Consider the following 914,762-nt stretch of genomic DNA (forward strand, 5'->3'; position numbering starts at 1 on the left):
CCCTAACAACAAGGAACCTGTATGCACAAATGCGAGAAAGGTGAAACTGCAGGTAAGCGCTCTCCGTGGGGGCACCGCAGGTTGGGCTTCCCCTACTATGCCAACTTTGAACACATGGCCGGTGCACCACTGTTAAGGGAGGGGGGGCAGATGAATTCAGGTTGCTTTTCTCGAGCAGACAGCAGTCGCTGGAAATAGCTACGGTTGATGTAATGAAGGCCGGCGAGCCAGCACCAGAGCTACTCGTGGGAGCTGGGGAAATCGACCTGACCTAGAGAAACCCTTGCATGGCTCCAAGGTGGTTTCAAATCATCCCTTGGCTAGCTGGAATGCGAACGAGGATGTGGAATGGAGGCATGCTCCAGGAAGAACCAATCACACAGTACGTTTTGGTGTCCCTGGAAGGTAACCAGCGCCACTACAGAGTTTGCAAAGGGTATTATCTTGTGGGTGCTGTGCGACTGTCTCCCTTCCCACTAGTTCAGGGTGTCTGGTGTTCCTTCCTTTTTGGTGCTCACCCATGGCAGATTAATAAAGGCCCGGAGGTCAGCACAAATATGTTGTTACTAATTGCAAAATGTTTGCAGGTGGAGTGGGAAGAAACAGGCCTGCTTTCTCCAATACTTTTTGACTAACGTATGTCTGGCTATAGGGGTATGATGTATTCTAACCAGTAAGGTTTATGGGAACCGCAAAGACGTAAAGTTTGAAGTGCAACCGTTTCTAACTACATGAACATTGTATTAGCCATATAAAAATGATCTCTGCTGTGTGCCAGTTGTCAGCTATTATAAACCAGTTCTGTTCCACTGTGCTTCTTGATTTGTGGTTGCCCATCTGTCATAAACAGCATTGATTCTTGCCTGGTGTTCACTCCTTTTTGGGCTACCAGTGGTAACTTATTTATTACAAGCCTTTGAGGACCCCTGATACATATTTGGAGGCCTCAGCGAGATCCTCAGTTCTCCCGGTCAACTGAGGGTGTTCCGGCCGCCCTCCCTCGGGGCGAAAGTGCGGCGACCGCAGACCTGATCTACGTGCATTACTAAAGAAGCCCTGCAGATGCTGAGTTCACAAAGGTCTGCCTTGTCCTGAAGGCGGCACCGCTCAGGGGGAGAAGTGAGCCCGCACGGGACGCTCAGTGCTGAGGAGACTTGAGGATCTCTAGGACGTGAGTTTAACTGTGCAAGAAAGCACTACATTGTGGTTGCATGCCCACAGAGGGGGGGGGGCGGACTGTATTTTATGATGTTAAGGGTGCATCCTCAAGGTGGGAGGCTGATCGGCCGTAGTAGTTGTAGATTTTAGCACGGGCCGCTGATAGGGAACGGACGTGAGTGTGGGCACACCTGCGTTAGATCAGGAGTTGCACGTAGTATCAGCGATTGTATAGTTGGGTCATTTTGGAGAGACAAGTGTCATTTTATTGTGTAGTTGTTTTTGAAGGAATAGCGAGGGACATGCGCATGGTAGTTAGTGCCGTTCGTATTGTTCTATGTTGTTAACCAAAAGTGGAAGGGTCATCATCGGCAGGTACCTCGTATATTATAGCACGCTTGGCATTTTAACAGTAGGTGTCAGCAAGAGGAGTGGAGGCAACACGACAACTACCTTTACTAACATAGGGAAAAGTGAGCCTGTGGAGAGGGCTGTTGCCTACTAACCTGGTGTGTGTGTGTGTGGTCGGGCCTGAGGAGAAGGCCTGTGTGACGGATGAGAGTGTGTGAGTGGGCCTGTGGGGAAGGCCAGAGCGAAAGCAGAGGGAGACAAGTAGCTAAGGGTGAGTGTTGTAGGGTGAAGGGTGCGAGAAGGGGAGGGGAAAAAAGGAAGGGGGGGCTGCCTAAGACAATTAGGACATAAAAGAAGAGCAGATGAAAGGGTAATAATGGCCTATCTAGATAGCTCTCTTGATCACATGTGTAATTGCCCCAATACCGCAATAAAATATAAAAATATAATTTTCAGCAGGTCAGTGTTTCCATGCATGGCCCGGGGAAACTAAAGGCGAGCAAATTAAGAGAGAGGGAGAGGGGACGAAGTAGGGGGACCGTCCAAGTTCTCCGCCCCTATCCGAAATTGCGACCCGCGGCACGGTATACAAACCTGTAGCAGGAGAGCCCAGAGGAGGAAAAAGAGACGATATAGAAAAAGAAGGATATGGACACATGGCAGGATGAGGCACACAAAAGGGGGGGGAGAAGAAATACTTAGTAGACATCAAGAAGAACAGGCGAGTACAGGTGGGTGCATTATTTAACAAAGCAGAGAGGGTAATAGAGGAGGAGATGCAGAGGAAAAAGAGAGGGAGAGGGGAAAAAGGGGGACTGGTTGTCGAGGAGGATAAAATTCAGACTGGACGACGAAGAGGAAGAAGGTAGAAGGAGGGGATGAGGGTAGTGCGGCCTCCGACAAGGAAGGAGTAGGGGGAGGTTGGATTGATGGAGGGGGCGATGAGTGGACACCCGAAAAGGATAGGAGAAGGAAGAGAAAGCAAAGAAACATCAGGATAGCGGCGAGTCTGGAAGGGACTAATCAACTTCCCTTCATAGTAGGAAGGGAAAGATAAGTTGGTCTGGCCCATGCCGCCAAAGAGGGAGGGGAGACAGGGCCCAGGACGAGGCAAATGCAGCTGTTACAAAAGGGGAAAGGGGATGCACATTACGTTCCATGGCAGACAATGGACCGGTACAATCTAATATGAAAGTCCTGGCTCACCGCAGCTCCGGTGTTTGATGGTTAAGTCGCTAATATTCAATTTGCAAGAAAGGGACCCCAGGGCGACCATCTGGGGGCCTCATAACCATGGTCAGGTCCTATTATCTTATATCTGTTGTTGCTAATACTGAGGCCAGTTTCGGCATTCTAGCCACTCATGTTCGGCTTAATCTGAGACAAAACCTGGACATCTTAATTATAAAAGTGTATTGGAACATAGGCATCAGTAATATCAACAAATGTATTGATCATATGGTATAATGTATAAATATCTGGTCTGAAAAATGGGCAAAGGGTTATATTCTCCTGTCTGGTGACCTAAACTCATCCGGTGCCATCCTTGATTCGGAGCATGTGATACCATCTAAAACAATAGCCAGAGAGCATAGTGGTTCTACCTGTTTAAACATTTCAGTGGGCTGGGCATCCTTATGTTAAATGGCTCTGTTAATGGTGGCATTCTGAGTAAGTGCACTTGATCCATTGGAGTATCCCATTCAATTCTTCATTACACTTTTATTAGCAGTGTGTGGGATATATTGACCCAACTCAGCTGTGCTTCCCCACATCACAAAGCTGCATTTCAGCATAAATAGAAAAATAGCTGCGCTGGATTCTGTGAGCTCCCGGGCCTCAAAACTGCGTTTTGCAGCAACAAAAAGATGGCTGCACCGTCTTGCCAAGCACACATTGGGCATGATGGAACAAGGGGACACACTGAGGGAGCATGCCAGTGTGTTCTGAAATATACAAATGGAATAAAGTGAAAAAGCAGCGTTGCTTTGCTGCCAGCCCACAATCCCCATTAAAAAGGAAACATTTTCACCTTTAAAATAATGCTGCTGACGCTATTTTCATCTGCTCTTCCTTAAACTACTATTATTAATAGGGCCCTGCCATGGCCAGTATATGCCATTGTGCTTGAGCAAAACCAAGCATGATTTCTAATTGACAGCCCTGTCAAACCAACTCTGTAAAAAAAACTAAATCAACAAAGAAACTTCACTTTTACTCGCACGGGAAAACGCGTTCATTTTCTTCTCGAAGTATCAAAGATCAGCAGTTCAAAGGAACTCCAGCTATCTGGGCCATGTCAATTTGAATGTATCTGTACTTCAAACCAAACTCTGGCATGCAACAAAATAACTATGGCTACAAAATAGTGTGGGAATCTGATGGAGATGCAAAACCGAATTTAAAAAGAAATGCCAGCTTGCACCACACGTTTAAAAATGGGCTTTGCAACCCAAACGAAAAAAATGGCAGTTTTAAAAAGTACAACTGGTGAATGAAAGCCTGCCATTACCTAGCAATATGAAGGGGTTTGTTGCTGGTGAAAATACACACATGGGCTATTTAATTACACAGGCTTGAGTTAATTCAGGACCAAATATAAGAAAATAAAGGTTTTAAACCACTTTAGCTGGATTTTGCAAGCTCTCAAAAACAGGTTATTCCAGTTGGCAGAGTTAAGGCTTCCCCCACAGAAAGGGAACCACCATAAACTCTCAGCAGATACTAACACCCCAGTGATAATTATTAGGTTGGACAGAATCTGGTCTGGCCTGGGCTGAACCCCCTGACAATGGAACTCCCAGGACAAGGAAGTGTGAAGTGGGGAAGGGGCAATACATCTTCAATCAAGCTGGGAAACCCCCACCTAGCTCTGGAGGAAATAACTGTTGATGGCAGCTGAAGAGAGAAAAAATTGGTCCAGTGACGGACAAAGGACTGCCATTTGTTTACAAAGATTATTAATTAATAATAATGTAAAGACTTTTATCTATGCAGCAAGACTTTGTAAAAATGTAAGAATATTGCAGTTTAAAGGTGATTTTATGGGATTTCATTTAATACATTGTAGAATTCACTGACACCTTGGGAACAGAAATGGCAAAAAATAGGGGATTATAAGAAAAGTATCCATGATCCCATTGTGAATTTTCATACTTACCTCCCTTATGATAATCCACACACATGTATAAAGTTATGGAATTTTAGGCCGGAACTTTCATATTCAAAATTACTAAAAAGTATTAACCGGACAAAACAATGTCTCACAGATTTCAGAATTGGAGTGGAATGTTCTGCATAAAATATGTAACCTGTTTATGTAAGTTGCTAAGAGACTTCAACTGTATAAATGTACCAATTGGGGTTAAAATGGGATTTTAGCCAAAGTAACTGTGGGAGGTTTTTGAACACTAGCACCCCTGACCAATCCAGTCGGTTAGAGGTGTGCTTAGTTAAGCCTGCCCAGCCATATACTTTGAAGATGTCACAATGCATTATAAATAAGAGTCCCTGACAAGACTCTAGACACACACTCTTCCTGATTTTCCTGCGCGGGGGTTCGTGTTACATTCATCCTGCTGAGTACAGATTCCAACTGCAAGGCCTAAGCATTGCTGACACTCCCAGCAAGGCCTAAATTCTAAAATCCCAAATAACCAAAGGGAGAAAGCTGTGGTAGTCTTTGGGAAGCATCCTGATACCACTAACTGCTGCCCACTAACTGCATCCAGTGGTACCTGTGCCATCCAGCGACCAGAATTACCATCCGGTGACCCAAACTAAAAACTAAAAGTGGACTGTAAGTATAATCCCTACCCCATAGAAATTCATAGTCTATCTTGTCTTGCATTTGTCCTTATCCCATACTCTAAACCATCTTATCCTTATCCTGATAACTTGTTAAAACTGTCAGAATTATCTGTGCAACCCTGTCCTTCATTCTAGTGCTAGCACCAGCCCTGTTTGCATTTCTGTCTGGTGTAACTTGTAAGCCCTTAGTTATATTTTGAGTAATCCAACTCACTTCCATATATTTTATTGTTGAGGTTGAGCACCGGGGTGGTAAGGTTGACCTTGCGAATCAACCTTGGTGCTTACTGTGTTCCTCTTCAACAATACAGTCTAGATAATTCATTTCAAGTGACATTTGCCTTTCTTTCAAAACAAAGTCTTCATTTTGACCGCTTTATTTTTCAAAAACGGAACCCCATTTCAACCTGAAAATCTCATTATAAACTGCAGCTACCCCCATTCTTTCACTTCTGTAATATCGCTGTGATGTACCTCTGTTCCCCAGACTAAAAACTGCATCACGATTTGCAATATTTCACCAGTTTTTTAAAGAAACCGTTTGAGTAAATTTCCATGGAAATTGAAAGGGAATGCAACTTTTACAAGTGTCATTTGGTTGAAATCCGTTTTGAACTTTCCACTCGTTGTTCGAACTGTATGTGCTTGGTAATCCATTGTTTGTGATTGTTAGTATCTCTGCATTGTTGCTTCAGTGAGGAATCATATTTGTTTCAAGGTTTTTAGCACACATTAATTATTTATTTGCCCATTTCCAAGTGTCATTTCATAACATTGCAAGGATTTTAAAATCCGGATTACCTGCTGCTTCTTTATATCCACTCAGAATTTATTATTTGTGGGTTGAGGGAACATTGCAGGGGGAAATCCTAACTTGGGTGCTATCTTTCCTAAATCAAAAAGTGCTCCTATTCCCTGGTGTTTTGTATATGTTCCACCAGAAGGTTAAACCAAGTGCATTGCTTACCTTCTCATTGTAATTATCACCCCATTGGTGATTGCTGCTCCATATTAAAAATGGTATGATTTCTTTTGAATTTTAAAATAAATAAGTAAATATTATATTTCACCAATCAGCCTGGTTCGTGGTCCATTGTGACCCAGGGTAAAAGGGGGTGTGATACGAGTTGTGTACCATCTCAAATTGAATCTGCATAAAATAAGGAGAAAAGCATCTCAGTTGTGCGCTACATACTAGGCCGAGGCCATTGTGTGTGTCGCCTGATTGAACTTCTTAACAAATTTGGGGGCTTATCCGGGATTGTGTTTGGTTGCCACTTGTGACAGTCTAACACAGCAGACTAACTTGCAGGGTAGTGATACTTTGTGTGGTTGGAATACTGGGTTACACTGTACAAGCACCCCCCAAAAACAAATACTCTAAGTACCAGGCCTGTGTCTAGAAAATGAAAGCTAAACCATCCCCAAAATAGACCGAAAGCAACAGAATACAGGTTACCCTTACATAAATAAATACATTAATAAAGAAAGAACATGTCCAAAATGACCACAGTAGAAATCAATATGACTAGGAAGCACCTTCTGCACGAGCTATTTGTCAAAGGTGAATGGCCAGAACAGGATGAAAAAGTCTGGCTACAAGAAATAACACACCAGGTCACCGCCATGAACCTGAATACGTGGCAGAGAGGTGGCCTATTACACCAAGCATTGAGTGAGCTATATATGACCCCAAATATTAAAGAGGAGCAAATCAAAATTGTTAGAATCGCAGCCTACATGTACCTCCACATGGGAGTGATGCAGGAAAAGCATGAAGAAAATATGACTCCTGCACAGAATCAATCTGAACTATTAAATAAAAGTCAGACTGATCTAAATTTAGCAGAACAAAAATTACAAAAGAGCCAAGAGTTGGAGGTAGAAGCTGGAAATTACATCATAAAATTAAAAGAGGACTTGGCTCTCCAACAGCAGAATAATGTAGACCTAGAGGCCGAACTAGAAGCAGTAAAAATAAAGTGTCAGGAAAAGGTTGACTCTCTGGAGAAGAGTCAACTGAATTTAAAACAACAAATAAAATATAACAGAGCCTGTTCAGAGCAAGTAATCGCTTTACAAAAACAGGTTGACAAATTGGAAGAGGAGAGTAAGGAATTAATAGATAGAGAGCTTCTCCTCCAGGCAAATTTTAGTCAAGAACGCCAAAACCTAAATACCATCAAGAAACAAAGGGATGACCTGGCTGAACAGAGGGGCACCCTAAATCAGGAGAAAGACGCCCTAAACCAAGAAGTAAGCAATTTTAAAAACAGAATTACAGGGAAGTGAGTTAGCCCTCCAGAAACTAAATGAACTCCAAACAGAGTATGGGAATCTACTGGAGCATGCCAGACGGATAGAAGGTGCTCTGGAAGGGAACACCCAAACCAAAGATGTACAATCTCAGGAGGTGAATCTCCTGCAACAGAAATTGTCTCATAATTCCCAAACCATACAGGAAGCGCAGAGAGACAATGAGGCCCTCTGTGAGGAGAAATAGGGGCTCTGCCAGCAGGTGGTAGCTCAAGAACGGGTCATAGAGGCCATAAAGCCTTTATAGCTGAGCAAAAGGCTAAGATCTTTGCTTATTATCAAGATGTAGGGGCTGAGAAGGAGAAACTAGCAAGGTTGGATAAAGAGGGTGCTAGATTTAATCCTAACTGGAGGGACCATGAACAGGCAGAGTGGGACAGGACAACCCCTGATCATAGTATAAGGACCTCTGTACTAAGGAACTCAAACCCATTTAACCCTTGGTACACTGCGGACTTCATGGCTGCCGGTTCACATGAGCAGGAAATCATGAGCCCATCAGAATTTAATAGTCCAAGCATGATGGAACTGACAGGTCAGCGCCCCCCAGAAATGGATGGACGGGAGTCCCTGTATAGATACCCAAACATTAAGGCTGATGTCTCTGACAATGAAGTCTCCTATGAGGGGAGAGTCAGAGAATTAGATCCACAGAAATACTACCTTCCAAGGGACCAGTTGATTCAATTTGATGAAAAAACAAATGAAATGAGGCCAAAAAAGAGCATCCTGAAGACCTTTACCCAAGTAGGGCAGTGGGGGGAATACTCTGCCAACCCTGGGAGCAGGGAGGGGTCCGAAGACTACTCCCCTGTGCACCACAGGAGTGAAGAAACTAGGCCCCACCATTCTGTGAGCCCCTCTCAAGCCCACATGAGGGGACCTCAAGTAGTAGCGCCTCTGAGTCTGAGGGCGAGTGGACTTGGGTGACTAAGCCAAAGAAGGCAAACAAACTCAAGAGAGTTATGACAAAAGACCCCATTAGGCAGTTTAAGGCCATTAGGAGTTTCATAACCCTATACCATAAAAACGCAAAATATTCTGTTTGGGAACACTTGGAACTCTATGAGCAGATGATGGATACTTTTTACCTTAAAGACAACCAGAACTGCATAGAGTTTGTTAAATGGACATTTTCCCCCGAGTACTCCAGCTTCTTTGCTGGACTGGAGGACCAGAACCATTCAAGATGGTCCACCTACAGGGCTGCCATCTTGAAAAACTTTTCTGTCCACAGAAACCCCCAAGAGGATCGCAACGCGGCATACAACCTGCAGTGCAGGGAAGATCAGGCCCTGCGAGAATTTGTGCAGGAGCTCAAACGAGTGTTTGCACAAACCACTAGGAGGGTGCGCACGGATAGCACAGAGTTCGTAACCACCTTCTTTCATGCACTCCCAAAGTATATTATGAGCCATCTGGTGAGGGACTTCTCTGGACTGGGTGTCATGACGCGCGCTCCATGGAAGCTATGGAGCCGGTGGAAGGGCTGATTCCTCCACCAGCGGTCTAGTCTTCCACGCACTGCTGTGCCGTCATGACGCACATAAATGGGCGTCTCACGCGGTACTCATGGCGTTGCAACCTTGCTTTTCCGGCCTGGTTCATACGCTTGGTCTCCTCTCAGACCCCCCCCGCACAGTGTATTCCTGCTTGCTTCCTCTTGTCAGCCCTCTGTGATATCCCTCTCTACTCTCTTCCCGCAATCCCTCTGAGTGCTACCTCCTCTCCTCTGTTTCTCCCGCTCCGTTGAGTTTCCTTTCCCGGTGGGGCTTACCTTTTCGTTTATATGCTCCATTCCCTCCGTTGTCTACTGCAGACCTCATCCTCACTTCCTCGGATACGGAATCATTCCAACAGCGCTCAGGATACGCACACTACCCCGATTCCTGCAGTGTCTTCTGGGAACTGTAGTCCTCGTATCAACTCCAACGGAACGCCTTCAGCCTCGACATCAGTAGTGCTATACATCAAAGCACACCAGGGTTTTTCAGTCACGCTTTTCCCTGGTTTTGGGGGCGGACTCCCGGAGGGCCCCTTCTGCCTTGCTGTCTACCAGTAGGCAGGGTGGCTTCCGGTGGAGCTCGTTCCACTCTCAACAGGAAAGGACGAGACCTCTGGAGGGAAAGAAGAGCCATTGACACAGACGGTTCCTCAGAAGAACTCAGCACAGGTGAGGAGGAGGGAACCAAGGAGGGTACTAGTCAAGCTACCAATACTCCATCGCATGACACTGGGTCATAGAGCAGGCGACCCACATTTATGAAGTCCAAAAACCTGAAGAAAATAAAAATCTGGCCAAAAACCCTAAGCCAGCCAACACCCCTGCTGCTGCTAAGGTGGCAGAGATGAAGTTTGTCCCAATTTTAGACCTAGAGATGGGGGAGCCTAAGAATGTACCCATACAAAATCAGCAAAATCAGAGACCCAGAAGGCCTTCAGGCCAGTCACATACAGGTGGCAGTCAGGGAGGTAATCCCACTAATGGGACCCCTAACTCCCCTGATTATATCAGTCCCTGATACAAGGGCAACCGACCAATCTTGGGGTATGTATAGACTCCCCGAGCCCAAGGGGGGGGCCCAATCAGGTAAGTACTTGTCATGATGCCTACCCCCAGGCATCCGGACCGAGCCCATCAGCCCCGGGAGCAGACATCTAGACATTTAGTAAAACCTCAGCAGCCCCGGCTAGGGGCTATCTGGGCTCAGTCCTGGCACCTTAGGTGCCAGGTTCATAGTAGAAATCAGTCCTGGCGCCAAAGGCGCCAGGCTCATAATCATTACTTACCTCAGGCAGACCATGCTGCAAATGACTCCAATCCAACATGAAGCCTGAAAGGGACTATTTTTCTACAGGGACTATTTTTTACTCGGGTGTGGTTCTAGGGACTTCTTACCTGGGACTACTTTTGAGGCTATTTAAACCATGGCCAACCAGCAACACATGCTTCAAGTTATTCTGCATCCAGCAGCTTAACGCTCACCGTGCCTGCAGCCTGCATCCAGTCTTCTGCCACTCCCGCCTCAAATCCAGAGCTCCTAAAACAAAGAGGAAAGAAAGGGACAAGGTTAGAAAACAAACTTATTTCTATTCCACACCTGATTCTGGATCCATCTCGTCTCCGGACCTGTAAAGAACATAATTTCTGCACGCACCACAACTCCAGCTGCAGTGCCGCGCCATACTCACCAGTCTTCACAGCATCCTTCGGGCCGGCGCTGCCTCCATCATTTCTTCGCCAAACTTCGGCACCTAGGAGACAAAAGAAAACCACAAGGTGAGCCGAGGGAACCAACAAATATAATTCTTACCACCATAGACTTAACCGATTTACCACTGGAGGCATCCTTTTGTGACTTACCATATTTTCACGTGCCGCATCTGTAAAGAGAGACAAAACAACATGTTTTTCACGTGCATCATTTACCGGACAGCGCCGGGTAATACAGACTCTTACCTGAGCGCCACCAGCTGCCACAAGAGCATCTTTTCATGAGCCAGCTGCAAGACCAGAAAGGAAGGGGGGAACAAGAGTGAACATCGGACATATTGAACTCTATGAACTTAATACTTACTGGTCCTCACCAGGAACCTCAGAGTCAATACTCTCCGGAACTCTCCCAAGCCTTCAAACCAGTGAAGTACCTGGAATCGACGCGCCCCTGCAAATCCACGCAGGATGGAGAGCTCATCTTTCAAGAATATAAGGTGAGATTGCTGTGAGGGCATTTCGGAGGTGATTAGTTGGGGAGGATTGTGGGGGTGCCATCACTTGAATCCACAATGGCTAAATCCATCTCTCCACTTGCAGGAGAATATTGCTACGGGTTAAGCAGACAAGATTAGGAGGGCAGATCCAGTCAGTCATCGCTGCACTACGCATCACGTGGGTGGAGACCGCAGCTGTCCGGGTCCGACCGACGCCCCTGTGGGAGCCAGGTGAGTGTAACAGTACTGCCCCAGAAAACTCCCCTCCTAACTTCCCCCAGGAGGTCAGTAATTCCACAAATGCTGGGTTAAGTTTCTTCCCCCGGTACTCACAAAACCCCAACCTGCAGGACAACCTTCCTTTCTTTTCCCGCTTTCAGGAAACCAGACAACCCAATCCGGGAAAGGGGAGGCCAAGGGTGGAGGGCTGCCAAAATTCACAATATTCTAAGGTACTACAGGAGAAGGGATAGTTACCCTTCCCGGGATCCACCTAGGTTGGAACAGAGACCCCCGTACCAGTCGGAACGGGTGTCCCAACTGGAGCGCCAGGCCCAGAACCTAACACAGGATCTGGGTCACATGTTGAGGGCTCAACAGAACCCTCAGATGAAGATGGCGGCTCAGAACCCCACAAACCAGGGTCTGGTACCCCGGAAAATTGACGGGGAGAGAACCCTGACAACTCACTGGTTCCAGCGGAGGAACCACGGGGTAAGGGAAGTGTAAAGCCCTAGAGGAAGCTTTCTTCCTTACTCGTGAGCCCCTGGACACCCAGGAACCCGAACAAAAATCTCTTGCCCCCGAAAATCTGCAACCCAGGGAACGGAGGGTGGGTAGTAGAAATAAAGACCTCAAAAAGTCCCATTTTGTGGAGGAATTGAGTGTCCTCCAATTTGTAGGGAGAGAATCCTTAGAGCATTCTGGCAAAAAGATCTTCTCCTTCAGGGATGGGGGAACTCCTCCCAAAGAAAAATGGGTCCCAAGAAATCTAAATGAAGACTGGGTGGATGTGGGAACTGATTCAGAATCGCCCATCTTTGAACCCCAGAATGAGCATCAAGCAAACCTAATATTAAAAGAGGATTCCCAAACTTCCCAAATCAATTCTGGTGACTGTCTCCAAAAAGGGGGGTGGGGAGCCAGCTCAGAATCAGAAAAGGAAGAGCCCGAAACTCCCCAAAAATCAGAATGTAAAATCTTTCTTTCAGATTACCAAACTCCAACACAGAATTATGCCCAAACTACCCCTGTGTCGGAGTCCAAATAAGGAAATTGACCACCCAGCTTGCCCAAAGTGCACATTACCTTTCCCGTTGGAGGCTAAAGAGGGTAGATTGTATGCCCCGGTCCAAGTGCAAGGGCAATGTACATTTTCGGCACTGGTGGACACTGGATCCCAAGCCACTCTTCTGTCAAAAAGTGTCTTTGAGCAGCTAACTTCAGGAAGGGGGGAGAGATACCAGATCGCTCTCACCCCTCTTCCTGGACAACTGCAGAACTTAGATGGGAATGAAATTTGTGTCGAGGGGACTGCGTATTTGGAAATAAAAATTGGGCGACACAAAATGAAACACCCGGTCATAGTCGTGACTCCAGAGGGCACACCCTGTCTCCTAGGGAATGACATCCTGCATAGGTTGTCCCCCCTGATAGACAGTGTGAACAAAGTCCTCTGGACTCAGACTAACAGGCCAATAAAATTGAAACAGAATGTCAACCATGTTAGTTTAAAAAGCACATTCCACATGGTTGAAAATAAACCTGATCATATTGAGTTTCATTTCCAGAGCAATCAAATACCTGATGTGACAGTAATTGCTGTAGGACAACAAACTGGTGATGGAAACTCCTCTCCATTCCTGAAAATCAACCTTCCTTCCAGTTTCAAGTGGCATTCTACACTGGAAGGAAATACTTTGACATTCTATACCAATTCACAATCTGAAAATCCCAATTCCATAGTCAAAAGTGATGAGAAACCAGCTCAAAGTTTAGCTAACATTCATAAAAATAGAGAACAGTTGTTCATCCCTATTCAGTTAAATGAGGGGAAGGAGGCTGTTCTCGCCCGAGTGGGTGTAAACAACAGTAAGAGCTTCATCAGCAAAGCCATGTTCCCAAAGCTCCCAAAAGATCCAGCCATTCCCACATTTAAATTGATCAATAAGTGGGAAATGGGTCTGGAAACTCCCAATTCCAAACATCTCCTGCCTAGCAGGTGTCTGCTCAAAATGTCTATAGGAACAAAAGCATAGTACATAATTGTTGGGTCGTGCGAGATGTCCCTGCTGCATTCTATTTAGGCAGTGACATTCTCAATCGTTTTGCCATTAACTTGGACCTGATAAATTACAAAGCCTGGTCCCGACTAGGGGGTAATCCCATGGACTTTGATGTTTCAGAAAAAGCATTTTGGTCAGCCCAATTGCTGCAGTATGCAGTTGAAGTTCAAATTGGAGAGGAGGTCACCATCCCAGGACGGACACGACTATTCCCACTTGAATTAATAATTAAAAGGACAGAAACTGAAAAATCCTGACGCATATGTCCACCTCAATGCCAATCTCCAACAGCAGGGGTTGGGGTTAAACCCAACACCATTAGTCAATGTAGAACACAACACCATTCCAATATTGATGGATAACAGCGACCCTAGGAGTATCACTCTGGGCGCAGGCACCATTATTGGAATGGCGGTTGATGACCGACCGACATTTTTCCATGGATCTAGGTAATGAACTGATAGGACCAATCCCCCATGACCTTTTTGACAATGATAGTGACAATGACTTACCACCAGACAGGATCTTCACCCGGCAAGGGGGGAATTCCCTGGTGTATTCTTCCTGCCCTACTGTGAGGAAGAGGTGACCTGTGACATTAGGCAGGATGAGGTGATCTTCCAGGTCCACAACAACAGCCTCTCCTACCTGAAACCCTCTGTCCAGGTCAATACTCTAGCCAGGGACCTCTCCACCCAGCTGGAGGAGGCCACTAAGCTAGCAAAACTGGAAGTCTTTCCAGGCTTCAGGCAAAGGTTGAAGAGCAGGTCAACCTAGCTGATGCCTGTGAGACTCCGGAGCAGAAGCAAAAGTTGAAACAGGATTTCTTAGATTTTCAAGATCTTGTTGCGGTGGACTTGTATGACTGTGGTCGCACTGAAATCCATGCAACAACAATTCCCACGGACCCTGCAATGACTCCAATGTTTGTGAAGCAATATCGCTTGCTTATCGCATCCATGGAGTCCCTCACGAAAATCATCAAAAACCTTGAGTCCCGTGGGATAATTCGTCCAGTCCACAGCACCTTTAATAATCTGGTGCCAGGGACTTTAAAACCAAATGGCCAGTGGGGACTCTGTGCTAACCTGAGGGAGCTGAATAAACGGGTCCACATGTCCCGATGGCCTCTCCCCTACATTGACCAGGGGCTGGCCCAGATCCAGGGGTCAAAGGTATACACTGCCATTGACCTGACCAATGGGTACTGGACCGTGCCTGTCAGTAGGGAGGGCCAATACAAGCTGGCCTTTACCTTTCGGGGGGCAGCAGTACACGTGGACCCGGACTCCCTTCGGATACATCAACTCCGGCAACAAATTCAACATCTTCCTACATAAGATCATGCCCGACTTGGGTGAAAGGGGTAACCTGGCCTATGTGGATGATGTCCTGATAAAAAGCTCAACTGTGGGGGAACACATAGCGGAAATACGTTATGTTCTCACACAATTGAGGGTTGCCAGAACAAAACTGTCCTTCCAAAAGGCACAGTGGTGCATGTCCCGTGTCAACTTCTTGGGGCATGAGATAACTCCTGAGGGTCTCTGTACCCAGGAAAAGAAAGTGGAAGCACTCCTAAAACTAAAAGACCCCACAACTCTGCGTGAGCTAAGAAGCTTCCTTGGACTGACTAATTATAGTTGGAAGTTCATTGAGGATTACACAGAGGTCACAATACCCCTGATCCATCTGTTGAAGGGGGGGGCCAAGTGGGAGTGGGGTCCAGAACAAGCCGAGGCAGTAAAGCAACTCAAAAGAAGCCTCTCACAAGCGCCTTGTTTAGCTTACCCTGTAAAAAACAAGGAGGTTTCTTGGAGATAGGGTTCTCGAATACATGCTTGACAGCAGTATTATATCAAAAGCATGACAAGGTCAATAAATTCATCTCCTATGCAAGCAAGACTTTATCCTCGGTGGAGTAAAAAATTCAACGATTGTGAGAAGGCACTCATGGCAACGGTGTGGGAATTGAAAAATTACCGCCCGTTTATCCAGGCGGAACACATCATAGTGGAGACTCCCCACCAGCCTTTGCAATACCTCCCAAGTGACAGAATCCGGGCCGGAAATGTGAGTAATTCCAGAATTACTTCCTGGATTCTGTCAATGCAAGGCTTTCCTGTGGAGGTCAGCTATGGCCAAAACAAGAAGAGTCGCCACGCGCAAGGTCTGGCTGACTTGCATGATTGTGCCAGAGAAAACTGTCTTGAGGATGAAAGTCTTAAAACCAAGGACAACATGGAGGCCTACCTGAAATCCCCACACAAAGTCTATGACGAACACAAGTGCGAGGGAATGCCCCCAGTTTATGTGGATGGGTGCTCCTACCATGTTTGCAACAACGGGGAAAAGGAACTGGTGGCGGGCGTTGGGAATGCCTCGGTGAAGGATGACCCGGAACCCTCTGCTGGGTACAAAATCGGTCCATGTAGTAGTCATGTGGCGGAGTTGATGGCAGTTCATCAAGCCATCCTCACTGCCGTCCAAACCAACTGCACGAACTGGTCATAATCACTGATTAAGATTATGTCCGGAACGGGTTCGTGGAGCACCTGGTAAATTGGAAAACCAGAGGCATGCTATGTGCTAACAATAAACTGCTTAAACATAGCAAGCTAATCCAAAATATTGATGATCTGGTCACCTCTAGTGGGATGACCATCTATTGGAAGAAGATCGAGGGTTATTCCAGAATAGAGGGACCAGACAAAACTGGAAATGACCTAGCTGATCAACTGGCCGAAACCGGAGCCATCCAGGGGGATCTTCTTGAGATAAAGTCCCTATTGGGGGAAATCCAGGTCACTGCTATCACTGGGTCCCAGACAAATGCTCACAATGAACTCTCAACTACCCAGTGGAGTAAGGAGACCCCAGATGCTGATTTAATCACGGCACAAAAAGGGGATCCAATCATTGGACTTTTATAAACACATTGAGGACCCTGAGAACTTTCCCTGAGAACTTTCCCCTGACGGATACCGATTACATTGGGAAAGAGGACCTCAGATTGTTGATGAAATGTCCAAAAATGTTGCGAATCCAAGACGGTTTGTTGGTAAGGAGATCCATATCTGGCTGTGACCAGTGGGTGGTATCTACCTCATTCCGAAGCCTGATGCTAAGTCACGCCCATGACGCAGCCACAGCTGGTCATCGGGGGTTTCACACTACTTTAGAAATCTTACGAAAGGTTGCATACTGGCTACACATGGGGTAGGACCTCGACCAATACTTGAAAGGGTGTTTTGTGTGTGCACAATTTCAGCCCTCATCACTCACACTCCAAGCTCCCATCCAGAAGAGGGGGATGACACTGCCTTGGTCAGATTTACAAGTAGACTTCATCGGGCCATGTTTACCAAATTGATGGAATGTCTCCTGGCCCGAAATTGCAAGGCAGAAACAGCAGCTATCCTGATGATCAATCACATCGTCTCATGTTTTCTGTAGCCCAAAGGATTGAGTCAGACTGAGTAAGTCACTTCACGAGTGAAGTGATGACAAAGATGTGGGAGATACTTGGGGTAAAAAGGAAACTTTACATTGTACTGTAGTCCTTTAGTGGTAGAGTTGAGGGGTACAATAAAACCATTTTGAGCATTCTAAAAATGTTTGTGGTAGATTCTGGGCCCAGTTGGGACATCCGATTACCACTTGTCCTGATGACCATCAGATCTACACCTTCTTCTGCAACTAAGATGTCTCCATTTGAGCTGATGACTGGACGAAGGATGGTGCTACCTCAGCATCTGCTCTATAGAACACAAGAGCAGACACTGATAAACGCCTCCACAACTCATGAGTATGTTGACAATCTAAGAAAACACCTTTGACATGCTTTTGCGTACACTCAGCGGAATCTGGAAAGATCTGCAGAGGGTATGAAGACTCAATATGATCCAAAAACAACCAAAAAGGAATACCAAGTAGGAGACAGGGTCTACTTGTACAATTTCCAAAGGAACCAGACCAAAGAGCGTACATTTTTAAAAGCTGGCAAGGACCTTTTGAAATTGTAGATAAAATCTCACCTGTCGCCTACAGAATCCGCATCCCCAAAGGCGAATTGAAAGAAGAAAAATGGGTCCATAATAATCAGTTAAAGAATTGTCACCCTAGGCACACTGCTGTCAACCCGATTGGAGGGCAGTTAGTGGGAAATTGTAGTAACCGGGTTGTGTGTTCTTTCATAGATTGGTACTGGTTGCGCCTTCACTACCAAAGAGGACCTCCCAGGGGACATGGAAAGGAGAAACCGAAGGGAACCTGGGGTTGTCGCTTAACACCATAAAGGAAGATCCAAGAGAAAGCTGTGGGTGTCGTTCCACGTTCCAACGAGAGGCAGCGAGAGGATCATGGCGTACCGTTCTCTGATGGAAGAAGGACTCATACCTGATGTATCCTGCGTTGTCCCATTAAGGAATCCCACTTTCCCGATTATCCCTCGACTTGGAATCTCAGAAGAGTCGGAGGAGGGGGGGGATATGTGGGATATATTGAGCCAACTCAGCTGTGCTTCCCCACATCACAAAGCTGCATTTCAGCAGAAATAGAAAAATTGCTCTGCTGGCTTCTGTGAGCCTCCATGGCCTCAAAACTGCGTTTTACAGCAACAAAAAGATGGCTGCACCATCTTGCCAAGCACACATTGGGCAGGATGGAACAAGGGGACACACTGAGGGAGTGTGCCAGTGTGTTCTGACATATACAAATGGAATAAAGTGAAAAAGCAGCATTGCTTTGCTGCCAGCCCAAAATCCCCATTAAAAAGGAAACTTTTTCACCTTTAAAATAATGCTGCTGACGCTATTTTCATCTGCTCTTCCTTAAACTACTGTTATTAATAAGGCACTGCCATGGCCAGTATATGCCAATGTGCTTGAGCAGAACCAAACATGATTTCTAATTGACAGGCCCTGTCAAACCAACTCTGTAAAAATAAAAATCAACAAAGGAACTTCACTTTTTACTCGCACAGGAAAACGCATTCATTTTCTTCACAAAGTATCAAAGATCAGCAGTTCAAAGGAACTCTAGCTATCTGGGCCATGTCAATTTCAATGCATCTGTGCTTCAAACCAAACCCTGGCATGCAACAAACTAACTATGGCTGCAAAATAGTGTGGGTATCTGATGGAGATGCAAAACCGAATTTAAAAAGAAATGCCAGCTTGCACCACACGTTTAAAAATGGGCTTGGCAAACCAAAGGAGAAAAATGCCAGTTTTAAAAAGTACAACTGGTGAATGCAAGCCTGCCATTACCTAACAATGTGAAGGGGGTTGTTGCTGGTGAAAATACACACATGGGCTATTGTATTCCACAGGCATGTTTTAATGCAGGACCAAATATAAGAAAATAAAGGTTTTAAACCACTTTGGCTGGATTTTGCAAGCTCTCAAATATAGGTTATTCCAGTTGGCAGAGCTAAGGCTTCCCCCACAGAAAGGTAAGGCTTCCCCACAGAAAGGGAACCACCATAAACTCTCAGCAGATACTAATGCCCTAGTGATAATTATTAGGTTGGACAGAATCTGGTCTGGGCTGAACCCCCTGACAATGGAGCACCCAGGACCAGGAAGTGTGAAGTGGGGAAGGGGCAATAAACCTTCAATCAAGCTGGGAAACACCCACCTAGCTCTGGAGCAAATGACAGTTGGTGGCAGCTGAAGAGAGAAGAAAATGGTCCAGTGATGGACAAAGGACTGCTATTTGTTTCCAAAGACAAATTGATTAATACAAATGTAGACTTTTATCTCTGTAGAAAGACTTTGTAAAAATATAAACATTTTGCAGTTTAAAAGTTATTTCATGGGCTTTCATTTAAGACATTATAGAATTCACTGACACCTGGGAACAGAAATGGCAATGAATAGGGAATAAAAGAAAAGTATCCATGATCCCATTGCAAATTTTCATACTTGCCTCCCTTATGATAATCCACACACATGTATAAAGTTATGGAATTTTAGGCCGAACCTTTCATACTCAAAATTACTAAAATGTGTTAACCCGGACAAAACAATGTCTCACAGATTTCAGAGTTGGAGTGGGATGTTCTACATAAAATATGTAACATGTTTATGTAAGTTGCTAAGAGACTTCAACTGTATAAATGTACCATTTGTGGCAAAATCAGATTTTAGCCAAAGTAACTGTGGGAGGTTTTTGAACATTGTAAAACTCACATCATAAATCTGGCATGTTATCCTGACATCCAACCAGTTAAGAGTGAGGCGGAGACTAGCACCCCCTGGCCAATCCAGTCAGTTAGAGGTGTGCTTAGTTAAGCCTGCCCAGCCATATACTTTGATGATGTCACTATGCATTATAAATAAGAGTACCTGAGAAGACTCTAGACACACACTCTTCCTGCTTTTCCTGCGCCGGCGTTCCTGTTACATTCTGTCATGCCTGTGCCACTGGCGCACACATTGGCAACCATCATGGACGATTTGGTACTCATTTATCTTCATAATACTATTTAAACAACCCCTATTCACACTGGTCCTTAATTTCCATTTGTACGACTTTGGTACTTTCTTATTTAATTCAGCTAACTACATGTACCATAATGCACCTTGCTACAGCTATCAATTCCTGGCTATTCCCATTCATCAGTATTGGAACCACAATCCCCAGAAGCCCTAGGGATCAGTGCTGCTTCCACCATCTCAGCACCAGAGAGGGAGGAGGCAGATTACCTTCAGGTGTGCTGCTCCAGGTGCTGCCAATTAGCCTGCCTCAGTACAGGGCAGGGCTGTATTTAAGCAGCTGCCTGCAGGAGCTCAGTCTCTTGCATCAAGAGTTCTCCCAGCCCCTTTTTGCCTTGAGCCTCGAGCTGTCTGCTGTTCCTGTTGCTGAATTATCCTGCTTCTGATCCAGTGCCTCGTTGCCCTGCTCCTCTGGACTCCCTGCCTTGCAGCCTGCTACACACCTTGCTGCCCTGCTCATCTGGGCTCCCTGCCTTGCAGCCTGCTACACTCCGCTGCCTTCAGCTCTGGGCTCCCTGCCTCGCTGCCCTGCTCCTCTGGGCTCACTCCTTGCTGCCCTGCTCCTCTGGGCTCCCTGCCTTGCAGACTGCTACACTCCGCTGCCTTCAGCCCTGCTCCTCTGGGCGCACTCCTTTCTGCCCCGCTCCTCTGGGCTCCCTGCCTTGCAGCATGCTACACTCCACTGCCTTCAGCCCTGGTCCTCTGGGCTCCGTGCCTCGCTGCCCTGCTCCTCTGGGCTCCCTGCCTCGCTGTCCTGCTCCTCTGGACTCCCTGCCTTGCAGCCTTCTACAGTCCTCCGCAGTCCACTACAGTTTGCCTGCACCTTGTGCCATCCGTTACTGCAGCCCCGCTTCCTTTTTTGCAGCCCCCGTTTCCTGGCTGCTGCCCCCTTGCTCTCTTCCTTGTTTACAACCCCCTGTTCTTGATCCCTGTCTTTCTCTTCCTTGAGTCCTCTGTCCTCCCTTTAGGTTAACCATTTAATTTATACTGTTTTTCCTTCTGCTAGTTTGCTCATTGACTTCCTTTTCCCTGGATATTTCTATTCTTGTCTTCTCTTGTGTCTTATGTAAATCCCTTTGTACAGAGCTTGACTGTTGGTTTCCGGCAGGCAACCTCTGCCCCTTCCCTTGTCGCGTTTTCAGTGTTACAGACACCAACTGCTGTTGTTCCCAGCCATGAGCTTACAGCGTGGGCCCCTGTAATAGCAATCTGTGCAGAAGGCTGGCGTTTCCTAAGGTCCGTGGAACACTCTTTCCCATCTCTGCATACACCCCAACAGGGAATCCAGTTTGTTTGTACCTTTGTATTTCTGCTACAGTTGCCTACTCTTCTTTCTTGTTGAGCTTCCCGCTGTGTGTGTGCTTATCTGTCACCTTACATCAGCACAGCCACCCAAAACATACCTGGGGGCCCTGTGCCACTCTTGACAGAGTGCCATGCCTGACACATTCATCCTGCTGTGTCCAGATTCCAACTACAAGGCCTAAGCATTGCTGACCCTGCCAGCAAGGCCTAAAGTCTAAAATCCAAAATAACCAAAGGGAGAAAGTTTTGGTAGTCTTTGGGAAGCATCCTGATATCACTAATTGCTGCCCACTAACTGCATCCAGTGGTGCCTGTGCCATCCAGCGACCAGAATTACCATCCGGTGACCCAACCTTGCCCAGCTGTCCTCTGCCAGGCGCTCTGCAGTGTGGTGACCAGAACCTGTTGACGGTCCAAAAATCCCAAACTAAAAGTGGACTGTTAGTATAATCTCTACCCCATAGAAATCCATAGTCTATCTTGTCTTGCATTTGTCCTTATCCCACACTCTAAGCCATCCTATCCTTATCCTGATAACTTGTTAAAACTGTCAGAATTATCCGTGCAACCCTGCCCTTCTTTCTAGTGCCAGCACCATCTCTCTTTGCATTTTTGTTTGGTGTAAACTGTAAACCCCTAGTTATATTTCGAGTAATCCAACTCACTTCCATATATTTTATTGTTGGGGTTGAGCACTGGGGTGGTAAGGTTGACCTTGCGAATCAACATTGGTGCTTACCGTGTTCCTCGTCAACAATATAGTTTAGATAATTCATTTCAAGTGACATTTGCCTTTCTTTCAAAACTAAAGTCTTCATTTTGACCGCTTTATTTTCTGAAAACTGAACCCCATTTCAACCTGAAAATGTTGTATTATTATTTGTATTTTATTGAATTTATATAGCCCTTTAATCCAAACTGCTTTACATAAGATCAAGACGAAATACAACAAGCACAAGATGGTAATTGAATCACAACTCGAAAACAGTATAAGGAACAATTTACATTATTGCTGAGGTGAGGTGGGAGTGGATGGGGACAGAGGAATAAGGGGGAGGGTAGATACAGTAGACATAAGATGGTAATTGGAACACAACTCGCAAACAGTATAAGGAACAATTTACATTATTGGTGAGGAGGGAGTTAAGAGGGACAAAGGAATAGGAGGGAGTGGGAGCTACAACAAATATAAGATGGCAATTAAATCACAGTGCAAGCAGTATAAGGAACAGTTTACATCATTGCTGAGGTGAGGAGGGAGTGTAGAGGGACAAAGGAATAAGAGGGAATGGGAGGGATGAGCAGAGATGTTAGCGGAAGTCAGAAGGAGGCAAGAGGGTGTGAGGAAGAAGAGAGGGAAGAATATGATTAAGTAAGAGCAGGAGGAAGGATAAAAGGGGAGCAGAGGGGAGGTGAGAATCTCATTCAAAACTGCAGCTAACCCCATTCTTTCACTTCTGTAATATTCCTGTGATGTACCTCTGTTCCCCAGACTAAAAACCGCATCACGATTTGCAATATTTCACCAATTTTTTAAAGAAACCGTTTGAGTAAATTTACACGGAAATTGAAAGGAAATGCAACTTTTACACGTGTCATTTGGTTACAAACCGTTTTGAACTTTCCACTCGTTTTTCGAACTGTATGCTCTTGGTAATCCATTGTTTGTGATTGTTAGTATCTTTGCATTGTTGCTTCCGTGAGGAATCGTATTTGTTTCAAGGTTTTTAACACACATTAATTATTTATTTGTCCATTTCCAAGTGTCATTTCATAACATTGCAAGGTTTAAAATCAGATTTTGATTCCGTTTCCTGCCTCTTATTCCAGATTACCTGCTGCTTCTTTATATCCACTCAGAATTGATTATTTGTGGGTTGAGGGAACATTGCAGCAGAAAATCCTAACTTGGCTGCTATCTTTCTTAAATAAAAAAGTGCTCCTATTCCCTGGTGTTTTGAATATGTTCCACTAGAAGGTTAAACCAAGTGCATTGCTTACCTTCTCGTTGTAATTATCACCCCATTGGTGATTGCTGTGCCATATTAAAAATGGTATGATTTCTTTTGAATTTTAAAATAAATAAATAAATATTGTATTTCAACAACCACCCTGGTTCATGGTCCATTGTGACCCGGGGTATTTGAAAAGGGGGTGTGATACGAGTTGTGTACCATCTCAAATTGAATCTGCATAAAATAAGGAGAAAAGCATCTCAGTTGTGCGCTACATACTAGGCCGAGACCAAGGTGTGCATCGCCTGATTGAAATCCTTAACAAGGGGCCTTTTTGAAAAATGCATATCTTTCCAGGTTGAATCATCTGAATGTAGTGATCATTGTATGCTGAGAGCTGAATTTACAACTGGTAATAGTCAGGTGGAACCCATCGTCAGTTCAGCGGGTAAACAGGTCACTTTGACCTCTTCCCAATGGCGGGGTGATGTTATTCCGGTTGACAACATTGGTAATTTTATCAATGATGTCATTATAACTAACTTTAATTTAGGTAAGAACGGCAGAGTTTTCCAACAATTAAAGTACTTGCATCGTTTTGATCCGGAGGTTGCCAGGAGGAAAAGAGAGAGGAATGTACTGATTAGCAAATTACTAGATCTAATGTGTTGTCCATTACTTCAAAATGCTTACAAATTAAGAAAAGTGAAGCACGTTTTTCGTAATTGGACAAAAGGGACTTGCGCACTGAAAAGCGAACATGATGTGGAATGCATGCTAGATTCCCTGTGTAACTGCAATTCACAGGGTTTCTGAAAACTCATAAATGACTACGAGAATCTACAGTGTGCTAGTCAGATTAATCCTTCATGCGGAGCCTTTGTGGGTTTCTCATTATTCCTCTCTCTTTGCTCCTCCTGTTGACAGTATTTCAACTAATATTGAATTGACCACAGTTAATAAGGGGTGGAGACCTTCAATCAATCAAACGTGAACTGGTCCTGGAAATTATAACCAAGATCAGTACTTCTCGGGCCCCTGGTCCAAATCATTTGTCAAACTTACTGTTCAGGAGGAACCCAAACACATTAGTTTAATTTTCCAAAATCATGGTCCACTGCGCACATCTATTTATTGATTTAATTTATTTTAATTCTTGGTAGAGCGCCAAATCGCCCGCAGACCTCACAGCGCACATAAAACAAAACTGGACAAACAACAAGAAGTGAGTAAGAAATCAATTTCAGAACTAGGGAGTGGTTTATAAAAAGGGACATGACTGCACCCGTATAACTATCGTTCGATAGAGATATTGGACGCAGATAGTAAGGTGTTCGCCGCCCTGCTACTGGAACATCTTGGGGGTTGACAGAAAACTGTGGGACGGATCAAGAAATGGCAAACCGGTTATCGAAAGCATCTTGGAACAACTCTCAATGGCTTCACATTGAAAAGCGTTATGAACCAAGGTGGATATGGAAAGTAAGACTCTATATATCTGGCAACAATTGACCTGTTGGCTGCCTGTGGACCAAGCTCAGGAAATGGGGAATCCCGTAGCGGTTGCTTAGATTAATCATTAGTTTGCACTTTTACTCAAATATTCAAGTCAGAGGCGTCAGGCAGGGTTGTGTTTACCAGCTGTATTTGCTTCTCCAAAATTTGGTAATTTAAAAAAAAAGAACATGGTTGGCCTACGACAATGATTTTTTGATTTTTGATTGTTCCCAAATTGGTCTTTAACGTTTGATCAACGCTTTTCTTGATTTCGTGAAAATTAATTCCCTTCAGTTGAACCCCCAAAAGACAAAGCTTATGAGATGCACAGCTCGCAGGAACGCACAAACATGTAAGTTAATAGCAGAACCCAGTTCACTTGAACAGGTAGAGTTTTGTGTATTTAGATTTTTCAATTTTTGTCAGTCTAGGGGCCCAATTCATAGAATTAAATTGCGGCGAAAAAGGGGCACTTGCACAGGGACGTCAATTCAGGTAAATGCCAGAGGTAACGGAATTGAAATCACACGACCCATGACCTCTGATGACATTACATGAGGTGATGTAATTTGGCCCCACCCAGAGGTGACATCACGGGAAGCAATGAAACATGACCTTTCAACCCTAGACAAAACAGGAAGTGGCATCACATAGCATTGTTTGTAAGTACAGTAAGAAAAATATGGTTCCGCTATCACTGGAAAGTGATATACATTTCATACAAGAATGGATCACCATAAGTAACGTTAATATCAGTGCATATAGGCCCATATTACCATCACTGTGAATGCAGGCAAACGTCCAGGGCCAAACTATAATGATGTGTTATTATATAGCACTCCTGCTTAAGCCTTCATATAGTACAAATGCACATACAATATCAACCAACTGTGTTGGTACTCATTTATCAATCTCAGTATGATGAAAGGCTGAGTTGACCTTGCTGGGAGTCGAACCTGCAACCTGCAGATAACACACACATTGCAGCAGCCAGCGCTCAACCCAGTGAGCTATCTTAACAGCTATAGCTAAAAGAAAACCGGCCACTCCAGAAACAAAGAGCCACATGCTGCTGGCCACAGCCCATAAGCCTCAATAAAAAAAATTTAAAAAATGACGCCCATGCTTGGAGTGTGAGAGGGGAAGCAGAAGGAAGCTTATGCCCTGTGCTCCTGTATTTCTATCTGCAACCGTAACTTAGAAGCTTTCCTTTTTACCACATACCTGCGTTGGACAGCTTCCTGCTCCTTGCCTCTATTACCTGGCCATGGTGCTTCAGTCTTTCTCACCCATGGAACCCAGAATAGGGTTTAATTTGTACCTGGGTTCAAAAAGGACCCCATAACCCGTGACACAACTGTCTCCAGTTTCTCATGTCTTAGTTTTACAGGGACAATGTGGGGATCTGTTGGGCTGCGTGTTTCATGCACAAATAATGAAATGGGTAGCTGCTGTCTGGCCGTGCGTAGCACTCTGTTTCACTGGAAACACGTACAAATCCATTGTTACGTGCCCTGAATTTCCGTGCAGCCGCCCCTTGCCCACATGACAGGGAGCCATACATGAGTGGCTGCTTACATTCTTTACTTACCCTAATCTCACGTGACTCTCAGAACACCCGATTATCCCATGTATTTCCGCTTGGTAAAGTGATTAAAGTCTTAGCTTGGGCATACAGTTCTTAATCACAGACTGTTCTGAGCGGCCTAGAAATGAAGCAGTCATGTTAGTTTAAGTAGAATAACTATGACACACCAGGACTCCCCTGAGAGGACGCTGAACTGTCCTGTGTGAACTTGAAAACAAACCCCAGCCATTTCAAAACCTAAGTGTGTGGAGCTGCGGATGGTCTCCGTGCTAGCAAGCTCACCTAGGGAAATTGCAGTTTGTCCAAGCTGACACCAATCCCGCTCCTGACCAGTGCACAGCTGTTGTGAATCGCGAATTCAATGCAAATCCCCACTTTGCTGTGCTTAAACAATCTCCCCTGCACACACCCGGGCTGGCGCTGCCGCTGGCTGCACTCAGAGCTCTGCCTGATCTCCGGATGAGCTCAGCTGGAGAAGGATGCAATCACAGACAGGCATTGTGACGCTGCGCCCGCTGCCTGTCTGCAGCTTGCACACTTTTTAAAAATAGTTTGTTGAAACAACAAACTGTTTTTAAAAAAAATCACAAGCTCGAGTCCAGGGTCGCAAAAATATTGCAGCGGTTGCTGGGGAGACGGCAGAGGTCGCAATTGCGACCTCTGGCGACCCCCAAATGACGTCCATGCACTTGTATGCAAAATGCGTGCAAGCGCCCGTTTGTCGATTCATGGAACACAATGCGCGGGGCTTACCCGAGACTTGCTTTGAATCCCCGCAGGTCCCTCACGTCAGTGCGACACCATGAACGCCTTGCGTGAGACTTCCAGCAAAGGTGCATACCGTCTTGCGCAGTCACCTAAAAAGGGGGTGGAACACGTGGAATGGTGAACAACAAGCGAAAATGTGGGCGCAACGTGGGAAGTACCGCAGTAAAATCCTTGCAACGCCCATACGTGCGCTAAGAACACATATTAATGGAATCGAACAGGGATCTCTGGTGCACGGAAAAAGATACGCATATCCGGAAACACGTCTTCCACGCGAAAGCAGGCGTAAACCTCACCACGCACGAAAAACAATTCATAAAAAGGGCGCACAAAAAACCAAAGCGCACATACAGCTACCATTAATGTACCATTTTTTGCAGCAGTGACCGTGGGAGAGTGCAGGAGGAGGAGTATAGCCAGGGCCCGCATTTGTTTACCCAGGACCAGCCTTTTTGGGATGCCTGATGACCAGGTCTATGGCAGGTATAGGTTTCCACATCATATTATATTAGACCTGGTAACAGAGTGGGAAGATGACCTCACATCACCCACCCTGTGATCCCAAGCACTGAGCCCCCTGGAAAAGGAGCTCAATGTACTGCAATATTTGGCCACTGGGTCATTTCAGCAGACAAATGCCATAGTTGGGGGCATTTCAAAGCCCACGCAGTCACGCTGCCTACACCAGGTGTTGGCAATCATGACTGCACGCCCCTCAGTCCGCAGGCACATATACATGCCCAGAACACCCGCAGAAAGGCAGGCCATGGTCCAGGACTTTTACGGGGTGGCGCACTTCCCTAAAGTGCTTGGTGCTATTGATTGCACCCATGTCGCCCTACGTCCACCCAGGGCCACAGAGCACATCTATCGCAAAAGCAAGCAACAGCATTCCATCAACGTGCAGTTTGTATGTGATGCCAATGGAATCATTACCTCTGTATATGCCAACTATCCAGGATCCACCCATGATAGTTTCATATTCAGAATGTCACCCCTACTCCGGTCCCTAGAAGCTGGGAGGCATGGCAACACATGGCTCATTGGTGAGTACAAATGGCCCTGCAAATGCATGCATGTCTCACACAGACAAACCCACACCACTGACAAACCATGTCACCTCCACAGGGGACGGTGCCTATCCTATGAGCACCTGCATGATGACGCCAATACGGAACCCCACCACACCACCCCAGGTAAAATACGACGCAGCCCATATTGCAACCAGGGCCATAGTGGAGCGCACATTCAGAGTGCTAAAGTCACGCTTCTGCTCCCTTGACCACTCTGGTGGTGAACTACTATATGCACCACCAGTAGTGTGCAGGATCATTGTGGCAGCATGTGTCCTGCACAACATTGCAACACAGCATGGCGTACCAGTGGACATGGTGGTGCACCCACATCCCCAACCACATGCACGGCGGCTGCCCATGGGAGGGGAAAGGGCACGTGGCGAGGCTGCCCGTTCCCAGCTTGTGACAACATTTTTCACCTAAAATCCAACCCCTGCGGAGTGCACACAGCGCTGGTACATTCCAGGTGACAATCGATAATGATGGCAAAGGGACAATCATCTGTCCCAAATTTACCACCCGGAGAATCTGTCCTTGGAAGTGCTACATTGTGTGCATCCCTTAGAACTTAAACTAACACAATCTGGTGTGCACAACAGGAACACATGGAAGATGGAGTATGCCACTAACACCATGGCAAAGTACACATCTAAATGCTGGTATGTCACCTAAACCCTCCCACACTTCATGTCACCTGATTGACACATCATGCCATGGCATGCAATGTCAAAAGAGACAAAGAAATGGCCAACACATAACACTACTGTCACAAGTTCAGAAATAACTCACTCTCACACAACAAAATAATAATGTACACAGGAAAATCAATTGGCCAGTACAACATACCAGAAACACAGGACCCAAGAGTGAATCTGACATCGACCAATCATAATTGCACATGCGCCTCAATGTGTCGTAACTTGCACATGGCACCCTTGTATTTTCGAGTAGCACTGCTAACCAAAGAGGGCATGGAAGCGCATACAGCAGGAAGGCTAACAAAAATGGAGATAGGCAAGCTAATACATGAAGATAGAACATGAACAAAGGATGGCTCTCAATGACCAAACAAAAAGGGATGCTAACGATGCACTCGACAAACAATCATGAATCCAACTAGGGGTGTATACACCGTTCGGACTTGAGACTGCCCACAGATATAATGGAAGCCCAATGCCACTGTGTAAGTTACTTTTACATGCTGCACTCCTTGAAAGCACATGGAAAGGGGAAGCAGGAGTGGCATTTCATTTTAAAATATTTTTATTGGCATTTATAGTTTACATATAATTGCACCCTAGTTGCCACTTTTAACTGCTGATGATTGTATTGCATTCACAACAATAAACAATACCATAACAACAACAAACTGTCTTCACATCTACAGGCACATTTGTGGTACAGATCGGATTATGCAGTGAGGCACACAGGTGTGTCATATGTCCTGGTCATGAGGGCGGGAGTACTGGTAGTCCCATGTCCACTCCGCCTTCTATGTCATGTCACAACTATTTCAAGCATACCACATTATATTCACAACGGTTTATCATCTGATGGGTGAAACATGTCCCAAATCAGTGTTTTCCATGCCTCATATGCAGGGCTTGCATCGCTCCCTGCCCTGGACACCCCGTCTCCCCACACTCTGGTTCCTGCCTCTGCCCAGTGTTCTAGTTCTTTTAGCCATCTGGTATATTGTGGGCCCGTCGGTGCTTTCCATGCTATTGAAATTGACCTTTTAGCTAATATGCATACCATGTCCATGAATTTAACATGTCTAAATTTGCTTATTCTCGGGTAGGCTCCTAACAATCATTCCATTGGTGTCCAGTTATACCTTACTATCCCAGCGTTTCTGCCAACTTGTTCTATTTTGGCCCAGAAGTGTTGTATCTTCGGGCACCGCCAAAACATGTGCAGCATCCCTGCTTCCTCTGAACCACACCAGGGGCATAATGGGTGTGTTTTGTTGCTAAAGCTAGCTATTCTACTTGTTGTCATGTACGTTCGGTACAAGATGTTCAACTGTATCAGCCTGAACCTGGCATTTCTAGACACCTCCCGAGGGTACATTAGTATGTTTTCCCATTCTCTTTCAGTTATGTCAATTCCCAGGTCTGCGTCCCACCTTTGCTTCAGTGTTTCACTTTTAGGGTTTGGTCTATTGAGCAGCTGGCCGTACAATCTTGACACCGGTCTCCAACCCTCCCCCAGACTGTGTATCAAAGTCAGCAGGGGGTCTGCCGATGGTTCCTCTGGCCAACTCTACCATTTCCCCTTTGCTACACTCCTGGTCCTCTGGCACCATAAGAACTGTCCGCTGTCCTTAAAAGCACCCTCTTCATACATGTCTCCCCAGGTTTAAATGCCATATCTTTCCCAGCGCCGTACGCTTGCTAGGTCCGGTCTGGCCTTACAAATATCAGCTGCAATCGGGGTTTCTGGTGAGTAAGGGTGTCCGCGGTCCAGTATCCTTTGAGCCCTTTTCCATACCTGCCTACCCAGTTCTACTATCATTAGTACTTTACCCAAGCACCCGAGTGGGACCCACAATATTTCTTTTAAATGCACTGGTGTCACTAGTTGTTTTATCAACCTCGTTTCCGTAGTGGTCTTGTCTGCAAAACACTTGGCCACAAAGCTGAGTTGTGCTGCAAGATATTATCTCTCCATGTCCGGTAACTGTACCCCTCATACTCGCTTATATCTTCAATCAACAATTCCTCCTCCAGCGCGTCGCTGTGTGCGTTAGCCAGTTTGTGGAGGCCTATTTCTTAAAGTGTCTAATTTTTCATTTTGGGATATTAAAGTGTCGTATAGTTGGGAATAGAATGTTTTAAAGACATTGTTGATTGACCCCCATGACCTTTGCATCTGGCCCATGTCATCTTTGATTACTGCAATCATGTCTCTCGGGTTTTCTTTCTTACACAACCACGATAACAATCTGCTAGGTTTGTTTCCTTCCGAGTGTGCTATAGTGGTTTTTGCTATATGGTAAAATTTCACTGGCCTACTCCACGTGTCCCGGCAACTCTCCCTGGCTGACGCTATTTCCCGTTCCGACTCCCTCATTTTCTGGGCCTAAGCTTCCATTTGCCTGATCTTCTTCTCCCACAATTACAGATCGCTTCGAAGTGTCTTTCTGATTCCCCTCGCGCTAGCAATAACTTCCCCTCTCACCACCACCTTCAGCTCTTCCCACACTGTGCTCCAGTCCTCACACTTCCCACATTATGTCCTGTGTATTCCACTAGCTTTCTCCGGAGTCCCTCTCTAAAGGCAGAGTCCGTCAGTGCCTCTGCTGGCATACGCCATTGTGGTATGGGCGTCCTGGGGGCGCACAGCTTCCATTCTATGATCAACGGTGAGTGGTCTGAAATCGATCTGCCCAGATAGTGTGCCGATTCTACCTGTGTGAGGGGGACCTTGTCTATTAGCAGGTAATCTATTCTGGTGTATAGCCCCTGATGTGACGAAAAGTAGGGAAACTTTGTCCTGTGGGTGCAGCTCCCTCCAGACATCTGCTAAATCTAGGTTCTCTATCACACCATTCAGTGTCATTGGGGCCGCCATTGCCCTCTTCGCCGGCGGTGTAGATCTATCCAGATCCTTGATACAGTTTAAGTCGCCCCCCCAAATAAAAACGCTATCACGGTAGGGGGCTATTTTGGCGCACAGTCTGTTCAGGTGTGCTGGGATCCCATGGTTAGGTTGATAGGAGTTACCTATGCAAATTTCTAATTGCTCAATGCGCCCTGTAATTATCAAGAATCTTCCATCCGCGTCCGCTTCCACCTTCGACAGGCACGGTATCATTTATCCAGGTGTACACTCCCCTTGCATACCTGGAGTATGTCGCTCCATATCCTTGCCCTCCCCAGCTTTCCTGTACAAGATGGGTCTCCTGCAACAGTGCAATTGAGATCTGTTTCCTCCTTAAGAAGGATTTAATTCTATTCCTGCGCATGTAGGTGACCATCCCTCTGACATTCCAAGTTAGTAACTTTATGTCTGCCGCCATTTCTGTGTGTTTTCATTTTCCTTCCCAGCCCACTCTGGCTTACATACCACCAAGTCTGTTATCACAGCCCTCCCCCACCCTCTACCTCTGCCCCATTTTTTGTCAGTTGTGCACTTCCCCATTTTACCTGTTTCTGTGAAGAACATGTAACTTTTCAAACAACAGTAAAACAAAATTAACCAACTGCACCCAGCAGTTGCTCCATCCAAGCAATGCTCAGGTGCTCCTGCGCCTACTTGGCCCATCCGAGTCGTTGTGCGCAGGTTGTGTAAAGGTCAGCAACAGGCTGACACCAGTCCTTTCGCAGGGTGCGTCCATTAGTTCAGGCCAAGTGGCCCAGCAGTGCTCCCATCCTAGTCAAGTTCTGCGTCTTGGCAGCGGTGTGTTCTGTTAGCTTCAAGGACAAACACCTCTCATGTCTCCGTTTATTCGTTGCAGTTGCCAGTTCCTTTATTTCTATATGCAAGAGCATAGACTACGTTACAGCCCCTTCTCCCTTATTCAAGTTATTGTGCTCCAGCCACATGGTGGCCGCCGCAGGGGTCTCCAGGAATACAGTTTGGCCCTTGTACAGCACCTTGAGCCAGGATGGGTACATCAGCATGTAATTGAGATTTAGTTGTCACAATTTGGCCTTGATCGGGACAAAGGAGTTTCTTGCCCTTTGCACTGCCGGTGTGTAGTCCGGGTATATGGCGATTTTGGCGTTATCACTTTTTATCTCTCCTCCTTCCCTCGAATACCATAGTATGATTTCTCGGTCATGGAAATTCAGGATCCTAGCTATCATCGGGCGGGGGTGTGATCTCGGTAGAGGTCTTTTCTGTAATGTTTTATGGGCCCTATCCACCACAAATCCCTGTGAGAGTCGGCCAGTGCCAATTTCTTGTTGCAGTAGCGTCTCTACAAAATGTGTGGGGTTAGGTCCTTCCATTCCCTCCGGAATTCCCAATAGGCGCACATTATTGCATCTAGCTCGCCCCTCTGCATCTTCTGCTCTCACCGCCAGTACAGTGTTTTTCTTTTCTAGCTCCTGTACCCTGGTCTGTAGGTCTTTCAGTATTTCCGCTGTTTCCATTTGCCCCATCTCAGTGACCTTCACCCACTCCGTCAGGTTGCGCATGTCTTGTCTCATTAGTTGCATGTCCTCTTTGACCTCCCCTATTTTAGTGTCTATAAATGAGCGCAGTGTTGCTATTGCTTCCAGCACCTGTTTGTCTTTGCCATTCTCATTTGGAGCTTCCTGTACGGGACATGACCCATTGCTAGTCTGTGCTTGTTCTCGTGGTTTGGCTGCGGCAAAGGAATCCATAATTGAGGTCTTGTTTTTCTCTTTTGCTGGGGACATTGCCTTCTGGTCCTCCTGAGGTGGTAGCTGTCTGCAGCCCAGTAGTATATCTGCCAGGGCACTGCACTGTTGTGCTTCTGTATGTGTCCCAGTCGTGTCTAGGTCCTCATATTTTCAGGTAAAATGCACCGGCACCCCCTATATTGCGTGCTCTTGTTCCAGAGCGAGTGCGGTTGCTTATTTGGCAGCTTTAGGTCTTTTTGCCACCCCTGTTGTGGCCCTTACTCTACTGGCCAGTTACGTTAAGGGGGTAAGGATTCCGTGTGCGCTGCAACTACCTCTGTGTCAGTTAGGTACTTGCTTCGGCAGGGCTCCCGTTCTCTGTCCGCTCAATGTTCCCACTCTGTCTCCACTTACTTTCACTTTGGGTGGCGCTCCTGCACGCTGCGGGTGATGCTCTTTTATGGTGGCTAGTGCGCTCACTTTTTGTCGGCTAGTGTAGTGTAAGTCACTGTGTGGGCTGACTTGCAGTGGTGCAGGCGCCTGTTGCAGTACTCGGCGCCTTGCGTTATCTTGGTGGTAATTTCCCCCAGTTGTGCCGCGTCTCTGTGCCCCCAGTGCCGTCTTTCTGTCCCCTTTTCTTTTAACCCAAGGTGGCTCAGTAATCAAGTCCTGCTAGCGTCTATGCAATTATCATGTACTTTAGGTCAGTGGGGAGAGGCCTCACTGCGGCCCGGTCACCATCTATCCTCAGGTTTTATTCTCTCTGGTGCGTTGGTTTCGTACTGCTGCTTGTCAGCAGCCCTTTGTTGCTGTCGGTCTGGACCGTGGCCCTTCCCCTGATGGTGCGCGGTCCGAGCACTTCCAGTCTCCACTTTTAACGCCTTCTCTGGTTCTCTTTTTTAGGGCTCTGCTGCAGCCCCCTGGGTGCTCGCACGTCCTCAGTGGTATTGCCCTCGTTCAGTGTCCCTTTAGGTGGTGTGACCTGCTCTTCCGTGCTCCCCCAGTGTCGCACTCTTAGTGTGCAGCGGATCCGGTTCGCTGCGGTAGTCTCAATCGTCGGTTTGGGGTCTCAGAAGCTCGGTCCTGTCCGGTTTCTCTTGTTTGCCGGGTTTCCTTGTCTTCTTCCAGTCAGGGTGGCTGTTGCAGTTTTCCGCTCATTGCTCCAGTAACCCTACCGTTTGGTGCCTTTTGTCTCCCACTTCCGTGGGCAGTTGACTCTGCTGCGTTCAGGCCGTTAACCTGAGAGGTGTGAGCCTCTTGCTCCATGGCGTTCTCAGCTCGGCGGTCTCAGCAGGGTTTAGCGCTGGACCCAGCCCCTCCTCTTCCTCACTCCCGAGCTCTGGCGCAGTCCGCCATCTTGCCTGCCACGGGGGATTTTTTTGCTGGCTTCAATCTTCCACACACAAGGTCCGATTTTCTCAGTTTTTCGTTGGCTGGTAGTGGACTCAGTTCCTCTGCACTTAGATACCAATTTCGGTTCCAGATCACCAGTTACCATTAGATTAAAGGATCGTATCTAGGATCTGGACGGGAGCTCTGCCCAGGCACCTCTCTACTCCATGATCTCAGGCCACGCCCCCGGCAAGAGTGGCATGTGTGTCTGAACCCAAGGCACAAACAAGGAGTGTACCAACACGAGATAAGCTTGCATGGGTCCAGCTGAAACCTACAGTGGATGCCCTCGGATGCCACACAGAGCAACACACTGTCATATAAATACACAATAGATAAAAGACAAGTAAAAAAAAAAATCACAAAATGTCCATGGTGGACTGGGGGGGGCGGTGGGCACCCAGGAGGGAGGAGGTCCAGGGTGCACGTCAACACCCACATGTGTGGATGTTGAGAAGAAAAAAAAAAACCTACATGGGTAAATGGGCCGCACGGCTAGCATGGATCTGGAGACTTGTCGCTGCTGTCACCACCCTCTGGTGTAGCATCAAAATGTGGTAGTGGTAAGGGAGGTTCACCACGCATAGCCCTGGCCTGGTCCTCCATGGCAGTGGCCATGCAGGACTGAGATGATTGTGTCTGCAACATGATGGCTCGGAGGTCCCCATGCAAAACCTCACGGGATGCATGGAGTTCCTCTGGGATGGTATGAGTCAACTGTTGCATCTGCTGTGCAGACTGTCTACTGCGGGCTGCCTCGAGTGCAGGCAGTGTAGTTCTGAGGGACCTATACTCTAACCTCAGGGCGTCCCTGTGGGCCAGACCCTCTGCAACCAAGGATGCCTGCAGAGCCCTCAGATCCGCCCGTCGGCTCCTTTGCTGGCCTCCATGTGCAGCCTGTGTGAGCGGCATGTGGACAGCCATGCCTGCAGCTGGTGCTCCACCTATCTCTCTGGGGGGCATCATGGAATTGGCCACCCTATCCATGCCCTGAGCCGCCAACATCTCATATGAAGCACCTTGTTGTTGTGCAACAGTATACATGGACTGCTCTCACACAGTATCGCCAACTGCTACACAGCCACCTCGTTGGCAGACCCCACGCCTGCTGGGCCAAGGGAACCTGGCCATGACGTGATGCCGCTGTCTGTGGCTGCAGGACTGCATCCCTCCCTTGATCAGCTGGCCCAGGACCAGGAGTCAATACTGTGAAGTGTGACCCTGCCACCGTAACCACCACAAACGGATGTACCAACACTGACTGGCCCTGTGAGGGGAAGGCCCCCCTTCAGACGTTTGGGATACAACAGCACCCACAGCATAGAGGAATCAAATTCTGGTTCACCACCAGAGCCATAGGGATCATCAGAGGCGGACTCATACTAAGTCAGGCCCGGGATGGACTATAGCACCAGTGGTTCATCATGGGCTGCCACACCTCGTTCTCCACTGGTGCTGGTTTGTGGATCAGTATCCTGTTCCTCCTCCACATCCTCCTCTGCATCCAGTGCCTCATCACCTGCACATGGACAGAAAAATACATGCAGACCCATGTAAATAGCATAGCCCACACACATAGGCATCACAATGTTGTCATGCAACACATTAACCTGCCATTTCACAAACTCCTGCACATACGCAGTGTCAATGGAACGAAAGGGTAGCATGAAAGCAGCCATGGACGTGTGTGGAAGGGCTCAACACCACATGTAGTGCATGGTGCATAGCACCTGCTTCACACACGAGCACCTGACTGGCATAGTTCGGTCACCAACATCACTGATGCAAATACACAGATGCCACATAGCATAGCCATGCCTGAACTGTCAAAATGCATGAGATGGAACTTGCTGACTACTGTCCCACAGCCATGTACAATGGATGTGACATGACATGACATGTAATTCACTTCACAAACTGAAAACACACGTGTCACAAGGTGCAACGATGCAAGGGTGGTGGAATAGAGTGAAGCCAGACACACCCATCCCATGAGGCCAGGTCACATTGACATCACGCAAGTGAATAGGCACCGTGAAGGGAAGACCTGGAGTTGGAAGTGGGGGTGGGCAGTGCAGTACATGGGAACAGCATCCAAATAAAATACAACTACATAATCAGTAATGAAAATGTGAAAATGCGGTGGGCTGGTGGCAGTGTAAGTGTAAGTGCAGACATTAGGTGTTAATTGCTGGTAGTGGTTTGCAGGGATACAGGAAACAGCCACCAAGTGCGGGGGATGGCATGGAGGCAGTGCATGGGTTCAACTGGTGGCTCAGATCAGAGTGTCGGCAGGTGACTAGTGCATTCTCTCAGACATCCAGGACTCCAGCAGGGGAGAGAAGGAGAGAAAGCAAAACACATGAGGAAGCATCAGAAGTGCCTCCAGACGGTTCCATGTCATTCCATCGCCCGTTTTTATTTCGCAGGATTTTTGCCACAGATTTTTTGCCGTGAAAAAAAACGGTGATGAAAGGACGTCGTACCCCTCCAGACGCGTAGAAGGTTCACCTCCAGTTCCATTGAGGTCAGGAGGCTGTACCAGAGGGAGGCCCCAGCCAAAGATAGACATTAAACACCAACTAATTGCTATGAGAAGTAACTGACCCTGAGGGAGTAGGAAAGGGATGGTTAAAGAGCATGAGAAGGAAGCGAATTTGGAAGATGGAGTTGAAGGAATTGCCTTCCCAGGACCCATAAGGCCTTGTGGACAATGCACAGGGTTTGGAAATGAACGGGAGATACAATACCTGGCCCCAAGGCAAAAGGACAATTCCCATAGTCCAGTTCTAGATCAGTTGCAGAGGGAAGAGAGTAGAAGCACATAAATCTTGGTAGAGGCCGTTGCAGTAGCCCCCCCATAGGAATGACCAGTCCTCTGGAGACAGTGAGCTGCTGGGGGAAGGAGAGGGAAGGAAGAATACCTCTGAGGAAGTTCAGCTGGCAGGGTGACCTCTCAGAGACATCAGAGATGTGAGGAGAGAAGGCGAGTGGGGAGTGGAAGATTATCACAGGCTATCCGCCATCGCAGGTTGGAGCAGGAAGAGGGCCAAGAGAGGCTGGACAGAGAGTGACATGGAAGGAGTGAGAAGGTGTGGTGATGAGGATTGACAAAGTGTGCAGCACATCGTTCGTATGCAGTCTGCAGGACAACAAGCATGTGTCAGTCCACCATGACATGGTTCACCCATGGCAGTCATGTAAATGCAGGCAGAACTGCCAGACAATCATTACACTTCATCCAAGCAACATACACATGTCCAGGACACACATGCATCGCCACTCATCGGACATTCCCTCATAAATTGGCAGGTCTCCCACGCCTTGGATCTGCTCCACATCAATCATATCACTAATGATCTCTTCATGTGGAGTGAGTTCATCGTTCTCTCGTGGTGACCCACCTCCAGTCACCAGAGTAGAGGCGTAGGCGGCACCCAGCTTATCTTTGGCTCAGCACCGGAGGTCATTCCAACGGTTCACTGCCTCAGCAGCTGCACCGTTGTCATTGCCCAAGGCGTTGATTCGATCGGTGATGCGCTGCCAGTGGGCCATACGCTGAGCAGGCATATGTGTGCTCCCTGCCCACACAAGCATGTCACATTCGTGTTGCCGCACGTAGTCCACGAGGATCTGGAGTTCCTCATCACTGAAGCGCCTCTTCCTCGATGTGTGGGTCTCCTGTGCCATGGCTTGGGTCTGAGCCTGTTCGCCTACTGCACGCTTTGCCTTCTTGCAAGGTTGTGCAAACCCTGAGTGGCTGGGATCACTTGGGTCAGTAGGGGCTGGAGCACTGGTGGACTGGGCTGTGGCATCACCCACTGATGCTGGGACAGTAGGTTGCCTTGCAAGCATCCGTACCTCGGTGCTGGTGCCAGGACCTTTCTCCGGATGTCTCTTGCCCTTAGACACAAGGACATCTGCCCCTGGGTCTCTGTGGCCCTGGGATGGGACCACTACAGGCCTGGCTGGGGGACCCTGAGCATAGGTGGTGGTTGCTGCAACTGCCCCTGCAGCTTCCTGACCCTGCCTGGTGTGGACAGCAGATGGCAATGCTGCTCCAGGACCCTGGGTGCTAGTGCCAGGACCCTTATCTGCATGTCTCTTGCCCTTAGAGACAAGGACATCTGCCCTTGGGTCTCTGTGGCCCTGTGCCGGGACCACTACAGTCCTCGCTGGGGAACCCTCAGCCTGGGTGGCGGTTGTTGCAGCTGCCCCTGCAGCTTCCTGACCCTGGCTGGTGTGGACAGCAGATGGCAATGCTGCTCCAGGACCCCGGGTCCTGGGGATGTTAGCATCAGCTGCATCTCCCTGACCCTGTTGGGTGGGTGCATAGCTCCCCCTGCATGGCCTCGGGCACCTCCGACACCTCTGCCACCCTTCCCACTTGTTGCCCTCCCACTCATGGCGCTGATGGAATGGTGCAATGGGAGGCGCAGCTATCAATTGTCCTGGGCAATTCAGTGAGAGGGCAGTGTACGTGATGTTAAACATACCAGTGTGCTCCTCCAAGGCTCAATGTAACCTCTGGGGGGAAAAAACGGGCAGCGTAAAAATGAAAAATATGTGCACGCAACCCCTCGGTAGCCCACGTGAAAAGAACAAACGTTGCACAATATGCTGTGGCACCAAGCAACACAAAAAATATGTTTGCAAGGACACATAAGCTACTGTGATGTTAAGAAAGGGGGTACGCGACACACAGGGGCACCCACAGTATGCAGAATGCGCACCCAACTCACTGTCAGCCTCAAAAGTACACACGCGCGTGTGCGGAGGCAAATCCCCCACCAAACTCAAAAGCTTGCACGGTCGCAGTAGTGAAGAGATTTGTGGAAACTAAGTCCACACGTCCGTCCCCTATAACTCGCATAAGCGCGTGATGTTCCCCTACGCACTACTTTATCCTGATCCTGAACGCCACGCCCAACATTCAGCACGTGTCATGTAACTTACGCGCATGGGCCCTTGCCTCTGATTTCACGCTAACGCGTACTTTCCGCACGTGCAGAGTCACTCTGCTTACGACTGCCCACGAGAGTAACAACAAAGACCTACGCTCCTGCCTACCAGCCAATTTACCTGCCTCCAAGTGCCCTGAGCTGCCTCCTACGAGCCATCTGCTGCTGCCTGCCCACTGTGTGTGCCTGCTGCCCACGTGCTCTGCAATTTTGGTGCCTGCTGTACAGCCATTGCCAGTGCTCCTGTTATCGGACCTGTGACCACCTCTGCTGATACAGAAGACTCCCGACGTGCCAGACACTCCTCCACAGCCCAGCCCAAGGATTGCCATGTCTGAACCAACATCATCAGAGGCAAGTGGCAACCCCCGGCAGCGAGGCAGAGGGCTGTCTGCTTCAGCGCAAGAGAAGTTGACATCCTAGTGGAGCAAGTCCTGGGGCATTATGATGCCCTCTTCCACGGACCAAGGCAATTCAGCAAGGAAGGACGGAAGATGATCTGGGCCGACAACGTGGGTCCCATCAATGCAGATGGGGTGGCACCTCGCGACTACCACCATGTCCACAAGCGTTGGGAGGACTTCAAAGCCAGGACCCACCACAAGGGGTTCGGTTGAGCACCGACAACATGCAGGTCCTGGAGCAGATCTACCCAGCGCTGCACGCCCAGCTCATGGATTTGCAGCTCTGTCTGGAGTCGACTGGTAAGTGTCCATGTGTTGGTGTCCTCCACAATGCATGTGCATGTTGATGTGTGGTTGGAGTGTGCACCTTGACCTTATGGCAGCTATGCCTCTTGTACGGATGTCTATGTGCATGTACCAGACAGTGCTGCATGTGTATCCATTCAAACATGTGTGACATCAACAGTGTTTCTGTTGCAATGTGTGAAGCGCTGCAGCATGTAATGACGTGCACATTGTTGCATAAATGTGTGTGGACGTGTGAGAGGTGTGACACATGCGTGCTGTCGGCAACATCATGGACATACATAATGTACATGTGCATGTGTCTGAGAAGTGAGTGTGTGACTGGCCAACATTTGAATGTGTCCTTGGCCCTCATTTCGAGGTTGGTGCTAAGGGAAAAGCGATGCCGGTAAAGGAATGCCGGCATCGATTACCGCTACGGCATATTCTGACCAACCAGACCACAATCAACAGCATCGCAAAGTACGATGTCGTTAATAACGGTGAGGTCGCGCGCACGCGACCCACCATGACAGCATTAGCGGCATGCCAAAAACCGGAGCAGATCACAAGTGAGGCGGACATGCAAATAACAGCCTCACGAAGGCGTAAAAAGTGCTTACCGGCACACCGTAAATGCCGGCATCGCCGACATGCCGTAAAAATGCCCTGAGCAGTGTTCCAAACTGCCACATTTGCACACAATCAGCACAGGTGGAGGCAATGGAGTCAGGCCCATTATAAAAGGAGCACACCCACACAACACACCCCCTCCCACACCAAGATGATTCCAATAGTAGTAGCATAACTGGAGCTGGAGTACCTGCTTGCATTGCCACAACATCAAGAACAACAACAACAACAGCCGCCACCACAGAGGAGAGGTAGGATGAGAAGGAGGGTGAGACAGGCCCAGCATGCCACACCAGTGCAGCCACTGTTGCCACACCGGCAGCCCCCAATCCCTGGCATCAGAGCCAGTCCTTTCAATCTACCCCTGAGCAGATCCACACCATGTACCGGCTGGACCGGGACACCATCACCACCATAGTGGACCTGATACACGACAACATAGTGAGCCTCATTGAAATACGCACTGCCATCCCCCCTCTACTGAAGGTAGTGTCTGTGCTCCACTTCTTTGCCACAGGCACCTACCGTCCTACCACACAAGTTTATGTTACTTTACATACACATTTTCTGCAAAGATTTCAACATTTAACATGCTTAGTATCAGTAGAGCTGTATGATTTAACTCACTGGTATCAATTGAGAGGGGAGCAAAAACACATGCAGAGGGAGTTTTAGCTTATTTATTTAGCCAAAATCAGAAGGGAGCAGATTTGATTCTGCATAGTATTTTTTTGTTTTTTTACAGGGCCTACATGTTATTTGGCAGACTCACCCGCGCATGCGCTGCTTCGCCATCCACACAGCACTTTCACTGATGCTGAGCGAGCTGTACCTCAATCACAGCCGCCGCGATGATGCGTTCACTATGCGCACTCCCACGAAAACCATAAATCCGGGAACTGCAATTCGTTTCGAGTTAACAATTTTATTGGGCATGCCGCACCGCTTCAAGCGGGGCACTTTCACAACCTGCTAAACATGCTTTTGTTTCCAGGCTCCTGGAGATATTTGATACAAAAGTTGGGTTTCATGCACTGGCAGGCATGCCAAATTGTGTAGGTGCCCTCGACTGCACCCACGTCAGTGCACACCATGTATCATCTTGTAGATGCAACCCACACCATTAGTCCATGGCACAGGACACATTGAGGGATTGAAAATGGGGTCAATGCATCCAGGGACATGTGCATGTGGGCAACGATTACCTGCAGGCATGTATGACTACTCCAGCTGTCCATCATGATTCGGCAAACATTTACCTTCATTCCCCTCTCATGCAGGTGATGGTGGCTATCCCTTGAAGCCGTGGCTCCTCACCCCTGTCCGAAACCCACAGAACGGGCACGAGGAGGACTACAATTGTGCCCATACCCGTACACGTGTGGTCATCTAGCAGACCTTTGGCCTGTTGAAGGCATGATTCCGCTGCCTCAGCCGGTCTGGTGGGGCACTCCTCTACAGGCATGAGAAGGTGGCCAAGATCACCATGCCATGTGTAATGCTGCACAATATGTGCATCCGTCGGAACGTGCCCCTGCCCCCTGACATGGAACTGCTACCACCTTCTGATGATGAAGGTGATGAGGAAGATGTGGCAGGACATCATCACGGTGGCGATGCTCAGGAGGGACGTGCTGTGCGCCAGTCAGTGATCGCACAATATTTCTGACACACATGTCAGCAGAGGGTGACATAATGTTTGGACATAGGGCACTGGGTGTTGGGGTACATGTACACTATGCACTGTGAATGATTACATGAAACATGCGCAATGATGAATGTCCACTCAGGTCTTCTTTTGCACACAACCGGTGTATTGAATGGAACAATATAAACTTAAGTGACAAAACCCTCCACCACCCTCACCCCTCCTCCCACTCCCCCCACACACCCTCATCCTCCTCCCCCCACAACTCCCACACACACCCTCCTCCGCCTCCCCCCACAACTCCCCCACACAAGTCCCATTGAGTCCACAAAGCCTACATGAGGCTGCCATTACATTCACTCGGCACTCCCAGAGCCAGGGGGTGGCATGTCCCGTTGCAGCAGTGCACAGACTGACCAGCGGAGCGGGCTGGTTTGGGTTGAACTGCTGGTGGATGGTGTGGCCTCCTGCTCAGGTTGTGGGGTGGGATGGCCTGTCTCCAAGGCATCAGCGATGCACCCTAGCACCTGCCGGAGGCCCGAGAACACCTTGCTGAGGCAGTTGGTGTTGTCTGTAAAGGACCGGCCCAGTGCTGACAACTCTGCACGCCACTCCTGTCTGGCCTGACGGTTGTCCTGTATGAATTCCCTGATGAGTGAAGTGAGCAGGTCAGCCTGCTGTGGTCCTGTGGCTGGACCTGTGGCTGTGCTGGGAATCTGGCTGGCATGCCCAGCCTGCTCATCCTCACCAACACTGAATGCTGGACTGATATGTCCCTGGGTTTATTCATGAGCAAACTGGTCTGGGGTGTTGGTGTGCATGGTATCGCTCGTAGATACCTGGGGGGATGCAGTTTGAGTTGGGGTGTGGACCACATCCATTGTGTCATCCTCGATGGTGCCCCAGATGTCATCCAGGCTGTCTTCCACTGTGAGGGTTGCCATGGCTGCCACCTCCCCAGCCACACTGGACTACTCCGAATGGGGTGTCTGACAGGTTTTTCCAGGCAGAACAGTGGGTGGGGGTGGTTTGCACTCCACGGGCCTTGGTGGTGCAGGTGCTATGTGTCCCTCCGGTGGCTTCCTTGCTGGGACACGGTGCCCCCTGGCTTGTCCCCTGGAGGTTGATTGATGGTTGCTGTCCTCCTGGGACCTCTTACTGGGTGTGGCCTGTGAAGAGGTGGTGTCCTGCTCTTCGCTGTCATGCTCACTGCCTGTGGGGGTGGAAGAGAGGGACAGCATGAGTGATGTTTGGATAGGCATCATGCATACATTGGGACAATTGATCATTCACACAATTGTGGGTAATAGGGATTTGTGTTGGGAAGGGCACGTCATTTTACACATGGGTGGTAAATGCAGCCATATGTCGATGTGACTCATGTTGGCCAGGAACAGTGCTGTCTGACATGCATACTGTTTTGGTCATGCACGCTGTGTTCGTCGTGGAATATCCTGCTTTGTGTGGTATGTGTCATGTACGATATTGCCTTGCACCAGGCATCAGCATGTGTCTATGATGCTTCGGCCTACTTTACGGGGAGTGTGTGGTGTGTGTGGCCGACTATGGCGTGACTCTTTGGACTGACATTGCCATTGACTTTCCTCAGATTTGGCATAGCAGTGTTTACACCTCCATTGTCAGATGTTGTGGCGCCACACTCCATCTCACCCACGCCTTCAATCGATTCAGGGCCAATCATGCTTGCACATTTGTCCTCCCACGGGATGAGCTTTATGGGTGAACTAGGTCCTCCACCAGTTTCCATGGCCTGGGTGCGATTTACCGATAGTATGTTGCGCACCCTTAGGCGCAGATCATCCCACCGCTTTCGGCAATCTTTCACCGTGCGGGGTGTGTTGCCCACTGCACTAACCTTCTGGGCAACAAGTGCCCAGATCTCTTTTTTGCGCAGCACTGCCTCTCGCCTCATGTTGCTGCTGAATACTGTGGCTGCATGCTCATGCAGAGTATCCACAAGCATCTGGAGCTCATCCTGGCTGAATCTTTCCTTTCATAGGTGGGCATATCCCTTCTTCAGAACTTTAGGCATTCTTGGGTAGTAGGATGTAGTTTTTAGACTATCTCCAGTGTCCCAGGGGTCCTGTGTGCTGAGGATGGCAATGGATTGCATTTTTAAATATGGCCGCCGTGCTCCTTCCCGTTACTGTGCGATTACGCTATTTCGGCTTCCGCTTATTTACGGTGACTGTAAATAGCGCTGTCCACTAATTACGGTCACCGCTAATGCCGCTTTGGACTATGTTGGTAGTGTTATCTACGATGCGCTTGATGCCGGTAAGGGCTTTTTGGGGCCCTTTTGCGGCATGGCGCTAGGTATCTTACCGGCATGGCGCAAAGCTTGTGAACGCGAAGTCGTAATAGTCCTTTATTAGCGGACTGCTGCCAGCACGGACACGCTATTTGCGCCATGCCGGTAAGGGACGATACTTACATCCAAGCTCGGAATGAGGGCCCTTGACTCTTGCTGCCAAATTGACATTGAGTGGACTCTGATGTGATAGCTCCGTGGCCTGCTTCATGACTGTCAGGTTATGTGTGCCATTTTGAGGCCCTGACAGTGCCTTGTCCAAGGATGTGATTGTTGTGAAGGACAGCCATGACTGTGCATGTGTGTTAATTGCACGTACCTGTGTGTTGTGAAGGGTGATGATGGTTGTGACCTTTGCCAGTGCAACTCACGTGCATTTGTTTTGTGCCAAACAGCCATATGTTCAGAACCCTGATGTTTGTGTTCTATGTCTCCTATCCACAGCGACGCTGAAAGAAGAGGGCGGAGAAGATGCTGTGGAGCAAGGCAGTGGGGATGCCTCCACCAGGCCCAGACACAAGGCCCAGTCATGCTCCCAGGTTATTACATCTTCGGGGAGTGAGGAGACTGGTGCCGCATCAGAGACATCGGCCGCAGCTGCTGAGGGGAGGTCCAAGAGGGCGAAGGTGGTCGTGGAACCCGCGACAGCGGGAGGGACAGGTGAGCTCACACAGGGGCAAGCCAGTGCGGAAGACGCTGGGGAGGCATCCAGGTTGGCGGGGGTGGAGGCGGAGGCCGCATCAGCACAGTCCATGGGGCCTGGCGGGGGTGATGAGGTGGGTGTGACTGTTGCAGTCCAGACTCAGGGGCATGAGGCAGTGCAGGTTGCTGTGGAGGTGCCTTTGCCTATTCCTGCCCCAGGGCCTGCACCTGCACCAGTGTGTACCTGCAGCCATGCCCCAGGACGACCCATCCGCAGATGGCAGAGGTTTCCACACAAACAGAAACACCAATACCTGCGGATATCGCCATTTGAGACAGGGTGGAACCGGTGCTACTCAGTATCGCGAGGCGTACAGGCACAATTTGTGATGATGTGCAGGTTTATGGTGGTGGGTTTGCACATCATCACAATGAGGTCTGGCGTCTCCTGAACTGGCTAGCTACATTCTGGTCTCGAATTGGGTGCGTGGGCTGGCCACTTCTGCGGCCCCCCTCCTCGTCTTCCTCCTCTGTGTGCCAGTCGTCCTCCCTGGCACCTTCTGGCCCAGATACCACCAGGGCCCCCTGTGTACCTGTCCCACCCCCGGCATCCCGTCTGTTGGAGATCACATCCCTGCCAGAGTTGGGAGTCGAAGTTGGATCATCCGAGGTGGTCATCACGCAGATCCAGCCGTCGACAGGAGCTGTGGCAATGGAGGGAGAGCAGGCATCAAGGAGCAGGGCACGTGCACGACAGCCTTGGGGGTTGTCATCATCCTGGAGGCTGTTCTTAAGGAGCAGGCACTGGGCTATTTGGCAGCAGCAGGCTCGGAGTAGGAGGCGACAGTACTTGGAGCATGACATCTCACGGATGCAGGTATCGGTCATCAGGCAGGAGGCAAATGTGGTCCTTACCCAAAGGATGTCTTCCATGTTGGAGCGTTTGGGGCAGCAGATCGGGGCAGAGTGGCAGCAGGCACGGGAGGCAAGACTCACCATGGCCAGGGTGGAGATTTCACTGCGTCGGCATAGAGGGCTGAGTTCCTCGAGGAGACTTGCAGGGAGTGGGAGAGGAGCATGTTGGATTCTCTGCAAGCCCTCAAGGTGAGAGCGGAGGCCCACCTAGGGGAATTGGATGCAGTGTTCGATGATACCCTGGCCGAGACATTGAGGGAGCATGGTGAGGAGAAAGACTAGCCTGCTGCCCTTGTAAATAGTTCTTTGGTAACAAGTTTCCTTTATTCTTTTTTTATGATTTGGAGTTTTTGGCCTACACTCCATTTTTTGTACATAGTTCTTTGTGTGTGATTTACCTTTTGTTTTTTTATGATTTGGAGTGCTATTTACTTTGCTCCATGTTTATTTGTACATAGTTTACTGGTGTTTTATATTTTTTGTGATCACATTGCCGGAATGTATTTATTAACTCATTTCAATTATTATTTTTGCAAGACTTTTGTGGACATGGACCTATTTTGAAACTTTTACTTTTTTAATGTACATAATTGGATTTTTAGTTTGGACATTTGAACATTTTCTTAATTTTCCAATGTACATATTTACATTTTTGTTTTGCAGTTTGTATGACATGAATACAACTGGTTAATATATTTTGATTTGATTAGTCACAGTAATGGCTTCTCTGATTTTTCCCCCAAAAATGTACTGATTTGTTTTTCTGTTTGGTGTCCCAGGTAAGGACGATTGTTGGTCATGTGTGTGCTTACTTGCATGCATGTCTCATGTTTGCTATCTATTTGCATGTTGCAGTTACACGTGCATGACCAGTGGATGTGTGTGAAGGGGGATTTTCGGTATGCACGGTGAAGTCTCATTTGCTATCACATGTGCACCATCGCTGTGTATTGGTCCTCACTGTGTTGTGGGGTGGTTGGGGTGGAGGGACTGATTGGAGTGTGAAATGTTCCCAATATTTTACCTGGAATTGCTTCTTGCAGTGTAATGCAAATGGCATGCTTTGACCTTCACCAGCATGCGGTTTGTGCTGTTTTCATTGAATGTGCTGTTGTTGGGCATCTTGCACTGGCAGTCACTTTTGACATTTCTCTGTTTTTACATTTTGGCAGACTAATGCAGCAGTCTGTGTGGGTAGCTCCCTTTCTGTAGTCATTCAGAACTTGAGTCACTCCTCTTTGCTTGTGCTTTTGGTACTCCTCTGACCTGCTCAACCTGCAATGGTCATGTGGCTGCCCTCTGAACTTGGGCAAAGGTCCCCTTGCACACCACCTGCACACCCGCACTGCCTCCCTGGCATCCACCACACTTGTACTGTTTTTATGTATGGCAACAGCCACCTACCTGCACTTTACACCTGCTGTCTGCACTCGGGCTTGGACTTGACACCAGCTGGGCTCAGTTTCTTTATTTTCTACATTGTAATATTTGTTATGGTGTCCTTCACAATTACTGTACCCCTCACCCAAACCCCTTTTCTCCTTCCTCACTTCCCATGCACTGGTGCCATCTCATTGTCACATGCCCTACCAGGTTAATTATCTCTGTCGTCACTGTGTTCATCATCCCCGGACTCTTTGCGGCTTCTTATATACTTGTGTATGTGACCATTGTGATTGACATGTTATTTGATAAGATGTCATGTCATGTCCTTCACACATGGAAGGAACAGTGATGATGTGATGTGTTTATTAGGTTATCTGTTCTGGTAATATCAGCTCATTGTGGCTCTGGCCGTGACACGCCTGGGCAGTGCTGCTCATGTGACACACATTGAGGGTGCTTAGGGTTCTGTCACTGCGTGACTATTTCGACATGGGGATTATTTACATTAGTTTGTCACATGGACTGCAAAGCCTGACTTTACCATTCACTTGTGTGATGTGTATGTTGGAAGATGGTTGCAGACTAAAATTGTGTTTGAGCAGCTGCCACACTGAAAGATGTGGTACAGGTGTATGCATTTGTTTCTGTTTGCAGGGTATTTTTTTAACAGGAGCTTCAGGGTGGTGTCACTACACGGCAGTCAAGGTGCTAGACACGCCATCGATGGAGTGTACATGTGTCACAATGTCACCATCCAGCATGCAGGTGATGTCCAGTCGGGAGGGGGCTGCCTGCAGGGTGGTGTTATGGGTAATGGGGGGTCCCATGTAGTGGGGGCTGCGTGCAGGCTCGGGTGATGGGGGCTGGGGTGTCCCATGTAGTGGGGGCTGCCTGTGGGCTGGGGTGATGGGGGCTGGGGTGTCACAGGTGTTGTGGGCTTCCTGCAGGCTGGGGTGATGGGGGTTGAGGGTCCCATGTAGTGGGGGCCGCCTGCGGGCTGGGGTGATGGTGGCTGAGGGTCCCATGTAGTGGGGGCTGCTTGCAGGCTAGGGTAATGGGGGCTGGGTTGTCACAGGTGTGGTGGGCTGCCCGCAGGATCGGGTTATGGAGGATGGGGTGTCACAGGCGTTGTGGGCTGCCTGCGGGCTGGGGTGATGGGGTCTGAGGGGTCCCATGTAGTGGGGGCTGCCTGCGGGCTGGGATGATGGGGGCTGAGGGGTCCCATGTAGTGGGGTCTGCCTGCAGGCTGGGGGGATGGGGCGGGGGTGTCCCAGGTGTTGTGGGCTGCCTGCAGGCTGGGGTGATGGGGGCTGGGGTGTCCCAGGTGTTGTGGGCTGCCTGCAGGCTGGGGTGATGGGGGCTGGGGTGTCACAGGTGTTGTGGGCTGCCTGCAGGCTGGGGTGATGGGGGTTGGGGTGTCTCAGGTGTTGTGGGCTACCTGCAGGCTGGGGTGATGGGGGCTAGGGTGTCACAGGTGTTGTGGGCTGCCTGCAGGCTCGGGTGATGGGGCTGGGGTGTCACAGGAGTTGTGGGCTGCCTGCAGGCTGGGGTGATGGGGGCTGGAGAGTCCCATGTAGTGGGGGCTGCCTGCGGGCTAGGGTGATGGGGGTCACAGGTGTTGTGGGCTGCCTGCAGGCTGGGTGATGGGGGCTGGGGTGTGGGTGTCCCGTCAGGAGGGTCTGCTTCCTTTGGATTTGTGCAGGTATCGCGTGTTGTTTTGGAGCGAATAGGGTGCGAATGGGGTATGCGGTGTGTTTCCACGTGATTTGTCTGGGGTGCAGACGGGGTATGCGCTGAGTTTTCATGTTCGCACGCCTGACAAATCATGTGCAAACTCAGCACGTACCCTTTCCGCACCCCAGACAATTTGCGTGGCAACTCAGCATGTACACCGTCCGTACCTCAGCCAAATTGCATGGAAACTCCACGCGTACCCCTTCCGCACCCCAGACAATTTGTGTGGCAACTCAGCACATACCCTGTCCCCACCCCAGCCAAAACGCGTGAAAACTCAGCGCGTACCCCATCCGCACCCCAGAAAATGTGTGGGGAAACTCAGTGTGCACCCCTTCCGCACCCCAGCCAAATTGCGTGAAAAGTCAGCACGTACTCCTTCTGCACCCCACACAAATCGCGTGGAAACTCAGCCTGTACCTTGTCCGCACCCCAGACAATTTGCGTGGAAGCTCAGTGAGTATGCCATCCGCACCCCAGCCAAATCACGTGAAAACTCAGTGCGTACTCTGTCCACACCCCAGACAAATCATGTAGAAACTCAGCACGTACCTCAGTGTGTAGTGAGGGCTGCCTGTGGGCTCGGGTGATGGGGGGTCACAGGTGTTGTGGGCTGCCTGTGGGCTCGGGTGATGGGGGTCACAAGTGTTGTGGGCTGCCTGCAGGCAGGGGTGATTGGGGCTGGGGTGTGGGTGTCACATCAGGAGGGGTCCGCTTCCTGTGGATTTGAGCGGGTATCGCGTGTTGTTTTGGAGCTAATAGGGTGCGGACGGGGTATGCACTGAGTATGCATGCGATTTGTCTGCAGTGCGGATGGGATAAGCGCAGAGTTTCCACACAATTTTTCTGAGATGCAGAAGGGGTATGCGCTGAGTTTTCACGTCCGCACCCCAGACAAATCACGTACAAACTCATTGCGTACCCCAGCCACACCCCAGCCAAATTGCGTGAAAACTCAGCGCGTACCCCGTCCGCACCCCAGACAAATTGCATGTAAACTCAGCGTGTACCCCGTCTGCACTCCAGCCAAATTGCGTGAAAACTCAGCACGTACTCCGTCCGCATCGCAGACAATTTGCGTGAAAACTCAGTGCATACCCTGTCTGCACCCCAGCCAAATCGCGTGAAATCTCAGCGCGTACCCCGTCCGCGCCGCAGCCAAATCGCATGGAAACTCAGCGCGTATCACATCTACACCCCAGACAATTCACGTGGAAACTCAGCGCGTAACCCATCCACACTCCAGCCAAATCACGTGAAAACTCAGAGCGTACAATGCCTGCACCCCAGACAAATTGTGTGGAAACTCAGCGCGTACCCCGTCTGCACCCCAGACAATTTGCCTGGAAACTCAGTGCGTACCCCGTCCGCACCCCAGCCAAATTGCCTGAAGACTCAGCACGTATCCCATCCGCACTGAGTTTTCACGCGATTTGGCTGGGGGGGCTGTATGCTGGTCCAGGGATGGCACTGGGGCTTGCGCCTTGTTTGGCATTTTACCTGCTTTTTACTGCGTGTGGTGGCGTGTTGGGAGCGTTACTGGCGCTGCTTGATGTTCCCTGCTCCACGACTAGTGATGCCTCTGAAAATCCATGAGTATGCATGCCGCGCAATTGCTTGCGCTTTTTCTGTGCTGGATTCTATGAATCGGGCTCTAAATGCCTTCTTAAAAATTGGTTTGAAGTATGCACAACTGCACTTTAAAAATCAGATGAGAAGAGTTGACACTAAATTTGCTAAATATTTTTTGTTTCCAATCCTGAGATTTTACCAAAATAAGATAATACCCAAGCTCTTGTAGGGGATAGAAATCCTGCCATTTTGGATTCTTGATTTCTTAACCATTATAGAAGCCAATATTTGGAGAAAGGCTTTAAAGCTCCCCCATTACGTTCCACTGGTAGTGATTCACTATGAACTGGGCGTCCAATCACAAAAATGCAGGGCCTGTGTGAAATGTTTAAGATAATGTATATGCACAAGGGGGTCTTATAATATCAACCATTGGTGTCCTGCGCTTGGGGTGGGTGTCGGCTGCCCAGTGGAGTAACAGAGAAATCCCCCTGCTCCGGTAGAATATGAAACGTGATCAGGGCTCCGAGAACCCTTCTCCACCTAAGAAGCAGCGCCAAAGATCAATAATACTCCACACACAGTGATTGTGAGAAATAAGAATGTATTCGATGTGCCCTTTTTGAGACACGTGTTTCGGCGACACACTCGACTTTTTCAATCAGGGCTAAAAGAGGTGACCATGAATATTAATCAAATTTCAAAATTACAATAGTGAGCAACATCAATTCACAAATTAAAATAACAAAATTATATGAAAAAATTGAGCAAACAGTCAAACAAAAATGCAGATTGATTGTGACATACATAGTATAACAGAGAAAGAGGGAGGGGCAAGGGAAGGATTGTTATGGGTGAGCAAATAAAATGGAGAAAGAGAGAAATAATACATTAGTTGGAGGCACATAGCAATTCTGAGCTTGCTACGTGATGCATTACATATCTTTGTATATATCACCTCATCAATGAGGGTAAAGTTTTACCTAATAGATGTGAGTGTTAGTCAAATTTACAATTTGTTGGTTGCCCCGATCATGGGTTAAATCCCACCTGTGGAAAGGATAAGTGCATTCGCTGATAGCATCCCAGGTAAGTTAAATATGTTGCTAGGTAGCGGTGCCATGGTTTCAGGGCCATCTTAAGCACTTTGGGGGCAGAGGGCACAGACACCTCTAGGCCCCCCTCCAACAGACCAAAGAAATGAAGGGATATAGAATATCTAGTGCGCCACATCCCATGCGACAATAACAACCCATAGCTTGATATGCTGCCTCGCAGAGATCAAAATAAGCATGGTAATCTCCCTTTCAGATACCTTACCCTCTTCATTCATGTTGTAACGGAGTGATAAACAAGTAGCATTTCAAGAGCAACATTAGCAGTCTAGGACGAGGGTACTTGTATTCAAGCATAGCTACAGCAAACATTTCATTAATAACAGCCACGTGGAAGGTATACCGGACATAGTATTTCTGCAGGAAATATATTTTATGACAAAGGTGCACATAATCCAAAATAGTCAAAAGGCTCAGATTAGCTCCTCAGAGACAGCAAAAGTGCTCAAGTATGGATACAGGCGACCAAAGGGAAGCAAGGATAAAACGGTGTCCAGTCATAATGTCGAATACAATAATGTCGAAAATATTTATTCGAAAATAAAAATGTCAAATTACAAAAATGTCGAATTTTTTTCGATTTTTTTTCGAATTAATGTTTAAGTAAATAATTAATTAATTATAGTTTATAAAACATAATTTTTTTAAATGGTTAAAGGTATATCCATGGTGGGTGGGGGGGATGGGGAGGAGGGGGGGGTTGGGGTAGGGGTTTGGGATGGGTTTTTTAATAATTAATTATTTAATTAATGTTTTATTAAATACTTTTTTTAAAAAATTAAAGGTATATCCATGGGGGATGTTGGGGGGGATGGGGAGGAGTGGAGGGTTGGGGTAGGGGTTTGGGATGGGGGGACCCCCCCAATAAAAAACGTTAGTATGTGTGACATTTTACATAGTTATTTTAACATTGGTTTTTCGATTTTTTTTCGACATTTTATTTTCGAATTAATGACTTTTTCTATTATATGTATGTGTTTTCGACATTTTTGAATTCGACATTTTTTTCGACATTTTTGTAATTCGACATTATTTTTTCGATATTATGACTATAAACCGGATAAAACTCCACATACCATAGCATAGAAAGTGAATGATGATTTAAAGATACCAGGAAGATGTCTGTATACAGACAGACTGGGATTAGAAGTGGGACATGGTTTCAAGCAGTGTTGCCATTCGAGAGCAAAGAAACAGGTGGATGTGGTGTGTAATATATCAATGCTCACGATCACATAACTTTTGCGCCTTTAAACACTTGTGTATAGACTTGTTATGAATGCCACATCATATCATTATAGAGGAAGCAACACTATATATAGCAAGTTAAACCGTGAGTGAGTCTTTTTTAACGATCATACCCCAAGAACGAAATCACTGTGAAGGGCTGACAATTTTGAAAGGTTTAGGGACTTGCAATTTTGACAAGTGAGGAAATAGAAGATTAAATAAGACACCCAGGATCACACATTGATTAAGAGGTGAAGCTGGGATTCGTACCCACTCTGCAATTTCTGCTCTTTATCAATTGTGTAGCATGGAGCATTTTATGTTATGCTTATGTGGAATTTACAGGGGTTCTGGAAGGAGAATGTGGAGGTGGAGTGAAAGGACTTGGAAGACGGTTGGAGAGACTGGAACAGCTCCCTTCAGAGACTTCTTCCTTATCCCCCTTTATTGTATATATTCAATTACCTAAATACATCAATACATTTCCTATAACATATTTATATATTTATACAATTTCTTCGTCCTATACATCATACTACAAATTTCTTTTCTAGTTATTACCCTGAACTAAAATAATGCCATTTTACAGAACTGACTTTGAAAATATGAAAATCACATAACCCAATATAAACATTTTAAAAAACAAAATGTTATAGAAACATTATGCAAAATGTTAATGATTCTAGCTTCATTGTCTCCATCATCAAGGATAGTATATAATTACCGGCATACTAATGGTTGTGATCTTAGAAGATCTCAGATCGGTTTCTCTTTTGTATTTTAAAGCTTTAAATACACCCCAAACACAGGCTTGGGCAATGGTATTTAAAAATGTGCAGAAAAACCTTTGGATTGTACAAAGAAACCATTTTGTTGTCAAATAAGCAGACCTTAGAATATGCTTATAAGAAGCCTGCAATATCTGGTCTGCTCTCTTCTGTCTAGAACTCCTTCCACTCTAATGGCCTACATGATAGGAAAGATCAGGTAATAGGCCAAACAATGCCACCAGTATGTGAGAGGGCATTACAGTACTGTCAGTGAAATAAGATTTCTCCAGTATCACCATTGTCTGCTGGCAAACCCATGATCCAAGCATGAATGCTTTTGTTCCACAGTCTGGAATTTGGATACATAAACACCTCTAACGCTGTATTGTCATCATTGGAGGTACCTACCTAGGTTTTACAACTCCCCATCTAAACAAACCAATTTCTAGACCTTCACCATACTGACGCTATGTTAGTTTCTATATCAACCGCTATCTGGTGCAGGTGCATTGGTGATGATAACACCTGTAGTGCTATAAAACAAAGTACATATACATGCAGGCTTAACAACTTCATGCATTCGAAATGCCGAGTCGGCCTTGCTGGAATTTGGTATTGTAATCTTGCATATGAAAGCATGTCTCTGCAATGAGTGCTTAACACACTCAGCTATTCTCTGAACCATCAGGCACTCAAATGTGTCAGTGTGTATTTCAACTTTGGATATTGCACATGATCAATATAATACCCACAGAAAGGTGAGAATGCTACAGGTGTTGTGCCACTTAAACTATGTACACCACAGTGAACATAGCATTACAGGATGAAAAGATCAGAACAAAATGTACGTGTCAACAACAGACAGAAAATATGTTTAGCCTTAGCAGCACACCATAGAAAATCCTGATGTGTAATACTTAATTTTGTTGACTTAGGGAAACTGACTTTTTTTTAATAAGGCTGCTTCTTGGGGCCCCCTGCAGGGTGGGGGCCGGGGCAAGTGCCCCTTTTGCCCTCCTATAAAGACGTCTCTGCATGGTTTGTCTGTGCGAATATGTATTAAGGGTTGCATACGCTTCACTTAAACTAATTGGTCAAAATAGTTAAAAAGTAATCCGTACGCCTTTAACAGAGCATTAGTTCATTGTGTTTAAAACGCAGGTAACTCAAAATACGTAATGTTGGGAATACTAAATCACAGGATGAACGTCTGTCCTACATCCCATGATTTACAATTGTCTGTGACTCATGTTTCTATAATAGATGTATATTCCATTTATATGTATGCGCTAAAGATTCCATGCAGTGCGTCCATATGCATTTTGTCCCCCCCGCTATCGTAAATATGTTTACAAGATTTGATTAAAGTACCGGCGTCACTTTTGCAGCGCTGTTTACAGTGCAGCGTGTGCCGTGTCTAATAATAAGGCTATGGTAAGTGTTCAAATGCTATGAGGGGCTTAGGGCTTACCGCGCAAGAGGTGAATCCGTTCTCAAGGATTTGTGTTGTGAAATGGTAAACATGGCAACCACAGTGCTTCTTTGCTGGACATTGCTGCCCATGTGAAGCAGAGCGCCATGTTTAGGAAACCGCAATATTATATTGCTGGTAAGTATATAAATTGATGCCCAATCCTGATTAATAGGTGGCATTAGTTAACAAGTGCAGAAGCCGGAGCATTTTATTTTGTAACACACGTATGCATCTGCATTTGCAGAGGTGTAATTGAGAGGGTGTTAGTAATATAAGCAGTCAAAGACTGCAAGAGCGGCAAAAACGTCATTTCCAGAAGTCTATTAGGGTCTAGCCTTGAATAGGCATTGATTGTGTGAAATATTTAGCTTTATATTATAAAATTCTATGTCCAGCAAAGTAGTATTTGTTTCAAGATTTTAAGACGATACAGGAACAGAAGGATCGATTTATTAATTAATTCTGCAACTTTTGCATTAATTTATCAGATGAACTTGGCCCTTTTTTTCCAACTATGTTTTTATTGGTTTTTGTACATGCAAGCTTAACGATACCTCTTCAAGGAAGCCTCTCACAGCAGGCATGCAAATAAAGGAAAAGCAAAAGAAGAGAGAAACAGAACAGGAAGTAAGGAAGACATGATAACCCAACAACAGGACGAGTCTCTGGGGGTTGGGGAACCGGGGGGAGCAAGGCCAATGGCAGAGCAGGGGGGCAGCTGATTGTCGTGGTGTAACAGGTCAAAGGGCGAGTCGTCACATTTATTCGGGTGCAGGACTCTGTCGAGGCACAGTCCTTCCAGGGTTCCGGGGTGGGGGAGGAGGCCAGGCATGGCCTGCGGCTACGTGCTAGTTGCGAGGGTTCGACCTGTCCTGCCCTCCTCGATATATGTTCTTCAGGCCTGATCCCCCGTCCAACGGAGTATTTCCGTGTGTAGTCCAGGAAGGGGGACCAGACCTGTTCGAACTTGGATGTATTGTCGAATCTTTATGGCTGTGATTTTTTCGGCCGCCACCGTTTCCCAGCATTTCGACCACCACATTTGTATAGCTGGGCCCTCAGGATTCTTCCAGAGCCTGGCGAGGGAGATCTTTGCGGCCGTCAGTAGCTGGGTACATAAGTCCGCTATGCGGCCTGTGAGCAGGAATTGGCCCTCGCCCTTAACTCCTAGGAGGACGATGCCTGGGTCCCAGGGGATTGTGAGGCCCGTCATCCCCTTGATTTGTTCTAGGACCGATTTCCAGAATAGAGTGGACTTCGGGCAGGACCAAAGCAGATGGAACAACATGCACAGGTCGGGGCAACCCCTCCAGCATTTCGGGGGTATGGCCAGGTCGAATTTGCGTACCATCTGTAACACACCTTTTAGGCGCCCTCTCTATTTGTCGTGCATTTTGAGCTCTTGTGGGCTCAGGACCAGATCTGGTTCCATTCCTCTGGCTCGATGGTTCTGCCAATGTCTTTTTCCCATTTGAGCACATCGGGTTCTTTTTTGGTCGGGTCTGTTCTGTCCAGCAATTTGTATAAAGTCGATATTTTTCCCTTGGGGGGGCTCGATGTAAGTGTTCGCACTAGGGTGGTTAGTTCTCTGCCGCCAAGTTTCTTGGCCGCTCCGCTGGATAGCCAGTGCCTGAGCTGGGCATATTGGAATCTCTCCGTCTCGGGGATCTGGAATTTGGCTTTACATGTCTCGAAGTTCAACGGATTCTCGCTCTGAAAGAAGTCTGCCATAGTCCTCAGTCCACCCTCCAGCCATCTGTCGAAGTTGTTCGGAACCATCCCAGGAGAGAAGTCCGGGTTGCCCCACATTGGGGTGAGCGGGCCCGTCGGGCTCCTGCATTTCCAGAGGTGAGTCGCTTTCTTTCCAGTTTAACACAGTATTCCACGTTGCCGGTAGTGGTTCCGAGCTCCGGGGCTTGCTGCGATCTTTCATGTGGGGCAGCGCATCGATCGGGGTGATACTCCAGTCCTCTTCCAGCCTCAGCCACCTGGCCCGGTTGGTAGTTGTTTTCCATGCAAAGGCGTGCGAGAGCTGGGCCGCAAGGCAATACCTGGCCACGTCTGGGACCCCCAGGCCACCCAGCGCAGGACCACATAGCATGATGTTTCTCGGAATTTGAGGTTTCTTACCCTCTCAGACATATTTCAGGATGTCTCTTTGCAGTTTTTGCAGGGCTTTCTTACGAAAAGTTGTAGGGAGAGCCAGGCAGAGGTAGAGTAGCCTCGGGAGAAGGTTCATTTTCAGCGCTGTGATGCGGCCGAACCAGGAGATTTCCTGCTTACGCCAACGTCCCAAGTCGTCTCTGAGTTCTCTAATCAGCTGGGGGAAGTTTGCTTTGTAGATGTTCTTGGACTTGCTTGGGATCTGCACCTCCAGGCAGCCTATCTGTGTTTTAGCCCACGGGATCGGAAATGAGGCTTGCAGCCACTCCTGGCTCTCCGGCACGTTGACGCCCATGGCTGTAGACTTTGCAATATTTATTGTGAACCCTGAGGCTTCTCTGAACTACTCCAACTCTTGCCATAGGGCCTGCATGGCACCCTCTGCCTGGGTGAGCGCGAGCAATATATCGTCCGCATAGAGGGCCGTTTTACAGGATTCTCCCTTGAATTCCAAAGCCTGGATTGCCAGGTTGCGCTGGATTCTACTGGCCAAAGGCTCCATGGAGAGCGTAAATATGAGCTGGGAGAAAGGGCACCCTTGCCTGGTGCCTCTGGTGATGTTGATTTTCCTTGTGCTGGCTCCATTCAGTCTGAGGTGGGTGGACAGGTGCTGGTAATTGGCGAGAGCCCATTTTATGAAATTCCCTCGAACCAAATCCATTGTGGCGAAGTGTTTCTCCTATGCAGCCCCAGTCCAACATGTCGAACGCTTTGTGTGCGTCCAGCGAGAGAACCACCAGGGAGGAGCCCATCCTATTCGCCGACTCAATGATGTCGATTGTTCTATGGATGTTGTCCTCCGTGTTTCGCCCCGGGATGAACCCCGTCTGATCAGGGTGGATGATGTCTGGGAGGATGGGGGCCAATCTGTTAGCCAAGATTTTGGCGAACAGCTCGGCGTTGTTATTCAGCAACGTGATGGGTTTGTATGACGCGCATTGTGCCCGGTCCTTGCCTGGCTTCAGAATGAAGACCGTGGAGGACTCCTCCATGGATGCCGTGGTGGCACCCGTGGTGGCATGCGTCGTCAGGAATGAATTAAACAGGTCAGCCAGCTGCGGCGCCAAGATGTGAGCAAACTTCTTATAAAATTTTGATGAGAACCTGTCTGGCCCAGGGGTAGGGTTTTTCAGGGCACGGATCGTGTCGGATACTTCTTCCGCCGTGATTGGTTGCTCCAGAGCTTCCAGCACCGGGTGTGGTGAGGGCTTCGGGGTGGCGGCCAGGAATCAAGACAGGGTCGGGGCGGCCGTCGGAGGCCCAGACAGGATATTTTCGTGGTGCTGCGTCATTAGGCCGAGTTTCTCTGCCTATATGTGGTGCAGGGTTCCGGCGTGGTCAGCCAGGCAATGGATGTAGTTCCTCGATTGCAATTTCTTCAGTTTTGTTGCTGTTGAGATTGTAAAATTGTTTGGTGTATGTCAGAGCTCTGGCCGCCCGGTCCGCCTGGTGTATCTCCAGCTCCGCCTTCGCTCTTTTGAGGTCTCGGCCGATGGCTTTGGCTGGGCGCCTTTTAAAACTGCTTTCCAACTCCACAACCTTCTTCTCCAGGTTGGTTTGGTGCAGCTGGTTTAGCCGACGGAATCTTGCTGTAGCATCCATGGACACTCCCCGGACCCCTGGCTTCATTGCGTCCCAGATGGTCGCCCTGGGAATTTCAGAGGTATAATTCTCCCTAAAGTAGTTTGTGAGCGTTTCCGCAAGTTCAGTGTTAATGGCTATATCCGACAAGATTTGATCTTGGAGTTTCCATGGTCATTGGAGATGCTTCAGGAGCCCCTGGGTTCGTAGGTTCAGAGTCACGGGCGCATGGTCTGAGATGGTGATATGCCCTATATGGATTCCTTCCACGCAGGGTGCCAGAGGGCTAGAGGCTAGCACCAGGTCAATTCTCAAATATCCTTTGTGGATATGTGAAAGAAATGTGTAGTCTCTCGCTCCTTGGTTGAGTAATCTCCATATATCTATGGTTTCTGTTTTCCTCAGGAAGTCGGCCATGGCTAGGGCGTTGATGTAATCCTCCTTAGACGGTGGAAGTGTTTTGTCCAGGTTTGGGTCCGGCGGAAGGTTGAAGTCACCCCCAATCAGCAATTGGCCCTTGGCGAAGGAGGCTATGACTGGCAGGAGCTTGCGGAAGAAAGGGCCTTGCTCCTTGTTGGGGCTGTAGATAGCAAGTAGAGTGATCAGCAGGTCAACCAGGAGGCCCCTGAGCAGCAGGTATCTGCCCTCTGGATCCTTTTTGGTTGTGACCTGAGTCAGGGGCAAGTTGCTGCTGATTAGGATGGCGACCCCCCTTTTCTTTTGCTTTGCTGTGGCAAAGAAGCGTCTCGGATAACTTTGGAGGTTTATGCGCTTCTTGTCTGGCTCTATGAGCAGTTTCTTGGAGGAAGACGACAACCGAGCCGGGCTAGTCTGTGATCCACAGGTTTCCGCTTTCTGGGGGCATTCAGGCCCAGGACGTTCTAGGTCGTTACGTTAAGGATCTTATCCGGGGTCCCCATCTGTAGCCCCTATGAGGTGGTGCTTTGGCGACTCCCCCTGCATTGTTTCCCCCTTGTCCCGTTTGCCCTTCTTCTGCGATAACCCCCCCCAATCACCTCCTCCCCCTTAAGCCCCTAACTAAGAGAACTTCCGGACCAGCCTTCAGCCAACGGGTCAGGCGACCGGTCCAATGCGCCAAGTCAAAGAGAGGCAACAGCACCTCATGTGTAACCAGTGAAACTGAAGAGGGTTGCGGCCTAGGATGGCCCAGGTTGTGCCAGCTTGCCAGGCTATCAGGGATCTGCTGATGACATAGGGGCACCCAGAAGTGCCAGGACGCCGAGGTAGTGAGCAACCCATACCAGGCGGGGCACCCGGGGGGCCGCGCCGTTGCTGTGTTTGTAGCCATCTTGGGTCCTTCGTGAGGCCTCCGCCTAGCATGAGAGTCGGAGTTGCCGGGGACCAAGGAGCAGTGCATTTCGGGACCTGGAGGGGTCGTCCTCCGGCTCAGCCATTGTTATTCTTCTTGTTTTTGGCAGGGGGGCCACGTGGTCTCCGTCGCCTCTTAACACGGGTCTATGACTTTAGGAGCTCCCGATGGTCCCCCTCTGGGTTCTGAATGGGCATGTAGACCTCGTCCGGCCCCTCTTCGGGGTTCATGAAGTTTGCTGCTTCTCTGGGAGTGAGGATGTGTCGGATTTTGCCTTCACAGGGAAGTGGGAAATCCCCAGCGATATGTGACCTTCCTCTCGCGGAGCCACTCAGTTAGTGGCTTCAAGGCTTTCCTCTTCACCAAGGTGACTGCGGCTAGGTCTTGGTATAGAGAGATTATGGCGTCCCGGAAGAGTATGAAGGGGGAACTTCTGGACTCACGCATAATCTCTTCTTTGATTTTGTAGAAGTGCACCCTTACTAAGACGTCCGCAGGGGACGCATGGCTTTGCCTGGCCCTACTTCTATGCACTCTGTCGAGTTCCAGGGGGGCCCCATCTGGAAGGGTTAGGATAAAGCGCAGGAGGTCATTAACATAGGCCCCTAGCTCCTCATCAGGGACTGTGGGGGGGATTCCTCGCAGGCGGATGTTGTTGCGCCTGGATCTGTTCTCTGCGTCCTCCTGTTTGAAGTTGAGGGCTTTGCACCTGGCCTCTAGCGCCGTGATTCTGTCCGCCCCCTCGCCGATTTCGAAGTTCTGCTCAAACAGGGTGGTTTCTATTTCTTCAGTTCTAGATTTGATTTCCCCCACCCGCTTGTCTGGGGTGGAGATCTTGCTTTTCAGTTCCTCTGTCCCATTTTGGTATTCTTTGGTGATTGCCGTGAGGAGGTCTTGGAGGTCCCCTTTTGTAACCCGTTGCGCTGTTTGGTCAGATCTGGGTTCCGTGTGTGCCCCTGAGCTGGGTTCTTCGGTGCGCTCTCCATGTTTCTATTTCTCCGTCATGGTCGCCGAGAATAGAGAGGTAATGTCTCCTTGTTTCGGGGGCCTGGGGTTCCTGGACATTCTGGATTGCAGGGTTGCTTGGCACCTGGGCAGGGGCCCCGGGCTAGGAGGCATTCAAGCTGTTCACAATGTGAGGGGCGCCGGACTGTGCAACCAAGAGGTGGGCACCCCAGCTTCTGCCCGCCTGGGTTGCAGCCGCCCCTGATCTTCCGCCCCAGGGGTGTAGGACGAGGGCTTAGAGTAGTGTTGGCGTCCCATGGTCCGATTGTGGTGGGTGGCCACTGTTATGGCCTAATAGGTGCAGAGTCCAAGGGCTTGACAGTGCCCTCTGAGTAGCAGGGGTCAGGGGGGGTGAAAAGGGCCTCCAGCCCTCTGGGACCGGCGCTCAGATGGGGGGGCCAAAGCCGCGTGTTCAGCTGGTGAAGAGGGCTCCCAATGTTCAGTGGGGCTATCAGGCCCTTGCCCCGAAGCCCGCAGTTGAGGCACTGTGATTGCAGACCTGCAGGTAAGGGGGGGGAGAAGTGACTACCCGGCCCCCACCCGACTCCTGGCGAGTGTCAACCAGTTAGAATGCGCTGGGGGAGCCAGCGTGTGTAGTAGGCCACCCAAAAGGCAACAGTCTATGGGCAGTGGGCTCCAGGGGCCTCAGTGTCCGGGGTAGCAGAGGGGCATGCCGTGCAGAGCTCAGGCCGCCGGAGAGTGTCACAAGCAAATGCAGCGGGTGCTGTCCTACCTCAGACTGCGGCTCCGATGAGATGTGGAGAGTAGGGCCAGGGGCGTCCCCCCGCCAGAGCAAGCCCTGCGGCAGGAGTCCAGGAGTGCCTCAGTGCTTCAGGCCAAGACCACGGGACAATGGGAGCCGCAGCCGAGGGACAGGGGCCGGACGTTGGTGCAGATGGGCCCATGGGGGGTCGCCTCTAACCCCCGAGTCATAGGCAGCGTCCCGCTTGCTGGCAGGTCTTCTGGTAGCAAATGGAGCAGGCAGGCCCCCCGCCGAATGTGGCAGCCGCTCCGGCAGATCCTGCTTGGCACTGCTCAAGTTGACGGGGGGGAACCCCCGTACACACCCCCAGCAGTCCGCCGCCAACGATATTGGAGCAGGTGCTTCATCCGCAGTTGCACATTGCACCCCGCGCTGGTCCAGGGCTGCAGGAGCGGCACTGGCGATCACCAAGAACAGAGGGAGCCCGCGCCAGATGAGGGGCTGGAGCGGCGAGGGTCCTTACAAGGCACAGACCCTGGTGCGGGCCATCAGGAGCACTCGGCCAGATGAAGGGGTGGCAGGAGTGACTGCGGTCGACCAGTAGCAAGCTCCCTGTAGAGCAGATTTAGGAGATCCTTCATCGGCACTGCGCCCTCCATCTTGGGTGCGAGGAGAGCGCTGTGGCTCCCACTCAGGCAGAGTCCGGCCAGATTCTCGAGATTCCGCCGGTTCCACGGGCTGCCAGCTGGCCATTGCATGCCGGAGCCCTTCTGAAGCCGAAGGCACCGTGCAGATTTGCTGTAGGTTCACTTTCACTGAGGCATATTAGCTTAGGCGCGTGGACACGGCCGAGAGCTCTTAGAGAGCCAGACCGACCATCATGGCGCCAAGCCACACCCCCGAACTTGGCCTTTCTAAAACTGATTTGATTTCTAATCTGTCACAAGTGAAGCGGCTACTGAAGAGACATAATTGGGTTGAAACTATTTCCAGTATGCACTCTTACAAATCCTTGAGTTATCTGTGTGGGGAACACAAGAATGTGGGGGTAATTGCTCTGTATCTAACCATTTACCCAGACAGGATCATTAGACAATGTTGTTTGCGCTTTAGACTGAATCTTCTCCCCACTCGGGTTCCCCACTCGGGTCCTCTTGGTTAAATATGGCCTTACGTCTTCAGAATCCATGTCATGTAGTTTTTGTAAATTGGAGACTGACACTGGAACTCTCAAACAATTGTTGATCACCTGTAGTGCGTTGAAGGGGAAAAGGTCAATTTACCTTAAGAAGTTCTCTAATCTGCTTGACTTGGGTGATTATGAATTAGTGTGGTGCTGATGCCTGGTGGGACAAACTATGTCCACGGATCTTGCTGTATCAGGGTTTTTGAATTAATTGCATTGAGAATAGCCTGTTTAGAAGATGTGAATGAATTAATTTGTTATATGTTGTCATTGCTGCTAGTTTCTATTTGGAAGTATATATTTTTTTTATTCTGTTTATCTTTAATCTGAATCTTTGTGCTACAAATTTTTGTATCATTTATGATTTTTTTTCTTCTTATCTGATCTTAAAATTGTTGTATAATGTGTGGTTTTAATTGTGATTGATGTATCATTTTTCTCCCCGTAATTTTTAAAGTTTATTTTATAACCATATGACAATAAATATTTTTTTTAAATAAAAATGTATCTGCGACCATAATAGGAGAAGAAGGGGACAAAATATGGGAGCAGGCAGGGTACAAGGGGTGAAATTGAGCACTAATGCACAGGATGGGGCTCTATTCAACAACTGTCGAGCGCATGTATGGGAGGTCCTGAGAAGCATGTATCCCGATAGCTACGACCTGGGGATAGTAATGGCACATAAGATAAGATAAAAGCCTGATGATGACCCTGCAGCCTATATAAAACAAGTGCAGGATCTCTGGATGCAGGAAATGCAAAGGTGCTGGGACGAGTGCATGCCCTTGTTTCACCCCATACTGGTCAAGGTGCTGCTGACGGACATCCAGGCATCGTTAGAAAAGATTGTGGAAATAGAAGCGAAGGGATGGCCAGAAATACAGGCAACGATAGCGCACTACTGTAAAAGGAAGCAGGAGAGTGAGAGGCAGGCAGAAGAAAATGCAAAACAAATTAGTACAAAATAAACTGGCACGATATACAATGCAAGGCACAATGCTGATGCCTGACACTGCCGCAGTGGCCCCTGCCTCACAGGGAGGTTTTCTCGTGGGGACTGCACTCAAGCAGGGGGTTATGTGCAGCTGCAGTATTTGCGAAGTAGGGAGCTCCACAGCAGGGGAATTACATGCAGGAAGGATTCTTTCTAATGGGGAGAGGTTACACTCAATGAGGAACAGGAGGAGGATAGAGGGGGGCAGTATATAGGGTCTTTGGGCCATGTTTATATGTGGGAACATGGCTCACTTTGCACGGACATGTCCTTTCGGGCAACAAGCTCAGGCACAGGCAATGCAAATGGTGCAGCGGCAGGGGTTTGTCACAGCACAGCCGCAGTGGCAGCAGGTGCAGCCACTCCCAACCCAGCTGCAACAGGGACAGGTGCCCCTACCACAGGGACCACAGCAGGACCAAGAGGGGCCTGGGGATGGCACCTCCAAATGTGACACAAACACCAGCACTGGCTGCAGGAAGTACAGTGGTGATAGGACAGAACGTGGTGCCCCACTACACCAGGGTCAGCGTTGTCAGGGGAAACCCTTTCCCTTGCCCACAGGGTAACCCGCAACAATAGGGGGGCCCGCAGAGAGCTCAAGTGTGTCCAGTCCTAGCAGTAACTGATGGCCCTGAATAGGAACCCGACATAGCAGTGAAAATAGGGCCAAGAAAGTTCTCATTCCTCATAGAGACAGGAGCAACCAAACCTGGTATAAAGGAAGGGTGATTCCCTTTATCAAGAAAGGTAATAGATACACAGGGCTTCTCTGGAGCAGTAGTGACAGTTCCAGTAACAAAAGACTTACACCTAACAACAGGGAAGCAGCACATTGTAGCGCCACAACGATACTCCAAGGACACTCCTATCAATATACTACGGAGAGACTTGCTCAGCAAACTGAATGCCACAATATCATTCACAGAGAAAGGGATGGTGTGCACAACGCCAGGCATTTAATACACATGAGCGGCCGCTGTCCTTTTGGCGGCACACGCTAAGAGCACACTACGAGGCCCACCCATGTATCATAGCATGTATTTATATGGGTTTGAGATACTACAGGGATGGGTCCCGGGAATCCGAAGGAAGGTGTTCCGATTACTATCAGAATTCTTGTTCAGGCCACAGTACCAGAGGGAAGACATAAAGGGCACCACACTAGTCCTACAGCTAGAAGAGGTAATGATACCCAAATACATGGTGATCCTATGCGGGATGGACAATGACAACATGGAGTGACGTATGGTGCTATGCATCGACCCGACACTGACAGTAACAGGAGTAATGGATGAACAACTGTTCTCCGATGGGGAAGAGGAGGAAGAGATGGTATTCCAGCTACATTTACCCTGCACAGTAAAAGTAGTAGAAAAGCTGGTGCTGATTCAGACACAACTGGTGAAAAAGGGAAGCAAACACACAGGTGAAGATCTCAAAAGGGTTGCAGAGAAACTATAGACCAAAGGGCCCCATGATGTAGGGGTACTAAAAGGAGTGGTGGCGGTGAAGATAAAGTTAACGGAAGGGGCTTTACTGCCCCAAGCAAAAAACAATACCCATTGTCCAAAGAAGCAGATGAAGGAATATACTCCACTTTCATGCACTATGGCAGCAGGGCATCATACAGACATCATCATCACCATGCAACACAGCAATATACCCAATAAAGAAATAAACTTGTGGGTCGTGGAGATTTATACAAGATTTACACCCTCTACGATGTAGTTGAAGCTCAGTTTCCCCTTCTACCGAACCCTGCTACAATACTGTGCAACATCCCAATAAAGGCAAAGTACTTCACAGTGATCGACTTGAAGATTGCCTTCTTCTCCTTTGCCTTCATCCAGATTCAAGGTATCTGGCAGCATTTACGAATCAGGGAACCCGATACGAACACACTAGGTTGCCCCAGGGGTACTGCGAATTACCAAGCATTTTCAACAGGGTGATCCAAATGGACCTGAGCAATTTACAAATGTCAAGCACAGTGATACAATATGTTGACGAGTTGTTAGTATGCAGCCAGACTGAGGAAGAGTGTAGGGTAGATTCGGTACATCTCTTGACATTGCTAACAGAGAAGGGGTACAAAGTGGAAAAGGCAAAATTGCAATACTGCCAGTAGGAGGTTGTGTACCTGGGACACATAATATCCATTGAAGGGCGCAGGATAACACACGAGAGGGTAGAGGCAATTCACTTCACTGCATGTCCATGCACAGTGAAGGAAATGTAGAAGTTCCTGGGGTAATGCAATTACTGCAAGGAATGGGTTTTTGACTACTCTACATTCACAAAACCCTTACTGCAGACCCTTAGGGACGTGCAGAAGGAGAGGAGGGAACGAAAATGGATACCAGAAATGAAAGAAAGCTTCACGGAACTAAAAAAAAGCATTGGCCCATGCACCAGTGTTGGCCACCCCTTACTACAAAGAGAAGTTTTACTTGTTTTCCCACTCAGATGGCTCAGTGATGATGGTGGTCCTCACTCAAAAGAAGCCACAGGGACATAAACCTACAGTGGTATTCTAGACCCATTGATGCATGGACACTTACCCTGTGATCAAGCACAGGAGGCTGCAGCATTTGCAATAGAGAAGTCAGCGACAATTACCATAGGTTGCCCCGTAGAACTGTAGATGGAGCATTCAATGTTCACCGTTTTGGAAAAATCAAAAAGCACATTAACAACACAAAGGGCATCAGGTATGAGGTAATACTGACAACCCAAGCGATTGAAGTACTGAGGTGCCGAGTGGTAAAACAAGCAATCTTTATAGCAGAACCCGCTGAAGAAGGGGACTACATACCTGACTGAGCAGCATACATGGACAGAATGGAAGGGAAAATACAGGTCAAAGAAGAAGAAATAGAAGGGGCGGACATGGTCTTTATTTACGGGTCATCGAGCATAGACCCTAATTCAGGAGGGAGACATACTGGAGTTGCAGTAGTCTGCTTCAAGAACAGAGAATATGTAATAGCATCCCACCAGAGGTCACCATTGCATTATTCAGCACAGGCAGCACAGTTAGTGGCCATGATCAGCTCATTAAACATGGTGGAAGGGCATGAAGCTAACATATTTTCGGATCCAGTGTACGTAACATCCACAATACATTCAGGATTGGCGCGGTGGGAGAGAAGGGGGTTCAGGGGAAGTGACGGGTCCCCAGTACAACATGCTGAGTTGCTCAGGCAACTAACTGAAGCACTGAAACTACCAGTGGGGGTGGCCATAATAAAATGTGTCGTTCATACAGGTGAGCAGGACCGAATATCTTTAGGGAATTAAATGGACGACAGAGCAGCCAAAGAAGCAGGCCTACTTACCATAGGGAAGTGTGAGACTGTACTCCGGGGTGAAAGGGAGAATGAAAATAATGGCAGCAGAGAGAGGAAAGGGTCAAGAGGAAGAAAGCAAGGACAGTTTCAACACAATACTGATTGTACAGAATATAGAGTTGCAAGGAGAGGCCCCGAAGGAGGAAAAAGATTTATGGATACAAAGAGGTTGTGCCCTTTCACCCACCTATTTGATATAGAGGCAAAACAGCACCGGGAAACTGGTGATGCCCAAATAATTGTTAGGTGTAGCATTAGAACAGCTGCACTTACACACCCCATGGCTAGGCTTCTCAATCACGTTCTTCTTGCAGCGAAGATCTGCCTAGCCCATAACTGAAAAGCTGCTGACAGGCCAGTGGTGGCAATGTGGTGGGGGGGGAGTTTGGGAGATGTTAGCTTCTGAGAAAATTTGTGCTTTGACTGAAAGGAGATACACCTCTTATGTCGCAACCTCACTTCCCTTCATCAATTATACGCAAGATGGGTATAACAGAGCACATAAGCCCCAGCTTTATAAATATCTAGGCTTACTTTAATTTAGGGGTGCAGACTTTTTTGTGTGTTTGTATTCACCTGGGACAGTCTATGACAATCCGAAGCCTACTATGTGCCAATTACTTACTCATACCTTTCTTGTGTCTGCTCACTCCTGTATATGTCAAATCATGCTGTCATCCTCTTGTCTCTTACAAAACCTACAAATAAAGGTGTTTTAAAAAAAGTAACAGCTGCACTTTCATGCCCATGTATCTAAAGAAAACATTGCAGCAGAAATAGAAGAAGGATGGTATGTTCCGAGTTCGCATGAGTGAGTGGCAGAATTCATGTGAAATTGTGTGGTGTGTCAGCAGTTTCTGTCTTGTCATACTTTGAAAACAATAAAGGGGACATTGCCGCGACTGGAAGGGCCCTTCCGGCACTTGCATATTGACTATGTTGATCTGCAAGATAGATGTGCCTCTTATAGGAACATGCTCGGTTCATCTGTCCATTTTCACGTTGGCTTGAGGTGGGGCCCTGGGCTAAAAAAATGACGCAAAGTCAGCAGCCAAGTTCTTAGTAAAGGAGGTGTTTTCAAGATGGGGGGTATGCGATGAAATAAGGTCGGATAATGGACAACATTTTGCCAACAACCTTTTTAGGGAAATAACACACCTCCTGGGAATAAAACACAGGCTATGCGCAGTGTACCGTCTGCAAGCAAATGAGATTGTTGAGATATTAAACGGCTTGCTTAAAGAACGCTTAGCAAAGCTAACCACATCATTGTTCCAACATTGGCTTTATTGTCACCCATTGGTGCTTTTTGGTCTTCGCAACTCACCTAGTGCGGATCACCACTTGACTCTGCATATAATTGTATCTGGTAGGAGGATGCATGCATCTATCCCTCCTGAACATCCAATTTCAGATGCCAATACCACAGCACAGGTTCTAGAAGAAGAGATAAAAAAAGTACCTAATTGAAATGACAGATGTCCTCAAATACATTTCCCGCCAGGTTCAACGTTCAACAAGTCGGCCGACCAATGTTGAAGAAGAGACACGTGCCCACAGGGAGGAGGAATTTCTGTCTGTAACATTGTATGGAAGTGGCAGGAACCTAGGTTTACTGACCCCAACGAAGTTGTATATGCGACTCCCACAACAGTGTAAGTGAAAGGAGGGAGGGCATGGACACATATTACTGACATCCGCAAGGTCAACAGCAGCACGGCAGAAGAAGAGAGAAGCGCCACTTGACGGGGAGTATAACCTAGTTATCATTGACTTTCTTTTCAGCTATTAGACTTTATAGAAAGCCCACAAATGAAGAAACAAAATGGGCAAGCGAGTAATCAGGGGAATGGGAAGAAACATAAGCTTGATATGAAAATATTAAACAAGGGAATGATCAATCTAGCGTACCTGTTAGAGTAGTTGGTAACCCAAGACGCAGAGTCAAGTGGGATAACATCATGACAACAGGTCTTAAGCCTTCAATCTACTCATCTGTCTTGCCCTCTATTGAAATATATGCCTACCCAAGGGTGGAGATGGTGAGATACTATCAGACTTTGTTGGATTACCCATTGAGCTCAACCCATGATTTTCTACGTTCCCCCTAAGCCGAAACCAGTGCTGAATTCCTCCTGGTTTGATTGCAATTGCAGACAGGCCAAGGAGGCACTGTTGTCATTTCTGAACACAAGAGGGATGGTACAAAAAAAAAAGAAGGTTTACATCACCTGAGGAATAGTTATAAGAGTGTCCTGAAACTTAAGAAGCCCAAATTCCTCAGGGGTAAATGGAATGATCTCAGAAGAGCTGGCATAGCTAGGGACAGCAGGGCATTTTGGTCATTGGTCTCGGAGCAGAAAAAATCAAATGACAGTGGCTCCATTGTATGATAATTGAGGAAGAATGGTTTCTCCAATTTGGTGGGTTGTATGACGGTGTGGCATCCCATGACAATCCCAGGGGTTTGGTACTGGAGGGTGGAGAGGCTGAGCTGATAGATAATGGGGGTCCATCTGTTAATATTACCATGTCTGCAGAAAGACGTGCCCTGCAGAGTTTGAAGAGTCAAAAGGCTCCTGGACCAGATAGGGTATTGATTGACTTCTGGAAAGATGAGCCAGACATTGGGTGTCGGTCCTAACTAAACTTTTCCAATCAGTGGCTAACCTTAACAGGGTTCTTGCCTCATGACACAGTGCAGAGATTATTCCTATTTATAAGAAGGAGGGCAGGATCAGCCGCCCAAGCAATTACACCATGGTATGAGTATAGTGGACCAATGTTTTCGTCTCCATATGATCACACAAAATGAATGTGTTTCAAAAAAGAGAGTATATGCAGTATTCATTGACCTCCAGACAGCATTTGATAGTGTCGCCAGGGATCTGGTCTGGCAGGTGTTGTTTAAGCAGGGGTTTCCATTTCATCTGGTAGCAGTGATTGCTCAATTATATTCTTGTAACACCGCTGTGGCACGATGGGGACCAGTGGGTGAGACCACGAGCCAATTCCCTGTCAACAGAGGTGTGCAGCAAGGCTGTGTCCTTGCCCTGCTCTTGTTTATTTTTTCTATCAATGAAATGATCATGGCCCTACTGGTCGATTGCCAGGGTGACCACCTGGATTCTCCTAAACTGGGTTTGGATTATAAACCAGCATTGCTTTTTGCAGATGACTCAGTTTTGTTGGCCCTCACCCCAATGGGTATTAAAAGAAGCCTGGAGTGTTTTATTTTTGAAGTGTGCTCAACTGAGCCTTGTGCTCAATAGGAGCAAAACAAAGGTCATGGTGTTTAGACCAAAGAAGTACGGGGCTACTACTTTGGAGTTGGAAGTTGATGGGACTATCCTGGAGCAGGTCACTGAATATGACTATCTGAGGGTGTGATTCTCTGATAATGGCACCTGGGCAGGCCAAATTAGCAAGTTGCAGTCTACCCTGGAGAAGAATAGTGGTGGCCTGAGGTTTTTTGTGTCGCACGGCGAGCAGGCTGTTTCACCAGCCCTTGACATCTACACAATCCAGCTTACCTCAGTTGTCTTATATGGAGCCGAGATATGGGGCTGTTCCAATTGTTCTTTGGGGGTGGCTGAACAAAAATGTCTTAAGAAGCTCCTTAGGCTACCCTTCAGTACTCCCAGTGCCCCACTAATGATGGAGTGTGGTTTGGTCCCGGTGGTCAGCCAAATAAAATGGAAGCCAGTCTTCTATTGGGTTATGCTATGGAGCTAACCGGACCTTGGCAAATATTGGCAAGCCCTTATTGATTTGTTGAGGTACTCGGGGGGGGGGGGGTGGTCGCTCTCTTCCTTGGCTGTGCCATGTAAAGAGAAATCTTGTTGTGGCAGGTCTGGAAGATCTGATGAATAGCCCTTCCCATTGTCTATTGGTTCAAAAAAGGATGTAAAGTGTTTGGTTAGATATAACATCCAGGAACACCTTGTTTGTAGGTGTCTAGAATTGAAATCTGGACAGGATTATCTCATCTCGAAACCTGTCCTGGAGAGAGAGGCCTATCTGGATCTTATCACACCAGCCTAGTCTCGTACCTTGTTTATCAAATTTAGATTGGGAACTTTACAGGTGGGAACATTCACATGTGGCTGAATGGGGGGCTCTCAAGTGTTATATCTAGCATGTGGTCTGGCCCCTGAATCAGTAATGCATTTTGTGTTATTTTGTGAATGCTATTGTGCCCTAAGGAAACTATACCTAATTCCATTGTTCAAGAGAGATTGCATTAGAAGCAGGCGTGAAGCAGTCCCGTTATGTCGTTCCACTGCTTCAACCAGTGATATTTATTTTGTTGTCAAATACATTCATCGCGCCTGGTTATGTAAGATGAGCCTGTCTAATGGTTGATTGTTTTCTTAAGTGTAGAGCTTTTTATGTCATCATATGAGTATTTAATTGAAGGTTGTTTTATATCCTATTGTGAATCATGTAGTGAATGGTGTATGCTGATGGTAAAAACTGCTAAATAAAGCTGTGTTTGATTGATTGATGGAAAATAATAGGGGTAGGACGATTTTGTCTCTTTGTCTTCTGTCTCCTCTCTTTCTGGTTTTTACTGCATAGGGGAAGTGGAGGTGTGTCTACTGATAGTGCAAGGAAGACACGCACCAAAAGAAGCACATTTAGTGTTGAAAAGTTATGTGATCCCATGGGGCTAGGGGAGACACAGCATCTGAGAATGTGTGGTACGACAAGATGGAAAAAGGCTGGGCGAGAGCGCACCAATGGCAGTTGTTATGTGTGCTTGCTAATCCCGCACATTGCAGGGACACTGAAACAATTCTTGCCACAAGAAGTAGCAGCAGAGGAGGGGGGATACCTGATGCATTTGTCTGTATGCAGAACTCGAGGCCCATTTCAGGGACACACAGTAAAAGTGCAATTGATAGACGAAGGGGAGGAGGAGTATGCAGATAATGATATACAGCTTGAAAGCATGGCCAGGGAAGAATCCACAAAACATGTAATACTGTACTATAATATAGAAGGGATGCAGGGGGGAAACAGTTGTCTACTACCCATAGGCAAATATATTGCAAAAACTCAACAGGACATGATATCCTGTGGTGCCAACCAGACCCCTGGTTCAAATAGGGGGTTTGGTGTTTCACGATGAAAAATGGGAAAGGGGGATAGTGCAGTGTTGCACAGAAGGGCTGGTGGGATATGAAGAAGGGGTGGTAAAGAAAATAGATAGTGAATGCCGGGGAATATGGAATGTCAAAGTACATGCTTTGACATGGATAGATGAAAAACACTGTCCAGTATATATTAAACCGCTCACACAGCATGCCTGTTTCAGAGCAACTGGGACAATCGCGCTGTGGTGAACACTGGCTGCAAGAGGACGATGAGCATCTCAGCGTTGCAGAACGGGACAGTGGCTGTGATGGACTTCTGGTGGGCCTACGGGTCTAGAGTTTATGCCCAGCTGCCTCCAGACAGGGGAGGGGCAGTGGCCAAAGTGGGTGGGAGCGGTTGAGAGCGCTGCTCCTCTACTTTTTTTTAATTCTTTGTGTTCCTATACTTTTATTTGAAAAAGAAAATGTTCCAGAATCATTTCGTTTTAAAATAAAAGTGTAGGAAGAAGTTTAAACTTGCACTTTCAGTGCACTGGACTGAACGTTCCCTTAAACAGCAGGCACATGTGTTTGGGGGTTTGTATTGTGTGTGGGAGGGGGCATAGCAATGAGGTTTGAGGAGACGGGTCTGCCACAAGATAGGAAGCAGCTGCTGCACAGCAATACCTGCCAACGATGCCACAGATGGGACACTTATAGAAGCTGTCGAGGAGATATGTACCCTACATGAAAAAATTGTCAAAGAAACACGATACCGTGCCGGACATTTGGCTGGACTCACTATTTGTCTGGGTGACAGAGTGGCTAGAGGCTATGTTCTAAATAACTGTCCCTGTGCTCATCGTGTTGCTTGTTGCCTTCTCTGTCAGAAAGTGGCTCATCAAACAATGCGATTGTCGCAAGAGAAAAGCGCAGTATATAATGTCTGCTAATAAAATGAATAATGATGAAAGCGGACAAGAGTGGCAGTGTCCTAGGGAGAATGGAGTGCATGTGGTTTTTGCAGCACCCCCCACCAAACGTAGAAGACTATGATGCTTTTTGGGTAGCATGCTCACTAGATGGATGGGATTGTTTAATAATTAGGGACACACTCAAAGGGTTAGAGGAAGAAGGAGGGGACATGGACAGGGTAACATGGCTATGGATGCCCAAGGAACAATGTAGGGAGATGATGGGAAAGAAGGTGTTGATCGGAAGATTGATTGAAGGGGGGAATGTATTGAATGTGCTGATTCAGCGCCAGACAGGGGGGCACACCTACCAATTGAGGGAATAAGGGGGATGGGCTGGGACACCTCCTGGGGGGGGGGGCAAGAGGTACTGTGGGAGCTGTAGCCAGCCCCCAGATCAGGCATGGAGAGGAACAAGCGGGACACTCTGTTTATGACACAACGAACCAGTTTACACAAATGCGAGAAAAGGTGAAACTGCAGATAAGTGCTCTCCATGGGGTGCCACAGGTTGGGCTTCCCCCTGTAGGCCCACTTTGAACACATAGCCCGTGTGGCACTGTTAAGGGAGGTGGGAAGCTGAATTCAGATTGCTGGTCTACAGTAGACCGCAGTCGCTGGGAGCAGCAGTGGGTGGTGTAATCAAGGCCGGTGAGCCAGCCCCATGGCTACTCATGGGAGCTGGGGAAATTGACCTGACCCAGAGAAACACTTGCATGGCTCAAAGGCGGTTTCAAATCACCCCTTGGCCAGCGGGCAGGGGAACGAGGATGTGGAATGGAGGTGCGCTCTAGGAATAACCAATCACACAGTAAGTTCTGGTGTCCCTGGAAGGTAACCAGCCCTCAGAGTGTGCACTACAGAGTTTGTGAAGGCCATTATCTTGCGGGTGATGTGTGAATGTCTCCCTTACCACTAGTTCAGGGTGTCTTGTGTTCCTTCCGTTTTGGTGCTTACCAATGGCAGATTAATAAAGGCACGGAGGTCAGCACAAATAGGTTATTACTAATTGCAAATTGTTTGCTGGTGGAGTGGGAAGCAATGTGGCGCCACACAGGGAAGCAATGAGCTTGGAGAGGGCAGGTCTACTTGCTCCAATCATGTTTGACTAATGCATGTCTAGCTATAGGGGTATGATGCATTCTAACAAGTAAGCTTTGTGGGAACCACGAAGACGTGAAGTTTGAAGAGCAACTGTTTCTAACTCCATGAACAATGTATTGCAGTATAAAACTGATGTCCCCTGTGTGCCAGTTTGTTAGCTCTCATCAACCAGTTCTGTTCCACTGTTCTGTTGGATTTGTGCTTGCCCAGCTTTAATATACAGCGTTACTTCTTGCCCGGAGTGCGCTCTTTTTTGGACTACCAGTGGTAAGTTATTTATTACAAGCCTTTGAGGACCCCCGATACAGGGGAATGCTATATAATGGGGTTGGTATTTTCACATCATGAAGCAATTAAATCTAGTCAAATGGGGGCATTCCTAGGTTCTGGCATTGAGTATGAATTTTCTTATCAAATTAGCGGCTATTGGACAGGTTTAAGCCTATAAGCCGCCTCTTCTCTGTGATTTGAAGGATGTTTTATGCACAATGGGGTCATTTTCATTGGTTGGTAATTGTCACTTTGTTTGCGGTTGATATTACAAGATTGAGGAAATCAGATGTCAGGTATTTAGTGTGCCGTTATCCGTTGGCAGTGGAGAGGCTGTTCTACACGGCCTCAGCTTTGGTTAAAGTTTACTTACCAACAACATTTCCTGTCCTCAATTTCTAAGTTCTGCATTGTTGAGCTTTGCCGGTGTTGAAGTATTTATACATCCTGCTGGCTCGGGTTGACCAAATTTGTTGGCATTTTCCCTTGTGCCTTTATCGTTGCCTTCCTGGACATGGGCACGCTATGTGGCTTGGGACTGCACATTGAAAATTTCTACGGGCCGGTAAAGATGGTTGGCAATGATTTTTCTACCCCGGTTGTGGTTTGAGGGGTCCATTCTCATCTAATATGCCAAGCTGGCAGTGATGGAGGTCGTAGCCCCCCGGGTTGTTCATTGGGTAAAATGCATTACGGGCTTGGGCTTTGGACGGTCCGGCAGCACATTGACATTTGGATTTTTTCAATTAACCCTGAACCAGCTCAGATAGCTAGTAGGCCAAACAGGCAGCTGGCGGGTCGGCAGGGCTGGTGGAATGGGATCCACCCCGCAGCTATGAATACGTCGCTGAAGAAGCAGACATGGAATTGGCAAAGTTCACGTGCACTGCCAGGCTACGCAGCTGCAGGCAAGGTTTGTTGAGACTCTCCTCCCCAAAGTTTTTCCACAGGGATGGTGTCCATCTCTCAGAAGAAGGTTTTGATGTGTTCATTCATGATTATCTTGGGTGGTTTTGCCCTAGCAATGGAGGGAGGCCTGTCAGATGGTATCCCAATCAGCCATGTGGTGCTGTGGACTGGGACCTACACAATGGATTATGAAAATGTTTGGACCAGGACCAAAATGTTGAACTAAGACGAACTATGAATTTGCTACCCGGGTTGTGCGGTCTACTCATGTCCAATAGGCCAAGCCGGCCTATACAGTGGGGTGGCACCTCGGGTGGACCATTGGGTGGATATGTAGCCCAGGCTTGGGCGTTGGACTGTCCGACTGGACATTGTATTCTTCAATTTACCCTGGGACAGCCCAGACATCTAGTAGGTCAAACCGGCAGCTGGCAGTTCGGCAGGGCTGCTAGGGTCAAGGTAAGCGATTATGGTTGATGTAAAAGGAACATCCTTGTCATAATCTGTGCGAATTGTTATAAATTGCGGCCCGTTTACCTCCAAAACTCGATGTATCTTTTGTATAGTAGAATGTGTTTTCATGAAAACATGGGCACATACGAGTGCACTCCTGTGGCGTGGCCCCTTTAAGGGCAAGCACGCGACGGAGTGACGTTCACTCCGTCGCGTGCCATATAAATAAAGGGGCGTCGCCCGGCGGCAGCAGAGCCACCGGGGATCCCACACGAACAGCATCGGTCTCCGTGTGTCTCTGTGTACACGGGGGTGGGGGACTCACGGGGGCGGCGGGATTGCCCGCTAACAATGGCGACGAGGTCGGATCCATCCCTGGGACAGGTGGCAACATTTTCGCATTGCGCAGATGATCGCGTGTGAGCGCATCCGTAAATGTTGGCCGCGGAGAGGGGAGAGACACGCGTGGCCGGCGGCCATTTTGACGACAAGGCCTCGGAAACTCGCGGCTTCATAACGAAGCATCCGTGAGAGATCCGGACCCAATTTTTGGAGATTCCAGTGGCGGACAGTCACTGCTTGCAACACGTGCTGGTGGAAATGCAAGTCATTTGCATTTTCACTGTTTTTCATCCGAGTTTAAGGGTGGAGCTACCTGGAGGCCTACTGGATGCACACTGGGGCCTACCCTGCTCAATTTTTGGATTCTTCCATCCTACACCGGCTGAAGTCTGGAACCTGGTAGTCCTACATTTGCCTGGAAAACCCTCGAACCTGGACATCATCTGAATCACCTGAGGGGCTGGAATCCTCATCAAGGTACTGGGTGTGTTTGGTGTCTAAGTTGCGGCCCCATCACGGGGTGCCTGTGCGCTATTCACCATGGATCAAGGTGCCGCGGCCGCCGGGGCCCAACAGCAGGCTGCTGCTCCAGCCCAACCCCTGCCTGCCCTTCCACCAAGACCATTGCAGAGACCTCCCGGTACCCTACAGCCAATGCCAGAGTTTGATGTCACGGGCACGCCATCAAGCCTAGGACAGAGGTGGAAGATGTGGATGGACAGGCTGGAAATGTACTTTAGGGCCACGATGGAGACAAGTGACGACAGTAAGTTGGCCACTCTCCTGTATTCTGCAGGCCCTGCTGTGCATGAGATCTTCTTGTCTTTGCAACCGGCGGATGGGTCTTTTAATGCCGCCAAAACTGCGCTCCACAATCACTTCCTGCCCATGGCCAATGTGGATTACGAACGTTTCCTAATGGGCAACACCAGACAGAAAGATGACGAGACTTTGGATGTGTTTTATGGGCGGCTGCGCAGGCTGGCGGCACCTTGTGCTTGGAATGACCCTGATGATATGATTCGCAACCACCTCATTCAGGGCTGTTCCTCTGGTAAGCTGAGGTGTCAAATCCTGCGTGAGCCTGGTATAACACTACCCCGCATCCTAGAACTGGGGAGGTGCCACGAGGTGTCGGAGCTGCGGGCATCAAGGATGGAAGCGGGTGTGCGCCCTGGTAGGGTGGAAGAGGTATTCGCAGTCGGAAGAGGTCGCGGATCAAGACGCCCCATGAATACTCAAGGTCCACGGCCCCAAGTGGCGCAGTCCTCGTGCCTAAAGTGTGGATATGACCTCCCGCACCCAGCAGACTGTCCAGCAGCGGGAGTGAAGTGTGGACGATGTGGGGGCACAGACCATTTTGCAAGAGTGTGCAGATCGACGGTCCCGAAAATGGTCCCCAGGGGACCTGTCCGGGCTGGCTCTTTCCGCCCCCAGAGAACATCCAACGTTGCCCAGGTGGACCAGGCCGACGATGGACCCCCTCAAGAAGGTGAGGAGGAAGAAGAAGATGAAGAGAATGTTTTCTTCGTGTCATGCATAAAAATGCTGAAATCGCATTCCAAGAGACAGCCCAGATGTGACGTGCTGGTCAATGGAGATTCAGTACCCATGTTGGTGGACACGGGGGCGTCCGTGAACGTGATGGCCAGGCAACACTATGATGCCATGCAGGCACCACCACCGCCGGCGGTACCGAGAGCGCGCATATTCACATTTGGAGGCAACCATCCAATCCCACTGGATGGCGTGTTTGCGGCTGACACTCAATATGGCAACTCAGGCATTCGGGCAAGGTTTTACGTCACGCCGGTGAGCACCAACACGCTCCTCTGCTGCGCAGCTGCTGAAGCTTTGGGGATTGTGACATTCGCATACAACGTGTATCTGGACGACATCCAGGAGCTCCTGGAGAAGCACACATCCCTTTTTGAAGGCATTGGACAGTTGGTGGGGGAACCAGTCCGCTTGCACATTGATGAGTCCATACAACCTGTGGCTCTGAAGCACCGGCGCATACCATTTCACCTCAGAGATCTGGTAGACCAGGAATTGGACAACCTTGTCCAGCTTGACATTATTGAGAAGGTGGAAGGCCCCACTCCTTGGGTCTCACCCATTGTCGTCGCACGAAAGCCCAAACAACCAGATGCAATAAGGATTTGTGTCGACATGCGCCTGCCCAACAAGGCGATCAAAAGAGAGAGACACCTAACCCCCACCATGGACGACATCATTGCAGAATTACAGGGGGCGAGGTTCTTCTCCAAGCTGGACTTGAGGGCAGGGTATCATCAGGTGGTTCTGCACACCCTGAGTCCCGATACATCACCACCTTCACCACCCATCGGGGCCTGTATCGGTATAAGAGGCTGAGTTTTGGGGTGTCCTCTGCAGCGGAAGTTTTTCAAAATATCATAAGAGGGGCATTAGCAGATCTGGATGGGGTCATCAACATCAGTGACGACATCTTAGTACACTCCAAATCTGAGGCAGAACACATGGCCCGCCTTGCAAAGACATTTGAGCGCCTTCGTCTTTTGGGACTTACCTTACACAAGGAGAAATGCGAATTCCTCAGGACAACAATTGAGTTCTTTGGGTTCGTGTTTAAGGCAGATGGGGTGTCACCCGACCCCCGGAAGGTGAAGGACATTAGAGAGGCCCGCCCACCTGAAAATGTCGCTGAGGTGAGGAGCTTTTTGGGCATGGTCACTTATTGTGGCCGCTTCATTAGGAATCTAGCGTCCCGCTCTGAGCCTCTAAGATCTTTAACAAAGAAAGACTCTGTGTGGCAGTGGGGGCCCCTCGAGCAGGCGGCATTTGATGACATCCGGGGTGCCCTAGCGGCAGAGGACACCATGGCGTTCTTTGACCCTAGCCTGCAGACGGAAATTATCGTGGACGCCAGTCCCTATGGTCTGGGGGCAGTCCTCACTCAAGTGGGGCGCGAGCAGGAAGTTCGGCCAATAGCCTATGCGAGCAAGGCACTCTCGGATACTGAACAACGCTACTCGCAAATCGAGAGGGAGGCCCTGGCAGTATTGTGGGGTTGCAGGCATTTTCGCCTATACATTTTAGGGCGTCCTGTGACTGTTATCACTGACCACAAACCACTGCTACCCATCATGGCGGGCTCCTCCTCCAGACCACCAGTAAGGATAGAGCGCTGGATGCTTGCCCTGCTTGAATACGGCGTGTCGCTGGTGTATCGGCCTGGGGTAAGCAACGCTGCAGACTATCTGTCACGTCACCCATGTGGGGATGCCTGGGCGTCTGTGTCCGCGGAGGAGGCTGATGAATACATTCGTCTCGTCGTTGAGTCTGCCACCCCCAACTCCGTGCAGGTGGAGGAGCTGGAGCTGGCATCGAAGGATGACGAGTGCTTCGCCATTCTAAGACTGGCCATGCAACAAGGTGCGTGGAAGACGGTGCTGGAAGCGCTTGACCGTCGAACATGCGAAGCCAGAGTGGCACTGGAACAGCTCTGGAAGGTGCGGGAAGAGCTTGCATTCTCGGAATCGGGACTCCTGCTGAGAGGCGACAGAATAGTGGTGCCACAGACGAAGATCCCACAGATAATCGCTCTCGCCCACCAGGGCCATCAAGGGGCGCCCAAAACAAAGGCTAGGCTTCGCCAGAAGGTGTGGTTCCCGGAGCTAGAGCGGAGGGTAGAAGAGTCTGTGGCCTCGTGTCTGTGGTGTCAGGCCGCATCCCCAGCCCAGCGGGATCCATCCATTGAGACAATGCCTAGGGGAACCAAGCCATGGGAAGTAGTGCATGCTGACTTCGGCTCTACATCTAGAGGGACGCACTTCCTGGTGATGGTCGACGAGTGGTCGCGATACCCGGAGGTGGAATTTGTAGAGTCGCTGGCGTTTGGTGACGTGGTGATCGCCGTGGAAAAGATCTTCGCCACCCATGGCCTTCCATCGGTTGTGTGCACTGACAATGGAGCACCGTATCAGGGTGAGAGTTTTGCTGAACTTTTAAAGAACTATGGCATTCAGCACAGGAAGGTCACACCCCTCTGGCCCCGGGCAAACGGGGAGGCCGAGCGCATGATGCGCACCCTTAACAAGGTGTTCCGGATCGCCCAAGGCAAGGGTGAATGTCTGCAGAGGGCCCTGTATGTGTTCCTACGGGGATACAGAACCACTCCCCATTCATCGACGGGGGTAGCACCGGCGGAGGCCCTCTTCCAGAGGTGCCCTCGGGATGTCGTACCTGAGGTAGGGGCCCGAGAGCCCGCCATCATTGACAATGAGCAGGTGGAGGAAGATCGGCTGGCAAGAACTCGGGCGGAGAACATGAGAAGAGGCCTGAGGCCGCCCGACATTGCCCCAGGGGATGAGGTATTAGTGAGGAACCGTCATCCGCAGGGCAAGCTCTCCCTCACATATGAGCCCGCCTCCCTGGATGTTGTAGCGGTGAAGGGGTCTATGGTGACTGCATCAGATGGGACATCGTCGGTGACCAGAAATGCCAGTTTCTTTAGGAGACTGGGTGAACCAGGAGCGAATCGAGGAGAGGCTGGCGAAGAACTACCCGACGAGAGTGGAGGAGATGTCCCCACCATGGACTTGCCTGTTCGCGGAAGAACCGACTCAAGTACTCCGGTAAGGGACAGTGGCAGGAGGTACCCCCTGAGAACAGGGCGTGGGAAACCTGCCCACCTGAGTGACTATGTGACGGACTGATCTGGGGTCATGGTGGCGATGGGTCGCCGGACCGTGTGAAGGCACCGCTGGGGGATCCAGGGTGGTTGCTAATAAATGGGGGATTCCTAATGTGCATGCTGCGAAGTAGTGATTAGTCAGTTTTGAGTGCTGTAGAAAGTAGAACAATTGTATCCTCCTTTGTGTTTGTTGTTATGGAAAAGGAGGAGTGTGGCGTGGCCCCTTTAAGGGCAAGCACGCGATGGAGTGACGTTCACTCCGTCGCGTGCCATATAAATAAAGGGGCGTCGCCCGGCGGCAGCAGAGCCACCGGGGAGCCCACACGAACAGCATCGGTCTCCGTGTGTCTCTGTGTACACGGGGGTGGGGGACTCACGGGGGCGGCGGGATTGCCCGCTAACAACTCCTATTCCAAGCTGATCCACATCTTTGAAGAGCATAGGCTGCCTCTGGCACAAGCAACAAATATAGAAAATAATGAGGTATTCTAATCACTTTCTGTTGTACCTTTATAACTGAAACACATATAAGCTTTTACTTCCCCTTGAACTTCTAATGGCCAGTATGCAATTTCCCCACAAAAAGTTTACATAGTGAAACACACTTACATTCAACAAATGTGTGCATTAATCCAAATGTGTAACCTTACATATTCTCTTGGATAGACACTGATAAATATCAAGCAGACAAATCCCTCCTTCCATAGCAACAGCTTCTGTGATTCCCCCTTTGAGGAGGACCACTTACACTCTGCTTAGAACCCCTCCTTGCAAAATCCCTGCCAGGTGATGGGGTGCCACCAAGTCATCAATAAATTTACAAACCTTTGATTCGGTTCTGTAGGATCTTGTCGCTTTAAGATCGAGCTCCGTCCCTTCATCGCCATCCGTCAAAGAGAATCGGCCAATCAACGACGACGCTAGCACTGGTTGCCGAAGACGCTGGACCAGTGGTAGCCGCTGGTGGGTGGGGCATATACTGGCACTATTGTTGACGGAGCGGCAGCATTAGAAAAGATAGCAGTGCGTCGCGCACCGCGCTAGTAGTAGTGTAAAGTGCAGCGCGAGCAGGGTACCTCTGCATTCCTGACGTCACCGAGCGAAGGCCCTAAGCTGCCAACCGGTTTCTTTCCGTAACGGACTGCTGTGTGCGCGAGTGACGTCTGTCACGGCACCCCGGTAAGCCCCAGCCGGGAAACGCCGCTCCTCCCTGTAGACTATGTCTCAACGTGTGAGGAAAAACGGCTCCCCCACACCTAGCACAGTGGGGGGGAGCGCAGCGGCAGGGGGGCGCTTGCAGCCCATGAGGGCCACGGTCCCTTTCCAGCTCCGACATCCCCCTCCACCACCGCAACTCCTCCACCCTGGGGGCAGCCCCACTCGAACGGCCCCCCCACGTAGCACCAGCCCATCAGCCACGCGACACCACCTGCCGCCACCACAACCCGTAGCTTCTACTCGTGGCAGCCCCACAGTGGGCACGCAAACTGCTTCTACCGTGCGAGGAGGTCCCAGTGGGGGCACGCGCATGAGCCCCCCTCGAGGACAGCAGCATCACCCGCCCCACCAGCAGCAGGCAGGACCGCTGTCCCCTAGCTCCTCCCCAATCCACCTGTGGCCTGTGGATCCTACTCCCACCCCGGTGGCTGCCCCCCCCTCAGGCAAGAATTGGAACCAGAGGCGTTCACCCGAGCACAGGAGCTCACCGGAAAGGAAGAGTCCCAGCTCCCCTGTCTGCAGAGGTATGTGTGCAAGGCAGTGGGGCCTTTGGGAGGTGGCTCTAAAACGTTCGCCATATGGTTGACTTGGGTAACTTGCATGTGTATAGAAATTCTTTATCACGTGGTCATTTTAAGTGCCATCTAATAGTAATAAAACTAGGTTTAGTGGATTGATACTTCAACCTGCGCGCTATTCACCAAGCATTGAGTTATTGTAAGTAACCAAAAGGCGAAAAGGTCCAGCAGCGGGTGTCCCACAAACTGAGAACCCTCCACAAAAGGTTCACAATGCAGTGAAAATATACTCGAAATTGTTGAAAGACTGTCTCCGCGCTTGGAACTAGTATTCGCAATATTAGTTCATAAACACCATTTATTGATCATGCAATTTCACAAAAAATTATAAAGTCCACGCATTAAGTCTGCAGTGGTATTATTTGTATTCTGGTTGTACAATAGTCCAAAGATATAGCCGATGCGTGTTTCGACCAATGTGGTCATTATCAAGGCCTCTGCGTATGCTTGCTCTGGCTTAAGTCTCATAGACCGTTTGGTCTAACATCAATTGGCAGAATGTTATCCTCTTGATCTTGCAATAACTCCCTGGGTTAATTCCCTGCGCCCTTATTGCAAGATCAAGAGGATAACATTCTGCCAATTGATGTTAGACCAAACGGTCTATGAGACTTAAGCCAGAGCAAGCATACGCAGAGGCCTTGATAATGACCACATTGGTCGAAACACGCATCGGCTATATCTTTGGACTATTGTACAACCAGAATACAAATAATACCACTGTGCAGCAAAACTTTATCTGAGCAATCCTTTGTGATATATTTGACTATTCCTATGTTTCCTGAGGATATAGTACGCAGTGCTGGAATACTATGGAATAGACGCATTACATTACCTCGGTTTAAGTTTACCTCCTTTTCATCTGCTACGATGTTTTGCAATTTTAGTTTCCACGTTCTCACTTGTGTCTCAGCTTTATTGCATGGCATTGGTTTTTTTTGCTAGGGACTTTTGTTTTTCTGCTTGTGCCCTTGTTGGTTTTGGGTTTAGCTTATTTTCCACTCTTGCTGGGCTTAATCTTGTATCTCTTGCTACAGCTGGATCCTTCTCGTGAGCAACAGAAGGAATCGGCTGCTGGGTAACCGGTTTTAACAGCTTAGCTGATTTTGTTTTGCAGCAAATACAAAGTTGAATGCTTCTTTCAATTCGACTACACCAGTAGCGGAGTTCTCTTTAACCACTTTCAAGTTCCCAGAAGGGACAAGAGAGCAGTCCTGGTCCTTGTCCAGCTCAACTGAGTAAGTTGAAAGGTTACATAGATCAATTGTTGAGATTAATGATGGAGAACCTTCTTTCGACTCCATCCGTGGACGTTTATTTGGATTTTTATGTTGTCTCTGTTCAATTTTTGTCCGTTAGTCCTACTATCGGATTTCGTTATTTTTTGTGGAGCTATTTTTTGTTCCTCCTTTTGAAAACAAACTCAATTTGTTTGGTGTGGGAAGATTTCTTATGAAGGCTTTTACTTTATTCTCTCTCTTTAGACCCCCGATGTCAGTTCCACATTTTTCTTTGTTTTCTTCGATTGTTGCCCAGAGTTTTTCGCAATTGGTTTGCTGACCTCAGTTTTTGCCGCGCCAGTAAATATCCCAAAAGTCGAGACTTGCTTTGGTGTAGCAGAATTTTTCAATCTATTTGATAGGCTTGTCTTAGGTGATTGTGGAACAGCTTTATCCTCTTTCTCAATTTCTCTGGGCTTGTGAATCACATGTTCAGCTTGTGTCTCTTGATTTGGACAGATTTTCCGTAACTGGTGGAGTAGATTCGCTCCACACTTGATTATTCGTCACACCACCCAAAATCGGTTTAGCAACAGTAAGCTCCTTTTGTAACTGTTGGTCGTGGTCCGCTTTGGAATTTTGAGATGTCATCCTGCTTGACTCTTGTGGATCAAGCGGCACATATTCGACTTCATTATGTTTTATGACACCTACAGGGAGCGTTTGTCAGCTGTGAGTTCGTTTTTTGCCTAGATCTCTTCATGTAATCCAGCAACACTTCCGTGATATTTGTTTTGTCGTCATGTTCTTCATAGCAAGGTCAATCAAGCGATTCTGCCACATTGCAGTTTATTCAGCTTCTCTATCCATCCGTAATGTCAGTTGCTCATTTAGACTTTCCATTTTCGTTATTTTTGCATTTAAATTGTTTAGTATGGCTCCTTGGTCTACTATTGTTTCGTGGAGAGTCTCATACAGCTTGACGAATGGAATCAACGCTAGCGAGGTCGCTGCTAAGACGTTCTGTATTTGGATTGAGGCTGCCGTAGAAAGACTCGATTTGGATGGACAGTCTTTCGTTGTCTCTTGGGTAATTTCTTTCAACGCTTTGCTTTTATCGCCGAAATCAGTGTTTCCATTTATCGCACTATCCATGTTCAAGTTCATTTTTTCACTCGTAGTTCTACCGTTCGGTGTTACAATTGAATTCAAACTTTTAACTTTAGGGACATTATGCTTTTGACGGGCTTGAGGTGTACTCGTCCGCATTTTCTGTCCACTTAGAAATATACTGGAAGGTCTTTCTGATGTCCGTTCAGTGAGCATCTCGTGCTCGTGCTTTATTTTCAGTTTGCAGTTCTTGATTTCTGGTGAGTTTATCCTTAATTGAAAATCAGCTTTTAGGCGCTCTCAGTCGTGCCTCGCGTTTCGTCAAATCAATTGCATATGGCTGTACATGTGTTCTCATTTGCTGCGGACTTACATCGGACATCTCTTCATCCGCATCTATAACGGTTTTGGATGTCTGAAGTCCAATTTGAATCACACATTGATCTTCACCTTTATTGTGATTACTTCCATCGATTTTCATGCGTTTTTTCCATTTCTTCTCATATGGTCATCTCTTCACGACTTAGATTACTTAATCGTTCTTTCTTACTTTTGTCTTTTTGACAACTTGAAACTACAGACTCTGGCAGAGTCAAGTTTTGGGTATTTTTGATGTGGGCATCACACTACTCCTTCCATTTTACTTTTTAACGATGGATGCCGTTCATTCACTTCAACTGTGCTTTCCGAGAGTGCAGCTGGAAACTTAAATTTGATATTATTATAATCACAACCCAAGTTGGGAACTGTCATTTCCATTGGTTCAGATTCAGTCACGTCGAACGGCGATTGGAACACTGCTGTATTTATTTCAATGATGTCATGTTTCCCTTAGTCATGTTTTCCTTAAGCCTTACAGTCAATGATTCGGACTCTCTCGTTTCGGTTAAGACAGTGAGTATCGAACACGACAAGGGGTAAACATCAGCTAGTTGTAACTTTGCTATTTCTGTTAAGTATATATATATCAGGTATACTGTTCTTTGCAAGTATGGCCAAACTTGGGATTTGTGACAGTTCCACTGTCTGTAGTGACGTTGGAGCCCAATCATATTCAACTAATACATCTTTTAAAGAGCTTAACCTCCGAAGTTGGGGTCAATGCTTTCACTGTTTTGTTCAGCCGACGATTCTGCAATGTTTTTTGCCGCGTCCTCTGGCTGGGACCAGAAACGTCCACCATCTTGACAGGCTGTCCCTCGCTGCCTGCTGTGGACTGATGTAGACTGAGAAACTTTGCTTGAAACTACGCGTGGCACTCCGCGCACGCAAGGAGTTTTTAAGGTGGAGCCTGACGGAAGACTTGTCAGAATTAAAGGGCCAAACTCAAGCAAAACCATTGTCGCTGCAGCCCCTCTCAGGGTAGGAATCAGGACTAATGCAGACTGAGAAACTCTGCGTGACTCTTTTCGGTGCCTACCACCATCAGTTCCATTTTCTCCTTGTTTAGGGCCAGGCCGTTCTTAGCCATCCATAATTGAATCAGGTGACATGTTATGTTAATGTTCCTGGTATCTGCCTCATAATTGCCATAACTGCCTGCCAATGGGATGATACACTTATCATCCGCATAGTTGGTAAATCCGACACCTTGCTTCTCCAAGAGATCAAAGAGGGGGACTGAGAAAATGTTATGAAGGGTGGGAGATAGATAAGCCCCCTGGGGCACCCCATAAAACAAAGGTGGTGGGAGTGCCTCTGTAGTATCACTGCATACTCTGCAACATCTGTTGTTCAAGAAGGATTCAATCCAATCTGCAGCCTGATCTGGAAAAGCGTCCACCTCCCTAAAGTCTAGTGACCAGGAGAGAGTGATGGACCAAATCAAAGGCTGCGGATAAACCCAGCACCATAAATGCAGCAGTTTTACCCTTATCCATAATTTGCAATGACCTTGATTTCAAATCGAGTAATGCAGTTTCGGTGCCATGTTCTTGTCTAAAACCGGATTGCCATTTATTTAGGATCGTGTGATTATTGAGATCTTCTGAAAGTTGTATATAAGCAGCACGATCTAAGATCTTGGGTGTTGGTAATCCAGGCGTTCTTGAGGATATCTGGTACCTGACTTTCTTTTGAGGGAGACGTTAACAGATTTACACAGTGCCTGAATCGGAGTAGGTGAGCAGGCTTTAATGGTAATTGCAGGGCAAGCGTCCCTTTTTAAGCGTGTAGGTTGGAGGTGGGTTATAATCACAGCCAATTCTTCAGAAAATGGTTTAAAAGTAAATGTGTGCTTATGCTCAACACGAAGGAGATAATTTACAGTGTTAATTCAGGTAGACAAGGATTTTTGTTCGTGTAAGTGGACTTTTTAAATCCTCTTCAACTTTCATAGCATGGCTTCATGTATCAAAGTGCACCATTCTGCGTCTTTGGTAAGAGGAAGTTGTTCTCGGTACAGGGATTTTCCAGTTCCTTGAGAATCTTAATTCTTTGGATTCATTTTGTGCTTTAGTGATAGTACTGTCATGCATAGCTTTTTTTAGCTGCTGTGACTGCCAGTTTTTTTTGGTGTTTTCCAGGCATTGAAGCACTTGCTTTTATGGCTTTTCAATGTTTGTAGATCAGGGGAAAACCAATTGGAGCGCTTATTATCAGGAATAGACCTGGTCAGGGGTGCTACAGTGTTCACTGCTCCCACATGGTGGATTGGAATACGCTAGCAATGTCATCAGCGGACTCCAGCTCATTGACCATCGATACCAGGGTTGATGTCCCTGTATTCATGGCTTCTGGTGTCTGTTTCTGAATATTCCTGGAAGTTACGGTGACTTTGTCGTCATGACTCACTGTAACAATCCTTTCACAAACTATGGTGAAATGAATGAGAGAGTGTTCTAACCAGGGCCATGGAGCTATACTGACATCAGATGTGCAAATATTATGTGTAGAGGTCGCCCGGTAGCTTGTGTGTGCTGCCCGGGGTTGGTGGGATCGAGCGGCGAGCGCTGACCCGGTGTGGGAGCCGGAGATCGGGGGCCGCAGCCCCGGAGCTGCTGGGAGGTGCATTGGTCCCTCAGTCAGCTGATGCATATGTTTTGGCGGCAGCCCCAAAGCGAGAGTGAAGCGCCCGGGTTGCGCCACGACACAATAAGAACAATGGGACAATATGAGTAGAATGCTTTGCACGGAAACTTAACAGCGTTCCGCATCGCATCACAATACCTCCTGGCACAATCAATGTCGTAAATGCTCTGGCCAGATGCATGAACATTACTAGCATCCTGGCACTGCCCTAACAACAGAGAAGAAGGGAGAGAGCAGACCGGCAGGCCACTGCAGGCTGCCCAGGACAGGTCGAGGAGGAGGCTGGATGAGCCTTTGAGGTGCTGGTGCCCCCGCGCCTGGGTGGCGCCGGTGACATTGTCACTAAGTGTGCGCCCCCCCCACCCCAAGGTGAAGTGGAGAGCGCTCTGGCCGGCTTGCATGCCCTGTGGGTGGTAGACTCAGGATGCAAATGGATGCTGCAGGGACCATGGGTATGGCCTGACACCCGAGACCGGGAACTTAAATTTCAGCAGTTACCCACTGGTGAACCGGGCACGAATTATAGGGCATCCCCTTGGATGCACAGCAGAGTCGAAGAGGGGATCCACACGGTTACGTGGGAGGGCACAATTCATTTCTGCGAGCAAGAGCTATGCTTGGGACACTCCTAGGGCGGCCCCCTTGAGCGCGGGCGACAACAGCAGGTTGCTCCCGCTGGAACTGCAGACCACGAGTGGTGCGACTGACCTACGACCTGTAGCTGCAGCGCCATGTCCAACAAACCTCCAAGACTGAAGGGCAAGCAGCCTACGCTGGACGAATACGCCAGGACGCCGCTTGGCCCGGAAGGAGCCAGGAGCACGAACAGGGCCCCCGCGGGGAGCATGGCCGTCATGGGCACGAACCAGGAGGTCCTTGCTGCGATTGCAGACCTGAAGGTGGCTTCGGAGACGAAGCTTGAACTGACTGTGACTGAACTGAAAACAGCGCTGGAGCTCAAGGGCGGGGCGGTGCAGGAGGAGGTGAATCTTCTCCGGCAGGATGTCAGTTCATTGGCGGAGCGCACTGAGAACCTTGAGAAAGAGGTGAGCCCGAACACGGCGGACTGTGCTTCACACAAGTCGGAACTACACGCCCTGGTGCAGCGTGTGGGCAATTTGGAGAATAGGGCGGAGGAGGCGGAAGGACGCGCCTGGATGAATAATATCCGCATTGTTGGCTTGCCAGAGGGAGCAGAGGGCCACAACCCCACGGAGTTTATTGAATCCATGTTGTTGCAGGAGATACCTGGAGGAGTTTTGTCCCAGGTGTTCGCGGTAGAAAGGGCGCATAGGGCTCTAACGAGGAAGCCGCCGCCGGGCAATCCACCTAGGCCAGTGATCGCCAAGATCCTTAACTACCGGAATCGAGAAAGGATCCTGGAACACTTACGTAAAGGTGGAACAATTCAAAGGGGGACGGCAAACAGGGCCTACCCGGATTACACCCTGATGGTGCAGCGGAGCCGAATGACCTTTGGGGCCGTCGAGAGAAGATTACGGGAAGCGGGCCATAAGTACATGTTGCTTTACCCGGCGAAGTTAAGTTTTCCACAAAAACAGAACTTTGTTTTTTGAAACTCTGGAGGATGCCATGGGATGGCTCGACACGCAAGGCTGCCCCCAGGAGTCGGACATCCAGATGGGAGAGGGCGAAGGAGGAGATAAGTAATGGGCAGTGGGGGCACTTAGGGGTGTCGCGGCTTAAGGCTATAGGACTTGATTATAGTAATTGTTGCGGCTTAGGGGCTGGTATGACTAGGTTGGAAAAGAACATGATCCGTGAGCACTGCGACCATTGCTTCATTAGGGAGCCTTGCAGAGCTAATCTTTATACCCCCATCTAGAGTTAGTTAGGTCACCAAATAGCGTGGTGACACCCTGCTGGGGTTTTGGCCTGGGGTTCCAGGGTAGGTCCAAACGCGGGAGAGCCTGAGATCCAGGGATTGAGCTGGGCATTTGTTGAGGTTGGGGTAGGGTGAGGAGGTTGGAGGGAATGGGTTGTGTGCAGTGGTTTGTTGCAGTTGGGGAGGGGGAGGCGGGAGGGAGAGGGGAAGGGGTGTTTGGAGTGTTTGTAGCTATAAGAAGTTTGAATTGGGGAACAAGCCTACATAGATTGAGACGGAAGTGGGATCTGCACTGCACCGGTGGGAGGGGGAAGGGGAACTCTAATGGGCCATGGGGGAATCTTAAAATAATTACTTGAAGGGGACTTGATAGTTATCTAAAAAGGAACAAGGTCTTGTTGTACCTGCGCAGGCAAAAGATAGACATTGCACTGTTGCAGGAGACTCACCTGACAGGAAAAGATGGAGATGGTTGTGAAGAAATGGAAAGGGGTTGTGGGGGGCTCAACATACTTAGTGGAGAATAAGGAGATGAGCATTGTAAATACATATGCTCCAATCGGTATACGGCAGCGTATTTCAGAACTCTGTGCACCAACCTTAGCATGTGTATGGGTAGTGCGGTGATCTGGGGTGGGGATTTTAACTGTGTATTAAACCCCAGGGTAGATAGATCAGATGGCAAGATTGATAGACCCGCCTCAGCGGCTAAAGCACTGCAGACACTGCTAGACGACTTTGGTCTGGCAGATGTGTGGAGAACGAAACACCCCCAAGAAAGGCAATACTCGCACTACTCCGCCCCGCAGCAGTTACATACGAGGCTGGACTATGTCTTTGCCATGTCGAAGGTAATAACAGAGATTACTCGGGCAGAATATAAAGCGAGGGCCCTCTCGGACCACTCGCCCCTGGTTCTCGGCTGACAATACTGCCCCCCGAGAGCAAGGATTTCGACATGGCGCCTCCGGGCAGAGGTGCTTAAGGATCCCGTTTTTAGGGATGATATAAGGGAGGAGATTACAAACTACTTTGAGATGAATACGGGTAGCGTTGACTCGGCGAGCACATTATGGGAAGCCTTCAAGGTAGTGATGCGAGGGGTAGCCATAGCAAAATTAAAAGGCCTGCAAGGTGTGATTGTGGCTGACCTACAAGGAGCAGAAAAGGAACTAGAAAAGGCATTAAAGGGAGGAGGCGAAGACATGGAGCTGATACTTAAACTGCGGCAGAAATGCGCGGAACAATGGGAAAGACTGTGCAACCTAAACTATAAAAAAATATATATAGAGACAGCATGTGGGAGGGGATAAAACAGGAAGGCTTTTGGCATGGTTATACAAGAGCGAAACTCCCAGACCCACGATCAGAACAATAATTAGAGAAGATGGTAGTGTAGTGGACACCCAAGGGGGAGTTAACCAGGAGTTTGCAGATTAATATACATTTCTATATGGGGATGAGGAGGGAAGTAGTCATGGGGAGATAACGGAAACACTAGAAGACATAGGACTGCCTATGATAAGTGTTGAGGAAAGAGAGGAGCTGGATGCACCGATTATTTTGGAAGAGTTAGAAGGGGTGAGGCAGCTGCCTACTAGTAAGACTCTGGGGGCGGACGGGTTCCCAAGTGAATTTTATAAAGTATATAAGGAGGAAGTGCTCCCCCCAATGTTAGAAATGTTAAATGAAGCGTTTGAGGTGGGACGGTTGCCGGAGTCACTTAGAGAAGCGATTATAATACCGCTTCCCAAACCCAACAAGCCTGGGCATAGCTGTGGCTCTTACAGACCTTTGTCGATGTTGAAAAAAGACAGCAAGATATTGACGGCTGTCTTGGCAAACAGATTGCGGAGAGTTATTGGCAAACTCATACACCCCGACCAGATGGGTTATGTCCCGAATAGAAATATAACTCATAACCATAGACGACTCCAACGGGTTGTCGAATGGGGAAGTAAGAACGAGGGCGAAATGGCGATTGTGTCCTTGGACGCGGTAAAGGCTTTCGATTCGGTCATGTGACCATGGCTGCTGGCAGCCCTAGCGGGCTACGGAATGGGGCCTGGATACATAAGGTGGGCGAAGATGCTATATAGTGAACCGCTGGCTAGAGTTAGAACAGGATCAGTGATATCCGAAAGATGGCAACTCAGTAGAGGCACCAGACAGGGGTGCCCATGGTCCCCAAAGCTCTATATACTAGCCCTGGAGCCCCTAGCAATATACCTTAGATACTATAGGTATCGAGGTGGGAGGGGAACGACACTTGATCTCCTTATATGCGGATGACTTGTTGCTGTACCTGAGGCACCCGGAGGAAAATCTCCAGTACATCCTGGAGGTGATGGAGAGATATGCAGGGCTGTCTGGGATAGCAGTGAATCCTCAAAAATCTAGTATTTTCCTGTTAGGCAGTTACAAGAGAACCCCTGTGGGACGGTTATCGATGTTACAAATGCCATGGTGGTTAGTACATTTCGGTACCTTGGGATAGGCGTGTACCATACGGTTGAAGAGGAACATGGGCACAATACCGAGATAGCCATTGTGAACATCGAGAAGTGTATGAAATTCTGGGTGAAGTTGCCCCTAGCAATTATGGGACAAGGGGCAATGCTGAAGATGGTGGTCCTACCTAGGCTCCTGCATTATTTTGGGAATATACCATACCCGATACCCAAGAAGTTTTTCACTAAACGGCATGTGTAGGGATTTCCTGTGGCATGGTACCCGGAATAGGGTGGCGCTATGGAAGCTGCAGAACTTTTATGAAAAAGGAGGAATAAAACTGCCTAATTATGAGGTTTATTATGTAGCGAGCCAGCTGCAATATATTGCCAAATGGCTCTCAGATGAAGTGACCCCCGAATCTAGGTTGTTTGGACATGATTGTGCCTTATTTTATTTAAGGGAGATGATCTGGCTGCCCAAGACAGAAATGGAAGCGCGCCCTAGGATGATGATGCTTGGGTGGAGGATGTCGCGCCGGGCATGCCGGATGATAGAGAACCCATTCCCATGCTCCCCGCAGGTACCACTAGCTACACTGGCAGGGGAAGATAAGCAGCTAAGGATGATAATTAGGAACCATTGGGAATCGGTGGGGTTGGTAACGATGGGAGATATCTGGCGAGAGGGTACTATTATAGATTTTGAAGTGCTTGGGGAGGAAACGGGTTTACACGCGGGCCAGTATATCGCATATCACAGAATGGTGCAAAGAATCAGGAAAACATGGCCCGAAACTGTACTGGAAGAAGAACCAGATGCTATCATAGATGCAATATATGATATAACGGAGGGGGGGGGCATTAGATCTCTAGACTATACGAGATGTCTAAGGTCGGGAAGGAATTAACACAATTAAGACGGAAGTAGGAGCCTCGATAGAGGATGGGATGTGGGAACGTGCCCTGAGGATACCACAAGAAGGTGTCGAGGAATGCGAGACTAAAACAGATACAACTGTATATTACGCACAGGGCATATATGACACCTCAGAAGATATCTAGGTTTGAAAATGCTGGACGACAGGCATGTCCCAAATGCGACGAAGAAAAGGCTGACATGGTACACATGTTTTGGTCATGCCCAGTAATTGAGCGTTTCTGAGGTGAAGTAGCACAGAAACTAGCGGAAAAGGGGGTCACGAGCATCATAGATGCAGCCTGGGCCTGCTTGCTGGGGGGGAGGGTTCCCCAGATCGCAGAAACTTAAGCATGTTAGTAAATTGAAGGATCTAGCAAATGGGATTGCCATGGGATGGAAGACATGTCACAAGCCACGGGTGGAGGTGTGGTGGAAAGAGTTGCAGAAATGGGCGGAGGCAGAAACCATGGTATGGCAAGAGACAAGGAATGTGGGGGGAGAGGAGGAGGCGGGAACCCTGATGGCATGGAAATCATTAATAGCGGAATTGTTTGGAACAACACAAGATCTGACAGAATCCACAGAAAGTGAGACCCCACCAAGTGAGGCAGATACAGAGTGTGTGGAATAAATCGGCTCGCAAGGGGGGGTGGGATGAGTGGAGCAGTGACCGGAATTAAGCGATAAACAATTGAACTGTTGATAAATGCACTGCGTGTTTGGTTTGAATGAATGAATAAAAAAAATTCCCCCCAAAAAAATATTGTGTAGCTACCCAGTCCAAGGTATTCTTTTTCATGTGTAGGAACCTTAATAATTTGGACAAAGCCCAGGCTTTCAAGAGAGGCTTCCAGAGTACTGGCTTGGAAATCATTAGTGTTGCCCATCCAAAGGTTCAATTTGCCAAGGACCACAGCCTTGGTATTGTGGTTTAAGAGTGGAGAGAAGAATATTACATACATTAGAAGTGAACTCGGGCTGTGGCACATGTGGTCGATAACGATGGCTAAATTCATTGCTTTCAGTGTCCATCCGCGGCTGTCCTGATTCACACCCCTCCAATATCTGGAGCATTTATCTTTCAGATATCCAGCCTGGATTTACAAATGCACGTAACCCTGCCTCCTCTCCCTTCCACTCTGTCTTGTCGTAACATATTGTAGCCTGATTGTGCCAGTGAGATGGTAGGGCCCGCTGCACTGTGCAGCCATGTTTCGGTCGGGGCGCAGATGTCTGTCATGATCAGCGATATATGATGCTACATCGGTAGACTGCTTCATTAACATGTCAGTATTGTCGTTACCTCGGTATTCTATATTCACATTAGGCAATTACCTCCCACCCCACCATTCAGCTACACGAACACAATGCAAATGTCAATTCCCTTCTTCCCATTTGCCGCAAATCTTTCTTGCCTTTTCAGGGCACCCGTGCTGTGTATATACGTCGTTGCATGGCCATACATCTGTCCACATCAGCAACCCATTGTGCGAATGTGGGGCGCTCAGATCCCCACCGCTAAGCAATATTGCGCTTGATCAGACCAGTCGTTGACTGAAAAAGTTTTTCATATTGACTAGTGAGTCCCTCCTCACTGATGCCCAAAAGTAGCATCCTGGGGTCCATTGGAACCTCCCTTCCAAACACTCCTGTCAATTTATCACAGCATTGTTGCCAGAAGCGCAGAATCTGAGGGCATTCCCATAGAATATGATTGAAAGTACCCTCCCCGACAGCGTAGGCAATTTGGACTCGTGGCTCGATTCCATCGATACAACACGACCTTGGGATAATGCACCCCATGTAAGATCTTAAACTGTATCACACGAAGTCTAGAGGTGTTTGTAATCTCACGTGGGTACATTAGTGCCATATCCAGTCCTCTGGTTCAATGGTTCCCACATCCGCCTCCCGTTTTGTTTGAAGGCGAGGCAGCTCCGGTGATTCAAAGTCATTTATAAGATTGTACAGTGTGGAAGTGACCTTGGTGGGTATGCTTTCCAAAAGAACGTTGGTCTCTAATGGCGTACATTGTGACTTGTCTGACAGTGAGGGAAGATGTCTATGCAATGCATGGGTAAGTTGTAGAAAGTGTTATTCTGTGTTTGGGAGTCCAGATCTGCGTCTCAGCTCCTCAGTGGGATGATGTTACCTTCAATGAGCATGTCGCCCACCACGATAACCTGGGCATCCACCCATTTCGACCAGATTGGTAGCTTATCCACTTTGGCCAGGTTACTATTTTTCCATAAGGGTTGTACTGAGTCACCTTTCTATCCCAGCCAATATGTTTGTGTGCCTCTCTCCGTGTTAATGCGGTGTGTATCGCCATCATCTTAGGGGGTGAGGGAGGGGCCTGCTGAGGGGTTGCTAAAGGTTCGTGAGTGGCGACATATATCCTGCAATCTCTGCTCGAATATGTGGTAGTTCCAGGTCTCCATGAAGCATGTCATTAATGACCATCATTTGACTTGCCCGGTCTTATGATTTTAAGGTGCGGTAGTCCTATGCCCCCTTCCCAGATTTAGCGTTGCAGTATGCGGAGAGCAATTCGTGGGTGGCCCCATCCCCACAGGAGATCCCTAAGAATACTATCAACCGTATGAAACTCCAAATCTGTGATTTGTAAAGAGGCATTTGCATGATGTACAGAAAGCGTGGTAGTGCCAACGTTTTGAAAAGGTCAGTGGGAGTAGTGACCAATGCCGACATCAGTAGAGAACCCCTCAATCGGGTGTAATTTGCGGGTGAGAGATTCTGAAAAGATCCACTGTAATTTGAATCCCTAAGTAACGGAAGTGGTCATGTTCAATGCGGTATGGACAGAATGATGTGTGTGTGGTCCGCTCCTTTGATTGGGAAGAAGACAGGCTTGCCCCAGTTGACTCGTAATCCACTAAATGCGCAATATTGCTCTGATATCCGTGTAACAATTGGGCAGGAGCGAGCCGGTTCACTTAGGTATATCAAAAGATTGTCTGTGTATAGGGAAACCTTATCCTCCCCACCTCCAGGCCACCAAAATCCCGCCCATGATAGTCTGGCAGAGCAGCAAAGCACGAGGCTCAATGGCGATTGCAAATAATAATGGGTTCATGGCACACCCCTGACGCGTCCCTCTGCCCAGCGAGAAAGTCTTGGAGAGCCATCAATTGACCATAGCTTCCGCCAGTGGGGCTTCATATAATAACCAAACCCAGCCCAGGAAGGTCTCCCCAAATCGAGACTCTCCCATATCACTGAATCAAAATCTTTCTCAAAATCAATAGTTAGCAATGCAAGAGGCTGTCGGAGGACAGGTGCCCGCTTTAGCAGCAGGTGCAGTCGACGAATGTTCGCCCCCTAGTTTTTTTTAACTTTTCAATGGGGGAAATCATTGGGACCCGGTGTCTTTCCAGAGTGCAGTTGGGCAATGGCCTCTGCAATGACATCTTTGTCTAGCTGCGTTTGCTGGGCCTCGGACAGACAGGGGAGTGTGTTAATCATCCAGTATAGCATTGTTTATCGGGAGGGTCGGGCTTCTATATAGTGTGGCGTAGTAATCTGTGAAAGCTTCAGCAATTTCGTGGTCTGTTTGAGCCATCTCGTTTTGTGGTGTCCTTATTGGCGACGGTGTCCTTCATCCTGCCTTTGAAGCCAGGCTAGTATCTTGCCTGCCTTCTCACCTGTTTTATAAATGCTTGTGCGCATTTCCCAGTGTGCGTGTTTGGCGTCATCTAGGGCAACATTCCGGAGGTGTTCCCTGGCCATTGGAGGGATCGATACTTTTCGGGCTACACAGTGAGTATGTATATTGCCTCCCAATCAGCGGTATATTTTCTTCTGGGCTATCCACAGTTGCGGCATTGATTTCAAAATATTTAGTAGTCTTATCCTGAATATGGTCTATGAACTACAGTAATAGTTGTCCGGAAAGCGAGGTAATAGTTGTTCAATCACAACGAAAAGGGTGAAGTTGGTCTATTTGTGCTTATCTCCATCATCAAGGGTGAGTGATCAGAGATACCCCGAGGGAGCAGGGTCACAGTAGTCACCCAGTGTGCCTCTTGTGTTGGGAGAAAAAAAATAGTCCAGCCTAGATGGGTAGGCATGGACCCCAGAGTGATATGAATAGCCGCAATCTTGTGGGTGAAGCTCTCGCCACACATCACGCAAGCCAAATGCAGAGGCGACGGCAGCTAGGTTTGTGGGTATGTTGAGGTTCCTTCCTCGTATGTGTACAATCTAATGTCACATCTATAACATAGTTGAAGTCGCCACCAAGGATCCACAAGTCGGGTTGATGGTTGGTGATTATACCCATGAAGTCATTGAGTAATTCTGCAGTGAGTGGTGCCGGGGCATATACTGACAGTATATCCATAGTTTCTCCCCACACATTGCCTTGTAGCATTACAAATCTACCTCTGGGGTCTCATTCCGCTGATGCCAGTGTAAAGGGAAGACGCTTGTGAAATAAGACCAAGGCTACCCTGGTGCCCATAGAGAAACCTGAATGCTTTCCTATAATTTGTCCTACGGAAGAGGGTACACTTTGTACCAGCCAAGTACGTCTCAGTAAGGGCGCAATGTCATGGGAGTGCCTATTAAGGAATTGGGTAACAAGATATCGTTTGATCCCTGAGCCCAGGCCATTAACATTCCGCGTGAGAAATCTAAGATTTATTATCCCCAGCCATTCCCAGCATGTAAACAGAGGGTATGCCTAATTGTCTGGTGGTGTCATCTTTGCGTGCACCGTGATTCTGGTAAGTGAATGTGTGACTGTTCCAGTCAAGCTAACATACAAACAAGAACGAGAAACCCCACCACCCCATACTCCACTTCCACCCTAAGCGTCTGCCGCCCGAAGATTTGCTGTTAGCTAAAGTAACACGCCATCAGCACTAAAACAAGAACATATTACGCCCCAAAAAATAACCTATGGCGTAATTTTATAGTAAACAGTTATATAGTGTTGATCAAACGTTGCGCTGAACTGCGCATCAGTTGTCAAAGCCACGGCAATGCCGTGGTCTGTTCATTGCAGAACACAAGGAACTGTCTGCTCATTCATCGGCCAGTATTGGGTTGCCAATGTCATTGCTGTCTTCATATACCTACGATTTGCCACACTTGGGTATTTTCTATGGGCGTAGCTAGGTCTGGTTCCTGCGAATCTGGTAGTTGCCCCAGTGGGGGTGGTGACTTGGTGCGGGACCAAGGTTTACTGCTGGTACAATTTCTTTTTTTAATTTATTTATTTTGGTCCCCGCCCTCCCTCCAGGTGGTGTTCGGCCCATCTCCATGTCTCGCGGGTGTCAGTGAAGTGCACTGTGGTGCATTTCTGATTGATCTTTAGCTGTGCCGGGAATAGTAGACCATATTTAACATTCATGGAGTATATGCGTTGCTTCAGCTGATCAAAGGATTGTCTGCACGCTGCACTTCTCCGGTGAAGTCCGGGGAGAAAGCGATCTGAGATCCATTGTATTTAATTGATCCTTTTGCACGGGTCATGTGAAGCAGTGACTCTCGATCCCTATAGTTCAACAATCTGGCAATGACAGTGCATGGTGGTGCACCCAGGGTAGGCCTTCCCAATGGCATGCCATGAGCTCTCTCGTTGGAAAAGAAGTTTGAAAAGGTTTTGGGTGCAAATATGTCCACCAACCATTCTTCAAGGAAGAGCTCCATACTAGGTCCCTCAACTTTCTCAGGGAGCCCCAGGATATGTTGCATCATGATCTGCCCCTCCATCAATGCGTTCTTCCATTGTCTTAAGCCGCGTCATCACTGTCGACATATGCTATTCCACATTTTTGAGCACGTCCTGAGCCTGAGATGTAGTGTTCGCCTCTCCCGTGCGGGAAGAAAGTTTCTGCAGATCGTGCCATAAAAACGACACATCCGCACTGACGCCGTCCATTTTCTTTTCCATGGAGGAGCGCAAGTTGGCTATAGCGGCCATCCTGTCCTTTAGGGAGAGGGTATCGCCCGTTAACAAAGTGTTACATTGTGTTGCCTGGTCAGCGGGAGCGCTGGCAACACTTGTCGCATATTGATCCATTTTGCTCTGGGTCGAGGTCTTTTTCAGTTTGTCTTTAACCATGGTGTGTGAATTGCCAGAAAAGAGTAACATCCAAGTTTACTTTGCAATGCAGATATGAGCACCCCAGCGGTAGCACCAACAGCTTGTTGTTAGTAGATCCTCAGACAGTGACCCCCAAAAGTCCTATGGTACAAGTCAAAGGAACAGCGATTCGGGACACTTCCTGTGTTCACAGGTGCTCTTAATAGCGGTCTGTGTGTTGGACACTGGTCATAAAACAGGTTAAAGCCGAGGCTCTGCTGCACAGTCAGGCTGAGGCAGACATGATGGTGGGCGCAGATATCTCGTAGGAGCTGCAGGGTCAGGATCATGCTCTTTCTTCAAGTAACAGGGTATCCCAGTGTTCAAGTGATGGATGCATGCGTTACAGATCATGCATTATAGTGGGGCCTGTTTCAGTTGTAATGTCGCGAGTCCCACACACCTCACCCCTGCTGGTCCCGCCTCCCCCACGGCGAGATGAAGTGCTCGGGTACAGGGAAATCCCACGTAGCAGCGCAGCCTAAGGTCTTAGCGGGTCTGTTCCGTTCCCGTCGGTGTGTCTGTTTCATCCGGCTGCAGTTCGGTGGCTGTGCGCAGACACCGGATCGGCGCCCCATGTTGTTACAGTACTCCGGCCGATTATGTAGGGCTCCTGGACCCCAGAGCTCACAGGCCCAATCCGCAAGCACAAGGTGGTGTACGCCACCCAATCCACAGAGGGCGCTCCTGAGTCCAGGCATCCGATTATCCGAGGCATCCCAAAGGGCGTTTGCAAAACGGCGGCCGACCGCTGGTTCTCAAAACGCGCACAGGAGCCCTGTGGTTTTAACCCGTTGGGTGTCCTTTCGCAGACCGCAGAGTTGTGCCTTAAATGTCAGGCAGAAAAGCAGGATATTGATCAGGATATCCGCAGCTCCCCCAGAGCTGCCAGCAGGAACGTCCCCACTTGTTCATCTCGGGACAGCACCTCCAAGCAGGACGACTTCTAAGGGATGACACTGGAGCTTTTTACTAGACTGGTACGAAACACCTTCCAGATTATCCATTGGGGGTTGTTACAGGCATACCTTTAGAGCCCCCTATTGAACACAATCTACCTCATCATTCAGGCATGGATGGCCACACACGGCCTCTGCCTCAATGATGAGAAGACCAAACTACTTCTCACTGGCTCCCAGGCCAAACTAAACTGGATATCAAATACAATTCATTTAACATAGATGGCATCAACATCCCGGTCTCCAAGGAAATAAAGACACTTGGATTCTATCTTGATTCATCCTTAACCTTGACCAAACAAGTGAATGCCACAGCCTCTGCCACAGTTTATACATGTAAACTAATAAACGCCTGCAGACCTTTTCTCTCAACAGCAAGCTGCTCCACGCTAGCCAGGGCGCTTATTTGATCCAAACTGGATTAATGCAACACACTCTACTTAGGAACCAACAAGTGAAACCTAAATCTACAAGTGCTGCAAAATAACACGCTCGGATAAGCCCTCAACATACCGAGATCCCACCACACATCTGAAACTAGACGTAATTCCCGCTGGCTATCAGCCAGGCACAGAATCTTGTTCAAAACTCTGACTCTCACTCAAAAATGCCTCACAATTCTGCACTTAAATACCTGACCTCAAAAATCAGGAGGCAGTAGCTTCCCTGTCCTAGCCTCAAAACTGTGGAACTCCCTACCTAATAGCTCTAAGAGCAGAACCGTTGTTTTCCCGATTCAGGACAAGTGTAAAAAATTGGCTGCCCACTCAAGAGACTCGCTAACTATCTATTACCATTTGCCTCTTATTTATCTGTTAATCTCCTACCTATTTAACTGTTTTTACAATGTATTTATGTATCTACCCCCATGCTTGTACATAACCGCTTTTTACTTTTTTCTTTGTGCGTTACTATAAGATGCAACTATAACCTTGTACAAATGTAACTTAAGCAATGCGCTCGGATACCTGAGGGTTAGGTGCATTTATATAAATATACAATATGAGGTCATGTTAGAGCCCGATAGGTATATCTTTAAGTTTTGCGAAGTTAAGCATATAAAACAGCAAAGATAGAGACTAGAACTTAACTGTTGATGCTCGGACCCTCCTCCCTTGCTTCCTGGTGCGCCACGGACCGGCACAGACCGGCAACGCAGATGCACCGGCGCTGACATGCCTGACCAATAAAAAAAAAATAGGAAAAAGAACTACAACAGTCAAGGGAATTTTAGTTCACTGTAGCAGGTCAGAGTTAGGAAGAATCGGGTAACGCTGCACCAAGTGCTAGCTATCCCGATAAGTAGAGCAGGGAGAACGCTAAAAGAATGTGATCTAAATAAATCAAACTTGGATGAGTTCAAATGAATTAAAATGCGATCACAGTAAAAAAATGCCTAATGTAGTTGGAACCCGCTGAAGGCAGTGCAACAAACGTATTAGTAACCCCTCTAGAAGTTATGGCTAATTCTAAAAACGTGCATGCAGGATAAAATTCATGCACACAATACTACTCGGTAAAAAAAAGAAATAAGCCATAGTTGTCTGCCGATGGGAAGTCTTTGATCCGCTCAAAAGCCTCCTGGCAACGGGTGTCCCAATTCCATTAGGTGTGGGATTTGGTCAGCTCTTTCAGGGGCTATGATACGGTAGCTAGGTTGGGTATACGCCTGCCACAGTATGTGGCTATGGCTAGGAAGCTGCACACCTTTAGGTGTAGTGGGTGGCGTCGCTCCTTTGTCAGTGACTTTGAGGGGATCAGCCGTCACTCCTTTGCTAATGAAAACGTATACAGAGAAAGTTTGCTCTTTTCTTCAGGAATTCACATTTTTTTCTTATGAATTGAGAGCCCACCGTTCTCTAGTCTGTCGAGGACCGTTTCCAATCTGCGTAGGTATTCTTCTCTGCTGTTGACATGTACATGGATGTCCTCGCTGACATTGAGTACCCCTGGGATTCCCTAGATAACCGCCTGGATTGCCTGCTGCAATACTTCTGCCGTGGAAGATATCCCGAAGCTCAGCCTTTTGTATCATTTTAAGCTAAGGTGTGTTGAAAATGTAATGTACCGTGAGTCTCAATGCAATTTGAACTTGTGGTTCCTGGCGTTGAGGTCAAGTTTGGAGAAGAATCGGGACCCGGACCCCGTGAGGTCTGCCACGATCTCGTCCAAGGTCGGGCCAATATGTCGTTCCCTGATTATGGCAGTGTTTGGTAAGCGCATGTCGATGCAGATGCGTACCTTTCTGGTTGCTTTGGTTTCTTTGTAACGACCATGGGGGAGACCCACGGTGTGGGTCCTGATACTGTCTCCATTATGTCTGCTTTCACAAGCTCTTGCAACTCCTTGGCAACCAGGTCCCGCATTTGAAACAGCGTCCGCCTGTGTCTCCCTGCTCTGGGATGCACTTTTGTATTGATAAGTAGCTTAACTAGCTTTCCTTTCAGGCAATCTGTGCCCTGGAGACGTCATTAGTCTAACATCACAGATTAATTTTATCAGCCCCAGGTCTCCTGCAGACTCCCAGCTGAGCAGGCACTCTATGCCCACGTCTGCAACATATACTTTCGATCTGACTACCTTATCTCCTACTCAGCGTCTTCCGGAACCTTCCCACCACTAGCAGTGGTGTTCTGCAGCCATATGTGTATACAAGGGTGTCCGTGTTTTTCAGGTCTCGCTGAGGTCGCATTTGCTTGAAAATCCCTACAGGCATGATGTTTACAGAGGCTCCTGTGTCGACTGTCATTACTGTGTCTTGTCCTTGCACGTGTAGGAGACATCTGGGCCTCCTCTTCTTCAGTGTCTTGTCCCCTTGTTCTAGGGCTGAGATGAGGTGAATCTTCTCTTTTCTCTTTGTGCGTCCCTTTTCAACTGCTACCGCTACTCAGGTCATGTTCCTCTCCAGACTAATAGTTGGAAGAGTTGTCCCCCAATCACGACAAGGCAACTGTCTGCTTGGTTCTTCTTCTTGGTGTATGTTCTGGGAGCTTGGGTCTGATTTTCGTGGGGGCGGACGCGATGACGGGTACATTTGTGCGTTGTGATCTCGGCGGCCGTATGCGCTGCACCTGGCTCCCTGGGCTGAGCAGTTTCTCTTCCTGTGGCGTGAAGCCCGCACCATCCGCATTCGTTGGGCCCTGGCGTGATTGGCTGCCACACTGGGGCTGTGTGACATTCGCTGTTCTCCCTGCTTATTGGGCGATTTGTGATCTGTGCAACTGTGGTCACCAGAGTGAGTTGGTTTCTGCGTGGTGGTTCCCATGTGGGCTTCCATGGCGTGCAAGGGTTTCTTCTGGCGTCCATATTCAAGTATCCTTGCTAGGGAGATGCCTTTCTCACTCGGGACTATTGGTTGAACTTCTCCGATTGCATGCCATTTATTATTTCGCATCGGATTTCTTTGTCGACGTCGAGATTGCAGGATAGGGCAAGCCGGCAGAGCCTGCTGTGATACGAATTGATGGTCTCATCATTGGTCTAGATTGTGGTGCATAAGTTGAAAGTTTCGTAGTCAGGGTTGCACTGTGGCATTAAATGCGCTGTGCGGACATCCTTTGCTGACTTGTATGCATGTGTGCCATCCCGTATGGCTAGGAAGTTGAAAATATGCAACACATCATCCCCCACATTCAATAGCAGGTGAGACCTAATTCTTCTTGGTGTTGTGACATCTTTGCAGTCCATTGCCATCTCAAACAGATTGTCCACCTGGGCCCCGCCGATGAGGGAACCGTATACAGGTCAAAGGGGCCCAGCACTGCAGTGGTGTCGCCCTATCCTCGTGCTTTCAAAGGTGGGAGGAGCGGTGCCGCCATTCGTGGAGTGCCTGGCCTGGGTGTAGATGTGCCATGCCTATCCTGGCACAGTCCTCCCCTCCCCCTCCCCCACCCTCTAGTGGGGGGGGGGTCTATCTCACCTGGAGAAACAGCTGCTGCCTGCAGGCTGCAGTGGATGCTGGGTAGGTGTTCCCACGTTCCATGCTTGCTGCCCTCAGGGGTGCTGGTGTCTGTCTTTTGTGCTTATTTGCTGTGCTTTAGGCCTGGAGGTGGCTGTATTGCAAGTTGCTGTGTGATGCAATGTTTATTTTAAGTTGCTGGCACCAGGTGAGTTTAAACAGCTGAGCGCAGTCCGTTTTGTACCCTTATCGCCAGTGTTATGATGTTTCTGAGCTCCTCGTGAGTGAGCGGAGCTCTGCGGTGTAATGGAAGGCCCCGGGAGGGCCGGCGGGAACAAAGGTGACACGACTTGCATTACTTTCAGTTGGCGACTGACCGGGACGTGTGCGGCTCTTTAGTCAGCCGCCACATCACGCGGTTATGTGACGCGTACATAACAATTACTGATCTGTGAAATTACCACTGTCACTAGTGTTCCGGTGAGAAACTTTCCACGTCCGCACTACAGTAGTTTGGCAGCTGTGTGGGAATCTAAAATGAAGTTCTAGGCTATCAGTGCCAGGATTAGACGAGGTACCCATTCTGCACTTGGATCCTTTTACTATCCAGTGAATGCTGGAGTCCAAAAGCAACCTTCCAGTGTTTGCAGTGTCATCTGACCTTGCTGAAATATTAATTGATTTGCACAAGTTGCCGATAGGCAAAACCATTTGACATGGCCCATTTGCCCAACCCTTTGGATGGGGGGTTGATGCTTCGAGCTGTTAAATCCTCTGCAACCTGATCCAACTGTTAGCACGTTGTTGTATGACAATTTGAATTGCTATTTTATTTTCACAGTTGCCCCTTTGGGATTATATTGGACTTTGATAGTCCATTTGATGTACTAATATGCCTCTATTGACTGGGGAATCATTTAAAGAATCTACTCTTCCTGGGAGCAATATCATGTTGGTGACATTACATGTCCTGTTTTATGGTAGAAAAATAATATATCACAGACTAACATAACTTTTTTGATGTAACTGTCACACTTAATAGACCTACTTTTGAGAAGAATGTAAGGGCAACTACAGCATCATTTTTACTACATGTGTGGCTTCGCTCGGTTCTCTAAAAATATGGTTCCTGCTCTCACGGCAAAAAACCAATTGTGCAGCACAAAAACTTTAGTTTGTTTAGGGATATAAAACCACAACTTTCAATGATAAAATTACACATGACATAGGTTGGGTGGTAGCGCGGGGTGGCTGTGCAGTGCCGATAGATTGGGTTAGTTAGGCACATGGTGGCAAGCATGGGTGCATGAAGTTGCGCTGGGTCGGTTGAAGGGTTGGAGTATTGGGTGCAAGCCCAAGGCTGTAGGCCGTAGGGCATGCAGTCAAGAGCCTAGGCCTTCAGCACACCCACTGCAGCAATGCATGTCTTTTTGTCTGATGCTTCAATGTTCTTCGGCAACAATGACATCATTGATTCCACAAATGCGGACCAATTCCACGACAATGGCATTTCTTTGTCCAATATTGGCAATGGTGTTTTGTTCCATCTACAGGATGCGCCAAGGAGCTTACTGTAAGAATGGGCAAAGTGCAGAAAAATTAAAATCTCTATGAAAACCAGTGTTTCCTTAAAAGCATCTAAAAAAAACAAAACCACAAAAGGCTCTTTTTAGAGCCACCACTACTTATGAAATCTGCTGTCATGGATTAAATATACTCCTCCACACCCGCACACAGCATGAAAAGTATGCGGAAACCTCGTTGCATCCGTAATTCCACGTGCCCCATCCGGCCCCTTTGCACAATGGCGTGCACGGAAATGGGTTTGTGGAAGCTAAGAGATTGTGCAGTAAGAACTCTGGGTGTGGTGTGAGCAAGACTGTGTTGGAAGCATAACGTTTGCAAAATAGTCACCAACGAAATATGGCACTGTATATAATCTTGCTAGCAGGTAATTGCAATAGCTACTGCAAAGGGTGGGCAGGGACTTGGACACGCATTGCGAATGAAAGCCGTCAACTGCATCTCGGTCCCAAAAAGCACTGTTTCTTTATTCTTGCCTGTGAACAAAGGGCCACTCTACAGGTTGCTATGACCTGTACAATACAACAGCGAATGTTTCTATCCAACGTCTGACGCACTAGTCCTAATCAGCTTGTGCAGTGGAGCTGCCTTATGTGTGAAAGTCTCACCATGGGTAATCTACTCTCGCACATATTGCTCTGCAGCATATTGTATGACATGTATTACACCACAAAACTGCTATTTGTATGTCTTCAAATATAGCAATCTGTGCATCGAAGCAAAAGTACCGTCATTTGATGGCACGCCATTAGTTGTATCTGTAGCATTCATAGAGATGAGTACATTTTGACACATAGGAACGCTTTTTATCAGGAGACGCGCAGTTTCATTAGGGAGAGCAACAAGACAGTTTTTTAGGCGGCTGCATGCGGCCACAGTACCTTTGCAACCGGCACTGATTATCTTTGCGATCGAAGATTTTGTTTAATTAGCTGTGCTTCCATGTAACTGTCTGCGAGTTAGCAAGCAGCCACAGCGTTCATATTTTCCAGACTCACTATGGATTGTCATATGTGCCGTGCGATCTTTTATGCACATGTGCAAACCGCAGTGAGCAACTTGCTACGTACCTTCGCGGTGCTAAGTGCAGGGACGGTGTGTGAGTTTCACAGGTCATGGAAGGGCAAGCAGCTCATCAATGAAGGCAATGGGCCATTTAACACGTCTACTGCACACTGGAGCATGCTGCTCCTTGCTCCCAATGGGCCTCAGGCAGCCAGGCGTGACTCAGTCCTAAATCGGTAGCTTTGCAACACGAAATCCGTAAGCGGCAGGACTGTTTCAAATGCCATAGCCTGTCGCATGAAGCGGTAGGGTTGGTGACAGGGGCGGCATTACCAGGAGACGGAGGATGACTTGCGCATACGTATAGCTGTGCAACCGACAGATGTCTGGTGCCACGAGTAATTAAAAGGGAATGAGAAGATGCGGACATGAGACCAGTCCTGCAGTTGTATGGGCACTTCCATTGTGATTGGACATACGCCGGGCAGGTGCACTCTCAGTAGGAAACTTCCATTTTTGCTTACCTGCAGGCATCTCGGGCAGCACTGTGCGCTACAGTCGCAATGCAATTGCAGCACCAAAGCAACAAATGCGCACACACTCACAAACAGTTTACATGTAAACGTTTAATTTGTAAGAAACATGGCCAGTATTAGGACAGGGTAGGAGTACTAGTAATTGTTGGCTGTGTATGTTGCTTTTTACAGCGTCTCATTGATTTTGTGTGGTGTGGCTACATGCTGGTGCGGAAGAGGTGCTACTTATGATGCATTCATTCATTGTAAAGTATGTCCTGTTACACACAAACATGTGTGAAGTGTACAAAGCAATACATATTAACTACATTACTTTTTACACTGTGCTGCTTGCCAATGCAGTTACTATCGTTACTGCTTAAGTGAAGAGAGACTTTGTCTTCCAGCCATTCTAGGGTGCTTGGCATTGTTGCGTTAAAAAAAAACAAATGCCATGGTTTACTATTGTAGTACACTGCAGAAATTCTGCAATCATAGGAGAGACTTCAGTGCAGTTACCACGTTGGAGTTACGTTATGCTCTCAATACCTTGCATTCCTTACTCTATTTGCTTCTTCGTTTCCATGTACAGCGGCAGTGTGGTAATATTGTTGGACGCATGTCACTTCGTGTACTGGTGCATTGCATTATGATGCATACTCTGCCTTTGGTCTGTTGTTTCATAGGTACAGAGTTTGCACACTTCACTCACTTCATTCTCCTTGCAATGTCCGTTCATGATGCTATTTGTACATGTTTATTCACTTTGGTGAATGGTAGCAGTGTGTAAGAACTCATCCTGTTTCCAGCAGTTTGAATGCTAGCCGCTATATGCGCACAGACATACAGTTTGTGGATATTGTGCTCATCGGTATGGAGACATCAATTTTGTATGCTGTATGGTACATCTACACACACTAATGGCTTCTTGGTAAAACCCTATTAAATTCAGTGAAAAAACTTTGTTAAAGGGACGGTCTGGTTAAGTTGCGCTACTAAAAACTATTACCTTCACATCTATACTGAAGGAACCTCCTAGATCCACTGCCCTAATAAAAAACTATCAAATAAACCAACAAAAAACATTGTTAAAGGGATGTTATGGTTAAGTTGCACTACTAAAAAACCTATGAAATTCAGTGGACATTATGGTTACAGGTAAAACCGAAAACCCCCAGAAATTCGCAAGTTATGTTAACGTACGCAACCATAACTTGCGCTACACCTGTGCACTGCAAGGACTAACACCCATGACCTCAAAGATGACTTCACAAATGTCATTGATGACACCACTGATGCCATCACATGTGCCTTTAGTTTGAATAACGAGCCTCCACAAGGGATTGTTAATATTATGTTGCCACAAAACTATCGGAGGACGTTGGGAGAACTATTTGAATATACACTCCATTGCTATAAACACCATTGCACTACAGACTTTGTTCCAATACAACAACCACCTCATGCAGAAACGTAGGCATTGTCTGCAACATGCATCTAGAGGTCCAATATTCACATTTTTGCATGTAATATAGTACAAGGCTGAATGTTTTATTTTCAGAGTTTCGCGTACTGTGCAACATGTAATAAGTACCTAATACCCCCTCCCATACTACATATTTGCACCACTACACACAAACCATAAAGAGCACACCACACACAAATATGCCCACATATCGGGAAAGTAAAGTAAGTAAAAAGCGGCTGTGTGACCAGAGTGTGTTCATAACCTAACAGATCATCTTCATGCATAGAAATGATTGCTGTGTTTCAGGCCTGCTTCTTCCCCTATGTACATGTATCACATGATGTGACTTGGCCTTAAGTGTGAGGACATATGTGAAGGGTAAGGTCTACAAATATATAGTACCTTTTTGAATGTTCACTTCCTGCCTGTCGGTGAATAAAACCACCTGCCCTACATATGTCAGTGAACAAAAAACGAGCGAGTCAGACATGTGATGGCATCAGTGATGTTTGTGATGTCATCTTTGAGGTCCTGGATGTTAGTCTTTGCAGTGCACAGGGGTAGCGCAAGCTATGGTTGCGTACCTTACCATAACTGGCGAATTTCTGGGGTTTTTCGGTTTTACCTGTAACCACAACGTCCCTGTAACCATGTTTTTCCATTGAATTTCATAGGTTTTTTTAGTAGTGCAACTGAATCAGAACGTCCCTTTTTAACGTTTCTGTTGGTTTTATCAAAGTATGTATGATGTACTGTTTTATGAGGCACTGACTGTATGGTGCACCTTTAAACTTACCTGTAATTTTTAAACTGGTATTCGTTTTTTATAAGATTAATAAATCCGCTTACTCACTTATTAAAAAAACTTCTACATTTGTTTCCTAGCTTTTTTTGTTATGGCTGTGTTGCTGTTAACTGCGTTTTTACTGCATTTGAATTCCCCACAACTATGTTAGCGTGGGTAACGTTCTTAGCCCACACGCATACTTAAGACTACAAGTCCCATTGGGATTGTAGGCGGCGTGGAGATAATTGCATGGGTCGGGCGCGTCTGGGCTAAGCAAGTCTGCGTAGGATGCGCTGGCGCAGACTCCTGTAGCCCCTAGGACTTACCACTGTGGAACGGATTAGAGCCTGGCTTGCTGTATCGTCGGTAAGCTTAGCAGTATGCAGGCAACATTTGTCGGTGGTAGGTTTATGCACCCCAGCACCTCAAGTGAGCAGGGATGTGAAACCTGCAGTGTCTGTGTTATAAATACGAACCTCACAAATCTTCAAGATCAGGGGGTGGCGTTAAACAAACCTCACACACAGTCTAGGGATGATTGCACTGGTAAAAAGCAAGACCCATATAAGGACAACACTGTTGAATACTAGATTAGATAAGCATGCACTGGGGGTATGTTATTATGTTGTGGATCAAGGTATTTGTTCTGTGCCTGACAAACCTGGCTCAGTGTGTCAAGTGGCACACATTTTTAATTGGCTACAGATTCTTTGGACAAAATAGAGAATATGGCAAAGGAGGCGGAGTTGGAATTCAAGTTAAAAATTAACTTCAATTCTTTAGATCATCAATCGTATGTAGTAGTTGCAAGAGAATTCTTAAGATCACACCTACACCTAACTGCCTGAACCTGGTTCTGGTTTATGGTCCACCACGAGTATCCTGACCTCCCTAAACAAACCCAATAGCGCTATATTCGTATTGGATGACTTTGATGACTTGAGAACTCTCAGGACCCTGATGCCACCGAATTGGAACAACTTCTTAAAAGTCATGACTTTACCATACATAGTGAAGACTCTACTCCTAGTCTAGGTAACTGATTATACTGGGTCATTACTAAAATCTCAACCTAAGTCCTTTATTGGTAGTTCCCTGCAGCTGGTCTGACCACTTCATGTCTTTTTTTTTAATTTCTCTCTTCTTCCCACTTATGAGATTAATAGGAAAATCACTTTAAAGAAAGTAACTTGCAGGAACTATAACAATATTTGTAGCAATGACCTGAAAAGCTTCTTGGACAAGATTATGATCAATACCTCACAGCATGACAGCCCACAGTTGCTGGCAGCGGAATAAAGGTCCTTTATTGACCTTAGATCAAGCAGCACCACTGAGAAAGAAAATTCTGAGAAAGGTCAAATGGTCAAACGTGGTTCACCCCAGCTCTGGGCAGCCGGAAGCAAGAAAAAAGAGCAGGAAAGAACTGGGTAAAGTAGCAGTCTGTGGAAAATAAAAATACTTGGAAAGCCATCGAGAAACGCTATCGTAAAGCAATCATTTTGGCAAAAAAAGGCTACTAAGATAATGAAATGGCCAATGCAAAAAATGATTGTAAAAAACGTTTTGAATATCTTGAGAGATCTCGAGAAGCCAAAGGCACTACTTGACACTTTTATTTTATTCCCCTCCTGCCCCCCCTGCAAACAAAGGTTTTTAAAGCCATTCGACAGCACAGGATATTGTAAATAACTTGAGCAAATTAACTAATGTGGGTACTCTAGAAACTACAATCCAACAGGAAAAACAAATGTTCTCATTTGAACCTGTCTCTCACGCTACTATGATAGCAACCCTGAAGAACATGAGACCTACCACTTGCTATGGTGAAATAATTCCATCTAAGATTATCCTGTATAATGGTGAAATGTGTACATTTTTTGACTCTTTGTAAATGCGTCTTTTGAGAGGAATTAAGTACCAGACATAAAAAAGAACACCCCTCCTCAAAAAGCCTGGCCTAAATTACAAATCATATACAAATTATAGACCTATAACGAATGTTCAGTTTCTTTTAAAGATTGTTTACAAGTTAGCCACTGTGCAGCTGCAGCAACATTTGGAAAAAACTAATATTTTACACATCAGGGTTTAGAGCATTCCACGATACAGAAAGTGCACTTTTCGATCTTCAAACTGAAATGCGTAAGATTGTGGATAAAAGTACGTCGGGCTGCTGATTTTATTGGATCTATTAGCAGCCTTCGAACTCTTGGACCACGAAAAAGCCTCTGTAAGACTGAGTAGTGTGAGCAATTGCTCGAAGGAAGTGATCTGTTGGCTCAGATCGTTCCTCAGTAAGCGAAGATCGAGGATTGTTTGGGGAGGTGTGACCTCTGGGTCTGAAATACTCGAGTGCAGAGTTCCGCTGGGGGCTTGTATCTCCACTGCCTTTTCAACATATTTTGCCATCCACTATGCGACTTCCTGGGTTCCCTTGTAGTCCATTTTACCAACTATGCGGACGACACTCTGCTCATTATAGAGCAGAGTGGTAACTATGAAAAAGACACAAGAAGAATCTCCACAGTTTATGGTGCAATACAGAGTTAGATGACACTTAATCGCATGTGTATGAATGGAAACAAAACCGAGCTCTTGATCTTTGGCTCCCTGCATGCTCGTGCCAAATGTCAGGCCCAATATGTTGGCTTTGATATTGAAAAGCACCATATCAAAATCGCTGGCAAAGTTAAAACCCTGGGGATCACCCTCGAGCCACCCATGAGTATGTCTCCCATATAAACAGTCGTAGGCAAGTCCCAATGTTACCTTTAACTGCTGAGATTGGTGAAGCCTTATGTTTCGGAAATCAACTACTCCATGTGATTACGCGCTATTATGCCTAGAATTGATTATTGTAGTGCCTTACTGGTTGGGACAAATAAGGGCTGTCAAGTGGTGCAAAATGATGCAGCTCGGATAGTGAAGAATATACCCTGGCACAAACCAAATTCGGCATACATAAGGGAACCTCATTGGCTCCCTGTGAAAGCCATAATTCGATACAAAGCCCTTATAATTGTTCACACATGTCTCTATGATCAAGCCCCTGAGTATATTAAAGAATGTATTTCCATGCAAATGTGTGCCAGAACAACTCGGTTTGCCGATACCATGAGGCTGATATGCCCCAAGAGTAAGCAGGTCAAGGGAAACGGCTGCTCATGCTCGAGTCGCCCAGGAATGGAATAAACTCGTCACCCTATGTACTATAAAGGATCACCTGAAATGTAGGAAACGACTGAAGACTTTTGTTTGAATGATAATTATGGTTGTTGCTCTTCTCTTTATGCGCCCTGATGCCTGCATGCTCTGGTGCTATAATAAATAAATTGCTGATTAATTTTGAGTAAACGTTTTGGAATTATTTTTCTCTATACTCCTTATTCTGTGGTTTCTGCTATTCATGGACAAGTTTGCACAAGGTCTTTATATTTGAGTATATATATTATTGAACCAGGTTAGATTGGAGTGCTTCTAAATCTTGGTGTCCCTATTCGTCTACTTTTGTCAGTCAATAAGCTGTGAAAACTGAGTATGTTAATGGAAACGACGTGTAAGAATTGTCATTTTAGAACTCTGCTCCGGTTCCCTCCTGTAGTGTGAATTGCTAGTCCATACCCCATTTTGGTAAGTTTTAGTATTCCAGACCGATCCTACCTTCATACTTTATCCTTTTAACGTATGTAATCTTTTATAACGCGCTTAATACCGGAGACCAGTCTCTTAAGGCTTGATTCGTAAAGCCAGTGACATGTTTCATTTAAGAAACTCCTCTGCAAATAATTCTTTAAATTGTCCAGTGTCTTGCAGAAGTTCTTAGTTCAAAAACATAAATTTCCTGGTCCGTGCCACCAAAATATGAAAATGTAATAATTGAACTTGTTTGTCAGATAATTTTAATATACAGTGATATCAGATGGAAAAGGACAAAGAGGCGCTATAACCAATTCATTTTTGTTCAAAGCTGCATGCTCATTCCTGGAACTCCATCTGTACCGTTCTAATTCACAAAGTACGTGTTTTTGAGCATGTAGACCAATTTTCAAGACTGAAATATCTTTATTCACACATTTTGTACTGAAAATAGACCATAAGAGTATCTTCTTGCAAAACAAAGTATATTTGATCTCTTGGTTCTCTTTGTGGAAAAAGACATATTTTCGTGCTTATCCTCAATTTTATATCCTCTATGTGCTCTGAAGGCACATCCCTGTACGCTCAGGCCAGAAAAAATACAACCCGCTAGGGGAAAAAGTCCAAGAGATTTCTTGCAAGGATAAGTTTTAATAGCACAAAAATAAGGATGCAAGTAAAGAACTCTGCTGCATGAGAACGTTCTGCTGAAATTTAGTACAAGCAGAAGGTTAGGCAACATATTGTCATCACATACAGTAAAAAACCACCTGGCTGGTTGGTGAGACCCTATACATGGGCCTGCTCCATAGCGGATGCCAGGCTGCGATTGGTCCCAGCCCCTCCATCCGTCTTCCATCACGTGGGATCAGCTGGGCTCATTTCTCCAGGGAATGAAGGTAGTCTTCCTCCATAAGTTACTGTTGCAAGACAATGCTGCTCTAGCATAATTGCCTGCACCTTGGAAACTCGAACTGGCACGGGGGCGGGGAGGATCACTATCCTGCTGACCCCCACATTCTTCGCTCAGTTCATATCGCACTCTCCTCACCCAAGGTGTCCACCCTCGCTTTGGACTATAATTTATTCCACTATGTATCTCGTATTACAAAATCTGTCTTTATGAAATAAGGTGAAATGGCTGTGTTCTTTCAGATCTTTTATGGCCACTTGGTTTATGAATGGTTGGTCTGAGATCTACTATCGCAGAATTTGGGGGTCTTGGACTGGGTCAGTTGTGGGTGTCATAACCCCTGATGGCTGAATGGGGGTTGGAGGTCTGCATTTGGCCTGGCTGTGATGAATGCACACAGTGAGGCGCACTCCTTTTCTGTATAACAAGTAATGGCAACAATTAAGGAACAAGGTGAAGTTTCTGTGGGAATTGGCAGCGTGGGTCCTTGTGCCATGAGCGCTTGGGCCTGTTTTTTCTTCATCTGGCCTGTGTTTACCGCACAGCCAGGCAGGACTGAATGTATCTACCATAACTACAAAAAATTGATCTTCTTTATATGCGTCTATACAGCTGTATTTCATTCAATATTGTATTCGTGCAGGGTTTCTTAGCACGGCCCTCTCCCCCCTGATACATCGCACGTTTATTTATGGGACTTGCCCTCACTCTAAAGTGTCTAGGGGGGGTGGGAAAGGTTAATTTCCTTCCCAACATCTCCACGTTCCCGTTGGCTTGTGGCTGATAACACCGAACACAACCTGCCCCGTACACCCAATAGGGGAAGTAATGCTGCAAAAAGCAAATTAAAGGCTCCTGTTGTCAGATTTCAGGACCTTGCATATTCCCCACCGTGGAAATACCTCCTGCACCAAGAATTTAGCCGCTGATTTTGCATCCGGGTATGCAGATGGTCCAGCCTCAAGCCATCGGGAAAATGAACAAACTACAAAGATAAGGTAACGAAAATTACTGCACCTGCTTATGTCCACGTAGTCGATACTCAGAAAGGCCTGGAGGGTTCTGATGAGTGTCTTTTTCAAAGTTCTCAACGTGTTTCCAACGCTGAACTGACGACACGTCATGCAATTAGCTACAAACTTACTTACTTGTTCCTGTAAGTTTGGGATGAACCAGTCTTCTTGGACGTCTGTCGCCATTTGTCTTCAAAGTGTGCGACTGATAATGCAGCGGCTCAAGAGCCATGGTCAGTAACTCTAGGGGCATAACTACTTTACCTGTAAGCTCCTGTCTCCACAATAAATGGGTGGGCGAGAGGGTGCACTTCCTTTTTGACCCACAGATCCTTCTTGTCCTTTGGCTCTTGCTCCTTCTCCGTAAGCTTAATTAAGGGAACTGCCCAGTGTTGAAGGGCGATGCTCGCAGAGCGTAGTGGAAGGTAGTGGAGTCACCATCACAACATTGCCAGGTCTAACGAGGCTCATGGGTATTACACAGTGCACCCCTCCCGCGTGAGTGAGCTTGCTGTGCTATGCTCTGCTTATGGGCTACCGGGTTACGAAGGCGACACAGGAGGCCACTGTACTGTTTGAATCATACAAACTGTCTGTTCATCCCCTGAACTTGCTTACCTGCTCTCTGTCCGAATGTGCGCCGCAAGAGGAAGCTCAAAGGGACTGATTTGGAATTCAGACAGTGAAAACATCTTTCTGCCGTAAGCCGTGATTCATGAGTAACATAGTTATTGGCTATTGAACATTGATTACTTGCCCTCTGGTACTTTTGGCAAAAACTACAGAGCAGACGGGCACATCAATGAGCATACGTAGACCATATTGAGGGCGAAGAGATGGACTAAGGCGTCCTCTCAAGCGGCCTATGGTTGCATGGGAACTGTATGTTGTTCTTGAAGTAAAACAAAAACATGGACCAATAGATAAAGATGACAGAGTACTCTTGTTTCAGTTTCAATAATTAATAGGGAATTATTTAATTTGTACATCGCACAATTTAATGTCTAAAAAAAGCTCATAGCCTTTAGACCATCATTCGTACTCCTTCTCACTCATTCATGCAAACCAATTCTCAAATATTTTTAAAAAGTGTTCTAATTGCACCATATCATAAAACACAATACACATATAAACTTAAACCCATTCTGATTAACAGGTGTGTCCCTTTGTATCTGTTACAGGATATTTAACAGTCGACGTGTGTTTCGGTTGATATTAGGTGGGACATCCTATCTCTTACCCTTCCATTTTGCCAACCTTCATCAGGACAGAGGTCAACTACCAGCTACATGTTGCCTCGTAGGAGGATGGGGTGAGCAATGTAATCTGAAAAACAATAGTAAACTAATTACTCTCTTCGTAACTCAATGTCATCTTATACAATTTACAGCTTCAATTAATGTGTAAAAAGTAACTTCTTGCATTGTTACCTGTATCATACTCCTGTCTCCTTTCACCTTCTCCTTTACCCTCCCCTTCTACCTTTTCTCAACAGGACCTCTGTGACTTTAATCCCTCTTTGGAACACTTGTTCTTCCTCTCTTCCCCCCACTCCCTGACTTCTCTTCCTTTCCGCCCAGTGATGCACTATCCGCTCTCTCCTCTTCTATCTCCTCCACTCTTGATTTACTCTACCCCCTCTCCTCTTTCCGTCCTACCCGTAAACACTCTCAACCTTGGCTCTCTCCTCAACTTCTCTCCATGCGTCATCTCCTTCGACATCTTGAGCGACTCTGGCTCAAATTTCCCTCTCCTTCCAACCAAACCTCATATTTCTCCTACCATTCTCTTTGACTCATGCCTTGCCTCTGCTAAACGTTCATACTACTCTAACCTTCTCCACACTCAAGCCCTTCACCCTCGCTGCATTTTCCAAACCCTCTCTCGTCTTCTCTCCCCACCCACTCCTGACCCTTCAGCCTCTTCTACCCTTTCTCCTTCTGACTTGGCAAAGTACTTCTCCTCCAAGATTCTGTCTCTTTGTCAAATAACGAACTGCTCTTCCTATTCCCCCTCAACGTGCATGTCTGACTTATCGCCTGTCTCCCATTCTGAAGTCTCCCTCCTCATGTCCAAAGCCAATCCTACGTCTGCCCCTTATGATCCTCTCCCCTCCCTTCTTATCTCCAAGATCTACCCTCTTCTTTTTCCCTAATTAACTTCCTTCGCCAACTCCTGCCTTTCCTCTGCCACCTTCCCCTCTGCATTTAAGCATGCCACCATCATCCCTATCCTCAAGAAACCTTCTGCTGAGCCCCTTCTTGCCTCTAACTTCCGTCCAATCTCTCTTCTCCCATTCCTCTCTAAACTACTTGAACGCCTTGCTTATTCCCAGCTCTCAGCCTTTGTCACTAATCTTTCTCTCCTACCACCCCTCTCAATCTGGTTTCAGACCCAAACACTCTCCCGAAACTGCCCTCACTTATATCCTTAACTCCCTTCCTTCCGCTCGATACACTAAGCAATCCTTTGTCATCTTCCTTGACCTATCTGCTGCTTTTGATACTGTTGATCACCCCCTACTTCTCAATGCTCCTTCTTCCTTTGGTTTTAAAGGCTCTGTTCTTAACTGGCTCTCCTCTTACCTCTCCTCCCGCTCATTCGCTGTCTCCTGGGGCGGCTGTTCCTCGCCTACCCTCCCTTTGGAATAGAGTGTTCCCCAAGGTTCGGTTCTTGGCCCTTTCCTATTCTCTCTCTACACCTCTCTCCTTGCCCCTGTGATTTCTTCATTCAGCATCTCTCACCATTTCTATGCTGATGATACCCAACTCTTCCTCTCTTTCTCTTCCTTCTCCCCTGATCTCTACCTTAAACTCTCTTCTGTCTCACTGGCATTAAAAACTGGATGTCATCCCGTTTTCTTTCACTCAGTACTGATAAGACTGAAGTCCTATTCTTTCCATCCAATACTCTTCCCCCTCCCTCTCCTCCACCTTTCATTCACTCCCCCCCCCTCTTCAATCTTCCTATCTCTGCCCATGCTCGCAATCTAGGCATTCACTTTGACTCTTCCCTCTCCTTTGCCCACCATATTTCTCTTACCTCTCGCGCCTGTCGCTACCACCTCTTCAATATTTGCAAGGTCCGCTCCTCTCTCACCTTCCACGCAACACAACTTCTAATCTCCTCCCTTATCTTCTCTCGCCTCTTCTACTGCTCCTCCCTACTCTTTGGACTACCTGCCTCTCATCTTGCTCCCCTCAAATCTATCTACCACTCAGCTATCCGTACCCTCTGTCTCCTTGCCCGGCATGACTCCATTTCCTCTTCGCTCTCCTCTCTTGGCTGGCTCCCCTTTCACTCCCAACTTAAATTTCATTTTCTCTGCTAGTCTTTAAATCTCTCCATGACCTGGCTCCCCCTTATCTCTCCTCTCTCATCTTTCTATAATCCCTCCCGCTCCCTTCCTTCAGCCAACCACTTCCTTCTCACCGTGCCTCCTCCTGTTTCCACTCCTTTCAGCTTCTAGCCCCCCTCCACTGGAACTCCTTACCTCTCTCGATCCGTTCCACACCTACCTTTTCCTCCCTTCGCACTTCCCTGAAATCTCTCCTTCTCAATTATCCGCCTTGAAACCTTCCCCACCTCTCATCCTCTCCTCCCTTCCCCTTTCCCCCTTATCCCCCCTCGCTTCACCCTTATATCCCTTCTGTTCCCCCCTACCCCTACTCTGCCCTCCCCTTCCCCCTCACTGATGAATTGCTCTGCTTACTGTTTTTATTGGTTTGATTCATTGTAAATTGCTTCTTTTGTTATATTGTTATATTGTTCTATGTATGCTTTGGATGAAAGCGCTATATAAACATAATAAATACAAATACCTCTGTTATCCAAGTGTTGGAGGCGAGTATAGATATAATAGGATTTAATTCTGTATGTGCTCTGTCTGGAGATGCCACAAATGATGGATATTCCTACAGAGCGGGAAACAAACAGTGGTGCTGGTGTGTTTAAAAAAATAAATAAATAAATAAATATAGAGTCAGTTAAACCCTGCGCGCATCAACAAATTGCAGTAGGAACGTTTTTTGTACACTCTTACATTCAAGAAGTCTTGAAGAAAACCGATGTTTGCGTTCAAACACAGCACCAATTTACGCCAAAGGCTGGTCCACACATACCGGGAAAAAGGAACTGAGCAAACAGTTCTTAATCATTGGGGACTGCCACCCATAATAGGTCACCACAAATGTGGGAACTATGTGGTATGCCCTATGACAGAAACAAAATATGTGTTTAACCACGGTCATGTCAAATGGGATCTCAAAAGCCACACAAACTGCCTGACAGAAAATGTAATGTACATCATCTCTTGCCCATGTAACCTGCTATATGTGGGCAAAACCAACAGCCAAATTAGACCGAGAATATGCAAACCTAGATCTTCATACAGAACAAGGTGGCGGACAAACCTCGCGTTGACCATTTTACCAAAAAAGATCACGGTCACAGAACTGAAATGGTTTGTATTACAAACCATTAAACCCAAAAGCCCAGGAGGTGATATGGCAACAGCACTCCATAAATTAGAACAACGTTGGATCTATTCTTTAGATACTGTGTGGCGTGGCTTGAACATTTCCGTGCAGTGGAATGCTTTAATTCGCAGATGAGCGGTGTGCAGTATTGGTTTTAGCATACCACACCCTGGAATCTACATCTCTCTGCCCTCTATAAAATACTGAGGAACCTGGCAACACAAGGAGAGGCGGTCCTCTCTCACTGACCATCCTTTTGCCGATCATGTATGAGCCTTCAATCATGAGTATCAGGCCATTACCATATGCCCCTGGAGTCACCAGATGCACCTGAGGTATTTGTTTGGAACATTTTTGCCACAAATAACTGGCACAGGATGGTCTTGCATACTCCATTCAAAAGAATTACATTTGCTACACTGGGAATGGTCATTTTAGATTACATCAGGTCGAATGTGATCAGTCCTCTTTCTATGACCATTAGTCCACCGATACACCAGGGGCTTTGATGAGGAGCCTTGTGCCTTCCGCCCTCACAGATCCGCGGGAGCCCTTCCTGCCGTGGACACGCTTCAAACAACTTGGAAGTTACTCCATTTCACTGAAGGTAAGCGTTATGCTATAGTAAAATAAGCTGTGGTTCACGTAATGCACCTTGAGCCGTGCTGCATGTCACTGCGTTTGTCCGCATTAACTTCAGAAAACGCAGATGCATCTTACATGCATGTTGGGGGTTTGCAATAAGAGCTAGCCACCGTCGGCAAAAATTCATTCTTCGTGCCCCGTTCCAACCATAACAAAACGCTAGCAATTTTAACATCATGACCAGCATTACTGCTATCACTTTAAGTAGCCAGTTCGCTACTAGAGCTGCCATTAAGGTTATGTAGAATCCTGCTGTGTACACGGACTGATTACAAAATTAGGAGTAGAGGGGGACAGCGCATGATGTGAAATGAGAGCCCTATATGAAAGCAATTATTAGGACAAACAAGAATTGCAAACAAAGGTGTTGTCTTTTCTGTTTCAGCGACTGCAACATTAATGCAGATTGGATATTAATATTATCTTCACGTTTTGGGGCTAGAATCATCCCTTAGACATACAGGATTCATTTCCAAAATCTACATCAGCGCCTGGTAAGACTCCCATGAGAACTTGCATTAATTGCTTTAGTATCTATAGGCAGATACCATTTTACACCATTATTGTTACTACTGAGAACTATAACAGATACCCTCTTTTTGAAGTAGGATCTCAATCAACACGATGTTGATCCTATACAGACATTCCCAGAAGATTTTCACTAGATGTCTGTAACGATTCATTCACCAAATAAGTGAGTACAAAACACTTTCCTACTGCTATTTGTTGATGTGGTCAGAGTTTAACTGGCTCTATATTTTTTACACACTAGGCCCCCTGTTTGTTTCCCGCTGTGTAGGAATATCCATCATTTGAGTCATCTCCAGATATAGCACATACAGAATTGATCCTATTATATCTATACTCTCCTCCAACACTTGTAAAACGGAGGTGAGTATGATGTAGGTAACAATGCAAGAGGTTACTGTGTACACATTAATTGAAGCTGTAAATTATATAAGATGACCTTGAGTTACGAAGAGAGTAATTTGTTTACTATTTTTTTAGATTACGTTGCTCACCCCATCCTCCTACGAGGCAACATATAGCTGGTAATTGACTTCTGTTGTGATGAAAGTTGGCAAAATGGAAGGAACTGTTTGTATGAATGAGTGAGAATGAGTATGAATGATGGGTCTAAAGGCTATGAGCTTCTTTTTTTAGACATTAAATTGTGTGATGTGTTGATAATTATTGAAACTGAAACAGGAGTACTGTCATCTTTATCTATTGGTCCATGTTTTTGCTTTATTGGTATACTCAACTGGAGCACCATAGACTTTTACCAGGTACCCTTTATTTTTTAAACTGTTATTCTTGAAGTGCAATATTTTATCAGAGGTATTTGCTCAGAATAAGATTGTTTTTTAGGGTTTGACATGGCTAAAAGAAAAGCGGAAACTTATATAATTTTTGAAGGTAGAGGTAATCTGCAGAAAGTGATGCAACCCATCACAGATGTGAATCTTCTAATTACCGAAATTGAAGGACTATTATCAGGTATTCAAGAATTCGAAGCACCACAAGTGAGAGAAACACTGTGAAAAACGGAGCCTCAGGGAAGCTAATTGAGCAAGCTCCAAGATCTAAGAAAATAAGCTCCAATTGCGCTGTAACCGCAACCAATTAGGATGATATAGAAGTTTATGAAACCCAGGTGCGGGCTGTAATTAGCTTATTTTAAACTTTGTTTATTGGCATTTTCATAGATAGTTTGGCATATATAACATGATTATTACAACATAAATTGACAATCGCATTTTATTCTATTGTGCATTTGATCAGGAGCCAATGAGCGATTAAACAACAAACAACGTTCCATACAAAGTTGGACTCGCTTATCAATCGGGCATGGGGTATTAATACAGGGTCTGTATTGAAGCAGCATCCTTAAGTCGCGTTACAGGAGGGGTTCCCATTAATATAGCGTTCCTGGGTCGATAATCTGGGGTATTTTACGTCTGTTGCATCAGTATCCTATTTTGATGCTGGTTTATTGTCTGATGGATGGAACATGGCCACCACCAGCGATTTCCAGGCTTCTTAGGCGATGGCAGAGCTATCGTCTTGTGTCAACATCGATCTGGCCCAGGCCTATGTCTCTGCCTCGCACCAAATTTCAAACTTGTGAAGCCAGCGTTTGTAGTGGGGACCTGCCAGCCATTTCCATAATTTTAGCAATCTGTTTTGCGAGTATACATGGTAGGGTCATGAATCTGGTGATGTGTTTATATTTACTTTGTCTGGCGTGTGCTCCCAACAGGCACTCCAGCTCACTGCAGGAGTATCTGACAACCCCTGCCGCCCTGCAGGCCTGTTCGATTTGGAACCAAAAGGCATGCTCTTTGGTGCAGTTCAGAACATGCGCATGAAATTCGCCTCGTCCTGATAGCAGCAGGACTGGGCCTCTCTGTTGAATTTAGCTACCCTGTTGGGGTCAAGTATGTATGGTGGAATACATTTAGCTGGAGTAGTTTGAATCTAGCATTTCGGGACACCTGTTTGGGGGAGCTAAGTGCCCGTTCCCATTCCGGGTTTGTGATGACCGAACCCAAGTCCGCCTCCTATTTCTGTTTCATTTTGGGGTCTCGAACACTAATTCCCTCAAATAAGAGATTGCGTAGTCTGGACACTGGTCTGCAGCCATCTTCTAACATGTACATTGGGGACTGTAGGCCTGTCTCCTCCGGTTCTTCAGGCCACCTCCCACATTTGCGTTTTGCTATTCCTCTCACCCTCAAGTACTGTAGGAATTGTCCCCTACGCAAACCTGACTGATCTGATAAATTCGCTGGTTCTCTAAACTGGCAATTTCTTTACATGTACCCTTATGTATAGCCCCGTGCCTGGCAGCTCCTAGGTTTGTTTCTTGTGCACACATCTGTGATTATCGGTACATTAAGTTAATATGGGTTATACAGTTTGAGTATTTTCATTGTCCTATACCAGATCCGCCTGCCCAGTCTGACCAACATTGGGGTTGTGTTGGCACAGTTCACTGGGAGCCAGAGGATTTCGCGAAGTCTGGCTGGGGTTACCAGCTGCTGCAGCAGCCGTGATTCAGATGTGCGAGGTTCTGCCAACCATTTTGTTACAAAACTCAGTTGGGCAGCTAGGTAATATAATTCCTAGTTAGACAGTTGTGCGTCGCCATCTTTGCAGGGTAATCCCAGTACACTGAGGGCCAGTCTGTGACGGCCAGAGTCACATATGAAGTCTCCAACTGTTGAGTCAAGATGGCAAAAGAAGGCTGCCCCAATGTAGTGATGACATTTGTAAAGCCGTAAAGAACTCTTGGCAGCACTATAATTTTAATGATGGCAATTCTGCCCATGGTTGACAGGGGTAGTCTGGACCAGAAGGACATAGACCTTCCAAGGCCTCCCAACACCCAGAGCGTATTGCAGTTGTGTGTTTCTATAGGTGTGTGTGCAATCTGAATACCTAGGTATCTGAATGACTTGGTCTCCCAGGGGAGTCGCAAGCCGGGCAAGGCAGCCAAGTCCACCTTACAGAGCTATGCCAATGGGAAGAGGCATACATTTTGTCTATTAAACAAGATCCTTGATAGTTCAGCAAATATGTCTAGCACCTCTAGGATGATGGGGAGGTTGTGGTGTGGTTCAGAGAGAGAGCAAGGCATAGTCTGCGTAGAGTGCTATTAGGTGCCTAGCACCACCTATAATTATGCCTGCTTCTAGGTATTCGACGTAGGAATGCTGCTACGGGTTGCATAGCCAGGATATGTAACATAGGCGAGAGCGGGCAACCATGGCAGGTTCCCCGTTGTATATTCCATACTTCGGAAATCTGTTTACCTGACTTCAGTCTAGTCACCAGGGAGGTGTATAGAAGTTTGACCCACCAGTGAATACTCGGCCCTGCCCAAAGTATTCCAGTGATGTGAGCAGCCATTCCCAGTAGACCGAGTCAAAGGCCTTTGTGGCATCTAGAGATGCCACTACATATTCTACCTTGCGGGTGTGCGTTCGATCAATGACATGCTGGAGTCTTCGAAGAGTCATGGTCATGCTGCGACCAGGCACAAACCCAGTCTGATCTACATGTATCAATGTTGTGATGACTTTACGTAAGCTTCTAGCTAGTACCGTTGTAAGTATTTTTTTTATTTCTCAAATTAGCTTTGCCAGGGGTCGGAATGAATTTCACCTGTCTGTTGGCTTCCCAGCTTTAGGGATGGGAACCACCAGAGTCTCTCTCATCCCTGCTGGGAGTCCGCCTGCATCGTAAGCCTCTGTGAACACTTTCATAAGAGCTGGAGCCAAGGTAGTGGCATAAGCCTTGTAAAATTCAGACGGGAGCCTATCTGTACCCAGGGTTTTACCAGTGGGTAGGGAGGCAATGGCTTCACCCAGTTCTTCAATAGTGATAAGCAAGTCCAGGGAGTCGTGTTGAGCGTCTGTGTTTCGGGAGGTGAATCTGGGAGAACACATTCACCAAGACTTCCTGGGGCACCGGGGTGTCGTGTCTGTACAGTTGTGCATGGAAGGAGGTAAAGGTTTTGTTGATCGCCCGTTGGATCTCCATGGAGCCCTGCATTCATCGTAAAGCAGTGTGGGTTTTAGTCTGGGGTGCTCCCGTTTGCATAGCCATGCCAATAGCCCCCCAGGTTTCTCATCTGTGTGCTTGGGTTGTCTGCATGGTGTGATCAGATTTAGCCAATCTCTGCCAGGCTTTGCAACACCTGAATCATGCTTTTCAGTTTCCCTTCTATGGGTAGCTGGCCAGGGTGTTGGATCTCTAATATTTTAATTTCTTCTTCTGTGGACTCCAGGGCCTCACGCAGTGCCTGTCTGATGCCCCCAGCTCCAGTTATGATTTCGCCTCTAGTCGCCATCTTCATGGCTTCCCGGATAGTGCCCCAAATATTTACGCTCCCAATGTTATTCTTGAGGAAGTTGAGCAGAAAGTCTAAAAGTGATTCCCTAAAAACTGCGTCAGGTAGTGCCCCAGTGGGTTGGCGCCACATGGGAATGGCACCATTCAATCACCAAGGGTAAGTGGTCCGATATTGTGTATCCCATGTACTATGCGTTTGTGGTCTCTGCAAGATGTGCTGCTCCCACAAAGAAGTTATCAATATGTGTGTGCAGTTTGTGAGGGTGGTGGGGGGAGTAGTAGGAGTAACCTCTGCTGTCTGGATGCATTTTCCTCCATGTGTGGACTAGGTCCAGATCTGTTAGTGTCTCGTTTAATGCAATAGTGGCTGGGGAGGGACTGTTAAGAGGATGACCTGTCTAGTGTAAGGTTCCTTACACAATTGAAGTCTCCACCCCACAGGACAAAACCATTGCTTCTTGCTATTATCAGCTTACTTAATGTGTGTCTGTGTGGCGGGATGTGGTTTAGAAAGTATGAGTTGATTATGCAGCTCTCCCTGTGCTCCAGGTTCCCTCTAATAATTAAATATCGCCCCCCCCCCCCGTGTCCCTCTCTGTTTCCAGTAATTGGAAGGGTAGTACACCATCCATGCAAGTGAGTACTCCTCTAGCGAACTTAGAATAGGTGGTCCTGTACCCCATTGGGTCAGTAGTGCTTCTTGTCCCTCGGGAAGTCGGTGTCTCCTGGAGTAGTACTACAGTTATTTTGTTCCGTTGTATGTAGGATTTAACCCTGTTTTTGCGAAGGTAGGAACCTAGTGCGCGCACTTTCCATGACCTTTTACTTATGGTATTCGACATTGCGTTGTGTCGGTCAATCCGAGTCTGTCAGTATTAATATTGTAGGCGTCACCGGTCAGAAATTTCCATGCCAGTTTTGTCAGCCTGATCTGGTCACACAGGAGTCGTTTCCTATGGAATGCAGTAAAAACAGAGCTTGAACAGGGCGCCCAACAGCTTCAGGATATTCTGATGTACCTACCTACAAGGCCTGGTCCGGCCATTGTGTACTGGGTATAGGATCCAGTCACGGCTGATAGTGGAGAACCGTGGTTACGGCAGTGGTCCTTTTTCTTTCATGGCTAAGCAAGTCTATTTAGCCACAGGCCGTGATAGTTCATTCTTGCAGGGGAAATTAGGGAAGTCTTGCAAGTTCGCGATGTCCACTCAGCCGCATGTAGAATTTAAGTTGTAGTACATTCTGGGGTCCGGGTCGCACAGTCCTTTTGTGCAACCAGGTTTGTGCTTTTTCAGTTATGGGTGCGGATCATTTCTGCTGGACAAATGCATGGTGGCAGCTTCAGGGCTTTCTATAAATTGTGTTTTGCCTTTTGTATAGGACTTTGAGTCTTGCGGGATACAAAAGCATATATTTGAACCCTAACTGTCTTAGCCTTGCTTTTATGGGGACGAACGAGGGATAGATGGGCCTTTTCAATAGAGAACAGATGTGAGCTTGCCTGGTTCGATCTCCTGAAGCAGCAGATTCTCAATGTAGGAAGTGGGTTCGGGCCTCTGTACCTTCTAGTGCGCCAAGCACCCGCACATTGTTCCTGCGGGACCTTCCCTCTGCATCTTCTGCCCGCATTTCCAGTGTGGTGTTTCGCCTCTCCAGCTCTTTGACTTTTCTTTCTAGGTCCTTAGTAGTCTGTTTCCTTCAGGAGCACTTCTGCAGAAGATGCGCTTTTGGCTAGTTGTCTGACATTTTGTCGGAGGAGCTGTACGTCTATTTTAACCTAGTCTATCTTTGTCTCCAAGGACGAACGCAGGGCTGCTATTACTGTGAGCACCTGGTTTTCTTGTGGGGGATGTAATTGGAGAGCTGTTCTCCATTGTTCATGCACATCAGGAAAGGGAAAAAACGAGACCTCTTGGCCCCATCTGAAGTGGAATTAAGTGGGGGGTGGAGGCGAATGTGTTTCTAGCTTTTGGGCCCGGAGTAGATTAACCCAGACTGCAGCATGCCCGTAGCTGATAAAAATAATGGTTTTGGGAGTACCACGCAACATGAAGGCGCACCCGTTATAGACCTGTTGCCTCGGACTGGAGAGAGTGATGTGGGTGAGGGCATGGGAGAGTTATTTGCTCTTAATAGAGCACCTCCTATCCCCCTCTCGAACAATTTTACTGTCTTGGCAGTTCAGACAGAACGGTCTGATGTGGTGATGATGATGATGATGATAATGAGGGGCCTGAGTAAAATAGTTAATAAGAAACCCAGGGCACGAAGCATAGAGGTCCATTACAGAAAGGTAAAGTTGGAAAAGTCAATCAAGATGGACTTGAACGAAATAGGGTACTGAATAAGACTAATTATTTGGATACTATTGTTTTTTCCCTCTGAACAAACACTTGTAGGATAGGAGTGCAAACCGATGCCTTGACACTAATCCAATTAGTTAAAGTAGACTAATGTAGCAAGGGTCTATGTGTGAATCATCCCAAATATTGCAAACACAGGGATCGTAATTGGTATTTGTTTGAACGGGAGCAAAAAGCAGCTCCTGGGTATCTCGCATAAGTTAGGCAGGAGCTACTGCTGGGGAACCAGGAGCTAAGTACATGGTGAAAAGCAAATCTAACTTTTTGCAAGAAGCAAACTTTTTGTCCGTTTTATATTACCTAATCTGCTCTAAATGACCCTTGGGTGTGTGCTTTTATTCTCCTTTTTTATATACATTCCGAAGCATACACAGTTAATATTGCATAGCTAGTTATGTATGGCACCATGTGACACGAGTCAAAAGCAGCCCCTGGTATCTTTTGGCTTGAAGCTAATCGGGCTCCCCTTTGCTATAACCAGGAGCTAAATGGCTCCCAGCTCCTGGCAATTTTGAACCAGTTCCATAGCGAAATGTAATATTCAGGATATGTTGGCTAAGATCCTGGAGGGGATAAGTAGCATTAACGAGGATGTCGAAGTTATGAGTGCCGCTAGGGGATATTTTGACTCGAGCGCCACAGCAAATTCAATTGAACACTTTTGGAGTGGTGAGTTTTTTTTCAAATTATATATTTTTTTCTCTCTTCAAATTGTATTATTTATTTAATCATTTATGTATTTATATTTTTTGGTGAGCACTGTGTGCTAATCTTGTGTCTGTTTAGTTTTTGTTTGGCTTCTGAGGCTGTTTTTGTGGTCTGGGCTGCATCCAAAGGGTGCAGTCTGTGGGGTGTAGTCCTTTGTGTCTGGCGTTTTCCTAGTCCCACCCTCCACCCTCCAAACAACCCTGATTGGTATTTTCACCTGGTCATAACTGACCTTCCCAGGGCAGCCCTCTGCCCGGCAGCCCCTGCGACTAAGGGCCCCAAGGCAAAGGGCGGCTCCAGAAAGTGTCTGCAGGTGTCAGCAGGGGAAGCCAGTCAAGCCATCAGTGAACAGACACCAACAAAACTGTAAGTGTGGCGGCATGGGTGGGGGGTGTAGAGCAATCGCTCTACTCCAGAAAGCCCCCGCCACTCTACCTTATCTTTCCTTAACGTAAACTGCCATAAACTCACACCATGCACACCTAGAGAAATTTGACCACCAAGCTACATCCATTCAAGGCTGGACTGTAAATGTTGTCCTGCATAACATACTTAACAATGTAACTTGTGCCACTCCCAGACACAATGATGAAGATTAACCAGCCTCACACTAAGACAGGTGCAACAATGTTACCAAGAGCCACACTTAGATGGAATTGTAGATGATAGCATGTACCTCATCTAGACAGAATTATGACTGGTAGCAAATGCTCACTTAGTTGGTACTTTAAATGATAGATAGAATTGCGAACAATGGCATGTGCCACACCTGAAAGGAATTGTGAATGATAGCATATCCCGCACTTAGATAGACTTGTGAATGACATCTAGAGTGTGTGCCTGCCCTAAGTGTCTGTGTTAGAGCTGAACTTGGAAGGTGTGCACTAATAGCGTCACTATCTTAGAATTAAACATAGAAATTGTGCCCTAGTGACATCACTGTGTTAAAGTTGAACTTGAAAAGTGTGCCCTATTAGCGTCACTGTGGTAGAGCTGAATCACAATGGTATTCCCAACATCATTGAGTATACCTAATAGTGTCAGTGTGTTAGAGCTAAATCTAAAAAGTGCGCCCTAACAGCGCCACGGTGTTAAAGTTGAACTTAGAAAGCGTACCCTAATTACCGTCACTGTCTCAATGTTAAATCTAGAATATATTCCCAACATCAATGTCTGTGCCCTAATGGCGTCATTATCTTAAAGTTGAATCTAGAAAGTGTGCCCTAGTAGCATCACTGTGTTAAAGTTGAACCTAGACGGTATTCCCAACATAGTGTGCGCCAATAGCGTCACTGTGTTAAAGTTCAACCTAGAAGCATCCCCTATTAGCCACTGTATTAGATTTGAATTAAGATAGTATCGCCAACAACATTGAATATACCCTAATAGCGTCACTGTGTTAAAAGTTAAATTTAGTAGGTAGATTGTGCCTGATTGCATACACTTCACTGATTACCACAATATCACACTACTACGCTTACTCTCTCCTATACACCACCATTCAACTAGAACACAGCAGTACTATGACACATTCGGTAAAGCTGTTCTCATACTAACATGACCCATCAAACCACCCATCATCCTAATAAAACACAGCTAGCTAGCACACACCGGCTAGCTTGGGCATCTCCTCGGGCCTAACGCAGCCATAACTCGGTCTGGTTGTCAACCCTCCAGACTGAACAAATTCAACTGATCTCCTCAGAACCACACCTAATGCTAAGAAGCAGCTATCCTGCAACAATCACACCGGCTGCACACATACCTGGTGCGCCCACGCACTTTACGACTCTCTCTCAACTGACTTAAACTGCGGATCCCGAGGACGTTCAACCAGCGCCTTGAGATCATACCAATGGTACATAAACCGCTATACAAATGCAAAATAACATAACAAGTGGGAAGGCAGCCATTGAATAAACTTCTGACCATCAAAATTCACATTATAGAGAACTGGGACAGTGGAAGAAAATCAAGGGGGCTGGCGGTCGTGACCCGTATGGGTGTTGGAGTGGCTTTTTGGGCACCCGCCTGGTTGCCTCCTAGAAAGGGATACCTGTCAAGGCCGACAAATACACCAAACTTTTTTTTTTTTTAAATATGTTTATTTTAAACAAGGCAGGAAACAAATACAGTTATACAGCACTGTGAGCTTCCGAACATTTGAACATATTATGAACACATTACCCCACCTTCCCCCCATCCCATTTGTCCATTTGGGTCTCCACCCCGGAAGCTGGCATTCTCCCTCTTCCCTCCCCTAGATCTCGCACCCCCCTCTCAGAGGTGTCTCCGCTGTCTAGAATCCGCTTAGCTTGTCGGGGCTTATATGGGAGAGCCGGGAATCTTTGGTCATAGTCAAGGAATGGCCTCCACACATTCTGGAAGTGATGGAGTGTTCCTGCCTTTGCCGCCGTCACCTTTTCTGCGATGAGGATATCCCATAATTTGATCCACCATAGGGGCAGGAGTGGTCCCTCCCTGGCTTTCCAGGAGCGGGCGATTGTTAACCTTCCTGCTAAGAGGCATTGGGACAGGAACCTGGCTTTGGGCCCAGACCTTGGGTATATTCCTGGGATTGGGGTGCCCAGCAGAATGGGTTCAGGCTCTAGAGGGAGTGTTGTTTGGGTAATATCTTTAATGAAGTGCAAGCATTGTTTCCAGAATTGTTGGACTAGTGGGCATGCCCACCACATGTGAAAGAAAGTCCCTGTGTGCCCACATTGTCTCCAGCATGCCGGGTCCAGGGAGCTGTTTATATGGTGGAGCCTCAGGGGGGAGTAGTAACAGCGCAACAGAATTTTGCATGCGCACTCTCTGTTGGTAATGCAGGCCGAGGAGGAGTGCGCCCGGGACCATATGTCTGTCCATGTCTGGTCCTCTATAGGATGACCTAGGTCCTCTTCCCATTGTGCCATGGTGCGGGTTCTAGATGTGAGGAAGTCCTCCTGGAAACGTTTATATAGGTCCGAGATCTTACCTCGGGCCGGTAGGTCCATCAGGGTTAGTTCCAGTGCTGTAGGCGGGCGGAGTGCTGCAAGGCGAGTCTGCGGGTGGGAGCACCAGTGGCGAAGCTGTATATAGGTAAACCTGTCGGTCTCGCGTAGGTGAAAGGTCTCTTTGCATTGTGTGAATGTGCGCGGTTCCCCTTCTTCATATAGTTGCTCCAATGATTCCAGGCCCCCTGCGATACAGTTCTTAAAGTTCCGGGGAGTCATACCCGGCGAAAATGTTGGATTGAGAAAAATTGGTGATGAGGGATTTAGGCCCCTGGGGACCCCTTTTTTCTTTAGTGCTTTATCCCATGCCTCCACGGTATATCTGGTGGCCAATAGCAGTTTGTCTGTCTGTCTGTCTGTCGCGTCGGAGGCGGGATGTGCGGGTGGACGCGCAAGGGGAGGGCCAGGCGAGATTGTTAGAGTTCCACCCATCTAGGGCGGTTAGAGGACATGCGCCAAGCCTGGGTGATTGCCAATTGTGCTGCTATCTGGTAACCTTGCAGGTCGGGTACCCCTAGACCGCCAAGCCTGGCGTTACCCAACATCGTTCTCAGGGGGATTATGGGCTTTTTCCCCCGCCAAATAAAGGGCAGCATATTCCTTTGGAGGTCTCGAAGAGCCGGAGGAGGGATAGGCACTGGGAGTGAGGAGCAATCAGAGGAATCTGGGAAGAAGGTTCATTTTACAGGCAGTGATGCAGCCTATTAACAAGATTTCCTGTACTTTCCAACGCCTCAGGTCATCTGCCAGTTCCTTAAAGAGAGGGGGGTGGGGGAGTTCAAGCGGTAGAACTCCCTTGGGTTTGCCGGGATTTGGACCCCGAAGTAGGGGATTGCTGTAGTTTTCCACTGAATGGGACAGAGTGGGGCCAGAGTCGCCCTCTCCGTTGGAGTCGGGCCTATCCCAAGAGCTGTAGATTTATCAAAGTTAATAGAGAAGCCAGTAACTCTCCCATAGTCCTTTATTTTGGCCAAGGCGTGTTTGAGAGAAAGAGAGGGCTGTGTGATAGTAAATAGAACATCGTCCGCGTATAGGGACACTTTATGTTGGGAGGGTGCCACCTGGAGCCCCTTAATAGAGTCATTTAGTCTGATTCTTTGGGCAAAGGGCTCCATGACCAAGGCAAATAAGAGTGGGGAGAGTGGGCATCCTTGCCTGGTTCCACTGGTTAGGGGAATAGGGGAGGAGAGGTTTCCATTAATTCTCAAGAGGGTCGTCGGAGATCTGTAGTTTGCCAGGGCCATGGTGCGGAACTCCAGTCTGAAGCCAAAGGCCTCCAGGTTGAGGGTCAGAAAGGTCCAGTCTACTTTGTCAAACGCCTTGGTGGCGTCGAGGGCTAGCAATGCCAAGCCTTGGCAATTCCGAGCAGCCAGGTCTACCAGATCCAGGGTTCTACGAATGTTGTCGCTTGTTGCTCTATTTCTAATAAATCTGGTCTGGTCTGGTCAGGATGGATTATATCAGGCAGGACGCGGGAAAGGCGCGTTTCCAGGACTTTCGAGTAGATGTTGGCATCCATGTTCAGTAGTGCAATGGGTCTGTAGGAAACCGGGTCCGCTGGGTCCCTCCCAGGCTTGGGCAAAAGGACCGTCATGGACTCCTGCATGGAGGGGGTTATGGCGCCTGTAGTTCGAAAAGAGTTAAAGAGGTGCACTAGGGGTGGTATTAGTTGATGCCGGAAGAGTTTGTAGAATCTAGTGGTGTATCCATCTGGTCCGGGGGCTCTGGATTTAAGGGTTTTTATGGCCTCTTCGACGACTTCTGCTGAGATTGGCGCGTCCAGAGAGTCTCGGGCTGAGAGCTTCAGCTGCGGGAGGGTGGCCTTCATCTTACTTGAATGAGATGTTCGGTTGCCAGTCGTAGTTTCTCCGGCTCAGAGTATTGAGTCGTGCCCCGGGGGTCACAGAGTCCGATGATGGTGTTGGTTTTCTTGATTTTGGCGAGTTTTGCTACCATTAATTTGTTCGCTTTATTATTTCTGACATAGTAAAATTGTTTGGTTTTTGCTAATAGATGTGCTGTGTGTTCGGCATAGTGTGCCTCGATCTTCATTCGCGCCGTCCGGAGCGCTTGCTGTGTCTTGGGGGACCAGCCTTTACCTTTATGCCTCGCCTCTACTTCTCGGAGGTTTTCCTCAAGGATCATACGGGTTTGTCTTCGGCTTCTGTGGTAAGCCACCCCGCGGGCTATTAGTTCCCCCCCGAATGACTGCCTTCATGGCGTCCCAGGTGCTGGCCAGGGAAGTGTCTTCACTGGGGTTTTCCTGGAAGAAGTTCGATATCGAGGTTGTTATAGCATCCCTGATCGACATGTCGTTCAGCATAGGGTTATGCAGTGACCATTTGCGACGGCCGGTGGGGGTTGGGGTCATAAGAGCGGATCTCTATGATTACCGGGGCCTGATCAGACAATATTCTTGATCCAATGGACACCTCATTCGTGAAGGCGAGTATCTGTGGGGATGTCAGCAAGAGGCCGATCCTGGAAAAGGTTCTATGAACAGAGGAGTAGAAGGTGAAGTCCCTTTCCGAGGGGTGCAGTACCCTCCATGAGTCGACCACCTCCATGGTCCTGAACAAAGGCAGCAGACCCCGGGCCACGGTGGTGTCCACAGAGGAGGCAGAGTGTGTCTTGTCCTTTGAAGGGTCAGGGACTCCATTGAAGTCTCCACCCATCATGATCTGACCCTCTGAGAAGGGGACCAGGGTGGAGGATAGGGTCTCGTAGAATGGGACTTGTCCGGTATTCGGTGCGTAGACCGAGATGAAAGTGTATAGCTGGTTCAGCAGGAGCCATTTCACTGCCACAAAACTTCCCTCTGGACAGAGTTTAGTTTCCAGAACCTGGGGATTTAGTCCCTTCCTAAAAAGGATAGCCGTGCCCCCTTTCTTGCTGCCCCCTGAAGCGATGAATTGCTTAGGAAATTGTTGGGTGTGCAGGCACCTGAAGTCCACTGGTAAGAGATGGGTCTCCTGGAGCATGGCCACTGCCGCCTCCTCGTCCTGGAGCTTCTGTAGGATAGATTTACGTTTAGGGGGTGAGTTCAGTCCCCTGACGTTGAGGGAGATGACTTTGAGGGTGCAATGGACCTGTGTAGGGATGTGAGGGGTTTCAGAGGAGTTCAGGTGGGGGGTATAGGTTGGATTAAGGTCAGCCATTGTCCGGAAGAAAGTAAGTGGTTGTTATCCTGCTCTTGGGTTTTTAGTCCCTGCCTCCAACAGGGAGACCGGGTGTTAACTGGCGGGGGGGGCGGCATTGTGAGGCCGGACGGCATTGTGAGGCCAGAGCCACCCCAGGCCAACAGGGCCAAGTAACAAAAAACAGCCAACGTGGCTGAAGCTTCCGGCCATATCATGGCTGGCATTCCAAGGAGCTATAGGTGTAACCTTCCTCAGAAGTGGGCAGGAGCCGTGGGGGGGTGAGGCCCGCTGCGGTGTATGTCTGAAGGTGATTTTGCAGGGTTGTGAAGCGCGGTCATTTCTTCCTCCGGTCTCTTGGGACCCTAGAACACATGTTTCGTTTTTCTTTCGGCGGGGGTGCCGGGTCTCCCTCGATGATATTTTCGGGGTACCCGGGAGGGTCGTCCCAGGTGAAGGTGGATGCATTATTTGTGTGGCGTCCTCTAGGTGGCTAATTCTTTGTAATGTGCCTTGATGGGTGAATTGTAGTGCTTTTGGAAAAAGCCACCTGTAGCGGATCTGTTGGTCCTGGAGGAAGAGAGCCAATGGTCGGAGGGCTCTTCTTTTTTGCAGCGTGAGTAGGGAGAGGTCCTGGAAAACTTGGAGTGGGGATCCTTGGAAGGATAGTTTGTCTCGGGTGCGAGAGATGGATGAGATGGCCTCTTTGGTGGTGAAGAAGTGGACCCTAGTAATAACGTCGGGGGGTGAGTGCGACTCCACTCCGTGGCGGGGGCAGAGCCTGTGGGTGCAGTCAAGCAGGAGTTGGGATTTGTCCAGATCTGGGAGAAGACACTGAAAGAAGTCACGATGTACTCAGACTTTCCGATCCGGAACTGCGGCAGGAACTCCTCGGTTTCGTAGGGTGTTGCTTCGAGCCCGATTCTCTAGGTGGTCCTGCTTGAATTCCAGGATTTCACATCTATTCTGTAATGCTGTGATGGAGTGTTGAATCCCGTCTATAGCCGTCGTATGGTCCTGGGCCCGGTCCTCTACTTCCCCCAGTCTTTGTTCTGCCTCAGTGACCCTCTGATAGGTGTGTTCCAACTTCGTCGAGAGCTCAGTCATGCAAGACCTAAATTCAGCTTTGATGTCGGCCATAAAGGCCAACAGATCGCTTCTGGTGGCGAGATGCTCCTTGCCCTCTTGGTCCGACTGTGGCTTGGGGGTGAGGGGGTCCTATTTTTTCCCCCCCTTTATCCGCCGCCAGCAGCATTGTGGCGATGTCTGTGTTTTTGATGAGTTTAGGTTGTTTAGTCATGCTGTTCGCTTTCCCCAAGCAGGGTGGAGGGGGATTGAAAGTCACTAGGTGGGCCGGGGTGCCCCTGAGATAATGCTGAATGTTCCTGGAAGCCAAGAGCCCACAGGCCGCGGTGAAATGTAGGGCGGTGAGAGCCTCACTGGTTGAGAAGAGGGCGTGTTGCGCACTGTGGGCGTATCAGGAGTTGGGGAGGGGGGGGACACTCCGCGTCCGGGTGCTGGAAAACCTGAGGGTCACCCCCGAGTCTCAGAGATGGTGGCCGTGGAGAGGGGGGGGCCCCCTCTTTCGGGGCCGCGGATGTTGTCGAGTGGGCCGTGGTGCCCCAGGAGTGGCGTTGGGTGTCTTCTTGGGCTGGGTGGGTCCAGGAGCACGGGAGAGGGTCGGATTGTGGCGCAGTGAGGGAGAGGAGAGAAGGCGGGCAGGTAATCCGGGGGCAGAGGAAGCAGCAAGCCGCCGGATGGGCCAGTTGCCCCAAGAGACGGCAAGGGGGGGGGGAGCAGCCGATCTTCCTCGGGCTGCCGACTGGGGTCCCTTCTGGCGTTGCCCCCCCCCCCCAAGTGCAGGCAAAGTGTGGATCCTGGTGGGGGTGAGAAGCCGCCAAATATGGGCCGGGCCAGGCCCAGGCGGGTGATCCGATCCTCAGTGGACCCAGAGGTAGAGGAGGCAGCAGACTGATGTTGGACGGGCCGGGGCACCGGCGAAGGGAGGGGAGCAGCCGGCCCTCACCGGGCAGCCAGCTGAGGTCGCCCCCCACGGTGCTGCCTCGGGCAGAGCTTGATTCCAGGTCAGGGGGGAGGAAAGTGTGCTCGGAGCCGGGCGCCTCCATCCACAGAGGGCCGGGTCTCCGGGCGGAGCGCGCTGCAGGCCGAAGCCGCCAGTCCCCTACTCCTCCACTCTGGTGGGGGGGCTGAGAGCGGGCCGGATTCCCCCCCTGCCGCTGAAGACGGGCCCACCGCCGCGGGTCCCCGAGAGCAGCTAGTCCTGCAGGGAGCGGGTGCATCAGTTGGGGGCTGCAGAGCCCTTGTAACGGAGACCAGAGGCGGGAGGGGGCCGGGCAGCGCGTCGCCAGCATATGCCCTTCGCAGCAGCTGGGCCGAAGGCGCTCCGCTCACCGTGCAGTGGGTGGGGGCAGCGCCCCTATAGCCCCCAGGGACGCCACCTGAAGATTGTAGGATTCTTCCCCGGTCCAGCTGGATGCGGCGCTCCGCGGGGGTGCTAGTTGGGCAGCGGGAACATCCGAACCCGCCCGTCCTCCGTGCCGTCTCTGCACCTCCCCCCCACCGCTGCGCGGTTCAGTCGCCATCTTGAGGTTGTTGGGGCCGGGAAATACAGACTCTCCCTCACCGATTGTCGGGTTCAGGGGGCACGCCAGCCATCCATCTCTGGCCCCCAGTGTGCCTGAAGATCTCCGACACCGATGGCTGCATCCGCCGCGTATCACAGGTTCATGAAGGCGCTTATATTTGCCACCGCAGCAGGCTCCCCACGGAGGCCGTTAAAAGAGCAGCCACATCGCTGGCGCTCTTGGCCACGCCCCCTACACCAAACTTTTGATTGGGGGAGGGTGCGCTTTCGTCCATTGATCTATGACCAGCCCCCGCAGAACTCCTGTATAATAAAGTGCATTCACCAGCGGTCGGCTACCCAGGCTATCTGGGTTATAGTAATAAACGAGGCACTTGTCCCTCACTTGCAGGCCTGAATTTATATCCTTTAAGTGGGGGAGAAGTGGTACTGGCCTTATCCCTGGAACTTCTGAAAATGTAGATAAAAACACAGGCTCTTCAGTCTTTTTAACCAATGTCCCCCACCTACCCTTGTGTGCCTTTTGAAGATGCAGTTGCCATAAAGAACAAGTGTTTACATTGGTTTAGGGTGACCAGGGGTTGTTTAGCGATTATTCGAAATAATATTCTCAAATGTCAAATGTGTCGGGGACTCTCACCTGAACTCTTACCAATGATCATATTACGATCCATTTAAGATCATGGGATCTGGTCGAAGGCATCTTGAGCATTGACCTTCGAACCCTACCCCTAGTGGTGTTAGGATTGTAATAAGATCACAACTATTCTTTGAATCTAACTTTAAGCAAAATCAGCAGTCCTGTCTGGGTTTGATACATGAAGGACTCGAGAGGAATGACAGGAGCATCAACAGATGAACAAAGTGGAGGGGAGTTGATTCTGGTTGATCTAGACCAAGTTGATTGACTGGAGTAAGGGAATGATGAAATGATTACCCCCAACTCCTCCCCACAGCAAAGTATTTCCTGGAATTGGAATATAGCCAGACTTGGCAGATTAACGCATGATTCAGATTGGTGTTGCTTTTTTAGAAGATCCAGGTATTGCTCTTCCAAGAAACATGGGCAATGGATCCGATTATGTTTCAGGGGTATGTAAATCACACAATCCCGGCTATGAAAGACGATAGGAGCTCTCCAGATATGGATTGAAGTCAATTTACATTAGAGAGTGATTAATATTTTTGTTTTTTTTTCAACTGTTTATTAACTTTTTCTTGAACATCATGGTTACATACGATCATGTATGTCAAATGCTTAAGCACAACATTTGCTGCCGACATTGACTTTATTACTAATACAATGACTGCTTTCTTTGTCATCCTGTTGACCGACTCCCACCCCATCCTTTGTTCTTCTCATGCCCCCTTCCCTCCCTTTCCTTTTGTCTGGGTGTGGTCTATCTGTCGTAGCGGGCTTAGTGTAAGATCTGCGTCCCTGTTCGGGTTAGAGGCGTTTGGGGTAATGTGTGTCGTAATGTCTGTGTAGGCCCCACTGTCATATGTAGGGTTCTACGAGTACCGGTCCCCTCTTGCTGGGTTGAGTCTCGACTGCCTTTTGAAGGCCGCCCGCTCGAGTCCCCATGTTTTGGAGAGGGCAGTGACCTATTTGGATTTGGATGGTGGCGCTGTTGCCTTCCAGTGAGTGGTTATCAATTTGCACGCTGCGAAGAGTATGAGGCTCATAAGTTTGCATGTTAGTGCATCAGTGTGCCATTCTTCTCCGTCTGCGCCTAAGATCATTGCGTTTGGGTTGAAGGTGATATCTGCCCTTTCTATTTCTTCTAATTGTCGGTATATTCTGTGCCAATAGGGGTTGAGTGTGGGGGAATGCCCAGATTAGGTGTCCCATTGTCCCTATGCCCTTGCATCCTCTCCAGCATTGGGGTCTGGGTTGTAGTCTCATTTTGTGCAGTTTGGGGTCTAGTAAAGTCTTTTGAAGGATTTTATATTGTGTATCTCTATCTCTAAGGCTGAGGGAGGACGGAGGGACTGCTGAAAAGTAGCTACGCATGTCTGCTGTACTGATTGGGGTCCCTAGATCTTTCGCCCATGCTGTAGCTAGCACCTGGAGTCTGCCTTTGCTATCTGGGAGGTGCAGTAGGAAGTTTGACTTTTTAGAGACCTCAGAGATGTGGGCGGAGACGGAAAAGGTGGAGTCAAAGATGACCCCGAGGTTCTTAGCCTCGCAGTTGGGGGTAGTAGGAGGGCCAAGGGAGGCCGGCCAGAGAGTGAGGGGAAAGGATGATGAAGGTGTGCCAATGAGGAGGATCTCTGTATTGCTGGCATTCGGACAAAGATCACTGGCGGGACACACCAATCTTGAATGGTAGTAAGGCAATCTGAGATGAGCGAGGAGAGGAGGTGGCTGAGGGCAGCCTGAAAATGAGTTGTCGTCAGCGTAGCACTGGAAATTTGAGCAGAAAATGGCAATGCAGTGGGCGAGAGTTGCCAGGTATTGGTTGAAAAGCCAGGGCGAGAGGTTAGACCCCTGGGGAACACCACAGGTAGAGAGGAAGATAGATGATAGGAAGGACCCAAGTTGGACCTGGGAGGGTCGATCAGAGAGGAAAGAGGTCACCCAGGCCAGAGCCTGATCAGCGATACCCAGGTTTTCACGGAGACGTTTGAGCAGGATGGTATGATTGACCGTGTCAAAGGCAGAAGAGAGATCGAGGAGGATGAGGACAGAGGGAATGTTAGTCAAGGTTGGAGAGCAGATCTTCACGGATGTTCAGGAGAGCAGTTTCCATGCTTCTGGCAGCTCTGAAGCCAGACTGGTGGTCATGGAGACAGCCAACAGAATTGGAATGAAGGTTAAGCTGAGAGATGGCCAACTTTTCCAGGAGTTTGCCCAGAAAGGGAGTAATGGAAATTGGGCGATCGTTAGATGGACAAGAAGGATCAGCTGTGGGTTTCTTGAGAAGAGGATGCACAAGGGAGTGCTTTGGAGGGGAGGGATCCTGAGGTAAAGGAGTGGTTGCAAAAATCGGCAAGGGCCAGAGCGAGGGTGTCCATGTGGTCCTTGATGATGGTTTTAGAGGAACAGGGATGACCCTGTTTTGATGAGGCTTTCATAGATCGGACTTGTCTAGCAACCTTGTCAGGGGAGAAAAGAGGAAAGGGCGAGAAGGATGGTTGGGGGGGGTGGCTAAAGGAGGGTCAGCAAGCACAGATGTGGAGGTGAGGGGAGAGGAGAGGTGGGGGTGGAGAGGGTGTGCAGGATGTCCTGGGTTTTTTAAATAAAGTGAGAGGCAAGGGCATTGCAAAGAGCCTAGGAGGCAACAGGAGGGGTAGAGACTGCAGCAGGGTTGGCCAGCTCCTTGCAGATTTTAAAGAGTTTGGCCGAGTTGTTAGATGCCGCAGAGACACGAGCTTGAATGTGGACTCTCTTCTTGGTGAGGACTGTCTCGGTATTGCCTTTGTAGCAGGTGACAGGCCAGTTTGTCAGAGGATGAACAGGAAGCCCTCCATTTCCTCTCAGCCGCCCTACACTTAAGTTTAAGTGTAGCTAGGTCAGAGTCATACCAGGAATGGCTTTGGACTTCAAATGGATCCTCATGACGGGTGCAAGAGCATCAAGAGTATCAGAAATTGAAGAGTAGAGTAGAGCAGAGACCGGGCTGTTTCAGGATGTGGGACAGCCAGTGGTGGAGGGGGGGAGAGAAAGTGGCGGCAAATGCCTCAACTGGCACACACTTCATGGGCCGGATGTCTGAGAAGGTAGGTGGCAGTGTTTGGGTAGGCTTGGCTTGAGGGAGGGCGGGGAGAGGAGAGGAGGGGCGAGGAGAGGAGGGAGTGATCGCTCCAGGAGAGAGGATTGGTTAGAGGGATGGAGAGGGGGAGTTCATAAAACTTAGCCCGAACTATGCATGCCTAAATGAATAGCTAGCCTATCAGTCATTTGAGGCTAAATTCTATTCCCAGTGTTTATTGTATCACACAGGTCATTATAGTTAACGGCAATCGATCAGTGACTTCCCTTCCTGTCCCTGCCTCGCTCACCACACAAAGGTGAGTGATTTGTGATGTTCACAACCATATGCCGGTTAAGCGGTTTGAAATTTAAAAAAATAACTTTTTTACACCTTTGGCCTCGTCCTAAGTGGCTTTTTATTTATTTCACTTTTAGAAAAGAAGAAAAGTATCACATGGTTTAAAGACTATAAAAGCCCGGTATACAACTAATTCCCCGTCCTGATGAAGGCCCGGCACCATTAAAGGAGAAGACCACGGATGGATGCGGTCTAACACAAGCCATAGGGGCCGAAACGCACCGTGTTGACACGTTAACTTTGCAGCTTCATCCACTGCCCACTAGCACCCCCAAGAGGAGATGAGGGAAAAAAAACCTCAAACATCAATTCTGAAAGGGTTCAGAAGTTTGAGTGACAAAGAAGGAATAACGTGATCTAAGTGACATTTTACCCAGCCTATGTTGTGATGCATTGTTCTTTTTTTTTTTTTTTTTTTTAAAGTGTATGCATACAGGTATATGTTCCTGACTCGGATGTTATGTTACACTTGTTGTGTATGTGAAGCGGTGTCTCAAAGAATGAGTCACCTTTTTAGATTTTGATGAGTAGGAACCTATTTAAGACATGTTAATAAAAATGTGTTTACCCTGCAGGCTCCTATGACTGACTCACATGTACTTAGTATATTTTGGTCAAAGTAGATGTGTTGTGCCCGCAAACTTTGCAGCTTTTCGGCTTTTGGTTTAAAGACTGATGTATGTTTTTGTGCACACATTGCAGAAGTAGGAGGCAGTTTGTGTTCCCCACCCCTCAGTAAAACCAAGGACGTCAAGGTCTAGTTCTTAAAGGATGTGGCAGATGTCAGAGGAGTGTTTGACAGCAGAGCGAGAGTTGAGAGTGGCAATATGAAGAAGATTGCCAGCCTTAAAGACCTTCCGGGGAGGGGTACAGATCAGAGGTACGCCCTGCGGAGGAGAAAGAGCCCTACGAGGGGCAGAGGAGGAGGAGGAGGAGGAGGAGGAGGAGAGAGGAAATTGATGAGGCAAGGGAAGCGCCTATCAAAGAGGAGGAGATTGGCCTGAGGGACTTGGACCATGCCCTTTAGGTAGACATTAATGATGACTTTAGAGGAGTCGAAAGAAGCCATGAGAACTTCCCAGCGAGTGCCACCATTAATGGGAGAGGAGGAGATAGGACAGAGATCATATGAGGAGTCCATAGATCTGCCGAAGGAACGACAAAGAGGATGTCGGTGAGGGTCTATCTGGAGGAAGCATTGGAATTGGAGTAGGTGTTGCCGATAGGAAGACCAGGGTTAGAAGCCAAAATATCTTTTTTGAAGTTCTTCCTACCAGACTTAGTGAGAAGGGAAGGATAGTCAATGGAGAAGCAGTTGGAAAAGATAGGAGAAGCAAAAAGCGCCATGGGGGTGGAAGTGAGAGGATGGAGAAACTGGGGGGGGGGCTAAGGCAGGTAGATGTGGGACAAAAGAGTGGTGAGGTCACTGGGCTGGCAAGTTACAGAGAAGCATCAGTATGAAAGCAAAATACAGAGAATGTCGCAATGGGCAGCAAGATTTGGCTTTTTAGCACAAAGCAAAAACAGCTAAATTTGACTTTTCAATCTTGAATTCAGATGTTAGCAAAGGGTTTTAGGAAGCACTGTGCATCAGGGTGACGTGGGAGTAACAAGCAGAAAGAACAGTGATAGTCAAAGGTGATAGGAGGGTGTCCATAAGGAGGGAACTAACCCATAGCTCTGGAGGAGGCAAAGTCAAGACAGTCCGGATTTCTTAGAGGAGTGAGGTGGCAGCCTCCATTGAAATGAGTGGCCGGCCCAGCATCCAGAAACATTGAAGTATCGGATACCTAGCACAAGGGCCATTGGTGTAATGTGTATCCTACCTTGCTGCTTGATTTTTAGCATTTAACAGTGGTAATACACTGAAATATTATAAAGTTCTAGCAGTTCATTTACTAGGCGCACAGTCTTGCCAATCGGCCATTGAATTCTCGCATGATTGCAGTGATTGTCCTTTCTTTCCCTTGTGTCCCCTTCTGCCTCTAGAGCCTCAGACCACTCTCAAACTGTGATCTTCTTGAACCTTGCATGTTGGCTAACATAATGGACTTCTATGTTCAGCTCTGCCCATAAAGTTCAATGTTGCCCTCCAAAATTGAAAACACACTGCCCTCTGAAACTCCTGGGAAGGTCACTGGAACCATGCCTGACCTTTGTATTGTACACGTTAATGTTCTCTATTGGCATGTACTCTTTGCGCTGGAGCGACAGATGCTGGACTTTGGTGAATATCGGTACCAGGATCAAGCAAACATGTCAAACACTCTGTTGTCCTCCCTTTCCGCGTAGGGATAACTGGCAGGTCTCTCTCGCTCCCTCGCTCTCTCACTCACTCTCCCCCCCACCCCCCCTTGCCAGGTTAATCTCTGACCTATTAACTCTTGCAGCCTTGCGACTTACCAGCTGCTGTTGCAAGGTTATAGGTACTCCTTTGGGCTATGAGCTGTCTTATTGTGTCAACTTTAACAATCTATTTTGAAGTTCCCACATATAAGTTAGTTTATTTTTTTTAAAGGAACGTTTTAAAGCTTCTAAAGGGTAGCAATAAAGCAGTTTAAGAAGGCTCTCCTCCAGTCTTGACATAGAATTAAAAAAAAACATTTATGACAGATGCACATACTTTTGATTAACCTTTTACTAGTTGGAATGTGCAGGCCTTACTGATTTGCCACATCATAATTGTACTCCTCTTATCACACTCTTTACAAGGCTCTGTCTATTAGTATATGCAACCCATTGAAACACTTGTGTATGGGTGCGATATAAATAAAATATCATTCCCCAGACCTGTGCACCCTGGCAAAGGGCTATGCAGCTGGACCACAAACCAGGGCATGACTCTCTGAAGGACTTACCTGTCTGGTGTGGATCAGACTGTCGCCTTCCCATGCATGAGCTTCATTATTCGGTGGAGCAGTCCATCTTCAGGATGTGGGGAACTTACCCTAAATCGATATGTACTGCAACTTGATTCAAGTCCAAAGGCACTATCTATGCTTTACGGCATTTCCAACTCTTCACCTTATCCACAAAGACAGCCATATTCATGGAACACACACTGTGGATTACTGATGAAAGTTTTCAAGTGGTCAAATGGAATCTGGTACTAGTTCTGCATCACTTGTTCTGTCACAATTATTCCTATGGACAAAATAAAGACTGCTTAGAAGCTATCGCTAAGACTTCAGAGAGAAAGATGCTATGACATTGGCACTGTTCATGGAGAATGAGTGTAACTTGCTTTCATGTTTACTGGACACTGTAACATTGTTTCCCACCCACCTGGCTGTTTCCGTATTCATTTGAAATCCTATAAACCCTGCCCCATGTTCAAAACAATTACTTATAATGAATTGTCCTCCCGCGTATTCCTCATCTTCTAATGTATATCTCCAGCTTTGCTGCTTCCGAGTTGTTTTTTTGACAGAGGGCACTCTGCAGAGTTGCTGCATCTATGTCCCTCAAGGGCCTCCATCGACCACCGACGTCATCAGCATAACTGGGGCATGCAGCGCCCGTTGGCTTCAGTTCCGTTTTTCAAAGCTTACGCTTTGAGTAATTACTGCACGCTTCAGTTTTTCGTGATAAAAAGGTCTTCATCTACTCCGACACCAAAGTCGAGTTTTAAAAAAATAGTCTATCACGGATCCTCACCGCTCTGCCTGTGGTGTCTGGGCTCCGGGCACCGTACCGACGACTGTGGGTCCTATCGGGCCATGACGGAGAAAGCTGTAAGGGAGCATAGAGGTGAACTGTCAGTGGGGAGGTTAGCGTCAAAGTCCAGTGAATCCAGAGATACTTCACGGCGTAAAAAGTTGAAGAGGTCCCGATCGAAGAGTTGATCGCAGCAATTCTTTTATTTACTTACTAAGCACCAAAAGCCTGCAGGCATCGGGGCGCAGCACACAGAGCCAGATAACAATAACCATATTCTTCCTCCAAGACAGCAAAGAAGAGACGCCATAGGTCTCCTTCAACCTCAAGTGATTCCTCCACGGAAGTAATCGGATGCCCGGCGAAGTCCGATTTCCCCAGCAAAGTGGGAAGCACTTCGTTTGGAGATGTTGCACATTTTTGAGAATGCGGCCTCGACCCCCTCGAAAGAAATTCACAAGACCCATGCCCCGGTTGCTCCGATGGACAAGAAAGGGATGTCGGAGGCTACAACTTTGAAGCCATGCTCAAAGCTGGTGTTACGTTGAGAGTTCTCGACCCAACGAGAAGTTGAGTGTCGACGAGTCGAGAGCAGAGTCCTATTTTGATTCCGACAAAAAATAACAGAGCATCGAAGAACTCGACCACTGTCGACACTGATTAAACCGGCACCTTTTTTAAAAAGTCTTCGGCTACTTTGACAAAGCCTTTCATCATGCAAGACAACGTTTATAGACCTGTCCCTAAGACTATTTTAAGTCTGTCTGCAATTTATGAGGAAGATCAACCCTCTGAGGGTTCCCCTCCTTTTTGGTCTGCAGTTTGGCACCCCCAAAGTTCTAGAAGAACTAATTTCTGAGAATCGAGAATGAGAGATTCAGCTAGTGGTTTGGATACCTCACCTGAACTGGAATTTGGCAGGCCTGACAACTTTGAGCACATGCCTTCATCCTACAGAAAGCTCATGAGTAAAGTCACTGGGTTTATGGGGTGGAGTAGGCCTTTTCCATCTTACGAATAAGATGACATGACCCGACATCTTGGACCAGGGTCTTCAGAAAGACCCTATTTTACCACTTCGCGGTTTCCATCAGCAGGTGAGGGTAACATGGCTGAGACCTTCCTCAGCCTTATTTCTGTGAATTCTGACTGATTTTGCGCTCTGTGCCGATTTCACTCCCTCCCACGCTTCCGTTTCCTCATTCCCTCCCGCCTCCCAGCCTGCCCACCTCCCCGTGATTGGTTGTACTGCTGGTCTTACTGACCCTTCCAGGGCAGCCCTCTGCCCGGAAGCCCCTGTGGCGAAGGGCCCCCAAGGCAAAGGGTGGCTCCCACAGAGGCGGCTCTAGCTAGTGTCTGCAGGTGTCAGCAGAGGAAGCCAGCGGCCAGCCGTCAACCAGCAGCTACTAAGTCAGGTAGGAGCCTTCACTCTACCCTGAAAACACTGCCACTCGGCAGTCTCTCAGACTTGGATGTAATTTCTCTGGTATTTTAAATTGCATTGTGTAAGTAGTGCTGCTTTGTGATTTTGCTGTCTTAGCATAGCATTAATCTAGCAAACTTGTCTACCATTATTTGATCTCCTGTCGTCTTGTCCAATTGCCTACTATTGTCTCGTCTCTCATCTGCTTGATTCACCCCCCCGTGTCCTTCCCTAGTGTTCTCCCCGCCCCTTCTTCTTCCCTCCCTACCTACTCTATGGTGCTCTATCTCTCCTATCTTTTCTAACTGCTTCTCTATCAACTATCCTACTCTCCTCACTAAATCTGGTGGGAAGAAGCTTAAAAAGGACATCCTGGGCTCCAAACCAGGCCTCCCTATCCTTGACACCTATTCCAGGCAAACCCTCGCCAGACATATGGACTCTTCATATGGTGTCTGTGCTTTCTCCTTTCTCTTCTCCCATTAATGGTGGCACCCAGTCGGAGGCCCTCCTGGCCCCCTTCCACTCTTCTAAGGTCATCATTAATGTTTACCTGAATGGTACCGTCTTGGTCCAAGGCACTCGGGCCAACCTTCTCCTCTTTGATAGACTCTTCCCACGCCTCATCAATTTCCTTTCCTCTCCTGCTGTCCTCCTCCCTCTTCCCCCCACGGCTTCCTTGCCTCCCCCTACTGTCTCTTCCTTGGCTACCTTTCCCCTGCTCCCTTTTCTGCCCCCTCTCGGGCTTTTATACCTCCGCAGAGCGTACATCTGATTTGTACCCCTCCCCGAAAGTCCTTCAAGGACGGCAACCATCTCCATAACGCCACTCTCTGCTGTCAAACACTCCTCAGACATCTGCCGCCTCCTGGAAGAACTTGACCGCGATGTTCTCGGTCTCACCGAGATATGGTTCACGGCCAGCTCTGTCATGAGCTTTGACGCACTCCTCCCTGATGGCTACAAGATACTCTGTGCGCCCAGATCAAACCGTTCCGGAAGGGGTGTAGCCCTGATCTTCCCTGAGTGGATCCCTGCCTCTGTCATTCCTACGCAGGCCTAGTCCTCTTTCGAATGCCACATCTGTAGGCTCTCGCTCTCTTTCCTGGCCATTCCCTTACCGTGGCTACCATCTAGTGGCCATCTGGTCAGATCTCCTCCTTCCTCTCCGAGTAGGCGGACCTCTCCTCTTCCCTCCTGGTCTTGACCAGTCAACTCCTCCTTCTTGGAGACTTTAACATCCACCTGGATGCTTCCTGTCCTTCCTCTGGACTCTTTCCCGACCTCTGCAACTCTCACTCTCTATCCTCCCCTCTGGCCTGACTCACTCTGCGGGGCATACTCTGGATGTTCTGATCTCTTCAGACCTTCCCCTTTCTATCCCTCTCACCACTCCTCTCTCCTGGAGTGATCACTTACTCCTTTCCTCCCAGCTCTCCCTCTCTACCCCTCAGGCCAAGCCACGTCCAGCACTGCCACCTACCTTCTCAGTCATCCGACCCATGAAGCATGGGTCAGTTGAGGCTTTCGCTGCCACTTTCTCACCCCACCCCCCCTTTCCCACTTTGGCTCACTCACACCCTGACAAAGCTCTTGCCATGCTCCACTCTGCTATATCTGATACTCTTGATGTTCTTGCCCCTGTTATGAGGAACCGCTTGAAGCCCAAAGCTAAGTGTAACCCCTGGTACAACTCAGACCTCGTCCCCCTCAAACACAAGTGCAGGGTGGCTGAGAGGAAATGGCATGCTTCCGGTACATCCTCTGACAAACTGACCTGCCGCCTGCTCCAAAGGCAATACCGACTCTGACCGCACCAAGAAGCGAGCTCACATCCAAGCCTGTGTCACTGCAGCAACTAATAACTCTGCTGAACTCTTTAAAATGTGCAAGGAACTGGCCAATCCTGCTGCAGTCTCTACCTCTCCTGTCCCCTCCCAGGCACTCTGCACGGCTCTGGCTTCTCCTCTCTAAAACTCAGGACATCCTGTCCTCTTTCTCTCCCCCCTCTTCTTCCTGCTCTTCCTCCGGCCCTTCCTCGGCCACCTCTCCTACCTCCTTCTTCCCCGTTCTCCCCAGACAAGTTTCTAGACCAGTCCAATCTGAGTCTTGTCAAAACAGATTCACCCCTGTTCCTCCGAAACATCACATTGACACCCTGGCTCCTGCTCTGGCTGACTTCTGCAACCACACCTTTGCCACTTGAGTCTTCCCTTTCCCCCTGAAGAACTCCCTTGTGCACCCTCTTAAGAAACCCTTGGCCGACCCGTCTTGCCCGACTAACTATCGCCCAATCGACATCACTTTATTCCTAGACAAACTCCTAGAAAAGCTGACCATCTCCCAGCTTAATCTTCATACTGAATATGTTGGTTGCCTCCATGACCATCAGTCTGGCTTCAGAGCTGCCAGAAGCACGGAAACTGCTCTCCTGAACATACGTGAAGACCTGTTCTCTAACCTTGATTCAAACACCCCCCTGTGTCCTCATCCTACTTGATCTCTCGTCTGCCTTTTGACACGGTCAACCATGCCATCCTGCTCAACAGTCTCCGTGATAACCTGGGTATCGCCGATCCGGCCCTGGTTTGGCTGACTTTTTCCTCTCCGATCGACCCTTCCAGGTCCAACTTGGGTTCTTCCTCTCATCTATCTATTTCTGTGGTGTTCTCCGGCAGTCTAACCTCTCTCCTTGGCTGTTCAAACCAATACCTGGCACTTCTTGCCCACCGCATAGGCGCTCTCTGCCACAACTTTCAGTGCTATGCGGATGACACTCAGCTCATTTTCAGGCTCCCTTCAGCCACCTATTTTCTTTCTCATCTGTCTGTCTGCTATCCAGGAATGGTGTGCCGTCAATGATCGCTGCCTTAATCCAGTAAGACTGAGATTCTCCTCATTGGCACACCTGCTCCCTCTCCTGTCGCTCTCTGGCCAGACTCTCTTGGCCCTCTTCCTGCTCCCAACTGGGAGGCTAAAATCCTCGGTCATCTTCGACTTCACACTCTCCTTCATCCTCACATCTCTGACGTCTCTAGTAAGTCACACATCCTCTACCAGCTGCACCTCCTCAGAGGTATTCTTCCTTTCCTCTGCTTCCCCCAGAAGATCACAGTCTCCAGAGCTCTGGTTCTCTCTATGCTGGATTACTGCAACAGCCTCTTTCTAAATCTGCCTTACTCTACTGTCCGCCCTCTGCAACTCATCCAAAACAGGGCTGCAACACTTGTCCTTGGCCTGAAGCCCAGGGATCGTATCTCTCAAGGAGTGAAATCCCTGCACTGGCTCCCAGTGGCTGCAAGGATTAAGATCAAAACCCTCTGCATTGCCCACAAAGCCTTCTGGGGTCTCAATACCTTCAACTCTCTCTTCCTTCTCGAGCTCTTCGCTCATCTACCTCCAACTCTCCCAGGGTCAGTCGCTTCTCCAAGCAATGAGTTGGTGGTAGATCTTTCTTCGGCTGGGGCCTCCCTCTGGAACAGCCTCCCTGCCTCTCTGAAAATTGAGGAGGACCATCTCTGGGTCCAGAAGCACCTCAAGACCTTCATCGTTGCTTCTGCTTTCTCTCCCTGCCTTCACGTGACACCTGATGTCTGCACTTAGCCTTGCACCTGCCACCAGCGGGCTGCACTTCTTATTTATTCTTTATCGTTTTTATTTTATTACTTTTATTCTATGTACGTCACTTCCCCCCCTCCTCTTCCCCCCTCCCCTGCACTTGTGCGATCTCAATGTCACCTGGCCTTGTAAGATCGTTGTCTGTCTTCCTCTGTTCCCCCTCCCTTGCCTCGCCTTGAAACACTTATGTATAGACGCGTTATAAATGCCACACCACATCATATCATTCCACATGGCCCTGCAGAGAAAAGTCACTGCTAATGGGGAGACACCGGAAGCTGGGCCTGAGGTTAATAGAAACTTTGCAAGGAAGTACAGACCTTCTGTTAGGGAGAATTCTCAGAAATTTGCTAATTCCGCTCTACCGTAAAGACCCCCAGCAACTTCTCTGGATTTTAGGACTTTTTATGTTTTACCTGGAGAGGGTGCGACTTTTTTTTTCTTTCTCCCACTCTCTCATGTATTTTAATGTGATTTTGAACACTGTTTCTTTTGGTTGTGTAGTCTGACAAACAAGGCATCATCTTTTACATTGTCACACAGCACCTTCAGTGTAGTGGCACAGGGAAGTCTTTCAGATTTCCCAAAGGTTTAAATACCTTCTCTTGAATAAACTACTGTTCCAAGAGCAGTAAAGTGAAATTGACTTTACTTACATTGGTAACTTTTTAGACCCAGCACACCCTATCTTACAATAGGGTGTTGGAGGGGTTACTTGGTATCCTTTGTCTAGCTTCTCATCTAACACTTTTGTTACCCTTTCCTCGATGAATGGCTGGTGGCAGTGGTTTACTTTTAAGTACCGTGGTGTGCTTTTACCACGCATTCGCAGCTGCAGTAAAGCACCCAAGGGTGCAATTTTTGTCAAAATGGCCCGGTCTTCTTTTTTCACCATTTCTTTGTGGAAAGGTCCTTCTTGAGATGTACTCTGTGCGCCAAACCAGGTTTGGTCCCTTTTGTCTTTGGCGGGATTCACAAGTGAAGCCCGCCTCTGGCTCCAGGGTGTCTGGCAGGGGCAGGAAGTTGTGGGAGGTGCCCAAAACTCCCTGTGCTTAGTCTCCTAGGAGACCGGAATGCACTCTTAGGTGATTGGCCGGCTGGCTGTCGGCAAGGACAGCCATCCTGCTGGGTGACTGACCAGCTAGGTTGGAATGAATGGGAGAAACCTGCATAAAAGGGGAGGCTTTTTGGCTTGGAAGCCACTCTACGAAGGAATCCGAAGAAGAACTTAGAAGAGACGCCTTCTGCAACTCCTGGACCGTTGGTTTGCCTGGTGAAGCCCTGCTGCTGTGCTGAAGCTCTGAATTCGTATTGACAGAGAAGCCCCGCAAGGACGACTTCTCCCCTTGAGTTGGTGGGACCAATCAACTCCAAAGTAAGCCACCTGGACATCCTCTCGGAGCCGGTTGAATTTCTACTGCAGTCGCTGCTGGAACTGAATAGCCAGGGAGAGGAACACCAGATCATGCACGTTGCTTTTAAGCTGGCCAAGAGCTCAAGGAAGATCCTCCGGACTCCCAGGAAGGACTGACCGAGCCTGAGCCACGTCAACAGAGTGCTGGAACCCAGATGAAAAAAGGGCCATCTAGACAGCCAGAATATTTGTATTTGTGTTGATATTTGCGGTAGACGCGAGGAGCTGAAACACACAAAGTGCCACTTTTTTGAAGATTGCCGATTGTGGTCCATGGCCGTCCCATTGCAGTGCAGTAGTCCCCAGAAGTCCACCCTCTTGAACACCTGGATCTGCAGAGCTGCACAGGAACAGAACCATCTGTTGCACTTTACTTCAACCTAAAGGTTCTGTACAGTCTGAGAACGTACCTCTTGTTGTGCCGCCTTGCTTGATCTCAGCTGAGACTTGTCTCGGTTGCTCTTGTAGAGTTGTTTGCATCTTCTACTACTCACAGGCCTAACAGCTTGTGACCCGACATTTGATTCTATTTTAACTACAAAGATTTCTAAAACATTGTGCAAGACTTTTACTTGCAAGAAGTGCTTCAGTTCACCTTGTCTTGTGCTAACTTAACATTGGCTGGCCTGACTCCCTGAATGACTCTTCTCTCCTCTGCTGATGTGTTTAGCCTTCCTCCCAGGAAAGGGTTAACTGACTTTGCATTTAAATTTTTTTTTTTTTTAAGTACTTACCTGGTTAAGAATAATTGTGTGAATACTTGTCTTATTATGAAACATCTTTTCTTTGGCACTTTATTCAAGTATATTTTAAACGCATGAGTGATATATAAATGTCCACAACACCCTAGCTATTCAAGTCACCTGAGGGTGTAAATAGTGTCTGAGTCATCCCAAATAAGTATTTGCTGATTTAGAAAACTAAGAGTGTGTATTTTTTAAGTGTATTTGTGTGTTGCTTTATATTGCTCCCTTCTGAAGAAAGCTTATTCAAACTGACAAATTAATAATTGTTTAGTCAAGGAACCTTGTGTGTAGAGTTTATTTGAATACTTGTCACTGTGAATCTCTTTAACTCCCCTAAAGCTCACATTGACCCCTCTTGAGACGAGCCTGGCTACTCTACCACACTACCAACCTGTGTAGTACAGACTTCTACCAAAGGTTGGGTTCCTATTTCCAGGAGGTCAGGGTTGTTGTAGTGCACCAAAGGGTACTGCATACAATCTTGCCTAACCCCTTCCGACGGTGGCCTAGAATGACCTGACCAAGCATCCCACCCCTGAAAGCTTGGTAGTTCAGGCAGCTATGTCAACCAGACAATCAATCGGCTTATCCTTCCTTCCCCCCTGACAGGGATGACAAGAGGGTAGATGCCTGGGCATGTAAAGTTTTCACTGCAGGCAGTATGGCCTTAAAATCTACTAATGTGACTTGCACTCCATCTAGATTCATGTTTACCATGTGGGACTGTGTTGCCATGGTGGCTGATCACATCCTGGAAGGCGAAGAGACAGCCTCCTGGCGATCATTAAAGATGGCAAAGATGCAATGGGTGAATGTCTCCAGTCAGGTTTGTATACTGCTGACCGTATCGGCAGATCCATGGCTGCTAGCACGGTATTACACATTTGCGTGGTTGAGGAAGTCGGGGTTTGCACCAGACGTGCAGGCTAGACTGCTCAACCTGCTCTTTGACGGCTCAAGGTTGTTTGGCAGCAAGGCGGATGAGAGTTTTGAGAAGCTGCAAACCTCGAAGGCTGCGGTTAAGTCACTTAGCGTCACCATTGGAGTACCTTGGCAACCCTATTCAGGCTCATCTTCATGGAGGGTTAAGTCCTTTCGTTTCTATTCCTTGCTAAATCAGCCCCAGAAGCATCAACCTTACCTTCAGCTGCTGCTGCAGCCGCCTCTAAGCCACTCTGAGGCCACGACCTACAAGACCCAGGTGGGAAGCAGAATTTCTCAGTATCTGAATGAATGGCGGGGCATTACTTCACATGCGTGGGCACTGGAAACGGTAGCCCAAGGTTACTGTCTTCCCTTTCAAAAAAAGGCCTTGGGAATCATCCACCTGGATACAACTTTGTCAAACCTACGGCTCTGCTCCTTGTGCAGGACATTTTTTAACCCTGCTAGAGAAAGGTGCAATGGAACATGTACCTGTAGCGGAAAGGAACAAGGGTTGGTATTCACCTTATTTTCTGATTCCAAAGGACGGAGGCTTGAGACCCATCTTGTACTTAAGAAACTTGAACAAGTTCCTCAGGAAGGACACGTTCAAGATGGTTACCCTTTCTCGGATCCTTCGGGCTCTTCAACTCCAGGACTGGTTGGTGTCATTCGACCTTCAGGCTGCTTACTTTCATGTGCCAATGCATCTCAAGCATAGGTTGGTGGTTCTTAATATCAGTTATGAGTGCTGCCATTCGGACAGTCCTGCGCCTGAGGGTTTTCACCAAATTGATGGCGATATTGGCAGTGAGTCTCGGGAAAGGGAGGGATTCACATCTATCCCTACCTGGACGATTGGCTGATCAGGGCTCGTTCACCCGAACAAGCCCAGGACCATCTCAGTATTACCCGCCACTCCCTCCACAGACTGGGCTTCTCCCTCAATTACTACAAGTTGTGTATGATGCCATCCCAAAAACACCAATTCATTAGAGCAATCCTGGATACTTCCTCTGGGAAACCTTGCCTCCTGAGGTGAGAGCTAAATACATTCTGCAGATGGTAACACAATTCCAGAATGCTCCACATTTCTTTTCGATTTTGGGTTTGCTCGGTCTCATGGCATTGTGCATTTTCCTGGTGCCAGAGGCCCACTTGAGAATGAGATCCCTTCAATGGGCTCTCTGGACACAGTGGTCCCAATTCTTGGGCAAGATGTCGGACCAACTGCAAGTTCTGTGCAGAGTTGCTCAGGACCTTCTATGGTGGGCTTGCAAAGACAACTTCCTTGAAGGAGAATCTTTTTGGCAACCATAGCCGGAGATAACGGTAGTGACAGACTCCTCACAGGGTTGGGAGTCCACACCAACGATCTGACAGTCAGCGGTCGTTGGTCTCCATCTGAGTCCAAACTACACATCAACCTATTGGCGCTGAGGGCGATCACCCTAGTCCTGAAGGCCTTCCTGCCCTCTGTACGGGGAAAGAATGTCCATATAATGACGGACAACACTGTGGCCATGTACTACATCAACAAGAGGTTGTGTAGGTTCACTACCACTGTGCAGAGAGGCAATGCAGCTCTGGTTCTCTGCAATTCAAGGAGTCTCTGTGTTGGCAGATCACATAGCCAGAGAGCTGAACACGGCGGCAGACGTTCTCAGCAGGCAGAGCAGTCTCCCATGAGTGGGAACTAGCTCGGGAATTCCTTCGAGATCTTCACCCTTTGGGGAACACCTCAAGTGGATCTGTTTGCGACCGGTGTCAACCGGAAGTGCAAACAGTCCTGCCCCAGGGAAATTCCTCCAAGAGGAGCTCTAGGAGAGGAGTTCGTAGTGGACTGGAAGTTTCCACTTCTGTACGCGTTTCCTCCAGTACCCGTCGTTCCTTATGTGATCAGGAGGTTGAGAAAGTTTGGAAATGCATGATCCTAATTGCCCCTAATTTGGCCAGGAGAAGGTGGTACCCGGACCTTCTGGACATGTCCATCTGCCCTCCAATACGTCTTCCACAAAGAGTATCTTCTCTCGCAAGAGGAAGGTCGAGTTATCCATTCCGAGATCAAGACTCTCTGCCATCATGCATGGTTTCTGAAAGGCTGATATACAAGGATTGGGACCTCCTGGATGACGTAATGGAGATTTTGCTTCGGCCAAAAGGCCAGCAACTAAATATTTGTACTGTTGGAGTAAGTTCAGCAACTGCTGCAAGGATAAGAATGTAGATCCATTTCAATGTGACGCACCCATGGTGCTCTTTTCTATTACACTTAGCCAGTCTGGGGATCCAGATTGGAACCATTAAGGGATACCTAGCAGTGATTTCCATTTTCAAGCGCTCCTCAGAAGAGGATTTGTTTTTAAAAATCCCGTTGATGTTTGAATGGACCTACTAATGTATATCCTCCAGTACCATTCAATGTACCTGTTTGGGACCTAAATCTTGTATTAAAGTTCTTGACATGTATCCCATTTGAGCCTTTACATTCATGCCCTTTAAGGTGCTTGACATTAAAGACTGTTTTGCTTATCGCCATAACATCAGCCTGCAGGGTAAGCGAATTGCAGGCTTTTTCTTGCAAGCCACCTCATACCACTTTCTATAAAGATAGTCCTTCTCGGGGTCAAACCTTCTTTTTTTGCCGAAAGTAGTCTCTGAATTCCATTTGTCACAGAAAATAACCTTGCCAACTTTCTATCCACCTCCTCATTCAGGTAAAGAGGAGAGACTGCACAGACCAGACACAAAAAGGGCTCTACGTTTTTATATTTCAAGAATGGATCAATTCCGCCAGGTTGATCAACTTTTTATCGGATATACTGGTCCAAAATTAGGCCTTGCAGTCAACAAACAATATCCACATTGATTATCCCGGCCATTGGCGAATGTTATAGATTAGCGGGGACGGACCCGCCGCAGGGCTTAAAGACTCATTCCACAAGGTGCATGGCAACCTCTGCGGCTCTTCAAAGGGCTGTCCCAATAAATATTTGCTCAGCTGCCACTAGGGCGACTATCCATACGTTTACTGTCTGGATTCCTCCTCCAGTCATGGAGGACTTTTTGCAAAAGCCGCCGTCCATTCGGTCCATGATTAAGTCTAAATTAATTGATACTCCCACCTCCAAATTGTTACTGCTTTAGGAGTCTATCATATAATGAGGAATAAGTGGGAGGTCACAATCCATTCGAAGAACAAGTTACTTACCCCTGGTAACGCTCTTTTGATTGGATGTTACTCCCACGTATTCCTAATCGCCCCTCTCAGCCTAACATGCCGTATTATTTCCGTGTTATTACACTCTACGCTTTCTGAGATCCTACGGTCTTGGTTATGCCTGGTAATTCCTCTGCGAAGGGGAAAAGAAAAACAGAACTGAAGCCAACAGGGTCGACGGAGGCACTCTAGGGACATTGATGCAGCAATTTTGCATACAGCGCCCTCTGTCAAAAAAAAAAATCCAAAGCAGCGAAGCTGGAGAGATATGTTATCATAAAACGAGGAATATGTCGAGGAACATCTAATCGAAAGAACGTTACAAGGGTTAAGTAACTTGTTCTTCTTCTAGACATGCCCTCTAGGCTGAGAGGATAAGGTGGATCTGTGAACCAATCTGTTTTTGCAGCGGATAGTCCAAAATCTCAAGAGATCTTTGTGGTGAGGCCTCTGCATGCGTGTAAGTGAGGAATGTCTTTGTAGTTTTATGTTGATCCGACTAGAGCCTTCAGAGCCTCAGTGTTTTTGTAACCTATGTGAACCGTTCACCTGGAAAATGGGCTTCCAAGATCTGATTGTTCTGCTGCATAGTTGCTTTTTTCTTGCGAGCATACTATCCTTAAACTATCTCCCCTTTTGATAGCTATTTATAAATCTAGGGTAATGGAAAAGGCCATGTCTGCGGTGTTCTAGATGTACATACGTCTGGATCTTGTTTCTAGAACTGCTAACTGTGCTATGGTTCCTATAAACCTTATTCAAACTCCAGTAAGGGCCCATTTATTTCTATTTTTGTTTTTTAACTTTTTGCTGCGCATTGCTAATGAGCATTTCTAGGGGACTAGAATTGCTACAATTATGATTTCTGCCTACATTGTCATAAGTTCCAGGAGTCTGGAAAAGGGTGGACCACATCAGTTAAGCATAGGTTACTTACTCTAGTGACTTGTACCAGCTGTCTTTGACCCCGTTCCTACAGACATCCCACCCAAAAGCACAAATTAAGTAAGCAAGCCAATGCATGCTTGAAAGAGGAATGCATATAGGCTTCCTTCTGCTCTTGCAGATGTGCTTCCAAATCTCTTTTGCCTTGCTGGAAACTGTTTCCAGTGCCAGTGGTAATGCCTTCCCAGCAATCTCTATGAAGGGACCATGGACTGACCGTACAGAGTCACAACAGTGGGTAGCCTAAACTCTTTCAGTTTTAAGATTTTATTAGGTTGCTTGTATGGTTATATTTTGTTGTAACCCAAACAATCAAATGTAACCACATCAATCCCGTCTTTACCCTTGTGAAACATTGTAGATGGTGCTTTTTAGAGGTTTCCTTTCATTCAGCTAGGTCTCCTACAAATGGGCCTTGTTCAGTGATCTTTTTTGTTTTGTTTAATTTCATACCATCTCGTTCATGACTTTTTTCAATTTAGTTTTCTCGGATAAACCATTTACTTTCAATAACTGAAGCCTATTTCTTCAAGAATATAGATTCCCTTGGTAGACTTGGGGACAGTCTCAACCCCGACAACCACATGCCCCGCCACCCGCCCCCTCACTCGCCTATCACCATGCATTGTTCAACAAGATAAATCTAGAAAACAGTACGCTCCCCCCTTCATCCAACCTAATGCCACCCTTACGTTGTTGTTAATCATAGCCTACTAAAATGAGAAATGCCCGCGCATTTTAGTCACCAAGTCACTTGCACCAAGATTTTGTTGTGTCAAGCTTCATTATAGAGAAATGCGTGATTTCAATGTTCTAGAAACCTTGCTTTTGATGCAAGAGTAGAACAGCAGGAGTGTGCTTTGACCTGATTTGAACGGAGTCCTTTTCTGTAGCAGCATGATACTCCCTGAATTTTATGTCCCAACCAGAAATGTGAAAATATATGGTGAATGTGTAAAGCGACCTGTGTAATATTGGAAAAATGAATGGTCACATAGCTATTGATCCACTCCAAACCCTTCAATGTTAACTTATGAAATTAGACACATTTGACACTGATTACTGCTTACCTTTTTAAAAAAACATTGCATCATGGTTTCTCTAAGTGTGATGTTTTCCATTCCTCTCCTTTTTCACTAGTTGAAAAATCTCGGCAGACTTCAAGTCCATCGAGTATTATTCGACGCACTTCCTCCTTGGATACACTTGCTGCACCTTATCTCTCAGGGCATTGGCCGCGTGACAATCATGGACAGGTTGCTCCTTGCATGAGAGATAACTCCACACAAGTAAGCGCGCTTTAATTTAGCTTAATTTACTGGAAACTGTATGTAAAATTGGCATGGACATTTTGATGTACAAAATAAATACAAGGTTCTTAAAGCAGAGATTCACATGACACTAAATGTTTTATCAAAATCTTTAGATGCATGATAAGTTGAAACTTGAAGAATCAACTTGCATGGAGTATATAAACATCTCAATGGTACCTCCAGGCACTTTCGCCTGTTGGAATAGCCTGCAATGCCAGGATAGAGAGTAGACCATTCCTTGGACAATGAGAAACCTTAAAGGAATGGTTCGCCCAAAAAATGTTATTGCAAAAAAAGATGGGCAACAATAAAAAAAATAAATAGATTGGCACTTTTTTTTTTTAAGTCCCTATATAAACTTTTGAGCAATTGAAGCTCAAAATTTACAAAAGCAAGCACATGGGGGCATCCATTTTGTGAAATGGATGCCCGCCTCTGCTCACTTTTGCTTTTGCGGCACTAATGAAGGAAAAGCCAACCAGCTGTAGCAAACAAAAGCTGCCACTGGGTGGCTTTTCCTTCATTGGTGTCGGGACTCGGAGGACGCAGACCGGAGACTACAGGCAGAAAAGCTGCAGCTGCATCTCGGTAAGTGCTATTTATTTTTAAAAAAATAAGCACTAGCTGTGGGTTTTTTTTCTAAGTTTTCCGGGCTGGAGGAGCCCGGAAAACTTAGAAATAAAACCGCAGCTTTAAAAACATTGTATTTATGTTTGCAGTAGCTTTTGAAGCTACCGCAAACATAAATACAATGTTATTGTGTTTGAAAACGCTGCAGTTTTTCTTTCTAAGTTTCTCAGGCCCCTCCGGCTCGGAGGAGCCTGAGAAACTTAGAAAGAAAAACCGCAGCGTTTTTGAAACACAACCGCATTGTGTTTATGCCTACCGTGGCTATCACTTTGGGTCCCCGAGGGGAGCACCGGAGACCCAAAGTGAAAGCCAAGGCAGGCAGAAACAACGCGGTTGTGTTTCCATGCCGCAGTGTTTCTGCCTAAAGCTGGTTTTCCCATTTGGGGCTCTCTGGCTCCCCGTGGAGCCCGAAAAGCCCCAAATGGGAAAGCAGCTTTAGGCAGAAACACAACGCGGTTGTTTTCTGAAATGCTAAATGCTGCAGTGTTTCTGCCTACAGCGGTTCCAAGTTTCTCAGGCTCCTCCGAGCCGAAGGAGCCTGAGAAACACACAAAGAAAAACCGCAGCGTTTTCAAGCACAATAACGTTGTATTTATGTTTGCGGTAGCTTCAAAAGCTACCGGAAACATAAATACAACGTTTTTAAAGCTCCGGTTTTATTTCTAAGTTTTCCGGGCTCCTCCAGCCCGGAAAACTTAGAAAAAAAAACGCAGCTAGTGCTTATTTAAAAAAAAAAAATAAATGGCACTTACCGAGATGCAGCTGCAGCTTTTCTGCCTGTAGTCTCCGATTTGCGTCCTCTGAGTCCTGGCACCAAAGAAGGAAAAGCCCCCCAGTGGTAGCTTTTATTTACTACAGCTGGCTGGCTTTTCCTTAATTAGTGCCGCAAAAGCGAGCACAGGCGGGCATCCATTTCATAAAATGGATGCCCCCATGTGCTTGCTTTTGTAAATTTTGAGCTTCAATTGCTCGAAATGTTACATTGGCACTTAGTGGCAATCTATTTTTTTTATTGCCCATCTTCTTTTGCAATAAAAATGTTTGGGCAAACCATTCCTTTCATTTTGTGTTTTGATTTAAAGAAATCCTTTCATGTTTAACACAATTCAGATTAATATAGTACAAAAGCAATTAATAGCAGCATATTGAAGATCACACTTAAACATATCGGCTTATATTACACAATTTACATATGATCTTATTCAGTCAACCTCATCTAAAAAATTGTCAGTATACAGAGTTGGATTTGATTAATAGTTAATTATTTCCAAATTTCCGATGTCTTCATATATTGGAAGGTCTTTTTTAAAATATATATATTTTTTTAATAAAGTTCCTTGTTCTTTGCTGAATGAGATGCAGGCAAAATATGCTAAGATGTTCCAGAGTTTCGACTACAGAGTCTTGGAGACCATATCTACAAAGGTTTAGTGTCTCCCTTAATGTAGATCATACACATTTTTTCGAATGGATTGTGTCCTGCCACGTATGCCTCATCTTTGATATCTTCCACCCACTGTCGGCTGCTTCAGAAACTTTTTTCTCAGCAGAGGACGCTGTGCGTCGCCGGCTCGTGCTACACAATGGCCTGTCTGCTCGTGAACATGTCAACGACTGTGTATGTATAGCACGCACTGAGGCCCTTTACTTCAACTTTTTTTTTTCGCTGAACATTTCACTTTGGAATTGTTCTTGGACTGTCATTCATTGTTTTTCAAAATGTCGTTTCCAAAGACGTGCTTTGAGATGGATGCCGAGTGTGGGCCGAAGATATCAATTACAGGACCACACCGCATTTGTCTCTAGTGCCTGGGAATTGAGCACTAAACAGAAGATGCAGATTCTGTTAGTCCATGACTGGAAAGGCGTTGAAGGAGAGGAAGGAGAAGCTCGCTGCGAGTAAGCCCCCTTCAAAGTACCCATCGACAACTAATCTGAAGAGAAGGCCTTCTGATGAGAAGCGCTCAAGGGGTGAGTCACCACTTCGAAAGCACCTTGAGAAGCACTATCGGTCTAGAAGTAGATTGCAACACTCTTGTCTTCGTCCTCCTGGAAGAAGGCCAAGAAGAGGAATAGACCGAGCTCTTCGTCCTCCAACTCCTCGCCCGATCGCAAGGTCGTTTGTCCAAGTAAGTCTGCTTTTAAAGCAGAGTGGGAGGATTTTTGCCTTCAAATGTCAAAGATCTATTTGAGAAGGTGGCTTCTGCCGCCCCTAAGAGAGAGCTGAAGAAGTGCTCTGAGCCTCGTAAGGCTGACTAGGTGTCTAAAAGGTTTTCTGCTTGCACGCCCTAGAGCCCGGGAACAAAACGGTTCATGACTCAAAGGCTTGAAACCTCGAGAAAAGAAGAAGCTGAGTCTTCATCCTTCGATTACCTCGACAAGTCTTGGGTCGGGTACTTTGGTGTCGCTCTTCGGAACCCTAAAAGGTTTACAAACCACAGACAAGAATTGACTTTAATGTCCCTGATTTTTGAGGAAGATGAGCACAAAACACCACCTTTTGGCCTGTAATTTGGGACACCCAAGTAGACTCATTGAGGGATGCAAGGGGCCTTGGCACTTCACCTGAGGTGGAGTTTGCCAATCCAGAGCTTTATGCTCTTGTGGATACCTCTTTCACGGTACTTACAAGTAGGGTAAAAGAATATCTAGGTTGGGGAGGCCTGCTGCAGTTTGACCAGGATGACCTAACTGATGCTTTGGATAAGGGTCCTCAGAAGAATCCCATTCTACCCTTTCAAACCCCTCAAAAGAAAAGGGTGATGGCCAATTGGGAGGCCCCAGATACTAACCCTGCAGTTAGTAAAGCTCTCACAAGGAAGTATAAGCATTCTTGTGTGGATTTGGACTTACTGTCTAAGCATCTGTCCCCTGAACGTTTGGTGGTACAGGCTGTCCCCTCATCTGAGGATGCTGCATACCAGACTATACCACCCGAGAGGGACGACCCCAAATTTGACACATTGTTTGCGTTTTCTGTCAGTAGCATGCTCGTTAAAATCCATTATTGCTACTTGCGCTCTGGCCAAGTTTCCTTACACGCTATGGTATGTCATAGCTATGCCTGTGTAACATATCCCAGAAGGAGGAGGCAAGGGATGGTTTCTTTAACATCAATAAGGATGGAAAGGAAGCCATGTGTTGAGTCGCTGCAGTCCGGGTTTGATTCAGTTGACCGTGTTAGCCAGGCGATGGCAGTCAGTACTATTTCGCGCAGGTTCGCTTGGCCAATTAAAGGAACCATAGAAGATTTCCTTGTGGTGGACGAGGTAGAGGTGAAAAAACCACCCAAGCAGCTACATACTCCTTACCATCAACTGCCGGCACAGCTAGCCCAAAGCCTCTTGGAGTCCTTGGTCTATAGGACCGCAGTGGAGGGTGGAGGGTGGGGGGTTGGGGGGGGCAGACTGTCTCAGCATTTGGAAGACTGGTGGGGTCATCACTTCCGATGCTTGGGTCTTGCTAACTGTAGCCCTTGGTTACTGCCTCCCCTTGTTGAGAAGGCCTCCCAGTTGTCCACCGCGGAGCCACTGCCTCATGGTTCCGGATCCGCTCCTTATGCTGGAGATTGCCATCCTGCTGGAGAAAGGTGCCATAGAGCTGGTGCCTGTGGCAGAGAGGCACCTGGGGTGGTACTCCCCATATTTCTTGGTCCCCAAGAAAGACAGAGGATTGAGCTCCATCTTGGACTTGAGATTGAACATGTGCCTCAGGAAGGACAAGTTCAAGATGGTCACTCTTTCTTAGATCCTTCAGACCCTCCAGCTTCAGGATTGGATGGTATCATTGGACCTTCAGGATGCTTACTTCCATGTGCATATCCATCACAAGCACACAAAGTACCTGAGGTTTGCCATTGGCAGTTCTCATTTTTCATTTCGGAGTCCTGCCATTCGGGCTCAACTCCGCCCTGAGGGTTTTCGCCAAGTTGATGGCAGTTGTGGCAGCTATTCTCGATGATTGGCTGATCTGGGCTCGTACTCCCGAACAGGGCCTGGAACATCTCGGCATCACATGCCATTCTTGCCATAAATTGAGCTGCCCCCTCAATTTCAAGGGGTGCCACAGGATACCTTCTCAGAAGCTTCAATTCACTAGTGAATCCGCGAGGACTCAGCCAGCCCTACAAGCAAGGTGCAATACAAATCTTCACCAGAGTGGACGAGGAGCCTCTGACTGTAACTAAAGAGACCTCAATTGACAGTATTGAATAAAGCGCTGAGAAGCCAAAGCCACTGACTTTGTTAGACACCACGACTTTGCAGCATTAGACAGGAAGCACACATGCCACCCCTGCATCTGGACACAAACACACACTCGAATACATGAACACAAGTGTGTACAGTTCATATAAATACTGTCATTGGTTTTACTATTTTGTCATTGGCTTAACGCAAAAACTTCAAGAAGCAAGAGATCCTGAATAAAGCTTGCAGATGCTTGCATGTAAATAACCCGATGGAGCTGCAGGAGCACTTATGGGACCTGACAGAGCCACGTGTGACTAACCTATGGAGAATATAGAATAGCATGCACATGTAGAAGCCACGTTATGGCGTGGGAAAATGTACAGCAAGGCCACAAGCCTCTCAGCAAGAGCTGAGGAGAATTCAGGCTGCAACAAGAGCAAATGTGTGAGATGGGACCCACTGCCAAGGCCACCAGATATAAACGACTTTACATTCCCAGAACGACTGTAACACCAGCTGCAATAAAAGCAAATCATTTCTCATAATTCAGAGCTGCAGAAGCTCCAAATCATGTTCTCCTAACATGTGACCCGGCCAACTCGGACAATGAATACAAACTAGAGCTGGAAAGAGTCTCTCTCATGCCGCCAGAAGCTTGCAACAAAGATGTTACAATGTGAGACAAGTGTTGAACGAGATGAACTAGCACTCTGTCTAAGTTGGTGAACACAAGTTATAATGCTGTCATTCTTATTACCATGAGAAGGTATACAAGAGCTGAAAACCATTGCGGATCCCAAGCCTGGGGAGATCAGCTCTAGCCAATCACAGTTCAGACTCCTAGGGGTGGATCGCAATGGGCAAGAACCAATGGTAAGACCCTCATACTGCCACATTGTTATAGATCGTGACTTGGGGATGGGAGAGCCAGTAGGCTCAATAGGTGACCCTTATGGTTATTAGGCTCCTGATGACCAATCCAGTAAGCCGATAGGTTTTCGGGCTCGGTGTGACATCACTTGGATGTAATTCCAGATCAAAACTGGCCTGCAAGCCAGGAGAAGTTGAGACATCGCTGGATTGTTTCTATCCTTGTACTGATCCCTGTTTGGTTTTGGCTGTAATAAACCACAGTTTGAACTTGCTGTTTGGCTGGGTCTACGTTCCTTTTGGAGGAAGATGTTTGGCCTTCCAAGAGTCTGCAAACTCCTAGTAGCCCTCAACCCTTCCTGGGAGTTTGTCCCCAACAAGTTGGTAGCCAAAGGATGGTTGGCTGGCACGAAGTCTACTCATTTGCCGCCGAACCCGAAAGGCTGCGGGACCATGGCATGTTTCAAGAGACAGGAAAACGTGTGCCCGTTTTAAAGGTCATCGGAAGCTCCTTTGGACATTATCCTGCCTGAAATCGTCGAGTTGTCCAGGCAGACCAGGAAAGGGAGGGCGAGCGCCTTGACTGGGAGCCGGCAGCCGAGCAGGGCCAACACAGCAAGGAACAGAAGTATTGAACCATACCGACAACATGTGTGAGGGAGGGTATTGAGTACTGTGGAGTATTGTTTTGTATTGCTGGGTATTGGTGAAGTATTTAGTATTATAGCATCGTTTGGCAGTATTGTAGTGAGTAGGGACAGGAGCGGAGATAGAAGTCCTTTTTCTGTGGTTAGGGCACATTCGGTCTTCAATGTTCTGGTGAATAACCTAAGACTAGGCTTGGATGACAAAAGTTGTGTAAGTAAGGTATTCCTGTGGGTTGGTCGTTTTTAGCTCGGGTCATAGATGATGGTATTCCCACGAGGGTTATCAAGGGAGCTATCCTAGATTGCAGAAGGTGAGTCGGCTGGTTACGTTTCCTGGAGAGATGTGTTTCACACATTCAGCGACGCAACGGGTGCATTTCGAATTCAAGAGAATATTGGTATACTCTGCCTGGAGAGCAGGAAGACAGCTGTGGGGTTTGTGTGGGTTTGGGAGTAACAGCTTATTATTGTGAGTGTGCGATATTCGAATTACCTATATTGTCTCGACAGTTTGATGTCACCCTTGGGTTTGCATATAGGATACAGAGTTTGAAACGGTGAGGAGATAGTATTTGGGATTGGCAGACCAGGTGAACCAGTGGCGGTGCGCAGAAAGCGAATGCGTAGCATTATGGTTGTGTGCCTGAGGAGGCGGCGATTGTGAAGGAGGGGCGGTGCACAGAAGTTGTGGAGCTGAAGGGGCTCGTAGAAACTGGAAAGTATTATCATTGCATTGTGACTTTTATCCCTGAATAGCGGATTATTGAAACCCTTGACTTGAGGTCAGGTAAGAGATATTGAAATGTATCAAGGTAACAATGGGGGTATTACTACCCTTCAGCATTTGTGAGACACTCCCGCCTTATAAGGAGAACATTTGTAAATGTAGCATAGAATGGTCCTAAAGTACAGAAGGTAAATTAACCAAACCATGGCCACCTTGTGGAAGTTTCTCCAAAGACATGCAGCAATCACTATTGACACACATACAGTGTGCTTACAAGCGGAAGATATTGACCAAACGCATGGCCATATTCGAGTTGTGGCGCATGTTTCAGGAGGGACCGGGGGATACCGTGAGGCCCCAGTGGATGCTAAGCCAGCAGGAGGTGAAGGACCAAGAGATCTATCCCTCTCCCCCTCCTCCTGCTTTTCCAAGTGTAGTATCTGATGACACAGACGATCAACAGGGAATGTATCCAATGAGGAAACTAAGCAGCAGAGGGGTACTCAAATCCAACATATTAGCAATTGCCATTTACTAAAGAGCATAAGCAGAAGGGCACAGGACAGCCAGTTAATGATGCTGGGGCGAGCACTGAGGCGCAGCTGTGAACAAAAGAGTTTGAGGGCATAAGCATGGATAGCAGCGCAGGTACTTTTAAAACTTCAAGGGAAGACCAATGGGGAGCCAGAAGGGGCGACTGTGGCATAAGACCTGAAAAGGGACAGCAACACGACCGACTGGGCGGAACTCATGGATATGGAGGATAGATGAGAGGAGGACAGGGAAGTGACGTTAGAGTGCGAGGACCGAAAAGGAGAGGGGAGAAGCTGGAGCGGGAAGACGGAGCAAAGAAGGGAGGGGAACATTTTAAAAGGGAACAAGAAGAAAGTATAGAAGGGGATCTCACGGAAAGGAAGAGCAGAAAGGGAGATGAGGGAGAAAAGGGAGAGAACTGGAGAAGGCAGAAATGCGGAGGGAGATGGCAGAGCAAGAAAAATGCAAGTTAGCAGAGGGGGAACCGAGGAAGTTGCACTTGGACAGAATGGCAAGAGAGCAAGCATGCAGGGAGGAAGACAAATGAGCAACAAGGGCAGTGAGAATGCAGGCAGCGTTGGATAGGGAAAAGAGTAGACGCTAGGACAAACAAGCTGAGCCAGTTAGCGCAAACTCACGAGGCAGGAGCGCGACAGAGGAAGGAGGAACAGGCCTAGGGACCTGGGTAGGAGCCAGCAAGTATGATCTAGTGGACATATATCTTAGCATGAAACAGAACACAGACTTGACATTGAGGAGAGTAAGTTTTGCTGATGATTTTTGTAGCAATGTGGACGCAGGATCTGACAATGACGACTAAAACAGTGGGGACGAGAAGGGGGGAGCAAAGCCGGTCACAGTCCATGGGGATAGACAGGTGGGTGTCATGGTAATGTAGGACCAACAGACGAGGAGGAGGTGACGGTTCAGTAGAGCAAGCGCAGCAGACGAATGACATGTGCACCACACACAACACATGTTAATAGACTAAGGGACCTCCCAGGACATAGGAGGCTTGTTTGAGTCGATGATTGTCTAGAGCTTATGACGATAACAGAAGAGTACCCACATTGGAACCAGCAGATGACATTGAGGATGAGAAAGGGCCTCGACAAATTAGACTGTACCGAAGATCACTGGAGGAGAGGGCGGCATATTCACAGATGCCTCTATTGGAGAGCGGAGGAACGACACCTCATTATGTGCCATGGAAGCACACAGACCAGGAAAATGTGTAGGTTAACATCATTGAGTGCAGGAGCAGGAAAATGGATTTATGAGATGGAGAAGATGACAGCTGGTCAGACTCGCAGCGGGTGACCTAAAAGGACGGCTAGTATCGATATTAGGGGACACAGCTGATGACTTATGGAAGAGGGCGCGATTCCCAGGGGTGACGACACAGAACGCAGAGCATGATGGTGCACCATCTACAAACTGCAGGGCAGGAGTATGGTAGGCATTACGAACACAATACCCAGACACGTCTGACATTGGGGCGATTACGTCACGCAAAATGAGGGAAGATTAAGGTTTTTCGAGGAAGGGGAGGATTACAGAGGGGGCGTGGGTTCGGGCCACAGATGCATCACAACCAAAGGGGGGTTTCCAGGAGGATTTCGGGGTTATGGACAGCAGATGCAGCAGAACCCAGGGGAATTTCATGTGTGGGGTTTTTAAGGACCAGGGTGGAAGCCACCACAGTGCTGGACCTGTGGGCAGCTGGGCACACTTCAAGAGCATGCTGATTTAGAGGTACACAACAGAATTTTGGAGAGCAGGGCCAGCAGCAATATCAGGGGGGGCAATATTATACACAATCAACAGCCACAAGGACAAATACGAAGCACATATCTGCAGATGCCACAAGCACAACCATCCGCACCCGCACAGGCACTGGTACAGATGCAGATACCATAGATGGCAGCACCAATACCACAGGATTTACAAGCAACACAGATTAGGGGGACACACAACCGCTAGCACAAATCCAGGATGACACACCAGCACATGTGGACACAGTGGTGACAGTACTAGTCCGACTGGGAGGAGTTACCATGGTGGGGGAACAACCCCTTTTACAGGAAACTGATTATCCATGTACCCCCAATAGGACAGCCCACAGATGAACTTGATGTGTCCTATCATGTAGATCACGGCCAACCCTGCAGAGGAACCTCGCATAGGGGTGGCGACAGGTGACAAAACGGTTTCCTTTCTTGTTGACCCTGGGGTGACTAGGTCACGTATTGGGGAAGGAACCGTTAAGTTGTCAGGCCATGCCATGAACACTCAAGGATTCTCTGGGGCTCAACGTGGTTATCAGTAAAATGAACATCTCACTATCGAGAGGAGATTACGACTTATCACTACCTTTACTTTACTCTAGACAGACACCTGTAAACCTACTGGGACAAGACATTCTGAGCAGACTAAACGGGACTATTTCAGTCACAGACAAAGGCATATTGTGCTCAACACCAGGCATGCACATGTTAAATGTAAGGCAGATCGTCCAAGCATAATGTAGATGCACGATGCAGAGGCGGTTGCCAGTGGACCCAGAGATGTTTCAATTTGGGACTGACATTGCCATTGCATGGATGCCAGGCATTGCAGGGAAGGTGTGGCAAGTTCCAAACTAATACCAAGGCCAGAGACACCATTGGACCAGCCAGAAGGTACAATAGTGTCCATAGAGATGGAGGCAGTGTTGGCAAGGGAGGATTGGATTGTATACATGCAACGGATGACACAGGGAGGGCATAGAGAGCAATAACTGCAGTTGCAGAAGGGTGCAGGCTGACTGTGACAGATGAACTATTTGGAGAAGCGAGACAGGAATTGGAGATGGTATTTGAAATGAGTGTAACATTTTGGTTACGGAGCCATTACAGAGGTACCACAGAGAATGGTGATGTCGCTGGAAGCGCAACCCTCATTCTGGGAGGAGGACCTGGCCAAGCTACCAGTCAGTCTATGGACCAAAAGTCCTTATGACGTGGTGTGCATAAAGAGCATAGGAGGGTTGAAGATTGAACTGAAACCAGGATTTTTGCCAAGATTAATACAAGTGTAAAACCGTATCCCCTAACCAAGGAGGCAGATGAGGGCATTTATGAGACCATTAGCGCCCTCATTGAAAGAGGCATTCTAGTACCTCTGAATCTCCATGCAATGCAGCAGTGCACCCAGTGTGCAAAGCCAATGGGTGGGGGCTGGGGGGAGGTGTCATGACGTTTTATTCAGAATTTAAAAACTCTTAACCATATTGTAGAAGCAAAATATCCTGTAGCAGCAACCCCAGTGACAATACGTTTGTGGCATTCCAGCGGAAGCCACCTGTTTCACGGTCCTGGATTTTAAAGAATGCATTCTTGTCAGCGCCACCACACCCAGACTCACAAGATCTAACCAGTTTTATTTACCGAAATCAGAAGTGGAAACATACTCATTTGCCACAGGGGTACTGCAAGTCACCATTTATCTTTAACAGAGTAATCCAGATGGATCTAAGCAACATACAGTACAGTTTTACAGTATGTAGATGATATTTTGATTTGCAATGAGACGGAAGACCAGTGCAGCGAGGTCTCGGTGCACATGCTGACAAGGGGTACAAGGTGGGCAAGGCCAAGCTACGGTACTGTCAGAAGGAGGTACTGTACATTGGACAGATATCTGAGGACAGCCAACACATTGCCCCAAAGAGAGCAGAGACAATAAAAACACCCCAGCCCACAACAGGGAGGGAAATGCAGCAGTTCTTGCGGGTTGTGCAATTACTGCAGAGCATGGGTCTTTGACTGCATCACATACACCAGGCCACTATTTGTGCCTCTTTCAGTGCACCCAAGGGGAACAAACACATTGACATAGACCACAGACATGACTGAGGCATTTGAGGAACTGAAGGAAGCAAGAAGTACAGCTCCAGCGTTGCAGACCCTAGACTACAAAATAGTTTTTCTTGTTTTCACACACTGACGGTGTAGTAATGAAGGCAGTGCTGACACAGAAGACGAGCATGGGCCATAAGCCCATTGCTTATTACAGCGGACAACTTGACCCAGTGATGAGAGGACATTATCCGTGCGAACAAACATTGGCAGTAGAAAAGTCAGCAGTGACAATGGGGGTGCACCACCACTCTTTACATGGAGCAAACCCCCTTTGTGATACTGCATAAGCCAAAGAGCACACTGACCAGACAGAGGGCATCAGGATATGAAGTGATATTATCGAATGTAGGACTGAAGATAGTAAGATGCAAGACTGTAAACCCAGCACTATTCTTGGAAGATGTTCTCAAAGCAGGGGACTATGCACATGACGGCACAAAGCATAGAGATGTTCATTCAGACACGCAAGATGGAGGAAGACTCACTTGAATGGGGAGACCTGCTGTACATATCGACAGTTGATCAAACTGATGGGATCAGACGTACTGGGACTGCAGTAGTAAGACTGAAACGGGACGAGACAAGCGAGGTGATTGACTGCACGGCTACCATCCCATTATTCAGCACAGGCAGCAGAACTAGTGGCTTTTATATTAGCACTAGAACACAACATAGACAAGTATGTGACCGTTTAGTCTGACTCTGCTTATGTAACATCAACAGTACACTCAGGACTGGCGCAATGGCTCAGGAGGGTTTTCAGAAGAGCAGATGGGACCCCGGTGCAGCATGCGCTATTATTGGGCAAATTGATCTAAGTGATTGCATATACAAAGCAGGTAGCACTAGTGAAGTGCCAGGCCCACACAAAAGGAGAAGAGCTTCTCAAGAGGCAATGAAGCAGCAGATTAGGAGTCGCAACATATTTTGGGCAGTTGTGGGAACTGGAGGAGATGCCAAAAGCTTGGGGAGGATTAAGGAACATGGTGATGAGGGAAGGCTACAATACATTGCCAGAGGCGCAGATTATGGAACTGCACCCTAGGAGGTGAAGGAGCTATGGCTAAAGAGAGGATGCTTCATGTCTCCCAACAGATACCTTATGGCGACAGAACAACAGAGGGAAAATGGTCATGCCACTGGCGTTGCTGAAGACCGCATTAGCACAATTACATTATCCAACACACACAGGGGCGGAGGTCATTGCTACACGCATTGGAGAAACATGGTTTTTCCCAAATTTGAATGAACATTAATTCGCTATTGTTTGACTTGCCAGCAGTTTACAGCAGGGCATGCTTTGAGAGTTATGAGAGGAGCCGTACCAAGACCTGTAGGCCCATTTCTGCTTCACTACGTGGACATGGTTAAAGTTTGCCAAGGTTACCGCTACATGATGGTGGTTGTCTGCCCCTTCTCTAGATGGATAGAGGCTGGGCCCTGGTACAACGTCCTTGGAGCGACTAAGTTTCTGGTCTGGGAAGTTTTCCCGAGATGGGGCATGTGAGGTCATGCGGTCTGACAACGGCCCTCACTTCGCCAATGAGCTGTTTCAAAACATCACAACCCTGCTAGGCATCCAGCACAAACTTGCCTGTGCGTACCACCCACAAGCAAATTGGGTGTGTGATTGCCTGAATAGAGTGCATTGCCAAAACTCAGCACTGTTTTCCATTGGCCTTGTTTGAATTGCGCGATAAGCCAGGGTCCGACCACAACGTAACGCCCTACGAGGTAGTAACAGGACGGCACATGCATCATCAGGGGATCCAGGGGGCCCAGAAGACAGCAACGAGACACCACAAGAAAATGAACTAAAGCAGTTGGTGAAAGTGGGAGACCTTGTCCTCCCACATAATTTTATCAGGTGCTGGAATGCCCTTCGATTCACAGGCCCTCGTGTGGATGAGTCTGTAGCAGAAAGAGCTGTTAAGTTAGTAGGGAAGTCTGTGTGGAACTGCCTTCAAGACATCAAGCCCTACAAAGCGGTGTCCTCACCTGGCAACAGAGATACAGTGACCGACAGGACCAACGTTCAGCACATTGATGAACTACAAGTGCGTGCGAACATTACTGAGTTACGGAGACAAGGCCATCCCATGGTTCGACGATCCCAAGCAGCAGAAGAGGCCACTGGAACACTAGCACAGATTGATGAACGAAACGCTGCTTTCCTTTTCGCACACATAGGTTGACCCAAATGTTGTAACAATTGTATATGGTGTTCTGATGTTACCTCGATCGCCCTGATAGTTTCTCTAACCAGTTTGTGCCCTGTATAAGGAGACCCAGAAGGTTCAGAGGACGATCCCCTGAAGTATATTTCCTTGTTTTTGTATAATATTTGGCCCAAGCAAACCCACAACTTGAACACAGCGAATTCCCAGTAGTGCCTACCTGAGAGACCCCTCTGTAAGAAAGGTCTGGGAGGAGGTCTTTGCCTTTGCTATTCGTGATCGCATTTAGTTCGCAGGGCTTGAGGGTACTGATGAATACTAACACGATAACGCCTTTCTGCGAAATTCAGGCTGGCAACTTTTGTCATCGGGCTGCAAGGATCAAGCAGCGTAAGTGGGTATGAAAGAAAACAAGAAATTGTGTATTAATTCCAAATGTCTTGATGGGATTTGTATTTTGGCAATTATACATCGTTGTTGGCACTACCCCTTTACCCTCTACTAACATTTCCCTGACCGAAGCAGGAGAGATGACAAGACACTGCTGATAAGGTACGGAGAGGTAAGCGCAGTGCTGACACAGACATGAAGGGAGTAGACATGTCTCACTGACAAAGCAAGAGTATCTAACAACATGTGGTATAAACATATGACCAAACTAGGTAAGGAAACCACCAGGTAGAGGTTTTATGTCTGCTCCTTAAACTCCTACGCAATGAGTGCCTCTAGAACGTTCATAGCAACTGAAATACCCTCAGCAAGAGCACAATGCCTGATGTATCTTGCGATGGTGCAACCCAAGGAAGATTCCAAGTGAGAACAGCAACATTGAGATGGATGTCCAAAGGGATCTTCCCATATGAAGACAATTACATAAAGACATTAGACATGATGAACAATTACTGGCAGCTAGATGAAGGGCTGCAGTACATGGCTGACGGACCAGAGAAAGGAGAGACAGACTATCAAACTGAAGGAATTGCCATGCCCCTGGACCAGAGTGAAGGAGATGGGAGGAGAGTCAGGAGGCTGGGAAGGGCCTCGGATATTAGTATATGGACGAGTATACACGAACGATGGCAGGATGGAGTGGTGGGCAGCAAGGCGCTGACACTAGCACAGTCGGCAGTGAACAAGGCACAGGAAGAAAATGACAAGTGCCTGAAAGAATGGGATGCGAGCGCAAAGTTGCTGACATGGGTGGCGAACGAAGCTGGACCAATAGCAACAATTTCCCCTGAAGACTCCAGCCTTGTACTATCAGAACAATGGTGATGTCGAAGTTGGCGCGAACATAGGATGCAAAACAATTGAACAGTTTACACCAATGAGAGCAGGAACGTCCGTGCTGATGGATCACTACTGGGTGTGTGGATCAAAGGCATGAGAGGCTGCCACCTGAGTGGGGAGGAGTACGCTGGTTGGTACACATCAACATGCCTTTGTTGCTGGTAGCCAGAAAGGATGTGAAGCTCGATGAGTTACCGAAGATGGATAACAATCGAAGGAAGAGATCAGTCGAGTAGACATCAACAGCCCAGGTATAGAAGGCAGAGAAGCAGGCTGCATTGAGCAGAGTGAAAAGATGGGGATGGGGATGGGGGGTAGGGGAGGGGGGGGGGAATTACTTCTCAGAAGCATCAGAAACGGCACTGGATGAGATCCCAGCAGAACACAGGCTGTTTAGCAGAACACAAATGTTCTTTGCATCAATAATACCAGGAATACAGATGTACACAAATGCTAAGTGGTTACAGATCACTCGTTGGGAGCTGTTGGTAACGATTAATTCTACAGCGAATGGGCTCAACGCCATAAAAGAAGAGCTCAGATCAATAAGGTTGGTGGTGCTCCAGCATAGATATTTTTTTTTTTAATTTGTTTTTATTTTCAAAACCAAACAAAACACCACACAATACAACTGTTTCAGACATAAAAACATTGTTAAACCATCACATTTTACAGTGTAAGTCCCCAACCGCCCCCCTCCCCGCCCTCAAACTAGAGCCGGCTCACTTGTGTCATCTGCAGGAGCATTATCGGGTAACGCAGTATCTATGCGCTCAGCATCAGAGTCCTCTGATTCGTTATTACCCTGGTGAGGGTTTGCCATAGAGGTCACCAATTGCCGCCAGGCAGCAGGGGCCCTACTTCCTCCTCACCCCCCCTAGTGACCGCTTCAAACCAAACTACCGATTCTGCTTCCGCCCATCTTAGGAGGTCCGCCCACCATAGCTCCACCCTGGGTCTGTGGGCAGCTTTCCAGCCCATAGCAATCCTGCGCTTGGCCAGGACATAAGCCAAATCCTGCATTTTGCCTATGTGCTTAAAGCCCCGGGGTCTGGGAAAAATCCCTAGCATGATGACCAAGCTGATCCCACATCCAACACCACTCCCCCACCAGCCAGTTTCGTTTTGACCTCATCCCAAAATCTGTGCACCTCTGGGCAAGCCCAGAACATGTGTAGCAGCCCCGCTTCCACCTCCCCACACCTGGGGCATTTCTGCGTAACCGATCCTCCAAACCTTGCAATTTTCCCGGGGGTCAGATACGCCCTATGGGTAACATACAGTTGAAGTTGTTGGAGTCTCGCGTTCCGGGACACCTTTTTATGGTACCTCTGGGCTCTCTCCCATTGCCCGTCTGTCATGGGTCCTCCTACCTCTTCCTCCCAGTCCTGTCTCAATTGGAGCAGCTCCTTCCTTGCCCTCAGGAGTTCGTATATCCTTGATATTTCGTGCCCGCCCTCTGAAACATCATACATAGTTTTCAGGGAGGCATCCGGGTCAGCTAGCACTGTCTCAGGCCATCTCTCTCTAACCCGTTTCATAAGCCTAGCGTAGGTTATATATTGGCCTCTATGCACCCTTGTCTCTTCTTGCAACCTCTGAAAGTCCAATGCCTCCCCTTCCTGCCATATGTCCCCGAGGGTTGCCAAGCCTACCGGTTCCCAGTATCTACGGACCGACTCAAATAGTTGAGTCGTTCCCGCACAGCGCCACCAGTGGGGCCTGCTGGGAGAGTGGCTCCGAACATCCCATCATTCTCCATGTTCTGCGCCAGACCTCCCAGCCCAGCCTCAATAGGCGCCCCCTTCCCACCAGTTTGTCTTTTTGCAACCACACCACTTCCCTCAAAGTATGGGGCTGAGTCTCCCCGCAAAAGCCTGGCTTCCGCCAAATCTTCAGCCGACAGCCACCTGGCCACATACAGCAGCTGCCCCGCCAGATAATAAAGTTCGAAATTTGGCAGGCCTATACCCCCCATATCGCATGGGTTCTGGAGTTTCCACAGGGCCACCCTGTTTCTGGAGTTACCTCTCACGAAACCCCTACACACACTATGAAGTCTCACAAATAGGCTCCTGGGAATCAAAAACGGGACATTCACAAAAAAATGCAAGAGTCTAGGCAGGACCACCATCTTGAGCAAGGCCGCTCTCCCCATCATAGTCAGGGGCAATCTAGACCAAAACACCATGCTGTTCTTGACCCCCTCTATTGCCTTCTCTGTATTATGTTTGTGCTCCGCCTCGATCTTGTGGTAAATATTTACTCCCAAATACCTAAATGTCTTAACCTGCCATGGTATTGGCAGGATAGGCAGCCTCTGCAACGGGACATTCCTATATCTGCCCAAGGGAAACAGACTAGACTTTCTAGGGTTCACCGATATGCCCGAGAGGGTGGCGTAGCTGTCCATCACCTCCATTACATACTGCAGGTTCTCTTCCGGATAACGAAGATAAAGGAGCATGTCATCCGCATACAGTGATACAGGTGTCTACCATTTACTGTGCTAATGCCCACCTCCCCATATTGTTGCCGCAGGTATATTGCCAACGGCTCTAGTGCTAGTATGTAAAACATGGGTGAGCAGGGGCACCCCTGTCTAGTCCCCCTGCTGAGTTGCCAAATATCTGGGACTATGGACGCCGTTTTGACTCTCGTCATCGGGGTGCTGTACAACAACTGGACCCACCTGATGTATACAGGTCCCATTCCGTATCCCCTCAGGGCCGCTTTCAGCCAAGGCCACCGTACCGTATCAAAGGCTTTAACCGCGTCTAACGACACGATAGCCAGCTCGCCCGTATCCTCCTCAGTTTGGTCAATAATGTGGTGTAGCCTCCTATGGTTATCAGTGATGTTCCTGCCTGGGACATAGCCCGTCTGGTCTGGGTGTATCAGCTTGCCGATCACCCTCTTCAGCCTATTAGCCAGCACTGCCGTAAGTATTTTGCTGTCCTGGTTGAGCGTGGACAAGGGTCTGTAGGACCCGCACTCCACGGCCGGCTTGCCTGGTTTCAGGAGTGGCATGATCACAGCCTCGCGAAGGGACAATGGAAGTTCCCCCTGCTCATAGGCCTCGTTGAACATGGCAAGCAGTGGCTGAAGCAGCTCCTGCTTGTATGTCTTGTAAAACTCACTAGGCAACCCATCCGACCCGGTCGCCTTGCACGTGGGCAGATTCTGAATCACCACCTCCAGCTCATCCGAGGTGACGGGGGCGTCTAACTCTGCGCGTTCTAGGTCGTCCAGGGTGGGCAGCTCTATGTCCTCTAGTGTCCAGTATGTCTTGACACACATTCTCCCCTGTGTCCTCATACAAATGTCTATAAAACCTGAGGAACTCCTTGTTTACCCCCTCTTGGGTGTTGCAGATGCGACCTCCCTCATCCCTAATCTCTCTGATCACTGAGCGGGGGGGGGGGTCTCACTCTTATACAGCCAGGCCAGCAATCTGCCCGGCTTGTCGCCCCCTGCGTGTAGCCTTGCCGTGTATTTCTTGTAATTAAGTCTACACAGCCTATCCCAGAGTGCACTGCAGGTTAACTGTAGATCCTTTATCTTGGTCCTATTATCACGGGCGGTATCCTCATGTCGTGTAAGGCCCTCCAGCTCACTTTCCGTTTCATGAAGTTCCCTTTCGATATCCCCCTGGAGCCCTTTAGATTTGGAAATGGCTACTCCACGCACCACCACCTCAAACGCTTCCCGCAACGTTCCCATAGAGCGTACGCTGCCTGTGTTTATATCAAAATATTCCTCGATGGCATCCCTCAGATCCTTCCGAAACCCCTCATCTTGCAGTGCCTCTGTCCTAAGTCTCCATGTCGGGATCCGCGATCTGGGGGGTTGGTGTCGCCACTCTACCACCAAAGGCGAGTGGTCAGATAATACCCGGGCCTTGTATTCCGCTCCTACCATTTCTCCCGCTATCTCAGCCGCTACAAACACATAATCTAACCTTGTGTACAAGTCATGTGGCGCTGCGTAATGCGAGTATTGTCTGTCCATAGGATGCAGCATTCTTCATACATCCTCTAGGCCTAGGTCTTCCAACAATGTCCCCAGCACTTTGTCCGCCGGCGCCATTTTCCCGGCCTTGTCAACTGACCTATCCATTTTGGGATTCAGGGTGCAATTAAAGTCCCCTCCCCACACCACCGCGCCCCCAGCTAGGGGGCCAAGTTTGCCGTAAAGGGACCTGAAATAAACCGCTGTGTCGTGGTTGGGGGCGAACAGATTTATGATACGCACTTCCCTGTTTTCCAGGAGCCCTGTTACCGCCACCATTCTGCCCTCCGGGTCTGCTGTTGAGCTAAGCACCTGAAACGGCACATGCGGCGCCACCCAAGTGATAACCCCTCTAGCGTACGCTGAGTACGTAGCCCCCACCACATTACCCCTCCATTTTCTCCTGACCACCTCCAGCTTCTCCCTAGTGAGATGAGTCTCCTGCAGCAGGGCTATGTCAATGCGCATCCTCTTTAAGTACAGCATCACTTTATTTCGTTTCAGATAGCTATTGAGGCCCTGTACATTCCAGGTCACAATTCGGAGATTACCCGATGCCATCTACTCGGTCTGTTCTCAACCCACCACTCCCTTTAATGCTCCCTTTCATGGTTCGTTTTCCGACCCTCCCCCCTTCCCTCATTCAACAATTCCCCCCCTCCCTGTTCCCCAACTCCACAGCACACAACCCAACCCCTCCCCCCACCCTACCCTACCCCACCCCAACAAATGCCCAGCCCCATCCCTGGATCTCAGGCCCACCCGCGTCCTGGTCCTGTCTCGTATCCGAGGACTAGGACCCCGCGGGGCGTCACCAATCGAACAGTGACCTAACTAAGTATACAACTATTGGGATCAAGGGGTGCCTCCCAGGAGCTCCCTATTATCTATTTTAGGAAAAGTGCGTCCAACGGGTCCAGCCGGCTGATACCACAACTCACTCCTCACAAGCATAATACAACTCTATATTCAAGTCCCAATGCCTTGGCTATGTCACTCCGGGTGCTGCAGCAACATGCTACTTATCTTCCGCAGCTTCGATCTGGACATCCGATTCCTGAGGTCGGCCCTGCATGTCCAGCCAGTCCATCGCCTCAGTCGGCGTCTCAAAGAAAAGGGATCTGTTCTTATAAAACACTTTCAACTTGGCTGGGTAGAGCAACATGTAGCGATGGCCTGCTTCTTTCAGCCTTCTTTTTACCGACCCAAAGTTCATTCTACTACGCTGTACAAGCAGCATATAGTCTGGGTACGCCGTGATCTTTGCTGATCCCCTCTCAATCGTTCCTCCCCTCCGGAAAAATTCGAGAATCTTCTCTCGATCCCGATAATTCAGGATCTTTGCGATCAGCTGCCGCGGGGGGGGTCCTGGGGCCAGTCTCCTTGTCAGGGCTCTGTGCGCTCTTTCAACCGCGATCCCCTGGGTCAGCACCCCGCCTGTTCATCTCCTGTAAAAGCAAGGTTTCCACGTATTCTGTGGGGTTTGACCCTTCCATTCCTTCCGGTAGACCCACTATACGGATGTTATTGCGCCTGGCGTGCCCCTCTGCTTGCTCAGCTCTGTCCTCCAGATTGCCCACCCGTTGCACGAGGGCATGGAGCTCCTTTGCATGCACGGCGCATGCCTCCGTAGTCAGGGCCATCTCCTTCTCCAAGGCCCCAGTGCGCTCCGCAATCGTCAGCACATCCTATCTCAGCAGGTTCACTTCCTCCTGGACCGCTCCGATCTTGAGGTCTAGGCCCTCCTGCAACTCTTTCATAGCCAGGCCCAACTTCGTCTCCCATGCCACTTTTAAATCCGCGATCGCTGCCAGCACCTCCTGGATCGTACCCGGTGTGTCTGCCGCTGGGGTCTCCTTACTTTTGCCCCCCTGCGCGCCCAGGGGCGACGTGGCATAGGTCTCCATCGTGGGCTGCTTGATCCTGGGTCTAACCACTTTGGAGGACAACCTGCTATGTCGACTGGGCGGAAGCCTGCCGTGCTTCCCTCCACACAAATGTCCGCGTGATCACGAACCACCCTCAGCAGTCCAGACGTGCGCCCGTCCCTCCGCTCGCACCCAGAGTGGGCTGTGTCCTCCCACGTACTCGTACACCCTCGGTGTCGTGGCGCCGATCTCTGCCATGCTCCCTCCGTGGCCAGTGCTCGGGTGCGCTCACCCCTCTCTGGCACTCTCTTTGTACCCCCTCTTCCGCAATCACGAGGCCCACCGGGGCACAAAACAGTCACAGATGTGGTGCTCCCGCACCCAGGCCCAGGGGGGCAGGGGGGGCCCCTATAAGCGTCAAGAGACCAGTCCCGAGTGGGTTATGTCCTCCCACATCCTTCGTCGTTGCTGTTTCTTATTGTCCTTATGCCCCGGCTCCTGTTGGGTAGTATCTCTGTCTGCACGCCCGAGGGCTTGTGGACCTGTGCTGGTGCTGTTGTGGATCCTGCAGTTCCCAGCAGTGATCTCAGTTTACTACTTTGCACGGTGTCCCAGCCCTCCGTGATTTCTGGTGGATATCCCACGTGTCACCTAGGGACTCGTTGCGCTGAAATGCCAAGCTTCGTGTGTCCCGCGGTACAGTATCCCCTGGGCCACCCCGCCGCTCCGTGTCGGATCACTCGCTTGTGGTCAAAAGTTTGTGTTAGCCCATATAGATGCTCAAAACAGCAGCGCTATGCAGGCAGGGAAGCCATACCTGCAGTGGCTTCGTGTGCCTCTGGGGCTTCCCCTTTGTCTGTTCCAGCGTTCATACAAGCGCGCCGGGTGCTCGCCGCAATGAGTCTCCAGCGAGAGACACTATGTATCTCGCTGTTCCACCGGTGTACACCTCTGGTGCCCCCACCGCAGCGACGTCGTCTCACTCGCACTGTACCCGCTCCCCCCTCCTCTCAGGTACGGGGGCTGTAGGTGCCTCTGTCTGTCTGTGGGCTTCTTGTTTGTGTCGCCGCCACCAACTCCAGGCGAACGCACTTCGGCTGTGTCCCTGCCGAAGCCCATGCACTCGCGTGGCTGAAATGAGACGGCTCCCCCGTCTGTGTCTCCGGCCCCCGCCTGCCCACCGGCCAGGGTCCCAAGGCCGCACAATTTGTCCTTGTGCTATGCCGCAGTCTCACATGGCCCAACGGAGCGCCTCGCAAAGTCTGCTCACCAGCCCCTCCTCAGCTGTCCCTCGCCGAACACGACACCGCTCTACTGGGCACACCGCTGCCCAAGATCTCCCCAAAGGGGGCCTGCGCTCTCATCCGCGCCGCCAGCCAGGAGCGTCTGTGTGTCACCGCGAAGCCATCAGGCGGCTGCTCGCGCCGCAGCGACGTGATCTTTATCACACTGCACCCGCTTCCTCCCCCTCTCAGGTGCGGGGGCTGCAGGTGCCTTTGTCCTTCTGTGGGCTACCTGTTTGTGTGTCGCCGCCACCAGCTCTAGGTGAGCTCACTTCTGATGTGCCACCGCCGCAGTCCGCACACTCCCGGGGCCGAAATGAGTCGGCGCTCCAGTCTGTGTCTCCAGCTACCGCCCGCACACCGGCCTCGCGGGGTCCCCCCCCTCCGGCCAGCTGTGCAAACAGAGCGCCTCGCGCTCTAGACCCCGTTGTCTGCGAGGCGCGCACTGCTCCGGCCGGCTCTGTCCTCCTCAGCCTCTCGGACCGTTTATGGCCCTTTGTTCATGAACGGCCATCTTGGATGTTGCCCTTTCGCAGCTCGGCCATCACCTCTTTTGGAGTCTAGCTCCTTCAATATGCAATCTTGCTGGTGGTCAGGACACTCCATGTGCCCCCCCGCTTTCATACTCCTTTTGATGCGCCGTGGACATGCGTGTCCGCCAAAAAACCATCACTTTTCTTCAGGATCAGTGTCGGATCTTCGGGAGCTCCCCCAAGGAATGTCCCCTCACGTAGCCATCTAGCCACGCCCCGCTCCAGCATAGATATGTTCTGGATCTCCTCACGGCTATGGAAGGAGGAGTTTGCGCAAAGAGTTCATTCATACCAGCTAATGACTAAGATAACAGAACTCTCTCAGATGCAGTTGCACAGTTGGCCCAGATGCATGCGAAAAATGGAGGATGAAGCGCAAGGAACAGTAAAGGACAAGAGCTGGCTAGCGTACATATGGTCATGGATGCCATCATGGCTGTCGGATGGACTGAAGGTGATAGCTCGTGCACTCGTGCTGGTAGCAGCATCAGTGTGTGGGATGCAGATCTGCATGGCAAGGTGCAAGAAGACCGCAGAAGAGGCTATTGGAATGCAGATCCTGATGGACGTAAACATTGGAGGAACAAAAGATGAGATTGCTGCAGAATGAGACAAGTTGAAATCAAAGATTGCGCAGTGTGAAATATTTCTAGTAGGGCCTATAAAGCTGGACAAGCCCCATGATCCAAAGTTCTATGAAGGATGTGGGTTTGGTGCAACCCCGATGGACTATCCTGTTACATGCACTGGTCATTTTGTTTCACCACTAAAACTACTATGGACACCTTGGAGGAATAACAAAGATATGGCAGCCCAGAGAAAAAGGACCATCATATAAGGATGTAGTTGACCAGTCGACCAGAGGGAGGGGGGGTGCTGAAGGGGGATGACCAAATTTGCCCTGTCCTATAAGGTACATGACGTGGAAGAAGGCCAGGAGATATCGTGAACGGCCATACTATTTCGCGCCAATTCCTACTGCTCCAATAATTATGTTGAGAGGTACCCACTCAGCCAGCCCTATAGACTAGGTGCCGTACAAATCTTCCCCAGAAGTTATTCTTCGTGAAGATGTCTACCTCGTCTTCCTCACCGCTTCCGGGCTTTAAGAAGTGCGGGGACTGTGGGTCCAAGATGTCGGTCACGGACTCGCACAACGCCTGCCTCTGATGCCTCGGGGAGGCCCATGACACGGATGACTGTGTCGACTGCCAGTCGCTCACATCGAAAGCCTTGCGGGAGCGCAAGAAGAGGTTATCGGTAGGTAAGGTGTCCAAGCCCCGGAAGTCGAGGTCTGCTAGGCTTTCGACGGACGACTCGAGGAGCGACTCTCCGCGTTGTGGTCGGAAGTCCAGTGGGACTCGGTCCCGGAGTCGGTCTCGCCACTACTCTGCCTCTTCGAGGCACTCCCCGAAGCGCCGTCATCGGTCGCCTTCCCCGTCCTCATCCGAGGACTCTGTCCGTCAGCGGGTCGCTTACCCCACCAAACATGCGACACCGTAGCAATGGTCTTCTTTTGGGAAGAAAATGTTGGCGATTCTCGAATCGCAGGGCACTGGTCCGTCCGCGCCTCCGAGTGGGGTCGGTCGTGATCAGCCAAGACACCGCTCACATGCCTTCGGGCTCAGGTGGTCCTCGCGATTCGCGGGAAAGGTCCCGCTCGGACAGGGGGAATCGTTCTCGGCATGCCCGGTCCAGGTCCCGGTCCTCGACGTGCTCGAGACCGCATGAACCTGTGAAGTCTTCGAGGAAGACATTGACGCCTGTGGCGCCGAGGTCGTCGACGGACTCTTTCGAGGCTCCGCCTCCGAGGAAGTCGTCGACGCCTTCGGCACCCAGGATGTCGAGGGACACGCTCGGGGCTCCTCCCTCGAGGCCTGTTTCGACGCCATCGATGCTGTCGGCGCCGCGTCTGTCGTTGACACCGATTCTCTCGCCCTCGACGCCTTTCGGGGCTGTGTCAACGGGGGTACCCCGTGGCTCGGGGGAACCACCTAGGAAGGCTCTGGGCAAGGTCAAGCATGGCTTTGGTTCCAGTTCTGTGCCTTCTTACCGCCATCTGGAATTCATTTCAGAGGTGGATGAGGGCTCTGATGATGGCATGGTGCCTGACATGGTGCCTGACGAGATTCTCTCAGGCCATAGCCAGTTTGAGGACCTGAGGCAGCCCCTGCATGATGCTAGTGGGCTGGACACCTCTCCGGAGGTGGAGTTTTGTAGGCCTGAGCCTGGCACTCATGCCGATTTTTCGTACTGGCAACTTATGTCGCTTGTCACTGAGTACTTAGGATGGTCTGCTCCCCCAGGGGAGTTTGTTCAGGATGACCTTACGGATATCCTCGACATTGGTCCACCAACTGACCCGGTACTGCCATTCCATATGGCTCTGCAAAGGATGGCAGCGGCTTGGACTGCTCCGGGGAGTCTCCCGGCAGTGAGCAAGTCTTTGCCGCGAAAATACCGCCCAGCCAGTAGTGACCCCTGCTACTTGTCCAAGCGCCCTACTCCGGAGAGTTTGGTGGCGCAGGCAGCTATGGCCCCGGCAAAGCAGGCGTCGTACCCTACCATCCCTCCTGATAGGGACGACAAGTGTTTTGACGGCTGGGCGAAGAAAGTGTTTTCTGCAGGGGGTATGGTGCTTCAGGCGGCTAACTCCATTTGTGCCTTGTCTCGTTTCACGCACACTCTGTGGAACTGTTTCCTTGGCGGCTGAACATATACCCAAAGGGGATGAACGTGATGGTTTCCTTGCCATGGTTCCGGATGGCTAGGATGCTATGTGTGAGGCCATTTAGTCGGGTTTGGACATGGCAGATTGCGTCAGCCGGTCCATGGCGGCGAGCACCGTGATACGCAGGTTTGCGTGGTTGCGGAAGTCGGGGGTTTGCTCCTGATGTGCAGGCCCGGCTCCTCAACATGCCCTTTGACGGGGAACATCTTTTTCACAGCAAGGCTGACGAGAGCCTTGAGAGGTTGCATACCTCTAAAGCTGTAGCAAAGTCGTTGGGTGCTGCAGTTCGTCAACCTCTGCCTTTTCTTCCTAGGGGACAGCAATGGAGGGGAGGTTCCTTTCGTTATTACTCATCCTTTGGTAAAGCGAGAGGAGCTGCCAGTCAAAGGGGCCACCGTAGGAGTGCCAGAGGTGGAAAACAAGGTACTCGAGGTGCCAAGGTCGCTCGGGCTGTTGCCTCTTTGAGCCTTAGGAGACGTGTTTGTGGTGGAGTGGTCATTCCCATTGCTGTACGAGTTTCCTTCAGTCCCCCTCATCGCGCAAGTACTGCGGAGGTTACGGAGGTTTGGTTCCCGGATGATCCTCATTGCTCCGGCGTGGGCCCGGAGGATGTGGTACCCGGACATTCTCGACTTGTCCATCTGCCCTCTGTCATCTTCCCTACCGAGACGATCTGCTCTCACGGGAGGGGGGTCAGGTTCTCCATCCAGAGGTCAGGTCCCTCAACCTTCATGCTTGGTTTCTGAAAGGTTGAGATATAAGGATTGGGGCCTCCCTGAAGACGTGATGGAGGTGTTGCTTTCGGCCAGAAGGCCCGCAACAAAGTCCTTGTACCATTGCCGTTGGAGGAAGTTCTGCGACTGGTGCAGAGTTAAGAATGTGGATCCTTTTGCATGTGAAATTCCCATGGTTCTGTCTTTTTTGCTTTCTTTGGCCCACAGGAGCCTTCAGGTTGGCACTATTAAAGGTTACCTGGCGGCGCTGTCCATATTTAATCGCTCGTCTGAAGAGTGTTCCAATTTTAAAATTCCTCAAATTTCTCAGTTTCTGAAAGGGTTCACTAATGTGTTCCCTCCGTCACCTTTCCTGGTGCCCGGTTGGGATTTGAACCTTGTTCTCAAGTTTCTGATGGGTGCTCCGTTTGAGCCTTTGCATTCATGCCCTTTGAGACTGTTATTTTAGTTGCGGTCACTTCCGCTCGCAGAGTGAGTTAGTTACAGGCACTTTCAGTTAAGCCACCCTTCACTGTGTTTCATAAGGACAGGGTTGTCCTTCGAGTTCGTCCTTCTTTTCTTCCGAAGGTGGTGTCGGAATTTCATTTAGGCCAGAAGGTGGTGGTTCCGGTATTTTATCCTCCTCCACATCCTTGTAAGGAAGAGGAGAGGCTCCATAGTCTTGATCCTAGGAGAGCGTTAAGCTTTTATATTTCACGCATGTCCCGGGTCAGAGTGGACAATCAGCTTTTTATTGGTTACGCTGGAAAGCGTTTGGGACAGGCTGTGACGAAACGGACTTTGTCTCACTGGATTATTTTGGCTATCTTTGAGTGTTACCGCTTGGAGGGTAAGGACCCACCGGTCGGCTTACGGACCCATTCTACCAGGGGTATGGCTGCCTCTACTGCCCTGCAGAGGGGTGTTCCTATTCGCAACATCTGTGTTGCAGCCACCTGGGCTTCGGTACATACTTTTGTACGTCACTATTCCCTCGATTCCATCCGGGGGCAGGATCTGGCCTTTGGCAAGGCGGTCATTTACTCTGCAATTTGATTGGGCATGCTAAATTTCTGTTCTCTAAATTCTTTTCCCACCTCCTTGCATTGGTACTGCTTTGGGAGCCTGTCATAGATATGGAATACGTCGGAGGACCCAATCACCTCGAAGAACAAGTTACTCTCTTACCTGGTAACGTTCTTTCGATGGGATGGTCCGATGACGTATTCCATATTGCTCCCTCTCTACCTTCCCCGCTACAGAATTTCTTATGCGATTGCAGCTTACGTTTCCGCAAGGCTTTGTGTGTCAGACTGGCAGAAGGCTGGTGGCACACGTTCTGGGAAAAAACTACAACTGAGGCTACGGGCGTCGTGCGTCCTACTTATAACCTCCAGTGACGTCGGCCTGTTGGAGGAGGTCCTCGAGGGCGGCGTATCGACGTCATTGACGCAGGACGCAGGCGCCGAAGATTTTCCGAAGCAGCACAGCTGTGATGATTATTGTCATAGATATGGAATACGTCGTCGGACCATCCCATCGAAAGAACGTTACCAGGTAAGAGAGTAACTTGTTCTTTGCTTTCGGCCAGAAGGCCAGCAACCAAAATCCTTGTACTGCTGCCATTGGAAGAAATTCTGTAGCTGGTGCAGAGAAAAGAATGTGGACCCTTTTCAGTGCAGTACACCTATGGTGTTGTCCCTTTTTTGTTACATTTGGCAAACCTGGGGCTGTAGACTGGGACCATTAAAGGATACTTGGTGGCGCTTTCAATCTTCAAGCGCATGTCTGAAGAGGTGTACTACTTCAAGATGCTGCTAGTCATACAATTTCTAAAGGTATTCACTAACGTGTTCCCTCCATCTGTTTCAGGTTCCGATTTGGGATCTTACTCTTGTTCCTTAATTAGTCATGTGCCCTCCTTTTTGAGCAACTCCATTCCTGTCCATTAAGATTACGGACCTTTAAAACCATACTTTTAGTTGCGTTAACATCAGCCAGCAGAGTGAGCAAACTTCAGGCCTTTTCTTATAAGCCTCCATATACTGCCTTCTTCAGGAACCAGGTAGTTCTTAAAGTCCAACCAACTTTTCTGCTGAAAATTGTATCAGACTTTCATTTATCCCAGAAATGCGTTACAATCTTTCTATCCGCCCCCACATCCTGGCAAGGATGAGCAAAGGCTAGATGGGCTTGATCCAAGACGAGCACTTAGCTTTTACATCTCTAGGATTGCTGACGTGCGTCAAGATGACTCACTTTTTGTTGTGCATACAGGTCACAATTTGGGACTTGCAGTCACAAAACAAACTTTGTCAAGATGAATTATATTCAGCATTACGGAATGCTACATATTGGCTGATAAAGATCCTCCACAAGGGGCATGGCAACGTCTTTTGCTTTACAAAGAGGGGTGCCGATACATATTTGTGTGGCAGCCACATGGTCTTCCATTCACACTTTTACAAAACATTACTGTCTGCATTCATCCTCTGGCCAGGAGAGAGGATTTGGGAAGGCAGTCTTGCACTCTGTCCATTATAAATCTTAAAAGCACATCTGAAATTCTCACTTCCTCCTCCAAATCTGACACTGCTTTGGGAAGTCTTTCAAAAGATGAGGAATACATTGACGGACACAATCCATTCGAAGGACAAGTTACTTACCCCTGGAAACTTTCTTTCGACTGGATGTTCCTCCAACGTATTCCTCAACACTCCTCCCAACCTACCCCGTAGTAGAATTTCCGTGCATTACACCTCACGCTCTTTCAAAGTCTTGTAAGGTCATGGGCATATTAATGCCGGTAATTCTGCAAGAAGAAAAAGGGCGTAAAAACAGAACTGAAGCTAACGGGTGCTGTGCGTGCTATATGTACCAGGGAGGACGTTGAAAACGGGACAGAGGCCCACAGGGGACATTAGTCGACCACATCGACGCACCATGCCCTTTGCCAAAATTATTTTTCCAAAACCGCTCAAGCTAGCAACAAATATATCAAAAGATGAAGAATACATGGGAGGAACATCCAGTTGAAAGAACGTTACCAGGGGTAAGTAACTTGTTTTTCTAGGGTGCGATGCAATGACTGTTTTTTCACCATATTCCGAGGGGGTTAGAGGAGGGATGGGTACAGGGTGCCTCGAGGGAATGGCGCCCACGTATGATATACTACAAATGTGCGTCGGATTACTTTCAATGGGTTTATGTTCCTATTTCAATGTATTTGGGGTTGCTCTATATTTTACTGTCACTCGATGGGGGTTTGGTAGCTAATTTCACAGGGTACTCCCCTAAAGGATCCTTGACAGACCCGCACAGGCCCTCCCTATTTAGACCTGGCCTGAAGGGAAACATGACTTGCCCTGAATGTGCAGGGCTTTCATACACCAGTAAAGGACAAGTTACTCCTTCATAGACTGTCCTCTTTGGACGTAGCTATCGTCTTCCTTCAGGAGACCCACCTGCAGCCGGCGGATGAAGCCAGTCTCAGTAACACATTGAACACCAGAGCTTACTTTGCTTCTAGTAGCTTCAAAAAACAGGGTGTCGCCATCATGATCCTTGGCACACCCCTCTAAGGATGTTGAAAGTGCTACGAGATACAGAAGGGAGGTACGATTTATAGCCCGTATTAGAGATTGTAAAGTCACACTAGCTTCAATCTGTGGCCCTAATGACAAACCAGATGACTTCCTTGCTCTACTTTCGGGAACCTTAGCTAACTTTGCCGAAGGAGAAATACTTCTGGTGTTTTTTCACCCTGGGGAAAGGGGATTATACTTTTTACTCAGCGGTTCACAAGGCTGATAAGTTTCTCATTTCTAACATCCTCATCCCAACAGTGGCGGAGATAGCTATTCTGACGAAGGCCCTCTCAGACCATGCCCCCCTTGGCTCACGCTGGATGTAGTCCCAGCCCCCTAGCCAAGCCCCCTTGGAGGTTAAATGACTATCTATTGGGAGACGTTGCCCTGAAAACCCATGTATTGGAAGCGATCACAAATTATTTCTGAGGCAATGACACTGGGGAGCTAGGGCTTTGAACAATATGGGCAGCTGGGAAAGCAGTGATCAGGACATAATTATTGATCAATGGACAACCTGGGGGAGGGCTCAAAAGCTTCACCTGACCCAACTAGGAGTAGTGCCGTAGAAGGAGAAAGAGCACACTCCCAAAGGGACTTTGCGCTCCCTTTGCAATCTCAGGGTTGCCAAACAGGCTCTGGAAGCACACTTAATGGGGAAAGAGGCTCAGTCTGTACTTCAAATGAAACAGAACTTCTATTCCAAGGGTAACCAGGCGAATAAGCTGCTAGCCGCTAAACTAAAGAGGACGGCCACCTGTAACTACATTGGGGGCATTAAATGACGCACGGGCGAGGCGGCTGATCAGATTCAGGGAAACTGCAGGTAATGGGGGCGTTCTTTCATAGGGTATCGGCCTCACACCAAGGGAATCGCAAACTCTTGGGGTCCCATCTCCCCCAGGTCCCTGAGGAATAGAAGGATTTTATTGAGGCTAATATAACCGCTCAGGAAATGGCCCAGGCGATTCGGTCCCTCAGTTATCTTAGGTAAAGCCCCAAGCCCGGAAGGGTTCACCAACAAATTCTATAAAACCGATGTCATGGTCTTGCAGTTAACCAAGCTATTCAATTCATTCTTAGATTTCGGTAAGGTGTCTGACTCAATGGCGGAATCCGCTACCACCCTGCTCTTGAAACCGGGGAAAGATCCAGAGGAACGTACTTCTATTGCCCTATAGCCCTCCTAAATACGGACGCAAAACTTATCAGTAAAATAATTGCATCCAGATTGGGTGAGGTCCAGACTGGCTTTATTAAAGGCAGAGGTGCTCACGATAATATTTGGTGGATGATCGATCTTAGTCTTGGCCCCCCAAACCCCTGGAGGCCTATCTCTCCTGTCTCTAGATGCACAGTATGTTTTGGGACTATCTTAAAGTACTCTTACCTGCTTATGGATATGAACTTTCAGATCCTGGCCACCAAGCTCAAATAAAGCATCCACTGGTCATCTGATTCCGCCCCCACATACGGAGGTACTGGACTGCCCCTTTCTCTTTAGTATTCACACTGGCAATGGAACCACTGGCACAACGGATACGCTGCCATCCCCGCATATTGGCGTTAACTTATCGAGGGATCGTACATAAGGTGGCGGTATACGCTGAGGATGTCCTGTGTTTTCTCCAGGATCCAGTATTCTCCCTGCTAGTGCTCATTGACCTACTAGACCAATTTGCCTCGGTGTCAGGGTTTTGCATTAATCAAGATAAATCTAGTTGGGGTGACTAGAACAGAATCTCCTGATGTCCTCCACACTATGAAAACCTCCTTCCTCTTTCGGTGGGCGGTTCGCGACATCACATATTTAGGAGTCTGCATTACATCCACCTACAGGTCCCTCCTGAGAGCTAACATCCCTGTGCTGTGGAAAGAGGCCAAGAACATGCTCCAGCTATGGGCGATGCAGGAAATGTCATGGTTGGGTCTTATCAGCGCAGCCAAAATAACCTTGCTCCCAAAGCTGCTCTACATTTTCCAGGCCCTGCCAATCCTCATTCCTGAGCGTGACCTGCTAGAGCTACAGAAGGCACCGCCAAACTCCTAGAATTCCTTGCAAAGTTATCCTTCTCTCCAGGGGGGGTTGGGATCCCTTCTATTTAAAGGTACTTTTGGGCAGTACTGATTGCCCCGATGCTAGATTGGGCATTGGCAGAGAGGACCTTGAAATGGAAGGATATAGAGCAGACAACTTGTTTATGGTCGGATCACCACTAAAAAATCTTCACCATCACAACCTCCCCGCTAAGTACCAAAACTAACATAGCACCTGCCATCCCCACTCTTAACAAGAAGGACATTACTAAGGAGAAACTGCTCCCTTTAATCACCCCCCTTCTTAACAAGATGTCATTATCCAACTCTGACCCCACAGTCCTTGTCGACACTTATAACCTTAATATCCTAAATGCCTTAAACACTATTGCACCATTAAAAATGCGCAAACCAAAACAATGTCCTCATCTGAACTCGTGGTTTACTCCTCGGCTCAGAGTTCTCCGCAAAGCAAAAAGAAACGCAGAGGAACATTGGAGAAGTATTCCATCCGACGCCAACATAAGCTCCCTGATCAATGCTTCAACAACCTATAAAGAAGCTATATTCCTCGCTAAAAAAGATGCTTACAATAATTGTATCTTGCTAGCTGAATCTAATACTAAAGATCTCTTTAAGATCCTTGGAGAACTTGAGTCACCTCTAGCTCAAGTAGACCAGTGCAACACAGGTTCCTCCTGGTGCACTAACATCCAGAAAGCTCTCCTCGATAAAGTCGCATCCCTACAAAAGAAAATCAATTAAAAGAAAATGCAGTATCACCCCAGATCCTGCACTCAACTCAGCATTTAACACATCCTGCCAATCCATTCACTTTCTCACCACTTTCCATAGGGGAAATTGAGCAGATCATTAAAAAGCTCAAATCTTCCAATTGTCAAGATGAATATTGCCCAGCATCGATCATTAAAGATGCGGCCCACAAACTTGCCCCCTTTATCACTACTTTCATAAACGCCTTCTTTAAATCGGGATTGTACCAGAACACTTCAAGGATGCCTGGGTTATCCCCTTAATTAAAAAACCTACCCTCAATCCTACTACAGACCTATTACCACAGTACCCTTCCTCCTAAAAAATTTTGGACAGGGTAGCCTACCTACAAATTCAGGCTTACCTTGAATCGAACAAACTTCTTGGCCTCCGGCAATCTGGCTTCTGTCCTAAACACGGAATAGAAACCGCCTTTATTGACCTTTAAAAGATAAAGGCAAATTGGACCTACTTCTATTGCTTGACCTGTCGGCAGCTTTTGATTTGGTCAACCACCAAATTCTATGCCAACATCTTAAAACTGCTGCCCACTTCTCAGACGAAGCCACTTCTTGGATCAGATTATTTTTAGCAAATAGAACTATGCGTGTCTTCTCACCGAGCGTGTCTGCCGAACCATCTCTAGTCCCATGTGGTGTCCCACAAGGCTCTTGTGTCTCTCCAACACTTTATAATATATTTACAAAGCCCTTTTTTGATATTCTCGACTATCTGCGTGTCATCTATACCAAGTATGCGGATGACATCTAGATACTTATCTCCATCACAGGCAACCATGTTACTGACTCCAAAGCACTTAATGATGTTTATTCGGTCATCCAGGCTTGGATGGGCACATCATGGATTGTGTTTAAATGATGAGGAAACCGAGTTACTTATCCTTGGTTCCCACACCAGACTCAGTAAATTGGATCCCACCTTCAAATCCTATCATTGACGGCAATACTATGAACGTCTCCAAGGATACAAAAACACTAGGTATTTATCTTGACTCTACCCTGTCACTCACAAGACAAACAAATGCAGTTTTATCTGCATCAGTTTACACCTGCAAGCTTATGACAGCATGCAGACCGTTTTTTTTTTCCTACACATTTGAGAGGTATCTGAGCCTAGATTCATCTCTTTAATGAGCAAAATTGCCATTTCCAGAAAAGAGAATGGCCCACGGACTATAATACTACCATATGCATGTCGCCTACATGATTCAGGCTCCATTTTTTAAAAACATTAGATAAGCAAACCAATAAATTGCTCTACTGGACTCTGAAACCATCCATCCTGCACTGCTGGTGCAGGTTTCTGAGTATTTTTTTATTTATTTTTTAAACTTTATTTAACCGTTAGCTTGGCATCACAACGAAGAACAACTTAACATTTAAGAGCGCTAAAGCATTTGTAACATGTTCAACACATCTCAAATCCATCAGCAGGACCCCATCACCCCGAAACTCGTGAGGGAGAGAAGCATCTGGTCAAACATGGGGTCCGCACGTATTGCCGCTAGTTGGCAGTGGGAGGGGAGAAAGGCGGCGTGTCCATATCTTCCCCAGACTCTACAGTCTTGGAGGAGACACATTGTCGGAAGGGACCCCAAATGTTTTCGTTCTAGATCTACTTGGTTGTGATAGAATCCAACACTCCTCAGCAGTGCAAGATGCCCACGTGAGAGCGCAGAGCCACTGTTCATGTGTGGGGGGGTATGGGCTGAAGCCATACCAGTAGGATACGAGTTGCCAGGAGGAGCCCCAGACTTGCTAATTTCTTGAGGCACCAGCTTAGTGGTGATAGCTCGTAAAAAAAAAAAAAAAAAAAAAAAAAAAAAAATTTTAAAACAGGTTAGCGGGGAAGGGGAAATGGTGCATTCCACCATGTCTGACACAGCCGTGCACACTGAGGCCCAAAACTGTACTATTTGAGGGCACAACCATATCATATGCATATAGTCAGCATTTGCAAAATTGCATCTAGGGCATTTATGCGGATGTTCATGTGACATACGGTGTAGCCTTATCGGTGTGTAATGGAACCTATGTAACCGTTTACATTGAAATAATTTGAAACGAGAGTTGATTGAAATTGTACGTGAGTGGGTACACATGTTGTCCCAGCGCTGGTCGGTCAGCTCCACGTCCAGGTCCCTGGCCCAGGACTCTGTTTAGTGAACAGGGGGAGGGATGCTTGTGCTTGGAATGCAGTGTATAATCTTACACCTCATGGACGCTGGGCCAATGATTTCAGACCGGATTGGATCATCCTGTGTGATGATTGGGAAGTCGGGTAGCCTAGCTTTCAATACCCTCCGGAGGCCGGCATACTGTAACCAACCAGCCTGTCTGCCCCGCACCTATCTAGGGAGCTCAGTCCATTCTGTAAAGGCGCCTTGCTCGAACACATCACAAATAGTTAAAAGACCTGCTGCTGTCCATCGGTCCACCATCTTGGAGTCTACCCGGGGGGAGTCGGGGAAGAAGTTCCAGCGGGGGAAGTCCCCATGAAAGGGGTGCATATTACCCGTTTGTTTCCATAGCCTGGTTAAGGCCTGGACAGTTGCTCCCACCAGATCCAGTGGTTCAAACCGAGCCGTGCTGTTGGGCAACACCAGTGCCCGGATATCGCACTCGTCCATGGGTAGACGCTCTAATTTAACATGCGGGGAGGATCTGTGGGAACAAACCAGAACGATGCATATTGGGCTTGGGCAGCTATCCAGTACCCCTCGAAATTGGGAGCACCAAGGCCTCCCTTAATCATTGGGGTCATTAAGGTCGTAAGTTTCAGGCAGACTGCACCAGAGTGCCAGAGAAAAGATTTAATGATTAGGGCAAGAGCTGTGAAAAAACCCCGACCACGCCAGATTGGGACGCTTAAGAATCTGTAAAGTAATTGGGGTAAGATCCCCATTTTGAGGACGGCAATCCTACCCGCTAGGGTTATTGGAAGGTTCGCCCACCCAACGCACTTCCGATCTAACTTGGCAGGATAAGTGCCATAGTTGCTCTCATATAAAGACAGGGTCACGTGTGACCACTACCCCTAGATATGTAAAGTCAGATTGGGCCCAGGCGAAGCCTTGCAGGGCTAAAGGGGGGGGGGGGGGTCGGTGGCATCGGTCAATGGAAACAGGATGGATTTACTACAGTTCACTCGGAGACCCGATAACTTGCCAAAACTAATAACATCTGCTAGTATTGGGGGTAGGTTAGTTTCGGGTTGCCGAATGAAAAGCAGGGCGTCGTCGGCATGTAGCGAGATTATCTCAGCGGTGCCAGAAAGCGCAGACCCCGGTGCTAATGTCGCTGACGTATGTTGTCAGCCAGTGGCACTATGACCAGGGCAAATATCAGTGGCGAGAAGGGGCATCCCTGTCTCTTACCCCTCTCTATCTGAAATTGTTGAGCAAAGATTGTTAGTGCACACCCTCGCCATTGGGGAGGAGTATAATAGTTTAACCCAAATTCTAAATTGGGGGCAGAAGTTGCACCTCTCGAGCACCTGCCACAGAAACCGCCACGAGACAGAATCAAATGCCTTCTGCATATCTAGTGATGCTGCAACAGCCTGGACGCCCGGGTCGATGCGGCTTAATATATTAAATACCTGGCGCAAGTTATGTGAGGTAGAGCGGCCCGGAATGAACCCAGATTGGTCTGGGTGTATGATGTAGTGCATGTACGGAGCTAGTCTAAGGGCCAGGGCCTTGGCATAAATCTTAGCGTCACAGTTGATAAGTGAAAGGGGTCGGTAGGAGCCGCACTTCGTAGTGGGTTTGCCCGGCTTAGGCGGCACCGTTATTGCCTCGTGAGTGTGGGTGGCAGGGTACCCACAAGACATGCCTCGTTCCAAAGGGCAAGTAACTGGGGAACCAGGCGAGACTTGTAATTTTTATAGAACTCGATGAGAAAGCTATCGGATCCCGGCACCTTCCCAGAGGCCAATGAGTCTATGGCATTAGATAGTTTGTCCACGGTGATCAGAACGTCAAGGGCCTCTCTGGTTTCTGCGGAGAGAAGTGAGAGTGGCAGACTGTCCAGGAATTCATGTCAGCATTAGTGTACAGCCTTTCATAAAAGGAACAGTATTCCTCATTGACCTCGCAAGTGGTCAAGGCTAGTGTGCCGTCTCCCATTTCTATCGCTGGAATATGTGACCTTCCCCTTTCAAGTTGGACCAGTGTAGCAAGGGCCCGACCAGGGCGCTCGCCCCCACCATATCTACGCGATGCCTATGGTTTATCAATTAATTTGCACTTTCTCTCAGCATGTGCCGAAATGTGCCCAGTTCACTATTTATGGCAGCCAGCGTATCTGGCATACTCCTACGTCCCGTCCCCTTTCCTCCATACTTATGAGACATTCCTCCATCCTGTGGGACGGGACCGCAGCACTTTGAAAAGCATCCCAAAATTTTGCAAACACTTCGTCCTTCCTCTCTTTTGGCACGCAACCCCGCCCATCTCGGCTCCGCCCCACGCATCGCCCATCAGTCCTTTTCTCCGCTCGTTCGGGACTGGACGCACTTGCATCCGCGGAAGATTTTCTTCCATTTTTTCCTCTCTGGCTCTCGCTAGCTATCATGTACTAGTCAGTCTGTCGTTCAAACTAGACTTTCCAGATTGTTCATCGTGTCACCGATGCTTTGCGAGGGCGGACCCCCATCCTCTTTGTCTCGAGTGTTTGGGTCCGGATCACTGTTGGGACTCCTGTTTTTACTGTGATTCCCTTTTGGTCCGGGCACTTCAACGTTGGTTGGAGTGGTGGGAGGAGGTGTTCCAACTGACTCCTCCTTCACATTTTCAGGCGTTTATCGACGAAAAGAAGAAACGCCCGGTGAGTGCTTTGCTTTTCAGAGCACCCCGGCCGGGAGACACCTTCCCGGGTTCTTCCTGAGCCGGGAGGAGCGTTGATCGCTCTATCACCAGGAATTGCCCGAGGTGCCTTCTGGCCAGAGTTTTCTCCGAGGGTCTCCGTAAGGGGCCTGTGGATCCCGGTGTACACTCTGAGGCCCCGTCTGTGGGGGCTGCTTGTAGACCCAGTTCTGAGTCGTGGGGTACCGGAGCGAGCTTGCTCTGAGGCCTCTTTATCGGCTTCCCTCAAAAATAAAACCGGGGTACGCCCCGAGGTCTTGGCTGGGCTTGGTGTTACCGAACGGATGTTCGAGGCCCGCGCTAACAAGGCTGTTACCGGACCTGGGTCCGAGGTCCCTCGTACAGAGGCTAAGGTTACCGACATTTCTGAGAGGCCTGGCATGCGTACCGACCCCATGAGGGAATATTTCAAAGGGCTTTTTAGGGAGATATGTCCACCCGCGTCTCCGGCTCCACTGTCCCCTGTGGACAAGGCAGTGCCTGACCCGGTCCAGCAGGATCCTGACCTGTCGGATGAGGTGCAGGGAGATCAGGACATCGAGGACCTGCCCCGCTCTATTAGAGCTTTTCATGACTGGGTACTGGACATGATGTGCATTTTAGATGTTCCGGTGCCCGAGGCACCTGCTCCGAGGGCGTGCTTTCTGAGGCGTTCACCCTGTCTCCTTTGGAGCGTACAGGCCTGTTATTGCAGAAGGACGTTCTGGCCGAGGTCCGTAGGGTCTGGGAAAAGCCACACTCTGGACTTTTCGTCAATAAGAAAATTACGCGCGATACAGGCTGCATTCTTCGGAAGAGGTGGCCCTGTCGTCTTGTCCGCCCTCCCCTTACCCCTCCTCCACAGTGGTGGCTGCGACTACTTTACAGTCCAGGCCTGCAGCATCCTCATCTATGACGGCTACTCAGGTTCTGGGGAAGGAGGACAAGCTCCTCTACTCCCTTGGGAGGAAGATTTTCGCTAACTCGGCCTTGCAGCTACGGCAGGCCAATTCCGAACTAGTGTTAGCGGGGGCGAATATGAGGATGTGGAAAGATCTGTCAGAGTTTGAGGAGTTCATTCCGGTGGAGAAGCTGGAAGACTTTAAGGCGGGATTATCCGATGCCAGGGTCTTGGCCAAGGATCTCCTGGAGGCTGCGGCTCACCACGTAGACACTTCCGCTCGGAGCCTTATGCTGGGGGTTGACTGCCACCAAATTTTCAAAGGAGCTGCAGGACAAGGTGTTGGACCTTCCTTTTGACGGTAAGGAGCTGTTCCACTCTACAATAGATGTGGAGCTGACCAAGACGAAGGACAGCACTCAGACAGCAAAGTCCTTGTCGGTCCTGGTTAAAGCTCCCTTTAAGACCCAGAGGCCGTTATCGCAAAGTCGGCCCTCCTCTGGTTTCAGGGGCTTCCTAGACTGGAAATCTTGTAGAGTGGATACCCCTTTGGGTAATAACCGCCGGAGGCAACAACGGACTCGGTTTTTCTCCCGCTCCTCAGCCTCCTCCTCAGGTTCAGGTGGCAATACCACTGAAAAGCCTACAAAATGAGGGATCTCCGCGCTCGCACGAGACCCCGGTGGGAGGACGCATTGTCTCATTGGGAGGCGTGGCAGACAATCACCGAAGACGGGTGGGTCTTGTCAGTCGCTCGGGCAGGCTTCCGCTTACCTTTACCCCCTACCCCACCCTTCAACCCTCCTTTCCAACAGTCGGGGTCGTCCTCCCTAAAAGCCGAGGTTTCCAAAACTGCTGTACCTCAGAGCTGTGGAAACCGTTCCCCTCTGGGAACAAGGGGAGGGCTTCTACTCCCGGCTGTTTACGGTGCCCAAACCCAACCAGGCTGGCCTGCGCACCGTCCTAGACCCTTTCAATCTTTTCCTACCCCAAGAGAAATTCAAGATGATCACGCCCGGCCAGATACAGTCCTCCTTGCAGATGGGCGATTGGCTCAGCGTGGTGAACCTTCAGGATGCCTACATGCATATTCTGATCTGGAATCCACACAGGAGATATGTTTCTCTGTGGGAGGGGAGCACTTCCAGTTTCGAGTGCTTCCTTTTAGCCTCAGCTCGGCGCTGCGTGTCTTTACAAAGATTACGTGGGTGATCGCGGCCTATCTTCGTCTGCAGGGTATCCATGTGTATCCGTATTTGGACGACTGGCTTTTACGCAGCCCTTGCCCGTTGAAAGCAGCATGCAATCTTCAGTCTCTCCTTCAGCTCCTGTTCCATCTTGGGCTGTCGGTGAACTGGCGGAAATCTTCCATGACGGTCTCACAGGACTTGATTTTTCCTGGGTTTTCGCTGGAACATGATCGACTGCAGTGTGTACCTGACCGCGGATCTGTTGGCCACGTATCAGATGTTTGCACAGTTGGAGAGCATGTCGGCCTCGTGGTTCCAGAGGCTTCTGGGCCTCATGGCCTCGTGCGTATTGGCTCTTCCTCTTGCTCGTCTCAAGATGAGGCGGACTCGGATGTCTCTTCGGAGTTCTTGGCGTCAGGCTGTGGATCTGGACTCCAAGCTGATAATGATTCCGGCTTCCATGAGAGTGGACCTGGAGTGGTGGTCGTCTCTCAGCAACCTGTCGGTGGGTGCGGGGTTGCAGGACCCAGCCCCTATTGTGACGGTCACGACAGACTCCTCCCTTCTAGGGTGGTGTGACGTTGGATCTTCTTCAGGTCTCGGATCTCTGGTCGCGTCAGGACGAGCTCCTCCACATAAACCATCTGGAGCTTCTGGCGATCTTCCTAGTGCTCAAGGCGTTCAGACCGATCATAACAAACAAGGTGGTCTGTATCCGCACGGACAATGTGGTACATCAACAAGCAAGGGGGAACCACGTATTTCCCCCACACCCCTTCGTGGACCTGTCCATCCAGATTTGCGAGTGGGCTGTTCTTCATGGTGCCTGGCTGCTTGCAGCCCCACAATGGCTCAGCTTGGCGGCATGGTGCCTGAGTTCAAGTCTTTAGAACACCTTAATTTGTCTGCGGATAACATGTGTATTATCCAGGCAGCCAGAAAACCCTCAACTAGGTCCCAGTACAGAAGCAAATGACTCTGGTTCTGTCATTGGTGTTTAAGCAGTTGGACCCAAGGGGGGCTACAATTGACACGGTACTGTCCTTTGTATTCTTCTTAGCAGAGTCGGGCGTCCACGTTCTGTCATGCAGAACTTAACTTTCAGCGGTTTCCGCTTACCTTTCTACGGACCAATGCTCTGCTCTTACTCTGTAACCCAGTGTTTAAGAGGCATTTTGCAGGCTTGACGCGCCTTTATCCTCCGATTCGTAGTCCGCACCCAACGTGGGATCTAAATGTGGTCCTGATGGCGCTGTGCCATAAACCTTTCGAACCGATGGCCACGGTGGACCTCAAGCACCTGTCATGGAAGGTGTCCTTTTTGGTCGGCGTTACTTCAGCAAGGCGGGTGAGTAAGCTCCAGGCTTTGTTGGTGGAGCATCCCTTCTTGGTCTTTCACAAGGATAGGGTGGTCCTACGGACAAATCCTGCTTTCCTGCCGAAGGTGGTGTCTGAGTTCCATATGAACCAGTCGATCTCCCTGCCAGACTTTTTTCCGAACCCTGCCTCAGAGGCAGAAAGGGTTCTGCATTGTCTCGATATCAGAAGGGCTCTAAGTTCTATCTGGACAGAATATCCGAGCTTAACATTTCACTCAACTGTTTGTGACCTTTGGTAACCCGCAAGGTAAGCAGGCGTCTAAGGCGACTATATTTCTCGGTGGATCGCCGCCTGCATTACGGAGTCTTACACCGTCTAAGGCCTGAAGCCTCCTAAAGGTATTCATGCACACCAGGTGCGGGGCAAGGCAGCCGCGGTTGCCTTTCAGAAATATGTCCCCTGGGAGACCATTGCAAAGGTGGCTACTTGGGCCTCCCCATCTGCTTTTTGTAAGCATTATTGTCTAGACAGGAGTTCAAGATCTGCTGCTCAGTTTGGTCAGGCTGTGCTGAAGAACGTGTTGCAGTAAGGTTTTTTTTTTCCATCCACCCATAGTTCCTGTAAGGAGTGCTTGGGAATCTCCCATAAGTGTGGAGGAAAGGGGACGGGAAGTAGGAGTATAACCAGGTTACTCACCGTAGTGACCACCTTACTCCTAGTCCATAGTCCCCTTTCCTCCATACGCCCGCCTGCCGTCCCCTCTAGTAAGGTTCCTCTGTTATTGCTAAGAGGTCTTGGACCTGGTGATAGAAAAGGACTGATGGGCGATGCGCGGGGTGCAGCCGAGATGGGCAGGGTTGCGGCTGCGTGCCGGGTCCCGCGCAAGAAAGAGAGGAAGGACAACATTTTTGCAAAATTTTTGGATGCTTTTACAAAGTGCTCCGGTCCCGTCCCACAGGACGGAGGAATGTCCCATAAGTATGGAGGAAAGGGCACTATGGACTAGTAGGAGTAAGGTGGTCACTACGGTGAGTAACCTGGTTAATTGTGTAACCGTGTACTGCGATTCTAATTCCGCAAGCCTGTCTTCACTTTTCGCTGTCTCTCCTAATAGCCCTGAGCACCCCCCCCGCCTCTCTGGAAATCGCCATTCCCCTAATGTACATTTTGAACGCTTCCCAAAGGGTAGACTGGGACGAAACAGAGCCAGTGTTTAGAGCAAAGAAATTGTCTATATCGGTCCCCAAATCGGCCTTCACATGCGACATCTAATGGGGAATATGGCTTGAATCTCCATGTACGGGTCGCGGGAGCATCCACGGCCCACCGCAGGGTGACCATGATGGGGGAGTGATCGGAGAATATCCTAGGAAGAATGGAGGTGTGATTGACAGTTGCTAGTAGAGTATACCTAAGGAACCATTTATCGATGCGGGAATGGGAGTCGCGCACCGATGAGTAAAAGGTAAACATACAAGCATCGGGGTGAAGTATATGCCATGGGTCGACCAGTTCGAAGTGGGCCTGTATATTCAAGATGGCCTTGGCTGCTTTGGTTAGTTGGCAGGGCTTGGAGCCAGATCTGTCGTACTGGACGTCGAGGATGGTATGGAGGTCAAATCACAGTTTCAGCCATCATCCCCCAACATGACAATTACCAGCAGAAAAGAACTGGGCCAGCATATTCCCCCTCTCATCCCAGGTCGTATATGCGCAGTCATCAATCCAAGGCCACCTTAGGTGTGAAATAGTCTGTAGTTCTCCATTGTTCGCCGAGCAATTTTCTTAGTTTAACTCCCCACATCCCTCCTCCAATCAGAGGTATGAAACCCATCCCAATACCAAACCAACACATAAACATAACCAGGGCTACTTTGACTGGGGGCCTTAGTACCGGCTGAGCCTGGGTGCGCTCGTGCTGGGGTTATGACTAGATCTTGTGGCATATAGGCACGGACAATGATTCATTAGAGATTAGAAGTGATCACAGAAATCGGGTGACCTCGTAACTGGGCAAGCAGAAAGGAGTGAAGACAAACCATGGCCAGGTCAATGTGAAATACAAGTGTAGTGGATAGATGTAGTGACGGGGCCCAGACGGGGCCCAGTGCGCATAGAAACAGCACCACAATGAAATATTCAAAAGGCCAAGGTCAGCCATGGAAATGTTCCTCTATGAATCTGGTGGCCTTGTCGGGGGTGGTGAAGAAGTAAGTCCGGTTCGCATGTTCCACCCTGAGCTTGGCTGGGTAAAGCATGGAGTAGTTCACCCCCAGCTCACGTGGCCGGTTCTTTACCGCCTGGAAGGGCTTGCGTTCCTGCTGAACCACGGCGGAGAAATCTGGGTAGAGATTAATCCTCAAAGATCCCAGGAGCAGTTCACCTTTGGCTCTGGCAGCCCGCAATAGTGTCCCTATCCCGGTAATTCAGAACCCTCGCGATAATTGGACGAGGGGGGGAGTCCCCGGCTTGGGTCTAGCAGTGAGCGCACAGTGGGCCCGCTCAATAGCAAAACGAGAGGAGAGTTTGGGGAAATCCAGTAGAGGAAGAAGGGTCTGCTCAACAAATTCTTCAGTTAGAACCTTCAATGTTGTCCTCAGGAACCCCAATTATGCGAATGTTATTGCGCCTGGAACGAGATTCGAGGTCATCATTTTTCTTACTGATCTCGAGGACCCTAGCAGCAAGTGTGTTAACCTCCACTCTAAGGGAAGTGGCATCATCCTCAGCTGCGCTGACTCTATTCTCGACCTCTGTAACGTGGCCGTCAGGCCTCTCAATATGTGCCTTGATGGAGCAGATCGTCCCACTCATGTCGTCTAGTTTGGAGTGGAGCGCGGTAAACCCCTCCCGCATGTACCCAACATTTTAGTCGATTCAGGATTAGCTGGAGCAGACGACGAAGGCGCCTCAGGTTCTGTCCCCGGCTCTGCCACCTTCTGGGAGGGTTTTGCAAACCTATTGATGGAGCTTTGCCTCTTCCGGGGCATGCTAAGCATGCGTATTACCACCAGGAGTGCCCCGACTGAGTTCCAGAGGAGAATCCATTAAGAGGCAGTAGTGGATGTGCCAGCTTGAGGCCCTGGACAATTGGTCTATGCAGGCAGGGGGAGAGAGCACAGGATTGTGAGAACCACTTATCAAAATGCACTAACAGGGTCCCAAGGGTGTACGTTGATGCTCCATTGAATGTCCAGTTTTATGGATTGGGAATTGTAGTCCCCCACGTCTGTACTATAGGTAAAATATGCACAGGGAATGTCGTTGGTACTTGGCCAAGGTGATCAGCGGATTATGTGTAGCTCAATAATCCAACCTTATGAGTACAGGAATACTGGCCTTCCCTGTCCAGTGTATTATTCCCTATACACCATTGAAAATACTTGGGACTCTTGTGGAAAACATGTGGATGTTGACCCAGTGGTTGTCCCTCTAGTATAGCATAGCTGGGAGAGGGAACCAAAGGCATAGTTGTAGTTGGATACGTGGCGCTGTCCTCGCCGCTAAACCCTGGAACACATTACCCTCTACATTTAGAGCCGAACCATCATTTCTGGCATTTAAGAATAAAGTGAAAGCCTGGCTCATCGAGCAGGACCATACTACATCTCTTCTCCAGCATGGGGTCTGGCATGGATTCACATGCTCATGAATATTCCCCGTCAGGCCGGGAATCCTCGGTATAGAAAAAAATCAGTATCCGTTTCGTTTCTGATCTATCTTTCTTAGTAGTAACCAATCACTGGTCTCTGGGTCATACTGCCCTCTCCCTAAACCCCGCCTCCGGCAGCCATCCTCCGATTTTTACCGCACGTTCAAGTGTTGGGAGTCCTCGTGCTGTAGCTCTCGAGCTTTTGCTGCGTTTTTGTGCTTTTTCAGGAGATTTTTCTCATTTTTCGGTTAAGTAGAGCCTCAAGCTCCACCGTTTCTACATCCGATCAACGGGGATCCGTTTCGGAGTTTTCTACACCCCTCAAGGGTGAAGATTTCATCGAGTTACGCTTTTGGAGGATTCCAGAAGTTCCGAGGCCTACCCCGACATGGCCCAGGAGAAAGGAAGCTCGACGCCCAGGAAGCTGTGCAGGACCTGCCCTGGATGCCAGCTTCAGAATGTTTTCAAGGAGGACGAGCATTCGTTATGCCTCTACTGTCTCCATGAGGACAAGACACACACGGAGAAGGACTGTGCGTTTTGTGGGAACATGTCGGAGCGGACCATGAAGGATCGCCACCTCCGTCTCGCCAACTGGCTGGAAGGGAAGAGCCCGTCGGGCGAGAAGAAGAAAAAGAAGTCTGAGCGGTCTTCTAAGTCCTGTGAGGGCACCCCGGCGACGGGGGCCCAACAAAAGGCTAAGCACCACGAGTCCGCGGGCACCGGGAGCGCCGAACGGTCGGGCTCCTTGGCTGCCAGGCAGGGCGCATCCTCCCCAGCGCCATCAACCACGAGCCAATGCTCTGGCTCGGGTAAGAGGAAGTCCGAGAACCCGGCGAAGCTTCTGGAGAGGCCCTGGTCGATCTCGAAGATTCCGGCAGAGGGGGGAGCGAGGCTCGGACCCTCATCCCAAGGTGAAGGCCCCAGGCGTCCAGAAGGTGGCGATGGCCTTAATTCACCCTGCTAAGACCTCGATTGAGGATGTCGCCGCGGCCCTGGCTCAGCCTGTGGAGGCTACACCAGTGGAGGCGCCCTCAGGACCCAGAGTCTCCCTGACACCGCGGAGGGAGTCGTCTTTCAGGCCCATTGAGATGACCCCCACGAAGTCCTCGTTGGAAAAGGTGGGGGAGGGGCTGGTGGCCATCGTGGATACGGACACGACCTCTGAAGAAGAGCTCATCGAAGTCGTGGAAGAGGCCCAGCCCATCGGGAGGGATCCCGACGAGGGCGACGACGAGAGCGACGGTGTCGCCGACAAGGCTCCCGTCGTTTCTGGCGCCGCAGGACACCTCGGCGGCCATTTTGTTAGCGATTCAGTCCTTATGCTCAGAGATAAGGACAAGGTTGCCCCTTCCCCCGAGGGAGGTACCTGAGCCAGACCCGACGGGGCAACCGGAGCCAGGACCTTTGGAGAGTCCACCGCATAAGAGGAGGAGGACACATCCTACGCCACCTCTCCCACCTCTGCGGCCTGCTCTGCCTTCTCCCCGGTCTACTACCCACGGGGATGATACAGGCACGGACACGGCTACGACAGGTACAGATGACGACGGAGGCGACGACGGGACGTGTCCCCCGTCGCCCCCTGCTCGGGCGTCCCCGCCCGACGAGATTGGATCCTTTCATGCCATGATTTCCAGGGCATCCGAGCTTTTTCAGCTCTGCCCAGAAGAAAGAAGGGTTCCTTTACCAACGGAGCGAGGCTAAAAGGAAGACGGTCCTCGCCGTACCGCTTCTTGATGACATCTGGGATGAGGGGCTCGCCCTCCTCAAGAACCCTGCCACGGCGCCGGCAAAGAGGGACCGGTACGAGAAGAAGTACTGGGTCCCCGACGCTGCCCCCTTGTGCCTTCGGGCACAACCTACCCCGGATTCGGTCGTCTCGGCGGTGGCAAAGAAGGCTGGGGGGGCATCGGCCTCGACATCAACTTCCCCGCCGGACGGCGAGGGCAGGAAATTGGACTCGATGGGACGACGGATCATCTCATCCGCAGCGACGACTATCAAGGCGGCCAACACCCTGGCTATCGTAGCCCGCGACGACAGGGAGTTGTGGTTCAAAATCGCCCCTCTGTTAGACTTCCTTCCGGACGCCAAAAGGGCTGAGGCCCTTGAAATCCTACAGGAGGGGGGAGATTGCTTCGGACCACGCCATCACGGTGGCAACGAACATCGCCGACACCGGTTTCCGTCAGTTGGGCAACGGCGTTTGCTTGAGACGACTAGGATGGCTCAAGGCCACGGATTTCCGCCAGGATGTACAAACCAAGGTTTTGGACATGCCCTTCGACGGGAACAACCTGTTTGGGAAGGCGGTTGATGAGTCCCTTCAGGCCATCGAGACAGACACAGAGACTGCCCGGGCACTGAGAGTGCTCCAACAACGACGGCCGTCCTTTCGGAGCTCCGGAGGCAGACGGGGTGCCTCCAAGGGATCCGGCAGTGGCTCCTCCACGTACTGCCAAGCGGCAAGATCTTCGTCCCAGGAAGCCTACAGGGGACGCGGCAAGTCAGGTGGTGCCCGTCGTCGACAGGGAGGTCAAGGAGGCAAGGCGGCCTCCAAACAAGATTGAACCGACCGTGGGGTCGGGCCCCTGCCGAAGCACCCCGGTGGGAGGCCGTCTGGCGAGGTTCGTCAGCCTGTGGGAGTCCATCTCCACCAACCGTTGGGTGCTGGATGCCCTGGCCCAAGGGCACGCCCTCGAGTTTCAGAAGAAGTGCCCTCGCGTTCCACCCGTGGCCAGGAAGGAAAATCACGTCCCTCAACTACTGTTGGAAGTAAGGGCGATGCTCAAGAAGGGTGCCATCGAGCTCGTCCCAAAGAGGCTTCGGGGCTCCGGAGTTTACTCAAGGTACTTCCTCGTAAAAAAGAAGACAGGAGGATGGCGCCCCATCCTGGACCTACGACGACTGAACAAGTACATCAAGGCACAGAAGATCCGTATGGTCACCTTCCAGCATATGCTGGGACAGCTGGAGGAGGGCGATTTCCTGTAGTCGTTGGACTTGGAGGATGCGTAGTTCCACATCCCCATTCTAAAAAGACACCGAAAGTTCCTCAGGTTCGTGGTCCAAGGGCGGCACTACCAGTTCAAGGCCCTCTCGTTCGGATTGAAGTCGGCACCCAGGGTGTTCACCAAGTGCCTTGCACCGGTGGCGGCTCGGCTGCGCCTACAGGGGATCCACGTCTACCCCTACCTGGACGACTGGCTCATCCGGGCAAGGACAAGGGAGCCCGCCGTGGAGCACGCTGCGAAGACCGTCCAGCTGCTCACGGACCTGGGATTCTCCATCAACCTTCCAAAATCCCACCTGGTTCCGTCGCAAGTCGCCCTGTTTCTGGGAGCCAAGCTTGACACAGTGGCACGGCTGGCCTCGCTGTCGGAGGAAAGGACCAGGACCATTCTGGCCAAGGTGCAGCATCTGCTGGCCACGGACATGGCCAGGGTAAGATCTATCAAATCCCTCCTCGGGAGGATGTCCTCCTGCATTTATCTGGTGCGCCTTTGCAGGCTTCGGATGCGACCCTGTCGACGGATGGATCCAGTCGACGGGCAGCTTCGAGGACAGGATCCCTCAATGAGACGTTCCGTCAGGCGATCCGGTGGTGGGGTACCCGCTCCCATCTGTCGGCGGGCACGGACTTTCAGACCCCAGCTCACCAGGTGACGTTGACGACGGACGCCTCCCTGGAAGGTTGGGGAGCACACTGCGGAGATCTTCACGCGAGAGGCCTTTGGCTCCCAGAGAAGTCTCTCCACATCAACATCTTGGAGCTCCGCGCGGTGTTCTGGGCCCTCAGGTCCTTTCTTCCGTCCCTCAAGGGCAAGGTGGTGAGGATCTTCACCGACAACACCACCACGATGTTCTACGTCCGGAAGCAGGGCGGAACAAGGTCCCCGGCCCTATCCAAGGAAGCCCAGGATCTGTGGTATTGGGCCGTCGCCCAAGGGATGTTTCTGGTGCCTCTTCATCTGGCAGGAATAAAAAACATGATCGCCGACTCACTCAGCAGGAGCTGCGCTCGTGCCACGAGTGGGAACTACGCCAGGATCAAGTGGATCGACTCTTCAGACGATGGGGCGAACCCCAAATCGATCTCTTCGCGACGGCGATGAATTCCAAGTGCCGGAGGTTCGCCAGCAGGTTCCCCCAGCCGAGGAGCATGGGCGATGCTTTCTCGTTCCCCTGGGACGGCCTATTTCTTTATGCGTTCCCTCCGCTGCTGCTGTTGCTGCTCCAGCTCATCAACCAGCTCAAGCGGTCCCGGTGCAGGATGATCCTCGTCGCACCGGCGTGGCCGAGACAGATCTGGTTCCCGGACCTTCTGGACTTGTCATCATCCCCACCAGTCAAGCTGCCGACGGATGCAGACGACCTCTCCAGAGAAGGAGGCGCCATTCTTCACCACAACCCGGAGTCGCTGAACTTGCAGGCCTGGCTCCTGCAGCACTAGAGTTTGGAGGGTACGACATCCCGGCCGACTGCAGAGAGGTTCTTGCAAAGGCCAGGGCGTCCTCAACTCTCAAGTGCTACGGACATAAATGGAAGAGGTTCTCTGTCTGGTGCCGTGCACAGAAGATTAACCCTCTGCGGATTACGGCCCCTCAAGTACTGCCGTACCTACTGTCGCTGGCCAAAGCTGGACTGGCTCACGCCTCCATCAAAATACATCTGGCTGCAATCTCCCGATATACCAGGACGAAGGGACGGGCGTCCTTGTGGTCTCATCGCCTGGTGAAAGAATTCATGAAGGGACTATTCCGATCATTCCCGCCGGGGAAGGCTCCTGCCCCGGCATGGGAGCTTAATGTGGTGCTGACCAAGCTCATGGGGGCCCCATTCGAGCCTATGCATTCGGCGCCTTTGAAGTTCCTGTCATGGAAGACAGCTTTCCTCGTGGCCATCACCTCCGCACGACGAGTGGGAGAGATCCAGGCCCTATCTTGCAAGCCTCCATACTTGACGTTTCATGACAGGAGGGTGGTGCTGAGGACACACCCATCCTTTATGCCCAAGGTGCCGTCGGACTTCCACCTCAACAAGCCCTTGGTGTTGCCAGTTTTCTTCCCGTCGCCGGCTGAGAGGACTTTGCACTCGCTGGATGTAGCTAGAGCGCTGAAGTTCTACGTGGACTGCACAAAGAGTTTTCGGATGACGTCACAGCTGTTTGTGAACTTTGGGACTGTGAATCAAGGGAAGGCTCTCTCGAAGACTTCCATTTCCAGATGGCTCTCCGGCTGCATCATGCACTGTCACCGGTTGGCAAACCGACAGCTGCCCGGCCGTCCGAGAGCCCATTCGACCAGAGCGATCGCTGCTACCACGGCGTTCCTGTCTGGTGTGCACCTGCTGGACATCTGCAGGGCTCCGACGTGGAGGTCGACGCACACCTTCACAAGATTCTACTGCGTCGATCGGGACGTCCAGCGTCGACCCGAGGAGTCCAAGGTCGGCCAAGCAGTGCTGCGCAACCTGTTCGCCTAAGGTGAGCCTGGTGAGGAGGTAAGAGTTGCTTAATGTTGAGTTGTTGTATTGCTTAATGTTGAGCCTGTTGCCACCTCCCGTGGTTGTGCATGTGTGTACTGCTATCTATTCTCTTATTCATGAGCATGTGAATCCATGCCAGACCCCATGCTGGAGAAGGAACAAGTTACTTACCTGTAGCTGTTGTTCTCCAGCATGGGTCTGGCATGGATTCACATGCGAACCCTCCCGCCTACCCCTCTGCGGCTCTTCACTTGGTCATGCTGCCACTTTACGTGCTACCAAATCTGAGGATGGCTGCCGGAGGCGGGGCTTAGGGAGAGGGCAGTCATTGGCTGGGGGCAGTATGACCCAGAGACCAGTGATTGGTTACTACTAAGAAAGACAGATCAGAAACGAAACTGATACTGATTTTTTTTCTATACCGAGGATTCCCGGCCTGACGGGGAATATTCATGAGCATGTGAATCCATGCTAGAACCATGCTAGAGAACAGCTACAGGTAAGTAACTTGTTCCTTATATAACCTGCTGGATCTCCACTATCTTCTCCTGTCCACTGCGTGCTAATACACCACCATATGCTATTAGCTGTGCCTTTTTTTTAATATGTCTCCAAGCTATGAAATACTGCCTCACTGTAAATAAGTGTAAATTTGATGTTCACTGTTGTTTACTGTTATATTTTTACATTATTTTAAATGTCTGCCTTTCTATGTACCTCACCTGTTACCCCTCCCTAAGAAATGTCCCCAGATGCCAATGGGCCAGGTGCACAATACAAATAAAATAAATACAAATACCCTTTCCACTGGCTCGCCTCTCCTTCCAACGGGGTCTCCTTCAAAGCACTTAGACCACCTTACGCAACTGGCTCAAGGCATGCATTTAACAAGGCTGTAAATCTGGGTTGGGGTCCCCTTTCTCCAGTACTTTACAATCCAGCGTTTTCTCCAGGTATGGGTAACAGTACATTTGCGCATTGGGATTCACAGGGGACCCTATGCCTGAGCGACCTATTAAAAAGATGGGGCCCTGCTTACCTTCATGGATTGCAAAGAGATGTTCAACTTAACTGAAGCAGAGTGCTTTAGCTATACACAGCTTTGGCACTGGGTGTCCAATAATCAAGTCAAACCGTCCGGAAGTCGTCCCCCTATGGGAATAGAACTGAAGTTTGCGGGAGGGCCAAGAATCATGAAAGCTGTCTGTTGTGGGTAGACAAAGTAATGCTTATTAGTTTATTTAAGCCCAAGGCAGTATTGAGCTCCAGCCAGGGAAACAGTTCACAACTGACTTTACATAGAATATAGAACAAACCTCTTAGTGATCAACATTCCACCAAAGATGATGCTCACTTGGAATGGTGCACTTGGCAACAGATGCACTGGTAACTAAGAACATTACTGAACAACTATATACATGTTAAGCACTCGCAAACAAACCAGACAAGCCTCTCTAACACCTCTCTTGCTTCTCACATTTTTTTAATATTAGATCCATTCGTCCTCGGCTATCAGGAGACCCCGGAAAGTGGCGTTCACGGCCTCCCACACCATCCCCATGTCAGTTTCCCCTTTGTCATTTGTTTCAAAATAGGCTATCATTTCCTTCCTTAGGAAATCCTTGAAGACCGGGTCCCTTAGGAGCGTATCATTGCAACGCCATCTGGAGGATCTCGGGGACATGGGTAGCAACCAGTTGGCCACCAGTAGCTCATGATCAGACCACGTTATTGCTTCCACCCTTGGGAGCTCAGCCATCCCTCCCCCTGATATCAGTAGCAGGTTGATCCTTGTGTACGTATGTGAGGGGGAGAAGAAAGTGTATCCCCCCGGACCTGGCCACGCTCTACGCCATACATCCACCCAGTAGTGTTCTCTTGGGAGAGTCTGAAGGGCTAGGTTGTCCTTGGTGCCTCCCATTGTCCCCGCACCCTTCGCTGACCACCAGTCCAATTGGGGGTCCATTATGAGGTTAAAATCTCCACCAAGTATCATGGCCCCCTCCGCCCATTCATTCATTACCCTGAAGATCTGGGTCCGAAAGCGTATCTGGCCTGAGTTGGGCGCGTATAGGGTGGCTAGAGTGATCTGTTCACCCTCGCAGGTGCCCTTAACACCCAAGAATCGCCCCCCCCCCCAAAAACCCCTCTTGGTCTCCACTTCCGTAAGGTGGAGAGCTTTGCTCAAGAGAATGCCCACCCCTTCCTTCTTGGTACTTCTGTGTGAGGCCCAAAAGTTGCTTCCAATTTCCTTTCCCTTTTATCATCGATTCATTCGCTCGTTTATAGTGGGTTTCTTGTAGAAAAAGGACCATTAACTGTTGCTTGCGAAACATGTTGCTGGTCAAAGATCTCTTGTTCTGGGAATTTAAGCCCTTAACATTCAGTGTGCCTATCCTTCCCTCAACCATTGTCATCACTAATCTCGTTCTCTGTATACACCTCTGTGTGTTTCGGCTTCAGAGCCCATTGTGGAGCATAGGGCCGTGGCTCAATCTGGCTGTTCCCATTCTCATCTCCCCCTCGCCCCAACCGATGTCTCCCCTTCCCCCCCATCCCCTTACCCTATCCCACCCCTAGCCCCTCCCTTGTTCCCTCCCTCTCTTCACTCTTTTCAAGGCATTCCTCTTCATCCCCCAATCTCAGTCTTCACGTTGTGATCCTTCCCGCTCTGGATTTGTCAGTGGGGCCCCAAACAAGATCTCCCCGGTCTCCCCCAATCCCTCCGCCCCCATTGTTAGAATTCCAATCGGGCCATAAGCCCTTAAACACCTTGATAACCATTTAGAATCAACAACTGGCACCTTAATCGTAGGAGCAAACCTGGCGCCAACGTGGTGCTCGCCCACAGTGCCTAGGGGCCCCCGCTCCCAGCTCCCTCGGAGCCCTCACAAGGGGCCATCAACTCAAAAACAATGCCCCAATTCTTGGCAGATAATTTCAGAGTCACTTTGTGTCCCTCGGAGGCCGAGGAGGGATGTCTAGTCTTTTGGAACTTGCGAGACCCTTTCTCCTTTGCTTTGCCTCTGAATGTGTCTGAGCCGCGGACGAGGTCCTGAGCCTCTCCATAACGGCCGCCTGAGGAGCCGGCCCGATCACTCGGCAGGTCCTCCATGACCCTCTGAATGTCTTCTTCAGACACAAGGTGGTGCTTCTCCCCCTTCCATTCGAAGGCCTGGTAGAAGGGGTGGCCCCAGCGATACCTGACCCTCTTCTCCTGTAGCCATCTGGTGAGATTGCCACACTTTTTTCTCATCAATAGGGTGAGGGCCGAGAGGTCCTGAAAAATGGCCACCTTAAAGTCCCCATATTGTATGCTCCCCAGACTCTTGGACCTCTCCAGGATCTTGGCCTTGTCCCTATAATAGTGTAGTTGTGCCAACACCGAGGGAGGGGCCTTGCCTCCAGCTCGGTGAACTCTGTCCAATTTGATCTCCTCCCCCCGCATCCGCACCCAAAATGATCCGAATAATGTCATGTACTTTGTCTTTTAGGCCAAGCGGGCTCTCGCCCTCGGATTCCGCCAGGCCAAAGATGCGCAAGTTATTTCTCCTCTCCCTGTTTTCCATGTCATCGATCTTGAATTGTAGTTCCTCCTCGCAACGTTGCACCCCCATGAACCTCGCCTCCATTTGGGTTTCCAGGAGTGCTGTGGAGAGTTAGTTGTTTTCGACTCCCTCCATGCGGTCTTCCAAGGTGGTAACTTTTGTTGTGAGATCTGCCAATTTAGCTTCCATATCCGTTCTTATCCCCTGGATTTCCTCTAGGATCATCTGGATGTTATTTTGGATGGCACCGAAATCTGGGGCTGGGGGGGGCGCAAGCCCCCGGAGGCCATCTCGCCCTTAGCAGTGCGGAATTGGTATTTGGAGAGGGCTTCCTTCTAGCTCATGTGAGTCGTGCCGAGGTCAGGTGAAGTTACTACCTTGTGTCTGACGTGTGGCGATCCCTTTCTGGGTCTGAAGTGGAAACAGACTGGAAGGCAGGACAGCCTCTGATCGTGGGGATTCACAGATTTGGGGGGCTCCGATCAAGGCGGGGGGGGCAATGCATCTTGGGGCGAGGCTGTCCTCAGTCCAAACAGAGCCCCTTTTGGGTCAACCCAGAGGGGTTTAATTTGATAGATACCAGGCTGTTGTTGGAGGGTGGAGGGGGTGCCTTCCCACCGAGCTTCCCATCCGCAGTATGACCCTGGTTGTGTTCCCCCTGCCAGCAGTAGTGAGGCCGCGCACCCGCAACGCCTCAGGCTGGGGGAACTTTGCTGGAGGTATGGGGTCCTGTTGTCAATGTTGCTGGGCACGTTCAGCTGCCCTGTGGCCAGTGAGGGGCGTGTGATGGAGGTCCCCCGGGGCTGAGGGCTCAGCCCAGGCATGACCTCAGCGGCCCCTTGAGCAGGTCTTCAGTTGTTTTGTTTCACATATGTCCTGGGTGTGCGCCTCTTCTCTTTGGCGGCAGCAGCCTACTTGTGATCTGATCAGCCCCCACATGTGGACTGTGGGGGCCACAGGTGTCCAGTCTCCTCCCGGGTTAGCTCCCCACCCCCTCCTCACCTTGTGTATGGCCCTCTGGTCGGCTCCTCTTAAGAGGAACCGTGTGGACACGCTCCCATGTCGGCCCAGGCAGCTGTATCCTTGTCCATGGGGGGGGGGGGTGAAGGGGGAACCGGTGGCCGGGGATGACCCCCGGGGGCTCCCCTCGGTGCGGGGGGGGGCAGTGGGGATGCCTCTCCTCTGGCGGCTCCCAGGTCCTCGTGGCTTCTCCTTGCGTGGCGAGAGGCTTCGTTGTCTCTGTTCCCTCGGAGCACGCCTGAGAAGGAGGAACGTCCTCTGGATCCGAGCGGCTCCGCCAAGCGCTGGGAGCCCCTCCTGTCTCTGGGAATTCTCCTCTGCCTGCACGTCCCAGACGCAGGCGTTCCGCGGCTCGACTGGTGCAGCTTGACACCGCCTCTCCAGTCCGGTGTGGGGGCTGGGCGGCCCTGCTGTTCCTCTCTGCCGTGTGGAGCGTGGCCCTGGGGGAGGGGTGCCCTGCCCTAAGTTCTCGGCAGCTTATCTAAGCCTGGGGGGCACCTCTGAACTTCGGATTGCTTCTTGTCATGGGTCCGTTGGTTCCTAAAACATTATCTCGCTGCCTTTGGCGAGATGGGACCCTTATTCCACTGTTTCTCCTCAGAATTCCTGGGGCTGTGTGGATCTTACGGCTCAGGCAGCCATCTTGCCTGCACCCCGGTGGCCTCCGAAGGAGTATTTTAAGGGTCCTTTCAAGGAGATCTACCCTGAACCTCCTGCTCCACCTTCCACCCCCGCGGTTCCAACAGCTCCTACGGTGGTACCACCTCTGCCTCTTGACCCGTCTGCAGCTCTTCCTCACCTACCTCCGCTATCTGCCATAGAGAAGACACCGGCAGAACGGGATAGCACTTTAAAACCTGTGATCGCCCAGCTGTCTGCTCCCCACTAGCTGGATGACCCTCGAGCAGATCAGGATAGCGATGAGCAGCCCCGCTCTGTCAGAGCATTCCATGACCGGGTCCTGCATATGATGGCCCTTCCAGTACGTGAGGCCCCTGCTCTGCAGGAGGGGGGGCTTTCGGGAGCGTTTACCATGTCACCACAAGCGCACAGGACGTTTTGGCCGAGGCCCGTAAGGTCCGGGATAAGCCCCACACCGGGCTACATATCAATAAGAGAATAGATGCCCATTACAGGCTCCACACCTCTGAGGAGATGGCCTTGGCGTCTTGTCCGCTCCCTTCTTCGACGGTGGTAGCTGGTAGCTGTGACCACGGTACAATCCAAGCCGGCCTCTGCGACCTCAACGGGTGCGGCTCAGATTCTGTCCAAGGAAGACTGGGCAAGAAAGTCTTTGCCAACTCAGCAGTCCAACTTCGTCAAGCAAATACCGAGCTCATCCTGGCTGCAGCTAATATGAGGCTGTGGAAGGAAATGGCCGATTTCCAGGAGTGTATTCCTGCGGATAGGCTAGACGACTTTAAAGCCGGTTTGTCGGACGCCGGGGTGTTGGCACAAAATCTTCTGGAAGCTGCGGCACACCATGTAGATGCCTCCACTTGAGGCCTTATGGTGGGAATTGACACCTCCCGCCAGGCATGACTCCATGCAACGAAGTTTTCAAAGGAGGTGCAAGACACAGTTCTGGATCTTCCCTTCGACGGCAAGGAATTGTTTAATTCTTCTACGCATGAGGAACTTACAAAGATGCGAGCACCCAAACTGCCAAATCTTAGCCGGTCCTGGCGAAAGTCCCCAGCTAAAACCCCTTATACACAGAGGTCAGGAGCTCAGTCTCGATCCTTCTCTGGTTTAATGGGGTTTCGGGACCACCGGGCGCGCAGAACGTAACCTCCGGTTGGCGTCACTTGTCAAAAACAACGTGGTCGGTTTTTCTCTAGCCCATCAGCCTCCTCTCCAGGGGCAGGTAGTCTCCCTGCCGACAAATCTGCAAAACGATATTTTGTGTTAGTCCCACGAGACTCCAGTGGGAGGACGAATCTCGTCTCATCTGGAGGCGTGGCAGACCATCACTGAAGACCGGTGGGTTTTGTCCATCGCTCGGGTGGGTTTTTGCTTGTCCCTACCCCACCCTCCAACCCTCCCAATAGATCGGGACACCCTCCCTCAGAGCAGAGGTTCAGAAGCTTCTAGACCTGTTCCCCTTGGGGAACAAGGTGAGGGCTTCTGCTCACGTCTGTTCACGTTGCCCAACCAGTCTGGCCTGCGCACCATCCTCTACCTTTCCCAGTTCAACCTTTCTCTTCCCTAAGAGAAATTCAAGATGATCATGGCCGGCCAAATAAAGTCCTCTCTTCAGAAGTACGACTGGCTCAGTGTAGTGGACCTTGAAGACGCGTATATATGCACATCCTGATATGGAGGCCGCATCAAAAACATCTGCGGTTCTCCCTGGGAGGGGAGCATTTCCAGTTCCGTGTGCTCCCATTTGGTCTCAGCTCAGCGCCGCATGTCTTTACGAAGATGTCGGTCATCGCAGCTTTCCTTCGGCTACAGGGTGTTCATGTATATCCGTATTTGGATGACTGGCTCCTAGGCAGCCCTTGTCCACTGATGGCTTCGAGCAATTTTCAGTCTCTCCTCCAGCTCCTGTTCCATCTTGGGCCGTCTGTGAACTGGTGGAAATCTTCCATTACGGTCTCCCAAGACCTGCTTTTCTTGGGTTTCCGTTGGAGCAAGGTCGACTCCAGGGTGTATTTGACGGCAGACTGGATTGTGGATCTATTCGCCACGTGTCCACTCTTCATTCAGTCGGAGCACATGACGGCTTTGTGGTTCCAGAGACTTCTGGACCCCATGGATTTGTGCGTACTTGCTCTTCCTCTTGCATGTCTCAAAATGAGGCTTACTCAGCTGGCTCTTCGGATCTCTTGGTATAAGGCTTTGGACTCGGATTCCAAGATGATCCCAGTTCCATCCTGCATGATGGCGGACCTTCTATGGTGGTCTTCAACCAGCAATCTGACAGTGGGAGCCTCCTTTCAGGAGCCCTGTCCACAAGTGAGTATTACCACAGACTCCTCCCTTCTGGGGTGGGGCATGACACTGGATCATCTCCAGTTTTTTCGCTGCAGGACAGGCAGTTTCATATGAATTATTTGGAACGCCTGGATGTTTTTCTGGCGCTGAAAGCTTCCATCCATCCGTCCGTCCGTCCGTCCGTCTGGACAACTCGGTGTCAATGTTATATATCAACAAGCAGAGTGGCACCAAATCACCACCTCTTGTGGGCCTTGCCATTCAGATTTGTAAATGGGCCATCCAGCACAGCATTTGGCTACTGGCGGTACACTTTCCGGGTCAATTCAATGTGACTGCAGATTCACTCCGCCGGCAAACAGCAGCCAGCTACGAGTGGGAACTGAACACGGAGGTCCTCTCCACCATCTTTCACCAGGGGGTGGGGGGGGGACTCCGGAAATAGACCTTTTTGCAAACTCTACAAACAGGAAACTTCCTCTTCATGCATCCAGAAACAGGAAACTTCCCCTTTATGCATCCAGGAATGGTCTCGGGGCCTCCTCCCTAGGGGACGCTCTCGAAATTCTGTGGCACAACATGAAGGCCTATGCCTTCCCGCCTCCTCTGTTTCATCGGTCACTTGGAAAGCTCAGGAATACATCGAATTGCACTCTCCTGTTCATAGCTCCTTGGTAGCCAGCCAGATTCTGGTTTCCGGACCTTCAGCATCTGTCGATTTATCCTCTGATCAGACTGCCGTTGATTCCCAACCTGCTTCACCAGTGCAATCAGCAGATGTGGCACCCCTCCTCACAATCATTCAGCTTGGCAGCCTAGTTCCTGAATTCAAATCCTTAGCGCGGATTAACCTGTCCGAGGACAATATAGGCATTATCCAAGCAGCCAGGAAACCCTCCTACGAGGTCTCGGTATAGGAGAAAGTGGCTCTGTTTTTGCCACTGGTGTTTAGCTACGCAGCTGGACCCCAGACATGCTACGATTTACACTGTTTCGTTCATATCTCATCTGGCAGATTTGGGCATTCATGTCTGGTCTTGTAGCACTTACTTGTCGGCTATTGCCACCTACCAGTCCACTAACCACTTTTCCTTTGATGAACCCAGTCATTAAAAGGCATTTCAAAGGTCTATTACATCTTTTCCCACCTGGTTGAAATCCTCATCCAAAATGGGCTTTAAATGTGGTCCTCACCGCCTTATGCCATAAACCATTTGAACCCATGGCTACGGCGGATCTAAAGTACCTTTCGTGGAAGGTTGCATTTCTGATTGTAGTGACTTCGGCAAGGCAACTAAGCGATCTTCAAAGTTTGTCTGTGGAACACCCATTCCTCACCTTCCATAAGGATAAGGTTGTGCTCCGTACTCGTCCTTCTTTCCTTACTAAAGTAGTGACTGATTTTCATTTGAATCAATCTATCTCATTACCTGTCTCTTTTCCTGACCCGGCCTCAGATGCAGAGAGAGTATTACACAATGTAGATGTCAGACAAGCTCTGAAGTTCTAGCTTGACAGAACAACTAAACTCTGGGGCTACTCGCAACTCTGTTACGTTCGGAGACCCGAAAGGTAAACCTGCTTCAAAAGCTACTATCTCCCGATGGATTGCTTCCTGTATCTCAGAGGCGTATTGTACGTGGCAAAGCGGCTGCTTTTGCCTTCCAAAAATACGTTCCCTGGGAAACCATTGCCAAAGCGGCTATGTGGGCTTCCCCATCAGCTTTTAGTAAGCATTACTGCTTTGACCTGAGCTCCAGGGCAGATGCGCAATTCGGCCAGGCTGTTCTTAAAAACCTTTTTCATCCACCCATATTACCTGTGAGGAGTTCTTTGAAATCTCCCACAAGTATGGAGCAAAGTGGACGGGACGTAGGAGTATAACAAATGTTACTCACTGTAGTGACTACCTTACTCCTAGTCCATAGTCCCCTTTCCTCCATACGTCCGACCGCTGTGCCCTCTAATAAGTATCCTCTATTATTGCTTAAATGGTCTCAAAACTGGCGAAAGAAAAGGACTGAAAAGCGATGCGCGGACAGGGCTCAGGAGGGTGGGGTTACGGCCACGTGCGGTGACCCGCGTAAAAGAGGACATTTTTCATTTTTATGCTTTTTTGACAAAAGTGCTCTGGTCCCGTCCCGAAGGACGGATTGTCCCACAAGTATGGAGGAAAGGAGACTATGGACTAGGACTGAGGTAGTCACTACAGTATAACTTTGTTATTCTCAACTAAAGAGTACCTACATTCCGCCTCTTTCAACGTCCTCGGCGCAAAAGCAACTGTGTGCATTCCTAAGCCATCCTCCTGCATCAATCCAGCACTCAACCCAAAATTGCTGACATCCACAAAAATCAACGTCCTCTTGCACTTTTCAAAAGTGTTCAGCACAGGTGCATTAGCCACAGCTTGTTTGAGATCTTCAAACTCTCTCATACAACTCTAATTCCAAGAAAATTACACCCTTTGCGAGTAAGCTTTCTCAAGTTTCTCGTTCTGTCTGGCAAACTTTTTATGAACTTCCCATAAAATTCCACTAACCCTAGGAATGACAATACATCACTCTTACATTTGGGCAACTCCATACGCCGTATGGCTTCAACTGCATCCTCTTTCGGCATTACACCTTCGCATGTAATTTCATGTCCTAGATACACAACTTTGTTAGCCTTGAATATACACTTCTCCATGGCAATTGTCAAACCCGCCTCTCTTAAAATTGTCATCACTCTTCTCAACCGTTCATCATGTTCACGCTCATTACTCCCACAAACGAACACGTTATCCTGATAGCACTCTGCTTTCACCACCCAACAATGTATGCATAATACTTTGAAAAATACTTGCTGCGGTCACCAACCCAAAAGGCATTCTTTTGCATCTAAACAAACCTATCGGAGTAATGAATGCTGTAAGATCCCTTGAGTTTTCATGTAATTCAAATTGCTGATATGCTGACTTGAGATCTAATATTGAAAACACACTGGCTCCAGACACCCCTGCCAACAAGTCATCAATTCTTCATAAAGGAAATTTGTCCGCAATCGCCATACTATGCAAGTGTCTTGTCAATGCATAACCTGATCAGCCCATTTGGCTTCCTCACAATGACAAAAGGACTGACCCATTCAGAGGCCTGTACTCTTTCAATGAAGCCGTCTTTCTCAATCTTCTTCAATTCATCCTCCACCTCCTTTCGCAGGATCAACGGTACTGTATGCAGTTTTGCTACTTTTAGTTCTGCCCCTTTTTTCAATCGAATTTTATGGCCCAATCCCTTTTAAACCACCAAGATTCTCCTTCAAAATTACCTACGATTTCTATTGGTACATCACCATACACATTGGCTTTTTCACCATCTTCCCATAAAGTACAACACTCAAATTTGTCTTTCCAAACCTGCACACTAATCTGGGTACAATCTGCACCACTGTCAATTGGCATGGATACAGGCACACCTTGAATTGTTATCACTGCATATGGTTTAGAGTTCTTGACTTTTCCCATTATGGCATGCACATAATTTACTATTTCTCTACCCACATTCATCGTCATTGCTTGCACTGACTTCTTGAGCCTGACCTTCCTCAAAGTTGAAATTCCTACAACATCAGGCGACATGACCCTTCCTGCCGCATTCACGACATACAATGTGAATCACTAAACGCTCTTTGTCAAATGCCAGGTGCGATCCACTCCCATACCTGTAGCATCTTCTTCCAGCTGCTCCTTTAAAATCCCTTGAAGGGACCCATTGCCGACCCATATTCCTGTTGCTGTTGGGATTGGCTTCATTGAAAGCTTCCCTTGTCCTATCAGGTTTCTCATTTCGTCTCATAAACCCACTTCTGGATTGCCTCTGTGACAACTTTGAGACCTTGTGGACCACCCCTTCTTCCATGTTGGTTTAGTGCTATGTTCACCACTCTTATCCAATTGAAGCACCTTAATGCACTTCTCTGTATGTTCCACAGACTTTGCTATTTCTATGGCTCTCTAATGTGGGGTTTCGTTCCCTCCACATTTCTTGCCTGATCTTGTCATTGTTACTTTTATCATAAACTGGTCTCTCAGATGCTCATCGTGACAATAGGTAAACCTGCATTTCACTGCCAAACCTCTTGGACGTTATAAACTCTTCTATACCTTCACCAGCTTTCTGCTCTATGGTGGCAAACTTCTATTTTTCAAGGATGTCATTCTCTTCTACTTGAAAATGCTTGTCAAGTTTGGCTAGTGTTTTCTTATATGGTCCTGCATCTCCCATATCAACTGGTTCAGGCAATTTCCTCAAAATGTCCTGCCCTGCAGGCCCTAAACAATTAAATAACTAGGCTTATTTCCTCTCATTCGAGTAATTCGCATTAAACATGGCTAGGGCATATTTTGTGAAGCCCTCCCTCCAATCTGACCAATGTACTCTGTGCTCACCTGGACTTGCCATGAAAAACACTGGTGCTGTAACATTTGCTATTTGATTTGTGCGACACAAACTTTCTCACAGAAATGCTTCACTTTGCATAAGTTGACCCTATGTGTGTGTGTGATTTGTTTCTTCAAATTGATAGCTTTGGGCTTACTACTTCATGCTAAATATGCAAAGCGTCGCAAGTCAATGCAACAGATACCAGATATCTATGGGAGGGGCGCGCATTATAAATAAACTTCAGATGCTTGTTAATCTGCTTAGAATCACATGCTGTGCATATGGTCCGACATCCAGTGGTAACCGTGGAGTATTGCATCTTGTCTTTTGGGGGACAGAAAGGGGACGTCGGCATAGGCGTGTCTGAAACACTATCCCTATCGTGACGTGTGTAGTATTCAAAATCCCTCACGCGCTAAGGTCCCTCAGATTGTTTTTTTCCGCCCAGATAACTGGTCGCCCTATAGCGGAGCTCTTCAAGAGACATTGTTTATCTTACCGAATTGTTGGTTATTCCCCGTTAAGTCACTTCGCCCATCAAGAACCTCTTTGACGAAGACTACGGGGGAATAGTCTACGGCTGTGGGTTCCGGTGCCTAAGATCCGGCGTTCGGACTTCCACGTGGTCGGACCTTCTGGCTGGCCTACACAGTAGGGAGAGTGGGCTCCACTGCTTTCCTTTTTTTTTTTTTTTTTTTTGATCAAAGATTTGATTGATTTTGAAACATAGAAAAGAACATAACATTGCATTCATCTCTCTGTATATCAGGGCGAGGAACAAAGTAGCATTAGTAAAATCAGCATTTTCAGGATGGAGTAAGGAAAAAGAGAAGCAGAAAAAACTAAAAACATCAAAGAAAAACCTTAATATCAGGGACTACCATCCATTGGGCCGTCAAACTTTGGCAAAACAAGGATTACTCGTGGCACAGTCTGTACATTTCTGGCTCGCTTCGTTCAGCGTCGTGCAGCCCTCCCCAGCCTCAGCACCTGCAGTGCCGTGCCTGGCTTCTAGCTGGCGTCTTCCCAGCGGCTCCATATTTTGTTCGCTTTTTGTGGACAGCCCCTCGCTGCATACACCTGGTGTTCCATCCCAGCGCAAATGTTAACATCCGTGACCCATTGGTCGAAGCCTGGCGTGCGTTCCGCGCCCCACAGTTGTGCTATGTTCCGCCTGAGCACGGCCATTGCAGTGGAACAGAGTAGTTTTTCATACCGGGAGAGATCGGTTTCACTGGAAATCCCCAGAAGGTGTATTGGGCATCTTTGTATTGTCTTGCCTATAACGCTGGACAGTTTGTCGCAGCATTTCCGCCAGAGTTGTTGAATGTTATTGCATTCCCGTAAGATATGGAAGAATGTACCCTCCTCGAGCTTGCTGCGTAGGCATCATGCGTCCGTCGTCTTACCCCATCGGAAAAGAGCCACTCTCAGTTAGTAGACGCAGTGCAGGATCTTCAATTGAACCAGTCTGAGTCTTGAAGAAATGGTTGCCTCGCGCGGGTACATCAGGGCCTCCACCCAGTCCTCTGGCTGGAGCAGTCCCACATCCCACTCGGTTTTCAGGCTGGTTAGTTCTGTTTGTCGCAAAGGATGTGGTGACCTTCCGTTCCACCCGGTCCAGTACTATATTGCGCTCAAGGGGGGAGCTTTCTGGTATGTCTCGTGTGTTCTGTCGATGGGTGCTTCACGCATGTTGCAGTTGCGTCTAGTGGTATCTTTCTGTGGCTGGGAGGGAGAATTCCTCGTGTAGTATTTCGAATGGTACCAGCTTGTCTTCCCGCAGCACAGCCCCAATGGTGGCGATTCCTCGCTGGACCCATTCGGGCCATCTAGGTAATTTTTGTATTTCAGGAAGATGGCAGTTGTTCCATAGGGGTTGGGCCATTGTCAGTTTCCCATCCCAGGTGTCGGTGTGCTTCATATTCTCACAATATGCGTTGCCATATCCGGTTTTGGTGTACGACTCGGGCTTCCGTAGAGGTGCTCTAGTGGTGTTGTCGTATTGTGGGGGTTAATCGCTTTGATGTGCGGAAGTGTCCCATCCCCGTGCAACATATCATTCACCACCGTCATCTGGCCGGCCCAGTAGTATGATTGCAGCCTGGGCCGCCCAATCCCCCCCTTCACATATGGACCTCTGGAGAGTGGAAAGAGCAATCCGTGGGTGTGCCCCTCCCCATAGCAGCTTTCGGAGGATGCAGTCGAGCTTATGAAATTCTTGATGCTGGATGTGTAGTGGGGCGTTTTGCAGGATGTACAAGAATTTGGGGAGAGCGATAATTTTGAATAGTGCAGCTCTACCCATCAGAGTCAATGGCAAAGAGATCCAATTGCGGGTATCTTCTGCAAATCTTGTTACAAGGGGGGCAAGGTTCAGGGATTTATATTCTGCGAGTTGCTGCGTGATACATATCCCAAGGTATTTGAACTGCTCCGTTTCGATCTGATAGGGGCCGTCCATTAGACTCGCTGCCGGTACACAGCCTATGGAGAATAGGATGGATTTGGCCCAGTTCACTCGTAGGCCACTGAATGCCCCATATCGCTCCAGCATGTTCGTGACTCTGGGGCATGAATTGGCTGGGTCCTTTAGATAGATGAGCAGGTCATCAGCATAAAGCGATACTCTGTCCTCCTAGGTTGCGGACCAGCGGAAGCCTTCCCAGGTTGGTGTTTTTCTCAGGAGAATTGCCAGGGGTTCAATTGCGATCGCAAAGATCAGGGCCGACAGTGGGCAGCCCTGCCTCATGCCTCTCCCCAGCCCGAAGGGATCCGATAGCCAGCCGTTGATCCTGGTTCTGGCAACTGGGCATTTGTATAGTAGGCGCACTCAGCTCATGAAGCTCCTGCCGAAACCCATACGGTGCATTATATCCCAGATAGCCTCCCATCTCACTGAGTCGAAGGCTTTTTCAAAGTCAATTGCTAGTAAGGCTAGGGGGCCTTGTATGCTGCCGGCTCTTTCCAGGCCTGAATATAGTCTGTAAAGGTTCATCCGTGTTGATCTCTGTGGCATGAAGCCACACTGGTCCGGGTGGATCAGAGAGGGGATGACCTGTTGAAGGCGATCCGCTAGTACTTTTCCCAGTATCTTTGTTTCACTGTTAAGTGAAATAGGCCTGAATGAACTGAAGCTTTCAGGGGGTTTGTCCGGTTTGGGTATCGCTATTATTGTTGCTTCTCGCAGGTCTGGTGGGAGAATGCCCTTTTCACGTGCATATTGGTACATCCGTAGCATGTGTGGGGCGATCACATTGGTCCCCACCTTCCGCCATAGCTCGATCAGGAATCCATTAGGACCTGGGAACTTGCCGGCTTGGAGACCGGATATGGCACTTAGGATCTCATCCTCCGTGATGTCCCTCTCCAGTAGCTCCCATTGCGCTGCATTTAAAGGAGGGATGTCTATTTCCTCCATGATCGTGGCGTCCATTTGGGTCCTGGGCTCCCAATAGAGCTCAGCGTAGTATTCCGCAAAGCCTTGTGTTATGTCCTGGTCCGTTCCACGGGTATTTGGCCCTCCTGTATCCAGCCGACAGACATGACTACGTCCTTGCTCCTTCCTTTCCAGCCATGCCAGCATCTTCCTGGCTTTGTCTCCCGTTTCATAGATTCTCGCTCGCATTGCAGTATGTGCATGCCTTGCATTGTCCATTGCTGTATTTTGGAGCTTCTTTTGTGCTCGAAGCAGTGTGCGATTTGTGTCCGGTGTGTCTTTGCTTATGTGCCTTTCCTCTGCCTGCTTCACTTGCTGTTCAGCTTCAAGTATCTTGCTAAGATGTTTTCTTTTTTTTTTTTTTGCAGTTGTCCATATTAGCTCGCCCCTTAGCACTGACTTGTAGGCCTCCCACAGTATCTCAGGGTTTGAAGCAGACTGTGTATTTAGCTCAAAGTATGTGTTAGTGCTCTCCTGGAGTTTATCCACTAGCTTGGGGTCGCCCAAGTAGTAGTTATTTAGTCGCCAGCTCGGTGGGGGGAGAGGCCTGGATGTTGTGATTTTTAATTCCAGGGGGGAGTGATCAGAGATGCCTCTAGGAAGCAGGTTTATTTCTTGTGCCCTGTGTAAATCAGAGGCTGGGATGAAAAAATAGTCCAGCCTAGATAGGGAGGCATGTACCCCTGAGTGGAAAGAATATTCCCTAGTGTCTGGGTGGAGTTCGCTCCATATGTCGCATAGGCCAAGTGCATTGGTGAATGTGGCGAGTCGGGTAGACGCGTTGGGATTCCTATTGCGTAAGTGCGAACGATCTAGGGTTACATTCATGACTTCGTTGAAATCTCCACCCAGTACCATAAGGTTAGAGGTATCGTTTGTGATCAGCGGGGAATGTCTAACTAGCGGGTCTAGTAGTGTTGGTGGTGCGTAGATGGCTATCAGTGCAATAGATTGGTCCCATAGCGTGCCTGTTGCATATACGTATCTGCCGCCGGTGTCCTGGGTCACAGTATTGAGTTGGAAAGGGAGATTTTTATGTATCAGGATCATGACTCCCCTTGAGCCCATCGTAAAACCTGAGTGGAGTATCAACTTATAGTTTGTGCGTTTGAACAGGGTGCATTCCGTGCCCGCAAGGTGGGTCTCGGTCAGAAGCACTATGTCTGATGCCTGTCTGTTTAGGAATTGCTGAACCAGGCGCCGCTTGACTGCATTGCCGAGGCCGTTGACGTTCCACGTCATGAGCCGGAGTGTTTTGGAAGCGTTAGTGGTATTGTTGTGTGATGCCATGTCTGCTTGTAGTAGTGGAGACGTGTGCTGCTATTGAAGACGCTGCGCGTCGCTCGAGCTTGTGCTCATGAGTTATGATCGTCCTGTCTGGCCCTGATGTGCTACGTGTCTGACTTGTCCCGTATTTGATTAAACTTAACAAACCCGTTACCCCCCACCCTATACTCCTCCCAACTAGAAGCATTGGTCGCCCGAACCTAAAAAAACACAGGTATCAACTGGACACCTTACATGCAATAAACTCAATGTATGTACGTGTGCTAGACCCTAGCGATATACGATCAGGGGTTAGCACCGCTAAAACTTCTCTCCGGGGGGCGGGAGGAAAGCCCTTCCCGATGTCCCTTCTCCTGCGCCAGCTAGTTGCATCGTTCCTGGTGGACTACTGCATGAGTTAGGGTCGAGTGTTGAAGATCAATGCTGCACTCTGTCACGGTAGGGCGTTTTCCTTTCCCGGCAAGGTTAATGATCTGTTCAATGTTCATTTTGTTCCGCTACTTGTTCCGGGGCGTCTTGTGCCCCGAGTTCCTGATCTCTGCTCGGGGAGGGTCGTCTTGGTCCGGGTCGGGGACTTCTCATCTGTCTCCTCGGTCTCGTAGTCCAATATCCCTCAATATAGGTCTCTGCCCATTTCCACGCCTCCTGTGGGTCAGAGAAGTGCACTGTAGTTCCCTTTATAGTAAATTTTTAGTTGTGCCGGGAAGAGCAGGCCGTACTTTACGTTCATCTGTGCCAGTTGTTTTTTAAGTGGTTCAAACAATTGTCGTGCCCGCTGTAATTCCCGGGTATAGTCGGGGGAATATTGCAATTCTCGAGCCGTTATGGGTTATTGTCCCTCGTGAGCGTCTCTATCACGGTAATTAAGTAGTTGGGCGATTATCGTTCGGGGCGGTGCACCTGGAGTTCTTTTGCCCGAGGGCATCTTGTGGGCTCTTTCGACAGAGAAATTTGGAGAAGGAGTGGGGTTCGTAAATGTCTTTCAGCCATTGTTCGAGGAATAATTCCATAGATTGCCCCTCCTCTCCCTCCGGCAGTCCGAGAATTCGCACATTGTTGCGGCGAGACCTCCCTTCTCCCTCGTCCACTCTTGATTCTAGTGTTTTGAGGTGGTTTAAAGCCTGTGATAGCTGCCTGTTGATCCCAGTGATGTTATCCTCTTCCTCAAAAATGCGTTGTTCCGCCTCTCCCGTTCTAGAAGTCAACTTCTGTAAATCGTGGTGCAAAAAGGTGACCTCTGCTGCTATACTATCCATTTTGATCTCCATTGAGGAGCGGGAGCTGGCAATAGCCGCCATCACATCTCGCAGCAAAAGAGGATCTTCCCCCGTAGGGGTGTTTGGCCGTGTTGGTTGTTCGGTTGGGGCTGGAGTGGTGGCGATTGCAAACTGGTCCATACTACTCTGGGTGGAGGTCTTCTTTTGTCTGTCCATGCCCATCTTTATGAAGGGTATGAGGCATAGGTTTATGGTTGGGCCGGTATGGAGTGCTTGTAGGCAAAGTCGGGCATGCCTGTAGTGTCGCTTTCGCCGGGTCTAGGCCGGTCACCGGTCAGGATCGGTAATGCTTCCCCTCTCTGGGGGGGGGGGGTGGGGGGTGCTCCTATGTTGCTGCGGGGCGGTGTACTGGTGTTGGCGCTGCGTAGATTTGTGCAAGTAGGTGCAGCGTGATGGCCTTCTGTTCGTATGAGGCCGTTGCGTGACCCCTAAGGCATCCCCAGCTGGAGGGTGAAGGCCCGATTACCCCTATATCCGCGGTATTAATGTTCAGTAGGACCCTTCGACAGGAGCCCACGCCACCCGCTTTCGTTCTCCCTCAGACAATATCCGTTGCACTCCACTTGGATTCCGGTGCCTCTATTTTCGCGTCTCCCCCCGGAGCTCGGACCTCAGGCACCACAGATATCACTCCAAGGTGTAACCCGGGAGATTGTTGGGGGGTGGGGGGGGCAAACTTAATTGGAGTGCGCCGCACCTTTCCTCAACCCGCTGGTATTGGATCTTCTCGCGCAGTCCTAAGAGCCCAGCTGCTGCTGGGGGGGCAGTGCTTGGTTGCGGCCGCTGCCCGAGAGATGGTATCTTGCCACGGGGTCCCGGTCCTTCTGTTTCTTTGCAGACGGGGGTGGCTCGCTGCTTTCCCCTTGCTCTCCGAGTCGGCTGCGGGGAGGCGGCGTGTCGTTACTGATACTGCTGGAAGGGTGGTTCACAATTGCAGTCTCTTCAGAGTCCCAGCCCGCGCAGTGCAGTCAGAAGGGGTTCGTCAGCTTCTCTCGTGTGCGTGGTTGCGGCCACCACTGGAGGAATGGCGTGCAGATCTGGTCGTCGTGGGGTCTCTCCCATTCACTGCGTGTGCGCGGACAGGGTTCACCTCTTTACAGTGTCAGTATGGTCCCGGCGGGGGATCGGGTGGTTTCCCCTCCGCCTCTGAGTCCCAAACGACTCACTTATTGCGGGCGGGAGTCCGCTTCGGGGGTGTGTTTAAAGTTCCAGCGGGTTTCAGATGGGTGGGCAGCTATCGGTCCGGCAGCGGCCGCCTCTTGTTCTTGTTTCGGGGGAGGCCGTTTGGGGTTATCTCCAGTGCTGCTTCTGGTCTCCGCCACTCCGATTGCTCCGAGGAGCCGGAAAAACACTGGCTTCAGGTTGTGGCGGCCTTTTGGGCGTCCAGATACCGGAGTTCAGCCCCCTTGCGTTCGTCTGATTTCTTCAGCCGTCCAGTCCAGTGCAAGGTCCACATTCGGCACGGTCGGACCCAGGGAGGCAGTGTGTCGTTTCAGATATTGCTGGAAGGATGATTCACCATTGTAGTCTCCTTCGGGTCCCGGCTCGCGTGGTGCAATCTGAAGGGGTTCGTCGGCCTCTCTCGTGCTGCGGCCACCACTGGAGGAGTGGCGTGCCGATCTGGCCGTCGCGGGGTCTCTCCTTATTCACTGCATGTGTGCGGACGGGGTTCACTTCTTTGGAATGTGGTTATGGTCCCAGCGGAGGATCGGGTGGCTTCCCTTCCGTCTCCGATTCCCCAACGACTCACTGTATTGCGGGCGGGAGTCCGCATCGGGGACGTCTTCAGAGTCCCGGCGGGTTTCAGATGGGTGGGCAGATATTGGTCCAGCAGCGGTCGCCTCTTGTGCTTGCTGTTGTACTTCAGGGGAGGCCGTTTGTGGCTTTCAGCAGTGGTGCCTCTGGTCTCCGCCACCCAGACTACCACGACAATCCGAGGAGTCGGAAAAGCGCTGGTTTCAGGTTGTGGCGGCCATTTTGGGCGTCCAGCTACCGGAGCTCCAGTCCGTGTCGTTCGTCTGATTTCTCGGTCGTCCAGCCAAGTGGAAAGTTCACATTCAGCCGGGTCGGGCCCTCCGTATTAATGATTCGCTCAAGCTATTTATGTGGGTCGTAGTCCACCAGGATCAGGATATTGCTTCAGGATTTCTCTGGCGCCTGCAGGAGCTCGGCGGGCTCACGTCCACATCGTTCGCGTGCAAGCCACGCCCCGCACTGCTTTCCTTTTTGGTCTGGTCACCCTTCCCTTCTGCTATGGAAAGGACTCAATTTAGATTCTGCCCTGTGTTAGGCAGAAACCTGTGCAGTTCCCTTATGGACAACTGCAAAAGGCTTAAGACTACAGGTGTTGGCAGTAAACCCAATTGGTAGCAGTCTGTACCACCTAGATTTACCTGGTAGCTGTGACTGAGCAGCCAGACTTCTCTCAAGAAGAGTTAGACAGTATATAGAGTATACAAGATAGGTACCAAAATACAGTAGCACAAGCAAACACTGACCAGAGCTTGGGTATAAAAGTATATAATTATTTAAAAAACACACCTTGTAATATACACTAACACTAATATGGCAAGCAAGTTCAAAACAGTCACTATTAATATATACACATCCCTGATCACTTATTGAACAAGTCTTAGTTAAAACACCACTTATTTTCAGACAGAGGTGAGCGCTTAGCCTAAGATGGCACTCCAATAAGTTAATCAAAAGGAGGGAAAAAGGCAGAATAAGGAACTTTCACAATACCAACACTTTAGGAGAACCAGAGCAAGTCAGAAAAGGCAGTCCCTACTGAGGAGCAAGAAAGTCATAGGCCAGGCCCACTCTGAAGAGAGCAAGGCGGAATGTGTCCAAGATCACAGTTGAATAGTACTTTTTAAAGAGTCCATGCAAAGAGTTCAAAAAGGGTTGGCTCATGTTAAGAAAAGTTAGTTAGTAGGTCCCAGGTCACCCCAGGATAGAAAGTCAAGGATTTACGGGACACCTTGAACAGTCTGTTGCAAGGGAGACCAGGCGGGACTCAGTACCTGAAATGGTGAGAAAGCTCCAGCGGGGGCAGTTGTTCCTGGCAGCGGGTGCGAGTCAGTGCTTCGTCCAGGGAAAGAGGAGATCTCGACGTGGAGGAAAGCTGGAGGTCGTTGCACTGCCAGGGAAGAAATCTGCCGCATTTCCCGGTCAAAAAGGTACTACCCTTTTATTCGCGGTAGTTGTGAAGCGTGGCTATCCGGCCGCCGGGGTGCTTGGCACGGGCGATTCGACCACGAGACGATCCAGGAAGGCGATTAAAGAGGGCGAACTGGTTATCCCCACCAGCTCAGAGGAAGAAGATTCTCCAGGATGAAGATCTTCTCTGTCGTTGGGAAGTGGGGAGACGGTTCAGCAGGGCTCCACCGGTGGTGTCGTCGTTGCAGGTCGGCTCAGCTTCTCCCTCTTCGGATTCTTTGGTCCTGTGGCGACTTCTGAAGTTCCAGTCCCCAAAGCCCTGCTTTTATGCATTAAAACCCCCATTCATCAGTCCTAGCTGTCACTCAAACATGCTAGGCGGCTCACCACTGGGCCAATCACACAACAGTGCGACTTTAGTTGCCGAGGCAACTCAGTCCAAGGTGCCTAAACCCCCCCCCCTCCCCTCCCTCCTCCCTCCCCCACATCCTGTAGACCCAGACAGAGTGGCACCACTTTTGGAGGCTTCCGTGGAGAAGCCCGCCAAAAAGTGGAACAAAGGGCTCGACTTGGGTTTGGAGTTGCAGAGGCGAACACAAACGCCATTTTAAAACCGAGTCCAGGCAAAAAGACCCAACCGGGGAATAAATATTAAATAAATAACCCGGCGGTATCTTTAACATTGCACCAAAAAGTGGTGCGTTTAAAATGAATGGGAAAATCCCATAGGAAATATTCTGGTGGAATATTTCGCGTGGTAACCACTGCCACCAGCCAGAAACTCGACGAGGGGGGACTGCACAGTGCCCCCTCGAAAAATAGACCCAGGGGAAATCTAATTACCCCTACCAGTACTTCCACAATATGATGGTTTGTACTGGTTCTGTTCACAATTTAAGACTAGTAACGTCAATGGTGACTTTACATGCCCTGGGAGACAGTAGTCAGTCCCAAGGTATGGAGTCTGTTTGGGGTTCACTATGACACCCCTGTGTTACTGCACTGAGCGTGCTGTGTAACACACTTACCAAAAACCACATGAAACCCTATGGAGTAAAAGACCCCATAGCCCATAAAACACATTACAAAGTCAAAGGATATCTCAAATCATGCCTAAGATTGGGAGAAAAAGAGTCTCACTCTTAGCAGGAGAAAAAAATAAACCCCATAAATCCAGCAAAGCTGCTGGGGGACTCACTAGGTTTGGGCAATTGGCCTTAACAGAGAATTCTCCCTAACACCCTATGTGTAGGGTCAGATATCCGTGGAAAGACGAGCACACGTCGTGTAACGCTTGTCTCCCCCTAGAGCCCGACGAAAAGCGGTGTTCAGCGTGTAAACTCCTTAACACCTAGATGTCCAACACCAAGTTGACTATCAAGAAGATGTCCAGATGGACACGTATAGAGACATCTATACAGAAAAAGAGGAGTCTTCTTTTCTGGACAACTATGGGGAAGATCAAGGAGCAACGGACAACTGGGAGGACACCCAGCAGGACGATCACAACTCTGATATCGTTTGCCTCGACTCTCCCCCCATCCACCCCGATTCGACAAGCTTCCCCGGTGGATGATCAAATGGCTTTCAACAGCATGTTGAAAAAAGCAGCGGAATTCTTTAAAATTGCCACGCTTGAAGCCTTGCCCGAACAAGATTTTGCGGAGGACATTATTAATGAAAAGCCTCCGGCAAGCCAGTCTATCCCTCTCTTGAGTTCTGTAAAGAGACGGCTGGCTCCTTCCTTACTCGCACCCGCTCAGACTAGGGCTGTGAACCCAAGGGTCGAAACTTTTCCGACCCTCCCCCACCGACACGCTTTATATCAAAGGACACGCAATCCCAGACTCGCTGGTGGTGACCAACACTCGCAAGAGAGCAGGGGTTCCCCTTGCCACGGGAGAGTCACCCCCTGGACAAGGAGTCCAAAAGGTTGTATGCCTTAGGCGAACTGGTTACGTCGGCGGCGGCCTATACCGTCCGGATTGCCAATAACACGACGTTACTAGCAAGCTACGTCGACGCCCAATAGAACCTACTCCAGGAAGGCCTTCAAGAGGTTCCGGAACCAACCAGAGCCAAGCTTCTCGCCATTGTCTCGGAGGGCAAACTTGCCAATCAGAATGTGGTAAAGAATACCCTGGACACCGCAGAGACGGCAGGCAAGTCTCTCGCGCAGGCTACTCTCCTAAAGAGGCACGCGTGGCTGCGCATGTCGGGCTTCAGGCCTGAGACCCAGGCATCCATTATCAACAAACCCATCGAAGAGGCCAACCTCTTCGGGAAGGTGGTAGACGATGCGTTCGAAACAGCCAAGAAGGAGCACAAGACTATTAAGTCGCTGCACCAGATTTCCCAGAAACCCTCCTCACAGAGGGGCAGTAATTCTCAGCGGTCCTGTCGAGGACAAGCCTGCGCCGCTCAAAACAACTTCGGCACGTGCAACTTCAACTCAAGTCAACCTGCTGCAAGCCCCACTTATTACCCCCAGAGGGGTCAGAAGCGCGGAAAGAATAGAGGCAGAGGCTCCAATTCCAGAGGAGCGTCAACTTCGGGTCAGAAATGACCACCAAGTCCAGGTCCCCTCCCATGTCTCCCTGGTCGGGGGGCAATTAACATCCTTCCTCAAGGCATGGGAGGGGATAACTTCAGACCAGTGGGTCTTAAAGACGGTCGCCCACGGTTACTGTGTGGAATTCGCCCCACCTCCACAGTTCAGACCGCCGAAACATCAACGCCTTTCACCAGAACATCTGCAGATCCTGGTCCAAGAGGTGTAAGCGCTGCTGGGAAAGGACGCCATAGAAGCCATCCCGATTCTTCAGGTAAACGAGGGCATCTATTCAGTGTACTTCCTTGTACCCAAAAAGGATCTCACCATGCAGCCCGTTCTAGACCTGCGCCCAGCAAAAAAGTTCATAAAGCCCCAGAAGTTTCGCATGATAACACTGCAAGAGGTGACCCTATTGCTAAAACAGGGGGACGTCATTGGATATGAAAGATGCATACTTTCATATTTCAATGCTGCCAGCACACAGAAAATTCCTAAAGTTCGTGACTCAGGACAAACGCTACCAGTTCAAGGTACTCCCCTTCGGCATAGCCTCGGCGCCAACGGTGTTTACCAAGGTCCTGGCAGTGGCACACCTGCGCAGACTTTCAGTTCCAGTTTACCCTTACCTCAACGATTGGCTCATCACGGGGTACTCGTTCGACGTTTGTTTTTTGAACACCCAAAAAACAGTAGACCTACTGTTCAGCCTGGGATTTTCTATCAACGAAAAGAAATCCAGCTTAGTCCCCAGCCAAGTAAAACAGTTCTTGGAGGCTCTAATTCATACGGAAGACGGTCTAGTCTTCCCTTCCAGCGAGAGGGTTCAGAATATGCTCTCTCAGGTTCCTCAGTATGTAGCAAGTCGAGAGGTGACAGTACACAAAGCTATGCGTTTGCTAGGAATGATGGCGTCCTGCATATACTTTGTTCCCCACGCGCGGCTGCGCATGCGTCCCATGCAAGAGTGGCTTTAACAGCCAGTGGTGTCAGGCCAGCGGACAATGGAAAGATCTGTTAGTTGTCTCTCCAGCCCTCGTTCTCTCTCTGCAGTGGTGGTCGAGGGAGAACCTCTTGAAGGGGAAAACCTTCACCACCTCTGCAGTGGAAGCCACTCTCATGACAGACGCATCTCTCACGGGGTGGGGGAGGGGTGGGCTCACCTGCTTCAACAGACGGTGCATGGAGTGTGGTCCCCTCAGGTAGCGTCCAACCATATAAACCTACTGAAGCTACTAGCAGTGTTCAAAGCATTGAAAGCCTTTCAGGAGCAACTGCAAGGGAAGACAGTGCTGGTCTTAACCGACAGCACAACAGCAATGTATTACCTGAACAAACAGGGGGGCACTCACTCTCCAGGGCTATCCAAGCTGTCCCAGAACATCTGGATATGGGCTCTCAAACACAAGATGTTCCTGATATCCCAACATGTTCCAGGGGAACTCAATCTTCTGGCAGACTTACCCACCAGAGATTTTCCTCTGCCAGAAGAGTACGAATGGCGACTGCACGAAGACATTGTATCCAACGTCTTCGCAGAATGGGGGTTTCCAGAGATCGACCTGTTCGCTTCTCAGGCGAACGCCCAATGCCAAGATTACGCCTCCAGGTACTCCCAGAACTGAGCCAAAGGGAACGACGGTCTCTGGATAACTTGGTCGGGGAAATTTGTCTAAGCTCCCCCCTCCCCCGACTCCCCTTCTGAACAAGATAGTACACAAGATGCATCAGGAACCAGTCACCATGATTCTGGTGGCTCCCATGTTTGCCCGCCAACCTTGGTTCACGCACCTGATGGAAATGTCCCTCTCCCCACCAGTCAAGCTGCCCTGCCTGTACAACATGTTGTCTCAGGACAGGGGGGAGACTCTGCTCCCATGCCCACAAACTCTGAATTTAGCAGCCTGGCTCCTGAGGTCATAGAGTTTGGACATCTGCAACTCCCTCAAAGATGCATGGACATACTGAGGGAGGCAAGAAAGCCTAACACACGTTATTGCTATGCCAGCAAATGGAAACATTTTGTCATCTGGTGCAGTTCCAAAGGCGTCCATCCCACCGATTGCTCGCCTTCTCACATTGTGTTATATCTAACCCATCTGTTGGACTCTGGGTTAGTCTTCAATTCCTTAAAGGTTCACCTAGCGGCGTTGTCAGCCTACACCACGTCACAGCAGAAGGGGTCGTGGTGGAAAATACCTGTGATTAAAGCCTTTATGGAAGGGGTTAAAATAATTTATCCCCCATCACTCACCCAGCCCCTGGGTGGGACCTAAATGTGGTTTTAACTAGGCTCGTGGGACCCCCTTTTGAGTCTATGCATAAAGCTAGACTGAAAGACCTGACCTACAAGACAGCCTTTCTGGTAGCTATCACTTCTATCAGAAGAGTTAGCGAACTACAGGCCCTCTCGGTTTTGGTCCCCTTTGTTACAGTCCACAAAGATAAGGTAGTTCTGCGCACACATCCCAGATTTGCGCTGAAATTTATTTCGAAGTTCCATGTGAACCAGTCAATCGAACTATCCACGTTCTTCCAGAGACCTACTAACATGGTCGAAAGAAGCCTTCACACACTAGATGTGCTCAGGGCAGTCATGTTGGCAGTCATGTTCTACATGGATTCAACTAAACCACTGAGGAAAACTAAACAATTCTTTGTTTCAGTGGCAGCTGGTAGAGAAGGGGACCCTGTCTCTAAATCAGCAATATCAAGGTGGATTGTGAAATGCATCACGCTATGTTACACTCTTGCAAAGAGAGAACTACCCTTCAAGCCTAGAGCACATTCTACTCGAGGCACTGGGGCATCCATAGCATTCATTGCAAATGTTCCCCTAGAGTACGTTTGCAAAGCGGCAACCTGGAGTTCTGTACACACCTTTACAAAACACTATTGCCTAGACACTCCTACTCCTACGTCCCGTCCCCTTTCCTCCATACTTGTGGGACATCTCTCCGTCCTGTGGGACGGGACCGGAGCACTTTGTAAAAAGCATCCACATTTTTCCAAAAATGTGTCCTTCCTCTCTTTCCTGCGCGGGGCACGGCACGCGGCCGTAACCCCGCCCACCTTGGCTCTGCCCCGCGCATCACCCCTCAGTCCTTTTCTCCGCTCGATCGGGGGCCCGACGCACTTGCATCCTCGGAAGATTTTCTTCCCTGTTTTCCTCTCTGGCTCTCGCTAGCGTTCGTCTTCTAGTCTGTCTGTCTTTTAAATTAGACTTTCCAGACTGTTCTTCGTGTCACCGTCGCTTCGCGAGGGCGGATCCCCATCCTCTTTGTTTAGAGTGTTTGGGTCCGGAACACCGTTGGGACTCCTGTTTTTACTGTGACTCTCTTTCGGTCTGGGCTCTTCAACGTCGGTTGGAACGGTGGGAGGAGGTGTTCCGACGCACTCCTCCATCTCATTTTCAGGCGTTCATCGACGAGAAGAAACAACGCCTGGTAAGTTCTTTAGTTTTCAGAGCACCCCAGCCGGGGGATACCTTACCGGGTTCCTCTCGAGCCCGGAGGGGCGTTTATCGCTCTGTCACCGGGGTTCACCCTGAGGTGCCTGTTGGGCCTAATAATTCTACCGGAGTTTTCTCCGAGCGTCTCCGTAAGGGGCCTGTGTACACCGGAGTAACTTCCGAGGCCTCTCCTGTGGGGCTGTGTGTAGACCCAGTTCTGCTGAGTCACAGGGTACCGGAGCTTGCTCTGAGGCCTCTCTTTCGGCTTCCCTTAAAAACAAGACCAGGGTGCGCCCCGAGGCCTTGGCTGGGCTTGTGTTTACCGAACGGATGTTCGAGGCCCGTGCCGATAAGTCTATTACCGGGCCTAGGCCCGAGGTCCCTCGTACAGAGGCTAAGGCTACCAGCAGTTCTGAGGGGCCAGGCAGGGCCCTGTCGGTGAAAGCGGTTTCTCACCGTTCTCGCTCTTGTGGTGATAACAGATCTGTTGAGGGGGCAAAGAAGCAAGGTTCTTCTTTTACCGGCAGTGCCGAGGTCCTTCCTTCAAAGGCTCAGTTGGCGATTGGTATGTCGCAGAAACATTCCAGGCCTCATAGTACCGGCTCTGCCGAGGTTCCTTATGTTAAGGCTAAAATTAAGACTCCTGATCCATCGACAGGGACCCCTGCCTCACCTCCTCACGTGCCGCAGTTCCCCCTCAGATGAAGACAAAATGGCGGCCGTTGCCACCACGACCACGGCGGCCATTTTAGGTACTACCCCTACAACTACGCCATCGGCCTCTGGTGTAGGGTTCGGTCCCTTGGGTGAAACTAAGGTCACTTGTGCATATCATTACCGGCCCATTTATGATTGGAACGCCCGGATGCCTCTTCCGCACAATGTTTCGTTGCCTGCAGGGGCGGCCCCTTTGATTTATGTGGCTACGTCGGCGGAGGGCCCGGCGTGGCACCCTTCTCCGTTACGTCCCTGGATTTGTCCACCTCATGAGAGGCCTCCTCGGGTTCCGAAGCAATCTCCTGAGGATGCTTTTTCGGTAAATTTCAATCGCTTATGCGCACCGACCCCTTGAGGGAGTATTTAAAAGGGCTTTTTAAGGAAATTTGTCCAGCAGCGCCTCCGGCTCCACCCGTTCCTCTGGTGGTTCTGCCGACGCATCCTTTGCCCGTGTTGCCTGCCCCTGCTCTTCCGCCTTTGCCATCGTTGTCCCCAGTGGACAAGGCAGTGCCTGACACGGTTCAGCAGGATCCTGACCTGTCAGATGACCCTCAAGGCGAGCAGAACAACAAGGACCTTCCCCGCTCTGTTAGAGCTTTTCATGACCGGGTACTGGACATGATGAATTTCTTAGATGTCCCGGTTCCCGAGGCACCTGCTCCACAGGAGGGCGTGCTTTCTGGGGCGTTCACCCTGTCTCCTTTGGAGCGTACCAGCCTTTTCCTGCAGCAGGATGTTTTGGCTGAGGTCCGAAGAGTCTGGGAGAAGCCACACTCAGGATTTTTTGTCAATAAAAAGATTGACGCGAGGTACAGGCTGCACTCTTCGGAGGAAGTGGCCTTGTCGTCTTGTCTGCCTCCCTCCACAGTGGTGGCTGCGGCCATGTTGCAGTCCAGACCTGCAGCATCCTCTTCCGCGACGGCTACTCGGGTCTTGGGAAAGGAGGACGAGCTCCTGGACTCCCTAGGGAGGAAAATCTTTGCCAATTCGGCCTTGCAGCTCAGGCAGGCCAATGCCGAATTGATTTTGGCGGGAGCGAACATGTGGAAAGGTCTGTCGGAGTTTGAGGGGCACATTCCGGTCGAGAAGTTTGAAGATTTCAGAGGTGGCCTTTCCGATGCCAGGGTCTTGGCCCAGGATCGCCTGGAGGCTGCGGCTCATCATGTAGAAACGTCGGCTCGGGGCATGATGCTCGGGGTTGATACCTCAAAGCTATCATCGTTGCATGCCACTAGTTTTCGAAGGAAGTGCAAGACAAAGTATTGGACCTTCCATTCGATGGTAAGGAGCTTTTTCATTCTTCTACTGATGTAGAGCTCACCAAAACCAAGGATAGCACTCAGACGGCTAAATCATTGTCTGTTCTGGTTATAGCTCCTTTCAAACCTCAGAGACCGTTATCGCAGAGTCGACCTTCTTCTGGTTTCAGGGGCTTCCTCGACCGCAAATCGCACAGAGTGTATACTCCTGTGGGGAATAACCGCCGTAGACAACAGCGTACGCGGTATTTCTCCCACTCCTCAGCCTCCTCATCAGGTTCAGGTGGCACCGCCACCGATAAACCTGCCAAATGAGGTTTTTCCGTGCTCGCACGAGACCCCGGTGGGAGGACGCATTGCGTCTCATTGGGAGGCGTGGCAGACCATCACAGAAGACAGATGGGTCTTGTCAGTTGCTCGGGCGGGCTTCCGCTTACCTTTACCCCCTACCCTACCCCTCAAACCTCCTTTTCAGCTGTCGGGCTCACCCTCCCTCAAGGCCGAGGTTCAGAAACTTCTGCTCCTCAGAGCTGTGGAACCCGTTCCCCTTGGGGAGCGATGGGAGGGTTTCTACTCCCGGCTGTTTACGGTGCCCAAACCCAACCAAAGCTGGCCTGCGCACCATCCTAGACCTTTCCCAGTTCAATCTTTCCTTACCCCAAGAGAAATTCAAGATGATCACGCCCGGCCAGATTCGCTCCTCGTTGCAGGCGGGCGATTGGCTCAGCGTGGTGGACCTTCAGGATGCGTACATGCATATCGTGATTTGGGCTCCACAAAGGAGGTACCTCCGTTTCTCTTTGGGAGAGGAGCACTTCCAGTTTCGGGTGCTTCCTTTTGGCCTCAGCTCGGCGCCGCGTGTCTTCACGAAGATTATGTAGGTGATTGCGGCCTATCTTCGTCTTCAGAGTATCCATGTCTATCCTTATTTGGACGATTGGCTTCTACGCAGCCCTTGTCCGCTGGCGGCAGCGGGCAACCTCCAGTCTCTCCTTCAGCTCCTGTTCCATCTTGGGCTGTCGGTGAACTGGCGGAAATCCTCCATGACGGTCTCTCAGGACCTGATTTTTCTGGGTTTTCGTTGGAACACGATCGACTGCAGAGATACCTGACCGGGGACAGAATGGCAGATCTGTTGGCCACGTGTCAGATGTTTGCGCAGTCGGAGAGTATGTCGGCCTGGTGGTTCCTGAGGCTTCTGGGCCTCATGGCCTCGTGTGTGCTGGCTCTTCCTCTTGCTCGTCTCAAAATGAGACGGACGCAGATGGCCCTTCGGAATTCATGGCATCAGGCAGTGGACCCAGACTCCATGCTGATGATGATTCCGGATTCCATGAGAGTGGACCTGGACTGGTGGTCATCTCTCAGCAATCTGTCTGGGGGCGTGGGGTTTCAGGACCCGGTCCCTATGGTGACGATCACGACAGACTCCTCCCTCCTAGGGTGGGGTGCGACGTTGGATCTCCTTCAGGTTTCGGACCTCTGGTCGCCTCAGGACAAGCTCCTGCACATAAACCATTTGGAGCTTCTGGCGATTTTCTTGGCGCTCAAGGCGTTCAGACCGGTCATTGTCAACAAAGTGGTCCGCATAAGAACGGACAATGTGGTGTCAATGTATTACATCAACAAGCAGGGGGAACGAAGTCTTCTCCCCCTCGTGGACCTGTCCATCCAGATTTGGCAGTGGGCCGTGCTTCATGGTGTCTGGCTGCTTGCAGTGCACTTCCTGGGCCAGCTGAATGCCACAGCAGATGCCCTCAGCCGGCAGACAGTGGTCAGCTACGAGTGGGAGTTGAAGGCAGAGGTCCTCTCAGGGATTTTCTCGCGCTGGGGCACTCCGCAAGTGGACCTCTTCACGACGGCGGCGAACAAGAAGCTTCCTCTGTATGCCTCCAGAGAGGGGCTGGGAGCCTCCTCTCTGGGGGATGCTCTAGAGATTCCATGGCACAACATGAGACCTTACGCCTTCCCGCCTCTGCCTCTAGTTCACCGGGCAATTTGGAAGTTGAAGAACTCGGTGAACTGTTCTCTTCTACTGATAGCCCTGTGGTGGCCGGCCAGGTTTTGGTTCTCAGAACTCCAACACCTGTCGGTTTATCCGCCGATCAGGTTACCGGTAACTCCCGATCTTCTCCACCAGGGGGAACAGCAGCTGTGGCACCCCTCCCCACAATCGCTCAGCTTGGCGGCTTGGTGCCTGAGTTGAGGTCTTTAGAGCATCTGAATTTGTCTGCGGATAACATGCGTATTATCCAGGCAGCCAGAAAACCCTCGACCAGATCTCAGTACAAGAGTAAATGGCTCAGGTTCTGTCATTGGTGTCTAGAGAAGAAATTGGATCCAAGGGGGGCCACGGTTGACAGTGTTGTCCTTCGTGCCCTCCCTAGCAGAGTCAGGGGTTCCTGTTCTGTCATGCAGGACTTACCTTTCAGCGGTCTCTGCTTATCTTTCTACGGATCAGTGTTCGTACTCTCTGGCTAACCCAGTGGTAAAGAGGCATTTCGCAGGTTTAACACGCCTTTACCCTCCAGTTCGTAATCTGCACCGGCCATGGGACCTGAATGTTGTCCTGATGGCGCTGTGCCATAAACCCTTTGAGCCGATGGCTACTGTGGACCTCAATTACTTGTCTTGGAAAGTGTCCTTTTGGTTGCCGTCACATCGGCAAGGAGAGCGAGTGAGCTCCAGGCATTGTCAGTGGAGCATCCTTTCTTGGTCTTTCACAAGGACAAGGTAGTCCTTCGAACTAATCCGGCTTTTCTGCCGAAGATAGTGACCGAATTCCATTTGAATCAATCGATCTCCCTAGCGGTCTTTTTTCCGAACCCCGCCTCTGAGGCGGAGAGGGTTCTACACTGTCTTGATGTCCGAAGAGCTCTTAAGTTCTACCTGGATAGGACTTCCGAGCTTAGAAGTTCTTCTCAACTTTTTGTGACTTTCGGCAACCCTTCAGGCAAACGGGCGTCTAAGGCAACTATTTCTAGGTGAATTGCCGCCTGTATCACGGAGTCTTTCACTGTCCAAAAGCTGAAACCTCCTAAAGGTATTCATGCACACCTGGCGCGGGGCAAGGCAGCTGTGGTTGCTTTCCAGAAATGTTCCCTGGGAGTCCATCGCTAGGGCAGCTACTTGGGCCTCCATCTGCTATCTGTAAGCATTACTGCCTCGATATGAGTTCTAGAGCTGATGCTTAGTTTGGTCAGGCTGTGCTGAAGAACCTTTTTCAGTAAGGGGTATTTCCATCCACCCGTAGTTCCTGTAAGGAGTGCTTGGGAATTTCCCACAAGTATGGAGGAAAGGGGACGGGACATAGGAGTATTACCAGGTTACTCACCGTAGTGACCCTTACTCCTAATCCATAGTCCCCTTTCCTCCATACGCCCGCCCGCCGTCCCCTCTAATAAGGTTCTCTAGCATGGGGTCTGGCATGGATTCACATGCTCATGAATATTCCCCATCGTCAGGCTGGGAATCCTCGGTAAAGAAAAATCAGGATCAGTTTCGTTTCTGATCTGTCTTTCGTAGTAGTAACCAATCACTGATCTCTGCGTCATACTGACCACAGCCAATGACTGCCATCTCCCTAAGCCCCGCCTCTGGCAGCCATCCTCAGATTTTTACCGCACGTTCAAGTGTTGGGATCCTCGTGCTATTGCTCTCGAGCTTTAGTGCTTTTTTCGTACTTTTTCTTAGGAAAATGTTCTCTTTCGAAGGGATTGTGTCCTCCGACGTATTCCTTAACTTAGATATCTCTTTCCAGCTTTACTAGCCTCGGAAATGTTTTCTCTTTAGAGGGCGCTGCGCGTCGACGTCCGCCGAGTCCATGTCCCTCGACAGCCGCCGTATCGACGTCATCCTGCCGATAAAGGCTGCGCACAGCGTCCGTTGCTCTGTACCGTTTTTCCGCGCTTACTCAGTGCCTCGGAATATCGTTGCTCTGTTTCGTAGAGAATTATTCCAGTTTCCACAAGTTATTTGATCCATACTCGATGGCTTCCTCGTCTGAACCGACGACTCCTCGGTCCGGCTTTAAAAAATGCCGAGACCGTGGGAAAAAGATGTCGCTGACTGACCCTCACAGGGTCTGTCTGTGGTGTTTGGGAGCTGAACACCATTGTTCGGAGTGCGAGGACTGTATGTCCATGACAGCTAAGGCCCTGAAGGAGCGTAGGGGGAAGCTGGAAAAAGGTAAGACTTCTAAAGCTGCTTCTTCCTCGACAAAGGCGAGACATTCGTCTCCTCGTCACCATTCACGCTCCAGGTTTCGAAGCGGGTCCCATCACTCCTTGAGATCGAAGCACTCGAAAAGGAGACGCCGAAGATCCCCTTCTTTGTCCTCCTCTTCCTCTGTTTCACCAAAGAGAATCCCTTGCCCCACGAAACATAGTTCCCAGGCTGAATGGGAGGAATTCCGAAAAAATATGATGAGCGTCTTCGAGAAAGCGGCCTCGACCCCCTCGAAGACTGCCGAGAGCGATGCTCTGGTCGAAAGACCCGAAGGTCCAAAACACAGCGAGTCGCAGCACCCGACGAAGGAAGCTTCTCGAGCGCGTCACGAACCCTCGAGTAAAGCAAAGACCTCGAATCCTTCCTCGAAGGTTCCGTCGACGCCGTCGACGCCGAGGTCGGTGTCTTCGACACGGTTGTCGAAGGGACCTTCGACACACGGGTCTGTCAACTCAACGCCATCTTCGACACCGGCGTCGACGCCAAGGAAATTCACGGTAGCGGCGCACCCAGTGGCTATTCCCAGGTCTTCGATGACGATGTCGTCGAGATTGTCGACATCCTCAAGCAGAATTCCGATTCTGTCGAGGACCTCGAGGCCTCCACCTTTGTTTTCGACGCCACGTTCGAAGCCTTCGGCGTCAACGACATTGACGTTTTCTAGGCCGATTACAAGAAGTTTGGCACCCTCTGCCTTGGAGATGGGTTTCACACCCTTTGTGAGTTCAGACCAATTGAGAACAATGTCCTCAATTATGGAAGAGGGAGAACTGTCTGACCAAGAAGAGACATTTGAGTTGCAGGGATCTGCAACCCCAGAAAAGGAGGAGTTATCCTCAGAGGAACGCAGATTAAAGGAACTCCACGATTCCTTACATGAGGCAAGTGGTTTAGACATTTCCCCAGAGGTAGAGTTCGCTAGGCCAGACCCGGGGGAGCATGCTGAAACCCCTTATAGAGCCTTAATGGCCAGGATCACAGAATTTATGGGGTGGTCAACACCTTCACAGGCTTTCCAACAGGATGATCTCACGGATATTCTTGATAAAGGTCCTCAGGAGGATCCTGTAGTACCTTTTCATAAAGCTCTTCAAAGGAAAATCATGACGAACTGGGAAACCCCCGACGTCGTCCCGGCAGTAAATAAAAAACTGTCTACTAAATACAGGCTATCTTCTGCAGACCCGGAGTTTTTGTCAAAACACCCATCCCCAGAAAGTCTGGTGGTACAGGCAGCATCTTCTACCGATGTCAAGACGGCTTATCCTACCGTCCCACATGACAGGGACGATAAAAAATATGATGCTATGGCAAAGAAAGTCTCTTTTCGGCATGTAGCATGGCGTTAAAATCTATTAATGCTACTTGCACCCTTGCTAGATTCAGCCATACACTTTGGGAGTGTGCTTCTACAGCGGCTGACTGCATCCCGGAGGGAGAAGAAAGGGAGGCGTTCCTAAATATCATAAAGGACGGTAAAGACGCTATGTGCGAATCCCTCCAGACGGGCATTGATTCGGCTGACAGTATCAGCAGAGCAATGGCAGCAAGTACAACAACCAGGAGATTTGCTTGGTTGAGAAAGTCTGGTTTTGCCCCAGATGCGCAAGCCAGGCTCTTGAACATGCCATTTGATGGCTCTTCTTTGTTTGGGAAAAAGGCGGATGACAGTTTAGAAAAACTGCAAACATCAAAGGCAGCAGCAAAATCCCTAGGCGCTGCAATCCGTCAGACTCCCTTTCGTCCCACAGGAACCTCTGCGAGAGGCGCTTCTACTCCGCATTCGGAAGAGGTAGAGGACGACCGGCTCAAAGGGGACAAAGAACTACCCGAGGTGGACGGGGTAGATATTCAAAAGCCGCAGCAACAGCAGGTGCCTCTTTACCATCGGCATCTGCATCAGCCGCCCCAAAACCACTCTGAGGACTTCCCTCACAAGACACCTGTAGGAGGCAGGTTAACTCAACATCTGGCGGAATGGCAGGCTATCACGTCAGATGCTTGGGCATTGGCGACAGTTGCACAAGGTTACTGCCTGCCTCTCCTACGCATACCTCAGTCATCCACCGGGGATCAGCTCTCAAAAAGCTCCAGATCCGCTCCTCTTGCAGGAAATTTTAGACCTGCTAGAGAAAGGTGCCATAGAACCGGTACCTGTAGAGGAGAGGAACAAGGGCTGGTACTCCCCTTACTTTCTCATACCAAAGAAAGACGAAGGACTGAGACCCATCTTGGACTTGCGAGAATTGAACAAATTCCTCAGGAAAGACAAATTCAAGATGGTAACTCTTTCTCAGATCCTTCAGGCCCTTCAGTTCCAGGACTGGTTGTTATCTCTGGACCTTCAGGACGCTTATTTCCATGTGCTAATCCATCTCAAACACATGAAATACCTGAGGTTCGCAATTGGCAACTCATTATCAATTTCGAGTGCTGCCATTTGGGCTGACCTCCGCCCCGAGGGTCTTCACCAAGTTAATGTCGGTAGTGGCTGCAAGTCTAAGGAGGGAAGGGATTCACGTCTACCCGTACCTGGACGATTGGTTGATCAGAGCTGTATCTTCGGAACAATCTCAGATCCAGCTAGATCATGTTTGCCACTCCCTTCACAGACTGGGCTTCTCCCTCAATTTAAAGAAGTCACAAATGACACCATCGCAGAGACTCCAGTTCATCGGAGCGATCCTGGACACTTCCCTGGGAAAAGCCTCGCCACCAGAGGTGAGGGCTCAAGATATTCTACAGATGGTCACCAAGTTTCAAAATGCCCAACGTCTCCCAGCCTTCGACTTTTTGAGGTTGCTAGGCCTCATGGCATCCTGCATTTTCCTAGTGCCAGAGGCTCGCCTGAGAATGAGATCTCTCCAGTGGGCACTGAGAACACAGTGGTCACAATTCTCAGGGAGAATGACAGATCTTCAGGTTCCCGACAGGGTGGCTCGAGACCTTCAGTGGTGGGCCTGTCAGGAGAACATTCTGAAAGGAGAGCAGTTTTGGCAACCCTAGCCGGAGATAACGGTAGTCGCGGATGCCTCACTCACGGGGTGGGGAGCCCACGCCAACGACTTGACCATCAGCGGTCGTTGGTCTCCATCGGAGTCCAGACTACATATCAACCTGTTAGAGCTGAGGGCCATCAGACTTGCGCTGAAGGCTTTTCTGCCATCTGTACAAGGAAAGAATGTCCTGATAATGACGGACAACACAGTGGCCATGCATTACCTCAACAAAAGAGGAGGCGTAGGATCACTACCTCTGTGCAGAGAGGCGATGCAGCTCTGGTTTTGGGCAATCCAAGAAGGAATCTCTCTATCGGCAGTTCACCTAGCCGGAGAGAAGAACTTGACAGCGGACGCTCTGAGCAGGCAGAGTACAGTCTCCCACAAGTGGGAACTAGCTCAGGAAGTCCTTCAAGAGATTTTCGCCCTTTGGGGAACCCCTCAGGTGGATCTGTTCGCCACCAGTGTCAACAGGAAGTGCGATCTGTTCTGTTCAAGGGAATTTCCCCCGAGAGGAGCTCTAGGAGACGCGTTCATAGTGGACTGGGAGTTTCCACTCCTGTACGCGTTTCCACCGGTCCCTGTCATTCCTCAAATGATCAGGAGGTTGAGAAGATTCCGGAAAACCATGATCCTAATTGCCCCGGATTGGGCCAGGAGAACGTGGTACCCGGACCTTCTAGACTTGTCCATCTGCCCTCCAATTCGACTTCCACTCAAGGAGAATCTGCTCTCACAGAAGGGAGGTCAGGTTCTCCATCCAAAACCCTCAACCTTCACGCTTGGATTCTGAAAGGCTGAGGTACAAGGATTGGGACCTCCCTGATGACGTTATGGAGGTGCTGCTTTCGGCAAGAAGGCCAGCAACAAAATCTTTATACCGCTGCCGTTGGAACAGATTTTGCAGCTGGTGTAGGGAAAAGAATATCGATCCCTTTTCATGTGGTACACCAATGGTTTTATCCTTCCTACTTTATTTAGCTAATTCAGGCCTTAAAGTTGGCACCATCAAGGGCTATCTCGCAGCGCTATCCATCTTTAAGCGCACTGCGGAAGAACCATCCTATTTCAAGTTACCCTTGGTAATACAGTTTCTCCAGCATGGGGTCTGGCATGGATTCACATGCTCATGAATATTCCCCGTCGTCAGGCTGGGAATCCTCGGTAAAGAAAAAACCAGTATCAGTTTCGTTTCTGATCTGTCTTTCGTAGTAATAACCAATCACTGGTCTCTGCGTCATACTGACCACAGCCAATGACTGCTCTCTACCTAAGCACCGCCTCTGGCAGCCATCTTCAGATTTTTACCGCACGTTCATGTGTTGGGATCCTCGTGCTATTGCTCTCGAGCGTTAGTGCTATTTTTTTCACGTTTTTTCTCAAACTTCTTGTTTTCGGTCAAAAGAGCCTCAAGCTCCACCGACTCTCCATCCGATCAACGGGGACCCGTGTCGGATTCGTCTGCGCCCCTCAAGGGTGAAGATTTCGTCGAGCTACGCTTTTGGAGGACTCCAGAAGTTTCTCAGGCCCGGACATGGCCCAGGAGAAAGGATGCTCGACGCCCGGAAAGCTGTTCAGGGTCTGTCCTGGATGCCAGCTGCAGTACGTCTTTAAGGAGGACGAACACTCCTTTTGTCTCTACTGCTTACATGAGGACAAGACGCACGTGGAGAAGGACTGTGCGTTTTGCGGCAACCGGTCGGAGCGGACCATGAAGGACCGCCATCAACGTCTCGCCAACTGGCTGGAAGGGAAGAGCCCGTCAGGCGAGAAGAAGAAGAAGAAATCCGAGCGGTCTTCTAAGACCTTTGAGGACGCCCCGGCGACGGGGGTCCAACACAAGGCAAAGCACCGCGAGTCCGCTGGCACCGGGAGCGCCGAACGGTCGGGCTCTACGGGCGCCAGGCAGGGCGCACCCTCCCCGGCACCATCAACCACGAGCCAACGCTCTGGGTCGGGTAAGAGGAAGGCTGAGCACCCGGCGAAGCTCCTGGAGAGGCCCCGGTCGAGCTCGAAGGCCCCATCGGAGGGGGAGCGAGGCAGTGTCCCCCCCCTCAAGGATAAGGCGGTGAGCGCACCTAAGGTGGTGAAGGCCTTAATCCATCCGGCCAAGCCCTCTATCGAAACTGTCGCGGCGGCCCTGGCTCAGCCTGTGGGGGCTACACCAGTGGTGGCGACCTCGGGGCTCAGAGTCTCCCTGCCACCTCGGAGGGAGTCCTCTTTTGTGCCCATCGATAGTGCCCCCGTGAAATCCCCCGTGGGGAAGAAAAAGGGGGGGCAGGGCGTCGTAGATTCGGCTTCAACCTCGGAGGAGGAGCTGGTCGAAGTCTTAAGCCACGGCCTCGGCGTGGAAGAAGACCGGCCCGTCGGGATGGATCCCGACGCAGGCGACGACGACATCGAGGGTACCGACGGGGCCCCTGATCGCCCGTCGGATTCCCCTCTGCCAGCGCCGCGGGACAGCTCGGCGGCCATTTTGTTGGCTATACAGTCCTTATGCTCAGAGATAAGGACGAGACTACCGTTGCCGACGGAACCTCTCCCGTCGGGGGACCCAGAACCGGGACCTTCTGGTGTTCCCCCTACCAAGAAAAGAAGGATCCACCCTCCGCCTCCTTTTCAGCCGTCGCGCCCCTTCCAGCCCTCCTCCCCGTCCACCCGAGGGGATGATACGGGGACTGACACGGCAGCGATGGGTACGGACAACGAGGTATACGACGAGGATGTACCGTCGTCGCCTCCCACCAGGGCTTCTCCGCCCGACGAGATTGGATCGTTCCACTCCATGATCACCAGGGCATCCGAGCTTTTCCAACTCTGCCCTGAGGAGAAGAAGAAGGAAGGTTTCCTTTATCAGCGGCGCGAGGCCAAGAGGAAGACGGTCCTCTCAGTGCCTCTATTGGACGACATTTGGGATGAGGGCCTCACCCTCCTCAAGAACCCTTCCACGACGCCAGCTAGAAGGGACCGGTACGAGAAGAAGTACCGGGTCCCGGACACGGCCCCCCTGTGCCTCCGGGCGCAGCCTACCCCGGACTCCGTCGTCTCCGCGGCGGCCAGGAAAAAAGCGGGGGGGGGGTGCGGCCTCCACATCGACTTCCCCACCGGACGGCGAGGGAAAGAAATTGGACGCTATGGGACGCAGAGTCATCTCGTCTGCGGCGACGACGATTAAAGCGGCCAACGCCTTGGCTATCGTGGCCTGCTACGACAGGGAGCTCTGGTACAAACTGGCTCCCCTACTGGACTTCTTGCCGGACGACAAGAGGGCAGAGGCCCTGGAGATCCTGCAGGAAGGTGAGGTGGCTTCGGACCACGCCATTACCGTTGCGACGGACATCGCCGACGCCGGGTTCCGCCAGTTGGGCAACGGCGTTTGCCTTAGGCGGCGTGGATGGCTCAAGGCTACGGACTTCCGTCAAGACGTTCAGACCAGAGTCCTGGACATGCCCTTCGATGGGAACAACCTGTTTGGGAAAACAGTGGACGATTCCCTTCAGGCCATTAAAGCGGACACCGAGACGGCCCGGGCCCTTGGAGTCCTGCAACAACGACGGACGCCCTTTCGGAGCAGCGGAGGCAAGGGCGCCTCCAAAAGTTCAGGCGGCGGTTTCTCCACCTACCGTCAAGCGGCCCGCTCGTCGGCTCAGGAGGCCTACAGAGGACGAGGCAAGTCTGGCGGACCCCGCCGTCGTCGCCAAGGAGGTCAAGGCGGCAAAGCCTCATCGAAGCAGGATTGAACCGACCGTGGGGTCGGGCCCCCACCGAAGCACCCCGGTGGGAGGCCGGCTGGCGAGATTCGTCAGTGTGTGGGAGTCCATCTCCACTGACCGTTGGGTGCTGGACGCCTTGGCCCGGGGCCACGCGCTCGAATTTCAAAGAAGGTGTCCGCGCGTCCCCCCCGTGGCCAGGAAAGAACTTCACGTCCCTCAACTTCTCCTGGAGGTAAAGGCGATGCTGAGGAAGGGCGCCATCGAACTCGTCCCAAAGAGACTTCGGGGCTCCGGAGTTTACTCGAGATACTTCCTCGTGAAGAAGAAGACGGGGGGATGGCGCCCCATCCTGGACCTGCGACGTCTGAACAAGTTCATCAAGGCGCAAAAGTTCCGGATGGTCACCCTCCAGCACGTCCTGGGTCAGCTGGAGGAAGGAGACTTCCTGTCGTCGTTGGATTTGGAGGATGCCTACTTCCATATTCCCATCCTAAAGGGGCACCGAAAATTCCTCAGGTTTGTGGTCCAAGGGCGTCACTACCAGTTCAAAGCCCTCCCCTTCGGACTACGGTCGGCCCCCAGGGTATTCACCAAGTGCCTTGCACCGGTGGCGGCGCAGCTGCGCCGCGAGGGGATCCACGTCTACCCCTACCTGGACGACTGGCTCATCCGAGCCAAGTCGAGGGAGCTCGCCCTGGATCACACGGCAAGGACCGTCCGACTTCTCACGGACCTGGGATTCTCCGTGAACTACGCCAAGTCTCACCTGGTACCCGCGCAAAACGCACTGTTTCTGGGAGCGAAGCTCGACACAGTGTCTCTTCTGGCCTCCCCGTCGGAGGAAAGGACCAGGTCCATCCTGGGCAAGGTACAGCGGATGTTGGTTTCCGACGCGGCCAAGGTAAGGGCCATCAAGTCCCTCCTCGGAATGATGTCTTCCTGCATCTACCTCATTCCCATGTGCAGGCTCCGGATGCGCCCGTTGCAGGAGTTCCTGGACGCGCTCTGGATCCAAACGACGGGCAGCTTCGAGGAGAGGATCACACTCGACGAGAGTTTCCGCCGAGCGGTCCGGTGGTGGGGCAACCGCACGCATCTGACGGCGGGCATGGACTTCCAGACCCCAGACCACCAGGAGACGGTGACCACCGATGCCTCCCTGGAAGGGTGGGGAGCGCACACCGAAAATCTGCACGCGAGAGGCCTTTGGCTCCCGACGGAGAAGTCCCTCCATATCAACGTCCTGGAGCTCCGTGCAGTGTTCTGGGCCCTCAGGTCCTTCCGTCCGTCCCTCAAGGGCAAGGTGGTGAGGATCTTCACCGACAACACCACCACCATGTTTTACATCAGGAAACAGGGCGGAACCAGGTCCCCAGCGCTGACCAAGGAGGCGCAGGACCTGTGGCATTGGGCCGTCGCCCAAAGGATGTTTCTGGTGCCGTTTCATCTGGCAGGGATAAAAAACACCATCGTCGACTCACTCAGCAGGGAGCTGCGCTCGTGCCACGAGTGGGAACTACGGCAGGATCTAGTGGATCGCCTCTTCCGACGGTGGGGCACACCCCAGATCGACCTGTTCGCGACGGCGACGAACTCCAAGTGCCGGAGGTTCGCCAGCAGGTTTCCCCAGGCGAGGAGCATGGGCGATGCCTTCTCGTTCCCCTGGGAGGGCCTGTTCCTCTACGCGTTCCCTCCTTCGCCACTGCTAATCCGGCTCGTCAACCAGCTCAAGAGGTCACGGTGCAGGATGATCCTCGTCGCACCTGCGTGGCCGAGGCAGATATGGTTCCCGGACCTTCTGGACTTGTCAGCGTCCCCGCCAAGCAAGCTGCCGGTGGACGCGGATCTTCTCTCCAGGGAAGGAGGCGCCATCCTCACCACGACCCGAAATCGCTGAACTTGCAGGCCTGGCTCCTGCAGCGCTAGAGTTTGGAGGATACGACATACCGGCCGACTGCAGAGAGGTTCTTGCAAAGGCCAGGGCGTCCTCGACTCTTAAATGCTACGGACACAAATGGAAGAGGTTCTCTGTCTGGTGCCACGCACAGAAGATTAACCCTCTACGGATTACGGCTCCCCAGGTACTGCCGTACCTGCTGACGCTGGCCAAAGCTGGACTGGCACACGCGTCCATCAAGATTCATCTTGCTGCGATCTCCCGATACACCAGAACCACGGGCCGGACGTCCTTGTGGTCTCATCGTCTGGTGAAAGAGTTCATGAAGGGACTGTTCAGATCGTTCCCGCCGGTGAAGGCTCCGGCCCCGGCGTGGGAGCTCAACGTGGTGCTGACCAAGCTCATGGGACCTCCGTTCGAGCCTCTGCACTCGGCCCCGTTGAAGTTTCTGTCGTGGAAAACAGCGTTTCTTGTGGCCATCACCTCCGCACGACGGGTGGGAGAGATCCAGGCCCTTTCATGCAAGGCCCCGTACTTGACTTTTCACGACACGAGGGTAGTGCTCAGGACGCACCCCTCCTTCATGCCCAAGGTACCGTCGGACTTCCATCTCAACGAACCCTTGGTGTTGCCTGTGTTCTTCCCGTCGCCTTCGTCGCCGACTGAGAGGACTTTGCACTCGCTGGATGTGGCTAGAGCGCTGAAGTTCTACGTGGACCGCACGAAGTGTTTTCGGAAGACGTCACAACTTTTTGTGAACTTTGGACCTGTCAATCAGGGGAAGGCTCTCTCGAAGGCTTCCATTTCCAGATGGCTCTCCGGCTGTATCATGTACTGTCATCGGTTGGCAAACCGACCGCTGCCTGGCCGTCCGAGAGCCCATTCCACCAGAGCGATCGCAGCTACCACGGCGTTCCTTTCTGGTGTGCCCCTGCTGGACATATGCAGGGCTGCTACGTGGAGGTCGACGCACACCTTCACGAAATTCTACTGCGTCGATCGGGATTCCAGGGAGGAGTCCAGGGTCGGCCAAGCAGTGCTGCGCAACCTGTTCGCCTGAGGTGAGCCTGGTGAGGAGGTAAGATGCTTAATGTTGAGTTTGATGTACTGCTTAATGTTGAGCCGTTGCCACCTCCCGTGGTTGTGCATGGGTGTACTGCTATGTATTCTTTATTCATGAGCATGTGAATCCATGCCAGACCCCATGCTGGAGAAGGAACAAGTTACTTACTTGTAACTGTTGTTCTCCAGCATGGGTCTGGCATGGATTCACATGCGAACCCTCCCGCCTACCCCTCTGCGGCTCTTCACTTGGTCATACTGCCACTTCACGTGCTTCCAAATCTGAAGATGGCTGCCAGAGGCGGTGCTTAGGTAGAGGGCAGTCATTGGCTGTGGTCAGTATGACGCAGAGACCAGTGATTGGTTATTACTACGAAAGACAGATCAGAAACGAAACTGATACTGGTTTTTTCTTTACCGAGGATTCCCAGCCTGACGACGGGGAATATTCATGAGCATGTGAATCCATGCCAGACCCATGCTGGAGAACAACAGTTACAGGTAAGTAACTTGTTCCTTCTAAAGGGGTTAACTAACGTTTATCCCCCAAGACCATTCCAGGTTCCCCTATGGGATTTAAATTTAGTCCTAACTTTCCCGATGGGCACACCTTTCGAACCACTCAACTCTTGTTAGTTAAGATTTCTTACCCTTAAGACTGTTTTATTAGTAGCACTTACATCTGCTAGAAGGGTGAGCGAGTTACAAGCTCTTTCTTGTAAGCCCCTCATACAATTTTTCACAAAGACAAAGTTGTTCTGCAAGTGAAGCCTAATTTCCTCCCAAAGGTGGTTTCTGAATTTCATATCACACAGAAGATTACCCTTCCATCTTTCTATCCTCCTCCCCATCCGGGGAAAGAGGAAGAGCGGTTACACAGGCTGGACCCAAGAAGGGCTTTAAGTTTTTACATTAGTAGACTGGCTAGGATAAAACAAGCATACCAGCTGTTTGTAGGCTACGCAGGTCACAAGCTGGGGCTACCGATAACTAAGCAGACCATTTCCAGATGGATCATTTTAGCCATTTTGGAATGTTATAGACTGGCAGGAAAAGAGCCCCCTCAAAATCTTAGGGCTCATTCGACCAGAGGTATCGCAGCTTCATCGGCCCTCAAAAGAGGAGTGCCGGTTAGAGACATATGTGCAGCTGCCACATGGTCGTCCGTCCATACCTTTACATGGTTTTACAACTTGGATTCCTCCTCCAGTCAGGAAACTAGGTTTGGAAGGGCAGTATTGCACTCTATTCATCAATAAGAGGAAGCATGAAGTCAGTACTCCCACCTCCAGTAACAGAATACTGCTATGGGAGCCTATCTAAGATGAGGAATACGTCGGAGGACACAATCCCTTCGAAGAACAAGTTACTTCTTACCTTGTAACGTTCTTTCGATGGGATGTTCCTCCGACGTATTCAATATCGACCCTCCCATCCATCCCTGCAGTGCTACTTCCCTTGTTGTTGCAGCTTACGCTCCTTCAGGGTGATTAGTCTAGTCCAGAAAGAATTATTGTGGGCTACAAAACGGAACTGAGCAACGGACTCTGTGCGCAGCCTTTATAGGCAGGATGACGTCGACGTCGATACGGCGGCTGTCGAGGGACATCGACTCGGGGGACGTCGACGCGCAGCGCCCTCTAGAGAGAAAACATTTCCGAGGCCAGCAAAGCTGGAAAGAGATATCTAAGATAAGGAATACGTCGGAGGAACATCCCATCGAAAGAACGTTCCAAGGTAAGAAGTAACTTGTTCTTTTCGGTCAAAAGAACCTCCAGCTCCACCGTTTCTTTATCCGATCAACGGGGACCCGTGTCGGATTCTTCTACGCCCCTCAAGGGTGAAGATTTCGTCGAGCCACGCTTTTGGAGGACTCCAGAAGTTTCTCAGGCCCATCTCGATCATGGCCCAGGAGAAGGGAAGCTCGACGCCCGGAAAGCTGTTGTCTGCCCTGGATGCCAGCTTCAGAATGTCTTTAAGGAGGACGAACACTCCCTTTGCCTCTACTGCCTGCATGAGGACAAGACGCACGTGGAGAAGGACTGTGCGTTTTGCGGCAATTTGTCAGAGCGGACCACGAAGGACCGCCATCTGCGTTTTGCCAACTGGCTGGAAGGGAAGAGCCCGTTAGGCGAGAAGAAGTAGTCCGTGCGGTCTTCTAAGACCTTTGAGGGCGCCCCGGCGACGGGGGGGTCCAACAGAAGGCCAAGCACTGCGAGTCCGCTGGCACCGGGAGCGCCGAACGGTCGGGCTCTACGGGCGCCAGGCAGGGCGCATCCTCCCCGGCGCCATCAACCACAAGCCAACGCTCTGGCTCGGGTAAGAGGAAGGCCGAGCACCCGGCGAAGCTCCTGGAGAGACCTCGGTCGAGCTCGAAGGCCCCATCGGAAGGGGAGCGAGGCGGTGACCCTCCCCCCAAGGACAAGGCGGTGAGCGCACCCAAGGTGGTGAAAGCCTTAATCCACCCGGCCAAGGCCTCTATCGAGACAGTCGCAGCGGCCCTGGCTCAGCCTGTGGAGGCTACACCAGTGGTGGCGACCTCGGGGCCCAGAGTCTCCCTGCCACCGCGGAGGGAGTCCTCTTTCATGCCCATCGACAGGACCCCCGTGAAACCTCCAACGGAGAAGAAAAAGGGGGGCAGGAGGTCGTTGTGGATTCGGCCTCAACCTCTGAGGAGGAGCTAATCGAAGTCTTAAGCCACGGCGTTGGCATGGAAGAAGACCAGCCCGTCGGGAGGGACCCCGACGTAGGAGACGACGAGAACGTCGAGGGTGCCGACGGGGCTCCTGACCGCCCGTCGGACTCCCCTCAACCAGTGCCGCAAGACAACTCGGCGGCCATTTTGTTGTCTATACAGTCCTTATGCTCTGAGATAAGGACGAGATTGCCGTTGCCACCAACGGAGGAACCTCTCCCGACGGGGGACCCGGAGCCAGGCCCTTCTGAAAGCCCCCCTCCTAAGAGAAGAAGGATTCATCCTCCACCTCCTTTTCAACCATCGCGCCCTGCTCAGCCCTCCTCCCTGTCCATGACCCGTGGGGATGATACAGGGACTGACACGGCCGAGACGGGCACAGACGACGAGGTTTATGACGAGGATCTCCCGTTGTCACCTCCTCCCCGGGCTTCCCCGCCTGACGAGATTGGATCGTTTCATGCCATGATCACCAGGGCATCCGAGCTTTTCCAGCTCTGCCCGGAAGAGAAGGAGGAAGGTTTCCTTTATCAACGGCGCGAGACCAAGAGGAAGACGGTCCTCGCTGTACCTCTACTGGACGATATCTGGGATGAGGGTCTCGCCCTCCTCAAGAACCCATCCACAACGCCTGTGAGAAGGGACCGGTACGAGAAGAAGTACTGGGTCCCGGATGCGGCCCCCTTGTGCCTTCGGGCACAGCCGACCCCTGACTCGGTCGTCTCCGCGGCGGCCAGGAAGAAAGCAGGGGGGGGGGGGCTCGGCCTCTACGACAACCTCCCCGCCGGACGGCGAGGGAAAGAAATTGAACACGATGGGACGCAGAGTCATCTCATCGGCAGCGACGAAGATTAAGGCTGCCAACGCCTTGGCTATCGTAGCCCGCTACGACGGAGTTGTGGTACAAAATCGCCCCCCTGCTGGACTTCTTACCAGACGACAAGAGGGCGATGGCCCTAGAGATCTTGCAGGAAGGAGAAGTGGCGTCGGACCAAGCCATTACGATAGCGACAGACATCGCTGACACTGGATTTCGCCAGTTGGGCAACGGCGTGTGCCTTAGACGGCGTGGATGGCTCAAGGCAACTGACTTCCGTCAGGACGTGCAGACCAGAGTCTTGGACATGCCGTTCGACGGGAACAACCTGTTTGGGAAAACAGTGGACGATTCCCTACAAGCCATCAAGACGGACACGGAGACGGCCCGGGCTCTTGGTGTTCTCCAGCAACGACGGCCGCCCTTTCGGAGCGGCGGAGGCAAGCAGGGTGCCTCCAAAGGTTCCGGTGGCAGATTTTCCACCTATCGTCAAGCGACCCGTTCGTCGTCGCAAGAAGCCTACAGGGGACGAGGCTAGTCGGGCGGACCCCGCCGTCGTCGCCAAGGAGGGCAAAGCCTTGTCGAAGCAGGACTTCGGTGGGGGTCGGGCCCCCACCGAAGCACCCCGGTGGGAGGCCGGCTGGCGAACTTCGTCAGCGTGTGGGAGTCCATCTCCACCGACCGTTGGGTGCTGGACGCCCTGGCCCAGGATCACGCGCTCGAGTTTCTAAAGAAGTGCCCGCGCGTCCCCCGTGGCCAGGAAGGAACATCACGTCCCTCCACTTCTCTTGGAGGTTAAGGCGATGCTCAAGAAAGGCGCCATCGAGCTCGTCCCAAAGAGGCTTCGGGGCTCCGGAGTTTACTCAAGATACTTCCTCGTGAAGAAGAAGACGGGAGGATGGCGTCCCATCCAGGACCTACGACGACTGAACAAATTCATCAAGGCACAGAAGTTCCGGATGGTCACCCTCCAGCACGTCCTGGGTCAACTGGAGGAGGGCGATTTCCTGTCGTCGTTGGATTTGGAGGATGCCTACTTCCATATCCCCATCCTAAAGAGACACAAAGTTTCTCAGATTCGTGGTCCAAGGGCGTCACTACCAGTTCAGAGCCCTTCCCTTCGGATTGAGGTCGGCACCCAGGGTGTTCACCAAGTGCCTCGCACCGGTGGCGGCGCGGCTGCGCCTGGAGCGGATCCACGTCTACCCCTACCTAGACGACTGGCTCATCCGAGCAAAGACAAAGGAGCTCGCCGCGGAGCACACGGCGAGGACCGTCCAACTACTCACGGACCTGGGATTCTCCATAAACTACTCCAAGTCCCACCTGGTGCCCGCTCAAGACGCACTGTTTCTGGGAGTGAAGCTCGACACAGTGGCGCGTCTGGCCTCTCCGTCGGAGGAAAGGACGAGGGCCATCTTGGGCAAGGTGCAGCGGATGCTGGTTGCGGACGCGGCCAGGGTACGGTCCATCAAGTCCCTCCTCGGAATGATGTCTTCTTGCATTTATCTCATCCGCCTGTGCAGGCTTCGGATGCGCCCGTTACAGGAGTTCCTGGACGCTCGCTGGATCCAGACGGGCAGCTTCGAGGACAGGATCACACTCGACGAGAGCTTCCGACGAGCGATCCGGTGGTGGGGCACCCGCGCGCATCTGGCGGTGGGCATGGACTTCCAGACCCCGGGCCACCAGAAGACAGTGACCACGGATGCCTCCCTGGAAGGGTGGGGAGCGCACACCGAAAAATCTGCACGCGAGGGGCCTTTGGCTGCCGACGGAGAAGTCCCTCCATATCAACGTCCTGGAACTCCGTGCAGTGATTTGGGCCCTCAGGTCCTTTCTTCCGTCCCTCAAGGGCAAGGTGGTGAGGATCTTCACCGACAACACCACCACCATGTTCTACATCAGGAAGCAGGGCGGTACCAGATCCCCAGCCCTATCCAAGGAGGCTCAGGATCTGTGGCATTGGGCCGTCGCCCAAAGGATGTTTCTGGTGCTGTTCCATCTGGCAGGGATAAAAAACACCATCGCCGACTCGCTCAGCAGAGAGCTGCGCTCGTGCCACGAGTGGGAACTACGACAGGATCTAGTGGACCGCCTCTTCCGACGGTGGGGCACACCCAAGATCGATCTGTTCGCGACGGCGACGAACTCCAAGTGCCGGAGGTTCGCCAGCAGGTTTCCCCAGCCGAGGAGCATGGGCGATGCTTTCTCGTTCCCCTGGGAGGGCATGTTCCTATATGCGTTCCCTCCATTGCCGCTGCTGATCCGGCTCATCAACCAGCTGAAGAGGTCACGGTGCAGGATGATCCTCGTCGCACCTGCGTGGCCGAGGCAGATATGGTTCCCAGACCTTCTGGACTTGTCAGCGTCCCCGTCAATCAAGCTGCCAGTGGACGCGTATCTTCTCTCCAGAGAAGGAGGCGCCATCCTCCATCACGTCCCGAAGTCGCTGAACTTGCAGGCCTGGCTCCTGCAGCGTTAGAGTTTGGAGGTTACGACATACCGGCCGACTGCAGAGAGGTTCTTGCAAAGGCCAGGGCGTCCTCAACTCTTAAAGGCTACGGACACAAATGGAAGAGGTTCTCTGTCTGGTGCCACGCACAGAAGATTAACCCTCTACGGATTATGGCTCCTCAAGTTCTGCCGTACCTACTGACGCTGGCCAAGGCTGGACTGGCGCACGCTTCCATCAAGATTCATCTTGCTGCGATCTCCCGATACACCAGAACCACGGGACGGACTTCTTTGTGGTCTCATCGTCTGGTGAAAGAATTCATGAAGGGACTGTTCAGATCGTTCCTGCCGGTGAAGGCGCCGGCCGTGGCGTGGGAGTTCAACGTGGTGCTGACCAAGCTCATGGGACCTCCGTGTGAGCCTCTGCACTCAGCTCCGTTGAAGTTCTTATCGTGGAAAACAGCGTTTCTTGTGGCCATCACCTCCGCACGACGGGTGGGTGAGATCCAGGCCCTTTCCTGCAAGCCCCCCATACTTGACTTTTCACGACACGAGGGTAGTGCTCAGGACGCACCCCTCCTTCATGCCCAAGGTGCCGTCGGACTTCCACCTCAACGAACCCTTGGTGTTGCCTGTTTTCTTCCCGTCGCCTTCGTCGCCGGCTGAAAGGACTTTGCACTCGCTGGATGTGGCTAGAGCGCTGAAGTTCTACGTGGACCGCACGAAGAGTTTTCGGAAGACGTCACAACTTTTTGTGAACTTTGGACCTGTCAATCAGGGGAAGGCTCTCTCGAAGGCTTCCATTTCCAGATGGCTCTCCGGCTGTATCATGTACTGTCATCGGTTGGCAAACCGACCGCTGCCTGGCCGTCCGAGAGCCCATTCCACCAGAGCGATCGCAGCTACCACGGCGTTCCTATCTGGTGTGCCCTTGCTGGACATCTGCAGGGCTGCTACGTGGAGGTCGACGCACACCTTCATGAAATTCTACTGCGTCGATCGGGATTCCAGGGAGGAGTCCAGGGTCGGCCAAGCAGTGCTGCGCAACCTGTTCGCCTAAGGTGAGCCTGGTGAGGAGGTAAGAATTGCTTAATGTTGAGTTTGGATGTAATGCTTAATGTTGAGCCTTTGCCACCTCCCGTGGTTGTGCATGTGTGTACTGCTATGTATTCTTTTATTCATGAGCATGTGAATCCATGCCAGACCCCATGCTGGAGAAGGAACAAGTTACTTACCTGTAACTGTTGTTCTCCAGCATGGGTCTGGCATGGATTCACATGCGAACCCTCCCGCCTACCCCTCTGCGGCTCTTCACTTGGTCATAATGCCACTTCACATGCTACCAAATCTGAGGATGGCTGCCAGAGGCGGGGCTTAGGGAGATGGCAGTCATTGGCTGTGCAAAAGCGGAAAGATGCAGGAAAACTCTATCCTCTGGACCAGAGTATTATCGTAAAACGAGAAACTGAAGAGATGTCCAGAGAGCAAAACACTATTTACAAAAGTATCAAATTATTTTATTTATCATGATACAAAAATTTAAACAAGTCAATTAATGGCATTCTACTTTGTAGAGCATCAATAAATCACGTAACACAACAGCATAGATGAACAAATAACTGTGACTAAAATACATCCATCTCAACAAACATTAATAGTGCAGCATCCAAACCATACATCATACATAGTGACATTCAACCAACCAACAATGGCTAAAAAGATAACTAAATTAATTAACATTATTTGCCAATTGGGAGTGGGACAAACATTCATCACATCCCATTTGAATATTTTAATGTTTACAAATATATTAGACAAACAGCAATAGAATTCATTAAAAACAATCTATCACAAGGGCGGATCTGTGAGGAGAAGTGTTGTGTAGATCACATCCCTAAAAGAATAAACTCAACCGGTTTCGACGTAGAGTGTGTAGTAAACAACGTCTTCATCAGGAGATACAAAGCGAGAAGCTGCAGAAAAAGAACATTACTACATAAATATGCGGCAGTGTCCCATCACATGAACTAAACTCAACAATAGATTGTATATAGCCACCATGTGCCACCTGTTACGAACCAATAAAATTAGACATTTGTGCTGGGGAAGTATATCTAAATGGGAACAACCCCAGAAGCAGGATTTTATTTAGAAAAGCCAGAGGCGAGGCACCGACCCTGAGAGTGTAAAAATTATAATTAAAATTAATAAGGTGCACCATAGGGGCCACAAAGGTCGAAACAACCCAGGCAGGAAAACACTAGACACCCCCCACATGCGGCATAAAAATATCATGGCTGAATAGATGTAATATGCTAGACTAAACAAACCTTATATAAGTAGCCATTAATATGCAAAATGCCAAGGATGGATCGTATGCTGGGATCGTATCGCCAATGGAGTTATGACTAGTGGAAAATGAAAAATTGATTGAAGCACACATAAGGTAAAAAAGTGACTACAACAACCAAAGAAATCAAATGCAAGCGGTCAATTGTTACCTGTAGTTAACATGACACTGCTCTCAGTAGCCCCCTTCAAGGATTATGGTACGGTGGCTTTCTGGAGGGTGATGCAACGAAGCAAATCGTGTCAGCAGATGTACGCCTAGTGTACTAACAAACAAAAAATATTAGCCTAAACCGCATATGACAAAAACAAACTAAAGATATCCCAATAAAGTCATATACAGTTAAAAAGTGGCTACTAATTAAAAAATTAGCTGGCTGCTGGCAGAAGTCTGACAGACAAACTGTATACACAGACTTAAGTACGTAAATGAGAAGTGTCTATGATACTGCAGGCTAAGTAAAGCACGAATCTTCATATACGAATGCAGCTGAATATGTATATTCATACAGACGACAAAACTTCGTCTCAGAACAAGGATAGTACAATACTAAAGCGGCAGTGTGAAGAGCTGCAGATCATATTCGTACTTACTTGAAGTTAACACCCGGATTGGCGTGGGCGGCTGGAGTTACTGAGCACAGCCTAGCCGTAAATCTCAATGGCCATGCTACATCGGCCGTGTGCAAGCAGCCGACTGAAGCCGTCACTGCTGTGGACGTAAGTCACGTGGAAGATCACGTATCCTCAGTGGGAACGTGTTGCGTGTGCGTAACGAACCCAAAACGCGCCCAATTTAAAAACTCTATACAAGAAGGAGCAGTGTGACTCATAGAGGTGACATGGAACTAGAATAGAAACTATGTACACCATACAATGTCTGTACAAGGAAATTATCTATCTGCTATTGAGCTCCCATGTTTCCATGGAGTTCAGGCCTTTGTGGAGGGTGCCTAAATTAAAAATCCACATTTGTTCTTTGTAGGCCAATTTGTTGGCAGTATGCACATGGCCACTTGCTGTGATTTTTTCGGTGCAAAACCATCTTAGTGAATCTGCATCATGCCCCATCTCGAAAAAATGGGAAACCAGGGGGGCAGTAAAACAACGCATCCTGATCTTGGAACGATGTTCATTGATGCGCACATGTACCTCCCTGGAAGTCTTGCCTATATAGAACAGATTACATGGGCACTGAATGGCATATACAACATTCTTGCTTTTACAAGTGGTGAATGTACGCAAGTCCCATCTTCTGCCAGCATTCTCAAAGTGTGTAATTTTTTGGGAAAATCTGCAGGCCATACAAGAGGTACAAGGGTAATGACCTACCACAGGTTGAAGGTTAACATCCCTAACCATGTTACCTTGTAATGGTAACCTGTTGGCTCTCGTGAGTTTCTGCGCCAGGCTCTTGCCCTTTTTAAAGGCAAAAAGAGGTTTATGCAAGTTGATCTCAGCAGAATTCAGAATTCTCCAATTTTTAAGGATGATCCCCTTAATAGACTCACTGAATTTGCAGAATGTAGAAACACAGACAATTTGTTCTCTCTCTTTGTTTTTGGGGCGTACACTAAGTAGGGCATCCCGGTTGGTATACCGCACTCTTTTTCTGGAATTTTCGATCAATTTTTTGGGGTAACCCCGAAGTAACAATCTGGCTTGTAGTACATCTGCATGTTTGCCAAAATTGGAAATATTAGTGCAATTACGTCGTAACCGTAAGAACATACCATACGGTAAATTCCGTAGTAGGCTTTTTGGGTGTTGGCTCTTGAATTGCAAAGTTGTATTGCGTTCTGTAGGTTTTCTATATAATTCTGTTTGTAAGCATCCTTCATCCACAAAAATGGATAAATCAAGGAACGCAATCCTAGAGGTGGAAAATTCAAAAGTGAATTTAAGATTGGGATCTACCTGATTCAGCCAAACCATAAATGTAATCAATGTAGCAGAGTCACCCTCCCACAGCATTAAGATGTCGTCTATGTAGCGACGATACAACTTAATATGTTTGACAAAGGGGTTGGTGACGCTAAGCACATGATTTTCTTCAAACAAAGACATAAAAATGATGGCCAAGTTAGGAGCAAAAGTGCAGCCCATCGCCGTGCCCTTAGTTTGCAAAAAGTAGGCATCCTTAAACTTAAAAAAACTATTGGACAACACTAGTTCAACACAATTAATAAGGAATTCAGTAGGGACAGCATGAGGTAAAGGCCGTCTGTCTAGCATCATATTTTTTTATCGTCCCTGTCCTGTGGGACGGTAGGGTAAGCAGTCTTGATGTCAGTAGAAGATGCTGCCTGTACCACCAGACTTTCTGGGGATGGGTGTTTTGACAAAAACTCCGGGTCTGCAGAAGATAGCCTGTATTTAGTAGACAGTTTTTTATTTACTGCCGGGACGACGTCTGGGGTTTCCCAGTTCGTCATGATTTTCCTTTGAAGAGCTTTATGAAAAGGTACTACAGGATCCTCCTGAGGACCTTTATCAAGAATATCCGTGAGGTCATCCTGTTGGAAAGCCTGTGAAGGTGTTGACCACCCCATAAATTCTGTGATCCTGGCCATTAAGGCTCTATAAGGGGTTTCAGCATGCTCCCCCGGGTCTGGCCTAGCGAACTCTACCTCTGGGGAAGTGTCTAAACCACTTGCCTCATGTAAGGAATCATGGAGTTCCTTTAATCTGCGTTCCTCTGAGGATAACTCCTTCTTTTCTGGGGTTGCAGATCCCTGCAACTCAAATGTCTCTTCTTGGTCAGACAGTTCTCCCTCTTCCATAATTGAGGACATTGTTCTCAATTGGTCTGAACTCACAAAGGGTGTGAAACCCATCTCCAAGGCAGAGGGTGCCAAACTTGTTGTAATCGGCCTAGAAAACGTCAATGTCGTCGACGCCGAAGGCTTCGAACGTGGCGTCGAAAACAAAGGTGGAGGCCTCGAGGTCCTCGACAGAATCGGAATTCTGCTTGAGGATGTCGACAATCTCGATGACATCGTCATCGAAGACCTGGGAATAGCCACTGGGTGCGCCGCTACCGTGAATTTCCTTGGCGTCGACGCCGGTGTTGAGGATGGCGTTGAGTCGACAGACCCGTGTGTCGAAGGTCCCTTCGACAACCGTGTCGAAGACACCGACCTCGGCGTCGACGGAACCCTCGACGGCGTCGACGGAACCTTCGAAGAAGGATTCGAGGTCTTTGCTTTACTCGAGGGTTCGTGACGCGCTCGAGAAGCTTCCTTCGTCGGGTGCTGCGACTCGCAGTGTTTTGGACCTTCGGGTCTTTCGACCAGAGCATCGCTCTCTGCAGTCTTCGAGGGGGTCAAGGCCGCTTTCTCGAAGACGCTCATATTTTTTCGGAATTCCTCCCATTCAGCCTGGGAACTATGTTTCGTGGGGCAAGGGATTCTCTTTGGTGAAACAGAGGAAGAGGAGGACGAAGAAGGGGATCTTCGGCGTCTCCTTTTCGAGTGATGGGACCCGCTTCGAAACCTGGAGCGCGAATGGTGACGAGGAGACGAATGTCTCGACTTTGTTGAGGAAGAAGAAGCTTTAGAAGTCTTACCTTTTTCCAGCTTCCCCCTACGCTCCTTCAGGGCCTTAGCTGTCATGGACATACAGTCCTCGCACTCCGAACAATGGTGTTCAGCTCCCAAACACCACAGACAGACCCTGTGAGGGTCAGTCAGCGACATCTTTTTCCCACAGTCTCGGCATTTTTTAAAGCCGGACCGAGGAGTCTTCGGTTCAGACGAGGAAGCCATCGAGTATGGATCAAATAACTTGTGGAAACTGGAATAATTCTCTACGAAACAGAGCAACGATATTCCGAGGCACTGAGTAAGCGCGGAAAAACGGTACAGAGCAACGGACGCTGCGCGCGGCCTTTATAGGCAGGATGACGTCGACGTCGATACGGCGGCTGTCGAGGGACATCGACTCGGCGGACGTCGACGCGCAGCGCCCTCTAGAGAGAAAACATTTCCGAGGCCAGTAAAGCTGGAAAGAGATATCTAAGTTAAGGAATACGTCGGAGGACACAATCCCTTCGAAAGAGAACATTTTCCTAAGAAAAAGCACTAAAAAAGCACTAAAGCTCGAGAGCAATAGCACGAGGATCCCAACACTTGAACGTGTGGTAAAAATCTGAGGATGGCTGCCAGAGGCGGGGCTTAGGGAGATGGCAGTCATTGGCTGTGGTCAGTGTGACGCAGAGATCAGTGATTGGTTACTACTACGAAAGACAGATCAGAAACGAAACTGATACTGATTTTTGTTTACTGAGGATTCCCAGCCTGACGGGGAATATTCATGAGCATGTGAATCCATGCCAGACCCATGCTGGAGAACAACAGTTACAGGTAAGTAACTTGTTCCTTCCTCTGTATTGGTAATGGGTCTCTGACCTGGCAAAGAAAAGGACTGAGGGGGGATGCGCGAGGCGGAGCCAAGTTGGGTGGGGTTACGGCCGCGTGCCGGGCCCCACGCAGGAAAGAGAGGAAGGACACATTTTGGAAAAATGTGGATGCTTTTTACAAAGTGCTCCGGTCCCGTCCCACAGGACGGAGAGATGTCCCACAAGTATGGAGGAAAGGGGACTATGGACTAGGAGTAAAGTGGTCATTACGATGAGTAACCTGGTAATTCTAGGTCAGATTCTCAGGTGGGACAAGCAGTACTAAGACATCTTTTTTCTACTGTCCCTTCTCACAACCCACCTCCAACTCCGGGTACTGCTCGCTAGTCTATGCACAGCATGTGATTCTAAGCAGATTAACAAGCATCAGAAGACATGCATTACTTACCGTAAAAGCATTTCTGATGATTGTATCTGCTTAGATTCACATGCGCCCTCCCTGCCTCCCCGCTCGGGGTGGAACTTCTTACTACTTTCTCTCCTCATGTACTCACTCTCTATAGCCTTGGGCTCCCTCCTGGTAGAAAAAATACAATCGGAGGGACCTCGGCGCGTGAGGGATTTTAGGTACTACGCACGTCACAATAGGATAGTGTTTCAGACACGCCTATGCCGACGTCCCTTCGGTCCCCCGAAAGACAAGATGCAATACTCCCCGGTTACCAATGGATGTCGGACCATATGCACAGCATGTGAATCTAAGCAGATACAATCATCAGAAATGCTTTTACGGTAAGTAATGCATATCATGTCCTACACGTTGTCTTGTCACCCTTTGTTAAATGTCAATAACCATGAGATGTACTTGCAATTTTTAAGATAAAGTTCATGGTCTGTAATTTTACCACTTGCCACATATATTGACAATCCGTGGTTGATGATCGCTGCTTTTGGATCCAAAAAAAAAACCATCCGGTAACACCAGTTAAATCCATGAAACGGACTGTATACGAGCAGTTGAAAATGCCGTGCTCCGTGGGTTACAAGCTACCATGGCAACATCAACACAAGATGGCCACCACGTATACTCACGTCGTTGGGTGCTTTTCTCTGACAGCGGTCAAGGAGCATCTGCTGTTTACCGTGTCGTCATGGTAACTGCTGCATTTGCGTGGTGCACGCACTCTTGCGTCACGTCGCACAGGGTCCTTTCTCTTCAGTAAGCTTAGCAGTTTTTGGTTGTTTACAGTGTTGTCACGGCAACCAAACACTCAAATCATCATCATCACAATCCCCATGGGAACAGCAGAGAGGAACTCTCTGCACTCTCCCTTCACCCCCTTTATTTGAGGGGTGTCCTTCTGCCTTCAGGGTTATCCTTCCTCGCCCCTTACCAGCAGTGCCTGTGTCCTCAGGGGCCTGTTTTGTTCCAGGAGTCGGGCACCAAAATCCACTCGCTGCCGCTGTGTGTTCCCGGCGACTGGATGTTACTGCTGATACAGAGGCTTCTGTCTTCGCTCGTTGCTGTCGCTGAATCTCAGGCAGATCAGAAGTCTCCGTTAATAAGGCGAAACGTTTCTCTCAAATTGTTCCAATCCACTCTCAGGCTGCTCAGAGCGCCGCTGGAGTCGTTACAAGAGCCAAGATTCTCGTCGTCAAATTGTTGTGGGTAGACAAAGTGATGCTCACACAGTTGATTACAAATGAAGGCTATTTTATTTAAGCCCAAGGCAGTAACGACCCCCAGCCAGGGAAATGGTTCACAACGGACTTTACATGGAATATAGAACAAACCTCCTAGTGATCCACATTCGACCAAAGATGATGCTCACTTGGAATGGTGCACTTGGCAACAGATGCACTGGTAACTAAGAACATTACTAAACAACTATATACATGTTAAGCACTCACAAACGAACCAGACAAGCCTCTCTAACGCTGTCCACCTGTTACTGCCTACTGGAGTGTGCCTCCTTAGCGGATAAGCATCCGTATATGGTGCACTTGTAGGTGGATCTTGGGGGTAGACATCCCAGTAGAATCCTGGCAAAAGATCTGGGCTTGCGCCCACAAGAGCTCCCGCTGCACCTCAGTCAAAGGGGCCATCAAATTGTTTTCGCTGGTATATGACCCCCAAAGATTACACACAATTTTTTTCGGACCTTTGTTGTCATGGCTGCAGCCAACTAGGAGACGTCGCGCACTTGTGACACTGCCCAGTTATGTTAACATATTGGCAACAGATCCGCTCAAGAATTAAAAGATCTCACGGGCAGCCTCCTCCCCATGTCCCCACTGACCCTACTTCTGGGGGATGTCCCTGAAGATGGCACTTTTTCTCGATGACTGCCCTCGAGCAAACTTAATATCACACTTAGGATAAACCGCCCCTGCTTTTGGAAAACTCCAGAAGGCCCTTGCATCGCCTAGTGGCAGTGTTCAAAATTGAGGGGAGCCGAGAGCTATTTAACTCCTGCTTGTAGCTTAAAACCAACAGTTACCAGAAGCTACGTTTAGCTCCCCAGGCCAACTGGTGCCTTACAAGCATGCACATGTGTAATTAACTTTGAACATGTGAGAATGCAAATAAAGAAGAATTGGGACTTGTCTAGAAGTCATCTAAACATAATGGACCATACAGAATGTCCAATAAGTTAAAGTATGCATCCTGTGTGATTTCAGTGCGCTGTGAACTAGTTTCTGGTTCCCCCAGCGGTAGCTCCTGCCTGCTGGATGATGCCCGACACCCAGTAGCTGGTTTTAGCTCCTGTTGATAAAATCTATTTTCGAACCCTGTTGTGGTGGTTGAAGTGTGGGAGATTATAGCGATGGAAATACTATCTGCCCTCATATCATACTGAATGATTAGTTTCCTCTGCACTTGGGCACCCTTCCTAGATTTCAGAGGGAGGAGAGGAGAGGGCACATGATAGCCCTGTTCTCATTCGTGTTTTTATATTATTTTCTTTCCTTTTCAGTTCCTTGGGGGACCTCAGTTGGGGGTAGTATGAAAATGACATTTTGATGTTCCAGTGTTATCGCTTGGTTAATTGTGAATGTTGAATTGCAACCTGTTCATCAGGATTTCAATAAAAAGATATTTTGGAGGAAAAAAAGCATCCTTGACATTGTTTGGGGCCTGCAGAGCCTATTGAAAGTACCACACTCCTAATTCAGCCCCTGACCATGACAAACGTACCACTACACCTCTGATGGGCAACTTGCTGCGAATTTATATTGAAACTCCAAACTTCTTTGAGGAATATGATGCACAAATTGCATAAGGAATTCCTACTAGTCTGCTCTCCCTGAAGACGATGTTTCTTGTAAACAGTTTTGTTTCCCTAATCTATTTAACAAAACCTATTACTTTGTAAATTCACACAAACATTCCTGCATATATACACAAATATGAATGGTTATTCTGTATAACTTGCTCAGGTACTTTACTATGCACTCCTCATCTTGTTTTGTTGAGTCAGAATAAAATACAACGCAGAATCGCATTGATGTGAAAAAATAATTATCGACACAAAAGGTTCCCTTCATTTATGAGACAAGTATGACTTGATAATCGTAGTTCGGAGAGAACACTATCACAAAACACCATTCAAGATAAAGCATTTAGAAATATGTGGAAACTAATCCAGTGGGCTATGCAATACCATCAGGAATTCACTTTGTTGGGATAAAATTATAAAATGAAATTCAAATGGCTGTAGTTTTTCTGGTTGTAAGAAAAGGGTTTATATTCAGAATACATGGACAGAGGAATTTAAAAGGGGGTTTTATTTTTCAGTTGTGAATAGATTAATCTGAACGTTTTAATTAGTAATCTTTAGTTTTGCATGAAGCTAGCATAGACGAAAACTGTATGAAATGGTTCCTAATGTCGAATTTTCATTGTCTTACCCTGCTATTTTGCATTCGTGGGAACATTTTCGATTTCATACCTTTTTAATTGATAAAAGATGTACTTGAGTGTATCTAGTGTTTTAAATCCTTTGCCAAATCTGTAAACATACTCCTTAACTGCGTTCTGGAACACACCCAGGAAATGTGTAATATTTTGTTATGGGAGATTCATATCCACACCACTTTTTCTCAGTTCTACTCTAAGAGATTTATATTCAAATACAATGGCCAGAAATTAACCTCAGTTTTTTATTTTTTCATTTTATGGTTTTTTTGTTTTGTTTTTCAAGACAGTTTTCTGAGTAGCAATCGGCCATATGTCTCAGGGCATCTTGTACTAAGCACTGTCCACTGTTGTGAATTCGGAAAGTGCAGGTCTTCCAGTTAATCTGGGTCTTCCATCCGCTTGAATCTAGGTAAATGTCTGAAGCTCTTCTTCTTTTTTTTTTTTTTTATTTTAATTTTATTTTTATGGCTCAATTGGGAAAGCCTTTCTGACTCCAGTGCTTTCTCCACATTTTGGCATAAGTTCCTTCAGCCCATTGGAAATGTCGCCAGACAATGGGGAAAAAAATGATCCAGCCCATTTCTCCTGCCATAGAATCACCACTTTTTATGCTAGTGACTACCATTTTGATTGGATACACTGTAATTGATTTATTTCATTATCAAAAGCCCTCCTCCCAACTTCCTTTGGCCATTGATTTTGTTTCATAAAGGGGGGGATGCGTCTGCTACAAACTAGCCCTCCTTAGGAGTTAGATCAGACACTGAGCATTAATGAGCTGAAGTGTTCATTTTTAATATAGTGGGCAAAATGATATTCGGATTAGTGAGGAATACTTTTTATTTGTCACTTAAAGGACCATGCGGTTAATATATGTGAATAATGCAAATGGTATGAATCTTTATACTTTGTATATGTATTGTATTCCTGTCCAGGCCCATTAAAGTACTATATTCGTTTCTTTAGTAGTGAGATCAATTTAAAGTCAGAAATTGCATTGGCAGTTTCTTTGTGCACATTTCAATGTGAATATCGGGTGTATATATGAACTTGTAAAATCTTGTCTTCACACATGAAAGGTGATCACTTTCGGTTACTTATCTGTTATTTGAAAAGATAATTTAGCTGCACAGGTAACTGAGTTATTCCATGCATTTGCTTGTTCTGTAATGCATTGAACAAGTATGAATGGTTTATTCTTAACATTTAATGCTAAAATGATAATGGATTTCCTGTGCACCTGTTCAGCAAAAACAATTATCTTGACCGTGCATTTTCATTTGTCAAATTAATGTTTACTTGGCGATTAACTTCAAAATAGAAGACTGACAAAAGATGAATTTTCAAAGCAAAATATTTGCATTTGTTGTATTTTCTAGTTAGGAGCCGAGATGCGTTTTTAAACAAAACCTGGTGTTTGATTAATCTCCTAAGCGTTGTAAATGTTGGGTTAATGGGTGGTGTGCCCAAATCATGTAGGTCTAAGTTCAGCTGAAGTTCACTGGTTTCAGCTCTGCAATACAAGTGAAGTCCTTATTTAAAACTGAACATATGGAGCATATTTCGAAATTAAACATTTGTATTTATAGCAGTGAAAGTAGGCACTGTATGTTCCCGATAACACAAAGCTATAATTCTGGTGTGATTTAAGATGAGTATTCTGTGTGTCATTTCCTTATAAAGCGCTGGAATCCATTTGCCAGTTTATTCAGCTTTCTTGCTCAATAATGTAAAACTTAAGGAAATATATCAGAATTATGTTAAATAAACTCTAAATTTGTTTGGGCAGGTATTTTAGTTTCTCCGTGTAGTGTTTGCAAGTTAACCATTGTCTGTCACTTTGTTGTATTCATTCTTTCCACTGACCCTGTAAGAAAATATATAAACCATGATGCAATCCTTGTGCATCTCAGTAAATGCCCTCACTCCTACCCACCATAACCCACATAAACGTGTCAAATCAGATTCTAAAATGTTTTCTTGCTCAGTTGGGGGATTAATGTTACTCTCCAATTTAAATGAGTGACTAAAGCACCCAGGAAATCCCCATTCACTTTAGCTAGTAGGACAGGTATAAACAATTTAAACTGATGCTTCTACAGTATAAAAATGCATTGTGAGAATATAAGGTAGGACACAAGCACAGGTCAACTAGTGGCTGCTAAAATGGAGAAAGAGCATCTCCTTGCCTGCATAATTATTTGTGGCTTGAAGAACCCCTAGTCCAGGTGTGAAAATGTCAAGTTGCAAGCTACTAGCAAGCCATACAAACCAACTTGTCGCTTTAATTCTACACAGACTCGGGAGGATAGCTCAGGGGAAACGTGCTCGCCTTTGAAGCAAGATGATGCACAGCAACGCAGGTTCAATCCCTGGGTCCGCGCTTCTAAACCTATGGGTATTAAGCACGTTAGAAATAACCAATTACATTTACATGAACACAGCGCACCATTTATTCTCGCCAGGGGTCGATTACCACCAGCTAATGGCTAGTGGCAATTGCATAGTTTGAGCCCGGCCCTACACAATCCAGCCCTTGGACTGGATCGTCTGAGCCACTACCATTCACCATATGTACCTCCGAACTCCAGGAAGTGTTCAATTCCCCTTTGGCTGCTATAGCAGAGGTATCGCAACTTTTTGGGCTGCATCCAGAACATGCTTCCCTAACCCGAGATCCTTTTTATGTAAAGTACAATCTGAATGGGTATAGCCACTGGTATCACAAATTCTGTTTGCTGCATTGTCCCTTCAGCTAAACCCTAGAACAAACCGCATTAACCATTTGATGTCACTGTCTTAATTTCTCTGAACTTACAGAGCACCTTTTTCTTGCTCAGAAAAGAGTAAAACTTTACAAGGATGACGTTTGGTAGAGGGGTTTGATCTGTTTTCTTGGGACCCACACAATGCATTCGGTCTCTGAATGTTGTTGGACTCAAACGCTTCTCAAACTCTTTAGCTTTTGAAATACGTTTCTTTGAAATATTCTGTATATGTCCTTTCCTCCGCCCCCCCAGTTAAGGCCCCACCCACCCATCAGTCTCCCTACCTAGATATTCTCTCTGGGGGCACATTTTTCAGCATCCTTACATATGCCCCAAAGGAATTTGTATTGGTGTTGGATTTAGACCGGTGAGGGACACTTCTACAGTATTGATCCTATCTCCCGAAGTTGTAACTTCTAAATTAATGTCTGGAATTGATGGAGAGGCCCTGTCGAACAAGAACTCTTTCTTGAAGTCCCCCTGGAACTTTATGAAACCATGATTCACAGAAAAGTATTTCTTAGGACCCTTATTGGGTGGCCTGCTTAACCGGTTGTATTTGTATTCATTCAATTATTTGAGCGCTTGACACCTAAGTGCTGAGCTCTGTGTGCAACAAACTCAGTAGATCTTAATCTCAGTGTTTGGTAAACCATGAAATTAGTTAGAAGTCGTACCTCCTGTCAAATGTTGGGCAGGCCAATACCTGGAATAGTGACATCTCCAGAGGACTATAGTGAAGTTTAATGCTCTTAAGCCTCTTAGCCTGTGTGTCCCCAGGACTGCTTTAGACCAGATGTAGCATAATGAATACGCCCACCAGACAGCACCCTTGTGGCTCCCATCAGCCCGATGTCTACCCCTCCAGCTGACTCAAGGAAGCTCACTCGTGCCCCTCATCAGCCAAATCCAAGGGAGTCTCTTACCAGTCTCTTACCATTCGGGAGCAAGAACCACCTGTTTTCCTCTTCGCCATGCATTGCACCTCAATGGAACCACCACAGACAGCCGTTGTCTGTGTCAGCCCATCTACATCCAGGGAAGCTGTAGTCAACCCAAACGGGCTTTTCGAAGGGATTGTGTCCTCCGACGTATTCCTCATCTTAGATATCTCCTTCCAGCTCTGCTGGCCTCGGAAAATTTTCTCTAGAGGGCGCTGCGCGTCGACGTCCTCCTCGAGTCGATGTCCCTCGACAGCCGCCGTATCGACGTCATCCTGCCTATAAAGGCAGCGCGCAGCGTCCGTTGCTCAGTTCCGTTTTTCCGCGCTTACTCAGTGCCTCGGAATACCGTTGCTCAGTTCTTGTCAGATTAATCCTATTTACCTCGAGTTATTGGATCCGTACTCGATGGCTTCCTCGTCGGAACCGACAACTCCTCGATCCGGCTTCAAAAAATGCCGAGATTGTGGAAAAAAGATGTCACTGACTGACCCTCACAGAGTTTGTCTGTGGTGTTTGGGAGCTGAACACCATTGTTCGGAGTGCGAGGACTGTATGTCCATGACAGCTAAGGCCCTGAAGGAGCATAGGGGGAAGCTGGAGAAAGGTAAGACTTTTAAAGCTTCTTCTTCGTCAACGAAGTCGAGACACTCGTCTCCTCGTCACCATTCGCGCTCCAGGTCTCGGAGTGGGTCCCATCACTCCTCGAAATCGAAGCACTCGAAGAGGAGACGTCGAAGATCCCCTTCTTCGTCTTCCTCTTCCTCTGTTTCGCCAAAAAGAATCCCTTGCCCCACGAAACATAGTTCCAGGGCTGAATGGGAGGAATTCCGCAAAAATATGATGAGCGTCTTCGAGAAAGTGGCCTCGACCCCCTCGAAGACTGCCGAGAGCGATGCTCTGGCCGAAAGACCCGAAGGTCAAAAACGCTGCGAGTCGCAGTACCCGGCGAAGGAAACCTCTCGAGCGCGTCTCGAAGCCTCGAGTAGGACTATGACCTCCAAACCTTCCTCGAAGGTTCCGTCGACGCCGAGGTCAGTGTCTTTGACGCCGTTGTCGAAGGGACCTTCGACACACGGGTCTGTCGACTCGACGCCAGCTTCGACACCGGCGTCGATGCCAAGAAAAGTCACGGTCACGACACACCCAGTGACTATCCCCAGGTCCTCGATGACGATGGCTTCGAGATTGTCGAGTAGAATCCCAATTCTGTCGAGGTCATCGAGGCCTCCGCCTTTGTTTTCGACGCCACGCTCGAAGCCTTCGACGTCGACGACATCGACGTTTTCGAGGCCGATAATGACAAGTTCGGCACCCTCTGCCTTGGAAATGGGATTTACTCCCTTTATGAGTTCAGAACAATTGAGAACTATGTCCTCAATTTTGGAAGAGGGTGAATTGTCTGAACAGGAAGACAGGAAGACACATTTGAGTTGCAGGGACCTGTAACCCCAATTAGAGAGGAATTTTCCTCTGAAGAACGCAGGTTAAAGGATCTTCATGATTCCTTACATGAGGCAAGTGGGTTAGACACTTCCCCTGAGGTGGAGTTTGCTAGGCCAGACCCGGGGGAGCATGCTGAAACCCCCTATAGAGCCTTAATGGCCAGGATCACAGAGTTTATGGGGTGGTCTGCACCAATCTTTCCAACAAGATGACCTCACGGATATTCTTGATAAAGGCCCACAGGAGGATCCTGTGGTGCCTTTCCATAAAGCTCTTCAGAGGAAGATTATGACAAACTGGGAAACCCCAGATGTCGTCCCGGCAGTAAATAAAAAACTGTCTACAAAATACAGGGTATCCTCTACAGACCCAGAGTTTTTGTCAAAACACCCATCCCCAGAAAGTCTGGTGGTACAGGCAGCATCTTCTACCGATGTCAAGACGGCTTATCCTACCGTCCCACAAGACAGGGACGATAAAAAATATGATGCTATGGCAAAGAAAGTTTTTTCGGCATGTAGCATGGCGTTAAAATCTGTGAATGCTACTTGCACCCTTGCTAGATTCAGCCATACACTTTGGGAGTGTGCTTGTACAGCGGCTGACTGCATCCCGGAGGGAGAAGAAAGGGAGGCGTTCCTGAATATCATACATGACGGTAAAGACGCTATGTGCGAATCCCTCCAGACGGGCATTGATTCGGCTGACAGTATCAGCAGAGCAATGGCGGCAAGTACAACAACCAGGAGATTTGCTTGGTTGAGAAAGTCTGGTTTTGCCCCAGATGTGCAAGCCAGGCTCTTGAACATGCCATTCGATGGCTCTTCTTTGTTTGGGAAAAAGGCGGATGATAGTTTAGAAAAACTGCAAACTTCAAAAGCAGCAGCAAAATCCCTAGGCGCTGCAATCCGTCAGACTCCTTTTCGTCCCACAGGAACCTCTGCGAGGGGCAAGTCCTTTTCGCTTCTACTCCTCATTCGGAAGAGGTAGAGGACATCCGGCTCAAAGGGGTCAAAGAAGAACTACCCGAGGTGGACGGGGTAGATATTCAAAGGCCGCAGCAACAGCAGGTGCCTCTTTACCATCTGCATCAGCCGCCCCAAAACCACTCTGAGGACTTCCCTCACAAGACACCTGTAGGAGGCAGGTTGACTCAACATCTGGCGGAATGGCAGGCTATCACGTCAGATGCTTGGGCATTGGAAACAGTTGCCCAAGGTTACTGCCTGCCTCTCCTACGCATACCTCAGTCATCCACCGGGGATCAGCTCTCAGAAAGCTCCAGATCCGCTCCTCTTGCAGGAAATTTTGGACCTGCTAGAGAAAGGTGCCATAGAACCGGTACCTGTAGCGGAGAGGAACAAGGGCTGGTACTCCCCTTACTTTCTCATTCCAAAGAAAGACGGAGGACTGAGACCCATCTTGGACTTGCGAGAATTGAACAAATTCCTCAGAAAAGACAAATTCAAGATGGTCACTCTTTCTCAGATCCTCCAGGCCCTTCAGTTCCAGGACTGGTATCTCTGGACCTTCAGGACGCTTATTTCCATGTGCCTATCCATCTCAAACACAGGAAATACCTGAGGTTCGCAATTGGCAACTCTCACTATCAATTTCGAGTGCTGCCATTTGGGCTGACCTCCGCCCCGAGGGTCTTCACCAAGTTAATGTCGGTAGTGGCGGCAAGTCTAAGGAGGGAAGGGATTCATGTCTACCCCTACCTGGACGATTGGTTGATCAGGGCTGTCTCTTCGGAACAAGCTCAGATCCAACTAAATCACGTGTGCCACTCCCTTCACAGACTGGGCTTCTCCCTCAATTTAAAGAAGTCACAAATGATACCATCGCAGAGACTCCAGTTCATAGGAGCGATCCTGGACACTTCCCTGGGAAAAGCCTCGCCACCAGAGGTGAGGGCTCAAGATATTCTACATATGATTACCAAGTTTCAAAATGCCCAACGTCTCCCAGCCTTCGACTTTTTGAGGTTGCTAGGCCTCATGGCATCCTGCATTTTCCTAGTGCCAGAGGCTCACCTGAGAATGAGATCCCTCCAGTGGGCACTGAGGACTCAGTGGTCACAATTCTCAGGGAGAATGACAGATCTTCTTCAGGTTCCCGACAGGGTGGCTCGAGACCTTCAGTGGTGGGCCTGTCAGGAGAACATTCTGAAAGGAGAACATTTTTGGCAACCCTGGCCGGAGATAACAGTAGTCACGGATGCCTCACTCACGGGGTGGGGAGCCCACGCCAACGACTTGACCATCAACGCTCGTTGGTCTCCATCGGAGTCCAGACTACATATCAACCTGTTAGAGCTGAGAGCCATCAGACTTGCGCTGAAGGCGTTCCTGCCAGCTGTACAAGGAAAAGACGTCCTGATAATGACGGACAACACAGTGGCCATGCATTACCTCAACAAAAGAGGAGGCGTAGGATCACTACCCCTGTGCAGAGAGGCGATGCAGCTCTGGTTTTGGGCAATCCAAGAAGGAATCTCTCTATCAGCAGTTCACCTAGCCGGAGAGAAGAACTTGACAGCGGACGCTCTGAGCAGGCAGAGCACAGTCTCCCACGAGTGGGAACTAGCTCAGGAAGTCCTTCAAGAGATCTTCGCCCTTTGGGGAACCCCTCAGGTGGATCTGTTCGCCACCAGCGTCAACAGGAAATGCGATCTGTTCTGCTCAAGGGAATTTCCCCCGAGAGGAGCTCTGGGAGACGCGTTCATAGTGGACTGGGAGTTTCCGCTTCTGTACGCATTCCCACCGGTCCCTGTCATTCCTCAAATGATCAGGAGGTTGAGAAGATTCCGGAGAACCATGATCCTAATTGCCCCGGATTGGGCCAGGAGAACGTGGTACCCGGACCTTCTAGACTTGTCCATCTGCCCTCCAATTCGACTTCCACTCGGAGAGAACCTACTCTCACAGAAGGGAGGTCAGGTTCTCCATCCAGACATCAAAACCCTCAACCTTCACGCTTGGCTTCTGAAAGGTTGAGGTACAAGGATTGGGACCTCCCTGATGATGATATGGAGGTGTTGCTTTCGGCAAGGAGGCCAGCAACAAAGTCTTTATACCGCTGCCGTTGGAACAGATTTTGCAGCTGGTGTAGAGAACAGAATATCGACCCTTTTTCATGTGGTACACCAATGGTTTTGTCCTTCCTTCTATATTTGGCGAATTCAGGCCTTCAAGTTGGCACCATTAAGGGCTATCTCGCAGCGCTATCCATCTTTAAGCGCACTGCGGAAGAACCATCCTATTTCAAATTACCCTTGGTAATAAAGTTTCTAAAGGGGTTAACCAATGTTTATCCCCCAAGACCATTCCAAGTTCCCCTATGGGATTTAAACTTAGTACTAACTTTCCTGATGGGCACACCTTTCGAACCACTCCATTCTTGTTCGTTAAGATTCCTTACCCTTAAAACTGTTTTATTAATAGCACTTACATCTGCTAGAAGGGTGAGCAAATTACAAGCTCTTTCTTGTAAACCCCCTCACACAATATTTCACAAAGACAAAGTTGTCCTGCAAGTGAAGCCTAATTTCCTCCCAAAGGTGGTTTCTGAATTCCATATCACTCAGAAGATTACCCTACCATCTTTCTATCCTCCTCCTCACCCGGGGAAAGAGGAAGAGAGGTTACACAGGCTAGACCCTAGAAGGGCTTTAAGTTTTTACATCAGTAGACTAACCAGGATAAGACAGGCAGACCAGCTGTTTGTAGGTTACGCAGGTCACAAGCTGGGGTTACCAATAACTAAGCAGACCATTTCCAGATGGATCATTCTAGCCATTCTGGAATGTTATAAACTGGCAGGGAAAGAGCCCCCTCAAAACCTTAGGGCTCATTCGACCAGAGGTATTGCAGCTTCATCGGCCCTCAAAAGAGGCGTGCCGGTAAAAGACATCTGTGCGGCCGCTACATGGTCGTCTGTCCATACCTTTACACGTTTTTACAATTTGGATTCCTCCTCCAGTTAAGAGACTAGGTTTGGAAGGGCTGTACTGCATTCTATTCATCAATAGAAGACAGCGTGAAGTCAGTACTCCCTCCTCCAATAATAGAATACTGCTATGGGAGCCTATCTAAGATGAGGAATACGTCGGAGGACACAATCCCTTCGAAGAACAAGTTACTTCTTACCTTGTAACGTTCTTTCGACGGGATGTTTCTCCGACGTATTCCTCATCGACCCTCCCATCCATCCCCGCAGTTCTACTTCCCGTGTTGTTGCAGTTTACGCTCCTTCAGGGTGATTAGTCTAGTCCAGAAATTATTGTGGGCTACAAAACGGAACTGAGCAACGGACGCTGCGCGCGGCCTTTATAGGCAGGATGACGTCGACGTCGATACGGCAGCTGTCGAGGGACATCGACTCGGAGGACGTCGACGCGCAGCGCCCTCTAGAGAAAAATTTTCCGAGGCCAGCAGAGCTGGAAGGAGATATCTAAGATGAGGAATACGTCGGAGGAACATCCCGTCGAAAGAACGTTACAAGGTAAGAAGTAACTTGTTCTTCTACCAGCAATCCACAAGCCACCAGACTTCAGCACGTCAATGGGGGAACGCTTAAGGCAGCTCCACCAGAAGTGCACAGCCTGCTTTAGCTCACCTATCTCTATCACTGTTAATACATTTTGTTACAGCACTGCCTGTTGTCTCTCTGTGGGTCCCATCTTCCACTGGTCTCTGCAACACTCACTTGTGCGGGGGTGGAGGGGTGGCTTGCGTCTCACAGTAAGCTTTCTGGGCTTCGTGCCCCATGCCAACGGGCTGGGAGCTCATCCTGTGCTAAAGTGTATTTTTCGTGTGATGGCTGCAGTAGAGCCTTGGCATCTCGTGCCATTTTGTCGTCACTCCAAGCCATGACCTGTCACTTTTGATGGTGGAAATGGTCCCAATTTTTCTTTGCCTTGGGTGCATTATTGGCTTTCTTTTTAATGTTTTCAAATTTGAATTATCTAACGTTTCATTGTAGACTTTTTCTGGGAGCTAATTTCAATCCTTTAGTTTGCTTGCTTTCAGCCAATGTTGTGGGCAGTTTGTTCTATACGTTTGCCTTTTCTGCTTCTATTATCGTGTGTTGTCTAAGTTTACAAGGTCTAATAATGGTTGCCTACGATAATTAAGGTGTTTGTACCTAAAGATGGTTGCCATGGATTCACGACTTCCTTCAAGTCCGTTCTTGTGTTTTACATCCCCCAGCCATGTGATTTCGCAAACTGAGAATAAAGGGGACTTAAGACAGACAGCCCATAGCTCGTTCTCGTCAATGCTGTCTATCTGTGATACTGCACTATTTACAGACATTCTTGCTAAACATGCTCAGTTGGTAGTGCTGCCTCAGTTAGTGAGATGCTCTCTGTGCCACTGTGGAGAGCTAGATGCTTCTCAACCTTTCGCATAACCCACCTCCAAATAAAGCAGAGATTCTCTGACCCGACCTCACACAGGATCGCTTGGCTCTTCTGATAAGCTTCACCAAGCTGGAAGTCAACTTGTGTATGTACCTTGATGCTGTTACTCTTCCCTATTAGCCATATCTTTCGCATGCCGTTTCCCAGGGCTAATTCGAAGGTTTAACTTGGCTGTCTGCATACAAATCGTGTTTCAGATCTTTTCAGTTTCTAGTTCTATCTGGATGTTTCGTACTTCATTTGACTTCAGGGACACAATTATGTAATTTTGTTTCATTCTGGATAATGTCAGGGGAGATAGTACACTACCTTGCCTTGTCCATGGTTCAACCCCTGTATTGCAGGGATACAAATTTCAAGTTGTATTAACTAGGCATAAAGGTGTTTTTTTTCATGAACCTATCAATTACTGTGAAATTCTCCAATATAGTAATCGTATACAGCTGTCTGCATGAAGAATCTACAAGATCCTCTTCTGTGAATAATGGGTGTGGCTTACACTACCAGTCCATTTCTCCCAAACGCTTAAGTTTGCAATGTCGACTCTATGGTCGGCTGCAGAGGAACAGCGCAGGCTTTTGTGCAGTGAAAGGTAGGCCTGCTGTGACAGTGGTCAAGGACAATTTTCAGTAGTTCCTCTGAGGCATGTGGAGTCTTTCAGCCAGCTGCATTGAAGTTTTTAATTTTATGATGTGAGCAGAGCGGAAGGTTGCCCAGTCCCCTGACCGATATGACCGCTACTTCCAGAGGACAAAAGGGACACATTCTGGAGAAAAGCCTTCAAAAAGGTTTCAGCAGAGCAACAGGTTATGACATCAGAAAATTAAATACTTCACTGCTGCAAAAGGGTCCCTTTATTCGGGAAATTTGATTATAATGTATGTGTACTACATTTATAGCTAGATAGTTTGCTATGATGTACAGTGATTACCCACTATAACTTTGCATGTGTTCCCTTTTTATATAAACGTTTTCAAGTGTTATTTCTCAGAATGTATATGAAAACCTTGCTATGGGTGGAGCCCAACTTGAGCAGCACCCGAAATAATTTGACTTTGGTGTTTGAGGTGGTTAAAATATTGATCACGTAATGCCCCTGTGATCTTTAAGGAAACCCCTACAAGTACCTGTTAAACGATATGCAGGCTTGTTGACATATTTGATAAAATTTTAATGAAGCTTAATTTTTTTTCTTTTTAAAATTTGTTTGTCTCTGAAGTTGATGTACAAACTTAATTTTCCTTTGCAGACCGAAGCTGCTTGGGCTGAAGAATACAACGAAAAGAAGAAAGGCTCTCATAAGCGTTCCTCATCTTGGGGTAGCAATGAGCAGCTTAAGGAGGTTAGAAGTCATATTTCATATTTTGAAACAATTGGTGTGGATTGAATGCAGCTTCCGTGTGAAACCTTTTGTAACATGCGAATCTGTTTTAGATTGATGTATTCTGCATAGCCGGCCATCTAGTCATTGGCACCCAAGTATTACATATTGTTTACTGCATTTTATGTGCAAAAGTGGGCAAGTAATGAGATTGATCTGAGAAGTGTACATGCTACCACAAATTTCTTCATAGTTTATACCTGCCTCAGGTTTTTATTCTCCATATGTTTGGGTCATGGAGTAAAGGAGCAGAGAAAGCAAATGAGTCTCTGACAAAGTGATAGTGTTTTCCTAATGTGCTGGCGTTTGGATAATATAGAGGAATGTTCATATTTTTTGTAATCTATATTTTCCTGTGTTCTTGCTCTGTTCCACATGGACCCAGATTTGTTGGCCCATCCTCTTATTTCTAAACACAGGTGCCTATAGACAAACGGTGCGTTACTCTGTGTCTTTCGTGGAATCACCAAGAAAGTATGCAACTCTGTCCTTCAAGTGTTACTTGGGTAAATGAGCTTCCTCAAACTATACCATACTTATATAATCATGACATTGTGTCTTTCAGGGATGAATAATCTGTGGGAGCAATGTATCCATTAGAAGGACAAGTGAATACATTTTTGTAATGTACTTTAAAAAAAAAAAACTTTTATTTGAAGGAGGATATGATGCATAAAAAGTCCAGCCGTGTCGGCAGCATCTATAAACAGCTAGGAAAACCAAAGGGACAAAAACATTGCCCTCGCAAAATGAAGCGCCCACCCCATTGGCACAAATCAAGGTTATAACACAGTGCATTATCCCACAGCAGGGAGTAGTTTTACAAAAGGGAGTGAACGTCAGAGGACTGGTACGTTTGACAATATTCATTAAATGTCAGCCACACATTCAGGTATTCAGTCAATTGGTTGCTCATATGGGCTGCCACTAAAATGTCCCACACCTTGATCCACCAGTGGGCAGGCAATGGTCCCTCAGCAGTCTTGCAACCGTGATTCTGACGGCAAGCAAAGGTTTTGGGGCCAGTTGTGTGGTGGACCCAGATGTAGGGTAAACCTCCTCCGAGCATCACAATAAGACAACCAAAGGGTCAGCTGGCAAGTGCACCCCCAAGATTTCCAGGATTAAATCCAAAATAGACCCCTAGTAGGAATGAATCGCTAGGCAATACCACACATAGAAGTAGCTTCCCCGGAGGCCGCACCCTCACCAGCAGGCCGGACCCAGGGCATTTTATGCAAAGTCAGTGGGAGCAAATACCCACGGCAACACAACTTATACATACTGCTTGTTAGAAGGATTTTTTTTTTAAAACTTCATTTAAACTTCCACAGGTACAGTTATCCACATCTCAATTACTATACAAATAGACTGAGCACGCTCTGCATTAATAGACTGCAGTACATTGTTACTCACGTTCGTTTTCCTCATGATCCGCTTTATCGGCTAGATATTGTGTTTACCTTCCACAGATGTTTTTGGGACGCATCGCAGGATGCATCGGTTCGATATACATTTCCTCATTGTCATTCGCCCAGAGCATGTCATTTTTCCCAATCACTTCCAGTGGGTGCGGTTTTGCATTTCCCTTTCAGTAATATTGTTCTTTTGGCCAGTAGCAACCCGAAGTTAAGTAATTTCCTCCATATCGGGTTCATCTTCTCCGTAACCCCCAATAGACCTATTCGGGGACCATTTTATCTAGTACAGGACATATGTCCGCCCAGTATCCCTGCAATTGCGTGCTCGACCAGAACATGTGAAGGGGATCAGCCTCCCCCACTCCCGCACCTGGGTCATGCACCATCTGTCATTGGGAAAATGCGTTTTACTTTGGCTGGCGTGTAACTTATTCTGTGTATGATTTTGAAATGTATTACTCCTACGTCCTGTCCCCTTTCCTCCATACTTATGGGGAATTCCTACGTCCTGTGGGACGGGACCGGAGCACTTTGTAAAAAGCATCACATTTTTCAAAAATGTGTCCTTCCTCTTTTTACGCGGGGTACCACACGCGGCTGTAACCCTGCCCGCCTTAGCTCCACCCACCACATCGCCCGTCAGTTCTTTTCTCCGCTCGTTCGGGACTGGACGCACTTGCATCTTCGGAATTTTTTTTCCATCCAGTGTCCTCTCCTGTTAAGCTGTCGCAAGTCCGTCTATGCCGTTTCAGTTAGATTTTCCAACTTGTTGTTCTTGTCAGTGACGCTTCGCTAGGGCGGATCCCCATCCTCTTTGTTAGAGGGCTTGGGTCTGGACCACCGGTGGGACTCGTGCTTTTACTGTGACTCCCTATCGGTGCGGGCGCTTCAACGTAGTTTGGAGCGGTGGGAGGAGGTGCTTCAGCGCGCTCCCCCATTTCATTTTCTGACCTTCATTGACGAAAAGAAGAAACACCCAGTGAGTTCTTTACTTTTTAGAGCACCCCGCCCGGGGGGACTCCTTCCCGGGGTCTTCCCAGTCCGGGAGGTGCGGCAAAAGCTCTATTACATAGGCTTGCCCTGAGGTGCCTTCTAGGCCTAAAAAGTGTACCAGAGTTTTCTCGGAGGGCCTCCGTAAGGGGCCTATTGACACCGGATTACTATCAGACACCCCTCCTGTGGGGGCTATTTGTGAGCCCAGTTCTACTGTGGCGGCGGGTACCGGAGCTTGCTTCGAGGTCTCCTTGGCTGGAGCTTCCCGTAAAAACACCGGGTTATGCCCTGAGGCCTCAGTTCAGGCTGTTGGTACCGAATGTTCGAGGCCCGTTGTGAAGAGGCTTTAGATACTGGGCTCGGATCCAAGGCCCCTCGTTTGGAGGCTAGGGTGACCAACAGTTCTGAGAGGCCTGTTAAGGTCTTTTCGGTGAGGTGTGTTCCTCATTGCTCCCGTTAAAGCGGCGACACCAGATCTGTTGAGGGGGCACGGAGTGAGGTCTTGGACCGGAATTCCTCCGTTACCGGCGGTGCCAAGGTCCTTCTGTTGAAGGCTTTTCTGGCTGATGGCATGTCTCAAAAACATTCTAGGCGACGCAGTACCGGCTCGGCCGAGGTTCCTTGTATTAAGGCTAAGATGAAGACCCCTGACCCACCTGTTGAGATCCCTGTCTCACTTCAACACGTGTCACAGTTCTCCTCAGGTGCTGACAGAATGACAGCTGCTCCCACCAAGACTATGGCGGCCATTTTGGATACCTCCCATACAACTACGCCATCGGCCCGAGGTGTGGGGAGTGGGTTTTCAGGTGAACATCGATTGCCTTGTGCACATCCTTTTCGTCCAGTTTTTGACTGAAACGCTCGGATGCCCCTACCGCACAATGTTGCTTCCTGCGTCATCGGCGCCCTTGATTTATGTTGACACCAGTGGGAAAGGGCCCTCTTGGCAACCCTCTCCCTTGCGTCCCTGGAATTACTCCGCTCATGAGAGGCCTCCTCCAGTCGCGCCTAAATCATCGGTGGAGGACGTCTTTTTTGGCAAGTTTCAAAGACTTATGCATTCCGACCCCATGAAGGAGTATTTTCGAGGCTTGTTTAGGGAGATATGCCCGCCTGCGCCGACGGTCCCAGCTGCGGCACCTGTGGTTCCGCCGGCACCACCTTTACAGGCTGGACCTCCCCCGACTCTTCCTCCCTTGCCTCCGTTGTCCCCAGTGGACAAGTCTATGGTGGTGCCTGATGCAACTCGGCCTGATCCGGATCTGTTGGACGACGCACAAGAGGATCAGGACAACGATGACCAGCCCCGCTCTGTAAGAGCCTTTCACGACCGGGTGCTGGACATGTCGTCTTCTGGATGTTCCAGTACCCGAGGCACCCGCTCCTCAGGAAGGGGTGCTTTCTGGGGCGTTCACCTTGTCACCTCTGGAGCATACCGGATTGTTCTTCCAGAAGGACTTTTTGGCTGAGGTCTGTAAGGTCTGGGAGAAACCAAACCCTGGACTGTTAGGCTTCATTCTTCGAAAGAGGTAGCCTTGGCGTCTTGTCCGCCCCCTTCCTCCACGGTGGTGGCTGCTGCCACGTTACAATCCAGACCAGCTTCAGCGTCTACCATGGCAGCCCAGGCTCTGGCCATAGAGGACAAGCTTCTTGACTCTTTGGGGAGGAAGGTCTTTGCTAATTCAGCCCTGCGAATGCGGAGCTTGTGTTAGCGGGGGCGAATATGAAAACGCAGAAAGGTCTATCAGAGTTTGAGAAATTCATCACGCGGGTAAACTAGACTATTTTAAAGCGGGCTTGTCAGCCAGGGTCCTGGCGCAGGATATGCTTGAGGCTGCAGCGCATCATGTTGACACCTCAGCTCGGGGCCTAATGCTTGGCGTGGACACCTCTCGTCAGGCCTGGGTTCATGCCACAAAGTCGACCAAATGCATTTTCCTCAGATTCAGGAGCCAACAAGCATTTTTTAAATCGGTGGGCCGGTGGGGAGCTTACAGACTTGTCCAAGTTGGGATTGGGTACCAAATCGAAATCGCTTCTAGGATCAGTTCCCCCTCGACAAAAGGATAATTTATTTATTGATCATTTTGTAAGGCGCTTTATACAACAGAATTGTTTCAAAGCGCCCGTCAGCCAGGCCAGGCCTCCATATAAGTGTTGTACAAGGACTTTTAAGCATTAAATTCTCGCAAATATGAGCACTTTTTATATTTCTGTGTGTATCATTTACGCACTCGAGGGCAGATGACTTGGCATAAACCTGAACTTCTGTTTATCTGCCAGGAGGAAATCGCAGGCCATAGAAAAGCAATCTGAAAACAAGAAATTTGCTTTCTTAGCTGTGTGCAGCAAACTTTTGAGAAAGACACAGCACACATTGAGATAACAAATGGTACCTTTTGCTGTTTTTTGTGTCAATGTTACGCTCGCCTGGTCTACACAGGGGTGCCGAACGGGACTGGCAGTTCTGCTGTTAGATGGCTCACGTGTCTTCTCTGTATCTGTGCCCCCACGATGGTGCGCCTAAAGGGTTAAATGAAGCGTTAGCCAACTGTGAGGCGGAAGACCCACATCCGCCTCCCGTGGTCTTCTGAAAGCCCCTCTGCTATGTCTCACGTTTGCTTTAAGGATGGCAGGTTCTCCGTACTGCAGCTGCATGCAGGGGCGCGTAGAGTTCTAGGATCCAGTTACTTCACTGATCCTGTTGAGTCTCAGACAATGTTGACTCAATGAGTAAGTCTTTACCATTAAAATGGTTAGCCCAAGAGTTCAAATTGTTCAGGTTTTCCCTTTGTGGTCTTTCCTTTGTAGGTTCTTGTTTTTCCAAGAAAAGGTAAGTTCGCACCAGCGTTCTGTGATACGTCTGTATATGCGCTATGGCTCTTCTGTGCAACCGACCTGCTGCTCTTATTTTGCAGGTGCTGTAGGACCAGCGTGACGAAGATCAGCGGATGGCTAGTAGGAGCGGCCTTCAGGTGAGTTTCGCTGAGTTAACTGTTTTTAAATGGTGTTTTTCCCAATTTGCGCTAACCTGATGTTTCTTCTTTTCGTCCGACAGGTGCGGTGACTCCGGCGTGGTGGGCGAACAATGGATCGGACGCGGGATGGAGGTTCGTTGGTTCGCCGGGAAGAGCTGATCTCGGGTAGGTACGAAGGAGGCGCTGGTTAGGGATGTGGATCCTTGGTCAGCACGGCTAACCTGATGCCTTTTCTTCCTTTGCAGGTTGCACGAGAAGGAACTGAACTGGCGTTGTAGCTGAAGGTAACAGACACGGTGAGCGTTACGCGGCAGGAGTCTTAAATAACGCAAAGCATGTTCTGTACTAAAGTCGTGGTTTATATAGCTTCAGAAAAGTAGTCCCCAGGTAAAGTAGTCCCAGCAACCACACCCAAGTAAATGGTTCCCTAGGCAAGTAGTCCCTTCAGCCTGCCTCAGATTGGCCCACACGTGCTTTACCTTGTTTGAAACTTGCCATGTTGGTAATGGCAGCAAGAGCCTGGTGCCAACGGTGCCAGGACCAAGTCCAGGAGGCCCCTGAGAGAGTCTTTGGGGCCTTCAAGGCCCTCCTGGAAGTCGAAGTCCTGGGCAGGTTGGTTTGCACCTGATGTGTGGGGAAATGGACCGTGACAGTCAAGGTGCTCATAGAGACAAATATGCATGCATTTTTATTTTCCTAGCGTGTGAGGATCTTGTCAGTAATAAAATGAAGAACTCGATAACAATTGGGATGCATCCTTTGTAACAGACCTTTTGTAGTGAATGCATGCTTGCATTGCACAAAAATATTTTTTTCGAATGGATTGTGTCCTTTCATGTATTCCTCATCTTAGATATAACCTTACCTTTTAGGTTTCGCCTCGGAAAATGTTTTCTCTTGTCCAGCAGAGGGCGCTCCACTCGAGGCCGCAGCGTCGATGTCCCTCGGTGGCATCCGTCGAGTATCGACGTCATCCCTCGTATAAAAGCCTCGAGCGCACCCGTTGGCCTCAGTTCTATTTTTCCGTTAGCTTCCTTCGGATCGAGTAAAACGGCGCTTCAGTATTTCGTGACAAAAAGCGATGTCTTCTTCTTCGAACCCTTCCACGCCGAAGACGGGCTTTAAAAAATGCCTAAGATGTGGAAAGAAAATGTCTTTGACGGATCCACATAAGAACTGTCTATGGTGCCTCGGCCCCGACCACCGAACGGAAGACTGTGGTTCATGCCAGTCGATGACCCACAAAGCCCTAAAAGAGCGTAGAGGTAAACTGGCGATGGGGGAGGGTGTTTCGAAGCCTACTTTAAAAAAGAAAGATTCGGACGAGTCTTCAAAATCTCATCGTAAAAGACATTCGAGAAGTAGATTGAGGAAATCTTCTTTGTCTTCGAAGAAGGCGAAGAAAAGACGGAATCGATCTCCCTCATCCTCTTCGACACCTTCGGAAGAGGTTATAACATGCCCATCCAAACATGACTCTCCTAGGAAATGGGGAGCCTTTCGAGTATCCATGTTAAAAAAATTTGAGAACGCGGCCCAGACCCCCTCAAAAATAGCTAAGGAAGACCATGCTCACGAAAAAGGTGACGGAGGAAGGTCCAAAACAAGAAAGGCTCATAAAAAGACGTCGAACGTCATCGAGAGATTCTTCTCGATCACCTCGTAAGACACATGCTTCGATGCATAAATTGAAGGCATAGGGAAACAAAATGGTGTCGAAAGATCATATGCCATCAAATTCGAGATCAACGCCGTCGAAGACTTCGAAGCTCATCGAGTCGACAACTCACTCAAAGGAAGCTACGTCAAGCTCGCGCTCGAAGACCGCAAAGGTTCCTTCGGTTTCCACGGCTTCTTCGACGATTACATCGAGATCGTCGAAAGTTCCTTCGATATCGAAGGAAGTGGTTAAGACTACGGCGCCATCGACGCTTTCGTCGACGCCCAAGCCTCTATTGAAGGAAAGACCTGTAATGCCTGAAAAGGTTTTTCAACCTGAGTCAACATGAGTTTTTCAGGACCATGTCATCCATATATGAGGGAGACTCAGAACAAGAGGAAGTGACCTCTGCTGATGTTAGATATGGTACAAGACCTGTCCCAGAGGAATTAATTGATCCTCAATCAAGAATTAAAGACTTGCAAGAATGTTTACAAACAGCAAGTGGCCTGGATACTTCTCCAGAGTTTGAATTTGACAAACGAGACCCATCGGAACAAGTGGATACGAGTTATAGAAGACTCATGGGCAGAGTTACAGAATTTATGGGGTGGGGTAGGAGTTCGTCAGTCACGATGATGAGATGACAGATATATTATCTGGAACACCCCAACAAGACCCCATTTACCCTTTCACATTGCATTACAAAGAAGGGTCAATTCTGCATGGGAACATCCTCAAGCCATAGGGGCTGTGAATAGAAAGTTTGTTGCAAAGTATAGACCTTGTACATCTGATCCGGAATACCTCAGTAAACATCCATCTCCGGAAAGCTTAGTAGTACAGGCAGCCACTTCCACAAAAAATGCTGCATACCCTTACCCTACAATCCTTCCAGATAGGGACGATAAAGTGGATGCATGGTCCAGGAAAATCTTTACATCGGGCAGTATGGCTTTGAAGTCTACCAATGTAACCTGTACTTTAGCAAGGTTCTCTTATACCCTGTGGGACTGTATGTCAGCGTCAGCTGAACACATCCCATAAGGCGAAGAGCGTGATGGCTTTCTAGCTATTATAAGGAATGGAAAGGAGGCTTCGGGAGAATGCCTTCAATCAGGACTGGACACAGCTGACAGCATCAGCAGGTCCATGGCGACTAGCACAGTGCTACGCAGATTTGCGTGGCTAAGAAAATCTGGGTTTGCTCCTGATGTGCAAACCAGGATTCTTAATATGCCCTTTGATGGCTCGAAGTTGTTCGGTAGCAAGGCAGATGAAAGTTTGGAGAAGCTACAGACCTCCAGAGCGGCAACAAAATCTCTAAGTGCCGCTATAAGACCACCTCAGCAACGCCCCTACATAGGCTCATCTTCCTGGAAGGGTCGTCCTTTTAGTTATTATTCCTCAATTGGAAGAGGAAGAGCGCAGGCCAATCAAAGAGGTCAAAAAATGTCCTCGGGGAAGAGGAAAAGGTGCTAGATCAGCCCCAGCAACAGCATCTGTACCATCAGCCGCTGCTGCAGCTGCCGCAAAACCACTCTGAGGTTTTGACCCACAAGACCCCGGTGGGAGGCGGGAAACAGTATCCCAAGGTTACTGCCTTCCTTTTCTAAAGAAACCTCAGAACCATCCTCCATAATACAACTCTGCCAAGCATCCGGATCCGCTCCTGTTGCAGGAAGTTTAAACCCTAGTACAGAAAGGTGCAATAGAACATGTACCTGTAGCGGAGAGGAACAAGGGTTGGTATTCCCCCATACTTCCTTATTCCAAAGAAAGACGGAGGACTGAGACCCATCTTGGACTTGAGAAACTTGAACAAGTTCCTAAGGAAGGACAAATTCAAGATGGTTACACTTTCTCATATTTTTTCAGGCTCTCCAACTCCAAGACTGGTTGGTATCATTGGACCTTCAGGATGCTTACTTTCATGTGCCAATACATCTCAAGCACAGAAAGTACCTGAGGTTCGCGATTGGCAATTCTCACTATCAGTTTTGAGTTCTGCCATTCGGGTTGACCTGCGCCCCAAGAGTTTTCACCAAGTTGATGGCGGTGATGACAGCGAGTCTCAGAAGAGGGGGGGATTCATGTCTACCCCTATCTGGACGATTGGATGATCAGAGCACGTTCTCCAGAACAAGGCCTGGATCACCTGTCCAAGACTTGTCACTTCCTTCACAAACTAGGTTTTTCTCTGAATTTAAAAAAGCCAAACATGATACCATCACAAAAACTCCAATTTATAGGATCAGTCCAGGATACCTGTTCGGGCAAAGCCTTGCTTCCTGAAGAGAGAGCTCACCACATTTTGCAGATGGTGACAAAATTTCAGAATGCCCAGCATCTTCCGGTTGCTAGGTCGGATGGCATCCTGCATTTTCCTGGTGCCAGAACCAGATTGAGAATGAGATCTCTTCAATGGGCTCTCAGAACTCAATGGTCCCAGTTCTCAGAGGAAATGTCAGATCTACTGCAAGTCCCAGCCCAAGTAGCACAGGATCTTCAATGGTGGGCTTGCAGACATCATATCCTCAGAGGAGAATCTTTTTGGCAACCATGGCCGGAGATAACAGTAGTGACGACGCCTCACTCACGGGGTGGGGAGCCCACATCAACGATCTGACAATCAGCGGACGTTGGTCTCCATGGGAGTCCAAACTACATATCAATCTTCTGGAGTTGAGGGCAATTAGACTAGCGCTGAAGGCCTTTCTGCCCTCTGTACGGGGAAAGAATGTTCTGATAATGACGGACAACACAGTGGCCATGTACTACCTCAACAAGAGAGGAGGAGTAGGGTTACTACCGTTGTGCAGAGAGGCGATGCAACTCTGGTTCTGGGCAATAAAAGAAGGGATCTCAAGTGTGAACTGTACTGCTCAAGGGAATTTCCCCCCCCCGAGAGGAGCTCTGGGGGACGCGTTCGTGGTGGAATGGGAGTTCCCACTACTGTACGTGTTTCCTCCAATCCCTGTGATCCCTCAAGTAATCAGGAGGTTGAGAAAGTTCAGGAATACCATAATCCTAATTGCTCCGGATTGGGCCAGGAGAATGTGGTACCCGGACCTTCTCGACATGTCCATCTGCCCTCCAATACGTCTTCCACGAAGGGAGGATCTTCTCTCGCGACAGGAAGCTCCTGTTCTCCATCCGGAAGTCAACACACTCAACCTTCATGCATGGCTTCTGAAAGGCTGAGATACAAGGATTGGGTCCTTCCGGATGACGTGATGGAGATTTTGCTTTCGGCCAGAAGGCCAGCAACTACGTCTCTGTATCGGTGTCGTTGGAACTATTTCAGTAGCTGGTGCAGAGAAAAGAATGTGGACCCTTTTCAGTGCAATATCCCCACAATTTTATCTTTTCTGTTACATCTGGCCAATCTGGGGCTTCAGGTTGGGACAATAAAGGGCTATTTAGCAGCGCTATCCATCTTTAAGCGCTCTTCTGAAGAATCGTACTTTAAAATACCTTTTGATAATTCAATTCCTAAAAAAAGGTTTAAATAATGTTTTTCCCCAATACCTTTCCAGGTTCCAGTGTGGGATCTAAATCTAGTTTTAAAATTTCTCACATATATTCCATTTGTGCCCTTGCGTTAAAAACAATTCTTCAAAGGGATTGTGTCCTCCGACGTATTCCTCATCTTAGATATCTCCTTCCAGCTCTGCTGGCCTCGGAAAATTTTTTCTCTAGAGGGCGCTGCGCGTCGACGTCCTCCGAGTCGATGTCCCTCGACAGCCGCCGTATCGACGTCATCCTGCCTATAAAGGCCGCGCGCAGCGTCCGTTGCTCAGTTCCGTTTTTCCACGCTTACTCAGTGCCTCGGAATACCGTTGCTCAGTTTTTGTCAGATTAAACCTATTTACCTCGAGTTATTCGATCCGTACTCGATGGCTTCCTCGTCGGAACCGACAACTCCTCGATCCGGCTTCAAAAAATGCCGAGACTGTGGAAAAAAGATGTCACTGACTGACCCTCACAGTTTGTCTGTGGTGTTTGGGAGCTGAACACCATTGTTCGGAGTGCGAGGACTGTATGTCCATGACGGCTAAGGCCCTGAAGGAGCGTAGGGGGAAGCTGGAGAAAGGTAAGACTTTTAAAGCTTCTTCTTTGTCGACGAAGTCGAGACATTCGTCTCCTCGTCACCATTCGCGCTCCAGGTCTCGGAGTGGGTCCCATCACTCCTCGAGATCGAAGCACTCGAAGAGGAGACGTCGAAGATCCCCTTCTCCGTCTTCCTCTTCCTCCTCTTCCTCGTCTTCCTCTTCCTCTGTTTCGCCAAAAAGAATCCCTTGCCCCACGAAACATAGTTCCCGGGCTGAATGGAAGGAATTCCGCAAAAATATGATGAGCGTCTTCGAGAAAGCGGCCTCGACCCCCTCGAAGACTGCCGAGAGCGATGCTCTGGTCGAAAGACCCGAAGGTCAAAAACGCCGCGAGTCGCAGTACCCGGCGAAGGAAACCTCTCAAGCGCGTCTTGAACCCTCGAGTAGGACTATGACCTCCAAACCTTCCTCGAAGGTTCCGTCGACGCCGAGGTCGAAGGGACCTTCGACGCCGTTGTCGAAGGGACCTTCGACACACGGGTCTGTCGACCCGACGCCAGCTTCGACACCGGCGTCGACGCCAAGAAAAGTCACGGTCACGACACACCCACTGACTATCCCCAGGTCCTCGATGACGATGGCTTCGAGATTGTCGAGTAGGATCCCAATTCTGTCGAGGCCTCCGCCTTTGTTTTCGACGCCACGCTCTAAGCCTTAGACGTCGGCGTCGACGTTTTCGAGGCCGATAATGACAAGTTCGGCACCCTCTGCCTTGGAAATGGGATTTACACCCTTTATGAGTTCAGAACAATTGAGAACTATGTCCTCAATTTTGGAAGAGGGTTAATTGTCTGAACAGGAAGACACATTTGAGTTGCAGGGACCTGTAACCCCAATTAGAGAGGAATTTTCCTCTGAAGAACGCAGGTTAAAGGATCTTCATGATTCCTTACATGAGGCAAGTGGGTTAGACACTTCCCCTGAGGTGGAGTTTGCTAGGCCAGACCCGGGGGAGCATGCTGAAACCCCCTATAGAGCCTTAATGGCCAGGATCACAGAGTTTATGGGGTGGTCTGCACCTTCACAATCTTTCCAACAAGATGACCTCACGGATATTCTTGATAAAGGCCCACAGGAGGATCCTGTGGTGCCTTTCCATAAAGCTCTTCAGAGGAAGATTATGACGAACTGGGAAACCCTAGATGTCGTCCCGGCAGTAAATAAAAAACTGTCTACAAAATACAGGGTATCCTCTACCGACCCGGAGTTTTTGTCAAAACACCCATCCCCAGAAAGTCTGGTGGTACAGGAAGCATCTTCTACCGATGTCAAGACGGCTTATCCTACCGTCCCACAGGACAGGGACGATAAAAAATATGATGCTATGGCAAAGAAAGTTTTTTCGGCATGTAGCATGGCGTTAAAATCTGTGAATGCTACTTGCACCCTTGCTCGATTCAGCCATACACTTTGGGAGTGTGCTTCTACAGCGGCTGACTGCATCCCGGAGGGAGAAGAAAGGGAGGCGTTCCTGAATATCATACAGGACGGTAAAGACGCTATGTGCAAATCCCTCCAGACAGGCATTGATTCGGCTGACAGTATCAGCAGAGCAATGGCGGCAAGTACAACAACCAGGAGATTTGCTTGGTTGAGAAAGTCTGGTTTTGCCCCAGATGTGCAAGCCAGGCTCTTGAACATGCCATTCGATGGCTCTTCTTTGTTTGGGAAAAAGGCGGATGACAGTTTAGAAAAACTGCAAACTTCAAAAGCAGCAGCAAAATCCCTAGGCGCTGCAATCCGTCAGACACCTTTTCGTCCCACAGGAACCTCTGCGAGAGGCAAGTCCTTTCGCTTCTACTCCGCATTCGGAAGAGGTAGAGGACGACCGGCTCAAAGGGGACAAAGAAGAACTAACCGAGGTGGACGGGGTAGATATTCAAAGGCCGCAGCAACAGCAGGTGCCTCTTTACCATCGGCGTCTGCATCAGCCGCCCCAAAACCACTCTGAGGACTTCCCTCACAGGACACCTGTAGGAGGCAGGTTGACTCAACATCTGGCGGAATGGCGGGCTATCACGTCAGATGCTTGGGCATTGGAAACAGTTGCCCAAGGTTACTGCCTGCCTCTCCTACGCATACCTCAGTCATCCACCGGGGATCAGCTCTCAGAAAGCTCCAGATCCGCTCCTCTTGCAGGAAATTTTGGACCTGCTAGAGAAAGGTGCCATAGAACCGGTACCTGTAGCGGAGAGGAACAAGGGCTGGTACTCCCCTTACTTTCTCATTCCAAAGAAAGACGAAGGACTGAGACCCATCTTGGACTTGCGAGAATTGAACAAATTCCTCAGAAAAGACAAATTCAAGATGGTCACTCTTTCTCAGATCCTCCAGGCCCTTCAGTTCCAGGACTGGTTGGTATCTCTGGACCTTCAGGACGCTTATTTCCATGTGCCTATCCATCTCAAACACAGGAAATACCTGAGGTTCGCAATTGGCAACTCTCACTATCAATTTCGAGTGCTGCCATTTGGGCTGACCTCCGCCCCGAGGGTCTTCACCAAGTTAATGTCGGTAGTGGCGGCAAGTCTAAGGAGGGAAGGGATTCATGTCTACCCCTACCTAGATGATTGGTTGATCAGGGCTGTCTCTTCGGAACAAGCTCAGATCCAGCTAAATCACGTGTGCCACTCCCTTCACAGAGTGGGCTTCTCCCTCAATTTAAAGAAGTCACAAATGATACCATTGCAGAGACTCCAGTTCATAGGAGCGATCCTGGACACTTCCCTGGGAAAAGCCTCGCCACCAGAGGTGAGGGCTCAAGATATTCTACAGATGGTTACCAAGTTCCAAGATGCCCAACGTCTCCCAGCCTTCGACTTTTTGAGGTTGCTAGGCTTCATGGCATCCTGCATTTTCCTAGTGCCAGAGGCTCGCCTGAGAATGAGATCCCTCCAGTGGGCACTGAGGACTCAGTGGTCACAATTCTCAGGGAGAATGACAGATCTTCTTCAGGTTCCCGACAGGGTGGCTCGAGACCTTCAGTGGTGGGCCTGTCAGGAGAACATTCTGAAAGGAGAACATTTTTGGCAACCATGGCCGGAGATAACAGTAGTCACGGATGCCTCACTCACGGGGTGGGGAGCCCACGCCAACGACTTGACCATCAGCGGTCGTTGGTCTCCATCGGAGTCCAGACTACATATCAACCTGTTAGAGCTGAGAGCCATCAGACTTGCGCTGAAGGCGTTCCTGCCAGCTGTACAAGGGAAAAACGTCCTGATAATGACGGACAACACAGTGGCCCTGTATTACCTCAACAAAAGAGGAGGCGTAGGATCACTACCCCTGTGCAGAGAGGCGATGCAGCTCTGGTTTTGGGCAATCCAAGAAGGAATCTCTCTATCGGCAGTTCACCTAGCCGGAGAGAAGAACTTGACAGCGGACGCTCTGAGCAGGCAGAGCACAGTCTCCCATGAGTGGGAACTAGCTCAGGAAGTCCTTCAAGAGATATTTGCCCTTTGGGGAACCCCTCAGGTGGATCTGTTCGCCACCAGCGTCAACAGGAAATGCGATCTGTTCTGCTCAAGGGAATTTCCCCCGAGAGGAGCTCTGGGAGACGCGTTCATAGTGGACTGGGAGTTTCCGCTTCTGTACGCATTCCCACCGGTCCCTGTCATTCCTCAAATGATCAGGAGGTTGAGAAGATTCCGGAGAACCATGATCCTAATTGCCCCGGATTGGGCCAGGAGAACGTGGTACCCGGACCTTCTAGACTTGTCCATCTGCCCTCCAATTCGACTTCCACTCAGAGAGAACCTACTCTCACAGAAGGGAGGTCAGGTTCTCCATCCAGACATCAAAACCCTCAACCTTCACGCTTGGCTTCTGAAAGGCTGAGGTACAAGGATTGGGACCTCCCTGATGATGTTATGGAGGTGTTGCTTTCGGCAAGGAGGCCAGCAACAAAGTCTTTATACCGCTGCCGTTGGAACAGATTTTGCAGCTGGTGTAGAGAACAGAATATCGACCCTTTTTCATGTGGTACACCAATGGTTTTGTCCTTCCTACTATATTTGGCAAATTGAGGCCTTCAAGTTGGCACCATTAAGGGCTATCTCGCAGCGCTATCCATCTTTAAGCGTACTGCGGAAGAACCATCCTATTTCAAATTACCCTTGGTAATACAGTTTCTAAAGGGGTTAACCAATGTTTATCCCCCAAGACCATTCCAAGTTCCCCTATGGGATTTAAACTTAGTACTAACTTTCCTGATGGGTACACCTTTCGAACCTCTCCATTCTTGTTCGTTAAGATTCCTTACCCTTAAAACTGTTTTATTAATAGCACCTACATCTGCTAGAAGGGTGAGCGAATTACAAGCTCTTTCTTGTAAACCCCCTCACACAATATTTCACAAAGACAAAGTTGTCCTGCAAGTGAAGCCTAATTTCCTCCCAAAGGTGGTTTCTGAATTCCATATCACTCAGATTACCCTACCATCTTTCTATCCTCCTCCTCACCCGGGGAAAGAGGAAGAGAGGTTACACAGGCTAGACCCTAGGAGGGCTTTAAGTTTTTACATCAGTAGACTAGCCAGGATAAGACAGGCAGACCAGCTGTTTGTAGGTTACGCAGGTCACAAGCTGGGGTTACCAATAACTAAGCAGACCATTTACAGATGGATCATTCTAGCCATTCTGGAATGTTATAAACTGGCGGGGAAAGAGCCCCCTCAAAACCTTAGGGCTCATTCGACCAGAGGTATTGCAGCTTCATCGGCCCTCAAAAGAGGCGTGCCGGTTAAAGACATCTGTGCGGCCGCTACATGGTCGTCTGTCCATACCTTTACACGTTTTTACAATTTGGATTCCTCCTCCAGTCAAGAGACTAGGTTTGGAAGGGCTGTACTGCATTCTATTCATCAATAGAAGACCGCGTGAAGTCAGTACTCCCTCCTCCGATAATAGAATACTGCTACGGGAGCCTATCTAAGATGAGGAATACGTCGGAGGACACAATCCCTTCGAAGAACAAGTTACTTCTTACCATGTAACGTTCTTTCGACGGGATGTTCCTCTGACGTATTCCTCATCGACCCTCCCATCCATCCCCGCAGTTCTACTTCCCTTGTTGTTGCAGCTTACGCTCCTTCAGGGTGATTGGTTTAGTCCAGAAAGTATTATTGTGGGCTACAAAACGTAACTGAGCAACGGACGCTGCGCGCGGCCTTTATAGGCAGGATGACGTCGACGTCGATACGGCGGCTGTCGAGGGACATAGACTCGGAGGACATCGACGCGCAGCGCCCTCTAGAGAGATTTCTTTCGAGGCCAGCAGAGCTGGAAGGAGATATCTAAGATGAGGAATACGTGGGAGGAACATCCCGTCGAAAGAACGTTACAAGGTAAGAAGTAACTTGTTCTTCTCTACGACATAGTGGTCTAGGGCTGATAAAAGTTTTTGTAAACCATTGGGAGTCTTTGAAATAAGAACGATATCATCAGCATAGAACAGTGCTTTAATTGGGACACCATTAATTTTCGGGGAATCTGATTGGATGGGTTCAAAGGCAAATTTGATATCTTGGATATAATAATTAAAAATGGCTGCCGCCAACAGACAGCCTTGTTTAAGGCCGCGTGTAGTCGGAATCGGGTGGGAAAGTAAGCCATTCAATATCAATCTAACCTGAACCGTGGTGGTAGAATGAAAATGATAAATAAGATCGGTAATGTAGGGGGGACATTTGTCATGAATAAGTTTAGACATAAGTTTAACTCTAGAAATTGAGTCAAATGCAGAGTGCAGGTCCACAAAAGCAAAGTAGACCTGCTGTTTTTGAATGTGACAGAGATTTGATGGAGTTTAGAAGGAACAAGTTAACTGCTGTGCCCATTCCGGCAACAAAACCTGTTTGGAACGGAGTGCGATGTAGATGGATTGAAGTCCATGCAGAAAATTTAAGCAACAAAAACTTTGCAAAAATCTTGCTCTGCGAGTCAAGGAGCACGATGGGTCGATAATTCTCGGGGAGCGAACGATCTCCTTTCTTGTAAATGGTCACGAGAATAGACGAGTGCCATGAAGATGGGAGTGTTCGAGTGATCAAAATGTTTTGAAATAAAAGGAAGAGAATTTGGGCCCAATGGTTTATGTTGGATTTAAGCATTAAATTGCTGATTCCATTGGGTCCTGCAGCTCTCGAATTTTTAGCCAATTTTATGTAATTAATAATGGTTTCCATCTCGCAGTTCAGGGACCATTGCGTGGTGGACTGCATTTGGTATTTGAAATTACTGAACTCCGGATCAGAATATAATTTGGAGAAATGTTGGACCCATTGCGCTTCTTGCACGCCATTGGCTTGTGCATCTAGTTGATGATTACAATGTTTATGCTTAAGTAATTTCCATATACTTGCAGAATTGTTTGTAGCTAGAGTGTTAAGCATAAGCTCACTATATTGTTGAAATAACAAGGCTCTATGTCCACGAACCTAGTTGGTATAGCGGGTTTTTGCCTGCCTTGCATGGTCAAACCGAGAGCTTAGTGACGAGGAGAGCAATAATTTCCGTTCCTGCCTAAAACTGGACCTTCTATGATGTAATTCATGATCAAAGGAGTGTAAATGAGTAATCGACCTCTGTTTAGAGATAAGAATGTTGTTCTGAAATTGTTGTAGAAGGTGTGTATATTCAATCTTGGAATTGGGCACCGTAGAAGGGGCAAGTGATTGTTTTAACATCCAAAACATACTACAGGACACCGAGAGGCGATTACCAGTGGAATTGATAACAAGTTGTTGAGAGGACCTTTTAGTATAAGAAGGCGCTAAAGCCAGGGGTCTTAGGAAATGTAGTGTCAAAAGCTTGTGGTCACTATACATCTGAGGAGTGATGTTTAGTGATGTGATATTATCAAACAAATTTGAATCCGCATATATGTAATAAATTGTACTGGTGCTTAAATCACGGCGCCAAGTAGTTGAGGGTGGAAGATCACCAGGCATAGACCCGTTGATCATCATAAAGTTATTGTGAGACATGAAGGTAGACCCAAGTCAAGACCTCCTGGGCAATAGATTCAGAAGTTGGATTAAAACAATCAAGATTAAGATCGCCAAGAAGAAAAGTGGCAGTAACATCAGATGCCTGAGAAACTATTTCCAACATATAGGAGAGTTCTGTAAGGAATAAATTCAAAGAGAGTTTTGCCGGATTCCGGTATATATTGAAGATGGCCATATTGCCTCCACAGCCAATTACTCGAACTAATTGTATATAGATGTCGAAGGCGCACCATGGAACTATTTCTAGGTCAGAAGATTGTCTAACTGCTACCAAGAGGCCCGACATTGGACGACCTTTCTCACCTCTTACAGCCGCAATAAGTGCAATTGCATAATTGTCCCAAACAGGAGGAGTTAGAAACCATGTTTCTTGAAAAGCCAGTATATCGTAAGAGTGAGTGAACACATCAATAGAATGTTGTAAGTGGACATGGCCTCTGGTGTTCCAACAACCTAATGAAATGGAACGATATTTCGAAGGATCTTGAGGTTATAAATTGTGACAGCCATTTTTGGTAGATTGATAAACTCGTGTGGTTTGAAGGGATTTACCTGAGTCACTAGCCGATAAATTTGTAGAGATGAACAGGGATTGTGATCGATCAGGGTCCTGAGAGATAAGAAATCCCATCTCAAACAATATCAGCTTAGCATTCCAAAGCAATTTCGCCACAGTAGCTGAAGGAATCCATAAACGGACAATGGTGAAGTCAGCATCTGCAATGAATTCCACCAGGTCAATATCGGGTGACGAGATGTGTTCCAAGGTGTCAACATCATTCAGCATGTTTAATACACACGGTCTATTGAGATCATACAGAGGATGAGAGCCACCACGACATTTCATGATCAATGAGTGGCCATTTGGTGCACGAGTATTGGAAACTTGAGATAGAGTTTTGGGAGGTATTTTACTGAAGTTCATATTTTCGGAAGACTGCAAGGTGACGGGGCGGGGAAGGGGGTGGTAGTTCAGCTTTGTTGATGCAGGGGTGGTGACAGACCAGGACTGGCGGGTAGGAAGGCTTCGTAATGAGTCCTGAGATTGATGTGGAACTGTTATTGAAGAACCAGGGCGTGGACCACTTTGGACATGAGTGATAGCCAGCGCATTATTATTGTAAGAACCAATACATGGAGCACCGTGGGTTTCAAGAAAAGCGTCCATTAAAGATTTAAACTGAGAGGTCATCAAATCAGAATTATGTAAAGAGTTTGCCGCACGGCATGTTGTTAGGAGCTTGATCTTGAACTGTGGTAGGGGGTAACGTGGGGACTGGAGGGGGAGGCGTTACACTTGTAGGCGCCATTCTGAAAGGATTGTTGGTTGAAATCAGGGGAACAGCATCAGTAGACTGAGTGGGAGCACAGGTGGGAAGAATAGCCTGGTTTTTCAGGGAAAGATATTCATCAATGGCATTTTTAATGAGAACAATTTTTGCAGTAGATGAATTATCAGGGCAAATTATGGGGCCGGAAGTGATCAAAGCAGGCGCAGAGATTGGAATGGAAGTGATAGAAGTAGCAGCCTTTGAACATGCAGGAGGCACCGAGTTTTCCAAAGCATTAATTAAATTATGTAGAGGAGAGTAATGAAAATTATTAAGAGGAGGTGGACTGCCACAAGGACATTTGACACGCTGGCTTGGGTTGATTGATAGATGGAACCTGTGGGAAACTTGCAGATGAAGGTTTAAAGAAAGAGGCAATGGAATTCTTCGGAAGCTTCGGGGCAAGCATGTTTTTAGATTTCTTGATAAGTGATTGCCTAAGCTACAATTTCTTTTTCTTTTGACGTTTGCCTTTTAAAGGCTCCTGAGCAATGTCAGGACAAGAAACAGGAGGGTGGCTGATAGAAGGAGTTGGTTGAATAGAATCAATCACCAACTCAGGAATCTCGTGAGGTAGGTTTCCTTGAGTCGAGGAGATGTTCTCCCAAGAAGAATCATTAACCACAATGGCTTCATTAACGGGATCGTCCTCAGTGGGGCGAATGATTTCTTCAAACGAGGGAACAGTGGGAAAGGGTCCCAACTGAGTAGAGACTGGATAAACAGGCGCTTGAGTTGGCACAGGATTTAGGGAGGTTATCCAATCATACATGGTGTCAATCTGCAGGGATTGAGTAGAAATTTTGTCGTCAAGGCGTTCAAACAGTTTGTAAAGACTTAACACTGTGGTATTTAATGCAGCAAGCGTGATTTCAAGCATAGTGGGTAAAGTGATAGACGCAGAAACCGGTGAAGATGGTTGAGGCAGCGCACGCGGAGTAGGAATCGCGTAAAGAGAAGCATCACTTGGAGCATTGCTGATGGATGAGATTTCATGTGGCTGGGCTAGATCATGGATACTAGTCACAGAAAAAGGGGAGTGGGGTAAATCAGCATAAGAGATGGTCTCCTTATTTATAGGGGTAAGACATTCATGAATGGTATCTAAAGTAGGAGCTATTGGCAGGACATGCATTTTGAAGCGATGGTTATCGGCAGCAATCAAAGTTGAATCAGAAACAAGTTGTGACATTGGGGCTATTGGAGACCCTGTCCATTGACGGGGACCAGCAGCATGGCACGGAGCATGCACCACGTGTTGGGAGGTGCCAAACGTCCCGTGCACTGGAGTTAAGGGTTAACAAAGGGATGTGCGAGTGTGGTTGCTTTCCGTGATAATTGAGCCATGGGTTGACAGAGGAAAGTTATCAGTGGGTCTCCGTTGTGATTGCAATGGAGGGGCAGATAGAGACGGCAACCTACGAAACGCACAGAAATTATTCATCACATAATTTGTCAAATTAACAGCAATTACAGAATCATCGGGCATGCCTACTTTGAGAGACTGAAGATGGGTGAACATAGTAAATTATGCAAAAAATTAGAAAAAAGAAAAGTAAAAAAGAAAAAAAAGTAATATATATAAAAAACAAACAAAATGGAGCACCCTCAACGCCCTCAACACCCGTGTACAGCCGTAGACAGCCCTTGCCAAACAGCGCTTCACAAAAAAGCACGGGTGTCCAGGATTAAATGGATTGTGGGAAAGGAGGGCGGGGCCAAGGGGCTCGAAGAAAAAAACAAAGTCCCTTCTTTATTTTCGTTTTCTTTTCCTTTGAAGTCACGGGGAGGAGGCAGTAGAAAGGCACAGCTAGCAGCAATCCTTGAGAGGGAAGCGAGTCCAGCCGTAGACAGCCCTTTCCAAACAGCGCTCCTTAGGGTGGAAATCTCCACACTTTCCGCTTGAAAACACCAAGTTTCCTCAGGCTGCGATGCGAGGAGTTGCTTCTTGTCCGCGTTCGGCAGAACTCTTTTCTTTCTAATGTGTTCTATTCATTTTCAAGTTTAGTTATGTTTTGTTTGCCTGTCGCATACATTGTACACTCTTGTGTAGGCAAATCACTTTTAAAATTTACTTTACACTCTTATATAAAGTAGTCCCGCCTCAAAACCTTGTCTGATGCACAGGTGATTTATGGAATGTCTAGTTTAAACATTCACCAACTTGAATTTGGAGCCAATGTTGTATATGGTGATATAAATGATTGGTGGCAACAGAGCTCAAGTTTGAGTGTTTGCGATTACACTAATCACAGGCTTCAAATCCTCTTTCAGATCTTCAAAACTACAGTTCAAACTCTGACGCTCCAATCTGTGCATACTTTGTGTCAAAATGAGCAAAATTGTGGTTAAATTTGTAACAGAAATTGACACTTAGCAAGGCATGAATGACACTGTAGGGGAAACCCAGAGAGGTATTTAAACTTATGTAGTGGTTCATGCAGTCTTACTTCAACTTCTAAGCACTGGGATTATGATTGTCTCAATTGATAATTTACAGACCTCTGAAGGAAGCAGGGCTAACTATCCAGCCAGCATTTGACCATGAGATTCTTTGCATGCCAAGGAAGCACAGGGAGTTGGTGCTCATCTGTTCCATTGGTGAGAGGGTGTGCTAATTCATCTATTAATTATGAGGGAAACCTGCTTTGCTGTCTGTGTGGACCGCTGTTAAAGGTGATTTCCATACAGTTACTTTTTTGCACGCGTCGCCTGGATGACCTGCATTTTACTTTTGCGAGGGAGAAAATTCATTTTTACTCTTGGAACTGAATTTACTCTAAAAGTTTACAAATAAGGAGTAAAGTGCTCCCACCACAAAATTGTATGTGGAGCACCGATTTCAGCCAGAAAGTCACCCAGAAATGCATCAAGAGTCTCGTTGGGTCTATAAAGTGAGATAACCGTGAACAGGTGCCCAAGTAGTAAGCCTTTTAACCCCTACAAAGTATCCCCTGGGATCAGATTGCACTTGAGGTCAACAAAAGGGACATCCCGATCAGAGGATCCCAGTCTCTCAAGCACCACCCCTCTCCCCCCCGCCCCCCTTGCCTTTTTTTGCCACTGGATGCTACAAAACGCTATGGGAAGTGCCTGCTCCGCAACATCCAAATGCCAGGAGCGCATAGGTGAGCCTTTTTGTAAGAGAGCAATAGAACAAGCACTATCAACCAACCTCTGCAGTTTTCCGGTCAGTAGGGGAGTTAAGCTCCTGTACTTGCAGGGTGAGCACTTTGAGGCACGCTCAGTACAGTCTTGGGACCAGGCATTGATGAAAGAAAAGCATTTGACTCTCAGCCGACCAGAACCAACGCCCACAAATAGTTTGAAAGCTCTGATTGGATCGCATCCAATATTTACCAAATCTTAAACAATACCCCATTATAGGACCCACCCCAACAAACTGGCAGTGAAAGGAACAGCCATGCAAAAGAAAAACTAGCTGTTTCCACCATGTCCAAGGGCCAAAGCCGGTCAACGCCGGGCTCCGCAAATGACCACAATACCAATTCTCCCCAAAAAATGCCAGTATCAGGTCAGTTCCTAAACGGAAGCATTGCGATCTTTGGATGCCAACATTTGAAGCATGGGATAGTCAACGAACCAGGTGGAAAACCTTGACATGACCATATGGACCTCCAGGTTTCTGACCCTTGCCAGCTCTGGACCACAGCTTCATCTGCAGCTTTGAGTGAATCGGTTTAGGCATGGTCAGCGAAGAGGGATGCTCTTGCATCAAAGGATAAGCGCCAACAGGCCAGCACCTCCTCAGCCTCCCGGGGATTTTTGATCATGCACCGTTTACCCTAGTATGTGTAGATCAGAGCCGTAGAGAACCCCCACCTGTAGCAGACACCCTCTTCTCTTAGGCAAATGGTAAGATGAACAAAGGGCCCTACGCTTTTTGAAGTGGGACCACAGGTAGGTCCTGGTACAATTGTAGTTTAGTTCCACAGGTCAGATCTGGTAAATGACGCTCAGCTTCCATCGTATCCTGTTTAATTGAAAAAAAGTGAATGATATCAGGAGGAGCATCCTCACCTTCTCCGCAGCCCTATGAAGGGAATGGGTATAATTGCGCTCTATTGGTACATCGGGCAGACCAAGAGAGCATATGAGATGCCTGACGTAATCCGGCAGATCGGTGTCCTCGTCAGAACCAGGGACCACTCTCAACCTGATGAGGGTCCTTCATGAGAGGTTCTGTGTGTTTTCTAGTTTGCTCTGAAGCACCTCGCACCTTAGTTCAGAGTCCAGGAGATGTTGGGATGTTTGTCCAGCATTGGATCTTTCATATATTCACCTGCTATGAACATTCGCCGTCGTCAATCTGGAAATCATTTTAACTTTTACATTTGTAAACAAAAGAGAAAATGGGTGTCTATTTTGTAGCCCATTTCCCTCCCTTTGGGTGCTTTTGGCCTCCACCAATGAAACGTCCAGTATGATGCTCCTCCCCTGCAGCCGCCTTTCAGATTCTACCCAGTACATTCTAGATTTGCTTGTATTCAGAGGCTTTTCTGTAGGGGATGGCTGGAGGGCGCATGTAAATTTATGAAGGAGCCAATGCTGGAGAAGGGGTTGGTTACCTGTAACTGCATTTCTCCAGCATTGGCAATCTGCGTTTCTGTGATTCTTGCAACAGCAGGAGTCATTTGTGTATTGCTGTTTGGGGCTGGTGACTTCGTCAGCAACAAATGTTGGACCCAGCCTTGAATACCCTTAGTTCTCTACTGGAACGGCTTGACATTCCCAGGAAGACACAGGGGGTAGGGTGGGACCTGGGTAATTCAAGGAAACCTCTGCAACACAATTGGGGAAGTTGAACCAGATGGATTAATACTGCTGTCTGATCTCAGTCAAACAGTAAGGTGTTGGGGGAGGGTGGGGGGGGAGGTCGGTATAGTATAGCTAGAGCGAGGAACATTCCCCATGCGAAGGTTCTTGTCATGAAAATACCCAGGATTGGACTTTATCACTCTTATCCAGATCAAAATCCACTCTTGGCCGGAAAGGTTTCTGCCAAGATCAGTCTCCGAGGCCTTCATAGTCTAGCATTGTTGGGTATTTGGATTGAAACATATGTATTCATTCTTTGGCAGAATCTGATTGGAGAATATATTTTACAAAATGTAATTTGTCTCCTGGCTGCCTCTGATAGGTCTATGCATTATCCAGTGTCTGATCGAATAGGATTGGAATCAAACTAGTTCTTTCAACTGATAGTTCTGTTTTCACCCATGGTTTTATTTCACAGTTTTTAAATACGTCGGATAAACGCCATCTTCTAATTTCCCTCCATGAAGAAAATGCACTAAGGGAAGATGCCAGAGTAAAGTCATGATTATCGTGGATTGGCGCAAGTGGTCAATGAAACGTGATGAGTAATAAGGGGGATTGACAGTCTATCCCATCTCAATAGTTGTCCTGGGTAATGGCGTTGACGTAGCGGGATCTAGGCCTTGATTCCTTAGCTTACAATTTCGCTCTGCATGCCTTGACCCTAGATGTAGGCTCTGCATAGATGGCAAAGCTCCATTGAATGACATTGTTGCAAAGACCTAATACCTGAAGTACTGACAGTAGAAATGTTCAGTTTACTCTGTTGAAGTGTTTCTCAGTATCTAGCATCAGAAGCCATGCCTGGTCTCCTGAACATCTTTTAGTTTTGTCAAAGGGATGTGGTGTTTTCTAATGTTGTCAAATGGTGGTTTTCTCATTATAAAACCAGTTTGGTGTGAGTGATTGTTTGGGCCCTAATGGTTCTCACCTTTTGGGCAAGGATCTTCACAAAGATTTTCTCATGTAAATTTAGCAGAGTGATTGGCATAAAGGACCGCATAATTCTAGTCTTTTCCTGGTTTAAGTATTACACTAATAGTTGCCTCTCTCATGGTCTATGAGCTCTTCCCTGAGGCAAGGAAAGAGTTAAATAATGCAGTAGGGCGCTTCAAGAGTTCTTTACTGAAGTCTGAGAACCTAGACTCATTTACAACAAGGCCGACTAGGCCCAGGCCTAGGGTGGCAGATTGCCAGAGGAACAGCATGTTTTTGCAGTTTTTTTTATTTACTGGTTGTATATTTTAAATATAAAGCCAACTTTGTTTCTCCAAGTCTGGCTGATCTAGAACACTGCAAGTAATTATGAGCTGTTAGCAGTTATTCCTCTTAGACAGCTAAAGGATTATGATGGCCAAAATTGTATATATGTTTGATATTTAGAAAGGCTTTATCGTCATGGTGAATTTTGTTTTATAACTCTCAGACATATATGATAGATATAAAGTTCTTTGATCATTCTTCCCAAAATGCTCTTTAATTTGCAAAACAGCCAAAACCTCATTGGTTTTATAGGTGCCACTTCACATTATCTTTGGAGTTCTTTCTAATCAATACAACATTCACTTTGTTAAGCAATCACTGTTATATTCAAATACTCAACACACATTTTTTTTAAATGGGAGCAAAAATGAGGGTTTTCCCTTCAGAAAAGTAAAGGCTAAAAATGATGCATCATTTTGCAGTATTAAACTGATGCCTATGCTCAAGTCAAGCACAGAATTCCCACAGGTGGCACTAAAATGATGTTCAGAAGTAAGCACTAATTTCCCTCCCTGACATATCAGAGGTCTGTGGGTGCCCAAAGGTGCAAGCATGAAATAGATCATAGAGAAGTTAAAATGCTGTGGTAAAGAGTAACCTGAATGTGCAAGTGCATACCAAAAGCCATAGAAGGATGAGAACAAAAATTGAGTGCCAAAGGTAGACACTGTTTCACAGCTGTAAAGGTGTCACGTAAAGATATCCATTCAGCCATTTTTTACAGAAGCTGCTTGGTGTTAAGCAGGCAAATGGAAACTGCTGGGTTTATCATGTCTTTGATGACATTGTGCTGCACGCTCAGAACTACTAGGAGAATCAACTGCAAAGCATGTCACACAATGCATAAGTGTGATGTTTATAAATGATCTTTACATTATATTTTAAATAAAATGTGAAATAGTACGTCAAATGACAGCAAGGAATCTATATCTATACCCACAAATCTCAATAAGTTCCTGTATTATACAGTTCTACTCTCGAGTTAACAAACATTTTAAATTACCTTAAATTCAAGCTGGCAAGACCTATCGCCTAAGCCACACCCCAAAAAGGTAAATTTATGCTGGAACGCCTGATCCATTGCTCAATTTTACTCTTGGAGTGTTTGGTATTTTGAAAATTGCACAAACTGCAATGTGAACAGTATGTACCACTTTATTTATCGAGCTTTGTGCAGCTATGAGGAATGCTGTTGGGTTTCACACATGAATATTCAGGGTAGCCCCTATCCTTTACTCCACTGTGAGATGCACAGCCAAGAATTCAAAGAACCTTCTTCAACTGTCTTTACTCTGAGCTATGCACAGGCAGAGTTTACAAACTTCACTTGCAATTTTGCCATATTTTAATGGTGTTCCAGTCCAAGGGATTGGAGGCCCATTGGCTTCAGCAGGTAACTTGCCTTATTTCCATGTTACCCTGCAAACACCTGAGCTCTAACCACGAGAAAGGGGGTTGAGTTCTTGGTATATAACATTATTATAAGATGTGCCTGTATCACTTGCATATATTTAAGATGTAAAGTTTACCATTTGACAAGACTAGAAGTAGAAATTGTTATGTTGCATAAATATTACAGACCAGTCTCGGTGCTTCTCATAGTGACAGCAGGCAATGTGTGAGAGAAACCAGATGTTGGCATTGAAACCAAAATTCCTCATTCCAACCTTCACTCACTCGTGTCCAGTTGACAGACAGCTTATGTTCTTATAGCTTCCTCTAAAAGATTGTTTCAAATGGATTGTGTCCTCCAACATAACATATTCCTCATCTTTGACATGTATTGTCCAGCTTCAGCTGCTTCGTAAAACTTTTTTGGCAGAGGGTGCTGTGCATCAATGGCATTAAGTCAATGTCCCTCGAAGGCCTACGTCGAGGGTGATTTCATCCGAGATCATATATGGCACGCGCAGCGCCTGTTGGCCTCAGTTCAATTTTTCCACGATGGCTTTTGCTTCGTCCAACAAGAATCAGCATGCCTAATAGTCTAACGACTTGTTTTTGGGAAATTCTTCGAAAAATCCTTCGAAATGTCTTCATCCTCAACACCTTCACGCCGAAAACGGGTTTAAATAAATGCCGGGACTGTGCGTCCAAGATGTCCCTTACCGACCCGCACTGTCTGCTTGTGGTGCCTTGGCGATTACCATGACATGGCCAATTGTTCAAAATGTCAATCCATGACAGGAAGGGCCTTGGAAGGGGAAACTCCAAGTAGGACGATTAACCAAATCTCCTAAGCCTCGTCCTGCTAATCCTTCGACCGACGAGTCTAGAGGAGACTCTCCTCAAAGGAAGAAGGCAAAGCGCTCTAGCTCTAGGAGTGGTGAGCACCACTCGTCGGCAAAAAAGTTGAAGAGGAAGCACTGGAGGTCTCCTTCGTCGACGTCTTCCGCTGACGATTCACCTGAGGGTCGCATGTCCCACCGAAAAAAATCTACTCCAGCAGAATGGGAAGTTTTCCGAAAGGAAAGAAACATTTTTCGAAAAAACAGGGTCATGCTCCTACCAAGCCTTCCAAGCAAGCCGGTAAGGATAGGTCTTGATCGAACGCCCATTGCTCCAGAGTGTCTGATTTGGGAAGAGTCCAGGATTAAAGATCTATATGACATACAGTCAGCGAGTGGAGTTGATACTTCACCCGAGCTAGAGTTCGGTAGACCTGAGCCTGGTGAACATGCCGACGCTCCATACAGACAACTCATGTCCAGAGTTGTAAAGTACCTAGGATGGAGCAGACCACCACTCCCTTATGAACAGGACTATTTAACCGATATTTTGGATAAAGGTCCCCAAACTGACCTGGTATTGCCTTTCCATATGGCTTTACAAAAAAGGGTGGCTGGAAATTGGGAAACTCCAGATACCAATCTGGCAGTTAATACAAATCTGACATGAAAATACCGCCCCTCCAGTAGTGACCCTGACTATCTGGCGAAGCACCCAACTCTTGAGTCTGGTGGTGCAGGTAGCTACAGCAACGTCGAAGCAGGCAGCATACCCTACATTCTCTCCTGATGGGGGTGACAAGTGTGTAAATGGATGTGCAAGAAAGGTATTTTCAGTGGGGTGCATGGCGCTGAATACTCCACCTGCGCTCTGGCAACATTTTCGTACACTCTGTGGGATTGCATATCTTTGGCGGCAGAGCATGTTCCTGAGGGGGAAGAAAGGGATGGCTTCTTAGCTATTATTGGACAGCAAAGAAGCTAGTTGTGAATCCCTTTATTCAGGGTTGGATATTGCGTATAGCGTCAGCAGATTCATGGCGACCAGCACTGTAAAACGCAGACATGCTTGGTTGAGGAAGTCTGGTTTTGCACCAGATGTGCAGTTGAGACTTCACAACATGCCTTTTGAAGGGTCTCAAGAAGTTGTAGACCTCTAAGGCGGCAGCCAAGTCTTTAGGTGCTGCTGTTGGGCAACCTCAGCATTTTTGTACTAGTGGACAACCTTTGAGGGCTAGATTTCTTTCGCTACTACTCCTCAGTTTGAAGGGCGAGAGGAATGGCCAGTCGGAGGCCAGAGAAAATTTCCTCGTGGTGGACGAGGTAGAGGTGCCAAGCCAGATCAAGCAGCAGCCTCTTTACCATCGGCCTCTGCAACAGCCGCCTCAAAACCACTTTGGGGTCTGGAATCACAGTTCACCAGTGGGGGGGACAAACTGTCTCAGCATTTAGAATGGCGAGCCATTACTTCGGATGCTTGGGCTCTGGAAACCGTAGCCCATGGTGACTGCCTTCCTTTTACCAGAAGTCCTCAAAACAATCCACCGGCGAACCATTCCTTGATAGTTCCGGACCCACTCCTTGTCCAGGAAGTTTTAACTTTGCTAGAGAAAGGTGCTATAGAACCAGTAACTGTAGCAGAGAGCAACAAGGGATGATACTCCCCATATTTTTTGATTCCCCAAAAAGGACAGAGGACTGAGACCCATCTTGGACATGAGATACTTGAACAAGTTCCTCAGGAAGGACAAATTCAAGATGGTCACTTTCTCAGATCCTCCAGGCCCTCCAACTTCAGGATTGGTTGGTGTCATTAGACCTTCAGAATGCTTATTTTCATGTGCCAATCCATCTCAAGTACAGAAAATACCTTGGTTTTGCAGTTGGCAGTTCTCGTTATCGGTTTCGCGTTCCGCCTTTCAGGCTAACCTCCGCACCAAGGGTTTTCACCAAACTGATGGAGGTAGTGGCAGCGAATCTCAGGAGAGGGGAGGAATTCGGTCTATTACCTGGACGATTGGCTGATCAGGGCGCAATCTGCCGTCAAGCCTTGGATCATTTCAAAGTCAACTGCCACTCCCTTCACATATTGGGCTTCTCCCTCAATTACAAGAAGTCCAATATGACACCTTACCAACAGCTCCAATACATTGGGGCTGTGTTACACACGTCCTCCCGGGGGAGGGGGGGGGTGGTGTGTAAGAGCTTGCCTCCCCTCAAGACATTCTTAGATGGTACCCACATTTCAGAATGCCCAGTATCTTCCGGCCTTCGATTTCTTGAGGTTGCTCGGCCTCATGGCATCCTGCATTTTTCTGGTGCCAGAAGCCCGCCTGAGAATGAGATTCCTTCATGGGCTCTAATAACACAATGGCCCCAATACTCTGGAGTGATGTCGGACCGACTTCAGATTCCAGCCAAGGTCTCACAGGATCTTCTGTGGTGGGCCTGCGAGGAAAATATTCTGAAGGGAGAACTCTTTTGGCAACCAAGGCTGGAGATTATAGTAGTGACGGACGCCTCACTAACGGGGTGGGGATCCCATGCCAACGATTTGAGTCAGCGGTCGTTGGTCTCCATCGGAGTCCAAACTACGTATCAATCTTTTGGAGCGGAGGACAATCCAGCTAGCTCTGAAGGCCTTCCTGCCCTCTGTATGGGGGAAGAATGTCCTGATAATGACGGACAACACAGTGGCTATGTACTACTTCAACAAGAAAGGAGGTGTATGGTCACTACCACTGTGCAGAGAGGCAATGCAGCTTTGGTACTGGGCAATTCAAGAAGGAATATCTCTATCGGTTGTTTACCTGGCCGTAGAGGAGAACACAGCGGCGGACACGCTGAGCAAACCGAGCAGTCTTGCACAAGTGGGAACTTGCTCATGAAGTCCTTCAAGAGATCTTAACCCTTTGGGGAACCACTCAAGTGGATCTGTTCGCAACCGAGATGAACCGGAAGTGCGAACTGTATTGCTCCAGAGAATTTCCCCCCAAGAGGAGCTCTAGGAGACGTGTTCGTGGTGGGCTGGCAGTTTACGCCTTTCCTCCAGTCGCCGTCCTTCCTCACGTGATCAGGAGGTTGAGAAAGTTCAGGAATCGCATGATCCTAGCTCCGCATTGGGCCAGGAGAACATGGTACCCGGACCTTCTAGACATGTCCATCTGTCCTCTGATATGTCTTCCCTAGAGAGAGGATCTTCTCTCACAAGAGGAGGGTTGGGTTCTCCATCCAGAGGTCAATATTCTGAACCTTCAGGCTTGGTTTCTGAAAGGTTGCAATATAAGGATTGGGACCTCCCTGATGAAGTTATGGAGGTGTTTTTGGCTAGAAGACCAGCAACAAAATGTTTGTGCCGTTGGAACAAGTTTTGCAACTGGTGCAAAGAAAAGAATGTGGATCCTTTCTTGTGTAGAACACCAGATGTTTTATCCTTCCTTCCTTCTATTTTTAGCCAATTTGGGGCTCCATGTTGGTACCATTAAAGGCTATTTGGAGGTGCTGTCCATTTTTGTAAGCGCTCGTCAGAGGAAAGTTCTTCTTTCAAAATCCCTCTAGTGACTCATTTTCTAAAAGGACTCGCTAATCTGTATCCTCCAGCTCCCTTCCTGGCTCCAGTTTGAGAATTTTAAAACCAAATTTAGGTCCCAATGTGTGCACCCTTTGAACCATTGCATACATACCCTCTAAGGTTGTCGACCTTTACAAATATTTTATTGGTTGCTCTCACATCAGCATTCAGAGTGAGCGAGTTGCAGGCACTGTCAGTAAAGCCACCCTTTAAAGTCTTCTAAAAGGACAAGGCTGTCTTGGAGGTCAAACCTTAATTTTACTCAAAATCATTCCATATTTTCATTTGAACCAGAAAATTGTCCTGCCTTCCTTCTACCCTCCACCTCACCCTGGTAAGGAGAAAGAAAGACTTCATAGGTTAGAGCCTAGAAGAGCATTATGCTGTTACATTTCAAGAACATCCAAAATTTGGTAAGTTGTTCATAAGGTATACACGACACAAACTAGGTCGGGCTGTTCCCAAACAGACTTTATTTAAGTGAATCATTTTGTCAATTTCTGAATGCTACAAACTTGCAGGTAAAGGCCCACCTGCAGGCTTGCAAGCTAATTCCCCTAGGGGCATGGCCACATCTACAGCCCTGCAAAGGGGAGTTCCTATTAGGAATATTTTGTGATGCTGCAACATGGTCAACAATACACACGTTCACTAAACATTATGCCCTGGATGATTCCCATTCTCATGATCTTGCTTTTGGTAAGGCAGTACTTTGCTCTGCCCTGGAAAATGTATAGTATGTAGAATTCTACTCCCTCCTCCAATTATAAACACTGCTTTGGGAGTCTGTCAAAGATGAGGAATACGTTGGAGGACACAGTCCATTCGAAGAACAAGTTACTTACCCCAGGTAACGTTCTTTCGACTGGATGTTCCTCCAGCGTATTCCTCTTTGCCCTCCCAACCTACCCCTCTGTAGAATTTCCTATGCTATTACAGCTTCCGCTCCACCAAGGTTGAGTACTGTCATGCCCGTATTTATTGGCATCTCTGCTGCATGAGGAGGAAAAACAGAACTGAGGCCAACGGGTGCTGCGCATGCTATATATGATTTCCGATGACGTCACTCTCGATCAAGGCCTTCGAGAGACATCAACTCGACGCCATCGATGTACAGCGCCCTCTGCCGAAAAGGTTTTCCGAAGCAGCTGAAGCTGGACATTACATGTCAAAGATGAGGAATAAGTTTGAGAAACATCCAGTCGAAAGAATGTTACCTGAGGTAAGTAACTTCTTCTTTTGGACCTAACTGAAAGTAGACCATTATAATTATATATTATAATTAATTAGCTGTAACAAGTACCTCTAGTGCACTCAGCTGTAGAGCAGACTGCATTCTCCAAATCTTCGGCAGCAGAGATCTGAAAACACTCTTTCAACTAACATAACGTAGAAGATGACAGTTTGAATTAATAGAGGGGCAATATGTTTCTAATCCCAGCAACCTTAACATTTCCTTATGTTATGGAGCCAAAATGAGGTTGAAGGGGCGTAGTTTGGACAACAGGGACACATTTTCCTGAAGGGGCAGAATTTGGTGCAGGCGCTGAGTCTGGCAGAGTTTGAGTAAAGTTGAGGGGGCACTTGCAATTATGTGGGCATAGTGCAGCAGAAGGCTTAAATATGCCACTGGCCTTAACAAGGACAAAGCGGTTCTGACGGTACGTCTGTTTTTTTTCTTTTTTCTTGCCAAATGTATTATTGGATTCTGTTTAGCTTAGAAGATTGTTGCCTGCTTTTTACCCACCTCATCCCTCTGAGGAGGAGAGATTGCATTGCTTAGACCAAATAGGGCCATAAGCTTCTATATCACTAAAATGTCCAAAATCGGGCAAGATAACCAGCTCTTTGTGGGCTATTCGGGTCACAAATCGGGACAAGCCGTTACCAAGCAAACCATTGCTTGATGGATAATTTTATGCATTTCTGAACGCTATATCCTGGCTGACAAAGATCTGTCTGATTTTAAGAGCGCATTCCACTTGAGTGGCTACTTCATAGGCTCTTCAAACAGGGGTGCCCGTACACTTGGTCGTCTTTGCACACTTTCAGCAAATACTATTGCCTGGATTCTGTCGGATCAGAAGGCAAGATTTGGCAAGGCTGTGCTTCACAGCATCAATCAGCAATACATCCTTTTTTCTCCCCTCCTTAAAGAGTCTATCAAAGATGAGCAATCCGTTGGAGGACACAATCCATTCAAAGAACATACTGCTTTCCCCTGGTTATATGCTTTTTCGACTCTTCTTCCCACATATTCCTCATTGCCCTCCCATCTTACCCCTCTATCCTCAGGAGATTGTCTGCGTTTAATACCTTCCTTTCGAATGGTTTGTGTCCTCCCACATATTTCTCATCTTTGATATACTTCGATGTGCTGCTTTTCCCCTAGCAGAGAGTGCCGTGCGTCGACCTTGTCCTTCGAGGGCCTCCGTCCTCCTAGAGTGATGTTGTACGTAGGTCTAAAAGGCTCGCACTGCTCTTCCTTCCCTACCCCCGTTGTCTCCTATAGAGAAGACACCGGTAGAACGGGATAGCACTTTAAAACCTGCGGCGGTACAGCTGTCTGCTCCTGATTTGCTGGATGACCCTCAAGCAGATCAGGATAGCGATGAGCAGCCCCGCTCTGTTAGAGCATTCCATTACCGAGTCCTGGATATGATGCCCTTCTCGACGTTCCAGTACCTGAGGCCCCACTCCGCAGGAAGGGGCGCTTTCAGGATCGTTCACCTTGTCACCACAAGAGCACACCAGCCTGTTCCTCCAGAATGACGCTTTGGCTGAGGCCCGCAAGGTCTGGGATAAGGCCAACACCGGGCTACATATCAATAAGAGAATTAACGCTCATTACAGGCTCCACACCTATGAGGAGATAGCCTTGGCGTCTTGTCCGCTCCCTTCCTCGACGGTGGTAGCTGCGTCCACGCTTCAGTCCAAGCCGGCCTCTGCGACCTCTATGGCTGCGGCTCAGTTTCTCTCCAAGGAACATAAGATTCTTGACTCCTTGGGCAAGAAAGTCTTTGCCAACTCAACACTGCAACTTCGCCAAGCAAATACCGAGCTGATCCTGGCAGCAGCTAATATGAAGCTGTGGAAGGAGTTAGCTGATTTCCAGGAGTGTATTCCTGCGGATAGGCTAGACTACTTCAAAGCCGGTTTGTCGGACGCCAGGGTGTTGGCACAAGATCTCCTGAAAGCTGCGGCACCATGTGGATACCTCAGCTCAAGGCCTGATGGTGGGAATTGACACCTTCCGCCAAGGCGTGGCTCCATGCGACAACGTTTTTGAAGCAGGTGCAAGATAAAGTTCTGGACCTTCCATTCGATGGCAAGGAGTTGTTTCATTCTTCTATGGATGACTAACTTACAAAGACCAAGGCGAGCACCCAAACCGCCAAATCTTTGTTGGTCCTGGCAAAGACCCATTTAAGGCCCCTTGTACACAGAGGTCAGGGTCTCTATCTCGATCCTTCTATGGCTTTAGGGGATTTCAGGATCGCTGTGCGCGCAGAACTTACCCTCTGGTTGGTGGCACCCGTCGAAAGCAACAACGTGGTCGGTTTTTCTCTCAGCCATCAGCCTCCTCTCCAGGGGCAGGTAGTCTCCCTGCCGACAAATCTGCAAAATATTTTTTGTCGGTCGCACGAGACAGTGGGAGGATGAATCTCGTCTCATCTGGAGGCATGGCAGATATCACTGAAGACCAGTGGGTTTTGTCCATCGCTCGGGTGGGCTTTCGCTTTGCCCCTCCCCCTGCCCTCCTTTCCAACAGACCAATAGACCGAGACACCCTCCCCCAAAGCCGAAGTTCAGAAGCTTTCAGACCTCAAGGCGGTGGAACCTGTTCCACTCGGGGAGCAAGGGGAGGGCTTCTACTCTAGTCTGTTCACACCATCCTCTACCTTTCCCGGTTCAACCTTTCTCTCCCCCAAGAGAAATTCAAGATCACACCCTGCCAAATAAAGTCCTCTCTTCAGAAGGGCGACTGGCTCAGTTTAGTGTACCTTCAGGACGCGTATATGCACATCATGATATGGAGGCCGCATCGAAAATATCTGCTGTTCTCTCTGGGAGGGGAGCACTTCCAGTTCCCGGTGCTCCCTTTTGGTTTCAGCTTGGCGCTGCATGTCTTTACGAAGATGTCGGTCATCACAGCTTTCCTTCGGCTACAGGGTGTTCATGTATATTCGTATTTGGACGACTGGCTCCTACGCAGCCCTTGTACACTGACTGCTTTGAACAATCTCCAGTCTCTCCTCCAGCTCCTGTTCAATCTTGGGCTGTCGGTGAACTGGCGGAAATCTTACATGATGGTCTCCCAAGACCTGATCTTTCTGGGTTTCTGTTGGAACACGATCGACTCCAGGGTGTATTTGACAGCAGACAGGATTGTCGATCTATTTGCCACGTGTCAGCTCTTCATCCAGTCGGAGCACATGATGGCTTGGTGGTTCCAGAGGCTTCTGGGCCTCATGGCCTCGTGCATACTTGCTCTTCCTCTTGCTCGTCTCAAAATGAGGCGTACACAGCTGGCTCTTGGAGCTCTTCGTGTCAGGCTTTGGACTCTGATTCCAAGATGATCCCAGTTCCATCCTGCATAATGTCGTACCTTCTATGGTGGTCTTCGACCAACAATCTGACAGTGGGGGCCTCCTTCCAGGAGCCCTGCCCACAAGTGATGATTGCCACAGACTCCTCCCTTCTGGGTTGGGGGCACGACGCTGGATCATCTCCAGGTTTTCGATCTATGGACGCCGCAGTTTCATATACATTATTTCGAATTCATGGCAGTATTTCTGGCACTGAAGGCTTTCCAACCATCCATCACAAACCAGGTGGTTCGCGTCCGCACGGACAACTTGGTGTAGATGTTTTATATCAACAAGCAGGGTGGTACCAAGTCACCACCTCTTGTGGACCTTGCCATTCAGGTTTGGGAATGGGCAATCCAGCACAGCATTTGGCTACTAGTGGTACACATTACGGGGCATTTCAATGTGACTGCAGACTCACTCAGTCGACTGACAGCGGCCAACTACAAGTGGGAACGGAACATGGCGGTCCTCTCCACCCTCTTTCGCCAATGGGGCCCTCCAGAAGTGGACCTCTTTGCGACTGCTACAAACAGGAAACTTCCTCTCTATGCATCCAGGAATGGCCTCGGGGCTTCCTCTTTAGGGGATGCTCTTGAGATCCTGTGGCACAACATGAAGGCTTATGCCTTCCCGCCTCTTCCTCTAATTCATCGGTCACTCTGCAAGCTCAGGAATACATCGAATTGCATTCTCCTGTTCATAGCTCCTTGGTGGCTAGCCAGATTCTGATTCTTCAGCATCTGTCGATTTGTCCTCTGAACAGACTGCTGTTGATTCCCAACCTGCTTCACCAGTGCGATCAGCAGATGTCGCACCTCTCCACGCAATCATTCAACTTAGCGGCCTGGTGCCTGAATTCAAATCCTTTAACCTGTCTGAGGACAATATACACCTTATCCAAGCGGCCAGGAAGCCCTCTACAAGGTCTCAGTACAGGAGCAAATGGCTCTGTGTCCGTCACTCGTGTTTAGCTAAGCAGCTTGACCCCAGACATGCTACAATTGATACTGTCCTTTCGTTCATTTCTCATCTGACATCTTCTGGCATTCATGTCTCTTCTTGTAGGACTTGTCGGCTATTGCCACCTACCTGGCCACTGACAGCTATTCCTTTTCTTTGATGAACCCAGTCATTAAAAGGCATTTTGCAGGTTTATTGCATCTTTTTCCACCTGTACGCAATCCTCATCCAAGGTGGGATTTAAATGTGGTTCTGACCGCCTTATGCCATAAACCATTTGAACCTATGGCTACGGCGCATCTAAAGTACCATTCATGGAAGGTTGCCTTTTTGATTGCAGTGACTTCGGCAAGGCGAGTAAGCGAGCTTCACGCTTTGTCCGTGGAACACCTGTTCCTTACCTTCCATAAGGAGAAGGTTTAACTCTGCACTCATCCTTTTTTCCTCCCTAAAGTAGTGACTGATTTTCATTTGAATCAATCTATCTCATTACCTGTCTTTTTTTCCCAACCCGGCCTCAGATGCCGAGAGAGTATTACACAATTTAGATGTCAGACGAGCTCTGAAGTTCTATCAGGGCAGAACTGAACTCAGGAGCTCCTCCCAACTCTTTGTTACGTATGGAGACCCGAAATGGAAACCTGCTTCAAAGGATATCTGCCGATGGATTTCCTCCTGTATTTCAGAAGCGTATACCATTCAGGGCCTTCAACCTCTGAAGGGCATTCATGCCCATCTTGTACATGGCAAAGCGGCTGCTGTTGCCTTCCAAAAATGTCACCTGGGAGATCATTGCCAAGGCAGCTACGTGGGCTTCCCCATCAGCTTTTTGACAGCTTACTGCTTCTACCTGAGCTGCAGGGCCGATGCTCAATTCGGTCAGGCTGTTCTAAAAACCTTTTTCAGCAAGGAGGTTCCATCCACCCGTATTAAACTGTGAGGAGTGCTTTGGAATCTCCCACAAGTATGGTGGAAAGGTGACAAGACGTAGGAGTATAACAAAGTTACGCACCGTAGTGACTACCTTGCTCCTAGCTCATAGTCACCTTTTCTCCATACACCCGCCGTCCCCTCTAATAAATATCCTCTATTGCTTAAATGGTCGCAGACCTGATGATAGAAAAAGACTGAAGTGCGATGCGCGGGGCAGAGCTCAGGAGGGCGGGGTTACAGCCGTGTGTGGTACCCCACGTAAAAAGAGGACACATTTAAAAAAAAAAAAAAAAAAAAAGAATTTATGCTTTTTAACAAGTGCTCAGACTAGGAGTAAGACAGTCACTACGGTGAGTAACTTTATCTGAAATATCACTTTATCATCTGACGGATCATCCCTAAACATATATTCGTCAGTGACATCAATCTCCCCCATGGCAATCGATGTTCTCCATGGCCTGCTTTAGTCGTCAAATCCTTCAAGCATGGCCAATTCCACTTGCACTATGGCTGCCTCTAGCTGTAAGGGAATAATCTGTCCCCCCTCGTTGTCCATAGGTATCTGTGGCCTGAACAAAAACTCATCAGGTATTCTCATAGTCTTTCCCACTAAGCTGGGCATCCATGTTAACAGAATGTGTACCCCATAAAGGAAAACTTCTGCCTCTAATGGCTTCCCTCGCAGAGCTATTTGTCCTGTAAATGCCATGATAAATTTGCCCACGTTTAAATAATGTATCTCTGGAGTGGAACATACTATACCTTCATCAAGTAAAGGAAATTGTCATATTTAACTTGGTCATTAAATCTCACCCGAGAATATTAACTGGTGTCTGCTGTGAATACAATAATGGAACACGCATGTCACACTCCTAAAGAGACGGGTAATTCATCAGTAAAAGGAACTCTACTTGTAGCTCCAGAGAAGCCTTGAGCATTCATGGCATTTCCCGATAACGGAAATATTCCCTCTCGTATACATGAGCGAGTTGACCCAGTATCTACTAAAAAAAATAATTTGCCTCCTATGGTAACATCAAACCTTGGTTCCTCTTGAGGATCTGGTGTCACTGATAGTACTGATCACATCAAGTGGCCCTGTGAGCTGTCCTATTGTGGATACATACTTATCCCCATCCCTGTAAATGGACTTCCTCCCACCATAGCGACACCTCCTACTCTAGGTGTCAATGACTGTCCCGTGTTTGCACTCTGCTGAATCTGCATGGGTGTGTGCTGTGACTGCCCTTGCAGCAGATTCAATGGTGCTTGCTGTGGTTGCAAAGCCTGTTGTATTTGCGGCGCTTGTGCTTGAAACACTGTCTGATCTTGGGGAAACCATCCCTATTTTGTGGGCTATATATATGCTGGAGGATAAGCTGTCCTCCCTTTTGAGAAATGCCCATTCTGTACATACCCTTGGCTTCCACATGTGCACGCAATGTGGCCTGCCATGCCACATGTCCATCATACAGGAGGGAGCCTTCTAATTCGCCCCCCCCCCTGCACATGTTTGTTCATTCTGCATATTCTTGAACCCGCCTTGGTTATTTTGAAAGCCACCCTGATTATTCTGAAAACCGCCTCTTCCTCTGAACCCCATTCCTTTGCCTTGCAGCGAAAACCCATTTCCTCCTTGATCTGGTTGGCGTTGATTATTTGTCTGTGACATACCCACTGCTTGCTGTGTTCCCAACCCTTCTCAGCTTGTCAATACTGCTCCTTCCATGGAGTATTTTGAAAAATTCTTCTGTACTAGCTTAGCCTCCAAGTTTCCTAGCATCTTCTTTCTTATTTTTCTCTTGCAGCAGCTTGCAATAATAAGCAATAGTCATCTGTTTCGAAGGGATTGTGTCCTCCAACGTATTCCTTATCTTGATAAATCATCACCAGCTTGCTGGCCTCGGAAAAAAAAATTCAGTAGAGGGCGCTGCGCGTCGATCCCCCTCGATCCGATGTCCCTCGACAGCCTCCATATCGGCGCTGACGTCATCATGCGTATAAATAGACTTGCGCAGCGTCCGTTGCTCAGTTCCGTTTTTCCGCGCTTCGTGGGCCTCGAATCGCGTTGCTCAGTTCGTTAGTCAGAGAATATATTGTTCATTATTCCTCAAGAATAAACCAACTCTTACTCGATGGCTTCCTCATCCGCACCGACGACTCCACGGTCCGGCTTCAAAAAATCGAGACTGTGGAAAGAAAATGTCATTGACAGATCCTCACAGGATCTGTTTGTGGTGCCTGGGATCGGAGCACCAATGTTCGGAGTGCGAGGACTGCATGCCCAATGACGGCGAAAGCCTTGAAGGAGCGTAAGGGAAAGCTTGAGAGAGGTAAGACAGTTAAAACTCCTTCGAAAGTTTCCTCGGCAGAGTCGAGACATTCGTCTCCTCGTCGACACAGGAAACATTCTCGGTCTAGGTCTCGAAGCAGTTCCCACCACTCTTCGAGATCCAAGCATTCAAATAAGAGACGTCGAAGATCCCCTTCCTCGTCTTCTGTTTCTCCGGAAAGAGTCACTTCCCCCACAAAACATAGCTCTCAGGCTGAGTGGGAGGAATTCCGTAAAAGGATGCTTAGTGTCTTCGAGAAAGCGGCCTGGACCCCCTCGAAGACAGCTGAGGGTGATACCCTGGGTGAAAGACCTGAAAAATCTAAACGCTGCGAGTAGTTGCACCCGGCAAAAGAAACTACTCGAACGTCACAAACCCTCGAGAAAAGGCACTGTGCCATCAACGCCAGCGTCTAAGGTCCCTTCGACACATAAATCTGTGTCATCGACGCCATTATCGAAGGGCTCATCGACGCATAGGTCGATCGAATCGACGCGGTCTTCGACGCCGAAAAAGAGCAAACCCACGGCCATCACTACCTCACAGCCAGTGGTCATACCCAGAGCCTCTAACATTTCGAGGTCATCAACAACCTCGAGTAGGATCCCGATCCTCTCGAGTTCTTCGAGGCCACTTCCAATCTTCTCGACGCCTTTTTCGGTGTTTTCGAAGTCTTTAATGTCTGCGTCGACGACGTCAACGTTTTCCCAACCGATTATGACAAATTTAGCCCCTTCTGCTCTGGAAATGGGATTTAAGCCATTTCCAAGGTCTGATCATTTCAGACCTTTGTCTTCAATCTATGAAGAAGGGGAGGATTCAGATCAATAAAAGACCCTTGGTGTTGCAGAGATCTGCAACACCAGAACCAGAGGAATTTAGTTCTGAGGAAAATAGGTTGAAGGACCTTAGAGAATCCTTACATGAGGCAAGTGGGTTAGATACTTCCCCAGAAATAGAATTTGCCAAACCAGACCCAGGGCAACATGCTGAGACCCCTTACAGAATTTTTATGGCAAGAATTATAGAATTCAAGGGTTGGTCTACACCTTCACCTGCATTCCAACAGGATGACCTTACAGACATCTTAGTCAAAGGCCCACAGGAGGATCCTGTGGTTCCATTTCACGCTGCATTACAAAGAAAAATATTGGCTAACTGGGAAACCCCTGAGGTTATCCCGGCGGTTAAAAAGAAGTTATAAGCCAAATATAGGGTATCTACTACTGACCCTGAATTTTTGTCTAAACATCCAACTCCAGAGAGTCTGGTTGTCCAAGCAGCAACTGCATCAGGCAGTAGACCGGCATACCCTACTGTTGCACAGGACAGGGAGGACAAAAGATACGACTCTATGGCTAAGAAAGTTTTTTCTGCATGTAGCATGGCGTTGAAATCTATTAACGCTACTTGTACGCTCGCAAGGTTCAGCCATACACTTTGGGAGTGTTCATCAGCGGCTGACTGCCTCCCAGAGGGAGAAGAAAGGGAAGCGTTTCTAAACATCAAGGATGGTAAAGACGCAATGTGAGAATCCCTTCAAACTGGCATTGATTCTGCTGACCGCATCAGTAGGGCCATGGTGGCAAGTACTACAACCCGCAAATTTGCGTGGTTGTGAAAGTCTGGGTTTGCTCCAGATGTACAAGCCAGACTTTTAAATATGCCCTTTGACGGCTCTTCTTTGTTTGGTAAGAAGGCGGATGACAGCCTAGAAAAGTAAGACATCCAAAGCAGCAGCAAAATCCCTGGCTGCTTCAATCCGCCAAACGCCATATCGCCCCTCAGGAACCTCATGGAGAGGTAAGTCCTTTCGCTTTTATTCCGCATTCGGAAAAGGCAGAGGACAGTCGGTTCAAAGAGGTCAAAAAAGATTCACCCGAGGTGGACGGGGTAAAAATACAAAAGCCGCAGCAGCAACCTCTTTACCCTCGGCACCTGCATCAGCCGCCTCTAAATCACTCTGAGGACTCTCCTCACAAGACACCAGTAGGGGGCAGGCTAACTCAACATCTGACAGGATGGCAGGCATTACGTCAGATGCTTGGGCATTGGAGACAGTTGCCCAAGGTTACTGCCTGCCTTTTCTACGCATTCCTCGGTCATTCACCGGGGAACAGCTCTCGGAAAGTTCCAGATCCGCTCCTCTTGCAGGAAATTGTAGACCTGCTGGAGAAAGGTGCCAAAGAACCGGTACCTGTAGCGGAGAGGAACAAGGGCTGGTACTCCCCCTACTTCCTAATACCGAAGAAGGACGGAGGACTGAGACCTATCTTGGACTTACGAGAATTGAACAAGTTCCTCAGGAAGGACAAGTTCAAGATGGTAACTCTCTCTCTCAGATCCTTCAGGCCCTCCAGCTCCAGGACTAGCTGGTATCTCTGTACCTTCAGGATGCTTATTTCCATGTGCCAATCCATCTCAAACACAGGAAATACCTGAGGTTCGCAATTGGCGGCTCTCATTACCAATCTCGAATTCTGCCATTTGGGCTGACCTCCGCCCCGAGGGTCTTCACCAAGCTAATGTCGGTAGTGGCTGCAAGTATAAGGAGGGAAGGGATTCACGTCTACCCCTACCTGGACGATTGGCTGATCAGAACTGTATCTCCAGAACAAGCTCAGATCCAGCTAGATTATGTCTGCCACTTCCTTCACAAACTGGGCTCCTCCCTCAATTTAAAGAAGTCACAGGTGATACCATCACAAAGACTCCAGTTCATTGGAGCTGTCCTGGACACTTCCCTGGGAAAAGCCTCGCCACCAGAGGTGAGGGCTCAAGATATTCTGCAGAGGGTCACCAAGTTTGAAAATGCCCAACGTCTCCCAGCCTTTGACTTTTTGAGGTTGCTAGGCCTCATGGCATCCTGCATCTCCCTTGTGCCAGAGGCTCGCCTGAGAATGAGATCTCTTCAGTGGGCACTGAGAACTTAGTGGTTGCAATTCTCAGGGAGAATGACAGACCTCCTTCAGGTTCCGAACAAGGTGGCTCGAGACCTTCAGTGGTGGGCCTGCCAGGAGAACGTCTTGAAAGGAGAACTGTTTTGGCAACCATGGCCAGAGATGACAGTAGTCACAGATGCCTCACTCACGAGTTGGGTAGCCCATACCAACGACTTGACCATCAGCGGTCGTTGGTCTCCATCGGAGTCCAGACTACATATCAATCTTTTAGAGCTGAGAGCAATTGGAGTAGCGCTGAAGGCTTTTCTGCCATCTGTACAGGGGAAAAATGTCCTGATAATGACGGACAACACAGTGGACATGCACTACCTCAACAAAAGAGGAGGCGTAGAGTCACTGCCTCTGTGCAGAGAGGCGATGCAGCTCTGGTTTTGAGCAATCCAAGAAGGAAGCTCTCTATCGGCAGTTCACTTAGCCGGAGAGAAAAACTTGACAGTGGACGCTCCGAGCAGGCAGCGTACAGTCTCCCACGAGTGGGAACTAGCTCAGGAAGTCCTTCAACAGATCTTCACCCTTTGGGGAACCCCTCAAGTGGATCTGTTCGCCACCAGCATCAACAGGAAGTGCGATCGGTTTTGTTCAAGGGAATTTCCCTGAGAGGAGCTCTAGGGGACGTGTTCGTAGTGGACTGGGAGTTTCCACTTCTATACGCGTTTCCTCCAGTCCCTGTCATTCCTCAAATGATCAGGAGGTTGAGAAGGTTCCGGAAAACCATGATCCTAATTGCCCCGGATTGGGCCAGGAGAACGTGGTACCCCGACCTTCTGGACATGTCCATCTGCCCTCCAATTCGTCTTCCACTCAAGGAGAATCTTCTCTCGCAGAAGGGAGGTCAGGTTCTCCATCCAGACATCAGAACCCTCAACCTTCACGCTTGTTATCTGAAAGGTTGAGATACAAAGATTGGGACATCCCAGATGACGTCATGGAGGTGTTGCTTTCGGCAAGAAGGCCAGCAACAAAGACTTTATACCGCTGCCGTTGGAACAAATTTTGCAGCTGGTGTAGAAAAAATAATTTTGACCCCTTTTCATGTGGCACACCAACAGTGTTATCTTTTCTACTCTATTTGGCAAATTCGGGCCTTCAGGTTGGCACTATCAAAGGCTATCTCGCAGCGCCATCGATCTTCAAGCGCACTGCAGAGGAAGCATTGTATTTCAAGTTACCCTTAGTAATACAATTTCAGAAGGGATTAACCAATGTCTATCCTCCAAGACCATTCCAAGTTCCCTTATGGGACTTAAATTTTGTCTTAAATTTCCTGATGGGTACTCCTTTTGAACCACTCCACTCTTGTTCACTAAGGTTTCTCACCCTTAAAACTGTCTTATTAGTGGCCTTGACATCTGCTAGGAGGGTGAGCGAATTACAGGCTCTATCTTGTAAACCCCCTCATACAATTTTTCATAAAGATAAAGTTGTCCTGCAAGTGAAGCCTAATTTTCTCCCAAAGGTGGTTTCTGAATTCCACATCACTCAGAAGATTACCTTGCCTTCATTTTATCCCCCTCCCCATCCGGGGAAAGAAGAAGAAAGGCTGCATAGGCTGGACCCAAGGCGGGCTTTGAGCTTTTAAATCAGCAGACTTGCTAGGATTAGGCAAACAGACAACTGTTCGTAGGTTACTCAGGGCACAAATTGGGATTACGGATAACAAAACAGACCATTTCCAGATGGATTATTTTAGCCATTCTGGAATGTTACAAACTGGCAGGGAAAGAGCCTCCTCAAAATCTTAGGGCTCATTCAACCAGGGGTATTGCAGTCTCTTCGGCCCTACAAAGAGGGGTACCGATTCGAGACATATGTGCGGCTGCCACATGGTCGTCTGCACATACCTTCACAAGATTTTACAACCTGGATTCCTCCTCTAGCCAAGAGACTAGATTTGGCAAAGCTGTGCTGCACTCTGTTCACTCTTGAAGGGAAACACGGCAATTTTACTCCCACCTCCAGTTACACACCACTGCTATGGAAGTCTATGAAGATGAGGAATACGTCGGAGGACACAATCCCTTCGAAGAACAATTTACTTCTTACCTGGTAACGTTCTTTCGATGGGATGTTCCTCCGACGTATTCCTTATCGCCCCTCCCATCCATCCCCTAAGTGAAACTTCCCTTGTGGTTGCAGCTTGCGCTCCTTCTGGGTCACTAACCAATTCATGTAAAACTGTTAACGTCAAAACGGAACTGAGCAACTGACGCTGCGCGAGTCTATTTATACGCATGATGACGTCAGCGCCGATACGGTGGCTGTTGAGGGACATCGGCTCGAGGGACATCGACGCGCAGCGCCCTCTACTGAAAAAAACATTTCTGAGGCCAGCAAGCTGGAGATGATCTATCAAGATAAGGTATACGTCGGAGGAACATCCCATCGAAATAACGTTACCAGGTAAGAAGTAACTTGTTCATCTCTGCCCATGGCTTTGCTTCCGTTCCCACTAGCTTCTGGAGCTGTCGCTGCACTTGCGTTCCCTGACATAAAATGTGTTGCAATACTGGCACTGATGTCCCCCAGGGCTCTTGGGTTTCCAAAGTCCACTGTTCCTGAATACTTTGAATGTAAGCAAGCGGATCTTCGTCATCTTTTGTCTTATGTGCCATAATTGCACCCATATCTGACGTATCAAGATACTGAACCCTAAGCGCTTTACAAATAGCCACCCTAAAATTATTAAATGGCGCTCCATCATGCGCTGTATTTTGTGCTGTGACACATGAGTAACCTGCTCTCGTCCAAGTGTCATCAGCCCTTTCCCCAAGAATGGCTGCTAGAAGACCCTTAATGTCCCCTATAGCTAGAGCATTTCCTCCTGTCCTTTTTTTTTTTTTTTCTAGCTCAATTCATTTTCCCGCACCCGCCGTTAAACTAGGGAGTTTTCTATCTAGTTCGTCTTGATCTTCCCCTTGCCTTACTTCCACAATACTCTTCCCATCAAGTTTGAGTAATATCTGTCTGCCCATCCATACGTTCTGTATGAGTGTAACCACGTCCGCTTTATCCTTCTCACCTTTCCATCTGTTGATCTCTCGTTCTATATCAAAGGATATGTTTGGTTGTTCGCTTTTCTCTTTGTCTTGGAAGACCTTAAAGATCACCTCCTTTTCTCGAGTCCTTTCTGGGCTCTCGTCACTGCTATAAGCAGGTGGTGCATGTATATGATTAGTATATCCTGTTGCTGCTTTTAGTTACCTTAATTGATACAATCCTTCATCTTTTGTACCATCGCCATTTCCTTTGGGCGTGGTTCGGGGGAGCAGAAGGCTCAACACCCTCCTCCCTTACACTGATTAAGCATCCAATGCTCAGGAGTCAGATCTTCCCGTTCCTCCTGTTACATTTTCCAAAGCTCTAAACTAGTAAACTAGCTAACCTCTTTTCCAATTTCCTGTGTACAGAGAGTGCAAGTATGTGGTCATGTGTTGCAAAAACACTTTTGACAGCGATTTTGTGGCCATGGCATAAACGTTTTCTGTGGTACCCTTAACCCTTTCCGCATTATACTGCTTGAGCATGGGTGCGTGTTTTGGCAGTTTCTTACTAATATGCCTCAGTGGAGTAAAACCCCCCATTATGATGAGTCTCAATTGACTGTCGATACTTACTGTTGATTCACACAAAATACGTTTTTGAAAAATAACAAATATGAGCGTGCACCAACAGTCACTGCTCAAAGCCTCTACTTCTCAATTTACTCTAATCTGCTTGTTCAGTCGGCGCCAACCATGACTAAAAAGATAAATATTCGTTGTTGATCTCACTGAACACAGCCTATCTGTGTCGCTCTTCGACACTACACTCTTCTAATACATAAAATGCATTAACGGACAAAATAGTCGACTTCACCATATCTCCTGAGCGCTCTTCGCTGCTTTCCTGTGGCCCTAGACTACCCAGATAGGCGTTTGAATCATTCCCTCTCATAGACATTGTCTGCGTGCTGCCTAAGTACCCACTTTGGCTTTTGGAATGACTCCTTCTAGACGCTCCTTGAGCGTAGGACTCTGGGCTTATATAGACGCTCCTCGTCTTGACGCTCCTCATACATTAACCAAATAACCCTCTGTTACCTTATACTTTTACCACAATCCCCATTCTTATGTTTTTTGCCAGTTCCCTCAATCTACTCGCCATTTGGCTTTCGGCTCCTGACACTCAGGATCGTCTCCTCCTGCAAATGGTCACGGGGGCCTTTGGTCCGCTCAGCACCTGTGGAAACAAGGAGGGATTTCGTGAGAGGGACTCGTCCCACGTGATCCAGGGTTCTTGCAAGAATTTTCTATATCGGCCGCTCTCCACAGGAAACCTCGCGATCCTCCAGCTAAATGGCAGAGGACGGGCAATGTTCTGAAATGTCTAACAGCCTACTAGTCGACTGATCTGAAACCATCCTCTGCTACCAAGTGAACCCGTGTTGGGCCCTTTAAGACGAGTTAACCGTATCTGAGATAAATGGGATGCAGACCGTACTCGTACATCAGACCGGCTCAGGAAGTTTGGCAAAATGTTGGCTGTTTTAATAACATTTGTTAAAACAGGGAGTACAAAAGGCATCAACGGACGCCGCACAGCTCGCTCAGTGAGTTCTCTCTCTCTATCTCTCTCTCTCTATATATATATATATATTTCTGATGTTTGTTAATCTGCTTAGAATCACATGCTGTGCATAGGTCCGACATCCAGTGGTCACTGCGGAGTATTGCATTTTGTTTTTCGTAGTCGAAAAGGGGACGTCGACAAGGCGTGTCTGTAACACTATCCCTATAGTGACGTGCGTTGTACCCACAATCCCTCACGCGTCGAGGTCCCTCAGATTGTTTTTTTCCGCCCAGCTTATGGTCGCCTTATGCGGAGCTCCTAGAGAGACATTGCAAAACAATTACTACGGACCTCGGTCCTTAATATATACTTATTGTAAAGATCCCTCCCCTCGACGTTAGCTGTGAAGCTGTTTCGAGGGGATTGGGTCCTCCGACGTATTCCATATCTATGACATGTAATCACCACAGCTGTGCTGCTTCGGAAACTTTTTCGGCGTCTGCGTCCTGCGTCGATGACGTCGATGCGCCGTCGTCGAGGACCTCCTCCGACGTCATCCGATGTGATAAGTAGGACGCACGACGCCCATAGCCTCAGTTCCGTTTTTTCCGCGAACGTGTTGCTTCGTGTTTCTCGGTTCTAAGCCTCGACTCTTTGGAGTTCTGTTCTTTCTGGTTCTTCGAACCTGTTCGTTTGTGAATTTCCTTCGGCGATGTCTTCCACTTCGTCTTCAACCCCGCGTCCGGGCTTTAAGAAGTGCGGGGAGTGTGGGTCCAAGATGTCGGTGACTGACTCGCACGACGCCTGCCTCTGGTGCCTCGGGGAGGCCCACGACACGGATGACTGTATCGACTGCCAGTCGCTCACGTCCGAAGCCTTACGCGAACGTAAGAAGAAGTTGTCGGTAGGTCGGGTGTCCAAGCCCCGGAAGTGGAAGTCGGCGGGGCTTTCGACGGATGATTCGAGGGGTGACTCTCCGCGTCATCGTCGGAAGTCTCGTCGGTCTTCTTCTAGGAGTGGGTCTCGCCACTCCTCAGCCTCTTCGAGGCGTTCTCGGAAGCGCCGTCACCGGTCGCCTTCCAGGTCCTCTTCCGAGGATTCTGCACGGCACGTCGGTTACCCCACCAGCCGTGCGACGCCGGAGGAATGGGCTTCCTTCGGGAAGAAAATGTTGGCGATTCTTGAGTCGCAGGGTACTCAGCCGTCCGCGCCCCCGAGTGGGGTCGGCCGTGTGAGGTCGAGAGACGCCGCTCGCAAGAGTGGTCGGCACGAGTCACGGGAGCGGTCCCGTTCGGACAAGGAGGCTCGTTCTCGCCGTACCCGTTCCAGGTCCCGGTCCTCGACGCGTTCGAGACCGTGTGCTCCTGTGAAGTCTTCGGGGAAGACATCGACGTCTGAGGCGTCGAGGGCGTCGACAGGCTTTCTCGAGGCTCCGGCTTCGAGGACGTCGTCGAGGCCGTCGACGATCAGGTTGTCGAGGGACACGCTCGGGGCTCCGGCCTCGAGGGCTGTGTCGACGCCGCCGATACTGGAGGCGCTGCATCTGACGTCGACGCCGATTTCCTCGACGCCGATCCTCTCGGCGCCGTTGCTGGTTTTCTCGGCGTCGGCGCCGATTCGCTCGACGCCATCGACGCCTTTCGTGTCGGAGGTGCCCCGTGTCACGGGTGTGCCCCCTAGGAAGGCTCTGGTTAAGAGCAAGCACTCTCGGGTGCCTTTTCGCCGCCTGGAATATATTTCGGAGGCGGATGAGGATTCTGATGGCCTGGTTCCTAGTCGGGTGCCAGATGAAATTGTCTCGGGCCATAGTCAGTTTGACGATTTGAGGCAGTCGCTGCATGATGCCAGTGGACTGGACACCTCTCCGGAGGTGGAATTTTGTAGGCCTGAGCCTGGCTCCCATGCCGATTCCTCGTACCGGCGCCTTATGGCTAGGGTGTCTGAGTATCTGGGATGGTCTGCTCCCCCAGGGGAGTTTGTGCAGGATGATCTGACGGACATCCTTGATGTTGGTCCCCCAACTGACCCGGTACTGCCGTTCCATATGGCTTTACAGAGAAGGGTGGCGGCGGCTTGGACTGCTCCGGAGAGTCTCCCGGCGGTGGGCAGATCCTTGTCGCGTAAATACCGTCCAGCCAGTAGCGACCCCTGCTACTTGACCAAGCACCCCACTCCGGAAAGTTTGGTGGTGCAGGCGGCCACGGCCCCGGCAAAGCAGGCGTCGTACCCTACCATCCCTCCTGATAGGTACGACAAACGTTTTGATGGCTGGGCGAAGTAAGTGTTTTCTTCTGGTGGTATGGCGCTTCAGGCGGCCAACTCCATTTGTGCCTTGTCACGTTTCACGCACACTCTGTGGAACTGTGTTGCGTTAGCGGCTGAACATATTCCCGAAGGGGATGAACGGGATGGTTTCCTTGCTATGGTCCAGGATGGTAAGGATGCCATGTGAGTCCGTTCAGTCGGGTCTGGACTTGGCTGAATGCGTCAGTAGGTCCATGGCGGCGAGCACCGTGATAGGCAGGTTTGCCTGGTTGCGGAAGTCGGGGTTTGCTCCTGATGTGCAGTCCCGGCTCCTCAACATGCCCTTTGATGGTGAACACCTTTTTGGCAGCAAGGCTGACGAGAGCCTTGAGAGGTTGCAGACCTCAAAAGCTGCAGCGAAGTCGTTGGGCGCTGCAGTTCGACAACCTCCGCCTTTTCGTCCTAGGGGACAGCAGTGGAGGGGTGGTTCCTTTCGCTATTACTCATCCTTCAGTAAAGCGAGAGGAGCTGGCAGTCAAAAAGGCCAACGCAGGGGTACCAGAGGTGGACGACAGGGTACCCGTGGTGCCAAGGCCGCTCGGGCAGTTGCCTCTTTGCCCTCAGGTAACGCCGCAGCCGCTCCCACTCAGTCGTGAGGCCATGTCCCATGGTTCGCCGGTTGGGGGAAGGCTGGCGCAGCATCTTGTAGAGTGGCAAGCCATTACTTCAGATGTGTGGGTTCTGGAGATCATAACCCACGGCTACTGTCTTCCTTTTCGGCACAGGCCTCGCGACAATCCACCGGGGAACCTCTCTTTGCAGAGTCCGGATCCGCTCCTTGCGCAGGAAATTCAAGCCCTGCTGGAGTAAGGCGCCATAGAACTGGTGCCTGTAGCGGAAAGGAACAAGGGATGGTATTCCCCTTATTTTTTGGTTTCGAAGAAAGACGGGGGATTGAGACCCATCATGGACTTGCGCGGTTTGAACAAACTCCTCAGGAAGGACAAGTTCAAGATGGTTACTCTCTCTAGTCCTCCAGGCCCTTCAGCTTCAGGACTGGTTGGTGTCACTCGACCTCAAGGATGCTTCCTTCCATGTGCCGATCCATCCCAAGCACAAGAAGTACCTGAGGTTCGCGGTTGGCGACTCGCACTTTCAGTTTCGGGTCCTGCCGTTCGGATTGACCTCCCCCCCGAGGGTTTTCACCAAGCTCATGGTGGTGGTGGCAGCGCATCTCAGGCAAGGGGGGATTCACGTCTACCCCTACCTGGACGATTGGTTGATCAGGGGGAGCTCTCCCGAGCAAGTCCTGGATCATCTATCGATCACCTGTCGCTCCCTTCACAGGCTGGGCTTCTCCCTCAATTTAAAGAAGTCCCATTTGACACCAACACAGCGGCTCCAGTACATCGGAGCAGTGCTCGACACTTCCCTGGGGCAGTGTTTTCCTCCCCAGGTGAGGGCTCTTCACATTCAGCAGATGGTGCACAAGTTTCAGCATGCCCAGACGCTCCCCGCGTTCGAGTTCTTGAGGTTGCTCGGCCTCATGGCATCCTGCATTCTTCTGGTGCCAGAGGCTCGCCTGCGGATGAGATCTTTGCAGTGGGCACTCGAGACGCAATGGTCGCAGTCCTCCGGCAGGATGTCGGACTCGATTCAGGTGCCGTCCTCGGTCGCCCGGGACCTTCTGTGGTGGGCCGTCGAAGGCAACTTGATGAAGGGGGCTCCATTTTGGCTTCCCTGGCCGGAGGTGACGATCGTGACGGATGCATCCCTCACGGGATGGGGAGCTCATGCCAACGGGCTGACAGTCAGCGGTCGTTGGTCTCCGTCGGAGTCCAGACTCCATATCAATCTGTTGGAGCTGAGGGCCGTCAGGCTAGCCCTGAAGGCTTTTCTGCCGACTGTGCGAGGAAAGAATGTCCTGATCCTGACGGACAACACAGTGGCCATGCACTACCTCAACAAAAAGGGGGGGGCAGGGTCACTTCCTCTGTGCAGAGAGACGATGCAGCTCGAGTTCTGGGCCATCCAGCAGGAAGTTTCGATCTCGGCAGTTCATCTGGCCGGAGCCGAAAACGTGACGGCGGACGCTCTGAGCAGGCAGAGCGCGATCTCTCACGAGTGGGAGTTGGCTCAGGAGATTCTCCTGGAGATCTTCGCCCTTTGGGGGACCCCTCAAGTGGATCTCTTCGCCTCCAGTGTCAACCGGAAGTGCGAAAGGTTTTGCTCGCGGGAATTTCCTCCAGAAGGAGCCTTAGGAGACGCGTTCGTGGTGGAGTGGTCATTCCCGCTGCTGTACGCGTTTCCTCCAGTCCCCGTCATCCCGCAAGTGCTGCGGAGGTTACGGAAGTTCGGTTCCCGGATGATCCTCATTGCCCCGGCGTGGGCTCTGAGGACGTGGTACCCGGACCTTCTCGACTTATCCATCTGCCCTCCACGTCGTCTTCCCTACCGAGACGATCTGCTCTCACGGGAGGGGGGTCAGGTTCTCCATCCAGAGGTCAGATCCCTCAACCTTCACGCTTGGCTTCTGAAAGGTTGAGGTATAAGGATTGGGACCTCCCTGAGGACGTGATGGAGGTGTTGCTTTCGGCCCGAAGGCCGGCAACAAAGTCTCTGTACCGTTGCCGTTGGCGTAAGTTCTGCGACTGGTGCAGAGTTCAGAATGTGGATCCTTTTGCATGTGACATCCCCATGGTTCTGTCCTTTTTACTTTCTTTGGCCCACAGGGGCTTGCAAGTGGGTACCGTTAAGGGTTACCTGGCGGCGCTGTCCATCTTTAAGCGCTCGTCTGAAGAGTGTTCTTACTTTAAAATCCCTTTGATTTCACAGTTCCTGAAAGGGCTCACTAATGTGTTCCCTCCGTCACCTTTCCTGGTGCCCGGTTGGGATTTAAACCTGGTTCTTAAGTTTCTTATGGGTGCTCCGTTTGAGCCTTTACATTCTTGCCCTTTGAGGCTGTTAACTCTGAAAACTGTGTTTTTAGTTGCGGTTACTTCCGCTCGCAGAGTGAGTTACAGGCACTTTCAGTTAAGCCTCCCTTCACTGTATTTCACAAGGACAGGGTTGTCCTTAGATTTCGTCCTTCTTTTCTTCCGAAGGTAGGCATCCTGGTAAGGAAGAGGAGAGGCTCCATAGGCTTGATCCTAGGAGAGCTTTAAGCTTTTATATTGCACGCATGTCCCGGGTCAGAGTGGATGATCAACTCTTTATTGGTTACGCTGGAAAGCGTTTGGGGCAAGCTGTGACGAAACAGACTTTGTCTCGCTGGATTATTTTGGCCATCTCGGAGTGCTACCGTTTGGCGGGTAAGGACCCACCGGCTGGCTTGCGGGCCCATTCTACCAGGGGTATGGCTGTGTCTACTGCCCTGCAGAGGGGTGTTCCTATTCGCAACATCTGTGATGCAGCCACCTGGGCTTCAGTACATACATTTGTACGTCACTATTCCCTTGATTCCGTCCGAGCACAGGATCTGGCCTTTGGCAAGGCGGTCCTTTGCTCTGCTATTTGATTGGCTATTCTACATTTTGATTCTAAATTCTTTCCCTCCTCCTTGCTTTGGTACTGCTTTGGGAGTCTGTCATAGATATGAATACGTCGGAGGACCCAATCCCCTTGAAGAACAAGTTACTTTCTTACCTGGTAACGTTCTTTCGATGGGATGGTCCGACGACGTATTCCATATCGCTCCCGCCCGGCCTTCCCCGCTGCAGAATTTCTTTTGCGATTGCAGCTTACGTTCCGCAAGGCTTTGTGTCTGACTGGCAGTTGACTTATGTCACACGTTCTGGGGGAAAAAACTACAACTGAGGCTATGGGCGTTGTGCGTCCTACTTATCACATCGGATGACGTCGGAGGAGGTCCTCGACGACGGCGCATCGACGTCATCGACGCAGGACGCAGACGCCGAAAAAGTTTCCGAAGCAGCACAGCTGTGGTGATTACATGTCATAGATATGGAATACGTCGTCGGACCATCCCATCGAAAGAACGTTACCAGGTAAGAAAGTAACTTGTTCTTCTCCGCCGTGCAAGTTTTCGACGGAGGGGAAGAGACGGAGGAGATCCCTCGGCGCTGCCGAACACGTGGCCAGGCCTCGCCGGCCAACATACAGTAGGGAGAGTGGGGGTTCGAACTTTTATCTTCTCGTCGAGAATGTCTTTCTTTCTCCCCTATCTTTCCCTTGGGGTTGTTATCGCCAGTTTTTATTGCCTCAGCTATGGAGAGGACACCTTTTAAGTTTTGCCCACGCTGTAGGGGCAAATACAAAGGACAAACACAAGCTCTGTAATCGTTGCTTGCCCCTCGATCATGAAGAGGACAGCTGCGCGGCCTGTAAGCTCTTGAAACCAAGAACACTTAAAGAACGGAAAGTTAAGAGGTGGGCGGACTACGCTATGTCGAAGTCAGTTTCCTCACCCGCTGCCGCTGTTACAGAAAGTGACGAGGAGGGTGATAACTCGACGTCCGTTACGGAAGTCATTAACCCCCAGAAGGAGCGCTCGCGCTCCTCGACGTTCGTCCCCGACGGGCTCGGCTCACGCCCTGCTTATGGGGATGAACACCTCGGCGACAAGGACGCACACAGACCCCATAGGCCTAAGCACACAACCCACGGCTCTTCTTCGTCGAGGACGAAGGATCCACCAGCGCCGAAGGGGACGCAGGGCACTCCGGCGTCGACCTCAGACCGCAAGGGTCTCAAGCCCCACCCGCAAACGCAGCCGCGACCAGCGATTGGGCTTTCATCTAACACGGGCGCTACCTCAAAAACATCCGACGTAACGCTCCATAGAGCGGCCGTCGAAAAACCAAGCGCAGCGCAGGCAACGCCGACTCCAGAACCCTCGACCGACTAACTCGTCGTCGAGAGTCTGGCGAGAATTGTTTCCGAGGATAAACGTAAGCGGACAACGAAACGGACGTCGAATACCGCACCCAAGGAAATAGAAACGCCGAAAAAGCACAAGAGTAGCCAGGATCTGCCCCATTCATCTAAAGGTACTTCTGAACTACCGGAGGGCTTTTCTGAGGGCGACGGAAACCTTTCGCCGACGTTGTGGGAGCGTTCGAAGCGTTTTGAAGGTGATAACACTGATTTCCCCCCTCTAGACTATTCAGGGGTTCCCCATGAGACCATGGAAAGACTCCATTCTTGTATGGAAAAGATGGAGAGGTTTTTGGGTAGCCAAAACCCACCCACACCCAAAAGACCAAGAGAATGGACCCAGGATGACCCTAGGGTCAAGATTCCTAGGCTGTTTCCCCCTTCTACAGATGCATATGACCTCACTGAAGAGGATCAATACCTCCAGGAAGATGAGGAGTGTTTAGGTGGAGAGGAAGAACATGAGGAGGAGAGGTTTGAGGAAGACCCTTACACTAGCGCAGGAGCTTTTGAGGAAGATACAGCTACCTCACAGCCCTGGCACTCCCCATCAGTGCAGCCTTGGCAATCCCCATCAGTGCACTCAGACCCTGATGTCTTTCACCCTTCTCCTCCCAAGGACTCACCTATTGGGAACACCTCCCCCATAGATGACCAGCCTTCACTTAATGCACTATTGCGCAAGGCAGCAGCGCATTTTGAAATAGACACAGGGGAGACTCTTCCGGACATAGACTTTGTAGAAAAAGTTATTAAAGAAAAAGCCCCGGTCAGTCAGTCCATTCCGCTCCTGGCTTCTATAAGGAGAAGAATAACTCCTTCCCTTTCCAATCCGGCCTTAGTCAGAGGGGTCAACCCTCGGATAGAAAAGCTCTTCAGCCCTTCGTCTTCTGACCCTTTGTACATCAGGGGACATTCTATTCCGGACTCTCTGGTAGTTACTAACGCAAGAAAGAGAGCGGGGATACCACTATCTACTAGTGAGGCACCACCTGACAAAGAGGGCAAGAAGCTCTATGCACTTGGGAAGAGAATCACGACCTCCGCCGCCTTCTCAACTAGGATTGCGAATAACAATTCCCTATTAGCTAGCTACGCAGATGCACAGTGGAGCAAGCTGCGCAGCGAAGCAGAGGACGCACCAGAACCCCTGCGTTCACGCCTGTTGGCTACTATATCAGAGGGAACTCTTGTAAACCAGGGCATTGTAAAGAACTCCTTGGATGCCGCAGAGACAGCTGGACGTTCCCTGGTTCAGGGAATACTTCTCAAACGCCATGTCTGGCTGCGCAATTCGGGATTTAAGCCAGAAACCCAGGCTTCCCTAATAAATAAGCCCATAGAGCAAACACATCTGTTTGGAAAATCAGTTGATGAGGCCCTAGAACATGCCAAGAAGGAGTTTGATACCATCAAGACTCTTGACCAAATTTCTAGGCCACCTAACAGACGCAGCTATGGCAATAGACGCTCCTTTCGTGGCCAACGCCAGCAGCAAAGCCAACAACAATTTTACTCTGCTACCAACTGGCCCTCTAACCAAAGCACCCAGTTCAGTCAAAGAGGCCGACGTCGCAAAGGAAGAGGGCGCGGCTCCAGTCCAAAAGGCCCCAATACCAACAAATGACCCAAAGATTCGGGTCCCCTCCCATGCATCACCGGTCGGGGGCCGGCTAACATCGTTCCTTTCAGCATGGGAGGGAATAACGTCAGACCGCTGGGTATTATCCACCATAGCCCACGGATACTGCATCGAATTCAACGGTTCCCCAAAATACAGACCCCCACGGAACCGGCGCATGACACCGGAACACCTCACTATTCTTCTTCAAGAAGTAGAAGAGCTACTGAAAAAAGAAGCTATAGAGGCTGTCCCCCTATCGCAGGTAACAGAAGGTATTTATTCAGTGTACTTCCTTGTACCCAAAAAGGATTTAACCATGCGCCCTGTATTAGATCTGCGTCCAGCGAACAATTTTGTCAAACCCCAAAAGTTTCGTATGGTAACATTGCAGTATGTAATCCCACTGTTATCACAGGGGGATTACATGACAACGCTAGACATGAAAGATGCATACTTTCATATTTTAATGTTGCCAGCGCACAGAAAATACCTCAGGTTCAAGATAGAGAACAAACACTACCAGTTCAGAGTACTACCCTTCGGGATAGCATCTGCACCAAGGGTATTCACGAAAGTACTGGCAGTGGCAGCGGCCCACCTGCGCAGATTATCCATCCCGGTTTACCCGTACCTCGACGACTGGCTCATAACAGGGGATTCTTACGAATCATGCTTCTCCAATACCCAAAGGACCGTAGACCTTTTGTCCCAACTGGGCTTCTCCATCAACGAAAAGAAGTCCAGCTTAGACCCCAGCCAAATCAAACGATTCCTAGGGGCTCTAATTCGAACAAAGGACGGCCTCGTCTTCCCCTCCAACGAGAGGGTCCAAAACATGCTGTTTCAGATCCCCCATTATGTGGCAGGTCGAGAGGTTACGGTACGCAAAGCAATGCGTTTGCTAGGGATGATGGCGTCATGTATTTATTTGGTACCTCACGCTCGCCTGCGCATGCGCCCAATGCAAGAGTGGCTCTACAGCCAGTGGTGTCAGGCCAGCGGACAATGGGACGATCTAGTGGTGGTCTCGCAGGCCTTGGTTCTCTCGCTACGGTGGTGGACAAAGGAAAACCTGTTATTAGGGAAAACTTTTGCCACACCCGCAGTGGAAGCCACTCTAACCACAGACGCATCCCTTACAGGATGGGGGGCTCACCTATCCCATCAGACTGCTCACGGAGTGTGGACTCCGAGCTTAGCATCCAAACATATAAACCTGCTGGAACTATTAGCAGTGTTCAAAGCACTGAAAGCCTTTCAGGAACACTTACAAGGAAAGACAGTGATGGTCCTCACAGACAGCACCACAGCCATGTACTATCTCAACCAGCAAGGGGGCACTCACTCTCCAGGACTGTCCAAGCTGTCCCAGAATATATGGAAGTGGGCTCTCAAACACAACATGTTCCTACTATCACAACATGTACCAGGGAAACTCAATCTGCTAGCAGACAAACTCAGCAGAGACTTCCCCCTACCCAAAGAGTACGAATGGCAATTGCAAGAAGACATCGCCTTAAACCTCTTCACGCAATGGGGTTTCCCGGAAATAGACCTGTTCGCAACCCTGGAGAACTCACAATGCCAAAGTTACGCCTCCAGGTACCCCCAGAACCAGTCCAAGGGGAACGGTCTGTTGATTCAATGGTCAGGGAAATTTGTTTACGCCTTTCCCCCGACTCCCCTCCTCAACAAGGTGGTGCACAAGATGCACCAAGAGCAGGTGACCATGATACTAGTGGCCCCAATGTGGGCCCGGCAGCCATGGTTCGCTCACTTGATGGAGATGTCCCTATCTCCCCCAATGAAACTTCCTTGCCCGTATAACATGCTGTCACAAGACAAGGGCAGGACACTGCATCCATGCCCTCAGACCATGAATTTAGCAGCCTGGCTCCTGAGATCATAGAATTTGGACATTTACATCTCCCTCAGATGTATGGACATCCTCAGGGAAGCCAGAAAACCTAATACTCGCCACTGCTATTCTAGCAAGTGGAAAAGATTTGTCATCTGGTGTAGAAGTAAGAACATCAACCCGGTTGACTGCTCTGCCACTAACATTATTCTGTACTTGACCCATTTACTGGATTCAGGTCTAGTGTTTAATTCCATTAAAGTCCACCTAGCGGCACTTTCTGCATACACCACTTCCCAACTTAAAGTGTCGTGGTGGAAGATACCAGTTATAAAGGCCTTCATGGAAGGGGTAAAGAGAATACACCCCCCAATAGCTAGCCCAGCTCCCGGATGGGACTTAAACGTGGTACTTTCTAGACTCATGGGCACTCCTTTCGAACCCATGCACAAGGCAACTCTTAAATACCTCACTCTTAAGACTGCTTTCCTAATAGCTATCACCTCCATTAGGAGAGTAAGTGAACTACAGGCTCTTTCTGTATTAGACCCCTTCGTATCAGTTCACAAGGATAAGGTGGTTCTTCGCACACCCAAGGTTTGCACCAAAATTCATCTCTAAATTTCATGTAAACCAATCTATAGAACTACCAACGTTCTTTCAAAACCCTTCCAACTTGGGAGAAAAAAGTCTGCATACACTAGATGTACGCAGAGCTGTCATGTTCTACATGGAAAGAACCAGATCACTGAGAGAGACTAATCAGTTCTTTGTCTCGGTGGCAGCAGGAAGAGAAGGAGATGCAGTCTCTAAGTCCACTATATCTAGATGGATTGTACAATTCATCACTCTCTGTTACACTCTTGCTAAGAGAGAACTACCCTTCAAGCCAAGAGCACATTCCACTCGAGGCACTGGGGCATCCATAGCATTCATTGCAAATGTTCCCCTTGAGTCCATCTGCAAAGCGGCTACCTGGAGTTCTGTGCACACCTTTACAAAACACTACTGTCTAGATGCACACTCAAGATCTGACTCCCAGGTGGGACAGGCAGTATTAAGACATCTTTTCTCTACTGTTCCTTCTCATAACCCACCGCCAACTCCGGGTACTGCTCGCTAGTCTATGCACAGCATGTGATTCTAAGCAGATTAACAAACATCAGAAGACAATGCATTACTTACCGTAAAAGCATTTCTGATGGTTGTATCTGCTTAGATTCACATGCGCCCACCCTTCCTCCCCGCTCGGATGGAAGGAACATAGACTTCCTTTTATATCTCTCTTTTCTGTACTCACTCACGCCTAGAAGGCTCCCTCAGGGCAGAAAAATACAAACAGAGGGACCTCGACGCGTGAGGGATTGTGGGTACAACGCACGTCACTATAGGGATAGTGTTACAGACACGCCTTGTCGACGTCCCCTTTTCGACTACGAAAAACAAAGTGCAATACTCTGCAGTGACCACTGGATGTCGGACCTATGCACAGCATGTGAATCTAAGCAGATACAACCATCAGAAATGCTTTTACGTAAGTAATGCATTGTCATATCTCTCTGTCTCTCTGTCTCTCTGTCTCTCTGTCTCTCTGTCTCTCTGTCTCTCTGTCTCTCTGTCTCTCTGTCTCTCTGTCTCTCTGTCTCTCTGTCTCTCTGTCTCTCTATCTCTATCTCTCTATCTCTCTCGCTTTCTCGCTTTCTCGCTCTCTCTCTCTATCGCTCTCTATCTCTCTATCGCTCTCTATCTCTCTATCGCTCTCTATCTCTCTATCGCTCTCTATCTCTCTATCGCTCTCTATCTCTCTATCGCTCTCTATCTCTCTTTCGCTCTAAAAAAAAACATAACTTTCATACTGAAACTTCATCATACTACGTGCCAAAGTAAGAAAACCTATTGGTCTACGGGGAACATCTAAGTATACTTTCTATATAGGGACGTGTTGTGATTGGGTCTGTAAGGTCAGGTGGACAACTAAGCCCTCCCTAATTGCAAGTCATCTGTTTTGGACTAATACACAATGTCCTATTGGCATCTCAAACTATAGGGCTCTTTTATACATGGCCCTCTATAATTGGTTGGCACACTTGTATCCTTCTGGAATATTCCACTCGCTAGCTGCACAGAAGCTTGTACCCCAAGTGCTGGGAGGTCGGCCTAGTCATGCTTCCCCACCCAATTAACCCAACATCCATCATCACTCCTGTGGTCTGCCATTCAATGACTTCTGTTTGAACTTGGCTTTGTGCAGGCTCTCTGCAACTGAGAATAAAAGTGAGTCAAGGTTTGGCCTCATCTTCTGGTCTCGGTGAGCTTCTTCGTTGCATTTTATTAAATGGCAAAAACTTGGTGCTTCTAGTGTTTTTCCATTACACCTCAAACAGACGCTCAGCTCACTTCTCACGTTATTGTATCCTTTCAAGTAATCAGATTCTCCGCGACCCGACTCTTGACGCTGGGCCAGGTAAGCCTTTCTGGGCTCTTCCTTTCGCTGTCAGCTATTCTATTCTGCTACCCCACACTTCCAACCCTTTTATTCACGGGGTCCAAGTTTACTTCAGTGCGTCGTGGAACATCCAGGTTCTATACATGTCTATACATATACATTGGCGCATCGCCTGCAATCTATTTACTACGTAGCCAGCCTTATGATTACTTTACTTGCGTTACTACAATTGTAAAATGGTTTGGCATTTTCTTCAGTGCTGCTCTGCACGTGCAATCTTCATTTCGCTCACAAAATGTTGCTTAATTCGCTACTTCGCCATCAGATTCTATAAGGTCTATTTTTTCTTCATTGGCATCTCTTCTAGGTGCGTAATTTCTCCTTCGTGTGACTTCACCTTTCTTCTCTTTCGTTTTCTTTCACAGTTCTTCTGGAATTTCCTTCAGAAGACCGTCATTTCTCTGCAGATACATATAGGGTTTTCTCAATGGATACCTTGTTTCAAGGGCTCTTCGCGTTATAGGTTCCATTACTGGCCTTGCGCATGTCGCAATTTCCGGTTGCCAACATATAGGCAGGATGGGGGTGGGACTTCCGATAGGAGTGATTGGCTTCTCCTCTACATATGTACTCTTTATTCATGAGCATGTGAATCCATGCCAGACCCCATGTAACTGTTGTTCTCCAGTATGGGTCTGGCATGGATTCACATGCGAACCCTCCTGCCCCTCTGAAGCTCTTCTTGGTCATACTGCCACTTTACGTGCTACCAAATCTGAAGATGGATGCCAGAGGGAGGGGCTTAGGGAGGGAGAGAGCAGTCATTGGCTGGAGGCAGTCTGACCCAGAGCTCAGCAATTGGTTTAGAGGAGACACAGTTTGTTAGTGAAAGTCAAACTGGTTTTTCTTTTACAGAGTATTCCCGCCTGACGACGGGGAATATTCATGAGCATGTGAATCCATGTCAGACCCATGCTGGAGAACAGTTACAGGTAAGTAACTTGTTTCTTCTCTTATCAAGTGTCATTCATTTATGCAACAATTCAGAACTGCCTTCTTAAATAAGGGGGACTCGAGTTCACTATAATTTTCTGGCGTTTGTGTTTAAACATGCTAGAGCACAGTAGCCAATGCACAGATATGTGAAGCACTATCAGCATGCATGATTTGTATTTAGTTATTGACCAGGACTGATCAAGAACCATCAATCACAGCCCTATTTGCGGGGTCGAGATGCACAGCTGTTCTTTCTGATCCCAAAAATAGGTTATCACGACACAAGGTTTTTACAATATCTGGATCAGATACACCCTTTATTAATGGCCGACCAGGCTTATAACCTAGGGTATGTCCAATCTCCTGTGAATGATGAGAGGTTGTGTGAACTAGCTCCCTGGAGCCACGTCCCTGAGAGAACCAATCACGGAGGAGCATGTCCTTCAGAGTTAAACTGCGCCAAACAGGCCGAAGATGTCTGGCGAGGGAGCAAGAATGCCAGTGCTGGTGTGTAGGACCCGCACCAGGAGGGTGCAGATAGGCGCAGCTGCAGCTAATGGCCATCTATGGCAGCCCCGAAAAGCTTGAACGAGTGGGAAGAGCCTCGTAAGGCTGAAGTAGAGCCCGGCTGAACTGTTGCATACTCAATGCTGCACAGACCAAACTGCAGGAACCAGTGAGAAGAGCCTGGAAAAGCTGACGTGGAGCTCAAGTGAAAAATCACACAGCGGCTCCACGACTAGAGGAGACAACCCGACTCGGGGCCCCCCCTCCTATGGAACACCGATATCTGGTGCGCATAGGCTCTGTTGGGGAGAATTCTCTCTTTAGGCTGAATATCCTAACCCAGTGAGTCCCCCAGCAGCTTTGCTGGAGTTCTGGAGTTTGTTTTTTTCTCCTGCCAAGAGTGAGACTCTTTTTCTCCCACTCTTGGACATGATTTACGGTATTCCTTTGACTGGTAATGTGTTTTATGGGCTATGGGGTCCTTTACTCCATAGGGTCTCATGTGTTTTTACTATGTGTGTTACACAGCACCCTCCGTGCATTAACACAGGGGTGTCATAGTGACACCCCACCATAGACTCCATACCCTGGGACTGACTACTGTCTCCCAGGGCATGTAAAGTCACCATTGGCTTTACTAGTCCCAAATTATTAACAGAAACCAGTACAAACCATCATATTGTGGACGTACTGGTTGGGGCAATTCGATTGCCCCGGGGTCTGTTAGTCGAGGGGGGGAAGTCTCTGTCCCCCCTGATCGAGTTTTGGCTGGTGGCAGTGGAAACTACTTTTTATATTCGACCGCAAATATTTCCCTATGGGATTTTCCCATTGTTCGAGGCTACCAACTTTAATTATTTAATTCTCATAGCCTCGAACCGCCGGTTTATTTAATTAATATTAATTCTCCGGTTGGTATTTTTTGCCAAGACTGGATTCTAAAATGGCGTTTGTGTTCTCTTCTGTGACTCCAACCCAAGTCGAGCCCTTTGTTCCACTTTTTGGCTGGCTTCTCCACAGAAGCCTCCAAAAGTGGTGCCACTCTGTCTGGGTACCACAGGGGGTGTGGGAGGGGTTTAGGCACCCTGGCCTGAGTTACCTTGGTAACTCAAGTCGCACTCTTGTGTGATTGGCCCAAGTGGTGAGCCGGCCGGCTCACCACTTAGCATGTTTGATTGACAGCTAGGCTGATTGAATGGGGGTATGCTGCATAAAAGCAGGGCTTTGGGCACTGGAACTTCAGAAGTCGCCACAGGACCTGAGAATCCGACGAGGGAGAAGCTGAGCCGACCTACCACGACGACACCACCGGTGGAGCCCTGCGGAATCGACTCAACACTTCCCGACGACAGAGGAGATCTCCCGGCTGGAGAGGCTTCTTCCCCTGACTGGTGGGCACAACCAGTTTACCTTTCTTTCTTCGCACCCCAGTTCGGTTTGTGGTCGAACTGCCCGTGCCAAGCACCCCGGCGGCCGGATAGCCACTCACCAGTGCAACGGACTCCTGTCTTCCTCCACGACGAGATCCTCTCTTCCCCCGGACGAAGCACCGACTTGCATCCGCTGCCAGGAACAACTGCCCCCGCTGGAGTGTTCTCAGTACTTTAAGGTATCGTGTCCGCCAGGCCTCCCTTTCTAAAGATTGCTACAAGGTAAGAATAACTCCTTAACCTTCTGGACTGGGCTGGCCGCCTTGACCCTCTAAATGGTCCCTTTCTTTGATCCAACTTCTTTTTGAACCATTACAAGACTTTTGTGCACTGCAACCGTGTGACCTTGGACACATTTCGTTTCGATCCTCTTAAAGCGGATCTGGCCTACTGACTCTGAATTCACGGTTTTACTTTGCCTTCCTCTCTTGTTATGTTCTTGTAAAAGTGTTGGGATCTGTTTCAATTTGTTCTCTGCTTTTCTCTCCCTTTTTAAAACGAACTATTAGAGTGCCATCTACGTTAAGCGCTCACCGCTGTCTGAAAATAAGTGGGGCTTTACTTAAGACTTGTCCAATATTCTTTTAAGGGAGTGTATATCCTTTAGTTACTGTGTTTCTGAATTGCTTACTATTAGTGCCTGTGTGTTTTTCTAGATGTGGTTTTAAATAATTATATCTCTTTTACACCAAGCCCTGGTCAGTGTTTACTTGTTCTATTGTGTGCTCTTGACCTATTGTGAATACTCTGTATACTGCCTAACTCTTCTTGAGGGAAGTCTGACTGCTCAACCACAGCTACCAAGTGAATCTGTGTGGTACAGACTGCTACCAAGTGGGTTTACTGCCAAACACCTGTAGTCTTAAATCTTTTGCAGTGGTCCCAGAGGGAACTGCACAGGTTTCTGCCTAGCAGACTCCAGAGGAAATGGAGGTGGGCAATGGAGTGAAAGGAGAGGCATACCACAGAGCAGTGGAGTGAGAATGGAAATGCCCTGGAGCACACAGACTAAACACCCAAGAGTGGTGTAAACGTGAGACCACCCCACAAATGGAGAGTTTAGAGTAAGAGCCCCAGCATGGAGAGCCTAGAGTGGTGAGAATGACATTTTGAAAGAATCCCAGAGGGGAGAAAGACTGAGAGACCTGGATTGAGACACCCAAACCTTTACTAAAAAGGACAGGGTTGGGTCAGAAGCCAGCAGACCTCCCTGCCTGTCTCTCCTCGTTTCTTCTTTTGCAGCTTTCTTTTGAGAAGGGAAAGAAGGCAAGTTAGAGCAGGCCTCCGGACATAGAACTTTATTATCCTGCCGAGCACCATTTTTAACTTTGTTGAATAGGCACTGAGGTGGTAGACGTTGGGAAAGATTATTTTGTAATTGACAACAATAAAACCTTTAAATGTCTTATTGTCAGTCCTAATTCTGACCTGCCACAGTGCAGGGACGGATGCTACACCTCACCTGTACCATTAAATCAGAGACATGACCCAGTAGTCATTACGAGATGACCTATTGTGCAGTAATGATAGAACTTCCCACCCCCACTTCCCATCTTCTCGCCGCACTTGCACGCTCTGAATACTCACAAGGCATAGTAGGTTTGTCTTTTTCTTCCACTGTATTCATTGTTTTCAATCCCATGTTCCCTCCCTGTTGTCCTGTGGGCGCTTTGAAACAGAATTGACTTGCTGTATAAGCATCTAACAAATGCGCAATAAATAAACTCCCTTTCCCCGAGGTGAATACACAGCAAACATCAATTACAGCCCCCATCTGCTATGCCCGCAACAATTTGTCCCAAATTAGTTGGTGACCTGCGTGTAACACTCTAACTGTACATCGAAAATTGTATTAATATCCCCACCCCAAACCATAGTCTATCGCAAAGCTAGCCGAAAGTGTGGATTATAGATATTGGGCCCATATACATTCACTATCGAGTATACCCTTGTTGATCATTCCATTCAGTGTGTAAAATTGCGCATCTCCCCTTAGGGATGACAAGTCGATGATTTACTTTGAAAATGCACAGACTTTTGTATCAAATTGAATACGCCTCTAGTTTGAGTCAAATGTCTGTAAGGAACCTTTGCGATCCCCATTTTCTAGCAAATACCTCATGCACTAACATAATACTATGTCTCCTGCAATAGCACAATCTTTGCTCTGTGTCTCTCGATTGCAAGAGTTCAAATGCTTTGATGGGATTGTTTAACCCCATAACATTCCAACCCATAACCGTTATCCAAGCTATATCAAACCCCTGATATTCCCCGGCCCTCTTTGATTATTTTACATGGTTGTTCAGAATCAAACATACTTTGCCACAAGTATTCAGTGATGTAATTAACTGGCAAAGTGTTTTGTGGGTAAAAAAAACCTTCCCTGGACCACACCCGACCCTCGCCATGTCCCCAATGTACGTGGTGTATTACCAGAACCTATTACATTACATTTGTTATGCACACTATTGGTCCTCAGACATAAAGGCGCAGACAGACAAGACACCTGAACAGCACACAAAAAAAGTAGGAGACCCAAGGGATTTTAACTGGGTCCCCCACAGGTACCAGAGCAGGAGATTACTTAAGGACTGGTATACTAGGAAACCGAGAGATGTAATTCCTGAATCCATTTGGCACTCAAATTATCACGATATCAGGAAAAAAGGAGGGGTTTTAGTTCTTTCTTAAAGACTTGGAGGGAATTAAGACTCCTTAGTCTGTCTGGCAGTGTATTCCACAGGAAAGGAGCCTTTACATTAAACGCTTCATTTCCAGCCTTTGCGTTCTTGCATCGAGGCTGCTCAATCAGATTTTGGTTTCCTGATCTGAGAGTTTGTAGATTACTTTTCTCTTGTATATGGTTTTGTAGATAAATGGGCATAACTTGTAGCCTGCATTTAAATGTAATAGCCAACACTCTAAAAGAGATCCGGGATTCAATGGGAAGCCAGTGAAGAGATCGCCTGACCTCTGTTACGTGGCTGTGCGTAGGAAGTCTGAACTACTTTGACCACCCAGTTCTGAGCAACCTGCAGCCTACGCAGTTCTAGTTGACTAATGCCTAGCAGTAGACTGCAGTAATAGTCAAGCTTTGCTCCGATTATTGCCCTGGCAATATTGTCTGCGCTTTCTTGAGAAATCATGGGCCTCAGATGAGCAAGTAGTTTAACATAGTATACTACCCCTGCCACTACAGTGGAGACATGAGCCTTCATACTCAGTCGGATCCAGAATTACCCCTATAATTTTTGTTTTAGGTAGAGGAGAGATGAAATCACCCCCCAGTTTGAATGAGCTATAGACTTGATTGAGATTATTAAGTGCCTTAGAACTGCCTACAATCAATAACTGTCTTGCTACGATTCAAGGCAAGGAAGTTATCCAGCATCCACCTTTCGATCAGTGCAAAGATTCTATTTACCTCCAACTCATCTGTCTCATGGTGTCCGGTTGATGAGATGACACATTGGGCATCATCTGCATAGTTTGAGAATACAACCCTCTCTTCTTCTAGCATGAAGAAGAAAGGGGCCATAAACAGATTGTAGAGGCAGGGCGACATACTTGCCCTTGAGGGACCCCATACAGCACCGATAGCGGAGTGGCTTCAGCAGAGGCAGAGCAGACTCTACTGCTTCTATGCTCCAGGAATGAAGCAACCCACTGGGCTGCTGAAACAGAGAGGTTAGCAACCTCCTGTAATATAGGAATAAGGATTGAATGTTCAATTAAATCAAAGGCTGCTGATTGATCTAATTAAATAATCGGGGACAAGCCACTTCTATCAATTCCTCCCAAGAGTTTAGTTTTGAGCTCCAAAAGAGCGGTTTCTGTCCCATATTTTTTTCTAAAACTTGACTGGTTGGGGTGGAGAATTGGATATAACTCCAGATGCTACGCCAACTGACCATAAACCACCCTATCCAGAATTTTAAGTAAGAAGGGAGTGTTGGAAATGGGGCAGAATCTCATCTGGAACATTGCTTTTCTTCAGGGAAGTGTTTATAAAGGTGCACACAGCATCAATAAGACGCGGGGGACACATCTTTATGATCATGGAAGAGCGGGCATCTCCTCTACACTATGAGGGTTTCATTTGCTTAATGATTTTTTTTTTTTTAGCTCGCTCACTGTTATGGGGTGGAAGTCGAACTGCGGGATTTGAGGGGTCGTGACTGAACCCTTTATTTGGATCTTTACTTAAAGGACTAGAAGAGTTCTTTTTTTCTAGCATTGTTGTCCGAATATTATGTAGCTTGTTATATAAGCCATCTTGTATTCATTGATGCCAGTTCTCATCATTTTTAACTTGGTAGTCTAATGGAGCGGGAGTGATCTCTTGTTCCTTTAGAATCTTGAATATTTCCCTTGTATTTGATTTAGCCGTATTGATGCAGTTATTTTGAAATTCTTTTTGCTTCAATGAATGATTTTTTTATACTCGCATACTAAGTTTTTATACCTTGCTAGACCTACAGGGTTACATTCCTTTTTCTTTGCAAAGAATGCTTTACTGACCTCCTTTTTCTTGGTTCTGAGCTCCTTCGAAAACCAAGCCTTGCTTTTATGTTCCGTGTTTTGTCTTTTTTAGCTTAAGCAGCGCCAGCTTATCTTATACAGGGTAAGTTATTTATCAAAATTGCAGCCATGTCCTGCGAAGACATTTCTGTTTGAAAATTAAGAAGTTTATTATTTAGCAGTGGGTCAATGTTATCAGCCTTAATACGTTTTACGGTTCCGTAGCCATAGTTTTGGTTGCTAACTCAAGGATTTTGTAGGAAAGGACACGTGCAATGTAAACTGCACAAATGAGTGATCAGCCAAGGACATGGACTGGCATCAACGTTGCTACAGTTTATAGACTACCAAGCCAATCCAGGGTGTGACCGGATTCATGGGTAGGAGTTGTCATAAATTGGGAGAAACCCAGGTTGTCTAATGCTTGTCTGAATTCTGTGGCACAGAGATCAGTATATACTCCCAACCAGTAATTAAGATCACTAAGGATTAAGAATCTAGATGCCGATTTCAAGTGAGGTAGTACGTGAGTAGAAAGCTCCTCTGCCAAATGTAGTTTTGAGGAAGGTGGACGATAAATTAGCAAGATGTTTATCGTGGACTCTGCATTCATTCCAAATTTCAAATGTATAGATTCTATGCCTTCCATTATGAATCCCGGCGTTTCCCAAACTGTGAGAGTCCTTCACAATTATTGCAACTCCTTCCCCTCTGCCCTCAGGTCTATCCTTCCGTAGCATTAAATAACCGCCTGGTATAGCTAGCTTAAGCGATGGGGAGGATGCACTGGTGCCCCAGGTCTCTGTCGGTGCACAAAGATCAAGATTATTTGCCACAATGTAGTTGGAGACCTCTGCGGAGTGTTTTACTAATGATCTTGTGTTTAGGAGCAAGCAACGTAACTCTGACACTGGATTAGTGACTTGAGTCGGGAGGTATGACATGCTGAAATATGTTCCCATTATCTGTTGGCTGTCCTGCTCCTGAGACCGGCAGCGAATTTGGGGTTGCTCTGGTATGAACACTATTCAGACTCAAACTGTTAGTGAGAAAGGCATTGGTATTCGGATTGTCAGAGACGAAGAATCACTAATTAACCTTTTATTCTGCTGGACATACTGACTTGCCTGTACAGAAACTTTGAGGGGTAGTAGTCAACACACTGACTTCGGTTTCTAGTGAGTTCTGTACATAATTACCCAACTTTTGCTGGGTCCTTAACCTGGATTCGAGGTGAAGGACCCTTGTCCTGTTGAGAGATTTTTCTTTTTCGGCCGTAATGGCTCGTAGAACATAGATTCCCATGGTAGCCTGACTGTACCGGATGCGTACTATATGCAGACTGGCCCCTACTTGTCCGGGCCAGCGCATTCCCGCTGGGTTTCTTCAGTAAATCCCTTCCGGACTACAATCCTGGTGGGCATTGTAGTTTGGTGCAGCTGTAGGCGTGTGTGCAGACGTCCAATCAGGAGTCTGTTTCAACTCACAGTGCTTCAGTTGCAATTTTACGTAATGGATTGCCTTGCTGCTACGGTTTTTTCCTACTGGCAAAAAAAGTGACAAAGAAGAAAGCAAATCTTATCTGTCTGACAATACAATACAGTTATTTAAGAGCACTTGGAGTTCTAAAATGCGGCGCGATTAAGATAATTCCAAAAAAAAAGAAATAAATGACAACCATAACAATCAGTAATACTCCTACGTCCCGTCCCCTTTCCTCCATACTTTTGGGATATTCCGTCCATCAGGACGAGACCAGAGCACTTTTGAAGCATCAAAACTAACTTGTCCTTTTATTTTTACACAGGGTCACCGCACGTTACTGTAGCCCCGCCTTCCTGAGCAGCGCCCCATGCATCACCCATCAGTCCTTTTCTCCATGTGGTCAGGGTCGGACGCACATGCATTGAAGGGACTTTTTCCTTTTTTGTTTTCTTGTCCTTCATCTTCCTGCTCTGGTTCCACAATTATCTTTCCTCTGTATATGCCAGGGAATCTGGGATTTGTGTCCTGTTGTTGGTGCAAACGTCATTTCGCGAGGGCAGATCTCCCATTCTCTGTCTGGAGTGCTTGGGCCCGGAACATCAGTGGGACTCTTGCTTCTACTGCGACTTACTCTGTCTGGGTACTCCAGCGTAGGCTTGTCAGGTGGGAGGAGGTGTTCCAACGGCTTCCTCCTCCACATTTACTGCAGTTCATCGATGATAAAAGGAAGCGTCCGTTAAGTTCTTTCCTTTTCATGGCACCCCGGCTAGGGGACTCCTTCCTGGGGTGTTCTGGTTCCGGGAGGCACCCAGTGTCTCTGGTATCGGGGTTTTCCCCAACGTGTCCCTAAAGTAATGTAACCTGGATTCCGGAGTTTGCTTCGAGGCCCCCCTGTCAAGGGCTGTCAGGACTGGATATTCATCAGAGGTTCCCCATCTGGGGGCTAAGGTTAAGCCCAACATTTATGAGGCTGTTTTCACCAGGGTTTCCAGGTCTGGAACCAAACTCACCGGGCCTAGTCTCAAGGTTTCCTGTACAGTGACCGAAGGTACTGGGGTTATCCCAGAGGATCACCAACTAGGGGCTATAATTAATACCAGCAAGATTGAGGGGCCTCCTCTGAGGGCTCTGGCTGTGGGGGGTGGCCCTAGGCCTTCCCACAAGCAATCTTTTGGTCGAACCGATACTGCTGAGGTGGCAAAGGAGGGCAAAAGCCCAATGTCTTCAAGGATCGACCCTGCCGAGGTTCCCTCACAGAGGGCCAATTCTTCTACAGATTCCAAAGGGGCTCAAAGGTGCTCTAGATATGCTAGTACCGGCTCTGCCGAGGTTCCCTGTCACAAGGTTAAAATTGAGGAAGGGGTTGTAAGCCCACAAAACTTCATACCCGTACTGGGCAATAGCTGAAAATAATATATCTATCATTGGGATGTAATGGGGATGAAGTATGTAGGCCCTAATGTTTTGAAAAAGGCTGAGTTCTAAGCCGAAACACGTGTCAACGTTTTAAGGGCACTTGTGTTGTTTTTGGCAAACAGTAAATAAGACTGTGAAAATCTAATACAGTTGTGGTACACTTGTCAGAAGACATACGTGCATGTCCACTCACCTCATGAACAGTGGTGGCAGCAGCTATGCTCCAGCCTAAGCCTTCCTCAACATCCACTACGGCTGCCTCTCCGGTCCTATCCAAAGAGGACAAACTTCTTGACGCCTTTGGGAGAAAAGGTATTTTCCAGTTCTGCTCTTCAGCTGCGCCAGGCGAATACCAAAGTCATCCTGGCAGTGGCAAATCTCAAGCTGTGGAAGGAGCTTCCTGAATTTCAGGAATGTATCCCTCACGACAGGCTGGAAGATTTTAAAGATGGCCTATCGGATGCCAGACTACTGGCTCAGGACGTGCTGGAGGCCGCGGCCCATCATGTAGACATTTCTGTTCGGGGCCTTATGGTTGGAGTAGACATCTCCCGCTAAGCGTCGTGGTTGCATGCTACAAAGTTCTCGAAGGAGGTTCAAGACCAAGTGCTTGATCTTCCCTTCGAAGGTAAAGAGCTGTTCCACTCCTCAACTTATGAGGAACTCAATAAAACAAAAGCGAGCATGCAAACGGCTAAATCTTTCTCAATCCTTGCCAAACCCCCAGCTAAAGCGGCCTATATGCAGAGCTCGGGGACCAAGACAAGGTCCTTCTCAGGCCTCAGCGGGTTGTAGGAGCACTGTGCACACCGGGCCGAAGGTTTCTCTGGTGGGCTTAGCAGTAAAGGCAAAGTGGACAGTTTTTCTCCCGGTCATCAGCCTCCTCCTCTGCAACATGAGGTCTTGCCCCTAATAAATAATCTAAATTATGTTTTCCATCGGTCACACGAAACACGGGTGGGAGGACGTATATCATTTCATCTGGGCATGTGGCAGACCATCACAGAAGATCAAATGGGACCACAAAGACTGGATTTTCCTCCGAGGTTCCCCCTCCGATGTTTAAGACCGAGCCCAGCGCTTGTAGGACTGCTTCAACCAGGGTGATTCCCGAGGTTTCTCAGTCTGGGACTAAACGTACTGAGCCTAGTCTTGAGGTTTCCTTTCAAGTGACTAAAAGTACTTGGGTAACACCCTGAGGATCCCCAGTCAGGGGCTTTTTCTAAGATCAGCAGGATCGAGGAGCTCCATTTAGGGGCTCTAGCTACCAGGTGTGACCCGTTTATTTACCACAAATAATCGTATGGACAGAACGGTCCTGCTGAGGGGGGCAAAGAAAGGGGGCAAAGGCCAAAGTCCTCAGGTCCCCTCACTGAGAGCTAATTCTTCAGCAGAAACCAAAAGGGCTGGAAAGCGCTCCAGTTCTGCTAGTACCGGCTCTGCTGAGGTTCCCTGTCAGAGGGCTAAAACCGATCCAAAAGCCCCTACAATCCCTGTAGACAATGGCCTCACAAAACCTGTGATGCAGATCACTTCAGGCAGTGATAAAATGGCGGTTCAACCCATGCGGTCTGAAGCAGCCATATTGACTAGCTCTTCTTCACCAATGTTCTCAACGGCTGGTACAGAGGGTCCTACCTTTGGGGTCAATACCAGACAGAATTGCAGATTTATCAACCACATGCTTTCTTTTCCTGGATTCCTCCCTCAGGTCAGCATGGTGGTTCCAGAGACTCTTGGGCCTGATGGCTTCATGTGTTTTAGCCCTACCTCTTTCACGACTGCAGATGAGACGCACACAGCTCGCTCTGCAAAGCAGCTGGTCCCAAGCTTTGGACCCAGACTGCAAAAGCATTCTGATGCCATCCTTCATGACGGCGGATCTTCAATGGTGGTTAACGTCCAGCAACCTTTAAGTGGGAACCTCCTTCCAGGAGCCCTTCCCACAGATTAAAGTTGCAACAGACTCCTCCCTCCTACAGTGGGGAGTGACATTGGTTCACCTCGAGATCTATGATCTGCAGATACCCATGGACATAATGTCTCGTATCAACTCCCAGAACTCCTGTCAGTTTTTCTGACATTTAAAGCTTTCCAGCCTTCTATCATCAACAGAGTGGTGCGATTTTGCACAGACAATTCTATAGCTTTGTTCTACGTCAACAAACTGTGGCGCACCAGGGCGCCTGTTGGATCTAGCTATCCAGATTTGGAATTGGGCAGTCCAACACAATGGCTGCGGCTGCTCCAACCAGGTTTATTCCCAAGGTTTCGCAGTCTGGGTCCAAATGTACAGAGCCTAGTCTCTAGTTTTCCTGTAAAGCTAAAGGTACTGGGGCTAATCCAGAGGATCCCCAAACGGGGGCTATAATCAAAACCAGCAGGACCGCAGGGCCCTCCTTTAGGGGCTCTGGCTTGTGGATGCAACCCTAAGCTTTCCCACAAACAATCTTGTGATTGTACCGGTACTGCTGAGGGGGCAGAGAAGGAGGGCAAGGGACCGAAGTCTTCATGCACTGTCCCTGCCGAGGTTCCTTCACTGAGGGCTATTTCTTCTGCAGAAACTAAAGGGGGCTGAAAAGCGCCCCAGGTCTGCTAGTACCGGCTCTGCCGAGGTTACCTGTCGGGGGGGGGGGGGGGTGGGGGGGGGGTAAAATGCATTACAAAGGCCCTACAATCCCTCTGATGACAATAGCCTCACTAAAACCTGTGACCCAGATCACTTCAGAAGGTGACAAAATGGCAGTCATAATGCAGGAGGCACATAAGCCTTCTACAAGAACGCAGTACAAAAGTAAATGGCTTTCTGTTGACTGTGTCTTGACTTTCATATTGGACCTTGCAGCCTCTGGCATCCACGTCTTATCGTGGAGAACCTATCGTCAGCCATTGCAGCTCATCTTTCTACAGATAATTGCTCTTTTTCTCTGACAAACCCAGTAATTAAGAGGCAGTTTGCAGGCTTTCTGCCGGTTATTCCTCATCATCCAAAATAAGATCAAAACATGGTCCTTACCGCTTTGTGTCACAAGCCATTTGAACCAGTGGCCACTACGGAGCTCACGTTTCGCTCCTAGAAGTGGCCACCTTGATTGCAGTAGTATGTGCAAGAAGAATAAGCGAGTTTCAAGCTCTGTCGAACACCCGTTCTTGACCTTTGACAAGGATAAGGTTGTGCGTCGCACTCATCCTGCTTTCCTTCCAAAAATGTCTGAGTTCCACATAAATCAGTTCATAGCCCTACCAGTTTTCTTTCCGAACCCGGTTTTGGATGCGTAAAGGGTTCTACATATTCAGGATGTCAGAGCTCTAAAGTTGTACCTTCACAAGAACAAGCAAACTTGGAAGCTCCTCATAACTCTGTTACTTTCAAGGACCCAAAGGGGAAACTGGCTTCAAAAGCATCTATATCAAGCTTGGTCGCTTCATGCATCTCAGAGGTTTATACAATTGAAGGCCTTCAGCCCCCAAGAGGCGTTCATGCATGTTTGGTCCGTGGCAAAGCAGCTGCTGTTGCCTTCCAGAAATGTTCCTTGGGAGTCAATAGCAAAGGCTTCTATGTGGGCTTCTCTCTCGGCTTTCTGCAGACACTATTGTCTTGACCGAGCTCATAGGCTGATGCCCAGTTCGGCCAGGCAGTGCTTAAGAACCTGTGCCAGTAAGGGACATTTTCATCTTCCCGTTTCTTTGGTCAGTGCTTGGAAATCTCCCGAAAGTATGGATGAAAGTGGACTGGACGTAAGAGTATAACAAAGTTACTCACTGTGGTGACTACCTTACTCCTAGTCCATAATTCCCTTTCCTCCATACGCCTGCCTGCTGTCCCCTCTAAAAAGTATCCTCTATTTTACGAATAGTCCTTAGATTTTGGCGATGGAAAAGGACTAAAGGGTGATGCTTCAAAAGTGCTCCAGTCTCGTCCCGATGGACAGAATGTCCCAAAAGTATGGAGGAAAGGGGACTATGGACTAAGGTAGTCACTATGGTGAGTACCTTTTGTTATTCAGTGTTATCACGGAGGTGATGACTTGAGCCTGCTCTTACATCTTACCATAGTGGGATTAAGAAAAACAGTAGTACAGCTACATTAAAACTCAAAGAGTAGCTTACAGTACATTTCTCCAGGACAGCAACAACATTACAGCACAGCTGGAGTTGAACTATCGTCTGGCACAGGAATGTTACTTTCAATAAATGTCCTACCTTTCTCCAGTATCGTGAAAACAAACGTTTTCTACTCAAACTCAAACAACTTCACCGGATACAGCATGGAATAGATAGTCTGATGTTCCCAGAGCAATTTCTTCACTCCTGGAAATGTCTTGCATTCATTCTGTACCAATTGGAGTAGAGCGTGCCAAGATTAGCGATTGTGGACTTTTGACCAAGGATGAGGATTTCGGTCTTGTCTCCATTGAGACATAGACCATTTGTGGCCATCCAGGCTTGGATGGTGGAGTAGATGTACTGTAATGTAGCAGCATCTTGGTGGTAAGACCCAGTAAGAGGAAGGAGCACCTGGGTATCATCAGCATAGTTTGTATTTGTGATCCCAAGTGCATCCAGCTTATCAAAGAGCGGTTTAGTGAAAATATTGTAAAGGGTAGGAGCCATACAGGAACCCTGTGGAACCCCACAGTGGATGATGGTGGGCTCTGCATTTGCTGTATTGGAGAACACTTTCATTGCTCTTCCTTGGAGAAAGGAGGTGATCCAAGTCGCGGCTTGCTTGGAGACGTGCGCAGCATGTATGAGGTGGTTAGTGAGGGTGTTGTGATCGACTAGGTTGAACGCTGCTGAGAGGTCTAAGAGGAGCAGGAGGGCAGGCTTACCGTTGTCTAGGATCTAGTTGATTTGGTTCTTCAGGTCTAATAAGGCGGTTTCAGTACTGTCATTTACGGAAGCCTGTCTCTTTCCTAAGATATAGTTATTCTCAAGGTAAAGCTGGATCTGCATGTGTGTGGCCTTGTCTAAGATTTTAAGTCGAAATGGAACCTTTGTGATGGGTCGGTAGTTGTTAGGTTGGGTGGTGTCTAACGTTTTTTAAGAGCGGGCGCACCCAAGCCTCTTTAAGGCTGTCGGGGACTTTGCATGTCTTGAAAGAGGCGTTGATGAAAGCCGCAAGGAGAGGAGCGAGAGGCTCTGCACAATCCTTAATGTTTGGGGGGGGGGGGCATATATCGCCTTTGCATTGTGAGGGTTTGAGATGTTTGAGGATGTGTAGGACATCTGTTTCTGTGATTTGTGAGAAATTAAATTTGGGAGAGTGACTGTTTTTAGAGGTATTCTCAGATTCTGTCTGATGGGTATGAAGAGCCTTGTAATGTTCTGCTATTTTATTTTGGAGGTCTCTTTTTTTTTTTTTTTTTTTTTTTTAAGCATAGCCGCGTGTTTGGTGTGCATGATTGGTGTGTTTGAGACTGAATGGCAGGACAACTTTGATGACTTTGTGGATCAACTCCGGTAAGTGGTCTTAGACTTCCATCTCTGAACAAAAGATCAATCTTCCACTTTTCAAGGCAGAGGAGCAATTTCATCAGCTTGTCCCGGTTCAGGTTTTCAAATACTATGTCGCTCGAACATTTGGGAAGATGATCAGCTCTTTGTGGATTATGCTGATGCCTGTGCTGATAGGGTTGTGACTAAAAAGACCCTGTCAAGGCAGATCATTCTTTGCATCTTAAATGCTATGCTTTGGCTGGGAAAGTTGGGCCTGAAGGTCTCCAGGCTTATTCTATCCGAGGTCTGGCTGTCATCTCTGCCCTAAAGAAGGGATTCCTGTTTTGGACACGTGTCAAACAGCTACGTGGACCTGTCTTCACATGTTTGCCAAACAATACTGCTTGGATTCCCTTTTGTGTCAGGATGCCCACTTTGTGAGCAATATTCCATATTTCTCCAGCATTGGATCTTTCATAGATTCACATGCTTGAATATTCCCTGTCAGACTGTGAATCCTCACTAATTTAATTATAAACTATATTAAAAAACTTTTCCCTTAAGGCAATGCTACACACTCGGCCCATAGGGCCTTTGTAGCCTCACTTGTGCAGTCCCTTTACCTCCTTTGGTCCTTTTAGACCCTAACTAATGAGGTGGCAGGGCTTATGCTCCACCCCAGTCAGCCCTCTTTAGAATTTTCACGGTCTTGCTGAACAAGGGAATCCTCTGAGCTTATTCACTAACATATAAAGCATGTTTTTTCTCTACCAAAGGTACTTGTTCCCTTCATTGGGACTGTGCCTTTACTACATTAGCGATCCTGAGCTCAGGCCACTTTGCTTTTCCTCCAAAACGTCGAGTGTTGGTCTGCCTTGCTTCCTTATGGCCGAGCAGAAATGCAATCTGCCAAGGAGAAGACCCCCCGTCCCCCATCCCCCCCCCCCCTTCAGCTCTTCAGGTATTGCAGCAAATGTGGCAAAAGGGTAGGGTGATCTTTATTAGAGTCCCTCACAATATTCTATGTATTGCCTCTACCCTCATAAAATCAGTCCAATTAAAATCTGTCTGATCTTCTCTAAAGAAGACTGGAGGACAGACATAGAACACTGCTACTACATCTAGAATGCAAGCAAATGTCTTCTGACAGTGAACCGTCAAAGACTGCACCTTCAACTTCACCAGGCAGACTGAGACGGAAACCCTGTTGACGGACAGCCAAAAACAGAAAAAGACCCTGTCAACCGGCCATCGCCCACGGCATCAGACATCAGCTTGGAGCCCCCTGTGTAGGTAATAGAGGATGCACAAGTTCCACTGGATGCGCAGATTCCACAGCTACGGTGCTTGAAAGGAACATCACAGCTGTCCCCTATAACAGAAACGGCAGAATTGCCAGATGTCCTACTACAGGAATTCTCAGAAGGGGAGGAGCTGCGAGCAGAGCCCACACTAGCAACCAGTGAGGGAGGACACAGCGGATACCTTTTGACCCGGCTCTGATGCAATCTATGGACAGACTAATGGAGGAGTTTCAGAGCAGACGGAGAGCAAGGCTGGCTGCTACTCAACCAACTCAGGAAGGGGGGGCAGACCCTTGCGAAACCAGTATCCGGCAGACCGCGATAGAAGCAGGTCCCAAGGGCCCGCATTATTCGCCACCTAGACGGCGATCAACATCTGTTAACAGTCCCCAGAGGCAGCAATCCCAGTACAGTGGGTCACCTAGACCTCAAAGAAGATATTCCCCCTCCCCACCACCGTCCTCACCCCAAAGGACCCGAGAACCCAGGGTGCCATCTACCACCATGGCTCCATGGCCTGACGACCCCATGGAAGATCTTTTCAGGGAACCTTCGGACACGGACACACATGGTGAGGAACCACAGGAGGGTGAACTGACACACGACCAGACCCTGAAGATTGGGAGTCAGTCATCAAAAAACACTAGAAATGGGACTCCCCAGGAGGACGGCTCTCGTTTCACTCTATTGCAAAATCGTAGATTTTCAAGTAGCTTCTGAAGAGGTTTCGTTACTATATGAGCATAGGGACAAGAGCTGCTAAACCATAACCACTATTCCAATACTAGATGTGCTTTGGAAAGCGGAGGAAAAGATTCTGGCCACCCCACGCCAGCCGCTGGTGGCAAGGCCAGAGAAGAAATATATATATATTTTTTTATTTGTTTATTTGTACATGGTTTATCATAAACCTTTACAAAATTATCACCAAACAAGACAAGAACATTAAAATCTTGGAGAGATTATACTCACAAAATGTAAACAGTTCATGATATAACATACACATAAAAAAGTGTGAACATTAAAATCGAGCAAAATAAAGAAACATCCTAACCCAATAATAGATTAACTTAGTTCACTAATTATTTTTAAAAAGGAAATAACACACATAATTAATCTAGGTGAATAACCATTTCTCATCTGATACCAAATGTATTTAGGGTCAGTACATAAAAATCAAAAAATTCTAAAGTATTCAGTACGTTGATTGATCAACGAAGGACATCTTACCATGATGTGTTCTAAGGTCTCCTCAGTTTCCAAAACCATACAAAATCTACACCATTTTTTATCATCCACAGGATTTCTTATATTTAGTATAAAATGTGTATGCAAAACATTCAACCTGAACCTCATAAAGCTATTTCTGAAAGTCCTTGACGGATATTTTATCAGATAGTGCTCTATGACCGGCGAAAATTTCCAAAAGGAATGAACGTGGTTATACAGTTTCGAAGAAAATACTTTACTTTTAGTCAGTGACCAGTCCATTCCATAGATAATCTGTTTGCATCTATTAGGCTTGTTAATAGCGGTACACTTGGCAATCCCTATCTCTTCCATCATCTTATCCATTTCATAGTTTAAAGAAATCATAAAAGGGCATGTTAAATCAAGTCCTGCTTCAACATAAAAGTTAGAAATCCCAAGTGCTTTGCATTTTCTCCACAGCCTCAGTCTCTTCACTGCCACCACCGCGTGGAGAGATTGCAGCCCCAGTTCATACCTCAATACTTCAATAGGGATACAGTTGGGCAGAAAGAATAACAGCCCCCTCCATATAATACCTTCCAATGATTTCAAAAAATCCGAAATGTCAAATGGACAGATCTCTAAACCATAAGTTATCCTGGGGACCACTTTTCTTAAATAAAATTCCCTTAAGGGAATCAAAGTGAAGCCTCCAAACTTCTTTTCAAGGATTCTCATCTGTCTAAGAGCAACTTCTGCTTTGGTCCCGAGTTGATTTTTAAATAATGTAACAGATTCAAAACCAATAAAGCAGTATCCCAAGTATTTCAAGGCTTTCTCAGACCTAATATGTTTACCCTCACAGAACCAGGTAAATGAGTCCTGCTTCTTGTTTGCACGTCCCATACGTATTATAATTGTCTTAGCCGGGTTGATTTTCAAATATAAGTTACTTACAAACAGTTCCCACCTTTGTATTATCCAGGAGTAAAAAAATCATCAGCCTAGGCCAGCCAAAAGATGGCCCTTCCATTCAATTTAGGAGACACCAGACCCCCCTTCTGAAAAGCAAGATGAGCACTGCTAACAGAGATTAAAAATCGTTGGGGCCAACATGCAGCCTTGACGTAGCCCATTAATGGTAGAAATCTGTGAAGAGAGATCACCCATTGAATTCATACGTATGACTAAACTAGTGTCCGTATATAACTCAATCATAATATCCAGAAGGTGATTTGGGATATTTAAGGATTTTAATTTGTACCACAAAGTAGGTCTATCAACTAGGTCGAATGCATTACTAAGATCCATCGATGCCACAAAAGTAGATTGCGAGCCCCCAATCAGGGTTTTGCTTTGCAGGCATCTAAGGACTAATCCACCACAGTCCATACCATAATTTTTTCTAAAACCCATTGGTTAATACTAAGGATCTGATTATCCTCCATCCATTTCTGTACATCAAGCAATACCAGAGATGCAAAGATTTTAGACTCTGAGTCTGCAATGGCTATGGGTCGATAATTACAGGGCATTAATGTGGAGCCCTTTTTAAATACGGGAATCACTACCGACACCCTCCAAGATTGTGGGATAGTTTTGGAAATGCACACGTCTTTAAATAGTATACATAATATTTTTGCCCATGCGAGGGGGTTAGACTTTAATACCTTGTTCGTGAGGTTATTAAGGCCAGGTGCTCCCGTATTTCTGGATTTAATTATCAGACTTATGATTAAATCTACCTCACAAGACAATGACCAGGAAGTGGAAGACTCGGCACAAGGTGAAGAGCATCGATGATTTAACTTATAAACCTTAGCAAAATGACCGGCCCAGGATGCTTCAGGAATGGGATTTACCATATCAACGATTTGAGTCGAGTCCACATTATTGATCAATTGCCAAACATTTTTAGATGAGGCCCCTCTCATGGCCCCCAACATCCTTTCACCGTCGCGTTGAGCCATGATACCTCTATGGCTTATCAGCCAATTTTTAAAGGATTGCTTTAGTTGTCTAATTCTATCCCCAATACCAGATTCTAACGAACACATTTTTTGCAATTTGCGGAGCTCTCTATTAAGCTCTCTTTTTCTCTCATAAACTTCCATGTCCATAGAGTGCTTATAATAAGTTGATTGGGCAACTCTACCAGACCTTTTTTCCGAGAGATGCTTAATTTTAGATCTTATTGTGTTATCAAACTCTTTCACTGAGAACATACACAGGCGTTGTTCCAACTTGGTTTTTTCATATTCCGCAATCATGTTTAAAGTAAATTTCGTAGTTAAGTTAAATGTCCAGTTTAATCTGCCCTTTGCAGTATTTACCACCAGTTCTTTGTTGTACCTCTTAGGGGTCTTCACAGTGATTTTAAATTTCAACTCTACCATCAACATACAATGGTCACTTGTGTTAGCAGTTTTCACTTTGAAATTTAACATGGTGAAACTTAATTTGGCAGTTAAGAATATATAGTCTATAATAGACCCGCTCCCCCTTGCGTACCAGGTATGGTAATTGTTTGAGATCAATTTAAGCCCCCACAGATTGGCAAAACGAAGCCATAAAAAACCTCTTAGCTTCGCGCTGCCACTACTGCAGGTAGCTATCTTAAGGTACAGCATTTCTCCTGATAGCTTGTCCACGCTACAATCGGCATTTAAGTCACCAGCTATGATAATTTCCCCATCTTTATTCTCCATGCACCACTTATCAATAAGTTTTCCCAAGTCAATTAGCTCAATTTCCAACTCGTGGTCAGAGTATTCGTTAGCATTCCAGTAAACATTTATTACCAATAGAGGAAAGCTCGGCTCAACATTTCCCACCATATAAGCAGCAATAAGGAACGATTGGCCTTGTTTCCACTTATTTAGCATTAACAATCCCGAGGATTCTTTGGTGGCCGTGAGCAAACCGCCTTTGGGTCTACCCCTCGGTCCTTTAGTAGCGCATAGATCTTCCACAACAAAGCCTTCCCAACCCATCCGCGCAGTTAACCATGTTTCCTGTAGTAATATTAAATCAAAAGACTGTAACTCGTTGATAAGATACTCGTTATTAAAAAGATTGAAATTACCGCGAGTATTCCAACATATCAACTTCAAATTGTGAGAGGTAACTATGCAGGTTTACCAAGTTCTTTTAGATTATTAGCATCTCTCAAGGACAAAGCCAGCCATCTCCAATCTTGTTTCTCTGACGTCTCTTCCGATCTGTGGAAAGGAGGAGGTATAACCTGCCCATTACTGTCCTGAGCTATTAACCCACCTCTCTCTGGTACGTTTATCAAATTAGATTGATCTTTGAAGGTGAAAAGGTCAAAGCCCATACGTTGAAGTGATTCAACCTCCTTCAATAACATCGATCTAACCAGGGGCGATGGAATTACCAATCTTACAAAATCAAGCCTTTCCTTGTGTATAAAATCCACAAGGTGGATATCGGCCGAGGTGATAAGTTTTAGTTCAGGTATTGCAGAAAATAAAGATAAAATGTACGGTCTGTTCAAAGGCTGATTTCTTTCATCTTTAAATACGGAGCACAAAATCAGACCTGGTAGATTCGGAAACGCTGGGGATCTGAGCTCATGTGCATATTTAGTATCGTACAAGACATTTTCATTACACTCCTTTACCTCACCCCCAACATAGGCTCGGTAAGCCAGTTCATTCATCTCATTGTCCAAAGTTACTTTATCTTCTTTGTGCCCCCTGACCAAACAATCTTTATTCCTTAGTTTTTTATTTTCTTCCAGCATCTCATTCACATTTCTCAATAATTCACCCATAAGACCATGTTCATTGCCCTTCAATTCCTTGCCAGGATCCATTGAATCGTAAGGCAAGGTTATATCGTTCGTGGCCTTAGCCTTGAAAGTGTCAGTACATACTCTTATTCCTGAATCCTTGGTACCGCAACTTTTGTCAATTAGATCCGTTATTCTCTCTTTTTCTTTCAGCCTTAGATTTTCATTCATCAATTCCTGCACATTTCTAAGAATATCCTCCACCTTAGCCTGAGATTCACTGGGTTTTGGGATATGTATAACATCTTTACCCTCCTGCAACATAACGCACTTGTCATTATCCCTCCGGGTATCTCTGCTTACCATAAAATTACTAAATGGAAAGGTATTTCCAGTAGGTGGGTCTTTATGGTATTAGACCCGTATTCACAGATTGTACAATAGGTCTTGTACGTGGCTTAACAGAGCACCCCACGTCTTTTAGAGGAACGTGCGTTTTTTCTTGCTCAATAACCATATCCTTTATGTCTTTAGTAAGAACCTCCTTTGTCACCTGAGGGATCAAAACCTGCACCGAATTCCCCCCAGATCCTTTGAATATCTTAAAGATACCATTCAGACCCTTTTCCAGTACGCTTGAATTCTCTACAGCAGAAACCCCCTTTCTTTTCTTTTTCATAACCTCATACATTCCATTCGTCCCATCCTCATATTCATTCAAAGGCTCTTGCATAGCCGGGGCAATCTCATTTACTACAGCAATAGATTCTGAATCAATTTTTTGAGATGCCACATAGATCACAGCATCCAAGGCATCCTCCTCAATCATATGTTTCATATCCAAATCCCTCATGAATTTTCTGGATGTTTTATTTTTTGAGTCTATTTTCTTGGATTTATTATTATTATTTTTTGGCTAATTTTTTTTTCGCTGCTCTGGTTTGCGGCCTGGGCATCCCCAAACCATCACCTGTACCATTACCTTCCGGCAGAACATCCGGCTTAAGGTCACTAGAGACCTGCAGATCTTTTTTTGATGTATTGGCCACAATCTCCGAAAATTTTGGGATTAGCTTTTTATCTTTGGTTGTTGGTTCAATAACCGTGCTTGGAGAGATCATTACTCATCCCAGCTCCATGCTTATCCAACTTAAATAAGATTTTCAAATCCGCCCCCCACACAGCCATATCCTCCCTAACAGTTGGCATTATTATATTGGATATGCCTTCAGGCAGTGCCTCAATACATTGAATAACAGGTATAAGTGAAGCCGATAAAGCATTCGTAAAATTATCAACTGATTTTACAATTGTGGCTAAAAAAGTATTCTGTTTTCGTAGCTCTGTCAAAATAGCCCGGTTGAAAATACCTAGCATCATTGACAGATCTTCACCTGGAGGGAAGTCATTTGGAACCCCCATATTAATGTCATAAATGGGGTCCGAAAGAAGATCCTCAGAAATAAACATGGCTGGCGTATTAGTAAGCTCTTCCAATTCAGCCACAATATCCCCCTGAGATCAGTTATTATGAGGGGCTTCATTTGCATCCTCTCCAAACATAGGTTGAGAAGGGTCCATATTATCGTCCACATTCCTTAATTCTGCTGAGCAATCCTGCGCACATTGGAGCAGTTCCTCTTCGTCACCACAAGGAGGCGGAAGAGGAAGCGCCGCCGCTCGTGCCAGGCTAGCTCTGTGTGTGCTGACAGCTGTGAAAAAATCCGCCCTATGGTCTTTGCGAAGAGCTGAAAGCTTATTTTTCCCCATAATGTGATATTACACTCCTATTAGGCCAGCCGTACAGATGAACACCACCCTGCTCCAGTAGCTAGTTTGAACACGGCTGCGAGGGCGGGGGGGCGTGGCTCCAGGTCGCACAGCTTCTTTTGAATAGTTATTCTCTGGTTCTCTGCATATGGCTCCCACAATGAGCCTAGATCCGGGTATAAGAACGTATTTCATCCAAGTGGTGCGTCGGCTTGGTCTGACATTTCGATTCCACAGGTATACGTGTGGGGAATCCCTTGATTCAACCACGATCTTCTAGCTTGTGTCTTGGCCGGCGAGATGTCACGTGTCATTAGGGTGTGCAATTCACATTCACGGTCTCACTCGCGCCTTATCCAGGTGTCTTTGTGTGTGCAGCTTCGATTTGATCAATGCCAGAAACTGGAATCCAAACTGTTGCGTTCCCTTCCGTGTAGCATCCGACGTTTGTCCTTTCCAAGTTCTGTGATAGAAGAAATATAAGGCTCCCAAATCAGCCTGGTTGTGCTTAAGACACCCTAAGCCAGACTTTGTGGTCTGTCACAGCAACAGAAAGGCTGCAGAATCCAGCTTCCCCTTTCACAGCTCCACCTGATAAGGAGGGAGGCAAACCTGGAAGCTATGAGAAGAAAGGTCTCGACAGCTTCACTAGCTTTAAGGGCTAGTAACGCCATGGCAATGATGTCCAGGTTGGACAGAGAACTTTGGCTTTGCCTGTCGCATCTAGAACATGGTTTAAGTGGATCAAATTATGATTACAAAAAGATTGAAGAACACCCAGGCATTGTTACACAAATAAGGGATAATCATGCACCAGCCAGGGTTAGAAGTTCTCAATCATTGAGTGTAGTTTGTCGGGTTCCTGGCTGCATTGAGAAAAACCCTAGTTTTGCAGGCAAGAGTAACGCAAAAGTGCTGATGTCGCATCAAAATTGTATTCTGGGAAAAAGGTAGTGTTAAAGTGTGCAATTGTACTCTTACGTCCCGTCCCCTTTCCTCCATACTGCATGGGTGTCCCTTCCTTCCTAGGGACGGGATACAGAAACTTTTTCACCAGAAAAAACCTTTTCCACCTTTTAAATTTAGAGGCGTGCAGGGGTGTGACCCTGGGAGCATGCGCTACCCTGACTCCGCCACCACACCTCAGTCCCCTTTTCCGCATTGACGGGAATGGGCCGATTTCACTAGCGCTCCTGAGTATGGCTTCAGCCATGTAATACCACGCGCTCTTCCCCGGATACTTTCTTCTGTCTTTTTGTCTTTCATCAATCGGGTACTCGGCCCTCTGGCGCCACGCTCTTCCCCAGCACATGTCGACTTCAGCAGGCTTCAGCAGGTGTCCAGCCTGCGAGGGGCTCTTCCTACATCAGATCCCCACGCTCTTTGCCTCCGCTGCCTTGGCCCCGACCACAAATGGGAATGTTGTATCACGCGTGACACACTCATCGCGTGCCTTGATGAATATTCTGGCTTGGTGGAGGGAGCTCTTTGAGAGGTCCCCTCCAGAGGTCCTGAAGGACATTGTCAAACATCGATCAAGGCCCAAGGTAGGGCTGATCTTTTTCAGCGCACCCCGCAAGGGCGACACCTTTCCAAGGAAACGCTTAAGCGGGAGGAACCTCTTAAGCAGAGGGGTCCGTAGACTCTCCCGAAGACAGTGCTGAGGGACCGGAAGGTTCTTTTACGCCCTTGTACCTGCATTGTGACAGAGGGAGGCGCCTACACGCAGCACTACCTGCGATTTCGAGGAGAGCGACACGCCTACCATGTCTCGGCCTGAGGTGCAGGGTAGGCCTCACGCTCCACCGTCAAGAGTCCTGGAGGAAGCTGGGCCCAACTTCGGCACGTGGCATGCAGCTCGACAAAATGGCCGAAACACCAAACATGGCTGCTCTTCCGATACCTCCCCGAGGAACGGCGCAGGTGGGTGAACAAGTTACAAGGTGGGATTGGGGTCAACTAGATAAGTGGCCTACAGTTTATCTATTGGTAGCGCAGGGCAGGTTCCCTCTGCAACCGAGACAGTATACACATCGGCTCCAGCAACCTCCCGCGATCCTGTCAATATCACCTGCCACCTCACTGGCATGTGGAGACAGGAAGTTCCTCACCCTCATGAAATCCCCTCAGATGGGGGTCATCCTCAGGGATTCGATCAAGGACATGCTCCCACCGGCCCCGCCACCCGCGCCCATAGTCATTCCCCCTATGGCTATCGCTGTAGGCCCCTGTGCAGCCACTGCTGCCCACGCCGGCTCCTTTGATTCGGCTCCCCTGCCTCCCACAGTTCAGGCGGTTCTGTACCAGCCTCCGGTCTCCACACCGCAGCCCTTTGCGCCCAGCACTCCTCCCACGCCGGACGATCAGGTGGACACAGACGAGGAAGACTACGCTGACACCACATTGGCCAAGGCCTTCCACCAACGACTTGCGGGTCTGGCTGAGTACCTAGACCTTCCTCACCCCGAAGTTGAATAACCAGAGGCGCAGGGGTGCTCGCGAAGGTCCTCACTCTACGCCCCTCGGCTAGAGCGGGATCCCGATGCAGAAGGACGTTGTCGCCTTGGCTCAACCCCCCACTCGGCCCAGCCGGTCAATCTACGCCTGGACGCCAAGTACAGGCAAATGTAGGGGGATACACTCTTGCTGTCGGCCCACCCTCAACCACACTCTTCAGTGATTGCTGCAGCGTCGCTCTACTCAAAGCCTCTGTCGTCCTCTGCCACCTCGTCGTCGGTGCTTCTAGGAGTAGAAGATCTTGGAGCGTACGGGAAGAAGCTTTATTCCAACGCTTCGCTGAATCTTAAGCCAACGCGGATGCCATGCTGGTAGCTGTTAACCAGAGGCTTTGGTTGGAAATAGCAGACTTCCTTCCAGAACTTCCGGTGCAATGCCAGTCACGCTTCAAGGCGGGACTGGCAGAAGCTAAAATAGTGGCACCAGACATCTAGGAGTCCACCGTGGCCCACATAGACACCTCTGGCTGGCCCAGAAGCATAAGCATCACCACGGACATGACAGCCTGGCTCCGGGCTACTAAATTCAATGCGGATGTCCAGGAACGCATATTGGACCTTCTGTTCGAGGGTGGCGACCTCTTTCACTCCACCACTGACAAGGAGCTAGATTTTAAAAAAGCAGTTTGCAAACTGCAAATGAAGGCCACGACCAAGGCGTACACCCAGTCACATCAACGCTCTGACAAGGGGCAGACGTTTGGAGGGTTCCGCAGCTTCCAAGAACAGAGGTCCAGGCAGCCTGTCCGTTCGCTCAGTCAACACCGGGGCAAACAACAAAAAGGGGGTGGGGGAGTAAGGGCTTTTTTCAGTCCCCCCTCCTCGGCAACAACCTCTGAGGGAAAGACTGCATGAAGTGCCCCTTCGGGTCCATGTGTCTCCCATGGGGGGGGGGGCAGCCTTGCCCTTCACGCACTGTTCTGGCATCAGTATTTTGTGGACCCCTGGATCCTCTCTGTAGTATCCACTGGGTACAGCCTACCGATCCCTTCCTCTCCTCCTCCCTCCCCTCCACTCCCACAGATTGGGACAGCAACTCTGTTGCAGAGATTCAGTAGCTCGTTGAGAGCCAGGCAGTGGAAGACGTCACAGCCTCCCAGAGACGATTGGGCTTTTATTCCAGGATTTTTGCCATACAAAAGAACCAAGCTGGCCTGAGAGTTGTTGGACTTGTCCACCCCCCACCTCTCCCTCCCTCTTCAGAAATTCAAGATGGTAACGCCAGCACTCATTGCAGAGACACTAGACAGGGGAGACTGGATATGCTCCCTGGATCTGAAGGATGCCTATCTACACACCACACCGCTCCTTCCTGCAATTCAGGATCATGGGCTGCCATTTCCAGTACAAGGTGCTACCCTTTGGCCTCGACTCAGCCCCCAGGGTATTTGCCAGACTCGTGAATGCGGTGGCAGCCCTCCTCGGGACCCAGGCCAACTTGGAAGCGGACAGACTCAGCAGACTGGGAGCGGACAATTATACAAATGCCAATTGAACGACCAGATACTGCAGGTGGTCTTCAACTTTATGTTTGGTTTTCCACACCTAAACAGGGTCCCAAAATAAAATGCCCTGATGAAGGCAGATGCATGCGAGAGCCACAAGACCGCCGAAACGTGAATAGCTGGGATATTTCTACTCAGAACCACGTTGGCAAAGAATTCTTTTACCGTACCAAGACCCACAGGTTGGGCAAAATTGAAGCCCATAGAAAATAAATTTAACCAAACCCTATGGACAAAGGATTAGTTTATTCATACCTATCCATATAGGGAATTAAGGGAATCTAACTAGTAAAGAACTCCCTAGATACTCGGGGGGGGGGGGGGGGGGGGGGTAACTACTTCATTTGAGTTTCCCCAAAGCTTGTTTGTTGTATGTGTTTCTTTCCTCTGTAATTTCCGTTGGATTGCACTTAGTAGCACACCTGTTGTAATTCTAACTCATGTTTGTCAAGTTGTCTTTATGCTTCAAAACAATTTACATATGTTTTCTTTTATATTTTCACACAATGCACCATGAAACTGAATGATGCATGTTATGTGTATTCATGTACTATACTTTGAAGAAATCAATATAAAGTTTTTTTTTAAAATGCACAAATGTTTTGGAGGAAATAATTTTTCCGAATGAGTATTTCTTCTATGATTTTGAATTGCTTAATGACTATAGGTCAACATATGACTGTTCTTTTCCCTCCAACTGGCTCAACTTCACTAAAAACAAGGACAAATGCCAGTATTAGTGAATTGAGACAATTTATAGCACTCTCGAAAAGAAATTGTCGTTTGTTTGCTCTCCTAGACTCATTTATAAGTAGACTGCACTAAGAGGGTAGGGTACACCTATGTTTTATGGTCTTCAACACATGGGACCACCCTCGGGTTGATCTGTTTGCCTCCTGGAACAACAGGAAGTGCCATCAGTTTGCGTCTTGGCAGGGGCAGGGCCCCGGCACCCTGGGTGACGCATTGCAGATTTGGACGGAAGGCATGACGGCCTATGCCTTTCCTACCACACCCCTGATCCACAGGGTAATCCGCAAGATAAAGGAAGCTTGTCACCTCAGCATCATTCTGAAAGCCCCATGGTGGCTGGCAAGACCGTGGTTCTCCGAGCTGCTCAACCTCACGGACAGACCACCCATTCACCTTCCGCTGGGTCCAGTCCATCTCTTGTCCCATTAGTGGGGCAGGGTCCTCCACCCCACACCTCAGAAGTTATCCCTTCCAGCATGGTCCCTGAGCAGGTCACCCTCTGGGAAACTGAGCCTTTCCCAGGCTAACTTCGCGATCATTCAGTGCGCCAGGAGCAAGGCTATCGGGAGCCAATACAGCAGTAAATGGACTAGGTTCTGTCATTGGGCAGACTCTAAGAAGACCAACCCCCCCCCTTTCGTGCATACTCGATGATATGCTCTCCTTCTCGGCACACCTTGTGCACTTGGGCATACAGGCAGACACCCGTCTCACCTATCTAGCAGGCATATGGGCTTACAGAAATTCGGAGGAGGAAGTCTTCTCTGCTTCCAACCCAATAGTCAAACATCTGGGGGGCTTGTCCAGGCTTTACCTGCCCATCAAGAGGCCACACCCTGTGTGGGACCTCAATGTGGTGTTGGGCACCTTGGCGCACAAGCCCTTTGAGCCAATGGCGTCCGCGGACATAAGCCTGGTCACCATTAAGACTGCTTTGTTGGTGGGCCTCGCCTCCGCTCGCAGGCTCTGGTGGCTTCAGATCCCTATACCACTCCACAGGGATAAGGTGGTCCTGCGGACTCGCCCGGCGGTCCTACCTAAGGTACCATCCGCTTTCCATCTTGAAATAGTCTTGCCTACTTTTTTTGCTGACCCCAAGGACGAGGCTCAGTCTTTCACTGTCTGGACGTCAGGCGCGCTCTGAAATGTTATCTGGTCGGACCAAGGGCTTCTGCAAGTCAGACACACTTTTTGTCACCTTCGGGGGCTCCAGACCCGGGTATCCGGCATCCAAGGCTTCTGTTTGGTGGATTGTTGTCGCCATTAAGGATGCCTATGATGGGCAGCACAAGCCACTGCCAGCTAACATGCACTCTCACGCTGTCAGAGCCAAGACCACGGCCATCGCCCTCCAGCAGCAGGTGCTGTGGCAGGTTATAAGCAGGGCAGCCACATGGGCCACCCCTTCGGCTTCCTGCAAGCATTACTGTTTGGACACCGGCTCTCGGTCAGACGCGGCCTTCGGACAGGCGGTTCTAAGGAACATGTTTGCTTAAGGAGGGTCCACTCTCCACCCTGGGGCTACATTCAGTTGTAATCGCCCATGCAGTATGGACGAAAGGGGACAGGACGTAAGAGTAATTACATGTTACTCACCGTAGTGACTAACGTCCCACCATCCCCCCCCTACTGGTGTCATTCGGCAATGTTAAATATTGTCGACGCGTCAAATGACTGAGGTGTGGTGCTGGTGGGCAGAGTCAGGGTAGCGCTTGCTACCAGGGCTGCACACCTACGCGCGCCTCTAAATTTAAAGGGAACGACGGTTTTTCTGGTGAAAAAGGTTTGGTCTCCCGTCCCCAGGAAGGGATGCCCATGCAGTAAGGAGGAAAGGGGACCAAGGACTAAGAATACGTTAGTCACTACGGTGAGTAAATTATCATTTTTAACTGATCTGTCACAATTCTGTACTATGGCAATGCAAGGTCCTCCTGAACATGATTCTGGTGACAATGCTTTATACAGTTCCTCCACGAATGGCCTGTCAAATTCTGATGATTTGGACCGTATTAAACTGTTATCCCGGAACATAGCAGGGGTAATATCTAAGCTAAGTGGCAACTCATTGCTGTCTTTCATAGGGTAATGTTCGATCTGTTGCTTTCCAGGAACATGATCTATTAACCTAGAATTGAAACCCAACTATGTTACTTTCTCTATTCCTGCACCCCAATCAGTTAAAGGTGGAATAAAGGAGATTCGATATGGATTGAATCAAGGATTACGTGTAAAAGGAATTCCATCTAAACTGATTATACGAATATTAAGTGTGTTGGTTTGTTTCTATGGTACACTGAGTATTTGGTATTACCCAAATTCTTTTACAATTGTTAGAATGAACAATTGACCGAATTTAAAGGGTCACAATTGACTTTTTCACAATTGACTATATATATATTTCTGAGGCTTGTGGAATCTGCTTAGATCACATGCTGTGCAGGCGTGCCAGTAATACTATCCCTAGTGTGACGTCCACTGTACCCAAGATCCCTCACGCGTCTAGGATCCTCAGATTGTATTTTTTCTGACATGAGGAAGCATGAGGAGTAGCGCGAGTACAGATAATCCAAGCAGATATAATTTCTGAGGCTTGTGGAATCTGCTTAGATCACATGCTGTGCATAGGCCGACATCTAGTGGAAGCTGCGGAGTATTACAGTTTGTTTTTCGAAACTCAAAATGGGCGTCGACACAGGGCGTGCCAGTAATACTATCCCTAGTGTGACGTCCACTGTACCCAAGATCCCTCACGCGTCTAGGATCCTCAGATTGTTTTTTTCCGCCATACTGGTCGGAAGCATCTTGCGGAGTCCCCTGGCCTTAGCCATACTTTTGCTAAAATTATAACATTATAATAATCTATTGACATCCTTCCCCACCCCAACGTCGAACTTCGACACTCGACGCCGGCTGGAGAAGAAATCGACCGTCGGCTGCTGCACGATGGATTTGGGCCTCGGAAGGCCGCTGGCCTCGGCCCGGCCCTGGTAGGCCGCTGGCCTCGGCCCGGGCCTGGTAGGCCGCTGGCCTCGGCCCTGCAAATAGGGAGAGTGGGGTCCCCGACCTCGGAAGGTCGTCCGGCAGGGCGGCTATGGGGAAGACCCCCGGCGACGCAAGCGCTTCACATACTACACACACTAAACACACTAAGTCCAACCGAGACTCTACGACGTCGAGTTCTCGGAAAGAGGCACAGACAGAACGGTCCGACTCTGTGTCCTCTGGGCGCTCTCGATCGAGATCGCCGCATGACGCAAGGCAATCATCCACTCTTGCCAAGAGTGCATCGCTCCCTAGGATAACAGAAGTTCGATCGTCGGAGGACGAAGACGACTTCCACCCCCAGGCCGCGCTCCAGGAGGCGGAGCCCGCAATTAAGACCAGCGAAGCCCCACGCTCGAAGGACAGGGACACCTCTCCCGATCCTCGACGCCAGGCGTCGAAGAACTCCGGAGCCTCCAAGGGACAGGGAAAACATTTTTCTACGCACGGGGAGGGGGGAAAACAGCAGAAGAAACTACCTGCACGTTCTTCCACACCTGTAAGACAATCCAACCCCCCTAAACAGACAGACAAGTCCAGGTCTGCTGATAGGTCCACAACCAGCAAGGTTACTGAGGATAAATCCCTTAGACTGCCTGAGAAAGTCATTCCCAGTTCCAAGAAATGGTCCAGTGAAGACATAGATAGTCATGTCAAGAATGTCTTCCTTGGCTGATTTTTATGATAAAAATCCTGAACATTTCCTCTCGTATGATCCACAAGGGGCCACACCCTCAGGCTCTACTGATCCTATCCCCCTAAGTAAGAAGGCCCGGTTTGAAACCCCGATGAGGTCTGAACTCTTCGAGGTACAACCTTACACAACACCATACTCTAGGTATCAAGGAGAGCCTTTCCTTGCTGGAGACCAAGAGTTTGATATGATGGAAGAGCAAACCGGGACGGGATACTATGGGGATGATGAGGACCAGGATGAAGAAGAGGATGACCCGGAAACATACAGAGTAGATTCACCGGTAGAGAACGAAGCCCCGGTTACCGCCTCCCCGGTCGATAACCAGCCCCTCCTAAATGAGGTTCTCGCTCGCGCAGCAGAACATTTTCACATTGACACCCACGGTGTACAGGAGGAAAGGGACTTCGCAGAAGAGTTGGTGGGAGAAAGGAGGCCGGTTGCCCAGACCATCCCTATCCTTAAATCCATCCAGCGGAGAATAGATCCGTCCCTGGTGAACCCAAACCTCACCAGAGCAGTCAATCCCAGGGTTGAAAAACCTTTCAGGGCAGCCCAGTCTGACCCTCTCTATATAAGAGGACATCTGAAGCCAGTCTCCCTAGTTGTTACCAACACTCGTAAGAGGGCTGGAACACCCTTGTCTTCGTCAGAAGCTCCTCCCGACAAGGAGAGCAAAAAACTATATGGTTTTGGCAGGAAGGTAGCCTCAACGTCCGCCTATCAAGCAAGGATTGCTAACTCCACCACCTTGTTGGCCTGCTACAACTGCCATCAGTGGGAAGAAGTCGCGGCTCTCATAGCCTCTGCTCCTGAACCGTTAAAGGGCCAATTAGCTCGGATTTCCGCAGAGGGTAGAGCCGTGTCTGGTTGCATTTTGAAAGCAACCTTCGACGCCGCGGACAACGCAGGCAGATTGATAGCACAAGGTACTGTTATCAAGAGACATGCGTGGTTACGGCAGTCTGGTTTTAAGACAGAAACTCAGGCATCATTGTTGGACAAACCGGTGGAAGCCGATCTGTTGTTTGGGAAGGCGGTCGAAGACGCACTGAAAAATGCCAAGGACGAATACGAGACACTCAAATCCCTTGGCCAGCTAACCAATAAACCCCCCAACCAGAGAGGGAATAGTAATTTTCGTCGCCCACGCGGCCAAAATTCCCAGAGAGGATCGAACTATTCCCAGGGGCAGGGTACACAGTGGAACAACCAACAGTCTACCCAGGGTTACGGCAGGGGTAACAAGAGAGGTCGTGGTAAAGGCAGAGGCAGCCCCAGCAAGGGAGGCGGCACGCCTCCACCAAAGCAGTGACGCTCAGTTCAGAGTCCCTTCTCACGCAACCCCAGTAGGGGGACGCATTTCAAACTTCACCCAGGCTTTGGAAGGGATCACATCAGACAGATGGGTGCTGTCAACAGTATCCTCAGGATACTGTATAGAACTACTACAGCGTCCCCGGAACCATCCTCCACGACAAAAAGTACACTCCCTAGAACATCAGAAGATTCTCCTCGAGGATATCGCCATTCTTCTACAAAAGGACGCGATAGAACTCGTCCCGGGACACCAGGTAAACAAGGGTATTTATTCAACTTACTTCCTTGTGCCAAAGAAAGACTTGACAATGTGCCCAGTATTGGACTTACGGCCTGCCAACAAGTATGTCAAGCCCCAAAAATTTCGTATGACCACGCTACAAGAAGTAATCCCCCTCCTAAAAAAGGGGATTACATGGCAACCTTGGATATGAAAGATGCTTATTTTCATATTTCCATGCTCTCAGCGCACAGAAAGTACTTGCGCCTTAAGGTGGACAGTCGCCACTACCAATTCAAGGTACTGCCCTTCGGGATAGCTTCAGCACCAAGGGTATTCACCAAGGTACTGGCGGTGGCGGCTGCACACCTAGGCAGGGAGGCAATCCCAGTGTACCCTTATCTGGACGACTGGCTCATAACGGGGGAAACCCCAGGAATTTGCAGGACAAACATTCAGAGGACTAGCGACCTCCTCCACGAATTAGGCTTCTCAATCAACGAGAAGAAGTCAAGCCTGGTGCCAAGCACCTCAAAACAATTCCTAGGAGCAATCCTAGATACACAGGAGGGGTTGACCTTTCCTTCAGAAGAAAGAATTCGGAATATACTACTGCAAATTCCGCATTATCAGTCCGGTCAACAAATAACGGTACGCAAGGCAATGCGGTTACTGGGCATGATGGCGTCATGCATTTACCTGGTCCCCCACGTGCGCCTGCGCATGCGTCCCATGCAGGAATGGTTGGCGAAACGGTGGTCTCAGGCAAGTGGTCAGTGGGACGATCTAGTGGTCGTTTCGCCAACACTGGTACAAAGCCTACACTGGTGGACAAGAGAGAATCTCGCAAAGGGAAAACCCTTTTACGATCCCGAAGTACAGGCAGTAGTTACTACAGATGCATGCCTGACGGGGTGGGGAGCTCACCATCTCCACCACACAGCTCAGGGTCTCTGGTCTCACTCAGTGGCCAAGAACCACATCAACCTGCTAGAGCTTCTGGCAGTATTCAGAGCGCTTCAGGCGTTCGAGCCCCATCTACTAAACCTGTCAGTGCAGATCCGGACGGACAGCACTACAGCCATGTTCTACCTGAACAAGCAAGGAGGGACTCGCTCGCCAAATCTGTCCAAGCTTGCCCAGAAAATCTGGATATGGGCACTCAGACGGAACATCTTCCTGTCATCGCAACATGTTCCAGGGGAGCTCAATTCCCTAGCGGATGCTCTGAGCAGAGACTCCCTCCCAGAGGAACACGAAGGGGTTCTTCACAGAGAGGTCGTAGAAGATCTCTTCTCTCAGTGGGGTTTCCCCACTATAGACTTATTCGCCACAAGCGAAAGCAAACAATGCCCAGGATTTGCATCCAGGTTCCCCCAACCAGACTCCCAGGGGAACGCCCTGTGGATGAACTGGTCAGGGATGTTTGCGTACGCTTTTCCACCAACTCCTCATCAGGAAAGTGGTGAACAAGATGAACAAGGAATCGATGACGCTCATCCTAGTTGCTCCTATGTGGGCGAGACAACCGTGGTTCCCACACCTACGCAGGATGGCGGTGTGTGAGCCCATCAAACTTCCAGCCTGGTACAACCTACTGTCCCAGCAACAAGGTCAAACAGTGCACCAGCAACCCAACTCAATGAACCTGGCAGCATGGCTCCTGAGGTCATAGAGTTTGGGCATTTCAATTTGCCACAGAGGTGTATGGACATCCTAAAGGAATCTAGGAAACCAAACACAAGGCACTGTTACTTTGACAAGTGGAAGAGGTTCGTTATCTGGTGCCAGAGTAGACATATCAACCCGGTTGATTGCACTCCTTCCAACATTGTTACATACATGCTCCACCTGCTAGATGCAGGATTGGTTTTTAACTCACTGAAAGTACACCTGGCAGCCCTCTCGGCTTACACCACTTCCCATAGCAAGGTGTCGTTGTGGAAAGTACCAGTAGTTAAAGCCTTCATGGAAGGAGTAAAGAGACTTCACCCTCCTATTTCAAACCCACCGCCAGGGTGGGACCTTAATGTGGTGCTAGCTAAGCTCATGGGCCCCCCTTTCAAACCCATGCATAAAAGCAGTCTCAAACACATGACTTATAAAACGGCCTTCTTAGTAGCCATTACTTCTATAAGAAGGGTCAGTGAAATTCAGGCTCTGTCAGTGCAGGATCCCTTCTTTACTATCCATAAAGACAAACTGGTTTTACGCACACACCCTAGGTTCTCACCTAAATTTATATCAAAATTCCATGTAAACCAGTCCATCGAGCTTCCGGCTTTCTTCCAGAACCCGCAAAGCTCGGCTGAGGTGAAACTACACACCCTAGATGTGCGTAGGGCGGTCCTCTACTATGTAAATAAAACCAGACCGCTAAGGAAAACAGATCAACTGTTTGTCTCCGTAGCTACAGGCAGAGAGGGGGATCGCGTCTCTAAAGGCGCCATCTCGAAGTGGATTATTAACTGTATCCAGCTGTGTTACTGACTCTCTGAAAAGACTCTGCCTTTTACGCCAAGGGCCCACTCTATTAGAGGCATTGGGGCCACTCTGGCTTTCATTGCAAATGTTCCCCTCAACACCATTTGCAAAGCAGCTACTTGGAGCTCTATTCACACTTTTACTCCTCAGCATTACTGCATTGACACCCATTCCAAGACAGATACACAAGTGGGACAAGCGGTTCTAAGACACTTATTTGCTCATGACCCTTCTCACATCCCACCTCCTTTTCTGGTACTGCTCGCTAATCTATGCACAGCATGTGATCTAAGCAGATTCCACAAGCCTCAGAAGGGATACATTACTCACCGTAATCGTATTTCTGATGCTTGTATCTGCTTGGATTCACATGCGACCCACCCTTCCTCCCCTCCGAGAGAAGGCGCATGATTGCTTGTAGTCTTACCTTTCTGTCCATCTGCTTGGATTATCTGTACTCACGCTACTCCTCATGCTTCCTCATGTCAGAAAAAATACAATCTGAGGATCCTAGACGCGTGAGGGATCTTGGGTACAGTGGACGTCACACTAGGGATAGTATTACTAGCACGCCCTGTGTCGACGCCCATTTTCGAGTTTTGAAAAACAAACTGTAATACTCCGCAGCTTCCACTAGATGTCGGCCTTTGCACAGCATGTGAATCTAAGCAGATACAAGCATCAGAAATACGATTACGGTGAGTAATGTATCCAATATATATATATCCCATATACATATATAGATATAGGTTGTGGGGGGTTTCCCCCCACATATGTTACAATTGACCTTCACAATTCGGTCAGTTGTGAAAAGGTCAATTGTAATTCGAGCAATTGTCAAACGAACAATTCGTATTCATCCGAGTATTTATCTGTTTACAGTAAAGAAATCAATCGCATTGCTGAATCCAAAACTGAGTAATTTGGCGGAATAACTCTATAAACTCCACCCCCCCTTAAAATAATGGAAGAAATGTTAAGGATATTAGCAAGGGATTTTAATGTGTCCTACAATGTGAAAACCTGTTAATCTGATTATCTAAAATATCTCAAATTCATGTTATGTGGGAAGTTCCATACCCAGTATTTATTTAGTTTTAAAAAAGCAAATCGGAAAGCAATAACAGTTTTTGATTCCATGTGGATAAGCAGAATTCTGCTAATTGAATAGCCATACACCCTTGGATTCCCCAGCAGTGCATACATATTGTGATTGATGCAACCCTTTAGAAATTGGTGAAGGAATTGGAAGTAGTCTGATGCCCTGAATGTGATTGAGCTATTATGTGGAACATTTATATCCCCAGTTAATTTTGGTTCATCAAACATTATTTCTGAACCTTTCACCGGGGCACAAATTTAAGTTTCAACTACTAGCAAGTCACAGAAAAGTCACTCACCACCTCAATTATATGCATACACACAGCAGACAATGTATTTCTCGTCCAGAGTCACAGATCACTAGCTAATGACTAGTGCAAGATTTTCAGCCTGCCTTTAAGAATATTCTAGAAGACTTGAGTTCACTGCAATAGTTTTCTGCAAATTGGTGCATTAGGAATTTATTTCTGGCAGGGCTACCCTCGATTGAAATAACATTTGACTCGACTGATCTAAGTAATTTAGTGAAGCTATATGAGGAGCTAATGGATAAAATAGTCCTTTATTTTACAATGCAGGGAGGCTGGAATGGATCTCGAAGCTATCCTCGCTCTGAGTGTAAAAGAACCAAGAGAAATGTTTTTAAGGCTATGAGAAAGTCCCAAAATTCTACAGGAAATGAAATCAGAAAACTCCAGTCCCAACACCAATAACTAGTGCTGAGGAAGGAGTTATGTTTGTAAAAAGTGGAAGTAGAGGCCACCAGGGGGGTACAGACAAGATTGCTGCACATCAACGCTCCATGCCCCTCCCGCAATGAGGCACCGAGCACCCCTAAATCCTTTAGCCGTGCCCCAGCACAACAGATTGAGACCCTCCTGCCCCTGCTGTGAGCAGGACCTGGCGTGGAGTAATCTGGACCCGTTTCAGCCCTGGTGTGTTGACATAGGGCAGGTCCACAAGGGGTGTGTGCCAGAGACTGCGCACAGCGGCTGGCGTATGAAGCACCGAAAAAAGGGCTGCAAGATCAAGGAGCCTGGGAGAGCTGCCAGAGTAAGGCAACTGGAGGCTGAGGTGCGTCAGTCCACTAGGGAACTTGGGCGCTCCCTCGACTCCACAATAGGATCGGGGACACAGACGCAACTCAGTCCAGCCCAGAGAGGGACGGCCCTGTGGCCATTAAGGTGAGCGGCAATCCATGGGAAAAGCAGTCCCTCCAATGGGCGGGGCGGCAGTCCAGTCCAAGACTGTAGGTCCAGGGAAGGTGGATGGGTCTCCAAGGCTGTTGGAGCAGTAGGCGCCCTAGCGATTACTGCAAGGTCCAGCGACTCGGTCCGTGAGGGTGCTGTGTCCCCGCTGGCAAGGTGTAGCGCCGAGAAGCAGCGCAAGACCTCTGCGCACAGTGTTAAGGGAGTAGTCCCCGAACAGGGAGGTCAGAGATGGAGGCCGACCAGTACAGTCACCCTCTTTCCCCCCACCAGAGGAACATCAAAAGGCTTATCAGCCAGAAAGGAGAGCAGCAAGGAGTTTGCCTCCCAGCAACACATATGTGAACATGTGGCTTCTTGCAGGGAGTGGGGGGGGGGGGCCCAGATCCCAAAGGTCCTCTAATCATAGTTTCACCACTTGGTGAGTTCGCACATGAAAAGATGATGCAGCCCCTTTGTTTGGATGGCAGACATCAGGATAACTAGAGATGAGGATACCTGGTTGCTCCACAAGCACCCTGACGAGGCACTCGCAAACCCATCCCGGGCCACACAGTTTAGAGAACCCCCCCCTACAATATTTTGAGGTGCTCCGGGCCACCGATCTGGGCCCATGTACAAAAGACTCACTGGTAGTAAGCAATAGAATGAAGGCCTGGAAGCAGACACCAAAAGCAGAGAATACAATTTCGAATGGATTGTGTCCTCCCACGTATTCCTCATCTTAGATATATCCTTACCTTTAGGTTTCGCTTCAGAAAAATGTTTCTCTCCAGCAGAGGGCGCTCCACTCGAGGCCGCGGCATCGATGTCCCTCGGTGGCATCCGTCGAACACCGACGTCATCCACTGTATAAGAGCCTCGAGCGCGCCCGTTGGCTTCAGTTCCGTTTTTCCGTTAGCTTCGCTTCGGATCGTGTTAAACAGTGCAGAGTAGATCGAGAAAGTAGTCTTCTTCAGCTTCTAAAAAGGCTAAGAAGAGACATCGATCTCGATCATCCTCTTCGACATCTTCGGAAGAGGTTATTACATGTCCATCTAAACATGACTCTCTGAGAAAATGGGAAGCTTTTTGAGTTTCCATGCTAAAAAAATTTGAGAACGCGGCCCAGACCCCCTCAAAAATAGCTAAACAAGACCATCCTCCTGCTCACAAGAAAAGTGACAGAGGGAGGTCCAAAACAAGGAAAGCCTAGAGACATCGAGAGTCATCGAGAGATTCTTCTCGATTACCTCATAAGACAGATCCTTCGGTGCATAAATCGAAGGCAGAGGGAAACAAAATGGTGTCGAAAGATCATACGCCTCGAAGATTTTGAAGGTCCTCGAGTCGACAACTCCCTCGAAGGAAGCTACATCAAGTTCACGCTCGAAAACAAGAAAGCTCCTTCGACGGGTTCCACGGCTCCCTCGACAATTACATCGAGGTTGTCGAAAGCTCCCTCGACGATGTCGATGGAGGTGATTAAAACTGCAGCGCCATCGACGCTTTTGTCGACGCCCAAACCTTTAATAAGGGAAATACCTGTACTGCCTGAAAAGGTTTTTCAACCTGAGAGTCGACATGATTTTTTCAGGACCTTGACATCCATCTATGAGGGGGAGATTCATCAGAAGAGGAGGAAGTCACCTCTGCTGGTGCTAAATTTGGCACAAGATCTGTCACAGCGGAGTTAATTAACCCTCAATCAAGAATTCAAGATCTGCAAGAATGTTTGCAAACAGCAAGTGGCATGGATACTTCTCCAGAGTATGAATTTGACAAACCAGACCCATCAGAACAGGTTGATATGTTTTATAGAAAACTCATGAGCAGAGTTACAGAATTTATGGGGTGGGGTAGGAGTTCACCAGTCTGTCAAGATGATGACATGACGGATATATTATCTGGAACACCCCAACAAGACCCCATTCTACCATTTCATATTGCCTTACAAATAAGGGTTATTTCTGCATGGTAATGTCCTGAAGCCATAGGGGCAGTAAATAGGTTTGTGGCAAAATATAGACCTTGCACATCTGATCTGGAATACCTCACCAAACACCCAACTCCGCAAAGTTTGGTAGTACAGGCAGCCACATCCACAAAGAATGCCGCATACCCTACAATCCCTCCAGATAGGGACGATAAAAAGGTGGATGCATGGTCTAGGAAAATCTTCACATCTGGCAGTATGGCTTTGAAGTCTACTAATGGTACGTGTACCTTAGCAAGGTTCATATTCCCTGTGGGACTGCATGTCAGCGGCAGCTGAACACATCCCGGAAGGTGAAGAACGTGATGGCTTTCTAGCTATTATAAGGGATGGAAAGGAGGCTTCGGAAGAATGCCTTCAATCAGGGTTGGACACAGCTGACAGTATCAGCAGGTCCATGGCGACTTTTCGCTATTATTCCTCAATTGGAAGAGGAAGAGGGCAGGCCAATCAGAGAGGTCAAAGAAAATTTCCTCGGGGGCGAGGAAAATGTGCTAGATCAGCCCCAGCAACGGCATCTGTACATTCAGCCACTGCTGCAGCTGCCACAAAACCACACTGAGGTTTTGACCCACAAGACCCTGTGGGAGGCAGGATCTCACAGCATCTAGAAGAATGGCGGGACATTACTTCAGATGCTTGGGCACTGGAAACAGTATCCCAAGGTTACTGCCTTCCTTTTCTAAAGAAACCTCAGAATCATCCCCCGCAATACAACTCTGCCAAACATCCGGATCCGCTCCTGTTGCAGGAAGTTTTATCCTTGCTACAGAAAGGTGCAATAGAACATGTACCTGTAGCGGAGAGGAACAAGGGTTGGTATTCCCCATACTTTCTTATTCCAAAGAAGGACGGAGGACTGAGACCCATCTTGGATTTGAGAAACTTGAACAAGTTCCTAAGGAAGGACAAATTCAAGATGGTCACACTTTCTCAGATCTTTCAGGCTCTCCAAATCCAGGATTGGTTGGTATCGTTAGACCTTCGGGATGCTTACTTTCATGTGCCAATCCATCTCAAGCACAGAAAGTACCCGAGGGTTGCGATTGGCAATTCTCACTATCAGTTTTGAGTTCTGCCATTCGGGTTAACCTCCGCCCCAAGGGTTTTCACCCAAGTTGATGGCGGTGGTGACAGCGAGTCTCAGGAGAGGGGGGGGAATCCATGTCTACCCCTATCTGGACGATTGGATGATCAGAGCACGTTCTCCAGAGCAAGCCCTGGATCATCTGTCCAAGACTTGTCACTTCCTTCACAAACTAGGTTTTTCTTTGAATTTAAAAAAAGTCAAACTTGATGCCATCACATAAACTCCAGTTTATAGGAGCAGTCCTTGATACCTGCTCGGGCAAAGCCTCGCCTCCCGAAGAGAGAGCTCACCACATTCTGCAGATGGTAACAAAATTCCAGAATGCCCAGCATCTTGTGGCCTTCGATTTTCTCAGGTTGCTCGGTCTGTTGGCATCCTGCATTTTTCTGGAGCCAGAAGCCAGATTGAGAATGAGATCTCGTCAATGGGCTCTCAGAACTCAATGGTCCCAATTCTCAGAGGAAATGTCAGATCTGCTGCAGGTCCCAGCCCAAGTAGCACAGGACCTATAATAGTGGGCTTGCAGACATCATATCCTCAGAGGAGAATCTTTTTGGCAGCCATGGCTGGAGATAACAGTAGTGACGGACGCCTCACTCACAGGTTGGGGAGCCCATATCAACGATCTGACAATCAGCGAACGTTGGTGTCCATCGGAGTCCAACCTACTCATCAATCTTTTGGAGTTGAGGGCAATCAGACTAGCGCCGAAGGCCTTCCCTCTGTAAGGGGAAAGAATGTTCTGATAATGACAGACAACACAGTGGCCATGTACTACCTCAACAAGAGAGGAGTGGGGTCACTACCGCTGTGCAGAGAGGCGATGTAACTCTGGTTCTGGGCAATACAAGAAGGGATCTCTCTATCGGCAATTCATCTAGCTGGAGAGAAAAACACAACAGCGGACGCTCTGAGCAGGCAGATCAGTCTCTCACGAGTGGGAGATAGCTCAGGAAGTCATTCAAGAGATCTTCGCCCTTTGCAGAACCCCTCAAGTGGATCTGTTTGCTACCGGGGCCAACCGGAAGTGCGAACTGTACTGCTCAAGGGGATTTCCCTCGAGAGGAGCTCTAGCAGACGCGTTCGTGTTGGAATGTGAGTTTCCACTTTGTTTCCTCCAATCCCTGTGATCCCTCAAGTAATCAGGAGGTTGAGAAAGTTTGGGAAAACCATGATCCTAATTGCCCCGGATTGGGCCAGGAGAACGTGGTACCCGCACCTTCTGGACATGTCCATTTGCCCTCCAATACGTCTTCCAAGAAGAGAGGATCTTCTCTCGCGACAGGAAGGTCATGTTCTCCATCCGGAGGTCAACACACTCAACCTTCACGCATGGCTCCTAAGAGGTTGAGATACAAGGATTCGGATCTTTCGGATGATGTGATGGAGATTTTGCTTTCGGCCAAAAGGCCAGCAACCAAATCTCTATCGGTGTCGTTGGAACAAGTTCAGTAACTGGTGCAGAGAAAAGAATGTAGACCCATTTCAATGTAAATCCCCACAATTTTATCTTTTCTGTTACATTTAGCCAATCTGGGGCTCCAGGTTGGGACGATAAAGGGATACTTGGCAGCGCTATCCATCTTTAAGCGCTCTTCTGAAGAAGAATCTTACTTTTAAAATACCCTTGATAATTCAATTCCTAAAAGGTTTAAATGTTTTTCCCCCAGTACCTTTCCAGGTTCCAGCGTGGGATCTAAATTTGGTTCTAAAATTTCTCACATGTATTCCATTTGAGCCTTTACATTCTTGTCCACTAAGGCTCCTTACTTTGAAAACAATACTTCTTGTAGCATTGACATCAGCCCGCAGGGTAAGTGAGTTGCAGGCACTTTCGAGCGGTCCTCCTCACACCATCATTTATAAGGACAAAGTAGTTCTTCGTTAAACCTTCTTTTTTGCCAAAAATTGTTTCGGATTTTCATCTGTCACCGAAAATAACTTTACCTACTTTTTACCCTCCTCCTCGTGCAAGCAAGGAAGAGGAGCGGCTTCATAGACTAGATCCCAGGAGAGCTCTTACTTTTTACATCTCAAGATTGGCAAAAATTTGTCAGTGTGATCAACTTTTTGTGAGATACATTGGACGCAAACTGGGCCTTCCGGTAACTAAACAAACATTATCCAGATGGATAATTTTAGACATAACAGAATGTTACAGATTGGCTGGAAAAGAACCACCTGATGGACTGAGAGCTCATTCAACCAGGGGCATGGCAACTTCAACAGCACTAAAGAGGGGTGTACCTGTACAAGATATTTGTGCAGCAGCCACATGGTCATCCATGCACACCTTTATAAAACATTATGCACTGGACTCGACTTCTTATCAAGAAGGTCTGTTTGCTAAATCTGTACTCCATTCTATACACGATTAAAAAAGATACTGTACTCCCACCTCCAATATAAAACTGCTTTGGGAGTCTATCTAAGATGAGGAATACGTGGGAGGACACGATCCATTCGAAGAACAAGTTACTTTCCAACTGTAACGTTCTTTCGATTGGATGTTCCTCCCACGTATTCCTCATTGACCCAACCAACCCCACAGTACAGTTTATGTGAATTACACTCTAAACTCTTTTAGGGCTTGTGTCAAAAGAGGCATGCCATTAACTAATTCAAATCCATGGACTATAATATACGAAAAAACAGAACTGAAGCCAACTGGCGCGCTCAAGGCTCTCCTACAGTGGATGACGTCGGTGTTTGACGGATGCCGCCGAGGGACATGCATGCCGCGGCCTCAAGTGGAGTGCACTCTGATGGAGAGAGAAAACATTTTCCGAGGTGAAACCTTAAGGTAAGGATATATCCAAGATGAGGAATACGTGGGAGGAACATCCAATCGAAAGAACTTTACAGTTGGTAAGTAACTTGTTGTTCTCACTCTAAGAGAAGGAGCAGGGTTGGGTGCCGGTCTAACTTAGGGTGTTCCCCGGTCGCTTCCTTATCCCCATAAATGAGTTGCAATAACTCCCTCAAGCAATTTCAAAACCCTAAAACTCTCCTGGTTCAATCCAGCGGTAGTGAAGAGTCCGCACTGCCAGAAATGGGATAACAGTTGTCCACCAAGTGCAACATTGCACTCCTAATTGGAGGAAATAAGGGGTATGAGGTCAGACATTGTGCTGCAACTGACAACATGGACAAAATAAATTGATTCACTTCGATGATCGATTGCAGGGTCAGTGGACATCTTAGAGACACAAATCAATGTGTCTTTTAGAATTGGAACACCTGGAAGGTAGCCATGAAATAAAAGCTGGATGACTTCGAAAACCACGAAAGGAGAATCATTTGTGCTTTTCTTGGGTTTCCAGAGAAATGGGAGCGGGGGAAATGTGGTAGACATCGGCAAGGCAGTACAGGAGGTGCTTTTGAATTTGCTTGGTGGGGAAACCCCGGCGCCTGTGACTATTCATAGGGCGCACAGAGCAGGGGGGCGAGGCCTGTGCTCGATACTTGTAAAATTTCACTACCACAGAGAAAAATCAAAGATGCTGTGAAAGGCAAGAAGGGAGGGTCCCATTCCTTTCAGCGACTCGAAGATCACTATATTCCAGGATTGGTCAAACCTCAACCTGGCGAGGAGAAGGCAATGCTGCCGCTAACGCAATGGCTGAGAGAGAAGGGGCTACGATACAGATGGCATTTTGCCTTTTTGTTTCCTTTGAATACGAAGGGATGAAATATGCCCTAAGCACGGAGGATGATATTCAAAGGATTTTGGAGGATTTGATGGGGAAGGAAAGGCCACAATCCTCTATCGAAGATTCATTGACCGGTTTTCTCTACACAAGAGATCAGTGGGGTCTGGTACAAAATCCTAAGATCCAGAAGGATGAGTACGCCCTCACCAAGGAAGAAACAACCATGAGCTGTATACTAAGCCATATGGCATGAGACCGCTTTATGTCTGAGATGATGGGGGGGGGGGGTGTGAGGGGACGACGACGACCGGGTGGCTTCATCCACGATTCTCAGTTGTCAAAACACTTTAAGAGGAATAGGAGAAGTTCTTCATTGTTTCGGAGGGGGTGCCTGAAATGAGGGAGTGGTGGTCAGTAAAGTAGATAGAGAGGAAGGGGGTCAGACGACAAGGGGAGGTAAGGGTAAAAGAAAGGACACCTAAGAGAAGTGGCACAGGGGAGGTATTGAAGGAGGGGGCTCAGATTACGAACGGAGCATTGGAATTTGTTGTTTAGGGGTGGGGGTCTGGTGGTTCAGCTCTACCACGGTAGGAAAGAGTGGAGAGCTGGACGCCCAAGGGGTTGGGGTCGGAAAGAGGTGCATCTTGAGAGGGTGGGGGGGGGGGTGAAATTGAAATGTTTGGCATCAACAGGAGATTTGTAAGGGAAATGCCAGGGGCCTTGGAAAGCGTTCTAGGGTTGCTGTGGACATTTTAGAGGGGTTTGGAGAAATTGCACAGTAGGAGAGGATAATATGGCTGATTACCAGCTGGGGTTCTCAATGTTTTACATGAATGTCAGGGGACTGAATACTTAAGCTAAACGATCTGACGGCTCCAGAATTCCTAAAAGGTCAAATAGACATGCATTTATTTATGTTTCATTTATTTTGACATTTGTAAAGCGCACCAGGCCCTGAGGCATCTGGACGTTGATTACGGTAGACATAGCTTAATGGTGAGGAGAGCATACCTCGTGGTTAAGGTAATTGGAGTACAGATGAATGATTGGCCACAAATTAACGTACCTGAGGAATTGTGCATTGAGACTAGAGTAGGTATTGCTTTGTCTTCAGGAAACACATTAGTGTAGGGGAAAGGAAACGAAGTTAGAGGGAAGGGCATAGACAAGGTTTATAGTGCCTCTGGACAGGGAAAAACAAAAGGAGTGGCTATAGTAGGAGTGTATACTGAGGGTTGATGAGAAGTTGGAGGACCCAGAGTGTGTTTTATTTTCATAAAGGGTAGCTATTAGGGGGGTGCAGGGTTATTGCTTTAACTCTAGACAGACCGCTTTTTGGAGTGCGGTAGCACAGCTTTTTGTGGAAGGTTCGCTATTTATTGGGGTAGACATTAATATGGTCCTGGACCAATTTTGACAGGAAAAGGATGAAACCAAGAAGAGTCACAGAAGTTTTGGTGCAATTAGTCTAGAGCTTTTGGTGCAAAATGCATGAGTCCCAAGGTGCAGAGGGGATCCTCTGTGTTCACTCTATTTGGCCATTGCATGACTCTTACTCGAGAATAGATACGGTTTTGGTGGATGTGAAAGCTAGGGAGAGAGAGACTGCTGTCCAGCTTGAACCTAGCCCGTGGTCTGACCATGACATGGTGGTGGTTAATATGGGTGGGGGCAGGAGAAGAGGGGCCGGTGGTCGTGTAACAACTTTATTCTCCAGGATATAGACAGGGAGGACTGTACTAGAATACATCATAGACTACTTTAAGATCAACAACAACTGAGAAAGCTCCAGCCCAATGATGTGGGATAGGTTCAAAGCAACGATTAGGGGGAGTTAATAAGAATTGGCTCCAAGCCAAAAAGAAACGCCGAAAGGCAGTAAGGGCATTGAGGAGTACAGTCGTGGCCCTTCAACCAGGTGGATCAGGGAAAAACTGTTAATCTGGCAATTTTCTGAAAGGGTTCATGAAATGGAGAGGAAGCTGTGCTTCCTCACTCAAAAATATGAGAAGGGCAAGCAAGCAGGCTAAATACCGCCCTGGAAATTGAGAGAGCAGAGGAAATCGAGATGGATCCCCTCCATGTGCACATTAGACACTTGGATAGTAATCAGGACACCAGGAGGCATTAGAAAGTGGTCCTCATTACATAGAGGGTCTTGCTGGAGCCAAAGTGTAGTGGGTGGTTATCTCCTGCTGACGGGTAGCTCCTGTGCAGGAAGAGTTCTGAATCGGACACCGGCCCCTCGGTGAGGGGCCCAGCAAGCCCTCATCCCTGCAGGTAACTCACAAACCTGTGCTCCGATCACTTTGCACCCCCAAATCGGTGGTGAGTTAGGGTCCAAGTCAGCCAGGCAAGTCCATCAGATCACTGTATCCTTTTTTAGCCGTAGCAGGCCTGGCAGCCTGCTCCTCTGACCCCCCCAACCATACACCCATCCATTATTAAGAGTGTATGGCTGCTGTGCGTCCCCGCTGCACAGCGCCAGCCATTCCCCAGCAGGAATCCATAAAATCGGGGTGCCGCTGTGTTGACGCAGCAGTGAGGTCCGCCAACCGCACAGAGCCGAGCCTAGCGTGGAACAATGAGGCTCATACGTAGTGGGCACGGCGCAGCAGTCCTTGCAATTTCCCAATCTCGCACAGCAGCAGTAGGTATGTATGTAGCTCCTCAGTCGACTCCTGTCTGGGAATCGACGTGGGCGAGTACAGCATACTCCCCGTAGTATTTCTCCCTGTCATGTGGTCACACAGTCAGCAGTACCAAAATCAAGAATCTGGGTATTACCAGCAGAGTCGCGATCCACAGCAATGAGGCTCACGTGCTTGCAAAATCAGCCCTCAGCAGGGGACCGGGGAAGCTGCTCAGCGTCCTGGGGCTTCCAGAGCAGGATCGGCGGGCGTTCACACACAAACCGCCAGGGAGCACTCAATGGCCGCCATTAAAGTTGCAGCAGCAACGTTCTGTGTATATCTGCCAATCGGAAGCACAGATTGAACCGGGAGTCAAGTGGGTCGTGCTAAGCACCTTTCGATGTTGTATGTTCAAAAGTCTGCCGTGGAACGTCGGTAGAACATATCTATATCGGGATCCGTCTTGGGAGCTCGTGTCAGAGGCTCATTAAGGCATTGCGATGAGCCATGCCCCCATTCCTCATCTTTGATATACTTGCGATATCCTGCTTGGAAACTTTATCCTGCTTGGAAACTTTTCACAGCAGAGGGTGTATGCGTCATCACCGCAGGCTTTGTGGCCCGCGACTGCCTCTGTCCGTCTATAGTATGACATCTGCATTCTTATAAATGGCACGCACAGCGCCTGTTGCCTTCACTCTGTTTTTCCACAAAGCTTGTTCGACGGTTCACTTGCCTCAGCGTTCAGTCTTTACAACGCACTTTGAAATTGTCGAATATGTCTTCTTCTAGCCCGAGAACGGGATTCAAAAGATGTATCAATTGTGGTTCTAAAATGTCTATATCCGATCCGCATCAAGTGTATTTTTGGTGCTTGGGACGGGCCACAAAGTCAATGACTGTGGCTCATGCCAATCGATGACGGTAAAGGCCTTAAAAGAGAGGAAGGGGAAACTCGTTCTGGGTAGGCCTTAACCCAAATCTGTTTCGACCACTGTCAAAGGTTAAATCGTCTGAAGAGACGAGCTTGAGAGAAGTTTCTCCTCACCAATCCAAGGGATGCAGCAAACGCACAAAGCATTCTAGATTGAGGTCTTGTCCCTCTTCGTCCTCCAAGAAATCCAGAAATATGACCTAGTTCTCGATAGTCCTCTTCGGATTTCTCGCCTGAGGGAAAACTGGTAAGCTTCCCAAGTAAAACAGCTTCTAAAGCAGAGTTGGAGGTATTCAGACTAAAAATGCTGTAGATTTTGAGGAGGCGGCAGCACCTACCCCTTCAAAGAAGTCGAAAGAGTCTTGCCCCATCATGCCAAAGGCCGACAGGGTGTCGACAAAAGCCACTGTTCGCGCCCCCAAGATCCTGGAGAGAAAGGCCTCTCGAGCGCCACTTGTGGTCTTGACTCCTCGAGACAAAAATCCATCCCTCCAGCCCGCCCCTCCGAAGTTGTCGATGTTGTCAAAACCTTCGACATCCTCTTCAAGCTCGTCAGCTTTTTTTTAAAAAAAATTGAATTGTATTATTTTCAAGAAAACATTGAAGATGAACAAAACAACTGTAGGGCACATACCCTGTTGTCTAGTGGTTCAAACTGTAGAACTTCAGTTTGTACTTATTGCTACCCCAACCAGCCCATCTCCCACTTGTCCGGGGAACTTCCAAACATAACCATGAATTTTTGGGTATAAAAACACTAAACATAAAAAACACATATGGATAGTGGTCAAGCACCAGTCTACTGAACTTCCTAATTGTGCTCGTTTACCTAATTCTGTCTCAACCAGGGCCGGGCTGGACTATCCTGGGCCTGTCCAAATCACCTCATCCCTCTCCAAATCTTTTGGAAAATTGCCCCATTCCCCTTCGAAGTTTGCACCACCTCCAGGAATTGCTGCTGTGATCTTTTCCATGAGTTAATGTCCCTTGCCGTGTCTGACCATTACTTCACCCTCGGGAGGTCCCTTCCCTTGCCGTGTGTGACCATTCCTTCACCCTCGGGAGGTCCCTTCCAATATCTAGCTCGACAAGCTTTTGCCGCTAATATAAGGAAGTGGACCATAGATGGTGGGGCGCGCCACTGTCCCTTGTGTTTAAATAGTCCAAAGAGTACCAGCATTAGTTCACACTCAGTCTCCCTCTCTCGCATCCTTGATCCACCTCAAGACCTCAGTCCAATACATCTGGACCCTCCGGCACCCCCACCACATATGCCAATAATGAGCCTTGGCCCCACAACCATCCAGCATTGAGGATTCACTGCAGGGAGCATCTTGGATAGCTTCATTACATCGTTTTGCCAACGATGTAGTAACTTGAGGCAGTGAAGTTTATTGACATATCAATGCTTTAAAGGCACGCCTACACCTTAGCTGCCAGAGGTGTTTGTCCAGCTCCATGCCTAAATCCGGTTCCTATCTATTCCTGAGACCCATCACTGCATTCTTAGCAGTCTCTAGCAAAGCGTCATTAAGCCGGGAAATGAGGCCCCTCCTCTCTGTGTGCCCGTCTAGTACCTTCTCGACGAGAGTGAGGTCCCTTTGGATCTTATCACTCCATTTGTCAGCAGTAAAAATTCCCTTCAGCCTGAGTTATAAACACTGGTAACCTTCCAATCTCCAACCCAGCTTCTAGCTCCTGCAGCCTTGTGAATTTCCCATGCGCCCACAGTTGTCCCACTCTAGAGAGTCCCGCCTCAAACCATGTCTGATACCTTCCTGGCTCAGGTATTTCGTCCCGCATGTGACTCATAGGGGAGGGCCATGAGGTGAACCCTTGCGCTCTAGGACCCTTCTTCAGGACTTCCAAGTAAACCCCCAAGATAGGGTGTTCTCTTTGGGAGTTGTCTACTGGGTACCCGTAGCCATTCCCCCGATTGTTGCTGGGCACAGGTGGCAATTCTCCAGGTATACCCACTGTTTCTCTGGAACTTACCCCCAGGTGGGGGACCATCACTCTGAGCTGGGCTGCTATATAGTACAATCTCAGATCAGCAAGCACCACCCCTCGGTCTTTCGGCAGTATCAATGTGTCATATCCGACCCTAGGTTTCTGGTTCTGCCAGAAGAACCACATCATTTGGGCTTTAGCTTCCCTCGGTAAGGTCTCTGGGGCCCTAACTGGCAACATCTGAAACAAATATAGGATCCTGGGAAGGAGGTTCATTTTAAGTCTTTGCGTCTCCCCATCCATGAGGTGACCCTTCCCCATCCTACCATTTCATTGAACAATGTATTAAAGAGCGGGCGATAGTTGGCCTCACCCAGGTCTTCTGGCCTAACGATGGTGACTCCCAGGTACCGTATGCTGTCAGCTTGGATTTCCAACCTCAAGGGCCTTTGGTCATCTCTTTCAAAAGATGAAAACCACTGACTTTTCCCTATTTACCTTGAAACCCGAAAAATACCCATATTCCTCTTATTTCTTTTTTTTTTAAACTATTTTTTTATTGAAGGTCATTACAGATTCAACACATTGCACATTGCATACATTGATACATATAATACACATGTTATTGGATATATATTTAATCGTTTACAGTTCCATTCTGTAGGAGTTTCCTCATCCGAGGCCATTTCACAAAGATACATCCTGAACGGGACCCATATGTCCTTTGGGCGGCAGCTCGGTGTAACAGTCATTGTGTACTGTTCCTCACATTCGTTTACATAGGCCAAATCACGAAGAAAGTGTTTGATTTTGGGTGCAAAAGTATTTGTCCAGCATTTCAATATGCATCTTTTGGCTACACACATGAGACAATAAATAATCTCCTGGTCTTTTCATTGTTTGCCTATGTCTCTGACTAGATATTTCTGCGGAGCCATGGTTGCTGGGATCTGTGCGATATATTCAAGTATTTCCGCTACTTCTTTCCAAAATGCAGCAATTGGGGGACATTCCCAGTACATGTGGTATGATCCTGCCTGACTTGTTTTACATTTCGGACATTCCTCCGAGTGGGCCGCAGAGAACTTAGCCATCTTCACGGGGGTGTAGTGTAGCCTATTTAGTATCTTGAACTGGACAAGTCGAAGGCCCGTGTTCATGGACACCGATTTTGTAAGCATACAGTATTTGTTCTATCTTTCATCCGGGATGCTCAAATTTAGGTCTTCCTCCCATTTGGCTTTGATATGATTCATAATGGGGGTGTGTTTGTACTAATGAGTATAGATGGAAATTCCCAACCCCGCACCCGATGTGGTAGCTTGTATGCATGGGTGTGATGGTGGTTCGTCTGGAAAGAGCGGCCAGTGTGCGTTAAATGCCGATTTCATCCTATGATATTCTAGCGTTTTCAGTGTGCCCCATCCTATTGCCTCCCCAAATTCTTCCCTTGTTACAAATTTCCCGTTCGGGTACATGTCTCGCCTTCGAATTTCTTTGTTCGGGTCCCAGTGTCTTTGTATTGTTTTGTCCAGTGTGGGCAGTATACCGGGGTATTTCCACAGTAGAACATCCGGGTCAAATGGAGTTTCTATTTTCAGTTTTTTATACAGGGTCGTCCATGCGCGCACTTTGTATTGGGGATAGAATATAATGGAGCGGAGGTCTATGGGATGTGCAGCAAACTTCTCAAGCCATATATGGGGTGAACAGTCTTCAAGGTCATACCAGTGTTTTGCAAATTGCGCTTGCGCCGCAAGGTAGTATAATTCGAAGTCTGGTGCCGCTAGCCCTCCAGTACAATAAGGTTCAGTGAGCTTTTCCCGTTTCATTCTGGGGGTTTTCCCGTCCCATAAAAAGGATACAGCCATTGTTCTTATTTTATCAAAGAAGGTCCTACCTGGCCAGATTGGTATATTGACAAACAGAGTAACTTGGGGAGGACCACGATTTTAAGGCTAGCAACCCGGCGATTCAAAGATATAGGAAGCTTGGCCCATATTTGAAACTTTACTTTCAGTGTCTGTATTATTAGTTCATAGTTCTCAGTATACAGTGTCTGTTTGTATCGTATGTGTCCGGTTGCCCATTTGAGGTTTTCAGTGGACCGTGGGCATGTGGTATGCAGTGTCAGCGGTAATATTTCCGATTTTCTATTATTTATTTTATAGCCCGAGTAGTCGGCGAATTTGTATTTCTCCAGCATGGGGTCTGGCATGGATTCACATGCTCATGAATATTCCCCGTCGTCAGGCTGGGAATCCTCGGTAAAGAAAACTCAGCATCAGTTTTGTTTCTGATCTGTCTTTCGTAGTAGTAACCAATCACTGATCTCTGTGTCATACTGACCACAGCCAATGACTGCCATCTCCCTAAGCCCCGCTTCTGGCAGCCATCTTCAGATTTTTACCGCACGTTCAAGTGTTGGGATCCTCGTGCTATTGCTCTTGAGCTTTAGTGCTTTTTTTCGCACTTTTTCTTTGGAAAATTTTCTTTTGGTCAAAAGAGCCTCAAGCTCCACCGTTTCTTTATCCGATCAACGGGGACCCGTGTCGGATTCTTCTACGCCCCTCAAGGGTGAAGATTTCATCGAGCCACGCTTTTGGAGGACTCCAGAAGTTTCTCAGGCCCATCTCGATCATGGCCCAGGAGAAGGGAAGCTCGACGCCCGGAAATCTGTTCAAGGTCTGCCCTGGATGCCAGCTTCAGAATGTCTTGAAGGAGGACAAACACTCCCTTTGCCTCTACTGCCTGCATGAGGACAAGACGCACGTGGAGAAGGACTGTGCGTTTTGCGGCAATATGTCAGAGCGGACATTAAGGACTGCCATCTGCGTCTCGCCAACTGGCTGGAAGGGAAGAGCCCGTCAGGCGAGAAGAAGAAGAAGTCCGAGCCGTCTTCTAAGACCTTTGAGGGCGCCCCGGCGACGGGGGTCCAACAGAAGGCCAAGCACCTCAAGTCCGCTGGCACCGGGAGCGCCGAACGGTCGGGCTCTACGGGCGCCAGGCAGGGCGCATCCTCCCTGGCGCCATCAACCACAAGCCAATGCTCTGGCTCGGGTAAGAGGAAGGCCGAGCACCTGGCGAAGCTCCTGGAGAGACCCCGGTCGAGCTTGAAGGCCCCATCGGAGGGGGAGCGAGGCGGTGACCCTCCCCCTGAGGAGAAGGCGGTGAGCGCACCTAAGGTGGTGAAAGCCTTAATCCACCCAGCCAAGGCCTCTATCGAGACAGTCGCGGTGGCCCTGGCTCAGCCTGTGGAGGCTACACCAGTGGTGGCGACCTCGGGGCCCAGATTCTCCCTGCCACCGCGGAGGGAGTCCTCTTTCATGCCCATCGACAGGACCCCTGTGAAACCTCCGACGGAGAAGAAAAAGGGGGGCAGGAGGTCGTCGTGGATTCGGCCTCAACCTCTGAGGAGGAGCTAATCGAAGTCTTAAGCCACGGCGTTGGCGTGGAAGAAGACCAGCCTGTCGGGAGGGACCCCGACGTAGGAGACGACGAGAACGTTGAGGGTGCCGACGGGGCTCCTGACCGCCCGTCGGACTCCCCTCAACCAGTGCCGCAAGACAACTCGGCGGCCATTTTGTTGGCTATACAGTCCTTATGCTCGGAGATGAGGACAAGATTGCCGTTACCACCAACGGAGGAACCTCTCCTGACGGGGGACCCGGAGCTAGGTCCTTCTGGAAGCCCCCCTCCTAAGAGAAGAAGGATTCATCCTCCACCTCCTTTTCAACCATCGCGCCCTGCTCAGCCCTCCTCCCCGTCCACGACCCGGGGGGATGATACGGGGACTGACACGGCCGCGATGGGCACAGACGACGAGGTTTACGACGAGGATCTCCTGTCACCTCCTCCCCGGGCTTCCCCGCCCGACGAGATTGGATCGTTTCATGCCATGATCGCCAGGGCATCCGAGCTTTTCCAGCTCTCCCCGGAAGAGAAGGAAGGTTTCCTTTATCAACGGCGCGAGACCAAGAGGAAGACGGTCCTCGCTGTACCTCTACTGGACGATATCTGGGATGAGGGTCTCGCCCTCCTCAAGGACCCATCCACAACGCCTGCGAGAAGGGACCGGTACGAGAAGAAGTACCGGGTCCCGGACGCGGCCCCCTTGTGCCTTCGGGCACAGCCGACCCCGGACTCGGTCGTCTCCGCGGCAGCCAGGAAGAAAGCGGGGGGGCCTTGGCCTCTACGTCAACCTCCCCGCCGGACAGCGAGGGAAAGAAATTGGACACGATGGGACGCAGAGTCATCTCATCGGCAGCGACGACGATTAAGGCTGCCAACGCCTTGGCTATCGTAGCCCGCTACGACAGGGAGTTGTGGTACAAAATCGCCCCCCTGCTGGACTTCTTACCAGACAAGAGGGCGGAGGCCCTAAAGATCTTGCAGGAAGGAGAAGTGGCGTCGGACCACGCCATTACGATAGCGATGGACATCGCTGACACTGGATTTCGCCAGTTGGGCAACGGCGTGTGCCTTAGATGGCGTGGATGGCTCAAGGCAACTGACTTCCGTCAGGACGTGCAGACCAGATTCTTGGACATGCCGTTCGACGGGAACAACCTGTTTGGGAAAACAGTGGACAATTCCCTACAAGCCATCAAGACGGACACGGAGACGGCCCGGGCTCTTGGTGTTCTCCAGCAACGACGGCCGCCCTTTCGGAGCGGCGGAGGCAAGCAGGGTGCCTCCAAAGGTTCCGGCGGCGGATTTTCCACCTATCGTCAAGCGGCCCGTTCGTCGTCGCAAGAAGCCTACAGGGGACGAGGCAAGTCGGGCAGACCCCGCCGTCGTCGCCAAGGAGGGCAAGGCGGCAAAGCCTTGTCGAAGCAGGACTGTACCGGCCATGGGGTCGGGCCCCCATCAAAGCGCCCCGATGGGAGGCCGGCTGGCGAACTTCGTCAGCGTGTGGGAGTCAATCTCCACCGACCGTTGGGTGCTGGACGCCCTGGCCCAGGGTCACGCGCTCGAGTTTCTAAAGAAGTGCCCGCGCGTCCCCCCCGTGGCCAAGAAGGAACATCACGTCCCTCAACTTCTCTTGGAGGTAAAGGCGATGCTCAAGAAAAAGGCGCCATCAAGCTTGTCCCAAAGAGGCTTCGGGGCTCCGGAGTTTACTCAAGATACTTCCTCGTGAAGAATACGGGAGGATGGCGTCCCATCCTGGACCTACGACGACTGAAAAAATTCATCAAAGCACAAATTCCGGATGGTCACCCTCCAGCACGTCCTGGGTCAACTGGAGGAGGGCGATTTCCTGTCGCCGTTGGATTTGGAGGATGCCTACTTCCATATCCCCATCCTAAAGGGACACAAAGTTTCTCAGATTCGTGTTCCAAGGGCGTCACTACCAGTTCAGAACCCTTCCCTTCGGATTCAGGTCGGCACCCAGGGTGTTCACCAAGTGCCTCGCACCGGTGGCGGCGCGGCTGCGCCTTGAGGGGATCCACGTCCACCCCTACCTGGACGACTGGTAAAGACCAAGCAAAGACAAAGGAGCTTGCCGCGGAGCACACAGCGAGGACCGTCCAACTACTCACAGACCTGGGATTCTCCATAAACTGCGCCAAGTCCACCTGGTGCCAGCTCAAGGCGCACTGTTTCTGGGAGCGAAGCTCGACACAGTGGCGCGTCTGGCCTCTCCGTCGAAGGAAAGGACGAGGGCCATCTTGGGCAAGGTGCAGCGGATGCTGGTTGCGGACGCGGCCAGGGTGAGGTCCATCAAGTCCCTCCTCGGAATGATGTCGTCTTGCATTTATCTCATCCACCTGTGCAGACTTCGGATGCGCCCGTTACAGGAGTTCCTGGAAGCTCGCTGGATCCAGACGACGGGCAGCTTCGAGGACAGGATCACACTCGACGAGAGCTTCCGACGAGCGATCCGGTGGTGGGGCACCCGCGCGCATCTGACGGTGGGCATGGACTTCCAGACCCCGGGCCACCAGAAGACAGTGACCACGGATGCCTCCCTGGAAGGGTGGGGAGTGCACACCGAAAATCTGCACGCGAGGGGCCTTTGGCTGCTGACGGAGAAGTCCCTCCATATCAACGTACTGGAACTCCGTGCAGTGTTTTGGGCCCTCAGGTCCTTTCTTCCGTCCCTCAAGGGCAAGGTGGTGAGGATCTTCACCGACAACACCACCACCATGTTCTACATCAGGAAGCAGGGCGGTACCAGATCCCCAGCCGTGTCCAAGGAGGCTCAGGATCTGTGGCATTGGGCCGTCGGCCAAGGGATGTTTCTGGTGCCGTTCCATCTGGCAGGGATAAAAAACACCATCGCCGACTCGCTCAGCAGAGAGCTGCGCTCGTGCCACGAGTGGGAACTACGACAGGATCTAGTGGACCGCCTCTTCCGACGGTGGGGCACACCCCAGATCGATCTGTTCGCAACGGCGACGAACTCCAAGTGCCGGAGGTTCGCCAGCAGGTTTCCCCAGCCGAGGAGCATGGGCGATGCTTTCTCGTTCCCATGGGAGGGCCTGTTCCTATATGCGTTCCCTCCATTGCCGCTGCTGATCCGGCTCATCGACCAGATCAGGAGGTCACGGTGCAGGATGATCCTCGTCGCACCTGCGTGGCCGAGGCAGATATGGTTCCCGGATCTTCTGGACTTGTCAGCGTCCCCGTCAATCAAGCTGCCAGTGGACACGGATCTTCTCTCCAGAGAAGGAGGCGCCATCCTCCTTCACGACCCGAAGTCGCTGAACTTGCAGGCCTGGCTCCTGCAGCGTTAGTTTGGAGGTTACGACATACCGGCCGACTGCAGAGAGGTTCTTGCAAAGGCCAGGGCGTCCTCAACTCGTAAAATGCTACGGACACAAATGGAAGAGGTTCTCTGTCTGGTGCCACGCACAGAAGATTAACCCTCTACGGATTACAGCTCCTCAAGCTCTGCCGTACCTACTGACGCTGGCCAAGGCTGGACTGGCGCACGCTTCCATCAAGATTCATCTTGCTGCGATCTCCCGATACACCAGAACCACGGGACGGACGTCTTTGTGGTCTCATCGTCTGCTGAAAGAATTCATGAAGGGACTGTTCAGATTGTTCCGGCCGGTGAAGGCCCCGGCGTGGGAGCTCAACGTGGTGCTGACCAAGCTCATGGGACCTCCGTTCGAGCCTCTGCACTCAGCTCTGTTGAAGTTCTTGTCGTGGAAAACGGCGTTTCTTGTGGCCATCGCCTCCGCACGACGGGTGGGTGAGATCCAGGCCCTTTCCTGCAAGCCCCCATACTTGACTTTTCACGACACGAGGGTAGTGCTCAGGACCCACCCCTCCTTCATGCCCAAGGTGCCGTCGGACTTCCACCTCAACAAACCCTTGGTGTTGCCTGTTTTCTTCCCGTCGCCTTCGTCGCCGGCTGAAAGGACTTTGCACTCGCTGGATGTGGCTAGAGCGCTGAAGTTCTACGTGGACCGCACAAAGAGTTTTCGGAAGACGTCACAACTTTTTGTGAACTTTGGACCTGTCAATCAGGGGAAGGCTCTCTCGAAGGCTTCCATTTCCAGATGGCTCTCCGGCTGTATCATGTACTGTCATCGGTTGGCAAACCGACCGCTGCCTGGACGTCCGAGAGCCCATTCCACCAGAGCAATCGCAGCTACCACGGCGTTCCTATCTGGTGTGCCCTTGCTGGACATCTGCAGGGCTGCTATGTGGAGGTTGACGCACACCTTCACGAAATTCTACTGCGTCGATTGGGATTCCAGGGTCGGCCAAGCAGTGCTGCGCAACCTGTTCGCCTAAGGTGAGCCTGGTGAGGAGGTAAGAATTGCTTAATGTTGAGTTTGGATGTAATGCTTAATGTTGAGCCTTTGCCACCTCCCGTGGTTGTGCATGTGTGTACTGCTATGTATTCTTTTATTCATGAGCATGTGAATCCATGCCAGACCCCATGCTGGAGAAGGAACAAGTTACTTACCTGTAACTGTTGTTCTCCAGCATGGATCTGGCATGGATTCACATAGAAACCCTCCCGCCTACTCCTCTGCGGCTCTTCACTTGGTCATACTGCCACTTCACGTGCTACCAAATCTGAAGATGGCTGCCAGAGGTGGGGCTTAGGGAGATGGCAGTCATTGGCTGTGGTCAGTATGACGCAGAGATCAGTGATTGGTTACTACTAAGAAAGACAGATCAGAAACGAAACTGATACTGATTTTTCTTTACCGAGGATTCCCAGCCTGACTGGGAATATTCAAGAGCATGAGCATGTGAATCCATGCCAGACCCATGCTGGAGAACAACAGTTACAGGTAAGTAACTTGTTCCATGTCTTGCATTAGGGGTGCCAGGTTGGTGTCCGGGTCCCGGAAGTATAGTAATGTATCATCCGCATATAGCGAAATTGATTGGGGCGGGCCTGACATTCTTATTCCTCCATCACCGTGTTTTAGTCCGACAATTATAGCCATAGGTTTGATTGTTAATGCAAATAGTATTGGTGAGAATGGGCAGCCCTGTCTGGTACCTCTCCCCAGTGTGAGTAGGTCAGAGATTGTGTTTGTGAGAACTCTTGCCCCAGTTTTTTGGTACGATAATATAACGTATCTGATGAAATTGGGGCCCATTCCAAACCTACCAAGTACACCCAGGACACTGAGTCGAATGCCTTCTCGGCGTCGAGGGATTTCGCCACAGCCTGCGTCTCTGGGTCTATCTGTGCCATTATTGCGAACAGTCTGCGTAAATTCAACGCAGTGGACCTTGTGGGAATGAATCCGTTCTGATCCTGATGAATCAGAGAGGGCATGTTCGGTAACAGCCTGTTTGCCAGGACTTTTGCGAAAACTTTGGCGTCAACATTTGAGTGATAGCGGTCTGTAAGATGACATGTCTTGTGGAGGGCGGCGAGGTTTCGGCAGCACTGTTATAATCGCTTCTCGCATTGACTCGGGAAGCTCATTCAATTCCAATGCCTCTTCCCATACTTTTAGCATAATTGGGACAATTTCTTTTCCAAATTCTTTGTATAATTCCACCCCCAGCCCATCGGATCCCGGGGCCGTTGCAGAATGTAATGCTTTTATGGCTTGTGAGTTGTTACTCAGTAATTGGGCTTTCAAGGGCTATTTTAGCTTCTAGTGGGAGGGCTGGGAAATCCAGGTTGTCTAGCTATGTTTGTGTTTCTGTTGCCATTTTTTTGTTGTTATTCGAATATAGTTTCTGGTAGAATTTCACAAATTCGTGATTTATAGCTCGGCCCCCGGTGACCACCCCTCCCTCTGTGTCTTGAATGTTTGTTATTGGGGTGTGTTGGCGGTGTGCTCTGATGTTGGCCAGGGCTCTACCAGTCTTGTTCCCTTCCCCGTATCTGCGTGCCCTGGTTGGGGCAACTATGTATTGCACGTCTCTCGCGGCCAGTTTGTCGAATTCTTTTAGGAGGAGATTTATTTCTGCTAGTGTGTCTGTGTTCCGGGTTTCACTTTAAGAATTTTCCAACTGACGGAGGTCTGCCTCCAATTTGGTTAATTCACGCCTTACAGATCTCAACAGTCCTGTAGATTTGGAGATCAGTGTCCCCCTTACCCAGACCTTAAAGGTTTCCCATATTATAGAGTATCTGTCTACTGTCCCCACATTGTTATTAAAGAATTCTTCCATTTCTGTATGTAATGCTTCTGTAACATTTGGATCTTTAAGTATATTCGTGGGCATTCTCCATCTCTTTTGTGGTTTTGGGACATTTCAAAATATTAGGTCTAGGGATACTGGGGAGTGATCTGACCTTGTTCCGGGGTTTATCTCGCAGTTTTCAAGCATACTCGGCATGTCTTCAGACACTAACCAGTAGTCGATTCGGGATTCCGAGTCGTGTACGCTCGAATAATATGTATATTCCTTTGTGCATGGATGTAGTGCCCTCCAGGCATCCCTCAGTGTCAATTGTGGCATGATCTGGTCTAATACAATGGATGCTTTGGCTTGCGTCCATCTGACCTTGGAGGACCTATCCAGATCTAAATCTATCACCAGGTTGAAGTCACCACCCCATACTATGCTGGAGGTGTTGAGTGTTGCCAGTAATTCCAGTCTATTGAGGTAAAAATCTGGGTTGTCTATATTTGGACCATATGTGTTAACTAATACAATTAATTGTTCTGCCATTTCTCCCCAAACTACTACATATCTTCCCAGGGGGTCGTTTTTATGTCCTTTAGTCTGGAATCCCAACGATGGATGCAGGACTGTTATGACTCCTCGCGCCTGGGTGGAGTATTCTGTGTGGTGTCTCTGCTTGCCCCATGTTGAAAGTATATTTCTGATGCTTGTTAATCTGCTTAGAATCACATGCTGTGCATATGGTCCGACATCCAGTGGTAACCGCAGAGTATTGCATCTTGTCTTTCGGGGGACCGAAAGGGGAAGTCGGCATAGGCATGTCTGAAACACTATCCCTATCGTGACGTGTGTAGTACCCAAAATCCCTCACGCGCCGAGGTCCCTCAGATTGTTTTTTTCCGCCCAGATAACTGGTCGCCCTATAGCGGAGCTCTTCAAGAGACATTGTTCCTTACCAAATTGTCGGTTTAATCCCCGTTAAGTCACTTCGCCGATCAAGAACCTCTTCGACGAAGACTACGGGGGACTCGTCTACAGCTGTGGGTTCCGGCGCCTAAGATCCGGCGTTCGGACTTCCATGTGGTCGGGCCTTCTGGCCGGCCTACACAGTAGGGAGAGTGGGCTCAGGGTTTGCCATACTGCTATGTCTTTCCTCTTTTCCACTGCTTTCCTTTTTGGTCTGGTCACCCTTCCCTTCTGCTATGGAAAGGACTCCATTTAGATTCTGCCCTGTTTGTAGGGTCAGATATCCGTGGAAACACGAGCACACGTCGTGTAATGCTTGCCTCTCCCTAGAGCACGAGGCGAAACAGTGTTCGGCGTGTAAACTCCTTAAACCCTTAAGGGGCACCGGTTGAAGCGGTGGGCCATGTATGGAATGTCACGCGTGGAGCCTTCTTACCCTGCCGCGACACCAGCCGAAAGTGACGGGGGTACATCGGATGACCAAACTTCCAACGCGGACGTTATAGACCTTGAGGCGGACTATTCTAGCGCCACGCCCGTCCCCGACCCTTCCAGGCTTGACTCCGGTCTTGCTACAGGGACCGCACCCGGTGACACGGACGTACAATTGCACCGCACAGAGCACACAACCCAAGCGCCCTCCTCGACGACTTCGTCGAAGAAGGCAAAAGCGCCATCGGATCGATCTGATCCGAAGCCTTCCCCGCATCCGCAGCAGCGCATGACGACTAGGCATAACGAACATAACAAGGGCGCTACTCCCCAAACTACACACGCCGAAGTTTCTGAACAAGAAACTTCGACGGGTTCCAAGGTTTCCAAGGCCCGTACAGCCCGAAAACTGCAAGTATGCCTCTACCCGAGAAGCCATCCGCTGGCCCTTCTGGAGCCACGGAAGACATTTTCACTGCCGACACATCATCGGAGGCGTTGTCTCCCGAAGATTTAGTGACTATCCGTAAGAGCATCAATAGGATTGCTACGGCGGTGGGCCTAGTACCGGTTCCGTCCACAGTTATGGGGCAATCCGCCGAAATGTTTTCCATGGATTTGGAAGACGATCCCAAAGACTCTTACGAAGAAAGCCAGGTACCCCTCTCAAGCACCCTGTGGAGATCCTCTCAACGCCTTAGGGCGGAGAACCCGGTTCCTACTCAGCTAGGTCCATGTGGGTCATCCAAGTGGACCACGGAGCAATTCGAGGGGTGTATGGGTCGGCTGGAGCAGTTTTTCAGGGCTTCTGATCAACCTCCGCCGAAAAAAGCTCGGGTAGACCCTAAACCTCAAACACAAGATGCCCAACACCTAGATGTCGAACACCATGTTGACTATCAAGAAGATGTCCAGATGGACACGTATAGAGACATCTATACAGAAGAAGAGCTTCTTTTCTGGACAACTATGGGGAAGATCAAGGGGCAACGGACAACTGGGAGGACACCCAGCAGGATGATCACAATTCTGATATCGTTTGCCTCGACTCTCCCCCATCCACCCCGATTCGACAAGTTTCCCCGGTGGATGATCAAATGGCTTTCAACAACATGTTGAAAAAAGCAGCGGAATTCTTTAAAATTGCCACGCTTGAAGCCTTTGCGAACAAGATTTCGCAGAGGACATTATTAATGAAAAGCCTCCGGCAAGCCAGTCTATCCCTCTCTTGAGCTCTGTAAAGAGATGGCTGGCCCCTTCCTTACTCACACCCGCTCAGACCAGGGCTGTGAACCCAAGGGTCGAAAAACGTTTCCGGCCCTCCCCCACCGATCCGCTTTATATCAAAGGACACGCAATCCCAGACTCGCTGGTGGTGACCAACACTCGCAAGAGAGCAGGGGTTCCCCTTGCCACGGGAGAGTCACCCCCGGACAAGGAGTCCAAAAGGTTGTATGCCTTAGGCAAACGGGTTACGTCGGCGGCGGCCTATACCGTCCGGATTGCCAATAACACAACGTTACTGGCAAGCTACGTCGACGCCCAATGGAACCTACTCCAGGAAGGCCTTCAGGAGGTTCCGGAACCATCCAGAGCCAAGCTTCTCGCCATTGTCTCGGAGGGCAAACTTGCCAATCAGAATGTTGTAAAGAATACCCTGGACACCGCAGAGACAGCAGGCAGGTCTCTCGCACAGGGTACTCTCCTAAAGAGACACGCGTGGCTGCGCACGTCGGGCTTCAGGCCTGAGACCCAGGCATCCATTATCAACAAACCCATCGAAGAGGCCAACCTCTTCGGGAAGGCGGTAGACGATGCGTTGGAGACAGCCAAGAAGGAGCACAAGACTATTAAGTTGCTGCACCAGATTTCCCAAAAACCCTCTTCAGAGGGGCAGTAATTCTTGGCAGTCCTTTCGAGGACAAGCCCGCGCCGCTCAAAACCATTTCGGCACGGGCAACTTCAACTCAATTCAACCTGCTGCAAGCCCCACTTACTACCCCCAGAGGGGTCAGAAGCGCGGAAAGAATAGAGGCAGAGGCTCCAGTTCCAGACGAGCGTCAACTTCGGGTCAGAAATGACCACCAAGTTCAGGTCCCCTCCCATATCTCCCCGGTCGGGGGGCGATTAACGTCTTTCCTCAAGGCATAGGAGGGGATAACTTCAGACCAGTGGGTCCTAAAGACGGTCGCCCACGGTTACTGCGTGGAATTCGCCCGACCTCCACAGTTCAGACTGCCGAAACATCGATGCCTTTCACAGGAACATCTGCAGATCCTGATCCAAGAGGTGGAAGCGCTGCTGGGAAAGGACGCCATAGAAACCGTCCCAATTCTTCAGGTAAACGAGGGGGGTATCTATTCAGTGGACTTCCTTGTACCCAAAAAGATCTCACCATGCGTCCTGTTCTAGACCTGCGCCCAGCGAACAAGTTCATAAAGCCCCAGATGTTTCGCATGGTAAAACTGCAAGAGGTGATCCCATTGCTAAAACAGGGGGACTTCATGACAACATTGGATATGAAAGATGCATACTTTCATATTTCAATGCTGCCAGCGCACAGAAAATTCCTAAGGTTCGTGATTCAGGACAAACACTACCAGTTCAAGGTACTCCCCTTCGGCATAGCCTCGGCGCCAAGGGTGTTTACCAAAGTCCTGGCAGTGGCAGCGGCACACCTGCACAGACTTTCAGTTCCAGTTTACCCTTACCTCGACGATTGGCTCATCACGGGGGACTCGTTCGACGTTTTTTTTTTTTTTCGAACACCCAAAAGACAGTAGACCTACTGTTCAGCCTGGGATTTTCTATCAACGAAAAGAAATCCAGCTTAGGCCCCAGCCAAGTAAAACAGTTCCTGGGGGCTCTAATTCGTACGGAAGATGGTCTAGTCTTTCTTCCAGCGAGAGGGTTCAGAACATGCTCTCTCAGGTTCCTCAGTATGTAGCAAGTCGAGAGGTGACGGTACGCAAAGCTATGCATTTGCTAGCGATGATAGCGTCATGCATATACTTGGTTCCCCACTTGCGGCTGCACATGCATCCCATGCAAGAGTGGCTCAACAGCCAGTGGTGTCAGGGCAGCGGACAATGGGAAGATCTGTTAGTTGTCTCGCCAGCTCTCGTTCTCTCTCTGCAGTGGTGGTCGAGGGAGAACCTCTTGAAGGGGAAAACCTTCACCACCCCTGCAGTGGAAGCCACTCTCACGACAGACGCATCTCTCACAGGGTGGGGGGCTCACCTGCTTCAACAGACAGCGCACAGTGTGGTCCCCTCAGGTAGTGTCCAACCATATAAACCTACTGGAGCTACTAGCAGTGTTCAAAGCCTTTCAGGAGCAACTGCAAGGGAAGACAGTGCTGGTCCTAACCGACAGCACAACAGAAATGTATTACCTGAACAAACAGGGGGTCACTCACTCTCCAGGGCTATCCAAGCTGTCCCAAAACATCTGGATATGGACTCTCAAACACAAGATGTTCCTGATATCCCAACATGTTCCAGGGGAACTCAATCTTCTGGCAGAGGTACTCGACAGAAATTTTCCTCTGCCAGAAGAGTACGAATGGCGACTGCACGAAGACTTTGTATCCAACGTCTTCGCAGAATGGGGGTTTCCAGAGATCGACCTGTTTGCTACGCAGGAGAACGCCCAATGCCAAGATTACGCCTCCAGGTACCCCCAGAACCGATCCAAGGGGAACGGTCTCTGGATTACTTGGTCGGGGAAATTTGTCTATGCTCCACCGCCAACCCCCCCCCCCCCCCCCCCCCCCCCCCGACTCCCCTTCTGAACGAGATAGTACACAAGAGGAACCAGTCACCATGATTCTGGTGGCTCCCATGTGGGCCCGCCAACCTTGGTTCGCGCACCTGATGGAAATGTCCCTCCCCCCCACCAGTCAAGCTGCCCTGCCTGTACAACTTGTTGGCTCAGGACAGGGGGGAGACTCTGCACCCATGCCCACAAACTCTGAATTTAGCAGCCTGGCTCCTGAGGTCGTAGAGTTTGGACATCTGCAACTCCCTCAAAGATGCATGGACATACTGAGGGAGGCAAGAAAGCCTAACGCACGTTATTGCTATGCCAGCAAATGGAAACGTTTTGTCATCTGGTGCAGTTCCAAAGGCGTCAATCACACCGATTGCTCGCCTTCATACATTATGTTATATCTAACCCATCTGTTGGACTCTGGGTTAGTCTTCAGTTCCTTAAAGGTTCACCTAGCGGCGTTGTCAGCCAACACCACGTCACAGCAGAAGGTGTTGTGGTGGAAAATACCTGTGATTAAAGCCTTTATGGAAGGGGTTAAAAGAATGTATCCCCCCCCATCACTCACCCAGCCCCTGGGTGGGATCTAAATGTGGTTTTAACCAGGCTCATGGGACCCCCTTTTGAGCCTGTTCATAAAGCTAGTCTGAAAGACCTGACGTACAAGACAGCCTTTCTAGTAGCTATCACTTCTATCAGAAGAGTTAGCGAACTACAGGCCCTCTCGGTTTTGGACCCCTTTGTTACAGTCCACAAAGATAAGGTAGTTCTGCGCACTCATCCCAGATTTGCGCTGAAATTTATTTCGAAGTTCCATGTGAACCAGTCAATTGAACTACCCACGTTCTTCCAGAGACCTACTAACATGGCCGAAAGAAGCCTTCACACACTAGTTGTGCGCAGGGCAGTCATGTTCTACATGGATGGAACTAAACCACTGAGGAAAACTAAACAATTCTTTGTTTCAATGGCAGCTGGGAGAGAAGGGGATCCTGTCTCTAAATCAGCAACATCAAGGTGGTTTGTCAAATGCATCACACTATGTTACTCTTGAAAAGAGAGAACTGCCCTTCAAGCCTAGAGCACATTCTACTCGAGGCACTGGGGTATCCATAGCATTCATTGCAAATATTCCCCTTGAGTCCATTTGCAAAGCGGCAACCTGGAGTTCTGTACACACCTTTACAAAACACTATTGCCTAGACACACATTCTAGGTCTGATTCTCAGGTGGGACAAGCAGTACTAAGACATCTTTTTACTACTGTTCCTTCTCACAACCCACCTCCAACTCCGGGTACTGCTTGCTAGTCTATGCACAGCATGTGATTCTAAGCAGATTAACAAGCATCAGAAGACATGCATTACTTACCGTAAAAGCATTTCTGATGATTATATCTGCTTAGATTCACATGCGCCCTCCCTACCTCCCCGCTCGGGGTGGAAGGAACATAGACTTCTTACTACTTTCTCTCTTCATGTACTCACTCACTATAGCCTTGAGCTCCCTCATGGCAGAAAAAAATTACAATCGGAGGGACCGCGGCGCGTGAGGGTTTTGGGTACCACACACGTCACGATAGGGATAGTGTTTCAGACATGCCTATGCCGACGTCCCCTTTCGGTCCCCCGAAAGACCAGATGCAATACTCCGCGGTTACCGCTGGATGTCGGACCATATGCACAGCATGTGAATCTAAGCAGATACAATCATCAGAAATGCTTTTACGATAAGTAATGCATGTCTTGCGTTGCTAGGACCCTGTGTATGTGTTTCTTGTAGCATAACTATATGGGGCGAGTGTCTGCTAATATATGTTCAGATTTTTCTGTTTTTTGAGGGATTGTTCAGGCCTCCAACGGTCCATGATAGTTTAATTTTCATCCCGCTGTCCCTGTTAGCGTTGCCAGTCATTGTATCTGTTAACCATTGCGTTATGGTGCAAGTATAGTTTAGTATGCATGGTGCAATTCTCTGTTAGACCAACTAAACAACTTTTACAACTCTTCAAGAGTTCAACCTGTAGTCAGTCTTCTTCCCCACCCCTCCCGCCAACCACCCCATCATCTGCCCCAACTTGATGATTGAACCTTACAAAATTTTGGAGATCTCCTGGGGTTGCCATGTTGTCGCTGTATGGCCACCAGTTCCAGTCTCACACCCCGGCGTCTTCATTCGCTTGTGGTGCACCTCTGCTTATTACTGTTTACTTCTGCTTCATCTTTGTAGATCTTTGTAGATGGTGTTCGCTTCGATTGATCCAGTATTTGGGTAGTGTCAGTTCGCCTCGAGGAGGTCTGCCATTTTGATCCGGGCCACGGCCTGCCGGGGGTAGAGGTATGTGAGCTTCTGTATAGGCTGTTTCAGTTGCCGGGTTCTCAAAGAAATGTGCTCTTCCCCCGTGCTGGATTCGCATTTTCGGAGGAAATATTAGTGCATATTGGATCTGTCGTGCTCTCAGCAGCCTTTTCACTGGTTCATAGGATCGCCGGTTGGCCTGGACTCCTGCCGAAAAGTCTGGGTTTATGTGAATTCGATTTTCTTCGTAATGGTGTGCCTTGCTCCCGGGCTTTCTTAAGGATCATCTCTGTCCCTATAATTGAGGAGGCGTACTACGATCGTATGGGGTGGTGCCCCGGGTTTCGGCGTTGGAGCAAGTGTACGGTGTGCTCTCTCAACTAGGAAGTGTTCGGAGAAAGTTTTGGGCCCAAAGAGGGTCCGCAGGAGGGCTTCAATTTGTTGTTCCATTTCCCCTTTACCGAATTTTTCAGATATACCAACCATCCTGATGTTTCGTCTAGAGCGGGATTCAAGATCTTCACACTTAGTTTGTATTTTAAGAAAGTCGTTTTTCAATTGTATTATGTCTCGATCATGGTTAGCAATAGTGTCTTCGTTGGTGCTTATTCTGCCTTCGGCTTCTGTGATTCTGGGACTTTCTTTGTCTACCCTTGCCTTTAATGATCCGATAGTTGAAACAATATCATCTAATTTCACGTTTATCGCAAGGAATCCGTTTTGGACAATCGTAGTTGGCCTGTCAACTCTATCTTCGCTTTCGGCTTCATTTCGGGTATTCGAGGTATCCGACGTTTCTGGTCCGGAGTCTGTCGTTTGGCTGTTAGTAAATGAGTCCATTGGCCCTTTCTTCCTGGCCCCTGCTCCTTTTGACATTTTGTCAGGCATTCGCGATATCCTTGTGTGTTTTTTCCCCTGTGCGTTGATCAGGAGTCTCAAGTGATTTTTAGCATATTCTCTGCCCCGTTGTCTTTATAACATGTGGTGTTCTGCACAGAGACCCAGGTTTCCGGTGCGAGGGGTTGATTTGCTTCTCAGAATTGTTTTATGGTGTTTTCAGAGTGCAACCTTCAGTTATGCAGGGGATTGTGCAGTGTGCCTTTTAGCCTGTCTTCTCCCGGTCGTAGCACTAGCTGTATTTCATTTTATTTGAGTATTATACTCCCCACCTTAGTCTGAATATCCACAATTTATGTGCTTGCTAGCTTTTTACTTACCCAAAGCAGCGTATGTTCTGTTTGTGCTGCGTTCAAGTTTGCGTGTTTTGCTAGGTGAAGGTCGTGATCTCTTGATGCTTATGGTGTAAGACAGCTTCAGTCCTAGCGTTCATCAAGTTTCATGTGCTTCGGGTTCCGTTTAGATTTTACTTTGCGCTGTTTGATTATTCTTGCCCCCAGAGGTAGGGTTTTTATATTTAGGGTTATTTACCCCCTTCACCTCACGTGTCTTCTTACAGGGGGGAAGCGGTATCTTTGTTACGCTTATTTGTGAGTGGGTTATGTTCTCCCACGTATTGCAGACTATGGGGTACAATTGTTGCCCCCCCAGTCGTGGGCAGCCGTGTCGCACTGCAGGAGTGTCTATCTTCACCCCTTTGTCTTATAATTCAAGCCCACTGTTAGTCCGTTTTCAGGGAGTGGTGGGGGGGTTAGGGACTCAAGGGGATCGCCCGCAGGTACCCCGCCGTACCAGATCTAGATTAGAGGTGGGCAGCTGTTTTGTTGCTGCGGGTTCGCTTGGTGCCCTTACCTCGCTGCGGCCGTTACGCTCCTTCCGCTGGAGATTTACGGATTCCTGGAGGAGGAGACGCAGATACGGTTCGGGCCTTCATAAATTTGTCAGCATGTCGGGCGCTATCCGAGCTGGTCGGGCGCTGTTTGAATTGTGGTGCCGGGAGTTTCCTCCGCCGCTCACCTTCTCTTCTCTGCATCAAACCTCTTTGTTTCCCCCTTTCGCCGCAGGATTGTTGCGCTGAATGGTGATGCCTGATCGGCTGCCTCCTCGTGCACGGGGTTGTGTCCAGCACTGCTAGCCCTCTTGTGTTAGGCCGCTAGAACTCTATGGTCTGTTGGCCAGAGTGTCTGCAGTCATTTCCTAGTTTCACGTGGTTCTGCGATGCGGCTCGCGTTACCTCCCGCCGCCGCTCGAGATTCGCTGTATCTCCTTTCCACGTCGCCCTTTCTCACCAGGATTTCTTCTGCCGATAGCAAGGATCTTCAGCCGCACTCTCTGCTTTTTTTTCCCGTTCCGCAGGGTGCTCCAGAGTAGGATATTTCAACTAGGATATCCGCCAGGACGGAGCTCTGACGCTAGGCGGCCATTTTTGTTGCGCGCAACAGCGCCCCCCATATTCCTCTTATTTCTAAGGCTGCTGGGACCGAGCTCAATGGGTTCACCAGGTACGTTATCCACATGAAGAGCAACTTTGAATTTGCGATCCCCCTCCTTAAGCCCCTCTACCTAAGGGGGGGGGGCCCTCCTGAGTCATTCCGCGAGGAGATCAATCGTAAGCGCAAACAGGAGTGGCGAAAGCAGGCAGCCCTGCCTCGTAGCCTTAATCAAGGAGATTGGCCTCAATAATCCCCCATTGACCACCACCCGAGCGACACTGGTTGTGTACAGGGCCTGTCTCCCTTTCCGAAATCTCCCAGCCCGTATTTCCATAATACCCCATAGAGAAAGCTCCATCGACCCGATCGAAAGCCTTCTCGGCATCCAGGGTGATCAGCTCTGGGTTGCCCTCCCCTTTCGCCGCCTCCATCAGATGCAGTGTTTTGCGCACTGTGTCCGCCCCCTGTCTTCCATGGATGTACCCCACCTCATCAGAGTGAACCAATTTTGGCATAAGCCCCTCCATAGTCTTACGTCCCGTCCCCTTTCCTCCATACTGCATGGTTGTCCCTTCAGAGGGACGGGAGACGGAACCTTTTTCACCAGAAAAAACCTTCTTCCACTTTAAATTTAGAGACGCGCTGGGGTGCGGCCCTGGAAGCATGCGCTGCTCTGCGCCACAACAGTTCTCTTTTCTGCATTGACAGGAACAGGCCAAATTCACCTGCGCTACTTGGTTTGGCTCTGGCCATGTAATTTCATGCGCGGATACTTCTGTGTTTTTTTTTCTTTATTTTTTCATACAGGTACTCAGTCCTCAGGCTTCATGCTCCTCCCCGGCACATGTCGACTTCCACAGGTTTCAGCAGGTGTCCAACCTGCGACGGGCTCCCCAACTTCAGACCCCCACGCCCTCTGCCTATGTTGGCTTGGCCCAGACCACGGTTGGCAAGCTTGTACAGCGTGCGACGCCCTGTCATCGAGGTCTCTGAAGAACAGGCTAGCTCTTCCAGAAATCTCCTCCAGAGGACCTGAAGGACTTTGTCAAACATCGTTCCAGGCCCAAGGTAGGGACTCGCCCGCGCGGCAGGGACCGCCCAGGTTCTACTACCAGCATGTGCACAGAGGCCTCCCCGGCTACAGGCCGAGGGATCCTCGGATCCTCCCAGTGACGGTGTTGAGGGACCGGAAGGTTCTTGTACCAGGTGTACACCCAAGGGGCTACACCCTTGTACCTGCAATATGTCCAAGGGGCCACACCCTAGCACCGGCAATATGTCAGAGGGGGCACCAAACGCAGCTCAACTGGCCCCCGGGCCGAGGGTGTTACGCCTACCAGGCCTCTGCCCGAGGAGCAGGGTAGGCCTCATGATCCACACTCGAGTCCTGGAGGAGGCTGGGCCCAGCAAGCTGAGTAACACGACGCAGGCACGTGGAAGGCAGCTCGACAAGATGGCTACCGTCCCAGACATCAGCACCCGTCCGCCACACCAGGAACGGGAATTCGAACGAAGAACGAGTGTCAAGGTAGGACTGGTGTCAACCAGATACATGGCCTACAGCCTATACTTCATTTCCGCAGGGCAGGTTCCCGCTTCGTCCATATGGGCAGGGTATGCAGCGCCTCCAGCAGCCGCCTGCTACTGAGTCTATATCCCCTACCACCTCTCCAGCCTGTGAGGACCAGTTCTTTGAGAGGTTCCTCGAAATCATGAAGTCCCCTCGGATGGGGTGATCGTAGGGAGAGGTGCTCCCGTCAATGCTTCCAGCACCTCGGGCTCCTCCGCCGGCGACCCCGGCACAGCCTTTGCCACCGGCTCCAGCCCCCCAACCGATTCCTCAGGTGGTTCCATCACAGCCTCCGGCTCTGGTCCCAGTACCCCAGCCTCCGGCTCTGGTCCCAGTACCCCAGCCTCCGGCTCCCGCCACTCCTCCGCCAGTGCAGGATCCTCCTGATCCCCAGGCGGACATGGACGATGAGGAGGACCCTGACACGCCATCGTCCGCCAAGGCCTTGCATGAACGTCTTGCAGGGCTGGCTGAGTACCTGGGCCTCCCTCAACCCGAGGTCAAGCAACCAGCAGAGGGGGTCCTTGCAGAAGTCCTCACGCGACACCCCTCTGCTAAAACTGGAATTCCACTGCAGACCAATGTAGTCGCCCTGGCCAAGAAGGGTTGGCTCAAGCCCCACTCCGTCCAGCCATTCAATCTACGCCTCAACGGCAAGTACAGACAGATGGAGGGGGGGAGGATACACTCTTGCTATCTGCCCATCCTCAGCCACACTCCTCAGTGATCGCTGCAGTATCACTATACTCCAAGCCTCAGTCGTCCTCGGCTGTCTCCTTTGCGGCGCTGCTAGGCAAGGAGAAGATCCTGGAGGCGTATGGGATGAAACTCTATTCCAACGCGTCCTTGCATCTTCGTCAGGCCAATGCCAATGCTATGCTGGCGGCTGCTAACCAGAGGTTGTGGCGGGAAATCCTGATTTCCTCCCAGAGCTTCCTACGCAGAGCCAATCATGTTTCAAGGCGGGACTGGCTGAGGCCAAGTTGGTGGCGCAGGACATCATGGAGTCCACCGTGGCCCACATTGACTCCTCTTGGCCGGGCCATCTGCATCGCCATGGATATGAGAACAGCCTGGCTCTGTGCAACTAAATTTAACTCGGACGTCCAGGAACCCATATTAGACGTGCCATTCAAGGGGAGTGACCTTTTCCACTCCACCACGGACGAGGAGCTGGACAAAAAGAAAAACAGCTCACAAACGGCCCAGTCTTTATCCATCCTGACAAAGACTGCGCCCAAATTATACACAGTCACAGCAGCGCTCCGAGAAAGGGCGTACAGAGGGTTCAGCGGCTTCAAAGAACGAAGGTCCATGCAGCCGGACCGCTCGCCGACTCCACATCGGCGCAAGCAACAAAAAGGGGGTGGTGTCTTAAGGGCTTTTTCCAGTACCCCCTCCTCCGCAACAGCCTCCGGGGGAAAGAAGGCATGACACGCCCCTCCGGGTCCATGTATCTCCAGTGGGGGGCAGGCTTGCTCTCCATGCACACTTCTGGCACCAGAATTTCGCGGGCCCCTGGATCCTTTGTAGTATCCACGGGGTACCACCTACCCATCCCAGCCTCTCCTCCCTCCTCCCCTCCACTCCCTCAATTTAGGACAGCGACTCTTCTGGTGGAGATCCGATCGCTCGTAGAGAGCCAGGACGTGGCGGAAGTCCCAGCCTCCCAGCGAGGCTTGGGCTCCTACTCCAGGTTTTTCGCCATTCAGAAAAAGAACCAGGCAGGCCTGCGAGTAGTGCTGTACCTTTCCACCCTCAACCTCCTTACCTCTACAAAGATGGTTACGCCAGCTTTTATAGCGGAGTCATTGTGCAGGGGAGACAGGATGTGCTCCCTGGATCTGAAGGACATGTATCTACAAGTCCTGATATGGCAGCCCCATCGTTCTTTCCTACGGTTCAGGATCATGGGCTACCATTTCCAATACATTGTCCTTCCTTTTGGCCTCAACTCGGCCCCCAGGGTCTTTACCAGACTCGTGAATACTGTGGCTGCCCTCCTCAGGGCCTCCACATCTACCCATACCTCGACGACTGGCTCATCAGGGCTACATCGCCAGAAGCATTTCATCACACTGCCCAGGCTCTTATGTACACACTATACGATCTGGGCTTCTCGCTCAATTTCAAGAAGTCGCAGCTGCAACCCACACAGACTCTTGACATTCTTGGGCCTCATTTGGGCATGTGCTCCGAGAAGGTATTTCCGTTGGAGGACGAGATCACAGCCATCAAGAGGGCCATTACTCACTTCCTCAGCCGAGAGGTAACCTCGGCCTGGTGGTACCAGCATCTCCTGGGTCTCTTGGCAGCGGTCCTATTAGCCGTCCCCCACATGAGGCTTAGGATGAGGAGGATACAGCTGCACTTCGCTGCATCATGGAACCAGGAGCGCGGCTCTATATCAGAGATGATAAACGTTCCTCCAGCTCTCCACCAGTACCTCACATGGTGGTCCATGGACTGCAACCTACGGACGGGCAAGCCCTTCCGGCCTCCCACCCCCTCAGGTCACCATCACCACTGACTCCTCTCTCGAGGGATGGGTAGCCACCCTGGACGATCTGAGTCCACGGCACCTGGTCCTGACACGAGCAGGAGTACCACATCAATTGGTTCGAGCTAAACGCCATCTGGCTAGCGCTCTGAGCATTCCTCCCACTCATCGGGGGCAAAGTTGTCCTCATCCAGACAACTCGACCAGCATGTACTATGTCAACAAGCAGGGAGGCACCAGATCCCCTCCACTGTACAGACTGGCAATCAGCATGTGGGACTGGGCCCTGGAAAACGACATCTACCTCACGGCAGACCACCTTCTGGGGGAATCCAACCTGGAGGCGGATGGGCTTGGCAGGTTGGGAGCGGACAACTAAGAGTGGCAGCTAAACAACCTTGTTACTCAGTAGATCTTCAGCAGATGGGGTCTTCCCCAGGTGGATCGCTTTGCCACCTGCCACAAGAAAAAGTGCCCTCAGTTTGTCTCCTGGCAGGGACAGGGCGTCGTATTTCGGATTCAGTGGAACGGCATGACAGCTTACACCTTCCTGCCCACTCCACTGATTCAGAGTGATTTGCAAGATCAAGGAGTCTCGCCAGCTCAACATCATTGGCCAGCCAGGCCATGGTTCTCGGAGCTGCTCAGCCTCTGAGATGCCATCGGATCACCTTCCAACAGGCCCTGCACAACTTCTGGCACAGCAGGGGGGGCAAGATCATCCGCCTCGCGCCACAGAAACTAGCCCTCACAGCGTGGTTCCTGAACCGGTGACGCTAAGGCACCTCAGCCTCTCCCAGGCTAATCTGGAGATCCTACAGGGCGCAAGGAGCAAGGCTACCAGGGCCCAGTATAAAAGTAAATGGACCAGGTTGAGCCACTGGGCAGCCTCCAAGGAAATCTACCCCCTGCTATCCTGGACCCCTGCCGCACTACCTCGCAGCCATCGGGGCGTACAAGAACTCGGAGGAGGGGGTCTTCTCCTCCTCTAATCCGATTGTCAAACATTTGACGGGGCTCGCAAGACTTTACCCGCCCATCAAGAGGCCACACCCCTTGTGGGATCTGAACATAGTCTTGGGCGCCCTGGCGTACAAACCATTCGAGCCAATGGCGTCCGCAGACATTAGGCTGGTCACTATTAAGTCGGCCTTACCAGTCGGCCTCACCTCGACTCTGTCAGCAAAAATCGAGGCGCTGGTCGCCTCCGACCCATATACTACCTTTCACAGGGAAAAGGTAGTCCTGCAAACACACCCAGCATTTCTGCCTAAGGTGCCTTCGGCTTTCCATTTAAACTAGGAAATCGTCCTACCTACGTTTTTTGCCGATCCTAAGGATGAGGCAAAGAGTTCTGCATTGCCTGGATGTCGGGCGTGCCCTGAAATTCTACCTGGACAGGCCCAAGGGCTTCTGCAGGTCAGACGCCCCATTTTGTCACTTTTTGAGGTGCAAGACAAGGCTATCAGGCCTCCATATCCCGCTGGATGGTCTCGGCCATCAAAGAAGCATACAAGGGTCAGCACTTCTCTTAGTGCTTAGTCCCCCATCCTGCCCCCCAATAATACTGGTGTCATTAGGCAATGTTAATGCGTTATCGACGAGTCTATGGGGACTGGGGTGTGGTGCCGGAGGGTGGAGTCAGGGCAGCTCATGCTCCTGGGGCCGCACCCCTGCGCGCCTCTACATTTAAAGGGGAAGAAGGTTTTTTCTGGTGAAAAAGGTTGTCTCCCGTCCCTAGGAAGGGACACCCATGCAGTATGGAGGAAAGGGGAGTAAGGACGAAGACTAAGTTTGTCACTACGGTGAGTAACTTATAATTTCTAGTAGCCAAGATCCTAGTGAAGATGTTTGAATCAACGTTCAGGAGGTAAATCGGGTGGTAACTTATACTAGAGATGACTGTAATTACCGCTCTACCAAATGAGGAGGGGGGGCTATCCCTGTCCAAGATGATGTTGAACAACTTAGCATGGTGTTGGGCCAAATTTACCAGAGAATAACTTATAAATTCCTGCCGTGTACCAGTCGTCCCCAGGGGCCTTACCCAGCTTCAAGCCGCTGATAGCTCTCAAAACCTCCTTCTGCGAGATCGGCCTTTCCAGAGTTGTAACCTCATTGTCCTGGACCGGGGGGGACACCTCTCTGATATGTATCCAGCTCCTCCTTCCCCACCTCCCTCTCCTTTCTATACAGTTGTCCATAGAATGTGGCAAATTCTTGGGAGATTTCACCTGTCATGGAACGTAACTGCCCTCCTGAATCTACAATCTGACACCCATCAGCTCTGTCCCTGCAATCTCTACGCCAGCAGGGCATTAGCCTTGTCCCCCTTCTCGTAATACCTCTGTTTGAGAAACTGTAGGTTGGTGATCACTTTCCCCACCTCCAGTTCCTCAATTCACACTGTTTCTCCCTCGCCAATCTCAATTTGGCTTTGTCCTTCTTATCACCCCCCGTTTCTCCGGCTTCCATCCCACGCATCTCCCCTCATAGCCTTTCAATCAGGAGGGCCCCAACCCTCTTCTTAGCTGCGCCCTCCCTTACCATGGGACCTCTCCAGGTGGCTTTACCAGCCTCCCAGACCATCCTCAAGTCCTCCTCCCCTATATCATTGAGGATAAAGTATTCCTCTATGGGCCCCCACATTGCTTCATTAAAAGCCACATCCTTTAGCAACATTGTTGCAGCGCTATGAGTCTCAGGCTGTGAGGCCGATCAGCACTAGCCCTACTTTTACCATGCCGTGGTCCAACCAACTTACAGGGATAATCTCCCTGGTAGCTACCCTCTGGACATATTGATAGTGCACAAACCAGTAATCAATCTGCGTCCTAGACCCATGGACAGGGGAGTGAAAGGTGTAAGCCCTTGTGGTTGGGTGCAATTCCCTCCATATATCCACCAATCCCTGATCAGTAATGTACCCAAGGAGGCTCCCTTCCGCTGGTGTATCCACAACTCCCACATGATCCGTGCCCTTGCTGTGGTCCCTGGATTGATTAGCCCACATATTGAAGTCCGCCCCCTAAGAGGAGTCTCGCCGCTCGGGTGAGTATCTCACTGATAACTGCTGCCAAAAATGCGGACTGTCCCGTGTTTGGACTGTATATTGTGGCAAGGGTCATCTGGGCTCCCTCTAGCATCACTGAGACCGCGAGTGCCCTTCCGTCTGCTCTCTTCCAGATCCGTGGGTACCCCTTCCGGATCCTCCGACTGAGGATGTGCTTCACCCACCGTCTCTCTTGATCTCTCTTCAACCCAGTCTGCTCTCAACCCTAGAGGGCCCCTCTTGACCTGTTTGCAAATCTGTCCGTGGCGGTTGGCTGGAGGCCTGGTCCTATTTCACTGCCAGTCTTGTATTTCTTGCCATGTCCTTTTCACTCACGATATCCCCCCTGAGTCCCTCTCTGGATCTCTCCTGAAACGTTGTAGGGAACTTATCCTTGTCCTTGACACCTCAGCCGTGGTGCCTGGCTCTGGTGGCTCTCCAGTGTGGCCGGGTGTGGCAAGACCACGTCTGTTCTGACTCATGCCCGTCCCCCTTCTCTTCTTGCACATGCTGCTTCTGACTAATTCGCAGTATGACCCAACGACTAGGGCCAGGTGCTCACCAGCAGTGGATACTTTCCTGGGGCCCTGAAGCAGCCTGTGATATGTCGTGGGGGCCCTTTGTGGGGGTGCGGGGGTCTGCAACTCACTGTTGCCCCAGCCTATGTTGATCAGGCCCTTGTTTGCTCAACCCCAGGCCCTGCACATTTCAGCTATTCACCATGTTCCGCAGGTGGGGGCAGTGCGTTGAGCCCCGTATCAGATGTCTGGTGAGCCCAAGGTGTCTCCAGGGCCTCCCCTGGTCTCGCCCCTCACTGAGCCGATCAACTGGTCTTGTGTGTCAGTTTGTCGGGCCTTGCCCCTGTGGTTGCTGGCCACGACAGATCCCCAGTAATATTGTTACACCTCTCTTGGCCCGGGGCCGGCCCTCTTCAATATATCAATATTGCACCCCTTCGGGCCCGGGGCCATCCCTATTCCCTATGCCAGACTCCGTAGCTGCCTGGCTATTGGTTATGCTGGTATTGCTGCGCTTCACAGATTGATACTGGGCCAGAGGCTCCTTGTGTCCCCCTCTCCCCAGCTGATCTACCAGTCTAAGTTTCTCCTTGGGAGAGTTGGGGAGAAAGGGGGGCTTGTCTCCACGCTGCCGTGGTACTGGTTCCTCCTCCCAGGACCAAGGCCCGCTCCTCATCTTTGATATGAATGTCTGCCCAAAATGTCCCCCGCCGTCACCGGCCCGATAGCGTGGTAGGAGGGGGGTGTATCCTCACGGTAAGATAACTGTGCGGCTCTGCTGTCCCAGAGACCATCCAGACCTCCATGGAGGGAAAATGTGGACACACCGGATCCGGGCCCCAGTTCCTGAAGCAGATCAAAGGCCTCCTCCCAAAGCCAGCTGGGGTTCTGTGCTACTCACCCAGCAGCCTCCACAGGCCCTGGAATACAGTTCTTATCAGGCGTCCTCTGCACCCTTTTGATGTTTCACCTTCAAAGGGCTCGGGGTTCCTCTTAACACCGTGAGCTACTCCCACTGCATCAGGTCTTGGCACCTTTGTAGTCCCATATGCTCTGTGACCATCCACTGCGGGGGCCCTTCCTGTGCCTCTGCTCTGGGCTCGCTCCCAGACACTCTGGGCCCTGAGCCAAGGGGGCAGGACCAGGGCGACAGCTGTGAAACGTGCTCCTCAAATGGGCCGGCTTTCGTTTCTTTTGTATGTGTCGGGCCTGCTTCACACCGGTGCAGGCTGCGTGTGCCTCCCTCCTGGGAGGCGCCTCAGTCCGACCCTCAGCTGGGTCCCACACCTGATTCTTGGCCAAACAGGTGGTCTTGACCCCTATGACCCCATGGAGGGAGGGGGTGTTTTGCTTTTTCTTGTTCACATGGGGAGACCTTGAACATGTGTTCCCCGGCCCCTTCCAAAAATCAGATATTGGACTCGGGTAGGCAAAGAATTACATAGAAAAAGCTGGTTACGATAATATAAATGGTTTGTTATAGGCCCTTTAGTCACTCATAACATACGTGAAGAAAGAAAAACAGTCAGTTATAAATAAACATAGAAAAAGAGCATCAGTGTTAGGATAGTTGCCGAAGACACCTTAATCTAGGCCACCATAACACTGCTTAGTCCCACAGTAGGCAGGCAAAGAAATCACTCGTGCTAACGGTATCTGGAGCGGAGCGTCCTCCCTCTCGGCAAGACTGCATCCCCCGGGGTCCAAATTGTAGCTGCTTTTCCAAGAGGAATACCTCTTCTCTGTATGGGGCTAATCCCTGCTGCCCCTCATAGGTTACCAGACTTTCTTCGGCCGAAAAGCAGACAAAAAGCATGAGGAGCAAAGAGTGGAACATTCAGAGTGGAAAAAACCCAGCTTCTCTCCTTGCCTTCATTCCCAGTACCCCTCATGATTGCACCTGCAGAACGCTCCGACTCCCTTTCTGGCGTGTCCTTCGGCGGACAATACTACAACTATTCTCCACAGTTAGTTTAATATGTGACCTTTCCTGTGCTGCAGAAATACATGTTTACTTGGTGAGCCCACAAAAACGTAGGCTTTCATTGCTGTAATGGAAGTGAATGTCCAAGATGGCCACGCATCGGTGCAATGTTTTCTTTGCTCATACTCACACATGCACTACAGGGGGCCATGCCAAGTGCTGTCAGCTATGTAAGGTGGGGTGGTTATCTCCAGTGCCTCAGCTGGCTCCACCTCAGCTCGAGGGGCTCCCACTCTTCCGCTGCCGTATCTGGAGCGGGCAGGCTGCTGCGATGCAAGTAAGGGGAAGATGTCCCTCAAATTGGATCCTTAGTGGGCTAGCTCATCCACACTGCCGTTCCCAACTTGCCACTGGTAGGGGGCTGCGCTTACATTCGCAGAAACTACGGTGCTCGGCGTAGCACCGTCAGTGCGCAGCCATCTTGGTCCATGCCTCCTGCTGGTCCCATATCGTCAAAGGCTTTTAAACCGCAGACTAAGCGATTAAGTCTCAATCTATGAGGAAGAGGAGGAAAGCCCTGTTTTGGGGTTAGGTCTGGATTAGGGCACTCCTGGAGTCCAGAAGAGCTAATATCTGTGGAATCTAGAATGAGGGACCTGGTAGACACACTTGGAGATGCTAGTGGACTTGACACTGCCCCTGAAGTGGGTTTTGGCACACCTGAGGGCACGGGGATGCATCATACAGATCAGTGGTGTCTGAAGTCCTAGATTATTTGGGCTGGGGTAGAGCTGCTTTTGAGTATAAGCAGGATGACTTTCCTGACATACTGGGTAAGGCACCGCCTAAGGATCCTGTACTCGCATTCCATACAGCAGTTAAGAATAAAATCCTGGAAAATTGGAGCAAACCAGACTCCACCCCTGCAGTGAATAAGGACTTTACTAAAAAAGATATATGCACTCCTCCATTGACCCGTAGTTTCTCTCTAAACACCCACGCTTGGCAGGCTTGGTTGTACAGACAGCCACCTCTGCTTCCAAGGGGGCGGCATACCCTACTATTCGGCTGGACAGAGACTATAAAAGGGTGGACAACCCGGGGGAAGAGTCTTCTCAGCTGGGAGCATGGCTCTTAAGTTGGTTAACACCACCTGTGCCTTAGCCAAGTTGACTTATACCTTGTGGGAGGTGGCTGCTATTGCGGTACAACCTGTCTCTGAGGGGGATTGGGGGGCGTTGAGTACAGGGAGGGCTTTCTGATCATACAAGATGGGAAAGATTCCATGTCAGTCATTCCAATCAGGCTTGGACACAGCGGGCTGTGCGAGTCGCTATGGATCCAGGGCAGAGGAAAGCCTAGAGAAGCTGCATTCCTCTAAGGCAGCTGCAAAATATCTGTTCTGCAATTCGACAGCCACAGCAGAGCCATTCTGCCTTTTTCCTCTGAAGGTTTGCGGATCCGCCATTTAGTTTTCATTCCTCTGTGGGAAGAACGAGAGGCATTTTTCTTATAGGCGACAAGGAGACCACCTCGTGGCTCCTGAGGACTTGGACGCAGATGTACTGCTAGACACTCCGCCACATTGCCATCCGAAACCTCAGTGGTACCAAAACCGCGTGGGAACCTTAAGTCACAAGACTGTGGTAGGGGGCAGGTTAACACAGCATCTGGAAGAGTGGCAAAGTATTACTTTGGATGCTTGGGCTCTGCAGACAGTTGCCCATGGGTACTTTTCTGAAAAAGCCTCCCAACTTTCCCTGAAGATCAGTCCTTGAAAGAACCAGATCCGCTCCTCTTAAAACGAGGTTCTAGACCTGTTGGAGAAAGGCGCAATCGAACCAGTACCTGCATCGTAAATAAATCCAGGCTGGTACACGAATTTCTGATTTTTCTTTTTTTACTTCTACAGAACGGTTAAAGAGAACACATGGATAGCATAGCTGCAAACAATGTTCTATCACTCTTGCACATTCATACTAGATGTCCCTATTGGAAGAACACCCTCTCCCTGTCTTTTTCTGAGATTTCTCCCTAGGCAACAAATGTCTCGCCTATCTAAAGGGGATTGTCAAAGAATTCACCCTCGCTAACCTTCATTCATACTCAGTTTTTCAAAACATAAAAATCAAGTTAAGGTCAAAAGGGAAGCGAACTATACAGTCATTCTGAGTTTATGTAGACTATTTTATTGACTCTATTAGAACAAGGTCAACAGTGATTAGTTCCAGCCCTGTAAACTGGTGAATAAATTAGGAAATTCCAGAAAAGGATATGTCACTGACACGACAAACACCAATAGTAGATATTGGGTCTCTGTATAGTTAGCTTCTCTTTTGACCTTAACCTGATTTTTGTTTTGAAAAACTGAGTATGAATGAAGGTTCGATAGGGTGAATTCTTTGACTATCCCTTTTAGATAGGCGAGACATCTAGTATGAATGTGCAAGTGTGATAGAACATTGTCTGCAGCTATGCTATCCATGTGTTCTCCGTAACCGTTCTGTAGTGGTAAAACGTTAACCTTTAACGATCGGAAAGTAAGCTATACTTTGAGTTTACAATATACTTAGTCCTAGGTGCGTTTCTCTTTCTGATCCAGAAAAAGAACGGAGGGTTGCAGTCCATCTTGGGCTTGAGATGCTTGAACAAGTTACTCAGGAAGGACAAGTTCAAGATGGCAACTCTTTTGTAGATCCTCCAGGCACGTCGGCTCCAGGATTGGAGGGTGTCGCTGGGTCTTCAGGATGCTTATTTCCATGTGCCAATATATCACAGGCACAGGAATTACCTGAGATTTGCCATTGGCAGTTCTCACCTATTTTGAGTACTGCTTTTCAGGCTGGCCTTTGCCTGAGGGGTTTTTACCAAGTAGATGGCAGTGGTGGCAGCAAATCTAAGGGGGTGGGGATTCACATCTACCCCTACTTGTACGATTGGCTGATCAGAGCAGGTACACCCGAACAGGCTCTGGAACATAGACAGCACCTGCTACTCTCTCCACAAACTGGGCATCTCCCTCAACTTCAAGAAGTCCCACACGACACCTTCCCAAAAGCTGCAATTTATTGGAGGGGTCTTGGACTCTTGCTCTGGGAAAGCTTTGCACCTGAGGTAAGGGCTCTTTACATTTTGCAGATGGTAAACCAATTTCAGAGTGCCCAACGTCTTCCAGCCTTTGATTTTCTCAGGTTGCTGGGTCTCATGGCATCCTGCATTTTTCTGGTGCCACAGGCCCGTCTGAGGATGAGATCCCTTCAGTGGCCCTGAGAACCCAATGTTCAGTTCTCCAGCAAAATGACGCATCTAGTTCAGATTCTGAGTAAGGTTGCACAGGATCTCCTGTGGTGGGCCCGCATGGAGAATGTGTTGCAAGGGGAAACTTGGCAACCATGGCCGAAGATTACGGTGGTTACGGACGCCTCCCTCTTAGGTTGGAGGGCGGGGGGACATAACAACGATACGATCAGCGGATGCTGGTCTCCGTTGGTGTCCAAACTGCACATCAACCTTTTGGAGCTGTGAGCGTTGAAATTAGCGCTGATGGCCTTTCTGCCTGCTGTACGGGGGAAGAGTATACTGTTGACGGACAACACAATGGGCATGCTGTGCACAGAGGCAATGCAGTTCCATTTTGGGCACTGCAAGAAGGGATCTCTTGCTCTCTTGCTCTCTCGCTCGCTCTCGCGCTCTCTCGCTCGCTCTCGCTCTCTTTCTCGCTCTCTCTTTCTCGCTCTCTCTTTCTCGCTCTCTCTTTCTCGCTCTCTCTTTCTCGCTCTCTTTCTCGCTCTCTCTTTCTCGCTCTCTTTCTCGCTCTCTCTTTCTCGCTCTTTCTCGCTCTTTCTCGCTCTTTCTCGCTCTTTCTCGCTCTTTCTCGCTCTCTCGCTCGCTCTCTCGCTCGCTCTCTCACTGCCGTTCACCTAGCCAGAGATGAGAACACGGCGGCAGATGCTCTGATCAGACAGGATACAGTCTCCCACGAGTGGGAGTTGGCCCGGGAGGTCCTTCAAGAGATCTTCGCCAACCCTAAAGTGCATCTGTTGGAATCCAGTGCAAGCCGGAAATGCAACCTTTTCTGCTCCAGGAAATTTCTTCAGAGAGGATCTTTGGGGGACGCGTTCGTAGTGGATTGGGATTTTCCGCTCATGTACATTTTTCCACCAGTGCCAAGCATTCCACATGGTCTCAGGAGGTTGAGCAAATTCAGGACGTCCATGATCCTGATTGCCCCGGATTGGACCTGGAATGTGTGGTACCCGGAACTTCTGGAAATGTAAATTGTCTCTCCAATTAGTCTTCACCAAAGAGAGGATCTGCTCTCGCAAGACAAGAGGGGAGGGGGGTTGCATTCGTCACCTAGAAATCCTGACCCTCAACCTTCAAGCCTGGTTTGAGAGGTTAAGGTACAAAGATTGGGACCTTCCGGAAGATGTCATGGAGGTGTTGCTTTCAGCCAGAAGGCCAGCAACAAAATCTCTATACTGCTGCTGTTGGAACAGATTTTGCAGCTGGTGTAGAGATGAAGGAATTGTCCCTTTTCACTTGTGACACGCCATTGGTGTTGTCTTTTCTTTTGCATCTAACCATCAGGGACTGCAAGTTTCTACGGCCAAGGGATATCTGGCTGCGCTGTCTATTTTTAAGCGCTCGTGGGAACAGGGTTCCTACTTCAAGGTCCCTATTGTCATTCAATTTTTGAAACGGTTGACTAATATCTTCCCGCCGACTTCCTTTACAATGCCAGTCTGGGATCTAAACCTATTCTTGAACTGCCTGATGGGTTTCCTATTGAACCTTTGCATTCTTGCCCTCTTAGAATACTTTCCTTAAACTGTTTTTGGCAGCCATTACCTCTGATCGCAGTGTTGGCGAGCTTCAAGCTTTGTCATCCAAGCCGCCATTTACAATCTTTTATAAAGACAAAGTAATTTTGAGGGTTTGCCCCTCGTTTCTACCTAAGGTGGTGTCAGAATTTGGTTAGGTAATGTTGGTAGGAAATAGAAGTAATCCCCTACTAGCAAAGCCTGAGTGCAGGTCAGGGTAGGGTTCATGCCCCAAGACACTGTTACTTCAGGATTCAATTCTGTGCAAGGGTGCCCTGCAATCCGTCTGTGTTAGAAGGCTCTAAGCTAGTGCATGGCATGGCTTGCACTTGACCTTGGCTGGTGCATATTGCTACCTGTATGATAGTTTTGCAAATCACCAGTAGCGCTTCTACCCCTTGATGTTACTTCTCCTCCCGCACCACTTGACTACTCCTCCACCCACTACTCCTTTCCTTCTCCCACTATTACTTTCCTCCTCCCTTTGTATTGGCTGATTTCTATCCTCCTCCATCTAAAGAGGATAAAGACTTCACAGATTAGACCTTGGAGAGCCTATTCATATAAAAAAGTAACACACTCGTTGAGATGGGATGACCAACTTTTTGTTGGCTATTCGGGCCATAGGATGGAGCAGGTGGTCACAAAACAAACGCTTCTCGCTGGATAATCCTGTTAATGAAGTCCCCAAAGGTCTATGAGCACATTCCACTAGAGGAGTAGCTACTTTTGCCCTTCAGAGGGGGATGCCGGTGCAAGATATTTGATATGCTGCCACCTGGGCTTCGTTGCATACCTTCACAAGGCCTGAGGGCCTTATTGCTTGGATTCCCTATGTGGCCAGGAAACCAGATTGGGAAAAGGCTGTGTTACTTAGTGTGAATCTAAAATAAATGCTCCATTCACACCTCCTGCAGATGCTATGGGAGTCTATCAAAGATGAGGAATACGTGGGAGGACACACTCCATTAGAAGAACAAACTACTTAAACCTGGTAAAGTTATTTTGACTGGATGTGCATCCCACGTATTGCTCACTGGCCCTCCCACTCTACCTCTCTATCAGGATAGAATTTTCGTGATGTACACCATCCTCTTAAAGCTGTGAGGAATTGCACCATCTGCACAGTGGGTGTGCACTTGCCTGGGCTTTTTTTTAAATGTTTAAATGCAATGATGGTAGTCCAACCTCTGGAAAATGTGTGGGGCTATTCCACACACATTTTCATATGCTCACACCAAACCCATGTACTTGTGTTTTCTGGGTGGACACTTGTTACAGGCACAGTCTGCCCTGTCATATTTAGTTGGGATTTTACAGCATGAGTACATGATGCATCTCCAGAAGGGGGCAAGGGACAAACCTTTCCCCTGCAATGGCCAGCCTGATTAACAGCAGCTCCATGGATCCGCCCAGCTCTTTTGTTGGGCCCTACAGGTGGTGTACTTCAAACAGGCCCACATGGGGCCTGGCTGCAGAGGTTAAAACTGGAGACTGAAAACCCCATCTACCTTTCATATGCAACTCAACCTGAAGCCAGTTCCCGCCCTCCCTATCATTGACAGTAAACTGTCATGTCTGGGACTCCGTGTTTACAGTACCCACAGGGGTACCCCATTCATAAGGTACGAGAATGTAGTTTGCAGGAGCCAGAGTGTTTGATCTTGCTGCAGCTTTAAAGGAGACCTGCCGCTTTAATCAGGAACCACGCTTAAACCAATCACTGTGGCCCATTTGGCTTTAAAAGAGGACTGGCCCCTCATTTGGCAGATCTGAAGGCTTCACCTGATGCAGAAAGAACTCTTCATTGGACCCTGGCAGAAGGTACAGTCCGCCTTACATCTAATGCCAGTGAAGGAAGGCCAGGACCTCCAAAGGGAAGTGAGATCCCTCCCCTGAACATCTGCCAGGGAATAGAGGGCGATACCAAATCCATAGGACCCTCCAGCAGCTTCAGAACCGGTACACAGCAAGCACACAGCGTTCCCTGCTAGGCTCTACAGCAAGCTTCCTAGGTGGGAAGTGCCAGAAGGTTGTTGAACCCCAAAACTAATCACAAGACCGCTCTGTGCAACACAATCCTCAGCATTGAGACATCCGCCTTAAAGGATGACACAAGCCCAGTGAAGACACTAGAAAGCTCCTCGAGCTGCAACTGATTGCAACTCTGAATGTTATGCTACAGTCGCTTAACCCTTTAAGTGCCATGGGTATTTCCACACAGTGCCAGGGCCTTTTTTGGTGATTTTGGTATGTGGTCATTCAATGCCTTGTAAGTTTTTTGTTACAAGAGTTATCTCGGCCAAATTTGGATCTTTTTTTCCCACATGTAAGCGGTCATAATGCCACCCAGGAATCCTAGGTTGCTGTAGGGGGGGGTGAGAGAAAATAAGCAAAAAGGGCACACATTTTGTGTTTTTTCAAAAAATGCCAATAAAATGATGTACAAAGAAGCCTGTGATTTCTTTCCTTGTAAGATCTAGGAACAAATGGTTTGCTGTGCTGAATTCCCCAATTTCCTGGCTTTCAAGAACCGGTTGTGTGGAAACGAAAAAAATGTATTTTGATGTGGTTATCAACTGTTTTGTGAGAGGTAGGCGATTTTGCCCATTTTTGCCAATTGGACATGCATGGACGGAATGGAAGAAAAGGATAGGAAAGCCGAATTGGAGGACAGAAAGGTATATATTTCTAGAACTAGCCAAAATTCCAAGTTTGGGAAGGGGTGATTTGCATAGGTCAGGCAACAAATGAGTAGGGGAAAATGCCATAGATTGGGGGAAAGCGGGAAAACGACCGAAAAAAAGGTGTGTGTTGGACATGGTTGGCTTGGTACGGCAGTGGATTCTATAAATTTTGAGAAAAGCAATGCTCCGCTATATTCCCCTGAATCTTGCAGTTAGGAAAACACACATTTTTTGTAGTGTTGTACAAAACAAGCAATACCACAAGCCAAACACTGAGCCATGGTTATGCTCACGGCCTGAGCAGACGCACTTACCATGTATAAATCGGGAAAACCAATGTGGTGAGGAACGGCAAGCAGACATTTTTTGAAAGAGCGTTTTCATCGGGACGCGGGAAGGTAGGCCATGTGGTGTTGGCGGTGTGTTTCAGTGGGTGGCCAGAGCGAAATGTCTGAGAATTGTCTTCATTTCCAGCCAATTTCAGAGACATTTCCCGGTGTCCACTCACCGAAACACGTCGCCAACAACAGATGTCATACCTTCTCGCGTTCCCACAGGTGTCCCGATGAAAACTGTACCTCACATGTGTGGGTGCACCTACCGGGGCGCAAAAGGAAAAGGGTAACCCGCTGGTAACCCCAAGCCTTTCGGCACAGCCCATTTTGTTCATGTGGGCAATTTACAGATTTGGGCCTAGGGTGTCGAAGCCAGCAAGGAAAACGGGGAACCCCGTGCATTTAGCACAAGAGGACCCATCTCCGCTGCATTGCCAGCCCCTGTCACCTGCAGAGTCCCTCAAGGCTCTTGCGTCTCTCCTACACTCTATAATATTTTTACCAAACATCTGTTTGACCTTTTCAATGACTTGGGTGTCACCTACACTAACTACGCAGACGACACCCACATCCACATCCTTATACGACAGACTCAAAATCCCTAAACAAAATCTACCAAACCATCCAGGCCTGGCTGGCCCAACATGGCCTGTGCTTAAACGATGAAAAAACAGAACCATACCGCAAAGGCTCACAAAACTGTCTAAAACTATGCTACTCTTTCAAATCATTCACTATCGATGGCATCGCCATCAAGGTCTCCAAGGAAGTAAAAACCTTGGGCATTTGTCTTGACTCTGCTTTAACCAGACAAGTCAACGCCACAGCGGCAGCCTACACCTCAAAGTTGATTAATGCCTGTAGACCCTTCCTGTCCTTCGACAGTTGTATTACGCTGGCTAGAGCTCTTATATTATCTAGATTAGACTACTGCAACAACCTTTATGCAGGCACCAACAGCCGTAGTATTAAAATGCAAGTGATTCAAAACAATGCGGTAAGAACAGCCCTTAACATCCTTCTCATCATGCTAATGTGTCTATATTTAGGGAAGGCCCACTGGTTACCGGTCCAAGATCGATCCTTATTCAAAACCCTCGCCTTGACGCACAAATGTCTGTCCAATTCAGCCCCCCCAAGCAACACATTTTCCAAAATCCAATCCAACAGACCTACATGCTCAACTTACTCCCATTTGCTCATCATCCCTAGATTCAAACTACAGAAAGCAGGGGGCAGTAGCTTCCCAGTGGTAGCTACCAAACACTGGAACGCTCTGCCTTCGTCATTAAGATTGGAATCCTCATTTGAGTCCTTCCGTAAAAGCTTGAAAACGTGGCATTTTCACTCAACAATTGTTAAAGTAAGTCTCTATCATTGTAATGCTAACTTTATGCATGACTTTGAACAGAAAACTACAACCTTATTGCCCATATTGTAAGTGCTTTTTTGCCTAACTGTCGAACCAGCGCCTAGATGTCTCCAGTGCGATTTACACGTGTCAAAATTAATAAATGGCACCATCTTTAGGGTCAGTTTATACTTTAGCCTGGTTTCTTGAGTATTTATCCAGTCCTGATCCATTATCATCTTTACCTTATCAGGAGTTTCCAATAGGGTTTCTCTTAAGTCTAGGCTTAGAAATATTTCTGCACATTTGGTCTTCCAGATGTCTAACAGCCAATCCCTATTACCATTTCCCTTGTTACTCAATATCTTAATGGGACGAGGCGATTCCAGTTCCACACACTTCTTAAATAATGCCAGACTTTTCCAGCCAATAATTGAGCCCACAGACTGCAGCCCCAGCTCATATCTAAATAAAGCAATTGGTAAGAATTGCGGGAGATGCAGAAGCAGTTTGCAGTAATAATACTCCAATAATAGTGTTGGCAAATTCAATGCAGTCTCTGCTCCATAAATTTGTATTTGTATTTTTTGGAATGTTATGTCATTCACACATTCCAGCATCCCATCATCCACAAACCACCAACATTTGTGAGCCCTTTTATTCCCGCCTATCGGTAGTAACATAAGCTTGGTTTTAGGATTGACATGTAGACCATTCTCCTTCCGATATGCTACTAGCCGGTTCAGTCTTCGCAGAAGCCCCATCGGTGCCTCGTCCCTTATTACCAGGTCGTCCGCATACATCATCTAAGGGACCTTTTGACCATAAATTTTCGGTGGAAAAGCTTGCACTCCAACTTGACAATCCGACATTTCTGAGATGTATAAATTGGAGTATTTGGGCCAGTGGGCAGCCCTGCTTCAGGCCGCTTTATGTATTTTCCTGGACAACACACCATTAATAGTCTTACCTGGATTTCCATTTGAGTATAGTGCTTTAATCGCCTCTAATAAGGTGGGTGGACATGCCCAAGCACTCATTTTGTCCCATAACCTCTCTACTTATAATATCGAAGGCCTGTTCCAGATCGATAGACAATATATAGCTTAGCTTTAGTTTTCAAGTCCCTTAATTTCAAAGTGTTTAGTATTAAGAGAGGTGCTCACCCCTTTGACAAAAGCAGTTTGTCTGAGATCTAATTGGCGAACATCACATGCCCAACGATTTAGATGCCGCAGCAGGATCGAGGCAAAGATTACCCAAGAGGGCGATAGGTCTGTAATTGCCAGGGTTTTCCTGATCGCCCTTCTTGAATATTGGGATGATTAATGTGGATTTCCAAGACGCTCGGACATTTCTTTCCTCCAAGATCTGATTGAACAGTAGGAAGCAGAAATCAGCCCAAGCTTCCACATTTTGTCCAATCAGGTAATTGCTCAAACCATCCTGTCCCATTGCACATGAGGGTTTCAAACTCTTTATTACATAGAGAATAGATTCTTTTTTAAATATTTGTTTTTTATTCTTGTGTTTAATCATTAAGATTTTTACAAGTACAGTAAAAGGAGAAACAAAAGTCTTTAGTACTAAGGACACCACTTATTCGATGCTGAAACAGTCTTTGAAAAAAGAAGCAAGACAAAAGGAAGAAAGCAAAAAAGAAAGAAGGGTCATAATGCCGGTTTTTCTGAGGATGACGTTTGTTGTTTAGTCTTTTTGAGTGCCAGATCCAGTAGTTTAGCAGTAGCCATGGTCCATCTGGCATTTTCGCCAGCCATTAGGCAGCTCTAGCAAACTTCCTCTTCCGTGATGATAGAGTCTGACAAAAGTGGTGCCAAGTATGCTGCTCTCTCCTTGCTCATTTGAGGACATGTCATGAGTAAGTGTCCTACAGTTTCAGGTTGCTCAGGAGTATTACATATTTGACACTGATTCGAGATCGCCGATAGTCTGATGGCCATGATCTCCTGCGTCTGAAGCAAGTTCAAACTTTATCAAATTCCATGGACTACTTCTCTCTCGAGGTCTTAGTCCTTCCTTACGCCACAACCTCTTCTGTCGCCGCCAGCAGTTGAGAGAAATTGTCACCCAATTTTCCTCTCTAACCGCTTGCCCAGTAGTAGCTTTTTGATATTCATTATTGCTATTTAGTAGTGACCTTAAATCACATGTATTCCTTTTTGCTTATGACCTTCAGCATTAATTCTGCATATGTCTGGAGGTGAAGGGCTTTAGTAGCCAAATGGAATTTTTGGTATTGCCGTTTCCTTTTTTTTTTTTAAGGCAATTTTATCTCCTATTAGTCAATTTATTCGCCTTAGGTCTCCTCCTATATCTTTTTCTTTTTCTACCCTCAACCAGATCTTTATTGAAGTAATGTAGCCTCTTTATTCCCTCCCTATGGTAGGAAATATACTGAGTTTGAAACACCAAGCAGCTTGTATACTCCACTCCTCCTTGATTTACTATTAGGGACTGATTATATTTAGAGACAATAGTAGGAACTTCACATGGTGGGATTCATAAGCGATTACCCCCGTGATTTGCTTGAATTTAGTTTCCCAATTACCTTTGACCCACTGTCGGGATCACATTCCAATTTAGCCTCAGCAAATGATGGCCACTCTACCATCGGTATCACAGTCCGCGTCTTCAGTAGATTGACCATCTGTCTGATACAAAATGTAATCTAGATGGCACTGCTGATTACCTGTAGCCCATGTATATTGAGCCAGAGTGTGTACTTTTATCTGGCCAATCGGCATACACATTTCTCTTTCAACTCATTCCCCCATGGGGCTGCTTTCTTAGTCATTCTCTCTAACGGTACTAGAGTACCATCCCCCTTAATACATTTTATGGCCACAGATTATAATTAATGGATCTTTTACCTCGACATAGACTTCATCAATTAGAGCTATGCCAGTGTTCAGTCTTCTTCCCCAATTCCCACCAGGTTCCAATAGAGGTTAAACCCTATAACAGACACCACCTCCTTAAACAAGGGCCCTTGCAAGCTTAATATGACCCTCTGTATAAAGGGATTCTGGTTCTTTACGCTCTGAAACCCTGCCCCAATTTTACCTTTTTTTTTAATCCTTAACCGTCACATTACAGCACACCTCAAAACCATTACACACAGGCTTCTTGCGTATAACCAGGTTCCCTACAAACAGCAAATCTCACTTTTATTTTAGTAGTGATTCATCATTAAACAAGTGTAGGAATCCTTTTGTGTTCCACGACCCCATACATAGCGGTCGTACTGGTTGACCCTTTTGCTGTTATTTCCCTGTATTATTTGCCAACAAACTCGCTAGCCAAGACCAGTCTTGGCTCAGTTTACTTTGGTGCATTCTTTCGGCGTCAGTCCTTACTCTTCTTGGATCTTCGCATCTACAGTCAAAAGTAACCACGGAAGAAAGGGGTTTTTCCAATATATTTTCTTTCTCTACCCCTTTCGTTCTCCCCAGGAATTTCGATTCTTCAGTCGAATTAGACCCTTGGACCTACTTTTTTTTTAGTCTGACGTTGAACCGTCCTTTCCGCTTACAGATTTACAACATGGGGAGGCAGTAATCTCAAAAACTAAGGATAAAAGATCCTGCATTGCTTCCCAAAGGAATACTTTTACCAAGCCCGGAGATAAATGAGAATTACCCAATCCATACGGGTTTCATTTACTAATTGTACTATTTTAAGTTTTGGTGCGCAATGAAGTCGTTTCAGGATATTGCCTCTGTTTAAAATTAAGCCATCTTTAGCAGGGAGGATCCTTTCAACTGTGACTGAAATTCTTGGGCTTGGAGAGGACTGATTTGAACCAGCGGTTTGTCATTGAATCATCGTCTCCTTTATTTGCTATTCTTGCTTGATCACAGGATCTTCCCTCCGAGGACTTCTCATCAACGCCATTCTCCTGGCTTCCAAAGTCTGGAATTGGTTCTGAGGACAGGAGGATCTGGCCCAACCCTAGAGAGACTTGCGGGCGGCAAACTTTCCACAACCATCGATATACTGATGACCTCCTGCCTTTCATCTTCCCAGTTGTACGTTGCGTTCTCAGCCTCGCCCGTGTCTTGCATAATTTCTGAATATGTTGATGGATTCTCCAAGGGGATCTCCTCGAGTTCAGTTATTTCCCCCACAGCCTCATTACCTTTTACCCTTACATTGAAGGATATTTCTTTTCCTTTATTTGTAGTGTTTCCCTCATTAAATGACTTAAGCAGATTGGACTTCAGGGCCTCTGTAGTTAGATTCCTAAGAAACGCTCTCGATCCGTTTGATTTACACTTTTTCGTCGATAAAAAATTGTTGGACTTTTCCATTTGATTTTTTTTCCCTTTTTAAAATGTGGATCTTGCTTGCTGGACTTTTCAGATATCGAAAATGGTCTGGTTTCGATAGTGTCCTTTGGATTGATCGCGCCCATCGGCATGGCACCCCCCCTGTTTAGTAGGTGCTACCCGAGCCCTCTCAGAATCAGTTTTAGGTGGGGCTGTTTATTTATTTTGACACTCGTAGAGCGCAACAAGCCCTTAGGCATCTGGTCGCTGGTTTTCGCAGAAAGGTACGTACATACAGGTAACATGTAGGTTAGCAATTATGGTCAGATATCTTGCTGCTGGTTTTGACAGAAAGGCAGGAAAGTACATACATAAATGTGTAGTAGGGTATAGGTTAACCACTTTTGTTCACATTTGGTACCTGGGTGAGCAGAGTTGGGGAGAGTAGATGTTTGACACTATTGCAGTGGAGAATTACTTTAGCCGCTCTTGTTTGAAGAGCCAGGTTTTCAGACTTTTCCGGACGGGCCAAAAGGACGATTCAGATATTAATGAAGATGGTAGAGCATTGCAGTTTTTGGCCGCTACAACTGGGGAGCTCCTGACCCCTGCTTTCTGTAATTTAAATCTAGGTATGGCGAGTAGATGCAGATGGAATGAATGAGTGAGTCTGTTGGATTGTTTTTTTTGGGAATGTGTTGGATAAGTACTTAGGCGCTGAGTTGGATAGACATTGGTGTGTAAGGAAGAGGGTTTTGAACAGGATTTGATCGTGGACTGTTAGCCAGTGGGCATTCCATCTAGTCATAGTGATGTGTACATTCTTTGGGATGTTAAGGGCTGCTCTTCGAGCATTATTTTGAATCACCTGAGTTTCTTAATATTACTGCTGTTAGTACCTGAATTAAGGGCATTGCAGTAATCTAATCTGGATAAGATAAGAGCTCTAGCCAGAGTAATGTAGCGGTCTGCTGACAGGACAGGTCTACAGGCATTAATGAGCTTTGAGATGTGAGCTGCTGCCGATGCTGTGGCGTTGACTGGTCTAGTTAATGTGAGGGCCGGCATCAAGGTAGATGCCCAGTGTTTTTACTTCCTTGGATACTTTGATACTACTTCCTGCATACGAGCAGGTGAATGTTTGTTCCCCGAATTCGCATGTTTGCCAATTATTGTAAATTAAGCCTCCTAGGCCCCTCATGGGCCTGCATCTCCCCGTGCTTCTCACTTCCTGAATCAGCTCCACCTCCCATCTGAGACATAACTGACCTGTCAGTGCAGCCCCCGTGGCTAAGGACCTGAGGCAAAGGGCTGCTCCAACAGAGGCGTCTCCATGTGTCTGCAGGTGTTGGGAGGGGAAGCCAGTGACCAGCCACCAACCTGCAGTCAACCATCAAGGCAAGTGTAACCAAGGTCACTCCCACCTCATAAAACACCCAATATAATGAAATGTTAGCCTACGTCATTCCTTACTGAGCATTTCAGACCGACCTGTGTTAATAGGTATACACACCTAACTCCAGAACCTTACCCCCCCCCTTCTCCACTCCTAGATAGTGCACCCTTAACATTACTGTACTGCTCTCTCTGTCAAAATGTACTATGTTATACTCTGCCTCTTAAGACTGTCAAATCTAGATATTGTGCCCAAGAGATATTGTGTTGCATACCACCCTCTTAGCCTATCTCAAATCTAAACAGTGCACTGAAAAGTTTACCGAGTTGTATTCTACCTCTTAAGACTGGCACATCTAGATGGCGACCCCGTCTCCCAAGTATCCACCTCACACCCATCCAGATCCCGAGAACCCCCCCGGTCCACCCTACCGTCCTCACTCAGTCCCCACGGTTCGCCACCCACACTTTTGCACCCACCTTCTCAAGCCCCCCCACCATTCCCTCCCTGAGCACATCCGTAGAAATCCCCCCGCCCACCTCACTTCAGCGTAACGCCACACACCCAATCTCCTACCTGCACCCACATCCAACTCTAAAATCAGAGCTGCACTCTGGCACACCAACCACCTCCCTCCTCAGAAGCCCATTCCCCCACCCCTTCCCACTCAAACCCATTGCCCCCCACCCTCCCTCTGACTGATTTTGAGTACTCCCTAATAAACCCCGCCATGACACCCCACCCCCTATCAAATGCCCAAGCCAGAGGAGCCCGCTGGCGCTCCAAACAGCTCAAACCCTCAACACCTTCCACCCCTTCATGTCACCCTCCGGTAATCATTCCTCCCTTCCTTTTGCCCCATCATACCTCAGAGTCCCTCTCCCCTAACCCATCTCAGAACTGCCCAGCCTCCCGCCCCCATGCCCCTCCTTAACCCCACCTTGACACAGCCAACAACCCCCCCAACCATGTCCCTTGCCCTCTCTAAAAGTAGCAAGTCTCGCCCTCGCTAGAACAGTAGCTTCATCACCCTCTGCCCCCCCACCCTCTCACACCCCTACTGCACAGAAACCCTTAAAGTAGAAAACGAGCCTGGTCCCCTCCATAACTCACCACTTCTCCACCCAGCTTCCAAATCTCTCCCTCCTCATCCCCATTACACTCCCCCCACCCCACACCCCCCTGCCCTCGCCCTGCTTCCACCCACTCTCTCTCTCGACTTCTCTCGCTGCACACCGGACCCCCTAATCCTTCGAGACTCACTCAACATTCCACCCCTAAGCCCCTCCTTGCCCACTGACCATCTGTCCACTCGCCCGCCCCTCAACTCTACCCACACCCCTCACATATCCTCCTCTGCCCGCCTACTCTTCCTAGCCTCCACTGACTTGCCCCCACCCCTCGTCACCCAGACCCCGCTGGCACCCTACCTCCCCACTATCCCTCCTCTCCCTGCCTCATTGACCTGGAGCGCCCCACCCCACTATCCCCCACGCACCTCCTACTTACACCCTGATAACCTCCATGACCACACCACACTCCGAAGTCAAGTGCATGCTTTTTAATGCACGCTCTGTAGCGGAAAACACACATCTTCGACCTCCTCTCCTCTGACAAACCTGACCTAGTCTTTATCACTGAAACATTGTTCTCCGACGACTTTGCCCCTGTTGCACATGAGGTATCCCCCCCCCCCCCTTAGCCGCCACCCTCCCCCACAGCTACTCACTCATCCCGCTCAACAAACCCTTAAGAGGAGGCGGTGTGGCAGTCCTCTTCAAATCTCACTTCCCAGTCTCACTCGTTGATTCTCAGACATGCTTTCCATCATGCAAATCCCTTCTTGTTAAACTCTCACTACCTCCGACTTTCTCCCACAGCATCCTAATCCTTTACAGACCTCCTGGTTATGGCGGAACTTTCTCGACCAACCTCTGAATCTGTAGCCACCATTCAAGTAAATCGCCCCTCCCTTACTCTCCAATACCCAGGCTTCCTCCTGCCCCCCCTTCTCTGCAAATGCTGGAACAAAGTAAAGAACATTCCTGACCTGGCCGAAGCTCTTCTTCTTAGACACCCTACAACACCCCCCCCCCCCCCCCAACCGATCCTTAACCATCTACTCCTTCGACTCATGGCTCAATGAATCACTAATTCCTCTCACCCCCTCGCGCCCGTCTTCCTCAAACAGTGGCTACATTTCCCAAATGGTTTATTCCCGAACTGAGGAATACCAAAAAAACTAAATCTCAAACGCAAATGTCGAGCATAAAAAAAAGTCTCAGCAGATCCACTTTCACCTTGCATCACCGCAACTACTAAGTGCAAATCCGGAAAGTCAAAAAAGCCTACTACAACAATCGGATTCTCAACTGTGGAAACTGCAGCAAAGAACTCCACAGAATTATATCTGAATTTGTCAAACCCACTTGCACCTCTTCCCAATTTGCCCCTTCACAATCGCTCTGCGCTCTCTCCCTCCACTGCTACACCACTGCTCTTGACAGGACTGCTCTTAACAACAAACTGTCTCCAATCCAACAACCCTCCCACCATCCCCCTTGGCCACCCGCCGCCCCAACCCCTACTTACCCACCTTGACTCCTTCAGACAATCGCCAGAGAAGAATTTCTGATGTTTGTTAATCTGCTTAGAATCAAATGCTGTGCATAGTCCGACATCCAGTGGTCACTGCAGAGTATTGCATTTTGTTTTTCGTAGTCGAAAAAGGGACGTTGACAAGGCGTGTCTGTAACACTATCCCTATAGTGACGTGCAGTGTACCCACAATCCCTCACGCGTCGAGGTCCCTCAGATTGTTTTTTTCCGCCCAGATATTGGTCGCCTTAATGCGGAGCTCGTTCGAGAGAAATTGCAAAACATTTATTTGACCCTTTGGTCGTTATTTCTTATATATTACATCAGATCCCCCCTTCGACAGCGAATCTGTTTCACCGCCGATTAAGAACTTCGACGGCGGTGACTTAGACAGAGGTGATCCATCGGTGCTGCCGAACACGTGGCCCGGCCTAAAACAGTAGGGAGAGTGGTGGTCGTGGGATATTTCTGTTTCTTCTAAGAATGCCTTCCTCTTTCACACCCCCTTTCCTTCGAGGTCGCTATCACTCTTAATTGTATCCTCGGCTATGGAGAGGACTCCTTTTAGATTTTGCCCGCGCTGTAAGGGCAAATTCACATGGAAGGATAAGCACAAGCGGTGTAACTGTTGCTTACCCCTCGACCACGATGAGGACGGCTGTGGGGCCTGTAAACTTCTTCGCCCAAAGACTTTAAAGGACCGCAGGGTCAAGAGGTGGGCAGCCTATGCTATGTCTAGAGCCGATTACTCACCCGCCGCCGAGTGTGACGACGGTGATAATGCGACCTCCGTTTCGGAGGTTGTAGACCTCTCTAAGGAGCGTACCCGCTCCTCAGCGTGTGTCCCCGGCCCCGACAATTTCGGCTCACGCCCTACTTATGGGATGAACACCCCGGCGACACTGACGAACACAGAAAACATAAACATAAGCACACAACCCATGGCACTTCTTCGTCAAAGACGAAGAAAGCCCTGGCACCAACGGAGACACCGGGCCTACCGGTGTCCTCCACCGAACGTAAGGGTCCCAAGCCCTCCCCGCCACCGCAGATGCGACTAGCGACTGGGCTACCAACAGACAAGGGCGCTACCACCAAAACGCCAGGCGATGCGCCTCGTAAGAGTGCGACTGTCGCCGAAAGAGACTCGGCACTGCCCAACACGACGCCAGACAAACCCTTGACGGAGAAATTAATCGTCGAAAGCTTGGCTCATATAGTTTCCACTGACGGCCAAAGACGGGCGGTGAGTGATACGCTGAACCCCGCTCCCAAGGCCAGAGAGACGCCGAGAATGCCGGAAGGGATGCAGGGACCGCTCCTGCCATCGAAGGAAGGCCCTAGCCTACGAGAAGGTTTCTCAGAAGGCGAAGGGAGTTTATCCTCGACGTTATGGGACAGATCTAGATGGCTACAGGTGGAGGAGCTTCCCTTTACGCCTCCAGACCGTTCTGGGTTACCACATTGGACTTTTGAGAGATTCAAATCATGTATGGACAAGCTGGATAGATTTATGTCCACTCCTGAGCGTAAAACACTCAAGAGGCCAAGAGAGTTACTTCATGAGTTCCCCAGGGCTAAATATCCTAGATTATTTAACCCCCTTCAAGAGGAGGCTAATACTTATGACCTCACTGAAGAAGACTCTCACTTTCAAGAGGATGAGGAGTTCTTAGATAGGTTTTGAGGAAAACCCTGACATGGGTGGGGGGGGGTTTCGAAGAAGACCCAGATGAAGGTGTCTCACAGCCTTGGCAGTCCCCAACAGCGTCTACAGACCCTGAGATCCTGAACCTTTCCCCTCCTCAAACCACACCGGTCAGGAACCCGTCACCTATAGATGACCAACCCACTTTCAACGTTCTACTACGGAAAGCAGCAGCGCACTTTGAAATTGAGACTGGGGAAATTACTCCCGATATTGATTTTGTAGAAAAAATCATTCAGGAAAAACCTTCCACTAGCCATACCATTCCCCTCCTCGCCTCAGTTAAGAGACAAATCATCCCATCGCTGTCTACACCTGCGTTGATTAGAAGGGTGAACCCAAGAATTGAAAAACTGTTTACTCCCTCTCCATCGGACCCATTATACATTAAGGGTTACTCAATACCAGATTCCTTGGTAGTACCTACCACAAGGAAAAGGGCAGGGGTTCCGCTATCAACTAGCGCAACACCCCCGGACAAGGAAGGAAAGAAACTCTACGCCCTGGGTAAGAGAATTACAACCTCGGCAGCTTTTTCCACTAGAATTGCCAATAATAATACCTTACTGGCAAGTTATGCTGATGCCCAATGGGGGAAGTTACGCCAAGACCTCGAAGTCCCTGAGCCCTTACGAACTCGCTTGTTAACCACTGTAATGGAACAAACTCTGGTTAACTAGAGCATCATTAAAAACGCACTTGATGATGCAGAAACGGCTGGCCGTTCTTTAGTCCAGGGGATACTTCTGAAGCGTCATGTCTGGCTCCGGAACTCCCGTTTTTTAAGCCAGAGACCCAGGCGTCACTCATAAACCAACCAATCGAGGATTCTAACCTCTTTGGGAAAGTGGTGGACGACGCACTGGAGACCGCTAAGAAGGATTTCGACACCCTAAAGACTTTAGACCAGATCTCAAGGCCTCTAGATAAGCGAGGATTCGGCAACAAACGCTTTTTTCATGGCCAACGTCAACAGCAGTAGTACACTGCAGGAAACTGGTCCTCTACTCAGGGAACCAGTGGCCAATACACTCGGAGGACAACGCCGTGGCAAGGGTAGAGGTCAGGGCCCCACTCCCAGAGGTTCCCGGGCTACCAACACCAAATGACCCGAAGGTTCGGGGTCCCCTCCCATGCATCGCCGGTCGGGGGCCGGTTAACATCTTTCCTACCAGCATGGGAGGGAATAACATCAGACCGCTGGGTATTGTCAACTATAGCCCACAGTTACTGCATAGAATTCATTCGGTCCCCCAGAGGCCATGTAGTGCCATCCATGCCTAGATAGTTGGTACATTTCGTTTAGTGATTTTGAGTCTGAGTCCTATGTGCCTGAGATGGGTTTAGGATTTGGGTGTCTGCATAGTTGGTGTAGGTGATGCCCAGGTCATCGAAGGTTGAATAGTGGTTTAGTGAATATATTATAGAGTGTAGGGGAGACGCTGGAGCCTTGAGGAACTCTGCAGATAACAGGGGCTGGCAGTGCTGCTGCAGGAGTTCAGAAGATCCTCCTAGTTCTGTTGGATAGCAAGGACTGTATCCAGTGTATGCCTTTGGTTGAGAATTGAGCCTCCGTGGAGAGGTGTTTGCAGAGTTTGTTGTGGTTGACTAAGTCAAAGGCAGCTGATAGGTCTAGTAGGAGCAGGAGTGCTAAATTGCCTTTATCTTTAATCTCGTCCATTTGTATTTTTAGATCCAGGAGGGCTGATTCGGTGCTGTGCCCTGGACGGTAGCCTAGTGGCGAAGGCCTAGGAGGTTGTTGGGTTCTAGATGGTTTTGGATTTGCAGATAGGCTGCTCTGTCCAGCATTTTAAGAAGGAAGGGTACTGTTATAAGGCAGTCGTTTGTAGGGATGTTAGTGTCTTTGAGGTTGGTTGGGTCAGTGCTATCTTTAAAGGAGGCATTGATTAGGGTAGTGATGAACGGAGTACGTCCGGCTGCACAGTCTTTGAGCGAGACTTGATGCCTGGAAGGCTTGAGGCAATTTCCAAGACTTCTGATGTTGAGACAGGGGCGAATTCAAATTGTCTTGGTGTTCTGGGGTATATATGTAAACCAGAGGCCGAGGAAGAGGAAAATCTTCGGGCCAAAGAGGCCGAAAAAAACAAGGAGGGGAAGGCGTAGCATCTACATCAAACGCAGACAAATCGGAGCGACTAATACGCTCTGGAGCAAAGAAATAACTCACATGACCATGAATTTATCGGACATGTCTATCATCAATTTGTCCACCCACCCCCTTTCCGCTGAGGAAACTACTGTACTGCAAATGGGCCTCAACTTTTGCCCCTTGTCAAGATATGACTATGCTGAAACTCGAATAGACTTCGATAAATACATGCGCAAAGTAAGATTGAAAAAATTCTTCGCCATGTATCCACCCAAATCTAATCTCCAGGGAGGAACCGACGTTTCAATACAAGATACGTTTACCTTGAGGGATTTGGAGCACCTAGAAACGGAAGGGGACAGAGCCACCGACATTTGGGACCAAGAATCTGCTTCAATGTATGTTGATACTGCTTGGCCGGGGAAGACTCGACTCAAAGCTAAATCTCTCTTTAACCCTGTATTTAATCCAGGAGGACATGTTGAGGCTTTTCAAGACCTGGTTGTCCATGACTTAAAAAAAAATCAGAAATAAATGGGTGCCTCTTAAAAAGAATCTTACTCCATCACAACAATGCACCATTGATCGATTGAGTGCCATGACAGAGTTTATTATCAAGCCAACAGATAAAGGCATGAACATAGTCCTCATGAATCATGGTGATTATATTAGAGGCCCATAGACAACTGTTGAATAAGGACTGCTATGCTAAATTAACTGAAGATCCATCTGAAACCATGAGCGGTAAATTAGACCATCTTTTACAGACATGGAAAGAGAAAGACCTGTTGGATGAGGACATTTGTTCTTATTTACATCCCAAGTTCCTGGTTATTCCGACTATTTATTTTCTACCAAAAGTACATAAGAGTCTCACCAGACCTCCGGGTAGACCTATAGTCGCACTATGCAGAGCTTTGCTAGAAAATACCTTGATTTATAGACTGGTGTCTTTTGGTACTACTCTGCCCTCGTATCTCAGGGACACCAAGGACTTTCTTAGCCGCATAGAAGGAATACCATGGGAATCTACCGATCTACTAACGACACTTGTAGTCTCTCTCTACACGTCTATCAGACAAACGGATGGTCTCAAAGCTTGTGAATATCTTTTGCATATCAGATCCCTGAATTACCTTCAACATTCACAAATGATACTTGAAATGATTTCACTTTGTCTTGCTAATAACTGTTTTCTCTTTAACAAGCAGTTCTTCATGCAATTACAAGGTACTGCCATGTGCTCTACATTTGCCCCTCCTATGCTAATTTGTTGATGGGCTGGTGGGAGAAATTTGTGGTATGGCATCCTAGAAATAGTCCACACATCTAAGATTGCCCTTTGGCTGAGATACATTGATGATTTGTTTATTTGGGAAGGAACTAGTGCAGAATGGCTGGACTTTGTCACAGTTCTTAACATCAGTGATCTTAATTTACAATTCACTGAGAGCCACAGCAAGACTGCTATCACATACTTGGATATTCTTGTTACTGTGGCTCAAGGTGAATTGATAACCAGCCTGTACAGAAAACCTACAAGTTCCAATATCCCACTCCATGCCAAGAGCAACCACCCCACAGCCCTGAAATGGAGTTTCTGATGCTTGTTAATCTGCTTAGAATCACATGCTGTGCATATGGTCAGAGGTCCAGTGGTAGCCGCAGAGTATTGCATCTTGTCTTTCGGGGGACCGAAAGGGGACGTCAGTATAGGCGTGTCTGAAACACAATCCCTATCGTGACGTGTGTAGTATCCAAAATCCCTCACGCGCCGAGGTCCCTCAGATTGTTTTTTTTGCCCAGATAACTGGCCGCCCTATAGCGGAGCTCTTCATGAGACATTGTTTATCTTACCGAATTTTCGGTTATTCCCCGTTAAGTCACTTCGCCCATCAAGAACATCTTCGACGAAGACTACGCGGGAATCGTCTATGGCTGTGGGTTCCGGCGCCTAAGATCCGGCGTTCGAACTTCCACGTGGTCGGGCCTTCTGGCCGGCCTACACAGTAGGGAGTGTGGGCTCGGGGTTTGCCATACTGTAATGGTCTTTTTGGTCTGGTCACCCTTCCCTTCTGCTATGGAAAGGACTCCATTTAGATTCTGCCCTGTGTGTAGGGTCAGATATCCGTGGAAAGACGAGCACATGTTGTGTAACGCTTGTCTCTCCCTAGAGCACGACGAAAAGCGGTGTTCGGCGTGTAAACTCCTTAAACCCTTAAGGAGCACCGGTTGAAGAGGTGGGCTGTGTACGGAATGTCACACGTGGAGCCTCCCTCCCCTGCTGCGACACCAGCCGAAAGTGACGGGGGTACATCGGATGACCAAACGTCCAACGCGGACGTTATAGACCTTGAGGCGGACTATTCTAGGGCTGCCACTCCCGTCCCTGACCCTTCCAGGCTCGACTCCGGTCTTGCTACAGGGACCACACCCGGTGACAGGGGTGTACAATCGCACTGCAAAAAGCACACAACCCAAGCGCCCTCCTCTGCGACTTCGTCGAAGAAGGCGAAAGCGCCAACGGGTCCGCCGGAAACTTCGGCGGCGCCCACGGTTCGGTCTGATCCGAAGCCTTTCCCGCATCCGCAGCAGCGCATGATGACTGGGCATAACAAACATAACAAGGGCGCTACTCCCCAAACTACAAGCGCCGAAGTATCAGAACAAGAAACAACAGATTCCAAGGTTTCAAAGGCCCGTACAGGCCCGAAAACTACGAGTAGGCCTCTACCCGAGAAGCCATCCGCTGGCCCTTCTGGAGCTGCGGAAGACAATTTCACTGCCGACACATCATCGGAGACGTTGTCTCCCGAAGATTCGGTGACTATCCGTAAGAGCATCAATAGGATTGCTACGGCGGTGGGCCTAGTACCGGTTCCGCCCACAGTTTTTTTTAAAAACGTTTTTATTAAATTTTACAAACAAACAATAAAAACCAAACAAATAGTGCATGTTCCAACAGATTCATTACACTTTCCTTAATTCCTAACCACTACTCCCTCTAACCCACCCCCCTTGCGAGTCTATTGCGTTAAACCTTCAGTTTCCGCATCCTATGGTTCATCTCCTCCACAGGCTCAGCCGGGTCGGCTAATGACCCAAACAGTTCGGCTATCAGTGATTTCCAGGCCATCGGGGACACATTCGATTTCGCCCCTCCCCCCCCCCCCATTGCTACACGCTTCTTGCCATGCCCTGGTTTCAGGCTTCTGCCCATTTTTGCAAGTCTTTCCGCCACACCTGTATCTTCGGCGCATGGCATGACTTCCATCCCATGGCAATCCTTCTTTTTGTAAGCACATAAGCCAGGTCCCTCAGCTTGGTTACATGCCTGAGCTTCTGTGGTCTGGGGAACCCCCCCAGCAGACAGGCCCACACCGTATCCACTACTATCTTGACCCCTCTTTCTGCTAGTTTCTCTTTCACTCCCCTCCAGAACCTCTCTATGATCGGGCATGACCAAAACATATGCACCATGCCCGCGTTCTCTTCGTCACACTTGGGGCATGCTTGCCGTCCTGCATTTTCAAACCTCGATATCCTCCAAGGCGTCATATAAGCTCTGTGTGTTATGTACACCTGTATCTGTTTCAGCCTCGCGTTTCTGGACACCTTCTTATGATACCCTTGCACCCGTTCCCACATCCCATCTCCCATTGGGGCCCCGCCCTCCATTTCCCGGTTCCACCTACAGTTATGGGCCAATCCGCCGAAAAGTTTTCCACTGATTGGGAAGACGATCCCGAAGACTCTTATGAAGAAAGTCAGGTACCTCTCTCAAGCACCCTGAGGAGATCCTCTCAACGCCTTAGGACGGAGAACACGTTTCCTACTCAGCTTGGTCCATCCAAGTGGACCACGGAGCAATTCGAGGGGTGTATGGATCGGCTGGAGCAGTTTTTCAGGGCTTCTGATCAACCTCCGCCGAAAAAAGCTCGGGTAGACCCTAACCTTCAAACACAAGATGTCCAACACCTAGATGTCCAACACCAAGTTGACTATCAAGAAGATGTCCAGATGGGCACGTATAGAGACATCTATACAGAAGAAGAGTCTTCTTCTTTCCTGGACAACTATGGGGAAGATCAAGGAGCAACGGACAACTGGGAGGACACCCAGCAGGACGATCACAACTCTGATATCGTTTGCCTCGACTCTCCCCCATCCACCCCGATTCGACAAGTTTCCCCGGTGGATGATCAAATGGCTTTCAACAACATGTTGAAAAAAGCAGCAGAATTCTTTAAAATTGCCACGCTTGAAGCCTTGCCGAACAAGATTTCGCGGAGGACATTATTAATGAAAAGCCTCCGGCAAGCCAGTCTATCCCTCTCTTGAGCTCTGTAAAGAGACAGCTGGCCCCTTCCTTACTCACACCCGCTAAGACTAGGGCTGTCGACCCAAGGGTCGAAAAACGTTTCCGACCCTCCCCCACCGACTCGCTTTATATCAAAGGACACGCAATCCCAGACTCGCTGGTGGTGACCAACACTCGCAAGAGAGCAGGGGTTCCCCTTGCCACGGGAGAGTCACCCCGGACAAGGAGTCCAAAAGGTTGTATGCCTTAGGCAAACGGGTTACGTCGGCGGCGGCCTATACCGTCCGGTTTGCCAATAACACGACGTTACTAGCAAGCTACGTCGACGCCCAATGGAACCTACTCCAGGATGGCCTTCAAGAGGTTCCGGAACCATCCAGAGCCAAGCTTCTCGCCATTGTCTCGGAGGGCATATTTGCCAATCAGAATGTGGTAAAGAATACCCTGGACACCGCAGAGACAGCAGGCAGGTCTCTCGCACAGGGTACTCTCCTAAAGAGGCACGCGTGGCTGCGCACGTCGGGCTTCAGGCCTAAGTCCCAGGCATCCATTATCAACAAACCCATCGAAGAGGCCAACCTCTTTGTGAAGGCAGTAGACGATGCATTGGAGACAGCCAAGAAGGAGCACGAGACTATTAGGTCGCTGCACCAAATTTCCCAGAAACCCTCTTCAGAGAGGGGCAGTAATTCTTGGCGGTCCTTTCGAGGACAAGCCCGCGTCGCTCAAAACAACTTCGGCACGGGCAACTTCAACTCAAGTCCACCTGCTGCAAGCCCCACCTACTACCCCCAGAGTGGTCAGAAGTGTGGAAAGAATAGAGGCAGAGGCTCCAATTCCAGAGGAGCGTCAACTTCGGGTCAGAAATTACCACCAAGTCCAGGTCCCCTCCCATGTCTCCCCGGTTGGGGGGCGATTAACATCCTTCCTCAAGGCATGATAGGGGATAACTTCAGACCAGTGGGTCTTAAAGACTGTCGCCCACGGTTACTGCGTGGAATTCGCCCGACCTCCACAGTTCAGACCGCCGAAACATCGACGCCTTTCACCGGAACATCTGCAGATCCTGATCCAAGAGGTGGAAGCGCTGCTGGGAAAGGACGCCATAGAAGCCGTCCCGATTCTTCAGGTAAACAAGGGTATCTATTCAGTGTACTTCCTTGTACCCAAAAAGGATCTCCCCATGCGTCCTGTTCTAGACCTACGCCCAGCGAACAAGTTCATAAAGCCCCAGAAGTTTTGCATGGTAACACTGCAAGAGGTGATCCCATTGCTAAAACAGGGGGACTTCATGACAACATTGGATATGAAAGATGCATACTTTCATATTTCAATGCTGCCAGCGCACAGAAAATTCCTAAGGTTCGTGATTCAGGACAAACACTACCAGTTCAAGGTACTCCCCTTCGGCATAGCCTCGGTGCCAAGCCAAGGGTGTTTACCAAGGTCCTGGCAGTGGCAGCGGCACACCTGCACAGACTTTCAGTTCCAGTGTACCCTTACCTCGACGATTGGCTCATCACGGGGGACTTGTTCGACGTTTGTTTTTCGAACACCCAAAAGACAGTAGACCTACTGTTCAGCCTGGTTTTTCTATCAACGAAAAGAAATCCAGCTTAGGCCCCAGCCAAGTAAAACGGTTCCTGGGGGCTCTAATTCGTTCGGAAGACGGTCTAGTCTTCCCTTCCAGCGAGAGGGTTCAGAACATGCTCTCTCAGGTTCCTCAGTATGTAGCCAGTCGAGAGGTGACGATACGCAAAGATATGCGTTTGCTAGGAATGATGGCGTCACGCGCGGCTTCGCATGCGTCCCATGCAAGAGTGGCTCAACAGCCAGTGGTGTCAGGCCAGCGGACAATGGGAAGATCTGTTAGTTGTCTCGCAGCCCTCGTTCTCTCTGCAGTGGTGGTCGAGGGTGAACCTCTTGAAGGGGAAAACCTTCACCACCCCTGCAGTGGAAGCCACTCTCACGACAGACGCATCTCTCACGGGGTGGGGGGCTCACCTGCTTCAACAGACAGCGCACGTAGTGTGGTCCCCTCAGGTAGCGTCCAACCATATAAACCTACTGGAGCTACTAGCAGTGTTCAAAGCATTGAAAGCCTTTCAGGAGCAACTGCAAGGGAAGACAGTGCTGGTCTTAACCAAATTTATCCCCCCCCATCACTCACCCAGCACCTGGGTGGGACCTAAATGTGGTTTTAACTAGGCTCATGGGACCCCCTTTTGAGCCTATGCATAAAGCTAGTCTGAAAGACCTGACCTTCAAGACAGCCTTTCTGGTAGCTATCACTTCTATCAGAAGAGTTAGAGAACAACAGGCCCTCTCGGTTTTGGACCCCTTTGTTACAGTCCACAAAGATAACGTAGTTCTGCGCACACATCCCAGATTTGCGCTGAAATTTATTTTGACGTTCCATGTGAACCAGTCAATTGAACTACCCACGTTCTTCCAGAGACCTACTAACATGGCCGAAAGAAGCCTTCACACACTAGATGTGCGCAGGGCAGTAATGTCCTACATGGATAGACCTAAACCACTGAGGAAAACTAAACAATTCTTTGTTTCAGTGGCAGCTGGTAGAGAAGGGGACCCTGTCTCTGAATCAGCAATATCAAGGTGGATTGTCAAATGCATCACACTGTTACACTCTTGTAAAGGGAGAACTGCCCTTCAAGCCTAGAGCACATTCTATTCTAGGCACTGGGGCATCCATAGCATTCATTGCAAATGTTCCCCTAGAGTCCATTTGCAAAGCGGCAACCTGGAGTTCTGTACACACCTTTTACAAAACACTATTGCCTAGACACTCATTCTAGGTCTGATTCTCAGGTGGGACAAGCAGTACTAAGACATCTTTTTTCTACTGTTCCTTCTCACAACCCACCTCCAACTCCGGATACTGCTCGCTAGTCTATGCACAGCATGTGATTCTAAGCAGATTAACGAGCATCAGAAGACATGCATTACTTGCAGTAAAAGTATTTCTGATGATTGCATTTGCTTAGATTCACATGTGCCCTCCCTGCCTCCCCGCTCGGGTGGAAGGAACATAGACCTCTTACTACTTTCTCTCTTCATGTACTCCCTCACAATAGCCTTGGGCTCCCTCATGGCAGAAAAAATACAATCGGAGGGACCTCGGCGCGTGAGGGATTTTGGGTACTACACACGTCACGATAGGGATAGTGTTTCAGACACGCCTATGCCAACGTCCCCTTTCGGTCCCCCGAGAGACGAGATGCAATACTCCGCGGTTACCACTGGATGTCGGACCATATGCACAGCATGTGAATCTAAGCAGATACAATCATCAGAAATGCTTTTACGGTAAGTAATGCATGTCATCCCTTATGGGGACTTCATTCGCATACGAAGAAACTGTTCCAAGATTGAAGCCTACGACTGCGAATGTGCCCTCATGGCGAATAAATTCAAGCAACGTGGATACCCCAAGAAAGTATTGGAGAGAGTTTTTCAGTAAGCCAGAGACACAGATCGCTCTCTACTACTGGTAGGAGACACTTCGGATCACATTACCACAGATACTAGCGAGACACAGCTCATTTTGACCTATGGAGAAGGAGCTCACAATATTCGACAAGTCATGCAACGACATTGGCATACCCTTAAATCAGATGAACATTTAAATACTATTTTGGGAGATCGCATTAATATTACTTTTCGCAGATCCACCTCATTTAAGGATACATTAGTTCCAAGTTTTATGAGGCCGATTGATAATGCCTTGACTAATGGTTGGTTGAATACCAAACCATTGGGCTTCTATAAGTGTTCTAAATGTAAAGACTGTACTTATGCTTTAAAAAAGACATGTTACACACATCCTATTTTGGGCAACAATATTAAGATCTCGTCCAGAATAACTTGTGACACCGATTATGTGGTTTGTTTTGAATTGTCCTTGCAGTAGTAAATCAAACAAGGGCAAAAAAATATATCCCTAATATTCACTATCTCTACCTTTAGGGGGTATCACCATATATTTAAACGGAGATAGGACACAACATTAATAAAGTGTAGGTGTAATACTGAGACCCTACCCGTATTCCTAAATAGAACACGCGTACTTATATCTTGAAAGAATAGATAAAGTACAACAAAGTACAAAATATGCGAATTTATTTATACATCACAATTTGAACAATTCGAACAATTAGAAAAATAGACCCATATTTCAGCACAACAACTGATCATAAAAATACACTTCAATTGCTGAAATTGATCATAAAACATTTATACCACATACGCAAACACAATCTTAGCAGCAAATCACAATATCATAAAACAAATGTGCTCTTAACATTGTATATAATCCCGACATGTAACATGTTTCAGTTCTTATTGCCATACAATGGCTGAACTCTCTTCAGGGGAAAACGGACACTTTTTTCTTGTAGTATTAAAATTCTTTCAATGTTGTGCAGTAGGGGTCCTAAGCACATCCACCAACAGATGTGGTATACACCAGCTGCAAGATATAAGGGACACAAAGAACTTAAGGACTCAGTATTCACAAAACGTTAACTCAACACCATTCACCATCTCTATCAAAAACGAGGTAACAAGGCCCCGAAAGTGAAAGAAGAGGGTAAGAAAAATAGTCACTATGACCACATTAACTAAGGGACTAAACAATCACCCTCGGCGTGAAACCAAATTCAGTCTTCGAAAAAAGGACTACCAATAGTCACTATCCAGGCGGCACAATATTATATTAGTTTGCCAAACCACTATAAATGTGGTCAAATTAGTATGGGAGGTGAGAAAATCACCAAAGGTAAGTAGAGTACACCATCACCCGAAGTGTACGAGAAAGCGAGTACAAATGTGAAACAACTGATTGGCGAAATACCAGACAGACCAGGGTAGCAAGCCACAATTAAATATTACCTGGCAATGTAAAATCTCTGCTAAAATCCATGTGGTATGTGGGCAGTACGAAGGGTAAATTGAGACTGAGAATGCTTCAACATATCAGAGCCATAAGAAATGTAGATTCCAACTATCCGATGGCTCTGCATTTTCAGACTAAACATGGCAGCAAACTGCAGGGCTTTTCCTTCTTTGGTATTAGGACAGTGCCCAAATCACCCAGAGGTGGCAATCGGGAGCTATTTTTCAGACAATTGGAAACCAAGTCCATTTTGGACCTTGAGACCAAAAAACCAAGGGGTCACAACCTTGATGAAGAGCTGTATACGTTTCTAGGTACCTAATAATAGTATATATTTTTTGAATTTTTCTTTATATTTTTGGTACCTTTTTCCGTTCTTTGATGACCCTTCAAGTGTCCGACATAATATTAACGTGGCCCCAGCCACCCTGTACATTTCATTCTTTTGACATATATCACAGGTTGTTTTCTTATGAGATTGTGAAGCTTAACTTGTTTATAATTGTTTTTAGCATGATTACTAGGAGGGTTTTTTTAAAAAAGTTTTTAAAAAATATTTATCATTATGAGTATTTTTACACAGAATGGTTTTTGGATTCCTTATGTTTTGTTTACTCTGCCCCCCCAACCCCCACCCCCACACCTCGTCTCGCTTTTTTTGTCGGTGGTTGATATTTCTCACCTTTTAGATGCAGGTTTTGACCTTCAGCTATGGTATATTTTTATCTGTGTCCATTGAGTCTAATTTATCTATTGACATGATTAAGTCAATGAATATCATTTTTTGATATACAGCAGAAGGCACTTTATCGTAGCAGTTTTGCGATTAAGATTGGCATTTTTAATTGTTAACATGCACTTAGCACCTTATTCCTGACAAATGTGTCTATTCTCCAGCTCTCCATGTATGCACGTTTTTATGCTCTGTATTTTACCACAGAGATGGGAATATTTTTTAACATTTTGATACTATGATATTTTACTATTTTGTGATTTTATTTTTTTTTGTTCTCTGGTGGTTAACTGAATGGTTTAACGATATACTAAACATTCTATTTTGGAGTACATTAGTGCATGCATGGACGTAGAGCACTATGCACATCATAACTGTTGAGAGGGCAACCCCCCCCCATTTTCTTAGCTGCTAAGCACTATGCACTTTATACTGCTATCATACTGTATTACCTTGTCTGCCATGTCCATCTTGCATATCAGCATTTAGATTAATATGATGGTGCATCTATGTATTTATGGGATATGAGGTGACTATTTGCCATGTTTTCACAACGGTTAGTAAATTGTACGTATGATATCTACATTGCAGGACTGAGTCGAGGAAATGGCTTTTTAATAGCGGTTGTGCAGTCCTTTGCACAGACGGGATACTTATATGCTTGGTTTTTTCTGGCTAGGCTTCTATTTAAATATTTTATTTTTTATTCTTTAGAGGCCAAAGGAAGCCAGCATTGCCAGCATGCATATTCAAATTTGGAGGCTTCTAATTGGCTGATGCAATGTTTAGTCATTAATACTTATGGACATAGTATTTAATTATGTCGCTGCCATAGATATACAATATTTTTGTCATACACTGCTGTATTTACAGCGCGGTGCGTTCATTTCTATTTTTTCCTCCTCCTGCCAATTTTCCTGCTTTTTTTGCTTTTTCCTCCTCAGTTTTTGTAATTGTAATGTCCGTGCACCTGTTCAAATATTTTGAATTACACAGTACTTTGATAATGTTTAATGACTGTGAAGTGTACTTGACTTTGTTTGTACACTTGATATTGAGGTGTTTTACACTGTTGCAACATGGCTGCCAGAGATCCACTAAACATTACCTTCTTGTGGATGGGGACATTCTATGTATTTGTACCATAGAGTATGTTAAGCATTTTTAAGGAGTCCTTCTGTTGTTACTCCCTACTTACGTGAACAAGCAGTCAGAATACTGCGAAACGCGTCTGCCATCCAGCTTTTCCCTTTTGTTGCACTTCTACAATAAAGATATTTTTGTGCTGCCTGGACCTGCTGTCATGCCTTTTCCTTGCTGAGACTGGATGTCCATTTCCCAGCTGCTCTCAGGAGTGCAACCCATCGGATTTGCCCTGTTCCAAAAAAATAAAATCTATATAGCGATTTTGTCAAGGAGAGCTTTTTATATCTCTGTGCACCAAGCAGTGTCTTTAACACCCGATTCTTGCGGTGGCACTGGCGATTCAATTTCTGCAAGAATGGTGAAGAGCTCCTTAGTGCCGGATTTGGCGTTGGCAAATCTCTCATTACAAGTGGCACTTTTAGTTTGAATGATGGCCTGTTTATGACTTTTCGAGGCAGCTGTAAAGACTTCCTTGTTGGATTCTGAAGGGTATTTTTTCCAGTTGGTCTTAGCAGTTCTTAATTCTCTGCATAGGTTTGGGGTGTACCAGGAATTTAGGTGGGCAAGAGGTGTAGCGTTGCGCATGCTCAGTCGCGCAACTTTGTCGATGGCCGCTAAGAGGGTTTGATTATTTACCTCTACCATAGTGGAGGGGTCGTTGTCGGAATTAACAAGGTATTCAGTGATAGGGTGCATCAGGGGTAGTCATTTTGTTGCTGTGGTATTGCGTGTGTTTCTAGATAAGGCAGCTGGTGCTTGGGGGTATCTGCAGAGAAGTTCTTCGGGGTTGGTGAAGAAGATGAAGTGATGGTCAGACCAAGGACATGGAGTATTGGAGAGGATGTTGGTTTTGCAGTTAAGGTCTGCCAGCCAGTCAAGGGTTCAACCTTTCATATGCGTGGGGGGGTAATAATAGTGTGAGAAGCCTAACGCTCCAATGGTATTAGCGAGGGCAAGGGCATTGTCGGTAGGGTCTTTGAATCCTAGATTTAAATCTCCCAACAGTATGATTTGTCAAGATGGCTTGGTGTTCGCTTAAAGAAGTTCTGCAACTTCTTCCTTGGAGGAGAACACTGGACCTGGGGGGGTCTGTATATAAGGTGGAGGGTCATGGTGGCTGACGAGGTTAATTATATTTTGATAGATAATTCACCAGAATGACATTTTTGGTTGGGGATTTCCCTTATGAAGAGTTGGTTCGTGGCAATGAATGCCACTTCTCCTCCTTTGGAACCTGTCTATCATTCCTGAAAATAGCGTAACTTTCTGGGATGGTAAGGGAGAGCGCAGGGCCGGCTGCTGCATGGAGCCATGTTTCGGTGATGTGAGAAAAAAGGGGGTTGTGGGAATCTTGTGTAATTGGGACTACGTATCAAATTGTATAGGTAGTCTTAGACACTTTGAAAATGCTTTGTCACAATAAATAAAGAGCACTCGTGATCACGCAACTCGGTAGACTGGAGGCTTAAGGCATCCCAAGATCACTAACCAGTGGTACCATATACAAAATTACTACAGGCCACACACACCTTACTTATCTGGCCATTAGGAAACACAAACCCTGCCTCGATAAAGACCCTTGAAGAGGCGAAACGCCAGTCGGCACCTCTAGCAGTATTAAAGACCCTATTACAAAAACTTAGACCATGAGTGCTCTTTATTTATTGTGACAAAGCATTTTCAAAGTGTCTTAAGACTACCTATACAATTTGATACGTAGACCCAATTACACAAGATTCCCACAGACCCCTTTTTATCTTGCATATCTTAATTGGGGCTTCTGAGCACTTTCCCATGGGAACCTTACAACAGGCAGCTCAATGTATCCTCTTTAATTGGGCCTGTTCAGCGCAGTATTCCTATGTTCCTTGTGCTCTCGCCACCTCTTTGATGTTTCGGTGATGGCTAGAAAGTCCAGATTGTTAGTAGTGGTAAGGTCTGCAATATCTAGAGCATGTGCCAAGAGTGCCCTTGCATTAATGAGTACACCCTTGAGCGTGGTTACTTCCAAGTTGGTGTTGTCTATAGGGGCTGGGTTGACCTCAGTGCATGGTAGGTGCGTCGGAGATGGTGGGATTGATGTGCTCAATACTGAGGTTGGTGCTAGGGTGTTAGGTTTCGGTACAGAGGTGGTATTGGCGTTGGATGTTTGGAGTCTCGGGGAGGAGGTGTTTGGGTTGTTGGTGGCATCGGATGAGTCTTGTGTCGATCAGATTGCATCTAGTAGCAGTTAAATCAGGGGTGGAGACCTTGGAGTTGCAGTGGGTGACTGAGGGAGATGATGAGATCTTGTGGTTGTGTGGGAGGTGGCTCTTGGGTTGAGGTGTGCATTCCTCCAGGTGATGAATGGTATTGTAGTTTGTGGACGCTGGAGGCCAGTAGGTATGCTCGACATTAGCCTGATATTACGAGTGATCAGTGGGCAAGGTTGATTAAGGCTAGGTGAGTATTTAAATGTGGCTTCAGGGGCCAGGGTTGGCAAGGGCGAGAAGTGAGCTTAGCTTCCAAGTCCAATTGAGGTGCCACAGGGTTCGGTTGGCGTGCATGGCGCAGGAAACGTGTAGGTCTGGATAGTGAGAGTCTGGGAGGGTGATCGACATTTTTAAGGTAAATGTGTATTTGAGTGGCATGCTGAGGCTGGAAGGTGAGGTGGCTAGTTAGCTTCTGGATGCCCATGTCTAAGTAGGGCTGGGAGGTCGTGCGTCTGGGCCTCGTGATGTGGTGGTCTATTAAGGCAGTAGCCTCTAAGGCTGCTGGGTGTGTCTTTTGGGCATAGTGGTGGATTGCAGTCTGTAGCAAAAGTTTAGAAAGCAAATTTAGCTATGGTTGGCACACACCTAGGAGTAAGTTTGATGGAGCCATCTAACTCCGTTAATTAAAAAATTAATTTGACAAGTTAATTAGACAATTCTAGATGCAACCTCGGTATACTGTTAAAAGCATTTACTCAGCTAATACTGGTAATCATGTATATCGGGGATCTCACTTCCCATGTTCGGGTCCTTTTTAAAATCTTCACTTGCTGTCTCTTCCCCTCTTTATAGAGCTTTTTCTTGAAATGCTCTCTACGATTTCATAGCTTCCAGAAAGGACGACATCAAAGTTGTTTTTATCGGCCTCCTCTCCTCAGGCCAAATCATAAAGCATTGCTTGCCATTGGGCAGTTCTGCGTCTGTCCAGTCATGATTGAATAACTCCTGAGAGAGCCTCTAAACTCGTCATTTTTGTGAGGATGGTTGTCACCAGGGCTCCTTGGTAGTCTCATTTAGGGTTTCATACAGTTTGGTGAACGGGTTCAAAATTATAGCCAATGCAGCCATCACAGATTTTGGGATTTGGATTAGAGGGAGTAAGGGAGTTTGGGCATTGTTAATCGATCCATTGCTTATTGATGAAAAGTCTCTTCTTACAGATGCAGAGGTGGATATAGACACTTGCTTTGGAGCTGAAGCGATCCTCCTCTCTTCTGCCCTCAGTGAATCTCCCTTCCATCATTACATGGGCTGGTGGGGTTTAAGGGGGTTGACTTCCTCCCTCACCCTGGGGTAGTTGCCAAGTCTTGAAATCCGTTATTTCTCCACTGGTTTAGTATTGAAATCGCCTCCCAAGTTTTCTGTTGGTGCCTTTTGGGGTGAGCATTTAATAGAGAATGAGTCGCTTAAATTTCGTTGCCAGGCCATTGTTGATTTAATGTCCTCCATCTCTTTGTAATCTAGCAGCCAGGGAAGTGTGTGGTTCAGGGTATCCCAATCTGTCAATACTTACTGGGGGTCTGTTTCCATTTACACTAGAGTCACTCCCACTTAGACACTCATACTCAGTCTGGTGACTCCGGGCGTGCAAATATTTCTTGAAGACACTTTTCCTCGACCTCTGTCACTGTTTGGTATCCATCCAGGTATTCTGAGTACATAGTTTTCCCCTTGCATCTTGCCCCTCATTGGTATCAGGTCATGTGGGTGGCTCCTTAATGTTATTATCGTGAGGGTGGCGGGGGGTATCAACCGTCATTGGCCTCTTGCGTCTGTTTCCCCCCCTCAACGTGAGTTCCCTCCTGCTCTACGGCATTTGGGTCACTCAACTCACTTCTCCAATTTCCAGCACTGAGTCATCTTTAAATGGGACTTTCGTATAAGAAGTTCCCCGTTTAGACTCTTGTCTGGGCGTTGAATGCCTTTGTTCAGGCTAAGTGCTACTTCATCTCTGATTTTTAGTTGTCGGCGGGTGCAGGGACCATTTGCAATTTTCAAGTGGGTCGTGTTCATGTATTATCATGGGAAACCGTGTAGGAAAGAGGGTCACAATGACTGTGGCAGTACCCGGCCAGTACCAGTCCTCTATCAATTTTAAGAAAGAGAGGGGACGGTCAGCGTTATTCGGAGGGTAGCAGTTTACGCCAAAACAGCATCTAAGCAACTAAAGTCACTCAGGGCCCCCACCTCTGTCCTCGTTAGGCGCAGTCTTACCTCTCCGAACCCTTGGTACGCCCAGACCTCAAACCTCCATCTCAGTCTTCATCTTCTGTCCTTCAGACTGCAGACACCACTGCATCACACTCCCTGCCGGGCTGTGGATTTTGTACCCGTCTCCGCCCTCTGAATTCACTGGGACCAAGGACAGACTCTCCTGCAAAGACAGCAGCACAGCCTCGACCAGTGCTTCAGAACCGCCAACCAGCAGTGAGACGATTCCTGACCCTGAGCCGCTTTGTAGGCCAGCCTGTAGCAGTCTTGCCGCATGCCACCTGATACCCACAGCTGACTCCTGTAATGAACTCTGGCATAGAAGCCTGCAAAGCACACTGAAGTTGACTCGACCCTCTTGAGCAGCAAGAACACCTACAACACAAGGTACATTGTGGTTTTGGCCTCCTGGTCCTCTCCCTCTCTGTAGGCCCCTAGAGACAGTTTATGACCCATTGCTCCCTTTGTAGTGAAGCCAAGTATCCTTGAACTGTTGCAATTATTTACTATACTGACTACCCTTCTGTCAGTATCCAGAGTGGATCCTTTTCCTCCTTTGAAACAAACTGTCCTCTGCATTCCTTTACAGGGTGGGGTGTATTGCGTTGTGTTGCTAGGACTGTCTGTTGTGGTGATAATAATAAAGTAGATATTTGTATGCAACCTTGTCTGGGCAGTCCCTTTCATCATTGGGTAACAATTGTATTTTCGCCGTATTGCAACAAACCAACGATCTTTCTGAGATAAGCCTGCTATTCCGCCCACGTTACCAAAATTGGAAAAGGATTTTTAAAATGTGCTTGTTATTCCAATCTGTTCGGATCCCTTCTGGTGTACTTAAGGTGTGGGGCTGATTTATGGTTTATAAACAGTCATCCCTGGACCACTGGTGCCCCGGAAGTTGATTAGTCACAAATGCTCACGCCTTTCTCATCTTTGAGACTGCTCTGGTGGTGAGAGCAAAAACATGAACTGAGGCATTTATACTGGTACCACCGTCATACTCCTGACAGATTGAGGCTGTTGAGGGACACTAAGCCAGCCACTAACGCACAGCGCTCTCTGCTGTGAAATGTTTCCAAGCTACAAACAGGATATCGGAGTATATCAAAGATGAGGAATACTTGGGAAGAACTTCTAGTCCAAAGAACATTGACAGAGGTAAGTAACTTGTTCTTCTTGAGCATATGCCGCCATGGAAGTCTCCCAGAGCAGGAGAGGCTTGTATGTGTCCCAGCAAGGGACTGGGGCATTCTGCGGGTCTTAGGTGCTGTTGCCCGACATGCTGAGTGTGCGTTCCACGAATACAGGGGATTATCAGATGGGTTAGTGAAGCTTCATGTTGTGGTTGTGATGAAAGAGCTGGAAGCCAAGTGTTTACTATGAAGGAATGCCTACAGAATACCAGGGTATACAAAGCTTAGATTAGCGTGAGGATGGAAGTTGTTTGGGGATGCAAGTTGTTTGGATCATTGTGGAGAAAGCATGAGTAACCAATACATTTTACAGTGCTCTGTGACCTATGCGTTTTGTGACATTGTCCTCTCAGCAAGTTCAAGGGCAAAGTCAGGTTCAAGTAACTTTATTCTTTTTACTTTATTTCTTAGTATGGGGAAGAAGGTGTGGTGATATGGATTGATGCATGCGTGCATGGAGTTGCATGACAGTGTGAATGACAGGGATTTGAGAATCAAACGTGCAAGTGGCAAAGCAGCGCCATTAGGACTGTTCAGTGGTTTTTTCTGAAGCTATTTTACTTCTCTCCGATGCAGCTTTTTTTCATTGTTTTACAGTCTTCACATAATACTTGTGAATTATTCAACATTCCTTTGGAATGGTAATCTATGGAATATTCCAACATAAGGGAGCCATTGTTGTACATCAGACAATCATTCTACTCCGCAAACTATCAGTTAATTTATCTGTACTAATCTCCTTCTCTGTTGTAACTGCAAGACCCATTACCCCTGACAATGCTTTCATCAAAACTGAAATATTTTTTTCCAATTTGAGTATGCTTTCCCCCCACCCCCCAGATTGCAAAATTGCGGCAACAACTGCAGCGAAGTAAACATAGCAGCAGACATCATCGGGATAAAGACAGACAGTCTCCTTTCCATGGTAACCATGCCGCCATTAACCAATGCCAGGTAAGAACTTGACTGCTTCTCTTTGGGGGAATGAAAAATGTTTCCATGGTAATGTAAATTTACTCATTAACGTAGAATTTTCACCACCAATGGGGGATGGTGGGGGCATTGTTTTAAGGTTTTGGTTTGCTGGTTTTCTGTAAGTGTTTATGCCCTTTTTTTTGTAGCCGCTGTATGGTTTTTCATTTGAAGCTTCTTCGGACTATGTGAAGATTAATTCCTCATTGTTACATCTCGGCCATTTGAATTCATGGCTAAAGCGAATGCCATCCAATATTCCCACAATCGAGGGCAGAACTGCAGTTATGTTGTGCTGTTGCATCAAAATTGATGAAACATCTTTTTAGTACAGTTTATCACCTGGTGGGTCCAGTTTTCTTTAGGGAAAATTACTATAAAGTACATTTAAGAAAAGTATATTTCCCAAAGAATATTGGTTTTCCCTACCTATAAAACATTATGAACAGCATATTAAGTTAGGGTTTAGAGCTTGAGAGGGATTTCCTGGCCATTGCCAGAGTCCAGCACAGCTCCTCCTTTTTCTGATTGAGCTGGTTTGAACATGTATCTGAGCGCATTCCACGGATTGTTCTCCTTTTAAACTGTAGATAAAAATACCCCTATCCACTGATCAGACTATGATGGCATATAGTCAGTATAAAAGCAGACTTTCACCATGATGTGGTCCACGAGGCAGATGAGCAATTTAAAATGTTGAAAGATCACATGTGCTGTATGAACACCTATATGTACAGACTTTGCCTCACAAAGTAATAAAGAGCAGCTTAAAATAATAAACCCTTATTTACACAGAAGAATGATTTGTACTTGGCCACCACACAATACTCTACTTTGCTGTCATTTTGGAAATGGCCAGCAAGCCTTATTTCACTTTTGGAAGTCCCTCCATGTGACTGGGAAGTATGGGTGAAATTGGAAGCCCAAAGCCTTTCACAAGTGTAGGAAAGAGCAGGCAAGCACCTTTTGGGACAATGTCAGTAACCTGACCTTGTCACAAGGGGATAGGAACCCCTTTCAGCCTTGGGTGGGAAGCCTCTCAGAGTAGAAGCCAGAGACAGTCCTACCCCAAATGAGTAAGCTTGCAGTCGAGATTCCTGTCCCCTCTCCAGGTGGCTGTTTATGCATGGGCAGTACCCACTTGCATCATCGCATTTCTCTTGGTATCCATGCTGGGCATGTTTTTACGAAGCTAAGCGCTGCAGAAATTTGCAGTGACCAGCAAAGCCAGCACAACCCATCAACTCCACATGCCTATCTACATCTTGGATGTGGACAGACGAACGGAGAGACAGATCTTATATGGCCACCTGATATGCTTCTCCCTGCTGTCCAGCACACAACAGCGAAGCCGCTTGGGTCACCTTAGACCACCAGGGACTTGCATTAGAGCAACCACCACCAAACGAGACCGTACTTGCGTTGGGAAGCTCCTTCAACACAAACCTGGACACGGGGTTCCGCTGGTCGACATTATTCCACGTGGAGAAAAGGAGAGGTGTAAAACCCGCTGTTTATAATACCTCCCTGTTGGGAAAGATGGGGCCAGATTATAAAGGGCCACCAGTCCAATGGCAGAAGTTAGGGTGGGGGGGTGAAGAAATAAAAAGGGCAACAAGAAATAGGAAGTTGTGGGTTGTTCACTTGAGGTCCAGTGAGGGGGTGGCATTACAAGAGACAAGGAAGAGGAAGGACAGTGGATTGAAATGTGGAGGCGATTTAGAGGTATTTGTTTGGTGAGTATGGTACTGGGTTGTGAGTGTGCTAAGTGAGTTTAAGTGTTGAAGGTAGTGTCGAGAGTAAATGGTAAGTGTTTGGAAGGGTGAAAGAGGGTGACTCAGTAGAAGGTCGGCTAGACTATTAGTGTTGAGTAGATGAGCAGTAACATCCAATGGTGGAGGCAGGTGGTAAAAGGAGATAAATCGGAGGGATAGAGGAAAACGCAGGAAGTAGAAGTGAAAGAGGGTGGAGTTGGAAGTAGGAGAGTAGAGAGGGGAGATTAGCCAATGGCAATATGGGGAGGAACATCAGAGTGTGAGAGGAAGACAGTGTGGCACAGTGTCTGAAGGCACATCCCAGATTCTCGGTTAGTTACTAACAAACTGATAGTGTAGGTTAGTCTAGGAAGTCCCTGAGGGAGTCTATAATGAGAAGGAAATTGCCTTTAGATTATCCCAACTAGATAGTCTAGAAAATACAGGCAGGGTTAATTCTGTATATTCTATACCGGGGACTGGGTATGCCTGGGTTAGGTGGAAAACACTATTTCAATACTGGAGGTAGGGCTGGCACTAGCTCCCTGCTAAACAATTCAATAAAACCCCTTGAACCATCTCTGGGCACTGTAAGTATTCTTTGAGCCATTTGGGACACTTACCAGTGGGAAGATGTGCAGCAAAGTAGAAAGGGTACATTCTGTGGCAAGGGAAAGTTGACTGCCATTTTGAAGCAACTCTGGAAACCTGTATCATTGCAAACACCTTGCTCAACTCAAACTGCACCAGGCTATCTCTGCAGGTAAGAAAGCCAGAGCATGCTGCCTCTGGAAACCTCAACTGTTGCAGACGCCATCTATAGGACTACTTTCCAATCAGTCAAGAGTTTGGTGAAACATAAAAATGCTTGTATGAAAATGTCAAAAGGCTGGTGAAGTCCATGATTGCAAAGAAACTCTAGAGAACTAACAGTGAAGAAGTCTGAGGGTTTGATGGAACACTGTTGTGTGATCCTCCGGTTGTGACGCAAAGACTGCAAAGCCAAGACTGCACACAATCTGAAATCGAGAAGCTGCCTCTTTTATAAAGTTAATGTTAAACATACTATTCTTAACAAAAGTGGCCTTTACATCCTTGATGATTTGCCACGAGATGAAATACTCTGCGGTTACCACTGGATGTCGGACCACATGCACAGAATGTCAATCTAAACAGATACAATCATCAGAAATGCTATTACAGTGAGTAATGCATCTCATACATACACATAGGTTTTCCTTCCTCCTACAGTTGTTTGTTTTGTCAGTCAAAATAGATTCCATTAAATCTCACACTAGAGAATCTTTTGTGGGAAACAACCTAACGTAGAAGACACTCAAAATAGGGTATATACGAGCTAATAGGGAGCTGCCCCAGCTTCAAAATGTTAACACACAAGAAAATGGGCAGAGACCCTTTGTTTCAATTATGTGCAAATAACCTAACACCAATACATTCACCAATAGATGTACATGTTTTATTAAAAAATGTGCATAATAATCATTGCGTTCTTTTGCATACCCAAGTCTACACTAAATAAATGCAACCTCTCTTAGCCTAATTCACAGAAGCATTTTATAACTGCAAAACCCTGTTGGAAAACGCTCTGTGAATTAGGCCCTGAATCTCAACAAAGGAGCTAGATCTGTTCAATCCTTCTTAATTTCCACACACTCTTTAGAAATCAGTTTCACGCAAAGACAACTCTGATTGGGATTGATAGCCATAAGATAATGCCTGCCCATTTGTTCTGGAGTTTTACTTGACGATGGGAAAATATATTTAATCCTCAGAGGTCTAAAAGAGACAGAATAAGTGCTGGATACAGTCTTCAATAGTTTAGAAAAATGTGCACATTTGTTGCACCATACTTCAATTTACTTATAAATGTACTCAGAAGTGGAATCCCTTTGCAAATGTTCAGCAGTAGTGGCCTTGTTTCGTAGTCCTTTCACAGATTAGTACAGTTCTTGGCCCATACATGCCTTTTTCTAAAGGTACTTGGTTGTTAAGCCCGAATTAGGCTCCACCACCAATTTGCATGCCATAAACCATTATAAGCCATTCTAAATGGCAGACAATCTCTCTGATCCATTTGTATGCTTAGCCAAAAATCTCGATGTGAGCAATATTTGGCAAATTCTGTATATATGTAAACCATGGAAGATTTGAGCCAGGTTGGGAGAATACATCCAACAAGCTTCCCTGTGGGATTTTAAGCAATTTTCATGCCCATAGCATGTGCCAAAAAACAATGACTTTAATATGGCTTCATGGGAAACTCCCGAACCGCTAATTCAAGCATAAGGGATGGATTTAGGGTAGTCAAGGGGAGTTTAAAAATGTTTCCAATATTTTAATTTCGAAGGGATTGTGTCCTCCGACGTATTCCTTATCTTTGATAATTCGTCTTCAGCTTGCTGGCCTCGGAAATTTTTTCTCTGTAAAGGGCACTGCGCTTCGCCGTCCGCCGAGTTGGTGTCCCTCGACAGCCACCGTATCGGCGCCGACGTCACCATGCCCATAAATAGCCACGCGTGGCGTCCGTTGCTCAGTTCCGTTTTTCCACGCTTCGTGGTGCCTCGGAACATCGTTGCTCAATTCAGTCAGATAAACCTCTTATATTTCCTCGATAAAACCAACTCATACTCGATGGCTTCCTCATCCGAACCGATGACTCCGCGGTCCTGCTTCAAAAAATGTCGAGACTGCGGAAGGAATGTCGCTAACGGATCCTCACAGGATCTGTTTGTGGTGCTTGGGAGCCGAGCACCATTGTTCGGAGTGTGAGGACTGCATGTCCATGACGGCGAAAGCCTTGAAGGAGCGCAAGGGGAAGCTCGAGAAAGGGAAGCCAGTCAAACCCTCCTCGAAAGTTTCTTCGGCCGTGTCGAGGCATTAGTCTCCTCGCCGTCAAACATTCCCACTCTAGGTCTCGAAGTAGCTCCCACCACTCGTCGAGATCTAGACACTCAAAAAAGAGACGTCGAAGATCCCCTTCCTCGTCATCTTCGGTTTCCCCAGAAAGGGTCTCCTGTCCCACAAAACACAGCTCTCAGGCTGAGTGGGAGGAATTCAGGAAGAAAATGCTAAACGTCTTCGAGAAAGCGGCCTCGACCCCCCTCGAAGACAGCTGAGGGTGATACCCTGGGTGAAAAGCCCAAAAAATCGAAACACCGCGAGTCGTTGCACCCGGCGAAAGAGTCCACCCGAGAGCACCACGGGCCATCGGGTAGGAAGGCAGCATCTTCGGCGCCGTCGTCGAAAGTCCCTGCAACTCATGGATCGGCGCCATCGACGCCGTTATCGAAGGGTTCTTCGACGCATCGGTCCATCGAATCGACGCCATTGTCGACGCCGATAAAAGAAAACCACGGCTACTTCACAGCCAACGGTTATACCCAGAGCCTCAGCACGATGCTCAGAGCGTCGCCAACATCCTCGAGTAGGATCCCGATCCTCTCGAGTTCCTCGAGGCCTCTTCCAGTTTTCTCGCCGCCTTCAAAGCCTTTTACATCGGCGTCGACAGACTTTTTCTCGACCAATAATGACAAGTTTGTCTCCTTCTGCTTTAGAAATGGGTTTTACACCATTTCCGAGGTCAGAGTACCCCAGATTATCTTCAATCTATGAAGAAGGGGAGGATTCTGATCAAGAAAGACCCTTCGGGCTGCAGAGGACCACACCACCTGTGTCAGAGTATTTTACCTCTGAAGAAAGAAGGTTGAAAGACCTACAGGAATCATTACATGAGGCAAGTGGGCTGGACACTTCCCCAGAAGTGGAATTTGTCAAACCAGACCCAGGGGAACATGCCGAAACCCCCTATAGAACCCTGATGGCAAGAATTATTGAGTTCATGGGTTGGTCTGCGCCTTCCTGTTTTTCACCAGGATGACCTTAGAGACATACTAGATAAAGGTCCACAGGTGGATCATGTGGTCCCTTTCCATACAGCTTTACAAAGGAAGATTTCATCAAATTGTAAACTCCTGAGGTTATCCCTGCAGTCAATAAAAAAATTGTCAGCCAAGTATAGGGTAGCTGCGGCTGACCCTGAATATTTATCAAAACACCCGACTCCAGAGAGCCTGGTGGTTCAAGCGGCAACTTCATCAAGCAGCAGATCCGCTTATCCTACTGTCCCAAAGGATAGAGATGACAAAAGGTACGATTCTATGGCAAAAAGTCTTTTCGGCTTGTAGTATGGCATTGAAGTCCATCAACGCCACTTGTACGCTCGCCAGGTTCAGTCACACACTGTGGGAGTGTGCTTCATAAGCGGCTGACTGCATACCGGAAGGAGATGAAAGGGAAGCCTTCCTTAACATCATTAAAGATGGCAAAGATGCCATGTGCAAATCTCTTCAAACTGGCATCGATTCCGCTGACACTATCAGCAGGGCCATGGCGGCAAGTACTACAATCCGCAGGCATGCGTGGTTACGAAAGTCTGGCTTTGCTCCAGATGTACAGGCCAGACTTTTGAATATGCCCTTTCACGGCTCTTCTTTATTCGGTGAAAAGGCTAATGACAGTCTGGAAAAGTTGCAAACATCTAAAGCAGCAGCAAAATCTTTAGGAGCTGCAATCCGCCAAACTCCTTTTCGCCCCTCAGGAACCTCTGGGAGAGGAAAGTCCTTTCGCTGCTATTCCGCATTCGGGAAAGGCAGAGGACAGCCGGCTCAAAGAGGCCAAAGGAGATCCACCCAAGGTGGACGGGTCAAAGTACTAAGGCCGCAGCAGGTGCCTCTTTACCCTCAGCATCTGCATCAACCACCCCCAAACCACTCTGAGGTCTTTCCACACAAAACACCTTTAGGGGGCAGGTTAACTCACCATCTGACGGAATGGCAGGCTATTACGTCAGATGCTTGGGCATTGGAGACAGTTGCCCAAGGTTACTGCCTACCCTTTCTGCGCATCCCTCAGAGTCATCCACCGGGGCACAGCTCTCTAAAAGTTCCAGATCCGCTCCTCTTGCAGGAAATTGTAGACCTGCTAGAGAAAGGTGCCATGGAACCGGTACCTGTAGCGGAGAGGAACAAGGGCTGGTACTCCCCCCTACTTTCTCATACCGAAGAAGGACGGAGGACTGAGACCCATCTTGGACTTACGAGAATTGAACAAGTTCCTCAGGAAGGACAAGTTAAAGATGGTAACCCTCTCTCAGATCCTTAAGGCCCTCCAGATCCAGGACTGGCTGGTATCTCTGGACCTCCAGGATGCTTATTTCCATGTGCCAATCCATCTCAAACACAGGAGATACCTGAGGTTCGCAATTGGCGGCTCTCATTATCAATTTCGAGTTCTGCCATTTGGGCTGACCTCCGCCTGAGGGTCTTCACCAAGCTAGTGTCAGTAGTGGCTGCAAGTCTAAGGAGGGAAGGGATCCACGTCTACCCCTACCTGGACGATTGGCTGAGCAGAGCTGTATCTTCGGAACAAGCTCAGATCCAGCTAGATTATGTCTGCCACTTCCTTCACAAACTGGGCTTCTCCCTCAATTTAAAGAAGTCACAGATGATACCATCATGGAGACTCCAGTTTATCGGAGCGGTCCTGGACACTTACCTGGGAAAAGCCTCACCACCAGAGGTGAGAGCTCAAGATATTCTGCAGATGGTCAACAAGTTTCAAAATGCCCAACATCTCCCAGCCTTCAACTTTTTGAGATTGCTAGGCCTCATGGCATCCTGCATCTTCCTTGTGCCAGAGGCTCGCCTGAGAATGAGTTCTCTCCAGTGGGCACTAAGAACCCAGTGGTCGCAATACTCCGGAAGAATGACAGATCTCCTCCGGATTCCAGACAAGGTAGCCCACGATCTTCAATGGTGGGCCTATCCAGAGAACCTCTTGAAAGGAGAACTGTTTTGGCAACCATGGCCGGAGATGACCGTAGCCAGACTCCTCACTCACGGCGTGGGGAGCCCATGCCAACAACTTGACCATCAGCGGTCGTTGGTCTCCATCGGAGTCCAGACTACACATCAACCTATTAGAGGTGAGAGCGATCAGACTAGCACTGAAAGCTTTCCTGCCATCAGTACAGGGGAGAAATGTACTGATAATGACGGACAGCACGGTGGCCATGCACTACCTCAACAAAAGAGGAGGTGTAGGGTCACTGCCACTGTGCAGAGAGGCAATGCAGCTCTGGTTTTGGGCAATTCAGGAAGGAATCTCTCTATCGGCAGGCCGCCTAGCTGGAGAAAAGAACTTGACAGCGGACGCTCTGAGCAGGCAGAGCAGTCTCCCACGAGTGGGAGCTAGCTCAGGAAGTCCTTCAAGAGATCTTCCCCCTTTGGGGAACCCCTCAGGTGGATCTGTTCGCCACCAGCACCAACAGGAAGTGCGATCTGTTCTGTTCAAGGGAATTTCCCCCGAGAGGAACTCTAGGGGACACGTTCGTAGTGGACTGGGAGTTTCACTCCTTTACGCGTTTCCACCAGTCCCTGTTATTCTTCAAATGATCAGGTTGAGAAGATTCCCGAAAACCATGATCCTAATTGCCCCAGACTGGGCCAGGAGAACGTGATACCCGGACCTTCTGCATATGTCCATCTGCCCTCCAATCCGTCTTTGACTCAAAGAGAATCTTCTCTCGCAGAAGGGAGGTCAGGTTCTCCATCCAGACATAAGAACCCTCAACCTTCACGCTTGGCTTCTGAAAGGTTGAGGTACAAGGATTGGGACCTCCCTGATGTCATGGAGGTGTTGCTTTCGGCCAGAAGGCCAGCAACAAAGTCTTTATACCGCTGCCTTTGGAACAAATTTTGCAGCTGGTGTATAGAGGACAATATCAACCCTTTTTCATGTGGTACACCGACGGTGTTATCGTTTCTACTCTACTTGGCAAACTCAGGCCTTCAAGTTGGCACTGTAAAAGGCTATCTCGCGGCGCTATCCATCTTCAAGCGCACTGCGAAGGAACCATCGGATTTCAAACTACCCTTAGTAATACAATTTCTCAAGGGATTAACTAATGTTTATCCTCCAAGACCATTCCAAGTTCCCTTATGGGACTTAAATTTAGTCTTAAATTTCCTAATGGGTACTCCCTTCGAACCACTCCACTCTTGTTCGCTGAGATTTCTCACTCTTAAAACTGTCCTATTAGTAGCACTAACATCTGCTAGGAGGGTAAGCGAATTACATTCTCTATCTTGTAACCCCCCTCCATACAATTTTCCATAAGGACAAAGTTGTCCTACCAGTGAAGCCTAATGTCCTCCCAAAGGTTGTTTCTGAATTTCACTTCACTCAGAAAATTACTTTACCTTCGTTCTACCCTCCTCCCCATCCAGGGAAAGAGGAAGAAAGGCTACATAGGCCGGACCCAAGGCGAGCTCTAAGCTTTTACATCAACAGACTGGCTAGGAGTAGGCAAGCAGACCAGCTGTTTGTAGGCTACTCGGGTCACAAGTTGGGCCTACCCATAACAAAACAGACCATTTCCAGGTGGATTATTTTGGCCATTCTGGAATGTTACAAACTGGCAGGGAAAGAGCCACCCCAGAATCTTAGGGCTCATTCAACCAGGGGTATCGCAGCCTCTTCGGCCCTCCAAAGAGGGGTACCGGTCCGAGACATATGTGCGGCTGCCACATGGTCGTCCGCACATACATTCACAAGATTTTACAACCTGGATTCCTCCACTAGTCAAGAGACCAGATTTGGCCTACTGTATTACATTCGGTTCATTCCTAAAAGGGAAACATGACATTATTACTCCCACCTCCAATTACATGCCACTGCTATGGGAGTCTATCAAAGATACGGAATACGTCGGAGCACACAATCCCTTCGAAGAACAAGTTACTTCTTACCTGGTAACGTTCTTTCGATGGGATGTTCCTCCGACTTATTCCTCATCACCCCTCCCCGCAGTAATACTTCCCTTCTGGTTGCAGTTTACGCTCTTTCAAGGTCAATAACCAATTCAGGCATGACTTATCTTATGCTACAAAACGGAACTGAGCAACGGACGCCGCGCGTGGCTATTTATGGGCATGGTGACGTCGGCACCGATACGGTGGCTGTCAGGACACCAACTCGGCAGACGTCGACGCGCAGCGCCCTCTACAGAGAAAAAAATTCCGAGGCCAGCAAGCTAGAGACAAATTATCAAAGATGAGGAATACATTGGAGGAACATCCCATCGAAAGAACGTTACCAGGTAAGAAGTAACTTGTTCTTCTCTTCGATCCGTGGATTGAATTTACCAAACCCCCTAAATCGGTGCACCATAAAGTGCTGCAGAATGAGTATTTGCTTGATAGATTTCAAAGGTTTGGCAGCTTTCCACATAACATTTAGAAAGCATGTTGACTGGACTTCCATAAATGGAGAGGGTTAACTCACTTTTTGTTTTCAGCTTGTTCCATAAACCTTTCATGTATATGTACCCCAAGGTTATCCTAGTGATCCACTCTTTCCAGCATTGAGTCCCTCAAATATAGGTTAATGTTATGCGGTTTCCTTTTTTGACAATACTAGATACTTCATTTTTAGAAATATCAATTTCGAAACCCATCCTGTTACTATGAATAAAAAAAAGTTCTGTCTTTTTGAAGCTCGTTCAGGGTTTTGCTGATGAGTACCGCATCATCTGCGATGACCACTATCAATAGACTGCCCTCCGAAACGTGGTGCATCCATATTTCTGAGACTAACTATGTTGGCCAGCTTGTTGATGTACATAGAGAACAAGTGGTGCCAATACACAGCCCTGTCACCCCTCCTCCCCCCTTGTAACAGGAAAAGTAGATCTACATTCTCTTCCAATCCTCACTAAGGCATAATTGTCCTTGGACAGGTTGGCTATGGCACTGACCAAATTAGTCTGCACTCCTAGAGATTATAAATAATTTCATAATTCCCTTCTCGTACTGCATCAGAGACAGTCCGAAGATTGACATGTCAAGTAAAGGGGGTATCCCCTTAATAAGGCACATTTATGTTGAGGTAGTCATCCGATACACCTGACCAATTGTTCTTATGCCAAGTCTAAAACCTGCCGGTAAGTGGGACCGCACTTGGTTGTCCGTAACCCAACTTTAATGGCGCTGAACTACATTTTTTCCATATACCTTGTCACTGAGTCAATGAATGAAATTGGTCTATAATTAGAGGGGTAATTTCAAGCCTCTTTTTGTGTATGGGGTATCATCTCTGTACCTTTCCAGGTTTGAGGAATTCGATCTTGATTCAATAGCCCATAAAGTAGTTTATGTAAAAAAAGTATCCAAATAGTCTAAGTTTGAAATGGTTAGACAGACTCGGGGAGCTTTGTTCGCCTGCTTGAAAAATTAAGCCTTTTCTACTTCACATACTGTGATATATGAAGGTGGAATAACATTTGAGATGTCCTCTGTTGCTTCACTCAACCTTGCTGTCTAAGAGAGATTGTTTTTTGTACACTTGGAAAAATAGGTTGCCTGCATCTCTCATAATGTGAGTTTCATAATTCACCAGATCCTGTGTGGTGACATTGGCCACAATATGCCAAGTTTCACCTGCCTTTTTTTTATTTTTTTTATTGTATTTGGTGCGAGCACCGTCACAAAATTACAGTAAAACGTAAGATCTTACAATTGCAATACACTTGCTTACATAATCATCTAGAATTTTTTTTTAAAACCTAGTCTAATACAAGACAATCTTGCAATTGTCAAAGAATTAACAAAATGGAATTGTTACAATCATTTGAATGATTTTGTTTCTCTCAACCCATCGATATTTGCATGTTGGTAATTCATTTCATCTCTCAATGTGATTACACTGTTCAAATAATCATGGGCAGTTCATAATTTAAATAAACCTGGTTGTATGAACAAATGGAAGACAATTCATCATTTGAACAATCAATGAAATAATTAAGAGACAATATCATGGTTATAAAGAAGGTGCTATATTATTGTTAAGGAAAAGATGTATATTTTCACCCCCTAACCGCTTCTATATCGATGTAATCTACCATGTACGAGATTTGTTTCTAGAATCTTTAAGAAACGTACTAAAGCTTAAAATTAAAGATTTGCTTTTGCCCCACATACATGTTACTCTGAATAATTCAAGAGTGAGGTGAATTGCCTTTTACATATTGTCTCAGAATCGACTCTCTGGTAATAGCAAAGAAGCCACAATACAAGACTAGATGCTTCAAAGTTTCTGATTCGTGGCCAGTGCTAAAGAATCTACAATAGCCATTGTTGCTTATGTTGGTGCTATTTTTCCAATATTTTGTACGTTCTTTAGTGAGGAGTAGGTTAAGTCTAAACCGCATATACATTCTCCTTGCTTGATTGCACGGAAACATCATAAGATATGCTAGATGGGGTTTCTGTGGATGCCTAAATTTGGCATATTCCGTGCATGATTTGTAGCAACCAATCTGGTCTGATGTATTTGCCCAAATGGATTGAAATAGCTTATTCTTTACTATCCCGGAACGTATTAGATCTTCAGGAGTCATGGCAATCTTGTCAAGTACAGCCCGCATATGTATATTGTATGATGTTAGGGATGCTGGTCTCTCATTAGATAGATTCCCTGCTAAGTCCTCATATAGCGATTTTGGGGTGGGTACAAGCATTTTTGGGAAATTGCTAATCCTTCGCCATTGTAACTTAGAAGCCAAAGAAAACAACCCAAGTTCATGAATGATTATAACATTGGGGATACTTTCAGGAAGACCCAACAGTTTTCCAAATGATGCCTTGAATTTTATTGAGATCACCACCTATGGGAAGCAAGCAGAGATCAAGCCCATATAAAATGATTGCCTCTACTTTAAGAAGGTCGAAGTCAATGAATGACGCAATTGAGAATTTGTAAAACTTGTGCAAGAATATCCTCATCTGCTCTATTAGCGGAATAATTTTGATAGTTATGGAATTGTGCCACTTTTTGATTGAATTAAGTTTTGGTCAAATTATAACCCAAATAAGTTGTTCCCAATGTACAGTGGGTTGCCTTCTAGGCTTCATTGAAATCTTGTCACCTTTTTTTAATTGGAACACACTAAAATGTTTGATTTGGACGAGTTCATGACAATATTGTGTTGATAACAAAATAAGGAGAAATAGTGGAATTTGTTCTGTAAACCAAATGGAGTATGGTCAAATAAAATAACATCATCAGCAAAGGCAAGCAAGTTGATTAGCAGCGCTCCTAACTTTACTTGGAAGGGGTCAGAGTTGGACCACAGTGCATCTATATCTGCAAGATAAAGATTAAACAGCATGGCTGCAAGATTGTATCCTTGCTTTACGCCGATCTCTGTTGAGATGCGATCTGTGAGTAGCCCAGTCTTGTCAATCCTAACTCTATAATTAGTTTGGTTGTCGGTAAGTGCAATCATTGCAATGATGTGAGCAGGAATATCAAACCCTTGGATTTTTTTCCACAGAATGCCTCTGATAACACAATCAAAAGCAGATGAGGGATCGAATAATGCAATACAAATAGGACCATTTTTTGACTGATGTGAAGAAGCCAAGATGTGAGATAGAATAGTTACATTTAGCTGAGTCCCCATGGATTTCCTAAAGCCAGTTTGAAAACGTGCTGGTGTATGATGGGTGGAAGTGAAGGAAGTTGGGTCTTTTAGCACTAGAGAAGCAAAGACCTTTGCTGCGATATCGATCATTGCTATAGGACGAAGGTTAGCAGGGATTTCTATCGAGCTCTTTTTATGTAGGTGTATTGCTCGCCCAGAGTGCATGGACAGTCATTAATCACCAGCGCAATTGCAGAGCCAATATTTTGAACACAGGAAGAAGACGCAATGATTTACAACCACACGCACGCTTAGAAAATAATGAGCACTTATACGGCTATTTATTCAAAGCTTGGAAGCAACAAGTGATAACACAGAAATAAATCACAGAAAAGAACGAGAATTCAAAAGAAAATACATCCCCGTGGGTGTAACTGAATCCCTCATCTCGCCAGGAGCGGCTGGAAGACCCCGGTAACAGCCAGGCCGAGAGCACAACAGCCCACAGGTATGCCGGACAAAGCGTCCCCCCCCCCCTTCCGACTGAGGTCTATGTACTTTCTCGTCTGACCGTTGAGGGGTTCTGCATATATGCACTCCTCAAAAAGGGGTGGTCATTTCTCGAACCTTCTGGCAATGCACTTGCGCATTGATGGGTAACCGTTGGTTGCCAGCTCGGTCAACCGACAACCTCAAGGAGCAAAGCGCTTCCCTCTCCTAAGAACAAACGCCACGGAAAACAGTCCCATAACTCATAACAAGACATAACAAAACCAGCTATCCCAGCAGAATGTCCTTGACTGCATACCAGGTTTGGAAAGCAGGTTTTCTTCAGCAAAGTAAATTCAGCTCTCAGCAAAGTAAGTACAGCTTTTCACGGAGGCATGGAGTAAATATCCATTATGGCTCTGAGTGCCCCCAGAATAGACTGCGCACCAGCGCCATGTTTTAGCTCAAGCATAACAGTAGGGGAATGAGTATGGATGTCAACCATGATTTTGGAATCACCATTGTGAGAAAGATGGAATCAAAGCGACGCTTCAAAACAGCAGCCCAGAATTGAGGGTCGTCTTTCAAGACACAGGGCGGCGGGCCATCTGGACCAGCTGCCTTTGAGTACTTCAGCTTGTTAAGGGCCCAAATCACGTCTTCTACTTCCCACGTACAGTTTGGAAGCATAGGTGTCACTAAAGCTTTGGCATTGAAGCAATGGAATCTTCGTGGGAGACGATATTTACTTTGGTAATCTGTCCAGGTATTACCAGACATAGCTGCCTGAAAGTTTGTGCTTCGCTTGCCCATAGGGCTCCTTAGGAAGGCCCAAATCGCTCGTTTTTCTCTTACATAAGAGATTAATCCTGTTTTGATTATTTTTCAGGTGCTGTTCAGTTTTAATAGCTTTCACCACAGATTTGTACTTTGAGATGATTGCTTTCTTTAAACCTATATAATCTGGATTATTCCCTTTTTTTAATATGCGTCTAAGTGCCGTGTTTTTAGACAGTTTCAAGATGTTAATTGCAGGGCTGAAAGTATTTGAGTGTTGGGAAGGATTCCCAGTGTTCTCAAACAAAGCTAAACTACTAAAATGGTTATGGATCATCTGCACATTCCATGCATCAGCAGACATACTCCCCACAAAATGAGCTTGACTCATCGACTATCCAAACATCACAATTGACAAGATAGGACAATTGTCTACACAGGGAGGGCTTCCATCGTATGGACAACATGTATCTATCAATTTCCAGTAGTCCCAAAGATGAGATCACAGGATATGATGGAATTGAGATGTCAGTGATACACTTTAAGATGTGGTGATCACTTGTGTTCGGTTTAAGTAGTGTGAGGTAGGAAGATTTCCCAGCTAAGTCATGCGAGATAGCGATTTAATCAATGCATGAACTAGCGTTACCGCAATGCCATGTTTATGAAGCCTATCTTGGTTCTCAAGCTCTAAATAAATGTTCCACTCAGCAAAAAAAGTGTCCATAGACTCCCTCTTTCATAGAAGATGTTGATATGATTGTGTTAACTATCTGGAGTTGTAATGGGATGTGATTGCAGTGTTGAGTTGAAATCCCCTCCGATTATAAGTTTGTTTTTCAGATTCTTAATAAAGGCTTCTGTCAACACTGCGTTTAGGTTAGATGTCATCACATCAAGGGGCATTGTGCTTGGGTTCCAATATAGAGATATGACTAATATGATGCAAGTGGGTTTAGCTTCGATTGTAAGTTCAATAACCAATAACTCTGGCGAAGCGTAGATTTGTTGCAAGATGAATTTGAAGTAATTTTTTATCAGAATTGCCAGGCCGCCAGATGGGCACCCAACAGTTCCTCTTGAGGCTTGTTGCGAAGAAGAGGTATAGCCATCTATGTGGATATCATCCTTCGACATTGAAGAATAATAGATGGTTTTTCTGCCTCAGCTATTAAACCATGCAAATACATTTCTAAATCCACAGCAATTCCATGAGTATATTGATGTGTACTTTTATGATTTTTCTACTTGTACATTTGAATGGGCTAGAGTTTTGATGAGCGGTTCTAGCCAAGCTAACCCATTTAGGATTTGAGAAAACGAATCAAGTTGTTCCTTCATTTTGTTATTCATGACATGTAACTGTTCAGATTAAATGATTTCAGTTGTTACAATGGCCACAGGCGGTTGATATTCAATGTAACTAGTGGCTTCATCCATGGAGCAGAAGGCAAAGATATTAAAGCCTATAGAGACCAGGTCTGATTGATGGTCCCAGAGTAACTTTGCTATATGATTGCAGTTTGCAAAGCATGCGATTGTTATGGCAGCTTGGAAGTTTTATCCATTCAACATCTGAGATCAAATTGCGCAATGCTGGAATTTGGAATGTTTTTATCAGCGCCGATCGATTTAAGCTTGCTTTCCCTTTACTGGATGGGTTTACTCCCCATCCCATTATTAGTCGCATGTCAGCTGCACCTCCTCGAAGGCAGTCGGAGTAACCCCTAAATCACTGGTAGCATGGATAGAGCGCTCAACACACCTGCTTACTTGGTCTAGTGTTTTCGCTATAGGGGAAATTGATAATTGATCCTGACCAGATTCTGATTTTATGCCGGGTACGGGTTGAGAGTTTGTGGGCCTGTGACCACTTATAGTAGCTTCTATATTAGAGGCATTGAGATGCTTACCTTTTTTGCTTAAAGAGGAAGTTGTTGATGGTGAAGTATTGTTGTTAATAATAACTTGGTTTGATTGAAGTGGCCCAGAGGACTCTTTATTTGCAGTTAAACTATAGAACTGTGAGAGGTGTGTTTGAGTCAGAGGGGCACTTGTCTCTGCACTTTGTTGCATCAAGGCATGTTTTTAAGTTTTCACCATTTGCTGGCTCTTGTGCTGGGTCTGTACGAACAGAAATGGAGAGTGCATCTGCACAAAACTCTTGGCTATGGTGGTTTGGTCTAACTTGGCGACATATTCCTACTGGTTTATCCTTATATTGGAAAGTAACTGTATTTGTGTGTAGACGGTCGCGTCTCACCGGGTATTAGGGTTTTTCCAAGAAAAAACCCCAAAAGGAGTGTAGGTAGGGTTAGGTAATATTGGGCGCAGTCTCCTTCCGGGTTACCTAACCCTACCTGCATCTGCACAAAGGTGGTATTTTTGTTTCATTATTTTTTAGACCCAAATGTAGCCAACTTTCAGCATTAAGTTGGTTCAGATCTAGAATAGCGTCATCATGTGAGCAGGCCAATTTTTTTTAATGGCTGAGTTATGCCCTTTGATTTTAGTAGATGCCATATTTTTTGACTTGGGTTGGGCAGCTGTTGAACATGTCGAATATACATTAGACGATTTGGCTAAGAGGTGCCTTTTTTGTGCCCTTAAAGTTTTTTCAGTTGGAGCTGTGGGCCTATCCAGAGTATCTGATACCCTTTCGGTGGGTGTAATCTTTACATTTGGCTCACAACCCCCATTAAAAAGGTCCAAAGGTACCATGGTTGCGTTGAAAAGTATGTTTTCTATTACCAAAATTCTACGATGTTGCAGTTTGGCAACTGCCATATAGTCAGGTTGTAGGGCAGCGCCAGCATTGGAATACCCAGGCTTTTGTTGCTGTACTATGTGTGCAAATGATAAAATAGGAACATCTAGAGGTTTGATGTATGCATTAGTTTGAGTGTGTTGCGATTGGGTAATTTTGGGCAAGGATTGGGGGTCATTTTGAATGCACTCAACTCCCTTAAAGGATTGCCTTGCCCAAAGTGAATGGCAAGTTTCTTGGGCTAACATGAAACCCTCTATTTTGCTTAATTTAATAAGGATGTCAGATGTAGACATTTTGAGGGTATCGATGGCCATGTGAGTGTGTTCGTGCCCTCTATCCAGTAGGTTGAGAATCCGTGTGAGCACAGAAAAACTTTGTAATTCCTGCTCATTTAAATCAATGAGGGATTCCTCAAGCAGATATAGTGGAATTGACGAGTTGGGTTGCCGTGTGCCTTCTATCGGGAAGTTTGGGTGTTTCAAGTCAAGTGATAGTACCAGAGAATGAGGATATGCCGGCTCTGTGATATTGGGTACAGCATCAGAGGGTGGTGAACTGGTGTTTGCTTGTACGCGCCCTTTGATGGTTACCAAACCTTCATGAGAATTGGTGCATTGGAGGTGTCATGTGAAAGTGTACCTGTTCACGAATTCTCAAAGTGCTAACATCTGGAGTGGAAGGACCTTTTGAAAAGTCACACCCGCCTATGCAGCTCAGCCATAACGGCGGGTGCTACTAAGGAAGTGTCCGTTGATGGAATACAGTTCTCCTCACTAGAGACTCCCAATAAGGAGTTGTCTTTAATCGGTATATTTGGGAGCATTTTTGTGGGCGGCATGCCTGAAGCGGGAGTCACAGAAGCAGTTTGATTCTTTCAACTTGAAGCAGCTCTTTTTGTGAGTGCAGGATAAATGGACGAGGAGTAACATCACTAGTGGCTCCTGTGTCTAGTGGGAAGATAGTTGTGATGTCAGCCCCGCTAGAAATGGCACCAACATGCCTATCATTCACTTCTGCTACAGTCTTTTTAGTTTCCTTGGAAGATATGGCAAGTGGAATGTTAGGCACAGGGAGTGGTTTAAGCACTACATCTTGCAGGCGTTTCCCGTTCCTTAAGCTCTTATCCATTATACAATGGTAGCGTATCACGTGACCATCAAAGCTCTATATATGCTTATGATTACAAATTGCAATAATTATAACTCAGTTTGGCTTCTAGGCTAATAGATACTTATGCTCAGAGTTAAATTAAGGATTTCCCACCTTTATGCTCAAGAGACAAGCTACAAACAGTGATTGCAACCGCGAGCACTATAGGCAGCAGGTCTCGCGCACCTCACGCCGCCCACCTGAACAGCCAAACAGGCACTTGGGTCCACCTGGGGTGTGCGAGACTATGGACAAATGTAGGCTTGCTGGGTAGGGGAAGGGCGCGGCCAGCAGTGAAACCGAGGAGCTGCAAATAGAAGAGAGAAGGTCTACGTGAGACACAATGTCCATGCACAAAGTCCACGTATCTTTAGATGAGTGAAGAAAAAGATAATTACTGGAAGTTGCTTTCAACAGAAGTTTGCCGCGTTTCTACATCGCACTGACTACTTGCAGACAGCGTTACAAAAGAGTGCAGGACGCACAGCAAAAAGCAGCCAAACAGCCAGTTGGGTCCACTTGGGCTGCCTTTGTTTACATGCGCACTTAAAATGTCCTTTTTATTTATTAACTGCTTTTTTCTTGGCTGTCAAGAGCTTATACTCCTTTCTCAACTCCCTTATCTTGAGGTTCTCTTTCAGATTCATTCTTCAGGACATTAATACGTGTGCTTTGCAAGATCTGTACTCTTGATCAAACCAGTTGTCCAATTTCCTCTTTACTTATAGCTTTGTGCCTAGTGGTATAGAATGGATTTAAGGTTTCACTGATTTATTCCCAGATGTTTCTGGCAAAGTTTTAGCACTGCTTCTAAAAGAAACTCCTGTTTGGGGAGAATTGCTGCACACACAATGTTTGCAAGCCTATTTGTAATATTTGTCTTAACCAAAGTGAAAGGGTGATTTGAACTGCATCGTGATCACCATGCTTTAGATTGAACCCTAAAATTACTCAGCAGTTTCCGGTTCTCTGTCTAAATATAATCCACTCTATATATGCAAGGCTGTCCTAGGATTCGCTGGCGTATCATCTGGAAAACGATCCTTGCAAGCCCTGTATCCTCTAGAGTACTCTGGATTAAGATGAGTACATGTTTGTTTTGAGGTATACTTGGCTTGCAAAGCGCTTCCTGAATATGCCAATTACATCAACATCATCCTACACAAATGTACATTTCGAGGGGATTGGGTCCTCCGACGTATTCCATATCTATGACAGTAATCACTACAGCTGTGCTTCTTCGGAAAATCTTTCGGCTCCTGCGTCGATGACGTCGATACGCCGCCCTCGAGGACCTCTTTCGACGGCCGACGTCACTGGATGTTATAAGTAGGACGCACAACGCCCGTAGCCTCAGTTGTAGTTTTTTCCCCCCAGAATGTGTGGCACCAGTCTTCTGCCAGTCTGACCACACAAAGCCTTGCGGAAACGTAAGCTGCAATTGCATAAGAAATTCTGTAGCGGGGAAGGCAGGGAGGGAGCGATATGGAATACGTTGTCGGACCATTCCATCGAAAGAATGTTACCAGGTAAGCGAGTAACTTGTTCTTCTCCATGTACTTTAGCTGACAATTAAAATCTCCAGCCAAAATAAAGGGCAACTGCTTATTAAGTATGCTAATTGTTGTCTTCTAGGATATCGAAGAATTCAACTAAGGCAATGATTGCTTTCTTTTTGGGTCTCAGATATTAGCAATGAAAAGTACATTGACAAGCAAAAAGCCTACTTTATCATCTGTACATGTGAGTTGTTTGTAACAAATGATAAAAAGGAGCTCTTGATGTTCTGTGCAACCCACGTGATCAGACCGCTACTTTGTTTTACCAGAGTCCCTTTCTCAGCCTGATCACACAAGTTCATGTATCCCTGTTTGTTTAGTGAACAGGTCTCTTGGAATCAGACGATTTGGAATGGCCAATGAACATCTGCCAGTCGAGATCCAGTTTTACTAGGGAGTCTCACAATGTTCCAAGATGAGTATACCCATACCTTTTAGTATTGGGATATTTACATGGGTACCAGCCAGACCCAAATTTGTACCCGAGCCTCCTTGGTCCGAGTGAGAAGGGGCTAGGTATCATATTTGGGGTGGGCTTGCATTGGGCTTAACACACTGGTTGTGTTTTTGCCATTAATATCAACTAAACATGTATGATCTGGGGAGCAAGCCGTTTGTCTTCCACTACCGGTTGCACACTCATAGTGGAAAATTAAGTCTGGGATATTGGAACTATTTGGCTAATTTATTATTCGCCAAAGTGGGTTAAACTGTGTCCAGCACTAGTTTGTTACTCAATATCCAAGAAATCCTGCAATTTCTTCCCTGATTGATTTGTATCCTCTCACAATCCTGAGCCAATGAATATGCTTGTTGATCAGCAAGTCCTATTTTCCCTCTAGTTAGCAGAACTCCTGTCATGTATACTCTATTATTAGTTAATTGGCGAATAACCAGCGCACTCCTACATCCCGTCACCTTTCCTCCATGGTGTATGGGTGTAGCTCGCTAGGGACGGGAGACAGAACCGTTTTCACCAGAAAAAATCTTCTTCCCCTTTAAATTTAGAGGGGCGCAGCCCTGGGAGCATGCGCTCCCCTGACTCCGCCCACCGGCGCCACTCCTCAGTCCTCTTTTCTGCATCGACGGGAGATGACCGCTTTTACCAGTGCTCCTGGGTTTGGCTTCTGCCTTGTAATGCCATGCGCTCTTCCCTGGATACTGTCTTTTGTCTTCAATCGGGTACTCTTTCCTCTGGCGCCATGCTCCTCCCTGGCACATGTTGACGTCTTTGGGCTACAGCAGGTGTCTAGCCTGCAAAGGGCTGTTCCCTACGTCTGACCCCCATGCTCTTTGCCTCTGCTTCCTTGACCCTGATCACGGCTGGGAGGGCTGTACCGCGTGTGACGAGCTTACACTCCGTGCTCTGAAGAACAGGTTAGCTTGGTGGAGGGAGCTCTTGAACGATCGCCTCCAGAGGACTTGAAGGACTTCATCAAGCACAAGTCGAGGCCCAAGGTAGGGCCACTTTTTTCATCCGCACCCCGCAAGGGCGACTCCTTCCCAAGGAAATGGATGAGCGGTAGGGACTGTTCAGGTTCCAACATCAGCACGGGTACCGAGGCTGCTTCAGCTACCGGGCTCCAGGCCGATGGGTCGCTAGATCCTGCTGAGGGGCCGCAGGTTTTTTTTACCAGGTGTCCACCCTAGGGGCTACATCCTACTACCAGACAAATGTCTGAGGGGGGCGCCTGTACACAGCACTACTGGCGACACAGCCAAGGGCACAACGCCTACCAGGCCCTGTCCTGAGGTGCAGGGTAGTCCTCAAGCTCCAGCGCCAAGAGTCCTGGAGGAGGCCGGGCCTAGCGCGTCAAGCACCATGGGGCAGGTACGTGGCATGCAGTCCAACAAAATGGCCGCTGCAACAGACAAAATGGCAGCTCATCCGATACTGCCCCCTTTTGAGGAGCAGGTGGTAGAGTGAGTTTTGAGCTCTGACTGGTCTTTGCGAGGTACGTGCCCTACAGCATATCCTTCAGTGTTGAAGGGCCGATACACCCCGCAGGCAGCAAGGCCGCCCAGACCTCACCAACCTCAGGGCCCTACTCCACCGAACGCCCCACCATCCTTTGAGGACACATGTTTTGAGAAATTCCTCATGCTTATGAGATCACCTCAGATGGGAACCATCCTTCGTGATGTGATCAGGGACATGCTACCTCCTGTCACTCCACTTGTGCCCATAGTCATTCCTCTTATAGCTCCAGTGCCTCAGGCACCTGCAGCCTCAGCTCCCCGCGCCGGCTCCCATGGTTCCGGCTCCTCTGCCTCCGCAGCAGCCTCCGGCACCAGTCTCCACATCTCAGCCTGCGGCACCCAGTACTCCTCCACCTGTTCCAGCCCAGCAGAACACCCTGGTAGACAACGATGAGGAGGACCCCGACACTCCGTCTTCAGCCAAGGCATGCCATTAACGGCTGGCAGGTCTGGCCAAATACTTGGGGCTTCCACAAACAGAGGTGGAACAACCAGAGATGGGGATCCTGGCCAAGGTCTTCACTCTACGCCCCACGGCTAAAACGGGGATTCCGATGCAGAAGGACGTTGTCTCCTTGGCCAAAAAGGGATGGCTTAAACCTCATTCTCCACAGCCCACCAATCGGCGCCTCGACCCCAAGTACAGGCAATTGGAGGGGGATACACTCTTGCTGTCGGCACACCCTCAACCACACGCTTCAGTGATTGCTGCAACCTCCCTCTACCCTAAGCCGCAGTATTCCTCGGCCACCTCGTCCCCGGCTCTGCTAGGCAAAGAGAAGATCTCGGAGGCATATGGAAAGAAGGTATATTTGTCAGTCTAATGCGGATGCCATGCTCGCAGCCGTTAACCAAAGGATTTGGCTGGAAATAGTCGAACTTCCGGTACGCAGTCAGGCACGCTTCAAGATCGGGCTGGCACAAGCAAAGATAGTCGCTCAAGACATCATGGAGTCCACAGTGGCGCATATAGACTCCTCCGGCAATGCCATCTGCATTGCCACGGACACGAGAAGGACCGCCTGGCTGCGGGCTACCAGATTGAACCCGGATGTCCAAGAGCGCATATTGGACCTTTCATTCCACTACTGATGAGGAACTTGATAAGAACAGTACCCTGAAATCCTTATCTATCCTCACAAAGTCCACTCCCAAGACGTTACAGCCAGACGCACCAGCGTTCTGACAAGGGGCGGGCTTTCGATGGGTTTCGGGACTTCCAAGAACGAAGGTCCAGGCAGCCCGGACCGATCTCCAAGCCAGCACCAACACAAACAGCACAAGGCGGGGAATAAGGGCTTCTTTCAGTCCCCCTCCTCAACCTCGGAGAGAAAAATGATTGACATTCCCCTCCGGGTCCATGTGTTTCTGGTGGGGTCAGGACAGGCTTGCCCTTCACGCACAGTATTGCTGCGCAGACCCCTGGATCATAACCGTAGTGTACACGTGCTACCGCCTAGCCTACCGGTCCTCCCTCCCTCCCCTCTCTCCTCCACAGATAGGGACAGCAACTCTATTGGTGGAAATTTGTGCACTTCTAGAGAGTCAGGCAGTGGAAGAAGGCCCAGCCACCCAGCGGGCATGGGCTTCTACTCCGGAATTTTCACTGTATACAAGAAGAACCAGGCTGGCCTGAAAGTTGTGTTGGACATGTCCACCTTTCCCCTCCTGCTTCAAAAGTTCAAGATGGTTACCCAGCGCTTATAGCCGAAACACTGTGCAAGGGAGATTGGATGTGCTCCCTGGATCTGAAGGACGCATAACTACATGTCTCGATTTGGCAGCCTCCTCGGTCCTTCCTGAGGTTCAGGATCATGGGCTTTCATTTCCAATACAAGGTTCTACCATTTTGGCCTCAATTCAGTCAGACCTCAGGGTATTTACCAGACTTATGAATGCAATGGCAGCCCTTCTCCGGACCCGGAGGCACCATGTCTATCCATACCTAGACTGGCTTGTCAAGTCAATCCCCAGAGGCGGTCCATCACACCTCCTCCGCCCTCATGAATACGCTGCACAAATTGGGATTCTCCATCAATCTCAAGTCACAGCTAGAGCCGATGCAGAGTATAGGGTTCCTGGACTCCTCTGGGACAAAAGCTCAGAGTTTTTCCCTCGGAGGACAAGATCACAGCCATCAAGAGGGCCACAAGTCATTTTCTCAGCAGATCGGTGACCACGACATGGTGGTACCACCACCTCCTGGATATCATGGCGCCATGTCAGCATTCCTCCCTTTCTCCACCAGGACCTTGTATGGTGGAGCACGGACTGCAACTTGAGGATCGGCAGACCCTTCCGTCAACCAGCACTGCGGGTTACCATCACCACAGAGTGACTTGGAGGGCTGGGGAGCTACCCTGGACAACCACAGCGTCCACGGAGTTTGATCTCTTCAGGAACAGGATACCCATATCAATTGGCTAGAACTGAAGGCCATCTGGCTGGCTCTTAAAGCCTTCCTGCCGCTCATCAGCGGCAAGACGATCCTCATTCAAACGGATAACTCCATCAGCATGTATTATATCAACAAGCAGGGTGGCGCCAGGTCTCCTCCTCTATGCACCCTGGCGGTCAGCATTTGGGAATGAGCTACATACACTTGACGGCGATCCACCTCCTGGGGAGTCAAACCTAGAGGCGGACAGGCTCAGCAGGTTGGGTGCAGACAATTAAGAATGACAATTGAATAATCTGGTCCTTCAGGGGATCTTCAACAGATGGGGTAATACCCAGGTGGATCTCTTCGCCACCTCGATAGGAAGTGTCCTCAGTTCGCATCCTGGCAGTTTTGATAGCTCCTTGGTGGCCTGCGAGGCCATGTTTCTCGGAGCTGCTCAGCCTGTCGGACCAGCCTCTGATGCACCTTCCACTGGGCCCAGATCCTCTGCTATTGCAGCAGGGGGGCACGGTCATCCACTCTGCCCCACAGAAGTTAGCCCCTTGCAGCGTGGTGCCTGAACAGGTCACATTAAAGCATCTGCGGCTGTTGCAGGCTAACCTAGACATCTTACAGGGTGCTAGGAGCGATGCTACTAGGAGCAAGTTCAAAATAAAGTGGACTAGGTTTTGCCACTGGGCAGAGTCTTAAGGTCGATCCTCTTACTTGCAAGTTGGACTTTGTGCTATCTTTCTCTGCTCACCTCGTATACTTGGTGCAAATGGACACATCTGGCGGCCATCGGAGCCTACCGGAACTCGGAGGAGGACGTTTTCTCTTCCTCCAACCCGGTGGTTAAGACATTTGGTGGGCCTCACCAGGCTCTACCCGCCGATCAAGAAGCCAAACCCCTTGTGGGATCTCAACATGCTGTTGGGCGCCTTCGCGCATAAACTGTTTGAGCCAATGGTGTCTGTGGACATCAGGCTGGTCACCCTTAAGACAGCCTTCTTGGTGGGTCTTATGTCTGCAGGCCGGGTAAGTGAAATCCAAGCTCTGGTGGCTTTGGAGCCTTACACTGCCTTTTCATAGGGAAAGGGTGGTCCTTGGACCGCATCCTACGTTCTTGCCTTAAGTAGTCTATTCATTCAACCTAAATGAGGAGATAGTGCTACCTACTTTCTTTGCGGACCCCAAGGACGATGCTCACAGGGTCCTGCACTCTCTAGATGTTAGGCATGCTCTTAAATTCTACCTGGACAGAAACAAGAGCTTCCGCAAATCTGAGGCTTTTTGTCACCTTTGGGGGAGGGGAGGAAGGGTTAAGGAGGGGTCAAAGCCAGGTTATCAGGCTTTCTATGGCCTCCATAGCAAGGTGGATGGTTTTGGCCATTAAGGAGGCCTATGAGGGGCAGCACAAACCGCTTCTGGCAAATATGCATGCCCACGCTATCAGAGCCAAGGCCACGGCAGTTGCGTTACAGAGGCACGTTCTGTGGTGGGTCATCAGCAGGGCGGCCACGTGGGCCATTCCTTCGGCCTTCTGCGAGCACTACTGTTGGGATGCCGGCTCCAGGACAGATGCAGCATTTGCAGAGGCAGTGTTAAGGAACTGGTTTTCTTAAGGAGGGGTTAGCTCTCCACCCTGGGACTACATTCAGTTGTAATCACCCATACAGTATGGAAGAAGGGGGACAGGACGTAGGAGTAATTAGAAGTTACTCAATTTAGTGACTAACATACTCCTAGTCCACAGTCCCCTTTCCTCCATATACGTCCCCCCACAATAAAACTGGCGTCATTAGGCAATGGTAATATTGTCAACGCATCAATGGGAGACTGAGTGTCGCTGGTGGGCGGAGTCGGGGAAGCGCATGCTCCCACGGCCGCGCCCATGCGCGCCTCTAAATTCACTGGGGAAGATTTTCTTTTCTGGTAAACGGTTCTGTCTCCTGTCCCTAGCGAGGGATGCCCATACAGTATGGAGGAAAGGGGACTATGGACTAGGAGTAAGTTGGTCACTACAGTGAGTAACTTTTATTTAGCGAGAAGGCATCAAGCCGTACTGCCAAGCTTACTTTTGGAGCTGGTTGCTGAGCACTAATGCGCTTAACATTCCTCTTAGTAGAGCATTTTGAGAGAAGTTATTACATGTGGGGATAGTTCAGATACTAGATATATTTATTTTAGTTGACTTTCAGTGCATTCATCATTGCCCTGCTGTCTTTCAAGGTTGCATTCTGGAATTTCATGACTGAGGCTTGGCAGCACAAATTGTTGCAGATGTTGCCCATGGGTGACATGAGCCCTGATGATATCTTTGGGGAGAGAATGTATTCTGATTTACTGTGATCGCAGTGTCCCTATATTTGTCACACTAGAACCAGGATCTCAACTGTCTAGACAAGCAGCTTGCTAAACTACCTTATATGGCACTCTTTGAGAAATGATCGCTTGCAACAATTTGCACACCAGTCTTAGCCGTTGTTATTCTGTTTTCATAATCTTGATACATTCCAGGTGTCAGCAGTTGTCTAATTGTGCCTTTTTCACTTGCGGGCAGAATATCTATAGGCTGTTCAGGTTCTGCTGCCAGTTGTGAGAACCTATTTTGTAAGGCAACACAGTATTTATTTATTTATAATATTTTTGTAACGGCTAAACCCAGGGGTATCAGTGTTTGTACCGAAAGGGGCAAGTTACGTAAACAAGGAAATAGTCTGGTGCGGCTGCCCTGATAGAGCAAATGGTTACAGGTAAAAGGTGAGCGACATTCATATGTATTGAAAAGGTGCAAGAAAAGTAAATTGGCAGGTTTTCAACTACTTCTTGAAAGTAATATAGGAACGTTTGTCTCCGATATCAAAAGTTGGTGGGTGAGGGGTCGAGGGATGGTTTAAGGAGTGGATTGATTCAGGCGGATTTGATGTCTGGGACAGTGCAAGACCTGAAGGAGGCATTCACAAACTCTGATTGGTGCCATCGTGGGCGCACATAGCTTGACAAGGTGTGGTGGGCAGGAATCACCCTTGCAGTTTGAGGGTTTTCGGGCTGTAAGAGGATTCAATTCAACACTACAGCTAAGTCAACGCCTAGTCTATAATACTGAATGAAAACCCTTATTGATATATCTTTATGTCCAGTTCATGCGTTCTGGATGACTACCCCTATATAACACCCCTCTCTTGGAATCCCCCTGACCCAAGAAGTAGTTCTGTTTTGCAAGTTTAAAAGGTTTATTTGATAATTTAAAATATATATATCACACTTTCTAATAAATTAATAATTGAATAGCACACTTAATCTGATATGATAAAGATCAACAACGGAGAATCTGTCACTAGCACACTTCTTATAATCACTAATGAGTTGACATGAAATGGATAAGGTAGCACACTGGTAAATAGGAACAAAAGTATAATGTGGTAGAGAATGCTTTATGAAAGCTCAGGTGGATGCAATATTCAATGAATGCAGTACAGAAAATACTCAATATGATTTCAACCAAACAATGTAATCACTTTTCTCTGGCAATCCCCTCCCCCCCTTGATGCAAGGCAAGGAAATGGAAGGAAAACGCACAGTTCTCAGAAATGCAATCAATGTAAATCAGTTCACCCCAGCAAGCTTACACTACAGAAAACAGATAGGAGTTTTGAAAACACAGGCAAAATGCTTTGATATGTGCTAGCAATGGATGAGAAATATGCTGGAAATGCTTTTAATTCCCTTTCAGAGGTTCAGGGTGAGTGGTATCTAGTTAATATTAGTCCAGGTTCACACTAGCAATGATGCAGGGATAGTTAGCAGGTTAAACGAATTTCTGGCAAATGGAAGGCAAGCAGCAGCTGATTTTACATGTGGAGAAATTTGCAAATCGCTGTAAAATTCGCGGATGCGCCGAGCGCTATTACAGAGGAACCACAAGGGCTATCTCTATCGTTTTGGGATCCTAGGAAAGCCTAGGATCTCATCTTCCAAATGAAAGTTACTGCAAGTCTCTAGCACAAACGGTTGCGGAGATATGAGCGATTAAATAAAGGTCGTTTTTCAGATTTGAAATTTTAAAGTTCAAAAAGACACGTGCAGCTTGCAACTAGAAAATGACAGTGACAGCGTTGCAAATGACAGGTGACAGTTAGGAGACAGTTCTACTTAGATTAAAATAGGATTGAATTATATTATTTTAACTAGGAGATTGGTTCTGCACAGTTTTCTAGGTACTCACACTATATTCTTGAGTGAAATGGGCCTCGTCACGGATCTGGTCAGGGTTTTAAACTGGACTCTGGTCTGGTCTGGTCTGGCCTCTGCACTTCAGTGATCTGGGTCAGCTCTCTCTGCTGGTCTGGGTCTCTCTGGGTACAGCACTGCTTTCTCTCTGGATATTTCTGTCACCGGGTTCTTGCAAAAGTTCTTGGCAAAATTCAGACGGCTCGCCCGGCTGTCTGAAGAGTTCAGTTGCAAAAATATTTTGAGGCCTGCTGACAAATACTCTTGCTGGCAGTGGCCTTTCTGGTTAAGGTTCTGAAGTCTCTGTTTATCTTGGAGTCTAAGTGTTGGCTCTTTGAAGATTGATGGAGGTAGGTATGGATTTTTCCGGCAGAGCGTCCCGCTGCAGATGGAATTGAAGGTCCCTATCTGTCCTGTCTGTCTGCTTTTATGTGTTTAGAATGTGGGTGTGTTCTAGCATCACTGACCCTACCTCTCTCTCAGCTTCTAATTGGTCAAACTTCCATTTATCATTTGATTGGGGGAGCTAGGTTGTGTCAGAGTGATGTCATTTTACAGCCTGCAGAAAGTCCACTCCTCCTGTCAACTTACACACAAATCTAGATTTGAAACAAATACATATTTGCAGAGGTACATATTGTTTTAAAATCATATGCACCCATCATGCATTACAGGAGGTATACCCTGTTCAAACTCTGCTCTTCCTGGGAGCTTGCATTCAGAAATGGCAATATTTTGCACTTTTTAACTGGTTTGCAATTCCGGACATTGACCCAACTTTACATACATGTGCGCAGGGAGTATGGACATTAACTGATGAAGTTTCAGATTTTTGACATGCATACATTTAGAGTAATATCCACTTTTCCGCTGACACCCCCCTGAACATGCCACCGGGTCGAAAAACCTCTTAAAATGTGGGCAGAAAAATCACAAGAATTATGGTATCATTTATAAAATTTTCACATGTCCGCTCTATGAGTTATTCATCTTTTTAAAGTTATGTTCTGGCTCCAAAGGGGTGTGGTTTCCTCCCAGCACAAGGTAGAAATACTGGTTTATCCAGTTCTGCCAAGCCAGCTTGCTCTCACAGGCAGTGCTCCTCCCCTTTCCTCAGGAGGAAGCCACTTTTTACGACCATTTACGACTCCTGCCAATAAAACCTTTGCCTGAGCCAGGACAGGGCTTTGTTCACTTTCCTGCAGAGCACAGGTAATTCAATTATCAGATAGATGGCATATCCTTAGTGTGAGCAGCAAAAAGGCAGATGGGCCTGGGAACACAGCTGTGACTCAAGTTTCACTCCTGATGGGGGTAGTTGCCAGGCAGAATTGGAATCTCTTTAAGCCAGTTTCAGATAAAATGTCACTTTTTGTTCCCCAGTTCCTGCATTCAAATAAAACTAAACATTTTTACATATGCAGCTAGAATGCTGATTCTAAGTGCAAAACTATGACATTTCAACAGTTACAAAGGCATGTGACACCAAACATAGGTCACTCATTTAATCTAAACATTTTCGATTTTTAGTGTCTTTAAATCCAGTGAAACTTAAACTGCTGACTCCATAGCAGTTTTGTTATAAGCACTGTTTTGGGCTCTTCATTTCCCAGATTTTGTAAGCACACAAAACCTCATTCTGCCAAATGTCTGCTGGTGTTCAGTGAATATTTTGCACATGTTGCAATGTTTAAAATAGACACTTTGGCTTGCCTTCAGAGGAACACAGGGTGGTTTTAAAACGCCGGCTTTTGGATAGTGGTGAGTACTGGTACTGCACCCATTTTTGGGATTTAAGAATGAATTCCCCACAATTCTAGGTTGCATTTGGCAATCAGCATTGCCATTCCCCATGGTTTCAGACTACTGTGCGGGTAGTCCAATGGTGGTTTTAGGCAGTGTCCTTCTGTGCCCATAACATCGGCAAAAATGGGTGGCAGCCTATTCTTCATGCACTTCCCTGGGCATTTTCTGGGAAGCTGTGGCCATCATGATGTTTTCATGTCAGTACTGCACAGTTTTGAGGTAGGGCTCGGATGCATGGGTAAATACATCCCACAAGCCCCCCTCTTGCGATGGCCATTCGGTTTCACTGATGGGACTCGCAAGATCTGGGATGTTTCCTCATCTTCTTCCAATAGATGGCACAGTTCAGCATCTTCTTCTCCATCCGGTACTGATCGATCGGTTCTCCTCGCCAGTCCTGATGGGGGTATTGGGCGGTCCACTGGGCCCATTGGATCTTCGCTCCCGGTCTCCGGATCATCCTCCTTGGCCAGTCTCAAGGTCTTCTTTCTCCTAGGACGACAAAGGAAGAGCGGCAATACCTACTCATAGACGTTTTTCCACCACTGTTGAGATGGTGGGACAGCATATGCATTTCATCATGACGAAACATTACATTCTTATTTTGAAAAAAAAAACAGTATAACTAAGACAGTTTCATGCAAATCACAATATTTTAGAGACTAGATGTGGTATGTTTTATGATTGGAACAGAATTAGTCTGATACAGTACCCGCTAGGATTCCAGAGGATTCCTCCAGTTGTTGCAGAGTGTGCCTGGGATGGCAACATTTCAACTGGTTTATGTGGACCCACTTGTCTTCCCCCTCTGCCGAACCGCCTTTGGGGATGCGGATCTTGTAGGCCACAGGGGAGATCTTATCGACGATCTCAAAGGGTCCCTTCCATGTAGGCAAAAATTTGCGCTGCTTGGCCTGGTTCCTTTGGAAGTTGTATAGATAGACCCGGTCTCCCACCTGATATTCCTTCCTGGAAGTTTTCAGGTCATAATGGGTCTTCATGCTATCAGCTGATCATTCTAGATTCCGCTGAGCATAAGCAAAAGCATGTTGGAGGTGTTTCCTTAAATTCTCTACATACTCATGAGTAGTGGAGGCATTTATCAGTGTCTGCTCTTGGGTCCTATAGAGCAAATGCTGAGGAAGCACCATCTTGCGCCCAGTCATCAACTCAAATGGTGACATTTTGGTTGCAGATGAAGGGGTAGATCTGATGGCCATTAGGACCAGAGGTAATCGGATATCCCAACTTGGCCCAGAATCTGCCACAAACTTCTTTAATATGCTCACAATTGTCCGGTTATATCTCTCTACTGCCCCAGAAGAAGCTGGCCGATAAGCAATATGCAGCTTTCTCTTGACCCCCAGTATCTCCCACATCTTTGTCATTACTTCACTGGTGAAGTGGCTACCTCTGTCTGACTCAATCCTTTGAGGTAGACCAAAACGGGAAAAGATGTGGTTAATCATCAAGGCAGCTGCAGTTTCTGCCTTGCAATTTGGGGCTGGGAGACATTCCACCCACTTGGTAAACAAGCATGTCAGTCAACATGTACTTATTCCCCCTAGCCGAGCGAATCACAGGGCCTACAAAGTTGATTTGTAAATCTGACCATGGCAGTGTCATTCCCCTCTTTTGGAGAGGCGCGCGGTGCGTGAGGGATGATGGCTGAAATTGTGCACACACAAGACACCCCTTCAAGTATTGGTCGAGGTCCTGCCCCATGTGTGGCCAGTATGCAACCTCTCTTAAGATTTCCAATGTTGTGTGAAACCCCCTATGACCGGCAGTGGCCGCATCATGGGCGTGACTTAACATCAGGCTTCGGAATGAGGTAGGAACCACCCACTGATCGTGGCCAGCTTTGGATTTCCTTACCAGCAAACCGTCTTGGATTCGGAACATTTTTGGACATTTCATCAACACTCTTAGGTCCTCTTTCCCGATGTAATCGGTATCCGTCAGGGGAAAGTTCTCAGGGTCCTCAAGGTGCTGGTAAAATTTACCAATTATTGGATCCCCCTTCTGAGCAGTAATCAAATCAGCATCAGGGGTCTCCTTACTCCATTGTGCAATTGAAAGGTCGTTGTGAGCATTTGTCTGGGACCTAGTGATAGCAGTGACCTGGATTTCCCCCAACAGGGACTCAATCTCAATTAGATCCCCTTGGATGGCCCCGGTTTTGGCCAGCTGATCAGCTAAGTCATTTCCAGTTTTGTCTGGTCCCTCTACTTTGGAATGACCCTTGATCTTTTTCCAGTAGATGGTCATCCTATTCGATGTGACCAGATCATCAATGTTTTGGATCAACTTCCCATGTTTCAAGGGTTTGTTGTTAGCACATAACATGCCTCTGGTTTTCCAATTAACCAGGTGCTCCACGAACCCGTTCCGTACATAATCCGAATCTGTGATTATGACCAGTTCGTGGAGTTGATGCTGGACAGCAGTGAGGATGGCCTGATGCACAGCCATCAATTCTGCCACCTGACTACTTCGGGGACCAATTTTGTATCCAGCGGAGGGTTCTGGGGACTCATTCACCCATGCATTCCCTACGCCGGCCACCAGTTCTTTCTCCCCGTTGTTGTCAACATGGTAAGAGCATCCATCCACATAGACAGTGGGCATTCCCTCACACTTGTCCTCTTCAAAGACTTTGTGTGGGGAATTAAGGTATGCCTCCATGTTGTCCTTGATTTTCAGACTTTCGTCCTCGAGACAGTTTTCTCTGGCACAATCATGCAAGTCAGCCAGACCTTGCGCGAGGGGACTCTTCTTGTTTTGGCCATATCTGACCTCCACAGGAAAGCCTTGAATTGACAGAATCCAGGAAGTAATTCGGGAATTACTCACATTTCCGGCCCGGATTCTGTCACTTTGGAGATATTGCAGAGGCTGGTGTGGAGTCTCCACTATGATGTGTTCCCCCTGGATAAACGGGCGGTAATTCTTCAATGCCCACACCGTTGCCAGGAGTGCCTTCTCACAATCGTTGAATTTTTCCTCCACAGAGGATAAAGTTTTGCTCGCATAGGAGATTACTTTATTGACCTTGTCATGCTTTTGATATAATACTGCCGTCAAGCACGTATTAGAGAACCCTGTCTCCAGGAAGAACTCCTTGTTTCTGACAGGGTAAGCTAGGCAAGGCGCTTGTGAGAGGCTTCTTTTGAGTTGTTTTACCGCCTCGGCTTGTTCTGGACCCCATTCCCACTTGACCCCCCCCTTCAGGAGATGAATCAGGGGTCTGGTGATCTCTGCGTAGCCCTCAATGAACTTTCTGCTGTAATTAGTCAGTCCAAGGAGGCTCCTTAGTTCCCGCAGAGTTGTGGGGTCTTTCAGTTTCTGAAGTGCTTCCACTTTCTTTTCCTGGGGACAGAGACCCTGAGGAGTAATCTCATGCCCCAAGAAATTAACACGGGTTCTACACTACTGTGCTTTCTGAAAGGAAAGTTTTGCTCCGGCAGCCCTCAACTGTGTCAGAACATAACGGATCTCCGCTATGTGTTCCTCCACAGATGAACTTTTGATGAGGACATCTACATAAGCCAGGTTACCCCTTGCACCCAAGTCAGGCATGGCCTTGTGTAGAAAAATGTTGAATTCATTGCCGGAGTTGAGGTATCCGAAGGGAGTCCGGGTCCAGGTGTACTGCTGGCCCCCAAAGGTAAAAGCCAGCTTGTATTGGTCCTCCCTACTGACAGGCACAGTCCAGTATCCATTGGTCAGGTCTATTGCAGTGAATACCTGTGACCCCTGGATCTGGGCCAGCCCTTGGTCAATGTAGGGCAGAGGCCATCGGGAAGTATGGACCCGTTTGTTGAGCTCCCTGAGGTCGGCACAGAGTCTCCACTGGCCGTTTGGCTTCAATATTCCCAGCACCGGATTATTGAAGGTGCTGTGGACTGGACGGATTATTCCCCGGGACTCAAGGTTCTTAATTATTTCAGTAAGGGACTCCATTGATGCGAGAGGCAAGCGATATTGCTTCACAAACACAGGAGTCATGCCAGGGTCCGTGGGGATTGTTGTTGTGTGGATGTCAGTGCGACCACAGTCATATGAGTCTACCGCAAAGAGATCTTGGAAATCCAAGAAAACTTGTTTCAACTTTTGCTTTTGTTCCAGAGTCACACAGGCATCAGCTAGGTTGACTCTCTCTTCCACCATCTGCCTGAAGCCTGGAAAGACTTCTGGTCTGGCTATTTCCGCGGCCTCCTCCAGCTGGGTGGAGAAGTCCCTGGTCAGAGTGCTGATTTGGACCGGAGGCTTCAGGTGGGAAAGGCAGCCCTCATGTACCTGGAAAATCACCTCATCCCTCCTGAAGTCACACGTCACATCTTCCTTACCATAGGGGCAGGAAGTGTACACCAGGAAGTTCCCCCCATGCCGGGTGAAAATCCTGTCTGGTGTTGTATTGTCCTCACTGTCACTGTCAACACAGTCCTTGGGGATTGGTCCTAACAGTTCATTTACAAGATCAATGGAGAAATGTCGGTCATCAACCGCCATTCCAATAATGGTGCCTGCGGCTAGAGTAATACTCTTTAAGTCGCTGTTATCCACCTCTATTAGAATGGTGTCATGTTCTATGTTGACTAATGGAGTTGGGTTTACCCCCAACCCTTGCTGTTGGAGAGAAGCGTTTAGATGTATGTAAGCATCAGGGTTTTGCAAATATTGTCCTCTTTTAACTTTCACTTCCAGGGAGAATTGTCGGGTCCTTTCTGGGATGGTGACTTCCTCTTTAACCTGAATTTCAACTGCATAAGGTAGCAATTGAGCTGACCTAAATGCTTTTTCTGGATCATCAAAGCTCATGGGATTATCCGCTAATCGGGACCAAGCTTTGAAGTTTATTAGGTCCAAACTAATGGCAAAGCGATTGAGAATGTCACTGCCTAAGTAAAAGGCGGCAGTGACGTCTCGCACGACCCAACAATTATGGACTATGCTCTTGTTGCCAATGGAGATTTTGAGCATACACCTGCTTGGCAGGAGATGTTTTGAATTGGGCGCTTCCAGGTCCACTTCCCATTTGTCTATCTGTTTGAAGGTGGGAATGGCTGGATCTTTTGGAAGTTGGCGAAACATGGCTTCGCTGATGAAGCTCTTACCGTTGTTCACACACACTCGAGCGAGAACAGAGTCCTTCCCATCATTTAACTGAACAGGGATGAACAACTGCTCTCCAATTTGCTGAATATCAGCCAGGCTCTGAGCTGATTTCACATCTTTCTGGACTATAGGAGTGGGAGTTTCAGATTGTGGATTGGTATAGAATTTCAAAGTGTTTCCTTCCAGCGTGGAATACCACTTTAGACTGGAAGGAAGGTTGATTTTCAGAAATAGAGAGGACCCCCCATCACCAGTCTGTTGTCCTACTGCTATGACTGTCACGTCTGGAATTTGGTTGTTCTGGAGGTGAAATTCTACTTGGTCAGATTTTTGTTCAACCATGTGGCATGTGCCGTTTAAACTAACATGGTTGACACTCTGTCTTAAATTTATCGGTCGGCTAGTCTGGGTCCAGAGGACCTTGTTTACGCAATCTATTAGGGGTGACAACCTTCTCAGGAGGTCATTCCCTAGTAAACAAGGGGTGCCCTCTGGGGTCACAACTATGACCGGGTGTTTCAACTTATGTCGCCCAATTTTAATGTCCAAATCTGCCGTCCCCTCGACGGGAATTTCCTTCCCGTCAAATTTCTGTAGTTGTCCAGGAAGAGAGGTGAGAGGAATTTGGTAATTCTCTCCCCTTCCTGCATTCAGTTCGTCAAAGGCCCTTCTGGACAGAAGGGTAGCTTGAGATCCCGTGTCCACCAGTGCCGAGATTGTACCCTGCCCCTGTACTTGTACCGGGGCATAATATCTTCCCTCCTTCTCCTCAAGGGGGCACAGATAATGCACATTTTTGGACAACTGGTGGGCTAACTTTCTGGTTTTGGACATCGATAGCGAAGAGATTTGGGCAGAATTCTGTGGAGAGCCTTGGGAATCTGAAAGAAAAAGTTGGCAACTGGAGATCAGAGCCATTGTGGGTTCCCCTGGCTCCGGTTCTGGGCCGCCCCCCCCTTTTTGGAGGCAGTCACCAGGATGGGTTTGAACCAGGGGATTTTCTTGCTGTTGGTTCTGGGATGAGATGGTGGGCGGCGGTAGCTCAGTCTCCACATCTCCCCAGTCTGGATTTGCATTCCTAGGGACCCATTTTTCTTTGGGAGGAGTTCCCCCCTCTGAAGGAGAAGATCCTTTTCTCAGGATCCTCTGAGGATCCCTCTCCCTCAAATTGGAAGATCTGTACCTCCTCCTCAAACTGAGTCTGTTTGGGTCTTTTGTTTCTCCTACCCCCCCTCTGCTCCTTAGGAGGCAGACTTTCAGGGGCAAGAGATTTCGTTTCCGGTTCCTGGGTTTCCAGGGGCTGTTTACAAGTGAGGAAGGAAGCTTCCTCCAAGGCTTTACACCCCCCTTCCCCTTGTGCCTCCTCCCTGGGAACCGGTGAGTTATCGGGGTGCTGCCCCCGTCATTGTTCTGGAGCACCAGGTCCAGAGTTGGGTGCGTTCTGCGCCGGCATGCTGATCTGAGGGTTCTGCTGCGCCCTCAGTATATGACCCATATCCCGCGCCATGTTTTGAACCTGGCGCTCTAACTGGGAAACCCGCTCAGGCTGATACGGGGCCCTGTTTTCTCCCCTGGGCTGATCCCGGGAAGGGTAGCTATCCCTCCTCTGGTAATACCCCGGGTTGGGAAGATTTGGGTACCCCTCCACCCTTGGCCTCCCCTCTCCCGGATTCAGTGGTCTGGGCTCAGGGAATTGGGGAAAGAAGGATGGATGGTTTTGGGGCTGAAAGTTGGGTGGATACCTGGGGAAAAAGTTCTGCCCAGGATTTGGAGAGTTTCTGCCCTCCGGTGGGAAATTAGGAGGGAAGTTCCCTGGGTTAGGTGCTTGGCTGGATCCCCCCCCTTGGGCTGGAGGAGTCCACACATAACCCAGGATGGGTCTGTTTCCCTTGTAACGGGGACTTACATAATCAGGAGAGCGAGGGACCCCATTTGTGGGGCTGCCTCCCTGGCTCCCTGTCTGTAACTGGCCCGAGGACCTTCTGGGCCTAGCATTATTAGGTGCAGGTAGGTTTTTAGGCCCCCCCATCTCCAAATCTAAAACGGGGGTGACCTTTACCTCTGCCACCTTGGCAGCAGCAGGGGTGGTGTTGGCTTTGGGGTTTTTCTGGGCATTACTTTTGCTATCTATCGGTTTCTGCACCTCATAGATCCGGGTAGCCTGTTCAATGACCCAATCTAAGGATCTTTTCTCGTGAAAATCCCTCACGAGCTGGGTCATGATGTATTTGGGCAAGGCATGGAAAAACGTATTTATGAACTCTCTACTATCTGTGCGCACCCTTCTTGTGGTCTGTGCAAAAGCACGCTTTAACTCCTGCACAAATTCTTGTGGGGCCTGATCCTCCCCACATTGCAAATTGTAGGCTGCCTTGCGAGCCTCTTGAGGATTTCTGTGAACAGAAAAATGTTTCAAGATGGCCGCCTTATAGGTGGACCATCTTAAATGATTTTGGTCCTCCAGCCCCGCAAAGAAACTGGAGTATTCCGGGGAGAAGGTCCACTTTACATATTGAATACAGCTTTGGCTGTCCTTCAAATGGAAAGTCTCCATCATTTGTTCAAACAACTCTAAGTGCTCCCAAACAGAATACTTAGCGTTCTTATGGTAAGGCGTGATGACGCTCCTGATCGCCTTAATCTGCTTTAAGGGGTCCTTAAGCAAGGCCCTTTTTGCCTTATTGGCCTTTTTGGTTCGGGTAACCCTTGTCCATTCATCCTCGGACTCAGAGGCACTGCTCCCAGAGGTTCCCGTCTGTTCTTCCAGGTTTTCCCGGATTCTGCGAGCCTGGGAATGGCTGGCAGAATGTGGGGACCTGGTCTCCTGTGTCCTGCGCAGTTCAGAGGAGTCTTCAGATTCCTCCTTGCTGCCAGGATTTGATGGGTACCCCCTCCACTGACCTAACTGGGCAGAGGTTTTCAGGATGCCCTTAATGGGCATACTCTCCTGGGGTTCCCCACTGAACTGTACTGTACTTGGGTGCCCATACCCGGATGCCCACCCCATCATTCCTGAGTGGTACTGGCCTATGAGCCCCATGCTTCTGGTTGGATAGTAATCTGCCATCCCTGTGGCCCTGTGCTCGTGTGCGCCAGGGGACATGGGGGTGGCAGAGTCCAGGGACTGAGAGGTATGAGGGCCTCTGGTACTAGGGCTCCTGAGGTTATGCTCCGGAGTTTCCATTTCCCAGCGAACCTCATCTCTATCCGCCCCTGCTCCCTGTTGCAATGCAAGAGCCTGCATTTGTGCCTTCAGTTCCTCTGTTAAGGCCTTACTCGACTCTATCAGTTTCTCCTGCATCGCTACCTGTTGCTGGAGCCTATCATTGTGTTGACAGAGGGCCTCATTCTCCCTCTGTGCTTCCTGGTTGGTCCTGGAGAACTGGGCCAGTCTTTGCTGCAGGAGGTTTACCTCCTGGGCAATGTCCCTATTGGCCTGCTCCTTTCTTGCTAGAGCATCTTCCACCCTTCTGGTGTGCTCTACCAAGTTCTGGTTTTCTTTTTGGAGATCACCCAGCCCCTGGAGGGCCAGGTGATTTTCTTCAATTTCCTTTTTTAAGTGGCAGACTTCCTGGCCTATGGCGTCTCTTTCCTGACTAAGAGCCTGCATTTGTGCCGCCAGGTCGTCCCTTTGCCGTTGAAGGGCACCAGCTTTTTGGCGCTCCTCATCAAACTCTGCCTGGGTATCCAGGTCTTTCAAGATCAGCTTGTTGCTCTCAACCTTCACTCTATTTAGATGACTTTGCAGGGTGGCTACCTGCTCCGTGCATGCCCTGTTAAAGTCTAATTGTTGCTCCAGCTTTTTCTGGCTCTGCAGTAAGAAGTCCAAACTGTCTTGGTGCTCCTTCTGCAGGGCCAGAAATCTAGTATCCTGTTCTACCTTTTCCTGTTGCAGCACATCCATATCCTTCTTTATTTTAATGATGTGCTGCCTACTATCATCTTCTGACTCCTGGCTCCTCTGCAGCCTCTGCTCAGAAGAGACCAGGTCAGATTGGGCCTTCTCTAACACCATCTGTTGCCTATTTGCCAGATTTTGGCTTTCAGCACATCTATCCTGCATGTCTCCCATATATAGGTACAGGTATGCTGCTATCCTGGCAATCTTATTGTGTTCCTCTTTGGCTTTAGGAGCCATATATAGTTCACTCAGGGCCACATGTAATGGACCCTGATCTCTCCATAAGTCTGACCCTGTTTCAGTGACCTGTCGCGTGATGGCCTGCAACCAGGCATCCTGGCCCTGCTCAACCCATTCACCTCTCACAAATAGTTTATGTAAGAAGTGCTCTCTGGCTATTTTCATATCTACCAAGGTCGTCATTCTAGAGATTGGTCTCTGTCCTGACTTACAGAAGTTAGTGTTTTATTTTTGCAGAACAGAACTTTTCTTGGAGTGTCCCTTTTGAGGAATGCTTCACAGCGTAATGCAGCGTGGTGATCCGACCGGATGTATGTATCCCGTCAGTTAGCACACTGTATTAAGCTGCACAAGTGGTATTCTAACCCAAACGTCCGGCTCGAGCCCCCAATTTGTAAGAGGATTCAATTCAACACTACAGCTAAGTCAACGCCTAGTCTATAATACTGAATGAAAACCCTTATTGATATATCTTTATGTCCAGTTCATGCGTTCTGGATGACTACCCCTATATAACACCCCTCTCTTGGAATCCCCCTGACCCCACTGAGCCAAGAAGTAGTTCTGTTTTGCAAGTTTAAAAGGTTTATTTGATAATTTAAAATATATATATCACACTTTCTAATAAATTAATAATTGAATAGCACACTTAATCTGATATGATAAAGATCAACAACGGAGAATCTGTCACTAGCACACTTCTTATAATCACTAATGAGTTGACATGAAATGGATAAGGTAGCACACTGGTAAATAGGAACAAAAGTATAATGTGGTAGAGAATGCTTTATGAAAGCTCAGGTGGATGCAATATTCAATGAATGCAGTACAGAAAATACTCAATATGATTTCAACCAAACAATGTAATCACTTTTCTCTGGCAATCCCCTCCCCCCTTGATGCAAGGCAAGGAAATGGAAGGAAAACACACAGTTCTCAGAAATGCAATCAATGTAAATCAGTTCACCCCAGCAAGCTTACACTACAGAAAACAGATAGGAGTTTTGAAAACACAGGCAAAATGCTTTGATATGTGCTAGCAATGGATGAGAAATATGCTGGAAATGCTTTTAATTCCCTTTCAGAGGTTCAGGGTGAGTGGTATCTAGTTAATATTAGTCCAGGTTCACACTAGCAATGATGCAGGGATAGTTAGCAGGTTAAACGAATTTCTGGCAAATGGAAGGCAAGCAGCAGCTGATTTTACATGTGGAGAAATTTGCAAATCGCGGTAAAATTCGCGGATGCGCCGAGCGCTATTACATAGGAACCACAAGGGCTATCTCTATCGTTTTGGGGTCCTAGGAAAGCCTAGGATCTCATCTTCCAAATGAAAGTTACTGCAAGTCTCTAGCACAAACGGTTGCGGAGATATGAGCGATTAAATAAAGGTCGTTTTTCAGATTTGAAATTTTAAAGTTCAAAAAGACACGTGCAGCTTGCAACTAGAAAATGACAAGTGACAGCTTTGCAAATGACAGGTGACAGTTAGGAGACAGTTCTACTTAGATTAAAATAGGATTGAATTATATTATTTTAACTAGGAGATTGGTTCTGCACAGTTTTCTAGGTACTCACACTATATTCTTGAGTGAAATGGGCCTCGTCACGGATCTGGTCAGGGTTTTAAACTGGACTCTGGTCTGGTCTGGCCTCTGCACTTCACAGTGATCTGGGTCAGCTCTCTCTGCTGGTCTGGGTCTCTCTGGGTACAGCACTGCTTTCTCTCTGGATATTTCTGTCACCGGGTTCTTGCAAAAGTTCTTGGCAAAATTCAGACGGCTCGCCCGGCTGTCTGAAGAGTTCAGTTGCAAAAATATTTTGAGGCCTGCTGACAAATACTCTTGCTGGCAGTGGCCTTTCTGGTTAAGGTTCTGAAGTCTCTGTTTATCTTGGAGTCTAAGTGTTGGCTCTTTGAAGATTGATGGAGGTAAGTATGGATTTTTCCGGCAGAGCGTCCCGCTGCAGATGGAATTGAAGGTCCCTATCTGTCCTGTCTGTCTGCTTTTATGTGTTTAGAATGTGGGTGTGTTCTAGCATCACTGACCCTACCTCTCTCTCAGCTTCTAATTGGTCAAACTTCCATTTATCATTTGATTGGGGGAGCTAGGTTGTGTCAGAGTGATGTCATTTTACAGCCTGCAGAAAGTCCACTCCTCCTGTCAACTTACACACAAATCTAGATTTGAAACAAATACATATTTGCAGAGGTACATATTGTTTTAAAATCATATGCAGCCATCATGCATTACAGGAGGTATACCCTGTTCAAACTCTGCTCTTCCTGGGAGCTTGCATTCAGAAATGGCAATATTTTGCACTTTTTAACTGGTTTGCAATTCCGGACATTGACCCAACTTTACATACATGTGCGCAGGGAGTATGGACATTAACTGATGAAGTTTCAGATTTTTGACATGCATACATTTAGAGTAATATCCACTTTTCCGCTGACACCCCCCTGAACATGCCACCGGGTCGAAAAACCTCTTAAAATGTGGGCAGAAAAATCACAAGAATTATGGTATCATTTATAAAATTTTCACATGTCCGCTCTGAGTTATTCATCTTTTTAAAGTTATGTTCTGGCTCCAAAGGGGTGTGGTTTCCTCCCAGCACAAGGTAGAAATACTGGTTTATCCAGTTCTGCCAAGCCAGCTTGCTCTCACAGGCAGTGCTCCTCCCCTTTCCTCAGGAGGAAGCCACTTTTTACGACCATTTACGACTCCTGCCAATAAAACCTTTGCCTGAGCCAGGACAGGGCTTTGTTCACTTTCCTGCAGAGCACAGGTAATTCAATTATCAGATAGATGGCATATCCTTAGTGTGAGCAGCAAAAAGGCAGATGGGCCTGGGAACACAGCTGGGACTCAAGTTTCACTCCTGATGGGGGTAGTTGCCAGGCAGAATTGGAATCTCTTTAAGCCAGTTTCAGATAAAATGTCACTTTTTGTTCCCCAGTTCCTGCATTCAAATAAAACTAAACATTTTTACATATGCAGCTAGAATGCTGATTCTAAGTGCAAAACTATGACATTTCAACAGTTACAAAGGCATGTGACACCAAACATAGGTCACTCATTTAATCTAAACATTTTCGATTTTAGTGTCTTTAAATCCAGTGCAACTTAAACTGCTGACTCCATAGCAGTTTTGTTATAAGCACTGTTTTGGGCTCTTCATTTCCCAGATTTTGTAAGCACACAAAACCTCATTCTGCCAAATGTCTGCTGGTGTTCAGTGAATATTTTGCACATGTTGCAATGTTTAAAATAGACACTTTGGCTTGCCTTCAGAGGAACACAGGGTGGTTTTAAAACGCCGGCTTTTGGATAGTGGTGAGTACTGGTACTGCACCCATTTTTGGGATTTAAGAATGAATTCCCCACAATTCTAGGTTGCATTTGGCAATCAGCATTGCCATTCCCAATGGTTTCAGACTACTGTGCGGGTAGTCCAATGGTGGTTTTAGGCAGTGTCCTTCTGTGCCCATAACATCGGCAAAAATGGGTGGCAGCCTATTCTTCATGCACTTCCCTGGGCATTTTCTGGGAAGCTGTGGCCATCATGATGTTTTCATGTCAGTACTGCACAGTTTTGAGGTAGGGCTCGGATGCATGGGTAAATACATCCCACAGGGCTAGGATGCTCTCAAGGACAAACTCTTTGGAGACTTGTTAGAACGAAAAAGCAGTTGTCAGTGAGGCTAGGGTGAGAAGTTAGTGATGGGGAGGCGGGAGTTTGGCAGGCGAGTTGGATTTTTGTGCAGAAATGGTGGAGAGGGCGTCCTGAATGGTGGAACACCATTCTTTATCAGCCCTAGTGTTAGGGCTGACAGGGTTTTCCAACTTGCAGAAGATGGAGAGCAGTTCTTTAGAATTTGAACTGGCATTGGCAATTCTGGTGTTGTAGGAGTTGGCCTTAAGGGAGAAGGCAACTATCAATAGACCTTGGCGGCTTTTACAAGCTTAGCATGGTTAACTAAGGATGGGTTTTTATGGTGTATGTGCTCAAGGGATCCCTCGTTTCAACGTAGAGAGAGAGAGAGGAGTTCATCAGATAACCAAATGCTGGTTGGTTTATGTAGTTTGGGAGTTTTGAGTTTGAATGGAGCATGTTGGTCCATAGTGAAGAGAAGGCACTGGTGATAGTCGTTAGCTAGGGATTCTGGACAGTTGCTGGATGGACGTGTGGTTGAGAGGTTGGACCTAAGCATCTTGTGCGTCAATTTGCGAGTGTTTCGGACCAAGATCTGAGCGGGTGCGGGGACTCTAGCATCTGGCCAGGATAATGAATTTGATTACTTAAGTGGTCAGACCTTGTCACGGGTGGTGGAGATTTCAAGGGTGACGTTGGATAGAATCCAATCTAGGATGCGTCCTTTACTGTAATTGGGTCTTCTGACTAACTGTGTGAAGTTCATGTCAGGGTTAGGGCGAGCTAGGAAGCTTTGATGTTATCGCAGATTATGATCACCTAATTTTGGTGGAGGGCTTGACTAATGAAGTGATCAAGAGGAGGGATATCTTCCAGATGACTTTAAGAGTTAGGCCGACGGTAAAGGATGAGGAGATAGTAGGTGGTTTGTGAGTTAATGCATAGTTTCCGGAGAAGGGATTGGTATCCTGAAATTTGGGGGTGGGGAGTCCATCCTGGAGAGGAAGGCCGATTTGGCAATAAGCGCAACACCACCTGCTTAGGCACTGCTGCGATCAGTCTAAAGATGGATCAGTTGGGTGGAATGGCTATTGACAGTAGTGGCCCTGAGGTATTGTGCAGCCATGATTCTGTAGTGGCCACTATGTTAAGGTCAAGTATACAGTCCGCGCTTGCAGTCTCCGAACTCAAATCAACAATGCAGAGATAAAATGTTTCGGGTAAATTTACATTCTGTTCCTCAATGGCCTCAGTGGTCAGATAATTTGACAACACAATGTGTTTGAAGACCAAACTGATGTTCAGAAGTGGATTGATCATGATTCTCCGTTTGAACCAAAAGTGCTTTTCCACCCAGTTGCTTGGAACCATGGGGAATTGTGATCAGTTGTGGAGTTAGCATGCCCTCGGATGTCTTACATGGCTTCCCATTGTGTTCTAGCTACTTGTTTTTATATTGGGTCACTTCTTTTTGTGATCCATCTGGTTCCTATTTTACAGTGCACACAGCATAATTGCCTGTATTAAATAAGTGAGGGTGTACACAGTCAAACAAATTTCAATTGGGATTGATTGTAAGCACTCGCCTTTGTTTCAGAAACCCCTTGCCCCCTTCAAGTTCTTACTGTCTGGGATGACCGACTTAGAATGTTGATTACTGGTACCCCTTTATTGCTTAACCCCTTAGATGTCTGTTCATTATTCTCATCAGATTATCAAGAGAGCTTTCTATTTCAATAATTGTGGCATTTCCTTTCAGGATTGGAGCAGTAATTGTAGGCAATCTTTTTGCTGCCATTTAAGGTGAACGTTTGGAGATGTCTTTCTTCTTTTTCCCCCATTACTAAAATCGGGCAGGGCTTAAGCAAAAGGAAAATATGTTTAGCACGACCAGAGCCCCACAGATCTTATATTCAAATGTAAATAAACATAGCCAGCACCTACAAGAATCTAGCTCTGCTGGCAAGGGCAATCCAGTAAGCCATTCCTGCAGTATGCGCAAACACGTCTAACTACCGGCGCGCTTGTTGTCCATGTGGGCTTCGCAGAGAGGGCGCTGGCTTCTCCGGTCTGCAGGGGTTAAGGAGTGTGTGGCCTACTGTGAAGGCGCACCAACTCTGGCTCTTTCCTCTGCTGGCACCCTTTGCTTTTTCATGCGTTATTTTAATTTAGCCAAACTGCCCGTTTCACCATTTGGAGTATTTGAGCTAGGTTGCACACTGCTGATCATTGTCAAGCAGTTTCTATTTTGACCAACCTTTTTCTTATTCATAATGTGTTTTGACAAGCCTCTCAGTATCACCTTTGCACGGTTCAAAATGTAACATTTTATGGCACAGCACTAACCAGGATCTAAACCATTTGTGTATGGAGGACTTTCAGCAAATTGGGCACTGAAATGGCTGCAAAGTTTTAATGCAGGTGCTTTTGTTCTGCCTAATGAAATAAAAAATGTTAGTGTTTAAAAGCTAGTTCCGCTTCATCTGTATCACCTTATCCAAACGTTTCCAAATGTGGAACACTTGTGTGATCTTGAGCAAGTGAGCAATCCAATGGTGCCCGATTAATCGTAAAATGGAAGATGCACTTCATGCCTGAATTGTTATGTTATGTAAGCTTTTAAAGCGCACGGTCACCAGAGGTATCTTGGCGCTAGGAAAGAGAGAGGGAGGAATACCAATTATAGGCCGATGTAAGGTTAGAATAGCAGGGTCTTCAAAGATTTTCTGAAAGCTAAATGGTTAGGTATAGCCCTAATCATAGGTGGCAGGTTGTTCCACGTTTGAGCCGCAGCCACCGAATAAGCCTGACCTCCAATCCGTTCACGACAGTATGAGGGAGCTACTAGCAGATCATCTGCTAGTAGTTTGCGCTCTTCATCAGCTGAAGAGCGCAACGGGCGGGAGGGGCAGTAATGGACGAACTTAGACTGAAGATATTCTGCCCCAGTCCATGAATTAACACCCTTTGCCATGTTTTCCCTACATTGGCAGCATTTGGAAGTCATTTCTTGTCATTTTAAGTTACTCATTTTCTTATTTGAGTTACAAAGTGGTTAGTCCCCACAAGCTAAGCTTCCGCCTACTGCACAGTGAATGTAGCACATCAGATTCTCAAGTTTATTTTTTCATAAACTGAAGTTTGGGTTAACACACGGACTTCCACCTGAAGAACTTCATATTCCTAAATCCAAAAAAGATGCTTTCTTAGACTGTCAATACAGTTAACATTTGTAATTCTGTGAGTTCTAAAAAAATATCCTAAGAGGTTGTGCACCCAACAAAACATTACTTTTGAAGGTCCTGCTTACCTAACGTGTGTGATGCTGGAAATGCCTTATGGAGGGACAGGGCCTCTTAGTCCTTGACCTACCACTCTGTGCGTTTTCTTCCACGGAGGTCCAGCCTGGACCTCTGGCAGGGCAGCTCTTCATGTTTTCCTTTTGGTGAACAAAATCCATGGGACTCCCTTATGGCACCCATGGGTTGGGGTAAACACTTGTACCCCTGATGTATGGTTTTGGGCACCTGTGTTGCCCACAGAGCAAGGTATGGGCAGGATGCAGCTACATGCTGACTTGGCAGTGGCTCAGTATCTCCTCAATCTTTGTGACACCCAAGCCCTGCCATAGAAATCAATGGATTCGTGCAGGAATACAAGATGGCCCCTGTGGCCTCTTGGTTTCTATTGCCTTTTTTACTTGGTTTCCCAAAGTCCTGGGAAACTCTGACTCTGTCCCTTCCTCTTGACTGACTGTTGGGTGGAGATACCATATATGGCTCTGAAGCCTTCCCAGAGGCTGTGTTGTGGGTACACCCCAGCGGTGGGACCTGTATGAATGGAGTCTGAAGTGAACTCACATTCTGTGTTGTGGATGTCAGGTTTCTGTGTCTGACGCAATGAATGAGGTAGCCCTTGCAAACTGACATGAATGCAGTGTATTGTGCTGAAAGGCTGGGTACTTAACCCAATCAACATTCTTTGTTATGGGTGTCTGGGTGGAGTCAATGGCCTGATTGCCTGCCTGCATGAATGCCCTTCTGTGTGATTGGTTGACTGAGCCTGGCTCAGCATGAGTGGATAGGAACCAATGTGTATAACAAGGGGACCTCTGGCTCACCAATTTGTTCAGAAGCTGAAGTCGAAGCGGTTCTTGAAGTCTGCTGCTGCATTTTCTTTGTGTAATCCAAAAGCTTCTGTGTTCTTCCAAGGACTGATCCAGAAAGGTCCTGTGAAGGAGACCTCTCCGCCAGCTACGAGGGACCATCGTGCAAACTGCTACTTTTTCATCACAAGTACCCGAAAGCCAGTCCTGTGTGCCTGCCATCTGGAGAAGGGGTCTTCATGAGCCCTGATGAGGAGTACCCGGACATCTCGAGTCGAAGAAGTCCATTGGTGTCGCACAGGGTCCGGAGGTGTGTTTCGTGACCGCTGGAAGGCATTGCGGTCTACCGCCCAGAAGAGGGGGGTACCCTGGCATAGTGCTGCAGGACACTCGTAGCTGCGAAAGTTCCAAACTGCGTAAGAACACTTCAAGGGACACCCTTCACATCATCAATGACCACTTTTTCCCACCGGAGAGAGTCCAGAGTCGCTGAATGCAGAGGAAGGTCCGTTGGTGGGTCTTCTGCCACCAGAAGCTAACGAAGACTTCCCAAGGGTGCTGACTTGTTGAAGGTCCGAGGTCCACTCCAGTGGGCAAGTCCAGGTCACCAGAAGCCATCCTGAGGTCCGTGCTGCAGAACCGAAAGTCTGAAAACCACGATATTCCGAAACACAACACCAAAAGTAACCTATGACCTATGCACCTGTGGCTGCTAGGAGTAAACGAAGGATCCCAAGGGGTCTTACACTCAGAAAGCATTCTGCCACTGTTCAGAAATAACCTGCCTTTCTTCCCTATTCTATGCTGATGCACGTCCCAGGAGGAGTTGTATGCCTTTACAACTGTCTGCAGTTAGTGAATCTATTACTGAATTTATGTAATGTGTGGTACCACATAGTGTATATATTTGCCATTCTTTGAATAAGTATTTCCAAGTACAAAGTTATTATTTAAATGTAGATGTATTCCTGAAGCTTAAACAAAGAAGCTGTGTCATCACCTAACTTAGTTTGTGGACATTCCTTTGTGGGTGCTTGGGGACTCGTACTTCAGAACCATCCTGCATCACCTCCTGAAAGCTTAGGCCTGGCTGCTTGTCCATTGCTCCCAAATTGAGAGCATTGGCTGGGGTGTTCTGTGCCTTTACTCTACCATATAGAGGCTACCATATAGAGGGCAGAAGTACAGATAGCCCCTCCAGTCTTTACAGCGTGTATCATTCACCAATCTCTGTACTGGATGGGAACGTTGCGTGTCTTGCGAATGGTGAGAAAAATCCAGAAATGTCAAGCTCCGACTTTGGGTGTGTTTTTGATTAGGTTTGGAAAAACAGATTTCCAAACCTTTCTATAATGACGCCTACTTCTGAAAAATAAAACAGTCTGATGCCTTTACCTGACAAATGGATCAGTTGATGGCTTTTTCATAATCATCTGGCCCAACTACTCAATCCTGTCTAAGAACAGCAATATTTGTTTCCCTTTCACCCTGTTCTTACTCCTCCCCTTGGCATTTGGGATATGACTGAAATTCCCAGGCCGGCCCTGAAACAGTTCTAAATTTAATGGGTTTGGCATGCCACATTTCTAGCATGCAGTCCTTTCCCTTACAAATGGGGATCTAGATCTGTTCCAAAAGCCCATAGCAGCACAGCCTGCTGGTATAGGTTATGGTTGCTGGTACGGTACAGTTGGTGTTTTGAAAGAGCAGCAGCAAATACTAATGATGTGAGCGATGGGGGAAAAACGGTCCCCCCAGCAAGTGCTGCTTGCTTGAACATTGTGAGATGTGTGGTCCTATTTTACTGCGTTCAAAAGCTCACTTCTATGTGACTGATTATGCCTAAGAATTTGATTGTGCACACAGCGATCGCTGCTACACTATTTAATTTTATTTTTTATTATAAACTGACCTTCATCCAAGATGTTTGTAGATGAACATGCATTATTTTTACAGTTGAAGTAATTTTTTTCATGGAATGTCATGCTAGCTAGCAATGTTTTTCTTATTGTAATGTAACTTGGCACTTCATCCTGTTTTAACAAAATACTACCTACACCCATATGTGTAAGCAAAAGCACTGCATCTTTTTTATTTTTATTCATACGGTTTACACTTAAACTTCTCGAAATACAGATCAACACACCTAAACTACATCACTTTTAATTGTTACATCAGTACAATTAGAACAATCCATACTCTTAGTTATTCTGAACCTGTACCCCTAATTCTACATCCACATCCTACTATACACTCACAAAATTTCATTTAAAAATGCTAAAACCGCAATTGACAGTGACGTCTGCTGAGACCCCAATATTCTGAGCCAGAATCGGTATGAAATTAGACTGGAATCATGATATACAAATGTCCTCCACCTGTGCATTCGCTACGCCTCCAAAGCTTCGCAGTTCATCACTAAATGCTTAAAGGTCTCTATCTCTTTTACAAAATCGACTGTCTCTTTTGGCCCTTTGGGGTTTTATTTCTTGCTCCTACAAATCCAATTTTAATCTCCTAAAATCCTCTCTAAAGCTTCTCGATGGATGTTGGATTAAATAATTCGATACCTCGTTGTACGCTTTTACTTCCAGCACGATATAATACGTGATGATTCATCAACATTTCTCGTATTTACAATCCAATCATGTTAATTTAATTTCTTTTTCACTTTCATAGGATTGTTCATCAATTTCTCTACTGTATACTCCTGTTGCTTTAATTTATTATCACAAGCCTTAACCCACTGATTTGGCACCATACATGATTTGTTAACCATCTGTTAGTTTACCTTAACAAAAAACTGTTGGGGAGAGAGGTCATTATTTTGTTATTAGCAACTTTCTCCATCAATTATAGCCTTCATTAAAATTAACCGTAGTTCATATCGAATTATGCCTTTGGGTACCCCACTAATTCTCTAAACCCTACAAGATCCTCAAGCTTATCCCATTGTATCCTACGGGAGACGTTTCTGCACCATGCTATATTCTTGGTACAATTTTCAATTTATAAAATCTCAACATTGATCTAATCGAAAACCTATCAAACCTCTTATCCGTTGTTCGCATTTGCATCACAGAGGCTTTTGCCATTGATTGCATTAGATTGTACAATACTTTAGCCTCCAATTTAGCGGTTCTAGTAATTCCCAAATATTTGAATCGCTCAACAACCTCAATTATTTTGCCATCTAAATACCAGGAGCAACTTAACGTTTTCTTTTTACCTTTTAACTGCGCCTGAATTTTCATAATCAAGATTTCAGTTATTTCCACATTCATTTTTAAATCTAGATCTTTTAAATAATGGCCAAAGTATTTAAAGACCTTTGTAATCCAATGGGTGTTTGGTTACATAGCACAGTCTATTCCCCATTTTCTCTGATTAATCTCCACTGCAGCCTCTCCTCTCTGGTCAGGTCCCCGATATGTTTTATAATAGATCTATCTAGAATCGTCAGGCAATGATCCTGTGTCCTAATACGTAGCCTGGCACACTTATCAGATAACATACTAGAAACAAATCTATAATCCAGGGTAGAACTAGGAGTGGAGTTATGCCAAGTGAAATGGAGCAGACAGTCCCCCTCAACACGGCCATTCATAATGCACTCATTCCTAGCTTCTGTTTCTTGACAATTGCAGTCACCCTAAGCTCTAACTTATGAAGCCGAATTAGAAAGCAATGCATTTTTTGTTTATTTCAAATCTAAACATTCACTATTAAAAGCCCCCCATAAGGCTCATTTGGCCTCACTGGCAGTAAACCACTTATCCAGGATGTCCGACAGCATTCCTATAAACGATCCAACCAAAACTTTCTTTGGGTTTAAATAAATATTTATCAATAAGCAATGATGATCTTCCTTTAAACTCTTTTCTGTCCAGCTCAATTTAATTGCCCAGATATCAGGTCGTTCTCGTTCCCATTCTTCCGCTTTCAAGCCAATATTATTTCTGACAACACAAAGACCACCAAAAGGTCTTCTCCAGGAGCCCTTGTTGCAACTTTACATAAAACACCAAAAACATCTATAATGGGTACATCCATCAACCAGGTCTCTTGCAGACAAATAACCGCACAGTTACCCTCAAGGAGTGCTTAAACAAGTTAGTCATCAGATGTGTAAACTCCTAGTTTTCCAAGATGTGAAGGTTAAGCAGTGCTCTACATTATCTCAATTACTCCCTTCCCAGATCTGCTTCTTTGCAGGGTAATTTGGTTCTGAGCCCAATCCACAATTTGTCATACCGCCCCCTGTCCCCTTTTGCAAGGCATCGACTGTACGTCCCACATTATTTTCTAATGGACCTCTTATTTGCAATTGGCCCGCATTTAGTTGGGAAACCACCACTACAACTCTCTACATCTTGAGGCTGATCTTGCAACTTTATCGCAGAGTGGTGAAAAAATATCAAATCCCAATGACAAAATGCTGCTGCTTCTTACATAACCACATTTCGGACAAGATTGGAGATAAAGTATAGCCACACCAAATCAATAGTTATAAAAAAACAAATTCCACCTGGGAAATATCGCTGACGTAAAAACACGCAGACTGGTTACCTCATACAGCAGTGACAAAACCGTTGGTGTGTTTAACGATACAGTAGTTTTCTTCAAACATGGCAGCAGAACTAGCTCTTTCCCCCTGCTCCATCTTACCCTCTTTCTCCCTTTGCTCAGTTAACCTTTGAGCCACGTTCACATCTTGGTGGAAGATACCATTGGCTATACTCTCTTCTTACTCCTACTGACTCTTTACTTATAACCGTAGAATTACCATATTTGTTGACTTCCTTTACCTGTTATCGGCCTCATCCAACAAATGTACTACTAACGGTCCCACCAGCTCTGATCTGTCCCCCTCTCCTTGAGCCTTCTAACCCTGCATTTATCTCCCTTTTCAGTTTGACCTACAATTCTTAACCCCTCCAATTCTTTCCTCCTGACCTTTTTGCTAATTTGTGTCTTTACTGCAAAGTTACAAAAAAATGAGCAGGACTATCACCTAGGTGGCCTCCAAACAACTCTTCACATCCTGTCCAACTCAAACGTCCACCCACTCAGCCCCCTCTCCCACGTCTGTCATTGACACCTCAGAACACTTGTTCTGGGAATAAATCTAGTCCTCAGCAGGATGTTCAGATTTTAATTCGAGTGTCTAAACTGATTTGGCAATCGCCCGAGTCAAATGTTGGTTTAAGAAAGTGGGTAATAGCATTTTTCCCCTCCATTGGTGTAACCCTCTTCTTTCCACCTTTTCCTCGCTTCTTACGCAGCGCTAGAACATCCAGTACTTCCATAGTGGAAGCCACTTCCACCGGCCTTTGGTCAACAACTTTTAACACCACTCCTTCATTTGTACGAGAGACCGAGCCTCAGCCGCCTTAATGTGCGATCCTTTATTACTTGATTTTGTGTATGTTTTAAAAAAAAAACTTTTTCTGTGCCTGCGAAGTCTTCGGCACTCTTTCATTCAAACAACTTTTTCTCGTATCGGCACTTAAATTGATGGCTTCAACCAGGTACAGTTTCCCTCCCCAGTCCTGCTTTCTGTCAAGACTGCCTTAGCGTGTGTATTCTGCTAAATTCTCTTATTCGACCATGCAAATATAAAGCCTACCAAGACATTTTGCTCGCCCATTATCTCAGTCATTGAGGTTTGTTGAACTTTAAAATCATCATATAGTTTCACAAGTGATGTTCAGGGTTCATAATTGCTGGGAGCTAGTTAGCTCCTCTAGCCCAGGGGAGCCAGGTTCGCTTGATTGCAATTGCTACCAGGAGCTACTTCTAGCTCTTGAGGCAAACTGATGCCATACTAACTAGCCTATGCGGCATTAACATTTTGTATCTGGAAACTCCTCACTCATCTGCTGGGTCCAGTACCCCCTCCTCTGATAAACTCACCAAATGATGGTTTCCAATGGTCTACATCTAGTTGGGTTCTAATGCACTAGACATTTAGGTCGGTGATCAAGAGGTTACCTGCTTCCATTTTTATTTTTAGGTCTGTTAGGACTTGCGCTAAATGGCTTAAGAGGGGTTTTAAGGATGAATTAGTTGGATTCCAATAGATGCTAATCACCCATAGCAACTTGTGGGTCCCTAAATGTAGTTTTTATTGCTACGATGCCCGGGAAGTCCTTACTCACTATTTCAGACTCAGAAAATGTGACATTCCTTCGTGCAATGAACAGACCTCCAGCTGGCCTAACTTTACCTTGGTGTGAGGTTAGTTCTCTTATTGTAAACCCATTTAATTTTAGAGCTGTTTTGGCCAGGTTTCCTGAAATACAATTAGATTGTATTTGTCAAATTTCATTTCTAATTTCCTTCTTTCTAAAGGAGCTTGAGCCCCTCGTATTCCAGCTTAACCATTTTAAATCTCTTGAGGCTAGAGTGCCATCTCCGCTAGTACTAGTTTCTGGAAGACTTGAGACTTGAGAAATTATGTTCGGGGACATAAACCAAGGATTTGGATTCCTAGTTTGCTTAGATGGTGAAATAAGCATCATATTTATCACAACCCAAAGAGACTGCATAAGGTTGACAACATCTGAACTTTCTGTAGATTGAGAGCCCTGTCCAGTGCCAAGTTGTTATCCAGATGCGCTTTGAGTCTCATCCCCTTCTCTAAAGTCATTGTGGGCTTGAAGGACTTTCATGAAGCACCAAGCAACCAATGAAAGCCCAAATGGCAAGTTTACTTATTCCTAATAATATCCATTTCAGAAAAACTAAAATAGTCTATGCGTACCATGAATCTGAATACTGAATCCTGCGTCGCAAAGATGGTTACGGACCAACCAATCCTTTTTGATAAGGTTGTCTCTCAGCAGGTGTATGCCTTCAATCTTGACATTTCAGTAGATCACCCATTCTTTCAGCTGCCTGAGATTAATCGACGGCCTGACTTTTTGCTTCCTTTTCATTAAGAACAGGTTGCCGTATCGCCCCTTGGTACCTTGATAGAACCATCTCCCCTTTATACACCAGGACCTCCATTTATGCAAGAGTTATCGGTGGCTGAAGTGCTACTTGATACAGTCGCTATGAATTCCAATCTGTAACCCCTCATTATCTGACATACCCAAAAAAAATTTGATGCGGCATCCCAAATCTCAAAACTGTCGTCCTATATCTGGTAGTCACTTGGGCGGACCCACTTTTATTGCTATATTGCTATATGGCTGCTTGGGAGGTCTTCTCCAGCCTCTGCCTCTCGTCTTCTGCCTTGCTTTCGTAAAGAGTTTGTCTGTATTGCAAACCCCCTTTTCTTCCCTGCGGACAGTCTGTCCAAGCAGTAGCAGCTGGATGAGCGACCGCTACCCCTTCCAGCATTGCCAAAACTGTTGGAGGAAAGCCCCCCCACCCCCTTAAAGGAATGGCACTTGTTCAGAATGAGTCATCCGCACACCCACTCTGTACCTCATAGTGATGTATAATATGGAGCATCACTTACATTTTGGTGCACTTATCACTGCCATCTACCCTGGTTTTCCAGGGCCATCCCGTGGTAATGTAAAGTAAGATGTGGGCGATTTTAAGTTTGAATGCTTTGGTGGCATCAACAGGTTAATACACCCGCCTGATTCTGATGCCAGTGCAAAATGTAATCTCGGTGCATTTACGCAATTCCGTGTCACAATGGAAATCCGGAAGGCTTTTGTCTTCAATACCGTCTTGTTGGTTATAGTGTCAAACTGTTTCCTTTCTGTATCTTGCTGTGGCGATCAAGTAGCACGACGGATGCAGTCTGGCAAAGTGATACCACAAAAAGGACTCGATTGGAAAGTTTGTCATTGTAATCTGGGTTTGGACTGGCAAATACCTGAAGGTGCTAGGGGGGGGTTCAACTAGAACTAAAAAGGATTGCTAGAATAAAGTGCAGGGTAGTAGGGTAACAAATCGTCTGAAGGAAAATGTATGCTCCTGCACACCTTAACTGTAAGTGATGGCCTGTCTAACTTGACATTCCAAGTCCTTTACTGGATACCCTGTACAAAAGTACTCCAAATGGTTGCAAAAGAGAAGTCTCAAAACCTACTCTTAAAAGTCCATCAGCCCCTTAGCCTGACTCTAAGTGACATCAAAAAAAGTTCTACAATTCTTGAAAAAGTAAAATCTTGAACTCCTTCCCTAGCCATTGCAGAATAGTAGATATGTTCTGGTTTCCTTGTCTTGTTCTCTAAAACTTTGTTTTGGTACCACTACCAAGTTGGGCCTGGCCTGGTTAACACTGGGATGTGGTCTGCTTCTATTATCTGGATGTGGAAGGGCGACTTGGCAGAATTAAATGATTTCCTTAACTTGAATTCGATATGTCAGCATTTTAATTTCAAGATGGAGATTGGTGCCACCAAGTTGCACATTCTATAGTTTGAAATGCTATATCTACCAATATATTCTGGAAAACCGATGTCGACAACACTTTACACTACCTTAGTCCTCATCCTTGACATCTCAAACATAACGACTGAGAGGGGTCGGAGTACGGAAACTGTGTTGATTTTTGCTAATATGCTTTTATTTAAATAATAAAAGGGGTTGCAAAAAGGCCTTACTAGCTCAATCTCTGAGGGTTTTCCTAGCCTCAACAAAACTAATGAGACCTCGGTATTTCAAATCAAAGGTCACCGTCCTGTGTCCAAAAACCTATTCTGGCCCTCACACACTGTCCTACAAGACTATCAGGAAAAATAAAATGTACTTGGCTGCTTTCCTGCAGCCTCCCTCCTTCTGATTATCCCAGGTTTTAATTTGAAAGTCCTGCAACTCAAAGTAATGCAAAATGTTCCCAAAATAAAGTTACAAGTAAGTTCCCCTCACTTGTTGGAGCACCCCCTTTTTTGGGAGGTGACATTCTTACTTGTCAAGTGGATTTTCAATGCCAGGAGGGTCAATCTGCACCCCCTGGTCTTTCCTCAGATTTATGGAGAATACCTTTTTTAATCTTTTGTACTCTACTGCCAATGACTAGGTACCTCTTGCTTTACTAACTAGGAGTTATCCAATTTAGCACATTCACTGGGACGAGAAAGAGCAGGGAACTATAATTATTACTCTATGGTGTTTTTTTCACACCAATTATTCTTTCCTAAGTACTGGACTCTCAAATTCAATATCCAGAATTTTACTTTCCTTCCATTGGCCACTTAAATCTGGGTCCACTGTATTTAGTACTGCGGGAGTGGATGTGAAATGAGCTTATGTTATGCTTTGAATCCGGTTTCCCTTCCCAGATCGTACCTTTCAATTCAGCGCCGCAGCCAGTGTCTGTTCTTAGCTGTCTGCTGTGGTGATGCAGTCTTTTGGGACACTGCTAACTGAGTGGTTCTTCAGTTCACTCAGCCGTTCATCTTTTGACATTATCTCCCGGGGAAGTCGCTGGTTATCTGCAGCATGGTGCTGCCAGCGACGGAAAACCCCAGCACTCTGGGTTCCCTTCCTCTCTTGACGGACGCGATGGAAACGCGTCCACCATTCCTGTGCATCCCGTTGTCCTCGTGGGGTGGGTCTGCTTCTCGTTTGGGCACTGCAGGCTCTCTACTCCCAAACGTCTGCTTTCTCCCCTCCTGCAGGAACGCTGGTCGCCCTGTTAAGGGGCCCTGCTGGCGTACATGTGCTCACTGTCCATCTGTGAGAAACCTGAAGGTGTCTCACTTGCTAATCCCCGGAGATCTGTCATCCAGGTGACCAGGACCCGCTCATCACTATTGGATCCAGTTCCTGGAGGTGGACCAGCGAGGGAAGATCACCTGGATAGGGGGTCATGGGAGAGTGAAAGTGGGAAACCAGGTGAGACGCGGTATCCCCCTTCTGATAACTTTTACCCAACATACCAAATAGGATGTTCAAATACTCTACCCCCTCGCCCCCAATCACCCTTTCTGACGTGAACACTTTTGAATATCACGAAGGATGACTGACTTAACACCCGAGCCATTTACCTGACATGTCTCAACACAAGGGTCAGGCAATTGACCAGAACTACACACATCTGATGGCCCTTTCCCTTCCCCACAGGGATAAAAGGTGGAGCACAATACAAGCAAGGCAGACCGCACGGCGATAGAGCTAACTCAGCACTGCAGTTCAAGAGTAGAAAGACGGCGCAAACCGAGAGGGTGACAAGGAGAGAATCGACCTTGCCCTTTCCGACCCAATGCCAGTGAAACCTCCACAGAAGGAATCGTCGGACCGCGAACAATAGCCAGCGTGCGTTGCAGAAGATGTCAACGGTACAGAGTGCTCTCCTCTGCTGATAATCTTGCCGGGGAGAGACGTTAATCTCTGTGGTCCCATCTTGACTTCAGAGAGAAAAGCCAAGCGGTTCATCACAGCCGGTGAGTTGAGGGGAGAGACGATAAGAAACCGAACTGTGTTGAACAAAAGTAGCAAACGGCTAATTGAACTGTGAAAGAGTACAATGAACTGTTGATATCAGAAGGGGGAAAACAAGCAAACGGGTAGTTGGGCACCACGTGGGTGCTCCCTCAGGAAACTCTGGGCGATTATCCGATTGTTGAAACTACAGTTGCCAGAAGGCCTTGGGAAAGGCAAGAAAGGGGCCAAAGTGGTCATCCTTTGTGTAGTCAAGTCTTTGACCGACAGATGATTGTGAAGCTGAGCAAAGTGAATCACGTATCGTAAGAACTGATTGAGAAAATGAGCGATTTTACAACGTTGGTAATGGTGAACCTGAAGGAGGGATGCCGATAAACGGGGGCAAAGTCTAAAGTCCCGATATACAGAGTGTTGACAAGAGTGAACCCGGCTGTCATGGTCATAAAGTCGGGGGCGCAGGCATTGCATGCACAGGAGACCTGGGTGGACACTGTCCTGGCGCCTTTGGCGCCGGGCTCATGAAGAAAAGTAGACAGGAACATCCATTTAACAGCAAAAAGCTTTTATGGACATAGCACTTCAGATGCAGTAACCTTGAACATTCCATCCATTAAGCAGCCCCAAGTGTATTCTTTGGTGTGGCTGCTAATGGATTGCCTTCGCACGTGCTCACACTCTAGGAGTGGCAGGGTGTGGCTGATAAGCCGGCCCTAATGGGCGTGCCCATGATCTCAGCTATATAAGCTTCCCCGATCCTCAAGACCGACGCTTTGCGTTATTCTGCACTTGCAAGCAGCGTAACGCTCACCGTCGCCTGAAGTCAGACTTACCTTTGAAGATCCTGCTTCCTGCCGGCATACTTAACAACCTGTACATCTCTTCGGCGAACCAAGTGTTCATCTTTACACTTTCCGGAACGCCAAAATCTTCATCTTGGCACCGCAGTACGCCATGCTCCATCGTCGACAGCAGCACCTGCAAGGAAAAACAGAAGACCACGTTAGACATCGAAAAAAGTCAGTTTAAGGTTGCGCTTCGCCATACTTTGCGCCTTTCCTTAAACCATCACTTACCTGCTGTCGAACATTGCGTTAGCATCCATCTTCCATCTGGCCGCGTCTCACAGCTGAGGTCGCGTTTCCATCTAAGGGAAGAAAACAGAAGAGACATTATTGTGGGCATAAATGGGAGCAACATATAAGACATTAAACGGAACAAACAGCGTCACAATAGCTCAAGAAAGACTTACCAATCGTAAGGAGAAGCATAGTTGCAGCTGGACTGGACTAATCCTTATTAGGGATCCGTGAAGGAACTAGATCCCATTCAACACGTCCCTGCCAGAAGTAGTAGGACGGAGAGCTTATCTTCCATAATTCACAGGTGAGCTTTATGGGCAGGCGTATGCTCACAGAAACTGTACTTTGGGGTGAAGGGTTCGAGAGGTACAACAATCGCAGATTGGCGCACTCACACTCTTGTCTCCACGCAGGAGCAATATCACCACGTAGCATGCTCACAGCTTTTATACTGACTGAGAGGCCTGAAGGGGGTGATTCAAGTTCAGGCAGGGCTGCAACCATGCCTCAACACCTCCGCAGACACCAGGTGAGCGTAACACCGGCAGAGGGATGTCCACAGTAAACTGTTTAAAAGGACATTAAGATTTGTGAATGTCAGATGAAATTGTTGAGAGGCCGCAGTGAACCCAGCTGAAGGTGGCTAAATGGTGAGTAGGGTCTGAGCCAAGGGGGAGAGGTTCCCAGGGGTGGAAAATCCCCACCAAGCCATAATAAACCTGACGGTGGGAGGCTGACGTTTGAGAGCGGTTGAGCCGGAAGAGGGGGATCCAGGGGATCCCAGGGCGAGTAAGCATCACCCAAAGTGCAACCAGAAAATAACTTTGGTTGAACTTTTTTTTTTGGTACGCTCATCAGGCCCTCGCAAAGGAGAAAACTTAGCTACCGGAAGAGGGGGATCAGGGGTGAAAGGTCATCACCCACCGTGTATACGGCTAAGAACCTTTGTTTATTATTTTGAAACCCATCAGGTCCTCGGAGGCTAGAGACTTTGTGTAGAAAAGAGACTTAACCACTGAAGGCCCTGTTTGCTGAGAGTGATACTGTTGGCTAGTGCTGGGAAAGCTCGAGCGTGTGCTGTGCTCCAGAATCCTACCTTGTCCCGTGCTTAAAACGTGGGGAAGTGAGACCCTGACTACCGCATCATGACTTATTTGTGAACGCTTCCTTCTTTCTTATGAACATTATCCCACACTTCTTTTTGTATTTAGCGTAAGGATTGGCAATAGTTTTTTTAGTATAGGCCCTTTTATTTGACAAGACTCCACTCGGATGCCTTATTATTGTTGGTCGAAGCTTGCTACCAGATTAGATTTAGGTTATGCATTTTTCCAACCTACCTATACAGTTTAATAAACACCCTTGAAATGTGATCACTTGTCTGACTTTACTGTTGCCACCATTTGTTCCTTACAACTCCTTACAACTTCCACAGTGAGGCTGTGTTCCTCCTGTATTCGGCGGCTTGGTCTGCCTTCCCGGTTCTGCTTAATCTGCAATAATTAGTCATCTTCGGCTTACTTCTGTTCTCAGACTATCTTGGACCACTTCTACAGTGACTACAATAACTTCACACGTCTCTCCAGTTGTCAACTCCCGGACCACTGCTACTTCCACTGCCACCACAACCACCTGTGTTCTGTTTTCTGTGGGCTTTTATTTTCATGGCAGTTTGCCTGGTTCTGCAACCACTAGATCATTGCCAGCAGTTCTGGGCCTCCTTCAGTGGTGAGAGCAGAATATCTTCCGGGACGATGTAATCTGACGCTTCAGATGTTTCTTATAGCCAATTTTTAAGATTAAGGAGGATAATTTCTGATGAGACCCCTTTTGAGAAGGAAAGTGATAAACTAACCGAGAGATACCTACAGATAGGTTAATCGATTGAGGTGGTCAATGTGACACGGAGTAAGGCCAGTCAACAGCCATGAGAGAGTATTCTAAGACTAGAGATACTTGTGTTTATACTCCGTCAGAGCCATCATCTCACTAGTCTCTTAAAGAACTGGAGGTTGATTCAGTTAGATACACAGCTGACCAAACCTTTCCCAAAACCGAGGATTGCATATAAAAGTGGTAGAATGATCTGTGATCAACTTGTCAAGGCAGAGTAGCTAGTGTTAACCAGACAACCGGTTCTACATAAACACAAACATGGCACATTCACCTGCTTGAGCTGCAGTAACTGCAATAACATCACTAAAGGGACATGATATGAGAAGTAATTTATAACGCACCTGCACACAAGTGTTTCGAAGTGTGACAAGACAAGGGAGGGAAGACAGAAGGAGGACAAGACAAACAATCTTACTAGGCCTTGTCAATCAGATTGTGCAAGTATGAGAAGTGTGGGGGGGGGGGTAGAGGGTGGAGGGTGTGCCAGGGAGAGGGAAGGAGAAACAGTGCAGCATTGCTCTAAGTGCAGACAGGGCAGCGCAGCTCTGGGGAAGTGCAAGGAGGCACGGAATGTATAACTTACGGTTACAGTCCCCAAGTGTGTGGTAGGCCCAGAGGCAGTGCAGGGGTGACTGATCAGGAAAGAGCTTGGTACCCAGGGAGGCTGAGGGTAGCCAACAACCAGTCGGTGCAGCAGACAGGTGGTCACAGAGGTCACCAGGGGAGGGAGAGAGAAAGCAGAGGGGAAGATTAATGTTTTGAGTTGTTCCAGAACTTCAGGTGGTCCGGGAGACCATTCCAGAGGGAGGAACCTGCAGAGCAGAGAAATGTACCCCCCGCTCACTGCCTGGAGTAGCGTTTGACCCTTAGAGTTGGAGGTAGCTGAGCGAAGGGCTCGAGGGAAGGTATTTTGGAAGAGAGCGTTGGCTGTAGTTTAGGCCCCGGTCCCAGAAAGCCTTGTGGACAATGCAAAGGGTCTTTAAGTGGATCCTTGCAACCACCAGGAGCCAGTGGAGAGATTTTGGGACTGGAGAGATATAGTGCCCTGGGCTTGTGGCCAAGGATAAGTCTGGCAGTCCTGTTCTTGATTAGTTGCATAGGGCCGAGAGTAGAGGTAGGCAGATTGCGTAAGAGGCTGTTGCAGCAGTCCAGTCTAGACGGAACCAGGGCTCTGGAGACAGTGAGTTTCTGGGGGAAGGTGAGAAAGGGAAATGTACATTTGAGGAAGTCCAGTTGGTAGTGGGTCTTCTTGGCAGTGTCTGAGATGTAAAGAGAGTGGAGTCGAAGATGATGCCAATGTTTTTCGCCTCCAAGGAAGGCGAAGGAGGGGCCAAGGAGGGCGGCCAGAGTGAGAGGGAAAGCTGGAGCAGGGGTCCCAATGAGAAGGATCTGTGTCTTACTGGCATTAAGGCAGAGATCGTTGGTGGCACACCAATCCTGAATCGCGGATAGACTATCAAGAATGAGAGAGAGGAGAGAAGGCGGAGAGGAGCCTAAAACAGAGCAGTGTCATCGGCAGAACACTGGAACTTTGAGGAGAAGGTAGAGGTCAGGTGGGCCAAAGGGGCCAAGTAGAGGTTGAAAAACCAGGGTGAGAGGATGGAGCCCTGGGCAACGCCACAGGTGGAGAGGTGGCGGAGAGAAAGGACCCATTTGGACCTGGAGTGGTGGTTCAAGAGGAAGGAGGTCAACCATTCCAGGGCCTGATACGTGATGCCCAGTTTCTCAGTCCATTTCTTTCGGATGGCGTGGTTGAAAGTGTCAAAAGTAGAGGAAAGATCAAGGTAAATGAGGACCGAAGGCAAGCTGGAGTCGAGGTTGGAGAGCAGATCATCACAGGTGTTCAGGAGAGCAGTTTACGTGCCTCGTGGAGCTCTGAAGCCAGACTGATGGTCATGGAGACAACCAACAGATTCAGTGTGGAGAGTAAGCTGGGAGATGGACAGCTTTTCCAGGAGTTTGCCCAGAAAAGTGGTGATCGAGCTCGAGCTCGGGCGTTAGTTTGCTGGACAGTTAGGATCGGCAGAGGTCTTCTTGAGAAGGGAGTGCTTGAAGAGAGAGGGAAAAGTTCCAGTGGCGAAAGAGTGATTACAGAAATCAGTCGAGGCTGGAGCAAGGGTGTCAATCTGGTTCTGGAGGAGCACCTGTTTGGATGACACTTTCATAGATCGGACTTGTCTAGAAACCTCTTCAGGTGTTTTTGGAGAGAAAGAGGAGAAAGGAGGAGGAGAGGGAGAGTTGGCCAAAAGGGGTCAGGGGGAGAGGGAGACATGTGAGACACCCATGGTCGGGTGCCAAAATCAAGTTAACAAACTATGCCAACTGACACAAGCTCAGTAATCTATGGCTGTGTGGAGTCTTCTATGTGTGTCAAACCACTAGGAAGGTGTAAGCGCGATGGAATGAACATAAGAGCAATATTCAAACAGGAAATCACCTGTGGGAAAGCAATGTATTGAACATAGACACACGATTGCCAGTTACATTGCATTCTCCTCGAGGTGGTAGCTCAACCCCCAGAGCAGTGGTTAACCTGGTTAAAAAAAGGTCAGTATGAATTGGTTTGGATTGACAGACTAGACTTCCTCTACCCAACAGGGATGAATGAGGAATTTTACCCGGGGGCATACCTTTTGAATATCATCTATTTGTGAATTTTGATGGGTTAGATAGGACATCCACATGTCATATATTAGGGCTATTTGTGTTAGATCAGCTATGGGGGACCTTGCCCTAACTACCCTTGCTTGTACTGGGAACCTTTTTGATAAACTGAGAAGTAACGTCTGAGTGAATCTGCCATATATCTGAGTGGAGTGGTGTCCACGATACACCATGTTTAAATCTACTATGTCAATTTTAGGAAGTGTCTTGATCTGCAAAGTGAAGTTTGCATAAGGTCCAATACTGCCATTTAGTGATGCCATTTTGGACACAAAACTGTAAACGTGGTGAATGAGTCCTCTTTGAACTGGACTTGGAGTACTTCGATCTTCGTGGCCTCCCTTAATGCTTTACTATTGCTTCATTGTGTCTTATGGATGAATATCTCTTATGAATTCCCATTTGATAACCTGTGTGGTCCCCTTAGGCATTTTGTTGAATTCAGTTTATGTTCAACTCTCTACAGCCGGTCCAAGAAAAGTGTCCATATTCAAGCCTGCATCTCTGCGGCATCTAACACGGCCAATCTTTTCAAAGTCTGCAGGGAATTGGCAAGCCCCTCTGCAGTCTCATCTTCCACTGTGCCCAACCAAGGCCTCCGCTTGGCATTGGCAGCACGTTTCTCCAGCATTGGATCTTTCATGGATTCACATGCTGTGAATATTCCCAGTCAGGCTGGGAAAACCCGGTAACTTTAATATAGTAGTTTTCCTATGGAAAAACGTTGATGCCTTGAGTGTCCCATCAACGTCGTTATGGGTACTTTGGGCAGCACCAATGGGACGTCGAGCTTCCCCTCAGATTTCAACAGTCTTCCAAACCCTTGGGATTACCTTGCATTCTCTCCTGAGAGCATTCTTCTTTTTGTGAGAACTTTTCTTCACTTTAGCTTTCGCTGTTTCCAAGTATTTCGACGAAGGAAAAGCGTTTTTCCAGACCCGTTATGGAATCCTCGGGTCCGAAGAAATCTTTGTTCAGGCCGTGTGAGACCTGCGGCCTCAAGAATGTAGATGAGGGAGACCGGCATTCACAGAGCCTTTATTTGTACCCTAATCATTCGGCCGAAGATTGAGATATCTGTAAAGGGTTCTCTCAAAAAACCCTCAAGGACAAGAATAGCCGCCTAATTTGTAGGCTAAATGAGGGAGCCTATCCGGCGTCAGAGGTCGGCTCTTCACGTGGTGGCAGGGCTACCAGTCCCTCAGACAAGAGGTCACCATCGCGCCAAAGCCCAATATCAGAGGAACCGCTAACAAAGAAACAAGACGGGTGAGCCTAGGTCATCTTCCAGTCAGAATAAGGCAGAGCTTTCATTGCCCCTGGAAAGGCCTGTGGTGTGGGGTCATAGGTTCCCCCTTCTCAAGATGCTTCCACATCACATTGAGAATGACCAAGGGAGAAGGGCTCACACTCGCACAAATCAGTGTACTTGACCCGAAAATGAAAGTCCTCATCGGTGAAGCAGTCTTTGTCCACTGACAGTAAACATCACTCATCGGCGTCCCATAGGTCCTCATCTAGCCATGAGTCTATGAAACATCACATAAAATCCAAGTCGTCATCCAAACCGTTGCCTTCTCCATCGGCGATGTTACCGGTGACAAAGACCGTATCGACGGCAGTATTGCCTCAATCAAAGTCTTGACTCCCGTTGATGACTGCATCAACGATGACCAATTCATAAACGACGACCCTGTCGACTACTGTCCCTTCGGCCACTCTGTCGACGATCACCTCGTCCACGACGAAGAAAATATCCCCGGTGACACGTACATCCACTACTGGGCCGGTCCAGCCTGAATTGGAAACGGAAGTTCTGTCTCCCAAGGGCAGATCAAAGCAGACGACTGCGCCTATGGAACAACCTTTTTTTTTAGAAAGGTCCCCGACCATACTACCAGAGGAGATCCTACAGCATGAAATTGCATCTGATTTTGAGGCACCTCCTTAAGACGATCAGGTGGTTTTTGAGTCGGATCTAGAAGGCGGTTCAGAACTGCCTTTTCCAGATCCCTCTGTCTTGGGCCTTCAGCAGACAACTCAAACACCATCCTTACCGTCCACATCAAAGGACATGGGGGTTGTCCCACAATATCCTCTCATAAATCCCCATTCATTGCTGTCTATACAAGTACTCTCCAATCTGCGATCTCTCCTAGGACAACTAGATGCTAGACTTCCAATGCATTAGGCTCCATCAGTCCCACCGTTGGAAAGTCTGCAGATTACTCCTCACCAGAGGGATACTTCTGATTCCTTACAAGACCAGGGTGCTCGCCCCAGAAGGCAATCACTGGCTAGACCTCCTCCCCTAGAGCATTTAGTCTTCGACGCAGGGAGCAGGAAGAGAGAGAGCTGGTTGACTCGGACCAGGACCTTGCCCCACGGGACACCCTTTCCACCGTCTCCTATTCTCCAAGGAGATGGGCACTTGGGATACATACCCAGACCAGCATGCGCCGGGTAGTCCGGCCCAACCATCCCCTTCCAGCTGACATAGGCACATTCCATTCCATGATGGCTAAGGCCTGGTGCGAGAGGGGGAGGAGGCATTGGACCATAGCATAAACATTGCTGTAGAACTAGCCGAGACTACCTTCAAACAAATAACAGGGTGGTTCTCAGGCGCCAAGCTTGGCTTTGCTGCTCGGATTTCCACCAAGAAGTACAGGATAAAGTGGTGGGCATGCCTTGTGAGGGTGAGAATCTTTTCGGTGAAAAGATCGACTAAGCTTTGAAGGCCTTGAACATGGATTCGGAAACGGCAAGGTCCCTTACAGCTCTGCAAGGCAGAAGATCCTATCGCCCCTTTTGTTCTTTTCGTGGAGTCTCAGGAAACACAAGATTTTCAGGTTCTCGAGACAACAAGGGATACAACAGATCCACTTACTATTCCCAAGGCCAGAGGCGTGCTTTTCAAACCGCCCAACGCAACAAGGACTACCAGGGTCAAAGAAAACTGGGATCTTCCTCTTCACAAAGAGGCTGTCAAAGCAAAGCACAACAATGACTGCCACAGGGACAGGCAAATAGGAGGGAAGGTGGCGTTCCACCTCAGCGAGTGGCGTTCAGTATCCACAGACAGATGGGTGCTAGATGTTATCCAATATGGCCACTTGTTGGAGTTCAAACGTCCACAATTTCCCATTCCTCCAGTAAAAATGTCTCAATCTCACCTACACATCTTACGTTGAGGTTTGTCTCATGTAAAAAAAAAATTAAAAAAGGGGCCATCAAGAGGGTTCCCCCACCCCCTCAGCAAGAGGAAAGGGCACCTAATCCAGGTTTTTTGTCGTCAAAAAACCAAACTGAAAGTGGCACCCGATTCTAGACCTGCGGGTGCTGAACAAAAACATAAGAAAGCAAAAATTCAGGATGCTAACGTTGCAAGACGTTCTAAGAACAGTGCAGGCCAAAGTATTTTTGCGTCTCTAGATCTCAAGGATGCTTATTTTCACATACCAATTCACCCAAAGCACCGAAAATTCCTCAGGTTCATAGTGGGCAACAGCCATTTCCAGTTTCGGGTTCTCCCCTTTGGCTTAAAATCAGCTCCCAGAACTTTCACCAAGTGTCTGGCCCCCGTAGCAGCTTTCCTCTGGAGAAGGGGCCACCACATTTACCTGTATTTGGACGATTGGTTGGTCCGGGAACAACTTATCAACAGATGTTGGAGTCTTTCAACAGCACAATGCTCCTGTTAGAACATCAAGGCTTCACCATCAAATACAGCAAGTCCTGCTGGACTCACTCAAAGAGTTTGGTCTTCCTGGGGACACAATTCCGGACAACCCACAATCAAGTGAAACCCCTGGAAGAGAGAATAGAGGAGCTCTTGGCACTAGCATGCTTTTTTACGGTCTGCTCTTATAGGCCTCTTCTCAGTAGCATGTCCTCTTGCATCTCTCTCATTCCAAACTGTCGCCTTTACATGCACCCAGCACAAGAATTCCTCTCATCCAGATGGTCCCAGTTCCAGAGCTCCTGGTCAGAGTAGTCCTCTCACGGTCCCTGGCAGATGCCCTACAGTGGTGGACTCACCCCTTCAACATCAAACAGGGCATGCCCCTTGTAGAACTGGACTTCGTTTACACTATCCTGACCGACGCCTCACAAATGGGATGGGGTGCTCATCTGGATCAGTTCCAAGTCAAAGGCCTGTGGACCCGCGGAGACCTCACTAGATATCAACGTCTTAGTGTTGAGGGCTGTACACTGGGCTCTCAAATACTTTCTTCCCCTCAAGGGCTGGATGAAGCAGGTTCTCACTGACAACACGACTACAATGTTCTACCTGCGCAAGCAAGGAGAGGGACACACAAATATCCTATCCCAGAAAGCTCAAACCATCTGGCACTGTGCCATTCAGCAAATAATTCTGATTCTTGCTTCCCACCTATCAGGGATTCTGAACACACTCTCAGCAGGGACTCCGCCCAGACACACGAGTGGCAGCTGAACCGCTCCCAGGTGGCAAAGATCTTTGCAAAGTGGGGTCTCACCCCCACCCCCCCAGACCTTTTCGCCAGCCCCAAAAACAAACCATGGCAGCAGTTTGCCCGCAGGATCCTTCATCCAAACTCCAGGGGGGATGGGGGGGATGAGACACGCATTATCTTTTCCTTGGTCCTGGATGTTTGCCTATGCGTCCCCCCTTCCTCTTTTCCTCTAATAAGGAAAACGGTACAAATGATTCGCAAAGTTCCCTGCAAAATCATCCTAGTGGCCCGTTCTGGCCAAGGCAGACCTGGTTCTCCGACCTGCTTCACCTGGCAGTGGACGATGAGTTTCATCTAGGATCCAAGCTGGATCTCCTATCTCAGAACAAGGGAATGGTGTGGCATCACAACCCAGGCTCCCTCCACTTGTCTGCATGACTCCTGACCAATCAGAGTTCGGAAACCTAAATATACCTCAGGACTGTCCGCATTTTGGCAGCAGCAAGAGCTCAATCTACCAGCGTATCATATAGTCGCAAATGGAAAAGGTTTTGCGCTTGGTGTGCGCAGCAACCTAACCTACAGCCATTAAATGTGATACCTCAACAACTCCTTCCTTACCTTTCTGTTAGCGAAAGAGGGTCTGGCAATATCTTCTATCAAGGTTCACCTATGGGCGATATCAAGATTCACATGAAAGAGAAAATCTAACTCGCTTTACAGCGACCGATCCTGAAGGTCCTTTTCAGAACCTTTCCCCCAAGGAAAAAGTTTATGCCCGTTTGGAGTCTAAACCTAGTTTTAACAGTGCTCATGAAACCGCCTTTCGAGCCTATGTCAACAATGGACATCACATTTCTCACTTGGAAAGTAATCTTTCTGGTGGCTATTAAGTCCTCCAGACGAGTATCAGAACTGCGGGCTTTGGTCATCGATCCATCTTATCTGCGCTTCATGAGGGACAAGGTGGTTCGCTCTACGAAACCACATTTCATTCCAAAGATTCCATCAGATTTTCATAAAAACACTACAATCCCTCTTCCAACCTTTTTTCCTAATGCTTTCTACTCTGGCTGAAAGGGCTCTACATTCTCTGGACCTTAAGTGAGCTTTAAAGTACTTCTTAACTGCAAAAGATCGTTCAGAAAAATTACCACTCTACGTTCTTCCACGGAGCCCACCTTCAAATCCTTTATCATTCATGCTCTTTGTGGCTTTCGGGCCTTCCAATAAAGGTAGAGCAATTTCAAAGCAAGGTATCTCAAGCTGGGTGGCGGCTACTATATCTTTCTGCCACGCAAAAGCCAACAGACCACTACAAGCCGCCCCTAGAGCTCATTCCACAAGGTGCACTGCGGCCTCAGCAGCTCTATTGCCAGGCAGCAACATGGGCAGTGCCCCACACGTTCACCAGGCACTAATGTCTGCATCAACAACCTGCTGAACATGTACAAATGGGACGGGCAGGCCTCCAACGCCTGTTCCAGTAAGGTAAGCCCCGCAGCTTGCAGGGTTTTTTCTGCTCCTGTTAAAAGTATATGCCTTTTCTGGTCATATTACTGAAGGCTTGCACCCTGTTTGCCTGATATGCACCTCCAAGCATTTATACTGTTACAAAGTCTATTCACAGCATGTGAATCCATGAAAGATCCAATGCTGGAGAAGGCAGTAGTTTCTTACCTGTAACTCCATTTCTCCAGCATTGGTATCTTTCATGGATTCACATGCCCCTCCAGCCTTCCCCCCTCAGGCAAACATCCTTCTTGGGACTTCCTCCTTTTGGAGAGGTTTAAATCTGAGGGGGAGCTGCAGAGCTATACACTCAACATCCCATTTGTGCTGCCCAAAGACGTCGATGGCACACTCAAGGTGTCAATGTTTTTCCATAGGAAAACTACTATATTAAAGTGCAACATGAAAGAGACTCCAGGACTCAGTGCCATCAAGATGTGTGTATGTTTAATTTTGATGGAAAATCACACATTTAGTAAAAGCCCTTGAACGTAACACGCTTTTTCAGCTCTCCGAGCCTTTTTCAAATCAGGGCTATTCAATAAACAAAAGCAAACCACCATAAGTGTATTACATTGTTTAGCATAATTATGTGTAAATTCAAACATAAACATGGTATTAACATAAAACCAGTTTGGTAATTAGTCATGTTGCACGGGCATTATTCCATCATGCCGCAATAAGAATATGCAGATTAATATGAAAACAATTTGAAAAGAAGACAGAAAACGAAGGATTGGTGAAAGGGAGGATTCAAGGGTATAAGAAAACACACATCATATATGCACATTATTTCAAGAATGCAAACGAGAAGAGAAAGGACAAAAGAGAAAAAAACGAAAAAATAATTAGTTTGATTAATGATATTAGATTAATATTAATATAGTCACCAGCATATTATTGAATACAATATCACACAGGTATGCTTACCCGTGTTTGCAAGAAACCAATCCATAGGACTCTTGTCACTATGGTAATAACGCAGTATAATCCCCAAAAAGGAGTCTGAAATCGTTGATATGAGACGACAATGTTTTTATATTGGTCAACATATTAGCTGAAAACTCATTGGTGAAAGTATAAAGTATATCTCTCCAATTTTGGCAACGTATCGTCTCTCAGTAGGATCACTCACGATATTCTGTAAATATCCGTGGAGACGGGTGTGAAGGGCATAAGAATGATTTTAGTTTACAATACTGTGAGATGTTGTAGCGAAACTGTGATCCTCATCACGCGTAGGTTAACTTTTATAAACGTTCGTGCACTGTAATAAACATCCCTCGTTATGCATATCTATTCGGACCATACTGTTACGGTGTCATATCTAAACCCAGATCCTTATCGTACGTAAATTAGCTTTTTTTGCTATTTTTTAGAAGGCGTTCGTGCACTGTACTAAACCTCACTCGCTATGTAAAAACCAACTGACCAAAAAGTCTCTTCTGCTTACCTGATTCCAGATAGCAAATAATCACACACGTCGGCAAGAAACACAGTTCCGTCTGCAGGCGCCATTTTTTTAACTGGATTTTGCACGGTGACCATAGCAACGTAACGTCGCCATGGTCCTCAGCATTTAACGGCACGATGTAAGAACGTACATGGGCTTTTACTAAATGGGTGATTTTCCATCAAAATTAAGCATACACACATCTTGATGGCGCTGAGTCCTGGAGTCTCTTTCATGTTGCACTGTTTATGGTGACGGTTAGGCTTGATTACCTTCCGGATACAGTGACCTGCAACATCCTTTTTGTTATTTCGATGGCCATAAGGGTATGGCCTCTTATTACTAACCAAAACCGACATTAATTCAAGGGATCGTAAGGCGTCGCCTGCCAGAGCAACGTACACAAAAGGCAACCTTTTCCAGTTACTATATTAAAGTTACCAGGGTTTTCCCAGCCTGACGACAGGGAATATTCACAGCATGTGAATCCATGAATGATGCCAACGCTGGAGAAATGGAGTTAACAAGAAATGGAGTTACAGGTAAGAAACTACTCCCTTCACCAACAAAACCTTGGACATACTTTCCTCACACTCCTTCACCCACACGTGCACCAACATCCTCTGAGCCCTCTTCGGCCTCTCTCACTCTTCCCCCTCTCCCTTTTTCTGCCTTTTCCCCTGTCACACCTGAGTGGGTCATTAGGCAATTCGGTCTATGAAAGCCTCCTCCAAACTGGTAGCTCCATGCCCATCCAAAACTATCAAGGACAACATTGACCGTCTAGCTCCAGCCTTGGTGCACCTCTGCAACCTCTTTCGCCTCTGGAGTTTTCCCCTCTTCTGTCAACCCTTCTATGCGGGCAAACTATTGCCCTATTTCTATCACACCTTTCCTGGGTAAACTACAGGAGAAGTTGGCTATCTTTCAGCTTACTCCCCACACTGAATCTGTTGGTTGTCTCCATGATCATCAATCTGGCTTCCGAGCATCCAGTGGCATGGAAGCTGCTCTCCTGAACACCTCTGAAGACCTGCTCTCAAATCTTGAGACTAACTCTCCCTCTGTCCTCATTCTCCTTGACCTCTCCTCTGCATTCGACATGGTGAGCCATAACACCCTGATCAATCGTCTGTGATACCCTGGACATCACTGATCCGGCCCTGGTGTGGCTTACCTCCTTTCTCTCTGACTTTCCAGCCCAAGTGAAACTAGGGCCCTTTCTTGACGCTATAATTCTCTATTTGCGGGGTCCCTCAGGGATTTAACCTATCCCCCTGGTTCTTAAATATCTACATGGCCGCCTTGGCCCACTTGATCTCTTCCTTCACTTCCAACTTTGTGTTATGCGGATTACACTCGGCTCTCCTTCAAGCTGCCTTCAGCTTCTTCCTCCTCACTCATTCATGACTATCTGTCCACAATTCAGTCCTGGTGTGCAGCTTACGACCGCTGCCTTAATGCCACTAAGACAGAGATTGTTCTTGTTGGGACCCCTGCTCTCGTTTTCCCACCCTCACTCTGGCCGGCCTCCCTTGGCCCTGCATCCTCACCCACCAGTGAGGCAAAAAACGTGGGGGTTATCTTCGATTCCACTCTGTCCTTCTCACACATCTGATATATCCCAAAAACCTCACTACCAACTTCAACTCCTCTGAGGTATCTTACCGTCTCTCACTTTCCTCCAGAGCTCTGGTTCTCTCTAGACTTAACTACTGTAACAGTCTTTCTCAATCGCCATACCTCTACACTCAGACCTTTGCAACTCATCCAGAAAAGAGCTGCAAGACTTATCCTTGGCATCCAGCCCAGGGACTGTATCTTTCCGGCACTGAAATCATTCCACTGGCTCCCTGTGGCTGCACAAGTACAAAATACTCTGCATTGTTAACAAGGCTTTCTGGGGCCACAGTACTTGCAACATAGTTTTTTTTGTATCTGTTCCTTGTCTCTGCTCCCACCCCCTGACCCCCCTGGATTGTGCACCTGAAACACTTATGTTAGTGGCACTTCATAAAGGCACATTAACCTACTCCTATCCCCTCCATCCTAACCGCTGGTCACGCACTTTCATTAGGCTCAGTTGTTATGCTTGTAACCCTGCTCCTCCCACCCGCCATGCCACCACCCCACCCCCCAACTACCTGATAACACACTTGAATTGGAAGGAATTTCATCAGACCTTATTATTGTATATCATTCTAAAATTTCAAAGGCGCTATGGATTAGTATCCCATGTTCTCGTCCGATCTTGGAGTACTTTGAAGCACTTGTTTTGTGTATGTGTATAAGCGCTTTATAAATAAACAATACAAGACATATAGTTCTTAACTTGTACATTTGATACAATTCTCCTGTTGCTCTGGATTACTTTCATTTTTATTTTTCAGTATCTCGAAGTGAATTATATTAGTAAATGGAAGTACGCTCTTGTATACATTGAATCGGGCTTATGACGTCATCGCGCTTCTAGGTAACTACTTCCCTTCGCGCACTCTATTTAAGGTGGGCATCTCGTTTGTCAGTAAGTAACTCGAGGCGGTTCTCTAGAACGAACGTTTGTTGTTGGCAAGAGTTGCACACATGTTCGTTTTTTTTTTTTTATTACATTGGATATACCTTGCAGAAGGTATTGTTGATCGCCACACTTGTGGATGATGAATTGCCTAAAGTGGTTTTGTATGTATTTCTATGAGAAGCATATGGTGAATCCCTGTACGAATTTGCATTTTGATGAGCGGACTCAGTCTATGGACGTATGAGAGTCCAGCGTTGTCAATACATTATTTCTTTGCACCTGTCCTTGATACATGAGATAAGGCCTTGAGCCTTTTCCTGAGTGGTTGAACAGCTTGATTATATTGATAAATTTGATATATTGTTTGGTATTCCGATTAGTATTCCTTTACTATTTTTGACTGTTGGGCTTGGCAAGACCTACCAATCTCTTGAAGCACTGAGGAAGTCATTAATATCCGGGCCAATATTCTTGGAATTTTTGTTGTAAGCCATCCAGGTGAATGAATAACCATATACTACGGGAGATGGTTGTCTAATTCTAAAATATTACGTTACTCACATTTAACATTAAATATATTATTGTCTATTTACTTTGTAGATTACTACGTTAATGATCTGAGGAAGAATTCAGACAGTTGCTTCTGATGAAAGGTTCTACCCAAAATGTGTTGAGCTGAATTTATTTAGTTAACTTTGTATTAAATATTCTTTATGACTTGACTGTGTTCTAAATATTTGCTTATGTTACTTATCTGCTGAGAGATTGACTGTTCTACAGTACATTGGTGTGCAGGAGACACAAGTGTCCTCAACTTCAGGACACTTGTTGATTCTACTGGGATAAAATGCCCATCTCGCTCTTAAACCTACACTTCCTGGGGTTTCTGTTGGAGAGCCTCTTCTTCCAGCTCGTCAAATGGGATTGAGGTTACCTTTTCAGTGAGCAGGTTTGGGATTGCTGGACCATAGCCACTCCTGGCTTGCTGATTCCCAACCACAGGCTGCTCGGTTGATTGGTTTTCGTTCCTTGCTGGAGCCTAGTCACTGGTTGAGTGCTTCCCCTGACACTCCAGTTCCACACTGGACTGGTTCTATCAGTCTCTCTCGCTCTCTCTCTCTCTCGTGGAGCGCCTTTTTTTAGTTCCCCAACCTTGTCTGGTTGTATTTCTCTTGGTCAGGGTCTATGGGGAGCACCTCTCCTAGCTCTGAAGTTTCCCACACTGAATTGTTTTTATCAATTACTCATTAGGCCTGGGGTCGCTGACCACTTCTCCTTGCTCTCCAGTTCCCCACTCTGGCCTCTTCTGCATCCTCATGGCCCAATTGCGGTGTCGTCTATCAGGGGTGCAATATGGGGGGGGGGGCCTGTTTCGACCATACCTCCACCTATTCCATGGCCTCTGTGCAACGTTCTGCTCCAGTTAATTATTCAGTTCATGTCCAGGTCCCAGTTGTCCTTCCTTCTGCCTACTTTGGCTGTTGGTCTGTTCAAGAAAGTTAACTCCTAGTTGGTGGTTTCAGTTTCGTGGTTTAGGATTCCTTCGTAATTGGTCTATTCCCCTATTGAACCCTTATTGGACGATGTATGGCTGCTATCTTGGAAGCATACAATAATGGTCCTGCGGTACTGCAGCATGTAGTTTGCTGCTCCAGCTAGGCTTCCCAGCTTACCCTCAAGTGCAGCATCTAGGCTGGAGGGATAAATGCTGTGGGACCCATGCATGTTTGAGCAGTCCCATGTAAGTCTTTCCTTTTTGTGATATTCACAGACCGGGTCTCCTGGGACCTGTTGTCCCCTGGCTTTAAGCTTCTCTGAACACTGCAATGAGACTGCACAGGCTTTTCTTAGCTGGCTGGTAGACTGAGCTGGTGGATGACTGAGTAGAGGATGTAAAAAGGACGTTGTTGTCCCCTGTAGGAAAGATTCTACTTAAGAGGCATGATTCCTGCCAAAGCTTTTGATGTGTAGGGTATGAAATTGGAACTGTGGGTCCCTTGCACTGAACTAAATGAGGGTCGTTGAGCCAATCTATAGAGGGTTTGTGGGGGAACCAGCTCCAGGGAGTCCCTCTCCTGCCACCCTCTGGTGGGTATTTTGGGTAGTAGCCGTTCTGCCCCTGTTCCCTGGAGCTCAGAACCCACATGATACAGGATGTGGAAGTCGAACTACTAGTTACATTGGTGAAACTACAACTTCTCCAGCATGGGGTCTGACATGCATTCAGGTGCTGATGAATACTTCCTGTTGTCAGACAGGGAATCCTCGGTAAAAGAAAAAACAGTTTGACTTTCACTTAGAAACTGTGTTTCTCCTCTAAACAAATCACTGAGCTCTCGGTCGTACTGCCCCAGCCAATGACTGCCCTCTCCCTAAACCCTTCCTTTGGCAGCCATCTTCAAGTTTCATCGAAGGTTCCAGAAGGCCATCGGGCCTACTCCGCACTCCGGACCCCTGAAACCAGACAGTCAGGAAAGGGAAGAGAAGAATATACCTACCCAATGGACTACCGACAGTAAATAGATATAAAGGAGCTGGTGAATGATAGTATAACACCACTATCAAACTAGGGGATAATGCTTGCCCAACCGGGGGTACTAATCTCAATAAATTTTGTTAGAAACCAGCCACGGTATTGCCCCAGAAACTAGACAGTAAACCAAGAGAAAAAATATACCCACCCAGTATGACAACCTTATACATAAACACAACTACAAGGATTATGAGACATACAACCCACTAACCAAAACCTCACATTTCTGCTTACTTAACACAAAAACCCACACAACCACCTCACAGAAAACCGCACCTACTTCACCACAACAACAATCAACACATAGATCACCACAACAGCACGCAAGGACTTGCTTCGATCCTATATGCACACCCAAGCTCAGCACACAGTGAAAACCAAACTGAAGCTGCCAACAGTGCACCACCTCTCGCCTCCCTATGTCCTCTTCACCCACTAACCCACACCCCCCACCTTTGTTTACAGATCCGCCTGAGCCCCTGGAGACCAACTCTGTTGGTGATGGTGCGCTATATAAATACCTTAACATTTAATATGTCGCAGGAGAAGGAGGGAAGCACCCTTTTCGAAGCTCTGCTGCAGACTGCGGAATGTGTTTGTACAGGACAAACCACTCCAGTGCCTCTGTCACCATCCGGATAACAGGGAAGCGGATTGTGAAATCTGCCTCGGGTTCTCCGAACAAACCGTGAAGGATTGCCACAGTAGGCTGGCGGCGTGGCTCAGCGCCAGGGCCTCTGCTCCGTGCGGCAAGCAGGGACATGCCTCACCCAGGACTGGTAGGTCCAAAGAGTGGGCTTTGAAGTCCTTTGAGGGTGCGCCATCTGTGTGGGCCGAAGATGAAGCCAAGCACTGCAAGTCTGTTTCCTTCGGGGTCGCTGCCCAAGCGGGACCCGTGATGGGCAGGGCTTGCTCATCCTCGTCCTCATCATCCTCCTCACCATCGACCTCTAGCACCAGCGATAGCTCCAGCTCCTTGAACAGGAAATTGGCTAACTCTGCAAAGATGCAGGAAAATCAAGAGAAGACAAAGTCGCAAGAGAAGGTGACTGGCCTACCATAGAAGGCTAAGGTGAAGTAGTAGTCTATGATCAAGCTGGTGGCAGCCGCACTCTCGACGGCCAAGGGGGCTGACCCATCGAGGTAGCCCCGGCAGTGGCCAGAGTATCCCTGCCCCTGAGACAGGAGGCTTCGGCCAAGTTGGTAGGACACCGGAGAAGATGCCATTCCTAAGCCTGAACCAGACTCCTTGGGGTGCAAAAAAGAGGGTGGGTGGGGGAGGAGTCTTCAACTATATTCCAGGGCATGGCTATTTCTTCCTCGGACAAGGAGGACCAGGCGTCCGTGTACACGCTCCAGGAGGACGTGGGGTGACAACGCAGACAGCGGAAATCCTGTTTGGGACGGTGGCGTACTTGCCGACGGCACGGGGCCCAGTAAGCCTACCGCCCCAACCCCTCAGAGGTATGCATCGCTGGACATCCTTTCGACACTGCACACCCTGGTGTTGGAAAATCAGAAAAGGATGTTGACGACACCGCCTGTTCTGGCCCCTGTGGCATCCGACCAACTTCCTGCGAAAAAGAGGAAGCGGCACCCTAGACCACTGCATCAACACCACCACCCCGCACCCCTAACCCCCCCCCCCAACCCCACCTTTGAGATACAGGGACGGACGGCTACGGACACGGACAACATGAACTTGGCGGGTGGTTTGCCACAGCCAAGGGTTTTTTTTTCCCCCCTGGACGAGGTGGGGTTGTTCCATGCCATGGTCACCAGAGCGTTGGAACTCTTCCAGTTAACACCAGAAGAGACCAGGAAGGAAGGTTTCGTATATCACCGACGCTAGGCCAAGAGTAAGACCATTTTGGCGGTGCCTCTCCTGGACGATGTTTGGGAGGAAGGCCTGGTTTTGATGAGATCCGGCCATGGCCCGGCTAAGAGGGATTGGCTGGAGAAAAATCTACTGGGTGCCAGAGTCCACACCCAAGTGCCTACGTTCACAGCCTTCCCCGGACTCCGTGGTCTTGGCGGCAGCAAGAAAGAAGTTGTCTAAATCCTCATCTTCGTCCTCCATCCCTCCGGATAGCGAGGGGAAGAAGTTGGATGCCATGGGAAGAAATGTAATCTACTCAGCGGCGTCAACAGTCATGGCGTCCAATGCCCTTGCAATCCTGGCCACGTACAACAGGGAGCTGTGGTATAAAATGGCCCCACTACTGGACTTCCTAACAGACGACAAGCGCGTTGAGGCACTTTACATCCTCCAGGAGGGAGAGGTGGCATCGGACCATGCCATCACTTTGGCCCTGGAGGTCGCAGACATGTGGTTCCAGCAGATGGGGAACGGTGTCTGCCTCCGTCGTTGTGGCTGGCTGAAAGCCACCAACTTCCATCAGGAGGTCCAGGCGAGGGTACTGGATATGCCCTTAGATGGGGACAACCTCTTTGTAAAGACCGTTGAGTCTTTGCAGGCCATGAAGACGGACACTGAGACGGGCCGTGCCTTGGGCACCCTTTAACACCGCCTGTCCTTTCGTGCCTCCGGTGGGACGTTTGGCAGATCGTCGAAGGATTTCGGCAGATGGTCCTCTTCGTACCGTCAACTTTCCCGGTCCACGAACCAGGAGGTCTACAGAGGCCGTTACGAGGCTTTTGGTGGAGGTGGCTGACTGTCGTCACTCCGAAGGTGGCACGCAGGCCCCGAAGCAAGATTGAACCGGCCAGGCTGGCTGACTGGCTTCGTCAGGGAGTGGAAGGTCTCCACCGACCGATGGGTGCAGGACGCTCTTGTTCATGGACACACTCTACACTTCCAGCAGAAGTGTCTGCGGATACCTCCGGTGGCCCGGAAGGAGCAGCACATCCCTTGGCTCCTGCAAGAAGTACAGGCCATGTCAAGAAAAGGGGCGTTGGAGCTGGTTCCAAAGCGACTCCAGAGCTCCGGAGTCTACTCTAGATACTTCTTGGTAAAGAAGACTGGGGGCTGCAGGCCCATTTTAGACCTGCAGCATCTCAACAAATTCCTTAAGTCCCAAAAATTCAGGATGGTCATGTTGCAGCACGTGCTCAGCCAACTGGAGGAAGGAGACTTCTTGAAGTCGCTGGATCTGGAGAACGCGTACTTCCATGTCCCCATTCATAAGAAGCATCGGAAATTCCTGCGCTTTGTGGTACAGGGAAGGCACTATCAATTCAAGGCCCTTTCCTTTGGGCTGAAGTCGACGACCAGGGTGTTTACGAAGTTCCTGGCGCCCGTGGCTGCCCATCTGCGTCTACAGGGCATACATGTGTACCCGTACCTAGACGACTGGCTCATCCAGGACATGTCAAGGGAAGTGGCCATCGAACACACCTAGAGGACCGTCCGGCTTCTGACAGATCTGTGGTTTTCTGTCAACTATCCAAAGTCCTGCTTGATACCATCGCAGAACTCGCTGTTCCTAGGGGCCAGGCTCAACTGAGTCTCCTGCCTGGAGGCTCCCTCAGAATAAAGGATAGCAGCCCTGCTGGGCAAGGTGCAACGGCTGTTGGCACTGGAGACAGCCACAGTGCAGACCAAGTTGCTGCATAATGTCATGCATCTACATGATCAGACTCTGCAGGTTGCAGATGCGACCCCTGTAGGAGTTCCTGGACGCTCGTTGGATCCAGGTGTCCGGAAGCTTTGCAGACAGGATTGCCTTCGTGTTCCATCGAGCGATAAGGTGGTGCGTTGTGCGCTTCATTATCTTCGGGGGCACAAGATTTCAGAGCCCCCCCATACCAGGAGATGGTCAACATGGACGCTTCTCTGGAGGTCTGGGGAGCCCACATCGGACGTATCCACACCAGAGGCCTGTGGCTGCCGGAGGGGAGAGATCTCTACATCAATATCCTGGAGCTGCAGGCAGTGTTCTGGGCCCTCAAGTTGTTCCTTCCATCTTTCAAGGACAAAGTGGTGAGGGTCTTCACGGACAACCCCATCACAATGTTCTATATCATGAAGCAGGGGGGTACAAGATCCCCAGCGCTCTCCAGAGAGGCTCAGGACTTGTGGTACTGGGCCGTCGCCCAAGAGATGTTCCTCTTCCCTTTTCACCTGGCGGGAGTCAAGAACATCATTGCCGACACCCTCGGTAGGGAACTGCACTCCTGCCACGATTGGGAGCTTTGACAGGATCAAGTGGACCGACTCTTCTGCAAGTAGGGCAGACCCCAGATCGATCTGTTTATGATGGCAACAAACTTTAAATGCAAGAGGTTCGCCAGCAGCCGAGGGGCAAGGAGGATGCGTTTTACTTCCTGTGGGAAGGTCTGTTCCTATACGCGTTCCCTCCATTACCTCCCCTGCTGCAAGTCTTCAGTCATCTCAAACGGTGCAGATGCAGGATGATCATCGTCGCCCTGGTGTGGTCGTGGTAGATTTGGTACCCGGACCTACTAAGCCTGTCAACTTCCCCTCCTGCCAGTGGTCGCGGATCTGCTCACTAGAGAAAGCGGCACAATCCTACATCACGACCCAGGATCGCTGAACCTGAAGGCTTGGCTCCTGCATCCGAGTTCGGATGGTACGAGTTGCCGGCGGACTCCAGGGAGGTCCTTGCCAGGGCCGTGTTCACTCAAATGCTATGGACACAAGTGGAAGTGTTTCACTATGTGGTGCCGGGCGCAGAAGATCAATCCTTGGGGGTCACGGCGCCGCAGATTTTTCAGTACTTATTGTCCTTGGCCAAGGCGGGGCTGGCATACTCCTCTATCAAGGTGCATCTAGGGGCTATCTCCCGCTACACCAGGTCCCCAGGACGGTCTTCTCTTTTGCTCCACTCTCTCATTAAGAAGTTCCTCAAAGGACTGTTTCGGTCGTTCCCGCCGTTGAAGGCGCCTGCCCCAGCGTGGGAACTCAACGTGGTACTGACGAGGCTCATGGGGGGGGGGGTCCCCTTCCAGCCTATGCATCGTGCCCCTCTCGTTCCCAGCATGGAAAATGGCTTTCTTCGTGTCCATCAAATCTGCCGGCAGGGTGGGTGAGGTCCAGGCCCTATCCTGCAAACAGCCGTATGACTTTTCACAACTCGAGGGTGGTGCTGCGCACGCAGGTTCAGTTGGAATTCCACCTCAAACCTTTGGTGTTGCGTGTGTTCTTCCTGAAACCTTTGTTGCCGGCTGAAAGCACTTTGCACTCGCTGGATGTGGCTCGTGCTTATGTGGCACTCAAGAAGAGTTTCCGGAAGAAGTTTCAACTATTCATGAACTTTGGTCCTGTGAACCATGGGAAGGATTTGTCCAAGGCTTCCATCTCAAGGTGGCTCTCCGGCTGCATCACGCACTGTAATCGGTTGGTGAACCGACTGCTGTCCGGCCATCCGAGGGCCCACTCCACCAGAGCGATGGCTGCGATGACAGCGTTGCTGTCTGGTGTGCCCCTGCTGGACATCTGCAGGGCTGCTACGTAGATCCATGCACACCTTTATAAGATTGTACTGTGTGGACAGTTATTCCAGGGTGAGTTCAAAATCTGCCAAGCAGTGCTCGATTGAGGTGAGTCTGTTCCAGCTTTGCCACATCCCTTGGTTTTGTAATGCTATGTATTCGTTATTCATGAGCATGTGAATCCATGCCAGACCCCATGCTGGAGAAGGAACAAGTTACTTACCTATAACTATTGTTCTCCAGCATGGATTCACATGTGAACCCTCCCTTCCTCCGCTTTTGCGGCTCTTCTTGGTCATACTGCCACTTTGCGTGTTTACCAAATCTGAAGATGGCTGCCAGAGGAGGGGCTTAGGGAGAGGAATGTCATTGTATGGGGACAGTATGACCCAGAGGACAGCGATTGGTTTAAAGGAGAATTAGAGTTTGTAAGTGAAAGAGAAACCTTTTCCTTTTACAGAGTATTCCCGGCCTGACTATTACGGAGCATGTGAATCCATGCCAGACCCATACTGGAGAACAATAGTTACAGGTAAGTAACTTGTTCCGTCTCTTTTGCTATGGAGTGGTCATTTCCTCAAAACCAATTTGTGTAAGCTTATGCAGTGAGAGTGCTGGCTGTGTAGCGCAAGGTCCTGGGCTGCAGTGAGTGTCATGGGAACTGCTGCCAAAACTAAAGCTAAAGGGGAAAATAACTGTTTGCTATTGTGGGGCAAACCACGAGAAGTTATAAAACAGTGGGAAGGAATGATCTAACCTATGGAATTCCTAAGGGGGCATTTGGAAAAACTCTGGTACGTAGAGGGAGGAGAGTGGACTGCCGAACAGCAGTCCAGGCACAACTGCTAGGTCACACCCCTTCTGCACAAGACCAGCATCCCCAGACATTTGTTGGCCTCATAGGGCGTTATCAGTGAAGCGTAGCTTGGATCTCTAGGCCCAGCAGGCTTGGGACTGTACAACTCTGGGTAACTTTGACAAAATATAAGGTGATATGGCTGGAAGGTTCAGAGTTAATCTTAACCTCTGCGGCAGAGACCACAAGCATCCCCAGACGTGCAAAAGGGATGTGACCCATCAGTTCGGACTGCCACTTTTGGGGTGGGACCAAGCCTGATTTGCACATGCTCTTTCCACTTTTTGTAATGGCTTGGCAGGCTGAAGAACGATGCCGGGCGTTAATATTAATTCTATACCTTCCATCCAGCACCTCTTTTGTGTTCCTTTAGTCACCTCGAGTGGGACAGGTATGGCCCGACATGTGTCCCATCCCTACTGGTCTTAGAGACCCTCGCTGATGGCACCCAATCAGGCCAAAACATGTTTGGGGATTCTTGCGATCTCATGCAGAAGGGATGTGACCTAGCATTTCAGGCTTGACTGCCCCTTTTGGTGTGGGACCAAGCGTGATTTGCATATGGTCTTTCCCCTTTCTGTAATGGCTCGGCAAGCTGAACGGTGGTCTGGAAGGTAGCTTAAACATATGCCAGAAGTTAAGATTAATTCTAAACCTCCCAGCCATCACCTCTTTTTACCGAGACGATTGCTATTAAGAATAGTTTTGCTCTTATTGCATACTTTCTATATGTAATATGGTTGTATACTAATTGACCTTTTCACAATTGACCTCGGGAGAATTGACCTCTGGAGAATGTACCTAATTTAGAAGGTCAATTAGGACATATATGTGGGGGAAAGGGTTATAGGTTAAAGGGTCGAATGGTCAAAGGATCGACTCAAAAGTACCGAAAACAAAAGGATCGACATTTTATTTTTTATTTTTTTTACATTTTTTTTGTGGGGGGGATGAGTCCCCCCCAACCCCTGTTTTTTGGTAAAAACCATTTTTTTTACCTATACAAAAACCAAAGAAAATATATATCATTTAAAAAAAATGTGATCCTTTTGTTTTCGGCCCTATTGTGTCGATCCTTTTGCATTCGATCCTTTTTCATTCGATGCTTTAACTGGACAGCGGGGGAAAACCCCCCGCAACCCCTCACCCAATCCAAAACCCCCCGCATTCCCCCACCCAATCCGCTTATATCATTTATAATCCAAAACCAACCCAATACATATATAAAATAACTCCAATAATATAAAGGTCAATTGTGCAGAAGGTCAATTAGGACCACTATAATTGGGTCGATTGTGCAAAATGTAAATTGTAAAAGGTCAATTTGGGTAATACCATGTAAGCTGAAGTGTGTGACCCAGAAGCCCTTCCAACTTCCTGTCTCTAATTGTAACCACTGGCCGCCATCTTGAAATGGAGTAACCCTCCATAGTTTCCTTTTTAAATTGCCAGTATTTTCTAGTTCCTAGTCTCATTTTCTGATAGAGCCTCCAGGTTTTCGATATTGGTGGTTCAGACAGTTATAGTTGAAAGCTGTGGGAGATGCTGATTGCTCCAACAGCATACTGGTCTGTATAACAATCTGGATTTGACCCAAAGATACTCCCATGTTAATCCTGAATGTTCAAGCATTTAGTTTGCTGATGAAGCATAGGTCCATTCAAAAACATTAGAGGGACCTTGTGCCACAATTACCTTCCTCCAGGAGATCAGGACACTCCTCTTTGTCCCCAAAAGAAGTGAAGATTTCTGAAGAGCACATTTCATCTTTTTTACCTCCAGTAGGAGTTCAAGAGGAAAGTGGCAACCCTATTTGCTTGGTTTAGGAAACTTCTTTTGGGGAAGGTCAGACTCTGTGGTAGAGCGGGAGGGGAGGGTAGGGTAGGAACTGTATCACTTAGAGCCCTCTTTCTTCTCAGTATCCCTGCTGCTATTCGTCTAGTTCTCCAGCATGGGGTCTTACTTGGTTATACATGCTCATGAATAGTCCCTGTGGTCAGTCTGGGAATCCTCTGTCAAATTGAAGCAGTTTTGCTTTAAAGATGAAACTGCTCGTCACTTCTATAGCCTATTGCTGTCACTTTGGGTCATATTGCCCCAACCAATGACACTCATCCTTCTGAGTTCTATGTCTGGTGGTCATCTTCAGATTTTTGCTGCACGTTTCCTGTTGGGAGTCCTTGTGTTTCGCTCCTCAAAATACTGATTGTTTTCTGCGTGAAATCGTCTCAATTTTTTCTCCTTCTGTCATGCTCTGACTAACGGCAGCTGTGACCCGTTTACCAGAGGAGAGTCTTCCGTAGTCAGATCTCTGGAATGTGGCCGGCAGCAGCCCCAGGCTTAGGCCTTCTTAACCACATGGTGGACGCCACCAATAAAAGCCTATTCAAGTCCTGTGAACATGGCAGCCTGAAAATGTCTTCATCGAATATCGGCATCTCAAGTGCATCTACTGCCTACATCCTGACCACAGTGCTGACAGATGTTCCATATGCTAGGCCTTGCCCTCCAAGACTCTGAAGGACCCCCCATAGGAGTTTAGTGGCATGGATTGAGGAAGGAAAGGCCCGTGACTCAGCCTCTGTATACAGTCATGCCTCTTTCCAGGCCCAAAGAGCACGCGCCCTCTGACAAAAAGCAGTTCCTGGGGAAAGAAGCAAAAAAAGGTTGTCGTCTTACGCTCCGACTTTGACGAGCTCTGTGCCTGTCGAGCCCAGATCTGAGAAACACTGGTAGTCATCGCCCTCACCGTCGGTGGGCAGTTTGCTGTCAAGCGGCCATGCAAGGAAGTTGCTGACGCCAGCAGTGAAGCATAAAACCTCTTTGTCAGAGAACCTATCACCGGACCTGTCAATGACTTTGTCGTCATCATGGACCCCGTCGACCTAATCTGCTAAATCCATTACCCCATCGACAACTTCGTCTACTACAGTCACCATCTCCATGAAGATGATTGCCACCCCCAGTGTGGCCTTGCTTCCTAGGCCTCCGTCGGCGATTCAGACATCGGTCCCGTCGACAGCGGCACCATTACCTGCTCCACAGGCCCCAATAACAGCATCCTTTCCCATCGGCTCTCATTTGGAGAGAGAGAGCTATGCCTCCATCTCTTAGACCCACCAAGGCAGCGCCACTCTTCACCTTCTCTCCTTTGGGGCCTCCCAGGGGGTCATCTCCAGTTCCAGCAGTTTACTCCAGTCCTTCTGAGGAAGACCTGTCTGAGGGTTTTTACTCCAACCAGGAGGAAGGATAGTGGGAGCCTGATTCCATTTTGGCAGTGCCTACGCAAAGTGCTTAACCATCTCACCTGCCATCTGTCTCAAATCCCTTTACTTCAGAGAGCAGCAGGGGCTCCTGCAGTGCCAAGGGACATGTCGATGGACATTTTGATGACACTGCATACGCTGGTGTCTTAAATCCAGTAGTATCTACCAGCTGCAATCATACCTGTTCCATCAAACAGCCCTCCAAGGCCCGGCTAGCGCCATCTCATTCAACTTCGGCTACCCCAGGTAGTTACCGGTTGCACCTCCTCCTGGGTTGGAAGAGGCAGCGCAGATGATACTGATACTGTCATAACACAGGGCACGGATGAGTTCGACTACATTCCCGCAGATGGGGGAGCCTCCTGATATTGAGGTGCCCTCCTGGGATTCTCCGCCAGACTAGATCGGTTTGTTCCATTACATGATCTCATGGATGGGAAAGCTGTTTAACCTCTTCCCTGAGGCAAAGAAAATGGAAAGTTTCTTTTTTGAATGCCGGGAGTCCTCCAAGACTACTATTGTGTCAGTTCCCCTTTTATTTGGGAGAATGTTGTGTTGGTCATGAGAACCCCAGGCATGGACCTGGCGAAAAGGGATAGTTTGGAGAACAAATACTGGGTCCCAAACACAGCCCACGAAGGACCTCAGATCTCAACTATCACTGGACTCGGTGGTATCTGCTGTTTTAGGAAGAGGTCCTTTAACCCCTCTTCTATGGTTCCTCCTGATCAGGAGGGTAAGAAGCTGGATATGACTGGGAATCGTTTCATCATGACGGCAGCGTCTACCATCAAGGCCGCAAAGTTACGACAGAGCTTTGGTATAAGTTGGGACATATCCTCTACTTCCTACCGGAAGACCAGAAGATCTTCAGTAGAAGAGGCTGTCCTTTTGCTCCTATAAAGGGAAGGTTTTAAGGTCATCCAAAGGGTTCACATCGCCCTATTGCCAGCCCCCCGTTCAACTGCACAGGAGGCATATAGGGGACGTTCCCAGGCCTACAGAAGTGGCAACCAGCGTCGTCGCACTGCAGCGTTAAGAATGCAGACCCCATAGCAAGCCTGACCCAGCCCAGGCCTGCACCCTCACTTCCACACCCCAGTCGGAGGCCGGTTATCGCAATTTGCTGACCAGTGGCGCAACATCTCTACAGACAAATGGGGGCTTCATATCCTACAACAGGGCCACTCCATGGAATTCCAGGACAAATGCCCTTCCATTTCTTGCATCCATAGACCAGAACAGCACGTAGCGCAGTTGCTAAAGAAGGTCCAAGCCATGCTAAACGGAGGGGCAATAGATCCGGGCCCTCAGCACCTCCAGGGATCCGGAGTGTACTGCAGATACTTTCTTGTGCGAAAAGTCAGGAGGATGGAGACCCATTCTAGGCTTGTGACACCTTAACAAATACCTCGTCTTTGAAACTCAGGATGGTCTCGTTGTAGTATGTGCTCAAGAAGGAAGGAGATTTGCTTGCAACCCTCGACTTAGAGGATGCTTACTTACACATCCCCATTCATCACAAACACCGGCTGGTCCTGGGTTTCGTCGTTCAGGGAAGACATTTCCATTTCAGAGCCCTTCCATTCGGCCTGAAGTTGGCCTGACTCTGCTCACCAAGTGTTTTGTCTGGTGGCAGCTCACCTGCATCGCAGGGGAATCGAAGTCTATCCTTATCAAGCTGATTGGCTGATCAGATCCCGCTCTCTCACACTAGCTATCCAGCACACCACATACCATAACTTCTCTGGGATTCTCGATAAATGGTCAGAAATCCTGGTAACCTCTCTGAACAAGATATTCCAGGGAATCCTGCTTCAACACAGTCGTGAGTAGCGGCTCCTTCGGAAGAGAGAGTGAAGGCCATCTTGGGAAAGGTCCAGCGGCAATCGGCAGCTTCTGTTGCAACAGTTCAGTTCAAGTCCCTGCTTGGGATGATGTCCTTCTGTATCCATGTGGGTCTCATTTTCAGGCTACAGAGGAGACCTTAAAGAGCTCAACTAAGTCACTGGCACATGGAACGACAAGATCGTCCTCAATCGGGCATTCCGTCAGGCCCTTCAATGGTGGTCAATTCGCCTGCATCTCTCACGGGGTGCTCCCTTTCAAATCCCTGCATATCAGACAGTCGCGACCGACGCCTCTCTAGTGGATTGGGGACCCCGGAAAGGACATTCATACGCCAGAGGCGTCGGGCTCCCGGAAGCAAAGGATTTGCATACCAACGTCCTAGAACTGCGGGTGGTTTTCTGGGCTAGGGCTATCAAGTCGTTTCAGCCTCCGCTCCAGGGGAAGGTGTAGCGGGTTTACAAAGACAACACCACCACCATGTTTTACATCAGGAAGCAGGGTGTGGACGCGCTCCCCGTTTTCTCTCGTAAGGCGCAGAACCTATGGCAGTTGGCCATTGCTCAATGGCTGTTTCTTGTCCCATTCCACCTGGCAGGCGTTCAAAACCCCATTGTGGACTCTCTCATCAGGCAGCTGCGGTCCTGCCAAGAATGAGAACTCCACAATCACCAGTGTCTCGTCTCCAAGTATGGTCTCCCTCAAATCGGCCTCTTTGCGACAGCGACCATTGTCAGGTGTCGGATGTTTGGCAGCAGGTTTTCACGGCAAAGGAGTCTTGGGGGATGTCTGCTCATTCCCTTGGGGAGGGCCTCTTCCTCTATGCATTCCCACCAAGCCCTCTGTTTTCTACGAGTGAGCAACACACTCAGACGCTGCCACTGCAAGATGATCCTCGTTGCACCGGCGTGGCCCAGGCAGATCTGGTACTCGGACCATCTCCATTTGTTGGTGGCCCAAGCCATCAAACTGTCTCCCCTTCCAGACCTACTTTGAGAGACGGAGGGTCATTCCTGCACCACGACCCAGTCCAAGACTTCCATCTCCAGATTGCTCTCTGACTGTATTGCACATTGCCATCGTCTGGCCAACAGACCGCTATTAGGCCGGCAGAGAGCTGATTTCACCAGAACCATCGCAGCAACAGCATTCCTCTCAGAGCTGCTAATTGGTGGTTTACTCATACCTTCACTAGATTCTACTGTGTCGACAGGGATTCCACGGAAGAGTCCAGAGTCGGCCAAGCGGTGCTTTGCAACCTGTCTGCATGAGGTGAGTCTGTTCGAGGAGTAAATTGTCTTGTTTCTGTGAGCCTTGCCACCTTCTGTGATTTTGTATTATATGTACTGCTGTGTAATATTCATGAGCATGTGAATCCATGTAAGACCCCCATGCTGGAGAAGGAATTACTTAACTGGAGCTCCTGTTCTCCAGCATGGGTCTTACATGGAGTCGCATGCAAATGCTCTCTTATTTCCCTCTCTGGCTGTTGGTTCCTATTGCCACTCCACGTGCGCGACTAATTCTGAAGATGGCCACCAGGGGGTGGAGTTTAGGAGGATGAGTGTTATTGGTTGGGGCAGTATGAACCAAAGTCACAGCAATAGGTTATAGATGCAACAAGCAGTTTTAGCTTTAATTTTACTGAGGATTCCCAGCCTGACAGGGAATATTCATGAGCATCTGAATCCATGCAAGACCCATGCTGCAGAACAGGAGTTACAGGTCAGTTACTCATTCCTTAAAAACTGTTCTCCATGGGAACACCGATTTTCCACCTGTGTCGTATGCCTATTGCTACTTGTGGCTTGAGTCTTGCTCCCCCTGGCCCCGTGGGACCATAGAACTTCATGCCCGAATGGAGCAGATCCAAGCATGTGAAAACGAGTTTAAAAGTTTTGAATGTGTTTCAAATGTGTGTGTACGTACACATACCTGATTAAGGAAATCTGTGCATGTATGTTTTGCCAGTGTACTCAAGGGCATGAAAGCTTGCGTTTAACAGAGAACCTGAGATAATAGTACTCATGCAGTTTGCTCAAGGGCAGAGATACCTAACCTGCTCTGCAGTTTTCTTTTTCTGAGGTCTGTGATGCCAGCCCTACTTTTCTAGTTTAGAAAAGGTTCATACATGCACCTTATCGGAAACAAAACTGCACAGGTGAGTAATTCTTTTTCCAAATTCTTCATGGTGTACTCTAAATCCAGAAATGGAACAAGAACTAAAAATTGAAGAGACCCTAAATTACATCTATTCTCTTATCCAACTTTTTAAAAAACATTTTAGGCTCCTATCCAAAAGAGCGTTCTTATTCCTGTGACAATTCCGATCAACAAGGCATCAGGATCTCGTTTCCGAAACAGTGTAGAAGGTCTGAATCAGGAGATTGAAATCATAATTAAAGAGACGGGAGACAAGGAAGAACAGTTGATGGTGAGTACCATAAACTCAACTTGTGTATACATTTTGGTTTGAATGTCTTATTGGTTCAGAAAATTGAGCCCTTCAATTAGAAGATTAAATTGATTATGAAATGTTGATCTATGGGAGTTTTGGACGACAGTGCTCACCTGGTGCTGTACTAGACCTAGACATTCCTGCCCCAGACGTGTCACAGGGCTTTTACAGGTGATGACGTATTTGGGTAAAATCAAAAGAATCTCACCATGCTGGTTTTGTTCATGAGGGATATTAAATTTCCAGAAATGGAACATCAAAGGTTTCATAATTCGCTTCCTCGTTGGGGGAGGGAGGGGGGGTTTTGGTTGTAGAGAGGAGCGCTAGCCAATCAGAAATCTTGGTACAAGGACTGTGTTCTTTGGTATAAACCTGCATTTTGAACCACCTTAGTGCAGCTCTGCGAGAAACCCTGTGCCCCTTATCACCTGCATATCTCACACGTAGGTGCTATGATCTCTTGAGATAAAAAAAACGACTATGCGCGCGATTGCTTAAGCCGCTACACTTCGTTGATGACTTCTGAATCCTCAACAGAGAAAAGGGACACAAGTGCAGCTTCAGGAACTGCTGTGCAAGGTCCGTTTCATTTTTTCTTTACAATCTAAGGAGACCATAGCACCCAGGTGCTAATGGCGTTATTTTCCTCGGTTGTGCAGTGGTGGGATGTTACCAGTAGGAGCTGCCATCCGCCTCAGATAATTTCTCGATATTTAAAAGATTTTAAATGTGTTCACGGTCTGTTTTTCATTTTCTAAGGGCAGTAGACCTTGCACACTTGCTCATTCTAAAAGTAGCTGGATCCCAGCGGGTCCTATTCAGTTCCTTTTTCGAATCTACCTGTAAAGGTCCTGAGAGTTTTCAAGCTATGGTCCTGCAGCTTAGAGATTCCCTTTTTCCCTTGAAGGGGAAGAGGGAGGTGTAGCTCCAACATAGCGTTTTCTTTTTTGGACACCTTTTCACATTAAAAAAAAAACTTCTACAGTGGGTGCAGAGGCCTTGCTCTCATGTTAATGGGGGCCTTGTGATAATTCAAGCAATGTAAGCATGATTGGAAGACAGCCTGAGAAGACTAGTGCTCATGCCTGTTATACTTGGATTTGTCTATGACGCATTTGATGCTTTTTTTTGGGAAAGATTCCATAAAACAGTACAAAATAGAGATTAAAACAATTGCCACAGCAGTTCAAGCCATGATAGATTAATATCATTCAGTTGTTGGCACCTAAATAATAGGTAAAGCACATTGGGCATCATTTGGAATTGGATGATATGATGAAACAGTATTGATTCCCTACCCAAAACCATCGAATCCTGGCCTGGGACCCTACTTATGTGTCCCTGGGAAAGAAGACACTTCATGATGCCGACCCTGGCGGGTGGTGTTCCGCTGGAGGATCACATAGGGCAAGGTCAAAAGGTCAGCAGAAAGAGGAAACCCCCTGTTTAACTTCCCCCGAAACCCAATCTCTTAATACAAAGTGGAAAAGGTTATAAAAAACGACCTTGTTGAAAGGGACTTCAAGTCCCATATTTCCCTCATTACTGGGAAGAGGAAGAGGTATGCAGAGGAACACTGCTGTAGGAGCGGTCAGCTAATAAGTGAAGATGACCTAAAAAGCCCCCCAACCCCACGTGCAGGCGTTGGAGCAGCAGGAGAGGAGAAAGCAGAGCTGGCCGTGTATGTAGCTGAAGGGGAAAGCTACAGGCGTGAAAAGGCGCCGGGACCAGGGAGAAGCCAGCAGCAGTGACTGGTCCTGAGAGGGTCTTTGCCTCAAGCTGTCCCTGTTGCAGATGTACTGCAGCAGAAAGCAGAAGCAAGGGAAGTGTGCCCTCACTAGAGGTTCCAGGTGTCTGGCACCTGAACCTCCCCAGAGGAGCACAGGATCCAGGTACGAGTGGTGTGAGTGGAGGAGGGCCAGAAGAAGCTGTTCGTCCAACTGCAGGATTCCACAACACCCGAAGACCTGTGAACACCATGACGAGCAGGAACGAGCGACTTACCCGGTGAGTACACTGTGTGCAAGTGACTCCAGAGCGCTCCGCCGTCTGCTTCTTCACAGCAGGCAGATTCAGTTGCGTGCGACTGAAGGGTCGTATTTACAATTCTGAATTTCGAACTGTTCAAAGACACCGAAAGGTAAATTTGTTGAAGCAGGAGTACAACAAGCGTGTGAGTTGGTGGAAGGCCCAAAAACCCTTTGGGGAAGCGTTCTTAAAACAAAAAACCTACCAGCAATACCCAAGCCAACAGTGTAGAAGTGTTTAACCCTTTAAGTGCCATGGGTTTCCATTCCCCCCTACCCCCCTCCAGTGCCACAGCCTTTTTTGGTGAATTCGGTATGTTGCCATTTAATGCCTTGTAACTTTTTTGTTACATGAGATATCTTGGCCGAATTTGGCCCCTTTTCTTTTCCCCACATGTAGGCGGTCGTAGCGCCACCCAGGAATCCTAGGTTGCTGTAGGGGGGTGAGAGAAAATAACCAAAAAGGGGGACATTTTTTATTTATTTTTTCTCAAAAAAATGCCAATAAAATGATGCACAAAGAAGCCTGTGGTTTTTTCCTTGTAAGAGCTAGGAACAAATGGTTTGCTGTGCAGAATTCCCCAATTTCCTGGCTTTCAAGAACAGGTTGAGTGGAAACAAAAAAAATATATTTTTAAGTGGTTATCAACCGTTTTGAGAGGTAGGCGATGTTGGCCATTTTTGCCAATTGCACATGTGTGGACGGAATGGAAGAAAAGGGTAGGAAAGCCGAATTGGAGACAGAAAGGCATACATTTCTGAAAAGTAGACAAAATTGCAAGTTTAGGAAGGGGTGACTTGCGCAGGTCAGGCAGCAACTAGGTAGGGGAAAATTCCATATTTTGGGGAAAAAGAGGGAAAATGACCGAAAAAAAGGTATGTGGTGGACATGGTTGGCTTGGTATGGCAATGGCTTCTTGAATTTTGAGAAAAACAATGCTCCGCTACATTACCCCGACTCTTGCAGTTAGGAAATCACACATTTTTTGTAGTGTTTCACAAAACGAGCTATACCACAAGCCAAAAACTGAGCCATGGTACACAGGAGTTTTATGCTTACAGCCTTAACAGACGTACTTAGCATATGTAAATCAGGAAAACCAATGTGTTGAGGAACGTCAAGCATACATTTATTGAAAGAGCACAGGCAGACCTTTTCAAGGGTAGGTGACTTGTGCAGGTTACAAAAGTGTATGGTGCCTAAAGCAGCGACCAAATGTAGGGCGCATTTGGGAAATTAAAGGGTTGTGTGAAAAAGGGCACCAGCAAATGGGTCAAAACGTTATGAAAACCACGCAAACACAACAAATGTCATATCTTCCTGCATTCCCACACATGTCCCGATGAAAGCGGTACCTTGCATGTGTGGGTGCACCTACCTGGGCGCCAAGGGGAAAGCCTAAAACACGGCTAACCCCAAGTCTTGTATGGACAATTACCAACTGTATTCCAATTTAGGTGAAAACAACCAAAGTCTAGACTCTTCCCCGGTGTTAAACACATAGAAAAAGACTGTCCTGAAGAAAGCGACCCAATAAACATGAGCCGCTGAAACCGGTAGACAGTAATTGCTACATAAGATAGATATCAAATTAACTTTCTATATATGAGCAATTTTTTACCATCCTCCACTCGCTAGACCAATAGGAAGATCAAAAAGAAGGCGAAGTGGAGAATGTTGTAATTGTTGTCTTTTTAATGTTGGTCTAAACACAGGCTCAGTGATCCCAACCTGACCTGGTGATATTCCTTGTTTTAAAAATCACAGTGGATGAGTTGTGACTAACAATCCTTGGATACATAAACTTGTATACAACCCAAGGTGGTTGTTGTTCCCCATCACAATAACACTGTTTTTAGACCTGGTATTTGTCTCTCCCCATGCAAACACATAGGGGGAGAGAGTGGTTTTAGGGCACATTTGCTGCAAGGCTGAATGGTGCATTATATTTAGAAGCTAGTTTCTCTTCTTATTCCATCCCCTGTTTTTGTAGGCGGTCCAGCAGCGCTACACAGGGACAAAATAGCCGACTAGGAAGGGACATTCAGAATTCCACTCTATCCTTTTCTGTCCTCCCACACAGCCTTGCCCCTGTGGTGTTAAAACCCACAGTACTTGGGGGCGCTGTTGAGCAGCCGTCAAGATGGCTGCCTAGCTTGTTAGCTCCGTGTATTGCCGCTGCATATCTGACGACATCTGCGGTCTGCTTCTTCCTTACGCCTGGATTCCTGATCCCCTGTGCCCTCCACAACTACGGATACGTGCCACTGCAATCTGGGCTCGGATCGGACCCCCGGAGCCAGAGTTCGGCGTGTGCAACGCCATCGGGGCTGCGGTGGCGCGCGACCGGCCGCCGCGACATTCTCCTTGGCCTGGCTGTCTCGCTGCTGCTGCCCGCCCAATCGCCCAGGCCCTGTGGGGTGTCCGCCTCGCACTGCCTGCGACCCGCACCGTGAGCGCCGCGGGTCGGGCGGCGCCCCCGCTGGCCTGTGCTGCGGCCTGGGTTGGGCCCCCACTGCTCTGCTCCGGCCTGCCCGCGCCATATCCGAGACGCCTCGCTGGGCCGCGCACGGACCCTCCGGCGGGTGCGCCCGGTGCGGCCCTCAGCACCATACTTGGACCTACCTCGCTCGACTGTGAGCCCGCCGGAGAACTGCAGATTCATCCCTTCGCTGACAGGGCCCCAGGTGAGGCGCTGCTCCGTCTGCTGTGCGCAGCATTCGACATTATCCTTGCGCCCAACCGCCATCTGCCACCCACGGCTGGAGCCTTTTGTCCGTGCTACGCACCCCGTGGAGCGCCCATACCCGCCGTCGCTGCCCTGCACCCCGGCCGGCCTCCGTTTGCACGAGACTACATGTGCCCCCTCCTAGTGGGCCTCGATCCACGCCCGGACATTGGACATAGAGTCTGCCTTCTGCCTGCGCTACACTGCCTGTCGACCACCCATATCTGTTCTGGTGCGGCCCTGGCTGGGCCCTGCAATTCCACTGAACATTGCTTCTACTGTCCCTCTTGCTGCGCCTACTCGGATGCCCACCATCAGAGCGTCATAGCGGCTGCTCCGCACCATTCCGATGCCGCGGACCCTGCCGCCTCCACCTACGTTCCATATGTGCAATTGTGGCCTGGCGCCCTGCCTCACTGATCCGTGCTTCCCCGACTGCGGAGCTTGCGGCGCGCCTCCTTAACACGCTCGCACTGGTCCCCACTCTGAGCACTCGACGCCCTAAAATCATCTGCCACGATGTCCAACAGATCCAGGAACACTAATAAAGCCGGGGCCATGGACAAATTCGCCAAGCCCGCCCCGCGGTCCGACTCGGCCCACACGTCGGACGACCAGGTGTCCGATGTGCTCCCTGCTGAGGCACCCACCCCGGACCTCACCTCAATCAAGGAATCCATGGCTAGAAACTTTGCAGCTTTCCACGAAAAGCTCGATGACATCAATGCCAACATGGCATCGCTCAGAGCCAAATTGGACCAGCAGAGGTCGAGAATCATGGAGACGGAGAACAGAATTGGAACCAACGAAGACAACATAGCCACGCTCCAGGGCACCGTGTCTACCCTGGTTGCGGACATGAAGGCGGTCAAGGCCAAGTGTGATGACCTTGAATCTAGGTCGCGCAGAAATAATATACGCATCATTGGTGTCCCGGAGAATGCGCTGAAGGGCAGGCTGGAACCAGCGGTCAAATCTTTTGAAGGAACTACTGGGCGATCCGGACATGTCACCCTTCTTCACCATTGAAAGGGCGCACCAGGCGCTCTCGCCGCGGCCCAAGCCTGGAGACTTCCCGAGGCCCATCATTGCGAAAGTTTTGAGCTTCAAGGACCGCGACCTAATTCTCCGCCTCGCTCGGGAAAAGGGCGAGCTAAGTATGGACTCGCAAGTGATCAGAATTTTTCCCGACTTTTCAACTGGTGTCCAGCAGGAGCGCCGCCAGTTCCTTGGAGTGAAGAAACTCCTCAGAGAAAGAAATGTTCCCTATGCCATACTTTTCCCGGCACGCTTGAAGTTCACGTTCAACAAGTTATATTTCTTCACTGTGCCGTCTGAAGCAGTAAAATTCATTGAGGCACATGTTCCCCTGCAACCTCCTGTCGATGACTCTATGAACAATGACTGAACTCCATGTTGATCTGTGCTATTTTTTCGCAATGACCATATTCTGTTTGTTTCATACCACTATTTGCTCGCATTTATGGCTGGTTGCGTTCTGTATCCCCCGCGGGTACAATGCCCCCTTATGCAATTTTTGCCTTGTTCTCACTCCTGCCATGGACCAAATGCTTTTCGCTCTGCTTACTTGATTGTATTCACTCTGGCTGCCTCATGAACCTGTCTATGGTCACACCTGGTTGCCGGGCTGCTGAACCGCTATGTTCCTTCTATCGACCCCCGTACTTGATTGAGGAAAACGGAGACATTTACAATATGACCGCAAACACTGTTTGCTTTGTAACGGAACCAGCTGGTTCCCAGCGTGCTACTACGCGGCAATAGCGCACCCCACTGCGATTGCACTGCTTTTGGTTATGCCCTTGTTGCGGGCCAGCCCCGGTTGGGCTTCTTGGCGGACTGGGCCATGTTGGGGTCGGCCCAGCTCTGCATTGTTGAGGGTGGGTTCTGTTTACACTGCTAAGTTTGGGTTGGTGGTGAGGGTGGAGGGTGGGTATGGGACGTTACACAAAATAGGCAATCGAGGTCCCTCGGCACGCACGAAGGTAAACCACGTGTGCACTCCCGTCTTTGACCTTGGGAACACACACCATTGCTGGACCTGGGATGTTCACTGACATGTGTACTGTGAGTTCATATATCTGCTATTGAAATGTCCGCCGTCATAATGTCTTGGAACGTCCGCGAATTGAGCAATCACACCAAGGCTCGTAAGATCATGGCCTTTGCAAGCAGGCATGGCTGCAAGGTACTACTCCTACAGGAGACACACTCCAACGCCCATATCCCGGGCACCATGGCCCCGTCATGGGGCCCCGCTAGATACTTCACCTCTTATTCCTCCCAATCCAGGGGTGTCCTCACGATGGTACATAAATCGATCAAATTCATACTACATAAGAGCTACATAGACCCTGAGGGTCGCTACGTCATACTTCACTGCACCCTGGTGAACAAAGAATACTTACTTGTCAATACATATTGCCCCAATGTCGACTCTCCTGAGTTCTTTGATGTGGTGACCAATATACTATTGGGCTATGTAGGGATCCAGATTATATGGGGGGGGGGAGACATGAACCTCATTCTGGACACTGTCCTGGACAGAACTGGCACGGCCCCCCGTGCCTTGTCCAGTGCGGCACGTAGACTTCACGGCCACATGCGGACACTTAACATATGCGACGTTTGGAGGGCATTACACCCCCAGGGCCGGGAGTACTCTTATTATTCGTCTGTACATGACAGTTCGTCCAGAATAGACCTGTTCTTCCTGTCCAGTGAAACCATGGGCAGGGTGGAGGGGTCCCAGATCCTCCCCCGTACTCTATCGGACCACGCTCCAGTGACTCTCTCGGTGAAGCTAAGCATGCCCGTCCCAACATTTAGCACCTGGCGGTTCAAATCCGAGGCCCTCAGGGACATTGTGTTCAAAGCCGAAATTCTGGCTGACATCGAATCCTTCTTTGAGCGCAACTCTCTCCAGGGCACTTCGGCGGCGATCCGGTGGGATGCCTTTAAGGTGTACATTAGGGGAATGTCCATCTCACGGGAGGCTGGGTTATTGAAAACAATTTGCGCGGCCCTCAGCCGCTCCGAAGCCAAATTGAAGCAACTGGAGCAACAATGCTCCACAGGGGCTGACCCCACCATACTGTCCCAAATTAGCGAGGAATTGCAAGCATTTAACTCACTCGACACCCGTGAAATCCAGTACTTCAGCCGACCACTGGCCGCCAGGAAATACGGTGAGGGGCATAGGCCGGGAAAGACACTGGCAGCGTTGGTGAGGGGGGAGTTCGGCCGAACTCAGATCACCTCCATCAAGGACCACTTCGACAATGCACAATGGGCGGATCAACAGATTTTGGAGGTATTCACCGAGTTCTATAGGTCCCTGTATTCCCAACCTGCCGAACACACTGAACAACACATACGAGAGTTGCTTGCCCAGATTCCCACTACTGAAATATCCCCTGCCACCCGCGACCAGTTGGATTCCCCGATCATTCTTGACGAGATAGTGACGGCCATCTCAAATCTGCCCAAGGGCAAGGCGCCGGGGCCTGACGGCCTCACTGCCGAGTTCTATCGAGAGCACGTGGCCATACTGGCCCCCAGACTACTCGAGGTCTGGGACGAAGCACTCTGGTCTCCATCCTTCCTCCTTCCATGCGAAACGTTTTCTGCCTATCATGCCACACTTAGTCCACGAGGATCAGGCAGGCTTTGTCCCCGGCAGGTCCACCTCCCATAACATCGGGAGACTGTTCAATGTTTTGTCCCGTATAGATCAGGATGCCCAGGCTGTGGCGGTAACCCTAGATGCCCAGAAGGCCTTTGACATGGTCTCGTGGAGCTACACGTGGTTGGTGCTGGAGACAATGGGCGTTGGCCCAAACATGATCTGGTTCATTAAACTGCTATACGCCTCCCCTGTAGCACATGTAAGGGCCAACTCTCTGACATTTGACCCTTTCACGCTGTTTCGGGGCACCCGACAGGGTTGCCCCTTCTCCCCGATTCTTTTTGCACTCGCAATAGAGCCAATGGCGGACTATGTGCGTGCACGCCACGCCCGCAAGGGAATAAGGCTGAAAGATGACCCCGAAATAATTTCCTTATACGTGGATGACGTGCTATTGTACATCAGAGAGCCCACAACCCACTTGCATCCCATACTAAGGGATATCACGCGCATCGGCACGTACTCTGGTTTCACGATCAATTATTCAAGGTCTGAGATCTTCCGCTTACCAAATCTACCCACCGACCCACTACTGAGTACCCCCTCCTCTGGTCCCCGGATGGCATCAGATACATAGGTGTGCAGATATCCTGAACTAAACCTACCCTACTGACCGACAATTATGGGACCGTAGCACAGTCGGCTGAGGCCAAAATGTTGAGGTGGCGCTCTCTCCCATTGTCCATGGCGGGTCGACTCTCTCATTAAAATGATTCTGCTTCCTAAGTTCCTTTACACTTTCGGTAACGTTCCTATATGGCCTGGGAAGGGATACCTCACCAAACTACACACACTATGCGCGCAGTTCCTATGGCATTCCGGCGCAGTGCGCAAGAAGTGGTCGGACATGGCGCTCCCATATAAGCAGGGGGGGTCTCACGGCTCCAAACCTGGTTCTCTACTGGACCGTGGCCCAGGCCCAGCATGCCACCCACTGGTACCCCGGCTCTCCGACACGGCCGCATGTCAAATTGGAGCGGCTTGCGGCTATCGACACCAACATGATGTCCCTCATATTACATCGTCGCTACACACCTGACTCTCCTATTGACCCTGTTGGTACGACCATTGGGGCCTGGAAGCGTCTGCTGGATCCAGCCTCCGAGTCCTCCCCTTATTACAAATGGCTCCCGGTGTGGGATTTTCCCGGCCTAGAACCCACACGTGACATTGCGTTAGCCCAACACTGGGGGGCCCTGGGATATCAGGCACTGGCCGACTTTTACCCCGAAGGTAGATTTATAGACCCCCAAACATGGAAACAGGGCCACACCAGATCCGCCTTAGAGACTCTCCAATACTATAGACTATGGGCAGCGTTTCGCTCTACATGGCCCTCATTCCCGGATGAGCCTCCAGATAATCCGGCAATTGCTTACATTGTCAACTTCGGCGTCGTCTCCTCACTATACAAGATCCTGCAGTAGAATGCCTCTACCCCAGTTCTCCGAGCGCGGGACGATTGGGCGGGCAAACTGGGTCTGGAGATATCCGATGCTGCCTGGGGCGAAATGTGCCTACACACCAAAAAGGTCTCCCTCAACTTTCGCTTCCGCGCCATGCAGTACAAACTACTCAACAGGCTTTACTACACCCCACGTGGGACCACAAGGTTCATCCGCACCGCGGCTACCCTGTGCCCCCGGTGTGGTGCGGAGGAAGCTGACCATTTGCATATGTTTTGGGCCTGTAGGGAGCTGCTGGGGTTTTGGGATAGCATACTGAAAACGCTTTCCGCAATAACTGACACCGTGGTTGACCCTGACCCACTGGCGGTTTTGTTCGGGGCCTGGAAAACCGATGGCTCCGGACGTCTGGCCAAATTTCTGAATATAAGTTGCATGATCGCCAAAAAGTGTATACTCCAGAGTTGGAAATGCTCTTCTCCCCCGTCCTATCACAAGTGGCTCTGCTTACTCACCTGGGCACGGAATTGCGAGGAAGATTATTTAACTACGCTCCCCGCCCAATCTCGCCCCAGGAATATTTGGAGCGAATTTAACACCTACCTTAACCTCAGCAAGGACACCCCCGTGTCCGGTATGTCCCCTGCCCCATCGGGCTCTGACCCCACTGATCGAAGCCCCACTGTTGCTCCTCCTCAGGTATTGCCATGTTGTATATGCTGAGATTGCTGTATCGTAATTGTTGTACTGCTCTACGATGTAACTGCTGTATAAGTTTGTTGCCTCTTGTGTGTGCCTTTGTACCTCTGCCGCCAAAAATAAAAAAAACCACAGTACTTCCCTCTGTGACAACTAAGTGTGCCATCAACCACAGTGGTATTATTCCAATGAACTAGTTGATTACCTGACTTTGGAAAATAGACTAGACTTTGGTTGTTTTCACCTAAATTGGAATACAGTTGGTAATTGTCCAAACCTTTCGTGTTAAAAAATTGATTTAATAAGGGCATTCCCTGTTAACTTTACCCTTTGCCCCCATATATTTTGTAATAACCCCAAGTCTTTTCCGACAGCTGAATTTCACGATTTTTTCAGAAGGGCCACCATACAGAGATGGGCTTAGGGTGTCCAAGCCACCAAGGAAAACAGGAAACCCCATGCATTTCTGAAAAGAGGACACCTGTGGGAATCCAGAGGTCTGATTTGCGCATATCGGCCTAGAATTTTACCCAAAAACCCCAATTTCTACATATTTCACTCGGCTCACCCACCGAAACACGCCGCCAACAACACATGGCCTACGTTCCCGCGTTCCCACACGTGTCCCGACGAAAACGGTACCTCACATGTGTGGGTGCACCTGCAGGGGCGCAAAGGGACGAAGCCGAAAACACGGGTAACCCCAACTCTTTTTTTTCGCACAGCAGGATTTTGACTCATGTGCACACCATACAGATTTGGGCCTAGGGTATCCAAGCCACCAAGGAAAACTGGGAACCCCATGCATTTCTGAAAAGAGGACACCCGTGGGAATGCACAGAGGTCTGACTTGCACGAAGCGGCCCAAATTTTATTACCCAAAACAACCAACAAAGTGAACACTGTTTTTTCCCCACCAAATTTCACTTTGTCGGGGAGTGTGGCTAATAAAAGCTGGGGCAATTTGCGCAAGGCAGACCTCTGTGGATTCCCACGGGTGTCCTCTTTTCGTAAGTGCATGGGGTTCCCTGCTTCTCCAGCATGGGGTCTGGCATGGATTCACATGCTCATGAATATTCCCCGTCGTCAGGCTGGGAATCCTCGGTAAAGAAAAAACCAGTATCAGTTTCGTTTCTGATCTGTCTTTCGCAGTAATAACCAATCACTGGTCTCTGCGTCATACTGACCACAGCCAATGACTGCCCTCTACCTAAGCACCGCCTCTGGCAGCCATCTTCAGATTTTTACTGCACGTTCATGTGTTGGGATCCTCGTGCTATTGCTCTCGAGCGTTAGTGCTATTTTTTCGCGCTTTTTACAAAAAACTTCGATTCTTTCGGTCAAAAGAGCCTCAAGCTCCACCGATCCTACATCCGATCAACGGGGACCCGTGTCGGATTCATCTGTGCCCCTCAAGGGTGAAGATTTCGTCGAGCTACACTTCGGAGGACTCCAGAAGCTTCTCAGGCCCTGTCTCGGAGATGGCCCAGGAGAAGGGAAGCTCGACGCCCGGAAAGCTGTTCAGGGTCTGCCCTGGATGCCAGCTGCAGAACGTCTTCAAGGAGGACGAACACTCTTTCTGCCTTTACTGCCTTCATGAGGACAAGACGCACGTGGAGAAGGACTGTGCGTTTTGCGGCAACATGTCGGAACGGACCATGAAGGACCGCCATCAACGTCTCGCCAACTGGCTGGAGGGTAAGAGCCCGTCTGGCGAGAAGAAGAAGAAATCCGAGCGGTCTTCTAAGACCTTTGAGGGCGCCCCGGCGACGGGGGCCCAACATAAGGCCAAGCACCGCGAGTCCGCTGGCACCGGGAGCGCCGAACGGTCGGGCTCTACGGGCGCCAGGCAGGGCGCACCCTCCCCGGCACCATCAACCACGAGCCAACGCTCTGGGTCGGGTAAGAGGAAGGCCGAGCACCCGGCGAAGCTCCTGGAGAGGCCCCGGTCGAGCTCTAAGGCAGAGGAGGAGCGTGGCAGTGCCCCCTCCCTCAAGGATAAGGCGGTGAGCGCACCTAAGGTGATGAAGGCCTTGATCCATCCGACCAAGCCCTCTATCGAAACGGTCGCGGCGGCCCTGGCTCAGCCTGTGGTGGCTGCACCAGTGGTGGCGACCTCAGGGCCCAGAATCTCCCTGCCTCCTCGGAGGGAGTCTTCCTTTGTGCCCATCGATAGGACCCCCGTGAAACCCTCCGTGGGGAAGAAGGGGGGGCAGGGCGTCGTCGTAGAGTCGGCCTCAACCTCAGAAGAGGAGCTGATCGAGGTCATAAGCCACGGCCTAGGCGTGGAAGAAGGCCAGCCCGTCGGAATGGACCCCGACGCAGGTGACGACGACGACATCGTCGAGGATACCGACGGGGCCCCTGCTCGCCCGTCGGATTCCCCTCTGCCAGCGCCGCAAGACAACTCGGCGGCCATTTTGTTGGCCATACAGTCCTTATGCTCCGAGATAAGGACGAGGCTACCGTTACCGACGGAGGAACCTCTCCCGTCGGGGGATCCAGAACCGGGACCTTCTGGTGTTCCCCCTACCAAGAAAAGAAGGATCCATCCACCACCTCCTTTTCAACCGTCGCGCCCCTTCCAGCCCTCCTCCCCGTCCACCCGAGGGGATGATACAGGGACTGACACGGCAGCGACGGGTACGGACGACGAGGCATACGACGAGGATTTTCCGTCGTCGCCTCCCACCAGGGCCTCTCCGCCCGACGAGATCGGATCTTTCCACTCCATGATCTCCAGGGCTTCCGAGCTTTTCCAACTCTTCCCTGAGGAGAAGAAAAAGGAAGGCTTCCTTTATCAGCGGCGCGAGGCCAAGAGGAAGACGGTCCTCGCAGTGCCTCTGTTGGACGACATTTGGGATGAGGGCCTTTCCCTCCTCAAGAACCCTTCCACGACGCCAGCTAGAAGAGACCGGTACGAGAAAAAGTACCGGGTCCCGGACACGGCCCCCCTATGCCTCCGGGCGCAGCCTACCCCGGACTCCGTCGTCTCCGCGGCAGCCAGGAAGAAAGCGGGGGGGGGTGCGGCCTCCACATCGACTTCCCCGCCGGACGGCGAGGGAAAGAAATTGGATACTATGGGGCGTAGAGTCATCTCGTCGGCAGCGACGACGATTAAAGCGGCCAACGCCTTGGCTATCGTGGCCCGCTACGACAGGGAGCTCTGGTACAAGATGGCTCCCCTGCTGGATTGTCTGCCGGACGACAAGAGGGCGGAGGCCCTTGAGATCCTGCAGGAAGGTGAGGTGGCCTCGGACCACGCCATCACCGTGGCGACGGACATCGCCGACACTGGATTCCGCCAGCTGGGCAACGGTGTTTGCCTTCGACGTCGTGGATGGCTCAAAGCTACGGACTTCCGGCAGGACGTCCAGACCAGAGTCCTGGACATGCCCTTCGACGGGAACAACCTGTTTGGGAAGACAGTGGACGATTCCCTTCAGGCCATCAAGGCGGATACTGAGACGGCCCGGGCCCTTGGAGTCCTGCAACGACGGACGCCCTTTCGGAGCGGGGGAGGCAAGGGCGCCTCCAAAGGTTCCGGCGGCGGTTTCGCTTCCTACCGTCAAGCGGCCCGCTCGTCGTCGCAAGAGGCCTACAGAGGACGAGGCAAGTCTAGCGGACCCCGCCGTCGTCGCCAAGGAGGTCAAGGCGGCAAGGCCGCGTCCAAGCAGGATTGAACCGGCCGTGGGGTCGGGCCCCCACCGAAGCACCCCGGTGGGAGGCCGGCTGGCGGGCTTCGTCAGCGTGTGGGAGTCCATCTCCACCGACCGTTGGGTGCTGGACGCCCTGGCCCGGGGCCACGCGCTCGAGTTTCAAAGAAGGAGCCCGCGCGTCCCCCCCGTGGCCAGGAAAGAACTTCACGTCCCTCAACTTCTCCTGGAGGTAAAGGCGATGCTCAGAAAGGGCGCCATCGAACTCGTCCCAAAGAGGCTTCGGGGCTCCGGAGTCTACTCGAGATACTTCCTCGTGAAGAAGAAGACGGGAGGATGGCGCCCCATCCTGGACCTGCGACGTCTGAACAAGTTCATCAAGGCGCAGAAGTTCCGGATGGTCACCCTCCAGCACGTCCTGGGTCAGCTGGAGGAAGGAGACTTCCTATCGTCGTTGGATTTGGAGGATGCCTACTTCCACATTCCCATCCTAAAGGGGCACCGCAAATTCCTCAGATTCGTGGTCCAAGGGCGTCATTACCAGTTCAAAGCCCTTCCCTTCGGACTACGGTCGGCACCCAGGGTATTCACCAAGTGCCTTGCACCGGTGGCGGCGCAGCTGCGCCGCGAGGGGATCCACGTCTACCCCTACCTGGACGACTGGCTCATCCGCGCCAAGACGAGGGAGCTCGCCGTGGTCCACACGGCAAGGACCGTCCAACTCCTCACGGACCTGGGATTCTCCGTGAACTACGCCAAATCCCACCTGGTGCCCGCGCAAGTCGCACTGTTTCTGGGAGCGAGGCTCGACACAGTGTCCCTTCTGGCCTCCCCGTCGGAGGAGAGGACCAGGACCATCTTGGGCAAGGTGCAACGGATGTTGGTGGCCGAAGCGGCCAAAGTGAGGTCCATCAAGTCCCTCCTCGGGATGATGTCTTCCTGCATCTACCTCATTCCCATGTGCAGGCTCCGGATGCGCCCGTTGCAAGAATTCCTGGATGCGCGCTGGATCCAGACGACGGGCAGCTTCGAGGAAAGGATCAAGCTCGACGAGAGTTTCCGACGAGCGATACGGTGGTGGGGCACCCGCGCGCATCTGACGGCGGGCATGGACTTCCAGACCCCAGCCCACCAGGAGACTGTGACCACGGATGCCTCCCTGGAAGGGTGGGGAGCGCACACCGAAAATCTGCACGCAAGGGGACTCTGGCTCCCGACGGAGAAGTCCCTACATATCAACGTCCTGGAGCTCCGTGCAGTGTTTTGGGCCCTCAGGTCCTTCCTTCCGTCCCTCAAGGGCAAGGTGGTGAGGATCTTCACCGACAACACCACCACCATGTTTTACATCAGGAAACAGGGCGGAACCAGGTCCCCAGCGCTGTCCAAGGAGGCACAGGACCTGTGGCATTGGGCCGTCGCCCAAGGGATTTTTCTGGTGCCGTTTCATCTGGCAGGGATAAAAAACACCATCGCCGACTCACTCAGCAGGGAGCTGCGCTCGTGCCACGAGTGGGAACTACGGCAGGATCTGGTGGATCGCCTCTTCCGACGGTGGGGCACACCCCAGATCGACCTGTTCGCGACGGCGACGAACACCAAGTGCCGGAGGTTCGCCAGCAGGTTTCCCCAGACGAGGAGCATGGGCGATGCTTTCTCGTTCCCCTGGGAGGGCCTGTTCCTCTACGCGTTCCCTCCCTTGCCTCTGCTAATCCGGCTCGTCAACCAGCTCAAGAGGTCACGGTGCAGGATGATCCTCGTCGCACCTGCGTGGCCGAGGCAGATATGGTTCCCGGACCTTCTGGACTTGTCAGCGTCCCCGCCGATCAAGCTGCCGGCGGACGCGGATCTACTCTCCAGGGAAGGAGGCGCCATCCTCCACCACGACCCGAAGTCGCTGAACTTGCAGGCCTGGCTCCTGCAGCACTAGAGTTTGGAGGATACGACATACCGGCCGAATACAGAGAGGTTCTTGCAAAGGCCAGGGCGTCCTCGACTCTTAAATGCTACGGACACAAATGGAAGAGGTTCTCTGTCTGGTGCCACGCACAGAAGATTAACCCTCTACGGATTACGGCTCCCCAAGTACTGCCGTACCTGCTGACGCTGGCCAAAGCTGGTCTGGCACATGCGTCCATCAAGATTCATCTTGCTGCGATCTCCCGATACACCAGAACCACGGGCCGGACGTCCTTGTGGTCTCATCGTCTGGTGAAAGAGTTCATGAAGGGACTGTTCAGATCGCTCCCGCCGGTGAAGGCTCCGGCCCCGGCGTGGGAGCTCAACGTGGTGCTGACCAAGCTATTGGGACCTCCGTTCGAGCCTCTGCACTCGGCCCCGTTGAAGTTTCTATCGTGGAAAACAGCTTTTCTTGTGGCCATCACCTCCGCACGACGAGTGGGAGAGATCCAGGCCCTTTCCTGCAAGGCCCCGTACTTGACTTTCCACGACACGAGGGTAGTGCTCAGGACGCACCCCTCCTTCATGCCCAAGGTACCGTCGGACTTCCATCTCAACGAACCCTTGGTGTTACCTGTGTTCTTCCCGTCGCCTTCGTCGCCGGCTGAGAGGACTTTGCACTCGCTGGATGTAGCTAGAGCGCTGAAGTTCTACGTGGACCGCACGAAGGGTTTTCGGAAGACGTCACAACTCTTTGTGAACTTTGGACCTGTCAATCAGGGGAAGGCTCTCTCGAAGGCTTCCATCTCCAGATGGCTCTCCGGCTGTATCATGTGCTGTCACCGGTTGGCAAACCGACCGCTGCCTGGCCGTCCGAGAGCCCATTCCACCAGAGCGATCGCAGCTACCACGGCGTTCCTATCTGGTGTGCCCCTGCTGGACATATGCAGGGCTGCTACGTGGAGGTCGACGCACACCTTCACGAAATTCTACTGCGTCGACCGGGATTCCAGGGAGGAGTCCAGGGTCGGCCAAGCAGTGCTGCGCAACCTGTTCGCCTGAGGTGAGCCTGGTGAGGAGGTAAGATGCTTAATGTTGAGTTGATGTGATGCTTAATGTTGAGCCTTTGCCACCTCCCGTGGTTGTGCATGTGTGTACTGCTATGTATTCTTTATTCATGAGCATGTGAATCCATGCCAGACCCCATGCTGGAGAAGGAACAAGTTACTTACCTGTAACTGTTGTTCTCCAGCATGGGTCTGGCATGGATTCACATGCGAACCCTCCCGCCTACCCCTCTGCGGCTCTTCACTTGGTCATACTGCCACTTCACGTGCTTCCAAATCTGAAGATGGCTGCCAGAGGCGGTGCTTAGGTAGAGGGCAGTCATTGGCTGTGGTCAGTATGACGCAGAGACCAGTGATTGGTTATTACTGCGAAAGACAGATCAGAAACGAAACTGATACTGGTTTTTTCTTTACCGAGGATTCCCAGCCTGACGACGGGGAATATTCATGAGCATGTGAATCCATGCCAGACCCATGCTGGAGAACAACAGTTACAGGTAAGTAACTTGTTCCTTTCCTTGGCGGCTTGGACACCCTAGGCCCAGTGCGCATGCGCAGAATTCCTGAAATTATGCTGTGCCGAAAGACTTGGGGTTAGCCGTGTTGTAGGCTTTCCCCTTTGCGTCCAGGTAGGCGCACCCACGAGTGAGGTACAGTTTTCGTCGGGACACCTGTCGGAACGCGGGACGGTAGGCCAAGCGGCATCGTGCGTGCCTTGGAAGCAAGAGAACACGAAGCAACACAGATTCAATCCCCGTGTCCGCGCTTAGAAACCTCTAGGTGTTTAAGCGTGTTATAAATACGCAACTAAGACAAAAACAATTATACGCAACTAGGAAGCAAACAATTCCTGTAACAGTGCCTCTATGCCCGCGAGCTGTGTGAGCGCTTTCAAAATGTAAAATAAAGGTGTTGTTGGCGAATTTTGATGGGTGGGCAGATGGAAATGTGGGGAAATTGTGTTTTTTTTTTTTCACCCCAAATTTGGACTTGGCCGGGAGTTATGGGTGATGAATTCTGGGCCGATTTTTGCAAGTCAGACCTCTGTGGATTCCCATGGGTGTCCTCTTTTCAGAAATGCATGGGGTTCCCAGTTTTCCTTGGTGGCTTGGACATCCTAGGCCCATCTATATGGTGTGCGCTTCAGAAAAAATCCTGAAATTCAGCTGTCGGAAAAGACTTGGGGTTAGCCGTGTTTTAGGCTTTCCCCTTGGCGCCCAGGTAGGTGCACCCACACATGTGAGGTACCGTTTTCATCAGGACACCTGTGGCAACGCTGGACAGTAGGCCATGTGTTGTTGGCGGCGTGTTTTGGTGGGTGTCCAGAGCAAAATGTCTGAGAATTCTTTATTTCCAGCCAATTTCAGAAACATTTCCTTCTGGCCACTCAACCAAACGCGTTGCCAACAACAGATGTCATACCTTCCCGCGTTCCCACAGGTGTCCCCGACGAAAACAGTACGTTACATGTGTGGGTGCACCCACCAGGGTGCAAAGGGACTAAGCCGAAAACACGGGTAACCCCAACTCTTTTCGCACAGCAGGATTTTGACTCATGTGCACACCATACAGATTTGGGCCTAGGCTGTCGAAGCTAGTAAGGAAAACGGGGAATCCCATGCATTTCCCAAAAGAGGACACCCGTGGGAATCCAGAGATCTGACTTGCGCAAATCTCCCCAGAATGTATTACCCACAAGCTCTGCCAAAGACCCACATAGGAGAAGGGTGCCCAAGGCCAGGGACATTACCGCAGACTTTGCTGGAGCTCTGGCTGGCCTGCGTTACAGCTTCTCCCCACCAGGGAGTCCCGGCAGTGTGCCAATACCTCCCCGAAGGAAAAAGCTGTAATGCAGCCCAGCCACAAGTCCAGGACAGGTGGAGGTGATGTCCCCGGCCTGGGCATCCATGTACCATGTGGGTTTACCGTCCCCTAAGCACAGCAGCAGCTTCAGGGAGCCCCGGCAGGATCCCCATTCCTCCCTGGAGGTGACATCTGTAACGTAGCACAGCCATAGATGCAGCCTTGGCTTGCAGACGGACAACCCGCATGGGAGACATCCGCTCCCAGGGAAAAACCAATGTTCTGCTGGCATGGGGGGCAATTTGTGGCCTCCCCCTGCAATTGTGTCCCAGCCCACCAAAATATCTGCCCATACAGCCCATTCCCACCCACACCACCATCAATCCAGGCCCAGTTTCACTCACCCCACTGACAGTGGGCCCTAACCATAGAATAATAAAAAAAACAGTACTCCCATAACGTTGCAGCTGCTCGTGTAGAAAAAGCTGTAAACTTTTTCTACACTCACCCCACTGACAGTGGGCCCTAACCATAGAATAATAAAAAAACAGTACTCCCATAACGTTGCAGCTGCTTGTGTAGAGAAAGCTGTAAACGAAACAAAGTTACCTACGGTCACCCCAGCAAAAACAAATCTACTCATACTTTCCAATCATGCCCCCCTCACCCCCCCCACCCCACGTTGCAAGCCATCCCTGGTGGTCTACTGAACCACACCCCTCCCCTCCCAATTAAAACACATTTGCCCCTTCCTAGAGGTGCCCCCCCACACTCCATTTGTGGTGTGGGGAGAGGCGCACCCCAAAACTTCAGACAGGCCCCCCCAATGGATGGGGCAGTAGGGTTTGGGCACCCTGGGGGCAGATTGGCACACCAATGTGCCCATATGCGCCAAGGCAAGTTTGGTAAACGAAGAAAGAAATTCAAAATGGCAGACTACACTTTGGGGGGGGTGGGCACCATGGGGGCAGATTGGCACACCAATGTGCCCATCTGCACCAAGGCAAGTTTGGTAAACGAAGAAAGAAATTCAAAATGGCAGACTGCACTTTGGGGGGGGTCTGAGGCGCACCCTAAACCACTGGGGAATTTTGTAATGTGAAGGGGGTACACCTCTCCACCCACCCACCCCCAATGGAAGGGCGGCGCATCTCATGTAGCCCTCCTAGGAGCAGATGTCTGCCTCAAGGGAGGGTTGCACGACATGGCCCCCATGCCATTTTGGGTGGGGGCGGGCAGAGCGCCACCACCCCTTCTCATTACAAAACTCCCCAGCACTTTGGGGTGCCCCACTGCCCCCCTATAATGCTGTCTAGCATTTCCACTTTTTTGCTTAGTTTACCCAACTCCCCTTGGCGCAGATGGGCACAAGTGTGCCATTCTGCCCCCACGGTGCCCAAAACCTACTGCCCCACCCATTGGGGGGGCCTGTCGGACATTTTGTGGTGGCCCTCTCCCCCCTCACCCCAAATGGGTGGGGGGGGCACCACATGCAGGCCTCCCTGGGCCTCCTACAAACGGCTGCGTGAGGTACACCCCCCCCCCTTCATTTGGGGTGGGGGGAGAAGGACACCAATAAATGTGGGACAGGCGCCCCAGTGGGTGGGACAGTAAGGTTTGGGCACCCTGGGGGCAGATTGCCACACTAATGTGCCCATCTGCACCAAGGGAAGTTTGGTAAACGAAGAAAAACATTGAAAATGATACACTACACTTTAGGGGGGGCTGAGGGGAACCCTAAACCTCCAGGGAATTTTCCAATGTAAAGGGGGGGTGGCCCTCTTCTCCCCCCCCATTCCCCGCCTCCCCACACCAAATGAAAGGGGGGCCATCTCAATCAGCCCTCCATGGGGGCGGATAAGAGGGGAGCATTTTATGCAGCCCTCCCTGGGTCAGATGCCCCTTCCTAGGTGCAGATAACTGCCCCCAGGGAAGGGTGCATACCATGGCCCCCAGTCCCTTTTGGGTGGGGGGGATGGACACCCCCTTTCCATAGAAAAAAATCCCTTGTGGTCTATTGGAGGGGGGGCACTCCCCCAACACCATCCATTGATTTTTCCCTTGTTTTTTTCTCCCTAAGGCCCAGTCCCTAGGGCAGATGGGCACCCATCTGCCCCAGGGATCCCTAAACTGCAGGCCCCATCCTTTGGGGGGGCCTGCACCCTTATTCCTGGTGGCCCTCTTCCCCCCCTCCCTCCAATTGGATTGGGGTGCCACCTCATGTACTCCTGCCAGTGGGCAGAAATCTGCCCCCAGGGAGGGCTGCAAGGGGTGGCCCCCCCTTTCCACTTGGTGTGTGGGTGGGGGAGGGCCACCACCCTTTCGTGTGCCAGAAATATCCCTGGTGATTAGAGCAACCCACCCCCCATCCCCGTTGCATTTTTATTTTTTGTATTTCTTTTTTTAATGTGCCCCCTTCCCTGGGGGCAGATGATCAGTCATCTGCCCTCAGGGTTATCCATATGTGCCCCCATGCTTTGAGGGGCAGGGGGGGAGAGAGGGCTGCTTACTGTAAGCAGCCCTCACCTCCCCCCGCTTATAAAACAGATCCCTGGTGGTCTAGTGGCCATTGCTAGCCACTGGTCGAGCGCTCGGCGCCCCTTCCGAAGCCAGCAATGCTGTCATACAAGGTGTCGTTGGAAAGTGGAGATTCTCCCCTTTCCAACGACAACATCCAAACAAAAATCCATGGTGGCTAGGGACCCAACCCCCTCCCGCCTTCCCATTGCGTTTTTTTTTTTTTATATGCCCCCATCCTTGGGGGCAGATGGTCACCCATCTGCCCCCAGGCGTCTTCATACATGTTGCCCCATGCTTTGGGGCCTCGGTGGGGGGGTGGGGAGGGCCGCTTACCAAGCAGACCCCCCCCCCCCCTCACCCTTCTTTCAAAATACATTCCTGGTGTCTAGTGGCATTTCTAGCCACGGATCGAGCGCTCTGCGCCCGGTCCGTGACCAGCAATGCTGTCACAAAAGGTGTCATTGGAAAGGGGAGAATCAGGCTTGAAATACAGCAGGAGATCAAGGCAGAGCAAGGTGGAGACTCACCTTGTGTTTTCACTGCGGCAGCCGAAAATGCTTTCACTTTAATGTCGGCATGCATTACACATGCCGACATGAAAATGAAGGTAATCCAGCCCCCGGGCAGTGAGGGACCTCCCCCTCACATAGCCCGGGGGTTGGATTACTGTTTTGAGCGATCCCTGCTTAGCAGGGATCGCTCAAAACAAAGTGCCAAAAAGGACGAGCTATCTCGTCCTTGGCAACCTGGAGGTAATGTCAAGGATGAGATACCTCGTCCTTGGCACTTAAAGGGTTAAAACCTCAACAATACAATACATGTTTAAGGCGAGAGGGGAACATTGGGGAACCTAAGAACTGTAAGACTTGTTACTCATATGTTGTGAAGTGCAAATCACCCATTGACCTAAACACATCTTGTCAAAGCCAAGACAGAAGCAGTGTGATACCATATCCTGGTCACTATTTGGTTGTTGGTGAAAAGGGGAAAGAAACGTGGCACACAGGCTGCCCTTCTGGAGAAGACTATCCAGAGGGAGAGGAGGCTAGGTGCCAAGGAGTTATAACGAGCACTAATATGCACTAATGATTCCTTGTTTTCCCCAAATTGATTAATGCCACAGAAACCTTATGAAATGGTTGTTCTAAATTGGCAGTTACCACTGAAGCACACTTGTTATTTTGTGACGCATTGAGTGGGCAGGCGAGTATACCCGATTAACAAGTTGCAGAAGTAGAAGGCCTGGTACAGGAGGCAACCAGGTAATAGTAGATTGAGTGCTGAACTGTGGTTCTGACCAAGACAACTCATTTAACTTGCTGTGGAGAAGACACTGTTGCTTTTGAATCTAAGCTGTGGCAGTTCATCTTGATCAAGACAATTACTGTAGTTTAAACCTGTTCTTACTCTTGGAGTTGCAACACAGTATTTCTTTTGTAATCAAAGGCGTGGCAAGTCATCCTGACAGACAATTGTTGGTGTTTAAATCCGTTCTTACGCCAGGAGTAGTTGCAATATACTGAGTCTGTTGAAATCAAAGTTGTAGCATATCGTCTTGATAAAGACAGTTGTTGGTCACTTGGAAAAGACGAAAACGTAAAACAGGTTATTACTTCAGGAGAAGTTAGAACATTATTTCGAGGGGATTGGGTCCTCCGACGTATTCCATATCTATGACATGTAATCACCACAGCTGTGCTGCTTACATGTCATAGATATGGAATACGTCGTCGGACCATCCCATCGAAAGAACGTTACCAGGTAAGAAAGTAACTTGTTCTTCTTTTAGTACATTGTGGCTACAACAGAACTTTTGTTATCAAGATCTAAATTCTCAAGAACTGTTGGAACTTCGTAGCTAACCAGGATTTCCTGATTTCTTTTTCAACTGTGGAGCAAAACATTGTTCATACCTGAGGAAGGGCCATTCACCCAGGTTATGAGAAGAGACAGTGGCCATATTGTAAATGTGTGGTTATATGCTATATATACTTGTTGAATTGAACTGCCATGCATTTCCTTATTGCTTTATTGAATGAATCTTATGGGGGACAGAGATCCTTTTGTTAGTGTTTCCTTTAGTTTATTTTAGACAGGGAAATCCTAGTCAGGGGAGGGATAGTGAGGAGTTTAGCCATTTATTAAATGAAACGGTTGCATGAAGTTGAAAACGCTTTACAAGTATAAAGAATCATCTCTGGTGGTACAGTAAGCCAAGTAAAATATTTTTCGATGGACAGAAAAGTTTAAGACCTCTTGTATTGTATGGTAAGTGGTTTCGCATGTGCTTGGTCCAGTAAGTCCCCTAAAACCTAATCCCAGCAAGTGGTGTCACGCAATTAGTACTAGTATCATCAGTTGACTCAGCGCTGTTCTATAGGTGCCCATCCCTATAGTATGTCTGGACCATAATTTCAACACTTAATACATTAAAGTTTGATAGCAATATTTGGGGTTCTCTGTGGTAAGGAAAGACATTTGTTTTCACTAATAACCAGATTTTCAGCGCTCAGATGATACCACAATTTTGCTCCATATAAAGCAGCGGATTGTGCCTGGGCTGAATACACTTTTTAGAGCTGGTTCAAGACTTTACCTTCAAATTCTTGGGAAAAATTGAGTGTAGCTCCTGAGCATTGCTTTCTTGTTGGGTCGGATTTGGCTAACTGGTTGCTTCATATTCTTTTGTTATTGAAGCACACCCCCAGGTAATCAAAGTGTGGCACTTGCTCTAATAATACATCATTTAATATTGGTAGATGGGGGCGTTTTCCTATTGTAGGTCATAACCTTGTTTTAGTTTATTCATTGTATAGATTGAGTTTAAAAAAAAATTATTCAGAGCTTTCCTTAAGCCAAAAGGCGAAGTAGTAAGGAGAACTGCATCGTCAGCAAAAAGGATTCTTAACTTTTCATTGTTATTGGAATTTAGCAGTGTTACAGCGATGTTAATGAAAATGGAGATTAATAAAGGGGCCATAACGCAACCTTGGCACACACCTTTAGATACAGGAAAGGAACTAGTTTGTCCCGCTGGGTCCCATTTTACAGTTGCCACATTCTCCATTTATAAGGACTTGATGGCATATAGCAGTTCAAGGATAATACCCAGGCTTGCTAGAGTTGTTCACAATAGATCACTCTTAACATTTTCGAATGCCGCTCGGTCTATGAACAATAAGTAGAGAAACATGTTTTTTCGTGATGTATGTTTGATTGACCAAAGCTAATCTAAAGGATTGTTCTATGGTTTCCATCCCTTTTTCGAAAGCCTGTCTGCGCATGGGACAGTTTTCTGTAGCCCACTGTCTAAGCCTATTTTCTATGATTTTTGCATATAATTTGCCATAAGCAGTCGAGGGGACGATAATTGGCTAGGCCATTTTGGTCTCCATTTTAAAAAATTGGTATAATCTCTGTTCTCCTCCAGGCTCTGGGAGGATTTGCCTTAACTGCAATGGTATTGAAGATGGGCGTCAATATTAGAATACAAATTGTTTGAATAAATCAATCAGGAATACAACCGACGGGGCGCTTTGACCGAACTTTGCGAATTTAAGGCCAATTCAACTTCCAATGAAAATGCTGGGAGGTTAGTTTGGTGTTCTACAGATGAACCAGGGGTGTCTGTTAGGCACTGAAGTGGTACTATAAACGTTTTAGTAGTGTCCATAGCAGACATTTACGGGAAGAAACTATGTTGGGCGCAGACAAACATTAGCATTCCTGTATGTGACTATTTTCCAGAAAGCTAAAGTTATGTTCGTTAACCGCCTTTCTAAGGTCATTCCATTCCTGATGAGAAATGGCTTCTTTATTTTTCCTTATGCTTCGATATTTGGCTCTTAGAATGTGAATTTCTCCAGCATGGGGTCTGGCATGGATTCACATGCTCATGAATATTCCCCGTCGTCAGGCCGGGAATCCTCGGTAAAGAAAAAATCAGTATCAGTTTCGTTTCTGATCTGTCTTTCTCAGTAGTAACCAATCGCTGGTCTCTGGGTCATACTGCCTCCAGCCAATGACTGCCCTCTCCCTAAGCCCCGCCTCTGGCAGCCATCCTCCGATTTTTACCGCACGCTCAAGTGTTGGGAGTCCTCGTGTTTAGCTCTCGAGCTTTTGCTGTGTTTTCGTGCTTTTTTTAGAGATTCTCATTTTTCGGTCAAATAGAGCCTCAAGCTCCACCGTCTCTACATTCGATTAACGGGGATCCGTTTCAGATTTTTCTACGCCCCTCAAGGGTGAAGATTTTGTCGAGTTGCGCTTCTTGGAGGAGTCCAGGAGTTTCTGCAGCCTACCCGGTCATGGCCCAGGAGAAAGGAAGATCGACGCCCGGAAAGCTGTTCAGGGTTTGCCCTGGATGCCAGCTGCAGAATGTGTTCAAGGAGGACGACCACTCGAAATGTCTCTACTGCCTTCATGAGGACAAAACGCACGTGGAGAAGGACTGTGCGTTTTGCAGGAACATGTCGGAACGGACCTGCAAGGACCGACACCTTCGTCTCTCCAACTGGATAGAAGGAAAGAGCCGGGAAGAGGAAGGCCGAGAACCCGGCGAAGCTTCTGGAGAGGCCCCGGTCGAGCTTGAAGGATCCAGCGGAGGGGGAGCGAGGCGGTGACCCTCCCCCCAAGGTGAAGGCCACAGGCCCACAGAAGGTGGTAAAGGCCTTGATTCACCCGGCCAAGGCCTCTATCGAAGAAGTCGTGGCGGCCCTGGCGCAGCATGTGGAGGCGACACCAGTGGAGGCGACCTCGGGGCCCAGAGTCTCCCTGCCTCCGCGGAGGGAAGCCTCTTTCAGACCCGTGAAGACCCCGGCGGAAAAAGAGGGGGGGGGTGTTCAGTGGCCATTGTGGACACGGACACAGCCTCTGAGGAGGAACTGGTTGAAGTCTTAGAGGGCCTCGACGAGGGCGTCGAAGAGGCCCGGTCCCACGGGAGGGATCCCGACGAAGAGGACGTGGAGAGCGATGGCGGTACCGGCGAGGGTCCTAGTCGCCCGTCGCTTCTGGAGCCGAAGGACAACTCGGCAGCCATTTTGTTGGCAATACAATCCTTATGTTCTGAGATGGACGAGATTGCCTCTACCACTGACAGAGGAGCCGAGCCGGAACCAGGCCCGACGGAGGAGCCAGAGCCAGGCCCGTCGGGAAGTCCCCCAAACAAGAGAAGACTGACCCATCCAGCCCTGCCTTTTCAGCCCTCGCGGCCTACTCAACCTTTGCCCACGTCCCCAGTCCCTGGGGATGACACAGGAACGGACACGGCCACGATGGGTACCAACGACGATGGGACGGAGCTCCCATCGCCTCCAGCCCGGGACTCCCCACCCGACGAGATTGGATATTTCCATGCAATGATCGCTAGGGCATCCAAGCTTTTTCGGCTCTGCCCCGAAGAGAAGAAGGAAGGTTTCCTTTACCAACGGCGCGAGGCCAAGAGGAAGACCGTCCTCGCCGTGCCTCTGCTGGATGACATCTGGGACAAGGGTCTCGCCCTTCTCAAGAACCCGTCTATGACGCCTGCCAAGAGGGATCGGTACGAGAAGAAGTAACGGGTCCCCGACGCGGCCCCTTTGTGCCTTAGGGCACAACCGACCCCTGACTCGGTCGTCTCAGAGGCCGCCAAGAATAAAGCGGGGGGGGGGGGGGTCATCGGCCTCGACGTCCACTTCCCCGCCGGGCGGCGAAGGGAAGAAGCTGGACGCAATGGGACGACGAGTTATCCCGTCGGCGGTAAAAACGATTAAGGCGGCCAACGCCCTCGCGATCGTGGCCCGCTACGACAGGGAGTTATGGTACAGGATGCCCCCTCTGTTGGACTTCCTACCGGACGACGAGAGGTCCGAGGCCCTGGAGATCTTGCAAGAAGGTAAGGTGACGTTTGACCACGCCATAACGGTGGCAACGGACATTGCCAACACCGGTTTCCGCCAGCTAGGCAACAGCGTTTGCCTTAGACGAGGGTGGCTCAAGGCGAGGGATTTCCGCCAAGACGTACAAGCCAAGGTTTTGGACATGCCGTTCGATGGGAACAACCTGTTTGGGAAAAGAGTGGACGAGTCCCTCCAAGCCATCAAGGCAGACAGCTAAGGCCCTAGGCGTTCTCCGTCAACGAAGGTCGTCCTTTCGGAGCTCCGGAGGCAAGCAGGGTGCCTCCAAGGGATTCGGCGGTGGCTCTTCCACGTACCGCCAAGCGGCCCGCTCCTCGTCGCAAGAAGCCTATAGAGGACGAGACAAGTCGGGTGGACCCCGCCGTCATCGCCAGGGAGGCCAAGGCGTCCTCCAAGCAAGATTGAACCGACCGAGGCGTCGGGCCCCCACCGAAGCACCCTGGTGGGAGGCCGGCTGGCGAAGTTCGTCAGCGTGCGGGAGTCCATCTCCACCGACTGTTGGGTGCTGGATGCCCTGGCCCAGGGGCACACCCTCGAATTTCTAAAAAAGTGCCTCTGCATACCACCCGTGGTCAGGAAGGAAAATCACGTTGCTCAACTGATGTTGGAGGTAAGGGCGATGTTCAAGAAAGGTGCCATCGAGCTCGTCCCGAAGAGGCTCCGGAGTATACTCAAGGTACTTCCTTGTGAAAAAGAAGACCGGTGGATGGCGACCCATCCTGGTCCTGCGACGACTGAACAAGTACATTGAGGCACAGAAGTTCCGGATGGTCACCCTCCAGCATGTGCTGGGACAGCTGGAGGAGGGCGATTTCCTGTCGTCGTTGGATTTGGAGGATGCATACTTTCACATCCCCATTTTAAAAGGACACCGAAAGTTCCTCAGGTTTGTGGTCCAAGGGCAGCACTACCAGTTCAAGGCCCTCCCGTTCGGACTGAAGTCGGCACCCAGGGTTCTCACCAAGTGCCTCGCTCCAGTGGTGGCGCGGCTGCGCCTGCAGGGGATCCACGTCTACCCCTACCTGGACGATTGACTCATCCGCGCAAGGACAAGGGAGCTCACCGTGGAACATACAGCGAAGACCATCCAGCTACTCACGGACCTGGGGATCTCCATCAACTTCCCCAAGTCGCACCTGGTCCCCTCGCAAGTCGCACTGTTTCTGGGAGCCAAGCTCGACACAGTGGCGCGTCTGGCCTCACCGTCGGAGGCGAGGACAAAGGCCATCCTAGGCAAGGTGCAGCGTCTGCTGGCCACAGACGTGGCCAAGGTGAGGTCCATCAAGTCCCTCCTCGGGATTATGTCCTCTTGCATATATCTTGTGCGCCTGGGCAGGCTTCGGATGCGCCCTCTATAGGAGTTCGACGCCCTCTGGATACAAGCAACGGACAGCTTCGAAGACGGGATCCCTCTCAACGAGACCTTCCGTCGAGCGATCTGGTGGTGGGGCACCCGCGCTCATCTGGCGGCAGGAACAGACTTTCAGACCCCCGCCCACCAGGTGACGGTGACGACGGATGCCTCCCTGGAGGTGTGGGGAGCGCATACCGGAGATCTTCACGCGAGAGGCCTTTGGCTCCCGGAGGAGAAGCCACTCCACATCAACATACTGGAGCTCCGGGCAGTGTTCTCTGCCCTCGGGTCCTTTCTCCCGTCCCTGAAGGGCAAGGTAGTGAGCATCTTCACCGACAACATCACCACGATGTTTTACATCCGGAAGCAGAGCGGAACCAGATCCCCAGCCCTATCCAAGGAAGTCCATAATCTGTGCCATTGGGCCGTTGCTCAAGGGATGTTTCTGGTGCCGTTTCATCTGGCAGGGATAAAAAACACCATCGCCGACTCACTCAGCAGAGAGCTGCGCTCGTGCCACGAGTGGGAACTACGCCTGGATCAAGTGGACTGACTCATTCAGCGATGGGGCAAACCCCAGATCGACCTGTTCTTGACGGTGACGAACTCCAAGGGCCAGAGGTTCGCCAGCAGGTTTCCCCAACCGAGGAGCATGGGCGATGCTTTCTGGTTCCCCTGGGACGGCCTGTTCCTATATGCGTTCCCTCCGTTGCCGTTCCGACTCATCAACCGGCTCAAGAGGTCTCGGTGCAGAATGATCCTCGTCGCACCGGCGTGGCCGAGACGGATCTGGTTCCCGGACCTTCTGGACTTGTCAGCGCCCCCACCAGTCAAGCTGTCGACGGACGCAGATCTTCTCTCCAGAGAAGGAGGCGCAATTCTTCATCACGACCCATAGTCGCTGAACTTGCAGGCCTGGCTCCTGCAGCACTAGAGTTTGGAGGATACGATATCCCGGCCGACTGCAGAGAGGTTCTTGCGAAGGCCAGGGCGTCCTCAACTCTCAAGTGCTACGGACATAAGTGGAAGAGGTTCTCTATCTGGTGCCGGGCACAGAAGATTAACCCTCTGCGGATTACGGCCCCTCAAGTATTGCCGTACCTACTGTCGCTAGCCAAAGCTAGACTATCTTATGCTTCAATCAAGATACACCTGGCAGCGATTTCCCGATACACCAGGATTACAGGGCTATCATCCCTGTGGTCTCATCGCCTGGTTAAGGAATTTATGAAGGGACTGTTTCGATCATTCCCGCCGGTGAAGGCGCCAGCCCTGGCGTGGGAACTCAACGTGGTGCTGACCAGGCTCATGGGTCTGCCATTCGACCCATTGCATTCGGCCCCGTTGAAGTTTGTCGTGGAAAACAGCGTTCCTGGTGGCCATCACTTCCGCACGACGCGTGGGAGAGATCCAGGCACTATCCTGCAAGCCTCCATACCTGACTTTTCACGATACAAGGGTAGTGCTGAGGACGCACCCCTCCTTCATGCCCAAGGTGCCGTCGGACTTCCATCTCAATGAGCCCTTGGTGTTACCAGTCTTTTTACCGTTGCCTTCGTTGCCGGCTGAGAGGACTTTGCACTCGCTGGATGTAGCTAGAGCGCTGAACTTCTACGTGGACTGAACAAAGAGTTTTCGGAGGACATCGCAGCTGTTTGTGAACTTTGGACCTGTGAACCAAGGGAAGGCTCTCTCGAAGGCTTCCATTTCCAGATGGCTCTCCGGCTGCATCATGCACTGTCATCGGTTGGCAAACCGACCGTTGCTCGGCCGTCCGAGAGCCCATTCGACCAGAGCAGTCACTGCTACCACAGCGTTGTCTGGTGTGCCCCTGCTGGACATCTGCAGGGCTGCTACGTGGAGGTCGACGCACACCTTCATGAGATTCTACTGCGTCGACCGGGATTTCGGGGAGGAGTCCAGGGTCGGCCAAGCAGTGCTGCCCGACCTGTTCGCTAAAGGTGAGCCTGGTGAGGAGGTAAGAAATGCTTAATGTTGAGTTTTGATGTAATGCTCAATGTTGAGCTTTTGCCACCTCCCGTGGTTGTGCATGTGTGTACTGCTATGTATTCTTATATTCATGAGCATGTGAATCCATGCCAGACCCATGCTGGAGAAGGAACAAGTTACTTACCTGTAACTGTTGTTCTCCAGCATGGGTCTGGCATGGATTCACATGCGAACCCTCCCTGCTACCCCTCTGCGGCTCTTCACTTGGTCATACTGCCACTTTACGTGCTACCAAATCTGAGGATGGCTGCCAGAGGCGGGGCTTAGGGAGAGGGCAGTCATTGGCTGTGGGCAGTATGACCCAGAGACCAGTGATTTGGTTACTACTGAGAAAGACAGATCAGAAACGAAACTGATACTGATTTTTTTCTTTACAGAGGATTCCTGGCCTGACGACGGGTAATATTCATGAGCATGTGAATCCATGCCAGACCCATGCTGGAGAACAACAGTTACAGGTAAGTCACTTGTTCCTTGCCACTCTTTAGTTTTAAAGAGGCAAGGATTTCTGACTTTGCTTTCCTGCAGTTCTTGTAATACCAAGACAAGAGTTTAATTCTGATTAGATTCCAGGTTAGATCAAGGGTGGGTTATGGCTGGATTAATGGGACACATTTGCCACCTGCCACTGCAAGTACATTGCTCCTCTATTTTACATTTTGGAATGCTGAGTTGTTGGAATTCCCTGCCACCTGAAGAGGCACTATCCAGCGAGTAGTGTCAAGTCTGCAAGACTAAGCCATGGTGAACTTAATTAATCTTGTATTTATTCAAGTACAATATGGGTGGTACAGGCCAGGCAGGAAAGTAACTTGAAAGGTACCACACTTCGCATTCTTAGTTTGCATTCCCTCCCCGATTTGGTAGAGGATATCCATTGAGTGAGATTGTTTTTGTGTCTCGGACAGTCATTGTGTGCAGCCAACTCCACTATTCTTCTAGAAAGGTGCGCTGTTTCAGTTTAGTCTGAATACACACTATTCTGCACTTGATCTGAGGCGCTGCTGAATCATTCATTTTTGAATGACCGGCCATATCCAACCGAGCTAATCAAAAACGTTGGGTTACGTTTTTTACCTAGCATCTGTAGAAGGAGCTAATGGAGTTTCCAGGGATTCTTGGGTCAGCCTTTCCGAACCCAAAAACCTCTGCTGCCTCCCTAATCGGTACCTATGCTGCTGAGCAAATTGCAAGATCAAAAATGAAGAAAAGACCATACTTTAGTGTTAGACTCAAGATCACCTATTCCGACAGAGTACATTGTACTCCAAGGTACCGTTTCAAATCCAGCACTTCAAACACCATAAATATATTCAATACCAGCAAATAACTTTGAGGTGTTAAGGTGTAGGGCCGGTGGTTAATCTACTGCTGGATATTTCTCAAAGACTCAATCCCGACAACTAATTACTGTTGCACCCTCCAACCACACTCCAACAATCCCAACACATGAGATGCTACGTGGAGAAAAGCTAGCTAAACTGTGAAGAAATTGCATCCGACAAAAAGGGAGAATGGAAAAGATGGAGGGGGCTGAAGCCCTTGAAAACGATCAGCTGACATCACAGAGCTGAAATTGGAGTAAAGACTTAAGGCTCTAAAACAGAAAGACTAGCAGCTTCACCCCAAGATGACTGACTTGGAAGACCTATAGCCACTTAGCAACCTTTGCCTTTGGAGTGCGCCGGATAGCAACGGTAAGACAGTCATTGAGTTGGAAAGGTAGGTCATGGACACTTTGAGGAGCCTATTCAAAGGAGATGACGAGGGGATGGTTGGTGCTGTTAGACTGCTTGCACAAAGCGGGAGCCCCCTCTGCCCCCTTCCGGTGGACCCAGATCAGTAATGGCCAAATGTCACTACCACAGAGACCAGATGAAAATACTTGCCCTAGCTCGGACGAAAAGGCAAGTGGTGCTTGATGGGTCGAAGACCGATATATTTCAACACTTCCCTGCTGACACCCTGTTGAGAAGGAAAGACTGCAAGCGTCTTACAACGTGGCTAAATGAGAGGCATATGCTACAGGTGGGGGCTTCCCCTTTGCTATCTCTTAGAGTATAATGATCTTCCTGTAAATTGGTCCATGTCGAAGAAATCCCCCATTTGTTGCAGGCAGTCCAGGACCCGCCTGATGCTGCAGAGGTGAAGCAGGAAAGGTTTCTGGATTCTTTTTTGGGGAGGAGCACCTGGAAAAAGTTGCCTGTCATGCGAAGGTTTAGGAAGGTCACCTCTCTGCACGAGAAGAGGCCCACATGACATTTACCAGGTGGTCCGGGTATGGTTAATTTTTATTTCTAAGCTGTGCATGTGCAGGATGGTAGACCATTGTACACCTTGTGTTTAATCAAAAAATATCTCTTTGAGAAGTCTTTTAAGGGTGGTGCCCGGGCATGGAATTGGCTTGGGGCTTATCCAGGAAGAGGGGGCAACCCTTGCAACCTGGAAAAGGAGATAGTCATCTCCAATGTTGTTGGCTTATTCCATGTTCGCAAAGGTTATGTTTGTTCATTTGTTTGGGGGTGGTTCAAGGTGACACTCTGGGCGAATACTGAACTCTATGCTGTGCAAACAAGGGAGGAGATGGATTTCCCTCTTAGATACCAATGGCCTATGCTTTTGTTGCAAGATTGTCAGGTACCAAGTTCAGATCTCTAACATTCACTGTTGCCACTCTTATGGATCTGTTAAAGCTCTGAACTCCCCTACTTGGAGGTTGCTGTTGGGGATACAATTTAGTAGGAACAGCCTTTCTTTCATGTTTGTGCAGGAAATACATTATAGGAAAGTGGAACAGGAAAGAATTTTTGGAAGAAGAGCGGAAAAGAGTTACTGATCCTCCGCTAACACAAATACATCTGGCGTTGGGATTATCCTGATTTCTGACATGGGGATGGAAAGCGTTTGCAGTCTTTTTTACCTGAAGGAAGATTTTTGATGATCAAGGGAAAGTGGGAAGGGAAATTGGTGGCCTTACACGCACCAAATCCCAAACACCTAAAATGTATTCAGAAGGCCTTTGAAACTGTGGACGGGTGGGCCGACGGAAATCCATATAATTGGTGGGGTTTTTAACCTGATCAGGGACCCTATTGATGGAATGCTTGGTGGGGGTGTGGAATTTGGGCATCCGGTTAGAACTGGGAATGGGAGAATGTTTAGACCACTTCAGGCAGAGTGATGCATGGATAAAGAAGAACCCACATATTAAAGGAGAGGTTATACCTTCTACTTGAAACCTCACAAAACTCTTGCCAGAATCAGTTACTTGCTCATGACTCCTCCTGTGTTGATATTACAGCCTGTTTTGACCAGGATATGGTGTCCATGAATCTCCAGGTGGGCCATCAGGCAGTACCTGGTTCGAGCTAGCAGTGTAATGATACACGGTTGAAAGATAACATTGCAGTTTTTTTCTAAGGGGGTAGTGAAAGTGGGCGTGACCATTTTTTCCGACTAACTGCAATCGTTCAGTCTCTTTGGACATGGCGTGGGACGCGGCGAAGGCCACGATCAGAGAACTACTTGTAGCCGAAGGGGGTTGTGATCGAAAAGTGAGAGGTTATCACTTGAAGAGAAATTAAAACAAATAGAAAGGAAGCATGTCTGAAAAATCGGTTCTGATGCTTGCTAATCTACTTAGAATCACATGCTGTGCATATGGTCCGACATCCAGTGGTAACCGCAAAGTATTGCATCTTGTCTTTCGGGGACTGAAAGGGGACGTCGGCATAGGCGTGTCTAACACTATCCCTATTGTGACGTGTAGTGTACCCAAAATCCCTCACACGTCGAGGTCCCTCAGATTGTTTTTTTCCCGGCCAGATACTGGTCGCCCTGTAGCAGAGCTCTTCATAAAAGACATTGTGTATCTTTATTCCGACTTTGTCTGTTATTTCCTCTTAAGTCACTTTGGCGATTCAAACAACCTCGACAGACTACGGTAAGTTTCGACGGCGATGCATTTCGGCACCTAAGATCTGGTGACTGAGGCATCCAGGGAGAGTGGGGTCGGGGGGACCATATCTTTCGTTAGGTCTTTCCTCTTTCCCCCTCTTTGCCCTCTTAGTCTGGTCATCTTTGTTTATACCTTTTGCTATGGAAAGGACACCATTTAGGTTCTGCCCTAAGTGTAGGGTCCGGTACCCGTGGAAAGACAAGCGTAGAACATGTAATTCTTGTCTCCCCTTAGATCACGATGAGCAGCAGTGTGCGGCTTGTAAGCTCCTTCGGCCTAAGACCCTTAAGGAGTGCCGTGTAATAGCGGTGGGCTGCATACGGTATGTCGCGGGCTGAACCCTCTTCCCCCACCGCCACACCCGTCGAAAGTGACTGGGGCACCTCCAATGACCAAACATCTGTATCGTATGTCATAGACCTTGAGGCGGACACTTGTAGGTCTGCCACGCCTTTCCCCGACCCCTCAAGGCCTGACGCAAGTCTCTCTTCGGGGACAACATCCGGCGACAGGGGCGTACAGAAACACTGAAACACTAAGCACACAACCCCACCACCGATTTCGATGGTTCCTCTTATCGGGTAGATCTGCAGCCTTCCCCCCTATCCGCAGCAGGGTCTTGCGACTGGCCACTCCAAAAACAAGGGCGCTACCACTAAGTCTGGTTTAAACGCCGAAGAACGGTCATTCGGTGCTCCGGCGGCCCCTATGGGCCCAGTAGGCCCGGTCATTCGGTGCTCCGGCGGCCCCTATGGGCCGAGTAGGCCCAAAATCTACTACTAGGCCTCTAACGCCGCAGGAGGTGGTAAATCTACCGATGGACGATAACTCACGCCGATTTGGCATAAATTGAGGAAAGTATCACGAGAATTACTTTGGCGGTTGGGCTGGTACCTTCACTGTCGAAACGCATGGAGCGTGCCTCAGAGAAATCTAAAGACACGCCATGATGTCCCGATACTCGCGAAACCTACGAGGACAGTCGGGAGCCTCTGTCCAACCCCTTGGAGACAAATTTCAATGCCAAAGAGTGGAAAACTTTTTTCCACCGCTGGGCCCTTCTGGTTCCTCTTGGTGGACAAGGGAGACATTTGAAGGGTGCATGGATCGTCTTGAAAGGATTGTCTGGCTTTCTGAGCCTCCTTCTCTTGAGATCTTGTGAAGACCCTCGATCAGCTTCACATTTCCAGGAAAATCTTGACTCTCAACCCTCCGCATCTGTCCACCATGAAGATGTGGTCCAGATGGACACTTACCAGGACATCTACAGTGAAGAATACGACCCTTCCTTCCTGCAGGATTACCCTGAGGACCAGGCGGATGCCATGGACAACTGGGAGGAAACCCAGCAAGTGGAATCGGAGCCATGGGTGCTTCCCCACGCAAGATCAGGACACTGATGTTCTATGTCTGGACTCTCCTCCAACCGGTAGATGATCAAATGGCCTGCAATGCCATTTTAAGGAAAGCATCGGAGCACTTTCAGATCACTACTCAGGAGGCGGTACCCAAACAAGAATTTGTGGAGGACATTCTCAAGGAGAAACCCCCCTCAAGCCAAGCCATTCCCCTCCTAAACTCTTGTTAAGATTATTTGCCCCCTCCCTGGTCACGCCAACTTGGGCAGCGAACCCAAGAGTGGAAAAAACTATTTTGGCCAGCTCCTTCGCACCCTCAATATTTTAAAGGGCACGCCACCCCGACTCCTTAGTCACTACCACCCGGAAACGGCAGGGGTACCCTTTGCGACGGGTGAGGCACCTCCGGATAAGGAATCCAAAAGGTTGTATGCCCTAGGTAAGCATGTTACCTCGACAGCTGCATACACGACACGCATAGCGAATAACACCACGCTGCTTGGCAGTTATGCAGACGCATAATGGAACCTTGTACAAGGTGGTCTCCAGCAAGTTCCTGAACCCGCTAGGTCCAGGCTTCTCAACATCGTGGCCGAGGGCAGGCAGGTAAATCCGAACATAATCAAAAACACTCTGGACACTGCTGAAACAGCAGGCAGGTCTCTGGCCCAGGGCGCACTACTCAAGCGGCCCGCTTGGCTTCGCAAATCTGGTTTCAAGCCTGAAACAGACGGCTCTTATCAAATGCATAGAAGAGACCAATCTCTTCGGGAAAGCGGTCGACGATGCCCTGGAGACGGCCAAGGAAGAGCATGAGACTCTTAAGTCTTTGCAACAAATGACTCCGAAACCCTCCCCCCAAAGGGGAGGCGGTTCTCGTTGGTCCTTTCGAGGGCAGTCCCGTGCAGGTCAGGACTATAACACGGGAAACTAGAACTCTGGACAAACATCAGGAAGCCCTTCCAACTACCCACATAGGGAGATAGTGACGCGGCAAAGGCAGAGGCCCAAATCCCAAAGGAGCCGCAGCCTCTGGTCAGAAATGAGCAACAGATCCAGGTCCCCTCCCATGTCACCCGGTCGGGGGGCGTTTAGCATCTTTCCTCATTGCATGGGAAGGGATAACTTCAGACCAGTGGGTTATAAAGACGGTCGCCCACGGGTACTGCGTGGAATTCTAGACCTGCGCCAAGCGAACAAATGTATAAAACCCCTAAAGTTTTGTATGGCAACGCTACAGCAGGTGATCCCACTGTTGAAACGGGAGGACCACATGGCAACATTGGACCTGAAAGATGCATACTTTCATATTTCAATGTTGCCAGCGCACAGGAATTATCTAAGGTTCATGATAGATGACAGGCATTACCAATTCAAGGTGCTCCCCTTCGGCATCGCCTCAGCGCCAAGGGTGTTTACGAAGGTCCTGGCAGCACATCTGCGCAGACTATCCATCCCGGTTTACCCTTACTTCGACGACTGGCTCTTAACAGGGGACTCTTATGACGCATGCTTTGTGAACACCCAGAAGACTGTAGACCTTCTGTTCAGTCTGGGATTCTCGATCAACGAGAAGAAATCCAGTCTAGTCCCCAGTCAAGTAAAACAATTTCTGGGGGCTTTAATCCGGATGAAGGACGGCCTCGTCTTCCCCTCCAACGAGAGGGTTCAGAACATGCCTTTTCCGATCCCTCCATTTGTAGCCAGTCGAGAGGTGACGGTACGCAAGGCAGTGCACTTGGGTATGATCGCGTCATGTATATACTTGGTTCTCCACGCGCGGCTGTGCATGCGTCCCATGCAAGAGTGGCTCAACAGCCAGTGGTGTCAGGCCACCGGACAATGGGAAGATCTGGTAGTTGTCTCGCCAGCCCTCGTTCTCTTTCTGCAGTGCTGGTCGAGGGGAAACCCTTCACCACCTCTGCAGTGGAAGCCCCTCTCACGACAGACGCATCCCTCACGGGGTGGGGGGGGGGCTCACCTGCTCCAGCAGACAGCGCAGGGAGTGTAGTCCCCACAAGTAGCAGCCAACCATATAAATCTGCTAGAGCTATTAGCGGTGTTGAAAGCACTGAAAGCCTTTCAGACGCAATTACAAGGGAAATCGGTGCTGGTTCTGACAGATAGCACCACAGCCATGTATTACCTGAACAAACAAGGGGGCACACACTCTCCAGGGCTATCCAAGCTGTCCCAAAACATTTGGATGTGTGCTCTTAAACACAAGATGTTTCGAAGGGATTGTGTCCTCCGACGTATTCCTTATCTTTGATAGATCATCTCCCAGCTTGCTGGCCTCGGAAACTTTTTTCAGTAGAGGGCGCTGCACGTCGACGTGCCTCGAGCCGATGTCCCTCGACGGCCTCCGTATCGGCGCCGATGTCACCACACGTATAAATAGACTCGCGCAGTGTCCGTTGTTCAGTTCCTTTTTTCCGCGCTTCGTATGGCCTCGGAATATCGTTGCTCAGTTCTTCAGTCAAATATATCGATATATTCCTCGTGAATACCGACTCGTACTCGATGGCTTCCTCACCCAAACAGACGACTCCACGGTCCGGCTTCAAAAAATTTTGAGACTGTGGAAAGAAAATGTTGACGGATCCTCACAGGATCTGTTTGTGGTGCCTGGGAATCGAGCACCATTGTTCGGAGTGCGAGGACTGCATGTCCATGACGGCGAAAGCCTTGAAGGAGCGTAAGGGGAAGCTCGAGAGAGGTAAGGCAGTTGAAACTTCTTCGAAAGTTTCCTCGGCGGAGTCGAGACATTCGTCTCCTCGCCATCATAAAAGACATTCTCTTTCTAGGTCTCGAAGCAGTTCCCATCGCTCTTCGAGATCTAAGCATTCAAAAAAGAGACGTTGAAGATCCCCTCCTTCGTCTTCCGTTTCCCCAAAAAGGGTCTCCTGCCCCACAAAACATAGCTCTCAGGCTGAGTGGGAGGAATTCAGAAAAAAGATGCTAAGTGTCTTCGAGAAAGCGGCCTTGACCCCCTCGAAGACTGCTGAGGGTGATACCCTGTGTGAAAGAACCGAAAAATCAAAAAGCAGCGAGTCGCAATACCCGGCGAAAGAAGCCACTCGAGAGCGTCACGAACCCTCGAGTAAAGGCAAAGTTGCGTCGTCAACGCCGTTATCGAAGGGTTCTTCGACGCACAGGTCAGTCGAGTCGACGCCGTCTTCCATGTCGACGCAGAGAAAGGATAAACCCACGGCCACCTCACAGCCAGTGGCCCTACTCAGAGCCTCGAGCACGAGAATGTCGTCAACAACCTCGAGTAGAATCCCGATACTCTCGAGTTCATCGAGGCCTCTACCACCTTTCTCGACGCCTTTTTCGATGGCTTTGAAGCCTTTAACGTCTGCGTCGTCGACGTTTTCTCAGCCAATCATGACAAATTTGGCTCCTTCTGCTCTGGAAATGGGATTTATACCATTTTCAAGACCTGACCACTCCAGGGTCTTATCTTCAATTTATGAAGAAGGGGAGGATTCAGATCAGGAAAGACCTTTTGAGTTGCAGGGATCTGCTACTCCTGTACCAGAGGAATTTACCTCTGAGGAAGGTAGGTTGAAAGACCTCCATGAAACCCTACAGGAAGCAAGTGGGTTGGCCACTTCCCCAGAAGTGGAATTTTCCACACCAGACCCAGGGGAACATGCTGAAACCCTTTCTAGAACCTTGATGGCAAGGATAATAGAGTTTATGGGATGGTCCACACCCTCAACTGCTTTTCAGCAAGACGACCTCACAGACATCTTGGTCAAAGGTCCACAGGTGGATCCTGTGGTGCCATTTCATGCGGCATTACAAAGGAGAATATTGACAAACTGGGAAACACCTAAGGTAATCCCAGCAGTTAACAAGAAACTATCAGCTAAATATCGGGTGTCTTCTGCTGACCCTGAATATCCAAACGCCCAACTCTGGAGAGTCTGGTTGTTCAGGCAGCTACTTCAGCAGGTAGTAAATCGGCAAACCCTACTGTTCCACAGGACAGGGATGATGAGAGATATGACTCTATGGCCAAAAAAGTCTTTTTAGCATGGCATTGAAATCCCTCAATGCTACTTGTACGCTCTCAAGGTTCAGCCACACACTTTGGGAGTGTGCTTCATCAGCGGCTGATTGCCTCCTTGAGGGAGAAGAAAGGGAAGCGTTTCTCAACATCATTAAGGATGGTAAGGACGCAATGTGCGAATCCCTTCAGACTGGCATCGATTCTGCTGACAGTATCAGCAGGGCCATGGCGGCAAGTACAACAACCAAAAGATTTGCTTGGTTGCGAAAGTCTGGTTTTACTCCAGATGTGCAAAGCAGACTCTTGAATATGCCCTTTGACGGCTCTTCTTTGTTTGGTAAGAAGGCGGATAACAGTTTAGAAAAAACTACAAACATCAAAGGCAGCAGCAAAATCCTTAGGAGCTGCAATCCGTCGGGCACCATATCGCCCCTCAGGAACCTCTTGGAGAGGTAAGTCCTTTTGCTTCTATTCCGCATTCGGAAAGGGCAGAGGACAGCCGGTTCAAAGGGGTCAGAAGAAATGCACCAGAGGTGGACGGGGTAAAAACACAAAAGCCGCAGCAGGTGCCTCTTTACCCTCTTCATCTGCATCAGCCGCCTCCAAACCGCTCTGAGGACTCTCTTCACAAAACACCAGTAGGGGGCAGGTTAACTCAACATTGACAGAATGGCAGGCTATTAGGTCAGATGCTTGGGCATTGGAGACACTTGCCCAAGGTTACTGCCTGCCTTTTCTATGCATCCCTCAGTCATCCACCTGGGAACAGCTCTGAGAGTTCCAAATCTGCTCTTCTTGCAGGAAATTGTAGACCTGCTAGAGAAAGGTGCCATAGAACCGGTACCTGTAGCGGAGAGGAACAAGGGCTGGTACTCCCCCCTACTTTCTCATACCGAAGAAAGACGGAGGACTGAGACCTATCTTGGACTTGCGAGAATTGAACGAGTTCCTCAGGAAGGACAAGTTCAAGATGGTAACTCTCTCGCAGATCCTTCAGGCCCTCCAGCTTCAGGACTGGCTGGTATCTCTGGACCACCAGGATGCTTATTTCCATGTGCCAATCCATCTCAAACACAGGAAATACCTGAGGTTCGCAATTGGCGGCTCTCATTATCAATTTTGAGTTCTGCCATTTGGGCTGACCTCCGCCCGAGGGTCTTCACCAAGCTAATGTCGGTAGTGGCTGCAAGTCTAAGGAGGGAAGGGATCCACGTCTACCCCTACCTGGACGATTGGCTGATCGGAGCTGTATCTTCGGAACAAGCTCAGATCCAGCTACATTATGTGTGCCACTTCCTTCACAAACTGGGCTTCTCCCTCAATTTAAAGAAGTCACAGATGATACCCTCACAGAGACTCCAGTTCATTGGAGCGGTCCTGGACACTTCCCTGGGAAAAGCCTTGCCACCAGAGGTGAGGGCTCAAGATATTCTGCAGATGGTCACCAAGTTTCAAAATGGCCAACGTCTCCCAGCCTTCGACTTTTTGAGGTTGCTAGGCCTCATGGCATCCTGCATCTTCCTTGTGCCAGAGGCTCGCCTGAGAGTGGGATCTCTTCAGTGGGCACTGAGGACTCAGTGGTCACAATTCTCAGGGAGAATGACAGACCTCCTTCAGATTCCAGACAAGGTGGCTCGAGACCTTCAGTGGTGGGCCTGCCAGAAAAACATCTTGAAGGGGGGAACTGTTTTGGCAACCATGGCCGGAGATCACAGATGCCTCACCCATGGGGTGGGGAGCCCATACCAACGACTTGACCATCAGCGGTCGTTGGTCTCCATCGGAGTCCAGACTACATATCAACCTGTTAGAGCTGAGAGCAATCAGACTAGCGCTGAAGACTTTTCTGCCATCTGTACAGGGGAAAAATGTCCTGATAATGACGGGCAACACAGTGGCCATGCACTACCTCAACAAAAAGAGGCGTAGGATCACTACCACTGTGCAGAGAGGCAATGCAGCTCTGGTTTTGGGCAATTCAAGAAGCAATCTCTCTATCGGCAGTCCATCTAGCTGGAGAGAAGAACCTGACGACGGACGCTCTGAGCAGGCATGGCCACGAGTGGGAACTAGCTCAGGAAGTCCTTCAGGAGATCTTCGCCCTTTGGCGAACCCCTCAAGTGGATCTGTTTGCCACCAGTACCAACAGAGTGCGATTTGTTTTGTTCAAGGGAATTTCCCCCGAGAGGAGCTCTAGGGGACGCGTTCTTAGTTGGCTGGGAGTTTCCACTCCTGTACGCGTTTCCACTAGTCCCTGTCATTTCTCAAATGATCAAGAGGTTGAGAAGATTCCGGAGAACCTTGATCCTAATTGCCCCAGACTGGGCCAGGAGAACGTGGTACCCAGACCTTCTGGACATGTCCATCTGCCCTCCAATTTGTCTTCCACTCAAGGAGAATCTTCTCTCACAGAAGGGAGGTCAGGTTCTCCATCCAGACATCAGAACCCTCAACCTTCACGCCTGGCTTCTGAAAGGTTGAGATACAAGGATTGGGACCTCCCTGATGATGTCATGGAAGTGTTGCTTTCGGCCAGAAGGCCAGCAACAAAGCCTTTATACCGCTGCCATTGAACAAGTTTTGCAGCTGGTGTAGAGAAGAGAATATTGACCCCTTTTCATGTGGTACACCAACGGTGTTATCCTTTCTACTCTACTTGGCAAATTCAGGCCTTCAAGTTGGCACTATCAAAGGCTATCTCGCAGCGCTATCGATCTTCAAGCGCAGCGCGGAGGAACCTTCGTATTCGAAATTACCCTTAGTAATACAATTTCTAAAGGGATTAACTAATGTCTACCCTCCAAAACCGTTCCAGGTTCCTTTATGGGACTTAAATTTAGTCTCATTTCCTGATGGGTACTGCTTTCGAACCACTCCACTCTTGTTCGCTAAGATTTTTCACCCTTAAATCTTATTAGTGGCTTTAATATCTGCTAGAAGGGTGAGCGAATTACAAGCTCTATCTTGTAAACCCCCTCATACAATTTTTCACACAGACAAGGTTGTCCTACAGTTGAAGCCTAATTTCCTCCCAAAGGTGGTTTCTGAATTCCACATCACTCAGAGAATTACTTTGCCTTCATTCTATCCGCCTCCCCATCCGGGGAAAGAGGAAGAAAGGCTACATAGGCTGGACCCAAGGCGAGCTTCAAGCTTTTACATCAGCAAACTTGCTAGGATTAGGCAAGCAGACCAACTGTTCGTGGGTTACTCAGGACACAAGTTGGGACTACCGATAACAAAACAAACCATTTCCAGATGGATTATTTTGGCCATCCTGGAATGTTACAAACTGGCAGGGAAAGAGCCTCCTCAAAATCTTAGGGCTCATTCAACCAGGGGTATCGCAGCCTCCTCGGCCCTCCAAAGAGGGGTTCCGGTTCGAGACATATGTGCGGCTGCCACATGGTCGTCCGCACATACCTTCACAAGATTTTACAACCTACATTCCTCCTCTAGTCAAGAGACTAGGTTTGGCAAAGCCGTATTACATTCGGTTTATTCCTAAAGGAAACATGGCGTTTTCTCCAGCATGGGGTCTGGCATGGATTCACATGCTCATGAATATTCCCCGTCGTCAGGCTGGGAATCCTTGGTAAAGAAAAAATCAGTATCAGTTTAGTTTCTGATCTGTCTTTCCTAGTAGTAACCAATCACTGATCTCTGCGTCATACTGACCACAGCCAATGACTGCCCTCTACATAAGCCCCACCTCTGGCAGCCATCTTCAGATTTTTACCGCACGTTCAAGTGTCGGGAGTCCTCATGCTTAGCTCTCGAGCTTTTACTGTGTGTTTCGTGCTTTTTCAGGTGAATTTTCACATTTTTTCAGTTAATCGAGCCTCAAGCTCCACCGTTTCTACTCCCATTAACGGCTACCCGTTGCGGGATTTTCCTACGCCCCTCAAGGGTGAAGATTTCGTCGAATCAACTTCTTGGAGGATTCCAGAAGATTTGCGGCCTACTTCGAGATGGCCCAGGATGCGAGTTCGTCGCCCGGACCCAAGCTGTTTCGCAGCTGCCCTGGATGCGGGCTGCAGAATGTGTTTAAGGAAGATGAACATTTGCAATGCCTCTACTGTCTTAATGGGGACAAGACTCATGTACAGAAGGACTGCCAGTTCTGCAAGAACTTGTCGGAGCGGACCATGAGGGACCGTCGATCCCGTCTCGCAAGCTGGTTGGAGAAGGGCTCGACGGGTGAGAAGAAGAAAGGGTCCGAGCGGGCTTCTAAGTCCTGTGCGGGTGCCCCGGCGACGGGGGCCCAACACCAGGCCAAGCGCCGCGAGTCCGCTGGCTCCGGGAGTGCCGAAAGGTCGGACTCTTCGGTCGCCAGGCAGGGCGCACCTTCCCCGGCACCGTCGACCACGAGCCAACGCTCCGGTTCGGGGAAGAGAAAGTCCGAGACTCCGGGTAAGCTTCGGGAGAAGCCCTGTCCGATCTCGGAAGAGGGGGAGCGAGGCGTCGCCCCTCCCCCGAAGGCGAAGGCCCGGGACGCACCTAAGGTGGTGAAGGCCCCTACCCAGCAGGCGAAGGCCTCTATCGAGGCTATCGCGGCGACTCTTGCCAAGCCGGCAGAGACGCCGGCAGAGACACCGCCAGCGGAGACTGCCTCCGGGACTAGAGTTTCCCTGCCGCCAAGGAGGGAATCCTCTTTTCAGCCCATCGTCGTGGCTGCCATGATGGAAGAAGCGAGGGTGGGCACGGTGCCCTCCTCGAGCTGGGAGTCAGCCTCGGAGGAGGAACTGACCGAGGCCGTGAGGAACCTCGAAGTCCAATTCGAGAAGGTTCGATCCCGTCAGGAAGATCCTCGGGAGATAACCGAGGAAGACGACGATGGTGAGGAAGAGCGGCCTTCCCTTCCGGCGCAGCCGGATCCTAGGCCTCAGGATGGCTCGGCAGCCATTTTGTCTGCCATCCAGTCCTTATGCTCTGAGATAAGGACGAGATTCCCACGGCCCAGGCCGGAGGACCCGCAACCTGGCCCGTCGGGAAGTCCTCAGAACAAACGACGGAGGACCCAACCCTCTCCTCCGCTCGCCCCCGTAAGGCCTACAGGTCCCTCCTCATCCTCCCGATGACAGTGCGTTGGGCTCGACGACGGGTTCTGAGGGCGACGACGACGGAGCGGGTCTCCCGTCTCCCGGGCCTCGCCGCCCGACGAGATTGGCTCATTCCACGCCATGATCGCCAGGGCGTCCGAATTGTTCCAGCTCTGCCCGGAGGAGCCGAAAAAAGGAAATTTTCCTCTATCGGCGCCGGGAGGCCAAGAGGAAGACGGTCATCGCGGTGCCCCTAATCGATGACATCTGGGAGGAGGGCCTGTCGGTTCTCAAAAACCCCTCCACGGCACCAGCCAAACGGGACCGGTACGAGAAGAAGTACCGGGTCCCCGAAACCGCTCCCCTGTGCCTCCGGGCCCAGCCAACGCCAGACTCGGTCGTCTCGGCGGCGGCAAAGAAGAAAGTGGCGGGGTCAGGAGCCTCGACGTCGAATTCCCCGCCTGACGGCGAGGGAAAGAAGTTGGACGCCATGGGGCGGCGGCTCATTTTGTCGGCGGCGACGACGATCAAGCGGCCAACGCCCTGGCGATCGTGGACCGTTACGACGGGGAGCTCTGGTTTAAGCTGCCCCCCATATTGGACTTCCTGCCGGACGACAAGAGGTCCAAGGCCCTGGAAATAATACTGCAGGAGGGCGAGGTGGCGTCGGACCACGCCATAACTGTGGCAACCGATATTGCCGATACCGGGTTCCGCCAGCTGGGCAACGGTGTTTGCCTACGACGACGGGGTTGGCTCCGGGCGACCGACTTCCGTCGGGACCTCCAGACCAGAGTGTTGGACATGCTGTTCGACAGCAGCAACTTGTTCGGGAAGGCGGTGGACGAGTCCCTCCAAGCCATAAAAACGGAGACGGCCCACGCCCTAGGAGCCCTTCAGCAACGACGGCCCTTTCGGAGCTCTGGAGGCAGACAGGGTGCCTCCAAGGGATCCAGCAGTGGCTCGTCGTCCTACCGCCAGGCGGCACGCTCCTCATCTCAGGAGGCCTACACGGGTCGCGGCAAGCAGGAAGCGCCTCGCCGCCGTCGGCAAGGTTGCCAGGGCGGCAAGGCCACCACCTCCAAACAAGACTGAACCGGCCGTGGTCTCGGGCCCCCACCGAAGCACCCCGGTGGGAGGCCGGCTGACGAATTTCGTCGGCGTGTGGAAGTCCATCTCCACCGACCGTTGGGTGCTGGATACCCTGGCAAGAGGACACTCTATCGAATTCCTGAAGAAGTGCCCTTACATTCCACCTGTGGCCAGGAAGGAAAATCACGTCCCGCAACTGCTGTTGGAAGTACGGGCGATGCTCAGGAAAGGCGCCATCGAGCTTGTCCCGAAGAGGCTCCGGGGTGTACTCAAGGTACTTCCTCGTCAGGAAGAAGACGGGCGGCTGGCGCCCCATCCTGGACCTTCGTCGTTTGAACAAATACATCAGATCACAAAAGTTCAGGATGGTCACCCTCCAGCACGTACTGGGACAGCTGGAGGAAGGCGAATTTCTATCGTCGTTGGACCTGGAGGATGCATACTTCCACGTTCCCATCCTCAAAAGTCACCGAAAGTTCCTCAGGTTCATCGTCCAGGGACGCCACTACCAATTCAGAGCACTGCCGTTAGGATTGAAGTCGGCCCCCAGGGTCTTTACCAAGTGCCTAGCACCAGTGGCGGCGCGGCTGCGCCTACAGGGGATTCACGTCTACCCCTACCTGGACGACTGGCTCATCCGTTCAAGGACGAGGGAACTCGCCCTCGAACACACTGCGAGGACCGTCCAGCTACTCACAAATTTGGGAGCGAAGCTCGATACAGTGAGGCGCCTGGCGGCCCCGTCGGAAGAACGGACGAAGACCATTCTAGGCAAAGTGCAGCGCCTGCTAGCCACGGACGTGGCCAGGGTGAGGTCCATCAAGTCCCTCCTGGGGATGATGTCCTCTTGCATCTACCTGGTGCGCCTCTGCAGACTACGGATGCGCCCTCTTCAAGAATTTCTCGACGCCCGTTGGATACAGGCGACGGGCACCTTCGAAGACAGGGTCCCCCTCAACGGGGTGTTCCGGCGGGCGATTCAGGTGTGGGGCGTTCGAGCGCACCTCACGGCGGGCAAGGACTTTCAGACGCCGGCGTACCAGGAGACGCTGACGACGGACGCCTCCCTGGAAGGGTGGGGCGCCCACACCGGAGATCTCCACGCAAGAGGCCTCTGGCTCCCGGAGGAGAGGCTCCTGCACATCAACGTCCTGGAACTCCGAGCCGTGTTCTGGGCTCTCAAATCGTTCCTCCCGTCGCTCAAGGGCAAGGTGGTGCGGATCTTCACGGACAACACCACGACAATGTTTTACATACGGAAGCAGGGAGGCACCAGATCCCCAGCCCTATCCAAGGAGGCACAGGATCTGTGGCACTGGGCGGTCGCCCAGGGGATGTTCCTGGTTCCCTTCCACCTAGCAGGAGAAAGCAACACCATCGCCGACTCGCTCCGCAGGGAGCTGCGCGCATGTCACGAGTGGGAACTGCGCCAGGATCAGGTGGATCAACTTTTCCGACGATGGGGCAAACCCCAAATCGACCTGTTCGCAACAGCGACGAACTCGAAGTGCAAGAGGTTCGCCAGCAGGTTTCCCCAGCCAAGAAGCATTGCCGATGCGTTCTCGTTCCCCTGGGATGGCCCATACCTGTATGCGTTCCCTCCGTTGCCGTTGCTGCTTCGACTCATCAGCCAGCTCAAGAGGTCCCGGTGCAGGATGATCCTCGTCGCACCGGCATGGCCGAGGCAGATCTGGTTCCCGGACCTTCTGGACTTGTCAACGTCCCCTCCCATCAAGCTGTCGGCGGACGCGGACCTTCTCTCCAGAGAAGGAGGCGCCATCTTCCACCACGATCCGGCGTCGCTGAACCTGCATGCTTGGCTCCTGCAGCGCTAGAGTATGGAGGCTACGATATACCGGCTGATTGCAGAGAGGTTCTTGCAAAGGCCAGGGCGTCCTCGACTCTCAAATGCTACGGTCATAAGTGGAAGAGGTTCTCTATCTGGTGCCGAGCACAGAAGATCAACCCCCTACGGATTACGGCCCCTCAAGTGCTGCCGTACCTGCTATCGCTGGCAAAGGCTGGGCTAGCCCATGCCTCCATTAAGATGTATCTGGCGGCGATCTCCAGATATACCAGAACCACAGGACGGACGTCCCTGTGGTCCCATCAACTGGTAAAAGAGTTTATGAAAGGACTGTTCCGGTCGTTCCCGCCGGTAAAGGCCCCGGCGTGGGAACTTAACGTGGTGCTGACCAGGCTCATGGGGCCCCCATTCGAGCCGATGCACTCCGCACCTATGAAGTTTGTGTCGTGGAAGACTGCGTTCCTGGTGGCCATTACCTCTGCATGACGAGTGGGAGAGATCCAGGCCCTATCCTGCAAAGCACCGTACTTGACTTTCCATGCCTCGAGGGTGGTGCTTAGGACGCACCCCTCCTTTATGCCCAAGGTGCCGTCGGACTTCCATCTTAACGAGCCCTTGGTGTTACCTGTTTTCTTCCCGTCTCCTTCGTCGCCGGCCGAGAGGACTTTGCACTCGCTGGATGTGGCTAGAGCGCTGAAGTTCTGCGTGGACCGCACAAAGAGTTTCCGGAGGACATCACAGCTGTTCGTGAAATTTGGACCTGTGAATCAAGGGAAGGCTCTCTCGAAGTCTTCTATTTCCAGATGGCTCTCCGGCTGCATCATGCACTGTCACCGGTTGGCTAACCGACCGCTGCCAGGCCGTCCGAGAGCCCATTCGACCAGAGCGATCGCTGCTACTACGGCGTTCTTATCTGGTGTGCCCCTGCTGGACATCTGCAGGGCTGCTACGTGGAGGTCGACGCACACCTTCACGAGATTCCACTGCGTCGATCGGGATTACAGGGAGGAGTCCAGGGTCGGCCAAGCAGTGCTGCGCAACCTGTTCGCTTAAGGTGAGCCTGGTGAGGAGGTAAGAGATGCTTAATGTTGAGTTTTTTGTATTGCTTAATGTTGAGCCTTTTACCACCCCCCGTGGTTGTGCATGTGTGTACTGCTATTTAATCTTATATTCATGAGCATGTGAATCCATGCCAGACCCCATGCTGGAGAAGGAACAAGTTACTTACCTGTAACTGTTGTTCTCCAGCATGGGTCTGGCATGGATTCACATTCGAACCCTCCCGCCTACCACTCTGCGGCTCTTCACTTGGTCATACTGCCACTTCGCGTGCTACCAAATCTGAAGATGGCTGCCAGAGGCGGGGCTTAGGTAGAGGGCAGTCATTGGCTGTGGTCAGTATGACGCAGAGATCAGTGATTGGTTACTACTAGGAAAGACAGATCAGAAACAAAACTGATACTGATTTCTTCTTTACCGAGGATTCCCAGCCTGACGACGGGGAATATTCATGAGCATGTGAATCCATGCCAGACCCATGCTGGAGAACAACAGTTACAGGCAAGTAACTTGTTCCTTACTCCCACCTCCAATTGCACACCACTGCTATGGGAGTCTATCAAAGATGAGGAATACGTCGGAGGACACAATCCCTTCGAAGAACAAGTTACTTCTTACCTTGTAACATTCTTTCGATGGGATGTTCCTCCGACGTATTCCTCATCGCCCCTCCCATACATCCCCCACAGTAATACTTCCCTTGTGGTTGCAGCTTACGCTCCTTCAAGGTCAATAACCAATTCATGTAAAACAACTGTTAACGTCAAAACGGAACTGAGCAACGGACGCTGCGTGAGTCTATTTATACGAGTGGTGACGTCAGCGTCGATACGGAGGCCGTCGAGGGACATCGGCTCGAGGGACTTGGCGCAGCGCCCTCTACTGGAAAAAAAAAATTCAGAGGCCAGCAAGCTGGGAGTTCTATCAAAGATAAGCAATACGTCAGAGGAACATCCCATCGAAAGAACGTTACAAGGTAAGAAGTAACTTGGTTCTTCTGGTGTCCCAACACGTTCCAGGGGAACTCAATCTTCTGGCAGATGTGCTCAGCAGAGATTTACCACTGCCCGTAGAATACGAATGGCGTCTGCACAAAGAGATTGTTTCAGTCTTTGCAGAATGGGGCTTCCCAGAGATCGACCTGTTCAAATCTCAGGCGAACGCCCAATGCCAAGACTACACCTCCAGGTACCCCCAGAACCGCTCCAAGGGGAACAGACTCTGGATAACATGGTCAGGGACATTTGTCTATGCTCCCCCACCAGGAACCAGTCACTGTGATTCTGGTGGCCCCCATGTGGGTCCGCCAACCCTGGTTCGCTCATCTAATGGAAATGTCCCTCTCCCCACCAGTAAAACTACCCTGCCCGTACAACATTTTGTCTCAGGACAGGGGGGGGGAGACCCTACACCCATGCCCACAAACTCTGCACTAAGCAGCCTGGGTCCTGAGATTCTAGTTTGGTCACCTACAGCTCCCTCAGATGCATGGACATTCTCAGGGAAGCTAGGAAACCTAACACCCGCTATTGCTATTCTAGCAAATGGAAACGGTTTGTCATCTGGTGTAATACCAAGGGCGTCAATCCCATCAATTGCTCACCCACACACATTGTGCTGTACCTAACCCATTTGTTAGATTCAGGACTGGCCTTTAATTCCCTAAAGGTTCATCTTGCCGCTCTCTCAGCCTACACCACATCACAACAGAAAGTGTAATGGTGGAAAATACGGGTGATTAAAGCTTTTATGGAAGGGGTTAAGAGGGTTCATCCCCCCCCATTTCGAATGGATTGTGTCCTCCCACTTATTCCTCATCTTAGATATAGCCTTACCTTCAGCTTTGCTGCTTTGGAAATTTTTTCTCTCTCCACCAGAGGGCGCTCCACTCGAGGCGTCGATGTCCCTCGGAGGCATCAGTAGAGCACAGACGCCATCCGTTGTATAAATGCCTCGAGCACGCCTGTTGGCTTCAGTTCCATTTTTCCGTTAGCTTCGCTCCGGATCGAGATAAAACGGCGCTTCAGTTATAACAAATTATGTCATCTTCTACGAACCTTTCCACCCCGAAAACTGGTTTTAAGAAATGCCAAAGGTGTGGGAGAAAAATTTCGCTGACCGACCCTCATCGAAATTGCCTCTGGTGCCTCGGTTCCGACCATCGAATTGATGACTGCGGTTCCTGTCAGTCAATGACCCATAAGGCCTTAAAAGAAAGAAGAGGTAAACTGGAGGTGGGGGAGGAATCCTCGAAGATTTCTTCGAGAGGGAAGAAAGACTCAGCTTAGTCTTCGACAAAATTGCATAAAAAATCCAGGTCGAGGAGTAGATCGAGAAAGTCCTTCTTCGTCCAAAAAGCAAAAAAAAGACGACACTGGTCTCCCTCTTCCTCTACTACATCTGAGGAAGTTATTACATGTCCAACAAAGCATGACTCCCCTAAAAAGTGGGAAGCGTTTAAAGCATTGATGATAAAAATGTTTGAGAATGCGGCCTAGATCCCCTCAGAAATGTCTGATGAAGACCATGCCCCTATGCACAAAAAAAGTGACATAGGAAGGTCTAAAACGAGGTAATCCGACAATAAATTGTCGAGGGTGTCTTCCAGGGAATCTTCCCAAACACCTAAAAAGAAAAGCCTTCCAGTGCATAAACAGGAGGCAGACCTTAAAAGGACGTTCGATGCGTCATCGAAGTCCTCAACTAAAACATGTCCGAAGCCACCATCGAAGGCTGTCGAGCATAAGGGGTCGACGACCCAACCGAAAAAAAGTTACGTCGAGTACACAATCGACGGTATTGAAGACTCCTTCGATGGTCTCGACAACTCCTTCGACATTCATAGTTCCTTCGAAGTCATCGAAGAATACCTCGACAACATCGAGGGTAATAGCTACAACATCAACGCCATTGATGCTTCTGTCGACGTCGACACCCGTTACAATGGTGAAGTCAACACCAATGTTAAAACCTATACCTGAAAAGGTTTCACCCAGAAAGACATTTTTTCCAAACCATGTCATCTATATATGGAGGAATGTTGTCAGCAAATGAGGAGGAGGAGGAAGAAGATGAGCAAGAGGTTTCATCTGCACGGGTAAAATATGGTACAAGACAAGTCCCTGAGGAATTAATTAATCCTCTGTCTAAAATGCAAGACCTCTGAGTGTTTACAATCTGCAAATGGACTAGATAAATCCCCAGAATACAAGTTTAAAAAAACTGACCCAGCAGAACATGGTGATTAAGGTTATAGAAAATTAATGAATAGAGTTACAGAATTTATGGGATGGGGTAGAAACTCACCTGTATACCAGGATGATGACATGACTGACATCCTATCAGGAGGAACTCAGCCAGACCCCATACTTCCTTTTCATATTGCCTTACAAACGAGAGTTAATACTGCTTGGGGAAGACCTGAAACTATTCCAGCAGTAAATAAAAAATAAGTTTTAAAATATAGACCCTGTAATTCTGACCCAGAATACTTAAGTAAGCACCCATCTCCAGAAAGTCTGGTAGTTCAAGCAGCTACATCAACTAGAAACGCTGCATACCCTACAATTCCCCCTGATAGGGATGATAAAAAAGATTGATGCATCGTCTAAAGATATTTACATCAGGGAGCATGGCTCTAAAATCCACAAATGTATCTTGCAATCGGGCGAGATTTACATATACCCGGTGGGACTGCATGTCAGGAGCAGCTCAACACATCCCAGAAGGAGAGGAACGTGATGGGTTCCTATCCATAGTAAAGGATGGCAAGGAGGATTCGGGGGAATGCCTTCAAGCAGGTTTGGACACAGCTGACAGTGTCAGTAGGTCCATGGCATCTAGCGCAGTGCTATGCAGATTTGCATGGCTAAGAAAGTCAGGTTTTGCACTGGATGTAAAATCTAGACTTCTTAATATGCCATTTGACGGCTCGAGGTTGTTTGGCAGCAAAGCAGATGAAAGTTTAGAAAAGCTGCAGACCTCCAAGGCAGCGGCAAAATCACTCAGTGCCGCTAGAGGGCAACCTCAACAACGCCCCTACATAGGCTCATCTTCCTGGAGGGTTCATCCCTTTCGTTTTTACTCCTCATTTGGGAGAGGAAGGGGACAGGCCAGTCAAAGAGGACAAAAGATTTCCTCTGGGGCGAGGAAGAGGGTCTAGATCTGCCCCAGCAGCGGCATCTGTCCATTCAGCCGCCGCTGCAGCTGCCGCAGAACCACTGAGGTTTTGATCCACAAGACCCCAGTGGGAGGCAGAATCTCAGAGCATCTGCAGGAATGGTGGGGCATTACCTCAGATGCTTGGGCTCTGGAAACAGTATCCCAAGGTTACTGCCTTCCTTTTCAAAAGAAACCTCAGAATCACCCACCGAGATACAACTCTACCAAAAATCCAGACCCGCTCCTGTTGCAGGAAGTTTTAACCCTGCTACAGAAAGGTGCAATAGAACATGTACCTGTAGTGGAAAGGAACAAGGGTTGGTGTTCCCCATATTTCCTCATACCAAAGAAAGACGGAGGATTGAGACCCATCTTGGACTTGAGAGACTTGAACAAGTTCCTCAGGAAGGACAGGTTCAAGATGGTTACTCTTTCTCAGATCCTTCAGGCTCTCCAACTTCAAGACTGGTTGGTATCAATGGACCTTCAGGATGCTTACTTTCATGTGCAAATCCATCTCAAACACATAAAGTACCTGAGGTTTGTGATTGGCAATTCTCATTATCAGTTTCGAGTTCTGCCTCCGCCCCAAGAGTTTTCACCAAGTTGATGGCGGTAGTGGCAGCGAGTCTCGGAAGAGGGGGATTCACGTCTACCCCTATTTGGACGATTGGATGATCAGGGCACGTTCTCCAGAACAAGCCCAGGATCATCTATCCAAGACTTGCTACTTCCTTCACAAACTAAGGTTTTCTCTGAATTTAAAAAAGTCAAACATGATACCATCACAGAAGCTCCAGTTTATAGGAGCAGTCTTGGATACTTGCTCGGGCAAAGCCTCGCCTCCCGAAGAGAGAGCTCACCACATTCTGCAGATGGTAATAAAATTCCAGAATGCCCAGTGTCTACCGGCCTTCGATTTTCTCAGGTTGCTCAGCCTCATGGCATCCTGCATTTTTCTGGTGCCAGAAGCCAGATTGAGAATGAGATCCCTTCAATGGGCCCTCAGGACTCAATGGTCCCAATTTTCAGGGGAAATGACAGATCTTTTACAAGTTCCAACCTGGGTAGTACAGGGTCTACAATGGTGGGCTTGCAAGGGACATATCCTCAAGGGAGAATCTTTTTGGCAACCATGGCCGGAGATAATAGTAGTAACGGACGCCTCACTCACGAGGTGGGGAGCTCACACCAACGAGTTGACAATCAGCGGTTGTTGGTCTCCATCGGAGTCCAGACTACACATCAACCTATTAGAGCTGAGGGCTAGCACTGAAGGCCTTCCTGCCCTCTGTACGGGGAAAGAATGTCCTGATAATGATGGCCAGCACAGTGGCCATGTACTACCTCAACAAGAGGAGTAGGGTCAATACCACTGTGCAGAGAGGCAATGCAGCTCTGGTTCTGGGCAATACAAGAAGGGGTCTCTGTCTGCCATTCACCTAGCAGGAGAGCAAAACACAGCGGCAGATGCTCTGAGCAGGCAGAACAGTCTCCCACGAGTGGTAACTAGCTCAGGAAGTCTTTCAAGTGATCTTCACCCTTTGGGGAATCCCTCAAGTGGATCTGTTCGCGACCATTGTCAACAGGAAGTGCGAACTGTACTGCTCAAGGGAATTTCCCCTGAGAGGAGCTCTAGGAGACGCATTCGTAGTGGAGTGGGAGTTTCCTCTTCTGTATGCGTTCCCTCCAGTTCCTGTGATCCCTCAGGTAATCAGGAGGTTGAGAAAGTTCAGGAAAACCATGATCCTAATTGCTCCGGATTGGGCCAGGAGAATGTGGTACCCAGACTTTCTTGACATGTCCATATGCCCTCCAATACTTCTCCCAAAAGAGAAGATCTTCTCTCGCAAGAGGTACGCAACTTTCTCCATCCAGAGGTCAACATACTCGCACGCATGGCTTCTGAGAGGTTGAGATACAAGGATTGGGACCTTCCGGAGGATGATATGGAGGTTTTGCTTTCGGCCAGATGCCAACAACTAAATCCCTGTACCGGTGTCGTTGGAACAAGTTCAGTAACTGGTGCAGGGATAAGAATGTGGACCTTTTACATTGTAATATTCCAACAGTATTATCTTTTCTGTTACATTTGGCTAATCTGGGGCTCCAGGTTAGTACGATAAAAGGATACTTAGCAGCGCTATCTTACTCCTACGTCCCGCCCCCTTTCCTCCATACTTATCGGACATCTCTCCGTCCTGTGGGACAGGACCGTAGAATTTTGTAAAAAGCATCCAAAAAATGTTTTCCAAAAATGTCCTTCCTCTCTTTCTTGCGCGTGGCCCGGCACGCGGCCGTAACCCCGCCCACCTTGGCTCCGCCACACGCATCGCCCATCAGTCCTTTTCTCCGCTCGTTTGGGACTGGACGCACTTGCATCCTCGAAAGATTTTCTTCCCTTTTTTCCTCTCTGGCTCTCGCTAGCGATCGTGTACTAGTCTTTTGTTCAAACTAGACTTTCCAGATTGTTCATCCTGTCACCGACGCTTCGCGAGGGCGGATCCCCATCCTCTTTGTTTAGAGTGTTTGGGTCCGAATCACCGTTGGGACTCCTGTTTTTACTGCGACTCCCTTTCGGTCCGGGCACTTGAACGTGGGTTGGAGCGTTGGGAGGTGGTGTTCCGACAAACTCCTCCTTCGCATTTTCAGGCGTTCATCGACGAAAAGAAAAACTGGCCGGTAAGTTCTTTACTTTTCATAGCACCCCGGCCGGGGGATACCTTTCCAGGTTCTTCTCGGGCCGAGAGGAGAGTTGATCGCTCTGCCACCGGGGATCGCCCAGTGCAGGGCCTATTGATTGTACCGGAGTTTTCTCCGAGGGTCTCCGTAAGGGGCCTGTGGATACCGGAGCACTCTCCAATGTCCCTCCTGTGGGGGCTGTTTGTAGACGCAGTTCTGAGTCGTGGGATACCGGAGCTCGCTCCGAGGCCTCTGTCGGCTTCCCTCAAAAATAACACCGGGGTGCGCCCGAGGCCTTGGTGGGGCTTGCTGTCACCAGCCTCTTGACTATATTTGCGAGGTAGATGAAGGGTCTAATGAAGGTCTGGTTCCTGAGGAGTTTCCTGATGACCTGTTATCTGGTCATAGCCAGTTAGAAGACCCGCGTCACTTTGCACGACGCCAGTGGTCTGGACACTTCCCCGGAGGTTGTTTGGCAGGCCTGAGCCGGGTACGCATGCTGAATCCTCGCACTGGCGCCTCATATCGAGGGTGACGGAGTACTTGGGGTGGTCTGCGCCACCAGGGGATTTTCTGCAGGGTGCCCTGACGGACATCTTGGACCATGGTCCACCAACTGACCCGGTACTGCCATTCCATATGGCCTTGCAAAGAAGGGTGGCAGCGGCTTGGACTGCTCTGGAGAGTCTCCCGGCAGTGGGCAAATCTTTGCCGAAAAAATACCATCCTGTCAGTAGCGACCCCAGCTACTTGACTACTGTTAGGCAGAAACCTGTGCAGTTCCGTGCAGTTCCCTTAGGGACCACTGCAAAAGATTTATGACTACAGGTGTTTGGCAGTAAACCCACTTGGTAGCAGTCTGTACCACACAGATTCACTTGGTAGCTGTGGCTGAGCAGTCAGACTTCCCTCAAGAAGAGTTGGGCAGTATGCAGAATATACACAATAGGTACAGGGACACAGTAGTACAAACAAACACTGACCAGAGCTTTGGTGTAAAAGTATATAATTATTTATTTAAAAACACACTTGTAATTTACACTAGCAAAAACGAGGTGAGTAAATTCAGCACACAGTCACTATCATATATATACAACCCTATTCACTTATTAGACAAGTCTTAGTGAGAAACACCACTTATTTTCAGACAGAGGTGAGCGCTTAACATAAGATGACACTCTAATAAGTTGTAAAGAAAGGGAGGAAAAAGGCAGGGTTAAGGAAGCGCACAAGTTTCAATACTTTAACAAAAAACCACAGTAAGGCAGGATAGGCAGAGTTCTACTGGAGAGCAAGGAAGTCAATTGCAAGGCCCACTCTTGGAGAGAGCAAACAGAAGGGGTCCAGGTTCACACAGTGGGGTTATGCCCAAAGAGTCTTGTAGATAGTTCGCACAAAAAGGATGAAATTCAAGTCAGGAAAAGTTAGCTAGTTTGTCCCAGGCTAGCCCAGGTTAGAAAGTCGAGGCTTTACTGTCACCCCGAACGATCTGTCGCAAGGGAAGCCAGGCGGGACACAGTACCTTAAATGTGAAGGAAGCTCCAGCGGGGGCAGTTGTTCCTGGCAGCAGGTGCAAGTCGGTGTTTCGTCCAGAGGAAGAGGAGGTCTCGCCGTGGAGGAAAGATGAAGGTCGTTGCACTGCCAGGGAAGAAACCAGCCGCGGAGTTCTTCGGTTAAAAGGTACTACCCTTCTCTTCGTGGTAGTAGTAAACCGTGGTATTCCGGTTGCCGGGGTGCTTGGCACGGGCAAGGCGGCCACGAGATGCTCCAGGAAGGTGAAAAGAAGGCGAAACTGGTTATCCCCACCAGTCAAACGAAGAAGACTCTCCGGACTGGAGATCTCCTCTGTCGTCGGGAAAAGTGGTGAGACGGTTCAGCAGGGCTCCACCGGTGGTGTCATCGTTGCAGGTCGGCTCAGCTTCTCCCTCCTCGGATTCTTAGGTCCTGAGGGCGACTTCGGAAGTTCCAGTCCCCAAGGCCCTGCTTTTATGCAGCACACCCCCATTCACTCAGCCTAGCTGTCAATCAAACCTGCTAATTGGTGAGCAGGCCGGCTCACCACTTGGGCCAATCACACAAGAGTGCGACTTGAGTTACCAAGGTAACTCAGTCCAGGGTGCCTAAACCCCCTCCCACACCCCCTGTGGTACCCAGACAGAGTGGCACCACTTTTGGAGGCTTCCTTGGTGAAGCCCGCCAAAAAGTGGAACAAAGGGCTCGACTTGGGTTGGAGTCACAGAAGAGAACACCAACGGCATTTTAGAATAGAGTTCTGGCAAAAAATACCAACCGGTGAATTAATATTAAATAAATAAACCGGCGATATGTTCCAGGCTATAAGAATTAAATAATTAAAGTTGGTAGCCTCGAACAATGGGAAAATCCCATAGAGATATATTCGCGGTCGAATATAAAAAGTAGTATCCACTGCCACCAGCCAAAACTCGATCAGGGGGGACGGAGACGTGCCCCCTCGAACAACAGACCCCGGAGCAATCTAATTGCCCCGACCAGTACGTCCACAATATGATGGTTTATACTGGTTTCTGTTAATAATTTGGGACTAGCAAAGCCAATGGTGACTTTACATGCCCTGGGAGACAGTAGTCAGTCCCAGGGTATGGCGTCTATGTTGGGGGGGGTCACTACGACACCCCTGGGTTACGGCACGGAGGGTGCTGTGTAACCCACATAAAAAAAACACATGAGGCCCTATGGAGTAAAAGACCCCATAGCCCATAGAACACATGGAAAGTTAAAGGAACACCTCAAATCATGTCTAAGAGTGGGAGCAAAAGCATCTCACTCTTAGCAGGAGAGAAAAAAATAAACCCAAAAATCCAGCAAAGTTGCTGGTGGACTCACTAGGTTTGGGAAATTAGCCTTGCAGAGAATTCTCCCTTACAACTACGCACCCCCACTCCGGAGAGTTTGGTGGTGCAGGCGGCTACGGCCCGGCAAAAACGGGCGTCGTACCCTATCATCCCTCCTGATTGGGATGACAAGCGTTTTGATGGCTGAGCGAAGAAAGTATTTTCTTCATGGGGTATGGCTTTACAGGCAGCCAACTCTGTGTGCCTTAGCACGTTTCACTCATCTGTGGAATTGTCTCTTTGGCGGCTGAACATATTCCCGAAGGGGAGGAACGGGATGGCTTTCTTGCTCTTGTTCAGGATGGCAAGGATGCCATGTGTGAATCCGTTCAGTCGGGTCTAGACATGGCTGATTGTGTTAGCCAGTCCATGGCCGCGAGAACCGTAATGCGCAGATTTGCGTGGTTGCAGAAGTCGGGGTTTGATCCTGATGTGCAGGCCTGGCTTCTCAACATGCTCTTTGATGGTGAACATCTTTTGGCAGCAAGGCTGACGAGAGCCTTGCGAGGTTGCAGACCTCCAAAGCTGCATCGAAGTCGTTGAGCGCTGCAGTTGGACAACCTCCGCCTTTTCGTCCTAGGGGACAGCAATGGAGGGGAAGTTCCTTTCGATACTACTCTTCCTTTGGTAGAATGAGAGGGGCTGCAAGTCAAAGGGGCCACCGTAGGAGTGCCAGAGGTGGAAAACAAGGTACTCGAGGTGCCAAGGCCGCTCGGGCAGTTGCCTCTTTACCATCAGGCAATGCCGCAGCCGCTTCAGCTCAGTCATGAGGCCTTGTCCCATGGTTCGCCGGTTGGGGGAAGGCTGGTGAAGCATCTTTTAGAATGGCGTGCCATTACTTCAGATGTGTGTTTTGGAGATCGTCCGGATCCGCTCCTTGCGCAGGAAATCAAATCCCTGCTGGAGAAAGGCGCCATAGAACTGGTGCCTGTAGCGGAGAGGAACAAGGGATGGTATTCCCCTTATTTTTTTATTTCGAAGAAAGACTGGGGATTGAGACCCATCATGGACTTGCGTGGTTTGAACAAGCTCCTCAGGAAGGACAAGTTCAAGATGGTTACTCTCTGGCAAGGATGCTTACTTTCATGTGCCGATCCATTCCAAGCACAAGGAGTACCTGAGGTTCGCGGTTGGCGACTTGCACTTTCAGTTTCAGGTCCTGCCGTTCGGATTGACCTCCGCACCGAGGGTTTTCACCAAGCTCATGGTGGTGGTGGCAGCGTATCACAGGAAAGGGGGGATTCACATCTACCCCTACCTGGACGATTGGTTGATCAGGGCGCACTCTCCGGAGCTAGTCCTGGATCATCTCAGTCACCTGCCACTCCCTTCACAGGCTGGGCTTCTCCCTCAACTTAATGAAGTCCCACTTGACGCCAACCCAGCGGCTCCAGTACATCAGAGCAGTGCTCGACACATCCCTGGGGCAGTGTTGCCCTCCCAAGGTGAGGGCTCATCACATTCTGCAGATGGTGCACAAGTTTCAACATGCCCAGAGTCTCCCGGCGTTCGAGTTCTTGAGGTTGCTCGGCCTCATGGCATCCTGCATTCTTTTGGTGCCAGAGGCTCATCTGCGGATGATATCTCTGCAGTGGGCTCTCAGGATGCAGTGGTCACAGTCCTCTGGCAGGATGTCGGACCCCGTTCAGGTGCTGCCCTCGGTCACCCAGGACATTCTGTGGTGGGCCGTCGAAGGCAATCTGATGAAGGGGGCTCCATTTTGGCTACCCTGGCCGGAGGTGACTATGGTGACGGGCGCATCCCTCTCGGGATGGTGAGCTCATGCCAACGAGTTGACGGTTATTGGTCTCTGGCGGAGTCCAGACTCTATCAATCTGTTGGAGCTGAGGGCTGTCAGGCTTGCCATGAAGGCTTTTCTGCCGACTGTGCGAGGGAAGAATGTCTTGATTCTGGCAGACAACACAGTGGCCATGCACTACCTCAACAAAAAGGGGCAGGGGCAGGGTCACTTCCTCTGTGCAGGGAGGCGATGCAGCTCTGGTTCTGGAACATCCAGCAGGAAACTTCGATCTCGGCAGTTCGCCGTCTCGTTTTCGTCTACGCCCAGGTGGACGCTCTGAGCAGGCAGAGTGCGATCTCTCACGAGTGGGAGCTGGCTCAGGAGATTCTCTTGGAGATCTTCGCCCTTTGGGGGACCCCACAAGTGGATCTCTTTGCCTCCATTGTCAACCGGAAGTGCGAAAGATTCTGCTCACGGGAATTTCCTCCAAGAGGAGCCTTAGGGGACGCGTTCGTAGTTGAGTGGTCTTTCCCACTGCTCTACGCGTTTCCTCCAGTCCCCGTCATTCCGCAAGTGCTGCAGAGGTTATGGAGTTTCTTTTCCCATATGATCCTCATTGCTCCGGCATGGGCCAGGAGAGCGTGGTACCCGGACCTTCTCGACATGTCCATCTGCCCTCCACGCCGTCTTCCCTACCGAGACGATCTGCTCTCACCGGAGGGGGGTCGGTTTCTCCATCCAGAGGTCAAGTCTCTCAACCTTCATGCTTGGTTTCTGAAAGGTTGAGGTACAAGGATTGGGGCCTCCCTGATGACGTGATGGCGGTGTTGCTTTTCGGCCAGAAGGCCTGCAACAAAGTCCCTGTACCGTTGGAGAAAGTTCTGCGACTGGTGCAGGGTAAAGAATGTGGATCCTTTTTCATGTGCCATTCCTGTGGTTCTGTCTTTTTTTGCTTTCGTTACCCCATAAAGGCCTGCAAGTGGGTACCATTAAGGGTTACCTGGCGGCACTGTCCATATTTAAGCGCTTGTCTGAGGAGTGTTCTTATTTTAAGATTCCTTTTGATTTCTCAGTTTCTGAAAGGGCTAACTAATGTGTTCCCACCGTCACTATTCCAGGTGCCCGGTTGGGATTTGAACTTAGTTTTGAAATTCCTAATGGGAACTCGGTTTGAGCCTTTACATTCTTGTCTTTTTGAGACTGCTGACCTTTAAAACTGTATTTTTGGTTGCGTTTACTTCCGCTTGCAGAGTGATTGAGTTGCAGGCACTATCCGCAAGCCACCTTTCACGGTGTTACATAAGGACAGGGTTGTCCTTAGGGTCCGTCCTTCTTTTCTTCCGAAGTTTGTGTCTGACTTTCATTTGAGCCAGAAGCTCATTCTTCTGGCGTTCTATCCTCTTCTGCATCCTGGTAAGGAAGAGGAGAGGCTCCATAGGTTGGATCCTAGGAGAGCTTTAAGTTTCTACATCTCGCGCATGTCCCGGGTCAGAGTGGACAATCAGCTCTTTTTTGGATACGCTGGAAGGCGTTTGGGTCAAGCTGTTACTAAGCAGACCTTGTCCAGATGGATTAGCTTAACAATCTCTGAATGCTACCGTCTGGCGGGTAAGGACCCTCCGGTAGGTTTACGGGCCCATTCTACTAGGGGTGTGGCTGCCTCTACTGCTCTGCAGAGGGGTGTTCTCATTCGTAACATTTGTGAAGCAGCTACATGGGCCTCTGTCCATACTTTTGTAAAACGCTACTCCCTGGATTCTATCCATGGGCAAGATTTGGCCTTTGGCAAGGCGGTCCTCTATTCTGCAATTTAATTGGGCATTCTAAAATTCTAAATTCTTTTCCCGCCTCCATACCTTGGTACTGCTTTGGGAGTCTGTCATAGATGTGAAATATGTCAGAGGACACAATCCCTTCGAAGAACAAGTTACTTTCTTATCTGGTAATGTGTTTTTTCGATGGGATGTTCATCCGACGTATTCCACATTACACCCTCCCAGCCTGCCGCTCTACAGAATTTCTTGGGCAATTGCAGCTTACGATTCCGCAAGGCTTTCTGTAGTCATACTGGCAGAAGATTGGTGCCACACGTTCTGGGAAAGAACTACAACTGAGGCTACGGGTGTCATGCATCCTACTTCTAACATCCGGTGATGAGGGCTCGACTGAGGCCCTCGAGGGACAGCGCATCGATGTCATCGACACAGGACGCAAACGCCGAAAATTTTCCAAAGCAACACAGCTGTGGTGATTACCTGTCATAGATGTGGAATACTTTGGAGGAGCATCCCATCGGAAGAACGTTGCCAGGTAAGAAAGTAACTTGTTCTTCTTTCAAACATCCTCTACCCACTCCATGATTTATATCACACATTTTTGGATGTTTTTGAAATTGAATATTCAAATGGTTTGTTTTGATTCCTGTTATTGTGAATACATAAATACAGCCTTGAAGACCACCGTGGTGGTCGAAACACGTGTTGGCTGAGCACAAAAGAATAAAATGCTCATGATTTATTTGCATTGATGAACTGACTTAATTCTGTTATCAGTGGATTTTCTAACTTTTTTTTGGGGGGGGGGGTCGGTCAAGAGCGCGAGTTCCCATTCCATTTAACCTTGGTCTAACACTTTTGTGAGCTTTGTGGGAAGTTTGTGAGATTTGGGTTACTTGCTGCCACCCGAGACTTATACATTAGTTTATCATTATCAGAGTGGTAAATAGCGCATACTGTTTGTATTGATCCCACACCTTTAATCCTTATGCCATCCATATTATCTACCGGCCTCAGGCCCTTTTCTTGACTTTCAGGAAAAACCTACTCCATCTACTAGGTGAGAATTTAAAAACCACCACCACAACCATCCTAGGTGACCTTGGCCTTGATGATTCTAAAGACAAACCAACCAAGACTCTCGCCAAAGCACTTCAGTACCTGGGATTCCTGCAACAAATCACTAACCCCACTCACTCTAAAGGACGTATTCTAGATCGTGTAGTGGACCACAATTGCGCAGCTGACATCCGCTCCAACACCCCATGCCCTTGGACAGACCACCACCACCTCATTCATGTCTCCATCCCCACCGCCACCAAAACAGTTAAACCTAACTCATTCACTGCCAGCATTAGCTAGAAGTGCACGCAACCGAACTAAAGACAAGATCTTGCTGTTCCTTGAAGTTCCTCCCTCAAGCCTCCATTCTCCAAAGACCCCCTTGCTCTGGTAGAATTATATAATCTCACAATAAAAAAAGCAGTCGATTCTATTGCCCCTCTAGAAAGAAAGAAAACCAAAGGTAAGAAACACGCAAACTCTTGGTAAACAGGAATCCAGGAACTACGCACCCTACAGTGTACTGCACCTACCAGGTGTCAATTAATCGACAGAACTCCACCCTAGATGCCTACAAAAAACTTGCCACCCAATACAAAAAAGCCATCACTCTAGCTAAATCCACATCCTATAACTCCAGAATTGTGAATGCCAAAATCGGAATCCAAAGAAAGGTTTGCTATATTCAAGGAACTGGCTTTGCTCAGCCCCAGCACCCAAGACCTCATGAAAGTCGAATCCTGGTGCTCGAGCATCCAAACAGCTATGCTCAGCAAAATAGATTTCCTATAGAGCAAAATAAATTCTCACTATAATGCCCTGCCTAATTCCGACCTGCCCGTCTCGCCAACCAAAAACTCACACATTAGATGCTCAGAGATATGTCGGAAACAGAAGTATTAGCCCTCCTTCAACACATAAAACCTTACAATTGCAAGGGTGATATCTGCCCGGCCAACCTCATCAAAGACTGTGCAGACGCCCTAGCGCCATTCCTGACAGCATTCATAAATGTCTCATTCGCATCTGGCATTGTCCCACCATGACTGAAAGAGGCTTGAGTTTGCCCACTCTTGAAAAAAACATCCTTGGACTCGGCCTCACCCAACAACTATAGACCCATCACCACTGTACCATTCCTGCAAAAAATTCTAGATAAAGCTGCATACAGTCATATCCAAAAATTCCTGAAAAATAACAGCATCCTTGGAAAGAGGCAATCAGGTTCCCGCCCAGGTCAAGGGACAGAATCTGCCCTACTATATCTAAAGAACCAATTAGGGGAAATAATGGACAAAGGCAAGCCAGCGCTGCTCCTCCTCCTCGACGTGTCTGCAGCGTTTGATCTTGTCGACCATAAGACGCTCTGCAGGCAACTCATGAACTCAGCCCAATTCATTCCTGAAGCCACCTCCTGCATCACCTCCTTCCTTGAAGGGGAGCCATGAGGGTGTTCTCAGATCAGGCCTCCGCAGCACCAACCACCATCCACTGCTGAGTCCCACAAAGCTCCTGCACATCACCTACACTGTACAATATTTTCACCCTACTCCTCTTCAACAAGTTGGACAATCTCGGCATAGCGTACACAAACTATGCCGAGGACACTGCGGTCCTCCTTCCACTAAATGGCGCATACGAAAAAGATGCAGAAACACTGTGCAAAACTTATGCCACCATCCAAGCATGGATGGCAGCAAATGGACTGTGCGTCAATGGGGGTAAAACCGAAATCCTCCTGGTAGGCCCCAAGGAAATGCTTAAGCTTGAGAAACCATACAGTACCTTCAATATAGGCAACACCCAAATCACTGTCTCACCAGCAGTCAAAACCTTGGGAGAATACATTGACTCCACTCTCTCCATGACGCGCCAAGTTAGCGCCATTGCCTCCTCGGCTGCATTCACGACCAATCTTATCAGTGCAATCAAACCCTACCTATCCGGGCAGTACTGCCTCTCCATAGCCAGAGCCACCATTGGGGCTAAACTGGACTACTGCGGACTACAAATCATTCAAAATAATGCGCTCAGGACAGCTCTGAGGATTCCCAAAAGGGAGCACATCTCACATGCAAAGCGTGATGCCCATTGGCTCCCGGTCAAAGAATGCATACTGTTCAAGACCCTAGCCATAACCCGCAAGTGCCTTGCACTCAGTCCCCTCCTATCTCTCAGAAAAAGTAGTTTGAACCACCTCCTCCAGACCGAAGTGATCACATCACTCCACACAGCTTAACGTCCATACCTTCAAAAGGGCCAAAGCTGGAGGCATCAGCTTCCTATTCCTAGCCCCTAAACATTGGAATGCCCGCCATACAACCCTAATGAATGAGGCCTCCCACCTATCCTTCCGCAAATCACTCAAAACTAAGCTCTTTAATTAGCTCACTCCACTACAAGAGGAGTTATCCCTGAACCGTTGAGACTGTAACCTTGCCCACAATGTCAATGTAACCATCAACTGTCTTGTGAAAGGTTTACTTTCATCGAGAACCACAGACGGGCGTTCCGGTTATTTTTCATCTAAGCCTCGCTGTAACAGTGCCACGATGCCCCAGGGCCACTTTGAGTGCTTTATAAATGTAAAAAATACAAATAAAACACGGAGTCAAGAACAAGAGTGCTTCAAAAGACACTGGACTAAAGCAGTAGAGCCGAGCAAAACTCTTTGTGCACAGAGAACAGTGCTCCCATCTCGCACACCTTTGTTGCGGGGGTTGACTGGTCTACTGTTTGAGAAATTTCCCAATTAGCGTTTTCTACCAAGAGGCCAACATGGGTTGGGAAATGTGGGCAACATCTGCAATGCATGACTTGCAACTGACTCATCCCTATAAGGTGGAGTCTGCCTTTTAGGGGGCTCCACCCTATGGGGATATCCTTCCCTCCTATCAATCTTACCTACATAATATAGCTCTGCAGCTGTGTCCCATACAAGGAGTTTTCACACCTATCTCTCCATACTCCCTCTAGCAGACTGGCATACCGGGTGACTGGAGAGATTTCCTAACATCACAGTCCTCTGAACGTGGTCTTATGTGGGTGCATGACACTCTTCATGTCATAGAACTACCTCAGCCGTTCTGGTCCCTCCTACCTATTGAGAATTATTCAAGTTTTTCTATTCAAATTTCCCAAAGGACCAAACCGTGTTTATCACTCATCCTTACGACTGCTGCTCTCCAATGCACAAACATATGCACCTTAGTCTGATGTTTCTAATCTGGAGTGCTGTTGGACAATGTTTTATACCATTCTCTTTTGCATTTGCACTCCACATTTGTCTGAGTTTTTGCATTGCATTCAGTTGAGAAGGCAAAATATTCAGCTAGGACTGAATAGGTTTTTCTCAGCCATAATTTGGCCAAATACTTAAAGCCATTGTCATTGTTCAGTATGTCGTCGTTACATACCGCTATATGCCCCATGCATTCTGATAAATATTGTCCTGTAATGAATAAAAACAGTCTTCCTCGTACAAATATGTTTGAACAAAAATTTGATGCTACGATTGTCTAGTTTTTAAATCACAAGATGCAGGTTCTGAAACCTTTTATTTGTCGAACTGAAAATACTATGCAGAATTTGCAGTGTGAAATGATTAGTAAAAGATGGCCACCGTACAGATGATTCTCAACATGAAGGAAGAAAAGAACCAAAAAATACTTTTGTGTTCAAATATCACTCTCACGTATGGTATGGTGGATATGCAATGAAAACATTTGGGCTTTCTCAGCATTGGAATTTAGTGTTATTTTTTTCAGTCATCAAATGGTCAATGTTCTTTTTACTGAAAGAGTGAGGGGAGTTGAAACAATGTCTTGCTTTTGCCTGTCTCACTGACCACACACTGGAGAGGTGAAAGTGGACCGATCAGTGGTAATTTGCAATTAACGTTGATGTTTGGGTTCTTCTCTCTACGGTCTCAAAATATAAACATGGAAGGAGGGCATGTATTTGAGGAATGAGATGTTCTTGTTTAGAATCATGTGAAAGATATGGGCATATAGAAAATCCTTGTAATTCAAAACATTAGTCTACAAAAATGCTTTATTTTTGTAAATGAAGAACTGATTGAAAACATTGATATTTTCCACAGCCACAAGATATTCCTGATGGACACCGTGCTCCTCCTCCAATGGTGCACCGCAGCAACAGCACTCGTAACATCAACACTCAGACACCTGGTGGAGGAGACAAGGGCAGTAACAACAGTAGTCGGTCTCAGTCAATTTCTCCAACCTCATTCCTCATCATCACAAATGAAGGGAGGGAGGAGAGCCCATGTTCTGCTGATGATTTTCTAACTGATTCTACAGACAAAGGTACCAAAGCAAATATTAAATGTGCTTGCACTGTGACAACGCACAATCTAATAGAATTGGTTCTGCTTTATTTGTCATTTGAAGTTTGATAAAATACAGCTTTAATTTAGCATAGGCGAAATCTAGAGCCACATGTAGGGCTTTTGTTCTGGTGTATTAGCCATCTATATGTACACACATTTGGTGTGCTGATGCTTTGCCTGAACCCCAGTGCTACTTCTTGCTGAATATGCATTTCTATGACATGCTTGTGCAGGTTGCTAACAGATTTTTTATCATGGCAGAGCTTTATTTGGGGGGCATCTTTCAGAATTATTTGTCTGACACAAGGCACCTTCGTCTCGGGTTACTGTTTTGGCTGTGTTCTGTTACTGGTGCGTTTGCTGTGCTTCATTTGTGTAGGAGAGGTGCTTAGTGTTCTAGACCCAAGTCTCAAATAAAAGTACTAGAAATCATGTTTTGATATGAAGAGGTAGGTCGCCTGGGCATTAAGAATCGTGACTTTCATGATCCTGAATGAGTGGGAAGTGGGATGCCAGGCTGAGACAAATGTGTAAAATAATGTAGTGTGCTCAAGGGCTGGCACCTTGCTCTATGTCTGTAGCTGTTGCTATAGGTGGGGACCCCTACCAAACCGCAGTCTAGTAGCCTACATGCTGATTTGGAATTGATGGTCTCCTCCAAGTCAGATGTGATGCCAATGATTGTGTGGTTGGTCCTAATGGCCAGGTAAGCTTACCCTCGGTTTCCCACTATGATGTTCTGTCTTCCGCATCAGTCCATGAGTATGGGCAGGCCTTTTAGGCAGTGCATAATGTCACCCAGCAGTGGCTAGCTCATCTACTAGAGATAAGTGACTTCATGGAGTGCAGGACGTGGCTTAGCCGATCAGATTCCACACACTGATGACCCCCTACCTGTGATGGGATTTTTTTTTTTTTTTTTATTTGATTAAGTTCTGACACGGCATACAAGAACAATATAACAGTGTCATGTATTGGAACATTGTATTAGAAAGGCATGGTAAACAACATTCATAATTACTCCCGAAGTACAGATCCATATTCCAAAATCTATTTGTCCCTCTCCCTCCCACCTCCCCCAGTACAGTGAATTGCACTTCGGATCTTCATTCACAGATTACTACATATATTCAGCTTTGTGGGCACACTCCAGATTAATGTGCAGCGGTCAAGAGAAGCTCAAGGACTCTCTCGAATACCATCCCGCATTTGACAGTCATGTTCAATGTCCTTCCCGATAGTACCCATACAGCTCCGTTTAGATCTGTCTTGATGGTTTGCTATCGAGTTCTGCACTAATTTTTGGTCTAGGGAGCTGGAACATACTTATCAGTGAAGTCTTTCCATAAGGATCCATATTGTGAGGATCTCCCATGTAAACCCGCGGTGATAATTTCCATCACACAAATGTTAGTAGCCACATTCTCCCACTCCTTCTTGCTCGGGGTCACAGCTGCCTTCGATTTAATAACTATACATGCTTGCGCGGCTAGTAGTAAGGGGCGATCAGCTCCATCTTCCTCACATACATATCCTCAATCCCAAACAATACTAGCAGAGGCTTTCGCTCCCGTTGAATCCCCTCTATATCCTTGATCCACCCAAGGACTTCATCCCAAAAGACTCTCACTATGGGGCATCCCCACCACATGTGCCAATAAGTAGCGCTATGACCACACTGATGCCAACATAGGGGACTCATCGTTTGGAACATTTTGGACAGTCTGTGGGGGTCATATTGCCACCTGTGGAGAGGTTTGGTAGCATGCAACTTATACTGGGAAGCTATCGATACCCTTGAGGTCCCCATACATATCTTAGACCATAGTTCAGGGGTAATTTCCATACTCTAATCAGTCTCCCACCTCTCTCTGAGTTTGGCTGTGGACCCCTTTCCTGCATCTATCTGAGTTCTATAGATGGCCGAAATTAAACCTTTGGTATCAGTGAATGTATCAAGGAGCCTTTCAAAGGGAGTAAGCTCCCTTTCTATCTTTTCTTTCCATGGTCCCCTCATTAGCGTACCCTTGAGTTGGAGAAAGTGGAAAACCGGCAGTTTCCCTATTCCAAGCGCACTTTCGATGTCAGTTATTGTGATAAAGCTCCCTCCCTTCCAGAGTTGACTCACCCTCTCCAAGCCTGCTTCGAACCACGTTTGGAACCTCACATGGTCTGAGATTTCTTCCCTGATTCCCGGTGCCCAGGTGTGGCTCAAGGGGGGTGGCCTTGTCGTAATGACTTGCATATCTGGACTTTTCCTTCAAATTTCCCAGATTGTGCTCATAATCGGGTGCTGCCGTATCCTACGTGTGAGTTTGTCCTTCGGGACCCAGAGCCACTCCACGAGGGTGGCGGGGGAGAAATAGAGGTTATCAAGGTAAAGCCATTGTAAGTGTGTCTGATTCCTCGGGTGTGGTATCAATATTCTGAGTTGTGCCATTCCATAATACTTCTCGAGATCCGTTAAACCCACTCTCCCCTTTTCTTTGGGCAGCGTCAGTACATCATATGCAATTGTCGGTTTTTTTTTTTCTTTGCCACAGGCTGTCAGGCTTCGCCCCTGGAAATTATGACAAGCCTGGAAACATTAGGTATACCTAGGGAAGAACCGGCGGTGCATACTAGCCTTCCACCAATATGGCCGCCGTAGGTATATCTCAGTGCCGCGCCCCTTCTGCAACGCATTGTATCCGTCCATTGACTTGCCAACGCTGCTGTGTCTCGCGCAGTTTCTCCTTCTCCCATAGCTTTGTTGCTCTGTGTTTATCTACCTGAATTTCCACTTGGCTTCCGTTTCGGTATCGACTTGGTCTTCAGTCGGTACACCTTTCCTCTGTGCCTACTTCTATTCAAAGGTCTCTCGTTATTTACTTTATTCAACTCAGTTTCCTTGGCGGACTATTACCGCTACTTTCTACTATCCTCTCTCACCCTTCTGTCTCTACTGACTTCCGCACGCTAGCACCTCACCCTCTCTCTGCCTTTTGCTTGGGTATCCTGCCGCTCTGCTACCTATGGACTCTCCGCCTTTCCTAATTGGATTACACTGTCCTTTTCTCAGCTAACTATTACTGCTGCTTTCTGCTTGCCTTCCTTTCCCTTTTCTGTCCCTCTAGAATTCCACGCACTAGCACCTGTCTCTCTGCCTTTATTATCGCTTTCTTGCCGCTCTGCTTACTTAAAGAACTCAAATCATTCCTTACCTGATTACACGTACCTGTTCTCAGTGGTCTTCCACTGTGTTCTGCTTACTCTCGCTCTCCTTTCTGTACCTTTAGCTTTCCGCGCTCTCGCATTTCACCCTGTTTCTATCTAGAGTGCTGCAAGTCCTGCTTCTTTACCCACGGCGTGGGCAGCCTGGTCCTCTGACAGTTACGTTCAAGCTCGCCTATTTGGAAGGACAGGCTGTGCATCGGTCCTATTCTCTTCTGCCATTCCGCTGATTGTGATACTCTGAAGCAGTACCTGGTGGCGGCGGATTCCTGCCTGGGGTCACTGGGAAGCATCCACTTATCTGACTCAGGGCTACAACTCCCAATATTCAGTGGGCTTCTCACCCCACTTCCTATTGCCTTCTGTGGAAGCCGTTGCCCTCTTACCACACAAGAACTTTATCATCCATAACGATTCCAGAACTTTACGCGAGTCCTACTACCAGGGTTTTTTGTTGCCAACAGGCTTTTTCCCTGGTCTGGGATTTGGCTCCTCGGAGTCCTCCGAGGACAGGTATCAGTTTCTGGCCTCTGAGGGAGCCAGACCTTAATTGCACGACAAAAAGGACAGGAGATGTAAGGACAGGAAGGATTCCGACACCAGAAACCGCGCCAGAAAAGGACTTTCGAACGCAAGGACAGTACATCTGAAGACCCAGGTGAGGAGAAGGTTCGGGAGGGTAGGCAACTGTCTGACACAGGAATTGTAAAACAGCTTTTTTCACTTCCCTGAAAAATGATTTTGGCATCTTGATCGGGAGCATCTGAAAAGGGTATAGGACTCGGAGACACACCATCTTAATTGCATTCACCCTCCCCATCCAAGAGACTGTAAGATTCTGCCATTTATTTAGATCATTCTGGAATTTCTCAAGCAGTTGGGGGAAATTGGCTTCATAAAGGGCATCTAGGTGTCTTACCAGGTTAATCCCCCAAGTAACGCAAAGTGGAACCCCCAATGGTGAGTCCCAAGTCGGCATACCTCTCCCTGTCACTCTGTGGTTTCATGTAGGGGGAACAGGATGGACTTGCTCTTATTAATTTTAAATCCAGAGAGATATCCATAGCGTTCTATCAGTTGGATCACCCTGGGGATAGATGTTAGCAGGTTTGTGATATGTAGCAGTAAGTCATCGGCATACAGCGCTGTCTTAAATTCGTTCCCCTGCACTAAGAGCCCTTCAACCAACTGATCGGCTCTGTTTTCCTGTGCTAGTGGTTCAAGCAACAAGGCAAACAATATGGCCGACAGAGGACAACCCTGTCTAGTCCCCCTACCCAGAGTGAACCATCTTGAATAGTAGAGTTGACCGACAGAGGCTTTGGGGAAAGTGTAGATCGCTTTAACTCCTCTCCTAAAGACAGCTTCCAGGAATCCCCACTCGACCCTGTTGAATGCCTTTTCTGCATCATCTCCTACCATTGCCTTGGATTCATGTATCAGGTGCAAGGTCTTGCGCATGGTATCGGACCCTTGCCTTCCCAAGATAAATCCTACCTGGTCCGGGTGTATGAGCCGAGGCATATATGTCTCTAACCACGCTGCCAAAATTCTCGCGTAGACCTTAGCATCTATATTGAGCAAGGATATTGGGCGGTACGATCTGCAGTGTTTGGGGTCCCTTCCTTCGGAATAACCGAGATCAGGGACTCTGAAAAGGAGTTGGGTGGTACACCTGTCTCCAAGATATCATTAAACTGCACTAACAAGGGGAGGAGGGGGGAGAGGAAGGTCTTATAAAAGCCGACAGTGTAGCTGTCATTTCCGGGTGCTTTTCCCAGTGGTAACCTTTTCACTGTAGCCTCAACTTCCTCCGCCGTGATTGGGGCGTCCGTCTCTACGCCTGTTAATCCCGGCATCTCTATTTCAGCCAAGTATTTATCTATAGCTAGCTTATTTTGTTTCCTTTCGGATTCATGTGTCTATGGATGCCACCCATCTTTCTTCCCTTTGCCCACGTAGCCTGGCTGCTATTAAAGCGTCTGCCATTATGCCCTCTCACATAATGTTTTTGTTTGACTAGTTGAAGTTTCCTAATAACGCCTCCTCAAGAAGGCGAAGTTGGTCTCTTTTCTGCCGGGCCAAAGCAATCTTCGCCACCCTTCCCTCGGTGGCAGTCCGGACCGCCCAATCGAAGTGTTATTTCCGCCCTCAGTTTGTTTTCTGTCAGTGTCCTCTCCCTTTTCTTATTGGCACCCTCACTAATCAATATCCCCCTCCTGTTTATCCTTACTAGTGTCTGCCCAGAGATTGAAATCGCCTCCCATTATCACATGACCTTAGGCCTCGAGCATTATTTTCGATATTGTACGCAGTACGAACTCAACCTGTCTCACATTTGGAGCATAGAGCATCGCCAACGTGATCTTTAGAACCCTCATGGTACCCACCAGCATTAGGGCTCTTCTTTCAACATCCCTCCACTCCTTTGAAATCTTGAATTCCATTCCTTTCTTAACCAAAATCCCCACACCCGCTTTCTTCAGTGGACGGGACCCCCCAATATTCCAACCCCAGCCTGGGCTGTATCACCCTACGTTCTTCACTTCGGGCATACTTGGTCTCCTGCAGGAAGAGCACGTCTATCCCAGACCTTCTGAATTCCTTCTGCACCATAGACCTTTTCATAGGGGAGTTTAGCCCCTTGACATTAAGAGTGCAGGTTCTCGTGAGAGCACCCCCTGACACGTTACAGCCTGCAGCCATCATCTATCCGGAGTTTGTCGCGTTATGCATGCAACCACAGCAAAACTGAATTTCTTCCAAGACCATAAAGATCGTACCTCTCCTGTTTGCACAACACTGTATCCCTACTCCCCTAAACCCACCCACCCCTCCCTGAACCCGGAACGGCGTCCGAGCCAGCCGTCCCCCATTCCCAGTTGGTGGCATCCGACCAAGATCAGTTGGAAACACTAATCCGGCATCGGACCACCAGTGGAGACAGTTGCCTCATGGCGCCCTCTCTCAAAACCTTCTCAAACGTTTGAGCCCCCATTCCACCCCCCCCTATCCCAAATCAAAATATAAGTTCTTTAAGAAAATCTGAAAACTCCTCTCTCACTAAGGTCACCCGCGGGGATGCACCCATCCTTCAACAGCAAGGAGCATCCGAGCAGATAAGGGTCTATTCCGTGCTCGGGTCGGGCGGGATACAGGTCACAAGTGATCTATCGGGCCTTCCATGGTCGCGCCGCACACTCCTAGTATCACCGTCATGGGGATGTGTCCACTTCACGGCAGTACTGACGGGGGAAGGGGGGGCGAAGTCTCGTCTTCGCAGAACCCCCTGCCAGGTTTTGTTCCCTGAGGGTCAAGACCACAAGCGTCGTGGGCGGCCTGAAAGTGGCAGCAAGCTTTAGATGATTCATTTAGGCATTTGATAGATTAATTTATCCTCTTCAGGTGTGACATTGCCTCGTCTAAATTTTCTCGATCCCTTGACCCTTCTCCTCCTAGGTCCTTGAAGCTGCCATTGTCTACCACTTTGTCCTGCTTCATCTTGGTCTCTACCTTCGTCACACGTCTCCAAAAGTTCTGAAATACACATGCAGATCTTTTTCGGATCTCGGCCGCACTTTCTTCCTGTCATGGTCGAAAGAGGGAACCCCACCTGTATTGAGTCCCACAGTCCTTGAGCCAGTTCGTGAGGGGACTGCACATACACCTCAAGGCCAGGGTCAGGGATGATGGGTCTTGAAAGATGGTAATTCGTGCTCCACTGAAGATAATTGATCCACTGGCCTTGGCCTTTTCCAGAATTCTGGCCTTATCTTGGTACCTATAGAATCAAGCAAGAACCGACCTTGGTCCACCTGTTGGGACACCAGCCCTGTGAATCCTCTGTTTTTGGTTTGTATATTTCCTCGTCTGCAACCAATAGCTTGATTATGTCATGAATAGTTTTCCTAAGGTCCCTCTCTGTTTCGCCTTGATCTTCCGGAATGCACAAGAAGCGCAGATTATTTGGCCTCTCGCGATTTTCCAAATAGTCCATTTTGATGCAAAACTCTTCCTCCCTCTGCTCTATTTCAGCTATTCGAAGGTCCATTTGAGTTCCAAGGGTGTCTATTGAGGCTTGGTTTGTCTCAACACCTTTAAGTCTCTCCTCGTTCTTATCCATCCGCTGTGTGATTTGTTTATTTTTCCGATTTTTCCACCTATGTTGGCCCCCATGTTCTTTATTTCGCTCAAGAGAGAAGCAATGTCTCCTTTGGTGCCTGCTGATTCCGCCCCAGAGGTCTCCATGATCCGGGTATTGGTGCTCTCCACAAGAGGCGGGGTCGGAGAGTAGGCACATTTGGCTAGTTTGAGTTTAGTGTCCATGTACCCAGGGGTGGCTTTTCTCCCCACCTTCCTAGGTAGACAGCTGAGCTGTGGGGGGATGGGGAGAGTGAGTTCCACTACGGCTTGTCTGTCGAGGGAGGGCAAACGCCCTGTTTCTGGGGATCCCAACTCTTCAGGAGGGGAGAGGGTCCGTCCTCTCCACATGTGGATGGCCGATGTGAACGCAGTGGGGTCTTGGATATGATCAGTGTCGGCAGGTGCAAGTGCCTGCCAGATGCTGGTATCTTGCAGTGTCTGCGGTGGGCCACTTGATCTGCGTTTGTCAAGGGTCACTCCGTGGCAATTTCCACGCTGAGAGAGGATGATCCCCCCCCCCCCCCCCCCCCAGGGGTCCGATTTTCTAATTGGTATGCTTTGTCGGCTTCTCTTTGCCCATCCTGACTAAAATAGGGGACCTTTTGCTTTCCATTTGTTATATTTTGAAAGTTCAGAAGGCCTGAGTCGGGTCGTTCCAGAATAATTACAGGAGCATATTTCAATATAGTACAGCAGTGGGGGGTATTTTGGAATATCAACCATCAATGTCCTGCGCTAGATAAGCAGAGGTGGCAGCTGAACAGTGGAGTGACGAAGTGATAGACCCCCTACTCCGGTAAGTATAAGTAAGTATATAGGGCTCAGGAGGAACCCTGCTCCACTTTAGATCAAGCGCCATACAATAAAGAAAGTACAAGAGATTGTCAGATTTTCATGAAGTATATTTTAAAAGACAGTTGCCCTATGACACGTGTTTCGGCGAATCACTCGCCTTTTTCAATCAGGGCTAATTGGTGAGAGATAAAGTTCACTTATTCAAGTAGGTTGGTAAATTTGGTAAATTTCATGGGATCAATCCCTCCTCACAAGAGGTGGTCTCCTTCACAAGCGTCGGCGTCTGGAAGCGATATATTTCAATATGCATTGTTCTATCATCACAACATTTGTTTTATCCGGTTCGTTCCGTTTCTCACTGCTCGGACCTGAAATGTAAACTTCATTCAATGCAATTTAGGCATTTCCATGTTCGAGGATTCAGCACTCCTTATGAGGTCTTTTCCCTGGGGGGTCCACTTCATTTGATTCAATTGACCCGAGGCCAGGTAGTCAGTGTGACGGGTCCTGATGTGGGCCAGGAGAGGGTCTAGGTTTGTTGTCTCTGGCCTCCTTTCTTTGCCAGGTGTTCAGATGCCCTTCAGGATAGACCCAGAAGCAGGGGATGGGTCAAGTTGCATGTGACAAACTCATGGAGTGGCCCCTGGTTGATTCCACCTTTGCTGAGTCACATGCCTCTGCAGCCTAAATGATCATCAATGGGCGGCTGAGTATCCAACGGGCAGTGGTCCCTGGGACCTAACTCGATTCGTTGCCAGCCTTTCACAGGTGTTTGAGGAGTGTCTTCTGTGCTGGAGGAGGCACACGCCCTGATGCCGGGGGCCCAACTCTCTGTATCAGCAATCGGCACAGGTGACCTCAGAATGGTTGCAGGAGTGTTGTGTAGTTTGAGGTGTCTGTGCGGACCAGAGACCAAATGACAGTGTGCAGGTCCCTCTTGTTTCGCTTTACACAACCCTACCCGGTTAGCAGTGGCGGGTTACTATCATGCTTCTCTCCAAAGTAACTGCTCACTGCATGTCCCAACCTGCTGGGCAGCGAAGGGGCCCTTCTTTGTTACATGGGGTGGGGTTTTATGACTCCATGAGGCGTAAGGGTCTTTGGGACCAGACCTCCGTTGTAGTGTTCTCCCTTATCGTCTGCGCTCAGTAGGGTCCAAGTATGAAGGCCCCTCTCCCCCCTTCACGTGGCCTGTTTCAATGTAGTATCCCTCAAGGGCACCACTCCCATCGCTCGTTAGCGGGAGCTGGATGGGAGCACATAGGAGGGAGTGTGGTGAAGGGTTTAAAGGTCCTCATAGGCAGCAACAACGCGTCTCGCCCAGCCGTGTTACTCTTCACCTGCATGTGAGTCCGTAATATCACGGGGCTCAGCAGGGGAAGAGATCCGTGATTCAGACAATCTCTGACTCACCTGTGCGTTCGCGGTGCAACGCAGTCCTGGTGTCGCAAGGTTTCGGACGGTGGGCAAGATCACCAGCAATTGGGGGCAGGGGGGTGTTAGCAGCACCCTTCCCGAAGTCCCTCCGGCCCGCAGGAGTGTGGTCGAGATCGCTCACTGCTCTCCTTCCTGCTGGATGGGGGCCGGCGTTGTGGGACCTCCGCGGGGTGCCTCCATGGTTAACAATCCTGCTCTACGTTTACTTCGATGGGGCCCAATGCCTTTGCCGTCTCTGGATGTTATAGCTGTGCCGCAATGCGCTTCATGTTCCCTGGAGTCAGATCCAGTTTCACTTTCTCCATAGGCGGCCTCTTCCAGCCGGAGCGGGGGAGTCACCTTTCACCATCGAGTTGCTGGGTGAAATCTTCACCAATTAGGATTGGACTTTCGCCCTCCTGGAGGGGGGCACCTTTCGCCCTCCTGGAGGGGGGTACCTTCCCCCCTCATTGCCAAGTTTTCGCAGGAGTTGTGGGGGGCCTACAAGCGGGGGCTCAGGTCGCTTGAGGGGCCCGTAGGCTCTGGAGCTCACACGGTAGATCAGCTCATCTGTGCGCCCCATGGTGGCCAGGGATTTTCGTATTTAAGGCCATTGAGAGGTGTACCCACTGACTCTTAGGTCAGTTACTTCACCTGCACCTCCTCCACTGTCCCCGGTCATTAAGGTGGCACCAAACCTATTGTTTCCCCTGCCAGACAGTTATTGTCCCATTTCGTTATTGGATTGTTCTTTAAAAGAAACCTTCTGAAGTTCTGTGAGCTAGACTAATCATTTTGATTCCATCAAGGATATTGGTCACATTGCATGAGAATAGCTCTGCAGTAGTAAATTATAGCTCTGCTTGTATGGTAAATTAATAGTTTCCAATCACTTCTGAAGTCGTACAAGGTTGTGTTTTTGCCAATTGTTTATTTGATTTATGGAACATGGAAGTGAATGTACTAATAGATGAAATCGGAATGGCTAGTTCCGTATATACAAATGAGTGGCATCCAATCCCAATTCCCTGCAACAATTGATTTGTATTTGACTATATATTTACTTCCCTGGCACTTCTGCCCTTCCCTCTTCCCCGCACTTAAGATCGATATTTTGTCCTCCCTTTGTTCCCCCTCCTTGCCTTCTCGCACCTAGAAACACTTTTGTACAGGCACGTTATAAATGCTACATCATATATCGTATACTTGGGCTCAATTAATACCATGTCAGCAACCATGATATTTAGTACTAAGTCCTATTTCTTCATGCTATTTTGTTACAGAAAATGCTCTTTGATGCCGATGGTGTCTAAATTTGATTATTTGGATGCGAGAATTGATCCAGGCTTATCAAATGTTGAACATATGACCAAAGCGCGCTGCTGATTGAGTCAATGAATTGTAGGCGTTTTCCCATTTTACTCAGATTTCAAATGTCAACTAGTCAATTAGGTGCTCCAAGTCTGTAGGCAAAGGTTAAAAGTGTAGCTTTATATGGAGCTGGAATATGGGGTTTTAACAAACTGTGATCGATTTTATAAAGTATACAAAATGGTTTCTGTAGAAAACTATTGGTGCTCCCTCAGTCTCTCCTATTTCTTCCTGGCACCGTGAGTTGAGGACTTGGTTTGTTTATCAATTAGATTTGTGCTGAACATGTTAAATTGTTTTTAAAAGCTGTTAGTTCTTATGCTAATTGCACAGCACAAAATGATCTGTGCCTTCTACTGAAGCATTTAATATACCTTGGCTCCCTTTGTGTAAAGAAAGAGATAAGACAGATGGTGATTTAGTCAGTTTCTTGAGCCGAAGCCTTGGGTGATTTGACAGATGGGGGTATAAAATAATCAATTTGCCTTTATCACCATATTCTTTGACAAATTAGTGTCATGACTTCATAGCTAGCCCATGCCTTCAACTTCATCTGAGACGCATTACATTAAAGACTATTTTTATACCATCAGAATTCATCTTAATTGTTTATGGCTTAACTCTTTTATAGCTGGTTAGACTTCAAAGAACATAACTTTTTAACCTTTTGTCTATTCTGCCAGCACAGTGTGCATTTTCTTGTTTTGCTTCCTAAATCTAAAATATTGAGGAGACCTTTATTATAATTCTTGAAAGTTTGACGTTTAGTCAATGTTGTCCAGCCTGGCTATTTCTGTATCTCTAGGACAATGACTGTAAGAAATAAGTTTGTCTGTTGGATCAGATATATTAGTTTAGATGCATCTGTTAAGGTATTTTTAATAACTTTGTAGTGAAGGTTTCTGCTTGTGCAGATTTTTCTGTATAGTTTCTAATGTAAATATGTGCTGTACTTAAAATGCTAGCTGATTTGTTTATATCAATGAGTTACTGTTTTATGAAATTCTATAAAACTGTAATGCTTTTATTTCCAATACTGCCAAAATAAAGCTTTGAGGATGATAATGCCCTCATAAATGCATACAAGTTTTCAGTATAAAGACCAAGCAAGACCCATAGGTCTTGTAATATCCTAATTGTTCTGTTAGTTTGCATACTTACCACACACTTCTCTTCCTACAGAGAATGGGAACAATTCTCCTCTACCCAAATATGCCACCTCACCAAAACCCAACAACAGTTACATGTTCAAACGCGAACCTCCTGAGGGATGTGAGAAGGTTAAAGTCTTTGAGGAAAGCTCGTAAGTATTACTTCCATTTTGTCAAACTAGAACTAAAACCTGAAAGTCTGAATGTTGGCTTTGTTGCAGTCTGGTAATTTCAAATTACCAAAGTATTTTCTTGGTTGCTGTATCCTTTTGTTCCGAGTTTGTGTTTGAACCAAAAATGTTAATGAAGAACCTTGTGGATCAAAGTAGCCAAATATGTATGTTCCGAAGAACTGTGCATTCTGTTTTCTGACACACAGATGTCTGAGGAGGTCAAAACATTTTCTTCTAGATACGGTTGTGGATTACCCCACGTACAGTACAGAAATGCACTGGTGGCAGAGACCAATGTGCATAATGTAAAGAGGGCTACATGGTTTGACTTCCTTCAATTTAGTCTTTCTTCCATTGGATGTATACATTTCTGAAAACCTCCTGAAGGAAGTCTGCTCTGGGTCTAAATAAATGTGAAAAGCAAAGACCATCGGGCCACTGTTCTGTTAGAGGTGAATGCAACCAGGAGTTGAGGCAATCGCATAATTTGAGCCAAATGCACTTAACAGGTTTGAGAGCTGCTTGGCTATGATTTTACCACTTTACATGAGGACAATGTGTAGTACAATGCGGATTGGCCGACTTCTCTTTTTGATGCACACGAGCAAGTGGTAAGCAAAGAAATTCTTCTGTCCGCTGACTTTGAGGCCAAGACCTGACTCGGACCACTTTTTGTGTAGTGGTGTAACATCTGTGAGGGATACCATGGGTTACTATGGCAACAGTCGAAACCAAGTGGCTTTCGCTGTGTCCTAGTACTTCAGCATGGCCTAGAAGGAATGCGTTTCATGCTTCTGGTGGATTCTTAGCAGTATGAGAATCGAATTTTTGCTTTGGCTCACAAGTACAACCTACTGCTGCAAACTGGTTTGCAGTAGAGTTTGAGGTGGCATGGAAATAGCATATCAAGGATATACCTCCCTTTGGTGTGCCTTTGAATTTAACACCTATATGCCATCCCTGTCCAGAGGTGGCTTTTGGGCTTCATACTATGCCATCCCTGTCCAGAGGTGGCTTTTGGGCTTCATACTATAAATGGGAGGAGAAGCTGGTTTAGGTTAGTGAGGAGAGAGGGGAAAATGCAAGCTAGCTTTTCTGTTGTGCTAATGCATGCAGACCTGTAGTACCCACAGTGCTGTGAGTCTGTTTTTAGGTGTCCTGTGCTGAAAGTGGGTTCATATCTTTTGCAGTGGAGAGTGTGCAGTGACTGGTCCTTTGAGAGTGAGGGAAAAATATGGAGCATGCTGCAGTAGACCGCCGGTGGGAGTAGTTCCCGAGAGGAGTAGGGATTCCAGAGACGGCAGAGTTCTGATGGGGCTCCTAGGAACAACTCTTGTGCGCTACAAAGGCCAAGGCCTGATATCTAGGAGCCATTAATAGCATTGAGCATTGGAGAGGAAAACACAGTAGGAGACTATGCGTATGGGCACCAGAGGGAAAAGTCACAATGGGACTCCAGTGCGAGAGACAGGAGCAAAGGTATAGTGGTACACCTGGAAGCAAAATCCAGCAGGGGGATATCTGTGTGGGGCACCTGGGAGCAGTTTAGTGTATGGTAGAAAGTGCAGTGCTGAGAATTAAACTTTTTATGGATCGTGTCCTCCCACGTATTCCTCATCTTTAAGATATTTGTATCCTGCTTTGCGGCTTCAGAAAAAAAAAATTGTCTGGAGAGGGCACCATGCATCGACTCGTGGCCCTCGACGGCTTCCATCCCGCTCTACTGGTGTCGACGGAACGGCCGAGAAGTATCACACGTGGAGCCCGTTACCTCTTTTCTGATTTTCCACATATCTTTCAAAAACATTTTTGTTATTGGTTCATAACCTTTCACATACAGATGTTAACATTTAATATATAAAAAATGACCATAATTGAATAATTTACTTTTCATCACGATTTAAAACAAGACAAAATGAAACACTTTCTTTGCACCAATAAATAGGTTTTAAAAAAAAATGTCCCCCAATTTCACTTCAGTTAGTTTTAAAACTGTAGCCACTTAAACAATCCACACAGCAATCTTCTAGTTTCAATAATTTCAAAAAGCCACCACCACGATCACATCCGAAGTTGTCACCACATAAACTTCTCCTCCCGAGGGGGGGGGGGGGGGGATTGGCCCCCAGGGGGCACAGATGTGCTAGCTTCTCTGTGCTGCTCTGTCGGTCTGGAATATTAAGGGGTTTGAGCCCCGTATATGCCCCAACCCGGACAAACTGAGGACCCCATTTGGTTCCACAACACCTGTAGCACACTTGTGTGTGGTTTCACACCAGCAACCCCCGTAATGCCAAAGTTATACCAGACAGCCTGCCAACCCGGAGATGCCAGCTTCTCAGAGCCGTTCCCCAGCTCAATTTGGAAACCATGAAGGACCGCAGCGGGCCGAGAAAGGCGGCGAGTGTCCAGCCCTCACCCCCTCCTGACGAGGCCCTTTGGAGGTCCCCTGGTCTCGGCCCTTGGGAGCCCATATGCCTGAAGACACCCACCCTGCCTGAGATCCTTGAGCGGTGGACTGGGTGGGGGGTGGGGGTTAAGACACCTGGGGGAGTGGCCTACGGGGTGCACTCTGCACAACGCCGGAGGGCTGCGGAAGGGAACCCAGGACCCCCAGCCATAAGTAAGATGAACGCTTTGGGACCCTCCCCCACCCAGGTCAAGGAAAGGACAGTCTGGAACTGACCCGCAATGAGGGTGGCCTGTGGAGACGTCCTGGGAGAACCCGCCTGCCACAGACAAGCCCACCAACTCTGGCAAGTCACCAGAACTGGGCCTGGACAGGGCATAGATTTCCACTGAGTTGGGACCACACACCGTGGCCCCCTACAGGCGGAAGAGAGGACGTGATCCCACCGTGGGGAGAAGGAGGGAGCAACACTGTGGACCACAGAAGGAAGCGGGCCTGGGGGAAAAGAAATGCAAGCAGTACTTGACCACTGAGACTGAGAGGAAGCAAGGATTGGGCTGTCCATCTCCATCCCTTTACTTGCAGCTGACCCTGGGAAAAGACCCCCATCACCCCACCAGAAGCCTCCAACAGTGGCGACCAGCCAGTGAGCACACCCTGAGGCAACGGGTGGGTGAAGTAGTCCAAGGGTACGACAGCCAAGACACAGTAGCAAGCCCACCCGTCGCACAAACCTACAACGCCATGTCAGGCCGCAATAAACCTCTATCAGCCCATGTGGACCCAAACACCGCCACCACCAGAACCCCTCCCCCCTAGGGATTGCCTCCCACTAAACATCTGGCCGTCCTGGATGAGCTGGTGGGAGGCACTATAGGAATTTCGCTATCGGGTCGGCCCGGCACAACCAGTAGACACGACCACCCAGGAGATGGCGGACTAGGCAGACAACACTGTCTACGAAAGACATTGTAGCGTTGATGCAAAAAATTGGGGAAATGCGGGCCGATATAGGGCATCCACTGGATAAGATGGACCAGCGAGTGGACAAACATAGACCAGAGAGTGGACAAGATGGAATCCAAGGTTTGCAATTAATCCTCAGTGGATATACTGGAAGCACAGATTGACACCAGACTGTCAGCCCTTGAGAGGAGGGATGAGGAGACAGCCCTCAAAACAGACAAATTCGAGAACAGGGAGCAGAGGAACAACCTCAGGTTTTTCAGTCTTCCAGAGGTGGAGGGAGACGCACAGACATCTGCCGAGCCATCAAAGAAATAGTGTGATTGCTATTCGGTGATGCAGCAATGAATGAACCCCTCCATAGACAGAGCACACAGGGCCGGTGGTAGAACTGGAGTACCGCGCTCTCTCCTTGTTCGGTTCCATTACTACACAGAAAGTGAAGATTTTAGAGGAAGCAGGACTTCCTCCATCACATACAAGAATGCAATGATCTCAATCTTCCAGGACCTCTCCTCATTCACCCTGGCCAGAAAGCCGATGTGTGCCCTGGTGACACAATGGCTAAGAGAGAAGGGGGGGGGGGTTGTGTATACCGGTTGTGTCAAAATTAAGGGGGAGCTGCAGAGGGGGAGGATATCTCCCTGCTTTGTGGTTGCCCGGGTGTGTAGACTGAGGGGAATGATCCTTCTGCCAAAGGGGGAAGATGATTTGCGTGAAGGGGGTGAGGAGGTTGATAACTTGCCAAAGTGACAGTGGTGTGGGGGGCTCAACATATGGAGCACTTCTGAGGATTGGCCCTTGGTGACCGGGCGACGTGGTGGTTCGTGCAGGTACCGGAAACTGGTAAGGAAACTGACTAGAAGTCAGGGGAGGTGGTGGGGGGGAACCAACGGGGGGAGTTGTGGAAGGGAGTTAGAGGAGAAGGGGGGGGGGTGGTGGGTGGGGCCTGGGCTCTAGCTGGAAATGGGGGAGGAGGGGTAGGGTGGGAGGATATTGGGAATGGGAGATAGGGTTGAGTTAGGTGGTCCAGAGGTGTTTGGGTTTGTAGTTTTGGTGGTTTTATGCTTTTGGCTAAGTTCATATTCTGGTCCGCAAGCAGTAGTGGACATACCAAGGATCGAGGGTGGAAGTCTCAACGTGTATACAAATGGATTTGGTTTCCTAAGTCCTAAGGGCTAGCGCATTGCCAGCCCTATTGGTGGGCTCTCTAAACGCTAGAGGAGTCAACTCTCCGACGAAAAGATAGCTCCTGGACAAAAAGATAGGTCCTGGTCCAAGAATTCTCCCGAGCTAAGATTGACCTGCTCTTGCTCCAGGAAACGCATTGGGTGAGGGGAAGCAACCAGTACTCGGCTGGGGTAGGATAGGGGAAGTCCACTGGGCCTTGTTCACATCAAAAAAGAAAGGGTGGCCATTATCATGTCAAACAGTCTGGGTTTCGAGATGGAAGCTACCCTGAGGGATCCAGAAGGCCACTCTGTTTGTTAAAGGAGGTATTAGGTGGAACCCATTGACAGAGTGTTCTACTGCCCAAACAAAGGCAAATAACCTTTTGGGAAAAAGTTAGGGACAAGCTGCAAATCTTTGTAGGGGGAGACTTTAATATGGTTTTGGACCCGTCTAAAGACAGGAAAAGAAACGGCACACAGAGACAACCTCAGCTAGACGAGTTTACCACTTGGAACTTCCATAAAGTTAACTGGGATTTGGGGTTGGTGGACTCTCTGCCACCCCCACCCCAACCCCTGCTTCAGGGGACCTCCTCACACCCCTTCACATTCTACTTACAGTCCCACAAATCCTTCTCAAGCATAGACTACATCTTGGTAGACGGCTCCCATGTTTAGTCATGTTGGGTACTCCCGGGTGGACCCAGTACCATGGTCAGATCACGACCTAGTGTGCATAACGATTAGAGACGGCTGGGGGCATCCACGTCCAAGAAGGTGGAAATGTAACAATTCTCTTCTGAAAGATGGGGAGATTGCCTGTGCATTGCTCGCAGACAGAGTATTTCAGGCAAAAAAATTATGGGCGGGTGTGATAGAGAACCTGTAGCAGCAGACAGGTTATCGGGAAATGATAAAGAACAAAACGGTACAAAGGGGCAGACCTCACACATCACAGCAGGCGGAATGATTGCTACAGTAACGACACGGACTACAACTCCCAGAATGCCTCAACATATGCATTCTTTAAATAAAAGCCAACAACGGGGAAAAGAAAATAGGGAAAGAAGGCGAGAATCCACATTTCCTTATATGAATAGACTCTCCCAATTAAGGGTGAAAACTAACGCTGATTCCGCGTGTATGAAGCAGGAAGGAGGGGAATTAGCATCGGCTGTACTGCGCCCAGACGCAGCACCTGTGATTAATTGCTGGGGAGGAGGAGGAGGGGCACACGGGTTCAAAGCTGCACTAAACGCCTCAACGTGTGTCTCATTTTGCAGGAGTGGAAGGCGACGGCCGGCGTGGATTCCGAGTGGGAAGCGACCAGCTCACAACATCGGTGGGCTTATTAGAGGAAGAAGGGAACTCCGCAGGACGAACCCTTATCGAGACAGCAGGCAACACTGTGTGCGGAGCGGAGCACAGTCACCACGAGAAGGACTGTTCACAAGGTGATAAAATACTGGAGTTTTTGAGTTTTTCCTTTCACTTCAAGGACGACAAGAATACTGGAGGAACTTTACATGCCGGATCGCAATCAAAGGTTAGATCTCTCTCTACCGCGGGTGCTCAGACGAGCGTGTGAAGGAAACCGCTCAGCACGGCACGAACGAACAGAGGACTTTAACCCGTGAGGTCACGGTATAAACTGAAAGGGGGGGAAAAGTGGAAATAGTTGAATGGCCGTGACGAACTGCCGGTTTAAACATACCGATCCATTTTATTCCTTCATGGTATGATAGTTTTCTTGAAGGTAAACCTGAACCGATGATTACGGTCACATTCTGAAAAAGTAATTTTGAGAAGCCTGGTTGGCACTTTAATTTCGAATTGAGACTTTTTGCATAACCTCTTTTTGCAACTTGAAGTACTAAAATAAATAAATATCATTTGTAAAAATCCTCGGGTGTCTCCGGCTCACTACTTAACAGCGGGGGGGTGGGTCCACATGCCTTGTGGGACGCATTCAAAGCCACAATCCGCCAAGTCATCATTCGGATAGTATCCCAAAAGAAAAGGGTAGGGGGAGGGGGGGGCAGGAAGACCTCCTTAGGGGGGAAATCACAGAGCTGCAACAGGGACGGGTCCCGGGAGGTTTCATCTCCCTGGACCAGACGAAATCACTGGCGACTTAAAAAGCTCAGCTAAAAGACCTTCTGCTGAGCAAGACCGAGAAGAAACTGCAGTTTCTTAAACAAAAATATTACGATAAGGTCAACAAGGCGGATACGATTCTAGCCTGGAAATTGGGGGAAACCCAGAAAAGTAAGATGGTTAGGGCTGTGAAAACTGACAAGGGGACCACACACTATAATACCACTAGCATAGGGCCGACTTTTAGACAATATTACAAACTGCTATATAAGTCAGAATATGACGGTGACGAATCGCACATAGTTGAATTCTTGGCACAACTACCCATTCCAGGCCTACCTAGGGAAACCACCTTTGGGTTGGACGCTCCAATAACTGGCGAAGAGGTTGTCCAGGCGATCAAATCAATGAAAGAAGGCACGACACCAGGCAAAGATGGGTTATCTGTTAAATTCTTTAAGGCCCCCGTACCTGACGAGAGTCTTCAATGCAGTTCTGAAGGGGAGGGACAAGGGGGGGGGGGGGTTTGCCAGAGTCAATGATGGGGCGGGGGGGGGTGCCATCACAGTGGAGATCCCAAAAGAGGGTAAGGACCCGACTCGGTGCTCGTCCTACCAACCAAACTCCCTACTCAACGCAGATGTAATAATTCTGGCGAAGGTGCCATCCCTGGTCCACGGTGACCCAAGTCTGCTTCATCAGAGGGCACCAGGGCTCGGACAATATTCAGAAGACACTCAATCGAATGCATTATGCTCGGGAGGTCGACCTCGATGCATGCCTCCTCTCACTAGACTTAGAGAAAGGGAATCGGCTGAAATGACCGAATCCATTTTACCTACCCCGCCAAAAGACCTAAACTACATACCACCAAAAGTTCGAACCTTTTGTGGTATGTATATTTTTGTGGGGTAGGTTAAAAAAAAAAAAACAAAGGCTGCAGGGTTGTCCCCCTGCAACACTCTGCTCTCCATACTATACAGTTTTTTTATTTGAGATCTATATAGCGCAAATCCACTGACCCCAAGGCTTAAGGGGGCTGACAAATACAGAAACAAATAAAACGTCCAAAAGAGAGGGTCACAGAAGATAGCAAATAGTGCCAGAAGACATGATCTCAGACCAAAAAGGATGTTAGTTGAATAGATAAGTTTTAAGTCCTTTTCTGAACACTCTGTTTTGAACTTTCAGTTCGGAGTTTCAATGGAAGGTTGTTCCAGGCAATGGGGGCCGCAGAGTAAAAGGATCCAACCTTGGTCTGAGATAATCTGCAATTTGGAACGGTTAGCTGAAAGAGATCATTGCATCTGAGGCTGCAGTTGCTGGTTTTAGGCCTAAGTTCGTCATTAAGGTAGGTAGGACCAGAATTTTTCGGACAGTTGAAGGAAATAGACAAGAGGCGAAAGAGAATATGTTCCTTAATAGTAAACCAATGAAGCTCCCTTCTTGACAGGGAGATATGGTCTGATCTCTTTTTATCCATAACGACCCTGACAGCGTTATTCTGCACTACCTGCAATCTATTCACATCACATTTTGGGAGACCGATCAGGAGACTACTACAGTAGTCTATCCTAGAGCTAATCAGTGCTCGGGCCAGCGTGTCTCTACTAGTTTGAGAGAGAAAGGGTCGTGCATGAGAAAGTAGTTTGATATAATACGAAGATGAGGACACCAAATTACTGACCTGCGCTTTCATGTTCAAATTACATTCCAAATAAATCGCCAGCGTGTCTCTTGATTTTATGGCACAGTTATCAATCAAAAACTGGGAGTATAAGTCTTCCAGTTTGTGAATTTTTGGCTCAATGCCCACAAGCATGAGTTGTCTTGTTGGTGTTGAGGGCCAATCCATTAGCACACATCCAGCTTTGGATGAGCGAATATATCCAGTTGATTTTAGTTTCATCAACCGAGAAGACACCCTTGATAGGAATGATACAATGGGTATCGTCAGCGTAGTTGGTGAACTCTGTCGTTACTGTCCATAAAGTCAAGGAAGGGAACCGTAAAGATGTTATTAAGAATTGGTGAAAGACAGGCTCCCTGCAGGACTCCGTGTCCGATCCATGGGGTTAGCTTCTGCAATGTTGCTGCTCACTCGCCATTGGCGCTCTTCCAGAAGAGGCGACCCATGCGGCCGCCAGAGCCGAAAAGCCCGCCACCTCCTTCAACCTGGAGACCAAAACTGAGTGGTCTACCAGGTCGAAGGCAGCAGAGAGATCCAGCAGCATCAGCATGCTGTGGCTGCCTTGATCCATATGGTAAAGGAGCCTAGAATTTAAATCCAGCAGGGAGGACTCAGTGACGTGTTTTTCCCGGAAACCAGATTCTCTTATTTAAGATGTCAGTAGCTCTCAGATAGGTTAGTAGTTGAGTATACGCAACTCTATCGAGAATTTTAAGCAAAAATGGTGAGTTGGAGTTAGAACTGTAACGCTCACCTGACTCCCACGGGGGCGCTGGCCTGGTTCGCGCTGCTGTGACCTTGTCTAAGGTGATGCGCAGGGTTCAGAAGACGGACTGGACCGGGCCCCAGATCTGACTTGTCTGACTCGCAGAAGTATCCTTCTTAGGGTCTGGAAGGACGAGCTCTCCATCCTGCTTCTGATGCAGGGGCGCGTTGGTATCCAGTTACGTCACTGGATTTTCGAATGGGTGAGAACCAAACTTGCTTGGCTTCCAGGTAAGTTTTTCTATAAGTGGTTCCCCTTGTGTCCATGCATTAATGTTCTAATGCTAGTGTCTTTTTCCCCATAGGGGCCAGGGTACGGAATGCCGGGGAACAGGCACCGACCCGAGGTGAGCGGTGAAATCCTTGTGGAAATCAGGTAAGTCTTTAATGAGTGTTTTGGTAATGTCTTTTCATTCACTCATTAACGCTGATGTCTCTTTCCCCTTAGGGTCCGAAAATGCCTGGATGCGGCGCGGACCCGAAATGAAAAGGGAATGACCCAACAGGTAAGTCTTGACATGGAGTTTTAGCTTCCCTTTTCCCTTCTTTCTCTCACCTTTGTTCTTGTCTTTTTCTCCCTAGGCGCGGGGGCGCGACTGCGAATCCGGATGGTCGCTGCTGAACATGGAGGCGCCCTGTAAAGGTGAGTACAATGCGGCGCTGCAGCGATCGATGCGATGTGCTTTTAAAAAGAAATGTCTTCCTTTTCAGGATTGTCAGCGAAATGTCTCTGGGATGCAGATTTAGCAGGTGAGGCCTTTTCCTTCTTCTGTTCTCTTGTTCCCTTCCTTTGCAGGTGATTCAGGATGCTGGCAGGTGTGGCAGAAGTCAAGATGCAGGAGCAGACACGGTGAGCGTCCAGCTGCTAGATGCAGAACAACGCGAAGCACGTGTGGCTTATCGGGTGTGGTTTAAATAGCCTTGGAAGAAGTTCCTAGAATGTGTCCTTCCTCCAATCAGGTATGTATCCTTCCCCGACCACAACCGGGTGGTAAATGAGTCCCACAGGTAAAGTAGTTCCTTTCAGGCCTCAAGGAGGCCGGGGTTCTGCAGCATGGTCTGCATCAGGTAAGTGCACCCAAACACTTTCATAATGAGCCTGGCGCCTATGGCGCCAGGACTGACGTTTTCTATGAGCCTGGGGCCATAGGCGCCAGGACGCTGTCCAAAGGGCCCCTATAAGGGGTTGCTGGGACCTTCCCCGGGGACTTGATGTCCGCTTTCGGGGACGCAGGGCCTGAGCCGGCTCCCCGGGGGCGGGCATCGTGACAAGAACGATAGTTCAGTGGATCGTCGGACGAGAGATCTGTTTTTTTAATAGTGGAGTTACCCAGGAATGTTTTATGCAGGTAGGAACAACACTGTCCCTAAAGGATGCATTGACAAACTTGCAGAGAGTAGGAATAAGTGAAGAGGCGCAGGCTTTTATTGTAAGTTCCGGGCATACGTCACCCTTACAGTTAGATGGTTTAAGATTTTGAATTATCACTGTAAGGTCGTCCTCTGAGATGGGCTTAAATGAGAACAGTTCTTCATTATTCCAACATTTAACGGGAGTGGCCGAGTCTTTGAAGCCCCTAAGCGATAGTATGGCTCTGGCTTCGACAATGCTTCTGTTAATTCTGGTAAGTTTAGCATCCATAGCCTCCTGTATTTGGTTACACCATTTGGTGTCTTTAACAATGGGATCCTGTATAGTATTCATGGTTGTTTCCAACTCTTTAAACACTTTAAACAGCCCCTTAGGTTTAGACTGAGCTTTGGCTATCCTGTCATCAAGATAAGCTCTTTTGGTAGCAATCACCGCTTTTTTTATAGGCCCTAACATGACCATTATATGAATGTCCGCTTCTGAGAGCGATTTTTTTTTTCTCCAAATATAAAGAGCTTTAGTTTTGGTTCTTTTTAGTTGCAAGTCATGAGTAAACCAAGATTTGGTTTCCCTATTAATATTTTTTTTGTTTGTGATGGGAGCTAGGGTGTTTATTGCCTCTCGAAGAGTATCTTGATAAGCAATAGTGATATTTTCAATCGAGGAGTCATCTTTAATCATACTATTCAAGGTGGTAAACTAGGGGTCAAGAGCCTCAGGTGTCCTTTTTTTCAGATTTCTACTGCACATACTAGCGACGGGTGTCCTATTGTGGATAACTTTGTCTGATAGTAACTCAAAGTGGATGAAAAAGTGGTCCGACTAAGGGCATGGGCCCACTTTCAGGTTAGCTGGAGTGATGTTGAGACAGCTCAGCCAGTCAAGAGTGTCCCTTCACATGGGTCGGCATGTCAATTATTTGAGAAAAACCTAAATTTGACAGTGCTCTGTCTACTTGATTGGCTTGTGGGTCAGCCTTATCCCCGAACCAGTAGTTTAAGTCTCCTAATAGGACATTGGATAACGGTTTTAAGAAGGTTAACAGTACTTCAGATAGCTGATTACTAAAATCTTTCATGAGATCAGGAGGCCGATATATAAGAATAATAAGTGTGTTTTCAGCATGCATGCTGATTTTGGCATGCAATATGTCACACGTAGCTATATTACATACATCGACTTTCCATACTTTGAGATTTTCTTTAAAAATCATGGCAACTACCCCCCCCCCCGACCCCCCAGTCCGTTCCAACCTATCCTGAAACAGGATATTATATCCTTTCAGTATAGCCAGGGCTAGGGTGGGGCCAGAGGCAGGGTGGTTCCAAGTCTCTGTAATGGCACATATGTCTGTTATTAGAGGATATATAAGAAGCGACATCTATCGCGTTTTTCAACAGAGAACGAGTGTTCAGAAGTAGGCATTTCAAAGTTTTTTTGCATGTAACATTTTCATCTGCGGGTGACGACAAAACTTGTTGAGTATGATATTTATTCAGCACAGTATTGGTTTGTACAATTTTGCTAGATGGAAAGATCACTTCAGGCACCAAACCATTAGTGGCGGAAATATCAGCATCTATCCTCGAGTATATGATAGCAGCCTCCTGTTGCAGAACAGAGTCAGGTCTAGGCTTTGTGGGTGATAGACCAGTTTGTAAATGGTTAGCTTTGGCTTTGAGGTTAGCAACAGACATCTGAGACAGGAGGTCAACGGACCGTCGTTTCGAGTCTAGTCTCTCTTTTTCAATAAGAGTTAATACATCAATAATGCCCATCCCGTTTACCTTAGTACCTGAGAGGTCAGCGAAGTAGCAGAGCGACCCCGCGGCCCCGGAGCGTCACGGACGGGCACAGACCGGCTTCACGCTTTCGCGCCGGCGCGTTCTCGCCGGGATTGACAAAAAATAAGCGGAGCGAAACTACAATAAAGCTGGGTAATGTAGTTCAAGATTACCCCAGAAAGCATGCAGAAACACAAAGTTTCTGAATCAAGTCGCTTCCAAGTATTATAACAGACCTAGTAAGGAGTTTGTGTTGCTATAAAGAGCACAGAAGTAAATAGCACAGCAGAAGTGACACACAATTCGTAAAACAGGAATATTTGACAGTATAGTGAGCTGGGTTGCGGGGGACACCCTCGCGGCTGCCCTACAAAAAAATCGAAGAGAAGGACCCTGCAGTTCAGGTTCCCGATCACAGATGTGAAAGGGAACCAGTGTCGCAGGGACAGTGCTTCGAGGTGAAAGGTAAGTAGGGGGATGTGGGCAGGGGCTAGGTTTTGGGGTTGTTTTACAACAGATTATGTATATCGTACATTTCTCATGTAGTCATTTCTGTCGCGGCCCTTTCCGCCACGGTAACACAACCCCAAGCCGGAGAAAGCCATTGGTAGAGTGGAGTGGAAATACATGGCTATCCTCCTAGAAAAAATGGGAATAGGGAGTGAACATCCAGAAATGAGTTGGGGCACTATACGCCTGGATCCAGGTTAATGGGGGACTATCAGCACCTTTTCAGCTAACCAGAGGCACAAGACAGGGGTGCCCCTTAACCCCTTTACTGTATGCGCTCACGATGAAGCCCTTGGCGATAGCAATAAGAAAACACCAGGGAGTAAAGGGTATTCAAAGAGAAAAACTTTCCCTATTCGCCGATGACCTACTGGAATACCTGGTGGATGCTCCCTCCCCGCACTATTTGCTCTCATTGAAACTTTCAGGGCCGCCTTAGGCTGCAAATTACCAAATCCAAATTCGTAAGAATGCCGATCCGCGCCACAGGCCCGGGCCTAGACCATAGGAATCGTATGCTAGTGGTATGAGGAGAACAATCAGGAATTTCATACCCAAGTGTCCGACTCACCAGAAACTTGTCGACACTCTGGTTAGTCAAATTTGAACCTCTTCTGGCGGCCATAAAACCGACCTGAACCGTTGGAGTGCCCAAATACTTTCTTGGTATGGGTGAATGACAGCACTACAAATTAACATTCTCCTGCGCCTCCTGTACCTATTAACGGCCCTACCCACGGAGATCCAGGAAGCCTATTTTAGGGACCTCCAATATACCATGCAGAGGTTTGTCAGGCAGAGTAAGACCCTGAGTATTAAAAGATCCACCCTCTCCCTCCAATGGGAAGAGGGGGGCTTTGGCTTTCAGGGCCTTGCTCTTTTCTGCAAAGCTACCCAACTACGAGTGATCCTAGAACATATATGGGACGACCTGGGGGCATATTGGATGTACCTAGAAGGCATGGACACCCACACGGCCAAATTAAGTGACTTACTCTGGGCGCCCTATAGGGAGATACCAAATAGGCTGAGGGACAATCCTTGTCTGCTGGTCCTATGGTCTCTGTGGAGGGAGGGGTGAAGCACTGAGAGTCTGTCCTCCTGGCCCTCTCCGATGACCTGTGTGGGGCCCGGTTATCGGGTTGGGAAGCAAAGGATTTCGCAACACGGAAGCATGGTTTGAGAGGGCTCTATGGAGGGTGGGGACAGCTGTTTTAAGGATGAGGCATTTCTGGACTATGGAGTGGTAGCAGAAGTGCTCAATAGGGATAAGATCTCCATATTCAAATACCTAAGACTGAGGGGGATCCTCAACAACCATAGTTGGGGGAACAAACTGAAACGCCCACTCAACATTTGAAAAAGCACAGGACACCTCGGAGACTAGGAGGGGAATAGTGTCTAGACTCTAAGGTGCTGATCAGTCGACAAGGATAGACAACCCTTGAAATAAAATACTGGGACGAGTTAGAGGTTCTCTGAAGAAGTCTGGGGGAAGATGTATAAAATGTATAGGAATCTCTTCACGGCAGCCATGGAAAGGAACTTCAAGGTCCTGCAAGGGTGTAATAGGGACCCCCTGAGAATATCCCAAATGTTTGCTGGGTCTTCCCCACTATGTCCTAGGGGATGTGATTTAATAGGTTCTCGAGCACACATGTGGCGGCATTGACCGCGACTTCAATCATACTGGCGGGACCTACTGGGTTGGATGTCTTGAAGTTATAGACAAGGTCCTTCCACTAGACCCTCTCCAGATGCTAGTGGTGCTCCCCCGTCCCCCCAACACGAACAAGTCCGACATCAATAGATACCCGAGAATGTGGGAAGCGATGTTCAGGGCGGCAGGGTCGCTTTGGCACAGAAATGGAAGAGCGGGTCTCTCCCTGATGGAAACAATGGGCTTCAGAAACTGAGATATGTATCTGATGGACAAACTGACGGCAATGGTGAATGATCAGATAGGCTTATTTATGGTGCGATGGAGCCCTGTAACAAACAAGTGGGGATGGGACGTGCATTTGTGGGTTTCATGGAGGTCATTGCCACGTGTAATTGGCGGGGAAGGGTGAGATGGGCGATAGTTGGTAAAAACCAGAGAAGCCACTGTGGAGGGAATGGGGGGGCTGGTAGGGCTCGAAATCAGTGGGCCTCCAGCACAAGAGAAGATGGGGTAGCGTGGACGATTAACCACCGGAAGGGCACATTGACTCAAGCCTAGTTCCACTGCGAACCCTGTTCAAGACTTACGTCACCATTGTTGGAGAGGAGACACGGGGCCTAGAAGAGACCCTGCACAAAACCATCGGTTTTTGTTGTTGGGGGACAGCGTGGGCTGTAAGAGGGCTTTGAACTCTAAGGCCCAATAATGCTTTGTTGTGATATGTACAATTTGGTTCCTTCAATAACCTTCAAGTTTTAAAAAAAATCTCCCAAGAAATCTGAATCGATGAATTATAGCAAATGGAAGAAGTGTCAAATATCTAAGCCTGTTTAAATGATGTATCGAAAACTCCAAGACCAGATGCTTCAAAGTTTCAATCACATTTGGTGTCCTACTGTATCTACAGAAAACATTATCTAATTCAATTCTTTTATATTTCAACAGAATATCTTTAGTTGATTTTAAGTTCTATCTGAATCCAAGAAATTCACACTGTGCCAGGCGGTTTGAGTACATAACTAAAAACTGAGCAGGCACTCCTTACTTTTTGTGTGCTTCAAAAAGATGCCTCATTGAGGAATAATTATGCAATTCTTCAAAGGTCTTAATCCAATCCCACTTTTCAAAAGGCATGTTGTAGAGTCCGGTCTGTTCAAAAGCTCCCCTCTATTACATCCAATATCACCCAGAAACATAGCTCACATAGTACTAAGAGTTTGTAAATGTCACCATTCCGGCATGTTGTCCAATGTTTAGAATTTCATACAAATCTCTAAATGTATTATGGGTAGCATTCAAGATCTTCCCAAAACAATTAAAACGGTTACAAATCCCTCTACTGCTTAAAGATCGTATACCGAATTCATATCGTATGGCAGATACTGGAAAAGATTTGGTATTTTAAAAACTCTCCTCCAAATCAAGGCCTCGCGACAGGACAGGTGGTTTATTGTCCAAAGATCAAACGGCTCAATTCCATATATTAATTGCAGCACTATTTTGCCTTCATATTTCAAGGCTGGGAGAGTAGAAAGCATACCAAATTTCCCATCAATTTTACAAATTTGGTTCGGCCAATCCAATATCCTTCACAAGCAAGCAATGCTTCACATCCGCTTTATTTGGCTTGTTGAAAATGGAAAAACCCAAATATACAAAGTGGATCAGTCACTAGTTTCTCCTTCCCAATCCACCAAGCAGAACTATTAATATTTCTTTTCATAGTATAGTGAATCACCTGGTTTTTGTTTTGTATTCAGACAGCTGTTCATCCCAGCATAACACACAACCATCAATACATTTTTGCAGTCCTATTGGCGTCAAATCAAACACCTGTGTAGGAGAGCCATGTTACGCTTTGGTTAGTAAATTTAGGAGATGCAAATGCCACCTTATCTTGCGTCCCTCCAATGTCAGAAACGTCAAGGATGAAAAGGCAGGGTGCAAGAGTGCACCTCTTCCTTCTGTAGACGTGGGTATTTTCCGGGAGAGCTCTTCTTGGTAGTCTAATCTAACCCTAATGGCTGAGTGAGATTGTATCGCGATAATTAGTTGCAGCAAGACCATCGGAATGCCCCAATTGACAAGCTTACACCAGAGGAGATTTCTGTTAACTTAATCAAAAGCCTGTGTAAGGTCAATTGTTACTACCTAGAGGTACTCAGACTTTCTTTCTCCAGGCCAAATTTGAGCGGATCTTGGTACAAAACCATTCAAATGAGTACTTATGTTTTTGTCTAAATCCTGTCTGCCAATTTTGAAGCCTACCAACCTCAACGGACCACGTAACAATATGATGTAACAGCAAGGCTGCAAAGACCTTGCTATCGGTGTCAAGTATTGAGATCAGCCTATAATTCTTGGGGTCATTACAATCACCCTTTTTAAATACTGGTATTGCATGGTATTGCATAAGCTGTTTTCCACGTACCAGGGTCATCTTTAAAAACAATTTTCGCTAACCTGTTCAAGCCTGGTGCTTGGGAACTGTTAATTCCCCCGTATTATGTTGTGAGTACTTTGTTGTTCAAAGTCCAAACTCCAGTCCCCTGTATCTATCCCAGCAATTATGTTATCAGTTGTTCGGCCAAGATTGTTCACTTGCTGGGTTCACTTGCATATTGGCTTGGCTAGATCCTTCATTCATTATGCAGCGAAAGGAAGCGCTATGACGATTACGCAAGAGTTCTAACATGACCTCCACATCGTTCTGTAGCAGCTTACCTCGATGCAATCGGAGCCACTTACGGTAGGTGTGTTTTACTTTTTTTTTAACCTTTCGTCCCAGAAACCTTATCCACACCATAATGGCCTTTGATCACCCTAATTTTAGCACTCAATTGTTCATGCTGCATTACGCTCTAATCAAATTGGTATGTATGCCATAAAGGCTGCAGCCTTGACTTTGGCAAAGTCAACTCCTGTTGCTCAACAACAAATTGTTCAAAGTTATTCAAATTAAATGTCAAATTTTCATTCCAGTGAAGTTGAGACTATAATTTCAATAGTTCTCTTATTAAAGCAGGTGGCATTTCCCGGATTGCTGCCTTGGTTAAGTGTCAACCCAGTAACTACCGAGTCATCTTTTTGGAATCGAGGAAAATCCACTTTTTACTGGCGGCAACTGGAAAATAAAAAATAATTCGCAAACATGTAATCAAAAATAGACCACTTCGACCCTCTGGACCGCATATGTTTGCTGGGTATGTCCCCCCTAAATTTCTCCATTAAATTGCGGTAACCCCCTAACTTTAAGACAGTTTTGCTGCTATCTTTCATGCCGTCTTTTCTTGAGTGAATTCCCACAATCGGGTTCCCCTCCTATTGTCTGTATATCTACACCAGTGGAATTTAGTCCACCCCCTGAAATGATTTAATCCCCCACTGTTACTGAGAGCCATTCGGAAACCTATGTAAATACCTAGTAAAAAATGTGCTGGTGCCAGTAGATGTTTAGGAGGACCATCCTTTGCATCACTCGGTGAACAAGAATAGAGGCATGTACTGCAAGGATTCCCTTACCAACCTGTTGTTGGTGATTAATAACAATTCCTTCTGATGTTTTCATGAGTCAAAAGTCCACCCGAAGGACACCCTTGTTCCCCCTTCTCTGCTGACTGAAATATCATGGAATAGTCATCAAAAACAGGAAAGCGCACAAATCAGGTCTCCTGCAAAAAATGTATACCATACCTCTTCAATACTCTGCCCAATGCCTGATTGGTTAATAGGTTTGAATTTCCACAAGTATTCCAAGACTGCACCACAAGACATGTCTTAAGGGACTATTGGGCAGATAGTCATTCATTATTCAAAGCTCTAGCTAACCATGTCCAATCCACATAATCATGGCCTTAAAGAGAACCTGGCCTTGCCCACTGAACTTCTCGTTCATTACTACAGTCTCGTTGAACTGAAATGACAATATCCTCTGGTGCTGTACCCAAAAAGGGCTTTTGCGCCTACTGAGACCACGGCCAATTCATCTGTTCTAAATGGCACATGTCATACCCAAGCTGTCGTAGTGGAGCAAATTCCTTGATAATAAGGTCATACACTATTTTTGAGCCAATCTCCACAATTGTGACATCAGTTCTTTCAGAATGTATAAAATAAGCTCTATCCAAGTCCTTTGTGTATGTGGCCCTCAAAGTAGGTATTTCCACTAAGAGGTATAAGATGCAAGACTTCTTCATGACCATGCACCTATTCTCTGGGAGAAAACATTCTGCACAGAGCTTCCAGCACTTAGATTTGGTGAATGCATTGATAACACGTTTATTCAATTCAACTGCAACCTCATTGCTTAGGTGAGATGAGCCTCTGGGTACTCTACCATCTGTTGCCAGAAGGTCAGGCCCAATGCACCCTTCAAAATGCTGGAAGCCCGTCCGCCCCCCTGTTTAAGACGAGGCCTTTTTCCACAACGTCCTCACCTCCCTCTCCAACTGGGAGATGTCTGGTTTCACGTTGCCATCAACCAAAGGGACAAACCCCTCTTGCTGCACTCTATTGCACAACTGACTTTGATTCTTTACCAGCCCATAAGTATGAGTGCAGGCTTCAGATGGACACCCATTAGGTAGGATAGGCATTTACCATACTTGAACCCAAGGAAACCATACCCAGGTCCCGACTACCACCCAAGCAGGTTTTTCACACATTCACATCCAGAGGGATAAGCAACATATTACTATTAGTGTTTGGTATCCCATAGGTGACTGAATCTGAAATATTACACTCAGTCTGCTTATTCATATTTGAGTCAGTTTAAACAGCAGAGTCCACCTGCAAAGGGCCCGTCTTAAACCAGGGTGATTAATTTCTTCAATGCCTTCGGATTCCGATTCATCCAACTACTCCGCTGCATTTGACTTGGAAACTTTGGACACAGAACCTGTCATTCTCCGCATGCTGTGTTCACCCCCAATTAGTAGTAAGGAATTTAAAAAACTTCCTAGAGCTACCATTGTTCCCTTTGGTAATCTGCTTGTTTTTGATTTTCTTCATCTGTTCCCCTTTGATTTAGCCTGACATTTTTTAGGGACATTAGACTGTTCTTTCACCAATATCTCATTGGCTTTGACCACCACATTGGAAGACACATTCTCCTTAGCTGAAACATGGGCTTTAGCGCTACCAGTGGCCTCTGCCTGTTGATGGGCAATAATACAAAATATATAATCAACATCTTTTTAATGAAAGTTCCTATGTAACATTTTACACAAATAATGTTTAAACCCATTTAAAATCGAGCACTAGGGTCGTCCATTTTGTGAAATGGACGAGCCTCCTGTGCTTGAGTCAATCTCTGCCCTTGCAGCACTAATGAAACAAAACCCACCTGCTGGTAGCTTTTATTACAGCGGTAACTTTTGCTTCATTAGTGAGACGCTGAGAGCAGAGAAGTGCTTTTATAAATGAAACTTTGTTGTATTTATGATTGCCGTGGTTAGAAAACCGTGGAAATCATAAATACAACATTGTTGTAGTTATAATTGCAGTGGCTTTAGCTTTGTCTCCCAGGCTCCCCTGGCTTGGAGGAGCCTGGGAGAGTCAAAACGAAAGACGCTGCAGTCATAAATACAACGCGTTTGTATTTATAATTGCAGTGGTTTTCTTTCTAAGTTTCCCAGGCTCATCTGGCCCGGGGGAGCCTGGGAAACTTAGAAAGAAAACAACGGCAATCATAAATACAAGGCGGTTGTATTTCTGATTGCGGTGGTTTGAATATAAAAAGTAAAAAAATAAGCACTTAACAGGCCTTCCTGCCTGCATTCTCTGCTCTCCGTGTCTCACTAATGAAGCAAAGGCTGCCACTGTAATAAAAGCTACCAGCAGGTGGCTTTTGTTTTAATAGTGCTGTAAGGGCAGAGATTAACTCAAGTACAGGAGGCTCGTCCATTTCACAAAATGGACGCCTCCTAGTGCTTTATTTTAAATGGGTTTAAACATTATTTGTGTAAAACTTTAACAAGGAACTTTCATTAAAAAGATGTTTATTATATATTTTGTAGTATTGCTCATCTTTTAAGCCCATACGTCTTTTGAGCGCACTAATCCTTTAACATCCACCACCTTTTAATTCTCTGTATCTAATGCGAGTACCTTTGCACTCCCAGTAGCCACATTATGTTGATCAGAAGCCGTGTGGTTCAGCTTAAACAAAATCGTATCCAATAATGACAAATGCGTCTTAGTATCACTTTGCAGAGTTTCAAACAGAGCCAATAAATAACAGCGTATTTGGTTAATTTCCTGAAGTATAGGGTCACGAGAGGTTACTGAAATACAATCTATATTCATTTGCATCAACTAAAGTCTCTTGTGCTGCACAGGTGCAGGGGTGGAAGAATAAGACTTAACAAATGATTCAGAGTTCGTATCCATTGCTTCTGAAAAAATGGGTGGAGTATTCAGAGAAAAATCCTCCATACTACTATAATTTCCTTGCACGTCAGACACTGCTAACAATTCCAAGTTTGAAAAAGGAAGAGCAAGGGAGAGCTGTGTATTGAGTCTAAATTCACTCCCTTCATCCCAGAGGGACCCAGCTGTGGATTTCCTGATTCTCTCCCTTTTGGAATTGAGGTAAAATATAAAGCTATTGATTTTATTAGGGGCATTGTATCACTATGCACTCCCACCTCTGTATTGCTAGTTGCATCAACAATAGACACTCTGATTCACAGAGAGTTTGCCCGTGGGATTGTCACATTATGAAACGCTTCTGTGAATCAGGCCCTTAGTCTGCAGCAGTTTGTGTTCTCTTTTGCCCATTCCTCAGATGAATGGGGTAAGGGCATTCCCATGCCTAGACTCAATGCTGTAGATGCCCCCTGCCACCTTTGCCCCACTTAAATCTTTTTATCTTTTACATTTGTAGAAGTGCCCAAAACCCATGGTCATCTAGGTTGTGGTTGCAGGAAAGGCGACGTTCATCAAGAATGCATGGTGGGGGAAAAAGTTAAAGAGCCAGGTCTTCAGGTGTTTTCTGAAGGCTAAGTAGGATGGTTCTGAGTGTAAGGAGGAAGTGTGTACCAGAGTGTGGAGTCTGTGACTGGGAAGCTGGGTCCTCCAGCTTTGGTGTGATTGAATCTGGGGACGGTGGGCTGTGGCTGTTGGTCCTGGTCGAGCTGGAGGAGCACATTTTCGTAAGCCTATGGGATCGGTACAATGGAGCAGTGTCTGTGAGGCAGCGATTAGCAACAATGAGGGACTTTCAATGTAATCCTCTCTATCGGGTAGCCAGTGGGCTTTATTTCCTGCTTTAGAGACATGATCATGTTTACCTAGGGTAAAGGCTGCACGGAGTGCATTGTTTTGTATGGTTTGGAGTTTGAGGTTCCTTTTGGAGGTTCCACAGAAGAGAGCATTGCAGTAATCAAGTGTTGACCCTATAATGGCTCGTGCAGTGGTGAGGTGGTTGTCCACAGAGAGGATGGGCTTACTGGCATTGAGTATGGTGGCATGGGCAGCGAGGGGGCGATAGTTGACCTGGTGCAACATGCTGAGGGAGATATTGGGATAGACGCCCAGTGTTTTTTTACAGAGGGGGCAGAAGGGGGTTATGTGGCCATCAATGGGGAATGATTGGTAGGCGGAGTCCAGTTTCAAGAGGTGAGAGGTTTCCTACTAGAAGGATATCTGTCTTGTTGATGAGGCAGAGGAGCTGGGAAGCCATCAATGCCTGAATGCTAGCATAGACTGTATTCAAGTTCGTACCGTCTTGGAGGTAATTCCCAGATAGAGGGATGAGAATCTGGGTGTCATCCGTATAGTTGGTGTATGAGATGGCCTAGTTGAGTCCAGCTGGTCGAAGAGGTGTTCTGTAGACATAGGGGAGACGCAGGACCCTTGGGGTACTCCACAGAAGATGTGGGATTGTCATGATCTCCAGCGCAAGAGGCCACTCCCCTCATTTTGGCAATCCTGTCAGGCCAGTCAGGGCTTTGGATCAGGTTCCCCGCTCCTTTAGCATTGACAGGGTTTGGGTATGCAGAATGGTTGGCTGGCGCAGGCAACAGTGCAGTACATATGATGGGCTATCCCAAGATGGCCGCCGCCAAATCGGGCCAGTTCATAGCACACAAGTTGGCCCCCAAGTAACAAGTAATGATGAAACCATCCATGGTGGCCTAGTATTCAAGGGTGCAGCCCAGGGCTATAAAACCACGCCCTGGGCTGCACCCCGTACTTAGTGTTTTTCCTGCCCCAGCGCGAGCAGTGTAACGCTTCCATCTGGTTCCTGCTTGGCTCGTCTCTGCCTTGGGAACGCCCAACGAAGCTTCAGCCTGCAGATACTTACCGGCTTGATCCGCTCTGTTGATCGTCTCCGCCAGAGACTTCGTTCTGCAACAGCTGGCCAGCTGCATTCACTCCACCCCAAAAAGGAAAAGTCGGACACATTGATTAGAACGTGGGTCAGCCTCGTGTCCTGCCCCCCGTTTCAAGACCGCTTACCATCTCCGTCTCCCATTGCAGTTCCCGACCTGATTAGCTAGCCGGCCGCATTTCGTATGCGCACGCCTGCAAGATAGACAAAGTAGGATATTAACACAATATCACGCTGCATACAGACTTTGCTACGCAGCATGTTAAAGCAACAATCGCTTTCATACTTTTAACGAGACTGCAAAAAAACTCAGCTAAGAACCTGCGTCTTGCAGCACTCTACCATCCATTCACCTGGGGATTGTACTTACCTGCTGCATTGCTACTCACCAGAAGCCTTGTGTGTCAGAGCTGGTCTGGACCACAGCAGCCCAGTGAAGTAACTGGATCCGGTGAAGGAGCTTCAAGCAGAGATGGTGAGCCTGTGGCTTTGCCAGCCAGCAGCCTTGGGGTGGAAGGTTAGGGGAGTGGTTGGGAGAAGAGACAAGAGCCAACTCCATACTGAGTGTATTCATTTATCGCCCTTAGGTCCCAGTAATCTGGTTGCCAGCACAGTCCTGTCCATCCACATCACAGGGTGAACATCAATCTGAAAACAGTTCCGCCTGCACCGTGTGCCGGGCCAAAGTGCCAGTCGGCGAACTCAGTGGGGACGGAGTGTTTTGGGCCTCTCGTCACGCATGCTCATGGGAAGTTGCATACTCGCAGCCAGCCATCGCAGAAGGGCGCCCCCGCGACGACACCTGAAGGTAAGCGTTACAGGGATCTGGGGCGTGGGGGGTGTGACATAGGCTTCACCTGAGAAGACTCTAGAGATACGGTCGGCCAGAAAGGAGGCGACCCAACTAGTGGCTCCAGGGGAGAAGTTAGCAGAAGTAGTGGCAAGAGGGTAGGTTGGTCGACAAGGTCGAAGGCAGCAGATGGGTCTAGGAGCAGAAGGATGGTAAGGTTACCAGAGTCTCTGCTGTCATCTGATTCTTGAGGTCCTGAAGGGCTGTTTCAGTACCGTATCCTGATCGGAAGCCGGATTGTTGGGTGCTGAGGATGTGGTATTGATCTAGATATTGTTGAATTTGAACATGGGGAACTCGGTCAATGATATTGAGGAGGAATGGGACGGTGGTGATGGGCTGGTAACTGGAGGGATTTGAGGGGTCAAGAGAAAGTTTCTTGATAACTGGAGTGGTCCAGGCTTCTTTAAGAACAGCAGGGACAGGAGGTCTTATTGATGGTGGTCATGAGGCAGTAGGGTGTCTGCACACTCCTTAACGAGGGGTGCTGGACAGATATTGCCTTTGCAGCGAGAGGGTTTTTTTCTGTTGTGGGGAGGAATTCAAAGGGTGGGATGGGAAGTTGGGCTGTGGAGTAGTTTGCGTAGGAGGGTTGAGAAGTGGCGCTGATGCTGTCTTGTTTAGATTTGATTGTTTTGTAGAAGGGCGATTTTGCCTGTGAGGGCATCTTGTATTTGTCTGCACCAAGCGTTGTTTCTGACAAAGTTGTCATGAGGGGTTGCAGTTGTTTCCAGTTCCTGTAGGATGATAGAGTTCACAGGCATTTGAGCTGGCAGCAGCGATTCTTTCATTGTAGACAGTGGCTCTGGCTGCCTGAATGACTAGCTTGTATTCTCTGGCAATGGCATAGAAGCGAGTTTTGTTGCAAGTAGAAGGGGATTTGCACCATTTGGCTTCGATAGCCCGCCCCCTTAAATCCTAATTAATGTTCTTGGGAGGCTGCACATTCCCTCCCAGAATTATAAATAAGCACAACCCTCAGGATGATATATTCACAGCACAACATCTCCTGAACAGCGTACCTGCGATAAGTGCAACCTGATAACGCTGGGTGACCAAAGCAGCAATCCCTGCATCCTTGGTCGTAGTCTGTGCTTACTGCGTGCTTTTGCGCCAGCTGTATATTATATACGTTCCTCCTTCTGATGATATTTAAAGGGAGAGCTTCTTCTGCTGAAATCCAAGACTGCAATAACAAACGCTGTCTCCATCAACTAAGCTCTGCAGTAGTCTCTGCTTACTGCTGTGCTTTCCGCACATCAAAACTTTTCTAGCACTTCCGCTATTTATCTATTGCGTTTTTCTTCGATAGTGTCTACCACAAAATGTGCGTTTAAGAGGTGCTCATATTGTGGATCAAAGATGTCCATCACAGATCCACACCTAGCATGCCTCTGGTGATTTGGTGTGAGCCACAAGGTTGACAACTGGCTTGTGCCAGTCTGACGGTAAGGCGTTTAAGGAGAGGAAGGGGAAATTTCCCTCTCCCAAATCTCCTTCCATTACCCCATCAAAGGCGAGGTAGTCTGGTGCTCGAGGGAAGTTTCACCTCCTGTGGAAAGAAGGTGCAGCGCGTGTGATCAAGCTCCCGACACACACAGTCTTCACACAAGAAATCTAAGAAGTGACGCCATTTATCCCGGTCGTCTTTGGACTCCTCACCCGATAAGAAACGGCTATGTTTCCTGGGTAAATCTGCTACTAAGGCCGAGTTGGAAGAGTTTTGCCTCAAAATGTTGGATGCGTTCACAAAGGCTGCACAGTCAGCCACTGTTGGTGAACCAAAAAAGGCTTCAGGCTCAATGGTGCCTCATGAGGCCAACAGTGTCGACAATTACTGCTGCTTGTGTGCAGAAGAGCCTGGGTAGTAGGGACTTGAAGCTTCCTCGAAGCGTTGAGACTCAAACTAGAGTCAAGTCGAAGCGATCATCTTCCTTCGCAGCTCCGTCTAAAGAATAATCGTCGAAGCCATCAAAGTCCTTGATGGATCAGTATAAGGTTTATAAGCCCATGTCAAAAAGACTTTTTTACATTGATGAGCTCAGTGAGGAGGAAGAAGAAGCAGAGCAGGAGAGAAGTCCTTCGTTAGGACTGGAGTATGGCATCCTGAATGCTCCACCGGATCTGATTTCTAAGGAGTTGAGACCTGAAGGATGCTAGTGGTCTGGACCCGTCTGCAGAGGTAGGTTGCCATGCTGGATGTGACAGGGCATGCTGATGCATCATACAGGTCAGTCATGGCCAAAGTAACAGAATATTCAGGATCGAGAAGGTCTACTGTTGAGTATGAAAAGGATGACTTGACTCATATCCTTGACAAGTGTCCTCCAAACGATCCAATTCTAACCTTTCACACACAACTGAGGAACCAGAGTAGTAGAAAATTGGGGAATAAACGGATACTAATACGGCAGTAAACAAGGACTTAACGGAGAAATACAAACTTTCTGTAGTTGATGCAGTTTTTTTGTTGAGGCATCCAACTCCAGAGAGTCTGGTAGTTCAGGCAGCCACTTCATCTTCAAAGGCTATTGCCTATACCGCAATCTCTCCAGATAGGCACAACAAAAGCTTTGATGCCCAAGGAACATTTTCGTTGGGCTGCATGGCACTGAAGGCTGCTAATGCTATTTGTGTCCTGGCAACATTCTTATACTTTCTGGGAGGTTGTGGCAATGGCGGCAGAACACATTCCCGCGGGTGAGGAAAGAGAAGGGTTCCTCAACATTATTCAAGATGGTAAAGATGCCATCTGTCAGTCTTTACAGTCTGGCTTAGACACAGCTGATTGTGTTAGTCTTGCCATGGTGACAAGTGCTGTTAGGAGAAGAGTTGGCAGGTTGCGCAAATCCAGTGTTACCCCGGACGTGCAAGCAAGCCTATTAGATTTGCCATTCGACGGCTCACAGCTTTTCGGATCAAAAGCAGATGAGAGCTTGGAAAAACTGCAGACTTCTAAAGCGGCTGTGAAATTGTTGGGAGTTATGATTTGCTAGCCACAGCAGACTCATTTTGCCTCTGAGTTGGAGCGGCAGGTCCTTTTGCTTCTACTGTTCAGTTGGTGTGGGAGAGGACAATTCCCTGAGGGGACAGAGGAGACTACCTCATGGTTCACAAGGACATGGGGGTAGAGCTTCCCAAACAATCTGTGCATCTTTGCCATCCACAACACCACCAAAACCTCCCTGAGGGCTTAGTCCACAGGACTGTGGTGCGAGGCAGATTAGCACACCATTTGGAAGAATGGTGAAGCATTACTTCTGATGCTTGGGCCCTGCAAACGGTTAATGCCTTCGATTTTTTTTTTTGAAGAGGCTTCCAAATGTCCTGCCAAGCAGCCATTCCTTGAAGAATCCAGATCCGCTCCTCTTACAGGAGGTTATTACCCTGTTGGAGAAAGGTACACTACAGTTCATACCTGCAGCGGGGAAGAATCAAGGATGGTATTCCCCATACTTTTTGATTTCCAAGAAGGACAGCAGACTGCGTCCCATCTTGGACTTGAGACGCTTGAACAAGTTCCTCAGGAAGGACAAGTTCAAGATGGTCACTTTCGCAGCTCTTTAAGTCCTTCAGCACCAGGATTGGATGGTGTCACTCGACCTTCAGGAAGCTTACTTCCATGTGCCCAAACAATACTACAAAAAGTTTCTGTGGCATACAATTTAACTTAGACCTGTATACAATTTAACTTAGACCTGTATTTTTTACTTCCTTGTGCCTATACATCCCAAGCACAGAAAGTACCTGAGGTTCGCCATTGACAGTTCTCATTTTCAATTTCGGGCTTGTTTCTGCTCAGAGGATCTTCAAGTTGATGGTGGTAGTGGCATCAAGTCCCTCAGATCCCAATGGTCCCTCTTCTCTGGCAGGACAGACAATCAGGTCCCAAGCAAGGTCACACAGAATCTCCTGTGGTGGGCCTGTGAGGTGTGATGAAAGGGGAACCTTTTTTGGCAACCTTGGCAGAAGATCAAAGTAATTACAGATGCTTCCCTCACAGGTTGGGGAGCTCATGCAAACGATCTGACAATCGGTGGCCGTTGGTCTTCATCGGAGTCCAGACTACACATCAAACTTTTAGAGTTGAGGGCAATCATAGATAGTCTTTCTGTCCTCTGTGCGGGGGAAGAAGATCCCGATAATGACAGACAACACAGTGGCCGTGCATTACCTCAACAAGAGAGGTGGTGTAGGGTCACTACCACTGCCTGTGCAGAGGCAATGCAGCTCTGGTTTTGGGCACTGCAAGAATGAATTTCTCTACCAACTGTTCACCCAGAGGAGAACAAGGAAGCAGACGCTCTGAGCAGGCAGAGCACATCTCTCACGAGTGGGAGTTGATTCAGGAAGTCCTTAAAGAGATCTTCGCCCTTTGGGGAAGACCTCAAGTGGATCTGTTCATGCCCAGTATCAACAGGAAGTCAAACCTGTTCTGCTCCTGGAAATTTCCTCAGACATGAGCTTTGGGGGATGCGTTTGTGGTAGATTATGAATTTCCACTCTTGTGCACTTTCCCTCCAGTCCCCAGCATTACTCATGTCATCAGGAGGTTGAGGAATTTTGGGAAATTCCTGATTGCTCCGGTTTGGGCCAGGACAACGTGGTACCCAGAACTTCTGGACATGTCCATCTGTCATCTAATCAGTCTTCCTCAAAGAGCAGATTTGCTCACTCGGGGTGGGGGGGGGTTGCATTCTCCAGCCAGAAATCAGAACTCTGAACCTTCATGCCTGGATTCTGAGAGGATTAGGTACAAGGTTTGGGACCTCATGGAGGACGTAATGGAGGTTTTGCTTTCGGCCAGGAGGCCAGCAACTAAAGTTCTATGCCGCTGCTGTTGGAACATGTTTTGCAGCTGATGTAGGGACAGGAATATTTACCCTTTTATTTGTGACACACCACGAGTGTCGTCTTTCTTGTTTAATATAGCCCATCAAAGGCTGCAGATTTCCACTGCAAAGGGCTATCTAGCAGCGCTTTCCATTTTCAACCGCTTGCCTGAACAAGGGTCTTATTTCGAACTTCCTAGGATCATCTAGTTCCTGAAGGGACTGACTAACTTCTTCCAATCTGTTTCTTTTATTGTTCTGGTTTGGGCCATTAATCTTGTGCTAAACGTCTTCACGGGAGCTTCTTTTGAGCCTCTTCATTTGTGTCCACTGAGGATGCTGACTTTGAAGACTCTGACAGTGATCACCTCGACTCGTAGGGTGAGCGAGCTTCAAGCCTCGTCTTCCAAGCCACGGTTTACTACCTTCTATAAGGATAAAGTTGTTTTGAGGATTAGACCTTCATTTCTGCCTAAGGTGATGTCAGAGTTTCATCTGGCACAAAAGATTGTTTTACCATCTTTTTATCCACCTCTGCATCATTCCAAGGATGAAGAAGCTTCATAGTTTAGACCCAAAAAGAGCACTGAGTTTTTACATTGGCAGGCTTGCTAAAGTTAGGCATGATGATCAACTCTTTGTGGGTCATACAGGTCACAGACTGGGACAGGCTGTTACTAAAAAGACCTTGTCTTGATGGATGGTCTTGTGCATTACCGAGTGTTACACTGTGGCTGGCAAAGAAGTCCCTGGTGGTCTGAGAGCTTATTCCACTAGAGGAGTAGCTTCTTCGGGTTTACAAAGAGGGGTGCCGGTGCAGGACATTTGCAGTGCTGCAACCTAGTCTTTGCTGCGCACCTACCTTGATTTTGTGTCGGGTCAGGAGGCTAAATTTGGCAAAGCTGTTCTTCGCAGCATAAATCAGAAGCAGTGTCACTTTTTCCCACTTCCAGCTGCATACTGCTATGGGAGTCTATCAAAAAAGAGGAATATGCGGGAGGACACAATCCATTGGAAGATCAAATTACTTACCCCTGGTAATGTTCTTTCTACTGGATGTTCCTCCCATGTATTCCTCATCACCCTGCCAACCTGCCCCTCTTTCCTGGGTTAATTTCTGTTTTGTCTCGCTTTTAATGTCTTGTTTCGTCACCTTTGAGACTGATGTGCAAATGAAAGGGAGTAAAAAGATGAACTGAGGTAACGGGCAACGTGCGTTCTTCCTATACTTGCCGATGTTGCAGCCAAGAGCGGGATGGCAGCCATCGAGGGCCACGAATTGGCGCACAATGCCCTCTTCTGAAGCAAATAATTTCCAAAGCAGCAAATCAGAAATCGAATATATCAAAGTTGAGGAATAGGTGGGAGGAACATTCAGTAGAAGGAACATTAACAGGGTTAAGTAATTTGTTCTTCTATAGTATCCAAGAACATATTCAAAATCTATGTTCGATATCCCATGGTATCGTCACAATTAAAACCAAGGGCACATATAGGGTTCTATAACCTTGTTAAAGGATACACATCTATGTTGGATGTCCCATAATGGTCATCCAACATGTTTCTCTTTCTCAACACGTCTTGTCTATGTTTTAACACCATTTTAACACCCTTCTTTAGGAGCAATGGGTTCTATCTTCCTCACAATATCTAATAAAAAACAGACTTTCTCCATCATGGGGTCTGGCATGGATTCACATGCTCATGAATATTCCCCGTCGTCAGGCCGGGAATCCTCGGTAAAAGAAAAAACAGTTTCACTTTTGTTTATAAACTGTCTTTCTCCTATAAACCAATCACTGAGCTCTGGGTCACACTGCCCACAGCCAATGACTGCCCTCTCCCTAAGCCCCTCCTCTGACAGCCATCTTCAGATTTTTACCGCACGTTCAGTGTTGGGAGTCCTCGTGTTTCGCACTCTTAGCTTTTGTCGTTTTCTGCCCTTTTTGGTTAGGAAAACCCTATTTTTGTTCAATCGAGCCTGTGTGGGCTCCATCGTTTCTTCATCTGAATCATCGCCCCTTAACGGCGGATTCGTCAAGTGTTTCTTCTTGGAAGTTTCCAGAAGGCCATCAGGCATACACCGTGCCAAATCATGTCGAAGGAGAATGACAGGGCTTCCCTTTTCAAGCTCTGCACCAGCTGCGGTTTATGGAATGTTTTCAATAGCCGACAAACATTCCCAGTGCCTTTGTCTTCACCCTATGCACAAGGAATTGGATTGCGAGATCTGTTGTGGCTTCTCGAAGCACACTATGAAGGATCGGCAGGTCAGACTGGCTACGTGGCTCAAAGCCAAGACCCCCACCCTGTGTGGTTCACAGGGACATGCCTCCTCCGGATCCAGCCAGCCAGAGCGGGTTTCTATGTCCTTTGAGGATGCTCCATCCGTGGGGGTCCAAGACAAGGCCAGGCACTGCAAGTCCGGTTCCGTTGGTGGTCGCTGCGCAAGCGGGGTCCTGCGTCAGCCAGGGCACGTTCATCTCCGGCACCCTCAATCTCCATCCTTTGCTCCAGCTCTTTGCCGAAGAGTAAGTTGGCTGACCCAGGGAAGCTACTGGAGAAACCGGAGCAGGCCAAGCAACAGGAAAAGGTTGCCGGCCTGCCCATCAAGACCCAGATGATGGACTAAGTCGTTCGCATCTATCGAACTGTTGGCGGCAGCCCTTTCCAAGGTACCCCTACGGCAGCCAGGGTGGCTCTTCCTCCCAGGTGGGAGGCTTCGGCCAAGCCAGTGGAAAAGAACCTGGTAAAGAGGATACCATCTGAAACAAGGGTTCCGCCCACACCATCATGGAGGACGTTGGAGACGACAGTAATGTCAAGGAGGTACTCACTGTACGCAGCAACATTGTCTGGAAGGACGACCTAGGCGCTGGGCCCAGCGACCCTACTCCCCAGGCACCTCCCAGAGATCGGTTTCATGATATTCTCTCGACCCTCCGCATGCTGCCGTCGGAGATTCAGAAGAGGATGCCGGCAGCACCGCCACCCGCTACGTCCGTGACTACCCCGTTGACACCAGGGCCACCACTGCCAAAGAAGAGAAAGCACCTTCCGCTCCAACTGGCGATGTCACCCCCACCCCCTGGGATACAGGGACGGACACAGCGACGACTGACGCCGAGGACGACAGTGGCCTCTCTCTACCGCCAAGGGCTCCTCTCCCAGACAAAGTGGGCTCCTTCCACTCAATGAATGCCCGCACTTCGGAGCTCTTTCAGCTCACACCGGAGGAAAAGCAGGGCTTCCTGTATCAACACCAGTAGGCGAAGAGGAAGACCATCTTAGTGGTGCCCATCCTGTACGACGTCTGGGACGATGGGCTGGCACTGCTGAAGAACCCTGCCTCAGCTCCGGCAAAAAGGTACCGGCTTGAAAAGAACTACTGGGTCCTGGAGTCTGCACCCAAGTGTTTGCAGTCACAGCTGTCACTGTACTCTGGTCTCAGCTGCTGCGAGGAAGAAGTCGTCCAACCCGTCATCTTCGGCCTCCGTTCCATCTGGCTGTAAGGGGAAGAAGTTGTGACACCGTGGGTAGGAAGGTCATCTTCTCTGCAGCGACGACGGTCAAGGCGGCCAACACTTTGGCTTGCCTGGCCAGGTACGACTGGGAGCTTTGATACAAGATGACTCTTATCCTGGATTTCCTCCCCGAGGAGGCGATGGAGATCCTTCAGGAAGGCGAGATGGTGTTGGACCATGCCATCACAGTAGCCCTAGACATTGCGGACACGGGGTTCCGCCAGATGAGCAACCTGGATTGCCTCCATCGTCGCAGCTGGTTGAAGGCCACCAACGTTAGGCACAAGGTCCAGGCGAGGGTCCTGGACATGCTGTTCGACTGAGACCATCTCTTCGGAAAGGCAGTCGATGAATCTCTTTTGGCCATCAATACCGACAGACGGCCTATGTCCTGGGCACGTTGTTATAGCGCTGTTCGTCCTTTCAATCCTCAGGAGGGAAATCGGGCAGGTCTTTGAAGAATTTCGGCGGAAGATCATCATTTTACCGCCAACCCTCCCGTTCCACAACCCAGGAAGCCTACAGGGGTCGTTCCAAGGCCTTCGGAGTTGGCTGCTGTCTTCGTCAAGGCTCTCAGGCCGGCGCACCAGCCTGCAAGCATGACTGAATGGTCCAAGACATTGGACCTGCCGCCTGTTGGGAGGCCGGCTGGAGAACTTCGTCAGCGTTTGGGAAAACATCTCCACGGACACACTTTAGTGTTTCAGCGAATTCCACCACTGTCCCGGCAGGAACACCACATCCCTCAGTTGCTGCTGGAGGTTCGGGCCATATTAAAAAAAGGGGCGATAAAGCTAGTTACGAAGCAACTCTGGGGCTCTGGAGTTTACTCAAGATACTTTCTAGTAATAAAGAAGGCGGTGGGGTTGGAGGCCCATTCTCGATCTGCGACGACGCAACAAGTACATGAAGTCCCAGAAATTCAGGATGGTCACACTGCAGCACGTGCTCGGCCAGCTGGAGGAGGGAGACTGTCGTTGGTTCTAGAGGACGCGTACTTCCACGTCACCATTCACGAAAAACATAGCAAGTTGCTACGCTTTGTCGTGCAGGGGAAGCCCTACCAGTTCAAGGCTCTCCCCTTTGGACTGTAGTCGGCTCCCAAAGTCTTTACAAAGTGCCTGGCTCTGGTGGCGGCCCATCTGCGACTACAGGGGATTCACATGTGCCTTTACTTCGACGACTGGCTCATCCAGGCCAAGTCGAGAGACATCTCCGTCGATCACACCGAGGACTGTATGGCTGCTGATGGATCTGGGGTTCCCAGTGAACTATGCAAAGTCCTGTTTGACTCCATCGCAGGACTCGCAGTTACTGGGATCCAGGCTCAACACAGAATCCTGTCTGGCAGCCCCGTTGGCAGAGAGGACAGCGGCCATCTTGGGCAAGGTGCAACGGCTGTTAGCACTGAAGATCGCCACAGTGAGGACCATCAAGTCGCTGCTTGGCATGATGTTGTATATCTACCTGATCCGGCTCTGCAGGCTGCGGATGCAACTGCTCCAGCAATTCCTAGATGCCTGTTGGATCCAGGTGTCGGGAAGATTCAAGAACAGGATTGTGCCTGACGAGGCGTTCCGTTGAGCGATAAGGTGGTGGTGCGTTCACTCCAATATCTCGTGGTGGGCACAGACTTCCAGAGGCCCCCGTACCAGCAAATGGTCTTGACTGACACATCTCTGGAGGGCTGGGGAGCCCACACTGCACGTCTCCATGCCAGAGACCTGTATCTGCCGGAGGAGAAGACGCGACACATCAACGTCCTGGAACTGCAGGCAGGGTTTTGGGCCCTCAAGTCATTTATTCCGTCCCTCAAGGGCAAAGTGGTGAGGGTCTTCACGGAAAATACCACCACGATGTTTTAAATCCGGAAGCAGGGGGCACCAGATCCCCGGTGCTCTCCAGAGGCGCAGGAAATGTGGCACGGGCCATCGCCCAGGGGATGTTTCTCATTCCTTTTCACCTGGCGGGAAGCAAAAACACTGTCACCGACTCCCTGAGCAGGAAGCTGTGCTCTTGTCACGAGGGGGAGCTTCGGCACGATCAAGTGGACAACCTCTTCCTCAACTGGGGCAGTCCCCAGATCGATCTGTTTGCGACGGCGACGAACACCAAGTGCCGGAGGTTTGCCAGTATGTTCCCCAAGCCAGGGAAAATAGGGGGAGGCATTCTGCTTCCCTTGGGAAGGCCTGTCCCTGTACGCGTTGCCACTACTAAGAGTCATCAGTCAACTCAGACGATGCCAGTGATCCTCGTCGCTCCAGCGTGGCAGAGGCAAATCTGGTACCTGTAGCTTCTCAGCATGTCAGCGTCCCCTCCAGTCAAACTACCAGTGGTCGCGGATCTTCTTGCCAGGGAAGGAGGTGCAATCCTGTACCACGAACCAGGATCGCTGAAACTGAAGACCTGGCTCCTGCAGCATTGGAGTTCTGTGGTTGCAAGCTGCCTGCGGACTGCAGGGAGGCCAAGGCCAGGGCATCATCGACTCAGAAGTGTTACGGACAGAAATGGAACTGTTTTGCGACTTGGTGCCGGTCGCAGAAGATTAACCCTCTGAGGGTCATGGCCCCTCAAGTCCTGCCATACTGGTCTTTGGCTTAGTCGGGGCTGGCGCACGCCTCCAAGGGGCATCTGGTGGCTATCTCCCGCTACAGCAGGTCTCCGGGACGGTCTTCTCTTTGGTCACACCGTCTTATGAAGCAATTCATTAAAGGACTGTTCCGATCGTTCCCGCCAGTGAAGGCGCCTAACCCGGTGTGGGAACATAACGTGGTGCTGACTAGGCTCATGGGGGCCCCATTCAAGCCGATGCATCAAGCTCTGCTCAAATTCCTGACTGTATTCCTCATGGCCATCACCTCTGCCAGGAGAGTAGGTGAGTTCCAGGCCCTGTCCTGTAAGCAGCCTTATTTGACTTTCCACGAGACTAGGGTGGTGCTGCGGATGCACCCCTCCTTCATGCCTAAGGTTCTGTCTGAATTTCAGCTCAACTAACCCTTGGTGTTAACTGTGTTTTTTCCGACTCCTTTGTCGCTGGCTGAAAGGACTTTGCACTCGCTGGATGTTGCTCGACCGCTGAAGTTTTGTGGCCCGCACAAAGAGTTTCCGGAAGACTTCTCACCTTTTTGTGAACTTTGGTCCTGTGAACCATGGTAAGGCCATGTCTAAGGCTTTCATCTCCAGGTGGCTCTCTGGCTGCATCACTCATTGTCACCGGATGGCAGAACGATCGCTTTGACGACGGCGTTCCTCTCTGGTGTGCCCCTGCTGGAGATATGCAGGGCTGCTGCGTGGAGGTCTACACACACCTTCACAAAATTCTACTGCGTGGACAGGAATTCCAGAGAGGAGTCCAGAGTTGGCCAGGCAGTGCTGCGCAACCTGTTCGCTTGATGGTGAGCCTGGTGAGGAGGTTAGAGTAATTGCTTCTGTTGAGCCTTGCCACCTCCCCTGGTTGTGTATGTACTGCTATGTGTTATTTATTCATGATCATGTCAATTTATGCCAAACCCCATGCTGGAGAAGGAACAAGTTACTTAGCTGTAACTGTTGTTCGCCAGCATGGGTCTGGCATGGATTCCCATGCAAAACCTCCCTCCTGCCCCTCCCGCGGCTCTTCTTGGTCATACTGCCACTTTATGTGCTACCAAATCTGAAGATGACTGCCAGAGGAGGGGCTTAGGGAGAAGGCAGTCATTGGCTGTGGGCAGTGTGACCCAGAGCTCAGTTATTGGTGTATAGGAGACCGTTTATAAGCAAAAGTAAAACAGTTTTTTCTTTTACTGAGGATTCCCGGCCGGACTCTGGAATATTCATGAGCATGTGAATCCATGCCAGACCCATGCTGGAGAACAATTACAGGTAAGTAACTTGTTCAGTCTTTTACATGTAGAATACCTAATCAGGGTGCAATAATTCAAGTTGTAAGTTACTAGCCAGCCATAAAGTTACGCAACACCTCAATTCTATACATACACACAGCACACCATTTCTTACTCGCCAAGAGTCAAATATCTGTAGCCAGTGGCTAGTGCAGAGTGCAAATGTTGCGTCCTGACCTAATATTAGTCAAATAATAGAAAAAAAACATAAAACCACTAACCTCCTAGGCAGGAGAACACTTATTAAGGAGTAACCTTCTCATGTGCTGTCATCTCATGTATCAGAATATGTATATTGAGGAGATCTTAGACTCACAAAGTACCTAAACCATTAACAATATTTTGTTAACCATCTCTACTTGATGAAAAGCAATCTGACGTAATTTAATAGTTTTAAAAAAAATGATCTATTGCATGTTGCTAACCAGAGTTAATCCTTGGAATACTGCACCATCTGCTGCCACATTTCCCAGTTCTCACTGAAATTTGTCAAAACAGCAGGTAACAAATGTGGTGGCCTATGTGGACATCACTCTCTGGTGCTATTGGCCTTGAAACAACTAGCATGTGTTGGTTTGTTGCGAGCCAAACCGATCTGCCATCTTTAAAAAGAGATTCTTTGAACAGGCTTCCTAGTCCCTTATACTTAGTCATGATGTTAACCTAACTAAAGCCCACTTAGTCAAAATAATTATCAATACTCAAGTCTGTGGTGAAGACTCTGGCCGTATGATGTTACAAAATGTCCATAAAGGGGGTTGTCGAATCGTAATGATGACTTCACACGGTGGTAGACAACTAGCTAAATATCTGGATCCAAAAAGCATCGACTCCCCCAAAGGGAAATCTATGAAGTAAGTGATCTAGCAAAAATTCAATAGAATGTTTCAACAATTAAGGGAATGTATAAAAAGCTGGGAAAACAAATTATCTATACATTTCCAATTTTGATACAGGACATTTAAACATGTTGCCAAATACTTTTAACCCATCATATGAAACACACTGCTAAAGATACGTGCACCTCTTGCGGAGGGTGGAGGCCCTCGCGCCGCCTCTGACGTGCCCCGGGCGGGAAGAACACGGGGACCAGAGCCTCCAGGGCGGCTGGTGGGGGCTGTTGCCCTCCACCGCTCGGAATCGGTACCCAGTATTGACGAAGAGCACACAGTAAGGCGCCGCCCCCGAAGGACCCTCGCCCCGGGCTCCAAACTCCTGAGGGAAGCCCTCCTATGATACCAGAGGTACCACCGAGCAGAGCCTGCCACAAAATTCAAATTCCCTGTGGTGCTAGCGGGGGACAACCCCACGCCCCACCAGGCAGAAGCAAGCCGAGCAGCGCACACAGGCCGGAGCACCCCTTGCCTGCCATCCCTCCCCCGACAGCATCCTCTGGGGGGAGGGAACCCGAAAAGGACCCGGTTTGCCCAAGTATAGGCCCCCCGCCCAACTGACCGGACCATGCATCGACACAGCACCCCAATGTCGGAAGGAGGCGAAGGGGATTTTTGGGGATGAACAGCTCTACATATCTGTCTCCACGGGGCCCGGCCCTTCCGCCCCACCCCCTCCCCCCCCACCTCCCAAGGCTGAGGGGGCCCAAAATTCACTCTGACTACTCCCAGGCCAAGAAGCATCCCAAAATGCCCTCCAACAACGGCGGAGGACCGGTGAGCATAACACTGCCACCCGGAGCCCAGGAACCAGCAAGGAACACCTCCACTAGCTCGCTCCTCCGCCGGCCCACAGTAAAACGGGCCGCGGACTAGCAGCCCCATCTCCCCACGCGCCACCCCTGCTGGGGATCATCAGGAGAGATCTCCACTCGAAGGAGGCCAGCGGAGAGGAGGAGGCCTCCCCTCCCAGCATCAAGCACCCAGCAGAGGGGGCGGGGGGAGACCCCTCCACAAGAGGTACATGCACGCAGCTTTGAGGCCCCTTGCCGGACACCCCTACTAGAAGCAACACCAGAAAAGAGACAATCCCACCACACAAGCAACGGAAGGAAGCAGCCACCTGGGACATCAAGTAAGTGCGCAGGGGAGCCCCGGGCGGCGATCAGGGAGGTCCTAGACGGCATTGACAGGGGGAACGCCACATAAATCTACAGGGCCCCTCCGACTCCTCACGCACACAGATCCAACCCTTCAGCTGCACATAAGGCCTTATACATCTTTCACAGGCCTAACCTAAACACCCTGCGGCCACAGACCTCGGGGCTGAGACTAGTTGTCGACCCCAGGAGGTGCCTCTTTCACATGTCAGGCCCTCATCTGGTTCCAGCTACCCGCGGCGGGCCCTCTTCGAGCGCACCGGAAAGGGCCCCCGCAACTAAGTATACCCCACACCCCCATCAGGAACTAGGCGCCTGCCACCTTGCAGACGGACGAACGCAGGAGGGGGCACTTATGGGCGTCAACAGGGGGGCCCTTCTACACATGGGACCCTCGCAACCGAGGAGAAAACCAACACCGGGGGCCTGAGCTCGGACAGCAGATGGCCCCCCTGTCCCCCCGGGAGCACAACGGGAAAACCATGCACGAATTTCACCACAGGACAGAGCAGGAACAGGAATAAAAATACCCTAGTGCCCTCCAAAGTGGCGAAGAAAGCCCCGGCGGGAACCCTGGCACAGATCTGGGCCAGAGATACGGACACTGGGGTCCCAAAATATCAACAACTAGGGGGGTGGATGGGGGCACAGACAAGAGCCAGAATGATCAGGAAAGGCCGGTGACCCACGCCTCACTCAAGGGCCTGTTAGGAGAGATAGTAAAGAAGATCACCAGCGTGGGGCAAAAACAAATGGACACCCTGAGGGAAGATCTGGCTGAAGGAATACAAGAAATTCGTAGGGACATCAGCAAGATCGAGGAAAGGGTGCACACCAGTGAGAGGACCATCCAAGAGCTAACAGAGGAAGCACGGAAAGCACACACCCTCTTAGAGACCTTGGTAGTAGCCACCAACAACCTCGGACTGAGGGCCGAGGACCTGGAAGACCGGTCCAGAAGATCCAATATACAGATCAAATCCCTACCGGAGACCATCCAAGACCAAGAGCTGACCCAAGCCATGAAATCTGTCTTCGGGGACTTGCTGGGTGCAGAACTGACTACGAATATCCGATTTGATAGACTTCACAGGGTGGGACCGAAACGCCAGGAATCGGGGGCAAGACCAAGAGACTTATTGGTGGCATTCCACAACTACACCCTGAAAGAACAAATATTAGAAAAGGACAGGAAGTCGAATCAAATAATTTACAATGGTGCAGAAATGTATCTATACCAGACCACCAACAGAAGATGCTGCATGGCCCAGATACTATCTCACCTGCGTGACCAACAAGTGCGTGACTGCACCCATTTGCGTTGAATTTCACTTGGCAGGGGAAACACCACAAAATAACCACATGCGAGCAAGCTGCAGCTATACTACGGATCGAAGAAGAGACTCACCCGCCACGCACCGTGCCATCTCCCAGGGTGCTGCCCGGAGAACTTGGCAGTGGTCGACGGGTGAACCCAGGAAAAACAAGAAAGGGGGACTACTACAGCCCTCCACCCCCCAGGGGACCTCTGCCACCCAACGCTGATCCTGACAAACCCAGATAAACAGAGGAACCGAATGAATGATCCAATACCGAGGGCACGACTTCGGCAACCACAGCATCCCTGGGGAGGGCGTTCAGTTAGATAAGTTATGTGCTAGAGTGACAGAGTGGATATGATCCCACACAGTTGCGGGAGGGAGGGGGGGGGAACAGCGTCTTGGAATGGGATGGAGAGTTGGGACAGGCTGGGCATATACTAGGGTCCAGCTCTTGTAACTGCAATGCGAGGGGGCCAAGCGCCAACTGGACCCACCCAGCAAAGGGAGAGGGGTGAAGAAGGGTGGGGGGAAACAGAGCAGCAAGGGGGAGGAGGTCCCAGCTAGAAGCTATGGCTGGCCCGACAAGAAAATGGGGGTGACCAGAGGAAGCGAACCCGGGGGATCTAGAGTCACAGGCCCAAATAGCAATCACCCAAGATACCAAATATGGCTCGAATAGACCTCTTAAGGACACCATCCCAAAACAGTAACGACCAAAATACCTTCCACCAGGCTCGAGACGATTCTCCCCAAACTTCTCCAGGCGGATCAATCCGGTTTTGTCAAAGTAAGACAGATGGGAGACAATATAAGAAGAATAGCTCACCTAATTGAAAAAGTCCAGAAAAGAGGAATTCCTGCATTCCTCCTAGCTGTCGATGCAGAGAAAGCCTTTGACCCGGTGGAATGGGGGCGCCTCTTGCAACCATGGTCAAGATGGGCTTCGGACTGCCTTTTTGGGGAGAATCAGAGCGAACCATCAGCACCCCCTCCTCCGCCTAGCGATAAATGGGCACATCTCTGACTCGGTAGAAGTGGAAAGGGGCACAAAGCAGGGATGTCCGCTCTCCCCCATCCTGTATACCCTGCATTTGGAACCCTTCCTTGCAACTATAAGGGATAATGATACCATAGTGGGAATACCCTTCGGAGGGACCACACACAAAATCGCTGCCTTCACGGATGATTTGATTCTGACAATGACCTGACCGGAGGTATCTTTGGGTGTAGTGCAAAGGGAGCTCGAACGCTTCAGTACCGTAGCAGGGCTGAAAGCAAATCTAAATATGAAATTCTTAACCTCACTCTCACTCCCGCTCTAGCACAGATGTTTAAACTCCTTCCAATTCAAATAGGAAGACAATTCCATAACATACCTAGAGGTAAAGTTGACCAGATCGGTAGAAGATGTATACCAGACCAACTACTCCCCCCCCAACCCCCCCCCGCTGTCCCTCCACCCCCAATCCTAGAGAAACTCAAATCAAAATTGATTGATAAGACTGGGGCCCAGAGGCCATATCCGGGCTAGGCCGTATAAATGTGCTGAAAATGGTAGTCCTACCACAAACCCTCTACTACTTAATTTCCCTCCCGATACACATTTCACCCTGATTCTTCAAAAACCTACACAAAGTAATAGATCATTTCATCTGGAAAAACAAACCACCGAGAGTGGCAGCAAAAGTACTGAGATGCCCTGTAGTGAAGGGAGGTTTGGGTGCACGAGACTCTAGGGCATACTACATTGCTGCCCAAACAAGGGTCATTAGGGACTGGCAACAGGACAATAGAGGGAAAATATGGCGACCCATGAATAGGGCAGTGGTGGGCGCCCCACTGGAGGAAATGGTCTGGAAGCCAAGACCGGACAGGTCAGCGCAAATGTATGCTATCTTAATTGTGGGATCAGTGGGCAAGCATGGGACGCCGCAGTGAAAAGAGCTGGCATTACTTCCTTCCCCTCGCCCTTTACACCACTCGTTGGCAACCCTCAGTTCACCCCCGGCCCAAAACGTTGGCATTTCACGCGTGGCAACAAGGGGCCTGCCACAGAGTCATGGTCATGTTAGTCAGGAACCAGATTAAAACCTTTTGAAGAATGCAAAGCAGACTTTGGCCTGGGGGAAAATTAAAGATTTGCATATGCCCAACTGAGACACTGGCTGGCACACCCACAAATGAAGCACGCAGGGTCCCGGGAGTTAGTGCGTTTGAGAAATACTTGCACACCAATACAGAAGAGAAGAAAATGGTAGCGAACATTTACAAGATCATCAAAGAAGGGAGACTCCCCCGACCAGACCGTATATGGGGAAATGGGAAGCTAACAGATGAACTACAATAGACGCAACTGAGTGGGCAAAACTGTGGGGGCAAATTCCAAAGCTGACCAGATCACTCCAAATTAGGGAGATCTGGATGATACTAATCGTGCAGTGGCACTTAAGCCTGGTCAGGCTCCATAAAATATACCTGGATATGACCCTGAGAGAGAGTGAGTGAGTGAGACCTAAACCAGGCCCTGGGGCAGATCAGGACTAAAGAAGATCGGAAGCTATACGTCATTATGACGACGGCGGCAGCACTGGTCCTAGCCCGCAAGTGGAAATCTACACAAGCCCCCATGGACCACAAATGGATTGCAAAACTATGGTCGCTCCTTGCCATGGGAATGGCTAACATACTCCCTACAGGGGGAATCAAGCTAAGTTCAACACAGAATGGGCTACATTGCTGAGATACCTCAAAAATGGAGCCTGGAGCCCAAGAGCTATGGCCCTCTTGGGAATCATTGCTAACCCGGAAGAAGTGGACCCGTAAAAGACACAGAAACCTCGCCCCCCACGAATCAACAATGCGGGGACAGCCACTCATCGAACTGGCCTAGGCCATCGGCCGGATCCTGCACAAGCTGCTCTGGACCACAGGGGAAAGAGAGGGGGGGGGGGGCTGGGGGTTATTCTTGTAAAATTTTAAAACTGATAATAAAAACTGATTGGAGAATAAAAAGCTCAGTTTTAAGCCGCCAACTACATGCAAGATGTCACAAACACCTTTATAAGACATTTATATTCTCCTGTTTGAGAATGCACACATCTGTGTAAATATCAAAATGTAAATAAAAAATGTTATATATATATTTATTTAAAAACTTTGTTGAGGGGACGTTATGGTTAAGTTGCCCTACCAAAAACCTGTGCAGTTCACTAAAAAAATAATTTCACCCTCCCCTTTATGGTTCCAATTAAAACCGAAAAACCCCTGAAATTCGACAGTTATGGTAACCTAACAAACCTGCCACCGCCCCCGTGCACTGCTAACCCTAACACCCAGACCATGAACGATGTCATCTCGTGTCACTGATGACATCACATGTTTAGTCCCTTTGTTCTCCAGCATGGGGTCTGGCATGGATTCACATGCTCATGAATATTCCCCGTCGTCAGGCTGGGAATCCTCGGTAAAGAAAAAACCAGTATCAGTTTCGTTTCTGATCTGTCTTTCGTAGTAATAACCAATCACTGGTCTCTGCGTCATACTGACCACAGCCAATGACTGCCCTCTACCTAAGCACCGCCTCTGGCAGCCATCTTCAGATTTTTACCGCACGTTCATGTGTTGGGATCCTCGTGCTATTGCTCTCGAGCGTTAGTGCTATTTTTTCGCGCTTTTTCACAAAAACTTCGATTCTTTCGGTCAAAAGAGCCTCAAGCTCCACCGATCCTACATCCGATCAACGGGGACCCGTGTCGGATTCATCTGTGCCCCTCAAGGGTGAAGATTTCGTCGAGCTACACTTCGGAGGACTCCAGAAGCTTCTCAGGCCCGGTCTCGGAGATGGCCCAGGAGAAGGGAAGCTCGACGCCCGGAAAGCTGTTCAGGGCCTGCCCTGGATGCCAGCTGCAGAACGTCTTCAAGGAGGACGAACACTCTTTCTGCCTTTACTGCCTTCATGGGGACAAGACGCACGTGGAGAAGGACTGTGCGTTTTGCGGCAACATGTCGGAACGGACCATGAAGGACCGCCATCAACGTCTCGCCAGCTGGCTGGAGGGTAAGAGCCCGTCTGGCGAGAAGAAGAAGAAATCTGAGCGGTCTTCTAAGACCTTTGAGGGCGCCCCGGCGACGGGGGCCCAACATAAGGCCAAGCACCGCGAGTCCGCTGGCACCGGGAGCGCCGAACGGTCGGGCTCTACGGGCGCCAGGCAGGGCGCACCCTCCCCGGCACCATCAACCACGAGCCAACGCTCTGGGTCGGGTAAGAGGAAGGCCGAGCACCCGGCGAAGCTCCTGGAGAGACCCCGGTCGAGCTCTAAGGCAGAGGAGGAGCGTGGCAGTGCCCCCTCCCTCAAGGATAAGGCGGTGAGCGCACCTAAGGTGGTGAAGGCCTTGATCCATTCGACCAAGCCCTCTATCGAAACGGTCGCGGCGGCCCTGGCCCAGCCTGTGGAGGCTGCACCAGTGGTGGCGGCCTCGGGGCCCAGAATCTCCCTGCCTCCTCGGAGGGAGTCTTCTTTCGTGCCCATCGATAGGACCCCCGTGAAACCCTCCGTGGGGAAGAAGGGGGGGCAGGGCGTCGTCGTAGATTCGGCCTCAACCTCAGAAGAGGAACTGATCGAGGTCTTAAGCCACGGCCTAGGCGTGGAACAAGACCAGCCCGTCGGAATGGGCCCCGACGCAGGTGACGACGACGACATCGTCGAGGATACCGAAGGGGCCCCTGCTCGCCCGTCGGATTCCCCTCTGCCAGCGCCGCAAGACAACTCAGCGGCCATTTTGTTGGGTATACAGTCCTTATGCTCCGAGATAAGGACGAGACTACCGTTACCGACGGAGGAACCTCTCCCGTCGGGGGATCCAGAACCGGGACCTTCTGGTGTTCCCCCTACCAAGAAAAGAAGGATCCATCCACCGCCTCCTTTTCAACCGTCGCGCCCCGTCCAGCCCTCCTCCCCGTCCACCCGAGGGGATGATACGGGGACTGACACGGCAGCGACGGGTACGGACGACGAGGCATACGACGAGGATTTTCCGTCGTCGCCTCCCACCAGGGCTTCTCCGCCCGACGAGATTGGATCGTTCCACTCAATGATCGCCAGGGCATCCGAGCTTTTCCAACTCTGCCCTGAGGAGAAGAAAAAGGAAGGCTTCCTTTACCAACGGCGCGAGACCAAGAGGAAGACGGTCCTCGCAGTGCCTCTGTTGGACGACATTTGGGATGAGGGCCTTTCCCTCCTCAAGAACCCTTCCACGACGCCAGCGAAAAGAGACCGGTACGAGAAAAAGTACCGGGTCCCGGACTCGGCCCCCCTATGCCTCCGGGCGCAGCCTACCCCGGACTCCGTCGTCTCCGCGGCAGCCAGGAAGAAAGCGGGGGGGGGGTGCGGCCTCCGCGTCGACTTCCCCGCCGGACGGCGAGGGAAAGAAATTGGATGCCATGGGACGCAGAGTCATCTCGTCGGCGGCGACGACGATTAAAGCGGCCAACGCCTTGGCTATCGTGGCCCGCTACGACAGGGAACTCTGGTACAAGATAGCTCCCCTGCTGGATTTTCTGCCGGACGACAAGAGGGCGGAGGCCCTTGAGATCCTGCAGGAAGGTGAGGTGGCCTCGGACCACGCCATCACCGTGGCGACGGACATCGCCGACACTGGGTTCCGCCAGATGGGCAACGGCGTTTGCCTTCGACGTCGCGGATGGCTCAAGGCTACGGACTTTCGGCAGGACGTCCAGACCAGGGTCCTGGACATGCCCTTCGACGGGAACAACCTGTTTGGGAAGACAGTGGACGATTCCCTTCAGGCCATCAAGGCGGATACTGAGACGGCCCGGGCCCTTGGAGTACTGCAGCAACGGCGGACGCCCTTTCGGAGCGGCGGAGGCAAGGGCGCCTCCAAAGGTTCCGGCGGCGGTTTCGCTTCCTACCGTCAAGCGGCCCGCTCGTCGTCGCAAGAGGCCTACAGAGGACGAGGCAAGTCTGGCGGCCCCCGCCGTCGTCGCCAAGGAGGCCAAGGCGGCAAGGCCGCGTCCAAGCAGGATTGAACCGGCCGTGGGGTCGGGCCCCCACCGAAGCACCCCGGTGGGAGGCCGGCTGGCGGGCTTCGTCAGCGTGTGGGAGTCCATCTCCACCGACCTTTGGGTGCTGGACGCCCTGGCCCGGGGCCACGCGCTCGAGTTTCAAAGAAGGTGCCCGCGCGTCCCCCCCGTGGCCAGGAAAGAACTTCACGTCCCTCAACTTCTCCTGGAGGTAAAGGCGATGCTCAGAAAGGGCGCCATCGAACTCGTCCCAAAGAGGCTTCGGGGCTCCGGAGTCTACTCGCGTTACTTCCTCGTGAAGAAGAAGACGGGAGGATGGCGCCCCATCCTGGACCTGCGACGCCTGAACAAGTTCATCAAGGCGCAGAAGTTCCGGATGGTCACCCTCCAGCACGTCCTGGGTCAGCTGGAGGAAGGAGACTTCCTATCGTCGTTGGATTTGGAGGATGCCTACTTCCACATTCCCATCCTAAAGGGGCACCGAAAATTCCTCAGATTCGTGGTCCAAGGGCGTCATTACCAGTTCAAAGCCCTTCCCTTCGGACTGCGGTCGGCACCCAGGGTTTTCACCAAGTGCCTCGCACCGGTGGCGGCGCAGCTGCGCCGCGAGGGGATTCACGTCTACCCCTACCTGGACGACTGGCTCATCCGCGCCAAGACGAGGGAGCTCGCCGTGGTCCACACGGCAAGGACCGTCCAACTCCTCACGGACCTGGGATTCTCCGTGAACTACGCCAAATCCCACCTGGTGCCCGCGCAAGTCGCACTGTTTCTGGGAGCGAGGCTCGACACAGTGTCCCTTCTGGCCTCCCCGTCGGAGGAGAGGACCAGGACCATCTTGGGCAAGGTGCAACGGATGTTGGTGGCCGACGCGGCCAAGGTGAGGTCCATCAAGTCCCTCCTCGGGATGATGTCTTCCTGCATCTACCTCATTCCCATGTGCAGGCTCCGGATGCGCCCGTTGCAAGAGTTCCTGGATGCGCGCTGGATCCAGACGACGGGCAGCTTCGAGGAAAGGATCAAGCTCGACGAGAGTTTCCGACGAGCGATACGGTGGTGGGGCACCCGCGCGCATCTGACGGCGGGCATGGACTTCCAGACCCCAGCCCACCAGGTGACTGTGACCACGGATGCCTCCCTAGAAGGGTGGGGAGCGCACACCGAAAATCTGCACGCAAGGGGACTCTGGCTCCCGACGGAGAAGTCCCTGCATATCAACGTCCTGGAGCTCCGTGCAGTGTTTTGGGCCCTCAGGTCCTTCCTTCCGTCCCTCAAGGGCAAGGTGGTGAGGATCTTCACCGACAACACCACCACCATGTTTTACATCAGGAAACAGGGCGGAACCAGGTCCCCAGCGCTGTCCAAGGAGGCGCAGGACCTGTGGCATTGGGCCGTCGCCCAAGGGATTCTTCTGGTGCCGTTTCATCTGGCAGGGATAAAAAACACCATCGCCGACTCACTCAGCAGGGAGCTGCGCTCGTGCCACGAGTGGGAACTACGGCAGGATCTGGTGGATCGCCTCTTCCGACGGTGGGGCACACCCCAGATCGACCTGTTCGCGACGGCGACGAACACCAAGTGCCGGAGGTTCGCCAGCAGGTTTCCCCAGACGAGGAGCATGGGCGATGCTTTCTCGTTCCCCTGGGAGGGCCTGTTCCTCTACGCGTTCCCTCCCTTGCCTCTGCTAATCCGGCTCGTCAACCAGCTCAAGAGGTCACGGTGCAGGATGATCCTCGTCGCACCTGCGTGGCCGAGGCAGATATGGTTCCCGGACCTTCTGGACTTGTCGGCGTCCCCGCCAATCAAGCTGCCGGCGGACGCGGATCTACTCTCCAGGGAAGGAGGCGCCATCCTCCACCACGACCCGAAGTCGCTGAACTTGCAGGCCTGGCTCCTGCAGCGCTAGAGTTTGGAGGATACGACATACCGGCCGATTGCAGAGAGGTTCTTGCAAAGGCCAGGGCGTCCTCGACTCTTAAATGCTACGGACACAAATGGAAGAGGTTCTCTGTCTGGTGCTACGCACAGAAGATTAACCCTCTACGGATTACGGCTCCCCAAGTGCTGCCGTACCTGCTGACGCTGGCCAAAGCTGGTCTGGCACACGCGTCCATCAAGATTCATCTTGCTGCGATCTCCCGATACACGAGAACCACGGGCCGGACGTCCTTGTGGTCTCATCGTCTGGTGAAAGAGTTCATGAAGGGACTGTTCAGATCGTTCCCGCCGGTGAAGGCTCCGGCCCCGGCGTGGGAGCTCAACGTGGTGCTGACCAAACTCATGGGACCTCCGTTCGAGCCTCTGCACTCGGCCCCGTTGAAGTTTCTATCGTGGAAAACAGCTTTTCTCGTGGCCATCACCTCCGCACGACGAGTGGGAGAGATCCAGGCCCTTTCCTGCAAGGCCCCGTACTTGACTTTCCACGACACGAGGGTAGTGCTCAGGACGCACCCCTCCTTCATGCCCAAGGTACCGTCGGACTTTCATCTCAACGAACCCTTGGTGTTACCTGTGTTCTTCCCGTCGCCTTCGTCGCCGGCTGAGAGGACTTTGCACTCGCTGGATGTAGCTAGAGCGCTGAAGTTCTACGTGGACCGCACGAAAGGTTTTCGGAAGACGTCACAACTCTTTGTGAACTTTGGACCTGTCAATCAGGGGAAGGCTCTCTCGAAGGCTTCCATCTCCAGATGGCTCTCCGGCTGTATCATGTACTGTCACCGGTTGGCAAACCGACCGCTGCCTGGCCGTCCGAGAGCCCATTCCACCAGAGCGATCGCAGCTACCACGGCGTTCCTATCTGGTGTGCCCCTGCTGGACATATGCAGGGCTGCTACGTGGAGGTCGACGCACACCTTCACGAAATTCTACTGCGTCGACCGGGATTCCAGGGAGGAGTCCAGGGTCGGCCAAGCAGTGCTGCGCAACCTGTTCGCCTGAGGTGAGCCTGGTGAGGAGGTAAGATGCTTAATGTTGAGTTGATGTGATGCTTAATGTTGAGCCTTTGCCACCTCCCGTGGTTGTGCATGTGTGTACTGCTATATATTCTTTATTCATGAGCATGTGAATCCATGCCAGACCCCATGCTGGAGAAGGAACAAGTTACTTACCTGTAACTGTTGTTCTCCAGCATGGGTCTGGCATGGATTCACATGCGAACCCTCCCGCCTACCCCTCTGCGGCTCTTCACTTGGTCATACTGCCACTTCACGTGCTTCCAAATCTGAAGATGGCTGCCAGAGGCGGTGCTTAGGTAGAGGGCAGTCATTGGCTGTGGTCAGTATGACGCAGAGACCAGTGATTGGTTATTACTACGAAAGACAGATCAGAAACGAAACTGATACTGGTTTTTTCTTTACCGAGGATTCCCAGCCTGACGACGGGGAATATTCATGAGCATGTGAATCCATGCCAGACCCATGCTGGAGAACAACAGTTACAGGTAAGTAACTTGTTCCTTTTCGTTCCCTACTATTAAATATATACACACCAATCCCTAGCTCCGCTCATTCTCATTTGCATGCGTCTTCACCCCTGAAACCACATTGGTGATATGCGCTGGCTGTAAAGTACCGCCATGTTCGCGGACATGTATAGGATCAGAGCATGACGAGGGTACATTAAAGTGTTATTCCCCTTTTTCCCCTTAAGGTTGGCTCTGAAAAGAGCCATTTTTTATTATTTTTGGCCAGATAACGTACAGACATCTGTTATTTTATTTCTTTTTTTGTATTTTTTGTCATTGCTTTACTCCTACAACCATTACAGAACCTTCTCTAAAGCAAGCCTTACGTTCCAAAAGAACACCGCATTTCCCAAAGAAGATAGCGCAACACCATCTGCTTCAAAATAATCTGCATTGCTTGAAGCAATGTTATCGTGGCTGCAGAAAAACATACCAGCTCTTAACATGAATGCACGCATGCCGCGATTGATGATACGCCTCCCAATAGTTTGATCTGGACAGAAAACAGAATTGTTGTCCCATTTTACTCTAGGGAGTAAAGCAGAATAAATTACTTTCGTTGTTGGGAAGATGGTCATGAGTGCTTCAACCAACTGTGTCAAATCTGCCAACAAAGTATGTGAACTCACATATCCCAAATGGGAAGCACCGTGGTGCAAAATGACCACATGACAAGTGGTCATATTATGCATGTCTCTGCAAACTTGCAGAATTGCTGAAGCATTGGCATCAGTGTCGGCGCTCCACACCACCTCCACTCCTCTCACATCGAAATGGTGTGCCACATGCCTACTCTCAGCATAGTGTTCTAAGCCATGCACAAAAATGTCTCCAAGCACCAAAACCCTGACCCTCTCCACCTCTGCCATCTTCAGTGTACGCACCGTCTTTCGACACAAGAGTAATGTGAACATCTGATTGGCTGGTGCCTACAGTCCCCTTTCCATGCAGGATTTGCTGTAGAAACCCGTATGTGACACACCCTACAGGCGGACAAGCGTTGTGTATGTGCGGCACGTAACTCTTAACCAGTCCTTCTACCCTTTCCACATCGGTAGCAAATCAAGTCCCTCATTGGACACAACTAAGCAGTCCCACAACCATCCACCAATCACATTGAACATTGCTAATTCTAACTCCGTCATCAACATTGCACACTTCAAAATTACTGTAGATGATTCTGAATGGAAGTCGCATATCATTGCAAAGCACCTACTTCCGCATAACCTATACACACGTTGCAAGCATGCCTAATTAGGGCAGAACTAAATTTTGTATGTGAAAATGTCAGTTGGGTACTGTGTACGGCCTACAATAATGCATCTTGCAATGTAATCGTATGAGAAAAGTAAGCGCTCTCGATTACTGTGGTGACTTTTCCCTCTGAGGGTCTCCCGATTTCTCGGCATCGTGGTTTTAATTTGCAAGTAGAACATTTTTCCCCATCTACTACTGTGCCCTATCGCTTAAAAACCTCTTTCCTATACATAGAACACCGTGTAAAAAACAAGGCATTTCCATAAACTTAAAATTGTTAGCAAATGGCTCACAAATCCCTGTGTTTGGAACTCAAATAAGATGCGTAATCCTTAGGTTAGATTTCGAAAATAAGTTGCTGTTACAAGTTTATGGCATTTTCGTTTGTTAATAATGGTTCTCGAGCCCACTTTGTACTCTCATCTGAATCACATTCTAGTAGTATACAAATAGTAAAGTAGCCTTACCAAATAATTGCAAGAGTCCAATGCACATTGACACACCATGACAAAGAGCTTCCCCATCAGACTCATGCACACAGCAAACATACATTGGACAACAGACCAAAGTATACCTTTTTTTTTTCAACAGACACCAAAGAATGCCTACCAAAAAGCAACTCCGTAGAAAGGAACGCAAAAGTAGAGCAAATAAAAGTGCCCAATGTAAGCATCCACCTGTTGTACAGTTTGTAGAGAATGTTGGAACAAACCAGCTAATGCAGTTGGGTAGCAAAACAAGGGAAGTCTCAACTACCAAAACTTTACCTCCTCCATCAAAATGTGTCACAAAACACACAAATGTTGTCAAAAAAACGACTACAAGTACAGCTAACAATGCTCCTATAATCCTGATAGTGTAACAAGAACGCATAGTAAAAAAAAGTATTTTATCAAAAATGTTTCGCCACAGAGTCCTTCAGAATCCACTAAGAAGAGGACCGAAATCATCTTCGCCCCTTAAAACCTACCGTGGAAAGTTAATCCTACAAGCTCTCGTGGACAGTGCAATCCTTCTCAAAAGGAAGTTGTTTATATTAGTGTTAAATAGAATGAAAACACTAACAAAACTAAGTACTAAACTACAAAAGAAACTCAGTAATAAATGGAATGTGAACAAAAATAATTTCTTACATGTTTGTGGTGGTGAATGGAGTCACACAACAACCACAGAACCATATTTTAATGAAGATGTTCCTCAATATGTAAAAGGTAAAGACAAAAGTAAAATGAAAGTGCTGAAAAATGTGGATATTTGTCCAGTGCGGAAATACACAGGACTAAAGACATTCATTAGCCTGCATTTCTGGGCCTATTTGCAAAAGCACCTTCCATGATATCAAAAGGATAGCAATACATCATTCCAATGTAAGAAATCTAGTGTATAAAATATACTATGCAAAAAGTCCAGCTTCAGAATTGGGCAATTTAAATACCACTCTTCTGCATGGCACACCCAAATACTTACAAGAAGAAATTGATCATATTCAGTGAAAGTATTTTGGAAGTGAGAGCCACTTACAAAATGCAACAGTTTTAGGACATAGTAGCAACAATTCTGCACATAGCAACCTTCTATTACACACATACAGAAATTAAATAACAAAATTTAAAAGGTCATCGGCTGAAGTACCAAACCGTGTGTGTGTTGCCGCAGAACGTTTTACAAAAGGAACACAAAAATGTGGACATAGCACACAAAATAGAAGACAATGAAGATTCTAAATGGTTTGAACTAGCTCTCTACCTTTTAGCAGAAAACAAATGTGAACTAACTGAACGCCTAATATGTTGCAGTTACTGTACTACAAAATTAGACAACAACCACACTCCATCACGTGCTATTACAAATAATTTGGAATTGTTTCCATTACCAAAAATCCTGCAACAGCTCAATTTGTATGAGAGCATAATAATTCAAACAGTTCACCCATTTCAAGCAATTATACACCTTCATCCAAAAACAGCAAAATTACCTTCCTCTGAATTGGTGAAAGGCATTTGTGGCAAAGTAGTTTATTTTCCATTAGATCTAACGAAAATGTACACACTGTAGGAGTGGAACGTTCAATAGAGCATTGTTTAATAGTCTTGGTAAATCGAGTACCAACAACGTACAAAAAATCTGGCAACAATTTGTGGACTTACACAAAGTTAGACAAGCATTGCAGTATCTAAAAGACAACTATGAGTACTACAATGAAATAAATATTGATGAAAGCTTAAGGGAAACAACTGAAATAATTCAAGAGCCATCAGAAACTGGACAATTCAAACTTATGGATCCTGCTACAGAATCCACTCTTTTGGACCATTACACAATTCATCCATTGCATTCCAATGAAAGCATAGATGATGCAATGGAAACTTACCAAATGCGACAAACCAAAGGGTCACCAATGAGTATATGGGAAAAAAGTATAGAAGCACGTGCTTTTCCACTCCTCTTTCCTACTGGCAAAGGTGGAAGATACGATGATTGGGGCATCAGAATGCCATTCATTACGAATGTATTCGCAAGATCCCAGATTTAGACAAAATGTGGAATACATATTCCACCTACTCCTATGAAAGTGAATTAGCAAAACTATGTTACGGAGTTGCACACATTCTTAAATCTGGTACCCACTTTCAAAATATGTCAGCTACGCAGTGAATACAAAAAGTACAGGAAAAAGATGAGGTTTTACAATCAAGTATAACAAATTTGTTTGCAAACATGCGTGGTACAAAGGAATACTGGTTCCGACGGCATGGAGACGTGCGTTGTATGATCAGAAACCTTGGACCAATAATTTGGTTTGTTACGCTAAGTTGTGCTGAATATGCATGGGAAGATTTACATGAGTTCCTACGCATAGCAAACAGCAACAAAAACAACATAGATATATTAACACCTGGAGAACTTTGCTCTCTAGATCCAGTTAATGTGTCAAGATATTTCCATCATTGTTTCATTGCCATGCTACACTTTATTTGCAATAAAACTGTTTCTCCCCTTGGAGAAGTACAACACTTCTTTTGGAGAAAATAATATCAAGCGAGAGGAGCACCACATATTCACATGCTGTTATGGATCAAAGGTGCACCAAAAATTGGTCACGACAGGGACAGCACTGTTTTGCAGTTTATCCAAAAATATGTCACTTGTGAAATCCCTTCTCAACAGACACATAGTGAGCTGCAGGGGTAGATTTTGCAATTTCAAAGACACAAATGTGGCAAATATTGTCGCCGCAAATACAAAAACAAAGGTAAATACTACACCAAATGCTGCTTTGGCTTCCCTAGACCAGTTACAGAAACGTGTGAAGTAAACAACTTCATGTCTTCAGTTCGACATAGTGTTAAAGGTAAATCACCGAAGAAAACGTATTACATGAAAAGAAGGGAAGAATCAAAATATATCCATGATTACAATGCAATCATTGCACATTGAAAGACGGAAACCTGAGACTCGGCTCTCGGTTCATAACCCCTACGACACTCACCAAAAAACACTCCCCTCTTCCCGCGCACAATCTAGCTAACGCCGCCCAAATCTTGAACATCACCCAAACAGCCCCCCTGAGCACATCCAAACAGCCGCTGATCAAGGGCACCCTCATCAATGCCCGCTCCCTGGTCGCCCATGCTCTAGATATCGCAGACTTCATCTCTGCTAACAACCTGCACTTCCTGGCTATCACTGAAACCTGGCTGTACCAAGCAGCAGGCCCAGCGCTTTCCCTCGCCATCCCAGAAGGCTACTCAATACTGAGGAAAGACTGGGACATAGGCAAAGGAGGAGTAGCAGCCTTCATCGCCAAAACATCCATTGGCCTCAGATTAACCCCACCGCCTAGCTTCCGGTCTGCAGAACTTCTGTCAGCCAAGCTTCAACTCTCAGCTACTCAAACCGTACTATTACACCTCCTCTACAGACCCCCAGGCCCCATCACCACATTCGAGGAAGAGATATGTGACCTCCTGACCACCAACACCAAAACAGGATCGCAAATCATCCTCCTTGGCGACCTCGGCCTCGGTGACCCAAACGATGCCAATGCACTCTCCCTGGAAAGCACCATCTCCCAACTAGGGTTCAAGCTCAGAATCACAGACCCCACCCACAACAAAGGCAGGACCCTGGACTGGCTAGCGGATCTCAACTGCTCTACGACCATCACAAAAAACGAGCAAACTGCATGGTCTGACCACCACGCCATCTCCTTCTCCATCCAAGGGAAACCACAACCAAACACTCCTACCCCCATCATCCCTCAAGCCCTCAGCAGAAATAACCACAACATTACCTTACAAAACCTCAGCCCACTCTTAGACAACATCCTTACCCCCACAAACTATGTCAACCTAGATGCGGAGAAACTTGCTGACCTATACAACAAAACACTTGAATCAGCAGTTGACACCATCGCCCCACTCAAACTCACCAAAGCCAAACCGGCAGCCCACATGAACAAATGGTTCACACCAGAGCTAAAAATCCTCAAACTCCAAACGAGCCGCAGAAGCCACCTGGAGAAAAACGCCCAACCCCTCCAACAAAACACAATTCTCAATAGCAGCCAGCACCTACAAAACTGCCATCCTCAAGGCCAAAAAAGAGACATATGACTACAGAATTGAGAGCGCCAAATCCAAAACAAAAGAGCTTTTCAATATCCTCAGAGAACTCGTATCCCCCCCCACTCTGGCAGAAACCTGCGTGAAAGATGCAGACTGGTGTGAGAGGATTCAAAAAGCACTAGCAGACAAAATCACCATGTTACAATCCAAAATCGAACAGAAAAAGCTTAACCTAACCAAAAAAACAAACCATCTACCGTCCACTACTCCCAAAACACCTACCTGCCCCCCCTTCTCCTTCTCACCAGTATCCACTAAAGAAGTAGAAAGCATCATTAAGGGCTTCAAACCCTCTAGATGCCAAGGGGACTCATGCCCAGCTCCCATCATCCAGGAAGGCGCCAACATGCTGGCCCCCTTTATAACAGCCCTTAACGCATCCTTCAAATCAAGCTCAGTGCCTAGCACCCTCAAGGAGGCCTGGGTCATGCCACTGCTAAAAAAACCTAATCTAGACCCCAATAACCCAACCAACTACAGGCCAATCGCCACCGTTCCCTACATCCTAAAGATCTTAGAGTGGCCTACCTGCAAATACAGAAGCACCTGGAAGACAACAACCTCCTGGGTCTCAGACAATCTGGTTTCAGGCCAAGGCACGGAACAGACTCAGCCCTACTGGACCTAAAAATCCAGATGGACGAGGCAAAGGACAAGAGTAATCTAGCCATTCTCTTGTTACTAGATCTATCAGCAGCCTTCGACCTCGTCGACCATCGGATCCTCACGGAACATCTGATGACGTCGGCGGCCTTCTCTAATCAGGCGACGGCCTGGATCCAGTCCTTCCTAACCAACCGAACCACCCGGGTCTTCTCCCCGGGGGCCTCAGCACTCCCTGTCCCCATCACATGCGGCGTCCCTCAAGGCTCGTGCGTCTCGCCGACCCTATACAATATCTTCACGAAGCTATTGTTTGACCGCCTAGACAACCTGGGTGTCACATACACAAACTATGCTGACACCCAGGTTCTCATCACCCTATCAGGGTGCTATGACGAGGACTCCACCAGAATCAACAATCTATACTTGGAGATCCAAGCCTGGATGGCAGAGCACGGGCTATGCCTCAACGATGAGAAAACTGAGCTTCTTGTCGGCTCCCAACCACGGCTAAACAAACTAGACCCCCGTTACGCGTCCATCAACATAGACGGTAACCAAATCACAGTTGCCAAAGAAATTAAAACCCTTGGGGTTTATCGAGACTCCACTCTCTCGCTCAAAAGACAGGTAAATGCCACAGCCTCATCCACAGCTTACACAAATAAGCTTATCAACGCCTGCAAACCCTTCCTTTCTGCCTCCAGCTGCATTACGCTAGCCAGAGCACTAGTGCTCTCAAAAATTGACTACTGCAATACACTCTTTCTCGGCACGTCAGAACGCAACCTGAACAAACTACAGGTGCTTCAAAATAATGCCCTCAGAGCCGCCCTCAGTATCCCACGACACGCCCACATCTCCAGCATCAGGCAAGATGCTCACTGGCTTCCGGTACGAGACAGAATCGCCCTCAGATCCCTCGTCATTGTCCATAAATGCTGCTCCAATGATGCCCCCAAATACCTGGCAGACAAGTTCCACAACTACACCTCAACTAGACCAACCAGAACGCCATACTCGCACTGCCTCTCCGTTCCCAAATTTGCCCTATCTCCCGGTCCTAGCTGCCAAACTATGGAACGCTATGCCGCTAACCCTCAGAACAGAACCCTCCTTTTGGACTTTTAGAGCCAAAACTAAAACTTGGCTTTCCAACAGAAACTCTGCCTAATGTACTTCCTCTCCGCATGTCCCGGTCGACCAGCCTGTAACCTGGTCTTCCATAACCTGGTCTCCCACACTTATTGCTGTTATTTCACAGTCTTGTATTATTGTATATTCCTGACATGTTGTAATTGCATCGAAGTCTCCGGCGCCCAGTTACCCCAGGGTCCGGCGCGCGGTATAAATAAAGAAACTAAACTAAACTCTTATGGAATGCAACCATAGATGTGCAGTACATTGCAGACAATTCAACTGATGTTGTACGATATGTTACAGCCTACTTAACAAAAGCAGAAAAACCAGAGCTTCAAAACCTCTGGGATGACCTAGCATCAGACAAAACATTATCAAAGAAATTGTACAGCCTAGGCATAAAAATGCTCTCTCATAGAGAATGTGGTACCTATGAAGCAGCAGATCGTTTAACCGGTACTGCTTTGTATGGAAAATCAGACAACCTAGTATGGCTCAGTCTTGGTCCTGCAAAATCTAGAAAAAGAGTGCTAAAATCTTATGAGGACATAGAAACAATTGCCAGAAATTATCCCAACAGCCAAGGCATTCTAAAAAACAATTTACTGGACACATACTACCCGAACAGGAGTAGCACTCTGGAAAGCATCTGTCTATACCACACAGCTCAAAACTTTGCATACAAAAATAATGTAAAACCCGATGAAAGCAAACGTAGATATAGAGTGACCGATTGTGAAGGTGGCTTAATAAAACTTACCATACTAAGCTTAATTAATCATTTAAATTGTCATTAAAAATTCCTCAACAGAAAGAACTATATTACATGTCTCTGTTACAACTTTTCAAACCATGGAGAAAAGAGGAAGACATACTAGATAACTATGTAGATGCTTTCAAAGCAAATGAAAGCGTCATCACCGATGTGAACTTTACGCAGTACAAAACAATGTTACACAATGAGCAGCAACAGGAAGAACTCTACTTCAGGCCCAACTAGATAAGGACTCTTCCGACAGTAGTCAACCTTCTGTAACAGGAAGTCAAGAACCACTAGGACAACCACTAATAGAAAATGAGGCTGAAGTAGCTATGGCAGAAGTAGAAAACACCATGTATCAGTATCAAAAAAATACAGAAGACTTAACTGTACAACAAGCAAAAACTCAACAAAGATCAGTGCACCATTTTTTAAGACGTAACAAAACAAATTGTACATGGTTACAACATGAAAATAATGTACCTGCAAAAATTACAAACCTATACTGCTGTACGTCAGTGGTGAAGCTGGATCAGGGAAAACATTCTTAATCAAAATCATCAGCAAGTTCCCTCAACAATTGACAAACAACAAACTGTCAGCTGTTGTAACGGCCCACTCAGGTTTAGCTGCCTACAACATAGGCGGTGTCACTTTACACCGATTACTATTGCTTGCTTCCAGTAGAGCATCAAAATAAATCGGACTACTCCAAACTTTCTGCAGAAGCTGCAAGGAATTACGCAGAGTATTGAAAGAAATGAAAATGCTACTAATAGATGAAGTGAGCATGGTCTCCAACCTAATGTTGGCTTTGATTCATCTCAGATTGCAAGAAGTACTTAAAAGTAACAACAAAGAACTCTTTGCAGGGAAACACATTATCGTTTTCGGAGATCTTCTACAATTGACACCAGTGAAAGGTGAACCAATTTTTAAAACCTTCGGCCACAAACTCTGCCGGAAAACTGTTGGTAGCATAGGTAATGTTAACCTTTGGTAACATTTCCAATATAGAGAATTAACTGAGAACATGCGGCAATCTGCAGATCTCACTTATGCCAACATCTTAAAGTATTAGAGTTGGTGTATTATCGCAAGAAGCACAAGTTGTATTGAAAAACTGGCACATACATGAACTTTATGGCGATAATGCATGTGCAACTGATGTTATGGAACAAATCGCGCACGAAAATGTCAATTGTATGGCCTTAATGCCAACTCTTGCAAGCTTTTTTCAAATTCAATGAAACAATGTTAAATAAAGAAATGCAACCAATACTGGAAATTAGCGCCACAGACAAACTAGACGTACATGGTATGACAGTACCCATGTGTGAGCAAGCCACAACAAGACTAAATAGTTTAGAAAATTCAATCTCCAACACAGCTGGGTTGGAAAAAATATTGAAATTATCCTTAAATTGTAGAGTAATGCTTAAACGTAACCTTGGCGTAGAGCAAGGGCTAGTTAATGGAGCACTGGGCACAGTTGTTGGCTTTCAATCATTCCCATTAAGTTTTGAAAAGGATAGGGCGCTCAATTGCTCGATTCCTTCTCTTCAAAGACATGTATGTACGTAGAGAGCAATTTTCTCTAACTCTTGCATATGCAATTACCATTCATAAATCCCAAGGTCTTACCCTAGGCAAAGCATTGATAGATATAGGAAACGGTCTTTAAGGAAGGCATGAGCTACGTAGCATTATCACGCTTACGTAGACTTGACGGTCTATTGCTAATGAACTTTGATGCATGTAAAGTCAAAGCTGATATTCCTTGCATTCTAGAATACAATAGATTGCGTTCACTGTACACCCCTCATCTGAAACAATACCCTGTTCGAGATAAAGTAAAACGTGGTAAAAGAAAACTAAATGAAACAGAAATGCAACAGAATCCAACAGCAAATTCCAGAAAGAAAAGAAGGTAACGTTTCATCAATTACCGCAAACATAGAAGAACCTATTAGGGAATGTAAACCAGGAACGTCGGCAAAGAAGCAACAGAAATTCCGAAAAATGCACTCCGATACAGAACTTGCTGGACCATTCAAATTCGCAAGTGAGTGGGGTAAGTTGCTATGCAAATGTAGCAATGAATATTCTATTTCAATTGCCACCAATTGTTAACAATATTTACCTGCACAGTAGAGACCAATTGTGTTTGCAAATGTTAGTGCTGCATAGAAATGCAACAAGCAATCCTGACATACAGTGTTCATGGAGTAAGGGAACAATTGGACCACTGTGCTGGAATGGTGAGATTCACTATGAACTCACAAGATCCACAAGAATTTCTAATGTACATACTATTAGTATTGGAAAACAAAAGCATACCTGTAAATGAAATCTTCCAGATTTCGTACATGTGGAAACATACATGCACTCTCTGTAGCAAAGTGATACAGGAAGAAATCCCAAATGAGAGATTTGTGTATGTTTCCATACCAAATTGTGAGAGCATTCCATTTTAGCATAGTACAAAATGCAAACCATGGCAGATTATGTACTATTTGCAATTCAGACAATCGCTCCACCTTACTGATACGATCACATAGTGCCTACATTATACTTATGCTTCTACGTTATAATGCAGATGGCACCGAAAACAACTGCAAACTGACTGGATTCACACACGGTCAAGTGTCACTTGGAAAGAAAACCTTTACAACAGTAGGTATAATCTACCATGCAGGAGCTACAACCAATGCAGGTCACTACACTGCATACATTAAAAAGAATTGTGGATGCTTCGAATGAAATGATAGCACCGTTACTCTAAAGCAGAGATTGCAAGCTAATCTTACAAATGCGTATTTAATGTTCTTAAAACCAAAATGTACGAAATAATATGTACTTCAAGTTTAAAAAAAAATATATATGCGAAAAACTATGAACAGTTAGAATACGCCAACAGGTATCTAACTACCCAGGAGGATGTAAGAATGACACAAATAAATGAATATCACAGATCGTTGGGAACAAATGCACAGGTAGAATACGCCTACAGGTATCTAACTGTTAAAACTCGGCAGGAAGGCAACAAACATAACATTAATGTGAAAGATGAAGGAAACGGGATATAACAACGACACAAATGAATGAATATCACAAAGCTGTATGAACAAATGCACAGTTAGAATATGCCTACAGGTATCTAACTGTTGGTAAAAATCGGCAGGAAGGCAACAAACAGATCATTAATCAGAAAGATGAAGGAAACGCTCAAAGGAAACAAGGAAGTAGTTGGTACGATAGTAAATTAAGGGTTTTTTTAATCCGACAAGGATTTTTTTCCCCAGACCCAAGGATTAGAGAAGCAAACACAGAAACTGAGCGCAATGCACAGTACACTGGTTTGTAAACAAAATATGAGGGTAAAAAAAAAGTCAACTCTCTATTGAGCAATGTAGTACATTTTCAAAAAATGCAAAGACTAACATACCCATTTCTTTTATCACAGAAATGGAAAAAGGGATACCTCTGCAAGTACGATAAGCAATTAAAAATTGTATGTGGATTCTGAACAAAGTAAGGAGTAAGTATACTGGCAGTCATTTTCTACACATGCGAATCTACACGTCTAATCTATGGTACTAATATGCTGCAGTGCCTGTAGGCTGGCCCTTGCATCTTCGGTGTGTAACCTACCACCTACTCCTTACGACCAAGGTACAAGGAGTATAGTTCCTAGCCACAACCATCGCTGCATATCAAAACCATGGTCCTTGTAAATTAGTTACTTTGAAATTTTGTTTTCAAACCATCGTCTACAGCCATGCGGGCAAGGCACTAGGGTGACCACACAACTAGCGCATTACACCACACCCCTATTGTAACTCCACTGCTCATGACTTCAGTCTTGGGTGCATGGCCTTTGGGCATGCAGTCAAGACTCTGGGTCCTGGCCAGAAACACCACAGCAAATCGGAACCATTGTGCCTTGTCATGTTGCTATGTACAAACTTGGTTTTGGGATCATGGCCTTTGGCCATGCTCCCCAAATGCTGCACCCTCCCCACAATCATCTTAATGATGTTGCATAGTACAAGAGTACCAATAGCTGTGATATGGTACAGTAGTTTGTAGCCACACGCTACAGAGGTGCGTTTGAGGCCATAGCATTGTGAATGTATGGGTATACAGCATTTAAAATGCATAGTTACTTACAACTGCAGTGCTTATTACTTTATTCAAATACTCTGCATCCTGGCCACTACTACCACACCATATGACATCCATTGTGGCATATAAGCACACTATGGACAAATGTACTTTTGGGGGCATGGCCTGCAGCCATGCACCCATTTTTATTTATTTATTTCTTACACGCCCAGACCCTCGGGTGTCACGGCGTGGTTATAAAACAGCTTAGCAATTAGTAAAAATCAACATTACATTAGTTACATTACATGATAAAATTTTCAAATATTCACAACAATATACAATGGACCGGGATCCTGTCTTTAGGTGCTAATATTGGTTGAATAACCAGGTTTTTAACAGTTTCTCATAGACCATGAAGGAGGGTTCTTTTTTTTATATTAATGGATAGGGTGTTCCAGTGTTTGGGGGCTAGAGTGGTGAAGCTGCTACCCCTGGCTCTGGTGGTTTTGAATCAAGGGGGGGTCCAGGAGGAGTTTGTCATTAGATCTAAGTGATCTCTTGTCAACTTTGGGTTGTAGAGTATTGTTGAGATAGGTCCTTTTTTGGTAAGGCATTTGTATGTGATGCATAATGTTTTGAAGATAATTCTGGCTTTGATGGGGAGCCAGTGGGCGTCTTTCCTAGTCTTGGAGATATGGTCTGGTTTTTTTTTTTTTTTAAATGCCTAGAGCTGCCCTCAGAACTTTATTTTGCAAGAGTTGCATTTTGGCTAGATTAGTGTTAGAGGTGCCTAATAGTAATAAATTACAATAGTCCAATTTCGATAGGACCAGTGCTCTAGCTAGGGTGAGGCAGTTTGCTGGGGTCAGAAATTGTCGGCTGAGTGCAATTCATTTGGAAGTGTAAGCCGTGGAAGAGGCGAGCGCGTTGATCTGTTTAGTCATAGTCGGGTCTAGCATCAATGTACACGCCCAGTGTTTTGACTTGCTTCAACACTGGCGTATTGGTGCCATCGATGTTGATGGTTGAGTATTCTGGGTGCAGGGTTGCTATTTTGGCTGGAGATCCTACGATGAGGACTTCTGTCTTCTCATCGTTAAGACATAGGCTGTTTAGCGCCATCCAGTTTTGTATGATGACGTACATTTTATTGATTGTTACGGTGTCCTGGTCATAGTTGCCTGTAAGAGGTATAAGGATCTGAGTGTCATGCGCAAAATTTGTGTATATGACACCCATATCATCAAGTGCTGAAAACAAGAGTTTAGTATATGTGTTATACAGCGTGGGAGAGAGGCAAGAGCCTTGGGGCACTCCTAAGGGGACTGGGATGGGGTTGGCTGCTTCTTTGCCTTTGGACACTCTGGAGGTGCGTTCGGTTAAGAAGGATTTCACCGAAGCAGTGGCTTCACTAGAGAAGTTAAACTCGCGCGCAAGTGAGTTGCAGTGTTTGTCATGGTCCACCAGGTCGAACGCGGCTGAGAGATCCAACAGCAGAAGAATGCAGAGTTTCCCAGAATCTCTGATGGCATCCATCTGGATTTTGAGGTCCAAGAGAGCTGTTTCAGTGCTGTGGTTAGGCCTGAAACCTGATTGTCTGGTACCGAGGAGCTGGTTAGATTCCAGGTGGGTTTGAATTTGGTTGTAGGCTAGTTTGTCGATGATTTTGAGTAAGAATGGAACTGTGGTTATGGGGTGATAATTAGTTGGAATGGTGGGGTCTAGATTGTTTTTTTTAGAAGCGGGGTAACCCAGGCTTCTTTAATGCAGGTCGAAACTGTGTTGGAGTTAAATGAGGCATTGACAAATTTAGTGATGATGGGGGTCAGGGTAGAGGCACAGGCTTTGACTAGTTTGGCTGGGACGGTGTCTCCTTTGCAGTTGGACGCTTTTAGTTTGGAAATTGTGTCAATTACGAGATCTTGGGTGTGAATTGCAAGGGGGGGGTTAGAGTTGTCACTGGAGAGGGTACAGGGATTAGGGGTGGGGGGGTTTTTGATTGCTAGGAGTAGTCTTTTAGAGTTGATTTTATTTTGCAGCACAGCAATTTTGGAGGCAAGAGCATCTTGTATGGTGGTACACCATTCTTTGCTTGCGTTGGTGGGTGTGTCGGTCGGAAGTGGATTTTCAAGTTCTCTAAGGATGGAGAAGAGCTCTTTGGAGTCTGATGCTGCATTGCTAATGTGAGCATTGTAGGTGTTTGCTTTATGGGTGATGATAGCTGTTTTGTAGAGGGTATTGGCGTCTTTGAATGCTTTGACTTAGTCAGGGGAGGGATGTTTATTATGGGTATGCTCGAGAGCGTTTTTTCCTTCTAAGGGCGATTAGTTCCTCGTTGAACCAGAAGTTAGATTTTTTTATTGATACGTCTTAGTTCGGTGGTGACTGGTGCTTTGGTGTCAATCGCTGTGGAGAGGCATTTGTGGTAGTACTCAGCGATGGTGGTAGGATCGTTGCTGAGGATTGAGTGGGTATCTAGCATTTTGTTCAGGGTGGGGGTCAAGGTTCTCCGCTGTGAGCTTTTTAGGATTTCTACTTTCAATGGTGTCCATGGTTTTGTTCTTGGGTGTGCAGGGGTCGTCACTAGTGATAGTGAATTCTATTCAATAGTGGTCTGTCCAGTTAAGTGGGGTAATCGGGTCTATAGTGATGTTGGTATTGAGGGTGAGGATCCAGTCAAGGGTTCTGCGCTTGGTATGGGTGGGGACATTGACGTGTTGGCAGAAGTTCATGTCATTCAGTGCCAAGAGAAGGGAGGTTGCTTTGGTGTCTTGGTTATCATTAAAACCGAGATTCAAATCGCCAATGATATATTTCGTTTTGGGTTTACGGAAGGGTGCCAGTATTAGTGGGATGTCTGTTTCTGGGTGGCTGTTTGTGCTAGGGGATCTATAGATGACCACTATGTTAACTGTGGTGTTTTCATTCAAATTGAGTTTAGCGAGCAGTAATTCGTATCCTGCGACTATTTCAATGGAGCTTGATCTTAATTTGATGGTGTTTTTTATGATGATGGCAACACCGCCTCCTGGAGGGGTGGTTCTATCAGATCTGAGAATGGTGTAGTCTGGTGGGATGGCCAATGCAAGCAGAGGACCTGAAGCTTGATGTAGCCAGGTTTCTGTGATTACTAACAGATCTAGGTCAAGTTCGATGATGAGGTCATGAATTTCAATCGCATGGGCTCCTAGGGAACGGGCGTTGATGAGTGCATTTTTTAGACTAGTGGGAGGGTTGGGATCTTTAGTGGGTGCATTTTTAGTTGGTGGAATACTGGGCTCCATGTGTTTTCTTGTAGTTTTAGTTGCTATAGGCTGGGTTGGTTTGTTATTTATTCTGGGGGCCGCGGGTTTGGGTGATCTAGGTGGCTGGGTCCTGGTAGTGAGGTTGTGGTGTGGTAACTTGGTGCGTGCTCTTAATCAGGATATTCTCTCATATCCTAAAATGGGGTGTGTTTTACAGTTGCCTGAGAGATTGGGGAGTGCGCGTAGATCATTAAGGATGGTTGGGATCGAGTGGTGTTCCTTATTGGTTGCGCAGGGGTCCTTGGGACTGAGAACGGAGGAGGATGGGAAGGGAGGTGTGGTAGGGAGGAAGGGGGTAGGACAAGGGATAGGATGGTATCATAGCTAAGAATATGGCAGTGGGGTGAGGCGAGGCTAGGCTCACTTTGTCTACACAAATTAGGCTAGATACAGTAGTCAATAGTAAAGTACCAGTGGGCTAGAGTCAATTGTCCTAGGAGGGGCGCAGTTTAGGCTAAATACCATTATCATACATTAGACAATATTAGGCTAAAAGCAATAATCCTAGGTGGGATACAATCTAGGCTAAATACCATTATTGCACATGAGACAACATTAGGCTAAGAGCAGTAATCCTAGGTGGGACACAAACTAAGCTAAATACCAATATCGCACATGAGATAACATTAGGCTAAAAGCAGTAGTAGTTTTAGGATAAAGGGAGCCGATACGTGTATATGCTAGCCTTATGCTAGTAGTCTAATGCATACAGGGTCTATGCCAGTGATCCCCAACGTGTAGCTCGCGAGCAACATGTTGCTCTCCTGGCCCTAAAATGTTGCTCGCCCGTTGCTCTGGGTCATTGTGTGAAGGCTAAGAAGAAGGACATTCAGATATGAGACAACAATGGCAGTGTACCCTGAGCCAGAACTGTGCAGGAAGGCTAGCCAATCAGCCTAATCTATTTGACAGGCAAGACATACTGTTAGGTATTGACGCTTTAGCTGTGGAAGCAACAGTAGAGTGGTCTGAGTGGTGGGGCAGGCCAGGTGGGTGCAGGGAGCAAGGGGGGTGGTTACAGTAATCTCTTGGGGCTTCAGATGAGACAGTCCCCAGTGATTGAAGAGAACCTAAAGCACAGAAACTAAGCTGGCCTGGCCACCCATGTGAATACCCATGGTACTGCTCTGTAATCAGAAGTAAAAAGGACTCCCCACTGAATCCACCCTTATTCAGGCAATCCCTGTTTTAGCACTCTAAAATGTCTATGCCACTTGAAACTCTGGTCCACTATGAGGTGCATCGCTGGCTGGATCAAGAATACAATCTACGAAGATAATGTTGCCGCCAACTGAGCCTTCCCCCGCTGCACTCAGGTAGACCGCAAAGGGGTTAGTCATCGAATAGTACGAAAAGAAGTAGGAAAATAAGTGACTTGAATGCCCAACTGTCAAGGAAGTTCCAATAAGATTCTTTTGTACATGTATGATTTGCGTTTGTTGCCAAAATGTAATTTATTTGTCCAAAATGTTCCACAATAATTGCATATTCTTTGTGAAGACATTTTCATCTTCTGATTCTTCTTTCTAGTACGAAGTGCATTAATGGGAAAAATAATTGAACCAAATGCCTGTGTTTGTGTTCTGGTGACAATTGCCAGTTTATGTGCCTTTATACAGCTGGTGCCCACATATTGGGCAAATAAGTGGCATGCATGCTCAAACTTTCCTTCTTAAACAATTTGCTTATGCCAGTTTCTTTACATGTGAAGTTTGTGTATGCGGGCCCTATGCGTCATAATTGGCACAAATGTTACATACTACTTGTATTGCAGTGCCTGGTGGGAACATTCACATTGTCTGATGCTTTGCTTATCTGGCATTTGACTAATGGATTTCTAAGGGGAATGAGCTCCAAATTGTGCACACTTAATTAGTGTAGCTACCAATTGCAATTCACTTATGTTACTGAAAATAATTTCTTAGTGACATAGAAATTATTTTTACTTTAGTATAGTGTTTCTTGCTAGATTCTTCCTGCTTCTAAATTCTTTAAGAACGGATATTACCCAATGTAATGTAATGAATTAATCAACCTCGAGCAATGAATGGCTAAATTGACCCTGCCACAGGTATGAACGTGCGAAGTGCAGGCTGACCCCATGTCATGGGAGTGCACTTAACAAGTGAGGTATACAACCATAAACATATAATGTGTATAATATAAAGGAAGAATGCCACCCCTTCTGTAAAGTGGTCTTCAAAAGTTCCAGTTTGTGTACAATGTTACTGGCCCACTAGCATGTCTAAGAATGCACCACTTACAACTATATTTCCCAGGGGATTGCTTGGGGAAAGAGTACCCAAATCCATCGGAAATAGTTTTTTTTTAAATTCCTAATCACTTGTCTTCAATGTAACAGACCTTGAGTGCTTTAAAAAGCACTATTTTCTGCTAGATTTCTTAGGTGGATAACCCTCCCCTCACACAAAGCCTGGTTGAAATGATCTTTAAATTCTACCATATTCTGTCTAGTTTTACTCATCCTGTTCTCCTAAAAATGCCCAATTTGCCCCTAAAGATCCTGACAATCGCTTTGGAGGGATAGATGGGGCAGCACCAAAATAAGCCTTTATATTTAGCAGTAAATGCTACTGTTAAAACGTGCTTAAAAAACATTTACCATTAAATCGCTTGAACTCCAAGCACTCAAATATTTTCATACATCCTGCAATGTTTTTGAATAATTTTGCTGGCCCAGTGCCTAGAAATGCACTGTTTGCCACTTAATTTACTAAAGATTGTATTTCTATACCAATTTAATGTCAAATGATGTTATGATTTGTTCCAATCATTTTACCACTGAATGCTGATAAATTGCATCAAAGTGCTGAAGTTGCTCACCATTTCATCTGACGCTCAAATGTTGCTCATTGCTAACAAAAGGTTGGGGACCCCTGAAATAAGGCCTTCGGCCGACGGCTATGCATCCAAGACTCTAGACCCTGGCCACAGCCACTGTAGCATGTGACACCCATGGCGACGTACTACTGAATATAATAGCCATCGGGAAAAGTAATGCAATTACGGCATGTTGTCAATTTCAATGTTGGCTACCACTACGCGTGTGCGTTCAACAGTTACAAGTTTCCTATCCACTGCATGGACTGAAGTGCTAGCGTTATTACACCCCTCATTTTCTGTGTGTACAAGCTGGCCATGGGAAGTATATCATGTAGACCGACCCCCAGAACAAATGCATTGCTCACCCATGTCTTACTGTCTGAACCTTTCCCAACGGTCTGTGACACAGCAAAAGAGTTTTATAAATAGAGCATATGTACGCTGGTTGTTGCTCTGCTTTCGGCGGATCCAAGATGTTGGGCGCATCCAAACAATCTGACGCAGAACACGTCTCGCAGCAGCCAATGGGCAGAGACGTCGCGTGTCCGCGGTCATGACGCCAGCCCCTTAGCCAATCGGTATCTTGTCCGTGGACCGAACAGGGAAGTGTGACCGTGAAGAGGACATAGATATCACACATTTTTTTCAGATCTACTTTTTGATAATTTTAAAGAAAAGTACTGCACGGAAGGTCACCAAATTTACAAAAGCACACTTTCTGGACCAAGCCCCTGTACCTGCCGCAGATTTAGTGATAAGTTTTTCCCCCATTTTGTCTATGGGGGAAAAAAAAGACGTTTTGGCACCCCCCCTATAACTTTTGCCCCCCTGGACCAAACATCTCCAAATTTAAAAAAAAAAAATTGGAGTGGCCCATATACTTTTTTATGCAAAGTTTGGTGAGGATTCGTCCAGGGGGAGCAAAGTTATAAGCCGCCCAAAAAGTGCTCTTCCTATGGAGCAGCAACTTAACCATAACTACACGGCCACTACCATGACATATGGTATATATATATATATATATTGACCATACATTAAATGTATACTCCGACCAGCGTAAATTCCCCCTCGTAAAAGTCCCAGGTATTATAGCATGACATTTACAGAATCACAAGTAGCTAACTCTTTCAGGAAAATGGTGTTGCCAGTGTATGGATGTTTTGTTTTTGCCTAATGCTATTAGAATGTTGCCAACAATGGCTTGGAAATGTTCCTCTTTTAGAAGACTGTCCAATAAAAGCATTCCGGTCAGTTTTAACTGATAAATTGCGCAAGGATCTCTTTTTTGTATGCAGACATCGGAGGGTTAGGTAAAAGTCTTCTACGAATATATAACAATCTCCAACTTTACCTAATCATTTTCTTCATTTTCAAACAGTGTTTCGAGAGAGTTGACAAGACTGGTTCAGTTTTTGAAATTCTTACTTTGCATGAGTTTTTGTTGCTGGACCTGTAAAACCTTTTCAAGGGACTTTTGTAAACAATTCTCATAACCTCTGGCTAGAGTTGTATTCTTAAAGATGTCATTTTGAACTTCCATATCTTGGGGTCTGACGCAATTAATTTCATGCAAAGAAAATGACTGTAAGGAACGCCCTCAATCATGCAGTCTAGATGAAAGCTTTTGGCATGTAGAAGGTTGTTCTTAACAGTAACTTTAACATGAAGTGATGTTCTAATCTTTTTCTCATTCACTATAACTTGAACATCATGAGTTAATAGCAGTTTATCTATAATTCTTTGCAAATTTAATATTGTATGAAGCTCATTCAAATGTGTAAAGTAAATGCATTTAACATATGATAAAGGTATCGATATATTTTTTTATATAGTTTCAGGCATTTGTCCCAGATTCTAACAAAATGTACTGTTTCAAGCCAAAACATAAATTGGGTATGCTGGTGCCATTGCAGCACCCATCGATGTTTGACAGTTGTTAATATTCATACTTACATCCTGTCCCTTTTCCTCCATCCTTTATGGGTGTAACTCGCTAGGGACAGAAACTGAACGTTTTTCACCAGAAAAAATGGTCTTTTCCTTTAAATTTAGTTGCGCGTGGAGGTGCTGCCCTGGGAGCATGCACTCCCTTGACCTGTCCCACTGGCACCACACCTCATTCCTCTATTCCACGTCAACTGGAGTGGCCCGTCTTCACCAGCACTACGACACGCAATTCCACACATTTTATTCCTATTTTCATAATTTTTGTAGTCTTACTAACTTCTAATTCTTACAGGACACCGTCCACAGATGCCCCGCCCGTCCCTGGCACATGTCGGCCCCAGCGGGCTTCAGCAGGTGCCCGTTTTGCAACGGATCGCATGCCCTCTGCCTCAGGTGCCTTGGCGAGGACCATGGATGCGACAGCTGCTCAGCGTGCAACGCGCTCACTCCCCAGTCCCTGAAGAATCAGTTAGGGCGGTGGAGGGAGCTGTTTGCCAGGTCTCCACCAGACTATATAAAGGAGTATGTGAAAAGGAAAACCAAGAAGGCAAGTATATTATTTTCTAAAACACCCTGCAAGGGCGACTCCTTCCCAGGGAAGCCCACCAGCGGGAGGGGCCAATTGGGCTCTTTTGCAGGCGATGAGGGTACTGAGGCTCAGGTAGCTACCGGCCTAACGGCTGAGGGATCTAAAGATCCTCCTGGTCCCGTCATCAAGGAGCCAAACGGCTTAAACACTGGGACACGTCCCGAGGGGCACTGCTCTATTACCAGGCCTAGGCCCGAGGGGACACCTCTACATAGTGCAGACAACACTACCGGCTCCATGGTCGAGGGCCATCAGCCCACGAGGCCTGGGCCGAGCCTATGCATCCAAGCAAGCAGGCCAAACCCAGGCCCAGTACAGCCATGGGAGGACGTGGGGCAGGGTCTGACAAAATGGTGGGCCACATGGAAAAAATAGCACCCAGACTAGATGCGTGCCAATCCAGCGAATCCCAAAGGTGGGAAACCACTGCCAGGGCGGAATGGTCTCAAGTATCCACGCCACAGGTCACATGGTGCACCACCTATCCGACCACAGCAGGACAAAAGCTGTACACAGGGGCTTCTTACACATACGATGGGAGCAGTCAACTATACGCGACTCGTCTACACAGGTGCCGGTGCAGGAACGTGCTCCAGTATACCTCTGCCGAAGTACATGGAGACCCTGGCTAGAAAGGAATGGACCAAGCCACACTCCACACAACCAGTCAACTAAAAGCTGTATGCGAAGTATAGGCAAGTGACTTGCTACTCTTGTCGATGCTCCCTCAGCCTCTTATTGGTCATAGCGGACGCCGTCCATGTACGGCAAACACCAGGCATCCTCGACCAAAACTTCAACATCGGCACTGTTGGACAAGGAGGAGGTGGTGATCCTAGAAGCCTACGCCAAACATGTCTTCTGTAACACTAGCCTTCACCTCAGGCAGGCCAAGGTAATTTTGGCCGGAGCAAATCAAAGGCTATGGCGGAAAATCACACACTTCCTCCCGGATCTGCCACCCCACAAGCAAGGCTCATTAAGGCTGGCTTGAAGGCCAAAATAGTGGCACAAGACCTCAAGGAAGCCACTGTTGCACACATCGATGGGGCAGGTAGATCCATATGTGTGGCAATGGACTTGAGACGAACGGCCTGGCTTTCAATCCAGATGTCCAGGAAAGAATTCTTGCTCTTCCATTTGCAGGGGGTGACTTGTTTCACTCCACCACAGACGAGGAGCTGGACTGCGAAGTTACTGGCCATTCTTACGAAGCCAGCAGCCAAAATCTTTGAACAGGGGCAGCCTCGAACAGATAGGGGTCGAAGGTTTGGCGGCCTCCAGGGTTTCCAGGACCGCAGAACCAAGCAACCAGACCGATCTCCCAGTCAGCGGCAACAACATAAATCATCACATAAAGGGTTCTTCCAGTGGCCCCCCACAAGCCGCAGCCTCTGAGCCAAAGCAACAATGGCCTGGTTGTGTCAGATCCACAGCACCCTGGTGGACTCTGTGGACCCGTGGTAGTATTGGTTGTCTCTCAGGGCTTCCGTCTGCCCATTTCCCCCCCAACCCCCTCTGTCCTCCCCTTACCCCCAAATTGGCACACCATCAGTCCTACCGGATATACGCTCACTTATTGCAAGCGAGACAGTGGAGGAAGTCACAATCCTGCAACAAGAGTTGGGATTTTATTCCTGCATCTTTGCTATTCAAAAGAAGAACCAGGCAGGCCTGCAAGTGGTCTTGGATCGATCCTTCTTAAACATGTACCTGGCCTTGCAGAAGTTAAAAATGGTTACGCAAGCTCTGATAGTGGAGTAGATGTGTGGGGGAGACTGGGCAAGCTCCTGGGATCTGAAAGACGCTTACTTAAAAGTCCCGATTTGGCTGCATCATCGTTCCTCAGATTTTGGATCATGGGACTGCATTTTCAATACACAGTATTACCGTTTGGCCTCATCTCTGCACCACGGGTCTTCATGAGGCTCATGAATGTGGTAGCGGCACTGCTCAGAGCAGACGGCCACCATGTATATCCATACCTCAACGACTAGCTAGTCAGAGTGCAGTCACCGGAGCAGTTCAGGAGCACAACCTGCAAACTAACGAGTCTGCAATACGACCTGGGCTTCTCAATCCACTTCCAGAAGTCACAACTTCAGCCTACACAAACCCTAGTGTTACGATTCTTGTGGGACACGCAGAGACAGAGGCTATTCCCCACAAGGAAAAGAGTAGCAGCAATCAAGGCAGCAGCAGGATACTTCCTCAACAGAACGGTAACCACGGCATGGTGGTATTGGCACCCGTAGGGCATAATGGCCGCATGTCTCCTGGCGGTTCCTCCCACCAGGCTCAAAATAACGATGCTGCAGCTGGATTTTTGCCGCCTCATGGAGCCAAGAAACCGGGGCTCAATCGGCAGCAGTTACCATGCCGGCTCACCTCCACCAGGTTCAGTGGAGGCAGGAAACCAACCTCATTGCAGGCAGACCGTTCAGGCAGTCCAAGCAGAATATAAGACTACAACAGGCTCCTCCCTCCAGGGGTGGGGAGCCACTCTGGGCAATCATGTGGTCCATGGTCGTTGGTCCAAAGAGGAACAGCAGAATCATATCAACTGGTTGGAGATGATGGCCACCTGGCTAGCGTTCGAGGCTTTCCTTCCTATGGTTAAGGGCAGTCTGGTCTGTTTTCAGACAGACAACTCCACTTCCACAAACGGGGGGGCACCAGGTCTTCACCCTGTGCAGACTTGCAATCAACATGTGGGAGTAGGCTATCACGCAGAACATATGGACCTCGGCAGTCCATCTCCCCGGTAAATCCAACCCAGAGGCAGACACTCAGCAGGCTGGGTTCCTTCAATTACGAGTGGCAGTTGTGCAAGATGGTCCTTCTGGACATTTTCAGCCGGTGGAGTCACCCTCACATAGACCTGTTTGCGATGGAGCACTATCAATTTGTGTCCTAGGGCGGCCAGGGGACAAGGCTCAATGGGGGGGACGCACTGCAGATACAGTGAGACTGGATGGGGACTTGAGCATTCCCTCTGACCATGCTCCTCCACAGGATCCTTTGCAAAATCAGAGAGAAACTCTCCAACTGTGACTGATCCTAATAGCACTGCAGTGGCCGGCTCGTACCTCCTGCAAATGTCTGATTAGCCTCTGGTTCCCTTCCCCGTCAGGATGGAACCTGTCCTGATGCAGCAGCAAGGAATGGTGTTTAACCCCTTCACAGAAACGTTAGCCCTAGCAGCCTGGTCCCTGAGCGGACAACGATACGACACCTTAATCTGTTTCAATAGAATCAGGAAATCATGCAAGGTGCTAGAAGCCGTGCTACGCGCAGGCAATACACAAGCAAATGACCAGTTTCTGCTTCTGGGCCAGGGATGCAGGATTGGATCCCCCTTCATGCATTCTAGATCAGATGTCATTCTCACCGCACTTAGCTAGGTCGGGGGTCCAGATAGATGCATGTCGGACCTACCTGGCAGCCATCGGCGCCTACAGAAACTGACAGGCATTCATTCTCTACTTCCAACCCACTGGTGAAAAGATATCTGGTGGAGCTCACCAGGAGGTACCCACCTGTCAGGCGCCCGCACCCAGTATGGGACCTCAATATAGTCACGCGCACATAAGCCTTTCGAGCCCATGGCGGTCATAGATATCAAATTAGTGACAATAAAGACAGCGCTCCCACTGGGCCTCACTTCGGCACGCAGAATTAGCGAGATCCATGCTATAGTGGCTACAGAGCCATACACAGCATTTCATCGAGACAAAGTAGTGCTTCGGACTCAACCTACCTTTCTCCCAAAGGTAGTCTCCTCATTCCACCGCAACTAGGCGATTGTGCTTCCCACTTTCTTTTCTAACCCCACAGACGAGACGGAAAAAGTCCTTCACTGTCTTGACATCAGGAGAGCAGAGAAATTCTGTCTGGATAGGACAAAGGTGTTTGTCACCTTTGGCAGGGCGAAACCAGGCGGGCAGACGTCCAAGCCTTCAATAGCTAGATGGCTGGTCTCGGCCATTCAAGAAGCATATAAGGTGCAGCGTAAGGAGTGTCCAAAAAACCTACACGCTCACTCTCTGGGCCAAGGCAACAGCGGTAGATTACCAGAGACTTCTACCATGGCAAGCAATTAGCAGGGCGGCCACATGGGCCACCCCATCAGCCTTCTGCAAGCATTACTGCTTGGATTCTGCAAGCATTACTGCTTGGATGCCAGTGCGCCGGCTGACACCGATTTTGGTCAGGCTGTGCTGCGAAATCTCTTCGACTAAACTTAACACACCTCCTCAGGGCTTCAATCTGTGGTAATTGCCCATAAAGGATGGACGAAAGGGGACGGGAGGTAGGAGTAATTACAAGTTACTCACCGGAGTGACTAACGTACTCCTAGTCCATAGTCCTCTTTACTCCATATGTCCCACCGTCCTTCCCCACACCCTATAAATAGAGTCCATAGGCAGTTTAATACAGCCACGCATCAAAGGAGACTGAGGTGTGGCACCGGTGGGTGGGGTTAAGGGGGCGCATGCCCCCGTGCGCAACTAAATTTAAAGGAAGACGTTTATTTTCTGGTGAAAAGGGTTTGCCCCGCTCGCGCTCTTCGCCTCTGCACTCTCTCTCGCTCTTCGCCCCCGCACACTCTCTCGCTCTTCGCCCCCGCACACTCTCTCGCTCTTGGCCCACCCTCTCGCTCTTCGCCCACTCTCGCTCTTCGCCCCCCGCCCACTCTCTCGCTTTTCACCCCCCCCGCGCGCACTCTCGCTTTTCACACCCCCGCGCGCACTCTCTCGCTCTTCGCCGCCCCGCGCACACTCTCTCGCTCTTCGCCGCCCCGCGCACTCTCTCTTTGCCCCCCGCGCACTCTTTCTTTGCCCCCCCGCGCACTCTCTCTCGCTCTTCGCCGCCCCGTGCACTCTCTCGCTCTTCGCCGCCCCGCGCGCACTCTCGTTCTTCGCCGCCCCGCGCGCACTCTCTCGCTCTTCGCTGCCCCGCGCGCACTCTCTCTCGCTCTTCGCCCCCCCGCGCACTCTCGCTCTTCGCCCCCCCGCGCACTCTCTCGCTCTTCACCCCCCCCGCGCACTCTCTCGCTCTTCACCCCCCGCGCACTCTCTCGCTCTTCGCCCCCCTGCGCACTCTCTCTCGCTCTTCGCCCCCCTGCGCACTCTCTCTCGCTCTTCGCCCCCCTGCGCACTCTCTCTCGCTCTTCGCCCCCCCCGCGCACGCTCTCTCGCTCTTCGCCCCCCCCGCGCACTCTCTCTCGCTCTTCGCCCCCCCGCGCACTCTCTCTCGCTCTTCGCCCCCCCCGCGCACTCTCTCTCGCTCTTCGCCCCCCCGCGCACTCTCTCGCTCTTCGCCCCCCCGCGCACTCTCTCTCGCTCTTCGCCCCCCCGTGCACTCTCTCTCGCTCTTTTTTCCCCCCCGTGCACTCTCTCACGCTCTTTGCCCCCCGTGCACTCTCTCGCTCTTTGCCCCCCCGTGCACTCTCTCGCTCTTTGCCCCCCCGCGCACTCTCTCTCGCTCTTTGCTCCCCCGCGCACTCTCTCTCGCTCTTTGCTCCCCCGCGCACTCTCTCTCGCTCTTTGCTCCCCCGCGCACTCTCTCTCGCTCTTTGCTCCCCCGCGCACTCTCTCTCGCTCTTTGCTCCCCCGCGCACTCTCTCTCGCTCTTTGCTCCCCCGCGCACTCTCTCGCTCTTTGCTCCCCCGCGCACTCTCTCTCCCTCTTTGCTCCCCCGCGCACTCTCTCTCCCTCTTTGCTCCCCCGCGCACTCTCTCTCCCTCTTTGCTCCCCCGCGCACTCTCTCTCCCTCTTTGCTCCCCCGCGCACTCTCTCCCCCTCTTTGCTCCCCCGCGCACTCTCTCGCCCTCTTTGCTCCCCCGCGCACTCTCTCGCCCTCTTTGCTCCCCCGCGCACTCTCTCTCGCCCTCTTTGCTCCCCCGCGCACTCTCTCTCGCCCTCTTTGCTCCCCCGCGCACTCTCTCTCGCCCTCTTTGCTCCCCCGCGCACTCTCTCTCGCCCTCTTTGCTCCCCCGCGCACTCTCTCTCGCCCTCTTTGCTCCCCCGCGCACTCTCTCTCGCCCTCTTTGCTCCCCCGCGCACTCTCTCGCTCTTCGCCCCCCCCGCGCACTCTCTCTCGCTCTTCGCCCCCCCCGCACTCTCTCTCGCTCTTCGCCCCCCCCGCACTCTCTCTCGCTCTTTGCCCCCCCGCGCACTCTCTCGCTCTTTGCCCCCCCCGCGCACTCTCTCTCGCTCTTTGCCCCCCCGCGCACTCTCTCTCGCTCTTTGCTCCCCCGCGCACTCTCTCTCGCTCTTTGCTCCCCCGCGCACTCTCTCTCGCTCTTTGCTCCCCCGCGCACTCTCTCTCGCTCTTTGCTCCCCCGCGCACTCTCTCTCGCTCTTTGCTCCCCCGCGCACTCTCTCGCTCTTTGCTCCCCCGCGCACTCTCTCTCGCTCTTTGCTCCCCCGCGCACTCTCTCTCGCTCTTTGCTCCCCCGCGCACTCTCTCTCGCTCTTTGCTCCCCCGCGCACTCTCTCTCGCTCTTTGCTCCCCCGCGCACTCTCTCTCGCTCTTTGCTCCCCCGCGCACTCTCTCTCGCTCTTTGCTCCCCCGCGCACTCTCTCTCGCTCTTTGCTCCCCCGCGCACTCTCTCTCGCTCTTTGCTCCCCCGCGCACTCTCTCACGCTCTTTGCCCCCGTGCACTCTCTCGCTCTTTGCCCCCCCGCGCACTCTCTCGCGCTCTTTGCCCCCCCGCGCACTCTCTCGCGCTCTTTGCTCCCCCGCGCACTCTCTCTCGCTCTTTGCTCCCCCGCGCACTCTCTCGCTCTTTGCTCCCCCGCGCACTCTCTCTCGCTCTTTGCTCCCCCGCGCACTCTCTCTCGCTCTTTGCTCCCCCGCGCACTCTCTCTCGCTCTTTGCTCCCCGCGCACTCTCTCTCGCTCTTTGCTCCCCCGCGCACTCTCTCTCGCTCTTTGCTCCCCCGCGCACTCTCTCTCGCTCTTTGCTCCCCCGCGCACTCTCTCTCGCCCTCTTTGCTCCCCCGCGCACTCTCTCTCGCCCTCTTTGCTCCCCCGCGCACTCTCTCTCGCCCTCTTTGCTCCCCCGCGCACTCTCTCTCGCCCTCTTTGCTCCCCCGCGCACTCTCTCTCGCCCTCTTTGCTCCCCCGCGCACTCTCTCTCGCCCTCTTTGCTCCCCCGCGCACTCTCTCTCGCCCTCTTTGCTCCCCCGCGCACTCTCTCTCGCCCTCTTTGCTCCCCCGCGCACTCTCTCTCGCCCTCTTTGCTCCCCCGCGCACTCTCTCTCGCCCTCTTTGCTCCCCCGCGCACTCTCTCTCGCCCTCTTTGCTCCCCCGCGCACTCTCTCTCGCCCTCTTTGCTCCCCCGCGCACTCTCTCTCGCCCTCTTTGCTCCCCCGCGCACTCTCTCTCGCCCTCTTTGCTCCCCCGCGCACTCTCTCTCGCCCTCTTTGCTCCCCCGCGCACTCTCTCTCGCCCTCTTTGCTCCCCCGCGCACTCTCTCTCGCCCTCTTTGCTCCCCCGCGCACTCTCTCTCGCCCTCTTTGCTCCCCCGCGCACTCTCTCTCGCCCTCTTTGCTCCCCCGCGCACTCTCTCTCGCCCTTTTTGCTCCCCCGCGCACTCTCTCTCGCCCTTTTTGCTCCCCCGCGCACTCTCTCTCGCCCTTTTTGCTCCCCCGCGCACTCTCTCTCGCCCTTTTTGCTCCCCCGCGCACTCTCTCTCGCCCTTTTTGCTCCCCCGCGCACTCTCTCTCGCCCTTTTTGCTCCCCCGCGCACTCTCTCTCGCGCTCTTTGCTCCCCCGCGCACTCTCTCTCGCGCTCTTTGCTCCCCCGCGCGCGCTCTCGCGCTCTTTGCTCCCCCGCGCGCTCTCTCGCGCTCTTTGCTCCCCCGCGCGCTCTCTCGCGCTCTTTGCTCCCCCGCGCTCTCTCTCGCCCTCTTTGCTCCCCCGCGCTCTCTCTCGCCCTCTTTGCTCCCCCGCGCGCTCTCTCGCGCTCTTTGCTCCCCCGCGCGCGCTCTTTGCTCCCCCGCGCGCTCTCTCGCGCTCTTTGCTCCCCCGCGCGCTCTCTCGCGCTCTTTGCTCCCCCGCGCGCTCTCTCGCGCTCTTTGCTCCCCCGCGCGCTCTCTCGCGCTCTTTGCTCCCCCGCGCACTCTCTCGCGCTCTTTGCTCCCCCGCGCACTCTCTCGCGCTCTTTGCTCCCCCGCGCACTCTCTCGCTCTTCGCCCCCGCTCTTTCTCGCTCTTCGCCCCGTCAGGGCAAAAACTGCATTTGTCAGGTGGTGTTCTGACTATCTGGGCAGTGGCAAGAATCCCTGGTTTTTTCTACCAGAGGTCTCCCTGTTGTCTCCAAAAGGCCCAAACCCCTCTACCATATCACCCACAGGCCAAAGGTGAACCACCACAACCACTCGCCTCCTCACCTAGTTTTTCAATGTCTCCATAACTTCAGTGTTATAATGATGCCGAAACCTGGTTGTGGGTTCTTATGCTAAAGGAGATGAGGAGCTGGCAAAATAAAAGGTGGCATGTGGACTAGTCCATGAAGCTGAATGCACCTTCTCACTTAAAGGGGGGTGCTGCTTTTAGGTGAAGAGAAGCATGCAGTCAGTGAAAGAAAGGATATCGTGGGTTGGGGGTGAATAACATGTTAATCCCACAACACTGCAAACTTTGCATTTTCTGCTGCCCCTTCCAAGGTACAGATATTTGAAAAACCTCATTGGAAAGCTTTTGCACAGAGATGATTCTGCCAAGACAAAAAGCACTTTGATATATGTTCCATCTCAAATAAAAGCAAGATTTGTTAGCCCAGAGACCGGTAATGTGAAGGTTGCCTTGTTGATTATAGCTGCAGATATGGCAGCAGGGTCTCAGGTGGAGCAGAATTAATTGAAAGAGGGTTCCCCAATGCTCTTGTTTTTTTCTTTTGTTTATCTATTGGTGTCCATTCCAGTGCTGCTCTACACTCTTCTTTGTTATCCATTTGAGTCCCAGAATTGAAGGGGGCTGCTCTATATTTTGAATTTTTGTGTACACTTTGCTACAACTCTCCTTGCTGTCCCAGGAGCTGGAGATGACAGATGAGCTGTAGTTCCATTACTTGTGTGCTCTGAATGTGGTCGACATAATGGCTTTTTTTTCCATTGGTTACTGGTGAGGGCTGAATCTTGTTTGTGATGCATTGAGCATGCTATTTGTTGGTAAATTTTACTTTTACGGATTATCAGTCTGGAATGGACGTTTCGAGAGAGGCAAAATGTTGCATTAAACAAGGTGTTTTCCTCTGGCTGGTATCTGACATAAAAACTATCCTGCGCCTTCGACAGTGCTTTTAATAAACACCTAGTGACTACTTCCAATCGCTTCTTTCTGTATTATGTTTCCAAGACTGGCTTTCAATTACTTGCTGAGGCAGGAGGTGTTTAAAAATACATTTTTTGTTTAGACCACTTGGGACATGGTGTATACGTTTCTCTGAAACTTTCACTTGAGCAAAGGGATAGATGAAAAATGAAACCAGGAAAACTAGAATCCAAAGAGGTACCCTCATCACAGGCATTCTAGCACTTACCTGAATGCAGGGGTATACTTGCAAAGCCATGCATTTCAGTACAATAAAGTGAGAGCAGCCAAGAGCAACTGCACAAGCCAGAGGATTTGTGCATAGGAGCCACACCTCAGGCTACCACAATTCTTGTGGCGTAAGGCATCTACCCTAGAGAAAGAAAGAACAGTGACTTGGGGTAGGGGGGAGAGAGAGCGCGGCAGGCAAACTGTCACAACAAGCCGCCTCACTGGGTGACAAATGTGATAAAAACATACTTGATTCAGAACATTGTCTTTAATCGTTAACCTGATAAAAGGTATGTAAGTTTACATTCCAATGACTTGTAAGACACTTTCTCTGTAAACAGCTGCCACCCATGCACACCTCCACAGTTATCCCCATGGAAATTAATGTATAGCAGGTGCCCTCACCAGACATGTCAAAAACACACCATTTTTTAACGCTTTATATCTTTTGAACCGTAACACGGATTTGCACATTTCTTGTTTTTAGAATTTCATGCTGATTCGTCCTACGTTGCGGAGGTAAATAGAGAAAGCAGTTTCACATTTTCTAAGGATGATATGGTTCACTTTAACTACAGGGCGACCCCCACCCCCTTTCTCACCCTTGTCATAGTCCTTCATTACCTCTGCAACACTCCTCCTCATCAGTCTCTCATTACTTGTGCATCTTCATCGCAGTGCCCCATTAACAGTGCATTCCTCATCCTAGTCAGTCCCTCATTACTACCCCATCCCTCATCTTTCTCAGTCTTTCATTGCTACTTCATCCCTCATTCGCATCAGTCTATCATTAATACTGCATCTCTCATCCTCATGTCAGTCCTCCTTACCACCACATAGATATTGTCATATGGCCTCCCAGCGAGAAAGCTCCTGTAGCTGTTGGCACAGGCTATCCCATGATATGATCTGATAAGGTATTTGTGGCACGCCTGAACACAAGTGTTTCTAGGCGCCACAACGGAGGGGGAGACAAAACAAACAATCCTCCTAGGTTTTGTGACATTGGGGTCGTGCAACTGCGACAACGAGAAGGGGAGGTACAGTGGAAAGGTAGGGGTGGAGTGCGATGAAGGCAGCATGGCTCAGAGTAAGTGCAGCCAGGGCAGTGTGGCTCTGGATAAGTGCAAAGGAGGAGGCAGACTGCAGGGGTTACAGTCCCTAAGTGCGCTCTAAGCCAGGAGGCAGTGCACGGAAGACTGGTTATGGGGGAGCCTGGTACCAAGCAACTTGTCAGTGCCGCGGACAGGTAAGTTAGCAAGGAAACAAGAGAGAAATGGCAGAGGAGAAAAGGATGGTCTTGAGCCACTTCTGGAAATTCAGGTGGTCAGCTCAAGTTTGAGAGGGGCAGGCAGGCCATTCCAGAGGGAAGCACCTGCAGAGGAGAGCGCTCTACCCCCCACTCTGCTTGGAGAAGCGGCTGACCCTCCGAGCTGGAGGTAGCTGAGCAAACTGCTCTAGAAGGAAGGTATTTAGGCAGAGAGAGTTGGGTATAGTGAGGGCACTGGACCCTGAAAGCCTTGTGAACGATGCAGAGGGTCTTGAACTTGATTGTTGCTTCCACCGAGAGCCAGTGGCGAGATTTCAGGGCAGTAGAGAGGCAGTCCCTAGGCTTGAGACCAAGGATAAGTCTTGCAGTCCTTTTCTGGATTAGTTGCAGGGGGTGAAAAGTAGAGTTAGGAAGATTGAGAAAGAGGCTGTTGCAGTAGTCCAGCCTGGATAGCACCAGGGTTCTGGAGACTGGGCTTCTGGGGGAAAGGTGAGTAAAGGTACAATACCTCTGAGGAGGTGCAGCTGGAAGTGGGCCATCTTGGCAAGGTCCGTGATGTGAGGAGAGAGTGGAGTCGAAGATGACACCAATGTTATTTTACCTCACAGGACGGTGAGAAAAGAGGGCCCAAGGAGGGTGGCCGGGGTGAGAGAGGGAAAACAGGGATCCCAATGAGGAGGTTCTCAGTTTTACTAGCATTAAGGCAGAGATCGTTGGAGGTGCACCAATCCTGAATCTCTGATGGACAGTCCGGAATGAGCGAGAACGGAGAGGCGGCTGAATCGAGTCTGAATGAGAGCACAGTGTCCTCCGCATAACACAAAGTTAGAAGAGAAGGTGGATATCAGTTGGGTCAAAGTGGCCAGATGGACATTGAAGATCCAGGGTGAGAGGATAGAGCCCTGGATGACACCAGAGAGACAGACAGACAGACTTTCATAGATGGGACTGACTTGTCTGGAAACATCATCCGGTGTTGTCGGAGAGGAGGAGGAGGAGAAAGGCAGAGGAGAGGGAGAGGCAGCCAAAGTGGTCCTGGGATAGAGGGAGGGAGAGTGGAGGAGGAAAGCGTGGACAGGATGTCCTGAGTTTTAGTGGTGAAGTAAGACGCCAAGGCCGTACAGAGTGCCTGGGAGGGAACCAGAGAGGTGGAAACTGCAGTAAGATTTGCCAGCTCCTTGCTGATTTGAAAGATTTCAGCCGTGTTTGAGGACGCATAGACAATGGCTTGGATATGGACCCTCTTCTTGGAGAAGACCGTCTGTATTGCCTTTGGAGCAAGCGCCAGGCCAGTTTATCAGCGGATGCACCTGAAGCCCTCCACTTCCTCTCAGTCATACTTGCTTTTCAGGGCCGCAAAGTCCATCATAACAAGAGTTGCACTTGGAGGTAGGCTTCAGATGGATTCTCATGACATGGGCAAGGATGTCCAAGGTGTTGGAGATGAAAGGATGCAGGTTAAGAGAGGGCTGCGTCAGGGTGGGAGTCCTCCGCAGGGGTAGGTGGAGCTGAGAAAGTTGCAGCGAAGGTAACAACTGACCCTTGCTTCATAGGCTGAATGACAGAGAAGGAGGGTGGCAGTACTGGGGAGGGCCTTGCCTGTGGGAAAAGAAGTTTCAGGTGGGAGGAGAGCAGAAAATGGTCAGTCCAAGAGAGAGGAGTAGTAAGAGGGTTAGACAGCAGGCGGGATATCTGAGGAGGTGAGCCTATCCAAGGTGTGTCTGGCAAAGTGTCAGACCAGATGGTAGAATGGAGTGGGAAAGAGTCACAAAGGTTGCGGAAGAGCCCGGAGGAGGGATTAGAAGCATCCAGGTGGACGTCGAGGTCTCCAAGGAGAAGTTGAGGTAGAGGCAAGGAGAAGTTGAGAGGTAGAAGCAAGAAGAGTAGAAATCAGCCCATTCTGAGAGGAAGAGGGTGATCTGTCCAGGTGGCCTGTAGATGGTGGTCAGAGTCAGAGAGAGGCCAGGAGAGATCTAGAGCCTGAAGACCAGGCATTCAAACGAGGAGTAGGCCTGCTTAGGAATGACAGATGTAGGGACCCACTCAGGGCAGATCAGGGCCACTCCACATCTGGACCGGTTGGTTCTGGGTTCAGAGAGGATCTTGTAGCCCTCAGGGAGGAGTGTGTCAAAACTCGTGACAGAGCTGGCCATGAACCAAGTCTCGGTGAGTGTGAGGACATCCAGGTCAAGATCATCGGGGAAGCGGCAGATGTCAGAGGAGTGTTTGACAGCAGAGCGAACGTTGGGAGTAGCGACGTGGAGCAGGTTGCCACTTTTGAAACACTTCCAGGGTGAGGTACACACAATGTAAGCAGCAGATGGGCCGAGAGTGGGCAGAGGCAGTAGACCGAGGCGGCATAGGGACAAGAGAGGGGGGGGGGTGCCAAAACAGAGGAGGGGGAAAGTGGCAGAGGAACCAGAGGGGTGGTAGGAGTAGCAGGAGAAGGGAGGAAGTTAAGACGCAGGAGACACCCATCAAGAAGGAGGAGATTGGGCTGAAGGCCCTGGACCATGACTGTACCCTTTAGATGGACAAGACATTGATGATGGTTTTAGAGGATTGGAAGTAGTTCAAGAGGGCCTCACACCGGGTACCACCATTAATGGTAGAGGAGAAAGAGGGAACAGACAATTTGGGGTTCATAGGTCCTGAGAGGGAACGACAGAGGATGTCATTGAGGGTCTGTCTGGAGGAAGCGCTGGTGTAGGTATCCCAAATAGGAAGGCTTGGGTTGGAGATCCGGATATCCATATTGTACCTTTTTCTTCCAGACTTGGTGAGAGGGATAGGATAGGAGTTGGAGTAGCAGTTTAAGAAGATGGAAGAGATTGAGAGCACCATAGAGGGTGTGAGGGGAGATTGAGTGAGGGAGGAGCAGCACTACCCAGAGCCACGCACCACAGGAAGCACCAGAGAGAGAGAGAGAGAGAGAGAGAGAGAGAGAGGGAGAGAGAGAGAGAGAGAGAGAGAGATCACACAAAGTGGTGCACAGGAGGTACAAGCAGGTAAAACACCACCGGGGAATGCAGGACCCACGAGGACAGGGGGGGGGACAACTGACTGCGGGAGCACCCAGATTCAACCCTCCCAGGAGAGGGAGAGGCCTAGTTTTAAACACAGCAGCAGTGCAGAATGCAACTTTCCTAGGGTGTTGTGAGGGGTAGCTAAACAGTACAATTAACTGAGACGCTTGTGGGATGTGGGATGTGCGGTAAGAGAAAATGGGAATAATTTGAAGAGATGGTCTGTTTAGTGGGGTGCAGTGATTGCTGTTGCCCCTAACCGCACCGCACCTACCTGGTTTAACGCAGTACGTTGACGGCTGCAGGCTTCATGCTTCCCCGGCTGAAAACGGCAGACACCATCTGGAGTGACTTCTAAGGAGCTGTCCTTCTCCCCGGGTCCTTCACCACAGAGGGCCGTAATGGGCAGTGGGGCTGCTGTAGAAGTAAGTTAAATGGGACAGTGTGCCCAATCCAGGGTCGTGGGAGGGGAGGCAGGGACAGGAAACACAGGAGCAGGCAGGCTGCGAAGCATCGGGTGAAGACTGTGCCAACACAGGAAATATGTTTTTAAACGGAGCAGGAGCTCCTGGAGTCAAGAACACCTTTCATTATGATTTCCAATGGTCCTCCTACAGCATAGGATAAAATCGGTCCTTTTCAGTTACATACTTGTGCGCTCTCATTCTCTCCCCGCCATGGAATGCTATCAGAGTATTGCTCCTGGTGAGGGAGATACATTTGTCATTTTGCCTTTTTTTGTGTCCAACTTTTCTTCCAGCACAGAGCCTACTCTTGGCGCCAACACCTGTCGCTTCACTAGCACCTGGTCCCTCGAGGACTCCTCATAAGGGACACTACAACAATTTCTGGTCTGAGCCTCCACAACATCCAGGAACTTTAACACATCTCAAGGCCATCACACATCCATAACCTAGCTAATAATGAAACCCTACAACACATTGCACTCCTAACTGACGAGATCATTTATTGTGCCCATTATAAAGAGCTCATGATCCTTTTCATGACCGTTTGTTTAAACTCCTACTACGGTACGTGCATTGCAGCTAATGCTACCACTCAATCCTTGTTATCTTGCCCTCTCCTAGTCACTTTTTGTCTTCTGCTCTGACTTTTCCCACTGTTGCTGGGTGGGGTTACAGTTCATTTGCATAGAAAAGATTTCGGTGCTCACTAAGTTGGTGAGGTGCACAGTATGAAAGCTAAATAACAGAACATGGGATGTAATCTTGGTCATATACAAAAATTCTCTGCTATTGTGCATTTCGAAGAAAGTACATGGGCAGAGGACATGGAAAGGGATTGAATATTTCAGGTTGGGTGAGAAGGGGACCAACATAATACAGTGCATATGCCGTTTTACCTTGTTGGGCATCCTACATGTAAGAGAATAAAAAAAAATCTCCCAATTCTTCCCTGGGAAGAATGTATTTGACAAGGTAAGTGGCCTTCTATAACATTGGCAGCGCAGTGCTTGCTCTGGGAGGTTAGTTGGATAAAGGAAAGGGCAGATGTAGAAACCTGTGATGTTGATGACTTGTGTTACCAGTATGGAAACTGTGTTCCATTGGCTAGGGGATATGCTGGGGTGGGTTAGCATAAAGGTGACCCCATGGTTGTGAAAGCAGCAGTGGGTGTGGTGAGGGTGTTGATTGCCAATGGCCAGGGCAGAAGACCAGACATAGTGGGTCACAAACCACTTCAATATCATTCTACTGCCCACTAACCAACCACATAGTTCATCCTGCAACTCCTCCAACAAAACACAGGTTGCACAATTGACCATAGACCTCCCGAAGGCAAATGCACTTCATTTCCCTAACCCCACACTAATCACAATCCTTAAACACCACTCTTACAGACACCCACACAAAAATGTATGTTGGGAACCTGGAGCATACATCACACTTCTCCAGACGGCTCACAACGCATCTAAAACTTGCACCCCCGAGAGAGCCCATCTTTTTCAAATCTACACTTTTACATTGTAACTGGTCAACCTTTCCCTCCCTGCCCTGTACTACTTGTGACTGGCAGCAATAGGGGGGAAACTGAATATTGGTTGTGCTGCAACAGTCATTCTAGTATCAAGTACCGACAGAGGGCCAGTGCCACAATAATGCAGCTCTAGGCGACAACCTCTGGGGCCGCTAACAATAGCATGATGGGAGACACCTCTTTGTCCCTAAAATCATTAATTCTTCCTCATTGTAAGAGGTTTTTCTTCATATAGTATGAGCTTTATCACTTGTAAGGACTCCAATTGTAGGTATGTCACAGTAAGATTACTTTGGAGTGCAAAGCCTGCAATAATATTGTCTGCAAGAGTTTACTTGCATAATACACAAATTGTATAGTAAAGCAGCCTGACAATGTAAATCCTTAAAGAAAGATGTTAAGCCAAATGAATATCATTTTACATTCCACATGCTGAATGGAAAGGTAGAAGTACCCGCATGCAAACTAATGCAAGCCTGAAAAATCTTCCATTTTACACTATTCTACTTTCAGCACTTGTAGATGCATACTAAAAGAAGATGTGTAATAAGGACACTTGGATTTAGAGATTTTATCACAAACTTTCAACTCATTATGAATGATGTTAAGAATATTTGACCATCATAAAAAGAAACCTTCTTTGCATGTGACACAAGTAGACCTGGATACAAACTAACCATTAAAAGGGTTCTTATTGGGTTACTAGTGGATACCGATTTGTTAGGAAGCTGGCGCTATATCTTGTATTTCAGCTCGAAATGTACCATCATCGTGCCAATTGTCTAAATATCCACGCATATGAAAGGTGCTGCTGATAATAGAAGAATTCTTTCATAAATCACTGCTCGTTAAGGTGCTGGGTGCAGAGCTACAGGCGCTGCTCGTCATCCGGGTTGTGATGGATTTGATGGATCTTGCTTGAAAGTGAGTAAGCCCAATCAAAGCTGTATGTTTGGACAACTGCTCATGGACAGTCAGTTATTGTACACTGCACTTCTGAGCCAAGCTGATGCTAAATTTGCCTTGGAAATGGAGAAAGAGTGCTTCCAGGATGTTTAATAAAGGTACACACATTAAGAAAAAAACAGCAATGATAAATAACTAGTAGCATGGCAAACCTATGTACTCATACGTCCTGTCCCCTTTCCTCCATCCTTGTAGGTGTTTCCCCCCCCCCTCAACCCCCTAACATGGGGACGGTACGAGAACCTTGGGCAGCCAAAAATTGAGCTTCCCCTTTAAATTTCGTATAGGGCGTGGCCTCGGGCATGGCAACGCCCCGCCCTGCAGCACCTTGGATCCCTTATCCGTACGGACGGTGTCGGAGCTGGCTTTTTTAGCTTTCCACTTGTTCCCCGTTTAGTTTTTTCAATCTTATTTAACTTCGCTTCAATGCCCCCCCCCCCCCCCCCCCCCACATTTCTGCTGCTGGAGGATTCACAAGGTGTGCCTCATGACTGCTTGTTCCCGGCCTCTGACCCCTAAGCACTCTGTCTTGTGTTTGGGGCCCCACCACTGCTGGGGACGCATGTTCGGCTTGCAGTGCTCTCGGTAACCGGGCAATGAAGGATTGGTTGCCGCAGTGGAGGGATATCTTCAACACATCTCCACCCCACCTTAATGACTTGCTCTACAGGACCTCTATTCTAGACGAGGTAGGCCCTATGTTTAGCATGGCGACTCATTCCCCGGGGTTCCCACGGATAGGGGTTCCTCAGAATCTGGTTCTGAAAGGCCTGGGGCGATGATGCCCAGGATGAGAAACCCTCTGCATCTGTTAAGACCTTTCATGACTGACCAAAACCCCTGCCCCCCCCACCCCCCCCCCCCCGTCTGGTCTGGTATCCTTTTCCAGTTGGATGTCCTGCCAGTATATGATTATGGCATTTATAATGCACCTTTACACAAGTGTTTCAAGGCGTGACGACCCAAGGGAGGGGAACAGAGGGAAGACAGACCACGATCCTACTAGGCCAGGTGTCATTCAGATCGCGCAAGTGCATGGGGATGGGGAAGTGCGGGGGGGAGGTGGAGAGGACGATGTGGTACATGGGGAAAATAGAATAAATAAAAATTGGTAAAAGTAAGGCCAGCAGGTGGCAAGTGCAGGGGTAAGTTTAGGCATCGGGTGTCAAGTGCTGGTAGTGGGACTGTAGGGTACAGAAAACAGTCCCCAAGTGCGGAGGTTGCCAGGAAGGCAGTGCAGGTGTGTTGTCTGGCGGGGCAGGGGACCTGGTCACGGAGTTCAGAGGGTGGCCAGGTAACCACTGCATTTTCAGCCAGGAAGTCAGCAGGGCAGAGGAGGAGAAAAAGCAGAAGCTAAGAGAAAGGTTTTGAGGTGCTTCCATAACCGGAGATGATTCTCCTCAATTTTCAGGGAGGCTGTTCAAGAGGGAGGCCCCAGCTGAAGGAGATTTCCCACCAACTCGTTGCTTGTAGAAGCGACTGACCCTGAGGGAGTTGGAGGCAGATGAGCCAAGAGCACGAGAAGGGAGATATTTAGGAAGAGAGTTGAAGGTATTGAGGCCCGAGGCCCAGAAGGCCTTGTGGACGATGTAGAGGGTTTTGTACGTAATCCTCGCAGCCCCTGGGAGCCAGTGCAGAGATTTCAGTCCTGGAGAGATACGATCCCTGGGCTTGAGGCCAAGGACAAGTCTCGCAGTCCTGTTCAGGATGAGTTGCAGAGGGAGGAGAGTAGAAGCAGGAAGATTTAGAAAGAGACTGTTGCAATAGTCCAGCCTAGAGAGAAGCAGAGCTCTGGACTCGGTGAGCTTCTGGGGGAAGCAGAGGAAGGGGAGAATACCTCTGAGGAGGTGCAGCTGGTAGTGTGACTTCTTAGAGACGCAGGAGATGTGAGGAGAGAAGGAGAGTGTGGAGTCTAAGATGACCTCAAGGTTTTTGCCTCACAGGTGGGAGTAGGAAGAGGGCCAAGAGAGGCCGGCTAGAGAGTGACACGAAAGGTCAGTGGCACAAAAGGTCGGGAGAAGCCCAGAGCCAACGCCCAGATGAACAAGAAGCTGCACAGCAGGTTCAGGCTGACTGATGGGGAGCCAGTCCTCCTGGCCTCCCACCCGCAGCCTCATTCTTGATTGGTGGCTCTGTCCTCATTCCAAACCATTGTTAGTCTTCCTCCATGGTAGCCGCCTCCAGTTGTCTTTCCAGGTCCTCTAGTCTTTGGGAAAGCGCTGCTATTCCATCTCAGGACTGTATCTGTGGCAAACCAATGCAGAAGCCCTCTTGGCTGCGGCTAACCAGAAGCTGTGGCAGGAACTTGGGCACTTTCTGCCTGACCTCCCTTCGGACAAGCAAGCCTCCTTCAAGACCAGTCTGGCAGACCCCCGGGCCATTGCGCAGGACCTCATGGAGTCTTCGGTCTCCCACATCGATCTACACAACCAGCAGAGTGCAGTGCCTTGGTGTCGAGATGAGAAGGACGACGTGGATGCCCGCCACTAAGTTTTCTGGCAGAACCTGGCATGCAGGAGCTATGCCTGGATCTGCCCTTCGAGGGCCTGGACCTTTTTGATTCGTCAACCAATGCCGAGTTGACAAAGAACAAAACCTCCACTCAAACCCTCCAAGTCCTTTGCTGTCCTGACAAAACCGGGACAGAAATCCTTCCCTCAGTCCCAGGGCAGGACTAAGTTCAAATCATGCGCTTTCTCCGGCTTCAAGGGGTTTCAGGACTGCAGTACACGGAGGCCTAATGGGTTACCCAGCAACAACCGGAGCAAGCAGCAGAGGACTTTGCACAGGTTTTCTGGCACCAATAAGCAGTGGTGTCAAGGTCAGGGAACACTGCTAATCTGTTGGGGGGTGGGGGGGGGTAGGGAGACGTTTGGCTCTTCTCTAGGACACCTGGAAGCGTCTTTTGAATAATCCGTGGATCCTATCCGTAGTATCCACAGGCTTCAATCTTCCTCCGCCTTTCCCTCTACAATCCTCTGCTCCTCTATATCAGATCGGGGTCCCCAGGTTTTTTACGGGAGGTACTTTTGCTCTTGGAGATGCCAGCGATAGAACCAGTAACTCTTTCAGACAGGGGCCATACGGGTACTATTCCAGGACTTTTGCAGTACCCTAGAACAACCAGGCTGGCCTGAGGGTTATCCTAGACCTGCCATTTCTAAATCTCTTTACCGCTGGAACGCTGCAAGATGATTACTCTCGCGAACATAGCTGAGTCTCTGTGTGCAGGGGCCTGGATGTGTTCTCTAGATCTCAATGATGTGTACCTGCATGTACCCATCTACCAACTACATCTAACGTTTCTAGGGTTCACGATTGTTGTACCACTTTGAGTACAAGGTGCTGCCCTTTGGACTGAACTCAGCCCCTCGTGTCTTCACGAAGTTGATGAACGCTGTGGCAGGCCTTCTCTGCTTGGCGGGCCATCCACTGTACCCTTATTTGGACGACTGGCTGGTGAGGGCAGGGTCAACCGATGGGTGATGCACTCCTGCTAGTGCTAGGCGGATAGCCTTCATCAGCTGGGGTTCTCCCTCCAGAGGAAGTCAGTTGTGCCCATCTCAGGAACTGGTCTTCCTAGGGGTGAATTGGAACACTACTGTTCAGCGGGTGTGCTCTACACAGTGGTGGGGCACTTTCTGGCCAACTCGACCACCTCAGCATGGTGGTTCCAGCACATTCTGGGCCTGATTCCCTCCGTGTGCTCACTGTACAGAACGCTCGCCTCAAGATGAGCCGCCTCCAGCCCCACCTGGTGGCCAATTGGGATCAGGAGATGGGGGTCTATCGGACAGGATCCCAACACCACCGCTCCTTCTGCTGATCTTCACTTGTGGATGATGGATTGCAATGCTTCAGTGGGAGCCCTCTTCACCCGACCAGAGCCACCCTGGTGGTGATGGACTTCTCTCTTTCGGACTGGGAAGCTACTCTGGAAGGCTATGTGATTCAGGACGGAAGCCCTCCTGCATATCCATTTGCTCAAGCTCAGGGCGGTGGGCCTGGTCCTCTAGGCGTTTTTGACCCTCATCAGGGGCATGCCTGTTCTGGTCAGTACTGACAATTCTACAATGTTTTACCTGAACAAGCATGGTGGCACCCGTCCCCCTCCTCTGCATGGAGGCGGTATTGATCTGGGAATGGGCCCTCACGCAGGTAGTTCGGATTGCAGCAGTCCACCTCCTGGGGGACAGCAATGCAGAAGCGGACAAGCTGAGCCGCTTGGGGTTCAACACCTACGAGTGGGAGTTACACACTGACTCATTGTTACCCTGTTCCAGCTCCCTCCTTTTGTTCTCGGTCTATCCACCCACTCCGGGTCCTCTTCCTATCTTTGAGGCTAAGAACCTTGGGGTAATCTTCGACTCCACCCTCTGTTTCTCTCCTCACATCGCCTTCACTGCTGCACCTCCTCATCGGTATGCTTCCTTTCCTCTGCTCCCGCCAGCAGCTCACTGTCTCCAGACCTCTGGTCCTCTCAATGCTGTACTACTGCAACAGCCTATTTCTAAATCTTCCTGCCTCTACTATGCTTCCTCTATAAATTATCCAGAACTACAACACTTGTCCTTGACCTCAAGCCCGGGGATCATTTCCCTCCAGCTCTGAAATCTCTTCATTGGCTCCCAGTGGCGGCAAGGATCAAGTTCAAGACCCTCAGCATTGTCCACAAGGCTTGGGCCTGGGACCGCACTACCTCCAACTCTCGCTCTTCCTAAGTATCTCCCATCTTGAGCTCTCTGCTCATCCACCTCCAGCTGAGGGTCAGTCGCTCTTCCAAGCAGAGAGTTGGGGGGCAGATTGTCATGACCACTGCCTCCAAGGTGTCAGACCTAGCCCAACATCCTTGGAAGCAGGGTTATGACCCTTATTCCAGGCACAAGCCGGCCCCCGTAGGGGCCTTTTGGACCTTGTCCTGGCGCCAGCGGCGCCAGGCTCATGCTCATAAAGGGACCCAGTCCCGGCTCTGGAAGCGCCGGGCTCATATAAAAAGGATTGGTGCTTGGGTGGACTTACCTCCTGCAGACCATGCTGCTTTCCTACCTGCAGGATGAACTCTTCATCCAATCCTGCTGGGACTACTTTAACTGCTGGGTGGGGCCAGCACCACTCCCAAGAATTACATACTGGAACTCTTTTCTTACCTCTGAAAGCTGTGGAAGAAGACGCCTAAGCACTACTGAAGGCTATTTAAACCACACCCGATTGGTTTCACGTGCTTCGCGTTATTCTGCAATAGCAGCAGGACGCTCACCGTGTCGGCTCCAGCTGATCATCTTCTTCTGCACCTGAAAACAGGAAAATCTTCAACTTACCTTCCGGAATCCAGCTCCAGCCTTCCGCGACATCTGAAAAGGAAAACGAGAACATTAGAGTAGCACGAGAAAGTACCAGAGCTGCTCTTGCCACCTTCCGGCGCCTTCCAAGGCCTCGTGCCGCGATTCTTCGTTCTCCAGCCATCTGCAACTACAAAAAATACAGGTTAGCGATAACTCTGTGATATCTGCTTACCTGTGCCACGGTCTCCGCGAGCTCCGTTCAGCGCCATTTGTCCGCACCTGTAAAATACAAGAAGGACATTATTAGAGCTCAGGACTCCATTTCTACTCACGTGCCTTAAGTGGTGATACCTGTCCATCCTCCGGCACGATCCTTCGGCATCAGTCTTCATCGCCGATTGCACCGCGACCTGAAAGAAAGGGGAAAAAGACTTTTAAAAGTGCATTTAACTTCAGATGAACTTTTTACTTGCCTGCAAAAACTCCGGACTTCTCCACTTACCGGATCAGCATACCGGACCTGCAAAGAGGCAAGATTCTGAAAGGACAATAAAAAGACTCGTATAAGGCACTCACCGTTCGTGCAGCTAACGACGGTCTTGCCTTCTGGACTCTACCTCCGCAATAAAAGGCTGAACTATCGTCCAGTGAAGTAACTGGCTACAGCGCCCCTGCACAGACGCAGGATGGAGAGCGCCGCTTTTACCTACCTAAGGTGAGCACGTGCAGCCTAGGAGAGTTGTAGGAGTGTCAGGAAGGGGAAAGGGCCGAAACCCCGTCAGGCAGACGTTAACCCCTGTTTCTTCTCTGCCCGCAGACATCTCACTCTCCAGATTAAGATCACAGTAAGGAGGGGGCCCTTCCAGGGTGGTGCCAGAGACCTGCGAGTGACTTTGGAAGGTTCGGAGAACACCCAGACCAGACCCGCGCCTCCGAGGGATTCAGGTGAGCGTTACACAGATCTTTCTTCGGCTGGGGTCTCCCTCTAGAACAGCCTCCCTGCCTCTCTCAAACATTGAGCAGAACGGAAGCAACAAAAGACCTTCCTCTTTGCTTCTGCTTTCTCTCTTCCACTCCCCTGCTAATTAACAGTCTGTCCCACGCACTGGTCACCTGGCCACCCTCTTAACTCTGTCCCAGGTCCCTTCCTGTCCAGCTGAACGCGCAATGCCTCTTGGCTCCCCCAGCACTTGTGGTCTGTATGTGTAACCCTACCTAAATTCCCCCTCTCTGCACTTATGGGCCACCCACTGGCTGCACTTTTGATTACCTGCACTCACCCTTGCACTGCTCCCCTTCCCATTCCCTGAGATTGCACGGTCTGAATGACACATGGCCTAGTTCGATCGCTGTTTTGTCCTCTTTCCCCCTCCTTGTCTTGTCATGCCTAGAAACACTTGTGTACAGGTACGTTGTAATTTATGACATGGCATTTATAACATGCCCCCAGTTTGCTTCATGGGCATGACGGGGGGGGGGGGGGGCGGTGGAGGTCTCTGGGAGACGCCTTCCAGATCTGTTGGCACGGCCGCAGGTAGTGTGTTCCCACCCACCCCTCTGCTACGACGCAGGTTCCGGGCTTCGGTGTGCTGCAGCCTCATTCTGATTGCCACCCACTAGCATTCGGGAACATGGTTTTTGGATCTGCCGCAGTTGTGCTCCCAGGGTCCTGTCCACCTTACGATCTCCAGCAGGGGCTTCCTGGCAGGGCAGGGCAGGGTAGTAGAACATCCAGATCTGGCTAAACTGGCCCTGGAGGCCTGGTACCTGACCAGCTGAGGCTTCAGCATGCTCAATTTTTGGCTGACAACTGGGACATCATTCAGCAGGCCAGGAGTCCTCGACTCGTCCAAGTATAAGAGCAAATGGACTAGGTTCTGCCATTGGACTTGTGACAAGGGTCTGGACACTGTCACCTGTCCTCTGGATGATCTACTGGCTTTTGCAGCACACCTGGCTTTGGAGTCCTGGTGAATACTTGCTGCTCTTACTTTGCAGTCATTGGAGTTTAGAAAAATTCTCCTGAGCATGTGTTGTCGGTGGCCAACCTGGTGGTTGTCTAGGCTTTTTCCTTCAGTGCATAAGCCGCACCCAGTCTGGTATCTCAATGTGGTTCTTGCATCATTGCATCAAAACCTTTCGAGCCGATGGCCTCTGTGGACATCCGCTTGGTGACATTAAAAACTGTTCTACTGGTGGCATTCCACTCTGCATGCAGGGTTAGTGAGCGGCAGATGTTGTCTTCGTGAGAGCTCTTCACCACATTTCACGACAAGGTGGTCATCTTGCGCACCCACCCAAACTTCTTATCCACGGTGGTCTTTCCATTTCATCTGAATCGTGAGATCTACCTGCTAGTGTTTTTCCCAAACCTGCAGTCGGAGGCAGAGAGGGCCCTACATTCCTTAGACCTCTAGGTGGTCCACCAGTTTTCTCTCTCAGACAAATTCCTTCAGGAAGTCACGAGCACTGTTTGTGACTTTTGGGGGCTCCTCCTCCGGCACTCAGGCTTCCATCTACTGTTGGATGGTTCAGGCCATTTCGGAGGCATACACAGCAATTGTCAAATCTGCTCCGAAGGGGATTCATGCCATGCGGTCAGAGCTAAGGCTACGGCTGTTGCGTTCCAGAGACATGCTTCTTGGACGTCATCAGCAAGACGGTTACTTGGGCCACCCCGTCAGCCTTTTGTAAGCACTACTCGCTGGACACTAGCTCCAGGCACGATGCAGAGTTTGGTCAGGTGGTTCTAAAGAAGCTTTTTGCTTCGTCCTAGTAATGAGGCAGGTCATTGCAGTTCCACCCCATTTTGTTCATTGCAATCACCCACAACACTGGAAAAAAGGAATTCAAGTTACTCACCGTAGTGACCAGAGTACTCGTTCCCTTGCCTCCGTACATCCCACCCGCCTTCCCCCACTATACGCCAACGGCTAATATGTACTAAGAGTAGCCAGGTATCTAAGTGTTTGATGTGTTCAATACAAAATTTAAAGGGGGGAAGCTCAATTTTTCACTACCAAAGGTTCCCGTACCCTCCCCATGTTGGGGGGGGGGGGGGGACGCCAGCAAGGATGGAGAAAAGGGGACTATGGACTGAGTACTCTAGTTATTATGGTGAGTAACTTTAATTTTTACATTAAATGTCCTCTGTCCCATGCCACAGTCGGATTACTCTTTGCATTAAGGGGCAAGAACAGGAGCTGCTCTGTCATATTTTCCCTGTTAAAAGGCTTAACATCATTTATTTGAATTTGATCAGCATTTACAGCCTGTTGGTGTATAGGGCCACTTTGATCCTCGCACACTTAAAAATGCTTTTTTTTAGTTGCTTCAGAAAGTTTGAGGCTAACCTGTAACAACCATCCATACCTTGCCTGAGAAATGAATGCTTAAGATTGAATGTTGGAAGACTTCTGACTCCAAGCGGTCGATGACAAAATGCCTGCTTTAATTGACATTTTATCTAACAATGTCGAGAGACTTCATCCCCAATTAAAACCCTACCAACAGCTAATAAAATATAGTTTCATACCATTAGCATAGCCCTAAACAAGAAATGTGTGATACAACCGAATTCTGGCTATGAAAGATTAGCTTTTAACCAATGCAATCTGAGCCTGAAACCATTGATTATTCATCAGGCTCCAAAATAATGTGACCCACTGTTTATTTGTAAATTTCTCAGATGAGCTAAGCAACATTGCATTATTGAAGGATGCGCTTCCTTCACGTTCCAGAGATCCCTGCCCCGTGACAAAATTGACTTGGCAAACATATATGAAAGTGTTGAATGAAAGCAGCTGCTATAGAAGCACCAACAAAACTAGATACTGTAGCAACATTCCAAACAGACGCACCAGGAGCACCACATGCACCTATGACAAGTCATAACATAGATTATGCTATAGATGTGTGCTTCAATTTCCTCACTAAGGGAAATGCCCAGAAACAGGCCAAAAATGCAACAAGTGTAGACGAAATTCTGATGCTTGTGAATCTGTTTAGAATCACATGCTGTGCATATAGTCTGACATCTAGTGGTAATGGCCGAGTATTGCATCTCGTCTTTCGAGGATCGAAGGGGGACGTCGACATGGGCGTGCCTTTAACACTATCCCTAACGTGACATGTAGTGTATCCAAAATCCCTCATGCGTCGAGGTCCCTCAGATTGTTTTTTTCCGCCCAGCTAGATGGTCGTCTTATGCAGAGCTCGTTAAATTGCTTAATAATATCTTTGACCACGACCTCTGATCCTTTTTTATATATTCGTCCCCTTCGACTATCTACCTACTACCACCGAAGACCGTGGAAGTCAACTTCAGACTTCGACGGCTGGTGCTCCGGTCGACGCTGTTGACCACGTGGCCTTGGCCCTCAGGCCAGACCTGCACAGTAGGGAGAGTGGCGACCGGGGCTCTTTCTTTTCAAGAATGTATTTCTTTCTCCCCTCTCTTCTCTTCTCGTTTTGCTGTCGCTATAAACCTGAGATATGGACAGAACACCTTTTTTTAAAAATGTTCCCTTCTTGTCTGGAAGGACACACACCAGAGGTGCAATAAGTGTATCCCTTGAGATCACCACAAGGCCTCCTGTAGGTCTTGGCAGCTCTTGCGTCCAAAGATAATTAAAGAACGGCGAGTTAAACAGTGGCCGCCATGATGCAGGCCGAGGGTAGCTCCCCTGCTGCAACAGGCGCACAGTGACAAGGAGTTGAGCGACAGCCGTGGCTCTGATACGGATGCCATCGACCCATCAGCGGAGCAGCCGCGTTCCGCTCTGTTCTGGCCCCGGCAGGCAAGCTGCCCACCGGTTCTGCTATGGGGAGTCTACACCCCAGCGACAGAAGACACACACTACTCACAAAGGTAAACCCCTGACCGCCTGACGGACACGTCGGGACGGTCAAAGACTCCAACAGTTATGCCAATTTCTTCAGCGGTACCTGCCGATCCACAGGGTCAGCAGCCCTCCCTGCAACCGCGTAAGCAGCATCGTCAGGGCAATCCACTGACAAGGGCGTCGGCACCAAGATTCATAAGGGAGTCGATCCGTCTCGTAAGAGCGCGCCGACGCAGAAAGTTCCGCCAATGTCAAACTATGGCAAAGCCGCTGGAATAGCTGAAACCCCTCCCAGACACGCCGAACATCCGTGAGCGCCTTGCGAAGATTGTTTCAGAGGCTAGTAGGCCCAAGGACAGGTCGAAAGACCCGTCCACACGCCGAGAGAGGCAGGAAGACTATTCTGAAGGCCCTCAGCCCCTGGTTAATACCCTCTCTGATAAATCCCGACAGTCTAAACACTCAGATCCCCAGGAGGAGCCCTACCCTCCAAACCCCTCTGGCTCATCCTTATGGATCAGAGATCGGTTTGAGGGCTGTATGAATAGGCTTTCAAAATTCGTTGATTTCTCAGAAAATGTTACCACTCCTAAAAGGCACAGTGATGAAGACCTATACCCTACTGTTTCTAAATTTCAGATGACCTCCTGCCCCCTTCATGAGGAGGTGTTTGACCTAACGGAACCAGAAGAGGTTCCTCAGGACCCGCATTTACAAGATGATGATCCCTTTGAGGACCCTACTGACCAGGCCCCAGATTGGGGGGGATGAACAGCCAGTGGATAAACCACCATGGCTGTCACCAACGAATACCCTGACCCAGGCACATTATGCCTGGAACCTTCCGCATCTCCTCCCATTAGACGGGCATCTCGCATAGATGACCAGATGGCATTTAATGCCATTCTGAAGAAGGCTGCAGAACATTTTCAGATTGCCACGCAAGAAGCAGTGCAAGACACTGACTTTGTGGAGGATATTCTGAAGGAGAAACCACCTGCAAGCTAGGCTATACCTTTATTGAACTCCATTATCGGTATATCACCCTTTCTTTGCTGACGCCATCGCAAGCAATGGCTGTGGACCCACGAGTCGAGAAGCTTTTTCGCTCTCACCTACAGACACTCCACATTCGGGGACATGCACTCCAGATTCCCTAGTGGTAACTACAACTAGGAAAAGAGACGGAGTACCCTTGTCCATGGGTGAGGCACCGCGGACAAGGATTGTAAGAGGTTGTATGCCCTGGGGAAGCGTGTCACTACTGCGGCAGCCTATTCCACCAGAATTGCCATTAATACTATGTTGTTGGCCAGCTACAGTGACGTTCAGTGTAATCTGCTCCAGGAAGGCCTGCAAGAGGTCCCTGAACCAACACGGTCATACCTGCTAGCGGTTGTGTCACAGGTGAATCATAATTCCGAATAGATTGTGTCCTCCAACGTATGACTTATCTTTGATAATCATGTCCAGCTTCGGAAAACTTTTTCGGCAGAGGACACATGGCATCGAGTCGATGTCCCTCAAAGGCCTCCGTCGATGGTGACGTAATCGGGTGATATACATTGCATGCACGGTGCCTGTTGGCCTCGGTTCCATTTTTCCACAAGCGTGTTTGCTTCTGTGACTCTGCGAGCCTTGCTAGTTATTTTGACTACGCAGTTTCAAAAAATCCTCGTTAAGATGTCTTCGCCCTCCACTCTGATTCCTCGCACCGGTTTTAAGTGTAAGGAGTGTGACTCGAAAATGTCGATCACGGATCCACATCGTTCTTGCCTGTGGTGCTTTGGGGGGCGTGGGGGCGGGCCATGACAGCGATTCCTGCTCAAAATGTCAGGCTATGACAGGAAAAGCCCTGCAAGAACTAAAAGGGGAAGTTACAGGTAGGAAAGTTGTCCAATCCTCGTAAGACCAAACCCGATCGTTCCTCAACCGCCAAGTCGAGAGATTGTTCTCCTCGACGCAAGAGTGATGAAAAACGATAGAGGTCTGTAGTGGTTCACGCCAATCTTCGTCCTTCGACGAAGTGATCGACAAGGAGGCACCATCGGTCGCCTTCCTCTTCATCCTAGTCAGGCCAAACCCCTGAGAGTAAAGTGCCCCACCAAGTCGACACCCGCAGAGTGGGAAGCATTCCGTTTAGAAATGCTCAAAGTATTTGAAAAGCAGGGTAAGCCTCTGTCCGCGCCTTCTATTGAAGCCGGCAGAGATCCTACTCGACACTTGCGCGCCCTCGAGGCCGGGTGTTCGAAAGGATACTCGAGTGCCCTCGAGGACTCCAAAGAGTAAAAATCACTCGACGTGACAAGCGTTCGAGATCGTCGAAGCCTGTAGAAACCACAAAGCCAAAATCTTTAAAGGGGTCCATCGATTCGTTGACATTATCCAAGCAATCGGCGCCATTTACATTGATGCCACAGTCGACGCCGAGTCCATCAATGCTGAAAGTACCCGTCATTTCAGCTCAGCCTCCAGGTCATGAGGCAACTCATAAGAAGGCTAATTCAAAACCTTCTTCAAAGCCTACAACACCTGTGAGTGCTCCTGAGAAATCTTTCACTCATTTGCCAAGGAAGGAGTATTTCGAATCCCTTTATTTCATCTTTGAAGAGGAAGAAAGGTCAGATGGGGAGGATGCCCCTTTTGGGCTTCAACGTGCCGGAGTGCCTCATATCGGAAGAGAGAAAAATGGAGGATCTTTTGATACTCTACAATGCCAGTGGCATTGATACCTCTCCTGAATTGGAGTTTGGTAGGCCAGAACCTGGAGAGCACGCCGACCTAATGTCTAGGGTGGTGAAATACCTAGGTTGGGCAAGACCTCTGGTACAATTTGGTCAAGATGACCCAGCGGATATTTTGGAACAAGGTCCACCCACAGACCCGATTCTACCTTTACATGTGGCTCTACAAAATAGGGTTTCCAGAAATTGGGAGACACCGGACACCAATCCTGCGGTTGACAAATCTCTCACAAGAAAATAACGCCCTTCCAGTATCGACCCGGATACCTGACCAAGCACCCCACTCCGGAGAGTCCGGTGGTCCAGTCGGCCACGGCTACATCGAATAAGGCAGCGTCCCCTACCATCCCTCTTGATAGGGACGACAAGTGTGTGGATGGATGGGCGCATAAGGTATTTTCAGCTGGAAGTATGGCCCTGAAGTCAGCCAACTCCATGTGGCTTAGCTAAATTGAAGTACACTCTATGGGAGTGCATATCCAAGTCCGCGCCGTAATGCACAGATTTGCCTGGTTGCAGAAGTCAGGTTTTGCACCGGATGTGCAAGCTAGTCTTCTCAACATGCCATTTGACGGTCTCACCTTTTTGACAGCAAGACTGACCAGAGCCTTGAGAGGTTGCAGACCTCAAAGGCGTCTGCGAAATCTTTAGGGGCTGCTGTTACACAACCTCAGCCTTTTCATCCGACGGGACAGCCATGGAGGGGGTGATCATATCGCTACTACTCCTCATTTGGAAAGGCGAGAGGAATGGCCAGTTAGAGGCCAACGAAAATTCCCTCGTGGTGGATGAGGTAAAGGTGCAAAGCCAGCTCCAGCTACCTTGCCATCAGCAACTGCTCCAAAACCACTTTGAGAGCTTGCGTCACGAGTCACCGGTGGGAGGCAGACTGTCTCAGCATCTCGAAGAATGGCGAGCCATTACTTCAGATGCTTGGGCTTTGGAGACAATAGCCCAAGGTCACTGCCTCCCATTCATAACGCAGCCTCACACCAATCCACCAGGGAAACACTCTGAGGATTCCAGATCCGCTCCTTGTGCAGGAAATATCAACCCTGCTAGAGAAAGGTGCTATAGAACCGGTACCTGTAGCTGAGAGGAACAAGGGTTGGTATTCCCCTTACTTTTTGATCTGCAAGAAAGACTGAGGAATGAGACCCATCTTGGGTTTGAGATACTTGAACAAGTTCCTCAGGAAGGGACACATTCAAGATGGTCACAATTTCTCAGATCCTTCAGGCCCTCCAGTTACAGGATTGGTTGGTGTTGTTGGACCTTCAGGATGCTTATTTACATGTGCCAATCCATCTCAAGCCCAGTAAATGAGAAACTACCGGAGGTTTGCTATTGGTGGCTTGCACTATCAGTTTTGAGTCCTGCCATTCAGGGTTGACCTCTGCCCTGAGGGTCTTCACCAAACTAATGGCAGTAGTGGCAGCGAATCTCATGAGAGGGGGGGATTAATGTCTACCCTTATCTGGACGATTGGCTGATCAGGGCACGTTCTCCCGAACAAGGCCTAGATCATCTGTCACCTGCCAGTCCCTTTACAGACTGGGCTTGTCCCTCAATTTCAAGAAGTCACAAAAGACACCTTCCCCGCAGCTACAATACATCAGAGCTGTACTAGACACATCCTTGGGAAAGAGCTCGCCACCCAAGGCGAGGGCTCAAGACATTCTTCAGATGGTTACCAAATTTCAAACTGCCCAGAAACTTCCGGCCTTTGATTTCTGAGGTTGCTCGGCCTGATGGCATCCTGCATTTTTCTGGTGCCAGAGGCCGCCTGAGAATGAGATCCCTTCAATGGGTTTAAGAACACAATGGTCCCAATTTGCAGGGGTGTGTATGTGATGCATCGCACAAATGACAGGTGCAGGTAGTAGAATGGAATGATGTCATCTAGATTGTTATGGGACATGAGTGTTCCAAGAGCTACAGTTGGGAACACAGGATGGGAGAACCTAACTGAAAGGATGTTGCCTATTTAGCTCCCTGCCTTTCCTAACCAACTAGCCCCTGTAACTTATAAATAAACGTATTCCTTTTATACACTCAAGTCTCCAGTGCCTTACCTGATTCCTGATGACTTCTTACCATCCTCATACACTACAAGTAGTAACGGACACCTCACTCACAGGGTGGGGAGCCCATGCCAACGGTCTGACAGTCAGCAGTCGTTTGTCTCCATCGGAGTCCAAACATCACATCAACCTTTTGGAGCTGAGGGCAATCGGAATATCGCTGAAAGCCTTCCTGCCCTCTGTATGGGGAAAGAATGTCCTGCTAATGACGGACAACACAGTGGCCATGCCTTACCTCAACAAGAGGCGGCGTAGGGTCACTACCACCGTTCAGAGGCAATGCAACTCTGGTACTGGGCAATTCGAAAAGGAATCTCCCTCGGGAGGAGAACACGACGGCAGATGCTTAGAGCAGGCAGAGCAGTCTCCCACAAGTGGGAACTAGCTCAGGAAGTCCCTCAACAGATCTTTGCCCTTTGGGGAACCCCTCAAGGAGACACGTTTGCGACTGGAATCAACCGGACGTGCGAAAGGTACTGTTCAAGGGAATTTCCTCCAAGAGGAGCTCTAGGAGGCAGGTTCGTGGTGGATTGTGAGTTCCCACTGCTATACGTGTTTCCACTGATCCCAGTCATTCCTCAAGTAATCGGGAGGTTGAGACAGTTCGGAAGCTGCATGATCTTAATTCCCCGAGTTTGGGCCAGGAGAAAGTGGTAGTACCCTGACTTTCTGGATATGTCCATCTGTCCCCCGATGCATCTTCCACAAAGAGAACCTTCTCTTGCGAAGGGAGGGACAGGTTCTCCATCCAGAGGTCAACACACTCAACCTTCATGCGTGGTTTCTGAAAGGTTGAGATACAAGGATTGGGAGCTCCCGGATGACGTGATGGAGATGTGGTTTTCGGCAAGAAGGCCAGCAACAAAATCTCTGTACCGTTGCCGCTGGAATACATTTTGCGACTGGTGCATGCAAAAGAATGTTGTTCCTTTTCTATGTTCAACTCCGGATGTGTTATCTTTTCTCCTATCATTGGCACACAAGGTCTTAATATTGGGACCATTAAAGCTTACCTAGCAGCGCTTTCCATATTCAAGAGCTCTTCAGAAGAATGCTCCTACTTCAAAATTCCCTTGATAGTTCAATTTCTAAAAGGGCTCACAAACGTGTTCCTGCCTTCTACTTTTCAGGTTCCAGTTTGGGACCTTAACCTGGTTCTCACATTTCTAATGTGTGCCCCATTTGAACCTTTACACACACATCCATTGAGGTTATTAAACTTTAAAACCATATTGTTGGTTGCACTAACTTCTGCATGTCGAGTGTGCGAGTTGCAGGCACTCTCTTCCAGGCCACCCTATACCGTATTCCACAAGGACAGGGTTGTGTTGAGGGTAAAACACTCCTTCCTGCTTAGTTATATTGGATTTCCATTTAAATCAAAAAATTGTTCTGCCGGCTTTTTATCCCCTGCCGCATCCCAGTTAGAGAGGAGGCGAGGCTCCATAGATTGGACCCTAGAAGAACTCTAAGCTTTTATATTTCTAGGTTCTCCAAATTGAGTGTGTACAACAAACTCTTTATTAGATACACTGGACGAAAATTAGGACAAGCTGTTTCTAAACCGACTTTGTCAAGGTGGATCCTCCTTGGTATTTCAGAATGTAAAAGATTGGCGGGCAAGGACCCACCAGAGGGTTTGTGGACTCATTCTACCAGGGACATAGCCTCTTCCTCAGCCCTGCAAAGGGGAGTACCCATTAATGTGTGATACTGCAACATGATCATCGTTGCATACGTTCACCAAGCATTATTGCTTGGATGCTTCTCACGCTCAGGATGTCGCTTTTGGTAAAGCAGTGCTTTATTCTGCCTTTATAAAAATAAATGGTCAATTCTAAGTTTGCCACCCTCCTACAATCCTACATACTGCTTTGGGAGTCTATCAAAGATGAGGAATACGTTGGAGGACACAATCCATTCGAAGAACAAGTTACTTACCAACTGGTAACTTTCTACTGGATGTTCCTCCAAGGTATTCCTCATCGCCCTTCCATCCTACCCCTCTGTAGAATTTCCTATGCTGTTACAGCTTTCGTTGTCGCAAGGCTGATTACTGCCTGCCTGTGATAACAGCCAACACGAAGAGGGAGGGGCTGGGGGCAACAGAACGGGAGGCCAACGGGCGCTGTGTGTGCTACTTATATCACCCGATGAGGTCACCCTCGACAGAGGCCTTCGAGGGACATCGCCTAGACTCCATCGACGCAGAGCACCATCTGCTGAAAACGTTTTCCGAAGCTGGACATGATAATCAAAGATGAGGAATACGTTGGAGGAACATCCAGCCGAAAAAACATTTGGTAAATAACTTGTTCATTCTTAAGAGCACCATAGATGCTGCAGATACAGCAGAGAGAATTCTGGCCCAAGATAGCCTCCTGAAGAGGCATGCATGGTTAAATTCGAGGTTCAAACCAGAGACTCAAGCGTCCCTCATCAACAAACCGGTGGAGGAATCCAACCTGTTGGGTAAAGCTGTAGATGAGGCGCTAGAGACTTCAAGAAGAGACTATGAAATATTTAAACCAAATAACTCAAGACATTTTCAGCAGCGAGGTGGGAGCTCTTGCCGCTCCTTTCGCGGACAATCTTACCCACGTTCCCCACACAAGTATGGAACAGATAACATAGGGTCCTCAGGACAGGGGTCAGCTGCCTCAAACCTGTATCAGCCTAGAGGACAGCGCTGTGGCAAGGGAAGGGGTTGAAGTACCACCTGTAGAGGCCCCCTGCCTCCAATCAGAAATGACTTGCAGATCTGGTACCCCTCCCATGCCTCCCCGGTCAGGGGACGGATAACATCACTCTTCCACGAATGGGAGGGAATTACCACAGACCAGTGGGTGCTCAAGACCGTCACCCATGGTTACTGTATTGAGTTCAGCCGACCACCTCGATACCAACCACCAGACGTTTGTCATCTGAATATCTGAAGACCCTACTGCAAGTGGTCGAGATCCTGCAGGAATAGGGCGCCATCGAAGTCATCCCCGTTCTACAGGTAAACAAGGGTATTTATTCAGTGTACTTCCTTGTACCCAAAAAAGGATCTCGCCATGCGCCCTGTGCTAGACTTGCGTCCAGCTAACAAATTTGTCAAACCACAAACATTTCGAATGATAACGCTTTAAGAGGTAATCCCTCTGCTAACACGGGGATTACATGGCAGCATTGGACATGAAAGATGCATACTTTCACATTTCAATGTTGCCAGCGCACAGAAAATACCGAAGGTTCATAAGAGGATAAGCACAATCCGTTCAAGGTCCTTCCCTTCGGCATTGCCTCAGCCCCAGTGGTATTTACGAAGGTGCTGGCAGTAGCGACAGCTCACCTGCGCAGGCAATCCGTACCAGTTTATCCTTACCTCGACGACTGTCTCATTAAAGGGGATTTGTACGGAACATGCCTTTCAAACACCCAGAAGACTATAGATCTACTCTTCAGTCTGGGATGCTCAATAAACGAGAAGAAGTCCAGCCTAGACCCCAGCCAAGTCAAACAATTTCTGGGGGCTCGGATTCAGACAGAAACCAGCCTCGGTCCCCTCCAACAAGAGAGTTCAAAACTTGCTGTTTCAGATCCCTCACTGTGTAGCCAGTCGAGAGGTGACTGTATGCAAAGCCATGCGACTGTTAGGAATGATGGCCTCTATTTATCTAGTCCCAAACACACGTTTGCGCATGCGCCCTTTGCAATTGCAAGAGTGACTCAACAGCCAATGGTGTCTGGCCAGCGGACAATGGGACGATCTAGCGGTTCTCTCAGCAGCCCTTGTTCTCGCTCTCTGCAGTGGTGGTCGAGGGAGAACCTCTTGAAGGGGAAAACCGTCACCACGCCCGCAGTAGAAGCTACTCTCAATACGGACGCATCTCTCACAGGTCGGGGGGCCCTCACCTCCTTCAGCAGACGGCGCATCAGTGTTTGGTCAGCAGTAGCATCCAACCACATAAACCGGTTGGAGCCGTTAGCAGTGTTCAAAGCGCTGAAGGCCTTTCAGTTACAGGGGAAGACAGTACTAGTCCTCATGGACAGTACCACGGCCATGAATTACCTGAACAAGCAAAGGGGGGAACTTTCTCCAGGGTTATCCAAACTGTCCCAGAACATATGGAAGTGGGCTCTCTTCCTGTCTCAACACGTTCCAGAGGAACTCAATCTTGTGGCGGACGTGCTCAGCAGAGACTGCCCGCTACCCACAGAGTACGAATGGCAACTACACGAAGACATCATCTCCAATGTTTTCACCGGATGGGGTTTCCCAGAGATCGACTTGTTCGCAACTATGGAGAACTCACAATGCCCAGATCACGCCTCCAGGTACCCTCCGAACCGATCCAAGGGGAACAGTCTATGGATAGCCTGGTCAGGGAAATTTGTTTACGCTTCCCTCCCTTCCCCCCTGCCCCCCCCCCCCCCCCCGACTCCCCTACTCAACAAGATAGTGTACAAGATGCACCAGGAACCAGTCACCATGATATTGGTGGCCCCGGTGTGGGCCCGACAACCCTGGTTCTCCCTTCTGATGAAGATGTCAATCTCCCCTCCCATGAAACTACCTTGCCCATATAACATGCTATCACAGGACAAGGGGGAAACACTTCATCCATGCACACAAACTCTCAATTTAGGGGCCTGGCTCCTGAGGTCAGAGTCCGGGCACCTCCAAGTTCCTCAGATGCATGGACATACTTGGAGAAGCAAGAAAGCCTAACACCAGACATTGCTACCCCAACACATGGAAACGCTTCGTCATCTGGTGCAATTCCAAGAGCATCAATTCCATATACTCCTACGTCCTGTCCCCTTTCCTCCATACTTATGGGAGATTCCTCCGTCCTGTGGGACGGGACCGGAGCACTTTGTAAAAAGCATCACATTTTTAAAAATGTGTCCTTCCTCTCTTTTTATGCGGGGTACCGCATGCGGCCATAACCCCGCCCTCATCTCCGCCCAGCACATCACTCATCAGTCCTTTTCTCCGCTCGTTCGGGACTGGACGCACTTGCATCTGCGGAAGACTTTTTCCTTTGTGTCATCCTCTCCTGCTCCGGCTTAGCGGTCGCGAGTCAGTCTATGCTGTGTCGGTTAATTTTCCTACTTGTTGTTCTTGTCAGCGACACTTCGCTAGAGCAGATCCCCATCCTCTTTATTTAGAGTGCTTGGGTCTGGACCACCGGTGGGACTCATGCTTTTACTGCGACTCCCTTTCGGTCCGGGCGCTTCAATGTCGTTTGGAGCGGTGGGAGGTGTTCCAGCGCGCTCCCCATTGCATTTTCTTACCTTCATCGAAGAAAAGAAGAAACGCCCGGTGGGTTCTTTACTTTTTAGAGCACCCCGGCCGGGGGACTCCTTCCGTCAAAAGCTCTATTACCGGGGCTTGCCCTGAGGTGCCTTCTAGGCCTAAAAAGTGTACCAGAGTTTTCTCCGAGGGCCTCCGTAAGGGGCCTTTTGACACCAGATTACTATCAGAGGCCCCTCCTGTGGGGGCTATTTGTGAGACAAGCTCTACTTTGGCGGCGGGTAACGGAGCTTGCTTCGAGGTCTCCTTGGCTGGAGCTTCCCGTAAAAACACTGGGGTACGACCTGAGGCCTCAGTTGAGGCTGTTAGTGCTGAACAAAAGTTTGAGGCCCGTGGGGGGGCTTTAGATACCGGGCTCGGGTCTGAGGCCCCTCGTTGGTGGCTAGGGGTTACCAACAGTTCTGAGAGGCCTGTTAAGGTCTTGTCGGTGAGGTGTGTTCCTCATCGCTCCTGTTCAAGCGGTGACACCAGATCTGTTGAGGGGGCACAGAGTGAGGTCTAGGACCGTAATTCCTCTGTTACCGGGGCTGCCGGGGTCCTTCCGTTGAAGGCTTCTCTGGCTGATAGTATGCCTCAAAAAACATTCTAGGCCTCGCAGTACCGGTTCAGCCGAGGTTCCTTGTATCAAGGCTAAGATGAAGACCCCTGACCCACCTGTGGAGACCTCTGTCTCACTTCAACACGTGTCGCACTTTTCCTCAGGTGCTGACAAAATGGCGGCCGCTCCTGCCAAGACTATGGCAGCCATTTTGGATACCTCCCTTACAACTACGCCATCAACCCTAGGTGTGGGGAGTGGGTTTTCAGGTGAACATCTATTTCCTTGTGCACATCCTTTTCGTCCAGTTTGACTGGAACACTTGGATGCCCCTACCGCACAGTGTCTTGCTTCCTGTGGGATCAGCGCCCTTGATTTATGTGGACTCCAGTGGAGAAGGGCCCTCTTGGCAACCCTCTCCCTTGCATCCCTGGAATTACTCCGCTCATGAGAGGCCTCCTCCAGTCGCGCTTAAATCGGTGGAGGGTGTTTTTTTCCACAAGTTTCAAAGACTTAAGCATTCCAACCCCATGAAGGAGTATTTTCGAGGCTTATGCCCGCCTGCACCGACGGGCCCAGCTGCGGCACCTGTGGTACCGCCGGCGCTGCCTTTACCGGCTGGGCCTCCCCCGACTCTTCCTCCCTTGCCTCTGTTGTCCCCAAAGGGCAAGTCTATAGTGGTGCCTGATGCAACTCAGCCTGATCCGGATCTGTTGGACGCTCCAGAGTATGAGGACAGCGATGACCAGCCCTGCTCTGTTAGAGCCTTTCACGACCAGGTGCTGGACATGTGTGTTGGATTTTCCAGTACCCGAGGAACCCGCTCCGCAGGAGGGCCTGCTTTCAGGGGCGTTCATCTTGTCTCCTTCGGAGCGTACCGGCTTGTTCTTTCAGAAGGACGTTTTGGTCGAGGTTCGTAAAGTTTGGGAAAAACCACACTCTGGACTGTTTGTCAATAAGAAGATTGACGCACGTTATAGGCTCCATTCTTCGGAAGAGGTGGCTTTAGCTTCGTGTCCGCTCCCCTCCTCCACGGTAGTGGCTGCTGCCACTTTACAATCCAGACCTGCTGCATCGTCTTCCGCAACGGCTACACAGGTTCTGGCCAAAGAGGACCAGCTTCTTGACTCCATGGGAAGGAGGATTTTCGCTAATTCAGCCCTGCAGTTGCATCAAGCGAATGCAGAACTGGTGTTGGCGGGGGCGAATGTGGAAAGGTGTGTCAGAATTTGAGAAATGTATTCCCGCTGAAAAGCTAGAGGATTTCAGAGCAGGATTGTCAGATGCTAGGGTCCTGGCGCAGGACATGTTGGACGCCGTGGCGCATCATGTCGACACCTCGGCCCGGGGCCTCATGCTTGGCATGGACACCTCCTCGTCAGGCTTGGCTGCCCGCCACCAAGTTCTCTAAGGAGGTGCAGGATAGGGTTTTGGACCTGCCCTTTGATGGCAAGGAGCTTTTTCATTCCACAACAGACTTGAACTGACCAAAACTAAGGATAGCACTCAGACCGCCATGTCTGTCGTTCCTGGTGAAACCGCCTTTCAGGGTACAGAGAATGTCCTCGCAGCCTTGCCCTTCGTCTGGTTTCAGGGGTTTTCTGGACCGAAAGTCCCGTAGGGTTGATACCCCATTGGGAAATTCCTGCCGAAGGTAACAACAGAGACGGTTTTTCTCCCGTTCCTCAGCCTCCTCTTCAGGTTCAGGTGGTGCAGCCACCAAAAAACCAGCTAAATGAAGTTTCTCTGCGCTTGCACGAGACCCCGGTGGGAGGACACATTGCGCCTCATTGTGAGGCATGGCAGACAATCACCAAGGACCGGTGGGACTTGTCAGTCGCTCGGCCGGGCTTCCGCTTACCCCGGCTTCCGCTTACCCCTACCCCACCCATCAATCCTCCCTTCCAGCAGTCTGGGTCCCACTCCCTCAGAGCCAAGATTCAGAAGTTACTGGATCTCAGGGCGGTGGAACCAGTTCCCCTAGGGGAGCGAGGGGAGGGCTTCTATTCCTGGCTGTTTACGGTGCCCAAACCCAAACAGGCTGGCCTGTGCACTATCCTAGACCTTTCCCAGTTCAATCTCTCTCTACCCCAAGAGAAAGTCAAGATGATCACGCCCTGCCAAATAAAGTCCTCTTTGCAGAAGGGCAATTGGCTCAGCGTGGTGGACCTCCAGGATGCATATATGCATATCCTGATCTGGAATCTACATCGGAGGTACCTACGGTTTTCCGTGGGGGAGGAGCACTTCCAGTTCCGAGTGCTCCTTTTTGGCCGCCGCTCGGCACAGTGTGTCTTTACAAAGACTATGTTGGTTATCGCAGCTTATATTCGTCTTCAGTGTTTCCACGTGTATCCGTATTTGGACGATTGGCTGCTGCGCAGTCCTTGTCCTTTTGAAAGCGTTGAGCAACCTTCAGTCTTTCCTCCAGCTCCTGTTCCACCTGGGGCTGTCTGTGAACTGGTGGAAATCCTCCATGATGGTCTCTCAGGACCCGATTTTCCTGGATTTTTGTTGGAAAATGATCGCCTGCAGAGTATACCTGACCAGGGACAGAATAGCGGATCTGGTGGCCACGTGTCAGGTCTTTGCGCAGTCGGGGAGCATGTCGGCCTGGTGGTTCCAGAGGCTTCTGGGCCTCATGACCTCGTGTGTATTGGCTCCTCCTCTTGCTCGGCTCAAGATGAGGCAGACGCAGATGGCTCTTCGGAGCTCTTGGGTCAAGCTGTGGATCTGAACTCAAAAATGATATCTATTCCAGCTTTCATGAGAGCGGATCTTTTGTGGTGGTAGTCTCTCGGCAATCTATCGGTGGGCGTGGCTTTTCAGGATCCCGCTCCGCTGGTGACAATCACGACACTCTTCCCTTCTGGGGTGGGGTGCGACGTTGGACCTTCTTCAAGTTTCTGATCGCTGGTCGCCCCAAGACAAGCTCCTTCATATAAATCACCTGGAGCTCCTGGCGCTGCGTTCAGGCCGGTCATTGTCAACCCAAGTGGTCAGTGTCTGCACGGACAATGTGGTGTCCATGTTTTACATCAACAAGCGGTGGGGGGTACCAAGTCCCCTCCTCTTGTGGATCTTGCCATTCAGATTTGGGAATGGGCGGTACAGCATGGAATCTGGCTGGTGGCAGTACACATCCCGGGCCAGCTGAATGTTACTGCAGATGCCCTCAGCCGACGAACGATGGTCAGCTACGAGTGGGAATTGAAAGTGGAGGTCCTCTTACAAATCTTCCAGTGTTGGAGCACTCCAGAAGTGGATCTCTTTGCAACGTCAGCCAACAGAAAACTTCCTCTGTATGCCTCCAGAAACGGACTGGGAGCCTCCTCTGTGGGGGATGCTCTCGAGATTCCCTAGCACAATATGAGGGCCTATGCTTTTCTGCCTCTGATTCATCGGACGATTTGCAAACTGAGGAACACGGTGAACTGTTCTCTTCTGCTCATAGCTCCATGGTGGCCGGCCAGGTTCTGGTTTTCAGAGCGTCAACATCTGTCAGTGCGTGCACCGATCAGGCTTCCGTTGGTTCCCGAACTGCTTCACCAGAGAGATCGGCGGCCGTGGCACATCTCCCCACAATTGTTCAGCTTGGCAGCATGGTGCCCGAGTTCAGATCTTTAGAGCATCTCAACCTGTCTGCTGATAACATGCGCATTATTCAGGCAGCCAGGAAGCCCTCGACGAGATCTCGATACAGGAGCAAATGGCTTTGGTTCTGCCACTGGTGCTTAGCCAGACAGCTGGACCCCAGAGGGGCTACGATTGGTGCTGTCCTGTCTCATCTAGCAGAGTCGGCATCCATGTCTTGACATGCAGGACTTATCTTTCGGCTGTTGCCGCATACCTATCCACGGATCAGTGCTCTTTTTCACTGTCCAACCCAGTGGTTAAAAGGCATTTTGCATGTCTCGTGCGTCTTTACCCTCCTGTTTGCAAACCGCATCCGACGTGGGATCCGAACGTGTTCCTTACAGCCTTGTGCCAATAAGGAGCCAACGGCTACTGTAGAGCTTCAGCACCTTTAGTGGAAAGTGTCCTTCTTGGTCGCTGTGACTTCGGCAAGACGTGTGAGTGAGCTCCAGGTCTTAGCGGTGTCCCTGTCTGATTTTTCATAAGGATAAAGTTGTCCTGAGGACGACTCCTTCTTTCCTTCCAAAAGTAGTCTGATTTTCATCTGAATCAGTCAATCTCCTTGCCTGTCTTTCCAAACCCAGCCTCAGAGGCTGAGAAGTTTTTGCATTGCCTGGACGTTAGAAGAGCTCTTAAGTTCTATCTGGACAGAACATCTGAATTTTGGATTTCTTCTCAACTCTTGGTGACCTTCGGTAATCCGCAGGGTAAACAGGCCTCCAAGGCGACTATTTCCAGATGGATTGCTGCCTGCATTACGGAGTCTTACGCGGTTCAAGTTCTTCAACCTCCAAAAGGGGTTCATGCACATCTGGTACGGAGCAAGGCAGCTGCTGTTGCCTTTCAAAAGTATGTCCCCTGGGAGACCATCGCGAAAGCGGCTATCTGGTCCTCTCCATTGGCTTTTTGTAAACACTACTGTTTGGATCTGAGCTCGAGGTCTGATGCTCAGTTTGGCCAGGCTGTGCTTAAAAACCTCTTTCAGTAAGGAGTTTTCCATCCACCCGTAATTTTTTTGAGGAGTGCTTGGGAATCTCCCATAAGTATGGAGGAAAGGGGACGGGACATAGGAGTATAATAAGGTTACTCCCTTACTCCTAGTCCATAGTCCCCTTTCCTCCATACGCCCGCCCGCCGTCCCCTCTAATAAGGTTCCTCTGTTATTGCGTAAAGGCGATAGAAAAGGACTGATGGGCGATGCGCTGGGCGGAGCTAAGGAGGGCGGGGTTACGGCCGCGTGCAGTACCCCGCGTAAAAAGAGGAAGGACACATTTTTGAAAAATGTGATGCTTTTTACAAAGTGCTCTGGTCCCGTCCCACAGGACGGAGGAATGTCCCATAAGTATGGAGGAAAGGGGACTATGGACTATGGACTAGGGGTAAAGTGGTCACTACGGTGAGTAACCTTATTAGACTGCTCTCCTACTCATATTGTACTAAACCTGACTCCCCTACTAGACTCGGGTCTTGTTTTTAATTCCCTGGAGATCCACTTAGCTGCACTTTCAGCATATTCCACGTCCCAGCGAAAGGTGTTGTGGTGGGAGATCCCAGTAATTAAAGCTTTCATGGAAGGGGTTAAAAGAATTCATCCCCCTATTTCAAACCCAGCTCCCGATTGGGACCTAAATGTGATTTTAACTAGTCTTATGGGCTCTCCCTTTGAACCTGTGCATAAGGCTAGCCTCAAAGCACTCACTCACAAGACTGCCTTCTTAGTGGCAGTCACTTCAATAAGGAGAGTTGGTGAATGAACTACGGGCCCTTTCAATTCTAGACCCTCTTGTCTCACCCATGGTTTGCTCATGGTTTGCCATGGTTTGCTCCCAAATTAATTTCAAAGTTCCTTGTGAACCAATCAATAGAACTACCCACAATTCTTCCAGAGCCCCACTAACGTGGCAGAAAGAAACCTACACACACTTGATGTGCGCAGGGCAGTCGTGTACTATCTGGAAAGAACTAAACCACTAAGGAAAACAAAGCAGTTTTTCGTTTCAGTGGCAGCTGGTAGAGAAGGAGACCCTGTCTCTAAATCGGCTGTCTCAAGGTGGATTGTCAGTTGCATCACACTCTGCTACACTCTTGCCAATAGAGATCTGCCCTTAAAGCCTAGAGCACACTACTCTGGGCACTGGGGCTTCCATAGCTTTCATTGCAAATGTTCCCCTCAAATCCATTTGCAAAGCGGCAACCTGGAGTTCTGTACACACCTTTACAAAACACTATTGCCTAGACGCTCACTCTAGGTCTGATTCTGACGTGGGACGAGCAGTACTAAGACATCTTTTCACTACTGTTCCTTCTCACATCCAACCTCCAACTCTGGTACTGCTCGCTTGTCTATGCACAGCATGTGATTCTAAGCAGATTCACAAGCATCAGAAGACATGCATTACTTACCGTAAAAGCATTTCTGATGATTGTATCTGTTCAGATTCACATGCGTCACCCCTACTCAACGCTCAGATGGAAGGAACATAGACATCTTACTGCTTCTTCTCTCTCTGTGTACTCACGATAGTCATAAGGCTCCCTCACGGCAGAAAAAATACAATTGGAGGGACCTCGACGTGTGAGGGATTTTGGGTACACTACACTTCATGTTAGTGATACAGGCATGCCCATGTCAACGTCTTCTTTTGATCCTCAAAAGACGAGATGCAATACTCTGCGATTACCACTAGATGTCGTACTATATGCACAGCACGTGAATCTAAGCAGATACAATCATCAGAAATGCTATTACGGTGAGTAATGCATGTCCTACAATATCCATTTGGCGTGCCAGGAAGGAAAACTCTTCCCAAAGCAATGGCGGTTGTAATACACACCACAAAGACTAAGCATAATGATGCATTCCCTGGAAGACATGCACGATAATCATGCTCAAGAGCAAGATAAGAGTTAAACAGCCTATGCAGATTAATAGGCTTACCTAATGGATGACACACTGGATAACTGAAACCAGCCAAAAGTAACTTGAGGCACTCGTGCACAAGTATTCATAATCGTCACTGTTGCCACTGTAAACATAATCAGTGAGCAAGATTTTCAATCAAGAAGTTGTCATTTAACACCATCCACTGCACATGTTTATCAGTGGCAGTGGAGGGGGCAAGACACCCACTACCATCCCATAGGTCAATTCAAATTCTCACTAACACTCTCGGAGGAATCCACCAGCACTATCATCCATGTGCTGAAGAGCCCCAGCCTAGGATGCTGCCTACTTTTTTTTGCACAGAAAGAAAACTGGGCCTAATCAATCTAAAATTTCGGGAGATGTTGCATGCTCTCCTAAGACGAGCAAACGCACGAATGCGCGAACATTAGTACTCATCTCCAAAGAAATACTCAAGTCAATGTTCCCAAAACTATTCCATGGACTAGGGAAACTCAAAGGCACACTAGTGACAACAAAACCGGACGCACTCTAACACCCGCAGTGAAGAGGTTTCCACTTTCAACAGTCTGACGAACTTAACGACTTACTACAAGCTGACATTGAAAAATCTGAAGGGGTAACCCCTTGGGTGTACCCACTAACAGTGGTCCCTAAAGATGGGGGGACACATCAGACTTTGCATCGACATGTGGATTTCAAATGTTGCCATCCAAAGAGAATGACATCTTGGACCAAAAATCAAATGCTTGATTGTGCGCTTACATATAGCAATGAAATTCTCCAAATTAGATTAGAAACCTGAACCCGCCAAGATGCACACAATACAGACACGACCTCCACCCCAACAAATGGCAGACATTCAAACCTTCTTAGGAATGGAAGGCTATTGTGCATGCTTCAATCCAAACTGTGCCACTAAGACTGGGCTCTTCTGCAAACCTTTGAAGAAGGATCTCCGTTTCCACTGGACAACCTAGTGTCAACAGGTTTTTTGAAAACCTCAGATCTCCACCTTAAAATGCCACCTTGCCTACTTCAACCCATCCTGATGCACTGAGATTCCAGTCAATGCTATCCCTGTAGGAATTGGAGCCATGCTGGCACTATACAAAGAAGGCACAATGGCGCCAAAACACATAGTTGCCTATGTCAGCAGGGACCTATCCATGATAGAAGCTGTGTTTTCACAACCTAACAAGGTAAGTTAAGCTGCAGCCTGGCATGTAAACCATACTACCATTTTGCAATTGGAAAGTTTCACCGTGGTAACTGACCATCAAGAATTACTTGCACTATTTGGTAACCCCAGGACGAAGATGCCTCCCTGCATTGAGGGGTGGATGGGGCATATGACCGCAAGACTACGTCATACATTGACAAGCCAAAGACCATGCAGAAAACTACAGAATGAAGTAGAAGACTGTCGGTATGTAATTTCGGGGTCCTCCCCCATGCAATATCAAGAGGGGTTTTCATAGCGTTATTCAGAGGAAACGCAACATTGGAATCTTCCATTCTCATTACCAAGAACACATGGATAGAAAACAAAACTATCCAACTGAGAAAACCAAGATGAACACCAACAAAACTGGATTGAATGGAATTCACAAACACTGAGCCTAGCAGACTCAAGTGTCTTCTGAGGCTAGTCTTCTCCAAAATCCTGAGAAAAGACCTTGTACACATGCCACATAAGGGACAATGTGGCATATTTATTTTATTTTTTATTTGGCATACAGTGGTTAAGCATAACAAAGAAAAACTGTTTGCCAAAGTTCAAGTTGATTAACTTAAAGTAAAAAAGAAAGGGAGAGATTCATCATTCAGTAGTTAAATAATTCGATTTCATCAATTGTCGTTTTTTTTGGCCATGTCATGAAAAATAGCAATTCTTTTGAAAAATGTTGTCACAAAGTGTGACAAAGCTACGGTCAGCAGAGTTCGCTCGCCCTCCAACAACCGTGGCCACCAATCTTCTTCAGATCTACTTGAGTACTCATTGATATGATCGCCTAGAAATCTTGATCTTAGTACCGTGTTGCAGTACAGAAAATAATCAAATGCTTTTTTGATTCTACCGAGTTTGCTCCTTTACAAAATCTACATAAGATTTGTTTTCTGTGTGAGGTCTTAATATTTCTCGCGTAGGAAGGAGGTTTAAGCATAGTCTCATAAATTGGTCTCTATGGTACCAATTTGGAAAGAGCCTTATATACTTTGGAGGACAGTTCAATTTCCTTGATTCCATCAGGGATCACCCATAAAGTTTGTATTCCTGTCTCTCATCCTGCGTGGTAATCCAATCTTTCGTGTACAGTTTCTTTTTTTACTTTGTCTGGATTCTCCAGCAGGACTTTGTCATTTAGTCCCAGTGTGGCATGTTGAATACAAAGACAAGTAAGAAACCAAGCATGGTTTCCATACATGGACAGCCTGGTAGAAGAGATCATCAAATACCTCAAAACCAGTACAAGCCGCACAACTACCGAAAGCTGTATGGCATAAAGTAGCCCTAGACGTTTATGGACCTTTATCAGATGGGTCATAAATACTGCCAGATTTCCAATCATTAAAACAGTCAATTCTACGTCATTCACTGAAATAGTGGGAGAAATATATGAAGTCTTCAGCAAATGGGGAATCCTACACCCTGTATAGACTGACAATGAACCTATTGGGAAATCTATACAGAAGGAAAGGACACAAAGAAAAGTGTCATATTTAAAAATAAACGTGATGCTGCGCCCAGCATTTGAAAAGGATACATGCGAGGAAGTATTGAGGTGTTGGCCCATTTGCAACAAGAATATGTCTCAGTAAATGAAAAGGCAACATGTGCATATTTCCAGTTACCGCAGAGTATCCAGCAACCTCTTGTTAAGTGGAGAGTAGTCCATTTTGTTTTCTTAAAACGCAGCATGTTATAGGAGATTAAAAATCGAATTTGGGCCTACTTTATTTCTGATTATTTACAGGACTGTGCATTAGAAAATGAAACCTACTGAAAATGTAAAATGACAGGAGTTTGATTGCAAAGAAAATGTTATAGTGCTCTGTTTAAAGTTACAATTACAGTGGGAAATGGGCCACAGAAAGAAATGCTGCATGGTAAATAAAACAGCAAGTTTGGCTTAGAAAGTCAAATGGAAATTGAAAATTCCTCCTCCAACATCTTAAAGGGCTAGGGTATAGACTTTCCAATAGAAGAGAAACTCTGGCCTAGAAGCTGCACTATAATATGTTGGCACCCCCTGCCTTCACCAAAGCCCATATGTTCTTTGTTCTGGTAACAGATCTTGGAAAGAAAACAAATGCTACTCATTAATAAACCCCATCTGTCATTGGGCCTACAAATATAAAGAATATTTTTTGAGAAGCGGGCCTGACATCTATCCAAGATACCATGGGATGGAAAGTGGGTTTAGAAGTTACTCCCATTCGACTGCCCTCTTCAATAATATGCCCAATGAGGTATGAAGGTGGTGGTTTAGTGGATGTCACTTTGGAACATTATCCAATCACATAAGTGACCAACTAGGTTAGAGAAATTATAACTTCTAAAAGGAGGGGATTTCTAATCTATCAAAGTCCAAACACACAGATTCTGGGGAGCACTCACACTGATTCGGAGGGACTGACAGACTGGTGGCAAGGAGGAGAGAAAGGAGATCGGAATAGATTGCATTTCTTCTGACCCATTGTGGATTTCTAGAAGACAACTGTACAAGAGGCCCACCTTGAGTTAAAACTCCTGGCCTTTTTCAGTGAAAAAGGAAGGATGACAGGCCCAATGCAGACAGAGAACCAGGCTTTGAAGGAAAGCTGATGACCCCTTTGCTGAACAATGCCTCCGCCTCCCCCCCCCCCCCCGGGTCCTAGAAGGGGAGAATGTAACCAGTCATTAATAGAGTGCCCACTTGTCTGGGAGACAGTCAAGAATGTCGAGGGGGGGTATACTCTAAAAGGGAATTAATTAAATCATAGCCCTTTTAATTTGTGAAACTACTTTATTTGTGTTTTATGGAATTTATAAATCACCTTTCGCCAAATGTTGATACGGATTAAATCAAAAACTGTACAATCAAGATGAATAACACAATTCCAGGTCAAAAATCAGTGAAAACGGAGGAGTAAAACGATCATACAGTTATTTGAAAGAAGAGATAGAAGATGCATTTTGAGGTTTATCTGAAAGATAAAGAGATGAAGCACATGAGGGTTTAGGAACAGCCAGAAGAAACTGGTTCTGAGAGCGGACCGTCCAAGAAGGGGAATAGAGCAAAATAAGTGAAGAAAGATAGAGGAGCAAGACCATGGATACACTTGAAGAAAATAGAGGGAAAGTGAAAAAAGAAGCGAGACTCAAAGGGAAGAAGTTATATAGAGTGAAGAAGACCTAATCGAGGAGAGAGAAAAGAAGACAGATGGAAGAATTGTAGATGGAGCGAAGAGGGAGAAGATGAGAAGCAGGAAGACCAACAAGAAGAGATGAGCAATAGTGAAGGCGTGAAAAGACGAGATAGGAAGCTTAGTAGAATGAAAGGAAAGATGGGCTTGAGCCCGACGAATATTAAAAAGGGTGTAGTGACCGGATCGAGCAATAGCAGAAATATGAAGAGAAAAGGAGAGGAATCGAGATTATGCCCAAATTGCGGGCCGAGGGAGAAAAAGGCAAAGAGCAAGGGGGAATGAAGGAGGAGGAGGAAGAGTAGGTGGAATCATAGTAGCAGGGAAGAAGAGGACCTCTGTTTTTGAGAGTACGATGAAGGAAGTGGGATGACATCGACTTCTGGACAGTGGGGGTTGGTATGAACTGACTTTACATCCTGACAAATTAGTACATATTTCTGCAGAATTCTGGAATTCTAGATTTGATAAAATGGGTCAAATGGTGTGTGTATTGGGAGATTCCCTACACCTCTGTGTAATGTATTGGGAGTTCTGACTCGTACTCTGTGCACAATGCGCAAGCACAGGGTGGAAAATTTGAATATCTCACCTTGTACATACCTTGGGAAATAATGTCATTGAAATTATTCTCTTGTTACAGCAGAGTTCTGTTACTAGTGATGAACCACTCAAGACAAAGCGCAAATGGTTATTACTGCTGCCCATTGTTCCACCTTTAAGTTGCCTATTGAAAATGATAAAAGTACACTTTTACACATTAATACATTAGAAACTTCATTGAAGCGAATCTAGCAAACATACAAGTTAAACATGCTTTTTTCTGTTTGCAAGCAATTTTACATGCCGGAATGTCAAGTAGTCTGTCTTTACATTGGGTTTTCTAGAATGTTTGACACTGAAATGCCTTTTGAGAGGGGTGTTTTTTATTTTCAATACATGAGTAGTAAAGAGATTTAGATAGGCAGGGATGTTCTGATTTAATTTGTTTTCAATCAAACAAAAGCTTTATCCTGAACCCTCGTACAAGTCAACACATGGTGGATGTGTGCTCCGGGTTAACCAAATGTAAATATGGTGATGAATGTAGACTTTTTAAAGCGTATACAAGTTAATACAGCTTTGACAATTCAGTTAACTAGTACTGATCATTCTTAATTGTAGTAACCACTGACATTGCGATTTCATCGATGTACAGTGTTTATATTATATAACTATTTCTGCGCACACCTGTGTATTTTTGTTCCCAAAAGTTATGAGGCTGTAGCAAATCGATACTGTTGACTGGCAAATTCCAGGCTCATGAAAACAATTTCGTTAAAAATTGTGCACACCCGATTTTGAGGGTGGATGGAAAATTCCATGAACTACAGAAATGATTTTAGATGATTTGCCCAACACCTAAGAACTACTAGTGTTGCCACACACAGGCTAGTGGTATGGTAGGCAAATTCATGCATAGTATCAAGAGAAACCATACAGAGCAGCTGTTGAAAGTCAACACAATAAAATGTATGCCTAATGCTAGTCTCTACCAAAATGCTCTTCATGGTTCACCAGAAGTGACTTCTGTGAACTTTGATTTATCCCCCAATAGCCGGATTGCTTAACATGGTGATAATCCTACAGGGCAACAGACCTTGCCCTGATCACCACTGCAAAGGCCAACTACTACCAAAACACTGTATCCAGGGCCAACAATGAAAGCAGAGCCCTCTTCAAAGCCATCAAACACTGCAACCCTCTGCCCAACCCACCTACTGCACTCCATTGAAAACCCACTGCACCGCCAGCATCTCTTTATTCAGCAAGAGAAGTATGATCCACCAGCACATAGACTCCAGTGCCACAAATTGCATCGCACTACATGGCCCACCTCGCGAAACCACCACTACCTGGACAACTTTCAAGACACTCTCTGCCCCCCCAACCCAGTAGCATCCTGCAAGACCACATCATACGTGAACGACAATCTCCCTGCCTCCCTACTCCATACCCTTCCAACTGAAGCACTCTTCCCTTATCTAATAATGAAGTCCCCTAACTCGAGGCACCTTTCCCTCAACTGACTAGACCGGACAAATCCTCCTGCTTCTCAACATAACACTAGACCCTGATGACCTCAGCAAGTACCGTCCCATCAGCCATCTTCACTTCCAAGGTAAGAGCCTTAAAGAAACCAGTAGCCATGCAACTCCTCCAGCACATCGAAGCCAATAACCTCTCAGTGCCACCAGTGTGGCTTCAGAACCAGATGCAACACCGAAACTGCTACCATCAAGGTGATTGACAATGCCCTTAAAATCCTTGAAGATGGGCATCTTTGCCTCCTAGTTCACCTTGACCTTTCAGCAGCATTCACCACAGTAGACCAGGCACTCGCCAGCAATCTATATCACTGCATGGGGGGTCAGCGAGGTCATCCTAAGCTGGTACAAATCCTCCTCGCTCCACACATCTACATCCATCAATATGCAGATAACACTGTTAGGCAAGAATTGATGTAACCCTGTGGGAGACTACACAGTCCTTGTCCTCTTGGTATACGTAAGCCACCTATTGATATAGGTCTGTACTACACAAGTTGGTAGTGTGACTGAGCAGCCAGACTTTTCTCAAGCATTGAAATTCACCAATACAAGTATCCAAATAACACTTACACTCAAGGTTTTCTAGTAAAATAATTATTTAACTTTCAGTTTTAAATAAGTATTCTTTAAAAAAGGGCAATGTGCAACATTAAAAATATACTTCAAAATATTCTCTCAGAATCAAGGTAAAGCAAGTAGATACTCTTTAGAGATGCTTCATACACACTTCCTACACCCCCCTCAGATGACTTCACTTACTAGGACAGTATTGGAATTTATATATCAATTTTGTACTTTGTAAAATTCTGAGGTTGATAGAACGGAAAGGTCAAAGGAATTAAAAAGGTTAAACAGGTTCTCTGAGCATGTGAGCACTTTTAAATCTCCCAATGAAGTCTAGATAAAAACCTTTCCCAGCAATATTAGTTAAACACCAATGTATCACTTATGAGGGACAGTAAGAATCAGTCAATGGACTAGGGGAGTCTGCAGGGAGCCAGGACAGCCACATTCAATTGGAGTGAAGTCTATGGAGCTGAGGCACTTCTTAGCAAAAGTCTTGCACAAAGTTAGAAAGTTGTGTTGTAGAAAATCACTTTTGGGTCACAAGCTGTTACACTTGTGAAAGTTAGAGCTGAAATCAACTCCAGAAAAGCAGCTACTGCAAGTCTCAACTGAGAAGAGCAGAACTACAGACAAAGAGCTAAGTACCCCAAAGTGAGAACAGTACCTTTGGTTAGAAGAAGAGGATCCAGCTGGCTTCTGTCTGGTTGCAGTGAAGCAGATCTTGTGTTCCTAGGCCTCAGCCATGGGGACAAGAGGGAGGACGTCTGGAAGACTCCTGCACAGCAATTAAAAGGTCGGCGGCAGCTACGGGCGTTCTTCGGATCCGAGGCACTTTGCGGTTTCAGCACTCTGTAAACAGCACCACTGCAGATCTTGGACACTGGTTGGGCGTCCTTCATGCCTTGAGTCTAGCACTCTGGTGAGGTGACTCAAGCTTCGGTCGTCCTGCTTCGGGAGAGTCCTCAGGAGGCTCCTTGAGCTTTTGGCCGGCTTACAGACGTTGCACTTGACTACGGATTTCTCGACCCGTGGCACTCGGTTCTAGCAGCAGCAAAGTAGTACAGCCAGTTGGGGAAGGTTTTCCAGAAAAGTTTATCTCGGGGTTAGTTGGTCCCACTAACCCAAGGGAAGAAGTCGTCCTTTCAGGAGCTTCTCTTGTCGATCAGAAAAAGGAGTTTCAGCACAGCAGCAGGGCTTCACCGGGCAGTTCAACAGTCCAGCAGGATGCAGCAAGCTCCATTCGCAGTTTCTTCTTCGGGGTGTTCTTCCCAGTCGTCGACTCTCTTCAGTTCAAGAAGCCTTTTCTTTAATGCAGGTTTCTCCCATTCATGCATTGCCTAGCTGTCACTCAGACCCCAGGGTGGCTGTCCTACAAGGACAGCCAGCCAATCAGGACTGGGTGCATTCAGGTTGCACTGGAGACTAAGGACATCCTTCACTTCCTGCCCTTGCAGACACACTGGAGCCAGAGGCGGGTTTCAGTACTGAAGCCTGCCAAAGGCAAAAATAACAAAGGGGTCAAACCTGGTTTGGTGCGCAGCGTAAAACCCAAGAAAGACCTCACAAACGACAAATTGTGAAAAAAGAAGACGAGGGCCATTTTGACACAATGGTCACCCATGGGTGCTATACTGCAGCTGAGGATTCAGCCTGCGGTAGAAAAGCACAATGGTAGGAAATTTAAAGTACTGCCACCAGCCATTTAAAGTAGTTAGGGTAACATACAAAATGTTACATGAGTAAGTTGGAAAAGGGGCTACCAAGTAACCCCCCCCCAGCCCTCCACATGAGATGGGGTGTGCTGGACCTACAAAGAGAAAAGGTAAGTAAAGTCAATTCCACTTTACTATTCTAGGGAACAGTAGTTCTCACAAGAAAAGGTATTTAAACCGTAAGAGAAATCTAAAGGATTTTTCTGGGACACTCCACTAAATTTGCTGTGTGTCACCATACAAAAAGCAGATGTCTATGGAGTTTGTCAGACCCCAAAACCAAAGGAAACACATAATCCAAACCAGACACATGAGAGAGTGAAAAGAAGGTCTCACTCCAGGGTAAAAACTAAAATGTCCTAAAGGCCAGCAAAAGAGCTGGGGGTCTCTAAGTTGGAAGGCATTCTCCTGAACAGAGGCACAGCCCTATCTCAGGATATTCACCATCACAGAGATCCACATGCTCAAGGCCTGCCTTGCATTGATCCAGTCGTGGATGGGCCAGTGCTTACTCAAAGCTCAACCCCTCCAAGATTGAATTCCTACTGCTGACCAACACCAACCCTTGCATCCAGACCTGGCTCTCTACTATGAACAACAATTGCTTCACATGACCGCTGGCCACTTGTGCCAGGTCCCTTGGGTTTGACAGTGACTGAGACCCAGCCCTACAGATAAGGTGTGTATCGGCCACTTTTACTCCCTAAAAATAGGCCAATACTCCCAAAAAATAAAAATGGAGAGTAAAAATACTCCTAACAGACCATAGGAAGCACATGTTGTGCCCCTGATTTCACCCACACAGCTTCATGGATATGTTTGGACCAGTAATGCATGTAGTACCACAGGAACAAAACTACTGTTGGAACTGCCTGATCAGAAGAAGTCAAGCTGTAGCTTTTAATGTGCACGAATAACTAGAGGCAAAAAAAATATTTCTCACTTATGAAATACTCTCATTGGGAATTCGAATTACATTTTTACTCCCAACTTCAAACAATTGGGAGTAAAATACTCCCACTTCCAAATTTTATCCAGAGCACTGCCGACGCCTCTCCTTCAAACAGCACATAGCAAGGAAGGCACAAACGGCTTGTACAAACTTTCTCTCCTGTGGAAAATAGAGCACTTCATCCCAGAAATCTGAAGATCTGTCCATGCCTTTGTCTTCTTCCACCTGGATGGTAGCAATGCCCTTTTGGCAGGCCTTTCGGCGACTACCCTGCCACCCTGAGATTTATCCTGCATGCTGCAGCACAACTCATCAAAGGACACTGCAAATTCCAAAACATCACCCTGACCCTCATCGAACTGCACTTGCACCTGCTGCTAGCCTGTATAATTTTAAAATCCTGCTGTCTCATCTGCAAGGCTGTCACCCACAAGTCCCCAAGCTACCTCACTGAGAAGCTCAGCATCTCCAGGGGCCTTTGATCCTCAAGTAAGGACATGTGCAGACTTGAACTCTATGGTGAAGGAAGGAACCAGAAAACAGGCCTTTTCTGTATCCACCAGAAGACTCAAACCTCAACATCAGACTTGCCCCCTTGCTTCTACAGTTCAGGAAGTGTCTCAAGACCCTCCTCTTCAAGGAATGGCTCCTCCTAAACCTCGGTGCTGACACCCTCCACTCCCCACCCTATATGAGATTGGGAGATATGCTCCATACTATTTCCTCCCCTGTTGCTTGAAGATCAGTTGCTGCCAAATGGCCAGCCCTCCCCTGATGTTGGCTGCCCCGCTCCCTTGTTTGTTTCTCAGCTTTCCTCAGTGTTTTCTCGCTCCATTGCTTCCCGGAGCTATGATATGATAGTTTATTTATATAGTGATTATACACAATGTGTTTCAAAGCGCTTCAAGGCAAGGGAGGGAACAAGGGAAAATACAATGACACTCTTTACAGGCCATGAACAGTAAGGATGTGAAATCAACTATTGTACTCAGCCTGATGACATTTCAAATAGTGCTAGAGCTAAGACATAGATAAGGATGGGGAGGAGGAGAGTGGGGAGGAAATGGAAACACAGACGACTACCGTACTAAGCCTGATGACATTTCTGGTAGAGCCGGAAAAAAAGAAAAGGTGAGGGAGAAGGGTGCAGAAAGGGAGGGGAGGAACAAAACAAGCGACTATCGTACTAGGCCTGACGACATTTCAGATAGTTCTGGAGGGGCTCGGGTGGGAGACAGAAGTGGTTGCTATCATAGGAAAGGGAGAGGACCAGAGAACAGAGTAAGCAGTCAAAAAGAGTGGAGAAGCAAGAGGGCAAAGCAAATACAATTGCATAAGTCAGTAGTAACACATAATGTTGCAAGCCAGGATACAAGATGAAGATGGGAACAGCATGATTCAGGGCCACCACGAGTACAAGATGCAAAGGAAGTCCAGCATGAGAGTTTGAGAAAGGGTGACACACTGTGAATCAATTAAGTCCATAAAAGCAAAATCCAGCATTGGCCACAAGACGGCGATGTTGACACCAGAATGCATCAGGACAGACTCCTGCAGATGGCCATTCTCATTAAATACCATAATAATACAACCTCTGTACACCCAAGAAAAAAGGATGGCGAAATTGGATCCAGAGACACGGCCAGGAAACAGGAGGCAAAAACACAAATTGATCACAAATGAGGAGCGAGACCTGCAGAATTCAACATGGATGATTAAGTCTTTGTCAGACAGGAACAAAGCTGTGTTTGCACCATTAAAGGTGATTGGACAAAAGGAACTGTTGACTGCAACCTCAAACCACAAAAGAATCACCAGCAATACTGCATATTTCAAAGAATTTTAAAGAGATGCTTGAACAGTGCCTTTGACAGTGAAGGAACATGACTGTGGATAACTAGAAAATGAACCATCCTATCCAGTTTGGCACAGTTTGAAGCATTGGCAATGAATACCCACAAAGGGTCCGACTGGGGCATAAATTGTCTTGGGCACCAATAAATTGTCTTGGGCACCAATGAAAAAGTGGTAAAATGTAATGCAAATTGTGCAATTAAAAGAACGGTAACAATGGTCAAAACTACTAACCACTTAGTGAAGTAACTCATCAAATTGGTCCCAAACGTGGCCCACTTTGACCAGAAAAACTGGCCTGCGCTACCATTTTGCGGTTTTGGTTCAGGCAATGACCTTTTGCCCTACTGGCCCGTCTGAGCCTGGACCCACATGAGACTAAGGCAAGAGGGAGACCGAAAAGGACCAGTCGAAGACCCCAGAGACTGGTGAAAGAAATGTATGAGGAATAAACAGTAGATGTTGTGGGGAAGATGAGTTTGGCTTTCAAATGTAACTCCTGGCCTCAGTGACGCATTCCGGCCGCGGAAGTGGAGGAGGATGAGGAGGGGATAACCAGGGCCCAGCAAAGCACTATAGAGTGAAGACTGAGAAAGAGCCGAAAAGCAAGCAGACCCCACTTACCACGCTTACTTAAAGATAGTTTTCATTACAACGCTGCCCCACTTTTCATTGTTAACGCAGCATCCTAACCGAACAAAACACCTATTCTTTCCTCATACTTAAATGTTGGAGTCCTACATTGATCGACTGTTTTCACACTAAAAGTACACCAACATTAAGTTATTGGTGCTGGAATAATTTCTGGTACACTTTATATCAAATTTGGATGAGGAATTTGATGCATAATCTTCTTGGTCCCACTACTTGGCGATCCACTTTGCGTTTCTTACGCAGTCTTTAACCATATTCTTAGTGAAGAACTCATTGTTCCCTGGTTTTCATTTCCGATACAGGAGTTTCCTTCCCCGCTTAGATCTGGACACAAAGGTGCTTAAGGTTTTTTTTTTTGCACTTCTGCGTCAAATCAACAATGTTTTGTAAGGTTCAGTGACATTGTCCATAGGACATTTCCAGTGCATGTTTTCATTGCTGAGTAAATTGTAAACCTTCTATATTTCAGTGTTCCTGGCTTACAATAATTTTTGTTTTGTCTTCTTTTCCAGGCCAAAGCCTCTACATGAAATTCCTGCGTTCTACTGTCCTGACAAGAATAAAGTGAACTTTATTCCAAAAAGTGGCTCTGCTTTTTGCCTAGTCAGCATCCTCAAACCCCTCTTGCCTACACAAGAAATCACTTTCAAGGGTACCAGCCACACTTTGTCAGTCGCTGGTATATCACCCACCATAATGCAGCCCATCTCTCTTGCCTCGTTGTCTACAAGCACAGAACAAGATCGCATATCTCGTGGAACAAGTACAATTTTTCAGCAGCATACATTACTCCAGCCTTCAGGACAAATCGAGGAAGTGGATGGCTAGTGGGCGTCAGCCTCCGCCCTAAGACTCAAACACAAATCGACTCCTTCTAGAATTTTGTCTAAAAAGAGTCGCTGAAAAGTTCAAATCACAGTATCTTGCTCTGCTTGCCTGTGGTCTCATAAGCTGTTAAACTGGTAGCATTTTCACTATCCTCGTGAGTATTTTGGAATCGTTTGGAGGACTGCTGGTGTATGAAAACTTTACTCGGGCCGTGAAAGCATAAAACGTATGCTTTTTTTGCCAGAACAAACTTTAATTTCTTTAAAAGACTGCTGAGAAGGATGACCGTGCTTCTTTGTCACTTCTGGACTTCTGCTTTAGTGATCTTTTTTTGTGTCCAATTTGGACTTTTCAATCTTGAAAACACAAACCACGCAACAAGTAGTTAGCCAGGCTTGTAGCGGGGTAGGTTGAATAAAGTACTAAATGCAGTGACACTGCTTTAAAAAAAATCATTTTTTATGAAAACCGTTTTTTAAAAACCAAAATGTTTCTATTTTTCTGACATACAACAGGGTAGAATGTAAGAAACAAAGCTTACTTTCGTACTGTTTTGTAGCCTTGTTTTTTTCTAAGCTGTTTTCCAGCTGCTGGGACCAAACAGATTGTTCTACTCTGCGCAGCACTTTCTTTCCCCCCTCAAAACAAGACTTTGTTTAACTTACTTCAAATAGGAATACGCAACTGCTGAAAGTAGCATTAACCATTATAAAAATGAAATACAAAGCTAACCAGAGAACTTTTACTCAAGTATGCAAAGCACATTGCGTGGAGTAAATTTTACATATATGTATATTAATGCCACAATGGGTATGGCATGATCATGTCAGGAGTATGTGGCGGATTGGTGTGTGTTCTAATCTGACTTCTACTTATGCAAGATGTGAGTCGTCAGTTCAATTAGTTTCATTTTTGATGCTCCTTCTCGCCCTAGATCTGGCACTAAATGGACTCTGTGTTACCGCTGTAACTACTCATTTTTCCGTACTTGAATTTGGATGTTATAAAGCGGAACCTTGTATTAGAATTGTACAGTGTTATCTGTAATATAGTGATGTGACAATCTGATTGGGAAGGAGGATTGTTGCTGGGATGCCAAAGTATTTATTTCTGCAATCCCCCTTGTCAGATTACTCTTTACCCCAAAACACAGGCTTTAATATTAAGTGGAAAATTACATCTGTGCTTCTATGCCAGTGAATTGAGAAATATTTAACTGCATCGTTATCAAATGTTTACTTCAGAGGAACGTTGTTCTGATCTGCCATGCACTAAGACACAAGGGCCCACTCGATTAGTGGCTTAATAACCAAAAGGGAATTGAAAACCGTCTAATTAGCATGTCAGATAACATTAATGCACTTACAGTATATTCTGGAAACTAACACGTACAATAGCTATTGCTTTTGTGCCCATTATCCAGATTTCTTTCAGTCCATTCCAACTCTTCTTCAATGGTGACACGCTGTACCAGATATCTACACCTACTTCTAGGACCAATGTTTAGAAGTGAACCAGGGATGTCTTTATTTATTTTAAAAAAAGAAATTAATTGCAAAGTTGATATCTATGTAAATTCCTGAACCTTTAAACATTTGGCTTACTGTTTTATTTCGTTTTGGAAATTATCTCTATTCTTTGTATTAGACCAGCATTTGTTCTGTTTCAATGTATGTGAATGACTTTAGAAAAAAATCAAGACACTGCTCATGAGGATGAGGATATTGTATGACATGTTTTGAATTAGTCTGTTCTTGGATTGGCTGCACATGTTACACATTACTAAATCAAAACAGGGCTGTTGCACAGTGAAACTGCATCGACTGTCAAACTGTGCACAAGTGTGCCTTAATAAAGTATCAAACGTAAGACATTTGGTACAGACATTGGCTCTACATATTTACCTTATTTTGAAGGTTTCTTATACAAGCCAGTGGGCATAGAAATGCTTGGTTTTTAGGGGATGAAATCTTGCTCATTGGTCAGGGGCATCTCAAATGAACTTTACAAGGTATGTTTTTCATTCACTTACAAACCAGACTGAGGCATTCAAACCGGGTTTTTCTAAACTAAAATGTCCACTCCGCACAAACATCCTTTTTTTTCTTCTTTTTTTTTATAGCTTGTTTGACATTTCATCTTGTCTCTTGTTATGAAAAACGATCATTTCACAAGAATGACAAACTGTTGTGGGTCTCACATTTCCCACTTTCTTCATTTACGTGTGGACACACATATACCCCAAATCTTGCTCCTCCCACCCACCTGCCTACACACACAAGCTGTTCCAGACATTTCTTGTTCGGGAAACACTTTTGCTTTGTAACTAGTGAATGATGTGTATACTTGGTTTGTGCCTATGTAAGGCTACTTTAATTCTTGAATAGTTTTATTCTAGGAGTAAAGAAATCCTATAATTGTTTCCCAGGTCATTAGGAGAGTAAGGCAACAAGCATCACACTGGTTGACACTGCACAGATTACCACCTTTCGCCTTTCAGAAGAGACCTCTTCAGCCTTTTTTAAGACCTTACGAACATATAGATCTGTTCGCCAATCAGTGTTAGATGTTTAAACAGGCATATTACTTGTGTTTTAGCAGCGCTTCATGTGTCTGCATTTGTGGTAGTTTTTAGGTAAACTCAGTATGGTCCATTTCAATGAATGCCTGATATAGCAATAAATATATTTCAGAGAAACTTGTACTGTGCACCACCCTATATACATACTGTTTACTGTAGAGTAAGGCCATTTTTACACTGTTACCTAAAACATGAGTATGCCTGTTCATTGAATAAAAACCACCATGTACCAAATGGTGAAATGTGATTCAGACATGTTAAGTTAATAAAAACTTTTCAATTAATCCTTTTTTGCAGCAAGTTTATCTTTCTAAATTTACTCCTTGCATAATTTGTTGAAATTAATCATTTTTTTGTTTTGCGTGCGTCAAAATACAGAAATGTATTAAATGCATTCATGGTGAAGAGGCCACACAAACAAAATGTATAGTTGCATTTGAAGTGTAAAACTGAGGTGGTTGGGAGTTTCTCGAACGCATGGTGACTGTTGTAAAAACAAAAACGTTGACATTGTAATAGAATGGCAGTTTTAATTAACCGACCCCCAGAGATCCAAGTTCAAAACCCCCGGTATTTAAATTATGTAATAACAGAAATATTACTATGTCCTTTCCTGTTTCATCCATACTTGTGGGAATTCCCGCAGAGTGCATGCTTTTGCTTTAAACTTTCACATGGATGCCCCCACGCTTCCTCCCTGCAGTGCATTTTTTCACATCTGAAGGATTGGACGACTTGTACAGATTTTCTTTCCACTGTTCCCCTTTTTTGTTCTATTTTTCGTTTTCCCTCGCTCTTCTCTCCTCTCCCCCATGTATACGGAGTAAAGCAGGATTCTCTAAGTGCATTTGGTATCACATATCTTTCTAACCAGTAGACCTCGCTCTGTTTAGATTGTCAGGCCCTTTTTCATCGCTGGGACTCTTGCACACACTGTGATGCAATTTTTCAGTCACTGAAGCATCGGTTGACACAGTGGGAAGACATATTCAGGACTGCTCTGCTGGATCATCTGAAGCGCTTCTTGGCTTCGGAAAACGGGAGTATAATCCTTTGTTCTTCAGTACCCCAACCAGGCGATTACTTTCTGGGGAACGACTAGGTCGGGAAGGCCCTGGCTGGGCAGCTAACCACTGTTCTACTGTTGCCCACCCCAAGATATCCGACGAGGCTGTCACTGGTGCATGCACCAAGGGCCCTTTGGGGGCGGTCACAGGACCTTAGTCTGAAGGAGGTACGGCCTGTCTGGGGGCTCCTACCTGGGTTTGTCCCATTGCACACTGGGGCTGTTCACCATGGCCCTGAAGGACCTGCAGTCATGGCAGGCCTGACGCACCAACTTTCTCTGGGATGTACCTTGTCCTTCATGGACTCCATCCCAGCTCAGGAGTTTGGGATAAGTATGGCACACCATGCCTCTATAGTGAGTCATTTTCCGATTCCTGTCAGTCACCGGGTAACGCACCTCGAGCGGCCCTTGACTGGAACTTTTGGGAGATTGAGAAGTTTTTACCTCCAGCACCTCTGTGTGGAGGGGGAAATGGGGCTCCCTCCCTCCCTTCAAACCTCAAGTAGAGCGGTCCCCCAAGTTTGAGGGGCAGCTCGTTTCCTCCTCTTTCGGTGTTACCCAGACCCTGGGTTCTCAGGAAACCTCTTTCACAATAATTCTTTGAGGGACGCCCGCTTCTTTAAGTTCAATTGCTGGTGCCAGAACCTCAGCTGAGACAAACCAGGGATCCAGGCCCAGTGGGTGAGCCACAATCCCCGCCCTCGCCTTGTGATGCCTCCTCCACTTATGCTACCAGCTCCTCATGACCCTGATGGTCCTTCTCGTCCTTCTATAGCTAAGGATCCTTCTCATTTTGTCATATGAAACTCTGGACGATACAGGTCCTCGGGGAGACCAAGACTCCACTGTGAATGATGCAGATGTGGCCCCGCTGTTGACCATGGCTTTCCACAAGTGGGTCCAGGGCTTTATGAACTACGTTGAGGTACCAGTCCCAGAACGTCCCGAGTGAGACTGAGGAGTTCACTCTTTGGTACTTTCTCTAAAAGCCACTGACCAATCTGGCATTAGTCTACAGCAGGATGTGGTGGTGGGGTAGGTGCAATAAAGGTTCTGGCAAAATCCTGCTCGAGTTCCACTGGTAGATAAGAAAATTGGATGCAGCTGGGGAAAAAACTGTTATAGCTGCTCACAAAAATTGTGTAAGTAGCTGGCAGATGACTATTATTTGAGATCGTTAATAAGGAATTAGAAGATATCACAATGGTTCATATAAAATAGCCAAAAGGTTAAAGGAGCATCTCTGGTAGCCCCTGGTTCCCCTGCGGTAGCTCCTGCCTACATGGTGATGCCTGATATCCAGGAGCTGGATTTAGCTCCTGCTCATCAAATCTCAATTTCGAGCCCTGCACATGTATGTACCAAACTGACGGCTGCCTCCCTTCGACTGAAGGGTATTCACTTAAATCCCTATTTGGCTGACTGGATGATCAGGGCAAGGTTCCCTACTCTAACAGCATTCAATCCTCAGTTTCTGTGGACCTGATGTTCGATCTAGTTCTTTGTTAATGTGCAGAAGTCAACCTGGTTCCCTGGGCAAAAATCTGGAATTCATCAGTTTCTTCTGAAATTCCAGAGTGGGCAGAATGTTTCCAATGGAGGCAGGATTGAGCAATGCTCTGTATGGGGGGCTGGGGCCACTAGTGAGCAGAGGAATGAGCTAGATGCAAAGCTACTCTGCGCTGCGCCGACTGCGATTTAAAATTACAAATATCCTGTAGTTCTGATTACATCATACCCTCCCATTGCCTCCCACCATCCTGTCGATCAGAGAATGGCAGACGGATGGCTGTGACACCCCAGGGACTATGACAGTTGTATTAAGTGACTGAACGCGGGGAGATATGCACAGCAAATTGCCTGCACCCATACAAAGGAGGGCCTAGTATAAATGCTGATCCTGGAATGATAATGGGCAGAATGGTCAGATTAAGCATGGCCTGCTGGGACACTATTTGAGCTGACACTAAGCAGATATTTTGCTGCAGGAAACTCGCCTAGTGGGGGACCCGTTGTAGATTTATAGGCCGGGGCAAGATCGGGTTTTGGAATACGCAGGCATTTACAGGGGCTCGCCTTCATGACTTAGCATTCACTCCCTCTACAAACAGCCTTAGTTAGGAGATGACATGGGGAAATGCATTCTGATATGAGGTGCCTTATGGGGGAAACAAGAATGTTAATATGTGCAGATGCGCCAACTCCCTTGAATAAAGATTAATGTATTGGAGACAGTGGCCTCTTCTGACAAAATCACATTGGCCTGGTCGGACTCATTGCCTCCCTGCGTCCTGGCAGTCTCATAGACTTCGAATGCGCCCACCCAACTGCATTTTAATGCCCATAGGGACCAAATGTGGGACCTAAAATGGAAAGTTGATTTCCATTGCAGACTTGCTCCGCAAGGATTTTATTTGGGGGCAAGCTAGGTACTCCCTTCCAGGAAGCCCTGCATTATATATGACTGATTCCTCACTCTCTGGCTGGGGAGTGACACTGGGGCAGCTTTGAATTCATGACCAGTGTCCAAAAGTGGAGTCAGAACAGGAAAAAATTAGAGGCGGGCACCATGATTAGTTAATCAATATTTCTTCTTGTTTATTACAAATTATATTTAAAGGAGGCCTAAGTCGATCGAATGAGACAAGGATCCGAACATTTAAAAAAAACAGAAACCTGGTGTATTCACCCCGTAATGCCTAATGCTCTCATGTTGCTCGGAACCAAGCGATTTGATCGTGATAATAAAGTGGAGTCATAACACATGAATTTTCTTAAACTCAGGGTTGTTTTTAGGGATAGGGGGAGGTTCTGCCAGTAATCATGAATCCAGGATGCTAGACCTAACAATCTGTGTGGTCACCAAGTATTACATAAACAAGGGGGAACCAAGTTAGTGAAGCTTAGTAGTCCAGCTTTGGGAATGGGCAATGCAGAACAACATTGCCTTACAGATAGCACACCTAGCAGGAATTGACAACAGTGGCAGATTCATCCACTCCAATAACGAATGGGACATGCCATGTGAGATTGTGACCTCTGTATCCAGCTGGCTTGGGATTCTGCAGGTGTTTGAAAACAAACCACAAGTACTAGCTTTATGCCTCCTGGCAGAGAAAAGGGGTGGGGTGTCTGGGGGATGCCCTTTCTATTTTGAGACAAACTGTTCGCCTATATGTTTGCTCTAGTCCCACTGACCCCGGCTTCACCAGAGGTTCTGCAACGCCAGCAATTGCGAGAGTCTTAGTAGCACGCCACTGGGCGATGAGACACCAGTTTTCCAATCTACTGCTCATGGCGCATTGAGCCACCTCTGCATTGCCCTCTAATTCTGGATCGTCTCCACAAACCATGTGGGAGTGTCTTGCACCCCTCCCCACAATCCCTTTCCTTGGCTGTTCGGCGCCTGAACAATTTACCTTTTGGTCCCATGCGCCTCAGAGGTTTGATCTGTGAGTCATTGTGACTGCAAGGAAGAATTCTACGTGGTTGCAGTACACTAGCAAGTGGCTCAGATACTGCCATTGAATGCTGGCCAGCAAATAAACAAATCATTTGATGTGATTTTCATCACATCTACCACAAGAGCTTTTGCTGCACTCCAAAGGGAGTGTGCTAGACCTCCCCAGTAGGGGTTGTGGTAGGAATAGAAGTAGAGAAAGGCATACATCTGTCACCAGGCACCAAAGGAAGAATAGATTAGAAACCCCTGCAGTGGCTAGCAACCCTCTCTTCCACCCAGTACTGATTTACTAATGTCATTTCATGTGTAGAGGGATGACTTGTTAAACAGTCAACCCATTCCTTAACGTGGTCACAATATACTGTAAAGCAATAGAATGTACTGAATATAGATAGCCCACACTTAATATGCATGCACAGATGTTCATGACTCAGTAAAGAACACTCAATGAAAGCTCTTGCACTCTCCTGAAAAATTAATGTCTTTATTAAGAGAAAAGAGTAATAGAAAAGCATTGCAACTATCACTGTAACTACACAAAACTCATTATGCGATAGGTTATCAATGAAAACACTTATCATTTTCTAGCCTATAGCTCTACTTCAAATGAATCGACCAACTTAAAAATCCTAAGCTTTTTTAAAGACTATCCCCTGCTCATCAATTCCTACTAGAAAGCCCCATGAATTGAACTGCCTTTCGATACCTTGCCTCTTTCTAAATGATATAAAAAATGGTAAAACCATCACTCGTACTCAAGGTTTGTTAAATTTTTACAATCCATAAATACACAAAATTTCAAATGGAATGGCAGAAAACCACCCATCATGGTCTCTAAAGGCTATAGCAAAGCCTTAAGAGATAAGTGTCAATTGGAATAATCTAAATACAAATAGTTCAATGAATGTTGATCTGCTGTGGTAAAGGAATAGTTCTCTCAAAAATCAGAAAAGAGAAGCTTTTAGAGCTTCTGCTAGATAAAATGCATATTCAGTCCTGCAAAATCCAGGCAGAAAAAAAGGAGCCAAATTGAGCCCCTCCTTCCTCCATAATCCAAAATGGAGCAGCGTATGCAGCTTGCTAAGGCCTCAGCTCGACTCTGCCTTCAATCCCCAGTTTGACAGCATCTCCTGATGATCTCTGTACAGCTCAGAGCCACCCCTCCCAGTTCCTCTGTTTATATAGCTTCTGTAGGATGTTTATGTATATGCCTCGAGCATACGTATAAACAAAATCCTGAGGGTTTGCATGAATACAATCCTCAACTGCATCCGGTCTTGGCTGGATGCCACATCAAATGTGGTCCATCAGGACATTGTTTATAGTTTACTGGTGCATCGGGTACTAGTTACCTAAACCAAACTGCCACTGCATAGCAGCCCAGATCATTGGTTTACTATATTCTGCCCATATTCACCACATTTACTGACATACTGTCAGTGCTTTCACTTTTCTAGACCAAGCATTAAAAAGGACTACACTGTAATGATGCTCAAACCTCCCGAATGCAGTTCCCGTTCAGCTAAAATATGTGACACTTTCATGTAGATCGTGTGGTATTCACATAGCATGGATATGGACTACATTGCTCCTAGTCCCAATTCCCTTTTCTGCAATACGCTCTTCCTCCATCCCCCTAACAAGTAGTTAATCCTCCCAGTCTTCTCGATGGATAAAGGCACTAAAGAGGAATGAGTGTGGAGGAAGCAGTGGATCTTGCGGTTGTAGCTCACCTCCATGTGCATTTAAATAAAGAAATGTAAATGTCAACATTGCCCTAGTATATGGGACAGTTTTATGCTCATGTGACAGTCTATGGTTCTTAACTTCCCCTTTCTTCTCCCACTTCCCTCTTCCCCATAATCAAATAACATTTACAGCATGGCATACATAACATCAACCGTGTTGTCATCCAAGTTGGGGTCCTATGGCAGTACTAGTTTCTGTGGTCAAATGGATATTTTACAATGTATTACACATGGGAGATGTAGATTCAAACATTTCCTTACGTAGATAAAACACAAAGGGTAGAAGTCAGGAGGTAGGACTATCGCCCATGAATAGATGGTTTGCAGTTTCCGGACCCCCCTTCTGCTACCCCCACGTGCCACATTCACCCTGCCCACATATCCTTGTTGCATGTACATTTTTGATTCACATTATCTGGGATAAACATGGGGATCCTTACACCTTCATATGAATTGGTCAAACAACTCCATCTTCGCACCCAGGGCAGGGAGGAGGGGGGCATCAGCCACTTAACACATGCTCCCTTTTCCTATATACAAGCTTTAGAAAGGAGACTTTCCCACATCTCTTGGTCGGGGTGTGGGGGTGGGGGGGTTCTCATCTCCGACTTCACCTGAGGATAGCCTTACGAGTTGTAAGCAGCATGATCTGTATGTTTTTTGCCATGCCATCCTCATGTCATTTCTCTACTTCTAATCTGAGTATTGTAGATGTGGGTGAGAGTTCATCGTGGAGGACTCATGCATTTGAGAAATATTTTACAATACTCCCTCCTAGAATGGTTGAATACGAGGACATGTCCATAATGTGTCCCACAATCGGGAGTTTTCACTAGTTTCATAGTGTGCACCTAGTTTGGGTATAATACACACTTTGCACCATTTTATATTGAATCTCCCTGCTCTTTAAATTAATGAATACTGCATTAATTAGTATGCATGCTTTGTAGATATCGTTGGTCTCTATTGGGATTACTAGGTCTTTTGCCGATTTAGTAGCAAGGAGGCTGTTCCTTCCTTAATTATTAGGTATGCACAATGTATAGGTCACCTTAATCCTCAGTAACTCATCCACATGTCTGACTAGTTCAGATTCACAGAGTGAACATTCTCTGGTATGAGAGGTCAAAGTTGTGTGCCTTTATTGATCGTATGAATGTTCTGTTGTAGCCATTCATTGGGCACAAAGCCCAGCGTACCCCTTACCTCCATGGAAAGTTAATTGTGTGGCCCTGTCGTATAAATTATTGATTTGGATACCACTCCAGTACCTTTCCTGCCTGAATTTCATCCAGTCGTTCGAACATAAGGACAATACTGCCCTTATACTCTGCCATGCTGCGTTGATCAATTCTCTCCCTGTCAACCGAAGCATTCTGTGCCAGTGATGCATCGTAGTGCGTATTATGGCACGGGATTTGATATGCTTTAGCATTTCCTTGGGCTTTCGCCAATTGACTTTGGAACCAGCTGCCGTGCACGGAAGTACTTTAGTACACTTACTTATGTACAATAGCACATGGTTATATTGCGATATGCGATGTTCCATATCCGCCCTGGTAATACCGGTCATCGCACCCACAGTTCATAATTTTACAGCTAACGGTTCTATGGCAAGTGCGTATAGTCGGGGCGATGAGAGATAACCCTGTCCTGTGCCCGTGAATAACGGAAATTCTGCGATGTGTGCCCATTAGTGACCACCGTTACTATGGGATTATTATATAATAGTTTGATAATATCAATGAATCACCCATTCAGACCGATTAGTCTATCACGCTAAACAGGTGGTCCCATTTTTCAGCATTGAGGGAAAGCACGATTTCCTCAACTTTCGGTTAACTTGATATAACGTGCAGCAGGCACCTCACATTATCTGAAGAATGCCAGTTTATGAATCCTGTCTTCTCTTGATGCACTAACCTGAGAAGGAGATGATCTAATCTTCATGTTAGACATTTGGCTAATAACTTTGCGTCCGTATTAATGTGCAAAATCTGTCTGTATGAGCTGCATTCTGTGGGTACTTTACCCAGCTTGTGGAAAACTACTGTATTTACTACCCACATTATCTTGGTAATTTTGACTGGATTTTCCTGCTTCGACGTAAACCTCTGTCAATCTCAACGCCAGGGATGTCGTCATCACATTAGGCCATCTGGCCCAGATGCCTTTCCAAGAGCTAAGCTTGCCATGGTGACCTGTTTCTGTAATCTGCATGTTTAGAGAGAACAATTCCTCTGCGGATATTGTGTAGAGTGCTCTATAGTATTCCGCAAACCATCTGTTTATGGGTATATCCCCCATCAGCATTTACCCTCTTTTGCTTTTCACTTTAATTATTTGGGTACCTTGCTGGCATTTTTATTGTCATGCCATCAGCCTCTAGGGTCTGTCTCCTCCTTGAAAGAATCTTTAGGTCCATTTAGAGAAAAATGTGTGCGCTCGTGTCGTTTGCAATGTGTTTGGTCACTGCCCAAGTGTGCGTATTTGAGTCATTGCGGCAGCCTCTCTAGTTCCCCTGTGTGCGAGTTTGGCCACCTGGAGCTCAGATGACAATGAAACTTCGTGAGAAAACTTGAGTGTCCTCAGTCGGGTGTTTAACAATGTCCGGACATTTTAAAGTCACTAGGTTAAGTCTCCAGGTCAGGGATTGTTTGGTTTCATTCAGGTAGGTGATGTTTAGAATTACTGTGGGCATGATCAGGTAGTCATGGTAAGTATGTTGCATTGACTTATCTTGGGCAAGACATTGCTCGGGAGTAACCGATAATCCAACCTCGTGTGGTTTTGATGGCAATGCGAATCAGTGAAATACCTTTGTGTTGGATGCAAAGTTCTCCATGCATTTACTATGCAGAGCTCTTCCATTAAAGTAATTGGGGTTCTGTTTTTGTGAATGGCATATTGGGGTGCATCTTTTGTGGTCTCGCGATCCATTGTGTGCGAGATAGCGATATTTAGATCCCCTCCTATAAGAGTAAATTGGCCATATATTGTCACACGGGTCCGAAATGTCCTCTTCTTCCAGTGAGGACTCCGTCTCTCCTCCTTCCCCTTCCTCCTCACCTTTAATTTTCTACTTGGGGTCCGGTTTCTTTCTTCCTCTCAGACCTGGCTTCTCCCTTTTTTTTTTTTTTTTTTTTTGGTGAAGGTAGGGTCGGTCACAGAAGGACGCCACAGCGCCACTAAGTCGGTGGGACTGTAGCCAATCCTCCGTTACTCCCTGAAAATGGGGAAAAAGCCAGAGGTACAGAAAAAACCCAAGTTTGGTTGAGGCGGTAGGAGGCTGGTCCGATCTCAAAATGGATCCGTTGATGAGCAGCGGCTTGGAGGTGACGAGGAGCGGCAAAAAGGAAGACCTGGCCAATGACCACCAGAATAACTCCGAGAGAGAACAGAGAGGAAGGAAGACAGGCCGACAATGGAAGCCGGAGCAAGAAGGCAGAAAGCTGGAAAACTAAGAAGCAAGCGGCAGACGCCGAACGGACAGGAGAACAGTCAAGAGGCGAGAGGGGCAGTACGGAGCGTACCGAGGAGAGGGTAACCGCAAGGAGAAATGATACAGAGCGGTACAACACAGGAGAAAACCTAGATAGTTGCAATGTGTACGTCACCCGGAAGGGGCTGGTAATAACCTTGCAGACGCGAGACAGAAGAGCTAGACCAACAAGTGCAGCGCAGGGGAAAGCGTGATGGAAACTTCAATGGCAGCCTCCTTTCCAGCAATCCCAAACGCACCATTTTACCCAGGGCATGACCTATATGCTGCACAAGTGGCAAAAACATGTCTAAAGAATCCTGGGCTATCCTCCTTTGGGCCATATATGTTAATGAGGTTTATGCAATGTTGGTGTAGCATCCCGTGTACCATAACGTACCTCCCTTCACGTTTGGCAATGATATTGACGACCTTCAAGAAGACTTGTTTGTGTAACACGATGGAGACTCCTCTTTTCTTGCAGTTCAGTGCTTGGAACGCTTTAACCACCCAACCCCTGCTCAGTTTTGCAGATTCTGCAACATTAAGGTGTATTTCCTGTATGAAAATGTCTCCTTGGTTTTGTCTCATAACGTTTAACATCATATGCCTCTTAATCAGATCCCCCAGACATTGTGCGTTTTAATGTTATGCACCTGTGTGTGGTCATCCAGGGTCCTGTGAAGTGATCTTGTACACCCCATGTGTTATCCATCGCTCCCTTTCCTGCGCAATGTATGTGCCGATAGATCGTGTCCCAGCCTCTTTTGGCTTGTCCATGGGGACAGTCTGGTATTTTTGCATTTCATGATATGCCATCCCACCAGTCTTTGAATTGTAGTCCCTTTGATGTATGTTTTTTTTTGGGTTCTTGATGTCAAATCACAGCATATGTGTTCCTGGACATACCTGCCATCCAAATGGCATTGTTGCATTGATCGGGAGTATTGCGCGTTCCGAGTGTGTCTGTTGGCATGGTTCTCGGTGTTCGAATGTTCAGTCATCCTAATCTCCAGGTTTGTTAGTGCTATCGACAAGTCTTTCATATTTTAGTCTCTTCCGCGTTCCTCGTCGTGGGCCACTGTTCCCTTCCTGCTTTTGGCCATTGTGTGTGGGCGCTTGGGCATCGTTGTGGTCGTTGACTGGCATCTTTTTGGATGGTCTGGTCCTCCAATTCCAGTACCTGATCGTCCACTATTTTATGCTGATGTAGGAATTGCCAGACATCTCCCGGAGTTTCAAACAAGTGCCGTTAATGCAGATGTTGGAAGCGCCAAACTGTGGAAAATTACTGATGGCGGCAGTCAGATCCTCAGTGCTTCAAACAGCCGGCTGAATTTTTTTCTGCCACCTTGAAACTTTCACATAGAACTCGTGAAACAAACGTACTGTCGCTCCTTCCAGTTGTATTGTTACCTTTGTTCGATACGTTTTGATCGCTGCCAGTTTGTGCTGGAAGTTCTGGAACTTCATTGTGGTGATTCATGGGTGCTCCCTTCTAGCTGCGTTAGGGATAGGTGCACTGTGTGCTCTCTGTTGTAATCACGCTGGTTCACTTTTTGAAGGCTGTCTCAAATATTTATATAACAACCCTCCCATGGCTGCGCATTCAAGGGTCTCTGGTATGCCACCAAACGTCGATTATTGCACCTAGAAGAATTTTCCTGGTCCTCCATCTATTGGCTGAGCCTTTGGACTTCTTTTATGGTCCCATCCATGTCAGTAGTTAATATTTTGTTGTCTTCTAGTGCACCCAGCCTGCTGATTTATGCAACTGTAAATGTTCTTCGTAATGTTCTGTACTGTGCCATTGGTCTCTTGTGTGCGTTGATTAATGGTCTTTATTTCTGCCAGGATAGCCTGAAGTTGAGCTGGTACATCCATTTTTGTAGGTCCCTAGACATGATACATGGGTGGAAATGGTTCATAGTTGTATTTACCCTGGGGCTGTTGAAGCGCATCTGTGGCTGGTGCCCTGCTTCTGCCGTCAGCATGGGTTATTTGAACCTTGATCATGCAACAATATCCTTCTCGAATATAGCACCTGTATTGTCTCTGCCTGGCTCATCCCTTTGAGCCCTCCATGAACTCAATACCATGTCCCGTGTGTGCTTTCAATTTCCTATGGTGTTCAATACAAGTCACGTATGGGTGTTCTCCTCAGAATAGCTCCCCCCAACCACACAGTGTTACATCAGTGCCCTAAATCTCTCAGCGCTGACAACCCTTGTGGCATTTAAGTCCTCAATACATATACTGGAAACCGCTCCACCTCCAATTAATTATGCAGGTTGTGAGTTACCCATTTATAGCAGTTGCATACTCATGGATACGTACCTCTGGGTACAAGCCTTCTATGAGGGCCATATGCCGGGGTGTCTTGTAGCAATCCGCTCTCCTCTGCGGTCCTGATAGCTTGTATCTGATAACACGCTGCATGTCTCCTCCCTTCATGCTGAGCTCCGTCGCCATCACTGTCATCATGGCATTGATTGGCTGTATCGCAAGTCTGGTCTTCTATGGGTCTCAAAGTCTGTCCTTCATTTCCTCAAACAGTGTGTGAGGGCGGGGTAGTCCACTCCTGTTGCCGTCCACTTTAGTTTATTCACGGGTGCATAGATTTGGTTGATTGCGCACCATCTGACTTCCGGGCCTCCTCTGCGAGTAGGATGTTTGACAAGCTGAGGCATTTGCAGTGAAATGGTGGCTCATCCTCCCCTACATGTCGGGAACAATGTTACCAGGCAGTCATCTTGCTCAGGCTCTAGAGCGCCCCCATCCATGTGTATTTTTAAAGGAGAAACGTATGTGTTGCTCTGACAAGGCTCCAGGCCTATCCCTGCTCAGTGGTAACTCCCATGAGTATGGAGGAAGTGCACTTTGTACTAGGAGTACAGTAGTCACTACAGTTCCTTGTTTCTCTAATTTTGAATCTTTCAATCGATTGTCATGCATGTTTAAAAAATCTGTCCTGTGAGGATATCCACAATTTAATTTTGAGCCTTATGCAAGGTAGCTTAGCTCAACACTGAAGACCATAGTTATTCCTTTTATGCGGGTCGTGTGGTTCATGAACCTTCTGTATGATATGAGATCTGTTGGTCCATTGCTTAATTTATATCATTATCAGGAAAGAAGTGATCGCCAAGCTGTAGCTTAAATGCAAGTGAAAGTCTGGGACAATGAAGAGCCTCATGAATGCATCTACTACCTTCTACTCATACCATGAACTTGTTGGCTGTGAAATAAATTGCACACTTCCCTCCTAAATCAAAGGAGACGAGGCTTGTAAATTGTTAACTTTGCTTCATGATGTTGATCAATGACTGCAGAAAAGTATTCTGTCCAAGTACTAGCCCCATGCTTTGTGATAGTATTCATCAACCCTTTTGAGGCACTCTAGCCACCACAAACCTAAGTCAATTTTATGCTTTCGCCAGGATGTGGACCAACCTTGACATAGACAACTACATTGTTGACAACTGTGAATCCATGAGGTCACTTGTTGTGACAAATTTCTCAATTTGTCACCGATCCGTTGTCATTGAGATAGTTGATCATCAGGCCATCAACAGCTCATTGGAAAGTAGTCGATAAGGAGGTCCCCACCATCAAGGGGCTGCTACTTTACTTTGGCTATCTTGCAAAGACATTTTTCCTTGGTTCAGTGACAGTAATTTTTGATCCTTCTGTTGATTGAAAGATAATTTTCCTTTGCTTACACTCTCTCCAGTGCTTGAGGAAAAGGGATCTTTAGCTACCCATAAAAACGTGCAGCTTTCCCAACAGCATCCTCCAAATTAGTGTGTATACAAATCTTCATTAGGGGAAGATACGATGATCTAGGGTAGGATTGTGGTTCCAGAGCAGACACCCATTGAACACCTTCCAGCCATCACTACAGTTTTGAAAATGTCACACCAGTGGGATAGGTATGCTCAGACGTGTAGTGGTCTAACTGTGCCTAGAGACCCGATCTACACCCCACTTATGATGCCCAATGAGGCTGAACATTGGGGTTGCTTTTTGTCTTGTGCAGATTGAATGTGAGCTAGCAGTTCTAATTTGCACATACTCCTACGTCCTGTCCCCTTTCCTCCATACTGTCTAGGACGTCCCTCGCTAGGGATGGGAGCTGGAAACTTTTTCACCAGATAAATCATCTTTCCCTTTAAATTTAGATGCGCCCCTGGCTCCGCCCACCGGCGCCACTCCTCTTTTCTGCATTTACGGGAACAGACCGCTTTCACCAGCACTCCTGGGTTATCCCTCCGGCCTTGTAATTCCACACGCTCTTCCCTGGAGAAGTATTCTTGTCTTTTTCTATTCCAATTGTTAGGTACTACTCTGTCCTCTGGCGCCACGCTCCTCTCTGGCGCATGTCGACGACTGTGGGCTTCAGCAGGTGTCCATCCTGCGGGGGTCCCTTCCCAACGTCCGATCCCCCCCTTTCCCCCCCCCCCCCCCAACACCCACTGCCTCCGGTTCCTTGTCCCAGACCACGGCTGTGCAATGCCCGACTCGTGCACGTGCTTAAGAATCGACTAGCCAGCTGGTGGGAGCTCTTCAGAAGATCACCTCCAGAGGACCTGAAGACACTTGTGAAATGGAAGACCAGGCCCTAAGTAGGTGCCCTGTTCTCCTCTGTACCATGCAAGGGTACTCCTTCCCTGGGAGGCGCCCAAGTGGGAGGGACCGCTCGGGTCCTAAAACCAGTAGGAATACTGAGGCTGCTCCAGCTACAGGGCCGAGGGGTCGCAAGATCCTACCGGTGCTACCACTGAGGGGCTGCAAGGCTCGATTACCTGGTCCCAACCCGAAGGGCTACGGCCTAGTACCGGGCCCATGTCTGAGGGGGTGCCTGCACACAGCACTACCGGCACCCTGGCCGAGGGCACTACGCCCATCAGGCCTCGACCTGAGGTGCATGGAAGGTTGCAACCACCGCCACTCGATAGCTCATCGGCAATGTGCTCACCTTGGAAACAAGACGACATGGAGCAACACAGGCTCGATCCCCGGGTCCGCGCTTAGAAACCTCTGGGTATTAAGCACGTTATAAATGACCTATCATATCATATATACTGGTGGAGCCCGGACCCAGCTCAGCAAATACCACGACTTTGGCACGTGGCGCAGAGCAAAACAAAATGGCGGCTCACCCGGCACGCTTTCCCTTCGGAGTTCAGGCAGGGGAGCGAGCGCGCTTCCAGTTGGGATTGGATAACGCCCGTCACCTGGTCCACATCCTATCCTGCCACTTCTCAGAGCAGGTACACATTGCCCAATTTAGTGAGACTGGGCACGCCCAGGACACAGCAGCCTCAGGGCCAGACCCCTATGCCTATCCCATCAGGCACACCACCTGCTTGTGAAGACAGGTTCTTCTAGAAGTTCCTCGCTCTCATGAGATCACTACAGATGGGTACAATCCTCCGGGACATCATCAGGGACATGCTCCCCCCTGTAAAGCTGCAAGCACCCACAGTGCTACTGCCCTTGGGTCCAGCTCAGCCCCTGGCTCCCATGCCTGTACCAATCACGGCAGCTTCAGCTCTGCCCACTCAGTAACCTCCGGCACTGATAATCTGCACGCCACAGCTGCCTGCGCCCAGCACTCCTCCGGCTCCCCCGGATCCACAGGACACAAGTGGAGACAGATGAGGGGGAAGACCCGGACATCCCATCGTCAGCCAAGGCATTCCATGAGACTGGCAGGCCTGGCTGAGTTCCTAGGCATCCCGCAGTCACAGGTAGAACAACCGGAGGCGCACGTACTGGCTGAAGTACTTGCACTACATCCTCCTACTAGAACTGGAATTGTACTTCAGAAGGATGTCAAAGCCTTAGCCAAAAAAAGCTGGCTCAAGCCACACACTACCCAATCTACCAACAGGTGTCTTGACACTAAATACAGGCAAACCGAAGGGGACCCCTTCCTATTGTCGGCGCACCCCCAACCGCACTCCTCGGTGGTAGCAGCAGCATCGCTATACTCCAAGTCACAGTCCTCAGCAGCTTCGGCGTCTGCACTCCTGGGCAAGGAGGAAAAGCTCTTGGAAGCGTTTGGAAAGAAAATGTACTTGAATGCCACTCTCCACCTGCGTCAGGCCAACGCTGACGCCATGTTGGTGGCTGTCAACCTGAAACTGTAGCAGGAAATTGTATACTTCCTTCCTGTGCTTTCCACCCACGGCCAGGCACGCTTCAAGGCTGGGCTGGTGGAGGCCAAAATCGTGGCTCAAGATATAATGGAGTCCACGGTGGCATACATTAACACATCAGGCCGAGCCATTTGTATTGCCACGGACATGAGAAGGATGGCCTGGCTCAAGGTGACAAAATTCAAACCGGACGTACAGGAGCGCATACTAGATATGCCTTTCGAGGGGGGGGTGACTGTGATGCTGGAAATGCATTGGAGGGACAGGCCCTCCCTGTCCTTGTCCTGTAGTCCTTTTTCATATGTGTTCTGTATTGTTTTCTGCCCAGGAGTCCATGTGGGACTCCTGGCAGTGCAGCTCTTCCTATTTTTGGGTTGGTGTACAGACCCTTGGGATACCCTTATGGCACCCATGGGTGGGGGTACAACCCTGTGCCCCTAGTGTATGTTTTTGGGCAACTGTGTGTGACCCACAGAGCAGGGTATGGGCTGGTGGCAGCTCCATGCTGAATTTGACAGGTGCTCCGAGTATCCTCCATTTTGGGGATACCCATGCCCTGCCATCGGAATCAGTTGATTCCTGATAGGAAACAAGATGGCCCCTGTGGCCTCTTGTTTTCTATTGCCTGTTACCTTGTTTTTCCCAAAGTCCTGGGAAGCCCTGCCTTTGTCCCTTCCCCCTGACTGGCTGTTGGGTGGAAGTTCCATATATGGTCTTGTGAGGAAGTCCAGGCCAGACTGGCTGGAGCCTTCCCAGTGACTGTATGTTGTGGGTACACCCTTTGGGTGGGACCTGGGTGAATGGAATGGATGACCAATATGCACTTCTTGTTATGGGTGTCTAGTTTCTGGTATGTGACACAAAGACTGACACAGACCTGCCCGAAACTGGTATGAATGCAGTGTTTCGTGCTGAATGGCTGGGTACTTGTCCCAATATACATTCCTTGTTGTGAGTGTCTGAGAGGGAGGAGGATGGCCTGAATGCACTATAAGCCTGATTGGTTGCCTGAGTGTGAGCCAGCAGAATGAATGAGAGACAGAACAGTATATCTGGGGGCCTCTCACTGCTAGAATTCGTTCAGCAGTTAAAGTCGATACTTGATGCTCATCCTTGAAGCCCAGCTGGAAGAAAACTTGCTGCTGCATTTGCTTTGACCCAATCTGGCCAGTGGTTTAGATTCATTCAAAACCTTCCACCCATCACTTTTGTGGTCAGTTTGTTTCTCCTTGTGAGAGAGGGTATGCCCAGACGTGGGTCCCTTGCTCGCTGCGCCACAGGGAACCAGGCTGCACCTCACTGAGGAGGTCCAACAAGGCCTAAACATGTCTGGGGTTGCTTTGTTTTCTGTGCAGAGGGGACCTGACCTAGCAGTTCTGGCTGGGCTGCTACCTTCGGTGGCGGCAGCTGCTGACTGATTTGCACATGGCTGGTCCCCTTTTGCAATGTACGCAGAAACAGCGCAGCATTTCTAAACACCTGCGTTGTGTTTCTGCCTACAGCAGCTGTCACTTTGGAGCTCTCGGGCTCCCCACGGGGAGCCCGAGAGCTCCAAAGTGAAAACTGCTGTAGGCAGAAACACTGCGGCATGGAACCACAACTGTGTTGCGTTTCTGCCTGCCTTGGCTTTCACGTTGGGTCTCCGGTGCTCCCCCGGGGGAGCACCGGAGACACAAGGTGATAGCCACGGCAGGCACAAACACAACACAGTTGTATTTCAAAAACACTTCGGTTTTTCTTTCTAAGTTTCTCTGGCTCAAACTTAGAAAGAAAAACCGCAGCGTTTTAGAAACACAACAACGTTGTATTTATGTTTGCGGTAGCTTCAGCTTGGAGCCCATGGGGCCCATGGGGCTCATGGGGCTCCAAGCTGAAGCTACCGCAAACATAAATGCAATGTTTTAAAAGCTGCGGTTTTATTTCTAAGTTTTCTGGGCTCCTCCAGCCCGGAAAACCTAAAAAAATAAAACGCAGCTAGTGCTTATTTTTTTAAATGAGGCAGCTGCAGCTTTCCTGTCTGTAGTCTCTGGTCCCCGTCCTCCGCATCCGGCACCAATGAAACAAAAGCCACCCAGTGGTAGCTTTTATTTATTACACCTGGCTAGCTTTTGCTTCATTAGTGCCGCAAACGCAAGCACAGGCGGCATCCATTTCACAAAATGGATGCCACCTAGTGCTTGCAATTTTAAAGTTTGAGCTTCATTTGCTCGAAACTTTACATAGGGACTTAAAAGAAATATATATTTTAGATATTTGTTTTATTATTGGCCATCTTTTTGGCCAATAATATTTCTGAACGAAATATTGCTTTAACGTACACTGCTGGCAGACAAAGTTCAGACCCATGGATCGTCTGTTATCCACGGGCTTTTGGCTCCCAATTCCTCCTCCTCCAGCCTCCGCTCCCGCAGATAGGTACCGCAGTGAGGCCTGGGCTTCTATTCACACATTTTCACCATACACAAATAGAACCAGGCTGACCTGAGAGTTGTTGGACCTTTCCTCCTTGAGCCTTTCCCTCCCCCTCCAAAAGTATAAGATGGTTACCCTAGCATTCATAGCGGAGACTTTGTGTGTGGGAGACTGGATTTGCTCCCTGGATCTGAAGGATGCCTACCTACATGTCCCGATCTTGGATCCCCATTGGTCCTTCCTGAGGTTCAGGATCATGGGTTTTCACTTTCAATACAGGGTTCTACCCTTTGGACTCAATTCGGCCCCCAGGATCTTTACAAGGCCCATGAACGCAATGGCAGCCCTACTCAGGGCACAGGGCCATCGCATTTATCCATATCTAGATGACTGGCTTATCAGGGTTAGATCTCCGGAGGCGGTCCAGCACATGGTCTCCACCCTCATGGACACACAATACAACCTGGGATGATTTTCCGTCGATCTCAAAGAGTCAGTAATTGCCCACGCAGTGTTTGACCTTCCTGGGCCTTATATGGGACGCAAGGTCTGAGAGGATCTTCCCCTCAGCGGACAAGATTGCAGCTATCAAGAGGGACACTGGACATTTTCTCAGCAGAGCAATGACCTCAGCGTGGTGTACCAATACCTGTTGAGTCATGGCTGCATGTATCCTCGCAGTGCCACATACAAGGCTCAAAACGAGGAGGCTGCAGCTGCACTTCTCAGCCTCTGGAATCAGGAGAATGTCAGCATACCACATCTCCAATAGGATCTACTGTGGTGGGGTACAGACATCAACCTGCAGATAGGCAGGCCCTTCCGGCACCTCAGGTCACCACTACCACAGACTCATCCCTAGAGGGATTGGGGGCTACCCTGGACAGCCAGTGTCCATGGAGTATGGTCACGAACATCTGGAGCACATCAACTGGATCGAGAGGATGGCTCTCTGGCTTGCCCTCAAAGCCTTCCTCCCCATGATCACCGGGGCACAGTGGTTCACCCCGCCCGCAGAGGTTAGCCCTCACAGCGTGGTTCCTGAACAGGTTACCCTGAAGCATCTGCACCTGTCCCAGGCTAATCTGGCTATTACAAAAGGGGCTAGGAGTGACGCTACCAGGAGCCAGTACAAAAGCAAGTGGACCAGATTCTGTTAAGGGAGTTACTCCATTGACTTGCTTGTTGGACAACCTTCTATCCTTCTCAGCGCACCTCGCCCACTCAGGGGTGCAGGTAGATACATGCCACCCGAATGTGGCAACCATTGGGGCCTACAAGAACTCAGGCGAGGGGGTCTTTTCATCCTCTAATCCGGTGGTTGTCACTTGGCGGGTCTGGCTAGACCAGGGGTCTCCAACCTTCACGTTAGCTAGATCTTCTTGTAGTGGAGGCCAACAGTGGAGAGCTACTAGCTGGCGATATCGGGGTGGGGATGTTTATAAACCTCTGAATTTTTACCAATATTGTTTTGGCCCGATTATTTCCCCTCTATAAATAGATGGAATAACATATGCCTTTGTTTTTATTTATTTTATTTTTTTATTAAGTTTATTGAATTTGCCATATGCCTTTGTGATTATATTAAGAACTTCAAAAACCTCCTTGTTGCATTATTATTTATTAGTAGCTGTCTCATAAAAAGACAGATATTTGTTGGACTACCACACAAATATCCTGTAATTTTTGTGCCCCTTCCTTTGCGTTTTATGAAGGTTTTCTACATGCTGGGCACACTATTGTTTTCCAAATGTGCATTTCACACTTCCATCAAAAAACAAAAGTAATTTCCAAACTGAAAAATGCTGCTTGCGTTCACTAGTTTTCTTTGAAATGTTTTTTTTGTCAGACACCACACATACTCTTATTTGTGTGCCCCTCTGTGTTTTAGCACAGGTTATATTTATAAAGATGTTATATGCTTATCAAACTGGTTAATCACAAATAAATGCTTCTGTTTTTCATCAAGCAAGCATGATGTGTTCTTGCATGTTTTGACTAGCCTACATCAGAGCCAGTTTGGGCATGCTTTCTTATTGTGGCATGTCTTTTTTATGGCAAAGCCAAAAGGAGTATGTCCTTGCATATATATTGTCAGAGCCAGTCTGGACATGTTTTCTTATGGTTTCATTACTGGCATTATGCACAGAGTAAGAAGCATGGGGTTGTTCTGATAGGTAAATAGCAGCATATATTAGTGCAGCCAGCATGAAAATGTTTTTTTACTGGTATGTATTGTGAAGAAAGGCATGAATAAATGCTCCTGTGCATTGTTGGTTAATTGCATCTATCATAGTAGCTCTTAGTTACCCTACAAAGCCAATTGAAAACTGTCTAGCTTTTTAACCAATGTTACACTTAGAGTGCTGTAAAATGCACCATATTAATGCATTATTTTAAAAAAATGTCTCCAGAGAAGAAACCTCACCGAAGACCCTGTGTTTGGTACAAGCTCCCTCGCTACGCTCGATCCCTCTGGCATGTTTGTGGGAAATATTTACAACCCCTCCCCCCCCCCAACTAAAAAATGTACAACTCACTACTGGATAACCACATTAAAAACGTAAGAATCCTCTCCAAGAAATGAATCTATTCTTTAGAAAGAGCAGAAGACGCGATGGCCAGACTTTGTCATGAGATGACGAAAGACAAACAGGTGGAGTACAGGATAAGAATTACATGATTCTGCACCAACGAGCATAAGGCTTCCTGAGGCAAGGCTTTAGGCCACGTTTAAGAACTGCCGCGCTCCCGAAAACATGCCACCTCTCAACGCCACCATGATGCTCAGGTTTAGGCAATCAACCATAGAGACAATACTCTTTGGATGTGAAGGCATAAACTGACAAAGAAAGAATATTTTTGCATTTATCAAGACCTTAACCTTAAGCACAAAAAACGTGTACTTTAGTGTAGCTCTATGTCAGCCCTCTTTGAGCCTAAAACTATGGTATATGTACATGTTTTTACGTGTCAGTATTCTTGACTATGAATGCATGTCTGCATGGGTGGACCAAAGGAAAGCCAGACCTATGGGCAATGTAAATGCTTGTTTGCACTGGAAGTGGCACTTGTAAACTCTGGCAGGCATAATTTGCAACACATAAGAGCACACTTCTATGTTTGACAGAAGGAAATGCGTGCGAGGCAGTGACAGAAGGGGCTCCAGGTGGACCTCTGTGTAATATGCAGAGGAAAAAACAAGGTAGCTGGAAGCAAAAGGGGTGGGGTCTTAATGAGGCATGGTACTGGCGAAGTGAGCCAATAGAAGAGGAGGGGCCAAACTTCCCTTTTAATAATGCTGTCGTAAAGGCCATAGATGACATCAGTCTGTAAACATCCCTTCACACTAATCTCCCTACTAGAGATTAGAAGCTAGACTGTTAAACCCATGATGGACGTATCCTAAGACTCACCCATGCCCTGGCCCTTGTTACATGTAAGTAAAGGACAAGACCGGTTATCTGATTTGTAATGTCTTTCTAACTGCTATATGCTTTTTATTTTATGTGCCAGACATCAGACTATTATTTCTCAAAGTCCACAGTTGAATGGAAAGGTGGCCCTGCGTCCCTCTACTGTTCTGCAATGGGCACCTCCAACCCAAACTGGTATTGGTACCGACAGACCCCAAGCTCTGGGCTACAGATACTTTCTTACTCAATATCAGCGGGGTCCATCGCAGAAAATGCTCTGCAGCATTTCACAACCAAGAGACCAAAGGACCTGACATTCACGCTGGAGACCACCAGCCTGGAGCTGAGTGACAGTGCTACAGTGATATTTTCATTGTGTGGCACACACTGATCTTTCCCTAGCCCCTCAGACATCTCTGGCAAACAAGACCTCACTCGCTCAAGCAAGACAGTGTCGTGGGGGCGCTCAAGGCCATCTGTGTTACTACAGGTGGCGACAGAAGCAGAATGTGATACTGACATCTGTCGGTGAATTTACAAGCAGCTCCACGTGGCACAACAGCCAAGCTCCCCGCCTGCAAGCGGGACGACCAGGGTTCGGATCCCGAACACGGAAGGTAACTGAATCAGTAATGTTACTTCAGAAAGTGTTTATTTTTCAATATCACCAGCGCGGGTGATTGAAGAGGCTCAGGCGAGTTACTGGTAGCTTGTGATTGACTGTTTGGTGACCACTGGACTAGACTGTATCCACCTATCAAGAAATCACACTCGGTTTGGGACTTAATGTGGTGCTGGGCACCCTGGCGCTCAAACAATTCGGACCCATGGCGTCCGCGACATCCAGCTAGTTACCATCAAGATGGCCCTGCTAGTGGGCCTTACCTTCGCACGCCAAATCAGTGAAATGCAGGCCCTGATTGCATCCAGGCCATATACTACATTTCACAAGGACAAGGTGGTGGTCCGAACACACCACACATTTCTTCTTAAGATCGTCTCCTCTTTTCACTTGAATGAGGAGATGGCATTACCGACGTTCTTTGCAAACCCGAAAGATGAGGCTCAGATGGTATTGCACTTTGTGGATGACAGAACCAAGAGCTTCCGTAAATCGGATGCCCTCTTCATCACCTTTTGGGGCATCAAAACCATGCTGTCATGCCTCCAAGGCTTCCATAGCAAGGTGGATGGTTATGGCCATCAATGAGGTGTATGAGAGGCAGCACAAGCCATTGCCAGCAAACATGCATGCCCACGCCATCAGAGCCAAGGCCACAGCTGTAGCTTCTGAAGACCTGCCCTGTGGCAGGTTATCAGCAAAGCGGCTACGTGGGCTACTCCCTCGGCATTCTGCAAGCACTACTGCTTGGATGCCATCGCTAGGTTGGACGCGGCATTTGGCCAGGCAGTGTTGAACTTGTTTTCTCAAGAGGGGCAACTCTCTACCCTGGGGTTACATTCAGTTGTAATTGCCCATACATTATGGAGGAAAGAGTATGGGACGTAGGAGTAATTATAAGTTATTCACCGTAGTGACGAATGTACTCCTAGTCCATAGTCGCCTTTCGTCCATACGTCCCACTGACGTCCTCCACCCCCAATAGAACTGGTGTCATAAGGCAATGTTAATATTGTGGATGCGTCAAAAAGGATTGGGGAGTGGCACCGGTGGGCATAGTCAGGGGAGTGCATGCTCCCAGTGCCGCACGCCGGCGCACTTCAAAATTTAAAGGGGAAGATGATTTTTATGGTGAAAAGGGTTCCGTCTCCCGTCCCTAGCGAAGGACGCCCATACAGTATGGAGGAAAGGAGACTATGGGCTAGGAGTACATTAGTCACTAGGGCAAGTATCGTCATTTTTCAAATTGCTGAAGCCCTTTCTAAACAGACCTCCAGTCTCCCAATTGGCGTAGAGGGTGCCTTATTCATACCTTGCAGGGTTTTTTTTTCTTTTCCTTTATTTGTTTTTGTTTGGTTTATTCAAACCTTTACAAAGAAATATAAACAGTAAAAAGTGATAAACATATTTCATTAAAACAGTATTTTCACAATTAATTGCTTATACATTTACAATTTCATTAAGATCCAAAATACAAAGAAACACACATGAACGAATAAAGAAAAACAAACACCACATCCCAAAGTATAACCACCTTAAATGCTAATACATTTACAATTTCATTAAGGTCCAAAATACAAAAAGAAAACGCACATGAACGAACGAAAAAAAAGCACATACCACCTCCCAGAATATAACCACCTTACATGCTAAACAAACATTTTAAGACCTTTTTAAGCAGTGACTCATTCTATATTATCCATTTAGGAACCAAGAGTACCCTCAACAATTTTTTTTTTATGTCAACGCACAAGTGTTTTTCAAGAATTCGTTAACTTTTATTTTCAAGGCGATAACAGAGCCATGAAGCATTTCACACCAGAGTTTGTTTCTATCCACCCAGGCTGTATTAGATACAAATTGTGCAAAACTTTCCAATCTCTTCTCTCGAAGATTTGGACATTTACAGAACTGACATTCTTTGGTCCCACAAGAGCTCAACCCCCGAATGAACAGGATCTCATTTGTGCTTAGGACGTTAAACCTGAAGCGCATATAAGAGTTTCGAAATTCTCTTGACGGATATTTTTTCAGGTATACTTCCGGATAAGGACAGAATTTCCAATATGACACACTATCAGAATATAACTTCGAATTTAACAAAACTACATTGTTCTCCAACCAGTTAAATGCATTAACAACCTCCTTCACTTTATCTGGAAACTTAATAAGTGTATTTACCGATAAACCTAAATGAGTTTTTTCTCACAGTCCTCTTTTAAGTTATACATAGTTTCCATTTGTAGCATGTTTCAAATGCGCATAAATTGGACCGTTTTCAGCAACCAGACATTTTCTTAATAGAGCCAGTTTTCTATTGAACATGATACTATTGAGTGAATGCAGACCAAGTTCATATCTTATTAGCTCTAGAGGAATACATTTTGGAACATAATATAATTTTCACCATATCATGGACTCCATTTGACGTAAAAAGGGCCACATAGATTTAGAGAAATATTCACACCCATATTACAGTCTTGGCAACACCTTGAGCCTATAGAACAGAATGTAGGGGTCAAAAGTACATTTACCATATGTTCTTTCAATGGCTCTTATTTGGTTGAGAGCCACTTTTGCTTTTTGTGTCAGGCGGGTTTTTATCACTTTACTGGAGTTACTGGAAAAAACATACCCCAACCAGGTTAGGACTATTTGGCTTTTAATTTTTGCACCATTACAGGTCCAATATGAAAAAAACGGGGTAGGACTTTTACAACCCACTTGAAAGATAATAGTTTTGATTGGGTTAATTTTCAGTTTTCTTTCATCAATAAACATACCAAAATCCTTTAGCAGCTTTTGCATGCCGATTTTTCTGCAGATTATTAATAAGAAATCATCATCAGCATATGACGCGCACCTAACAGTTGAGCCTCTGATTTTAGGTCCAATTAGACCGCTAGCATCAAAGGACCTGCCTGCATTAGACACATTCAGATTAAAGGAATGGTTTGGTCAAAAATTTCTATTGCCCCTACGGGTCGGCCATGTGTTTTTAAGCCTAAGTCGCTCGATTTTAGAAAAATTTCCTATGGACCTTACCCGTGTTTTCGTCCATTAAATGCACGCGAAAACGGGCACCAGGGAGCTGGCATTTTGTGATAATCCTATCATTTCCCCCATCGCCCTGGCTGACCTGCTTTTGCGGCACTAAATCATATCCCCCGCCCCTGAGCCTGACATTATCAAGAGATTCATATTCCCCGCCTCTCTCCGTGACCTTTCTGTGCTGCGTAGGCAAACGCGCCCAGTCGTCTTCTACGCGACTTCACACAGAACCCGGAAACCAACACAGATCAGCTCACAACACAGCGCGCCACAATTCGGAATATGAAACTGTACTTTAAAATCAAACAGCAACACGGTAAATTTGGTAAAGTACATTTATTTGACAATAAATGTTTATAGAATATTCTGCAATTGCCATATGAACTCCGAAAGTCAATTTATTTTCTTTTATCTCTATCTGCAAATCCTTAAAATTTTATCGTGAGTCACGCGCTGTTCCTTTATGGTACACAGGGTGTTGGTTTTCGTTCAAAGAGGCACTTTTGTCGCACGTTGAGCCGCAAGGCTGTTCCATCAAGTAGGCACTAGGCCAGCGTAAAGGTTGATATGTTGCGTCTAGCCGCTAGTACCGCGTAAGGGCATATGGGCCCTTGGCGATCGTCCCATAAGATCATCAGAATGGTGCATTTGTTTACATTAAGCTGCAGCTGGCGGCTGAAGAAACCGTATGCCGGTGTCTGAAACTGGTGACAGTGGCAAAATGGGAGTATATACCTATTTTGAAAACATAAAATTTATAATTCGTCTCGCCAGCCGATCTTTATTAATATTATTCATTTTATTTATTACGGCCGAGCTGAAACTATTTGCTTTCAAGTATAGTGCAATGGAGTATGTTCGGCTCTAAAATCAATGCGAAAACTAACTAAATCGAGGTTGGTACAAAATGAGAAACGACTTTTTGTCTACATGCGTGTGGAATGTGGACCTGCATGCCCATGTGCCCGCTACAAGGACGATCCCACAAACCTTTTCAAAGCTCTTCATTCATTCATTTATTCATGCATCCATTCATTAATTCTTCATTCCGGTATAAAAGCGTCTAAAGAGTTACTTACATTATATTTGCAATTTCCATTGTATCTCTGCGTAATGCAGTCCGTAAATCCCACTGTGCTCTTGACAACGATTTTTCGTATACTGAACTAACATGAAACTCGGTCTAGTTTAAGAATTTTCTGCCTTATCGTCTGAAACGTTATTGCACCCCCCCAACCCCCCCCTTCAAATGAAGTTCTTTCTGCATGGTCCCTGTCTCTCAAGGTCAAAAAACAATAGAACCTTATACTGCCAGTGCGAGTTGTGGGCCTCTTCAGGGCGCGAGCTGAAAATCATAGCCGCTGACCTTCACTAGAAATTAGCATCCATTCTTTCTTTGCAACATCCCGTAGTAAAGCCATCTGTGAGAACTTGAAGTTTCGAATCCATCTATGTAGTGCGCAAGTAGTATTTCCACTGACCCTTCACAAGTTTTGGAGCTCCACCAAAGATGGTTGCTGATAGACTGGGACCACTCTGAAATACTTTCCAAACCTTTTTTTTTCCCTGCAGCCGAGATTTTCTTATTTGATTTAGCAAGATGCCATACGTCAAATTGTTTAATATGTGGGAACTGCTCTCTCATTGTCTTGGCAATTGAAACGTGTTTCTCCGTGGCTATGAGGTCGATATGCATTCCCCTCGATTGTAGATATTCCACTGATTTTATAAATCCTAGTTTCTCCATGGCCACTGAGGATGTACATTGTGTTACCTGCATGACCACCGAACTCACAATTTTCTTACTATCCATGTCCTGAAAGTGGTAGGTGCAGTACTTGGCAGAAAATCAAGGGCTGTTGCACTGTCCATCGCCAGCTAGCCTGAATCGTTTGCCTTCGAATGTACTTGCTAGAGACAATTGTTCAATTTTCCAAGCATCACTAATGGCCGGAAACAGATAATCATGTTGGTATTTGTAGTACTGCGTTTTTGAAATGAAATGGAGTCCCACAAACTGAAAGAAAGACTCTAACTTTCTAAAACTGGAGCCACCAAAAAGTGATGCAGCTGCACACAGTAGATTGCCTGCTGGCAGTTTCCCCAGCATCGGTTGTGCAGACCATGAGAACGTATGATATAATCTACAGGCGGCATGTATTGTGACGTTACTGCCTTGTTTTTGACGAGTCACATAAATCAATGGCTTCCCACATACTTTCCCTCTGACGGAATGCCCACATTTCAGCTTACTTATAATATCCATCAAACAACTGTCGAATACTATGTATTTGCCCTCTTTCATTAGACTGTCATCCTGCGTCAAAGTTGATTCGGCCTGTGACGTTGAGGACATATCACCACATTTGAAAGAAATATCGCTGCTATCAAGTTCTGATGCGTCGGTGAATGCTGCTGCTGGTTCATTCTGTCATTTCAACATCTGCTACCTCAACATTGATGGGAGAACACAACAATGTCGACAGCTTTTTTGGTGGCAATTTTTTGGCGGGTGTAGATTGTGTGAATTGATCTGCGACTACTTCAGAGCTATCTTCAATACTTCCAGTATCATGTTGTTGCGGCGGTGCGGTCGTACTGTAGCAATGGTCCAATAAAACTTTGCTGGATTCTCCGGACACATTCATTTCATGTTCTGGCCATTGGACATGAGCATCCCTAGTCTCAACACGCTGCGTCTGAATTAATAGTTCCTCCATAGCCTCCATAGTGTAAATGGTCTGGCAAGCAACATCTCTCATTCACTTCACTGTCTGTGTATGTATAGTGCGTAGACCCACGGGTAACTAGAGGACAGATTGGAAAAGGGATGTTCAGTTTAAACACAAGATAAAGTATAGTACAATTGACTGGAAAAAAACATAAAATAGTCCCCAGCACAAAAACATTTCTAAAGTTATGAACTGTTTGTAACTAACCTTATTTTGGTTTCTTTTCTTTACAACTTTTTTGACTCTACCTTCAACATCTGCACGCTGTTGCTCCGATACGTTTCCACATGTCTCCCCTTCCTCTTGCGCTGCAACGACTATTTTCTGTATCCGCATAGACAGCACGGAATGAGGCTCCATCGACTCCCTGAAACATAGTATTTTCATTACTGTGTATCAAAATATTGTTAGCGTAAAACGCAAGTGAGGACGAACATACATGTACATCTCAATAGCCAAACACGATTTAAACATTGTGTGGAACAATCAAACAACAAGTATTCGAGCTCTGATGACCTAGTTCGATGGAGATGTCAGTATACATACCTCTGGCTCTACATGGACTGCCACGAATGATTGTATTGAAGAGGAGGCATCAGCAACTCCCTGAAACACAGTACTTGCGTTAGTATGGTTTTCAATATCGTAAACATAACAAACACTTGGGGTCGACGGCACAGGTACATATAAAGAGATAACCACAAATGTTGCATTATCTAAAAGAATCAAGGAATATTTAAAAATTATCAGATTTAATCAACTTATTTCTCCGATTTCTTTACATCTGCATCATCCAAGTGTGATCTTGTGATTGTAGTGGAAGCTCCATCATCTCCCTGAAACACAGTACTTGCGTTAATAGGGAAGAAAGTATAGCAAATGGATTCACGTTATATGATCACGCTCGATGGAGCTGTCAGTATCCATACCTCATGCTGCTGAAGAATATCTAGGGCTGTTGTCAATGTGGTGCGCACTTCCGAAAGTTGTTGCGCCGATTCGTATCCGCATGGTCCCGCTTCCACCGGAATTACTTGAATGTCAGGCTCTGCATCAAGTGCGTGGGTTGACGATTCAACAACAGCCTGAAACATAGTATTTGCATTAGTAAGGATTACAATATTGAAAACACAACACACGCTTGGGGTCGACCGCACAGGTACATATCAACGGCTAACCATAGATGAAACATGGTGTAGAACAATCAAACGACAAGTGTTCCAGTCCTAATGATCACGGTCAGTTGAGCTGTCAGTATCCATACCTCGGGCTGCTGAAGAACATCTAGGGCTGTTGTCAATTTGGTGGACGCTTCATCATCTCCCTGAAAGACAGTACTTGCATTAGTATGGATAACACTAATTATAACTGAAAACAAACACCAGGGGACGACAACTAAGGTGTATATCAATTGGAAAGCACTAACCAAACAATTGGTAAAATAATCACACGATACATACAAACTATTACTTGACATGCATAAAACAAGTCTGCAGCGGAATAGCCAAGTATGATTACCTGATACGCGCTAGAAGTGGTTGATAACTGCGAGCACGTGACGGAAGTAGAATGTTCTTGCTTCAGATTCAAGGGATAGTCAACAAGTTGTAAAGGTAAATTATTGTTTGATAATGAAATGCCAATATTTAAAATTGCCATGTAAGGAGACAGAATACTTGAGTAATGCGCAATATAGCACAGTTTCCTGTGCCCATATATAGATTTCGTTTGTGGGTTATGAAATCTAAAAATAATATATTGTTAAATGTCATTATTCAAAAAGCTATACACTCATATCAATGTCGAAAGTATTACAAATTGGAAACAACACCTAAAATATCAATTAATCCATTTGGCTACCTACACACTACTGCAAGGCCTAAAGCTAAAAACGGACACTTGACTCACCAGTGGTGGATTGTGGATGAATAGAGTGCGAATAGCGTTTGCGAGCAATTTTCGTGTCGATCGCCGTTTGTTCTTTGTTACCCAAGATGTGGTGTACATGTTCGAGGGAAAGTGACGGCTGCAGATGCAGTATCGATCACCCCTCTTGTACTCAGACTTGTTGGATTCAATTTTCCTGCTCATCCGGTGGATATCCGCAATGTCTGACCCATTGTCTTATTCGATCAACAGTTTTCGGGAATACATGCATTGTAGTGCCTTCAGATTTAGCATGGGTCTTCGAAAGGGCAACCGCTAATCGAACAGGCAGGCATTGTTGAAAATTCTGAAAAGTAAATATCAAGATTATAAAACCTTGATGAATAAAAATGTCAAAGTAAATTGACCATACCATGCTCAATGCAAGGTTTGTTTTGGTCGCCGGAACTATACCAGTTCATCATGTGCGGCTTAGTATTTGCATAAGTTACAGAAATTTCTGTTTTGTCTTGCACGAAAAGGAACCATGCTTACATTATAGACTGGACCCCCGAAGGATGCAATTCGATGACAATTTTACACAGATGAAAATAAATAGATCTATTGATAGCATAACAATTGAAACTCAAGTCAGTAGCAATGAGACCAATGACCATAGATCTATTGGGTACTGTAATCGCAAATAGATAGAAAAGTAAAAATGACTGAAATATGACTAGGATACATGTCCTTACCTTGACCAACAAACAGTTGGATTCAGCAGGCCGAGCAGTATGTTGCAGGAGAACAGGTAGATGGCCACAGGTAGCACACTGACGAGTTTGCTCGAAGCAGTCACAGATAGCACGGCGACGAGCAGATTAGCATAGATCTCAGTGCTTCTCAGGTAGAAGGTTCAGGAGTTGACTTGCAAAGCACAAAGATGTTATCATGAAACATATCAAGTGGTTTATAAAGTATTAGAAACAGGGGTGTGTTTGTGAATGAATGACGTGTGTATGTCGTGGTATTATGTGGATTGCAGGGGGACAGCCTGCCTCAGGGGAGGCCTGCCTGGAGACACGGGGTCTGAGGAGGCCATGTGAGCGATGGCCCCTGGGCGTGGGATACCTTTTGAAGTGTACATGCTGTTTGGCACCTTGGCCGTTTGCGCCCGTCGCAGCCCCCCATGCCAGCGCTCATCCCCGGGTGCGAACCGCCTTTGATAGAGGGCGTGGGATGGATGGGCCTGGGGCGTGCAGATAAGGCACAGGAAGACTGCTGAATGGAGACACACTTATGTGGATTGCAGGGGGGCGGCCTGCCTTAGGGGAGGCCTGCCTGGAGACACGGGGTCTGAGGAGGCCATGTGAGCGATGGCCCCTGGGCGTGGGATACCTTTTGAAGTGTACATGCTGTTTGGCACCTTGGCCGTTTGCGCCCGTCCCTTGCCCTTATGTGATGTTAAAGGACACGGGGCATCCATTTTTGTACCCCCTTTCCACTCCATTTTGGTGACCAGGCCTCACTGCGATAGTACAGCGCGCAGAGCACATGGCCCACAGCCTCGTTCCCACTCTGACTGGAAAACTCCAGAGGTATTTGCAACAGCTAATAAATGTAACAGATCACTCTCTGAGATCACGGTCCTGCATGTGAACCGGCTTGAACCATGCACATGGCTCGTTCATCTCCACAAACGTGTCCTTGCCCACCCACCCTCGCCAGTGAAAAGTAACTGCCATTCTGACCCTGTGTCCCTGCAAGGTATTCTCTTCATGTGCCAGACCACTGACCACGCCATGATGGCCACCTAGCAGATCCCCAACTAACATTAGACCCCTACTGCAGTATATCGTTGCCTATCAATAACAAATGCCACATACCGGAGATTCTTGTGAGCACAGACCCACACTTCAAACAGTGTATTATATTGGTCAAGACCCTTAACCTAAGGCCTGTATAATCCAATGTTAATTGATAGTATAGATATATGTGTGACTTTTATAGAGACATAACCGATTGAAAGACTTTGAACAAGTGTTATTTAGTGCATGCATTATTGAGAATATATTATGTTAGCTTAGATAGTGACCACCCTGCTTCACAGCGACCTGACCTTCACCCATTCGGAGCACAGATGTCTGACGTCCATCCTTGAATGGAGACACACTTGATTCATTTAAAAAATCGAAACAACCGTTGTTAAAATATATGTGGTGTTTTATTTTGTATCTTATTTTGATGACACAAAAATACAAGACTTAACATATTGTACAGGTCAGGTTGCCCCACAGCGAGAGAAAATCCCCTGTACTGACCGCTGTCACTTGGGAAAGTTTCTCTTATGGCACAAACGGCACAGGCGGGTATTACTCTTCGAACGCGGTGTCCAAGCCTCCCGTGAAGCCACCATGTAAAGGAATGATAGGCCACCAGCCTGTACCACCTGTGAAAAGGAATGAAACAAACTGTTTTTAAATGACCAAGATAAGTTTAATAAACGTTTGTTGTCAATAACAATTCTTGTAACTAATGGCATTCTGCTCGGACAAATGCTATCTAAACACGGCACACTATTGAATGACTTTCATGCGTTACAATGATATGTATATGTAATTTTGGATATAGTAGAAGACCATGAAATAGGAGTGGCATGACGAGCAGAGTATACTTACTCGTTACTCGGATTACGAGGACGAGCAGTTGCGCGAGGTTCGTGCATAAGCACCATCATTATCCTCAACACGGACCGTGTGAGGCAGGCTGCCCTGAAGTCTGGCAGCTCGGTGATGCATTGCGGTCGTGGCTCGCCTTCCGAAATGTAGGCCATGCATCCCGAGTTTTCACAGCAGCAGCAGTTCTCCTCCTCGGTCGGCATTAGCTCGCACCGATTGCATGTGCACCAGGTAGAAACACCGTCCATGCGACTAGGTCCAGTGTCTTCATCAGTTGATTGGTCCTGCCAACTGCTGTCCGAAGCCCCATCGTTTTCGCGCGTTTCCCTTTCCAGTAGTTCCGCCTCGGTATACTCGAGCTTGTACATGTAGGGCATTATTGTATTCATTTTGTGTTGCACAAACTAAAATAATTAATAGCGGTGATACTGGTATCTGTTCACACGGGCTACAAGCAACGAAGGTAGCTGACCAGAGCACAGAAACGAGTCACAGAATACTCAAAGTAACACAGAGAGAGGAATGGAATCGAAAATCTGCTGCTGTGTGTTGTGAAACAGTCTGTTTATACTTATTGAGGAAAGAGGCGTCCTGCCATTTCCATGGCGACACGTCATTAGCTGAAGCGCAGCGAATGTTGACACGAGACGTGCTTTGGCGTTGTGAAATGGGCGGTACGCGTCTACTGATGACAGGCTCAGGGGCGCGGGATATGATTTAGTGCCGCAAAAGCAGGTCAGCCAGGGCGATGGGGGAAATGATAGGATTATCACAAAATGGCAGCTCTCTGGTGCCTGTTTTCGCGTGCGTTTAATGGACGAAAACTGAGGAAAGGTCCAAAGGAAATTTTTCTAAAATCGAGCGACTTAGGCTTAAAAACACATGGCCGACCCGTAGGGGCAATACAAATTTTTGACCGAACCATTCCTTTAAAGAGTGTTGCAGCTAATCTGCATCCTTGTTTAAGCCCGTTCACAGTAGGAATAATATCAGTCAGACTTCCTTTATTATTCATCCTGACTCTAATTGTTGTTTCTGTGTAAAGATGAATAATGACATCTAGCAAGGCTCTATCTATGCCTAACATTAACAAGGTTTTCCATAATGTAGGCCTATCGACAAGATCAAAGGCGGAAGGAACTTAGATTCATGTATCCAATATATAAGTGCTTCATAGCTTTTTGTTTGACCGCACTCATTAACTCAACCATCAACAATCCTCCAGCATCAGTCCCTATAGCTTTACGAAAACCAATCTGCCTATAGTCTAATATATTGTTGTCATCAATCCACATATTCAGTTTTTCAAGTACTATACCAGCAAACATTTTTGACTCCACATTCATAAGTGTTATTTTGGGCGATAATTCTTGGGGCACAGACGATCACCTTTCTTGAAAAGTAACAATACATTTGACACTTTCCAGTTATTTGGTATCCTCTTTTTGAGGCAAATATCCTCCACAAATAAAAAATGCAAAATCTTAGACCACAAATCAACGTTATTTTTTAAATTAGCAAATGACAAAAGATTGGGACCCGGAGTGGAGATAGGCTTCGCTTTTTTAATTAAACTTTTAATGTTCAGGATTGATGTGTCCAAATGCCATACAACATCAATGAGATCCTCAGGACACAAATAGTTTTCAGGAGATTTGTATAAAGATCCAAAATACTTGGACCATACCCCAGCATCTCTAGGATTCAGTTGTAAACGCTGTTGATTACATTGGTCTTTATTTATTAGAGACCAAAAGCTGGTATTATTGTTCCCACGCATGGCCTCTACCATTGCCTCCCCATCTTTTTGGGCTAGCTCGCCTTTGATACTCTTGATCCAGTTCTTATATTTTTGTTTACATTGCCTAATTTTTAAACTCCTCTCAGTTTCCCCCATGTCTTTTGACTTTATATTTCTAATGGGCTTTCTCATAAAGATCTTTGCTTTTTTTACAGTCTCAGCAAAAGTGTGTATGTGCACTTGATTAGATTCTGTGCTACCACTTTTGAGCACCTTGCTACGATATAACAGATCTTCAATGTAATCACCAAAATTATCGACAAAATAGCAAACCAACTTTTTCTCGTAATTTGAATATACAAAGTCCTGTGTAATAATAAGGTTAGCCTTTTCCATTTTACCACGATTCTATTTTACGTGTTTCCCATCATTGAATGCTTCAATTTGAATAGGAAAGGACAAAATTTCATTGTTATCCTTACTCCATGGGAGTTCCAAACTTAACATTGCATGATCGCTATTACAATTTTCTATGACTTCAAACTTTTTACAATACAATTTTTCTTGGGTGATCACAAATATATAATCTAGTACGGAACATGATCCACGAGCAGCCCAAGTTGGCAAAATGTTATAGACCGGCTCCAAGCCCCAACTCTTTCCAAAGTCCAGCCATTGACAACCTTTAGTTTTTTTACTATCCTAATTCGGCGAAAAAGCACGTATCTGATACTGTGCAGCTTTTGTAAGTGAACAATCCGCATTCAGATCACCCGCAAGTAAAATGAAACCTTGTGGGTATGAGTCAAGCCAATTGCAGATCTCTTCATTTAAATAAACAAAACTCCTGTAAATCTCATCTATTCTCATTGCATGTATTCCAATATACATTGAACATCAAGATATGAACAATTCCAACATCTGTTGTCAGTTGAAAACTTGCTCTTATGGCACAATCCAGCACAAAAGAGCTGTCCAATAGTTTTATGCACACATCAATTCTATATGTCAACAACAAACCACTGCTAGGTCTACCTCTCTTTTTTTTTGCAGCTAGACCTAGGGTATTAAAGCCATCGATGTACAAGCCAGAGGTGACCAAAGTTTCTTGCCGCAGCACAAAGTCATATTTACTAAGTTTCACACTTACTTCGGTGTCTAGCAAAAGATGTTTATAACCTCTTGTATTCCATGGCACAAGTTGAAAGTAAGACCTTGCGCTAAAGTGGTTTGGGAACAGATATCAATTCTGCAATAGAGTCTCGTAGGGAAAGTGCAAGCTAGCGCCACTCTTGCATATCCTTTAGACAGGACTTTGCTTCATTGATAACCTCAATCCCTTCATTTCGTACAGGTGGGATTTCAGATGTTCTAGTCTGAGAGGTTCCATTGCACATTTATTTGTCTGTGGAGGCTTATGATTGAATGTATTATTGTAGGGTATAATATCAAAGCCCCTCCTCTGTAGCGAGCCCACCTCCTTCAAGAGAAGTGCTCTAATCAGGGGAGATTTGATGATCAGCCGTACATAATCATATCTCAGATTATGGATGAAGTCCACAAGTTGTATATCCGCCGATGTTATCAGGCAAAGTTCAGGGATTTCATTAAATAAATTCAATACATATGGTATATTCAAGGAACTAGGACCGCCTTCCTCAAGTACATAGTACATAATTAAACTGTGCTCATCTGGAAAAGCCGGTGGCCTTAAATGCCCAAGTGGCGTATCATTCTGCAGACTATTGTCCCGTTGGCACGGGACCATTGTTAACGATGGGCATTCTGCATGGAGGTCCAAATAGCCCATCCGTCAAATAAGTAGTGTCTACAAAGTCCCTTGACGATGTGTTTTCGTTGGGTTCAGTCAGAGCATAACCATTACAACTTGTGGCAAATTTCTTTTTTAAGATATTACCAACCATAGTTCCCAGAGTATGTTCTGAGACCCTGTCAAGGCCATGACCTGCACCATTTGTAACTGCTTCTGTTTCTGGCTTACAGGTCTGCCCACGTTCATTTATAGGTCGAGAGTCTACATTTCGGGACCCGCATGATGATTGATCCAAGGTGTCAGTCAGATTATCATTATGCAGGATTTTTTTAGTAACGTTCGGCAAGGTAGCCATGTTTTCACTCAGCTTCTGTTTTTTTAAGATGTTTTCGACCAAGCAACAAACATCTTGCTCTGTAAGGCCCTTCTGGGTCCGCACACGTTCTTCATTTATGGGTCGAAAATCTACATTCAAAGACCCACCTGCTGGTTGAACCAAGGTTTCACTCAATTTATCTTCATGCAGGATATTTTTTGTAACTTTCAACAAAACAACCATGTTTTCACTGTCTCTTTTTTAAAATGTTTTCAACCATACTGCAAACATCTTGACCTGTAAGACCATTCAGAGGGGTCACACATCCAACCACCTTAGATTCATTCACCATGACATGCTCAACCCTAGGAATACGAGTACCAGTTCTGGCTTGTATATTCAGGATTTCACGAACTACAGGACCAGAGTCATCGTATGACTGCAGATTGTCAACACAAACCACATTATCATTCATCAGGTGAGGGGGTACACAAGGTGACATGAGACCAGTTGAGGACGGTGTATTGGGGCGTGACTGCATTTCTGGATTTTTAAAGATAGCAAAGATGTCGGCCACGCCTCTTTCCATACACCCAAGATTTTTATCAATCCTGTCTGTTGCCTGTTTGTTTTAGAGCATCTGATAGTCTATTGGCTCCCTCAGCATAATCTTTCTCAGATTTGTTTCCTATTTCAGCTGTTCCTTCACGTGATATATAATTCTTTCTTGCAGCACTAGTCATTGTATTCACACGTGACTCATAGGGAACTTCTTTATCGTTACAAAGGTCATCACAAGCAGTTCGTAGGTCAATATTTCTCATAAACTTACGCAAACTGTTGTTTAAACCCTTGGGCTGAGAAACATTTTTTTTGCTTTTTTCGCTTGTTTTTTAGATATTTTTGTTAACACAGGCTCATTCAACGTATTTCGTCCCTTCTCACTATCTTCCTTACCATCTGATAGTGTAATTACATTGGACTGTTGTACATATACTTCCTGGCCCAGAATTGTGTTATCAGAAATAAGTATAGGTGCGCTTCTAACATCATGGTCCAGGATTGTGTTGTCAGAAAAAGGTATAGGTACACTTCTAGCCTCTTGAGTACTTGCTGTTAGGACACCACCACAAATGTTTTGATGCACCAAATCCGAATTTAGTGTTGTTTTTATTGCATTTTTCCTCCCACTCATTCATTATACTAGAGCACAGTTCTGGTAAGGCTCTTAATGCCAGTACAATTTCATTCAGCAGTCTTCTTGAGCTCGATAAACATGAGCCCATTCACACTAGTATGTTCATTTTCTATATTTACTTTAACATTATTAGAACATTGATTGACCTCACCCTCTGTGATGGTTTCTAGATGTTGAGTGGTTCCCATTAAGGATTGATCCGCTGTACTAACAATAGGGGGCGTATTGTCAAACAACAAGCTTGAGTTTAGGTCACATGCTAACATATTATCAGGAACCAAGGTACTATCCACTTCGTACAGGCTTTGAGAGGAAACAGGAAAAACAGTATTACACATATCTGAAGCGCTACCACAGACATTTGTACACGGCTGTGCACTTTCAATTAAATTGTCATCTGTGTCCGACGCGCCAGGCAATGCTGTCGCTACGGCCAATGCCATACTTGCACGATGTGTCAGGATTTTAGGAACAAATGTAGCTTTCTGAATTATTTTCCCTCTGTAAACAGACATTAAGGCTAACGAAAGGGACGTGAGCCCAACAGGATTTTCACTACTTTCTTCGTTTGTGCCTTTATGCAGATGTATTTAACACTAACACCAGAGGAGTCTTATACAGCTTGACTCAGTTTCTGCCCAAGCTGTAATTACCCACCCAGCTTGACGAGTGCATATATGTGCGGATAGCTAGACACAGCAAGTATGCAGTACACAACACAACCTGTGAGCGTAACTTAACGCATGTATCGATGAGCAAACTTCACAACTCTATGCCTTAGACTTAATCTTACCTCAGACTTCTAAGTGTGGCGATGTGTCAACAAACCCAAGAATCTTGGACTCAGCGCATACGGGCAGAGAAAGGGCAAAACAAAAAGAAAGCCTCTCAAGCCACTATGCCACAGCAGAACAGCTACCTCCGAGCTACTTCTCGGAGCGCGCGCGGGCACCCTGTTTTATTGACGCTGAGTAAAGGGGGTGTGGCTTCAGTTCACTAAAAAGAAGTAAAGTATAAAATTAAAGACTATAATTCTCATGAACCAAGAATAAATAATTTAGAGTGTCCACAAATGTTCCTTTACATTGTTGAGAGTGATTAGGGGCGGGATAGGTGTCGTAGGAGATCCTCTCCTCACGTAGCATGTAGCCCGGAGTCTCCCTTCTGTTTTGTGTCATCAGTTCAAAACTTAGTTTAGGAAGGGTTGTTCTGTTGTCTGTGGCTGTAGCACGGATGCTTAGTGTTCTCCAGCATCCAGGCGTGTCCCGTAATTGCGGAGTCCGTAGTCATCTCTTTTCCGGATTCTGCATTATTGTGCTGCCCTAGTGGACTGTCACCTGCCATGAGCTGGAAACGAGGGCAAAATGACCACTGTTACTTTCTTATGCTACCTCCCAAAGGCTCAACAGCCACTGGCTTGGAGTGGCACATGTACCTCCGAGTCACTGCTCTGGTGTTTTTCAGAACCAGGCAGGGGCCATGGTCATTCACGCAATAGTGTTTTCTGAGCCATGCCTCAGCACTCCATAACACAGAGCAAAAACTGTTTCTGGCTCTTTGTTCACTCAATTACATAATTACCTTTCATATCCATCATGTGGCATTTTCATAGCATGTATGTTTTAGAGACATACAGGTCAAAGACACCAATTTCATCCATCTGACTCCTTTCGCAAGTGCATATATTTCGAACCACGAAGGAGATTTTAAATAAGTGTTTCTCCCAAAAAGTCACCTGGAAAACTTGACCATGAATGTTGATGTTTGTAATCTATAATTAGATGAAAAACGGCAAGCTGTAAATGGCTAGCCAGACATAATTAACACATCCGGCATTAATGCCAGTTCTTCACAAGCACATTATCCTACTAGCCAACAGCGAGTGCACGTTCTATGGCCGGCTAGAATTCTGTGTACAAAGACATGTTCATATTGCATTAGGAGACAATACTTTGAACACTCGGCTACAGATAATGGTTCTATGTCCCCACATCGACATGAGTTTTTTTGTTTTTATTATTTTTGTTTATTATTTCGAAAAAAACAATATTTGGGGGTGAAGTACCCTCTTCCCCCACCCTGAGAACCCCATTCATCGGAAAACATTTTTGAAAACTCCTGGAGATGAAACGTGATACCCAGATAAAGGTTTACAAGGTATTTCACATTCCAATTACCAACGATACATGGGTAAAGGAGGCAGAGCAGTCAAGGCTATACTGTCAAGACTAGAAGAAGGGAGTACAAAGGTAGAATATAACATACCATAACAGATTGTCCACACAATATAGAAGTTAATATATGCTCTTTTAAAAAGATTTGCGGAGGAGAGAAAGTGTAACCTTTTAACCACTTAACTGCCAGGCTATTATGCAAGTCTATGCAAAAAGGACAAGCAATAACGTTTTAGGATTATGGTTTAAGAATAGGGACTTCCATATAAGTAATTCCAAAACTGATTACTGAATGTGTAGTCGGAGTGAAATGATTTGGATTAGGTTTTTAGAACAGAGGCAAAACCCAATGTTCGCTAACAGGATAGTAAAAAAGAAAGCTCTATGGTTCTAGGCAAAAGCAGCAATTATGGTTTGCAGAATCAGCACAAGTTGTAGTTTCCCCAGAGAACAAGCACAGACCGATTAGGTCATGTTGAATAATTTTTTCCTTGTTTATGTAAAGTCACGGGAAGTTGTAACTGTAAGACTAGCAGAGACCTTTTATTTAGAAAATATACCAGCATTGGCCAGAGAAACATGGTTATCAAATCCAAGTGATGTAAACTTTGAATACTAACAAAACTTTCAATAGGTTTAGGTTCTTTTCCTATGCAACCTTTCACCTGTCCCCCCCCCCCCCCAGAAGCTGTAAATGAGGGATGTTTGTTTTGATTTTAGTTAGTTTATGTTAATATGCTTTTATATTACACATATACCCACAATAAACATGTCACAGCGCCTAGCCATGCCCATGTAGTGGCGTACTGTGTCCCCGTCTGGGGTAGATGGACCAATGTCAGCTGGAGAATGAAAGAGTAAAAGGAAGAGCAGTTGATTGGGGGGGGAGGGGGGAGAGTGTGAAATGGATGCCACAAACACAGGGAGGCAGGCAGGAGGGTAAGAATGTTTTAAATAGCACGGTTACGTGTTGGCCCTGTTGGGTAGACCACGGTTCTGCAAAAGGAAGGGAGCGGATATATCCTAAAGTAACGTTCTGTGACCTTCGGTGCTCTAGATTTGTTGTACTACAACTTCCATCAGCCCTAGCCAACCTAGTCCATGTTAAGGGATTATTGGTGTTGCAGTCCAAAAGTCTGGAGAGAGCTGCAGATTGCACACCCCTGTCCTGAAGTGTTATAATTTGGTTGTTTCCAAGGCAAATTTGGAGAATTGAAAGTTAGTACACAATGTAATGTTGGATGAATGAGGGGCTTGAGAGTATGATTGGACAATCCTAAAAGTGTGTGGTGGCTTATTTGCCTGGGCACTAGGGAGATCAGAGGAAACCCGGTTAACACTCAGCAAACAAGGGTTTGGAGTGTAAACTCTATCTAGTTCTGAGAGGAAGTAGACAATTATAATGAAGGAGATGGAGCTAGGTGTGACAGGTTATGCTATCTAAAGTGGCAAATAGCAACAATCTTTCATTAAAAAAAACTTTTTATTAAATTCAAACCGGTATTAAGGTATTAAATCACTGTATATTCAATTGCACAAATGTGCTAATAACAAGATGAAAGAAATTCAATAAGGATACAATAGGAATACAAAAAACCAATAAATGGATCTTGTTTGGAAACAAAAGTGGATACTGCAGAGCACATTAACCATGCATACAATTGTAAATTGGTTGGCGTATACAATTTGAGCATCTGTTGAAATCCAGAGGTTTAAAGATTCGATATGTTTCTGTTCAAAAGAATTAAATACTGAACATTCTTCAGGAGGGTAAGTACTAATCAAAGTCTTATTTTGGCAAGTCCGACTGGAGTAGAAGTTAAAACAAGTATAACCATAGTAGGTTCTTGTGGGGCGGACAACTTCCTTAGTCAGTTGTCTGAGAACTTAATGGTAGTCCCATGTTGCCAACTGTATAACCCAGTGTGAAAGTACTGCAGGGCTTCTCAATTCGAAGTAAAGTAGAATCTCAGTTGGGTGTGGGATTGAAGCGCCTCAGACGTAGGTGCAGAGCATGTTCATGGGAGAGTAGCCTGAATATCCCTTTTCCGGTCATCCAGTTAAATTGAGGGCCGGGTGATGAAAGGATCAAGACAGCCTTTAGACTCTGGGCAGAAAGAGCTGTATTTGTAAATAGTCTTCAGGTCCTCGTGGCTGGGAATTGGTGCTGGAGTCTGCTGACCTTATCTCTTTCTCCCGCCCCTTTTATTTCAGGTGCTAAGCCTCTTCTGGCGTTCCGCAGGGTTCAGCTCTTTCTCCCCTTCTTTTTAACTTATACATTCAGCCGTGTCACAATTCATGCATCTGACCCCCTCAAGCATAACAGCCCCCCGGCAACAGTGGGACTACATCCCTTAAAAGTGGCCACAAGGGCCTTTAAACACCGTAATAAGAACACTTGGAGTCAGTCCTGGCGCCTCTGGTGCCAGGCTCATTATCAGGAATAGGACAAGTATCAGCCATGGGTCTAAACCCAACATGGAGGCCTGTAACACAGTTCTGTTCCTAGAACTGAAGTATGCAGACCAGTGTTTTGGGTGTGGTCGGGGCCTTCAGGTGTGGCTGGCTATATAAAACACGCCCAAGCTGGAACACACGCTTCGCGTTATTCTGCACTCCTGCAGCGCAACGCTCACTGTGTCCAGCTCCTGCTTACCTGCTTATGTCTGGCCTGATCCTGAAGCCATCGATCTGGATGCCATCACTGACCTGGAAGAAACGAGAACAGCATTACTAACAACACTTACCTGGGTAAGCAGCGGATCCTGGAACCATTCTTCGCTCGCTCGCCATTCCGGAACATCACCACAACCTGCATGGGTGAGAAAGAGGAGAGCGAACACAGGTTAGCAACACTCGCAATAAATCCAATAACAGCGCTGCGCTCCACGCATCAACACTTACCTGTAATCTTTGCCGCCCGGCACTGCAAGCTCATCTTCATCCGGCGCCTTGTCAAGAACTCTAACCGCAACCATCCCTGTGGAAACAAAAGACACTATTAGAGAAACTGCATAGTCGGAAAAAGGCAACATCGAAAAGGAGGGCAAAAATGGAGGGAGGAGAAAGGGACAGATTAGAAACTGAAAAGACACTAACTCACCTGAAGACAGCAAGAAGAGTCGGAGTCACAGCCGGTCTGGACCCGATACATGTGCCCACGAACCAGTGAAGAAACTAGGTCCAACGGAACGCCCGCACTCACAACGTGCCCCTGCACAGAGAAGCAGGACGGAGAGCTCTACGCATAAAAACCCAAGGTGAGAAATAACCCCAGGGGAAGGGGATTCTGGATCAGAGGGAGGTGGGAGTTTCACCCACCACGGACCCAAACCCAATGACTCCATTCTCCTGTCATAGGCGCTACCTCCCACCGGGCGAATAATGAAGCAGAGAAAGCCTGAGATTGAGCACAGCCACCCCATCGAGCATCGTGTGGCCCCCCGTGGATACAAGGTGAGCGTAACAGAACGTGAAGCCTCAATTAAACATCCACATGGGCGTCATGGAAACGTCAGAGACTGATCAGCTAGCCCAGTTATTGGGGGAACTTTGGCCCGAGGTGCACTCCGCCCGGCAAGAAACCAACGCCCTTAGGAGGGAGTTGATAGTTACCAAGGATCGCACTGATGAGTTAGCCAGACAATTACTTCAGGCACAGGCTGGCCAGGCCCCATTGCCAGGAAAAATGCCGTTGGTTCCAGCCACATCCGTCAACCCAGTGCAGGTCGTCCTTCCTGGGGCAGTCCCCTTGGCCCCTCTGGAATGTTTTACTGGGGACCCAAAAAGATATGCGGCGTTCATGAACCAGTGTTGCCTCCATTTCCTTTGCAGACCCTGAGCCTTTCCCAACGATCAGTTGCGGGTTGCTTTCGTACCATCATACCTGGGTGTCAGTGCCGCGGATTGGTCAGTACCATTAGTGAGCTAGGATGACCCACTCCTGTGGGATTTCAGAGGGTTTCAACAGGAAATGGAGAAGCTGTTCGCCCGACACACCCAGGACCAAGCCCTGGACAACAAACTCCCATCTCTCTGCCAAGGCAGCCAAGCTGTGTTAGCATATATCGCAACCTTCAACAGACTTGTCGTTGAAACTGGTTGGCCTGAGGAGAAACGCACCACATTGTTCCATCAAGGTCTACGAGGGGAATAGGACATACTAGCCCAGGTGGTAAACCCTCCAAAGGATTGTACAGAGTTCATCAACCTGGTTGTACAGTTGGACCACAGTCTGCAAGATCGAAGAACTGACCGAGCCATAACGGACAATCGTGCTTTGTACGTACGCCCAAGGAGAACATTTCGCATTCATCAGAGACATTTTCTGAACCCATGCAAATAGGAGGGGTACGCCATCCGTTAACCAAAGCCGAAAGAGACCAAAAGAGGCAACAGCAATTATGCCTGTACTGCGGGAAATCAGGTTGTTGCCTCAAAGAATGTCCTGTGAAACCCCCTAGGAGAACAGTTGGGGCTACAGATAAAGAGGAAGGAGAACGAGAGTCGGAAAACTTCCAAGCCCGGCAAGCATAGAGGTCCGTTTGTCCAGTAAAAGGAAGGAGCCACAGACCTCACATCTTGCACTGTCTGTGATTTTGATCAGTCACCAACAACCGTCTCGGATGCATGCTGTGAAGGCATACATAGATAGCGGAGCCGTTGGTAACTATATAGACCAAGACCTGGCAACAAGGATGGGGCTTCCCCTCTGTCAAAAAAGGACAACTGAGAAGGTCACCACTGTCGACGGCACCGAGATATCTTCTGGTCCTGTGACGCAACACACAGCGGAAATGACCCTTCTGTGTCAAGACGGACATCGGGAAGCCATTGCCTTCGACCTTATCAAGGCCCCTCAGTTCTGGGTGATTCTAGGGATGCTGTGGTTGGCTCATAATCCCAACATCGACTGGCGTGCAAACAACCTGACCTTCTCCAACGAGTGTGCTCACATGTGCTACCAAGTGGAAATGTGATTGTCCGATCCGAAGAAACTTGTCCAAGGTAAAGAGGCGGTGGTACTAGGCATAAAGAATACACTACCAAGCGAATATCAAGACTTCTTCCAAAAGGATCAGGCCAATACTCTACCCCCTCACAGGCCATATGACTGCACAATCGACCTCTTACCTGGTGTGCAAATCCCATGTAGTCAGATTTACGCACTCACTGAACTTGAGAATCTCCATCTAAAATCCTATCTGGACCAATACCTGGCAAACGGTTTTATCCGCCCATCCAAGTCCCAGGCAGCCTCACCCCTCTTCTTTGTACCCAAGAAGGAGGGGGACTTCAGAACGTGCATTGATTATCGAGCATTAAATCAAGTGACAGTAAAAAACTGCTATCCACTACCCTTTATCCCAGAATCGCTGGACCAAGTCAAGGATGCCCAAATTTACACCAAATTGGACCTCAGGGGGGCATACCATCTCATGCGCGTAAAGAAAGGAGACAAATGTATGGACTGTAGGAATATCAGGTGATGCCCTTTCCGGCAGCACCAACTATATGCCAAACTTGAAAAATGCTCCTTCCATGTCACCGAAGTCTAGTTCCTTGATTTTGTCCTCATTCCCAGAGGTGTCCAATGGATATGCATAAACTGGATGCCATTCTTAACTGGCCATCACTGTCATCAGTCAAAGGTGTTCAGAGCATGCTCGGCTTTGCAAATGTGTATTGCCGATTTATCCCGGGTTTCTCTCAGATTGTACACTTGATTACTTCTTTATTACGTAAAAACAAACATTTCCAATGGACAGATGAGGGGAAAAGGCTTTTCAGGAACTCAAGAAAAGATTTACCTCAGTCCAGGTGCTGCAACACCCCCGCCCAGATCCCCTGTATGTAGTGGAAACCGACGCCTCCAGCATGGCAATGGGGGCTGTTCTCTCCCAAAGAGATCCCAAGACCGGCCAGCTGCACCCTGTGGCCTTTTGGTCGCGTACGTTTTCTACACCCAAGCTTAACTATGCGATCACGGATAACGAACTCCTAGAAATTAAAGTGGCCTTTAAGGTTTGGCGACATTATCTCCTAGGCGCCAGACATACCATCACAGTAATCACAGATCATCGTAATCTGCAATACCTTAAGACAGCAAAGGCTCATTCATCCTGTCAACTCTGATGGGCCTTATTTTTCACAGAATATGATTGTGATCACATACCAACCTGTAGTCCAGAGTGGAAAGGCCGACGCCCTATCCCGCATGTGTATCAATGAGAACGCATATTCACCCCCCGACCCTGTAGCCATTTTTCCAGGTGAAAGACTACTAGGACTTACAACAACGTTATCTCTGGACGATCCCCAAGAAGGAATTCAGCTCTTAATGAACAACAAGGCTTTACAAGAATGGACCACCCGGCCTGAACATCATACAAGGGACCAACTCCCATACTTCAGAGGACGTCTATATCTACCGAGTAAGGCATTACAGGAAAAGTTGTTTCCAGCTATCACGACTTCCTGGTAGGACACCCCAGCTAAGGTAAAAAGGAACTATTGGTGGCTGACCTGGCAAAAGGACATCACGCAGTTTGTGCTATCATGCAGCATTTGTGCACAGAACAAATTCCAGAAACAAAAACCTGCGGGCCTTCTACAGCCCTTGGGAATTCCACCCGCACCTTGTCATACACTCTCCCTTGACTTCATCACAGATCTGCCTCCCTGCCACGGATTTAACACCATCTTGGTGGTAGTTGACCTATTCTCCAAAATGGCCCATTTCATTCCACTCAAGGGCCTACCAACCGCGTCCAGTTTGGCGAAGGTGTTTTTAGAGAAAATCGTACGATTTACATGGTTTCCCTTCCATCCTGATCTAGGACCGAGGTAGACAATTTATTTCTAACTTCTGGAAGAAAAGTTGTGAGATTGCCCAAATTAATATACGTCTATCCACTAGTCACCATCACCAAACTGATGGTCAAACAGAGCGGACGAATCAGACACTGGAACAATACCTAAGGTGCATGCTACATCAAGTTGAAGGGAATTGGAAGGATGTGCTATGGGTAGCCGACGATGCCTGCAACAATTCGCCAGCACCGGACAGAGTCCATTTTATCCCATGTATGGAAGGCATCCACGTACTTCCAAATTGGATTCCCCCCATGGCCTTGGAAATGCCCGCATTAAAAACCTTACATACAACCAGCAGCAGAACACCTGGTTCGAGCTAAAGAAAGACAAAAAAGGTTCTCTGACCAACATCGAAGGAAGGCCCCAGAATACCAAGTCGGAGACTTAGTCTGGTTGGCATCCCGGCATGTGCTCATAAAAGGAACTTGAACGTTTTGTCCCAGGTACCTAGGACCGTTTACCATCAAAGCCATTATGAACCCTGTGGCTTTAAAACTAGCCTTACCGTCAAACATGGAGATCCATTCAGTATTCCATGTATCACTCCTAAAGTCTGTTCACTAGTGATTCCTAAGTGACTGTTGGCTGGTGTAGCCGGTGATTTTGAGCCTGTGATGAACTTTTGGCTGCTCCTCTTTTGTTTGCCGAACACGGCTAATTTAGTGCTTTTGTTTTTGTCTTAGAGCAGTTGGCTCCTCCTGCTCCCGCCCACTTTCCCAGCCCGCCTACAACTCCCTTGTGAACGCGCTTCACAAGTGATTCCTAAGTGGCTGTTGGCTGTTTGCTGTGCAGCATTCAGCTTTCACTGTCACTATTCACTAAATATCTTACGAATACAGTTTCATTTATCCCATTCCAACGCGCGAACTGCAAATGCAACGCTGCATGTATTCCCTGAAGTCAGACATGCCCCTGTCTGTGCCTCTGTCTCCACCGACCATTAATCTAAAAGAAAGCAAATGGGCAGCACGCTTCGTCCCCGCTCTACTTCTAGCCTTCGAGCGGTTAAACAAAGCGGAATCAGTAAGAAGGTAATATCGCGTGATATCCAGAAGATGTTACGCTCATTGGATGAGAATTTTATCGTACCTAATATGGAGCCTTCCTTAAATTGTGCTGCTGTCAGTAATATTGTATCATCTGTTTTACCTATTTCTACACTGCCGATTTCTGATTTAACAATGCTTAAAGGTAGTGAAACGCTTCAGTTAGCAAAACTAAAGCCGCAACATTCCCTTCTCCCCTCGGCCCTTATTAGCAAACTGGGATACCCATCCAGCGTTGGTGATTTTCTGCCTACATTACAACCGGCCACCTTGAATGCCTCTATTTATGAGCAGGGACGTCTCCCCAATGCTGCTAATCTGCCTCTGTTAAAGCACCCTGTCTCTCAAACTGCTCCTTGCACTCCATTACCGATTACACTAACCAACCCGCTTCCAGTTTCCCCTATGGACGGTGCTATAAATGATCAAGCCGTAATTGAACTCCATTCAAATTCATCTTTTTTTGATGGCGGCAATGAGTCCGGAGCCAATTACGACTGACCAGAAGTCTCCCACATTTACACTGAGGGTAACTCCTTGTCAGTCTCTTATACACCACCCCACACCACGACATGTGCACCCAGGCCCTATTTCGGCTACTAACCCTTTGCAACCACTCATCCCCCCCGCACTCCGGCCCACTGAGGCTGTCTCATCCATCATTCTGGTTGAAACCACATTGCATGCAATTAATCTTGCCATCTCTTCATTGTTTAAGTTATATGAAACCCGAAACGCGAAGCTGTTAAAACAAGATAAACTGCTGGTTAAACTAACGAGATGGCAAACCCAACTATCTTCTCAATTGAATAAAACTACTAAAAAAATCGAGCCTCCTTTTTTGCTAATTCAAAAATCAGCTAGCCCAGTACGAACTCCCCCAGTTTCAAATGGACTCCCCTTTTTTCCGCTAGTAATTCAGGATGTGTGCCCTCCTGAGCAGAATCCTGTGGTTGAAAGTCTCCCAGTGGCCCCATGTGATACCAACTGCCCTGAGGTTTGTTTACTTCCCCCCCAAAAGAACTTTACACAATATTTTCGGGTAATCTCCCACTCAAACAAGACACCCTTATAAATAAAGCTCCTGCGAAAACAGAGAAGAAGCCCAAAAATGTACCAATCCCATGGATTTCCTCCTCCATCGCCAAATATTTTATGAAAGGAGTCAAGCTGCAGACAAAAAAATAGTAAATGGCAGCTAAAGCGGTCCAAAATATTGATATTACCTGCACCATATGCCCCCTTGAATGAGATAGTGGCTTTAATTGAGAAGAAGCATGTGGCTTCTATTGACTCTCATTCTATGACAAAACCGGCCTAACCAAGAAGCAAATGACTCAGCAGACTGTGACTTGTGTTTGAAACGTGCTGCCCTTCGAAAGGAGATTGATTTGTATCTGAACTCTCAATCTATAACACCCCCCTTACCAGGTATTAATATTGCTACTGATGCTAACCCAAATACCGCTGTTTTTAAATTGTGTGGAGTGTCTTTACCTCCAATCCCCCCCCCCGTTCAGTCTCTAAACACCTTACCTCGACTGAATAAGGTGGGGCTCCCAGTGGTCGACTCTAAATCCCTTGTTGAACCTAAGCTGTCGGATCGTTGTATTGTGGGAACCACGATTCCCTCTTTTGATCATCTTTTATGCATGGCTATAGAACAATACATGATGAAAAAATAAACTGAACCTAGGTCCCGGTTGGTCAACATGATGATGGTTTAGAAAAACAGTTAGTGATAAACCCTGTCCAAACACAAAAACCTATTCCTTCGCCCTTATCTGAAAGTCGCCCTGTGCAACCACTTTTTGCCAAGCCTCCCTTCCAGTAATGGTAATAGGCAACCTCCTTTGGAATTTGCCCCTAGGAAACCTGGTTTAAAACAGTCTTCATTCTCTGATTATTAAATGTCGAACCTCACTTTTCCCCAGATATGATCTGAATTGATCTAGTATTTTAGCAATTTTTTGAGACATTTTTGTACTTGAGGATATTAATACTTCTGATATCGAACAAGTTGAATTTCCGTTTGCTCATGAACTTTCTACTGCCAGAATCTGGTTACAATCAAGAGTTGTACTGAACACTTTATGGGCTGCCCGTTCTGAGCTATTCAAACTGGGATTTGAGCTCTTGACTGACAATCTGAGACCAATTTCAAGCCCCATTTCCTGTAATGGGACTCCTCAACCGACAGGCAATTCTATCAAGGCTGTTCCCATTCCTAAAAATCCTGTACAGTACTCAACACAATGTAAATGCCAGTGCTCAACCAACTAACTCTAGCTCATCCACTGGTCAACTCCTTGCATTATTAAGCTGGAATACCAGGGGATTTAGACATCTTTTTTCTCCTGCTATTACCAAATTGGCAGACCATGGTTTTATCCTTTTACAGGAAACTTGGTTAACCCATTGTCCCTCTTGGGACGGTTATATCCTTTTAAATCCAGTAATTTCATCTGCTAAGGGTCGCCCGATGTCTGGCCTGATGGTGTTGCTGAAATTATCCTCGTATGTCTCTTGTACATTACATGAAGCTCCAAATCCATGCCTACTGGTTATTCAATTAACCATTACTGAGATCAATTATTTCATAATTACTGTATACTGGAATCCTGTGGCCCAGTCGACAGATTTATTCTCGAGAACACTTGAATCCTTATGGGAAAAAGTTATCAATTGCCTACACATAGTCATGTCATTTTAGCAGGAGATTTGAATTTACATTGTTTAGATCGTTGTAATCTGACCTCTGCTGGCCGGTTGCTACGTTGGAACACTTTTATCCACTCTAAAGATTTAGTCATGGTAAATGGTACATTTCCCGAGGACTGTCCGCCTCATTCCACCTGGAAGAGAGGGAACTCTATGGCGATTATTGATTTTATTTTTCAGTGGTCTGCTGTTTCAATCTTTGAAAGGCTTTCATGTTTCTTCAACTACTGATAGCGATCATAATATGCTGATTCTTAAATGACTGTGCAACAACAATATTCCTACTCCAATCCCTGCCACAATGGCAGGCGTGGTAGAGGTCAACTCCGGTCGGAACAGACTTCATTGGTCCAGACCTAAGCTACAACAATTTACTGATAGACTTAAAGCGGCATTCACGGACCCTAGATCGTCTATAGATTGTATCCTCGATTATTCCAAACTGATGCAACAGTTCGCCCCCGCAACTAAGTCGACCAGTTTTCGAACTACTGTTCAAAGTTTTGATCCCAATATGCAGAACAGAAAAGCCTTATATCGGAGAGAAGAAACTAGCATTGACATTACCAGCTGAGCTCCGATGGTCCTCTTTAAAATCTATTAAGACCCAATATAGGAATTGGAGAAGATCTTATCAAGCTTGCTTATTCCAGAAAAATGGTGAGTCTATACTGACCAAAGTGTCATTGAAAAATTCTGCAGGCTTGGGCGCTAATCACTAAAACCAATGTCTAATGCAAATTAACGATGTTTTGCCATCTGATTGGCAAGCCCATTTTTCCCGCCTATATGCGGCTCCCACTTGCAGCCTACGGTCCGCTCCGCTGAATCTTGAAGGTGTCTTCTCGCTCTCCTTTACCACTGAAGACATTCTTTTATTATATTCAAAAAGCCAGCCGATCCTGAGCTCTGGGTCCTGACAGACTCCAACTTTACGCTAAAGCAGTTCCCTGATCTATGGGCTGCTGCTCTGTTTGAGATATTCTCACATGTTTTGTCAGTTCAGAAGATCCCCATCTCTTGGTGCAGCTCCCTAATTGTGCCCATTTAGAAAAAGGGGGACAGGCATGATCCCATCAATTATCGGCCTATTGCTAAAGGTACTTTTATTAATATTGTTACCCTTTCATCTATCAAGGCTCTTTGTCATCAACATAGGCAATCTTTATACATAGCTTTTGTTGACTTCAAAGAAGCTTTTGATTCTACTGACCGTCTGCTAATGCTATGCAAACTGATGCTGATGGGTTGCCCGTTTTCAGTGCTCAAACTACTCTCCTCCACGAAAATACTTCAATTCGAGTTCGACTAACCCTTGACGGTCAACTGACTCCACCACTTTTGACATTTCGGGGTTTAAAGCAAGGATGTATCCTTGCTGCCACAATATCTAGCTTGTTTATTATGGATATGGGTGAAAAATGTAAGAACATTAACTCTGATGCCCCTAAGTTAGGCGCAGAGCAGATCCCATGGATCCTCTACGCTGACTATCTTATCCTTCTTTCGAAAAGTCAGGCGGGTTTGCAAAGGCTGATCAACGGTCTGGCGTCTTATGCATCTGAAAATGCAATGACTATTAACCTAATGAAAACACAAATTATGGAATGTCACAACTATAAACCCTCGAATCACAAACAATTCAATTGGACCATAGATCTGGTTCGTATATCTATTACTCCATCCTATAGATATTTGGGAGTTTTGATTAACTGTATTGAGAATGAAACCTTGCATTTAACTGATATAACTTCGAAATTACAGGCCTTGATATCTCAATCGAAGGCAATTCTTTACAAGTTTGGCAAATTCACATGCAACCACTTATTGTCATTTTTCTCCCTGAAAGTCAAACCCATCCTCACCTATGGTTCGGAATCCGTTATAATGCAATCACATACCTATTGGGATCGATTAGAGGGCAAGTTCTGGTGTTCAGTTTTTAAATTGCCTAATTGTGTATCTGTTGCATTGATCTGTTTTGAACTAGGATAACTATCATTATACAGTGCAGTTGCTTGGAAAATGATTGCATTCCTGAGAAAAGGCCTAATATCACTGCAATATAAAGATATTTCTAGCATTCTGGGCCAATATCTATTATACTCAGTATACTATTATCCAAACAATTGGCGAAATGCAGCTCTAAACATTCTCACTGATGCTGATATTTCAATAGATACCCTGATTAATCCCAATCAGGCTAAAGTTAAGCTATATCGACAAAATTAGATTCATACCCTAGAAATCTGCCAACGTCTAAAAGAGTGGAATGCATCTCAATTTGGTCATAAGAGGTTTAGAATCCCAGAAACATATCTCATTAAATATCCGTCCCCCAAAATTTAGAGACTACTATATGCGATTTTGTTTTAATCTGTGGCCCATTAAAGACATATTGTGCAGACGAAAAATATTGGACCACAGTGAGAATGTCTGTAGATTCTGTAAAAATAATGAAATTGCAGAAACTCTAAGGCATGTTGTTGCAAGCTGTCGGGCACTGTATGTTTTACGTTGCAAATATTTCGCACATTGTTTTTACCTCTCATACAGCAATTGACAATGAAGAACTATGGCGACTAATCTTTGGTGAAAGACTTATGTCGGTCAAATTAGCAACGATTGGTTTTTTAAATGAATTAGATCTAAAACAGAATTAGAATGTAACTTAACATTTTATTAATGACACTATTTTAAATTGATGATGAAATGTTGTATTTCTGAATCTATTTTATCTATTTGTTTAAACTTAATGATGTAAAAAAAAAGTTTTTTAAAATTGTAAGTTTGTTTCTACAGCCAATCAACAAAATTTTTTTTTTTTTTATAAAAAGCCCTGTTCAGCATAGAACTCGGGTCAAGTCACCACCAAATCGGGTATTGGTTAACGGGGAACCCGAATTTGAAGTCAGAGATATCCTGGATTCAAAATTCACCAGATCAAAGTTATTTTATTTAGTAGACTGGAAGGGATACGGCCCTCAGGACAGGACATGGGAGCCTAGCGATCACATCCATGCACCACGTTTGGTAAAACGTTTCTATCAAAACCATCCAACCAAGCCAGGACCAGGCGGAGGGATCACCGTGAGAGGGGCCTTAGAGGGGGAGTGCTGTCACGATTCATGCCCTTGACCCCCTCAAGCATAACAGCCCCCTGGCAACAGTGGGACTACAGCCCTTAAAAGTGGCCCCCAAGGGCCTTTAAACACCGTAATAAGAACACTTGGAGTCAGTCTGGCGCCAGGCTCATTATCAGGAATAGGACAAGTATCGGTCATGGGTCTAAACCCAACATGGAGGCCTGTAACACATTCTGTTCCTAGAACTGAACTATGCCGACCAGTGTTTTGGGTGTGGTCGGGGCCTTTGGGTATGGCTGGCTATATAAGCCACACCCAAGCTGGAGCACACGCTTCGCATTATTCTGCACTCCTGGAGCGTAACGCTCACTGTGTCCAGCTCCTGCTTACCTGCTTATCTCCGGCCCGATCTTGAAGCCATCGATCTGGATGCCATCACCGACCTGGAAGAAACGAGAACAGCATTACTAACAACACTTACCTGGGTAAGCAGCAGATCCTGGAACCATTCCGCGCTTCGCTCGCTCGCCACCCCGGAACATCGCTGCATCACCGCAACCTGCACGGGTGAGAAAGAGGAGAGAGAACAGAGGTTAGCAAAACTAACAATAAATCCAATAACAGCGCTGTGCTCCGCGCATCAGCACTTACTTGTAATCTTCGCAGCTTGGCGCTGCAAGCTCATCGTCATCCGCCGCCTTGTCAAGAACTCTAACCGCAACCATCCCTGCGGAAACAAAAGACACTATTAGAGAAACTGCATAGTCGGAAAAAGGCAACATCGAAAAGGACAAAAATGGAGGGAGGAGAAGGGGACAGATGAGAAACTGAAAAGACACAATAACTCACCTGAAGACAGCAAGAAGAGTTGGAGTCACAGCCAGTCTGGACCCGATACATGGGCCCACGGTCCAGTGCAGAAACTAGGTCCAACGGAACGCCCGCACTCACAACGCGCCCCTGCACAGAGAAGCAGGACGGAGAGCTCTACGCATAAAAACCCAAGGTGAGAAATAACCCCAGGGGAAGGGAATTCGGGATCAGAGGGAGGTGGGAGTTTCACCCACCACGGACCCAAACCTAATTATTCCATTCTCCTATCATAGGCGCTACCTCCCACCAGGCAAATAACAAAGCAGAGAAAGCCCGAGATAGCGCCCAGCCACCCCATCCAGCATCGTGTGGCGCCCCCGTGGATACCAGGTGAGCGTAACAGCCTCTTATTCTTTTGATTCACGTTTTTGACTTTCACTGTTTCTCGATACGCAGATTTTGGTGTGGCTCGATTTGTCTCGACCTGCCTCTCCTGAGCGTTGTCAGTACTGCCTCCTGGCTATTAATCTCCGGATGGGCAGGTAGTGGCTCTGTCTTAACGGTGACAAAAATAAGGTGCTGGTGGTTGGCTCTTTCTTGGTCACCTCAGGGTGGTTACCCCGGCCTTTTTTTTTCGTCCTGAGCTAGGGCCTGTGCCCTCCATGGTGGTTAAAAATCTAGGAGTTAAACTCTCTAATTCCCTTTCTATGAAACCCCAGGTCAGTGCACTGTGTCGGTCTGTATAATTCAAGCTGCTGATTTTTGCGGAAGGTATTTCCGTATCTCCGTGTCCATCGCCGTGCTTTAGTCGTGTCCTCCCTTATTTATATCAGGCTCCCTTGACTACTGCAATGCTCTGTATTTCAGCCAATGCATCTGCTCCAGAATCTCCCAGTGCTGCAAAACTGCAGCTCGCTTGGCAGTAGGGGCACTCCGATTCTGTTCAACCACTCCGATTATCATTAAACTACACTGGCTCCCAGTGGCCAAGCGTGTAAAGCTCAAAGCCCTCTGCATGGTTTATCGGCATTTTTACGGTAAAGGGCCTGAATATATATATATGCAGGCTACAATCTGTTCTTACGTTCCTGCACGTTGTCTTTGCTCCGTCTGTTGGCTCGGGGGGGTGCGGGGGATGCTCTTTCTCAGTTGCAGCAGCTTTACTGTGGAACTCCTCGCCTCTTTTTCTGCGGGCCACTGAAGGTCATCTCGCTTTTTGGCAGGCCTTGAAGACCTAACTTTTCACTTCCAATTAGGTCTTACTTTTTCAGCCTTTTTTGCTGTACACTCCCTGACCTGGTAGCGCCATGATGCCCTTGCTGGTGAAGGTGCGCTTTATAAATTTTTTTATTTTTTTTATTTTAGTAACTTTTTATTCGATTTTTTATAATATAACAATAATGTATCAATGCAGTAATCCATCACTTATACAAAAAAACGCAAATGAAGGAGCATTATGAAGCTCCAGAAACTATTCTGAACATGTAAAACATGAACAATAAGCAATTTAGTTAAAGTTGAAAGATATGGAGCAAAATACTGTGGGAAAAATTGCGACAAAGGATACTGCAAAGCTGGTAGGTAAATAGGGGGAAGACAAAGAAACTAAGTACAGACACGATATGAAAGGAAGAGGAGGGAGGTATAGGGAAATAAATGAAGACGATATGGTACTTAAAGTTTCATAAACACAGTCCATATGGTATCAGGCTTACCTTATAAGAAGGTACATCATAGAACATTGAAGAATTTAACACCCATGTGGGGGTTCACGTTCCATGCGTAGTCACATTGAAGTAATCTAAATGGCGAATGAAAAACGACCATTTAGTGGAATAGAGTTTAAATGGTTTGCCATACGTAGTTCATTCTTTGTATGTGACAGATGTTATTCCACAAACCCCTAACAGATAAGGAACGAAAGTCTTTTCAATTAGCACTTATACTTTTCAGTGCAATAATGACGAATAGATCATACATAAAGTTTGGCAGTGTCAGGTGGCAAGTAGGTAGTGATATCAAGGCTTCCCAAAACAATATTTAGAAAAGAGAGGGGCGTGGCTAGGCGGCCATGGTGTAAAACGCGTTCAGACCGTCTCCTCCCGATCCGGAATGTTCCTCGTGTGCATTGGCACCGTAATCCTGAACACTCGCCACCAAAGACAGACCAGAGTCGGGAACGCTAGCTGCTTCGAATGTCGGCACTCTGCTCAAAATTCATCAAGTATTAGTGCGGCTACCGCAGAAAATTGTGCTGGCGGTGGAGGACAGCGCCCGGAATCAAAGATGGCGGCCGTGCGGGCTCTCTGAACAAAGGAATGGAAGGACTGAGGAGGAGGCCTCGCTGGGCATCCTGAGGGACAGCGTCCCAGGTCGGCCGAGACAGTGGTTTAGAGGATAATCGTGAAGAGCCCAAGCTGTGCTGCTGGGGAACCCGGAGGAGTCGACACCCCTGCTGCTAATACAGGCGGTCATCGGAAATGGGAGTGCACGTGCGCTCCTTAGAACTGGCGCCCTGTGGGCCCGAAGCAGACGACATAGGATACTCCTGAGGGGCCCTGAGAGCGGTTGCACGTAAGGAGGCGGCACCCACCCAGGACTGGAGGGAGACCGGGGCCAATGCCGGGCCCCCAATATACGGCTAGCCCGTTGGCCGGCCGGCGAGATTGTGGGCCTACTCGATCTACGGCACTGCGACTAGGGGCCAGTAGGCCTCGCCTGTAACCACGGGAATGCCAGACAGCAGGCCGGCGTCCAAACTGATCAAATCCAAGACGAAGCAGCCTACAATGGAAGACCCCGCAACAGGCGGGGGGGGGGCGAGACCTAAAGAAAAGAATCCGCCAGCAGACATCACTCCTACACGCGTCAACCGGCAGATCCTGGAATCAATTTCAGACCTTAAGGCATCGGGGAAAAGTAAGCTAGAGGCAGCCACTGCCCGAGTTTAGGGCAGCGCTGGAGCTCAATCGGCGCAGTGCAGGAGGGAGGTCAAGTTGCTCAGATTGGACGTGCAGAAAATGGCGGAACGCACAGATGAACTAGAGAAAGAAGTGACCATAAACACGACTGCTCGAACCTCGCACGCCTCAGAGATCCATATCCTGAGGCAGCAGGTGACCAACCTGGAGCATAGAGCAGAGGAGGCTGAAGGGCGTGCTCGAAGGAATAATGTGCGCATAGTGGGCCTTCCGGAGGGGGAAGAGGGCCCTAACCCGACGGACTATGTTGAGAACATGTTGCTTCAGGAGATAGGGGCTGAGATCTTCACGCAAGGCTTCGCGGTCTGGCGCGCACACAGAGCGCTCACAAGGAAGCCCCCTCCGGGTACCCCGCGAGGCCGATCATCGCCAGGATTCTGAACTATCGGGACAGGGAGAAGATACTGGAATATTTCAGGAAGGGGGGCACCATACAAAGGGCCTCCGCGACCATCTCGCCATATCCGGACTATACACTTCAAGTGCAGAGGCGGAGGCTGAACTTTGGGACGGTGAAAAGGAGATTGCGAGCTGCGGGGTTGCGATATATGCTGATGTACCCAGCTAAACTGAAAGTATTCCATAAAACGAAAGCTTTGTTTTTCGAGAGTCCGGAGGATACGATGGAATGGTTGGATAGCCAGAATTGCCCCGGAGGGCGCGGATGGCCGCAAGAAGAACGATACGGACTTGTGAGGCCCGACCATGGGTCCGAGGTGCTGTACATATTGTGACTCTGGGACTTGATTATAACATAGAGTAGCGATTTGTTGACTCTCAGGGGCGAAGTACTTTATTGTGATATGGGGATGCACAATGTACCACGGTAATCATCAGGTGACGAGTGAGAAGCACTCTTAACCCCAATAGCTAGTATATTAGTTAGGTCACCTAATATTGGTGACACCCTGCCGGGTTCCCGACCTCGGCATTTCGAGGTGGGACCAAACGCGCAGGAGCCTGAGATCCAGGGATGGAGCTGGGCATTAGTTGGGGCGGGGTTGGAGGCGGGAGGGAAGGGTGAAGTGTGCTGTGGGAATGGTTGAGTGGGGGGAGGGGAGCGGGCTAGTTGGAGAGCCCAAGTTGGGGGAGGGTGGGGAACTAGCCCAATTTCATGCTGGCCGGGGTTGGAACGGTGACCCGGGGAGGGGGGAGGTGGTACATTTTTCACATGGCTATGGATAGCCTCCGGATTGTAACTTGGAACGTAAGAGGTCTCAACAGCTACCTCAAAAGGAACAAAGTAAGGATGTATCTGAGAAGGCTGAAAGTCGATATAGCATTACTACAGGAGACCCATCTAACTAGAGACAAATTAGAGGTGGTCAAGAGAAAGTGGAGGGGAACCACCTCAGGAGCTACATACTCGGCATATGCAAGGGGGGTGGTCGCGTGGGTAGCACCTCATGTACCTTTCCAGTTGCTTCAATCCACGCCAGACCCGAATGGGAGAATGCTAGTGGTGCGGGGGATGTTGGAGAGTAGGGAACTTAACATCATGAACACATATGCTCCCAATCAGGACACAGCGGCCTATTACAGGGCCTTATATGACAAAATTAGCCCCCTAATGGGCTGCGCTACCATCTGGGAAGGTGACTTTAACTGTATAATAGATCCCAAGATGGACAGGTCCGATAAGAAATTTGAGAAACCCACCCCTGCGGCGAAGGCACTAACGGCCCTACTGTGGGATTTTGACCTAGATGACATTTGGAGGTTGCTGCACCCGGGGGACAGGCAGTACTTGCATTATTCAGTCCCCCATAACTTGTATACCAGATTGGATTATATGTTTGTGTCCTCGGGAATAGCCGGGGAAATGATAGGTTCGGAATACAAGGCCAGAGTACTCTCGGACCACTCCCCCCCCCTGGTGGTGGAGTGGAGGCATCGGCCCCCCAGGGCGAGAATCCCGACGTGATAACTCAGAGCTGAGGCATTGCAGGATTCGGGATTCGGGATTTCGAGAGGACCGAAAGGAGACCATAACTGAATATTTCGATATTAACACTGGCAGTGTGCAGTCGGAGGGCACCCTATGAGGCGTTTAAAGTAGTGGTGCGGGGCGTGGCCATATCCATGTCTAGAGGGCTCCAAGGGGGCATAGAATGGGAGCTACAGGAGACAGAGAGGGAGCTTGAAGAGATGATATGGATGGGATGTACCTCACAGAAGATACGGCGAGGGTGGCCCTACTCCAGCAGGCTAAAGCAGTGGGCATTGGGACAGGCTCTGCAAGTTAAAATACAAAAAGTACATTGAGAGGAAACATGCGGGAGGAGATAAACCGGGCAGGTTGCTAGCGTGGCTTTACAAGAACGAAACGCTGCATTCAGTGATTAGGGAGATAAAGGACGAAGATGACCAGACCTGGGATACCCAAGAAGGAGTCAATGAGGGATTTCTCAGATTCTACAGGTGCTTATACAAGGACACGGGGGAGGAGATGGGACGAGAGACTCAGGAAACCCTGGAGGATATAGAACTGCCCAAACTTGGTGATCAGGAGCGGGAGGACAGCACCTACCCACGTGTAAGGCCCCAAGGTCAGACGGGCTCCCGAGTGAATTTTATAAAACATACAAGCAGGTGGTGCTCCCCCCGCTGCTCACCATGTTAAACGAGGCGTATGAACAAGGGGAGTTGCCGATGTCCCTAAGGGAGGCGGTAATAATCCCATTCCTGAAACCAGGCAAACCAGGCTCGAATTGCGAATCTTACCGACCCTTGTCCATGCTTAACCAGGATAGCAAGATCCTTACGGCCGTGTTAGCAAACAGGCTTAAACGCGTCATAGGGAAACTGGTCTACACCGATCAAACGGGGTACGTACCAGGGAGGAATATAACGGACAACCATAGGAGACTCCACCACATCGAGCAAACTGAGAAAGACCCGGGCGAAATGGCGATAGTCTTGTTGGATGCAATTAAAGCCTTCGACTCGGTGAGGTGGCTGTGGCTGCTGGCAGCGCTGAGGGAGTATGACATGGGGTTGGGGTACCTGAGGTGGGTCAAAATTATTTATAGCTCCCCAATCGCTAGGGTTAAAACTGGCGCCATGATCTCGGACAAATGGCAGCTCAGCAGGGGCACGAGACAGGGTTGTCCATGGTCACCCATGTTGTATATCCTTGCTCTGGAACCGCTGGCAATCTGCCTCAGACAACAGTATGGGGAGATTGGCATCCCCACAAAAGGAGGGACACACTTAACCTCGCTGCAATTTGTCCTGTAGGTGATGGAACATTATGCCATCCTCTCGGGCTTAGCGGTGAACCCCAGGAAATCGAGCTTGTTTCCCTTGGGAAGAAATAGAAGGGTCCCAGTGGAAGACTTGCCGGTCTTGCCGATACCCTGGCAGACCTAGACCTTTAGGTATCTAGGTATTGATATATACCACTCGGTGGAGGACAAACACAACACGGAGCGGGCAGTAGCAGGTATCAAGAACAGTATGGGGTTCTGGTCTAGGCTCCCCTTAGCCATGATGGGTAGGGTGGCGCTGCTTAAGATGGTGGTCCTGCCGAGACTGTTGCACTTCTTTGTGAATATTCCATGTATGCTCCCCAGACGGTTTTTTGGGAAACTCCACAGTTTATGTAGGGGCTTCATCTGGCACAATACCAGAAACAGGGTGGCTTCATGGAAGTTACAAAACCCGAGCGACAAAGGGGGCATACATTTACCGAACTTTGAGCTGTATTTTCTGGCAGGACAACTTCAGTACGTGACCAGGTGGCTGTCTGAGGAAGAGTCCGCTGAGACCAGGCTGCTGTATAAGGACTCAGCCCCTTATTTTTTGAGGGAGGTGGTGTGGTTGCCCAAAGCTAAGGTGCAGGGAGGGGCAAAGCTCCTAACACTGGGTTGGGAAATCTGGAACAAAACGTGGCAGCTGGTGGGAATCCCGACCCCGTGCTCCCCGCAGGTGCCGCTGGTAGCGGTATGCGGACAGGGCCCACAATTGATAATAGCGGTCCGTAAATACTGGGAATCAACAGGACTTGTGACCCTTGGAGGCATATGGCAAGAGGGCGAGGCACTAGACTTCAGTAGGCTGATGGAAGACACCGGAGTGCACACAGGCCAACACATTACCCATACTAGAATCATTAAACTGGTGTTGGACAGATGGTCTGTGGAAGAGTTATCAGAGCAACCGGATATGGCTATTGAGACAATGTATGATATCTCGGATGGTGAGCATGAAGTGTCCCGTATATACGAATCACTGATGTCTAGGGTGGGTAAGGAGGTGGTGCAATTGAGACGGGATTGGGAGGATGAGGTGGGAGAACCCCTATTAGATGGACAATGGGACAGAGTTCAGAGGTACCACAGGAAGGTGTCTCGCAAGGCTTCAGCAGATACAGCTCTATGTCACCCATAGGGCATATATGACCCCCGGTAGGATTGCCCAGTTTGGGAACCCGGTGGCACAAAAGTGTCCACGATGTGGAGAGGCGGAAACGGGGCCAATACATATAATCTCGGCTTGCCCGGAGGTGGGCAGATTTTGGACAGAGATCAAGCTGCACCTGGCGGAGAAAGGGATCACATTGGAGGTGGAATCTGTATGGGCATGTTTGCTGGGGGTGTTCGCCAGACCGCGTAACCTGAAGCATGTTAGTAAAATGAAGGATAGCTTACATTCTGGCCAAACGAAGAATCGCAATGTGCTGGAAGGCCACCCAGTGCCCCAGAATAGAGGCGTGGTGGACGGACCTCCTAAAATGGGCGGACGCAGAAACGACAGTCTGGTACGAAGCAATTAGCAGGGGTGGGGAGGAGGAAGTGTGACCCTTGATTGAATGGAGGCAACTGGTGTCTATACTTGCAGGCACCCCCAAGGCGGATCCCGACAGGGACTCTGTGCAGGAGATGTGAGAGCACAATGAGATATTCTGGCGGGCGGCAGGGAAATAGGGGCTCGAGGTAAAGGAGAGGGTGGGGGAGGACTGTAATGTTTGATGCATGACTATATTGTAACAGACTTGAATGTAAATGTCCTCTAAGTTGTATTTTTTGGTGTTGGTTATAAAAAATAAAATTTAATTTAAAAAAAAAAAAAAAAAATAGACTGGCCACCAGGGGGCGCACGGATGAACGTCCTCTCCGTGTGAGCACCGCCCCCATGGTCCCAAAATAGCGGCATGAGCCCCCGCTGACGGCCCCCCCCCACTGCGAAAGTGCGAAATCCTAGGGTCTGAGGAGACCCCCCTGCAGAGGAGAAGAAACCCGACGAAAATCGGGCCCGTTTTCGTCGAGAACGAGGTGTTTTGAGGAGCGCCCGCCCGCTGCACTACAGGAGACTCGAGTGCGGCGGCTTCTGTGACGGGCCTCTCTGGCGGTGACGGTCCGCGCCCCAAGCCCATGGAGAAGACCAGACGCGGGACCCCAGAAAGGTGACGCCCCCCGGGACCGGCATATGAGCACGGGGTAAGTGGGGACCCCCACCGCGAGACTCCGCGGCGCCAGGGCCCGTGCCCCGGCGGCGCCGCGTGACACGCGCGCCTTCCACATTGCGGACGGCGCGTGTGGTGAGTTGTGCCCCGGGAACCGGACACGCTCTGGGCAGAGCAGGGCGTCGACCCCTGCAGTTGTTGCCTGCTGGACCCGGACCCCTATACTTGTGCTACTGCCCCCGGCTCCACCGGGGGTAACGAGGTGCCTCTACACACCGGGCTGCGCCAGATCCCGACGGTGAACACCGAACCACGGCGCACGGCCCTAGGTCCTCCCTCCTTGCTGTAGAGGTGGGGAAGACCCCCCCCGAAGGCCGAGAAGGCCGCGGGACGCCGCATTCAGAGAAGGACACAGCCTACAACACGGTCCGTATAAAAGACCGATTTCCATGTGACCATTGCCCCTAACTGCTGACTGCCCTGGCATACGCTCCCTGCGCCAAACGCCATTCTGAAGGGACAAGGGTAACCCGCTAGCACAGCACTACATACGGGGCAACCTCCGCCTGGGCACGCTTCTGGACCATGCAAACCCTGCGTTGGGGACACCGAACACTGCCCAAACGTCGCGCTCCACGTGCAACGGATTCCCAGCAGTCTGGCAGGGAGGGTCTCAACAGAAGTCGCCTAGAACGCACAGGTGACCCCAATCCTGGGCGAGCATAGCAGCACTACCCTGCCCCGTGACCCCCCGCTGCCCTGCCCGAGGAATCGGCCCACATCACACGAAGTGCCGAGAACAAACAACAACACTGAGCCTGCCACCCGTACATCCTCCCAGAGGGTAGGGCCCCCTATCCAGGGGCGTATGCCTCCTCTAACCCGAGATTTGGCGCATGGACCCGCGCCACAAACTGGCCAAATTTGCCTACGGTCCATCCCCCGCACCCTCTAAGACCATAGACACCATGGCCACGGACCCATCGGAGGCAGGTGCTGCGGCCACCAAAGGAGACATTGCCACTCTATTGTCTGAAATCAAAAACATGGGTACCAGCCTTGGCGGCAAAATTGACAAAATCACCCAGAGAATGGACAGCTTCGAGGAACGATTGGAAAGCGTGGAGAACAATCAGACTTCAATTGACACCCTCGAAACTCAGATGGATGTACGAATCCGCAACATCGAGAAAAGGGAGATCGAGGCAAGGCTTAAGATGGATGACCTGGAAAACAGGGAAAGGAGAAATAACCTTCGCTTTTTCGGCATTCCGGAACGTGATGGTGAAACTGAGAAAGACCTCGGAGACGCCATTCACGACATCATCAAAATACTAACAGCTGATGAAGACATTGATGAACCCAAGACTGAACGCATACACAGAGCTGGAGGACCGCCTGGCGGCCCACGCTCTGTATTGGCCAAATTCCACCGATATCAAGACAAAATCAGAATTCTTGAAAAAGCCAGGTCTGGTGGCCCGCTCACAATGGGGGGTGCGCAAATCACCATCTTTCAAGACTTATCTTCGCTGACGTTAGCCCTAAGACGCCTTTGCAGCCCCCTGACGAAATGGCTAAGAGACCAGAACATAAGGTACAGATGGGGATACCCTTTCTCGCTTACCTTCGAGCATGACAGCAGGAAATTGATCCTACGCTCCGAAGAAGAAATCAAAGATTGCATCGCCGATCTCCTTGGAGCGAACCAGGGAAGCAAGGAAGGTGACGACGGCGAGCGCCCGGGAATGCAGTGGGAACTCCAGGGCCCTAGGCGCAAGAGGGTAAAGGGATCAAGAAAATATAGGCGCCCCAACAACACTCCCGAGCAGACCTGACCCAAGGAACCCAGGCGAAATTTGAGCTGACCACAGCCATAGCCACAATACGCGGCGCTGTCTCCCGCGGAGATCATTACATGGCGGACCCCGCCGAATGGATGCCGCCGCTGGCGGGGCATCCCTCTGGACCGAAAAGTGATGTGAACTCCCGCGGAGAGACCAGTAAATCACACGTAACGTTGGAATTTTTCACCTGTTTGTTGTTACTGTTGTTGAAACTGTATAATGTTTGGGGGAGGGGGAAAGGAGATGGGGGCTCACCCTTAAGTAGCGATGGGTAATCTGATTGGGACCGTGGGACGACGGTCCCCACTGATGGTCCGCCAACGGACCATACGTTTCCACCTAGTCCGTTCCGGACGCCGTCAACGGCTGCCGACGCAGCACACCCTGTTCCTACGCTCAAACGAACGCCACCAACCATGGTGGGACACGAGAGAAAGGGAGAGAGGTAATGAACACTTGGGAAATGTACAAATAACACTGCACTCGCTTCAAGATGTCGTATTTGCAATGACACAGGGTATCCGCAGGTCTTTCCGGACTCTGGTGGCGAAGGATTCCAGACTACAAATCGCCAATGGCATCACATGAGAAGGTCAAGGGCAAGGGTCTTCTCAGAATTGGGTCAATCAACGTGAAGGGACTGAACTCTCCTACCAAGAGGTCACTGGTACATAGAGAATTTCGAAGGTCTGGCATAGACATTCTCCTCATACAGGAGACGAAATTTGCGAGGGGTGAGGAGCCGACAGTTCTGGGGACTAGGGGAGGCACGGAATTTTGGGGCTCTGGTCCGCTCAGAAAGGGAGGGGTTGGAATCCTCATCAAGAAAGGAGTTGGGTTTGAATTAGAGAAGTCCTGGTCAGATGTGAGCGGACGAGCCCTCTTGATTGTGGGGAAAATTGCAAGGATCCAGGTCACGATTGCCACAGTGTACTCGCCCAATACCGGACAAACTGCATTCCTCAGGAAAACGATTCCCAAAATAGTGCTGGAAACTGCAGGCCATCTCGTGGTGGGAGGCGACTTCAACCAGTGGATGGACCCTTCCGTAGACTGGAGACCTGGCAACCCCGACACGCGAAACCAGCACAGAGGGGCCCGCACTGAATTCGCAGCCCTGATGGAGTTATACGACCTACGTGACGTATGGAGAGCACAGCATCATGAAGAAAAGGGCTTCACTTTCTACTCGAACCCTCATGGCACATTCACGCGCATAGACTATATATTTCTCTCGTCTGATCTTGCGAAGTCCACAAGCCACTCCAGTATAGTTCCGATTACATGGACAGACCACGATATGGTACTGGCAGACGTCGACTGGGCTGATCTGCCGGTCGCCGGAGGATCTTGGCGCTGCAACGAGTCCCTTTGGACTGATGTGGTTTTCAGGGGAGAAATGGAGAACGAGATTGAAGAATACTTCAGGATAAATGACAATGGAGAGGTCTCCAAACAAATGATCTGGGAAGCTGGGAAAGCTACGTGGAGAGGCGTGCTAATACGCGAGGGCTCCTCTAAAAAGAGAGAGCGGAGGATTGTCGAAAACAAGCTACGCAGTGAAATACACCAACTCGAGAGCGAATTGAGAGATGAAACAGAAATGGACTCCGCCAAACTGGACATGGCCCACCGCAAAAGGGAAGAGCTGCGATTGGTGGAACATGGCCAGGTGGTGCGGAAATTGCAATTTCTGAAACAGACATACTATGAAAAAGGTGACAAGGCCGATGCACTCTTAGCTGCCAGGCTCAGGGAACGGAGAGAGGAACGCAAGGTTAAGGAGATATCAGAACCCACTAGCCCCACGACTCACCTACCCTGTTCAATACCTGAGCGTTTTGCCACCTTCTATGAAAACCTATATACCTCCGAGCTCCTATCGGCTCACTCTGACATAGCGTCCTATCTGTCCCCAATTACCATCCCTACAGTAACGCAAACGGAAGCCGAACTCCTTGATAGTCCCATAACTGAAAGCGAAACGAGAGATGCAATCAAACGGCTTAAAATAGGGAAGTCGCCGGGCGAAGATGGCTACACGGCCGGTTTCTATAAGACCTTCGCCGATCAATTGTCACCCTTCCTTACGGAACTCTTTAACGAGATAGTGAGCTCTGGAACCGCCCCAGATTCCTTTAAAAAAGCCCTCATATCTGTCATCCCTAAAGAAGGTAGAGACCCCAAATTATGTGGATCGTATCGCCCCATTTCCCTCCTCAATCTGGACGCGAAGATTTATGCCAGGGTATTGGCTGCCAGACTAGAAACTTTAATGCCCAAACTAGTCCACTCCGACCAGGTCGGATTCATTCTCGGCAGGCAGGGTGCCGACACCATGCGTAAGACTCTGCACCTTGTCCACGCCGGACACAGTCTCCAAAATGACCCGGCCCTCCTATCGATTGACGCCGAAAAGGCTTTTGACAGGGTGGAATGGGACTTCCTGGATGCAGTCCTCCAGAAAATAGGAATAGGCCCCAAATTCTGTGATGGGATACGAGCACTATATGCTTCTCCCACAGCGTCAATCTTCGTTAACGGAGAATACTCCAGGTGGTTTGAACTGCAAAGGGGGACCAGACGGGGATGCCCGCTCTCAGCGATCCTGTTCGCACTTTCCCTGGAGCCTCTGGCACAAAAGCTCAGAGACGACTCCCGAATAGAGGGAATGCGGCTGGGAGGGACCGAATACAAAGCAGCGTTGTATGCTGATGATATCCTCCTACATCTAACCAGACCAATGACCTCAATCCCTCATGCCATAGCCCTAATAGAAGAATACGGTCAGTTCTCCGGATTCAAAGTGAATATGTCCAAGTCCACCCTCTTTCCCCTCCAAGGTGCCCCGGTTGAAAATGAGACAAAGTTCCTCTCCCTTGGGCTCAAAATAGAACATGAGACACTACAATACCTAGGTATAAAGATTACTAGAACCCTAGATGACCTCTACGAGGCCAACTTCCCCCCGCTTCTCCGAAGCTTTGAAAGAGACCTCGAGAAATGGAGTAAATTGACGATCTCATGGCTGGGGCGTATTAACGCCGTCAAGATGGTGTGCCTCCCTCGCTTCCTATACCCCTTCCAGATGTTACCGATCGTGATACCCAACCAATTCTTTGTCGAGGCCCGGAGGACCATGCTGCGGTTCATCTGGCAGGGGAAGAGACCGAGGGTCTCATACGACACGCTTATTCTCCCCACAGAAAAAGGAGGAGTGGGTCTTCCTGACTTAAGGAATTATTATAAAGCTGCCCAGTTGCGTGTCCTAATCCCACACCTTAGGGACCACAAACACCTGCAATGGGTCCAGATGGATAACCACTATATGTCCCCCGCCACAGTGGCAGAATGGCTTTGGTCCCCTTACCAACGGGTGCTGAGGAAAATCAGACAACATCCCATATTGACTACTATATGGAGCATATGGCGCACCGGGAAAGAGATGCGAGAAGTCACCACCTGGCCATCCCCGCTCAGTCACCTATGGTCTCCTGGCATAAATGACCATATTCCGAACCTGGAACGATTCCAGTCATGGTATGAAGCGGGCCTTGAAAGGGTAGGACAACTTCAGAGAAAAGATTCGTTCATCACACTACCGGACCTGACAACGGCGCTGGGGATAGGTACCTTATCGACATTTCACTTTATCCAGCTAAAAGGGGTGTTGACAAAACCTGAATGGAGAGTAAAATTGAGAAGAGACCTCACCGCCTTTGAAAAACTTCTGGACTCCAGATCAGAAATGAAAGGCCTCATATCCGTGATGTACCAAACACTTTTAGCAGCAGGGGGTGGCAACATGGAACCCCTCAAGGCCAGATGGGAAAAAGACTTAGGTGAAGAGATACCCCCCGACCAATGGGACCTGATGTGCAAAGCCGCACCCAAATCCTCCATCTCCAGCCAGTACAAACTCCATGCAATAAAGCTCCTACATAGATGGCATTATGACCCACTCCGACTCTCTAAAATGTCCCAATCCATGAGCCCGAAATGCTGGAGGAGGTGTGGAGAAAATGCCAACTATTGGCACATGTGGTGGAGCTGTCCGCGCATCAAGGTGTTCTGGACTGAGGTTCTGGGATGGATTAAGGAGATAGATGATATTCACAGAGAACCCGACCCACACCTTGTTTTGTTTGGCCTTGAAAGAGACGAGGAAGAGTGGCTCCGGGTGAAAGGCCTGGCCCCCCAGCTGTTGTTGGCGGCAAGGGCCCTCATAGCGACCAAATGGAAGTCCCACCTGATCCCAGGGAAGGCCGAGTGGATCAAAATCGCCACAAATATTTATGTGATGGAAACGATCACCGCCTCCTTGCATAACAAATCTGCGAAATGCGAAACTCTATGGATGGACTTCAAGAACATGTATATCTCACCCCCTTCTGCCTCCCAATCAGAGGAGTCTCAGAACCCGACCGAATGATGCCACGTCCAAAGGACGATACGAAATACAAGAAGCGAGTCACCCAAGTCCGGCTGCCAATATCTTGCAATGCTTAGCCCTGTGCCAACCGCACGATACCGATGCTAATGTTAAATGACTGCATTTGTGATGTACAACAAACCAAGTGGGGGGGGGGGGAGGGTGGGGAGGAAGTACGGCAAACAGCCAACGAAGCATACTCAGGTAACTGGGTCTGTCGCACGACTAAGAGACTCTTGGCATAACGTTCTAATTTGCATCTCGTGCCTGACTTGCCCTCCTGAGGGACGTACAATTGTGTTTAAACATTGTTTGCATTTTTTCTGTTCTTTGTAAAACCAATAAATATAAAATCTAAAAAAAAAAAAAAAAAAAAAAAAAAAAATAGAAAAGATAATGGGACATCCACAAAAAAAATAAGTTTAAGGTATTTCCATACATCTTGCCAGAACCTGAAAGTAAAGGAGCAGTTAAAAAACATATGCTCATATGAGGTTGGGCAAAGCCGCATGACCAACATTTATCGCTGTTGTCTAACTTAGATTTTGATAATTTAACTGGTGTGATAAACGCTCTATGTATAAAGAAAAAAATATGTTGCGTAATATTATCTGACACAGATATGTTTTTAATTTTGTAGAAAAGGAGGGACCATGTGTGGTCATCAAAAGTGTGATCAAAGTCTATTTCCCATTGTAAGCGCACAGAACATACCTTAAAGGATGAGGTGAGAATACTGTAAAATTTGGAAGCCTTGATATCGGAGAGCATGGTTAAATGCAGTAGTCTGAAGGCATCAGGAGTGAGAATATCATTAGAAATATTATGAAGTGCATCAAAACAAGAGTTGGCTTATTTGTTATAGAAATTAAAATCAGTGTTGGGAATGGAGAATAGGTATTTGAATTGCTGTAAAGAAAGAATAGAGGTGCCATCTATGATTTGTTGTATAAATCTAATGCCCTTTTTCAACCAGGATTCCCGATTCATGGCTCTTTTATTAATCACAATTTTCTTGTTGTGCCATAGTAAAGGGGAGAGACATTTTGTGGGGGGTTTTGTATGTGGAAAGAGAAAGATTTGTAGGGCTGAAATGGAGGCTTTAATGGGGTCACAGATAGCCGAGGAGGAGTGATTAAATATGTAAATAAGATCAGCAATTTCAAAGGGATGTACCAGATGTTTCTCTAAAGTACACCATGTTGGAGTGTCTGTTACTCCAGGACATGCAAACCAATATCGAGATTGTTTCAGGAGAAAGATAGAGTGATATAATTTAAAATCAGGAAAATTAACCACACCCTTATCAAAGGGCGTTTTCAATTTGGCTAAAGCAATCCTTTTACTCTTCCCGAAACCCCAGAGGAAATTAAGCAGGATAGAGTAGATAGATTTGAAAAAGGAAGGATGTATAGGGACAGAAAGGAGTTTCAGATAATATAAAACAATTGGTGAAAGCCTCATTTTAATTGTCAAGCCGTCCCCACCATGAGAGGTAAAGGGGGGACCATCTAGAGGTTAGATCTCTAAGTTTATCCAACAAAGATTGGGTATTAAGTTTCATAGTATCATGAATTGTGGGAGCAAAAAGTATACCTAAATACTTGAGTCACTACACCATTTAAAACCAAAGGGGTCAATATCATGTTTGAGACAATAGGGGTTCAGAGGCATGATTTCAGATTTGTCTTTATTAAGTTTATAACATGATACTTGGCCAAATTGATGGAATACATTAAGTACGTTAGAGAGGTGGAGTTTGGGATTGTTAATAGGAATCAGGATGTCATCAGCATATGCTGCAATTTTGATATGAGATGCTCCTCCTGAAATTCCAGGAATATTTTTATTGGATCTAATTAATTCTAATAACGGTTCTAATGAGAGAATGTATAGGATTGGTGAGAGGGGACAGCCCTGTCGAGTACCTCTGAGGAGAGGGAAGGAGGAAGAAGATAGTCCGTTGATATATATTGAGGATTTAGGGGAAAAGTAGAGTAATTTAACAAGGGAGATAAATGTATCACCAAAACCGTGCCAATGTAAGGACCGAAACATAAAGTCCCAGTTGACATGGTCGAAAGCTTTTTCTTCATCTTAAGCAATGGCCGCATAGCCCTGCTTGTCCTTTTTATCCTTGGCCGATAAGTGAATGGCATCCAAGAGTAGTCTTGCGTTAGAGGAAATATTGCATCCTTTTACATAGCCCACTTGGTCTGATTTCATTAGAGCAGGAAGTGAGGATTGAATTCTGTCAGCTAGGATCTTTGCAAAAATATTGCTCTCAACATTGATATGGGAAATGGTCCGGTAATTGCCAGGGAGTGTGGGGTCCTTTATCAGGTTTGGGGAACAGTACAAGTAGGGCTTCAGAAAAAGAACCTGATGAGGATGTATGGGATATGAAATAAGAGAATAGATTTTTAAGCTTGGGAGTAAGGGAATGCAAGAGACTACCAAATAATTCAGTGGCAAGACCAGCTGGGCCTGGGGCTTTAACTTTACCCAAGCCTTTAATGGCTCTAGTGATCTCTGAAAGGGTGATATCATTATCTAAGTGAGAGAGATCTAATTGAGGGTATGAGGATCTGTTAATGTTATCAAGAAATGAAGTAATATTATTATGGGGAATAGAATTCTCTGGTGTATAAATCAGCATAAAACCTTTTAAAACAATGTAGTATATCATTAGGATGATGATGTGAGGTGCCAGATGCATCTTTGATATGGGAAATAAAAAATAAATTTGTTTTCAAGTAAGAGGCTAGTGCTTTACTGGTTTTATTGGATGTTTGTACATTTTTGTTTTATATTTAAGAATGTCCCTGCGGCTAGGTCAGTAATATCGTTGTTGATTTGGAAGCGTAAGGACATGACCTTATGAAGATTATTTGAGTTAGAATTATAATAATGTTCCTCAGCTATAGTAAGCTGAGAATAAAGGTCATCCAGATGTTTTCTGCGCAGTCTTCTTTTTCCCTGAGAAAGCCATAATGTGGCCTCTGAGGGCTGCCTTGAACGCATCCCAATTGGTCACGACTGATGTATGGCAGTCTAGATTATCTACAAAGAACTGTTGAGCAAATTATTTAACAGAAAGAATGAATTGTGGATCTTGTAATAGAAAGTTAAGTTTCCAACTAGATGATTTGTGCACATCTGAAAGACTGAGGGAGGTACATACAGGGGCATGATCTGATATTATGATGTTGGCTATCTTAGAATGAACAATGGAACCTGTAAGGGGTTTGGTAGAGAAAATATAATCCAGGCGTGAGTGTGTGTTATGTGGGGATGAATGGAAAGTATAGTCAAGTTGAGTGGGGTGGGATAGCCTCCAAGTATCTGTAAGGCCAGTTTCAGCTAAACATCCCAGAAAGGATTTGTGAGATTTGGTAGTTTTGAATATACAACTGGATTTCCTATTCAGAAATGGGCCAAGGACATGATTGACATCCCCACACATAATTAAATGAGTGAAGTTATTTTTAAGTATCATTTGTTTAATTGAGACCCAGAAATTGGGATCAGGTATAGTAGGACCATAGATGTTCAGAATATAAACGTGTGTAGATTCAACAAGAGCTTAACCCATACCCATCTCCCATTGATATCAGCACCCTGATCTATGATTCTGAAGGGTAGTTTCTTACTAAGCAATATGGCAACTGATGGGGTTATTGCAGCCTTTGATATTCCACGTAACACATTTTAAAATCATTTAAACGTTCCAATAATAGTAGTAGTATTGTCTAGAACCATTGTAGATAGCAATATTTAGTACCATAGAGTGTTAGGCAGAAACCTGTGCAGTTCCCTCTGGGACCACTGCAAAAGATTTAAGACTACAGGTGATTGGCAGTAAACCCACTTGGTAGCAGTCTGTATCACACAGATTCACTTGGTAGCTGTAACTGAGCAGTCAGACTTCCCTCAAGAAGAGTTAGGCAGTATACCGAGTATTCACAATAGGTCAAGACAACACAATAGAACAAGTAAACACTGACCAGGGCTTGGTGTAAAAGAGATATAATTATTTATTTAAAACCACATCTAGAAAAACACACAGGCACTAATAGTAAGTAATTCAAAAACACGGTCACTAAAAGATATACACTCCCTTAAAAGAATATTAGACAAGTCTTAAGTAAAGCCCCACTTATTTTCAGACAGCGGTGAGCGCTTAACGTAGATGGCACTCTAATAATTCGTTTTAAAAAGGGAGAGAAAAGCAGAGAATAAATTGAAACAGATCCCAACACTTTCACGAACACAACAAGAGAGGAAGGCAAAGTAACACCGTGAATTCAGTGTCAGTAGGCCGGATCCGCTTTAAGAGGATCAAAACAAAATGTGTCCAAGGTCACACGGTTGCAGTGCACAAAAGTCTTGTAACGGTTCAAAAAGGAGTTGGACCAAAGAAAGGGACCAGTTAGAGGGTCAAGGCGGCCAGCCCAGTCCAGAAGGTTAAGGGGTTATTATTACCTTGTAGCAATCTTTAGAAAGGGAGGCCTGGCGGACACGGTACCTTAAAGTGGTGAGAATACTCCAGCGGGGGCAGTTGTTCCTGGCAGCGGATGCAAGTCGGTGCTTCGTCCGGGGGAAGAGAGTATCTCGTCGGGGAGGAAGACAGGAGTCCATTGCACTGCCAGGGAAGAAACCAGCCGCAGAGTTTCTCAGGTACCAGGAGCGGTCCGTTGATTCGCGGTCCAGTGGTAAGTGGCTATCCGGCTGCCGGGGTGCTTGGCACGGGTAATTCAACCACAAACCAGTCTGGGGTGCAAAGAGAAGAAGGTAAACTGGTTGTGCCCACCAGCCAGGGGAAGAAGCCTCTCCAGCCGGGAGATCTTCTCTGTCGTCGGGAAGTGGTGAGTCGGTTCCGCAGGGCTCCACCGGTGGTGTCGTCGTGGTAGGTCAGCTCAGCTTCTCCCTCGTCGGATTCTCAGGTCCTGTGGCGACTTCTGAAGTTCCAGTCCCCAAAGCCCTGCTTTTATGCAGCATACCCCCATTCACTCAGCCTAGCTGTCAATCAAACATGCTAAGTGGTGAGCCGGCCGGCTCACCACTTGGGCCAATCACACAAGAGTGTGACTTGAGTTACCAAGGTAACTCAGTCCAGGGTGCCTAAACCCCCTCCCACCCCCCCTGTGGTACCCAGGCAGAGTGGCACCACTTTTGGAGGCTTCTGTGGAGAAGCCCACCAAAAAGTGGAACAAAGGGCTCGACTTGGGTTGGAGTCACAGAAGAGAACACAAACGCCATTTTAGAATCGAGTCCTGGCAAAAAATACCAACCGGCGAATTAATATTAATTAAATAAACCGGCGGTATGTTCGAGGCTATGAGAATTAAATAATTAAAGTTGGTAGCCTCGAACAATGAGAAAATCCCATAGGGAAATATTCGCGGTCGAATATAAAGTAGTATCCACTGCCACCAGCCAAAACTCAATCGGGGGGACGGAGACGTGCCCCCTCGATTAACAGACCTCGGGGCAATCGAATTGCCCCGACTAGTATGTCCACTATATGATGGTTTGTACTGGTTTCTGTTAATAATTTGGGACTAGTAGAGCCAATGGTGACTTTACATGCCCTGGGAGACAGTCAGTCCCAGGGTATGGAGTCTATGGTGGGGTGTCACTATGACACCCCTGTGTTACTGCACGGAGGGTGCTGTGTAACACACATAGAAAAAACACACCAGACCCTATGGAGTAAAAGACCCCAAAGCCCATAAAACACATTAACAGTCAAAGGAACACCATAAATCATGTCCAAGAGGGGGAAAAAAAGAGTCTCACTCTTGGCAGGAGAAAAAACAAACTCCAGAAATCCAGCAAAGCTGCTTGGGGACTCACTAGGTTAGGAAATTCAGCCTAAAGAGAGAATTCTCACTAACATAGAGATGTAATCAAAAGAACATATATTCGGGCGAAGACACACAAGGAAGACCCATCGGGAGTCAGGAAGGGGAATAGGGTGTTGGATCATAGAAAGATTATTAGGATAGCAGAATTGGAGAGTTATATAGATCAGACTAGGATCAGGAGAAAAGAAGGGAGAAAAAATATTGCAGGGGTGGGTGACGCCTGCTGAGTCGTCAAAAGGAAAAAGAGCGACTCAGAGTGGAAGAAGGATGCTGCAGCGACACCCGTCCCACCAGGTTATAGTAACAGAATAATCAAGGCATTAAGTAGAATACAACAGAGTATGAAAGAGGGTAACACATTCATGTAATGGAAGAAATAGAGGTACTGGCAGGAGAAGATGTGTCCATGTCCGTCGGATTTGATGGAGCGTATAAAAGCTCTTAGCTCAGCGGGATAATCGAACATGGCGGTACGATCTTCATGTGTGACTTTAAAAGAGCAAGAGTGGTATAGCCCATACCGAATGCTGAGCTGCTTCAAAGCTGGACGAAAGGACAAGAATACTTTCTTGCGTTGGGCCATGCTGTTGGCAACATCTTGTGTAATAAATATCCTATTACCATTCCAAATGAGGGATTTGTCTTCTTTTGCAGCAGATATGATGAACCGAAGTTGGGAGTGTTCAAGAAGGTAGAAAATCAGTGTTCTGGACGATGGATGCTAGAAGTGGAGACAGATAATTGACCAATTCTTTGAGCTCGTTGAATATTGAGTACTGTTGCCGAGGATAAGTGAAGTAAGGTTGGTAGAAATGTTTGCAGAAATGCAATGGTATTTGCTCCTCCAGATCCCACTGGCAGGCCTGAAATTCTAAGATTGTTACATCGGCTTCGGTTTTCTAAATCTTCATTGTGCCTCTGAAGATCTTTGATAGACTTCTCAAGTTGTGGCACTTTTGGGGGATACGTCTTCCACAAGACCGACTCTTCTTTCCACCTCGTCCATTCTGTTTTCGAAAGCCCTTCCATCTGTCAGTCAATTGTTGCAATTTAAGGTTTGTGGTCTCAATGAAGGGTTTGTGATCTAATTTCTGATAACATGGCTTCAATTGCTGGATCAGAGATACCGAGCGGAGGTGGTGAGTCACTTTTGGGTCTCTTAAGGTTAGTAGATGAGGTATTAGATTCTTTTGTATTAGGCATGCATTTTTGAGCATTTTTGCAGGTTGCCAGGGTGGCAACTGAAATTGGTAGGAATATATTGAAGGTAAAGATACTAATATGAGAGTATAAAAGCTTGAGGGCAGAGCAGTGCGTATATTAACGAGAACTGAAGGCACTGTTCGGCAAGAAAGGGGTGTCACCTCCAACAGAAGTAAGGAGTAGTCTTCAGGATAGCACAGAATGATGTTTTCAATTCAGTTCTGACTGTGGTGATTGGTCAAAGTGACATTATTTCCTATAGTTTACAATTTTCATGTCCATATTATGCAAACTGCCTTTATCCTGATAAAGGAGATCAAAAGAAAACAACAGAGTATAATAAGGAGTAAACTAAGGGAATTAGTTATGAAGCACTACTAGTTACATCTTAGCAGTGATGCTTTCAGCCTCCACACTCTTTTTCAATTAGAATCAGCATAGGTTTAAATTGACCACAACATAAGAGCACAGAAAGATAATCCAGGTATATTCAGTAATGGTCAAGAAAATAGTTCAGGTATATTCAGTAATGGCCAAAAGATAATTCAGGTGGTCTATATATATTCAGGATTGACCGGAAGATAATAGGAGAAAAGGTGGTAATTGTTGCATTATGAAATATCACCATACATTTAGCAGTAGTGTTGAAATGCTAATGTTAGTACAGGCTGCCACGTGATAAAATAAAATCCTTAATTAACTGAGGAGAAGCACGTAAATAAGCAGAAATAGGTATCTTGAATATTTGAAATGTTGAGAGGAAATGCTGAAGGCAGTGCTACTTTTACTGTTCAAGGTGCCGTGAGGAGAAATGGTGCGCTAAAGAACATTGCAGTCATAGCGTTTAATTCTTAATGTTGCTTTGTTGAGCGTTAAATTGAAATGAGGAACGTTCTGTCCCAAGAGATTTTCACTTTTGTTTTAATGGATGCAGTATGGTCCTGGGACCAGTGGCAGCGATGTTCCGTAGGAGGGGCTGACCAGGCCTCGGCAGGCACGTCACAGTGCGTGTGACGCCGGATGTCTCCACACGGAGGGCGGATACCTTTGGAAGCAGCAGTCTGCGAGGAAGTGCCAGAGCTCAAAGAGGCTCGAAAAAGAAGCAGAACAGCACCAGAGCCTGAGTGAGGACCAGCAAACCCAGAATGGGTCATAAGGTAGGGGATAGAAGCGGCAGAGATCCAATATAATGTCTTATTTCATTGTGAGTGGAACAGAGCGATGGGGCTAAGCGGCCATCTTGTTTGGTGTTCAACCACGCCACCTTTATACATTTTTATTGCATTACATACATTACATTGTTATTTAAGATTCACCTGTTTCAAATGCTTCCCCATCCACAGTTTTTGAAGTAAGCATACGTGGGTAAGCTATTGGCTTCTTACTGGAGCTGAAACGGAAATCTGCCATACTTTGCGAGAATGGACACTTGAATTGGGCCACTGGTTCAGCCTGTGAAGTGAAATAATTTCCAGTCAGCCTGTCTGTATGTTGGTAGAACTGAACCTGAGTTATCCAAGCAGATCATCCACCTTCTGTATTTTTTCGCCTTTGCAGCTTCTAAATGCAAAATTGGCAACAACAACAAGGTCAGTGTGGGTGGTCTACATATGTTTTGGAGTGCTTGTACACCTCTCCCTAGATGTTCACTTCTCGCTAGTAAGAGTATTCTGGTGCTGTGGTGATGACGCAGGATACTAAAGTGCTTGAAGACCGTGCAAAACCAGACACATGACATGGCTTTACTTTCAGTAAGAGAGAAGGTGTTTTACATTGAGAGGAATGTTTGCTACATATGCAGGAATATGGGATGCCTTTAACAAATTGTACATCTGGATGATGATCTTAACTTATGTGGTCCTATGTCTTCTTCTCCCCGATCCCCATTTCCTTTGCTTCATTTTTGTATATAGCAATGTAAGAGTTATAATCGGAGAGAATGTTGTACTTTTGGTTTTAGCTTATTGTAACAATTCTATTTATGTATACTGGAAAAAGGTGTTCTCTCTGTGGTCCAGCTTGAATTGCTTTGTTTTATGCTGTGCACTTGTATATTACCCAGTATAACGAAGTGAACATGGCTGAAAAATCTCTGACACAAAGCTTTTTAACTACCACTTTATCTCTAAACTACTATAGGCAGGTTATTTAAGTTCATTTCCAGATATGCTTGGAAGTGGTATAAAACCTTTTCCCAAACCTTTAAACTTTAATGTCCTTGTAACCCTTTTCTACGCCCTTTTTGTAAGAGTTAGGATGCCATCAACTAAAAGCAAATGAGGGCCAAAGCAAAACAAAGTTTTTGCCAGACCAGGCATAGGATGGAGATATACAATATGCCTTTTGCTAGTATTCAGCCACCCTGTTCGGATTCATGTTGCTTTATTTACTCTCCTATTACTTTGAAGACTATGGCACATCATTTGCCTGAGGATCTGGCCTCGGCTCCCACTCTATCAAAGTTTGTCTTACTCCAACCACTCTCGTTTCTACACACTGCAGATCTATCTTGTATGAAAAAACATTGTGTTGGTCATCTCCCGTGTATCTCCACCACTTTGTCACATGTTTCACTTACTGACTCTATTTCAACATCTGGTAAGACCGACATGTCCTCCTTTAGCATCTGGAAACAGTGATACGCTGTTACATTCTGTTGTATATCACAACCCTTCTGTTAAAACTCAATACTTTCATCTCCACTGATATAGATGATCTTGATGTCCGTACCATTACTCCAGGGAATTTTAGCTGTGCTCTGCTGGACAGTTGGTCCTTGCACAAACATGCCGAAGACATAAGGGACTTAATTGTTGATAGGCATCTGGATCTGCTATTTCTTACGGAAACTTGAATGACTAATACTTCATGACCTGCAACGACATCACAGTTATAGCAGATTATTCTATATGTAACATCAATTGGGAAAAGGAGGCGAGGTGGTGCTTATTTATCACACCAATATTGGATATTTTCAAAGCCAGATAGATTGTATAGACTGAATGCATTTTGGTAAAACTCACACAACATGACAATGTTTGTATTTTGTCCTTGTTTACTGGCCACTGAAAGACATGACACACTTTCACAATGCTCTTCTGGCTATATCCAAATCCAATACGGCCACTATTACCTTGGGCAACCTGAACTAAACTAACTAAACATGGTCCGACCATGCATGGTCCGACTCACGCTACCATTAACATTCAAGAGAGCTCATTTTCCTGTTATCACCTTAAGCCATAATCTTAAGAATAGATTGGCTACTGAACCTTCCATTTGCATGGAGTCCTTAATGGCTTCCACCAAAGAAACATACTCCTGAGGCCTTGGTGGAGGCCTACAATTCATTATTGATCTCTTTTATTTAAGAAGATAGCACCTCTAAAATCAAAAAAGATCAGTCAAATCACTAGACAACAAAAATGATGGTCTGAGGAGCTGGCCACAAGCAAAAAAGCTAAATGGCTGAAAGAGAGCCTGGCAAAAAAGAAAATTGTCTTGATTACAAATGAGCCTGGAAATCTTTAGCAGCTGAATACAGAAATGCCATTTGTCATGCTTTTTTCCATTTTAGGAGAGTTAAAATGCTGTATGGAAACAGGAGATTCTTTCTCCCCTGAGACTCAAGATTGTATAAGAGTTCAAAATCACTTTAAAAATAAGATCCAAAAGGCTAGAGAAAACATAATTGCTACTAAACCAGGAGAACCTCTTATTTCATCTGAGCGCTCAACATGAGCCCTAGTTGATCCTCCTGATCAGAATCTATTTAACGTTAAACCCATTGTGGTGAAGGGTATGCTTTCCACCCTTAGAAGCAGACACCCTACCACCGTTATAAATGATGCTTTTTCTGGCCAAGATTGTTCTTAAAGTTATGGAAATTTTTGCCCTTTCCTGACTCGTTTTACCAATGCAACCTTCCAGCACTGCTCAGTGCCAGACGTCAATAAACCTGTCCAAGTTACTCTGCTTATTAAAAAAAACCTGGCCTTGAGCCATCTGACCCGAATAACTGCCAGCCTATAACAAAGATTTTGTTTTTACTTAAAGTGGTGGACAAAATAGCCACATGCCAATTTCAGCAATATATCTGACAGAATATTTTACACCTTAGTCGGTCAGGATTCTGTCCCGGACATGGTACAGAGTCGGTCTTGCTTGATCTTCAGTCACAGATGTTTGACATTATCAACAGGGGTGTGATGGGGATTACCATGCTGTTGGAGTTTTTGGCAGCATTCCATCTTTTGGATCACATGATTTTGCTGAATAGACTAAGCGAACATCCAGGGTTCTCCGCCATTTCTGTATCATGGATTTCTGTCATCATTCTGCTGGAGATGTAAAATGTCGAGAGGAAAAGGCGCTGACCAGTGGAGTCCACCAGAGCTCCTGTTTGTCACCATCTCTTTTCATTTTATATATGAAGCCACTTTTCAACCTATTGTCTGAACATATCTTATTTACTGACTTTGCCAACAATACGCAGTTATTGATTGAACGGTCAGGTGACTTTATTACTGATCAAGATAAGGTCAATACCACTTACAACCCTTCCAAGATTTGAGTTTGTAACTGGATATTTATTTAATATACTTTCAGCCAAATGGCTTTGTGTGTATACACACCTACACATCTCCTCATTAAAACTAAATCACATTTCATAATGGGGTATTTTCAATATCTACATAAAAGCCCCTCTCATCCTGTCATAACATACCTAAAATTTCAACACATAACAAATAAAATGTGCTCATGTGGTACATAACATCGATATCATGTCCTTCTATTAACTTATTCCACAGGAGTGATCTATCTTCAAAGTAACATGGTATTTTACGCGCTCAAATGTTTCTTTCTTATAGCGTTAACTCACAGTGGATTAATGTGTTCTATGGATTCGATCTCTTTTTCTCCACATAACCTACACGGACGATCTGACCTTAAAACACGGATTTTGACACCTTCAATCTCCAAAACTTTGCAAACATTGAATTTGAACAGGAAATAGTCATACTATAAAACTGTTAGGAAAAGCTACTATGTAGCTGGGCACTTGACTTTGTCATCCAATATTGAATAAAAGGCCCACTATTTACATTTGTTGCCAACCGGACAGTGTCAGTTTCTCTACCAAACACAATTTCTGCTTTATCCATTTTTTGCATGCCAGCTGTGTCCTTCCATGTGTCATTTTATCAAACTCAGCTATCCATATCTTATGTTTAGCCAATAGTCTTCTGAGAGTACCACATTTCTCATGGTTATCTATTTTTTTTGAACGCCTGAAAAGCTTCAACCATTATGGTCCCATTATTCAGGCTTACGAGTTTCTCATAGCACATGACTCTTTTGATATTACATTCCCCCATAATAGTGCTCTGATCAAACTCCAGATGTAGGTATTCAATTGATAACTTCTTGGGCATCCTAAATAACAGTCATTGAATTTTGACCTCAAGTTTACACAATTGTACAGATAGCTTAGCACCCCACACTTCCACACCATATAACGTGAAAGGAACTATTTTTACAGAGTATAATGAGAGTATTGTCTGAATCGACCATCCTCCCTGTCTACTAATGAAAGAACTTAAAGCATATGCAATTTTCATACAATTATTCTTCATATCCCAATGTGAAATCCATTCTAGCCTGTCATCAAGATTTACTCCAAGATATTTATAGCATCCTACTACTTCAACAGGTTCCATGTTGATTTCCAGATACATTTAGGTATAGCATGTGTTTCCACAGAAAATGCCATGATCTTTGTTTTGGTAATCCAATGCATAGCCCATCCACTTTAGCATATTGTCCCAGTGCATTGAGCATAATTTGAAGCCTTTTAGGAGTATAGTCCAATAGAAGCAGGTCAACAGCATAGCCCAACCAACTCATCTTCAGCGCTACTGCGTTTACCGGGCAAGCATCTGAGATGTGAAATGCCTCTATTAGATCTGCAAGATAGAGATTAAAAGGGTTGAGGCCAACATGCAACCCTGTTAACTCCTCTAGTTGTCGGAAACTGATTAGACAAACTGCCCTCTCCAAATAGACGTACTCTAACACTGGTATTCTGGTGAAGCAGCATTATCATATTTAACAATCCATAAGGAATACAACCTGCTATTGTTTTCCCAACGCTTTTCCTCATTACAGTATCAAATGCTGCACTAAAATCTATGTAAGCAGTATATACTGTTAGTTGCCGTCTAGACCAGACTTACTCTATGGCTGTCACCAGAATAAGCAGATTATATACAGTACAAGATGTGTTCCTAAATCCAGTCTGATTTGGTGGTAGGATTTTATTCATTGTTATCCAATCATTAAGTTCTAAAAGCAAAACCCTCGCAAATATTTTTGCCGTAATGTCCAGCATTGGACGGATCCTTCCAACTTCCTTTTTGATGTATTTTATTTATTGTATTTTATTTATGTATACCACGCCATAGCCGCAGGCATCCGGGCACAACACTTACAACATATAAAACATAAGATAGAATGGCTAGTTTACTCAAACAGGGTTGTTTTCAGGTTTTTCTTAAGACCTTCTGTTCGCATACATATGGGGAGTTTATTCCATTTTTTTGTGGCAAGAGAGGGACAGGATCTGCCAAATCCTCTAGCTCTTTTGACCTGTGGTATGATCAGGAGATGTGAAGCGTTAGAGCGCAGAGACCTGATTGGTGAGTATTTTCTTAATGTTTGCTTCAGGTATTGTGGGGCCTCTCCATACACACATTTATGAGTAAGGGTCAGAGTCTTAAATTGAATTCTTTTTTCTACCGGTAGCCAGTGAAGCTCCCTACGATACTGTGAGATGTGATCCCTTCTTGTTGCATGGAAAATTATTCTGGATTGTCTGCAACTTTTGGATGTTCCCTTTGCCTGCACCGCTCAATAAGGCATTGCAGTAATCCAACCGGGGCATAATTATGGCCCGGACCCAAGTCTCGCAATTTCATTGAGATATTAGTGGGTTGATCTGTCTTAGAATTTTTAGATGGTAGTGTATGTTTTTCGTCACATATTTGACACGGGTGTCCACATTTAAAGAGGCTTCAAATATTGTGCCCAGGGTTTTTACCCTTTCAACCACTTTTATGTCGCAGGAGTCGAACGTAAAGCTTGTGTAGGATGGGTCAAGTCTCTTTCTAGCCTGGGTGGATCCGAAGACCATAAGCTCAGTCTTAGAACTATTTAAACACAAACAATTTTGTGTCATCCACTCCTGGATGATCGGGTAGATACGGTTCAGCGTTTTGATGTCCCTAACATAGTCCCCACTGAGATCCATGACCAGTTGGAAATTGTCAGCGTAATTTGTGAAATGGAAACCCATCCTTTCCAGTTTATCACACAGGAGTCTTTATACATGTATATATTGTAAACAAGAGCCGATAGTAGCAAGTACATTAAGCCAAAATGGACTGCACTCCCAGAGCAGCCAAAGAATAAAAATCTTCTTTAGCAAATTCAAAAAAGGCAGCACAACGGAATCCACTTAGCACTTTAAATTTATTTTGCAATGTGCTGGAAGGGAAAACCTCTAACAGGACGTCACGTTTCATAGTACTCTGACCGCTTGATCACGTGGTTCAGCAGGGACACAAATGATGGACATTAAATCTACGTGCAGCTCTATGGTGCGTACAGAATGTCTTTCATATCAGTTAGACATTCCTGTTGCATTACCAGATCGGCCATTTTAAAACATGCAATCATGACAGCTTGACACATAGAAATTGTGTTTGCAATTGAAATACAATTGATGGCTTGTCCATACCAGGAAATATGTTGATCACTCTTATAGTATGTGTAGCTTCTGGCTTATGTTGGGGGTATTTTATACAAATCAAAAAAGCATCGAAATATGTCAGTATGATGCTGAGTGTATTAACATCTGCTTTCTTGAGCGTCTAATACAACTCATACAGTGACAGTAAAAGTAAACCCCTGAACAACGGTACAGCCTAATATATAAAGTCCTAATGCTAGCTGTCAATATCACAGATATGCATTCAGTTGACTCGACCTGTGGATCATAGGGCTTTGATAGAGTTAAGTCCTTATGATTACCAAGGACATGTGGTATCTGTGCAAATATGCTTGTGCAAATAGGAAAATATATAGCATAAAGTGCATAGTGCCCTAATTGTAATACTGATAAGGTGCATAGTGCATTCAAGTATTTTCCAATAAAGTGTCTAGTGCCTACTACTTTCTAAATCTCTTTCAGCCCCATCTATGATTACACATTAATTAAAAGCGATGATCAATAAATTAAAATCACAATATTACATAAGACTAATAATTATGCCAGTCAACAAGTGGATCTAAAGGCCAAAATGTGATGTTACTACAACCGTACACTATAAGAGTCCATATAATCTTAGTGCCCATAGAACCAATTCCTGTGTTAACATGCTAAAAAGCCATATTGTTAAAGAATTTTAAACAATGTAATTACATTAAATCATTAAAAGTAAATGGTTCACTTAATGCGTCTATACCAACTGCAACCAACGCAACAGGTGCATTAGTATTCTGAGAAAACAAGAAAATAAAAAACCTAGTGATACATAATGATTGGAGACTCTAGCAATAATATATCCGTGGCATACCAGCTGGTATATTAGTAATACCCTCAAATATTATCTGGTGCCTATAAAGGTGTACAGTTCATCTAGATTGTGGCCTTGTGGCTTTTTAGTTTCAAAGTCCAATATGGTCTTGGTTTCTAGTTGTCTTAGTAGAAGTTCTCGATTACTGCCTCTTGGAGATTTTGGATCTGCTTGTAAGCCAAAAAATGTAAAACCATCTAATTTACCACCATGTTTCATCTGAAAGTGCAGTGCCGTAGGGTATGTAGGTTCAGCATTTTTTATTGCCCTGATATGTTGAAGCACTCGTAATTTAAGTTTGCCCTTTGTGCTTCCTACATACCATTTCTTGCATGGGCAACTAAGTACATACACTTCAAATTCGGTCTTGCAGGTTATGCAAGTCTTAATGTCTATTTTTTTGTTAAGAACAGAGTGTAGATAGTCTGATGTATTAGTAGCATATTGTAAAGCCTTGCATTTCTGACACTTATGAAACCCTGATGTTTTAGTTTTCAGCCATGTATTCTCTGATGTATCAAATATTGGGCTAAAAAAACTGGGAACTAGCATGTCACATAATGAGGTGGATCTCCTAAACGTGATATTGGCCCGTTGCCCTAGCATTGTACTTAAATGTTCATCCAGTTTCAAGACATGCCAGTGTTTATGCATAATTCTACATATGTCAGGTGCTGCTTGACCGAAAGTCAAGATCAGCCTAACATCAGTGGTTTCAGCAATGTCATGCAAGATAATGTTATCTGTCAGAAGTGTACAACGCTTCATGTTTCTGGCTTTTAAATATGCTCTTCCCACCACCTTTTTAGTATAGCCTCAGAGTTTAAACTTTTGCGCCATGAAGGCGCATTCAGAGTCAAATGTTTCAATTTTGGAGCAATTGCGTCGTATGCGGACAAATTCCCCATACGGAATGCTCCATTTTAGAGATGTAGGATGACTGCTATTAGCATTTAGAGGAATATTGGCGCTAGTTAGTTTCCTGTATAGCTCCGTGGCAAGTTCACCTTCTGATACGTTTACTAGAACATCCAGAAATGCGATTTTAGTCTGGCTATGATTTTCAGTGAAGCTCAGATTAAGGTAATTGAGATTCAGTATTTTAACAAAGTTCAACCACTCATTGCTAGTACCATCCCAGATGATAAAAAGATTGTCGATATAACATTGCCACAGTACAATTTTAGCCGTATATCTGTTGTTATTGGGATGCCACACCACAAACGTCTCCCACCAGCCCATGGTGAGGTTAGCATAAGAGGGGCAAATAATGTGCCCATGGCAGTACCCTGCACTTGGATAAAGTATTCTTTGTTAAAAAGAAAACAATTGCTGGTTAGGAAAAGGTTAATCATTTCTAGAATCATTTGGCCATGTTGTAAATAATTCATCGACCTGGTGTAAAGGAAGTGCCGACATGCTTTAAGTCCATCTGCATGTCTTATCGATATGTGTAACGCTCACCTGGTATCCACGGGGACGTCACTCAGCCTGTTCTGACCTCTTACGACCTCAAACCCTTCCCTGGAGTCTACTCGACTGGAGACTGGGCCTGAAACACAGGATTGGTAGAGTTTAACTCCCTATTGTCTCTGTGTGCTTGAACCCCTTCTTCCCCGGGGTCCAACCCTTCCCTTTGATCCACAGCTCACTTGTTTTCTTGGAAAGTATGCTCTCCATCCTGATTTCAGCTCAGGGGCGCATTGATTGATGTGGGCTCGTTGCTGCCTAGTTACTTCACTGGCAAGAGTCTGACAGGTAAGTATAATGAGTCTTTTGAACAGTTCTCTAACTTTGTTCCTTTCCTTCCTTAGATGATGGCTGGCGTCGGGGGATAGCGACGTGCTGCTGAGATGAGTAGCGCTGAAGGTGAGTGAGAGCGCGATGTGACCCTTTCGTATTTGTATTGAACGGAGTTCTTTTTCTGTCTCTTTTAGGTGCCGTGACGTTTTCAGCGTGGATGCCAGTTATGAAGAAGAAATGCGGTGAGTAAGCGCGGTATGCGAAGCCTCTAGATGTTTCCACGCTAACCTGGAGTGTCATTTCCCTCTTGCAGATGGATGAGAAGTTCCGGAGACAGAGTTCCCCCAGAGCGGCTTGGATTCAGGTAAGCGTTTGAAGCTCGTACAGTCTTTAAAAATAAGCGAAGATTTGCTGAATGCTTAGTAATGACTTTTTTCTGTTCTTTTCCCTTTTCCTTAGGAAGCGGCGTGCCGGGATGGGAATGCCACCGCCGAAGATGCCCGCAGAACAGAAGAAACTATGAATGATGGGCAGAAGCGCCGCAAGGTAAGGCTGTTCCTAACGGTGTTCTTGCAGGAGCTGAGCTCAGAAGAAAGATGCAGGCCTACCGGAGACCGATCCGAACACGGTGAGTGTCACGCTGCAGGTGCAGAAAACACAAAGCATGTTTCTCAGCCTGGGCGTAGCTTAAATAGTCTCTGGGTATCCCAGGTGTGTCTGGGCTGAACCACACCCAAAAGACTAGACTGCACATGCAGTTCTGGGAACCGAAATATGTGGGGGCATCCATCTTGTCCCCATCAATGCACTACAAGTCCAATCCCCAATGTTATCCTATGGGAGTGAGTGAGTCTGGTGCCACAAGCGCCAAGTCTGACTCCAAGTGGGTCTTTGGAGGGATGGAGAGGCCCTTGAGGGCCATGTAGGTGCTCGTGGCCTGGCTCCAGACTGACCTCTTGGAGGGCTGGGGACATGAGGGGCAGGAATCATGACATATGTAAAGGGAAACTACATCCAGAGTGGTGACCAGGTAAGTTGATTCCCAAGGTATCCCATCCACCCGACTTAAAAAGTCTTTAGTGTCCCTCAAATAAGAGGGTAATGCAGTCACAAAAGGCACAAGGGTTTTGTCAATAAATTTAGAGATGTTTTCCAACAGAGCCCCACATAACGTCACTATTAGTCTACTTGGGGTCTGTTTAAGCTCTTGTGCACTTTAGGCAAAAAGTAGATGATTGGGCAGACAGGGAATTTGGGATGTAAAAACTTGCACATATCATCATCTAGGATGTGTTTTTCCTTCCATGTTAGTAATAGATTCCCAAGTTGCTCGTGCATACTGACAGAGAGATTCTCAGTAAGTAAGGCATAGCATTTAGCATTTACTATCGCGTATTTGTCTTTCTGCCTATTTAATATAGCCAACACGGTCCATAATGACTATATTAGTGCCTTTGTCTGATGGTTTAATGATAATGTCAGTCTGAGATGCCAAATGTTGAATGGTATTATATTGGACAGAGGTTAAGTTATTGGCAGAATTGCAACGTTTGTGCCTTACTGTCTTGAGATCACTAATCACCAAATCCTGGAAGGCTTCTATATGGCCTCCTGGGTTAAAAGCCGGATTGAATCTTGATTTAGCCTTAAATTCGGTTTTGCCTGGCCAGCTGGTGTCTATATTCATTTTTTGACAGTCATGATCCAAGACATCCATGTTATCATCTTTTTCAAACTGCAGATGTTCAAGGTTTCCGTACTGTATGCATATCCAAGATGGAGATATTAGTGGGTCCTTGAGTGTATGTTTCAGGAATTCTTGGTGGGGGATAAGTAGCAAAGAATGTTTTCAGTCTTATTTTTCTCATATATCTGTCAAAATCAATACGAGTATCTGCATAGTTATAGAATGTTGACGGGCAGAAGTTGAGGCCCAATTGGAGTACTTTCACTTCTTGAGTACTAAGGGGATACTGGGACAAATGAATTACTGTCATGTCTGGTGTTTGCATAGGAATGTCTATTACTTTTTGGTCCCAGAGCGTGTTTGCCTCTCCGGCTTGTCAGTTTCCGATGTTCAGGCCGCGTCTCCCCCTCCTTGTCTTTTTTCTTCCTCTTTGTCCCGTCGGTTTGCCTCGTCCTCTGCCTCTTGTTTTTTTGTTGCTGTTTTGTCTTCCATCTATGCCTAGCAACCTCATCTCCTCTAAAAAAATTCAATTTCCTGGGAACTTGTTCACTTTCACTCTCGGTTGTGTCCACATCAGAGGAGGACAATTCAGCAGGCGCTTCGTTCGTTGCCACCAATTGGTCATTTGGAAGTTTCTTCCTAAGACTGTCGAAGCGCCTGGCAAATGTCAGAACCCTGCCTTGTTCATAGTCTTTTTTTATCGCGAAGGAATTTTCTCTGTTTTCTTAATTTGATGTCTTCTTCGAAGATTTTATATCCTTTCTCCATATTGGTACGCAGAGTATTACCTTCCTGAGTTCTCGTGGTGCCTTGTAATTCATCCTCGATTTCACTAATTTTCTGTAAAATCTTGTTGGTCTGTTCTGACATATTTAATAAGAATGTTCAAAATGTCACAGAGCATGTATTGCTAGCCTCTCCCCACTAGTGTAATATTGAAGGGTCTTGTTCCTCGAAGGTGGGTGTGGTTAAAATGCGCGAACCTCTTGGGATGCGTCCAACATCCAATATATATTAAATAGGATGGGAGAAATGCAGGATTCCTGTGGTACTCCATACTTGATGTCAATAGAGTCTGAGCATGCAGTGCCCCAGCATATCTTCGATGTTCTTTCGCCTAAAAAGGAGTCCATTCAATCCACAGCATGTTTTGAATAGATTTCAACATTGGCTGAGGTTTCCAGTATTCTGATGTGATCAAGATCAAATGCCGCTGAGAGATCTAGTAAGATGAGCAGGCCTGTGTTCCCCCTCATCCAAGTGGCTTATCATTGGTGTTTGCAGATCTAGCAATGCACTTTTGGTTCCATAATTCCAGCGGAAGCCAGATTGTTTATGGTGAAACACTGAAGCAGATTCAAAATGGGTCTGCAGTTGTTTAGTAGCCACTTTATCTAGTATCTGTAGGGTGTTTGTTATTGGTCATAGGTTTGAAGGGTCCTTCTCACTAAGCCCTGGTGTACTTCCATGTACTGGTAAGATATTGCTTTCCCTCCATGTGACTGGGACTAGACCATGTTTTCCTATTTGATTGAACAGTATGTGCAATGCCTTTGCCCAATCATGTGCGGATAACTTAATCAGACGGTTGCATGTACCATTGGGACCGAAGGTCTTTCTAGTGATGTCAGTCCCACATGGTTTGCATATTCACCTTTCGTGTAAGTCACATCAGGGTCTGCAGGTTCCATGGCTCCCAATGTTTTTTCTACATGGATACGCCACGTCTCCTGAGACACACTGTTGATGGATAGATCTTTCTTCACAGCACCTCCAACTACTCTCAATACACCAGTGTTATTACCAGATCTTGCATGTGTTGCTAATTACTGCCATACCTCAGTCTCACACTTTAATCAGTGTCACCTCAGCCAACGACGATAGCTTGACTTCAATAGTTTTATGTTCTAAGTAACGTCAATAGCTGTTAAAACCATTATTTGGACTATGGAGTAACTCAGCAATGTTAGTTTGTAATTGCTTTTTGGCAACTTGGATTCTATGATCATATGTACAACTATGATCACTCCTAGAGCAGACTTACCCAGCACTGACAATCCATCTAACTGTTTTCCAATTTTTGCATTAAAATCGTCTACAACCCATATTTCGATTCTTGGGTTGATTTGATCTAATATCTTCCCCACAGTTTTTATATTTTGTCTATATGCTTATGCCCTCGGAGGATTATGGATATTAACCACCATTTCACCTTTTCCTGAATTGTGACTACTTGAACCATGGTAATGGAACCATCCATCTTCTCAAGTAGCCAGGGATGCCTAACAGATACGAATAACCCCCCTGGCCCCTTGGAACGTCCAACGGGACCCTTTACTGCCATGATTTGGGAGGTACTTCTAATCTATTTCACCGAGCGCTGTAATCCATGTTTCTTGAAGTGCTACCACCCCAAATATACTTTTATTTGCTCATAAACCATTATCAGCATCTAAATGGGAGAACCCTCTTGTGTTCCAAGAAAATAGCATGTTGCTATCATCGAGATGTGTTCATAAAATGAGCCTTAAAAGCTTTTGGAAGCCACTGCCAGTAGCCATCATCGCTAGTGACATCCTCATTAATATTCACATTATTATACATCTCATTATTCCCTCTACATTTTACTGCCCTCTCTTAATGCCTACTCTTCTTTTTACCTCCTACTCTTGGAGTTGTAATAGAAGCCCCTTTCTGGGGTGGTTTTAGGGACAGAGATGCAGATCTATTTTTAGTCGACATCATGTACACAGTCCCACAACTATAACTGAGCTTAAAGAGAGCATCTGCATAATGAAGTACGTAATCAAGTATGGCCTCTGCTTTAAACCATATGTTGGAGGCTACCATAGTTGTGTGTTCATCTTGATCCACAATCGCTATATCTTAAGTTGTGATAGTTCGTAAGGGGACCACATTATGTAAAATCCACAATACAGCTGCATGATTGAAAGGGGAATGTTGATCAACAAAGGAAATGGGCTTTAATTGTAAGGCTCTTATTTTTTTCTATTATATCTACTTTGGGGCGCATTAGTACGCTTAGTCTGGATATTTCTTTCATCTTGTCTGTCTGTAATAGGTTTGGGAGGTTGAGTTTACCAGCCGTCCTCCACCCCCTCCTTTTGTCACCTTCATGTCTTTCCCTTTGGTGGTCCTACCTTCAGTGGAAGAGAGAACCCCTGGTTCACACTCATCCACACAAACGGTGAACATGTTCCAGCGCCCAATCATCTTTGATAACACACACTCTCTTCTTTTTACGGGCTTTACACAAGTCAACAACACCAGGATTACTAGTACTTTTCTTCAATAATCCTTTCACAGCTACATGGTCAATCATGTAGCTCTGACTGTCACATGGTTGTTTCACATTTCCTACACTCAAACCATCAACTGTTTGTATACAGGCACGTGACAGTAGATTCCTATCGTTCACTATGTCTTCCACTGAGGTTTTCCTGTTTTTCTTAGATTTTGCTGTCATCAAGCTCTTTTTACTACTCAATTTCAGATCTTCATTCCGGTCCAACTCTATGGCATTTAGGTTGTCATTGTCTACACTTATGACATGCAGTCTTAGTCATCACATTGGTACTCGCATTAGCCCTGTTTTCCATTAGCCTGCAAGATTTTCATTTGCTTCTTTCTTTTCTTGCCCCCATTTGCCAGCATGTTTTCCTTCCCACTTGATAAAAGATCAATAACCTCTTTCTCCAGGCAACAAACTGGCTACTACAGATCTTGTAATCGTACCTTCCTTAGACGTATTATCTATACATTGCATTTCCTGAGCAACCCTTTTTTCAACTTCATTGTGTATTTGACAAATACCACTTTCAGTGTTTGTGCCTTGTTCTCTTAATGTTTTCTTACCTCGATTAACACTTTTATGAAGGAGAGACTGAATATCCACCTTTTCTATCACTCACACCTTTCAACCACCATGATTAATAATTTTTCAAAAACTTCAAACATAGCTGTTGAAGTGATGCTTACAGTACTCATACCACTGGTATTAGAGACTTGCACAATTTCCATAGTAGTTTCAGCCATTATAACCTCCTCAAGACCATTCGCCTAACATGGATCGCACATTGGTGTCTGGACGGAGGAGGCCTGGCTTCCCTCACTTCCCTCACGTCAATATCTAACCCATACCGTCATTCAATGAACGTATCTGCATGAAAGGGGGAGCAGGTATGTGTTAGCAGGGGGTTGGGTATTTTACACATGGTTTCTCTCCTCTAAGATATTAGGAATATATTAATTTCTGTAAATACATGTGTGGTCTCAACTAATGTGCAGTTGTCCATCGGCATATCTTTGTGACAATGCGTCTCTTCAGCTATTACTGATGTGGACCTTTCCTGGGTGTTTGGGGCCACCCCATCATTTTGAGTGTTCACCACCAATGTAACTGCTATTTCTGTCACTTTCATATTTATTTTCGCTTGACTAGAGCCTATACCAGGGTCTATTGTATGATGTTCCATTATGCATAGTTGGTCACACATATCTCTGACAGTGGGGCTCAGTACACTTTCAATTAATTTGGACCCAATACATTTCAACGAGGCATTTAAGTCACATAATCTCTTTTACTGCAATTTCTTCCTCAACTGCATTAAGACCTTCTATTTTTGGTTAATATTTAGTGATGCTTGTTTTCTTTATGTTCAATAAGGCTGTGATTGTTTTTGGAGTGCACATTTTATGGTGTCTCAGAGGATAAGCGCACCCAATAACCTACTTGGGTCTAATAGGCGCGACGGTATCAGTGAGCTCCAATCTATCTCCCATGGTCAGCCTCTATGGTACGACATCAGGCACAATAAGAGCGGTCCTCATGCCACTTAAACCCTCTACCACGAGCATTACCTATCTGGGTCATGGTTACAGTTCTCAAAGTATGTATAGTGGGAGGGGCCAATGATTTTCCACAACTTTGTCCAGAGATTTTTTTTAAAAACAAGTTTATTACAAACTTTTTAAAAATACATTTCAACCCTAAAAATCTAAGTGATTACTGCAATCATCTCATCAGAATAACAATTTCATTTATTTGTGTAATCATGCAGTTCAGTTCATTAATTAGCATTTCTTGCCCATTGTCTAAGTAGAACGTTATGGCAATAATTTTTTGTTATTTCCCTCCATGAACCGGTTCCACCAATCATCCGCACACAATGAAGGACTTTGTTATGAGATCACCCAAATGTTTTGTTCTGAAATGACCTTGGAGCAGGGCAAGGCAGAACAGAGTCAGATTTTTTAATGATTCTTTTGCCCTTTTAAAAAAGCTGCATATTCTATCATTCTGCGTGTTTGATTTCCACACCGATGGCCTCTTTAATTTTGAACACATTTAGCCAAAACTTCATAAATAGCGCTCTGTGATATTTAGAAGGCAATTTTTCCAAGTAGTTCGGTAGCTTGTTATACCTTCTACATTCGACTGCATCATTTTGCATCAATCTTTGTAGTCGACGTTGGTCAGTAGTGTCTTTACAGTCCTGAGCCCAAAGTATTTTTGCCCCACTGTATTTGGGTTTACTTGTAGGTTATCATTATCTGTATTCAGTTGTTTTAGGATATTTTCGCATTGATTTCATTTTTCATTCATCTTGTTTTGGATAAGATCTCAAATTGTGGAAGAGGCCATTTTGTGATATAAAGCAAGGGTGTTCCATGTAACTTTTGCGTTGTTTGAAATGAGACCCAATTCATATCGGATACAAACGGTTGGCGTCCCTTTTGGTAGCCACAGGACTTTGCTCCAAAATCTATTTTCCACTGATGGCCAGAGAGATGACGAGCATCCCAGAGCACATTCTGCTCCATATATTAGCGCAGGCACCACTTTGGCTTTGTAAAATTCAACCACTGGTTTGATTGAAAATTTGCCAAATTTCTTATTTAGCAAGGTGCCTTGCGCTGCAAGTTGTTTACATTTTGCCTTTGTTTTTAGCACCCATGGGCATCATTGATATTACTATTTATTAACATGACTAAGTATTCCGTCTGGTTGACACATTTCACGATTTGATCCCCAAGCTTCCAGTGATGTTTTTTTGTGTGCATTCTTTCCTTTGAGGCTTTGATTTATGAGAATTTCAGCTTTCACCGGGTTTACTTTTAACCCATTTGCTTCAACATACTTCTCCAGGGCGAACAGTTTGCGTTGTAATCCAATGGGCGTTACATCCAGCAATACTTAATCATCTGCATATAGGATCCAACCCACGTGTGTTCCATTGATTTTTAGGTGGAAATGCAGGTACACTTCCAAGGTTTTCTCTTATATCTGCGATGAACATGCTGAACAAAAAAGACGCTACATGGCATCCTTGTTTGACGCCTCTATATATACTTATAGGTGCAGATAGTGTTCCTTCTTGATCTAGTCTGATTCTTATCTCAGTGTTTGAATGCAAGGCTTTAGTTGCTAAAATCGGACTTACAGGGTATTTCCATCGTTTTAACTTGGACCATAGAAGATCTCTATTCACTTTATCAAAAGCGTGAGCTAGGTCAATAAAGGCGAGGTAGATTTTACTTCCTTGTCTGATTGCCTCGATTTTTAACGCATTGATCAGAAACAGATTTAAACCACAGCCCAAACCTTTTACAAAGCCATTTTGTCTTTGATCATATGTTGTTATTTTAGACCATTGCGCCAGTTGCCATTGTAGTTGAGTGCAAACATGTTCCCTATCACATCAAGGAGGGCGATTGGCTGATAATGTTTGGGTTCTGTTCTCAGGCCCTTTTTAAATATACGGACGACAATTGCGCTCTTGCATGAGGCTGGGATTGCCCGTTCTTTCAATATGATTTCAAATAATAAAGTGCAGAAGACTGCCCATTCCTCTGGAATTTCTTTAAGCATCTTATTAGTTAGCTCATCCGATCCGGGTGCTCTTGAAGAGCTGATTTCCAAGATGTTTTTTAGGATGTCTTCTTGTTTCATCACAATATCCCACTGGTGCAGAGAAGGAAGAGACGGGTCTTCTGAGGTCCTGTGCTTCTTATACAGCTCAGTGTAATGTGATGTCCAATGTTTTTTGGACACCATATTACATATAATGGCTTTTGGTGGTGCCTCAAGCTCATTTATTGTTCTCCAAAAATCTTTAGATGTTTTTTGTGTAAGCATATTCTTCATGAGTTCTGTATCCCTTTGTTCTATCACACACTTATGTGCAATTAACCAGTTCTTGTACTTCTGCTTTGCCTTCTTTTTTCCTTCCATTGCCCTTGCTACAGTGCTAGTCCTCATGATGAGTCGAATTTCTTTTCATAGAATTTTCCTTTTTTGGGTAACTTCTATGTCATACACATGTTGTCTAGTAAAACCCTTTTTATGTGAGTATCTGTTGTTTTCTGCATATTGTTCCAGCAGTGAGCCATATTCCAGCATGTTATGACAGTTGGTATTTCTCGTCTTTTGGAGTTCTTTTGTGATACAATTTAATTTGTTCTTGTCCATTTCTATTCTCGTTCTGTTGAGCTCCACAAGGATGGCATTTCCCATGCCAAACCCTTCTTCTTTGAGTTACCTTAGAATGTAATTTTTACCAAATTGTGGTCGCTCTGGGTCATCTTTATTACTTGCAAGGATCTGGCTTTCTGATAATTTGTTCCGAAGCAAAGATAAAATCCACATCCGCACAGATTTTTGTCAGTTTCTTCTCCAGGTTGCTTGTGCTGGCACGTCTCCCATCATATTTCCATTCATTATTGTTAGATCTCTGGCCTCCATTTCCTCCAACCATTGAGTCACAAACAGATTCTTTTTTTTATTTTATTTTTTATTGTTTTGGTTTATACAAACCATTACAAAAACTAATCTTCAAAACTTCAAGAGAAATAAGAGTTTAAAACACACTTACAAATGTGGGCTATAAAACAAGTTAACTACACATGTAAAAGAGTCATAAAAAACACCCACTATGCATTAATTCATTAGCACATTACTGAATTAGTACACTTCATTCTGATAATTCATTATTTCTTTTCTTTTTCAGAAAATATTATTTACATATCATAAAAACTTAGTATGGATATTGCAATGCACTAAACAATGTACATATTGCGGTATTACAAAGTGTATAATATCCTTCCATGAAATTAATCAGACAACCAAACTAATATTTTGTAAAAAATCATTAACGCTTATTTTTAGTGCAACAGAAGTCCCATGAAGTATTTCATACCATAGCTCATCTCTATCAACATTCGTAGTATCTCTAAGAAACATAGTAAGAATTCTATTCTATATGGCAGGAGGTTGGAACAGACTAAAAGCAAATGTATCAAGGATTCTGTCATACCATCTTGCTTGCAAAACCAAAAATATTTTTTTTTACAACACTTTTTCCTCGAATATTCTGCATCTCATTGGTACTTAATACATTAAATCTAAAACACATAGGGCCTCATTACGAGTTTGGAGGTAGCCATGGAGCTATTGGCTCCCTGGCTGCCTCCAAACCGGGCTCCATTACCGGGTTCCTGCAATGAGGAATAACCGGGTCATTCCGAGATAGGAGAATCCGGTAATTCCTCCTTGCAGGAACCATTCCCCATTCCCATTTGAGCCCCTATAGGGCTCAATGGGAATGAGGAGGGAGGTAGCAACAAGCACATTACAAGTGTCCTGGTGTTACCTCCCTCTTCGCCTCGCGGGACCCGGAAAAGACGTCTGGTTTTACTGGTCACACAAAGGGAAACTCGTAATTGGCACTCCCGGAATTAAGGGGGCCGGTCCCGTACCGGCCCCCCTCATTCCAGGAGCGCCATGGTCATAATGAGGCCGATAGTCTTGTTCCTGAAGGACCGTGTGGTGTATTTTACTAGATACTCCTCAGGCTTAGGGGCCCATTTCCAAAACGAGATTGCGTGACAGTAAAGATTTGAGTTCAACACAACAGCATTATTTTCAAGCCAGTCAAAGGCTTTTAAAATATCTTTGACCTTTCCTGGGTTGCTAACCAAAGTCGTAAAGGATAGCCCCATATTCAACAATATTTTCTCGCTAGTAATTTTCAAAGAATGCATAAGGTACCCCTTCAGATCTTCTTTTAGGAATTAATACAATGAATCCTTTTCTGCAATCATACATTTGCTCATCAAAGCAAGTGTTTTCGCATACATGATACTCATAAGTGATTGTAGACCTAGTTCATAGGGAATCGGCTCCAACGGAATGCATTTAGGAATAAAGAACAATATCCTACGCCATATCATAGCTTCCAGTTGCCTCAGAAAAGGTAACAAGGCATCTGGTAAGAGCTCCAGACCATATGTTATTCTTGGGATAACTTTTAAGCGGTAGAATTGGATACAGGGGGCCAATGTGAACTTCCCATATTTCCTTTCTATGGCCCTAATTTGATTCACACACTTTTGCTTTCAGAAGGTTATTTTTCAACACCACATGGGATTGAGAACTGGTGAATACATAACCCAGAAAATGCATAACCGCTTGGTTCTTTATTCTAACACCACTGCAGCCCCACGAAAGTGAGGATGGTCTGACACTTTTACTGCTGATGTGAAATATTATTGTTTTACTAGGATTAATTGTCAATTTCCTTTCTGCTATAAAATTCCCAAAGGCTGTAATCTGTGCAGGAAATAATCTGCATAAGCAACCCATTTAACAGTTGGTCCACCTATCTTCAGGGCAATTAGTCCGCTCAGATTTAGATCTTACCCGCCTGTGAGACATACAGATTAAAAAGGGTTAGACCACATTAATACATTACTCTTTAGATTTGCAAACGACAGATGATTGGTAGATTGGTGGTAGATTTGGATTTACTGATTACTCTTGAGATATTTGTGGCTGATATATCTAGGGACCACTGAACCTCACTCGCATATGGGGATGACCATTCCACCACTGACTTCATATCCAGACTTTCAAAATAATCGGTCCATATCTTGGAGTCAATTGGATTGGTCTGCAACTGATGCAGAGTAATTTGGCTGCTATTTATAACGGACCAATACGTACAGGAATTAGACCCCCTCATACCTTTGATCATTCGTTTGCCATCTTTTTGTGCAATAGAGGCTATGTGACCAATAAACCAGTTTTTACAAGTTTGTTTGCTTTGTTTGATCTTATACTTTACCTCTTCTGACCAGGCTTGACCCTGCAATAATATACAAATATCTTTTCTGAGTTTGGCTTTCGCATTTTTTATTACTTGTTCATATGCGTGCTTGTGGCCATTACTCGCATCATGTTGCAGAGGTATAAAAGACTTGCTACGTTGTAATATAGATTCTAAATAATCTTTAAACGAGTCAACAGAATACACAGCAAACTTTGTTTCATATGGAAAGGATTCAAAATCATGTATCATAGTTAGATTGAAATGTGCGAGTTTACGAGGGGTCCATTTCACTCGGGTTAATGCTGACTTCAATTTGCTCAGAGAAGTATACCTCCTCTATGGGATCCTTTACCAATGGAAAATCAAGGCAGAGCATAGCATGGTCACTAATGGGGGAATGCACAACTTTATTATTGTAGAACAGCAACATAACATGATCACTCACAAAGATGTAGTCTATGATGGAACTGACAACTTTAGCCTGCCAGGTAGGTGTTATATTAAACTTGTGTTTCAAACCCCAACTCTTTCCGAAGTCTAGCCTCATGCTCCCTCTATTCTTTTTGTTTGAGCCTGATAGAGGTGCAGACCTGTGATTTGCCAGGGCCAACTGCATTTCATCCTTTGAAAGGTTACAGGAAGCGTTTAAGTCGCCCAGAAATAATATGACCCCCTGTGGGTTGATATCAAGCCAATTTCCTATCCGTGCATTTAAGCACTCAGAGATCATCCAACACACAATTATTTGCTCGTCCATTGTTCCAATAGATATTAGACATTAAGACATAAACATTAATGTCTTTATATACAGTTTTAAAACTCGCGGAGATGGTGCAACCCATAATCATTATATTAGACTCAAGCACAATTGTGTTGTCATTCCTATATGCCAAGGCAAGGCCCCCCATGGGCCGGCCTCTACATCGTTTTTTGGCAGGTAAACAGATGAAGCTAAAACCATCCAACATCAAACTGCCAGTGGCCCATGTCTCTTGCAGCAGAATAAAGTCAAACATTTCAAGAGTCAAACATGCTTTAGTATCTTGAATAAAATGCTTGTTCCCCCTGGTGTTCCAAGATACTATTCGAAAATAGGTATCTTCGCTAAAGGGGTTTATGTGCCAGTTTAAGTTGTTCTATTGAGTCTCTCAACGAGAGTGCCAGCCATCGCCATTCCTGCATATCCATTAACTGGCTCTTGGCTTTGTTTACAATTAGGGACCCTTCACCTTGCTGTGGCATTGAGTCAGTTTGTTTAACATTCCGATCCTCTCTGGGCGTATGTCCGAGATTTTTAGATTTTTTAATAGTGATGTCGGAATAGGGAATTATATCAAACCCCTTTTTTTGCAAGGCCCTGCCTCTTTAAGTAGTAGGGCTCTAACCAGAGGAGATGTGATTATTTGTCTTACATAGTCATACCGGTAATTGTGGATACAATCCACAAGTTGCATGTCTGAGGATGTTATCAGACTAAGTTCTTTAATGTGCCTAAACATATTTAATATAAACGGTCTGTTAAGTGCTCTGGGGCCCCCTTCCTCAAATACATAATATAGCAACTAGGCTAGGCTCATTAGAAAAAGCTGGAGCCCTTGGGGAACTCACTGATACCACGTTCAAACTGGGGCGACCAGCAGGGTTGTAGTGATTACCATTTGCCACATTCGTTGTTTGGACACCACCCTCCTTATCCCCACCATACGGCTAAATAACCACCTGGGTATTATGATCAGTAATGCATACACATGTATGAACCGGGAGGGGTGGAGGGATTTACAACATCTTTCACCGGAGCAGAATTTAGGGGATCCTTGAACATGCCATTATAACCATCTCACATTTTTTAATTCAAGATATTTTCGATAACTGCACTCAATGTATTTTCATTTACCCATTCAATGAGTCGCCAACACCCTTCTGCCATTGCTCCTCTTTGTGGTTTTTGCCCCCGTATTACTCTCACTTGGGGCAACATCCACAATCTCAGGCTGACCAGATTGCGTACCGCTTCACTCGTTGCCATTCACATTACTGGCCACAATAGAAGATTTAAGATCATCCAAACAAATTATAGATTGTTCATTTAAATTAGTTAGCCATGCAGAAAATGATGGGCCAGCAGAGATGTGAGTATTGGCTCGAGATGGTGCATCAGGATTCTTGAGTATATCAAAAATATCTAACACATCCCGTTCCAAATTCCTATCAATACGAGCATCTGTCTCCTTTTGTTTTAGTACATCAGACAGCCTAGATGAGCTTTCGAGGTAGGCACTCTGCTTCCTGAGCCTGGGATCGGCTATAAGAGCTTGCACAATATTGGACCGAGTATGATCGTCAGATGAACTATTCCCAACTCTTATTTTTTCACCTTTAGATACTACTTTTTCTTTTTGGTAGTCCGCAAGGTCGGCCCGCAAGTCCATACCCCTCATGAACTTAAGCGATGACACATTAAAGACCTAGCAGAAATGTTCTTGTTATTTTAATTTTCTTTTTTCTTGGATGTTTTAACCTCAAAGGGGATGCTATCCTTGTTCATGGTGATTACATCATCCAAGATAGGCACTGAACTATCTAAGGCATTAGTTATACAAACCGTGGCACTGTGTTGATTCTGGATATTTACAGAGATCACCAAATTAGGTGCAACATCTGTAGCTGGAGATTGGGTATTTACTGCTTTCTCCATAAAGACCCTATTTTTGGCAGGTTGATTGGGACCGTTGTTATCATTCAACAGAGGGTCAATATGCCACTCTGACATCAGCTTACGACATAACTTGGGCAAAGATGTTAGAGCCATCACTATTTCATTTAGGAGTCTCAAAAGTTTTTTTAAATCCCCCAACATCATACTATTAGTGTTGGAGTATCTTGTATCCTCAGTATCAAACACCTTGCCACCGTTTACGTTAGATTGATAATTACTCGAATATTCTTTGACAGTGTCAAGGTGTTGAGAGACCCAACATGGTGATTTCACCCGTGCTAAAGATGGGAGGGGTATTTGCATACATATGCTTGAGTTCAAATCTCGAGCTGTAAAGACATTGTCATTATTAAGATTTGTTTGTTTAATTCCTTCTCCAAATAGGGATTGCGAGGATTCTGATAGTACATCATTACAAGAGATCGGTGCCCCGGCCCCCTTCTAAAGAGCACATTTGGGCACATTCAAGTAAGTCCTCATATGTGTCGCATGACCCAGGCAGTAGCATTGCGACAGCCAACGCCATGCTCGAGCGCCGTGTCATAACTGCGGGTCCAGTAATGATTTTACGTTTCGTTTTTCTGTTGAACAATGACATTATTGCTCCTCGGAACGTAACGGAACAAGCACCAGTACACTTGTACGAATGTAAAACAGCTTCAGGTTATCATGCAGCACAATTTATTAGCAACGGCTCTGCAAAAAAGGTTACAACCACACATTCATCAAAGGCCAATGAAGCACAGCAAACCCAGGGAACACGCTTACGGCAGAGGCAAATTAAACTGTGAATGCAAATACTGGTTTAATGATTCCCCCTCGCCCAAGCCAAACGGGCACAACAGACCATTTGAGAGGCTACTTGATGAGACGCGCGCGCTGATAGCGCGCAGCCTCGATAATTAATACGGTCCTCCTTCAATGTGGGCGTGGCCTGTAAATAAACTGATATAACACCAAGAGTTAGAGACAAGGGCAGAAAAACGTGAGAGTCTTGACACTGGCTTCTACAGCTCTGGGAGCTTGAGCAGCGAGGCAGGTACAACAGGCCACTTGAGAGGCTACTTGCTGAGATTTTTTGATCAAGGTCAGCAACCCGGCCAATCAGATTCTTAGTTTTAAGTTTGCCAGCCTTCAGATTTTTCTCCCCGTCCATTTGAATGCATTCAAGAATAAAATCTCCACACAGTATTAAATTTGGACATGTCTCTGATGACGTGATATCGATTATTTCTAAAATCTCATCTGCAAAAGGGGTCGTTCCAACAGCCTTTTGATTCCAATACAAGTTTATGATATGAATCTGTTTTCCAATGTCTTTTATTTGTTGCACTGTTTCAGTTAACGTCACTTGTATGTATGCGGAGTAATTTTGGATGTTCATTATCCGGAAGCCACTTGATTTTTTGAACAAGGTCAGCAACCCGGCCATAGGATCACCCCTTGTTCCTTTAAAAACTGGATTTTCATAACCTACAAGGGGTGTCTCTGCTAGCCAGGTTTCTTGAAGGCAAATGATATCAAGAGCCATCAGCTCCCCAGATGTGTTGTTGTATAGATGGCTAAATCCCCTAGTGTTCCACGTGCCTACTTTAGTTGATGAATCTGTTGTATGCGGTAGGAATTAACTTTGACTGTAGCCTCCTAGAGCTCCAGCTAACCAGTGCCTATCGTCATCTCTCTTAATAAGCTCATCTTTTTTTGCTTTTGCATCTTGACATCACCCTGCAAATGTTATTTTTATTTGGTCTAGCTTTTTCTGGGGGGCTATGTCAGTGTTCAAAGACTCTGAACCTGTAAGCTTGAATTAGCCAGCCTTTTCCATCTGAGCCGGGCTTCTAATCGGTCTAGTGCCAGCATATTTCGTTGGAGACAGCATGGGCAAATACTCCTTCGTTTGATACTGGGTAGCTAGATGGGTAGCTAGATGTCGCGCCATTGACTCACTTTCGTCCTTCTTGACATTTGTTATGTCAAATCCCAGTGGGTTAAGGAGGAACGCAGTTTTTTTTTTTAAAACATCTTTTTATTGATGGTCTCAACAGATACATCGGCACTCAATCAATACATCATATGGTCTGTCTTACAATAATATCATCATCAAGTGTTAAACAGTCTACAGTTTACATGGCCGTTTCACTGTCCAACAGCAGGTCACATAGGTACGTCCTGAAGGGGCCCCACATGTCCTTTGGTCGACTTGTGCTCGACTGGGTGAGAATGTATTGTTCCTCGCATTCATTAATATATGTTAATTCACGCAAGAAAATGTTCATGCTCAGGGGCTTCATGCTTGCAATATACATTTCTTGGCAATAACACATGATACATTGAACAGCCTTCTAATTTTTTCAGAACATTTTCCAATATCTCCGAACAAATACTTTTGAGGAGTCAAATGCGGGGGGGGATCTGTGTAATGTCCGCCAGCATTGCGGCCACCATCTCCCAGAACCGTGCCAAGGCACGGCATTCCAAGGAGGAACGCAGTTTTATTAACGTGTTGCAAATCATTTGTGATTGTATATGCAGCCGCACCCACTCTTAGGGTATTTTTTGAGTTGGCACCTTGTTATGAATTACAAGCTGATCTTGTTTAGGTAGTAGTTCTTTTATTAAGTTTTGCACTTCAATCCGCTCTCTTTTCTCTGAGATAGTCATGAATTTCCAGGAATCCCTTTTGCTTTTTGTTTCATCGAGTTTCGGGATTGGTCCTATGGCAGATAAAATTTCACAAGACCTTTTTGCTGATTTATCAGTGGGGTTTCTTCTAGTTTCTCGTTCCAACTGTTCTGAGTCCTCCTTAGAGTCTAGGCATATAGCATTTCTTGATTCCGGTTCTTTCACCTCTTCCTCCACTTCTTTGTCAGTTTCATATGTTGACATGTTCAACATTTCCTTCATTAATTCCTCATCTTTGACTTTTTGAGGATCTGTGTCGTTTAATTCACTTACATTCTGTCATTCTTGAACTTCACCAGCGCCTTTTTATTGTTACTGTTTTAGGCAGAATTGTTTTTGATTTTCGTGGGACTGATGTTTGAATTGTCACATTTAACGATTTGGGGGCCAATTCTTAGAATCTGGCGCAGATGTAGCGCACGCGGCTGGTGCAAAGAGGGAGCGTGCGCTAGCCGCGTGCGCCAAACAGCATTCAGGCGCACCGCATATTCATGGATTTCCCAAGCCATTTGCAGCCGTGGCACAGCGAACATCCAGCAGCGCCAGTTACGCCCCTTGCACCAGAAAAAGGCATAGAAATCCCCAATACGGCGCAAAGGGGCGCGCTTATCCTGGAATAGATTACAGGCCCCCTACACTGTAATTGCGTGAAAAAGTATGCGTACCTCGCTCGCGACAGCCAAAACGCATGAAAATCTACTTGCACCCCCCTATGAATATGCGTACCCCGCTCGTGGCAGCAAAAACTCTTGAGAATATCCCCGCACACCCCCTTGAAAACACGTACCCCACTTGCGGCAGCCAAAACCCATGAAAATATCCCTGTGCACCCCCTTGAATATGCATACACACACCACCGGACAGTCATGCATCTGGCCATGTCTACCTCCCGACACAGTGGATTCATGGACAACTAGGCGGCATCAGTGAATTCACACATCGTGATGGTCATGTTTCATGCATCCATGGCGTTTTCCAGTCACACACACACACTACTCAGACACATGCACATCTACACCATGCATGACCATGACGGTGACATCAGCATCCATGTCTCAGACCCCAAACATGGCCAAGTCCAGACACAGGCATGCAAACATTTCTGCATTGTCACATGCTGGTGCACAGCATGCATTGCAACACAGACACCATTGACGTGGAACAGGCTTCAGTGGACTCACATGCAGCACTGTCATGGCCCTGCACACAGACATACATACATGGGGCATGCTAGACATGAGGCCAAGGTGCACACCCCTGACACACCTCAACATGCATTAAGCTGGACAAGAACACATGGACACATGGACACTTACCTCTCGACCTGGTGCTGAAGCACTGGGCACATGCGCTCCAGGACCTGCATTTGGATGTTGGACAACTGGTCCCAGTGCCCCTCTTCTCCACAAACTGCTATGAGGCGCCGGGCCTTGCTATGGGTCCTGTACCTGAAGTCCAACCAGCGCTTCAGGGTGCGTTGGTAGTTGCGGGATGCCACCCCCTCCGCGTTGATGGCATCCACGATGTCCAACCAGATCCTCCTCCGTTCATCCTTGTTGAGGTGCGATGTTGGTGAAAAGAGGGCATCATAATGACCCAGGACTTCCTCCACCAGGATGCCAACTTAATTTGCTGTGAAGCTGACAGCCCTCTGCCTGTCTGCCGGGGGGTTGCCACTGGCCCTGCATAGTGTTTGGTCCGACATGGCAACCCCCGAGGCAGGTGTGGGTGGGCAACTGGGACCTGCGGCTGGGCTGTGGGGCGATGGTACACCAGTCGGGAGTCTTCTGGGTCAGCAGAGGTGGTCACAGGAACGGGATCCCTGGCAATGGCTTCTGTGCAGGCACCAAATAGCAGGGCACGTTGGCAGCAGGCAGGCTGGCAGCAGCAAATTGGTCGTAGGGGCTGCTCGGGTATCTGGGGGGCAGGTAAATGGCCTTCTGGGCAGGAGCGTGGTCTTCTGTGTGTTGTCGCGTGGCCAGCTTGATGCAGAGTGAGTTTGCATGTGAAAAAACAGCACGTGAGTATGTAATTCGAGGAAAGGCCCTTATTGCGTAAGTGACGTGACGCCTGGTTAAGGTGTTGCTTTCCGCACGGGTTAAAGGTCCATGTAGGACGCCATTTTGCTGTATGTGCTTATTGTGGAGAGCGAGCATGTGATTCTTCTTCTTGTGGTGTAGTGCATGCTTCTTGTTTACTGCGGTAAAGCTTACTTCTTGTTTTGGCGGGGGAGTTGCCAATGAGCGTGCATGCTTTTTTTTTCATACTTTTTCCAGGCAGACGGTGAATCACGCACGTATTATTCCCACTGTGGTTGCCCCCGTGTGTCGCGTACCCAATTCACGAGGTCATAGTAGCCTACGTGTTCCACGTGTACGCATTTTTTGTTTCTGGGTGCCACAGCGTACTTAATTACACACACTTGGGCTACCGAGGGGTCGCATGCACATTTGTTTTTGGGGTGCCTGAGCGTTGCGTGACCCGTCATTTTTCCCCAGGGTTCACAGACAGCCTTGCAGGAGCACATGGGTACCTATTCCATCTAGTACCCTGCCCCCTTCACCCCAATTGCCCAGGACAATTGTTTTCTGCACCTCCCATTTGCACAAGTACATCAGTGCCATGGTTGGGAGGCGACCAAGTGGTAAGGGAAGCAAAGCTTGGCGACCTCCAAGAGATGTCTGTGGTAGGGGATGTGGCCAGGGTGGCCAAGGTGGCAGCGGTGGCCGATGTGGGCAGGATGGCCCAAGAGGGCAGTGTGTCCCGGACCATTCAGGGATACCTATGCACCCCCCGCCCCAGTGGGTCAGGGAGATGCAGCTGACACCATCCCAGCTCAAGCCCTGCTAGCCTGGCCCAGATTGGTAACCGAACAGGCATAGGATGACTCGCAGGCTGACTTCCGTGTCACGAAGTCCAAGCCGCGTGTGGCAGTGAAAGTTGCTGTCAGCAGGCCACGTGGATTTGGGGCAGCAACGTCATCTGCTGTCCCGAGCAGCCAGGTTGTGAAGGTTGCAGGGGCAGCTGCAGCGGACACCAACCCGGCTGTGAGTCATCCAGCCGGGACAGTGTTGGTCCCGGCCGCTCACACCGAGGCAGTTGTGGCGCTTGGACCTGCCAACAGCACCCAGCAGCCAATGCCTGCAGTAAGACCTTTGGTCATCGTGACATTGCCTGCTTCCAGTGGCCAGTCCACCTGCGCTTCAGCCCCTACAGACCGGAGCGGCATAAGCCACTCAGGGTCTGCATCACATCTCAAGAGGAAGAAGTGTGCTCCTGTGGAACAGGCTGGGAGCCCAGACACGGCTCGGCCCTCCGGCACGTCAAGGAAGTGGAGTTTCAATGATGTGGAACTGGACGCACTTGTGGGCAGTGCATCGCGGATCACATTAGTTCCTTGGGATTTGTGAAGCGCACAGCTGATGATTGCTCGAAGCGTTGGAATGACCTCAAACGCCGAGCTAAAACAAGCTGAATTCCAATGTCGCCTCTACTCTGTTGACTGGCAGTGGGTCACCACCAGAGGAGGATGAACTCGCAGAACATGAGGCAATTGCTGGAGAGTTCATTGCAGAGGATCAGATCCAAGGCATGGGGGACCTCCCAGATCTTGAGACAATGTCCGGTGAGTGTCCATGCGTGTGTGTCTAGACCATGTGTATGCTGCTTGGGTGATGTGTTGTGATCGAGTGCCAGGTCAGGCTATGTAGTCATAACTGCCATATGTGACCCATGTAGTGCCTCCAAGCCATCCCCCCGCTCTTGGGTTTGGGGTTCACTGTATCCCTACTAACCACTGCAAACACTTTGCACATTACTGCACTTGCCCTTAAACTGCCATCATGACACAACATTGTAATTACGTTTTTTTTTCTCTTTGACTGCTGATGACCTACACATGTACTGCACCCGCTCACTTCTGAGCCCTGTTTCAACCTTCAACATGCCAATTGACTTGTCATGTCAAAGTGACCTACCATTGATGTATCCATGTGCCCCCTATCACTGTATTTGAGCACACTGGCGTTGTTGCAGTGTGTGACACGTGTGTTTTCTCCCACTCTTTTGCATGTTCTTTTTGAGGAAATACATTTTACATGGATGGGTGACAGTAGTGCTTCACTCCCATCTGGGTGTCCATGTCAGTTCTGCCATGGAAATGCTACGTGCCATCTGTGTGCTGGCATCTGTCATGTTTGTGGATGGTCCATGCCACTCACAGGCTAACGTGTGAGGCAGGTGCTATGAACCATGCAGCACATGTGTTGCTTTTCCATTTTAGAGTAATCAGTGTCTGCTTTCAGGGTCCCCTTCCACTTCATTGCCAGTGCATGCATGGCTAAGTTTGTGTCATGTGTGACATGTCTGATTAATGTATTGGATGTCAACATTGTGATGCCTATGTGTGTGGGATATGCTGTTCACGTGTGTGTTCATGAATTCTTTTTCATTTTGTGCAGGTGATCAGGCTCTGGAAGCTGTGGAGGAGGAGGAGATGGGGCAGGAATACTCGGACCCAACCAACCACCAGTGGAGGATGTGGGGGTGGTGCTGCACGAGAATCCATTGCTCCTACAGACCGTCCTGTCCACGGGTGTCTCTGGGTTCATCTCTGAGGATATCTATGGCTCAGGTGCTGAATCAGACATTGACACACGTCCTGTCGCAGGTGAATGTTTGTGGCAGGGATGCTGTTCTGTCCACTGCACCTGCACTGGGGGTAGAGCCATTCAGTGTTGGATTGTCCGCCTGTGGCAGTTACGGATGCAGAGTCACACTCCACACTATTTGCTCCTGTTCCTGGGGCAGCAGATCAAAGGAGGAATGCAGTCCTGCAGCCACAGGCAGCGCCAGCACAGCAAGGTGCATGTCTCCTTGGACCCGACAGGTGTCGTGTCCGGCAACGCTGTGACCGTGCGCCACCGGGCAGTACTGTATGGGAGAACTCCATTTATGCAATTGCACAACAACAGGGGGCATCATGTGAGATGATGGCTCAGGCTGCGGAAAGGGTGGCCACTTCCTTTCTCCCCCCGAAAGGCAGGTGGAGCTCCAGCAGCAGGCAAGGCGGGCCACATGCTGCTCACACAGGCAGGACATGTTGGCCGCCAACAGGGAACGACGGGCTGAACTGGGGGCTCTGCGCACAGCTATATCTGCAGAGGCACAGGCCCACAGGGATGCACTGAGGGAAGATAACAGCTCCCTCAGAGCTACTGTGGGTGCACTTGAGATGTCCCAGAGAAGACGGTCAGAACAGCAGCTGGAGCAGCTAACACAGAACATCTGAGCTGAGCTCCAGGCAACTGTGAGGAGATCTGTGCATCGCGTGAGGTGTTGCATGGGGACCTCCGGACCATCATCCTGCAGAACCAAACCTTTCAAACCTGCATGCTTGCTGCCATGGAGGAGCATGCCAGGGCTTTGCGTGATCTGCCTCCTGTACCACGCACACCTTCTCATGTTGCACCAGAGGGTGACAACAGCGACAGCAGTTCTCCCACTTATGGCTAGCCGTGCAGGCCATGAAGGGATTTTTTTTTTTCTCAACATCCATGCATGTGGGTGTTGAGGTGCACCCTGCATCTCCTCCCACCTGGGTGGTCCCCCACCCACCCGGTCGACCATGGCCATTTTTGATGTTTGTTTTTTCTTTCGTTTTTTTATTTTTTCTCTTTCTGTCTATTGTGCCTTCATGTAACAGTGTGTTGCTTTGTGTGGCTTCCGAAGGCTTCCACTGTGTGTTCCAGCTGGGCCCATACAGGCTTGTCTTGTATTTGAGGCTTGGGGTCCAGACACATATGCCACTCCTGCTTCTCCTTTCCATGGGCTTGCAAGGAGGGCACCGTGTGACAGTAACTTACACAAAGGCATTGGGCTTCCATCAGTTGTGTGGCCAGTCTGTAGTGCAATCTGTGCATACAGCCCTAGTGGGGATTCATGATGGTTTCTCCACTGCATGGTTGATATGTATATTGTATTTAATATTGCTCATTATGCATATTTACATGTTGCTTCTTCATGTGTTACCTTGCCTGTCTCCATTGCAGATGCAGTACCCTGCCACATTTACCTACCAGCAACACACTGAAGATGGGAAGGGTCCATGTGGTGGCTTTGTCAGATTGTGACAATTGGGCTATTCTGATTGGTCACTGCCTGACGTTGCCACTGTTGGGTCCTGTATTCATGATTAGTCATGCTGGTAAGTATATGTTCATGTGTGCAGTTTCATTTTCATGTGTGTGAGGGAATTGTCTGTGGCCTGTTTCCATTTGTGACGGTGCACTTTGTGACAGTTGTCATGTGTTGTGCATTTATTTTGTTGCTTTCACATTGCATGCCATACCATGGTGTGTCGGGCGGGTGACATGGGGTTTGGGAGGGGTTTGGTGACATACCAGTATTTGGGTGTGCTGTTTTGCAAGGGGGTAGTCCATTATGCAGCATGAATGTGTGGCTTTTGGTCACACAGCATTGGGTTTCTTTAAGTAGCTAGGGATGCACACAATGTAGCACTTCCAGGGACACAGTCTCAGGGTCGTAAGGTTGTGACAGTTGACTGTCCCTTTCTCATCATCGATTGTCACCTGGTATGTGCAAGGCCTGTGTGCACTCTGCAGGGGTGGGATTTTAGGTGAAAAATGTAGCCACAAGCTGGGTATGGGCTGCCTCGCCACGTGCCCTTTCCCCTCCCATGTGCAGCGAGTGTGGTTGGGGATGTGGGGGCACCACCATGTCCACCGGCACGCCCCGCCGGGTTGCAACATTGTGCAGGACACATGCTGCCACAATGATCCTGCACGCTACTGGGGGCGCATATAGCAGCTGCCCACCAGAGCTGTCAAAGCGGAAACGTGACTTGAGCACCCCAAATGTGCACTCCACTATGCCCCGGGTTGCAATATGGGCTGCTGTGTATCTTACCTCGGGTGGTGTGCTAGGGTTCCATATTTGCGTCATCATGTAGGTGCTCAGAGGGTAGGCACTGTCTCCTGGGGAGGTGATAATGGTTGTGATTAGTTGGATATTGCCATTTCTCTGTGTGTGACATGCATGCATGTGCACAGGCATTTGTATTCACCAATGAGCCATGTGTTACCATGCCTCCCAGCTTTCAGGTCCCAGTTTAGGGGTGACATTCTGAATATGAAACTATCATGGATGGGCCCTGGATAGTTTGCGTAGACAGGTGATTATTCCCTTGGCATCGCATACCACCTGCACGTTGATGGAATGCCAGTGCTTGCGGTTGCAATAGATGTGCTCGGTGGCTCTAGGTGGACGTAGAGTCTAGGATAATATGGGATGGAAACCTGTACCTGGCATAGACGTGGTCATCAGGCTGGTCCTGGGTAAAAAAAAATGCGGGGCCTGGCTATCCACCTGCGGTGTCCCACGACCACTTCTGCGAGGAACGGTGCATTCATCGTAGCGGTATGAGCTTGTTTGTTGTTTGTGCGCACTTTTGTGCTGCGCAGGGGCGCTTGCTGTAGCTTTCACCTGGCGTACGTGTTTCCGGCTTAGCGCATCTTTTGTGGCGCGCAGGTTTCCCCAGTTTGATTCCATGAATACGTGTTGTTAGCCCGTGTGTGGGTGTTGCGAGGATTTCACAGCAGTACTTCCCCCGTAACACCCACATTTTCACGTGTTGTTCCCCATACCACGTGATACACCCCTTTTTAGGTGTGTGCGCTGGGCGGTGTGCGCCTTCACTGGGCGTCTCGCGCACAGCCTTCGGGATGTCGCAATGACATGTGCGCCACATGCGGATTCGGCGCAGGTCACAGGTAAGGCACGAGCAGCGCCTTCCATGAATCGCCAAACGGGCGCTTGCATGGCTTTCGTGCGCTGCGATTTTCACGTTTGCGCCCCCATTTTTGGCACTTAATTCCATGATTTACCCTCATGATGTTACTTAGGAATTTTTGCAAATTATTGACATGTGAGTTTCTGTTTTTTCTTTGGTTTTTATTTTTTTTTTCTTGTGTCCTAGTTTTGCCTTTTGATTTCCCAGATCTTGTTTTTGTTTGATCAAAAATGGGGAGGGTCCTAGACAACTTTGAGTCATGGTTGCGTCATTCGTATCTAATGCCATTGGATTATCAATACGCGGAGGTGTGGGAACGGGACAGGGGGACGTAATGGGAAGCATTAGTTTAGACAGTGAGTTCTTGTAATGTTTCATTTTGCGGCTTTTTCCACACCCCTCATTCACTTACTTGGTCTTTGTTCAACGTGCCCATTGAGTCCAAAGAGGTCAGCACCGGCATAAAAGTCTGCAAGGGCATCACCGATTTGCAACGCCGCATTTGGAACCTCATCTGTGGAGGCAGTGGGTGTGTGGAATGGAGTTGCAGCTCTTGCTCTTGATTAACCACCGGGCTCGGTTTACTTGAGGAATTGAGTACAATGTCCATAATCCTCACAGCCCGCGCACCCAAACAGCAAAACACACTGCGTGTGTGGCAGGTTTTGAGCCCCACGTCCAGGCAGGCTCACAACAAGTGTAAACAGATCCGTTGGAGTCAGGAAAGCAGACTGCAAAGTATCCGCTCCAGTCTTCAGCAGACCACAACACACTGCGCACAGAGATATCTGCATTATTGGCTCCAGTTGGGTCATCCTCGTTCGTCAGGCCTGGATGGATTGCTGAATTGGGATTCTGGATCTACTTCCTGGTTCTGGACCTCAGTCAAATACCATTCGCAATATCCTTCCTTTTTACGCCGTGTCAACATAGAGCTGCCCAGGGAACAACTTACTAGAGTACTATGATGTCGCTGTTCTCCTGTTGCTGGATATGCTTAAATGGCTTCCAAGACAGACCTGCTGTTGATGGCTTCTGTTTGGAAACTAGTGCGGATAAACCAAGATTACAATCCGTTTTACATTGATGTCTGTGCCATCAATACTCTGGAAAGATCAAGACCCTGGGTGTGACACTAGACTCCTCCCTAACTATGGGATGTCACACCAGTGCACTGGTGAGTTCCTCATACTTTCATTTAAGGTTGCTATGGCAGATTTGCCCTTATCTGTCTGAAAAAAGTGTCACAACTGCTAGAGCAGTCATCCTTAAATTAGATTTTTGGAACAGCTTGCTTGTTGGAACTTCTGCCAAAAACACTATAACTGCAAGTTGTATAAAATTACATGGTTCAAACTATTGCCTACATTAATCACAGGAAACACGTTTCTTATCATGGGAAGGCCTTGCATTGGCTTCTGGTGAAGGCAAGAGTTGGATTTAAAGCGCTTTCTATGGTTCACAAATGCATAAATGATCAGGCTCATAGTTACTTGGCTGAAACCATTCTGCTTTATCAACCGCACTTATTTCCTCCTTGTCTAATTCTCAAGTACTGCTATTCTGTCCCAGAGGTGGTCGAGTGGGGGGCAAGGGTAAACTCTTCTATTCCCTTGGTCCTAGTCTATGGAATGATCTGACACTGAATATTAATCTAACATCTAGCTTCTTAGTGCTTAGGAAGCAAATGAAAATGTTCCTGTTTGAGGAGTATTAACAATGCGAGAATCTGACTGTTCTATATTTGTCCTCCACGTGTGTCCCTCTGATCCATTTGCTTTGTTTTTTTGTGGCGTTCATTTGTTTCGTTTTGTGTGGCGCCCTGATGCCTGTGGGCTCTGGTGCTTGATAAGTAAATGTATATAAAGAAATAGTTACGGTTAAGACAATGTTCCTATGGTGTTTCATTTAGTGACTTTTCTTAATAACTTTATATTGCGGAGTAATATTTCTATGTAGCCGCCCATGCATGCAAAATTGGAGATTTCTCAATGGTTTTATAGTTTAAGATGTTTTCTTTGATCATTTTTTTTGATGTTTCAATCTTCCAGAAGAGTAAAAAACGTAAGAATTTGGAAGAAGCTAATAAAGTGGAGCTATCTTATCGCAAGCCACAAAGTATGACAACAGTCAAGCAAAAAAGATCCAATGGCTCCAGGGCGTTCTTAATCTGTCTACGCCCCCTACTACTAAAAAGGCAAGGTGAATACCAAGAGATGGCACTCAGAGAGCCCAATCCAAGAGTGTGGGCCTTAAAGAAATAACTAAATTGGAGGATCGACTCTCGACCCTCGTAGAGCCAGAGTCCATCAGCAAAATGGGGGAGGAAGTCGATCTGTCCTTATTCACAATCTATGACGACAACGACCTCCCTGATGATTGGCACAACCTAGATTCAGTGCGACTGAGCCCCCTGAACGAGAAACGATTGCTGTTTTTGAGTGAGGAGAAGGTAGACTATCAAACTCAGCCCTGCTTTTTGATGCTGGAAGAAAGAAAGCTATTGATCAATGCAAAAGCAAGCATTGGGCCTACCCTCCCAGCATGTAGAAAAGATAGGTAGACTATTAGAGCACCAGTGAAGGAGAGTAACATGATGAAACAAGAGCCAATTGATTTCACGAGATTTGCGATCAGAGAAAAGAAAGTACAGCCCACAAAATCCCAGGTTGGAGGAGAGGGTACCCCTCAAATTAAGATTGGAAAGGCTTATTTCCCTCAAGGATGGGCTGATCTTGAATAGATCTAATGGGATAAGTTGTTTCATCACGTCCCCTCATTCTACTTCCTCTGTCCAGAGGACATACAAATTGTGGAATTTGCTAACGAGAGGAAAATGGACAGAGGGATTTTGCACCCATCATCAAGAGGGGCTAAAACCTCTCTGTTATGGCTAGCCCACTTGTTACGCCCATGGGGATTTGATTTAACCGAGATGGTGACTAAACAAAGACCATTGAAGGTTTGGCCTCCAAAACAAATGGGCATGAAAGATTTGTCCTTGAACATAAAAAAAGGAAGAAAAGAAATGGATAAATGTGAAATTCGCCATCATCCCTGGAAGACACAGGATATGGATAGCGTGAACGAAGCTTCAGAACATGATGGCCCTATATCTAAGTGAGATGGTCCTTTAAAAATAACTTAAGAGTTATAATATGGGAAAGCAGACCATAAAGTCCTCACAAATAAATGGTGAAGGGGGAGTGGGACTGACCAAGATCGAAAAAGTGCAAGAAAAGGGATGGACCCTAGGCTTTTGGAATACCATAGGTTTCTCTCACTTGGGGAGCGATCAAGATATAACCTCCGGAAATACGGACATTTGTTTGCAAGAAACCTGGCTGGCTAGGGCTCCCGTCTATGATGGTTATAGCGCGTACATCAATCCAGCACAATGTGGAATGAAAGGGAGAACCTCGGCTGGTCTGCTAACCCTGGTAAAAATAATGGAAGAGGATTATCAGTGCTGGACTCGCTATGCCCGAATCCCTTTTATCCAGGCTACCTGTTTAAGAGTTGGGGGCCTCTACTGCCTGATGGTCATGGATTCTAATTGTGAATATCTACTGGAATCGAGCAGGGATTCAACCAAACAAGTTTCTGCAGGCCTTCATTGATGTTATTGACGAATGCCATAGCCGATATAATGTTGACTATACGTGTGTGGGAAGTGATCTAAATGCTCATTGCCTGTCTAATTAAGGAGGAGAAGCTAAAGACTGGTAACACATCTTTAAACCTGTTTAATTAAGGGGGTGAGATCGATGACGAGAAGGGCACAAAGGGAAGTAGGAGTGCAAGAGCTTTGGCGTGGCTGGACTTAATGAGAGACAAAGAGCTGCGTTTGCTAAATGGACAATGTGAGGGTGATTGCCCGCCAGGGTTAACATGGTCGTCCGGGGTATATTTGTCCATTTTAGATTATGTATTTTTATCTTCCTCTAGACAAGAGTATCATCCTTGAAAATCTTGCCAAAAAAAAATTGTGATCTTTTTTTTTTTTTTTTTATTGATATAGTTGAAATATACAACTTTTCAATATAAATGAATTAGGATATAAAAACTTTTTTAAAAAAGGAAGGGATAAAAGAAAAGAAATAAGCACAAACAAACAAACATAAATTATATATAACAAGTATATGTGCATATCTTTTTAACGAGGGGTCACACCTTCTGGAGACACTATTTTATTTTTTGTTTAATACTATGTTAATCATATTGTTATTCTGGTTGAGTTTGTTCAAGCTTCAGTTCCTTTAGAAAGGCCGTTGCCCCAATTGACACAGCTGTTGATATCCCAGAGTATATGGTTCTCCATAGTACGTCAGATGTAGTGACCCCAAATGGTTCAGTTAGATGTTTAAAATATTTGACGCGAGAATGTAGAAGGAATTCACATTCGGTAAGTAGATGTCTCAATGTTTCAGTGATTTCTTGTTGTTGACAAAATCTGCAGAACGCTTGCTCTTTATTGATGAGATTGCGACGGGCCAACACCTGTCTCGTTGGCCATAAATTGAGTCTTAGCCGTAATAGCTCATTCCGATATTTGATAGATGGAGATTTAATTAGATGGCGTTCTGGATACGAGTGCTTCTTATGTGTGTGAAGGTTGTCGGATCATAATCACGATACTTGGTGCATTTGTCTCTGGTGATATTCCAATCCATTCCAAATAGTCTTGTTTTGATGTGATCTGGATTTTGAAGTAAACTAGATAGAGAGACATCAAGCAACGCCAACGTATCAATGACTAAGTTTCGCCATTTTTTTATGAAGCTATCTTTTGAGCCAAAGATATAGTTAGACAGTATTCCCAAGACCGTTGTATCTTTCCATGCCAATAAGCATTTCCGGAATAACGCTATTATTAGCCATATGTATCTAAAGTATAAGGAAATAAGTCCCAATTCATGTCTAATGAGGGCTAGTGGTGTTGATGATGGCAGCTGGAGAACACTGCGCCAGTACTTTGATTCTAAGGAATTCCAAAATTTGTCAGACATGACCGGTCTTGATTCTGATGAATATAACAAAATTGGTGAGACTTTTTGATTGTAGAATGATAGGACCAGGGCCGGCCAGAGTGAACTTTCCGTATTTCCTTAGAATTATTTTCGATTGCTGAATAAAAGTAATCACCTTATCATGTTGTTGTTGTTTGTATGTCATGGCTTGATCTTTGGAGAATATTTGGGCACCCAGATAGGTGTAGTGGCTTACTATTTTGAGATTTTCTCCCTCGATATTCCAATTAAATGTTGTTCTAGATGATTTGCGATTGCCGTTGAAGATCATCACCTTAGTTTTCTCGCGGTTGATGCTTAGATGGTTGTTATTAGTGTAATTGATGATTGCATCAAAAGACTTTTGAAGCCCCTTCGGTGTTTTAGACATAATCACCAAATCATCCGCATACATCAGGAAAGGAATGGCATTGTTCTTCAATTTTGGAGGATCAATAAAGATGTTTTCAAAGGACTGGCCAGCATCAGACATAAAAAAATTAAAAAGGGCTGATGCTAGGGTGCAACCTTGTCTTACTCCACGAAATGTTTTGATTGGTTGAGATAGTTTTCCCTCATGTGTAAGACGAATTTGTATTGAATTATTTGTATGCAAGTCTTCTATAAGATGTATAATATAACTTGGACATTTTGATCGAATTAGTTTTTGAACTAGGAGCTCACGTGACACAGAATCAAACGCGGCTCGTAGGTCTATATAGATGAAATATAGTGGTTGTTTGATTACTTTGTGATGCTCAATAATGGCTGTTAGCGTGAGCAGGTTAATGGAAGTTCCCATACCGGCTACAAATCCGGTTTGGAAGGGATCTCTAGCATCTGCCTCAAGTGTCCATTTGTTAAAGTCTCTTAAGATGAATTTTGAAAACAACTTACCAGAGGCATCTAATAGTGAGATGGGCCTATAGTTCTTTGGAAGTGAACGGTCTCCTTTTTTGAAAATTGGTATAATGATGGCCTTTTTCCATGAGGCTGGAATAGTGACATTGTTGACGATTTGATTGAAGATTAACGTCAGTACCTTGGCCCATTGTGTCGGTGCTTGTTTGAACATGAAGTTGCTCATACCATCCGGCCCTGGTGCACGTGAATTTGAGAGCCTTTTTATGTAGAGTAATACATCCTCTTCTTCAATTTGGAGCCCAGTATAGTTGGAATTCTGTCTGGCGACATTACTTGGTTGACACAGTTCTTTCTGGTACATGTTAGTAAAATGAATGATCCATTGATTTTCGCTTACTCCGTTTATTTGAGCTGCTTTTTGTGTTGAATTCAAGGCATCATTGAGCAGAGCCCACATTTGACCAGTGTTTTTGTTCATACTATTATGCAACATGGATTCCCCATCTTTGTGGTACATGAGAGAGCGATGTCCTTTCAGCCAGTTAGTATACTGACAATTGAGTGATTTTACCTTTTGATATTTATCGACACAGTTAGAACGTAAAATTGCCTTTCTATTTTTCCTTAAGGTAGTTTTTTTTTGTTGTACTATCAAGTCGCTTTGATGCTTGGGTTTTGCAAAGTCAAGTTTGCGATTCTTATAAACAACTTCAAATAGATGAAGATGTGCTGTGTAATCACTATGTGTGTTTGCTTCAATTGTTGTGCAGTATTCGTCCAAGGTCTTCCTATTCCAAACCAATCTTGAACGGGCATTGTTAGTTGACACTATATGTTCAAATCTTTGGTTGGCATTTGGCACATTCATTTTGACATTCCATTTTAAGTTCAGGACATTGTGATCACTGCTGGTTTGCGGCAGAATTTGAAAAGTATGCGCATTATGAAAGGTGAGTGAATCCACAAAGACAGTCAATTATGGAGGAAGCAGTTCCTCTAGACCAGGTAGTTTTAGGGACTAAGTTGCCAGATATTGAACCATTGCACATGATCAGATTCCGATTTTTCATTAGGGTCTTCAGTCTTAGACAAATGAGGTTGTATTTCAAGTTGTAATTAGGTAAAAGCTGCAAATTTAGATCTCCAGCTACAATAATTGAAGTGATGTCAGATGCGTCTGAGATCAAATTCAAAAGGAGTTCTAGCTCCAAAAAAAAATTGTCATCCCCAATGCCTTTCGGATTCCGATAGATGTTGAGTAGAGCGATAACAGTACCTCTCATATTCAATCTGACCAATTGCAGGTAAGGATTTGGGGAGGCCCAATCACTTAGGCTCCAGTTCTTATGGTTCTTGGTGATTATCATCAGCCCTGAGGACGGTCTTCCAGATTGCCTTGAGATAGCTGGATTTAATATTACAGTATGTTCCTCCCATGTAGGTCTTTTGGTTAGCCATGTTTCATGCAGCAATATAATGTCATGAGGTATTAAGTCATCTGCACTGTGGCGTAATAGATGGCTATGGCCACATGTATTCCAGCTAATTAAAGATATTGTACTTGGTTCATTTCTTTGTTATAATTTTTCTTCTTCGTCATAGATCGAAGCTTGATGGATTTTAGCTGATTTTGAGTTGGTGATTTCGGTAGTATGGATGCAATTTTCCTGGTCATATTGTTCTATGTAGTTATTTTTGGATTCTAGGGTTATGTTCCCTCTTTCGTCTAAGCACATGGGATCTCTGGCTAACACAAATCCCAAGGCAAATAGTTCCATTCGGGCTTGCCATAAAGCATTTCTTGTCAGATTTGAAGGAAGCCAAAGTCTCACCATAGATTGATCATGATCTTTGAGAAATTCGACTTGAGCGATATCAATTGAGGTTATGTCATGAAGCGCATCGATATCTTCACAGATTGCTAGAATGCTTGATCGATTTAGTAGATAGTCCGGGTATGGAGCCGGTCGACATTTGAGAATCAGTCTATGATGATTGTTCCATTTTTGTTTATTTATTGCCTTAGATCCAATACCACCCCTGACACTATTCTCTTTCTGAATAGCCGGTTCCTGTCTTTTTCCAAATTCTTGCTGTTTGGTTACTATAAGATCTCGATCCACTTCTATAGTAGATTTATTAGATGGAAGTAGTTGCTTGATATTCAAGTTAAAGTAACTTTCAATTGCTTTCGCTATTTGCGTGTCTATATTAGCTTCTTTTGAATGCTGTTTCTCACATATTTCAAGATGTTGTCTTTCACGGTTGCCTTGGAGATGATGACTATTGAACTTTTTAGGTATCTCCTGTTGAGTAAAAGACTCTTGAGAATGAGGATGGTTTCTTTCCTCATTTGATGTATCACGCTTTAAATTGGCATTTTGGGTAGTGCTTGGTAACAACTGCTGCACCGCTTGGTGATACAAGGCAAGTTGAGACTGCTGAGTTGTTCGGACTTGTCGAATTGCTTGCGTGGCTTGATCTTGTTGTAGAGATTGAGAATTCACATTAGTTCCTTGAGTAGCTTGATCTTGTTGTAAAGATTGGAAATTTACATCAAGAGAGCTTATAATAGGTGTTGGCACGGTTAGCCGATTATTTTTTGGCTGAAGTGTGCTTTTCATTGATTGTTGCAGCTCAAGGTAGTTCTTTATCGAATTCTCAATCTGAGATTTAATATCAGCCAGTATTGAAAAATTCTCTCCATCTTGGTTGACACTGTTCAATGCATCTCGTTTAGAGCAGCTACCCAAGGATGGGTCACCAACCTGCTGTGTTATCGACATTGGATTGCAGGGGGTCAACGCCTGGGTGATGCTTACTTGTTTAGTTATTAGGGATTGAGCTTGAGCATCTTGAGTTGGAAGTTGAGCCGTCACTGGATCAATTCGCACATCTTTCTTCATTGTTTCATTGGACACTTCATTGTCTTCTATAGTGGCAATCAGTTGATTCAACGGTAGATAGTCTTTGACAAAGTTGTCAGAGATTTCAGATGGTAGCCCAATATTTTTACTTTTGAAATTTTTGGCGGGCTTGTTAGATGGTATCCTTGAGTTGACTTTCATTTTCGGAATAAGCCGTTTAATGAGGTGTTTAATATTGACCCTTGAACGTATTGCCAGTCGCTCCTGGTTTTTGTTTTTTTTGCAATTTAAACCACAATCTTTGGTTTTATCTTTAATTGAGTTAGTATTTTGAAATAAATTGTACATTGCTATGTTAGGAATCTCTGACGATTTCTTGTCTTTTATGGCAGCAGTTGACTTACCATTGTTCGATTGCGTATACGCAATGGAGGGTGCGTCATCCCTTTGCTGGACAGGTATGCATACAGCATCCTGAAGCTGGTCTTGCGATTGTTCTATCGCATTTTCAATAATCATGACAGATTTGTGTAAAGAATCTTGTAGAAGAACTTCTTTAATCACATGATTAATTTCCGGTAATTTGGAATAAGCCTTTTCTTTGGACGCAGCAGTCAATATAGGTTTATTTGGACTCCTAGGCACAATGGCTGGATTAGTTGTTAAATTGTGCATCCATGTAACTAGTTGATCCAGTTGCTTGGCTTGTGTTACTAGTTTGGAGTCCAGAGATTCAAAGAGCTTCGTTAAAGTGACTATTGTCATATGCATTGAATTAAGGGTAATTTCCAACATATTGTATTGGGATAGTGGTTCCTGTATTGATCTTGCACATGGAGACTTTTTATTGTTAAAATGGGGAGACACTTTCCCTTCATTTGCTAATCCAGCTAAGGACATGTGCACCGTGTTTTCCAAATTGTCATATAAGCTTGGTGATTTGTACAGACTGTTATTCTGGTCCGAAAACATAGATGACGAAGCTATGGCTGACAGTTCATCCAAAAGTAAGCTCGACCCTTCTTCTCTCTCTTCTAGGTCGATAACAACCAACTTGGTTGAAATAGCATTTTGTTCGTTATGCTGGTAATCAGGATTCATGCACGACCCTTGTTCACCATACTGTGACTCCTTGTTCTTTGGTACTAATAGGGTGATCTTTTGTCTCTCATCTTTTAGACCCTCGGAGACTTTGTCAAGCTCTAGGTTATTAGGTGAATTAGATGTTTTTTCTTTTCCATTGTCAGACTGAACCTGATCTTCAATTAGAATAACTGGCACATCTAGCTGCCTTGGTTTTAGACATGCATCAAGTGACCCAGTTTTGCTAACTTTATATTTCTCGAGTTTATGTTGAGAACTGTGGACACTTGATAAATTGATCGTAATGTGTTCTGTCTCTGTTGATATTTGTTCCACAGCCGTTCTGAGTTGTGTGTCCGTTATGGAGGTATCGTGAGTGACAGGGATGTTCTCCTTATTAAGTTTCGCCAATGTGCAGAAGTCGCGAATATCTCCTTCGCAGGATTTCTTGTTGGCAATGTCCAAGGATTGATTGCGCACCTTTCTCTTCAAAATATTGACTTTCGTGATGTTTTTGGGTGTAGATTTCAAAGTCAGAGACGTACTTGATGTTTTCAAGTTTGTGGACATTTCGGATCGCAAATAATATCGACCGGTTTGCATCCAGCAGCCACACTCTTCAAGCACTTAGTATCAAATGGTATCAAATGGTTATGACACCAATACCTTATTTTGAAGCTGTTTATTTGTAATTTTTTTTTTTTTTTTACAATTTATTTTTTCTCGTGTCGTCGCACGATCATTCCAAGATGCAGCCCCCACGTACACGAGTCACAGCCGTTCAAAGGGTCTGGCCCCGCAGTCACGGCAGGATCTCGAGATGGAGGATTGATGAGTTTACGTTGTGAAATGAGGCCGTTCAAAGGGCAACGCCCCGCAGTCACGGCCGCAGTTTCACTGAAGTTAGTAAGGAGCGCTAAGGCATGTGATTAGGTTTATAGCGCCTGGATATGCACACGAGCCACGGAGAAGATTGTACTCCACACTAAGTTTCTTACGAGCTTAGTTAAGTCTTACCTGCAATGTATTGCAGACTACGAGCTCTGTCTCTCCACGTCCCACCGCTCCCCAAGCAACACGAACAACACACTCGCCGCACTCCGCGACGCTCCGCGTGTGTCCGGTGGTTTTGTAGTAACGTCCGCCTCCAGGCAAATGGACAGAGTAAAGAGACTGGTCGCTGCAGCTCCTCTGACCAACAAACACGAACAACACACTCGCCGCACTCCGCGACGCTCCGCGTGTGTCCGGTGGTTTTGTAGTAACGTCCGCCTCCAGGCAAATGGACAGAGTAAAGAGACTGGTCGCTGCAGCTCCTCTGACCAACAAACACGAACAACACACTCGCCGCACTCAAATTGTGATCACACCCTCTTAAAGTTGTCTTGCAAAGGTGGGATGGAAAGGGTAGGAACAAAGTATGGCAAAATGATATAGAAGCTACTAATGGATGTAACTAAGACTCAAGCCAGCTGATGTTAGAGCCCTGAAGACTAATTTTGAGACTCTAGAGGTGGGAGACGAGGTGGTGGTTATGTGCCATCGCTACTAGAATTTAGAGTTGAAAGGAACAGAACCTAAGGGCCTGGGGAAAAAACCAAACCAATAAGTTTGACAAAAAAATCACCAATGAAAAAGTTATTCTCCAAAGGGAGATCAGATCTTTGCGCCGAAATAAGGTTGAGGGCTTTTGTGTCACGCTCACCTGATTCCCACGGAGGCGCAGGTCTGGCTTAGAGTGCTGATGCTTCTTCAATGGTGAAGCGCAGGACTCTGAAGATGGACGGGAAGGGCCCCTCTACTCTGCCTTTCCTGGCTCACAGGAATATTCCCCTGTGCATGAAAAGGGAGTATTACCTACTGACGGAATAATGCTCAAGCCTCCCACTCCCTTCCAACCCTCCACGATACCCTTCCACGATTCCCCGTGAAGTCTCACCTTAGGGTCTGGAAGGATGAGTTCTCCATCCTGCTTCTGATGCAGGGGCGCGTTGAAACCCAGTTACTTCACTGGATTGAGGTTTGATGGGAGTTCAAAATAAGCTTGACTATTCAGGTGAGGCGTTGTAAGAGTTCTGTTGCAAGTTCAAAAGTTCAAGCTTAATAATAATGTTCATTGTCTTATTGCAGCAAGCGCTAATGCTTATGTCTTTTTCCCCATAGGGGCCGGGGTCCGGAATGCCAGGAAGCGGCAGGACCCGAAATGAAATGGGAATGACCCAACAGGTAAGTCTTAGAAGGAAACTGAGCCTTTCCTATTCCCTTCCTTCTCTCACCTTGTTTTCTTGTCTTTTTCTCTCTAGGCTCAGGGGAGCGGGTGCGGATCCAGATGATCGCTGCTGAAGATGGAGGCGCCCAGGAAAGGTGAGTGAAATGCAGCGCTGCAGCGATCGAAGCGAAAGAAGCGAAATGCTTTTAAAATGATGTCTTCCCTTTCAGGATCGTCGGTGTGATGTCTCCGTGATGCAGCTTTAGGATGCTGACAGGCGTGGCTGAAGTCCAGATGCAGGAGCTGACACGGTGAGCGTCCAGCTACGAGGAGCAGAACAACGCGAAGCGTGAGTTGCTGATCGGGTGTGGTTTAAATAGCTTTGGTAAGAAGTTCCAGATATGTATCCTTCCACCGATCAGGTATGTATCCTTCCCTGACCACACCCAGGTGGAAAGTAGTCCCACAGGTAAAGTAGTTCCATTCAGGCCTCAAGAGGGCCTGGATGTAGCAGCATGGTCTGCATCAGGTAAGTGCACATTAAAACACTTGAACACATGTCTAGCTTTATGAGCCTGGCGCTTAAGGCACCAGGACAGGGGTCTAACATGAGCCTGGCGCCTAAGGCGCCAGGACTGTGTCCAAAGGGCCCCAGCTTGGGCCCGCTGGCACTTCCCTGGGGGGGAATGATGCCTGCCTCTGGGGTTGCTGGGTCGGACCTGGCTCCTTGGAGGTAGGCATCATGACAGTACCCCCCCTCAAGGCCCCTCCCAAGGTTGTTCCATCCGGGGGTTTTGGCTTGTTCGGAAATCTCCGGTGGAACCTTTGTATTAATCGAGGTGCGTGAACATGGTTACTAGGCTCCCACGATCTCTCCTGAGGTCCATATCCCTTCCAGTCAACAAGATAGAAGAGTTTTGACTTTAACACCTTGGAGTCTAAAATGTCTAACTTCGAATTCTAATTCCCCTTCAATTTGAACTGGGTCTGGAGGCTTGGACAGTCGGGTCCCTGGTTGTACTGGCTTCAAAAGTGATGCATGAAAAACTGGATGAATACGCATGTTAGACGGTAAATCCAGTTTAAAGGCCACGGGATTGATGATAGCCTTGATGGGATAGGGTCCTATGAATCTGGGATTGAAGGTTCGCGGGCCCTTGAGGGGTAAATGTTTCGTTGCTAGCCATACCTGGTCTCCTACTTGATAAGGAGGAGTTTTACTTCGGTGCAGATCAGCGTTTTCTTTATACTTTTTCTTGGCTTGCTGTAAATGAGTTGCAGCTTCTTTGAAGGCTCGGGTTATTGTGGAATGCAGATGATTTACTGCGGGCATTTCCAGGGTCAGAGGTGGATCTAGGTCAGAGGTCCGAGGGTGGTGACCATACAAAGTATAAAAAGGAGTTTGTCCAGTTCCAGAATGCACTGCATTGTTGTATGCATATTCTGTGATCCAAAGGATGTCTTTCCAATTTAACTCGGATTGGTGTAACATGCACCGAAGATATTGCTCGAGAGTCTGATTGGTTCTCTCGGTTTGTCCGTCGGTCTGGGGGTGGTGGCTGGTGGATAACCGCACATCTATTTGTGCTAGTTGGCAACACTTCTTCCAAAAATGGGAGATAAATTGACTTCCACGATCCGAGACTAATATGGAAGGGAAACCATGTATGCGAACTATATTCTCAAGAAATTCCTTGGCCAAGGTGGAAGCTGAAGGCAAGCCTTTTAAAGGGATAAAGTGGGCCATTTTGGAGAATAGATCCACAATTACAAGGATAGTGTTGTAACCAGCACAAGGAGGCAGGTCAGTTATAAAGTCCATTGACAAGGTGTGCCAAGGTGCCGGTGGAATATCCAAGGGTTGAAGTAGGCCGGCTGGCCTTTTCTTTTGACCCTTGTTTTGGGCGCAAATTCCGCAAGACAATTCATAAGACTTTGTCTTTTCTCCAAGAAGGCCACCAGAAGTGGCGTTTGATTTTTTCCTCCGTTTTAGCGATACCAGGGTGTCCTTCCATTAAATGATTCATGATGATGGGCAATAACAAGTTCTTGCAATTCTTTACTTGGCAGAAACAACCGCTTCTGGAAGTAGGGTAAATCATCCTTAACGGTGTAATGAGGACCCTTTTGACTCCATTCCAGTAAGGCTGAGGAGTCTAGAAGTTGTTTTACTTGCGTTTGGATGTCCTCAATAGTTTGCAATGAAGTTAGGCCTAAGATTCTTTGTTCAGGTATGATTGGCACAGGTTCTAAACTCGAATTGGGTTCTTCCATGCCAATCAGGGATAAGGCGTCCGCTTTACCATTCTTGCAGCCAGGGCGATAGGTAATTACAAAATCAAATTCCGCAAAGAATAGAGCCCATCGGAGTTGTCGTGAAGATTGAGCTTTGGCCGTCTTTAAATACTGTACATTTCTGTGGTCCGTAATTACGGTGATGGTGTGTCTTGCCCCGAGAAGGTAGTGACGCCAAGCCTTGGAAGCAGATTTAATAGCCAGTAACTCTTTGTCGGTAATTGCGTAGTTGATTTCAGGAGGAGAACATTTCTTGGACCAAAAGGCCACAGGGTGTAGTTGGTTAGTTTCTGGGTCTCTTTGCGACAGGACAGCTCCCATGGCCGAACTGGATGCGTCGGTTTCCACAGTGTAAGGGAGATCTGGGTGCGGGTGCTTCAATACAGGTGCAGAGGTGAATTTGGTTTTCAGGTCCTGAAAGGCTTGTTCGGCCTCAAGAGTCCATTCAAAGCGTTTGTTTTTCTTTAGGAGAGCTGTGATGGGTTGGACTGTTCGGGAAAATTCCGGGATGAATCTTCGATAGAAATTGGCGAAGCCGAGCATGCTCTGAACTCACTTCACCGAGCTAGGAGATGGCCATTTGAGGATGGCGTCCACCTTTCGCGAGTCCATTCGGACTACTTGAGGTGTCAGGATGAATCCGAGAAACTCAACTTCTGTGGTATGAAAAACGCATTTTTTGAGCTTTGCAAATAGTCTGTGCTGGCGCAATTTCTCAAGAACTGCCCTAACATGTTTTCTGTGATCGGACTCTGAAGAAGAGTACACCAGGATGTCGTCAATATAAACAATGACACAGACATCGATAAGTTCCCGAAGAACATCATTCATAAAGTACTGAAAGGCGGCAGGTGCATTGCACAAACCAAAGGGCATCACCTGATATTCGAAGAGCCCAAATTTGGTGCGGAATGCAGTCTTCCATTCGTCGCCTTCTTTTATACGCACCAGATGATAAGCTCCTCGGAGATCTAACTTGGTGTACACACAAGCGTCTTTCACCTGGTCGATAAGCTCAGGGATCAGGGGCAGAGGATAACGATTCTTAATCGTTATTTGATTTAGGGCGCGATAGTCTATACATGTTCTAAGGTCGCCCTCTTTTTTCGGCACGAAGAACAGAGCTGAGGAGACTGGAGACTTGGACGGGCGAATAAAACCATTGGCTAGGTACTGATCTAAATACTGACGCAAATGCAGGTTCTCAGGTTCCGTAAGAGCATAAATCCTACTACAAGGTAGTTGAGCATTGGGTACCAGATCGATTTGGCAATCATAAGACCGATGGGGAGGTAACGTGTTAGCCTGTTCCTTCTGAAAAACGTCTTGGAATTCTTGGTATTCTGACGGTAGCTGTACAGGGGTGGAAGTTGCTGAGGCTAGACCCATAACTGGATTTCTTGGATAACAAGTTGGTTCACAATCAGGAAAACTTATCTTCTTTGCTCGCCAGTCAATTCTGGGATTATGTGTTTCTAACCAAGGAATTCCAAGAATTACTTGAAATTGTGGGGCCTTGATCACATCAAACACGATTGCTTCCCGATGTCCATACTGACCCACCAGTGTCATTTCAACAGTGGAATGCGTTACAGGCCCTGAGGCTATTTCGCTTCCATCTACTGTAGTAATGACATCTTGGGTTATTTTCGGGCGGAGAGGGAGCTTAATCCTGGAAGCCAATTCACGGTCTATGTAATTTCCAATAGCTCCACTGTCGATGTATGCTTTTATAGCATGCAACTGCTGAGGCTGTTTTGGGTCCACTAGCACCATTGGCATGACAAAATGCGAGGTCAAAGAGTCTGTTTTCAAGCTCGGCAAGCGGACCCCTACGCTTGTCGGGCTAGGTCGTTTCCCGAATCAGGTGTCAATAAATCATTATCAGTGGCTCCAACCACCTTCTTAGGTGGTTTAACCGGACAATTTCGAAGAAAGTGACCGGAAGTCCCGCAATACAGACAAAGTTGCATTTGCCGCCTTCTCTCTCGTTCCTTCTGCGTTAATGGTCCTTTAACACCGCCGATTTGCATAGGTTCGGATACGTCGGTACTCTTCTCCATCCTGCTTCTGATGCAGGGGCGCGTTGAAACCCAGTTACTTCACTGGATTGAGGTTTGATTGGAGTTAGCGTTGGTTTTGATCGGTACTCGGGTTTCGTACTTGAACCGATCTGCTTTTCTATTTTGAAGTCTGTGATCAAGTTGAACCACCAAGTCTATGTAGTCTGCGCAGACCTGGGGTGGATCTACTATCTGAGCTAGAACATACTTAAGCTCTCCGCGCAGGCCTCGATGAAACAATGTGATCCTTTTGTTTTCCGGCCATCCAGTTTCCACAACCAGTCTATTAAAGGTGGCAACGTAGGACAGGAGATCCTGATTACCTTATCGTAAGGATAGCAGTTCGTTATCAAGGGCCTGTCCTTGAGAGTGTCGAGCAAACAATCTTTCCATGCTGGCCTGGAAACCCTGAAAATTCTGGAGAATGGGATCATCCTGATTTACCAATGGAATAGACCAATCGGCAGCACTGCCACTGAGGTAAGATAGTATAAAGGCTACCTTGGTCTGGTCGTTAGGGAAGGCCCCGGGTCTGCATAGAAAGTGTAAACGACATTGGTTCATAAAGACGGCATATTTCTTGGGATCCCCGCAAAACGTTCAGGCGGGGACAAAGGCATGTGTCCAGGTAGATTGATTTGTACCGGGTTATTCAAACCCATAGATGTGGAAGTACCTCCGGAATTAGGTAAAGGAGTGTGCCCTGCCTGGGCCTGCAATAACCTTTTGGCCAGGTCATCTGTTCTTTCCTTTGATAGGATCAGTTCTCTTTTGAGAGCGTTAGTCTCCTGGCGGGCTGAGTGCACTTCTGCCCGTAATTCCCCCAAAAGCTGGGCCAGCTGATCTGTCTCGGAAGTCTCCATAGCGCCCGGGTGGGAAATTGTGGGTAGGCTTCGCGTTCTGTCACGCTCACCTGATTCCCACGGAGGCGCAGGTCTGGCTTCGAGTGCTGATGCTTCTTCAATGGTGAAGCGCAGGACTCTGAAGATGGACGGGAAGGGCCCCTCTACTCTGGCTTTCCTGGCTCGCAGGAATATTCCCCTGTGCATGAAAAGGGAGTATTACCTACTGACGGAATAATGCTCAAGCCTCCCACTCCCTTCCAACCCTCCACGATACCCTTCCACGATTCCCCGTGAAGTCTCACCTTAGGGTCTGGAAGGATGAGTTCTCCATCCTGCTTCTGATGCAGGGGCGCGTTGAAACCCAGTTACTTCACTGGATTGAGGTTTGATGGGAGTTCAAAATAAGCTTGACTATTCAGGTGAGGCGTTGTAAGAGTTCTGTTGCAAGTTCAAAAGTTCAAGCTTAATAATAATGTTCATTGTCTTATTGCAGCAAGCGCTAATGCTTATGTCTTTTTCCCCATAGGGGCCGGGGTCCGGAATGCCAGGAAGCGGCAGGACCCGAAATGAAATGGGAATGACCCAACAGGTAAGTCTTAGAAGGAAACTGAGCCTTTCCTATTCCCTTCCTTCTCTCACCTTGTTTTCTTGTCTTTTTCTCTCTAGGCTCAGGGGAGCGGGTGCGGATCCGGATGATCGCTGCTGAAGATGGAGGCGCCCAGGAAAGGTGAGTGAAATGCAGCGCTGCAGCGATCAAAGCGAAATGCTTTTAAAATGATGTCTTCCCTTTCAGGATCATCAGTGTGATGTCTCTGTGATGCAGCTTTAGCAGGTAAGGTCTTCTTTCTCTCCAATTCTCTCTTATCTCCCCTTGCAGGCGACCCAGGATGCTGACAGGCGTGGCTGAAGTCCAGATGCAGGAGCTGACACGGTGAGCGTCCAGCTGCGAGGAGCAGAACAACGCGAAACGTGAGTTGCTGATCGGGTGTGGTTTAAATAGCTTTGGAAGAAGTTCCAGATATGTATCCTTCCACCGATCAGGTATGTATCCTTCCCTGACCACACCCAGGTGGAAAGTAGTCCCACAGGTAAAGTAGTTCCATTCAGGCCTCAAGAGGGCCTGGATGTAGCAGCATGGTCTGCATCAGGTAAGTGCACATTAAAACACTTGAACACATGTCTAGCTTTATGAGCCTGGCGCCTAAGGCGCCAGGACAGGGGTCTAACATGAGCCTGGCGTCAGGACTGTGTCCAAAGGGCCCCAGCTTGGGCCCGCTGGCACTTCCCTGGGGGGAATGATGCCTGCCTCTGGGGTTGCTGGGTCGGACCTGGCTCCTTGGAGGTAGGCATCATGACATTTTGCTTGTTGATCAAAAAGAGAAAACAAAGTTTCAGAAACTGGCTAGCATCACATAGGGCAATGCAAGACGCAGAAACAATGTTAACGAGAAGGGATACAAGAGCAATATGAGAACTGCTAACAGTCATGGCAAAGAGGAAAGTTTGGTTCTGACTAATATGGTGTCAGAAAACCATTGGATTCTCTACTATGAGAAACTGTTTGCTAAGAGAGGAAGCATCCGCTATAGTGCCTTGCAGGGTAAGGGATTGGGATGGTCCATTCCATTTGATAAGACAGATTTGGTGATGCTAATTAAGAGAGCAAGTAGATGTTAAGCGGAAAACCTGTGCAGTTGCCTCTGGGACCACTGCAAAAGATTTAGGCTTACAGGTGTTGGCAGTAAACCCACTTGGTAGCTGTCTGTACCACACAGATTCACCTGGTAGCTGTGGCTGAGCAGTCAGACCTCTCAAGAAAAGTTAGGCAGTATGTGGAGTATACAAAATAGGGCAATTTACACAGTAGAACAAGCAAACACGGAACAGAGCTTGGGTGTAAAGATAATATAGGTATTTATGTACAACAACACATCTATCGAAAACACTCTGGCACTAATACGGCAAACAACTTCAATTACAATTAGTAAATCAATCCCCCTAACAATAGTTCGACAAGTCTAGGTTCAACGGCACCACTTATTTGCAGACAGAGGTGAATGCTTTAACCTAGATGGCACTCTAATATTCGTTAGGATGGGAGAGAAAAGGTAGGGTATGAAATCAACTTGGTACCAACACTTTTACGAACAAATGCAAGGCAAGTAAGGCAGGGTCTACTGTAGATCGCAAAGTTCAGAGGCCAGGCCCACTCGGAGAGAGGCAAGGCGATATGTTCCAAAAAGTATCAAGGTGGAAATGCACTTCGAGTCTTTGTCGCAAATTGTTATAGAAAGATTGGACCAGTTCAGAACAGAAAGTTAAGAAAGCTTGGAGGCGACCCAATGGAGAGGTGAGGATTAAGACACCTCACGCTACCCGTCACGAGGGAAGCCAGGCAGACACGGTACCTTGTATGTGGAGAGACAGCTCCGGCGGGGGCAGGTGTTCCTAGTGGTGGATGCAAGTCGGGGCTTTGCCAAGAGAAGAGATGCTCTCGTCGTCGAAGGAAAGTTGAAGATCGTTGCACCACCAGGGAAGAGACCAGCCGCGGAGTGCTCTGTCACAAAGCACCACCTTTTGGTCGCGTTAGGGGCTAGGGGCTAGTGGCTATCGGGTTGCTGGGGTGCTCACACGGGCAATTCGACCACTACGCCCTGGAAGCGAAGAAAAAGCAAAGGGGACTGGTTGTGCCCATCAGTCAGGGGAAGAAGACTCTCCGGCAGGGAGATCTCCTCTGTCGTCGGGAAGTGGTGAGTCAGTTCAGCAGGGCTCCACCGGAGGTGTCGTCGTTGCAGGTCGGCTCAGCTTTACCCTCGTCGGATTCTTAGGTCCTGTGGCGACTTCTGAAGATCCAGTCCCAAAAGCCCTGCTTTTATGCAGAAAACCCCCATTCATTCAGCCTAGCTGTCAATCAAAACACGCTAAGTGGTGAGCGGGGTGGCTCACCACTTGGGCCAATCACACCAGAGTGCGACTTGAGTTGGCAAGGCAACTCAGTCCAGGGTGCCTAAACCCCCTCCCACACCCCCTGTGGTACCCAGACAGAACGGCACCACTTTGGAGGGCCTCTGTGCAGAAGCCCGCCAAAAGTGGAACAAAGGGCTCAACCTTTGGTTTAGGAGTCACAGAGACGAACACAGACGCCATTTTAAAAACCGAGTTTTGGCAGAAAATACCAACTGATAGATTTGTTTAAGACAAATAAACCGGTGGTATGTTAGAGATTAACGAGAAAAAGTATCAACCTCCAACAATGGGAAGAATCCCATAGGGTTATATTCGGGGTCGAATATAACAAGTAGTTTCCACTGCCACCAGCCAAAACTCGACGAGGGGGGGCGGGACAGTGCCCCCTCGAATAACAGACCCAGGGGTAATCGAATTACCCCTACCAGTACGTCCACAATAGGATGGTTTGTACTAGTTCTGTTAGTAAATTTAGGTCTAGTAAAGCCAATGGTGACTTTACATGCCCAGAGCGACAGTAGTCAGTCCCCGGGTATGGAGTCTATGGTGGGGGTCCTCTAGGACGCCCCAGTGTTACGGCACAGAGGGTGCGTTGTAACACACATAGCAAAACATATGAGACCCTATGGAGTAAAAGACCCCATAGCCCATAGAACACATTGACATTTAAAGGAATTAACCACATTCATGTCCAAGAGTGGGAGACAAGAGACTCACTCTTGGCAGGATGGAAAAAAACAAACTCCAGAAATCCAGCAAAGCTGCTGGAGGACTCACTAGGTTAGGAAATTCGGCCTAAACAGAGAATTCTCCCTAACAGTAGATCACGAGGCCCAGGGCCGGATGAAATCATGAACATGATGCTAAAAGCCGCTCCAGAGGAATAGGAAGCCTTCATATCTGCCCTCTTCAAACAAATTATGAAGGAGGAGAGAGTCCCTAAATCCTGGTACTCACCAATCATTGTCCCAATCCACAAGGGAGGCGATAGGGCTGATCCTGAAAATGATCGCCTGATCGCACTCCTTGATGCATTGGGCAAGACCTTTGGTGGAGTATTGCTGAGTCATTTACAGAAATGGTTTTCAGCTTCTCAAAGATCTGATCCCAGATAGACTGGGTTCATGAAGCGGGTAGGAACAGACCTACATTTGTTCTTGCTCAATATTCCAAAGGGCAGAATTTTAGAAAAAGGGGCACAAATATATATGCCTTTATAGACCTTAAAAAGGCGTTCAATAGTGTGGATCGACAACTGCTCTGTACAAAAATGGAGTCTTGGAATTGCCCGATGAATCTTTTAGAGGCAATAAGATGTCTATACCGCCACCAATGTAAGAATCGAGCTCAGTGCGCAGGGACTTCTTTCAAGACCTATTTACACAAAGAGAGGATTGAAACGGGGCAGCCTGCTGGCCCAGACGCTTTTGAATACATTTATGTCTGACCTACCTCCGGCATTAGAGGCTTCTATCGCCTACCCTCCTAAAATTGGCAATCACAAGATAGGTAGGTTGCTATTCAAGGGCGACATTATCCTTTTGGACCAAACCCTGATAGGGGCTGCAAAGGAGCCTAGATGCGTTGCAAGCATTTATGACAAAAAATGGCCTCGAGATAAACCCCCCAAAAAATAAAACCATGGTTTTTCGATCAAGAAGTAGAAAAGGGGGTGGGGGGGGCGCTGGTGAGCAGCCAGAAAATGGCCGCTTAGCCGAGGAGCTCTGTGTGGCTAGGAACTTAATCCGACATCATCAGCGGTGCATTTCTGTCTCTTCAGCACCACATCGGCCTGTATTGTTACTGACATTGTCCTGAGCAATCTGCTCTGTTTGTATCCAGAATCGTGCATTGGGGGCCCTGTGGAGCCGTGTTGAAGCCTGAGCCGCTCGCCTGGGCGGACCCCGGCGTTGCCCGTTGCCTGGCTGGAGCTGCCTCCTTGGGACGCCTCATCATCTGTCCGCGGCGCGCTGGACGGCGCTTGCCTGCCGCCTGATTGCAGCGGGTGTCGGCGGTTGGGACCCCATGCCCCCCTGGGTGCTGCGGCCTCCACTACACCCAGCAACCCGCATGGAGGGCCGGGAACGCATCGGAGCTGGTCCCCGCTCCCGCCCCCCTGCCTGATCTGTGGCCTGCGCGTCGGCCGGGCTGCTGGAGGAGCTGAGCGGGAGGACCTAATCTGGCTCCTGAACGCCGCGGGCCGGCGGCTGACTCTGGAGAGCTGCTACACCTCGCTTCACTGGTGCCGGTCCGCGCCACCTGTGGCCCAGGTAGGGTGTGGATTTGGGTCGGCCCATCCCCCTTACATCTTCCCCGGTCCCCCGTGTTAACACACTACCCCTATATACCCCCTATGTACCACCCGCACTCATCTGATTGCATCATCTGCCCTGCAGCTTGCTCCTCGGGCCCTGGCAGACACTGGGGACTGCAGCATACATGGCTACACTGGGCCGCTGACCCTGTCCAACTGGCTTCTACCTCTCTGGACCTTCCAACACCCACGCTTCCCTCCACTCAATGAGCCCTGCCCTGGAGGGCACTGAATTACGCTGTTGACTTCATCCTTGGCCACATGAATACCTGGGGCATACGGGTGGCCTCAGCACCACTGACCCTGCTTGTACTACCTCTGCCCATGCATTGGCAACACACTCCCAGCGTGGCAGTGCTCCAACAGCGGGCATCTTGCCTATCCCACACTGGCTAACATCCTGCGGGCAACGCGCTGTGGCAGCACCCCTTGCTACGGCGCCTCCCACGCTGGGTGTCTGTACTGTCTGCCATTCTGGTTCTGCTCGCATTGCAGCCTGGTCGCTACCTAACCCCCGTTCACATCTGTAGTACTGCAGGCCACCGCTGCTTTTCCATAACCATAGCGACCAGCGACCACTGGGCGGTGAAACTTGGCGCTACGCCCCAACTCCTCACGCTCATCTGGTCCTGACCTGTCAGGTCACCTGTCTCCGCACTTGCAATGTCCAACAGATCCAGGGGGGCCAGCAAGGTGGGCGCCATGGACAAATTCACAAAGGCTGCTTTGCGGGTAGACCAGGGGGCCGTGGCTGCTGCCCAAGAAGACCTCTAACCCGAACCACCCTCTGGCGCGCTGGCCCCTGACCTCACTACAATCATGGAATCAATGGCCAAAAATTTAGCTTTGTTCCATGAAAAATTGGACGACATTCACGCCAACGTCGCATCTCTCAAGACTCGGGTTGACCAGGCAGGGGCTAGAATCACCGAGGCGGAAAACAGAATCGGGGCGAATAAAGACCAACTGCATACTCTACAGGATACAGTGGCCACCATGTCTCGGGACATGAAAACAGTAAAGGCAAAGTGAGATGACCTCGAGACCCGCTGCCGCAGAAACAACCTGCGCATTATAGTGGTCCCCGAGAATGCCCTGAAAGGGCGCATGGAATTGGCGGTTGAAAACTTACTTAAGGATTTATTGGGTGACCCTACCCTATCCACGTACTTCACAGTCGAGCAAGCTCACCGGGCCTTATCGCCTCGCCCCAAGCTGGGAGACTTCCCCAGACCCATCATCGCCAGGATTCTCAATTACAGGGACAGAGACCTCATCCTTCGCCTGTCCCGTGAGAAAGGCAACCTGCGCCTCGACTCACACACCATCCGTATATTCCCTGACTTCTCAGTCGGGGTGCAACAGGAGAGACGTCAATTCTTGGGAGTCAAAAAACTGCTACGTGAGCGCAATGTCCCCTACGCAATTCTTTTCCCAGCTCGGCTCAAGATTACCTTTAATGGAAAATTTACTTTTTCACCGTGCCGGAGGAGGCTGTCAAATTTATAGAGGCCCAGATACCACTGCCCGAACCCCAATGGAGATCCCTTGGTTGACGAATAGGCTCCAACCACCTTGTGTCTCAGTACTTTGCTCATCATTGTTTGTTTTCTGTGCTGATAGCGATGTACCTTTCCTGGTACCAGACCAACTCGTATTTCTGCTATCTGCTTACTATTGTTTGTTCCTCCATGTGTTGATAGCAATGTAACGTTATTGGCTCACCCATATGTACGCATTGAATACCTGCAATGACCACGTTTGCTCAATTCACCGTAAGTGATCAAAGGCGGTCCTCCGCCATGCTTACCCACTTGTCATTGCTGACTAACTTTTCCGCTGGTCGTTGACCCACTTGCACCTACAGACCTGACTACGGACCGCCAGAATGCAGAGCGTTACGCCCTTTGATTGGCTCTACCCTTTTTGTTCACTCTAACTCGGGCCATGTGGGTAGAGTGTGATCATTCTACATATGTATGTTTAATGTACCGCTGGTAACCTAGTGCCATTGATATTTGTCTAAGTGTCCACCACACGCTAACGGCGCACCCCATTGCAATTGCAATGTTTAGTCTTGTTAATTTGAAGTTGGGTATTGGCCCGGTTGGGCCATTGGAGTTGCGGACCCACGTTGGGGACTGCCGGCTGTCCCTTCTTTCACAGGACATTTTGGTTTCGGTTGTAGGGGGAACAGGGGGTTACACTGCCTGCTTGGATGGGGTGGTGCGGGATGGGAGTGGTGCGGGTTTGATTTGTGTTACGGAAAAAGGCGGAGGCGGATTTGAAGACCACAGTATATCAGGGAGCCCCAGTAGGGGCGGTTCCCACCTTGAATTTACTCTACGACAGCGGTGGGGGATGTTACTTAGATTCTTAAAATCTTGTAACAGTGATGTCCTGCAACATACGGGGCCTGAGCAGTTATACCAAGGCTCGTAAAATCATGTTGTACGCTAGCAGATACGGCTGCAAAATATTGCTCCTGCAGGAGACGCACTCCACTGGCCCTCTGACCAAATGTATGGCACCATCATGGGGACCACATAGATATTTCACCTCATATTCCACACGTGCCAGAGAGGTGCTGACGATGATCCATAAATCACTTAAGTTTGTTCTCCACAAGAGCTATATAGACCTGGAGGGGAGATATATTGTGTTGCATTGCGCAATTGCTAACAGAGATTATTTGCTGGTGAATACCTATGGCCCTAATGTTGATTCCCCCGACTTTGTTGACCTGGTGGTGTCCATTCTGCTAGGGTACGTGGGGGTGCAGATTATCTGGGGTGGGGATATGAACTTCATTTTAGACACCATGTTGGATAGGACTGGCACAGCCCCCAGGCCCCTCTCTGGTGCAGCACGCAGACTTCTGGCGCACAGCACAACACTCGACATTCACGATGCATGGAGGGCACTACATAAACGTGAATACACTCACTACTCTTCAGTACACGATAGTTCCTCCAGGATCGACATGTTTCTATTATCTGGTGCTATGCTGGGCAGAGTGGTGGAAACACAGATACTGGCGCGCACCCTGTCGGATCATTCACTGATCTTGATATCCCTGGAGTTGGGTATACCTGCCCCTACTATCAACACATGGCGATTCAAGTCGTCCGCTCTGCAAGATATTATATTTAAGGCGGACATCCTCGCTGATGTCCTATTTTGAGCACAATACTCCCCAGTCCACCACCCTGGGAGTCCGCTGGGATGCTTTCAAAGCCTTTATCAGGGGAATGTCCATTTCCAGGGAGGCGGGAGTCCTCAAAACTATAAGAACTGCCCTCATCCGCTCCGAAACCAGACTACGTGACCTGGAGCGAGCCCACCCGGCGTCGGTTGACCCAGGTGTTCTCTCCCAGATTAGCCAAGAGCTCAAATTTTTTAAAGAACAAGCCACTAGGGAAGTCCAGTACTTCAGCCGTCCACAAGCTGCGCGGAAATACGGCAAGGGTGATAGATCCGGCAAAACACTCGCCACTCTGGCGAGGGGTGAATGGGGCCAAACCCAAATTACCTGCATCAAGGATAGTCAGGGGGCAATGCGATAGTCCGACCAGCAAATCCTGGAGGTCTTCACAGGCTTCTACTCGGAACTGTACTCTCAACCGCCAGAGCATAGTGACTCCCATATGCGAGATCTCCTCGAGCAGATACCAACATCCTGTGTCTCCCCCGCAACAAGAGACCAACTAGATTCTCCAATCACACTGGATGAAATAGTTGAGGCCATATCCAGTTTCCCTAAAGGAAAGGCACCGGGGCCCGACGGGCTAATGGCGGAATTTTATCAGGAGCATGTGGCTATACTGGCCCCCAAATTGCTTGAAGTATGGAACGAGTCACTGCGGCTAGGTTCCCTTCCCCCGACACTACGTGAGGCCGTCATTACGGTCCTACTCAAGCCTGGAAAGCCTAGCGATGACTGCGGGTCATACTGGCCCCTCTCACTAATGAATTTGGACACTAAAATCTTTGCCCAGGTGATCGCTAAGCGCTTCCTCCCTGTCATGACATATATGGTTCATGATGACCAGTCAGGCTTCGTGCCCGGGAGATCCACGTCCCATAACATTAGAAGGCTGCTTAATGTCATGTCATGAATTGACCAGAGTGTAAGCGCAGTTGCGGTCACACTGGATGCCCAGAAGGCATTCGACATGGTGTCCTGGAAGTTCATGTGGCTAGTCCTGGAAACCATGGGCATAGGTCTCAAGATGATTGCATATTTTAAGTTATTATACACCTCCCCCATTGCCAGGGTCCGAGTCAATTCCCAGAAGTCCGCTCTGTTCCCTCTCTTCAGAGGCACCCGACAGGGATGCCCGTTCTCCCCGATCCTATTCGCCCTGGCAATTGAGCCAATGGCAGACTATGTCAGAGAGCGTCACTCATGTAAAGGGATACGGCTGCAGGATACCCCTGAAATGTTCTCATTCTATGCGGATGAAGTGCTGCTGTTTATCAGAGATCCCGCTGTTCACCTGGACCCAATCCTACGTGACATCACCCGCATAGGTACATACTCTGGGTTCACTATAAATTATACCAACTCCGAGCTCTTCCCTCTCACAAGCTCCACAGTACAACCTGCCACTGAGTACCCGCTCCATTGGTCCCCTAATGGGATTAAATACCTGGGAATCCAGGTGTCCCTGACCAAAGACACACTACTAGCAACAACTACCTGGCTGCGGCGGAACAAGCGGAAGCCAGGATGGCGCGTTGGCGCTCCCTTCTGCTATCACTAGTGGGGAGAGACTCGCTTGTAAAGATGATACTGCTCCCCAAGCTGCTGTACATATTCACTAATGTACCTATCTGGCCTGGTAGGAAATACTTTACAGACTTACACAAGCTGTGCGCTCAGTTCCTATGGCACTCAGGCGCTGTGCATAAAAAATGGTCTGATATGACACTCCCCTACGATAGAGGCGGGTTCACCGCCCCTGATATGCTGCGGTACTGGATCGCAGCACAGGCACAGTTTGCTTCTTACTGGTATCCCGGGCCCCCCCCCCTTTGCACCCATGTCAAACTGGAGACCCTTGCGGCAGCCGGCACCAACATAATGTCTTTAATATTGCACCGACGATACGAGCCAGACTCTGCCATTGAGCCGGTCCGAACCACTGTGCAGGCCTGGGGTCGGATATTCGCCACATGCGCTGAACAACACCCATACTACAAGTGGCTCCCCGCCTGGCGGTTTCCCAGGCTGGAACCCACATATGACATGGCCCTGGCGCGGCACTGGGAGGCCCTGGGGTACCTTGCCCTAACTGATTTCTACCCAAACGGGTGATTCATAACACCGCAGACTTGGAGGCCGGGTCACTCGGGTTCACCATTGAAACTCTTGCAATTTTACAGACTCCGGGCTTCCTTCCGAAGTGCTTGGCCCGAATTTCCTGATGAGCCCTCGGACTCCCCTGGGATTTTCTACATCGCCAGTTCGGGGGGAGCCCGTGGAGTGGTCTCTTCACTATACAAGCTTCTCCTAACTCGTACCCCCCCCCCACAGCCTTCCAGGGCCCGGAATGACTGGGCGTCCGAACTGGAGTTGGAACTCACTGACCAATTGTGGGAAAAGATGTGCTCTCACACTAATAGTCTCCCTAAACGTCTGCTATCGCACCATTCACTACAAATTGTTGAACAGGCTGTATTATACCCCACGTAGGATCTCCAGGTTTGTGCGCTCCGACCCACGGCTCTGTCCTCGCTGCGGCGCGGAGGGTGCGGGCCATTTACACATGTTCTGGGGCTGTCCAAGGCTGGTTGCGTTCTGGGAGGAGATCCTGAAAACACTGTCCGAAATCAGCAACGCTGTTATTGACCCTGACCCGAAGGGGGTTCTGTTTGGGTTGTGGTAGGCTGAGGAGGCTAAAAGTGTGGCAAAATTCTTAAATGTGAGCTGTATAATTGCTAAGAAATGTGTTTTGCAGAACTGGAAGTGCTCCCCTCCCCCCACATTCCAGAAATAGTTGAACTTATTAACATTGTCCCGGAACTGTGAAGAAGAGTACCTCAGTATGCTCCCTGCCCGCTCCCGCCCCAAGAGCATATGGTCTGCCCTTTAACAGCTACCTTAACTGTCTAGACGCACCCTCCTCTGTGGACAATTCCCCACAATCATCTCTGTCAAGTGCCACAGCACTGGATGTTCCATGATGCTGCATTCCTCATTCTTTGCTACGCCGCTGTTTTTATGTACCACTGTACTCATTTATACATGTATCTAACCATTTTTGGCTGCCCTGATGTATGTGTATGCTATTTGCCTCTGCCGACAAAAATAAAAGTGAAAAAAAAAGTAGAAAAGGGAGTCGTAGGTTTAAATGGTAAAAAATCTCACTAAAAGAAGTTCAGTCTCATGTTTATCTCGGGACCAATATTAACAGGAGAGACGATGGCCTGAGATTGTTGGCTTTGAAGAAACAAAAAATTATGCTGACATCACAGGCGATTGTGATCCATAGTGTAGACCGCGCCAGGGGGGCCTTTTTGGAGGAAGATCTTAAAGCTCCCAAACTTGATACCAATCTCAGTGATCAGATATGAATTGTGATTAATTTAGCTATATGCAAGAACGGTTTGGAAGTCGCTAGCATCGTTTTGTAAATTCTTGCTGTTGACTCAGTCTCTGCCTTTTCAAATCCTCAGCGCAGAGTTGGGCAAGATGGGTCCCGCATCCTGGGTCAGTGGAAGATTGCTGTAGGGCCACGCTAAAATCCCTAGGCGTGAACATAAAAACAGTAATAAGCACCCTGACAAATAAACAATATAAAATCTGGGAGTTGGACTGGATTCGCACAATGGAAGACAGAAATACCCATCGTCTGCAGTCAGATCTAGGGAAAGAAGTTAAGGCCTATGGCTGTAGGCCAAGATACTTACAGCTCTTCCCCATGTCTTGGTATTGGACATAGTTCCTGCTATTCCATCTCAACTTGCACCCAACCAATGAAAGTAAGTGGATCTATTGTAAGACGAATTAGGTGGTTTGTAGATTCTGCCAGTCCCAGGTAGGAACACTGCAACACGTCAGTGTTTTGCAGAGGTTTGACAGCAGTGAGAACTAGACATCTGGGTGATTGGATAAGAACAAGGCAATGTTATGGGGCAAAGAAGTTTTGGAACCTCGTAATGGGTGGTGAAGATTTTCAGACAATTTTCGTGTTGGTACAGTTTCTGAAAGACATAGGAGGGAGAAAAAATAGAGGAAAGAATCTATTGTGAGATAGGGAGGGTGCTTGTGGGATTGTGAATCCTAATTAAGTTTTACTAATGTATGATGTGTTGATAAATGTTTGCAATAAACTATGATAAAAAAGTTTTCTTTGATCATGTTTTGAAAAGCTTTTTACATGGGGGTTTCCCATAGGAAACAATTGTATGTGCCCAAATATCTCAAAATTGGCCACATCGGTTTCACATGTTTTTGCAGGTACCTAAATTTTAGCTGGCATTGGTGCATTGAAAAAAAAATGAAAATAGACTCAGCCAACTTTGAGATATTAACGATTGAAAATGTGTCTATATATGATGCAAGCGCAGTGGCAACAATGTTTTTCACCCCAAAATACCCAGCATACGCTCTCGCCCCTCAATGAGTAGACATTACAAACAGGCGCTCAAGCAAGCAAACGCATAATTCAAGCAACAACATTATCATAACCACACACAACAAATGCACTCACCCCATTACCATGACAACACACACACACACACACACTTATCAGCGTTTCTTTGTGTCTGTCAACTTTTGAATCTCGGATAGTGTCTCAACATCTGTCTAAATGCTAAAAAACGGAAGTCCTTTTCTTTCCTTCTACTCTCCTTTTTAACCTATTTCGATTTCTTTTCCTCTTTTGATCTTCCCCATTTCTGATTCAGCATGTAATCTTTTCATTTTTTTTTCTGTTCATACCCGTCATTCTCAACTTCATAATATTCACATGTTTCTTCCTCATCTGACCTTTTATGCTGCTAAGTTACTCTTACAAAGTCTTGTGTTATCGAAGGTGCAATAGTGTTCACAATTTGTATCCTCTTTTCTCTTAGCTATTCTTCATCTTTTTGTTCTTAAAGATGTATGGATAAAAGGCATTGAATGCCAGAAATGCAGATGTCTCACAGGTCGGAAGTAAAAATGAACGGGCATTAAAAGAACTGGGGGCTATTTGCTCCTGCTTTTAGCTCCAGGTAAGTGGTCTGTTATTGCTACTTTTGACTCGGTCAGCTGAGCCGGTTCAGTGGAACGTCTCTTCAATTCATTCAGGGGGCAGTACTAGGGCCCAATTGGATCTTTTGCAGACCCTACCTGGCCTCTAGGGTGGTTAATCTTCCAGGGCCCACCTTTGTGGTGCTTCATCTACTTGGGTTGGCCAAACCCGGTCTTCTGTCTTTAAAGGCAGCAATCAAGTCCACCCCTGCACTTGAGGAAAAGGTGAGCCGCCTGTATTGTCAGATGGGGGATCCATTCCAGGCAGAGGGTATGCAACTGGGTTCATTAGTGGCGTGAAGCTATCCCGGCAGGGTCCCTCCCTGGGTTCATGGGCATAGGCCTCCCCCGCCGTGGAGTTGGATCTTCTGCCCGCCTTTGCTCCAGAGCGGCCTCCCTGGGCTGCACAGTCACCGGCTCCTCTATTTTAACACCAAATGCGCACCCATTCTGCAGCCAACCGCACAACAAGCCCACACTGAACTGCCAAGATTAACCCGAACGAGTAACTGGAAACACGATAGGGAACCAACCCAAAGGGAAGTTAGCCACTAACACAAAGGAGGTCAGCACACAACCACAACCAAGAACATGGTAGATACCATTGAGCAGCAACCAAAGACTCATGCAACAGGCATCGTCAAACCGATTTACCCATTTTCCACCTTCCAACTCCTCCAACATAACCAACACCACTACACATGACTAGAGGGTAGCCACACTACACATAAACACACTGAGAATTAATCTAATGCTGACCCCCTAACATGCCGCTGAGACTCTGGAAAAAACACTAAAGGGAACACCCTGGCGCTTAGTTCATAAATCCTCGACTCCACACAGATGCACAGTGACATTATATATTTGACACCTACCGGCCATCTCTGACTCTGGACACCTTATGGATACAACCAACCAGTGCACACAACCATAAACCCCACCATAACACCACACGCCCAACAGAAACACTAGGCACTGAGTCCTGCCCATACGGTTGCAACACATGGTTCCTCCCGAACCAACTCCCACATGCAAGGCAACGCTCACAGGTGCCAGTTCCTCCTGGTTCTGAACCTATTCTATCCCCACTAACACACCCAGCCCTCTTCTCTTGCAGAGCTGCTGAAGACTGCCCTTGGGTGGTAGCGGTGCGTGGTACAAATCAACATAACATGTTTGTCAGCAAAACGCTTTTCCAGTCTCCAGCACCTTTGGTGTCTGACCTTCCAGCCCAGGCGGATCCAGGGCGGTTCATCCGTCACACCACGCCCCTGCTGTTTCGGGGCCTAACGGGCCACTTTCAGCTCCTGCAGAGCAAACCGGCACCGCTCCCAGGGGATGCTGGGTGTTCTCTATCGTGGCAGTGCCCCCCTAGAGTGAGAAACCCACTGTGGCGGGTCTCCTCTGGACCAGTGTTGTCTCGGCTCTACTCCTCTCAGTTGGGCCGGCCGGGGCTGCCCCGCCTGTCCATTGGTGTCCGCCTTGTGGCTCCTTTACTTGGCGCAGCTGGGGTGTGTGCTCCAGGTCATCACAGGTGAGCTCTAGCAGGATCTTCTGGTGCCACACGTCGCTCAACATTAGGACCTAATTTGTCAGGCGATTGAGTTTCTAAGCCTCTGCGTAACACAGGCCCTGGCGGAGGTGTGGCTGCCATGATGACCGGTCAAACTATGCCCCCAATAATGTTTTTTTAAATGTCCAACTTTATTTGCCGTAATGGGAGACTTTTCCCAGTCCATTTTTAACTCTACCTTCCAAATCTCAATGTTAACGAAGGTCATTTTTCCTTTTTACGGGAGTTTGCTCCTTTTTTTTTAATCTGTGTTTACTTATTTCCCCTCTGCCCCATCTTCTTGCCTTCATGTCTGCTGTGAACTGTTATGCAGTGTTTGGGCTCTTCTGTTGTCCTGGGTTCCCAACACAATCTTGAATGTTATCATGAAATTCTGCTTTTAAATATACACCTTTGTGCATTAATGGAGGGTATCCCTGCATTTCCCCTCCATACTTCCCAGACACAAGACACCCCTGCTGGACTTCCACTTCGTTCCATCTTTGTGTTCTATTTTAATTCTTTTTTCCAAATTTTAATTGTTACTGAAAGACATTTTTCATTTTTATGGCATTTTGCTCATTATTTGCCTATATTTAATTGCATATTTATGTATCCTCTAACCCTTCTGTTTGCTTTTTGGGGACATGTTGGTTTTGTTAAATTAGCATTTTATGACATATTGTGTATTGTCATGCTGTATTATGTCATATTTGTAATGCCATGTCTTTTTGTATGGCCACTGACTGAATAGCAGCTGGAAGGTGACCTGTAGCACCCCACAAACATTCAAAGAATACGTAGGATTCAGTGCATAGAAAAGGGCTGCAACAGCCAATGTAGACCTGCAAATGTACAATGATAAGGCATCTTTTACAATCCTTCTGAACCTTAAGGTTCCCTCTGCTGCCCTATATGGGAAAGGGGGGTGCTGGAGTATGCCAGTCCACAGACGAGCCTATGCACTCTGGTACTGCTACTTTGGTGATTTGGCTAAGTATAATAGCGTATTAACATAAATAGTCCACACCCAGCCCCAGAGGAATCTAACCTCCTACACCACCATTACCATCCTCATAAAGCTCCTAGTAGGCCCGAGGAACTTCCAGGCAGCCGGTCCAGGGCTTTCCTCCCAGAGGAGCTACAGATCAAAAGCCACCCACATTTCAAAATACCCTTAATTCCTCGTATCAGTTCTGGCTATAGGACCTGGTTGCATGTGGTTTCGAAAATGGGTAGAAATATGTGCGTTCCTATTCCCTTGGGCATTGCTTGAACACATCTGGTCCTCACAGAAAGGCCTGAAACACGGTGCCTTAAGTGGCATACAGCCTCTGCATACCAGTCTTATAATGAACAGTTGCCCTCCTAGAGTGTTGTTTTTTTTCCCCTTTGACCTAGTGAGCGTGCCATATGTTATTTTACAACCTTCTACAATCCCCCCATATTGCATGTCAGTAGCTTATTTACCAATTCACTGTATAAAAAGGGGGGGACACGTGTTTGCTCTTCTCCACTGAGGCCAGTCTGGTATGGATCGGGGTGAGGGAGATCCGCTGTCAAACTCTCTTTTGTGTCCCCCAGCTTTCTTTCTGCAAACAACCAATTCCTGGCTCTGAAAACTCAGCCAGTACCCTCTGTTTTAGCAGAACCCTCTCCAGCTATCGGCAGGAGAGAATCCAATATGATTGTGGTTAGTAACACCCACAACTCTGAGTAACTCTTGAGCATAGCTCAAGGTGCTCACGCATCCACAACATGATTTAACCCAATATCACCTATCACACCCACATTAGTAACTGCCTCCATGAAAGTTCTGCTGGCCAAGCAGGGAAGTTTGTGTTCCTTTGTGATTAAATGTTCTTCTAGTCAAAACAGGAAAATCTATACTTCCATCCCAGCAAACTACCACCCTTATGTTTTCGCCTCCTACATATAGTGAGTTGTCTGTACGTTTTTGTCTTCCTGACTTTTCCCACTGTTCCCCTTTTCTTGACCCATTTCCTTTTCACCCCACCCCCCGGCCACTTTCACCATGGGTGGGATCACAATTGGCCTCTTGACGATCAAAGCTCTATGCTTTAAGACCATAGAGTGATGATGTGCGCATTATAAAAGACTAATAAAATATGATCTTTCTGCATCTGTAATGCCTTGGCAGCCTGAAAAACTAGGGTCTGGATAGTTGCCTGGAGCAAATGCTGAGATTATGATTTATTGAACACTTTTGAGCCGTATTCTTCAGTTTTGAAATTCACTCAATTACTCCCCTCCTGGTGATTCTTGACTATAGAATTTTCAGATGGCTCAAAGAATTGTCCTACATTCTAACAATTTATCAGATGTGTTATGACTTAAATTGGGTGGTCAAGCGAGAAATGAGAAGCCTTGTCACTTGTTTAATGGGCATACTAGTGATTTATTACACACTTAGAGCTGACGCGTGTTTTGACATGACATGGGTCTTTTTCAAGGCTGGCAGGCCTGGGGAGGCCTTGGCATGAAGATGAGCGGTCATGAAAGTGCTGTGACCGCTCATCTTTGTGCCAAGGCCTGTTGGGTCGAAACACGTGTCTGCTCTAAGTGTGTAATAAATTGCACACTACAACTACTACTCCACCCACCTTTCTACTCAAACACCCCTCTTTACACACACAAGTACTTCACATAAACTCCATTCACTTACTCTCCAAGCCACACTCATTACACTCTCCTGCATGCACACTGTAGTACCACTTGCACTCATTAACCAATATCTAACCAGCCTAATATATCATTTTGCTTATTCTCTAGCGCCCAGATGCCTTTGGGCCTGGTTCCTCCTGTGCTTAATAAATTTAAATACATACTTCATCTGCCACAGAAATTGCCTGCACACGCCTTCTCCAGCTTGTCTCTTGGTCTGCCACCTCCTCTACTTCCAACCTCACCTGGACCACCCACAACTTCTTGCTTCCTGTTGCCTGCCTTATGCGCTCCTCTACGTAGCATTGGATCACTTGCCCTGACCAATCTGGTGTTAGAAGCAGCAAATATGTTAAAAAGTGGTCTAAGCCTGGGCTAACCCCAGGCTACCCCCAGTGATACTAAATTGGTGAATGTCCCATCACAGTATGCTGAGGTTAAAGAATGCTCATGCCAAAATAATTGTCTGGGCTCATAGGGTGACTTTCAAAGTCTTTTTCTTGGGTCTCAATAGCACCTTATTAAGCGAGACTGCCTTGTTCTGCTATATCACAGATGAGTGCATCAGCACCTGCAATGATTTGTAGTTAGGAGAGGGTTGCATATGTTGGAAAGAGAGATTGATGGTAGGGTGACCACTGTTTCTAGGTTCTCAGAAGTGATGGAGGGTGTTGGAGATTTCTTATGATTCAGAATTTATGGTGGTTTACCCCAGTTTCTGATAATAATGGACTGTGTAAGACTTGGAGGAATATCGGAAGAGAGCCCTTTCCCACAGATGTTAGATTAATTGAGGTGTGGCTGGATGCCCTCACTAATCCGGACTAACCTGCTTGTCATGCAACAGAAATGGCCTTTGTAAAGATAGTGGCGATCTTCCAATTCATCAAATGTCATAAACCTGATGTGGTTGTCCTGACCCTTGCCCCTGGCCCTCACTGGCAAGTCAGCTTTCCAGTTAGGGCCAGGTCAAAGGCCTTAAAACCTCATCCAAGACTCTCTTGGAGTCAGTCCTGGCGCCTTTGCCGCCAGGCTCATAAACATCATGAAGACCAACATTAGAATGAGACTATTTACTTGGGACTATTTAACTTGGGGGGGGGGGGGGGTTCAGCCAACATGGAGGCACACACATATCTCAGTTACAAGGAACTGAGCTATGCAGTCTAGTCTTTTTGGTGTGGCAGGCCTGGGATTACTTTACCTGGACTACTTTGGGTGTGGCAGGCCTGGGACTATTTACCTGGACTACTTTACCGGAGACTATTTAAACCGCACCCAAACAGCAGAATATGCTTTGCGTTATTCTGCTGTGGGCAGCTAACGCTCACTGTGTCCAGTTCTTTGATGCCAGTTTACCTGAAACCAAGGACCTGCAGAGAGAGAGAGAACACTACGAAACTTACCTGGAACAGTATCCTGTCTTCAATCCATCGCTGACTTCAGTTCCACTCACCTGAAGGTACGAACTCCATCATCCGGCACCGCATGCATCCTGGAATACCATAACCTGAAAAGAGGAGAAAGAAAGACAGCATTAGTAAGCGTTTACTCACGTTTCCTCCTGAATGAAGAAAGCCACACCATTCTTACCTGGGTAGTCATCTCCTTGTCAGTATCATTGTATCAGAAAGATCAGTTATGTCCTCCTCCTCCTCAGAGGGTAGGAATTCCCTTTCCTCCCCCTCCTCCTCACCTGAGGAAATTGGTGTCATCTCCAATCCTTTCCTTCGTCTTCCTGGTGGTATCGCCTATTTTTTTTTTTATGCAGGTAAGGTATGCCTCGAGAGGAAGCCACCGTGACCCAAATCTTGGCAGTCCAGTGACTTCTCTCCCAAAGCAGCCGGAAAACGTTGTGAGGGGAAAATGCCTCTGGCAGAAAAAAACCCCGAAGGTAGGATGGGCGCCTATGGTATAATCGCAGGACTGCGAGGAGTGGAAGAATGTCCGGAAATGGAGGATAGCACCGTAAGCAAGATCCGATGTAAAACACACCGGAATCCGAGGATTCCTAGATGGAAGGTAGGGAACAACAACTCCGGAGGGAGGAAACAGCTGGACCGGAGGACCTGAGAAGAATCGCCGGAGCGAAGGAGCGGAAGAAGCAGAGCAAGGTAAGTACGGGCAGAGCAAGTAAATTGCAACGGAGGATTGCGCGGAAAGAAGGGAGAGGGAGGAGTACAGGAAAGGAATGGAAGGCGAGTGGAAGGCAAGAAGGAAAATGAAATGCAGAAAATAGAAGGAAGAGCGGATCACCGCCAAGGGAAATAACATGGAGCACTAACAACACAGGAGAGTAATCCAGGACGTTGCAACGCGCCGAACGGCGAGTGCAGAATGACTAAACGGCACTCGGCGGCAGCCATGTTGCAAAGAACTAGACCGCTGGAAGAACTTGAAACTAACAACGTAACAGCACATTTTAATGGCGGCCAAGTCTCCATCTTTTCCATAGGCGCCAGTTACCCTGGTTTATGACACATTGCTGGAACATTACAGTGCCCGGCGAGGAACGTCGCAACCTGCAAGGAGAGAAAAGACACAGGTTAGCAATATAAAAGGCGAAACAGCGCCGCGCAATACTCACCGGACAGCATACCGGCCCAGCTCATCTTCAAACTGCATGACACCACCAAAATACCTTTCCATACCTAAAAGGAAAGAAGCAAGACATTATTATTCGAACTAAGAGGAACATAAGAACTGCATATAAAGACTGTAAAGCAGCAAACCTACGGAGTCGCAGCAGGCCTGGATTCCCACAGGGGGGCTTGCACCAGTGAAGTAACTTGGTTGCTGCTCGCCCCCCCACATCTACACGCCCCTGCCATGAGGAGCAGGACGGAGAACCCACCTTTTACAATATTAAGGTAAGGAGAATGCCCAAGGGGGAGGAAGGAGTTGAGGCCAAGGGAGGTGGGAAAACATAAAGACAATGTGGTATTGAATCCAGCTCTCCTATATTGCAGACCCATCTTTAACCAGAGGCCTTACCAAGGGACCGTTAGAGGGTTTGAGAGTGCAAATCATCCAACCATGGGTGTGGCGTCCCTATGGATACCAGCTGAGCGTAACTGTGGTGCTGTTCCAGGAGAGCCACCTTATGGGCAAAGTGTGCAATATTTTGGGTAGATTGTTGACAGTGTTTGGCACACTGGGCTGATAAGGGACTCTAAGAGGTGGCCCTAATGCTGAGGTTTCTACTGTTCCTAGTAGCTACTCGTACAGACACTGGGGAGGATGGCAGAGAGTTCTTTGACTTTCAACTGACTGGTAGAGGGTGAGGAGTACACTTCCATTAACATTAATTCACCTTCCTCCTCAACTCTGAGGTCTTCTGCACGATTAAGGCCTTACTGCTCTTGGCACCGATTAGAGTTGTTGGACCAGGGATTTCAATAAAGTCATGAATGGCCCGAAAAACAAAATGCAAACTGGTCTTTGAATAATGCTAAGACTTCCCAAATGTGCAAGCTTCCTGGCTTTTCAGTGTGCCTGGGATGTCTGTCCAAGTCTTTAAATGTTCTCATTCTCTGCAGGACATTTGTAAATTCCTAGAATAGAGTATCCGATTATCCCAATTATGGATAATTCCAGGTTGTTGAAGTTTAAGTTCCTGCCTTGAGAGATCTGACACTGCCCTTTAATAGAGAGGCCACCCTTATTTCAGTATGGCATCTGGAGGTTAAATGTGTGGCACCTACAAGATCAGGAATTGCAGTGAGCCTTTCAGCTCACACATGTTTGCAGTTCCAAATTATTGCTCCACCTTCTTGGGTATAAGATAATACATTAACTATGTGGACCAACATATTTGATTTTATAAAAACAATGTCCCTTTTTGATGAAGAAACCAAGACCCTTGCCAATGTACTTGTAGGCCTGCTTATACAAATGATGCTGCTCTTAATTCACCAGGACCAAAATGGGGTTTTCACGTAAAGATAAACTAGGAATAACCTGAGTAGGTTCCATTTAGTAATAGGTATGTCGGGTTATCGCGCCTTGAAACACTTGTGTATAGGCACGCTAGAAATAAACTATATCATTGCTGATAAAATTGTCGGTCGACTGAGTATGCTGCATCTGGAGTATAATATCAGAGTATTTTATTTGGTGGGGTAGACTTTTATGTTGACTCTCCAGTGAAGAATGGTCTTTGGACCCGAATTCGTGGGTTTGGAGTGGTGTTTCTACATGACTTCAATCCAGATTGAAGTGAACAAAATCTTTTCAAATGTATTTGGTTGTCAAGAGGTACCAGAGGGCAGGGCCCTCCATTGCCACTCCTCTTTGTTCTAGTGATAAAACTCTTGGTAGAATGCTTATGACCTATTGATTTATCTGGGGAACTCTCAATTCTCAGCCTTAGGGTGATGAGCATTGTCGAGGAGTTTGGCATCCAAACAGGCTTAACTAGAAACTGTGGCACATCTGTACATTTTTCTTAAGTGGCAGTGATGACTGCTGTTTTGAGATCCTCTGGTAGTGAGGCAGCTCTGGTTAAATACTTAGGGTTACAGGTGGTGAGGGATAGACCCTTCAGGTAGAGGTGTTGGGAACGGGAGATTGTGACTGCTGGAAGGTGTTAGACCTTCCACCCCAACCCACCACGTAGATTTTTTTAACAAGCTTATGGGGAGAATGCAGGTGGAAGGATGCAAAGGTAGCCCAGAGGACCTCCCGAGAGCTGTAAGTAAAAGGGACTATAGGTAAGTACTTGCAAGAGGACTGGTTAACTCCCAGTACCACTCCTACCTGAATACAGAGATATGATCAGAAAACAGGAAGAAGCCAGCAATGTCCATAGGCCAGGATACCCATTCCGTGTAGGGGGAAAAAGAAGAAAACACAGCATAGGATCTGACCTGGAGCACAAGGGTGACAACTAATGGAGAAGGATACAAGGGAAGATGGTCAGCAAATAGCAATTGAGGATAGATATCCGGTCCTGGAGATTCCTTGATCCGCAGGAGCTGCTGAACCCCACAGACCCACACAAGCGCTCCCATGGCTAGATTCAAAGCATCCGCCTCAAGAAAGAATGCTTTAGAGGGATCCGGATGCAGTCAAATTGGTCTTGAAATTAATCTCTCCTTTAGAGAATGAAAGGTTTCTTCATCTTCCTGAGTCCACACAAACTTGACTCCCTTCTTAAGCAACCGAGTGATAGGAGGAATTATTTGTGAAAATCCTTGAATAAATCTTCTGTAAAAATGGGCGACTCCCAAAAAACTGTATACCTCCTTAACTCAGGTGGGTGTTGGCCAGTCCTTGACTGCCTGTACCTTCATGATGTCCATCTCAAGAACTACCAGAGAAATCACAAAAACTAGAATCTCCACTGTTTCTGTGTGTAACTGACTTTTCACCAACTTGGCAAACAGATGATGTTCTCGCAGCTTGGCCAAAACCTATCTGACATGATTTTGATGATGTTTTATGTTACCGGGATAAAAAACAAAATATCGTCAATAAAGACTAATACAAAAATATCCAGAAATTCTCTGAGGACGTTGTTGATAAAAAAAAAAAAAACTGTAAGGCTGCAGGGGCGTTACATAAGCCAAAAGGAATAACCTGGTATTCAAACAACTGAAACCTAGTTTTAAAAGCAGTCTTCCATTCATCTCCATGTCTAACTCTGACTAGATGATACGCCGCCCCTCAAATCCAACTTGGAAAAAATAGTGTCCCCCTGAATGTGGTCTAACATCTCGGAAATCAATGACAGTGGATGTTGGTTCTTAACTGTGACTTTGTTTAGGGAGCGGTAATCTGTACATATCTTCCGCTTCCTATCTTTCTTCAGGACAAAAAACAAGGGCCGGGCTGCTGGAGATTGCAAGTGCCTAATAAAACCCATAGCTACATTCTCTGCTAAGTACGCTTTCAGATACTCATTCTCTTTTTCTGTGAGCGAATACACCCTACTGCTAGGCAAGGTCGCCCCATCGTCCAAATCAATTTTACAGTCATAAGCTTGATGCGGAACTAGCTCTCCCACCTCAACTTCATCAAAGACATCCTTGAAATCCCAATAGCACCCTGGCAAGAACCTCAATACAGATCCAATTGAATGCCCCAGACTTCCCACTTCTCATCCTCTTCCTCGTCTTCTGAACCCTCAAAACCCAAACACTGCTCTCTGCAAAAGTCAGATCTAAATTCCACCACTCTTCTGCACCAATCAATAGGCGGATTATGGAGGATTAACCAAGGTATTTCCAGGATGATTTGTAGCTGAAGTGCATCAATTAATTCAAAAACAAGAGCTTTACCATGATTTCCCACCATTGTCCTTACCAATGAAACTGTTTCATGGGTCCTGAAGTAAGATGGGAAACATCCACTGCTCTGACCTGTCCCACTAATTCCTTCTGAACCAAAGGAATCCCTAAAGATTTGGCTAAACCCCTAGCATGAGATTTCCTGTTGCTCCTGCATCAATCATCATAGGTCCTGACCCCTTCAACTTATCCTTAAGATGCAAAGATACATTAACAGTGATATGTGGCACTGAAGCCTGAAGAGAGTTGGATACCTGCTGAGTTCTGTTGCTTGATGACTGAAACTTTTTGGGGGGCATGTGCAAAATTCCCCAAATAATGCCCACTTTTCCCACAATACAGACATAACTTAGTTGCTCTCCGCCTATCCTTCTTTTTTGGATAATGGACCCCTAACCCTACCCACTTGCTCAACCACTCTGCTCGGCATCTCTCTATTTACTGAATCGGTTCTGATCTCACTCCAACCTCTTCTGCGTTCACTCTTCCTTCCTCCAAGACGAAAATCCACTTGCATCACCCGATCAATAAGTGCATTGCATGTCGTAGGCCGGTCAACAATCACAGCCAAGGCATCCTTCAGGTCATCTCTCAAGCTGCGATAAAACAAATAGGCTTTTTTTCCCCTCAGGCCATTTACTCTCTAGAACAAGGGATTTGAATTGTGTAATAATACTCGCAACCTCACGGTTTCCCTGCCTCAATTCAAGAAGTTCCCCATCTACCGCCAAAGAAATTTGTCTTTTACCAAGCATCTTCCTGAATCCTTCCTTAAACAGAGCAGTCTTTCAACACTGGACTCTCCTAACTCACTAACAAAACTGACCAGGCCATAGCTTTTCCTGAAAGATGAAAGAACGAAGGCCACCCTGGCCACCTCAGTTGGGAAACCCTCTGGCCGACAGAGAAAGTGTAACTCGAACTGGGTTAAAAAAGACTAATTTCTTAGGCCCCCCCCCCCCCCGGAATTGCTCAGGAGGCGCTAAAGAAACAGGAACTAGGGATGCTACTCCTAGACCCCCTACTGCTCCTCTTCCACTGTTAACATCTTCCCTAGCGCCCTCTAGAACCAACATGGAAGGCAGCTCCCCCTGATCTCCTGCCTCTGAAGGTTGCAACATAGGAGTCCCCTGCAATTGGGACATTCTCCCTCAGCTCCTCAACCTTGTTATTCAATTTAGCATTCTCCTGAAGGGCCACCCTCAATTCCTTCCTTAACTCCTTAATCATGTCACCCAATGACTTTTGTGTAGTGTTCAAGCAGCTCAGGTGGACTCAAAAGGCCCTTTCATTCTGTCAGGTCCTGGAGGTTTCTTGATCTGCAGGAGCTGCCGAACCGCACAGACCCACACAGGCGTTCACTTAACAGATTTTTATACTGTTGTGCTCTGAACATAACGGGGGAAAGGGGAAGTGGATAAAATAACAAACACAATATCTCTGCCCACTGGGTTCCTGTCAATCTGCATTGGACGGGAAAATTCGATTAACAATTATCTCAAGTATATTCATGAACTTGGACTCCACACCCCCCCAGTCCAGTTCCTGTGTAGTGCGTTTACCTGTGTTCCTCGGCTAGTTGCTCAGAGGAAATCTCCCAGATGAATGGGGTTTAAAACTGGATACTTCAGAGAAAACTATTCTTGGTTTGACTAAAACAACTGTTCCAGAGT

At 48.0% G+C, this 914,762-nt stretch overlaps 1 protein-coding gene across 1 annotated transcript; it reads left to right on the forward strand.

Annotated features, from left to right (window-relative positions):
- Nucleotides 1-83,241: 83,241 nt before the first annotated feature.
- FAM117B (family with sequence similarity 117 member B) lies at nt 83,242-759,224 on the forward strand. Its single transcript, XM_069615514.1, has 8 exons — nt 83,242-83,996; nt 159,459-159,607; nt 280,961-281,053; nt 460,643-460,756; nt 550,321-550,467; nt 617,992-618,217; nt 630,361-630,481; nt 757,317-759,224. The coding sequence occupies exons 1-8, from the start codon at nt 83,474-83,476 to the stop codon at nt 757,630-757,632; spliced, it is 1,689 nt and encodes a 562-aa protein (XP_069471615.1). The 5' UTR covers nt 83,242-83,473; the 3' UTR covers nt 757,633-759,224.
- Nucleotides 759,225-914,762: the final 155,538 nt, after the last annotated feature.

Source organism: Ambystoma mexicanum, chromosome 9, assembly GCF_040938575.1.
Source record: "Ambystoma mexicanum isolate Mex_15411 chromosome 9, UKY_AmexF1_1, whole genome shotgun sequence".
Lineage (NCBI taxonomy): Eukaryota > Metazoa > Chordata > Amphibia > Caudata > Ambystomatidae > Ambystoma > Ambystoma mexicanum.

Coding starts and splice junctions, on each gene's coding strand:
- FAM117B (XM_069615514.1), top strand. CDS start 83,474: ATGTCTCAACGTGTGAGGAAAAACGGCTCCCCCACACCTAGCACAGTG. Junction 159,608..280,960: donor TGAGAGATAACTCCACACAA/GTAAGCGCGCTT, acceptor TTTCCTTTGCAG/ACCGAAGCTGCTTGGGCTGA. Junction 618,218..630,360: donor AACTGATTCTACAGACAAAG/GTACCAAAGCAA, acceptor CTCTTCCTACAG/AGAATGGGAACAATTCTCCT.